Source organism: Sceloporus occidentalis, unplaced genomic scaffold (assembly GCF_023333645.1).
Source record: "Sceloporus occidentalis isolate IW3139 unplaced genomic scaffold, rSceOcc1.0.p SCAF_3, whole genome shotgun sequence".
In the NCBI taxonomy this organism is placed as follows: Eukaryota; Metazoa; Chordata; class Lepidosauria; order Squamata; family Phrynosomatidae; genus Sceloporus; species Sceloporus occidentalis.
Window position 1 is genome coordinate 183,753,594 of NW_028316983.1, and position 1,153,433 is coordinate 184,907,026.

A 1,153,433-nucleotide genomic window follows, 5' to 3' on the forward strand; every position below is an offset into this window, starting at 1 on the left:
TCATTTTAATTCCACGAGCCAGTGAATTTGGCTATCTTTACTGAAAGGAAAAAAAAAACCATCTAGATGACAACAGGATTATTTGATGGGTTTTTTTTAAAAAAGAAAAAACTTAATTGTTATTCTTGTATGGTTGTGGATGCTTCTAGATGGAGCAAATGTGTCAGGAGATTGCTGTAGTTGTTATTGTTGTGTGTGTGTTTATGTGTGTGTATACACACAGATACAAAGAGTTGTTGGCCTCATTTCCACTATCTTTTAAACTAGATTGTGAATCAATTTGAATTGGTTCAAACGGTCCTGGTTCCCTCTTAATCTGAATTGCTGAAGCAATTCTGAGAGTTGGGCCATGAACTAGACCCATTTAACCCGCATCTTTTTGATGCTGATTTTTTCTGCTGCTTTTTCGATAAATTGAATCTACACAAGTGTGAACCACATGCGGATCGAAATTGACACAGGACTTGTTGTCCTTCCATTGCATCCAGTATCTGCTTCCTAAGATGGCTTCCTCTTTGTCACTAATGGTATGGCTGGCCCTACCATTACAGCTGGCCCTACTAAAAGGCAAGCATCTTGTTTAACTTTTCCTTTGCCTACCCAACTTTATTACTATTTTCAGCAACATCAATCAGGTTCCAAAGGAATTGTTGGACAGGTGATTCTAGAACAATCCACTTGTTCCACCATTAACATGTTCCACCACTAACATGTCCTAAACTGTTCCACTATTAATATGCAAAAAAAGTTTAGTGTCACTTCTACTTGTAGAATTGAGGGTTGGCCTTTGCTAAGAAGAAAGGCTGGACAGAATTAAGTTGGACAGAACATCATTGTTTGATAATTTTATCCTCTATTCAGGTTGGGGCTTTGTGGAAAACTGAATTGTGTGAGAGCCAGAGACATCATTTGGAATCAAATACAATTGCATTGCACTTTTCCCCATTTTAGACTGGATTTCTTTTTCTGAATACATGCTTGACTGGTGTCAGAGCTTGCAGGTTTACTGCATTCATTAAATTCACCAAGATAAAAGTTAACATCCTGCAGTTGTAGAAAGGTGAAAAAGGTTATCTCATAGGCTTCATGGGACCTACTGTTTGCAGTCTGACATTTATCCAAACAGTTGGCCCTGATATGCAGCTAATCTCTTTCTTGGCAAAGGTGACATATTCCAATTGTTAACATTTCTGGCCAAAGATCAGGTGAGGTATTTCCCTTTTGCCTTGTATGAGCACTGGATGAGCATTTAGATGTCAACATTCTCTCTTCTTTCTATTAGGGTTAACAACCTTGACATGCTATTAGGGTCAACAACCACTTTGAGCAGCTAGAGTCACTAGTTTGCATTGATGGCTTCCTAGTTTGCATCAATGACTTCCTGTTTGCTTGTTTAACTACACCCATTCACTTGCTACGTTACTCTGACCTGCAGCTATTTTTTCTTCTTCTTTCTCTTGAATCCATTAGACTATGTGTTTGATTATGGACAAGTAGTTTGTGAGTAAAGCTAACTTATACAAATTTGTTTATTCCATGTTGTTCAGCTTCTCCTTTGCCAATCTGATTACTCTGCTTGTGTGATAAAGTATTATTTCTGACATTTCCCACCACCTTCTCACAGCCATCTTTAGAGAACATGTGTTTCAGCCACTAATTATTGCTTTTTGATCTATTCATGTCTGCTTTTTTCCCCCTTTCTCCTCTTCTACAGGAACAAATTCCATCATACACACTGTTCCTTGCTGACTATGGGGGAGGCCAATCCCAGGTATAGAAACACTGACTGGCAAATTGACTGTTCTTCAACGTGATTGTTAACCTGTTTGTTCAAGACAACCCAAGCTTGCAGGCTCAATGAGAATTAAGTGACAAGTGAAGGTGCTCCTACTGTAAATTGGAGTTATAATGGATCTTATACCTGTTTTCTTGCTGTCTTTTGAGGCAGACACAAGAACCCTCTTGGAGTGATTGCTTAGTAACACCACTCATGTGGAGTTTCAGGATCTGTTCTATCCCAGATGCTTTTAGTGAAGGCTTTGACATCACCACATATATTTCTTTACTGATATTCAGTGTTAAATGGGATCTGCTCTTCCACGCTAGTATGAATTGGCTGCTGTTGGCCTCTGAGGGTGGCTGGAAAGTCTCAGAAATAGGAGCCTGTACTCTTTCTAATCAGATTGTTGAATGATTATACTCTATAGGTCTTGGCCATGGAAAGAACATTGCTGGATAATACAATGCTATATTAGGTGTGTGTAGGGTTGCCATATCCTGCCTGTGGGCGGGACTTTCCCAGTTTTGGGCGGGTCCGCACAGTCCTGCCCTGGTTTGCCCCCGCCCCCGGGCTGAGGGGAGGATTCCCTCCCTGCTTGGGCTAAGCCGCCACCGCGGCGAGGCTGGGGCCCAGGCCACGAGGGAAAGCCTCCCCGAAGGGAGGATTCCCTCTCCACTTGGGCTCCGCTGCCGCTGCGGCGAGGCTGGGGCCCAGGCCGGGAGGGAAAGCCTCCTTGAAGGGAGGATTTCCTGCCCGCTTGGGTTGTGCCGCTGTTGCCGTGAGGCTGGAGCCCAGGCCGGGAGGGAAAGCCTCCTTGAAGGGAGGATTCCCTCCCCGCTTGGGCTCCACCGCCACCGCGGCGAGGCCAGAGCCCAGGCCAGGAGGGAAAGCCTCCTCTCAGTGAGGCTCCTATTCAAATGTAGGACACAAAAAATTTTGTCCTACATTTGTCCCGGTTTGGAGGTCCTGACGTATGGCAACCCTAGGTGTGTGGTATCGTGATTTGTTTTTTGTTTTTAATTCCACTTTGAGCAGCTAGTAGAATAATGATAGCAGCATGTCAATTCAGTATTACCAATCCTGCAGCATGTAACCTCACAGAGAACAAAGCCAGCCAGTATGGAGAACATACAGTTCCCTGTATGCTCCAGCAGCATGGAGAACAAACATTACCAATATGTTCTCATAAACTCAGCAGACTTGCAAAGCAGTTATAGTCTGCAGATTGGCTATGATAGCCACCTGGCCTAATTAGCCAATTGCTCTCTCATTTACTAATTGCAGGCTTACCTTATTCTGGTTACACCTGAAATTTGCTACACCTTCATCCAGTCACAATTTACTGTGCTGACTTGCACATCCAGACAAACTGTGGATTTGTCAACATCATACACATTGTCAATCACAAAGGTCACCCGAATAAGATGCAAAAAGAAAAAGAAATTAAGTGCAACCAAAGATATGAAAGGATTTACTGTTCTCATTGGAAATATCTGCCTACATAATTTGGTCTCCCAATAATCGAAACAAACTTGTGCTTTAACTTAAAAGGTGATTGTCCATAATCTGTGACTTCTCAGTTATTTAGCAGAGCACTGTTCAGTTGCAAATGTAACTTTCCCATGGTTTCCTGATGTCAGGAAACATCTTTCAACAACCTTTGAAACATCTTCTTTTAGATTTTGAATGGATTCACCTACACAATATACCAAGGAGAACTGTGATGGAAAGATATTGTTATAATCAAGTACTTATGATCTTCCCCTGCCTCACTAAAAGGTTATCCCCTTGACTGGGATAATTGCCAAACTGCTGGCATAGCAGTTCAAGTTTCTTCAAAGCCTTCCTTTATGGAAGGTAGCAAAATTTCCAATTCCACTGTCAGCACTTAGATCATTTCCTTTGGGTCATTAAACAGCAAGTCACTTAATGGCCAAGAACAGGCTGACTTGATGTGTTGTTAGTACTGATTTAGGAGATTATTGCACCCAGAAATCGCCCCAGGATAGATGCGGGATTGAAAAGCCAAAAACAGGTGTTATCACATGCAACTGCAGCTGGGTGAGTGCAACCCGTATGCAGTCTGGACCACAACTGCACTTAGCTGGCTGCTTTCAAAAATGAGAGCTTGCTGTTTTTGAAAAATAGCTGGATAAGTGCAGCTGGGGCCAGACTGTATTCAGGTTCCATTCCCTGGTCATGGCTGTGTGTGATAACACCTGGTTTTGGCTTTTCAATCCCGTGTCTATCCTAGCGGGATTTCTTGGTGTGATAATCTCCTTAGACAAGATGAAGAGCCCAAACATGAAATCTGGTGCATGGGAACAATACAGTTGGCCCTCTGCAGCCATGAATTCTACATCTACGGATTCAACTATCTGTAGCTTGAAAATAGTTTTAGAAAAATTCCAAAAAGTAAACCTTGATTTTGCCATTTTATGTAAGGGACACCATTTTATTATCCCATTGTATATACTGGGATTTGAGCATCCACACATTTTGGTATCCACAGGGGGTCCTGGAACCAAACCCCAGCAGATATCAAGGGCCCATTATAATTTAAGATCTACCTATCATAATAAGTGATTAAACATCAGTTTAAAAAAAAAAGAATAGTGGTCTTGCCATAGAGGGACTATTTGCACATGGAACTTATCTGTTTGGAGTAGTTTGCCAAGTGAATCTGGGAATTATTATCCTGCAGCTACAAATTGCCCCAGAGGATTTCTCCTGGAATAAGGGAAAAGTCACCAGACCCATTACAAACCACCGGGCTTGAACAATTTGGTACATACGACAATGCCTTTATATTCACATTTGATGGACTGAACATACCACATCTTGTTGCGTTTTTACCAATTTTTAGGATATATTTGAGGGCTGTTTATTTTGCGAAATGTGATAGTACTGAAGTGAGTCCCTGAAGCAGATGCTGAACTATCAGCAGTCCCACACCTGCTAATTTACACAGGAACTAGCAGAGAAAAGAAATAGGTTTGGTCTTTTCTTTAAAATCTAAAAATAGTTTTACTTAGCAATTCTTGTGCAAAATCAAATACATGGTCTAACAGAGGAAAGAGGAAAAGATGATGGAAGAAGAGAGGGAAAAACATAGCAAACAGGAAGTCACCATAAATCTATGCTGTGCCTAAATTCCTGTAGAGTGGTATGCTAACTAGCAGTTAGTGAGTTTAGGCATGGAAAGGTTGTTAACTCTATGCACTCTACTGTGAAAAAAACCTTTGTGTGTGGGGGGCTGTTATAGAGAAGTATCTCTTGCTGCAGTTACTTCCATCCTTTCTCTCTGTTAGGGTGTTTTGTTCTGTTTCTTCAGTGATGATCTCATCCAAGCCCCTCAGCGAAAGACAGCTGTACTCCAGCTATCCACACAGTCTGGCAGAACTCTAGTACCAAGAGTAGGCTAACCTTTTGAACAGCACACGAACAGCTCCGACTTTTGCACCATTACGTGTGATTCTCTTTGTGCAGACTTCTTTTTTTTACCCTGTGCACAATCAGTCCTTCTTATTGTCATCCACACTGCTGGAATCATATATGACCTGTAATGTTACATAACTTCTCATCTACTTAGCTGTATAGCAAAAGCACTAAGAAACCTCTTTACTGAATTGCGAAAGTGTGTAATATGCCACTGGCAAGGGCTCCCAATGTCCATTGGTGCATGATGCACACCAGAGTGTAATGTACAACAGAGTGTGATGCACACCAATGTGCATCACAAATTGATGGGAATTGCTCACTGATGCACATCAGGCAGTTTGCCAGTTCTGTTATGTAGTAATGTAATAGCAGGCCTCTACTGCATGTTACCCCACTGCACAACTCTAATCTCTGCAGATGTAAGTTTACTTACTAAGATGTAAGGCTCCAACATGATTTTGGCCAGTATTTATTGCTTACCTGCCTCTCCCTATGGATCGAGCCAGGGAGTAACAACGATTTATAACCTAGCTAAAAGAGGATATGAAACTGATACATATTAAAAACACTCAATACAAACTTTAAAATTCATAATTTAAACACCATTTGGATAAGTCTGCCAGAAGAGACTGGTTTTAAACTTAAACAGCAGCTCCCACAACGTATCAAGCTTTCAATTCTCTTTCAGCACATAACTGATAACATATAACTAAGCGACACAAGGACATCACGAAAGACAAAACATTGAAGAGTCTTGTGACTACTGCAAGATGATTCAATTGTATTTGCAGTAAGCTTTTGTGGACTGTAGACCACTTCATCAGATGCCTGGAGTGCTGTCTCTGTTACAAGATATTTACATGGGGGGAGGGCAATCCAGGGGAAGAAAAAGGTAAAAAGATCAATTACCCTACATCACCCCTCCCAACATGTGCATAATGTGTATACATTCATCTCAACTGCATCTAATATACAATGGTTTGCAGTCCACAAATCTTGTTGCCACAATCAATGTATGAAACTGTTAGTGGCAGAATACTATTTTTGCTGCAACAGATAAACACAGCTCCCCTCCCCTGATTTTTAAAAATAATACTACAGGCATGCACAGTTCTCAGATTTCCATAGCTTGTCAGAGCTGGCTCACTATTCTAAGTGTATTGCTTTTTAAATCATAACTACTACTAACATTGCTCCCCCATCAGTCCTAAGTGACAGTCTCAGTGGGGTGGGGGTGGGTATGTGTGCATGTAAATGTATCTTATTTCATGGCATCTGTTATGCCAAACAAATGTGCATTTTGCAGCTTTTGCTTTGCCAGCTTGGCATGATGAAATGCTTATCACTGACATTGTTGATGTGTCTAACAACACACACCACAGTGCAATATTCTCTTTAAGAATGTGCCAACTTGTTTCTGTGCCTGACTTGACTGCATGCCAAGGGAATGTGAATGCTCTTCTGATATGACATGCGTTTGGAAAACAGGGCATGGATATTATACCATAGAACAGGTGGAAATAATATGGCCTTCCAGATATTGTTGGATTCCGGGTCCCAACAGTCCTAGCCAATGGTGATGAATGCTAGGAGTTCCGCAAACATCTGGAGAGCTGCAATCCCACAGCTACAGGGAACTTTGGAAGGAAGGAAGGAAGGAAGGAAGGAAGGAAGGAAGGAAGGAAGGAAAAGAAGAAATTATAAAGAGAAAGATACTTCCAGAAAGTAGCACTGCAGGATTCCTGTTCAGTCCCATGGCCACTAAGCTGTGGGGTGTCACAGGGATCGATTTATAGGAAGTCACTGGGGGAGATTGTAAGGTGGTTTGGGGCAGGGTGCCATCAGTAAGCTCATTATATTCAGCTTTACTTCTCTTTGTTGCTGGAGTCAGCTGGAGTTGTATAGGTGCTTAATCAGTTCCTGGATCCTGTAAAGGGCTAGATGAGGGTCAATAAACTGAATCTGAATCCCAACAAGAAGGAGGCTATGTGAATTGGTCATTCTTGGGTCTGGAAAGTAAGTGACCAGCCCTGGATGAGGTTGCACTCCCCCTGAGGGAACGGGTGTGTAGCTTGGGAGTACTCTTAGATCCATCTTTGTCACTGGAGACCCAGGTGGACTCTGTGGCTTGGAGTGTTTGTGGCTAGCTTTGATCTGGCAGCTACAGCTTTCCTGGACAAGGATAACTTAGCCATGTAGTTCATAAACTGGCAACTTCCTGATTAGACTACTGTAATGTTCTCTACATGGGGCTGCGTGAGGGGCTAGTTGGGTTTTCCTCCCATTATGCCAGGGACTGACACCATAATTATGCTCATAATTGTTTCTTTCTTGGAAACTGTCTGCGGACAAGCAGCCAATACCTCCAACTGGCTTTAGTCCATAGGCTACCACTTGGAGAAGCACTGGTATAGACAGCACTACTTTAAAAGTGCTGTTGGCTTCTAGTCTAAATTCACGGTGCTTGTTTTGACATTCAAACCTCTAAACAGCTTAGAACTTTAATACTTGAAAGAGTCCCTATCCCTATATATGGCTGCTGAGGAATGAGATGTGATGGAGATGATGTGGGCACAGTGCACTGTGGGAGAACATGTGGGAGGATGTTCTCCACTGTGGCGCAGCATTTATGGAATGTCCACCACTTGGAGTTCTGATTGACTGTGATATGGACTCTAATTGATTGATCTGGACTCAGTTCAGTGACTCAACTTGGACTCAACTCCACAATAAATGCAATTGACTTGACTTGTATATTTTTAGCAACCAGCTTGCTAGCCTAAATTCTTCCAGAAATATTACTGAACTGGAAATGGTTTTCCTCCTTTGAACAATGCTTCTATTTCATTTCTTTTTACCTGTTGGTCACATGGCAGAAGCGGTACATTATCATTACCACATAGGAAGACCCTGCTTCTTGTAGACGTTCGCTTCAAGCCCATTTCTGAACATGTTTACTGTTCTCTGAGAAATGCCCCCTGTGGTATAAGAGTGCATCTTACCTGCTGTTGCTCCTAGGAGAGGCTTTAGAAGGCTTTTCTGATGTGCAGCAGAGAGAGGCTGCAGAGTAGACCTTAAGCTTGAACTCAAGCTGAGAATACGGGGCATGTGTCTTGGATGGGAACAACAAACATGTTAGGCAATGAGGTTGAGGTCTACTCAGTAATCTGTCCCTGCTGCACATAAGAGGAGCCTTCTAAAGTTTTTCCTGGACGCTGTAGACTTGAGACTCCACTTGAGACTTGACTTGAAAATATCCTGTAAGGACTTGAGATTTGACCCGAGACTTGAAGGTAGAAATGTGAGACTTGACTTGAAACTTAGAGTAAAAAACTTGAATAAATCACTCCTGATTGGTGCCAATGTTGTTTTTTTCTAGTGACAAGTCAAAGCGTGACTTTGTAATAAAGCCTCTGGGGCCTAATTTACTTTTAAAATGTGTGCATAAATGGTTTTAACTGTTTTAACTTTTTAAGCTATTTTAAGGTTAACTTGTTTAATACATTTTTGACCGGTTTAAATCATTTTCTTGTTTTATTGTATGGCATCCTGGGATCCCATGATAAAAGGCAGGACATAAATATTTTAAATATATATATATATATATATATATATATATATATGGGTTAATTTACATTTGGAAATAAGGAACAATAGAGCATAGTTACCTTTTTCAGAATCCAGCTTCCACAGTTCCAAGTAAACAATTAATAAGCCATCTTGGATGTAACTCGTTGCAAGTAACTATTGCTTGCAATTAATTCCTGTTTCCAATAATTATATTATTATATTATAGATTATATTATTATGGTAAATTAAGAAGAGGTAACATTACCCTTTTGCAAAGAAATGGTAAGTTAAGGGTGTGTGGCCTCTACAAGTGCTGGAGGAGAAATATCACATGGCTCAAGATCCAGCTACTGTTGTGCCTCACAGAGCTTCCTGATGTTCTGTTGTAGTTCAGGAGAGGAGAATGTGTTTTGCACCACAAACCAGCAGCCTACAGCATTGTATTGAGCTTCCAAGGAAGCATCTCACTACCGATTATTTTTAGACTTATTCTAACACTATTCTAATCCACCTCCAGTAGCACAGTATCTCCTTCCCATGCAACTGACAGCTAGCTATGCCGTGGGACCATATGTTATTTGGAGCAGGGATTTGCTGGTACTTTAAATCAAATGATCATAAAGCAAAAGGTGTGGGGAGGGGAGAGAGAGAGAGAGATTGCATTTGCATTGCCTAGGGGTACATATTAAAATGAAACAAAAATATTCACAAAAATGCCAGGGGAATTCTGCCAGGGAAGACATAGCCTTTTTTGTGTCAGCCACTGAACCCTTTCTTTTTCAGAAGGCACATGAGTGCTTCAGAAGATACCAAAATGGAAGAATGAAGACTTTACATTCTCAGAGGAAACTACCGTAATAAGGTGCATGAGAAGACCCACCAACCAATTTTTAAAATCTCACAAAATGGCTCAAAGACAGGATATGAAGAATAAGACATTCTTATTACTGATGATGTTACAAACACTAGCCTATAGCTCTCCATGACAATTAATTCAATTCCAGTTGCAGCTCATATATTAAAGGGGAGCTGGCAGTGGGATATTTGCTCCCCCTGACAAAATAGTGCAATTTGAGTGTTCAGTAAAAAACAATAAAACTATTTCCCCCACTTTGAACACCTGAAAAGATATATTAGAAAACATTATTCATTCTCTCTGATGTGTTAACGCATTCCTTCAAATGGAGTTTGTTGCACACTTCACATGTATATATGTTAGAACTCTAGGCAAACTTGCCACCGATTTAAAAAAACGAAAGAAAGTGTGAATCTCTCACCCTTGTACCAGCACTTCTCTCTAATCAGAGAGATCAAATGCTGATCTGTGGCTGCCAAGGAAGCAGCTATTAAAATTCTGTATTAATCCAGATGGATTAACTCCTACAAAAGAGATTTCTTGCCAGCTGGCAAAGAGCCATTTGAACTTGTTGGTCTAATGCGGTCCCCCCTCTCTTTAGTGAATGGCTTTCATCAAGGTCACAGTATCCTTGGATAATACCTATCGGTGCTTCTTTTGCTCATATGGACCAGTTAAGAGAGCTTTCAAAGCATCCTCGGGACAAGAATATAGTTCTGCCTACAAAATATTAAGGTAGAAGATGGGAAGCATTTATTATTTTAAACAAAAAAGTAGGCAGAAACAAGATAATACACTGCAAGTATATAATGCTCTGTATTTATAAGTAGAGGCAATTGCCCCATGTGAGTGAGGTAGTTAATCCATAGCAGGTTTTAAGCTAAACTTTAAAGGAACTATCTAAAGTGCTGGGCCTATTTTGGGGACAGGATGAGCACCTTGCATAGCTCCTTTAAGTTCAAACATGTGTGAATTCACTGCCTACTGACCTAGGCAAGATCCTGCATTGCTTCAGATTAGTGTAAATATCTGCTGGCAGTATTACATTACACAAGTCCTATACTGAACAGCACCATAATCAGTGTGTGTGGCTGACAACCCATCATATAATGGCAATGAAATAGAGGGAATGTGCATTCACACCCAACTCTGTCTGCTTTGGTGTGCTGCTGTAGGTTGAATGGTCCCTTATGCGCAACTCCACTTACGAAAACTTCAGCTAGATATACATGAGAAACATTGAAGGGCGTGAAAGCCAGTCACACCTCTGAGACGTCAGTGAAGCGTCCCCTTGCCTCTACTGTCCTTCAATCATTTGCGGAGCAGTCATTTCCTATTAACACAAAGTTCCTGTTAATAGGAACTGGCTGCTCCGCAAAAATTCAAAGATGGTAGAGGCGAGGGGATGCTTCACTGATGTTTCAGAAGCATGACTGGCTTTCACACCCTTGCACTTCAGGGACGTTTTACCGGCACTTAACCCACAGTAAGTGCCAGTGTGAAATTTTCATTGTTGGGGGATGGGTAGCACAAGTTACATTTTCATATGTCATGAGCAGGACCAGAGGTGTCCCTGCCCCTGGTGTCCCCTGGTGTGGGGAGCAGGGCTTCCTGGTGTGGAGGTTTCTGGGGTGAGGCTTCTAGTGTGTGGTAGGGCTTTCAAAGATGGAAGTGTGTGTGTGTGTGTGGGGGGGGGGGGGCGCTTGACAGGGCTGGACTGTAGCAAGGCGGTGTGGGGATGTGCTCAGCCTTCCTCTTTTCTGTGACCCCATTCTGCTCATGAGGAGAACAGTGCCACTCAAGGAGGTGGGGGCTGTTCAGCCTTCCTCATTGCCACGGTCGCATTCTCTTCATGAGGACAACAAGGTTGTGGCTACAAGATGTGCAAGTGTCACTCCTCTTTTGGATGTCACCCAGTGCAGGCTGCCCCCCTGTATCCCCCTAGTGATGCCATTGAACAGGATACGAATCCTGGAAATTATAAGCCACCACAGTTGATAAAATGATTAGGCACTATGTTCTTCGTAATTACATTTATTATGTAAAGTATCACTAATTTGGTTTTTGATTTACTCATATTTTTTACACATAAAGGCTGCAGTCTTATAGTATGTCCACATGCATAGCTGTATTAGGCTGGGCCATTGCCACCTCCACAGACTTGCTGCACAGCATCTGACGCCCACCCCCATCCACACCAGCTATTCCATTCTGGGGCCGAACTTTATGCCCCTTCTCCTGATGCTTTATCTCAGCCTATGTTCCTGGTTCATGCTGTATATATAGAGTTGGCTCAAGACATTATGTTGCCTGAGTAAATACCAGTAAATAGCATTCCCCACTCATTCATCAACATCCAGGTGCTTATTATTCAAGGGCATGCAGGGCATTTGGCTACATGAGACAGGGAGTTCCAGAATCCCCGTCCCGATCCCTGGTGATAAAATAACAGATTAGCACTCCACAAGTACAATGCCAAAACAATTGTACTAGAGGACATATTGTGAAGGGAGCCTTGTGCTGATTTTGTTTCCTTGCCTTATCATAGGCTCTGGGTTTCTGTTAGTACTGATTCATTATGTGTCCTAGCATTGTGTAGTGCTCTTTGGAAAGAGGCAGATGTCTAATTAGGACTGGTTGAAATTTAAAATTATTAGCAACATAACGTATAGTGCATTTCAAACTAGTTTTTTTTTTTTTTTTTTTTAAAAAGAGCCCTTATTTGTGAGTCTCTTCTGAATATATAGTAACCAGTATGTATTGCCTGAAAAATTTAGGGCATAATCCTGTCTGAAACCACTATAACTGCCATGCCTGAATGCTATGGAATCCTTGGAATTGTAGTTTTGTGAGACATTTAGCCTTCTCTGTCAGAGAGCTCTGGTGCTACAACAAACTACAATTCCCAGGATTCCATAACACTGAACCATGACAGTTAAAGTGGTGTCAAACTGGATTGTTTCTACAGTGTGGATGCAGCCAAAGATGTGTAAAATGTTCAGGTCTATAATGGTTCCTTGAAGCCATGATGTCTAGAACTGTGCTTCTCATGCAATTCCCACTCACTAATGTACCAGAGATCTACACCACTGTCCCTTTCATTTCTGGAAACTATTTTCATTATTCTTATAGCCAAAGGGCTTGAGTTAGGTTATCAATAGGTGATTAAATCAACATAGCCTGAGAAGAAAGGACACTAACTTGTGGGCTCAGGACCCTTGGATCCCCTGTTGGCATCATTAGGAAACAGAAACCTCTATGGGCAACAGAATTAAAGAAAAATCAAAGTCTATTTTGCCTGAAAAATAGATCTTACTCAGCTGAATTTTTTGAACCCATTCAGCATACATAGACATGTGCTCTCATTCCACTTTTCTCACTACATAGTATATCTTTTCCAGAATCCAGTAATCTCTGCCAACTCTTCAGTGCTCTAGACAAAGTTAACACATGATAATAATTTTTCCATGTAAAACTTGGATATATTCAAGTCAAGTAGGGCCTGCCAGTCACAGAAGCACTGTGGGGATCATGTTGATGTGTGCCTTCAAGTTGTTTCCAACTTATGGAAACCCTAAGACAAACTTATTATAGGATTTTCTTGGCAGAGGAGGTTTCCCATTGCCTTCAGAGGAGGCTGAGAGCATGTGACATGCCCAAGGTCACCCAGTGGGGTTCATGGCAGAGCGAGGAATCAAAGCTTGGTCTCCAGAATTGTGGTCCAACACTCAAACCACTTTGCCACACTGTGGGGATCATACCTTCTCCATTTTCAGCTGTCCCAGATGCCAGCACAGAAACATAGCTCTGAGTGTGTGTGTGAGATTTTTCTTCAGTCCCCAAATTTCCAGCATTGCTGTAATTTAAGATTTAAATTGAGGATTTAGAAATACAATTTAGGCATCCAAAGAAAAGAGGAAGGGAAAGTTACCAAGGGAATATAAATTTGGCAAACATAAGAGTTTTAGGTGTGAATGTTTTTCCCACTTTCTGCAATGTTAGAAATTTAGGAGACAGCATTTTTATGGAGGAATAATGCCTTCATTTCACTCTCTCTGTACCAATACCCCCACTCTTCCCCCCCCCCCCCCTAACACAGAAGTGATATTCTGGTCACTTCCATTTTTCTGAATGTTGCTGTTTTGGGCCAGTGGCATGCTGGAAATGCTTCACACCCAGTGAGGATCAATTTTTGACACCCCCAAACGATGAACGTGTTCCTGCTGCCACTGCTACTCATCTACTTGGGAGGTTGTGGCATCTCAAAGAGATGAGCAGTGGTGGAGGTGGGGTGATGGTGGAGGGCTGAGTCCTCCACATTCCTCCTGCTGCTGCTGCTCATTTCCTCAAGGACAACAGTGCCCCGAAGAGGCAAGCAGTGGCGGTGGTGGTGAGTGTGTGTAGGCCTCAGGAGGCTGCAGTGCTCCAAACACATGAATGGAGGGGGAACTGAAGGACTCAGGCCTCAGTAATCCTGCTGCCACCACCACTGCTCTTTTCCTCAGAGGACAGCACCAGGTGACACACCCCTCTGAGTGTTACCCAGTGCAGAAAGCACCCCTGCACCCCCTAGTGATGCCCCTATTCGGGGCCTTTTTTCAGGTGCACCCACCCAAACAGCAATTAAATAAAGAATCTATATCTCCTGGAGGCCCCTGCAGACATGGTTCCTTCCTTCCTTCCTTCCTTCCTTCCTTCCTTCCCTCCCTCCCTCCCTCCCTCCCTCCCTCCTTCCTCCTCCTCCTCCTTTTGCAATGAGGAGGTTTGGTGTTCAGGGGGTCCTCCCATGAGCCACACAATTCTCAACCCTGGTTTTTAAGTGAACCATGATTTAAAACTACACGTTCAATCATACGCAGATGATATTGTTGTAATAATTGAAGACCCGCTAGAAAACATTACGAAAATATTAGAAATAATTAAAAAATATTGAGACTTTGGAGGCTTTAAGATAAATAAAACCAAATCAGCAATGATAGCCTATTACATGTAAAAAAAATCATCAAGAACTGTTACAGAAAAAGACAGAAATCCAAATTCAAAAGAAAGTGAAATACTTGGGGGTATATATAACAAAGAAAAATGAGGACTTATTTGACAATAACTATAAAGGTATGTGGCAAGGAGTTAAGCAAAATTTAGGAAAATGGTCTAAATTATATCTGTCATTAATGGGCAGAATATCTGTAGTTAAAATGTGTGTTCTACCTAAAGTAATGTTTTTATTGCAGAATTTGCCAACAATTTTAAACAATACAGTATTTAATCAGTGGGAAAAAAGACAACGAAATTTATCTGGGCCGGGAGGAAAGCGAGAATGAAATGGAGTTTGTTAATCGATGTGAAAGAAAGAGGGGGATTGTCTATGCCAGATCTGAAATTATACTATCATGCTTGTTGTCTGGAAAATGCATTAGAATGGATATATCTGGAAAACGACAAACTCTTAAATTTGGAGGGGTATAATTTGAGGTATGGCTGGCATGCCTACCTCTGGTATCACAAATTGGAATTAAACAAAGATTTTAATGACCATATAATTAGGAGAGAAATATATAGAATTTGGAAAATATATAAAAACAAAGTTTATAGGGGAATCCCAAATTTGGCATCACCGCAAGAAGCTTTTTTGATTAGAAGAAATTTGAAAGGGACAAATTGGCTCCAATACAAATACATTTTGAAATGAGAAACTGGGAAATTTGATTTGAAAACTTGCGAAGAATTACTCAAAGATGGATATGATTTGTATTGGTTCCTGTATCGTCAAATAAAAGAGAGATTCAAAATGGACATAAAACAACCTGGTTTATTAAAGAAAGAAACAGAATTGGATGTGATTATAAGGAAAAGAAAAAAAGGAACAATCTCCAGTATTTATAAATTGTGTTTGAAGTTAGAATTAGAAAAGGAATTTGTTAAACCATGTATGATACAGTGGGCAAAGAACATAGGTCATAATTTATAATTGCAACAGTGGGAAAGGGAATGGGGAAAAGATCTGAAATTTACGCAGTGTATGGATATAAAACAAAACTTAATTAAAATGATACATAGGTGGTATTTAATGCCACACAGATTGTCTAAAATGTATGGAAACAAAAACGGGAAATGCTGGAAAAATATGGAATATACAGGAACATTTTATCATATGTGGTGGATGTGCGCAAAGGTTAAAAAATATTGGAAAGATGTACATAATATGATCCAAAAATATATATAAAGAAGAGTATCCCCTAGAACCGGAATTATATTTATTAAACATGGTTGTAAATGAAAATGCCAAGAAAGATCTTAAAACCATTATTGTATATGATAACAAATGCTAGAATAATGTTAGCAAAGTACTGGAGAAGAAATCATATGCCTGGTATTGATGAATGGTTGAAAAAGTCGCTAGTTATAATAGAAATGGACAAAATAACATTGTCTCTATCAGATGAAATGTCTGAGGAAGAATGTTTCTGGGAACCTTTGGTTGCTTTTTGTAAACAAAGATGGTCTAGATGAGAGTTAATACGAGAAGACTTTTAAGCACAAAGTATAATTTATGTAAGAAATATCATTGATAAATATAATGGAGAGAATAGTTACGATAGAGTTTTGTGATAAGGAAGCAGAAAAAGACTTAGGAATAGGCACAGTTTCTTGCACCAAACAAAACAGTATTACACATCCCAAGATTTCCTGGAATGGAGCCATAGCAGCTAAAGCAGTGTCAAATTGCATTATTTCTGCAGTGTAGATTAGACCTTGACTCGTAAAGGCACTAGATTGAGTAAAAAGACTCAGATTTTGTTCCTGTCCTTCCTGATTTTATTTTGAAGATCTATACACATTTTGTTTATCCCAGAATATTTTTGTCAGCACTTGGTACAGTTAGAGCTTTTTTATACCAGCTCACCTGGTCAGTTTAGGCCCCATTCATACTGGTCTAAAAGACCTGGAAGGAACTGGGCTGATCCGGATGCCCCTCCCCCGAATCGCTCCGTTAGCAAGTGCCCACTACAAATTTGAAATCGAATGCATTTTGACCTGCAAATTAGAAATCGAATGCATTCTGTGTCTGCTGGCGAGGTGGCTGCTGCCAATCAAGCTATCGTCATGGTGACGTTTGCAGGGCATCGGGGAAAGTGTCCTCCCTTTTTAAAGAGCCAGGCACAGGGGTTTCAGCGGCTGAAGCAGGGAGAGAGATGCCTCTCTCTCTCTCTCTTTTTTTATAAACCTGTGGGCTTTTGGGTCAGATCTGCCCCTGTCCCAGGCAAAGGATGGGATTGCCATGCATTTTTTTTATGCTTTTACAAGCAACCTTAGCTTTCCCTTTGCTTCCCTTGCTGTATCTGCTCAAGAAGACAAACCATGCGCATATTCGCTCCAAAAAAATTGTTTAAAATGTAACATTGATTGTTTGCAACATTTGTAGCTTCCCCCTCTGCAGAAGGCAAGGAGATCCAAGGATATAAAGTGCAAGCCCAGCTCCATCTGCCTCTGGAATACAAACATAATGTATTCAATGCGCATATTTGCTCAAAAAAAATTGTTTGAATTTGAAAAGGGGGGGGGGGTTTGCCTGACATGAGCTCCGTTCGTGACCTGAATTTTTTTCCTCCTGCAAGGGAAGGAATGCCCAGTGACGGAGGGCTTTGGGCAGGGGATGCAGGGAAAAGAGGCTCCCAAAGAATGCCTTCCCTTGCTCCCTTCTTCCCAGGGATCTTTCCTCCTCCCCCTCCCCTCCGATGAGGGGAGGAAATGCCTTGCCCTTTGCCCACCCTCTGACCTAAATCCCTCCCTCAATTTGCCTCGATCGTGATCGAGGCCAAGTTCTCATTCCCAGGACCCTGGGTTTTCCAAAAGAAACGGTATTTGCGCCAATTTCAAAAACACTGCGCTAGGGGCCCTTTAACACGGAACGGGTGTGCAAGCCCCGGATTCGCTTGTGTGAGATTCGGGGTGAGTAGGAACTTCACGTGATTGAATCGGTTTCAGAACCGATTTTTTTTGTAATGTGAATGGGCCCTTAGTTTAAACCATTATAAAATTGGAAAGATCAGGAAGAAAATCAGGGATTTTTCAATCAGTCTGGATGTTCTCTTATTCATTTTCATGTGTTATGTATTCCACTAGATGGCGATGTTTCTTCCATATGACAAACTACTGTACCATGTTTATTTGGTTTTCTAATCCCATTAAAAGGAGTCATGTAAATAGGTGGGAATAAGCTGATCCCTAAAGGTTTGACTTCCAAATGATTTCTGATATGCTCTGTATTAAAGATAGGGGATAGTTTTCCATTTGAACTTGTTTCTCTATGTCTGCTTGCCTGAAAAGTCATGCACAGCTTTTAAAAAATGCTTGCAGTTTCTTTGCATCCTCTCCATGGAGGCAATAATAACGGCAATCCACTGAATTCTAGATGAACAGAAGCAAACAGCTTGAACTGAATTTTATAGCTTTGAACTTACTGGAGATTTTATTTATGGTAATGTAATTTATGGCAATGGCCAGCCATGGCATAATGGTTTGCATGTTGGACTGTGTCTCTGGAGACCAGGATTTGAATCACCTCTCAGCCATAGAAGCCCACTGGGTCACCTTGGACAAGTCACACTCAGCCTCTGAGGAAAGCAGAGACAAATCCTCTCTGAACAAATTCTGCCAAGAAAACCCCATGATAGGTGACCTTTGGGTCACCATAAGTTAGAAATGACTTGAAGGCACAAGAGCGACAAGGTTTAAAGGTAGATAAAAACAGAAAATAAAGATCAGACTTTGGTGCATGCACAGGTTGATTATCTATGCATCCATCTGGGCAAGGGGGAACATGTAAATAAATGTATATTTATTTATTGTTTGCCCCAGTTTCTATGTCCATTCCTTTCCTAGATGGAAGAAATACAATGGAGGTTATCTTGGTCAACAGGAACAAAATAAAACCCACTGGACTGCAATAGCATTATTACGACTGACTATAATTCTGCAATAGTATTCAGCCTTCCAGGTTCTCCAGAATTCTTCCTTTGTCTAGGTAGAAATAAAAACTGTGGGCAAGGGAGAGGATAAGCATGGAAGATTTATTTTAAAAGCTAGATGTTGTAGCCTCAAGGTCCTCTGTTAAACTGAAGTACCTTTTCACTGATGGGCAAAACCCGTCAATAGTTCTAAATGGAGCTTTACAGACCGCCCAAAAGGGTGGTCTGCCACCACCCTTGTTTGCTGCACGAGGGAGCTGCAGCGGACAAATCGCGCAGCTCCCCCATGCAGCAAAAAGAAGCTGCAAAAAGCAGTTTCTTTTTCCGGCATGGTTGTGATGCCGCAAGGCGCCAATGGCGCCCTGCGGTGTCACAAGGGCGCCAAGACACACAGACGCTAGGCGTCCGTCACGTCAAAATGGTGGCACCCATCTGTATAGGGCACCGCCATTTTTACGCCCTCATTACGTGCAAGGGGCAAGGTGCGTCAGGAAGCACCGCCCCTCGCGCGTAATGATGGGGCCCAATAGGGCCCATCTGTAACGCGCCAATGTCACTATTAAAGTGCAAGTACAGTCGGCCCTCCTTATACACGGACTTTTTATATACGGATTTAAGCATACACGGTTGGAAAATGTTCCAAAAAAGTATAAATTTACCTTGATTTTCCATTTTTTATAAGGGACACCATTTTGCTATTTCATTATATGTAATGGGACTTGAGCATACACGGATTTTGTTATACACGGGAGATCTTGGAACCAAACCCCAGCGTATAACAAGGGTCCACTGTACACAGGTGTGAAAAGTCTCTTCACTTCAGCTCTGGCATTACAACAGTCATGTGGAAGGCTGGGACCTGACCTGATTCTCCTCCTCCCACTCTCTGTTTCTAAGCAGGCTAGCTCTATGCCTGTTGGATTTTTACATTTTTTATCTTTGCTGTATTTATGTAATTACAGCAAATAATAAAATAATAATAATAATTTTAATTGTTTTTATGGTAATTATGCAAACACAGCAAAATCAACAATAAATAAGCCAATAGCACTACTTTGTTAGGAGGAGAGGGGGGAGAGGAGGAGAATGAGCACCTCACGGCACTGACTGCTGTGATGCTGGAACTGCAGCGAAGAGTAGGTGGGTGGGTGCAAAGCAGTGCAATCACAAGAAAGAAGAGAAGTGTGATAAGAAACATTTTCAAAGTGGTATGCTCCTGTTTTGTCTCAGTTCACAAAGTTGGTGTGATAATGTCCAAGGCTGCTTGTGGTTGAGAGATCAGAGATTCATTTCCTCCATTCCTCACCTCTGCTAAGAGTACCGCTAGGGTAGTGGAGAAGGTGCAGGCCTCACCAGGTGACACCCTAAAGTTGGGGATGACACCACTGCTCCCCAAACATCTGCCTTTTGGCAGAAATGGGCTGTGGCATTCACCTGCGTCCCTTTAAAACGTTGAAAAAATGGTGTGAGTGGGGCGACATTCACCTTGCTCCAAAGGTCATGATGGGCCCAAGGGTAGAGATCCACCACTTCTCTCCACAGGTCTCTTACCTCACGTCCAACTTTTTGGCTCACTGACAGTGCATTAGTGCAACACACACATCTAACAAGTTGAGCGCTGGCACCAGCTGGGAATGAATGTGCAAGCCTTTTCAATATCACACTACACAGATATAGCACTATTATTCCACGTTAACTGGTATGGCTGCCTCCTGTGGAATTCCAGGGTTTTTAGTTTAGTGAGCCCTAAGAATTCTCTAGCTGAGAACTCTAAATGCCCCTCTGTAAACTGCAAATCCCAAGATTCCACAGGAGGCAGCCATGACCGTTAAAGAAGAATAATAGCACTGTAACAATATAGTTTTATATTGTTTAAAGTCATCTCCCATACAAAAATTAAAATTCCTCTCCTTTGAGTATTGCTCACCCTGAAGCTTTTTTGCCTCTGCCTGAGAAGCAATTTCAGCAGGGAGCTTTAGCACTGGCAGCCTTAGTAAAACCTATTAAATGTAGTGGGTGTTTTATTCTGAGTACAAGACTGTACATTTGGAAAGCCTGGCATGCTTACTTTGAAGCTGTAATCTAAGAAGTAATTTTTGCAAACTCAGGACTTGTGTATAGAATTTTGGATACATGCCTTGGCTGCAATCCTATACCTACTTCCCTGGTAGTAAATCCCATTGAACTCTATGGGATTACGCTTGAGGAGACATATATGGGATTGCACATTTGAGTCCCTGAAGACTCCAATTGGGATGGGGAAAAGTAGAAAGAGTAGTGGGATGGTCTTGTTCTAAATTAGATCCGATTCAATTATATCTGTTGAAAAACAGTGGGATGGCATCTCATCTCCTTTTGAACACTGGTATACACAGACACACCCAGAGTAACTCTGCTACTTGCACTTACTATTCTGCAGGAGTTAGCGACAGACAAACAGAAACAGATAGTGGTTTGTTTCTTAGAAAGAGCAGCAACTGATGTTGTTGTTAGAATATGAATTACTCAGTAGATGTTAGATAATTGCCATGCTTCAGTGCCGATCTGGGATGACAGCAACCACAACAGGTCTTTTCCATAAAAGCATGGATATTTTATGAAATGAGGGAGTAATGTGGGTGGGCTGGGGATGGGGAGGAGGTAGGTTTTTAAATCACTCAAGCACATCAAATTAAACAGTGCATCCAGGCTGAAAATATCACAGGCCCCAACCTCCCTCCCATCTCCAAGCAGAGCATTACAAAAGGGATCTGCAAAAACATATCAATGATGAATGAGGAAGGCAAGGGGAAGAAAGTTATAAGAGGATAGAATATGAATAAACAGAAGAGGTAACTTGCTAATACAAAGCCAATGACTCAGACAAGTGGATGTTTTCCTGGTATCCCCAGATTTGACTCACTGGGAGATGTACCAGAACTGCACTTAGCCAAATGTGCTTACGTGAATCCCAAGGCTGGTATTAAGAAAATGCTACAGGGAGTAAAGGAGAACCTCAGAGGATACTAGATTAATGATGCTGACTCAGGGCTCAAAATAAAGTGGAATTAAAGAGCAAGCAATGAAATATATTGGCTGAGAGTACTTTCCAGATGAATGCTGAGATGCCAAACACATCAAGCAATAAGCTACAGCTACCTCTGGCTTGTGAATTAACAGCCTGTACAGACCGATGATAAACGCTGACCTCAGGGCAGAGTGGGGGTATGGCATCCACATGACGCATGCCCTGACTCTGCCCTGATGCTGCCATCACGCCATGTGCCCAACCACACAACAAGTGGCATCACAACGCTCCTCTGGCGCTGCATCCAGATGACACAGTGCTGCTCTGCTGGCAGCTATGGCACCCTTTCCATGGAGCAAAAAGGACCTGCTTTTTGCTGCTCCTTTTTGTGCCCCAGAAAGGCCAGATCAGGGTCATGGCATGTAGTTGCCGTGGCTCTGATCCGGTGAAGAAATAAGTGGTTGCAGGCCACCCACTGGGGTGATCTGTTCAGCCCCAAAGTTCACAAGCCACAAGCCCCATCTTCCCCAGTTGTCTACTGGACTCCATAAGTATAGTTCTATTATTCTAGGTTAACTTTTTCCAGTGTGGTACTCTTCTGATGAGTTGGGCTGCAACCTTCATCATTACCAGCCAGTATGACTACCGGCTGGTTGAGAATTATAGGAGGTCTAGTGTAACACAACTGCCATAAAGGATGCCATAAAGTAAAGCTGCTATTGCTTCATAGGGACAATGTAACTTTCCAAACCCAAAGACTCAACCTTCCCTTTTAATAAGGATTTGTTCTTATGAAGTCTTAAGCATAGCTGAAGGTTGTGGCTGACTTATAGGCTGGAAATCTGTTTAACCAATAAGAGCTTTAACTGATTCCAATAATGCAGTCTAAGATATGCACTTTTACTTTTAGCTTCCTTGAGCATCACTAGATACTGATATCACTAGCTTTGCCAGGTATCTGGTAATCACTAGATATTCTGGATAAGCTATTGTAGTAATTTCTTCACTTTCTAAAAGGCTACAGAGATGAGATTAGTTTCCTTCTGAAGCACTGAACATTCATAACTTGTGGGAGAGCACAGTGAAAAAAACCCTAAAACATTATTTTTATATAGATCTGTAATGAGATTTTGGATATTGAAGGATGGTTAATATAATACAATATCTCTGGCAGGAAGTTTCCATATGAGATTTCTCCCTTCCAATTACATGGAAATGTCTGTATCAACAACAATGCAGATCTTTCATGGAACATCTGCTACTGGCCTGGAAAATCTCTTTGTGAACAGGAGGAGAAGGTGGCTAATAATGGATGTTGTTATTATTAATACTTCTGCAAGTTGTAGAACTACTACTATTGACTGTAATCTACTTGGACAGTTATGAATACTTGACCTAGAGCAGTGGCGTCACTGGGCTCGGCACCACTTGGTGCGGTAACTCATACTGTCTCTCCCCACATTGACCTTGTCCCATCCCACACCATACAGAATCTTTAGTCATATTTTTTGTACTAATGTTACTCAATAATCGTAATTCCTGCATATCATAGCAAAATAAAAATTATACCTTTAAATTACAATATCATATCCACAGCCTCACTGTGTTTACATATACATAGTTTCATGTGGCTGAAGTGAAAATTTGGTAAAATATGGTGTTTTTCAAGAAAAATTAAAAATAATTTAAAAATTACAATTAAAAAAGTATTTTTTAAATAAACAAACAAAAATGTATTTTAAAAAAGCTGGTTCCTCTCTTTTCTCCTACTGAGCCACACACCACTACACCATCTATTCAGCATTTTAATACAAGCATTTTAATAAGGGGGACAGGCAAATACAACAGCTCATTTCTCCCCAAAGGTAGATGTTTGAGGAGCAGTGGTGTCCACCCCCTTAAGGTGTCACCTGGTGTGGTCCGAACCCCCAACAACTCCTGGTGAAACATTTCTGAATGTTTCATATTCATGATCCCTACATATGCCCTAGTATAGAGGATATGTTAGGACCATGAAAGTCTCCCAATTCCTACTTGTGATCGATAAGGGCACCAGGTCTATCTGATGCAACAAAAATCACAAACAGGAGTGAGTGAGACCGTCAGTCTGCTGCTTCCTGAGCAACAGGGAAGAGCCCCCCCCCCCCCCATTGATCATAGTGGCAGCTGCCTGGTAAGTGGTGTTGCGGGGGAGAGTCAGGTGCAGACTCACTACATAGCTCCTTAATTACAGTGGTTACAAATTCATAAGTATTCAAATAGATTCTGGCCATTGAATTTCTCGTATTTCCCTTATATCCTATATTTCTCCCAGTGTAAGACTCAAGGCGGCTTACAAAATTTTAAACAAATACAAATTTACATCATACAAAAATTAAAAAAATATAATGAAACCATCAATAAAATTAATTGGTAGTTTAATTGCTGAGGCATCATGCAGACATTTATTTGCTAGTCTGGAAAAGTGACTTTTTAGATTGCAATTCACCCAAAACAGATTGGGTGTAAGAGGCAGTAGCATGGAAACACTGCACACTGCAACATTTTCTTACTGTCCATAGTATGCTGTGTTATCAATCATGAAGCTGTGCAATTATTTCACTTGTTTCTTTTTGGTTACCATGCTAATGCCACACAGTATAGACCTACAAGCATGCTGTTTAACTGCTAAATACAAATCCTCTCTTTCTTTCTCTCTCTCTCACACACACACATGTACACACAGTTGTACACACAAAACCCCCACAGATGTTTCACTTGTGTTATCATTGATGCTCAATGGCACAACATCGCATAATAGATCTGCATGTGGTACTACACTATAGTTGGCCATTCCAAACTTCCCAGAGTTACGGTTGAAACATTCTCCCTGCCGGCAACTTCATGGTGATGGAGAATGGGTAGCAAGCGTGGACAAGTGTCTGGCTATGTCCAAACAGCCAGGTGCAGAACATTAAATCATCCTCTGAGATCCACTGAGGCTTTGGAATGTATCAATAAATGAAGTAATTATTTCACTTCTGTCTACAGGGTCAGAGCCAGATGCTTCTCCAAGTTCTCCTGCTCCCCACCAGCCACGAAAAAGACAGGGCTTTTATTATTATGAATAGAGGAAGGGAATACTAACCCCTACAATAACAGGAAAGAAGGCACATACAGCAGTAAATTGGACTAACACCTGCATATTCTAATCACTTTCAGTAATTCAATATGGTATGTCACTGGTTAGTCTGGCAATGACTGTTTAATTTACAGAGGCCAGCAGGAGAAGAAAATATCATGCTTCCATTAAACAATGGGGAGACCAGAAAAAGTACTACCAGCGTTCAGGATGATTGTGTGTAATTTAGCAGAAGCACTTCATTTCAATGAAAACTAAATAAGCCTAAGCTGCAGGCTATATTTTAATAGCCTTCTATGATCTATGTAAAACTATACTGTAATCAAAATTTACTCTTCTCTAACAGAAGAGAGTGGACAGGCCTTTTGAAATGAGAACTTCAAAGTGGGAAATGTCATCAACTGTCAAAGAAAGAATGGTGTCTGTGAACCTCTCACAAACAAATGCTGGCTTTGCAACCACTTTTTATCCATCATCCTAGTTTAATTTCCACTCTGTCATAAACACCTTTTTCTCGGAAACAAGCCACATTATTTTCAAAACAACATAACTTTTTGCAATTTGTATTTAGGACTGAGATCTTTGATTGACAGTTTCCAAGCATGAGTCTTAAGAAAACTGAGGTTGATCAACATAAAATTGGGCTTTTGTATCTTTATATTGATGCATGAAGGAGAGAATTCAGCAAGTGTATTTTTCTGCCATCATGCCAATGCCAATGCCAATGGGAAACTCCAGCTTCACCTCCCTAAACAATCTCTTCAGTGCAATCACACAAGGCAAAGGAATCCTGTGTTGTGTTAACTTACAAAGGGATTGTCCTCTTTATCTGTTTTAGTGAAAACAGGAGTGGAGAGAGGGTGGAGTTTTGTGGTGACTTTAAGAATGAGTTATTTCAGCAAGACTTCTCATAGATTATAATCCACTTCTTTAGATATCCTGATAGAATACAATATTCAGGCCCATGCACAGTTGCATAGATGTAGCAGTTGGGTTAGAATGAAGTGGAATTATATTGATACATTTTAATCAATCGTACACCTGGTGGGTTAGTGACAGTCTGGAAAAGTTATTTTTGGAGGGTGACAAATGAGTCTTCAAACCAATATGGCTGCTGGCCATATTGGCTGGATTGGGAGAAGTATAATCCAAAAATAATCATTTGTTGTAATCAGGGATCTGACATAGGCTGAAACTAACATTGTTTTTTAAGAGAAACATCTTTGTGAAGAGGTCCTAAACAAGACAGAGTTGCAGTCCTTGTATGTTAAAAATCACCCCTCTGTTTCTTAAAACCAAACTTTTAACACCATTCTTGAGCATGATCTTAACAAAAGGTAGGCACAAGCACATAGAAAAGCTAACAAAATTAGCCCCTCCAATTTTTCTACTTCATCCCCCTCCTCTCACCCATAGATGTCCTAGCCAACATATTAATTCTGTCATCTTTCTACGGTCTTTCTGAGTGGAAACAATAAGATAGCATCTGCTGAGTGGACATAGACATATGCAAGGCAAAAAAGTATCACATTCATTTGTGCCACAATGAAACTAATTGGAATAGAACTTGCTGTTGTTATGGTGATTCTTCCTTCCAACAGTCCTTTCTGTACCAAAGACCCTGGTTCTTCCTGTGGACACCCATCTGTCTATTCTGCTCTTGCCTCTTGTCAGCGAAATTAGCTTGACTGTAGGCTATTCATTTGTCACTTTGAGGTACAGGAGCTCAGAAAACATGTGTGAGGTGGAAAAGCAGCACAAACAGATGGTACTTCAGAATAAACGTGGGACAGCTGCGTCAAATTGTCAAATAGGCATCAGATGGTTGGTAACAAAACAGTGTCTGGAAGATGATGGATTGGATTTGCCAACTAATTGTGCAAAACGTTCTGTGTCCCCAACACCCACACCACTTTTTACAACTCTCTGTTCAATGTTTTGTGAGCAACAAAAACATATGACAGAAAAAGACCAGTCAATAATCTAATGAAGAACTGTGCATATGCCTGAATATCTTATGTGCTTCCTTGAAGAACAAGAATGCTGTACAGAATATACTGCACATCTATTGCATGCGCTTTCTCACAATGGTGCCTAGTGGCTTCCATGTTAGCAGGGCACTCCATGTTCTAATCCAAACTTTAAAGGAGCTTTTCAAAACAGTGAATATTTTTTGTAAGGGAGGGAGGGAACAGCTCCTTTAAAGTTTGGCTCAGAACACTCAGCTGATTCACTACTCCACTGACATGGGGCCCATTCCCACTGGTGGCATCACGCGCATTGGGTCCCGGGTCTGCCATGGGGACAACTCCAATTCCAAAAGGCCCCCCATTCACACGATGAAAACGGGGCCTGTTTGGGGTTTTCTCTTGGCACACTTGTTGTTCCCATTGGGGAAGACAAGCAGCCATTCCTTTCCTTCTCCCTCTCCTCCTTCCAGCAATCCAGGGTGGCAGAGGCCCCAGAGGGACCCCATGGGTCCCTCTCCACTGCCACCCTTGGATCGCTGCCGCCTCCTCCTCTTCCTCCTCCTCCTCCTCCTTCCCTCCCTCCCTCCCCCCAGCCTCCCTGCCTACCTGGTTGCTTGTGTCTGGGATCCGGCAGTGGTGACGGTGGTAGCAGCAGCGGTGGCAGCCCTCTCCTCCAGTCCTCCTCCTCCTCTTCCTCTGCCTCTTCCTCCTCCTCCTCCTCCTCCATGCTGCTGCCTGGCCTGCTTCTCTTCCCTGTCAGGCCTACATTAGAAGGAGGCCGGGGCAGAAGGAGAGAGGCAGCAGACCTGGAGGACACAGGATGGAGGATGCGCGTGTCCATTTAAGGCTTGAATGAATATGAATGAATACACACACACACACACACACACACACACACACACACACACAGAGTATATATTCCAAAAAGCAAACATTGATTTTGCCATTTTATATAAAGGACACCATTTTACAAAATTGTATTTAATGGGACGTGCAGCCACAGATTTTGTTACCCATGGTGGCTCTGGAACCAAACCCCAGTGGATACCCAGGGCCCACTATACTAATTGCACAACACTGCCTTCAACCCGTCCGTTTTCATTGCCTGGTTTAAGTGAAATGGAAAGAGGTGGATTGGATTCATAACTTTCCCAGACTCTAGGCATATTCCCAACATGGAAAAATATTTAGATCAATGTTGGTACTGGTCTGTACTGGTCTAACGATTTCCCTTCCCTTGCTCACAATAAAGGAGGAAAGTTTAATCGGGGGGTGGGGGGGGGTCTAAACTTGGAAAAACAAGTGTTAGCACAATATGCTAATATTAAGTCACTAAAGAAAATTAATTTGTTCATGTTAAAACAATAGGAAAATTTTATGGAATGAATCATTAATTTGTTGAACATTTAACTCAAATAATTACAAAATTAAACAGTGATTAATTGCATTAATGAGAATCATTGCTCAAAAATGATGTGATGAGCATTAAACACAACAACAAATATAAAAACCATGGATGAAAACTTCTGGGTAAGAAATTCATTTTGAATTAATAATTTCCACACTCTGGGGCAAAGGGTTGGAGGAAGAATGGGAAATGCATTTCCTACTTTCTATCCTTTGGCAGGAGCTCAATAAGACTTCAGAAATGTTAGAGCACTCCAAGAGAACTATGTTATAGCCCTGCTCAAAAAATACATGATAACATAAGCACATAACTATAGATTTTCTAATTATCAGCACCAATAAAAACCAATTGACATTCTTGGAAGCACAGTCTTATTGAAACATGAATTTCATTTTCAGGAGCCTGCTAAAAAGTGGGGGGGGGGGGGGAGAGAAGAGGTGGCGAAAGACTCTTTAAAGAGAACCAAAACATGCCTCATTTTACAGGCTCAAGAAGACAAGATAAACAGAGAAGCAAATATAGAAGTTAAACATCAGTTTATGCTGAAAGAATAAACTCAGACAGAGGCTGCATGCTCAATAGTCCTTCTAGCAATTGGCCTAAACCAGAGACATTTTCCCCCTTCCCCCCTCCTTTCAGAAAAAGTGTTATAGAACAGATGTAGGATGGGTTTTATTTTCCATGTTTAGCAACTACATTATTTGCAATTACTTATGTAATGTCACATTATCCTGACTCTGATTAATGTTCAGTCGCATGCTAAGGCCACAGCTCATCCTAAAAAGAACATTTACTAGATGAAACACAAAGTTTTAAAAAGCTACAACTGAAAGCAAAGTAGATTTTCTAGGATTTCATTGGGGAGCACTAATGAGAAAGGACTGAAATATTAGGGACAAGTCACATAGATTAGAGGTATGTGTAAAACCACTTTAGTAAGCTGACGATGATCCATTGACATTAGGAAACGTCCTGAACTGTCAAAAATGTAACCTTAAAATTCAGCCAGCTGCACCAAGGAATGGAGTTCTTCTGTGACATTGGCAAATGAGGCACCGAAGGCACCATTTCCACCAATGAACCATAGTGCACCAAACAGAAGTAGGGATCCCTGTGGAGTTCAGTTGCAACTTCTTGGTACACCACTGAATGCTAGTGGGAGGGGGCTGGACAACATGTCATCCTTCAGTTCCCTGCTCACCAGTGCCACAGGACCCCATTCCTCAGTGCAATTGGCTAGAGTTTAAGGTGGATTTGGAGGCATCTACTTTTGTGACAATGGTACCACAATTGTAAATAAGAAACAGTTACAAGTGTAACTTGTGATATCGTGATTGATTAGCAAGATGTTAAGATTCTTTCCCCTTGCCTGCAAACTACATAAATGGGGTTAGGCACTGAAGGGCAAGCTACACATCTTTGCTTGCCTTTTCCTTGTTACCTAAGGACAGATAATATCTGATAGCTTTGACTCATCAAAGGAGTAGTAAATGAGCACCTCATATCAAAGGATCCGCAACAGGCAGTGCAAACACTATATACAGTACATTTAACAGCACATGGTGAGAGATTATGTAAATCCTTGACAAACAAATATAAAATTGAAGTACCCTATCCCAGCTCCCTCTAAGTAAGGTTACACAATGGCCCTCCACATTTACTGAGGCTAGGGATACAGAACCCTCATAAAAGTGGGAAAATAAAATTTAAAAACTACTACTATGCAACTCTGTGGTCATCATCTGCCAGAAAGTGACCAAAAAATTGTGCTGAAGGACCTACAAATGTCAAGAGAAAAGTTCTATCTAGGAATCTTCTGGTCCTCCAGTTGAATTGCTGGCAAATATTGGTCATAGAATAGTTCTGGAGGATCATCAGATTCTCAGAGAGAACAAATTAACCAAATCTGTGAATAATCTTATCTGCAAAAGTCAAATCTGCAGATGAAGGGCCAACTGTACTTCCCTTTCTTTGATATGGTGATAGGATATCAGTTGTATTCTGCAAAGGTGTAGTACATGACTAACCATGCAGAAAAGATCTAAAACAAAAAGTAACTTCAAAGCTTTTCAACACTATATAATCTATATATAAAAAACAGGGTGAACTCTCTGGCTGGAACTTAATTCTACTTCTTACTAGAAACATAGCCTAGTTCTGTGTGGCACATATGTTTCTGCCTATATATGGAAAGAACCTCAAACTATGTGTGTGTGTGTGTGTGGGGGGGGAGTTTCTTATGCAACGTATGCATTTTCATTTGCCAGTAGGGGACTTTGATAAAATGCTGCCTACCAGGGGGATTTGCATAAATCACAGTTTCTTAAGTAGGTTTAACTGGATAAGACATGGCAAATGAGATCTGGTAGCACTCAGACAATGAGAAGGAGTGTAATGAAACAGCAGTAATATAATTATGGTAAAGTACTTTTATCTTTACCAGGGAAAATGTGGCCTGGTGGATTGAGGGTCATTCTCCAGCAACTAAGGAGCTGGCATTGCCCTCCAGATTCTCCTACAGCCTTAATGAAAAATGCCACACTTTGGCACAACAGGGGAGTTCGATATGTCTGAGAGTACTTGATAGGAGAAATGCCTGGCATCTGTCACTAGATCTCTTTGCCAAATAATAATGTTTGTGCATTTCACCAAACACATAAAAACATATTTGTAGAGGTTAGTTGTTGGTGTGATGACCAAATGAAATTAATATACTGTATAATGCTTTGTACTGGGCAAATACTTTTCTGTTCAGATAATTATGGTACAATTTGCTGTCATGGATTTCAGTGCATCATCTTCTTGTTGTTAAAAAATTTATTGTGCAATTTTAAAAAATAAATCTAACAACCAACAATTATTTCCTTCACATCTATCACCAGTCATCGTTCACTAGTTCTTACTGTCTACAATGAGCAATTAACTTCCCTGTTTTATGATGGTTCACCCTGTCTAACTTTCTCTTTCTAACCCACTTCCTTCCCCTTCTCTAGTGCCCTAACACCCTTCCATACTTCTCATCTCACTCCTTCCTCTGTTACTCCCTGTTCTCCTCCCTCCATTCTCGATCTCATCTCCTTTCCTATCTCTACACTTACCTACATCACACCATTTACTCTGTCTTTCCATCTCTCCTCATCTCCATCACCTCTCATCACTCTTCCATCTCCCAACTTTCCTCTTCACATACACTCACTTTCTTCTACCTACCTATCCATCTTAAAACCTTCCATACCACATACTTTCCTCTTACTCTTCCTTATGAATACCATTCATACAATAACTTCCTTCCTCCCCTTTTGCTTGATAACTATTTATACTCCTTTCTTTAAAAAAAAGTCTATTCTCAACTTTGCTATCTTCCCCTATCATTTCTCCCTCTATCTTACTATTTACTTCTTATTATATCCTTATTAAAACCTTTTATCTTCTTCTCTATTATCTATTGTTCCACTATTTTACCATTATGTCTAAACTGACTTAATAACATCTATAGTTTTGTGTGGATTTTTCAGGCTATGTGACCATGTCCTAGAAGAGATTCGTCCTTAATAACATCCGCCAACCCTTATTTTTATACATTATTGTATCACCCCATTGCTCCTTCATATAAGCAACTACCAAAGCCCAATCTTTGTTAAATTTATGCAAAGAATCATTCTTTAGCAGTTGCGTCAACTTATCCATTTCTATTATATCTAATAGTTTTGTTGTCCATTCTTCCTTGTTCGGTATATTTTTGGTTTTCCACTTCTGTGCATAAACAATTCTTGCAATCGTTGTCATATACAGTGGACCCTTGTTATACACTGGTGTTTGGTTCCAAGATCCCCCGTGTATAACAAAATCCATGTATGCTCAAGTCCCATTAAATATAATGGCAGAGGAAAATGATGTCCCTTATAAAAAATGGAAAATCAAGGTTTGATAATTGAAATTTATACTTTTTTGGAACATTTTCAAACCGTGTATGCTTGAATCTGTGTATAACAAATCCGTGTATAAGAAGGGCTGACTGTAGAAAAAAATCTTTCCCATGTTTCTTTTCCATTTCATCATCAGACATTCCCAATAGAAAGAAATCTGGTTTCAATTCTAGTTTAATATGTATAATATCACAAATTAAAGTTTTTATATTCCTCCAATATTTTTTTGCATGTTTACAACTCCACCAACAGTGGAAGAACGTTCCTTCTTTCTCCCTACATTTCCAGCATTTATTAGTTGATTTTTAAAATTAATTTTAGCTATCTTATCTGGGGTAAGGTACCATCTATGAAACATTTTATACCAATTTTCTTTCAAATGTTGAGATGCTGTACAGTGGACCTTTGTTATCCACTGGGGTTTAGTTCCAGGAACCCCCGTGAATAACAAAATCCGTATATGCTCAGGTCCCATTAAATACAATGGCATAGAGAAATGGTGTCCCTTATATAAAATGGGAAAATCAAGGCTTGATACTTGAAATTTATACTTTTAAAAAAATATTTTCAAGCCGTGGATGCTTGAATCCATGTATAAAAAATCTGTAGATAAGGAGAGCCAACTGTATATCTAATATCTTTGTTCCCCAGATGTTCCCACTTATATAATTGGATAGGGTGGCTTACATAGTTTGCCCATTTATTCATTGTGTCTTTAATAATTTCCTCCTCCATCTCCATTTCTTTCTTTTTTTTGTGTAAATTTTACCTATCCATGCATCTTCTAATCACAGTTCCAACATGAGAAAAAAATTGGATGTGTGGGTTGGTGTGAACAATTTTTTTAAAAAATGGATTGTGTGAAACCATCATGGGATAAGTACAAGCATATTACATATATTAAAAGCAAGCAGAAGAAATATCTGAATATGATTTTGATTCTTCCAATTGTGGCATGAAGAGCAAAGTAGCATAAAGGGAGGGAAACTTGTTCAAAATCATAAGCCAGTGAGTGGAGCAGTCCATGCATTATTAATTTCAGTGGAGAAACAGCACAAAGAAATATCACTGCAAGATATACATTCTTTGTCTGTTTAAATAGGAATGCTAGTATTTAAGTATCTTAGGACCTCTGACTGTCTGGCTTTAGCTTTGTCAGAAGTAAATAAATATTAAAGGAATCAGATCATCTAGTAGTTTTAAAACAGAAGCAGTAGTAAATTTAGATTATATAGCCACTAAAGCCACAGTAACCACATAGTAACCACAGAATAAATGACCTTGCTGAAAGGGTAAATTGATGAATTTGATTAGAGAGATGTCTGTTCATAATTTTTTTTAAAAAATGTAGGAACTGCTAATTGATCTTATGAGAAAATATAGGATTTGAACAATGGTAGAAGGGAATAATATGTAGAAGTGTACATATATATTTAGAGGAAGTAGAATAATTTAATAACTACAGCCATCAGCTAAAAATTGGAAATCACATGTATTCCCTTTTTCTTTTGTAATATTTGTTACTTTGTGTAGTGTGTTAGTTCTGTAGTGTGTAGGTGTAGTTTTTGATATATGTTGTTTTATACCATTAAAAGATATGTATTGATATTTTTTTAAAGGAAGAAACCAGGTGAACTGAGATGGACAACTCTGAGAGATAAATGGTATATTATGGATTACTCTGGATGTTTTGCACAGTGGTCCTGCTCCTCAACTGGTAACAAAAAAGAAAAGAATGTACTTTAACTTCACTTGTTGAGACCACATGATTTATGGTTAATGCTTTCTGACTTCAAGTCATTTCAGACTTATGGTGATCCTCAGGTGAACCTGTTATGGGATTTTCTTTGCAGGATTTGTGCAGAGGGGATTTGCCACTCCTTTTCTCTGAGGCTGAGAGAGTGTCACCCAGTGGGTTTCCATGGGTGAACAGTCTCCCCAGTGGTGTCACTACGGGGGTTCAGGGAGTTCAGATCATTCCAGGTGACACTTTGGAGGAAGGATGAAACCCAGACCTTCCTCCCACTGCAGGTTTGTCTCTGTGTGGTGCTGCTGCTGGTGCCCACCTCTTCTTCTCTGCTGCCCTGACACTCTCTGCTGAGGAGGAAGCCAAGGCAATGGATGGGCAGCATGTTCCCCTTATGGCTTTTCCACTGTCCTGGCTTTGTATAAAAGAAAAAGCCAAGGCAACAGAGAATGAGGGCACTGCACACCCCTTCCAGCCTCTCCCTCTGCCTCACTTGCAAGCCATCTCCCGCACCCTATCAGCCCTGAGTGGAAGTCTGGGCAGGTTGTGGCCAGGCAGCCAGACAAATGAGTGAGGCAGCAGAAGGAGAGGAATGGGAGGGCATGGTAGGCCACTGCCCAGGGGACCGGGGCAGAGGAACAGACAAGTAAAGCCATGGGAGGGAGGATGGAGCAGCTCTTTCCAGGCACCCAACTTGGTGACACCAACCCAACTTACGCCACCGAGTCTCCCAGAACCCTCATCTAACACTCAAAGCACTACGCCATGCTGGCTCTCCACATGGCTTACCTTGTGATTTTCATTCTCATTACACTCCACAGAAAAGGATCATTGTATTGGGGTGTTCTCTTTTTCAATGTGTGACTCATAGTATCGATGTTACTATCTGAACAGGGGGAGGGGAAATCGATATAAGCTTTCCGCTGCAAGAGGAGTGTGCATATCAGAGCACAGACCTAATGGATGAGCTAACCTTGCCAGTGAAATACACTCTGCATTATTTATTACCAACGGATAATTTGTTGTAACATTTCCTGATATGCCATAGGGATGCATTTATAGCGATGCCATTGGAGTGCAGTTTGAAATGGCTTATTAATGCATTCATCATAGCCACCGGGTAAACTGCTTCTTGGAGGTTTGAGGAAGGAAAAAAGCAAAATCTTAATTCCATTATGTCAATATTTTGTTCCTGAGAACAACAGCACTTTTTAATGTGATGCTAGTAAATCTTCAACCTGGCTGGGGATGGGAGGGTATCAGGTTATCTCTTAAGTGAATTGTCTTATGCTAGTATTGGTGCTAGGCTTCTCAGAAGATGAGGCGGGGCTTCCTAGAGTATATATTTTGAGTACCAGCCACTACTGAAAATTTTCTATCTTGGCTGATTAAGAAAGAGAATGACACTTTCATCTCCCCGTCCATAATAGTATAAAGAGCTTGGGAGAGTTATTCTATTGGACTGGCTGATGGCCATTTTGGTACCAAGTTGCTTTGTGTTGTAGTCCAACAAAGTAACTTTTCTGACCTGTCATTGTATAATCCTTACTTTAATTGATTGGCAGATCTGGCCTGGGTGGCAGGAAAGGAATTCCTTACTTTTGAAGGGGTATTTGCTCCCCCTAAATTTTCATATCCATATTATTCTAGACAAAATCCATAGAGGTTGCATCTGGAAGGCTACAGTTCACCAGCTCCCTCCCTCAAAACATGTGAAGGTCATTGAATTGTTTCTACAGTATATTCCTTTTTTCACTGATAGTCATAATCATATGATCCTTGCATTCTGAGTTCCATGCATGGTGACTTGTGTATGCAAACACAGAAAAGTCTTCTGGCTCTTCTCTGACAATTTGGAATAGCTACTTTCTGTCTGCCACAGAGAATAAATGGAGAATGGACTATCTAAATGACCCCACATTGTTTCTTCTATAAGGTTATTTTTTCCCTACAACTAGATTCTGCTTATAATGTTTTTAGTATTGTAAACAATCCCAAAAATGGGGACATGAAACGTATTCCTTCCAAACGTTTTTGTCGGGGAAAAACATCAATTTATTGTGGACGTTGTTGGAAATCAAATATTGAAATCAAATATCTGCTGTCTCCAAATTAAAATACATTTTTACAAAGTAATCCTTAAAGAACAACTATGAATCATTATTTATACAGCAGTTTTTAAAGACTGTCTCTAAATAATTCATATATGCTTATCTCCCAGCTACCTCTGGTTTAATGTTGGGTTACCATACAACACTTTTAAAGCAAAAAGAATCACCACTCCACTTTCCTCTTACATATAGCCCGGTATCCCCTCCTATTTTTTGTAGGCTTGTGTTAGGACCCTATATATAAGGAGTTGTATATAGCCTTGGCAATGAATCAGTACGATGTATGAATCATATGAAGCTACCAAACTTCTACAGGCATTTAAGAAATAAGATTTCACACACATCATGCATCAAAAACTTGAAAAGGTAGCTAGTCTCACATAGAGAGGTAATATGTTTTAACCAATGTCTGCATCTTAACACAGAACCAGACAGAAGTTGCACTCATAAAAAACAACCAAAGTGTTATTATTCATGGCACAGATTTAGTCACATTAATTCTTACATGTTTCCTGCCATGCTGAGATCTCAAGGCAGAATTTCATTGACAGTCATAATCCCCTAAAGAGAAGTCAAAGGCTTTCATGGCCAGCATCCATAGTTTTTTGTGGTTTTTTCGGGCTATGTGGCCATGTTCTAGAAGAGTTTCTTCCTGACGTTTCACCAGCACCTGTGGCTGGCATCTTCAGAGAATGCTTGCCTGGAAAGGACTTGGGTATATATGTTGTGTGACCTGGAAATACCCAAGTCCTTTCCAGGCAAGCATTCTCTGAAGATGCCAGCCACAGGTGCTGGTGAAACGTCAGGAAGAAACTCTTCTAGAACATGGCCACATAGCCTGAAAAACCCACAAAAAACAAACAAACCCTAAAGAGAGTTTCCTAGTCCTACAGCTTTTTTTTTTTTTTTTTGAGGATCTCCAAGGGGTTGCAACAGAGAGAAGGAATCACCCCTCTTCTGGTTCTGGTGGAACCCTTTCATCTATTCTACCATCAAAAGTCTACAGTTGGACCCGATTGGACTGTGTACAGTGTTTATAAGACTGCCTTGGAAAGCAATTCCACTGTTCTTTTTTTCTCCTTCTCATACTTTTGGTAAAATCTAAAACATTTTAGCAATGTTACTGCCATCCACAGTATCTTTCTTATAGCAGTTTCCAAGAGCTTCTGTACTTTCTGCCTGCTTGGGGCATTTCTTTCTCTTACAAATCAATACGAGGAAGGGCTTCAACTCAATCAATTCCTACTTCATGAGAAAGACCATATCCTGAAACTATTGACTTTGCAACCATGAAATAATAACACCTCTCAAATGGTAAGAAATGGCGATACTATATACAGCTGCTACTTCAAAGTAATTGAAAAATAATCACTTTTTCTCTTGGCTATGCAGTCTTTAACCTTGACTATGATATGCTAGCAGGAAGAGGAGACTTTTTGGAGTCTGGCCAGTGCAACAGATGCACAATTCCATTAACTGACACCTTCCTCCACCAAACTCTGGACAGTCTGTCAATAGCAGATTGGCTTCATAAAAAAAGAAAATCTGGCCAGGAATTTCATTGTTGTTCATAAACACAGGACTCTTGTATATTGATAAAATTTCATTATTGTTTTCCTTTTCTTTTCTAGTTAAAGAAAAAAAAAACACTAAACACAATTGAACAATCCTACACATTTTACTCAGATGTATGTATTAAGTGGTGCTTATCCTTAAGTAGGTGCTCATGGGTTGCAGCCTAAATGTACAACACTGGCCAGCACAAAGGCACATATATTATGAGTATTAAAACGACAGAACAGTTAACTATAAACAATAAAACATAGAAATACTTTGTTTTTCATAGATGAAATATATGAAGGCCTTTTCTCATTGAGGCCAAAATGTGTTGGGCTTTTTTTAAAAAAAAACACTGAACAAACAATTGGCCATCCCAAAGCATGGAGCTTGTCACTTCACTGTTTTCTGTTTTTGGACATATAGTGAGCTTATATTCATATACAAGTCTAGGCAGTGTTCATATCCCATGTACTCCACTTGTTTTCTCTGTCTTTTTTTCTTTCTTCCCCTTCTCTCTATTATAGTTCAAAAATCCAATAAGTGTATATTTTTAAAGGTTTAAACCAAAATGCCTACTATGAAAATCTAAAACAATAAAATTAAAAAACCACAACACAAACCAATTTCCAATACAAGTAAGAAATCATAGGCTCATGGAATCATAGTAATGATAGATGAGCATTAAATATTAAAACCCAGACACCATTTATTTCTACAACACTCCTCAACCATCCACCGTTTTATCAATTTCCCCATAATTTTCTACCACTGTGGAGCAGCCTCCAGCTTACCTATCTATTCCAGGCCAGCTTGCCTGGGTCTGTAATTTTCCAAATGATATTGCTGCATTCTAAGATTAATTAAAAAAAACTTTATATGGAGAAAGGAATACTCCTTAAATAGTGATGGCTATCACAGCTTGTTAAAAGGCATCAAAGCCATCATTAAGTGAATTTCATGTACAGCTCTGTTGCTACATTAACATATTCTCCTAAGGCTTCTGATGTATTGGAGGAATCAATTTTGAGAAATTACTTTGAAGACCTCCTCGCTGTAGCACCAGACATGAAAAATGAATAGAAACTCCACCCCCCACTCCCATCCAGGCTTCCTTTCAAACTATGATCCCCAAATGCTAACAGAGGAAACAAGTGAGGACATTGAATACTGACAAAGAAGAAATCATGGCTGAATGATGACTGGAAATGAGCCAGGGTGGAAGAGTAAACTGACAGAAGCCAATCATGCTTGCACAGAGATGCAAATAAAGGGGTTCCAAACCATTCGTATATCAAAAAGAAGACAGGTTATTTGAAATAGTTGCCATTTTACCAAATGGGCTGTGTTTCTGAGTATAACATTTATACCACTTGATGGGTCTTGTGGTCTCTCAACCTCTATGATCCTATAATTCTCATTCTATTAGTTTATACTTCTCAATTTCACTTTTCTTGTTTAGACTTTTTTTTAGGTGCATCTGAGGAAGTAGACTGAAGTCTATGAAAGCTCATGCTAACTGCTTCTTTCTTTTAGAGCTAGTCTACACATGGGTGTACTTTGTGAATTGGTGAGCATTTTGCACATTCACCTTGATGGTTAATTGTCTTCACTTTCTTGTGCAAATTTGGATCTGCTAGCATCTATTCCCCCTCCCTCTGCCAAAAATGCAGAACCATCTGAATATCACATGTGTAATTATGAACATCTCTGAGGATTTCAGCGGACACTCTGGTAGAGACTGTGAAACTGTTTCCCACTGAATTCAGGGAGTTTTTCAGGAGGGGACCTAAAAAGCCTGAACTCCTGTGAATCGCATATGGCCAGATCACATTCAGCCAGGTGGCCCTCATTTTATATCTATGTATTTCATTTTTTTGCCTTAAGTGCAGTACTTTACATTTCTCTATGTTGAAATTCATTTTGTTATCTTTGGCCCAGCTTTCTAATCCATTAAGGTCATTGTGAATTTTGATCCTGTCCTCTGGGGTATTAGCTACTAATTTGGTATCATCTGCAAATTTGACAAGCATGCCCCTATTCTTTCATATAAGTCATTGATAAAGATGTTGAATAGCACTGGGCCCAGGACAGAGCCCTGTGCGACTCCACTGGTCACTTCCCTCCAGGATGACAAGGAGCCATTGTTGAGCACCCTTTGGGTTTGGTTGGTCAACCAATTACAAATCCATTTAACAGTTGCATTGTCTAATCCACATTTTGCAAGCTTGTTTGCAAGAATGTCATGGGAAACTTTGTCAAAGGCCTTACTGAAATAAAGATATGCAATATCCACAGCATTCCTTTCATCCACCAAGCTGGTAATTTTATCAAAAAAAGAGATCAGATTAGTCTGGCATTACTTGTTTTTCAGAAACCCATGTTGACTTTTTGTGATTATTGCACATTCTCCAGCTCTGATACCTTGGCCTTCTTCTGGCTCCAGCTTCTCCAGACTATCCTTCTGCACATCTCTCCATCTGGTTAATTTCTTATAGACTGACTTTATTAGCTTTTGACTTCTGGACTATTTCAACTCTTGCTAGCTGCATTTCCTGCTGAGTTATTTACAACACATATTACTGTCCTCATTGATCAGGTGTAAGCTGTTCTGGGAGCCTAGTTGGCTGAACAGCAGGATAAAAATGCTTTAAATAAATAAGAGCAATTTTGAAAGCCAGTGTTATGTAGAGGTTTGAGTGTTGGATTACAGCTCTGGAGACCAGGGTTCAAATCCTTGCTCAGCCATGGAAGCCCACTCAGTGACTTTGGGCAAATCACACTCTCTCAGCCTCAGAGGAAGGCAAAGGCAACTCCTCCCCCCAAACAAATCTTGCCAAGAAAACCCATGATAAATTTCCATTAGGGCAGCCATAAATCAGAAATTACTTGAAGGCACACACGTAAAACCAATTTTAGTCACAGCTAGAATAGATTCATTGAAATCAACTGGACTTTCTTAAGTGGTAACTAACAAGTTATATTTATTTCAATGGGTCTTCTCTTTATGGGAGTAAATTTGGATAGTCTTGAGCAAATTCAACAACAACAAAATCTATGTAACCATCCAGCTAGGGAAAGCCTTTGGATTTGATTGGCTTTGCTGGCTAGGGTTGTTAGGAGTTTTAGTTCAGCAACATCTGGAGTGCAACATGATTCCCACTGTACTCTAAATCCAGTAGTTTCAATTTGTAATACTGATGCCTTCGATTAAACTCATTGGCTATGATATTGCCACTGCCAAAATCCAATACGATACTGCCACTGTGCAGATCCAGTAGTGCCAAACATACTATATCCCATTGAATCAGTAGGAATTTAGAAAATCATCACTTGTGTAAATCCCATTGATTTAATGGTACTACTTTAGATGGCACTAGGAATTTAATTTAGGCTTTCAGTTACTGTTGCTTTGAATATATGCAATGAAAATACAAGTTTAAAAATTGAACTATAACATATACAACCTTTTAAAAACACTTTTAAAGATTTTTAAAGGTGCTTTGAGTTCCTATATTGGAAGAAAGGTGGGATATATAATAAATAATAAATACAAATAAATCTCTGAAGATGCCAGCCACAGATGCTGGCAAAATGTCAGGAATAAACTTTTCCAGAACAAGGCCACATAGCCCGAAAAATCCACAAAAAACTATAGATCTTAGTTTCACTTGCAAAACCAGTTCTCATTACAGATTGAGTATCCCAAAATGCTTGAGACCAAAATTATTTTAGATTTTGGATATTTTTATTATTTTGGAATATTTGCAGATACATAATGTGATCTCTTAGCCACACGTAAAAAAAGTTTTGGATTTTGGAGCATTTTAGATTTCATATTTTCAAATTAGGGACGCTCAACCCGTGGTAGTAACATATGCCCTTCCTTTCCCACTTGTATGCTCCATGCATTTTCTCTTCTGTCTTTTATGTTTTAGTGCTTCAGATTTGTACCATGATAGAAATTCTTCCTAACTATCCCTTGTAATCTTGGAATAGGAAAATATGTCACTAGATTTTCCTTCAGTGTAGTTGCCTAAAGGGTATTTCTCAACCAACAGCTGCCAAAGACATTTCTGTGCACAACATATTGCTTCCCATTTAAATACCTGTTTCTAAGTGGTAATTACACTGTCAGCATTTCCATATGCACCAAGGCTAATAAGCTTCTCTGTCAGCATTCTCAGTCTCCTCTATGGGAGAATAAACTCATGGGAGGTCGCACTGAATGGGTATCAAGGTTAAATAAAGTCACAGTACATTGTCAGATCAATCACTCTCTGCTTTGTGAGCTAGACAGGCATTTGTTATGCCTGGATTTATGTGTACAGTTGCATTTTTTAAGATTATATCACACAATCTCACTCTGACAATCACAGATGCTTACTGATCAGCACTGACCCGATTAGCCAAAGATAGGTGTCCATTTCAGGCAGCAGATTTTGAATGTCATGAAAAGATGGCAAGTGTTTCATTATTTCTTGTTGTATTTCTACTGCCAGAGACTTGTGGCATTTTCCATTTTATGTGCCAAAATAATTTGCCCAGCTACAGGTTTGTTGTTATGTGCCTTCACGTTCACTCCAATTAATAGTGACCCTATCCTAGGGTCTTCTTGGCAAAATACTCAGCGACTTCACTTGAGTGGCTAGAGCTGCATCTGCACTGCAGAAATAATCTAGTTTGACACTGCATTAACTGCCATGGCTCAATGTTATAGAATTCTGGGTATTGTAGTTTTATGAGACATTTAGCCTTCTTAGTCAGAGAACTATGATACCACAACAAACTACAAATCCCAGGATTCCAGAGTACTGAGCCATGGAAGTTAAAGTAGTATCAAACTGGATTAATCCTGCAGTGCAGATGTAATCTCAGGGGCACCAGCTGCTGCTCTGCCTCAAGCATGAAATACAGTGGGCCCTTGGTATCTGCTGGGGTTTGGTTTCAGGACTCCCCCATGGATACCAAAATCTGAAGATGCTCAAGTCCCATTAAATACAGTGGCATAGTAAAATGGTGTTCTTTATATAAAATGGCAAAATCAAGGTTTGCTTTTGGGAATTTATTTTTTTCTTTAATATTTTCAAACCATGTATGACTATCCATGGATAAAAAAAAATCAGTGGATATAGAGTGCCAGCTGTATTTTGGACAAGCTGTACTTATTGTTATGACTGGGAGATTAGTATTGTGTGTGGGTCTACTCACTGAATTATTGCCATTTACAGTATCATGGACCAGGTCAAGATGTTAAATTTAGGACTCTTCATAAAATGAAGGGTATCTGACAGCTTAACTTAGCAGAAAAGACACAATGTTGTGCAGATCTGGGTGATTCCAGAGGATTTTACGAAGCTCTTAAAGCAGTGTTTGGACCTACATATCAGACCCAAAGCTCCCTATACAGTTCAGATGGTCAAACACTAATCACAGATAAAGCTTCCATTCTGGACTGATGGGCTGAACACTTCCAAAGCCTCTTTAGTGCCATCCGAGTAGTCCAAGATTCAGCTATTCAACAGATGACACAACAACCGATGAAGAAAGAATTGGACATAGCTCCCACTTTAGAAGAAACCGTTAAGGCCATACAGCAGATGAAAAACAGCAAGGCTGCCGGGATTGATGGAATTCCACCTGAAGCCTGGAAACATGGAGGTCATGCACTCCGTGCTAAACTCCACGAACTCCTTGTGAGTTGCTGGGAAAAAGGCAAACTGCCATCAGATCTCCGAGACGCAGTCATCATCACCCTGTACAAGAAAAAAGGAGCAAAATCGGATTGCTCGAACTACCGAGGTATAACACTGCTCTCCATTGCTGGAAAAATCCTCACAAGGATACTGCTGAACAGATTAGTTCCTGCCATTGCAGAAGAACTTCTTCCCGAAAGCCAATGTGGCTTCAGAGCTAATAGGAGCACTACAGACATGGTATTTGCCCTCAGACAACTGCAAGAGAAACGTAGAGAGCAGAATAAAGGACTCTATGTAACATTTGTTGACCTCACCAAAGCCTTCGACACTGCGAGTAGAAAAGGTCTGTGGCAGATCCTGGAACGACTAGGATGCCCCCCCAAATTCCTTCAAATGATCATCCTGCTACATGAAGGCCAGCAAGGTCAAGTCAGATATGGCGATGCTCTCTCGGAGCCCTTTCTAATAACTAATGGTGTAAAACAAGGTTGTGTTCTTGCTCCGACTTTATTTACAGTCTTCTTCAGCATGATGCTCCAAAGGGCTACGGCAGATCTCAAAGAAGAAGACGGCATTTATATACGCTACCATACTGATGGTAGCCTGTTTAACTTAAGCCACCTGACGGCCCGCACTAAGACTCTAAACTATCTAGTCCATGAGCTGCTTTTTGCTGACGATGCTGCCCTCGTTGCCCATACGGAAGCAGCTCTGCAGCGCCTAACATCTTGTTTTGCAACAGCTGCAGAGCTCTTTGGGCTGGAAGTGAGTCTGAAGAAAACGGAAATTCTTTACCAGCCGGCACCACAGGAAGAACACTATCATCCCCACATCACCGTAGGCACATCTGTGCTTAAGTCCGTCCAGCAGTTCACCTACCTGGGAAGCATCATCTCCTCAGACGCCAAGATTGATAAAGAGATCGATCACAGACTGGCAAAGGCATATAGCGCATTCGGAAGGCTTCACAAAAGAGTCTGGAGTAACAAACACTTGAGGTGAAGCACAAAAATCAGTGTGTATAGAGCCATTGTACTGTCTATTCTCCTCTATGGGTCTGAAACATGGGTCACCTATCGCCAACACCTACAACTCCTTGAACACTTTCATCAGCGCTGTTTACGCACAATTCTAAATATACACTGGACTGACTATGTGACAAATGTTACTGTCCTCAAGCAAGCAGAGATCACCAGCATTGAGGCCATGCTACTGAGGACGCAGCTGCGCTGGGCAGGACATGTTTCTAGGATGAAGGACCATCGCCTCCCCAAAATAGTATTCTACGGTGAACTCGCCACGGGTCAGCGTAAGAGGGGCGCCCCAAAGAAGAGATACAAGGACTCCCTGAAACAACATCTCAGGCTTGGCCAGATAGATCACCAACAATGGTCCTCCCTGGCCTCGCATTGGGAGGCATGGAGACGCACTATCCATGACGCTGCAGCCATCTTTGAAAGCTCACGCCGAACGAGCCTCGAAGAGAAATGACAACGCAGAAAGAACCGCAACCTGGAAACATCACCCAAGGAGACTTTCTGCTGTGCTTTCTGCAACCGGACCTGTTTATCCCGAATTGGCCTTTTCAGTCACCAACGCGCTTGTACAAAGCACGGGATGAGTCCTTCCTGAATCTTCGTTCGCGAAGCAAAGCCAGAGAGAGAGATCTGACAGCTGTGCACAAATACCATGAAGGCACCAGATCCTTTTTGATTTTAGAAGGTTATCAAGATCAGGACTGATTAGTATTTGGAAGGGAGACTGAAGGATAGTGCTTCTTAAGCTCTGATATGTGGGAAGGGTAGGGATTTTGCCCCAATGTGCCAGAGACTGGCACCATATTTGAACCAATTAGATATAGCTGTTTCTTTCTTCCCTGGGAACTTGCTGTGGACTTGCAGCCCAAAACTCATAGACTGGAACTGCTCAGTGGACACTACCTGGAGTAGCAAAGCTTTATGCAATATTCAAAGGAAGACAATGACAAACTTCCTCTGACTAAATCTTGGGAGAAAAATCCCATGACAGGGTTATTGTTAGTTGGTGTCAATTTAAAACCACGTAACAGCTGCTATAGAGAGCCAGTGAGTTATAGTGGTTTAAATACTGGACTATGACACTGGAGACCAGGGTTCAAATCCCCGCTCGGCCAAGGAAACCCACTGGGCAAATCATATTCTCTCAGCCTCAGAGGAAACCAAAGCAAACCTCCTCTGAACAAATCTTGCCAAGAAAACCTTGTGATGGGTTTGCTTTAGGCTTGCCATAAGTCGGAATAACCTGACAACATATAGCAGCAGCAACAAAGTAATACCACACTAGTACTGTAGTCCAGATATCAGTTTTAGTATCAAATCGTCTTTCATTTTCTTTTAAAAAGTTTCTCAGTAGGCTCGCTAGGAAAAATGCTAACTACTGTAGCTGCTGCTGCCCTTTTCTCCAGACTCTTCTGATAAGAAGAAATTATTTGTTTAAATTATTTAGTTTGACTCACAAAAGTAGGTCTAACTATTTGCTACTTAAAAGGTAGGCTACAGAAGTGGCTATATGATTGATGCTGACACATCAGACTGGAAAGCTGCAGTGAACGTGAATACATTATATGTGTTTTAGCTTCCTTGCCCTCAAGCTGAATAATTCAAGAATAAGGCCACATAATTTTTCTATTACAAGCTAATAACTTTGACCTTTTTGATGGCAACAGCCGGTGGGACACCTCTTCATACCAATAATTTGAAAATTAAGGCTGTACATGTAGTGAGCTGGCAGGTATTTCTGTGGTCACAACTGTATCTTACTCAGCAGCTGGAATTAGAGAGCTCCCAGCTAACAGTAGTCCTTCTCAAACACATGCTCAGGTACCAATGAATGAAATGCTTCCTGCTGTTGTTGTTTTATTTGTATTCCACCTTTCTCCTGATAGTGGGACTCAAGGTGGCTAACATATTTAAAATAATACAGATTAAAAACATAACTATATACTTGCAATGCCTTTGTTTTAAAAAGCAATTGAACAATTCATGAGTTAAAACATTAAACATTAACAATATTAAAATACATTAAAAGACTGTATACCAACCTTAAAACAAAACAACGCAGCATTAAAATCCGAACCCTAGTTAGTTGGTAAAAGTCTGGTGGCACAGAAATGTTCTGACCTGCTGCTAGAAGAGGAGCAAGGATGAGGCCATCCTGGTCTATCTAGGGAGGGGTTTCGAAAGGCTGGGAGCAGCTACTAAGAAGGCCCTCTCCGTTGGGCCTGAGGAGGTGGTGAGATCTTATTGCTCTGATGGAAGATCTTCGAGTTCTAAGGAGCTCATAAAGGAAGATACAGCCCTTCTAGTATGCTCACACAGGGTCAGATAATCTGCACCCAAGCCGTATAGGGCTTTATGAGGCCTCATCAGTATTTTGAGTCTTACCCTCTTCTTTCACTGGAACCCAGCTCTGCCACACACACATTTCCAGTTTGTCACTGCACGCACCCATCCTTCCCTGTCATCTGGACAAGGTTTATGTTCTTTTAGCACTTGCCTGATTTTCAGCTATGGAGATGATCACATCAAGGCCAATAGCACAACAATTGCGCTATTTGAAGTTAACAGAAGCATAGTGCTATAGCGATCTATATTTTCACACAGTCATGCATAAAAATGATAAAGAAATGCAATTGTATTCTGCATACATCCATTCTTGTAGCGTTATTGTGGCATTATCAAATGTTTCACACATGCATTGTTTCGGCACAGCTGCGCATGTCTGAAAAGCATGGTTACATCCCTATCACAACAAGATATGTAAGACTGATATATTTCAGAACATTATTTTTATACAGCTCAAATAAAATCATGCCCTACACCTCGAAATAACATAGAAATCCACTCCAAAACTGATCCTAGCAATGAAAATGAATTGCATGTACCTAAATGCACTCTGGGAAAAGGACCCGGATTGCTCTGCAATATTGCAAACGAAGCATTATTGGCTTCCACATCTGTGTGATAGCACGAATGAAGTGCTATTGGCAAGCTATTCATGGGGATTCCCCATGAATAAGAAGTTGCAGGAGCATTCCAGGCTGTTAATGGGATAATACAGGATGGGTGTGATGTTGTGTAAAAACCATTCCATTTTCTTCCATTTCCTATCCCTGTGTGATTATCTCCTATGTCACTTGCAGACATACTGACAATTCTCAGCATTCCTTGCTAACTTTTTGAAGACATTAAAAATACATGGCTGGATCCTAAGCCTTGTCTTTAACAACTCACTCAGAACTAGCAAAAACTTATAGCAAATTTTCTTACACATCACGATTACTATTACTATAGCTAAGTGCTTCACAACCCTTAAGACATTCACCCTCATATCCCTCTGGGAAGGAAGTCAGGATTAGTTCCATTTTACAACTAATGAGCTTTTTAGTATTTAGTTAGCTTTAAAAGAAACAAATGTGGCACTTAAAAGCTATGCAGAATTTTGGTTAAATAAGCATCTTGGAGAATCTTTTAGAAAATTACACCAATTCTGTGGCTTTTCCTCTCTTGACTGTAATTTCCATTGCAAAGGTTATTATCTCACACATTGAAAACAATCATCAGAGGAATGCTTTGCTACAGAAGAAGCTCTAGACAAAATCCCAGTCCTCAGGTTCTTCGTTTATATTTTTGTGGATTTCTTTGATGACCGTGGTGGCCTGGGGCTCACCATTCTGGGCCCTCCATACTCTTATGCTTTGTCTTAGAAGAGGAGGGATGCCATTTCTGGCCTCAGGCAATAAAGGTCTTTGGGCTGTACCTGCACATCATCCAGAAGTGAGTTATAGAACACTGTTGTAAAAAAAAAAAAAAGGGGGGGGGGAAATAATTTGCCTTAAAAAAATGTTTTTACATTTCAATTTACAGTCTATTTTGGCTTTTTGAATGACGTGTCCATAAACACGACTTTTATATTCTGCAGTTACATGCCCAAATCAAAAACAGATGGAGAGACAACTTAGAATTGCTCTGGCTTCAGTACCTCTTTATTGAAAGAGCCAGATGAATATTGAATGGCCCTGAAAAAGTTTCTTCAAATAATTTACTACACTTTAATGAGAATCCCATTTGTTAACATTCAACATGCCATATGTTCATACAGGAATGTAGTGTCCTTTTCACACTTAATGACAATCAAAAGAGCAATTTCATATTTGGATGTATATTTTTTCTCCCATCTATTCATAATGACAACCTTTTAATTTATTCATAGCAGTAGACTCTTAACTACAGTTGTATGTACCCCAAGCGTAAAACAGCAAGACAACACTATTATACTTACTTCCCAGAAGTTTCCAAATCTTGGTTTGCAGCACAGCTGATAAAAGTCTGTTTTTGGATTACAACTCCCAAAATCTTACAGCTTGAAAATATCCCCCCGACAAACGAAATCCAAAAAGCAAAGCTTAATTTTGGCATTTTATATAAGGGACATCATTTTGCCATGGCACTGTCTATATGGGACTTCAGCATTCATGGATTTTGGTATCCACAGGTAGTCTAGGAATCAAACTCAGCTGATACCAAGGACCCACTATACAACAGCAAGTCTCCTGACTCACAGTAATGGTCCTCCACTCTTTTCTTTGCTCCAAATGGTAAAATGAGCCCAGTGTATGCATCTACAATCTTTCTTTTCAGTCTTCATGTCTCATTCTTAGCTTTTGGGTGAAAACAACATAAATACACTGTCAAAATGGTTCCAGTAGGCTGTGGCACCAACAGGACTTTAAATGTACAAAAATTCAATTTCTTCTTCCTCTAATGCTGTTTACCTTAAAATCTGTCTCCTACCTGGAAAAGTACAGCAATTCCCTTAGACTTTAGCCGATGCTTTGAGAACTGGCAACCCTAAGATTATAGAGTTGGGGTGATACATCTTTGTTAATTTCATTCTTACAGAAAAGGTCAATTAAAAAAAAATCTCCCTACTGCAGGAATATCTCAACAACTATGCAGTTCTTAAAGATGTTCCAGCCATTCAGAATTTATCTGCTGCTGCTCCCACTGCCTCTGTAGTTTCACTCTAAAAACCCCAAAGTCTCTTCTCCTCTCTTGACCATGCTTTCCTGTGCTGGACTCCAAATAACCTTTTCATTGCTTTGCTATCATGCTGTCTCCATGTCCCTCTCTTCCTTCATCTCTGCATCCTCCTCCTCCCCTATAACCCCTCTTCACTAAATTTCCTGCTTTTCCTCCACCTGAAAGGTCTTTTCTGTCTTTAAGGATAATAAAGTTATTTGCATTGCCTCATGAGTCTAGCCTCTCTCCTTTCATTGCATCATTTAGCATTTTGTGTACATGCAAAGGTTCATTTTGTAGTTTCATGTAATATAATGCCATCTGATCCTGAGACCTTCCCTGGTTTGCAATTCTGTTTGAACTCAATTATTGCTCTAGAATAATTAAAGAATTATGTTGTTGTTGTTATTTGTTCTACTGAGATTGCAGGTAGTTCTTGTTTATATATCTACTCATATTTTAAAAAACCCTTTATACTTAGTATAATGGCAGAAGAATGGAGCACTGGTTTCTTGTTGAGGTCAAGGTCCAGGTTCCTGTCACACTACACAATTATATTCCTACTATTCTACTTTAACTGCCATGATTCCATCCTATAGAATTGCGGGAGTTGCAGTTTACAAAGGGGAATTTAGAGTCCTTAGCCAGAGCATTCTAGTGCCTCATAGACTACAAACGTCAAGGTTGCATAGGATGGAACCACGGCAGTTAAAGTAGAATAATAGCACTATAACTGCATAGTGTGAATGGGCCCTAGGGCTTTAGGCAGGATTCTTCTTGCTGGAATTTCTCATAACTCAAGAAGTACCTTTAATATATATATCTTCAAATGTTCTTTCCTTCCTAGTTTAGGGTATGCTTGACCTTGTTTTCTGCTCCTCACTGTCTGCTGCCTAATCTTATAAAACAAGAACATGCAGTACTAAAGAAGACCACTCAAAGTTCATCCTAAAGTAGCAAAAATATGGAGGGAAATATTACACAAAAAAGATCTCAGCTGTAGCAGCATGTTTAAATGCTTCCAAGCCTTTGCTTAACCATTTAGGTCACCCAGTTTCATGGCTGACTGAAGATTGCAACATGGATTTCCCCACTCCTAGTCTGACTCTCAACACATGTACAGGATTGCACTGTAAATCTCTCAATGATATACACATCATAATCATATTACTTTAATATACAATCTTATAGCCACATACAAAAGTTATTGGACTTAATGGGCCTTATTTCTGAGTAGACATATATAGGAGTGTACTGTAAATCTCATACAGATGTCAATTATATTCAGATTCAGTTAACAAAAACATATATTTGTTTAAAAAAAACCCCAGAGTTGTAACAGTAGTTAAAACATGAAAGCATTCAATTTTAAAGATTCTGGGGGACACATTTGATGCTGTCATGCTTCTTAATTTGGCTACAGGGAATGGAACATTGAATTAATGTGGTTTTTAGATCTTTTGAAGAGTCTCCATACATCTTTGACCCTCTTCCTTTTCTCTTCTGGTTCCTTGTGTTCATTCTGCTGCTTGTTTTAGTAATTCTCACAGTTATGTAAGCAGTTCGCTCAACAAACCATGGCAAGCTGCTTAGCTTGACACACCTTACTATTTCAGGGTGGCTGAGGACTAATCCGAAGGCTTGGCGATGTTCACTGATTCCAGAGAGCAAACATCATTTCTAAGTCATTAACCCAGTTCTCTGCACCCGGAGTCTGTCTCTGTAGCTTTGGAGGGGGGAAGTGAGGGAGGGGAATCAAGCATGAATATTTAAATAGCCCTAGGCTGTATTCAGTATAATCTGTTTTCCCATTTGTACCTTTCTATATGAAAAAAAGAACCAGTATTCCAGTATTAGCATTTTTTTAACCCAAGGGAATGAAGAAACGACTTCTCCTGAACTATATTGGCACTGGACTTAATTTAAAACAGTCACACACACAATTGATCGATGCAATACATTGTACCTCTTCAAACACATGCATGTCGACTTCAGTTTGTAGCAGTACTATTTCACTGGTAACACAACTGTAGCTAGGTACTTGTTTTCTCATTCTCTCCTGACCAGCGATGAAAAGAATATTTGGAAATATTTGGGGAAAAAATAAGATTTTAATGTAGAAATTTTAATTATTGCACAGAAAATGTTGTTTTGTGTGAAGGAAACAAAGTTGTAATTGAGGATTTGTGCAATGTAAAATTCATATGTCTGATTTGCATAAAAATGGCATTTTCTGGGCAAGAATTAATATTTTAGCATTGAAACATTATTATCCACACAGAACATGCGGTTTCTGCACAAAACGACCTTGTGTGAATTTAGTGCAAAATAAATCTGTGCAGAAAACAAAGTTTTCTGTGCAAAAAAACAAGAGTTTCTGTGCTGAAATTAATAATTCTGCATTGAAATACTATTTTCTGCACAGAAAATGGTGTTTCCTACACACACAAAAATGTTGTTTTCTGTGTTGATAATGTAGCTGACCACTTGTGTGCATGTGTGCTCAATCCGCAGGCAGGCAACCTAAAACGTATGGGCAGCAATTTCCCCATCTGTACACTGGAGTGCAGTCCTATTGCCAGTACAATAGTTCACACTTTTTGGCTTGAACAATTTAGGAAGCCAGCAGTAGGTCTGAGTGTTGGACTGCAACTCTGGAGACAAGGGTTCAATTCCCAGCTCAGCCATAAAAGCCACTGGGTGTCCTTGGGTAAGTCACAGTCCTTCAGCCTTAGGGGAAGGCCATGGCTAACCTCCTCTGAACAAATCTTCCCCAAAAACCTCATGCTAGGATCACCTTAGGGTTACCATGAGTCAGAAATGACTTGAAGGTGCACAGTAACAACCACAAGAATGTCAACTTTATTAGCACCTTTGTCTTTAACGTGGAAGGCAGGAAGTCAAAATGTTAAATTTTTGTTTATAGAGTGAGGGTAAGAGGGCATAGTAGTCGTGAATAGTAAGGGGCTTTAATCCTTGTTTTTGTTCAAAATATATCACTATGTGTTTTTTGTGTTTATCCTAATTGTAAAAACTATCAAAATGACAAAAACAAATATAAATAAATAAATAAATAAATAAATAAATAAATAAATAAATAGCTAGCATACCTTTTTCACTTAGCTATATGTATGAAGAATTTCTGGTGAGACTCTACAATGTCTTACAATTGTTTGGCAGCCTAATGAGGAATACCTTCCAAAGATGGAGCTGCATCTCAGAAACAATTGTGACACAGCAGACATTTCCAACCTCCTCCCACCAGCAATCAGCGGTGCAACAAAGAGTTGTGAGAGAGATTCTCCTTCTGATTGTTGCACTGCAGATCCATGGTCGGAGAAGGTGGAAAATGTCATCTTTACTGTCTTGCTCGCCAGCAGAACAGACCTCCATCGCTTGATGCAGCTGCTGGTTGTTAAGATAGGTTTGGGAGGTTAATGGCAATAGTGGCAATAGTATCATATTCATGAATATGGAATATGGCTGCATATGGAGCTGTTATGGATCCACAATTTTAGATTATGAATCCATACCTGCTATGTAAATACCAGCCAATATCCCTAATATTTATAACACTGTACCTGATGAAAAGTTCTGTGAGAATCTGAAAGACCCCACCACTTTGCTGAAAAATTTGAGAACTCAAAAGTTTTTTCCCCCTTTTATAACATTCCAGTGGTCCTAATAAACTATATCAGCCTATGCTACATGATGTTTTGGCTTATCAATTACATAGCTATATGATTATTATTTTGCTTAGGAAAGCTCCTTGATACTGTAGAGGCTTCCAAGGAAAGAATAGAGGAAGGAAAGAAATTACTATTTTAAAAAAAAAACTATTTTCCTATTCAAGCTCCTTTGTCACCTCCCACACCTCTGGAAGGCTTCCCATCCTTTTGGAACAGCTTTTCCAGGGCTGTAGTAGAAAGCAGGGTGATGTAGCAGTAGTGAAAAACCCAATTTCCATTCATGCTGTATCATAGACCCTTCAATGAATGAAAGGACTCATTCTGTGGATGGAAGCGCAGAACAAGATACAACTCAATATACCTACCAAGTCACTACTACACCAAAAAGCATTAGGGATGAGGACGAGGTTAGGGCATCTCCCTTAACCTTTGCATCCTTTAAGCAGTGTTCTACAGCCTTGCATATTGGGCTCATTTCCATTTTAGCCTCCATGCACCCACACATTCCTTTGGTCTTATAGCCCCAATCATTCAACCGCATTGTCTCCAACAATAAGGAACTTGTCAGCTTATCTTTGGGTACCAAAAAACATGGAAGCAATATATGAGAGTGAGGGATGGGACACGGTCTCAGGTGGCAGATGTGAAAGGAAAGTATGACTGAAAGGTTTTCAAGTCATCCAGGATACCTTTGCAATCTCAACTGCCCAGAAAAGGTATCAGAGGAAAGATATTTCAATGAAAGGAAGGAGATGGTGTCTTTGATAATTCTTACCTTGTGTCTATTAATGCTATCAAAGTCTCCAGTGAAATTTACTTACTAACTTTTCTCTCCTCACTTTTATTTCTTAACAACACAGATGAAGTGTGGGTGGAAAGATATAAGGCTGCTTCATGTCTGGTTTTTATTTCATTGTGTTTTGATAGTTGGGATCAACATATGCCCATGATCAAACACAACTATACAGAGTAAGTATCAAAGGGAATATGCAAAATGAATCTGTCATCCTAGTGACCTAGATTTTTTTTTTTTGGTTGTTCTACAAAGAACATAACACATCCTGACACGGTTCTTTATATTTTATATATTTAGCTATTTTGGTATTTATCCATTTGCTCATCTTGATATGCTGCTCTTTTCTTAAGGAAACGTTAATTTTCTTGAACATAGAATGCAAGGGGGATGGGCTGGTTTGGTTTAAGAATAACAGGCTGCAAAGTGCTCCAGCAATTTGTAAATACTGAGAAGTTTATTTCCACGTCACATGGTCTCAAACAGACTCTTAAAACAAGACCAGTTACAGTTTATTAGTATGCCCAGAGTTCTCAGTGCTTTCCCCCAAACAAGGGAAGATTTCAATAAACACTGTACATAGTCAGTGGAACTGTTTGAACAATTATTTAAAAATCTTTTTTGTACAATCAATGCAAGAATACCAACATTAAAAGTACAGTACAGATAAATTCACAACAATATAACAGTGAAAGAGACTGAGACACACTGATGTGATGGTGAGAGTATAATAGCAGTATGTACATGCACTAAAGTGCTAGGAACCTAAAGACATGCAAATTTGTTATGTGTGTCTGTGAGAATGAGTGTATGTGTGTGAGTGAGTGCGAGAGAGAGAGAGAGAGAGAGAGAGAGAGAGAGAGAGAGAGAGAGAGAGAGTATATGTGTGTTTATGTATGTATTTATGGTAGAGCTCACTTCTTTAAGACTGGTTGAGTCTCCCCCCTCCTTTCTAAACAGTTCATATTCCCTGTATTCCCCTCTAATTTGTTTAAGACAACTCTAGTCAACTAGTTCAATGGCTTTCTTCACTACTTAAAATTTATCACTTCAGACATGCTAAAGCACCTTTATGAATTTTCCTTTTCAAAATAAGAAACAGTTGGATAAATTTAACTGACATTTCTAATTTTAAATCAGAGACAGCAAAATAGCCAACAAAACCCAAACCTTAACAGTGCAAATATAATAGAAGGCAATCAGTAGTCGGAGAGAAAGAGAGAACACATTCAATTTCTCTTGAAACACAATGTATGTTTCATTTAAAATCTTACTTTTATCTGTATACTTTTTAGACCTTTTTAATTAATATACTGTGTGTAGAAAAGATGGAGGCAAAAATAGTTTTCTGAGCTATGAAAAAAATAAGTTATTACAGGCACATTAACTGTTTTGTTCTAGAAACACCTCTGTTTCTTGGTTGTACACTAAGAAGCTGCATTCTAGAACATTCTTTGACCTCGGCAATTTGAGCTCTCCGTGCTGACAGAGACTGGCCATGGTAATGGTGCTACAATGCAAAAGACAGTGAATTATTCGGTGATAATTCATGCAGGCTTGCATCACTGGTTTGGATTCTCCAACGGCAGTTCCTTGCTTCCATATTCTTCCCCATTTAACTGAGATAGTGAGGCAGTAGGGGAATGTGAGGCCCAACGGGAAGGTGGGCGCCGATTCGCTGGTCTCTCTGGTCGGGAGAAGCAAGATTCTAGGGACGGAGCTAGTGCGGAACAAGGTAGTTCCTTTATTGAGGGAAAAAATGGAGAGGATGCAAATTACCAACACATGTACTGCACAATGAAAAGAAAAAAGATTGTGCCATAAAAGAAAACAAAAAATGTATCAACATCTACAATTATTTTAGGAATATATAAGGGGAAAGGAAACCAAAGGAGCAGCAAGTTTATTTTTGCAGATTGATTAATTTCTTGATTTATTTTGGTTTCAGCCAATAAAGAAAAACATGAGTGAATGAGGTGAAGAATTTAAATAAACTGGTACATCTGACAAACATTCACTTACTAGTATTCTTGAACCACAGGAAAGGACTGGTAAGATTCCATTAGACAAGACTGTGGCAAGATCCACACATGGATTGGACAGTGGGGATGACAATTTAATACGCACTAAATTCTGATCATTGTTATGAATACTGCTGCACAAACAGCTAAAATCCATGAGCAGAGGCAGATCCATAATATGAAATATCTGTGCCACATATTGCATTGCTAGTGAATTAGCAATTGCTCAAACTCAGAATATGAAGTCAAAGGCTTTCATGGTCGGCATCCATAGTTTTTTGTGGGTTTTTGGGGCTATGTGGCCATGTTCTAGAAGAGTCAGGCTTTCCTCATGCAATTGCCCACTGCAATGAACAAGGAAGATGCCAGCCACAGGTGCTGGCGAAACGTCAGGAATAAATTCTTCTAGAACATAGCCACATAGCCCTAAAAACCCACAAAAAAACTATCAATTAGAATACTTCCTGTTTAAAAATTATGATACAATCTTTAGCTGAAGAACACTGAAGGTAGAATTTTGGAGTTTATTAGAATTTAGAAGTAATCCAGACCAAGCAGGAGGTCCCTAGGTCACGCTAACCAATATTACCAATATAAAATATGGAAAGATAGCGATCATTGAACAGTCAGGAACAAAAGTGCTTCCAGATATGTGTCATCTAGCACTACCATTCAAAAGACATCTTCTTCTTAACAGACTTTTTTTTTTGCCCAAAAAGGCAGTAGAAACTACAGACACAGGCCAGCTAGACATGAAAGTTGTCTCTGATCCTTGTTCAATGCAGTGGGCAACTACTTGAGGAAAGCCTGACTTGGAAACACCTCAGTTTACTCTGTGAAAATAATTCACACACTAGTTAATGTTACTTATTTAATTTATTGGGGGGGGGGGGGATTTCACTCTCTCACCTCCAACTTCAAAATTCTTGAATAAAATTTATACTTGGAGGGACTGCGGACAGTTTGAAGTTACAGACAGAAAAGTGGTACCATTTTGGGAATCTGTTCCCTGAGCTGAACTGCTTCGCTTCACGGCCATGTCAGTCTGAGCCACATCACAAATCTAACTACAGTCCATACTTGCTCTCCAGTGAAGTAGAAGCAGCTTCTAACTGTGGTGTTTTCCCTCGCAATTTTTAAAAACATATTTTAGTAGAGATAATGACTGGTAACAACTGTATACTTTCCCACAAAGTGGCCAATGTTGCACACAAGTTTGTGTTGCAGTGACTAAGCAGAGAGGTGTAAAATTGCCAAAGCGTAACATGATAAACCTCTCAGCTTTTTCACTTAGTGCCTTTAGAAAACCTAAAAGCAAAAAGTGCTAAAGTTGTCAACACAGAGAAGTGAAAATGTAAATGCTAGGAAGATGAGAAAGTGATATGCAAACTATATTAAAATCAAAGTAAAACGAACAGTGACAGTGTACAAAGTCAGGAATTATAAATCTCACAGGCTAAATTATGGAACAACAGAAGCTAAAGATACAAACTAAGTGGTGTGATTAGTTTACTATTATATCACATTGTAAGTATGGAACAAAGAAAGCAACAGATGGCATAAGAGAAACCTAGCAACATGTCATGAAGCAGACAAAAATTCTGAACTGTAATCATAATTTTCTTGAAACTACAGTCCTAACTGGGATTACAGGCAATTACCTACCACTAAATTCAGATAACAGCATTTAGGATGACAACCTCAGACAACATGGAGGAGGGGGAGACGGAGGAGACAGACAGACATACAATGCATAAAAGATTAATATGGGACAAATAGAGACACTGCATTTGGGGGATTGTCTTCAACATACCCTGAACAGCAAGCCTCTTTCCTATAAAAAGGCAGGAGCCAGAACACTTGGGGGATAAATTTGTGTAAACATGCAGTAAAAACATCAAGTACCTAATCTACATTTCATAGATAGGAGCATATGTTGAAAACTCAGCCTTCTAACATGGCCTAGATTTCTTTAGTATTAAAGCAACTGAGATAGAGTGCTATCTTCCAAAATCATATTAAAGTGAGATTTTCCTAGCCAAAATTTTAAATTGAGAATGCTGCCAGTGAATGGCAATCATGTTTATAAGATTATTATACTACTCTTGCACTGGAAGTTGATCAAGAAACATCCATGCTCATAGGAAGATTGCAAGTTGACATAATGTTGGCATAACATGTGACAGCAAAAACTACCATTGCATGGAAACATGAGAGAAACTCCAGACAACTGAAAGATGGACTGATACAATGTCTTTTCCAGACTTCATTAAATATGCAGCCTGATTCACTCTCGGTTTCTCTGGTCAGGGACGTAGCCAAGGGGGGGGGGGGTTCTGGGGGTCCGGACCCCCCCTTCCATTAGAAAAATGAATGGTGTGTGCTGCTGCGCCGCCGCACTCAAGCCCCATTATAATGGTGGCACTTAGTCTGGACCCCCCCCTTCCTAAAATCCTAGCTATGTCCCTGCTCTGGGTTATTGTTGCCGAACAGAATGAAGGCAAGTCTTTAACAATATTTGTTTCAATGCCCTTCCTTTTTAGCATTAACAGAAAGGAAGAAGTTGACCCACATTTTTTCCTACTCTGTACTCCATCACCAAATAGGAATATATATACAGGATTCTATATAATCGTATCTTCCTTCTATGGATAAATATTGGTAAAATTCTACCATTCTTAAGTTATTTACATCTGCAGCTGAGTGCATCTCCTACAGGAGACAAAGAAACTGGATGCTTCAGTGTATCTGCTTGAACAGGAATACACAGCTTTTGCAAGATGCAGTGAGTGTGCCATTTTCTTTAGCCATTTAATGTAGAGAAGTACATATATCTTATAGATGAAAGATTCAAATTTTACACAACATCTAAATATGCTTCCATTTGCAACATGTAGGAAATGAAGAAAGGAATGGGGTGATGCACCAGGAAGACATGATTAGTGGTTGTTCACTGTGTTAGCACATTTAAGGACATACACCACACTTTTACAGTGTTTGCTGAGAACGACCCAGTGTGTGTATTCAGAAAAAATGTCTTCTGGGTAAAATATGAACTGCAGCTGGTTGTAGAATTACCTTTCTAATTTACATGTTTTCTTTTGCTTGTAGGAATAAAATAATAATGGTTGGAATTCAGCATGGGACTTACGAATTCGTATGTATGTGGGAAATAATATTGAGTAGTTTCGCAACACCATATTCACCTAGGAGCTGCCATGATGTTACAACATATGGGCACAATTGTACAACGGAAGCAAATGAAGTGACTGATGTGCCATGGCACTGCTGTGTAACAGACACAGAGGAACATTGGGGAACCATCTAGAAAGTGCCAAAGTGCAGCAGGAGTGCTCAATGTCTATAAGAAGTCCCCGATGCTCATCAAGAACTACTGATGTGTATCTGAAAGAGCCGCTGCACATTGGAACACTCTTGCCAGTATCCAGATGTGCATCTTAACAATTCACTAACAGGTTTTTGCTGCACTTCTGCGACATAACTACATACATTTAAAGTTATAAAATGGAAACCTCAGCCCATATTATCACTTCTGAGAAAAGGGTAGGGTGAAAATTAGTTAAAAAGAAAAGATGGAGGAACTCTCGAGGCGCCGGGGTGTGTGTGCGGCTTTCAATTTCAATTGCATGGAATCATCATAAGGGTAATATTAAACTTCAATTTCCTTTCTTTGTGCCTCGGTACAAATCATGTAAGCAAGTTATGCTTTTTCAACATTGACACCAGTTTCTTCTGCATCAATGGGCTTGCCTCTGTAAAGGTCTGTGTGGCTTATCTTCCCAAACCATTAAATGCTTCTTAGGGCATGTCTCATCCCAGCTTTCTGCCCATAGAGAGGATTCTTTCCACAGAGTGCACTTGACATAGCAATGCATTAGACAGACATGCTGGTCAATGATTTCAAGACTGATGGTGTCATCTCTCTTGCTTCATCCACATACTTTAGGGATGATGTATGCCTTTATTGCTTTAAAGTTCTGCACTTCCATTTTGGCTGCAATTCTTAACATCTTTACCAGGGTGCAACAATTCCCCTTGAACACAATGTGATCTTATTATGAGTAAATAATCTATGATCTGTTCATGTACACTTTTTTAAAAAACAACAACAACTGTATCATGATCCATTTTAAAATAATTAAAAAACTTCTAGAATGGGAAAACTCATGTTACCATCACTTGGAGCCAATCAATACTGTGCATAGCTAACTTTGCTGCAAAGTTGTTCTGTTGACTTTCCTCTACTTGAGCCCGTACAGACATTTGTATATTTGAACAGAATAAACATGCTACCCTGGGATCTCCACCTCCTAGATTATGCATATTTGAACATATCTGTAAAATGAATTCTGCCAGTGGAAGCAATTATCCCATTATGTGGAGCTTTTTTTCAACCTTGTTTCCTTTCCATCTGAGATTAAAAGGGTGAGTCACTATGCAATGAAAATCTTTGCAATGGCTAGGCTCGCATGCTGTTATGGCAACCACCCCATGAATAACATGAAAGTATGAGCGCACCCTTAGTCCTGTAAAAAGTAGGCAAGTAGAAATGCTGATTCCTGCCATTTTACTTTCAGCTCCTTGACTTCTGGGTCTTTTAATGATCTGTTCCTGTGGGAGCACAAACAGTGAAATGTCCTGCAGCACCTAAAGTATGGCCCTAATCCTATGGAGTTAACAAGGCAGCTGATTCTGTCTTGCTGAGCTGGAAATGGCAATGTAATAGTAGTGGGTGACACAGACATGGAGAATGACAAAAAAGATGTCGGGAAAGGAAAGATTTTTTTTTAAAAAAATAGAGGTAAAAAATAAAATAAAGAGTTCTCTTTAAAACGGTATTACAACCATTATGGGCAGAATGCCCTTGCATATTTGCATTTAAACCAGTTTGATCCAACTGAGTTGCATGGAATGAACCTGACTTAAAAGGAAACATTTTGGCTTAAATGATTTGAGAATGACTATATGATTTATGTTCAGAGGGAAATATTTTTAAGTCACAGTATAGCACTCAGGTGCTTCTATTTTAATCCTGTCAGATCATGACAATCCCAAGGAATGTTGTTGTTCCTCCAGTTCACACTTTCACATCAAGTTGACTTTTTTTTAAAAAGCAAAAAGTTTTGGAAACAAAGGTAGAAAGGACTTACAGCAGTGAGGCAGGCAGGGTTAGGGTCCCCAGGGGGCAGTTAGTAAGACAGTTTGGTTCTGGACACAGACAGACAGAGGAAAAAAAGAGAGGAAGTAGGTTGGAAAGAATATTTGAACCAGAGACTTGTACTCAGCATTGAAGAGTTCTCCAGATTGCATTACTAGTCTTTACTGTGCCTTAGCCATCACTGGAGCAGTTACATGAAAGAGGCAAATGTGTTATCATCATTCTGAGAAAACACACGGGGAGGGGAAAGGACAGTTTAGCAGTGAGAATGCTGCCTCAAAGAGTATATTTGATTGATAAGAATATATTCTGCCACTTCCAAATCTATAGCAAAGTCAAAATACATGATTCCAAAATGAGAAAGTTTGATTTTCTCTCTCTGTTTTTTTTTTTTTTTTTTTGAAACACCAGGAATGGTTCTTATTGACAGAATATGAAAGGCTAGCTTGCAAATTTTACCTAAAGTATTTGAATCTGCTATTTTGACTTTGCCTCTTAGGTTTAATTAGAAAGGACATAAAAGGGAAGATGAGGAAAAGAAAGCTTTCTAACGCCATCTGTTATTCCTGTGGAAATAGGTCTTGGCAGAGATTGCAGCATGTAGCAAATGAAATGTTATTAGGAATATAATATGATGGGGAAAGTCACACAGCAGCCAGGTTTCTTGGCAGAGAGTGTGGCTTGCTCATCTTCCTTCAGACACATCTCCTTCTTGGCCTCTAAGAAAATATTGCGATAGTTGATATAAGCAAAATCTTTTTCTGCCCCAGGTGGTGGGAGGGGGAGAGAGGCAGAATCATGTTGCCTTTGTCTGACCAAAGAGAAGGGATTTCAGGTTCCTACATATCATGATATACTACTCAAACAGAGGCTTAGTAAAATGACAGATCAGGCATTTTAAAAAATTGCATCCTATAGATATGCATTTAGCATATAGCAAATGAGACAGGTTAAACAAATTATGTAACCATCACTACTGTGTATGTAGTGTGTTTGTATATATAATACGCATATGCATACATAAACACACAAGTAGTCTAGATTTTAGCATCTCAAAAAATATTCTGTTAGAAAATTAGAAGAAAAGAATAGCAAGAAGCACAAATGAAATAGCAACAAGCTTTTAATTTTTTTTCCCATGCAGGTATTCAGAACCAGTAAGACATCATGTCAGAAGAACTGGATCAAGGGGAGGGAACTCCCTTCAATTACCAGATTGATTAAGGAAGGATAAGTGAGACATTCCCACTGATGGAATTTAATAAATAAAAAGAATTACTGATATGATGCTTTACTTTGCATGGTACACCATTTTAGGTAAGCTCAGCCATCAAACTTAAGCAAAAATGTGTTTGGGCAAGTTACTCTAAATGGAAGACATAGCAAAGTCACTTCTCCTAAGCTTATTTGATGCAAGTGATCATTCCAAAGACCCTCATCCTGTATCACGTTTTGAAAATCACCCTTCTGAATTCAAACTTTTTTCATGTTTTCTATACCTTCTGGCAATGCATTTGTGGAGAATTTTAGGATACTAGGAATGCGCTCCTAATTCAGAGTTGTGCTGGCTGTAGGTGGTTGGCATCAGACCTAAGCATCTTCAACTGGCTAAAATGGCTTTCTGCCAGTAGAGCCCTCCACTGCCAGCCCATATCAGAGACCTGTTGTCACAATGGCTCTTCTAACTCTGCTGGCAGAATAATAAAAAGAGCTAAGGGCCTGAACAGACAAGCCAAAATAAAGCTGCTTTGTGTCACTTTGGAGGTATGCTGTTTAAATGACACACACATCTTAAGAGGCCAAAAGCTGTGCCAAACAGTCCTTAGGACTGAAGCGTGGCTTTCATGTGGCTTCTGGCCTCTTAGGATGCATGCGTCATTTAAACAGCACACTTCCAAACTGACCTTAAGCAGCTTTATTTTGGCCTGTCTGTTCGGGTCCTCAGTTATACCAGATCCAAACCTCCCTCAGCCTAGGATCACAGCTACAATGTAAGCATAGAGGACTGGGTGAGCCAAGTAATTTCCAACCCAGCTAAATTGGGAGATGTTTTGACTCAGTACCCATGGGTCAGGATTCAGCACATATTGCTTTGGATCTCTAAGGCTGCATTCGCACTGCAGCAATAATCCAGTTTGACACCACTTTAGCTGCCATGGCTAAGTGTTATGGAATGATGGGATCTGTTGTTTTGTGAGACATTTAGCCTTTCCTGTCAGAGAGCTCTGGTGCCACATCAAACTACTATTCCAGAATCCCATAGCACTGAGCCATGGCAGTTAAAATGGTGTCAAGCTGGATTATTTCTGCAGGCGGATGCCGCTTAAGTTGGTCTTTTCAAGAAAAAAGTAACAAAAATCTTGTGGCACCTTCATTACTAACTAATTTTATACCCCTTCAGCTATTTGTCCATGGAAGCTTGTGTGAAATAAAATCACTTATCTGCTATACTGCTCAGCTTTCAAGAAGGCACAGTATTCACACATGGTGGTGCATATATATACTTTTCAGAAAAATATCACATGGGGAGCTGCTGAAAAACCAATGTATCCCTTTATGGAGTTCTTGAGTAGCTAAAAGGTTTCCGATATACTCTAGAGTGCTGAATAACTTGAAAGTTTCTAAGGTATGCTAGATGAGCACAAGTTGTAAACCACTTAGACACTGCTTGGGCAGTATGAAGCGGTATATAAATGATGCTTGTTTGTTTTTGGTTTTTGCTTTATGTTATGTTTATTCTCCCCTAACCTTCCCTGGTTCTAAGGCTGGACAGAGACCTTGCTGAAAGACCTTCTACTGACAAAGTGAATTTATGATCATAATTTGTAGCAAGAAACAATTGTGCAATCACATCAATATGTTTCTTACACTTACGACACTATGTTGTCTATGAAATTTAACTTGCCTATCAATTCAGCACAACATAATACTGTACAGCTTCTTCCTCTGTGTCCCGATATCATTCTAGATTCCAGAACAGGCTGTAACTATTCCTTAGGATATCACACTGAAGTGTCTCACTAACAGGCTACTTTTGCTTTCTTACTTTAAAAATCCATCAACTACTGAACAGAAAATACTATCTCATGTAACTCGGAGACGTACTTTCTATGTACAAAAAGTAGCAGCATGAAAGAATGGTACCTTTTCTCCTCCTCATGGGCCTAACTGTCATTTGAAATGTGATGTGTCTGTGAGTTGCATGTGTGAACTTACTCCTTGCAGAGAAATGAAAATAATTTCATCTTCTTTGTGATGAGATCCAGAAGTGTAGGGTTTGGGTAACTGCTTTAAGTGATCTCGAGAAGCCTTGAAAGAAGAAATTCAAGTGACATCTGCTTCAAGTCACTTGCATTTCCTCTTTCAATGTTCTTGAGAAATTATCTCTGTGGATTCAACACAGTACAAGTGTTATACAGTGCATTAAGACCTTTAACAAATACAAGTTATTCAAAGGATACAGATCTTCACTTAAAACAGCACAAAAAACAAAAGCGAGACTACATTCAGTTCTGTTTGACCTGCAGAATATCATCCTGCCACTTCTTGTAGGCATTCACTCAAGATTGTGGTGGAATAAGAGTCTTTGACTCCAAAAATGTCTGGTTACCAATAAGTCTTGCATGGATCCTATAATGCAGGGGAGGAAGAAATCATGCAGCCTTCCAGACTGCAAGTCCTAGCTGCCCTGTTATTGCCAGTGATGATGAATGCAGGGACTTAGTAGTTCAATGCCATCTGGAGGCTGCACAATTCCCAGCTTTACTATAGTGAAGTATCCATATTGTGTAGCAGCTAGTGTTACTTAAAAATATGGAACTATCATTCTGTACCGTTTCTCTTAGGTAATTCTGAAAACACAAACTAGAGATTAAGCCCCACTGAACTCAGCAGAGTACAGAGAGACATTAAAAATTATAATAACAGCTTTTCTGTTTAAATGATCCCATATATTTGTTATCTTTTAAATATAACACAATGAAACTTCATTGAATATGAACATCTGCATGTGTATGAAGTAGGAACCTTTAGTGTTAATTTCTTCCCAAAATGTAACAAATATATATATTATGAAATCCATTTCATTTTGAATCAAATGAATGTTGGTGTTTGTTTACCAGCATTCACAAATACGCTTATATCATTTGCAAATGTTTATTATGTAAGCATAAAATTTATTACCTCAATGGACCCTGGTTCAACTTTGACTATTTCTCCTGTGCTGTTTTCATTTGTAAGACTGGGAGGACTGTGTGAAGCTAGCCTTTTTTCCTCCTTTAAGGCATGCTCCATAAGTTTCTTGTTCAAGATTCTGGCAGCATTTTCTGTAAGAGTGTATCCTGGAGGAGCAGATAAGTCCTGCCTAATGCTTGATGTCTCAGTTCCTTCATCCTTTTGTAGCTCTGCACCAAAACGGAGGGGACTGGGTGACCTGCCACGGATACTCATGCACATGTCCTGCATAGGCCCCAGTTCTGACCTGGGTTCAGCCGACCTTGATCGGCTGCTAGACCTGGAACATTGGAGGATGTCATAAACCACAGGGGTATGGTCAATGATATTGAATAAACTGGAGAGGCCATCATTGATAGTGGTATGAACTGGACTCTCCCTTGTAGTGGTGGATCTGGCCCAAGCAGATTCACTAAAACCTTTCTGAGGTGTGCTTGGGGATGTTCGGATGATTGGTTGGTCTGTTTTGGAGAAAGTTTTCTTCTGTAATTTGGGGGAGCCGTATTTGGGAGAGCAACATGTGCGTTCAAATTTGGCCTGAACCTTTTCAATAGCAGGTGCCATCTGCCTATTTCTGAGGCTTCTTGATGGTGATGACACAGGTGTAGAGCCCCCCTTTGGTGTCAGACACTTGTGGGGACTGCTGGTGATATTGCGCAATGTTTCTGTCTGTAAGCCCACACTGATTGTTTGAGTAGTCTGTGTCCCCATAGTTCTGATTCCATTAGTCTGACAAGCTGTGTCTTTGAACTGAAGCTCTGCTGAGTTTGAACGTATTGCATTTCTGACAGAATAAGCTACTTCCTTCATGTCATCACTCATGTTTTTGGACATCTCCAAGCTGTGCAAAGATGAGGCAAAACTCACAGTAGTGCAAATAGGGCGCTCAATGGGATGAATACCAGTTTCCAGGAAATTGTTATGGTGTTTGGAGAGGTCACATGACCATCGCCCAAACACTTCTGAAGCAGCACCTTTTGCCTCACTCACATTACCTTTAGCTTTGGTCACAGGAAACAAAAAGTCTGACTCAGGCTGTTTTTTTCCTTCATTGCCAGCTGCTACTGGGTTATCAAATCTGCGGACAACTGGTGGGCTATGAAAGACTCTAACTCCCATTTTTTCCGTAACAACATGACTCCTCAGTGGCTGTTTTTGGCGGTGCTCAGGGCTGGTCACTGTGTTAGTTGTCAGAGTAACACTGGTGGTAAGATGCCATGAAGGTGGCTGGAATGGATCTGGAGCTGAATTATTCCCAGCCTTCCCAATCTCTGTCCTTTCTGCCCAGGCTTCAGCAGGCCTCTCCAGAGCTCCACCATGGTTTCTGGTAGTGCCATAATCCCAATTTTTATTGAATTCCTCAATGTATTTCAAATCATCTGGCGATAATGGAGGTGTTATCTCCTCCTTGGTGCTGGAGGAAGGAAGAGACTTTTCAGGAAGAAAAGGAGAAATATCCATCAGGCGCTTGAACTCTGACATAGAGGAAACCGACACTGCCCTGAAAAAGGAAGTGTGTAATGTTAAATAAATTGAAAGAAATGAATACAAGCATAATTTATACATTTGTGAATTCTGTCCAAGACACCACTGTTCAACATCTTAGAAATAGCTAATAACTCTCCTAGTTGCTAAGGCCAACATTTACAAAAGTAAAAGTCATTTTAAGAAAGCTTTCTAGTCTCCATTGATTTTCTGACTATATATATGACTAGGGTTGCCATAATTCTCTACTATAAACCAGGACAAAATGTAGGACAATTGTAGGATCAAATTTAGCCCAAACTGTAGGACATTTAAGAAAAATGGAGGACCTTAAATGTCCTACAGTTTGGGCTAATTTTCATCCTACAATTGTCCTACATTTTGGTCTAAATTTTGTCCTACATTTTGTCCCGGTTTATAGTAGAGACTTATGGCAACCCTAGATATGACCAAACTGGCTTATAAAGGCCAATTATTTACAATCAGTTCATGTTAACTACAAACTGTATGCAAAGGGATCTTGTAGAAGCTTTGAGACTAACTGAAAGATAGAAGTTGGTAGCATGAGGTTTTATAGACTTCAGTCTATTTCCTCAGATGCATGTATCAGCCAGGCATTTCTTATAGCCATCTGAGAAAATTACTAGTGCTACATTCATATTAAACTAAACCAGTAAGTGCTGGAATGCCATAGAAAACAGTGAACTCTGAAAACCAAGACAATTTGATACGTGACAACTTTGTTGAGGAGAGAATATACACATTTTACATTAGAACAAATTACTCCTGCTAAATGATGTTATCATATGGTATTATAACCAATAATTGGATGCATTTAGCATTTTACATGAAAATAATACACTACACAAAAATAAAAGTACATCAAAAGCAATTAAATTGTCATCTCTATAAAAGGGTGAAAAAGAAATATACAGTATTCACAAAGTACCTGCAGATTTTTTTTTAAAAAAAAAACTTCAGGTACTTTTAAAAGTGAAGCTGGATAGATAATATCAAGTATCTGAGACAAGTGAATTACACATTCAGGTGATTCATATGTCAATAGCCCAAATATTTATTGGCTCTTTGGATGGCTGATAATGCCATATTACAAGTATGATAAAAATGTTTAAACAGACAAACCAGCTATGATGGCAAAACTCTAAGTTCTCAAAACAACCCTGAGGCTTTAGCATGCTGATTCCAACATCTTAGAAATCAATTTAGGGTAAATGTGTTAATGCACTCTTCAAGTAATTCATTTTGTGCTTTGTTTCCTTTTCTGCCTCTCTTTGCTTACCTTTGAAGATTTCCCTTGTGCATTTCTTCTTCCTGAAAATAAAATTAACAGTTAATACTGAACTTGTATATATGTCTACATCCGTGCTGGTGAGCTGTATTTGCATTCTGTTTCTACGATTCCTCAAATTATTAGAAATCCTTTGAAGAACACATGTGGTTACCCCTTCCCCTATCCCACATATTGTTAGATAATTAAGAGGAATTTTCTCTTCATATATGCATGTGTAAAAATTGGTCCCCACACAATTAACTGATAGAAATAAGTCTCCCTTGCATTAGCAAGACCAGATACACAAATTAATTAAATGCTCTAAAACATTTAATTATGATATGATCAGAAAGATAAGCAATGCATATTGAAAATTGTATTTGCATGTCTGAAGTTGCTCTTTTAAAATATCCTCTTTGATATTAGACCTAGCAGTGCTTAGTTCAGCGATAACAACCTACCCTTTTCACATATTGTTTTCATTATAAATTCACTAGACAATTCAGAAGTGGTAACAGCTAAAACTCATTAAAGTATTGCTATTAAATGTGTGGGTAGACTTTCTTTACATGGGGAATACCATAAAGATTCGTCACAACATCCAGTGTTGTTGTGAAAAGATGTACTTTACATTTAAAAAGATAACTGTTTAAAGTTCTAGTAAGATAAACAATTTTATATACAATGACAAAATATAATTTTTCAAAATAAATGTCAATATTAAAGGCCCAAACCCAGGAGCACTCTCTCTTCAATCCTATGCATAGTGTGGAAATGAGACTGACATTTTGTTGCCATATAAGGAGCGCAAAATGCGTGAATAGCATTCAATCTGGGGCAAGATCTGGAGCTATAGCAGCCCTTATACTCTGATCCCAACACTGAAATCACTCACATTTATTTACTCATACCCATGCACTCATACAAACACAAACACAACAATATAGGTACACATGCACACACATGAATACACACAGTGTCAATGGAAATTATGTCCAGGAATTTCCCTTAAAAACACACACACACAAAAAATAAATCTACACAGTGAGATGTGACTTTCATTTGTGTTGCTACAACACTCTCATGCATTTTTCTAATATGTGTGCACGCTTCACTGCTGAGAGTCAAATTTCATGACATTTAGAAGCCTACACAGAGTGGGAGAAAATCTACAGGCCAGGAAAATTGACAGCATTATTGTAGAAGGGGGGGGGGGGGTAACAAATATTTGAAGCATGTGGGCAGTTTTGCTCATTACTGATCTAGCTTGTCCCCTTCCTACATCTGATAAGGTCAAGGATGACTTCATCAGAAACAACAAAGTAACTGGCACTTCCCAGCCACATGTTTTCTATTAACCAAGTTGCTTCTTAAGCTTTCACTCATAGTATATTAAGGTCCTCGACAGCATCAATTACATTTTTAGAAAGTCTATGGGTGCTTAAAGAACCTTCTTTCACTTGTTCCCAAAGTAAACAGAAACTCCCCGACAGGGCAGGTTAGACTAAACCTCTCTGCTCAGCTGCCCAGCCAGGAGCAAGGACTTGGTGAAATTCATTTATGTTATATTTCAGAACCTTATCTAACCACCTTGAGGCTTAATTACATAGCTTTGGCCCCATCCAGACAGGCCAAAATAAAGCTGCTTCGGGTTACTTTGGAGGTATGCTGTTTAAATGATGCATGCATAGTACGAGTCCGGAAGCCTCACTAAAGCCACAATCCAGTCCTAAGGACTTGAGTGTAGCTTTGGTGCAGCTTCCGGACTCTTACGACGTATGCATCATTTAATCCGCATACCTCCAAAGTGACCTGAAGAAGCTTTATTTTGGTCTGTCTGTATGGGGCCTTTGTTTCAGGGTCTTTTATGAGAGTCAGAGGACAGGCAGGTGGGATGCAGCATTGGTTGAAGAAGTAGCCCTGGGAAAAAAGGGTTGATTTAACATTTTCTCTTGAAGGTGTTTTTGCAATCAACCTCATTTCAGGGACCATTAGGGATCTGAAGGCTACCATCTACAAACAGGGCCCAGCATCCACATTGATGCCTCCATCAGAAGCTGCTTCTCCAGTGAAATCTGCTACAAACTAAAGTGAAGGAAACAGAGGGGTGGGTGAACTCGATTGGGCAATCCTGGTTATAAGCTGCAGTGTTCTGTAGGAAAAGATTTACTGACTAATCAAGAATTTCTTGTCCACAAACTTAAGTAAAGACTATTGCATGATTACCATATTTGAAAATATAAAAGGTAAGCGACACACCTCATTTTCACAAGTTAAAAACTTTTCTCGTTCCAATTTCTGAGGATGTGGTTCTTCAGAATCATCCGGGGAATCAAGGGACAATGTATCTAGAAAGAGGTTTTCTGTGGCAGTGCACCTGTCACTTTCTTTTAGCTTAGACAGTGTCCGATCTTCAAACCTCACAGTGTCCGAATCGGAGTAGGATCGTGACCCCATTGGACGAGGCACATGATGGCTCCCTTGACTTGAAAATAAAGGAAGGCCAGTTTCTCTTGAGTCACAAAGAATACTGTCTTCTCTTTGTGGATGTATTTTCTGAAGCTAAGGGGGGAAATCATAAATAAATTCAGCTGGCTATACAAATTCAAAGTATGTCAGGTTTCTATACCATTGATTTTATTCTGCATTATAGACTTCAGTTATTTCACCTTACAAATCTTGTTAGATTCGTATGACTTGCATGACACTAATAGCAACTGTACTGGAATCTCCAAGAAAGACAAAGAAAATGATTCTATCCATCAGAAATTAAAAACTTTCTCATCTAACAACTCTCATGCTTAAAAAGAATAGTTCTTGATTACCATGTCTGCTAGTAAGAGCATACCTACATGGTAACTTCACATTCCTAGTTCAGTGTTTTAGGCTGCATTGCTAAACATATTACCAGAAAGCAGATCACATTGGACCAATTGGTATCTCTGAATATGCAAAAGGTTTCATAGCTACTCCTAAGACCCAGCCATTGATTGCAGTGGAAGAGAACTGTTTCCTTCTGAAACAAAACAGAAATCTATGGATGAACTGATTCCTCCTTCAGTTCCGCCCTGATGGCAAGACTGAATGCTTCAGTATCAGAGCTCTCAATCAAAGAACATAAAAATGCTTTCTAGGTGGATTTGTGCATCTTTTCACTTAGTGAACTTTATATCAAGACACAGGACAGTGAACTTGCTCTCTCTTGTGTACATCAGAGTAGGGTCAATCTGTGGTCACCTTATGGGCGCTAGATAAGTTGCCAGAATTCAATGGCTGACTCATCTTTAAAACACAACATAGATCGTCACGAGAATCAGCAAGGTGTAGTGGTTGGAGTGCTGGACAAGGTATCTGGAAACCAGAGTTTGAATCAATGCTCAGCCATGGAAACCCATTACATAACCTTGGACAAGTCACAATCTCTCAGCTTTAGAAAAGGGCAAAGATAAACCTCCTCTGAACAAATTGTCAAGAAAAACCTGTGATTGGGTTGCCTTAGAGTTGCCATAAGTTGGAAACAACTAGAAGTAACAGAACAACACTGATACTGACTGCATGGCTGTTTTCAATATTTAGGTAATAAGATCTCTGTGTATATATGCAAATATAACAGAAAAGCAAAAGATTCCTCTTCTTAATTAAGTAGCAGCAACAAAAAAGCAAGTTGTGAAATAATTAGTCCAAAAACCTAAAGGCTTGCAGTCACAATCAGGACAAAATTAGATCTGATGTTGTGTCTCAAGAGATAACACTAACTGTGCACTTGAAAGAGAATATTTGGAAGCCTTGAAAATGTAGGTCAACATGCTTCTACGTATAAGCTGTATTTCCATAATTATCTAAAATGATCTATTTTATCCTCCATAACTTAGAGTAAGTTTCTATATATTATGATGAAAGTAGACAGAAAGGAAAATTGTTAAGGCTATCACAAATATATATCTCTTATACCAATATTTCAAATTATCTGTCTTTTTATTTTACTGATACATGCTGTTTTAATGCATAAAGATTCACAGAGATATGCTAATCACTTCTACAGAATGTATATTATGGGCAATATTTGCTAAGAAGTTGTTGAACTAGCAATATCCAAAACTCCAGAAAATTCCTGCTATACAAGGAATTGCTTGATTATAAGCACAGATGCTTTTGTGAATCTGCATGACGAAAAAGCCAGATCTGCAATTGCTTTTCTTGGCTGCTTAGTCCTTTGGAAATAGTAACACCCTTTTTTTAAGAATTCTCATACTTGTATGGTATAAATACATGCAAGTTTACAAGGAGATTTTGGTAATGAATGGACATGATCATTATTCTTAAGAAAGATGAGAAATCATGTATCTTGTTTTGAGTTTAAGAAAAGAATAGCCACATGTGTCCCAGTAGACAGGGAACTGAAATGAAATTTCAGAAGCAAACTATTACAATTAGATTCTTAAATCAGATGTATGCAAATCTAGGTGCCAATTTTACTCCTTATGGCAGTGACAATTATTTGGAAGGTCAACCCAGAAATGAACGGAAGTCACTTTCACTTTGTACTTCCATTATTTTGGCTAGGATAAGCCATTTTTTTTCATAGCAAGTTTTGGGCTCAAGAAAAGATTGGGAGAGTGCTATTGTGAACAATGATGACATTTAGAGCCATTTTAGAGTAGTATTTCATTTGTTTTTATTTTAAAAAGTGGGAAATCTGGGAGTTAGGGTGTGCTGAGGAGAGGGACTGGGATAATGTGCAGGCCATGGGCTGCACTTCATCCACCCTTTAGTTGTACACAAAGATTGTATGGGTTCTGCAATAATTTTACTAGACTGCAACAACCCAACACATTGTTTCCTGCTATTTTTAGGAGCATTACTGCAGGAGGACACAGCACAAACATCATTTTATGAAGAACAGAAATAGTGCACGGCTCATTTATAAATGAAAAGAGTAGCAATTATTCACACAAACCTTTGGAGATTGCACATTAGCCCTTTTAAGCACTCATTTATGAAAATCAGGAACACACTGGTCTAAGCACTAATAGTTTAAATAATGCAGGGCGAAAAAATCAGAATAGCTGTTGGAAATATACTCTTCTTGCTGTAATCACCAAGTTATAAAACCTGTAGATCACTCGCTCACACACACACACACACACATATATATCATGTATATCTTATTCCTCTAGTTTTTACTCTGACTTAACTGACAACTTCAAAAGTGGTTGAGCAAATTATTAAGTTTCGTCACTTATACTTGTAAGTATTGTTATATACCTTCAAGTTGTTTCTGGCTAAGGCCCCATACAGACAGGCCAAAATAAAGCTGCTTTGGGTCACTTTGGAAGTATGCTGTTTAAATGATGTATGCATCCTAGGAGTCTAGAAGCCAAGCCAAAGCCACGCTCCAGTCTTAAGGACTGAAGAGTGGCTTTGGCGTGGCTTCCGGACTCTTAGGACATATGCATCATTTAAACAGCATACCTCCAAAGTGACCCAAAGCAGCTTTATTTTGGCCTGTCTGTACAGGCCCTAAGACTATCTATTACAGGGATTGCTTGACATAATTTGTTCAGAAGTGGTTTGTCTTGCCTTCCTCTGAGGCTGAGACAGTGTGACATGCTGAGGGTCACCCAGTGGGTTTCCATGGCCAAATGGTGATTCATACCCTGGTCTCCAGAGTCATAAACCAACACTCAAACCACTACATTGTGCTGGCTCTCACTGAGACTACATGGACTCAGTAGTCTCAATGAAGCAATTACATTAGCAAATAATTAGGAACAATTAATTTACATTCTAATTATATTAGAAACAATTACTTTAGCACAAAAATATCCAATAAGGTATGGTGATGAGGAAATTTAAGGAAGGTTGTTTTTATTAATAATTGTCACATGTAAATATAATGTGAATATGAACTGCCCATTTTTGCTTTGAAACATCTGCTATAACTTCACCCATAATCACAAAATAGGGCTTCAAGGATTTAAGGGGGAAGTGAAGCTGCATTGTTGGCCTAGCTCTCAACATCATGTCATTTCCCCAGTTTTGTCACAAATGAGTGTTGAACTATGTGATAGGAAAGCCAACACATACAGATGACCTCTATGCATGGAGGATGTCCATATGAGCAGAATCCTGAATGGGAAAGATTCAACTCACAGGAAGTCTACATATGTAGGCTTCTTCACTGTTCATGAAGTGTCAGAGGCTGGGTTGAGGAATCTGTACAATGATGATAGTAGCAGCAGCATAATAACATGTGAAGATGGCTTGATACAATTATGTTGCCAGAGATATAATCCTCACATATATCAGTGATTGTACAACCAAATGGCACAGACAGTAATAACAACCATTCTGGCTGTTGTCATGTTTCTCAAAGCTATTGTAAAGACTCCCATACAATGTGTCAGAAACTTAATTGTTACCCTTTCTTTGTCTTTGGCCAGCTATTTTGACCAGAGCAACTTTGCCAATATGTCATTGGGACAATTAATGAAGCTGCTAAATGCCAGGTCAGCTTAGTTGAGCAAATCAACAACTACAACCATTATGCATCATTTAAATCTTGGCCTGCACTACTGAGAACTGGCTGGACAAGCTGAAGAGAATTGATCTCTCTCAGTTACATGCCCCTGGGTTCTTGTCAATGCATCAAACAAATTTTCAATCAAAAAAGTAAATAAATAAAACAATACAAGACGAAATACCACAATACAATAGACAAAAAGAGAACAATAAAAACAGTCAGAAATAAGAGAATGTCAAATGTTCAGTTCCCAGAGGAGTAGCCATGTTATTCCCTTGATTCTTTATTCCCTTGATTCTTGTGACACCATAAAGACTAATATGTCATCAGATAACTCAGCATTGGTAAATTAATTGATATATGGAATATGATAGGAAACCTGTGTCCCACTTCTATCACCTGTGGCTTTTTATCAGCAAAAAGGTTTCTTATCACACTCCATGTGCTAATTATTTTTTCCAAAGTTAAGATATCTGTGTTATCATTAACTCTTTTTGTGAAAGGCCAATATTAATAATTCAATTATCATTGTCTTTCTCTATTTCGTTGCCCTCATAATTTACAATCACTCCACGTTAATTATGCATGTGCACACACACACACAAATACACTGTAACTCAGGACAACATTTAACAAGCCAAGTGAAGTAAATTTCAAGTCCTGCTTATGCCATAATATAGTTGTTAGCCTTTCAAGATCTTTGCTGTTTTTAAAATATTCAAGATGTTTATATTTTAAAGTATTTTCAAAAGACTGTTTTGAACATCTGTACTTGAGAACTGGGAAATGGATGCATATTAGAAATTCTGTCAGCATGCTAACCAGCTTGCTGTCTAACATTTTTTCTACCTGAGGTGATGCAAGCCATTTCAAATTTAATGTAGAGCAGGGCTGGGCTGCCATGTGAGACCACACCACACATTTCTAGTCCATTTTTTTAAAGTCAGTTGGCAGAAAGATGTGCTGGCACAGCTGCTCTGCCGGCTGAAATCAGTCAGCAGCAGAGTCAAAAATGAATGGGATGGAGAAGATCAAAGTACAAATGGAACGTCTTGCAGCCAAAGAAAATAGCCAGCATGCAAGCACAAAGTCAGGCCAGGTTACTACGGTTGGTGCTACCTTCGTGTGGTAATTCATGCTGTCACTCCCCGGCAGTCTGGCACATACTGCAGCTGCCTTCCTCTGCCATGGTGGGGATGAGGAGATGCTGCTGCTGACAGCCCCTTCTGGGTCTGCAGGACAACCAGCCAAATGAGAAAGGGAGGTGACTCTCTTTTCCACCTGGCCAGAAGCTCCACCAGACCCTTAAGGCAGTCCTTTCCCACCAGTGACAGGGCTGCTGGCTGAATATGAAAGGGGGACAGTTCTTTTTCCCACTCAGTCAGTAGCCCCGCCAGCCTGGAAGTGGCTGCCAGGTGGCATCAGTACCCCATCACCACCAGTGTCCACAGCTGATGGATGGCAGAGGCAACCTTGCTGGTGGAAGTGGGCCACTGGGGGTTGCCTTGGGACAGATGGGAGCAACCACCTCACTGGGTGTTCACCCCCCTCTGAGGTGTCACTCCATGTGGGCTGCACCTCCCCCCCCTGCACTGCCCTAGTGATGCCCCTGTTCTAAATATTTTTCAGCATCTGGGAGGGGTTTGTATTCAACACAGCTTCAACTGGCCTAATGTCAGCTCAGTAGGCCTTCAGCCATCTTGATAAATTAGGATTCTTTAATTAAGGTTAACTCCCTAATTAGATATTAGCTTTGACTCTAATCTTCTACTCTAGTTAACTCCTGAAATTATGGAGTAATCAATAGCATACAGTGTAACAGAAAACCATACTAGACATTTTTACATGACAAATAAATACAGACCCTGCAGTCAGTAATATTGCCAAACTTAATTGCATTTGTGGATATTTGGGAAACCCTTGCCATTATATAATTATAACATTAGCACAAGTACTATAATTATTCACCTTTTGTTCTGGAAATTTGGAGTTATCATATGCAATATAGGTGTGTCAAGATAAATTCATGTCCTATTAAACCAGAGAGCACATGTAGCCTAGATGTTACATCTGCTGCAGGGATTAGACTTTCACTTATGTAAATTCCAGTCATGTAAACAGATGCAACATGGTAAACAGAAATGCATGATCATTCATTTGCCCCAACATCTAGAATCACGGGAGCTTCCAAGTTTCATAATTGTACTCACTAGTAGATCCAATTTGTTGAAGTCCCAAAACAAAACAAAAAAGCAACAGGATGCAACATATACACTTTTTAAAAAGAAGTAAACACAATTTTTACAGTCTAAGAGCAAAAAGGCTTTGCAACACTCAGAATCAAGACTGAGTGCATCTGCAAGATGAGTTAAATGATACAGGAAATGGCCTTTAATCTTTGACTGATTTCCCATAAACTAGCAGTGAAGCTAAAATTACCATACTTTTTATCTGTTGAATCCCTTGGGGTTGTATACTGATCTGTTAGGAGAAACAATGATGCAGAGAGGCCAAGTTCATCTGTACTTTGAAACCAGAAAGCAAAAGCTGCAAGTCCTTTTGTTGCAATGTGGTAACCAAGACATATCTTGTATAGATCAGCCACTGAACTCACCTGCTCTAGTCTCCTCAGCAGCTCCTTCTTTTGCCTTTCCCACTCTCGTCGGTCTTTGTCAAGCCGCTCTAAAAGCTCCACTTTTTCTCTGTTCCAGTTCTTTTCATTGTGCTGGATTTGCCATTGCAAGTCCATCACTAATTGGTGACGGTCAGCCAGAAGCTTCTTGTGTTCCTCTCTCTCTCTATTGAAAGTTGCCTTTGCATCAAGACCAGTCTCACTTTGTGCTTTTTCACCCTTCTCTTCTACCTATAAATGAAACAAAGGAGTCAATGAAAACAGTAGGCTTTGCTAACAGGATGCCTTAATGTTTTAAAGCAGGAGTGGGCAAGGATGTACCTCTGCCAGTTTTTGCATTCCCACTGCCAAATTGATACCATATCACCATATGATGATGAGGGCCACAGAAATTTGACACCACAGAGGCAAATTTGGTGGCATGGTGACAGAAACATGAGGCTTTTAATCAGCTGTGAAAGGATGTGTGTGGTCCAATACAGCACTTCCTTCTGCTGGTTTTTTAGTCCAAAGCGAATATTATAACAACAGTTTCTTGGTTGGCCTCAGATAATATTTGAGCTACAAAACAACACCAAACTTTTTTTCCCATGTTTGCCTGACAAAAAACCTACCTGTTGCAGCCATGGTGACCTAAGTGAAAGGAAAGGGGGAAATCTCCTGCTGCTGCAGTAGGTAAAACCAAAGCAGCAATATAAAGGGCTTTGTGGATTGCTAAGGAAGTATTTGGACTCTATCATTAGGAGGACAATGGAAATCTGTAATTAGGCTCAGAAAGGGTCTGAAGGACCTTATAAGAGTCTGAAGGGACTTGTAATTACACTCAGAAAGAGCAAAGCTATATTCCACAATGTTTCAGTGAGCTGAACTCAATTATGCATTAATCATGGGGGCGTCTGCCCATTTCTAAAATTAATGCAAGTATAGCTTATTGAAAGCATGGTCTGCATACACTGAGCTGCAGCCGTATAAATCTATTTCTGGGAGCTTTCTTGTCAGTTACCAATAATGACCGCATTCAGCCAAAATCCCTAGATGTTGGGACTAATATAATGATTCCATGACAGATTCAAAGTACTCTGGCTGTATCTATGCAAAGAAGCATAGTGTGACTCATACAGTTCTTGGTATCTGTAGTGAAGGACCTGTGTGAATGGATAATAATGGAGAATTCTTGTACCTTGACAATCACTGTAATTCTGAGATTTACATTCAGAAGAATTCTTGCTGAAGTCATCTAAAAAGGGCTTGGGGATAATTTATTTACTTAATTTATACCAAATCTTCCAAATAAAAAAAGCAGAGAGCATGCAATAAAATATAATTTTGCCATTTCTCTCTTTCTTGGAAATCAGTCTCCATGAACTATATCAACCAGTTAGTCTGAGAACCATGCCTCAGTCAAAACCCAGCTACCCTTGGAGACTCAGACTATGTGAAGAAACCATACCTGCTCCAACTGACACTTTAGCTTAGTCCATTCCACTTCCCAAGCAGCTTTATCAGTAGCATACTGCTGCTGGAGGCTGTGACGTTCTCGTTCATCATTCTGGAGCTCATTTCGGAATTCATCCAACAGCATTTTCAAAGCATGTAAGAGTCGGTGGTTTTCTCTAGCCTGCAGAAGCAAAACGCATTTGTAATTCTAAAATATTAACACACACTTGCCATTTCAAACACTGTGGGATGAAAAGGTGCTTTGTTTTTTATTTTGTTTTCTATATTTGCCAGCTGTAACACAGAGGATGATCTGATAAAGTACTACCAAATGCCTTACAAATAAACCCGTGAAGAAGTTTTCCTTGATTATTGACACAAATATAATTATTCAGTCTGCAATATTGAATTAAAATGACCAGAATATTGGAAATGACTGCTTCCAAGATGTATGGGCTCCTAGCTTACCCAAAATGGAACTTGTCATTGCTCCTTTTTAGAATATTCCACTACTAGCTTCTCTGCAAAACATGTAGCATATAAAATTTAACAAGCCAAATACAGAGTATGGTCTATTTATGAAATCCAAGGAGCAAGGTACTTCATACTTTGGGAGACTCTTGGTTCAATCAACTCAGTTCACCAGGAATTTGAAATTTGTAGTCCTCTATATCTTAGTTGAGTCCAGTACCATCAGCCCTAGCCAGCATGTTCACTTTTCAGGGACAGAGGTGTCCCTAGGGGTGGGGTAAAATGAAGGTGTTGATGCCCCATAAGAATTCTGCTCCCCAGTGAAATGTCCTTCATCCTCCCTAATTTCTAACATTTCAATAATTTAAAACTTCAACTGGGCACTGAGAAAGACCATTCAGGCATCCCATGAAAGGAGTCAGACAAAGTTACCAAAGGAATACGAACACAGTAAAAAAACAACAACGTAGGTGTGAATGAATTTCAATGTATCACTCTAGAATGCTAGAAATTTGGACAATTTCATTAGGGTGGCATTCTTATTGGGAGAAAATACCCTTGTTTGCTTTATCTCTCACTGCTCAGGCTCACTGCATCCTGTTCACATGATGTAGGGCCAAACCCCCAAATTGGCCACGGACTCTTTATGATGTCCATACCCAATTTGGTCTTTCCTCCTCTTAACCTATTTTTTTATTTAAATTTTAAAACTTTAGTTTTTGCTCTCTCTGCAATGATAATAGGCAGCTGCTTTCCCAAGTGGTCCCTGCAAGCTGCCTGGGGTTGGCACTGTGGACCCAGCATCAATGGAGCAATGGATGCAAGCTCCAGGAAAAGAGATTCCACCTCAACATTAGGAGGAACTTCCTGACAGTAAGGGCTGTTCGACAGTGGGACACACTCCCTCAGAGTGTAGTGGAGTCTTCTTCCTTGGAGGTCTTTAAGCAGAGGCTGGATGGCCATCTGTCGGGGATGCTTTGATTGAGATTTCCTGCATGGCAGGGGGTTGGACTGGATTACCCTTGTGGTCTCTTCCAACTCTATGATTCTATGCCTCACTGTGATCTCAGCAGTGGTGCCAGGTGGCAAAAGGGGATTGTGTAGGAAAGCAGTCACCCATCATCGCTGTGGAGACAGCACAGGTAAAGGGGAGAATTCAGGGCTAGAATACTCCAGGGCCATTCTGGCCAGTGAAAGCAAGTCCCCAAACAGTCCTATTCTGAACTATATATCTAGAGCAAAACATTTTGGCTTCCACCTTCATCAGTTATGTATTTATTTACACAAGATACTGTTTATATGTTATTATACGATATTATATGGTATTATCTTGCTGCATATAAAATAAAGCACTGTATTGCTTCTTGTCAGACATCAGTCTTGTCCAGACCTATTTCACCCACATATCCAATGTTCATTTTCATGCTGGAAACACAGCATGCAGCCAGCAATCTTCATGGGACAGATGTTTCTGAGCACCCCCCCCTTTTTTTTTTTAAATCTGTAAAAAGAAAGTGCTTATTCCAAATTGATAAGAAACATAACTCTTCTGTGCAACCCTCCTGTAAATCAAAATTTAATAACAATACATTACTGCTTTTGTAACATTAGTGATGATGGACAACAGGGGCTTTTCTGTCCCAGCCCCAAGTGTTTGGAGCTCTCTCTCACAGAAAATTAGCCACATCTGAGAGCCAAGTGACCCAGCTATAAAAAAATATTTTTTTGCTTGAATAGTTTTCAAGTACTGAAGTGAGTGCTGTAATTTCTGCTTAGCAGTACTGCCGGAAATCATTATATTATTTCCATTATTGTTTACTTTATTTTCTGACTTTTTACTTTATTTTTATTGATTACACAATTGTTCACTGTCTTAAATGTATTCTACTGACAAATGAGTTATTTCCTCTGCCTTTATAAACAGACACATTTATTTGACTAATGCAACAAAGTCTGCCTGTTAAATTGCTTTTGCTTTGTCTTGAATTCATATTTGTATTGTCCTAATTATTTTATTGTTTTAATTTTATTCGTATACTATCCAGGTTTCCACATGAATGAAGATCAGTTTTAAAATGTTACAATAAATAAAAATATATTAATCCTGAAAAACATCATTTACAGCATTTTGTTTACAGCATATTTACTAATTGTTAATTTCATAGACTTCAAAGTAATGGCTTTACTGGCTAAACTGCCAATGGCTTTAAAGAAAGCTGGGTTGCATCTCAAGTCACTGCTGTTATTTTGGAAAGCAGACTGCTGATTTCATGTATCTACTGGTATTTCCTGAGGCCTAAATACTGCATATTAATCTAGGTCAAACCCAAAATAGGCAAATCTCTCAATACATTGGGGTGGCGGTGGGGAGTAGAGATGATATCAACATTAGCTTTTTGGGAAAAATACTGTGGCACAGTTTTCTCATATTGTTTTTCTTCCTCTTTTAAGAAATAAATTATATATGCTTGGTTCATTAATTATTTAAATAAAATAAAAAGCTTTCCACAGTAATGGTTATAGTACACTGGTATGGAGGGATGAATCTGTAAATGAGGTCTGGGAAAATTCCAGCCTGCCGGCCTAATGTGGTCTACCAGGCACAACCAAACCTCCCTCTTCCTGACACACTGTCTTTCTGTACTCATGTTCACCTGCTGATAATTTACAAATTAAAAAAAAAAGGCTGTCAGGACATGATCTGTTCTTTGCCGCTTGCTGCCAGTATGAAGCCAAAAGCATGTGAACTTCTCCCAGTCTTCCAAGAAGTGTTTGTATTTTTGCCTGCCACCTCAAGATACCTAGACTGTATTGGGAAAAGCAAGGGAGAGCCATCTTTCACTTTGGGCACGAAAATAATCAATTTCTTCATGCACAAAGAGACAGTGCCACACCTGTTGATGACCTCTTTCTGGGTCACCCTCTAATTGCTGGTTGCTGAAAGATCATAGGCACAAGAGGTTTAAATCTTCCCTCCCAACAATCCTTTTCTTCCCCTCTTCCTCTATCATGCTTCCATTAGAAAATCTCATGAGATGGGGAACCGGAACCCTCAGAGAGCTAGCCCTCCTCAGCACCTACCAGAGACTCCAGGAGGAGCAAGGGTCTTCAGACAATGGCTGAGGATCCACTTTGTCTACAGGAGAAACTATCTGCAGAACAATAAGACTCTTTAGAGGCAGGTGGTAACATCCATTCAGGGATGTGGTAAATCCATGCTGGCTTATTCCAGACTTTTAAGGCGCAATCCAGGTTTCTGAATCTTATCCCCTAAATGAAGATAAATTAAGTAGTGGATTCAAGGAATTCTAGCCATGAAAACTACCATTTGCCTCTGCTGAGAGCGATGGTGTTTACAGAGGCAGGCAATGCTAATGTCAAGGAGAAATGCAAAACTCCAGCAGAGAACTCACAGAGAGAGAGAGGAATTTCATGCATGGATGCCTTCTGCTAGTAGAGTTTGATCTGCTACAGTTGTGTTGTGGGTGGGGAGTAAGCAACATTTGGATAACAAAGTGTTATCCAGAAAAAGCAGAAGATGTTGGAAACAACACATCCACCTCCTTGTATTCTTGTAATTCCTACTGGTAGTAGGGATTCCAACTGCTGGTCATTAGAACACAGGCCTTAGGTACATAATGGACCTCTGGCTTCTCTGCACTTGATGCAATGAAAAACATAGTGGGACTTGATTGGCTATGATCCTCAGTCTGTCTCTTGGACTCTGTTTCTGTATGCATCTTATCTTGTTCATTGATTCCATGCATGCTTTGACCTGGCTCTCTTTTCTGGAGGGTGAATTTATGCCCCAAAGTGGGGCTACGACAGGCATTTGCCATCTGGAATCTTTTTTGACATGACGAAAAAGCAAAGGATGGGAGAAAATATTGCCTTTCCTCACACATGGTAAAGGTGACAGAAGACGAAAGATGGCTTCCTTGGGAACTACTCCAGGGCATCTTGAAGCAGCACTTTGCTGTGGTTTCTTTTATTTGTTGACTCCTGACATACAGGAAAGACGATGGATGTTAGCTTTCACTCTGCAGAGAGAGTGTCCCTTTACCAGTGCACAGAGAAATTGTGAAGCAGCTGTTGTTTTAGGCAGAGACATCCTCTTCGTGGATCATTTATTTGGTGTCGGAGATTGTAGCAAGACCATGATCTCCCACCCTCTTCCATCTCTGCTCCCCTCTTCCATCTCTGATGTTGGCAATTAGGATCATGGCCTTGACAAAATATTCTGGACAACAGTAAAGCAAAAGAACACAAGGAGATTCATTACCAGGACAGAGTACGTATATTTGCCTTGGTACCTGCTTTTGATGCTGCAACAGTTCTGCAGTCTGTAGTGGTGGTCCACGGTCACGTATTTCTATGGTGGAATGTTGGGAATAATCTGTTATTGTGAACACTTCCTCCTCCTCCTCCTCTTCCTGTTCATCACCTTTTTGTTCAGACTGAAAGCTGAGTTCTGGTATGGGATCAAGATGCTCCAACTAAAATGGCAAGTGAGTAAAATGAAAGTTATAATTTGTATATAGATATTTTGATGCAGTATTTTTCTTATTCTGATCTAAGAAAATTTCTTTTAGCAAAATACTTCTTTCCTTATGAAAGAAAGAAGGAAATAACAAGTAAAGTTCCTGGACACACAGAGCTTTGGTCTGAATGCACAAATCTAGGGCCCATTACAGATGGGCCTGAAAAATACGGACTGGGTCCGTATTAGGGTTAGAAAGGGGCGTCACTTCCTGACGCCCCTTACCCTAATACGGACCAAGTCCGTACAGAATGGCGGTGGCCATTCCACACGGCCGCCGCCATCTTGACGTAGCGGACGCACTGCATCCACACATCGCACCCCAGAAATGATGCCGCGAGCACGCGCTTCGGCACTTGCAGCGTCTCTTCCAGGGTGCAAGAAGGAGCGTGATTTTCACGCTCCTTCTTTGCAGCATCCGGGAACCGTGCTGTTTGGCTGCTGTGGTTCCCGGACGTTGCAACCGGCGGCGGCGGCAGACCGCTGCTTTTCGGCGGTCTGTAACCCGCTTGAGTAAGAGTCAATACAATATAAAAGAGTCAGTCTTAATGCACAAATCTATGTAAGAGTCAATACAATACAAACATCTATGTAAGAGTCAAGAGCCTGTTTTTGACATAGAATTTGTTCATGAATTACAAAAAAGGGGAACCATTTTAATAAAGCTAAACAATCCAAAATTCTGAAACCATTATTCAGAGCTCATATCTAATTCCAGGACAGACAATAATTAAACAACAGACAATACAGTGAATTGTAGTGGGCCCTTGGTATCTGCAGGGGTTTGGTTCCAGGATCCCCTGTGGATACCAAAATGTGCGGAAGCTTAGGTCCCATTATATATAATGGCACAGTAAAATGGTGTCCCTTATATAAAATGGCAAAATCAAGGTTTGCTTTTTGGAATGTATATATTTTTAAAATATTTTTTAAGCCATGGATGATTGAGTATGTGGATAAAGAATACATAGGACTCACTGTATTATTCTTTGACATGACTACTGTACAACTGCAAACAACAGTGACTTAAACCCAACTATTAGTCCATAAAATCAATTGAATTTACCAAGTTCCTACTGTTTCAATGAGTCTACTCTAGTTGGGGATAACAAGTGGATTTTGGCCAGCATCTCTCTCTCTCCCTCTCTCTCTCTCTCACACACACACACACACCTCTCTCATTTTTACTGCTTTGGGTAGTATCAACTGCCAAGTTAACATAAATCCATCAGATGTTCAATGGGATTGCAGGTGGAATAAACAAAGCAGAAAAATTAGCTATCTTTGATTTGAATTCAATAACTAACTTATTCTGCTCTTCCTATCCATTTTTGTGAGGAACTATTTAGAACCTATATGATTTTACTCATGATAGGTCAGGCACTTTTGCGAGAAAAACAGAATAAATTATGATGCCTTTCATTTTTCTACAATGGAAAATACTGGGGCTAATATGCAAACAAAGCATCTTTTTTCTTTTTTAGAAAAAAGTAAAGATCACAAGAGATCTGAAACTAATAATAGCTCAGTGTATGCTCTAACAGCTTACTTTGTCTGCTTTGCAGTGCCTTGGATGCTAAGGATGGAAGGACAGTATTTGCAAAGCTATTGATTTGCTCCATAGATTTGTGGCAGACTAAGAAGCCATTTAGAGATGAGTAACAGGCGATTTAGAATTGCTGCATGGCTGAATCTTTACTGCAAATCTCTTTTAAAATGTCTATGACAAGCAGCTCTAAGTTCAACCTGTGCTTTTTTTCTGTTCTTCAGTCAATGCAACAATTAATCACAGTGCCCCAGTTAAGGGTATTCTGATATTTGAACTTGAATAAATGTTATGTTTTAAACTGCATTCTGTACATAACAGATCTGAGTCACTTTTCTTTGTAGTTTCACTCCATTAAATAACATGGGACAGTTACCTCAAGAATGTCCTCTCCTTGCTCCTCTATTAGCTTGCCTTGTCGCCAGTGTTTCAGCAACCATTTCAATTTGACATAGAGGAGAAACGTGTTCTGCTTGAAATGTCTGAGTTCTTGATACATCAAGTTTTTCTCTTGACTCGAGGTCTTCTCTTCCAATTTGTTCTGCAGAGTCAAGCTTTGTACCTCCAAGTCTTTTCTCTGTAGTGTCTGCAGATGCTCCTCTTCCAGCTTTGAACATAAAATGCACAACATCAATATGATATTGCCCTTGAGGGATTTATTTTTGTTTTCACCTTGATAATCTTGGGCAAGATTGCTAATTATAATTATAATCAGTCAATTGAGTTTGGCAAGGGAACTGATTTTCAAGAAACCCTAAGGCTACAGGTTATAGACACAATTTAATTAACCATATGTGAATAACCTGCTGAGGAAATACACAGCTCATTTAGTTTAACAAGTCGGATCAAACTTCTGCAGCATAAATGCTTTAATGCTCTGTGCATATACTTTGTTTTCTTCACTACCTTCTTTCCATATGTTCCCATATGACCCTGACTCAGTAATTACTGTATGTCAATTTCATTTAGTGACTTCATTTTTTTATTAGTCTTTACAAAAATTAGGTACAGTAATTCTACTTTACTTCTCTCCCTTTGGACATGGGTCTGTTTTCCTTCATTTAAATAATATTGCTTTCTCAGCCTTATGGAAAGAAAGCTACTTGCATTCCAAGTTTAGTATTGCTAAAACAACGAATCTTACTAAAGAACCACCCTTGGAAATCTCAAAAGAAGGCATCATGTGGATTATGCATATATATTTCGCCAGTATATATGCACTCAGTTTCTAGAGCCAAGTTACCTGCTCAAAAATGTTAAGATGAGACAGATCATAAATCAGTTAAAGAATGAAACTAACTTTAAGTGCATAGTCTAAACTGCAGTCTTTTGGTTTCAGAAACCTGTCATGGGGGCCAAATAAAAGAGTGGATCTCGACTGATACCGCACAATGCTGCTCCAACTTCAGAAGAGAAGACAACATTCAATGTCCCCTTTGGTGTCTTCCAGCTACCACAAAGGTTTCTGACCTAGCCCTTCATACTTAAGTCAGAACTCTTGACACTGGAGGGTGGCAACAAAAATATAAAGGGGCATAATAGTTGATGGGGAAGAACTTGGATCTGCTGGATCTCAGCCTCCATTAGGTGTGCCACTGAGCACATCTAATCTAATCTAATCTAAGCCCTACCATTACTTGTCACCAACATCTGATAAACACAGGAGAAACCTTACACAAGGGAAATGGTACCTAGCTCTTCCCGCACTTTGGTCCTGCTACAAGAGCTTTAGACATGGTTTTGGACATATCAAAGCTTCCAAGTTTGGAAGACTCCTTCTTCCACTCTTTTCCTTAGTTTCACAATAATGTAGACGATCTATGCCTCAGTAAAAAAGCACACCTGAAAACCAATACTACCATTTCTCATCTGCTTTATCTATAACATAACTAACCTATAAACGGTTAACAAGCAAGCAAGCTTCAATTTATGGTAAGCTTCCATTCAGAACATTTTATTTTACATATTTGGTCAAATAGGATTTGCTAATAAGTAAAGTTTATTTCTATCTATAGTCATATATATTAAAATATATATAAGCAAATGAGCAGAAATATAGCAACTAGTTTGTGTCCAGCAACAATATCTAAGGATATGGAATACTTTTTGATGCTCTGTAAATAGAGCCTTAATACAAGGTAATAGCAAAATAAATAAATAAATAGTGGCCCCTGGAGGCCATTTTTCCCCAATAGCTTCTTGTTTCATGGGTTTTACAATGCCAACTGTCAGGTAAAAATGAAGTATATAGAAAACCAAGAGTAAGAATCACTAAGCTTTACTTCAGAGAATCCATATATAGAATCATGGTTCCTGTTAACACTAAGAAAATGCCTTCCATTTTCTTCTAATTCAATAAATCTTAATGTAGCTTGCTATTCTCCATCAAAACCATCATGAAAGTTCCAAATTCTTAGTACAAATATTTAAGGCACCTTGGGTAGTCAGAAAAATAGACAAACTTCTCTCACAGTTATGTATTTACCTGCATGATCCTTTCTGTAAATGTTTCTTGCTCCTCTTGTCGAAGTTTCACCTCCTGCTCAAGTTTAGCCTGAAGCTCCTGTATCGATATATTCTGTACAGGTAAAACAGGGCAGTCCCTGAGCTGATCAGCAGGCCAAGGATTCTTACAGGTGACAGAACTACAGTACAGACATCACTGAGACTCACAACTACACAACTAAATACACTGATCAATATGTGTTGTTTCAAGTGAAATGAACTTTGTAATGAATGGAAAATCTGTGGACCCACTGATGGATCAGAATTGCACATGTAGGGAGGTATGTCCATATTTATGGCTGCCTGAATGCTTGGTGATTTGTGCTTTCCTTGTTTGCACTAAAAATGTATGAGTGTGCATACATCTTCATTCTAAATGTAGAGAACAGGACACAAATACTCAAAACATTCAAAGTGGTTTGTTAATTTGGAGATAATTTGACTTGGGTCAAAACTGCAGCCTATATCCCCTTGGGATGCAGTTACAACTGTACTGTTGGATCACAATGTCCGGAAGTCCTCACCTCTGTTTATGTTGGCTAGGACTGGTGTGAGTTGTAGTCCAGCAACATCCAGAGGGCTGCACTTTGCTGGAGAGCTGACACAGGTGGCAAATGCTATCAAGTCCTGATCAGTATGTTGTGCCCACCCATGCTGAAGAGTGAAGGCATCAACCACTATCCCTAGTTTAGGGGATCTATGGCATTGATGGTAAAACAAGAACATTCCTGTTTTCTGAATTTAGCTTACATACATTCCAACAGTTAAATCTCCATGTGTGTCAAGTTGCAGATATATTCAAATTTATGAGAATATATTAAGGATCAAAAGCTGTCAGCTTTGTGACAGTTCTGTTCTCAAAGCCAATAATCAGCAACTTCGGCTAAGCAGACAATGTGGGTGAAACACAAAGTGTGGGTGTTTTTCTTGTATCCTTTACACTTCTTGATTACAGAGTGGCTATAGTGGCCAGAGGATGCTGGAAATCCAAATTTTTCCAAGCTCTGATAATTTCATTAGGGCAATGATCAGATCATGGTCAAAACATGAACACCAGCTGTTCGACCCAAATAATTGGTAGTATACCTGCAGAAAACAAGGTTTCTATTGGCAAGTCTCTACATCAAATAATAGTAATATACTTGTGCAGTTGATCAAATGCAGATTATGAAATAATTGCTCTAAATTACTACAAAGGACTATGTTGGCAGAATTTGAGAGGCTGGAATATGAAGGAAGTATTATCAATGTGCTGCAGTGGTTTGCGTGCTGGACTAAGACATTGCAAGGCCAGGGTGTGAACCCCTGCTTGGCCATGGAAACCTACTGGGCAACTTTGGCCAAGTGATATTCTCTCAGCCTCAGAGGAAGGCAAGGGCACCCCTCATCTGAACAAATTCTGCTAAGAAAATCCCATGATAGGGTTGGCATAACTTAGAAATGACATGAAGCACATAATGACGATCAGTTTTCTCCAGTTGTTTCCCTTGTCTCATGAAAGGCAGTTTGATCTAGCAAAGACTTCTGCAAATGGAAAGTATGGGAAAGGTGCTATTCTCTGTTTCTTCTGCAGACTTCCTGCCCATCCATCTGTTCTAGTTTGGATACCCTTAAGAATAGTATGGGAAGCAGTGCTGGAGACTGCAGGAAAAAGAAGAAATATGCAAGATTTGCCTCCTTTCCCTTTCCAATTCACATAAGACTCCACTTCTGTGAGTAGAGGAACACAACTGGATAGTGTCTGTTAAAGTTATTTAAAGGGATAAAATGTCAGCATTTTTATAACTGTTTCATTTATTCTCTGTTTTGGTTTCCTGCCACTGCCTCTATTCTGTTTCTCTGTTTTAATTTGCCATATAAATTAAAAATAAAAAAGCATATAGTTAACTGTAAGACAATTTCTACAACACAGGTAGGCATTGTTTGTAATATACTGTATTATGTTGTCCTCAATGTATTGTAAGCTCATTAACAAATCTACAGCGAGATATATATATATATATATATATATATATCAACAGGCTTGGTCCAGAAGTCCAAACTTTCATTCATGGAAAAGGATACTTTTGGTCACCTTCTTTATTCACCTTGTATACTTTGCAAATCTGTTGTGGGGACCCCTTGTATCTGTATAACAGGTGGTATATGTGGTGGGCAGCAGGGGGAAAGGTAAATTAGTGAAAAGTTTAAACCTCTGCTTCCATTTGCAGAATAACTCTTTTTGTTTATAAGCAAATCCAATATACTACATATTTCCTGAGATGGTATGGAGATAAAGTCATTTCAGCCTCAAAGTACTCTGATAATTCTTTGTTACAATTTTATTTCTCTCCCCCCTATCTTTTATCTAATTATATATTTTATGTGAGTTATGTTTATGACTGTGCCCCAATTATATTATAGGGTGGAGTGGGCAACTGTGACAGGTCTGGGGCCTGATACCCTACAAGGGGGCAAACAGTCTATTGAAAAATAAAAGTTACCCCCCCCCCCAAAAAAAAAAAAAATCCCACTAGCCAGGCATCCACTTCTAGCTCTCAAAATTGGTATTTTATTTTTCATTTTTATTATATTTATTAAAATATTTAATTGACTTGGTGCTGAAGTGACACTGATGACACAGATCAGGCCTTCAAGGAGAGGGCATGCTACAACTGAGATGCCACTGCAGAGATCTCTTGATGATAAACAGTACAGAAAGCTTTGCAACCTATTTAAAAGGTACATTTCTGTATCTGGAGGCTTCGAGGAGTAACAATTCACCTTCTTTTCTGATCGGAAAAGAGTTGTCTGGGAATCTGAAGACTTTGAGGGTCACAAAAACATCCATGAGGGTACAAGTTGCCCCAGGGCTTCATTTTGCCCATCCCGAAAGAAATAACTTAAAACAATGGTGCAATTTCTGCGTATTTACAGTAAATATCTACTGAACTAAGTGGGGCTATTCTTAGGTAAAAGGGACAGGGGGTCAACCTAAGCCACAGCAATAAACACAAACAACATAAATAATAGACTACTGGAGACAACCACAGCACTATCAAATATAAACAGACATAGAACAGCACACCACAAAGACATTCCAATCCAGGAAAACTACTCTCAGTCTTCCTAGAAGTAATATAGATGCCTCCTTCTATCTTCCACCCCATTTAACAAATGAGTGCTTTTCATACCACAAATCCATTATTAGGGAAACAAGGTAAAGAGAAAGAAGTGGTAGCTATGTGTTAGGCTACATTCAATCTCTGTACCCACCCTACTCAGCATTTTGAAGGGCTTCTGTTTTCTAGCCTCAAACAGCCAGGGGAAAATCTCTGCTATATTTACAAGTCCTGGATTGGGTCCTTATACACTAACACTGACAAAACTGTTTCAACATACCCATTAACTGACAAATATTAATGATGATAATTTTACATTTATTTACTTTACGGATTTTTTTTCACCAGAAAGCCTTCCCCTCTCTTTTCCAATGCCATGACAAACATAAGACAGCCCTCAAATCAAAGGAATAGTTAAATGAAAGAGGATTTACTTGCCAAGTTCTCATTGACGAAACTTTTTTCTGACTGCAATTTTAACAGAATTACAAAAAACCCTCTGATCTGCATTTACTCTGAGGAGTTTCAGAATTCTATAACTCTGATATAGAATAAGAGTGGCATACAAAAATCAGAGGGAAAGAAACCCCACATTTGGCTTGCAAACTAATGTACACTCCACTGAGAAAGGATTCACTTTTTTTTTACCAGAGTATCTGTGAGTATCTACATTATCAAATGTGTGGCTATCCATCCATTTCACATGGTTGCGTATTTTCAACAGAGGGACAGGGACGTAGCCAAGGGGGGGCTTCTTGGGGTCCGGACCCCCCTTCCATTAGAAAAATGAATGGTGTGTGCTGCTGCGCCGCCACACCCAAGCCCCATTATAATGGTGGCATTTAGTCTGGATCCCCCCTTCCTAAAATCCTAGCTATGTCCCTGAGAGGGAGAGCAAATAAATGCAAATATGCACAGGAAAGTGAAGACAATTAAGTGTCAATGTGAATGTGTTAAAATCTGCAGCAATTCACATAATGCACTTGGCATGCAGACCAACTCATAGATTCTGTATTTGATTTGATTTTAAAAAACTAAATAATGGCCTGTTACAGACAGCCAAAATAAAGCTGCTTCGAGTCACTTTGGAGGTATGGTATTTCAATGATGCATGAGTCCTAAGAGTCTGGAAGCTTCACCAAAGCTGCACTCCAGTCCTTAGGACTGGAGCGTGGCTTTGGTGCGGCCTTTGGACTCTTAGGACGCATGTATCATTGAAATACCATGCCTCCAAAGTGACTCGAAGCAGCTTTATTTTGGCTGTCTGTAACAGGCCAATGATTGGAAAAGCAAAAGGATTCCAATGTGTTTCGCAGATATCGTAAAAATGTAAAATGTATCACATAGTCTCTGGCATCTATTCATTTAGTATTAATCTTTACCACTCACTACAGTATTATTCTATATCTGCACAAATACTCTGAACAAATTGTATTTCATTTTGTCACAAAGTCTTCCAAAGCTGTTGCCAATTTCTAACTAAAAGCTCTAACACTCCATATTCTTTTATAGGGAGAGGTGTAATTTTGTGTCAATCATGGTTATATCTGATACTTAAACAACTGACAATCAGGAGTATTATATAATTTTCTGCCCCATTTTTTGAATTCATTTAGCATTTGGGTGTCAAAAATAACTTCCAGAACTGTTAATTTCTCAACTTCAAGCAAAAGCTGGGACATAGGACATAAGAAACAAAAAGGAAAGATTATTTACCGTTGCTCTTACAGATATTACATGTAACTGCATAAATCTATCATCTTACCATCCTGAAACCATATTCATGAAATATTTTAAAAATAACAGCAGTAATCTAAAGGATAGCGATGCATACAACCAGTATAAGAATTCCCAACCATTCTAACATAGGAAGACATAGTTGCCCAGTGCATAAAACCTTGCACAGATTTTCTGATGGATGTGTAAATCATCCAAAGTGTTGAGGATGAATTAATGAAATATATCAATGGGGATAAAAATACATTCATATCATGTGTTCTATAAAAGGTGAAACAATAAAATGAAAGGAAATTCAAAAGTTTAGATTTCAGGTAATTTCAGTGACACATAAGACTCCCTGTAAATAAGTAAGAATTACCAAAATGACAAAACTAATTTTGTGTATTAAAATATAAAGTCATAACAAAACATTCATTGGTTATTAAACTTTCTAATTATTCAATTTCTCTTTTCTGCAACAGATACCAAATTACCCTTCCTAAATATCAGGCAGCTGCAACGACATTCCATTCAGTTCAGTTCTGTGGGTGTCACTGGTTAAGGGAATGGTGCCTCTGATTTCATTACACACTTCCCAGGCTGAGTCAGCAACACAGTACATGCTCTTACAAGGCTGAAGGATAGGCTTCAAGTTACCAAGTAGAATAGGAGAGCTACTACACATGTAATCCATAGCATCAAAAAAGATTCTAGTGGTTGCATTGTCAATTAGGTGATGGGAAGCATTTGTGGAGGAAATTTTGAACAGGTCTACTTGTATGTTATTTAGAATTAGTATTAGACTAGATGAACAGTACTGCTCTATTTAGCTTGACTTATAAACCTTATGGAAAATCTAAACATAATTTCTAGCAATTTGAATTTTTGTACCACGGCCTGGATCAGAAGGTGACCTTCAGCAGGTGAAAAGCTTCTGCTCACAAAAGGAGTGATTTACCCACAAAATTATAGCACTGTGTGAAAACAAACTAAATAGAATGATATTATGTGGTTCTTGTGCAAGGCAAAGCCTGAGAATGATGAGGAATCCACTTCATACAGTATAATACATGTATTCTAGCAATTGTACAAAAATTGGTAGAACTGCTGGCTATTTTCATTTCATTTCATATGGTTAAATCCAGCACTTTCTTTCTGTCACAGATATAGAAAAATAATTCTCTAATACACCATGGAAGAATTCTGTTCAGTCTGAGAGAAAATGCATCTCAGGGGCTATCTAATTCCTATATTATGCTAAAACTAAGTTGTTGTGTTTTTTTTTAAAAAGAACAAGTTTTCTTACAGTGTGTACTTAATAGGTTTATGGAATATATCCTATTAATACTTTACATTACTAACTGCTCATGGAGTTCCAAGAATGGTAGCAATCTAAATGAACTGAAGATTATTGGGTGGTTTCAAATGCAAGGCAGTAAACCTCTGTTGTCTGTAATTTAACAATCACTGTAGATGTTTTATCTTAAAATGCAGTGCAAAAATTGTGCTCTGTTAAACAGTTAAAACTTCACTTTTGGCTCCCCCCCCCCCCCCCAAGTTTATTCTTACTTAAAAACACTTTTGGCATTTTGATCTGGGAAACTTTTTAATGGCCCTTTGAGATCTTTGCAGGCATTGATACACTACAAATGCATAACTAGTATGATCCGAAAAAGTCTTTAGTGTGTGCCAAACTACATGCTACACTAATTACATAGCATGCAGCTGCCCTTTTCATTTTTCTTTGCACTATAGTAAGCATGACACAAACTGAGACCACTGCATGTAGAGAGGGATGATTTAATAGATTTTCTTGCATCTGTCTCCCTCTTTTATATTCTTCCCATTTTCCATTAATTTCTTCCAATGAAAAGCCCAACGTTCTAAAGTTTAAGGGGTCCTAGGATTACAGGACTTCTTTTTAGCTCCCTTTTTAATTACATTCTTACCTGGAAAGATTATAACGTTGTGTTATATTCAACATCATGCTTTAATAATTGGCTCCTACCAAAGTAGCATCTAATTTTGAACCTCTAATGTTTATTATTTTGCTAACATGAAATATTATTTGTACCAATTAAGTGGCACACCGGAAATGTATTGAAGTTATCCAGTGTTTGACATGAAGTTGCATGGAATTCCTGAAATGGATGTGCTTTTACACAGAAGAGGTGGAGGCATTTTTCATCCATTTCCCCTTCCCTCAGCAGCCCCCAATACTCCAGATATCTCCATTTCCACCAGAAGACATGGTAAGGGGCTTTAGAGAGAGAAAGGGAATCATCTGTAGAAATGTTAATGGATCAGGAGCTTCTACTGGATCAAACTCACTTTTCAAACTGTAAGGAGAATTTTTTATTTAAGAAAATGTGGCTGAATTTAGCTTGCAGTGAACAAGGATAACTTCAATACACCCCCAATTTAACTAAAGCAATGAAATAGGACTGATGAATCTAGAATAAATAAGGCCTACAGATCTTTTCTCACCATCACAAAAGTGGATTAAAATTACAGATCCATCATTCAGGGAACAGTCTGAAGGCTCACTTAATGCAGATTAGTTAAACTTTAACATCTCGTAGCCACTCTTTTGTTCACATAATCAGGGTGGTTTATGGGAACATTTTCACAGTTTTATGTTAATCCATGTCTTTTATACCAGACAAATGCATGTGAACTTTTTCTCACAGTCAGAGATAAGAATCACCATTCCATGCTTCAAACACACTTTAGAAGAGTTATAAAATTCCAGGCCTTTTGCCATTCTGGACACAAAAATAATGTTTCCTGACTATATCAACATATACATATTTTAGTGTTTATGTTCCCATTATCTGTAATATAAACCAACCTGTGTTTAAATCCTGTCTGACATCAATACTCAACAAAAAATTATTTCAAGATATATGGTATATAAATAAGGCATGTTTCCCTGATTTATAAAGGTTATAGGACTAATAAATATACCTCTCAGCTGGCCATCCTGTGTTCTAGAGAAATTACAGGAGCAGCTGTCTTTTGCGGAGTAGGTTTATTAGAAAAATGGGTTCCTATTTAGCATAGTATACATGTATCTCTGAACTCTTGTTTATGCTAGCATCAGGCTCTCTTTCTTCTCTTTTCAGTCTTGCTCACTGATTCTCTGCCCAACTGAACTACAACAAAGGTTAATCTATTGTGTATAGAAGCATATATGTAAATCAAGATACTGCATTTTTTCCCTGTGCAGCTCAAGCTGGCTTCTGGCCTCCATCTTTACAATACATTTGCCAATTTTAGTAACTAGCAAAACAAATGGTGAATCAACAGTCTGTCTTGCTCAATATCCTTTAGTGCCCTACTAACTTTTTATGTTTAAAAATATTGCTTTAAATTGTCTTTAAGACTTTACTTTAAATTGCCTTTAAGACTTGTCTTAAATACTGCTTTGAGAGGGAAGTGACATCATAGAATTGTGACATCAAGACTGAGCAAAATCAACATCTGATATAAACAACACTTTCTTCTAGTTCAGTACAAAGATACACACCAAAACAAATGCAAGGAGCACCATTCCACAGTGAGATCATCAGCTGAATTAGGCACTAACCACCAGATAAGCATTTAGATCTGACTAGTTCCAATCAGACACTCAAGGGTGAAAACTGATGATTCTTCCAACTATTAATTGTGGCAGTTCACAACATAAAACTGATGGAAGAAAGCTAAAACTTAGTGCCTTTACTGGACATGGAGCTCTGTTTATGCAAATTAGTTGGTGTTTTGTTATCGGAGAATGGAATGACATACACAATACGAAAAACCTTCATGTATTTAGATTCTGATCGCAGAAGAGAAAGGACTTAGGATCATGTCCACAAGGTGAAAATTATTTAGATGCACCAAGCTTGAAAAAGGTTTATATATGTTTATGGAAGCTATTTTCAAACTGTTGGAAATTACAAGGACCACAGCACACCACAACTTTGTAGACTATTGTCTAGCAGAAGGTAGAGCTATAACATTTCAAGACTTTCCAGTGTCATACATAAGGTGGTATAAGCACATGTATACCAGATACCTGCTTACTCTCTGATACCTAATTATTTCTTAGCTAATTATGTTCTCAAAGGAATCAAGGAGTAATATTAGCAATATTCTTCCTTCTGTAATAATGTATGTGAAAACTGTGATGTTTCCAGTTAAGAAAACTGAAGTTAAGAAAACTATTTGCAGAGGTAAGTACTTATTTCATGCAAAATTTGTATGTGAGGTTTGTTTTGCACAGAAAACAGCATTCCCTCCCCCCCATAAAAATAGCATTGTGTATGCAGAAACATTTTCTGTTCAGAAATGCTGTTTTCTCTGCATAAAATACTTCACCTGAAGACTTATTCTGGACAAAATGCACACATTTTGTGCAGAAAAGGCATTTTTTGTGTAGAAAATAATATTTTTGTGCAGAAGTATTTTCTGTGTAGGAAATTCTGTTCTCTGCACAAAAAAACTATGTGCAAATTTGGCATAGAATATGTCCCAAACGAGAAAGATTCTCATTAGTCTAGGATTCTCTTCATTCGAGTGTCCTGATCCCTGAATATGTTTTTCATTTTTGAATACTAGAATGCAATAATAGAACATTGTACATTTTCTATGTCTACTTCCTGATCAGTTAGCTATACCTGGGATGACTGCTGTGATCACAGTGATAAAGGCCTGTTACAGACTGCCAAAATAAAGCTGCTTCGGGTCTCTTTGGAGGTATGCTATTTAAATGATGCATGCATCCAAAGAATCCAAAAACTGCACCAAAGCTGTACTCCAGTGCTTAGGAATGGAGTGTGGCTTTGGCACGACCTCAGGACTCTTAGGACCCATGCATCATTTAAATAGCATGCCTCCAAAGAGACCAGAAGCAGCTTTATTTTGGCAGTCTGTAACAGGCCAAAGTAAAGCATGCTCATATTTTTAAGCAAACAATTGTGTGTGCAGGGTATGTTTTTTGTTCAGTTCAAATGCAAATGGTGGTGGTTCCAATTTGTCTTAACTTCTCTGATAAAGACTTAGGATTAATTTCCAAGGCAGTAGGATGTTTTTTATAGGCTGCGCTAACCTCTAGACTGAAACAACCCTTGTTTTCTGGCCTGTAGAGTTTAAAGTCTCCATCAGCTCTGCCGTTTGGTTCAGTAGTGCTTCGATGGGGATGACTCTCTTGCTCCTCTCCAAGGTCCTGCATGCGCTGCCATTCCATCTGATCTCTCAGTTTCGACTGTTAGGTGCATGGGTGGGGTTTATAACATAAAAAAGACAGGAGGGGGGAAAAGGAACAAAAATGGGTAAGGTAGACGATAGAAAAAACTACCAGACAAAGAAAAGTGTGAACAAAAAAATCAACTTAAATGCAGTGGCATAAGAAAGTGAAGAGAATAGAACTAAAATGAAAATGAGCAAAATAACGGGCTGAAACATCTGAAAAGCAAAAAAGAGAAAGAGAGGGAAAAGAATGCAAACACTGGTTATGAGGCGCATGCAATGAGGATGCATGAGTCAAACCAACAGCAAGCATACAAGTTATGGAGGATATGGGGATACAAGGCTCTTCCATCCTTACTTGTGCTGTGCAGAAAAGCCATATCCAGTGTGGCAGCTGTGGCAGTACAGACATGAGCCCAGGGGAAACGCATTACGAAAGGCGGTCCTCGCTGGCTAGAGAGCTTCTTTGCTCACCCCTCCGTTATGTGAGAGAGCTGTAAGCAGGCTTTTCAAGATTATAACTTATTTCATTTTGGATTTTTTAAATTGTTGGCAAGACCTTTTGAGAACACATGTCATATAGCAAGGAGTGTAAGAAGGGAAAAAAGGAATATTTATATAGCCATTAGCAGAATGGCTAATGGTTTATGGAAAGAAAAATGTTGTTGACATTACCTATGGGTAGTCATTGTATTTAAACTGAAGTAATAACAAAAGTGATATGCATAAAATATAGCATCTGCTCTAACAGACCAGGAAAAAAAACATTTTGATTCTATTAGCCTTTTTGCCACGAGGAACAGTCTCTATACCAAAGTAGAAGAGAGCTTAAAGAAACCCTACAAAATGTTTTATAATTTATACTTTGAAATAATAACAAAACAGCCATAAGTAAAATTAACATCAGTTCTTCAACGAAGAAGAAAGCAAAACATGAAGAGAAAGAAAAAGACCACCTACCTGGAAATCTGTGATTAGCTCTCTTCCCTGATTACCAATTGGTGAGTCTCGGGATATGGATGTCATCGTGGACAGAAAACTGGAAGACTCTGTAAGGTGAGGGAGTGGGGAAAGATCATCTATTTGGTCTTTCCCAACACTGTCAACCTTCTCCAAAAATGTTTGCAGTTCTTTCTGGAAATGTTTCATCCTTGAATTGATGGTGTCCAAAAATTCTGGCTCATTCTTACGGTCCTTTCTTTCCTCATCTTTTTCAAAACCATGCTCAGAGGAAATACTACTGGTTATGAGCACTTTTGCTTCATATATTAAACTGTCTGTATCAACAATGAGACGGTCCACAGCTCTTTCAAGCCTTTCAGCTTCACGTCTGATGTTGACCAGAGAGTCTGCATGCTCTTTGGCCTTTGTCAGTTCAGCAGAACAAAGATCACTCACTTCTGATGGCTTCCCACTCCCAAAACCTGATGTCTTTTCATATACTTCTTCAGAGTCACTCTCACCCCCAATGGGTCCTTCTCTCTTTGGTTGAGGTAGATGGCCTTCTTCATTGTCACATTCTTTCTTCCCTGTGTCACTCTCAGCATCACTCTCCCTGGGACTTGAGGTTCGCAACCCTAGGTGAGAAGCAAGATCATAACGCTGCACATTGGACATCAAGACTCGATTCTCATACTGAAGTTTCATCACCTTCCCACTAAGTTCATTGATTTGCATGCGGGCAGATTTCAATTCTTCTTGTAAAGACCCACTGGATTTGGATGCATTTTCATCAAGCCAGCCAGCCTCTTGCCCAGGCTCAAACTTGAATTTGTTTAATTCATTTGTTAACTGCTTGTTATGATCTTCTATCTCAGCGATTGATCTCCTCAGCAGTTCTGCTTCTTCTTCTACAAATTGCAAATGGCGGCGTAGCTCTGCAGCTGACTCCACAGAGTCACCATAAGGTGAGGTAGGAATACTCGAAACGTGGTCCTGGCTGAGACATACTCTCTCATACTGACACTTCATATCCTCCATCTCAGCCTTAATACCTCTATTTTCCACCTCCAACTCCACTAACTTTCTGCCCAGGATGTTGGCTTCCTCTTCTACCAGCTTCAAACGAAGCTTCAGTTCAGCTTCTCTTGTGCTGGGTGGTCCTCCAGCCTCCCCAATAGGGAGAGGGCTTTCCACATCTCCATAGATGGATTTGTATTTTTGGAGTTCTTGCTCCAGTTCATCTTTTTCCTTGCCTAGCTTGGCCATCTTCTTACGCATCAGTGCTGCTTCTTCTTTGGCAAATTGAAGCTGGCACTTTAAGTCAGCACTGTCTTCCTGCCAATAAAAACAGCCCAAAATTAAATTAAAAAGAGGAAACTGCATAGAAAATAAATACACTGTCTGCATCTGTAGTCCAGGGATATGATATAAATATGTAGCCAGGAAAAACATGGTTAATTTAGAAAGTAAATCCCCTCTTTTAAACATCCAGCTATTTCAGAATTTATCATTTTATAAGCCTTTCCACAAAAGGACTAGTTAAAACAAGGGACATTGTTGGTGAGCAAGAGTGTAATTCTGCACATTGTTCCCATAAATTGTAAAGCAGTCACTATGTGACACCCAATCTTTGATCATGCACACTTAAAAATGCAACCCTATGCATATTTACTCAAAAGTATACATCGGTGTATTCAATAAAATTTGTTCCCAGGTAAGTGTGCATAGGATTGTAGACTATTGTACATGGGTTAAAAAACATGTCCATTTCCAAACTAGTAAAATGCACAGCAAATCTGCATAACATTGTGTGATATTTTATTACTATAATGCAGTACTAACATGCAAGGCTTGCTTCATAGGGGACAGCATGAAATAATATTATCACTTCTACTTCAAGACATAAGTCTATATCCCGGGACCTTATATTAATATGAACAACTATTTACTACAAAATCAAATTTCATGTATCATATAGTAAGCCCTGCTGTGGTGAAAAAAAATAAAGTTTTTCATTCAAAAGACTTATGTCATTGGCATGAAAATTCTATTGGAGATTAACCAAAAATAAAAACCAAGGCTAGGTTTTAAACTTTTCCTGAATATTTACTTTCAGAAGCCATTCATTTCTATTATCTTTCACTGAATTTATTGAGATAACACCCCAGAAAGGCATATTTGTCAAGATAATAGTCTTGGAAAGATGAAAAAGCAAGCTTTTAAAATAGTTCAGATTCATTAGAAATTGCTAACAGCAGCTAAAAACGCTATCTTGTTTTTAACACTTACATAAATAGTTGTATTTCGTTTTTATTCAATTCATGTACAGTAGATTTGGTTGCATTAAAGATTGTTTTAAAAGGGAGAAAATGTATCCCCATAGAATCAAAGGGGAAAATGTGTGAATGGGTACAAATAAATGCACATAATACTAATAATACATCTTTAATATATGAGACCAAAATTTTACAGCCATATGTACCGCAAACAGAAATAATGTATAAATAACATTTTAAAAATGCTATACAAACAAGCTACATAGAAAGCAGAATGATGCCAAACAATTGCAAGGCAATCACAATAACATTGTAAAAAACAGTGCTATGCTCAAATAGGCTATACAGATAACACGATAATGTAAGTTTAATTAAATAAGAAAAGGCAATTCCAGGATGACAAATGACATCAAGAATTCTACTGTTTAATATATTAAGGGCTCTGAACTCTGTTCAAATTGGAATGGGGGAGCAGAGATTACTCCTATGGTTGGTCACCCATAAAACATTTCCTCCTTCTATAACTAGAATAACAGAACTGTATGGGTTAATGTAGCAGAATCCTTTTTGGAATCATTTATTGTTTTGGAATTATCTTTTCTATTCACCTTTACTTGCTTGACTATAGAACTTTTGTTTTCTTCCATTGTATACAAACTATTACACAGTGTTTTATTTTTAATGTATGTATAAATTACTTCTCTGTGAATTGTTCCTTTGTTTTTGTTGACTTTGTATTTTAATATATTTACCTGGTATGTTTTTATTTGTCTTTTGCTTTGCTTCCCCCCCCCCCCCTGTAATTTTATTGTCTCTTCATCAAGAGTGTAAAAGATCAGAAACGAAATATTATTTTTTGCATACTAACTAGAATACTCCAGTACAAAGATCTATATTGCATGTCTAACACTTAAAAGACAATTAAATAAAATATTCTCACTGTTCTGGAATTCCTTAATCAATTTTAGGTCAATCAGGAGTATAAACAACTCCAGTACTACTACTATGTTGTAGATTGGTAGGCTGAGTTCAATTTTTTTCGCTTTGCATAGACTAACGGAGGACAGGCAGGCAGTAAGGCTTATTGATAAAAGTCATTTTGGCTGCCTCTGCGCTGCAGAACTAATGCAGTTTCACTGCCATGGCTGAATGCTATGGAATTCTGCAATTTACAGTTTTCTGACATATTTAATCTTCTCTATCAGAGAGGTCTGGTGGCACAATAAACTACAAATCCCAGACTTCCACAGCATTGAACCATGGCAGTTAAAGTGGTATCGTGCTGCTTTATTTCTGCAGTGCAGATACAGCCTCTACAAACAAGGATTGTACTTTAACAGAACTATCACATAAAAGACTATTAATAAGAAAGCCTCTTTGAGAACAAGATTGAAGCCTAAAGATAATGTCTTGCATATACAAATGTTTTTGACAATGTAGCATCGTGAACTACTATAAAAATGAAACACAGCAATGTGTTTGTAAGACTGATGGGGAGGAGGAAGAGAATGAGAGAGAGAAAATCTAATGACACCTACTGAAACCGACTGCATTAGAAGATATTGCATTGTAGTTTAATTAGCAAGTATGGCAACCATATGATAGTCTAGGTTAAATCTGGGTAGGTTTGATTTACAGTTGGCCCTCCGTTTTTGCGGGGGGTCCGTTCACCCCCACGAAAACAGAGACTCGCCCCCATAGGCTTTAATGGGGCACGTGCCTGTGAAAACGTGCGGGTTGCACGCCATGAGGGTGTGCCCCATTGAAATTATCGGAGGCCATCCCACCATGAATATTCAAGACCGCGGATCTCAAGTCCACAAGAATGGAGGGGCAACCTGTGAATGTCTGGAACTCAGGGTAGTCAGGACTTTGTATGTGAAAGCTCTCTCTTTTTTTTGCACATTATATATATATATTTTCTAACTTCTTTTCTCTCTCTCCTGGAGTCTTCAGAGTAAGTAATCAAATATTAAATAAACATACATTCATTTCCAAGCCACATGCTAATTGAGCACAAAGAAACCAGTTTTGTTAGCAAAACAGATCTACTAAATATGAAGCTGCAGAAAAATAAAAGACGAATAATGCAAAGTGTGCAAATAAAAGTCTCATGCATTGGCTACATTATACTTTAAAAACAGCTTATTTCTTACCAGATAAATTCATAATAGGAAGCAGACCCTAAAGGGACAGATTAACTGCCCTGACCTTTTTATTGTCTGGTCAAGCACATCTGAAACACTCACTAGCTGTGAAATCCAGTTCCCCTTACAATTTCTTTGCAGATTTGTTTCTAGTTTGTGTTCTTCCTGTTTATAAGACTGTTCAAACAACATATTTGCATATGATCAACATATGAATCGGGAAGCAGCGCCCAATGGCTGCATGTTCAATGTGTCATTTGCACCTGCAATTTTTACACATAACTGCTTGGTTGACAATGTATCTATGCTTTATTTTGAAATCTTTTTCTTTAAAAAATGGATTGGATGCCAATGAGCCTACTTGATTTTTTTTTTAAAAAGCTTGATATAAATTAAACACATATTAGGCTTGGAGTGCAGAAGCTGTGATGAGGCTGAGAACTTAATCGAATTCCAAAAAGTATATCTATCTATTTATTTTGGCTAACAAGTCATCAGAAAGAGAAAGGGATAAGAGCCAAATCTTCTGTTATCACCTCATCAGTGGTCTCGGTCAGGCAGAATGTGGCTATGCCCTTATTGGGTTTTAACCAGATGAAATGGCAGCATAGCTCATGCCCAGGAAATTGGGCTGCCAACCTTCCTACCTTGCGCTGAAGAAAGAGTTTTCTTTGCGTCCTGACTGCTGCCTGGCATTTTCCAAGAAGCTCCATTCTGCAGCTCTGCTGAACAGAAACCTATTTTTTCAATACAACTAAATGCAGAAAAGGAACATCTAACAAGTTCTTTCTTTTCATCATATTGAAATCCACATTTTTTTAAAAAAAGAATGATGCTTCTAATATAAAGAAAACTATGAACATTCTAAGGAACCTAGACAATCTGAGATGCAACTTCGTCAAGTTATTTCTGTATATGTATATGTAACAGAAATATTCTGGGTTTTATCCAGATAGTGTTCCTCCTCAAGTGGATGAGAGTTCTCTGTCATAGAGGAAACTGAGTTTCATTGACGATTTCTGCTAGAAATGTGATTTGTTTCCCCCAAATTCTTTTCTCCCTACCCCTATGATTTCATTAGAAACACCAAATTACCAATTTTTAAAAACTTCTATTAGTCTTCACCAGTATAGACAACAATAAGAGGTGAAGACCAGAAACATCTAGAGAACCTCTGGTTACTGTAAATTCTGTTCAGCTGCAATTCAGTCTCCTGAAAATGGGATGAAGCGTCTCTTGAAAATGGTTGTGGGCCATCAGGAATGCATGTCTTCTAACTGCCTATACAAGCCCATTTACAATTAATGATGCTAGACTGGCTCCAGGTATAGAGTAGACACACTGAACTAAATGAGACTAAAATTAGTCATGACTGCTGTAAAATACTTTGTATATGAGCCTAGTCATGCAAAGTTGTCAAGTCATGTCCAATCGGCTGGTGTTCATCTCCATTAATAAGTAGAAGAGCCAGCCTTGTCAGACTACTCTGTGATCATGTGGGTGGAGGTATGGGAATTCAGAGCTCTGACAGAGGCACAGGAGTTTACCACACGGGAGGAATTTCTCTTAATTTTGAATGAAAAGAAAGTGGGGCCAGAACGCATTCACGTGAATTCGCTAGTTCAGCGAATTTACGTGCATTTGAATTGCATTCGAACTGACTTCCCATTGCCCGAAAATAGCTTGCCATTGCCCGAAATTGCGTGTGGTAGTCTATCACGCAATAACGTGAAACCCCATGATTGCGTTCAGATTGCCATTGGATTATACTTCCAATTTCCCTTGTCTGATAAACTCCTCTTCTAGCCTCAGTGATCCTAGGGAGGGGACTGCAATATGTTTCATGGCCACAGTTTGCTCACTCTAATTTAGGTTAGTTCACTAGTTTCAGTCTTTGTTGTGCTGCATCCCATAGACAGTAATATATGGCAGTTTCAGTGGAAAACAGCAGTGGAAAACCTTTGGCCTAACAGCTGTCTCTGGACTTTCACCATCACTCCCTACCACAAAATATCCAAAGAACCACAGCTTACCATCTGTGCTGCAGTGAAACGCATTTTGCCATTTCTTTCAAAAATGCTCTCTTCTATGTACACACTGTTGAAAATTTCAGAAGTTTCCGTTGTCATGTATCTCCAAGTTACTGTAAACCTATCATCACCTTTTCTAGACAAAACCTTCCAGACAAGGTCTACCATTGTCTTTCATTAAGGCTGTGATACTGTGACTTGACTGGTGTCATTCAGTGGGTTTCCATGGTTAAGCAGTGATTAAAACCATGCATTCATTCAGATACACTTTGAGTCTTTATCTTCTTTATTACTCATTTTGTTAATTTGGTGAATTTGTCACTTCACTTGAATTTCTCAGTCCACTTCATGGACCTGATGAAGTGGGTGGTTTTCCAAAGGCTTGATCAGACTTCATTTTTACTAACAGTTAACACAAGCCCATGTAAAATTAATGGTGCTAGCCTAACTCTAGACTTACGAAATATGTAGAAATTCGATGCATTCCTGCCCTCATTTCTATCAATTGCATAAAAAATGTAGAACACCTAATTATGTCCTTATGAAATCTTCAACCATAGTAATCCAGTGAAAATATTATACTTTGGTAATGATACTGTAATTGTTATGGTATATATATATATAAATGTACTAAATTGGTAGAATATGACTATGAGAACTAGGCATCATTTTAGTACTTTAGTACAAACCTCCCCACTGAATGGAAATCCAGTCCATATATCCAATCTATTCAGTAGTGAATGGTATAAAAGTGGAGGAGGGAGCAGTTCAATTAAACTGAGATGGGGGGGGGGGGGGGGAAGCAAAATCCAAACCATTTTTCTGGAGGAAATTAAACTTTTTAAAAAATAAAACCAAATAATATGCAATCACAATGGCTCTATAAAAGACAGACTAAAAAAGCACCCTCTAATATACTGTGATTACATGATGTTCACCTGGAAAAAAAATCCTCCAATTCTGAGAAAATAACACACTATGTGTTGTTTTAGCATGTGAACTGCATTTGGTGCCAAGATGCTCATTAACACAAAACCTTGGCACCAAGGATAAATTTAGTTAATGTCTCTGAGCCCTGTCTGTTCCAAATACTCCTAGAAAAGGTGCTTTTTATTTTTCAAAAGAAACAATTCTGCTTTTGCCTCAGACATGGTCGAGAAGATAAAAGCTATGAAACGTATGCATTTTATCAAATTTGAAATTTTGAATGACAACTAAACTATGAAGATATTTTATTAATTCTAGCATTTCAAATAACATCTGAACTATCCTATCAACTAATAACATTAATTTAACCTCTCATTGTCCGTGTGATATGGACTAAATGTCTATATGGTTGGAGACGGTACCTGAGCAAATGCCTTCTTTTCCTTGTGAATATCTCTGCTACCTCTTCTCTTCAGGGAGCTCTACAAAATACAGAATTGATAGCTCATTAATAATAACCTGCATATAAAAGAAGAAAGAGTTAGGAAGGAATCTTCAAAGTAATCCAGTGAATGGAATGAAAAGCATTAGGTTTTCTGACAATGTCACAATAGTTAATTTCAGTATTTGTTGTCTTGAACATAACCTATTATCCCTTTAATTCTGGTGGCATTATGAAGAAAGTTTATGTGCTGCATATTAGGGGTTCTGTTTGAAACAATATACTGTGCTGGTGCATTAACAAGGACCGTTAAGATCATTTCCCCAAACATAACCTAAACAAAACAGCTTAGAGGGGAGGTTCTAAGTTGAAATGTTACCATGGGCCTTCAGGGTGTCATCAGAACACAGTGTTTACACACTGCACACTCTGATAATGCCTTGAAGCCATCCATACACAGGCAGTTTCAAGACGCTCCAGCGATGCGGCGTTTAGACACCGCACACTGCAGGAGCATCTTGAAGCTGTCATAGAGCTGTGGCGAAGCTGCTAAAGTAGTGGATCAGTAGTGGATCTTTGTTGCACCTTTTTGGCCCAGATTCAAGGTGGATTGATGCTGCAGTGTGTGGCTGCTGTGGCCCCAATCCATCCTTGGAAGGAGCAGCTTCAAGCCACCCCTTCCTCCCTGTCTGTTTCCCCCCTTTGTTTATTAAAAATTTGTCTTTGTGTCTCGTGAAGGAGCCCTGGTGGCACAGTGGTTAAATGCCTGTACTGCAGCCACACACTCAAAACCATAAGGTTGTGTGTTCAATACCAGCAAAAGGGCTCAAGCTTGACTCAGGCTTGCATCCTTCTGAGGTCGCTAAAATGAGTACCCAGATTGTTGGGGGCAATTAGCTTACAGCTGTAAACCGCTTAGACACTGCTAGTTCAGTATGAAGTGGTATATAAATTAAGCTGTTTGTTTATTTCATTCTGCTCTGTAGATGACAAAAAAGGAAGATACATGCACTTACCATAGACACTTGGCTATAAGTCAAGAAATTTATGCCTAAAAATTGACCCTAAAATCTTGGGTCAACTTATATATGGGTTAATACAGTAATATAGCTCAAATGATCATAAAAGAAGCATCTCCCTGATGCCGCACTTTCCATGCCTCAGAGGTGATTTCTGAAAGCACTGCCGAGGCAGGAATGTGTATGTGTGAAAGAGGAGATTCCTTTCTTAAACTGATGTTAAAACCTTCTCTCCTTACCAAAACACCCCATTTCCCTCCAGTTCCTTCATTCTCAAACCGATGTTGAAGCCTTCTCTCTCCATCCTCCCCCTCCCCCTCTGGATCTCTCTGCCTACCAAACATCTCATTTCCCTCCACTTCCTTCCTTCTCAATCGGATGTGAAAACCCTCTCTCCTCCCCTAGGCTTTACCCTCAACTTATCCACAGGTCATATCAAAAGCCATGATTTTGGCCCTAAAACCTTCCTCAACTTATACATGAGTTCTACCTGTACATGAGTATATACGGTAAGTAGTGTAGGAGGTAGATGTTCCCAAGTTTCACTTTATATTCATAATCTTGTTTGTACAAATTTAAGACTTTATATTTTTAAATTTCACAAATTTATCAAATAGAACATTTTTATGTGCTGTTTTTTTTAAATGTACACACATACATTTCAATTTCTGATTCTGATTTTTTCAGGAAAAAATGGGGGAAACCCAAGTGTTTTTCTCCATGACTTCAAAAATTCAGGATCCCCCCCATCTCTAGTGTTGCAGTTACCCCTAATGGGAGGGGGCAACTAGAAAAGAAAGAGACAGGAGCATAATGCAGGTCATCTAAATGACTGAGGAGCTTGAACACTGTATTGAACATACTTGGTGCCATTCAGATGTTTTGGATGATATTTCATTAGCCCCAGCAAACAAGACCAATGGTCTAAGATGAAAGGTGCTCTGGTCCAAAACATCTCAAGGCACCAGAGTGAGTGAGGCTACTTTCCATGATTACCTTGGAGCAAGTCTCATTGAACCTTGTGGGACTCATGGCTGAGAAGACATGTTTAATTGTATAGTAAGCAGTCAATTTTTGTGTACATATTAGGCTTTTAGCTATGAGATTGAAAGATTCTAAAACTGATAAAACCTATAAACCGCTTAGTAAATCGGTAAGCAGTATAGAAATGTACTTGCTATTGCTATAAAAATGAATGAATAAATAAATAAAGTATTGAGACCTTTTTAAAAAAACAAAAAAGGAATTAGTATTAAACAATCAGCTGTTGTTTTATTCCACGCTATTGAACTGGGATTACATTAACTACACAAATGCAGAAGATTATAATTAATCCCATTTTACCTGTGTTCAGAACAACATAGCTATTTACAGTTCATTCACTCATATCCAGTAACATATGCTGAAGGTATGCTACAATTTATTTTGGGGTTTTGCATGTTCAAAATTTTAATCTGCTTGTAAGATTACTCTGATTTGTTATTGCTTCTATGTGCGAACCCTGATCAAATACAAGTTGTCTCTCAGCCATTCTGTGATATTTAGGCTCATAATATTGTATTACTGTAACATAAAATCCCAACTACAGCTGGGATTTATTCTAGAGTGACCATTCACATGTTTCTTAGTTGTCATAGATAAGACATTCACAGTAAATATTACGCTTTGTTTGATATGAAGCACAATCTATTATCACTTTTGAGGCCTCTGAGTCAAGATAGTCAAGCTAAAGGTTTTCTATACCTTGGCTCAGTCATTAATCAAAACAGATTAAAAAAAACCCAGAAGACAAGTAGGGCTGCATCTGCACTGCAGACATAATCCAGGTTTACACCACTTTAATTGCCAGGGCTCAATACTATGGGACCTTGGGAACTGTAGTTTTGTAAGACATTTAGCCTCCTCTGTCAGCCAGCTCTGATGCTACAACAAACTACAAATCCCAGGCATGGCAGTTAAAGCAGTGTCAAATTGCATTATTTCTCCAGTGTGGATGCAACCTTTGCAACAGTGGCTATGAAGGAACCAGATAAGATTCTCAAGTCTATGTTAAGGAAAATGCAACATGGGACATACAGTGAAAGAAATAAAACATGTATGTGAAAGTCACAGTGACTAAGCAAGAGCAATTAAGAAGCTACACAGGTGAAAAAGCTAATGTAATTTAGAAGTCTTGAATGTCAAGGACAGAATTGTAGAATGTACAATTGGAAACACCTGAGATTTATTAAGTGTACAAGGTGAAATGATGAAATTCTTAAGTATGGGTTGAACTATGTGAACCAATCAAAATGAATGTATACGCCCACTGGGTGGAAACTGACTAGTGGGTGGTGATTAACAATGGCTATAATAATTGCAATGTTTGCCAATGTATTTTGTGGGTAGTTGGAGTATTTTGGAGATTGTGATTTGTAGGGCATATAGTATTTGTATATAGTAGAATAAAGTAGATCTTTTATATAAGACTACCGAGTTGTCTGGTGTCTTGGGTGAAGATACAAGAGTCAGCAGAATCCTGGAAAAGTTTGGAGACATCTGAGGAAGAAGAGTGAGAAGGCTTGGAGAGTTTGTCAGGGTCTTCAGCCTATTCTCTGAAACTCTGCTGCTTGGAAGAAAAGCATTAGCCACTGACCAAAGCTGGGCAGCTCTGCTGCATAACAAGGTGGTGAGTTAGAGCCAGAGGTGAAGAGCAACAACTCCCATCATCCCTGACAGTCTAAAGATATATCTATCACTAAATATAAAAGCATGATCATCCATGCCAAAGTATTTTTATTTTTATGTATGGTTGTGAAACCTGGACAGTGAAGAAAACTGACAAGGGGGAAAAACTCATTTGGAATATAGTGATAGAGGAGAGTTTTATGGGTATATAGATTTCCAAAAAGACAAATAAATGGGTCTGAGAACAAATCAAGCCTCAGCACTCAATAACAATAACAATAATAGGATTTATTTATATGCCGCCCAATCACTGGGAATCCGGGCGGCTTACAACAGAGGGGATAATAGACGGTTCCCTGCCCACAATCTAAAAAGACACGACAAAAAAGGAGAAGGGAATGGTGAGGGGGGGGGGGAGGGGATGAGGTCCAGCATTCTTCTCTCCCTCTGAGGCCTGGACCAAGGCAGATGGACTGGAGGGAGGGCTCTTCTTCTTCAGGCTAGCCCTGGTGGAGCTGGGCCTGCCTGGACTGAAGAAAGAAAAGTCTAGAAGCCAAAATGACTATTGTACTTTGGACATGCCACGAGATGGCATGACTAATTGGAAGAGATATGAAACATTAAAGGGGAAGGCAGTAAGAAAAGAGGAAAGCTGCATCACAGATGGATTGATTTAACAAAGGAAGCCACAGCCCTGAGTCTGCAAGACTTGAGCAAGGCAGTTGATGACTGACGTTCTTGAAGGTCTCTCATCCATAGAGATTGGTTAAGGGCCTGTACACATGGGTCAAAAGTTTGTGCTTCCCTGGCCTAGCATAGTCCTGTACAGGTGACACAGGACATTAGCCCTGGGCCAGAATCAGCCTGCCCAGATGCAAATCCAGCAGTTCCAGACAGAACGCTTCCCCACATACGCTGTACCTGCCTCCACCATCACATCTGCTCAGAAGACCCTCATTGTGGCCTGTGACGTTCGATGGGGGCACCTCTCCACATGGGTGCATAAAGGTGCCCTGTTTCCGTTTTTACAGACCATGACAGAGGTCTTCTTTGAAGATGCAACAATAGAAACAGGTATGGGGCATGTGGTGGCAGTGGGTTCACAGTGCAGAGGTGTGCATGCATGTAAACACCTGCCTGGTACTGTGCCAGCCCAAGGACTGACGAACTCAGGACAGGCTTGGCCTGTGCTATCCTGCCCGTCTGCTTAGGCCCTAAGTCAAAGCTGACTTAATAGCAAATAGCAACAAATAAGAATAAAATGTCATTCAGGGATGCTGAATGAAAATGCAAGTCTGAACATTTCTCATAATAATTTAACAACTTTTAAAAAATAAAATAAAAATTGTTTAACCTTTAATATCCTGGGGTGAAGAGAAGCTTATGATTTTTGTTGGTTGATACAATTTCCAGTGCAGTCTCTTGCAGACGTTTGCCTTTGATTTCCTGGTCAAAGGTATAGAATAGAGATCTGCATGTTAAATTATTCATTCCTGCAAGGAAGAATGAATAATTTAATCATTTTTATGTCTGCTGCCAGACATCTTTGAAAACTATGCAGTTTTGGAAGATGTTTCATAGGGTAAGCTGTCTACAGTGGCAAGGCTGGGGGGGGGGCTCACCCTACCTGTCCCCATGCAACACTGGAAGGCTGGCAGAGAGTAAGACAAGCACCGGGGAGGCTATAGCCTTCCATAGACCTCTTTTCACTCTCCCACCCATTCCTCGTGTGACATTGGAATGGTGGGTGGGAAGCCAGGCAAGAACTGGGGAGGCTATAGTTTTATTACCTTCACTGTAATAGCGAGTCTACAATGATGCAGGCATCATCCTTAAGCATTGGAGGTACTGCCTGCAATTATTCTCCTGACTATTCGCCACCCAGCCTTTCAGCTTGTGGAAGACAGGAAAAAATGAATCACAGGTAAGACAGCTGGAGTATTCCTCAAATGTATTCGATGATCTCCGTCTGGGCATCGACAGGGGAAGCGTGTCCCTGTTGGTGCTCTTGGACATCTCAGCGGCTTTCAATACCATAGACCATGGTATCCTTCTGGAACGCCTGGTTGAGGTGGGAATCGGGGGCACTGCGCTCCAGTGGTTCCGGTCCTACCTCTCTGGGAGGTTCCAGATGGTGCAGCTGGGAGACGTGTGCTCCGATAAGAGGGCCCTCACAACTGGGGTCCCTCAAGGAGCCATTCTGTCTCCCATGCTATTCAACATTTACATGAAACCGCTGGGAGAGATCATCCGGAGACATGGGGCGCGGGGTTATCAGTACGCTGATGACACCCAGATAGTCTTCTCTATGTCTCCAACTGATGCAGTGACCGAGGATGGCGTCTCTCCTCTCGTGGCATGCCTGGAGTCAGTAATGGGCTGGATGAGGAAAAACCGACTCAGCCTGAATCCAGAGAAAACGGAGGTACTCGTGATAGGTTCTCCTGGTCCAGGAATGGCGGTGGTTCCACCTGTCCTGAACGGGATCACGCTTCCTGTGAAGGACTCCGTGCGCAGTCTGGGGGTGCTTCTTGACTCGTCGCTTCACCTTACATCTCAGGTGAATGCGACGGTCAGGAACACCTGTTATCAGCTTCGACTCATTCGCCAGCTGCGCCCATACCTGGCCCAGAGAGACCTTGAAACGGTGGTACATGCTCTGGTAACCTCTAGATTGGACTTCTGCAATGCGCTCTACATGGGGCAACCCTTGTATCATACTCGGAAGCTACAGCTGGTACAGAATATGGCGGCCAGGCTGGTCACTGGTACTTCCAGGACCAGCCATATTACACCGGTGCTTAAAGATCTGCACTGGCTGCCTATTCGCTTCCGGGCACAGTACAAGGTGTTGGTGATTACCTATAAAGCCCTACATGGCTTGGGCCCAGGATACCTGAAGGACCGCCTCTCCCCATACATTCCGCCCCGCACCCTCAGAACTTCTGGGCAGCAATTACTTAGGGTCCCCGGGGCCAAACTCTCCTCTACAATGAGGAGGACGTACTCCATCGTTGCCCCGACCCTTTGGAACACGCTGCCCACAGAGCTCCGCTCGGCCACCTCCCTGGCCCAGTTTAGAAGGGACTTAAAAACCCTTCTATTTCAAACTGCATTCCCCGAGTGAAGTCCTAGATGGCCTCCCTCTCCCTGCTGACGGCAAGATGGATGGCTGACCGGGGGTTTTTATATATTGTTTTTAACTTGATTAATGTTGTATTGTATTGACTATGTTGTTCACCGCCCTGATCGATGGAAGGGTGGTATATAAATAAAAGTTGTATTATTTATTATTTTATTATGAAAGGATGGTAATAGACGGAGAAAGGGCCTTGAGGAAGATTCCCTTTATCAGGGTTTCAGACACTCAAAAAGACTCTTTCTCCCCTCAAGTAACTGAATATTCTTTCCATCCCTGGCATAAAGATAACCAGTTTGAACACCACAGTCATTAACACTCTGTGCTTGTGCTGGTACAAATGTCATCATTAGTGCCTGAAGCATCATTGATCATGCCTGCTCAAGGTTAATATACAGTGTCTCAGCATCTGCTCAAGGGAAGCCAAGTGATTCCTTCTTCCCTGCTACACTGGGCACTGCTGCACAGGAAGATCAGCAGAGTAGTGTAGCATGCCACAGCTCATTACTGGCTGCAAATGTTTTAGTGTGCTGATAGCTCATTATATCCATTGGGGTCAGCCTACCTAAAATTACAAAATATTAAATGTTTATGCCCACAGTTTAATAAGTCTCCCACTGAAGAAAATTCCACCACTGTCTGTTTAATCTCTCCATCAGGCAAAATAAAATGAAGAGAAATTCAGAATAGGAAATGTCATGAGAGATTTTCCAAAACACCATGTTCAAGACAAAATAATGGCTTACAATACATGGTGATGGTTGTGACAGAAGTAAAGGAGAACATGAGATAAATGGATAAATCAAGATCTCAGCAAGGATGAATAAAACCTTGTAAACCATCCTGTTCTTTTAAGTTCAACCTTGAAAAGTATCATTATCTCCAAAAAAAACAACCAGCTTTAGGATTCGCACTTCAGGTGTTTTCTATTTACAATAAATGTATCAAAGACAAATTCTAAGTGGAAAAACATAAAACATAAACTCTGCATCACTCAAATCACTTACGCAGCCAGTTTCAATAAGACACAATTACAAACATTTTTAAGAATCATTATTCACTGTCTGTAAAATTTCATCTGTATAAAATTTCATTACAGATACAAAAGTCAAGACTCAGGGGATTCTTGACAATGTAAATTATCTCACTTGTAGTTCAATTCTTTTCAGCTAAAGACTTTAAAAATATACAAAAAGAGTGACACCTGATTTTTTCACTTTTTAGCCTTCTGTATTCCACAGTATAATTTCATACAGAATGTATTGGTGTGGCCATGGTGAGGAGAAAAACCTTCAGGTTGGCCCTTCTTCTCACAACCCTTTTCATAATCAAAACTCACTTTCTGCTTTCCACAGACTTTCAGCATGGCCATGACACACTGTCAGCCCTACAACTGCCCTGCTGTAAGAAGTTCTAGCCATTTGTTACATTCTTATCCTTTAAAAAAAAAGGATTAATTGGATTCGGCACTATCCATTTTTTTAAGCCTGTTTTAAGCTCTGGCTAGAATGCTGAATCTTTAGTTTCCTAGCTACCATTTAATAAGGATGGAAATAATATTCAAAAATATTTGGAAAAAAATAGAAAAACATGTTTGTTTTTAGTATCAAGAAACCCTGACAAGAAGAATCTTGGTCTTTGCAATTCAGGACTTATTCTGTGCAAAATTTGCACATGGTTGCTTTGCGCAGAAAATAGCATTTTTTTACACAGGAAACTGTTTTTTTCTGCATAAATACAATATTTTTACACAAACACTTCCTGACCTAGGGAGGCATTTTTCTAAAGGGATGTATCATTGTCTCCTTCAACACTAGTGATGCATAGCATACATATTGAGCACTTTCCACTCCCTGGGTGTGAGAGTAGAGTTCACCAGCAAAGAAGATCAGGATCAAGAAGGCACACTGAATACTTGTTATTCTGACTCCAGATCTCTCATTGTCAACTGCTAGCTTCATTAACAAAACATAGTCGCAAAAAAGATTGCTAGGCTACTATGTCTCAATTTACCCCATAATTTCTCCTAATCTTTACCCATATTGTGTCTGAAATTCTGATCAATTTGCCAAATTTTTGACAGTTGCAACTTTATCAGCCCTAAATACATGATAAGAAAGAGAATGGCCCATCTGACTAGTAGATCAATTTATGAACAATTATTCCAAGAAGGTTTGGCAGATATCCTATGATTCCTCCCATCATTCCCAAAGCAGGAATTCATTTTGAATAATGTAGCACCAATCTGAACCTCATAAATGTTGTTTAAGGGATTAATAGAAGACAGTTATCAATTCAGATACTGGTGGTTTGAATTGTGGCTCATAAGATTCTACTGCATTTGTAGCAAATTATCCATATTGGCCATCTGCAAATTTTGATTTAGGAGCTCACTGCTGCCTGCCTCCCTACATCTTGAAATGTGAAGGATAATATATTATGATGAAGTATCTATGCAGATCAGCAAAATAGTGATTTCATCATTTTCAACTTTTAGCTGGCCTGAAGGCAGGATATGTTTTTCTAGATTTCTGAGCCCTGATAAAGCTGAGCTTGAAATAAATGATCCATATCTACACTTATTCCCATCTAATCCCTGCATTACTAGTCTATAAATGTTATCCATTTAATAATCTGCATGAGCAGCCAAAGTGAAGCCACCTTTGAACATTTTATAAACATCACAGCCTAGCATCCAGAGTATAAAGTACATTAATTGTTGTTAAGTAAAACTCAGTGAAGCTTAATACATTCTCTTTCATGGATTTTCCTACAGCATAAACCTATCCATGTTTACTCTGGAGTAAGGTCAATGAGGCAACAATTGGTATTCCCATGCATACAGGACTGCAGTGCCAGTTATCCAAAATGGTTACATAACAATCAGTTCTTATTCACTCGTTTGTTCTTCAACAAACTTCTTATGATTGTTGATGTTTGCACTGTTCATCAGCTACTTACAAATAATTCTTTCTAGCAGATTACAGTACACACTGCAGGAAGGAAAACAGCAGTGGGCCCACGTATTTTTAAAAGGCCAACAGCAAAAAAATACAGCTCCAATATACAATAAAACACTGATGCCTCTCAGAATAGATAAAATTTAGCTTGATAATTAGATGATTACGGTGAAAGAAGGATGAAAGAAACATGATGATGATGGGATACAAGCATTAAAAAGAAAGTATAAGTCTTAGTTATTGCATGTTGTGAACTACCAAAAGCAGCTTTCTTTTGGTATAAAATGACTGTCTGATCTCTTGGAAGCTCAGACTATGAAAATATTAGGATGGATCCATAGGTGCTCATCCTCTGATTGAAGGACCTTCCTTCAAGCAAAAGATTTCTTACAATGGAGGGAAATATGCTCAGTTCCAGGCCACTGTGGTCCATTATGCTGGGGCCATTTATAAGGCCAATATTATTATTATTTATTATTAACCTTTATTTATAAAGCGCTGTAAATTTACACAGCGCTGTACATACAATCTTTTTAATTGGACGGTTCCCTGCCCTCAGGCTTACAATCTAAAAAGACACGACACAAAGGGAGTGGTGATGGGGAAGGGGCCTCTCTAGTAGGATAATACATATAAAATACATAGCAATACAGGAAATGATTCAATAAAACAGACAACAAAAGAACATCAAACAGCAAGTGACAATTATGCAATGCCTGGGAACGCTGCCCTGAACAGGATGGTCTTCAACTCCGTTTTGAAGCTCGTTAAAGAAGTGATGGCTCTTGCTCGCGGGGGAAGAAGGTTCCAGGAGTGAAGGGCAGCGAGTGAAAAGGGGCGAATCTGAGATGGGTCAGAGGAAATCCTGGGCTGGGACAGCAGACCTTGACTACCAGAATGGAGGGCCCGAGTGGGAAAGTGAGGAGAAATAAGGTCTGATAAGTAAGGAGGGGCCAGCCCATGGAGAGCTTTAAAAGCTGACAGCAGGAGCTTATACTGAATGCGGAAAGGGAGGGGGAGCCAGTGAAGGGATGCCAACACAGGAGAGATATGGTTACAGCAGTGGGCGGATGTGATAATGCGTGCAGCTGAATGCTGGACAGAAATTAAAGGACGGAGGTGAGAAAGAGGAAGCCCAGCCAGGAGGACATTACAGTAATCAAGTTGTGAGATCACTAGGGCATGGACCAGGATCTTGGCAGTAGAGGCGGAGAGATATGGTCGGATTTTGGCAATATTGTGTAAAAAGAATCTACAAGCCTTGGCTGTGGTCTGGATCTGAGGGATACACAACAGAGAAGAATCAAAGATAAAACCAAGACTGCAGGCTTGCTGGACTGGTTGAATAGAAATGTTATCCACAGAGACAGAAAAGGAATGTTGAAGGGTGGACTTAGGAGGAAAAACAAGAAGCTCCGTCTTGGACATGTTGAGCTTCAAACGCCGATGATACATCCACTGCGAGACAGCTGTGAGGCAAGACGAGACTTGCTGTTCAAGCCTTGAAGAAAGGTCAGGGGTGGAAAGATACAACTGGGTGTCATCGGCATACAGATGGTAGGAAAAACCAAAAGAGCTGATGAGTTTACCTAAGGACAGTGTGTAGAGAGAAAACAGAAGGGGACCCAGAACAGAGCCCTGGGGAACTCCAACAAATAAGGGAACAGAAGATGAAGTCTGACCGCCTGCAACCACTGCAAAAGATCTGCCAGACAAATAAGATCGAAACCAGTTGAGAACAGAGTCTGAGAACCCAAGATCAGAAAGTATATCCACTAGAAGACAGTGATCAGCGGTGTCAAAGGCTGCAGACAAATCAAGAAGGATGAGAACAGAGTAAAGACCATTAGCCTTAGCCTGTAAAAGGTTATTCGAGATCTTAGTGAGAGCTGTCTCTGTGGAATGCCTTGGGCGGAAACCAGACTGGAAGGGATCGAGGATGGAGTTGGCTTCAAGAAACTCAAGACAGCGAGAACAAACAACCCATTCCAAAACTTTAGAAAGAAAGGGAAGAAGAGAAATCACGCGATAGCTAGACAAAGAGGAGGGATCAAGAGAAGGTTTTTTCAGAATTGGGGAAATGAGAGCATGTTTGAAGTCCGACGGGAAGGAGCCTGTAGAGAGAGAGATTGAAGATATGGAGAAAAGGGGGAGCTATAGAGATTAGAAGACGAGTAGGAATTGGGTCAAGAGAACAAGGTGCAGGTTTGGAAGAGTTCAGAAGTGTAGAGAGTTCATCCAAGGAAGCAGGAGGAAACACAGAAACACAGAAAATTTGTTAGGCGGGGGCAATAGAAGATTATGAGCAGAAGAAGAATCAGGAGGGACTATCTCAGAGCGAATAGTGGTAATCTTTGAGATGAAATAATTAGCAAAGTCATTAGGAGAGAATGATGAAGAGACAGGAGGAGAGGGAGGTTTAAGCAAAGAGTTGAAGGTGGAGAACAAACGCTGCAGGCACCTCTCATTGGCAGAGATCAATGATTTGTAATAATTTTGTTTTGCCATAGACAGGGCGCGTGAGAAGGAAGAAAGAACAAATTTGTAATGAATAAAGTCAGCCCACTGTTTGGACTTTCTCCAAAGACGTTCGGCTGCTCTAGAGCAGGACCGGAGAAACTTAATGATGGGGGTAAGCCAGGGCTGAGGCCTAGTCATAGAGGAAGAAGTGCGTACAGAGACAGGGGCAAAATGGTCAAGAGTCGAGGAAAGAGTGGAGTTAAATAGAGTCAGCAGAGTCTCCAAGATTTAGGGAAGAGAGAAATGAATCCAGGGTCTGACCAAGATGGTTAGAGTCAACAGACTGAAGGTTACGAAAATGGTGTTGAACAGTATGACGAGGAGGAGGAGTATAAGTGAGAGCAAAGGAGATTAAATGATGGTCAGATAGTGGAAAGTCAAGTGCCAGGTAGTCAGAAATGGCGCAGTTTGCAGCAAGAACCAGGTCAAGACAGTGACTGAGAGAATGAGTTGAGGAGTTGGAATGTGGTTGGAGGCCAAAAGAAGCTAGGAGAGAGTCGAAGCGAGTCGTTGTAGGGTTATTGGAATCGTCAAGGTGGATATTAAAGTCACCTAGGATCAAAGTGGGGACTGAATCTGAAAGAAAGAATGTCAGCCATGATTCAACGTCTGAGAGGAACTGGGTGGCAGAACCAGGAGGGCGATAGATAACTGCAATCCAGAGCTGTAGAGGAAAAAAGAGTCTAATAGGATGAAAGTCAAAAGAAGAGAAATGATAGCTGGGGGGGAAAGGTTTGTCCAAAACACACTGAATCCCCCCACATCACACGGACTTTTCAGTCACAATTCCCGGAAAATTCCCATGATGTTAAAATGGTAGATGTTTTGCAAATAAACGTAAACATAATTGAATAAAAATAATTGTAACTTATTTCAACTCTCAAAATCACCATTGAACCAAACAAAGAATCTTTCAATCTTTTAAAGATATTTATTTTGACATGAAGGGGGTTCAGGAAGCTTTGTGCCAAATAGAAACGTGTTCGGTTGCAACCGCACTGCAGAAATAAATCCAGTTTGACACCCTTTTAATTGCCATGGCTCAGTGCTAGGGAATCCTGGGAATTCTAGTTTTCGGAGACATTTAACCTTCTCTCTCAGCAAACTCTGGTGTGACAACAAACTACAATTCCCAGGATTTCATAGCACTGGGTCATGGCAGTAAAAACGGTATGAAACTGGATTGTCTCTGGAGTCTGGAGTGAAGATGCAGCCTGAGTTAGGTCCAAGACACACTGCACAAATAATCCAGTTCAAGACCACTTTAGGTGCCCTGGCTCAGTGCTATAGAATCCTGGGAATTGTCTCTGGAGTCTGGAGTGAAGATGCAGCCTGAGTTGGGTCCAAGACACACTGCAGAAATAATCCAGTTTGAGACTGCTTTAACTGCCCTGGCTCAGTGCTAGGTAACCCTGGGAAGTGTAGTTTTGTGAGACATTGAGCCTTCTTTATCAAAAAGAGCTCTGGTGCCACAAACTGGATTATTTCTGCAGTGTTTTGGACCTTCGTTATTAAAAATGCTCAAGGTCCAATCCATACTGCAGAAATAATCCAGTTTGAGACCGCTTTAACTGCCCTGGCTCAGTGCTAGGGAACCCTGGGAATTGTAGTTTTGTGAGAAAGAGCTCTGGTGCCACAATGAACTACAGTTCCCATGCATCTGAGGAAATATGCTTAAGTCTAGGAAAGCTCATGCTGCCAACTTTTTTTTCAATGAGACTCAAAGGTGCTACAAGATCTCTCTATCATCATCATCATCACCATTATTATTATTATTATTATTATCATTATTAAATCCAAATGCAGCTGAAGAAGTGGACTTAAAGTGGCAACACTGATATCCTGTAGACTCATTCTCTGGGGCTGTGATCTGGAAGCGTGCAGGCAATTCCCTTGTTCAACCAGGGAATCCTGGGAATTGTAGTTTCTTGCGACATGTTGAGGCACTGCTTTTACCGGCAGCCAGGGCTCCATGCATGAAATTTTGGGCTTGGTGGTTTGTTGTGCCCAGAATCCCATCATCGCAGGGAGCCTTGCAGTTAGAAGCAGTGCCAAACTGGATTATTTCTGCAGTATGGATGGCAATGGAAAAGAGAACGAAAAGAGAGCCACAAAACAAAATTCTTGGAAGACAGGGCAGCAGGGGTGCCAACTGACCAGGTGCTCTGCCCATGCTCAGAGGCATATTTAATCACTAACACACACACACACTCTCAGGGACATCACATTCACATGATCACACAGCAGCCACTTTGCTTTCCCCTGGAGCCTGAGAATGCCTGGGGTGGGGGTGGGGGGCAATCACTGTCCTCTCTCTGATTGGCTGAAAACTGTTAGTGTGATTCCTCCAAACGGTTGGTTGGTTGGTTGGTTTGCTCTTGCTCTGTCCTGGCTCTCTCAGAGGGAGTCATTGAGAGAGAGAGAGAGAGAGAGAGAGAGAGAGAGAGAGAGAGAGAGAGTTTTTTTCTCCAGCCCTCTCTCTGATTGGCTGAAAACTGTTACACTCCAAAGGGTTGGTTGCTCTGCAGCAGGCTGGAGCTGAAAGGGCCAAAGTCACGGAAAATGCACTGAAATAGAGCCAGGCACGAAAAGCTCTGAAAAGTCCCCGTTTTCGCGTGAAAGTCGCGAAATTGGCAACACTGGATAGGATTCACTGCCTAGTGATCAACAGGGGAAGGTGTGACAATGGTAGAAACAGGAAAGAAAAAAGGGAGAGATGTATCTGGCTCTCTTTCTGAGGTGTTAAAGCAATAACTTTTCTTTAAATGATTAAGGGAGAAGGTTTTGTTATTAAGGCAAACAGTATAATCTGTGTTGCATTTTATACACAATCTCTAGCATTTAGAAAACCACTCTTTATAAATGAAGAAAGGGATGGAACACACCAGTTATTGACATAATATGCTTTTGCTTTTCCACCCAGTTCAATTAAAATCATGATCTCATACTGACATGCAACAGGAAATGTGTCATACTGAGTGTTGCTTGTCCCTCAGATGCAGCAGATGTTAAAATAGGAATTATTCACAAGAGTGTCTGTTCTTTCAGTTTTGACTTTACAAGCATACTTGCTACAGTTCTTCCTGCTCTATGGCAAATTTATACATCAAAGGAAAAAGCTAAAAACCGCAGGTCATTGTGGAACTTTAAGTTGCTTTCAAAGAACTGTGCGATTCCAAGACTGTGTGTAAGCTGCACTTTCAAAATGAATCAAATGCCAAAGCTGTTCCCAACTTCCTTACCTCCCCCTCATTTTTAATATATCCAACAGCTGAGCTACCATTACATAAAGGACAATCATTAGAACCTGTGATCTTCAACAGACCCTTTGCTGCAGTGATTCCCAAACTTTGTTCCTCCAGATGTTTTGGACTTTGACTCCCAAAAGCCTCAGACAGCTTGGCCAACAGTCAGGAATTCTGGGAGCTGAAGTCTAAAACATCTGGAGGGCCAAAGTGATGTAACCACTGCTTTACAGTCTGCCCATGGAGATCTTAACACTTGAAATCCAGATCTAGCAAACTGATGCTTACAGCAGACTCAGGCAAGTGCAGAGACTGGAAATAACTGCTAAAACTGCTTCTTCTGCTCTTTTATTACGGTTGCTGATAAAATTGTTACATAAGGTAAGGAATTGTTGTTGTGAGCCTGCAAGTTGTTTCCAGCTTATGGAAACCCCAAGGTGAACCTCTCACAGGGTTTTCTTAGCAGGATTTGTTCAGATAGGGCCTGACTTTGCATTCCTCTGATGATGAGAGAGGATGATTTGCTCAAAGTTACCCAAAGGGTTTCCATGGCTGATCAGTGATTTGAACACTGGTCTCCACAGTCATAATCCAATGCTCAAACCACACTGGCTCACAAGGAAAATAATAGTTCATAATAATCCATCTAACAGAAGCAATACTCATGTCATTTACACCACATGCCAATGCAAGTCTATCCAGAATTAAGTCCCACTGAATTCAGTGAAATTTATTTCCAAGCAATGTGGGATTACCATTTATTACAGCAAAGATGATGCAGCACTGTCATTTACATAGCCCTTGATCTATTTACTTTTTTTAAAAAATGCTGATTTTCATCCTTCCTTATAACAACGTAGCAAAGTAGGTCATGACTATTAGTATTCCCAATTGTTCTGAACTATTTACTTGTGTATATACGTTTGTACTACTTTGTTTTGCTTCTTCTGCAAGATGGGCTTCAATTGTTTACAGAAATCAGTCATAAAATTAAAATTCTATGTAAAAAAATAATCAAGCACTATTTTTTATTTATTGTCACTCCGTCAGGGACTTTTTAGTAACACTTTGATCATCAATCAGTCTTGTGAAATCAACTGGACTGGGACAGAGTAATTTGTTGAAGGATATTAAGGGCCAAAACAGACAGTCAAAAAGAGCCAGCATAATGGCTGACTGCACGTTTACACATAATGTGCTGAAAAAACATGGTGGCAAAGGTGCCCTTTCCCTGGTGCAAAAAGGAGCAGCTTTCTGCCGCTCCTTTTTGTGTCAGGAAAAGGCTGGGTTGGGGGCATGGCGTGCGGTTGCAATGGCCCCAACCCGTCAAGCAAAGGGGCAGTTGCAAATCACTCCTTACCCACAGTCTGTTTCACCTCCAAGTAAGCTTCAACAAGTAAAGGAAGGCAAATTTCTTGTTCAAGCACAATATCCCACTATTTTGGAACCTAATGAAATAGAGCACACTCCTTTGCCTGCTGTAGTCCTTTTATATCACTTTATGAACCAATTGGCAGCCTGATCCTCTGAATGTTCTCTTAGAAGTAATTCCCTTTGAAATCAATGGAGCTTATTCCAAAGGAGATGCACACAAAGATGCACACAGGTTTTCAGCTTTCATTTGCTAAGATGTTATGGAAGAATTAATTTACTTCTTAGTTTTTTACAAATGAGGAATAAATATTTTACAAATACTGACCCAATTTAAAAGTTAATATGAAATTCATATAAAGTTATATTACAGACCACAAACTCAACTTTTTTAAAGGAAAAAAAGACATCTGTCATGCTTGTACATACAGGTTCAAAATTCAGTGGGATACTAAAACCAATTTCAGATGCTATTTTAACGGTTATATCTTTTATTGTACCAAAGAAATCCCTTAATAATATAGGATGTGAAACATGAATTGTGCATTTCCACACATTTGGATTATAGATCTTTTCCTGAAACCAACAGTGAAAGTGATGCAAATATTTCTACTTGCTTTCTCAGAAAGCAAAGCATTTCTAAAGATCTATATTAGAGTGAGCCAAATCAAGTGCTAATTTTACCTAAAGCAAAAGCACTGGGACTAGCACCATGAAAACCTACTGGGTAAGCTTGGGCACTTGATTTTGCTTCAGAGGGAGGCAAGACAAACTCCCTCTGAACAAATCTTGCCAAGAAGACCCTGTGATAGGTGTGCCTTAGAGTTGTCAGAAGTTGGAAATTACTTGAATGCACACAACAACAAAATGTTACGCCTTATGCATTTCAATAGGTTTTACTTATGTCAATAGGTCTATTCTAGGTAAGACTACCATTGGATTTGCACACTAGAATTCAAGATTATTCGAGTGGAAATTGGAAATTGTGATTTCAGTGTGAAAACTGATTTTTTTAAAAATAATTTCCATTTTGCAAAAACCCCTCTGGACAGATGTTGTATTCATCTACAAATTTCCAGGAGAACAGAGTAAATTTTGCAATTAGAATTTTAAAAAAAATTATACTCTGTCATTTTCAGAATTTACATATTGTATTCAGTATAAGTTTAACAGTTTAAGCTTCATAATTATAAACAAAACAACAGATCAGCTTTTCAGGACCAAAATAGCCTCAACTTTCTATGAAGTATTAGATAAAATTCTAAGGAGCAGATAGATTAAATGACTGCCAACACAATCCTTTCTGCGCTGGACATGCCTCAGATAACCTCTATAATCTACTCTTGCACATCTATCCGCTTATAATTGTAAAGGTATTGTCCATTGCCACAGTGTTTGGGCACGTGCTGTTTTTGCCCCATCTCTCATTCTGCCTAAAGCTCATAATACAAGGGATCTAAGACAAATAGTCATAACCTTCTTAAAATGAAATTATGAAGAAAATTTAATGAGGGTGTTTTTTTTTAAAGTATACCACACTGGGTAGAAAATAAGAGGAGAATAACTGCACATTAAAATAAACCTAAAGAGCACATTATTGATGAACTTTAATATTATAATTAAATGAGATACTGTATATGAGGGTTCATCTGAGGAAGGTTAGGCAGGTTTGGAGGCCTCTTCCCAAACAGAGATACTGCATCAGAAAGGAGGTACATCTGTCTTAGGTGTCTTATTTACCTGCAGAACTTTCTGCAGGTATAAAGCAAACAGGTACCTGTAGGCCCTGAAATGGAGGCATTCTGAAGTTGGATTCAAAGCTTCTCTAATCTATGAATGAGCTCAACTATGGGCCTGAACTGACAGGCAAATAAAGCTGGCTTCTGTATGGCTCGGGGGTGTGGACACTAGATGATGTACACCCCAAACCATGCGGAAGCTGCACCGAAGCTGCTTCCAGGCCGCCCAAACCTGCCCGAAAAAGGAGCAGATTTTTTCTGCTCCTATTTGAGCCAGCAGTGGAGGGGCACCCTCAGGACCATAACATATGCTTGCTGCAGTTCCATCACATCTTGGGTGAGAGCAACTTCAAGCCACTCCTTCGTGGCCATCTGTTTCAACCCTATGACAGCGTGGAGAAGGCATATATAATTGAGTTCAGGCTATTTAAAGGACCACATCTTCCTTTATGGGGAATCAGCATTGGACTAGGACACTGGGAAGCCAGGGTTCAAATCCCCATCCAACCATGGAAACCCACTGAGTGACCCTGGGAAAGTCACTCTCTTAGTCTCAGAGGAAGGCAAATGCCCTATGAACCATCCCGCCAAGAAAACACAGTAATAGGTTCGCCTTAGGGTCTCCATAAGTCGATAACAATTTGAAGACACACACCACCACTATCAACAATAGGCCTATCAGAGATCTAATATCTTCTGGAGAGGCCCTTCCCTCTTTCATGGCACCTTGACTGGCACATTTGGAGACAACAAAGGAGATTACCTTCTCAGCTGCTGTTCCTAGACTTTGGTATGGGAACAGTATGGTATGATGGCTCTGTCCTTGCTCTCTTTCCACTAGCAAGTTAAAAGATTCTAGGAGACATTGGGAAACCAGGGTTCCAATCTCTGTTCAGTCATGGAAATATACTAGTTGACCTTTGGCAAGTCACACTCTCTTAGCTTCAGAGAAAGGCAAGAGCAAACTCCCTCTAAACAAATTCTGCCCAGAAAAGCCCATGATAGGTTTGTCTTAGGGTTGTCATAAGTCATTAATGACTTGAAGGTACACAACAACATCAAAGCTTGCACTCCCCTAGTAACAAATTTTAATACACATCAAATCTGGGCTATAGAGAAAAAGCAGGGCATAAACAAATGATACTTGTTTTTAGGACTACAGTCTAACCTATTTGTTTTAACAGCACAAATCTTTAAGCTTCAGGGACAAATATTAGTATCGGACACAGATTTATGTAAGCTTAGCTGGGCTGACAGAAGTAGAGTTCCCTGACTCTGTCTCCCATGGCATCCTCTGAAAATACTACATGGAGAATGAAGAGACCCTGCTGAATGGAATGAGCTGTGGGACAGATGATTCCACAAAAAAATCATACAGAATAAACTTTCCATAAATAAAGCCCTTTTTTGCTGGTAGAAATAAAAATTTTGATCCCACCAATATGCTGTAATTATTTCCTAAGAATGCATGGTCAGATCAAAGTCAAATACAGTGAGCACCTTAAGTAAACTCATGTATGAATTGGATTACAGATGGAAAAAACATGTCATCATAGCTTGGCACCAATATCTTTTATTATATCCTTGAGTGCTTTGTCAGTCCATCCAGCTTTCTCTACTCCTTCCAAACTTGCTTTTAAAAATGATGTCAGAGTTTTCGATGCATATAATAGGAAAGAAATCTAGGCAGTCTAATGATTCTGTTCATCTTTCTCTTCTCTCTCTTCCAGCATACTTCTACTTCAATACATTGCAGCCAAGATTAGGAATCCACATGTTTACATGATCATTGCTACTACTAAATCAAAGTTGATTGAGGGTCAGAGAGAGGACGGGGTGGCCAAAAGTCAGATACAAAAAAGGAGGAGGGGAGAATATTTTAAGAAACAATCAGAATAAATTAATACATTACAATGTGTGTGTGTGATTGAGTTTGTATATTTATGTGTGTGCATATGCATATTTCTATAAATGGATGTGTGTGTATCTGTGGAGTAATACTATGGATCGAGGCACATAAAGCATCAAGAGCAAGCAAGACAAACACCAAAACAAGGCCACAATTGTTTTTTTTTTTTAATTTTCTCCCTTTATTTCAAGGAACTCAATTTCATTAATCTAACTGGGAGGTAATCTGAATGGCGTAATACCATCAGCTTCTCTTGAGTAGAGTGGCAAAAGGCTTTTTTGGATGTTGGGGAAATGGCAGTGGTGACCATGGACTATTTATGGACTATTTATGTTCATCCTATACATACCTCTATTTTTACTCTCTTGTACAGTAGTAACTCCTTCTTGCTTCAGAATAAATTTGGCAATGTCTCCCACTTTCAGGAACATTAAATAGAGCACTAGCATCAGGTGAAATCAAAGGTACAAAAGGTACAAAGATACAAAATCTTCCTGTTACATTAATTTTTTAAAAAGTTGAGGACACCCTTACTGAGGTGTACCACCATGTAATTCAAAGACTAGAAGAAAAAAATAGTTTAATCCTACCCCTTTCAGACATTCCCTGGAGGAAAAGATGAGAGCTAGGTACCTGCTTTCCATGTTGTCTTATGAAGGCCTGAAGAAGACTCTGTGCATATATGTTGAGAGTTCTCACTGTACAATTAACAACCTTGCATTTACAGAATTTTCTTCTCCTTGGAGAAATTCTTCTGCAATACAGTTGTACATGAAAAAGAGTCTTTGCATAAATGCACATGGGTGGTGGTGGAGCCTCTCATTACAATCCCACTCCTTCCCCCGCCATGTGCTTTTGTGGTTTGTCAATTTGAAAACATGCCCTCACTTCAAGCAAACCATTAGCCAGAAGGAACACCAACAAAACTACTGCACTTTTCTTTTGTAAGCACTGGTGGGAGGGAGAGTTGATGCTGAGTATATAAATCAACATCCATGGCATGCTGCATGTCAGGAAACAATATGCTCACTAGCAAGGCAACAAATCACAGTGCAGCATTTTCTTCAAACTGTACTGAATCAATAAACTGGAAGCATTTGTCATTATATTTCTTTTGTGCTGTGCTAGTTAATTCTTTCTGTTGAAAGCCAATTGTTTTGTGAACTGTTGATTATTTTTACATAAAAAAAAGCAAAAAGGGAGCAGCCAACCTCTCTTCTGGAAACATATTTTGCCTGCACTTGTGCATTACTGTGAACTCAAATTTACTTCAATAATTTTATCTGCCCTAAGTCTAATATTTTTGCATTGTCACTTCATCTTGGTCAAAATGTCAAGAGCAATTTGGCATGCAGAAAAAATCTGAGCAGTTCCACAAACTGGGCCTTTGCTTATGGCGTAATGCTGACATGACTTTGCTCTGGCAGATTTTAAAGTTAAATCTTTGTTTCTTTATGATTCCTGATTCCTTCTGTCATGACACAAATTTTAAAAATTAAATACACTGACTCCTAGATAATTTGACTTGATGCAAGGAACTTATGCATCCCATGCCTCCCTATTAGGATGAACTTTGTGACAAAAATTTGCATGGTACCTAGAAAACTGCTACAAACTCAGTGTGCTAGTACACACTCACTACTCCCAATAAGTTACTAATGGATGAAAAAAAGAAATATACCATGCTGGGATTTTTCTTCTCTTCCTTACCCTTCTGTACTTCTGATGAAAATATTTCTAAAAATGTTGAGGAACACTGCATGTTCAGCAAAGTTACTGCAGCTTCAGATATCTTGCAGCAATATGATAAAGGAAAGGAAATGTAGAAGCTGAGGTGTTCATACATTAAGAGAACTACAAACACAGTATTTCACAATGGGCAATAGGGTTTTCTTCTTTTTGACACATAATATGATGTCTATCGTTTAGAATATATTGTCAGTTTTACAGACCCAAATATAAGCCATGAATCAGAACTGCTTCATTTGAAACTGTTTTATGCTTTTAGACACCAACATGTTTGACTAAGACTTATGGAAAGGTCAAGAGCAAGCAGGGAGTTTTAAAAATGTGTGCTAAAAGTATACCCTGGTTCTATGATCCAGTCTGTTCGCACCAGAACTGGAGTTTGGGCTGTGTGTCATCAGGATTCTCTACTGAGAGGAAGTTAGTTTATTTGGCCCATGCAGACAAAGCTGACAAAATCTATTAATGAGTAAAAACACACAAACTAGGAGAGGCTACAGTAGTTTGCCTTTAGAGCCTACTGGAAAGGATGAGAGTCTATCCCCTACCAGACACTCTTTTCCCTCCTGCTCTGTTAATTTAGTGCAAACTATGTTTGCACTTTGAACTCTGCAGCAATGGAAATAAGTTAGAGAACAAAATATATAAGGAAAGATTGAAGAAGCTGGGCACATTTAGCTCGGAAGAGCGAAGACTGCGGAGTGACATGACCACACTCTATATGCGGCAAGGGCTATCACAAAGAGAATAGTGCAGGCTTGTTATCTGCTGCATTCGAGGGTATAGAACTAGGCCTCCTACAGGAGGGTAGATTTCGATTGAACATTACAAGGAACTTCTTGACTGTGAAAGCAGATCGGAAACGGAACCAGTTGCCTAGAGAGGTGATGGATGTCTTCATGGCTGCATCTGCACTGCAGAAATAATCTAGGTTGACACAACTTTAACTGCCATGGCTCAATGCTATGGAATTCTGGTAACTGTAGTATGCTATGGCCCCAGAATACTCTGACAGAGAAGTATGTGTCTCACAAAACTACAAATCCCAGAAATCCATAGCATTGAGCCATGACAGTTAAAGTAGTAGCAACCTGAATTTATTTCTGCAGTGTGCAGTGCCGGGAGATCCTGCACTGAGCAGAGGGCTGGATCTGATGGCCCATAGGGCCCCTTCTATAATTATATAAAAGGGGAAAGTGGGAGATGGCGAGAGAAATTGACATTTTAAAAGCAGGTGAAACAGTGGAGTGGATTAATTGTGACTGTTCCTGCCAAACTGGGACAGTTGGAGGGCATACTAGTATATATAACCTCTTTTCCTCAGTCCATTTCACAAAATAATTCCACGTGGTATGAATGTGTGGGAGCTGGATGATACACACTGCTCCACTGCAAGGCAAATGCTAAATAAGCAAGATGATTCAATAGTTTATAGGCTCCAAATCACTTTCCTACCTCTCTGTCAAGGATTGGTACACCAATAAAATGAACATCAGCAGTGGCAATGGTAGTGCTGTCTCATCAGCAGTAACAGCCAAGGAGATTTTCAATAGGAGGAAGAAGTGATACTGGAAGCAGCAGGTAGTTTTGAGAACATACACTTAAACCTCAACTAGACCATCCAGACCACTGTACTTTTCACTTGCAAAGATCCATTACATCTCTTAGACCTTCCGGTATGACCAAGAGACAAGCACCTTTTAAAAACATGCAAATACAACCTACTTTAAGAACTGTTGTAGTCTTCTTTGCAAAAACATTTAGTAAGACTGTATGACAAAACAAAATTTAAACTTCCTTTCTGTTTGCAATGGGTATTTATAAATTATGGAATATCTCATTTGGGTATCCAATATTTATTTTAAAAATAAATATAACTAAAAAGGGGCTGGGCAGTTTTCTTCTGAAAAGCTAATGATCTTTCTAGTAAAAATGTCAAAACTGGAAGAGAGGAGACATTAATGTGACCTGAGGAAAAACAATTAGTGGCATTAATACTCTAGACCAGTGGTCCCCAACTTTTTCAGGCTGCTGCTCCCTTTCCTTTTGAGTGGCAACCCTAGAGCCCTCCCCCCAGCACATATTTTTGATATTAGGTCTAGTGTTCTCTATGAAGCTATGGAGTCGTCTTTGACAACGCTGGCTCCCTTGACTTAGTAACAAAGATAAGCACTACAAACGGACACAACTAGACTGCAAATTCAAAACAACCCATTTTGGTTGCTGCTCCATTTGCAGCCAGTCACCTTAGGAGCAGCAACCAAGCAGCTGGCTAAGCAGCAATAAAGAAGCTTCTTGCTTGTGCCAGCCTTGCAGCTAAGGCCAGTGCAGGCAAGAAGCTTCTTGGCTGCTGTTTTATTCGCTGCTCAGTTGCCACGCGCTTTGTGCCCCATCATCCTGAGAGCAGCAACTGAGAAGCCTCTTATCTATGCCAGCCTTGCAGTAAAGGACAGTGTGGACAAAAGGCCTCTTGGTTGCTGCTCAGTTGCTGCTCCCAGGGTGACCAGGTGTAAGGAAGAAGCTTCTCCCTAGAGAGGAGCGACTCTCAATCCTTCATCAGGGCAGAGAAAGGCACAGCCGGAGCATATGTAGGGGGGTTTACAGAAGTTACATGCTCTGGATTGGAGGCTGGTATGGACCAGGAAAGGGAGAGATTTTAACTATAAGAGCCACTTCAAGACAAAGGACTCTTTACAGTACTCCTTCTCCAGAGACATTGTCATCTTCATCATCATTATTGTATTTATACCCTGCTCTTTAGAAATGCTCTCAAAATGGAAGACATGTCTTCCCCACACAGCTTCAACTGTCTACTCTCCCACCCCAAAAAATTGTTTCTTCTGCTACCTCTTCTCTCAGTCTGTCTGTTGAAAGAAAGTAGGAGCAACAGTGCAACTCCGACCTGCAGGACAAGTCCCAGCAAAGCTCACAAAGCTTAAGCAGGGTCTCAAATTTGAAAGCTCCCTTTTGCCGCCACTTCTCCCACACCACCATGTACTCTAACTCTTTGCTCCAGTCTGTCTAAAAATGGTTCTGCTCTGAGCCACAGATGTTATGCCCTGTGCCCAAGCCTCACACCCATTTCCCAACTGCCACTACTAGCGAAAAATGGCGGTAAAGGAGTGAACTCACATGGCCAGGCAGAGAGTGAGAGACATCACCATACAAAATGAGCAGCGAAGTTTAATGCAACCCTCATCCCCACCATGGTCCTAAAGGCTGCTGGTTCCCACTGTCTTTCCTGAACACCAATACTTTGACGGAAGGTCCCCCTGCCGTCTCCTTTTCCCCTCACTGATCCCCTACTGCCCCCTTTCTACCTCACTGCCCCCCTGGATACTTCCATCGTCCCCAGGGGTGGCATACCACCCACTTGGGGAGTCACTCTTCTAGGCAATGCTGCTTTCTATTCAGTTCATACCAAATTCTGTCATATTGTGCTTCTAAAAAGTTTCCTGATAGGCTCATTTTCAGTGAATTGTGGTTATTTTTGTTTTTTCAATTATAGAACATAATTTTGTTCCATTTCAATCAGATGGAAGAACAATAGTTGTATAAGCTTAATACAATCACTATGACAAACATCTTTTTAACAATAACAACAACAGCACAATAACAAAAAGTGACACTATTTGGAAAATGCCACATTATTTGATGACACCTCACTGATTCCTACATCCTTGCAATCAGGCAATACCCATTGGTCTGTGAAACCAATAAGATTATGTTGTTGCTATAAAGAAATCTTTTGTTCTCCCTTTGTATATTAAGGTGGTTTGCACTGATTGACAATAGACTTGCATTAGATCAAAATAAAAGTGGTGGCAGTGGAGCTTAAAACTGTGCTAAACAGCACTGTCTGCAAATTGTTCCAGCTTTCCATTATCTAGCAAGGGAAGAATAAAACAAATTCAATAATGAAACCATTAGATTGTTGTAACCAGAGAACCATGCTGCTTTCAAGACTAAAAAAGACCCATGTTAGAGAGTTAGGATAGATAATATGCTGTCGAACTTGAGAATATTCTGCTTCTATAGCCAGTCTACTTAACATGTGCATTGTAATGTCAGAGTTATGAAATCATATGAGACTGTGGCTCCTGTATAACTGCCTGAATGGGCAGGTGCACAGTTGCAAGGTTTTGTATTTTAGCAACCTGGTAGTCAGAATATTGTAAAAATTAACTTTACCATTAAAAAGTGACATAAAAAGATTTCATTGTGTAATGCTGGTTTGCCAAGGTTCATGTTTTGAGCAAAGACATTTCAAAGCTTTGCAATGTGTCTAGAAAATAAATGAGCAACATTCCACAATTATTTTTACATGTTCAATGCATTGTTCAACATGATATGCTTAATATCTTCAGAAGAAGCTCTACAGAAATGAATGAAAGATAGTGAGATGGATTCACATTTATGGGCTTTCTATAGTTGATCCACTGAAATCAATAGCATTTTAAAGTATGGCAGAGTCTGTATTCAACCAATATTTGTATACAGTGGAATCACCATCCATGCTATATACAGTGTAACTGGGGGAAAAAAGGTCTACATTTCACACACAATGCCATATTGATAGACATAGGGCACATTCACACTATGGAAATAAACTGGTGTGGAACTGGTTTATTTCCATGAAGTTCTCACTCCAACCACAGTTGGTGCAGTTGGGGGAAGGTACTAAAAAGTCCACTTAGGCCAGTGCATTTAGCATCGGATCCCTTAGCGGTTCTTTTTAAAAGCTCCTCAATGATCCGAGTCTCCGATAGTGAGAATAAGCTATCAGATCAATTTGGATTATGTGGGACCCCCAGGTACAGTTCTCTCTTCTCCTCCTCCCTCCTCTCCCTGCCGCCACCTTCTTCCTTCCTCCTCCTCCTTTCCCAATGTGATTTCCGTGTCCACCCTCCCAGTCTCCCAATCCCTTCGGTCAAGTTGGCCTGGTCCAGCCTAGGAAGTATCCATGCTTTAACGTCTACTGAGTTTCAAATCATTTCTTTTAAAATGACAGTTTCAGTGTTACTTGCAAAGCAATTACTTATTTTTCATCTGGGAGTTTCAAAAACTAGTACAGTTGAGCATCGCCTTAAGCGGGGAATCCGTTCCAGAACCCCCCCCCCCCCGCGTAAGGTGAATTTCGCCTATGCGTGAGCCCCATTCAAATGAATGGGGCATGCGGCAGCACGGTGACGTAACAGTGTGTGCATGCCATGGGCGAGCACCCCATTCGTTCAATTGGGACGTGCCACCCCGCGCACTCCCCGCGGCTTGAGCGCATACACTCAAAGCTGCATATAGCGCGCCCGCGTATAACACAGGCACAATGGTACTTTTAGATTTAGAAAGATAAATAAAATATTAAAAATCCTGAAATCTTCCAAAAATAATTAGTGGCAGTAATAGGAACCATCACCTATTAAAATCATAACATTGTTGTTCTTTCACTACTGAAGATATGATGTTAATACTATGTTTAAAAAGTTAACATATAACACTGAATGTCATATGACTGAAGCAGAAAACATTGCATCCTGAGGATGTTCCAGGAAAATATTTCTTGTCACTTTCTATGTTAAAAGTAATTATTATAAATAAGTGTTTTGCCATAGAGTTTTATAGACTTTACTATCATATGTGGAAAATAGCGGTCAGCATTTATTTTGCATATTTACACTAACCACTGTATGAATCCCTTTGCTATTTTTTAAAAAGTCATGTTTGAAACTAGACTTCCTGTGTGACAGCAATAACAGAAATGGATCCCAGTCGTTAAAAATAAATAAATGATGACAGGAGGAAGCCACATCCCTCACATATACTGCTCCTTCCCACAGACACCACAGAATTACACCTCCCTGTGGGCTGACAACGAGCTTGCATCTGTTTAACGTAGGAGGGGCATTTCCCCTTCCCCTAGTCCTGGTAGCATCCATACAGTACCAGATAGGCAGCATCCAAACAACATCAGATAAAATTTCATGGTACAAAGAGTAAAGACATACCCTGAAATCATTACTTCCTTTAAAGAGAGAGACAAGTAATGCAGCCTCAAGTCAAGAAGCAAAAGAACTATCATCTTGTTCCTCAACATGGATAACCAGAAGCCTCCAGGAAGTCACCAGGTAGAATATGAAGCCTGTAGCTTCCCTCATGTTGTTTCTCCTCAATAAGTATGGCTCGGAGAGACATACTATCCTAGAATCCAGTGGTCATCCATAGTCATTATGATAAGTAGCCACCAATAGCCCAATTATCCACAAATCCATCCACCAGGAATCTAAATACCCACTTGAAGAATTATTTGGAAAAATGGAAAGTTCATTGCATGATTGTTGCAGTTGTAATCTGAGACAAAAGAAGTATTAGATAAAATAATTATAAATATTCAATATTTATTTATTTTACTGCCTGAAAATTCTAGAGAAGTAGACTTATGATACACATAATATTGAATCTTGCATATCTGGACACTTACACTGACAATCACACCTCCTATACTTCAGAATGCAAGTATTTTGACAAAGGCATTTTTATCTACAATTACTAATTGGAGTCAAGTCACTGATTGTAGATAAGACAAGTGAGCTCCTTGACACCATTATTCAATGGCAGCCATTAAAGGCCAGAAGCTTTCCCTTCTCCAAAGTCCACAGGTCTTTCCATCTGCTGTGCAGTGTCAGAGTAGTTCTTGACACATCAGTTCCTGATGAAAATGAAAAAGCATTATAAATGCTTTGAGGAGTTATTTGAAATGACAGTTTAGAAAAGTGATCAATACATACATATTGCAGAAGAACTTTTTCAAAACAGTAAATCCTATCGAAATGCATAGGCTTATGCAGCATGTGCTTCCTACAGTTTTATAAAGCACGGTATAAACCAGAAGGTCACTAACTTTATCAAGATCACAATTCTCATAATATACTGTATTTTCTGGCGTACAAGACTACTTTTTAACCCAGGAAAATCTCAAAAGTCGGGGGTCATCTTATATGCCGGGTGTTGTCTTATAGGGTAGGTGCTGAAACTTCTGAGCCGGAATGGAGAATCTGTGGTCGCCACATATGGTGGGGGGAGCTCAAAAATGGCCGCAGCCGCATCCCCACCATATGCGATGATCATATGAAAGCAGCTATCGCTTTGATAGTCTTGGAGACAGGGAGGGCTGGGCAGGCAGGGAGAGCTGACCAATCCAAGCAGCCTTTGTATACAACAAGGTTTCTGGAGAATCTGCGGTTGCCACATATGGTGGGGGGAGCTCAAAAACGGCCGCAGCCGCATCCCCACCATATGCGATGATCATATGAAAGCAGCTACCGCTTTGATAGTCTTGGAGACAGGGAGGGCTGGGCAGGCAGGGAGAGCTGACCAATCCAAGCAGCCTTTGCATATAACAAGGTCTCCTGTTAAGTACCTGCATGTCATAAGCATTTGAATTAAAATTACCATATTGAAATCAAATCTGATATGTGTTTTTTAATTTTTATTTGGTGTGCATTGGAAGAGGGGTAGTCTTATATGGCGAGTATATCCCAAGCTCTGTATTTTAACGGGAAAAGTTGGGGGTTGTCTTATACGCCCAGTCATCTTATACGCCGGAAAATACGGTAATTTTGGAGTGATATGGGAAGAGGTATTTCTCAATCACTTTTAAATTTTATGCATGTTGCATGTTGCATGATGCATGTTGAATAATGGATATTGTATTTAATTTGGGACTTGGATGTCAGGGGCCTGAACATGTGAAAATGCCAAGCAGTTCCTGAAATTTCTACAGTATGAACATGCTTTCCATCTGTTCTGCTAAGCTTCATCTGACCTTTTCCTATTAGACAATTCTTCCCTGCCTTCCTCAGCTCTATTACCTCTTTTCATCTTTGTCCTGCTTGTCTTTGACTACAAGTCAGTTTGACAGGCACCACTGTTCTTCTGAGATGTACAACTCAGTGCTATACACTGAGTAGCAGAAATCAGCAACTGTTGGGATCCAATAACCCCAATGATGTCTAGAATATAAAAAGTACTATAATGCACAACCAGTCCACACCTCATATTTTTCAGATGAGGATATCCGTATATTACACTATGTACAAGTGAGATAATGTTTGTTACTAGGCAATTCTCTCTCGGGCTTGAACACATAGTCTTTACAGCTTGAGTCATGATGACTTAAGATTCCTTCCAAATCATCTGCAATGTGAAAATTAAAGCCCAGTGGAAATAGAAAGGAAGGGAGGAGCTGTGATAATTTTCAGACATGACTTTACCCTTTCAATTCTGGGTTGGTTTTTTGGCATACTAGTGTAGTGGCAGCTTGTGCTTGTAAGAATGGTGGAACAGAGATTGGAGACAAGAAGTCATCAAAGTCAGAGACAAGAGATCATACCAATGAAACCAAATAAAACTAATTTTCTATTACTACCCATCCTCCAACCTTGCCTTGAAACTTCACCAAGTCTCTTCCTCTTCTAGAAAGTAAACAGTTACTATAAGAGTACAGTATTTTTTAATTTTCTGTTTAACCCTCCTCCCATTCTTCATATGGACAACCTCTGATCAAGAAGCAAAAATGTGCTTGTATTTGCAGTACCTTTTTTATGTCATATATTTTTGTTCACTCTACCACATCTGCAGTGAAAGCACAAAGGGAAAAATAAACCCTCTCTAGAAGTAGCCTATTGTTTGCCTGGTTCTTGAGTGAGAGTGTACTGGCACACTTGGGAAAACTGACAGGCTCTATTTAAACATATAGAGTACAAGCCAAAAAGAGGATGAAAATGAGTACTTGTAAATATAGCTTGGAAAGAGGCCATATGAAAATTAGTGTTATTATCTTGCATGGCAGTCTAGCACAAATTAACACAACCTCTCAGCTCATGCACAGATTCCTATTTCATAGGAAAGTTATTTACACAATTAGTTCAAAGGGTGTGTTTTTTTGATACTTGATTCAGTTTGAAGGAAGATAGTGAAGTCCTGATGTAATGCAATATTGAAAAATGTAGCCAATATGTCATATGGGGGGAAGCAAAACAAGTTCCTTGAGGGTGCAATCAAAAAATGAATGCAGGTCCTGTGCATGTGTACGCTTCAGTAAATAATAATCATAATAGAGCTATCAAGGTAAAAGTCTTCAGGAATGGTTTACCATTCCCACCTTCTGTGCAGTGCTAACAAGAATTAGCTGTGGTCCCACTGCTGTTGTCTCTGAGAAATCTTCTGCCAACATCAACCTCTATGGCTGCTGCTGCCAGTAACTGTTTGGCACATTTTGTTTGGCTCCTCAGAATAGAATACTAAAGTTAGGGTTGTCCCTGTTGTTGTATTTCCAATTTCTATGTATGGTAGTGAAAGCTGGATGGTGAAAAAAATAATAAGAGAATAATCTAATTTGAAATGTGGTGCTGGAAGAGAGTTCTATGGATATCCTGGACTGCCAAAGAGACAAATAAATGGGTCCTAAAGCAAAGCAAATCTGAACTCTCCCCTAGAAGCCAAAATGACTAAGCAGAGACTGTCATATTTTGACCATATCATAAGAAGACCTGACTAACTAGAAAAGACAATGATGCTTGGCAAGAAAGAAGGCAGGAGGAAAAGAAGACAACATTACAGATGAACAGACTCTAACAAGGTCTGCAAGAGGTAGCCATCATAGGGTAGCCATCAGTTGAAATCTATTTGATGGCAGTTAACAACAGCAACAAATCATGATCAACAGCACACGACAGTGTTATACTGCAACTGAAGGAGATTCAAAAGCATTTATTCAGCAAAACCTGTCCCTCACTTTGGCAGAGACATAACAGATCTACCCCTTACTGCAAAACCCAACACATCAGCCCTGGGAGTTGCCTTTTCTTTATTTTCCCCAGAGTTCTATTCAATTTATTTTAAAAGGCAAGCAACACATTAACAATCAACCAAAGCAAACAGCATCCTTCTTTATTTTCTATACACAGAGAAGAAAAAGCTATTACAGTGATTTCTAATATTGCTAGAAAACATATTATGGATCAGGAAAAGAAAAACAGACTGCTTGCCTGTCTTGCCAACTCGTCACATGTTCTGGACCTATGCTGTAGGCAGGAGATGAGGCGTAGGGGCAAACTACATCAAGAAGCATATGTATCACATTGCAAGGGATTTTTTAAGCTTGCTAAGTAGCCTCAAGGCTGTAAAGCAGTACACTTTGTGAAAATGGAGTCACTTAGCTCTAGAGCCGAATTAGGAAAATGTTTCCAAATGACCGCAAAAAAAGGGGGGAAAAAGGAAAAAAAGAACAGGCTGTGGTGTGTGGGTGTGCTGTTTTTCTTTCATTTTGCTTTAGGGCCAGCTCCCTGCACTGTTATTTCATTTTCAGAGATAGATATTTGCAAGTTCCTCTGTGCCTAACTGGCATTTATTAACATTCTTTGCTCTTCCTCTTAATCATGGCTATCATTTCCAAAATGAAACCATGCTTGCTTCTCCACTATTCTAAAATCTTCTGTAACAACTATCCCATCCCTGTTTTGTTCATTTCATGGTTCTCCTTCTGTCAAATTCTGCTGCTTAACATAAAACTCAGGTCAGTCTCTCAACACTATGCCCCTCTCCTTTGACTTGATGTGCTTCTGTTGTGCCTGCAGGTTTGTGGGGTGTGTGCGCGCGTTGTAATTTGTTTAAAATCTGGCTGTGTCCTATAAAACATGGCTACAAATCATGCTTGTGATTTTGCCATCTTTGAGAATCAAATGGACCTCCAGAAGTTGTTAACCTTAGATTCCCATCAGCCCTGGTTCATGGTGGGAAAAACTGGGAAATACAGTCCAACAACATCTGGAGAGCCACATAATATCAACCCTACTAAAATAATCTGGGCTATTTTATATTGTAAAAATTTGTCATGTCTGGCCTAAACCATTATTTCCCACGGAAGTAGACTCACAAAATACAGATAAATAAAATTTACATAAGCACTGATGTACCAAGTTCACATTAATGTAATGATTCTACACTACTTGTGACTAACAATTGGAATTAGGCCTCTATGCCCTTGGGAGGATGGAAGAAACCTGAACAGGATTTAAAACAATCTAGCCAAGAGATGAAAGTGGAAATTAAATGAGTGTTAACAAAAAGATAGAACAAAGATGATTCTAACAAATCAGCAATTTGAATCAGTTTGGCATTTTAGTAACACAAACAGAATGGTTTGTGTTTTTCTTGTACATGCTTGATAGAAAATAATTAATTTCACACTGTCCACTACCACAGACATTATATGTCTACAAAATCATAGAATTTCTAAGAAGCTATACAGTAGTAAAGTTCTTCAGAGCTGGAATGCATGTTCAACATATACAATATTAATTAAAATAGTAAGGAAATTAAATTGTAGGCAAGTGATGTGGATTTGTTATTGATATGAGTTTCACTGTGATCCTTAACTATGACAAGTCGCTCATCTCAGTTTTCAGTCAGATTTGTTATCCTCTGCAAAAATTCTAGTACTTTTACTATAAACCATTATGAAATCTTCAATATCTACCATTTTGATCTGCCTGGGAACTTTGCCAAACCCTTCAACCTCCATCAAACAAAGGGAATTCCTAAAGCAAATGCCATTTGTCTCATGTGTTCTATCATCACAGAGGTCCAACAGGCTATAGTCCTCATACTGAAAATTTATAACTATTTCCCCTCCAAAATCCATGCTTTTTATTTTGAGTGTCTAGCAGCTATTTATGTACTGTCTCCATGTGAGATGAATTAAAAATCTATCTACTCTGGAAAGTAATAATTTTTACAACAATTCTCTATGCGTAAATCATTCTTAGGTCATGCATTCACAACCAATTACATCTTTTAATCCTCTGTAGCTAAGATAAGAGGGCACAGTAAGGCACAAAAAAAAAAAAAGAAAAGAAAAGAAAAGAAAAAAAAGAATGACATCAAAATTATGCATGTTAACAGACACTTCAAGTTCAACCCTAGACTTTAAAAGCAAGCCTAGTACAGTATTTTAGTACCGCATTTGTAAAACAAAACAACAACACAAAAGCACAGACAGGCTTCAGGACACTTTGGAGGTATGCTGTTTAAATATGTGTGTGTACACATCTTAAGAGGCCTGAAGCTGCAACAAAGCTGCACTCCAGTCCTTAGAACTGGAGCGTGGCTTTGGTGTGGCTTCTGGCCTCTTAGGGCACATGCATCATTTAAACAGCATACCTCAGTCCAAAGTGACCCAAAGCAGCTTTCTTTTGGCTTGTCTGTACGGGCTCCTAATTTTAAAAAGTCAGCCATTATTTTTTTAGATGTCTAAAAGGCCCTAGATAAAATTCACTAACCAATTACTTTCATAGTACAGTGGTCCTTTCTTATCTGCAGAGTTCCATTTCACCTAGGGATGCCATATCCCGCCTGTAGGCGGGGCAATCCCACTTTTGGGGGTCCTGGCCCGGTCCCAGTCCGGTTTCCAGGCAAGAGGGGGGACTGCCCCGCCCGCAGCCACCCACCTCCTCCTCCTCCTCTGCCTCCTCTGCCCCCGCGCGCGCCCTGTATGGCCGCGGCTGCTCATGCAGCCGGCCGGCCATTTACTGTCTCCTCCTCCTCTGCCTTTCTAGTCCTGCGCGCAAGCAGGGGTGAGTGTGTGCTGCCGCCGGCCAGCCAGGGCCAAGACAAGCGCCCAGCGCGCGAGGCAGAGGCGGAAGAGGAGGTGGGTGGCTGCTGCCTGCCTGCTTCTGGTGCGCGGACGGGGAGCGCGCCAAGACAGGCGGAGGCAGAGGAGGAGGAGGGGCCTGCCTGCGCGCTCCCCGTCCGCGCACCAGAAGCAGGCAGGCAGCAGCCACCCACCTCCTCTTCCGCCTCTGTCTCGCGCGCTGGGCGCTTGTCTTGGCCCTGGCTGGCCGGCGGCAGCGCACACTCTCCCCTGCTTGTGCGCGGGGCTAGAAAGGCGGAGGAGGAGGCGGAGGTGGCTGCCTGCCTCTGCCACTGGAGTGCGCGGAGGGGGAGTGTGCCAAGGCGGCAGCGGCAGCGGAGGAGGAAGGATGAAGGAGGAGGAAGGAGAGGAGGAGGGAGGAAGGAGGGATGAAGGAGGAAGAAGAGGGGGAGGAGGAAGGATGAAGGAGGAGGAAGGAGAGGAGGAGGGATGAAGGAGGAAGAAGAGGAGGAGGAGGAGGAGGATTTCCATTCCATTTGTACAGGTTTGCTTTAACAATGATACTGGTGATGATGATGATGGTGGTGGTGGTATTGATATCAGCAAGCCTGTGAGGTGATTTTTACATACTCATGCGCAGTGAAGAAAAACCAAAGTCCCTTGACCAAGTACACACTTCTGAGAAGTATAGTTGGCGCGAGACACATGAAACTGAGGGCAAATCACTTCTTGTTAAACCACCTTGACATATTCAGTATGCATAGCTATGTGAACCCATGTTCAGTGTGAAACCCAAAGAGTTTGATTATGCAATAAGCCTCTGAAATATGCAAGAGATTACCATGTTAAGTAAAGCCATGTTCAATGCCCAAATGTGCTGTCCTGTGTTTTGGGATGGGGAGGGGGATGGTTTGGCCAGAAAGGGAAGTACATTTGTGCCATCTGTCTAGGAATAATGCTCAAATGTCCTCCATTTTGATCATGCCTAAGAAACATGCATTTATGTTAACATTTTTTTAAAAAGCAGCCATTTTTTTCGTGTGTCCTCCATTTTTTTAAAAAAAATTGTCCTACATTTGAAAATTTTGCCCTACACTTGTCCTACATTTGTCCCAGTTTGGAGGTCCTCACTTATGGCAACCCTAATTTCACCACCACCCTTGTGGATGGCAAAAACTGTGGGACCTTAAATCCCACAGTATTCAATGGCCATGAGGGCATGCACAGCTACTCTCCCAGAACTGTGTGCACATGTGGCCATTGAACTCAATGATGCTTACTGTCCACAGATGCACAAACCTGTGGATAGCAAACTTGTGGTTGGGGCGTGCGTGCTGTATTGGCTAATTTTGGGTTTCCTAAAATATTTTTGAAATTGATAAAAAATTTATATTCAGCACCAAGAGGAAGGGTTATGATCAATTGTATTTTCTCATCACTTTTCTACATTAAAACAGACTACAAGGCAGGGATGTCCATTGTGTCATTTAATGTTTAATTTGTGCTTAGAACCCTTAGCATGTGCTATTAGACAGAATTCCAGGATCAATGGATTTGTGCATGTTTGAATACAATTTTAAAACACTATTTTTGCAGATGAGCTTTTGCTCTTCATTTCAAAACCCCAGCAGTCAATTCCTGTTTGGACCAGTCAAAATTGTTAATTAACTGCATCTAATTCCTTTTTGGATGCAGTTAATTAACAATTTTAACTGGTCCAAGTCAGAAATACTGCCAATGGGAAGCAAGACAGGCTCTAGTGTATTTAAAGCATGGCACTTTTGCTAAAGCCCAAATTCTATTATTTATTTGGCTATGATTAACCCAAGGGACTTATCTCAGATTATTAATTTTAATAAAAGTAAGATGATATTGCACAAGATTTAGAGGTGGTCAGGCTTACAGATGAGTCTGTGGGGCAAGGTAAAAACAATTTAGTATGTTATTATTATCCAAAAGGCTAAATTTTCTGTTCCCCCTCAGCAACAGCAATAGAGTGATGGGTTGTGTCACCTGCCCTACTCCTCTCCTTTTCTTCCCTCTTTTTAAATCTGTGGTGAGAGACAAGTTTTGTATTAGGGGTGCAATGGTATTGGGAGAACCAGCATAGTGTATGAATTTGAGCACTGGACTACAACTCTGGAGACCAGGGCTTAAATCCTTGCTTGGCAATGGTACCCCACTGGATAACCTTGAACAAGTCACATGCCCTCAGCCTCAGAGGAAGGCAATGGAAAACCTCCTCTGAACAAATCTTGCCAAGAAAACTCCATGATAGGCTCACCTTAGGGTTATCATAAGTTGGAAATGACTTGAAGGCACACAACAACAAATGGTATGGAAGGGGTAGTATTCACTACTATTATTATGTTAATTGGGTTTTTAATTTGGCTAATCCAAAATGTTGGATCAGTCCAAATTTCACCTTAAGGGGGTGTGGGGGAATACCTTCTAAAGCATGATGCACTCCTGTTTGAAAACAAAATTGCAACTAGGCAGAAGATCTGGCAAGGCAGCCACTGGACACTACAGAAATGGGTTGTGAATATGGAACAGTGCCGATATCCTTAAAAACATCTCTGGACTATTTCATAATCCTAAAGCAGTGGTCCCCAAACTGTGCCGTTGAAGAGATTTTGGACTTCAGCTCCCAGAAACCTCACCCATGTTGACCAATAGTCTGGGATTCTGGGAGTTGAAGTCCAAAGAGGACCACTGTATTTACTATCAAAAATGCAACAGTTTTTATCCCCTCCTAAATGTTCCTAAATTCTCCCCATTTCAAAGGTAAGAAAATCCAATGAATTTCCTGGCCAGTGGTTTTGTCAGTTACTCCCTTTTCCAATCCACTCTGTTCTAAAAATTCCCCCATCTGCAATCCCCAAGCCTTTAATGGCAGCAAGGTAAAAAAACCCACCTGTTCCCTACCTATGGGTGGGAGACTCCAGTCATGGGACTTTCACATTCAAGCCACAGTAATGCACATACTCTACATAAAGTGTGCTACTACAACACAGTGGTAATATACACAAGTTGTGCATGGCACTACAATGTTCATTTTCCATGTGTATCTATATATGTGCCTGTTGCCTAGCGTCACATCCCATGACACTTAGATCCCTACAAAAATAGCACCAAATTGCTCCAGATGGGAATTTGACAGCACTAAAGCAAAAGAATGTTATATTCAAGCTTCACTCAAGAGGCATCATACACCCTAGGATTTCCGTATTTCAGTAAATGCAGACTGTGTAAAACAGTTCTCTACACATATCCTTTGCTTTGTCACATCTGAGCTCTGCTTCTGCTGTTCTTATAAACATGTCATTACAATGTGAGTTTGGAATGAGCAGTACATGGGAAATCTTTATGTAAAATATTTTTTTACAGTCATTTAGTTTTGAAATCTGACAGAGAAAGATGGTTTCCAGTGTTCAATCTTTGTATACATTCTCAAAAGATAACAGCAGAAAACCAATCCAACTAGGGGTTGCCTAGCTGGCCACTAACTACTATTAAAGCATCACTGTATTATCTCCTATTTGGTTTTTGAATAAGTAAAAAGATGGAGTTGTTCTATCTGCCTTCTGCCTTGGTCTACAGGAAAGTTTCAGAATATTTTTTCAAAGGACTTGAAAATACCATGCCTGCGATAGCCTTGAACTGTGCAGTGGCAGAGCACAAAGGATGAGAACCAAACTTTATTAGAAATCTGTCAATGACAGAACAATCCAAAGAGATGGATTTTACAACTTTAGTACTATGTTAAAAAATAAACTAACACCTAGAAGAGTACCTAAGAATTGTGTGACTATAATATATGCACAGGTAAAATAGCAGAGCTGAGCCATCACCCAAACATAACAGAAAATGGGGAAAAGAATTTTAAAAACAAAGAGTTTTGGCCCAGATTATCCAAAAGACCATTATCTACAATATGAGCCTGCATGAGTTTGAAAATCCTCAGGGACGAGTTCTTTTCTTGGTCCCACTATTGCTACAGCCATGTTTGGAGGGGACGTGAGGCAGAGCTTTTATGCTGGCTACTCCCAGGCTGTGAAACTCCCTCACACAAGAATTGAGGTTGGCTCGCTCTCTGCACTCGCTTTCTACTGGCAGGTGAAGTCCTTTCTGTTTATCCAGGCCTTTGGGTGGCTCTTTTAATTAGCTTGTGTTGGATTGTACTTTTATTATCATCATTATTTTAAATGTCTTTTAGCACCAATTACAATTAATGTTTTTAATACGATTGTTCAATTGTTTTTTTAATTTTTGCATTATCCGTTGTTTCAACTGTAGCTGTTTTATATACTTTTAAACTTTTAATTTGTTTTGACCCATGTTGCGATTCACCTTGTGTCCCAAGTTGGGAAAAGGGCAGGATACAAATCAGAGAATCCCCAAGTGAAAGAACTATTCAGCAACTCCAAGTAAACCAGCTTCTGTGCAGGGAGTGCATTGACTCAGAATTCTATGGAGATTATCAAACTAAATGTGTCTCCCAAAATGATACTATGCAGAACTATTCTCCATCACAATATTTCAAATGATCATTTTTCTTCACTGCTTAGCTTTCACACCCATACAGAGAGATGGCTTGTACCATTCAGTATATATATATATATATATAAAGATATATAACTGAATATATCTTATCTAGTTTCTTCATAGTTGTCCTTTCAAGTCCTAATCCTCTTCTGTTTTCATGACTATGTTCTTCACTCTGACTATTGCCATAGTATGAAAAATCTTGAACTATTTCGATGTCTTCATAATCTACTTTAAAGTTATCTAAATCGTCTGTGGTCGTTATTTTTGTTTTTAATGTTCAACTATAAACCTGCCTTTCCACTTTTCTCCTTGCTTTTCTTCAATAATTGTTCCAAGTCTTGTATTTTCTGCTAAAAGTGTCATCTAGGTATATTAGATTATTGATGTTCCCTCCTCCAATTTCCACATCTCCTTCTTCTGAATCTGATTCTGCTTTACGTATGATGTTTTCAGCATACAAGTTAAACAGAGTGATAAAATGCAATACTGCCTGAACCCTTTTCCAATTGGAAATCATTCCATTTGTCCTGAAAGTAGCTTCTTGTCCTGAGTACAGGTCACACATTAGGATAATCAAATGTTGTTGCATCTCCTTTATCTCAGAGTGACTCATAGGTTTTTTTATCTTCGCAATCAACGTTTTGCTATAGTCTATAAAGCACAGGTTAATTTTCTTTTTAAATTCTTTTGTACATTCAATTTAATAATAAATAAATAAATAATCTAACATATGTTTGCAATATGATCCCTAGTGCCTCACCCTTTCCTGAACCGAACTTGAACATCTGGCATTTCTCTTTCTGTATATAGTAAAAATCTCTGCTGTAGAATTTTGAGTATCATCTTACTTACAAGGGAAAATAGTTCTTTCTTTACCATTAGAATGTATATTGAATCTTTCCAGTCTGGGGGCCATTGTTTTGTTTTCTATATTTGTTGACATATTTGAGATTTGTTCCCTTCCTGTGTAAGGGAAGGGCCCATTGTATATCCTCCCCACTCTAGGTTTGAATTTCCCTTTGGTTTCTCAGACCTTGTTGAAGAGATCTCATCAGAAGGTAGGCTGCTCAAAAATGACTACCAGGTACTCCAAATTCAAAAAGTAATGCTACCCAAATACACTAGCCTCATCAGTTCTGTCTGACACAGAACTCTGGGTCTATAAAATGTGCACAAACATGACAGAGCAGAGCTAAAACATTATGTAATTTTAAAAATCCTGAATATATTATCCCAATGGTGAAAAGCTGCCTGTGCACAACAAGCAATTTGAAGGGAGAAGGGAAAGAGATATATATATTTTTTAACTAAGTTGTCGTCGTCGTCGTCATCATCATCATCTTCGCTGTTGTTGTTATTTTTTAGTTAAATAATCATTAAAGTCAAGTGACAATATACCAAGCAGAACTGACCTTCTCACTTCTTAAAAAAATTAAATTCTCAAGAGAAAATCCCTCTTTCCCCCCTTAGTTACTAAAATAAATTATGGTCATTCTTTTGCCATATTTACAAAGCAAAGCTGACCTATCTGAAGCATTCCTTTGCATGCCTACTGCAAACAGTGAACAATCTGGGACTCTTGGTAAGATTATACACATCTATTTAAACTGCCTTTTTTCACTTTGGAGACATGCTGGATTTCAAGGAAACGTCTTCTTTGAATTGCAAATGGACATTAAGAGCCCGTTCACACTAGGAAATAACCCAGTGTGGAAACTGGGTTATTTCCATTGATTTACCACGATCAAAATTCTCTCTGGCATTGATTTGTCATGATCGAATCTCTCCACGGCATTTTATCCCGATTCCCGTTCACACTCGGGAACATGGTAAAATGCCATGGAAAGATTCGATGCTGACAGTTGCGGCTGCGGGGGCAGATGAGGAGGGGAAAGAGGAGGAAGACAGCAAAGTGAGGAAGGCAAATCCTGGGCAGGTGTGGGGGGCAGATGAGGAGGAAGAGCTGGAAGAGGGCAGAAGGAGGAAGGCAGATCCAGGGCAGATGGGGGGCAGATGAGGAGGAGCAAGAGAAAGAAGAGGGCAAGAGGAGGCAGGCAGATCCAGGGCAGGTGGGGGGGGGGCAGATGAGGAGAAGAAAGAGGAGGAAGAGGGCAAGAGGAAGAAGGCAGATCTAGGGCTGTGTCCGGCGGGGGGGAGGAGGAGGAGGAAGAGCAGAGCTGACGGGATGCTTCGAATGGGATTGACTTGTAAGTTCTCATTGGTGACTCCTGCAAAAAAACAATTTCTTTTGAAGGGAATCTCTGAAATCCCCATCTCAAAAAACCCGGGTTAAGGAGGATTTACACTGCTCTGCCCCCGGAATTGGGGTTAGGAAAATCTGGTGCAGGTATGAATGACCCCCAATTTAAACCAGTTTGCTAACTGGTTTAAAATGTAATGTGAATGGGCCCTCAATTTTCTTGAATTTGAAAATCTACCACATGGCCAAAAGGGGGAGGTGCCAGCCTGCAGATAGCCCTCCCTACCATCTGAACTAAGACCAGAAATAGAAAATGCAGGCTTATGACTAATATCTTCACTTTCTTTCTCCTGTTTGCCTGATGAAGAAGGCAGTGTGACTTGGAAAGCTTGCAACATATAATTGTGCATTTTGGTTGGTCCAATAAAGGTATCATTGCTTGGATGTTATTGGATTTGCTTTTTATATTATTTGTCTCCTTTCATCTCACAGACAAGAAAGATTTCGATGTTTGGATGAAATTAGTATAAATGTTGTAAAACATTTATCGGTTTGTAAAGTTTGCTGCTCACAAGCCAGGGTAAAATATAAAAAGTCAAATGGTATAGAAAACAAGGCCCCTGTTTCTGTTAATAATGAAAGCTCACAAAAGCATCAAGTGGTGGTACCATGTGGCACACAGCTGGTATCCAGCTTCATTTAACGGACTGGTAAAGGGATTTGTTCCAGGGTACAGGCCTTCTTCTGTTTGCAGCATTGCTATGGCATCACACAGTGTTCTTAAAGAGAAATTTCACACAGGAAGAGTCATTGTGCCATGGTTGCACCCAGAAGCAGGAAAGGGTTTCACATGTACCCTCTGCTTCCTGAAACCTATTTGCACTGCCTTCTTCTGGATGGCATCATAAAGAGAGAAAAATGAAAAAAAAAAAACCTTTCACACAGGAGATAAAATACAATTTCTAATTATAGGAACAGTAGTAATTTTTATATTGTTCTCCCTGCTGGCCATTTGGATTTCATATGCCACCCTGCAAAAAATAAAAGGGGAGCCATCAGCTGCTAAATACAGCTGTTGCACAGAAAATAAATCCCTCTTTCTTTCAGGTTACACAATTTCATTCACTTGTTGCTAAACGGTTTTATAACATTCATGTCAAATCATTCTGCAGCTGCTCCCCCATTCCTAATCCTCCCTGCATTTTGTCTCTTTCAGCAGCGCTACCCTTTACAAAGCAGCTTGAACTCTGCCACTGCACTGTTTGCTTTTTTCCCCACTCTTCTTTAGCTCAAAGTTCCTAGACGAAACAAAGAATACACCAACACACACACTAGGCAGCTGCAAAGAAAATGTAGCTGCTTTACTGAAGAAACAGAAGAGGCTCCATACATTTTCAGTGCTTTTGTGGAATGTTGAGTAGGAGCAGCTCACTTCCACTTCGCATGGGCTAGCACAACTCAAAGGCTGGATCAACAATATCCTGCCTCCAGCACCTGCATATTTAGAGTGCAATCCTAACTGCCCATGACAGCTAAGGGCCAGCTGAGCCAACCTTGCTTTGGTGTAGTGATTTCAGTGTTAGACTATGAGACCAGGGTTCAAATCCCCGCTTGGCCATGAAAATCCACTGGGTGACCTTTGAGAAGTCACACTCTTTTATCCTCAGAGGAAGGCGAACTCCCACTGAAAAAATCTTGCCAAGAAACCCTGTGATAGGTTCACTTTAGGGTCGCCATAAGTCAGAAACATCTTGAAGGCATGCAACAACAACAACAACAACAACAACAACAACAAAGGACAAATAAGTGTGGGAAAGTCTGACAAGAGCATCTCTGTATACAGTATAAGGAACAAATGTTGAAGGAGTTCCTTTTTTTCTACCGAGGAACCTTTGAAAGGCATTTTCTTCTGATCCCTCTAAGGCTACAAAATATTAACTTTCATCCCTCCATGCCTAACATGATGATTTCACAGCTTTGCATTTCCAAAATAATCCTGAAGTGAAATAGCATCTTTCAATTACAGTGAGTTCCCTCCGGAAACAGTTTATCTGATTTTCAGATTATCTAGGCCCTAAGGTTCAAAACTGGCTGTAAAACAACACTGAGAAGCCCAGCTGTTTTAATGACTAAAAGAAATAGCTTGGCTAATGTTCAGAAATGGCTCAGGATGATCTCTACCTACTACCTACAATCATGGATGAAGTTGGTACTGGATCATCTTAGCTAGCCCTTTATCCAGTCACAGATAGACTAATTTTCTTTTCAAATGTTATATTAATGTCTCCATTGTACACAAGCTAAATTTATCATCCGGTCTGGGGATGATAAACTGTAATCTGGAAAAGGTAAATTTTCTATGTTCTTCAATGTAGAATATTCAAGAGTTCACAAACTCTGTCATATTAATTCCAACAACAACCTAAAGATGGGCAACCATGGTCATGTTACAGATGCAGAAATGAAGCTTATAACTTCCAACACAAGGAACACATTGCTACGGACATTTTTTCCTTCAGGATATAACTTTTGTGGAACCCAGTTATATAAACAGGTACAAATTCCTGAGTTTCTTTATATAAATATCCCCAACAAATCCTATACGTATAGCAGCTATGTGCTATATTTCAGAGGAAGAAACTGGCAAAACCATTTCTGAGCATCCCTTTCCTTAGAAAACCCTATGAAATTAATAGGGTAGTAGTCATGTGTTGACAGGTGACCTGAAAGTGTGTGTGTGTGTGTGCGCGCACACACACACACACAGAGTGGTTTTAAAATCCACTGCCTGTTACTCTGCACAGAAATTTCTTCATATCACATCATAGCATTACACTGCTGTAGGAAACATTATAAAGAACAGTCTCCAAGGGTTTTCTAAGTCCAGGTTCATAACTTTCATCTGGAAATTTCAGCTTTCAGAATACAGTATAGCCAGGCTATTGACACAGCCATGTCCGTATGACAATATTACATTTCACTGTCTCTCAATTAATTTCAAAACATAATTCCAATTGCAAAAACCAAAACAAATCAAATAAAAACTTTGAAGTCTTAAGCAGCCTGAGTCACTGTGCTCTAAAAACCATCCTTCTGCTCTAAAAGCTGATCAATCTTCACAAAAAAGCCCTTCTATACTTTAGAGTTTAGTTAGGTGGGATCAGGACTTTCTTAATGACTAAACTCAAGCTGTTTCACTCCCTTCTACAACAAATTTACCTCATACATATTTCAGAATTTTATAAGTATTAGGACACTTTTATGTTCATGTGAGCTTTTGCTTTATAATTGGATATTGCTGTAGGAATGATTGCTATAGTTTACTCTGGTAGTTGGGCTCTAGATCTGCCAGAACTGATATAAATTGCTTTTACTGTTTCTTTGATCCATACATAGGCGGGTTACACACCGCCATTAAAGTACGCACGGAGTGCATACTAGGGTTAGGGAAGTGCGGTGCTTCCGCACCTCCCTATCTCTAATATGCGCTCTGCGCATAAAAAATGACAGTGGCCGTTCCAGACAGCCGCCGCCATTTTTACGTAGCGGACGCTGTGCATCCGCACATGTCGCGGTGGCTATGACATCGCGAGTGCGCCAGCAGCGCTTCGTGGCGTCATAGCCGCGCCGCAAGAAGGAGCTCCATTTTGGAGCTCCTTTTTTGCTGCGCGAGGGAGTCATGCGGTTTGCATGCAGCGGCTCCCTCGTGCAGCAAAGAGCAGCGCCGGCAGACCGCCGTATTTCGGCGGTCTGTAAAGAGCCATTGTGTTTTTACCACCATTTCCACATCCTCTTTATGGTCATCTTAACCATTTTGCTTTTTGAGGGGACATTTTTACTTTTTTCCTGCCACTGCAGGTAGAAAGACGGCATAAAACTATTTAAATAACAAATATAAAACCCAAATAACACCGTCTTCCTATACTGTGCCCTCCACTTTCATGTTTTGGAAGTGAAAAAAAGGTGCAGCTACTTTTACACAAATGATTATGTGTCTGAAGGGTTTAACAGACTTAATGACAGGCGGCTCACAGTTTCCAGGAATAGGATTCTAGGAATCTTCTTTTTATTTTGTTGCTTTCTTTATTTGTAAACTGATATTTTTTCACAGGATGCTTTATTTGTGTCATGCAGACAGGGCTTTTGGCCTGAAAAAGATGGACCAAAAGAAGTGGTTTCCAGCCACTTCTTGGGAGTAGCGTTCAGATGACAAGACATTGAAGCAGATGGCATGGAAGAGTGGCAAAAGGCCGCTCCAGCCTCAATCGGGCTGGGACCACGGCCTCCACATGACCTGCTCCTGATGTAGGCTGCCAGCAGGAGCAGAGTGGCTTCCAGTCGCTTTGGGGACATGCATCATCTGAACGCCATGCCCCCGAAGCGGCTGGAAGCCACTTCTTTTGCCCAGTTTGTTTCAGGCCAGAGTTATGTAATAATAATAATAATATTTATTTGTATACCGCCCTATGGGAAACCAATCCGGGCGGTTGACAACAGTAAAATATAAAATGCAACAATTAAAAACACTTTATCCCTCCCCCCCCCCTTAAGACAGTATTAAACAGTATAACATATTAAAAACACAATATCAAAGCATAAAAACAACAATTAAAAACTAAAACCCCTGATATCCCTCTGTTGATCCTCAACCATCACTAAGATGGGGCCACGGGAGGAATGAGGGAATCAGGGAACCTGGGCCAGGATGGTTAATCTGGAAAGGCCTGCCGGAAGAGATCCGTCTTGACAGCTTTTTTAAAGCTGTCTAATGATGTCAACTGACGGATCTCATCTGGCAGGTCGTTCCAGAGTTTGGGGGCGACAGCAGAGAATGCCCTCTGGGAGGTCGCTGCAAGCCTAGATTTTAGAGGCTGCAGTAAGTTCTTCCCAGAGGACCGGAGAGCGCGGGGAGGATTGTACGGGAGGAGGCGGTCCCTGAGATAGCTAAAGGCAGCAGTCTCTCGCCTAAATCCAATTGTTAGTTCCAGCTAGAGTGGATGCAATGAAACAGTGGGATTTATATAAGTGTTGCCTTACTATCCAGTAATGGCTTCAAGGATCTATTTTATTCTTATTCATTTTAGACACATTTTAATGTTTATCAAATGTTATATATCATTACTCTCTGCTTTTATTTCTTTTTCTGAGTAAGATCTAGACCTGCTAAAATCAACTGGACAATCATATCTTATGGCCCCTTGATTTCAATGTCTTTATTGCAACTATGATTAAATCTGAATCCAACCCTTTGTTTCATTAGGCAAAGTTCTATTATTAGTCCCCAGTAGAATATATCTGTTGAATTAATGGGAACTTGGTAAATCAACACACATGTAAAGCCCTATTAATTCAACAGGTGTACTTTAGTTGGAACTAAGTTTAATTTATCCACTGACATTTATTTAGTTTTTATGGACCAACATTACTGTTTGTTTTGTTTTTATACTGCTTGTAATAATGGTGTGTGTGTATGTACATGCAAGCATGTCTATCTCCTATAAATTTAGCTACTGATTTACAGCAATCCCATCAATTTCAAAAGGTGTTCTTAATCTAGGAATACAGAGAGGTGGTTTGCCATTGCCTTCCTCTGAAATATAGTGCCTTGGAAATGAAGACAGAGGTTGGAAAATATTTCTGATAAACACAAACTAAAGTGAAATTTCAGGAATCCAAACTGTAAAATACTCCATAAACTTTTGGGAATGATAATTCCCTAATCCTCCCAAAAAGAGATGCTGCTACATGATACCCGCATGTAGAATGATGAGTGGTTATGATTGCTTTTTGATTTAGTTCAAGGCACACAACCATCTTCTTTCTTTACACTATTTTTAATTGACATATAAAAAAGTATTATAAGTACCAAATAAAAGTGTGCTTTTTACATGGCCAAATGTATAATGTAAACACTTTTATTCTCTACATACAAAATATTAGTTGTACATAAAGCCAGTGCTCCTTTTGCTTGGCAGCATCCCCACAGATTTCAGTGAGGAATTAAACAGAGGCTTAGCCCCATGTGGCTCAATTAACATCTCTATTTTAAGTCTTCCAGATTTATTCAGTTCCACTACAGCAGGGTGGACAAAGTGCAGCTTTCCAAATATTGTTGTACTGTAATTCCCAGCATCCTAGTGAGAATTGCTAATGGTGAGAAATTCTAGGAGCCCTAGTCCAACACACTTCTGCACTTAGCTCACCCCTGTGTATAGGAAAAGTATTTAATATGGGGAACATTCTATAAAATGAGGAAAATTATTTAATCTTACAAAAATATGGAAACATGCTGATCAATCAAGGACAACCCATGTCAATAATCACTAATAGCATTTTGCCTGCAATAAGAGGCAAGTACCTTGCTGCAGCACTTGATAATCTATGAATCAAAAACTGGGTTTCTAGATGGTGGATACCACAGGACAAATGAAAGAAAACTACAAAATTTCAGAGACAGTGGTGAAATTCAGAAAAATAATCCTTTCCTTCTCCCTCCTGCTCCAGTGCAGATGTGAAAGGAGGTTTGAAAGGATTTAAATTAACTTTACTTGGCAAGTCATTTATATTCTAAACTGGTTACTGTTAACTGTGGGTCCAAAACACACTGCAGAAATAATCCAGTTTGAGACTACTTTAACTGCTTGGCTCAGTGTTAGGGAATCCTGGCAAATGTAATTTATTGCAACACCAGAGCTCTCTGACAGAGAAGGCTAAATGTCTCACAAAACTACAGCTCCCAGAGTTCCCTATCATTGAGCCAGATTAGTTAAAGCGGTCTCAAACTGGATTATTTCTCCAGTGTGTTTTGGACCTATGTTAGGTTGCAACGTACCTCTTTCAACCTGTCCAGCTCATTCTGCAATGCCTGCTTGGATATTTCCACCTCAATTATTTGTTGGCGAAGGACTTCATTTTCATCCTCTGCTTTAACACGCTTCTCTTCCACATTCTCCAGTTCATGGTGCAGCCTGACAGATACATCTTTGGCTACCTATTTAAAAGAGTAAACAAAGTTACTTAAGCTACAATCAAAACATAAAATATAAATACACAGGCTTGGATGAGGAGTCCTCCTTCCATTGACAGTTGGAAGGCTTTTGCTCCAACAGAGCTTTTCTACTTATGATGTAGAAGAAGCCATGGTGTTGATTCCACCTCCCTCTACGATCCACTACATCCCAGGAAAGATCAGACAATGGTGGTTGGAAGAAGCTAGATCCAATGTGTAAAAACCTGAAGACATAACCATGTCTTAGTCTGGAAAACCAATATGCAAAGGGAGCTTGCAGTACCTTTGAGACTAACAGAAAGACAGAAGTTGGTAGAATGAGCTTTCGTAGACTTACACCTACTTCTCCACATGCATCTGTAAAATTAGGCTCAAGTCTACAAACGGTCATGCTACCAATTGCTATTTTTCAGTTACACTCAAAGGTGCTGCAAGATCCCTTTGCATAAAAACTGAAGGTACTTATATACATAACTGAAAACACTATGGTAAAGCGGGGGGAGACATATGCACAGTTAAGGCTTGTGTGCCAGCTTCACCCATTCCAAGAGACATCAGATCTAACCACGTTGACACACACCTTAGCTGCTGGTTTATTTCCAGGCACAATTCAAAATGACAGTTTTGACCTTTAAAGCCCTATATTGCTCAGGTCCAGATAATCGGAAGAACCATATTCTCCCATATGAACCTATCTGTGCCTTGAGATCTTCTGGGAAGGCCCTTTTCTCTGTCCCACCACCTTCACAAGTATATCTGGTGGGAACAAAAGAGACAACCTTCTCGGTGGCTGGTCCCAAACTTTTGAATTCCCTTCCAAGAGTTGCTAGACTGGTACCTTTCTTGCTATCTTTCCACAAGATGCTTTAACTTTTTTTTTCATTTTGACAGGCCTTTCAGTACTGACTGCTCAAGGGAAGCAGGCCTTGCAAAATTGTACTGAACTATTTGTGTTTTGTTTCTTTTTTTATTTTTAATGGTTACATTTTTAACTGATCTTGATAGATAGTTTCATGATTTTTTAATAACTTTTGTTTTTGGTATATTTTTAACTATGTTACTTTTAACTGTTGTAAACTGCCTTCAGTCCACACTGAAACGGGATATAAAGAAATATGATGATGGCACTACTACTACTAGTAGTAGTAAGACTAATTTTAATCTTTAATTTTTTTACTCCAGTACATGATAATTAAATTCTACTTTACAATTATTTTTTGTTTCCTATACAGAAGATATTCTTCTATAAGTCTGTTTTGATTTATAAAAATCCCCTTTGCTGTTCCAAATTTTGCCACACCATTTTGATCTGAAGAAACAGGAGTTTTATTCTTATTCTAGAATACACACTTGGCAGCCATTAACAAATTTGTGGTTCTTCCAAGATCAGTATCTGCGATAAATCCAAACATTCCTTCCTCCATCCCCCACTTTCTGGGAATACAGTATGATCCTCTTAGGGCTGGTACCCATGGTTTCACTTTCCCACATCCTCCCCCCCAAAAAAGTTCCCTCTAGTTATTTTCTAGGTTCTCCAGCACAATTCTGTGATATGCTTCCAGCAGAAGGTGACCATAGAGTCATGTTGAAGAATCTAGAAATGCCTAAAAAGGTGTTCCTCCAGCATGATTCTATGCCAACTTCCACTGGAAGGCATTCATTTCAACAGGGTTCACTATTATCCAGTTTTGGGATTCCAAAGTAAGGGGCTGTGCAGACTACCCCTAAGGGGCAGCCTGCAGACGCCTCCATTTTTGCTGGATCAGGGCCGTGGCAACTGCACACCGTGGCCCCAATCTGGCCTTTGCAGGGCACAAAAAAGAGCCACAAAAAGGTGTGATAGCCGTAATGCCGTGGCTTTACAGTACTCCTTCAGGGCTGTGTTGTTAACTCTTTTCTAGGAGCTACTCACTCAACACAGAATTTGATTTTTCATACCAAATTTTGTTGCCACTTGGATGGCAGGGGGCAAATCCATCTTAAGATATGCTATGACTCTCAGGGTTTTACTCTGTAAGCTAAATTGATGAGTTATTCTAGGATCTTTATGAGTCTAGTTAGCTAATTTTGTTGTTCATGTCATGTTCCAACATACTTTCTGCTTGATTCTTTAACAAATACTGGATTGGAAAATGGAGATGATTTACAGTAGTTCTTTGCCGCCTAGCTTGTATTATTATTACAGCGGGTCCTTCCTGAATGCATAAGCCCCCCCCCCTGCATAACGAAAATACAACTTATGGTGGAGTCCCATTAAAAACAATGGGGTTCATGCCTACAGCGTAGCGTGCGCACCACAGGTGTACATGCCATTACTTCTTTTGGCGTGGCTTTCAGTGTATGCTGAAAGTCGTGTATGACACAGGCGTATTATGTTTATTTCTATCCTGCCTTTTTCCCATTTCAGAACTCAGAGTGGATTACCACAAATTTAAAACATAATGTTAAAAATCAATCATCAAATGCTTGTCTAATCAGAAAAGTCTTTAGTTGTCTGCAAAAAGAAAGTAGGAAGGGTGCCAGTGAATTCCAGAGCCTGGGGGCAGTCACTGAGAAGGCTCTCTTTTGTGATTCCACCAGATGTACCCATGAGAGTAATGAAACAAAGAAGGGCCTCTCCAGCAGATCTCGAAGTATCACCTGGTTGGTAAGAAAAAATATGGTCCTTCAAATAACCTGAACCATCATTTTTATTCCAAATAGACTAGTAGCCAGTGAAGCTGTTGCAACAAAGGAGTTTTGTGTTCTCTGTAGCCAGCCCCAGACAGCATTCTTTGGACCAGCTGAAGTTTCTGAACATTCTTCAAGACAGTCCCATGTAGAGCACATTAAGTAATCCAACCAAGATGTAACCAAAGTATGTTTTACTATGGCTATATTTGATGTTTCAAGGAGTAGGTGCAATTGGCACACAAGCTTTAACTATGCAAAAACACTCCTAGCCACTGCTGAAACCTGAGCTTCCAGGCTCAGCACTGAATCCAGGAGCACACCCAAGCTGTTGGCCTGTGTCTTCTGGGGGAGTATAACCCTATCCAGCACAGTCTGAATCCCTATTCCCTGATCTGCCTTCACTGACCAGGAGCACTTCTGTCTTGTCTCGATAAAGTTTCAACCCCATCCAATCCATTACTGATGATAGGCACTGTTTGGGACCAAAATAGCTTCATTGGCTTGTGGTGTAATTGAGTTGTGTGTCATCAGCATACTAGTGGCACTGAACCCCAAAACTCTTGACAACCTCTCCCAGTGGTTTCATGTATGTCCAATAGCATGGGGGACAGAACCAAGCCCTGAGGGACCCCATAAGCTAACGATTGAGGGGTCGAGCAGGAGTCCCCCAGCACCATCTTCTGGCTTCACTTCTCGAGGAAGGAACAGAGCCACTGGAAAACAGTGCCCCCAAGTCCTATTTCAGCAGGGTTACCCATAAGGATACCATGGTAGATGGTACTGAAAGCTACCAACAGGTCTAGCAGAACTAAAGGGATACATTCTCCTTGTCTAGCGTCTAGTGTAGGTCATCCACCAAAGCAACCAAAACTGTCTGTCCCTTAACCAGGCCTGAAACCAGATTCAAATGCTTCTAGATAATCCATCTCATCCTGAAACCTCTGGACCTGGAAGGCAAGCACACACTCCAGAACCTTACCCAAAAATGGAATGTTCAACACTGACTGATAATTATCCAGATTGGTAGGATCTCAGGACACTGATGATCAATGAGAGGGCAGAGCCCTGATGGTGCAGTGTTTAAATGCTTGTATTGCAGACACTCACTCACAAACCACAAGGTTGTGAGTTCAATACCAGCCATGGGCTCATGGTCGACTCAGCCTGGCATCCTTCTGAGGTTGCTAAAATGAGTACCCAGCTTATTGGGGGCAATTAGCTTACACACTGTAAACCGCTTAGGGAGTGCTTAAGTGTACTGATAAGCGACATAGAAATGTACTTGCTATTGTTATAGAGCAACCCCATCCTTGTTGATTACATATCCAGGTACTTGTTTCTGTCATCAGCAGAAGCAGTAGCATGCCAGACAGGCTTTACACAGAGCTCCTGCCCAGAAGGAAGTGGTGGCAGAAGCTCTGAAAATAAGCCATCCACTTTTCCTGTGCTACTCAGCACAGGAAAGGGGGATATGACATGGCTCTTGGCATGTGCACAGTGGATTGGGCCGAACTGGACCCAAACCAGCTGTCCACATGTCCAAAGAATCCGTGGACAATGTTTCTGGGAAACACTGGGATTTCCCCTGACTTTGCTCAGTTCAGACCAAAATCAGGTTAAGGGGCCAGAATCTTCCCCAAAATAGCCAGATTTTATGAGGATTGCCAGCACCAGCTTTGGGGTGAGTTTGGTGTTTCCCCCAGGTGTAAACAAGCCCTTAGAAACTATTATGCATAAGTGCTCCTCTCACCTTTAGATCTTGTTCTAAGCTTCTAATAAGCTCCCCATCAACTTGACCCGTCTGTGCAACTTTCAAGCTTTTCTGTTCTGCTTTCCTGAGACGATACTGCAAAATACGGCAGTTCTTGTTTGCACGGTCAAGCTCTCGCCGAAGTTCCTGCAGTTGGTAAACATCTTCTTCAAGATAGCTGTCACGCATCTCTTCCATTTCAGCTCGGAGTTCATCAAGCTCATCCTATTATAATACAAAAACAAAGTCAGGTATCGAAAGGTTTATTCTATACCTTTTCCAAGACACAGAGAGAATTATCTATCTCCATTCACTGTGGAGTTCAATGAAATAGTTTCTCTGAAATAATGTTATAAGCAATGTCAGCATGTTGATATCAATTATAACTTACATCTTCAGAAATAATGGGCATGGCATTATTAATCAGTTCTGTACAATACACTGCTGTTGTATTCAGTTCAGGTTTCACAGTAATCATAAACTCACTAGGATGGGGAATACTAGCATTTACTAACATCACTGTTCTTCATTTTTAACATGGAACTCATGTTAGTTGTACACAATTGTTATCTTAGATTATTTTTGTGCCTGTTAATACAGTAGATTTATGGTAAGTGTCTGCCTCAGTCTTCAAACATTCATCTTCATACTGCAAGCCATGGAATTTCTGCAACATGAACCTTATGCCCTTTAAGGTAACATATAACTGCTTCTAACAAAAAAAGTTGTATATCAAACTGAGCAGTGAGTTCATACAGAGTTGAAATGCTCTCCTTTACTATACTGTTATATTTACTCTCTCTTATCCACACACATACTGTCTGCTGTGCCACTAGAAATACAAAGAGATTAAACCTTCCTTGATATGTTCAACCTTTCAGATTTAAAACTGTACTAAACATGTTTCCTGATAACTCAGGGGCTCAGGCTTACTGTAAATTATCTTCTCAGTAGAATAAGACTAACCATTCTAGTACAAACTCTGTCATTCCCATTAATATAATTGGTGCATGCCTGAAATCTCTCAAGCTAAAAGTTTTATATGTAGGTCTTCAGCTTCAATGTGTAGGCCATTAACTTGCTAGATGGTGACTCTGGGGAATCCAACTATTCTATTATTAACTTAGTTCTATGCTTCAAAAGAAAACTGAAGTTGAAAGCAACCATAAGAGCATGTCCCCCAATATGCATCTAACAAAGACAGTACATCTTCAATTCTGCAGTTTATTAGCAATTCAGTAAAAAGACTAACATCTGAAATCTTTGAACAGCATATTTAGCTACCAGACATTTTTTTTGAAAATAAAATAATAGAAAAACAGAAGTATATTTCAATGCAATGGGAGGAGAATCTATCTTCTGTTTGTATATAATATTATTTTTATATAGATCTCGGGTGGGTGACTACAGTAGGTCAAGGGGTTATTCTTCTGCCTCTGGAACATTTCAGGGGCAGCAAAGACTGCTCCTCCCCCCCACACACAAGAAAACCGCCAAAGTGGACGTGGTCAGCAGTTTGCAAAATGGGTTTTATTTTGTTTTAAGGATGTCAAACATTTCAGAAGTGGCTCCTTCATCCAGGGAAACTGAATATAGATTTGGGGAGCCTCAGGGGTTTATTTTATTTATTTAGGTATTTATACCCCGCCCTTTAGCCCTAATGGCCACCCCACTCCAGCATAGACATAAATACATAAATATAAAAACGTTTAGCACAAGTCTCACATAAGAGGCAGAATAATAAACAAAATATGTTCTGTATAGAAAATATAGTGACACCCACAAAATGAAGAATGATGACAGTTGAAATGTCAGAACTGGAATTTTAAAACTGTTTCCTACCAAACAGTTAAGATTTTTAAAATAGTTTTACATTTTAAATTTTAATCATGTAATGTTTTTAATCTTTTTAATTGTTTAATTGTTTTTTTTAAACTTTGTATTTTTAATGTTTCATACTGTCTTAACTTAGACTGTTTTAAAAATTTTTAGCCACCTTGAGTCCTTATACAGGGACGAAGGTGGGATATAAATAAATAGAATTAATAATAATAATAATAATAATAATAACAACAACAACCTCTCTCTCTGGCTTTGCTTCGTGAACGAAGATTCAGGAAGGACTCATCCCGCGCTTTGTACAAGCGCGTTGATGACTAAAAGGCCGATCCGAGATAAACAAGTCCAGTTGCAGAAAGCACAGCGGAAAGTCTCCTTGGGTGATGTTTCTGGGTTGCAGAATAGCCTTATTGCTACCAAGTTTATTTAGTAATTTTTAAAGAGAAAGATATATAGAGAAAGAGAATGAAAGAGAGAGGAAAATGTATATGGCGAGAAGACTGAAATTAGCTAGCACTAAAGTGATAGTGGCAGCAAAATACACTTCCAACTCCTGTCTGGAAAGCACAGGCCTAAATTCTGCTGTTAGTCCCAGCTACAGTAGTCCCAATTAATTAACTGGATTTGCCTACATGTTGGATCAGCATTAAGCAATCAATCCAGTAGGTTAACCCTAATTGTACTGTACAACAGGATTGTCCCCAAGAAAGGTGGAATTCATGTCTTCAAAACTCCACCAATAGCAGATTCAATCTAGACTGATAGTCTGGATGACTCCATGCTACTTTTATGTGGATGCAGCCTGCTACAGGGTTTTTCCATATTAATTACATAATGCAATAAATGAAAAAGAATGGCATATAGTGAGGGCTGTAAAAATAAACAATGTTTGTCAGAGGAAAAACTACTCAAAAAGGATCTTTTCAGAATTTTTTGTGGTTTTTTCAGGCTATGTGGCCATGTTCCAGAAAAGTTTCTTCCTGATGTTTCGCCAGCATCTGTGGCTGGCATCTTCAGAAGATGCCAACCACAGATGCTGGTGAAACATCAAGAAGAAACTTTTCTGGAACTTGGCCACATAGCCCAAAAAACCCACGAAAAACTATGGATGCCGGCCATGAAAGCCTTAGATCTTTTCAGACTTTTTAAATATCATGTCATGCTGAAAATGCAAAAAGAAACAAGCTCCAGAGTATCATGACACATGCATGCCACTCAACAGCTATGTTCAAACATAGGTTACAGATGGACATAAACAATAGTGTCACTTGACTCAACTGTCTCAGGACTGATGTACTGCTCCTGTATCCAGTGGGAACTAGCATGCACCAGTAGACTGCCTTGTTTCCAGTCCTGTCTCAACATTGTTCACACTCACTTGGCAGATGTTTTATTTTATTTATTGATCTGTTTGATATATATCTCAGCTTTTCCCCAAAATGGCCTGAAGTGGCCTACAAATAATATCTCTACCCTTGAAGACAGGACAGTTATCTGTTTTCGGAAAGAGCATCTTGAGACTGACTGGACATGTGAACTTAAAGAGAGACACACTCTTGGATATCTATGATACAGAACTCTCCGCATATAAATACAAATTGTTTAGAACTGTATCTTGACATAGTAAGCACACACTATAGAGTGTCACTACTCAGTAATTTTCTCTATTCCTAAATTCTTTTAGCACCCTCTAATAACCTTTACAATAAATGTGGACAGGTCATTTATGCTAGCAGGCTTCTTTCCTCTATGTCTGTGTGTCCATCTCCATATAGGTTGAATCTCATATAGTCTTGGGTAAAAAGTCCTTCCATCTAAGGAAATTAGCTTTTGTCCCTCCGTATGCTCTCTATATACAGTTGTGAAACCATCTTCCAGAGGTTTTGAGAAATGGTTCCTATGTGGCCACAGAGAAGAGAGATGAACTGTCTGCTCATTATCAGTTTTAGTCTTAATTTATTTTATAAAAACTGTGATAATGAGAGGACAGTTCATCCCTCTTAGTCCCAAATGTTCAGCAATGCTTGATGAATTCTGTTTCCCACAAGGAATGTTGCTAAACATTTATCCTCTGAGTGGCTAACAAATTTAGACTCCTATAGCACTTCAAATGAAAAGTGGGTTCCAACCTTTAAATACAGGAGGAATTATTAGCTTTGGCTGTATATGCATGTGGTTGCTCAGCATCACTGCAAATAAACAGAAAATGAAATTAGGTCACTTGTATTTCTGTTCTTACAGTAGGTGTCTAACTTTGGTGACCTATGTTTGGAAATGTCATTAACAGCCTTTCTCCAATCACAAGTACACTTCATAAAGTATGGTGTCTATGACACCAAGGCCATCAAAGGATCACACTGCAAGACAGTAAGTTAAATCTATATTATGACTGAAATCCTATATCTTCCTAGTACGCACAAGAACAGTTCAAGCTTATGTTCCCTTATACAGAAGTGAAGTGTCCTGGGCTTAATGGAGCTTACTTTCATGTAAGTCTGCTTGGAATGGCAACTGCAATCCTTTTGAAGCCTAAAGTGTGGACAGGATTGTTGCTTAAAAGTACAATACTTTGAGATAACCGACTTGCTATAATGCTACTGCTCTGCCAACTTTCTGTTTAATCCAGTCTGTGAAGGCCTGTTTACATTACACAAGTTGAGCAGTGGTCTTCAGCAGTTTCTTGGCTATGTGTCCCTGTTGCCTCAGACTGAATCAATTCAGAGGATCTGTGAGAACAGGAGGGACAGTGCTGTGTTGATTTCGTATTTAATAACTCTCAAACCAAGCAGAAGCTTAACTTTAAAAGAAGTGGAAGGTCTCAAAAGCCCCCAATACTAGATGCATGTTGAAGCTTTTCTTAATAAAACCCAAAAGGCTAATTTCAAATTTAAAAAATGAAAACTAACATGTAAACAATGGAGGAAACAAACACCAGGTGGAGAAATGTGTTAAAATTCACTTCTTTTACTTTTACTTGGGTGATTTCACTGGATTTGTACAAGATGTAGCATCACCTAAATATGGACTTTTTATTAAAAGTTGTACAGTCCAACCCCAGTATCAGAAAAATTGCTAATCTTGGTTTCACTTACCCTGCCCAGAAAAACAAAGTCTCTCTAGGCATCTAGGAATCTCCTGCATAACTCTATGGTCAACTTCCAGCAGAGACACAGTGTTTGCCATTATCTGTGGTTCTTGTTATCTGCAGTAAGACTGGGAATGTATCCATCTCAGATACTGGGGTCAGACTATATATTTATCATAGCAAATATGTAATGACTATTTTGGGGTCAAAAACGTATTCTAATGATTTTAATGATTTTAATCCATTTGAAAATGTTAGAAGTGCAAAAACCTTCAGCAGTGAAAAGCAGGCAGTTAGTAATAGGATTAGAATATAGTTTGAGTGACCTCAAGTGTTCTCTCTCTTTGTCTACCTGTGCTGACCCTTCTGTGATGCGATACTCAAGATCTCTAATTGCTGCATGCAATCTCTGTCAGAAAAATCTCAATATAAGGTACACATTCCAATATTTTGTTTAAATGTCATGATGAGTTAACAGTTACAATGTACAGGATTACAAATGTGTGTGTGTGTGTGTGTGTGTGTTGTGGATCTGCAATTTTTGTTGCAATGTTTATACACAATAAAAGCCTCTGTATGGTTATGCACTGAAAACCAATTAGGACTATTAGAGAATCAAACATGTTTTCAATTGCCTACAGTTTTAAACAGTTGGAGTAGTCATCTGGCCAGTGATACTTTAATATGATCTATTGAGAGCTACAGATGGTAATCACTGTCACATTATACAAATAATCCACTGTGCTTCCTCTGGACAATGCCATGTTTCAGCAAAGCCACAGCTGTGGCTAACAAGACACATGGATCCACCGCCATTGTTTACCAAGCTGATCTTTTATTCAAGCAGCTGACTGCACTACTTTTGAAATGGCCTATGCTAGTTTTATGCTTAAGGTCAGATTAAATTTATTTTTTCCTGTCACTAATACATTTTAACTGCAAGAGAATGGAACCTCCTTCCTCCCCAAAACTAATTTCTTACATTTTTAAAATAAAAATGCAACAGTCCTTATCAACTATAAGCTTTCTTGCCCTGTCAAGATCATTCAGTTATACACCATGCTATACAATGTACATGCAGTAGTTTTAGCCATGATATTTGATGATTTGATATAATACATAGAACAGGAGACACAGTTGCTCAGGACATGATGCAGTCCTGGACCTCCACTTCACTTCCCACTGCAGCCTCTGTGCGCCCCAAAAAAACTGTTCCAGGGAGTCAGGAACCCCTTAGAGCTGGATTTCAGGCAGCTCTGAGAGCTGTTTGAGGAAAAAGAAGAGAAGGGTGTTCTGTGGCTCTAGTGCTGCAGCATCAGAACTGTGTTGAAATTTTTGCATTTTTAAAATGCTTTAACACTATGTTAGCCTCAGGTTCACATGTTTTAACCAGTCGGGTGCCTTCAGGCGTAGGTAAGCTAATATCCTGACCAAAGAATCAAAATTTTTAATGTTCCAAAGACATTTCAATTGGTGTGTGTGTGTGTCACATCACAGAGAAAGGGGTATCTAAAAAACAAAGATGATGAGATCAATCAGTAATTTGATTTAAATATTTATTACAAATTTAAGAAATTAATTGGAAGGAAAAAGCTAAGGCTGTATCTGCACTGGAGAAATAGTGCAGTTCGACACCACTATGGCTCAATGCTATAGGATTCTGGAATTTGTGGTTCTGAGGTATTTAGCCTTCTCTGTCAGAGAGCTCTGGTGCCACAACCAACTACAAATCCCGTGATTCCATAGGATGGAGCCATGGCAGTTAAAGTGGTGTCAAACTGCATTATTTCTGCAGTGCAGATGCAGTGTTTGACACATACCAATTGTAATGACTGGGCCTCCAGTCACTGGAAGAATTCTGCCAGGTAATAAGAGTAAGCTGGGAGAAAGGCACATGCAAATAAGTAATGACATCACAGCTGACTGAAGGCTCACTTGACCAATCAGTGAGCAGGAGTGAGAGTTTCTTCCAGAAGCTTTCTGAGACCAGGTGACACCTGGAGAGTGGCAGTTGGAGAGAGAGGCAGAGAGAGAGAGTCTCGAACAGTTAGTGGTTTCTACAGTGAGAATTGGAGGTGGGAATGACTCCCTCGAGTTAGTCTTACAGGTTAGGAAAACTGTAGTGTTGTGCCTACAGCAAGAAGGCATAATTCAGGCAGATAGTCTATGCTAAACTAAGTCCTGTAACTATATTTCAAATCCATCAAGGCCAGCATATTACATCAATCTATCAGTTAGGTGAGAATATTTCAGATTAGAACAGTGGTTCCCAACCTGTGGGTCGGGACCCCTTTGAAGGTCGAATGACCCTTTCATGGGGGTCGCCTAAGGCCATTGGAAAACACCTATTTAATTACAGTTATGAAGTAGCAATGAAAATAATTTCATGGGTTTGGGTCACCACAACATGAGGAACTGTATTAAAGGGTCGCAGCATTAGGAAGGTTGGGAACCACTGGATTAGAACGTTTAGGCCTTATTTATTATTTTTCTGGTTATTTTTCTGGCTACTCGGAGCGAGACAAGAAAAAGACTGAGGGATGGTGGGGGTTGCTCCCTATGGTGGCGACTCCTTCGAGTCTGTTTTTCCTGCCTATTTCGGAGCAAGAGATGGAATCAACCACCCATGTTATAGGATGTTTCCACTTCCATCACTAGAAAAGAATACTTTTAGAATTACACATATTGTACCTGCAAGGCCCTTAGGATCTTGCGTGATTTATATCTTTTCGTTCTGTTTTGTTTAATTATAATAAATACTTCCTTAAAAGTATCTGCTACTTTGACACTCCTTTACACGTGTCCTAGCTCAGTTGATGCTTGAGAAGATTAGCAAGAAGGAGACCTAGAAGTCCCTAACAAGTCCCAGTGTATGTTAAGGGAAATCCAATACGAATTCACTGGGTGGTGGCAGCGTAATTTGAGGATCTTCAGGGGTCATCTTCAACTCCACAAGGAGTAGGAATATAGACCAGGAGACTCAGGGAGAAGTTAAGGATCTGCTGGTACTAAGAGCCAAAAGGAAAATGGAGGAATTCCTCAAGTTTATGACAGTCAAAGACTTACAATTAGAGTGAAAGAAATATTGTTGGGAACTCAAAAGTACCATAGTAAAGCCCTGTGTTGAAAGAGAGGACAATAACCTGCCTGATGACAATACATCACACCAAAGCTATATAAATGAGTAGCTACTCATGATGAAAAGAGCAGTGAGTCTAGTGACTGTAAGACCTAGTAAGAAAAAAATGTTTTGACTAGTTATAGCTCATATAGTTATTTCTGGGTATTCCATCATAGTGCCAACCGTGGTCATTATGTCAGGTATTATTTAAACAAACCTTAATCTTTTTAATTTTGCAGGATCTTTACATATCCTACAAAAAATGTTGTTAAAACCCAAATACCATTCCAATGGTATTAAGATATGCCTGAAGATCTGCTGTATGTATGATGGGTCATGTTGGGGCAGAGTGTCTTGGGCTCCAAGACAGGTTTAAAAATCATAGAGAAAAAGTTCACTTTGTTTTAAAGAGAACACAGCTATACTACTAGTTGTTGGGGCATAGAAAGACACGCTGTGTCCACCACAACCACCTGCAGAGTTGAACCACGTCGACAGGACACCAGGGAGAAGGAATCTGAAGAGATGTCTGCAAATGTATTCAGGCCAAGAAGGAAAATAATCCTTCACCACTGCAAACGGCCTTAAGCTCCCGGCTTGAGAAATAACGACAAGAGCACTTCAAGCCTTCACTCTACACCAGGGCTTTAAGAAATAAGTTACTTTGCCAACCAAACAACCATAACAACAAAAAACAGAGAAGCAGTTACTCTAATACCAACTGTCATAACTGACACACTCTCTCAGAAGGACAGTTGAGAAGGACAGTTGACAGTTGCATCAACGTTCCAACGATGCACTGTTTGAATGCTGACACATATAACTGCCACTAGAGCTGTAAATAACTTCCACAACAGCTCCCCGTAGTGGCCACATCATTGTCATTTTCTCAGACCTGTTTACCATGGTCCTGACACTAGTGATACTACCAGGCAAAGAAATGTTATTTTGCAAGATTGGTCACAAATCCCCAAATCCCTCAGACAGCATGGTCACCAGTAGTTTCATCCTCCCTCTCCCCAAAACAAACATGTAGTTGAAGCTCTGGGCCCACACTAACTATGTGAGGGGCAATCACATCTTCCTTATTCATATCTAAATAGTGGAGAGTTTCTGATTTTGATAACAAAAGGTGAATTCAAAATAAAGAGTACCTTATTTTGCTGTACACTGCCTGACATCCTTCCACTGAAATAGCTCAGGAAGGCAAAATGTATGATAGTTCATGTTCAAAGGGGAAAGTTCATTGTAAAAATTAGACCCCTCACTTTGGAGGCAAACCAGGGCAAATGAGGCTACTGTGTCACATCCAGATTTAGCCATAGCCATCCAGATTTGTAAAACATCCACAAGACAGGGCCACAGAACTATGGTACAGTGGTACTTCAATAAATAACCACCCCAATCCTTCTTGTTCTTATCAAGAGGACATTCTATTCAGGAGGGACGTAGCCAGGATTTTGGGAAGGAGGGGGTCCAGACTAAGTGCCACCATTATAATGGGGCTTGGGTGCGGCGGCACGGCAGCACACACCATTCATTTTATCTAACAGAAGGGGGGGTCCGGACCCCAAGAACCCTCCCCTTGGCTACGTACCTGTATTCAGTCTTTACCTCCATTTATTCTACCTCCCTGAAGGCAAAATTCTCATATATTTTGTGAATAAAAGGCTAGAAAATGAAGCTATTCTTAATCCAGACCAAAATACTGTACTGACAAGAAAAAATATCAAATGGTACAATATGTGGGTTTACCTAATCTCAGTAGCATTTTGAACGGTAACTTCATGAAAGAGAAATCCATTAAGCCATACCTCTAAGAATCTTTCCTGGCTTCTATGGGTTTGCTTAATACAGGGGTAGGCAACCCTTTTGAGCCGGGGGCCGGGTTGCTGTCCCTCAGACAACTGGGGGGCCGAAGCAAGATAAATAAATAAATAAATAAATAAATACATTTTAAAAATTAAATAAATAAATAAACCGGGACAAATGTAGGACAAAATTTTCAAATGGAGGGCACTTTTTAAATAAAAAATGGAGGACACGCGAAAACATTTGCTGATTTTTTAAAAAATGTTAAGATAAATGCATGTTTCTAAGGCTTCTATAGACAATTGCCCCACCGTGCCCCTCGCGCGAGACGCCAAAGGCCCCGGCGGCAATCGGCCGCAGGACCGGGCTGGGGCCGGTCCCAAGGCCTCGCCGGGCCGCATCCGGCCCACGGGCCGCAGGTTGCCTACCCCTGGCTTAATATGTTAACTTTGGGGCTGTGCAGACTGGCCATTAAGGCCGGACTGGGTGTGGAGTCAGGATGTGGTGTCCATACAATGCACACCTCGACTCTGTCTCCATGTCGGCGTGACGCCGTGCGTCGCTCCACACAGCATGCAGCATCACAGCGCTCCTCTAGCACTGCATTTACACAACACAGCACCAAAGGAAGGAGCTGCTGGAAAGGCAACTGCACACCACAGCCCCAATCTGCGGAAGATGGAGGCGGCTGCAGGCGGTCTGCATAGCCCCTTACTTACCCATTTTGTTATCAAACAAATATATGAAGGATATATCATTGACCTAACATAATTCCTTCTATGTAAAACTGGGAATGGCAAAACCTTATTTGAAATGCATAAAATAAGTGGGTACTTCTGTTGATTGATGATTCAGGAAAGGAAGGAAGCTTGCTGTCAACCAGTTTATTCTTCTATTTATCAAAATTAGATATTCCAGGAGCAGAATGCTAGCTCAAAATGGGATAGAGTCTCACTATGGGTTGGGATGCTCTTCTACTTCTCTTCAGTAGCCAAACACAGACGAATGGCATTTACCACCAAGTCTAACAAAGGTCTTGGCAGTTGATGCCATCAGCCTGTGTCTACCTATGTGGCATAGCCAGATATTTCTCTAGTCGTCTGTGCTCTCCACCAGCCACAGAATGACTAATCAGAATGCTTAAGTTATAATTTCCACTTCTATATACTTTCTGATCAAAAACAAAATTCTTTGGATGCTCTTCAGCAGTCCCAGTCTATTTACCTAGTACCTAGATTATTTTATTTTTAAAGTTGTTGTTTTACATTGCCAAACTGTAGCTGGCATACACATTCAGACAAACACACACACACACACACACACACACACACAAATCTTTTTGAGTATTTTAAAAATAATTCTTTGGAAGAGTCTTCTTTTCCTGCTCTAGAGCATACTTTTAGTCCCACTTCATATTCATCCATGAAGTGCTGCATTTTACTATGTCTTGGCAGGACAGCACACAACAAGAATGAAAAATGGACTTGCTGAACAATGGGTCAAATAGAGTTAAGGCATGCTAACATATTGTGAAGACAAGATTGCCAACCTCTTTCTGCTAGAACTGCTGTGGCTTTATCAGCTGCCTGGCAAGCAAAATTTTATCCAAGGAATATTCTGTGCCAGTTAATTCCATGGCAAGAAAAGCCTCTGATAAATTTTTGCCTGCCAAACAGCTGTTAAAATCCAACAAAATGTTGTCAATCCTAATATATTCTGAAAATGCACGATCTTTCCCCGGTCTTTTTCTAAATAGGGGGGGGGGGGGGGGCACCTTTGCAGATCTTCTGTCATTCTTTTCCTAATCATTTCAGGTTGTATTATGAAATGTCATTTTTAAAAGACAAGCAGAGAATATTAGCTCCATGACAGGAGGCATCTTATATCATTATAATCACAGAGATCACTGCAAGGTAGGCTGAAAGAAAGCTTTAAAGAACTGTAATATCACATCCAAACCAGTTTCTAACCAGCCTCTAGAACACTCGCATTGCAATCATCCAGTCTGCATAAGTCAAGCATTTATAAAGCAATAAGATTATACACATAGCACCTTTATCTGTCACTTTTATAGTTCTGCTCCCTTTGAGATCTTCAAACAGCCACAAATTTGGCATATTTCTTAAAGCAGGTTGCAAAAAAGTTTTAGAAGTCTCTTTTGAATGAAACAATGAACTTCAAAACCATGCATCCTTCATTTCAAATTGGAAAGAGGTTCTACCAAGAAGTCAGGACTTGGATGCAGGTTTAGTAAAACATGGTGTTTGCAATACACAGCTTTGAAATGACAAAACGATGTCCTAACTGTATTTTCTTAACTGATCTCATACAAAATCTCCTAAAGTAGTTTCCAGAAATTAGCCAGATTCCATCAACAAAACATCTATAACCCATTGCAGATTTCCTCTTTCTCTCTGTGTATGCAGATACAGGGTGATTAAAAAATATATGTATATCTGCATACTTATGAGGTAGACAAGCATATTGCTCTGCAGAGACAATCTAAGTGTATATAAAGACCATCTCTGGTAGCAATACTTCTGGTGTCACCAGGTCCAAGCTTCTTTCATCTAAAGGGAAGATGAGATAGAGGAAAGAGGAACACAGCACAAGGCTCTCTTTGAACCACCAACAAGTGCCAAACAATTTTCCAGCCTCATGCAGCTGCCATTCCCCACCATTTGCCTTAAAGGGAGCTTATGCCCAATTGGGTTGCATCCACGCTGCAGAAATAATCCAGTTTGACATCATTTTAAGTAACCTGGCTCCAGGCTATGGAATTCTGGGAATGGTAGTTTGTTGTGGCAAAGTTCATGGCCCAAGGGGTCGCCATAAATCCGGAATTATTTGAAGTCACACACTATGGAGATTACCGCACAAGGCTCTAGTGATGGAATTGAAGTGGAATTGCAGCCTATGATTCACACAATGTTGTCACTCATCTGTTGCTGATCCATTGTTGATCTGTTGTTATACCATTATTACCGTGCAATTTTACATTAACAAGAGATACTTGTCAATGAGAAATTGTTTTTTAACAACAGATCAGCGACAGATGAGTGACCATGTCGTGCAAAAAGGAGAGGAATCATAGGTTGTAATTCCACTTCAATTCCATCACTAGCACCTCGTGTGATAATCTCCCATAAAAGTGTAGTGAGTGTAGATAATAGTGTATATAGTGTAGATAATAGATAGATCTTATCGCACCACACTCTTCTAGTGCTGCTTTTCCACTTTTACTGCTCTGCCTGCCTCCTGTCTGAGCTATGTAGTTCAAGGCAAACTAAGAGCTATCTAGCTGAGAATCCTCAATATAATGAACTGTTTACAACAATGTCCCAAAGAAACAAGACCACAACTCTACCGTATATAAAATGACCATATATTTATATGTGACTACATTGCAGTACATATAAATATATGGTCATTGTATATATGGTAGCCTGGGGGCACAGTGGTTAAATGCCAATATTGCAGCCACAAGTCAATTCAATCCCAGGCAGGGCTCCAAGGTCCACTCAGCCTTGCATTCTTTCATGGGTTGGTAAAATAAGTATCCAGCTTGTTGGATTACAGATTGTAAACCACTTTCAGAGTGCTGAGTTCACTGATAAGTGGTATAGAAATGTACTTGGTATTGCTATAGTATAGTTCATTGTATTGTCAGTTTCTCCCTAGCTATTCTTTCTGTGTTTTCTGTGAGACCCTCCTGTTGTGTGTTTTCTGAGAATAACCCTCAGTGCCTTTCCCTAAACTGCAAACCCCAGCATGCCACACAGTGGCATTACTAGAGGAGTGTGGGTTGTGTAGACCACATTAGGAGACACCCTATTTTTTTTAAATTAAAACTTCCAATTTGAAAATTTGATTTTTTAAAAAAATGAATTTTTTTAAAAATTAGTCTTTTAAAATTTTCTTTAAAAAATCACATTTTTACCAAATCTTCACTATGTATATGTAAATACATTTAGGTTGTGTGTATGATATTGTAATTTGAAGGTGTAATTTAAATTTTGTTAGTTGTTTATGTCACGATTATTACCATTACATTCAGTGGTATATGAGAATTACGATTTATAAGTAATATTAAAGGAAAAAAGCATTACTAAGGATTCTGTACAATGTGAAATAGGAGGAGGTCAATGGGGGGTGAAGACTATGTGTTATCACACCACGTGATGCCACAGGTTGTGAGTTCAATCCCAGGCAGGGCTTCAAGGTCCGCTCAGCCTTCTATCCTTTCGTAGGTCGGTAAAATGAGTATCCAGCTTGTTGGGGGCAATTGGCTGACACACTGTAAATCGCTTACAGAGTGCTAAGTTCACTGATAAGCAGTACAGAAATGTACTTGCTATTGCTATAGAATAATTCATTATGGGCCCATTAACACTACAGAAATAACCTGGTGTGAAATTGGGTTATTTCTGCGATGTTCACACTGGCCCTGAATGCACCCAGCGTGGTTTGCGGGGGAGGAGGGATGGTGAAAAACCCACTTAACTCAGTGCATTTTGCACCAGGTACCTAACCATGTCTTTTTTTTTTAAGGGCCAGAGCAATCTAGATCTTCAGTAGTGCAAATGTGCTACCGAATCAATCCGGATCGCTGGGATCTTTCCCTACCATGAGGCACCACCATGCTGATGCGGAGCTGCACCAGTCTGAATGCTGGACCGGGTTAAAATGCCTTGGAGAGATTTGACCATGGTAAACATAGATGTTTATCACACTATACTCTTATAGTGCTACTATTCCACTTTGACTGCTCTAGCTGCCTCCTGTTGCATTCTGGGATTGGCAGTTTTAAGGAGGAGTATTCAGAATTCTCAGGCAGAGAAGTTCTCTATCTGAGAATTCTAAATACCCCTCCTTAAAACTGCAAATCCCAGAATGCAACAGGAGCAGCACTATCATAAGAGTGTGTAGTGAGGTAACATGGTAAAACTGCACACCCCCAGCAAGCCACAGAGGGAGGCAGAAAGCGGAATAGCAGCGCAGTGCGTAACAGGATAATCTCCACAACAACAACAACAACAATGTTACTCCACTCCCCGCCATTTCACTTCCTCAAAGTCCTTCTTCTTCAGACAGGCTTTAAAAACAGAAAGCTTTTAAAAGGATGGCCTGGGGTGCTATACTCTTTTATGAATGTATTTTAAGCATTTTAATCTTCTTTAACATATTTGACATTTTAGTATGTGATTTGTTTTAATTATTGTAGCAATTTAATTCTGTCTTACTGTACTGATTTTGTATGTGTACTGCATGGTGCTTATGTGTTTTTTTTAATGTTGTAGGCCGTCCTGAGTCCCAGCTTTGGGAGAAGGGCAGGATATAAATATAAATCTAAATATACAAATAATAATAATAATAATAATAATAATAATAATAATAATATACTTGTCCCTCCACATTCACTAGAATTAGGAGCACAAGACCCCCGTGAATACAGAAAAACCGCAAATAACGAAAACACCGTGTTTTTAGCTGAGAGGCCACCTCTCTAGGAATCTCTAGGTCCTCCAGGGCAACTCTATGGTCAAAGTCTGACAGGCCCTGGCCATAGAACTCAACTGCAGGCGCTACAAAGGCCTCCTAGAGTAGTGTTCTCTCTAGGAATCTCTGGATCTTTCAGTGCAACCTTTAGTTAAAGTTGACCATAGAGTTGTGCTGGAGGAGGACCTAGATTTTCCTAGAGAGAACGTATTAACCAAATCCGCGAACAATCAAATCTGCGACTATGGAGGGATAATAATAATAACAACAACAACAACAATAAATAACACTTTTATGTCTATCCCGCTTAACTTGTAAGAAAGAGTGAATGCGGATGAGCGCATCTGACATTTTAGGCTGTGACTTCTTTTCCTTATTGTAGCCATTCACTTCTCTTTGTGTACGTTTTTAGCTGTATGGCGCTGCTGTTGGTGTTGTTTTTGCTGTGGTAAGCCGCCCTGAGTCCCAGCCCAGGTAGGGAGAAAGGCGGAACATAATAAATAGCAGCAGTACCTTGAGGTAATCGTTTTCAGAGCGGAGCTCCTCGATCTCCCTCAGCAGCTCCTCCTCCTCCTGGTTCTCCTGGTTCTCCCCCCGAGGAGGCTCCTTGTCTCCCCGCGGAAGAGGCGCCTTGCCCCCCGGCCTCCACCCCGCCAGGAGCGCGGCTTTCTCGGGGCCCTTCCCCTCGGAGGGCTCCCTGCTCCTTGCGGAGGGGGCGGCGGAGGGCCCTGGCGCAGCGGCGGGGCCCGAGGAGGGCGGCGGGGCCGGAGGGTCCCTCTCCCTGTCGCTGCTGGACTCGCCATCGCTGCCGGCGGCCGGGGCCAGCCTCTGCTCGTCGGAGAGGGGCTCCGAGGGGCAGTCGGAGAGGTCGGAGCTGCTGTCGGTGTGAGGGAGGAGGAGGAGGCGGGAGATGGCGGAGGAGGAGGAGGAGGGAGAGGGGCCGCTGCTGCCCCGCTTCCCCTGCTGCCTGGCTCCCTCGGCGGCGCCGTTGGGGGGCCTCCCACCCGAAGGGGGCCCCTTCTTGCTCGGAGGCAGGGAGGGCTTGGTGGCCAGGCTTTTGCCCCTCCAGACAAGCGCCGCCGCCGTCGATGATGATGATGACGCCGTCCTTGCTGCTGCTGCCGCCGGCGCCGCTCCTGATGCTGCTGCCTTGGCGCAGCTGCGTCGCGAAAGGCGGCTGGCGGCCGGGGAGGCAGGGGCAGGAAGGGCAGGCTGCTGCTGGTGGTGGTGTTGGTGGTGGTGTTGGGGGGCTTTGGCGGAGAGGCTGGGGGACCTGGGAGGGCCTGCAGGGGGCTTGGAGGAGGAAGGAGAGGGAGCAGGCGATGCCCGGCCATGATGGTGGCAGAGGTCCTTCAGGAAAGGCCTGGCCGGGGAAGGGGCGCGGTGCAGGCGGTGATGCTTCTTCTGCTCCGGGAAAGAAGGAGGAGGAGGAGGAGGAGGGTGGGGGGGCTCCCCTCCGTTCAAAGCCTCCATGCTCCGGGATGATGGAGGAGGAGGAGGAGGAGGACCACCGCCACTGCCACACGGGACACTCCAGGCTCCCCAGCTACTGCCCCCTTCCCCTCTCTCATCCCTCCCCGAATAAGGGTCCACGATTTCTCTTCCTCCTCCTCCTCCTCGTTTTTCCCCTTCTCCTCAAGTTAAGCCTCTCCTGTTAAGCTGCTGCTGCTGCAACCAGGGCGACGACGCAGGCAAAGGCTCTCTCCCTCTGGATTGCACGAACCATCATCCACTCCTCGCCTTGCAGCAGGTCCTCTCCATCCTCGCTTCTCTCTCGCTCTTTCTCTCCCTTCCTGCAGCTTCTGACAGCAACCCCCAGGATCTTCCTTCCTTTTCGCCAGCCTCCTCTTCCTCCTCCTCCTCCTCCTCCTCCTCCTCTAATCTTCCTCCTCCTCCAGGCTCTTCTTCTTTTTCTTCCACCTCCCGGGCTATTCCTTCCTCCTCCAGGCTCTCCTCCTTCTCCTTCTTCCTCTCCTCCTTCCCTTTCTTGGGCTATTATTTCCTCTTCCTCCTCCAGGCTCTCCTTCTCCTTCCTCTTTTTAGGCTATTCCTTCCTCCTCCTCCTCCTCCTCCTCCTCTAGGCTCCTTCTCCTTCTTCCTCTTTTTAAGCTATTCCTTCTTTCTCAGGCTCTCCTTCTTCCTCTTCCTCTTCCCAGGCTATCCTTTCCTCCTCCAATCTCTCAGGCTCCCTCTTCTTCTTCTTCTTCCTCTGATCTCTCCTTCCTCTTCTCTTCTCAGGAGCTCCTGAAATAGAGAGAACTGCAAGCCCTGCTGCTTCTGCTGCTGGTGCTGCTGCTGCCTCCTGTACTGACGCTCCTGCTCCTTCTGTGCGCATGTTCCTCCTCCTCCTCCTCTGTCACCCAGCCAACCTGTTCTCCAGGCAAAACACTTTTATTTTCTCTCCCCCTCCCCTCCCTAGAGCCCTCCCTGAGCAATTTGGGGATTTGGGTTCTCCTCTGGACCCTGGTTGGGGGCGGAGTGGGTCTTTAATGCCGTGGCCGTGAGGGTGCATCGGTGCGGGAGAAATCGTGCAGCAACAACAACAACACGAGCCCTTTGCAGCAGCAGCAGCAGCAGGGATAATAAATCCGTTGATCTACCTTGCCTGGCGCTAAAGGGGACGAAACCTCCTCGTCCCAGGCTTTCCCCATTCTTATACAGTAGTACGATACAGAGAATGTTTTCATAAGACATCGTGCTTATCCGGACATTGTCCCGCCCAGAAGGCATGATTGACCGCAATCGATCACGCGGAAGACTTTCAAACGACGTCACGCAGATCCCGCCATTGAAGCGGCATTGCCCGGCATTTTGCATCGATGGGAGTTTGCGTCAATGCAGTGCCGCTTCAATGACGGGACAGTAGCACTGTGATCTGAAAGCCCTTCACAGGATCGGAGTCAAAGGTGAGATAAGGACAGGGCAGAGATCCCATTCTTATCCTATCCCCGTGTGAAGGAGGCCTGCATCTGCACTGCAGGAGTAATCCAGTTTGAGCCCATTGTAACTGCCCTGGCAAGCAACCCCCCTCTGAAGAAACTTGCCAAGAAAGCCCTACATTTGCCTTAGGGTTGCCACAGGCCAGAAACTACTTGAAGTCACACAGCAACAATAACAATCAGCCAGTTAAATGTCTTTTTTCCTGTTCCTCCATTTGGGGAATTTGAGCTAAGTCCAAAAGACAGCTTCTCTCCAAATTTCTGTAGGGTTCCCATGGACATATAAAGTTATTTTGTTCATACACAATTTCATGTGTGCTGTGGGATTCTGGGAGCTGTAGTTTGTCCTGGCAGCAGAGCTCTGCTAAGGCAAATCTATCATGGGGTTTTCTTGGCAAGTTTCTGCAGAGCTGGTTTGCACCCTTTCCATCCACTGAGGCTGAGAGAGTGTGCTAAAGGAATTAAAATCTTATGTAAAGGAACAGAATAGTTTCTAACTGACATCTTCCAGAAAATGTATCCAGGGGTAGCCATGTTGGCCATGTAAGAAAGTACTATAATATCCAAACTTCACAAAACAGTGATAACTTTGTCGGCCAGGCAAAATGCACAAAATACATGTTGCAAGCTTTTTGAAACTCCACTGGCTTCTGTGTGGTTTGCTATTGCCTGCCCCTGAGGCCGAGAGTGTGTGACTTGCCCAAGGTCACCCAGTGGGTTTCATGGCAGAACTGGGAATCAAACCCTGGTCTCCAGGGTCATGGTCCAACACTCAAACCACTACACTACACCACTTACAGTAATGCTTTGGAGAATCCCTCCACATACCTACATTCCCTGTTTCCTGTAGGGAGTGATGAAGCAGCCCTTCAGGCAGCAGTTCTTGAAAGGGCAACAAGCTGTTGGCTCTCATTTGCCTTTGTTGTCTTTTAAGTGCCTGGAGCAGGAGAAGGCACTTGTGTTTCCTCATGTGCTACTATTATTTGGCTGGGATACCATGCACTTCTGCTTGGATGGTTGAGTGATCTCATTTCCCACTTTACATCAGCCAGCATGATGTAGTGGTTTGAGCCCTGGACTACTACTCTGGAGGCCTGTGTTCAAATCCCTACTCAGCCACAGAAACCCATTGGGTGACCTTGGCCAAGTCACACTCTCTCAGCCTCAGAGAATGGCAATGGCAATTGAAGAAACTTGCCAAGAAATCCTCATGGTAGGGTCACCTTAGGGTCCCCATGAGTTGGAAATGACTTGAAGGCACACAACAACAATCAGCCAGTTACACCTTATGGTTCCTATTCATCCATGCTTGTATTGAATGTATACTGTATATTGAAACTATTTTGTTGCTTGAAGAAGGAAGAGTAATCTTCCAGAATTGTAATAAAATATTGCAGAATTGAATCATTTGTCATCATTTTATATTTTATATCTCTTCTTTGGTGAGATTTTAGAGGTGCGGAAGAAACTGTTCAGGCAAAGAGCTGCCAGTTTTTTAATTAGAACTAGGCCAGGCAAATAAAAAATTCAAGATGCATTGTGGATGAACTTTCATGTTTAATGTGTTTTGTTGCTTCTTATAGACCAAATTCTTCTTACAAGTAAACAAAAGGAGGGGAGATCTAAGTTACAGGAAATGAGGTAAAAGTTAGGGGCAGGGCATTTCTATTAACTTGTCAAAGTTCACTGAAGGACTCTGCCCAAGCACTTCTGTCTCATTTCTGTCCTTTGAAAATAAAACAGTTCTTACCATGCGGAAATGTTATGAAACTCAACAGTTCAATTATATTTCTATGTACTATTCTTTCAGTGCCACTTAGGCCCTGTCAATATGCTTAGAATTGAAAATATTAAGTATATATATTAAGAAAACAAAAAAAATGAAAGTCTCAATGGTACCTGATGGGATTTGGTAATAAAAACCCTCTGTTATTACAAATTAGAGGCATTATCAGATCAATCACCATTACTGAAAATTGGAAGAGTCCAATCTCTCCCAGCACAAAATGTTCTAATACATAGATAACGACTATAAAGAGCTCAATAGTTGAAATGCAGATATCACTCAAACTTAAGAAGATGGGATTGTAGTAGATTGTGCTCTTTGCGGTTATTGCAGGAGTGCTTGAGCCAGTCTTGTCCCTGCCTTGGAAGCTGCCTTGTGTTTTTTTTGCTTTGTGCATATGATATCTATGTTTGTTTGTTTTTAAAAATAGCAGAAATGAAAATTGTTAATCATTTTTAGAATAAGATTATATTCATGTCTGTACTTGACTTTGTAACATAGCTGGAAAGGGACAATGCAATTTCTCAGTGGTGGCACTGCCATAACGCAAGACAAGACAGCTTGCCTCCAGCCACAGATTTTTGGACCCATAACAGGGGTCATGTATTCATTATAGTATCCTATTATTTTGCCTTACTGTGGAATCACCAGGACAGATAACAAAAATAATAAACACATTAAAGATCATCTTGCCATAAACAGTACAAACAAAACAAACAAAAAGAAGGAAATAACAACCACAAAATCCATTTAACTACTGTGAAAGCTATATCTGAAGTAGCAACCTTTTGAAAAACTGTCTACATTCGAGGGAAGAACACTGGCAAGTGTTTAGATGTGTGAAAGACGGTCTACGCTCAAGGGAGGGACACAAAGAGAACCGGATTTTCAATGCTCATTGCTGTCCACCTAGCTCCACTCTGCTGGGAATGTTATAAAATCATAGAATCATAGAGTTGGAAGAGACCACAAAGGCCATCCAGTCCAACCCCATTCTGCCATGCAGGAACTCACAAAGCACCCCATGACAGATGGCCATCCAGCTTCTTTTTAAAACCTCCATAGAAGGAGACTCCACCACTCTCCAAGGGAGTGTTCTCCATTGTTGAACAGCTCTTACTGTCAGGAAGTTCTTCCCAATGTTTTGGTGGAATTTCTTTTCCTGTAGTTTGCATCCATTGCTCTATGTCCTAGTCTCTGGAGAAACAGAAAATAAGCTTACTACATCCTCAATATGGCATCTCTTCAAATAGTTAAACATGGCTATCATCCCTTAACCTTTTCCAGGCTAAACATACCCAGCTCCCTAAGCCATTCTTCATAGTGCATGGTTACCAGAACTTTGACCATTTTAGTTGCCTTGCTTTGGTTTAGAGCCTTTGTGGCTGAATAGCGGGGTATAAACACTATAAACAAATAAAATTTCTTATGCAAAGCAGGACTTTCTCCCAGAGCTACAGAGTGTGGGCGAATTCATATGGAACTAGACAGTCCTTCAAGGATCTGGTTACCAAACAATTTAGGGATTTATAAGAGCTTTCCAGCCCTTTGAATTTCACATGCAAACATGAGCCAGTGGAGATGGTAAAGTAACAGAGTAAGTTATGAACACAATTCCAGACTCATATGAGAAGCCCAGCTGTTGTATTTTCCGCCAACTCAAGTTCACAGATATCTTTTAAAGGCATTTCCCCTAAAACTGCATTTCAGGAATCCAGTCTGAATGTTGTTGAGACACATGGCAAGGTCTTCCTTCCCCATGGAAGGGTGTAGGTACTGCGTTAACCTAACATGGAGATAACTATTCCTGGGCACAACCAACACTTCTTTAAGAGCAATATGAGGTCTAAAACAAATACAGTACATCTGCTTTATAAGAGGCATGCACAGGAATCCAGAACAGGATGAACTCCTATTCCAGGGTTAGCAGTTCCACTCACTAGCATTTTGCCTGAATTAAGCCTGAATTGAAGGGGCCAAAGCTAGTCCATTTGATTCCAGATGGTATTCTAGACCTTAGTTGCATCTCCAGACTGAGATTGGGACAAAAACAGCTGGGCATCATCAGCATATCTATAAAGTACATCCAGAATATGTAGATGAACTCTCCTAAGGGTCTAATGCAGATATTACACAGCATGGGGCAAATGCTGCATGCTGGGAAACCTCCATGGAGCAATAGCAATACCTTCTTCTGAAAATGACTTTTCAGTAATGAATCTAAGTTGTCACATATATTCCATTACTATTAGCTGAAAACAGATCAAGAGGCCAAACACATGGGCAGAATATCACACGCCAACCTGTTCTGGCACACCAACTGGCAAGTGTTGAGATGTGTGCATGGCACTGCATTGTGGAGCTGCTGCTGCCATGGCCTCACCTGTTGCTACTGCTACTGCTCCTATTCTCCTTCCCCACCGCTGCCTGTAAGGGAAGAAATGTAGTGGCTTCATCCACGTGGCTAGACATCCCCTTCAGACATCACAGGCCATGGCTGGGTCTACAGAGAGAATGGCGGCAGTAGTGGCAAAGGGCACATAGCTGTCTGAACCTACCAGCTGTCATGGCAGGGTTTCTGGGAAACTGCCACTAGCAGCTGGTTATTTAAAAGTGGTCTACCCATTCCTAGCCTGGGGCTATTGGCTTGTGTTATCTGAACAGGACAATACCAGGCTGGGGTGAGGGAAGCAGGCCTTTTGGCCTATGCGTACAGTCCTTGAGATATATTAAGGGGAGAGCCATTAAATTAGTCATGACAAACTTGAATCTCATTAATTTCAACTGGTCTAATCTGAGTATGTAGAGAGATCTGGGAGCACCTTTGAGACTAACTGAAAGAAAGAAGTTGGCAGCATGAGCTTTTGTAGACTGAACTCTATTTCCCCAGATGCATATAATCTGAGTATGATTCTGTCTGTATCCTACTATTTATTTCATCTCCCATGTGGACATTATTTATATTTTCTGCTTCAGATACCAGAGCATCACTCATATTCTGGTGAATTTTACTACTTTTCTACATCTGTATTCAAAATGTTCAGGATGGCATAGTTTCTCCATTGCCTGCATTTTATTCTCCTAACAATCCTATGATATAATGTAGGCTGAGATATAGCAACTCCTCTTTCCTTTCCTCCCTCCTTGAGAATTAGTGAGTTGGGTTCCTTTTTCAGCAAGAACAGTACTTTTAAATGCACCAGGCTTAGCTAGTAGCTTTCCTCCTCTCCTGTGAGGGAGATTAGAAAAGGCTGAAGTATGTTTTACTTCATATTTCATTCTCACAACTACAAAGTAAAAGGGGTAAGCTGAGAAATAATGACATTCCCAAGGCCTTTCCTTTGGACTTCATGGCTGAGTAAGGATTTCATCTCGGGGGGAGGGAGGAGGGGGGCAAGCCTTGGGAAGGAGATGCTGATGAATACATTATGACTCCCATGCTTGGCAGCACCACCATTGTTCTGCTGATCTATGATCCAATGTGAATGTATTATTTTGTAAAGACTGTGAACACAAAACCAACCTCTTTCTTTTTTTAAAAAAACTTGTTATTATGCAATAAAATTTAATTTAATTTTAATCAAATTGCCAGAATATCATTTTCCATAGATCTTTGTGTGGAACTCTGGGAAGAAGAGGGAAGAGGTTGCTTAGTGACTGTTTCAGCTGTTATAATCCTATTCAGAAGTCCCCCCCCCTCCATTCAGTTCTGTTTTTGTTTTCTGCTCACCCCACTGGAGGGTGGAGTAGGGCTTTGTGAACCTGCTTTAAATGTCGAAAGGATACTTGTGGAAACTAGTGGTTCCTATATCAGTGGCATGTACAATTTGCTCCAATTTTTAGTCCAAACTGTTTAGACCCCACCAATCAGATGTACACTGGAGGCACATGAGTATTTCTCATCCACAGAAGACTATTCATATACTAATAGCCCAGATACATAGCCCTGAGATCTGTAGATGCAAGAGCTTTCCTCTTCACTTCTAATAAATAGGAAATGTGAGGTCAGGGTGGAAACTCCATGCTATAATACATCATTCTCCAACCTAGTTCCCTGAAGAAGTGCTGGACTGTAGCTGGCTGGTGGCCCCCTCACAGCTGCAGGGCACTAGTTTGGGGAAACTGCTGTAATGCTAAGTAGAGGTAGGAAACCTTTAACACTGCAGGCACTGTATTCAACCAACTCCACAATTATAATCAGTGACATAATTCCATCTTAATAAGTAACTTGCTAATGATTGGAGCCAAACCAAGAGGTCTCCAGACTTGCTCCCAAAGAGTCTAGGAAACAGGAGAAATGAAATGTTAGAACCAAAGGAATAGCAAGGAGGGAGCAGCTGGATGTCTTCATTTGTGTTATGCAAAAAAAGATGTTATTTCACAGGTAATTGTATAATCATGTTGATTATACATTGATTGGAAATGTAATGTCCAGTGACAACATAACAGGTGAAAAGGATTTAAGGGTCTTAGTAAAATACAAGCTAAACATGACAACAGTATGATGCAACAGCCAAAAAAGCCAATGCACTCCTAGGCAACATCTCCAGGAGTGTGTAGAGTCCAGATCAAGGGAAATAATGATACCACTCTATATGCTTTGTTCAAACCTACTATATCCAGCTTTTGGCGTTACAGTTTAAGAAGGATGGCAAGCAAGATGATCAAAGGACTGGAAAGCAAGGCCTATGAGGAATGGTTTGGGTATATTTAACTATTTGAAGGGATGTCATGTAGAGATGGAATTAGCCTGTTTACGGCTGCTCTGGAGACTAGGGCACAAGCCAATGGATTCAAATTACAAGAAAAGAGTTTCCATATAAATATAAGAGAGAACTTTTTTTAAACTAGGAGAGCTGTATAAGAGTAGAAGGGTTTTCTTTCTTGGGAGGTCTTTAAACAGAAGTTGGATGGACATCTTTCAGCAGTGGTTTAGTTGTGTATCCCTGCATGACAGTGTAGCAAACTGAGGGGTCGCCGAAACCCACAAGCCCTAAGGCTGGTGGCCCGCCGCTGGAAGAAGGAGTCAGGAAACCGAAAATCAAGAGAAACAAAACACCATTTATTACTGCAGGGCTGCAGCACACTCAGAGAGTGTTACCAAGACTGCAGCGCCCCCTATCGGGCTTATCTATCTTTTATACCTTCTCCCTACATCACCCCATGTAATGCAAGCCAATCGCAGAAGCCAAAGAACATTTTTACCTTATATGGTAACATCACCTCATGTAATGCAAGCCAATCACAGAAGCCAAAGAACCTTGTTACCTTATATGGTAACATCACCTCATGTAATGCAAGCCAATCGCAGAAGCCAAAGAACCTTATTACCTTATATGGTAACATCTTTCTAAATACCAACTCATCTGATTCTGCTAGCATCTTGACTGCCCCTAGTCACCCAAACTAAACCAGAGCCAGCGCCATTTTTAGGGTGTGGTCCTCTCATTTCCCCCCTTTTTCTTGTTACTGCAAATATCTATTTTGCAGTGACATCATCATACTTCTCACAATCCTATTATCACAATTAAAAATATTGTATAAACTATGCCTCTCATCCATCCTAAATTTGGTAGCCAAGATGTCAGCCACGACCACCAATCTCCAGTTGGTTGATATGTTTTTCTTACATTCTCAGCTATTTTATGCAATTTCTCCACATTTGTTTCAATTAATCCACTTTCGTTAATATAATGACAGCAGGTAGTATTCAGCCACATACACAATCCTCCCTCTCGGCTTAACAGATAGTCTAATGCGATTTTATGTTGTACTAAAACCTCTGCCAAAGAGTTTACCTCTCTTTGTAGGGTCTCTAACCCCTCTGCCGATTGATTGGCTAAACTTTCCATTTGATATGATAAGATCCTAATCTGTTTTACATTCCATGCCACTCCTGTTCTGGGGCTAAGGATGGTCCAGAATCTCTCTCCTTTTGTCAAATATGTGTTATCAGGGTCATATCCGTATTTTTCATCGTACACTCGTTTTTTTAATCTGTGCCTATGCCAGCCAAATTGCCGATCCCAGGCCGCTGGGGGTTGATCCTGTGGGTGAAATCTTAATTCACCTGCCATAAGAGTCCCAACTGTACAGGTACCATTCCATGCATGAGGTAATATCTTTCCTGCCCATTGTCCACAGATCCAATACATCCCCGGGGGTAACCCTCCTATCCAATTGCCTGGGCCAGCCAACGGTCTTGTCTGTCTATTTAAGGCCCCTAAAAGTGTACGACTTCCTATTTGTCCAAATAAAGTTGGTCTACTTTGGTTATCACAGCCTAAGGGATAGAATAATTCTGAACACTTTTTACTATCGTTCAAATGTACAGTGAAATTGCAATTATTATAATCCCCTACATTCATACACTTTACCATCTCACTGTGACCATATCCCTGGCTTGCATTTCCCTTCCATGCTGTTTTCTCTATCAATTCCAATCTCTGAAAGTAATGAACACATAATACTGCCAGGGGCCTTTTGCTTTGTTCTAATAAAAATTGGGCCTTATCGGGGGTTGCAGGGTCTCCCACCCCGAAATATACCCTGGTCATATTCCATCCTGTCAAGCTCAAAGTTGCGGAAACTGTAATTGGCCAACCCTGGCCATGGTGTGAAGGGCCATGGGAGCATATCCAGCAACTGCTTTGATTAAATTCCTTGGAAATATTATTTACCATTTGGTGAAACCTATTTTGTCCCCATTCTCCATCACACCCCATGGGAAATATAAACATCATCACTATACATCCTAACAATAACATGTATCCCATAAGGTTCAATGTAACACCTCGCAAATGCGAGCTAAGAGGGCAAATTGAAGGGTCTAAGGAAAAGGGGTTGTCAGGGATCTCTATTTCCAAACAATCCCTTTCAAATTGTTTTTATTAACCAAATGTCCCTTCTTTCTTTCAGAACTGCTCTCGGGTAGCAGTCCCTCCTGTTCTTCAGGGTGGAGCTTGGTCTCCTGACCCTGGAGAGGGGGCTCCTGTTGTGACACTGCCCTCTCCTCCATCTGGAACCCTTTTCCTGGTAAGTTTTACCTTAAGCGGATTATCCTTGTTTGGTTGTGCTATCCACTTGTCAGGGGAGCTGGTGTGGTCTTTCTTTATGCGTGTGTAGTGGATCCAGGACTTTACACCTGCCAATTTCACTGCAGTTGGCGTTGTCAACAATACAATGTACGGTCCTTTCCACTTTGGTCCCAATGGTGTTATTTTCCAATCTTTTAGCCACACCGAATCCCCTGGAGAGAAAGAATGTAGAGCAGTAAAGGGGAACGGATACCTCACAATGCTCACATATTTGTGCAGTTTGTCCAATACTGAGCCAAGAGCTATAACTTCTTTGGCCAATCCTTTTGTTCCCAAAGCTCCTGGATTTTGGGAATTGTAGGTAGTGATTGGACTGACCATAGGTGGTCGTCCAAACACCAACTCGTATGGAGACAATTTTAAATGTTTAATGGGTGTACATCTTATCTTTAACAAAGCCATAGGTAACAATTGGACCCAATTCATTTCCGTTTCTTGATGCAATTTTCCCAAAATGTCTTTCAGAGTTCTATTCATCCTTTCAGTAACTCCTGATGATTGGGGGCGGTATGCACAGTGCAATTTCCATTTTATTCCCAAAAGGTCAGCCAGTGTTTGAATCACTTTGTGTACAAAGGCCGGCCCATTATCACTTCCAATTGTAAAGGGTATCCCTCCTCTAGGGATAACATCCCTCATCAGAATTTTAGATACTTGTTCAGCTTTTTCATTTGCTGTGGGCCATGCATCGACCCAACCAGAATAAGTGCATACAGACACCAGCATGTATTTAAACTTTCCCACCCTTGGCATTTCAGTGAAATCCACCACAATGTTTTCCCAAGGGCTCCTTCCCACATATTGTACTCCTGGGGGTAAGAGGGGTCCAGTACGGGGGTTGTTCATGGCACATACCTGACACTTCATAGTTACTCTCCTAACTATAGCTGTAACCCCATTTATGTAAAACTGTCTATTTAATAATTCTAACATAGCTATGGCACCACTGTGTGTCTGTTCGTGTACCCTCTGTATGAAAGCCTCAGCTAGGAAACTAGGTATAAAAACTCTATTTCCTGGAAATATGAAAAGCCCATTTAATCTTTTTGCTCCCTCTATTCTAGCCCATTGTTTTTCTTCTGGGGTGTAAATAATTTCTTTCGGTAATTCAGTGACTGTATTCAAAGTAAGAATCTGTGTATTTCCATTCCTGGCTGCCTCCTTTGCTGTTTGATCAGCTAAGCGGTTTTCTTTTTCAATTAGTCCATCTCCTGTTTGATGACCTCTGCAATGCATCACAGATACCGTCTTAGGCTTCCACACTGCTTCCAATAGCCTTAAAATTTCTTCCCGATTTCTAATCATTTGTCCTGCGGAATTTAAAAGTCCTCTTTCCTTGTACAATGCTCCATGGGCTTGTAAAGTGAGGAAGGCATATTTTGAATCTGTGTAAATGTTCACCTTCTTTCCCTTTGACAGTTCTAGGGCTCGATATAACGCAATCAATTCTGCCTTCTGGGCTGAAGTCCCTGCTGGTAGAGGTTCAGCTTCCCAAACTTCTCCTTCTTCAGTGACCACAGCGTAGCCTGCATATCGGATCCCATTTTCTACAAAGCTGCTTCCATCTGTGAAGAGGGTTGCGTCTACTTTGGACCTCGGTGTATCACGTAAGTCTGGTCTACTTGAGTAAACTTCTTCCATCACCTGTAAGCAATCATGTTCCTGTTCTTCCTTTGTCTCTATAGGTAGCAAGGTAGCAGGATTTAAAGTGTTGCATGTAGCCAAACTGATACTTGGGTTGTCTACCAAAATGCTTTCGTACTTTAGTAATTTTGCATTTGTCATCCAATGGTGTCCTCTATGTTCCATCAGAGTCACAACAGCATGGGGTGTTTTCAAGGTTGTTGGTTGTCCCAATGTCAATTTATTAGCCTCTTCGGCCATAGTGGCTGCGGCCGCTACTGCTCGCAGGCACGGAGGCCATCCTTTTACTACTGGTCCCATTTGTTTTGAAAAGTATGCCACTGGTCTAGGCCAATTGCCAATGACTTGTGTAAGAACTCCAACTGCAATACCTTCCCTTTCTCCTACATATAGAGTAAAGGGCTTAGTCAGATCGGGTAGTCCCAAGGCAGGGGCTTCCATAAGGGCCCTTTTTAATTTCACAAAGGCCTGTTCTCTTTCTTCTGTCCATTCGAAGGGGTCTTCTTTACCTCCTCTGGTGGCTTCATGTAATGGCCTTGACATGACGGCAAAATTAGGAATCCAGAGCCGGCAGAATCCAGCTGCTCCCAGAAACTCTTGCACCTGTTTCCGCGTCCTTGGACTTGGAATAGAACACACAGCCTCCTTCCGCTCGACTCCCAGCCTTCTCATACCATCCTTGATAATGAAGCCCAAGTATCTGACGTCTTGTTGTATCAATTGTGCTTTCTTCTTAGAAACCTTATATCCTTTGTATTCTAGGTGTAACAAAACCTTTTCTGTGGCCTCTATACATGACTCTCGGGTTGTCGTTGCTATCAAGATGTCATCTACGTATTGGAGGATGCCATATGGGTTTCCTGCTTGGGTGAGTGGAACTAAATCCTGGGCGAGTGCCTGTCCAAAAATAGTCGGGGAATTGCAAAACCCTTGTGGCAAACGAGTCCAACTGACATGCAGTTTCTGGCCGGCTGTTCCCATTGAAATGCAAAAATGGGAATACTCTGGGGGTGTAATCGAATGCAGAAAAAGGCATCCTTTAAATCTAATACTGAAAACCACTTTGCCTCCGGAGATACCAAACTAAGTAGGGTGTAAGGGTTAGGTACCACAGGGTGCAGGGGTTCAACTCTTTTATTAACTGCTCTTAAGTCTTGCACAGGCCTGTAACTTCCATCCTCTTTTTCTACTGGCAATAAGGGGGTGTTCCAGGCCGACTGGCATGGCCTAATTATTCCATAATTTTCTAGTCTCTTAAGGTGAATGTGTATGCCGTTTACAGCCTGTCTAGACAAAGGGTACTGTGGTACTATAACAGGAGTTGTTGATGCCCGAAGTTGAATGATTACCGGTGGTACATCTTTGGCCATCCCCGGAGGATTGTCCTCTGCCCAAATACCAGGTATATTAAAGGACATCCAATCTACTCTCTCTGTCAAGGCAGCAAACAACCTCCACTCCTCTTCTTGGGGTAGAATCAACATCAATCTATTCTCAGATTTCTCCTTCGGGCCTCTAAAAGTTACTTCTAATTTTCCATCATCCTCAAACATTAATTGTGCTCTCATTTTGCAAAGTAGGTCTCTTCCCATCAAAGAAACTGGACATTCAGGGATATAAATGAATTTGTGTTTAACCTCATAGGTGGATAAATTACAACTTCTGTCGGTCAGAATAGGGCGTATTTGTCTTCTGCCCATGGCTCCTATTATGGCAGTTGATTCCTTACTAAGAGGGGCATATTGTTTATTTACTACAGATTTAGTTGCTCCCGAATTGATTAAAAATGTTGCTTCCTGGCCACCAATTTTCATCTTGACCAATGGCTCCTGGTGGCCATTTACAATCACCCTACATCCTTGTGGAGCCGGTCTGTCTCAGTCTTCATTTCCATCCATGGCAGCCATCCCATATAGGTCTTGTCCCAAGGCCTGTCCTACCGCCGCTCCCATCCATGGTTCTGCTCGCGGATTCAATCCTCCTTGTCCACGTCCTTGTCTTCTACTTCCTTCACCCTTCTGGTTGGTCCCTTTCTTAGGACACTCCCGCTTCCAATGACCTTCTTCTCTACAGATGGCGCACTGGTTACGTCCCAAGGAGGGACCTCCTCTACCTCGACCCCTTGATGCTCCGCGTCCTCGTCTGGCTGTGTTTCCCTGGAACACAGCTGCCACCAAATGGGTCCTCTTATTAAACTTTTCTTCCTCTTTCTTCTGTGCTTCACTTTCTCTTCCCACATATACTCGTGTCGCTATCTCCAAAATCCTTCCCATTGTCATTCCAGGTAACCCTGTATCCTTCTGTAGCCTTCGCCTAATGTCTGGAGCACATTGGGCAATGAAGTTATTTTTCAAAAGTGTTTGGCTCTGTCCGTCCTCTGCCTCATCGTCCATGTTATAAGGGGAATATTTCCTGTAACCTTCCCTCAGTCTTTCCAGAAACTTCGCCGGTGGCTCATCTCTTTCTTGAACAATATCTGCAATCTTCTTCAGGTTTATTGCCTTAGGGGGCCCTTTCTTCAATCCCTTGATTATGTACTGATGATACTGTTGTAACTGAGTTCTACCTTCTGATGTCGTATAGTCCCAGTTAGGGGTTTGTGTGGGCACTTTTAACTCTGTTTCTGCCAATCTCTGTGCCTCCTGTCCTCCTGTGTCCATATAGTCTCTCCCTGCCTCCTCTCGTGCCTGATTGAGAACCATGTTTTTTTCTTCGGGAGACAGGAGTGTGTCCATGAGTTGTTGTACATCTTGCCAGGTAGGCAGATGGGTTCCGAAAACTCCCTCTATCAATAAGGTCATAGACCTAGGGTCCTCCGACCAGGCGGACTTGCTAGCCTTCCAATTCAGCAAATCGCTACTGGTGAAGGGAACATGTTGATATGCTGTAACTGTTGCATAAGCGGGTCGTCCTGTAGCGGGGTCTTCTGTTGGCACAATTTGGGGAACTTGCCGTAAAGGCAATGTCTTTACTGGACTGGTCACTGGCAATCCTATTGGATTCATAACTCCAGTTGTTTCATTGGTCCTTTGTTCTAATGGCTGAGGCACCAATTGGGGTTTTGGAACTTCAGGATATAATGGCACATATGGAGGTGGTTGCACCAGGCCATCTTCCCCTGAGTCGGGTAGAACTTTGAGTTCCTGTATCTTCCCTTCCTCTTTGGGTGCCTCTAACTTTCCTGCATTTTCCCTTTCCTCTTTTGCCTTTAACGTATTTGATTTCATCATGCATAATTTGGAACACTCACATTTTTTGAGCCATTCTGGTTGATCCAAAACTATATCATACCATGCCGAACACATTCATTCGGTTTGTGTCTAGCCACAAATTCTCCTATTCCGGCAACCACATGTAGATCTAAAGACCCTATTGCTGGCCATGGGTTTGGTACTGGGTATGTAGGCCAAGCTGTTTGACACAAGGTCCTAAGGGTACTTGATTTCTTAGTCCCTCCTTTTATGTATTTTTTGAATTCCTTCCAGTTTCCTAACATGCAATCTAAGGGCATTGGCTGACTTGACTGGCCCTGTCCCATTGCGGATCTAGGTCTTGGGGCACCCTCACTAGTCCGACTTCCTGACAATTGTCTACCTCTTTTATATTCCCTTTAGGTACCTTCTATGTTTCTTATTCTTCATCTAGACTGTATTCCAACCCACACAACATCACAACATTCATTCAGGGATAACAGGGAAACAATCACTTGTAGAGGATGGGGGAAGTGATTGTTGGGTTTTGAGGCGGCAAAACCTCTGGAACCGATTCACACAATACACACAAAAGCCACCCACAGTTTTCTCCCAAGAATCCCAATCAATACTTGCCTCCTCCTCCTCCGGTGCACCGGTCCCCCCGAGGTGGTTGTTTCTCTCGTCCCCGTAGGGTTTCGGCACTTGCGTCGCAATGTCCTGTCCGAACGACAGAAGCCACGCCAACGGTCTTTAGTAGGGGCCCCTCTCGTCGCACGTCGGTTGCGCCGTCCGGCCAGGAAATGTCAACGAAGTGGGGACAATGGCCCTATCCCGATCCGTCCTCCAAAACGGCAGCGGCGATCCCGGACGAGCCCCCAGAAATATGTAGCAAACTGAGGGGTCGCCGAAACCCACAAGCCCTAAGGCTGGTGGCCCGCCGCTGGAAGAAGGAGTCAGGAAACCGAAAATCAAGAGAAACAAAACACCATTTATTACTGCAGGGCTGCAGCACACTCAGAGAGTGTTACCAAGACTGCAGCGCCCCCTATCGGGCTTATCTATCTTTTATACCTTCTCCCTACATCACCCCATGTAATGCAAGCCAATCGCAGAAGCCAAAGAACATTTTTACCTTATATGGTAACATCACCTCATGTAATGCAAGCCAATCACAGAAGCCAAAGAACCTTGTTACCTTATATGGTAACATCACCTCATGTAATGCAAGCCAATCGCAGAAGCCAAAGAACCTTATTACCTTATATGGTAACATCTTTCTAAATACCAACTCATCTGATTCTGCTAGCATCTTGACTGCCCCTAGTCACCCAAACTAAACCAGAGCCAGCGCCATTTTTAGGGTGTGGTCCTCTCAACAGGAGCTTGACAAGATGGTCCTTGTGGTACCTTCTACCACTATTCTTTTAGTGTGTTTGACAGTCATAGCTTCCAGACAACTTATCTTTTATTCCATGTTATTTATTCAGGCCCACTGCCTTGAGCCACATACACATGAAATAGCTATTGTTGTTACTGTGTGCCTTCAAGTCATATCTGACTTATAGGCAACCCTATTGGGTTTTGGGTTTTTTTTTTTTTAATATAAACCTCTTCAGAGGGGGTTTGTTCTTGCCATCCTCTGAGGCTGAGAGAGTGTGCTAAGAGAATTGAAATCTTATGTGAAGGAACAAAACGGTTTCTAACTGACATCTTCCAGAAAACATATCCAGGGAAAGCTGTGTTGGTCATGTAGCAAAGTACAATAACATCTAAAATCTACGAACAGTTATATCTTTATTGGCCATCCAAAAAGCACATAATACATGTTGCTAGCTTTTGAAGCTTCACTGGCTTCTTCATCAGGCAAATATGTTAAAAATCATACAGGAGAAAAGAAAAAAAATCATGACGATGTTAGTCACAAGCCTGCATTTTGTCAAGTTCCTACGCTTCTTAGCATGAATTTTAGCAAATTTGCCTGATGAAGAATCCAGTGGGGCTTCAAAAGCTTGTGCAATATGTATTTTGGTTGGCCAATAAATGTATCACTGTTTTGTGGATTTGGGACATCTTCCAGATTAATTGGGGACTTGTGTGTCACTTGGCTATATATGGAGTTTGCTATCATGGCTTGCAGAAACAAATCCTATTAGTGATCATGATGCTCAAAAGTGTTTCATCCTGCTCAAGATTTCAGTTTATCTATCAGACATGGTGCATACCTATCAGGACAGTGAAATTAAGAAATAACAAATGTAAAAGTATGATGTATCAGAAATAGATTTTAAATAATCTTGTATCAGCTCCCAAGCCCATTGTGTATATTTTAAAAGTCCATGCATCAGGTTGATTCAGTTACTCTTCCCCCCCAGTTAGAAGAATGGTCTGGGTATGCTCTCAGGGTCACAGGCAGTGTTATTGTGCATTCAGACAAGGTTTAATAGAATTGAGGTTTTATTCAATGATCCTTGACCAAGCCCCCTAGGCATGATTCAAATGTAAATAATCATAATAGTAATTTAATCAAAGGGTAGGAAAACCCACCTCATGACTTCTATGACCTACAGAACAATAGAGCTAATGCCTACTTTGTGCAGTTTCAAGAATACAAAACAGTGCTCATCACTTGTATTGATGTATATGTCTTTAACTCACTGACAATTAACTGAAGGTTTTATCCTTCCTGATTGCCCATCTCTAAATAAGCAAATGGTTTAATTAACTAATTAAAGCTGAATAGTTTGATATCAAAGGGGACATAATACTTTGTTTAAATAAAAGATACAGACAAATATTTGTTAGCCATAGTCTTAAATGCAATGCATAAATTGAGATCTAGACATGCATTAGAGAGGACAGTGCTGACAGCGCTAGAAAAAGTTTGCAGAAAGTTTAATTCCCAAATTGAATCAGTTACAATTAATGGGTTTCATCTCTTTTCAAAATGTGATGCCAGAAAATAAGTCCCAACGACTTAAACTGTATGCCTTTTCAAATCAAATAACTTTATTTCAGCAATAAATCTGTTATCACACCTTCAACCCCAATATTAAGCATACAATTCTTACTCTGTGTGTTTTGCCTGACAGCCATGACATCTTATATTTGCTTGTGAAGAAGAACACAATTGAAATAGAGCACTCCAACTTATAACAGATTGCACTTGACAAACCCTCTGAGACTTATTGCGATCAACTGATAGCTTTGAGAGCAATGGAGGGTGGGAGAGCATGTAAAGCAATTTAAAAGTGTTAAAAATATTTCCCCCTGTAGTGCTATATTCATGCTACCCCATATTGTAGTGTACTATGCCCATTTGTTATAAAGTGGTTCAAGAGGAGGGTCCCAACAAGTGCTCTCTTTACTAAGATAAAAACACTTGAGTTTTAATGAAAAATCCTTCAGTGCTATAAAGAACAAAGAATCTCCTTGTTTTTTAAAACAGAAACTTGCTACGTTGTCATTAACCCTGCATCTTCCGACACAGGGATTCCTATTAAGTGCTATATAGTCTATTAAACTTGAGTAATAGTTGTGAAGGTTTATTGGGTTGGATCCAGTCTTGGGGTATATCTACCGTGCAGTTTGACACCACTTTAACTGCCATCCTGGCATTTGTAGTTTTGTGAGGAACCAATACTCTTTGGCAATGAAAGCTAAAGACCTTGTAAAACTACAAATCTCAGGGTTTTGTAGGATGGAGCTACCACGTTTAAAGTGGTGTCAAACTGCATGCTATCTACTTTTGGTCATATTTTGAGTAGACCCACCAAAATCAAAGAGGCTTGTCTTAGTTGTGACTAGTTATCCTATTGATAACTAGAGTCCAATGTATAGAAGATTAAGCTGGCTTGTTTACTGCTACTCTGGAGGCTAGAACAGGAACCAATGAATTAAAATTACAAGAGAAGAAAAGAGATTGGACTGCCATGATTCAAGAGTGCTTTAGTTCTGTGTTTCAGCATGACAACTTCTTGGGCAGCTTCTTGCATACAGGCAGGTGATAGCTGAACAGCATTTTAAAAAGCCTTTTCTTTGATCCCAGACCATATCACAAATTATCTGGGACACTTTCCAAGTTCAAAAGCAGTTAGCAAAGCAATAAGTGGGCCTCTTGTGTCTAAGTAGCACTTCTCAGGTGGAATATTTCATACCATACAGTTACAGCACTTTGATACCACTCCATCCAATGGAATCCTGGGGTTTTTGCTTTCATGAGATATTTAATTCTCTGACAGAGAGCTCAGGCATCTCATCTGACATTTCCCACATGCTCCATTTGTGTCCATTCTCCCCACCTCAACCCCCTTTTCGGAGGATCTGCTTTCTCATGGGCTGCTGGCCACCTTTCCTTTGATTATTCCATACAGTGATGGCCACAAAGTGAAAATCATACATATATCGCAATAAAAATAGAGGAGGATTACTGGAAGAGTTCACATTCCATGTGCACCCCCACTATTAGATATAAAATAACTCTGCAAAATTATCCCACCAGCCATACTACAAAAGCAAGGGCTCCAGAATAAATAAGATGCTAGTGTGACCTATTGCGTCGATCCTGTTTGTTACGTTCACATGCCATTTACAACTCTCTTTTTGTAATGTGCTGCTCACCATGTGACCCAGCACCAGCTGCATACAACAGAGAAGCTGCCCTCATCAAGTAAACTAATTAAAGCTGGAATTCAGTATACATTTGGGGATAAGCCATATTGGACACAGTGGGACTTACCTCTGTGCAAACATTCAGAGGATTAATAGGATAAGACCAACTCTACTAAACAATTTTTAAATGGCAGGACAATGGCATTTCCAGTCACACCCGCCTTTAGCTTTTTTTTTTTAACAAAATGCTAGTGTTGTGTTATTGTAGTACTACTCATGGGGAAAGCACAACCAATAAACATATTAATTCATTAATGAATGCACTGTGTAGGTGCTTGGGGAAGTTGCATGTTGCCAAATGTTACAGTTATATCTACTTAGTAGTTTTTAGGCTAGGAAACCATCCAAACACGTTGTAATTAGATTTAAAACTATCTCAAGCATTTGAACTCAAATGTGCTAACATAATAAACTAAGGATGAGATTTGCACATACTTCTTATACATAGAATCATAGAGTTGGAAGAGACCACAAGGGCCATCCAGTCCAACCCCCTGCCATGCAGGAAATCTCAGTCAAAGCTTCCCGAACAGATGGCCATCCAGCTTCTGCTTAAAGACCTGCAAAGAAGGAGACTCCTTTGGAGGTCTTTAAGCAGAGGCTGGATGGCCATGTGGTAAGAGAAAGTGTATTAAGTGTGGTGCAGCCCTGCAGTTGTGAGTGTTACCATGCAACACTAATCATCAATGCAACATTGTCACAACTGTTTCCAAAGAGATGGCTGTACACCCACTGCACCAAAAACACAAATGGGTTAAATATAATTGTTAATGCCAACTAGAGTTGAACTACTGAATCAGTTAAATTTACATTGACTTTATGGGCCTGCTCTAGTTGGGGATCAAACACTGGATTTAAGCCAAAGGCTGGAATCCTGTTGCGTAGTCCCAGCTAGTGTTGACCCAGTGGCACATAGTGAATTGATTTGTTTCTAGTAGTTTTGCTAGATCCTGTGCTTTAACTTAGTATGCAAAGGGATCTTGTAGTACCTTTGAGACCAAGTGAAAGAAGAATGCAACATGAGCTTTCGTAGACTTGAGTCTACTTTCTCAGTTGAATGGGGGTGGATGGTCCAGGAAGAAACCTATACAGTGGGACCTTGTTATGTGTTGGGGTTTGTTTCCAGGATCCCCTTGTAGCAGAGCAGAGGTGCCTGAAGGGAGAGTTGGGGGAGGAGGGAGCGATCAGGTGGAGGAATTAAGGAGAAAGAGCCCAGGGGAGGGGCTAGAGGAGAGAGAGGAGGAGCCAGGGAGGAGCATAAAGAGAGAGGGAGAGGTGCGCCCGGGGAGAGGGACCAGACGCGGAAGAGGAGGACGGGGAGAGCCGGTCGAGTTAGGGCGAGGCAGGGTGACTCGAAGCCCTCTCAGGGCCGGACGGCCCGTGTCCTTGCAAACCAAGCTAAGCCCTAGGCCACCTGGGCCTCACGAGGCTCTGCATCTGCGGGACCCCCGAGAGGAAGGGGACTTCCCTTTTTCGGAGGAGGAGGATTGGAAGAAGCCGGAGACGGGAGGCTTAGCAAGTGAGTGGTGGGACCACAAAGGGGGCCGCTGGGAGCAGGGACCCGAACCGCAAGAGAGAGAAAAAGCGGAGAGAGAACCTCTGGAAAAACACGCAGGTGGTCGGTCAACCCGAGGGGAGAAGCACCTGGTGGCTGAGGTGGAGCCTAAACTAGAACAGTAAAGGAGTTGGAAGGACTGTTGCCTTGGGACTTGGGCTGGGGAAGTTTCATTAAGTTGTTGGTGTTTAGTTACAATTAAAGCTCACGGTTCTTACACAACTCGGCTTGGAAAGTTTGTTGCTCACGTGTTTCAAAAGTGAAAGGACTACATTACCCAGCATGCAGCCGGCCACGCCAGCCCCGCCCACTCCCCTGTAGATAACAAAATCTGTGGATCCTCAAGTCCCATTAAATATAATGGCAGAGCAAAATGGTGTCCCTTATATAAAATGGAAAATCAAGTTTTCTATTTGGAATGTATACTTCTTTGGAATGTTTTCAAGCCATGGATGCTTGAATCTGTGGATAAAAAATCCATGGATAAGGAGGGCTGACTGTATAAGCAGGCTGTATGTGAGAATAGAAACCTAAATGCACTACCTGTGGTTATGATGATGAGGTGGCAAGTTCAGTTTTAACACTGGGGTACAAAAACAGAATAAAGGACACTGTCTAAAGCCAAGGTGAGTAGATAACTATATCAATGGTGGTGGGAATTATTGGTATGTAGTGTGATGCTGGTTGGGAACCAGAAAATTGTAGTGAACTGGCAAGTGAGTCTTATGAGGCTGAGGTGTGTATAATGTGTGCTTTAACTTTGTAGTTCAAGGTTGGGAATAGAGTGGGGAGTGAACATTCTTCTTGGATAGTTATCATAATTTTGGGATGGGAGGTAGGACACATCTGCACACTATTCTTTGTTTGCTTCCTATATAGCCTTTGGGAATCCATCTTCCATTGTGCCCAATTAACCATCCATGAGGAATTAGATTGCCAGTCATGGGACAGTCTGGGTAGAAATAATTGTTTAGAGAACCAGTTCTACCGTTAGTTGAGAGGATATACTGAACCCCATCGGTAAAATGGCTGGAAAACTTCTCTGCTATATGCTATCTGCTGAATCGCCACCAATAAAACTTATAGCACCAAGAAAAAACATGATAGGGTTTCTTTCACCTTAGGATCACCATATGTTAGAAACAACTTTAAGGCACACAATACCAACAAATAGCAGTAATGTGTCTCAGTGTTCAGTACCAAGTGAAGTCTGTAGTTCAGAATTCCAGGCTGGAACAAAAGTAATTCAAATCAATTCAAAAGCTGCATTCTAGTCTGGCCCAAAATTTCCTGCAGCTTCTTAAAGAGAAATAAATTTATTATTATTTTGTCAACAGAAATAAAGTGTGCTATAGTCTTTAGCACTACATAATATTTTTTCATAATCTTCAAGGTGCTACAGGATTCTTTATCACAATTCGTGCTATTGTGTGAAGTGTTGATGAGTACTGCCACATGGGTAGCAGAATATTGCTATGTGACGTTGTTGTGAAACACAAAGGTGTAGAAGAAGTGGAGATTTTAATGTGATAGGGATGGGAACAGTTAAGTACAAACTTAAAAGTTCTTTATGAGTTTGGAAAGGGAGAACATTGGGCACATATCTAATATCTCTTGGCTAGCTTCTGTATTTTAAAAATTGCAACTGATAGGCAGCACAGAAGGATACACTGCAGCCACTTGCACAATGCTGAATTCACCTGTTGACTCATCAGCTATATTTACTTGGTGAGTCTACTTAATGTGTATCTATAGTATTGTAATAAGGTAATTACTGCTACATGGTGATACTTTAAAGAGATTGTGCATTTTCTATGTACTGTATGTTGATTTGTTCTAAGGAGGCATAGCCATGTATAAATCGACTCCAAGGCAGCAAACAAACCATATATATATATATATATATATATATGGTGATTGTTCACACTAAGTGGTGCTTTGACACATGACTTTTTGAAACTGAGACATCCGTATGCCTATTAATTAACAGAAGACGGAAGCTGTGAAGTTTCTGGCAGCTGAGTATTTACAAAAAGGTGTCAAGATATGCACAGCGAATATGCTATGTGAAGAACAACACATTACAGATTTATACAATTCCAGCACCTGAGAAGTCCTGCAAATTGTGTAGGATTTTTTAAAGCAGAGATTTTATGCTGTAATTGTCTTTGTTTTAGTTTTTGAAACAAAAAGCTCTGGCATAATATTTCCTCGTGTGCTAAATTCTTTGACATTTAATTATCTCTCTGACCACAATGCTATGAATGTGCTTTCTTCACCTGGCACTAAATTTTTAATTGAAATGCACATGCATACTTTTAAACCTCAGCTTGAGCTTGTTAAGAATAATCTTTCGCTTTTGGTGGCACCTTTTTTTTTTGCCAACTAACTATAGATCTTGTATTTCAAAATTTATGTAAAGGGGTAAAATTTAGCTGGTATCACTGCTCTCATTGCAAAATGACTGGGATGAGAAAAACAGCTCCTTGGGAACCTGTAGTTTGGAAGTCTTAATACTTCCTTTTAGCTTAGATCCAGATGCGTGGTTGTATTTTTTAAAAATTAAGTTGTTCCCCTCCCACAGTTCAAGTTCATTGTTTTGTTGCTCAGGTTCATTTGTCAAATAAATATGTACCTGAAATTCCTGACATCAATAGAAGCATTGGCTGAAGCAAAGCCAAGTAAGTGTCTCTTCCTTGCTCTATTGCTCATATGCTTAAAAATGGTTCTCTCTGAAACTGTTTGCCAAGAAGCTCCAAAGCATAGTTTTTCAGCTTTACCTTTATTTTTAATCTATTATTATAGGCATTCTTTTAAGTTTTACTCCACTTCTTCCTTAGCTGTCATAAATTTTCAGTGCCTGCTCCCCCATTATTTGGTGATGGTTAAGTTTTATATTGTTCTGTTTGTTCCCATAGTTTCTTCTTCTTCATTTTTGGCAGATGGGAAAGATTTCATCCTGTCCCTATAATATATGTGTGCATGTTTGTGTGAGCATGTGCGCCTCTAAGTCACCTGTTACAGTGACTTCATGATTTTCATAGGCAAGAAATACTCAGAGGTGTTTTTTGCTAGTTCCTCCTTGTGAAATACAGTCTCTACTACGTGGTATTCATTGGTGGTCTCCCATCCAAGCAATAACCAGAGCTGACCCTGCTTAGCTTTGAAGATCAGGCAGGGTCTGGTACCTTTAGGTATACCTATGCTCAATTTGAACATCTTCCTGTGACTGCTATTGTTGTTTTTAAATATGTCGGTGTTTAACTGCAATGACTGATTCAGCTGGAACAAGGGCTTGGATCACACAAAAGAATGAGTACTCTAAGATTACTTGGCATCATGCTCTCACTTTCATAGCCGTAATAATGCACAGTAAACAGTAAGGCCATATATCAATATCCTTCTGGCCAGTTCTATTTCTAGTTGCTATAGTGCTACAAGCACCTATGTCTGCAGCAATTGCTACTGCAGTATTTGATAGCTGGACACAACTGCCTAGTTCCACCTCACTTATGCCAATGTTTATACATGATCTTTCCTGTGGCAAGGACAAAGACAAGTCCCAACTTATCTGGAGCAATCCTTTGCCAGCAGTGCAAGGACATAGCTGAGGGGGACTTCCATTATCTTGTCCAGCAGGGCAGCTTCTTTTCAGGGAGCCCTGCAGCAAGCATAGGCTTCCTACAAATCATGGAAAAGAGCAGCCAACCTGGGGGCTGGTTGGTTGACTGGTAGTGGAGACGTTGGAAGAGGACGTCTTCACTCCAGTCCTCCTGGGGAATACAGAAGTGCCCCTTGGTTGTGTCTTCAGCCAGTCTTCCTTCAATGGGATCCCCTACCATTCCTTGAACCGTGCTATTATAACTGTGGATTCTAGTGAAATCACATCCTGTCCTGGGTTGTTGTTGTTTTCCCCATATAGTGGATGCTTTAGCACTATCACAACTTTTGGTCTGGTTGTTTGGGCACTGGGCTGGATCCATTTGGGAAGGAAATCGAGCCCTGTGTGTCCAATTGCCTGCTTTTGGAGGGTTTGAGGCATTTGGGGTAGGTGGATCTTCAGACCTTTCTTGGCAGAAGTAATCACAAGCTTTTACCCTTGTGTACCCCAGTTTCAAATAGTAAAGTCCCAGTCCATTGGCTCTTTCTTTTTTTATGGCTAAAATGCAGTATCTTCACATCCAGGAAAGATACCCAGAGGTAGCTGTGTTGGCCCTATAGCAAAGTACAACAACATTCAAAATCCAAAACAGTGATATTGTACATTTATTGGCCAACCCAAATACATAAAATACATGTCACAAGCTGTCAAAGCTGCACTGGCTCCTTCATCAAGCAAAGGTAGTCAAAATAATACAGGAGTGAAAAAAATGACAATCTTAGTGACAGGGCTGCATTTTGTCAAGATGTTGGTGGTGGTAAGCCTTGATGAAGTAAACCTGGGCCTCATTTGTTAGTGAAAAGACCTGATTACTTCAGTAAGTTGTGTATTGCATTGAATTTGCTTGTCAAATTTTGACATATTTAGCAGGAACATCCAACACTCCAAATTTTCACATTATTTAAACATAAAATTGACACGTACGTGCAGTTAAACACATCTATTGTGCAAGGATAATAGATAGATTATTATTTTTAAAAATTGGTCAGAAGAAAGACAAAGCTCCCAATAGTAAATCACAGTGTAGCAATAAAGCACTATAACATGTATTATATATTACAAGAACCTGTGCACATGATCGCACAAATACATACATAAAATAATGATATATAAGATGGTCTGGTGAAACCACTGAAATTCAGCAAGTTGAATTAGAAAAAAGCTTTACAAAGATGCTTCCCAGGCATTTTCGCCTCCTTATTTAATAACCTCATTGACTGTTCTCTAGATTTCTCAGTAGTAAATCTACTCTTACTAAGTGATTATATTATCTTTCAAATCTTTTCTACAGATTGCATTTTGCAAATCTACCCTTAAAATGGGCATGTAACTAGGGCAGAAGGAAGGCTGGGTTCAATGGGTACTTGCATATGTTTTCTGCAGTATGCTAGGCCCAGACAGTTGGTAATGTGGGTGCCAGGTCTCAAATCACTTACCACATTAGGACCCAGCTGTCAGGCCTCGGATACACATTTAAAAGCATAATAAGATTATGGTCAAGTTCTCAATCTATGGCTGCATGGTAACAAAAGGAAACCAGTGTTGAACGGATACCCTGCTATGCTTGCCTTGATTGACTGTTTAAATTTGGTAAGGGGGGTTGTAGAGTGGTGATGCAAATGCTCAGACCTTGTATACTCTTTATTTGTGAGGAGCAGGGCCAAATAATCTGTGAGGAACAATTTTTCTATTATAGCTAGAGCTTGCTGACTTATGGGCATGGTAGAAGGATCCATGTCTAAATTTGCCTCCACTTGCTGACATTTTTAGTGTTATTTTCCCCCTTATTTCAGCTTGTGATCAGTAATTTTGTAAGAGATCCCATTTCAAAACTGGACATTAAGCTTGAGTTTCTTCTTCTCACAAAGCCTCTTTCTTTTCTCCCTTAAAATCTCTAAACTGCTTTCTGTAATTTGGAGCTCTCTCTCCTTTCCTGCATAGCACATAATAGGTAAAATGTCCTATATAATCAGTTCCACCAGATAATCCCGTGCTCTGCCTTTGTGAGTCACACTGCATGAAGAAAGGAAAGCAGCTGGCTGGAATTTATGCCTTTCTATAACACAAGAGCTGAATGAGCCTCTTCTCACCCATAAGAGCTAAACCAGCCCAAACCACCATGGAAATTACACACACATACATGTAGGGCTACATTTGCAAGTATAGCCAGGATGTAAGATATCTAACCATAGCCCCCTGCCTCAACTGCTTGGTTATTTTGCGATTTTGTGAGTGTGTAATTGATTGTAAGAGAGCCAGTGTGATATAGTGGTTAGAGTGTTGGATTATGACTCTGGAGACCAGGGTTCAAATCCACACTCGGCCATGAAAACCCACTGGGTGACCTTGGGCAAGTCACACTCTCTCAGCCTCAGAGGATAGCCATGGCAAACCGCCTCTGAAGAAACTCACCAGGAAACACTGTGATTGATTCACCTTAGGGTCACCATAAATTGGAAGACTTGAAAGCCCACAACACACACAATTGATCTCATTATCAAGAATTTATTAACACACTTGTTGTTTGACAAAATGTGTAGTATAATAGAAGATGTGTAGGTTATTACTGTATTGAATTACAGTATCAGAACCCCAAAAGCTTTTTTTATCATAAGTATTCATTTCTAGAATATATGAGGCATTTAACGGGAGTATTCTTCTGACCTTGTGTGGAATGGCTTTCCCCATCTGTAAGCAATTACAACTTGCCATCGATGGATTAGATGGAAAGCATTCTAAACTGGGCAATGTACTTGGAAAAGATGTGAAACCCAACAACTCTCATTTAAAAAATAGTAGTACTGAATGTCATTGATGAGAGGGCAGGAAAAAAGATCAAGCCGCAACTATAAAGCAGAGAACACAGGAAAAGAAGAAAGGAGAAAGGAAGGAAAAGAAAGATTTTAGGAAGATCAGAGTGGTGACAAAAGGAAGGAAAAGAGGCAGCAAAAGGAGGAGGGTTTGCTTTGCTTTGCGATTGTTATATACCTTCAAGTCAAGTCCAGCTTGTCATGACCCCCCCTTTTCCTCCTTCTCCTTGGCAAGATTTATTCAGAGGAGATTTGCGATTGTCTTCCTCTTCGGCTTGTTCAGTATCACCTCGTGGATTTCCATGGCTGAATGGTGATTGAATACTTGTCTTCCAGAGTCTATGGGTCCACTCATACTGCACTGTGATTCCACTTTACTTGTCATGGTAATATTCTATGGAATGCTTGGAGTTGCAGTTTAAGAAAGAGTATTTAGAATTCTCTCTCAGAGAGCTCTAGTGCCTCACCAAAGTACAAACTTCAGGATTTTATAGGATGCTGCCGTGGCAGTTAAAGTGAAATATAGAATTGCAATTGTAAAGTGTGAAAGGGCTCCAATATTAAACATCACTGTCTTTCAGAATGTACTACCATTGCGAAGAAAAGCCAGAGAGACCATATATACTTGACTATAAGTCAACCTCATATGTAAGTCGAGGGCAAGTTTTGGGGCCAAAATTATGGATCCTGATATGACTTGTGGATAAGTTGAGGGCAAAACTTAGGAGCATGTAATGAAGGATGTAAAGGATGAAGTAAAGGAAAACAATTGCAAAGAACTTACAGGATTCCAGCAGGCATAACTATTTGTGCACATACTTAAGGCGGGCTGGATGAGAGAGTAGAAGGGGATCAGTGCTTCCAGGGCAGATTAAACTCTTGCCTTTCACCATATATATATGTATATATATATGCATTAAAATACAGTACTTACATTGACCCATGGATGAGTCAGCTCAGGTTTTGCGGGGTCAATTTTTTAATCTAAATTTCTAGACTTATACATGAGTATATACAGTATCTGTTATCAAAAACTGTTAGTGCTCATTTAGCCTTCACTCATAAGAAAACTAATCATGGAAGTAAACTTTGCAGAACTAAACAGGATCTGGTTCAAGGAAACATGCATGGATTGTGCTGAAAAATCATAGCTCCCATATAAGCCTATGCACATGTTAAGATCTGTGGGAGAAGGCTTTCTTTTGGTCCCACCACTATCACAAGCACACTTGATGAGGACACAGAAGAGAGCTTTCTCTGTAGCCACTGCCAGACTGTGGGATTCTCTCCCACTGGAAACTAGGCTGAACTTCTTCCATCAGTAGGTAAAGACATTTTTATCTGAACAGTGTATTTAGTGACTCAATTGGCTTTGCAGAAAGATTTTTTTTTTTTAAAAAAAGATTTATCCTGTTTTAATTCATACTGTTAAATTCCTTAGATCCCATGTTGGGAGAAAGACAGGAAATAAGTGAATTAAAAACAAAATTTTCCTTTTCCTTTTCTTTTTTCTTACCTATCAAAATGTGTTAAAGCAAATCTTGAGCTATACATACTATTGGGGGGGGGGGGGGGAGAGAACTTGCAGTCATATCCTGCCTTGAAGGTTACAACAATATATTTGTGTCCACTTAGCTGTACATACCTATGCACGGAGACATGCAGAGTGATGGGTATTTTTCTGCTCATGTGCTTGCCAAATTTGTAATAAATTATCTGCCCACCATTTATTTGACCTCTTCAGCCATAACTGGTTCAAGATGGCACTGAAGGAATCACTTTCATGCAATACAACCTGACAATTCCATTTGTATTTTGGCCTTAGTGGCATGAATTAAACCTTTATGTTCACATGTATTTTTCAATTTAGGGAAGAATTTGAGATGCCATACTAAACTGTGCTTATAGCCAAACCCACAGCATCCTTTTTTTATGATGACCATGAAGTTAAAGCAGAGGGCATGCTGCTCTTAGAGGGTTTTTTTGTAATCAAATACTCTTGAAATGTTATCTACTTTGCCTTCCAAAAATAGCAGTCCATTTCAGAGATGGTTGATCACGCCGAAATATATCAAAGCAGCTCAAATGGTGTGGGTTCATCATTAGGGAGCAAGTTCCAGTCTGAGCTATCGATCGTAATTGCTAAAGTGCCTCCTTCTGCGCTATTTAAGGATTCCTCCGAGAGTTTTTTCTTTCTTTTTCTCCAGGCTGGAGTTTTGCCAGTTCCTCTCTTTTGCTTGTATTAGCTGGATGTTGCCATTGTTAGTGTCAAATAGACAACTCTCACCTCCCCCTCCATCTTTCTTTTCAAAGGACCATCCTGGAATAGTGATGAAAATTATTTCCTTCTCCTAAGCACCTAAAGAAGAGGGAGCACAGGTGGCAATTGCCTTGGACTTCACATAGAGGGGGCTTCAGACATGGAGAGAATCGCATCAACAATGTCATTGCTGCCAGCTCCTTCCCACTCCCATTTGAGTACAAGCTCCTTTGTATTTTGAACTCACTTTGTAGGAATGTAAATAAGCTGAGGACAAAATGGAAGGATGAGAAAGAAACTGGGACATTTTAAAAGCAGATGAAAAAGTGGGACGGCAGAGGATTAATTGGAAGTATTCCTGGCAAATCAATCGTGCTAGAGGTTATGGTCACCTAGTTGCGTTGGTAGTTGATGTGGGGCAAGAACCTGGATTTCCCAAGTCATTGTCTAACACTCTAACCACTATGCCACACTGATGCCATTGGAGTGGCCTCCAACCAACATTCTGCCCTTGGCTTCTCAGTATCTTAAAAAGGCTCTGCCCAGATTTGTTCCAGGTGAATGCAGAAACATGGCCATTTCTCATTAAGCAAGTGTAATGACTGGGCCCTCCAGTCATTTGGGGACTTCTCCTGAACCACAAAGGGTTAATCTGGGGGGAGGTACATGCTAATGAGAGCTGACATCACATGCTAATGAGCTGTGACATGATAGCTGATGTAAGGTCTAACTGACCAATCAGAGAGTAGGACCGGGAGATTCAAGAACATTTCTTGAGTAACCTTTAAAAACCCTTTGCGACCATGTGGTCTTTTGTCGCTCCTTCCCTCCTCTTGGGGGAAACCAGATGTTTTCTTTGTTCTCTGGGCAGTTGGGGAACTGGCTGTGAGGAATGCAGGTGGAGTTGGCAAGAAGCCAGCTCCCTGCATCCAGAAACTCAACACGAACTGCAAATCCCATCACTGTGTGAGTAGCTAGGAACTGTGTTAGCTAGTGCATCTAGGTTTTGTTATGTTTATCTAATAGCTTGCCTGAAATGAATACTTTGTAACTATGCTCTCTGTACCTGCAAGGCAAGGAGGCTTTGCATGAATGATATTCTCCTATTCTATTCTATTTCTTTAAAATAAATATCTTTCTTTAAAAGTATCTGCTGTCTCTCTCTGCTCCTGTACACGCGTCTTAGCTCGGTTGTGGATGGCTTAAGTTAGCAAGGAAAGGAAACTAGAGAGATCCCTAGCAACTCCCAGTGTGTGCTTAGGGAAATGTAGTTCATTGAGATTCACTGGGTGGTGGCAGCGAAGAATACATGATCTCAAGGGGTCTCATTCTGCTCGGCAGGGAGTGGGAATGGAGACCTAGGAGATCCGAGAAGGGAAGTTAAGGGACTCCCTGGGAGTAATAGCCACGCACAGGGCTGATTGCCCCCAGGGATCATCACATGGTTGGCAGCGGTGGTTTTCGGACTTTTGGAAGCATTGCTTGCTAGGCAAGGGTATTTTCCGATTGGGAGCTATAGTTTCAGCTAGGTACTTTGAAGGAAGTGTTGGATTCTTGGATTTCTTCTCTTTCTATCTCTCTAACTCTCTCTTTTACCTGCCTGGGGGCGGGGAAGAAGAAACCGGTGCTGGATTTCTTCTCTCTCTCTGTTTCTCTCACTCTCTTTTCTTTATCTGCCTGGGGGTGGATTCTCTTCTTTTCACTGTGTGGGTCTGCTCTGGTGTGAGAAGGGGGGTAGCCTTCCTTTTCAAACAGAGAGTAGGCTTGAGTTTTTTTCTTTCCTTGTCTTCTTGGGAGGAGAAGAGAGGGAAAGGATCTGTGGACTTTTGGAGGCAAAAGGTTAGGGGAGCCTGTTGCCTGTGTGTGTGTTTGAGCTGTTTGCTGTTAATAGAGCAGTGTCTCCACTAATGTCTCTCCAGTGTCTCCACACTATGTTTTGGGCACAGTTAGTCATCATTTTCAAGCTATAGAGGCCTAAAAACCATGAATCCTATTCATCTTGAGAGTATAGCTCCTGGCCCCTTCCAAAGTCTCAGATCATTGAAGAACTATAAGGCATGCAGAGGATGAACAGCGGCCCTCCAAATATTCCTGCTACTTGTACAGTCTCAAAAATTGATAAATACATTAAAATTAAAGAGTTACCACAAACAATATTTTTGTTCACTATATACTCGTCCCTCCACATTCGCTGGGGTTAGGGGCACAGGACCCCCATGAATGTTGTAAAATTGCAAATAACAAAAACATTATGTGTTTTTTTATCTGAAAGAACACCTCTCTAGGAATCTCTGTGTTCTCCAGTGCAACTCTGTGGTCAACATCTACCAGGCATTGACCACAGAATTGCACGGGAGGAGCTACAAACGCCTAGTGGAGTGCTCTCTCTAGGAGTCTCTTGGCCCTCCAGTGCAACTTTTGGTTAAAGTTGACCATAGAGTTGCACTGGAGGACCTAGATATTCCTAGAGAGAACATATCGATAAGATCCATGAATAATCAAATCCACAAAAGTCAATGCTGGAAATGTGGAGGAATGAGTGTATGGCCACATGGGATGAATATATAAGTAAATATAGTGTGCCTGGCCCAATATAATAAAACTCAAAATACAGTATGTATGAAATCTGTGGCCAGTGTCAATGGCAAACCAATACAAAACACTTAAAAATCTCTTTCACGCTGCACTAATTAATTAATTAAATTTCTATACTGCAACTTCTGGAGTAGTTCACACATGAACACAAAAGAGGCCTTATTTTTGGAACTGTTCCAAGGTCTCAGCCACTTTAATGCAGCCTTGGAGCCATGGCAGTTAAAGTGGTGCTGAAATGTTATAACTGTATTATGACTACAACCTAACCTTTTATAGCAAGCAGAAATATGCAAACAAATGATAGATATCAAAATAATAGCCATTACCAGTATCTTATATATTTATTGATTTTATGTACAGTGCTGTGCAAATCTACAGCACTATATAAATAAAGAATAATAATAATAATCTTGATCAGATGCATGACTACTGAAACTGGATCATGTTTGCTCCGGACTGCAACCTTGCTGAATCTTATAGCCACTTATGTATATTATTTCTTTGCTCAAAAACACGCTTCATATGGCTATGTGTAGAGTTTTTTTTTTTAATTGCAGTGATTTTTTTATTCTGGGAAGTCATTAAAGGCTGAACCTGAGCATTTCTCCAAATAATGAAAAAAACTTTGTATGCCTAGGTCATTGCAAAATATGGCTGTGCTAATTTCCTTGGGTTTTGGTTTTTGAAACTGGTTCTTAGCTTTAAGCTCACATAGAGTTAGCTTATAAATATTACTTGGAAGTGATGTAGATCTTCTTTACACTCCTTTACATGACCATGGCAGACTCATTTAATTGAAAAAGAAGTAAGGGATTTTTTCCCCCTTGGAGCCCTTTCACACTATACAGTTACAGTATAGTGCTATAAATGATGTTTATAGTTCCATCCTTTGGAATCCTGGGATTTGAGGTTTATGGAGGGGCATTCAGAATTCTAGTGCCTGACCAAACTACAAACCACAGGATTCCATAGGAAGCAGGCATTGCTGTTAAAGTGGAATCACAGTGTTATTACTGTTAGAGTGGAGGGGTAGTGAGAGATTATTACTGGAATTAAAGACCTGTTAGAGCCTGTACTCCAGTCACAATGGAGATGCCTAACTTACAATGGTAAGTTTTAAAGAACCAAATTGAAAGTAGAAAGAGAAGTTTAGAATCCTCAACAGGAGGAATATTTATTAAGGAAATACATCCTTGGATAGAAATAGCTTGATCCTTTCTAAACAAATCTGAAAGAGAAAAGGATGAGAGAGTCATTATATTGCATGTCTTCAGTTAATCAAAATGCAGATGGGGAAGAAAGTGGAAAGGTTCACTATGGGCAAGCTCTTTTTCTTTTGCAACAGAGGGTAGTCACTTCATTAACCCTGAATGAGCCAGACAATGTTATCTGCTCCTAATGCTTTTGGGGTAGGTGGTGAAGGGAAGACAAAGGATCCTGAACCCACCCTTCATTATTCCTTTTCTGTTTCTGTTGACGACACTTTTATTCAACCGGTTCATCAAGCCCGCAGTCTTGGCTTCATTTTTGACTCTTCTCTGTCATTTATTCCCCAGATCCAGGCCACCGCCAAGACCTGTAGATTCTTTCTCCATAACATTGCCAAGATTCGTCCATTCCTCTCAATCTCTACTGCCAAGACTCTAGTCCATGCCCTAGTGGTTTCGCGACTAGATTATTGTAACCTCCTTCTGACAGGGCTTCCTCTTTCACACCTCCATCCTTTAATCTTTATAAATAAAGGTTAATAATAATAATAATATGCTATTGTTTGGCCTTGGGCTCTTGTGTATTTTACATTTTAATTAGCTTCAGGGCAGGAAACCTGTGACTCTCTCATTATTGTTAGGCCCATCAGCTCCAGCGGACATGGCCAATGGTCAGGGATAATGGAGAATGTACAGTGGGCCCTCAGTATTCACTAGTTTGGTTCCAAGACTCCCCATGGATACCAAAATCTGTGGATGCTTAAGTCCCATTCTGTACAGTGGTGTAGTAAAATGGCATCCCTTATATAAAACGGCAAAATTAAGGTTTGCTTTTTGAATTTCTTTTTTGAGGGGAGGTGAATATTTTTGAATACATGGATGCATAATACATGGATATGGAGGGCAGCAGGTTTATCATCCCTGAATTAGTTTATTATTACTGTTAATAGTATTAATTAATTAATATTAGTAGTGGTAGGGATATAGTGGCTTAGTGGGTAAGACGCCAATTCTGATTATTGGAAGATCGGAAGTTTGGCAGTTCGAGACCCGAGTGTTGCATCACTAGTCCCAACTTCTGCCAACCTAGCAGTTTGAAAGCATGGAAATGCAAGTAGATAAATAGGTATCACTCCTCAGTGGGAAGGTAATAGCATTCAGTGCAATCATGCTGGCTACATGACACCAGAGCAGTCCTCGGACAACGCTGGCTCTTTGGCTTAGAAATGGAGATGAACACCGCCCCCTACAGTTGGTTATGACTAGACATTCATGTTAAGGGATTACCTTTACAATTAATAGTTATACACATCCCACTAAACACACTTCTTGGTCTTCTGTCTAGTGACTGTTTTACAATCATTGGTTAACTGGTTAAGTAATACATTAACCTAGGATATATGACAATATATGGTAGCGTCCTCCTATAATATGGAAACCTATCTTTCAATTACAAATTGAGATTCCATACAGATAAGCCTTCATGGTGCTGTAGAACTGCTCTTCTTTTTTGTGGTTTAGGAACCTATCCTAATTTTTTCCATATTATTTCTATCTGTTACCAAATGTTATATTGAAGAAGTAATGCCCAGGAACATATCTGCATCATTCACTATAAAAGGTTCAACTACCAGTCCATTTGGGCTCCATAGGGGTGAGGTGGAAGTGTGTCATCTTGTCCTTCACCTGAGGCAGCAAACATTTTGGGCTGCCCCTGGCTTGAGAATGAAGGGCTAACCCAAAAACCTCACAAAAAAAGTGAGTTTGGAGATGTAAGAAAGAAGAAAGAGATGCAACATCACATACATCTATTTATTTATTTAAATTTCCTGAGAAAATCCTATGCATCTGATATGCAAATATTGCTCCTTCTGTTTAGATTTGAGAGAGTAGATTTTCTACATCAAAACTCCCAGAGGCACTAATGTAACAACAAGATCTCACTTAACAGCATGCCAGAAAATATGATAAAAATAGATATACTGTACATATCAATGAGAAATCGCTTAAAAAGATGCAATGCGGCACAAAGTCTGATAGATTTAAATGAACTACTAGTTATTTATCTTAAATCTGGCAGCCTGTCCTATGGGCTACAGAGTATGTGACCTTGTTAGGCTCTCCTGTAGTTACAGAACTTTTGCCTCCAGTGGCAAAAAAACACTCTGACCCAGTCCATCAGGATTTTCCAAGCAGCGGAGGCTAGTACACACATGCTGGTTATTGACCTGGATAAGTAAAGATGAAAAGCTTAGGAGATCCAGACTGGGAAGAAGCACACAATCTCCCGCAATGTTCCACCCTTCCAAGTCAAAACTAAGACCAGTCCTGCATTCATTGTATGTTGCTGCATTTGCCATGCATAGATGAGGGAAAAGAAATCCTGTTACCCTGGAAAGTTTACTGAATATACCAGTAAGGAAGTTAAACAAGAGACTTCTTCTCATCAGGAACAGTAAGATGCCAGAACCAGATGCCAATGAAACATCAGGAATAAACTCTTCTAGAACATGGCCACATAGCCCGAAAAGCCCACAAAAAATATGGATGCTGGCTGTGAAAGCCTTCGACTTCACAGCACAGCAGCTCCTCACTGCATGTCTGGAGTCCCCTAAATTTCTCTGCATTGCTCATTCTAATTAGCCTCACATGTTGGTCTAGATGGATGTCCCTTCCCCAATGTCTGAACATTTAGCTGGATTCTATATCTGGAATGGGCAGGAGTACCTTCTTGTTCTTTGTATGAGGGAGTGAAATATCTTGGACTGAGACAGAAGTATCTGCAACTACTGCAGGTCAAGTGAGCTCCAAGACGTTGCTGGCAGTGATTGGCTGACCTTGAGGTGTATGTCCCTAGAGTTCAAGGAGTAGCACTGGCAACAAAGAGAAGCTAATGAAAACAAGAGTTCTTAATAGTTAGGTTAGGAGAGATAACAGCTGGGCAGGAAGTAGTAGTCAAGGCTGCATCCAAAACCAGGTTGATACTACTTTAACTGCCATGGCTCAATGCTGGGAACTGTAGCTTGCTGTAGCACCAAAGCTCTCTGACAGAGAAGGCTAAATGCTTCACAAAACTACAATTTCCAGAATTCTATAGCATAACAAATGCTATAGTAAATGTACATTCAGGAGGAACCATATTGCTCTTTTGCATTAAGGGGAATACTTTTTTTCTGTTGTATGCTGTCATGTATTTCTTTATACAATACACTGCAATAAAATACTTTTATAAAGTATACCTAAATGTAGTGCGAACCTTTCTTGAGGAAGGAATCACACTGAGGTTCAAGAAATCACTATTTCAAGCTAAAGCCAATAGACCTATTTTATACAAAGTGCAACAGTGACGCCGAATGGACTTTATGTATTACTACAACTTATAACCTGTTTTTCCTCCCCTTAAGTGTTTTATCAGACTGTATCTTAAACAATTCACTTCATCCTAAGCAAAATCTAAGCATTTAATAATTATTTATCATGAGCAGGCTTCCAAATAACGATCAATCTGATCCTAGGCGAAAATGTTCAGTGTGTATGTCTGTGTTAAGACATTAATAGCAGGCAGTCCTGCAATACATACCAACCCTTGACACAGAATTTATCCCACCAGCTTCTTATTCTTATTGTATGTTTCAGAGAAGTGTAAAAACAGAAATGTTCCCCGATACATAGCTACAAAATTGCATTACTGTTATACTCTAAGGGTTGACCTCATGTAAGTAGAGGGAAGGTTATGAGGCCAAGATTATGAATTTTGATATGACCCATGGATAAGTCAAGAATAAAACTTAGGGGCATGTAACAAAGGATGCAGAGGAAAATGATGTCAATAAAATTCCACCAGGTATTAACTGTTTCTGCTCACTCTAAAGGCTGGATGGATGAGAAGGGAACTACAGTAAATGGTGGCTGTGAGATGTGTGAGGGAAGTGACTAGGCACAGGTAGGGCTAAGAAAACACACGTCAAAAAGGATGAAAAGGCAAAGCAAAAATTTGATGTGATCACTTTGTCCGATTTTAACCTAGAAAAGCTGACACGCACACACAAATGTCCTATTCTAATCCTTTAAAGCTCGATTCGCTTGGTGCTCCTTTGAGGGGAAGCACCAAAGAGCTGGCACCACTTCCATGTTCCCACCCAGGCATTTAAAAAGGTCAGAAGTGGTGTCATGCCGGAGAAAGTGGAGGGGTTCGGTGCTTCTTTTAGTTTCTCCCGGGACAACTAAGCTCTTGCCTTTCATCACTCAGAGAAAGAGGTGGTTCCTTTCTTGATAGGAGTTAAAGTACAGTACTTAGAACGACCTGTGGATAAGTAGACTCAGGTTTTAGGGGTCAATTTGTTTTACTAAAATGTCTAAACTTACACGAGTATATATAGTGATCTTGATAATTCATTAGAAATTCAAACTGAAAAGACAACCTTTATGTTAATGCACTTTAATGGGTGAGAACTAGAAGTAACCAAAACTGAGATCTTATAGTCTAAGCTGTTTCAAAGAAAACTGCCTTGGAAAATGAGGCACCCTAAAATCACTTGAATCTTCATGTAGAATTGCCAACAACATATAGTAATAATTAAATTATCCAGTACAGTGTCAATTTTTCTCCATTATTTCTACACTGAAGTGCTACCGCCATTTCATGATATAACCTTTTAAGGCAGGATATACTGGAATGTAACATTTAAAATTTCCCAATATTTATTACAAATTTAGCAAAAGTATTCTGCAGATTATGCAAAAACTTGCTACTAAGAGAATACAGCTCTTTCAGAGTTCTGTAGAATTGGTGTCTTCCTCCAACCAATATGGAGTATGTTTAGTGTATGTTCTAAAGAAAAGGTGGTCTTGTATTTGTACGAATTTAGTCTTAAGTAAAAATGCAGCTATGTCTAATTTCAGACCACACTAGTACCAAAGTACACTCTCTTCATATGGGAATCATGTTTGTTTCATATTTATCTTCATTTTGTTTTTTAGAATAAATTGGTTTCTCAAGGTTACAAACATTTATGCATTTACCTCAGAATAAGCCCCACTGAATTCAGTTGCTTATTCCTGGGCAGAATGCACAGAATTGCTCCGCCAGTCAGTAATGATTTACCCTCCCTTATTAGTACAGGAAAAATGGCATTAATATTTCAGTATTTTAAACTGATCATAGGGTGTGTGTTGTAATGGTGTGTTCAAGCTTACAAACCCAGTCCTTCTCTGATGACAAGATACAGAAGACCTAAAGTGACAAAGCTGAAATGCAAAACTCAATGCTCTCTTCCAACAAAGTATCCTGTAAGCTATGTACCATATTACTTTGAAGTTTCAAAGAGGTCTTCTGTATTCTCAGATGGAAAAATACATTTTATTACTGTTTTTATTGCTTTTCCCGTTCCCAGCAAGCACAGGGTCATTGGAGTGGTGTCTGGTAATAGTATGCATACCCTTCGTCACATACGATAGGAAGACAACATGTAGATCAAGAACTAACATCAGCATTTTCTTCTACCCTTGTATTAAAAAAATATTTGATTAAAAAATAACATGGTTTCAAAAGCTAGTACCATCACAGTGTTTTACAACAATACAGATTTTGGAAACAGCTGAGATATGCTCAATGCTTTAAGCCTTTTTTTGAATAACCTAAAATGTATGCAGGGAGAATAAACGCTTTCATTGGATGTACAAGATGATATAATTTTTGGTAAGATATAAACATTTATCTAGGAATTTTTTTCTTACATTTTTATTGAAGAACTAAAGCAAAAACAGATTTTTAAATACAAGAAAATCACCTAAATGTTTGTAAAGTTCAAGCGTACTGTTCATAAGTTGCTTTCACTGTTATTGCCACAGCATTATTACAAGTCCTACCGGTGCTACAAAAATGGCAAACTTCATCTAGTCAGTACTATAGAAAGTCACACGATAATCTGTGTGAAGATTGACACTTGTATAGGCACATTGTGGTAGCAGAAATACATTTGAATTGTGCATCTTTTATTAGTTGAAACTGTATGATCTAAAAGAGGTATACCAAGACCAATAGCAACTGTACACTTAAACTGCAACCAGTTATTTAACATTTTTAATTCCTCACAGAACCCTGAAGACAAAATGTCAGGAAAGTCAATGGAACACACTGATGGTTGGACTAATTGCTTAGTGCAAAAGACAAGACTTGAGCAGTGAAAAATAAAAGCAATTTGCTTACTGAAAGCCAATGGTTCTAGCTGATAATCCACGCATCATCAGTACTTCTGCTAAGACCACTTGGACACTGTAAAAAGCAAGTCTTAGACAAGTTTGACTTAGACAAGTTTGGCAGTCTTTCAATGTTTTGCCAGGAAGCAAATATCACTGAATTCAGTAGGACTCACAACTGAATAAACATGTTTAGGATCATGCTGCAAGTCAACAGACCCATTTACACTGCTTTTACTAATTAAAAAGTTAAATATTTTGAATTTTTTCCTCTTCCATATCTTTAATTTTTTGGCCAACATTTGATATTTGGAATTCTAATAAGAGATGCAGTTTCATTGTCATTCATAAATACAAAATTTTATTGGCACATCCTTAGTTGAAAACGACAATGCTTTTCATTACCACAACATTTAGGACACATTCAGTTATTCAAATACGTAGCTACCAGTTTACCACAGCTAAACTATACAGTGCAGTTTTAATAAAAGATATACCAAAAAGATATGATTCACAAATTCATTCAGACAAAAAAATAAAAATAAAAAATCTTTAGCACAGCATATTTGATGGGAATAAGTTTACCTATTAGAAAAGGTATATGTAACAAAAGTCATCTTCCCAATTTTTTCAGACAAATAAACATATATAGTCTTTACCACAGGAAATGTCTTGTCCTAAAAATGATTTTAAAAGAATTTGTCTAGGACAGCAGCAATGCTTTTCATATTATTTTTAAAAATAAGTTGCAAATATATCTCTGCTTTATACAGAATCTGATTGCTAGCTAATTTAACTTTGTGGAAAACGCCTGTGCATCTTGGCAATTTATCCTTTTAGAAACTGCACAGAACGTATCACCTCAGTACACACAAACAAGTGACCTATCATAAAATATAATAAATAATAAAGGAGTGTTGTAAATAACATTTGTTTGTGTGTTTAGGACTCAATTGACTGAACCCTGCCGCTACACTATTCCCATTCATTTCAGTAATGTTCGCATGGAGCCACACAAATAAATTCCATAAAACTGAATGGGTGGCATCAGCATTTAATCTGAACTCTCAGAATGCAATCTTATGCATACTTACATAGAAGGAAGTCCCCTAAATTTCAAAAACACAACAGGACTCAGTTTGAATAAATGTGCATGAGATTGTGCTGTCAATTAATTTAAGATGCTGTAGGAAACATGTTCATTTTTTGTGGGAAACAATGCTGCTTAAAAAAGCTTTATACATGTAAGTTTAAATTTTTAAAATTATCTTTAGAAAGCTAGCAAAGCACCATATACTAGAAGAGATCTGGTTTTATATCAAGGACTATTACAACATTTATGTTCAGAATAAGTATGGATTTAATTTCTTACATCCTAGGACTGGGAGTGCTGTATTTCCCAGCCAAATGTACAATATTTATAGTGCTGGGGAAGAGGAGTGAAAAAACACTTGTGGGAAGGCCAATGCTTAACCAGTTACAGCTGAATCCTACCCAGGTTTCCATATTTGCATATTTACAAAGTAGTGTGTAGCTCTGACTCTGAATCAAAGTGCAACAAGGAACTCCACATGATTGTAGTGCAGAGTAGTACAGCTGCTGTCTTCTTTCTTTCCTCCCACTCATAGCTTCTACTCTGGACAAAGCAGCAAGTCAGCAACAACGGACATGAGGTCTTGGAGGAGGCAGTTCTGGTGGAATTTCTGGTTCTGGTTGTAAGGACAGGATACTGTTGGACAATTCATTTCTTATTACATCCAAAGGCATCTTAAAATGAAAGAAAATCCAATGTAAGCCATCTATGCGGAATGCTATGAAATCTCATTCAGTTAAATCCACAGAAATATAAACAAACTGCCTTTATAACAGAATAAATTCAAATCTTTGATAGAAAGTCAATGTTAATTGTGAAGTTGAAGGCTTTCAAGGCCGGGATCCATAGTTTTTTGTGGGTCTTTCGGGCTATGTGGCCATGTTCTAGAAGAGTTTATTCCTGACGTTTCGCCAGCATCTGTGGCTGGCATCTTCAGTGAATGAAGATGCCAGTCACAGATGCTGGTGAAACGACAGGAATAAACTCTTCTAGAACACAGCAGCCACATAGCCCAAAAAGCCCACAAAAAGCTGCTTTGCTTTTTCTGCCAGTAAACGTTGCCTGAAGCAGCTACCTCCTGCCTAATAGAAGTGATTTTAATTCCTTTTAAACCACAAAGACATACATGCAAAGCTTCACTTTCACACATCACATAGTGAACTTTAAGAATCAGTTATGTTGCCTATCAAATTTTATGAAAATTAAACTTTTTCAGTATTGTAGCCACCATACAAGGTGTTGGTTATCACCTATAAAACCCTAAATGGCTTGGGCCCAGGGTACTTAGAGGACCGCCTCTCTCCATATAATCCGCCCCGCACTCTCAGATCGGGTGATAAACATCTCCTAAGAGTTCCAGATGCTAGACAAGCCATCACTACACAAAGGGCCTTTTCCACCTCGGCTCCTAAGCTCTGGAACTCGATCCCCAACGAGCTCCGCTCGACCCCCTCCCAGCCCAATTTAAAAAAGGGCTGAAAACGTATCTTTTCAAACAGGCATACCCCCAATAGCCCTGTTGTGATCCCTCTCCCCCTCACCGTTGTTACAATTGCTGCTAGCTTAGAATTGTTTTTGTTGTTGTTGTTTTATATAATGTTTTATATAATGTAATTGTAAATTTCTGACAATGTTTTTATTGTAAATTGTATTTTGTTGGACTGCAAAATCCACCATTGTAACCCGCCTTGACCTCTGGAAAGGCGGGCTAGAAATAAAGCTTTTATTATTATTATTATTATACTTTGATGAATTCATTATTGTAGATAATATAAAATTTTCATTTTTCATTTACACCTGAGATAAAAAATGCACTGATCAAATTAGAGTAAATATATACTATTACTCCCCCCACCGCACTGAAGCAAATAGAAATAATTTAGCAACTACACTGATGCAACATTAAGTAATGTAACTGAAACAAAAAGTGCAGAATGAATATAATCTGAGAAACTGGCTGCAGCAGATGGTCCACAAATTACAGTACAGTTGGCCCTCCATACCCATGGACTCTTTATCCATGGATTCAAGTTTTCATGGCTTGAAAATATTCAAAAAATATATGAATTCCAAAAAGCAAACCTTGATTTTGCCATCTGATACACAATTTTACAGTGTGTTTAATGGGGCTTGAGCATCCACAGATTTTGGTATCCATGGAGGGTCCTGTAACCCAACCTAGATGTCAAGGGCCCACTGTAACTGAAGAATGAATAAAGAAATTCTACTTGCAGCAGAACTCAGTGAACACCATACACAAGTATATGGGAGTAAGTTCCGCTGAACTCAATGGGCCTTCCTTCTGAGGAGACATGTATAGGATATTGTAAAATCTCATTAAACTGCAGAACTTACCTTTTTTAGAATGTCATCAACTAGTTTCAGAAATATTTCATCAACATTAAAATTATCCTTGGCACTAGCTTCACAAAACCGCATCCCAGTTATCTGCTGAGCAAACTGACAGGGAGAAAAAGAAATATCTTAAGAAGGTTCTGGCCTTGCTCAGTGTGATTGCATTTGGCAACATTATATTTCCATCCATAGCAATTTATATCATTTTGTTTATATACCTATTCATTAGGACAAAAGCAAACAGAAGTTGACACTAAACAGATAACCATAAATTCTGTAAATGTCATTTAGTAAATTACTGCCTCAATAACACTGTACTAATATCTCAGACAAGGTTGCCACTCCTGTGTCTTTTAAATGTTTTTGTTGTTTATTCTTCTAAGAATCAGTGATTGATGTTATGGAAGAGGTGTTTGGGTATCTATTTTAAGTTTTATCTTGACTGTCCTTACAAAGTAATATGGCTAAAATAGTGTTAAAGAGTTCCACTTCTGCAAATGTTTCCTTTTAGTATACTAAAGGTGGTTCTCATATACCCTTAACACAAGACATTATAATGTGTGAATCTGGATTAAATATGGATCTGGATTACAATATGGATTAAAAATGCCAGTCCATATGTGCAGGCAATACAGAAAATATTCTTCTTGTTTACTATTGTCTGACTATGCATGCTGAGTCTTCAGCTCTTTATTTGGAGGTTGAATTCCAAATCCTTTGGATAACAATAATAAATTTTTTATTTATATTTTCCCGCCTCTCCCTGGCAGATTTTCAATATAAAAATACAGACAGAAAAACCCAACAATAAAATACATAAATAGTTAACAATTAAAAACGAAGGATTAAAAGCGGCAACATGATGGAAAAACTCCAATCCTAGTCAAGAGATGAAACAGTGTTTCTTATACAAGGTTGGGTGGGTAGGCTTGCCGGAAGAGATCAGTCTTAACTGCCCTCTTGAAAGCCTCCAAGGAGGTAGTGTGACGGATCTCTTCCAAGAGATTTGTTCCACAATTTTGGAGCGACTGCGGTATACGCTCTTTCGGAAGTAGAAGTTAGTCTGGTCATTCGTTATCAGATTATTACCCTGCTCTGAAGCTGTTAAGGGTATGTGCATGTGCGCACGCGTTAGTATATGAACTACATCATAATAACTATATTTATGTGTACATGTATCTGGTTCTGTATACATGTATCTGCTTCGAAACAAGATATATGCAATGGGTTTTTTATCTAGAGGTTCCGATAAAGGCGAGGACTTCTCAGACTAACTCTTATATTTTACATCCAGTAGTCCTACATATTTCAATAAAGTCTGCATGGCCTAGGCGCTTGATTTAGGCAACTGCACCAGCCTATTTCAAACTATTTCTGATTAGCAATGGAAATATTCTCACGTATTGTATCATTTAAACTAAAATCCCAGTTGGATTTTATAGAAATCCAACTCTCAGAGCTTTGTCACAAGCTGAATGTCAGGGATTAAGAGCTAAAAAGGAGGAAACAATAGAGTTTATATGGAATTCCACACAAATGAGACTATTTTAAAGAAACTTGTCAAATAAATGATGTGTGAAAAGTAAGAAGAGGTAGCCCAACATTAACAATAAACAATCAAATGTTAAGCTTCTGTGATCTACCACAAAGATTACTTCTGCCTTTCATCAATGTCATAATTAATTTAACCTACTTTTTCTCCCTGTTGTCGGCTAATCTCTCTGTCCACTTCACAGTCTAATTTATTTCCAACCAGTAATAGCTCTGCATCTTCTGAGGCATACTGGGGGGGAAAAATAAACAAAAGTATAAAATGGCTTAGACTTAAAATTTTATATCAACTGAAATGAAATTATACAGCACCTGAATTATTTATAGCCTCGCTTGTTAAACCACATGTACAGGTTATCACAAATTATTATCGTGTTCTGTTCATTTTTTCATTGGTTTAACTTTCTCTCTACTATTACAGCTCTGTGCAACCACTATAACAGATATTGCAAATTAAAGGCAGGACAGAATCTATCCAGTTCAGCATCCATACTAGTCAAAATCTGTGGTAGAAAACATTATGCCCTCCAGATGTTTTAAACTATACTCCCATGTCATCTGGGACTTACAGGCTGTTTCAACTGAAAATATCTGAAGGACACCAGGTTGTCCATCTTCAGTCTTTGTTCCTTCTAAGTATAAAACTATTTAGAAATGTCAAATATTCAAGTCTAAAAAACGGGTGAAAATTCTTTCTAGATTTTACTTTCCAGAGTATGCTGCCACAATAAAGTCTGACATTATAGCTTATTTAAGTATAAAATCAATTTTGAGAAACTGAGGCTTACCTTATCAATCATTTTCATCCATTTAGGCAAATCGTCAAACGTCTCCTTCTTTGTAATATCATACACCAATATAATTCCCTTGGCACTTCTGTAGTAAGCTGAGGTAATGCTGTTGAATCTTTCCTGACCTGCTGTGTCCCTAAGAAGCAGCAGCAGCAAATATTTTTAGAGGCATTTTGTTACTTTCAGCAAAGCATCACAGATCTCTGTAGCAAAAAACACATTAAATCTGTACCTACTTCTACTTTGAAAACTACATCTGATGCAAAAGTAGATCCCATCATCTGTGTCAAGGACCGTCAGCAGGAGATTATGATGGCAGAACTATAGGCCATTTTTAAGGGTCCAAAACAAAATTCCAGGTTTTTAAGCCTACCAAACAAACCTCACATAATAGAACACTGTCACCAGTACAAAAGGCTGTAACCCAAGCCACCTTAGATCTTTTGGTAGGAAAAAGATTGGGTGAATGAATGAATAAAAATAATGCCATGACTGTGCTAACACACTAATAAATTTAAAAGATTAAGCACGAGGATATAACACATGAAAAATGCAGATGTTAAGTGAACTCAAAAGAGAAACAGAAGGAGTGATTTCAGTTGGCTATGGCAGCGAATGTAACATCCTTTCCGTCTGCCATATTGTATGATAATGCAAGATACTGAAGTGAAAAGAGCAGTTCCATTCACTCATAGCACCAACCCACACACCCCCATGTCATATTTATTTATAATTAATTTCCATCAATTAAAACAGGATATTTATATAATATATTTTATATAGTGAAGTTGGGATTTACACAATGCCTCACTGGGGGAAATACGCACATTTTCCAAGGCTTTAGAATAAAAACAACAAAAACAGAGAAATTCCAAATTCCTTTCATTATTTTTACTTTGAATTGATTAGTTATTAGGGATGGATGCCTAAAATTTCAGATTTATGTAAAAAGTACAGAATGGTTAGTGGTGGACTGAGAGTGGGTTTCCAAGTGTGACTCTGAGCCAGTGACCCTCTCTCAGCCTGATCAATAGGGCTGCTGAGAGAGATAATCAGTAACAGCCATGTACTCTGCCAGAAGTTCACTGGGAAAAAGAATAATAATGCAGCTAATAAATAAAAAAAAACTACTTGGGAAAGGATATTTTGCTTATCTACATTAGGAGGGGGAAAACACAAGGCTTTCAGGCTAATGTATGCTAAAGTGAACCAAAACAACTTTGCACTCCCTTCTGTCAGTAATTTTACCATAGACAATAATAACTGCTCTATAGTGACTCACTATATAACTCTGTACCGCATCTGGAGAAATGGGTTTACAGCCATGAAAGCTCATGCTAAGATAAAAACTGGTTGGTCTTACATTCCTTTCCCCCACTCCTTTTCCCTTCCTCCTTTCTATAGTGACATTGTCATTGTATGTGCTTCAGTAACATAATAATAATAACTTTATTACAGCCATTTGGCCAGCACAAATGCTTCAGTAACATCAAAGAATAGCTGTGGATATAATGAAAGCTCCCGCTTTGTACAAATTTTCTTTATAGTTAGCATACTTCAGGCTCTAAAAAGATGTATCTTTTCTCATTCTCTTCCTGAATGTCAGTATAAATGGAACAAAATACAGTCTCCCCTCCTAACTCATGGATCTGGGAGGGGAGATCTCTGCTATTTTCAATGGGGCATGCACCCTGAGTGCGGTATGGGCACACACACAGGCACACGCCCATTCAAGCCTATGGGGCTTGAATATGTGTGAGCCTCTGTTTTTGCGGAGGGGTCCGGAACAGATCCCCCACGAAAATAGAGGGCCAACTGTACTCTGTACATATTATTAATGGTTATAGATATTGCCCTTTATGTAGCAAATTGACAATACCAATATCAAGACACCATAACTTTGTATTTTCTCTTTCTAAGAATGGATGAAACTTCAGGACCAGTGCTTGCAAGGTTTAGTTACTGGTTCTTTTGTATGAGTAACCATTTTGCACATCAAAATCACAATCTAAAAAACCATGTTTGTATTCTTCACAAAAGAAAAGGAAAAAAGACAGTAATCCATACAGTGTATCACTTCAAAACAACAGCGGTAATCTGAAGTACACTTGTCCCTCCCTTTTCGTGGACTTGGGAGTCCGTGGTCTCACTCTTCACAGGAAGGGCAAGCAGGAAGGGATAAAATGGTGGTGTGTGCCTTGGGCACGTGCACCATTATTTTCAATGGGACTCAAATATTTGCAAGTTGCCATTTTTGTGGGAGGGACTCCAGAATGGATCCCCCACGAATTGGGAGGGGATACTGTAAGCTCCATTCCTTGCATGTAAACATTCAACATTTTTATGCTGCATATACTAGTCTTCTAGATGACGTTTTCCAACATGTCAGAGGAGTTTATTAGGGAGGCAATTATTAAACATGCAATTCCTATGTGCAGCCCTGGGGGGCAGGGGGTAATACTGTATATTTTTTGAATGTTTGAAGTTCTGTGAGTGAATGGCAAATGTACCAGTTAAAAGCAAACACTGTCCCTTCTTAGCAAAATAACGTATTTTACAGTGAGAACTTGATTCTTCACCATACACCAGTATTTCCTTTTCTGTCAAACTAGGAACCAGAGCATTACTCAGATGAACTAGCAGGGGAGAAGCATGGGTTTATGTGGGGAGGACAAATAGATAAAGCACCCTTAGATAAAGTTCCCTTTCCCAATAGTTCTTGCTCTCCAGAATGGCTGGGAAAAGCTTTCTGCAGCCTCAGGAAAATAATGAAAATGGATATGAATGCCTAGAACAAGAGATTTGGTTCCTTTAAGGATAGTCACCTCGACTGCTTTATCACACTAGGGGGCAAACAGGATTTAAACAAGAATTAAACAAGAGTTAAATCGGAAATGCCTGATGTTTATCACACATTTTCTTGTTTAACTCTCATTTAACTCTCGTTTAAATCCTGTTTGCCCCCTAGTGTGATAAAGCAGTAAGTTGGTACTATCCACCAAAAAAACCTGAACTAGATGGTTTTAGACACTTTTCCTTGCTCATGGATGAATGCAAATTACTGAGAGTTATAAAGACCTGGGCTTTCGTTTCCCCATCACTCCAAGTACACAGTTAAAAACAAACTGTACAACAATCTGTAACACACCCAGACTGGCAGAGGTTTAATGTAGTATTAACAATTAACAATTATGATCATAATATATATATGGGGAGGGGGTTCTGAAAAGTTCTTGTCTTGACCCACTTCCTAAAACCCGAGTGTAATTTTGTCTCCGTAGCTTGAAAGCGTGTTCTTTGCCTTGTAAATTGCCAATCTGCAGGATCATAGTTCTAATTTCTGATCCCCCCCCCAAGATAATTGCTAGAAACATATCAACAAAAAGTGTGGAATTTTCAAGTGCTGAATACCAGGCCATCATGAAGTTCCTGCAGAAGAAAACTCCAAAGGAAATCCATAAGTGTATGATGCAAACATTGAGTGACAAGTACCCATCTGTGGAGAAGTGGCATGCCAACTTTAAGCGTGGAGATTTTATGACTGAAGTTGCAGCAAGGTCTAGGAGGCCTTCAAGTGTCAACTCTTGAAATTGTTGAGCATGTTAATCACCTGATTTTGGCAGATCGCGGATCTTAGCCAAAACAACTGACGAGACACTAGAGATATCCCAAGCATTGGATTTATAACTCACGAGCAGCTGGCTATGCAGAAACTGTCAGCCAAGTGGATGCCAAAATGTTTGAATGCCGTTCAGAGATGAAATTGTGTGGCTACCTCCAAGTTAATTTTGCAATATTAGAGGAATCTAGTGATTTTTTTAAAATAACTACTTGTCACTGTTGATGAAACACAGCTACATCATTATCATCTGGAAATGAAACAACAGTCCTTGCAGCGGAAGCACTTGGGTTTCTCCATGGTTGAAGAAATTCAAGACTCAAAAGTCAGCAAGAAAGGTCATGGCCACAGTTTTTTTTTTTTTTGGGATAAGGTATTTTGACATCTGGCTACCTTCAGGAGGGCCAAACAGTTCATGTAGAATACTAATAACTTGCTGTGCTGATTAAAGGAGACAAGAAAGACAAAACAGTAAGGGAAACTGGGGAAAGGTGTTCTATTTTTGCAAGACAAAGCACCTGCTCACAGGGCTGGCAAGACTGGATGTTTCAAAGAATTTGGGATTTGGATGCACCCTGCTCACCAGATCATGTTCCATCTGGCTATTTCCTGTTTACAAGTCTAAAAAAAGGATTGAAAGGAAGGAAATTTTCAAATGATTCAGAAGTGATAGCAGCAACAGAGAAGTGTTTCAGTGACCAGACATCACAATTCTTTTTGGAAGGGTCAAACAAACTTGGGAAACAATGTGCCAAGAGTGTTGAATTTTGAGATGAATATGTGGAATAGCATATAGGTCATTCTCTTCTTGGTTGGGCCAAGAACTTTTCAGCACCCCATCATACAATTATTTCCTTTCAATCTATATATATACCACAGTTATGCTACACTGTTCCCTCTGTCCCTCCCTTCCACCCTCCCATCCCAAAATCTTAAATTAATAAACCTAATTCCTTCAAAATAGTCGATAGTCAACTAGTTATCTTGTAACTAATGACTATCTTCCAAATGGTTACATGTTGTCTGTATAGTAATCTCAATCTATAATAATTGTTCTTCCAAAAGAGCACTTGATCCAAAGGTTGTTTATGCCCAGAATTAACAAGTTGTTTGCACAATAAATGGCTTCCAAGTAATTTTGAAACCAATCTTCTTTTATTTCTCCTCTTCCTACTCCTTCTTTGCATTTTAATTTTTCTGAAAGTGCTATAGCACATAATCTGTTTAGCCACTTTTGTACTGAGAGGTTTCCTAATGTTTTCCCTGCTTACACAATTTCTAATCTTGCGGCACTTAACGTAAGTGCTACATGAACCTTATATGACAGATTTTCATTAAGACTTTCAAATATGGAAATGATTAATAATGTGCCTCTAAAATATTTTTTTGACCTAACATTTGGCTTATCCATTCTAATACATCATTTTGCTATGTATATAGCAAACAATGTGGGGAGGGGGGTTAGGGACTGTTGTATGTAGGAAGTAGGGTTTAAATCCTCTTTTCTAATTTCAAGGAATTACCACCATGAAGCTATTACAGTGGGCCCTTCCCTTATGCAGGGAATCCAATCCTGAACCTCCCCCATGTAAGGGAAATACTGCAAATGCTCGAGCCCCATTGAAAACTATGGGGCTCGTGCACGCAGTGCATGTGCCATTGCCACTACCATCATGCGGCTTTTTCAGCATAACTGAAAGCCGCATATGGCATGCCTACATATGATGCGGGCGCGCTGTACTCTGACAGAGGGAAGCTGCCACTGGTACCAAGATCAGCTTTCCTCCTGAAGAGAAGAGCAGTGTATGTGAACTGATTTTTGGCATGGGAGAAAAGGATTAACGCTGCCTTTCAATGACCATTTCAGTCTAGATTACCCTTCTCCAGCAACAGAAACTGTTTGAGAAACTGCAGTGGGAAATGTAGGGCATTAGTGCTTCACTGCACATGCAGTATTCTACATACATTGCTTTGAATGCTAATTCCTTCAAAAGAAGTCAGTGCCTAATAGTGCTGAAGAACAGCAGCATCTCTGATCAATCAGCTTCAGTTTAGGAGTCAGGAGTTAGGGAGAATTCTTAAGCAGAGGATACATTGTGTATGACAAATGGCCACAGAAAAAGATCAAGGCAATTTTGTAAATATGTTTCGGAAATATTTTGTTACATTATGCATATGATACGTCAGACATTATTTTCTACTCAGGGCACGGAGAAGCAACAGAGAACCACTTACTCTCTTCTCTTCAGAAATAAAAAAATTAGTCAGGGATTTAGAATTACAGTGTTTTAAAAAGAAATGTAGTTTCACTTATCATTTCCAACATTGCTGGTGATCATTTTATATTTAGCCATTGCACTGTCAAGCTCCTGAATACCGCAATGAAAACTAGGGCCCAAAAGCTGAATAAAAAGCCATATTATATAAAAGTTACTTCTGTACTCAACCTGTAATACCACAAACATTTCCATTACTGTACATAGAGTTAAACAGAATAGTCTACCAGCTTGCTTCAATACTGTTTTGGCTCTTATAGCATTCTGTTCTTACAGCTGTACCAATGACAAGTATTACTGTTCTATCAATATTATTGCTGAAGAGGAATCATGTACTTGTTCATATTAAAAAAACAAACAAACTGGCAACTACTTTTTTTTGGCCAGGATTCAACAGGTGACAATTCTTGATGAAAGTGTTTTTACGAGTATAACTAAGGGTGCAGGTGACCCCCCCTTCTTACTGCAACCCTCCATGCCCTCCCCCCCAAAACCATTATAAACAGCTGGGAAATGCTCTACTGCAGGATTTTAGGCAGTAATGAGTACTGCATGGGGAAGGGGCAGAAAACTCTACAGTATTAATGCAGCAGTGCCTGCATCACAATTGCTTTAGACCTTACTTGAAACTTTGTCTAGATTATAAAAATGTTTTTTGTTCTCCATTAAACACCGTTCACACCTGGGAGCGGGAAAAAGGTCATCACTGCATTCAGACTCTTCTAATGAAAATGAAAAACATGCATACAGGATACAAAAAAGGAAAATGTGAACAGAAATACTATCATTTCAAATGTAAACACCAGTTCTTCTTGAGACTCTCATTTCACACACACACAAAATTAACTCTGAAATAAGTCTGGAAAGATTAGATATGAAATGAATGTCTCACCAAGCACTTTTAATGAGGCTGAGCTATGTAGACATGCTTAACATGCAGACACTTAATCTCTAGGCATTGGTATTTTGCAAGACGCTCAGAACAACAAAAAAGGAAACACAAAGGAAAGTCAATGATTTAAAGCTCCTGTAAACTAGATGTAAGTCCACTTCCAACGTATTTCCCCCCCTACATGGATAGTACAGGCAGCAAAATATACCTGTATCTGTTTATTCATCTATGATATACCTGTACTTTTCACACAAATACCTAAACAAATCCTATCAGGTGGGAAAATACTGTTTAAAGTGGCAGCCATATTCAAAACTTGTGAGGGTTTCCCAAACACTATAGAGGAAAATACAACTGTTTTTCCTCTCAAACAATTCTTGCCTAGATATTGAAAAACTGAAACAACTTGGAAAGTGTTCAAGATGTAGAACTGCCAGGTTTGTTTTTATAGCAACTAAATGCTTTTGCCAAACTGGCAGCAGAGATTCCATTACAGTCACCGCATACTGTTGCCAGCTGAAGGCAATTCCTTAAAAAGCTAAGCAATGTTAATAGCTGATTTAAAGATTTCTATGTGGGCAAAGATGCATCTGTTTACAGTGCTGAGATTAAACAATAGCAAAATAAAATAAATATTAAGCGTAACATTTAGGGAAGTGATGTTTGCTACATGTGTGTCATGTGGAACCCTCTTGTCTACTAATTCTATAATACAGTAATAGCAGAAGATTCACGTGTGCATCTGCTGCATATGCCATTCTAATTCTTTCACTGAAATGATTAAAGCAACCTTTGCACAAAGAGCTGTGTGTGCACACAGCAGAGTATATGGGAAACTACTGACTGGGGATCGTACATTTAATAAATTTTTATACATATTTAAATTGTAGGAAACTTATTAACATTATTCTCATTGGAATCCTACTTTCTTTTCATAGAGTAACATTTTCACTGAAATTAGCTACAATATTCAGTGAGATGATAAAATGAAACTTAACCCCCCCCCCCCCCAAGATATACCAGTTATAGAGGACGAGCAAATTTAAGAGAGTCTTCCTATCAGGTACTCAGTTATGTATGCTGAGCACCTGCTGAAATCAGTCAAATGAACTGACTTACTGCAGTGCTGCACTTATTTAAAAATGTGAACAAGCAGTCTAGAAGAGTCAAAATAAAAGTTAATTTTATACTCATATATTGGCACATTGAAAATCTACATTACCTCATATCAGCTTCAGTAGGCCCTGGCTAACCATCATGATGGCTCAAATACCAACTCTGAGGCCATACGAATCCAGATGGGGACACAGATGAGGAATGAAGTCATGCCAGTAACTTTCAAGTATTAGGTAACGGATGATACGAAAGATGCAACAGCAATTAACTCAGATGGAAGGAAGCAAGACAAACACATGGTGCGACAAACAGAGTTGATGGTGACCTGCCAAGAGGAGTTAGTAAACTGAATTCACTACATCTATGCAAAAGTTAAACATTACCAGATTATGCCAGTGGCATGGTTCAAACAACCACTGAAGTTTCTTTTTTGTCACCTCTACTGGCTGTTAGCATATCTAGCAGTTATCCCTAATGCCAAGTAAACATGAAGTACTAGTAATGCACTAGGATAAAGCCACCAGCTAATTTACAGGATTAGGTTTCTGCAAGCATAGCTGGTTTATTCTCTCCCAACAGCAATTTGCACCACACTACCATGCCTGTTTTTATGACATAATAGAGGGATTCTTAACCAGGGGGGCTGTTGATAGGCTTTAAGGCATCCAGGAATCAGGCACAATATTTATGTTGTTCCTGGGTGGTTTGTTTGTTTTTTGAAACCGACTTTGTGAAAAAAAATCCTGATTTCAAATTATCTTACCAAGGCACTGCTTTACTCCTACCAATAGTAGGGCGGCATGGCATATTGTCGGGTATAAAACAACACATAGCCTTATTGATTTGATGATAAAGGAAATGATGCTATATGAATTTAGCTTGAAATCCTGCTCCCAAACTTGGCCACTTTGACAAGATACGATAGCGTCTTTCCCCATTGTCATTTTGAGAGTGACTGTAGACCTTCTCAAAATGGTGTCAGGAAGTGTAGGTGCATCTTTTCCTATCACCATTTTGAGACTGAATGCAGAAGAAAATGGAGATAGTTGGAGGAAGTATTGGGTTCTGGGATGCTTATGGGATGGGGCTAGTTGCATACTTTTCATGTGTGGGGGCTTTCTCAGCAATTTTTAGGCAAACGTTGCCTTAAAATTGCACATGTTTTTATCTGAAGAGCAAAGGTAAGGCCCTTTAAACAAAAGCCCAGGCTACCTAGTCCACCCTGTAACTGCTACATTACAATTTTGCTACCTATTCTTAAGGCTGTGTGAGGGAGAGGAAAAGCAGCAGCAGGTGGATTAAAAGTTAATCAGCTTACATCAGTTAATCATATTAGACAAGCATACTGAAACCATGCTAGAACAAAAAATGTATAACCAGCATTCTGCTAGTTGCATTTTTTTACTTACCAAATCTGTAATCTAATTTTCTTTCCTCTTAGCTCTACTGTTTTGATTTTAAAATCAACACCTATAAACAAAATACAGTAAACAAAAGAGGAAGAATAAGTGCCAAAATCAATACAGGTATGCTTTAATTTTGTACCTGTTCATGTATAAACAGCCTAAATAGGGGACTTGTATTTCGACAAGTGCAAAGGCTTGACATTTATGATTTAACTCAAACAAGTTGTCCCAAGTGCTTTTATTAGTACATATGAAAAACTATCATGTATCTTCCTTTTAGGCCCACATTAGTTCTAGCATCTTCTTGCTCCATCTGCCTCTGTTCTGCTATATTAGCTGGATGGAAAGCTCAATCTATAATAGTCAAGCTTGCCTAATTTTGATACATTTTAGTGTGCCCTCAAGTCGTGTTCATCCAAACACCTGACTTCCTCTTGTGATATATGGACTATGCTTGCTGTGCAGCTGTAAAAGTGATACACAGCAGAGACAGCTCTAACAAAGGTGTGGACAACTGCCAGGAATTGAAGCAATAAATTGGAGTTGGAGGACTCTGGAGGACTGCACCACTCCACAGTACCCCCATCCCTGCCATGGCACCTTCTTGTATGTCTTCAATTTTTTTCTGACTTATGGCAGCCCTATGGTGAACTTATCATGGGGGTTTCTGGTAAGATTTGTTCAGACGGGGTTCTGTGCCTTCCTCTGAGGCTGAGAGAATGTGACTTGCCCAAGGTCACCCAGTGGGTTTCTGTGATGCAGAGGGCAATTGAACCAGCGTCCTAGGTCCAAAACACACTGTAGAAATTATCCAGTTTGAGACTGCTTTAACTGCCCTAGCTCAATACTAGGGAATCCTGCGAACTATAGTGCTCTCTGACAGAAAAGGCTAAATATTGCACAAAACTACAGTTCCCAGAATTCCCAAGCATTGAGCCAGGGTAGGTAAAGTGGTCTCAAAAAATGGATGATTTCTGCAGTGTGTTTTGGACTCTAGTCCAACACTCAAACCACTGCATTGCTTTGTCTTCAGATTTAAAGGAGAATTTTAAAAATTAATTCAAAAATGTTCCAGACACACACAGATACGCAAACACACAGCTGTTTGAGGCTCACAAGAGGCTTATTTAACAAGGGAGTCATCTGGAAAATAACTTCTGGTTTACAAAATGATTCACAATATCTTTTATGTTCTAATCTGTGCAGGATGCTAATAGCACATGTTTCAATTTTTCTAAGTCTTTTTCTTATTTCTCATGGCTTCACAACTCCCATCAATTTTACATTTCTATTCCTCTACCGTAAGTAAAATACAAACCATATACATTAATCTTAAATCTTCTAATTATTCACTACATTTCTCAATCTAGTACAAAATGCAGATGGATATGCGAGTTAACCATCTTGGACAAGAAAAATCCTGCCTTTTAGTGTCCACAAGTGTCAACGATCTGTTTATGAAAAGCATTTTACATGTCTGGGAGCCATCTTTTGATTAGCCTGATTTAAACAGATCAGGGGAATTCACCCATAACTCCTTTATCATATATGTATGTATCACAAACTCAGATGCCTTTTCAGATTCTGAAGACAAGCAAGATAATTTTATTCTTTTTGTTAATAACCCCTCCTTGTAAAAGGTACTTTTAATTCTTTGCCTTTTTGTTGTCTAAAGTCATATGAATGTCAGAATAGTGTGTTGCTGACTCATAGCGCTATTAATTAAAGCTGACCTCATGATTAGTCAACTTAAGCAGTAGCTTGACCAATACAGTAAACTAACTATGCTTCCAGTTTAAGCATTCTGGTTATATGTTATGTGGGGATGTAATTTTTAAATTTTATTTAATGTAATTTTTTCAACTAGATACAATTTTCTTATTCAGTCATTGTCCTAACTTCCACAATATAGCACCCAAGTATAAAACTGCAACTATATTCTATCAGGGATACATATGGGTAAGTAAAGACTTCACCATTATAAGTTTCAAAGAAATAGTTTTTTCCAAACACATTGTTTGCAGATGGAAGCCCTCACAGTTGGCCCTTGATATCCATCGATTCAAATATCCATGGCTTGAAACTATTTTTCAAAATTCCAAAAAACAAACCTTGATTTTGCCATTTGATATAAGGGACACTATTTTACTATGCCACTGTATATAATAGGACTTGAGCATCTATGATTTTGGTATCCACAGGGATCCAAACCCCAGCAGTTACCAAGGGCCCACTATGTATAAATTTGACCTTAGTGTGATATGAAATTCTTAAAAAATCCTCAAAATCTTTGTAATTTCCTTTGTTTTCCACAACTGAAGCATACCTATAATAATTAAAGTAATAAAACAAAAGGTTATCTTCCATAGTCAAAAGTTTCATAATTAGAATTAAGTACTAAAGGCCAGTCCCCCCCCCCCCCCCGTTCTTTTTATTGTTTCTTCTGACACTATTTCAGTTGTTTACAGCTTGACAACTGATCTCCACCTTACTACCCAACAGCTTCACCCACTGGTTCATTTTTCATTTTATTCTCAGAGATGATTCAATTGAAAATAAATAGTTTATGCTTTCTTAGTGAGAGCAAGGTGCTTTAAAGCTCTCCATATCCACTGATTTGAGCATTCACTGCTTGAAAACATTCAACCCTTGGCATTCATGGGGGTTGGGGCACAAGACCCCCACGAAAGTCAAAATTCACTATTAAAGTGGTGTGTGTGTGAAAGCAGTGCATGCCTGCATGCCCCCATCTCCTTTCTGAAGGCTCAAACAGCTCCAGAAAGCTCTCTGAAGTACTAGAAGGGCAGGTGAGTGTGCATTCGCAGCTCCCTCCTTCCCTTCCAAGGCTTCAGAGAGCTTAAAGCCTTGGATCAGCAGGAAGGAGAGAACATTTGCTTTTCCCAAACCACTTCTCAAGGCACGAGTGCTGTCTTTACCCAGGCAGCTCCCTGTCCTGGAAAAGGGCGAGGGATAATTTCCCCCAACCCCTTCCCAAGGCAAGACAGCTGCTTGGGGAAAGAAGCAGCTCTCTGTCCTGGAAAGAGGTGGGATTGGTGCACACACCCTTCCCGGTTTCTCTCTCCTGAGCCTTTTCCCTCCCCAGGGGAAAAGCCCAGGAGGGATGAGGAGGAAGAGTGCACAGTGCATGCACAGTGGCCTTGCCATCACGAATAGTTGAAACTGCAAGTGTCAAAGCTGCAAATGTCGAGGGACAACTGTACTTGCCTGCTTATTCATGGACAATGGTTTGTCATCAGCAGCACCATTCATGAATTTAGATTTTGAACTTGGATTCTGAACAAAAATAATTCCAGAAAGTCAATTTGGTGTCCTATCCAAAATCTTGGGTTTTGCCATGGGAAAAAGGTTAAGATCCTGCTATGGAGGTCTTAGTCTTAGGAAAGACACTGCCCCACAGTGACAAAAATATACCAAGTGATATCACTGATTCTGCAATGGCTCATAGGAAGTAGAATGGTTTACATGCAGACTTTACAAGATGACTTTCTTTATCCAGTATTCATAAGTTGTAAGAACTTTTTATTTCAATTCCTGTTTGGCCTCCCTTCCCCTCATCATTTTTGTCAAATTGATTTTATTGTCATTTCACATTGTGCAATTGCAATTGTACATATGCAAACTGGCTTGCAACATAATAAAAACAACTTAACAGCTCCACAGTGTTACTGACACGAAGAACAACAGTGTTATACTAGTATTTCTGTAAACACAAAGTGCTTCCATATACAAAGAGTATGGACATCTTACATCTACATACATGTTTGTAAGAAGTGGTTCACAAAAATAGTTTGTCTCATATAGTTCAGTAGGAGGTGAGAAAGAAGGTAATGATTTTTGTTTCTTTATTTTAGCTTTTAGGAGACAGTTCCCATTTTTATGTTAGGATTTAGTAAACGATAAACTGAACAAATGCAAAATCCAAAACTAGAAGTCCAATACTCTTTTCTATGATGAAGAATCACTGTGCATTCACTTCTGCAATCCTTGCTTCCAGTTTCTAAAATTAGCTCACATATGATTACTAGTAAGTTACTATTATAAGAAACAAAACAGTGTAAGCCTGGACATGTTTACTTCTAAGTTCAACAGGACCTAAGCTCAAGAAGGTGAACACAGGACAGCAGAGAAAATAATCTGCAGATAGAATAAAAGGCCATGTTCGGATTTCAATCAAAAATTTAAGTTACCAACTAACTTCAAACTAAATAAAATATGGTATTTATATGAAAGTAGTTATTTTCAGAGCAAACCACTATGGGAGAAATCTTAAAACCAATAGGTCCAACATGTAAACTTTAAGGTCAAATTAATGAAATACATACATAACAGAATAATATAATTATAGCCTGTGAGTATTTTATATGCTGGCATGTGTAGTACTTTGCAGAACACAGAAGATATGCCTCAAGGTGCTCAATGATTAATCATTTATTGATATGAAGCCCAATACATTTTAGCCTGTATATACTCTCAAAGGCCTTCTTTAGTGACCGCTTTGAATTTAACTTCAGGAATTTCTGAAGCTGAAACGCTATACACTATTTACTGGGCAAAAGGTACTAGACCATTTTTGCTCAGTAAATGGTGTGTACAGTTTCAGCTCCAGAAATGTCTGAAGTAAATTTCAAGCCCCTAAAGAAGTCCTTTCAGAGTGTATACATGCTAAAACATGTTGGGCATCATCATCATTCATCACTGAGCATCCATGAGATGTCTCCTGTTTTCTATTGATTATATTTCCTCATTTTTGTTTCCTTAAATTGCTTAACTTGGCTATATGAGAGCTTGGAAATTAATTTAAAGTGCCATTTATAACTGTTAAGAGTTAAACTTTGACTACCAACTGTTTTCAATTTCTAATTTCAAGTTTCTTCACAACCACTTAATATTTCATGTTCCACAAACTACAGCTTTCTCAACAGCCAAGGAAATGCAAGGTACGTCTATTTCAACTACTTATATGAAAATAATTATCATTCAATTTAGTTGAAGTCTAAATCCAATTGTTAGTCCCAACCAGCATCTCTCACAATTTAGATCAGTCAAACGTCCTAGATTTATAGAGTCGCTGGGAAGATAAAATATTAGCAAAACTATTAAGATCAAATATGTTGACATAATATACAGCATAATTTTTTTAAAAAAAAAACAACAACAACAACTAAAAACATAGTATTAGATTTACTGTCAGAATCTTTCTTTAATCCATCACCTTCTTTTTGAAGGTCCTGTAAGTGCCATACACCAGAGATAGATTCTGTAATCTCATTTTCCTCAACAGATGCCCTGATAGGTGTGTCAGAGAGTGACGTTCTATTTGTTCAATGAAAAGATAAAATTGAACTTCAAAATTTAAAGTGCTGAGGAATATCTACTCAGGTGGTGGCAGTGAAAATATGAACGCTTGCGACTGCCACAGTGCAACTGGGTTCTCTCAGAAATAACTTCCACTGTGTTCAGTTATGCTTACTCCCAGAAGATGGTTTAAGATTGCAGTCTGAGTAATTTAATGGAATATCTTGTAGTCTTGCAGAGGGGGACACTGACAAGTTAAATGCCTAGCCAGAGATTTGCAGTTTTTCTACCTCCTAGGAATCCTTTCCACACCTACTTGTTTCAACTGGAACTCCTACATTTTGCATGTGGGTGAAGTGCAGGATTCTACACAAACAGGGCACAGACCAGGTCTGTTGGCCCTCAGAATCACCAATCTGTCAGCTGAGCATACTCCAAATGCACCCACTGCAAGTCTGCAAATTGTTAGTGACAGGAAAGCTATCTTTCCCAGTGGCTGGCCTGCTGTTATTGATTTTCCAAAGAAGACTGCAACACAGCTCACTGGAACATTTAAAAAATCATTATCCTTCAGCACCAACCACAAAACATTCTAGATCATTTTTGTAGATTATCTTGGTCTAAACCCCAACCAAAAGTAGACACATTCAGTCAATGAAAGAAGTTCTGCCTTATCAAGGTCTCATTGATTTAGTGGCTCTGCCCGGCTCCTGGCCGCTCCTTCCTGCCCTCTGCTTCACCTGATAGTCTTGCAAATTCACATTGCAAACTCACAGTGTGGGACAACCTATGAGATTTTATGTGGATGGCAAAACAGTAAGTCTATAAAATGTTCCTCAGGTATATGGCTGTCTGGTAAAGAATGAGTTATCGCTAAATTGTTATTTACATGTCATGGACACTACTACACAGATTAAGGGAATCCTTCCTTGGATTGTTACTCTAGTTGTACCTGTTGTAAAGTTGTACAGTACTTTTCCAATCACTGTGTGTCAAGATCAGATCCTGAGTATCCATATCCTGACGCCGGCTGCCAAACACTGCCACTAGAAGAAAACAGAGAAGAGTTCCCTGCCCATCCTCCTAGCTACTCTCCCCAAACCCAGAATAAACTATTCTTTACTGCCACTGGCAAAGATTGCTATCTAGTGATTTTATTATGGAAGAAGGCCATGTTTTATTCCTCTCTGGATGGCATATACTGGCTGTTGTTGTTGTTGTTGTTGCTGTGTGCTTCAAGTCATTTTTGATTTATGGTGATGCTAAGGTGAACCTATCAAAGGGCTTTCTTGGCAGGATCTGTTCCTTGGAGGCTGTGACTTGCCAAAGGCCACTCAGTGGGTTGTTATGGCCAAGTGCGGATTCAAACCCTGGCCTACAGAGTTGCTCAAACCACTATACCACAGTTTCACTCATATGTTAACGCAATCCTTTCATGCCACACTTTCTCTCATGCCGATATTATCATGTCACACTGTTAACACAGTGATTCCCAAACCTTGGTCCTCCAGGTATTTTGGGCTTCACCTGCCAGAAGCCCCAACCAGATTAGGCAGCAGCCAGGGATTCTGGGACCTGAAGTCCAAAACATCTGAAGAACATCTGAAGGATCAAGAAGCCATGGATTTATACTTCTATTGGTGTTTTTAGCCTTTGATTTGGTCATGTCCTCCATTTCCAGCAGGACTAAGCAGCCATGCTTTTATACTTCTGAGTGCTTTTAGCCTTTTGTTTGGCCATGTCCTACTTTTTAAGCAGGACTAAGAAGCCACGAGTGTCTCTTTCCACGAGTGTTTTTAGCCTTATCTTTGGCCATGTCCTAATGTCCTCCATTTGGAGCAGGACTAAGGAGCCATGGGCTTATACTTCTCGGCTTGCTTTGTTATCTGGTCATGTCTCCTGTATTCCGAGTAGAACTAAGGAGCCATGAGTGTCTTTTAGCTTTTATTTGGCCATGTCCTCCTTTTCCTTGAACGTCCTCCATCTGGAAGAGGACTAAGGAGCCATGGGCTTATACTTAGCCTTTGATTTGGTCCTCCATGTGGAGCGGACCTAAGGAGCCATGGGCCTGTCTAATGGCAATGCTTGTGTCTGTAGCCTTGTCTTTGGCCATGTCCTCCAGGGCTGAGGAGCCAGGGAGTGACCCTTCTATGGCCTCTATTCCCGCGGCGTTCCTAGCCGGCCTCCCTCCCTCCCTCTCCTCTCCCTTCCTCCCTCACCGACGGTGGACTTGCAGGCCTCGCAGAAGGTGTCGTCGGTGAAGCGCTCCATGAGGCTGGTCTTGCCGACGCCCCGGGAGCCGATGATGATCACCTGGAGCTTGAAGTCGGCCGGACGCGGGGGCTGCTTCCTCCGCTGCCGCGAGTGCGAAGGGGGCCCCGAGGAGGGAGAGGCCCCCGCCACCGAGGAGGGCAGCCCCGGGCCCCGACGCCCGGCCTCCATCCACCCCGACGGCCCAGGCCCAGGCCTTCCTCCTCCCACCTGGATTCGGCGCTAGGCCCGGCCTCGCCGCCACCAAGACGCCGCCGCCGCAGAGGAGGAACCGCCAGAGAGGCCCCAGTCAGGCCGAGAGACGGAGGAGGAGGAGGAAGGCAGGCAGGCAGGCAGGCAGCGCCCTCGGCTGGAAGGGAGGACTCCGCTCCGCCAGAGAGAGAGAGAGAGAGAGGAGGCCTTCCAGGGCCTTAGGCGCCTCCGCACTGCAGGGATAGCCCGGTTCCATAGCGCTTCAAGTGCCACGGCTCAGTGCTGCTGCCAGAGTCTGTCAGAACCGTAGTTATGTCAGACATTTCAGTGGCAACAACAATATAGTCATGCCAGGCCTATAATAATAATAATAATCGTGATCATAGTTTTGTCAGGCATTGAGTAATAATGATAATGATAATAATAATAATAATAATAATATAGGTGTAACACTGAGGCATTTAATAACAATGATAATAATAACATGTAACTTTGTGAGGCATTTAATAATGATAATAATAATAATAATTCATGGGCACTCAGCATCATGCTGGCATGCGGATGGAGTCGGGTCATGCGCCATGCAGACCCCATGCCCCACTCCACTGCCCCATGGAGGCCTTCATCGCTGGTCTGTACAGCCTTAAAGCCTCTGAAAGGGCAGAAGGGTCCTCGTCCTGCCTCCGATGTGGCCATTATGAATCTGAGGTTACTCAGTAACATATTGAGCAATCCAATCTTCAATCGTTTAACACAACTTTCCCCTCCGGCCAGCGTGGCACTGCGCACTGCTCCACATGGTGCACTGCAACATGGCACTCCTCTACATGACACAGCGTCAAAAGAGCACAGAAAAGCCACGCGCCGGTGGCTATGATTCCCTTTCCAGAGTGCAAAATGGAGCCACAGAAAGGAAAGAGCGGAGCCGAGGCATGTAGTTGCCACAGCCCCAATCCGATGCTAATAGGGGAGGCCTATAGAGCCCCAGTGTTTATCTGCTCACCATAAAGAGCTTAGCTTCAGACAACTTAAAAACTTGGAATAGGACCCAGAGCAATGGATGCAAGCTGCAGGAAAAGAGATTCCAGCTCAACATTAGGAGGGACTTCCTGACAGTAAGGGCTGTTCGACAGTGGAACACACTCCCTCGAAGTGTAGTGGAGTCTCCTTCTTTGGAGGTCTTTAAACAGGATGGATGGCCATCTGTCAGGGGATGCTTTGACTGTCGGGGGATGCGTGGCAGGGGGTCGGGCTAGATGTCCTTTGTGGTCTCTTCCAACTTTATGATTCTATGGAAAATTCAGTTACTATGAAATGTGGCTGCAGGTTGATCAGAGCACCTAACACCTACATTACACCAGAGGTAATGGTTACCAGCATGCTACTGAAACCTGTTCAAAGTGCTTACATTGACCATATAAATGGTTTCTGGCTAAGTAATTTGAAGTGCTGATTTCACCTGTATGAGTTTGCCTTTACTTTGAAACCTACCTTGGAGGTAAGCCATGCTGCTTTGCCAACCAGTGAGACAAGTGGGCATGAAGGACAGGGCCTTTTTGGCTTTAGCCCCACACCCTTAGAGATCCCTCCCAACTGAAATATGTATTTTCCCAGCAATCCAGGCCTAAAGGATATCTGTTTCAATTAACTTTGTCTTAAACATATTTTGGTGTTGGTTTTTGGAAGTCATTTTCCATTGGCTGGGAATAGCTTTAACTAGTTATATTTCAGTTATATTGAGATGAATTGTTATTGGAAATTTTATTCCTGCCAGACTAGTGTGGTTTTTCATCATTTTATAATATTTTGACAAACTTTGGCTTTAATAGTACAGTATTTTGTTTTGTATATGTTGGGAAGCTGCCTTGTGAGGGCATGAATCTCAGAAACAATTTAAAAATCAGTACATTTAATAGATTCAAAACCTGAAATGAAATAAAATAAATGCAATCTAGAGGTCTTTTGAAATTATTCAGTTAAAGTCACAAGGACTGTCCTGATCTATACACAACCTGCTCTTTTCGGGACCATTGACAAATCTATTATGGACAGATCAGTACATGCAAAAAATATTGCTCTGATTTATTGCAACTCATGTGATATGACAAGCATATTTATTGAGAAGCAGTTGCATAGGATTGCAGTAACTGAATTTTCTTTCTGAGCAGGTACATTACTTCTGCTTAAGGTAAACACAGTCCAAAATACTCAGGCTTCTATGGCTGCTGCAGCAGTAGATTTCATTATATCCAAAGTCCCACTTGCTGAGCTGGCATTAATTCTTATGGTAATGGTGGGGGCTGATGGGTATCAGGATAGGTAAGCATTTCATTTCAGTTTAATTGCATTTTAAGGAATTTAACAAAATTGCCTGTTTTTCTCATATTCAGGATGGAAAGAATTGGAGGTTTTAAAAAATTCGAACATGAACCAAACCCAGACTTGTCCATCCAGACCCTGGGCTTTGAATGCTTGAGTTTTGAAAGTCTGACTTTCCATCCATGTGATTTCAACCAGTCTATGCTAAATTAGGATGGCCACCTCTTCCACCACCCACAGATTTTTAACACCTGAATCGATGAAGGGTACAACATAGTTCTCTCTGTGGTGGGAATAGCTGTATCATTTGGCCAGTGCAAATAGGGTAAAATTTGTTTCAGTTTGTTTTTAATGGATTTAGCAACAGACTTCATGTTCAGGATGAACTTGTGGTTTTTTTTAAACTGTGTTTTTTTTTTTAAACTGAATGCAAGAGAAAGCAAAACTGATAGATTTCCCCATCCCTAAACGTGGAGGTTGATTATTACATAGGATTGCCAAGTGAAAAGAAGGACAGAACTTCTGCACCTTTAATAAAAACAACAGGAAGATTTTAGGGTACCTTAAAGACTAGCATATATTTGCAAAAATATACACTTAGGCCACTTTGTGTGTGTGTGTGTGTCTGTCTGTCTGTGTGTGTTATCAATTTGCCACAGGAACACTTGCTTTTTGCTACTCTATCTTTGGAGAATGTGTGTGTGTGTTTTAAAAATAAATCTGCAGAAAGTCTATTTTAGTTATTCTTACCCATTCGTGTTAAGCTACCCAATTTTTCTACTGTTAACGATATAGGACACCTCTGATCCTTGGCATCAAAGTATCGTAGGAGTTCAAAAGAGCTGCAGTTTTCAGTGTTGTTGTTTGTTTTTAAAACCACCCTCTGAAAAGATGTCATGAAGATATCATCTTTCAATATCTACCAATAGTCATAATATTAAAACATAGTAACAACAGAACATAACTCAGTCAGCCTGTTCTCTGCTGCTCCAGAGGGTTGGACCAGGTTTTAAGTTACAGGAGCATAGATTTCGATTGAACATTAGAAGCAACTTCTTGTCAGTAAGCAATTTAACCAATTGCCTAGAGAGGTGATGGATCTCTTCTCCTCTGGATGTCCTTAAAAAGAGGCTGTACAGCTGCTTGCTGGGAATACTTTAGCTGGAGATCCTGCACTGAGCAGGGAGTTGGACGCTATGGCCCATGAGTCCCCTTCCAACTCTATGATACTATAGAACAGCTTAAATGACAGTAACATATAAAAGGAGAATATAACTGGCTAAAATGCACAGGAAAAACCAACTAACCTTGCACTGAAAACACAGTAAAGTCAGCAAGATTAAAACTTCACCAGTAGATCTGAAAAAGTAGGCAGCCTGGTACATACCAGGGAAAGGTATTCTTTCAGACATTTGGGTCCTAACTGTCTACTTGAACTACATTTTGAATTTATCCTGGAAGCAAATGGAGAACGAGTTTTCTTTCAGACCAGTGTAATGTGATCCCTTTTGGAATTTCTGTTTACAATATACCAAACATATTTTGCATCAGTTAAAACCTCTGGGTTTCCTTCCAGAGCAGTCTCTTGTACAGTGCATTGTTGCAATAGACCCAAATAGGCTTGAGATAAAACTCTTCATGCCTTGAACGTGTTTCGAATCCATTCACATCGTCGACAGTTCTGCGTCCAAGAAAGGGCTGCTCCTTCTCTGGTGGAACAGCTGCCATAAGAGAGAAAAGAGAGAGGAAAAGGGGAGAGAGAAAAAGGGATGCTGACCCCTTCAAGTGGCCGGAGGAGGAGCCTCTGCCCAGCTGAGGGGTGCCGGTGGGTGCAGGAACAAGGGAAGGCTGCCCGCACGTGTGAGTAACCGAACCGGAGAAATACAGTTCCATAGTGTGAATGACAAACCTGGAATGCGTGAATGAGAGTATTTGCATCGTTCCAGTAAAACAAACAATGTCTAAATGATCCTTGAGATGCCCTCAGAGCCAGGGCTTGGGAGAACTTTGCTCTCCAGAACAGCAGCTGTCACAATGAAGACCCTCTGAGGATGAAGTGGGGAGAGATACCACAATACCACTTAATGGTCAGGACAGTGCTTTCTCCCCTTCCTCACAGAAAACTGTTAACTTCTCAACTGCACACTGGAAGTATGGCCCCATACAGACAGGCTAAAATAAAGCTGCTTTGGGTCACATTGGAGGTATGCTGTTTAAATTATGCATGTGTCCTAACAGACTGGAAGCCGCACCAAAGCCATGCTCCAGTCCTAAGGACTGAAACATGGCTTTGGGACTGGAGCATGGCTTTGGTGCGGCTTCCAGTCTCTTAGGACACATGCATCATTTAAACAGCATACCTCCAATGTGACCCAAAGCAGCTTTATTTTAGCCTGTCTGTATGGGGCCTATATCTTTAACTTCCCCCCAAGCTCCAAACCCTAAAAATGCTCTATAGAGAGCGCCAGAGGACCCTATTTGATAAGGTGACTGGTGTTGATGAGAGGATAGAGAAGATTTGCAAAAATCATGTTGTTGGGACAGTCTTTTTCAAACTCAGCCCTTATGTTACTGAAAGCCAAATTCTGGATCCAATTCTATTTTTGTAATTATTTTGTTGGAATAACAATCAATAAGTCAACAGGTCGTAAAATCTGAGTGCTGCTTTTTTCATGACAAATTAAGCCAGTATTTGACAGCAGTTAAAGACCTGGGGATAAAAGCTGACAGCATATCTGCAGCTATAAGAGAAAAGAACAAAAACATTTGAACTTTTAAAATGCCAACCCAATAAAGAGGATTCAGAAATGACAGCAGAGTAATACCCCTCTGTTTTTCTCCAGTGGAAGCCATCTCTGAGTTCTTGCAGGCAGCAATAAATCAAGCCTCTGAGGGAACAATACAAATACATCTTAGTGCAATAATATTAAGTATAGCTATCATAAATTTGAGTTTATATCCTTAAAAAAACCTATTATGTTTCATCAATGCAGTGTAGTCAAAGAGCATATGGGCTTTACTTTTCATTTACTTGCTTACAGACCATCTGTCTTTAGAAAATTACCTTCTTGTTGCTGAGTTAACACTACAATAATAAATTATTTCTGAGTTTATGTGAAGTTTTTATGGAACTGGTCTATGCATCAACAAAACTGCTTGTTGAAGCATTCCTAGCTTACATATTAGGTAACCCACATCTCATACATTGACAACAGGTGTGTGTATGGGAGAAGTAGTGTATTACAACAGTGGTGGAATAGCTCAACTTTCCACAATGATGGTGCCTTTTTGATAAAAGCCCTAGATTTCAATCATTCGTGGACTAATATGTAATGATCGTTTCCAGATAATGGAACCAGTAGTATACTGCATATGTGCCCATCAGTGGAACATGTCATAACACATGGTGAGCCACAACAATCGTACCTTATTTCATAAATAAATTTGTTTGCACAGATGTTGTGATACATGAGCTTATGAACAACAGTTTGATCATGACAGGACACAGTGATTCTTATAACACTTCTATAAAAGTTCCAGGTTTACAATATTTGTGAACTTTTTGACACTTCTTATGTTCTTAAGCAAGCATATATGCTCAGGAGCATATTTTAAAAAGCTAGTATTTTTAAATAAAGCACATGGGTGCACACAACGTATACAGGCCTTTCTAGTTCAAGAGAAAGTGCAATGTAGTCGTTAGACCGCCTGACTAGGGTTGGACAGAACTTGCAAGTTACTTTTTTATTGCAACTCCCACAAATCCCCCAGTCAGCATGGCCTTTAAGCCAGTCACCATCTCACAACCTAATCTAACCTCTTTGGAAAGTGTTGTTGTGAAGATAAAATGATTGGGTAGAGAATCATATATTCTTACCTGAGTTTTGTGTAGTACATCTGGGGCAGAGAATGCATCATTTAATTTATGGATTGCACTTCATACTACATTTATTAATTGTTTTGTTAATAGCAAAATGACTGCTTGAAAGTACATTATGGCTTCTGATCTTTCATGAGACACAAGCAGGCTTTTCATTAGAATGTACATAAAGTAAGTGTACATTTACTTTTGTATGTTTCCGCCTGTGATTGTGTGTATGTGTATGTAAATGTAAGTTTTCGGAAGAGCAAATCTATGTAATAGACTACCATGAGGTACCACTTCTATTTTTCTTATCCTGTGGGACATGCCAGAGAATAGCAATAATTGGCCACTAGAGGGTGTGTTGTTGTTGTGTGCCTTCATATATCCGACATATGATGACCTTATCACAGGGCTTTCTTGGCAAGAGTTGTTTAGAGGTAGTTGCTATTACATAGATGTAAAATCTTTTAAGTTGGAAGTTGTGGTAATGTAAGGATAATATTCAGCAGACTATTGATAAGTTGAAAAAGTTGGATTTAGATTAAACTATGTTGTGTTCAGCTGAAAGTATTTTAGAGCCCAGTTGTAGCAGCTTCAGTGCAAAGTACTTAGCAATCTGTGGTCTGATTACGCAATCGACACCACTCAAGTACTCGGAAAATACTGATTTTTTTTTAAAATTATAAAACAGAATATAAACAGACTTACAAAACACATGTTACATATAAACATTAACAACAAAACAATCACACCATATAAACATATTATCCGACATTCTATACAACAGTACAATCTCAACACTTCCAGGAGATCAAATGGTACCCTTCTTGTTTAGTTGAAAATAAAGTACTCCCACTAAGTTATGATTTGATATGTAGCCTCTGCAATATGTATTTAAAAGGAAAAAGAGAGAGAGAAAAAGAACACAAAACAAATATACATACTACTTTTCCTTTCACTTAAACACATTTTCCCCTCTTTTATATAAAAAGAGGAAAGGGAAAAAGAAAAAGTATATTTTTTAGTTTTTTGTGGGTTTTTCGGGCTATGTGGCCATGTTCCAGAAAAGTTTTTAATATTTTTTAATTTGTCTATTTTGATATATTATGTTACATATTACCTATAACATCCTAGTTCCTCATTAGAGTGCTTTTGTTCCATCATACATATTTAAACACTCCCATTCTGCTTTAACGAGTTTGACCTTATCATTTCTCAGGCTTGCGGTGAGTATATCTAAGCTTTTAGCCTCCCTAATTTTGACCAGCTATTCCTCTACTGCTGGTATCTGTGGGCTTTTCCAATGTTGGGCATAAAGAATTCTAGCCGTAGTAATCATATATAAAATATAAATTAAAATGCAGATCATATTTAATAGAAACAGACGGGGATCCAATGGGATATCTATCTGTAGGATATTCCTCATCATCTTTTGTATATTTCTCCAAAATTCTGTAGCTTTGGTACATTTCCACCATAGATGGAGATAATTACCCTCATGTTTATCACATTTCCAACATTTTTTGCTCACTGTTTTGTATATTTTATTCAGTTTAACAGGGGTCATATGCCATTGATAAATCGTTTTAGTATGATTCTCCCTGTAAAAATACTGATGTTTTAGAGATGCAGTATTACAATGGAACAGAGCATATCTACAGGAGCACATCTAGGATGGTATTTACTGTATATACTCATGTATAAGTCTAGAAATTTAGGTCAAAAAATTGACCCCAAAAAACTGACTCGATTTATCCATGGGTCAGTGTAAGTACTGTATCTTAACACTTATTTAAAAGAAGGAACCATATCCTGATGAAAAGCAAGAGTATAATATGTGAAGTACTGATCCCCTTCTACTCTCTCATCCATCCAACCTTAAGAGTAAGCACAAAGAGTTATGTCTGCTGGAATTTTATAAGTTCTTTGACATTGTTTTGCTTTGCTTCATCCTTTAGATGATTAGTTATATGCCCCTAAATTTTACCCTCAACTTATCCATGGGTCATAGCAAAATCCATAATTTTGGCCTCAAAACTTGCCCTCGACTTATACATGAGGTTGACTTATAGTTGAGCATATACGGTATGTGTTATTCCCCTGCTTCTAGTCAAATCACATGAGTCACAACTTCTTTCACAGTGCTTTAGCCACAGGCTTCAACCACAAAACAAAATGTCTTCAGATTTAAAACAAAGACTATATGAAATACTGATCATGATACCTGATAAATACTGGTATAGTGGTAAATTTTGAAGTAGAAGCCTGCATCATCATAATCTCTACAACGTCTTTGAGGGGAGTACAAAATACAGCTAGCTGCATTGGTTGATCTGTCCCTTTATCTATATGTCTGTTTAAAAACACCTTTTTAACAGTTGTCATCTTTGTCCACCAGTTGCCTTTTGCACATTCAGGACCAAGCCATCCTTTGTATACTAAATCAGAATAATACACTTGCTGTCAAAACTACTGTGGGACATGAAGCTGAACTCATCCAGGATTCCAAGGGGAGACATGGTAGCAGATGAAATTGCAGTCCCTGCTAATCAAAAAGTCCTGGGGTTTCAACTCGACAAGCCCTGGCTTCATAAATCTATACATTGAAAACTGGTCCAGAACTGATTAGTCTTTTCATCTAGCTTGACCATTCATCTGTATCATGCAGTGCAATCCTATGCATGTTTACTCTGAAGTAAATCTCACCAGATTGCTTCCAGGTAAGTATGCATGGAATTGTAGCCTTAAGGTAGGAATATCTGTCAGTTTTCAGCTCACAGAGCAGATATTTTTAAAATTTTATATGCACTGCTGAGACACATTTTCAGATTACATTGTGACCCCAAACCTTTCTCCTCGCTATAAAAATTCTGCCCAATACTAAAAATACCAGGAGACCATTTGATTGTATGGAACATTGAAGGAATATTTAATTTGCTTGCAAAATGACAGTAATACAGGAGGAGAGAATGACCTTTATCAAGAGTTATATTGTCAAATTCATTTTTGTAATGCAGAGTTCTCATCCTTGCTGGTATTTTTGTGCTTCAATTTGATTAGCAACCAGCAGCATCTCTTTCCTCCTTTTACATTTCCTGACATGAAAAATTGACTTCTTGTATCACTCCATATTCCCCAAATACAGTGGCCAAATTAAGTGTCAGTATTCCATCATGAGTGATAAATTGCTTCAAAGTGCTATGTGAGTGACTGCTACAAATATTTCCACTAAATTAATTGTTAACATACTATAAAACTAATTTTAAAAAAGGTAAAGGTAGTCCCTTGACATGATGGTATAGTCGTAACCACATTCCGTGTAAACTAATTTACATGCAAGTAAATTGTACTTTGCATACAAATAAGTTTGATTTGGTTCTCTTTCACACCACACAATTATGACACTTTGACCTTATTTGACTGCAGTGGGTCCAGCCTCTGGAAACTGGGAATTTGTAGTTTTGTGAAATATTTAGGATTCTGTGTCAGAAACTCTTTTGCCAAACTGCACATCCCAGAATGTCAATGAGTGCAGCCACGGTGTTATAATTCCATAGAGTGAAAGAGAGAGAAAATGAGAGTGGAGTTAGATTTTAGTCTCCCCAGTGGCTGTGCTGGCTGGGAAAGTGTGATCATTGTAGTTCAAAAAGTAGAGTTGGCCCTGTCTATCCATGAGCTTGCTATCCACAGATTGGAGCATCCATGGATGACCCCTCTCCATACTCCCTAATGGTGGCACATGCACACAGCCAATTTAATGTGGCTGTGCATGCAGCCCACTCCCATTAAGGAGTACTGGACTTAAATCCCTGTGGTTTTTGGTATCCACAGGGGTGTGTGTGTGTGTGTGTGTGTGTGTGTGTGTGTGTGTCAGGAATGGAACTGCCATGGCTATGAAGGGCCAACTGTAATTTTTTCAAGTTCTATTGGAATTAGTGTACTAGGGCCTGAGCCTAAATGGGTTGAATTGCAGAACTAAACGATGAGAACTCCTATTTTGCCGAATGAACTTCTTTGAAATTAAAAACATTGGATGGCTTGTTGACATCTTTTTGGTCAATATTCAGATACAATTGTGTTACTCTGTTTTAGCATAACAAGACACAGTCCAGAACGAAGCACATTTGAGTTGCTGTTGTCTTGTGCCTTCAAGTCAACTCTGAGTTGACTTTTCTTGGCAAGACTTATTCAGAGGAGATTTACCATTGTCTTCCTCTGAGGCTTGAGAGAATGTGACTTGCCAAGGGTCACCAAGTGACTTTCTCGGCTGAGCAGATATTTGAACTCTGACCTTAACATCCTAGCCCAAAACTAAAATCAGTTCACCATGCTGCCTGTATAATGCCAGCAGTAGGAGAGGTTTAAATGTTTCCTTATTCCTTCCTAGTGAATGCTGGCAATAAATAATGATGGGGACATCCATTTTGAATGGTGAATGCTGACTATTTCCAACACTCAAACTACTACACTACAATATTTCCTTTGAAACTAAGTTGGAAAAAGACATTTCTAGCATGAGCTCCAGTGGACTACAGTCTACTTCATCAGATGGTTCTGTGGACAGACATATATACAAATGGGAGTGGCCGTGTGTGAAATGTAATAGAAATGAAAAGATGTTGGTGTGATCATGATTATCACATTAACAGTGATCATAAAGAGTAAATGGGTTTATCACACGAAGGAGATTGGGAGTTTATATCCCGTGAATATCCCAGAAAAATTGCCTAATTATGCGAAACGATTTCATACAATGTCGCACAAAACCCACCATTAAAGTGGTCACAAAGAAGCATTAACACACATCTTTTTCTTTCGGGATTTTAGCGACAGTGCTTTTCCGATATCGCTTTATTTGTGCAATTGCGTGCGATAATCATTACTCACCATTTTTGCTTAATTTGCGGGATGCTTTAAATGCTCTTTAATATCTCTTTAATGCCAAAATTAGCCCCAATATGATAAATTCCATAGATAAGTAAACATATGCATAGTGTAGGGGAGTCTGTCTAGTATGGGAGCATGGCCATAAAATACACTGAGCCCTCCACATTTGCAGGGGTTAGGGGTGCCAAACCCCCACAAATGTGGAAAAATCGTGAATAACTCCCACCCACCCCCACGTGGAAGCCAGTTAAGAGGATGGATGGGTGGGGGAAGAGGAGCAGGTTTCCCTGCCCTCCAGCCTCTTTAACTGACTTTCCACCTGTTTCCTGGGCAGATGGGTGCCTGCCTTGCCCAGCACTCATTCATTCAGGAAAGGGGCTTGGAGGGATGGATCCATCACCTCCCCTTTTCCGGTGGATCGGTGCCTGGGAAAGGCAGCGATTCGATCAGGAAAAGGGAGGGGTTGGCATAAATACTATTATTATTATTATTATTATTATTATTATTATTATTATTCCCTTCCTGGCTTCTCCCTCCTGGGCTTTTTCTCCTCATGGACAAGCCCAGGAGGAAGGAGGAGGAGGAGTGCATGCGCATAGCAGCCTTGACTTTGTGAAAAATCAAAACCGTGAGTATCAAAGCTGTGAATGTGGAGGGCTGAGTGTAATTGTTTAGAGCAATGAGATTTTGTATAAATTGCAGAACATTTGTTGGGGAAAGAACTTCTTGCACTGGATCACAGCAATGTTGCAGGTGTTAACAAAATCTCAACAAGCTGTCCAAAGCTTTCAAAACATCTTGTTTCTGTGATGCCAAATAATCTGTGAGATTTATTCAAACGCTTAATGTCTATGCCATTTTAGGTATAGTAGATGTATTTTCTTGTAATGGGACAAGCAGATATAATGTTGCTTAGTCGAAATGAGAGTAGATCCATTCAGTCAGCTGCTGAATGGTGAGTCAACACATAGGTAAATCCAGCTGATTCAGTGAGTCTATTCTAGTTCAGACTAAGATCAGAATGTAGGTTATTGGCTTAAGACCCCAAGTTGCAAAGGAGGGAAAGTATTTTGGAAAATGATTAGTTCTGTGCCTAGCGGTCTTGTGGTGGACAATGAGTGGATCGTTGTATGAGTAAGTTCTTCTACAGAAGAATGTACCTTCCAGGGCTAGTCTTCAGCCACCCCTGCATATTAGGTATTGAATTGTTGGCATTCAGGGAAAGAGCCTTCTCTTTTGTGGCATGTTGTCTTTGGAGTGCTCTTCAAAGCTTTATGACTTTATGACTTCTCAGCAGCAGTAAGAGAACGCTTGTTTGCATAGGTCTTTTACTGGTTTGCTGCTTTAATGCTTACTATTTCTACTGCAACATTGCTGGGGTTGGTTTGTCCTTTGTACTGTATAATTTTACTGCTGTTTTGTATGTGTTCTAAATTATTTTAATTTGTTAGAAGTTGATCTTAAAGTTTTGAAACAGAAGTGTGAGTGTATGCTATTTTTTTAATGAATGTATACAGAAAAAGAAGAAATCCATTACCCTACATGGCTGTTTCTGAATAAGATTAGACAAAGGCCTCTTTGGTCCAAAACACACTGCAGAAATAATCCAGTCTGAGACCACTTTAACTGCCCTGGCTCAGTGCTAGCGAATTCTGGGGACTGTAGTTTATTGAGGCACCAGAGCTCTCCTACAGAGAAGTCTAAATGTCTCGCAAAACTACAGTTCCCAGAATTCCTTAGCATCGAGCCAGGGCAGTTAAAGCAGCCTCAGACTGGATTATTTCTGCAGCGTATTTTGGACCTTTGTTGTAGTTATTTAAGACGTTTGGTGCTTAAATTAATTTAAATGGCAGAACGATGGCAGAATGGCAGACAGTTTGGAATGAGCTGTGCTGTGCTTTTATCTGCTAATTGCATTTTAAATGTGTTTTAAATTGTTTCAACTATGTGCTTTTTAACAGAATTGCTTTTTAAACTTTTTAAACATAGGTTCTTAAGCTGGATTTCCTTTTAAATTTTTGTAAGCCACTTTGAGTCCTTTGTCAGGAGAAAGGTAGGATATAAATTAATTAAATAAAAATTTAAAAGATACGTACATGCACAGGCCATATACAAATATGCAAGATGGGATTCTTCAAATGTGGCTGAACATTGCCAAAAGTTATTTCATGACTACGATCCTTCACTAGCCAAGTGACTTTGTAAGTGCTCAGCAAAAGAAAGGAAGCTGAAGAATGGATCCATGTATGGTTCTGCACTGGATGGATTCTGTTGGTGGAAGCAAGGATGGATACTGTTCTTCTGTGTGCCACGAAATCTTAAACATTACAGATGGATTTTCAAAGATTTTTATGCATGTAAGACTTTCAGAAAATTTTATGGTCTTTGTACAAATAACATGCATTATCAGTTGTTGATGCTGGAGATGCTGCAATATGAGTGATAATGCTGCAGTGGTGTGCTTTACCAGCAGTTGCACACAGCTTGGCAAATTGTACCTCCCAGTATTCTGGCTACATCTGTCATTTCATCAATGCTTGGTAGGAGACCAGAATAAGGAAAACCGTAGTTGTTATTCTCCTCTTACATCCTCATCACTGAAAAATTCTCATTATGCATATTGTTCATGTTCAAGAAAACATGAAATCATGTTCTTATCTGTGCCTCAGTTTTACCTGTGGAGTGGAATTTCATCTGTTTTCGGCAGGTGGTTTAACAACAGAAGCAGGAGTCCAAGTAGTAGAGATTCACTATAGGAAATAGACAGAAGCAACCATTAATTTAAACATTTGAACTTGACTTTGTTCCCTGAATCCAGCTGGGCAAAACATGCCTTGAGTTGTATTCTGATGACCCTTAATAAATCCATGAAGCTTGTCATGAAATTACTAAATTGAGCTCAAGCTGGTTAAAATGATTGTTATCAGTGCTGTCTGTGCATATTGTCTGTCTGAGCATATTGACTATGCTTCACGTAACTTCTTACTAATTTTGTTAATTTCTTCTAAGCAAAAAGAAATCACATGGATGGCTAATGGTGCTTAAACCTAATTTTGATAAAACATAAAATGGCTATACATAAAGTAAGAAACTCCCACTGTAGTATGCTAAAGCACAAACAATCCTATTCAATACATTTAATTTTCCTATTGACTAGCTAATTGGCATTTGGTAAACATGTTTGGTTCTGTTTTTCTTCTATTCAAATTTCACTTTTCCACCAAACTGCACAAGCTTCATTGATTTATGTGTATTAGTCTTGTGTTATCTAACTGTATGCTTTTTATAGTAAAATCCACATTTTGTGCTGTAATCTTCAAGGATGCTTAACCCTTGTTCAACAGAATGGTGATCCCATGAATTTCATAGAGTTTTCTTGGGGAAGGAATACTCAGAGGTGGTTCTGCCTGTTCCTTCCTCTGAAATATAGCCTACAGTATCTGGTATTCATTAGCAGTCTCCCATCCAAGTACTAGCCAACGCTGATGGTGCTTAGCTTCTGAGATCAAACGAGATCTGGTGCCTTTAGGACAGTGATTCTCAAATGGTAGGACAGGACCTCGTGGGGACATGAAAATTGCTCAAGGGAGGCACAAGACTTGGAGGCCCTGATCCCTCTTCCACTTTCCAAATCTTTTCTGTCTTGGTGGGAAACAGAAAGGCAAGGAAGGGGCTTGAAGCCTCTGCCAGAGGGAGGAGGAAGAGGAGAGCTATTTCCTTATAAGATGTTAAAATATGAATATACATGAATGTGTGGATGAAAATACACACACTAAACAAATACATTTATTTTTATTCATATACTATATCAAGTGGCGGGGCATGACATCTGGATGAAAATATAAAGGGCATCACAAGGGTAAAAAGTTTATGAACCACTGCTTTAGGGTATTTAACCCCCCCCCCCCCCGCAAAACATGTTCCATGTTGTCTCCTTTTAGACAGAGCACAGAAAAATGTTATGCTTTTAGTGTGGATTCATTTGAAAACGTCCAATTTTTACCCAAATACTTGCTGGTATATCTGGTGCTGCATATGCATGTTACACACGTACTTACGTTTCTCCATGTTGGGACATATACATTTACTTTTCAGAATTCACACATATGACAGCACAAACAAACACACATGCAGGCACACTCCCCTCAAATAATATCTCAGCATGTAGGACCATTAGCAATGGAGGTAGAATGTAGCCAGTAGCTACCTAACTAGTTATTTCAAATAGTGTGCTTGGCTTGTTTAGTTGTTAGTGTGTTACAATATATGAAACAAACTAAAATTATATGAAGTGAAATGCCAGTTAATATTTTGTGTAATGGCTAGTATATAAACTTGCATATACACACAGCCATTAAACAGACTGCTGTAGGCTGTGTATTTTATGTTTGGCTTGCTTCATGGCCTAATTGCATCATGCTGAGCATTGGCTTCATATCATTGATGATGGGCCCTAGCTTCTTCTTGAATTAGGACATCACCTCTGTGTAGAAGAGTAGGGTAGAAAACCACAGTGGCATTCTACTGGCTGCAGAACCCGGACCTAGTTCCCTATCGGCAACTGATTACATATCTTCCAATTGTCATGGTTTGGCAAGGACTGCCACAGTTAATCCTCTGTTGTCCTACTTTCTTAGCTGTGATTAAAATATTCCTGTGTCTTTCACCTTGCCCAGTCTGTCTTCAGCCTGTCTTACTTCAGTTGCTACAAACTGAATTCAAAGTGCAAAAGTAGTTGGGACTCAACTCAGAAGGAGGGGACAGAGTCTTGATCTTTCCAGTTAATTCATTTTTACAGGCTTTCATAAATTCAGTACAGAATTTCCAGGGTTTCTCTGCTTCAAATAGTAGTTAATACAATTTGCCATCTTGTTGTCTGTTCCTGTTGACAACACACTGATATTATTAGGCCACACATGTCCTAACTTTTGCCTGTGAAATGTTGGGGAGTATGATCACTGTAGTTAAAAGCATCACTGTAGCATTAAATGTCCTGTTTCACTCTTTCTGCCTGAGTTTGAAGTCCAGAGGCTGTGTTTAATCAACACAGGTAGACTGAAAAGGTAGATTGGTTTGCAACTCAATCTCAGTTTAGGCAACAACAACACAAATTTTTATTTCTTCCCCACCTCTCAAGGCTCGGGGGCGGGGGGTTACAACATGTTAAAATACAAAACACAATTTAAAAACATAAAGCCAAAGGTTTAAAATACAATACTATAAAACCATTAAATTACACTCATATAATACATTCTGTGAGATATACCAATTAAAAGTCATAATTTAACATTGAATGGATAGGCCTGCCAGAAGAGATATGTATTTAATGCGGTTTTAAAAGCTGTCAGCATTTTCAGCTGACTGCAAACACATGCAGATCATTTTATGCTATATTAAATTCCTTATTCAGCTAGTAACCGAGATGAAGAAGCATGTCCTGATATACATATATGTGATGCAGAAGGATGACAATATTTTTTCCTTTTAAATATTTTGAGCAATTTTATATCTAAGATATTATTTTGGCTGCATTTTATTTAAAATAGTTTGGGCTGAACGGTAATTTGAGTGAAATATATCTCTAAAGTTTCGTGCGTATTATTGCTAAACTAAGAAAATATATGCTTCTGACTAATAAGTTTTTATATCAAACTGATACAAATATTTGTGTTTTGAGTACATAAATGATCAATGAAGTGTCATTTTCAAATCTGACACATTAAATGCCAGATTTTTTTTTGCAAGTGTACTTAGTATTCTGTCACTCTCCATCTCCTGGCAGTTTTATATGGTAGTGAGATGACCAGTTTTGTGGATCAGTATGATTGTGCCACAAGATGGCTCTCTAACCACAAACATACAACTAAACATGAGTTCTACAACTGTTTGTGAACAAGAATACAAAAGTTCAACCATTAATACAGTTTTTACCAATTGCAGCTTTAATCTTTCAAACACTGTAAATAAAAAGTGTAGTGTAAGATTGCAAAATGTGAATTTGCTCCATATTTTTGTTAGAAATGGCTGCTAGCTCTGATTTAGAATAATAGAATCAAAGAGTTGGAAGAGACCACAAGGGCCATCCAGTCCAACCCCCTGCCATGCAGGAAATCACAATCAAAGCATCCCCGACAGATGGCCATCCAGCCTCTGCTTGAAGACCTCCTAGGAAGGAGTCTCCACTACACTCCGAGGGAGTTTGTTCCACTGTCGAACAGCCCTTACTGTCAGGAAGTTCCTCCTAATGTTGAGGTGGAATCTCTTTTCCTGCAGTTTGCATCCATTGCTTCGGGTCCTAGTCTCTGGAGCAGCAGAAAACAAGCTTGCTCCCTCCTCATTATGACATCCCTTCAAGTATTTAACAGGGCTATCACATCACCTCTTAATCTTATCTTCTCCAGACTAAACATCTCCAGCACCCTAAGTCATTCCTCGTAGGGCATGGTTTCCAGACCTTTCACCATTTTAGTCGCCCTCCTTTGGACACGCTCCAGTTTCTCAATGTTCTTTTTGAATTGTGGTGCCCAGAACTGGACACAATATTCCAGGTGGGGCCTGACCAGAGCAGAATATAGTGGCACTATGACTTCCCTTCATCTAGACACTATAGTTCTATTGATGCAGCCTAAAATCGCATTGGCCTTGTTAGCTGCCGCATTGCACTGTTGACTCATGTTCAACTTGTGGTCTACTTGGACTCCTAGATCCCTTTCACACGTAGTTTCATTCATTTACTTCTACATATCACATTTTCTGGTATTAATTATTTTCTTGCTAAAGATATTCCAAGTCTGTGGTGCACACAAATTCATTGTGAGACTTTGCATCTCAGATTTCCATGCACAAGAATTTGTCTTCAGTGTACTGAATACTTCCATTCCAAGTATTAATGGTAGGAAGAGGGATCCTGTCTATCTCTGCTGAGAAGCAAGTCCTATTGTGACTAATGAGGCTTCAAGCAAGTGTATAGAGGTGCAGTCCGGTGCATGCTTCCCTTGAAGTAGGGGTCATTAAACAGTCTGAAACACATTTAATTCTGATGTAGGAGAAATATTTTGTATTAAGGGGGAAAACCCATTTATATTCAATTCTTTCCACCAAATAGAGATAAAGTACTTGTTTAAATCCCATTGCTAGGACATTAAATGTGTCAAAGATGACAGCTACCAGTGGGTTTCTATTCCACCCAGCTTTCCTATAGGATTTAGGAGCCAGTCCTTCTACATCCTGTGTTGTAAATTCATATTATCCCTTAAATTTCACAGCCACCATCAAGCTCTTATAAAACCCTTCCATTAATATACTGTCACTTTTACAATAGTAGTCTATTAGACCTCAAGCATGGCTCAGACCCGAACTGATTTTTTAAGTTAAAAAAAGAGTTATTAAAACATTATTTACAATGTACACCAATATTATGTAAGATTAAATTTTATCAATATGTTTATTTGTTATTGCTGCAGAGTGAGAGGGTGCATCCTTATAAATTAAAGTGGAAGTGTGGTGTTATAATGGTGTATGTGAAAGGACCTCAGGTATTGGTGTGCGGAGTGTATAATGAGGTTTAGGCTTCATCTGCACTGCAGAGATAATGTAGTTTGACAGCACTTTAACTGCTGTGGGTCCATCCTATGGAATTCTGGGATTTTTAGTTTGTTATGGCACCAGAGTTCTCTGACAGGGAAGGCTAAATATCTCACAAAATTAGAAATCCCAGAATTCCATAGCATTGAGCCATGGCTGTTAAAGTGGTGTCAAACAGCATTATTTCTGCAGTGCCGATGGAGCCAGATTCTGGGTGAGGGAATGTACAGGGGAAGGTGTTGGAATCCCCCAATTATGGTGGTAAAGGAGATAGGATAGGTTGACTGAAGGAAATGGAGATATTGATAGGGTTGGTCACTAAGGGGAAAAGTGATGCTGATGGTTGCAGAACATCCCTCTTTTGAAGCCCCCAACACCCAGTCTTGTGTCCATTAATCTGGTTGCTCACCTTCTATATCTTTTGATCTAGTGTCACTGTTATTTAATGCTAGATTGGTTCATAATAAAATCAACATAATCTGTATGTTTATCTGTCTAGGTCAGTATGAAGAAACTGACCTAGACAGATTAATAACACTTGGTTGGGTGATCTGGATAGGGCTGATCTGACACACCTGTAGCTACCTGGACAGCACCAACACAGTCCCAAAAACACTAATATATAAAGATTGATTGGAAACCTCCCTGTGGGAGGCTATAAGAGCCTGATATGTTTCACTGAGCCAAAGAGGCAGATTCAAGCTACTATTGGCATACAGTCTATTCTGCTGCTCCATAGAATAACTGAGCAAGCTGGATGAAGTGGTCTTAAGTGTGCTGTTGACATCAACAGTGAATACAGAATTAATGGACTACTTTGGTACTTCATGGCCACCATGACAACTACAGGATTATCAAATTAGGTCACTGGTAACTGATGAAATGAGACACAACCTCTCTTTGTCTTTACCTCAGCCAGTGTGGGAGGTAGTCTTAATATAGGAAATATTGTTACTCTATAGCAATGGTTCTCAGACTTTGGTCCTCCAGATGTTTTGGACTTCATCTCCCAAAATTCCTGAACATGGGCCAAGGTGGCTGGGACATCTGGGAAATGAAGTCCAAAACCCTTGGGAGAGCAAAGTTTGGGAACCACATAGCCCAGCATGTTATGGTAAAATTTGATTTTCTGGTATTTATCCTTTGCTGTGGGAAAGCGGGACCCTATAAAATGGTCTGTCCTCAGAGACTAATAAAATCTGGTCAATTCCCTAATGCTCTGAGGAACTGTCTAGTAACTAAAGCTGAGTACTAGTGTGGTGTAGTAGTTTGACTGTTGGATTATGACTCTGAAGATGACTTGGCTATGGAAACTTACTGGGTGACTCTCAGCCTTAGTAAACCCAATCATAGGTTCGCCTTAGAGTCACCATAATTCAGAAACAGCTTGAAGGCACACAAAAACAATAAAGTTGGTGATCCTGTAAGGTACTAGTCCTATATGGAATAGTGAGATATGATAAGCCATCACCATTATAGTTCATGAGTACCCTCTCTGGTGCTATGGAGTACAGGTTGCCTCATGGTTTTCTGGAGAGCGTTAAGATAGTGGTTCTTAATCCAGTTGATATGGCAGACCAGTAGAGGTTTTCCTCCAGTGTGCCAGGGATATTTTTGCCAATTCTATTGAGTATAGCTCTTCCGTCCTTTCTTTCCTAGAGATGTGCTGCTGACTGGTAGCCAATGGCTCATAAATTGGCACTTTTAAGTAGCAATTTTTTAAGCAGTGAAACAGGCCAGATAACATCTAAAGCACCAGTGACCTAATATTTAATGCTGATCAGGTATGTATTAGGGCAGATAATTACTCTGCATTATGATCCTGGTAGACAAGAATGCTGCCTCCTTCATGTCCTGTCCACAGGCTTTTCTGATGATACAGGAATTGTTAACATCTATCTACCTTAGTAATGTGATGCTGTAACACTTGGAGACCCGTGTGACTACTTTGTGACACATTTTGAGGACCATAATCACTTACTCTAACAATGATATTGATTTTACTATCGTACCAGACCTGAATGAGTTGTGCAAATCATTGTCTTACCCTGTTTTGTGGGCAAGATGTGTAGCTAAGTGGGCATAGGGAATGGTGAACACATCACTGCAGGAAGGAGTGGTCCCTTCAACAGTACAACAATTTCTGAAAAGATTTACTATAAATCAGAGGTGTACAATAATTACACCTCTACAGCAAATAGCTGTTTTTTCAGTTACAGGCATTTTTGGAAGATGCTAGCTATCTTGACTGCAGTGAGCAAAATGGAGCTTATGGTCTGCACTTGGGCCACTGGTGTTTCCCATACCAAATGCCACATTACACACAACCCAGAAGAATTTTTCATTTGTAGTCTTTTTCAAGGTGGCTAGATCTGTTTCAGGCCTGAAGTTGCCTTTTAAAGATAATGTTTATAGCCTAAAACAAATGACAAATCATGTATCTACAAAGTGTCTAGATATGCAATTTGCTGGGTTTTTTTTGACAAGAAAATTCTGGCTGCATCTGCACTGCAAAGATATAGTTTGACACTACTTTAACTGGCATGTCTCAATGCTATGGAATTCTGGGAATTGTAATGTTGTGAGGCACCAGAACTCTCCAGTAGAAAAGGCTAAATATCTCACAAAACTACAATTCCCAGAATTCCATAGCATTAAACTATGACAATTAAAGTGATGTCAAACTGAATTATTTCTGCAGTGTGAATGCAGCCTCTGCGCCCTTGAGGTTTAAGGATTGGCTGGAGGTCAGGGCTAGGATATGACCTATTTGGGTTAGAGGAGAATAAAAATGGCCCCTGGACCTTCAGAGATTGCTCACTCTGATCTAAGTGCATTTTAATCTATGTTCAGACCTAGATTTGAGGCTGAAGCCCTGCCCAGAGAGTTTATTGGGTCAATCTTTATTGGGACATGGACAGAGATAATTTCATTCTCACTCAATTTCTGAGTAATCTTAAACAATTTAGGGTCAGGTTACTTTTAAAAACTTCTGCTATACCAGCCTCCAAAGCCACCATGACCTATGGGATGCTCTACAATCTGTGTCACAGCCATTGGATTTCCATTTGGGAGCAACAAAGAGATATAATAACGGAGATAACTGTTATTATAAAACAATTACATTTTGAATAAGGAAATATAACAAACAAGAATGTTAACCACACTAAATTATGTTTACTATAGTATAACAGATTTCAAATGTTCTAGATGCTGACTGAAAACTCTTGCTTTTTTGTTTTCTTTGTTTTTTCTCCAAGCCATTTGCTGTTTGAACCTTCTCTAATAGAGTTGTTGTGATCTATTAGGCTGGGGTTTTTATACTGTTGTTTTAATTCACTTTGGAATTTGTCCATATGAGGAAGAATATACAAATGGATGTAATAAATAATAATAAATATATGCTGTTTACTGACCTTTTAAGGTTACAGTTACATCTGTAACTTGCATTGTCCTTGTAATTCATATGCCAATTAAATTTTGCTTATCTTCATCCCTGTTAATTCTAGGGTCATATAGAGGACAAGACCTCAACTTTCACTGCTTGTCCTAGACTCACTGAAAGTATATGTCCTCCAGCTGAACATAGTTCTCTATTGTCTTTAAAACCGCCTTATCTTACTGGGATTGACTTTTTTTTGGGAGGGGGGAGTGGCATGGTTATTTCAGCATCTCCTGAAGCCTTCCTTCTAATCAAATATATATGATCTTTAATATCTCCTTGTGATCAGTTGACCAAACCTGCTGTGGAGAACTTCCATCTAGAATCTCTTCTCCTAGCTATCTCTTACAGTTTCTTCCTTCAGTGATTTCAGCTAGTCTCCTGGCACTTTCTGTGCTCTTCCTTTTGAGCTACTGTCTCCATGGACCCCCAGATAGTTTGAAATGGCCTCTTTAAAACAGCTGCACTGAGGACCTTCTGTTCAGTGACCCACATTTCTTCATTATCTTCCAGCTCATTGTCCCATAATTGTAAGCCAAGAGAGTGACCTATCAAAACTTGATCTTTTTAATCTTCTTGCTTATTATGTAAGTTGTCAGGTCTAAGTGTGAACAACTAAAGTCATAACATCTTATTTCATAAGTAATAGTTTTACATAATTTGGCAGACTGATAATAGCAAGCCTCCGTTAGAATGTTTACACCTTTTCCAGATAACGTTTACAATCATAACTATACCACATTATCAAATACACCTGTTTATACAAGTTATGCAAGCAAATCATTTTTTTATATTTAGATTTCTCACATGTGTGGAGTAGTGTTCAGTCATTTTGGTTAGAAGTAGGCCAAAAATAAACTATTACAGCATGGGCATGTGACTTTGCATCAAACTACCTTACATATTGCTTGGCAAAAAGAAAGAATAACTTCCTCCACCATCATCATCACCACCTCCTCCTCCTCCTCATATATATATATATATAATAAAAGGCAGAGATATGCTCATATTTATGAGTATTTTTACATGGAAAACATTGCAAAAGCATTGAAAAATTCCATGACTACCCATTAAAACACACAATCATTTGTCAAAACCAAAGTACTCCAGCTATTAACAGTCTATTTCTGTACATGGAATCCCTGGTGATAAAACAGTTTTGTGGCATTATCAGAGAGAAGCATACTGGTAATCCGAGGAGAACCATCACATTTTTTCATTTTCCTGCATTTTAGGTTTCTCCCAGATACCTATGTCTTACTGAAAAAAGAGCCCATTATGCACAGTATGCTCATGATATTGTGGAGCCCTGGATGAGTAGCTTGGCCAACTGATTGTTTATCAGCTGTACTTTCAAGGGGCATACCTAGAATGTTTTTTTCTACATTGCAGGATATAAATTCTTGAAATAAACAAATAAATAAATTCTACATACCATAATCAGCTTTCTTATGGATGTTGCCACAGACTGGCTGGCATCTTGGTAGAGGCATATGCACACGTAAGTTTCCTTCACACTCGTATATATCTTTTTGGGGGGTGTAACAGAGGCGGGTTTCTAGTGCAGACACAGCCAGACACTTCTCCAATTCTGCCCACTCCCCACCAGGCACTGAATGGCTGTGTGCAAGGGTTTTGGAGACTTTGTCGCAAATCTGGAGAAAGGGGTAGGATATGGCTCAGCCTATGGGATGTGGTGGCTTAGTGGTTAAGACACCAGTCCTGATGATCAGAAGATCAGAAGGTTGGCGGTTCAAGGCCCAAGTGCTCTATGATGGGGTGAGCTCCTGTCGCTAGTCCCAGCTTCTGCCAACCTAGCAGTTTAAAAACATGCAAATGCAAGTAGATAGATAGGTACCACTTAAGTGAGAAGGTAACAGCATTCAGTGCAGTCATGCTAGCTACATGACCACTAGAGCAGTCCTCAGACAATGCTGGCTCTTCGGCTTAGAAACAGAGGTGAGCACCCCCTCCCCCTACAGTTGGTTACAATTAGGCAGTCATGTCAAGGGACTACCTTTAGCTTTACCTTTAGCATAGGTCTACATGTGCAACTGCTGTGATATGCTGAGCCATAAACTGTTGCAGCCATTGTCTGCATTCAATTAAAAGGTGTGTTCTACTAAAGACATCTGCATATCAACACCTTCTAAATATAAGTATCAGACACTGACAATGGACCATGCAGTAAGTTTTAGGAAAAGTAGTAATTAAAATATCCATACTACTGATTGGTCAGGTTTCCTATGTTACAGAAAAATATTGTTCAGCAAAAGGACATCCCACCCCAATTATATTGATGTATTTTGTGTTTTTAATATGAAACATGTCAAGACAATAACCCCGCACCATGGGTACTTCAATGTGATTATAGCCTTGAACAACAAAACTCAAAATTTAAAATATTTAGCTGGTTGATCTAGAAAGCTTTGACAGTTCAAGCATGAGGGCAGTAAAAGGGATTCTTTTTCACTGCAGCCTAAAGAAGCTGAGAAAAGAAAGTGAATTCATCTCAATGACAAGTGGATATATATTTGAACAGCTATGAATAAATGACATTCTTATTAATCATTCACCTACTCTCAAACATCAACAAACAACAATAAAATTTGTTTTATCAAAAAGAAACTGACACCTGCATAGTGGATAAAAGTGCAATTTATTATTACTAACTGCTATGTTTATGCATAGATATTTTTTAAAAAACAGTATTTTTTCTTCCATATTACTGACAGGACATACCAACTATTGCAGGAAGCGAAACTGTTTATCATTGTCAAATTTTAGAGTCATCATAAAAAATCCTGTAAATCTTCTTTCCTTTAAATGAAATCCAAGTTCAAGCTAGAATAGAGCAATTAAAATCAATGACACATAATTTTGTTATGTATAAAGAGGGAAATCATCATCATCATCATCAGTTATTTATACCACACTTCCCACCCAAAAACCAAGACTCAAGGCTGCAAATCATGCAGCCTTCCAAGTGTTGCTTGAAGTAAAGCTTCCATCACTGGCTACACTACTAGGGCTGCTCAGGTTGTAGTCCAACATCTGGAGAGTTGCATAAGTTGCACCCTAGTTGTGACTGACAAGTCCTACTCATTTTAGTATTTCGACTACTGAATTAGGACCAATGTTGTATTTAGCCCTCTGACTCAAGACTAAGGGAACAGAGGACAGACAATCCCAATCTTCTGTTTGTTTCAAATTTCAAGTTAGTCTGTCATTATGGTTAATGCAATATTCCTAAAACAAGGTGTGAAGATCTAGAAGCCCTTTCTATAATTCCAGATTAATGAGGTTGTAGTAGTGATGGGATTAGTTGGTGGGGAAGGGCAAAACATACATGGTACATGTTCAAATGTATCCTCGTCTTTACAACTATGTCATATTTCTGATACTAACAATAAACTCTATAGCTGAGCTCTGCTTCAAATGAAGTACCCCTTGATTACAATTGACATCTTTTAGCACTAGGCAGAAGGAGCACTTGCAGCTGGCAAAGAGTGTTAGGGGTGATTTAATGTGTAACCCCACCATAGACCTACACCAGGAGACCCCTGGCTGCTGACCCAGAGAACCGTCCCACATTGAGGATGCATCTGGCTCAGTTCTCCTGAATGTGGCATTGGCACATTCCATACCCTCCAACATTTCACAGATAGAAACTAGAACACATGCAGCCAAGCAATATTAGAATGTCATCAAGATGATGAAAGATATTATTGAGAAATAACACAAAAGCTACAAGAAGCTTTAGCAGTTTGCTTTTGCCTGAGCTTACTGGGAAGGGAAGGATTCCTTCCTTTTATTCCCTCTCCCCCGATAAGTAAATTGAGAGCAAACTACTTTTGCATTTTGAATTTAGTTTCCAGAAACTGAATTAAGGTGAGGACAAAGAAAGTGAAAGGAAGAGTGATCCTATCATGGGGTTCTCTTCACAAGATTGTTCAGAGGAGGTTTTCCATTGCTTTCCCCTGAGGCTGAGGAATGTGACTTGCCCAAGGTCACCCAGTGGGTTTCATGGCTGATCTGGGAATTGAATCCTGGTCTCCAGAGTCATAGTCCAACACTCAAATATCTACACCATGCTGGCTCTCCCAGGGGCTACATGGTTTTCGGGAGGGGGGGGGAATGGAAGTGTCCAGAAGTCTACCTATGGTTTTGAAAAACAGATTTTTTGAAAAGCTCAAAAGTGGGGGAGGATCTTTCAAGTGGTTTAAAAATGAATCATCACTCCTGGAGGCTTCTAGTGAATGTGGCAATTTACTTAGCCAGAAAAAAGGCAGTCCAAGGGAATCTGGAGTGGTCAAGGGTCACAAAACAGTTCTTGGGGAGTGCATGAGATCCCAGAGCCAATTTTTGTTCACTTCTGCTTTAAGAAGTCCTTAGAGCTATACTCTGTGGTCTGGGTGTGACTGATGTAGACAAACGATCTCTGAGATCATCCCCTGCCACACATAATACCTCATTCTAAGAAAAAACCAGGGATTTGGGCTTACCTGGCTCTGTGGACAACAGTACCAGTTACTCTATTTAGATAGTGCTGCTTTTTACGGATCCCAGTATCCTTTGCTTCACTCAGAGTATGAGACGGAAGGCAGATGGTGGTGATACAGAGGCAGTATTTTTTCTGCTTCTTTTTACAGTGGAAAATCTTGCATGGTGGATGACATTTAATTACAGAACTCAGGAAAGGACCACTTTCACTCTGAAATCCACTAAAGAGCATTTAACTGGTTCTGGTGTTGCATGCACAATACAAAACAATTTGGCTGAAGTCAGAAGAGCAACACCCACTCATTCTAGTCCTGTGCCTTTACCAACAAATCTTGTTAGCATAGTTTTTTTTTTGGTTTTTTTTTAATTTATTATTATCAGAGATTAATTGTAATTTGTAACATCTACAGGTATAGGATCAGCCACTGTTAAAAACATCTCTTTGAAAATGGCAGGTTAGACAATGACCCTGAAAGAAAGTTATTTGCACAGATAATATTTCACATTCTGTCAAGGCTTCTATTAACGTGTTCCTTCTGTTTCAATAAAAGCATATTTTAAGACACCACGGTTCTTTGGAATTGTTAAGCATTGCAGCAAGGACAAATACGTTCCTTGAGAATGAATAAAAGTGCTAAACCTCTTATGGCAGAATCTGTCACTCACCCACAATAGAATTTTATCCCCTTCTTAAAAAGGCTTCAGTTTTTGCTTTTCAAATAAATATAAATCAGCACCCTATTCTAACTCCTTTGAGAGATTCTTTGTTTTGTTTCTCTGAAATGAAACCACATGGCACCTAGCAGAAGAGCCTTACTAGTGGCAGATTAATAGTTACTGGATAATTTCCAGACCTTTCCAAGCTCAGAGATGAGGCAGTGCAGGAAATGCACAGTAATGTTTTTTCAATTTTTTCAGTAATATTTATCAAAATATTATGGGACCTGTAATCCAAAAATCTGGAGGGTCAAAGTTTCCCGATTCCTGTTCTAAAGTACTGGGGTTTTAACTATAGACCAGGGTTGAGAATTGCTATGGCCCTGGAGATGTTGGATTACAACTCCTACTGTTGTTCACCATTGGCTATTCTAATTAGAGATAATAGAAGTTACAATGTAAAAACAATTGGTGTTGGTGGGACCCACAATTTGCATCTCTATTATAGATTAATGTTCTGTAGACATCAGGAAATCACCTTCTCCATTGAACAGGGTCTCCATGACCTAGAACCATCATATTTTTATAGCAGCTAAGCAAAGTGGAGATCCAGCATGGTGTAGTGGTCTGAGTGTTGGTCTAGTATTCCAGGAGACCAAGGTTCAAATATGCACTCAGTCAGAGAAACTACAGTGGACCCTTGTTATACACTGGGGTTTGGTTCCAAGATCCCCTGTGGATAACAAAATCCATGGATGCTCAAGTCCCATTGAATATAATGACATAGCAAAATGGTGTCCCTTATAAAAAATGAAAAATCAGGGTTTGATATTTGAAATTTATACATTTTGAACATTTTCAAACTGTGGATGCTTGAATCAGTGTATAAAAAAATCAGTGTATAAGAAGGGCCAACTGTAATTGAATGCCTTGGACAAGTCCTACTTTCTTAGCCTAAGCGGAAGGTAGTGACAAACAAGACAATATCCTTTTGATCATTAACACTGGGAGTCCTGAAAATGTTTGTGACCTTCTGGTTGTTGTTGTTGTTGCTGTTGTTGTATGTCTTCCAGTCATTTCCAACTTATGGTGGACTATCATAGAGTTTTCTTGGTGAGATTTGTTCAGAGGAGGTTTGCCATTGTCTTCCCCTGAGGCTGAGAGCATGCAACTTGTCAAGATTATCCAGTGGGTTTTATGGCTGAACTGGGGATCTAACCCTGGTCTCCAGAGTTGTAGTCCAACACTTAAACTACTACACAATGCTAGGACCAAATACATCCATCCAATTCCAATTAGCCAGAAAATGACACTGATACTTTTGCTTCTCTGGAAAATGTCTTTCAACAGATTTTCAAGTTTTAACTGTTAAAGTAATTGATTCCATTTAGTATCACCTAATCCTACACCACTGTGTTTTGAAAGTTTCTTTGTGTGTGTGCTCAAAAGCTATTTTTGGCAGGGTGGAACTCTATATTTTCTATCCAGCTTATGAGGTAGGTAACAAATAACATCTTTTGCTATACTGTATTCCTGTCTGGTTGTAAAATAGGAAGGAAAATGAATTACTGTGGAGATAATGGGGGAAGCAGCACTTCTGAAATGTGTGTAATGATGTTAATTGAGATACACTGGCCAAATTCTAAATATAGTTTTATATATTTAGGAATTAAGAGGTGTTTTAAAATGGTTATGAACAAGGTTATCTTTTGAATACTGTGAGGAAATAGGAACCAAAGGGCACAATGTGGTTTCTTAGAGAGTAACTACTGTATATTCTCAACTATAAGTTGGCCTCATGTATAAATCAAGGGCAGGTTTTGGAGCCAAAATTATGGATTTTGATAGGATCCATGGATAAGTTGGGAGTAAAACTTAGGAGCATGTAACAAAGAATCTAAAGGATGAAGCAAAGGAAAACAGTGCCAAAGACCTTACAAAATTCCATCAGACATAACCGCTTGTGCTCACACTAAAGGATGGATGGATGAGAGAGAGTTGGGGGGGGGGGTTCATTGATTTCTGGAGAGATTACACTCTTGCCTTTCCTCAGGGAATGGTTCCTTTTTAAATAAGAGTTAAAGTACAGAACTTACATTGACCCGTGGATAAGTTGAGTCAGGTTTTTTGGGTCAATTTTTTGACTAATGTTTCTAGAGTTATACATGAGTATATACAGTATATTTAATCACAAAAATATGCATTTCATATGTCATCCTTCATGTTTAACTCATTTAAATCAATAGGATTTACTTCCAGATAAATGCATCTTAAGATTTCAGCCTTGAAAATATATTCATACACTAACTTACGCAGCAATCAAATAGTGGAGCTTGGAATGTGACTTTTTAAAAGAAACAAGTTAATTTGCTCATTCATCTAATTACACAATGGACCATTATTTTATTACTGTTATTGCAGTCCAGAAAGGTAACTCAGGGGGGAAACAGACTGGCAGGAAGCCACATTGAGGCTGCAGTGAACACACGCCACGGCCCCAATCTGCCTTGAAACTGGTTGAAAAAGGAGTGGCAATGAGCCGCTCCTTTTTAGGCCAGCAAAAAGCCAGCTTTGTTGCCAGAAGCTGGCTTCATGACGCCCCAGCCGCATGTGGCATGTAAATACTGTGTCCCGGGAGTGTCTGGAAGCTGGCTCACATCTGGGCATCCAGGCAGCTTGAAACTGGCTTCCAGGCAGCTTCAGAGCGTGTGTCATCAAAACGCCATGCTCTGAATCCACTCAGATACTAGTACAAAAAGGCCGTCTGTTTCGGCCTTCAGTGACGTACTCATTACTGACAAGTTATCATTACTACTACTACTAATAATAATAATAATTTAATTTATTTCTATACCGCTATTCCAGGGATCACAGCGGTTACTGTTCTTATTATTCCATTAGAAAATACAGGAAAATGCTCACCAATTTTCTCAAGTGGCCAGTTCAGATTTTACACCTTGGAGATTCTGAGAAAAATGGAAAAAACATAAAGCAATCCTTTCTGGCTACCTCAAAAAGTGATACCCATGTGACTTTTCCTCCTTCTTCTCCCATTGCTTAGACTGAATCAGCATGCACAAAAATATATGAATGAGTAATAGGAATATAAACCATTCCTGTTCCATTGAAAAGCAGTGAATTACAGCCAGGTTTGCTACAGAAAACAACAACAACTGCGTTCCTTTTTATAAAAAATGACTATAGTTGGCCCTCCACATTTTCGGCTTTGACTTTTGCAGATTTGGTTATTTGCAGTTTTGATTAATATCTAGGAATCTCTAGGTCCTCCAGTGCAACTCTTCCAGACAATGAACATAGAGCTGTACTGGAGAACCTAGAAGTTCCTAGAGAAAACACTTCTCTAGACATTTGTAGGTCCTCCACCATGATTCTATGATCAACATCTGGCAGATGTTTACCATAGAGTTGCACCTGGAGATTCCTAGAGAGGTGTTCTCTCAGGTAAAAAGAATAGGTTTTTAATTGTGGTTTTTCCACATTCATGGAGGTCCTTCACCCCTAACCCCAGAGAATGTATTGTAGAGGGGCCACTGTAATTCTCAATGTAACTAATTAGAACAATAAATTACTTCCTAGCTCTGTCCAATACTTGGGAAATGAATTGGTAGCAATTGATAACAAGGATAGGCCATCAGTACAGTGCTTCCTAACTGGTTTTTTGTTCCTAATTTTCAGAGATGGGAACAATACTATAGCAGTCCAATATAGGCATCTGTACCCAACAGGAGACACAATTATCATAGAAAGATTGTAACCACATGTGGGGATTTGTGCATATATTTGTGGACGTGCTTTCAAAGTGGGTGCATTTTTGTACATATTTGCTAAAATATGTATTTTTTATATTGACTAAAGTGTGATTGTGCACAAATTGTCCACATGATTCTGTGGACATTTCCCCCTCTTAAACATATCTGAAAGGTAAATTTATCAGATGCATGGATTTTCCAAGCAAGGTGCATCTATCAGAACTCTTGGGAGGTCCTTAAAGGATATTTTTGGATACAAACATGAATCAAATGAATTTCTTTCCCATCTCTAATATCGGCTAGACAAGTCATTCCATAAATAACTGCAGCACATAAAACTAGTTCATAGGTCTACTGAGCTTATCAGAAGCAGTGCTGGGTATGGGTTTTGGTAGGACATTACATAAGATGCCTTCTATGAGACTAGCAACTGACCAACGGAACTCACTTTTCTAGCTCCACATATTATCAGTTACATTAAAAAGTAGTTTTGTCTGCTGATGCTGTACTGCTATTGAAGAAGAGCTTCAGCTGTTAAGACCCCATTTTCCTTCTGGTCAACATATGGTGAGTTTGGAAAATGTTTAGAAGTGCAGTTTTCCAAATAATTCCGTAAACTAGCATAAATCTCCCTGCAAAAGTTTTAAGATTTCAGTTTAAAAATTCTGGTAGTTCTCATTTTAATTTCTGGTTAGCACTCAGAATAAATTTGAACCATAGAATTTCTGGGGTATTATAGCAGAATGGAGAATTTTCCTCTCTGGATGACAGAAAACAGATTGTTAAATTAGTAAATAAACAGAACATAACTGATACAACAGATAATTTATTTCCGTTCAGTAGTTCATATATCTAGTCAGAACAGTTAATCTATTTTTTAAAATGTTTTTAATGATGATCTTACCCAAACCTTGAAGTGTTTTTTTGTTTTTGTTTTTTTAACGCTGTCTTATTTAATTGACTGGAAGTATATTATGTATTAAATCTGGATGTTATCTGATGGAATATTTTATAATTCTGAATTGCTGTTATTGGTTTTATATTTTATCATGCGAATGGCCTTTGGCTTAAGCATTAATAAAGATTGATTGATAGTCAGAACAGTTAATCTAGAAAATTAATGTACTTTTGTTCCAGAGACAAAACCATTTTGAAGATGGAGAACACAAAAAGACTGATAATTAGAAGTATCTCTAGTTAAATGGACATTGTGTCAGAGATTCTGAGTGGGATATAACAAAAGGAGAAAGGAAAGGGAAAGCATTCATCTCCTGGTTCAGGATCTCAGCCAGGGTCTCAAGATGTAAAGAAGACAATCTGCTTCCAAGAAATGAGTTGTTGACTTCAAGATTGAGTAATACTCCCATTTGAAATACCTGAAGGTCCGTTTCTAAACACAAGTTGCATTTCCCTGATGACATATAAATATTTATTAGCCGAAAGTAATAGAACCATTTCTTGGAACAAACCTCCCTTTTTACATTAGGGAACCCCATTTTATTTAAATTTCCAGATAGTTTTGCTCCTACTTCCAGCTATTCTGATGCCTGATACAAATGACAAGATGCCCACCCCTCTGTTCCATGTAAAGTAGTTCACTAGACTGGCTGTTGAAGCTTACCTTCAACACTGAGAATGTGAATAATAGCCACCATACCACAGGCTAGAGAACTAGCTTAGGCATTCAGAAAATGCTATGTGTCACATTTCTCCAAGAGAGAAATGGCTGTGGAGACAGTAGCCCCTGATCCCAATTTCTGCTGCCTAAGGCAGTCACTTCACTCTACCTAATTGTAGGACCAGCCCTATTTCACTGGTCCATCTCTGGAGGCACCCTTAGTCTCAGTCAGACTGTAAGGAACAGATAGCACTGATCATCTGGGGAGCTGCATTCAGGGCACTGCTTTTGCACGAGGGTCTTCATACAGCTAGGCACAGTGGTACAGAAGCCTGTTTCTGCTTCTGTCTTAGCTAGCTAGCATGAAGTTGGAATATGGTTAGGTTGCTCATCTATTGAAAGAATTGGATTTGCAAATTTGAGGTTAGTTAATACAACAGTTTGAGTAATTGTCGGACAGTATTCCTCCCCTGATGTTAGACTTATTGTAACAGTTTGCCTAAAAACATGAGAGCCACTGTGGTGTAGTGTTTGAGCATTGGACTACAATTTTGGAGACTAGGGTTTGAATCCCAGCTTGGCCATGGAAACACACTGGGTCACACATTCTCAGTCTCAGAGGATTGCAATGACAAACCCTCTCTGCTCCTCACACCAAGAAAATGTGATATTTTTATTTATCTTCTGTTTAAATAAACTGTTTATTAATAACTAATTGCTTCTTGAATGGCTTCCAATATATTATGATTTAGACTTTGGAATGGTCTTTTTGATTCGGACATGACTGATTCTGTGATGGCAACAATATATTGAGAGTGAACATGACTTTCAAATTGTAGGAAAAGAAGATGTTACAGTGGTGTTGAAGTATTTTAATGTGTGTGCATGTGGCACACGTGCCATAGATTCATAGAGGTGTGGAGAAAAGGAGTCATAGGATAGTAGTGGAAAATTGGTTAAGTAAAGGAAATAAATAAAAGTTAAAGGAAAGGAAGTAAATAGAAGTGTCTGCCTGCCTTGTAGTGTGGAAGCAGTGTGAATGGACACAACAGTGGTGATCAGTAGTGGGCTTTCACAAGGATAGGTGCCTACAGGCCTGTGTGGTAACCACATATGGGGCAGAGTGGGTGGCCTCACACTTACTCCCAGGTAAGTGGACACGGGTAAGTGTTGCTGTTTATTGTTGCTGCTTTCAGATCTTGATATGCAAGCCCTTTATTAATACTTGTTTTAATAACCACAAATTATGCAGTCGAGTTTCCTGCATTTGGGGAAATCATAGGGGTCAGCACACCCAGAGTGCAACGGATGAGCTCACCCTTACCCATCTCCAGAGTTTTCTTCCAGCATTTTCTAAAGTTATTCAAACCATTCCTTGCCTAGTTATTTTCAGCTTTCTTTTTCATAAACAGACTGATTTTCTCTGTGTGTAACCTGCAATTCTGTGGGTTACAAACATTTGCAGATTTGGAAAGTGGCATTTATACTCTTATAGCTGCTGAAGCAATTTCATATTTGGTAAGCCTTGGACCCTTTGATACTCATTTCTGAAGTGTTTATAGATCATTGAGGAAGACGAAGCTGGATGCACGTGACAAGCAGAACCTTGGCACAGGATGGGACTAATTTCCTCCAAATGCAGAGATTAATGATACTCTTTTTTGGGGATACAAAGAAAATCTCTTTGGCAGACAAACTTTATTATGACACTGAGAGGGAGGGGAGCGCTCCAGTCCCATTCATTCTCTCTCTCTGGGTGTGCTTTTCCTCAGCAGCTATTTTTCAGATGACAGCATGAGCCAAAAGAACCCTGCCAGTTCCTGTTCGGTGGTTGTGTTGGAGGGAGAGAAATGAAGGTAGTCCAAGTCTATTGGAAGGAAAGTTTGTTCTACAGAAAGAAGAAAAATTGGCCATTCTTGCCAGAGCTAAAAGAGAATACCAATTTCATTTTAGCCTTCACTCAAGCAATTCAGTCTTATGAATGCTTGGCACTCTGGATAATAAAGTATGTTAAAGCATATACTATATTTTTATAGGTATAGGCTGTCCTTTGCTCTGAGGATTACCTCCATGCATTCTTGGCATGGCTTGCTGCTATTCCAAGGGTTGGGAACAAATAGCCCTCCAAATGTTGTGGGGCTGCAAGTTCCATCAGCCCTAGCATAACCAGTAGTGAGGGGTGATGAGAATTGCAGGCAACCAATGTTTTGAGAGTTCCACATTCCCTAGCCCTATAGTATTTCAATTATTGATATGTTAATGAGTCATCTGTTAACAAGTATTTTTAATCTATGTCATTACAGTGGAATTCTATGCCTGGTCTTTTGCAGAAGAAAGTGACATTGTGTTCAATAGGTACCTGCTCCCCAATTTGCATGTATAGGAAGCTCAATGTCATCTGGTTGATGACAGAAATCCCCCAAATACTATTCCTGCTTTCTTGCTCATTAACTGCTCTCTATAATGGTAGATTCATATAAAACATTTTCTGAGGAGAGTTTAATGGAGATCTATGGGTATGGATGTAGGCAATGAGGCTTCCCAGTTATTCCAGACTGTGCTCAGTATGCTTTTTTTTTGCTTGTGCCATTCTAGGTTGAATTTCAGCTCAGATATGGTGTTTTGCAAACCTTTCTTTAGATTGGATTTAGCTGGATCTAGTCAATGCACAGTTGGGATTCTCACAATACTCAGATGCCAGTACCAGTCACATAGCTAACTTTAATTACATACTCAATAGTTACAGCAGGGGTGGGCAGTGGGTCTGGGGCCAATTTTTCTGCATCCATGACTTTCCAGGAGCTGCAGGGACTGCCAAAAATACAAAAACAAAATAAACAAAACTTGGAAGTGGCTGGATGCACATTTCTAGTTTGAAAAGCAGTCATTTTTTATGTTGTAAGCTCCAGGGGACAGGACACAAACCTATTTAAAAGGTAAATTGCAGCTCCTGCATCTTTTCAAGAGAGATTATTGGGGTGGAGTTGGTTGAGGTGTGTGGGTATATTAAGGGAAGTCCAGGTCATTTGGAGGGGTCAAGTTGTACTAAAATAGTTTGGGGAAATATTGTATGCTATTACAGGGCTGCACCTTGCCCACTCCTTTGTAGAGGAAGAAGAATGGTTACTGTAAATAGTCATCACAGTTTTCAAGAAAAGGTTTCCTGGCAATTGTGAAAAATGCTCTCCAGTGGCTATCAGAACCAACTCTGTGGTTTCAGTGACTAAAGCACAGTGGGTTTCAGAGTACAGTAGGGATGGGGGAAAATAATCACAAATATTTGAAAAGTGGTTGAAGTGAAAGATGAAGAGAAAATATTGATGAGATGGATGAGATGGAAATGACATGGAGGATTTTTTTTTTTGCACGTAAAACATAATTTTCCGTGTAGAAAATAATGTTTTTGTTCAGAAAACAAGTTTCCTGTGCAGAAAATAGCATTTCTTCACCGGAAACCTCTTTTTTGTATTAAAATGCCATTTTGTGTGCTATATATTCTTCTGTTCTTTTTGGAGGGGGGGCCAGAATAAATCTCAAACTGTGAATAGTCTCTGGAAATTGCAAAGTTTTGATGACATTCTTGCAGCAAGGATAAATTAGTAAAAATATTTGGTCCTGCCTGTGAGAATGACATTTACATCCCTAGACTAGAGACTCTAGATGTAGTTAGACTACATCTACTAAAAACCCCAACATGCTGGCTAGTCGGCTAATGTTCAATATTTGGCCTCCCAAATATGAGAAACATTACTGCAGCACCTAGTGCCAATCAAGTCTAGAACTATTCAATTGTATTTTTATTTTTGCTTTGACCTTTCTTTTATAGGTCTTGTCATACGCCTGGTCTTTAAGGTGAGCTAAGTAAAGTCTTTTAGATGGGAGATTGTGGGTTGGAGGATTCTGTTCCTTTAGCTACTAGTTACAAAACTAGACTTTCACTGTGACTCTCCATTCTTTCTTTATCAGCCTGTTCCCTTTTGTAGGCCACCTTTTCAAAATCACAATTCTGTCCCACTTTTTGGGATGCCACCATCCAGTCAAATACCCCAACCAAGAAAAAAAAAATTATTTGTTGATAAAATGGCAAGATAGCTGGAGCCATTCTAGCTTCCATGGAGAGAGAGTTCCAGAGCTGGGAACAGCCACCAGGAAAGTCTTCCTCCACATTCCCATAAATGAATCTGAGAAAAGTGCTGAGATTGAGAGAAAGACCTCCTCTGAAGATCTTATCACTCAAGCAGACTTATATAGGGGGATACTGCCCTTCAGAGAGCCTGGACCCAAGCTATATAGGGCTTATAACCATCCTGATTAGTTACCCTCGATGGCCCCATTCTTCATGAATGTATCCAAACTCCTTTTATAACCATCCAAGTTGGCAGCACCATAACTTATGGCAGTGAGTTCTGCAACTGAACTATGCACTGTGTGAAGAGGTGCTTCCTTTTATTTGTCTGGAATCTTCCACTATCCAACTTCAGTAGATGACCCCATGTCCTGTTATTATGTGAGCAGGAGCAAAGCTTCCTTCTGTATACCTTGCAGGCCCCAAACACACTTGCTGCCCACACATAGTTCTCTCATTGCCAATGTGGAAATAAGATTTAATTGCCTGTCCAGTTGGCTTTTGTATGTGGAATCACGCTAATTCAATCTGTGAGGCTCTCATAATTGCATTTTAAGAAAGAAAGAAAACACTATAGGGATTTCCAACACCATATACTACTCCTAGATAATATGTGCACTGACCTCCATCAAGCCACAGTTATACTAAAGCATATGCAGCTTGTGAGTTCAGCCTTGGGGCATTTTGTTAAGTCTTAACAGAATATTTCTCCCCCCTCAAAGTTACCCACTGAGCAGTGTAAACAAATCTTCCCCGATGAACCAATTCCCAGATGTTTTCTATATATATATTGTAACACTCAGCTGCAGACTAAAGAAAATTTATTAACCTCACTGTCTGTGTAGGTCTAGATAATATCTTGGCAAATGGCTGCTACAAACTTGCATTAGCGAAAATAATGAGAAAGTCTGGGTGGGCACTTATGGGAAGGAGGGTCTGTGAGCAAGTGCCAGGGCACTTAATTGTGCCTGCACCCTTTGACACTGTCTTCCAAGTGCACTGAGAAGCCATTTCTTTTCCAGCCAGTTGCTCTTCCATTTTCAGAGATTTGCTGGGATGGGCAAGGCATTTTTTTGAGATAGTTTTATTTTATTTCTTATTTATTTAGAGTATTTATATCCTGCTCTTCAGAAACAAATACTCTCAGAGCAGCTTACACATTTTTAATTTGACAGATCTCTGCTCTAAGGTTTACAGTCCAAAAAGACATGACACAAAGAGGAAGGAAATTAAATTCTACAATATTTATATAGCACGAAACTTAAAAACAAACAAACCAGGAAGTAAATCAAGATGGAATTGCTTTTCCAGCTTTCCAAAGATTCCTAGACATTCCTTGGACCTGCTTCCCAAGGTATAATAGCGTGATTATCCATCTGTTGATTAAACCACCCTGACTGTGAACACTGGCTGCAAGCTGGGGAAGGGGATCAAGTCCAGCAGATGCTACTGGTACTTCTCATCCTCTGAGGCCAGAGCAATGGTAGTTGGAATGAAGGGAGGGCCTTCCATCTGCCTCTGGGGCTAGGCCTGGTGGAGATGTATCTGCCTCATCTTCTCTCCCTTCAAGACTGGTGGCAGTTAAGATGGAGGGAGGGCCTTCCATCTGCCTCTGTGGCTAGGCTTGGTAGAGCTGTGCCTGCCTCTTCTCTTCCTCTGTGGCCAGGATGGTGGCGGCAGTTAAGATGCACAATTCAAAGTGCTGATTATCACATATAAAGCCCTATATGGCTCAGGTCCACACTATTTGGCAGACTGTATCCCCCAATATGAACTGGCCCAGGCTCTGAGATCATCTGGAAAGACCCTTCTTCCCATCTAGGGTTGCCATATCCCGCCTGGGGGCGGGACTTTCCCGGTTTGGGGCATGGCCACACGGTCCCGCCCTGGTTTGGCCCCGCCCCCGGGATCCCCCCCCCCACCGACGCCAGTCAGGGAAAAGAGCCTCGCCTCAGCAAGGCTCGTTCCCTGCTTGGCCTCCTCCGCCGGCCAGGGAGGCGGCCTGGGAGGGCCAGGGGAAAGGGTCTCGCCTCAGCAAGGCCCTTTCCCCCTCCCTTGCCACTTTCCCCGCCGGCCACGGAGGCTTCAAGGCAGGGACGAAGGGTCTCGCCTCGGGGAGACCCTTTTCTCCCTCCCTTGCCGCTTTCCCCGCCGGCCACGGAGGCTTCAAGGCAGGGAGGAAGGATCTCTCCCCGAGGGGAGACCCTTTCCTCTCTGCCTTGAAGCTTCCTCCGCTGGCCAGGGAGGCTTCAAGGCAGGGGAAAGAGCCTTTCTTCTTCTTTCTCCTCCTCCTCTTCTTCTGTCTCCTCTCCTCCTCCTCTTCTTCCTCCTCCTCCTCTTCTTCTCCACCTCTTCTTCTCCACCTCATCCTTCCCCTCTTCCTCCCCTTTTTCTTCCTCTACTTCCTCTTCTTCCTCCTCCTCCTTTACCCCTCCTCCTCCTCCTCTTCTTCCTCCTTTTCTTCTTCTCTGCTTCCTCCTCCTCTGCTTCTTCCACTCTTCCTCCTCTTCTGGTTTTTGGCCAGAAAGGGAAGCACATTTCTGCCATCTGTCTAGGAATAATGCCAAATGTCCTCCATTTTTATCATGCCTAAGAAACATGCATTTATATGAAATTTTTTTAAAAAAACAATTTTTGCGTGTCCTCCATTTTAAAAAAAATGTGTCCTCCATTTGAATATTTTGTCCTACATTTGTCCCAGTTTGGAGGTCCTGACTTATGGCAACCCTATTCCCATCCCACCACCATTACAAGCATGGTTAGTGGGACACGAGAGACAGCCTTTTCAGTGGCTGCCCCTAGACTCTGGAACTCCCTTCCCAGGGAGACCAGAATGGCTCCCTCCTTGTTTGCCTTCCACCAGCAGGCTAAGACCTACCTGTTCAGATAGGCTTTTAAAATTGAGTGCTTGTAAAGGACTGGCTTGGGATGTTGTTTCATTTTAAAATGTTTTATACAGTTTTATCTTTTTAAAATATATTTTATTATTTTAATAGCTGTCTATTTTAACATTGTAATAATTTAATTCCTTTTTAATGCACCTCTTTTCTTGTATTGTTCTTTTAATATTGTGAAGCCCAGTTCTGGGAAAACAGTCGGATACAAATAATAATAATAACAACAGAGGGAATTTCTTCTGCCTCTGAGGCTAGGCATAGTGGAACTGAGCCTGCATCATTTTTTGTGGGTTTTTCAGGCTGTGTGGCCATAGGGTTGCCATCCCTGAGGACCTCCAAACCGGGAAAAATGTAGGACAAGGTTCTAAAATGTAGGACCTTTTTAAAAAAATTTCCTGGCCAGGAAATTAAAAAAAAAGGTCCTACATTTTAAAACCTTGTCCAAGGCCTCCCTGGGGCCTGGGAGACAGCGTCTCCCAAGCCCCAGCAAAGCCTTGGAGGACTCCACGATTGCGGAGCCGCCTCCAGGGCCTCGCTGAGGGGGGGGGGAATCCCGGGGGCAGGGCCAAAACGGGGCGGGACCATGCGGACCTGCCCCAAACCGGGAAAGTCCCGCCCCCAGGCGGGATATGGAAAGCCTATGTGGCCATGTTCTAGAAGAGTTTTTTCCTGGCGTTTCGCCAGCATCAGAGAATGCGATGCCATCCACAGATGCTGGCAAAATGTCAGGGAAAAACTCTTCTAGAACATAGCCACATAGCTCGAGAAACCCACAGGAAACTATGGATGCCGGCCATGAAAGCCTTCAAATTCAAATGAGCCTGCCCTGCATCTTCTCTCCTGAGGCCAGGATGATGGCAGCTGGAATGGTGGGAGGGCCTTTCATCTGCCTCTGGGGCTAGGCATGGTGGGGCTGTGCCTGTCTCTTTCCTACCTCCTTGGTGGTGATGGTTGTTAAGATAGAGGGAGGGCCTTTCATCTGCCTCTGGGGCTAGGCATAGAATTAGCAGGGAAGGAAAGGATATTCCTCATTACTTGTCCATTACACTACAAGTGCCCTCCCCAAACCCATGTTAACATTTAAAGATAAATATCAAGTTGGGGAACCTGTGTACCTTAATAATACCTGGTTCTACTCTAAGGCAGGAATATTGTTGCATTTTCTTCCTCCCTGACACTAGTGAAGGAAGGCAGACAAAATCTACTCATTCTGTTTCTCCAATGCCTTCCTTCCTTCATATCCCGAACACCTGCGGCCTTTTAACTCCCGCTGCTATTGCCTACGCCAGCACAGTTATGCCCGCATAGCACACCAGCAGGGTTCTGGCCTAATACGTTTAAGAAGATGTTTGGGAATGCTTTGAAGAAGCTTAGGAACAGGGCTAATCTCACACAGAAAAAAAAGAGAAGCTTATGCAGCTGCTGCTTCAAGATATTTAGTCTTTTATTTAGCTGATAAGGGAAGGCCTTATTCCGTTCAGAAATGCTTTGTAATAGGAATAAGCAATTCAGTGGAGAAATAAAGGAAAGTAAGCAACTTGGCAAAAGGATACAGATGTAGGTTTGGGCTACTGCCTCATCCCTGTGGCATCCACACATTGCCAAAATCGGTAGAGACAGGGAAGGATCAGATTAGAATATAGTCCTAACTACTTCTTAAATTATAAAACCTGAACTTTTAGCTTGACAGATCTCTTTAATGTAGTTTACATGTGTGGAACAGATGTTGCCAGCTCTGCACAATATACACAAATGTGAAGGACTCCTGAGATCCAGCAAGAGGTGGGGGTTGAAATTGCAGGAAACCATAATAAAAACCAATTCTTTTTCTCAAAGCTAAGTAGCAAGGCCAATAGCATAACAAGAAGCATGTGACAAGGTTTTTGGTACTTGCTAGTTTCTTCAGGCAACAGCACACAAGGTGACAATGGTAGCTGAATTTAAATGATAGCAGCTGTGTGATTTGATTCAGTTGGGGGAATACTTCCAAAAATAAAATGAAGCAGAGAGGAGTGAATGCACAAAGTGACTTGAGAGAGAGATATTTTTCTTATCCAAGTGTATGGAACTAAAAATAATACACAAGCTAGCTGGTTGTTATGAAACTTTAAGAGCTGGTGCCTGGGTCTGCTCATTTTTGTCTTCCTCCCTTTTTGCTTTTTTGTATCATATCTTTTAGACTACAAACTTATAGGCAAGGACTATAAGGATGTGGCCTCAGTGTGTGGTGGAGGAGGAATTTCACATGGTTTCAACATTGTACATCATGCTGCTGCCTTGTTTTCTGCTCTGGATGTTGAGCTAACCACTAGTGGACAGAAGGGCATTGAGCAGAGAACAAAGTGTACTTTGTAGCATTCAGATTAAAATAAACAAATAATTGAATGTACTTAATTTAGTTACTTTTGAGAAATGGGCAAATGATTACTTTTTAAAGAATTCAAGAGCAACTTAAGGAATAATGACTATATTCTTGTAAATGTTGAATAAAATCTTTTCCACTCAACAAAATCAGCAGGTTATACTTTAATCATATAGTGAGGCACACCTACTTTATGGCATGAGTTGAAATGTGAATGACCTTTTTGTCAATAAGTTTAGCACCATAGAATATTGCATGGTAATTCCGAAACTGTTAGCACAAGTTTACACAATGCTCCTCTAGTTGCTAAGTTTAGCCCTTTATGTGTCTTTTAATGTGTGTGTGTGTATGTGTATCTGTACCTGAGCCCTGAAAAGTAGATAATAAACATGCTTTCTGTTTGTTAGATTTTATAGTTGTAATTCTGCTTACAGTTTTGTTACACAGCAGTCTAACTTCTCTACTTATTTAGTTCCAGAACTGGTCTTTGTTATAGAACTACCACTGGAAATCGTATTTTTTAAATTTCCACTAGAAGACAACACAATAATAGAAAGTGATTTCAGGTTTTTTGTTTTTTTTTTGGAAGTTATGCTCCCCCGTTTTCTGCTGCCACCCCCCTCTGGTGAAACAAAAATGATAGGAGTCGCATTTGATAACACATAGGGCTGTCACACTCTCCAGCTGACCCAATTTGGCAGGGACATTTTTGATTAATCTTCTGAGCACTTTCTCAGCTGCTCTAAAAATGTCGCACTTTCTTGCTTGTCCTCCCAAGTGAGGACATGTTTTTGTCCATAGTTTACCTCAACTGTGGCAAACAGTTTAAAGTGCAATGGTAGATTGCACTCAAGTCAGAAGGAAAGAGGGGAGAGGAGGGGAAGAATCTTGCCCTTCCTAGTAGGCTCAGGCAAAACTAAGCTGTTGCAGCCACTCTTAGCTTGTGTGGTCTTCCTTATTAATACCTTTTACTATCTTGACCACACTCTGATGTTGCTTGACCCACATGTGTCCTGATTTATGAAATGTTGGAGGCTGTGGGATGCTGCAAAACCACCCCACAAATGGAAAACCATCAGAGGAGCCCTTCAGTTCCTGTATTAACCATCTAGGGTAGATTGCAGTTTTATGCAAAGTGTACTGCCATGTGCGAACTTTGGCAGCAACAACAACCTGCTTGGAATTACTGTCAGAACACTGGCATGCACACAAATTAAGCTTTGAGTGTCCTTGCTAAAGTAAAAGTTAGGCTAGTACAATTTTAGTTGGGAAAGTTCTTCAGCAATGTGACTGAAAGCAGGACCAAGAAAATTGCTTTTAAAAACCAGCAATTTGGAAGATTTTCTTTTAGACTTTCACAATCCCCCAACCTGCCAGCAGACTGTGGGAGCTGTAGGTAAAAGAAATGGCTTTTCCAAGCTCTGAATGGTGGGTACTCAAGTGTAGGTGATGGAGATTTTCCTTCCCACCCCTCAAAAAGCCCAAACCTTTGTGGGATTGAACTCCCAAGGAAATGTCCTTCTTTGGCATGGCTTGGGAGGAAGGCACAGAAAGGGATGTTAGGAAGAAAGGAAAGTTATCATTGGCTTCAGCTCTGTTCACCACCCGCATGCATCTTCCAATGGATTATTCTTAAGGGAATGTGGCTACTACTGACGGAGGATGAGGTCCATTGTCTGTATTCAAGCTCAAACAAAACAGAGTTTAAAACCCACTTAGTTCTAATTCAGCTATTTCATGCTGGGGCATTCCTATGAAATTCTCTGAATGAAAGCAGTTAACAAATGTGAGTTCCCCTTAAAACTCTTCTGTTGATCTGAATGAATTCCTTCCTGCCTTTTCAATGCATGTTTTATGGATGAAAATACAATTTTGAGCCTTACAAGTGAGTAAATTCTGAATAAAATTATCAAATGCATGGAATACAACAATGTGGTCTGGAATATGTGGGCACATTTTTTAAAAGGTAAATACTTAAAATATAATAATAATAATAATAATAATAATAATAATAATGAGATTGACCTGATTTTACCAGTAGGGAAACTATTTCACACATTTTATTTTAAAGAAATTATGAAGAACTTTTTAAAATAGTTCAGCCTTTCAAAGATTTTGACTGAACAAGCAAAAGTATATTTTCCTATGTTGATTCAGACTATCTTGAATGAGTGTGTCAGCTTACAGGGTCTGCAGCTGATATTAATTTGTCTTTTAAATAACTCTGCAGATGCTTTGAGCACTTGTAATTTACAATGGGATGATCCTGGTGGCTCCTCAAAGGTAACCATAGTCTAACTTTAATACATTTTGCAGCAATGACCATAAAAATTACACTGCAAAGTTGTTCTGGCTGGTTGGTTGTAAAGAGCACTTAATAGCATTATGTGAAAGGTTTGACCAAATTACAACATTGCACTCAGGATGAAGTATTAACAAATTAATTTGAAACTGGTATACTGCTGTAGCGGTTATACCAGCACTGAGAAAACTGCTCAGTTTCTGACAAAATGTTTTAAGTAGTCAAATTGATTGATCAGTTTGGATATTCAAAAAGAGCAGGTTTAACATGCAGTGTGGGACGGTGAAAATGTTATTTTAAAGCAGGAAGTAGGGAGTGTGTTTTCAAGTCAAACCACAGAAGTGATATCCACTCTGGAATGCGAAGTAAAAGCAAGAGTAGCTTATGAAGACAGGTAGAGAACCAAGCTAGTACAACTTCGTTTTATTTATCAGCACTTGCTTTCATTTTCTCATGGGGTTATAATTTTCCAAGCAGGAAAGTAGGTAGCTTCTGAGATGCAAAAAGGCAAATAAAGCATGTCTGAGTCCCCCCACCCCCATGCTTTATTGGATAATATAATGATTGGAGGGTCTTAATATAGTTTGAAAATCTCAGCAATATGATTTGTATGGGTGCTGTTATGCGAGAAGGTATATCAGGAGGTGAAGTGGATCTTTGCACCTCAGAAAGTTACTAACAGTTTTTCAGGATTTGAAGACCACAGTGGTTGCTATTGCCATGAGGAACCAAAGGTAAAATTCTGGAGATGGCCACAGAACAATCTCCTTAGCTATAGAAATGCTTTATGCCTCCATGACTTGAACTTGGTTTGCCCCTCTTTGTTTTGTTTTAACCTCTTCATTTGTGTTGGGAGCCCTGGCCTTATCTCCAACATTTTAGCTTTTATGCATGAGTTTACCAAGATGCCTACTCAAAAGTATCATGAAATGAAACAGCATCATTTTATGGATTTGGCACAGTCTCTGTTGTCTGTAATTACAAGGATGGTGGAGGCCATTCCTTTTTCTTTACCTCCCAACTACAGGAAGGACAATTTGGAGTACATTGACATTACGTGTGTGCTTTTGATACAAATTAAGTTGTGTTAGACTGCTTCACCAGCAAAGGTCAGTTCCTTTTAAGACTAACTTGGCAGGTACTTTGCAGGCATTTGGTGCAACACTTGCAAGGACTAAAGGACATCAAGTCAGAACTCAGATAATTAAGCCTTCAAGGACCTGTACAGATTTCCTTCCTTCTCTCAGGTGAGTAGGTTGTACCTGCCTTGCATCTTCAAGAATTTCAGCCACTAATAGGATCTATATTTTATATTGATTGCCTTACTTTTACAAATCAGGATTGCTAAGGGATGTAATAAAGAACCAATTTAATGTATATTGTACTTTGCTGAAAGTGTGAGCACAAGCCATGCAGATAATAAACAGTATATTCCAGCAACTGTTTCGGGTTTATTATAATTATATTAAGTAGAGAAGACCAGGCTGCTCTAAATGAATTCAAGTCTCCAGGGCCAAATGAATTACATCCAAGGATATTAAAAAAACTGGCAGAGGTAATCTCAGAACCACTGGCAATAATAATTGAAAATTCCTGGAGAACAGGAGAAGTCCCAGCAGGCTAGGAAAGAGCAAATGTCCCATCTTCAAAAAGTGGAAAAATGAGGATCCAAACAATTACTACCCTGTCAGCCTGACATCAATACAGTTGACTCTCCATGGATTGTTTTATTCACCAATTCAAGTATCCATAGCTTGAAAATATTATATATATGTAAATTCCAAAACAGAAACCTTCATTTAGTCATTTCTATATAAGGCACACCATCTTACTTTCCATTGTAGTTAATAGGACTAGAACATCCACAGATTTTGGTATCCATGGAGGGTCCTGGAACCAAACCTCAGCTGATAGAAAGGGCCCACTGTATGACAAAAGATTCTAGAGCAGATAATTAAACAGACAGTCTGTAAGCACTTAGAAAGCAATGCAGTGATCACTAAAAGTCAACATGGCTTTATAATAGCTTTATAAATGACTTGAATGATGGAATATAGGAAATGCTTACCAAATCTGAAGAAGACACCAAATTAGGAAGAGTAGCTAACACCCCAGAGGACAGGATCAGCATTCAAAATGATCTTAATAGACTAGAAATCTGGGCAAAAACTAACAGAATGAACTTCAACAAAGAGAAATGTAAGGTACTGGGGGGGGGGGGGGGGGAGAAATGCACAGATATAGGATGGGGCATCTTCTCCAAGCATGTTGTGAATTAGGCATCTGTGCACTCTTTAGGGAATTAAAAGGCATTCTTGCTGTAAAAAAACAACAACCCTGCACCTGGTACTTCACATCTCCCTATACATTTGATTTTTAATTGTGTTTTGAGCTTGCTTTCTAGGTCTTAAGTGTTGATGGCTGGCTTCAACACCCCAGATTTCCCTTCTTGTGATTTATATCTTTCAATAGGTTTTGGGCTGGAGACCCTATTGAAATGGAGTATTCCCCTGTGACAGCCCTGGAAACAGTGGATTAGTCTTTGTAAAATAAGATATGTGGTTACCTCAGTACTAGTGACATGGGTGAGCATGTCTTTAGACCCAGCGCTCAAGGGCTCTCTGCCAGTGGAGGCTGATAGCTATGATACAAGTGGGACAGTACATTTACTTTGTGTTTTAGTATTAACTTGAAAGGAATTTTCAAAACTATTGAACTCTGTCCCCTGCTGCCATCACTTTCTGCTTCTTATATATTACAAGGCCTGTATCAGACACAGCAGGTCCACGCTGGCAGGTAGCATTCTCAATTCTTTGTTGGGAGCCATAAGGGAGATCCACCATGGACTTTGGTATAATGCCACTTTGAGACACTGTAGTGATTGCTTGGCCACAGTGGTTCATATGCCAGTAATCTCACACCTTCATAGGGTTTCCTAAGGAGATTGGCCTGGAAGGGAGAGCTAGTGCAGGATACAGCAATCTGAATGCTCATCAGGCCACCTTGTCTGGAAGATGTTATACCACTGCTACATGAACTGCTGTTATTGCCTATTAGTTATTGAGCCATGTTTAGGGTATTGCTATTACCATATAAAGTCTTGAAGAGCTCTAAGACTAGGATGCCTGAAGACCACTTTCCCCTTTATGGACCCACAAGGGCCCCAAGGTCATCTGTGGAGATCTTTCTTGTGCTTTCATGGCTACTTCACTAATGACCCAAAAGTTAGCTTGTTCCATTATAATTTGTGGCCATTTCCTTAGTTTTTGTTTTGGGTTTCATACTGTATGCTCTTTTGTCATTGTACGCTTATTACCTCATGGTATGCTACATATAATATTTTGTGATAAGCAGCCTAGAAACTTGCTAATTAATGTTTTTCAAATAAGGCAAAGGTACTGTTGGTCAGTTGCCCCTTGTTTTGGAAGAGTGGGATTCAATCTGTTTCAATACAGCCTGTAGTCTCCCTAAAGTGTTGTAGCTTGGGTCAGTGATGGCTGGTGGTGTCCATGTCATTGTGGCAGGAAATCTGTTTTGGAAACTAACCTTTAAAAGTGCTGTTATTGTGGTTGCTGTTGTTGTTGATGATGTTAAATAAGTTATTTTATTTACAATCCACCTTTTCCCCAGTTCTGAAACTCAAGCTGATTGACAAAAGTTAAAACAGTTGCAAATAAAAGGTCACATAATTCAAAAGTTCAAATATGATTAAACTACCAAGGGGACTAAAAGCAAGTTAAAAGCATAACCATTAATAAGAAAAACAACAAATAGAGAGACGATAAGGCTCTTTCCCCTGAGCAACTAATTCTCAAATGCTGTTGAAACACACTTGCCTACAGAATTACACCAGTCTCATTTCAGTAAGAAGGGAATTCCAGAGCATGGGAACAGCCACTAAGAAGGTCCTTTCCCATGTTACCATCAGATGTACTTGTGGGGGATTTGAAAAAAGATAAGGGTCTCCTCTGAGGATCTCAAAACATGGCCAAGCTTAAACGGGAGGATACAGTCTTTCAAATAACATGAGTTGTACAGGGTCAAAAACTAGTACTTTGAATTGTGCCAAGAAACAGGTGGGCAACCAGTGGAGCTGTTGCAACTGTATGCTCCCTTTAGCCAGCTCCAGTTGACAATTTGGAAGTAGACATTTTATAGTAAAATGTATTCCTGGACACAGTACTAACACGAGAGCCCATACTGAGGACTGAATCCAAGAGCACACCCAAACTGCAGGCTTCAAGAGAAGTGTGACCTCATTCAGCACAGCTTGAAAATCTAGTCCCTAATTTTCCTTTCTCTCACCACCCCCTTTTTTTACCAGAAGCACATCTGTCTTGTCTATATTAACTTTCAATTTGTTTGCCCTCATCCAGACTATTGTTATGACAGACACCAGCTAAGGTCCAAAGCAGCTTCTTTGAACCGAGGTAGAAAGGAGTTGAGTATTAGCTGCATACTGATGGACCCAGCCCTCCAAACCTTGGGTGACCTTTTCCAACAGTCTTTTGTATATGTTAAATAGCATGGGGGAGGGCAGAACTGAATCCTGAGAGCCAAGATATCAAACAGGAGTTCTTCAACACCACCTCCTAGGTTCACATCTCGGAGAAGAAATGGACCCACTGTAAAACAGTACTTCCAAGTCCTGTCAGCGCAACTGCTGGGGTCCAACAACCCTTGTCAGCAACTCAAACGAGTCCTGGGGTTAAATCAGACCCTTGGAGCAGAGCTGGCAAATTTCCAGAAGCCGAAGCTTGGCTCCCAGAGTCCAATTGGGATGACAGCAACTGGATGTCTTCCAGGAACTGCAGCAATGCAGGAACCTCCAGGGACACACAGCAAACCGATGCTGTAGCTTCTTCTGATGAACCACCAGAGAAACAAAAGTCCCCAAAGTGCTCTTTATTAACAGTGCTATAATACAAAACTAGATCTCTCAAACTCCAAAACATACCAATCCAACTCCTACTTCAAACCCACACCACACTCTTGCAACCCCTGGGTTTATATAGACTCCAGACCATGTGGTCTCCCAAACCCAATGAGTTCATGTGTGTAACCATGTCATGTGTCTCCTCTGCAATCCAGACACGTTTCATCATCCATGGCTACGTGCTCTTGGACATTGAAGTGTCCTTGGCCCAATGAGCATCAGCTGTGGATGATCAACCTTGCCACTGTGCTGACTGCTCATGGCAAAACACACACACACACACATCAAGCATTTCCCTGTGTGCTGTGTTTTAACCCTTCAAATCCTGACAAGTCCCATTCCATCCCATGGCCAATTGCATCAAAAATATTGAGAAATTCAGCAGAGCCAATAAGGACATACTCCCTGTCCAGTTTCTGACATAGATCAAACACCAATATGACCAAAGATCTACCTGTCCCATACCTAGGCCTGAAACCAGACTGAAATGGATATAGATAATCTGTCTCACTTAGAAACCCCTGGAAAGCTACATTGAAGTGCTTTGTCCAGAAATGGAACATTTGGGAAACTGGTAGTTATCCAAAATGGTGGACTCCAGGGAGGACTTTTTTGTGGTCTTATAACTGGCTTCTTTAGCTGGAATGAAATTTTGCCTTCTTTTGGTGAGGTATTGACCACTCCCTCTACTCACTTAACTACTCCCCCTCTGGCTTTATTAATAAGCCAAGAAGAGCGGTTTTATTAATTAGCTTACTTGCTAATTAGCTTACTTGCTGTTCACCGCTATGATCTTTGGAATAGCGGTATATAAATAAAACAAATTATTAATTAAAAATTATCTGCCAATGGTGGGGCACATAGTTCATTGTGGGCTTTTGAGTGAACAAAGCGACAAACCCTATGCCCCAAGTAGGTTCGGCATCTTGGATAGCTGCTTTAAAATTTGGACTGAAACGCAGAGTTGATTACACAAAGAGCCAACTGTCCTTATGTAGCATTAGGTGGCGTGAGTGTATGGTGCCAGTCCTGTGTTGCTTGCATTGGCTCAGTCCATTTGCTAGCTCAGTTCAAAGAATTTTTGAACTATAAAACACTTCACAGAATGGGACCTGACTATTTTATGGAATACCTTCTCCAGTATGTACCTACCCACAGTCCAATGTGGGGACATTTCTGGGGAAGGGCCCTTTTCTTGGTGCCACTCCCCCATGATCATTCTCACCAGTGGCATATGCTTGGTGCCAACTTTGTTTTCATAATCAAGTTAAGACTTTTTTTTTGTTCTCCAAGTCTTTCCAAATTTTGATCCAAATCCCTGTTGCATGTTGATGGTTTTAACTCCCCACTTCTTAGTTCACTTCAGCTCCACATTTTTTTTACTCAATTGCAATCGTGTTGATTTTGTACTGCATTTTCATCAGGTTGGCTGGTGTTTTTTTAAGTTCATTTTATTTGTATTGTGTTTTAAGATCGTCATTATTATTGTTTTTCTGTTTGACAACTGTGTGACATGTCATTTATGCGTAACTTATAAATATTAAAAACAACAACTCTGTATCATGGTGCCTATTTCAGGTAATTTCTCTCTCTCCATTAACATTTTTTCCTATTACAAGAAGCACAAGAAGTGGTTTTAAAAACAATGCTGAAAAAGTGTCTAAATGCTTTTCCAAATGTTGAATCTGGGACATTGCCTTGTAAAACAGTCTTTAAAATGACCAAGGAAAAACATCATTAAAAGAAGTGTTACTTCACCATCAGAGCAATACGATTAGAAAATATTCTTTTTTTCTGCAGGAAGAAGGGTTGCCACCTGGAAAAGGTTATTCAAGAAAAGTAAAAGGCAGCCTCTGAACCACAGAAGGCACAAAGTTATACAGTTTTCAAACCATACTGTTGCCCCCCCCCCCCCCCCGCCATTACTGTAGTCCATCAAACTGTTTTTGAAAGCTGGGTCTTATTTTGGTGGAGGGTTTATCCTGTTCAGTAATTGCCTACAGCCGCACAGCAATTATGTTCCCAATTAGTCATGCTGGTGTGGAGTCTGAGTGACTCGAGGCTTTTTAGTGTGAAATGTAGTTTAATCTATTTGGAAAAGATTTTTGAGTTAATACTCAAATGAGATGGGCCAGAATAATAGATGTTAATACCAATGGTTACATGTTGAAAGCACAAACAAAAGACACTGGCCAGAGTCCTATTGGTGTCATACTCATGTATAAGTTTCTCTTACTTATGTAGTTGTATTTTTTTGCCCATTATGAAACAGTAATATGTAGTTAACGGATCCATAAACTGAGTTCTGCAGGTGTGACCATTTCACATGCACTTGCCAATTCGTGGGTTGTGCAGAATTATTAGGCAGTGCCCATCAATGTTCCACTTGATTTCCTAGGCTTGCGAAAATAGCCATTGTACATTCCCCATTGCACAATGAGATAATAAGCAAGCATGTTTGCACATGCACAATCAGTTGCTGGCATTCAGAAGATGGGTGATATAGCACCACCACTATGTAATAATGTGAGTGTAGATTTATACTATGCAAGCAAGAACTGTGTGGTTTTGGCAGTTTTCTCTTTGTTGTTATTGTGTGTGCCTTCAAGTAATTTCTGGCTTAAGGAGACCCAAAGGCAAACCTTTGTTCAGAGGTTTGCCACTGCCTTCCTTTGAGGCTGAGAGTTTGTGAGATGCACAAGGTCACCCAGTAGACTTCATGGCTGAGCAGGGAACCAAACCCTGGTCTCCAAAGTCGTAGTCAAACTATTTAGTGGCTTAGTCTGGTTAAATGGAAAAGAAAGAAAAGAGAAAGCACACATTTCTAAAATATTTAATTTCACGACGCTTGTAGGTATACAATATTTTTAGTTGTTCCATTGTCTTTGTAGATATGTATAGAGATTGTCTGGTTTGCCAGCTCTACAACACGCAACATATAATTGTCCATGTGAGAAGCAATCTGTGTCTAGATCTAAACCGCACAATTCTAAAGATTGGCCCTGAGCTTTGTTGATGGTGGTTGCAGACAGCAATTAAATTGGGAATTGCAATCTCTTAAATTGAAATGGCATATCTGTTGGGGTGTGCTGCTGTTATGTCCAGCAGATGGTACTGTTTTTCCAAAAAAAATTTTTTTTTACCTATCACAGGTGTGACATCTATATATAAAACATATTAGGGATATAAAAACATGTGCGTGTTCGAATTGAACATTGTGTCAAAATTTCAAAGGAATTGGTGAAGAACCTTTGGAGATTTAAGATTTTGAACAAATGAACATTTACATTTTTATTTATATGGATTATTAATTGCTGTCCTATGACTAGATCTGGCAGAACAGCATGCACATTGTGAGTGGGAAAAACCCCATACAGGGTCTGTGATCTTATAGTGGGACCTCGTTATCTGTTCAAACAGAAGAAACAAGCCAGGTGCCTGACAGACCTGTGTCATCTTACACAAGTCTTTGAAGCTATATAGTTAGTGTCACAATTTACATCTTTCTATGTTCTATTGTACTCTGTTCCCATCCCAATTAAGAAACTGTAAAATAGCCATGCCTTCAATATTGTACTCCGTCAGTACATCTGAGGAAGTGGATTGGAATGCATGGCAGTTCTTGATAAAATAGACTAGTCTTAAAGGTGCTGCTAGATTCTTCTCCCCTTTTCCTTTTTATGCTGACCAGAGTAACCCAATTATCACTTTGGGAGCTGCTGACTGTACTTGATATGCCTCATCACCTTTTCACTAGCAGAGGAAAAAGCAATGGGAAAATAATATAAAGGGTTACTGAGCCCCTGTCTACATGTATCAGATTTCTCTATCAAATCACAGCCCCAGTGCAGATGCGTAAGAATGAAAATATCTCCAAAAGACTAATGGAACGATGAAGAATGTGTAGTTTCATCATAAAAATCTAAATCGGTAGGGTAGTCCACTGTCCACTGCCCTAACGGTTTGTGTTTGTGCTACTGAGTTAGGTCCAAACTACACTGCAGAAATAATCCAATTTTGAGACTACTTTAACTGCCCTGCCTCAATGCTAGAAAATTCTGGGAAATGTAGTTCTGTGAGACATTTAGTCTTCTCTGCAAGGGAGCTGTGGTGCCAGAACAAACTATGGTTCCCAGGATTCCCAAGCACTGAGTCAGGACAGTTAAAGCAGGCTTATTTCTGAATTATTTCTGCAGTGTGTTTTGGACCTCAGGTACATAAATTGTACTCCCTTCTGAGCCATGTAAGAGATCCTGCATTTCAAAGCAAGTGAACAAAGGTAAATAACATAAGGTTGTGTTGTAATATTTCTTAAATTGTATTCCATCCTGAGTGTTGTGGGAGACAGGGCACTAATATAAATTTTGGTCAATACATGGAAGTTAAAATGTATTCAATTTTTTACTTTTTTACTTTCAAGATCTACTATGAAAACAATTTTTGTGTTCTATGTAACTAGTGTTAACGTTTATGTTCTACATTTCTTTGTTTTCTTTTAAAACCAATAAACATGGAAAAGAAGGGCCCTGCATTTCAAAGTAGATAGATAGAATGCAGTATCTTAACCATGCAGCATTCCAAAGCTTTATGTATGTAACTCGTCAAACCATTGGCGACTGCACTGGTCAAGCGTCTGATAGGAAGAGAAATAATGTTGTAGAGGGGGAAGCCTGGCACAACTGTCTCTTGCTCTCTGTCAAAGTGTTGTACATAAAGAAAGCTGGGCTGAGTGAACTACGTGTGTGGTACCCACCAGTCCTCAATCCAAACAGCACAGGGACAAAAAAGCCTAGGAGCTATTCCCTACAGCAGGTGTTCCGAAAACTGCATCGTCTATCTATGGCTACTTAAACATACAGGTTGTGTCTCCCTTATGCGAAATCCTTGGGAGCAGAAGTGTTTGGGATTTTGGGTTTTTTTTTGGATTTTGGAATATTTGCATATGCATGATGAGATATATTAGAGATGGGACCCAAGCCTAAACATGAAATCCATTTATGTTTCTTATATACTTTATATACATAACCTGTATTTTAAAGTAGCTATAGATATACGATGTAGTTTTCGGAACAAGATAATTTTATGCATAATTTAAAAAATAATTTTGTGCATAAACCATCAGAAAGCAAAGATGTCACTATCTCAGTCACCCATGTGGACAATTTTGGATTTTGGAGTAGTTCAGATTTCAGGATAAATGAGACTTAACCTGTACTTTTTTAATGCTCATGATCATGACTGTGTTGTTATGTTTGTCGTTGTAAATGATAACAGAAAGACCATGTTGACATTTCCAAATGAATTAGCTCTTTCTCTTATTTTTGATGTACTGCTTTCCCTTATAATCAACAGGCCATCTTCAGAATCTTTCTCCATGAAATACGTACAGGTAGGAAATAGTTGAAACAGGCTGCATCCACACTACAGAAACAATCCAGTTTGACACCAATTTAGCTGCCATGGCTCAGTGTTGTGGAATTCTGAAAAAGCAGTTTTTCAACACCAGACCTCTCTGACAGAGAAGGCTGTCTCACAAAACTACAAATCCCAGAATTCCACAGCATTGAGCCACAGCATTTAAAGTGGTGTCAAACTGGATTATTTCTGCCGTACAGATGAAGCCATACAAGACTATCTGCTGCCATTTACAGTGAATGACACACTGGTACCCCCTACTGATTTAACAAGTTGCATGACCATCACATATATACCGACGCACTGATTTGAATAAACTAGAACAAACTAGTGAAAGATGGATTATATTGACAAAAGTGGCCACACGTCTGGTATTTTTTGCATGATCATCTCTTGAGAATTAATCACCATTTAGTTTACTTCAACCTATATTAGGACATGTAATTAAATAACCCATCTGAAAACACTAGTCTTGCAGCAACTTAAAATACTAGCTAATTTCACTTGACATAAGGTTTTGTGGTCTGCATGTGTTGCTTTACTATGACAGGTGATAGTCCTCAAATGCCTAAGAAAATCTGTTAGCCTTTGAGATGCCATAAGATCTTATTGGCATGTGTTTTAGTCTATCATGGGAAAAACATCAACAACAGTTCAGTGACACCTTTCGCTTATTGGCATGGCTCTCTTTTTGTTTTAAAGAGTTTTAAATTTTCATAATGCAATGTTTTAATTGTTTAATTGTTTTTATAAACTTTGTATTTTAACTTAGACTGTTTTAAATTTTGTTAGACGCCTTGAGTCCCTGAACCGTGAGGAAGGTGGGATATAATAATAATAATAATAATAATAATAATAATAATAATAATATGCTGTATTTCCCATAACAAACTAATATGGCTAGCTCCTTTGACTCTGAAATGAAACAGTTTGCAATGTTGGGTGGGATGGCTATGGCCCCAGAGATTTGTTTAGGCTCTTGTGAGCAAGACCCATAGAGTAAAGAACTATGATTTACCGCAGCTGCCATTTGTCCATCCCAGTTCCATCAACCATTCCTCTGAAATCCAGGTTTTCACAATTTCATAGCTGCCTGCTGCAGATCCTTCAACCTGAGCTGACGTGGATTGATTTGGAGGATTCATATACACATACTCTGCGTTCTGATATTGAGCTATGGCCCTAGGAATAGAAACCATCCATTCAGCTGCACTAAAGCAATCATCTGAAAGCCTTTCACAAGGTTTAACCTTAGCCAGCGGCAATTCTATGCCATGAAATGCTATATATTAAATGAGATTTTATCATATATGTAATTATTTATTAAGTTGCGAATCCAGACAAAGTAAACAAATGTTTACAATATAATACAATAAGCATTTCCAGAGCTTAATAAAAATGATTGTCACTCACTGTGCTTCACAAAAGATTTCTTTTTAATGAATAAATAATTTGATGAAATCAAAAAATATTTACAATATAAACAAATGGGGAAAAAGCTTTGGATATATTAATCTGATCCTCCTGTCTTTATTTTTTCTCCATTTTCATAATGGACTTCTGTCAAGTCTCTCCTTTCTCAGACAATACAAGTTGGACAGAAAAATGCAGCTCTGCAAAGTTAATGTGGTCTGTTTGTGTAGCTATTAGTTTGGTTTAAGCTACAGTGGCATTGTTCTATTAGGAGCAAGTAAGATACAAATGTAACTAAAATACATTTATCAAAATGCTAGACGGCATTCTCCACAGAACAAAAATGTACACTAGGCCCTGACGACAACAACAAAGGATCACTGGCAAGAAAAAGTACAACAGAAACATAAAAATTTCTTCATTAGAGTAGAATTGTGCTCTTTAGTTTACCAGATGACTAGGCTGGTATATCAAGTTGATGGGTTTATATGATAGTGGTTTTCAGCCACTGAAGTGAGTTTGTGTCTTACTGTGGGATTGTAGGTGTCTCAAGCAGCAGCCATACTGTGGAAAATGGGCAGTGCAAGCATTTTTTTTGGAAAGACTCTCTTGGGCTCTTAAAAAGAGCCAATACAAAACAATAGAAGCGTAACACTGAGAAGTCCTTGTCTCTCTTACACACAGATATCATGAAGCAACTCGCTTTGATTGTGGCAGTGAAAGGTTTCGATCCCTCCACATTTTTGTGCCATCAGCCAGAATTCAAGTACTCCAAAGCCACTTCATAGCAGAATTTATATTGATCCTGGAGGAAAAAACAAAATATAATGTCAGTTGTAAAAGGGAGTACATCAAGGATACGTTCTATTAATTAAAATTACATAATGAAACCATTTTCTCTTCTGTGCACATTATTTATTTTGTTGGCTGTGGTCAGTGTGAATGAGTTTTCAAATCTTGTTTACAATGTTAGTGAGATTATTCACATGTAGAGAATTGGTAAACAGAACACCTTGTCATATAAGTTCCAGATTATTGGGGCCGGTACTAGCGTTAAACCCAGCTATCTAACCCAGTCAGCAGATTATCCAGCCACTCAAATGCCCCATCAGACAATAAATACTTAAAGAAAATAAAGGCAAACACAAGGCATGCTCTGGAATCACTTGTAGTTTGGCCAAAGAAGATGTTCACTCTTGTCTACCATAGAGAAACAGCATTTCTCTCGTTATCTTTTAATTATTTATCTTATTTATTTTATTTTAGTACCAAAGTCATCTAACATTGGGTCCCCCTACCGTACCTTCAGAATGGACCTTGAGTTTATTTCAGAGTTTCTGCAATGATTTCTGCACATACTCATACTTTTATTATTTTCTGTTCGAATTTCCTTTCTCCAATGCATCTAATGCCTCTAATTTCCCCCAACTACACATCTATTAGTTATCTACCTTTACAGGTTTTTCTAGCTACACATTTTGCGTTAGACAAACTGCACAGTGACAAAACTCCTGCCAGCGTGAACCTGTTGGAAGATAGATGAGATAAAGTGTAGCAAATGACCCATAAACCACACTGCCCAAATACTTAATTTAGCTATCCAAATGGAGCTTTAACAACATGCCAAACAATTTCTGACAGTGGATTTTCTCCTTGGCTACTTAAAAAGACAGGTCCACTGCTACTGTTTGTACAATAGTATTCAGCAAAGTAAATCATACTATAGGCTTTGAGTTTTCTTGTGTGTGTGTGTGTGTGTGAGAGAGAGAGAGAGAGAGAGAGAGACGCTGCAACGCATTTTAACAATTCTATATTTAAGAAGTTCCATAAAGCACTCTACAAGGAAATAATTGCTCTTGGCCCTTTGTTTCTGAACTCTTTTAATCTTTCTGCAAGATAGAAGAGCCATAATTAAATGCAATACTCTGAATGTCAAACTGAAATTCACAGTCTTGATAAATATTAGGAGATTAAGCTATTTATAAAATATATAATTTGAAAATCTGGCATTTCATTTTACATGACTATTATTTCTGCCATACAAAGGCTGCTCTACATGTGGATTGCCGCTGCCAGAAAGGGAAATTAATAAGGATGTTCTGTTGAAAGTTTTTAAGTTTTCATAAAAATTCTAGCATACACAGAACACGTCTCCTCGGGAAGAAAGCAGTGTAAAAATACTTTTACAAGTCAAGTGATTTCATTATCCTCTTTAGAAAACAACAGACATGCTTTTATGAACAGCTCTCAGTATAAATCTGGAAAATGTCACTGTGCTTTCTGATAATAGGAAAGAATTTTCTACTTAGCGGTGTAGTTTTAAAGAGCTCATACCAGAAGGTCCACCATATTAGGCTTATTATTTCTCAGGGTCTTCACAGCATGGAATACATCAACAGCTCTCTGGTGTCGCAGCATTTCACAAACAATACTGATTGCGCAAAATGTCCCACTGCGGCCTCCTCCATTCCTGTAAGAAAAGCAGCAAAATGACTTGATTATCTTTTAGCATGGTGTTCGTTCCTCTCAGTGTTGTTTCCCCTCAAAGTACCAAACTCTCAAAGCCTCCCACCCCCCCAAATAAGTTTATTCATATGTTGACAGAGCAATCGCCATTAATGATGTATCAGTCAACCCCACGTGGAAAGATAACACTGCAATGAAGCTGCAGCAAAAGCAGAAGCAGTATGTGTAGCAGGGGGTCTCAGACTTTGGCACCACAAGTGTTAAAGAACTACAGCTCCCAGTATACTTTACCACACTGGCAATCTTACGGTGGGGGTTGCTCTCTGGGAGTTGAAATCAAACATGAGGACTTGGATTTAGAAGTCACTTGAACTACAGGCCTGGTCCTGTTGTTCAAGTGACATACATTTAAAAAAAAAAAGCTTAAAATTATTTATTAAAATAAAATTCAGATATAATTTTTTAATTTTATCTAATTGTTTTAAGTACAAAAACAAGGGGAAATACTAATTATGGTCCAAATCCAAGTCTGCCTGTCATCCTAGGAACTAGAAATAGTGATGTTCCTTGCTGACCTTAAACTTTTTCTTTTCCTTTGTGAAATTCCTCAACTCTGTACCATTATTTGGGGAACTCAGTGAAATGATTATTCATTAATTGGCTAGGGTATCTGGTTAGGCAGTTATGACATCGTTAACTAAAGTAAGGACCTTGTAAATGTTTCGAATTCACATTTATGATTGTGGCACCATTGCCACCATTGAAAATGCTCCTAAGACCCAGCTTAAAAGCCAGACAGCCATTCAAGTGAAGGGGTTCTATGGTGCTGGCAAGTGAAATGACAGATGCTGAAGGAAGACATGTCCAGTTTCCCTTCTGCCAGTGAGTTGGGATGGGATAAGGACCCCGCAAGGTCCCTGCTTCTGCTTGTCATACTGTGGCTCACTTGTGAGGGAGGAATGGAAATGTCGTCCTTCAGCACCCTGCTCACCAGCACAGCAGAATTCCTCCCCTTAATATAACTGTCTGGCTTTTAAGATGGATTTTAGGGAGTTAGATCAGAGACAGAGAGCACCTACGTATCCTGTGCGGAATCTTGGGCAAAGATTTAGAGGCCAACTCTGATGAAATGTCTAAGGGTAAGAGATCCAAAAGAGACAGGATAGTGCTTCCATCTTATTTGTTGGAGGCAAATGTTTTCTTTGTTGTTCCAAACCACAATTATGGTACAGCTCTTAAAAACATTAATACTAATCAGGAATTTATATTAAGAGAAGGGGAGGGGTTGGACAAGCCTACATCCTGACCCTAATCCCTTAGCAATGTTTGAAGTGGAATATTGTGTTTGCCTTAAGAATATGACAGTGGCTTGCTGCAAAAATGTGAGACATAAATGTTAAGAAGCATGATTAAATATGGCATTTAATAATGCTTCATCTCTGGTTATTTTTAATCTTCAAGAGAATCTCTCTCCTTCTGGAAACTCTATTATTTCCACAGCTATTCTAATCAGCATCTTTAGGCTGCACTTCATTGAAAATAATAAACCTTAATAATTACCAGAGAGCAGACTAGTTAGCTTGCAGTTCTTTAAAGGCAGCAATGAACAAATGGTTGATTTTCAAAGCAAGCCACAATATGGCACATCTGTCACATCCAGGCAGCATGAAAAGAAAATGTTCCCTGCTGCCAAAATACTGGATGATAGTGTGCCATTCTTTGAGCATTTTAATTAAAATAAAGTCATTTAAAAGGATTATATTGGATGGTAGTTTTTTTTCTTTTTTCTGTGCCGCCTCGAAGTGATGTGCATGTGGGTACGCGCATGAGATGTGGTACAACCATTTAACAGCATGAATAATTGAAATAGATAAGATCAATTTGCATTAAAAAGGACCTCCCAGATGTGGATCTCAAAGCATTAATGAGCTAATCCTCACAAGATAAATAATTATAATTTTCATTCAACAGGTAGGAAAACTACAATACAATAAGATAAAACTATCTGCCATGATCAGCTGTGGTAATTTTTCAGAAACTTTTTAATGGAAACACTTGGAAGATATGTACATGCAAGGTGCTTCTTTAAAAAAAAAGTTGTAGTCTTCTGCCCAAAGCCCCAACATTTGGCTTGGCTCTAATTGAGATTTTGACTGAAGTCAAATAGGTGTTATCCAGGTAATTTGTCATGGTGTGTACATTTCTCCTTCTAAATTAGCAGCCACATAAAGGCCAAACCAAGACTGTGTAAGTATACTGTAATTCAAACAAAATCCTCTAAAGGCTGCTGTTCAGCAGAGGAGAGAAGCTGCTATTGACCTCAATGGCAGTTGGCCTGATAAAATCATTTCGGGTGGGAAGGATTTTATCTGGGACCTCCTCCCCTATGGCTGCTATTTTAAGAGGTGAAAACATTCCTATGGCCAGATACATCTTTCACTGGGATAGATGACTTTTCCTAAGTCACGGTGACACTTTTGCCTTAGGTGGCAGATTGGGGCCAGCTTGTTGGTGGACTATTCTGTGGAATGAGAAAGAAGGTCAAGGGTACAGAAGCCATGAAGGAAATGAGACTTTGGAGAAACAGATTGCTCAGGGCTGGTAGGTTTTCTACTGTGTCTGCTTTTCATTTTCCTTCCCCGCATGATGACAGAGTTACTCACTGCCACTGTGTTTCCTCAGCTGTCCATCATGGAGGGCTTAGCACTGGCTTTGGCAGGAAAGCAGATGGTAAAGTTTCAACAAGGCTCTCCAAAGTATCTGCTCACAGTCAGACACTGTGAGTAAAGTAGCCTTGCAGACTATGGCACCACTACACTGCAGTGATATTATTTGCTGTCAAAGTAGTAGCAGTGCAATTTGAATCTCACCTCTGTCACACGCTTACCAGTTTGCCTTAGGCAACCTAAACTGTCTCACCTTCAGTTCCCCCATCTTTAATAGGGACATAATAATACTGGCTTACCTGTTAAGCTTTATATGTGATTGTAAGAATTACAACTCAATAAGAGATGTGAGGTGCTCTCAACACTTGAAAACTCTGTGTTGGGATTATTATTTTAAAGACACATAAGCTGGTGATGATCATCGTAGAACAGCATCAACTTACAAGCAATGGACGACTGTACGACCTTCACCTCCATTGTATTCTTCTTGCCACTTGTCCACTTGACGTATGAGTTTCAGAAAAGAGCGCTTAGACACAGGAGTGTCTCTATACATGGGCCATCCCAGGAACTGAAATTGCTGCACCATTCGATAGCCATCCTGGGGCTGTGGGGATCCAACCAACAGGAGAATAAAAAGACAGCATTATTTATTCTACAACTATATAATATAAACATCACACACTCCAATCAACACTGAATGTTCTTGAAGTAGATTGCTACTACTAATAATTTAGTAAAACAAATACATTTGGGAGTTATGACTTGGTCTCTTAAGAATGATGCAGATGGTATTCTAAATAGCAGAAAATACAAATATGTTGGAATGCAACAATGGCACACTGCAAGAACCAACTATGCAATCATTATTATAGCAATCGCAGGCCAGCAAAATGAAATTTGCAATACTGTTCCAAGTATGGCTGCTGTCTTTTCTAAAATGTGCTTGTCAATTTAAAATTCTCAGAATGAACTTTCATTGTCTGATGACTGCTTGTCAAAAATGAAAAATCAAGCCTTGTGCATCCAGAACAAATCTCACTTCACTAGCATCTCTCTTCAAATATGCATTTTATTTTATATAATGTAATCTGAATAAAATCTTCCTAGTAATTTTTACAAAAGGAAGAAAAAAATCAGATGAACTAAACTATTGAATTAACTATTAACTATTAAAAGTGATAAACATTGTGAGGTTGATAAAGGATTCAAGTGGCACTTTGATTTAAAAAATAATAATCAGGAAGCTTTGCTTTTTATCTCTATCTTGCAGCCCTATGGCCTGGAAATGTTGCATGCTTAATTCCTTTAAAACTGTAATCCTCTAGTGCCAAAGATGCATCCCTAGAGCCATAGGAAGGAGCACATCTTCCCTCCAAATCCTATAGTGATGCTAGGAAGTGGCCCTATGTCTACTGCCTTAAATTATTATTTGATTTGTTATTAAATGATCATTTAATGTATGCTCTGTCTTTCTCCCGATCATTTTATAACAAACCAAATAATAATTTAAGGCAGGTGGACATAGGGCCACTTGACATTGGATCTCTTCCAAGCACCACCAAAGGCTTAATAGATAATAGATAATAAAAATGACACCTTGAAACAAACTAGTTATTACGTGTCCGTTAGGATAGAAATGTCTTTGCCAGAGGGCAAAAGGAGGTCTGATCTGATATCAGACAGGAAAAACATGCATGCATTTGGGGATCTGGCAAGGGATTTAAGGGAGGCCTCAGAGTCCTTTTTGTGGCCAACCGCACACAGAAAATTAGACGTGCCCTTGAGCACATCTAAAATAGATTTAAACAAAAAAATCCAGTGGAGGGTTGCAAATGTATTTTCATCACAGCTCTGATAGCAAAAGCCAAGGAGATTCCAAAGGTGGAACATTCCTATTTCCAGCCATGTTTCCTTTAGCAATGCAGAATCAATACAGTTCACCCTCAGCATATGCGCACTTGCTGTATGCAGATTCCAGCTTATGAGGACAGCGAGAGTGAGTGACAAAATTGCCGCACATGCCTCTGGCGCATGTGCGCCCTGGCACATGGAAGTGCACCACCATTCAATTAAATGGGACTCCAGCATACGTGAAATTTGTCTTATGCCGGGGTGGGGTGGGTCCAGAACGGATCCCCTGCGTATGGCAAGGGCGGACTGTAAATGACCAGATAAAAGGACTTGCAGTTTTGAGCTTGACTAAAATTCTTCTTCCATTGAGATGTCTTCAATAACTATGATATCCCTTAAATACTAGGAAACAATGGCAACAATGAAGAATAATCCTGAATATGAACTTTTCTTTAAAATCTTGGTAGATAGCAGAGAATGGCTGATAAAGTAGGGCTTTCCAAAGAATGCATCCTGAGCAAATATTTTGCTTCTTACAGATGGTATTGCTATTAAAGCATGATTTTATAAATATATTAAAAGGCTACACATTTCAGTAGCAGCAATACAAAGGAATACCACAAAGTCTCAGACCTTGAATTTATATTGGCTTCAAATCTTCACATGTGAGTTAAAAAAAATCGACCAGTTAGTTTTTGTGAGCTTTGGTATTTTCAAAGAAATAGAAATAATAAAGTTCATAGAGATATGCTATCAGTTTTTTAAAAACCATTCAAATTCTAAAACAGAAACAGTTAGGATTGAGAAAGGTACTAGACAAGGTTGTCCACTTTCCCCCTATTATTTAGCATGAGCATTGAGATATTATGTAATGAGATAAGAAATAATAAGGAAATTAGAGGAACCAGAATAAAAGGACAGGAATATAGAATAAAAGCATATGCAGACGATTTGGTTATAATAGTGGAAAACCCTTTGATAAATGTGGAAAAAGCCCTTCAGTTGGTTGAGGTTTTTGGGGAATGTGCAGGCTTCAAAATAAATAAGTCCAAATCTGCAATGGTGACATGTAATTTGGGAAAAAAGAAACAAGAAAATCTACAAACAAAAACAGAAATACAAATTCAGAAAAAAGTCAAATATTTAGGAATATACATAACAAATAAAAATAGTGATCTTTTTGATAACAATTATAGCAAAAATTGGCAAGAAATAAAGAAAAATTTGGAAACTTGGTCGAAACTACAAATATCTTGGATTGCATTGTTTAAAATGAGTGTACTTCCCAAAATAATTTTTCTATTTCAAAATTTACCAGTAATTAGAAACGACCTAATATTTGGATGATGGAAAAAAGATATACTGAAATTTATTTGGACAAATAAAAAAGCAAGAATAAAGTGGTCATCATTAACAGATAGTAAGGAGAGGGGAGGATTAGGTCTACCCGATCTTAAATTATACTACCACGCATGCTGCATAGATTGGATTTGGGAATGGATACACTTAGAAAATCAGAATCTACTAAATTTAGAAGGGTTTAACCTAATTTATGGCTGGCACGCATATCTATGGTATGGGAAGACATCTAAGAACAAAATCTTTAATGATCATATAATTAGGATTTCATTAATTAGGGTATGGAACAAATATAAGGAGAAAATATATAGGTCTATCCCAGATTGGGTGTCCGCACATGAAGCTTTATTAAAAAGAACAGGAATAGAGAGAAGAAACTGGTTAAGGTATAAAGAAATTTTAAAAACAAAGAAGGGAAAATTTTTAATGAAAACAAAGGAAGAATTAGAAGAAAATGGTATCAAACTACAATGGCTTTCATATTTACAACTGAGTGAACGATACAGGTTAGATAATAAACAACCAGGTGTGAGCAGGGAAGAAACTGAATTAGATGTGATTATTAGGGGCGGTAATAGGAAAGGGCTAATTTCAAAAATTTATAAATTATGCCTTAAATTGGAATTGGAAGAGGAAAAGATCAAATCGTGCATGATTAGTTGGGCAAAAAATATAGGACACCCAATAAATTTGGAAAGATGGGAAAAAGGCTGGGGAAAAGATCTAAAGTTCACACTATGCATGGATATAAAAGAAAATTTGATAAAAATGATCCATAGATGGTATTTGACCCAGATTAAGTAAAATATATAAAAACAATACAGGTATATGTTGGAGATGTAATGAGAAGGTTGGCTCTTTTTACCATATGTGGTGGACTTGCCCTAAGGTACAAACTTTCTGGTGTAGGATTAAGGAAACTATACAAAAGACATACCAAATTGAACTAAAGTTGGAACCTGAGCTGTTTGTATTGAATATGGTGGATAGTAAAGAAATTAGACAGTATCTAAAACCAATATTGTATTTGATAACTATTGCAAGAATGTCATTAGCTAAAGTCTGGAGAAACTCTGAAGTTCCCACAGTGGACACATGGCTTTGTAAATTATTGGAAATAGTAGAAATGGATAGGATAACTATGGCCTTAAAGGAAAAATATGAAGAGTCAAAAGAAATCTGGGACCCACTGTTAAAATATTGCAAAGACAGATGGAAGATATAATATAACACCTTAAGTAATCTCAACCTTTAGCATTTCTACTTTCTGAGTTTAAATAATAATATTGTAATATAGCAGTAAGGATATGAAATAACGAAGAAAGCCTAATGTTTGGATGCAGTCTTAGTAGATGATTAAGAGTTAAAAAAAGTATAAATGTTGAACGTAGTTACAGATACATTATGTTTTTAGAGAGAAATAATTTTGATTAGCCGTTAAGAAGATATTTACTGAAACTAATCGGGGGGGAGGGGGGTGATTCTAAAGAATGTATATAAAAGATTATGAAAAAGCAATAATCTGTGGGTGTAAATATTTTAAACTTTAATAAAGATTATTTCAAAACAACAACAACAACAACAACAACAACAACAACAACAACCCACTCAAATTCTTAGTTCATTTGCTCAGAAGTAATTTCTGTATTACAATTTATTTTGAGTAATGTTACCATCACAACTTTAGTAATTTTTTTCAGGTCCATAGCAAGGAGTACATATTTGTAAGCAGAATGAATCATAGGAAAAGATGGGAGTGTCTTAATAAAATCAACCCCAACTTCATTTCTCCCTATTTTTAAAATTTAACCGAACATCCCTGTCTTCTAAAACCAGTAAATGATGGGAAAGTACAAATGGTAAGGGCATTTGACTACTTCTGTTCCCCACCCCCTAGAATTCAAACACTGGGACCAACACTCAGGTAGCTAATGATGATGGTGTAAAGATATTGAATAAATCTAGTTAGTTTGGTTTTTGAGAGTTCAGTGATTAGACTTATCTGTAAAATGGGTCCTTATAAATCATCAGATACCTTATTTAAAATTATTCCCCTACTCTAAACATAATGAGTCTCTGGGATATAATGGCTACATTTAGGTATGATGCTAATCCACAATTTAACTTTTTTCCGGGCAAATTTCAAAGTGCTGGTGGTGACCTATTAAGCCCTATATGGCTCAGGTTCAGGCTGCTTGGCAGACTGTATCTCCCTCTATGACTCGGCCCAGGTCCTGAGATCCTCTGGAGAGGCCCTTCTCTCTGTCCCTCTTTATTGGCCTTCCACCGGCAGGTTAAAACCTTCTTATGCAGGCAGGCTTTTTAAAACAGAATGTTGTTAAAGGACCAGCTTAGGGAGTTGTATCATCTTAAGTATTTAAATTTTTTATCTTTTAAACTATATTTTCATTCTTTTAATAAATAATCTATTTAATTTTGTTTTAATGTATAACTTTTCTTTTTGTTCTTCATATTTTTCTTTAATGTTGTGAGCCGCTCGGGGTCCCAGTTCTAGGAAAAGAGAGGGAAATACATACATACATACATACATCTTTAAGAGGATGAACCCCAGCAAGGTTTGGGATCACTGAGATGACACACTGAGCTTAGAAGACATGCTTTTCCCAGTAAAGAAACAGTTTGTTGGTCGTATCATGTGGATTCTCCCCAACTGGTTATGTTGCATTCAGTTTGCTTTGTTTTGCAATGAAACATTGTTACATTATCATTGGAAGAAAACCATATACTTAATTTGCAAATCTAACATATTTAATATGTATTACTGAGGAAATTCTTTTGCAAAAGTAGAATATGCTTATTGCAATAAATATGTATTCTTGTTAATGTTTAAACCTCACTTCCTCCTTTGTCTCTTTTCCAGAGACTGGAAAATTCTGCTTCATTTTAAAATTAACTGCAGTTTATGTTTTATGATTGTATATAGTTCATGTTAACTGCATTGAGACCAAATTGCAAATTGTGGTTAATCTAAAACAAACGTGAAAGTTTCCACTTCTTGCAGCCATGCCAGAGGAAAAGAGGAAAAGGAAAGTGTACAAGTCCAAGGCTTGCTGTGGCTTGTTCCCATAATGATGGTTTAATGGTATGTTAGTTAATGGTGCTTCAACTCTTTAATATGTGAACCCATTTTCTTCTACTATCATAAGTAAAATAAATGACTGAGTAAGGTCCTTACTCTTGACGCATTATAAATCCGGAATATCCGGCTGATAATGTCTTCTTCTAAATCGGCAGAAACAAACTCCACCTGAATAGGACCATGTCGATGAACCCCATTCTCAGGCCAATATTGTGGACATAACTGTAAAACAAAGAGATCAGTCCATATTTAATAAATATTATCCAGAAAACATGTTCTAAGTATTATCTTAAAGCACAACACCATATACTTTAACCAACTAGTTATGATATACAGATAGGGAAGGCAAAATACCAGACCTGACTTGTAACCTGACTTCCAAATCCTCCATCATCATCATCACCATCATTATTTTATTTTTAAAAACCCAAACAATACAAGAACATTTTGAATGGGGAGGGGAAAAAGAATTCTTGTTCAAAGGTCAAGCAGGTGTATTGGTGCATTTTCATTTTAACAATTAATATTTTATTAGTTTTTCTTCATCATAGACAGACAAACATCCCTCCCCAAAAATAACAATGTAACAACCTATAACATTACCTTACTTCATACCCACTTCTCCTACTATCCATTTACCTTCTTTATTCTATCCCTTCTGCATCTACTGTATCTCTTCTACATGCTTTCTAATAATTCTTTGTCTCCTCTTATCCTCATTCTTAACTACTTTCTTTTTATCATTTCCTTGTTATAATCTCTCTTTCTTATTGTCTATTCCTAGCCTTTTCTACCTACTTATACCTTCTACCACTTACTTTACCTTTAAAACTCTAACATTTTCTGCTTATTATATCTACAATTTTCATTCTTTACCTATTTTACCTATTCTAAAACAAAAACAAAAAACCCAACACTACAAAATGTAAAAGTACTTTACCTCCCAACTGAGTGTACGTACACTCACATTTACAACTTCATTTAACTACCTTGTCATCAACTTGTCTATTTACATATTATGTTTTGAGCTTCCATAGTTCTTTGTCTTTGTGACTTTATTGCTACACTGTATTTGTCTTACTCTAACTCTCCTTTAGACTACTTTAATCCTTTGCATTTACTTTGTATAATATTTATTATTTTCTACTATTTTCTACATCCTTAATATTGTGTAACCTTACTAATTCCTTTATCCATCCATTTCCACTCCTACTTTGTTATTGTCACATCAAACCTATAACTGCTGTGTCTCCCCATTGCTCTTTCATAAATCTAATTACCAGTTCCCATTCCTTTTAAAATTTTTCTAATGTTTTGTCTCTTAGTAATTGTGTGAATTGTGAAGTTGAAGGCTTTCATGGCCGGCATCCATAGTTTTTTTGTAAGTTTTTTGGGTTTCTTCCTGACGTTTTTGCCAGCATCTGTGGCTGGCAAAAACATCAGGAACAAACTCTGCTAGAACATGGCCACATAACCTGAAAAACCCACAAAAAATTATAATTGTGTGAATTTATCTGATCCAATAATATTGGTGTATTTTCATGAGCAGTGAAAGCAGCCAGTTTTGTTGGGTGTTGCATTAGTGGTGGTTTGTCTGGTAGTTTCCCCATATGCCTAATCAGAGCATATTCTGGGTGTGAAGAGGGCAAAGCTATATTTGGACTATATTTTAACCATTAAATTCTTCTTTTTCATGACCCCACCTATAATTTCTGAAGAAGAAACAACACAGGTATAATTCTCAGCCTCTGAATAGCAATAGCATGTACATTTCTATATTGCTTATCACTGAGCTCAGTACTCTCTAAGTGGTTTACGATCTGTAAGTTCATTGCTCCCAACAAGCTGGGTACTCATTTTAAGGACCTAGGAAAGGATGAAAGGCTGAGCCAGTCTTGGAGCCCTCCAGGATCAAACTCACAACCTTGTGGCTGCAATACTGGTATAACCACTGCACTATCAGGTCTCCTTTAAGCTCTGAAGGTAAAATCCTGCTCATAACTCATATGTTTATATATTTTACTGCAATCAGTAGGATTTATTATTATAAATGTGGGTATATAGTTGTAGTATGAACATTTCACATATGACTGTAGACCACTCTGAACATAAACGTTTACCAAGTGATTTTTTTAAAAAAAATTAAAAACACATGCACACCTATTTAAAATATATTTATCAGTAATTTAATTTTAAACAAGAAACACACAAAAAAGGAGTAAAAAGCTCTACTGCCTGGGAGAAACAAAAAGTCTTCATCTACTTCCAGATAAAACTAGGTAGGACATGCATGGACTTCTCTGAGGAGTGTGTTCCACCACTCAAGCGATCTGCTTTCGGTAATTCAGTCAGTCTATTTATTACGGTCCATAGATCCAAATTTTAGGGATTCAGTCAAGATATACAAGTTCTCAGAATTCCCCACAATAAAATTCCCCACAGTAAAACAAGGGGAGAGGAAGTTGCTAAATATAACTCTTAACTAATGCTAACTCATACTCTAATTCTAACTCTAACTGTCCTTTCATACACAGTGGATTCTGAGTCTAGCTGCCTCAGAGAGAAATCTGACAATTCAGGCATTTATCTTCCAGCAAGAATTTTACATAAAAAAAGGTCTGATTTTCCATTCATCTTACAGTCCGTCCTCGCCTTACGCGGGGGATCTGTTCCGGATCCCTCCGCGTAAGGCGAATTCCGCCTATGCTCGAGCCCCATTGGAAACAATGGGGCTCGTGCGCGGCGGCGCGGGGCGCAACGGGCGCGTGCGCCCATTCAATTGAATGGGACGCGCTGCCCCTTCCGCCCTGCGGCTTGAGCGCGTATGCTCAAGGCTGCATATGGCGCGCCTGCGTATGGCGCGGGCGCACTGTACTTAATAATGGATACATTTTGGCTTCTCAGATTTGATTGTAAAGTCTACAATACATTAGAATATGTTACATAGACTCTACATCCAAGATATTAGATGGGCATCTTCTTTAGGAGTAAGGAACATCGGCAAATCTACCACAAAGTAGTTCTATGGAATATACATTGCACCTTGCCTTAGAGAAAAAACACTGATACTTGCCTAGAGACAGGGTCACCAAATAATTGGCAATATGGAAAAGGCCATTGTAATGTATGTGAATCATACTAGGGGAACAAGAGACATATGAAAACAAACGCAATTCACAGAAAGCTATCTCCAGTAGTGTTAATTTAAGATGTAGGAGCAATGTCCAAGCCAAGGTTAAAGAGAAGGGATGAGGAGAGGCCAATAGATGCAGCTTTCTTTGCTATGCATTTGGACCAGCAACTAACATAATTATTTTGTGCCACATGTTTAAGGAGACCCAAGCCCTCATCAAATATAGCGGGCCCTTCCCTTATGCAGGGGATCCATTCCAGATCCCCCTGTGTAAGGGGAAATCCACGTATGCTTGCTCCCCATTGCAAACAATGGGGTGTGTGCTTGCAGCATGGGTGTGTGCACCATTTCTTTAATTGTGGTGCAGGCGCACTGTACCATAACCTTCATCCATAAATTGACGGCAAGCTACGAAATTCTACTAGATAAGGGACTTTCCTCTGTTTTCAGCAATAACACACAATTAGGAATGCAATTGGGAAACTGCAACAATGACCTCAGGAACTTTTCCTGTTGTTTATCCAGCTCAGGAGATAAACCCCCCATCCACATACTGGAAGCATATAATAATTGTGCCACAGTTTTGGCATTAAACATTTCAATTGCTAATAGAATATAGAGGGCCCCCCTTTGAGAAAAAAATATTGAGTTATTGCGGATGAGCTTATTTGCGCTTTCTTAGAAATAGCCTCAAAATGAGGTTTCCATGTCAAGGAATGATGGAACATCAGCCTCAGGTACGTAATTTTTTTACCTTTTCTAGAGTATTTCCATCAATTGTCCACTGAAATTTAGAAAATCTGTTCTCGAAGACTATTATTTTGGATTTTCTGCTTTCAGTAATTAACATTTTGCCTCCTTAGAGCACCTAAAGCAGGGTGCTCAAAGGCTCATGAGCTCTTACACCCATGAGACCTTATCACTGGCTAACCTAGCTAGAATTGAATTGAGTTTGGTATCTGGAGGACCACAAGTTCTGTCATCTTAAAATATAGAAGAATCACATAGGAAGAGATGTTCCTTGACAGTTTTGGTGCCAAGCCTATGCAGACAACATCGACTGCTTAAATTGGATCAATGATTTGAGTTTGCCTTTCTCTAATTGTAGCCACCTTATTTCACATAATTTCACCCAACTATTGCTTGCTACTAAATTCTTAAATCCTTCTTGACATTTAGAGTGACAGTTTGAGATACTCAACACCAGTTAAGGAACAGACTGTGACAGCATGCAGGGGTGCTGTCAAACACTTCAACCTGTTGGGCATTATGTGAGGCAAAAACACTATCAAAGACCTTGTCATTTTCCTCAGGGTATAGTAAACATTTGGGATAGCTGGATAATAAACCTTAAATTCCCAGAGGCAAAATTTTGCTCTTTGTCCAGCGATACTGGATAATATCAGCATTGCCTTCTACTGATTTATATATCTGTGAATGTCTTTTTCCCTTTTAAAAACTTGCCCCAGAAAATTTAAGTTATGGGAAATAGTAGCCAGAGGGGATCACAGCCATTACAGTGCTGTATTCTGGACAATTTAATTGTCAGATAATATTGTGTAGGTTGAATAGCTTTACAGGGCTTTTTAATCCTTCACCTCCTACTATTCAAGACATCACTTTATAAGTGAGCCACAGATTCTTTAACAGGGCCAGACACATTGCAGAAAAAGAAGAAAAGGGAGGGGGACCCCAAATGACTACAAAGATATACATATGCAGGAATTATTCTGGCAGGATTTGCAAAGAATATATACTAAAAAGAAGCAGGTGCAAATGGCAACTCTTCCTGATACTATGAGAACTGAGTTCATAGTGAACATAATACTTTGAAAATAATACTAAAGTATGGTTCCTTTCAGGGAAGCAGAACATTTTTGCTGTTGATGATCACATAATGCTAGCTTGGGGGTGTCCATATATGTTTGCATGAAAGCACAAAAACACTTCCTAGTGAATCTCTTGTCACCCTAGGACTAGAAATCTTTCTCGCCACCCCTAACCTCTAAGAAATTGGTAAGACATCACTGGGAAGAAGAAATTAGGATATTCTTAGGGTGTTGCCCTGAAGGTCTTTGGGGAGTATCGTAGGGTTGCAGATTAGGCACTTCTTCTGTAGTGCCCAAGCTAGCACAAAAATGAAAAACAGGAAAGCACCAAATGGGCGGAAAGAAGTTAGGAGGTTGGCAAGTGCACAGAATTATTTTCAACCTAGAATTACAGATCCATAACTGTTCCATATTCAGTAAGACTACATAGGTTATTAAGGTATGAGGTGATCATTTACATAGTCTTACATAGTCATTTACATAGTCTTACTGTAAGACTATGTAAAACCTTGTAAATGGTCACCTCATACCTTAACAACCAGCAGTCAGGTTTGACAGACCGCCCTGAAAGGGTGGGCTGGAGCCACCCGTTTTTACTCCTGACAGAGGCTGCACCAACCAAACGTGGCCTGAAAGTGAATTCTTTTTAGTACGCACGGCGGGCACAATGAGTACGTCAATGGTGCACACTTGCACAGTGATGATGTACGTGCGGTACCATGATGTTTAGACACTGCACTGCGTTTGCATAATCATGGCAGCCCCAATGTGGACGGGGCCGTACCATGATGGTGCCACCACCGTGCGGTAGGGTTTGGGAGCATGAGATCGCTCCACAATTCCGAGTCCTAAAATCGGCCCCAGACTGCCGTTTTCCAGCAGTCTGTACCAGGCCTATGTTCCCAACTCCTCCTGTCAGCAAGTGAAGCTATGACAATCTGAAGCACACCCCTATTGCAATTCTTTGTCATACCCTGGCTTGCTGGCGGGTGGGGTAGGAAATGTCATCCTCCTTGTGGTCCAATCAGCAGCTGAACAAACCTCCTTTGTTCAATTCACCTGCAGGCTGTTAAGGTAGATTGATGGGATGGGCTACTGGGCTAAGAGGTATAAATACATAACTAAGTAGCCAATGTAGAATATTGGCAAACAATGCTACAATCATGTTTTCCAACCTTGGTTTTAATTCACACCACAAAAGTAATCCAATCACATTGCACAGGTCAGAATCACAGCAGAAAGTTTAGCCCTTCCCTCTGTAGCCACAATCCCAAAGACAATCACTCCCCCCTACTTCCCACCATCAAGCATTAATGTCACCAGAAAATGTCTCATTGGAAGTGTCATTGTGGATGTGTATGTATTGCAACAACCTGTTCTTTTATACTTTGGATTTAAGATATACAGTATATATTTTTAAAAAACAAGTATGTTGTTAAACAAATGGTTATTGGTATGTCTGATTTGTCATACATTCTTCTTCAGTAGAGACGCCTGAGAGTAATTTTGCAACAGACATGTTGGAGACATTCTGTTTGGCTGGCCTTAAAAGTGCCCCAGTGAAGATTTCAGATTCAAAAGAATTTGGCTTAATAAATGTATTTTTATGCATCCGGAGGGTTTCGCTCTCTTTGATTCCAATAAGCTAGAGTGGACATTATATTCAAACACTCCCTTTCTCTTTTTTGGCTAAAGTGGTTATCAAATTTCTTTACAGTGGTACCCCGGGATACGAATGCGCCGCCTTACGAAATTTCCGGGTTACGAAAAAAATCCATGTAATTAAATGTTTCCGGGTTACGAAGGTTATTCCGGGTTACGAAGAAAATTTTTGGTGCTTTTCGGCGCGATTTCACACGAAATCGCGGCTTTCGCTATTAGCGCCTATGGGCTTTTCGGCTAGCGAAAGTTTCCGGGTTACGAAAGCGGCGGCGGAACGAATTACTTTCGTAACCCGGGGTACCACTGTATTTTGGTTTATTTAAGACATTGATGAGGAATCTCTCTCAGTTCAAGGACACCAAGCCCTCACAGCAAACCTTCCCAGGGTCTCCATGAATGGGACTTGATAGTCATTAATTAAAGTTGCTTTGATTTCAGTGGATCTACTCTAAGGAGGATTAACACTGCATTTTGCCTATTGCCATTCTGCAGTATTAAACTACATGCTATACACGTGGCTCATGGTCTGAGCAGAAAGGTTTCTCCCGTCTCTCCATTTCACACTGAGGCATGCTATGTTTACTAACCTCATGAGTGTCTATTCATTCCTTAGACTCAATACAGAAATAATGAAATACGTGGACAAATGAAAAAAGATAATTAAAAATTAAAAATAAATTAAAGAATGAAAGTCATCACTTTAACTGAAATCTGTTCTCTCCCTTCTCATTTTACCCTTTGAATCCAGACATGTATCCCTAAATTACATGACAGCCAGCATGGTGTAACAGTTTCAGTGTCGGACTAGGACTCTGGCAGACCAGGGTCTGAATCCTCATTTAGCCATGGAAACCCACTGGATGGCCTTGGGCAAGTCACATTCACTCAGCAAACCACCGCTGAATAAATCTTGCTAAGAAAACCTTAAGATAGGATTGCTATAAATCAGAGTTGACTTGAAGGCATGTAACAACCTGTAAATTTACAACTTGTAATGCGCATTGGCAAAAGTATCAAAACAGATGTAATATGTTAGAGAGAGCATGGGCCAATTGTTTTAATATGTAGCTAGGACCACCAATGGAAGGCTATAACAGCTTGTATATTCAAACGTGGCTAAGAATGTGCTTTTTAGTGGCAGCTAAAAATCTTGCTTCCCTTGAGGCTTCCCTCTTTCACTCTGAAAATAACCCACCAACACACAAACAAGGATTATGCCTTTCATGCATTTCCCTGGGGACAGGTGAGTGTGACTGGGATTCAAAAAATACGCTAGAGCAGTTGCAGTTTGTACTTACTGACTTGCAGAAGGAATATTAGTTATGAATTTTAAAGCAAGAATATAGCAAAAGACTTCAACTGCTAATAAGAAAATTTTTTTTAGTTATTTTACAGTGTTAAAATTATTTATGAGGGAAAAAACCCACACAATATAACATAGACAGCATATTAAGCAGGCGATGTTCAATCACTTAGCAAAGGTATGTAAATAAAGAAGAACACATAAAGGGCTTGAAATTTAGAGGATGGGAGTCAATAAATGTGCCTTTCCAGTGGGAGCATTTATTTTAGTTCTTCATGTGTTGCTCTAGTTTTATGAGCACTGGTGCTATAGAGCCTCTATTCATGTGTGGGTTTTGGAAAAGGTAGGTTTTTTGGATTACAGCTCCCAGAATCCCACAGGCATTATAGCTATTGACCGTATTGGTTTAGGAATTTAATGATTTAAAAGTAACTTTCCCAAGCCCAATCCTTATGAAAGATGTTTTCATTTGGTCCTTTGGCTGCCTCATATAATTGTTTGTAGCCTAGGTCTCTGGGAGGAAGGGCAGGATATAAATCAAACAAATAGAATATGACTAAACAACTAGAAATCAGTCCTATAAAAATGATGTGTTTTTGTTTGACCTAAGAAATTAAATGTCTATTGACAAGTATTACACTGGGAAAAAAAGTTTGTTCCCAGATGGATAGCTTCTAGCATCACAGTTCAAAAGGCTATGACTCCACTCTTTCTTCCGTAATGGTTTTTTTTTTTAAAGAAAAAGGACAGAAGAAAGAGTGGGAAAACTCCCTAGAATTACAAACAGAACATCTAAAATCTCCTGTAAAATCCCATCGAAGAAGCAGGGTTTTTACATGATAAAAGACTCTTCTGAAAAGATTCCAAGATTTTTCAGGATTTCAGGATGGAACTGATTATTAGCAATTCTTTGAGCTATATATTCAACAATAATTTTCTATGGCATAACACAAGACGCATTCTTAGCTTTAAAAACTGGCAACATTTATTGAAATTATGAAGAAGTTTACTTGGGCTGGATTCAAACCAACTTTTTCACAGCAAGTTTTTTTTAATAGATTGTAGACTACAGTAAGAGGCCACTTATGATTTTTGCACAATAGCTGTAGCAACATTTGAATAAAAATGGAAATATTGGGTAAACTTGAATTCTCCATTTTCAAATCAGTTTCTTTCCATGTTTTTAGCAGCAATTATCTCTTTCTTTCAAACAGGGCAACTGCTATTGTATTGCCATGGTTTCTACTGGGATTAAATTTGAATTGTGGTTAAGAAGTTTGCACCTTTTTGCTTAGGTCACCCTTCCTTCCTCCCATTCCTAAACAATTTATCAGTCTCAGAATGATTAAATATAAATTGAACATTGTTTAATGAGAAATTAGAATTATGTCTGCCCATTACAGTACAATACTGTATTATATAAAGTACAGTTTCATACAATATATCTTACAAGTGTGACTTACTTGCGCTGGATCCACATCATTCAGCATAACTATTGATGTGCAGTGATAGTCTAGAACCAATCTCCAGAAATCTTTGACAGTATTTGGTAAGGGATGTTGCGTAACTATAAAAGCTGAAGGCTGTTTATAACTCTGTAAAACAAGGGGAAGAATAATTCAGTTATTCTGCAAACATAAATGTGCTCCTGCAACAGGGTGTTTATATGCACAATTAGGGTTAGGGTTTGGATAGAGCAGACCTTTAGAGTCGCTCTGGCATCATGACATTTAGACATAGGAGTGAAGGTGCACACTTTCTGGGAAGAAGCATAAAAATCCAGCTCCTTTTTAGTCTGGCTTTTCTCTCCGTAGCACAGCTTGGGAGCAATTTCCGGCTGGTTTTGTGGCATGCGTCATCTAAATGCCCTGCCTCGAAGCTGGCCGGAAACCTGCTTACTTTGACCATAGTAGGATTTTAGCCATCCTAACAAAATGTCTACTGCAATACCCAGACAGTATGGTATTCATAAATGATGGAGGTACTGAATGGCTTTAGAGCAGCATGGAAGGGAAACATTGTACATGGAACATGCTCAGGCATGCTTATGAGTAGAATTTACTAGGATATAACTGGAAACAATCTTATAAAGTGATTAATAAATCAAATAAAAATAAAAATCAAATAAATAAATAAATAAATAAATAAATAAATAAATGTTTTCAAGCAGGGTAATCCCCATCTTGTTGCTGTACAAGGAGGAGCACTTGAGCTTTCCCATATACTCACCCTCTAAGTAGTAAACATATAAGAATAATAGATTTAATAGATGTAATAACCATTTGCTACTTTTTTATGACATCCAAAATCTACTGCCCAAGGCAGTTAGCTTACTGAGCCTAATATAGTTATGCTTGTTAGCTGGCCATGCCTAGTGTTGTGCCCCTCCCCCCCCCCCATTTTTTAAAACCAAAGGCCCTAGGTTTCAATGGGAGCCATTTTCACTGTTTAGGAGACTCCCTGGGCTCTTTTTGGTTTATGAGAGGTCCTTTTTCAAGCAGGAACTAACCAAGAATGCAGATTCTGATTTTCTTCATGGTTGAAAAAGAGTATCTATTAGGATTAAATCAGTCCAGGAGAACTGTTGAAACCTTTCAAAATTGCCCCCTCATCCACTAGGATGCATGAAAGGAGCATTTTTAGTTAACCTTCCCCATTTAAAAACATTTTTGAGAAGTGTTCTGGGGTGCCCCAGGGCCTGGATGTATCCCCTAGAGTGAACTTTCCCCACTGCTATACACCGAAACCTATACACTGAAAGAGTGCGACTGATATGAGAGGCAGTAAGTGGATGGGACACAGGTGTGGTGAGGGAGGAATGAACCTCGTCAGAACTCTTTGATTGTATCATACAGATAAAATTTGAGAACACTGCAGTGCAAAGGCTAATGCCATCATGACATAGTTGCAAGAGTATGCACAGGCAGTTTCTAAATCAACTGTGGCTGCAAAACAAGTCCCAGTGCAGCAACACCAACAGCTATTCCCACAGTGTATCTGACAAATCTGATGCTACTACCCACTAATCATGAAGTTGCTCTCTGATAATGCCCCATGTCACCAATCAAAGAGTGGCACCCATCAATGGGCACCTACCACAATTAAACCACCCAGTCTGGAGATAAACTTTCCACAACCCTTTATTACTACCAGGATAATGCTTAGAAAAAAGGATTGCTTTTACAGAAGATTGTTTAAAATGTCTTCACTCTTTTTCCAAAGTCTGCTTTCTTGGCATATGTGTATGTATGTGTGACAGCCTTAATTACTATTGCTCTAAAATGTCAGAGATACTCTACAATCTCTAGAGAGTGTAAAACATGTTTAAGTATCCTAGTGAAACCCTATTAGTGCTATTAAAACTTCCATTGCTGCATTTAATGGGGGCAGGGGAGGAGAAGAATCCTTTAGGAAATGTTCATTCAGTCAGAAATAAAGAGAGTGACAGAGGTAATGGCTGCTGTACTATCTATGCCAACAGGCAACTGTTTTTCCCCTATTAATTGCTATGAAAATTAGAAGGAGAGAAAACTAAAATACTGCTGTAAAGCTTATTATGCTGATTAGCTGCCTTAGTGATGTAATGGGTAACTCTTGTTCTATTTAGGCATTAATACTCAAAGCTTTAGATAAGAGACATGCAAGCAGTTTTCATTTGTTATAATGCCTTTACCGTTGACTAGCCCTCTCAATGAAGCTTTTCGGCCTTAACAGTTATATAATACAAGTCAGATCTTAATGTGTTTTGAGAGTTTAAAGATTTGGGGCTAAATCCAATTGTTAGCCTGAACCAGAGGACTCATTAAATCAATGGGACTTATGTAAGTGTTGACTTCACAAGTCTTATTCTTTTGGTGGGTCAGTGGATAACAACTGGATGCTGCTCGCAGGGTTTTTGTTTTTGGCAGGGTAAGGGTGGGTTATTTTTCAGACTGTAATTTGAAAGATTTCAGCTTCCTTGTGTTGACTCTACAGCTTGATTAACAGTAACATTCCTCCCTAACTATTAATCTTAGGACAAGAGCTTACATCCATTAGTGCAGCATTGATATAATTACTGCTTTCTCCATCTATTGTGATGAGGAAAGGCAGGCATCTGTCTGGAGGAAGCACATCCATACACCGGTTCTTCTCATGGTTCCGTGGTAAAAGTGCTATGCTGCAATCCTCCACACGTAAAGTTGGAGTCACCATGTTAAGAGTCTACAAAATTAAAATAAAATCAAAGTTAAAATTGTATGAAAGAGAGACTTGCACAGGTAGCCGAGATCAATACGTTTCTGCTAGTGAACTTCAAAATCTGAAATTTTGCATAGCAGCATGGGCTCCCAGAGAGAGAGAGAGAGAGAAGGAAGGAAGGAAGGAAAGAAGGCGATAGTATAGTGAGGGCTGGCTCTGTGGTGTCTTGAGAGGGTTTCTGGTACACCATACAGACAATCAGTGAGTATTTGGATTGAATCACAGAGCTACGTCTAGGTGCTGGATGGAAGCCATTGTGCTACCAAATCAGCCACTTGCATAAAGAAATATATTCAGTGCTGGAAAAAGTGAAATGATCTCTAAAACTATTTTGGCCAGTATATTCCACACAGGAGTTCAGAGACTGGACAGTTCTTTTTGCAAAATGAATTCATTTGTTACCTTGTTACAAAAGAATCCAAAGGTTGCTACTGTTAACACACACACACACACAAACACACACACACACACAGAGAGAGAGAGAGAGAGAGAGGCGGGCAGGCGGGCGGGCGGGCGGGCGGATATTTTACTTTTTTTACTTATGCATTAAATTGCTCATTGTATTACTCATTCCTCCCCCCTTTTACAAAATTTCATCAATAAAGTAGGAAAATGACCTAAAACTAACAAAAAATCCTCTCAATATGCTGCACAGCATTTTACCTACCAATGGGCCCGAACAAACAGGCCAAAATAAAGCTGCTTCAGGTCACTTTGGAGGTATGCTGTTTATTTTTTTATTAATATTTTTGAAATTTTACAAAACAAATTTTAGTATTCTTTCCATACATACATGTCCTTTTGCATCTTATTCATGTTTTTTTTTTTTAAACTAAATATCCCCTCAGTGCACCCCTTCCCCCTGGAGCCATTCCCTTCTTTATACTCCATCCAAAATGTTAATTCCTCCTGTGGAGGCAATTTCCCATCTTCTTTTCTTAGTACATCTCCAATAATTTTTTTCCATATTTCATCAAAATCATTTCTTTTCCATAATCCTTTTTTTACTTTCAATTTGCATGTTAATTTGTCATTAATTGCTAACTTCCAAACTTCTTTATACCAATCCTCCAATTTCACATTTATTTTTGTTTTCCAATTTCTTGCTATGATTAATCTCGCAGCAGTAAACAAATTTGTTTCAAGGTTTTTTTCTTCTTTCCATTCTACTTCATTGTATATTGATAACAATACTATATTTGGTTTTCTATCTATCTTTACATTCATAATAATTTCTATCTCTAATATTACTATTTCCCAAAATTTTTGTACATATTCACATTGCCACCACATATGTATATATGATCCTACTTCCTGACAGCCTCTCCAACAATATTTTGAATTATCTTTGTTTATATTATGTAATCCCACTGGTGTCAAATACCATTTCCAAATCAATTTATAATAATTTTCCTTAATTCACACCAATAAATTTTTCAAATGTCTTTGTTCCCAAATTTTATTCCATTCATTATCACAAATTTTACATCCTAATTCATCTTCCCATATTTCTTTTAAAATAATTTGGTTTAATTTTTTCCTCTTATTTTCCATTAATATTTTATACATTTTACTAGTTGTACCTTTCATATTTTCATTTTCCTCCATTTCTTTTCCTTTCTGGATTATTTGTTGAAATTGTGTATATTTTTCCCTTTCTATATTTTTTTTCTTCCAATTTTTAAACCATTGTTCTATTAACATAAAATGTAACCAGGACATATTTTTCTTTTATATTTTCTATTTTTAACTCCATCCAATTTTCTATTTTATCTATTTTCCTTTCCTTTAATTCCTTATCTGATAAATCTCTTAGGTATGCTGTTTAAATGACACATGCATCTTAAGAGGCCAGAAGCTGTGCCAAAGCTGCGCTTCAGTCCTTAGAGTGTGACTTTGGTGCAGCCTGTCTGTTCAGGCCCTATAAATAACAATAATGAATAAACATTGTTATATTAAAGTAGCAGGGATGTTACTAGTCATCCTTTTTTGTGCAAAAGAAACATAATAAAAGAAAGATTCAGATTGCCTATTAAACACACACACGAGCGACATAAAGCTTCCTGAGGGCAAACAGACATTTTCCAATATTGATTGTTTATAAAGAACATGTCCCTTGTCCATCACTTACTCTAAACTCTTCTTTGATTTGGCTTGAATTGGTTTGAGGATCCAGTTTATTCATTTCATAATATACAGACCTAACTTGAGAAGCTGGAACAGAGGTATCTCCACATAGGCAGGCTTCCAATATTGCATCATGTATGAATACATACTGTTCCTGAAGAAGCAAAGAAATACAAGCTCAACAGGAGTATGTTAACAGCATTGGGGAAATGACAGCCTTTAAATGAAGTATCCTATGATTTTGTTTAAAAGAGTTCCAAATGTTACTTTCAGCATTGTGCATAGCTTTTGAAACCTATTCATTATCATGGCACTGTACTTTGGTATTGCACTACTATTGTAATCATGTATCAGGGTTGCTGTAACCTTACCATTTTCCCCTTGTCTTCTGGCATGCATTGTCATCAACACATAAATCATACCCAGCTCTATTTTACTTTTTACATCTCAATTACAGTCAATTTCTGGAGTTTGGGCTAAATCCCATATTAGTTCCAACTGGAGCAGCTGCACTGAAATGAAAAGGGTTGCTAATGTAAGTCCTATTGATTGCAATGGATCTCTGCTAGATGGGCTAATATTGGATTTCACCTTTAATTGCCTGGTTTTGTGCTTGAAAAGTTACAGAATGCCTTTTCCTACAAGAAGACATCTACATAAGAAATCTGGCATCTCAAGGAGAAGACTAGACCAGAATCCTCTCTAATAATGCCAATTTTTCTGTGTGAAGGAAAGTTTCTGTACTGAGCATTCAGTAATCTCAGCCTGCATTTGCAGTCAAAAGTAGTAGAGCTGAGACACAGGCTTACAACCACTGTCAGATCCAGGTTTATGCCTGCAAGACAAATAAACTAAAGCTAAACCCAGACCAGACAGGTGTCAATATGTAATATATAACATGCAATAGCCAAAGGTAGAGGGGCCATTTGCTCCAGAAGGAATCACATTCTCCTTGAAGGTCAGGTGTGCAGTCTGGGTTTTTCACCTTGCCAATCCAAATGACATTTTATTTCCCCTTAGCCCCTACTGTGTCTACTCCATGCGTTCTGTTGTGCCATGCCTACGTCTGAAACATTTGCCTTCTACTGAGAAACCTTTTTTCATCTCCTTGAAATTCCTACTTTCAAAAGTGCTGTGAAACTCTTCCTGAGCCAACTTCAGTTTACCTGCCACTCCTACCATCATCTCATAATCTCCTTGCTTGATGCTTCCTACCCATTTTTCATTCTTTCATCTCTCTCTTCTTCTTTCATAACAGTCTAATTAATTAATGAGATTTATGTCCTTTCTCTCTTTCAATGAACTTCAAGGTTCTGCTCTTCTCTATTTTATTCTGAAAACAACTGCATGATAGGTCAAGGATGAGAAAGAGAGACCAGCCCAAGGTCACCCACTGAGTTTCTTCAGAGCTCAGTGAGGGTTAGCTCTCTCAGGACCCAAAACACTAACTACCACATCACACTGGCTCTCTCCCTCTGAATGGAATAACCTCTATGTGATGCACACAGATGGTGCTGAGGATTATCATAAGGTAGGGGCAAAGCTTATAAAACATAAAATAATTTAAATTCCACCCTTTAATAGCATAAACGTGCATTTTTATTACAATTAATGTGAAAATTTGAACAGAAGACTAGAGTACCTCAGTTTGCACCATATTAACTCTTCGAGAACGAAGTTCTCTGACGCAGTTGTATATATCTACAACACCTTCTCTTTCTGCCATGTCTAGCATAATGTCTATGACAATGAAACATCCTGTTCGGCCAGCCCCAGCACTGTAAAGATAAAAACTCTGGTTAGATAATCAAAAAATGAGTAGTTGGATCAGAAAGCAGATCAGTGGATGAATCATAAAGCATATTAGGAAGCATGTACATTTTACAACATAGTTAACAAATGCTACATATGCCTGCACTAAACATCACTGTGTAGACTACCATTGTGCCTGATTTATGATGATCATGAAATGATCATGATAAAAAAAAAAAGAAAGAAAGAAAGAAAGAAAGAAAGAAAGAAAATGATCTGAGGAAGCAGACTTAAGTCTATGAAAGCTTATGCTACCAAGTTTGATCTTGTTCTCATTTAGTCCCAAAGGTACTACAAGATCCCTTTGTATACTGATTGAGACCAACACGGCTATGCCTTTGAAGAAAATGACAGACTGTGTAATGTTAACCACCTAGCCTGTTTAATTCAAGAGATAAAATCTAAGGAAGTCAGCAGACCTTTTTCATTACACTAACCTGCAGTGTACAACTAGTGGGCCAGCATTAGGTGGGCTTTTGGATTTGACTTGCCGAACAAATCCTAGAAGTCCTGTTGCATGGTAAGGCACGCCATGATCTGGCCAACCTGTGAAGTGGAACTGTCTGATTTCTCGTATTTCGTGGGCACCTCTCTGTATTGTACAAAAAGGCAAGAGAAAAGTAGCAGTAAGCATTTTAAAACAAGACTGAAGCAGACCTAAATCAACACAGTCCTCTTTAAAATATAATAACTATTTGAAGTTTCCCTTCTGTCTTCAATTTCTTTTGCCACAGAAAAGGAGGAAGGCAATATTTTAACTAGGAAAATGTGGCCTTACCATTAGGGGGCAGTGGAATACTACCCACAAAGATGTTTCAGAAATGGGTTAATTTAAAGATGTGGTAACTTTAAGAATGACATTAACTAGAACCATTCTGAGAAACTGCATCTTTAAACACTCACCTTTTCTACTGCAAATGTTCGAATCACATATTCTGCCAGGAGCTCCGTTTCTATTAGGGTAACTTTAATGTCTTTATATATCTCTGTGTCATCTGGCCAGTATTTACAGCACTTGACCTTTCAGAAATTAAAAAAAAAAAGGTACATATCTTTCAATTTGAAGCATTCCTGAAAACCTTTGCAGCAATATGTGATATACAGCCTAACTGCAGATGAAACAGTCGTGCTGCCTATACAAGGAAATGGGCCATTAGTTTTAAAGAACATGAACCATTTTCAGATAACGTTTCTGAGAGTTAGAGATGAGAATTTTTTTTTTGTTCAGTGCAAAATGAAAAAAGAAGAAGGATGAATCACATTAGGCCATTCATTGCTAAGTTAAAATAATCATTCATTTCCTGACTACTCCCTGCCCCAACTTCATGGAGTATCCAGAGGGAAAAAGGAAAAAAAGAAGAAAAAAAAAGAAAAGATCCTACAGCAGTGGATAATTTGTATTTCATACTTTCCAGCGCACAAACACAAGTTCTTTCTCATGGAAGGAAGAAAACAATGTTTCTATGGGGTGAAACAGACCGTTTTGAAGGAGGGCTTCTGGCCGCCCCTTTGAGCACCGGATCAGGACTGTGGCAACTGCACGGTATTTTCCTGGCTCAAAAAGAAGTGGCAGAAAGCCGCTCCTTTTTGCGTCGGGAAAAAGGCACCTTTGCTGCTGTGGTTTTTCCCGTTTTGGCAGTGCGTGGCGTCTAAATGCATGCTGCCTCAACAATGCCATTGCTTGGGGCAGCTTCATGGCATGTTCCTGGCATCTTGGGGCCATGCGTCATGTGTACACCATACTCCCAAGCTGCTGGGAAGCCGTCTCTTTTTGCCAGTCTGTACCATCAGTGAGATAAAATAAATATTCAGAAACCCTTGTTAAAAAAATTAAAATAAAGGGGGAATACTTATTTAGGTAAAACATTATACAGAATATGTGAAATTAAGCACAGGAGATCTGAATGGCAAGATTCTGTTTTTGAAGCTGAAACTAAAACCCAGAAAGAATGGATAGCCCATTAGTCCCTTACTTACATCCATACCAAGAAGAGCCAAAGAACACTTAGTCCTTTCCTTTAAACTTCAAAGAACTTTCCCTCCAACTCTTGCTTTTTTCCTCACCACTCGCCTTTTGAAAGCTTGATATCATGATTTCAATATGAGAACTCTTTACATATTTTTTAAAATTTACATTTGTATTAATAACCCAATAAAGCTATACATATCATACAAATCTCAAAAAGAAACCATATTTGCTGATCTTACATTAAATAAATCAGTATACTTCATACAGTCAGCTCGCCCTAACCATAGGCTTGCCTCCGTGGATTTGAGCATCCGTGGATGGCAAGCCCCACTGGCTGTAATGGTGCCGCAAATATGCAGCTGTGGCTCCACTATTAAAAACCATGGGACTTAAGGTCATGTGGCTTTTGGCATCCATGTGTGTGTGGAGGTCCAGAATGGAACCACTTTGCATACTAAGGTGTGTGCGTGCGTGCGCGCGAGACAGTTATTTTCCTAATTTATATGGAAATGACTAATAACCAATGACCTAAACAATATAATAATCTAGTTCCTAATCTATTCTAGATTGAGGTTTAAACATATCATAGTTAACCCCTTCATTACTTTACTGTATCTGCTACATCTACCTTATTACTACAAATACACACACATATACACACTCTGCTAATTTATTCTTTTTCTTCTAACAGCATACTGCAGTATTTAATAGTGAAAGATGACATAATTAATTTCCGCCATTTCTTCTCCCATAACAGTATTACATAGTTCCAATCTTCTTTGTATTTTTCCAACAATTTATTATCCAACATAATTGTTAATTTGTCCATTTCAGCCATCTCATACATTTTTAAAGGCTATTCTTCTTCCAATAACATTTTTGGATTTTTCCATTTCTTTCCAAACGCTATACAGATTTAAATTTAAATGTGTTTTATAAAAACTGTAGTGCTCCATCATGTAGAAGACCCACTGACTCAACAGGTGGCTCTCTAACTTGTCCCACTACCAATGGATGAGCAAAGGTGTTTGCAGCATGAAATCACCCTGCAAGAGACAGGGCTCTTTAGTACTGTATTCCAATTCAGTTTTCTCTTCGCATTCAATGCAAGTGTCTTATGTTCCAGAGATAAAATGAGGTATAGGGTACACAAGTTGTTCATATGTATACCCCAACCCCCTTGCAAATGATTTTTCACTATCTGAGTGCTGTCATATTAGTAGAGGTGAAGGAAAGGTGGATCTAATGAAATTCCATTCACAGGCACTCAGGCTGTATTTGTTATCACAGCATGGAAAAGTTACTTTTTTTGGATGACAGTTCCCAGAATGCCCGAGAATTAGGAATGGCTGAAAGTGCCCTGTATTTTGTAGGGGTGTGTGTGTGTAAAGCATACAATCACATCTCTGTTCAGAGGCACCTTGGGGGACCTGTAATTTTTTGTGTGTGCTTGCTGCATCATATTCAGTATTATCTTCAAATGGCCGGATGAATACATCTGAACACCAGATGCAAAATACTGAAAACATTAATATGCGCAATGAAGGCTTTGGGCTTTTTGGTGTTGTTTTTTTTGTCTCTGTCTGGCATTTCATTACCAGTTCTTTACCAGTTCCAGAAACTCCTTCTGGAAAATCTCAAAAAGCTCTACAGTCAGGGAAATAAAAACCATAAGAAACACATTTGGAAGCTCATTGTTTATCAGTCTGTCTGTTCTGCTTGATAATCCTGACCAACGGCATTGTTCAGATTTCCGACTTAAAGGTTCATAGAGCTTTGTCTCCACTGTCAAGTTGCTATTTGCAACAGCAATTTCTCCACAATGGAGAATATATATTTCCTGTGCATTGTTCAGGAGAAATAGAACTTCCCATTATCCCCCAATGGAGGCAAACCACCAAAGCTGGGTTTGTGACCACCCCCAACTTCCTTTTGCTTGTTGTTTCCTCTCTCCTGTAGGTAGAGTCTGATCCGCACCAGGTCCATACGAAAAAGGAAACAGCTGCAGCACAAGGCCTAAATCAAGTTTCTAACTTTAGCACAATTCCTTTTGAGATGGGCACTTGCCATGTTCCACTGTGCTCAGTTTAGCTGGCTAAACAATTTAATTCAATTGCTTGGCTCAAAAAAGAAACATACAACAGTGCAGTCTAGACACTCTGGCTTACTAATATGTTCCTTTTTAAAAAGCCATTTCTCTACCCTCTCTGCAGACTTCTGGTGTGCAAAGACATAATGTTTTTTTGGCTTCATACTGTGGGATTTGTCAGTATGTATTGCCAGGATATCCAGCGTCTGGCTTGCGGAAGATAAGTAAGAGAAAAGCTGGAGGTAACAATAACCCCTTCCTTCTACATGGGGATGTCAGCTTGTTTTCAGAAGAAACATCAGCTTGCTTGTAACTTATACACTACTCTCCTTACATCAGGTTAATTTATTTCTGAAAAACAAAACATGCAGGGTTTATTAACTAGAAAATAGCCATCATTGTGATGGGCAAGGCGTGTGTTCAGCAAGGGCTTGTATATTTCAAGGATCAAGTAATACTTCTTTGTGCTCTGCATGCAAAAACATGCCACAGCTCAACAGTGCTTGGAAAAATTACCTTTTTACATTATGAATCAGGCTGGACCTACACAAGGGGTGCACCCCATTTTCACTGTCTCGTATCCGTGCCTTGGTTTGACCCTTTTACTGCCACAACACCTGTTTTAATCCAAACTAAAACTAATTTGGAAAGCCACACAGAACCCCCATTACATAGCCACAGCAGTGCAAGAGGGTGTTTCTATGGTGTGCACATTGCTATATTGGCTTATGCCTGGTTACATGGACCCAGCAGCTGTGGCTTTTTCTAAAAATTCATGTAATACATGCACATATTTGCTTAAACAAATAAATTTTGTTTTCCCTTCATTCTGATTGCCCACTTGTACTTCTACAAGCTGAACCCTGTAGAGAAGAGGGATTGTGAAATGCCAACCTGTGAATGTGAGCATACAAACAACAGCAAAAAGAACAACAGAAAAGGCAACACTGCCTTTTCCAGATGCCTAATCAAACAAGGAAGCCATCCTTCTGCGGAGGGACCCAGGTGACCACCCATCAACCTGGCCCCACCTTCCCTTGATCCTGATCCCAATTCAGGGGTCAAATCACACATTTTAAAAACCTGGTTCTTCCCAGAAAGTGTGTCCAGAGGAGGGTGACCACAATGGTGAAGGGTTTGGAAACCATGCCTTATGAGGAGATACTTAGGGAGCTGGGTATGTTTAGCCTGGAGAAGATATGGCAGTCGTGTTGCCATTAGGGACAATGGGACTTCAGGTAAGCCTCTGTTGTCCCCAATGGTGGCGTGGTGACCTGCACGCACCACCACTGAGAACAATTGGGGCTTGCCATCTGCGGCTTCTTGAATTGGCAGAAGACAAGTCCATGGATACCAAGGTCTCACTGTACTTAATAGTAGGCATCCAGTTGTGGAACTCCATTAGAGAACTGTGAAAATCTGAGCCCCAAAACACCTTCTCACAGCTTTCTGGGGGAGCCAGAGATAATTACTTGTCAGTTTTTAAATGATTTGTAAAATATATGCATGTATATTATTATTATTATTATTATTAACCTTTATTTATGAAGCGCTGTAAATTTACACAGCGCTGTACATGCAATTTTTTTAGTTAGACGGTTCCCTGCCCTCAGGCTTACAATCTAAAAAGACATGACACAGAAGGAGAAGGGAGTGGTGACGGGAAAGGGTAAGAGGTCCAGCAGTTCCTCTCAACCTCCGAGGCCTGGACCAAGGCAGATGGACAGGAGGGAGGGCTTGGCTTCAAAATGGAAGGTTAATCATTATCCAGGGAAAATACATACTCACAAGTAGGATAATACATATACAGTACATAGCAATACAGGAAATGGATCAATAAACAGTCAACAACAGAACATCAGATAGTAAGCGACAATTATGCGATGTCTGGGAAGGCTTCTCTGAACAGGATGGTTTTCAACTCTGTTTTGAAGCTGGTTAAAGAAGTGATGACTCTTGCTTGTGGAGGAAGAAGGTTCCAGGAGTGAGGGGCAGCAAGTGAAAAGGGGCGAATCCGGGATGGGGCAGAGGAAATCCTGGGCTGAGACAGGAACCCTTGACTACCAGAACGGAGGGCCCGAGTGGGAAGGTGAGGAGAAAGAAGGTCTGATAAGTAAGGAGGGGCCAGTCCATGGAGGGCTTTGAATGTCGACAGCAGGAGCTTATACTGAATGCGGAAAGGGAGAGGGAGCCACTGAAGGGATGCCAACACAGGAGAGATGTGGTCAGAGCGGCGGGTATGAAGTTATTGGTAATTTCCCTGAGACAGAGCAGACTACAGTCTAAATAAATGAAGTGTACCAGATATGTAAGGTTAGCTTACAGGTGATGTGCAGTATGTGTATATAATAAATATTTTCAATTTCACACTTCTGGATTTTCGAGAGTTTTACAAAACGTTGCCAGATGAATTCATGTATCATCCACCTCCCATTTCAATTTTTGAGCCTACTGACTACACTGTTATCAGTAGAAAAGGTACTGTATAATGGGTGATTCCAGGAACCTTCTGAGAGAAGAATGGGGAAGTTTACACAGCAGTAATACAGATTGGAACTGAGGAACATTTGGGTGAAGGAGCTTGTTGCTGAGGATATCTGAATTCTGGGCTGTAATTCTTTGCATTGGACTGTAACTCTCATGATCCCCAGCTGCTGGGGATGGCTTCTGCAGATGGTTGTACTAAATGGTTTCAGGCAGGCCTTGAGGGGGAAAAGTGATGAGAAAGAAACTATTTAAATACAGAGGACATCCATTATTCCCTATACTTGTTCTGAGTGAAGGCAGACATCCTTAAAGCAACTGTGTTATACAATAGTAAAAGCAAATACATTGGTAGATTAGGACCCTAAGCCTGATTGTTCTGAAGCCATAAAGTTCACTTTGGAGGGTCTGTGCTGCTGCCCATACTACTCTTCAAGGTGTGGTTTCCTTGATACCCCCAAGCTGTATATTAAAATGCAAGAAAATATAATATGAGAAGACTGGGCTCATCCACTTTACAAATAAAATGGATTATTGTTAGTATCTCTTCTGAAAGGATGCCTTGCATATATCTATTCTCACTCTCTACATCATACATACAAACTACTTTTCCACTTGTAAAACACAATGATGATTCCCAAACACATACCCATATGCAATAAAAGTAAATTGAGAGGTGGCCATCATGTACCTTGCAGTAGTTAGCAATCAGGAGCAGTACAGTAATTCATGCTTCTTTATTGCTGAAAGTAATACTTATATATGAACTGGCAGCTATTTTAATCTTGTAGCTGCACCATGCATTTAAAATTGCATACAGGTTATCTATAGAAGACTTGATATTGATAGTGCATATGAGGTCACTGGCTGGGCAGTTTTACTCATGCTAATTTTAATGCTGAATTAAACTTGTACTGGGAATTATGGAACAGTCACACAGAACCCCATATAGCATTTCTTGGAAACGGGACTGAATATCCAACAGGCATCTCAGTCACACACAAAACTAGTGAGAAACCCAGACCAATTTATCTAATATGGCCATAACCACAGGTTGCACAAGGCAAGCAAGGCAAATTCATCTTGTTGTCATGCCTCTGAGCTATATTAACGGATTACTTGTGTATATCCAATTTCTAGAATGGCACTAATGAACCCTCTGGGCACTGGTGTATTGGAAGCAGACAAGATTGCAAACTGCAGAGGAGACAGGAGTAGAAAGCTGGTTCCATTCTTGGATTTGAACATATATTTCAGCCATCCTTCTATTATACATTTTATATTCCTAAAACCCACCACTGTTAAAAAACATACACTAGGGCTTCTTTTGCTGTCCCTCCCCTTGAGAGATACCTGTGCCATCTTCTGGAGATGACATATTGGTAAATAACTCAAATGTTTTAAGGGTGTCTAGCTTTGACACAATACAATTTTAGGGAATAATGAGTGTCCTCATTTTATATTTAAATAGTTAAACAACTTCTTAGGAAGAGATGGTAACAACATCATAGATTATTTATTTACAATTGGCACCTCACTTATCTTCCTAAAAGTATACTAGGACAAAGGCACAAACAAATTTTAATCAAATAACAGATGTCTGCACCAGCTTTATTAAATGGATATCCTGCATTTTTACCAAAAAGAGAAATCAAGGCATAACATAACCTTATAAAATACACATCAAAGAAAATTCTTGATTAAGTCAGCTGAAAACACAATTAAAAACAAAGCAATAAATAAACAGTTTCTGCCTAGTTAAGTGCATCTCCCCCTTTCAGCAACAAACCAGAACAAATGCCAAATGTCTTTCTCAGCAAAAACAAAACTTGGTTAACTGGGTCTACTCTATTCTACCATACTGTTGACTTCCAAGAAAAGTTTGTAGCTCTTTTGTGTTGGGCTAAAAGTTCCTCATGCTGAAGCCTTTTGTACAAGGAAAGAAAAAGAACACCACCCAGCAGAAGTCATTTGTGTAGTGTATAGTACTTTTTTAATTTCAGAATTATCTTCAATGGCTTGATGCTGATTCTAGATGTGGCTGAGTGGTACAAAAGAATGTATCACAAACAATGTACCTGGATATACAGAAACCATTGAGTTCTGTAGTAACTAAATATGTATGATTATATTTTCATACTGAGACAAGGTAATTGGACTGCGACATGTACAGATCAGGTCAAGGACAGATGCCCATTGCATTTAAGGGTGGGACACCCCATGTTATGAAAAAAAAATCCAAATGAAGTTGGGATTGACATAGGCACGGTATATACTGTCCAAAAAGGGCAGCCTGCTGGGCGCCTATTTTTCCACTGGAGGGAAGCCTCAGCCGCCAAATGGCGCGACTTCCCCCGGTGGAAAAAGAACCCACAAAAAGCACGTTTTTTCTGCAGCGGTGGTGGCGTAACAAGTGTGCCACTGGCGCACTTGTTCCGTAAGTGCTGCCCAGCGCCATGCAGATGCTGCGCTGCACTTATGTAACAATAGCGATGCCCATGTAAACAAGGCGCTGCCATCATTACACCCTAGTCATGTGCGAGGATTGCGGGGCATGTGGTCTCTCTGCATCCCCAGGCAACCCTCGCACATGACGAGGGCATCGCAAAGCCCGGTATGTACCGGGCCATAATTATGCTGCTAAAGCTCATGGACATGCACACTGGTTAACTGTCATTGTGTGTCCCACTGTCAGTACAGCTGATGGTTTCCTCTTTAGTTTTGTCATAAAGCTTACTGAGGCTGTATTTATAGGCCTCATTCCCACTACGATATAAATCACAGCAGGATTCGAGGTATATGACCCTAGTTTCCATTTGAAATCAATCCTGATCCTTATCAGATTGATTTCAAAGGGAAAAAAGCGGGCAAACCCAAAAACCCTGAGGTTTCCAGACACCACTTCCAAAGTGGTGTTTTTTGGGATGAATCGTTTTATTGTAAAATAAATCAATTCATCCCAGTGGAAACCACTGGCGGATTCACATCTGCTGCCGGTAACAGGGAAATGGCAGGGGAAGCTGCAATGGCCCCTGCCATCTCCCTGTCACCAGCCTTCCCTCCCTCCCTCCCCCTCCTCCTTCTCCTCTCCCTTCCTCCTCCGGCCTGCCTGCTTACCTGGGTGCTGGGGCCCGGCAGTGGCCCTCTTCTCCTCATCCATGCCGTTTTCCATTGCCCAGCCCCTTTCTCCTTCTTTGTCCCGGCAGGCCTACAGTAGGAGGAGGCCGTGGCGGAAGGAGAGAGGCAGCACGCCTCGAGGATGGGGTGCACGCACGCGTGTGTGCCTCTGTCCTCCCAGCCTGCCTCCAGACCCCCCAAAGGAGGGGGAGAGAGGCAGTCTGGGAGGACGGAGGCACACACATCCTCCATCTTCTGGGCCTGCTGCTTCTCTCCTTCTGCTCTGCCCTCCTTCTAAGTTAGGCCTGTGGGACAGAGGAGGAGGAGAGAGCCAGGCAGCGGGGAACAGTCTGGATGGAGGAGGAGAGGCCCGCCGCCACTGCCGAGCTCCGCACCAGCAACCAGGTAAGCAAGTAGGCTGGCTGGCGGAGGGAGGGAGGGAGGGAAGGAGGACAGGGCTGTTGCCGGGCCTCCGCTTCTTCCCCAAGGTAGGAAAGAATGGCTGCTTGTCTTCTCCAATGGAAATAATAAGCGTACCAAGGAAAAACCCCTATTCCAAACAGGCCCCTCTTTCATAGTGTGAATGGGGGGAGGGGCTTTTGGAATTGGGGTTTTCCCCATGGCAGACCCGGGATCGAATGCGGGTCATGCCACCAGTGGGAATGAGGCCATAACTATGATGGGATACTATGTTGGGTGCTCTTGAAATAAGTTCCAACAGCCAAAGATGGTTGTCATTAGTAAGTGTGCTATAAAGATCTGTTGGGATGCCTCTTCTCAAGAACACTGATATTTCCCTTGCAAACAAGAATCATGAATACAAAGATTGGTAGATCTTCTAATTGCCAGTTACAACCATTCTTGAAGTTCAGAATGAAGAAGTCCAGAATTATGCACTAAAGAAAAACCACTTGTGATGAATCCCATCATGTATACTGATAAAGTATGTAATACTGTACTTTAAATATAATATTTAAATGAAAAATGTTCCTTTTATTTTGCCAGAAAAAGGAAATAGTTTTTCAAAGCACTTTAGGTTTGATCCATCTTCCACTGAAACCTTCAGCAAAGCTTGCAACATGTATCAGAACAGCACCCTTTTGAAGAATACGGCAGCTAGCAAACTGCAGGCACTAAACAAAGAAAAAGTAGTGATGGTGATGCTGATAGTGTGGCCAAACAGTGTCAGTCTACAGTTTAAGGCTCCCCTCAACTATTCAGCCTGAAGCAACATATTGGGCTCTTCTAGTCTAGCAATTTGTTACAAATTGTGTTGCCCCATTTTGAATTGCTTCCCAGTACTTCTTGTCCCTTTTTGCCAACTCCTCATCCAAGTACATCCCGAGTCCCTTCACAGCTTTCTTTTCTTCCTTGAATGCAATCTATGATCATGCTGTCAGCAGGATGGGATTCTATTTCTGCAAAGTGCAAGGAAAATGTACAGATGGTAGGAGGGGAGAGAGAATGGGAGGTAGCCATTAGCTGGTCCTCATAGGGTAAGAACCTTGGAAAAGGAGGGAGCTTTATAGTATCTCAGATCATTGGTCAATCAAGCTCAGAGCTGTCTACACTGACTGTACCAGCTTCATAAAAAGGAATTTTCCTTAGGACACATATTCTCTTCATGCCTTTTCTAACCTCCTTTATTATCATTTGAGATGGGAAGATAGCTTTGGCACCACATGTAGTTTGGCTCTAATACTGGACCAATTTTATTTCCTCTCTATGTCAGCAATTCATGGAGATACATTAGAATATTCCCAAGTTTTAGTGTATGATCTACTCAAACGCTTCAAGCCAATTTGGCAGACACTAATTTCTTAACACTGTCAGTATTTAAGATCTAAGGAAAATGTTCACCTCTTTGTATATGTGGTAATTCCCAGATAAGTTATTTGGATACTTTTAATCAGTTTGGTAGGGCTTATGGAACTTTATGGATTTCAATATGCACAGCATCACTTACTTGTAGAAAAGAGCATGTTAAAAGAAGGGAAACCAGTCAGACTTCATGTGACAAAGGGTTCATGTGACAAAGGACCATGTTCTGCACCTGTTTTATGCTGCCTTGTTCTGTGAGGAAAGCACTGTAGATCTGGGGACATCTTTATTAAATGATTACAAAAGAGTCTGTCTAGCGTCCTGTGGAATAACAGCCAATTATTTTCCCCAAGGATGCCTTTCCTGCTATGCATGATGGAATAAAGCCAACTTGTTATTTCTTGTCATATGTTTGAAAATAAGAAATCTGATTTGACTGGTAAGACATATGATCCTATTTACTGATGTGCCAGATTAAAGATGATTTTAAACTGATGAATTTTATAAAGCTTCCTCTTTTTAGCAATCTATCACATCTGTCATCATTTCTACTGGGAAACTATGGTTGTTTACATTTAAAAAAGAGGTCAGCACTCAGATAAATGACTTTAAGAATACCATGGATTATACTTGTGGTTCTTTTCTTTTTCAGAATTAAATTTTTGTTTAAAAGTTTTATTGTTAAATTATTGTACTAGTCTCAGTTTTCATATAACAAAGTGATATGGCTGGGGCGGATGGGTGGAGAAGAGAGACTACACATATAGCCTGAGTTTTGTTTATTTTTCTTGCAGTCTCCAGTGCAAATTTTATTTTTAATACAGTAGTTTAGATTCACAGTGCAATCCTATACATATCTTTAAGAGGCTTCATTCTACACTCATCCCTCATTATGCACAGACTTGCCATTCGCGGTTTTGATCATTCGCAGATTGCAAATCCTCCCTCCCTCCCTCTTCCCCTCTGGTGCTGGGGTTGCCGGGGCCTGTAATCCATGCCGGCCATATGGGAACTCGCTTTCCCAAGAGCATTCCAGGCCTGGCATATGCATTCCCCATCCTGTCCCCCTCCGCTGCAGCCAATGGGCGCATGATACATCAATTGGCTGGGGCGGAGGGGGCAGGGCATGCGCACAATGAGCCCTGAGTTCTGCTGTGAAAGCAAGTCCCCATGCAGACGGTATGGATTACAGGCCACGGCGGCCCTGGCACTGGGGGGGTGGGGAAGTAAGAGGGAAGGAGAGAAAGGCAGGAATGGAAGGAAGGAGGGAGGGAGGGAAGGACGGACGCAAGGAAGGATAGGAGGAGTCTTATTGTCCCCAATGGCGGTCCACCATTGGGGACAATGGGACTTGAGTATTTGCGAAATTTCAGATTCGCGGGGGGAGGGAGCAAGAACGTATCACCCGCGAATCTGGAGGGAACACTGTATTTAATAGGCTTAATTTCAGGTAAATATCTAGGATTGCAGTCTTGCAGTGTAATCCTATGCAGGTCTACTCAGAAGTAAGACTAAATAAATCCAGTGAGACTTATTCACTGGCAAGTACACTTGATTGCAGTCTAAAAGCATTTTGCCTCTCTGGCAGTGAGATGGTTGCAAGAAAAATCTATAAGCTGCACACGTTTTAAGACAGGCATGCATTTCACCTCTTTGGTCTGTCTTTAAGAACTACAGTATATATGCCAGTGCAACCCAAGAGAGGGATAAAATTATTGGTTCTTCTGTTACTGAACATACTGGCCCTGAATCAGAAATAGTTACGTTTAATTGCTGCTTTCAACATGATAATGTGAAGTTAACAGTTGTGTACAAAGGGTGTAGATTTAATCAAGATATTCATTCCCATGATGCCGCCAGACAGAAAAATAGTATGTCTGGAGTAAAGCCTGTAAGAAAGACTGGGGTTGGTGAAAATTTCAAACACTGTAAAGTTTGGAATCACCAGTTTAAAGACAAATGCAGTAACGGTAGTTGTTAATTTTTATTACTTGTTAGTAACATACCGTGTTCTTAATACATTACTGTCAAAATTATTGTTTAAGTTTCATTTCCAAGGACAAAAATCTTATCCCATGTATTATTTCTGGAATAATGAGTAAATCTAAATGGCTTATCATGTTAAATAAAAGACAAAAAATGGCTTGCCTCTATTAAAAACTTTAAAGTGGGTCCTTCCCATCTATGGGAGTTTGGTTGTGACTTCTTGACAGATGAGAGCTCAAGCCCATATCAGTCTATGGATGGCAACGTGAACCTGCCTGCTTCAGCATGTTTATGGGGGCACCCTGCAACTGGCTAATATGGGGATGGGGAGATCCAATCTGTGGATGGCTAGCTCACAGATACAGTGGGCTAACTGTAATAAGTAACAAGGTTATGTTTAATGTGTTACTTCCAGGCTCTTTCAAACTTGTCCTCCTTTTTGAGTTTGGGATGAAATGAGGCAAAACAAAGATGGCATAGCAAGCACAGAGCAGGAAGATCAGAGTCTTGAATTTGCTCAAAGCCAGCCTAATTTCTGGTTTATTTCTGAATATGGTCGATAGGTGTCATGAGTTTCCTTGTATTTGGGTATAGTTAGGCAGTTGGTCTTCCCATAGTTTCCTCCTTTGGCTAGGCAGTGGCACACAGACCAGAACTCTGTCCCCATAATCTTCAAGATGCCAGCCTTCCTTATACCTAGCCATAGATATTCTATCAAAAATCCACATATGGTCGAGTAGTATGTGTGTGTGTCAAACAGAAAAAAAAAAGGAGTCTGTGAAAAGTTTTCCAAGAATTTGAAATCATACCACATCACATCATACTACTTTTCAAAGAATTTTTCATGGCAACTCAGTAATGGCTACTATAAATTACAAAACAATCACTGTTTGCATTTTTTTAATTTTAGAAACATTCTAATGAGGTCTTCACAATGCTGGCTAAATATGCTTAGAAATCATTAGTGTAAACTACTACAGCAAAACACCCCTGGGGGATTTCTGGCAATTTCTGTCACAGGACCTACGGCAGATGGATCAGTGTAACAGCAAAAGAATACGAGGAGTGAGGTGTGGGGGTTGTTTGTTTCTCCTTCTCCTTTTTTGTCTTTTCACATAAACAGCATAAATGCAAGCAACTCAGTAACGTGCGACTAGATAAAGAGCTAAATCTCCCTCAGGTAGGTTCATTAAAGCAGGAAAACAATCAAAACACATTTTGCTGCCATTTAAATACCAGGTGCACAGTGGCCTACAAGTGCCAGGAAAACTGACAAGGGTCCCTTGCTGGAACGCAAGAGAGCTTAAAGGATGCAGGGTTTTTGACAAGGCTGCCTCAGATAATGACAGGTACTGGCAGATGTATCCAGGCCCTGCTAGAGGCGAATGAAGGGACTGAATCATCTGTAGCAGGTGCCTGTGTGAGGGAAAGTCTCCTGGTGGCTCCTCTGCCTGCAATTAAAACCATCCTGATGTAGAGAGCTCCAGGGCAAAAGCTATATCCGAGCACAAATTTAATGACTATCCAGTCCGGGTAAACAAATACACATACGCCTACTCTATGATTAATTCATGAAGGACAAACACAAGATATGTGGCAAACATGTTAAAAGGTATTGTTCTCCTCTGGAAAAAAACAAAAACAAAAAACTCAATACCCCAAATAGGATTATTTCCTTCCCCCTCTCATTTTGGATTTCAAATGTGCAGGTGGTTGCCAAAGAAATCTTTAAGTCAACTAACAAAAGTGGCAGTAAATGGAACCAAGTGCAACCAAAATACTTGAAAAAAAAATCCACAGAGTCAGGGACAACGGGGGGCGGAGGGCGGGGGGACTGACCTATTGTCAAAACATGACACTAAAAATAAAATCCAAATGAAATTCGAAAGACTGAAAACCACTGAAAAATGTCCAACAGGCCTAAGCAGCAATAAGCAGTGAGCATAGCTTGTACATTAATTAACTTTCCAGTGTCAATTGCTTCACCAATAAGAATAGCAAACAGAATATGGAAAAATTACTTTTTTGGTAATTTTTTGGGACCACAACCTTGAGATTTTGACAGTCAGCCTAGCCAAGGACAGTAAACTTCACATTTACTTCTATTTCTTTTTCTTATGCAACTGTAAGCACATCATCTAACATGGAGACAGGTTAGGAAATGTGACCCTCTGATAGTTTATTGGTCCCAGTCCAGATTAGCCCATGTTCCCATGCTCTAAACTGCTATGAAAATCTTCAGCCCAGTACTATGGGAACAGAAGGTGTAGTAGAGCAGAATGGAAGGTCAAAGGATTCAGGTCCCCTTGCCTCCTCTAGGGTTCCAATTCAGACTGGGACTAATGTCCTTACATCTGAGTAAGGAAAGAAATCAGACATGGCCGCATTACATATACTACAGCTAACATTTTAATACATTACATTACAAAATTCTCCCGTGTTGTGGATTGTCTTGAAAAGCATGCACTACGGCACAGTTTTGAAACAATTCTGGAGATTACAGGAGTGCAAACAGATACCTCAAAGACATCAATATATTTTTAAAAACTAGAATCAAATTACCAGACTGAGATGACATAGTATGTATGAGAACAGTAAGTGCTCAAAGACTGTAATCATGTACAGGCCTATAATGAGAAAGTAAATGTAGAGCAGTCCTAAAATGTTTCAACTCATGAAATACAGGAAGGAAAGTGACTCTATATGTATGTGTTCCATATACTTCAAGTGTACAGTGTTGGACTGATCACTTTTGTTTTGGCAATATTGTTGAAAACAGAGAGGTCTCAATTTAAAGTTGAGGTGATGAATGTGTAGTCTTTCTTGTGTTGCGGGACTGAAGCTCCCACCAGCCCTATCTAGCATAGCCAATGGTGGGGATTATAGGAACACCAGTCCTACAACATCTGAAGGGTTACACATTCCCCATCCTAGATTTTAAGAAACGGACTTATGTAATAAAGGTGTGCTTGGCCATGAGAACTCACTGGGTGACTTTGGGCGAGTCAAATTCTCTCAGCCTCAGAGGAAGGCCATGGCAGCCTCTCTCTGAACAAATCTTGCCAAGAAAACCTTGTGATAGGATCACCATAGGTTGGACTGGAAAGAAACAACAACAAGAAAGTGACAAGTATTTTGGTGTATCCACTTTGACCAGTTCATTCCTGTAACGATTCCTAATTCCCCCTATCTGCTATATTTGGGACATCCAGAAGACAATTACTTATAAAGACATCAGAAACAAAGCATGAAAATCAAAGGTTACATCATAATTATACACTGTATCTATCTAATTCTTAATAGAATTTAGGGATATTTTCTGATACATTTTGAAATATGGTATTTCTAAGCAAAAGTTATATTCTCACAGTTGGTAAACACTTAGACTGTACCCAGTCTGCAGAAATAATCTAGGTTGACATCACTTTAAATGCCATGGTTCAATGCTATGGAATTCTGGGATTTGTATTTCTGTGAGACATTTAACCTTCTCTGTTAAAGAGCTCTGCTGACACAACAAACTATAATTTCAACAATTCCATAACATTGAGCTATGACAGTTACAGTGGTTTCAACCTTGATTATTTCTACAGTGTGGAATGCCATAATTAGTTCCTCAACTAATTACACCTCAAAACCAAGTCATGTCAGACTAATCTTATTTCTTTCTCTCTCTCAATAGAGTCACAAGCTTGGTTAGATGAAGGGAATGCTATGGATGTAGTGTATTTTTTCAGTAAGGCTTTTAACAATTTCCCCCATGCTATCCTTGCAAGAAAGCTAGGTAACATGATTGTTACTTGAAATTTGTTGACCAACCAAACTCAAAGGGTACTCAACAAGGGCTCCTCCTCATCTTGGGGCTCATTCCCACTGGAAGTTCTGCTCTAGCTCCGCTCCGCTAGGTCAAGTGATTCCAAAAGGTCCTTTGTTCTCACTCTGAAAAGGGATCCCTTGTGGAATCGCTTTTTTTGGTTGGCACGCTTGTTGTTTCCATTGGAGCAGGGGAAAGTAGATCAGCCCTTCAGCCGGTCCCCCCCTCCCCGCAGGAATCCCTTCAGAAGGCTGCCGCCCCAACCCTTTACCTTCTGTGCCCCAAGGTGCCTTGTGTCCTCCAAAGTCCCACTCCTTTGGCCTGCCTTTGGATGGAGGCAAAAAATACCACCACAAGCTTCCAATGCCTGGCTGGGGACTTTGGAGATGCTGATTTGAAGCGCCCGGTGTCTGCGACTGGGGACCGTGGCTGCTCCGAGATAGCCCCATGGGTATGGGAACTCCCTCCCTCCCCAATCCCTCCTCCCTCCCTTTCTGCCTCTCACTTGCAGGTGCCCCGGTCTACCTGGGGGCTTGCGGGATGCGGTGGTGGGATGTGTGAGTGCCTACCTGGGGCCTCGGGGGCAGTGGCGGGGCGGCCGAGGAGGAGGAGGGAGCACGGAGGCTGGGCAAGGGAGCAGAGGAAGAGGTTGAAGTGGAGGAGGAGCAGGGTGGACGAGAATGTGGAGGAGATGGACCTGGGAAGAGGAAGAGGTGGACGGAAACCCCTTTCTTTCTTTCTTTTAAAAATCCTATCGAAAAATCGTTAGATTGCTAAAGCAACCACTTGCCTTTGCAAGTGGCTGCTTCAGCAATATAGTGATTTTTCAATTAAGTTTATTTTTTAAACAAACAAGCCAACAAAAAACCCAGCACTGGGAGTGTCTCTGGGGAGGGATGGTGACAGCCCTCTGCTATTTGTCCCTCCCACAAAAAAAGAATCTATTCTGATCTGGTGTTTCCACCTGTTGGGAGTGCGTCAGAATCAATTCCTAGGACAAGAACCACCAAAAAACGATACCGCTGGGTTTTTTTTAACGTTTACTCCGCTTTTTCCCCACTGGAATCAAATCAAATGAGGATCAGAATTGATTTCCAGTGGGAACTAGGGACATATACCTTGAATCAAGATTTGGAATTTATTGTAGTGGGAAAGACCCCTTGGAGAGAAGTGACTATCAGGATGCCATAGATTCTGTCCTGGGCCCAGGGCTATTCTTTATAAATGACTTGGGTGATGAAATAGAGGGCATGCTTATCAAATTTGCAGGTGCCACCAAATTAGGAGGAGTAGCTAATACCCTAGATGAGAGGATCAATATTGAAAATGACCTTAATAGATTAGAAAGCTGGGCCAAAACTAACAAACTGAAGTTCAACAAGGAAAAATGTAGGATACTACGCTTAGGAAGTAAAAACGAAATGAACCGATATAGGATGTGTGGCAACTGGCTTAAAGACTGTATAGGTGAAAAGGATCTAGAAGTCAGCATCAATGTGATGTGGCAAACTAAGAAAGCGAATGCAAATCTAAGCTGTATCAATAGGAATAAAATGTCTAGGGTCCAAAACACACTGCAGAAATAATCCATCTTGGGACTGCTTTAAATGCCCTGGTTGAGTGCTAGGGAATTCTGGGAATTCTAGTTTATTGTGGCACCAGAGCTCTCTGACAGAGAAGGTAAATGTCTCACAACACTAGTTCCCAGAATTCCTTAGCATTGAGCCAGGGCAGTTAAAGTGGTCTCAAACTGGATTATTTCTGCAGTGTGTTTTGGACCTAGATGGAGGGAACTAATAGTACAACTTTGTTCTGCTTTGTTCAGATCACACTTGGAATGTTGTGTCCAATTCTGGTCACCATAATTCATGAAGGATGTGGACAAGCTGGAGCATATCCAGAGGAGGGAGGGTGACCAAAATGGTGAAAGGTCTGGAAGCTATTTCCTATGAGTGGTGGCTTAAGGAGCTGGCTATGTTCAGCCCAAAGAAGAGACATTTAAGGGGTGACATGATAGTCACATTTAAATATTTGAAGGGCGTAATATTGATGATGGAGAAAGTTTGTTTTCTGCTGCTCCAAAGACTAGGAAAAGAGATTCCACATAAACATTAGGAAGAACTTCCTGATGGTAAGAGCTGTTTGACAGTGGAACATATTCCCTTGGAGTGTGGCGAGTCTCCTTTTGGAGGTTTTTAAACAGATGTTGGATGGCTGTCTGCCGGGGGTGCTTTGATTGTGTATTCTTGAATGGCAGGGGGTTGGGCTGGATGGACCTTGTGGTCTCTTCCAACTCTATGATTCTAAATTCAGATGTTATGAGAAAATATCCTAGTTGTCTCATTCTCTGTATGGAACAGGTTCTTAGTATATCTGAAGATAGGCCTCTACCTCAGTGACAACAACAAAGAAGATGATTAGGGAGAAAGATGGTTATGTTATTAACAGTAGTTTTATTATTAATCCTTTAGCAAGGTGAATACTAAAGAAATGAGATAGCTGTTTTACTACTGATGCAAAGCCTTCAATGAGCTCAATATTCCATTATGTTAAAAAGGCTCTCAGAATCAGCTATCTCTCAGAATATATTCCATGTGGAATATGATTATCAAATAGATAAAATATGTGGGAAAACTTCATATCAATAAATTTGGTTTAACATTTTCTTTATAAATTTCTTTCTAAATGTGGTTTAACTTTTGAATCTAAGTGGGAAACTCAATTGGTCAATTCATTGGATCTCAAATGGTTTCAAACTGTCCATTTGAGCCATTCTAATTGCTTCACTCTTTGTGGTTTTGCAACAGCATTTGATTATACTCACAAATCATACCACTTTGTCATCCAAATGTGGCCCTGTTTGCTGATTTGTGAGCAGGCTTGGGCACTTAGATGTCTAAGCAGGAGGATTTAAACACACAATAAACCACGAGCAAAACCACTCTTTCTAAACACAGAATGAAAATTGAATTTACAATAAAAGAAACTGGAAATAACATGTTACGGAGAAAACATTCAACACCCTGTACGCTACACATTTTTCCCCCAGAGAAAATATAAACTACAGAATTGCCAAGAAATTAAAAACATGCATCACAATTATTTTACTACACCAAAATAGATATGTCCAATTTCCCTTTCTTTCAGCTGCTAATAAGTGCACTGTGACTGGAGGTGTTTGACAGTACAGCTGACAGAATCTTGGATTTTCATAGAGAAACGGAACACCTGCTTCTCTAGGTTATCTTATACTAAGGAAAGAGAGAGTCTCTATGGCTCTCAATCTCTACCATAATTCAAAGATCATGAAATGTAGACATCTGAAACCTGGCATTGGTAGGAAGGGAATCCAAAGGGCATGAACCTTAGGATAGGAGCTCTTAGTGACTTAGTGAAAAGGAGCCTCAGTGGCACAGTGGTTAAATGCTGGTACTGCAGCCATTCACAGCCACAAAATTGTGAGTTCAATCCCAGGCAGAGTTCCAGGGTCCACTCAGCCTTGCATCCTTCCACAGGTCGCTAAAATGAGTACCCAGCTTGTTGGGGGCAGTTAGCTTACACATTGTAAACCACTTAGGGAGTGCTTAAGTAGGCTGATAGGCAGTATAGAAATGAACTTGCTATTGCTAAGGGGCAATTTTTTATAAACAGCAAAAAAGAATATGAGTTTCTCCAAGCTTTCTCTACATTGCTTCCATTTGCAGGCTCCATGAACCCATCAAACAGCTGAGAGAAAAAAAGAGAGAGAGAGAAGGAAGGGAGGGAGGGAGGGACACGGAGAAAAGTGAGCAGAGAGAAAAGTTAAATAAGTACCAGGGTTGAGTGAGAGATAGATCGTGTGTGTGTGTGTGTAGTGGGGAAGCAGGATAAGGGAGAAAATAGTATGTGCATCAGTACAGACAGAGGAACTGCTGAAAACTGAAATTGCACCAAAAAAATATCTAGCTGTGTGGGACAGAAAGACCACCAGTGTACCTATTTGGGTTAGGGAGAGGAAGGCCACTTGATGTGTGGGACAGAAAGAGCATGGGGTAAAAGGTGAGCAGGGAGATTCCAGCCTGTAAGAATCTGTGTACTTTTTCTAGTTTTACATATTCTAAATCATATGCTTCACTGCTGCTGAAACAGTAACATGCCTTTCTGTTCATTGTGATTTCCCCGTGCAAGCTGCTTCCTCAAAATTACTATTAGGGTAAAACATAGTTGCTGTTGTCTTCAAATTGTTTCTGACTTATGGCGCTCCTAAAGTGACCCTATTGCTGACTTTTCTTGGTTAGATTTATTCAGAAGTGGTCTGCCATTTCCTTCCTATGAGGCTGAGAGAATATGACTTGCCCAAGATTACCCAGTGGGGTTCCATGGCTGAGCAGGAATTTGTACACTGGTCTCCATAGTCATAGTTCAACACTCAAACTAAAACACCATGCTTACAAGCACATATTTGGTCTGTACTCCTCCTCTGTGGTTAATAGCAGTTTTAGAGGGGTGGCTTTCACTAGAAATAAGAAGGGGGCATGATCCCTCCTTTCCAGATCCAAATCTCATCTTGCTGTCCTTACTAAAAGATAAAAACCCCAGGAGATCCAGTCCAGTCACATATCTTCCATGTCTCATGTCATTTGTTTCTGGGTAGGGATCTGAATTTAATGTTTCACAATCCAATAATAACACTCTAACCACCATAACCACACTGACTCTTTTCAGCCTACTCAAAGTATTCATGGTGTGAATTACTCAAAACTAAACTGCTAAATTAGCAATAAAGTTGTTGCTTTTTAAGTGCAGAAGAAACCATTATGGAAATCACCTCAAAGAAAACATCACCCTATTTACGGGTCTACTGTATTCTTGTGATTTCAAATAAGGGGGGGGGGAGTCCCCCACACCTTGAAACATTCTGTACATCTATATCTTCATACCATTGATTACTATGGAATATATATGAAAAACAACCATTCAGATACTCTTACCCTTCCCACTTCCACAAGATTTGTCACCATGACTATGCTTGCTGTATTTTCATGCCAGACCATTCTCCAGAAGTCATATATCGTCTCTTGCATTGGCCCTGAAACAAGAAATCAATCCAAAGATTATTTTCTCATGCTTCAGTATTGGAATATTATACTTTGATAAAATGTAGCCTTCAAAATTTGACACTCTTGGAGTGTGCTTAAAAGACCGGTTGTGTATCTGTAGGCTCATCAGTGTTACTAAAACACTGATGTATTAATATATTGTTTGCTAGCTTATTTGACTATAAGTATTTTTATCCTGAAAATGAAGGTGAGTTGGCTGTTGAAAACTGACATTGCATTCTTATATACACTTACCTGACATGAATCCAAGTCACAAGAATTTACATCTGAGAAGGATCACACAATAACAGGGTATTTAAATTAAACACTACAGCTGAGTGGGGAAATGGTATTATTTACTGTATATACTCATGCATAAGTCTAGAAAAACCTGGGTTGACTTATTCATGGGTCAATGTAAGTACTGTACTTTAACTCTTATAGGAGTCATCCTCTTTCTCTGAACAGAGTGGTAAAAGGTCAGAGCTTAGTCCATCCTGGAAGCACCAAAAAAGAAAAAAAGAAAAAGAAAAAGAAAAAAAGGATGGATCCCCTCTATTCTCTCATCTATCCAGCCTTTAGGATGAGCCCAAACAGTTATGCCTGCCATAATTTTATAAGTTCTTTGGCACCATTTTCCCTTGCATCATCCTTTACATCCTTTGTTACATGCCCCTGAGTTTTACCCTTGATTTATCCATGGGTCATATCAAAATCCATAATTTTGGCTCCAAATCCTGCCCTCGACTTAAACATGAGGTTGACTTATAGTCGAGCATATACAGTATTTGAATTTAAAAATCATGTTTAGGTGAAAAGACTCATCTTAAGATAAAATAGTAGCATATATATATATATATATATATATATATATAGAGAGAGAGAGAGAGAGAGAGAGAGAGAGAGAGAGAGTACAATTAACTCAACAAAAGCACACAACATTAACATTTTTGAAATTAGTTTCAGAAAACCAAGACTGGCAACCATGTACTCTTAGAAAATCAGACCAGAAAAGGCAGAAGTACAAGTACAACTCACAGATGGAGCCAATAAAGAAAATGAACCATCAGTGTGCTCACTGTAACATGAGGCTAGATGACGCATTAAAAAAGATGATAATGTTTGGAAAAGGTGAAAGTGGTAAGAAAAAAGAAGATTGTGTTATAGGTGGATAGACTCAATCAAGGAAGCCATTGCCCTGAGATTGCAAGACTTAAGCAGGGCTGCTGCTGATAGGATGACCTGGAGATCTCTCACTGATAGGGTTGCTATGGGCCCATTCACACTACAAAAATAGATTATTGTATTCCACTTCAATTCCACAACAATATCCTAGGGAATTTTGGGGTGTGTAGCTTGGTGAGGCATGGGACACTCTGACTGCGAAGTCTAAATGCCCCTTCCTAACCTGTCAATCTCAGGATATCATGGGATACTGCTATGGTAGTTAAAGTAGAAGATAGCACTATAATTATATAGTCTGAATGAGCCCCATAAATCAAAGCTGACTTGATGGCAATTAACATTAGGTTCTCACCAACTTGAACCAGGCATGTGTGCAGGAAGACTGAATTCTGGACTCAGGGAGGTACATACAAGTTATGAAATCTTTCAGATAACCTGATGCCAAGTCATTTACGGCTTTAAAGATCACTGCTAGCAACTATAAATTCTGACTGCCAATGTATGCACACTGGTACAGAAATCAGTGCTATAGGCTCTGACTGCCTTTAACTCCTGCAAGAAACTAGTGGCTACATTTACACCAGCTGAAGCTTTCAAATGGGTTTATAAGCAGCCCCACATGGAATGTGCTGCCAGGAACTGAATCCCTGTAGCAAGGCCTACTTTCTCCTAACACGTTTCCAGCTGATGAATTATCATCACCATCTGCAGTTCCACAGACAACAACTCCAGGAGAGCTCCTAAACCGAACATCTGGTGCTTCAGGGAGACTGCAACCCCATCCAGTGCTGGTCTCACACTAAGAGTCTCACTCCAAATGCCCCTGACTTATACAGGTTAAGCCTCAGCTTATTCCCGCCCCCCCTTCATCCCCAAAAGTGCATCAGACATTTGCTCAGGATCTCCCTAGCTTCCATGCAATGAGTTGGGAGAAAAGAGGAGATCTGAATGTCAGTTGCAAAGTGGCAACATCCAAACAAGAGTTCCATGTTGCCATCCACTGAGTTATTTCCTTCAGAAAGGGACGGACCACTGTTACATCATGACCCCTAGTCCAGAACCAGCTAAACAATAATTTTTTTTACAACAGTAGCCATAAGGTCCAGGTGAATTAACAGACTGCATTCCCACCATGAAAACTGTGCCTGTCCCAAAACCAGTTTGGAAACCAAACTGGAATGGATCCAAATAATCAGTATTAGCAAATATCACCAGAAAATGAGAAGCCTTAACAATTTCTCCATAATACATCTACACAGCAGAAATAATGCAGTTTAACACCACTTTAACTGCTGCAGCTCCATTCTTTGGAATTTTGGGATGTGTAATTTTACAAGGTTTTGGGCTTTCTCTGCCAATGCATGTCAGTGCCACACAAAACTACAAATTCCAGGATTCTCTAGGATGGAGTCACAGCAGTTAAAGTGGTGCCAAAGTGCATTATGTCTACAATGTAGATACACCCTTATTTAAGAATGGTGTCTACCATTCTTCATACTGGTGACATAATGGTGTCTTCATACTGAGAAATAATTATCCAGAATTGATTATCCAGTATTTATCCACTGCCTTCCTAAGTGTTGTAGGAACTGGGCTCTTAGAGAAAGATTAACCACTAGTGAAGTCCAGATGGTAAGAATTGCCTTAGATGTTTTTAATACCTAGGAAGGGCATGAGTCCAAACAGCAGGTGGTTGGTCTCAAACCTTCAGGTAACTTAACAATATTATCTGGCTACACATAGCTGTGGCTGTTTTTTTTCTGGGGGGGGGGGGGAGGATGTAACATGAAAATGCAGTTTTGACATATGAACTGTTTCAGTGTACTATTGATCTAATTAGGCCAATACCCAAATTGCTCTTTTCGCAAAGAGACAGTATTTTTTTTTTAAAAAGAATTTATTATTTTGACAGCAGTAGAGAAAACAGTTTAAATGCCAGGCTTGCCAATTATCCTTGATGTAGATCTTAATGAGAGAAAGACATTTGGGGAAATTAATTAAATAAATAATCATTCAATCTGTTAGTTTTTATGGATTCAGTTTACACAGGCTATATAGTTAATTCCTTACACACACACACACACACACACACACAAGATACATAGAAATAACATGTATACTGTTAAATAAATGTGTCTGTCTCCGTGTTGTATCACATAAATGTTTTGGAGATGTTCTGCCAGTATCACCTTCTCTCACCATGTATTATGAGCTAAAACAGATATATGTAAAATAAGTAACATTTTATACTATCGTCCAAAGTCCTTTTATTGTGTTTAGGTCATGCTGTGTTGAAAACTAGTCTTTCTCCATTCTAATGCACTTCATACTGAAAATCCAGGTGAAGAGTATAGACTAGTCCAAGTGTGTACGATAGGAGTGGTTACTGCTTTTCATTTATGTAACAGGAAATCCTGGCTTCTTTTTGGCATCTGAACCAGATCACAGAGAGATTTCTTAGGAAAAAGAAGACATTGACATCCTAGAAATATAGAAAATCCAATGTTTGATTTGGGGACTGCATGATTACAACCTGTGTCCAAAAGTTTAATCCTTCCTGTTTCTAGTTCCACCCTCTAATTTTTGTACCGCCTAGTAGACTGATGAAGTTCTGGAGAAACTGAAAGCTTGTACACTTTTGTAGCAATTCAGTTTAATTTACTGTCAAACCATGGATTTTGTTTTTTCTCATGTACAGGTAGCTTTGTAACTGATTGATTTTTCTGAAGCATGCATTTCATGTACATGGAAATAAACCATGGCAATATTACAAATCTAATTAGAAGAACTGGTAAATGTTAAAAAGAAATGACAACTCCCAGTTATTTAGGAAATGTCTGTAACACTTTTCAAACAAAGTTCTTAAAGTGATATTAAAAAAAAAAGCCTAAGTAAAGCAAATAAAACTAACTCTTCCTACTTTGGGGGGAGCCTCATGAGACATCAGGACCTTGCTGAACATATTCAGAACCTAGACCATTTAGGAGTTGAAAGGCAAAACTGGGGACTTTTAATTGAACTTGGAAACAGATTGGTAATCAACGTACAAGTTTAAATACAAATGCAGTGCAAGGCCAAGTAGTGACCATTCTTCTCTACAGAATATTGGTATTCTGTACGAATTAAAACATTCAAACTATCTTCATTGAGAATGCCATGTAGAGTTTAGTACAGTCATCTAATATGGAGATCAAAACTGAAATCACAATCAGTGTTGCTATTTGGGATCCACACTTCTAGGAAACATTGCTATTTGGGAATCCATAAGCAAAAATAAGTGTAGAATTTTGTTGTTAGCTCCCCTTGAGTTCAGTTTGACTCATGACGACCCTGTGGAGGAGACATCTTTAAAATTTCTGTCCTTGACTGCTCTGCTCAGGTCTTGTAGGCTCAGGCCCATGGTCTCTCTAATCGAGTCAAACCAACTGGCAGTGTGGTCTTCTTCTCTTTCTACGGCGCTCTACTTTCCCCAGAAACATTGTCTTTTCCAATGATTCATGCCTTCTAATGATATGGTCAAAGTACAACCGTTTGAATTTAGTCAGCCTGTCTTCCAGGGAAAATTCCGAATTGATCTTTTCGAGGATCCATTTGTTGGTTTTCTTCGCTGTCCACATTATCTTCAGCACTCTCCTCCATCACCATATCTCAAATGAGTTGATTTTTCTTTTATCACCTTTCTTCACAGTCCAACTCATGCATTTGTACACTGTGACAAGGAATACAATGCCTTGGACTATCCTCACTTTAGTGTTCAGAGTGTTCTTTGCACTTTAGGATCTTGTTTAGTTCCTTCATAGCTGCCCTTCTCATTCCTAGTCTCCTCTGATTTCTTGACTGCTCTCTCCATTCTGGCCTAAATTTGATCCAAGGTGTATGGGAATTCTTTTCTATTTCTTGTTGTCTAGGATGAATTCTTTTAGTTCTTCCATGGTCATTATTTTTGTTTTCTTAATGTTCAGCATTAAGCCTACCTTGGAGCTTTCCTCCTTGACCATCTTCAGTAATTATTCCAGGTCCTTGTTGGTTTCTGTTAGTAGTATTGTGTCATCTGTGTACTTTAGGTTGTTAATGTTCCTTCCTCCAACCTTCACTCCTCCTGCCTCTGACTCTAAGCCTGTTGTGTGAACAATATTTTCTACATACAGGCTTAATATATAGGGTGATAGTATGCAACCCTGTCTCACCCCTTTGCTAACTGGGAACCATTCTGCTTCTCTGCATTCTGTTCTAATGGAGCCTCTTGAATGAACTCCAAGCTATGAACTCAAACTTTTACAGAGAGCATAATCCTGTTCATATATTATTTTTCTGATGCCTTTGCTGATATCCCTGCCATGTTACTTTGTCAGACAATTTTTACATTTACATTTATTTATTTCATTTGTATGCAGCCTTTCTCCCAGAGTGGGACTCAAGATAGCTGGTGAGAACAGAGCATGGAAGGGGCCAGGCTAGCCTTCTATGGAAGAGAGTTCAGGCGGGTGGGAACAGCCACTTAAAAGGCTCTCTCTCCCCACCAAGCAAGACTGTGATGATGGTGTGACCAAGAGAAAGCCTTCTGTTGTAGCTCTGGTAGGTTCATATGAGGGAGATGGTCTTTCAGATAATCTAGGCCATATAGGGCTTTATAGGTCATGATCACCACTTTGAATTGTTCCCCAAAAAAACCTGGTAGCTAGTGAAGCTGTTTCAACAAGGAAGTTATAATAACCAGATACAAAACATTATCAATTACAGTACTAGAAACATGCACACCTGCACAAAGTCATTTACTCAACATCTTTACAACACTGTGCAATTAGTCACTTATTTATGAGAATGCTACCACTTTATCCATTTGGGGACAAATGGATAAAATTATTAAGCCTGCTCTCACTAATAAATGAATGCTTTACTTGAAACATTACAATACTTTTTAAATGTTAAAGTTAGGATTGCCTGCAGCTGATAAGATGCCACAACTGTAATTACTGTTGAAATATGAATATTCCTGTAAAATAATGGATGCAAACGACATACTGCATCATTAACTGCACCGTAAAGTTGACATACCCACTTATCTTAATTCCTATACATTAAAGAATAATAAAACCCAGCTTCCTACATGTCTAATGGTGAATTGTTGTAATTGATTTTACTGGCATTTGAAAACACATAGCTTGAGACCTTTCCTTGCATCTTCTGGGCTGTTTTGTCTCAGTGTTCTATGCTGGTCAAGAGGAAGAAGCTTTGGGCTTTGCAGAAATAATCCAGGTTGACACCACTTTAACTGCAATGGCTCAATAGTATGGAATTCTGGGAACTGTAGTTTTGGGAAACATTGCATAGTATTCCCTGTCAGAGCTCTGGGGCCACAACCAACTACAAATCCCAGCATTCCATAGCATTGAGCCCCAGCAATTAAAGTGGTGTCAACCTGGATTATCTCAGGATACTGCCAGAGAACGCAGAACTATGAGGTGTGTGGGATGGGCAAAGGGTTTTGGAGGTCCATTGTCAGTTGGGAAAGGGGTCAAAATTGACCAGAGTAAGCTAAACTACTTCAGTTTTTTTTTAAATGGAATGGGGGAAAACCTCTTAACTGTAAGAGGATAAAATTATCCCTCACAAGTTTGTTTATTAGGATAGAGACAAATATATTCACCCTTCACAAACTAAGTGTGTGATCCTGGAATTTAATTATCCCTTGATTTTTGGTGTTCCAGAAATTAAGTGATACAGTTCTCTGATCAAAAAATGCATAAAATGCTTTTAAGGAAATTGTATTAAAAGGAATCTAGGGAGGTAAATGTTGGCAAAAAATCATTAGAGAAATTTTAATGTGCAAAAAACACATACATAATTGTGTTTGGACAAGTGTCATAAAGTAATGGCAGGTATAGGTGGTGAATCCAGTACTGTAAAGCAGCAACTTCACCTTTGGTTTTAAGAGCAAATTGTTCCCCAGTTCTTTCAGGCAAGTGCTACAGGAGCTGTCCAGGTGCAAAGTCTGTTCCCAATACAAAGTTCATCTTCCATATCACCTGCATAATCTGTTTACACCTGGCGTAATTTCAGACTAGGCTGTCATCAAAACTGAGAGCAGACCTTGCCAATGGAAGGTATGCATGAATCTCTAATTCCATGAAAGCCCATTCAAGGAAAGAAGATGGTTCCATGTTTCATTTTCCTTATACATACATTTGTGGCTGAAATCTTATTACCACATTATAACAAGCAGGATAATAAGCACCACAGAGACACAAAAGGGCCAAAATGCTACCGTAGGAATGTCTGTGGAATTGTGACTTTGTGATCTGTGGTACTGCAGCTGGGATGCTTTACTTAAAGAATTTATTTCTTAATATTCTGTATTTTTGTAGTAATTATGGGCCATTATGCTCAAAGTTATGCGAAGTCCTACTTATATTAGTGGAAATTAAGTCTGCATGACTGCATGTAGGATTGTGCCATTAATCTTTAGAGAATACTATCTTCAGTGTAGATTTATGTGCCTTGGGAATGTATGTTATATATCATGCCAGAAAATAGATCCTACTTATTAACAGGCAGAGGTGGGGAGGGGGGTATATGAAGATGAAAAGTAATTTTGTAAGATGAGAAATCCCAGAAGGAGCTGGATCAAACTTTTCCTTCAAGATAATTCATCAGCAGCACCCCTACCTGACTTTCTTCATCCATGCTGACATTAGGTTTATATCACAATCATTTAGGAATGAGTGAGGAAAATAATGTTTTTGGAATGTCATTCTGTGTTCTCCTTTCATTTGTACTCTTATTGCAAGACAGGGGTAATTAAAATAACCCAGGGGAACTGAAATGTAATGGAGACTTTGCTATCTATTCATTCTGAATGTTTTCTTGTACTTCAGAGAGCTACCAAAATTATTTTGGACTCAGGACATTCATGGGAGGGGGGAACTAACTGTCTGTCTTTGAAAGTAATTCTCTTCTATCCTATTTTTCTTTCCCACTTGACATTTTTCAAATTATTTTCTGACATCTGAATAAATTATAGCTCTGTCACTTGTCTCTAACAAAACTGAAAAGCATTAAAGGGCAGAGAGGGGTACAGGATTTATTGTCATCAAGAGTGGAACAAACCGATTCCAAAGATGCTGGGTAGGAAGAAAGAGACAGTATAATCACTATAGGAACCGTGTTTATAGATGTATACACAGAGTACAGTCCACCAAGCCCCACTGCTATGCAGCCTTGATTAATTTCAAGGGGCAAAGTGTCAGTAAGTGAATCCTGCAAAAATAAACAGAATCTGCTTTGTAACATGGCTTGGTATATTGCTCATTCACGAATGAGAAACTCACTCTCGGCCATATTATTGAAGGAGGTGGGGGGAGGGAATACAGTGTTTTTGTGTATTAATCCAATGGCACAATCTACTAGGAATATAATATACAGTAATAGCTAGCATAAATATTCTCTACCATGGGAAAATTACAGTTTTTGCTAGCATAAGACTACTAAAAATAGGAGAAAAGGCAAAAGTAGATGTATATATTCAATCTGCACAACTCTCTGTAATTATTAAATGAATTTAATGCCTCTTGTGTGCTATGCTTTGTAATAATTAGGGTTGCCAGCTTACTACATTTTCAGTCAATTTACTGTGTTACTTTTAATTGCTCTGGTAACTGGTTACAACAAATATTACAATATCTCAATAGCAGTTAAATTTTTAATATTTACAGAGGTAATAATTTCTCTGCAGTAATTAAGACTGCCGTAATTAATGCTGCGCTCGTTTTGATTATGCCAACAAATAGTGTTCTTTCCCTACTAATTTCTTGCTTGTAGAATTTTTAAGAGTACATGATGAAAATATGAGGTCAGGCTTTCACCCTAAACACCTGACATAATGATTATACTGCAGTTCTTATTATGTTATAATCCTCAGTAATCCCAACTCAACAGTCCACTCTTTTGGAGTGTGTGTTGCTGGGAATATTTCTCCTCTAATCTCTCATCCAGCTAAGAATCTATTGGTATTTCCACTTGGGCAAGGGTAGTATGGACACTAATCCAGGGAAAGGCACTTTCTCTCTCTTATGTCTGTTCTGTGTCTAGCCTTCATTTTTAAAAATCTTTTTGCTATGGAGAAGAGAGGAAGGACATGTATTTTATGTCCTTGGAGTGAAATTGTTGACTACATGCAAACCTGCCCATTTTATAATGTAAAGTCATTTAACAAGATGCAACCTGTTGTTCAGTAATAAATTCCAATCCATTTCATGAAAAAGAGATCACGAGTGCATCTACACTGTAGAAATAATGCACTTTGACACCACTTTAACTACCATGGCTCCATCCTACAGAGTCCTGGAATTTGTAGTTTTGTGAAGACCCAGCACGCTTTGTCAGAGAAGGCTAAAGACTTCAAATCCCAAGATTCTATAGGATGGAGCTACAACATGTAAAGTGGTGTCAAATCACACTATTTCTACTGTGTAGATGCATCTCATATTTATACACCTAATATATCTATCAGAAGCTGCAGTTAAATGGACAGAAATTATTCTGCAACCAAAAAAGGGATTATGCAGTTAGAGGAGACATATTTTGATCATTTGGAGGAGTGGGATATAAATAATAATAATAATAATAATAATAATTATGCCCATTTCCTGAAAAGTTTTTTTAATGTTTTTTTTTTCTATTTTGTGAAATGCATTTCTTAATACCTCCCAGAACTGGACTCAAAGAACCGAAAGTAATAACTGACTTTTTAAAAAAAATCAGTTAAAACATTTTTAAAGTCATTAGCATAAATATTTTCTTATATACTTGTGCAATAAATGGAAATCTTGGGCAGGGTCTAGAATGGTACTTCTACTGACAAATACAGTGGAACCAGGATGGGCAACTCCTCTCTCATGAACTTTCAAGATCTGCTTCAGATATCTGAGAAACCCTTTGGAGCAGATTTTCAAGTAGGATGGAGGGTTGACAGGGATGAGAAAGTTCACTAGGGCATGTTCCCAGTGCCTTAGCCATCAGGTATGAACAAACATCAAGTCTACAGGCATGTGAAGTTGCAGGCTTTCACAGCAGGCATCCATAGTTTTTTGTGGGTTTTTCGGGCTATGAGGCTGTGTTCTAGAAGAGTTTATTCCTGACGTATTGCCAGCAGCTGTGGCTGGAATCTTCAGAGAATGCTGGCACGGAAGAGTGGGGGTATATATACTGTTGGTTGAAACAGCAGTATATATACCCCATTCTCTTCCATGCCAGCATTCTCTGAAGATTCCAGCCACAGCTGCTGGTGAAAAATCAGGAATAAACTCTTCTAGAACACGGCCTCATAACCTGAAAACCCCACAAAAAACTCTCTCCAGGTATGCCTTGTATCCTTTCCACAGCCTCAGCTAAGGACAGTGTGTCTCCTCTGAATGAATGCCTGGAGGAAGTAATGGGTTGGATGAAGAAAAACAAATTTATGCTGAATCCAGACAAGACAGAGGGGCTTACTGTTGAAGGTCCTAACCTGGGTTTGGAAGTGTCCCAACCAATTCTGGATGTGGTTAACCCCCCCTCCCCTGAAAGACTATGTTGACAGCTTAGGGGTGCTTCTGGATCCGTTGCTCCAAATGACAGCTCAGATAGATGCAATGGCCAGGAGTACCTATTATCAGCTTTGGCTGGCTGTTATGCCAGCTGTGCCTCTACCTAGATCTGGAGAACCAAAAGATGGTAGTGCACATGCCAGTAACATCAAGGCTAGATTTCTGCAATATCTTGTACATTGGGCTACCTCTGAATTAACTTAATTAGTTCAGAACATGGCAGCCAGATTGGTTACTCGGACATCCAGCCGTGATCATATCACACCAATATTAAAATCACTCCACTGGCTGCCAATTAGTTTCTGGACAAGATACAAAGTGTTGTTTATTATCTTTAAAGCCCTACATGGTTTGAATCCAGTTTACCTACAGGATCGTCTTCTCTCATATAATCCACCCTGTACACTCAGGTCCTCTGTTGGACATTTACTCCAGTCAGCCTCAACTAGGTTGGCAAATGTCAACCAGAGGACAGTATTTTCTATAGTATCTTCCCATTTCTCTCACCATTCATTCTGATGAAAGAAGTGAAACACATGTTTATGTCACAGATGGGTGATATCTAATATGACTCACATTGTCCAGTTCAGCATGAATACTTGCCTTTTTCAGAACAACAGATTATTGTTTAAAAGCTGTCAGTTCTGGGGAAAAAGCAGGATATAAAATAAAGTGGCAAGTCCCACTTTCCCATCCAAAACACTGTTTTTAAGTAACCAACAAATATGCACATACTTCCAGTTGCTTTGTAGGTATATAAAACTATGAACACCTACAGCAGTAAAAATAACTTACATACATAAGAAATATGGTGGTTTCAGTTGTAATTACTTCTTGCTAAATCTGGAGCAGAAAGGATCCATTTCACAAAATGGAAGAATGAAATTACCTACATAGAAAAGCATCCCTTCTAGTTAGTGCTATTCCTAAGTGAAACAATGCACTGGTGAGGAAACATGGTCTCTTTTTCATAAAAATTTGACCAGTTACTGAACAACAAATATTACTATGCTAAGTGGCTTCATGTCATACAAAGGAAAGATGGAGAAAAGAATAGAGGCATGCAGAGAGAAAAGGACTTAAGAAAACAGGGAGAAGGGGAGGGAGGAAGAAAGAGGGAAAGAATGAGGAGAGGAAAGCAGAGAGTTTCAAATATGGAAGGAACAGTTTTGAGACAAGACAGGAGAAAGATCTTGAGATGAGATGTAAAACTGGAAATCTGAACCCAGAGTCTTCCAGGTTATGGCAGTCAGTATTCTGAGGGTGTGATCATGTTCTGTGAGAAATAAAGAAGGTTCCTGATGTCAAGGGATAAACTTTATCAGAGTGCCAAATGCAGCTTTGAGTTCTGACTGCAGAGAAAATATATTAGCAGCTGAAGTCAAAATGTCATTTGAGTTTTTGAGAGCACAAAAATAATTGGCACAGTAATCAAAATAACAGAATGTGGGTAATTTAATTAAAAGTCCAGGAATGCTGTTTTCCATAATGTAACCTTATGGAACAGCAGAACTGTTAATGGACTAATCTCTATGGAGAATTTCCACTGCATGTGGCCCAATTTATATGCAAAATTACAGGTTTACTAATTCTCTGCCAGCCCCGTGATCTGATTGGCTAATTACCCGTAAGTACTGTGTACACGTTTATTTTAGCCAGGCGGGATTTCTACAGAACATTTGGGATTTTAAAGTACTTTTCCTAGTAACTGTTTGAGATGTTTAAATAAATAACTATTATGTAAAATAAAGTTTAAATGTGATGTCCTGAAGGAGCTGAATTTATACCCAGAGAACCAACCCCCCAAACACATTTCTTGAAAAAAGCTGTTTTTTTAAAAAGAAATCTGGTCCCTTTCCAATACCATGCGTTATATTCTGGTTTTATAGATTTTCACAATATTTTCTGCCAGAAATGCTCAAAGAACTTCTGGAAAGGCTTGTACAGGGAACTATCTGAATGGTCCTGTGTCCTATCATGTTGACTTTTTTTGCAGCTTAATTTGATCCTCATCTTGAATTAGTTCTAACTGCCAAATAAAGCAAGCAGTGAGGATCATGACAGCAAGAAGAAAAAATGTACTTGATAATGCAAATTAACTCAACATAGTCTTCAGGTATAAGATATACCACATACACTGAAGGCACTAGATCTCATCTGATCGTGGAAACAGTAGCATTCCTGCACCAGGTGTCACCTGGTGTGTGTGGAGGGTGGGCTTTTGGGGTGGGGCTTCCAGCTGGGTCTTGGGGGCTGGGCTTCTAGGGACAGCAGCGTGCTCCCTCTCCCCAAGTTGGATGCTTGGGGGACAGAGCACCCAGGGGAGGAGCAGCGCATGCAGGGGTGGTGGTGGAGCGGCATGCATATGAAGACAGAGAGGCCCTCATGCGTGTAGAAACAGGCACAGGCAAAGAGAGGTGCTTGTGTGTGAGGGGGAAATGATGCTCATGCGTGGGGCAGAGGCGCACATGCACGAGGGGGAAGAGGCACATGCACCCTGGAGACTGGGCAGCATTCGTATTACACAGAGTGGGGGATGGTGTGGGACTGGGTGTCACCCCCCTTCTGGGGTGTCACCCGGTGCAACCGGCACCTTCACCACACACACCACCAGTGACGCTACTGCTTGGAAGCTAAGCAAAGTCAGATCTACTTAGTGCTTGGGAAGGAGACTGCCAGGGTATACCAGGTTACATTCAAAGGAAGGAAATGGCAAACCACCTCTGAGTATGCTTTGCCCAGAACCCTATGAAATTCATGAGACTGCTGTAAATCAACAGGTAACTTGAAGGCACGTGCCTTTACTTTTTATAAAAGTATGAATAACATTATATAGGAACAACAACATTTCATTTAAACCTTATAATGGGTTGATCCATTAAATATTTTATATCAGTTTGCTTGATTATCTGTCTGTCTGTCTATCTATCTAATTTATCTATCTTCTATTTTATATGTTGCCTTTCTTCTGGAAAGAGACTCAAGGCAGCACACAGATAATATTTATCTAATATGTACACATCTCTTCCCAAAGTCATGGAACAGAAAAATTTTAGTCATATTTTAGTGGATAAAAAGATAGTGCCCAGTAAAATCATGTAAGATGGGGTTCCTATCAATTTCAAGAATTTTGCAACCAAGTGATATTTAAAGAATATGGCATTGTCTTTTTATTGTAGTACAATTGTACAAGGTACTTTATGGAGTCTCTGATTCATCTGAGAGGAATCAAATCACAAAATGAACAGCGTGTTTTTCTAGTTTTTAAAATTCAATTTTGCTTTATAGCTTGGCTGCATTGCCAAAATAAATGAAGTGAACCATTTTAATTGTGTTGGTTAGATAAGTGTATCTGTACCAAGAGCACTAAATGAGAATACTTGTGCTGGGATGAGATTTAAGAGCTGGGAAGGTAATCTCCACAAAGCTGCAATCTCAATAGTGATTCTATATAGGAGGGAATGCAGGTATATTCTTCTTTAAAAATAACAATGAACATATAAGCTTCAGCCAGAGTTACAAAGGAAAGATTTCGGTATCACCTACAATGCCAGCTATAGCAGCACTCTTCTTAGCATAGGTAGAATTTAATTAATAAGGAAGAAGCAATGATAAAGAAAAGTTATTAAAAAATGTCGATCCTTCAGAGCAATTCCTTACTCATATTAGATTGGCTATGTAGTAGAACATGGAAAGGAATTTTTATACTGTAACTGTGAGAATCCCCTGGCTTGTATGGTAACTAAATTGGCTGGGAGATTCTAGGAATTATAGTCTAAAAAGTTACTTTTCTAAGGTCTGGATTAGGGATGTGCTGTTGCTCCTGGAAAAAACATTGGACTCATTTCCTTGTTAATAGACACTGAGGAAGAATTATTCAGTTTAGATGTCAGTAATACCCCTATGAAATTCATAAGACTGCCTTAAATCGACAGATGTCTTGAAGGCACTCACATACACACATGCAAGAAGGTTTGGATGCTAGTATAAGCCTGCATACAATGTGGAAGAGGAAGAAGAAGGGCAAGGGGGAAAGTAATCAGGCTTGACTTTCATCCATGACTTTATAAGTCATCATTTAAGAAACACCAAATAGTCTTTCTATCAGGGCCATTCTTTTACTATTTAATTAGTTCTCAAAGTATTTTCTCCATGTACATGGTTTAGAAATACAGTGGACAGATACATCAGAGGAGCAAAAGATTTAAACCAGGAATAATCTGAATGCCGATTCTGAACCCCTTCCCAGGATCTGTCCTGAGCTGCACTGTCACTCAAAATGTAACTTTCGTGATTTTTTTAAAAAAACAACAACAACCTGGAAGTACAGTCCCCATTTTGGTGGAAACTCCTAACTCGCAAAAAAGCAAGATTCCACTCAAGCAAGATTCTGTCCCTTGTTTTAGATTTGAGGAGAAACACTGTCCTTGAAGGTTTCCAGAAACACCACTGCTCTTGTTTTGAATAACCACTTATCTGAGATGTTTAGGCTGGCGCCTGAAAAAAGCAGGAGTGGACACCAGAAATGGCCCATATGTTGCCCATCCTGATTTAGACTATGCTTGGCAGACAGGTCTAAATTTTTATGCCTAAAAATTTCTGGATATTTCATAGTCCATAGCAATCACATTATGATAATAGCTTAATGCAAGCCCAGACTCAACCCTAGAACATCTTTTTAATGCTCCCAATCATACTGAAAAAGAAGAGAATTTTGGCATGAACTATCCAGAGAAAAATCAAGCATAAACGCAGACTTGAGCTGTGCAAATGAGGAAATGCAGTGATTGACTCAATCTTCTAGACTGGTGTGTGTTTACGTATGTGTGTGTCTATGTGCATACAATTATGGTCATCTAGATGATGGATTGCAGCTCCAAGAAACCCTCTCTGTTGGCTCAACAGCTGAACGATCATAGTTGTTCAACAACGACCTCAATCAACCTTCCCCATTCTTGAATCCCTAGATGTATTTGACTATAACTGCTACCAACCTGCCAGCAGGGCTATTGTTTGTGTGAATGGGGAAGATGGAAGTTAAAGTCTGACACATCTGCAGGACATCAGGTTGAGGAACACTGACCTAGATAATGAAGACACTTCATGACGAGTACGACGATGATGATCCTCATCATCATCATCACTGACCATCATAATCAGAGACCAGAATCAGCACAACAAATGGTTCTTTAAATGCATCATGTGTATCTTCTCCTTCAGTTCTGAGAGCACACTATATTAACCAGTTGAACTATTAAAGGAAACTTTTAGTTGGAAATCTCTATTTGTGTTTTGGAAGTTCTTACCAAAAAAAAAAAAAAAAAAAAAAAAAAAAAAAAAAAAGAAGAGAAAGGAATAGAAAGCTCTTGCAACATCTGTGGTAATAGATGGGGGAAAGTGGAAGGATACAAAAAAGGTTATTATACTGGCATATTTGTGCAACCACTGTTAAACCTACACAAATACTGTCATTATAATATATCTTCAGGGGCTTGTAACTGACATGAAATGATTTCCCCATGATTGAGACATGATAAATTTCTTGTGCTGAGAAAGAAAATTATATTCACACTATTAGTGAGAAAAGTAAATGGTTTTGTTGTTTTAAAGCTGAAGGCAACCTGAAGGAGCGAAAATGCCTTGTTTCAGATGCTGATTTAGAATAATTAGAATATTTTATTAGCCCTTATGCATCTTAATAACCTGTGCCTAAAGCATATCAAATATAATTACTGCTCCTACACATAACTCTGTATTATTTTATGTTTAACTCTGTGGTTCCACTGTTTAGCACAGAAAAATAAATAGGGTCTGCAGGTAAATAGTTGATGTGATTAGTGCTTCAAGACATCAAATTAGGAGTGTTTACATTGTACATACAAAATTCTTTTTTCTGTGTTGTGTACAAAGCACACACACAGGGGAGATTTAAAATGGAGCTCTGAAACTGTATACAATCACCAAGGATACTTCTATGGGCTTTTTCACGCATGTGTGCACACATGCACACACACACACACGCTTCCAAACTGTCTCATTTCTTGCAAAATAAAGGTGAACTGCCTCCCCCCCCCCGACTAACATTAATACCCATTTTTCAAGTTCAGAAGTAGATTTTCAGCCAGTTCCAGTCTGAGATTCTTTCTTTCTCTGTCTCTGTATTTTTGGCGATTTATGTCCCCTCCACATAGTGTAAAAACAATGGCTTCCTTAGTATATCTGATCAGTATCTAGCCATATACTGGGGCAGAAAATTGTGGCATATCTATGGGCCACTTTCCTGACCTGGGACACTTTGGAGAGGGTAGAGAAAACAAAACTGAAAAGCACATAGAAAAGCAGAAAACAACAAGGAGAGAAGCTTCACATGCTGTAAGATGGTCAACTGGGTATTCAGTGTTTAAAAAAGTGTCCCTTTAATCTCTATTGTCTGTATTTTGGAGAGTGTTTACAACTTCATTGATCTCTATTGAAGGCCCCTGAAGAAGGCCTTTCTGAATGTGGCTGAAACAGGTTGGGTTTTTTAAACACTGAATGAACAGTTGACCATCCTAAAGCATGTGTAGCTTGTCTCCTCGTTGTTTTCTGCTTTTCTACGTGCTTTTCAGTTTTCTTTTCACTACCTCCCCAAAGTGTCTCAGCTGGAGGGCTCAGGAGTGCTCTTGGCCAGACTCCCCGCCGGCAGAGCGGGGCAGGGAAGGGGAAAGGGAGACAGACCGCCACCGTCACGGACGTTGGGTTTTCGGCAAGGTTTGTTCAGGAGCCCCAAGACAGTCACCCTTCCTTCCTTGGAGTATGTGGGGGGGGGGGAGGGCGCTTGTGAAATGAGTTTGGAGCATGTGTCCAACAGGTCTTTCACAAGCTGGCAATGGGTATTTGTCCTCCTCCCTTTGATAGCCAAATTCGCATTAGACCCTAAGTAATGTGCCTTTAACCCTTTGTTGTGCTCTGTCTGTGATAAGCATTAGCAAATGGGCTTGCTTTTCCAGGATGCCAGCACTTTAACCATTTTTGGGATGGAAGCACATAGGTCTCCATGTGAAAAAGTCCTAAAACACTAATTGTCTAAGGTGCGATAGGGAAAGAACAGTTCTGCTTGCATAGCGCTTTTGAAAACAACACTATTTTAATGCTATTTTAATAGGAGAAAGGACCTGTGCAATAAGACTCTTAAGTTATCATTGTCTAGGAAATGCCATAACTGGTGGACCAGTTGAAGCTGACCCCAAGCACTCCATGCTACTGAGTGTATTTGGGCTTCCGGTGACAATGATGGATCAAGGAGTACTCCCAGACCTGCTCCTTCAGGGGGAGTAAAATGCCATCCAGGGCAGGCAATCCACCCAGTTCCCAGACTCGAGAACTACCAGTCTAGAGAGCCTCCATCTTACTGGGATTCAGCTTCAGTTTATTCACTATCATCCAGGCTATTACAGGATCCATTCACTCCTCCAGAAGCTCCACAGTACCAGTTGACTCTGATGACCAGCTGACTCTGATGACAAGTAGAGCTGACTGATGGCTCCCAACAGGGACGTAGCCAGGATTTTGGGAAGGGGGGGTCATGACTAAGTGCCACCATTTTGAGAGGCTAAGAGCCCCCCCAAGACACAAAAAGAGGGTCGAGCATTTACCCTCGACACCTCGATGGCACCACTTTAACTTCCGTTATGGCTTCGTGCTATGGAATCTTGGGATCTGTAGTTTTGAGGACCTGTTGAGTCATCTGTCAGGTGCCACAACAAACTACAAATCCCAGCATTTCTCAACATGGAGCCAAGGGCAGTTAAAGTGGCATCAAACTGGATTATTTTTTCAGTGCAGATGCAAACTGAGCCCTTCCTCTGAAGGTGTTTACATCAGATAAATTCAGCTCAATAAAGCAAAGTGCAGCTTCTCAAGCAATGAGCGGTAGCCACTCTGTTCATGCTCAGAGACACTCTGCTCATGCTTTGAGACACTGTATTCCAACTTCTGAGCTGAGCTAAGAACCCAGGCTGCATCCACACAACATTTCATTCCCACTTCCAAGAGGGATTTTTAATTTTAACACACACACACACACACTTTTTAATTCCAAGACTTACCTATCTATCTATCTATCTATCTATCTATCTATCTATCATAATTTTTAATTCCAAGCCATTATACGTTCCTTTCTTTTTATAATAAACAAACCCCTTTAAGAGAATCCTATTTTGGGAGAAAGGCAGGGTATAAAATCAATCAATAAAAAATTATAGTGCAATAGTCCATCAGTGCATGGCTTGCATTATAAGACTTTATACCTTTATACATTTAAAAACAATTAAAATCACAGTAGGCTCAGAGTGCTATAGAATCATGGAATCATAGAGTTGGAAGAGACCCCAAGGGCCATCCAGTCCAACCCCATTCTGCCATGCAGGAACTCCCAGTCAAAGCATCCTCAACAAATTATGTAATGGAGGTGTCCATCTACATTGTAGAAAGATATACTAAAGATTAATGCTATGGAAAATCACCACCTTGAGTTCGTATATTGGGAGAAAGGCGGGATATAAGAAAACAACAACAACAACAACAACAACATCTGGGTATTGTAGTTTTGTGAGACATTTAGCATTCTTTGTCAGAGAGCTCTGTTGGCACAACATACTACAAATCCCAGGATTTTCCATAGCATTAAAGTAGCGTCGAACTGCATTATTTCTGCAGTGTGCAGTTCCCAGCAGTCTGTGGTGCTGCTGGATGATGAGGCCTGCAGTCTAGCATTGCCTGGAGCAGGGCCATAGGACTCCACAGCCCCAATTCATCGTCTTAGATTGATTCCATATATTAATTAATAAATCATAAAATCATAGAGTCGGAAGAGACCCCAAGAAGGGCCATCCAGTCCAACCCCATTCTGCCATGTAGGAACTCTCCATCAAAGCATCCCCATTGACATGCTAAAAAGGGGCCAGCTAACTGTATTTTATTCTATTTGTCTTTTAAGAAAGAGAAAAAACAAGGCTGGAAGAAAGCCTCTTGCCTTTTTGCATCACAGACCCTCCTCTTTTTTGTTGTTGCAAAAATCCAGAAATGACTGTTTTTGAAAACATGAGTCCATTCTCAGGAGAAATGTACAGAGTAGAGTCCGAGTCTCCTTTCTCTGGACTTCTGAAACCTAAATTATTCCAAAACCCAAAACTGACCCTGAGAGCATCTGGTCTGACCCCAACTCAAAGACACCTGGGAATCCTGAAGGTTTAGATCAATTACTGAATTATTGAATTATACAAGGAATAGTGGTCTCAGGGTTTTGCTGAAGCTCAGTGTACAGAAGCACAACATTATTTTGAAAATACTGTGTATTAAATTACCTTCAGCCTATGTCTATGAGATGCATATGAGACATACATGGATCCCATCTCCCATTATATCCCATTACACATATATAAATATACCAGACTCTGAAAAACTCCAAAATCCAAAATACATCTAGTCCTCAGCATTTTGGGTAAGGGATATTATTATTATTATTTTACTATATTGTATATGGATATAACTGCTGAAAGTAAAGTTAGAAGTCACCTTTTCTTTCTTTTATATTTCCTTTTAGAAGCTTCCTTCCTTCCTTCCTTCCTTCCTTCCTTCCTTCCTTCCTTCCTTCCTTTTTCTTTCTTCCTTTCTCCTCTTCCTCTTCCTCCCTTTCTTTTCCTTCTTTTCTTCAGTTCTCCCTCCCTCCCTCGCTATCATTCTTCCTTCCTTTCCCCCCTTCCTTCCCTTCTTCTGAAGAGACTTTTATTCTGGCAAAAGCACAAGGGAGGAGGGGGGAGGAGAAGGAGGAGTGGAAGCTGCACTCCGATAGAAACAAAAGGGAAAGAAATCACAGGGACCCCCTCCCTCCCCCTCCTCTCTCTCTCTCTGAGCCTGCAACTTTTGTTTTGTCTTTCCCCTTTTCCCTCTCCCAGTTCTCCGTGGTTTTGATGGAGGGGAGGAGGGGGGAGGAAGGAGCTTGAACGCCCCCAGGGCCTGAAGGGGGGGGGTCCGGACCTCCAACCCCCCCCCTCTGGCTACGTCCCTGCTCCCAAGCCCCAAATCCTTCCCAGCAGCCTCTTATAGATGTTAAACAGCAAGGGAGGCAAGAGTGAACTCTGTGGCACCCCAGAGAACAATGGCTGTGGGATTGAGCAGGAGTTCCCCCCAATGCCATTCTCTGGAACTGATCCAGTAGATAGGAGAGAACCACTGTAAACAGGTGCCTCCTATTACTCTCCATCAGAGCCAGTCCAGTCAGATACCATAATCAATGGACTCAAATGATGCTGAGACATCCAAGAAGATTAACAGGGTAGCACTCTCTCTGTCTTTCCCTCAGAATAGGTCATCAGTTATAGCAACCAGGCCTGTCTCGATACCATACCCTGGCCTGAAACCAGACTGAAATGGGTCTAGATAATTCCTTTCCTCAGAGAACAACTGAAACTACCCAGCTACTATACGTTCAGGTATGTTGCCCAGCTACAGGATATTGGTGATATGGTGGTAGGAATGTAGGAAAGGGGCCAACCTAGTTTTCTATGGAAGAGAGTTCCAGTGGGTGAGAACAGTGGGTGAGAAGGCTCTCTTTTGTGTCCTCCCAAGCAAGCCTGTAATGGTGGTGGGACTCAGAGAAATCCTTTCCCCATAGATCTTAGGACCCTTGCAAGTTCGTATGGGGAGATATAGTCTTTCAGATAGTCTGGATAGGTCATGACCAGCACTTTGAATTGTACTTTGATCTTCTGTAAACCAAGATGAATTATGTCTACAGGACTGGGCCATACCTCATCTTTGGCCAGGCTGGCCAAAGGACTGATAGGAAATGGAGTTCAACAACTGGAAGGCTACAGGTTCCCTTGATCTATATAGCATGGAATCAAACACAACAATCAGCAAATCATATGATCATAAAGTGTGTAGCAAATGGGCTTCTAATAATTATTTCTATTTATAAGATATCAAATACTCATTTTTAAATTGTGCTTGCTTGTTCTTTGTACATGATCCATTTTACTGAGTCAACAGCAAATGGTTTGAAGTGAGATGATCCAGGTGCTTACCGTGTCTGTATCAATTACTGCCGATCACCTAAAGTCTTCATCAGTAGCAATTTCAGCCTATTATAGCTACTGTACAGAGGAAAAGTAGATGGTAATTTTCCAACCCAAATTGCAGGTTTTGAATTTATTGCACTTAAAATGTAATTAGATGGTCTCCTGATACACGATTAAGTAAAACACGTTTTACTCTTCATATATCAGCGCCCTAATCAACCAAAATTGGAAGGGGACAGAAAGCAGGCTTATTGCCAAGCAGAATCCTGCAAAACCAACTCTTGGAAGATACTAAAACAGTGAGAAACAAGTGATTATATTCCTCTCTAGCTTTGTTAATGTCAGATTGGTAGCCTATTGCAAACCGATTATGTTTTGCCACTGTTTAGTGGCATCCAATTATATTTCCTCATTAACACTTGATATGTTGAATGGAGCTGAAGAAGAACACTAGGACAATTAAATACCAATCTCAACCAAATCTATGGGGATTTAAACTGATTTCTCAATTGATTTCCTTTCCCCTGTAGAGCATAGTGTGAACACTACCATGCATGCACAAAGATGGTAACCTGGATTTAAAAGGCTGCAGAAGGAATATTTTACAGGAAATATCCCAAACATTCAGCTCAGAAGTCAGGGTGACATGGTCACATTTTCAAAGCAGACTGTTTTCTAAAATAGTGGGAATACATATCCCAGGATCTTCCAGTGAATTGTCTGTTTCTATCAAAAACATATGAAAGAATGCAAGGGAGGAGAATAGTAGTAATTTTCTTTTCCTCTCCCCATCCCAGGGGAGGGATCTTCAGTTTAGCAGTATAATCTGTCATCTGCAGGTCCCTCATGTTTTAAACCAAGCCCTCCACAAACCCTGTACCCCAGGTTCCTCTTCCGCCCCAAACCCAGGCACTGACTGGAAGTATCAGGGATCCCTTCATGGCTTTGCTGCAGACAGAGTTACTACAACTTCCCTATGTGGGTGGGAGGATTGAGGAGGGTAACCTGGTCCCCTGGCAAAGCACTGAGGAAAGGACTACACCTAACACTATAACTGGAAACAAAGTTATGCCCATGAGATCATCTGCCATGGAGGCCCAGGGGAAGGAGAGTATCTGGCCTCTGACCTGATGCCAGTTTCCCAATCCTGCAGTTTATCACAGTTCATTTCCCATATGATTTCTGCTTTTCCTTTTTTGCCCCAAGTTGTCTGCCATATGATGGTAAAATATAGAAGTTATGAAGAAACAGATGTTAGCCACAGCAGCTTCCACAATTATTAGTGATGTGACAGGATTTGAAAAATCAGGGAGGTATGGTAGATTCTAAAAATAGATTTTTCAAATTCTCTCAAATTATTCCAAGTCTAGGGTGATCTAAAAGGGGTCTGCTTACCTTTCACCAGGGGATGGTTCCTTCTTTTAAATAAGAGTTAAAGTGCAGTATTTACATTGACCCATGGATAGGTCGACTCAGGTTTTTTGGGTCAATTTTTTGACCTACATTTCTAGAATTAAACATGAGTATATATGGTATTCATGGACTTTATTAATATGTTATCTCTAGGAATATCTAGGTCTTCCAGCGCACCTCTATGGTCAACTTTAACCAAAAGTTGCATTGAATGACCTAGAGATTCCTAGAGAGAACACTCCACTAGGCATTTGTAGTTCCTCAAGAGTAATTCTATGGTCACAAAAAACCACAATCTGTGGTCAGTGTCTGGCAGATGTTAACCAGAGTTGCACTGGAGGACCTAGAAATTCCTAAAGAGGTGTTCTCTCAGGTGAAAACAGTGCTTTTGTTATTTGCATTTTTTCCACATTCACGGGGTCCTGTGCCCCTAACCCCAGTGAATGTGGAGGGATGAGTGCATAGCTACATTTAACTAAAAAAAAAACATACTCTATGTCAGTGCTACATGAAGTAGTGGTCTCTGGACTGGTGCTGGTCCATGAGTGGCTGGCATGCTGGCTAACAAAGAGTTTCCAAGAAAGAGGGAAACAATTGTAGCCAGTGGACACAAATAGAGTACTGGTCCCTGGCACACTGGACCAAAAATAATTGCCAGTCACCCACATCAATAAAGCACTGATCTATGTTAAAACAGTTGCAATGGAAATAAAAGGTTGCTAGTTGGAACTATAAAGACATAAGGTTGCTAGTTGGAACTATTTTTACTAGAATCATAATCCTCTATTGGAAACCAGCCCATCAGTCATCATTCTATGGAAGTAGGATATTCCCCCCCCCCCCCCCCAGTTCCATAGAACTAGGTTATGTTCATTTTCGTACTCTCAGCAAAGGATGAGGAAGAACTAAAACAGCGACCATATATATATTCTTTCAGGTAATAAAGTGCTTTCAGATATGAATACAAACCCCTAGAGATGTTAGGAGTTACCGTACTTTCAACTACATAGGTTTGAATTTAGATGATCAAAGAACCATGGGTAAAAGAAACTGTTCTTTCACTGTGTAAGCTAATCCTGAAATAATTCTTTTGCTTACATTATTTTGGACATTCTGCTCGGTCAAACTGAAGATCTAGCTAAAAGCAGATTGCTAAAAAACTTATAAAAGTTTCAATGCTGAACACTTTTCATCCGGGGGGGGGGGGGGGAGGGGGGCTCTTCACTACAGATAGAGATGAATTCTTGAGAGGAATAAAATATAGCACGTTATGGAGTCTCTTAGGCTATTTTGATCCATTTTAGTTTCCACATTGCTCAAAGCTTGATCAGTTTAAATTCTTCAAATATAAAATGCTTACAGGACTGCAGTACTCCCATTTCATTTCAGAGCAGGACAAACATTTTGCTATGTATGGCATAACACCAGGAGGTGTAAAAATGAATGCTGCATGTTCAATCTCAAAAGATGATATCTATTTCATCAATACAGGAACAGAGATTTTGTTACATTATGTTGTGAAAAAAATGCAGGCAATCTACTTAATAAAGTAATGATCAGACAATGCTTTATGAGCTATGTTTAGAGTTAGAAAGAATAGAAAGGATGCCAGGAATAGAAAGGATGTCTAAATGGTTCCCTCTAAATAAAACACTGTTTATTAGGCCCCTTCCAAAAAGAGCAACAAATAATATTCCCTCCCACTAAATCAAGGTGCACAGTACGGATGCCCCAAAACACGTTTTCAAGTGCTGGAGAATCCAACACAGGCAAGAATCTTTGCAGTTCTGAGACTTCTTCTGTGAGATAAATGCATTTGGGTCTTTTTGTTTGTGTGTGTGTGTGTAGGGGGAAGGTGCAGAGGAAATGGCATTTTCTAAATAGAAAACAAGTTTCCTGCACAGAAAGCATCAGTTTCTGCACATAAAAACCAAGCTTCCTATAAAGAAAGCAAAGTTTTTTGAACAGAAAACAATGTGCTGAAAGTGATGTCTCCAGGATAGAAAACCTTTTTCATTGCAGAACACTTGCTTTCTTTGGAAAAAAAAATGCAATTTTCTGCTCTAACGCATGCCTTTTTTTAGTACAAAGTACCAAACTGTACATATTCTTTGAAAACTGTCCAGTTTTTGATAACTTTCTCCCAGCAAAGAGAAAAATGGTAAAAAGCTTATGAGAGAATTTTTTTTAAAAAAATAACCAAATCCAAGAAGATCTAACATGCACTCCTTTGAAATAGCAGCAGCAACAACAAAAATAAACAACTTCTTCTCCTGTTATGACACACTAAATCTGCCACCTGAGGCATCTATCTAAATCTGAAAATATCAGGGCTGACCAGACTGTTTACCATGGGTGCTCTCAAGACTCTTGACTTGTGACAAGTTGGGTGATATTGTGTGTCTAGAGAACTATTCTGAAGAAATCAAGTCTTTGGGCATCAGTTGTTATGGATGGCCAAAACAAAAGCAGTAATGTCCACCAGAACACTTGCCCCTTAAGAGAGTAATGCACTTAAACATGAGGAAAATATGTGGCATTAACGTACCTTGTGTTGCAATGTAGTGGTTTGGTCTGTGATAACCCTGAAATAAAAATTTAAGAAGCATTTTCAGTTGGTCTTGAACATATTTTGTCATAGGTATGAGGTGAAAATAATAAAGATGAATTATTGAATCTGACATTGATTAAAAAACACACTTGTTGCAAAGGTTTGGCTTTATGAAAAAAACTGGCAAAGGAATAGCAGCTAATGCTACTAGGGCAGCTCCTAAACTATATAGGATTAAGGACCCTTACACAATATCCAGTCATAGCACCGTGATTCCACTTCAACTGCCATGGCTGCCTCCTATGGAATCCTGGGGCATGTGGCTTGAGGAGGCACTAGAGCTCTCTGACTAAGGATGCCAAATAACTGTCCCTAAACTGCAAATCCCAAGATCCCACAGGATGGAACCATGACAGTTACTAGAATCTTAGGGCTATAATTTTGTAGTGTGAAATGGCTCTAAGGTATTAATACAGCTGCTGCAATTAACAGGATTCTGTTGTTTCTTTTTCAACCCTCAGATATTTGTGATAAAATGTGTTTGATTGAGATCATCCCAACATATCCAAATAGCTTCAGCATAGTAATATAAGTCTGAGTCACTTGTTTCTCTGTAAAATGTACAATGCAATAGCAGGATAACTTAAGGCTGCATCACTGCATATAGTTTAATTAGCAAATAAACTTGCTTATAAAAGATTATTTTGTTTATGACTCTTTTCCATTCTCTTAAAAATGAGTATGCCACTAGTGCTACTAGTATCTCTGAATCAGGAATTGTTAGTAAAATTGCTCCTGAAACTGATAAGGCCTCCAGTAGTGATCTACTTAAACATGATTACAGCTAGTGCACACAATGAAAAATGAATCTAAAATGTACAAATTATAATCTGAAATGTAAGCCGAAATGCAGTTGTTTACAACAGAAATGTATCATTGACCTTAGTTAATATTAGATCTTTACCATCTTTATTGATCTTTTGCAATCATGGTTTGATTATGAATGGGGAAACTGCCATTTTTATTGAACAACTATATTGTAGGTTGTTTGATTAGTTCTAACTAGAAAATACAGTGAAAAGTGACCCTGCCCTTTTCTTGGTTGATAAGACAATTTAATCAAATACCAGATGAGCAATAAAGACTAATAACATACAGGGCTTTTTTTTGGGCTACAGAGAATAATATTATTTGTATAAATGTTATTAGGGGTTTTGCCAAGGTGCTAACACACAAATTATATATACAATTTTATAATTATATTATCTATATTAAATTCAAATGTGTTTTTCATAAATCTATACCAGTAAACAAATCAAAACATGAACCTGTAATCATTATAAGGGAGCGACAAGAGGTCATGGAAACAAGAGTTTGTGCCAGGACATAACACATCTCCACCTTTTGAGAATATCTTTAATTGTCCCATTTGTGGTGGGTGATTCCTCAAACAGACTAAGGAATATTTTCCACACCACCACAAAATACCAAACAAAGAATGTGTTGACATGAAAACACTTGCTCAAACACAAGTAAACCAAGGTAACAAATGGTTTGGCACGTGGTGAACGCTGCCGCATGGAACAGCATATAAGTGGCTTCAGCGTGGCCACTTGGCATTAGGAACATACACTTGTAGGCCAGAAATACACCAAATTGTAATACTTAGGAGTGATACAGCATGAAGACTTGGAATATAAAAGAATTATTATTTATCTGCAGTGTTGCATTCTAAGTACTGATGTCCTAGCTAAGCAAGTATCAGCTTAGGTTTATATCTAAATTAGCAACCATTTAATGTATCCAGTTTATGACAAGCCAAAATATGTAGTCCTCTATAGTGAGACTATTAAGTAAAAGAGAAAAATGGCTTGTTGAAACTCTTGTGGGTTTTTTTAAAAAAAGAATTGCTTTAATTAACTAACCAACCAATCTATCTTTTCAATTCATCAAAAAAGGACTCTAAATTCACTTTTTGACATAATCAGTGATATATATACAAGAAACTGATTGCAAGATGTAACTAAACAAGGCAAAAACAATATTGATAAGTTTAGTTAAGATGACTTGGTAATTATCAGTTATTAGACTTTAGGGTTTGTGCGAACATGGCAATTTTCTAAATTTTTCTGCAGAATTCTGGTTTAAAATGGTATTGATTCTTCTTTGATTTTGATTTCATTCTTTCAATGTCCCCAAAATGTTGTCTCTTAAAGAATTTATTCTAATGTAAAACATTAAGTTAACATGATGCAGAATGAACAAAGAAGCAGTCTTCAATAATTAAACAGTGTACATATTTAATGAAATGTCTTGCTTGCATTAGAAGTCCTGCTTAACAGATGCAGACTGTACTTTGAAGGCTGCTTAAAAGCGCAGATATGACAAGAGATTGCAAGTCACTGCATTAGGAATTACAGAGTTTTGTCACATTAATATGCAAATAGCTCCCTTTTAAAAAGAATTACGCCACATTGTTGACAGAAAGTGCAAATAACATTTTTTTTTAGTCCTCAATAGCTTCAGGACAAAAAGTAGCCAGATAAAATTATTGGCAAGCTTCCACTTCAACACGAAGAAGCTTTAGGAAATGACTGGTTTAATTTTTTTATTAGCAAATCTTTGGTTGCTTTAATGTCAATGTAAATAGGCTTGTGGGTTCTCCTAACTATGCTTTTGTTGTTGTTGCAGTGTTTTGCACCTGGCAGATCATGTACTTGAAATAATTTTAAACAATCAAGAAGTGAATTCTCTTTCTTTTAATAATAATATTTATTGTTATAAAATACTCCTTTAGTGTGGGATCTGAGGATGAACCTGGTTGGATCTTAAGTTCTTTGACTTTTGAATGATTGAAAAATAAACACACACCACCTATCATTCAATGATGAGAAGATCATTCTGCTTTAGCTATTTGTGAATGTATATTATATAGAGGCCCGCCTCCCCCTAAAAATGTATTTTTGGAAATATGGACAACTTATAAGAGTATATGCTTAGCTCTTGTTCCTATCCTATGTGTTAGCTCTTTCTTTTTCTTCTTTCTCTTTCTTCTTTTGCTTCTTTTCTTTGCAATCATACTCTAAAAAGTCCTACATACTGTATCTTGCCTTGATAAGTGTATACTTACATCAATATAATTTCCATTGATGTAGTCTGAGTTTAAATCCCCTTCAATGAGCTGCAGTCTCACTCGAGAATGATCATCTGAAACAGAATATATATAGTCCTTTAAATAATTACATTACTCAGAGAAGAATTGATTTGAACATAGGAAACCTGTATAGCCAGAAAATTGTTTTAATCCTGGGGGGTAAAACCAGTTAACATTTGTGCTACATTTTAGTTTTCAATATATGAACTCAGTTATTTGGTATGCAAGTTAATATTTAGTTATTAAGTATGCAGTCCTCCAGGAACACTACCTGTGCAGGAGAAGCAGAAATAAATTAAGATATATAGCATGCATTTTTGCTAAATATATATAACTGCAACTGTATTATGGTAGTAGCTTTATCCTCTTTATAAGCCCTATGTTTACACAGCTGTTGAAAACATATTTTAACAAACGTTTTCCTTTTTCAAATAAATCATTTCTGATATGAAACTCTGGAAATTTGGTAACTGCTAGGGAAGACCGAAATATGTTCATACTCAAAGTTATCACGTTAGAAGCCTTTAAGAAGGTACTTAAGACGGATCTCTTCCAATAGGCATACCCATCTAATCTTCTATAGTTGATTCCAAAGAACACTCCCACTTCTCATTTGATAGCATGTAAAACAGATGATGATTTGGCCATTTTAATGATTGGTAGCAGTACTGCTGTCTGTTTTATTGCTTGTATTTTTAGATAATATTGTATCTTGTATTTTGTTTTGTTGATTGTTTGTTCTAATCCCGCCTCGGTCCGCAGGGAGAGGTGGGAACTATAAATAAAATGTATTATTTTATTATTATTATTACCAAAGTTTCCTATCTGTCAATGTCTATGGGAAAATGGAATGTGTACTGAACGCACATCACAACCACAACAAATGGATTTAATGGAGAGCCAGCATGATGTAGTGCACTGGTTTGAATGTTGAACTAGGACTTTGTAGAACATGGTTTGAATCCCTGCTCAGCCAATGGAAACCACTGACATGAGACACTCTCTTGGCTGTAAAAACAAAGTCCCCTCAAACAGATTTTGCAAAGACAGGTTCCCCTTAGGGTGGCCATAAATTGGAAACAACTTGAAGGCACACATCAGTGACAGTGTATTGGGCTGTCCTGGAGGGCACAAAGTGAAGACTTTATATTGCTTTATGCTAAGCTAATAATCTATTACTGTACTAGTTAAATGCTGAAAGAAAAAAGGACTTGCTGCTCCTGCTTTTTACCTTTATTTCATTGTGTATGTGTGTTGCGTGCCTTCAATTTGTTTCTGACTTACGGTGACAGGGTTTTCTTGGCAAGTTTCTTCAGAGGGCGTTTGCTGTTGTCATCTTCTGAGGCTGAGAGAGTGTGACTTGCCCAAGGTCATCCAGTGGGTTTACATGGATGAACTGGGATTCTGAGCCTGGTCTCTAGTGTCACAGTCCAATGCTCTTTCTGACCACTACATCACACTGACTCCTATTTCATTATACAAAAGCCAATTTGATAGTAGCAGTTTGTGGTACATAGACCTAAATCCTAGTGTTAATCTCAACTAGACTAGTCCTATTAAATCAATGGGAAACTGGAAAACCTACACTTAAGTAAGGTTCATTGATTCAGTGGCTTTATCTTAGTTGGGAACTAACAACTGATTTAGGACACAGTTATTAAAATGCATTACTGATAGATATTATGGCAAATTTGCAGAAGGGGATGGAGCTTTGGTTTCATGTAATGTGAAACATAAAGAGAAACAAAAAAGGTTCACAGTCTTTTAAGAGTTTATCGCATGGGGGTTAAACTGCTCCCCAGCGCATTCTAACGGGGGTGAGTGGGGGCGCGCACGGAACGCGATGGGCACCGGATGGGGCCCAAAACGCGACTTTATCGCACGGGGGGACGCCGCCGCCGCCGCGCGTTCCCATCGTGTCCCAATTCAGTTCCAGAGGGCGCCATTTCTGGGAACTGTTTCAAAGCGTCTCCAGAAATGGCGCCCTCTGGAACCGAATTGGGACGCGATGGGAATGCGCAGCGGCGGTGGCGGTGTCCCCCCGTGCGATAAAGTCGCGTTTTGGGCCCCATCTGGTGCCCATCGTGTTCCGTGCACGCCCCCGCTCGCCCCCGTTAGAACGCGCTAGGGAGCGGTTTAACCCCCATGCGATAAACTTATTAGTGTCATAACCTTTCTTTCCAGCCTTTAAAATGCTGCATGCTTCAAAAAAGGAAAAAGTTAAGAAGCAGTTTGTTGTACTTTATAAAGATGAACACACACAGAGGGAAACACCTGTGCATTTAGGAAACAAGAGTTAAAACTGGAAGAACAGTGTAGGAAATTGAAGTTGCTATTCTTTGGGGATCTGATGCATAATAAATCATCATACTGCCTACTTTAGGAATTTGATCATCTCCAATATATTCTGTTTTATTTCTATATCTGTAAATAAAAACTGGTTGTATCCAATATGCTGGAAGGGGTGAAGTGTTGTTTCTATCCTGCAGTACTTGTACAATTGCTAGAAGAATAACTGGCCCAAGAAGGACGTATCCCAGGAAGTCACAATGTGCCTGTGAAACAGACTGTAGAATAACTAGTACAGCAGTTAATCCAATGGCAAATGGAATAATTTACACAATAAATTATAAATTACATAAGAAATTATGGATTTGCGAAAGGATGAAAATGGGCTTTATCGAATGACAGTATTGGATACTCCAGTGACACTGCTAATCTCTAATGCTCACTCTCATTACAAGGAAACAGATCGTACTGCTTGGGGATGTGAGATGTTTCTATAAGTTAAACTTTTCAGCTACTGAGCTATATATTTTTTTAAAATAAAGCACAGCCACATGTAGAAAGGAAGATATCATACCCATACTTCCTGCATTAACTGTACAGAGGTAGCTTTAAAAAATTCCATGATAAAAACTCTGACCTATCTTCTCTGATGTGTTTCTTTATTGTAAGCACAAAGTCAATTCACCCTGATTTTTTTATTCTTTATCATACATCATCTATTCTCCTACCTCAGATTAAATAAATAAAGTTCAAAATTCATGACTTCGTGTCTGCAAAATTTCCACCCTCGTGTAAGTTCTGCTTCTCTAAGAGCTCCATCTTGTCAGCAAGAGTCCTCTAGCTAACAGGCTGGAAAAACCTTTAAGCGGGTTCTTGAAAAATAGTCTTAAATTGGGGAGGGCAATGGTCAGGGGTGAGAGGCCACATTGGTCCTTTATGTATGTTGATCTGTTCTTTGCTGTAAGATATATTTGGTGTAATATATATTCACGTCTGGGGTTCTTAACACATTACCTAAGTATTAGATTGCAATATTTGAATGATTTTTTCCCCATTAAATCACCCCTTTGCCAGTTTTGGTAACTGCTGCTTAGTTAATTAGAATCCTATTATCCTATTCCTATTCTCTGGAGCAGCAGAAAACAAGCTTGCTGCATCCTCAATACGACATCCCTTCAAATACTTAAAAAGGGCTATCATATCACCTCTTAACCTTCTCTTCTCCAAGCTAAACATCCACAGCTCCCTAAGTCTCTCCTCATAAGGGCATGGTTTCAAGACCTTTCGCCATTTTAGTCGCCCTCCTTTTGACACACTCCAGTTTCTCCACATCCTTTTTGAATTGTGGTGCCCAGAACTGGACACAGTATTCCAGGTGAGGCCTGACCAAAGCGGAGTAGAGTGACACTATTACTTCCCTTGATCTAGACACTATACTTCTATTGATGCAGCCTAAAATCACACTGGCCTTGTTAGCTGCCAGATCACACTGTTGACTCATGTTCAACTTGTGGTCTACTAGGACTCCTAAATCCCTTTCATATGTAGTCTCATTAAGCCAGGTGTCTTCCATCCTATATCTATGCATTTCATTTTTCTGCCCTAACTGCAGTACCTTACATTTCTCTGTGTTGAAATTCATTTTGTTAGCTTTGGTGCAGCTTTCTAATCTATTCAGGTCATTTTGAATGTTGATTCTCTCCTTTGGGGTATTAGCTATTCCTCCTAATTTGGTGTCATCTGCAAATTGGTCAGCATGCCCCTATTCTTTCATCCAAGTAATTGATAAAGATGTTGAATAGCACTGGGCCCAGGACAGAACCCTGTGGCACCCCACTGGTCAATTCTCTCTAGGATGGAGAGGAGCCATTGCTGAGCACTCTTTGGGTTCAGCCAGTCAACCAATTACAAAACCATTCCCTGGTTTCATTTATTTTTTAATTTCAGACTTTCCCTAAATTTTTACAAATTCTTTTAAGTTCCCTGTCATCCAGATATATTGTAAACAGTTACGGTGTTTTTTTTAATTAAAAAAACATTTTCAGGCAGATGAAAAGACAAAAGCTATTCTCACCCTGCATGCATGGATTCAAATTTCAACCTGGCTATGTACTGAGTTTTCACATGTCTTCTTTTCATGCATCTTGCATGTCTCCCAGTCAGACAAAGCAATGAGTGACCTGCTCTGTACTTAGGTATGCATGACATCTCTCTGACCTGAAGATCTGCCCTCCAATTAAATCAAATCAACATGCTACAACACAATTTACTTGTTATTCTTTTTGTGAAGCAAAGGATTGAGGTGGTGAAAAAGTGTGCAGATATCTAGCATTTAGTGTTAATATTAATATTATTCTGAATTAGAATTTAATGATTTTTATAGCTATTTTTAAAGGTAGGCTTAAAATATATTGATCTGAAATTGTGTTTTGTTCCTTTGGACTATAAAGAATAACTGTGTGCAGGTGCACAGAATTAAAAAATAATAATAAAAGAACAGCTAAATTCTCACTAATTTTCTTTTTGATGGGGACTGAATCCAATTCTTCATTCTGAGACCCTAACAGCCAATTTCCACTTTCCAATCCAAACAGCAATACTGTATGACAACAGTTACACCAGCTATATCTAGCTATTACAGAATAAATCCAGGTTGCCACTTTGCAAGATTGAAAACACAGATAAACTCTATTTTGCTTTTGTGAAGTGACCATTTTTACATCAGGTAAAGTCCCTTACTATCACTTTGGGCAAACTGGAGGTTCGGATCCAGGAGTGCTTTAGATTTCTAACTCCTCTGTCCTATGCATACTCTGTAAGTTAGCGATCACCATAATATCCAGTGGGTCCCACAGGTTAATTACGAGTTGAACAATGATGTGTTTGTTGCCTTTTCTGCCCTATCAATCCATGTCACTGGTTCTATCATTAAGGGTCAAATTTTCTGTCTTTCTTTTGTGTATATCATTTCATAACTTTGTCAACTTCCATCAAGTCCTCTCTAAATAATTTTTTTGAACTAAAAAGTCCCAAGTGTTTAAATCTTCACTAATTTGTATTATTTTAAGTTTATGCTGACAACCTGAACACAGTTTCTCAGCTGCTCAAAACTGATGACATCAAAATAAAACTGAGATCCCAGTGATCAAAGTAACATTTGTCACACTGAAATTCTTGAGTATAGTCTGTAAATTACAAGTGATCAGTGCATCTAATATTTTTATCTTGTTTTCCTTTTTCCTACTCATCATTAATCTGTAGCGAGATGAATCTCATTCTTATCTTAAAGTAGGGAGCCTGAAGTGATTGGATACACAGAGGTAGCTGACACAGTGATGATTTAACTTGACTTGAATAATCCAAGGTCCCTAATGAGCAAATAAAAGTTAATAAAGGAAGAGAAAATAAATATGTTTCTGTATTTTTTTAAAAAATCCAATTTTGGTTAGTGGTATCATTTTATTCAAGCAATACATATGATAATCTCCTTTAAAAAAAAAAAAAGCACTTTGCCCCTCCAAACAATCAATTTTAAAAATGCAAGTCTTATGGGGAATATCTATCTACAGAAGCTCTTTTAAATAAGGAAGTGTGAGTTAAAATGTTCTGCTACAGCATGCACCTTTTCTCTGACATACCATAGGTTTGCATGATGTATATAGAAAGCTCTAATTCCAGTGAGCATGATCTAACAGAAGATAGGCAATTCTGATCCAAACTATGGGTCAAGCTGCATGCTGAGGTGAACATGTACCATGCAGCTAGGAAATCTTTTATATGTAGCCTGAATATGGATCACAGCCAGTGTGTGTATATGTGTATTTCAGGGGGAGGAATGCTATTTGGAAACTTCAGTGGATCTAAAATTCTGCAGTCAGACTACTGACTGTGGCTGGTTATAAGGAACAAATAATTCCCTTGTTCAAACAACCTGACTAGCTACTGATCCATTTCTGGGCACAATTCAAAGTGCTGGTTATGACCTTTACAACCCTACATGGCTTGGGTCCAGGCTATATGAAAGACGATAAGGAGCCCTGGTGGCGCAGTGGTTAAATGCCTGTACTGCAGCCATTCACTCAAAACCACAAGGTTGCGAGTTCAAGACCAGCAAAAAGGGCCCAAGCTCGACTCCTTCCGAGGTCGCTAAAATGAGTACCCAGACTGTTGGGGGCAAATTAGCTTACTTGCTAATTAGCTTACTTGCTGTTCACCACTATGATCTTTGGAATAGCGGTATATAAATAAAACAAATTATTATTATTAATTATAACTTCCTATGGCTGTGTGTGCAACTGCAGAAATAATCTAGTTTGACACCACTTCAACTGCCATGGCTCACTGATATGGAATTCTGAGATTTGTAGTTTTGTGAGATATTTAGCCTTCACTGTCAGAGAGCCCTTGTGTCAAAACAAATGACAAAGCCTAAAACTCCAAAGCATTGAACCATGGAAGTTAAAGTGGTGTCAAACTGGATTATTTCTGCAGTGTGGATGCAGCCCACACTTTAAGCTCTACATGGGGCAATGCTCATGCCTCATTCGGAAGCTGCAACTGGTTCAAAATATGGCAGCCAGATTGGTTACAGGGAGTTCTAAATTTGATCCTATTACACCTATCTTAAAATCCCTACACTGGCTGCCTATTAGCTTCTGGGCACAGTATAAGGTGTTGGTCATTACCTATAAAGCCCTACATGGCTTGGGTCCAGCTCACCTGAGGGAATGCCTCCTCCCATACAATCCTTCCCGTACTCTCAGATTCTGTGGGAAGAATCTCTTGCGGTTTAAGAAAACCAGACTGGTAATGACTTCCCAGAGGACGCTTTCTGTTGCCGCTCCAAAAATCTGGAATGACCTGCTGGAGGAGATCCGCCACATAACATCTTTAGAGGCCTTTAAGAAGGCAATAAAAATGGATCTCTTCCGGCAGGCCTTCCCTAACTGACCTCCTTGGAATGTTGTACTCTGCATTTGCATAGCCGTTCCCACCGGACTGTGATCATGATTGATTTTATTGGGAGCATTTTATTGGGAATTGTTGTTTTAACATTATTTTAGGGTGGGAGGGAGTTTTAGGGTGTTTTTGCTATGTTTATTACGTGTGACTTGCTGTGTAGCATTTTTATTGTTCTTTTGTTTGTTGTTACCGCCTTGATCCAATACAAGGAGAGGCAGGATACAAATTATTATTATTATTATTATTATTATTATTATTATTATTAGGGAAAAGGTTTTCTTTCAGTGCCACCATCCTTGCTGCCTCATGTGGAGAGGACATGACAGAAAGCCTACTCAGTGGCTGCTCCCAGCTGTGGAAATCCCATTCATGGGAGCCTAGACTGGCCCCCTCTCATCTCCAGGCAAAAGCTTTTCTATTTCATCAGGTCTTCTGAAAGGATCTTTTGATGGGGCCAGTGTGGTATAGTGGTCTGAACATTAGACCCTGGAGACTGGGGCTTGAACCCTGCTCAGAAATGGAAACCTCCTGAGCGACCTTAGGTGGGGTTACATTCTTCCTGCCTCAGAGGAAGGCAAAGGCAAATCTCCTCTGAACAAATCTTGCCAAGAAAACAATGGGACAGGTTCACCTTAGTAATTGGAAATGACTTGAAGGCACAGAACAAGAACAATGACCAACAACATTTTATCTATTTTTTAAGAAAAAGTTTTTATCTTTTATCTTCACAACAACCCTGTCAGGTAACATATCCTGAGAGACAATGACAGATCCAAGGTAAGCCAATGAAGTGACACTGAAAGTACCTCTCTGCATTAGCTCTCTAATAATACATCTACTGCTTTCCAGTCTTTCAAGTACTGAAGTATTTATTTATCCCTTTCTTTTTCATTATGGTGGTTACTCCAGACACAAAGAGCTGTATATCAGTGGGCAGTGTTGTCAGTTACTAAAAGGAATTTACACAGTAGTACAATTATGCTGTCAACACTTACATGCAATGATATTCCCATATCTATTCTTCATTCGGTTCTCATCTTTCTTAGCTGAGTCCCATGGTGCAGACTGTCCTTCAAAAAAGCTCTGTTAGAAAAAGAAGAACAGGGGAAGCAAAATCACTCTGAGGAACAGAATATGTACCAACAGAAGCATTAAAGATAACAGAAGGACATGGGAAGAAACCCTCCCACAGCAGCTATGAAAAAAAGGAGGCAAACACTGACTGTTTTTACTTATTACAAGATGATTATATTTCAATAACCATTACTTAATAATGAATAACAGCATCATTTTTATATAAACAACGTCTCCATACTAAGAAAAGGTACACACTACTCTAAGATCAAGGATTACATGGATAGTATGAACAGGATACATGGGGTAACGACAACATAGAGGTATGAAAAGTATTTTTAAAATCATGCTGAAACTTTTTCTGGTCATTTCTATTAAATCTAAAGTTCAGGTCACCCTGATTGTCATGGATCAAGGAGGTTTAATATGGTGTAAATTTTCATATTAAGCAAAAAATACCACCATCACCCTGAGCGCAACAGTCTTATCTGACCTTGGAAACTAAGCAGAATTGGGTCTAAATAGTACATAAGTGGAAGATCACCAGAAACTTTCAGGCAGGGGCTAGGAAAGAATCTTTCCAGAAGGAGAGCCACTGAGTTAAATATACTGGGCCATGCTGAATCAGTATAAGTCAGTTTCTTTGTTCCTTGTGTTCACAGTACATCAGGTATAATTAACATGTAGACTTCCAGGTGTTGGGACTGGAGGTATAGTCCAACAGTATATTTGGGGAACAACACACACCCCTGCCTTGTACTACATTCTCAGGTGAAGTTATAAAATGCCTTGGGCACATACATGTCTTTCAGATATTTCAAGATTGTCCAGTGAACCAGATGAACTATTACCTTACACAGAATATGAGATATGGTGTTGTTGTTTTAAACTGATTTAAAAATGTAAATATAATTAATTGTAAATGTAATTAATGACCAAAAACCCTTCCTAATCCTAACAAATGATAAAGTATGACTCAGAGCAACGTAGGAAGTTGTGTCATATCAGTTATTTTCAGAATTCTGATTTGTTGTTATACATGTTCAAGTAGTTTCTGACTTATGGCAATCCTAAGGTGATGCTATCATTGGCAAAATTTGTTCAGGAGGCAAAATCTCTTTGCCTTCCTAAAGCTGAGATAGTGTGACTTGCCCAATGCCACCCAGTGGATTTCCATGGCCAAGTACGGATCTGAACTCTGGTCTCCAGAGTTGTAGTCCAACACAAACCACCACACCGTGCTGGCTCTCTCAAAAAATCTCACACCATATGAATAATTGATATTAGCACTTCCCATCTTCTGCGGTATCTGACTGTAGCTTGCTACCTATCATCCTGAATATTCCATAAACAGACAGAGAAAAGATACAGCTGTGTATCTCCACAAAACATAGACGAGCTAATTCACATATGCATTACTAACATGGTACAGTCCTCAAAAGCATGCATCATTCGTTTGAAAGGACATAGACAGAAAAAATTGTTCCCTATATGAAAAGCCTGAACATCAATGAATCTTCTATGTGACATGCCAGTTTTCAATTGGATCACAAATTTAGCTTGGGGAAGATCTCAAATATGTAACAACTCCCTCCCTTCTACGACTACAGGAAGGTTAAACAACAGTTGTTTCTAGAGCAACCTAAAATATAGAATAAAATTGGGTACCACGTTGGAAATAGGTGTAAACCTTAGGACTTGTTACTTTGTCACCCAAAATGGAATTCTGCCCATTCAAAAAGAGGAGAGTAAATTCAGGCTGGCCTAACTTGAACCATCATAGTCAATATAGGTAGGGCTCATTATGCCATAATTGGAACAAATGGAAGCAGACATCTGGTTCTTTTCCTGAGGCAAATGCACAGACTGCAGGAAGGAGATTATGCTCCTTTCCTTAGGCAAGAGAGCCCAATAAGACATAATCCAAGCAGTGAAGCCTGTCCACAGAAGATGAAGAATAATACACATTTTATACAACTTGGCTAACCAGCCTTTCTACAGGTAATACTATTTTTCATCATTTTGTCTGCAACTGATGTGCACATATGTTTTATTAAAAACATGATTTGCAATACCTCATAAAATTTCAGGCAAGAAAAAATGTTTTCATTATGCACATAAGCTGATTTAATATTTACTTGACCGCAGCACTATATGATTTAATTGAGGTTATTTTAGAATTAATTAATTTTGGTACGGAATACACATTTGTCAGCCACAGCTTGATTGCTGGAGGGATTGCATTCAATGAGCCAGTGGTGGAAAGGATGTATGCCTGAATTCAACTGCCCAGAAAATAAAATAAAAAGAAATGAAACAAAACAAAACAAAACAAAACATAGGTTTATACAGCATAGAAAATCATGCCAAAAGGAAGGTGAAGAAACAAGGACTAAAATCTATTGGATATGAGCTTACAGGGTAAAAGCAACTGGAATCCCATTAGAAAGATGGTAGTTAGAAATACCTATGAGTAAGAAAGCAAGGATGGTGTAGTGGTTTGAGAATTGGACCGGGACTGAGACTAGTGCTTGAATCTGCATTTAGCCATGGAACATTCCCTTAGCGTTAGACAGCAAACTTCCTCTGAATAAACTTTGCCAAAACAAAAACAAAAAACCCTGGGATAGGCTTGCTGCAAGTCAGCGTCAATGTCAACGCACCCAACAACAAGAAGAACCTAAGACAGTTGACATGTTTCATTTCTCTAGATCGTTAAGGCCATACAAAATGGATACCTTAAATGCAATTCTCATGTTATTATTTGTATGCGGGAGCAGGCACTAAGTGTTTAATTGAACCAAGGGTTATGGGTGCATTTCTATATTATAATGCCCTGTGATACACATAAGCAAACAGCTGGATGAAGCCAGAAACATTAGAGTAAATGAATGCTTCTCTACTGCAAATAAGACATTACGGCTTACAGCTAGTAAATGCATAACAACATTGGCACCAAAAGTGGTTGCCATCTACAAAGCACTTAAACATTAAAGCAACACTAAATCTAGTGTTATCAAACACCAAATTATACCTTCATGTCAAGAAAAAAAAAGCACAGCTTGTACTAACAGCATAAGAAATGGGCAGTGCTGACAGTATGTATTCCAGTTTAATAAGAGGGCTTTTCTCCTGTCTGCCTTCCATAAGCCGGCATAACTCAGGAGCAGATCTTGGAAAAGTTACTCTGTTGGGCACCAACATCCAGAAGATCCCAACCAGCATGGCCAGTACTGCCTAAGTTTTTCTTACTGCAATGCCTTCTTCTCTTAGATTGGGCCTCTTCCTTGTAAACATGTAAATACTTTGAATCTCTTCCTTGTAAACATGAAGGATTTTGTTGTTGTTAAAAAAAGCCATTTTTAAAATGCCAGATCCCATGAGATTTGTATAATCGCTTTCCCCTACATCTGTTTTTCATACAGCTTATAGCCAACTAGTTCTATTCAATCCTTCTTCACTCCAGGCATTTCAGTTACTTTTTTATAGCCTAAAGTGCTACCCTTCGATTGCCTTTCTTTCCATTTGCATACCCTCCAACATTTCAGATGAAAACTGAGCCACATGTAGCTGAGCCACACCAGAGGCGGGATACATACCGCCATTTAGTACGTCTTCTATACGTACTAGGGTTAGGAAGGGGCGGTGCTTCCGCACCCCCCTAACCCTAGTACGTATTCTATACGTACAAGATGGCGGCGCCCCTTCCATATGGGTGCCGCCATCTTTGCGTATCGGACGCTGAGCGTCCGTACGCGTCGCGCCGCTTGTGACGTAGCGAGCGCGCCCCTGGCGCCTCGCTACGTCGCAAACGCGACGGTAAAAGAAGCTCCATTTTGGAGCTTCTTTTTCAGTCCGCGCGGGAGTCGGGCCGTCTGAAGGCTCCGGCTCCCCCGCGGACCTACTGGCGGCGGCGGCAGACCGCCGCAAAGCGGTGGTATGTACCCCGCCAGAGTGTAGTCAAAAAGATGGGGCCAGGCAGGAAGGCAAAAGTCATTAATGAGAAAGGATGACCAGGAAAGATTCTAGAGCAGATCATTAACAGAGAGTGTGTGAACATTTAGAAGGCAATTCCATAATCACAAAAAGTCAACATGGGTTTCAGAGAAACAAGTCATGCCAGACAAATCTAATCTCTCTTTTTTGATAAAATTACCAGCTAACAAAATGAAATTCAGCATGGAGAAATGTAAGGTACTGCACTTAGGACAGAAAAATGAAATGAACACATATAGGATGGGGGGATACCTGGCTGAATGAAACTACATGGGAAAGGGATCTGGGAGTCCAAGTAGACCACAAGTTGAACATGAATCAACAGTGCGATGCGGCAGCTAACAAGGCCAATGCGATTTTAGGCTGTATCAATAGAAGTAGTGTCTAGATCAAGGAAAGTAATAGTGCCACTCTACTCTGCTTTGGTCAGGCCCCACCTGGAAGATTGTGTCTAGTTCTGGGCACCACAATTTAAAAAGGATGTTGAGAAACTGGAGCGTGTCCAAAGGAGGGCGACTAAAATGGTGAAGGGTCTGAAAACCATGTCCTATGAGGAAAGACTTAGGGAGCTGGGGATGTTTAGCCTGGAGAAAAGAAGGTTAAGAGGTGATATGATAGCCCTGTTTAAATACTTGAAGGGATGTCACATTGAGGAGGGAGCTAGCTTGTTTTCTGCTGCTCCAGAGACTAGGACCTGGAGCAATGGATGCAAACTCCAGAAAAAGAGATTCTACCTCAACATTAGGAGGAATTTCCTGATAGTAAGAGCTGTTCGACAGTGGAACTCACTCCCTCAGAATATAGTGCAATCAACCTTGTTGGAAGTCTTTAAACAGAGGTTGGATGGCCATCTATCAGGGATGCTTTGATTTGGATTTCCTGCGTAGCAGGGTTTGGACTGGATGGCCCTTGTGGTCTCTTCCAACTCTATGATTCTATGAGTCCCAAAACTACAATGCTGAGCCAGAGAGACCCTGGAATTTATGTACTGTGCTTAGGAAGGGAAAGACAACACCCCTCTTCTCCTTTCCTTCCTGCCAAGTTGAGTGCAAATTATTTTGGCACTTTAAACTCAGTTTGCAGCAACTGAAGTAAGTTGAGGACAAAAGAGGAAACTGGAACGAGCAGGAAGAAACTGGGACATTTTAAAAGCAGTAGAAAATGTTGGACAGCAGAGGATTCACTGGGCCTGTCTTGCCAGACCAGGGCAGTTGGGGGGTATGCACTTGACTGAGGATCAGTACAATTCATACAATCTTTTAAAACAGTAGTAGGCAAAATATGGCCTTGAGTAATGAAAAAAGTTGTTGTGTGTGTTATGTGGTTACAATGATTCCCCCATATCCTTGAGATTTCAACATGTTTTTGCTCCCATGGCTGTTTTAGGCCCTGAAGAAGCCATCTGCAGACTGGAAGGAAGTAAATACGAGAACTACTGTACATCCCTGGAAGGCATGGGGGATCATGCTGAGTTTCCATGTGGGAGTGAAGCAATCCTCCAAGGACCTGTGGCAAGGGGCAATGCAACCCCTAATGCTTGCAGTGTCCAATCCTTGCTCTAAATCTACAGATGGTGTGGCTCAGCATGTGGCTTACAATTTCTAGTCAGTCCAATTGTGTTTTTTGCTATCTACATCCATGACAGAACATGCATATGATGCTACCAGCAGAAATAATGTTATGCCATATTAGAAGATTCCTCTTAATGAGGAAATACAGAGGAACCAGCTACTCATGTAAACCCAGAATCTCAGGACTGAGGATAGAGGATGCCACGTCCTAAGAAGGGATAAGAATACGGGGGAGCTCTGATCCAGAGTCAGCGGGCAAGGCAAAGTTTCCTCCCAGTTTGAGGGAAAGTCAATTGAGAAAAGCCTGGGTGAGGATTGTGGCTGCCTAAAAGAGTAGCTGTTGCAGCGGCTACTTTCCGTATTTAGCTGTGACTTCTGAGAGTCTGCATGCACATGCACAAACTCTGTAATCATACACATATCATGACCATAAGTATACAGTTTGTAGGCATAATGTGCCTTTCAGAAGTGAAGTTGAACATGCATAGGATAGTCATGGAGCCAAAAGACATGATCCTGGTCCTCTTTATGAACCTTTAATTGACTGAGAAATAAGGGCCTTTTATTAACAATGGTATCACTGAAGGTAAGAATGACTGTTTGTTCTTGTATGCCTTCAAATAGTTTCCAACTTATGGCCACCCTAAGGTGGGGCTTTCTTGGCAAAATTTTGTTCAGAGGGCATTTGTCATTGCCTTCATCTGTGGCTGAGAGGGTATGACTTGCCCACTGCGTTTTCATGACCAAGTGGGGATTTGAATCCTGGTCTCTATGCTGGCTCTCCCATAACAATGACTGTAGGTGCCAATTTATGCATACAAAGACAGCAGTGTTGTTGCTGTTAACTGCCATTGAGTCGATCCTGACTCATAGCAAACCTATGGAAGAGGCATTTCCAAGATCCCCTATCCTCCACTGCTCTCCCTAGGCCCTGCACATTAATTTCCCCCTGTGGCTCCGTTTTAGCTTTGTGTTTGTGTTCTAATCCTACCTTTTGTTTCATTTTGGGTTGTTTTATCATAGTGTTTTCTAGGTGAGAGGCTCCTGCAAGAGGTTTCACCACTGCCTCCCTCTGTGCAGTGCTAACATGTATTAGGTATGGTGTCACTGTCGTTCTCTCTGTGAGATCCTACATCAGTGTCACTCCCCACTGCTGCTCATGTCCAGTAGTTGTTTATCACTCTATTCCATGCATCCCATTATTCTAGACTAAATTATTCCCCTCTCCAACCACTCAAATCCCTCTTGCCTTCTTTCCTCTCCAATTCTTCTCCTTCAGATGCTCCCTGCTTCTAGTCTTGTCAAGTTCCCATCAGTCTGCTTCTCCATATTCTTTCCCTCTTGTTTCTTCCTCCTCTTTAGTTTCTGTCTTGCAATTTCTCTAAGATATAGCCACGATGTACACAGTATTATCCCCAGACTCTGAGTACTACACCCAGTCCCACTAATCTCATACATGTTTTCCATTCCATCTCTTGCAATTTTTGTATAGTTTTACAAGATAGAGTCTGAAATCTAAATAGCAATAACATTTTCCCCTTTAACTGTAACTACTTTAAGAATAATTTCTACAGAAACCAAATTTATTTTTACAGACTCCCAGCTGCTTCTTGCTCTTTTAAATTCTAATACAAGTTTCTCTAAAAGGGAAGATTTTCTACATGGGTCTTAGTCTGCATTAAGCTGAAGAATGTACTAGGAGGAACAATTAAAATTCAAGTTTAGCAACATACTCCCTGGAACAGTAGTTAACTGTTAACTTAAAGTAATCTGTCATCTAGATTTATCTCTAAAACAATGAACAGAGTGAGCTAATAGGGTTTTACAACTCTTTCCTTACAGAAAGAACTCCCTAGGTAAAATATACACATTTATGCTGTAATTAATGTACAGGGTATATTATTCCAATTTGTGTACCTAAAGTTTAGACTTTTTTTCCTTCCGCAGAAATAAAAAGTGCTATCGGGAGGGTGGATGGATGGTTTATCTACAGTTTATGTAGCATTTTCATAAATAAATCTCACTTTTTATTCTTTATAGCACGTAATTAAAGTGTTGTTTCTGACGGTATCTCATATATTCTGTACTAAGTCAGTGAACCTTGGAAGCACCCATAATAGCAGAAAGTCTATAATACAATAAAATGAAACCACTCCATGAATATCAACTGCCATACATTTTCAGCACTGTCCCTGAGTGCTATGCATTAGAAAATTGAACATCCCACATAGACAAGCATGCATTTTTCTTGAACAAGATACCTTGTGATTCAGTAGCCTTCTCCACATCACCTTCCCTCCCTTCATCAGGTTCCAAAGGATGTAATTACACACCTCAACTGCACAACCCAAGACATTGCAAGTACAAAATGGTACCATGGTTTTTAAAATGAGTGCTTCCAGTATCTGCAAATGGGATATATTATTACCCAGAAGGGTGCAGATGTCAGGATTATATATCATGTACTTTAGGTTTCTCATGCAGTATGGATACAATTTTCAGAGGTTTACTACCTTATACAATTCAGCTCCAGGAAACACAACTAGAATGAGTACTATGGAATAAAAAGGAAAATCAAAATGTGTTGCATCATTTTTAGTGTGAATTTATACATTGGCAAACCATAAAGGTTTTCCTGGATGGTTCTATTTAAGGCTTCTGGTTGGAAATGGCAGCTTGAATGGTAGCCCACAAAAATACTCCCTGCACATATAAATATACCATGTCAGGATGAAGGACTAAGGTTCAATCTGACAAACAATGTGGTGCTCTAGCTTTAAATGTTATAATACAGGAATTTGTTTTTCCTGAATGTCGAGATATCTATACTACTTCTGACTGTGCTTTTTTTTGTTTTTCAGAGGTTTCACTAATCCATCCTAATACCTTACATGATCAAAGTACAGATATAACCTTACAGTGCTAAGAGCATTTAAAAAAAAAAAAAAACTCACACAACTTCTAAGTGTGCTGTCTCATAATGATTATCCTCTCTCTCCATGATTTCCCACAAAATTTACCCTTGTTAGCAGCCATGGCTGATGGATTTTTTTTTGGTCTGCGAGTGTTCATCTGCTCTGAGGATTAGCCCATACTTGAAAAGGGATATCTAAGGTGCTGAAACCTATTCCTACAACAGGTTCAACAGGCTGGAAAACTCATTTAAAATCCAGACTAAAATCTACAGTAGACTCCCTGGGCCAGTGACATGGAAGTCTCTACCTGCCACTGACTTTCAGTGATGCAAACTCAAGTTGATTGACTTGGATTCAAATCACTTCAATGAGTCAACACTTGACTCGGCAATAAATGAAACACTGGTTCAACTTGACACATGACTTGTATATTTTTAGCGACTGAGTTGTTGGTGTCATTCACTTTGAGCAGCAGGCAAGACCCACTCCCACAGCACAACTCTCAGAGAGGGACAGCAAATGTGTCCTTCTAGGTTTTGAAAAGATTTAGAAGATCCTCTGTTGTGCAGTGGGGACAGAGTGCCAAGCACATCTCAACACCTGCATGAAGCCCATTGTCCGTCTGCTGTTTCTCTCCAAGAAACACACACTGCCTCCTTTTCTTCTGTTAAAAGTTGGCTTCCAGACTTGGAACTTGATTTGAAAGTATGGTGCAAGGATCTGAAACTGGACTTGAGACTTGAAGTATGAAACTTGGAATACATCACTGCTCATTTTAAGGATGTTCCAGAAGAAAGATCTTACACATCAGGATTGTGTAATGTAAATCACAATGCTGAAAGGGATCTAAAGGGTCATCTGGTCCAATTCACTCCCCTTGCAGGAATTCACTGATAAAGCAATACTAACAGCAATCCATCAAACACTTGCTTAAAACCTCAATAAAGGATAATTTCAGAGGTGGTATATAAATAAAGGGATGGATAGAAGGATAGATGGATGGAGAATCCATTACTTTCTGAAGTAGTCCTTTCCACTATAAAAAGAGCTCAATAGAACCTCTTCTCTTGTCTTTTTGACAAGACCCAACAACCATCTAAAAAGCTGGGGCCAAAATATGTGAGACCATTTGTTATGAAAAGAATGGTCAACGAAGTCACCGCGGAGTTGGACTTGCCTAAGTACCATAAACACCTGCATCTGGTGTTCCATTTTAGCCTGCTGAAGCCAGTTTGGACTCAGACGTGTGGCAGGTGGATTCAGCACTGCCCCCACTGCTGGTGATGGAGGGGGGAAATACTTTGAGGTATCTTGGATTTTGGACTCGAGCTTGCACAGGGTCAGGTTACATTATTTGGTTCATTGGAAATATGTCCTGGAGTCTGAGAATGAGGGGATGTATGCTCACCATATGGATACCCCAGAAGTGATTCAGAGGCTTCACGAAATATATCCTGACAAGCCGGGGGGGGGGGGACTTGAATTAATGTGTTATGATCATTCCACGGGGGGTGGGGGGGTGGGATGTCAGAATTCAAATGCATGGTACTGTCATGCTGGCATGATAAAATAATAAATACAAAACTTTTATTTATATCCCGCTCTTCTACCATAAAGGAATCAAAGCAGCTTATAGTATAAAAACATCAGATACATAACACAAGAATTAAACATATTACTATTAAAATTACTCTATTACATAAACTATTAAAACCAACAAGAACAGGCGAGTAGTGGCATAATATAAAATATGTAGCATATTATTGGTTATTGGCAAGGTCAATGGTGAGGAATGCTGAGAGTTGTAGTGCAACAATGTCTGAAGGGCCACACTTTTCTCTTCCTTGTTCTACATGTATTTTTTAAATTCAAAGGGCATTCATACCTATTTTAACTACAATAACCTGTGAAATATTCCTACAAGTCCCAGTGCTTGCTCACACAGTTATGAAAATGGTGGCTGTCACAGCGTTGCTGTAAGGGGGCAGTTTGCCTCTTTTAAAAACTAAATAAAACTAATGGGAGACATGGTCTTTGGCAGAGTGAGGGAACAGTACTAAGGGGAAATGAAGTAGGACAGTAAAAAAAAAAGACAAACAATTTAAGTAGCCCTTAGCATGGCTCACAAAAGGGGAGGACAGGCAATTTGAAAAAAAAAGGTGGGTGAGCAATCCTTCATGACTTGTAAACTGCAGGATGGAGGACAGACACTAAGGAAATAAAATGAAAAATAACATGTAAACACGTAACTAGCAGTATTGGACAGCAACAACAAAAGCAATACTACAGAAATAAAACTTAATTTATTGACTCAAGCAACAGTGGGATGCGGTGTCATGACATGTCACCAGTAATTCCAGAGGGAAAATATTTAATAAGTATGAATAATGTTTACACAGCCATATAAATGAAGAATACAAAATTTTGTCATGAGCAGACTTATGCTTCTGGAGCCCAGAAATGTGTAGACTAGCAGATCTTAAGCTTTCTTATGTGAGAGGCCAACAATTCCAACCCTGTCTCTGTGGGCTACAATTGGTTTTTTTTTCCTTTCCTGGAAACTTGTCAGAGACGCAGCCAATGGCTCAGGGCCTGATAATGATCCATGGGCCACCACTTTAAGTCGCAGGGATGTAGGCTGTGTACAAGAAATACATACTTGAACGAAAAGCTGTTCATACAGAAATACAACTTTTGTACAATAATGATTTTCATAAGAAAGTGAAGTAGACATATGTAACTCAGCACATCACAGTAAAGCAATGATTCACATGAGAGGGAGAAATGGTAGCTGACTAATGTCTAAAACCACTGACTTGGGCTATGTACTCCTCCACAAAGAAGTAAGTTGGAAAGAATATTATGTTCCACCCAATTCCCCTCTCCTCCCCAAGTGCCAAAGCAGATGTCATTTTTCATGAAAACAGCAATTAAACAAAATACACAGAAGCTAGTTCCTTTCACAATCAAATTAACTATATGTTTGAGTATCTCACTACAAGCATTAAATTATGCTCATTTCACATCCTAGCAATGATAGTTAATGGAATTTATCTATATAACAGCAGTAACAGAGAAAACTGTTATTGGGGCTGAGCCAAAAGTGTTTATTGCTTCTGGTGAGTGTGTCTAGCAGATGACAAGGCTCTTCTCTTCTTTTGGAGAATGCTTTTTAAGTTTGTGCCTATTCAAAATACATTACCCTCCAAAAAAACCCACTTTTGATCTGCAAATCAAAACAGATATGTGTTTAGAGAAATCTCAGAAAACTTCTTATTTGAACCTCAACTCTCACCATCTCCTAGGCAGCACGGCCAAGACCCAACTGCCATGCTGTCTGAATGGATGATTCTAACTGTAATCCAAAGAATAATGTTTCCAAGTTCTGTATATTATACAGCCCTAAGTATTATATAGGAGGCACACATTCTTGAACATTAAAACAGCTTATTCTTCTTTTAAAATGTATTTTTCTGAAACTCTGTCACATCAAGGAAAATGTTGCTCCAAGTACTCTGTAACACATTTTAGGAGCCCAAATCTTTTCTATTTCTATTACTCAGATGCTTTTGCTTATATAACAAAAATTGCACCATTCACATACAAGAGAGATGTTTTGGCAAAATTGTGGGATGCCATAGTTTATAGAAGTATTTTAAAAACCCACCCTAAGGGCATTCCCCCTCTATGTTAATGAGGACTGAATACGTTCAGTGGCTACAGAATAATACTTTCCCATTTGGCAACAGCGAGTAAAGCCAGGCTATCATCAAGCAAGGTATGGTGGACTGCCTGAACAAGGCACTCTAAAACAAACATTTAGTCATCAGGTCATTTCCAACTTATGGCGAATCTAAGGTGAACTTACCATGGAGTTTCCTTGGCAAGATTTGTTCAGAGGGTTTTTTCCCTTTATTTCCCCCTGAGACTGAGAGAGTGTGAGTTGCCCAAGGGGTTTCTCTGGTGAGTAGGGATTTGAACATTGGTTTCCAGGGTCAAAATTCAATGCTTAAACTACTAAACCACACTGCCTCTTGCAAAATATATATCATAAATAAAAAACACAATTGTATTAATACAACAACACATCAGTGAATTGAATGCCTTGGCCACTGGGAATCTAAATTTTACAAAGTATATGCAAACACTGTAAGCAGTAATTAATGTATTACAGAAAAATAACGTGGAATGTTGAAGCAAACATTGAAAACGAACACAGTGAAACAATGAAAGTGAACAACAAAATAACACATCTTCTACATTGTATCCTGTTTTGATGTATCTTCCTCAGTAAACTTCCTAGCGCATTTCTAATTGTGAAGAAAACTTGCCAGCTGTCTTGAAACATTAAACACTACAGTCAGGAATGAACAGTTCTGAAGCTCTAGAAAACATGAATCCAATGAAACACCAAAACACTAAACAACTACATATTCCAAACTGACTGGCTGGCGCATTTTAAGCATTTGCTTTGGTTTGCACCTGACTGCGACCTGTAAAATGATGATGATGATGATTGATATCCTGCCTTTCTCCCGATATAGGGACCCTTTGTGTTATTTAAACAGAGCCCTCTGTGGTGCAAGGTTTTGTTGCAGGTTATAGTTACAACAAATTAACCTATGACTCTCAGATACAGTAACAATCTAGCCCAATGTTACTATATATTTAATCCTTTACAACATATTTGGCTGAAGCACTCCATCTGCATTCATGTTTCATCGTGGCATTTCCACTGGAAGACTGCAGATGATGAAGTGTCCAATGCCAGCTCCCTTGATAGCATGTGGTAATGGCAAATCACCACTACCAGTGCTATATGTTTTAGTTTTAATTTTAGTTTTTCAAGGTTTAGCAGTTTGTTCTCCTTATGTCTTCCTTTCTTAGATTAAGGCACTCTCTAATATACTTGATCTCTCTGCAACAAGTTACTTATACTTCCTATGTTATCGCTATACATCCAATTTGATCTACAAATCCCTTTTGCAAGCCTGTCCCCACTTTCTCAAACACCTGCAGCTTTCCAAAATCCCTTTTCATGGCTGGAGAGTAAGAATGGATACATGAAACAGCGTCCCTGAGTAAGTCATAAGAAACTTCCTGTACCCTGCAAGGAGCCTATAAGGTAATTGAATTCACACTCAGCAGCCTACTAAGCAAGCGTGTCCCTCTGCACTGTGTTGATGAAATTTTCCCACAGGTGGCCAAAGGTGCTACAAACAACCGCAAAAAACAATGTCCCACAATGCCAAACAATTTAGTCCTACAGATGTCAGCAAGGACTGTGTTGTCCAGACACCTCAATGCTGTACAGGGTGGCTTTAGTAAATGCCATGAAGAGACTACACCACTAAGCCAGAAATTATCAAGTCACTATGGTAGTTAAAATATATCTCAATTCTTAGTAATATTTAGCTCAATCTTCAGGACTTCGTAGGTAGTATACACTACTATATATGCATAAGTAAGTCCCACAAACCTATTAAGAAGTTTACTTTCAAGCAAACCTTCACTAAAGGTGTGTGTGTGTGAATGTATGACCACCTATGCAGACACCTACTGTATGTTACACTGTGATACAATATGATTGAAATCTGTGATTCAGAGAGAACCTGTCCCAGAAGTATCCTACCAACTGATCTTTAAAATATGTCCAGGAAAAAAAAGTAAAAAGTATTTATTTCTTCACACACTTTTAACAGTGGAAAAAGAAAGCAGAACTAACCAGGTCACAAGTAGCTCTAATGGGTGAAACTCATTGTTTGTCAGCCAATCTCAATGTGGTACTGTACTGAGAAAGTGAGAGAACCATTTTAGAAAACACAACAGAAGGTTTCTTGGAGATGGAGCAGGTCATATTTTCTACTCCCACCATGCATTTGAGGATCATATAATTTCCTTTGCCGCAAATTAAATAAAACGGACGTTATCTTCTATCGTTTTGCTGTTACCACTCAACATGTACTGTAATCTTAGGGATAATGACTTGGAGGTTAAGCCCAATGGTTCAGTGGAGTTGACCCTTCAATAAAAGGATAATCTCAGTGTTTTATAGAATACAGATGCAGTCTTTTGCAAGATTAACACAGAATATTAGTCAACAAGAACAAAAACAACATAAACAGGTTAGGCTGCCTACAATTGTGCAGTACCTTTCATGGATATATATATATAGAAGCTATAAAGTATCTGGCCACATCACTCTTTGAAAAGCAGTAGAATCTTCCTGTTCAACCAATATCTTCTGCAAACCTTTCTTGGGCTACCTTCCCTTTGCCTTTCTTGCACAATATCTGCTAACTGGCTTTGCCTTATGCCCTCTTCTCTGGCCTCAACCTCTGCCTCTGTCTTCTTCACTGAACAGAGAATGTAAGTCTCCTGAGCAGGAATCATTGTTCTGTATATTGCCAAGAATGTGGCTTGTACTCAGTAGAGTTAAGTAGGCAGAGGTGTCAGGAAGCTCTTCTTAATGTATATTTTCATTTTCAAGATGAAAAAAAGACACACAAGTGCTTTCATGTATTCAGAAAATATATAAATTGTACCTAGCACATTAGGCACAGTTTTTAAAAAATTACTTTTATGCTGCAGATAATCATGTATGTCCCCCTTCTCTTTCTTCCCCTCCCTTGCTCCTACCAAAAATCTTTTAAAAAATACATCAAAAATGGAAAATTCAGTTGTTCTTTCAGAGAGATCTAGGGGCCCACAGCATTTCTTGGGTCCAGAGTAACTAAGAGATATAAGGATACCCAAGCAGGAGGGACTGATGAAGCAAAGGAGGGTGCCTCCTTCTCTGCTCAGCATTCCTTAATACCTCCTCAAAGGCCAAATTATATGCAACTTCCCTCCTATCAGAGCTCGGGCCTATTTTATTTTATTTAATTACTGGAGATCTGTAAATGTCTCTACAGTTAAGGTTTTTCCTAGGTTATGTTTCCAACATTTACCAAACTGCAAAGTCTGGAGATTAAGATATCAGAGGTTACTGGAATCATACCCTGCTCTAATTGAAAATCCCTCTATCTGGAACTCAAGAGAGAAGCTTCGTGAATACATTTTTAACCATGGTGTGTATCTGGATAGACAGGCTATCAATAATTCAAAATTCTCTAAATGGTTTAGATTATATAAACTGGACCATCAGATGGCCATCTATCTAGGAAAGCTTACATTTCCAAAGCTTAGGCAGGCTTTTACAGCTCTCTGTTTTCAAACAATGCAATCAGCCATGATTGATGGCAGATATTCACACACACCTAAGGCCTCCCGCTTATGTATCTGCGGGGCACCAGAAACCGAGGACTTGCCCCATTATCTGCTTTTCTGCTCTCTTTATATTGACCCAAGGACTAAATTTTTGGGATCTATCTTGTCCAATTTACAGTCTAATACTATTACTGAAAAGATTTTTTATTTTCTGTCGGATATTGATACCAAGGTAACCTATAAGGTGTTATTGTTTACCTCAGCAGCAATCAAAATTCGGGCTAGAGTCATAGCAGACATTGCAGTTGACTGCCATGGGGACGATCTTATCTAATCCATCAAGTTGTTTTTAATGATGTTTTAGTTAATCGTTTGGAATTGCTTTTTTAAATTTAAAGTATAAGATTCGGATGTTAATTATTTAATTAACTGATGTAGTATTTTGCAATACTGAAATTTTGTGATTGGTTTTAAATATATATTATGCGAATGGCCTTTGGCTTAAGCATTAATAAACTTATATATATGCAACTTTAGTCATATTGCTTTTCTCTTGAAGGCAAGGTTGTGTTTCAGAAATTACCCATTTGTAAGGTTCAAGCCCAAACAAGAACTAAGCATGGGTTCCCATCATTTTCTACACTGATAACCTGTATTATAATTAAATTCCCTTTGAAAATTTTCTTCCCCATAGCCCTCTATCAACATCAGCAGCAGAGAGATCATAACCTCAAGGTAGGTAGCATGATTCTCAAGCTAGACTGATCCTTTCTAGCCTTATTTGGCTTCATCTTGGGCATGGCAAAAGAATTCTTTGTCCCTTCTCAAGGCAGCTCAAGTTACACTTCCCAGGGCTGCTGATGGTATGAATTGGGGAGTGATCTGCCCAAGAGGAGGAGGAAGAGGCCATGTTACCCTCCCTCCCCCCCCAGGTTGACCATGGACTGCTGGTAAAGTTGACTCTGCTACAGTCTGTAAAGACCAGCAGAGTACATGACAATCTGCAGTGAGCAGCATACAGCATGTGCCTTGTGAGGGAGAAGAGCCTTCTCACAGCTGTCAGGATCCTTGACAAGAAAATAATAAATAAATAAATAAAAGTTTTATTTTTATACCGCCCTTCTTCAAATCAGGGCGGTGTACAACAGAGTCATATAAAACAGTAAACACTAAGCCAATACAAAATACAAAGTCCATATACAAAAAGCTAAACATTTTAAAAACATTGCAACCTCATGCCAGTCTACAGTGCTGGCAGAGGGGGGGGGGGGAGGATAATAGTCTAGGGGGAAATATTCAGGGATAAGCCTGACCGAATAGATAGGTTTTTAAACCCTTCTTAAATTGGGGTAGGGAGGTGGCTGCACGAAGCTCTGTGGGCAGCGAGTTCCAGAGGCTGGGGGCCGAGATCGTAAAGGCCCTCTTGGAGGTAGAGACTAATCTAGCCTCCGGAACTCTTAGAAGTTGCTGCCCAGATGATCTGAGGGTGCGGGACGGATTATATGGGGAGAGGCGGTCCATCAGGTACCCTGGGCCCAAGCCATTTAGGGCTTTATAGGTAACGACCAACACCTTGTATTGCGCCCAGAAACGAATAGGCAGCCAGTGCAGTTCTTTGAGCACTGGTGTTATGTGACTGGCCCTGGATGTATTAGTGACCAGTCGGGCTGCCATATTCTGCACTAATTGCAGTTTCCGGGTATGGTACAAGGGTTGCCCCATGTAGAGCGCATTACAGAAGTCCAGGTGAGAGGTTACCAGAGCATGTACAACAGTTTCAAGGTCCCTCTGGCCCAGGTAGGGACACAGCTGGAGTATCCGCCGAAGCTGATAACAGGTGCTCCTGACTGTCGCATCCACTTGAGATGTAAGGTGGAGCGACGAGTCAAGGAGCACCCCCAGACTGCGTACAGAGTCCTTCACAGTGAGCGTGACCCCGTTCAGGACAGGTGGAATTACCGCCAACCCTGGACCAGGGGAACCTATCACAAGTACTTCCGTTTTCTCTGGATTCAGGCTGAGTCTGTTTTCCCTCATCCAGCCCATTACCGACTCCAAACAGGCCACGAGAGGAGAGATGCCCCGGTCACTGCATCAGCCGGAGACATAGAGAAGACTATTTGGGTGTCATCAGCGTACTGATAACCCCGCGCCCCATGTCTCCGGATGATCTCTCCCAGCGGTTTCATGTAAATGTTGAAAAGCATGGGAGACAGAATGGCTCCTTGAGGGACCCCAGATGTTAGGGGTCTCCTGTCGGAACACACGTCTCCCAGCTGCACCATCTGGAACCTCCCGGAGAGGTAGGACCGGAGCCACTGGAGCGCAGTGCCCCCGATTCCCACCTTTGCCAGGCGCTCCAGAAGGATACCATGGTCTATGGTATCGAAAGCCGCTGAGATGTCCAAGAGCACCAACTTTCGATGCCCAGACGGAGATCATCGACCAAGGCGACCATAGCAGTCTCAACCCCGTAGCCCGCCCGAAAGCCAGTTTGAAATGGGTCTAGATAATCCGTTTCATCCAGGATCGATTGGAGCTGGAGAGCGACCGCCCTCTCGATCACCTTTCCCAAAAATGGCAATAGCGAAACTGGCCGATAATTATTATGCAACAGGGGGTCAAGGGAGGGCTTTTTAAATAAGGGTTTTACTATGGCCAATTTCAAATTAGATGGAAATTGCCCATCCCTCAAAGATGTATTAATAATCCGGTGTAACAATGAAGTCACAACCGCCCCCCCCCCCCTGTGCCGCTAGCCATGAGGGACAGGGATCGAGAGAACAGGTCGTCTTCCTAACACTCCGAAGGATCCTGTCCACATCCTCGGTACTGACAGACTCAAACTGATCCAGTATAACTGAGTCCACGGAAGCTCTGGATACCTCTGCTCTAGGTTCTGCTCTAATGCTGGCTTCTAGACTTTTGCTTATCCGAGAGGTTTTATCCGCGAAGAAGTTGTTAAATTGGTCGCAGCAGGCCTTAGAAGGTTCAAGGATCTGGTTCGGGGCAGGAGGGAGAAAACACTGTCTTCTCCTAATGTGTCCCGATGAAGCACCTGAAGTGACAGATCTTTCACTGGCCCAGTTATAACTTCAACTTGAGAATTAAAAAAAAAAACCTTTTAATCCTTGACACCAGCTTTTTCTGCACATATATTTGGGCACTGTGAGGGTCACAAACTGAATCATATTCAGCTGACACTCAGTAAAATGCGGAAGCTGCCTCTACAGAGTCACAGTGCTGTTTTCACCATTTTAAGCATAAAAAAATGAAATATGTTGGCATAATCTAACATTCTACCCATCCAAGTGTCACTTCAGTAATATTTTTAAGTTACTGATTTGGCATTAGATTGTTGGCATCATTACTCCATGATCAGAACAACAACAGAATAGAGTGCCGGAATGACAGCTTTGCAAACACAAATACAAAAACCTGATACTCATATTAACAGACGGACATATTTCTTGGACAGCAGAACAGTTTTACTGAAAGGGACTTTAGAGGTTTTATGGACATTTATGCATCTTCAATTAATAAAATCTTTCTCTTTCAGACCATATGTTCTATTCTCTCTCCCTGTGGTTTTCCACCAACAGAATCAATCCAAAATTCACCACATGGTTTTGCACCTTTATATATGCATCTGCTCTGAAATCTCTTCCTCCTCCAGATCTACACATGGTGAGATTAGGGGAACCACATAGGTCCACACTCTTCCCTCATGCCCCTTCCTCAGCTCACCCCCCCCCCCACACAAAGTTAATACACACTGAAACGGGGGAGAGGGTCTATCAAATTAAATAAACAAGGCATATCGCCTCGTTTTGGAACTGAACGTACAAAGCTGTTTTACTTTCAAGGATTACCAGACACAAGATCGGGCATAAAGAGCCATTCTTAACTAACACAGATAACTAACACTGATAAATTCTCTTTTAAAATACCTAGCTAACAGCTAGCTAACAATAAAAATTACACAAATTCCTAACTCAGAAGTAAGAGTTGGAAGATGATCTTCTCACCCAGTCCTATGCTTAATGCAGAATGTACCTTTAATATTCTATACAGCTTGTGGCACTCCAGATGTTGCACTGCAACTCCCATCATCTCATGCTAGCACAGCCAATGGTGAGCAAGGTTACATTTTCTAATTTATCTCATCATAGCCTGACAGATGCTCAACCTTTGCTTAAATATCCTCAGACAAAGGAGGTCCCATCACCTCCTTCCACTATTAAACAGTTGTTGCCATTATGATGTTTCTGTTGAAATCTAGACAAAATTTGCTTCCACAGAGTAATGAAATTAGAAGGGGCCTTGTGGGCTTTGAGTCCAACCGTTGCTCAATGCAGGATCTCCACCCAAAGTATTTCCAGCAGGTAGCCATACAGCTTATTTTTGAAGATGTCCAGAGGAGATCCCACTACCTCTCTAGAGAATTGATTCTATTGCTAAACCATTCTTACTTCTAATGTTTAATCAAAATCTGCTCTCCTGTAGATCAAACCATTAGACCAGGTCCTACTCTCTGAGGCAGATTAGCCCCTTTTCTCTGTGATAGCACTTGAGGTATTTAAAGAGTGTAATTACGCCACCCTTGTCTTCACGTCACCAAGCTGAACATGCCCAACCTCTTCAACCTTTCCTTTTTTTAAAAAAATATTTAAAGTTTTCATATATAAAGAACCAACACTATACAGTCGGCCCTTCTTATACACGGATTTTTTTATACACGGATTCAAGCATCTACGGTTTGAAAATATTAAAAAAAAGTATAAATTTCAAATATCAAACTTTGATTTTCCATTTTTTTAAATAAGGAACACTATTTTGCTATTTCATTATATTTAATGAGCATCCATGGATTTTGTTATCCACGAGGGATCTTGGAACTAAACCCCAGCGTATAACAGGGATCCACTGTACAATATAAAGCAAAAAGAAAGAGAAAGCAGACAAGAAAGACGAAATAACTAAAGCAAAAATATAAAGATTCGTATAAAATTATAAAAAGAAAAAAGAAAAGCAAAGAAGAAAGATAAAAGTGAACAAATCTGAATAAAGCTTGCAAAGAAAATTCTGTAATAGGTTAGCTGTAAGGTTGCCATGTATCGGAAATGACTTGAAGGCACACAACAACAATCTATCTTTCCCCCCCTAGCTAAGTATACTTAGATGTTCCCACCATTCCTCAAAGCACTTGGGTTCCAGATTCCTCAACAGTATGAGATTGACTTGGGAGAAGCTCATTTATCGGTACTTTTCTAAAAATATGGTTCTCCTGGCATGAAGAAAGTCCTGTGATATTTTTTGTCCTCCATCTGGTATCAGCTTAGTTGCAGTCTTTGGGAAGCTACTCAAGGATAGGATAATGTTCAAAGAACCTGGATATCTTATTTCTGAATGGTTCAGAGATGTTCAGAGGTTAAATACTTTAGCAAGGAAGCAATGGCATCTGTATTTGCAAAGAATATGCTTGATGCCAAGATGCTACAAGGCTTACCTCTGTATGGCTCTTGATTATTTAACAGAACTGATCTGAGATATGTCCAGCTTTAATAATAATAATAATAATAATAATAATAATAATAATAATAAAGATAATAATAATAATTCTGAATGGTTCAAGGATTCTGAATGGATTAACACGACCAACAACAACACTTATTTCTTATTCACTTCTCCCTGTGGATTGAGGGGAAGAACAACAACAAATAAAACAACACATAACATATAAAACCAATACATATTAAAATCATATCCATGACACCAAGTAGTGAGTCTCAGGAGACACATAGGAGTCCTCCAAAAGTGTGTGTTGCCCTTATTCATACTTAATGAATAACAGATTTGTCAGGAATGGAGAACTTGGTGAAAAACAAAGCCATAAGCTAAAAAGATCACTGATCTTCTACATTGTGTATACTTTAAAACACAGAAATGTATTGGTACTCTGGAATTTATCAAAACTACCACATACTTCCTCTTCATGTTACTTGGGGTGAAACAGATGGCCTCAATGGGCAGTTTGGAGCCACCCCATTTAGGCTGGATTGGGGCCACGGCAAATAGATGCGTAGCCCCAATCCAGCCAGCTTCCACCCCAAATAGGAGCAGAAAAAAATCCACTCCTATTTGGGGCGGAAAAAAGCCTCTCCTTTGCTTCTGGAGCCAGCTTTTCGCCGGCTCTGGGGCATGTGGCATCTAAACGCCACACCTAAAATTCCAGAATCATAGAGTTGTAAGAGACCACAGGGGCCATCCAGTCCAACCCCCTGCCATGCAGGAAATCACAATCAAAGCATCCCCGACAGATGGCCATCCAGCCTCTGCTTGAAGACCTCCAAGGAAGGAGACTCCACTACACTCCGAGGGAGTTTGTTCCACTGTCGAACAGCCCTTACTGTCAGGAAGTTCCTCCTAATGTTGAGGTGGAATCTCTTTTCCTGCAGTTTGCATCCATTGCTTCGGGTCCTAGTCTCTGGAGCAGCAGAAAACAAGCTTGCTCCCTCCTCAATATGACATCCCTTCAAATATTTGAACAGGGCTATCATATCACCTCTTAATCTTCTCTTCTCCAGGCTAAACATCCCCAGCTCCCTAAGTCGTTCCTCGTAGGGCATGGTTTCCAGACCTTTCACCATTTTAGCTGCCCTCCTCTTGGACACACTCCAGTTTCTCAATGTCCTTTTTGAATTGTAGTGCCCAGAACTGGACACAATATTCCAGGTGGGGCCTGACCAGAGCAGAATATAGTGGCACTATGACTTCCCTTGATCTAGACACTATACTTCTATTGATGCAGCCTAAAATCGCATTGGTATTGTTAGTGCCACATTGCACTGTTGACTCATGTTCAACTTGTGGTCTACTTGGACTCCTAGATCCCTTTCACACGTAGTTTCATTCAGCCAGGTGTCCTCCATCCTATATCTGTGCTTTTCGTTTTTCCGCCCTAAGTGCAGTACCTTACATTTCTCTGTGTTGAATTTCATTTTGTTAGCTATGGCCCAGTTTTCTAGTCTGTTCAGGTCATTTTGAATCTTGATCCTGTCCTCTGGGGTATTAGCTATTCCCCCTAATTTGGTGTCATCTGCAAATTTGATAAGTATGCCCCCAATTTTGTCCTTCACGTCATTAATAAAGATGTTGAATAGCACTGGGCCCAGGACAGAGCCCTGTGGGACCCCACTGGTCACTTCTTTCCAGGATGAAAAGGAGCCATTGTTGAGCACTCTTTGGCTTCGGCCAGTCAACCAATTACAAATCCATGTAACAGTTACTTTGTCTAGCCCACATTTTACAAGCTTGTTTGCAATAATATCATGGGGAACTTTGTCAAAGGCCTTACTGAAGTCAAGATATACTACATCCACAGCATTCCCTTCATCTAACAAGTTGGTAATTTTATCAAAAAAAGAGACATCAACTCTGGGAGTTGATGTCTCAAAAATCTAGAGGATCAATGGTTGAGAACTACTGTACTACATGGTCTTGTGCATCTGATTCAACATTTGCTAGTGCAAACCTCATTTTTGCGGCAATGTACCAAAATGTTGACTCTTAAATTAAATGGCTGATTGGTTGCTCTAGGGTCTATAAGAGTGGAATTATCCTTATGCTGAACATAAACACAGAGAATTGCTGATTTTTGCCAAAGAGATCCTATCATGTAATTTCTAGTGGCTAAGATCACAAGGATGCAATCATCCTATTTGGACACAGCGTCTAACATGATGGGAGGTTTTGAGCTATGTTAGCATATACAGTCTGACTTTACAAATTCTGTTGGCTTGGAGCTTCAAAAGGAACTACAGGGCCTTGGTACTGAAGTCAACATTGTCCAATTTGTATATGCTGCTTACCAGAATAGGTTATTAGCAGTGCTCTCAAATGTTAGCATTGTCATGGAACATATAAAAAACAAATCAAAACAAAAACAACATCAAACCCCTCTTAAAGACAGAAAAAAATCAACTCGATACAGTAATGCTAGGAAAGGTGGAAGGAAAAAAAGGGAGAGAAAGATCACACACCAGATGGACAGACTCAGCTAAGGAGTCACGGCCATGAGCCTACAGGACCTGAGTAGGGCAGCAGAGGACAGTGGGGCTTAGAGGAGTCTTATTCACAGAGTTACTATGAATCGAGGTCGATTGCAGGACACTTAACAACGACAACAAGGGTACATCTACACTATAGAAATAATGCAGTTTGACACCATTAAATGTCATGGCTCCATCCTACAGAGTCCTGGAATTTGTAGTTTTGTGAGGTACTAGCACTCTTTGGCAGAGAAGGCTTGTAAAACTACAAATCCCAGGATCCCATACAGTGGAGCTACAGCACTTAAAGTGGTGTCTAACTGCTTTATTACTAGGTATACCCTTTCTCTGACAGTTACTTATGAGGGCATAGCCTATCTTTGAGAAAAGATTGGAAGACAACTCTAATTTTGTGGTTTTATCTTTTTTGTTAACATGCTATTAAGACATACAAGCAGAGATTTTCATGGGTTGGGGGCTTGTGCTAGATGCTAATACAGAAGAATGAAAGCAATTCCTAGGAAGTGAACGTGGTTCTGGGTGCTGACATATGAGTTACACATGAATGTATTTGCAGATAGATAAGTGATAGATACCTGATACACCTCTTTAGTGGCATTTCAAGAAGCTAAGCAAAGAGACAAATGGGGAGGATAGAGAACCCTTACCTTTTTAGAACCGTGTGTGTGTATGTTTGTGTGTGCCTTCAAACTGCCTGTCAACTTATGGCGACTCCAAAAATTTCATACGTTTTTCTCAGGTAAAATATATTCAAGAGGTGGTTTTGTCAGTTCCTTCCTCCAAATATAGCCTACAGCTAAACCACTCTACACAAGGAGAATGCAAACACTTCTCACTTCATTACCAAAAGTCAGAAAAGTACTGAGGCCTGACAACATACCACTCAGGATCAAAATTCCCTTCCAAAGGATTGTGTTTGGCAATTAATAGAATTAACCCTACATTACACTACACTGTGCTACACTACAAAAAGGAAAGGAACATGCAAAGGAATTCCAGGGGAGGGGGGGGGGGAATCACCATGTGCTTCATAGACTATAGCAAAGCATTTGATTGCATAGATCACGAAAAGCTATGGATGACTTTTAAGTTCATGGAAGTTCCACAATATCTGATAGTTCTGATGAGAAATCTGTACACAGGACAACAGGCTACTTTTAGAACAGAATTCAGAGAAATAGAATGGTTCCCAATTGGAAAGTGGGTAAGGCAAGGCTTCATTCTATCACCCTATTTGTTCAACATGTATGCAAAAAAAATCTTAAGAAGAGCTAGACTCAGAAGGAAGAGGAGTGAAGATAGGAAGAAGGAACACCAACTATCTAAGATATGCTGATGACACCAAACTACTGGTGGAAAACATCACAGAATTACTAATCCAGAAGGTCAAAGATAAATATGCAAAGGCAAGCTTAATGCTGGACATAAAGGAAACAAAAATAATGGCCATGAAAGAAATACAAAAATTCTAACTAGATAATGAAGAAATCTAGTTAGAATGAGCATATTTCCCCCGTTTCCTCATTAATTTTCACTAGTACCCCATGCACTAACAGATTTGTGAAACAAAGTGTCTCATGACTCTCTAAACTTCAACAGTTGTATAATGTTTATCTACTGAAACTTTTTTTTGCATGAATATGTGGGGGATGGGTGGGGTTGAAATAAGTCCATATTACTTTTAAAAATACCTATTTTCTCAAGAAGACAAACGTCCAAACCAACCACTTCAGAAGAGGTGAATGTATCATTAAAACTTCAAATCTTCAAAGACAAATGAATCATAAAGAAATAATGGCATGATTTTAAAATACAGTCAATCAGCTCTAGTTAAATTAAGCTTACTTTGCTGTTAAGCCTTTTTAATATGATTTAAAATGTATTAACTATTATTGCAATAAAACATGGAGAGAATAAATGTGTTATTATTTGCACACACAATCCATAGAAAATGTAAGTGTACATTTATGATTAATGAACACTGTAATTGAAAGTAAAAGATCATTTGCATAATTTAGAAGTAAATAAACTGTTTTTAAGAGAAATAATAAAATATAAAAGAAGCTGTATTGCTTTTGCATCTAATAAAATTAATGCATACTATCCAATACTATTTCCCTGTTTGTTCAATGTATATGCTGAAAACATGATAAGAACAGCAGAGTTAGATTCAGAAGAAGAAGTGAAGATAGGAGGAAGGAACACCAGCAACCTAAGGTATGCGATGACACAATAATACTGGCAAAAGACATAAAAGAATTGGAACGGTTACTGAGGAAGGTCAAAGATGAAGGTGCAAATGCAGGGTTATTGCTGAACATAAAAAAAACAAAACAAAATAAAAAAATAAAATAATGACCACAGAAGAAATACAGTTCATAAATTCAACCTGGACTATGAGGAAACTGAAATAGTCAAAGAATTCCAGTACCTAGGATCAAACATTGACCAGAGTGGAGATTCCAAGTCAAGAAATAAGAAGACTAGAAATGATTAGGGCAGCTATGAAAGGATTAGAAAAAGTTTAGAATCCTGCAGGCAATCCCATCACCATGTATGGATGCTGAACAATGAAGGAAGCAGGCAGATAGAAAATCAACATATTGGTGTTGGAGAAAAAGTGCTTAAGTTACCATGGACAGCCAAAAAGTCAACAAATGGGTCCTTGAACAGATTAAGCTATGTCCTTGGAAGCCAATATGATCAAATTGAGTCTGTCGTACTTTGGTCACATAATGAAAAGACATGGATTATTGGGGGGGGGGGGGGAGGGATACTAGAAATGGTAGTATGGTTTCACAATAAAAGTTCCCAGAATTCCATAGCCAGGGCAAGTAAAGTTCTCTCAAACTGGAATTATTTCTGCAGTGTGTTATGGACTACTGAACAGAGTACAACATTTGAAGAAAAGATGATTAAGTGTGATCAAAAATTTAGTGCCATGTTTCAGTAGCACGTATATCAGGCCAGGAGGAAATAGCATATATTGATTTCACTAAGGCCTTTGACAAGGTTCCCCATGATATTCTTGCAAACAAGCTTGTGAAATGTGCAGGAGACAAGGCAATTGTTACATGGATTTGTAAAGGGTGCTCAACAGTGGCTTCTTTTCATCCTGGGGAGAAGTGACCAGTGGGGTCCCACAGGGCTCTGTCTTGGGCCCAGTGCTATTCAACATCTTTATCAATGACTTGGATGACAGAATTAGAGGCATACTTATCAAATTTGCAGATGACACCAAATTAGGAGGAGTAGCTAACACCCCAAAGGGCAGGATCAAAATTCAAAATGACCTGAAAAACTGGAAAGCTGGGCCAAAGATAACAAAATGATATTTAACACAGAAAAATGTAAGGTGCTGTACTTAGGGCAGAAAAATGAAATGCATAGATATAGGATAGAGAACACCTGGCCCATGTAGATTACATGTGAAAGGGATCTAGGAGTCCAAGTAGACCACAAGTTGAATATGAGTCAACAGTGTGATGTGGCAGCTAAAAAGGACAATGTGATTTTAGGCTGCATCAATAAAAGTATAGTGTCTAGATCAAGGAAAGTAATAGTGCCACTACTCTGCTTTGGTCAGGCCCCACCTGGAATACTGTGTCCAGTTCTGGGCACCACAATTCAAAAAGGATGTGGAGAAACTGGAGTGTGTCCAAAGGAGGATGGCAAAGAGTCTTGAAACCATGCCTTATGAGGAGAGACTTAGGGAGCTGTGAATGTTTAGCCTGGAGAAGAGAAGGTTAAGAGGTGATATGATAGCTCTGTTTAAGTATATGAAGGGATGTTATATTGAGAAGGGAGCAAGCTTGTTTTCAGCTGCTCCAGAGACTAGGACCCGGAACAATGGATGCAAGCTACAGGAAAAGAGATTCCACCTCAACATTGGGAGGAACTTCCTGACAGTAAGATTGCTGATAAATTTTCATCCTAATAACATGGTTTAAGGATGGAAGACTAATGAAGACCAAATTTTAAAAATGCCTTTGGTCTGAAGCCAACAAAATCTACTCAAATTTCAATCACAGAGTTACACCAATATATTACTTTTTTTCCACAAGAAAAGAACGGTATTTTCTGATGCCTTGAAATCATACTTTTATAGCTGTTAACATTCTCTTTTCATAGCAGTATGAATGGAAATAGTAATTAAGAATCTGAAAGTAAAATCAATGGAAGAGAATGAGAGATTTGGGAATACTGTTTAGGAAGAATCCTCTTGTTCACTGTAGACAAAAATGAGTGAACAGATGGTGCTAGACCTGAGTGCTCTCAATAATCTCAGTGATAGTGAACTAAGTTTGTTATAGAATTCTATAATGTGCATACTTGCACAAACATTATTAAAAGAGGATGCAAATGTTTAGGAAGGACCAAACTGCAACCTACAGATAATTTGGCGTAAAGGATTGTCCCCCTGCCTTGAAAGAACAAAGCCCAAGCTATGTCAGATAATTAGCTGACCCTTGAAAACCAAATCCTTATTATATTTTTGTTTCAAATTTGGATTTTATTAAACTTTTTGTGTTTGTTATTTTTTGTGCTAGGCAACAGCCTTTGCTTTGCCATTCTAATGAATTACTTGGCTCAGTGCTTATTTTTTTAGTTGGACTCACCCACAAGTACCTGTGTGCACACATGCAATATTACAGATGTAATACTCCAGAGTCATATAAAACCTTTAATAAAACTAATTAGGAAACTAGCAAGCCTAAATGCGCTTTATTATATTTCATTATCATCTTGTAAGTTGCATAGATTATTCTTTTATCTAAAATTAGTCAAAAACAAACAAACATACAAAAACAAAATGAAATTTCTTTATTTTTCACAGCAGTCTCCTATGTGGATTCTCTTTATACTTACAGCCAAACTGTAATATGTCTGCCTTCTTTCTAATGTACTTTTAAAATAAAGAAACAAGACAATGAACAGTACATGCATTTCCTGACACTGAAAACACTGTTTTTGTCTTGGTATTGTTTGTCACTCTCCCCTGCTTCCGTCTTGTATTTCATACTGCTCTTTGTTTGGGTCATTATTTGTAGTCTATACAATAGGAAACAACCTGTAGCCATTGCTGACATTGATTGACTCAGCTGGTGTTGCAGAATATGAAATAAGAACATTTCAAGAGTGTTCAGGTTGGAGGTGTGATTTGGCTATGCTTTGACACAGCTAATGCCTGTGAAACAACAATGCCCGCTAGGCTCTGTAAATGGCTCTATCAACAACTACTACAAAACTAGTTTTCTGAATGTGTTGAACTATTTTCAGAAAAGATTGCTGCCTTCCTGCAGAACAAAATTACGTGCTGTACAAATGAAGAAAACTGGGAGAAAAGATTTGGAAGGCATAAGAATCATGATGTTTTATCTGGAAATCCACTGGTCTACATGCCTTACCTCCTTCCTAGGCAGTGGTGTAGGAAATGATGCCGATAAAGGAAACCAGTTACCACACTAACATTTTCCTCTTAATCTGAGGAAAGGCTTGTAACTAGCAGCTGGGTTTAGAACCAGGAATGTTACAACCATTAAGGGAATCATGCTCACACAAGGAATCCCCTTCTACAATTACTGCTAGCACAAGAGCTATCCCTTTTCTGTCCCTTGTAGGACAGAAGAAGACAGTGGATGTACCTGTGGCTCAGAGGAGTGTTTTTTCTCTACCTGGGCCTTACCCGGGTAGAAATGGATGCTCTATATGTCTGGGCTACCCTATCATTAGGGAACATGAGGTGGTCACTTCAGATACCAGTTACTGGGGTTTGTGTATGAGACAGTAATAAGTTGTTTGCCACTGCCTTCCCCTGAGGCTGAGAGCATGTGACTTGCCCAAGGTCACCCTGTAGGTTTCATGGCCGACCTGGGAATTGAACTCTGGTCTCCAAAGTTGTAGTCAACACTGAAATCACTACGCCATCTGTATTTAATGGGACTTGAGTACCCACAGATTTTGTTATCCGTGGGGGTGGGGTGGGGTGTCCTGGAACCAAATCCTAGCGGATATCAAGGGCACACTGTACTTCTTCATACTATGCAAGAGTTAAATTATTGAAATCACTACTATAAAATGTGATAGCCTGCAAATCATATGGCTTTAAAAGGAGATTAGACAAATTTGTGGAGGGCAAGGTCATCCATGGCTACTACTTATGCTATTTACTACCTCCAAGATAAGAATCAGCATGTCTGTGAATAGCAGTTGCTGGGAAACATAAGTGGGAGAGAGATACTGTGCTCATTTGCTGCTTTGGAATTTCCCATGGGTTGGGATTAGATGGGCTTCTGATCCAGAAAAGCTGCTCTTGTGTTCTTAAGCATCCCAGCTACTTAACTGTATTCTTCAATCTTGATGTATATTTTGGAAATGCTTTCCACTTTTTAAGAACAAAAAAAACCAGGAGAAGGAGAAACACAACTGACTATCATCTGTAGCTTGAAGCCTAGTGTATATACTCAACTCTAAGTTGGCCTCATGTGTAAATCGAGGACAGGTTTGGAGGAAAATTTTTGATATGACCTATGGATAAATTGAGGGTAAAACTTAAAAGCATGTAACAAAGGACAGAAAGGATGATGGAAAAGAAAATGATGTCAAAGAACCTACAAAATTCTGGCAGGCAAAACTGTGCTCACCCTTAAGGCCGGATGAACTATGGTAAATGGTGGCTGTGTGGGAGAGGTGACCAGGCACAGGAAAGGCTAAGAATATGCACACATGTCATAAAGAACAAAAAAGCAAAGCTAAGAAAATGGTGATTGTGTTAGCAGTGCTTAAAGACTTTAACTTTAACGTGGTAACTTTGCCTAATTTTAACCCATAAAAGCTGACAAATATACACAAATGTTTTATTCAAATCCTTTAAAGCTTGATTCCTCTTGGTGTGCCTTTGAAAGAGCACTGCCACCATTTTTCACCCAAGCATTCAAAAAGTCAGAAACAGGGCAGCAACAAGGAGAGTAGAGGTGATCTGTGTTTCTTTTAGGTGCTCCTGGGACAGACTAATCTCTCACCTTTTGCCATTCTACTTAGAGAAGGGGATGGTTCCTTTTTTGATAAGAATTAAAGTATAGTACTTACACTGATCCATGGACTAGCTGACCTAGGTTTTCTGGGTCAATTGTCTGACTAAAATTTCTAGACTTATACATGGGTATAAGTATATATACAGTACCTCATATTCTTCCTTGAATCCATAGCCTTCTGCACATTTCATCTGTGTAATATGCTGCAGCAAATCAGCAACACGGATGGCTGGATGAAGCTGGCCAGTTTGGTATGGCACATCCACAGGGTCTCGCTTCTTGTAGGTGTGTGACTGGACCAGGCTGCTTGTATCACTGCCCATTGTGTGAGTTTCGTCTAGGAAGAGAACACTGAATAATATATCATGCTATTTCCAATGTAGTACAAATTTATCATATATACTTTGTAAGGATAGCTTTTGATATCAGCACCATCCTTTATAATCTCTAGCTTGGCAAGCTAAACCATAATGAAAATCAACTCCACTGAGTATTATATTCAGGGGGATAGCAAGATGTATTGAAAAGAGTAAAATTCTCTCAGTTTATAATTAAAACTGTGTAGTTCATACTATAAAGTTTGTTTAAATTGAGTAATAATTCAGGCAATTTGAATTCATTAGGTATTTAATTCTAAATCATACAGAAGTTTCAAGATGAAACTTTATCAAGTCCCATTTTTTTAGATGGGTCTTGAGTATTTCCTGGATTAGTAAATTGTTTATTATCTCTTTCACAGTGATTAAGAACACATGTCAGTGAAATTATTTTTTTTAAATAAGGCAAAAAGTGGTATGATTATTAAGCAAAGAGAAAAAAAATGGAAAAGTAGACTGGATACAACACTATGAAAGAAGATACATGAGGATAAATGTAAGGAAAAATTGACTGGGGTTAATGTTCTGACTGAATTTAGCATGCTGCAGTATTAAATAATCACTGTAACAAGGGCCATCACATAAGGCATGAAATGTTATATGTCAACTGACATGCAAGCCAACACACAACATAACCCCACTGGGTTGGTCAAAACTGGTATGAAGCCAACAATTTCCCACCCCTCCATACCTCTTCAATGGGGCAAATGGGCAACTTACCATTTATTGGCACTTTTAAGAAGATACATATCAGGAGAAAAAGAGGAGGAGGAGAAGAAAAAGGAAACAGGCCATAAGCAACAGCACTACAGTAATAATTACAGGTACTTTTATGTTTGCAATTTTAGTGTCTTCAGTTAAGTTTCCTAACAGAACAGCCTAATATAAAGGGCAGGGCCAAAGAGCCAAAAGAATATTCCTTTTTTTATCAAATTAAAATGTTACTTTTAATATGTGGCAAGAAAAAAAGGAGAGAGGATGGGCCCAAACAGACAGGCCAAAATAATGCTGCTTCAGGTCATTTTGGAAGTATGCTGTTTAAATGATGCATGCATCTTAAGAGGCTGGAAGCCATGCCAAAGCCATGCTTTAGTCCTAAGGACTGGAGCGCAGCTTTGGCACAGCTACTGGCTTCTTGAAATGGGTGTGTCATTTAAACAGCATACTTCCAAAATGACCTGCAGCAACTTTATTTTGGCTTGTCTGTTCAGACCCAATGAAACCTAAAATTATCAACTATCTGTATTTTTTCTCCTGCTGCTATGAAAACTAATCCTCAGTATTTGTTACTACCTGAAATGAAACATTACGTTAGGAGCTGTAATGGGATTTTCTTTCCCTCCACCCCTGCAGCCTTCCATGGTGCCTAAAAATCTGATTTGAAGGCAATTCTTGGTCTTTCAGAGCAGGAATTGAAAGCACATAGGGTGAGGTAGAGGCTGCACTGAGATCATTCCTCCCAGTTCCTTTTGAGACTAGCCATATTTATCGCAAAGCTATTTTTCTGGGAAAAGAAACCTATCAGATTACTCCCAAATTTGTAAGTGGGTATTTTTCCTCTAACATAAAACAGAATAACTAGAAATGCCAGCAGCACCTTGTCCTTTCTGTGAAAAATGTCAAGGCAGATATGCCCAGCTTTTCCTTCTGTTTCAAAATTTGTGACTCTTTGTCATGCTGTGAATTTAATGTGTACTGTCTCAGCATTTAACACCTTGCAATGATGTATTGTTAAACTAATAAATTGATCAAACCTTTGTGGGAGATCTGAGCTAATTATTTTATAATCCATCCTAACATGTGAGTCAGGCCCCAAGGCTTTGTAGATGGTGGAGATATGCATCCCACACCCAAGCTGGAGCTCCAAGTTATATGTTTCCTGAATCATGTTAAGAAAGGGAGTCTTGCAAGGAGAAAGCAGTGGGCAAATGAGGTACTGACTTCCTTTCTACTCCATTGCTTCTCAGCTAAAAATCAGCCTCCTCTTCCACTATTTAGAAGTGAAGAAATGACAACTAGTTTTTATATGACTTTGTTTGCCACTGGCCATGTAGTTCCACTTTAGGATCTAAATATGTTGACTTGCATTCACTAAATGTATTCACAGAGGAATGAATAGAGTATGAGCCTAAATACAATTACTATCTTAGAGGGACACCCATTAAATCAGTGGGCACTTGGCTAAGTCAACACTTATGCAGATTCCAATAATTCAATGGATCTACGTGGGACTAGCAAATGGATTTTATGCATAGGACTTTACCTATGACAGGTAGTGCTCTACACAGATGTGTCTGTGCCACATTCCTGTCCCTGAGAAAATAATATTTTGGCTCACAGAAGAGAACCAGGTAAATTAGGAGTGTGCAGACCCAAGTTTACCACACTGAAAATATTAATAAATTAAAATATTATTGGGCAAAACAGTATAAGAAAAGGATACCTGGATGACCATGATTATCATGTTTCTGTTTAATTAGTGTTACTGGCTTCACTAAATATATTTCACTGATTCTTTCTGGGGTCTAAATTTTCCTTCTTTGAATAGAACAGAGCTCATATTCACGTGATGAAGCTTCCTTACCTTCCCATTCCCTCTGCAGCCCCCAGCAATCTCCAAAATTATGTTTCTGAGCCTCTGGAAATTTAGTTGGACAGGGTGCACCAGGCTGCATAGAGAGAGGAATGGCAGTGGCACTCTCTCCCCCCTGCATGCAAACTGAAAGGCAATGTAGGATCCACACCATTGTCATTAACAATATGCTCCCAGGGTTTTCCCTCTCACATTATTAGAAATCCTACAGCCCCTCATAAAAGCTATAAATTTTTAAAAACTTCTGTGCCAGCTCCAGCCTCTCATAAGAGAATAGGGTTCTGCTAATACAAAGAAACAGAACACCTAGATTATATTGCAAAAACTGATTAATGATATGAGGAAACACTACCAAGTTCAGGAATTGAAATTATTTTGACCCAATGGAGTTACTCGTGTGTTATACAGATGCACATTAAGTTGATGTAACCTTATCTTGAACAGCTAGTGAACACCGTATTCCTAACTTACAGTAATCAATGTAATTTATGTATATGAATGTAATGATTCTTCTATAGCTCTGGCCAGGACAACATCCCTATTCTGTTAAATACACAGATGGAAGTAATTCCTGTTAGCCACTCTTCAGCAAAATTGTAATGCAAAGCACCTTGGGATGCATGGCATGAAGGCGATATTGGTACAGTATGTTGTTGTTGAAATGGTACCTGAATACTACAAGGTGACTAAGACACAAAAAGACAAAATAAATAAGTAAATGAAAGAAAGAGTTGGAAGTTGATTTATGATATTTTAAAATAAATTTATGCAAAGAAGTCATGGATTTTACTTTAAGTTATAGTATAATGAGATAAAGGTAAGGATTTAGCACACTAAAACCTGATCAGTGCAACTTTAATTATGTTGCATATTCACATATTTTCACATCAAAACATGGCCGAAATTTATTTCAGCTGGATGTAATCATGCTTGTTTTTCTAGAACTATGATTATTATTTTTCATAAAGAAATAATTTTAAAAGGCCTTTGAAATGAAGAGTTTATTATTCTATCATCAGACATTAGCTGTACTAAATTTTGAAGCTACTGTTTTTCATCAGCTCAGCATTTGCTTAGATGTAATCCAGTTGCCAAAAGGTGGAGGTCTTCTGGCGTACAACTGTTTAAAAAGATTTCAGTGACATCAGGATGTATATATACTCCTTGAGACCATAAATATTGAAAGCTACAGAATCTCATAGTCCCGTTCTTTTTGCAATATAAGTTTTAGAGTCACATATGATAAGAAATTGACACAAGTATCAGCAGCTCTAGCAATTGCTCCCAGTACCATTATACAGCATGTGGACTTAATCGTTATTTTACAGTTATCTCAATTTGAGATTCCAAGTCAACTTGTATGTCCACAATTTAAAAGATCATGAAAAATCCAGCTTCCTGGTGAATCATTTATAAGCACTTTGACTATTGACATGACACTTACAGGCCAAAATCCAATTGTAACTCCCAACTAAAAGTTTTGGCTGTGCTCTCTGACCAAAAGTACATTATATGCAAAAATGGTACTACAGTTGGGGGGAATCTCCAAAGAATCTGAATTAACTTCAATGTTTGGCAGGATTTTCTTGTTTTGCACTTTCTAGAATATACAGTATGTGTGCTTCATGCATTTCACACTGCAGAATCCTCACACTGACAGATATTTACAGATATGTATAAATATGTGCTCTATTGAAAGTGCACACAGACAAATGTTCCCAAAATGTAGTTTGCATGGAATTTAATCAATGGGTAAATGCATTGAAATAATACATTACAACTGCAAACATTTATAAACGTTTGCTTATTTAAAGCAAAGAAGCAAAGAAAGGGACAGATCTCAACCCATGATTCCAATCTGACAGAACTGGGCACAGTGCAGAGCTTGAGGTGTGAAAGAGCTGTCTACAGATATGGAATTTATAAATCACCAAGTGCTTCTAATATGATGAAGGTATGGATCAGTGTAGAGCACCATAGCAGTACTTACTAAGCTATCTACTGTGGGCACAAGTATTTTTTCCTCAATGTTCCAAGGAGCAGCACCATATCTGTGCCCATTTTGTACAGCTATTTCTAGAAACTTGATGCAGACTGGCAACCAACAGCTTGTGGACTGGCCTTTGAGCAGCACTGCTCTATAGTTGCTATAATGAAACAAGTTTTTTTCTTGAATATATTTCTTGTATTTAGGGTTTCTATATTACCTATTAATGTCAATACACAGAAGTGCCAAAGATATGCCTGTGACTTGACTAATTCAAATACTTCAGTAAATGACAACTGTGGGACAAGTCTAGTCTGTGCCGATGTCCAACTGCTTCAGCCTGTTGCAGTGTGTGGCTGTATACAGCATGACAGTTGTCAGGGATCAAATCAATATGTGATGGAATGCATTCATACAACACCACCACTCCCTTCTCCTTTTGTGTCATGTCTTCTTAGATTGTAAGCCTGAGGGCAGGGAACCGTCTAACTAAAAGATTGTATATACAGCGTTGTGTAAATTTACAGCGCTTTATAAATAAAGGTTATTATTATTATTATTATTAATAATAATAATAATAATAATAATAACTTTAATTTAATTATCCAAGGTCCGACTGCAGTGGCAGTCTAAAGACAGCTGAGTGGGAGGCTCTGTGCTTGTCTCATCTCCCATATGTTTTAGTTGGCTAAAGAGTTTAAAAAGGTTATGACAAGGTTGCACAGGCATCCAACTGTGTGACAACAGAGGACACAAAGAGGAACCAAAATTGATCCTAGTCTGTGATCATTGTTATTGTCATCGTCATCATCATCATCCTTATTTTACTATTACTATCACTATCTATTTATACCGCATTATTCTTCCAGATTAGGATTCAAGGTTAAGAACAAAAATAAATACAATAATCCTAAACAGGTGCAAACTGTTATTTTGCCTATCTGGACAAACAGTAACTCATAGAAACATAACTGTAAGGTTCTAATAGCTACACGTGACTAGAGAAGAGTCTATGGCTCTCACCTGTTTGTTCTTATAACACTAAACTATATTCTGTGCCTCAAAAAATATGAAGTAAGCCTCATAAGCATGGAGAGGTACAGATTACATCAATGTCCATAGCTACTACAGTGCTGCTTCTGATGTTTATTCCTATTAATCATTCTTACAATTTCAAGGCATTCAAATGTGCTTCAGGTGGAAAAGTGACATCAACTTTCTAATATGATGAGGGCATGGATCAGTGGCAATATATATGTGTGAAAAGTCTGAAGAAAGTCAAGAATACTTTTTTTTGTAAACAGAGTACTAATTTAAAATGAAACTATTTTCTACAATTAGAAGGATAAAATACATAAATCGTTTAAAAATTGGAAAGGAATTTCAGTCTTCTTGACTCAAAGGGGGGGAAAATCAACAAATAAAGGCATAAATAAATATTCACCCAGTCTTAATATATATCTTTGTTCTGTTTATGTACCTTTGTTCTGTTTATGTACCTTTCTCCCTGGATACAAACAGTTTTAACAACTTTATTGTACAGCAAATTATTGAAATGTATCTAGCAACAGACGATAGTGAAATCAAGCTACAAAAGCTTACAGTGTAATATTTGTCTGTTGAAAACGTCATGTCATCTAACACTGCTAGAGAAAAGATGTGCAATAATCTCAGGCAGTTAAAAAAAATCAACACAAATGTCATTTAGATACATTTTATTGCATTATTATGGTGATTGCATTGTAATTTTCACCGATTTACAAGAAATTATTGTCTTTGCATGTCACGTAGAAATGAACTTTGCCTATTATTATTACAATATAATGATTTTCCTGTACTTTGAGAGGGATGGGGCATAGGTTGCCTCTTGAAAATGTAACCTGGCCATAAACTGGAGAAATCAATCACTAGTTGGATAGCCCCAAGGGACTTTTTGACCCACCTTTTTTTAAACTGACAATAACTCCCTCTGCTCAATACAACAAATCACTTTGGGTCTTAGCAGATTTTAAAAAACAGTTTATGATACAATGAGGCAGGTTCCCTCGGTGGGAACCTGACTGGAATCTAAAATCCTAAAGTCCTGATGAGAATGTAATGTTCCTTTTTGTACTGCAGCCCATGTTAGTTAGAAATATTTGATTTAACAAACATAGCTACTTCAGAATTCACATGGCAATATCATGCACTAGTAAGGGCAGAGAAAAAGAACAAGGAAAGATTAAAAACCATTCAAGAGACAGTGTGAAAGCAGCAACTTAAATATTCAAACTGAATTCTTGGTATATTTTCATCTTTCTTGTTTGTTTTTTAAAAGGTTGTGTTTAAGTGTGTATTGGGTTAAGGTTAGTACTGTGAAGTCATAAGCATAGGCCAGCTTCATTGTTATGTGTTACAAATGCAATAATATCTCATGCTATTTTTGTTATCAGAACGGTAAATCCATTTCCCTTCATTCTTTTTATACTGGATAAATAAAGTTATTTGTAGTTTCCTAATGGAAAGATATGAATGCTTCTCCTTCTGTGGCACTAATTCTTTATTTTGAACTAGGTGGCATATGGTACAAAATAAAACATTGTTTTAATATGCTGTGCTTTTGAGGGTCACAATTTCATTGCAAGTCTCTCTGTGATACAACAATACCTTCCACTAAAACTGAAACACTTACTAAACAAAGAGATGGCCAAATATTAAATTAATTATTTACTAAATAATATGTAACAGTAATTTATTTTACAGATAACTTTATAATAATGGTGCATCTTTGTCATGATGTTTACACCTTTGGGTAATTTGCTAATCCTTTAAAGGAAAAAATCTTACTAATAACAGAAACCTTTGGCTCCCCTCCCCTTTACTGCATTTTCTAATGACAGTAAGAATTCAGTATGCTCACTGTCACCTGAATTAATAATGCAAAAATCTTTGCACGTTCCCTTGTAGCATATGACACTTGTTTTTGCTTTTTTAAACAAACCTATTTTTTGTAGCTTAGGTTTGAACTTTTAAAAATTGTTTCTGTAACAGATGTTGATAAAGGGAAATGTTCTCACCTAAAATGGCAGTTGGCACAAACGGATCTGTCATACATCATAAGCAGGTCAATGCAGAAGAGGTAAAAAGAGAAAGAAATGTAAATGTCTGAGAAATGTCCCCAAGTTTTCTGCCAGAAAGCCACAAATAAGCAAGTAGTTAACATGCAGATAGTACTTAGCTCTCTCCTTCCTGCCCTCCCCACAGTACAGCAACTACAAGAATATTATTAATAGTATGTAGAAACTTTTTTGGCCATGATCCATTCTTGATCAGATCTTTAAGTAATCTACAGACTAACGCTTTAAAGGAGACTGATGCCTGGATTAATAAAGGTATGTGCAAAGCTCTTATTTGGGTCTTACAGGAAAGCAAAAAAGATCCCAACCAACCCTATTATGAGCACTGTTTATGGTGCATCCACACTGCAGAAATATTCTGGTTTGACACCATTTTGACTGCTATGGCTCAGTGCTATGGAATTCTAGGAATTGTAGTCTGCTTTGGCCCTCTGTCAGATAGCTCTCATGCCAAAGCAAACTACAAATGTCAGAATTCCACAGCATTGAGTCATGGCAGTTAAAGTGGTGTCAAACTGGATTATTTCTGCAGCATGAATGCAGCCTATGTGTGTGAAAATGCCTCCATGGTGAAAGATCACAGAGTTCCTAGGGGTTGACTATGAAAATACAAGGAAAAAATTGGTTACCTGGATAGTAAGAATTAGGTACAGTTGTACTCAGTGTGTTTGTTTTCATTGTGAATGAAGAGGGTGATGATACAGCTGGAAAAAGAATACAAGTATTCAGTAAGACACAACATCTCTATAATTGTCCTCATGAGTACTGCAATAACTGATCAGACAATTAAAATCCAGATGAATGCATTTTATGGAGAAAGATATCCCTGCCAATAAGGACAACAGAGTTTAGAGGCTAGCCCTTAAATGTGAGGTGTTTATTTTAACTTATCTCAATAACTCTAGAAATCATTGTAGGACAAGTTCACTCTACACATCTGTCCACACCAGAATTGCATCAATCTGCCGATGTATAAAACCTAAATCTGCAACAGAGATTCTTCCCTAGCAGGTGTTACTAAGCACATAGTGTGGGAAGGAGCCACTCTGCAGTTCATCACTGAGAACTCCACAAGACGTTACAGAGCAGGAAGGAGACAGTCTGCAGTGGCTTCCAAGCTGTTAAAGGCAATGCTAGAAACAAACTTAGTCTAAAAGTATTAGTCTTATACCTACTTGCCTAATGGTAAGCCCACAGACGTTGGTGAGTGTTACCCCTGAGTAAACATGTACAGCATTGTGCTATCAGATTAGCAGCTTTATCAAGCTGTAATGACCTGAGCATCTGCCACTAGGCAGATGGGTTTTAGAGTCCTTGTAACTATCATGGCGAAATAATGATAGTTAATAGTTAATAACTATCTGATGGTGTAAAAGAGAAAAGTGACCTTGGTGGATACTTTTCAAATTGGCTATACAGCTTGAATCTGGGAAAAGATATGAAGGCTAAGAATCAACTGGGGAAGTAAGTTTTTCTTTGTTGCCAATCTGCTTATACCTATTTTGGGGTAGATGGATCACACTTGCACACTTTGATTTTCTTTGTGTGCTTCTGCAATATACAAACCCTGGAAATTCAACTTCCATGGGTCTCACCTTGGAGGGTATGTGCACCTCAAGCTCATGGGTTCTTCACATATCCAGTAATGGAAAATTTTATTCCAGGCAAGCGACAGTCTAGGTAGAATTTGTTTGAGGACCCAATTCCATCATTGGATGTGAAGGGATATTGGACCCTCTCAGCAGATTGGCTGAAATGCTTTTCTGCTGTATACCATCCATTGCAATATTTACCAGCAAAAAAAGCTTATGCTATACAGTATTGTGTCAGTGTTCAGCCTTAAAAGAACCCTTGGAAAGGCCTGGCATTTCACTCAGTTCTGGCACTAACCAAGTAAAGATAACTGGTCATGCTATTTCAGTAATGGAAATATTACAAAGGCATCTAGAACAGACTAACAGCATTTTAAAGCAAGGCAGTTACTTCCAATGTGAAGTCAAAGGCTTTCATAACCGACATCCATAGTTTTTTGTGGGTTTTTCGAGCTATGGGGCCAAGGAATAAACTCTTCTAGAACATGGCCACATAGCCCAAACAACCCACAAAAAACTATGCAGTTACTTCCCTTTGAAGCGCCACATAATTTTGAGGCTAGACTCCAACAATGCATTCTATATGAGTACTAAATGATAATTCAAGGTCCCCTTCCTTTTCTGTATTTTTAATACTTGTAAAAAGTTCTATCGTGCTTTTAGCCTGTCCACTATTCTAATAATGGTAGAGCATACACATTGTCATTCAGAGTTTGAAAAGTTTACTTTTTTGGACTGCAGCTCCAAGAATCTTGTTCCCATCCTAACTTGTTTCTCAGCTCTATGTCTTTGGGCAGCGCTGCACAGGTGCAGAACTTAAAGAAGTATCTTTTCAAACTTCTGCTTTGTATGCAATCTCTGGTGTCTCCATTTCAAAGACTCTGAAATCACAGGATGACCTCTGCTTGAGATCGTGGAAGGTTACTTTCAGTCAGAGTAGACAATGACAAGCTAGATGGGCTCACCTGGGATAAGACAGCTGTTTGGTTTCACTATTCTAACCATTTTGAGAAGAAAGCTAACACCATTCTATTGGATAATAATAGCAGGCTATGAAATGTTAGCCTGTATAATTTTTTATGCTTTTGTCATAAAGAAATCAGTCTGGGTACGAGTCCAAAACAATTATTAATTTCATGAATCCTCTTACAATAGGAGCTCTGAAATATGCCACTTGTAACATTAATTGATGCTTATGACTGACTAAATGGCTGCCATCCAAACAAATTATGATTTTTCTTTAAAAAATGGACCAAATGACTATGGAGGCAGACAGGCAGAAAGCAATAAAGCTTTCAGGATTGTAAAAATAAATGAGGAGCTGCAACTCAACACCTGCCTGACTGATGGCTGTGGTTTTCACATGAATGTGAGACAGAAATGCAAAATTATCTTTATTAAAACATCCTGTACTTTTTCATGCTGTGAAATATTGCACAGTGTGAGATTTTCTGGAGGTCATAGATGAGTCAACAACCTGCTTATGGAATTGACTGAGCAGGAAGCAGTATTTTAAGAACCATTTACACTTCTCCTCCCTTTCTGCCCCACAGAAATAAAAAGTGGTGGCTGCATCTCCATGCATTTTAAAACTTACATCTCCCATTTAGATTGTGTGTGTCCATGAAAGAGAAAGCCTCGTCACAGTTAGTGCCTTGTTCAGTGTAGCTTTTATCCATTGAGTTCACCATCACTGTCATTTCCTGCCGTGTGCTGCTCAATGTCTCTTTCCGCTTTTTAGCCAATTTCCTTGAGGGATGAACATTAAGAAAAGAGAGATGATACCACAGTCAGCAAGTACAGAATTTGTCTTTTTATATCAGATGTATCTACATTACCAGTGACAAGAAAAAGTCATATTAAACCAATGCTGAAAATGTGAAAATACTTAAATTCTGTTTCATTAAAAACTCATTAAAGAGAAAAACAGGACCACGAAAACAGTTTTAAAGAATGACACTTATTGTTCAGAAGCAGAAAAAAAAAAAGCTTTTGGGCACAGCTTCTTGGACTGAGAATTCCTTTAGGTCAGTAGTGCACACCTTTTGGCAGAGTATCCCACAAAGCTTTAAGCATGGCCCCCAATGGGTACCCTGTTTCCCCAATGATTTTAAATTCCTAGTGAGTTTCTAGTGATTTCCCTTTTTACTCCCCCTGAGGTCCTAATGTACTGAAAAAAGACTAGTGTGCACGAGGACATTTGGAAGAAGGGACTGTCACTCTAGAGGAGGAGAAAAGCTTCTCCATTTACTCTTAGTGAGAAAAGAGAATCACTGCAAAGTGTGAGTGTGTCCATATTCATCCACAAATATGTGAAAAGCCTCTGAGGAAGTATCACATGTGGCCCTTGGGCCAAAAAGCTGTGTGCCCTCTCATATACTCCTATATCTGTTCCTTCCACTTTTGCATTGGCATGGATACATATGGTGGGCCATGAGATTCCTTCTAGGAAAAGAGAGGGATGTGTGGATTTCTGTACCTAAACAGAACAGTAAAAATGAATATAGACTATAAAAATGTAACAAACTATATGAAATAATTGGCATCTAATGGTGCAACAAGAAAAACATGTGAAACAATATTAAGGGAAGTTCTGGGGCAGTCAGTAAAATGAACACATCATCTCAGTATGGGACTAGACAAAGACTTAATTGCAGTTTGAAAACCATTTGAAAACAGGAGTAAACTCTGATTTTCCATCATCCCGCCTCACATGGAGAATCTTCCCTCTTCTACCATATTACTTTCCTTGTCAGAAAAGGAACAATTGAGTGGAATAGGACTAGGCACCCTGCTTGCTCCTCTGTTGAAAAATATGGTAATGCTTAAACAGGCCTAGAGAGAGAGAGTGACCACAGATGTGCAATGGTACAATGTATGTTTATATTTAGGTCCTCTCCAGAACTTCAGATTAACAACTGGAACTCAAAATGGAGGTAGCAAGTTACAATCTAGTTCCACCCCTACCCACATTCACTGAATTGTTAAAAAGTACTGACAAAATTGAAGAATAATGCTGTTCCCCTAAAACTAACTCCATTCCCGTGCATATTGGATTTTGACCTCCCCACTGTTTTCAAAAGGTGGTAATCCCTAATTTGATGCTTGATATAGCTGAAAATATCACTGTCATATTGTTCATACACTACAATCAGTATTTCAAAAATGACAGAAAAGAGCAGAGAAATATGTTAGGGTCACTATGTGATTGGCAAGCAAGCAATGTGGTATCCAATTATTGTATGCTTAAAAGCAAACACTTTAAAATTTTGGCACTGAAATTTGCCACTATTATTTTAAAAACAAACCAAGGCAATGTGTACTTGTTTGTCTCTGTTCATTTAGGTAATTTTCATTTGAACTTTTAAAATGTATCCACTTTTTCTTCAATTATTTCATACATTCACTTTTTCTTCAACTATGAAAAGTTTAGAATGGCTCACTTGAAGCCACCTAAAAGCTATTGTAGCCTTTCTAGAAAATACTGAAACATTAAAAAAAAAAGATTAGAAAACTGTATATAACAGGCCTGTGAATTTTACATTACTTCTTATCTGAACTCTGTTCAACTCTTGACTCAGGTCACAAGTAAAAATGAATCTAACAGCTACAGTCTAGTCGAAGTTGTCCATTTAAAAAGACCACCCCTGAAGTTACAATGATTGACAGTCTGTCTAAGAAAAAGCCTGGGCTGGAAACTAGTTGTAAGGGGAAAGCTGTGAAAAACCTGGCAGTGTAACACAAAATTATGAATAACTCCCATCTTTCCTTATTTCAGATTCTCTTCTAATCTTCATTTTACTCATAAACTTAGAATTATGAGCAGGACAGATAGTACATAATGTCGATCAAGGAAAAATATTAATTATGTATAATCATTTTTGAACTGTGGCCAAAATTCATTCCAAAATTCATTTCACTCTTTGGGACAATTCAAGATTAGGATATTTGCTCTTGAATTTGCAGGGAAAGTATCAGAAATGAAAATGTTTGTATGCACATCCATATACATTTGTCCGTCTATAGCTCAAAATTCAACTGACAGAAGATTTAGGGCTATGAAGTATATACCTTTATTAGCGTCATCTGCTAATTAATTAATCTATATAACAAAGTCAAAGCATGATATACAACCTGTAATACTTTAATGAGAATGTTGAATTTAGTATGATCAAATAGGCATAGAGGCCGGTTACAGACCGGCACTTTAGTGTGTGACGAGCATGCACTAGGGTTACAAAAGGGCGGTGCTTCTAGACGGGGCGGCGCGGACGTGACGTCCTTGCTCCGCGCCAGGGCGCTTAGTGCGTCCTGAACACAGAGCAGGAAGGAGCTCCGTTTCGGAGCTCCTTCCTGGTTTAGTCCGTGTTCAGACGGCTGCGCCCAGCGGACTAAAAGAGAAAGGAGCCAAGTGGCCCCTTTCTCCTTCTCCCCGCCGCCGTGAGGTGTCCTTGGGGCTTGAAGCCCCAGGGACACCCCTTTTCAGGCTGCAGGGAAGCGGTGTTTTGCTGCTTCCCCACAGCCTGAAAAGCGGCGGATTGGGGCCTCAGCGGCTGCCGCTCTGCACGCTGAGGCCCCGATACACCGGGGAAAGGGGCGGGTGCAGACCGCCCCAAATGGGTGGTCTATAACCCGCCAGAAAGAGGTATTTCAATCTTTTCATATTGCAACAAGTAATAAAGCACAGAAAATGCAAACAGACCTCATACAGACTTATATTCTACAAAGACATTAAATGTTTTTCTTTCTTTCATTTTGTACTGAGTTGTCTTGATTCACACTTTGGGCTTTCAATTTAACAATTTTGTTGTGAATATTAATGGATTCAAGTAAGAGTTGAATCCAGACTAAGGCCTGAAACAGATGGGCCAACGTGGCTGACTTGCAGCTGCTCCAGAGGCATGGCTTTTACATGACGCACAGCCCCAGAGTGCCCTGAAGCTACCCCGGGACAATGCTAAGGCCACTTAAGGCCCCAAAACTGGCCCCAGAAGGAGTGGATCTTTTCCGCTCCTACTTGGGGTTGAGAGAAGAGCTGCCCTTGGGGCTGCAGTGTGTATTTGCCACAGCCCTGGGGTAACCAGGCTCTGAGCCTGTCTCCTTCGCCCCTAAGGCCCAAAACACACTACAGAAATAATCCAGTTTGAGACGGTTTAAAATGCCCTGTCAGAGAGCTCTGGTGGCACAATAAACTACAGTTCCCAGAATTCCCTAGCACTGAGCTAGGACAGTTAAAGTGGTCTCAAACTGGATTATTTCTGCAATGTCTTTTGGACCTAAATGAAGCTAATCATTACATAAGCCCAAGTTACTTCAGTGGGAACTAAATGAAACTCATTTAGTCTCAGTTCAATCAGTAAGCCTGGCAGAGCACATCTGTCTGATTCTAGAAGTTGTGGGCCATGATCTGCTGCTATACCAGTGCTGCTGCTATACCAGTGCTTGGTTTCTGTTCAAAGACTCTGGCATATGGAATCAGAACTGCAGACACAGGGAAAAAATTGGTGATGGCTTTGCCTGTGCAATCCCTGATCCAATTCCTGATCCATTAAATACTTTTTAACATTCATATTTGAAACATATTATCCAATTTTTCGTTGCTCAAACCCACCAGGCATGGTTTAATTTCTCAAACACCACCTATGCATTTTGAAGGAATGCTTCCATCCCTCCTCTATCTCCTGACTTGCCTTCTCACACTGAGTAACAGGCCTATAGCACCCAGTCTCCCCCTCCACATCAGAAATCATGTGAAAGGATATGGTGTCTACTCCTTATATAATCAGCTCTCTCTTCTGTACTATCCAGAGACCAGGGGCAAGAGCATGAGGCTAAGATGGTTCCTCATCATCTTAAGACCCCAAAACTGGCCCCATAAGGAGTGGATCTTTTCCACTCCTACTTGGGGCTGAGAGAAGAGCTGCCCTTGGGGCTGCAGTGTGTATTCGCCACACTGTTGATCCAATCTTCCCTGCCACATTGCCCAGAGAGCCTGAGTGAAATAGGAGAGGCAAGAGCACTGGCCAGTGTATTTCAGAGGAGGAGGTACTACCTGTGGTCGTCTAGAATTCTTGACTGGAGGTTATACCTTGGTCTCTCTCTTCTAGTATATGAAGTAGGGCAAGGGAAAGAAGGAGATTGCTATTTACTGTTTACAGTTTGATTATTTCTTCTTCATAGTAGTTCTTGGTTCTGCAATTTCGTTTGATACAAAAATGGCTGTTTTGTTACTGCCTATTTTATCTTCTAGTTCTATTTGAATGAAGCATATATTTTACAAAAGTCCCTTTGTAGTCTTGGTATTCATTACAAAATGTCTAGACAAATTAGACAATGAAATCTTCAGCCTGAAAGCACAGTTATGTCTGTGTTATGTATTATTTCATGGAGCCTTATACTTTTTTCCTCCAACCTTACACCATCTCAAGGATTCTTGTCAAACTACACTCAAAAGCAATTAAGACTTTTCCTAGATAAAAAAAGATTTCAGTGCCAACAGGGGAGGTTAGAAATGAAATGTTAGGACCCAAGGATTTTTTAAAAAATAAACCCCAATGTATTTAGTATTGATAATGTAAAAGTTACTTCATTGGAAAATTGTCAAGGCTAAAAAGAAGATACTTGATATGACATTTGAAGCACTATATGCACAATATTTATACCTAGATTTTATAATCAAGAATCACCTACAGTCTGCCCTTCCTTTATACAGGGGATCTATTCCGGACTCCCCGTGTGAAGGGAATTCCACCTATGCTCAAGCCCCATTTAAATGAATGGGGCTCGTGCATGCCATTACTCCTTATGGGGTGTGCTGCCCCCTTTCCTAGCGCAGTGTTCAGTATATGCTGAAAGCCGTGTAAGGCACGCCCACATATGACGTGGGCACACTGTATAATGACATGAAGGTGCAAACATTCACTTATAAATCAAGCATTCAAATTGGCATATATAATGTTGACAGAATGGCAACAAAGAGGAATGTACACAGACTAAGGGGCTAAACAGACCGGTGTTTAACGCCAGCCTCAGGGCAGAGTGGGAGAATGGCACCTGCACGCTGCATGCCCTGATGCCGGTGTCATGGTGCTCCTTTAGTGTAGCGTTTAGACATGCCAAAAGAGTGCCGAAAAGCCGCCGCTGCCGCAGTGAGGAGCATGTTCTTTTTAGTGCCAGAAAACCACCAGATTGGGGCTGTGGTGTGCAGTTACTGCAACCCCGATCTGGCATTGAAAGGGGCAGTGGGAAGCCCCTCCTTTGGGGTCATCTGTTGCACTCCTAAGACAAATAATGAATATAATAGGCTTCTTTTTACTTATCAGGGTGATAGATTATTTGTCACCCAAAACCAGAATCCTATGATCTTCTCAACTGGTTTTGCATGACACAAGAGATTTTAGATGAATGTTAGCTTAATACAGCACATCATCACTTCTTAATGCTACATGGCAAAGGGATTAATAAGGTTCGCATCCAGATGTAATAGAGTCAACTGAAATCAATAGTCATGACTATCAACTGGTCATGACTACAGATGTAAAAAGTATTTGGTAACGTTCTCATCCTTGGTGAGAAAGGGTATCTCAACACAATTGATCCCACTGAAAAGATTGTCAACTGTCATAAGATTTTTCATTCCCGTGGAAGAACAAAAAGACCAGTACTGTTTTTCACCATCAGCAATATTTTAAAAAAAGTCATCTGCACAAAACCCATGTACCTCTGCACATGATAGAAAACTGTTAAGGCTCAAACAATTGGCAGATCACATGTACTGCTTAAATGACCTAGTCAATTCTAATGTTTTTCTATAAAAATGGAACGAGGAACCTTTTTCAGGCCAGAAGCTGACTTCAGATTTGGATAGGGGTTCAGAGGCTGCATTCCATAGGAGGGCAAACCAAGGTGAATATAAGCACATGTAATTCTTATCTATTTGGGTACTTCCTTACAAAAAACAACAACAACAAAGCACAGCTCAACTGTGTGTATGGCTTGGTCACCTTCCAAGCCTTCAAAGCAGACCCCAGTTTAATACAACACCCTTTCGGGCCTCAAAGCACAGCCTAGCTCCAAACAGCAGCTTTCCAGCCTTTGACTAGCCATTAATAATAATAATAACAACAATAATAATAATAATAATAATAATAATAAACTTTTATTTATATACCGCCCTGTGGCGAACCAATCCGGGCGGTTTACAGCATTAAAATAACATACAGCATAAAAACAATTTATTTCCCTCCCCCCTTAAAAAGTTATTAAACAACATATCTAATTTAAAACCACAATAACTAGTTAAAGTAACAATAAATTAAACAAAATAATACCAACCAATAAACCACTGCAACTTCAGTTCTAAAGAAAAGGGGGCTTTGGAGACATTACTGAGGAGGGGGAAATCCTAAGATCCTGAGGCCGGGATATTTCAGTCTGGGAAGGCCTGCCTGAAGAGATCCGTCTTGACAGCCTTTTTGAAGCTGTCCAAAGATGTTAATTGATGGATCTCATCCGGCAGGCCGTTCCAGAGCCTAGGGGCGACAACAGAGAAAGCCCTCCGGGAGGTCGCCGCAAGCCTCGATTTTTGAGGCTGCAACAAGTTCCTCCCAGAGGACCGGAGAGCGCGGGGAGGATTGTATGGGAAGAGGCGGTCTCTGAGATAGCTTGGACCCAAGCCATTTAGGGCTTTAAACAACATTTATCTCCAGAAACAACAACCAAGACACATGTGAGCTAGATGGAAAATACCCAGGAGGCACATTTGGTCTGTGGGTTGGATGGTTCCCCATCCCTCCTATAAAAGTTATAGTGAGAAAGATATGTGTGTGACATGATAGCTGAGCCATCATTCTCTTATAACAGGAAACTAGAAAACTATATTATTCCATCTATATTGTTGTTGTGTGCTTTTTAAGTCATTTCCGACTTATGGTGACCCTATCATGGGTTGGCTGAGGGTGTATGATTTGTCCAAGATTACCCAGTGGGTTTCTAAGACTAAGCAAAGATTGGAAACCTGGTCATCACGAGCGTAAACTACTGTTCAAACCATTACGCCACACTGATTCCATTCCATCTATATCTGAAGTGGCATTTTCCTATTAGCAGAGAAACTGAAGATTGTCCTATTGCTTTAAAAATTATTCTGATGTTTGGAGAGTTTTTCTTTCTCCACATCCTTTTCTCTTCTCATAATATCAAAGAAGCATAGTAAAGAGTGAATAAACAGGCAACAGTGAGGGGCCTACTCAGGGGGTAGTTTTGTGATATATGGCAACAGACAACATAGACATGAAAGGTTTTTTTAAAAAACTGGATCTCCTTTCTGACACATTCTGAAATTCTCATCTTGAGACTAATTACCATTTTAGAAGAAAAAAAGAATCATGATTAAAGAGTCCACCTCCTTATTCAGTCAAGCTGTCAATTGTGTTCAGAGGCTGAAACATGTAAGGGAGGTATGCGCTGTAGGCATCCATCTTTCTTTTGCTTTTATGAAGCTAAGTAGGAGGCCTTTTAAAATTAATGCAAATATTTTTGAGATGTCCTCCTGTAATATATGAAAGCCATCTCTGTGAAACAGCCACCTTTGATCCATGCAATAACTCAAGGAGTCATTTGATTCTATGCTGTGATAACATTTCAAGGCTAGAGGTTATATCCATATCTCTAGCTGGCCCCATGTGTTGTAGCCAATGCTTTCAATTTATGTTAATATATAAACCTTGAGCAGTTACAAATAGGCATTTTTCTTTTATATCCAGAAAATAGTTTTTTCTTCTTTTCTATAAAGACTTTTAAACAAATGTATATCATTTGACTTGAGACAATGAACTAGCAACACAGTGTTCTTTGACTCCGAAGTAGATATGTTTGGGGTCTGAGTTATACAGTTGCTCCTCTGTTCTTGTGGACTTGAGATCCGAGGTCTTGAATATTCACGGAGTGGTGACCTCCATTAATTTCAATGGAGTGTACCCCTGCAGGGCACGCACTTGTGGGCACACGCCCCATTGAAACCTATGAGGTTTGAATATCAGCAAGTCTCTGTTTTTGCGGGAGCGGGGTCCGGAACAGATCCCCTGCAAAACGGAGGGCCGACTGTAATTTGTATCAAAATTTACTTTCATCAGAGGGAAAATAATCACTACTGGAGAAGCAGTAATTACATCGTCTTGTAACTATAAAAATAAAGTCCCCAGATTTCTGTTCCTGAAAGGCCAAAGCCTTCATGCTTCCAGCTGCCATGTTGCATTCATATGCTTCTCTCAGTTTCTGATTCCCATTTATGAAGATAGTGATAATTTCATCTGATTTTCTCTTTCAAGGGATACATAGAGACAAGAAAATACAGAAGGCAATAAATATTGAACCAGCCAGCAAGCCAAAGTAATGCACTTATTCCATGATGGATTAATTCTGAAATAATGTATCAAAATTCACAGGGAAGTCTTGAGACATATGGGTTTGAGTTGTTACATAAATTATTTAGGTCTCTACCAAGTCAAACTGCTTTACAAGTTTACATATTAGTTAAAAGAGTACAGTGTCCTTCTCTAAGTGGCTGCACGTTAATATTCTGTTATATGTATGTACAATAAAATATGTGCATGGTTGATTTGACAGTGATGTTGACAGATATGCTAGGGAAACCTTTAAAGCCTGCAGGAATAGACATATAGTTTTGTTCAAAAAGGAGAACACTATTTTGCTAGACCAATGGCATTATTTCACTCTTATGCTCTACTCAGCTTTCCCTGTTACAAGAAACAAAGAATTACTTTGCTTCTATTTTAGTTTTTCAAATAAAAAACATACAATTTAGTCCAATTTTGAATATCAGTGTTTGTATCTTCTTGGAAAAAGCACTGACACTTATGAATTGGAGTCTGACTTGTCAGATAACACATGGGGAACCAATAAACATAGAACTATGTATCACACTTGTTGATTCAGCTAAATTAAATATTTCTAATCATATTCTCTGTATTACTCATTGGCTGCTATGCAATATTACATTTTACAGAGGGTGATAAATATGGCATTGAATAATAGTGTTTCTGAACTGCATCATTCAAAACTATTAGTATATAGTTTGGCAGGTTTTTCACTATTTATTGTTAGTAAAATGGCCAGAATATGACTGTTTAGAATTCCAACATGCATATCTAAGATAGCAAATGGGCAAACCATATAATGCAAAAGGTCTGTGCACCACTGCACCACTGCAGTCCATCACAGGACAACAAAAGCTACACATGCCCGGCCTTAATCTGGGCTGCCACTGCAGTCCTGAACCAGACTCAACTCCTTTTTGAGACGTTTCTTTGAGAAAGAGCTGTGCTCAGGGTGGCTTCCAGCTGCATTTGGCGCGTGTGTCATCTGAGTGCCACGCCCCCAACAGGACCTAATTGTGGCCCTTTTGGGCCAACTGTTTGAGGCCATAGAGAAACAAATGAGCAGCTTGCTAACAATTACATTAAAAGAGAAACAGCAGCGTGACTGGACTCATTCAAGCAGATCTGAGGAAACACAGGCTCTGATTGTTCACATCTAGCATATGCATCCATTGCTCACAAAGAGGGATAGAACGTAGAATCACCAAACAGTAGTCTTAGAAAGTACTCCAAGGATCTACTAGTGCAACTTCCCATCAGTGCAGAAAATCTACAGCTAAATCATGCCTCACAGATGTTTCATTTTATGTACCAAATTTGATTTTTAAAAACTTCTTCCTTTTTTATTAATTTTAGGAAATTCTTATAAAAAGCAAGTCAAATGAAATTCTTAAATTTTTTCAGTTGGTCACATTCAGTAGATAGCCCTATATCCAGTAATGAAGAGGATCAGGTTGTAGCAGGCTATTATGTAGGTGTCAAAGATGAAGATCCTGTCTGAAAAGAAGAGAAGCAACAACCCTAACTCAGCACCACAAACATGGCTAAGGCGGGTTACAGACCGCCCGTTTGGGGCGGCCTGCACCTGCCCCTTTCCCCACTGTATCGGGGCCTCAGCTGCCAGACCGGCAGCCTCCGAGGCCCCGATCTGCCACTTTCCAAGCCGCGGGGAAGCGGCAAAAGGCCGCTTCCCTGCGGCCTGGAAAGGGGTGTCCTTGGGGCTTCAAGCTACTGAAGGCTACGCCAGCGATGCAAACTCCAGAAGGAGTGCCCTCTAAGTGCCCTCGCGCGGTGCAAGGACGTCATGTCCGCGCCGCTTCGTTTGGAGATGGCGCGGTCGTGACGTTGTAATGGCAGCGGCCGTGTGGAATGGCCACCGCTATTTTGTGCGTGCTCTGCGCGTGCTAGGGTTAGGAGCGTCTGGAAAGGATGCTCCTTTCTAACCCTAGCACACGTGGAGCGCGCACTTTTAGGCTCGTCTATAACGGGCCTATATATACTTTATCTGCAACTCTTGATAGTTTTGCCCCTTGATCGACATGCACAAATTCTTCCAATAAGGCACAGCCCTGGCTCACTCCCATCATTCAGTTTCTTCGTTCTTGCTCTTGAGCTGCTGAACATTTGTGGGCAAAGACCAGGGAATGGGATAACTTTATTCATTATAAATTTGCTCTTTTCTCTTTCTCATGCACTATCTCTCTGGCAAAACAGAATTATTACAACTCCGTGATTGAGGCTAGTGAGTGATGGCCCCGGTGAGTTTTCTCCACTTTTAACTCTTTATTAAAACCTTCTCTTCCACTGGCTCCTCATCCATTCTTGCCCAACGATTTCGCTTATTATTTTACTAAGATTGATACAATCCATCTTAACCTTGATTCTCTTCATTCTTCTTTTACAGCAGTAACCCAACCACCCATAACTGGAACTTTTTCTGCTTTCTCTCCTGTTTCTTTGAGTGAATGATCAAAGCTTGTGAACAGTTCTAAACTGACAACTTGTCCTCTTAACCTGCTTCCTTCTCATTTTTTGATCTCTGTTGCCCCCTCTATCTTACATTCTGTCCTTTACACTATCAACCTCTGTCTCTCTACTGGCTTCTTTCCTTCTGCCTTTAAGCACACTTAAGTCTCCCGATCTTAAAAAAAAAAGCCTTTTCTTGATCCATCTTCTCTCTCGAGCTATTGTCCCATATCACTTCTTCCTTTTCTATCTAAGGTTGAGTTTCTTGAGCTTCTTACTGCTAATTTTCTTCTGGATCCCTTCCAGTCCGGCTTCTACCCACTGCATTTGACTGCGAATGCTCTTATTAAGATCACTGATCATCTTCTAATGGCTAAGTCTAAAGGTCTTTATTCCGTTCTAATTCTTCTGGCTCTCTCTGTCACGTTTGACACTGTCGATCATGGGCTCTTGGTTTATTTACTCCAAGACCTGGTTTCTGAGGACTCAGTTTTAAACTGGTTTAAATCGTACCTTTCAGACAGATCTTTTGTGGTGGTCTGACCCTCTCTTGTTACCTGTTGGAGTCCCTCAGGGTTCTGTCTTGGGTCCTCTATTGCTTTCCCTCTTACAGCTTTCAATATCACCTTTATGCCAATGACACCCAGCTGTACTTCTCAACTCCAGAGCTGTCCCTGGATGCTGAGATGCAATTGTCATCATGCTTTGCTGCGGTCTCTGCATGGATGATTCTTCGGTGTCTGAAACTTAACATGGACAAAATCTAAGCTATTTTTTCCCCACCTAAGCCATCTCTGCAATATTATTTTTCAAATACTGTGGACAATATTTCTATTCAATCTGTCAACGAGGCCCATAGTCTGGGCTTTTTGTTTGATTCTTCTCTATTGTTTCTTCGGCAGATTCAGTCCACTGTCAAGTCATGTAGATTTTTTCTCTATAATCTTGCCAGAATTAGACCTTTTCTGTCTCAATAGCCAAGACATTAGTGCATACACTGATGGTGTGTCACTTGGACTATTGTAACTCACTCCTAGTGGGTCTTCCTCTTTCCCACCTTGATCTCTTAACTTCTGTACAACGCTTGGCAGCTAGGCTCATTTTCTCTGCCCGTCGTTTCGATCATATCACTTCTTTGTTCCTGTCCATCCACTGGCTCCCCATTGAGAATCTGCTGCAAACTTCTTTTGTTGACTTTAAAAGCTCTTCATGGACTAATTCCCTATTATTTGTCACACCTCATCTCTCCTATCACCCTCCTCGTGCTTTAAAATCTCCCCAATTGTTCTAAGAGGGGTGGGATACAAATAAATTTTATTTTTATTATTATTTATTATGATACCAGTCTCCTGAATCATTCGAGGTTCTCCTCCACCCCAGCTCATATTTGTCCCTTCTCTCATGCTGCTCCCCCTGCCTGGAATCTCCTCCCCACTCAATTAAGAACTATCACTTCCTCGGCAAATTTTAAGGCTGAGTTGAAGACAACTTTGTTTAGGGACGCATTCCATAGCACTGGTTGCTAATCTGTCGCAATGCTTATGTGTTCATTGTATACCTGTTGTACTATTTTAGATATGTTTTAATTTTGTACATTGATGTTTGAGATTGTACTCTGTGTGGCAGGTTTTTCACTATTTATTGTTATTTTGTTGTATTTTTATTCCTACTATGTAAAGCACTTTGTAAATTTTACAGCACTCTATAAATAAAGGTTAATAATAATAACAATAATAATACAAACACTAGATATTTAAGAACACTTTGTTGGGATGGGCAAATCTATCAAGTTTCTTTGCTTCATATTTTTTTTTAAAAAATTAAAGTTCTGTTCACTGAATTTGTGAATAGAACATCTGCCAATTCATCCTAACAAAATTCTTAGTCAGCATTCCTACTTTCCATTGTGTGTAACTGTTTGTTGTCTTGTAACTATGGCTGGCACTGTTCACTTTAAGACTCTAAATTCCCATTCACTCAAAGATTCTTTGGGCCAAATCAGAAAGGCAGTAAGTGCTGGCTTGAGGGTGGCGTGGGGGCGTGGTGTTTAAATGATGCATGCTCTGACGCTGCCCCCAAGCCAGTGTCATGCCACCCACCCGACCAGATGGTGGGCAGCATTGCAGCACTCCAGCAGTGGGGTGTTCAGACGCTGTACACTGCAGGCATGCAGAAGAGTCGGTGTGGCGGTGGAAAGGGCAGCTTTTTTCCACTCCAACAAGGAGTGGCCTTTTGCCTCTTCTTTTTGGGCCAAAAAAAATGCCGGATCGGGTCTGTGCCATGTGATTGCCATGGCCCCCATCCAGAGGTCAAAGGTACCAGTCCTTTGTGTAAAGATCACAGTACATATGGCACATAAAACACAGCATAAAATGGGACATGGACAGAGACACTGAATCTATAGGTATCATCAACATTTACTCTCTAGGCGCTGTGTTTATATTGGTACTATGCCAAGAAGCCAGGTGACCCACTAGAGGATAAAGTGGTTAGAGGTGGATAATGTGTCAAGCTGTAAGAAAGGAAAGTAAGGGTTGTAATATTCTTCCTCAGAACTTGGCATATTTATAACACAGTTGTATATGGAAAAGCAGTATGACAATCAAGACCTAAGTCCATTTTCCAGTCCAAGCAAGAGTAGGCCCACTGAAAGGATAAACACAAGTATTGACTTACTGTTCAGCATCTGATTCAATAGTCTACTCTAGCTGGTGCCAGGAAATGGATTAGGCTGTAGAAATTATCTGACTGATTGGCAAACTGGGCAGTCACTGTCTTGCCAACGGTGGTAAAATGTATTGGATTCCTATAGTGTTCATCTCTAAATAAAATGGGCATATGTTCATTTATTTAAAGTTGGTTTCTTGTTTGCTTTTTTGACATTGTGAATGCGACCATTCTAGGCAGGGATAAGCGAACACCACTTACCTCATTCACTCATATTTTAAAGATTAATGTCAAATTGTTATCTCATCTAGACTCATGTCCTGGATTATTGGTATTTTATTAGATATCAACCAAGCATTGAGCAGCGATATAAGACTTGTGGTAAAATGGAAGAGGGATCAAGGACACTTTGGCATGCAAAGGACCAGAAGGTAGCATACCTATTTGATTGCCCCTTCCCTTCTGGTGCTAATCCATCTCCCACTGCCACTCCTCTTCTCCCCTGGTACTGATTTAGTCAGGTGCCCCTCCCTGCAGATTAACAGACTCACAAAGCCCAAAGCACACGATATCAACAATAAAACAGCAATAGAGGAAAAAAAAGGAACCAGTGGCCAATATATCACCCTGTGTGAAGAAGCTGACACAGAGAGTTAGTATTTATGTGGCAGCCATATTGTGAGAAACAGCCCTTGGAGAAATCTCTCATGAACTCATAGTTTCCTCCATACCTTCGTTGCCTTCCAATGGTTACACACACACAAATGTATAACTATTAATCTATTGTTTATTCAAAGCCACCAATAGAAGTTAATAGACAGTTATAAACTAATTGACTGCATCTGTACTGGTATCTCCTCATTCATCTCACTTTTTCAATTTAGCTTTGTTAGTGTTCCATATGGTACAGTGCCCCTGTTGCTTGGAACAACCATTCTCCACAAAAAACCTTGTAACAATGGGAGGCTAATAGTTTAACTGTTCCTCTAAATTTGTTTGACAAAACTGACATTTAACGCACCATGTCACGTTGTCAGTAATCTACAATTTACCCCTAGGCAGTCAGTGGATGCTCATTTTATTTACCTCTCATAGTTAAGAGCGTAATTAATATTCCACTCCGAAACAAAGATTAGAGATTTGACAAACATTGCAATTTAAATTCTCCATTATTGCAAACATTAAAATCAAACATCTTCTACATGCGCCACTGAGTAAATGACACATGTAGCTGTAATTTAACTTTTTAGATTTTAATACTGCAAACTAATTTCTGCTGTCAGTTTAATGAGACGGAAAACACAAATCTTACAAGTCTCTGAATGCAGAGCATAATGGCTACACTATAGGGGGACAGCATGGTTTTGTTCTTTTAACTCTTTAAATATTACACTCAAGACTAGAAATTACCGAGTGCTATTACATCAAAATGTTATAGTTTGTAAATGAGTGTGGTATGTAAATAAGACAGGAACAACAATTAAAGCAATATTACAGTGATTAACAAATATTACTGTGACTTTGATCAGAAAAATATTGATTCACATAGTAGGTTGATGGTCTTTTGTAATATGGTAAGATGGTAGTAAGTCATACAAAATTCCAACAAACACAGAAATTCACCATAACCACAGTCATCTTAGTTCATATTTCTGTATTTACTTCAGTCACTCCACTCATATTTTAGCTATTTCTATATTTACAGCATTAGGCAGTACTTACACACGAATGACCTGTGGCTTTGACATTATGCAATTGAAACCAAGAGGAAATGCATTATCACAAGTCCTTGGTAAATAAGTAATGCCTACTGCTTTAAATATAGAAATTACCAATAAAGTAATTTACCTCCAGCATTTATTTGATTTATATTCTGATTTCTCAAAAAAGTGAGTCTCAAGGTGGCTCACAAAATTATTAAGATACAGATGTCATATAAGACTACTTATAAAATGTAATCCCATATAAGTTACAATTCAGATCAATTATATGATTAAAACACAACTTAATAATCTAAATAACAAATAAATAATATAATAAATAAAACTAAAATTTTAACAAATTTTAAATAGCAAATAAAAAAATTAAAATGCATCAATACTACTAGAAAAAAAACAACAACCTTCAGCACCTACACTTTCAACAACAGGGAGTCAATTGTCAAAAACAATTAGCTATTTTGTTTTCATCATGTAGCATTCCCTAAGTGTGGGTCCAGAAATTAAATGTGACCCACAAGACTGTGACTCAAGGGCCTGTTAGAGAAAGTATAATTATTGTGCGCTTAAGGGTCATCTGGATTCATTTTGAGGTAGTCAATGACAAAGAGGCCACTACAAGGCATCTTTGGCACAGGAGTAACAAATAGCTGTATTTCTGTTTACAGTTATTATTATTATTATTATTGTTATTATTATTATTATTAACCTTTATTTATAAAGTGCTGTAAATTTACACAGCGCTGTACATACAATCTTTTTAATTGGACGGTTCCGAGATGGGGCAAAGGAAATCCTGGGCTGGGATAGCAGACCTTGACTACCAGAACGGAGAGCCCAAGTGGGAAGGTGAGGAGAAATAAGGTCTGATAAGTAAGGATCCTGACAGATACAAAGGCTGGAAAACACTGATTTACTATTGACCTATGCCACAATCATTTCTGTTTCTTTGATCCTTAATGATATTTGTGCTGGTTTGGGTAGATACAGCAAAAGGGCGGCTATGTTGTTTTTGTTTTTAAACTGAGCAGTTCTCAATCCAAACACTAGGCACTCAGCAAATAATATGGTATATCCCAATACAAATCTCTCTCCCTCTCTCTCTCTGTATGTATGTATGGAAAATGATATATAGAATGATATTTTTTAGCTTCTTGGTCCATCAATATTATTATGTATTTCCCAAGCAAGGACAAGTGCCAATGGGGCCAAATAGTGAAACTGCTGATGCTTAGGCACTCCTTGGGAAAACAAATGACTACAGCTCTAATTTATGCTAATTTGGGCTGGAATTCTGGCTTCATAAATTTTGTGTGACTGATTAAAATTATTATTATGTAGAACACCTCTAGGCAACTACACTGGCTCATTAAACACGGAAGGCTAAAATTATCTGCTCCGTAACAACCATCAGTATGTGTGTATGTGTGTGTGTGTGTGTGTGTGTGTGTGTGTGTGTGTGTGTACATACATGTGTGTGTGTTTGTGTGGATATAAGTATGGGAGATGGAACATACTAGACAGTGAGAGTGTGTTAAGCAGTAGAGATAGAGCTGAAAATATTTTCTAACACACTGTGCATAAGTCATGTCCTCCCAGAACAGAGACTTCACAAACACTCTGCTGCTTCTTCTCAATCCAAGCTATGCAATGGAGCTACTGCCTTGCCTGACTCTTTCCCAAGACTTCATTAGTCACTGCCAGGTTCAATCTGCTTTAGTTTTGTTTGTTTTTTACATTTGGTGCCCAAAGGAATAATATTCTTTCCCTAGTGGTTGCAGAAGGCTAAACATCTGAAAAATAAGCCAGTATTGAGCCAGTACATCTCATGACTCATTCTACCGGTTCCAAATAGACTCCTTCCCCCATAACCTTGCTTTGGTATTAAACACCAGAGATAGGTGTCTCTATGCATGGCACTGTGCTCCAAGACAAGCTGGGGTCCATTCCTATCTGCATAACAAACACTATTTTAAAAAAAGAATTCTGCTACTCAAGGAATTTCTACTACAGGACGGGAGAAGGACTGTAGTCCAAAGATTGTTGATTTTGATTTTTGTGATACTGGGTTGCTGTTTTTTTAAATTGCTAGCTGGAAAGCTGTGCACTCTATGACTACTTATATCTCATAATGTGTATAAGGTATTCTAAGTGAAAGTAGCTGTTTAGTTCTGCTTTACCAATTTTTATATAAGCATTAGTCACAACCCAGGCACACAGTAAGCACAGCCATAATATCCAGCTGGAAGGAAACTTGGAACTGGCAGCCAAGTTTCTGGATAAATGAGAACAAAAAACATACCAGCTTGGGATTTTTCCCCTCAATATCCTTATCAAAACATTTTGTAAATGTTCACCCCTCCCCTTGTCAGGCTGAGTAAGAAAGGTGAGCTGCCTGAAGAATCTGCTCATTCATTATCTGAGTTGTCTCCGCTCCAGGGGAAAGCTTTCTAAGAAAAAAACACTCAAGTCTGGAAGCATATAAAGGAAAATGCTTGAGAAAAATCTAAGCCTTTGGCCCATAAGCCAACCTCTGTTTTTATTCCTTCTGCAAACCCTCCTGTGCATCATCATGAGGCCACTGGCAGAACATTTACAAGAGGAATATAAAAGGCATGTTTTTCTGCTAAGGAGGCTTTCTGGGACACAACCTTTTTATGCATGTGTCACATTTTTCAGTCTAGTATTTAATATATCTAGTCTAATGTCTACTATTTATAAATCAGCAATATCTTTTGCAAAGACATCTAGTTTGATCCTAAACCAAAATTTACAGATGGATTGCTTTTATCTATCAGAAAATATCAGAAAAGTTAGCTCTCCTAGAATCCAAACCCACAAAGTCAAAATACTTCTCCTATCGTAGAGACAGCTGCTCATCTGAAGAAAGACCTCATCGGAATAAACCTCAGAATTTCTTTTCTAGAAGAAAACGTAGACCTTGTACTGAAAATATGTATTGTACTCTGTATATTCTCAAACTGTTACTGAAAGTGTGGGTAACTTATTTTTGAGATTAAAAGTCCCAGAGTTCCCTTGCCAGCATGATTAGTGACTAGTGACCCTGATAGCAAAGGATTCTAGGAGCGGTAGTCCAAAATGTAAATTTCTCAAGCTCTGCTGTCACCTTATGATAGAAGTTTTCAGCTTCTGTCCCTTCAGATGTTTCAGCTAGCATGACCAAATAATATTTCTCTTCCAAACTAAACCTGGGTCCTAACTGCCCCACTTCTCTTTGCATACTTAGAACATAATTAGTTAACTAATGATAGATTTAAGCAAAAGATCTGTAAGTCATGAGTAATTTTCAGTGCAGTGAATATTACATGACATGCATTATTCAATTTGATTATTTCCTGGATAATTAAAATAGGCAGAGAAATATGATTCTTTCTTTAAAAAAAGAGGAAAAGCAATAATAAAAGAAAAACTTTTAATGAAACTTTTACCTCAACAAAGCCTAGACAGGGCATCGATTTTCCAGCTTTGTAAACTTTAGTCCAATCTACATTGCAGAGACAATCCAGTTTGATAAAACTTTAACTGCCTTGACTCAATGCGAGGGAATTCTGGGAACTGTAGTTTGTTGTGGCACCAGAGTCCTCTGACAGAGAAGGCTCAATGACTCACAAAACTACAGTTCCCAAAATTCCCTAGCACTGAGCCATGGCAGTGTCAAACTGGATTCTTTCTGCAGTGTGGACTGGACCTTTGAAATGCAAAGCAAAAAGGTTACCAGCCTGGTGTTTTAAATGTCATTAGATCATAGCTGCTTCCTTAATGGGATACATTGCAATTACTTTCTTAAAACTTTCAAAAGTTATTGTGAGCTCTAAGCAACAAGTTATGGCAACTATGAAAGAACTGGACAAGATCCTAAGAATAAAGCCATACAACTGAGCACTAAAGTTAGAATCACCCAAGCCACTGTAATCCCCATTACCATGTATGAATGTCAGAGCTGGAAAATAAAGAAAAAAAAAAACCGGACAAGAAGGAAATCAACTCATTTGAGATGTGGTGCTGGAGAAGAGTGCTAAGGATACTGTGAAAAGCCAAAAAGACAAACAAATGGGTCTTTGAACAGATCAGGCCAGATGTATCCCTGGAAGCTGTTGTACTTTAGCCAAAGGCATAGCTCATTGGAAAAAAACAACAATATTGCTAGGAAATGAAGAGGATAGAATAAAGAGAGGAAGGTCACATAGCAGATGGATGGACTCAATTGGGGAGCCCAAAAGCCTGAGTCTGCAGAGCCTAAGCAGAGCAATGGAGGATAGGACGTCTTGGAGATGTCTCATCCACAGGGTCGCTATGAATTGGGGTCGACTCGAGGGCAGTTAACAACAACAACAAATAACTCTTTTAAAGCTCCTTTTCTAGCTAAAATAGCCTCAACATAGAAACAGTGTCAAAAAATATAAGCCATGCTATAGAATCAGAAAACCATTATGCACCCAAAATGAGATTCGTTTATACATACAGATACATATGAGAAGAGATAAAAAGACAAGCAATTATGGATGAACGTTAACAATGGGTAAACATTTCAGCAGACTAGTTCAGAACTGAAAGCGGCAACACTCATTTTGGATACGTCAATTTGTTCTGAAATTCCTGTACAGTAAAGGGATGTTGTATGAGACATTTTGTATCCTAAGCCTAATGGAGAGTGTAATGGAAAGATGATATGCTGGAATGTGACAGTCTTATATATCTAGCATTTGACTTTTAACTAAACCTCTCTTAGTAAAAACTTCTGAAATGCTTTTTTTTTTTTAAATGGAACTAGAAAAACTGAAACATTTGTGCCGAGACTGAGACACCCTCTGCATTCCCAGTCATTAAAATGGAGTTTGCAGAGGGCTTCTACAGAAGCTTATTAATCCCCATGGAGGTTTCATGTAAATGCAAACTGTTCTCACCGTTCTGACTACTAAAATGTAAATAGGGGACCTTTTCCAAACTTTGCTTTTTTGGTGTTTTATTTTCTCCTGATGTGATTTTAACCTGGAATGGGAAGCACAGCCCTCTTTGCTGCTATTTAACATTATTGCAGATGAGGTGGAAGTACAAAATAGAAACCATTAATGGTTACCACAGTAAGAGGAACTTAAAAAAGAGTAACTGTAAATAGATGCTTGGGGTCAGCTCACAAATAAAACAGTATTCTTGGGATTGGAGAATATAACTTAAAGCATCTTAAGAAACTATTTTGCCAGTCTGCATTATTTGTTCTCAGTTAGTTACCAATGTATTTGGGCCTGTCAAAAATGAAGAAAAGTGATATTCTGTTACCAGCATTTTCAAACTGCACTGCACACAGTATAGTTCAATACACTACTGTGAATTTGCTAGATCAGCATTTACACATACTTATAACATAGACTGAGACTTTTCTGACCAATGAAGTAATTAAATGATGCATTTTTCGATGTTTGAAAAGAAGAACTGACACATTGTCACTTGTGAACTTTCTGTATGAATATGGGGCCTTTGAAGTCCTCAGCTACAATTCCATATTTTCCCCTACCTATTGTTCCTCAGCTAAGAATTAGCTGTATATCTCCTCTGCATTTTGTTTACTTTTCTGTAATGCAAATATGTACTGTGTAGTAGATGGTTCCACAAGATAGTGGTGGTGGACAATCTGGCATTTCTTAAGCCATCATGTCAATGTCAATCTTTGTCATCAAAATAAAATACCTACAGGGTATTTGTTGCTGTATCCCTACCAAACACGAAGAATACAAAGATCCATGCTGGATCAGGCTGAAAGCTTATAACTGCAACAGAAACATCTCATTCATATTCCAAAGCAATTAGAATGCAGTGACATACTGCTTCTGATACCAGAGATCACATTAGTGCCCTTATTACTAGTAACTAGTAACCTTATCCATCATGAATCTGTCTAATTCACAGCTGTCCAAGTCTGTCAATAACACCACTAGATCATGTTGTTGGGAATATCATATGGAGATATGCATCCCATTGAACCACAGAAGCAGAATTGGAAGCCCTGAGGGAGCCCACAGGCCAATGGCCAAGGAGTCAAACAGGAATTCCCCAGCACCACCTTCTGAGAACACCCATCCAAGAAAGAATGGAGCCACTGTAGAACAGTGCTTCCAAGTTCCATCCCAGAGAGGTGACTCAGGTTAAACACCTGGGGTAAAATAACCTTGGTTTTGTACAGAGTTTCCAAAACCTGGTTGTTTACACTGCTGCAACATGCTCCTTACCTTGTGTCCATCACTTTCACTCAGAAACCACTCTGTTGCTTCGTGTGACATGGAAACATGGCACTTGACTGCACCCACAGGTCCAGGCACCCCTTGTTCAAGTGAGACGTAGTAATGGGGGGAGGGGGGGAGAACTTCTGAACGATGGGACAGCAAGGTAAGGGTCAGCATGATGACAGAAGTGTGAACACCTGCCCACCCCTGTGCTGGCCCAAGGACCGACCTGGGTAAGCACCAGGACCAGGATAGCATGGGCTCAGCCCCTAGGAGTGCACAGATATTTATTTATCTGCCCTATAACCTATCCTGGTTATCAGCATGAAGCTGGCTGGTCATTAGTTGCTCAGGTCCTTTATTTATTTATTTATTTATTTATTTATTTATTTTTGCTGTTTTTGAAGATGGAGACAACTGCCTTTGTCTTTCTCCAACCTATTGGCAACTCTTCTGCCTCCAAGAATTCTCAGAGAATACTGACAGTGGCTTTGGGATTACATCCGCAAATTCTTTTAGTACTCATGGATGCAGGTCATCCAACCCTGAACAGATTAGAGGTGAGGGTTTTTCTGAAGTAGAAAGAAAACCAGCCACTTTTATACATGTTTAGCTTGTTCTAAAAATATTCCAGTGACTAACAAACCTAAATTTCTTATATTTTATCTCCCCAAGACCTCTAAGATTTGCTTTTCTAGTCTGTTCAATATGTATCATAGGGATATAATTCCTTGCTATTTTCTTCTTGAAGGAAGAAATGAGTAATTTTAACCATTTTCTTCCTGTTCTGCAGTTTTAAAAGACTATTCATAGATCTGGAATTAATCTGTACAAAATTCACATGCGGTAATTTTGTTAAGAAAATTGTACTTTCTGCAAAGGAATCAGCATTTTCTGTACAGAAAATATTGTTTTCTGCACAGAAAATGCTGGGTTTTTTTTGTGAACCACATGTAAAGTTTGTGTATAATGAGCCCCAAATTATGAAGATTTTTTGTCAGTCCAGGATTGTTCTCATCAGGATTTCTTCACATTCAAGAAACACATTTTCTGACATTTTTTTTTAAATAATTCTGAATAGTTTTTCTTAGTATTTCATGATTAGTATTTCCCATAATTTTGGATGTTCTCTCTATCTCCTCTGGGAATCTTAATTTGTTTTCTATTTTCTTTATTGGCTTTGTTTACCTGGAGGCAAGCTATCTACTGATGGTGGTGATTGGGTTGACCATCCTGGGCTCCTGACCATGTTGCTAAATCCCTCATTTCTTATTACTTTCACACTTGTCACTGGGATTCCCACACTTCACTGAGAGGAAACTTTGGTTAGTTTAGGATCCTGGCAATGTGGATATAATTATAACAGGATTGGAGGATAAGTTCTGGAGAGAATGCAAAGTCTTTGGCTTCTTTTGCTGCAATTGTTGAGCTGTTAAGTACTGTATATACTCAACTATAAATTTAAGCTCCCAAATTTATCCTAAAATTTTGGGTAGACTTATATAAGGATCAATACATCAGTAGTGCTTAGAAGGGTCCTAAAGCAAGCAAGCCTGATCCCCCAATCTCTATTGAACACCAATTCCTTCCCTCTCCAGTCCATTTTGCAAGCCTTTGCTTCCTATCGGAAAAGCTCCCCATTTAAACCCACTTGCTTCTCTCTCTGCTCCGTTTTGCAAGTTCTGTCATCCTGTGGAAAAACCTCTCCATTTAAATCCACTTACTTCTCTCTCTGCTCCAATTTTCAAGCCCTGGCTTCCTATGGAAAAAACTCTCAAATCCACTTGCTTCTCTCTCTTGTCCCTTTTACAAGTCCTGGCTTCTTATAGGAAAAAACTCCCCATTTAAATCCACTTGCTTCTCTCTCTGGTCAGTTTTGCAAATGCTGGCTTCCTATGGGGGAAAGAATTCCTCATTTTAAAACCATCTCTCCAGTCCTTTTTACAAGACTTTGCTACCTATGGGAAAAGCTCCCTGTTTAAAACCATCTCTCTAGTCCATTTTGCAAGACCTAAATTTTCCCTTTAAATCCACTTGCATCCTTTCTCAATCCAATGTTAATACCTCTCCTCCAGCACCTGGGAATCAGTTGGGAGAGGTCCAGAGAAGGAGAAACTGAAGTGGTATTTCCCCTTTTGTATCCTTCTTTAGAGTCCCCTCAGCTTTACTCTCAACTTATCCACGGGCCATATCAAAATCCAGGATTTTGACCCTGAAACCTTCCCTCGACTTGTACATGAGGTCGACTTGTACATGAGTATATATGGTAAACACAAGGCTGTGGCAGCCTCATACAATGTGCAATGGAATCCTATGCGTATATAGAAGTGAGTTACACTAAATTCAGTGATTTTATTCCCTTAGGTTCTAATCCTACGCATACTTACCGACATATACAACTTAGTCATGGGGTTTACCTCTGCAGAGACATGCATAAGACTGCACTGTTAAATTACTGACTGCATATGGAAAAGAAATATCACAAGTATAACTCCATTAAGTAAAATGTCAAATGTCTTCTGGATATAAACATCCCAGGCTCACCAGCAGCATCAGCAGTACCACCATCACTCCAATCAAACTCAAAACAGAGTTTGAGGCAAGTTTTAAGTGAAGCATATTACAGAAAAATGACCTTCCTCATCACAATACTTTTCATTTCTGTCTCATTATGATACCCTTCACTGATAGAGCTATTAGGCTGCAGGCCATTTGCTTTCATTTGTGAAGTTTTCGATCCTTCAAAGCTGTTACTGACATCAAGGTATAGTGTCCCCCCTTTAAAAAAACACTAAGAAGCCATTGTGCTTTCAAAACTAATCTTCTTTCTATTTATATATCAATAGGGAGGGGAAAAACCTCTTTACTGCAGTATTCCACTAAATAACTACAGGGATTTCAAAAAAGAAAACAAGACTATTTTACTCCAAAATGTCAAGATTCGGCTCTCCCCACTATGCTTTTCACTGTGCACAAAGAAGAGGATAAAATACATTCCAAAGTGTCATGAATGACTACCAATCAAAAATGTCATATTTAGGTAGATGGCTATTGATGGATCTCTGAGAAGAACAGTAAGAGGTGCCTACTGATGATAGTAATTTCTCTGTGATACGCACACATAGGCACGCGCTGAGTGGAGAAAAAAGATATGACAATAAAAGAGGTAAGTAACAAAACAGTCTACAATAAATAATAGCCAGCAATGACATAGAATATAAGCTCACTATCTTCAGACACCCACCACAGATTGATTGGATTTGTGTAGTGTTTTGGTCCTTCAAGGCAACTAGCAGTGGCAGCTTAAATGATCAGCCTGTTTGAAGCCTTAAAAGATTCCCCATCTCCCTTTGCTTAGAATAAATGCCTGTGTCCCAGAGAGCAGGATTATAAAGGAACTGAAGGCACTTTCAACTTCAGCATCAGTCAGTAAAAATTCTCTTGCTACTTATTTTCATGATAGGCTGTTTATTGTGAGGAATAAAATAGCTAAAGTAAAAAAGAAGAAGAGTGCACCATCCCAAATGTAAAGAGCATTAATTCTAATGCATGGTGTTTACAAATACTGAAAGGAAAGGTGTTGAAATAGCCATGAGCCTACTCCAGTCCAAGGCACTATCTCGTGCTTTATTACAGTATTTTGGACCTCATCTATTTAGAAACCAGTGAAGAAGAAAACGACACATAAAATCATAGACATCATATTAGAACTGGTTAGAAATAGCTGGAATTTCTGGGTGAAAAAGGAGAGATAAGGCAAAACACAACAGACAAAGCTTTGTAATTGCTTCAAGGAGCATGAATATGTAAAGTTATTTGTAGTGTCTCAAATTCAAGAATACAGGATCATCCAGTAAAGTGATAAGTAGCAATTAAAGATAAACAAATGGATAAAATGCATTCACAGCATATTACACATCATACAGATGAGTTATGAAATTTATTGCTATAATACTGTGTAACGGTCATTTTATACAGAAGTGTTTAAACCTCCCCCCCCCCCACTGACTTTTCCACCTTCGCTGACTTCTGATGTATTATAAACCTGGAACTGAAATAGATTTAATTGGAAACATTTTGACATGAGGTACACAAGTCACTCAACACTGTGAAGCTAAGTAAACAAACATGAACTGGCACATGCGTATTGCTTGAGTATTCACTTGCCGTGACTTGCCTAAATAAGTTCTGGTATAACCCACTGCCTCCATTGGCAGCTGAATGAAATCCACCTGTGTGTAATTCCAATGACACATGACGCAGATTAAATTCATGAGTTTCTCAAAGGCCTCAGAGTTTGTAGGAATGAATATCTGAATAACCAAGGAGCTACCCAAACAAGTCCTGGATAAAGTTATGCAGATGCACCAATCAAGGCTGGGTTATTTTTAACCCCCCCCCCCCCAAAAAAAAACACGAACATTCCTTGAAGCATCATTAGATCCATAATTACCAAATGAAAGAATCTGATTCAGTTGTAACTCTGCCTAAAGAAGGCTGTCCATGAAAACCCAAGTGGCTAGTAAGGAGGGAACAAGTCACAGGAGATAGCAAGAGAGCAAAGCTTACTGCAAGAGCTACAGAGATCCACAGATGACATGGGAAAAACTATCCATGGAAAAACTATTATCTGGAAGCTCCACAAGGCTGGGCTATATGGAAAAGTGATGAGACCAAAGACCAAAACAAACCCAGATCAAAGCCTATTTAGAGTATGCAAAAAGACATGTTGGAGGCACAGCAAACATGTGGAATAGGATCTCTGGTCATGTAAGACTCAAATTGAGCTTCTTGGTCTTGCTGCAAAACAATATGTGTGAAGCAAAGCCAACAGTGGTCCTTGCCCTGAGCACACCATTCCCACAGTTAAGTATGGTGGTGGGAGCATCATATTGTGGGGATTGTTTTCCTAAGTAGGGATTGGGAAACTGATCAGTACTTAGGACAAGATGAATGGAACAAAACACATGGCAATTCAGGAGGAAAGTATGTTCCAGACTGCAAGGGATCTAGGACTGGGCTAGTAGCTTACCTTCTAGCAAGAAAGCACACAAACAAAATAACACAGGAGTGATTAAAAAAAAAGAACATGAAAATCTTTGACCTCCATACTTCACTCCTGCTGCAAGACTTGAAAGTGGCTCTTAACCAATAGCCTCCATCGAACTTGAGAGAGCATGAGCATGTTTCCCATGAAAAATGGGCACAATTTCACTATGCAACAGTGCAAAGCTGATAGGGACTTAACCAAGAAGGTTGACAACTATAATGTTTGCCAAATGTGTTTCTATTATTATTATTATCGCACTTTATTTATATAGTGCTGTAGATTTACATATTGCTGTACATACAATAAAAATTGATAAAAATGAAACCTACCAATGGCATACATTCTACAGGATAATAACAAAATACATATAAAACATATAAAACAATACAAGATAGCATTAGATTAAAATAAGCAAGCAACACATAGAGTAATGAGTATGCATGTAGCAAACAAAAGCCAATTTCTTTTTGTTTACTTAATGTTTCTGCTGCAATATCTTACACGTTTGCAATATTGAGTATCTTGGGTACATCAAACAGTAAAAAATGTCAATTAAATCCATTTGATGTCCAGGTTCTATCACTACAATGTGCAGAAATTCTAAGGTGGAGAAAACTTTTGCAAGGAATTGTACATGGCTTTTAAAGAAGACAAATAAATTCATGAAGATTAGTTTGCTTGTATCGATGAGCTCTGATAACAAATTGGATGAGTTCTTTATGAATGTCCCCATGACATCTTCTTTATCAATGAGAGAGAATGCTGATTTAAGATGAAAGTACAAGTGACATTAAGTCACATCCTCTACTCAACAGTATTTATGTTTTTCCTTGTCGTCCTCCTTCCCTACTCCTCTTCTGTACATTTAGAGGTTTAGTCTACACACAAAAATTCCCATGAAGTTTCTCATCCTCCTTTCTTTCTACTGCCACCTAGGAGCTACTTATGCTATCACTCCACTTGGTAAAGCCAATAAAATACAATTCTAGGTGAGTCCATAATGAAATAGAGGAGACACATTGACTTTGCACACAGTCTACCTTAGGTAGCACACTAACTCCCTACCCCCAAAGTGTGGTATGCTTCCCCTCCGCCAGGGGAAAAACAGGTGGTAAAGAAGCTTTTTTCAACAATGGGTCTTACATTTTGGACTACAACATCTGAGCTAGATTTTGTGAAATGGAACAAAAAGATAAAATTCTGGCCTTCATCAAAAATGATGCATGGCAAAGCTTAAGCTGGACTATATGAAATGTTAATGTGTCAACTCTGCTTCACTATGGCCTCAACTACAATTGTATTTTATTGGCATTATCAAGTTGACTGACAGTGGAAGAAGCTTCTTCCAATCTAGGTAGCCAGGGAATACTGCTGTTTCCTGAATGCAACTCTTAAGTTTGATCCCCTCCACTAATGCAAAACCTGGTGTGACCATTTCAACTTTATGCAGATTGTTTTTTTGCCAGAACGGAAAAACTGTGGCATATTTATTATGAATTACTTTAGTTTATTTCTTTTACCTACAAAATCCAACCAAGCAAAATGCTATATACTTGCTATTCTAAGTCATTTTATGTGCCCAGTCTGGACCAGAAGGGAATTCAAGGTGCTTTTAATTCTAAGTGATCCTGTATAAGCATCCAAATGTTACATATTTCTCATTGGAAAAAAAAAAATTTGGTATAAAGAACGCCAAGATTACATGAGGTCTGTAGGTAGAACAGGCTGGTACAGAGAACACGTGTGACAGATTAAAACAACAGTAACAGTGTTCTGGGTATTTTTCAGAAAATTTAAATCTGAGGCTTAGCAGATCCAATAAAAATTGGTGTTCATGGTCTCTTGGATGACGTCCTGGTACATAGGGTTTGTGGGTTCTCTTATACTGCATCAGTTAAGCTTGTTTTAGAAATAATTGTTTGGTTTAAATGATTTCTCCACAAATCACCCCTTCACAGTGATTCCTACACTGTGGACTTGATCACAAGTTGATTCTTTAGAATCTCTTAATGGCTAGAAGGCAGTCAGAACAGCACTGGAGGACATGTATTAAGTCTGTGTATCGGAATGGAAGATTTGACTGTAATTTTGATGCTCGAGTGTGTACCTCTTACTAACAGCATCAACATATGGACACATTTCCGAAGATTTGGTCAGAACATATAGCACTTTTCCCCGATACGGTACCTACCAGCTGTGCTGCACTTCAGTTCACACCATCCCTAGGTGAATGGGAAATGTACTCTAATACAGCTGGAGGATACCAAGTTGGAGAAGCCTAATATTTATAGACATTTTTCCTTTTGCTAAGGAACACAAATTGGGATAATTGTACATTCAGACTTCCCTCTAAAAGGGTTTCTCCCGATAGTATGATGATCTATATATATGCTTGTTTATATTGGCGGGTTAAAGATCGCCATATAGGTACGCGACGAGCGCGTACTAGGGTTAGGAAGGGGCGGTGCTTCCGCACCCCCAACCCTAGTACGCGCTCCATGCGCAGAAAATGGCGGCGGCCGTTCCACACGGTCGCCGCCATCAATACATCACAACTGCGCCACCTCCAAACGAGGTGGCGCGGTTGTGATGTATTGAGGCCGCGGCGCATAGTGCACCCTTTGCGCGACCCCAGAAGGAGCTTCGTTTCGGAGCTCCTTCCTGCTTTGCGTCGCTGGGCGCAGCCTTCAGACGGCTGCGCCCAGCAACACAAGGGAGAAAGGGGCCAAGCGGCCCCTTTCTCCTCCTCCCCACCGCCGCAGGGTGTCCTTGGGGCTTGAAGCCCCAAGGACACCCCTTTCCAGGCTGCGGGGAAGCGGCCTTTTGCCGCTTCCCCGCAGCCTGCAAAGCAGCGGATCGGGGCTTCGGAGGCTGCCAGTCTGGCAGCTGAGGCCCCGATACACCGGGGTAAGGGGCGGGTGCAGGCCGCCCCAAACGGGCGGTCTGTAACCCACCTTTATTTCCTTTAACTGGACCTCGGCTCAGAACCCTTTCCTTTCTTTCCTGTCCTGACCATCACCTTTTCTTTGTTTTTGGTGTATCTATATTAGCATGTTTTGTGAAACTTATTTTAAAAATCTTAAACACTAGTTTGATAAAAGTATTTTAGAAGTATGGATATGTGTCTAAGTTGAGCATATACTCAGTAAGTTGCTGCTTGACCTTCAAATGTGACTTTGATGTAGCCATATGCTGTACTTTATACTATATATTTGTGCAGCAAATTTCTTTTGTTCTTACAAGGACCAGAGGGAGCCTTCTGCTGCAGCTTCTAAGAGCAAAATAGGGTTGTTTATGGAATCCTTAACCCTGAATTATCCTCTATTATATTCTTAGGACCTGATTCACCAGTCTGTTCCAGCTGCTTTGTGCAACTATGGCAAAACAAAGCTATCATAAACCAGATTAAGTGGCCAGTAAAGTCTGGTTAATGGCTTATTTGTATCTTCAGAATATCCCCAAACAGTTGGTACATATTGGCAAATTTTTCTCTTAGGATTTCAGCTTGTATTGACTTATCCATAACCTTTTAAATTAGGCTCTTTTTTTCTTTTCTTTTTTTTCTTTTTTACTACATATACATTTCCAAATGTACTGGTACATGAATATTTATTTGGCTTTGAATGTCTCCTGGTAAATAACAAAATTAGTACTGAATCTCTTCCCAGAAATGTGATTTTGTTAATATTAAATTGTATTATTTTTTTAAGACTTAGGAATACAGTTACACCTTTTAACTTAGCATCTTTCTTTGGTGGAAAAACAAATGTTGATGTTCACTTTATAACTTTTCTTGAGAGAATACAGAGGTATGCAATTCTTAATAGATTACTACTACTGCAATATTTATGTACTGAAAATACACTACAAAACTCTGTTATAGGGATTCTATTTTGCTGGTTAAAGGAATCCCATATCTACCATTCATCAATGTATATGCTAGCAAGGATGCAATTACACCATCACACGTTTATGACACTTTCCTACAGAAGAATATAGCTTGCAAAGTTACTTTTTAAAAAGTGATTGTCATTATTACTGTTAATAATTTTGAAAAAGTAATTTATTACCATAACTAATTGCATTTTTAAAAAGTCACTGAATTGTGCTACTTAATATTTTCCATAACCCTTTTGGGCTTTTTAAAAGTAAAAGTCTGCCTGAAACAGTTAAGAAAATGGCTGAATTAAAAAAAATCTCCTCAGAAAGGTTTTTGGGTTTGGCCCGCATCATCTAGACGACGGGAGACTGACGGAAGCCAGACCTTTTGGGCCATGTTGACAGCCCCTAACTGGTTTTTATTTGAGTATGAGCTTTCATGGGCATAAACCCACTTTTTCAGATGCAGGACAGAGTGATATTAATACCTCAGATTATGAAGCCTATTTATACAATTATAGGAGTGGGATATTCTATATACAATCTATCTATATTCTGTCCCACTCCCCAACAGCATAAATATATACGAAGCTTTAATATCACTCTGTACTGCATCTGACAAAGTTGGGTTATACCCATGAAAGCTCATGCTTAAATAAAAACTAGATAATCTAGATAATCATGAAAGATACTTTGTAAATAACGTTTCTTCTGTTGTTCCAATAAATCTGATTCTGTTACTGTGGACCATGCTGAAAATCACTATCGATGGAAAGTGATATTCAAATATTATGAAACACTCAAAGAATTCTGTAGATATTAATTACTTTTCTTAGAAATTAATATTGGATGGAAACCATTTCCAGCATTTACCACAATAACAGGAAACAGAAACAAGCAAAGAAGCAATGTATCTCCCCCCAATGACACAGCATACTGTATATAATATATAAGTAGACCTCATGTATAAGTTGAGGGCAGTTTTTGGATCTAAAATCATAGATTTTGATATGACCTGTGGATAAGTTGAGGGGCAAACACTGGAGGATACTACAAAAGATCTAAAGCGGGGGGGGGGGGGGAACAAAGCACCACTTCCCTCCCTATAATCTCCCTCTCTGGACCTCTCCCAAGCATAAGTCTCGGCATGGAAAAGGGGAAACAAACCTTGGCGCGCGCACACACACACACACACACACACACACACACACACACTCTTCCCCTTACCAGAAACATCTCCAAGGCTCATGGCTTGCGAAAAGGAGGACAAACCCCACTGTCTCTCTGCTTGTCACCCCCAGGACTCCCAAGGCTCATCGCTTGCAAAAAAAGGAGGACAGACCTTTCTCTCTCTCTGCCTTTCACCCCCAGGACTCCCAAGGTCCAGGGCTTGCAAAAATAGAGGACAGACCTTTCTCTCTCTCTGCTTTTCACCCCCAGGACTTCCAGGCAAAACGGGGTACAAGCCAGGGCATACTTTCTGTGTGTTCCTTTCCTCAGCAGCAGCTTGTTAGCTCTGGCTGCATGGGAAGGTTGAGAGGGAAACAGATAGAAAGACAGACACACACACACAGAGGGAGAGAGGAGGAGAGCGTGTGCCGGGGCTTCAAACAGGGAGCCGTTACAAGGCTACAGAGAAAGGTGGGCACTTTTTCTTTCAAGAAATTTATTAGCATTAACTCATTGCCCCATACATAAGTCTACCCATGATTTTGGAATTCATTTTGGGGCATAAATTTTTTGACTTATAGTTGAGTATATACGGTAATCATAATTTTTTAATTATGATGATATATTTCTGGACGGATATCTTTATGCCTAAAGATAATAACATATGTATCTCCTTCAGAAATTAAAAATTAAATACATTGGGCTCACTTCATTGGCTGGATAGCAATGCATGGATTGGAGCATCCATGGCTCACTATGGCCCATATTCAATGGCGGCACTTGCACAGAATGTGCAGGTGCAGATGTGCATGTGTTGCCATCTCCTGAATAATATGGGGAACAACCATTTGTGTTTGTTCCCAACCATGGGGGGGGGGGCAAAACTGAACCCCCACAGATGGGAAGGGTCCATTGTATTAAAAACTAGTTATCACACAAACTAACTATGCAGATGGTGACAGAGAAAGAAAACTAAACTTTTCTTTTTGACATACTTGGGTGAGGTAGAAGAGCCTAATGGATAGTCTGGAAGCATAATTTCCCACTTCACCTAACTATCATGGATATGTTTTAAAAGCCATAGAGTTGATCTCAGGGGTTCTAAACTCAAGGTAAATACTATATATACTGTGTGTGTGTGTGTCAGACTTCATAGGATGCTAGATTTGTCCAAGGTGAAGAAGTGATTGACTGCTCAAATGCTGTTTGTTTGTTGTGTGCCGTTAAGTCATTTCTGATTTATGGTGACCCTAAGGCAAACCTATCATGGAGTCTTCTTGTCAAGATTTGTTCAGAGGAGGCTTGCTATTCCCTGAGGCTGAGAGAGTGTGATTTGCCCAAGGTCACCACGTGGGTTTATTTGGCCAAGCTAGGAATTGAAGCCTAGTCTCCGGAGTCACAGTCCAACACTCAAACCACCATGCCACGCTGTCTCAAATGTTACTACTCAATAAAACAAACAAACCATTTCAAAGCCCCTGATATTACTTTAAGGAAAGACCAATGAAACATAGTAGATATCATTAATTGAACATATTTTCTTGTTTTTCTTCACAGTATTGTTAACATATCATCCCTGGTGTGCTACATTTTCTCTAAACAGATAGTATGAGTTGGACTTGCTTGCTGGTGGGCATGTTACTTCTAGTGTGATATTTACTGCCTAATTGGGCTACAACCACAACAAATAATTGGTACTACAGATGAGCCAAGAATTTCCTATCCATAGAGTAGTTAGTTTATTTCTAGGCTTTTGTCCAGCAGTTTCTACTATGGTAGATTATTATACAACAGATTGAAAGCATCCTAATCCATGCTGTGTGTCTTATTTAATAGAAAAAGGGCTAACTGAGGCATTACACTGGCATGTGAAAATAGCATCTAATTTATTTCCTTCTGTTTGTTTTTCTTCCCTGCTGACAATTACTTCCACGGTGCAACAGGAGATTTTAAAAAATGCAGGTTCTTCTTAATAAGCATTTGGGTGAACAGATCTTGTGATTACTTCTATGGTAGACACCTAAGAACTTCCATTCTAACTAATGGGCTCTTTGGAAGTGTAAAGAAAGGATTTTCTGATACATTTGCCCAGATGTTATGATCTTCCTTGGAAGCTCTGCTCCAAATTTTTCAGCTTCAAATGGTAATTTCATCACAGCCTATCTCAGCTTGCATGCAACCCAGATAAAGACCATGGCAATCTTATTCCCTGAACCGGCCCACAGCCAAGCTACCTTTGGTAATGTTATTTGTATAAACAAGGGACGGCAAAGCATTTATCACATTTAAACATATTATACTATTAAGGCTATGATCCTATATAGAATAAAGAAATGTCAGGAAAATAATTATTTTTGCCACTGCGTTTTTTTATGTTCTACTTGTAGTTACAGTTCATATATTATATTTTTCAATGTATTGCACACCTCCTTGGTAACTTTTGTTAGAAGACTAATACTATAATGAGTAAATAAATAAAACATTCTATCAACAGTTTTCAAGTAAACTTTTCAAGTAAGTTTCTTTTTTTTTGAAGGGGAGAACCAACTACTAAAAGGGAACTTCTTGAGTGAAATGACTGCACTAATAGCATATTTAAATGTTAGATTAAGCTAATATCATTCAACTTTACTGTCTTATTCAAGTTCACAGAAAATGATCAGTTTAGCTTGGTATATCTTAACTGTCAAAACACGAATGCTACATTCTTTGAAATAGACAATGTATAGCAAAACTAAAATCAATACTATGGTGCGTTACAGACTGCCGCTTTGCGGCGGTCTGCTGGCGCTGCTGTTTGCTCTGCGAGGGAGCCGCAGCAGCCAAACCGTGCGACTCCCGTGTGGAGCAAAAAAGAAGCTCCAAAATGGAGCTTCTTCCTGCGGTGCAGTTATGATGCCGCGAGGCGCCAATGGCGCACTCGCGATGTCATAAATGCCGCACGACATGCGGACGCACAGCGTACACTACATCAATATGGTGGCGGCCATGTGGAACGGCCACCACCATATTGTACATATTCACTACGTACTAGGGTTGGGGGGTGCGGAAGCACTGCCCCTTCCTAACCTTAATATGTAGTGAATACGTACTTTATGGCGGTTTGTAACCCACCTATGTGTGATAAATTGATGCTAAAGTGCTGGGATCTCTGGTTCTGAAACCTGGAGGAGCTGTGCCAGTTAGGGAAGACAACAGTAAGATAAAGCAGCTTTCTATGACATGATAGACCTTTTTCAGCCACTGAGGGTTATATTCTATACAAAACCTGGGGGGAAATACTTTTTTATGCTCAAACTGTGGTGAAGGGTGGTCCTAGCTATATGGACATGTCAGCTGAATGGTTCCACATTGCTCAGGTGGGCATAGGACAGCACCCAACAACGATGAGATCCAGAAGCCTCCCTCATTATAGTTTGTCATTCCAACAAACTGTACGGTATTCTGAGGACTATTGCTAAACCCATTATCATCTTCTGCATTAATTTTGTTTTACAAATAAGCACAATATGTTGCACAAGAAGAGATAGGGTTTCCCCCTCCCATTGTGTACACTGTTTAGTACCTTCTAGAAGAATACGCACAGATATATGAGCCTGGGACAAAGGCTGATTTTGAAGCCTCCATTCTAGCAAGAGAGTATAGTGCACACCAACCTAGGCAAACTGTACAATAGGGCATGTGTAGGTTCTTCTTGCAATGGGGCTATGTTTGTCCATCAGCTGAGGTTATCTTTCTCTGCTGTAAACACCTGCTGCTATTAATTATTTCTGATATATTCTTTTGCACTAATAGCCTGTGACAGACTTGATATTAAGTCTGGGAAAGGCCTGAAATGATTTTAATACCAGTTCAAAAAACCCTCTAATCAATTCTGACAATATGACCAGTAGGCAATTTTGAGAATTGTAGTCCAAAAAAGTAATTTTTCGAAGGTATGATGCCATGTGAAACATTAAAGAAAAGAGAAGTCTGGTCACTATTCTCCACTCCCTGGTATCATCCCAATTAACCAACTGCAGTGTCCTCTGTACATGACTACTTTAGAAGATCACTCAATAATGTGATAGCTATGGAAACATTACATCAACTTCACTTGTACATTTCTAAACCAAATGCATTCACACAAAGCATTGGCACCGAAATATTAAATATGGACAACAAGGTATCTCAAAGACTTTCATTAGCCTGCCCAGTCATCTGCTCAAGGCCCTTTTTCCATGTGATCCACGCACTGAGGCTAGGCAGCTGGTAACTGCGACTAAGCAGTGACACCATAACACCTAGTATGTTCCAGGCCTGTAAGCTCTGTCTTAAATACTTTTAGGAAACATTATGTACTCACATTGCTATGTTGTTTTAATACATTTGACTACTTTTAATGTTTCATTGGATTATTTCTATTTCTTATGATTTTAATAAACGGCATAGTTTTATGATGATTTGTATAGCCGTCACTCTGAAATTTGATAGACACTAGTTCACTAGTATGACGTGGGCGCATTGTATATTACAGGACTGGTTGGATCTAGCATTTCTGTGAGAGAACTCAGCTCATGAGACATTCCCACTAGAAGATGAAAATTTCTCTCCTGTCAGGGTTTGTTTGTTTTTTGGTGCCAAAGTTACCTGAGACAGGTAAGGTTGGGGAGAGCAGTGTTTGAGGTGGCTCTGGAGGCTGAAAAGAAAATAAGAGCTTAATCTAATCTGCTTTTATTGGGAATCATCTCTCAGCTCCTTTTGCTAATGGAAGAAGCCTTTCTGTTCATAGAAAGGAAACTCTGATAGCCTTTAGGGCTGATGGGTGGGATATAAATACCATAAAAAAATTAAACTCTGTACAACAATTTCACTATGTATAACAATCAATACTTGGACATATGAACTGACTCCCATTTAAAGTGTGGCATTTGGTGATGTGAGGTCATATGGAAATATGAGGAAGTCTTCTATATTTATTCATTTAATTTAATTTATATCCTGCCTTTCTCCCCGAAGGCACCCGAGGCGGCTCACAGATAAAACCTTTAAAATTATAAAAGTCAAACAATTAAAATGTCTCTATATAAAATCACATAAAATATACACAATATAAAATATAATATAAAATCACATAAAATATTTCATGTTAAAAAACAAACTGCTCCATAAAACCACCCTGCTGCAGGCATAAAAATGTTTTTACTTGGCAGCGAAAGGCCAGCAGGGAGGGGGCCAGCCTAGCCTCCCAAGGAAGGGCATTCCAGAAGATGGGAGCAGCCCCTCTCTCATGTCCTAACCAGATTAGCCTGTGGTCTTGATGGGACTGAGATAAAGCCTTCTCCTGTAGATCTTAGGTCTCTTGCAGGTTCATATGGGGATATATGGTCTGGACCCAAGTTCCCTGCGTAGGTCATTCACCAAGATGACCAAAGCTGTCTCTGTCCCATAGCGAGGTCTGAAGCGAGATTGAAATGGATATAGATAATCCGTTTCGTCCAGAAACTCCTGAAGCTGGGAGGCCACTACTCACTCCAAAGCCCTGGCCAAGAAAGAAACTGGTCTATAGTTATCTAAAATAGTGGAATCCAGGGTGGACTTTTTGATTAACGACCTCACCACAGCCTCTAGACAAGATGGAAATCTGCCTTGTTGCAGTGAGGCATTTGTCATCCCGCTTAACCACTCAGCCAGTTCCTCTCTGGCTGCTTTCAGAAGCAAGGAAGGGCAAGGATCTAGTATGCATTGGGTGGCCCTCACTTCTCCAAGGATTCTGTCCACATCCTCAGGCTGCACAAATTGAAACTTATCCAACAATGCAGAACAAGCAAGTGCCGAGATTACATCCACTGGACCTGAGTCAACTACAGCATCCAAGTCAGAGTAAATTCGAGCGATTTTGTCTGCAAAGTGTCTTGCAAATTCGTCACAGCGAGCTGTTGAATGGTCTTTCTTTTGTTCTTGGGGGCCAAAATTACAAGGCCCCTGACCACTCGGAAGAGCTCTGCTGGACAACACTGTGCAGGTGCAATGGTGGCAGAGAAGTAAAATTTCTTTGCTGCTTCAATTGCCTTGGCATAGGCCTAATGGGACGTAGCATATTTTCAGTCAGATTCACTCTGAGTCTTCGCCCATCGTCGCTCTAGTCTCTTCCCCACTCATTTCGTCACCACCAGTTCCCCAGTGAACCAGGGGGCATGTTTGGCTCCTCTTCATGGGAGGGGATGCTTAGGAGCAATCGTGTCCACTATCCTGTCCATTTCCTTATTCCAGAGATCTGCTAGGGCTTCGACAGGATCACCTGCCAAGGCAACAGGAAACTCCCCAAGAGTTACACATGGAGGGTCTCCATGGTTGCATCTGCACTGCAGAAACAATTCGGTTTGACACCAATTTAACTTCCATGGCTGAATGCTTTCGAATTCTGGGAACTGTTGTTTGTTGCAGCACCAGAGTGGAGCCATGGCAGTTAAAGTGATGTCAAATCAGATTATTTCTGCAGTGCGAATGCAGCCCATGTGGTTCTGAACCCTCATTATCCAGGTTTCTGGCTTGTAAGAAAAGGGTCCAAAGATTTTAAAAAGTCTCTACACTTTAGAACTGTCTCTTTTTGACAGAGGAGGTAGCAAGGATAACATACAGTCGGCCCTTCTTATACACGGATTTTTTATACACGGATTTAAGCATACACGGTTTGAAAATGTTCCAGAAAAGTATAAATTTACCTTGATGTTCCATTTTTTATTAGGGACACCATTTTGCTATGTCATTATACTTAATGGGACTTGAGCATACACGGATTTTGTTATACACGGGGGATCTTGGAACCAAACCCCAGCGTATAACAAGGATCCACTGTAATCTCTTTCTTGCCTGTTTACTTAATCCTAAAGGGAATACCAGAATGGGCCTATCTAGATACTTGAGTGATACATGGAAATATTCACTTGATATTGATGAGCGCTATGTAAAACGGGATATAGAGCTTTGTTTTAACTAAACACACAGAGATGCTGTAACAGGTACAATTAAGTTCAACAAACATTTTAACTGGAACTGTGAACTTTCCCCCCAGTGAATCATAAATTTAGATATCCTGTGCCTGTCATCTAGTTGGTATCTCAGTGTTTTAATCAAATGCCTTAAGATATGCACAAAAAGTGATTTAGTCAGCAGATTGCTTTCAGAAGCAGAAGTATCCAGGCAATGATTACAAAACGGTACATGATTACTTTTTTAAATTTATGAATCAACTCTTAATTTCAATTTGATTCTGGGGAAAAAACATTTATTTTTAGTTTCCAAAATGAAAAGCTGGGATGCTTTTAAAAATGCATCAATGACAAGAAATGAAGCTTTGAAAGTCCTTGTAGATGCCACCTGTACACTGGTCCCAGAAACTGGATTGCAGCGTAGGGATAAAGCAGAAATACCATACTGCTAAAATTGGGCAGGCATTTCAAGTGAATTGGATTGTGCAAGAAATTCTTAGATGCTCATGCTGTAAAAATATTATTTCCATCATCGTGTCACATGATGTACTTTGCTTTTAAAGCTAAACAACATAAGCTAGATCCTGAGCTTTGAAAAATTATTGTTTGATCCTCAACTCCCATAATCTAAGAAGCATAGTTTTTAAAAAAGTAATGTTTTGAATCTCTGGCCAGATCATACCATACCTAGAAAAGGGCAAGGACAACACTGAGTCTTTATGGACACTGGCTTTAGAGTGCACTTTAACTGTAGTCTTCAAATGGAAAAGCAGCTATGTGCTTTGCACTGAAAGGTTTAAATGCATTTCTTATATTCAGGTTTCGACCTTCACAAACATTCTGACCGTTAGACCATCCAGATCCTCATCTTCAAGCATCCTAAAAATGGGTTAGCTCACAGAAAGTATGAACTAACCTGGAAAATGTTATCAATTTTAAACTTATTTAAATTGCTTGTATATATACATAACAGTTTCAAATCAAACCAAGAACAAATATCTGCATAAATAACTATTCTTCCTAGCTGGTTATCAACAGATTTGAACATTCTTTTCCAGCAAAGTAAGGGTACAGTCCTGTGGCAAGGGACACATCCCTAGGACGAACTAGAAATCCACCTGTGACATACCAACATCAGATTCCACCCTTCTGGTGGTTTTCATTATGGTTTGTACAGTGGCTTCCTTCCAAGCTGAACAAACAGATGTGCTGGAGACATGTCAGTGGGCAAAGCAGGTGATGACAAGAATCTGTTGGATTAAAAATCCTCTCAGCTTCTGATCACAGCTGCAATACTACACCATTACAGCACTGCAGTACCACTTTAACAGCTATGTTTACATCCCATGGAATCTGGGATTCATAGTCTGGTAAGGCTCTAGAGCTCTCTGACAGAGAATTCTAAATACAACACTACAAATCCGAGAATTCTTTCAGAATTAGAGTGGTATTTAAGTGTTAAAATGGTGATCCATGGCAATTAGTATCAAAGTGTTATATAAGTGAAATAGACCACAGATGTAGATGCACAGAGCATATCTATTGTCTTTCCTTCACACAGCTTATGACAGAGGTGAGCCCTAATAATGGAAAAGCAGCTGAAAACCAATTTCCACATTGTCACAAATATCCTGCATCCCACAATACTCCATCTCCCAAAAAACACGCACAAAACTGTTTTGTTGAACTATGCTATGAAGGCTGTTAGTTTTGTGGACTTTATTTTACCGGATTATTAGTTTTAAGATATTTGTTACTGTGATTTATGCAGTGCCACTGGTTTAGGTGATGTCCTGATGGAAGAAAACTCACTACAGAAATAATAAATAAATAAATAAATAAATAAATAAATAAATAAATAATAGAAAGCTCCCTTATGACAGAATTGGGAAAGTTTTCTTGGATGAGGGAGACTTGTGAGATGCTCACTCCACCATACAGTTCTTTGGGTGGCTTTAATTAAAATGCCCCGTCTCTGGAAGGCTGGCATGAAGACAAAATGGGCTAACTGCATAAAAACTCTTGAAATCTTTAAAGAAAGGATGGGGTAACAAATAAAGGCATACAGAAAACTAATTTGATGCTACTAAAAATGTGGGTTTTTTTAATAATGGGAAAAAAGCTGCATTCTTTTTAGTCTACATTAATATGTCATCATGCATTAATAATCTGAGTAGCATTTTACAAAGGATCTATAGCCCCAAGAAAAGTATACAATTAATCAAGATTAGCTAGTTTGGGAGTGCTTGAAGTGGATACTAACCTTTTATTTATTTGCTAAGGTTAATTTATTTTCCTGAGGGTCACTAGCTTGATCTCATTTGCTTGATTGCTTGATGGCATGACCCTAACGATAACAAAATCTTCTGTAAGTAATGCTTCTACTAATGTAACCAATTACATAAAATGACCTTTCCTATCTTATATTAACCCCCTCTCCCAGTTATATGAATATTCAGTTACATTGGCTAGACAAATACTGGTGTGTGAACATACCAAATATTCCCATTACTGGAACACTAAAAGCACAATACTGTGCATTTTGACTATCTGCAGCAGGATTTACTCTTAAAGCAGGCATGTTTGGGATTGTAGCCTCTGTTTTCAACTGCAATAAATTGGCATATTGTAGTATCTAAGATGAACACAAATTAGAATTTATTTTTCCCTTTCAGCAGGCTTTTTGCTATCGTGTCTTTGAAATATGTCCACTTTTGATGTACAGATATACAGGGTGATTAAAAAGAATGGTGCAAAACTGAATAAGAATATCATTGCTTGTACGTTACAATTTTACATCTTCCCCACAATGTTGGCCTGCTATCATATTAGTTGGACAAATCCAACATATTTTAAAGGGCCACTAGTTTACCTTTATTATGTACTCTTTCCCCTTTCTGTCACCTCATTTATGATGTTGTCCTGGATACACTGCTATCAAATGCTTAAAACACTATAGTGGCTATAATTGATCATATGAAGGGTTTTTGTGGAAAAGTCTGTGAACCCTGTGGAAACTCACAGATTTAGCATGAAATCTATAGACTTACTTAGTCAAAAATGGGAAACCTGCACTTGTGTTGTTATTTTTGTTCTTGCGTGCCTTCGTTTCCAACTTATGCATATTTCTATTAATTGACTATTGCTGCTTTTAGGGGAATTTATGACTCTCAAGACGTTAACTGCAACTACCATCATTCTTGATTATTGACTATGCCAGCTAAGGCTGATGGGATCTGCAGTCCTACCATGTATTCCCCATATGGCTTTAGAGCAGGGTTTCTTAACTAAGGTTCCTTGGAACCCTAGTATTCTACGGGAAATTGACAGGAGTTCGAGGAAAAATCATAAGATGGCAGTGGCGGAATTTTAGCTATAGATATAATGTAATAACTTATATGCAGGAGTTCTCTGAGCTCTGAACATTAATTCAAAGTTTCTTCCAGGATATGAAAGTTGAGAAAAACTGCTATTGAGAGTCACTATGCAAAGTTAGCCATTAAGAAGAAATCTACTGCACTCAAAGATAGTTGAGATAGAGGCGAAACAGACAAGCAGGAAAGAGTGACCAGAAGTTCTTCTCAGCCTAATCTCCCCAGGACCACGGTGAACACATGCCATGGCCCTGAGGGTGCCTCCTGCCATGGTTCAAAATGGACTGCGGAAAGGAGTGGGAAAGAGCCATTCCTTTTGAGCTGCTTTTGGGCCGCCTTAGGCGGTGTTGGCATAGCTTCTAAGTGCTCTGGGGGCATGCATTGTCTATCCATCTGTCCATCTGTTTCAGGTCATAGAAGGCCTTTTGCAGTGCCTTAAAACAGTAAGAATGGTGGGATAAGCATGAATGTCTATACAGTTCACAGTAGAATGAAAAAAAGCAGACCAATGGAACAGGTATCATTTAAATACAGTTGGACCTTGTTATCCACGGGGGATCCATTCTGGACTCCCCCTCCCCGTGCTGATACCAAAATCCATGGATGCTCAAGACCCATCTTCCCCAATGGCAGCATATGCATATGGCCGTCCCGCCATTAGGGACAGCAGGACCCAGCCAGCACCAGCTTCCCAGGCAGAGGTACTGGAGGAGAAGCCCCTTGAAGAGCAGGAGCACTGCCACTGCCAGACCCAGGGCCAATGCTGCTCCTGCATAGTGGATGATGCATCGCTCCCTGGAGCCAGAGTGCCCTCCCCCAGCCTCAACACCCGGAATGGATCCTACAGGCCCTGAGACCCAAGCCTTGGCTCCCTCCGGCTGATGGGGCTCCAGCCTCCACCCCCGATGCCAAGCCCAGCCCAGCCCAGCCCAGCCCAGATCAACCCATAAGCTTAGAGGGGAGAGAGGAAGGAAGAAAAAGAAATGAGGATTGACTTCAGCCCCATTTTCTGCAATGTCCCATTGGGGACAAAGCAGGCTTGCTGTCTGCAGATGCACAAATCTGCAGATGCCAAGTCCATGGATACCGAGGTCTCACCGTAATTTTTTTAGCAATCAGTATTAGAACCGATATGTATGTCCACAGATATACAGTGCAATATGAAATATACTGAAATCTACAGTATTTCATATTGGTGATTTAATGAAGTTTTTAAGACTGTGGAACCCTAAAAACCTGATACGTCAACTAGATATTGTTGGAATTACAGTACATTCAGGAATGGGCTCATTTTTTCAGCTTTTTGAACCATGGAAAATAAACTGAAAATGGTAGGAAATTAAAGGTATGGTTCAATGTACAGTAATTGAATTTGTTTAATATTTCAGATGACTAAAAAGTATATCATTACCTTGTATGAAGCCAACTCAAAAAGATAAGGGTCTGTTATAACAAATTGTATGCAATTTAGAGCCAGTGAAAAAAGCTCCTAAGTATTTATACCTAAGTAATAACAAACTAGGTCTCATTCCTGAATAGTTTGAAGCAGTTTTAACCTTGATTATTGAAGCTGGTAGGAATTGAATTTAGCCAATTCTGTGCAAGGGAAGAGCTGTAATTTTAGATCATTCAGTCTAAGCTTTCACATCCTCTTTCTTTTGGAACAGGATTTGATATGCACCATTTTTAAAAAGTAAATTACTTCCCCTGCTGCCCAATCACATTGCTAGATCTCAAATTACCTTTTTTTTGAAAATGTGATTTTAACATGTATCCTGTTTCATGATGTATAGATAGATAGTAAAGCAGCAGTTAGATCTGAAAATGATTAAATAGTTGCTGAATATCTGGATCTTTTTAATAGACCTGTGGAATCAGATATTATTTGGTAGTTCCTTTGCTTGGTCATATTTTTAAATCCATGACATATTACTTCATATCCATTTCTGCCTGTAGGTCATTGGAAAAGTCAGTAATAATGATGCTTATAAAATATTTTATCTTTAACATGGCATAATAACCCTAATTTGTTAGAAATCTTGACGCCGTATTTGCATTTGTTGAATTTGCCTTAATTACATTGTTACCTAATTAGTATGCTCAGTCTGGAGAAGGACTCACAAAAACCAACAGTGCAGAAAACAGAAAAGAAATTTCTTCCACTTTATGGTTTTAGAGTTTTGGCATCATATGGCAAAGTGGTCAGAACAGACCCTATTTGCGAGCCTCAGACATAAGATACACGGTGATGACCTACCATGGAAATGAAAAGTGATACTGAGTTTACTAATTCAGATAAGGGTACACAGATTACACTTTCTCCAAAGCGCAAAGGCCTGTCAGTAAAACAAATGCAGAGCCCTGGTTGCAATTAATTTGATTCTTGTTCTTTTAAGGCTCAGCTTGTAGATTTAATTAAAGCTTTCATGCAGCAGGCACATTCAGCAACTATCTGTGCTTAATGGCATCTTGTGAATGAGAGCAATAGTGAAGACAAAGCTTCAAATACTAGGTAATAATGCCAAAATAGAAAGTATAGCCATAAGCAGGATACTGATATTATACTTGCAATCATATTCAAACCCTTTGAACATCTGACTTAAATAGGCAGTCAACATTAATTGCACAAACTGCACAATGTCTAAGAAAAACAAAGCTGAAGAAAAATAGGTGAGTGGATGGGGACAGGAGGAACAAAGTTTATCCTTGAAATTCTAGCAAAAGAGGCTTGCATTTAGGCAATTTCAGAATAGTAGGTGAGCAGGGGCAAAAGTACCCATGAATATACTGTGGCAGGGAGAGGAAATATCCCTCTGCTTTGTAAAGCAGGTTAGGGTACTGGACCATATCAGCATTTTGCAACCCATTTTAAGTTGATTAAATTGTTTTCCTCAAGCAACATGGACCAGGCAAATGGGGCATCTCCTCCTACCATTTCAGGGCTGGACACTCAGTAGGAACCTCTGATATCTATCCAGTGAGATTTATGTGGGGAATGGCAAGAAGGGAGGGGGCTAGAACTGAAGTGACTGCAACTTCGTACTTAAAAGTGAACAAGAGAACCAGAGTAAGAAAACACGGTAAGGAAAAAATCAACATGGCAGCATTACTTCTGCTTATTTATTCATGTAGCCCTTTGTACCCCCACTCCACCATGCACTTACAGGAACACATCCATACATACAGACAAAGAAACAGACTCAACACACAAACAGCCATACATATATGCAAACACAATGAATTATCTGGTCTGTGTGATTTCCCACCACCACCACAACTTTATGACTTGCAAAACACAAGAAGATGTTTGAATTTTGTCATGCACCAGTTTGGACAGTTACAAGCCTTTTGCCAACCAATTTTCCTTGTACACCTTCTCCTTTAAACTAGGAAGAGTACTTGTGCCATCAGAGTTACTTTAAGTTGGGAATTTGCTTACACACTTTCTGTTCCTAGGGACCTCTTTGAGAGAGCTGAGTATGACTGAAGGCTACCAGTCAAAAAAATGATAGTGAAACAGCTGAACTGAAGTTTGTCTCAATCAGCTGTAATGGCAATTACATTTTGTACTGATATTTAATGCTTTTTTGTAAATTAATTATTTGCCAGAGAAATTTACTTACAATTTGTTATTTCTCAGTTCATCTTTCTTCAAGCTGTACACAAACTCTTACTCTTCTAAACAGAAAGTTTCATTGAAAAAGGGGAGATGATACTTCTACTTCAATGACTCTCAAATATGTACACAGCAAAATTATCTGATAAATGTTGATCTATTTACTCAGAATATACAAACATTTAGCACAATAAGGCAATTGATACTGTATTATTCTCTGTGATCTTTTAAACTAATAGGAACTGTTATTCCCCTGCCCTTCTTATTGGGTGATTTCAACATCTTTCATTGAAACCAACAAACATCCCTGTATAGACCTTATGCGGTCTATATAGAAATGTGGTGGCTTAGTGGTTAAGAAACCAATTCTGATGATCAGAAGATTGGCAATTTGAGGCCTGTGTGCTGCATGATGGAGTGAGCTCCCATCACTAGTCACAGCTTCTGCCAACCTAGCAGTTTGAAAGCATGCAAATGCAAGTAGATAGATAAGTACCACTTTGGTGGAAAGGTAACAGTGTTAGGTGCAGTCATACTGGCCACATGACCACCAGATTTGTCTTTAGACAACGTTGGCTCTTCATCTTAATAACGGAGATGAGCACTGCCCCCTACAGTCAGCTATTAGACATTCATGTCAAGAGACTACTTTTACCTTTATAGATCTTATGCTACATTACCGAACCCCATCCTTTGGCAATTAGCCAAAAAAAGTTTGATACTATTGCACACAAATGATCCAAACCAGATGGCTGCTTAATCTTGAGATACAACTATATTCTCTCCCATGACATTAGGGCAGGGAAGAAATCCTTTGAAGAGCAGGTAAGGAAGTAGTCACAGGCAAAAGCTTCAAGCAGGAACGAATTACCTCTCGGAAATACAAAAGAATACTGACAGATGGTCTCTTCGGGCAGATTATCATTAATCTAGTCATAACACCCATCAATAGGGTCAATAAAGGTATTTCACTCAAAGCATCTTCTGCAGGATTAAAAGGGAATTCAAAGGATAGCTATTTCAAATTTCAAATAAAAATATAATTATATACGAATGCTAATAGTAGCAGGCTAAATGAACACATTTCACTCCAGAGACTTGAGCATTTTGTTTCAACATTTCTGAGGGAAAGAGTACTAAAACATATGAATAACAAGGCATTTGAGTTAATTTTCTCTACCTATTGCCTTTTCTTTTTCTTTTAACTGCACACTGATTTATGTACTTTCACCTCAATCCTCATGGTTCTGCCCTTGGCACTTGGTTCAATATTTCATTAAATCACCCTGAAAACTAACAGCTCAATTTGTTATGAAACTACAGTCTCTAAGCAACATAAATTACCTACCAAGTTGTGGTTTCACCATGCAGAATAATATGGCCTTAAGAAGCATTTCTAAAATGCAGTGATCAAAACCCTGCCAGCTAAGGACCAGAGTTAAGGTTACCTCCTCCTGGCTCAAGCTGAAAAAAAACAGCTTAGGCTGATGTTTCAATGGATGTGGTCTATGATCTGAAACTCTGCATTGCAATACAGTCATCCTTCTATATCCATCTATGGCATGAATATATATATTCCAAAAAGCAAACCTTGATTTTGCCATTTTATATATAAGAAACATCATTTTACTATGCCACTGTATATAATGAGACAAGCATACACAGATTTTGTAATCCACAGGGGATCCTGGAGCCAAATCCCATTGGGCACCAAGGGGCCACTGTACAGTGCTTGCTTACAACATACCCTCTAGACACCCATGTTTCCACTGGGCTTTATGAAGCATCTGAGCCCTACTCTTTTGCTAGAGGAATGCTCTGATCAGTTGAACCATGACTGTTTCCCCTTTACATGTGCAGCTGGCAGGATGGGTTAAATAGTAGGAGATGTGTGTCTCCTTTGATACAATAGAGGTGAGAGTGATATTATGGCTAATACTTGACTGTGGTATTTGTAGCTGTGTTTTCACAGAGGGTGCTCAAGTACCATGAATGGAGCAAGTTCTGACTAAAGATAGAGCTCTCTAGCCCAAACCGGAGCTGAGATGGAGTTGATAGCAGAGGCAGGAGTGGACCTGTTCTTTTTTTAAAGCAGATCTATAGATAAAGCCCAATGCATAATCTGCCTATTCACTTACAGTGTCTGGGCTTTAAAAAAAAAGAAGGTTAAAATACCAACAATAGTCCCTTGGGTTTTGAAGGAATAGTTTGGGGGGGGGGGGGGGGAGAGAAATCAGGCTAGCCTATTTGATGTTGTTTCATTGACAATCTTATGCACACAGAATTTCAGGTGAAAGGTAATGTACACATGCCATTAAGTACTTGCTCTAATGCTGACCTGATTTTATAGAACCCAAGGACCATCTTGAACTCTGATGGATCTGGAATACTTTAGATCCAGGTATTTCCAACTTTTTCTCCACAGACATAAAAAATATGTGGCACACACTCACAGAAAACGAAACTCAGGAGATCACTGAAACTCAGAAGATAACTGAATTCTTTATGTGATGGTACAATCCAATACCTCAATTTATTTATTTATCTAATACCCACACCTCAGTAAAATATTCTTTGATCCAAAACACACTGCAGAAATAATCCAGTTTGAGACCACTTTAACTGCCCTGGCTAGTTCCCATAATTCCCAATGCTAGGGAATTATGGGAACTGTAGTTTTGTGAGACATTTAGCCTTCTCTGTTTGTCCGGGAAAGATGCCAGCATCCAATAGCAACAGAGCAAAAGAGTATTGGATGGAAGATAACAACAAGTAAACAGTGTCTGAGGCAGTCCAGAGTCCAGAGTTTTAGGTGTTAAAAGAGAAATCAGAGCATACCAAGAGTTCAGGGTTCCAGAAGGCAAAATAGTCAGGCAAGGGTCCAAAGGTCCAGTCCAGAGATTCAGGCAAGACAAGAGGCCAAGGCAAGCGTGCTTTTGTCAGAGACGACAGTTAACCTCTGACAATTCCTTGGCATTCTTTCCAGGCTTTTATCTCCAGCTCTCACTTGTGCAGCTCTTTCTTGATTGCTTGGCGTTTTGAATAAATTCTTTGGGAGCAGCACATGCCCTCCCTTTCTGACCTTCGCTGGTTGAAAGAAGGCATGAGTAAGTCTGCCTCTTGTTCTCCTCGGTGTTCAAGCTGGCAGGACCCTCTGGTGCACTGGTGCCAGGTAACTGACTGTCCTTCTTGGCAGCATTCCCTGCTGGCACAGGCACTGAGGAACTGAGGTCAGGTTGAGGGCTGGGTTTCTCTGTCTCCTCCTCCGAATCCTCAGCCTCCACTCAGGGCATGACACTGTCAGAGAACTCTGCTGCCACAATAAACTACAATTCCTAGGATTCCCTAGCACTGAGCCCAGACAGTTAAAGCTGTCTCAAACTGGATTATTTCTGCAGTATGTTTTGGACCATTATCTCATTCTCTATTGTTCTTTTGGTTCATAGATAACATTGCCTAGGAGGCTGCTGCAAGTAAATACATGAGCCAAAGCTGGAGGAAAGGCCACAGCTTTATTCAGCAAGCAAATAAAATTGGTAGGGTTGGCCCAAAGCATGAGGTCAGGATCTGTAGTATCGAACAACCCCCTGGTTGTTCGATAAGCCGCATGCCTGGTGACTGCCAGGCAATGGGATGACCTAGGGGCTAAGGAACACCATCTCGCAGCCATGCCACCAGCCGCTCACATGTTCTCTAAGCCCCTAGTCACCGGGAGGTGCTACCCACGTTGTGGCCCCAGCAATGGCCACAACGTAGGCCCTCATCACCCCCGGGTACCTAATGACTCCCATACCAGTGCTCTGTAGCCCTGGTAACCACACCAACCAGATCCATGACCTATGCTGCCGCCCCTGAAGTTGTGACTCAAACCACCAACCCGAGGGAGGGTGGGAGAGCTGAGCAGCAAATGGCACTGGGGCCAGACCACATGGCCCTTATACAGGCCAGGCCCCAGCATGCATAGCAGGCATGGTGGCCCCTTCCCCAAGGCAACCCAGCCAATGGGCTGTCCTGGAGGACCGGGGCACACCATAGAGAGATCCTCATGCCTCCCAGAGCAGTCCACTAAGGTGGAAGGACCTCTCCTCCTCACACCAGCCCAATAGCAGCACAGCCTAATCCAGCAAGGCATGCTGGGGCAAGCCTGGGAGCCTTGCAGCATGGCTCCCGGCAGCAAAGCGACCTGCCCGGTGAGGCGGGCGGCCGCTTTTTATATCAATGCAAGAAGGGCTGTGCTAAAACAGACCAAATGTCTATTTGGATCAGTATTCTGTTCACACTAGTAATGAGTGAGTTACTTGTGTGTATGGTATAAATCAAGAGTGGGCAAACCACAGCCCATGAGCCACAGCTTCTCACCACCCCAATTTTTATTTTTATTTAACTGAAAAAGTCCCCTTTGAAACTTTGAGAGGCAAAGAAAAGCAATTTGCAAGCTTTTGGATATCCTGCCCACTTTCAGGCAGAGTGGGAGGCTTTTTTCCAAAACCAGAAGTAATTGTCCCTCTAGATACCTTTACAACATATAGGGGCTTCTTCAATAAAGTTTCAAATATGCTTTTTTTAAAAACCTAATGTTTTGAGTGTGGGGAGCAATGCACTTTCCAGGTTGGTATGTGTGCCAGGGCCTGGTAAGGTTCTTTACCTGCTGGCATAAAGGCAAAATGTATTCTCTGTCAACCAAGATTCTCTACCAATTATCTATATGGATAAGGTACAACTATGACTCCTTTGCTGGACATTCTCCAGCAGGATTGTTTTGGAGAAAAGGTAGTAAATAGATTATGACAGAATATGCCATTAACAAGGACATCTTGGTTTAAAAACGACTTCTTTAAATAAATAAATAATAAATAAATAAACACAAACAAAGAAATCCTCTGAATTTGCACCCTTGAGTCCAAATATCAAAAATAAGATGTTTCTTAATTTACACATCTCATTTTCTGGGATCAACATGGCAACAACTCTCCATTCCATAATCCAAGGACACTGAAGCAATATGTTTGTTTATGAATGGTATTAAAATGTATACAGCAATGGATATATGGTAAATGGCTGCACATGTACAAACATCACCAGATTTTCAACATGGACAAAAAAAAAAGTAGAAAAATCTAATGGTACAATTTAATATCCTCTTACTTGAGAACAGGCCATTTTGATCTTGGTAGGAATTACTTCTAAGGTAACATGCAGAGGATCTGGGCACATGTCTTTTAGCTAAAGTACCTGGACCTATTTTATAAAGCACTTTTTTGTAACAGTGCTTTCTACCACTGACTATTTTCAATGGGGGGGGGGAAGGGAATACAACATTCTAGCACACAGTACGTGGCAAAGGAAGCTTAAAGGGAAAGTGGATTTGAACACAATGATATGAAGATGCTTTTGTTTCAAGCAGAGCTGAAAAGTGTTTTGAGTTTCACAAGGAAAGTTGAATCATTAGTATTCACTATTCATGCACAGAACAACATGGCAGAAAGCATGTCTCTGATGATGCACAAATAAGTTACTTACAGGTAATAAGTGTAGGAGTGATAGCTTCTTCTGCCATGATGGTGGAAGGATTTAGGCAGTGGAGGAAAAGATGAAATGGAAGGAAAGAAAAGCCAAATATTAATGTATGAAAAAATCAAGATGAGACTAGAACTGGAGAAACAAATGAAAAGGTAGCAAGAATGCATCTCAGAAATATCATGCACCACATCTGGAACAGACAGATGATATATCCACTCTTCACAACAGTTTAAGCAATAGCTAAGAAATTCATCACTGAGATTTTTAAACACAGATTATCACATATCTAACAGCCATGACTAACAAAGAAATACGTCCTACACATATATAAAACATAACACAGAGACATCTATGTTAATTCATTAGCCATGCTTTGTTTTTGTGTTATAATTATTTTCAGTAAAAAGGACAGCATGCCATCTCTAAAACATAAGACATTTGAAACAGTAAAACTTGACAGTGCTTTTGTTTTGCCAGCGTACTGTGGGCTATTTGATACTGGAGAACCTCTCTAGATCTTCATCTTATGAAGGAGAAATATGCTGCAACACAATGGACAGTTCCATTTCATCAAATATCAAAGAAAACAAACATGAATCATGGGCTGGCCTTTTATCCACAGTGACTAGGGAAAGAAGGATCACACCAATTAAAATTTAAAAGAAAATGTGGTGTTTTTTTAAACATATTTTTTTTAAAGCAAAAATAACCAACATTTTTAATCTCAAATTTTGAACATGATTTGCTAGTAAATTCAAATTGTTTCCATTGACTGACTTAGCATTTTGGCTCTTTGGCTACCTGCCCACCTGGTGTGTCCCTTTGTCATTTCATAAGTGGTAACAATTGCTGGCTACAAAACATCCACCATTTTAATTACCCACAATACCTTATCTCCCACAGCTAAATCTAAGTAATACTGAGGCAGTGAATGGACAAACTAAGCAGATGGACAAACTAAAAAGCAGGAGTCAGTGCTGGTGGACTCAATTGGGGCTCTAGCAATTGACTGAGGAAGCTAGGGATGGGCTGAAAGGTGAGTGAAGAGGATATACAAGGATCTTTCCCATTCATAAATATATATCCTCAGCCAATAAAGGGCACACACACACACTGCTTATAGCACATGGCATCTATGCTTTTGCTTTTCTTTTTTCTCATAGGAAAATTCTATTTCATAAAAAAATCAAAATTATTTTAAAAAACTGAATAAGTGGAATTTATTTTTTAAAATTTATCCTAAGAATGAACAAAATAACATTCAGTGAGCAGCAGGTTGATATATAGAAAAATACACTATAAGTACAGGTAATGTTTATTTTTCAACTACTGCAAAAAACCAAAACAAAATAAAACAGAAAACCTACATCCCCATATAAATAGGCTTTACAGAGGACTACAGCTAATGTTAACTTGCCTCCAGCAACATGCTGCAGGCAGCTCTTTGAAAATAAGGCTTTCATCAATTTTTCTCTCTCATCTTCTTTGCCTGTAGAAATGTTTGCCAGTTTTATATTCTTATTCTTATATAGCTAAATGTTTAATATTTAATCACATGGGGCAGAAGTGCTAAATGCACACCTGTTCAGACTGTATTTAAAAGGAGAATGTAGCATGTTTCGGCTGTGATAATATATGTCCTTGCATTTCTGAATCATACAAAAATATTTTTAAAAACTCAAAATAACAAAGCAGACCCTGAATAAGAAATATATTGTGGAAATACTTCTAGCTACCTACAACAGAAAGACAGAAAATAGTGTTGTGATAGAGTACATGTATGTAAGTAATAATATTTTCCCCACATTTCAGAATTACTCATTCCTACTTTCCCATTTATTTTCTTGTGATACAGTACACTTCACATTTTGACATGTGATGTGATGACAGGAATATAGTGTAATTGGTATAAATGCTACCATTACTTCCCAACTTATATAGCAATTTCAGAAACAACAATAAGTATAATTAATCAGTGTAAAATTGCCAAGGACTTGGATGCAAAATGCTGCCAAAAGTGTATTGAGATGAATTATTCCACTTTTTAAAAATGGTTGAAGAGTCAGTTAATTTCAATTCATGCCTCATATTACAATATGACATGATGAAAGAAAAATAAAGAGGAAGCTGCTCCAGATATTTTTATACTGAGTTTCTATAATAAGATCATGAAATTTTATGTATGAAAATCTGTCTTAATTAGATAGTGGAGTTCTTAATGGGAAATAATAAAGAAATAGAGGAGTTAGGTGAAAATATTATTTTACTTACTATTTATTTAATAATTATTTTTAAAATTACATAAAAGATTACATCACATAGGCTGCATCTACACCGTAGAAGCAATCCAGTCTGCCACCACTTTAACTGCTATGGCTCAGTGCTATGCAATTCCAGGAACTGTAGTTTTGTGAGACATTTTGCCTTCTCTGTCAGAGTGCTCTGGTGGCACAACAAACTGCAAATCCCAGGATTCCATAGCAATGAGCCATGGCAGTTAAAGTGGTGTCACACTGGATTATTTCTGCAGTGTGGATGCAGCCTACAAAAGCAAGAGGTGGGATATTCACAGTAGAGGAAATGCCATGGTTGGCTGACTTTCTGTGGTTAGAAGTCAGTGCCCTAGAATTCTGTGTTGGAGCTCTGTGTCCTAGCAGAAAAATGGCACCTCTGACGTATACAACTACACTTCACACAAACTTTTGTGGGAGTGGGGCTGCCCTGCCCACAAAGATGCTGGGAAAATTGAAGTACATTTTTAAATTGCATTTAACCTGGGTATATATTAACATAAATGTCTAAGGAGGTCTTCTAAGGACCCAGGGGTTTTTGTATGTAAACCATACACCACATGACTTATGAGCAAATACATTCTTGTTTCAAATTTTAAAATGGCTTGCTAGCTAACAGGGAACAATGAAGCATGTTGTTGCTGTTGTTGTGTGCCTTCAAGTCGTTTCTGATAGTGACCCTAAGGCAATCCTATCATGGGATTTTCTTAGCAGGATTTGTTCAAAGGGGGGTTGTCTCATAGAATGACAGAGTTGGAAGAGACTTCAAGGGCCATCCACTCCAACCCCCTGCCATACAAAAATACACAATCAAAACACCCTTGGCAGATGGTCATCCAACCTCTGTTTTAAAAAACCTTCAAAGAAGCCTGTGCTTTCCTCTGAGACTGAAAAAGTATAACTTGCCCAAGGTCATGCAGTGAGTTTTAATGGCTGAGCAGGGATTTGAACCCTGGTGCCCCGAGTTGTAGTCCAATGCTCAAGCCACTGCATCAAGCTCACTCTCATGAAATACCATATATACTCAACTATAAGTTGACCTCATGTATAAGTTGAGGGCAAGTTTTGGGGGCCAAAATTATGGATTTTGATATGACCCGTGGATAAGTCGAGGGTAAAATTTAGTGGCATGTAACAAAGGATCTAAAGGATGAAACAAAGGAAAACAATGCCAAAGAACTTACAAAATTCCAGCAGATATAACTGTTTGTGCTCACACTAAAGGATGGATGAATAAGAGAACAGAGAGATGTCAGTGGCTCCAGGACAGATAACACTCTTGCCTTTCACCAGGGGATAGTTTCTGTTTTTTAATAAGAGTTAAAGTACAATACTTACATTGACCTGTGGATAAGTCAACTAAGGTTTTTAGGGTCAATTTTTTGACTTAAATTTCTAGACTTATACATGAGTATATACAGTAAGTCAATGTCCCCACACATTACTTTGGTTGTTTATGTTATGACTGTTGTATAGTACCTACCAGACCATAATTTCTTTCTGGAGATTTCAGAGACGCCATGGTCTGATTATATAAATGAATGTAAGTAGAGTCTACCCTCCAGAGAGCAAAGTGGTGAGACCTATTCTATGATCTGCTGTGTCTCAATTGTAAAACCAAACCAAAACAAAAAAAAAGCCAATTATAAATACCTATTTAGAGATTATTGAGATCAATGAATTGGTGATTTCCCCCCCAAAATATTTGTCTCTTCTATCCTAGACTATTAATGCTTTGGCCTGGCCAGATATAATACTAAACCATGGAAACTAGTCTGTAAGACTTAGAAATCTCACTCACCATGTTTCAATTATATAAGAAAGAGACCAGGCTCTTTAGATCGTACCACATTTAGTTAGAACTTGAACCTAGTTAATGAATTGGAATCCCAAACAACAGTTTGGTACTGATTCATCTAAACTGTCCATATTTTTTAAAAATGCCATTTCCCACAATTTGGTTGACACAGAGAGCTGTGGCTAGTTACCAAATGAAAGCAGAAAGTTTTCCTCTCCTCCTGGTATATGGTAAGGAGGGCTGCAGGGTAGAGAACTAGTTGGTTTTTATTGGGTCATGAATAAATTTGTATTAATGGAATCTTAGCAGAATGACTTTCAGGCTCATATACAGTGGATTCTTCCCATATATGGGGGATCTGTTGCGGATCCCACTGCATAAAGGGGAAAACACGTATGTTCAATCCCTATTTAAAACAATGGTTCCACACACCTGTGTGTGGCAGAGTGAGTGTACAGCGGGCACGGGTGCCACTGTTTTAAACAGGGCCTCTTTGTTTAATGCTGCGGATGATGCACCCATGCATGGTGCAGGTACACTGTAATCATATTGTGGCACCTCTGTTTAAACCAATATCCCTTCAATAGTCAGTGGCATGAGAATAGTGCATGTCTGCCCCTTACATTGCTTAAGTAAGTGATATCATGTGGGAGGGATGCACAAACCAGCTCTTTTTTACACCCAGCTCCTAAACAGAAACAAATTTATTGTGGGGTCCTTTTGTGTGATCTAGAGTTTGTGTTATTACTGGAATTGCAAAGGAGAGCAAATACTTTGTTGGCTTTAAAGTTACTGAGCTAATGCCACAGAAAGTAATTATTTTTAATTTCTTTATTTTCATTTAAAAGCAATATTTTTTTACTAAAGCTCCATCAATTATTCTAATAAATTCAAGACAAGAAATAAAAACTGGCTAATTCTCTCTTAAATAATGTTTCTACCCACAAGTCCCAGCTCCCATCAAGAGTTGTCCATCAAGTCTCAACTAGGAGCTATGAAGGACACTTGAAAATGTAGGATTCTAAATCTACCTCCATGTATTTGGAGCACTGAGTCATATTGCAGGAAAAAATGGTAGAGCTTTTGGGTTCATTTAGATTCCCTAAAGCAGCTGCTGGACTGTTATGTCCAACAGAGAGGAAATGTGGCAAGAATTTCTTGCAATATGCTGTATGAACCCAAGAGTTATCAGATCCAACAGATTTTCAACAGAATAATATGTGCCTCAGAAAGTGATGTTCCTTGGCTCTGTCTTTCTGCAAATTATGAATTATAGAAGAGTGTATCAAGATCACTCTAACAAAGCACCAGCAAGGACTGAAGTGAAACAAGACATAATACCATTTCTTGCCATCAACACTTACTATGCATATGCAATCCATTGAGAGCTACTCAAACAATGACTTGGTTCCTACTCTCTGCAATATCCTGTCTTGCCTATAACACATTATTGTGTTTAGTGTATGCTACTCTACCATTTCTCTGAGCTGAAAGGATTTCAATGTAACGTTGCACTCTGAACTTCTGCTTTCTTGTTTTGCTGACTGCGCATCAAGTATTGAAGTTCTCTGCATACATAGGTAGAGCAGATTAGTGAAAATTGCATGACTGGTGGAGGGCAAATGTTGTCATCTTCAAAAAAGGGAAAAAACAGGATCCCAACAATTATCCTCCAGTTAGTCTGACATCAATACCAGGAAAGATTCTAGAGGATATCATTAAACAGAGAGTCTGTAAACATTTAGAAAGCAATGCCATTATCACAAAAAGTCAACATGGATTTCTGAGAAACAAGTCATGCCAGACTAATCTGATTTCCTTTTTTGATTAAAAAATTACCTGCTTGGTAGACAAAGGGAATGCTGTATATATAGCATATCTTGATTTCAGTAAGGCCTTTGACAAGGTTCCCCTCAACATTCTTGCAAACAAGCTTGTAAAATGTGGGCTAGACAAGACAACTGTTACATGGATTTGTAATTGGTTGACTGGCTGAACCCAAAAGGTGCTCAGCCATGGGTCCCCTTCATCCTGGAAAGAAGTGGCCAGCAGAATGCCACAGGGTTCTTTCCTGGGCCTAGTGCTATTCAACATCTTTATCAATGACTTGGATGAAGGAATAGAAGGCACAGTTATCAAATAAGCAGATTACACCAAATTAGGAGGATTACACCAAATAAGGACAGGATCAAAATTCAAAATGACCTGAATAGATTAGAAAGCTAGGCCAAAGCTAACAAAATGAATTTCAACACAGAGAAATGTAAGGTACTGCACTTAGGGTGGAAAAATGAAATGCATAAATATAGGATGGGGAACACCTGGCTTAACGAGACTATGTGTCAAGGTGATCTGGGAGTCCAAGTAGACCACAAGTTGAATATGAGTCAACAGCAGGGGTAGGCAACCTGCGGCCCGCGGGCCGGATGCGGCCCGGCAAGGCCTTGGGACCGGCCCCAGCCCGGTCCTGCCACCGATTGCCGCCGGGGCCTTTGGCCTCTCGCGCGCAGGGGCAAGGGGGGCAATTGTCTATAGACGCTTCAGAAACATGCATTTATATTAACATTTTTTAAAAAATCAGCAAATTTTTTTGCATGTCCTCCACTTTTTTAAAAAAAGTGTCCACCATTTGAAAATGTTGTCCTACATTTGTCCCGGTTTATTTATTTAATTAATTTTTAAAAAAAATCATTTAATTATTTATTTTTTGGCTTCGGCCCCCCAGTTGTCTGAGGGACAGCAAACCGGCCCCCGGCTCAAAACGGTTGCCTACCCCTGGTCAACAGTGTGATGTGGCAGCTAAAGAGGACAATGTGATTTTAGGCTGCATCAATAGAAATACAGTTTCTAGGTCAAGGGAAGTAATAGTTCCACTGTATTCTGCTTTGGTCAGGCCTCACCTGGAATACTGTGTCCAGTTCTGGGTACCACAATTCAAAAAGGATGTTAAGAAACTGGAGTGTGTCCAAAGAAGGGCAACTGAAATGGTGAAGGGTCTGGAAATCATGCCTTATGAGGAACAACATAGGGAGCTGGGTATCTTTAGTCTGGAGAAAAGACATTTCAGGAGTGATATGATAGCCCTGTTTAAGTATTTGAAGTGGTGTCACACTGAGGATGGAACAAGCCTGTTTTCTGCTACTCCAGAGACTAGAACACAGAACAATGGATGCAAACTACAGGGAAAGAGATTCTCTCTCAATATTAGGAGGAACATCTTGACAGTAAGAGCTGTTTGACAGTGGAACACACTCCCTTAGAGTGTGGTGGATTCTCCTTCCTTGGAGGTCTTTAAACAGAGGCTGGATGGCCATCTGTTGGGAATGCTTTGATTGTGATTTCCTGCATGGCAGAATGGGGTTGGACGGGATGGCCCTTGTAGTCTCTTCCAACTCTATGATTCTATGAGCTAAAAGCTCATTCACTAACTAGATTGATGTTGAGTATGAAAACAAATGTACACCTCCCTTTCACTTGATCCTCACTCAAGGGATGCATGCACCAAGTTGAAACTGGGCGACATTGTTGGCTTATCCTCTACACCTTGAGATTCCCTGTCAAGGTTTATAAGTTGCACACTTAGGCTTTTATAGAGTCGGAAAGGCCCTGTGCAGAGCAGTACTTTGGGCAGGCCTGGAGGCAGAGTCAGGGACTAGAGTCTACATGATGCCCGCCTCTGCCTCCTGGGTGCTATGACCACACAGGGTGTGGTGTCATGGTGCTCTTTCGGCACTGCATCCACACGATGCAGCACCAAAGGAGCGCCATACAGCTGTGGGCCCATGGGTATCATGCCCTTTCCAGGGTGCAAAAAGGAGCCGCTTTTCGCACCCTGGAAAGCCCATATTGGGGACACGGCGTGTGGTTGTCGCAGCCCCAATATGGCTGAAGAAGGGGTAGCTGGAGGCCGCCCCTTTGTGGCTGTTTGCACAGCCCCAAAGTCTCTTAAAACTTGAGTTCCCTGGTATGTAAAAGCCTATGTGCATAGTGCTCTACAGATGGCCATAGTCAATACATGGACACCCCATCTTCCAACATCTATGCCTCATGCAGGGAAATGTGTAGCAAAGAAGCCTATCCATACAGAATACAGAGAATTCAACACAACTTGGAACTCCCATTATATATGTTGATCTAAGTATGTGGGCTTTCCTGTTGCAGCCATTCATGCTCCATAAGCAGACATCAGCCACAGAACTACCTGGTGTGCACATGATCATGAGTAATGTATGAAGGTGGCTTGTGTATTTTTCATAGGAAATTAGAAACCTTGAGCAATTACTATAAATAATGATGAAGCTTTCAGGATGTTTTTAAAAGGTATGAAATGCTATCACAGAATAATTCATCTAGAAACAATTGAAGCATTTTTTGTTTTAAAAGATTAAGTGTCTGATGCTGTTATCTGTTAACACAATTAGTGATCCAGTAAGCACAGCTCTATGTCTGCTCAATTCTTGAGGAAACAACTGGGAAAAATGCAGAACAACTCCTAGTAGACGGCTTCTTTTATGTTTATCAGACATGTATAGGATTAATACAGCAGAAATAACTGCAACAGATGTCATACTCAGTTCTTCAGAGTGTGAAGGGAAACCATACATTGTTTTTAAATGCAAATAATTTATGGAAGAAATAGATATTTTAAACTCATTCTGTTCTTAAAAACATATGAAATTATTTTTATATATGTTTTGGACATGTGCTATGCCTAGAGTTCTTGTTTGTATGGCAAATTAATGCAGCATTTTCTTTTCAATGTGCTCTACATGGGGTTACCCTTGTGCCTAATCCGGAAACTTCAACTGATACAGAATATGGCAGCCAGACTGATTACAGGAACAACTAGGAGTGACCATATTACACCAATATTGAAAACACTTCACTTGCTGCCTATTAGTTTCCGGGCAAAGTACAAGGTGTTGGTTATTACCTTTAAAGCCCTTCATGGCCTGGGCCCAACGTATTTATGGAATCGCCTTCATCTGTATAATCCGCCCGGTGCACTCAGATCCTCTGAGAGGAATTTGTTGCCCTCTGTAAAGACCAGATTGACTGCGACCTCCCAGAGGACATTTTCCGTGATTGCTCCCACTTTATGGAACAGCCTGCCGGACGAGATCCGTCAAATTACCAACATAGATAGCTTTAAGAAAGCTGTCAAGATGGACCTCTTCCGGCAGGCCTTCCCAGAATAGCACCCGGCCACATAAAGATCCCCCCACAGACTATATATATATATATATATATATATATATATATATATGATGACTCTGCCCACTATTGTTCTATTGTTTTTAATCGCAAGAACTGTTTACTCCTTTTTTAAGGGGGAGGAATTGTATATATTATTATTCCTTTTTAATGTTGTACGCCGCTTAGATTGTCAAAACAAAAAACGAGATATAAATAAAAATTTTATTTTATTATTTTACGAATAACTAATTCATGCTGGTGTAGCTCCTAAGTCAATTATTTCACAATTTATCTGAATTATGAAGACATAAACACAATAAAACATGATGATCTGAGATACCATATATACTTGTGTATAAAGTCGACCTCCTATTTGTCTTATACCATATATACTCATGTATGTATGGTAAATACTGTATATACTCGTGTATAAATTGACCTCTCAACTTATACATGTTGACAGCAGGAATTGGTGCCCAAACTATGGATTTTACTATAACCCATGGATAAATTGGGTGAAAAATTGAGAGGCATATAGCAAACAAATCTCTTCCTCTTCTTTTAAAAACACATAAAGGGAATATACTTAGGAAGAGTTAAAGAGAAGGAGTGGATCTGTTTATTTTAGGGATTACAATCAGGAGTTGTAATGTCCATTGCTGATCTTAAAATGTGTAAACACAAATCCAGATAAGAAAAGGAATATAAATGAGGGAAAAGAATGAGAATGTATCATAAAAAAAAGTGGGGGAGAAGGGCAAGGGAAGCAACCTGCCTCTCTTAGGGACCCAGTGTGAAGGTAGTGAGAAGAGGCAGATGTCAGAAGCCCCTCTTCGCATGGAAACATGCTCTTAGCCCATCACCCTATCCTTTGCTCAAACTGGAGACAGAAAGGCAGCTCTCCCTCCTTTCTCACCTTCTTTTTGGCCTGAATGGCACTAATCAGTGTGGGAAAGCCCATAGAATGTAGCGCGCCTGCCATTATGGCAGTGGAGCGGAGTGGCAGTGCCATTTTAAATAAGGGTTTACTGCACAAGCCTCGCATTTCCAGTGGCCAATTTTAGTAAGTGCTTACTGTATAAGCCTCACCTTGGAAGGCTTGCAGTGATACTGCAATTCTTGCATGGCTTGTAAAGAGACTGTTATGTCCTGTGAGGCTTACACAATAAATCCATAATAATAATAATAATAATAATAATTATTATTATTATTATTTATCTACTCTCCCCAAGGCTCGAGGCAGGATACACTATATATTAAAACACACAAAATCATTTGAACACTTTTAAGTTTAAACACATAAACAGGGCACATTGAAATCATCCAACATAAAATTAAAAATTGCAATTTTAAAATTCATAGTTTAAAATTGACTGAGTAGACTTGCCAGAAGACATAGGTCTTTAATGCTGTTTTAAAATCAGACAGAATGTTTAGCTGTCAGATCTCTCCTGGCAGATTATTCCACAGTCTAAGGGCAGTTGAGGATAATATCCTCTGGGTTGCCATTCTAGTTCTGGCTGGTTGAAGTAAATGTCCCCGAGAGGACTTGAGTGCATGGGGTAGGTTATATTGGATTATACTGCATTAGAAATGGTCTCCACCACTCCACTCTACCTAAAGCACCCAAAATAGCAGGGAGCAAAGAGTTCATCCAGCCAGCATCATTGGCATTTGTCTCCAGCACTGGCACATGTATAAGTTGACCCAGGGTGGGGTTGATTTTTTGTCTTTTTAAAAAAAGACTTATACGCAAGTACATATAGTAATGTAAGCATACATACATTTGGGGAGTAGATATTATGCAAGTTTGTTTACTGTGGTTGAAGATGTATTACTTTCCAGTCTGAAAAAGCTGTAGATAGCAGACGAAAGGTGGACTAATTTTAAAGCATCCAAAAAAAGTATATTTTGTTTGATATCTTAGTTGCTTCCTTCAATTTAGATATTGATTTTAAAAAACTTCCATATATTCATTGGGGGAGGGGGGGATTAAGCTGATACATTGCTACCCTGTGAGATATTACAACCCCTCACTGAAGACCCAATTAGAATTCTGTTACAGTAATAAAATAAGCATTACGCAGCCAAATCTTATGCTGATACTTTTGTCTTACTGTAAAAAAAAATATGCTGATGAAATTTGGCCTGTTGTTTCACAAAATATTTAGGATTGAATTGTCATGAGTATACTAATTACAATTACTATCAGTATGAAACAATAACATTCATCTCTTTTTACTCACGCATGGGATCGAAGTGACCTATAGAAGAGCTAATGTTTGCTAAGAAAAAAAATCCAGAATGGGAGCAAAATGTTTACCTAACAGATTTTTTTTAGCAGCTTCACCCTTGGGATAGATTATATGAATTTGGGTGGATCAGAGAACCCAAATAAACCCTACCCCTTTCAGTCCTAGGTTATAATTTTAGGAACACCTACTATCTATGGGACAGGAAGAACCTTTCGCTATATTACATCTTTAGCTTGAATGCCTTGTACTGTGACACAATTTATTGAGAAAAATATTGGTCTGGAGAAGTTCTAGAATAGTGATTCCCAAACTTTGGTCCTTCAGGTGTTTTGGTCTTTAACTCTCAGAACCCCCAGCTAGCTTGGCCAACAGTTCAGGAATTCTGGAAGTCCAAACACCTGGAGGAGCAAAGTTTGGGAATCACTGTACTAGAATATAAAGTAAATATAAAATCTAATATATACACTCATCTGTCCACATTTGCGGCTTTTACTTTTGTGGATTTGATTATTCATGGATTTTATTAATATGTTCTCTCTAGGAATATTTAGGTCCTCCAGCACAACTATATGGTCAACTTTAACCAAAAATTGCACTGAAGGACCTAGAGATTCCTAGAGAGGTGTTCTCTCAGTTAAAAACATAGTGATTTTGTTATTTGCGGTTTTTCCACATTCATGGGGGTCCTGTGCCCCTAATCCCAGTGAATGTGGAGGGATGAGTGTAATTCCTTATTCTATGCATGCCTTATACCCCTTTCCACTTCAGATTGCTTTTGTTTAAGTATCTATTTATTAAGTATATTTCAATCTCTGACATGTCATAATTTCTATGTATTTTTATGAATGCAATGCTGTAGGTTCCTTTCTTACACTTAGGAATCTGACTGTAATTGAATATCATTCTTTCTTTTTTATTTACTTTTGTCATGAATTTCTTTCTGCTTCCTTTATAAGTTCCTTCCAGTACCTTAAGAAAGTAAATTTCATCTGGTTCTCCATCATGTCCTGGAGGAAGATATTAATATTACTAATGACTTAAATATCCAACTCCCTTCTCTCAGATTAGCTCACTTTATAGATCAGTTCTGATTTGAGACTCTCCAAATCTAAAACAAATAGGCCTGATGCCATTAAAGGACACAAGGCCAGCAGAAACTGCAGTGATGTGTATTTCATTTAGGGAGGCAGGAACTGCAAAGAGAGAAGCACTTGAAAACATAGTGAGATATCTTTTTTTCCAGAGCTAACATACCCAATCAATCCAGGGCTCCACCAACAAATTAGCTTAAACACAGCAGTAAAGTTACTGATGTCAAAGTTCTTTTACTGTAGTATGCAATACTCTTAATACGCTAATTGCCAAAAATGTTTGTGTTGCTTTACGTGCTAAAACATCTTGCCTTGACATCAGATATTTCACAGTAGGACAGTATTCTTTAAACTAGTAATTTATCAGGGTTCTAATAATGTTCAGATAACCCATTCCTTCTATTCTTTTGCAAACAGTGTTCTAAAAGTTACCTTCAGCACCAATGCATTATGGTCATTTCACATGTTCAAGGGAGGAAATATAAATAAAAATATGTGAACAAAAACAAGCCCACTCTCATGTATCTGTCATGACTGGGTTGGGTCTATAGCTTTTCTTTGCTCATAGGAGGAGCTATTCATCACAGAAGAACTATGTCAGTTCTTCTGTTTAAAGCATTCTTTAAGAGAAATGAAACCAGATCCAAAGATGCTACTATGGCTGCATAAAAGCTTGTGGGACATTTCCTACAAGCGGAAATATGAGAAAGGCTGTGTAACCCACCCTGTCATAGCATGGCATGACATTTTTAGTGCACATGGACACTTTCCCTCAATTTTTTGGATCTAGTGGTATGGTTCAGATCTGAAATAGAGTGTTAAATTGAGATTTCTTTTTAATTCTAATTGGGAAACAAGTCTATGTTGTATAAAGGATCAAACATCTCTAACATTCACCTTGGCTCTGGACAAAGAAGAGTATAGATAGATAATATTCATATGTCATTTGGGCTGATACTGCAGTGCAGAGTGTTAAACTTATCACTCTCAGGGCATTTTAACACAAGGGCACTAACATTAATTCACTATGAACACTGCAGGACAGAAGAATCAGATAATGTAATTTCATCTAACACTAACAAAGCTTTAGGGAGAATAAGCAGCATTTCGTTTTCAAATTGTTCTTCAATGTGGTTGGAAAGATTGCAAGTATTGTATTGGAAACTGCTGCAGGAGATACTTCAACACATATATGCATAGACCAAACTTCTATTAACTACTCACCTTTTCTTCATAACCAACACAACCCCAAGAAATATAATAACGAACAGCAAGATCCCTGCAATGACTCCAGCTATTTTAACAGTGTGGTCTGTTTGCTTCTCTGGTTCAGGGTCTGGTTTTCGAGTAGCAGCACCTACAGAAGCATATTTTAAAAGAAGAGGGGGAAGAATTGAGACATTATACCTATTATTTATTATATTCCAAACAGCTGTAGTTAATAGTTAACAATAACTGTAAGAGGTGACATGCACCAATATTTTGATTTCTTAGGATTTATTGTTGATAACAGCAGTCAATACACCCTGTGAGAAATCTAGTGCTGAATTTCATAACACTAAATTACATTTCAAAGCAACACCTACATCTAATCTTGTTCACATATAGCTATTTTCTATGGCGGGTTACAGATGGGCAAAAAGGGGTGTGTTCATGACATCATGAAGGTATAGCCTTCAGACGGCCCTTACCTGAATGCCGCCATGAACACGCCGCCCGCACACCCCAAGCGGGAAGAAGCGGCATTAAAAAGGTGCTGCTTTTCCCCGCTTCTTTTCTATATACTGCGCAACTGCGCAGCTCCATCTATAAGCTGCTGCACCGGTACGCCAGAATTGTTATGCCGCTAATTTAAGTTGCCCATTTAAAAGCTCCGTGTCTGCTGCATCGCATAATGAGTCGGGGTCCTGGAACATGCGCAGTTTGCACCGAGGCTCTAATTAGAGCGTCAGATGCCATGCAGATGTGGAAGCTGCAGTACAGCTGCACTCTATTTTAATGCTCGTAACCCTAACCCTAACCCTAACCCTAACCCTAACCCTAGAGCAACATGTACGCATGCGCTGCTAGAATTGGGGAAAGTTTGGAATTTAAAGTGAACCCCTACACACATTCCTGTGCCATTTTCACCTAACAATAAAAAACCCCTAAAACTTTAAATATTTACATATGTACAAGGGGGGTGATGGGGGATGGCAGGGGGACAGCGGTGGCAGCGGCGACAGTTGTGGCTATGCATTGCAGATTCAGCAAGAGCACGGGGACCAAAGGAGAGGAGGCATCCATGATGCTGGTGACATTGGCAACGTGCAAGCGGACAAGGATGCCAACACCAGCTGATCACCAGCTGGCAGGAGACCACCATTGTTCTTGGGCAGGGCGAGGGAAAAACTTTAAAGGGGCCTGGGCGCTTAAATGTGCACATAGGCTTTCTGCCGCCGGTGCTGAGCGCCGCAGCTGTGCAGCTGCGCATCCGCCAGCTGGCAAAAGAAAAAAAAAAGCCCCGTTTTTGGCCGCTCGTGCAGAAGCTGCCTCTCTCTTTGCAGCGTCCTCCGAGGCGGCAGTATGGAAACTGCGGGTCAGAAACGGCCCCAGGTGAGGCGTCTTCACTGCCCCCCATGTGGAAGCCCCATACACCTGAGCCACACCCCCGGGGCGGGCGGTCTGGAGGCTCCATATTCAGCAGAATACACCTCCAAGACGTCTTCTCCTGCCCGTCTGTAACCTGCCTATATGTTTTATTATTCCTACTTCTCACCCTTTTGTTCCTTCTATTTTTTTTAAAAATGCCAACACAATAACACTTGTAAACCTTTATCCAAATTTGATTTGCTGAAACATTTTCTGCAATTATTTTTCATAAATGAAGCAGTAATTCCTTAACATATTAGCTAAAACACCTGGAAATGTGAGATAAGCTCATTTACCATGCATTTTACCAGCAATTGTTTTGTTTTTAAACAATAGAGTGTTTTTGCCTTTGGAAATCTAAATCTAGGTCACATCTGGTAGGCAAAAGACTCTTTCTAAGCAATTTATTCACAAAATGGGAAGCAGCTGATGATCATACTACTGGCACCCACGTTTAATATCTGTTTAAATGAGATAACCAGTGCCTTACAGCAGCTACTGTCTTAAGCTTTTATAGCCTTCTCGTTCCAAAAAAAGAGCACTGTTTGTTCTGTTTACTGTATAATGTGATAGAACATCAGAATCCATGTGTATGAAACATCAGTTTTCTCTGCTAAATATTTTTAGCATGTTAAGGATGCATTATGCAATTCAGTTTGTTGACCCCCTTAAAGAACTTCTGACTTTTTAATCCAGATATAACAGTATTCATCATTTGTAGCACCATGTCACCTTCACAAGGTAGACAGACAATCTGGGAAACAAGTCTGATTTATAAGCTTCTTCATTACAGTGCCTTTTGAGTGACATGGTTGTGGGCGGGGAAAGAGTAAAATATAATTAAACTTTAACGTTTGGGGACCAGCACACTCTTGTTTTCATCAAGGTCTTTGAAAGCCCTGATTAAGTTCTACCTTCTTCTTTTTTTAATTTGCCTAGAAACCAAGGTAATGAATAATCATTCCGGGACAGATTTTTTATTGCTCAGCATCAAATGATGTCAAATGTTCAAGGATACTGAATTCTCACAGAGTCAAACTGGGGTCAGATTTACAAAACTCTTCTTGTCAAAGTTTGCCATAGCTATTTTCAAAAACTGACTACTGTAGGTCTAGAGGCCAATTTTGATCTGGCAGACCCCCAAGGGTGTGCCTTACATCAAAATCCAGTGGCAAACTGACCTATTCAGTTTCAGCTGCAGACTGGAAAAAGCCATTTGCACAAGCAAAAAATCTTTGTTTCAAGGGGGTTTACACTTTGTTTCAAGGGGGTTTACACAGCTGTAAAAATGCCTTTAAAATATGCAGGAAATGTTCCTTCCAATGATCTCTAAGTGATCTACTGTGGAGTTTCAGTAGTGTGTATTTTGCATGGGAGGCCAGAGGCCACAAAATAGTCTGAGATCACTTGAGACACACGGAACATATATTACCTGCCTTGTGAATGTGATATGGTACCTCAAATGATGGATATTGTCATGTTTTGATCATTAGGTGACTGACTGCTATTTGTTTGAGTTTTCGATGAAGGGCTAAGCCACTAGGCTCTTTTCACACTGGTAGAAGTCCTTGGTATCATCACAGAGCAGTTTGCCATCTGATCCACAATATACCAGTGGCAAATTGGGCCAAACCCTGCCATGGTTATACTACTACTACTACTACTACTACTACTACTACTACTAAAATTTATTTCTACCCCATCTCTCCAACAACATCAAGGCGGCATACATCAATAAAACCCATACAATACAATAAATCCCACTACCCCCTCCCTCCTTAAACTAATCCCTTTCTGTAAGTGCCATTACATTTATGCCACAAAAAGTGTAGGTGGGAAAGACTCTACAATGTGTAGGGAACATGTGTTGCTCCAGGTATTGTTGAACTGTAACTCCCTAGCCAGCTCAGAAACTCCTTAACCAACAGGCCAAGTAAAACCTGAGGAACACCTATTCCCTGGTTTAAACTATCAATGAACTGACTGTGGCCTCACACCTGCTGAGTCTTATGAGTTGCTATAATCATCTGCACCTGAACAGCTACTCATTGGAACAGGAATTGTTTTACAAATTAGCCACTCATTAGAATTTCAGAGCATATAATGATAAAGTAGAATGAAGCAAAAAAGCTAACAGAGGCCTGTTACAAACGGGCGTAAAGTATGTCCTCAGGACGTATGGGCGCCGTCATTTTGACGTCGTGGGCGTGTAGCATCTGCACGTTGCGCGGTGGAAGTGATGCAGCGAGTGCGTGACTAGCGACTTGCAGTGCCACTTTCGGGGCGCAAAAAGAAGTGCCATTTTGGGGCTTCTTTTTGTTGCGTCCGGGAACCGTGCGGTTTGACCACTGCAGTTCTGGGATGCAGCAACCGGCGGCGCAGGCAGAGCGCCCTTTTTGGGTGCTCTGTAACGCGCCAGATATAAGGTTGCAAAAATACTTTTCAAAGTTAATACCTTGATCATTACAGTTAAACTCATTGTTGCCCTTTTCTTTCCAATCTAGCCCAAGATACAAGTATGGGGCAGGGGAAACCTTTAAAATTAAAACCTGACTGGTTTTGGCATTATGTGCTCACATTCACAAAAAAGCCCATATTTTATTCTTAAAGTACCACTTTGTTCAAGAATCCTCTGCTTTATTACAACACATTTGTTTTATTCTAATGTCCAGTTAAAGATGAACAGAAGATGTAGCATTTTTGTACTACTGGTAATGTTATGCTTAAATTTAAATCCTAAAATCCTGCCCACAAACTTAAATCCCTTGTACAGATGCTCAGACCAAGAAATGCAACAGCAAAGACATAAAACATTCAAGAAAATAGGCACAGCAAACCTCAGCTTATAACAAAACGTGCCCCCCTTTTAAAAAAGTGCCCCCCATTTCACTCTAACTTTTGAACTGTGTAATACAAAAGCTGTTAGATATCTATCGATTCCTCCTGAGTACAAGGGAAATTATGACTCTTTTTTTAAAAAAGTGATACCCTCATGTCCTTAAGAGGCATGCAATCAAATTATTATGCAGGTAGTAGGATCCAAGTAATATTACTTTTCAGCACCTACCCTTAACTCATATTGCAGATAAGGTCAGGGAAATGAAATGTTATGCCCCTGTATGGCAGTTGCATTGTGATTAGGAACATGGAATCATGCAAAATAGGACAAGACTAAATTGCTGAAGAGTGGTGTGTGTGTCTGCTTTTGATTATCTAATTCGAGAAGTCTGCCACAAATGTAAGAGGATGGAGAAGAGACCAAGATATTCTGTCTTAAAAGATTCAAAATTGTTCCATTTCTCAGCTGAAAGTGATCCTGTGCATTTAGAACCAAACTGGATGTGGTTGAAGCAGAAACTGGGTTGAATGCTAAAGAGTTTCAAGCATGGCATCAGTTCAAGGGCCTAATCCATATTCTGAGTCAGTGGATACACAAGACTTTTAAATGGGCTATATTTAAGAATGGCAAACAGACAATGTGTAGTTGGAATACAAAAGAGGAGGAAGAAGACAATAGCAAAACTGGACCCTTCAGAGAAAGGGATCATTCTAAAAAATGAGCTCAGTTTATCTGAATCTCCATCAGATCTTCTCAGCATGCATTTCAAGAGCCAGTTTGATAGTGGTAATCAGAATGGGTCCTATGCTAGCAGCATCTAAAAAAATTGCCATATATTATTCCCAAAGAGAAACAATACAGTATTATGGTTGTTCTCAAAAGCTGTAAATCAGATTAAGGATGCTGGCACACCTGAATGCTTAGTTTGGTTGGTCCAGGGGCCACAATGCCAAAAGCCAAAAACTAATATATATATTTTCCTTGCTTTAAACATTAGGTTTATGCTTTGTATTCTGTCTTATGTTTACTGTATGATTATTTTTTGTATCTAATGTTCTTGTTGTAATCTGCTTTGATTCCGTGGGGAAAAGGCGGAATAGAAATAAATAATCATTATTATTATTACTGACAGAAGCAGGTAGAATCTCCACTGTAAATCATGGAATAGTAGTGCAAAAATCTTGATCTCCATTGTGTCCATTCTATTATTCCTTATCTGAATCACTCGTATGGCTTCCATTAAAAGAGTATTGGTTTTCCATGAATTCAGTAAGTGATGATGTCAGATAGTCATGCAAAAACTGTTTCCCTCAGATATTATTCTCTTGCTCAGATTATAATCTGAGTCACGAGAGCTTCCTCCTAGCACTAAGTACCACCATTCTTTCACAGATTTCAAAGTGGCATACATTCCCATGTTTAATTCTGACAACAAGCTGTGCAATAGGTTAGGCTGAGAGGAAACTATTGGGCTAGATGTGAACCACAGACTCTTGGCACTAATCTGATACTCAGACCATTACAACACCATACCGGTTTTCAATGTGAAACCTGTAAAATTCTAGACAAGGGACTCTAGGAATTTTTCCCCCACAGGTCCTGGTAGTCATGCTTTGGTGAAAAAAATTCCCCAAGTTCCTTTATGCCTGTTCAAGACGTGAAGGAAGAAGGAACTCAGAAATCTCGATTAAGACTTCACCACAACTTTCCTGTCATTGCTATCAATTTTATTCAAAGGCATGCATATGATGGGGGGGGGGGGAAGCAAAGTACAGTAGTAGGAGGGAAGATAACAGACACAATTTGAGGGAAGGGACTGAGATTGTACTGAACTCCCAGTTATGTCATCAGGAACATGAGCACATTGTTTCAGATAGCTGCCAGCTTCTTTATTTCAGTTAATAATAATAATAAAAATAAGTTTATTTGTATTTTCCTGCTTCTCCCAACGGATCGAAGCGGGATTACAACTAGACAAAGGCCAAGCCATCAGGGGGTCTTTACACTTGTGTTTAGCAGGGGAAACCCACAGTTTTGTTCAGAGTCTCCTTAAGACTTCTCAATATGGACACTGAAGGTCCTGCTGCAGTCACTTGCAACACCTATGGGATGTTTGTCTTCTTGCCTAGGGATATGGGGAACTTTACCTTCCCCAAGTGCAAGTTGGTAGCCCTCTTAGAAGAGAAAGTACAGCAGCTGGAGGCCCAGGTAGCTACACTTCAGCATCATAGGGAGGAAGAGGTTGTCCTGACCAGAACGGACCAGATGGTCCTGGACAGGAAACACACAAAGGAAGTTGCTGGGGAAGAGGAGGTCACTTCACACACAACAGAAGTAGATAGTTGGAAGAAGGTCACACACAGAAGTAGGGAAACCAGGGAACATTCTGTAAGCTTACAGCTACAGAATCGATTTCAATCTCTCTCTACTATCAAGGATGATGAGGAACAACAGCAGGGACAGACCTCAGGGACAGAGCAGGGGACCCAGAGAGCTCCACCAAAGGGAACGGCTGCTGCTAAGCCTCGGAGGAGGCATGTGGTGGTCATCGGGGACTCTTTGCTGAGAGGCACTGAACCAGTGGTTTGTGGGCCTGACAAGATGTCTCGGGAGGTGTGCTGTCTCCCTGGGGCAAAGATCCGTGATGTGACAGAGAGGCTGACAAGACTGGTCAAGCCTACTGACCATTACCCCTTTTTTTTGGTTCATGTGGGAACCAATGATACTGCAAGGCATAGCCTTCAGAATATCATAAGGGATTATGAGGCTTTGGGTAGGAAGTTGAAAGAGGTGGATGCACAGGTTGTCATCTCCTCTCTTCTCCCAGTCGAAGGGCATGGTCCAGGAAGGGAGAAGAAAATAGCGGATGTAAATAACTGGCTCCGTAGATGGTGCCGCCAAGAACGATTTGGATTCTTGGACCATGGGCTGCGGTTCCACGAGGAGGGACTTCTGGCAAGGGATGGGTTGCATCTCACACCAGTTGGCAAAAACATTTTTGCCAATAGCCTCAAGAATTTGATCAGGAGGGCTTTAAACTGAGTTATGTGGGGGAGGGAGACAATATTCTGGAAGGCAAAAAGGCTGGAGAAGATAGTCAAATTGACAGAGAGGGAACAAGACAAACAGTGCAAGGACCCAACAGTGGGAGGCAAAAGAACTTGCACAGGCAGCAAGTAAAGGGAACACATGGTCTTAGATGCCTCTACACTAATGCACAGAGCATGGGAAATAAGCACGATGAACTTCAACTCCTAGTACAACAAAGCAAATATGATATAATAGGCATCACTGAAACCTGGTGGGATGAGTCTCATGATTGGAATGTGGAAATAGAGGGGTATAACCTTTTCAAGAGAAACAGGCCAAACAGGAAAGGAGGAGGAATAGCCCTATATGTCAGAGATATTTACACCAGTGAAGAGATCCAGGACATCAATCCTGGAAGCCAGGTGGAGAGCATCTGGATAAAAATTAAAGGGCAGGGAAACAACAAGGATGTTATGGTGGGAGTCTACTACAGACCCCCAAGTCAGACAGAGGAATTGGATGATGCCTTTCTAGAACAGATGACCACACACTCAGAAAGGAGAGATGTAGTAGTGATGGGTGACTTCAACTACCCTGATATTTGTTGGAAGTCAAACTCAGCCAGATCCTCAAGGTCTAGTAAATTCCTCACTTGCCTTGGAGACAATTTCATGGTCCAAAAGGTGGAAGAGGCAACAAGGGGATCAGCTATTTTAGATCTGATCCTAACCAACAAGGATGACTTGGTTAAGGAAGTGCAAGTGGTGGGATCCTTAGGTGGAAGTGACCATGTTCTCCTGGAGTTTGTTATACAATGGAAAGGAGAAGTCAGGCATAGTCAGACACGCATTCTAGACTTCAGGAGAGCGGATTTCAGTAAACTTAGAGAAATATTGGGGGCGATCCCATGGTCAGGAATACTAAAAGAGAAGGGAGTTCAAGATGGACGGGAGTTTCTCAAAAGGGAGATACTGAAGGCACAAATTAAAACAGTTCCAGTGAGAAAGAAAAATGGGAGGTGTCGCAAGAACCCAGGATGGATGACAAAGGAACTTTCAGCTCAGCTAAATTTTAAACGGAACATGTATAAGAAATGGAAAAATGGGGAAATCACCAAAGAGGAATTCAAACAAATAGCTAGCAAGTGTAGAGATAAGGTCAGAAAAGCCAAAGCACAGAATGAATTCAGGCTTGCTATAAAGGTTAAGAACAACAAAAAGGGCTTTTTTGGATATGTCCGCAGCAAAAGGAAGAAGAAGGAAACGGTAGGGCCACTGCGTGGAGAAGATGGCAAAATGCAAAAAGACAGAGAAAAGGCAGAATTACTCAACACTTTCTTTGCCTCAGTCTTCTCAGAAAAGGCAAAGGGTGCTCAACCTGAGGATAATGGAGCAGAGGACAGAATAGGGGAAATTCAGCACAAAATAAGTAAAGAGATGGTACAGGAATACCTGTTTAACCTAAATGAATTTAAGTCTCCAGGACCAGATGAGCTACATCCAAGGGTATTAAAAGAACTGGCAAATGTAATATCGGAGCCATTGGCAATAATCTTTGAAAACTCCTGGAGAACAGGAGAAGTCCCAGCAGACTGGAGGAAGGCAAACGTTGTCCCCATCTTCAAAAAGGGGAAAAAAGAGGATCCCAACAATTATCGTCCAGTTAGTCTGACATCAATCCCAGGAAAGATTCTGGAGCAGATCATTAAACAGAGAATCTGTGAACATCTAGATGGCAATGCCATAATCACGAAAAGTCAACATGGGTTTCAGAGAAACAAGTCATGCCAGACAAATCTAATCTCTTTCTTTGATAAAATTACCAGCTTGGTAGATGAAGGGAATGCTGTGGATATAGTATATCTTGATTTCAGTAAGGCCTTTGACAAGGTTCCCCATGACATTCTCGCAAACAAGCTTGTAAAATGTGGGCTAAACAAGGCAACTGTTAAGTGGATTTGTAATTGGTTGACCGGCCGAACCCAAAGGGTGCTCAACAATGGCACCTTTGCATCCTGGAGAGAAGTAACCAGTGGTGTTCCACAGGGCTCTGTCCTGGGCCCAGTACTGTTCAACATCTTTATCACTGACTTGGAGGAAAAAATTGGGGGAATACTTATCAAATTTGCAGATGACACCAAATTAGGAGGAATAGCTAATACTCCAGAGGACAGGATCAAAATTCAAAATGACCTGAATAGACTAGAAAGCTGGGCCACAGCTAACAGAATGAACTTCAACAGGGAGAAATGTAAGGTACTGCACTTAGGGCAAAAAAATGAAATGCACAGATATAGGATGGGGGACACCTGGCTTAAGGAGACAACATGTGAAAGGGATCTAGGAGTCCAAGTAGACCACAAGTTGAACACGAGTCAACAATGCGATGCGGCAGCTAACAAGACCAATGCGATTTTAGGCTGCATCAATAGAAGTATTGTATCTAGATCCAGGGAAGTAATAGTGCCACTATATTCTTCTCTGGTCAGGCCCCACCTGGAATATTGTGTCCAGTTCTGGGCGCCACAATTCAAAAAGGACATTGAGAAACTGGAGCGTGTCCAAAGGAGGGTGACTAAAATGGTGAAAGGTCTGGAAACCTTGCCCTATGAGGAACGACTCAGGGAGCTGGGGATGTTTAGCCTGGAGAAGAGAAGGTTAAGAGGTGATATGATAGCCCTATTTAAATACTTGAAGGGATGTCATATTGAGGAGGGAGCAAGCTTGTTTTCTGCTGCTCTAGAGACTAGGACCCGGAGCAATGGATGCAAGCTGCAGGAAAAGAGATTCCACCTCAACATTAGGAGGAATTTCCTGACAGTAAGGGCTGTTCGACAGTGGAACACACTTCCTCGGAGTGTAGTGGAGTCTCCCTCCTTGGAGGTCTTCAAACGGAGGCTGGATGGCCATCTGTCGGCGATGCTTTGATCTGGATTTCCTGCATGTTAGGGGGTTGGACTGGATGGCCCTTGCTGTCTCTTCCAACTCTATGATTCTATGATTCTAAAAATCTCCATACAGGCAGTCATGTCTAAAAAAAATATCATAAAAACATCACAAAGTATAAAAATTTCAATTACAGTAATCGCAGGGCAGCGTGCAGTTATGCTTTTATGACTGGAAGTGGGGTTTCCTAAAGTTCTTTATAGAAGGTCAGGTGGGTATGCCCGCCGGAAGTGATCCGTCTTAATGCCTTCTTAAAGGCATCTAATAATAATAATAATAATAATAATAATAATAATAATAGGATTTATTTATATGCCACCCAATCACTGGGAATCTGGGCGGCTTACAACAGAGGGGATAACAGACGGTTCCCTGCCCTCAGGTTTACAATCTAAAAAGACACGACACAAAAGGAGAAGGGAATGGTGATGGGAAAGGGGTTGAGGTCCAGTGGTTATTCTCTCCCTCTGAGGCCTGGACCAAGGCAGATGGACTGGAGGGAGGGCTCTTCTTCTTCAGGCTAGCCCTGATGGAGCTGGGCCTGCCTGGTCAAGGGTCGTGATGAGACTGATCTCTTCCGGCAGATTGTTCCATAACCTGGGAGCCATAGTTGTATATGCTCTTTTGGAAGTCACTGTTAGTCCAGAAGCTAATTGGCAGCCAGTGTAAGGATTTTAGGACTGGTGTTATATATTAGTTAGTTTCAAAGGTGCTACTAGATCTGTTTGTATCCATAATTTCAGTGATAGAGAAATCTTGACATGGAATAAGCAAAGGTTTTTTTCATTTTTTATAAAAAAAATTGGTGTGGCCAACAGTTAACAAAATTTCATCCAAGTCATTCACTACTGATGAAACACAGAAAGGATGTTTCTGATCAATGCCCTGAATCTCTCTTCTCAGGTAAACTGTAAGTAAATTAGCATCCTAAACTATATGGATCACAGTGTGCTTGGTGACAGTCTACTTCCATTCCTTCCAAATATTAGCAGCTACTGTTCAAATTCCAAAGACAGACATCATCAAACTAGTTGAGTAATATACTCTCAGTAATTGGAAGGCAAACCACACCATGCTTCCTCTACTTTCCAAACCAACATGCAATTTAGGATTTATTCTGTGGATGTCCAATTCATTCAAATGGATCAGAATTAACTACTGGCTGTCCGTCAGTAATATAAAATAATTTCAGCACAGATGTAAAATGGAACACTCTGAATCACATAATGACTCTAGCAGTTTTTGTTTGAGATTAATTGTTATATCCTGAAATAAAACAAAAACTAGAACTATGACATAATAGTTTGCCAACAGGAGCACAGCTAGATAATTTCCTCTGCTAAAGTAAAACAGAAACTATCAGATGCTGACAATATTCCTTGGTGGGACAGATTAGTTTTTGAAACCCTTTCAGAAGCTGACTAATTAGGATATTGGGGAAGTAAACAGTTATTACAGCATGGAATTATCCCCTACAGACTTGTTTTCTGAAGTATCTGATGACTGCCAATTGGGAATTAATTTGATAAACATAAAATCTAGATGTGTGCCCATGAGTAAGTGGGAAGAAAATAAACACATCATGTTTTAGCACCAATACAGTTCATAAGCACTTAGATATCAAATGTAACAGTCAAATATACGTCTATGTGCATATATGTACATCTATGTGCATTTCTATATCTGTATCTTAAATCTACATTTATGTATATACCTGTATGTTGTGACAATTACAATCACAAGTGGGAGCTGTACCAAAATGTTGCAACACATAGTTCCTTTGTTCTAGATTCCTGATAGCTAACCATGTTCCTCTCGAAGATCCTCATCCATTCCTTCATTTCCATCTTTCCATGAGCTCCCTATTTCAACAATAATTCAGCATTCTGTGGCCAGAAACTCTGGGCTGTTGGAATGTAGCTTACACTCCTAGTCAGTCACCATTTCTCCACCTGATTGTTTCAAAAGTTGTTATGAGCATAAAGTGGGGCAGAGGAGAATTATGCACACCACCTGAGCACAACAAAGGAAACGTGGGATTAAAATGAAACTAAATTATAGGATGAAATAATTATTCTATAGGATGAAATGCTATTCTATTATAAAACTATTTTTTTGAGGGGGAGGGGAAAAATAAAGATGACAAGTACAACTAGTGATATTACATTCAAGCACTATATACATATAGACACTAATATATCACAATCAATTTTTTGTTTTCCCTTTATAATGATCCTTTTTATTAATGACTATATGATTAACATACAGGGAAGAAAGAGTACACAGTAAACACTCTATATCCATGGGCTTGCCACCTGCAGATTTAAGCATCCGTGGAAAGGAAACCCTGTTGCTTTCAATGGGGGCATGTGCACACAGCCATGTTAGCAGCCATGTACATGTGGCGCCCACCATTGAGGACAATGGGACTCAAGGTCCTGCGTTTTTCCTTATTCACAGGGGAGGGGTCCAGAATGGATCCCCTGTGCATACAAAGGATGTATTTTAATGGAAATTATTTTGTCTGTCTTTCACAGCGCTTTATAAATAAAGGTTAATAATAATAATAATAATAATAATAATAATAATAATAGCAGCAATCCACTGCATGGTTTCCAAGAATGATACTCCCCTCAGTTTTAGCAGTCTGTGGCCAGAGATCAGAATGTTGGACTAGGATCTCCCAGGTCCTACTCCAGCATTCTGATCACACCACACTGGTACCAAAATGCCATAAGGGTGGTAGCATCCCACATCGATATACTAACAGAGATTTCAGTTCTCCATGTAAAAGGTATTCAAGACCTATTGTAATACAGACCTAGTGTAGTCATAGTTATTCCTAGTTAAGTGTGTATAGAACTCCAGATTAAAACATACATCCATTCTGCTTTTAAACAACAATTCAGGCCTCACTGAAAAGACATCAAGGACAAGCATTTACGCAGTAACATTTTTTTATCTCATTTATTGCTGTAATGTTAGAGCATCATGATATAAAATTGAGAGTCTTACAGGGCCATTTTATTTTGTAGATTTTTTTAAAAAATTTTTTGTCTGATATATAAAAAGCAAATTTAAGGATGTTAGGGTGATCTTTGGCCAGTAATGATCTCCTAGTCGAAATACCTTGCAGGATTACTGTGAAGACTGAAATGATGAGCATCATATATGCCACTTGAATTTCTTAGAGAAAGGCAAGACATAAATTTAAATAACATGACATCTACCAGAGCTTTCAGTTCTACAAACAGCATTTTAAAAATCAAAGCAACTAAAAAAAAGGGAAAAAAATTAAAAATTGGCATTTCGATTTTGAAGGTTTGTTCTTCCCTGAGATCAGAGTCCATGTACATATATCTGCACCAACACTGTGGTTCTACATCAGGATTGACTTTAGAAATAAGTAATGAAATAAATCGGCACATGTATTAGCATGCATAGCAGTGATACTCAACTACTTTTTCTTAGATGAAAGTGACTAGCTTGTGTTGACAATATTGTTATAGTTATTATGGGTTATAAAAGAGTAATCACAACAGACGGTCTTAGAAAGCACTGTTTTGCAATTTAATATTGACTATATACAACAGCAGGCCTTTAAATCTTGGTGACATTCTCCTGCCTCTCCCCCCCCCCCCCTTTTCCTCACAAATGAAATCTGAAATAAAGCCTCTGGATTCAGATAGTTTAGATAGTTAATTTTCAAGGGAGAGAGAAGTGCAACGTGCAATATACTGTATGTTGCAAACTAACCAATTTATCTACCAGTCATTCCAATGATGTTGCAAAAGGATTAACTACTGACTATGATTTAACCAGGCACCACAGATTAAACACCATCTTCAACCTGGAGCTCTCCTTTACTATGTGCTAGATGACAACACCTATTACGTGGCTGGGGATAAAGTGGTAGTCTGACACATCTAGAGGAGGCTATATTGAAAGATTTTCACACAAAAGAAGAACAGAAACTATTGTGAAAAAGGAATTTACTTACTATATTTTAACCACACTATAAAGTTTTGCATTGTGTCAGTAGACAGTCAACTGTCTATGTCAAAGTCATATTTTTAGTATAAGGCTAAATCTCCCTGCCAATAGATGTGTGATATTGGGTTTTCATTTTCATTTTAGATAGTTATAGATGTTTGTATTTCTATGCTATGCTAGGATCCTCAGTGGTGGCGTCGGCGGCACCGAAGAGTAAGGGGCCGGCTCTTTTCCTCGGCCCCGCCGGCTCTGGAGCCGCTTCCCCACTGCCGCCTTTTGGGAAAAAAAGGGCGGCAAGAGCCCAGCCGCCGCGGATCCTCTCTCAGGCCTCCAGAGAGGCCCCCTCCAGCCGGCGTGAGACCCCCTCAGGGTAGGCCAGAGATGCTGCCGGCGGGTGACTTGGGGGGTTATCTTATACCCCCCGTCACCTTATACACCGGAAAATATGGTACTTAAATTGTGTTCAGGTAATACAACAAGGCCATTTCCCAACTCTTTCTCCCTATCCATGGAGGTATTCCATTATAGAACACGATAACATCAGGAGCTCATTTATATATTCATCCTCCAACATTCTTCAGGAAAAGAACTTCAAAATGAGAGACTTCAGCATTAAAATGCTGAATGATAACAAGTCATCCTACTTGCTAATTAGCTTACTTGCTGTTCACCGCTATGATCTCTGGAATAGCGGTATATAAATAAAACAAAAAAAAATTATGATTGTAATAAGGATTGAATTTTTAAAAATATAAATACAGTTAAAATTGCTTGATTTTAAAAGTTAAAAATGATGGTAGTTATGAACTTTTGCTGTTCAGAATTTCCATGTTTTAGCAGTCCTGGAAGATAACCCACAGTCAGTCTTCCATATCCATGGGGTTTTCTATTCTAGACCCCTCCCATGGATGGCAAGTTCCACAGGACCTTAAGTCCCATTCTCCCCAATGGTGGCATGATGTGACCGCAATTATGTTGGCATGGCATGGCATGGCCACGTGCACACGCTGCCACTGAGGAGAACAGGTTGGGGCCATCCATAGATGCTCCAATCTGATGACAAGCTCACAGATAGGAAGAGATAGCTGCAGTTTGTTGCTTCGCAGTTTAAAGTCAGGATGATGATGTGTTGTTTTTATTATGTTGTACTTTCATTATTCGATACTGCCCTGTTGGGATGAAGGGTACTCTAGAAGAACTCATCTATTCCACAAATAGATGAGTAAACGTTGCATAGAATTGCCATAGAGTTTTGGTCCCTCTGTTTACCATTCTCTCCCACCTTAATACTCGTATGCCAGCCTCCCCCCAAACTATATTATTACATGCACTGACTGAGGATAACACTTCACCCATCTGATGAAGTAGGCTATAGTCAATGAAAGCTTATGCTACAATAAATATACCACAAACAATATAATAGTCTTTAAGGAGCCACACCTCTTTGCTATATTTGCTGCAACAGACTGGAAGTGGCTGAAGTGATTACTGGAAACAAGCTATGTTTGTCAGCTTCAGCTATCTTTGTTTAAAATGCTCCTGTACTAAAATAGTTCAATTTTCTAAACACAGACTTTTCATGGGCAATTACACTGAAATGCTTCTATCAGATGTTCATATATAATTTGAAAGCAGTTCTGAGCTTGAAAGCCCTGAATAAGAAATCACAAAAATGCATCTCCTGTGTCTGAAGTGAAGGCACATGGCCAGTTTCTATAAGCCTACAGCTAGTACACTGGCTGTTTACCAGGACTCTTTGTGGAACTAGAGGTACAGATTACAATGTCTGCATAACCTCTCCTCATCATTAGGTATGATGGAAAACAGAGAAGGTGAACAAACATACACTAGACTGCTTTTGAATACCACAGACATGATAAACAACATGAAATTAGTTCCTAGACAAATTAGGGACTTAGGCCCGTTACACACGGGCTAAAAAGTACACGCGGAGCGCGTACTAGGGTTAAGGTGGGCCCTAAACCTAGTGTGCGCTGTGCGCGCACAAAATGGCAGCAGCCGTTCCGCACGGCCGCCATCATCGATACGTCACGGCCATGACGCCTCCAAACGAGGCGACGTGGTTGTGACGTATTGGGGTCGCGGCAGGGCGCCTAGGGCGCCCTTTCTGCGACCCTGGAAGGAGCTCCGTTTCGGAGCTCCTTCCTGGTTTGGTCCGCTGGGCGCAGTCTTCAGACGGCTGCGCCCAGCGGACCAAAGGAGAAAGGGGCCAAACGGCCCCTTTCTCCTTCTCCCCGCCGCCGCGGGGTGTCCTTGGGGCTTGAAGCCCCAAGGACACCCCTTTCCAGGCTGCGGGGAAGGGGCCTTTTGCCGCTTCCCTGCAGCCCGGAAAGCGGCAGATCGGGGCCTCAGCGGCTGCTGCTCTAGCCACTGAGGCCCTGATCCAGTGGGGAAAGGTGTGCCTACAGGCCGCCCCAAAGGGACGGTCTGTAATGCGCCATAGATTCAGATAGATCAGATTTTTTGCAGCAAAGGTTGGCTTTCAAAGCATAGAAGGTCTGAGAATTAAGTGCAGTAAAACTTTCTGAACAAGTTTAAAAAGTGAGGGATGAGCTACCAACAGCAATGACAAGAAAGAAAGAAAGAAAGAAAGAAAGAAAGAAAGAAAGAAAGGCTGAAAAGTTGATTCTAAAAGAATCTGCTAGTGGCCACAATGTAAAGAGGAGGCTGCTTCAAGAGAACTTTCCTTATTTTGAGAACTATGACATAACACATCTTTTCTGTACAATGAAGTTTTATGCTATAAATAGTCATCTTGCCTAAGATTTCTGGAAGAGAACTGGGGTGTATAAACAGACAACTGATGGAGAGATGTAATGCTCTCCTAGGCAATAAAGGAGGAACGAGTGTTTTTCTTGAAACCAATTATCTTTTAACAGCAGAATGAATCTTACTACTTCCATGTCTTCATCATCTTTGTATATGGATACAGATCAAATTACCCTATAATATTTCTTTATTTATAAATTCTAATTCAATAAACATTCGAGAGGCAGCCTTCAGTGGTAGTCTGTTTTTAGAAGAAGGGTAACATCAAAATAACAAATACAAACTATTAACAGTCAATAGAAACAAAGCAGCAGCCAATCTTCACATCAGTCCTGCTATCAGAATAACAACTGAAGGAAACCATTTCCCACAATGTACAGCTATACCTTATTTTAAGGCACTTCTCTTTAAAGCACTTCCCTATGGCATTTTTCAGTTATATAATACAGCACCATTTTGTTGCCTGCATCCAGGTCTGTTTACAGCACGTGTGTACTCCGTGTCTCAATGTTGTATGCTGGCAAATTTTTATTTTTACTTTTGTATCTTTTTCTTAGGCCTAGTCCCATTACATACTTAATAAATTATTGTGTAAATATGGTTTGTTTGTTTGGGTTTTTTTTTTGGTATTTATATGGCCTGGCAAAGGGGGTGGGAGGAGGCTGTGATTCACTTCAAGGTGATATTCTCTTACCGTGATGTTTTGGAACCTAACTCATCATATTAGCAGGGTATGCTTGTACTTTTGGAATTCCTGACTTTACAACTGGATACCGTAATTGTGATCAGGCACCGAAATAAAACCCTTCTTAGGTTTTTCATAATAATATAATGTTAAAGCAGACTTAAGATGCTGCTGACAATTTTTTCTTATTCACATGAAAGTGAAACAGGTTTGTTTACTTGCTGTCTTTGAGGGGTTGTGCAGATTGCCCCTAAGGGATGACCTGCAGCAACCAGATGCTATGGTCCCAATCTGGCCTTTCCAGAGTGTGATAGCTACGGCTTTAAGGCATTCCTTTGGCACTGTGTCATGTAGACACAGCCCCAGAGGAGTGCCGTAACGCTGTGCGCTGAATGGAGCGGCGTCCTGGGGGCAGAGTTGGGGCGTGTTTCATGTGGACATCATGCCCAGACTCCACTCCCAGGCCAGCCTTAATGGCCGGTCTGCACACGGTCTTGCTATTTATGGGGACTGTCACCATCAGGAGAAGAAATTCTGTTTCTATTATCCTCCTACTTTAAGCACTAACTACAGTTATTTAGTTGTGCTGCACATGGATAAACATACTGGAAGTGCATTTCCTCCTATTAGGAAGAGTGATCTCTGAAAGAAACTAAGTACTATTTGAACCAATTGTGTTTTTTTTTTTTTTGCAAAAGAAAGGCAGAGGGAGGAAAGAGCAGCAGCTGGGGTAGGGGGAGGAAAGAGCAATTCCTGTAGTAATTCTCTATCCTCTTAGCATTTTCTTGTAACTATACTGTTTTACAGATAAAACTGCCACAGCAAAAAATGACAAATACAACGCATAAAAGAACAAAAAGGGGCAATAAATCACAAGTGACACTGCAGCCTATTAAAATGCATTCAGCTGTTGTTGCAAAAAGCAGAGCACTCCCCATTCACTTTATATTCAGCTCTGCAGAAGTGAAAGATAGATAATCTTTGAACTATCAATATAACAAATACTGGAGTTCTAATCAGAACAGATATACAGACTATAAGGCTGATGACAAAGGGAGGCTTGGCAACTGATGGGGGCTGTTAGTCACAATATTTTATGTAACCTGAGAGTGTAGCACTGGGGCTAGCAGTGCTACGCTTTGCAGTGCAGTGTAATTTCAGTTGCTGCAGGCATCTGCAGAAAATATGTAAGTGTGGACAAGCAGATGCACATCACCAAAACCAGTATACAGTACTTTCTCCTGAGAACCTTTATTTAGTTGGCAGTTTCTGAACTAAGACCTGGAAGGGTAGCTATGAAGAAACTAGACAAGATCTATCACTGAACTCCAATGTCAGGACTGTCCATGCCATTGTATTTCCAATTTCTATGTATGGTTGTGAAAGATGAACAGTGAGGAAAGTTGAAGGGAAGAAAATCAACTCATTTGAAATGTGCTGCTGGAAGAAAGCTCCGTGAATACTTTGGAGTGCTAAAAAACAAATAAATGTGTCCTAGAGCAAATTAGACTTGAACTCTCCATGTAAGACAAGATGACTAAATGTAAACTGTCATACTTTGGACATACCATGAGAAGACATGACTCACTAGAAAAGACAATAATGCTCGGCAAGATGGAAGGCAACAGGAAAAGAGGAAAATTGTATTGAAGATTGAGGGACTCAAGTCCAAAACGCACTGCAGAAATAATCCAGTTTGAGACCGCTTAAACTGCCCTGGCCCAATGCTAGAGAATTCTGGGAACTGTAGTTTTGTGGGACACTTAGCCTTCTCTATCAGAGAGCTCTGGGGCCACAGTAAAGGTACAATTCCCAGAATTCTCTAATATTCAGGCAGGCCAGTTAAAGCGGTCTCAAACTGGATTATTTCTGCAGTGTATTTTGGACCTTTAACAAGAAAGCCACAGCCCTGAGCTGCCAGGACCTGATCAGTGATGTGGGAGCCTTGCATCTGTAGGTCACCATAAGTTGAAGTCAATTCGAGCACAAGTAACAACAACAACAAAGTATGTATAAAGAGAGAAGGAGAGAAAAATGTGTTTGTATGCATTTTCAATTTATTTTCCAAGGTATTATATATCCATCTGTTAATCAATTCTGCTAGTTTCAGCTAACCCTTCTGTTGTTTAGCTGACAAAGCTGAGAGCTGCCCCAGCAACAAACCATGTGGTACTAATTTAGATCATGTTTCACTAAAGGTGCTTAGCAGCTACTGTCTGCTACCCCTTCAAGCAGAAAATTCACTTTAATATACAAGAGGGAAAGAATTGAAGTCATCCTGAATGCTATTTGCAGATAGGGAATGCAGATCACGTGTGCTCAAGAGAAGCATAGTAATGGAGCAAATGAGACTTACTATATCTGGTACTGAAACCTCTCCTCACCAATAAATATTCCACTCTACACATCACAGATGGTATTTTGCTCTAAGTCAGTCAAAGTACCTGCAGAATACTGTACTGCAGTATTATTCCAAGCATACTCTGTTTATGTTTCATTTGAAACAAGAGTCCAGTATTAGAAAAACATCTGATTCCCTAAACAATGACATTCTTTGAGCGGATGTGTCTTTAAATGATTTTCAACACATCACCATTGGTTAAAATATCTTGGAAATGTAGATCCCTAGTGCCAGGGCAACTTCTATGCTCCAGCTTTCTTCCATGTTCTGGTGTGACAAATGTGATGAGGCATTTTCAAACAGCTCAATTAGGAACCTAAAGAAAATTCATGTTCAACTATCCCCCAAAGGTACCATAACAACTTCCCCATCCATAATAACTTTTTCTTTCAACAGAATAAACTGTTCCCTTCTCTACATATTTCCCTTCCTCTAAACGTTTCCCTTATGCCCTCAAATGACATTCATTCTTGGCAATTTGTTTATTTTCTCTCATCCATTTTCTACCTTCTGTAACACTTCACATCCAGATATTTTAGAATATTTGTTGGTTGCTGAGACAACAACAACTCATTATTGTTGTAACTCATTTAGAGTTTTATGGGTTTTACAGACACTTTGCAAATACATAAATGCAATGCAATCCTGAAAATACACATTTTTGGACCGAACTATACACTCATGTGGATAAATTTTTGCTGGCCTCATTAGTGTAAGACCACCACAAAAATATTACAATTTCCATATTTAATAAAAAATGTCTCAAAATAAAATATTTGAATATAAAATCTCTTCAACAGTTTCCACATAAACATTTTGATTCACATGAGGTAGCTATGCCAGATTTGAGCATGAGTATAGCAAATGAATATTTCTGATTCTAACTGTGATGAGAGACTTTTTCCATTTCTTAGAGCTGGAACTATGCTAATCTATGAGGTTCAGTTTCTAAGCTAGATGCTACAGTTCTGCCGGTCTCTCTCTCTCTCTCTCTCTCTCTCTCTCTCTCTCTCTCTCTCTCTCCATCCTAAACCCTCCTTGTCTTTAATTATTACAAATCTTCAATTATTTACAATTTCATTTCATGAGGAAACATATAAATAACTGGATGTAAAAACTTTTGAACATGCTGCTTTAAACCAAAAATGTGATTGAATGTGCAACAGTTTCCAAAGACCTCTGTACAATGGCCACAAAAAGCAAAGTGAAACCCAAAGCCATGCTCTAATGCTTCTTGCCCAAACAGCCTGTCTGAAGATCACTTTACCTAAAGATGTGACATTACTTCAGGGGTTTAAATATGCTTTGCATTTCACATCACAACTACTAGTTTAAGCAAGTCTAGTCCATAATGTAAATGGATTGGTCAAGCCGGAAACAGCTCTTCATTGGAAATATATAAGCAACACAGATATTCATATCAACTTCACTTCCACTTTGTATCAATTTGACAACTTCACTACAATGAGGTGACTTTTTGGGTCTCATTTATCAGCCGCTCTTTGCAGTCTTTGTGAAAAAGCATAGATAATGATTGCATCTGCATATCACACATTCTATGGATCAGTATGTAACTATCATTCCACTACTCAAAAATGTTGTGCCTATGGACATCTAGTTCTCAACTCTGTTCAAAGAGGGAATAAAACCCAGTTTCTCCTTCCATAACCAGTTGTGCGGGTAGTGTAATCAGCAGTGTGTTTAAGGACCACAAAAACAAGTATATGTCTACTATGTTTGGATGGAAATCTTCAATCCCTTCGTTTTCTGAGAATGAAAAATTTCACAATTTTTCTCCTTGCTTACAGATGGGCAGATATTTTCTGTTATTTTCTTGCATCTGCAAGATTTTTTTTACACAAGTTGTGCAATTCCACAATAATGTGAAATTATAATAGCTGCAGTAGCTAAATACACAAAACTAATTTTTCATCAGTTTTTTACAATAAATATATCGGCCTACTTCTTCCATCACTCAGTACTTCTGTACTTGCTTTGTGTCCTTTTCTCAACCTGGAGACAAGAGTTTTAGGAGCAGGCAGCAATTTCTTTACAGTCTGTTTTGATGGCAACTACTTCTCTTGTCAAGAACCTTTGCTATTATTTTTCAAATTGCTTAAATAATACAACTGAAAAACCCACTGGAATTCTAGTACAGGATGACTCTCACTTATCTGGATTTCCAGAATCCAAAATTATCCATGTGGCTGAGATGTTTCAATGCACATAAATTTTGTTTAATGCACAAAATTATGAAAAATATTATGTATAAAATTACATTCAGGGTCTTTATTAAATGTGTTTACCAAATATAAATGAATTTCATGGGTCCCACCTCCAAGATATCTCTCTCTCTCTCTCTCTCTCTCTCTCTCTCTCTCTCTATATATATATATATATATATATATGCATATATTCCAAAATACAAATAAATAAATAAATAAATAAATAAATAAATAAATAAATTTGAAATTCAAAACACTTCTGATTCTAAGCATTTTGGATAAGGGAGACTTAAAGGTAATACATTGCTTTTGTCCGTTAAAGTTTATCCTGGATTTTGGCATGCAGTGGTTTGTTGAAATCTAGTTTGGTTCATATATGCACATGTCTCTGAACACATGTTTGGTCATGGGCTGTTAAAGAGACACAGACCACCATCTTAACCCACGGTTTCTGTTTCCTTGCTAAGTCTTGGTTATTTAAAAATTGCTTGTTATGACATCTGAATCTATAGATATTGACTGTCTCTCACTTGTTTTCTCAGATGTCCACCTGAAAGCTGACAATAGCACAAGAGAAATCAGCCAGAAACTAACCAGGAATGGGAAGCACACACCTCTGTTTGTTCAATCTCTTAGCTTAAAGAACAAACAAATGTGTCCAATGCATAATTAGTACTACATTTTCCAGGACTGGCACCTGATTTTGAAAATCACTGCACAATAAAGCACATGGAGTAGGGAAAGCTTTTTGAAGATTTTTTTTTTAAAGGGACATGCATGAATATGCAGCAGACATTTGGACACTGCGATTATCCGAAGTATTTTGACGAGCTTCCAGGGATGTTTGAAATCATGGGTTGAAAAGCTTGTTAGAATATGGGAATAAGCTTCTAACATCCTTATGATCACATTTTTCTGTCTATGGCCTGGTCCAGACGGGCCTACAGGGCACCCTCGTCACGTGCTAGGGGTTGGCCGAGGGTGCTGCGCCCACATGTGCCTCAACCCTAGCACGTGACGAGGGTGTCAAAATGGCAGTGCCCTGTACAGATGGGCGCCGCCATTTTGATGCAACGGACACCTAGTATCCGCACGTCGCGGTGCCATAATGATGTCATAAGTATGCTTTAAGGAGAGGCAATTCACATCCTCCCTTTCCCCCCAAAGTTTGTAGGGCTCAAAGGCTATAAAACATGTTCCCCCCATACCAGACTTTGCCCTCTCCTGTACTATGAGCTCTATATCTAATGGTGCAATTATTTAATTATATATTTACTAAGGGGTTGCATTAACTACATTCAGGCTGTTGGAGTTTTTAGCTTTTTATATGAAAAAAATCTTGCCTGATTCTGTTGTCGTGAGTTAAAGGTCTGTATACTAGGGACACATGTTGTTTTAAAAATTCAGCAAATCAGATATGTATTTAAATGTTATCAGCTGGATTTAGAGATCTGCACACATAATAAAGTGTTTGGAAGCTGACTTTCTCACCCTGCCTCTTTTCTTCCTGTAAATTCCCTGAGATTTATGAAAATGCTATCCCATTGGAAGGGGTTACTGAGTGGTTTGGTTACAATTTTGAGGGGAGGGCAGCTAGCTGGAGCATTAACTCCTCCCAGTTTTTCTTAATTTCCCCCTTTTTGCTCAGCACTACAGACCAACTCACTAAGCAAGATTTCCTGACTCTTAGAGTGGTGTTTTCAGGAAGATCTTGAGGCTTAAAAAAGATAGTTCCCAATAGATGTGGGCAGATTTTTCATGCAGCTTTAAGTGTATTAAACTGCTGAAGAATATGTTAACTGTAGAAAAGTTAGGACAAACTCAATTATCTTTGATAGAGAGGTGGGATATAAATAAATAAATAAATAAATAAATAAATATTATTAACTACTTTTAAAAATGATATTAGGCTTAAAGAGGATCAACCCAGTGTTCAAATACACAATGAAACATGCAGTGGAATAGTTTTGTGCTTATGAATATAAGTCTTCTAACTCTTTACTATCCACCAAATTTCTCAAGGGCAAATTCCACAACATGGTAAAACAACTATACGCAAAGAATGATGAGGATGCATAGGAAAACAAACCCCCAAAGCCAGATGGAAACAAGCCCCAAAAGTGAGATGGAAATGAGTAAGATGACTTGTCTATACTTGAGTGTCTGACCTGTTAGTTGGTCGTCGCCTGCAGCAGGGGCGATGCGAATGTATGGTGTTGTAAGCTGAGTCACGATTATCGCAGCTAAGGCAAAGGAAGATTTCCAGGTCAGCATGCATGAGGGAAAAAAAAGCCAGACTGAAGCTAAGCTAGCAAGAAACAATTTCTTCAGTTTTTATTGTTTCAATTCCTTACAAACTGGAAGGAAGGAAGGAAGGAAGGAAGGAAGGAAGGAAGGAAGGAAGGTAGGTAGGTTAGGCGTGATTTGCACTAATAAATTCCTCATGTAATTATATACATGCCTGGATGCATAACCCTTTGTGTAAGGATTACTGTGAACTGGATTGTACACAAGAAAGATGGCAACCATTTTTATTATCTTAGGGAGGAGGGAAAGCAAAACTGGCTGCTGACTAACTCATGTGTACAGCTCAGTTCTCATTAACTTTTCTCCACTCAGTTAAGTACTCATATAACTTAACTGCATGGGGAAATTTAGTAATGTGACCAGCCCTTATATTCTGTGGCATTTACCAATGAGTTTTGAATGACACTTTCTTTCTGTAAAGAAATGAATAACAAATAAACAAACAGAACAATCCCAAACACATTATGCAAAATAACAAATTAACTATATGGGGGTCTGATGAGATGAATCACATAAATTCAGATTTTTAAAGTAATCAACCTAAAACATTAGTGAAACACTAGTTAAACAGCACTACTATGTACTTTTGTAGTTTGCTGCAAAACTTTCATACTCCCAAGTCATATGTATTCAATAAATGTGTTTTTGAAAAATTCCTCAATATTGTTTTTATGTCATGAATGATCTCATTTTCATTCTTGAATTATTTTTTGTTAAATCTTACAAATTGTTACTTTGATCCCAAACTACTTAGTCTTTTCCTATGGACGTGCCTTACTTTTTGGGCTGTCAAAGTGCCAAGCTAGCGGTGATGACAGAGATGTAAGAATATGTCTCTATTCTCTTTGAAAACTTTTGGAAACAGCACTTCAGGATGGGGTGGGCATGTTTGAGGGATCCAATGGTTACACAAACATTCATAATAAAATTAGAAGTGTTTTTGTTTTTTAAAGTTCCTTTTTAAATTGGAAAAAACCAACAACAACCACACTGGGTTTTGCTAAAACCTTTTTTTAGGATAAAAAAAAAACAAATTTGAGAGGGAAAAAACATTTGAGAGGAGCACACATGGCTCATGGGCCACCAAGTCATCTCTAAATATAGATGGAGATCCATTGCAGGTTGGGAGAGCAGCACCAAGGGGAAGCTAATGGGACACACAGCAGCTTTGGGGGAGGAGTACTTTAATCAGAGAAACAAGATACAAACAGTGACTGAATATCACCATTCCACACACTGTTGTTCTAATTTTTATTACACTCCTCATACAATTTTTTTTAATTTCGGAGATGCAGAACATCACATTCAATTTGGCCCTAATGAGTGACAGTTTAAAGATGCAGCATGACAAAGGCCCATCAGTCCATATCAGAAAAGACATGACAGCTATCTTATGGAAGACATGACAACTATCTTATGGAACTATTTACATATTGATCTGTCCGTAAATTTAGAACTATTAAGATCACAAACCAGAGGAATAGCATAGATTTTTTTTTTTTTAAATTAGGTATTTAGAAATGAGCTAGCTAATTCAATTCAGAAAGATGATATCACATCTAAATGTTGTTTGGAGGGAGCAAGGTAAACAATGGAACTCAAAAGTTTCATGTTGGCACCAGAGCATGGAATTAAATAACCATGTAGAAGTTAACCCTCCAATTTGTTTACCTAAAGAATCCACAAAACCTGGTAGATGCTCTTTGAATTAAGCCCACTTATACAGTGTACTGAAAAACACATCGTACAACCTTACATTCTTAAAAGATATATATTACACAGCACTTGCCTTTCATATATGAATACATATTGTGTTTTGGCTTTTCTACTGTCTATTCTTACCTACATTTGTTTCTTTATGGATGAGATTTGCTATGCATTTTTTCATCATTTATCATGTATGATGGTTCTTAACTTTTAAACATGGAATAAAACCTCAATAAAAATTGTTTTAAAAGTTTGTGGCCTGCTACAGACTGCCAAAATAAAGCTGCTTCGGGTCTCTTTGGAGGTATGCTGTTTAAATGATGCATGCATCCTAAGAATCCAGAAGCTGCACCAAAGCTGCCCTCCAGTGCTTAGGAATGGAGTGTGGCTTTGGCGCAACCTCCAGACTCTTAGGACCCATGCATCATTTAAATAGCATACCTCCAAAGAGACCCGAAGCAGCTTCATTTTTGCAGTCTGTAACAGGCCTGTGTTTTAGTTTAAAAACCACATGTGAGCAATAATCATTCTAAATGCTGTTTGCAATTGCAGAATAACTCATAGGATTCACTGTGGGAAGCATCCCCAAATTTGAAACTTGAACAGAACCAACTCACAAGCACTCCTATAGAAAACAGTTGCATATAACCCCCTTAAATTTCAGTTGTAGAATGATTCACGGCTCCTTTCATGATGAAAAAAGGAATGGATCATGCCTTGAATGATTAAAAGCTCAGTGGCACTGGTGTTCACTGTTTACATTTTCATATATTTCTTTTCATTTCTTGAAATCCTATATATAAATATTGTTAAACTATTAGACATGGCATACATGGGGTGGGGGTGGGGGGAAGAAAAGCAACTTTTAATAGTTCAGATCTAGCTTCCCACATCTGGGAAACTGAATAAAGAAAAAAAAAGGCCCAACAATCCAATGGAAATTAAGGAAAAATATAATTTGAAAGCTTGTAAATTTAGACAGAACAGCCTGGGTGCAGTTAGATATGTGGCACTGAGTGAGGAAAGGAGATTATCTACCATCTGCAGACAATTAAGCTAAAAACCGCTGCTGCATAATATTTAGAAATATGTCTATGCAACTCTGAAACTCTCTGTTGTTAGCAACTGTTACTGCACTGGCGGTACAAAACTTAAAACGGGGTAATAAAAAGCCTTCTCTCTTACAACTGATAAAAAATTCCCAATTCACCTGGCACGATTAGAACAATACACACAGACACCTGCAGTCTGACACATGGAAAATGGGATAGAAAATTTTTACATAGACAGCTACGAGAAAGATATAAGAAAGATAAACTAGAAAAAGGGATTAAGGAAAAAAAAAGGAATAGATCAGATCTTTTTTGATAAGAAAAAAGGACATATTGCCCGATACTATAAGTTGCTGAAAGATCAAGAAATGGAACAAGAGACAGTGAAAAATACTATGATTAAATGGGTGCAAAATATAGGAAAAGAGATCAGCTTGGAGAAATGGGAGAAAGCCCTGAAAGATTCAAATAAGTTTACATTATGTCAAGATTACAAAGACAATTTCATCAAAATGTTCCATAGATGGCATCTATCCCCAGAAAAACTTAAGAGAATATATAAAACATGCAACTCTGAATGCTGGAAGTGTAAAAAACCAGGAGCAGATTTCTACCACATGTGGTGGAAATGTGAGAGTGTGAAAAAATACTGGAGATCGATTCATGAATCAATGGAAAAGATGGTTCGAGAACCATTACCTTTTGATCCACTTTTTTTTCTATTAAACATGATTCCAGATCGTAACCCAAGTAAAGAAAAAAATTAAGAAACACATTTTGTTGTACATGCTTACCACAGCTAGGATGACATATGCAAAGCAACTGAAAAAGGATGCAATCCCTTCAAAAGAGGACTGGATATATAAACTTAATGAGGCAATGGAGATGGACACGCTTACAATGTTGATGAGAGAAGAAGATAAAAATGAGGTAGAGATAGATTGGATGTGTGTGAGGAAATTTAAAAAGAGTTTAACCAATTAGAAGAACATCCCTGGAAAGAACAGTATTAGTTGACAAACTTGTGATTATATAGAAAGAAGAACAATATGACAAGTATGTTCATATTGGATATGGTAATATAGTGGATTCTATACATTAATAGAAATAGATAATAGTACTTACATAGCTAGACATGAATAAATACAAACTGAAGTGCAAGATTTAAGAATAATATGATGGGGGGAGGGGGAATGCCGAGGGTAACGAAAGAAAAAGTCTCACTTTGTGTTGGTATTTTTATCTTTTCTGAGTTAATTGAGTGTAAATAAGGAATGTAATAATGTACTAAAACTGTAACTGTAATGTATTAATGTACGATAAGTGTAACCGCACCAGAGTGCAGAATATAATGGAAGATAGTTAAAATAGAAGAAGTAACTATAAAATAACAGAGCATGACTGGAAAATTATCAAGAAGAATATGGAGTGGAATAAGATTATGGGAAACGTAGGCAGACAATTATTCGGGAAGTGGTTAATATATCAGGGGGAAAAAACTACACAGAAGAACTTGTGAGTGTATGTGTGTAATTGTTTAAATGTAAAGGGTGGTGGTTGTTGTTATTTGTTTGTTTGTTTGTTTGTTATAAATGTGTAGGTAGTCTATGTTATGTTGTAGGATGATGTGAGGATTTTATGTATGGTTTGTAAAAAAATTAAAAAAAATTAAAAAAAGGAAAATAGGATAGAAAAATTTTCTCTGACTTTTGAATTAGAGAATACGTACCTTGCAGACATGAAATGTATTCACAGGTTTTTTTTTTTGGGGGGGGGGAGTTGTTGCTGCTATTGTATTTTAATATTGCAGCTTGAGTTCTCCCTTATCTGAATTGCTCGGGACAGAAGTATTTTGCATTTTAGAATGCTTTTATTTGCATACGTAATAAGATATTTTGGAGATAGGACCCCAAGTCTAAACACAAAATTCATTGATGTTTCATATACATTTTATACATATAACCTGAAAATAATTTCATACAATATATTTAATAATTCTGTGCATGAGAAAAGTTTGTGTATACTAAACCATCAGAAAGCAAGTGTCAGCTACCCATGAAATAAGTTTTTGTTTTTGGAATATTTCAGATTTTGCAATTCCAGATAAGGGAGACTCAGCCTCTATAGTATTTATTAAAATCACATTATAGTGATTACAAATGTCATTATAATAACAGTACAATAATAATTATAATCACCATCTAAAGACTCCACTGTTGTTTATGTCAAGTTTGGCTAAACATTTCTTTGCAACTGTCTATTTTCTAAATTACATAATTAAATTGTTAAGAATTATATTGTCTATCACAAAAGCCCAGAGTGACCTAAACTCACACTTTATTTTCAGCTTTCTTCACTGTCCAGCTTTCACAACCATACACAGAAATGGAAAATACAATGACATGGGCCATCCTAACTTTAGTATTCAATGATAAATCTTTACACTTGAGAATCTTGTCTAATCAGTTTCCGGGTTTAGTACAAGGTGTTGGTTATAACCTTTAAAGCCCTTTGGGTCCAACCTATCTAAGAGATCGCCTCCTTCCGTATAATCCACCCCGGGGCACCTAGGTCCTCTGGGATGAATTTATTGCAACCTATAAAGACCAGGTTAACTGCAACTTCCCAGAGGACTGCTCCCAGATTATGGAACAGCCTGCTGGAGGAGATCCATCATGTTACCAGGTCGGACAACTTTAAAAAGGCTGTCAAGACATATCTCTTCCGGCAGGCCTTCCCTGAATAGCAAACCCGGCCATCAACCGAATCCAAATTTACCATCCCACTGAGCACTTGTGCCCTACCTGCCTGTCCCTGATTATTTTAACTATATTGCTTTTAATGGTTAATCTGTGTAATTGTTGTTTTAGGGGAGGGAAGGATTGATTGGGATAAGTGGTATGTATGTTCTTGTTTTAATTGTAAGCCACCTCGATTGTCTCCGACAGAGAGGCGGGGTAAAAATAAAGCTATTATTATTATTATTATTAATGCCCACATAACTGTACTTCCAGGTCCTAATTTCCCCCCCTCATTTTTCAAGTACAATATCCATTCTAATTGAAGACTGAGTCAAGGTATGGAAAATTAGTTTAAATGTTTGCATGTACAAGTCTAGAAATTTTAGTCAAAAAACCTGTCCCCCCCAAAAAACGCTGAGTTGACTTATCCATGGGTCAATGTAAGTACTGTTCTTTAACTCTTCTTAAAAAAACAAAACAATAAAAAAACCCAAACCATCCCCTGGGAAAAGGCAAAAGTGTAATCTGTTCAAGAATCAATGACCTTCCCTGCCCCGCTCTACTCTCTCATCCACCCAGCCTTTATTGTGAGCTCAAATAGTTATGCCTGCTGGAATTTTATAACTTCTTCGGCATTATTTCCATTACTCCATCCTTTAGATCCTTTTTTATATGCCCCTAAGTTTTACTCTTTTGACCTATCCAAAGGTTACAACAAAATCCATAATTTGGACTTGAAAACCTGCTCTCAAATTATAGATGAGATTGACTTACAGTTGAGTATCTATGGTAAATCACCTGTGATAATTACGTTTGTTTTCTTGATATTCAAGTATAATCCTGCCTTTGCACTTCTTCCTTGACTTTCTTCAGTAATCATTCCAAGGCTTTGTTATTTTCTGCTAGTAGTATTGTGTCATCTGCATATTTTAAATTGTTAATAGAATCACAGAACTGGAAGAGACCACAGGGGCCATCTATCAAACCACAATCAAAGCACCCTTGACAGATGGCCATCCAGCTATCCTCCAATTTTCACACCTTCTTCCTTAGAGCCCAAATCTTGCTTTACATATGTTATGTTCACCATACAAGTTAAACAACACAGTGGTAAAATGCAGCCTTGCTTGATCCTCTTGCTGACTAAAGAGCATTTAATTTCTCTGTAATCTTGTTCTAACAAAGCCTCTTGTCCTGAGTACAGGTTATCCATCGGTAAAAATCACATGTTGTGGCACACCCATTTCTTTAAGAGTGATCCATATTTTTCATGATCTATGCAATCAAAGGATTTGCTATATTCAATAAGGCTGATTTTCTTTTGAAATTCTTTGATGACCTCTATTATGATCCCTAGTGCATCTTCCTTTCCTGAACCCAGATTGGGCATTTTGTATTTCTCACTCCATATATAGTAAAAGTCTTTGTTGTAGAATTTTGAGCATCATGTTGCTTGTATGGGAAGGTAATGCAATTTTCCAGTGGCTACTGCAATCTCTGATGTCCCCTTTCGTGGGGATTGGAATATATATTGAATGCTTCCAACCTGTGGGCCAGTATTTCATTTTTCATTATTTGTGGACAGATTTTAGTTAGAGCTAGAGTAAATTTTTTCCCTGTAGCTTAAAGCAGCTCTACTGGTATGTCATCTGTTTCTGGTGGTTTATTTCTCACAAGCACTCTGAGAGCAACTTCCACTTCACTTTCTAAAACTGGAGGTTCATCTTCATATGTTTCTTCCTCAAATGACCACATTTTAAATACTGCAATTTAATATAACTTATAAAATTTATAATTTATATTATAGGAGCCCTGGTGGTGCAGTGGTTAAATGCTGGTACTGCAGCCACTCATAGCCACAAAGTTGTGAGTTTGATTCCAGGGGCTCCAAGGTTAACTCAGCCTTCCATCCTTTCATAGGTCAGTACAATGAGTATCCTGCTTGTTGGAGGGAATTAGCTTATACGTTGTAAAACGCTTAGAGACTGCTAGTTCACTGATAAGCAGTATAGAAATATACTTGCTATTGCTATGAAATATCATATTGTAATAATACTTTATCTATTATTAAGGAGCCCTGGTGGCGCAGTGGTTAAATGCCTGTACTGCAGCCACTCACTCACAAACCATAAGGTTGCGAGTTCAATACCAGCAAAAGGGCTCAAGTTCGACTCAGGCTTGCATCCTTCCAGGGAGATCGCTAAAATGAGTACCCAGATTGTTGGGGGCAATTAGCTTACACTTTGTAAACCGCTTAGGGAGTACTTAAGTGCACGGATAAGTGGTATAGAAATGTACTTGCTATTGCTTGTTATTGCTATTATGTACAACTCCTTCCTTTTTTCACAGGAGTAGAGAATCAAATCAATGCTGTTGAATGGGAATATGACCATTAAATCACATTACATGTTCAAGGGGAAAGAGAGTGTGTCCAGACATAAGATGCAACTTTTAACATAAGTAGTTTTTCATGAACTCCTAAAAGATTTTGCCATATCCTAATTATGTTATGTTTTGAAATTAGGTATCATATATTGGCAATGATACAAACTTGGCCTTGAATTCCTCTGTCCACTTATCTAGAAATCCTCCCTTGATTCTTTGAATTCATATGAGGGCTACTGATTTATATTTTCTTAATTAGCTGTCCTTGCTACAACCAGGATCCCAGCGCTTCTGTTCACTAGCATAGCAAGAATAAGATCCTGCCACAGTTTTTAGATAAAACATTTCTCTGTCCCCTTGTTTTCATAGAAGGAATAAACAACAGAATTCTGCTCTAAGAATATAAACTTGAACTAGCATCCATCCCGAACTCTCCTTTTAGTGGACAGAAAAATAACTGCAGTGATTTCAAATGGTATGGAAAACATATAAACTATATTTATCATGTAGATTTTCAGCACTTGGAGAAATCAGTATATCCCATGAACAATTTAATAAAAGTAGTATTTTTTTAAAAAAAAACCACAATTATTTGCAGAAAATTCTTTTTTCTGTCCTACACTGTAGCTTGGAGCACTCTTGCATCCAGTTCCTCATAGAGTAACACTGAAATCCTTTTCGGAGATTCTATTAAGTTCTCAGAAACATGCTTTCACAACATAAAATGAAATGGCATGTGCTTAAATAAAAGTTGAATCTCTTTCTTTTCTTTCTCCTAAGAAGAAACTTTGATGTCATCTGTTGCTATGGTAGCTATTTTATTGAAGAAATTTCTCTTTTTTTTTTCCTAAGCAAAAGGAATAAAACAGTTCATCTAATCAAACAGTGAAACAAATGGCAGAATAACTTTAAAAGATTTAGAACACAGATTGCCAAGTGACGTTAATGAGTATACCAATTTATAATAAACTGGCACCAAATTTTTTCCCTTTTACTAAATTCTTCCTTTTTAAAAATGCCAACACAAAAAATGAACAAAATTCTATAAGATCAGGAATAATATGCAGTTAGTAAAATGCCAGAAGCATCCGCTAAGTAAAACTGGGAGGTGAATGCAGCTCTTTAAATAACTGCCAAAATACTGGCCACACAGCGTTTATTACATCATCTTGTAGAATGACCCACATTAAATATTCTTATTCTTTAGAAAATGAGGGGGATATCAACAACAATGCCAGAAGGCCTATTATATAACATGACACAGAATTAGTAGTGGTTGTGGCAGCAAAGCAGAGATTCTGAAAAACTACTCTGGCTGACAACAAGATCATAGGGTGGATTGCTCTGACAGCTAAGCAGAGTTTTCTCAACTTTCCTTTTCCAAAGAACAGTTCTTTGACAATGCTCAACAAGCCAGTTTTGAAAGGTATGGAATTACAAAACTGTTTTGTAATGCACACAAAAAATTCTGTCTAAAATGTATTTATAACTGCACAAATCCCATATTTCCTGTGTTTGTTAACTTATTCTGAGGAAAAACTAAATAAGAAAAGCATGCCCAAATGGAGAGACAAGGAGTACAAATCATAACCACTGCTTGCAGAAATCATTATATCCAGGAGTCCTATTAGTCATGGTTGATCTGGATCACTAACATAAATGTTTCCTGTTTTTTTTTTAATAGTTTTATAAAATAATTAAAGTATGACTAGGAAATGGCCCAATGGATTGTACATGAAGACCTCCTGAAAACAGAAGAAGATCAATATAAAATGAAAATGTTTGAAAAACAGATGGATTTGAAGTTAAAATGTTTTTTACTGACACCTATTGGAACTATTAGAAAGATTTAGAATGGATTTAAATTTACTTGATTTTGAGGTAACTAAGGCCCCATACAGACAGGCCAAAATAAAGCTGCTTCGGGTCACTTTGGAGGTATGCTGTTTAAATGATCCATACATCCTAAGAGTCCGGAAGCCGTGCCAAAGCCACAATCCAGTCCTAAGGACCGGAGCGCAACTTTGGCACATCTTCCGGACTCTTGGGACACATGTATCATTTAAACAGCACACCTCCAAAGTGACCCGAAGCAGCTTTATTTTGGCCTGTCTGTATGGGGCCATAATCAGATTTTGAATTACAACTGTGTGTAAATGATGATAATTTAATAACTAAAACGTTTACATTATTGTTGAGGATAGAAAAGGAAGATGAATTGGTTAACAACCGTATGGTGAAATGGAAACAGAATATAGGCCAGAATATACAACTGGAGAGTTGAAAGAAACATGGAAAAAGGTTATAATTTTAAAGAAATTTTATAATATGTAAAAATGGTACTTAAACCCAGATAGGATCTCTAAAATGTGTAAAGGACAAATTTAGGTTGGAAATGCAACGTGAATGGTGGGAATTTTTACCATATGTGGTGGACATGTGAAAAAGCAAGAAAATTGGTTCATGCCAAGATGGAAGTGATACTGAAAAACAAATTGCAATTAAAACCAGAGATATTTTTGTTGGGATTGTTGGATGACAAGCTGGGTAAGAAGTATGGAAGGATCCTACAATATATTATAACAGCAGCAAGAGTAATTTATGTGTAGAGGTGCTCAGAAAAATACTCTCTGTTGAAGACTGTATGTTATAATTGTAGGATTTAGCAGAGATGGACAAACTGACCAACTTTTAAAGAGATAATATAGTGGATACCTTTAAAGAAGAATGGTAATTATTTATGGAATACATGCCCAACAATTGGGGAAGACTGGTGGAATTATGTTGTGAAGCTTAAAAGGAAGCATTAATATAAAAGTCAAATGATAATTGCTTATTTAATAGTTAAATTATGTGATTACTTTTGGTTGATTTAGATGATGATGATTTGGCCTTTTTAGTGATTGGTAGAAATATTGCTATTGTTTTACTGACTGTATTTTTTAGATAATATTGTATTTTGTATTGTATTGTGGTTTTTATTCTTTGCTGTAATCCCGCCTTGATCTACAGGAAGAGGTGGGAAATACAAATAAAATTTATTATTATTATTAACTATAACCCTCTACTAGAGAGTTGTAAGTCAAATACAACTCTATTGTTTTAGTATACTTGTCTTGAATTTTGTTAAGTACTGTATATACTAAACTATAAGTCGACCTTATGTATAAATCAAGGTCAGGTTTTGGGGCCATATTTTTGGATTTTGCCATGACCTGTGGATAGGTCAAGGGTTAAATCTGGAGGCTCCTTCAGTGTGTATGTGTGCATATGATAAGAGAGACTCTCATAAAGGCTTTTTGCTTCATCATTTCAGCTTTCGTTTCAGCCTGATGCACAGGCGGGATTCTTAAACAAACAGCGATATCAAACAATCACCCAGGACTCTTTCTGCTTGGCTCTAGAGAGAAATAAACATCTCTTTGCACCACATGGGGAAATCTGAAAGAGCTACAACCATAACCATAGTGACCCATAAATAAGTCGACCTGGGATTTTGGGATCAATTTTCGGGCATAAATGTTTAGATTTATAGACCAGTTTATACAATGTATAGTTATATCAGAATAACATTAGTTTTGATTAGATTGTGATGTGTTGTTTTTTTTTTTAGTATATGTACTATTTTCTCCTTGTACAGATTGAGTCTCTCTTATCTGAAATGCTTGGAACTGGAAGTGTTTCAGATTTTGGATTTTTTTTTTTTTAATATTTGTCAGCCTCCCCTGTCTGTTTTGTGAACAGACAGAGCACTGCCTCCACCACTTCAAAGGCATAAGTGGGTGGCTGGAGGGCTCCCAGAGATCTCCTGTACACTAATCAGGTCTCTTATAGAAAATAAAATGGTTCAATATTTGCGAGCTGGAAAGAGAGATTCATGAGATTTCAAAAACCTGGTCAGGAAAAAAATGCATGGAGTATATTTTCAAATGACTGGGGCAGCAGTTGGAGAAGGCAAGCAGCAAGAGAAGCAGGCAGGTGATAGGAGCTAGGAAGAATGGACTTTGAAGAAGTAGCAGTACTGATGGGCAGCCTGAAATCCAAGTTGTTGTCTCCAACCGTTTCTCTTTGCAGCTTGCAAAAATCACACCATTTTATGGAATCTGATTAGTGTGCTGGAGATCTCCAGGTAGCCTTCCAGCCACCTGCATCCACCTGCTGGTTGTTCAGTCACACCTCTCTCTCCAATCTTGCAAATGTACATACTACGTTACTAGTGTTTTGGCTCCAAAAGTTTTGGATTTTGGAGTATTCTTGATTTCAGAATTTTAGATAAGAGAGACTCAACCTGTATGTAGTTTTACATTTTTAAAATTAGTGTGCTGATCAAAATATTTTTATAAAGAAAATATACAACCCAACAATTTGACACCTTGCTTCTATATTTAAATAAATGGGTCTTACAGCAAATCAAATTTGAACTCTTCCTGGAAGCAAAGAGGACTAAACTGAGACTGTCGTACTTTGGCTATATCATGGGAAGACATGACTCACTAGAAAAGACAATAATACTAGGTAAGGGGGAAGGCAGCAGGAAAAGAGGAATATCATACTCCAGATGGATAGACTCAATCAAGGAAGCCATGACTCTGAGTCTGAAAGACCTAAGGAGGGCTGATATTGATAGGGTAAAATGGAGCTATTTCATTTATCAGGTTGCCATAAGTCGAAGCTGACTTGATGACAGTTAACAACAAAAGTTAAAGTTTAAAGTATTGTGACAGAATTACACATATCTAGGAAACAATGTAAATGTTCTACCATAAAGGTCAGCAGATTTCAGGTTAGAAGAAAGACACAACTGAAGCATACCTTTTGTGGCCACTCTGACACAGTCAATTTTCGTTTCCTATGCCAGACAAAGAAAGAAAAGGTCATTTGTTGATTTGCATCCACAGTAAAAGAAGAAAATAAAAGATGTACTGCTTCTGCTGAAGCAGCTTCTAAGATCTAAGGAAAGCATAAACTTTCCATGTTTGTTCTCAAGCTTAATGGGATTTTGCAGTAGTTCATCTCATTTCCTTGCTATAGACAACAGAAGGAAAATGCACATGGACATGTAACATCAATACTTCACTTAACATTAACCTAGAAGATGAATGAGATGTTACTAGGCATGATACCTGCACTTTCCCCCCTCCCCCTGACAACACCCTGACCTTGGAATATTTTCTTTTCTTTACTGTCAGCTACATAGTTCTAAGCAACATGCAAGACAATGTAACAAAGCAAACAAAAATCAATGGTGTTTCACATTTCTGCACTGTCAGTGCACTGTAAAAGAGGGGCTATTATGGTATTTGGCAGAAAACATTTCCTTGCTGTCAAGAGAGACAGCCAAAGCTTATCAGGAGTTGAAGGGCTTTGGGTAGGTCTGCCCAGAAAATGGAAAACAATGGTAGAATCAGCTGGATAAAATGTGATCTGTAAAGGAAGAACATTTTATATATTTTTCACTTTGACTCTGTCAACTTATTTCTCTTACACTGCTTGAAAGAGAGAAAACGAAAGATATATGTCTAACTCAGGGCAAGCAAGAGGGAATATGAACATTCAGCCTGATGTAAACTAATGTAATTCAACTGAGTAAGCAAAGAGGACAGATAATGGAAAGGGAAAAATCGTTTAACAGCAGTAGTAAGACAGAGTGCCAGTATTTTTGTAAGGAATGTGTGCTTAGGCTTGTCTTCATTGACATGAATATGAAATTAATGCCTCTTTTCTTCACTTCTTGCCCACCCCAATAAGAAGAGGCCACTGTGAATATTCAAAGGGAAAAAAGTGTAATCTCTTTTTCCAATGTATTTTTGGCATTGTATTGCCAGCACACCTGGATACCGGTCTGAAGACTTACCCCATTGGCTCTGCTGACAGCTTGAAAATAAATGCTATAGCTTTTATGAGGGAGAAGAGGAGTGTTCCAGAAGCCGCTGTAGGTTTTGTTGTCACCAATAGTAAAGGGCAGAGCAGCTTGAATACTGTTGGCTGGAAACTCTGCTGCAAAATAATACTGAGAGTTCAAAAGGGAAGCGTTCTGGAAGTGAATCGGCACTGGATAGCATTTCAAGATTTCGGTTGTTTTCTTGGTTCTGCGGGGACGTTCCTCCTCAACAACTATTTGGTAGACACTAAGAAATGGGACAGGGTGGTGGAAGAATAAGGAATGAGAAAAAAAGGGATGGGTTAATTTAAAGCATGTGAAACATATCCATTCAGAAACCCCATTAGCTAGTTTTTATGTTAAAGTACATCATGCTTAAAAGCAAGGAGATGAATGAAATATTTAATATTCAAGACTTAAGGGTTAAAATACATATTCTTACTTTCTTTTAAATATACATAAGGAAAATAATATTCACCATAAAGTTTTAAGAACATTACATAGTCTTTGGATACACTCAAGTACAATGTGCATATTTCATTAATGATAAATACTTTTAAACATGAAAAGTAGGTACAAGATACTCACTTTATGGGATTTGCTCTGTTTGAATAAAGCAGTATGATATCTGACTGAATGGGAAAACAATAAATGAGCAGCAGAAGAACACTGACTGCAGTACTTGTGAGGATAATCCTAATGGTCAAATTTTCTGACCAGGTTAGGACAGAATAGATGATCCTATCTAAGGAAGAAGATGGGCTCTGCCAGGGAAGGGGCCTTCTTCCTGGTGACTCCCAGAATGTTTCAGAAATTCTCATGGTCAAATATGCTGGCTATGTTATCATAGGGCACATGATCTTCTCTACTAATGAAAATGAGGTCCATTAGGGAAGGTGAAGTCTCCTTAGTCTCTCTCACCCTGTTTCCAAAATCTAAATAGGCATAAATCTACCAGGTTGCAGTTTTTCTATGAGCGATAGGCCCCAAAAAGGATCATTCTGGAGACAAGGGAGGAGGAAACATGGCCCATGGGATTTAAGCTCCCTCATTCTCTATGAGAACCAGTTTGGTCTCATGTTGAACAAGAACCCGGGAATTCAAATCCTCATGACCATGGAAACCCATTGGGTGGCCTTTGGCAAGTCCCACTCTCTCAGCCCCAGAAGATGGCAGAAGGAATATGCAGAAACCATCTTTAGGGAACCCTAGTGAGGCAGCCTACTAATTTCCTTGGAGATGGTCAGATTGATCAGTACCAAATATGGAATATATGTTTGAATGGACTGAGTTAAAATACAGCCTAGATTGTGAATGTGAAATACACATAGGGGATGAATAGCAGGGTACCCTATAAATAAGCTCAAGTGAAGCTGAGAAATTCTGCCAGTTAAATTTGGTTCCAGGTTTTAGTTCCCCCATGGACACAAAAATCCACAGACACACAAGTCCTATTAAATACAATGGCATAGTAAAATGGTGCCCCTTATATAAAATGAGAAAATCAAGGTTTGCTTTTTGGAATTTACTGGTACAATTGCTCCTCCTAACTCGTGGATCTGGGATTCACGCCCTCAAATATCCATGGAGGGGCGACCTCTGCTATTTCCAATGGTGTGTGCAGGGGTGCACCCCATTCAAGCCTATGAGGCTTGAATATGCGTGAGCCTCCATTTTTGCGCACCGGGGGAGGGGGTCTTGAACGGATCCCCCGTGAAAATGGAGGGCCAACTGTATATACTTTTAAAAAATATTTTCAAGTTGCGGATGGCTGAATCCCTAAATAAAGAATCCGTGTATACAGAGGGCCAATTGTAAAATCCCCTATTATAATCAGGTAATTATTATCAAATCTATGAACCTGAAGTTGATTTTTATGAGTATGATGTTGACTATCCCACTAAGTAAACTGCATGTAGTTCCTTTTTCCAGTGACTACATCTAGCTTCTCCTGATTCATGCTTCTCACGTTCCTAAGTGTCGTGCTGCTTTGAATTTTTCTTTCACAAGGGTGTCAACAGCTGAATGTCCTTTTGGCTTGATTCCACTTGTATCATTAATAATAATAATAATAATAACAACAACAACAACATTTTATTTATATACCGCCTTTCCAGAGATCAAGGCGGTTTCACAACACAACACATATAACAATAAAAACCATTAAAAACATCATAAAAGCAAATCATACAGTAAACAGTCTCACGCTAGCTCAACAATGCTGCTGAGAGGAGAGAGGAAGGGAGTATATCAGGGGTCATCAGGGGTCAGGGTATGCCTGCTGGAATAGGTGTGTTTTTAACCCCTTTTTAAACTGTTCCAGCGAGGCGGCCGAGCGGAGCTCGCCGGGAAGCGAGTTCCAGAGCTTGGGGCCGAGGTAGAAAAGGCCCTCTGCGTGGTGGTGACATATCTAGCATCTGGAACCCTTAACAATTGCTTCCCGGCAGACCTGAGTGTGCGGGGCGGATTGTATGGAGAGAGGCGGTCCTCCAAGTACCCTGGGCCCAAGCTATTTAGGGCTTTATAGGTAATAACCAACACCTTGTATTGCGCCCGGAAGCGAATAGGCAACCAATGAAGGTCTTTAAGGACTGGTGTTATATGACTGGTCCTGGAAGTACCAGTGACCAGTCTTGCCGCCATATTCTGCACCAATTGCAGCTTCCGGGTATGGTACAAGGGTTCCCCCATGTAGAGCGCATTACAGAAATCCAATCGAGAGATTACCAGAGCATGTACTACCGTTTCAAGGTCCCTCTGGCCCAGGTAGGGGCGCAGCTGGCGGATCAACCGAAGCTGATAACAGGTACTCCTGACTGTCGCATCCACCTGAGATGTAAGGTGGAGCGACGAGTCAAGGAGCACCCCCAGATTGCTCACTGAGTCCTTCACGGGAAGCGTGACCCCGTTCAGGACAGGTGGAGACACAACCATTCCTAGGCCCGAGAACCTATCACGAGCACTTCCGTTTTCTCTAGATTCAGGCTGAGTCTATTTTCCCTCATCCAGCCCATTACCGACTCCAGACAGGCGACGAGAGGAGAGATGCCATCCTTGGTCACTGAATCAGTCGGACACATAGAGAAGACTATCTGGGTGTCATCAGCATACTGATAACCCCGCGCCCCGTGCCTCCGGATGATCTCTCCCAGCGGTTTCATGTAAATGTTGAAAAGCATGGGGGACAGAATGGCTCCTTGAGGGACACCAGATGTAAGGGCCCTCTTATCGGAGTGCATGTCCCCCAGCTGCACCATCTGGAACCTACCCGAGAGGTAGGATCGAAACCACTGGAGCGCAGTGCCCCCGATTCCCAACTCCCCCAGGCGCTCCAGAAGGATACCATGGTCAATGGTATCGAAAGCCGCTGAGATGTCCAAGAGCACTAACAGGGACACACTACCCCTGTCCATGCCCAGGCACAGTGTTATTCGTAATTGTCCTTTACTGTACCCCAGTAGCTCACTGAGCGTCTTCTGACTTGGGAGTCTCATCTTCTGGAAATATCTCCTGTTTCATCTCTTTGTCTCATCATAGGGTTTTCACAGTGAAAGACATTTAAAGGGGGTTTACCATGCCTTGCTATGTGTAGTACTAAAAAAATGTTAGCTAAGTTGCTATAGCTATTATCTCTAAGAGATCCTCCACCAGTGTTATCCACTCTATTCCTATTGCTCAGTAGCTGTTTGACACATTTAGTCTGGCCCCTTAACAAAAACCTGTCTGACATGGGAGATCCTACTAGCAGTACTGCTACCATCAACATAACCTATTGCCTCACAGGTGCAAGCAATCCCACCACCGCAGAAAGGTACTGTCATGGTGCTTATCCATAGTTCGGTGGGCCCTCCTTATCCATGGACTTGCCATCTGTGGATTTGAGCATCCGCGGATGGCAAGCCCATTGTCCTCAATGGCAGCCTGCATGCAGCTGTGCCACCTTCCTTCCTTCCTTCCTTCCTTCCTTCCTTCCTTCCTTCCTTCCTCTCTGCCCTGGATTGACTTTGGGGGTGGAGTCTGCCATCCAGTCTGCCAGCGTCGGGGCTGGAGCCAGGGCTTGAGTCTTGCAACCCCTATTCCCAGGATGAAGCCTCTGGGCTTCAAGACTCAAGCCCCAGCCCTGGAGCTTCCTCTGGCCAACAGGGCTCTGAATCAAGTCCCAGAGTTCTGTTGGCAGGAGGGAGCAAGGGCCAGGACTTGAGTCTCAGAGCCCAGAGGCTCCGTCCTGGATACTAGGCCTGGGCTCTGAGACTCAAGCCCTGGCCCTGGCTCCAGCTGACTGGATGGTAGACTTCGCCCCCAAAGCGAAGCTGGGGCAGACAGGAAGGAAGGAAGCAAGGAAGGAAGGAGGGAGGGGAGCAGGGTGAGGGACTTTTGTCTCATTCTCCCTAATGGTGATGTGGCCACATGGCTGTGCTGTCATTAAGGACAATGGGACTTGAACATACATTAATTTTGTTTTCCACCAGAAGCGGGGGGGGGGGGGGTCCGGAACGGATCCCCCAAGGATACCAAGGGCCCACTATACCAATTCAAAACTGCACATTGCAGATTGAGAGAACTGTGAGCATCAAAGAACAATCACATTTGGGTTTGCAACTGACTCTTGCCTATGAGCAGTGTGGTTGATATAAGGGGAATCAAATCATTCTGTACCCTATGTACTCTTTTAGGGACAGTCTTGACTGATTACTGTCCTACAGTTAATGGATCCTGTGGAATTGTCATATTGTTTGGGTGAGAAGACACATCTTACAGTCATTGTCAGTGGACTATCCTCTTCCCTGGCTAAAAGAGATAGACATCACTCTTGCTACAGGCTGCTGTCCATGAATGCTAACAACAAATTGGTGTGTGTGTGTGTGTGTGTAAGCAAGCAGGTACAGCCCTCCAAAGTCTTCTGGATGGCTAATGCAGCCATCCAGTTGCCCATCCCTGCTATGGATTCTCATATAGAAAGTTTGCATCTCTAACCTGAATGAAGCCTTGTTTACATCCATTTATAAAGGTTGTCTGAAATGTTACAGTAGAATTGGCATTCAAGTCTAGTTATATCCTGATCAGTCTGGTTAACCTGCATGCAGCACTCCTTGTACAGTGCAGTCTAAACACCTGGATTCATCCTCTGACTCATTAAAGGAAGAACCAAGTTGACTAGAGCTATTTCAAACCCCAAATATCTTTTCATCTTTACTCTGAAAGACAAATTAGATTTGTGAGCAACCAGACCTCAAATCTATTTGCTCTTAAATAATTTAAGCACTGAAAGGTCACAAAGCTCTTTTCTGTTCCCCTTTATCAAAGTCCAAGTGGTAATGAAAAATGGCTAAATCCTGTCTGCTGCCCCATTTCCACACAGGACTGTCTCCCTGATGTAAATTAATACACTATAAGCACCTGGGTCAACAGTAACCTGACAGCATTTTATGAGTTATGTGTTTTAAATTTGTATAAATGAGATCATCTTGCTAATGAATTTTATAAGATCATTTGAATTACAGCCATAATATAAAAAAACCCCTTAAATCTTACTATTGGAAATGCTTCTTGGTAATATATAATGCAACACCACAGCCAGAAAAAAAATCTTTAGGCTCAAATTTGATAAAACCAGCAATCACTGAACTAGATCTTATATCCCTCCAGTGTGTTGATCATATTTTCCAATTGTCTTAAGAAGCACTATGCCTTTAAAAAAAAATCCATATATTTGCATTTAAACAAAAATATGAAATAAAATCCAGGCTCAACCAGAATGTGTCAAAATTTTTATTACATACTATAATCTGAACAAAATTATTTATTCTCCATTTTTTTTTTACTATTACCACATGCAGTTCATGCATACAGAAATACTTCATGAATAAGGAAATGTTCTTTGAACATCTGGTATCATTATATCTAATTTTGTTTGTTTTCTTCATCAACCATACAAATGGCCAAGAGAAACAGCATGGTGTAGTGGTTTGAGTGTTGGACTAGGATTAAGAAGAAGAACCTTGGTGGCTCCCTAACTCCATCTGCCTTGGCCCAAGCCTCAGAGGGAGAGAAAAACTGCTGGACATGATCCCCTTCCCCACCACCATTCCCTTTTCCTTTTGTGTCGTGTCTTTTTAGATTGTAAGCCCGAGGGCAGGAAATTGTCTAATTAAAAATAATAATAATTGTAAGCCTCTCTGAGAATCTTTAGGGCTGAAGGGCGGGGTATAAATACCAAAAATAGTAAATAAATAAATAAGACACTGAGAGATCAGGGTTTGAATCCTCACTGAGTCACAGAAACCCACTAAAGCCTCAAACAGATGGCCCAAAAGGACTGTCATTGGGTTGCATTGGGGGCATGATGTTCAGATGACGCACTTCCTAAACACAACCAGAAGCCCCCTCTCCCTGGGCATGGCTCTTAGCCAAAGAACCAGCCCAAAAAAGAGTAGTAAAATAGAGTGCGCCTGCGTCATATGCAGGCACGACTTATGCAGCTTTCAGCATACGCTGAAAGCCGTGCTAGAAGAAGGTTTGGTGTACCTCGGAAGGGGTAATAACGTGCGGGCCTATGGCCCACACGCCGCACCACACCGCAGGCATAAGCCCCATTATCTTTAAGTGGGCTTAAGCATACGTGGAATTCCCCTTACGCAGGGAGTCCAGAACAGACCCCCCGCGCAAGGGAAGGGCCCACTGTATAGCTCCTTTTTGGTGCCTGGTTCAGGACTGTAGTGGCAGCCCAGATCAAGGCTGGCATGTGCGAGTGCCACAGTCGTGGGCCAAATGACAGTGGTGCAGTTCTGACACAGACCTTTTGTGCCATCTGCTTTGCCCCTAGGTGGGCCTGGGCAAGTTACACTCTCTCAGCCTCAGTGGAAGGCAATGGTAAATTACCTCTGAACAAATCTTGCCAAGAAACACCCATGACAAAAACAGCTTGAAGGCATGCAACAAACAAATGGCCACACCAATTCCTTCTATTTAATGAATCTAATGAAGGAGGAACTTATTTACAAAACCTCCTGCCACAACAGACTAGTTAATTTTTAAAGTGCTATAGGATATTTAGGTACAATCTAGTGGTGTCTTGTTCTGCCTAAATCCCACCCAAATTAATAGGAGCACTGTAATCTCACATAGCAATCTCACATTGCTAGCATTAAGTTCAGGGAGGCATGAAAAATACCATTTAATGGGTTTCCAAAATATATTCCAAGGTAAAGATTCTTTATGCTTTTAGCACAGTATAAATATAAACCAACGCTGGATCCCAGAGTCACACAATTTATTGTGTAACAGGAGCCTTGGTCTTGAGCTGAAGTATTGATTAGTTTCCTATCCACCATGTCAAAACTGAGAAGGAACTCTGTGTGCATACGCTTGTAAAATAAGTGAATACCGTAGGGACTACTAACATATATCCTGAACAGGCATGGCTTTTACACCAATGTAGTAATCCATGTGCTACTGCTATTGAACTTCATTGTTTTCATTCTCTCCTCCCACTCTTTCTCCTAGCATTTAGATTTAAACCAGATGGCAGGAACTGTCAAATTAACTATCTGCAAGCCATTCTAGCAGCCATCTGTAAGGCATTCTGGTTAAAGTATGATATATAAATGCATAAACAAATAAAGAAATGGTATATCTTTAATTATGGATTCCTTTGGTCACCATTTGTTCCAGTATGGTAAATACATAATCCAGGTCTTTTTAAAAATCTCAAATTGATTGAATTTTTAATTCTTAAGCATATCTGTGAAAGGTAAGTTTCTCCATTATTTTGCACTACCAGATCTTAGAAAGTGATTATGTTGTTCTCCAAGCTTTAACTAGCCAAACTCTTGCTCCTCTTACTTTATAGTTATTCCTCACTTTCCCCTTAAAAATGTTAAGAATTGGTTGTTTACGGAAGCAGGCTTAGTTGCAGGTACAAAGATATACAACTGATCACTAAATTTAGAATTGTACAAGCCATTATATTCCCCATCACCATGTACAGATGTGAGAGCTAGACAGTGAAAAAAGCCAACAGAAAGACATAAACTCATTTGAGATGTGGTGCTGGAGAAGAGGGCTAAGGATAGCATGGAGGGCCAAATAAACAAATGGTTCCTAAAACAGATCAAGCCTGAATTGTCCCTAGTAGCCAAGATGACAAAACTGAGGCTATTGTACTGTGGCCACAGTAAGGACAATAATGCTAAGAAAGGTAGAAGACAGCAGAAAAAGAGGAAGACTGCATGGCCAGGTGGTTTGACTCAATCAGGGAGATCTTCAGGGCCTAAGCAGAGCAGTGGAGGGTAGGGTCTTGGAGATGTCTCATCCACATGGCTGCTATGAGTAGGCACCGACTTGAAGGCAGTTGACAACAACAACAAGCAGGGGGGTTACTATCAGATGTAGGCAGAAACCTGAAGCATTTTGTATCCCAAAAGCCTCTGCTGCAGAACATTCATTCCAAACCTTACATTCTAGTTGACATAAACTGGGAAGACACTACGGTTGCTAGTAGCTGAGACCTCAGTATGCTCAATGTCTTATTATTGTATGTAGGCTGCTGTTGTAAAATATATTTTGCAGAGTGGGGTCTGAATTCTTCAAAAACATCCCTGCTCAAACATCACTTAAACATGTTATCTTTCTGTAACATATTTACTAGCATCTAGAAGCTGATGCTCTTCATTCAAACTCAGGGGACTATAAATCTCTGAAGTGGGCCAAGCATAGGTGAGCAGGCCAAAATATTATTTTCCCTTTAGTCTACTACAGATAGACTCCACAAATAAACCTACTAAGGCCCAAGTAGCCTTCTGAAGGAAGTAATAAAAGATGGCTTAATTTCCGCTTCTAGAGATAAATGCCCAATACAAACTCTCAAGTAAGCTTGGATAAAATTTACTTTTACATTCCCAATCTAGAGGGAGGGGGAGTGGAGGGATGGCATCTCATTCCCCCATTTAAAAAAATGAAATCTTTAAGCTTCTTTGTGGCTGCCCAACCATTTCACATGAATATTTTCAAAGATTTAAAAAGTCACTATTTACAAAGGGGATTTTCTTCCAAAAAGACATCCAAGCAAAGCCTTTTCTTAGCATTCCTATACACACAGACAGGAAATCTCTATGGTTCTGCTGTAAAGAGAGTGTATCATCAGTAGAAGGTGAAGGCATTTCCCCCCTGCACATTACTACAAGGGCATTTGCAATGAGAGTGAGACCAATTATTCACCTCCTCGGGGAGGGAAAATGTTTGTTTATTTATATGATATCTTGATTGCAGCAGAGCTCTGGGAGCTTCAAAGGCTGCACATTTTTGCCATTGCAACTCTCTCCTGAATGGTAGGTTTTAGTTAAATACAAGGAAAAGATATTCCTTGTGCTCACTCCAATGCATATATTATAATGTTATGTAAAATGGCATGAATTTTCCTGCACCCTGCAAAAGATCACAGTATTACGGTTAAAAGAAAAGAAGGCTATACCATCCTTCTGACTATGCAATGGAAGCTATATTAGAGCAGATGATGACTAGATACAACCACAGAAATACACAGCTTTTCTGCGCATGCCAAAATCTGGTGCAAAAGACTTAACAACTGAATTTGTGCAATGTCACTCCTCCATTAGCGATATTACTATAATTTTACAGGATTGTGGAATGCGGCCTATGGGACACATACATGGTAAACCTGTATGAATCCCATTTCGGCAGGTAATAGGTGGGAAGTCACATGGCTGATTGTTTCTTGATAACCTCCCCTCCTACACAACTTCAACTGCAAACACAATATCAGATATCAGGGGAACATTCTATATTTCTGCCTGATATGCATGGTTGTAGTTGCTTTCTGTGTGGATTATTAAAAGAAATAAGGACATCATATCATGGGAGTCCCATCACCAATATGAAGTTATACAGTCCAAACACAGGCTTACTATTTCAGTGAGAACTAGTTTAAGGTAATCAAGTGTTCAGTCATATACATCAACTATGCAAAGGGATCTTGTAGCACCTTTGAGACTAAGTTAAAATATAAATACCATAAATAATAATAATAATAATAAGTGAGAAGAAGTTGTAGCATAAGCTTTAGTAGACTTTATCTACTTCCTCAGATGCATGGAGTGAAGTGCTGCCCAGGAAGGACCTTTATAATCAGCCTATAGGACTAGCCATAGAAATGAAAAACTTGTAGGTATGGTGAAGAGGTGAAAATTTCAGTGTCACCTATGGTTGATGAGGGACAATAGCAGGTGGAAAGATACTGCCTATGGCCAGGGTGGGTGGATGACCACATGAATGGTGGAGGAAGTTTAGGAATGTGGTGTATATTGGCTGGGAACCAGAAAGGAGATGTGATAAAGGAGAGAGTATCAAGGAGATGTGCCAAGTGTGTTCTCATGAGGCTAGGGTGTTATAAGATATGAAGTGCCCTCTCAGCCAGTTAATCACATCTTCTTTCTGGTTCTCAGCTTGTACACACCACATTCCTAAGTTTCCTCCACCATTCATATGGACATCCACCCACCCTGGCCTTAGTCAACATCTTTCCACCTGCCTTTGTCCCTCAATGATGATAGTTAAAACTGAACTTGTCACCTCATCACCATAGCCGTATGTTTTGCATTTCTATGGTTATTCGTACAGACCCTCCCTGCACAGCAGTTCACTCCATGCATCTGAGGAAGTAGTCTAGAAGCCATGCCCTATAAGAAACGACTTAGATCGCTGGCTATGTTTAGCGTGGGGAAGAGAAGGTTAAGAGGTGACATGATAGCCCTGTTGAAATGGACAGGTTGCTCACCTGTGACTGTGTTTCTTCGAGTGGTCATCTGCGAATTCACACAAATGGGTTATTTCTGCGCATGCGCAGCAAACTCGGAAACTTCTAGAATCTCCAGGCAGAAAGTCATGTAACTTTCTGCAGCCTCTTGCAACTTTTTGGCGGTAGCCCCGCCCACCCATATATAAGACCCCTACCGGTCCGCTCTGCTTCAGTTCCGAATGAGCCGCAGACAGCGCGGCAGCAAGCGTTATCAAATGAGCAGACACTGAGGGGACGGATGGGTGGGTTTGTGTGAATTCGCAGATGACCACTCGAAGAAACACAGTCACAGGTGAGCAACCTGTCCTTCTTCTTCGTGGTCTCTGCGAATCACACAAATGGGTTAGACTAGCGAGCTATAGTCAGAGGAGGAGGGAGTGTCAACCATGAAAAATCAAACAGAGAATAAAGTATGTGAACCAAACAACTGTGTTATTTATTTACAGTGTAAATATTCAATGTATGGCAGAAAGTAACACTGCCCTCCCAAAGGCTGCATCTTGCCTGGCCCTGGCGTCCAGCCTATAGTGCTTAATGAATGTCATTGGTTGTGACCAAACAGCAGCCTTACACACATCCTCGAGCGGGATCCCAGCTAAAAAGGCCGAGGATGCTGCTACCGCCCTAGTTACATGGGCTCTAACCCGTCCTGGTAGGGGCTTCTTTGCCAGTTCATAGCAGAGGTGAATGGTACTGGCAACCCACTTGGAAAACCTCTGCGGTGAAACCGGCAGTCCCCTCCTGGCCTCGGAGTAGCATACAAAAAGTCTCTCCGACCGTCTGGTGGCAGCAGTTCTGTCTAGATAGAACGCCAGTGCCCTGCGAACATCCAGGGAGTGAAGCTGGCGCTCTGAGTCCGTGGTCGGGCTAGGGGCTAAGGTTGGCAAAACAATGTCCTGGTTAACATGGAAAGCAGACACCACCTTTGGTAAGAATGAAATGTCCGTCCGGAGAACGACCTTGTCTTTGTGAAAACGTAGGAAGGGCTGGTCCATTCTGAGTGCACACAGTTCACCGGCCCGACGGGCTGACGTGATCGCTACCAGGAAGGCCGTCTTCCATGTCAGGAGTCTCAGATCTGTGGTAGTTAAAGGTTCAAATGGTCTGGACATCAGAATTGCCAAAACTGTATCCAGGCTCCATTGTGGAGAAGGATCTGCAACTGGTGGATGTAAGTTGTTGAGTCCTCTGAGGAACCTTTTTATGAGAGGGTCCCTAAACAAGGATGGTCTGTCTTGCAATAAGTAATGTGATGAAATAGCAGACAAATAAGACTTTATGGAACTCAACGAGAGGCCTGCAGTATTCAATGTCATAAGAAAGTCCAGGACTACCGGGATGGAGACGTTAGACGGTGACACATCACTGGTCCATAGGAAGGTAAAGAATCTGCTCCATTTATAGGCATAAGACCTCTGAGTAGACGGTCTTTGTGCTGCTTTGATAATGTCTCGCACTCCGGATGGTAGTGATCTCAGGATCGAATCTTCCATGCCACCATCTCGGGGTGGTGAACTTGTCCGCCGTGAAGCGAGAGCAAGTCTGGTCTGTAGTCCAGTCGGAGATGTTCTTGGGCTCGTTGCAACAGGGGGGCGAACCAAGGTTGTCTGGGCCACCATGGAGTGATCAGAATGGCATTCGTGGAATCCGCCCACATCTTTGCTAATACCCTGGTGATTAACGGGAAGGGGGGAAACAGGTACAGGAGACCGTTTGTCCATTGAAATTGGAAGGCATTTCCCAGGGAACCGGCTGCACGAATCTGTGAGCAATAGGTTTTCAGTTGAGCATTGTTGGGTGAGGCGAACAGATCCACTATCGGGGTGCCCCACCGTTGAAAGAGAGCGGCAGTTACATCTGGGTGCAACATCCACTCGTGGCATGTTGACCGGGATCTGCTTAGCTGGTCTGCCAGCTCGTTTTCGTCTCCTGGGAGGTGGACACACTGAAGCAGTATCTTGTGTTGTATGCACCAGTCCCATATTCTGAGTGTGATGTCTAAAAGAGTCTTCAACCTCGTACCCCCCTGCTTGTTGAGGTAGTACATGGTCGTGGTGTTGTCTGTCAGGAGGAGGACCACTTTGTTGGAGAGCAGGTTCTGGAATGCTCTGAGAGCTTTTTCCACTGCTAACATTTCCAACGCATTGATGTGGAGGTTTGAGTCTTCGTGGGACCATTTGTCTTTGACTGTGAGTCCCAATGCATGGGCTCCCCAACCTTGAAGAGACGCATCTGTTGTCAGAGTTATGTCTGGTTGAGGTGGGGCAAAGGGCATGCCTGAGCAGACGTTGTCTGGCTGGAGCCACCAACGTAACGAGGCTTGGACTTTCCTTGGAATGGTGAGCATCTTGTCGGGTCGGTCCTCCACGGGATCGAAGACGGAAAGGAACCAAGATTGTACTGGTCTCAGACGTAGTCTTGCCCATGGCGTTACAAAAGTTGTTGAAGCCAAATGTCCCATCGCGACCTGTACCACACGGGCTGGTAGATGTCTGGAATGGAGGCAGGCTCGTATTGCCCGAGATAGAGTCAGGAATCTGGACGGTGGGAGGTAAGCCTTGGCAGCTTGTGAGTCCAGTAGCGTGCCTATGAAATCGATCCGCCTGGATGGAGTTAGATGTGACTTTTCCAGGTTGATACAAATTCCCAATGACTGTAACAGGCTTTGTGCAAAGTCCATCTGGTGTTGCAGGGATTGCCTTGACGGTGCAGTGAACAGCCAGTCGTCCAGATATGGGAAGACTGTAATTCCCCTCTGACGGAGGTATGCGACTACAGGGGCCATACACTTCGTGAAGACTCTTGGAGCTGACAAGAGACCGAACGGAAGGACTTTGTACTGAAAGAAGTCCTGGCCTACAGTGAAGGCGAGGAATCTGCGGTGATGTTCTCGAATGCCAATGTGGAAGTAGGCGTCTTTCAGGTCCAAGGTGGCGAACCAGGCGTCTTTCTGCAAGAGTGGCAGAATAGAAGCGAGAGTTATCATCCTGAAACGTTTGTATACTATGAAGGAGTTTAAAGCACGCAAGTCCAAGATGGGTCTAAGGCCTTCAGGCTTTTTAGGGACTATAAAGTACTTAGAGAAAAAGCATGATCGAGCCCGTGATGGGTGTACAGGCTCGATAGCTCCTTTATCTAACAGGGAGCGCACTTCGTCGAGAAGGGTGTCCGAGGGGGTAGTAGAAATGACAGCTCCGGTGGTAGGGAGCTCAGAGAACTCAAGGGCATAACTCCATCGAACGATGTTAAGGGCCCAAGAGTCTGAAGTAATAGAGGCCCAGGTGTTAAAGAAAGGCCATAGGCTGTTTACAGTGGTGACGAAGTGCGCTGGGAAACTTCAAAAGCGTTTCTTGCCTCTGGTATCCTTCTTTTTATAGCCCTGTTGGTAGCGGCCCTGAGATGGCTGACGTCGATCCTGATGAGAAGAAGGGGATCTCGATGGTCTGCCCTGTTGAGGGGTGTCCTGGGACTGAAACTGACGGTCCGGCTGATTGTAACGCTGTTGACCATGATGGAACCACGAGCGTTGACCAGTGTATCTCTGTCGAGGTGGTCTAGATGGAGGAGCTGACATGCCATGCTTTTTGGCGGCGGTTTTCATTATGTATTTGAAGCTTAACTTCTCATCAGTTTCTTTGTTAAATAAGCCGGAGTTGTCAAACGGCATATCTTCAATGGTGGATTTTGCCTGGGGGTTGAGATCCGAAGAACGTAGCCAGGCATACCTGCGGAGGGCCACCGATCCGGAAAGGATCTTTGAAGCGCAGTCTGTGGAATGGCGCGCTGAAATGATTTGTTGTCCTCCTACCTGGTGGACTTCGTTTCTGATGGCAGCCATAAGCCTCTTCTTGTCATCAGGGAGCTTGGCAATGACTGGGTCCATTTTTTCCATTAAGAGCTGGACATATGCTCCCATACATGCTGCGTAGTTAGCTATTTTAATGTCCAACGCAGCAGAAGCATAAAATTTTTTAGCCAAACCATCTATCTTCCTGCTTTCTTTATCTATAGGGGAAGATGAGGGCCGAGCAGAGAAGGAGGTTTGAGAACCCTCTACGATAGCTGAATTCGGCTTCGGATGGTTAAATAGCCAAGTGGGTCCAGATGGTGTAACTCTATATAAATTCTCGATCTTCCTAGATGTGGAGGCAATAGTCGCGGGAGTGTCCCAAGACCTTCTAGCGATCTTCTCCAACGAAGGTAAAAATGCCAGGGAGGGAGGTGCTGGGGCACAGCCATGGATTCTGCGCTCCACTGGATCGAGTGCCACGTCTTCAGAGTGGGCAACCTCTAATTTAAGAGCATCAGCCATCCTAATTATTCTATCCGAAAAGGAACGGACGTCATCCGTCGGGGAAGGTGCGTCCGGTTCGCCAAAGGAGAGAGGCTGATCGGCGTCCAACTGATGGTAAGGGGACGCAGAGCGGGAACATGATCCTGAAGGTGATCTACTGTCCCTGCGGTTGGCAGGACTGCCTCTGCGGCGGGCAGGAGAAGGGTCCCTGCTACGGGAGCGGCGTCTGGATGGATCTTCGGTATCCAACTCAATGGGTCGGTGCTGTGGTGAGCGAAGCCTCGCTCTGGAAGGGTCCGAAACAGTACGGCGAAGATATTCGACATCAACTGGAAGGAGATATTGACCAGAATGATGGTTGTAAACTAAGTCCGGGTATGTATTGAAGAGGTCACGTTCCGAATGGTCTCTATCCAGAGGAGAACGATTTGGACGGCCACTATCTAGGGCTTCGTCCGCTTCTGTCCCCAAAGCTGCTCTATCCCTCCTCTGCGGAGAAGTACCAACCCGTCTGGGTCGGGACGGTGATCTGGATGGGCGTCTCTGCCTCAATGGACGGGACGGTGATCTAGATGGACGTCTCTGCCTCTGTGGCGAGAGGGGAGCGTCCGAATCAGGGATTTCTCCTTCAGATTCTGAGGAGTCTCCCAAGTTAACAATCTCCAGTTCCTTGTCATGTACTGACAGATGCGAGGAGATGAGGACCCGTGGTTCCAGAGGTGGCGGGGCCGATGCTACAGTAATCTCCGGAATGGGAGTAGCCGCGGTATGAGACTCAGGCGGGGGAACCGATATGGTACTTGGGGGCCCCTTGCGCCTGGACTTGGACGGAGGAGAAGCTGATTTGGCCCTTCTGGCCTCACGGTGGTCCTTAGAGGACTTGGAGGTTTTCTGTTTGTCTCCATGAGCCCTCTTTGAAGCCTTTTCCGGCTTAGCCTTTGGGTCAGCGGCTGTAGATTGGGCAGCCGACTCTTGGACCGTCGTGCTGGGGCGAAACGCTTTTTCATAAAGGGACGCCTTAAGTTTTTGGTCCCTATTTTTTAGTGCCTGGGCAGTCATGGCCTTACAGTGCCTGCAGGCCCCAGGGATGTGCTCCTCTCCAAGGCAGAGGACACATCTATCGTGTCCATCAGACATGGGGATTTTGACCCCGCACCTGGTGCATTGCTTAAACGAAGCCATTAGTCGTTACCGGTCTGACAAGTCCGAGAGAGTTGAGACAATGTCCAAATCGTGATCGAAGAGAGTGGTCAAAGGTCCAGTCCTGTTTCAATAGCCAGTTAGAGATTCAGTAAAATCAAGCGAAGTTCCTCGAGCTGCAAACGCGGCGGAATGAAGGAACTGAAGCAGAGCGGACCGGTAGGGGTCTTATATACGGATGGGCGGGGCTACCGCCAAAAAGTTGCAAGAGGCTGCAGAAAGTTACATGACTTTCTGCCTGGAGATTCTAGAAGTTTCCGAGTTTGCTGCGCATGCGCAGAAATAACCCATTTGTGTGATTCGCAGAGACCACGAAGAAGAAATTTAATTTCAAGGGATGCCATACTGAAGATGGAGCAAATACTTTCTGTAGCTCCAGAGAACATGACCTGGACCAGTGGATTCATACAGTATGCCCGTGTCATATGCGGGTGCATATTATGCGGCTTTCAGCTTACACTGAAAGCCGCTTGCCATAAAAGGCAATGGTAAGCACGCCCATGGCACACACCATGCCACTGCATGCACAAGCCCCATTGTTTTAAATGGGGCTCAAGCATTCACTGAACTTCCCTTACACAGGGGAGTGCGGAACAGATCCCCACGTAAGGCAAGGGCACCCTGTACTGGAAGAAAAAAATTCCACTTCAACATTAGGAAGAGCTTCCTGACAGTAAGAGCTGTTTCACTCCCTTGTGTGTGGTGGAGACTCTTTCTTTAGAGGTTTTTAAACAAGGTTGGATGAACATCTGTCGGGGGTGGTTTGACTGTGCATTACTGCATGGCAGGGAACTGGAGTTGATGGTTCTTGAGGTCTCTTCCAATGCTATGATTCTATGAAAGCTTATGCTACAATTTCTTCTGCACAGTTATTCTCAAAGGTGCTACAAGATTCTTTACATACTGATATTCCAGACTAACATGGCTATGTCTAAATTCTATACACAACAACTAATAAACAAACATAGGTAAAAGGATTTGTCAAGATTTCCCTCTTCTGTGTCATGGTTCTTTAGTATCAATTACCCTACTGGAACATTTCCACATTGTTTTTTGATTCACCTCACTAAAATCTTAGTCATATTTACTCAGAAGTAAGTCCTACTGTTGAGAATTACTTGTACGTAATTGTACACAGAACTGTAGTCTTAAAAACAGCTGTATTGTCAAAGAACACATATGTGGCAGTTGTTAGGTGCTGTTCAAAAGCTTGTCAGTACTGGAACAATCAGATCAATAAAGAGTCATGTTCCTGGTTGTTAGCAACTGCTCAGGTGTCTTCCACTGGGTTTTAGAACTGTAACACAAATATTTTTGAGAGAACACTCTGCAAAAATGAAATCTCCTTTTGAAGAGACCACGTTATACCACATTTTAATATTATTAGTACTGGAAAACTTCTATCATCATCATCATCATCATCATCATCATCATCACCATCACCATCATCATCTATCCTACCTTTCTCCCAAACTCAATGCAGTGAACAGCAAATTTAAAACAGTACAAGTAAAAACAATACAAAAGTATTTAAATGTATAAATATAAATTTTTAAAAAAACAAACAATTTTAAAAGATTTAAAAAGCTATGCATTAAAACAGCTATGCATTAAAATGTGTTTAAAATGCTATACAGACTTTAAAAGCTGAATTACACAGCATTTAAATACCAGCCCATGTCAGATTGAAAAAGCCTGATGGCACAATAATGTTTTTATCTGCCTCCAAAAGGAAAGGAGGGATGGGGCCATCCTGGCCTCTCTAGGGAGGGAATTCCAGAGTCTGGGACCAGCTGCTGAAAATGTCCTCTCCCTTGTTACCACAAAGGAGCCAGAGAGGGTTGTGGGACAAAGAGAAGGGCTTCTCCAGATGATCTCAACACTATAGTGGGCTCATAAAGGGAGATATGTGTGAAGGCCTGGTCCAGTTAACTTTCACCTGAAGACTGACTTTGGATGATGGCATTCCTGAGGGATTATCTTTACCCCATGGCTACCACCATTTAATATGTAAGTGGAGTTTATATCTTGTCAGCCTCCACCTTGAACACCAAAAGATTTTAAAATGCAGGTAGCGTTGATGTCTCTAAAGCCAACATAAGCCAAGTGATGTTTGAAACAAAGAATAAAAGTTTATTAAATAACAGAATAGAATAAATAAACTTGTTTCCAAAACTGGTTATTGTTGTCTTCCTTAGTTACAAGCAACGGTCGCCCGCCTTGCCGGGCAGACCGTTTTGCTGCTAGACGCGGCTGGACTACAAGCCCCAGAGTGCTCTGGGGCTTGCCCGGCTCCCTATTGGTGCGCGGGGGCGGAAGGGGCGGCCCTTCCGCTCCACGACGCTCTGGGAGACGGTTTCGTTGGTGCGGGGCTTCCGGTCCTCCAAGGCTGCCCATTGGTGGGCTGGGTCTTGGAGGTGGGGCCCCGCACAGCACGCAGGGAGGGAGGGGCCTAGGCCTATATAAGGCCATGTTGCTGGCCCCTTCCCTCAGTCGGTTGCTTGGCTTCGAGCAGAGCAGAGCCAAGCTGTGGAAGGGAGCAAGTCTTGGTGCTTCTCCTGCCCGCCCACCGCTGTTTTTGGGTGGTTTTTAGTCACAACTTGGTGGCAGCATAGGCCAGGATCTGCACGTTGTGGTACTAGGGCTATGGAGCTCCGGTTTGGGAGTCAATAGGTACCCGGGGGCAAATATGGCAGGCGTTTGGCCATTGCGGGGGCCAGAACGTGGGAGCGCCTCCCAGTGACTAGGGGCTTTGTGAATTGGTGAACGCAAGACAAGGTTTGCGGTCAAGTTGTGTTCCTTAGCCCCTAGGTCATCCCAAGCACCTGGTGGGTGCCAGGTTTGGATAATCAGACTACATCGGGTGGTTTGATTGCACAGATCCTGACCTTATGCTTTGTGCCAACCCTACCAATTGTTTGCAAATAAAGTTGTGGCCTTACTTCCAACATGTTGTACTGTGGTTATTTGACAGCAACATCTGAGGCAATGTATATATTTAAATGGCGTTGTCAATTTCCCCTTTCAGTGCTTAAGCCCCACAGGCTATCAACCACAATCAAGGTACACAACACAGTACTCTCTACCCTAGAGTATATTTGTGACCCAAGTCTTTTCCTTTGGACCCCAAAATCCCAATTCTCAGTCCTCTCAGGAACTCTATTAACCCAAAGCCCTCACACTGGCTTGGATAGAACCTTCCCTCAACTGACAACCAACTGTCCAATGACTCTCAGTTCAGAATCTTTTAAAGTCCCCGGCCCACACGCTATTGGCTGAGCTCCAGCTGCCTTCTCATTGGTCAGCTCAATATTCTATTCACCACAATATGGTCCTTCAGATAGCCTGGACTCAAGCCGTATAGGGTTTTATAGGTGAAAACCAACACTTTGAATTGTGCCTGGAAACATACTGCAGGCAATGATGCTGTTGAACAATGGAATTGTGTGCTCCCTGTAGCCAGCTCCAATTAATAAAGATCTCGCTGGAGTTCTCTGGGCGCACTGAAGTTTCTGAATATTTTCCAAAGGCAGCCCAAAATAGAGCACATTACAGTAATCCAGGTGGGATGTAACCAAGGCACGTACCACCATGGCCAGATCTGACTTCTCAGGAACAGGTGTAGTTGGTGCACTAGCTTTAACTGTGCAAACATACTCTTGCTTATTGCTGAAACCTGGATTCAGCTCAGCGCTGAATCCAGAAGTACCCCCAAATTATGAACCTGAGAATAGGGGACAAGACAGAATCATGAAAGACCCCATAGGCCAATGGCCAAGGAGTTTAACAAGAATTCCCCACCACCACCCTCTGAGAGCACTCATCCAAGAAAGAAAAGAACTACTTGGAGGTAAAATAGTACCTCCAAGCCGCATCCCAGAGAGGCAATGCAGAAGAATACCATGGTCAATAGTATCAAAAGCCACTGAATGATCCAGTAGGACCAACAGGGACATACTCTCCCTATCCATTTTCCTTCGTAGGTCATCCACCAATAACCAGACTGTCCCATAATCAGGTCTGAAACCAGACTGACATGGATCTAGATAATTCATACTTCCAGGAACAGCTTTATATTCTAATAACAACATATACAATAAAGCTCATTATGAGAGAAGAGAGGAAAATGTGAGGCCATTTTTAGATGTCATGCTATAATTGGATTTTGGTCTAACTACAGCAGATGTCAACTTGGGTGAAAGGACTCACTGGACCTTCAATACAATTTGGAAATAAGCCTGATGGAGCATATTGGGGCTTACATCCACATATACACATGTTTACTCAGAAGTAACCCCCAGTATGTTCAATATGGATATTTTATCCACACATTCAACCATCCATGGGCTGAACACCCCACCACCACACACTGGGGTTTACTTCTAAGTAAACATGTATAGGATTATGTGGTCATTCATGATTTAACTGCCTGAGATTTCTCTTGTAACTATTAATGAAATACTTCTTGAGATTGCTTTGAGGATTATAAAGGTTATTACTATAAAATGCTTTTTATGTTTAAAGCAAAAGAGAAACGATAAACAACATTAATTTTCCTTAATTTGTATTTATGCAGCAATCATCTATTCAAAGTAGGGAGAAGAGATTAGCTGCTCTTGCTTTCTGTGGCTAAACACAATGGTTTTGCCTGTACCAGGTTATGACAGATGAATTCATAAGAAAAAATTGTTTAAAAAAAAAGGATGGTGTTCATGCCAACAACATCACTGTTTTTCTAATTTGTGTGTATGTACCAATAGCCTAGTTTCCTTCATGATTAGTCTAATTTAATTTTAAAAAGCCCCAAGCAACATTTTAGTGAAACAAATACATTTTGATTTATACAAGCTTACAGCTGAAATCAGCAAAGCATGTATTATTTGTATTAACATTTCATATACTTTAGAGGAATTCATAGTTCACATTATTTCATAAAGTCTGAGTAGTCCATAACACAAAAGGCATGTAGCTTAACCAGACTCCTTCAAAAAATGAAATAACCAAAGTCAGATAGAGACTTTTTAAATGTTGGCTGTGTACCACATATGCTGGATATCATAAATAGATCTCCAGTGATAAATATTCCATTTTTGCAACTTTAATTTCTCCTGGTTTGGCTGTGATCTAGATAAGATCAGTCATAAATTGCTTTGGAATATTAGCTGGGTTACCCTAAATGCATTTTGTGTTCTCTCAGCCATAACTCATTACAAGAAAGAGGCTTGGCATCAGTAAGTCACTAGTACTTTTTAAAAAAGCCTATATGTGGCTCAATACCCTGCTGCTAGGCTATTTAGTGATAAAATCTGATATAATAAAATATTAATTACAGCTGAAAGGTTGGGTGAAAAATATGAACTCAATTACAGCCCCATATTGAGAACAAAGGGCAGGATGGAAAAAAACCTGTTAGTTATGGACGTTCGGGATAATAAAGTAACAACTAGAATGTTAGAATGAATCTGAAAGTTCCCTGAAAGGCCACCTATTATTAATCTTTACATCAGGCACGGAATTCCAAGTGAGAAAGCTCTGTGTGCAAGCTCTTTTCCTTCACCTCACCAAATCCATGGCAAGTAAATTTCATTATCTTCCCCTTTCACCACCATGCAACAAGTATTTTTAAGGTAAGGTTTTTATTATAGAAGCTATATTGTAGGTGCTATATTTTGCATATTATGTAGGTAAGGTAAAGGTATTCCCTGTTGACAAGGTTGTCAAGTTGTGTCTGACCATACGGGGCAGTGCTCATCTCCATTACTAAGCCAAAGAGTCAGCATTGTCAGAGACTGGTCTGTGATAATGTGGCCACCATGACTGCACAGAACACTGTTTACCTTCCCACCAGAATGGTACCTATTTATCTACTTGCATTTGCATACTTTTGAACTGCTAGGTTGACAGAAGCTGGGACTAGTGATGGGAGCTCACCCCATCATGCGGCACCCACGCCTCGAACTGCCAACCTGCCAATCTTACAATCAACAGAGTCAGTGTCTTAACCATTTGATCCACTGCACCCCATATTATGTACACAACTTATTAATCATAGTTATGTCCCTATATCTTTCTCTCTGTTGCCTGTGTCAGACAGAAGCATTTAAGGGCCTACTGTATTTATATGCTGTATTCAAGAGATAGCAAAGAAGAAAGGCTTGTTTTTCTGACATTGCTGAACAACGATAGCTATACCTCACCCTCCATTTATTTATATGTAATAAAGCTAATTATTCCTCAAAAAAAAAAAAAGAACAGGGCATATGGCATATGCTTACCTTTTGTAAGTGATATTGTCAAAACAGGGGGACAGGTGCCATGAGAAAATCTATGCAAAGGGATCTTGCAGCACCTTTGATACCAGCCTCTAAAGGTGCTGCAAGATCCCTATGCATACTGATATTCCAGACTAACATGGCGAGGGCCTGAAGAAGATGGCAAGGAGTGGCCTCTGGTTGCTCCAGCCGTGATTGGTCTGGGACCATAGAGATTGCACACGCTCTCTAAAAGTGGACCACTTCTGTGGTCCCGAACAGAATTAAATCTGTTCTTTTTTATAGCAGCTTCAGGGCATTTTTGGCAGCCTCGGCGCAGCTTCTGTCTGCTCTGGGGGTGTGCATCATCTTAATGCCATGCCCCTGAAGCCGTCAGAAGCTGCTTCTTTGGCCTGTCTGTTTCAGGCCTCAGTCTCTGAATTTTATGAGCAAATGTAGTGGTCACTTATTACTTTCTCTATCTCTGACCAGCAACTTTAATGGCTGGGGTCTGGAGGTATTTGGAAATCAATAACCTCTGAAGAACTACAAATCCTTCTTCCTGATTGAAATTTTTGAAGTTTTTGTAAGACTATCTGGTCACTCATTTCACTGATTCTCTACAGGAAAGCTACAGTTCTATAGCATTTAAGGTTTACAGCTACACTGTCCTGCCTTCATCCCACAGGCAGCTACCCTAGCTCAGAATGAGTTGATTTTGGTGCCATAGCTAATGTTCTAAAATTTAGTGAAAAGCTGCTTCTACCTTTTATCACTAGGGATGTAAAAATATTAATCAATTTTTTCATCACTGAAAATAAAAACAACAACCAGATTGACTCATCATATTCTGGAGGCACTGATCTATTAATACGTTAGGCCTGGTACAAACCGCCGCTTTGCGGCGGCCTGGGGCCATAATTAGGGCTCGGGAGAGTGGAGTGACTGCACACTCAAAAGCCCTATCACGCCATGATGGCGCACCCCCATCTACATGAGGGCTGCCACGATGGCGTACACACGTTGCAGTGTCCTAATGCCACCGCGCCACATGGATGTCATCAGCGTGCAAGAGAGGGGGTTCTTTTTAGGGCTCGTGGAGGCCTCAGAGTTTGATTGCCTCCGTTGGGGGCAGAAAGGGGCAGCGTCTTGGCGCTTCTTTTTGCCCATCTGTATCGGGACTAAGTTAAATTGGGTTCAAGGATATGTGTATGTAAAACAAGGCGACAAACACAGTTTTGTTGAATGTGTGCGGTAGCATAAATAAAAACAAAGACAATTTTCTTACATTCCTACACCTGTTAGGTGGATCTGTAGTTGGTTGACTGGCCAAATCCAAAGGGTGTTCACCAATGGCTTCTCTTCAGACTGGAGAGAAATGACCAGTGGGGTGCTTCAGGGTTCTGTCCTGGACCCAGTACTGTTCAGTATCTTTATCAATGTCTTGGCTAATGGAATAGTGGTATGCTTATCAAATCTGCAGATGACACCAAATTAGGAAGGGTAGCTAATACCCCAGAGGATAGGATCAAAATTCAAAATGACCATAACAAATTAGAAAGTAGGACCAAAACTAAAAAGAAAAAGAAAAAGATTTTCAACAGGGAGAAATGTAAGATACTAAACTTAGGAAGGAGAAATGAAAGGCTGATACAGGATGACTGGTTTGACAACAGTAGATGCTAACAGGAGTCTCAGTAGACCACAAGTTGAACATGAGTCTACAGTGTGATACAGCAGCTAAAAAAAGCCATTATGATTCTAGCTGTATCAATAGGAGTGAAGTGGCTAGATCAAGGGAATAATACCATTCTATTCTGCTTTGGTCAGACTTCACCTGGAATGCTGTGTCCAATTCTGGGCAATATAATTCAAGAGGGATATTGACAAGCAGTTTCTAGAGGAGGGCAACCAAAATGATGAAAGGTCTGGAAACATGCCCTATGAAGAGCAGCTGGGTATGTTTAGCCTGGGGAAGAAAAGGTTAAGAGGCAACACGATAGCCATGTTCAAATATTTGAAAGGGAGGGGCACGCTTATTTTCTGCTGCTCCAGATACTAGGACACTGAGCAATGGATTCAAATTACAGGAAAAGAGATTTCACCTAAATATCAGGAAGAACTTCCTGACAGTAATTGCTATTTGACAGTGGAATAGGCTGCCTTGGAGTGTAGTGAAGTCTCCTTTGCTGGAGGTTTTTAAACAGAGGCTGGATGGCCCTCTGGCAGGAATTATTTGATAGTGTCTTCCTGCATGACAGAAAGTTGGACTGGATGGCCCTTGTAGTCTCTTCCAACTCTATGATTCTAAAACTCTATGAAAGTAGACGTAGCTGACACACAACTGTGCTCCATAGATATACAGCTGCCCTCTGCTTTAGGGCTCTAGATCTCCCTCTTCCCCTCCTTCTAGGACTGAGACAAAGAAATACCAGAAATATCACCAAAGCTTGCTCTCTAAAATCTATGGTAAAATATGCAGGTTGGGAGAGGAGACTTGAGCTTCACTGTGATCACTGGACCGGTGAACATTTTGATCAGTATAGAGGCTGACACAGCTATACACCAGCTGTAAAGTTTAGGATATGCTATCTCTAATTTACACATCCTATCTCAAGGGTTTATAAGGGATTACTGGAAATCCCAGAAAGCAGAAAGTGCCCTACTACACTAATTTATATAGGCCTCTAAGCAGCTCAGAATGCATACATGTATCATAACAATGAGAGATAATGAATTAGCAACTGCTCTCCTCACCAAATTTCCAAATCACAATTTACTACATAGGTCTCAAAGCACAACCCACTATTCCATTTTGCCCTCAGATGCTAGTAGGGCTTTGACTCTATCTGAACCAGAGGGAAAAAGACAACGGTCCCTTTATTACTCTCCTCCACCACTTCAAAGTGCTTCTTTCCATTACTTTTCGCCCCCTTCTCCTTGCATCTTCGGTGGCTCTTGGTACTCATGAGATGAGGAAGAAGAAAAATACTAAGACTGGAAATCTGACCAGACTATCTGGATTAGTGCTCTCTCTTATGTCTATACCTGAATCCTCTCGAAACTAAATCTGCTCCTCTTTTTCTTTCACTTCAGCCTTAAAACAAACTAATAATAAGTGAAGCCCTTGTGGGACAGATATGATTCCATAAGTAAGTTCCCACCAAAGCAGTTACTGCCACATTCTGTTGACAAAGATTCTAGTCCCTAGTAGACTGAATTACAATGATCCAATCGAGTTCTAACAAAGGCATATAATTCAGCAGTTAAATCTTCCTGTTCCTCTTCAAAAAGAAGACAAAATTTCATGTATGTAAGGGCTCTACGTTAAACAGTGGCAATCTTCATTTAGACTTAATAGGGTAAATCCTACCTTACCTCTATACACATAACAGAGATTCTTCAGTCTCTATAAGGACATCATAATTGCAGACAAGGAAGCAGGGAAGTAATTCTTTATTCATATAATGACCAGATAATAGAACAATTCTCATACAATAAAGGCTTTACTGAAATTATAAAAAGCTACTTTTCTAAGGCAAATAAGGATAGAGTAGGGTTTGGCTTTGAGGTAAAGGAATATGGTTCTTTCAGTTTTATGTGTCTGTGAGCTTCATCTAGAAGCCCAAATCTCAGTTACCACATGGAAAAAGTTTTCCAATAGCATCTTTCATATCCCTAAGCTGGCTGGGCAAGGTCCATTCAGTATAACACTTCTTAACTGGCTGCCAGTATCATCTCAGAAGATTAATTATGTACTCAGAAATTTGGCAATAGTCAACAGGAAAGATGCAACTCCCTTGTTATGACAGCTCCACTCACTGGCAGTCTGTTTCCAGGCACTTCAAAGCACTGGTCGTCATCTATAAAGCCAGGTCCAGATTACTTGAAGGACCATATTACCCAACATTAGCCTGCTTGTGTGTTGAGGTCTTCTGAGAAGGACCTTGTCCCACCACTATTCACAGGTACAGGTGGACAAGGCCTTTTCAGTGGCTGCTCCTAGGCCCCCAGATTTATTTCCAGAGAGGTTAGACTAGTACCTTCCTCGCTATACTTCTGTAGGTAGGTGGAGACTTTTTTTTAATTTCAGTAAGCCTTTGAAGACTGATTGGAAAGGACTTTGTAAAATGTTCTATATTGCCTATGTACTTTTAAAATGGAAATGTTTTAAGATGGTTTTGATATTACTGATTATTTAATTACACTTTTAATTTTTGTGTGATGTGAATTTTTTGTATGGCATGAATTATTTAAGCTTTGCTAACCATGGCCCGAAATATATGAGCCAAAGGAGCAGCTTCCTGATGCTTTGAGGGTGTGGTGTGCAGATGACACACACCCCCACAATGGCCAGAAGCCACTCTGAGGCCGCCAAAGGAGGCTTGAAGCCACCAGAAAAAGGAATGGTAAAAATCTGTTCCTGCTGGCAGCTTGTTCAGGACCATCATGACAGCTCACTTCAGGAGTGGGCCATCCAGTCACTGCAATTCTGGGCCAATCGTGGCTGGAGTGGCTAGAGGCTGCTCCTAGCCGCCTGTCTGCTTCATCCCTATCTTCAGTTCCAAAATGAGAAACTGTTGGATACAAATAAATATTGTAAGAAGAACAACAACCATATAATCTTCCCAAGCCCATACCCTTGATGCCATGAGAGATCCAGCAGAATCAAGCGGTACATATATCTCCTATCTAACTATAGCTACCAGAGTGAACAAAGTTGAATCACAAAATCAAGGGAGCATTGCTTCTTGCTTCATACCAAATGTCCTTAGCAAAATATTAAGCTATATACTGTTTATTATTTCCAGAAGAATAGATATTTAAAGTGTGAGTGAAACACAGTCAAGCAATCAGAACTGAAAAACTAATCGTAACTAATTATGACCAAGAGGTATTAATTTTTGCCCTTTAGGAAGAAAGGTTGGATTTTGGTTGAACCAAAGGTCAGATGCAAGCTTACAAATTACACAGAAATTCTATAATTTAACCATGGCACTTGTGCATTTCACTATACCAAAGAAATGTGAGTTTCTGGTTTGAATTTTATGCAGCAAAGGTAGGAAACCTTTAGCCTCCCAGATGTTTTGAACTACAACTCCTAAAATACTTTAATTATTGTGGAGAAGCTCTTTGGATATATATGCAAAACATTTGGAAAGCCAGTAATTCCTTACCCCTGTAATAAGGGAAGTGTACAGAAATGATACTCAGGATCTGAGAAGATATGCAACTCATAGACGGTCTTTGTTAATATATACATTTTGGGACATCACATATCACAGAAGTTACTAAAGGTGTGGTTTGCAAGTTATCTACTCACATATTCAAAGCCACACTAGTGTGTGGCTGACTCAGAATATTTGTTAAGTATCATTCAATATAATATTCAAGCCTTTGCTTACTAATCTTTAATGAATTTACTGTGACTAAGAGGTATACAGAATGAGCACTGAATTGTTTTTTAAATGGTGGCTTCCACTGTCTTTCCATTGTCAAAGTTAGAAAGCTATTGTCATGTCCATAGTTGTTATCTATAATCTGCAACTGTGTAAAAATAATTGTTTACTTCCACAAAATCTGAATTTTCAAAGCTTATGCATTCTTTCAAATAATGTTTTATGTTTCAATGAAAAGTTATAAAATAGTAGCAATTTAGTTGAGGCATAGCTATAAAATACATTCTCCATGCATTTACTTTTGTGATGCATATAACAATGCAGAGATAATTTCAATGATTTTTTAATCTATTTCATGTATTGGGTTAATTTTCCTTTTAAAAGAACACTGGTAATTGCTGACGGTCTAAACAGAAGGAGAACAAAGTGGAAATCTCAAGTGTTCTGGTTGTCAAGACCATTCATTTAAAGGGCCACTCTGAACTCTGGAGAAAGAGCACACATATCTTGAAAAAGCAAAGAAAAAATAATCAAGCAATACAACAAAGAAATTACTGAAAATGGTGATATTAAAAACAGTTGTTGCATTTTTATGTTCTCCTCAGGAAGAATTCAATCAATAGAAGAGGAGGGATTGCAGTTGTGAAACAGTAGGCCAGAATGCTAAATATCAGTTGGATCCCATGGCAGGAAGATCTCTAGCTAATTGGAATGCAAGATGGAATTCAAATAGTAAGGCCACCACCACCACCTTCCTTTTTTCTGCACTGGAACTCGGCGTGCCATACAAAAAGTAAAACAGATATAGGAATAAAGTTAAATTGATAAATACAATTTAGTGTTTAATTTACTGGTTAATTGATGTGAAAGATTTCTTTTCAGGTGAAATGTAAGAACATGATTTCAAAAACTAATGAGAGCAAGAACAAGAAAAGACAACTGAGGATGGATGCTATTGCAGTTTATGTTGAATAGAAACTGAACTCTAATGCTCATCTCCTGGGTCTTTGTTCTCTCTTTATAACTAGAGTCTACTGTGTTGTTTGTTTTCATGCTTCAACCTCTGCAGAATGGAGCCATGCATGCCTCCTCCCTCAGAGGTACAGATTCTGCCATCACTTTGGATGCACAATTTCCTGCATGAGGTTTCATTTTGCTGGAGGCTTTAACAATAATGGGGTTGGGGGGGTAGATGTGGGGAGAAGGTAGCACGCTCTTCTTGAATCCTATATCCTAGAGTTTTGATTGAGAGATTGGTGGCATTGATGATGACATGTATGACAGTACGGCTTCTGTATCATAGAATCATAGAGTTGGAAGAGACCACAAGGGCCATCCAGTCCAACCCCCTGCCATGCAGGAAATCCAAATCAAAGCATCCCCAACAGATGGCCATCTAGCCTCTGCTTAAAGACCTCCAAGGAAGGAGACTCCACTACACTCCTGGGGAGTTTGTTCCACTGTCGAACAGATCAGGTGAGTATGAGCTGGAAAGATCTGAACTGAGTACACAATATTAAAATTGACCCTTGGAAAACCAGATCCAGTATGGGGGAAGATTGGACCTTCATCTCTACACCATGTTATGTTACCATTCTCAGTACTTGTCAGCACAGGGGTGAAGATATTATAAGATTGACAGTGAGGTTGTGTCATCAACATCTGGACTGGACAATGATAGATATACAGAACAAGATGTAGGAGATGATGAACCAGATTCACAGCCATTTCCTACATCTCTTTCTCTATTTCCTTCCTTAGATCATTATGGCCCAAGACTGCATGACAGCAACTGATGTAGCTGGGAAATGCTGATAGGAAATCCGTGATATAGTCTGTGTATGTGAAGTATCTTATTGTAGAGACCTTGAGATACTAATGGTCACATGAGCTCTTGGTTTCTCATACAGATAAGATGATAGAGATCAGCAACAACAGCAATAACTACAGTTCCCATGAAGAGAACAGCCATACTGATTATGCACACTAGAGAGGTAGGGTCAAGGTTCCTGCTGAATGTTCTAACCATGGGTCTATCCAGGTGCCAGACCTATTTGTGTAGGTCAAACATCACAAACAAGAATGCTGAGGTTTAGGTATTATTTTAGTGTATTTAGTGTATTATATCAACTTTACAGGTAACACTATGGATATGCATCATCTGGAATATACCACGGACTACACCAACCAAAATATAGTACAGCAAAAAGAACTAATGCTTCATGAGCCGAACAAGAGGAAAAACTGAGAGTGGAATGTGATGTTTGGTTCCAGCCATGAGGGCTTAATATTCCTTGAATGCAATACACATTTATCCTTTTGCTGCTCTTAATGTCTTTGCTCCATAGAATTGTTTGCATGGTTTCTCTGTTACAGATACAGCATCTACTAAAGGGACATGATTACAGTGTTTCTTTAGTCAAAGCCCTAAATGCAATGTGATGCTAGCAGAACAAAAAACCCATTAATGTAACTGTGTTGGATTTAACTATTGCCAAACCGTATTTCCAAAAATGAGTGAAAATTGTCACATTGTATCTTTCATTTTAAATTTATTTAAATTTACTTAAAATGAAATTTTTTTGGTGTTTCATATAGGAAAACATTATATTCTACTCCCACTCTTAATTCTATATTTTTGTTTGATTGTTCAGATATCATTTTATGGATATTGAACTGACCGGTTAAACTGCTGCTTCAATACAGTGAACCTCAGAAAATCTAACTGAAGGCTTAAGAAACTGCAGAGATTATCACATGAGGCTAAAAAGTAGAAGAAAAGTGGAATCGAGGGATGTATGGCCAGACCTTATCACATGATTATGTGGCTGAACTGCAGCTGGTCTGTAACTATGGCTCAATTTTTTAATTCACAGCTCTCCTTGTCAATTGCTGCTAATATTGCTGCTATCACATTAGACTTGTGTGATTACGTCTAGGTTTCAATCCCAGGACTGGGCTGTCACATGATCTTAGTTTCCTCCCCCCCCCCCCCCCATACATACCTAATCTGAAGCAGCCTGCTCTCTTTTAAAAAACTTTATTTTAATCACATTGCCTAAATAGTTTTTAAAATAGAGAGAAAAATAAAAAAGTGCAGGGCATGCTGGTAAAGCAACAGGGGAGGGAGTAGGCGTTAAGGAGCATGCTGGAAAACAGAGTCCAGACCAGGAATGGTTCCTGCACTGTGTGATAGGAACTGCTCCAAGCTGGTATGTATGCATTTCTTTTCCTTAACACAATTATGGCGATAACGGGGAGGGGGTTCATGTGATAATCTCCTTTATTATAATATGTGGTATCACAGGTTTATCTACTTAGTCCAGTACTGCACATACTGAGTGGCAGCAGTTCTCTCAGCCTTAGACAGGAATCTGTTTCATTCATACCTGGAGATTCAAGAACCAGTGCTACTACACAACAAAAATGAATTCCAAGACTTTTGCAATATAAATTATAACAGAATCGTTCCTTCCATGTAACTGAAATTGACCATTTGGCCATAAATACAAATTCTTGTTTGCCACAAATGAGTGACCATTATGAGCATCAATAAGCTCCATCATGTCTGTATCACAGGCTTGCTCAACCACGTTTTGGGTTATTATATGGGCAGTAGTACTATAATTCAGAAACAGTTTTGAAGTAATGATAACAGGAGATGACCCTATAGTTTCACTTGCGAGTCTACAACTTTAGAGAAACCTAAATAATGTTAAAGAGAGAAAGAGAGAAGGAAGGAAGGAAGGAAGGAAGGAAGGAAGGCAGGAAGGAAGGAAGGAAGGAAGGAAGGAAGGAAGGAAGGAAGGAAAGACGGAACAGTTGTAAACATGTATGACAAACTTGTAAAAAAGGAACAAATTTTTAAACAAGTTTGCAATAACTTCACCATCCTGTTATTTTTAAAAACGTAACATCATTTCAAAATACAGAGACCCTTTGTTGACGTGGGGGATCCGTCTTGTACTCCCTGTGTAAAACAAATAACGCATATGCTCGAGCCCCATTTAAATGAATGGGGCTCGTGCATGTGGTGGTGCGGTGGCACATGCGCACCATGGGTGCGCACCCCATTCTTCCCTATGGGATGCGCCGCCCCTTCCTCCCCGCACTGTAAGATCATTACTATTATTATATGCAAAGAAAATCAAATCATATGTCTAATTCAACTGTATTTGCTGTGAAATGGAATCCAAATTTTGATTTTTGCTGCTTGGTGTTTATGCACCCTTCTGTGAACACAAACACAAAAGTACTAGAATAAATCAAAGCATATTTTGGGTGGATTTTTTGGGCTATGAGGCCATGTTCTAGAAGAGTTTATTCCTGGTGTTTCACCAGCAGCTGCGGCTCGCATCTTCAGAGAATGCTGCATGGAAGGGAGTGCGGTATATACTGTATAGTGTTCATTGAGAGGGAGTGATTTACATTTTAATCGTTAACCGTTTAACCGTTCAATTAAAAAGATTGTATGTACAGCGCTGTGTAAATTTACAGCGCTTTATAAATAAAGGTTAATAATAATAATAATAATAATAATCTGTGTATTGTTCTGCTGTTGAACAGCAAGGCCTCAGGGTGTCTATTTAATTAATGATCCATTGTCTGCTAGAAAATCCCCCTGACCTTGGGTGGTTTTCATTTGCAGTTGCTGGGTCTTGGTTTTGGTGTTTTTCAGGACTAGTAGCCAAACTGTTTATTTTAAGGGTTTTTTCTTTCCTATTGAAGTTGTCCAGGTATATATGGATTTCAATGGCTTCCTTGTGCATTCTGACTGGATAATTGTTGGCACAGTCCAGAATTTCAGTATTTTCAAACAGAATTTTATGCACAGTGAAATTCTGGCCCATACCAACAACTATCAGGTAAGAATGTACAGGGAAGCCTTTGAAATCCATAAACACCTGGACACATGGATTGTTGAATCCATGGATAAAGAATCTGTGGATATATAGGTCTGACTGTAATAAGGACACTTGGCAACCCTAGATAGTAACTACCAGCCTTTCAAATTAGCCTTGGAAAATGACTGGGAATCAATCACGTTAATAAACACCTAAAGTCACATGAGAGGTTTGTGCCTCTGAGTGATGAATCATCTATCATCATTAATTTTTTTCCTGAATAAATTAGAACCTAATTGCTCAATTTAGATTTGCATTTTATACACTGATTTAAAAGCCTATTTTTTAAAGTTCAATTTGTTCACCTGGAGTATTGTATGTGGTTCAAAAATCAGAAACTGGACTTCTTCATCTTCCAATATGATTTAACTTTTGTAGGGGGTGCAAACAATCAAACATTTCCAAGGGGTATGGGGCATAGAAAAGGTTGGGAACCACTGCCCTAAAGCTCTTTCTGCCATCTTAGGTTCCAGAGGATTAATTTGTAGCTATGCTGAACTTTTCTAATTGATTAGACTGTATAGTCGGATTTATAATTTGGTGTTCTTATGTTATTTACTTCTTGAAAGATAGCTTTCTGTCCTAGCAATACACAGGTTAAAACCCTATGGTGCAATTGCATCAATAAGAAAAAAATGCACCATGCAGAAAAAGAGTGAAAAAACCTGGGGCCTTGACTTGAAGCAAACAAGCAATCAATGGCGGGTTACAGACTGCCCTCAAGTGGCCGTTTTCCCACCGCTGCCATTTGCTGTGGAGGGAAGCCCCAGCGGCCAGACTGCGAGGCTTCCCAGCGCAGCGAAAAAGGAGTGCTGAAATGGCGCTCCTTTTCAAAACGCGGAAGTGGCGCCGCGAGGGGCGAAGCGCGCCCTTGCGGTGTCACTTCCGCCGTGACATGTCTGGACTCTATGCGTCCAAGACGTCAAAATGGCGGCGCCCATGTGGATGGGCGCTGCCATTAAGGACGCGCTCCGCGCGTACTAGGAAGAAGGGCCGTGAGGAAGGTAAGACCCTTCCTAACCCTAATACGGCCCTTCCTAACCCTAGTAAGCGTGGAGCGCTTACTTTATGGCGGTCTGTAACCCGCCAATAAATTACAGAAAGAATAGAAGTGTATCTGGAACTGGCTGAAATTCAAATGATCTGACTCTTTCATGAAAATCTGCTGCTTATATCTGTGAAAAAGGAAATGGAATTCTTTCTTCAGATTTCACATATGATTAACATGGCTGATGTGAAACCCTCTCAGTTGCAATGGTCCATAAATGGAAAATAAGAGCGATTAACTATCAACAAAAAGTATTTTGAACCACCCACCAATGGCTGCATTTTATGTTGAAATAAAATTGAGCAGGCAGTATTCAATCATTTGAATCTGATATGCTCTAAATATTTACAGAGCTTAGACATAGTTATTAATAGCAAAACTGACTTGCCAATATTAATTTCCAATAAAGTAGATGCATCAGAAATAATGACAAATTGGCAGATAGACTTGCACAGGTGCCTTGAAGTAGGGACAAAGCATTTATACAAACATTCTAGAAACAAATACTTAATTAGCAAATTGTTAAGCATTCTGTTTGAATGCATTACTAACTTTAAAAGGTGCAAGTTCAAATTAATTTTCTATCACTGATTACCCAAACATAAACTGGACAGTCTCCATACTTCTATGCAATATAATGCACAAAGCATATCAGTTCTACATGTTAGGAGTAAACATAAGCATGATAGCTTTGATACCCAGCCATTTCTGTTTTCATTGCCTTCCACATACAGAGGATGATTGTCTGCAGGGTAAAGCCTTAACTCTGTTTTCTAGGGTTATAAACTGAGTGAAGATTCTTCATGAAAAGAGGAGGCTCTGCGCTACATGAGTCACCCTCTACACAGATGGAGGAAGATGAGAGATGGCTTGTGCAAGCACATTTTTGTCTGTTTCTCTTCTGGCTAGTTAGATCTCGTATGCCTTGTAAACATCTGTGTGAGGTTGATGTCTCCATCCTATTTAGCTATATAAACACTGCAATACTCATTGAAGCCATGCCTCCAAAACCTGACAATTTGTTTTTTTTAAGACTTATGTTCACTAACTTGTAGCAGTTGGATCCAGAGGATTTCTATAAATTTATCTGCATTTAAACAACTTGTACTGCTAAATAATTTCTTGAATATGTTGCAAGTGTAATAGTAATGGATAGCATCCAAATGAAGTTAAAATAGAGAGCAACATTCCTATTTTAAATTTCCCCAGGTGTAAAGAGAAAAGTTAGTAAAGCTGTAAACAAGTAAACCTAGACACTAATGTGCTAGAATTTGTGCTTACTTTCTTCTCTCTTTCTCCCTCTATCCATCAGAGGAATTAAAGATTTTTATGTGACAGAGCTGATGTGTTGATCAATAAAATGACAACAATCATTTACACTGAAAAGTTTAGCACAGTTCCAAGAATCTGCATTAACCATGCTGGGTGGTTACAGCAGAATCAATAGACAGCCATTACACTTAGTGAAGTGCATAAATAAAGTACAGCTACCCTTTTCTACTCAACAAGGAATACAGATTAAGGAAATCATATACTGGGAACTTCTCACACAGAAAGTCCCTTGGAATGAGTACAGGAAGGTTAGTCTTATCCTCTTCCTGTTCATTTACATGAAGCCTGAGTAAACTGAGTTTCCAGCATGCAATATCACTCATGCTCAATATGTGACATGGTAATACAGAATATGTCAAGAGACTGTAAGGGATGTGTTTGCATTTATCCTTATAACCGCTCTGTAAGCCAATCAGTATTATTGCTGAAGATAATATGCTACCGGATCTCATCTTGCTTGACTGTAGCAAACAACAACCACAAAACCATCATTTCAGAGTAGGAACTACCTGAGAATACTATGCTCTGCTCTAGTGCCATTCTTCTGCTTTATTATGCAGCATCTGATGTTCAGTTCTTTCAAGCATAAAAAGTATAGGATAAACTAATATATATTTGGGTGTCATATTTTCTATTTTGCAAAGGACAACATTTTTGAAGAGTCTGTACTCTGGGAACCCTCCATAGGCGGCAGTAAGGCTTGAAAATAAGCCCCCCGTAATTTAAACACCTACTCCAAAAGAGGCCAGAAACCCAACCGGGGGAAAAAAAGTTTTGGCTGTGTGGGTGGGTGGGGGTCTTGGAAACTCCTTGCAACCCAGTCCTAAGCAAAACTGCTTTTTTCCCATACTGAAAGAAAATCAGGATTTTTAAATAAATAAGTAGGTAAGTACTGGTAAGTAAATTCTTAACATGAGATCCTAATCAGGAATAGAACAGTTCCAATGAACTATGGTTTTTTTTTTTTAATCTAACCAAGAGTTAGCCTCACACAGTCGGGTGAATCCAACCTACCCAAAGGTTTATCACCTTGCTATTGATACCTTTATGACAGATAAATGGGCAGTTGGAGCAAATAAGTTTGCCTGCAGTGCTATGTAATGACTGTTAATTAGTACACAAGGTATACTGTGAAGATAAGTCATGTATCTGTACTAATATTTCCTTCTTACTGCTAACATTATCTGTTTGACATCTATAACAGCATAGGATAATTTCCTCTGGATTTTAAAACCAGCTGAACTTACATCCAGTGTTTTAGCTCAGAGAGCTCAAATACAAGAGCACATCTTGTTCCAAAAAATGTCAGCTATGTATTCTATTTCTTTTTTCATAAAGATTTACATTTGTTGTTATTGTTGTTAACTGTCTTCACATCCATCTCAACCCATGGTGACCCTATGGATGAGGCATCTCCAGGCCTCTGTGCTCTACTACTCTCTCCAGCTCCTGCAAACCCATATTCGTGATCTCTTTAATAAAGTCCATCCATCTAACATGTGACCTTTCTCTTTTTCTGCTTGCCTCCACCTTCCCTAACATTATAGTCTTTTCCAGTGATTCATGCCTTCTCATGATGTGTCTGAAGTATGACAGTCTAAGTCTTGTCATCTTGGCCCCTAGAGATATTACTGGCTTGATCAACATTTGTTTGTCCTTTTGACTGTCCATGGAAACCTGAGCACTCTTCTCCAGCACCACATCTCAAATGAGTTGATTTTCTTCCTATCTTCTTTCTTTACTGTCCAGCTCTCACATCCATACATGGTAATAGAGAATACAATGGCTTGTATGATTCTGACTTTTGTGCTGAGTTGTATGTCTTTGCATTTTAGGATCTTTTCTAGTTCTTTTGTAGCAGCCCTCCTCATTCTTAATCTTCTGATTTCTTGGATGCAGTCCCCATTCCAATCAATGTTTGATCCCAGATATCAAAACTCTTTTACTATTTCTATTTTCTCATTGTCTACTTTGAATGTATGTAGGTTCTTTGTGGTCATTATTTTTGTTTTCTTTATGTTCAACAGTAAGCTTTCTTTTGCTCTTTCTTCTTTGATCTTCCTTAGTAGCTGTTCCAGGTCTGTGAGGTTCTCTGCTAGTATTATGGCGTTGTCAACATACCTCTGATTGTTGGTATTTCTTCCTCCTATTTTCACGCCTCTCTCTTCCATGTCCAAGCCTGCTTTCATTACAATATGTTCTGCATATAAGTTGAATAGATAGGGTGATAGGATGCAGCCTTGTCTGACTCCTTTGCTAATTGGGAACCATTCTGTTTCTCCATGTTCTGTCCTGACAGTAGCCTTTTATCCTGAGTACAGATTACTCATCAGGACTATCAGATGTTTTGGCATTCCATAGCCTTTCATGATCTATACAGTCAAAGGCTTTGCTATAGTCTATAAAGTACATGCTGATTTTGTTTTGAAATTTCTTGGTCCCTAGTGCCTCTTCATTTCCTGAACTCAGCTTGGACCTCTGGGATTTCGGTCTCCATGTATGTTTGGAGCCCATGGTGCAGAATTTTTAGCATGATTTTGTTTGCATAGGAGATTAGTGTTATAGAATCATAGAATCATAGAGTTGGAAGAGACCGCACGGGCCATCCAGTCCAACCCCCTCCCATGCAGGAAATCCAAATCAAAGCATCCCCAGCAGATGGCCATCTGGCCTCTGCTTAAAGATCTCCAAGGAAGGAGACTCCACTACACTCCGAGGGAGTGTGTTCCACTGTCGAACAGCCCTTACTGTCAGGAAGTTCTTACTAATGTTGAGGTGGAATCTCTTTTCCTGTAGCTTGCATCCATTGTTCTGGGTCCTGTTCTCTGGAGCAGCAGAAAACAAGCTTGCTCCCTCCTCAATATGACATCCTTTCAATATTTAAACAGGGCTATCATATCACCTCTTAACCTTCTCTTCTCCAGGCTAAACATCCCCAGCTCCCTGAGTCGTTCCTCATAGGGCAAGGTTTCCAGGCCTTTCACCATTTTAGTCGCCCTCCTCTGGACACGCTCCAGTTTCTCAATGTCCTTTTTGAATTGGGGTGCCCAGAACTGGACACAGTATTCCAGGTGGGGCCTGACCAGAGCAGAATAAAGTGGCACTATTACTTCTCTTGATCTAGACACTATGCTTTTATTGATGCAGCCTAAAATTGCATTGGCCTTTGGTTCTATAGTTGCTGCAGTCACTCTCTAGCCACTGTGAGAACTTTTGTGGCCAAAGAGCGGGGTATGTATGTATGTATGTATGTATGTATAAATAAATAAATAAATAAATAAATAGTCTCTCCTTTTTTGTGGCTGGGTATATATATTGATTGCTTCCAATCTGTAGGCCATCGTTTTGTTTTCCATATCTGTTGACATATGTTGGTTGACTCTGTCTGGACTGCAACAGTTTTATTGGAATATCATCTGTTTCTGGAGTTTTGTTTTGGCCCTTTCCTTTACTGCAGCTTCCACTTCAGTTTTCAAAATTTGGGGTTCATCTTCATATGACTCTTTGTTCCATGCGTCCTTCATGTTGTCATCTCTTTTATATAACTCTTCTGTATATTGCACCCATTGTCTTTTTATTTCTTCCTGGTCTTGAATTATGTTATTTTTATTGTCGTAGAATGCCCAGGACCTTGCTTTGAATTTTCACTTGATTTCTCGAATCTTGTGGAATAGGTCTCTCGTTCTTCCATTTTTGTTGTTGTCTTCTATTTCTCTGCATAGATTCTCTACAAACATTTAAACTTGTTTGGTTGTAAAAAAAAAAGATGGAACATACTGTAGTTATCTCTAAATAAAAATAAAAAGGAGGACAGGGGCACTAAATAACTTTTTAGAATTTGCAAGTAGTAGATATTTTGTCTTATTTCCAATAAGAATACTTTAAAACAAGTCAGTTTTATCCCTCAATTGCAGATAACCAACCAAGTTAGAAAGGCTTGATATGTTTACTAAGAGCTACTAGTAAATGAATTAAGAGTGGGATCTTCTCAATTTGTAGCTTAGAGCCCTCCCTCCAATCCATCTGCCTTGTTCCAGGCCTTAGAGGGAGAGAAGAACCACTGGACCTCATCCCCTTTCCCTCCATCATTCCCTTTTCCTTTTGTTTCATGTCTTTTAGATTGTAAGCCTGAGGGCAGGGAACTGTCTGATTAAAAATAATATTGTAAGCCGCCCTGAGAGCCATTAGGGCTGAAGGACGGGATATAAATACCTAAATAAAAAAAATAGCTTGGCCTCTTAGCTACAATACTCCATCACTTCCAAAAACAAGATCCTAAAAATTCTCAGCCAGGAAACTTTTCTTATTCTCTGATCACCATACATTCCTTTTCCCATTCTATTTTGATCTTGATATATTTTAGATTTTGAACATCCTAATTTCAATAGATTACCTGAAATAATGGTGATTAAATTCACAGGTGGAAAAAGAGGGAGAGTGGTTACTGAAAACATAGTAGTAGAGGATAAAAATAATGATGCGCCCTTGAACTCATACACTGCAGTAAGCAATTACCTTATAGAAGTAAAGAAGCCACCCACATAACAGAACAGCAGCTTTGTTCTTTATTTTCAAAGACTAAGCTTTGAAATCCTCTACACAATACCTGAACACTCCACATCAAAGGACTTTCTTTCTTGTTTGTTATTTAATTTAATTAGAGATAATGCAAACATGGATTTAAACACTGATTGTTGAGTTAGAAAAGAATCCCAAGAAAACACTGGCAAGAAATTAATCAATTTTGTTTTAATCTTGTAAAGCTTCCCGAACACCACCATACCTGACTGGAGCTCCTCTGCTCTGTGCAGGTTTCAACATAACTGTCACAGTACTGTCAGTTTGATTTAAAGGTGTTTCCAGTTCATAGGGTGGCATGGAAGGTGCTAGAAAAACAACAACAGAAGAAGCAGGCTCATTTAATTTGTAGCTTTCATACAATTTTTACAATCTTGTATTTAAAATGTCCTTCTAAAAGGACAGAAAGGCTATTTTAAAAAAGAGTCTTGTGCACACAAAAACAACAGTTAAATCTTTAGATAATAAAGAATCCAGTGAATAATGAGGTAAACTAGAGTACCCACACACACATTGTACCTGCATTAGGACTCCATTCTGCCAATTAAACACTCAGAATGAGTTCATGCATAACTCCACATCATGGTTCCATATGAACTAAAGTTATCACTTCACTGTACATCATTCATAATCAGTTATCACATGGATTATTGTTTTCTGTTGACACCAAGGTCAGATATACCTAACAGAATGGCAACTTTCTCCTCTGGGTAATTAAGCACCATCCAGAGGAGGGACTTTTACTCAGACTGAGATCTTAAATTTCTCCCAATCCTGATCAGGGATTCTTTGTTTCTTTAAAAATATGTATAATGCATTCAATATGTGATCACATGAACCAGGGTTGTCCATTCATAGGCACTGTCTTCACATTAAAACAGGTGAGGTAAGAAAGAATCTTGCCCACTGTTTTCTCCTCATCTGTTATACATACTCAGCATATGTCCAAAACAGCCTAGGTAAATGAACCTGTGTAAATTCTCTGTGGCTACATATATTTGGCATAATTTCTGTTTAAGATATTGCATGGTTACAAACAGTATGCAAATAAACATAGCACAGGTCACTGGGGTCAATTCCAAGGACTCAGTCATGAAAAGAGAGAAAGGGAGTATATATGTACAGCCTGTGCGCAGGTGTTTCTAAGAAAGGAAGACAAATATGCATAAAGGTAAAAGCAAGAACATCCAACATAATTCTACTTTCCATAATTCTATATTCCATGGGATGCTATACATTTTGTTTCTCCTACCAATCGTACCTACTCCTACCAACAATAAAGAGAGGGGGAATTCCTTTCCTAAAAACCTTCAAAATCTGCTCTGGATTGATGGGAGGCCACTTAGAGCAAGAAGGTGATAATGGGTGGGCCATCAAATCCACCCACCTAACACTGGTTTTTGCTCTTTTATAGAAAGGTGTGAAAAAGACTGCTATTTAAGGCATGCATGTGAGATTAGATAAACTCAGGTAGGCAAAGCACAGCCCCCACCCCCAGGTCATTTTTGTGACCTCCGGAGCTTTAGAACAACTTGTTTTGCTCAAAAATGCCCCCAAATGACCTCAAGGGTGTATGAAGGGCATTTCCATCATGGCTGGAAGCCACATGAATGCACTTCCCAGGTTTAAAAAAAAATAGCGTAAAGGACACTTGGGAGGCATTTTGGGGTTCTCAGTCTATCTCTCTATATATTATAGGAACAGGTATGCTGGCCTTCCAAGATCTTGGGGGAGGCATGTAGCCCTCTAGCCTTCCATTGTTGCCCACTCCTGAGATAAGTGGACAAACATTACTCCATAAATCGCTGCATTATTACCTCAACTGACAGGAAAGGGTGCCTTCCATTGTTGCCCACTCCTGAGATAAGTGGACAAACATTACTCCATAAATCACTGCATTATTACCTCAACTGACAGGAAAGGGTGCAAGGGTAATGACCCTGAATGCATTGCTCTTGCACCAGAAGTATTCTTCCCTTTAATATTCAAGTAGAGAGAGGAAGAGAGGACTTATTTCTCAGTCCAGTAAACTAATTTATTACACTTTATTGGCAATACATTCAACTTGGCATTTTTCACATTATTCCCCATCTCCATTCACCTAAAATACTTTTTCATCTGAAACAGGTCCATTAACAAATACATTTCCCAACTTCTTTTACATTAAAAGAGAGAAGGGGGAAAGTTGTATTCTACTTTCCAGGAATCAAATGCTAATGCAACTTGCAGCAGAAACAACTAATTGTACTGCTGAAGATTCCAAACGTCTGTTCTATAGAACTACACTTGTCCCTCCACATTTGCTGGAGTTATGGGCACAGGACCCCTGTGAATGTGGAAAAACTGCAAATAACAAAAACACTGTGTTTTTACCCAAGAGAACACCTCTCTAGGAATCTCTAGGTCCTCCAGTGCAACTCTGTGGTCAACTTCTGCCAGACACTGACCACAGAATTGTACCTGGAGAAGCTACAAATGCCTAGTGGAGTGTTCTCTCTAGGAATCTCTAGGTCCTTCAGTGCGACTTTTGATTAAAGTTGACCATAGGTTTGCACTCGAGGATCTAGATATTCCTAGAGACAACATACAGTATTAATAAAATATCTGAGTAATCAAAACTGCAAAAGTCAAAGCCTCAAATGGGAAGGGGTGAGTGTATATAATTGACTCCAGATAGAATATACATCTTAGTAAGTACATGCCATATATGCACATTTATTTCCACATACACATACATGTACAGATCAGCAAACTGAATTCCAATTCACCAACAGAAACTTTTTCTTATCATGGTTATCCAGATTAGACAGTTGCAAAGCTTTGTAAATGTAGGTGCATTTGAAGACTTGAAGAATTTAAGTCACTTTCAGTCCACTTTTGGGAGAAAAGCGGTGTAGAAATCAAATAAATAAATAAGATTTTCCAACAACTTTATTTAGTTCAGAATAAAGCTATTAAATGAAAACCATCAGGACCATATTGCACCAGTTCTTAAGAAATTTCACTGACTGTAAGCTTATTTCTGAGAATTGATAGAACTGAAACTAAACTCTAAAAGGCTTTATGCCCAGTCCCCCTTCTCAATATGGGCCTTCCTCCATTCTGCCAATGTCAGGAGGTCATTCTCCAACTCTCTCACCATGCCTCTACCATCCCAAACTAGGTAGGTGGCAAAAGAAGGAAGCACATCTGTACATAATGCTTGAGAAGAGCCCAACATTTTTCTGCTTCCAGGCAAAGACCTTTTGTTGATTTTATCGATTTCATGCTCTTCTGTGGCTTTTATATTGTTATCACTGGATTTCTTTTTATTGTACATTGTTTTATGATTACATGAGGTGCCCAGAGAACATGTTAAACTGAGGGATGGTATACAAATGTTTCTTGTAAATACTAATGTTAAATAATAGTTTATACTAAAATCTATTGGTTCCATAAATTTGAATCAAACATGGCCCTTTTAATCATCTAAAAACTGATCCCTTAAACAAGACTAATTAAAAAGACCATGAAATCTCAGATTTTGTTCTGGCTCTTTCAAATTTTATTTTGGAGAGCCATATATATTTTGTTTATTCCAGAATATTTTCTGTCAATTCCCAGTGGAATCAAAGAGTTTCCCAGATTGGTTGACTTTAATCCAGCATAAAATCAGAAAGAACAGAAAGAAGATCTGGGAATTTTCAATCAGTTTAGATGCACACTAATGTTGTCTAAAAATGACTAAAATTCAAACCTGAAGGTTAGACAGTGAAGAATATGTACTAAAGTGCAGATTTATATGGCAGAAAATGATTAGAATGTTCAGAAAGGAAATACGCCTTAAGTTTCTGATATGTTAAATAAAAGCTAAATCATAGATACTAGATAAAATACAAGTAAAGTAGAGTTGACAGAATCAAACCGTTTTGTCTGATTTCAAATAATACCTGATATCTTTGTGGTGAATTGACTTGTAACAGGAGGTCCAAACCCCTTGGCTGTACTGGCTCTTATAGTGAAGGAGTAAGTAGTCCCAGGATAAAGTCCAAAAAATAAATTATGTGTTTCATTCCCATGCTTTGGAACACGCCCACTTTGGTTGGATAAATCTACTTCTGGGTCAAAGGAGCTGACAGCTTTGTAGGTGATCTATAAAAGAATAACAAAGTTATAAAATATCTTCAGCAGTTGGACAAAGATTGCATTTTTATCCAGTAAACCCTTTTGATGTGGGCACTGTCAGACATTTTATGATAAGTTATCTTACTCCCTTACATGCTTGAATTCCAGAATCCAATGAAAGGACACAAAACTGTTATATAAGTTATTACTTTTATAGATATAGGGGCTTAGAGGTACCTAGATTATGAGTATAAAGGCTAGAGTTCAGACTTAAGCTAATACCTTTACATTGCTGGGTTTTTATCTTGTGTTTTTTTTAGAGGGAGGCTGCATTACTATTGCTTTTGCACCAAAAATGCAAACAATAAAGAAGACAGATGTAAGGATGACAAGGGCATAGATATATTTTAGAGTGCTCTGTCTATAACTGGATTTTGTACTAAAAGGATTACATATCTTGATTACAAAGATAAATTTATATTAATTCCTCTAAAGGATATAAAGACATATGCTACAGGGAAAATGTGGTATAACACTGTTTTTTTGTAAATAACAACAATATCAGAGGAATTCTGTCCAGAACGCTGGAGAAATGGGCAATTCTGGAATGTTTCTCCAATACTGAAACAGTTAGCTATAGGATAAAATGGCTACACTGTGTATTTGAAAACCCATGTCTTACTGAACAATTTTATTTTTGAAAGAAGAGTTACAATCCTCCTACATTGATGTTGTTCCTTCATCATATGTGCCATGCTCTCTTCTATAACTTAACTATCCAAAATGCTTTGCTTTTAAAATCCTTATAACTCTGTGGGGTAGGTTTTGAATATTTCATTTTTTTACAAATAAGAACACACAGTAACACAGGGACGTTGCTAGGATTTTAGGAAGGGGGGGTCCAGACTAAGTGCCACCATTATAATGGGACTTGGGTGCGGCGGTGCAGCAGCACACACCATTCATTTTTCTAATGGAAGGGGGGGGTCTGGACCCCAAGAACCCCCCCTTGGCTACGTCCCTGAGTAACACCAAAACCAGATCGAGTTAAATGAGATCAAAACCCTATGTTTCAACAGGCTGCAAATTTTGTATGTCTTGATGTCTCTTTGTCTGCAGACAATGGCTTTCTACCCAAAGATCCTAGTTTTGCTTGTTTATTTTCTCACAAAATCATGTAACCTTAAAGCTACAACATACTGGAAATCTAAGTGCACTTTACCTCAAAACTGCTCTATTCTATTCTGCGTTTCTGTGGCATCATGGCTGTTTAGCCAATAGAAAATAAGAGTTATGATATTTCTGCCAAACAATCAGTTATGTAAGTTGTTGTTACAATTCATATTCAAAAACAGAACTGATAAATCATGGCTTAGCAAACAGCTCTATGCTTTCACTAGATCCCGTTGCTCCTCCTTCCCATCTTGGCAAGCTTTCCTAGCAGGTGTGGCTCCCATGTCAGTGGGGTGTTGAATCTGCTTCAAAGTTCAATTTGAACTCTAAAGGAGCTATCCAAGGTGCTGAATCTTATTTAGCTGTCTTAAAAACTTGTATTAGAAAGGAGAATTCATTTTACCTAATGAAATAAATCTAAGACCAGATCATCTTTTAATAATCTGCCTTAAAGGAGACGCCGTAAGGCCCTAATGCCACATGCCCCCAAAGTGGTGGAAAGCTGCCCTGGGACTGGCTAACACAGCCCGAAAAGGAGTGGCAAAAAGCTGCTCCTGCTGGTGGCCCAAATTCAGGACCGTGGCAGCAGCCAGCTTTGGGACTTTAGCATCCAGTCACTGTGGTCCTGGAGTGAGCACAGCCGGAGCAGCCAAAGACTGCTCCATTTGGCCAGTCTGCTTCCCCCTAAAGTTCTTCCTATAGTTGGAAATACACTTAGAAGGGGTCCATAAAATCAAGTTATTAAAATGAATCTTATTCTAAATTGGATGACTGGTTTATTTGGAGAAACATTTACATAAACACATATATTAATTTTCCAATACATAATAGTTTTTAATATGGCTAACAGTATTTGAAAAACAAAAAACAAAATCATAAACAATTCAAACAACCTAACAGTTTCATATCCTGGTTTGGAAAGAACTCAAATCTGTTTCCCAGTTCTGGATGGGAAAAGGTAATTTAACCAACAAGGTCATTTTCTCTGAAGATGGATGAACCAACGTAAAAGGAAACATAAGAAGTGAAGAAGGTATATGCAGGCAAATGACTCAGTTCCAATCTGATCAACTATGGAATCATGCAGATAGTGCAAGAGGCCACTCCCACCTCAATCAGCAGAAGCGACTGCACAGGTCTGGTCCTGATCCGGACTACTGCTGTGGTCCCAAATGGAACAACGGCAAAGAGCAGACTTTCCCCGTTCCTTTTCTGGCCAGATTTTCTTGGCTGGCCATGCTCTCCGCATCTAAACACCACATTTCCATAGAAGCCAGAAGCCACTCTTTTCTGCCTCTCTGTTTTGGGCCTAGGTTTGCTTGGTCAAAGATCTTAAGTTGAGCCACTAATGAACAGTACAAAGCACATGGTCTGTGAATACTGTATTATTAATGGAGTTTGAACCATTTCATGGGTCAGAAATTGTTTCCTGCAGTGATGTATCTTCATGTTTGGATTCCAGATTGTATAGTCCCTTAATTTTTGAATCCAAACATCAAATTATGAGTGTTACTCAACGTAATATGCAAAACTAGGTACCTATCCTGTTCCTGAATGTTAAAGAGTGCCATTTATTAGAAGTGCTTTACAAATCAGCAGCACAAATAAACAACCTAATTGAAATGATATTCAAAATAATAAATATTGAACAAAAAATGCACAACCTCTATGAAACCAAGTGAGAAATGTTTTTAAGGCAAAAGAAGGCACTATTGAGCTAACATATGCTCATATAGGGTGCAAGTATGGAATAAATTTGAGTATCTATGTCCAGAGTTTTGTAATATACTATGGTGCAGTGAGAACATTAGCTTCTCTCCAAAACACTGCAGAGTGAATCACACAAATGGAACTTCCAGTAGAGCCACAACTAATTCTGCACAGGTCAACTGCAGATTAAATTAACTTCAAATTTGCTGTGACCCATGGTAAGCTCACAATTTACAGAAAAACTTAGTTTTGACCTAAGGAATTATAAAAGGCTAACTGTAAGTTGAAAATTTAATTCAGAACAGATTGTAAGTTTTATAAGACAATGCACAATATTTCACATCAATGTAGTAAGGGTGTCACAAAAATTACTTTGATACTTGAAGCACTGTGTGCTCTAATAGTTCAAGGGGATGTGGCATGACTCTACAAAATGTTTCTGAACGATAGTGAATTAAGTTATGGCATATAGTTTAATTGGCAGGCACAATATATTTATTCTGATATTGCTTTAGCATTCCTTTTATCTCATAGGCTTTAATTAGGTCCTGTCTACTCTAGCATCTCATTGTTAGTACTTAACTTCTATGACCTGCCACACTGTCTTAGAAACTACATGGGTAATGTGCAAACTGTTGTTGCAATGCAACACCATGAGCACACACATGGGGTTAATACAGCAGTCCATTTCAGAATACCATCCCAGTGCTGTATGGTAGGTTAACTCCATTACTGCAGAAACTGGAACCATCAGGAGATAACCCCCTGCCCCCACAAAGCTACTGTTTTGGAAAACACAGAAAATGTCATCAGAAAACTATTTTTATCACAGTGAAGTATTTTACATCAGAACACACCTAAATAACTGGAGTGTTGTCATGGACAGTGAACATACTGTGGGGATGGATATTCCTTATCTGTCTCATGCAGGATGCCATGTTTCTTTTTGCAACAAATTAAAAGTCAGATTTTCATAAGGCTCTTTCACAATTTGGAGATGGGGATCATAGGTTTATAAACAGTAAATTGGTGCCTATGGTAGTGATAATGAAGGGTTTGGTTTTGATTGACAGGACAATAATTTAAGTGAAGGAAACAAATAGAAACAAGATCTGACTGCCATATGCTTCTGCTTCCTATGACTGAATCTTTCCAGCCTGGCTAGTGAAAACAGGGCAGTCAGAATTTCACACCGGAACTAGCAATAGTTCTCTTAGGTATATAACTACATCATTGACTGATCAAGTTCTATGGCCTCTGTCAAAATAGCAACAACATCTGGACTCCTCTGATTTTAACAACTAAGGATTACACTGTCCAATGTCATTGACCTAAACAGATACTGAACTGTCAATATGCTGACAATATCCAACTCTAACTCACATTTTGATCTTATTTTTAGGGTTCTAATAGAAACTCTGAACTGCTGTTTCCCAACTTTGAGAGTCTGGATGGGACAAAAATGAGTTTAAGATTAATCCAAACAACACTTAAATACTGTTCAATGAAAATTATTTGATGTGGAATTGGATATACAGTCTGTCTTCAATGGAAATAACCAATGTGTAGCTTGGGATAGGTACTCCTTAACTGCTACAATATTGTAAGATTCACAAGCACTGTCCATGTCAAGTGGAAAATTCTGCTAGGTCAGGTTGATTCTCCATATAAAACTTGTCAGGCAATGCCTTGGTTGTCCATGCCTTAGTTGAGACTCCTGTAATATGGTATGGACTGACCTACAAAATATTGCAGATAAAGTGCTGTCTGTAACTAAGAATTCAGAGTATACTATTTCCCTTCTGTTTGACTTGTACTAGTGTCCAGTTTCTAGGCTCAGTGCTATATGTTCACTTTCACACTGAAAACTGTAACTGTCTTGGGACTTTAAGGACTACCTTCTTTGAGGTACTCCTGCTCAAGATACTTCGTTCAAAATTATAAATTACTCCAGATCAACATTAAGACCAGGCAGGAAGTTACACAGAACAGGGCCTTTTCTCTAATGGCGCCTCCCTTATGGAACCCCTTACAAAATGAGATCTGTCAAATTCACGTTATGTTTCCATGCTGTTTGTAAAAAATATGACTGTTTAAAAATACTTTTGGCCAGGTTTCTCAAGGCCAATCAAGTTCAATGTGATGTGTCTACAACTGATGCTCTCCAGAACTGACTTTTTTGGTATTTTTCAGTACAGTAAGTTAATACTTATTTCTCATGACTGCTGCTTTTCTTAATACTCGTTATTATTGTTAAGTGTTTTAAAAAACTGTATGTGTTGCTCTATAAGCTTTTGTGATTTATAATTATTTTTTGGGGAAAAGGTATCATATAAACTTTTATAAAAATAGTAAACATAAATAAATTCTGCATGAATAGAGTCTAAGTATTCAGAATAGTAAACAACAAGAAGCAGAAGCCATGATGAAAAGTGGAGAAAATGATTATTCACGCATAATGTAGCCCTTGGATCAAAATAAGAAACTGCACACAAATATGGACTGCTTTGGAGACTGCAGCACTGATCCAACAGATTCTAGCTACACAGCAGGAAGCACATAAAGATTTTTAAAACTGGAAACTGGAACCAAAAGGATAGGAGGAAGCACATAGAGAAGGGTGGTAGGAAACAATTTACTGAAATTTGCCCAACATGTTTAAAGTACAAAAGCCTTCTTCAAAAGCAATTCTTCTTTTACAATACTTTCACAATTATAGTTCTTGTGCTACTTCCCACTCATTTTTGAAAGATTGTGGACTTAGATGGTTTGAATGTAAAAACATATCATAAGAACAATTCACTTTTTGATTACTAAGGAGACTGTAATTAGTTAAACAAACTTCCAGAACACATACCTTTTCATAATATATTATCTTTTCACAATAAGCTAGTCTGCTAAACAGCACTTGGAGATTAGTAATACAAAATTAGATATTTTCTTTTTTTCACATTTTTGGGCATATGTTTTTTTCATAGCATTTCAACTACACTTTGCACGAATGAAATAAAAACACAAGGGCAATTGGGTCAAGCAAGCAAGAAGTTTGGTAACGATTATGGGCTGCCAGTGTAATAGACACAGTCCTTTGTCAGTATTTTTGAAACACATGAAGCACAGAGGCCACTTGAAACTGCTTTAACAGCCTGGCTCAGTGTTTGGGAATCTTGGGAATTGTAGTTTATTGTGGCACTAGAGCTCTCTGACAGAAAAGACTCCATGTCTCAGAATTCCCTAGCATCGAGGCAGGGCAGCTAAAGCAGCCTCATGCTGGATGATTTCTGTCTGTTTCGGCCCTAAGAGGAAGAAGGAGGAGGCGGGAAAGAGAAGGAGGAGGTGGAGTAGGAAGAGCACCGGCAGTGGTGACAGGGAGGAAGAGGAGGAGGAGAAAAGAAGAGGTAACAGAAGAGAACGGCGAGGCCAGCATTGGGGAGGGCGAGGGGACAAAGTGCCATTGTCTTCAATGGTGGTGCAGCCACATGGCTACGTCACAAATAATAATAATAATAATAATAATAATAATAATAATAATAATTTATACCCCACTCTTCAGCCAAGGCTATCAGAGCGGCTTAGAATTTGTTAGTTAGACATATCCCTGCCCTCAGGCTTACAATCTAAAAAAGACAAGACACAAAAGGAGAAGGGAATGACAGTAGGGAAGGGGGAAAGTCCAGCACATCTGCTCTCTCTCGGAGGCTTCTCTGCCTCTCATGATGGTGGTCGGAAGGAGGGCTCTTCATCTTTCCAGGCAAGGCCTGTTGTTGTTGGCCTGCCTCTCTCCCCCTCAAGATGGTGGTCTACAGGACTTGAGCATACACTGATTTTGCTATCCATGGGGGGGGAATGGGTCTGGAATGGATCCTCCGTGTATAAAGAGGGCCCACTGTATTTCCTATATTTCCTGGAGATTTCCTTCCTAGACTTTTCTAACATGCCTCAAAGAATGAAGATCAACTTATGACTGAGAAACAAATTTCATTTGTCACAGAATAGTGACTTGTGAAGAGTCCTCTCACTTCCTGTGCAGATCTCAAACACTGGAGAACAAGCCCTTCCTGGTTACATAAATTTGGACAGAATCATCTGCCTACTAAGTCAACTATACTGACAGAGCTGCCTGGGACGTTAAGGTGAGGCATATGACAGAGTCCCACTTTTCAAACAGAAGATTCTACAGTAGCTGCTGAGCAGGAATGTAAAGTATACTTTCAAATCTCCTTGTCCTTTATTAAAAAGGGTATCCTGAAGCACTGAGATACCCTACTGAGAAAATGGACAGCCACCATAAGATTTTTTGTAATTCAGGACTTTTTTGGGGGGTGGGGGATTTCCAAAATAAATGCCTTGCGGTGACCACCCAAAACACACACACACACACACACACACACACACAGGAAACAGTGCACTTCGTGGAAAAATTCATTGATTTTTGTGCATTTTTGTTGAAAAATCCAGTGTTTTGAAATTATTTTCACATGCAAGAATGAAAAAAGTGAAGATTTACAACCCTATTGGTGGGTTACGAGCAAGAAAGCCAAAGTTCAACAAACAATACTTGTAAACGAAGACATCTTTATATGAGACCCAACAAATCTAACAGAATGTTCATACAGCAAGGATGTATTTTAATGTTGCACTACGCAACAATGGATCACATAAGTGTCATAAGATATACAGTAAGAATGCTTAATACAATCTTAATGATCTTATGATTTTTCACCAAGATTGCACATAAACAACATGGTGTTTTATACCTCATATAGTGTGATCACACCATACGTCTGTACTGGCTCCTTCCACTGAAGGAAAATCTTCTCTTCAAAAGTACTTCCTTGGATAGACTCCAGTGGGACAGCACCTGGAACTAATGAATAAAAACACAAATTTTTATGGAACTGTTATGTAAATCAAAAATGCTGAATTCAGATTCTATTGCAAATGATAATAAGATATGACATTGTGAAATCCAATTGCCTTCCAATTTGGCTAGGGCTTATTTAGGAGATTTTAAAATAGTAATGAGCTACAAATTTTAAAAAAATCTACAAATTTATAGTTACTTGTTTAACAATATAGGTAAAGTCCATGTGAATGACACATTACCAGTCAGCCTGAAATCACCTCTCTGGTTGCTAATCAAGCTATTAAATTAGCATATGAAGCAGACATTTTAACTACTGCTGTGCCAAATCAGGAGCACTATGTGTTTGGTAAGGGAACATCTCCATGAGATATATAATTGAATACTTCTTTCATTATTTAAAGCTATATGCCATAATTTATTTTAGAAGTTCTGATATTTTCTTATGTTATTATTGGTAAAAAGAGAAGTAAAAAGGTTAACACTGCCTGTTATTTCAAACCCATTTTCATAATTTCCTACCATACTGAATGTATGAAAAGGATGGTACCTGTCCAGGTTTTTTGGAGTAATAACTGAGCCCTTCAGTTCTATGCAAAACATCAGACTGTTCATTGATATTGCTGTAGACCAATGTTTGTTTCAGTAGAAATTTGGATATTGCCTTTAGAGGGGCAACTCCTGTTTAGTACATTGCTGATTTAAGCCTGTAGTATCTGTCTGTATACACACTACTAACTGAAATCATAGACACAGACAGAAAGAGAGAGGTAGAAAGGGGGAGGACACAGCTAAACCATATTGTAAAAGGGATTCTATTTCAGAAAAAAATTGATTAGGAGCAAAGAAACTCTCCCTTCTAATGATTTTTTAGAGTGATTCAAAATGAAAGAGGAGAACAGTTTTTGCCTAGTCAGAACTGTACATGAAGCAATGTGGGGGAACCATAGGGGTATTCTGCAAATATCTCCTCCTGCTTTTCCCCATGGACACTTCCAGCAGATTTCAGGAATGTGACAAACTGTCAGTTTTATTTTTGCTGAGCTTCGCAGACTGGCAAGCATTCTCATGCCATCCCAGTTCCATATTCCTCCACCTTTCAACATGGAAAATCAAGTCTATTTGTATGGATTTTCCCCTCTAATGTATGCATTTCTTTATGCAATTTTCTTAGCAACAAAATCTTGTGTGTGTTTCAACTGTACACATTTTAGCTAGTCACATTTTAAAAAAATACAGTACATGCATACTTTTGTGAAAAAACATATTTCTCTTAAATGTACTATAAGACTTGTTACTGTGTGTATTTTCACAGGAAAGTGCGTTTTGTGTCACAGTGTGACTTAAGATGTAAGAAATGCATAATTTTGGCCTGAATTCTGAAAAATAAAATACAGTAAATTACTTCCCCAAACCACCTTAAATGCCTTCCATGGGGGGAAAAACCCCTTCTGGATCAAACCTGTAATGTAAGTCTGTGTATTACTGCAGATTAAACCAAGTTCAATTACATACATCAGTTACCAGTATACATCTGCCCTTAGATATTGTTCCTCCAGAACATACCTATATAAAGCTTCATTTATTTCAAAAGAACTATTGAAACATAAGCACATCTAAAGATGTGTCTGCTCATATCATTAAATTACTAAAAGCATTCAGGAAAAAAATCAATTTTAAAACTCACCATCTTCATCTGTCTGAACAACAATTTCTTGGCTTTCTTTCCTTCCTTCGGGATTCATTAGAACGAGTTTGATACTGACATTAGTATAGGGTGATAGGTTAGTAATGGTGTGCTGAGGGTGTGAGTTGTCCGTATCCCAGCTCACTTCTTCCCTGACTTGTTCTTGTCCACCAGCTTGGTATCGATAATGGACCGTGAGGTTGTACCTATGGCAACGAGTTACATTGTAGCCAAATGGTTCCCAAGTGATGGTAATTTGCCAGGATTTGATATCTACAACTTCCAATTTTCTTGGACCACGCACAGGATCTGTAAAAATGAAAGAAGATAACATGCACTGTAGTGTAAATGCTTGTAGTGCAAAATCTACTGTCTGCTATCAGTGTCAGCAGTAAGTGCCCAGATTTAGGTAACCATTGCAATGAGTGTGTGTGTGGGGGGGGGGGGGGCACTTGTCAATTATGGTAGAAGAGGCTCTGAAGGCACATACACATTTCATGCTCTACCAGTTTTACAGACAATCAAAGAGTGTTGGACTAGCCATGCACATTGGACTGCATTGTCTTCAGCCCACTGTGTGTGTTCAGCTACATTCAGTCACCTCTAACTTCCCCAGTCCTCATTTCTAGGGACTCATTTGTGATGAGATATTTCTGTAATGGCAATATATGCTGTTGCATATTATTCTTTCTCATCACTATTTTGGGGAGTGGTTTTGGCACTGAGCCACATCTTTCTGAGAAGTGGCAAAGAGGTTTTTCCTGATTGTTATCACACTTTTGAGCATCCTCTTAAGAGATATTTTGCGGTGAAATTGAAAAAGTGCAAGCCCAGCTCAGGGTCTGTTGAGCCTGCTTCAGAAACCACGCAGTGAGTGATGCTTATGTGAGCCTGCATTCAATACTTCCCACCACCATCTAGGGGTATGTGATGTTTCATCAAACAGCAAGTGGATCATCCGGTGCCCAGACACCATCATATACTGCACCAAGGTAAATGCTTTTGTCATGTGTTCTTCCACTAATATGTGTATATGAGAGTTTCTTTGGTTTCTACTCCTTCTCAATCTAGTTCCCCCTTTAACTATTGGGTTTGCAAATACTTTTCATACTAATAAAAACAAACATCATCCAGCTTGGGTTCCAACCTTAGGAGAAATTACATAACCACATAAAGACTATAGACCAGACTTTCACAACTTGGCAGAAGGCAGGGGTCAAAATTAAAATAGGCTAAAATTCTTTGGGCCATAGATATCAATATTAATTCTGTATTTCATGTCCTCCACCTAGCCCTCTCCTTGGAAGGCTGAGCAGCAGAGGAGCTTTGGGGTGTGTGTGAATGTTCACCCCCTCCTCCTCTGCCTGTCTTATTCATAGGACTGAAATCCTTTGGCTGGCCACAAGTAGCCCACAGGCTGTATGTTATGCAGACCTGCCATAGATTCTGATGCACAGATCCCATTCATGATGATCTGTGTGTACTAGATGGACAGTTAACTGGCATTTTCAGCTGTACTTGTATTGACTGTTTCTTGGAAGAATCCTCTATAGATTAAGATCACTTACATTTCCTAGAGAATGCATTAACATACTTGCCACTAGATACTGCTGATAGCACAGAGTGCTGGATGTGTGGATTTTTACAAGGTATTGAAAGAGTGCCCCACTTCTGCAGGCAAATCATATCGTGATGAAACATTCTGATATTTTTCAGAGGGCTCCAAACCAACAAGCATACCAGAACAGCAAGTCTTTGGTGATACAGTTATAGACAATAAAAACTATGACTTTATTACTACTACTGAAGTGACCACAAACTGGTGCCATGAACCCAAAATCGTTCTGCTTATGCTGTCCAAAGATAGGAGTTCTTAATGAAAAACTTTTGTAAAAAGATGAAAAAGAAGAAGCTTCCATCATATTATAGTATGGCTGGCACTTGCCTTACGTGTTTAGTAAAATACTCAGAAGACTGTCATCAGTGGAGTTATTATACAAATTTAGCAGTAATCTGATTTTTATTTCATATGAGAGTCCTCAACAAGATAAAAGACAATGACTAGTTTTATCTACTGCTTTGCTAGTTGAAATGCCAAGAAGAGTTTTAATGAGCTAGAAAACTCTTATACATAAACAGATTAATATGCATCTTCCAGCTCATGTTTATTAATAAACACACATTTACCAAGAATGTTCTAAACATTGCCACAAGATTCCATCACTTCTGGCTTCTAATAATTATATGCAAGCTTGCAATACTGTTTAAATACATTGTTCATTTTACCTCAAGTTTGCAAGAAAATGTTTCCAACTTATAAACTATATGCCTTCAAATCCATGGCTAATATTTGCATTAAAAATTGTTCTATATACATTGACATTTAAGCATATAAATTGTTTCTTTTTATCATTCTACTCTTTACCCTCACCCCACTTCTCTCTGGTGACATCCATATCTTGACAAATATTTGCAGAAATCCTCACACTCAAGCTGCCAGGAAATCCACAGAGGTCTGGACTTGTAGACTTCACAATTGCTCTCATCTTCATTATCCTCTTACTTGCTTCTCATTGCTTTTAACCCCTGAGCTAACAACTGGATTTCTTGAAAACAACCACTGTCATGCTTGTTTTGAATTAGATCTGACCTAGCTTAAGTAAAAAAGTTGGTTCTGGAGACTATGGCTGTATCTACACTATAGAAACAATTATAACACTGCAGTTGGCTATGACACAACTGCTATGGCTCCATCCTAGAGAATACTGGGATGTAATTTTGTGAGGTACCAGCACTCTGGTAGAAAAAGCAAAAGAACTACAAATCTTAGCATTCCATAGGATGGAGCTACAGCACTTAAAGTGGTTTCAAACTACATTATTTCTAGTGTAGATGCACTCTCTGAAACAATGATAGTGTTATATATTTTTATTCCACCTGATGAATGATTACTTTTATGTAGACCACAGAGAAAGAGACTGGCAAGCGAATACAAATCAGACTATCAGTAAATACAGGGAGCAAAGCATCCTAGCTAATTTCAACTTTTTTGGTTACTTAGCTGGCTAGGTTACTACTAGCTGCTAGAAATTAGAAAGAGGCATTGCCCAATTGTTTGTGATACCTCATGTTGTTTGCATGTCGCTCTGTATGTAAGAGACTGAAAGAGAGGCAAACAATCACATCACCCATTTAAGCAGATATGGGGGAAAGGGAAAGGACGGGGGAAACACAGGCATGGTACAAACTGTCAACAAGCGGCGTACTGGTGCCAACATTAGGGTTAGGAAGCGAGCACCATGTACATGCTCCCTAACCCTAATACGTCATGGTAACATAACAATGGTGGCACTCTGTATACATGGACGCTGCCATTGTTACGTAAGCACCATGCAGCACTTACGTAACCAGTGCACCAGTGGCGCACTTGTTATGCCACCACCGCAGCGTAAAAATAGCCCACTGGCGGATTTTTTCCACCGGCGGGAAGCTGTGCGGATTGGCGGCTGCAGCTTTCCTCTGTTGGAAAAACTGCCACCTCCAGCCTGGACCTTCAAGAATGTATGTACCGGGCCATAATGTCATCTGTGTCCCTGCATTGACCCAAAGACATTGGGTGCTTTTCTTCTTATTGTTCCTTAGAACACTGATATCCAAAATTCCAAGTTGGAAAAAAGGTGTGATAATTTGATCATAATTAGCACATGAAGAGCATCTGGCTGGAATAATCCCAATACTCCCAGACAACAGTGAGTACTAATGTTCATGGTTGGTGCTTTCAATGACTGGAAAATGTTCCAGACAACATCCAGACAAAAGGATTTCCAGACAACATGCAATGAGAGGAATATGGCACTCTGATTGCATGCTAGTTTAGCTTACATTAACTGGGGGGGGGGGGGGACTTTTTCAGGCACTGCGAAATATTATACAAATTACAATTATTAAGTCTTACCCAGGAACAAGGAATAAAGGGACTATGGACCTTATAATACTAGATTAAATGGGATTTAAAAGTAGGAAAAAAACCGTAAATGTGGGATGTTTTTCAGACAATGTTTCTTCCCAAAAGCAATAATGTGAAAATAAAACAAACAGAAAGTTGACAAAAAAAGACACCTTATTATTTTTTAGGAACTTCCCGAAGTAAAAAGGTGTTATTTTTGTTGACTTTCTGTTCCCTTTATTTTTGAGTTATTGCTGTTTGGTGCAAACACGTCCGAAAAACACCCCACATTTGCGTTTTTCCCCTACTTTAAAATCCTGTTTCTGAGCAGGATTTGTCTAGTGTGATAAGGGTCAATGTTGAACTCTATATGTTCACTGTAAAAATATCAGGATGGCAGCATATAGGGAAAATATCTCAGATGTAACAATATGCGACACAGGTGGGAGGTTGCTCTGGTTCAAGCAGAAGCCATAATGAGTCAGCATTTGGAGACTGCTGTGTCATAGGGAGCTGGTGACATAAAAGCAGGACATGAAGTCACCAGGTGGTAAAGTTGCAAAGTCATGCCACATGAGGGACAGGAAATAAGTGTTACACACCAGTAAAGGGTTAAGCTAGAAGCTCCAGCACTGGACATGTATATAAGGGAGGAGTTTCAATACCCAGTATTGGTGGTGTGGTGTATAGTATTGTAGTACTGGCGAAGCATTTCATTGGTGAGAGTAAGATTTAGTAAACAGTGGAACTACAATTAAGTCTCCTTGAGAGAACTCAGAGTGCTGTCGTGTTTGCAGCTTGTGTGAGTGGGAGAAGGAGTTCTCCAGCCTGCACTGAACTTCAGTGACTTCTGTGGCGTGTCTTCCAGGCACAAAGCTTCAGTGGTGTGCACTTTGGGTTGCACAAGCACGCCAACAGAAAAGTCTGGGTAGGGAGGCAACCAAAAATTCCGCACATGTCGCTTAGACTCTGCCCAAACCGGGTGTTAATTTCCAAACATTTTGGTGAAAAAGAGCCGTACCCAGCAGAATTTCTTGGTTCATACCAAGACAAATTTCTAGATTGATTACTGAAGATACTGCTTGTTCTCTGCACAGGATGGGCTGCCTTAAAGAAAAGGCTTAGTGGGAGGGGGGGGGGAGGGGAGGGGAGAAACCAACCCTTACTGAATCAGCTTAGTAACAAGAAAAGTGTAATTGAGCAGTACTAATCACAATGCAAACCACATTCATTAGAGTTGAAGAAGAAGTCCAGCCAAAAACAGTTTACATGTCACAACTTTTTTGTATGCTAAATATAAATCTCATAGACTTTGGTAATAGGGTAATTAATTACATTTTCAGAAGCAGTACTTTTGTTATCTCCTCACTTGGTGCAATACTGTTGGAAGAGAGGGAGATCATATAGCTAGAATAGACCCTTCCCACTTTACAACTGCTTAAGTAAAATATTCACTAATCTGCAGCATACTAGGTCCACTTTCTTATGCTAAAAGGCAGGATTACTTTCCAAACAGGAACAAAGTCTGTCATGTTTGAAGCTTAGTATCATAGTTCTTTGTAATTCCCCTGATGGTACCTGTAATATTTTTCATACTGCCCTCTTTATGCCAGTTCCATCTAGGTATCAAGCAGTAAAATCTGACAGCTACAGCTCACAACCTTAGGGACCAGTAAGTCCAGTTGTAGCTCCTGGCACTTTAGCATCCTATTTAATCAGTGGACCCAGTTTTTTCGACATTCAGCAATGTTTTTTAGAGAACAGAGAAAAAGAACCTGACTGATAGGATCAATTTCCATTGCAGGTTCAATTCACAGCTCATTTCTCTGGAACTTCATACTTTACCTCCTATTACAACTACTTTGTTTTTTTTTTTTCAAAAACCCAATTTCAAAATCTGTGAGAGACATTTAGGTGTAATTTTAGAATTCTGTCATTGATAATCAAAAACCTGGAGGCAAAGATCATGCTGCAAGGGATTTCAACCCCCTCCTCCCTGCTTGCCCTTCTTCATCATTCACTACAGCTGCTTACTGAAACAGAAGAATAAAAAAGAAAATGATGGGTATGTGCGTGTGTGGGCAGGTTAAAAAAATCATATGCATAACTGGCTGAAGATTTTGGTTGGGCTTCAGCAAAATATTCTCCAGGGCCTTTTTTGATTTGTACCAACTCTTCCATGGTGCTGCTCCTGCTACATATTCCTTTTACTGCCTGTCCTGTAGTGCTGTACCCAATCCTCAACTGAGACAGAGGGCAAGGCAAACAGGATATCCCATCACTGCTTCTCGTTTTGGAGAGGACAAGAGGACACACAACAGCAGCAACAGGAGGAACATTGTGGTTCTTGTGGCTAGCAGGTGATCTTCTGCTTGACTGTGGGCTTTAAGAAACACCCTGAGCCATACTTCTATATTGTATCATATGCCCACTTATATCATGAAATAGAACCTAAGATACACATAAGTGTGACTGAAAACATTTGGTCAGTGTAATTACTGAAAGTATGATTATGATGTATTATTTCATACACAGTTGTGCTCAGCAATCTCTTGTTTTTGCTATTATAGTCGGGCTTCCATATTTATGTATTTGACTTTTGTGGATCTGATTATTTGTGGATTTGATTAATATGTTTTCTCTAGTAATCGCTAGGACCTCCTGAGTGATTCTATGGCCAGCTTTCACCAGAAGGATGTTGGATGTACAGATTCCTTGAGAGAACATTTCTCTAGGCATTTGTAGGTCCTGCAGCACAACGTCCAAAAGATGTGGACCACAGAGTTGCACTAGAGGACCTAGAGAGGTGTTCTTTAAAAAATAGTGTGTGTGTGTGTGTGTGGGGGGGGGTAATTTGCGGTTTTTCCACTTTCACAAGGGTCCTGTGTCCCTAACCCCATTGAATGTGGAGGGCCCAATGTATTTTAAAAACGCTAAACACTTATAAAGTTAATAAATTCACACACACACACACACACACACACACACACGCATATATAAAATAAAAACAGGATGTTCCCCTAATTCAATAACGAAATAGATTAGGAAAAGCATGATAATGGCAGTAAGGATATTGCACTTAAACAATGAAATCTTTAAAGAGATAATAATAACAATGACAGATGAGGAGTCCCTCCTTCTCCTCCTCCTTCCTGACCTAATCCTCATAGGGCAATTGGTTTTACTAATTTCTATGTAGGGAGGAGGGGTCCTTAGCTATACAAAGCAATCTCTTTTGAAGCAACTAGTACAAATGTAATAATAATAATAATAATAATAATAATAAATTTTATTAAGTTATTATTATTGTTATTACATTTGTACTAGTTGCTTCAGAAGAGATTGCTTTTGAAGATATAAATGCTAAGTGAACCAAAATAAAAGCAAAGAAATAGAGTGGGTGAAAGTAATTGTTATAGTCCTTTTGCAACTGACCTCTCTTGCTTTGAAAGGGGTATTTGACTGGATGGGTGCTGTATTTTTCTTTTACTGCTATTTTTAATACTGCATTTTTGCTTTTAATGCTTTCATTCATTTTATGTAGTGGACTTCTTAAAAACCACACTGAGCAACAACTAGCAAATATACAACAAAAAGACTAAGTATATTAAAATCAACAAACCAAACATAGGACTTTTGGGTAATTATATGCTAGCTTTCCTCACAAGAATGGCATGAACCTCCAGGTTTACCAGTCAAGACAGAGGATGGTGAATATATCATGGTAATCAAAGCAGTCACCTCCATGGAGAGGACATCATAAATCCTGCCCCACAGTTATAAGCCATGGACACTCTTTTGCTACACATGTGTCATTTACTGTTGTGGTTTGGAATAATAACTCACTCCTCTAGGGGAAGGCAAGAAGTTCCTGAAGCAGGCTCAGGCTAAAGTAGGAGGCAGGGAAATTTAGGACCAGGTGCCTGAAGATGGTAAATGCACTCCAGATCAATGTGTTAAGAGCATACAGTATGGCAAATATGTTCACAATGGCGGGATACAAACCGCCGCCGGTTAGTCCGCGGGGGAGCCGGAGCCTCCACACGGCGCGGCTCCCGTGCAGACTGAAAAAGAAGCTCCAAAATGGAGCTTCTTTTAGAGTCGCGTTTGTGACGTAGCGAGGCGCCAGGGGCGCACTCGCTACGTCACAAAGGACGCGACACGTCTGGACGCTATGCGTCCAGTACGTAAAGATGGCAGCGCCCATGTGGAAGGGGCGCCGCCATCTTGTACGTATAGGATACGTACTAGGGTTAGGGGGGTGCGGAAGCACCGCCCCTTCCTAACCCTAGTACGTATCCTATACGTACTATATGGCGGTTTGTATCCTGCCCATCTGTCTCAGTGAGGTGGTAAATAGGCATGGGATCAGTCCTGTGAAGGTAGTAATAAGTGTGTGCAGGATCTAGCTGAGGAATTGTAAGTTGGCACAGGGTCAGTCTGAAGATGTTGAGAGGACAGCCAGTGTGACAGGCTCTGACTCAGTCTCAAGGTGCTGAGAAAAGTCATAACTCAGCTTAGATACATTCGAGAGAAGAGGCATCCTGTTTCTCTTCTAATGCTGAAAAACAGTGTCCACATTCTGTCTTCATTCCCCTGTTGCCCAGATTGCTACCTCTACCTACCAACAAACACACACTCTCTCTTCTCTGATTTTCTGGCATTCTCTTTCTGCCTGGCTTTGGTGTAGCAACTAGTTTCTGAACATCTTCTCTCTTTACAGAATGTCCTATTTGTAATGCAAAGAAAGATTCAACGGGAGCTCACTGTTCTACCATTCAGCCAATCTTAACTCCTTGGTGTGGACTGGCCCACTGCGCTCCTCCTCACCCTGGGTCTTGCCATCGTTCCCCCTCTTTCTTGCAATCTCACTCTTTCTTGCTTTGGCTCTTCCACCACCATCTTGCTCTCACCCTTCCCACTTGCTGCCATATCCACCCAACTTTACTGTCTATGCTGGGCCAGAAATTACCACAGGCTCCAAGGTGCAGGACAATGTCCAGATAGGATAAAATGCTTGGTAAGTGTCTACCTTCCTCTATCACATAAACAACTCATGTTTGGGTTTATTTTAGATCCTGTTGCATAATTGTTCAGTTGTGGGATAAAGGAAGAATATAAATTGAACACACAATAAGTAAACAAATAAAATTCTATGGCGGGATACAAACCGCCATATAGTACGTATAGGATACGTACTAGGGTTAGGAAGGGGCGGTGCTTCCGCACCCCCCTAACCCTAGTACGTATCCTATACGTACAAGATGGCGGCGCCCCTTCCACATGGGCGCCGCCATCTTTACGTACTGGACGCATAGCGTCCAGACGTGTCGTGGCGCCTATGACGTTGCGAATGCGCCAGCGGCGCTTCGCGACGTCATCAGTGCGCCGCAAGAAGAAGCTCCGAAATGGAGCTTTTTTTGTTCCGCGCGGGAGCCACGCGGTTTGGCTGCTGCAGCTCCCGCACGGAGCAAACGGTGGCGGCGGGGAAGCGCCGCAAAGCGGCGGTTTGTATCCCGCCTATGTCTTTTAGAAAGCTTCTAAAGCGTTTACATCTTGTAGAAAGTCCATTTTCATCCTTGTGATTGAGAAATTAATACACTGGTGCCTCAGGTTACGAAATTAATTCGTTCCGCCATTCCTTTCGTAACCCGAAAATTTCGTAACCCGAAAAATAATCCGTTAGCACTGGAAAGCCTATAGCTGCACTTTGCAGCATTTGAATTTCGCGCCGAAATGAATTTCGTAACCCGAAAAATATTTCGTAACCCGAAACAGTTTTTGCCAATCCAACTTTTTCGTATCCCGGAAATTTCGTAACCCGATCATTTCGTATCCCGAGGCACCAGTGTAAATGTGAGTTCACAAATCTTTTGAGAACAACTCCTCAAAACTGTTTCACAAGGCATTTGGTAACAACTCATTCTGACTTCATTATGTGAGTCACTGCTTGCTGTAACTGAGCAATTTTTATTAGCAGTTATAGAAATGCTAGTTTAACACTGCACACACACTGTTATTTTGTTTTCTGTTATTTAAAATCCACTAAAATGTGTTAGTTGTCAAAATGTTTACTGGATGGTTTCATTATTATCTTTAATTTTTTTCTAATTTCTGCAGTAGATTGCTGTGTGGTAACTATTTTTGTTTATATTCAGTGACAAAACATTTGAAAACATTTCCATGCTTCCTTTCAGGTGTATTGTTACCAGTTATGCCCAATAAATATGAATATTTGATGCATAAGACTTTGATGCCTAAGACAGAAAAGCTGTGTGCTGCCAGAGTCTGCACAAATTGTTAAGAAAGCATATTGGACAGGTAGGACTGATGGAGGCCTGGACCCTTTTTGTCCATCTTGGTTTTAAAAGCCAAGCCTTATTCTATATTGCAAAGTGAACATTCCCTTATTCTCCAACCCCCACATCTGTGGACATGGAAATGATTTCTTGATTAAAGCGGACAGGGCTTAACTGTCTTGTTTACTTACAGGGAATAGAGACCCTGCCAAAGTAGCTCAAGGTGATTCACACCATTGTAAGGTATCCGGCAGTCTTCAGAAAGGCTGGAAAACCTATCTGGATTTGAAAGAGGGTAAATATCTATAATGATTGGCTTTGTCTTATGTACGCAACCCCATTGTTCAATCTTGGCTGGACCACTTAAGAGTCATTATCAGGACCAGAAGGGCATATTTACTTCTGTCCTTTTGCAAGCACATGACTTGGGGGTCTTTTAAAGACAACTTTGAGGTCATGTTTTGCCTCACTCACTTTGTTCCCTTCACTTTTAGGAGACCAGTCCACAAGTTAGGAAGACTTTTAAATACAGAGACAGAGAGGCGGAATTACTCTGTTAGACCTGCTTCCCTCTCTTTCTCAGACCTGTTTCTCTGCTCCACTTTCCAGTTCTTTACATTGGAAGGTGAGAAAATCTCTCTGTGTGTTTTAGCCTGCTGTCCCTTAAGCTTTACTCTACCCTCCCCCCGCCCTTTGATTGGATAGAACAGTTTTTAGCTTCCATGAGAAACAGCTTGCACAGAATATAGACAGTTCCGCTGGTTTCTACTGCTATCTTTTCTGTCTTTTTATTAAAAATAATAATTGATTTTTTGCTGAAAAATCAACTTGTCCTTCCACCTCACTTTTACTTGGAGTTACTGTGGTTAACAGTCCATTTAAAAAAAAATAGCCTGCAACATCCTGAAGAAAGTTAGTGCCTAGAAGACCTTCTTTCCCATCAAGCCAGTAAAACCAGGGCATTGCTTTTAACACTATAAATATTTGCACACAATTCTAAACTTATTCCATCATTTAAAGTAAGAAGACCTAAACTGATAGTTTATCAGAAAAAAAGGTTTTTGTTCCTCAGCTGTCTACTCATACAGTTACCTAATAATATTCAAAATCTGTGATACAGGGAACTATCCAATGGATAATCTATACAAGCCATGTTAATGTATAGAGCGCATGAAAATGTTCAGATGTAACACTTTGGTTATTCACTTTGCAGAAGCCTGGAATTGGCTGCAGCTGGGACTCAAACCAGCAGGTGATGTCCAAGGTCACAGTGTGTGCCAGAAGCATGTAGCAAGATGTAAATATACTGTGTCATCTTTGCAAGGGGGAAAGTATTCCAAGATGCACAGGAAATTGTACAGGAAGGGGTTGAGCTAGATTGCCACATGGCAAATGTGTATATAAATTCAGATGTCCGTTTGTATATTTTGTGGGTTTATAGTTGGTGGATAGTGTTGGTGATTGTTCTCGCGTGCGTCTTTGGCAACAAATAAAGTGCCTCTAAGGACATAAGCCAGGCGTCGGTGTGCCTTTCTTCTAGCAGTTGTTTTCCTGGCATGCTCCGGCAGCTAACAGTTGTTTTGGCCAGTCATTCCATGGCTGAGCCTCATGCCATCCTCATCATATTCCATTTGGATTCCTGGAGGGAGTCTACATTCTGGTACGTATCACCCCAGTGATGCCTAAAATCCTATTCCATGCTAACCTATGCTTTTCCTGAGCCTTGTATGTGTGTGTGTATGCTAGTGAACTATATGTGTTTTTCCCCTTATAAATAAAATGGTTATTAATTCTAGAAGTCTGTCTCAGCTCCATTTTTCTGCTCTTAATCTTCTATCGCCTTCGCCTAACAAATTTTCTGTGTTTCCTCCTGCTTCTTTGGATGAACTCTCTACACTTCTGAACTCTGCCAAACCTGCAACTTGCTCTCTTGATCCAATTCCTACTCGTCTTCTAATCTCTATAGCTCCCTCCTTTCTGCCCTCGCTTCTCCATATCTTCAGTCTCTCTCTCTCTACAGGCTCCTTCCCGTCGGACTTCAAACATGCTCTCATTTCCCCAATTCTGAAAAAACCTTCTCTTGACCCCTCCTCCTTGTCTAGCTATCGTCCGATTTCTCTTCTTCCCTTTCTTTCTAAAGTTTTGGAACAGGTTGTTTATTCTCGCTGTCTTGAGTTTCTTGAAGCCAACTCCATCCTCGATCCCTTTCAGTCTGGCTTCCGCCCAAGGCATTCTACAGAGACAGCTCTCACCAAGATCTCGAATGACCTTTTACAGGCCAAGGCTAATGGCCTTTACTCTGTTCTCATCCTTCTTGATCTGTCTGCAGCCTTTGACACCGTTGATCACTGTCTTCTAGTTGATATCCTCTCTGATCTTGGGTTCTCAGACTCTGTTCTCGACTGGTTTAGCTCTTACTTGTCTGGCAGATCTTTTGCAGTAGTTGCAGGTGGTCAGACTTCATCTCCTGTTCCCTTATCTGTAGGAGTTCCCCAGGGCTCTGTTCTGGGTCCCCTTCTGTTTTCTCTCTACACACTGTCCTTAGGAAAACTCATCAGCTCTTTTGGCTTTTCCTACCATCTGTATGCCGATGACACCCAGCTGTATCTTTCCGCCCCTGACCTTTCTCCAAGGCTTGAACAGCAAGTTTCGTCTTGCCTCACAGCTGTCTCGCAGTGGATGTGCCATCGGCGTTTGAAGCTCAACATGTCCAAGACGGACCTTCTTGTCTTTCCTCCTAAGCCCATCCTTCAACACTCCTTTTCTGTCTCTGTGGACAACATTTATCTTCAACCAGTCCAGCAAGCCCGCAGTCTTGGTTTTATCTTTGACTCTTCTCTATCATGTATCCCTCAGATCCAGACCACAGCCAAGGCTTGTAGATTCTTTTTGTACAATATTGCCAAAATCCGACCTTATCTCTCCGCCTCTACTGCCAAGATCCTGGTCCATGCCCTAGTGATCTCACGACTTGATTACTGTAATGTCCTCCTGGCTGGGCTTCCTCTTTCTCACCTCCGTCCTTTAATCTCTGTTCAGCATTCAGCCGCACGCATTATCACTTCCACCCACCGCTCTGACCACATCTCTCCTGTGTTGGCATCCCTTCACTGGCTCCCCCTCCCTTTCCGCATTCAGTATAAGCTCCTGCTGTCCACGTTTAAAGCCCTCCATGGACTGGCCCCTCCCTACTTATCAGACCTTCTTTCTCCTCACCTTCCCACCAGGGCCCTCCGTTCTGGTAGTCAAGGGTTCCTGTCTCAGCCCAGGATTTCCTCTGCCCCATCCCGGATTCGCCCCTTTTCACTCGCTGCTCCTCACTCCTGGAACCTTCTTCCCCCACAAGCAAGGGCCATCACTTCTTTTACCAGCTTCAAAACGGAGTTGAAAACCATCCTGTTCAGAGAAGCGTTCCCAGGCATTGCATAATTGTCACTTACTATTTGATGTTCTTGTGGTGCCTGTTTATTGAACCATTTCCTGTATTGCTATGTACTGTATATGTTTTATCCTACTTGAGAGTATGTATTTTCCCTGGAAAATGATTAACCATCCATTATGAAGCCTCGCCCTCCCTCCAGTCCATCTGCCTTGGTCCAGGCCTTGGAGGTAGAGAGGAACTGCTGGACCTCTTACCCTTTCCCTCCACCACTCCCTTCTCCTTCTGTGTCATGTCTTTTTAGATTGTAAGCCCGAGGGCAGGGAATCGTCTAACTAAAAGATTGTATGTACAACGCTGTGTAAATTTACAGCGCTTCATAAATAAAGGTTAATAATAATAATAATAATAATAATAACATTTAGTGGGATCCCCTGGTCTACTCCGTATACATATCGGGAGACGATTCTGCAAGGGCCGTCGTAGCAGGCCCTCCTCTTGCAATATTTGAGCTAATAACAATAATAATAAAATTCCCCTAAACGGACCCTTGGCTACAAAAGGTCATGCAAATTATATTTTCCAGATAAAGATGAAGTAACTGTATTTTTAAAAAACTGCTACTTGATTGAAATTTGTATTAAACTGCTCTCCCCCTCTCTTTTTCTCTTTCTTGCACACTAATACTTAAGCTGCATTCCTATATCCACTCTTCTGCCAGTAAACACCAACGAATTTGACAGAACCTATTTCTGATCTCCAATTGTCTCCAATTGTACTGTGTGGTTTTTTTTTATTTTGAAAACTTTAAACTTTTCTTTACCAGTGAAATGTTCATTAGTGTTTGTTGTTTTTAAGAGGCATTATGTAAACACTGAACATAAATAAGAGATGGTCAGTCACTTGGATCAGACAACTTGTCATGCTGAAGCTATTTTTCCAGCTGCAAAATTTGTATGTGCATATTTATCTGTTTTTTGCTACTCACTGGTAAATTGGAAACTCCTTTAGACTGCTTTATATATTGGAAACCCTTATCAGATACTAATCTAAGATATGGAATGCAAGACTGAAGCTCTATGGTGCACTGAACAAAAAATATTTTTGTAGTAAAAGTAAGAATTGATATTTGTGTTCTTCCACTTCACGTTATAAAACAACCCCTAGTTTAACAGTTCCAGTAAAAATCAGATGTCAGCAGGATGCATCTCCCTGACGTAACAGATCACTGTGCTTTACTAAACAGATTCTTGGGGGGCTGTTGCATATTCTTGGCATGTCAGCATCCTTTTACAACAGCAGAAACTTAAGTAGAACTTATTCTAAAGAGACAAGATTTCCATTTTATGTTTTTACATTCTTGCTGCACCAGGATTGTTTATCACACTATCTTTGTCCTTCCTTGCAGCCCCTTCCCAAGGATCTCAGGGATAGTTTAGTTGTCTGGCTTTTGAAAAATGTTAGGTGTCAACTTTCTGATGGAAATGTTGACATGCAAGAAATATCAAACAGCAAAACTGGAGAGATTTCTTGTGAGGACGTGCACACAAATTGCAGTGACTGTGGAGCATTATTCAGATAGAGAACCTGTATACTGACATTATAAAAGTGAGTGGTTTAAATCTTAGAATGCATTCAAGCAGGTGCAACAATCACACAATACCATATCCATGTATAAGATTTTTGAGACACTGAAGCTCTTTGTGTTGGACTGCAGCTTAGCAGTTTTTTAGACCTCAGGACAATTCATTCACACACTTCAGATAGTAAAGGATTGATATTTGTGAAGAAATATAATAAAAATATTAAAATGTAGTGAGGGTTATTCTTTCAATACTCTGAACTCAACCAGCAATAAATGGAAAGAATAAGAGTATTTCCAACAATCATGAACTGTCTTTAAAATAAAGTGGCCCAGAACTGCACCCGCATTGAAATAAAGCACTTTGATACCTCTTTAATGGCAATAGTTCAATGCTTTGAGGTTTGGGCATTTGCAGTTTGTTGTGGCACTAGAGCTCTCTGATAGGGAAGGCTCAATGTCTCAGAAAACTATGAATCCTAGAACTCCATAGCACTGAGCCACAGCAGTTAAAGCAGTGTCAAACTGCATTATTTCTGCAGTGTGGGTGCAGCCTAGGTTCAGTTCTTAGCCACAGAGTTAGAGACATTTGTTTAATACTCACTTTTTTACTAAAATGATGTTGTTGAGTATGGAATAATCTTGCTACTTCCAATATTATAGTTGGCCCTTCCTTTATGTGTTGGATCCGTTCCAGACCCACCCACCCCCCCCTGCGTAAGGGGAATTCCACGTATGCTCAAGCACCATTTAAATGAATGGGGCTCATGCACAATAAGCAATACATACCAAGTCCAAAAAATGCAACCGCAAATAAAAGTAAATAATAATAATAATAATAATAATAATAGGATTTATTTATATGCCGCCCAATCACTGGGAATCCGGGCGGCTTACAACAGAGGGGATAATAGACGGTTCCCTGCCCACAGGCTTACAATCTAAAAGACATGACACAAAAGGAGAAGGGAATGGTGAGGGGGGGAGGGGATCAGGTCCAGCATTCGTCTCTCCCTCTGAGGCCTGGACCAAGGCAGATGGACCGGAGGGAGGGCTCTCCTTCTTCAGACTAGCCCTGGTGGAGCTAGCCTGCCCATCTCTCTCCCTCAAGATGGTGGCTGAAGGGAGGGCTTGTCTTCTTCCAGGCAGGCCTGGTGGAACTAGCCTGCCCCTCTCTCTCCCTCAAGATGGTGGTTGAAGGGAGGGTTTGTCTTCTTCCAGGCAAGCCTGTTGGAGCTAGTCTGCCTCTCTCTCTCCCTCAAGATGGTGGCTAAAGGGAGGGCTTGTGGTAATATATATGGTAATATATAAAGAGATTAGATACAAAGCAAATTTCATTCCTAGGATGTGTTAAATTATTAAAACATATTTTAAATAAAATAGAACATACTAAGGAGACCAAAATATATATCCTTTACTTTTAAATCACCGATGGCAATCACTAATATATCCGAACAGTTGCATACCATAAAAGGAAAGAAAAAGAAAAAAAGAAGGGGAAAAGGGGGGGGGGGAGAAAAGAAGACTGAAACTTCACTGTTCCTTTTCTTCCAAAACATCAGCTGGTTCCTCATACTGACGATGGCCTGAAATGTGCTCAATGTAAATGTCTCTTGTCCAGCTAATGGTATCTGACACCATTAGCTTGCGCATGAATTTTGCATAGTGCTTTCCCACTCCGCAAACTCTCAACACAGGTTCATTTGCTGGATCCCAGGCACCCAGGGCTCCAACAAGCAATGTATGGACAGAGACCTCATACCCCTTTTGTCTCAGGACATCAGCCAGAGGGGTATACTTTTGATGTTTCCATCCTCTGGCCTCCTTCATGGCTTGCTTCCTGTTTTCAAAGCGGATGGTGATGCCCACAATAGTAATCTTCTTGTGATCTTCATCTGTGATTACTATCTGTGATTACTGTCCCAGGCACAGTTCGGTTTAGAGAGATAGTGCCCATTGAAGCTGGGATAGCTTTGGCCTGTCGATTCATCATAGCATTGTGCCGATGTTTCCAGGCTGTTGAGTGTGGAGGACAGTTGCAGAGTACATGTGGGAGTGTCTTGTTTGGATGGCCACAATGGTGGCAACGTTTATCATGGTTGCCAGTTTTAATGGCGCCATTAAGAGGCACAACATTCAGGCGGGCTCGGTAAACAAAATGCCAGTCAGCAAAACAGGTGAAATCTCTGTGTGGTATAAAGTGATTGCCTGAGTCCCATTGTGATGTCACCTCGAAGACCTTGCCCTGGTCAGGCTTGCCTAGAAGCGCGATGGTATATTTCTCCCTTAGAAGTTCTTTCAATGAACTTTCTAACAGATGTCTTGTTTTATGGGAGAAGCTTTGGACCTCTGGGGTTTCCCTTTGGTGACGGTGAGCTGAGGACCCTCTTCAGCAGCCCACTCCCATTGGCAGCCAATAAGTTTGTTTAAGAGATGAGTTGCATTCCGGGTGCGGGTGAAGAGGGAAGAGAAGTCATAACCATCGTGTCCAAATTCATTTTCCAGCGAACCGGAAAGATAGGTTGTCAGGTCACTCTCAGATGGAATTCTAGCAATGCGTTTTTGGACTTCTTTTAGGGAGCCTAGAGCAATAGATTGTACAGTCTTGTCAGGGCAAGTGAGAAGACGATATGCATGGATGATGGTTGCAGCATCCCCTGAATCTCCCAGGTTAGGAATTCCTATTCCTCCATGTCGCTGAGCAATGTGCAGAATGTAGCACATTTAGGGAGGCTAAGCCACTTCTTCAAGAAAGCCATAATTGCTCGCTTCACTCTATTAAGTGCTGTTTTCTGGACTGAGCACCCTTGAAAAGCAAAGTCAATCCTTGGGAGGAGGAAAACCCTAAGTGCATCGATCTTTTGCCATGGAGCTAAGAGAGATCCATCGATCTTCATGGCATCCATCACAATGGCATACAGCGTAGCCTCAGGGGTCTGGCAGCTTCAGAAGCCCTTTGGAGTCCCTAGGTGTTGGGGTAGGTATCTCCTTCTTTAAGATGGATCATGGGTTTCCCTTGGATGGTAAAATCAGCTGGCAGAACTCGATCCTTCAGGCTCCTATTAATGTGGAGCGTTGCACATTTTTTAGCATTAAACTGCAGACCCATCCAATCTGCAGCATGTGCAGTCGCATTTATCATTTGCTGGAGTTCATCAGCTTTTTCAGCTATCAGAATTAGGTTGTCAGCATAGGCCAAGATGCTAACTTTATTGCCATATAGCTTGAAGCCACCGGGACCATTGATAATATAGCGGACGAGAGGCTCCATAGCCAGGTTGAAGATGATTGGGCTAAGTGGACAGCCTTGTTTCACCCCGCGACGAACTCGGATTTCCGCCTTCCGCAGTCCGCACTGTGGTGGTACAGTTGTTGTAAAGTCCACAGAGCAAGTCAAGAAATGTCGAAGGCATGCCCAATTCAGCCAGTGTTTCCAAGATGAGGGAATGTGGCACAGAGCCAAAGGCGCTGCTGATGTCAAGCCAGGCCACAGCACACTCTCTTCTGGTGCAACAAACAGTGTCAATAATTGTTTGTATTACAAAGTTGTGTAACAGCCCTCACAGGACATAAAGCCCTTTTGTTGAGAGCTGACGATGTGACCAGTGATGACCCAGCCTATGACCCTGGCAGCAATGCAGCTTGTATACACCTTGTATTTGGTGCTGAAGAGGGAAATTGGGCACCAGTTGTTAGGGTCCGTAGGATCATTCTTCTTGTGGATGAGGACAATCATAGTTTTTTTCCAGCTGGTTGGCATATGACAGAATTGTTTACTGAAATTAAAAATGGTTGCTAAAACTAAGCAGCTGTCCTGGACTACAGCCAGCACAAGTCCAAACAAACACTGATAAGGACTGTTTAACAAAAAAGGAGCTAAAAGGCAGGCTACAGACCTTTTGGTTAGTCCACAAGAAGCACACCAGTAACAAAACCAAGGTCAGGATTCCAGAGTCCACAGAAGTCAGTTCAGTCCAAGGTCAGGCCAGCCAGAAGGTAACAAGAGTCCAGTCCATTTCAAGGTCAAGGGTTCAAGACAAACAAGGATTCCAGGGAGCAAGGAGCCAGTGCTGACAGTAATTGCACAGAAGGATACTGCAATAAACTCTGGCACTGAGTAGGCCTCTCCCAGGTGGTTAAGTATGAAACTCTCTTCTCAGTGCCAGCTGAGGCTTGTTTGCCAATTGTCTCTTAGCAATTCTCCTGGACTGACGCACGCAAGCACTCTCAGCCCTGTGTTGCTTAAAGGAAGGCACCAGGCTTGGCTCTTCCCCAGAGTCACCACTAGGCTGCTGAGCCTCAGGAGGAATCCCTCCAGCACTAGGACCTGGCTGAGCCTGCTCCTCTGGGGCTGAGAGGTCGCAGCTGGGATCTGGCAGAGCAGGATTAGCACCTGGTGTAGCCTCAGTTTCCCCTTGCACTAGAGGAGCTACATCCTCCTCTTCATCCTCTGAGTCTGGCTCTTGGCTGGCCATGACAGCAGCCAGGATCGTACTTCTTCAGTAAACTATATCGAATGCCATCCTTGCTTGGAGCTGTATTTTTAGCCCTCATCAGTCTTGCCTCAACTTCTTGAGGGGTAAAGTCTCTTAAAGGGATGTTGTTTAGTTCATCCACTCTTGGCAGTCCATGAAGGTCAGCTGGGCAGGATGCTCGCCTTCCCTATCAAAAACAGATGTGAAGTGTTCATGCAGTTGGCCACTGGGGATGGTACAAAATGGAGATAGGCCATCTAGAACTTCCCTGACAGCTCTTGCTCTGTTTGCACGATACAGTTTTTGGATGTGTGATGCTGCCCGAGGGTTATTTGAAGCTGCTTTATTTCTTCTCCTGTCCTTTGGATGGCAGGAGGGAGGTTATCTTGGTGTCCAGAGGTTGGTTGCCTAGGGTAGGCAGCTGTTCTTCCAACAGGTCTGGCTACTTTGGAAAGTTCATTAATCAAGGAGGCAACTGTCACTTCCAGGTCCCCGAAGGTCCTCACCTCCCGCAGCTTAGCCAGCCAGTAGGCTTTTGAATGTCTTGCTGCAAGGAAGCTGCAGTGTCGGTATCAGCAAGAGTTGTCTGGGCACCTTGCACAGCATTTTTATTTCTCATGAGAACAGTGCTAGCAGGTGGTACAGATGGTTTCTTAGCAGGGTCAGCAGGCTTTTGATGGCTATTTGCCTGTCAGATGGATGATTTTCTACTTGTTTATTGGTTGAAATATTGGCCCAAGAGCTCTGGTGGGTACTGTGTTTATTAATGAGTTCTTGTTGGACCATAGGTGTGGCTTGAGGTAGAGATGAACCACTGGGGAGACTAGCCATGCAACCTGATGTCTGGCCGCGCGTGCCATTACCCCCTCTGAGGCACGCTGTCCCTTTTCCTAGCGTGGCTTTGGGCATATGCTGAAAGCTGTATAAGGCACGCCTGCATATGACGCAGGTGCACCGTATTAATAAAACATGCCATGGGATAGGACACGAATTTTTACAGTACCAAACTTTCATGGCACTTCATTATTTGCAGTTCAAGGAAGAGGGAGGTGGTTTCAATATATTTGTTGGTCTCCAACTAGAACAGACTTAATGAATCCATAAAATCACATCAGTTAACTGGTCTTGACAGAAGCATGGACTTGACTTACCAGAACTAACCAACCATATTTAGGCCTAGTATGGTGTATTCATTATTTCCCCGTTGCTAAGTGAAGGCTCTTTGATTCTTTGCAGTCTTTCTTCAGCGGAGTATGAAAAGGGAGAACTTTCAGAGATTTTTCTTTCTTTCTGGTACAGTCCCCTGAACCCTTTGGAACAAACCTATAGGGCGTGAGAGATTGTTTCTACTGACAGGTGCTTCCACAGAATCACAGAACCTTTGACAGTGCAAAGGTACTTTTGTATACAGCTCAATCATATAAATTCTTTAAGCATTTCCACTTCAACAAATATCAGGAAACATCAGGTGAAAAAAGTGTCTTTCAAACTTAAGAACTATCATGAACTTCAACTGTCTGACAGAAGGTTACTTCTAGGATTTTTAAGCAAATCCTCAAAGCCTCCCAGTTCATATTCAAAACTGAAATACATTTTTAAAAAAACACACAGCTTCATACACTGCATACCCTCTTAACCCTTGAACATAAAACATGTTCTTATATTTTCTTCTCCCACACTTGTTACATTTATAAAATAGCCCTTTCTCCAATGATACTGATATAACCATCAATAATTTCCTTCATAAATCTAAGACGTTTCTTTCTTGTATATTCTACCAGAAAATGATTTTGATTGAAATTGTCCAGACAGGAGTACAACTTAAATCTAAGCCCTATACTTACCCCACAGTTTGTTACTGACATTTTATACTAACAGTTTAGAAAGTGGCTTATTTAAATTCTATTATGTTTCTGACAGGAAAAAAATTATTGTTCAGCCTTGCTTTCAAACTACTTAGAGTGCTTACTTATTCCTCTACAGTGGAAAGAAGATTTTTTAAAAATAAAAATATGACAATAAACAAAATTATATTACAATTCTTTGAGACATTTTAGTTACTTGGTTAAAATGACATACCTAGCTATTCAGCATTCACTTTATAATAATCCCTTTCTTTTCCAAATCAACTTAGCCATCAGGCAGTAGCAACGAAAATGCTGGTGATCGGTTTTACAACTACACATTAGTTTTACATTTCATGACAGCCTAATTCTAGAGAGTTCCAAAGACAGACAAGAATGTGTTCTTAGAGTTTTTTCCCCTTGGACTTGAAAGAAGCATGAATTTAACTGATAAATGGGGGGAAATGGGAGTGCAGACATATATTTTTCATTTCACACTTATGTCAGTATAAATTCAACCCATGTATGTGTATTCCAAGTACTGTGATGAACATGCAAATCTGTAAGAAATCTGAGGACGTTTCCAGTAATTATCCATGAACACAGATTAGGAATGGCATAATTAAAGTTTATTGAACTAGACAGTAAAACATTTCTGGATACTGGTGTGGATTACACTCCAGAGTGGCCATTAGGTCTCCACACTAGGAAAGGACCACAGACATTTCCTGTTCAGTCTTGTCCTCCTTGCTTATTAAACAGGCCAGAGGAGGACTGGCTGAGTTGGTAAAGGAGGTAGTCAGTGCCTCTCAACAACAAGGCAAAGTTCCATCCTGCTTAAAGGTCTTGATGGCCTTCCACCGACAGGTGAAGACATTCCTCTTCAGACAGGCTTTCAAAACACAAAAGCTTTTAAAGAATGGCCTGGAGTGCTATATTGTTTTAATGTATTTTAAAAATTTTTATCTTTTCAAGTATTGGATATTTTAATATGTAATTTGTTTTAAAAGTTGTAGTAATTTAATTTAATTTTAATGTATTATTTTTGTATGTTTTTAATTGTATTATTTTTTTTTAATGTTGTAAGTTGCCCTGAGTCCTGGTCTTGGGAGAAGGGTGGGATATAATAATAATAATAATAATAATAATAATAATAATAATAATTGTTGTCCGGGCAATTATAGACCTTAATATACTTTCTAATTTGTCCTTCACTTCTGACTCCTAGCCTTCTACCATGAGGCTTGACCTCCTAGCTCTGACACCTACCTGGATACATTGTTCCAGGTTTCTCAGCTCCTGCCCCACACCCTGACTACACTGCTGTTTAATTTACTGTTGTTTGAAACTGACTGATTTTTAATAGCCTTAAAAAGCCCTACTGAGCCCTTCAAACAGGGCATAAGGCTCTCAAGAGAACCTGCAGCTCAGAAGTGTTGAGATGAATTTAGGAATGCGTAATTCTGAGATGAATCAATACCTGCTTAAGCTTTGTGGGGGAGAGCAACGGTCTTTTTAAAAAACACAGTGCACCCACACCATATGCGGGTGCGCCATACACAGCTTTCAACTTGCACTGAAAGTTGTGCTCCGTGCCGTGGCCATGAGCCCCATTGTTTTCAATGGGGCTCCAGCATATGTGGTATTTCCTTTATGCGTGGGGGTGGGGGTGGAATGGATCCCCCATGAGGGAAGGGTGCACTGTAAAATAAAACAAATGTTTTGAATTTTTGACCACTTGTCCCAAAATCCCTCACCCAGGACCTGATTTTAACATTTCTCCATCCAAAAGCAACAGGAGAACAGTTAGCAAGTGCTAACTGATAGCTACCATTTTTTTTCATCATAAGTGAACTTGAGGTAGTGTGGCCATTATTTTCCCCAGAATGTTTCAACGTTTTATCAGAGTTACCGTGACATCCCCACCACCACTTATAGTACTGGAGCTTTTGAAAAAGTATGTTCATAAAGAGTAAGTTCAAAAGCACAAGAACCATCACTAATGGTAAGCTTATCATCACAGACGTGTTTCAAAACCACAGCTTGGAAAGTTACTTTTTGAGTTACAACTCTCAGAACCCCTAATTGGCATTATCTGGGAACTGAAGTCCAGAAAGTAACTTTTCCAGGTTCTATTCAGAATGACAATGCTGCTGACCCTTTGGCTAAAGCTTTTATTTCTTGAAAAAAAAATATTGTAAGCTTTTACAGCAGGGTTGAAAAACTGTAGCTACAGAATATATGCAGCCTTCATTAGCTTTGATGATCCCTCCTGTTCACTATTGCCACTGTTGTCATATTATTGCTACTGTTCCTATTGCTATTGGGACCATATGGTTACTGATGACTTTCAACTGAACCACAATAAATTATTCCCACATGTGGGATTTTATGAGTCCTATCACTATATTATTTCATAAAATACTTTTTCTGATAAGTATGAAAGAATAGTAACTTTCCATATTGAATTATGTTGCATATTAAAGATATCATGATAGCCCAAAAGGTCTGCTTGGTAACATTGGCCCGTTCCGCACGGGCATAAAGTACGTCCCCAGGACGTACTAGGGTTAGGAAAGGGCGTCATTTACGGACGCCCCTAACCCTAGTACATCCTGGGGACGTACAAAATGGCGGCGCCCATTCTACATGGGTGCTGCCATCTTGACGTCATGGACGCATAGCGTCCGCACATCCCGCAACGGAAGTGACGTTGTGAGTGCACCATTGCCCACTTGCGGTGCCACTTCCGGTTTTTGCGGCTTCTTTTTGTTACATCCGGGAACCGCGCGGTTTGACTGCTGTGGTTCCCGGACGCAGCAACCCGCGGTGCCGGCAGAGCACCCATTTTGGGCGCTCTGTAATGCGCCAATGACAGCTAAAATATTTTTCCTGTTCAAGACATGGCAGAAGGACTGTGGCAGGGATGCTATGTACAATTTTGTTCAAAAATAAATGGGAGAAATCACTGCATTACTATACTAAGATGCTGAGGCTTTCACTGTAGTTCTTTGCTACAGACAAAGTATATTAATTCAGAACAGTTATTGACAGCAATGTTCATTAGGTTGCAGATTTAATACATCACTGTGCTGGTTACAAGGGAAAAGGCAGTATGTAAAATCAATGTAAAGTAAGAAATGCCACCAATTAATGGCACTCAACTGCACAGTGAGCATAATATTTAAAATTCATCTTTATCTAATATGTGCAATCAGCCTTAAAGTTCTGTAGAGTGGAATACATTTAGACAAAACAGCATTCAAATACCAAAGATTGATTTAACCATAATAAATGGATAGGACAAAATAAAGTATTAACATTAAAATACATATGGGATATGCTGTTTTCCCTTCACAGAAGTTGTATTTTATCCTTTTTGGCATAAAACAAAACAACAAAAGAATAAATGTTTCCAAATCTCTGGCAGGAATTTCCATTTGCACATTGGTACTTACCGTGAAGGTTTGTTTTCTACAGTAGTGGGGAGGGAAACCTCACATAGGGTCTTGCTCCTCCCATGTGTTTCCAAGGAAGGGCTTCCTCAAACTGTTGATCATCTTATCTACCCTAAGTGGGGGAGGTACCACCTCCACCCAGTAACAAGCTCCAACCCCCCCCACCCCACACACACACACAAAAATACCACCAAAGGCTCCAAAAGAGAGAAAAAAAATCACCAACCAGAATACTGCAGGAAAGTAACCTTCACAGCAAGTACAAATGTTCCATTTTCCTACAGTGTGGAGGGTAACTCTTACATTGAGAATCACACTAGCAGTTACCATACCTATTATGTGGTCAATAACTGAAAACTACAGACAAACAATGTGCTGCAAAACATGTCTGCAAAAGGACCTGTCTGGAGAAGTGAATTTGTCAGTGTTATAATGTCTGATTAAGGACGACACAGAAGGCCAAGTGGCTAACCTGAAAATCTTCATCTTTCCTAAAGCCTCAGAGGTAGCGGCACTGTGAGTGGAATGTATCCGAATTCCCCTCAAGAACCACTATGGAACTGTGGACATAAACCAATTCAATGAAAAGTCCCAACCATTGAGACAAAGTGGCAGTCAACACCCTCTTCCCTTTAGTAGCCTCATGAAAGGAAACAAAAAGGTAATCTGATTTACAAAAATTTCTAGTTCTTTCTAAATAAAACTTAAGAACCCTATGCACATCCAATCTGAGCTACTCTTTCTCTTGCACTGCTTTAGGATATAGGCAAAAGGAAGGAAGAACTATCTCCTGAGATCAATGAAAAGCTGAATTCACCTTAGAAAGAAAGAAAGGATCTAAACAATGAACTACTGAATCCTTACTCTTTACCCAGTGATGGGGACCTCAAGACAGAGACCCTGTGAGCAACATTAAGGTAATAAACCTCAGATCCACCAATGTTGAAGGCTCAAAAGCAACCTTCAACAAAGCCTATAAAACAACATTCCAGATTCCAAGAAGTAACGGGATGCAAGCACCTTGCCCCATTTCCCTTTCAAGATAGGCCCAAAAGTTGGCATGTGTCTCTGGAGGATGCTAGTACTAAGTAATAGTACTTATCTACAATAAGGCGAAGATAGAATCCATTGAGGCTGATTGGAAAAGAAAAATGTAACTTTTTTTAACCTGCGGTAGCCAGGCTAAGAAACGGTTCCAGGGCAATAGCAAAGTCTGCTGTTCCAAGACCTGGGTAAGCCATGTCTCCCTCCCTCGTGGAAATCAATCCCACCACAAAGCCACAGTCAGACCTTAAACCTCTTCCTCACTCTCTTTCCCACTTTCCCATCGCAAAGATGCCACCAAAATTTAAACCCCGCCTCACTGTTTCCCACCGTCACACAAGGAAACCTCTTCCAGAATCTAAATCCCTTTCCTTGCTCCACTTCTTCTGCTGCCCCTCCCTGAGATGGATCGGTGGCAAAGGGGTTTAAAATCCAGCAGAGGCTTTCTGATGGGAAGGCTGAGAAGGTGTGAAACAAGAATCAAGAAAGGGTTTAAATTCCGGCAGAGACTCTGTGATGGAAAGATGGCAAACACTGCAGGAAGAATGACTTTCTGGTGTCCAGACCTTGTTGCCCAGGCAAATGCTAAATGCTGACTTGAGCATCTATGGTTTTTGGTATCTGCAGGGGTTTCTGGAACAGCACCCCCCCCCCCCCCAATACCATGAGTGCACTGTATCTTCTTTGTATAGAAAACAGTTCTGATTTGCAGAGTTCAGAGACTTCACTTATTCAATCTATTAAACAAACCCCCTATAATTTAGAATAAAATGTATTCCCATCTGGGATTATGTGTTTTACATTTGTAAGCATAAAAAGAAAGCTGAAATCTTTACTCATGTAACATATATATAATTTAATTGTGATATAAATGTTATTTACCACTTCATTGACAGAACTGGGGTAGGAAAACCAGAAAAGTTATTTCGTTTTGCATTTATAATATTGTTTTATAGTAAGCTTTATGGTCTTGCATTGGGGGTGATGCTTGTTCTTCTCCCAGGCAATTAAGATGTACAAAGTTAAAATGCACTGATTTAGACATTCATGTGTTTTAAAAGCAATGCACTTTTATTATTTGCATCTTAGTTATTAGTATAATATTTATACAACTACTACTTAATGTTTATGGATAACTAAATCCTGCTTTATGATAATATAAGTTTTAAAACTCTGCTGCTAGTGGTACATAATTTTTAAACAAATTATGCATACCAGGAGCAAAACCAAATTAATTCAGTTGCATTTAATAGGAAATATATTTATGATATTCATAATCATGTTTCATTAATAGCAGGTTATGAAAATCTTAACAAACTTATTTATAGGATATTTTATAAATTGCTCTCGTCATACAAAAGATTTTGGGCATCACCAGTGAAATATGATACATTTTAATGAATTCTCAATTTGGTATATGACAAGGGCTGCATCCGCACTGCATAAATAATCCAGTTTGACACCACTTTAACTGCTATGGCTCAATACTATGGAATTCTGGGGTTTGTAGCTTTGTGAGATAGTTTGCCTTCTCTCTCAGAGCTTCAGTGCCACAAAAAAGCCCTACAAATCCCAGGATTCTATAGCATGGAGCCATGGCAGTTAAAGTGGCATCAAACTATATTATTTCTGCAGTGCAGATGCAGCCAAGCACACCTTTAAAAAAAACCCACACCTGTTGATATATGTATGTTTGGAACTTCAGGACCTGGTAAGACCCAGGAAAGACTCTGGTAGAAACCCTTGGAGAGCTGTTGCTAGTTGGTGTGGACTACATTGAGCTCTTCCTAAACAGACCACCAATATGCTGATTTGGTTACAGGCAGCCTTCCATTTTCCTAAACAAAGCATCCTTGATATGTCCTTCGAAAGATGTCATTCAATCTGTACCACTTGTTCAACATACTACATACACTTGTGTGTGTGTGTGTGTCAAGGGCAGGTTTGGGGGCCAAAATTATTGGTTTTGAAATGACCCATTGATATGTTAACAGGAAAAAAATGTGGGGCTCAGGATGGGTCTTTTCATATTCATAGGGGCTCTTGGGTGTTTGCCCTCTGCAGCAGACAGAGGTTGCTTATCTGCTGCAGCAGGGATATGCCAGAGAGCTGCCATTGTTAGGATTTGAAGGGTTAAAACACAGCACACAGGGAAATGCTTGATGTGTGTGTGTGTGTTTGGCCATGAGCATTCAGCAGAGTGGCAAGGCTGAACAGCACAGCTGAAGCTCATTGGGTCAAGGACTCTTCAGTGTCCAAGTGCACGTAGCCATGGATGATGAAACATGTGTCTGGATTGCACAGGAGACACATGACATGGCTACACACCTGAACTCACTGGGTTTGGGAGACCACATGGTCTGGAGTCTATATAAACCCAGGGGTTGCAAGGGTGTGCTGTGGGTTTCAAGTAGGATTTGGATTGATATGTTTTGGAGTTTGAGAGATCTAGTTTTGTATAATAGCACTGTGAATAAAGAGCACTTTGGGGACTTTTGTTTCTCTGGTGGTTTATCAGAAGAAGCTACAGCATCGGTTTGCTGTGTGTCCCTGGAGGTTCCTGCATTGCTGCAGTTCCTGGAAGACATCCAGTTGCTGTCATCCCAATTGGACTCTGGGAGCCACGCTTCGGCTTCTGGAAATTTGCCAGCTCTGCTCCAAGGGTCTGATTTAACCCCAGGACTCGTTTGAGTTGCTGACAAGGGTTGTTGGACCCCAGCAGTTGCGCTGACAGCCATCACAGGCATTTTTCCTCCCGGGCATTGCAAAAGGCTAGTGGAGACAGTAGAGGGGATTGATGGTTTTTTTAAGGTTCTCCTGGAATGGATCCAATGAAATAAAGAGCTTTTGACAAGTCACCAAGAAGGCTTCTTGTCTTTGGGATTTCCCTAAGATGACAGGGAAAGTGGGGGCTGGGATTATGACAATAGCTTAGTACTGTAAAGAAGCACAGAACTCACCACCTGCTCTCCCTGATGCAGCAGGGAAATCTTAAAGAACCCCCTTTTCCCATTTTTTCTAGTAGCATTATCATACTGATCCATGTGTAAATGGGCTCGGTTTTTTGGTGTCAAATTTTGGCACTTTTTTTTTACTTATGCATGAGTATATACAGTAATCAAACACTATTGTAAACAGTTGGAGACACAGCAATAGAGGTCTGTCAACTTGAAAGTGTCCGTTGTACCTACCACAGTCTTGTTTAGAGCTAGCTACCTATGTGCGGTACTCCTGGGGAGCAAAGGATATGCTCTATATTATTAAGTCTACTGATTGTTGTTGAGAATTACACATGTCTTAGATTGGATGGCTGCCGAATCAAATCACCAATGCCACACCCTGAACTATGATCCAGTTTTTAAACTTGTTCTTACTACTAGTTAGAAAAAAGCTGTGGGTGAATCAGTTGTTTTTAGAATCACTTGAAAAATTATGGATGTATATGAGGAACATTTGCATGGAAGTAAAACATTTTCAGATAGCATTCTACTAGACATAATTCTGTAAAAGTCAATTTCTTCTTCCAAAAATATCTGTGTAGTTGTACACATGATAGAAATGATAGAAAGTTGTGTATATATATATATATATATATATATATATATATATATATATTGTACTAGGAAATTACCCTGTGTTGTCTAGGTTATTGATGAAGATTTCATTTAAGATTTGAATGAAACAACAATTTGAGTGGCAGCAGCTAAAAGCCTTCAAATTGATCTCACACCAAGTTCCTTGCAAACTTGCCATATATACATAATGGGAAATGTGCATACAAAATGCATATAATATTTAAGCTCATCCTGAACATTCACAAACCAACAGAAACTGAACACTTGTAGAAACCAAAACAGGTCAATTTGCCCATCACTGCAGAAGGTGCACTACAGCTCTATTTAAACTACACTAAATACTTCAAATATGTGTATGTATATTTCTATATATCAAAGCATAGAAAAATATCCACATCTGTATATTCTTTGATGCATTTCCACTTTTTCCAGTGATACGTCAATGTCCTAGTTAGTACGCATTCATATTTTGTACTCAATGATTAGAAGAAACAATTCCTTCCAAGATACTAGCTGAAATATTGAATTGCACTGAGAGATTTCCAATGTAAAGTCGAAGGATTTCATGGCCGGCATCCATAGTTTTTTGTGGGTTTTTCGGGCTATGTGGCCATGTTCTAGCAGTGTTTCTTTCTGACGTTTTGCCAGCATCTGTGGCTGGTATCTTCAGAGAAAGATGAAGATGCCAGCCACAGATGCTGGCGAAACGTCAGAAAGAAATTCTGCTAGAACATGGCCACATAGCCCGAAAAACCCACAAAAAACTAGAGCACAGAGAGCGTTTATATTTGATATACAATGTAAAAGTGGTAAGTGGTTAATCCACTCTGTAAATGTACTTGGGAGGTACGGAAAAAAGAAAGTGTTAAAATTTCACAGACATCAGTTCAGTTGCATGAAGAGTATACTAACTATATATAAAACATTTTATTCTAGCCTAAGGCATTTTTTCAAATATTCTGGAAAAAATATTCCTTACATCTAATTTGAATTTTATTTCTATCCACCCAGTTAATGAAGAATCAAGAAAGAACATCTGAAATATTCTCAAGGCACCCTATCAACACAAGCAGAATGTAGATGGAATATATTCTCTCTCTTGTTTTGTCTCTTGCACCAATGCATGCAGGAATGGGGAAAAACCCTAATATATTACACAACTACAGCAATGGTTAAAATATCTCTGCATGTAGTATTAAATCATTCATGGATGTGCATGTTGTTTCCTTCTAGTTATAAATCTGTAATTTTCATATCCTGATGTTCCCTTTTTCCAAAAGCACCTAAATACCACACACTTCCCACTCACATGTTCAAAAATATTCTTCGCTATACTCTCATGTCTCAACCACTTTTGCAGAGGCAGAAGGTTTTATTATTATTATATGTGATGACTCTGCCCACTGTTATTGTCTTAATTGTCTTTATGTAATATGCAATTTTAATCTTAAATTGTTTACTTCTTTTATAAGGGGGGATAGTTTGTATATATTGTTGTATTCTTTTAACATTGTAAGCCGCTTTGATTGCTTTAACAAAAAGTAGGGTAGAAATAAAAGTTTTATTATTATTATTTAGAAGGGATTTTTTAAATTAAGTTTAGACATAATTGGAAAAATTTAAGAGACTATCACTTTAATTAGAACTTAGGCCAAAAACAAACGGCCCTAAAAGCGCTGTGTCATGCTGACCTTTTCTGTGCCGGATTGGGGCCACGGCAACCGCACGCCATGGCCCTAATCTGGTCTTTTCCTGGCACAAAATGGAGTGGCAGAAAGCTTCAGAATTCCTTTTTGCATCAGGGAAAGTGTGCCCCTTTTGCCTCCGCCATTGCTCTTCTCTGATCCTGCGGTTTGCAGTGTCTAATCGCTGCACTTCAGGAGCGTTCCCATGCTGCCCACTGTCTAGTCAGGCAGGCGGTGTAACTCTGGCTTAGGGGCAGAGTTGGGGTGAGCGCTGTGCAGTCACCATGCCTCCATGCCACCCCATTATTGCCAGTCTGTTTTGCTCCTTAACTAGACATTTACTAACAGGGCTGAATTATATTTTGTTTTGACTCCTAGCTTCTTTCAGCTTGGTTTCAGTTTTAAAGTCATTGGCCAAAAGAACCTGTTTCTGGCTGCTTTGGAAGTATGGCATTTACATGACACACGCCCCCAAAGCAGCCTGAAGGTGCTATAAAACTGTGCTCCAGTCCTTTGGACTGGAGCAAAAAAAACAAACAAGATAATCTGGTTTGTGGTGGTGCAGTTTAGGTCCTGTGGAGGTGGCCCACTTTGGGAGCAGATCATGAGGTCAGAGTAGTCCTGGCCTCAGGTTGCTCCTTCCCACCTGTCTCCTTCCCAGGCCTTTGACTTTTGGAGTATGTAGTTGTTTTGTACAAACGTAACAGGATAATTTTTTGAAAATAATGAAACTGTTGTAGAGATTGTCACCATGACCGGATACTTTTTAACATCTTTTATTTTAACCAAGAGCATAGTTTCAGTTCCTGAGTTCCTGTTCAGATTTCAGAGATGCTTTACATAATGCTGGGACATAATGGGCAAGGTGAAAGGAAACATGTCTCTATTCCACCAAGTTCTCTCACACCTCCCTGTGAAGATACACTTGTCCTTCCCTGTTTGCAGACTTGGGATCTGTGGTTTTGGTCCTTCGCGGACAGCAAGTGGGGAGGGACAAAATGGTGAGCGCAACCAGGGGGTGGCCCCATTATAACCAATGGGGCTTGAATATCTGCAATATTTCCGATTCACAGGGGAAGGGATCTGGAACAAATGCCTTGCGAATAGAGAGAAACAAGTGTAATCTGAATAATGTAGCTGTCTTGGGCATGGACCAGATGTATAGCCTGCTACAAAGTATGTAGCATAACAGCTATGAATGCTGCTTTTAGATTTTTGTCTCTCCAGATTTCTCAGCTACAGTCTCTCACTGGTCTCCCTGCATCCTAGTCCAACACTCAAAGCACTACACCACGTTGGCTCCTTTCAGAATGATATTATCTTCCTTATTCAAAGCAGGACATTTCATTAAGTGTTAACATTATTTTGTGACCAAGATTGCATCATCATGCAAAACAGAAGAGGAATTTTATGAATAAATAACCCCAGAGCACAGAGTAGATGTTAAAAGATGCAATAATAATTCAATAATAGATATGGTTATTGTTTTGTGTCTTAAATTGTCAGTTAGTAAGTGAATTAAGGTGTCCCTCTTGAAGGCACAAAAGAAAATGAGATATACACATTAGAAAGTTGACTAACCAAAGAGTTAACCTTATTGCATCCAACATTATAATTTTAAAAAGTTGTAACTGGAGTCATTCATGACACAGCGGCCTTATTGGTACCTGACCTCAAGGCATCTACAGATAAAAATGAAAGCTATTTTGTGAGTTGACACCAACACTTCAAGCTAGCTGTTACGACTGGAAGTGTTCTTCCTACTCCCTAGAGTAAGACTGTTAGTGCATGCCACAGCGAGTGTTAAGAATGGTTTGCCTTTAGTTGAAATTGTGCAACTCAAACAGATTTGATGAGCAAAAATACAAACCACAGTTTTGAGAATAACAATATTCAAGGGCCAGATGTATCAGTGTTAGCTTCCATAGTACTGCAAAGATTTCAAAAGCCAAAATCAAATATTTGACCCCATACTACAAGAAAGGACATTAAGACAAAAGTTTTAATTATTACAAATGTAACCTAAATGAAGACAAAATTAAAACTATCAATATCTCTTCATAATTCTGCAGACATTATAGCTTGGAATAAAAACCTAGTGAATGATATAATCATGAATATATACAAGACCAAGAAAGCTAGGCAGACATTCCAGGAAGGGGGTAATCAAAGGAATAAGGAGATATGTTTCTTCCATCTCTACAAAAATTATACAGGTGTATATGGAAGGCAAACCTCCTTGAACAAATCTTGTCAAGAAAACCCCATGACAGTGTCACCTTAGGGTCTACACAAGTCAGAAACAACTTGAGAAAGTAAGTGGGAAAACTGAACCCTGGTCAGCCATCCAATGCTCAAACTACACCACAATGGCTACATATACAATTACATATAGGACTTCATTTCCTTTAAAACCAGCTAAATGGAGAATATTAGGGTGAATTCGTTAACAATAGTAAATATTAAAGTGAACTAGTACAATTTTCCCTAAAAAATTTGGAGGTTGGGGCTTAAGTAGTTAGTAGAATCTCTCTGTGCAGTCCTTAAACATAAAGGAGAATAAATCTTCATAACAGAGGTTATGGCGTTCTGACAATCAGTCCCTTTAACCCACTAGGATAAAAGCAACATTTTCTTTTTCTAACCTTGCAATGCAATGTATTTTCGTAAAGAAAGTGATGGCACTGCCTTAAGTTGAGAATTGTTTATAAAGTTTTATAGCTTTATATAAATTTATATGAAGTCTTGTTTATAAGGAAGATGAGTTATCTCTTATTAGCTCAGCATCTACCTGTGAGAAAGTTGCTTGTTGTTATTTTAAAGTTTTACCCCACTTTATTTAAAAATTAACTCAAGACAGCTAACAATAATAAACCATCACAAGAATGTAAAAGCATCTACCTCAACCCACACAAAAACAATCATTGTAGAACAGCATTAACATAGCTAGCGAAGAACTCACATAAATGACAAATACAGCAATTTAGAACAGCAAAGTATTCCTGACATCGACACACACACACACACACTGAGCTAAAAGCCTCTTGAATAAGTTTGCCTTAACCGACTACCTAAAACAGGGGTAGGCAACCTTTTTGAGCCGGGAGCCGGGTTGCTGCCCCTCAGACAACTGGGGGGCCAAAGCCAAAAAATAAATAATTAAATAATTTTAAAAAAATAAATAAATAAATCCTACATACACAGCACACATCATATTTTGAAGTAAAAAACCAAACCAGTCGTTATGCAACTTTTCTTTTTTTTCCCCCTCTTTTCTGCAGCCTTGCAGTTCTGCAAAAGCAAATCCCCTCCCGCCTCTTCTGCACACAAGACTTTATTAGGAAGGAAAGGGTTTGAAAAATTAACTACTACTTCTTTCCTTTTTTTTTTTTTTTGCCTTGGGCATGTCACACTCTCTCAGCCTCAGAGGATGGCAATGGCATCCCCACCCCCTCTGAAGAAAACTGCCCAGAAAAACCCCACAGAAACCATAACAACTTGGAAGGCACACACAGCAACAAACCCAAACTTTGCCCGGGGGGGGGGGGGGCAAGTCACACTCTCTCAGCTTCAAGGGAAGGCAATGGCAAACCACCACCACCTCTGAAAAAACTTTGCAAAGGATCGTTTCATAATAAGTCAGGAAAACGACTTGAAGGCACACAACAACAACCACACCTCCCAGCCCTTATATCTTGAAGGCATGAGGGCACAGATGGCAGAAATGGACTTCCTTTTCTGGCCAAACAACCCCCCCCCCCCCATACACACACACACAATTCCAAAACACACACTAAGCACATTTGGGCATTTCAAATGGCTTTACTTAACATGGCAATCTCTTGCATATTTAATCAGAGGCTTATTGCAGAAGCAAATTCTTTGAGTTTCACATTGAACCTGGTTTAACATGGCTATGCATATATTGCACATGTCCAGGTGGTTTCACAAGAAGTAGATTTGCTGTTTCAGGTTTCTTGCACCAACTAAACTTCTCAGAAGTGTGTACTTGGTCAAGGGACTTTGGTTTTTCTTCACTGCGCATGATTTTGTAAAAATCACAGCAATTTACACTGGCCATGCCTCAGAGGCTTGCTGATATCAATATCACCATTAAAGAACCAAAAACACACAGAAAAGGCACTTCGGAAAGTCACACTCTCTTGGCTTCTGAAACAGTGCCTGCATGCCTCTGAAGCTGACTCATATCATCATCATCACCATCATCACCACACTATCATTGTCAAAACAAGGGAGACTTGCTAGCATTAAAAGCACCAAAAATAAAAATTTAAAAAAACCTTGTAGCCAGAGGCCTCTGGCCACTCACCACCTCCTCCTCCTTCTGTTCTCCCTCCTCCTCCTCCATGCCCTGCGTCGGCCTGGGGGCAGGGCGGAGGAGGCCGCCGGCGATCGTGCTGATTGGCGCGTTCACCGGAGGCCCCAGAGCCTCTCCCCACCCTGTGGGAAGGCCGAGGCCTCCCCACAAGGCGGGGAGGAGGAGGAGGCCACTGGCGATCGCGCCAAATGGCGCGATCGCCGGTGGCCCCTGGGGGGCGGCAATCGACGGCAGGGCCGGGCCGGGGCCTGTCCCACGGTCTCTGCAGGCCGGATACGGCCCACTGGCCATAAGTTGCTGACCCCTGGCCTAAAAACAACAGTGTCATAGTTTGAACTTGGAGGTCACCACTGAGATGGTCCTGATTGTCATAAATACTTCTCATACCTTAGACAGCCACAGAGCCTGAGATATTGAATGGAGAGTGCAAGAATATATGAAGCAAAGCATCAGCTAACTCCAAAGTAAAGAGAAACAGAAAGATACAAAATCCACCATTAAACAAGATTGGGAAACTCCTTAATATAGAATACTAGCCTTTTATTGCTAGTTCTGAGCTTTTCCTTTGACTTATAAAGTTAGATGTACTGTATGCTGCCTTTAATTTTGATCTCTTTGTCCATAACTGTGCATACATGGACATTTATATCTAAGCTCCAATGATTATCTGGGATTCTGATAAAATAAAAATAATTATTGTACTTTCTGGGAATGTGTAGAGCTTTGTTTGACAGTTATAGAATGCCTAATAAGGAAAATGAAGTTTTACCCATGAGTAGCATAAGCTTTCATGTCTTTTGTCTCCGAACTGTCAATATTTCGTATGGGAGGAGAACCAAATTCAATCATGCAATGGTCCACTTCCTTTGAAGTGTTATAGCATTGGCAGATTGAGCATTTTTGCCCTTTTTTTAAAAAAAAAAGAAATAAAATAAAATATATTTAATGAACAATTGTGTACCAAATAATTTACAAACAACACATTATACATTACATATTTCACACTTAACTAAACCTTTAACAATCACGTGAAGTCGAAGGCTTTCATGGCCAGCATCCATAGTTTTTTGTGGGTTTTTCGGACTGTGTGGCCATGCTCTAGAAGAGTTTATTCCTGATGTTTCGCCAGCATCTGTGGCTGACATCTTCTCTTATTTCCTATTTTCATCCAATCTTTTAACCATAAAAATACAGATGCTTCAATATAGAGTTTTAGGTAAGGGTCTGAGAAATCTCCTCTTATAACAGCATCTTGCATATACTTCTGCTTAATTTGGGGGGGGGTGGGGGTCGGCCCAAATAAAGTCCGGAAACTGTTTTTGCCAATTTTAAAGTAATTTTTCATTTCGAAGTATAAAAAGTATAATAAAAGAATGAGAAATCTAGGCAATATGTTAATTTTCACCAACGAGATTCTACCAAGAAGGGATAAATTTAAATCTTTCCAGTTATCTAGATCTTTTAAAATTTCATTTCCTAATTTCTTGTAGTTTAATTTTATTAATTCTGAGTTTTTACTTGTAAGTGTGACTCCTAGATATTTTGCTTTTTTACTTATATTAAATCCAGATAATTCTTTAAGTTTTGATTTTTTGGTTTCTGAGTTTTAAGTTTTGATTTTTCTGTTTTCTAGAGGAACTCCTAAGTAATATAAAACCATTACTGAAACAATTGGAAATTTTTGGTCAAATATCAGGATTAAAAATGAGTAAAGAAAAAACCAATTGCTTTGAAATTTTGACACAATGTTCCATTCGAATACAGTACACCTGAATTATACGCGGGCACACTATACACGGTCTTGAGCTTACGTGGTCAAGCAGCGCAGGAGCACGCAGGGCGCCACTGCACACACGAGCCACATTCACTTGAATGGGGCTCCAGCATAGGTGGAATTCGCCTTACGTGGGGGGGGGGGGGCTGAACGGATCCCCTACGTAAGGCAAGGTTCAACTGTAGATATACCTACTGTTATATAGATGTCACATCTGTGACAGATAAAAATACGTTTTTTTAAAAAAAACAGTGCTATCTGTTGGACGTAACAGCAACACACACTATACTAAATATTTGATTGGCGTTTGCAATCACCATCAACAAAGCTCAGGGCCAATCTTTAGAATTGTGCAGTTTAGATCTAGACACGGATTGTTTCTCACATGGACAATTATATGTTGCGTGTTCTAGAGTTGGCAAACCAGACAATCTCTATATCTACACAGACAATGAAACCACAAAAATATTGTATATCCACAAGCATTGTAAAATTAAATATTTCAGAAACGTGCACTTTCTCTTCTCTTTCTTTTCCATTTAACCAGACTGAGCCACAGCAACGCTAGTTTAACATATAGCATTTACCATTTAAAATTTATCACATACAAATTAACCTTTCTCATCCAGCTGCATTACTTTCATTAGCACTACTGGAAAAAATAGTAAGAAATAATAAGTAAAAAGGTAGCAAAAATAGACAGACGATAGGAAGTATGTAGGTAGATAAGAGAATATTAGTAAGTTAAGGAGACTAAATAATTAAAGGAAGAATAGAACAGAAAGAAGGGTATGCAGAAGGAAGTGGAAAAAGAAAGTATAAGGGTTAGAGAGAAGATGGGAAGAGAGATACTGTATGGTAGGGATGGAGAGAGGAAACTAAATGGGATAAGGATAGAAGGAGAGGAAAAGAGACCAATATATGGTTAGAAATAAATAGATCATTTTTCTACTTTTAATGGAGAAGACACAATTTTAGCAGGTGTTGCTCAAATTGAGCATCATTTGCTGAAATTCCCTCTTCTATACAATGATTAAAGGTACAGGAGTTTTTTTCTAGTTTTCATTCTGGCAAACCCAAAGTTATATATTTTTGACTCATACATTTCCCACACTTCTCTTCCTCTTGCACAGTTGAGAAGATATGGAACATTTGTTACTTTCATACCTGGAGCAATTAAAGATATTAAATATGGCCACTTTAACACAAATCCATTTTGGAAGCAAGGTTTCTGAAACTGGCTCATTTAAAGTAATCATAACTAGCTGAACTTCAAATTGGGTTAATGAGAAAGATGTGGCTAAGTAAAAGTGGAAGTGAAAGCTCCAAACTCCAGGAAAAGTAAGTATATAAGCCTGAATATATCTGCTGTTGTTTCCTACTTTGGATGTCATGATAATCATCCAGCATTATGGTCACATGTGGTGGCGTTAAGGTTTATCACCACTGCATGCAATATTTTATTTCAAGCCTCAAACAAAATAAGAAGCTGCCTAATATGAAGTTACAACTCAAGTCCATCTGTCTCAGCGATGTTGCTGCTCACTGGCAATGATTCTCCAGTATTTTTGACAGGAGTTTTCCCCACCTCTATCTGAGGCTAGAGATGGAAATCTGAACATTGCATTTATTCTGTCAATGTTTCCCAGATTACACATTGCCTTATTTTGACTAGGGCTAAGACGTATTCAAAATGAACAAGATCATTTATACTGTATGTCCCAAGGTTATTTCTGCAGCCCTTCCACCTCTCCAGATGTACCCCCCCCCCTTTTTTTTTTCTTTTGTCCTGGCCTGGCCAATTGTGCCACCAGGTTTCTACAGGGTGCTTGATATCACTGCCTATTCAGGCATTTTGTGTCACTTCACCTATTTTAGGCTGCACTAGTCGTCGTCCCCCAGCAGGAAATGACCAGACAATCATTTCCCATATGAGAACAAAGGCCCATATGGGCTTGAAACGGGTAAGGAAATGTCCAGATACAGCAAATTGGTTTTAGGGGGGGTTATTTTATGTTGTTGTTGTTGTTGTTGTTGTGTGCCTTCAAGTCATTTCAGATTTTTACACTGACCCTAAGGTGAGCTATCATTGGGTTTTCTTGGCAAGATTTTTTTCCAAAGATTTGCCTTTGCCTTCACCTGAAGCTGAGAGTTTGTGAACTGCCCAAACAACTGTCCAATTAATGGCAATGAAATGGGAACCAAAATGGGGGTCACATATTGGTAAAAATGGGAGTGGTGCCTAGAGATCCCCCCAAAATAAAGAAAATCTTGGGTTAAAAACCAAGTCTTTTCTTCTCCCCCCCCCCCCCCCCTAAACATTTTCCCCATTCCCAACACACTGTAAAATGCTTAGGGAGCAGTATAGAAATACACTTGCTATTGCTATTCCGAGAAAAAACGGGGGAAATTGGTGTTTTGTTTTGTTTTTTGCAGATTGAGGAATAAAATAGTTAATATAAAGTTTTTGTATGTTTAATACAGCCACATTATTTCCAAAAACAATCCCTCTATTTCTATGAAAGACTATGTATGGTATTTCATGTCATCACAATTCCTAGCCTCGCTTTCTTTTTCTCATTTCTTTTAATGAAAATGAACGCTCTTTGTCTGCTTTGCTCATTGGTTGACCACAGGAGACAAAATAAGCTTTTGTTCTGTTTTGCCTGCTCTTCACAATCTTCCAAAATCAAAGGGGTTCCTCTTAGTTCAGATGTTCCTTTCAATTCAAGACACTGCAGCTCTACTTTAAACAAAAAATAAAATGTAAAGAAGTAAACTGAACTTGTAATTTTGTGTCACTTTAATATGTTTCATGTGGGAATCCTATTTCAAACCAAGTTTTGTTATTGCTGTTAATTACCATCAAATTTGCAGTCCTATGAATGAGAGATCTCAAAGACACCTTGTTATTAAAAGCCCTGGTAAGGTCTTGTCCATTCAGGACTGTAGATTCCTTGCTTGAGATTATCCACCTGTAATGCAGGCTTTTTTTCCTACTTTCCACTTTACCAAGCATTACTGTATTTTCCAAAGAGTCATGTGGCTTCATTATATGTCAAAAATACAATAGTCTCCGTTTGGTTTATGGATTCTAGGGAGAGTTCAGGCTTGATTTGTCATGGACTAATTCACTGGTCTTTTTGTTAGAACTCTTCTCCAGCACCACATTTCAATTTCAAATGACTTGATTATCCTTTTATTAGTTTTTTTCTGTCAGTTTTTACAATCCTACACGAGACCAGAAATACTATGGCAAAATTAAGTTATACATAATGTATTTTATGTTACTAAAGTAACAGAAGTGCCTTTCAATGTGCAAAAGGTGCTAATATTGTTGAGGGGGGGGTGTTCTGGAGATAGGGGGGGAAAACCCTTTTCCCCACAGGTTCTTCTTCATCTTTCTCTATCCATTAACAGGATTTTAATTATAAAATAGTTTTTACTGTTACACAACAGTCACTGTCAAGTCATTATGGGAAAACCTAGTAAAAAATCAACTTATAATAAAATAATTCACTTGAAGTAAACATATTTTTAAAAATCAGTTAAATTAAAAGTGATTTTATTGTGGAGCAAACCATTGCCATTTTATAATATAGAGCTACTGCCACATCCACACATCTATAACCAGAATGTAGATATCTAAGGGCAAAAATGAAGACATTACTTAAATGAAAGAAGTAATAAAATTCCAAATCTATAGCAATCTAGTCCAACTCTTTGCACATTGTCCATCTTGTAGCATTAAGAAGAAAAAGCCCCAGAAGCTTTAAAAATTCAGGTATACTAATGTTTCACAATATTTTTTACATTAATTTTACATTTTACATGCATTTTCACTTGATGGCTTGTACTTAATGTACATTAAGCTTACTTAATTTTTCATACTGGTGATTTCTACAGTGATAAAATATTATCAGCCTCCAATCTCTTTTAAACATTCTATTACTTAGCTCTCAAAGTTTCCGAAAAATTGCCCTGAAGGATCCAGATAGTCTATAAAATGTGCATTAGCAAAGCTCCATGTCTTCAAAACTAGCCTTAAGCTAACAGAAGTTCAGTGGAACATGTTAGATTAACATTATTTTAATTTTTTTAGCACAATTTCATCTAATGTATATTTGAACATAAATCATCGCTTGTTCCTCCGAATCATAACTATCAATAGTTCGATATTATGCAGGTCAACTCTGAATAAAGTTTTGTTTAACCGGGCTTACCCCCAGATATATTTGTACAGGGCTGCAGACCAAATATGCTGAAATCACTTTAATAAAAACATTTTAATTCTGCTGTTTGCTGAATGTACTTTACTTTAGCTGTGATATAGGAATATTTAAAATAAATGTCAGATTTAGTTATGCTTAGATTAACATTAATCAATGGGACTTTAGTAAAGACTATCTCATCCTATTGATTTCAATGTGTGAAACATGAAGTAACAGTTGGCTAATGGTTCTTGCCAAACCTTTCCTTGAGCCAAGAGTCTGGGAAGGCATTTCTAGAAGTCAGGTTAAGGTTTCCTAAAAAATATGTTGTATAATAGGCACAGTCCTACCATTCAGGAAGGGTAAGCGAGTTAGCTCTGTTTGAAGATCTGGGGTGTTATGGAAGGAAAAGAGACTGTTACTTAATTGGTGGTCATTATATTTTTCCTTTCATAAAAGGGAAGGGGTACGTAGGCTATTTTCTACTTCAGGTGCCAAAATGACATGACTGTCCTAGTCTCTGTGTCATCTCTTTGTCAGACATCAAAATATCTTGGGCCACCTAAGCTGTGCAAGATTCCTTTTTTTAACTTTTATTTCCTTTTTGGAGTTAACTTATAAGGTCTAATGCTTGTTGAAAGTACATGGTGTCAAACAATGTCACAGCTTTGCAGTTGTATTTTACAGCAAACTCTTTCAATAATGCAGGTGATGACACTTGTGTTCTGGTGGAATGTGCACGAACCTGGAAATGTCTGAACCCCAGGTAACTCTGAACAAGTTTTGATGAGATGAACAATCCATCTTGAAATAGGTTGGGAAGATGTATTTTTGCCCTTCTGCTTTTACGTATAAGAAATAAAAAGCTGAGGAACAGCTCAGAATGCCTTAGGTCTTTGAAGAGTGAACAACAGAAATCATCAAATGCTTAAAGAATGGATAGCTTTATTGTCTTGGGGAGGGGAGAGACTCAATATATATTAGTTTCTGGAAATATAAAAAAATTTTGACTAAAAAGAGGAAAGGGAATACTAAAAAGATGCAAAACTGCCTCTCTATGAAACATTCTTAAGAAAATTAAAGAAAGGAGAATTTTGCTACAGAAGGTTAATCTTACTTAAACTGATATTAAGATAAAGATTTTCCCATGACATGAACATCTAATCATAACCGACTGGACGGGTGGTGCTCATCTTCGTTACTAAGTAGATGAGCCAGCGTTATCCAAAGACAACTCCAGTGGTCATATGGCCAGCATGACTGCACCTAACGCTGTTACGTTTCCACTGAAGTGGTATCTATTTATCTACTTGCATTTGAATGCTTTCAAACTGCTAGGTTGGGAGAAGCTGGGACTAGTTATGGGAGCTCACCCCATCATGTGGTACTTGGGCCTCAAACTGCTAACCTGATATTACTGCGATTAAAATAACAGTTAATTTAGTAAGATATTTAAAAGACACATTCAAAATGGCTTTTGTGTTATCCTGAGAGAATTCAACAAAGTACTGGTTCTCTGGTAGGGAGATATATTCATTAAGCCCCATGCTAATGCCCCTTTGGGCCTGGATCAGTCTGGAACTGCTGTATCAGCATCTGGGCTAATGGCATGAATCTTCCAGACAGGATGACAAGAGGATGGGATGAGCATGGGCATTTTGACCTGTGTGTACAGATCCTATATGTTTTTGTTATTGTGTGCCTTCAAGTAATTTCCAACTCATAGAACGTATCACAGGGTTTTCTTGGCAGGATTTGTTCAGAGCGGCTTTGCCTTTGCTGATCATTGAGGCCTGAGGTCACACAGTGTGTTTCCATGACCAAGCAGGGATTCAAACCCTGATCTTCAGAGTCAGTGTCCAACACTCAAGCACTACACCATGTGGCAGACTGTATTGTACCAGGTTTTAAATGGTTTATTTTCTGCACTGGCATAACAATAGCTTGGAATCTGACTTGGTGAAAGGAAGTACAGAAATATTTAAAATAAAATGATCTGAAATGGCCCTTTCTCCTTCCTCTCAGTTAAAGGAAAGGTGTGACTGCACACTATATAATGATTTTCATAATTTAATTATTGATATGGGACTATGTGACTACAAAAATGTCTTGTCTTGAAGCAGGTTTAAAAAAAAGAAAGAAAAAGATTGTGCTTATTCCAATTCCTGTTTGTTTCTTGTGTGGCCAGAATGAAAAAAGGGATACTGTGTATACTCTGTGTGGATAAGTCGAGGGTAAAGCTTTGAGGCTCCTCAGGTCCATGGTAGCCCTTCAGCATATTCCCAGCAATGGACAGAGGCTGTTTTTCTGCCGCTGCGAGGAAGTACCAAAGATCCCCATTTGTAGCCATTTTTCCTTGGAGGGGTTAAACAGTCACAGGTGCCCTGTGCCTCCTCAATCTCACTAAGAAACCTACTTGTACAGTAGTCTCCCTGGAATGGAAGCTCTTTACTGCTGGCCCATCCATGGTTGTCATCAGTGGCCGGCTTGTCTTCTCACAGAGGGTGAGGTGGAGACAGGGGGTGAAGAGTCAGTTGGGAGAGAGCCAAACATAAAAGCAGCTAAGGCAGGGAGGGAGAGAAAGTGTCTCTGTGTCTGAGTGTATGCATGCATGCTCAACTAGGGAAAGTGGTGAAGAAGGTGTGTGTGTGTATGTGTTTGTGACTGCATCGGCAGCTGCTCCCTGCACTCTCTTTGCTTCCAGAAGCCCATTCCCAGGCACAGAGGGAAAGTGGGGAGGAAGGTGTATCTGTGTGCGTTTATCATTGAATAAACTGCCCTCATCAGCATTACCATACTGACCCATATATAAGTCAACCCAGGATTTTGAGGTCAATTTTTGGGCATAAATTTCTTGACTTATAAACAAGTAGTATATGCAGTAAGCATGCAGAACAATTAATTGGCCAGGAGATGCACTTGTCTTTCTAATATTGCTTGAGGGATTTTCTTATCAGGACAGTCCAGAGGGAATTTGCCTTTGCTTTCCTCTGAGTCTGAGAGTATGACTTGTCCAGGATTAGCCAGGGGGTTTCCATTGCTGAGTGGGGACTTGAACCCCAGTCTCCAGAGTTGTAGTCCAACACTTAAATCACTACACCGGGCTCTCACCTGAGATTATTCATGATTTATTTACTATTGCTTGAAATCTTTGTACTAAAATTGATACTACTCAATGATATGGGCTAAGAATTAAAATTCATGAATTTTAGTGTTTGAAAACATTATTCTGCCCTGAATCCTATTAGAAGTTCCAACTAGTATGGAACAGATTAATTCGTTTGGTAAATGGCAATGTAAATACTTATGTAAATACTGCTGATTCAAGTGGCTTTCTCTAGGGACTACCAATAAATTTTAAGCCTTTCTTTGCATTTGCAAATTAAGAATGATTGGAGAAGAATTCATGAACCCAGCAAACAGTCTAAGAAAACATAATGATGTTTTATTGGTGAAGAATAATAGTATACAGCATGGGTAGTAGGCCATATAAATATTATAGATGTTAAACAGTTTTTGAGAGAAAACTCTAATACTGGAGGTGGGGTTTCTTTTAAAAAATCCAAATGCTATTGTAGGAGTATTTCTTGAACCAGATTTAAATGTAAGAATGTGACATCAATAAAAATTTCATTTTTTTTCCATAAGTAGGCTGAAAGAACAGATGCTGCTTTTGCCTGAAGGGAAAAGAGGCTTAGTGCTCTGTGACAAACCAGAGAGAACAACATAACATTGCCTGTTACCTGTTAAAACATTACTGATGCTTCCCTCTTAGTGCTGAAATTCTGGACTTCAAGTTGTATCATACAGAAAGGGCAGCTGTAATTTCACATGAAGGAAGGAAAACACATAAACAGAAACTGCAATATTCCTAACAATTAGCATCTTTTCACAACTGAGTTTTGACTTATTCATTATCCTCTGAATGGTAATCTATAGATTTATCACAGGTGAAGAAGGCACAATAAAAATCAATGCAAGGAATTGATTGCATAACGTCTTCAAGCCTTTTTGCACACATACCATATGCTGGCAAATTGAGTCGACTCACTTGACTAGTTCAAAAGCAACATTGGCTCCTCAGAGAAGCTAACTAACTCATGGACAGAAACTGAAACAACAAGGATATATAAACAACATATTTCAGAGAAACTATCTCTGACAAGTGGTTTTACAAGGAAAAAAGACATACCTGCTGCTCCATCCCCATGGTAGCAGAGTACATTAACCTACACCAGGTGTCAGGCTTTAGAATGCAAGAAACTGAGAATGAAATCATGAAGCAAAGTTTACTGAAAACATAGCTTTCACTTCTAGCTCACTATTCAGCTATAAACACACTGCATATAACTGTAGTATTTGAACAGCACATGAACACATTAAGGCTGCCCTTAATAAAAGACAAAAATTATGAACAGAACTTCCCTACCTTAGTAAACATCATGCTTAAAACAGCTTTGGGGGCTTGACTGATGACCTGGAAAAGTTGGCTTCTGGGCGGCTTGGGAGTGTAGTAGTTTGACGCCGCATGCCTGAAGCTGCCTGGAAGTCACTTAGCCAGGGGTCGGCAACCTCCGGCCCGCGGGCCGGATGCGGCCCGCGGAGGCCTTTGAGCCAGCCCCTGGCTCCTCCTGCTGCCACCGCCGCCGGTTGCGGGTTTTCCCCGCTCTGGGCGCCGCCATTTTGGGCAAAAAATGGCGGCGAAATCTCTTGCGACCTCAGAGGCCCAGAGGCCCGTTGCCTTCTCTGGGGCCCTCCAAGGGGGTTCCGACGGTGGCAGCGGGCCCCTGGGAGGCCAGTTGCCGTCGCATGGGCCCTTCAGGAGGGTTCCGACGGCGGCAGCAGGCCACTGGGAGGCCAGTTGCCGTCGCAGGGGCCCTCCAGGAGGGCTCCGACGGCGGCAGCGGGCCTCTGGCGTCAGGGGCCGGCAAAGATGGGTTGGCCTCCAGCGCTGGCGGTCCCCGCCGGCTCTTTCCCGGCCTCTGACAGGGCCTGGGGCCCCGTCAGGGGCCAGCAAAAAGGAGGTGGCCTGGCCCCTGGGGGTGGAAGCTCTGCCCCCGGGGTGGAAGCTCCACCCCCGGATGGTGGAAGCTCCGCCCCCGGCATGTGGCCCCGTTCCCAGGGGTGGAAGATCCACCCCCCCCCAGCTTCGGTCCCCCAGTTGTCTGAGGGACAGCAACCCGGCCCCCGGCTCAAAAAGGTTGGCTAGCCATTCAGACAGGGGCAGCTTCAAGCGTGGCGTTCTGACATGCAAGCCCCTGGAGTGGCTAGAAGCCGCCCTGGGCTTTACTGGTCCAAATTGGGCCAGCATCGGGGTAGACTGGGGCTGCAGCGTGTGGTTGCCACGGCACCGGCCTGGTCCCAATCCTCCCTTTTGGGTCAGTCTATTTTACCCCTTAGTTTGACAGGAATAAAAATAAGAGTGGCACATACAAGTATACCAAATAAGACATTATAAAATGTTGGGATTTTCTTTTCGTTTGAAATAACAGAATTCTGTTTTAATTGTGGGGAAAAAAGATGCAGTAATCTAGAAAAGCGGTTTTCTATTTTTGGTACTATTTTTGATTTGTTATCACTGAGCTTATGTTAGATGAAGTTCAAATTACTGGAGGACCGTATCTTGAGAACCAACCACTAATCTAGAACCTCTCTTCCTTCAACTTGATTATAAGGGCAAAGGGATCTTTAAACAGTATCATAACTAACTAAGGGCCAAAGCACATGACCTGGAAAGAGCAGGCAGAGGCTGTTCCATCTGTGATTGGGCCAGAACTGCAGGGACTGCACAGCCTGTTCCTAAAGCAGGCTGCGCTGCAGTCCCAAACCAAGCTGGCCAGGAATCCATCTAAATTGACTCCTTTTTGGGCCAAGTTTTATTCCCTTGGCACAGGTTCCGGTTGCTTTGGGGGTGTGCATCATCTAAATGCCACATCTCCATAGTGTTCAGAAGCTGCTTTATTTGGCCTGTGCGTTTCGGGCCTGTCTGTTGCCACTATAATTTGCACTGGTCAGCTGACAGGATATGTCAACATGTAAAAAAGATGACAAGAAGACTTTGATGGGTGGAGTGGGCCATTGAAATGAAAATATTCTTACTATACATTACAGTTGGCCCTCCTTATCCACAGATTTTTTATCCACAGATTCATGCATCCACGACTTTAAAATTTTTGAAAAAGTGTAAATTCCAAATAGCAAACCTTGATTTTGCCATTTTTATATAAGACATACCATTTTCTTTGCCAGTGTATTTAATGAGACTTGAGCATCCTCACATTTGTTATCCACGGGGGGGTCTTGGAACCAAACTCCAGTGGATAACAAGGGCCCACTGTATATAAATTGTTTGGTTAATCAAATTCCTACATGCTGACAGCCTGGTTCACATTCTCTCCCATGCAGAATGAAACTAGAAAAATGCTTTAAGCTAGGGGTGGGCAACTGTGGCCCTCTAGATGATTTTTGACCTGTAACATCTGGCAACACAGTCAATGATGAAGGACTACTGGAACCATCTTAGCCAATACAGCTAGTGGTAAGGGATTGTCGGACTTGCAGTTGAAAATCATCTGAAATGCCACAGTTGCCCGACTATGCTCTAAGCCATCTCCCTCTCATCATAAAGTTTTCCACAATATCAACAAAAATCTTGAATGTCTCCTTTAGGAGGGCAGAATCAGAAAACATCTTTTAAGCTCTAATTTGTGGAAGAGAATTATGTACAACCAAAAATGGTTTGTTGTAAAGAAAACATGGTTATGGAAGCAACTGATCAAATTTCAGGTCCATTTCCCTGAATGCAGCATCTTATCATCATATCAGAATTGTGTCATGTGGCAAATGGCTTTGATCTTAACCAGTTCACATTCTCAGAATCAAGAAAGCACCTATTCTGGTATGCTTGCCCTAATTAACAACTTCTAATGGGTGTTCAAAGATGGAATAGAAGCAGCACAATCCAGAGATGGGAAAATCTTTTAAGTTAACCTCCCCCCCCCCAAAAAAAAAAAATCCTGTCTTTTTAGTGTTAAATTTATTGTTTTCTGTCAGTTTGTGGCTTTTCCTTTCAATAACTCTATATGAGAATGTGTACAAAGGGATCATGTACCATCTGGGAGACTAATGAGAGAAAGAAAGAAGTTAGTAGCATAAGTAGAATTAAATCTACTTCTTCAGATACCTAAGTCTATGTCCATACAAATATATATATGCTTAAGTGCACTTTCCTTATTAAATGTATACATTTGTACATAATTTTGTCAAACACATGCATTTTTTAAAAGTATTCTTGAAATTTTGCATGTTTTTAACCTCAAAAAATCCCACATTTTTGTTTGGAGAGCTACATCACAACATTCTAAGAAGTTCAAATATGTGCCTTCCAGTTTGCATATTATAGTACAAATTTGGTTCAGTTCTTAATGCAAATTTAGTTCTTATCACTGTTGCTCCAGAGACTAGAACACAAACCAATGGACTCAAATTAAAAGAAAAGACATTCTACTTGAACAATAAGAAGAACTTCTTTACTGTAAGGACTGTTTGACACTGGAATGGGCTGCCTTGAAGGAATGTGGACTCTCCTTTGGTGGTCTTTAAACAGTGTTTTGATGAACATCTTTTAGGAATATTGTACTAATATATTCCTGTATAGCACGGGGTACCACTAGATGTTTTTTGTGTCTGCTTCCAACTCTAGTATTGTATGATTTTAAACCAAACGATTCTTTCCTGCATTCCTATCGAGTCATACATGCCCAGAATTTTACCAGCACAAACCATTTTGCTCCAATCCCACCTAGAAGTAGCAATCCAGATGTGTGTCAAATAAACCAGCCCAGTGTGTAAGAACTGGCAAAAACATTATGCATTATGCAGTCCATGTGATAACTGGAAAGCAAAACTGTGCTAGGCTCACCTGTACATTGTGGAGTTCAACAAGCACACTAACTATCCAGGCGAGGGTTGAATGCAGGACCAGCAGTGCAATTGTCTTCCCTAGTCATAATATGCACCCCCTTCATATGTGAAGAGTGCTACAGAAAAGGAGGAGATTTTCTTTCAGCCAAGGACTGCACTCAAGTTTATTGTCAGAGAAGTACTTGAGCGCCACAATCCAATGGTGGCCCAGACCAAAGACAACAGTCAGGGAGTTACTAACTGCTACTAAAAATTTTGGAGAGGCATTTCACCCTCTCAGTGTGGGAAATGTTGGGTACTGATGTTGGTGTTATATGGAAGTGGCCATCAGGAGAACACCAAATTGTATGATTTAGACTGTGGGAGGATCAGATTCAGCCCCATGGGTGGAATTTTCACATGCTTAGTTTACAGACTCCATAATGAATGATTTTGAGTCCATCTCAAGAACTGTCTGTGCCAGGTTAAAACTGGAAATGCAGGTTTCTCAAAGAAGTGAAGGAATTAGATGTTAGAGTTATAAAACACTGCATTAAGCCAACAAAACAGAGGTCAAATTCTGTATCATCCACTCAAGTATAAAATGTAGATTCTGATTATCTCCATAAGCTAAGCAAGTTAAATTGGCATTGAGTGTGCTTCAAACTGTAAACCTATACAATTCTGCATTGTTTCAAATTGTGAACCTATACCACTCCACATTCATGCATAGGAGGCCTTTGTCTTTTATTACACTGCCATGTTTACAGCATCATCTGACTCATACCCTGAGAGTAGTTTGAGCAACAAGAAAACTTCATTTAACACACATACATTCACAATCCAATGATTCAAGAGATGTATTTAATCTCCTTCCCGCAAGGCATACAATGAAATGGAGGGAAAATAACCAGAGAGCCTCTGAGCAACCATTTTTCATTATGACTACAACATCCCTATCTATCTAAGGTAGGGTGCTTTGTTCAGACAGTGATTGGGGTCAGGAACTATACACACTTCGTAGGCTGTCATGTACAAATTTTATGCCCTTTTCATACTATGATTTAGTTGGTGGTGGGTGCACTAAACAACATGTGTAAATGCGGATTTATTGAGAGGAGACAATTTCTGCAGTTCAGTGAGCTTATCAGAATGAGTTCTGCAGATGAAACTCCACTCTTGGAAATGAAATGTGAAGGACACAGATGAGCAAAATGCTTTTCTTCAAAGCATTAGTTGGCTACCAGAGCATAGGAGTGAATGTCTGTAATTGACATTTTTTCCCTCTGACTTTCTGGAACCTGTATTATATTACTGCAATGCCACATAAAGGATGAATAATCTCAGAAAATATTTATGTTTGCCCACAGAAAAAAGATACTTGAATAGTACACACAGGTCTTGCTATATCAGTACAAGGAGAAATTCAATTAAACCTAGCTGTACATTCAAAGATATACAGTGGGGCCTCCGCATACGTGGACGTTTTATAAGCGGCTTTGAGCGTATGCGCTCAAGCCGCTGGGCGCGCGCGGGGCATAAGAAGCAGCGCGTCCCATTCAGTTGAATGGGCGCGTGCGCCAGTTGCGCCCCACGCACCTCTGCGCCGCCGTGCACGAGCCCCATTGTTTACAATGGGGCTCGAGCATAGGCGGAAATCGCCATACGCGGCGGGATCCGGAACGGATCCCCCGCGTATGGCGAGGTTCCACTGTAGTCGTGTTAGTCTGCAGAATCAGTATGTAGAGAGATCTTGTAGCAGTTTACTTTCTCAGATGCATCTAGTCACTATGCATTTAGTCACAGATGCACTAAATGCATCTGAGGAAGTAGACCAAAGTTTATGAAAGCTCATGCTGCCAACTTCTTTCTTTCAATTAGTTTCAAAGGTACTACAAGACCACTTGTGTTATTTGCTTATATTATGTAGTTTGTATTATTTGCTACTTATTATTATTATGTTTGCCATTACTATTACCGTATTTTCCGGCATACAAGACAACTTTTTGACCCTCTAAAATTGGCTCAAAAGTCGGGGGCCATCTTGTACGCCGGGTGCGCGTGCTTGACCGCCGGCTTCTCAGGCCTCCGGAGGCCTGGGAAGCCGGCAGCTCAAGCGCCAGCTTCTAAGGGGCCCTCAGAGGCCCCTTAGAAGCTGGTGTGTGTGCTCTGGGGCCGCCGGGCTCTCAGGCCTCCGGAGGCCTGTGGAGCCGGCAGCCTCACGCCAGCTTCTAAGGGGCCTTCGGAGGCCCCTCAGAAGCCGGTGTGCGCGTTCTAGGGCCGCAGGCTTCTAAGGGGCCTCCAAAGTCCTGGGAAGCTGGCAGCCTCGCGCCGGTTTCTAAGGGGCCTTTGGAGGCCCCTTAGAAGCTGGTGCGCGCGCTCTGGGGCTGCCGGCCTCTCAGGCCTCCGGAGGCCTCTGGAGCCGGCGCACGCGTGCACAGTTGGCTTCCAAGGAATAGGAGTAGCCTTATATGGTGAGTATATCCTAAACTATTTTTTTATCTTAAAAGTTGGGGGTCATCTTATACGCCCAGTTGTCTAATACGCCGGAAAATACGGTATGCTTTATTTTGTATCTTTTGTATATATGGGTTTTTTATGATTCTGTTGCATATATTGCTTGTTACCCTTTTTAAGCATATATATATAAAGCCTTTTATAGTACCTTGTCTCATTTAGTCTCTTTTCAAATCTATTGTTTCAACTTCTTTCTTTCAATTAGTTTCAAAGGTGCTACAAGGCCCCTCTAAATACCAGTTGTACATGTTATATAAAATACACACATACATACATACATATATAACATAACATTTTTCACAAATAACATTTTATGTTTTAAACTATGTTTAGCAGTAACAAACTGTGACAAACACACTCACAAAAACATTTATTTTTTTAAAAAGTTCATTATTTTGTAATCCATGTAAGGTTCTTTGGGAGGAGAGAAAAATGAAGATGTTCTTATAATCACTGAAACAAAAAGCAAACTTTGGTTTCATAACAGAACCTGTACTTTTTTGGTGGGGAAATCTGTAATAATTTGTGATAAAACACGGCAGCCAGGTTGGTGTCACAACTACTGCCTGATAATAGTGTATATATTACATAAATCCAAACCACTGAAAAACAGCTGTCTGCAACAACTGAAGCCAAAAAATATTAATTCACCAAATTCCTTTGGAAACTAACACATAGCGTATATGGAATGAAACTAAAACTTTTTGAAAAATTGTTCTATCCCTTAAAAGCCAGAGGAGTTTTCAACAAGTCAGATAAAATACTTAAACGATCTACATTACATTCCCCTAGCTAGTAATTACACCATCAAGACAGTTCCAGTTCCATGTTTTTCCTTAGCAGCACCCCTGTTCATTCTTTTTTTATCCTTACATTAGCACCTGAGAAGAAAATGGGAACTTTGGGAGCAATGGTGCTCATGTTATCTCTCACTCTACAAACTACTGAAACTATTCAGAGCATCTCCAGCTACCAAGGAAAGCATAAATGACAGTATCAAACCCTAATAAACTACTGAAATCAACACTGTGCGACTAATGTTCTAAACTGTCCTATTTTTACATTTGATTGAAATCTATCATTTCAAATTTGTGGTAGGGAGATTGGATAGAGTGGATGGACTTCTGTTGCCAGACTTTATTTAGTTCTACAGTCAAAAGACTTAGAGATTTCAGCAAGAAATGAAATCTTTAAAAAGTTCGAAGAAAATATATTGGATGACATGTACAGAAAAAGAGAGAGAGAGAAGTATCCTTCCCCCTTCGCTTCTCTCTTCCACAAATAGCACATGCAAACAAAAGTGCATTATTTTCAGGCACTTAAACTTAACAATCTGACATTTCCTCACCATACTTTGTCAGGCCTTAATTTTCCTACAGTGTGTCAGCAGATGTTTATTGATTTCCTACACATCTATTTTACTTTGAAGAGGACTGAACTACAGACCTCCCACTGTAAACATCAAATGCTTAGCAATTTCCATTGAAAGTAGGAGATCTTATATGGGCCATTAAGGGGAGCATCAAAATTAGGGTCTTATTATGAAAATACGTTTTACACCTTGTCTGCCTTGCCAATCATCCAAATTAGAGGTGATCAGAGGTATTTATATATATTTCATGATCTCTGTGTGTATATGTGTGTGTGTGTGCACGTGTGTGCATGTGTTGTTTGCCTTCAAGTCTTTTCTTATTTATGGTGACCCTAAGGCACCCTATCATAGGCTTTTCTTGGCAAGTTTCTTCAGAGGAGGTTTGACACTGCCATCCTCTGAGAGACAATAACTTGCCCATGGCCAAGGAGGCAATCTATGCCACCACAAAAGCTTGGTTATTCCTTAGTACATGTGGAAGAAGTCAAAGACATATTAGTCTGAAAAACAGTATGCAAAGGCATCTTGTAGCACCTTTGAGACAAACTCATAGATGTAAGTTGGTAGCCTGAGCTTTAGTTGACTTAAGCCTACGTCCTCTGATTCTTGTTTGGAGTGGTGAATCCAGAGACAGACCTGTATAAGCTGGTTGTGTGAGAATGTCAACTAAAATTCAAAACCCTGTGGGTATGGAGATAAGGTAACAGGTTCAGTATTAACAATGGTCACTGGATGACAAAGGCAGGAGGAAGGCTGTTGCATAAAGCCAAGGGGAGTAAATAACTATATAAATGAATATTTGAATGTAGTTTGGGAAACAGAGAGGGATGTGATGAACTGGTCAATGGCATCCTCATGAGCATTGGACTTAGATAGTGTTAAAATGTGTATAGTGTACCAAAAAACATTATCTCTGTTGAAACCACTGCTGATGGACTGTAGTCTGTGGATACATTCCAATTCTGCTATTTCTCTTTCCAAACTTCCTTTGTAGTTTTTTATTCAAGGATCACTGTTCTGAGGTCTGAGATGGACTGTCCAGGGAAACTGAAGTGTTCTCCAATCAGTTTGGGATTACACTTTAAGTCAGTTCTTCTCAGGCTATCTGATGTGAGGGACTGGCAGTTATTTTTTTCCCCCAGTGTGCCAAGGACCAGTGCACCCTCTCACTACTTTGGCTACAAGTGTTTTTTCTCTCTTGGAAACTTTCCATGGACTGACAGCTGATGGCTTGTGGATTGGCACCGTTCCAGGAACCATAGAATCACAGAGTTGGAAGAGACCGCAAGGGCCATCCAGTCCAACCCCCTGCCATGCAGGAAATCACAATCAAAGCATCCGTGACAGATGGCCATCCAGCTTCTGTTTAGAGACCTCCAAGGAAGGAGACTCCACCACTCTCTGAGGGAGTGTGTTCCACTGTTGAACAGTTCTTACTATCAAGAGGTCCCTCCTAATGTTGAGGTGGAGTCTCTTTTTCTGTAGCTTCCATCCATTCTGTGTTCTGGTCTCTGGAGCAGGAGAAAACAAGCTTACTCCATCCTCAATGTGACACCTCTTCAAATACTTAAAGAGGAATTAGGAACTACCATTTTGAGCAGCACTAGTCTAAGCCACTCTTTAGACTTAACAGACAGGAATAGCCATGAGAAAACTCTGGAGACTGAAGAATATTCTTATTTTTTTGTGGGTTTTTCGGGCTATGTGGCCACGTTCTAGCCCCCAAAAACCCACAAAAAACTATGGATGCTGGCCATGAAAGCCTTCGACTTCATGCAAAATATTCTGCTATTAATATTATAATATATTATAATTATAATATAAGATTAGCAAAATATGCCTCTTTGTAGAAGGATACTTTTGGTATCATTAGAATTTAGGATGTTTTATTGTCTCACTGAATTTGAATTATACCTACACTGAACTATGAGAGCTCCTTAAAACTTGTGTTTTTTCTTTACTAGTTTGTATGACTTTTTGGTTATAGTGCAGCATTTGCTGTTAAGAGGCTCTAAAACCAATGAGACTCCCGAGGCCCATACAATTGTGCCCTTCATGTTAGTTGCAGTAGCTGGTTTTAAAAGCTCTGTAAGTGCTTAGAAAATACAGGTTCAGTTTGATGCTGGAATATTCTGCATTCCCTTATTTAAAAATAAAATGAAAACAACACATGCACAAATGTGCATGTCATACAGAATGAGATGATGGCCAATATCCAATACCTCTGTGTATATCTGTGTGAGTGCACACACCTTCCTTCAAGTTGCCTGTTGAATTATGGCAACCCCATGAATTCCATAAAGTTTTCTTAGGAAGGAATACTCAGAGGTGGTTCAGACAGTTCCTTCCATTGAGATATAACTTACAGTACCTGGTATTAATTGCTGGTCTCCCATCCAAGTACTAACCAGTGCTGACCCTGCTTAGTTTCCAAGATCAGATGGAATCTTTAGGGTATTTAATATTTATGCTATGTTTTATTGTTGTGTGCCTTCAAGTCATTTCCAATTTATGGCAACCCTTTGACAAACCTATTGCAGGGTTTCTAGGGCTGTGTAACTTGTCTAAGGTCATCCAGTCAGTCTCCAGGGCAGAGCAAGGAATCAAATTATGGTCTCCAGAGTCTCCGTCCAATGCTCAAACCACATCATGCTGGCTCTCATGTCATATTTAGAATGGCATACATATACTCAATGTAGCTACCGTGGTTCACACCAGCTGAACAACAGGCACCGCCACCTTGCACTTAGGCACTGAGTTTGCTCAACTATTTTTACCCCAGCACAGTTGCCCTACAAGATGGGATATCATTCAAAAAGTACTACTGGTAGTCATTTTTACTATACTGGATGTTCCATTAGCAGCACTCTTGTTAGTATAGAACTCTTCTTTAAAATCCTGTGCCACAAGGGCTATGAAATCCTACATTGCCTTCAAGCAAACATTTGTGTTTATTGCTGAAAAGGGAGACAATCCCTTGGGCTATTTTTAAAGCCTCATTTTCAACCGAAAAGCAAGCACACAGAGGTAGAGCCCCTATGTGCTTCCATCAAAGAAAAGCAAAATTTTAAAGCTTCACAAACTATCGCATGGGCTTCACAGCACCTGAGGGAGAAATACAATGTCCTGCATTTTTTTCTGATGGGTTTGCGACAAGTATTATTCAAGTTCCACAGCAGATTGGTTTCTATCATGTCATCTCAAACCAAGGCTGTGATGCCTTTTTTATTCTGCTTGAGAACCTCTTTAAGCTGTGGACTGTCAGTTCTATTATGATATATTTTATACTTAGGAGGTACATCAATATGTTCTGATGCCAGAATAACACCAATGAAATTTGATTTGGGCATGTAAGGAGCGGGGGGGGGGGGGAGTAAGCTATATGGCATTTTTCAATCAGAAAATGTTCAAGTTTCCATCTTGCACATGACTTTTATCAAAACAGACACTTCAGCAAATTGTTGCCATTACTCGTCTTCAATAAAGCCAACCATAGAATGCTGTATTTTTATATGTAAACACACACACACAGACACACACACACAGAAACGAGAAATTGACACGAGATCTGAATTGCTAAACAAGGATGATTATGGGCTAAAGCTGTAGTATCACTTTTCAAACTTCGGAGACCACATGGTTCAAGTTTGTTCTGGAAAAAATATATATTCCAAAGTAATAACATAGAAGGTATTACATCTTTCATAGAGCCTGGTTATTTAATCTGGCCAATAATCTCATACTTCTAAAATCCTGTTACCAGCAAAACAGGTTGTGTAGATGTCTGTCAGAGTCTGGATCAACAAAAGTATTTCAGAATGGGACATATATACTGTATATGTTTTACTAGATTAATTGACATTATCAATTAAAATATTTCCCAAGCTGCTAACTAGGTGTGTATACAGCACTAGTAAAAGTGAGATTGTAAGTGAGGATCTGCACAGGATTTATCATTAAACAATAATACCCTTTCCCCATGACCAAGGCCTTTTTTGCAACATCTCTCTGTGTATCTTTAACTCACCTGCAGACTTCAAGTCACCTGTGGGGTTTCTTAGGCAAGGACTACTCATAGTTTTCCTCTGAAATATAGCCAACAGCACTTGGTATTCCATGGCAATCCCATGTTGTTTTATACATAAACCATTTATGACAGTGACAAAATGGCCAGAGTTGAGTACAACAAAAACCTACTAGCCTACAGGAGCAGAGCACATTGTTCCAGGTCTGTTCTCCAACAGCCACAACTTTCCAAGCAAATCAGAATGGTCTTCCTAAACTAAAGGAGGCAGGCACCTTCTCACCTTCCGTCAATGTGATCAAGAAAGCCACACCAATCAGCAGATGTTATTTTGTAATGCTTCTACTACACTTAATTCTGTTTCCATTCCTGGCATTCTCCTTAAATCTTTTAACCTCTGCCTAAGTTTATTGCCCTTAGGGAGCAGAAACAATGGAGGTTATGGCTTCCATGTTAGTGGGGAGGTGAATCCACTCTCGGTTTTAGTCTAAACTTTAAAGAAGATATCCCAAGAGCTCTCAAAATAGGTTCAGCACCATGGGTAGATCATTTACAGTTCAGACCAAGGCTCGAAGCAGGTTCACTTCCCTACTAATACCAGAACCACTAGTTGCCACTGTGGATGGTGGGCACCTTTTAATTGTTGATTTCCTCTGTCTTTTCTTCTTCTTTCTAAATGGTAAAACAGCAGCCATTGAAGAGAAGAAATAAATAATTAAAGCTTCCCCAATTTTAAAGCATCATGCTGGAATAACACAACAAAGTATTTTTACTTTGGTAACAATAAGGCAACTTCTTATTTGAAAGAGTTTATATTTCATGTCACTTTAAATACATTTGTTAATTAAATAGATAAAACTGTCCAATATGACCTATGCTTTTTGATAAAATACAATCACTGGAAGCTAGGCCAGGAAACCTCACAAGATAATTTATAAATTCTTCCTGGAAAACAGCCTATAAAATATTGTGTCTTTGTTTCAAACAATGAAGATACTCGAATTATCCTTTCATAATCTGAACTTGCTTTACCCCCTCAAGGGAGTGGGAAGGGTGTGCATCTCCATGTCTACTTTACTGGTATTCTTTATACATTAATCAAAAGTTATTTGCTCATTTAGTGTACATATCAGGATAGCTGCAGGATTACCAAGGAGCAGTTTCATGAGTTCAGCAAGGTTCAAAAATCACAATGTTAAAACAAACATAGTTCTATCCTATGGAATCCTGGAATTTGAAGTTTAGTGAGGGATATGTAGAATTCTGTGCCAGAGGGCTCTAGCACCTCACCAAACTGCAAATCCTAGAATTCCACAGGATGTTGACACAGCGGTTTTAAAGTGCTATAAAAGTGTAGTTTGAAAGAGCCCCAGATCTGATCATTTATAACTCCAAGCTTGGAAGTAAGGACTTACGAGTAAGATAACTTCCTGTAATGCGTTACTTCTCTGGCTAAAACAAAGATGCAGTCATGTCACACTACAACAGAAATATTATGACTGTGCATGAATGTATTTTATTGGTATAAAAACTAAGGCTTTCTAAAGTGACTTTCAAAGACCATTTTAAAAACATTCTCAGAGATTTTTTTTCAAGTTTTATGCCAAGGTGGGCAGCAGTGACAGGAAGCCAGTTTCCACCCGTACACCTGTCACCTTGTGGCAATTTAGAGCAGCCAAAACTCACTTCTAGTTGTGACTCTTAGATGTTTATCACACAAACCCTATTTTCGCCTCAACTACATATGTGAAAGAAACCAGATATGTACTGGATTGGGAGCTTTTCGTATCACGTAATGCTACCAAGATGATCAGTGCCATGGACACTCTGTCCTAGATTATTTAACCTCATTTTCCTTCCCAGAAGCCTTACCAAACATTCCTTTTGTGTGTCGCCCCCCCCCCCCCCGCTTTGTCATTTATTTGTCTTTTAATCTGATTTTAGCCATTGTGGCACTGCAATTGGGGTGGGGTGGGGTGGTGAAAGTGAATAAATAAATAAATAAAATAGAAAACCAGTCTGTTTGGGGCTAGTGGAAGAGGGGTAGAAGAGAAGACACTGAGATCATGTGGTCACCCAATGCCTGGTCTGCAACTGGACACATTAGCGCACAGCAGGACTAATAGAATGCACATGCAATTGAGAGTTTATTCATGGGACTTCCACGTGAATGAAGAAGGATATCCTAACTACACTTCAGAAACACAGTAGCCACATTTTGTAGGCAACTTCATGTGATGAATATCAGCACAGGCAGTTTTTCCCCCCTGCTGTAACGACTTTACAAGCCATTTTAAAAAAAATTGGGAGAAGGAAGGGTTAGGGTTCTGAACTGATGGAGGTATAAATGAGGATAAAGTTCCACTCCAGGAGTAGCAGTTTCAGCCATTTTTGGGCTGTTTTTCAGCCATTTTGGCTATTTAAGGAATATAAAATCACTCAGTAATTTTCACCTAGTGATGTCACTAGGGGAGTGCAATGTCACCCAGTTAGTGGTACACGATGGGGGGGCTGCTGCCTTCCAAGTTTGGGGGCCTTGGAAGGCTTTTGGGAAGGGGCACTGCCTTCTAAGACTAGGTGGGTAGGGGGGGAAGGCAAGGTAGTCCCGCCCACTGAGTGAAACCAACCCTAGTGATGCCAGTGTTTTCATATTTAAAGTTAGACAGCTTAAAAATAAAATGTCTTTTTCTCCTGCTACAAATATTTATTCATCTGAATTTTACCAAACATTTTGAAATTATGAATCACCTTTGTTTCAGGAAAGGCACCAATGAATTAGTGATGGTTGTATGCTTTATTTGAAAAGCTACACATGCACACTTTGCCACAATGTTCAATTTGTGCCACTTTTCCGGAAGACTTACAGATGTGCCAAAATATGGGGTTTCAACCATTTCTCTTCACATTAAATTAGAAGGAAAAGGAAGGGCAACAAGTGGCAGATCTAACTTACAGAACAACAGAACAAAATTGTGGGGATCTACTTATTGTTGTTTTTGTGGAAAGCTGCCTCCTTCCCTAAAAAACAAAAAACTTTTCAATACCCATTCCTATCCAATAAAAATAGCCCAGCACCAGATATATTTCCAAAATATAACACTGTTATACAACTGTATATAAAATCTTCAATATCTTACGAACTATTTTCGCAGAAAAGTGTGACAATTGTCTGGGGGGGGGGGCTTGAATGTCATGAACACATTTTTGTCTGTTTTGGTATTCCCATAAATGAATGCCCATTTTAAATTGAAACCATCTTTACCTAGATTTATGGCAATTCAATATAGGATGAGGCAATATATCATATAAACTGTGATGATTTCTCCCCTGGATATTTAGTTTGCAGTCTAAATAAGATACAACACAGAAGGATAAGGGGATGGCAGTTTGGGAAGTTATTATGTCCAGACGGTGATGGCTGCTCTTCTCTCCCTCAGAAGGCAGAGCAATGGTAGTTAGAACACAGAAGGTGATAAGAACATTACTAAAATGAATCACCTGTTTTCTCAAGACAGCCAAGATTATCCATTCACGTGGATCTTGTCTCAAATAAAAGAGGTTACTTGATTAGGTGGAGTAGACTGACCACATGGTCTAGGGTATCCAATGTATTTCATCAAGATGTTAATTTCATCCAGGAGTTAATTTCTTTTTAAAAGAAAAACTTCTGCATATGCTCTTAAACTTGATCACAGATGTGCAGAATTTAAATTCCAAGCTGATGGACATTTGGAGGAAGGGAACACACGATGCTCAAATGAACAATGTAAGCTCAACAGATCTGTATCCCAAAGCAAATAATGAACTTTCATGTTATTCCTAAATACACATGCTTTCTTAGATAATGTGAATGAGAGCTAAAAGAGTACATGTAGGGGAGAATCTGCAAGAATGAAAGAAAGGGACTTAACCCTTCTCAGATCTACTAATTCTTCCATGAAAATGTTATTCACTGTCTGGACACTTCTCTCAGTCAGGCTTGGAAGACCTGTAGTTTCATAAAATCTAAATGGTGAATGGTTTATGGATGATTTGTCTCCATTATATCCTCAAACAGCCATCTAGCAAAGGGCTATATGAGGATTGTTACAATAGCTTTATCAAATGTAGTGCTGCCGCCCACAGAGGCCTTTTGGGCATTGTTTCAAGGATTTTGTGAAATTGCATAGTATATTTGCAACATATACACCTAAGATTTTACCATGTTTTCACAAAAATGTAGGACATTTTTCTTTTAAAAATGAGGTTTACACTCAAAATGCTTCATAAAACCTTTAAAAAGTCCCAAAATGCTAATCAATAAAAACAATAAATAAATAAATACAGAAATTATCATAATTTGCTTGGTGTGGAGAAAAAAATGCTGTATGTTTATGTTGGTGTTAAAAATTTTTTACATCTTGCTTTAAGTAATTATATCACTGTTATATTCTTTGAACATACCTACCCATTCAGTTATTTGTTACTATAGTACTTACATAAGGTACACATTGATTACACAAGAAGGTACAGAGGGTTGGTGAATGGACTGGTGCCATTCTGTCAGCCACTGCCTCCCAACCAGTTCCATGAAAGATAAAAATAGTTGTAGCCAATGTGGAAAAATACATTACTGGTCCATGGCACTTTAGAAAAAACAAACTATCTATCCAATTAGGTAGCCTTAGGAGCATGTATTTCTAAACTACAAATATATAATAACTGCTACCCAAAGAAAAAATTAAAAAGGATGAATGTTAATTGGCTGAAATTATTTTCAAAGTTGAATTTGAAACTGTAGTGGTGGAATTTTCCTGCTATAATAGAAAGCTATAGAAAGATGGAGTCGCCTTTGTCATCCAGACAGATAGTTTTTAAAATGAGGCCTGAAAATTAGAGGAAAGGAGTAAAAAGAGCATCATGACCCGTAAGAAGTTGGCACCAACAAAATTAGACATAATATACACAATTTAAGATAAGGATACATTGTTGATGTTCAAAAGCAAGGTTACTGAGAGCTACTGAATGCCTGAAGGAGGGGGAGAGGAGTGATGATGCAGTTTTAATATATGCATGTATTTCTGTTCTGATTGTAAGAATTCTGTATGTTTAAATTGTAATTAGCCAATCAGGTGTATTGAAGAAGCTTCCTTGTCTACAATAATATAAAAAGAGCCATTTTGTTTGTTCGGGGCCTCAGATTTTTGGAACTTTGAATTCCACCGAGTTCAATGTTTTCCTTTGTTGACAATTGGAAATAAATTTATGGATTTTCAAATTACTAGGTCCTCTTGTCAATTCTTTGCTATGCCAGGCCTAGAACTTTAAGTTTACTGAAATTTCTGTTACAAAATCACCCCTGAATTAACACCCTTTCTATCTGAGAGACATTTTCCTACAAATTAAACAGCTATGGGATAACATTTCACAAAATTACATTTAATTATTCTAGGTCAGTGAGCTTCAGGGAAGCTAGCTTATTGTATGTAGAATTTTCTCAGCGTCAACATTATTGTTAAAAGTGGTCAGGTTTTACTAGAAATCCAGTTAACTATCTCCTCCATTTTTTACTTGCTGACTTTCCATTCTGTAATTATTCTTCTTGATAAGCCTTTCACACACACACACACACCCAAATGAAGTCTTTATTAAACATCTGCTATGACTTTGAAAAACAGCTGTCAGCTAGGTCTAATTTTGAATCTAGTAACTCTCAGAAATAAATCATTCTTGCTGATCTATTAACCTGTTGCGTTGGAGGAAGACATAAATCTAAATTTAACCAGTCATTGATATGCCCTCAACAAAAGAGTAAGAATATAGTGGACGCCTTTTCATAGGCATTAAGCCTACCATGTACTTACAAAGATTATCATGGTAGCAAAACTATCCCAAGATATAACTGGGGCCTAGTCTTGCTTGTTAACATCAAGCAACAGAATCCATTTGGAATGCACCACCATCATATCTGAAGCCACTTCTTTTTAAAGGAAGAGAAAATTACTTGAACAAGCAAGTTGTTAGTAGTTGCCTTAATCAAGTTAATATGGCACTGTATTTATTAAAAGGTCTAATCAGGCTACTTTAAACACATCTACAGAGATTACAATGATAAACTAACCAGTTTTGAAAATGTACAATATTTATTACTTTTAATATCCGACATATCATCAATTTCTATGAAAAGCTTTCCAAACCACGGCGAGTTACAGACTGCCATTTAGGACGCGCTCTGCGCGTCCTAGGGTTAGGAAGGGGCGTCCTAAGGTTAGGAAGGGTTGCCCCTTCCTAACCGGCCCCATTCCCAACATGCGCAGAGCGCATCCTAAATGGCAGCGCCCATCCACATGGGCGCTGTCATTTTTACGTCTTGGACGCACAGCGTCCAGACGTGGTGCACTGGAAGTGACGCCGTGAGTGCACGCTTCATGGCGCCACTTCCGGGGGCCAAAAAGGAGCGCCATTTCCGTGCTCCTTTTTCATTGTGGCCGTAAGCCTCGCGGTCTGGCTGCAGCTAATGGCGGCGGTGGCAGACCGCCCGCTTTAGGGCGGTCTGTAATGCACCACAAATTGCTTTTTTTCATTCTAAACTGAAGAAAAGGAATCCAGTATGCTAATTTAAAAAAGTGTGTAACATAATGTATAATTTCCAGTATATGTATAATGGACAAATGAGCTATATTCATTTAATAATAATGAAGGTTTTTAAGGGAGGAAATAAATCAAACAAGGGCATATAGCACTGAGAAGTTCTTGTGTACAAGGCTCCTTGGACAGAAGCAATGCAAGAGCATGGCTTTTCCAGACATAATTATTCTCAGAGGTGATCACATTCTGATTTTTATGCTGGAAGAGATGAGATTTCATGTCAATAAAACACAGTTGGAAATGGATTGCCTAAAGCTCCTACAGTAATTTTCAGTGTCAAAAATGCAGAAGTTAAATTGCTATCTTGATTCATTTAAGCTACAACAATTATAAACTACTGGGCTATCATGGGGATTGTATTATTTCTAGATATAGGCTACTCATGTTGGATTAATTTATAAACTAAGTCATTTCCCCTACAGAGTGAAAAATATCAACTCTTTTTCAAGCCAATTTGATTTAGTCAGGATCCTATTGGGGTGCTACACTGTATTTTTTGTCAGCTTATGTAAAGAAATGTCCAGTATTTCTGTATGCAAACAGTTCCCAGTGATGGTACATGACTGCGGTGTCCAGTTATTGGCCCATACGGTGCAGTAAAAAAAATACCAACTCAACGCTGGAAATACCTGCCTTTCCACCTCTGGCCTGGCCATTTCTGTCCTCTCAATACTCCTGAATAACTAGGCATGTGGAACATTCTGCTTTGGCTGCTCATAATAGGATCTAGGACTTTGAACCCACACCTATGAAAAATCCGTTGCAGCCAGGAATGGGACTGAAATGAAAGGTGAACACTTTTGGGCTGTCAAAAGCTATCTTTCCACAGCCAAGAAAGACAACTTGGTACATGCAGTTGCTACAACAATAATGCTTATGTTCTGTTGACAGATCAGTTGATCACACGTCAGAATCAAAGGCTGAAAATTTAGGCACATGTTCATGGCAGTACACCCCATTAAATATAGTAAGACATTTTTTATGAAATATGCACAGGATAATGCAGAACAAGTATATGTTTGAATAAGAAAGAATTATAAATAAGTCTTATAAATAAAATTTGTGAGAGCTAGGCAAGCATTTTTATATACAAATCAGATTTCAACTTTATTCACTTAGCCCATGGTCCTGACTCTATCCACAGATACATGCCTCTAGTATACATTATTTCATAACAGTAAAGAATATAAAGCACTTTCATAAAAGTGTTCCCCGCCTCCACACACATACATTGTAATGCATTTCTTATTTATCAGTACTAGTCTATTCTAAATGAATGGAATCTCACTGTGTCATTTGAAAACATATTCCCAGCACTTTGAAAAACTCTTAATATTATTTTTTTTAAAAGACGCCTACTGCAAAGCTTAAAATTTTACAATGGTATACTCTTCTCCAAGAGAACAAATTTGTTGCACACAATTATCATCACAATTTAAAAAGGAGAGGAGCCCCCAGTCTATTAATCTTATGCTGTACACTTGAGAACAGCAAAACCTGGCTGCTAAGCAGCTTTACTGGTTCATGATGGTTCACTGGTTCATGATGGTTAAGTTTTAAACCATTTAAGACACCTATCAGCATAGTTGGAACTATTTAACTTCTTTATCTATGATGTGGGGAGCAACCACTTTTTAGTCCAATGGGCCAGGAACTGGTACCATATTTATGCCCATTGACTACAACTGCCTTCTCTCTTGGAAACTCTCTAGGTACTGATGATTCAAGGCCTTGCACAAGTCGAGGGACTACCACTTTGAACAGAACTGAACTAATGCCCGATTTGGAAGACAATTCCATTTCCTGACCAATTAACTGTTCTGAATGCTTATCTCCTTTTGCATTCTGACTGCACAGGAAACAAACTGAAATTGGAACAAACCAGATTTTTTTTTAAAAAAATCTACTTCAAGATGACATTTTTGTAGTCACATAGATCCATGTGACATCAACAAGTAAATATCGTAAAGCATTATATAGTCTGTAATTACATCTTTCCTCCAACTAAAAGTAAGGGTCATTTCACCTAACTTTATTTTTTAAAAAATACAGGGTGCCCGCATCATATGTGGGCATGTTATACACAGCTTTCAGCATAGGCTGAAAGCCGCACGGGATGGTGCATCCCATTTGGATGAATGGGGCGTGCACCCATGGCGAGAGCGTGCCGCTGCACCACCATGCCACCACATGCACGAGCCCCATTCACTTGAATGGGGCTTGTGCATGTGCGGTATTTGGCTTACACGGGCGGTCTGGAAAAGATCCCTGCGTAAGCCAAGGGCGAACTGTATCTCTGTACTTCTTTTCTCCAACTCATATTCCAAGCTAGTGTATGGCAATGAAGATAATAAACTCTAAAATCCAGTACAATACACCTTGAGACAGCATGGTATAGTGGTTTGATTGTTAAGACAATAACCCTAGAAGATGAGGGTTTGAAACTCCACTCGGCCATGGATACCCACTGTGACCTCAGGCAAGTCACACTCTCTTATCCTCTGAGGAAAGCAAAGGAACACATTTTGCCAAGAAAACTCCATGGGGTCATCACTCAACAACAAACCCGCCTCCAAAAAGTTAACTTTTAACAATCATTGTAAGAGAGAGAACAAATCAAATTCAGAAGGCAAGCTAAAGAAAAATACAAATGAATAGGCTTGAGTAGAACTGTTTTAACCTGACACTAAAAGTACAGTCAGCCCTCCCCATAGGCGGGCTTGCCCTCTGCCACTTTGAGCTTACGTGGAAGGCAAGCCTTAGCAGAAGTAATGGGGCGCGTACCCACGCCACACACCGCACGCCCCATGCGCTGCCATGAGAGTGTGCCCCATTATTTTTTATGGGGCTTGATCAAACGCTCTTTTCACTATACACTGGGGTGGTGGTGGTCCAGAACGGATCTCCGCGTATGGGGAAGGCGGAATGTACTATAAAATAGGTGTCAGATGTAACTCTTAAGGAAGGGCATACTAAACTCAGGGCATTGCCACTGAGAAAGTCTTCTGCCATGTAATATATGTGAGAATAGCACATTTGCAACCAACACAATGTTATGAGAACTGAACATCTTCCAGAATTTGGGGTGTGCAGGCATTGTGCTATGGCCCAAACGGAACTGCAGAATCTGCCACTAGCCCCATAGCAGGGATACCATGTTTGCCAGGCACTGATTTACAGATCAAGCAGCTAGTTTGAGGAACTGCAGTCAGGAAGATTCACACTTTCAAAACAGGAAGATTAGGTGATTTATGGCTGGCAGGGCTAGGAAAGAGTCATTCTCACCTCTAAATCTAGCTATATCAAGGCAATCTTTGCTATGTACATTAGGCATCTCTGAAGTATAGTAAACAACCTGTGTCTTGGAGCTAGTTCTGGTCTATTTAAGGACCTCCAAATCCTTTGTTCAGTGTGCCAGTTGAAATTCCTGTTGAATCCACATCACTTTGAATTTTGACTCAGCATCGACCCATTGTAGGTTCCCCCGTTCTAATCACCATTAGAATGCCTTTTGTTATTTCCAATGCTAACTACTTTATTCCTAAATTCTTGTGTGTGAGAGTGAGTTGAAAGGCTGTCTTAGAGTGTGTGTTTTTCCAATAAATTTGCAAACATTTGAAATACTTTGTCTCTGACAATCTATTTATTTCTAGCCACCTTCGTATAAATAGGGATTTATCATTGCTAGTAATTGAGCTAATTAATATTCTCCAAGTCCAAGGTCCCTCATAATAATAGTACAATGGGCCTTGCTGCCTAGTATCTTTGACTTGGATAGCACCAAAGATCAGAAATTGGAAAAGTTACTTCTTGGAATCCAACTCAAGAATGTCTCCTGCCCAGCTAGGGGAATTTAGTAGTTGTAGCCCAAATAACTTTTCCATACTCTGCTATGGATGCAGTCCATTGAATATGAAGGGATTTGCCATTTGAGGGCAACAAATGGAAATTTGAAAATTTCAGTGAAAGTTTACATCCTTGAAAGGAATGTGAGCTACTAAACTAAATCCTGGCACCTACTGTGGGCCTGTTAAAAGAAAACAAACATTGGAAGTTATCATAAATTTTAAAAAAGTAATCAAACAAAGCCTTCTTAACGGTTGCATCCTATCTCTGGAATGTCCTAGTGCTTTGTCATCTTCTTAGCTACCCCAGCTTTTAGAATATAAAATTAAGATGTTATTTTAATGGGTGTTTTTATCATGCTGGCTCTGATTATATACAGCTTTTATTACTCACAGTTGTTGTTTTACTACTTCTTTGTCTGTTTGTCATAGTTGTGAAACATCCTGGATAAGTTCCAGATTAAAGAGCTTTATATAAATTCTTGTAAAATAAAATGTGAAGACTGAGAAAATGTTAATCATTTACGTCCATATCTATATGACTATGCCATCTCTAATCCAGATCACAAATGTGGCACTAAGATTCACATACACAAATGTACCTGTGAACCCTAACAACTATAAATGGAAAATGAACATCCACCTCTAAAAAGTTCAGCTATGGTACTAGGTGGGACAAGTAATGACAGTATACTACTTTCAAAGAAAAATCTGGGAAATGTCCACCTCATCATAGCTTTTTCACAGCTGTTCTTTGACAGAATAATTGGCTGATGGCTCTGATGGGATTCCAGTATTCTCTAAAGATGCCACCACAAATGTTGGTGAAACGTCAGAAAGAAACTCTTCTAGAACATGGCCACACAGCCCAAAAAAACCACAAAAAATATGAATGCCAGCCATGAAAGCCTTCGACTCATCCAGCTAGTTTCAAAGAATATGGCTGCACACTAATTTTTATCATAACTAATATCTTTTTTTTCCATACAGAATCCCTAAATTTCTTACAGTATGTCTTTTGCATATAATGATACAAAACTATTCCAATCACTATTTATTGTGGAAAAATGTCTGCCTGACAGTTCTCAGATCTAACTGATATAAAAATGGTGTAGAGGGCAGTGAATACCCATAAGTGAGCCATTAACGCCCATCATTATTCACACAAAGGTATCAAGACCGATTTGCCTTGAAAAATTATTCTCCTATTTATCTGTAGATTAAAAAAATTATCCCAGAAGCACTGTCTATCGGTATCATATCTTCTTACCACACCAACCATGAGATTGGCTTTTGAGGCCCTGCTCTCTTGTCCTTCCATAAGAGTTAACAGGCACTGTGGAATGCCCCAGGCTGCCAGCTGGTGCCAATTTGTCCCAAACTGTTATATGTCACTTTTTGCTGTTTCTTGCCTCTTTCTGATGCATCTGTGAATGACAGCTCTTTTTTTCTTTGCAAACAATTTAAGAGGAGGTGGGGTGGTTGAATGGGAGAGAAACAAACTGATAACTTTTTGTTATCCCTCTTTCAACTTGTCATCCTTCCTTCCTTCCTTCCTTCCTTCCTTCTTTCCTTCCTCATTTCCCTCCTAAAATATTTCTTTTTAATCTTTTTTCCTGTCATTTTTTAAATTACCTGTACAGCCACTGTATTAAGGCAGTAGAACCCTATATTTGGAGGGATCACTCCCTACACTCACACACTAGTTGATCTGAAAATTTAAGTAGAGGAAGGTTTCCAATAATGTTCCCTTAACATCTTTCCCAATAGCCAAATAATACATTTAAAAGGGGAGATACATGGAAGGGGAGAGAAGAAGGAAAATAGCGGGGAAAGTGGCAATGTAGAGAAGAAATTAGAACTACTTCAACCATCACAATCCACATGATGGTCAAATGTATTTTTAAAAAACTTCTCTCTAGAGTAAGTATAAAGTCATTTGGAATACTACAGCAAGAAAAACGGAAATACTATGCGACTGGTGAACACTGTTTGAGTATAGTAATAATGTGGTCCTGGATCTGTGCTGGGAGGGAAACAGGGAAAAAGAATATGACTGCACACTAATTTCATATTTCATAAGCTTAGCTAACACAAGCATCCACTATTGAATATTTTGTTTAAACAACTTCAATATGGGCCAGATCTGCTTCCAGAATGGTGCCTCTTGATAACCTGAAGTTATTTCTTTCTCTGCATAAACTAGAAGACAAAACTCTAAGAGACTGAATGAAGCAATACTATATTCCCTATGCAGGTATCAAACCTTCAAGCAAAGTTAAGTCATAATAATGATTTCAGTGTTCAATATATCTTAAAACTGCTTGATCATGCTAAGCACAGAAAACAAGATTTCTTACTATCAGTAAAAGTATTTTAAATAGTATTTTAAACCAGGAATGGGAATTCTATGACCCATGGGGGCCTTTCGTCAACTCCCAGATGGTTCAATTGAGCCTCACATCACAAAAGAAGAACAATGCAAACTTATACCTCAGAAAGCCTCCAAGGGATGCGATTCACAGGTAAAATGAAGTACAGAGTGTCCTCATATCTTATTTTATGCCTCAGCCACAAAAATAAAGTTGGTCCTACAGGTTGAGTCTCCTTATCTGAAATGCTTGGGACTAGAAATGTTTTGGATTTATTTATTTTTAATATTGCCTATACATAATGTGTTATCTTGGAAATGAGACCAAAGTCTAAACATGAAATTCATTTATATTTCATATACATCTGATGCACATAGTCTCAAGGTAATTTTATACATAATATTGTTAATTGATGCATGAAAAAATTGTATACACTGAACCATCATAAAGCAAAAGTTTTGCTACCCCAGACTGCATCCACACTACAAGAATAATTCACTTTGATCCCACTTTAACTACCATAGTTCAATGTTAGGGAATTCTGGGAATTGTAGTTTGTTGTGGCTCTCACAGAGAAGGTGAAATGCCTCACAAAACCCACAATTCCCAGAATTCCATAGCACTGAGCCATGGCAGTTAAAGCAGTGTCAAACTGGATTATTTAGGCAATGCAGATGCACCCTTAGTCACCCATGTGAATAATTTTGGATTTCATAATTCCAGATATTCAACCTGTTACTTCCAGTTCTGTTGGAAACTAGAAATGTGACGAACAGGACTCTGGGGAAAAGGGTGTCTGTGGAAGCTACACTTTCTGGAGCTGCGTAACAGTTTTAACCCAAAATGTCAAAAAATACTGCATTTTAAAGACAGAATACATCATTTAAAATATAACTACCTCAGTGTACTCACCAGCACATTTTGTTCTTGTTTTAAGAGCTGGTCCAGGGGATCCAGTACCTCCTTCACCTGGTCTGGTAAGCAACACACTAATTTCATATTCTGTATCAGGGTCAAGATGTCCAATTTTATAGCTTGTGGAGTCTACTGGTTGTTTATCATACCAATTTCCACTGGAGGTGCGATATTCTACTTCTCTCACAATGATGGGCCCATCTCCATTGATGGAATTAGCATTCAATTGTATCCATAAATAGGTTGCACCAACTGATGATAGCTGAGGTGGTGCAATGGGAACAGGTGGCTCTGAAATGAAAATGATAGTTTTAAAATAAAGAAGGAAACACACATCCAATAAATAAAGGTAATAAAACATTTATAATTTTACCTCTCACACAAAAGATACATATTCACACTGTGTCTATTTCCTTTTATATAGTGTGCTCTAGCTGCCACTTGCAGGGACAGCAGATTCCATACTAGATTCATAAATATGTTTATTTTGAATTTTGAAGCTGATACAGGTTTTCCTTCAGATTAATTTGGCTCTCCTATTTGCTTTGCCAAACCATTCATTTATCTTTTATTGGGACTGTAATAATACAAGGAAACAACTCTCATCTCTCAGGGTCTTTAAATACTGTTCTCTACCCCCGTAGTCTATGACTTGTCTGTTTAAACCGACTGTGGGTTACTTACTCTAATTTGTTCTCAGAAAAATCCACCAGCATCCTAATACCATTCCTTTTTCCTTCCCACTTTTTTCTTTCCATTTTATATTCAGATCATAAACATGGTTTCCCTGCCTCCTGTTTTGTTTCCCCTGACCCATGGGCTTCTGGAAACTCATGTTCAAGAAAGCAACTTTTGCAGCCTCTCTTAGTGAGACCATTTCTCCATTATTTCCCTCATTCCTCTTGCAGCACCATTAGGGTACCAGATATACCTTAATTGAGGGTCAGAAAGCTTGTCCCTTATGGAGGTGACAATTATCATCTCTTGTAAGGGAAATCCACTATTTGAGGACTGGAATGTTTTTCTTTTTATACAGACTGAACAATGCGTCAAAAGATCTTGTATCTTGGGCCATAGGCCCTTAATAGAAACAGAAATGTATGCATCATATAATTTATGAATGTGGACAATAGATACTTTTTCAATATCAACCTTGAATGACATGAATACCGACAGTTCTTTGTTGCTATTTTGAAAACCTGGGAACACTAAGATCCACAGAATACATTACCACATAAAGTAGCAATACAACAGCTTGTATAAGAAAAAATATGCTTGGCTTGCAAACCTATAGTGGAAAAGAGGGGAAAATGAAGTGACAGTTAGCTGGGCTTAAAATCACTGACTTCTACCTAACTCAACAATCCTTTGGTTTTTGGCTTCCACCTTATGAAATAAAACTTACTCTTCATCTCTAATCTTCCAAAAGAATTATTTCCAATATAACTACTCTTAAAATAAATTTAAAAGACTATCTTGCCTTGCCTAAAAGGAAGACCAGGTAAAAACTCTGTCTCCGCTATTAACAAGTGTATGGAATTGTACATAATAAAAAACTTGGAATCTCTTTTCTTATAATAGATATATAATTAATTGTATACATACATGCATACTTTCTTTGAATGTTTAGCTCATAATTATGTAATGACTTTAGTGCAGATATTTTTAACAAGCAAAGAGATATTGATACAGTGCACCCGCGTTATACGTGAGGGAATGCGTGGGGCGCAAAGGGTGGTGTGTCCCATTTGGATGAATGGGGTGTGCGCCCTTGGTGCGCACGCACTGCCACATGCACAATCCCCATTCACTTGAATGGGACTTGAGCATGTGTGGAATTTGGCTTACACGGGGGTGGGGGCAGAACAGATCTCCCACATAAGCCAAGGGCGGACTGTACAAATAATCCTTTGTACATGCTTTGGTAACCTCTTGATTAGACTTCTGCAATGCGCTCTACATGGGGCAACCCTTGTACCAAACCCGGAAGCTGCAATTGGTGCAGAACATGGCAGCCAGATTGGTCGCTGGTAGTTCCAGGTCGGACCATATAACACCTATTTTAAAAGACCTTCATTGGCTGCCTATTTGCTTCCGAGCTCAATACAAGGTGTTGGTTTTGACCTATAAAGCCCTAAATGGCTTGGGCCCAGGGTACTTGGAGGACCGCCTCTCCCCATATAATCCGCCTCGCACGCTCAGAACTTCCGGGACCAAATTGTTGGAGGTCCCTAGGTCCAACTTGATACGGACCTCACAGAGGGCTTTTACTACTGCTGCCCCTTCTCTCTGGAATAAGCTCCCTGCAGAGCTTCGCTCCGCCGCCTCACTAGCTGTCTTTAAGACACAGGTGAAAACATATCTATTCCGGCTGGCCTTCCCACCTTAGATTGTCTGTTTATTTTCCTGCTCTCCTTTTCCCTTTCGACCCCGGACCGTTGTAAACTCCTTTTCTCTTCTCCTTGCCCCTGACATGTATATTTTATTGTCTTCCTGTTCCCGTTTTTGTAGTAATGTTTTCAACTGTTATATTGTATTTTTATCTTGTATTGGAATGTTTTAATAATTTTGTAAGCCGCCCTGATCATATCTATGAAAGGGCGGGGTAGAAATAAAATTTATTATTATTATTATTATTTCAGCCATCACTTTGTAATATTAGCCTAGCCAAAAGTAATTACATTATGCATTAAATTATATACCGTATATACTCGACTTGTAATATTTGAAAACTGAGAAGGCTGGATCCTTACATGTCTTTCTAGTGTTTCTCACACCTGCTTAAGCTTAGAATTATTCTTAAATTATGGCACTCAGACAGTAAACATCACAGATCAAATGATACAGAAAATGTTCTGTCACTAAAGGAAGAGAATTACATATCTCTACATTAATGAGCTATTGTCACTGACTCCCACATGATAAAAATGACAAATCGGGAAGCAACTCCTATAAAGTTCTTATTATTGTTGCTCAATACAGACTGCTACATTGAGCACAGCATATAGCCATTTTTAAATATTGTGCGTGTATAATATCTCCATCAACATGTGCCACTAGAATAGCTTAACCGTTTCACCATTTACCATATATACTCATCTATAAGTTTAAAAATTTATGCCCAAAAATTGACCCCCAAATCCCAGGTCGACTTATTTATGGGTCACTATGGAAATATGGTAGCAGTTCTTTCAGATTTTCATATGAGGTGTGGAGAGGAGTTTAGCAAGAGCCAAACAGAAAGAGTCCTGGGTGATTGGTTGATTGATATTGCTGCTGGTTTAGGAGTCCCCCTCCCATCCGTGTGTCTGGCTGAAATAAAAGCTGAAACAATGAAGAAAAGCCTCAATGAGTGTCCGTCCCTCTTGCCATACATGCACACACACAAACACACACATTGAAGGAGCCTCCAAGTTTTACCCTCGACCTATCCACGGGTCATTGCAAAATCCATAATTTTGGCCCCAAAACCTGACCTGAACTTATACATGAGGTTGACTTATAGTTGAGTACATACGGTAACAACTCACTTAACTACAAAGGCTCTATTACATATAAGCAAGTACTTTACGTACAATTTAAAAAACCGTGACTTGACTCAGACTGACTTAGCTTTACTTTAAATCATTAGTATGTTTTTTCAACAAAAACATAAAATAGAACTTAAATAGAACATCCTGAGGCATTTATGTAGCCATGCCGAAATAACAGTTAATTGCATTCAGATTTCAAGTGCTGGTGAGGACTGTTGAGTTACTATTCAAAATTCAAGCTCAGGATTGAGGTGACAAAGGTTAGTGGTTACAGTAATTCATTTCAGGCCATTCAGGTATTTTAAATAGGCCTTATTTTAATAGTATTTCTTCCCTAAAGGTATTTTCTGTTCCTACATATTTTGAGTAACCTTAAAAACCTGTATTTAATTGCTAGTTTTGTCAAATAATTAATACATTTTAGGGTTCAAACCAGAATAATATGAAATTTGGCTTAAATAAATCCAGTGTAACTCAAATCAGACAAGAAAACATGGAAATGCTATCACTTAAACTCAATTCAGAATAGGTCTAGGCAAGGCGGATTAAGAAAATAAGGTCAGCCAACTGCTTTGTAAGTAACCATTAAGGAGCACAAACTATCAAGAGTTTTAGGGATAATGATACAATACTAATCTAGCTAGCTGAATATTTAAATGAGTGAGTGAACAAATATGATACAAGAGACGAAGTGGTTTTCTTGGAACAGAGAGATCTCAGTTCAAATTCCTGCTAATAAAGCTAACTGCACTATAGTCACAGATCACTGTTATCTAATCCAGTATTATCTGGGAATTTATGAGATAATCCTCCATGCATAATAGAGTGCTAGGAAAATAGATGTTACTAAAGCAAGTAACTTCAGGGGTCAAACAGATGGAGCAAAAGGAGTGGCCAAAGGCCATTCCCGCCCCAATCGCTGCATCAACCAGACACCGCAATTCCAAGGCTGGCCACTGCAGTGGTCCCAAGCAGCTTTTTGCGGTTCCTTTTGCAGCTGGGTTTGGGCCGCCATAAGCAGCCTCAGAGCAACTTCTGGGCAGTTTGGGGACATGCACTGTTTAGACGCCATGCCCTTAAAGTTCCTGGAAGGTGCTTTACTTGGTCCATCTGTTTCGGGCCATAATCATTGAGAATGAGAAAAAGAGAGACTCTCTCAAACACAGAAAGATAAATAAGTTTATTATTTTAAATATTCATTCTTAAAATTGTTCATAGTCAAACTGTATGACTTTAATATTTTCTTGACCTTTGCCACAGTTTTCAAAACACTTTTTGCCCTCATATTTGTACATCATTCTCTGTTATATAGGTCCTTGGCATAAGGAGTGCTATTTGAAGTGATGAATCTTCCATTTGACAACATGAAGAAAAATAAGCCACGGTACAGATGGTTGCCCTCCCATGCCCTTACTTAAAAACCTAACAAAACTCCTTCTAGCCAGTCTGACACCTCGCTTTACCTGGTATGAACTCAGTAAGTACTTTGAACTCTGTAATAATCTGATATCTTCTCAGACAGGCTCATTCCATTCCTTTAAATCTAATCTATGTAGCAGCTTACCACCATTAGGAATGTTCATTAAATGGAGTGTATATACAGTACTAATTTACTTCTCCTAGTATATTTAATTGTTGCTGTTTTAATTGTTGCTGTTTTCCTATTCTGGGGTGAGGTTTGGAGGCAATGCACAACCATATTCTGGCACCTAATAGAAGAGAGGTGTTGGATTTTTTTTGTTTGCTTGTTTTTTCTTGTGGAGTAAGGTTGTTTGTTTATTTTTACAATAAATAGGTGATCTGACAAATTCAGTTCCAGGGCTTGGATTAGATGAAGTGACATTTTAAACCAGTTCCCTGACAAAAAAATAGCTGAAGATATTGTGTGGGTGGAACATTCAGAATGACAACCAACCAACTCTACTCACGCTCCCCTGTCAGAATCAATATTTGGGTTAAATTGAAAACATTTCTTTTTAGGATTCATTTAAATTGTCTGGTCAACATTTTGATTAGCTGTTATATAAAAAGAAATGCCTATAAAATGCCATTTGACATACAGTTGTGTTGGCCCTTCACAGATCATTTAAGGACATGTTTTTCAAAGCCTAGCAGTATTGATATGTACATCAGTTTACACTTAATTCAAGATGGTGCCATTCTTAAAAAAAAAAAAAAAAAAGCCAACGTTGCACTTATTTACAGCATTCCAAGTATAAAGATGGGGATGAATACATTTGTAAGTATATAGCCAGGTTTTGCTTAAAAGCATGTGTAGATGGAGAGGAAGGGAATAGGAAATGTGCTGAAGAGAAGCAAATATCTCAGCATAAGTGACAGAACAGGTAAAATCTGTGCTACATCTGCATCTTTGTAAAGGGATGGTTCATGGCCTTGAAGCTGGGATTCTCTGAAAAATCCACTCTTCCACTGGCTTAAGAGTATATGCCTCCTGATGTTACAAATATTTTTAAAAACCAAAGATAGAGGCATTTAATATAAGAATGATAAAAAATATCGCTTCGGCAGAATGAAAACATGTTTCTGCTTCCTTCAAACAATTTTCTGTATGTGAAAGGAAAATGTGTCTTTTAAACTATAAGGAGATAATATACATTAAGTAGGGGCTTAGTAATTAAAGAGATACAAAAAGGGGAAAGAAATTTTTTCCACTTCCAGTTTTCATCTGCTATTTGACTTGAATTGATTTGTACTCCTGAAAGCATACCTCAAGTATTTTAAAATATAAACAACTTAGAGCCATTTTACATCTATACATGATCCAGCTAGATGGGTGTATAGCAAGGCTCTGGTTAGATAAGCATATAGCCCAAAACCAACTGTTAGCCCCATTAGGACAGACCCACTGAATCAATGGGATTTTTGTATCAACACCTATGCAAATCCATTTGAATACATGTGTCTACTCTGATTTAGAATAAGCTTATATTGGACACAAAATACTGCGTGCACTGACCTCCTAAAGAACTATTGTAAATTTGCTCAGAAAACACTTCTGCCACATTCATTCGTGGCTCAGTTTGTAACTAATAGCATACACCTTGCATGTTTTCCTTTCCCTTTTAATCTTTGCTGGAGTCAAAAAGAGAGAAACTAAAGTTTTAAACGGAACGTGTATAATAAATGGAAAAATGGGGAAATCGCCTAAGAGGAATTCAAGCAAATAGCGAACACGTGTAGTGGTAAAGTCAGAAAAGCTAAAGCACAGAATGAACTCAGGCTTGCTAGAGAGGTTAAGAACAATAAAAAGGGCTTTTTTGATATGTCTGCAGCAAAAAGAAGAAGAAGGAAACGGTAGGGCCACTGCATGGAGAAGATGGCAAAATGCTAACAGTAAAAGGCAGAATTACACAACACCTTCTATGCCTCAGTCTTCTCAGAAAAGGAAAAGGGTGCTCAACCTGAGGATAATAGAGCAGAGTACAGAATAGGGGAATTTCAGCACTGAATAAGTAAAGAGATAGTACAGGAATATCTGGTTAATCTAAACCAGTGGTTCTCAGCCTTCCTAATGCTGCGACCCTTTAATATGTCGTGGTGACCCCAGCGCCCTTTTCTGGAAGTAAGGGATCTTGAGACGGTTGTGCACGCGCTGGTAACCTCACGCCTTGACTTCTGTAATGCACTCTACATGGGGCTACCCCTGTGCTTGACTCGGAAATTACAGCTGGTTCAAAATATGGCAGCCAGGCTTGTCTCAGGAACATATAGGAGGGACCACATTACTCTGGTTTTGAGGTCCCTCCACTGGCTGCCTATCAGCTTCCGGGCCCAGTACAAGGTGTTGGTTATCACCTTTAAAGCCCTAAATGGCTTGGGTCCAAGCTATCTTAGGGACCGCCTCCTCCCGTACAATCCTCCCCACGCTCTCCGGTCCTCTGTGAGGAACTTACTACAGCCTCTAAAATCTAGGCTTGCGGCGACCTCCCAGAGGGTGTTCTCTGCTGTCGCCCCCAAACTCTGGAACGACCTGCCAGATGAGATCCGTCAGATAACATCATTAGACAGCTTTAAAAAAGCGGCCAAGACAGATCTCTTCCGGCAGGCCTTTCCAGATTAACCATCCCGGCCCAGGTTCCCTGATTCCCTCATTCCTCCCATGGCCCCATCTTAGTGATGGTTGAGGATCAACAGAGGGATATCAGGGTTTTTAGTTTAGTTTTTAATTGTTGTTTTTATGCATTGATATTGTGTTTTAATATGTTATACTGTTTAATACTGTCTTAAGGGGGGAGGGATAAAGTGTTTTTAATTGTCATATTTTATATTTTACTGTTGTTAACCGCCTGGATTGGTTTGCCAGAGGGCAGTATACAAATAATAATAATAATAATTATTATTATTATTATTTTCATTACTATATGCAAATATGTGTTTTCCAATGGTCTTAAGTGACCCCTGTAAAAGGGTAATTCGGCCCCCAAAGGGTTCCGACCCACAGGTTGGGAACCACTGATCTAAACAAATATAAATCTCCAGAACCAGATGAACTACATCCAAGGGCATTAAAAGAGCTGGCAAATGTAATATCGGAGCCATTGGCAATAATCTTTGAGAACTCCTGGAGAACAGGAGAAATCCCAGCAGACTGGAGGAGGGCAAATGTTGTCCCCTTCTTCAAAAAAGGAATAAAGAGGATCCAAACAATTATTGTGAAGTTAGTCTGACATCAATCCCAAGAAAGATTCTGGAGCAGATCATTAAACAGAGAGCCTGTGAACATCTAGATGACAAAAAGTCAACACGGGTTTCAGAGAAACAAGTCATGCCAGACAAATTTAATCTCTCTTTTTTTATATATAAAATTACCAGCTTGTTAGATGAAGGGAATGTTGTGGATATAGTATATCTTGATTTCAGTAAGGCTTTTGACAGGGGTCCCCATGACATTCTTGCAAACAAGCTTGTAAAATGTGGGCTAGACAAGGAAATTGTTACATGGATTTGTAATTGGTTGACCGGCCGAACAATGGCTCCTTTTCATCCTGGACAGAAGTGACCAGTGGGGTCCCACAGAGTTCTGTCCTGGGCCCAGTGCTGTTCAACATCTTTATCAATGACTTGGATGACAGAATTGGGGGCATACTTATCAAAGCATGCAGATGACACCAAATTAGGAGTAGCAGCTAATACCCCTGAGGACAGGATCAAATTTCAGAATGACCTTAATAGATTAGAAAGTTGGGCCAAAGCTAATAAAATGAATTGCAACACAGAGAAATGTAAGGCACTGCACTTAGGGTGGAAAAATGAAATGCATATATATAGGATGGGGGACACCTGGCTGAACGAGACTACACGTGAAAGGGATCTAGGAGTCCAACTAGACCACAAATTTAACATGAGTCAACAGTGCGATGTGGCAGCTAACAAGGCCAATGCGATTTTAGGCTGCATCAAAGTATAGTGTCTAGATCAAGGGAAGTAATAGTGCCACTGTATTCTGCTCTGGTCAGGCCCCACCTGGATTATTGTGTCCAGTTCTGGGCACCACAATTTAAAAAGGATGTTGAGAAACTGGAATGTGTCAAAAAGAGGGCGACCAAAATGGTGAAGGGTCTGGAAACCATGTCCTATGAGGAATGACTTAGGGAGCCTGGAGAAGACAAGGTTAAGGGGTGATATGATAGCCCTGTTTAAATACTTGAAGGGATGTCATATTGAAGAGGGAGCTAGATTGTTTTCTGCTGCTCCAGAGACTAGGACCTGGAGCAATGGATGCAAGCTACAGCAAAAGAGATTTCACCTCAACATAAGGAGGAACTTCCTGACAGTAAGGGCTGTTCGACAGTGGAACAGACTGCCTCAGAGTGTAGTAGAGTCTTCTTCCTTAGAGGTCTTTAAACAGAGGCTAGATGGCCATCTGTCAGGAATGCTTTGATTTAGATTTCCTGCATGGCAGGGGCTTAGACTGGATGGCCCTTGCAGTCTCTTCCAACTCTGATTCTATCTGTCCAAATTTCTTTTAAACTAAGCAGAGCTTTTGATTTCACACAAACTCTGGTTAGTTGGGTTGGCAACTTGCAGCCTTCCGAATGTTGTTAGACTTTAACCCTGGTCAGCCCTACCCCTTGTAGCCAAGGTTGAGAAATTATGGGAATTGCAGTCCGATAACATCTGGAGGGCCACATGGTAAACATCTTCGTTAGACTATGGTTAGATAAAAAGCCATGTTTGATCCCAGTTTGGGATCCTGGGTTGTCCGTGTCAATCCTGGGTTGTCCAGGTCAATCAGTACCCTGAATTCTGACAGGATGAGGAACCATGGTTATCTTAAGAACAGAGATGAAAGCATCAAAATTTTTTGTGGCTCTGGCACTGAGGGGAAAGGGAGTATGTGAACCTAAGCTCCTGAGTGCAATGTAAATTAAAGTGCAATGTCTGAAAAGTCCTATCATATACTTACTTATCTTTATGTAATAATAATTATTTCTATCTAAGAAATACATTATATGTCAAGAGGTCCCAAATCACAACAAAATACATTAAACAATATTTCTATATGAGACACCAAAATTATTTTAACAAATAAAATAATTTAGCTATTAGTAATAATTAAGCTGAAATGAGAGGGGGAAACCCTCTATAAATCTCTAATTTCAACTCACTGGTAACGTGACAAATTAAAAACATACGCTTTACTGAAAATATGCAGTTTTCTGGGAAACATAATTAAACAAATGTAATTCCTGTGTAACTGCCTATCATTAACAATGTAAATGAGTTTAAAGAATCTATTATGTTGTTATTTAAATATAATGTGTTTCAAGGTCACTACACTGTTTAAAATGGGCTTTTCAGGTTACAAGGAATGACCTGCATGAGGTCTCATAAAAGCTATGGCACAATCAACAGGGATTACCATAATTACTTCATCACACTACAAGTAGCTAATGGGATTACACCCTAAGGGTAAGCAATTATTCGCTGTACACAGTGTAAATGTGCTGAGAAAGGTGGATAAGAGCAAATATTACAATGCCTTGATAAATAACTTCATACATGGTAGGATCAAGGTCAACAGCAGTATGTTGCTACAACTTTTTTTAAAGACTGCAGACATTTTCTTTCAATCTCTCTATAATAGGCCTATAATTCTGTTCTTGCTTTCTTATCTTCCTCCTTTTATAAGAGGTGTGATTTTATATATATATATATATATATAGAGAGAGAGAGAGAGAGAGAGAGAGAGAGAGAGAGAGAGGGAGGGAGGGGGGGGCAGGGAAATGTCTAATTTAAAACAATGTAAGCCACACTGATAGCCTTTTGGCTGAAGAGCAGTGTATAAATACTAATACTGTACTAATACTACTACTACTACTAATAATAATGTGTCTTGTACAGAAATCTCCTCCAGAATTTTTATTTCTGTTTTGTCTTCTATATATGCAAGTTTTAGTCATTTGCAGCAGTCATTGAAAGTACCATCAAAGAATATATATATATATATATATATATATATATATATATAAATATAAAAATCAATTGGGATTAGCAGGATAAACTTTCAATATTGTTTACTCTTACTGTACCATTACATCATAGGTCAAGAGTTACATCAGTTTTGTCCCTTGTTCTTCTACCAGCATAGACATTTCATGGACAAAATAGACCAAATGCTTCCCCTTTGACAGTTCAACTGTTTTCCACTTTCCACAACTCCCTTTTCTGTTTGAAATATCACACCAGGGAAAGATGTTCAGTTTTCATTTCATCCTAAAATCTGAAGGTGTCTCTTTGCCTCATCAGAATGTACTGTTGCAGCTTTTGGCAGCTGAGCATATGTTAACTGAACACACTGCTGGCCAACAGTTTAGGGCTGTGGCTTCTATTTTATAAATGGCAGCTCTGATAGTTTAAGAATCTGAAGAGATATCCATTGGAAGTTCAAAGAAGGTAACAGTCATCAGGGGAGGAGAGGGCGGGGGGAAAACAGCAAAAATAAACTCCCAAAGGTTTGGACTTCTGAAAGAAAAACTTCTGAGATTTCCTATCCAGAGTTAGCTGGGGAGGGCTTTGTGCTATACAAGCTGTTCTCTAGAGATCTACTGCCCGCTCAAAGTATGTTTACTAGCTTCCAATATGCTCAGCTTGTGTATTTGTAAATAAAATAACTACTAAAAGGACACCATATGTCTCCAGTGCTGTCAAGCAAAGGATACTAATCCCTGTAGTACATCTAGAATTTTTCACTCTTTGGAAGTGGGAGAACATCACAGTATGATTTCACCAGGGATAACGAGATGCAAATGTGTCCCATACTGCAATAACTTTATTTGATAAGCTTCAGAAGAAGATTTATATTGATCCTGAATGTGCACTACATTCACAATACAGATTAAGAAGACATCAACATTCATTTCTTTTAACAACTACATATCAACACTGTCTTCCAGACTGCATCTTACAAACAAATTCAAAGTTATAAATAATTCTTTCTGTATACAGTACTTCAAAATGGCTTTAAATTGCATTTCCTTTATAACTTATTAATATACACATGGGCCGCATCCGTACTGCAGAAATAATCCAGTTTGACACCACTTTAAGTAGCCTGGGTCACTGCTATGGAATTCTGGTAACTATAGTTTTGTGAAATCTTTAGCTTTCTCTGTCAATGAGCTCCAGTAACACAACAAACGGCGGTTCCCAGAATCCTATAGCACTGAGCCATGGTAGTTAAAATGGTGTCAAACTGAATTATTTCTGCAGTGCAGATGCAGCCATAAAGATTCACTTCCCCAAGTCCATCATATTCTTCATGTATCATGTATGCAATAAGCAGTTGTCAATTCACAGAAACAAAAATGACAACTTCTGCATGTACAATATTCTATGTCTGTTTCAAAGCTCCAAGGGTTTTGAATCGTGTTCAGAGTTAATGAATTTGCAGTATCGACCCTTGCCATTCATGGTTGACCGTTCAAGGAGGTGATGCAATAAAAATATTATTACAACATATAATTAATGCATCCTTCAGGGAGGGTAAATTTCCGGAAAAACTCAAACAAGCAGTGGTTAAACCACTTCTGAAAAAACCCTCCCTTGATCCCTTAATTCAAAATAACTACAGACCGGTCTCCCTTTTACCATTCTTGGGCAAGGTGATCGAGAGGGCAGTTGCATTGCAACTCCAAGCTGTCTTGGATGAAGCCGATTATCTAGAGCCATTTCAAACTGGCTTTAGGGTGGGATACGGAGTTGAGACAGCCATGGTCGCCTTGGTTGATGATCTCCGTCTGAGCACTGACAGGGGTAGTGTGGCCCTGCTGGTGCTTTTGGACATCTCAGCGGCTTTCGATACCATCGACCATGGTATCCTTTTGGATCGCCTGAGGGAGTTAGGTATCGGGGGCACTGCACTCCAGTGGCTCCGTTCCTACCTCTTGGGCAGGTCCCAGATGGTGGTGCTGGGGGACAGTAGCTCTTCAATAAGAGAGCTGACATCTGGCGTTCCTCAAGGCGCCATCCTGTCCCCCATGCTGTTTAATATCTACATGAAGCCGCTGGGAGAGATCATCCGGAGACATGGGGAGCGGTGTTATCAATATGCAGATGACACTCAAATCCATTTCTCTATGTCTCCGACTGTTGCAGTAACGGAGGATGGTATCTCCCCTCTGAATGCCTGCCTTAAGTCAGTAATGGGCTGGATGAGGGAAAACAAACTCAAGCTGAATCCAGAGAAAACGGAGGTGCTGGCGATAGGTTCCTCTGGACCGGGAAGGGAAATTTGTTCACCTGTCCTGGATGGGGTCACACTCCCCCTAAAGGACAAAGTCTGCAGCTTGAGGGTACTCCTGGATTCGTCATTACAGCTGTCATCGCATATTGATGCGACAGCCAGGAGTGCCTGTTATCAACTTTGGTTGATACGCAAGCTGCGTCCCTGTCTGGAACAGAGGGACCTTGAAGCAGTGGTACACGCACTGCTAACCTCTCGTCTTGATTTCTGCAATGCGCTCTACATGGGGCTACCCTTGTACCAAGTTTGGAAGCTTCAATTAGTTCAAAATATGGCAGCCAGACTGGTCACTAATATATCTAGTTTTGACCACATTACACCGGTACTAAAATCACTTCACTGGCTGCCAATTAGCTTCCGGGCACAGTACAAGGTGTTGGTTATTACCTTTAAAGCCCTACATGGCTTGGGCCCGAGTTACTTGCGGGAACACCTCTTCCTACACAATCTGCCCCGCACTTTGAGAGTTTCAGGAAAAAACTTTCTGGAAATACAAGCCACCAGATTGTGTATAACCTCTCAAAGAACTTTCACTGCTGTTGCCCCTAAATTGTGGAATAGCCTGCCGGAAGAGATCTGTCTAACTACCGTCTTGGACACTTTCAGGAGGGCTGTCAAGACAGAGCTCTTCCGGCGGGCATACCCTCCTGATCTTAATTAAGACACCATGTTATCTGTCAGATTGATTCCCTGTAATTGACTACTGTAGCATGTTTTCAATTTTTACTGTTCCTGGATTGTGATTGTACTTTAAGTATTGTATTTTATGGTATTGCATTTTATGATTGTATTTATGGTTTTATCAGGTTGTAAACCTGCCTCGATCTGAAGGGAGAGGCGGGGCAATATAAACAAAACTATTATTATTATTATTATTATTATTATTATTAGATTTGCAGTCTTGATAGTGGACCAACAAGGGAAAACTGGAGTTTGGATGAACTCTGGATTACATATGACAAGCACTATGCTGGCATATGCTGGTCAACTGCTCCTACTTGCAATGGGAATGGCTCATCACACCAAAGGATTTCTATCTGTAGTTTATAATTCCTGTGGTTGATCACAGCTCCTGCTCTGGTCTGTATCCCTATCAATAAACCAAGAAAACTACCCTCACCCCGACCTGCCCCACATCCTCAGACAAACCCTGGACTGTTTTTCTGCTTTGCTGGAAGAGGAACAAACCAGGGGAGCAGCTGTTTATTCCCAGTTCAGGATAAACAAGCAAAATCCTGAAGATTGTTTAGCCACTCCCACTGAAAGCAGGAATGCCGGAGTCATATACACCACTGTTTACTCACTTTACCTGTCCACAGCAATTTTGGGGTTTTGTGTTTCCTTGACTTATTGTGCTGTGAAAATTGGACCACTTTGCCCTATATGAACATATTCAAGAGTTGGTGAAATACCTTTCACAATCAATTCCGCATAATTTGACACTCCTACTCCTCCTTCTGTGCGAATCATACACCGGTAATTGCCTGCATCCCGTTTGGTAGCATTCACCACACTGAAGGAAGCTACAAATCGTTGATCATTGGAAATTTTCATGTCCTTCAGAGGTGCATCTCGTACAAGCAGACCCTGATGAAAAACAAATGCAAAACTCAGTATTAAATTTTAAAATAAATTATTGCTGGAAAGACGTTGCATTTGTCAAACACTGTTAAATAAGAATTAAATTAAAGCTGACATCGAAATTAGCACATATAATACTTATTTTCAGTTTGGATGAAACAATTAATTAACACACATCTAAAATATCTAGCACCTCTTTTAAGTCACTGCAGATCTTGTATTAAACAAAGAAATGATGGAAGTGTGCTTTTATAATTTGTTCTTGCAGTACAGAACAAATTAGCCGTATTCAAACAAAGATGCTGAACAGTTCTAAAACTTGTGCCACCACTTTCCTTTGGCTTGTTAAACTGTTTTGTCCCAGTTTTCACTGTTGCATAAAAATTTTGTAGATCTCTGTCTTAGAGGATGAAAAATGTGGCAATTACCAGGCTGGCTTTGAACAGACTAGATTAATACATATGATTATCTACAGGTATTACAGAAAAGAAAAGGAAGAGAAAGCACCCATACTGAGGTGCTGGGGGCAGGGAGCTCTCTCAGGTTTACATAAATGTGATTTATTAGACCCAATGCATTTCAGGAAAGGTCTTCTTCAGAGGTAATCTGTGCTGGGTCTAGATAATAAATCTATGTGAACCTACAAACTCCCTCATTTTATTCATATATGTGCATTTTAGCCTATATTTCTGCAAATGCACTCAGAATTGTTTCCAATGAAATAGCAAATGACAATTAAAACAATTAAACAAACAATCACAACAAAACAGGGGTCAGTAAAGCAACAAAATAAAATGCCACAATAAAACTAATACACTGTAACACATTAAAAGTCTTGAACAAATCAATAGATTTCTACCTTGCATCAGAAGGAAAAGAAAGACAGGAAAAATGTATCTCAAAAGGAAGAGTCTTGCACAGATGTCATGCCACAACATAAAAGGATTTTTTCCATTATGACCTGCCTTATTTCTAAAGGTTGAAGGACTCAGACTAGCCTGAGATGTCGATCTTAACAGCTTGGCACATCCATATGGAAGAAATGGCCTTCTCAGTAGCCAAGTCCCATGCCACTTAGAGCTTTGTCAATTAAACCAGCATTCTACTCAGAAATGGGCAGGAAGCCAATTAAACACTTCAAAACCTGCAAGATGCATTTCATATATTCAGAAGCAATTAATAATTATTCTACCATATTTTGCACCAGCTGTCATCTTTGAAGAAGTCTTCAGACCTAGTCCCACATGCAGTGCACTGCAGTATCTAGAGAAGATGCACTACAGCTACATCCAACATCCTATCTTCATGTTGTCACAGTTTTGCAAACAGTGTGCTAAAAAGATCTGAAGCTAATGAATTAGTTTTGAGTGGGACAGTCCTTCTATATCTATTTTTTTTTAAAAATAACAATTAATAGTTATAATTTCCATCTTCACAAAAAAGGTAATTAGTTGTTGATACAATAACATTTTTAGAAATAATCCTTTACTTCCCTACTTCTCGAAAGTAGTTAGAATGTTTACTTTAAGTTGATCTGCTGATTTCATGCAAAAAAACATATTCTTGCTCACCTTCTTTTTGACTAAACACCTACCACAATCAGCATGAGGCACAGCACAATCCAGTATGTGAAACAATGCTATCTTTCTTCCACCATTTAGTGAAGTCATAAGTAGAAAACTAAGTAAACGTTACAGTTATTGTGCAAAAACAACAATGTTGTCCTGTGTTAAAACTTAATCATTATGTAACGTACCATTTTACTATACTACCCTCTTATAGCACTGCTATTCCACTTTGACTGCTCTGGCTGCCTCCTGTTACATTCTGAGGCTTGTAGTTCACTGAGGCCTAAGAGCTCACTGGCCGAGAATTCTAAATGCCCCTCCATAAACTGCAAATCCCAGAATGAATCAGGTGGCAGTCAGTGCAGTTGAAGTAGAATAGCAGTTTTGGGTGGGTTTTTCGGGCGATGTTATAGAAAAATGTATTCCTGATGTTTCACCAGCATCTGAAGATGCCAGCCACAGATGCTGACGAAACATCAGGAATAAACTCTTCTACAACATGGCCACATAGCCTGAAAAACCCACAAAAAACTATGGATGCCAGCCATGAAAGCCTTTGACTTCACATTGGAATAGCAGTGCTATAAGAGTATGGTGCAGTAATCTAGTTAGTTATATCTCCATATATAACTTTACTTCCAAGCTCTTCTTCTTTCTACTATCACATGTTATCTAAGAGAAGACCTGGAAACAAGAGAAGGATGGAGATGATGCAGAATACATCAATATATCCTTAAAACTGGTATGTTTACTGTGGAAACTGCATAAGCAGGGGAAAAATCTCTTTTGAGAATTAGGGACTGTACGATTAAGAGCACATCTGAGCATACCCATTTTTCCCCCTACTTATCACAATGGTGATATGCTTTCAGAATTTCCTCTTCATCTTTAGACAGAAATTAAGTTTTAAAAGTATGTATAAAATCTGAGAACCTCAGTTTGTGAATTGGAAAGAGCAAGCCCTGCCTTTTGTTCCACAAAACAAAACAGAGAACCTATTAAGGAATTGCTGAACTCAGTCCATTAATGATGGTATTCAGACAGCAACATGTTGAAAGTAAACTTAACGTGCTATTTATAGCTTTTGGAAAGCTTCAAATAATGCCAACATTAAACGGACTCTTGTACATAATTCATGAGGAAAAAGTCAAGGTTGAACAGGGCATTACACCAAAGTAGTTCCATATTAAGCAATAAATAAGAAATTTTAATTTCTTTAATAAGTACAGCATTAATGAAAACATTCAACTTTTACAAGTGATTTTATGGCATAACCTATTTAGAACAGTGTTGAAATAAACCACTATGGAACACAAGGTGCTGGGCATTGTCCCCTGCTGCTAATAAACCTCAAGGACACACTGTAAAGCCTGGGTTTCCCCTAGCAAAAGGAATGGCGGTCAGCTCTGTCTTACAGGGTTGTTGTTAATCATAGTCATTTTATACAAGGCTTGACTGGTAAATGACATGCAATCTTCACACAGAAACAGATATATGTACACCTTCCCGTGGCTAACATAACATAAATAATTTATTACAGGAGGATGGATTTAGCTTACACTTTCTTCTTCTTGCAAGAATAAACTGCAGTTTCCAGAATATGTTTAAGTATTCTGTTTTGTTAGTCATTCTAATAAGTATATACTCTTAAAGAACTAACTGCATCCTTCTGAAATGCAACACCCACAGCCTTTACCTCAATATGCTTTAATGCTTTAAAAGCAATGCCTGCCTGCATCCATCCATCCATCCATCCATCCATCCATCCATCCATCCATCCATCCATCACTGCTGTTAACTGCTCTCGAGTTGACTTCGACTCATGGTGACCTTGTCAATGAGACATCTCCAACATGCCCTGTCCCCCACTGCTCTACTCAGGTCCTGCAGGCTCAGGCCCATGATTTCCCTGGTCTAATCTACCCATCTGGCATGTGGTCTTCTTCTCTTTCTACTGCCCTCTACCTTTCCCAGCATCATTGTGTTTTCCAACGAATCATGCCTTCTCATGATGTGATTAAAGTATGACAATCTCAATTTAATTATCCTGGTTTCCAGAGGGAGCTCAGGCTTGATTTGTTCTAGAGCCCATCTGTTTGTCTTCTTAACCATCCATGGTATCCTCACGACTCTTCTCCAGCACCACATCTCAAATGAGTTGATTTTCTTTCTATTAGCTTTTTTCACTGTCCAACTTTCATACCTATCCATCGTGATGGGGAATACAATGGCTTGGATTAGCCTCAATTTAGTGTTCAGAGTTATATCTTTGCACTTTAGGATCTTGCCTAGTTCTCTCAGAGCTGCCCTTCCCAGTCCTAGTGTTCTTCTGTTGATTTGAATGTTTGATTTAAAGTATGGATAATCTGTTGCACTATTTCAATCTTCCCATTATCTAGGATGAATTCTTGTAGATCTTGCATGGTCTTTTTTTTTTTTTAAATTATTTTTTATTTTTGGTTAATGTTCAGCATTAAACCTACCTTGGTGCTTTCCTCCTTAACATTGTTCAGTAACTGCTGCAGGTCCTTGTTGGTTTCTGCTAGTAGCATTGTTTTGCCTGCATATCTTAGGTTGTTAATGTTCCTTCCCCTGATCTTCACTCCTCCTTCTTCTGACTCAAAGCCTGCTGTGCATACAACATTTTCTGCATACAAGTTGAATAGATAGGGTGAGAGTATGCAGCCTTACTCGACTCCTTTGCCAACTGGGAATCATTCTGTTTCTCCATATTCTGTTCTAAAAGCAAGTTCTTTTCCTGAGTACAAGTTACGCATCAGGATGATCCAATGTTGTGGCACTCTGATTCCTCTAAGAGGAATCCATAGCTTTTAAAGATCTATGCAGGTAGAGGCTTTATTGTAGTCAATAAAGCACATGCAGATTTTCTTCTGGAATTCCCTGGTGCGATCCATTATCCATTGTATGTTTGCAATGTGGTTCTTAGAGCCTCTTCCTTCCTGAATCCAGCTTGCACCTCTGGGATTTCTCACTCCATACATGGTGGGAGTCTTTGCTGCAGAATTCTGAGCATAACTTTGCCTACATGGGAAATTAGTGCAATGGTTATGTAGTGAGTGTCTCCTTTTTTGTGAATGGGATTGTATCATATACCTCTCTCTGGCATTTCTTCGCGAACAAAGATTCGGGAAGGACTCATCCCATGCTTTCTACAAGTGCGTTGATGACTAAAAGGCCGATCCGAGATAAACAAGTGCATTTGCAGAAAGCACAGCAGAATGTCTCCTTGGGTGATGTTTCCAAGTTGTGGTTCTTTCTGCATTGTCGTTTCTCTTTGAGACTTGTTCGGCGTGAGTTTTCGAAAAAGGCTGCAGCATCGCAGATAGTGCGTCTCCATGCCTCCTGATGCGAGGCCAGGGCAGACCATTGTTGGTGATCCATTTGGCCAAGCCTGAGGTGTTGTTTCAAGGAGTCCTTGTATCTCTTCTTTGGGGTGCCCCTCTTACGCTGACCTGTGGCGAGTTCACTGCAGAGTATTATTTTTGGGGGGTGATGGTCCTCCATCCTAGAAATGTGTCCTGCCCAAGGCAGCTGCGTTCTCAATAGAATAGTCTCAATGCTGGTGATCCCTGCTTGCTCAAGGACAGCAACATTCATCACATAGACGGTCCAGTGTATATTTAGAATTGTGTGTAAACAGCGCTGATGAAAGCGTTCAAGAAGTCGTAGGTGTTGGTGATAGGTGACCCATGTTTCAGACCCATAAAGAAGAATAGACAGTACAATTGCTCTATACACACTGATTTTTGTGCTTCGCCTCAAGTGTTTGTTACTCCAGACTCTTTTGTGAAGCCTTCCGAATGCACTATATGCCTTTGCTAGTCTGTGATCGATCTCTTTATCAATCTTGGCGTCTGAGGAGATTATGCTTCCCAGGTAGGTGAACTGCTGAACGGACTTAAGCAAAGATTTGCCTACAGTGCTGTGGGGATGATAGTGTTCTTCCTGTGGTGCAGGCTGTTAGAGAACTTCCATTTTCTTCAGACTGACTTCCAGCCCAAAGAGCTCTGCAGCTGTAGCAAAACAAGATGTTAGGCGCTGCAGAGCTGCTTCTGTATGGGCAACAAGGGCAGTATCGTCAGCAAAAAGCAGCTCACGGACTAGAGAGTTTAGAGTCTTGGTGCAAGCCCTCAGACAGCTTAAGTTAAACAAGCTACCATCAGTACGGTAGCGTATATAAATGCTGTCTTTTTTTTTGAGATCTGCCGTAGCCCTTTGGAGCATCATGCTGAAGAAGACTGTAAATAGAGTTGGAGTGAGAACACAACCTTGTTCCACTCCGTTAATTATTAGAAAGGGCTCTGAAAGAGCATCACTATATCTGACTTGACTGTGCTGGCCTTCGTGTAGCAAGATAATCATTTTAAGGAATTTAGGGGGTCATCCTAGTCGTTCCAGGATCTGCTACAGACCTTTTCTACTCACAGTGTCGAAGGCTTTGGTGAGGTTGACAAATGTTACATAGAGTCCTTTATTCTGCTCTCTACATTTCTCTTGCAGTTGTCTAAGGGCAAAAAACATATCTGTAGTACTTCTATTAGCACTAAAGCTGCATTGGCTTTCAGGTAGAAGTTCTTCTGCAATGGCAGGAACTAATCTGTTCAGGAGTATCCTTGCAAGGATTTTTCCAGCAATGGAAAGCAGTGTTATACCTCGATAATTTGAGCAATTGGATTTTGCTCCTTTTTTGGGTGATGATGACTGCATCTCAGAGATTTGATGGCAGTTCGCCTTTTCCCCAGCAACTAACAAGGAGCTCATGGAGTTTAGCATGGAGTATATGACCTCTGTATTTCCAAGATTCAGGTGGAATTCCATCAATCCCAGCAGCCTTGCCGTTTTTCATCTGCTGTATGGCCTTAAGGGTCTCTTCCAAAGTGGGAGCTATGTCCAATTCCTTTTTCATCAGTTGTTGTGTCATATGTTGAATAGCTGAACCTTGGACTACTCGGTTGGCACTGAAGAGACTTTGAAAGTGTTCAGCCCATCGGTTCAAAATGGAAGCTTTATCTGTAATTAGTATTTGACCATCTGAACTGTATAAGGAGCTTTGGACCTGGTAAGCAGGTCCAAACACTGCTTTAAGAGCTTCGTAAAATCCTCTGGGATCACCCAAATCTGCACAACGTTGTGTCTTTTCTGCTAAATTGGTCCACCACTTGTTCTGAATGTCTTGGACTTTTTCTTGAAGTTTACTACATGCGAGGCGAAATTCTGCTTTATACATGGCAAGATGGCTGGGCGAGGTGTGCCTGGTGAGCAGTTCTCTTCTTTGCCAACAGCTCATGGATCTCTTGACTGTTTTCATCAAACCAGTCTTGGTTTTTCTTGAGGGAGAATCCTAAAGATTCTTCCGCAGACTGCAGGATGCCGTTTTTGATATGTTGCCAAAGCACTGTAGAGGAAGAAACTGTAGGAGGGTCTTCAAGTTTTGTTCGCAAATTTGCCTGGAAGGTGTCTCTCATGGCAGCTTGTTGAAGATTGTTGACTTGGAGTCTCCTCTTTAAGATGCCACCCCTCTTAGGTTTGAGCTTAAGATGAAGGTTTAGTTTACATCTTACAAGGCGATGATCTGTTTGACATTCTGCACTGGGCATCACTCGAGTATGATGGACATCGCAAATATTTCTCTGGTGCACTAGAACGTAGTCAGTGAGGTGCCAGTGTTTGGATCAGGGATGTATTCAAGTTGTCTTCAAGCTATCTTTCTGCTGAAAGATGGTGTTTGTAATAGTCAGCTGCTGTTCTGCACGGAACTCTAGCAGAAGGTGATTGTTATCATTACAGCTTCCAACACCATGTTTGCCTAAAACACCTTTCCAGGCTTTGAAGTTCTTTCCTACTCTGGCATTGAAGTCACCACGGATGATGATTTTATCTTCTGCAGGGACATTTTGTATGAGGTGGCGTAGGTCTGAGTAGAATTTGTCTTTCTCTACAGTGTTGGCTTACATAGTTGGGGCATATATACTGAAGAGAACAACATGTGGGAGGCATAAGGAGATAATGTGATCAGAATGTCCTGATGGCAAGGTTTTGAGTTTGGAGGCAATGGAGTTTTTGATCATAAAGCCTACACCTGAAAGATGTTTTTCAGTTTTGGGTTCGCCAGACTAGTAGTGTGTGTAGCTGGCACCGTGTTTTTTTAAGGCTGCCTTCCTCGTGGAGACAAACTTCACTAAGAGCAGTGATGTCAATGTTAAGTCGTGACAGTTCATGGGCTATTAGAGCAGAATTACGCTCAGGACGTCCACTATCTGCAGAATCTTGCATGGTTCTGATGTTCCAGCATGCAAATGTCAGTCTATTTGCACCTTTGGAGGCCGGTGTATGCCTTTGTTTCTTTGTCTTTGTTCGACCAAAGTCTTGAACCGCCTGCATGCAGGGTTGGGTCTGCGGATTCTAGTGCATCTTTACACCTGCCGTTTCGTCCCTCACCTGTCACTACAGGGCTTTTTCAGTGATTGGATGTATCCTTCGAGCCTGTGCAATGGATTTTTCTGGGGGAGCGCAGAGTGCACAGAACTGGCCTCACCCTTTAAACCAGAGGTTCATCTGCTGAGGCCTTGACAAGCATGGATGGTGGCAGCGAGGTCGTAGATTTGCTTAGAGTTTCCTTCTCTTAGATGGTTGACCTTACAGAGTTAGACAAGCACCATCTGCCTGGGTTTGGGATTAGAGTTTTCCATCTCCTAGGATGGTTGCCATAAGGCTAGATAGCCCATCCTGCCCTTTGATGCTCTTAGTCAGACCCTTCAGTTGTGACCTGTCTGGCATGGGAGGCCCTGCCAGTGGCTATTATACTACCGCCAGCATAGCTCACAACTTCACTGGGGTGTTTTATGCTCTTCTCTTCCTCAGGGTCCACAGCAGTGGCAGTTGGAATGGAGGGCGGGCACTTCACCATACACATACACACACACACACACACATAGGGAGCCCTGGTGGTGTAGTGGTTAAATGCCAGTACTATAGCCACAATGTTATGAGTTCAATCCTAAGGGGCTCCAAGGTCAACTTAAGCCTTCCATCCTTTCAGAGAGTGGTAAAATGAGTACCCAGCTTGTTGGGGGCAATTCACTTACATGCTGTAAACTGATTAGACTGCTTAGTTCAGTAGGAAAATGTACAGTTTGATACACTTAGAAGAACTCCTTACCAACTCTATCTGTCCCTTGGACAAATATAGGTAAAGGCAGTAGCTGGGAGAACTGAGGTACCTCCACAACGACTAGACGTTACGAGTATATTCAAGAATGTCTACTCCCACTGGGTGGGTGGGAATTGTTGTTTTAAAGCTTCTTTCTTCAATTAATTGAGCTTTCAAAAATCCGAAAACAAAGTTAGCAAATGTGGGTTACAGGCATTCTAAAACCCATTTTTGGCAGTTCCCCAACACTCCAAAGACACTCCCAATGCACCAACCCAAACATTTTTTTAAATAAAATGTAGGCAAAAAATTACTTCAAGGTTTGCCAAACCACTGCAAAGACAAACCAAAATGTGGGCTTGAGATTTATTCCCCTCATTAAACCGCTACCTTCCTCCCCTCCTGGGGGGGGGGGGGGGGACAACCAAAAATAAAAGTAAAACAAAACCAGAAGTTTGTTTTAACCTTATTTTCATATTGGGCAATGTGTTATAATTTTCAAGCTTCCAAACAGCTATGGATGTTCCAGATCTTATTCAAAAGTATCAAAGCCTTAATTATGAAATGGGCACTGATTCTTCCATGCATACCTTTTACAAAACTAAGGGTGAAAACAAACAGCCCTAAAGGTATAGCGTGATGCCGTCCCTTTGAGTGCTGAATTGGGGTACAGCAACCACATGCCATGGCCCCAGTCTGGCATTTTTATGGCCCAAAAAGGAGAGGCAAAATGCTGCTCCTTTTGGAGGCAGAAAAAAGCTGTCCTTTCCACCATGGTGGTGGCTTTTTGGCACTTGGGTGGCGTGCAGCATCTAAACGCTGTGCCACTGGAGCACCACAAAGCCAGCCCACATGTTGGCAGGAGGGTGGTTTCTGTGCGGTGTCAGTGTGTGCATCATGCGTATGTCATGCCACCACACTACCCACAAGGTGGTTTTTAGTGCCGGTCTGTACCGGCTCTATGTTTGTTTTAAAAAAGAGGAAACAGCTGAAATGACTGGCTAATAAAGAGCTCACTACAAGCTGCACCCAGATTGCAGTGGTATTGTTTGCTTGCCTTATAAAGAGCTTGGAGAATGGTGGACATTTGAGTTTATAATTCAAAGCTGTATTTTCAAACTTTAGATGTCCCATTAATTTTAAATATATTGTTTGTTTGTTTTTCAAAAGGAAATGCTCTGCTCTTGCAAGAATAAAAAGAAAGTTAGGTCAGTCATCCATACTAGTGGATCTTTAAGGAAACCATAAATTTAATAGAAAACGCTCTGTCTTGCTTTCAAATGTATGCATGTCAAGAGGAGTATTACTTCCATATCACAGAGGCAGGTAGTTATCTGAGGACTACAAGAAGTAATTTTGTTTGAAACAGGCACACAATCTAAATTTTTAAAAACTGAGAATACAATGCCATGATCAAATTGCACCATAATTTCATTTTTATAATGTCTTCACACAACTGTTTTCATAACAAAAACAATTACTTTTCTTAGAGATGATAAAAATATACTGTGATTACGTTCTGCTTATTATATGTGCATATATTAGCACTTCTACTAACCAATGAGGCCACCTTTGTACAATGTTATTTCTAAACCATATTACTGTCCCAACTGGAATAATTATATTCTAATGTGCAATATCAACGCTATATTGCTTGGGTCTGCTCCGAAGCATGCAACAAAAGTGTTTCTACTGGGCAGTCAGGAAATTTAAGGGCTACGTGTCCCCAAAAATAGGCACATTTCCCCCCAAATTATTCACATAAGGAAATAACAAATGGGTAAAGATAATGGGTGGAATATAATTTTGTGACTGACAGCCAGTCTAGAAGTGGCATTTCTGTCTCATTTTGCATGCCTAGGAACCACATCCATATGGAAATATCAACATAACTCTACCAGTGGCACTGGTAGGCTAGGCTTAGGCCTATCTGAATTTCTCTCGCCTTACATTCTTACTTGTTCCCTCCGTTCTGGTAGTCAAGGTCTCCTCCTGTCCCAGCCTAGGATTTCCACTGCCCCGTCCCAGATTCGTCCTTTCTCACTTGCTGCCCCTTACTCCTGGAACCTTCTTCCCTCACAAGCGCGGCTCATCACTTCTCTAACCAGTTTTAAAACTGAGTTAAAGACTATATTGTTCAGGAAAGCATTTCTAGGTAGCGTGTGACTGTTTTTTGTTTGACATCTGATGGTTGATCTGATACCTGTTATTTGATGTTTTTAACCTGCTTATTTTATTAGTTTATTACTGTCTACTGTTATATGCATTTGTTATTTTTAGATTGTACGCCACTGGCAGGTTTTATTATTCTTATCAATTTTATCCATTCTATGTACAGCGCTGTGCAAATTTACAGCGCTTTTTAAATAAAATGTAATAATAATAATAATAATAATAATAATAATAATATGTCTTAATATATGGATGACAATGACTCCACGGAAGTATTTTCACTATCTTTTCAGTCAGGGTCTCTTGCCACAAAAGAGAATGTTATCTCCTGAACTCAAACCATAACAGTAGATCAATGCCTGGCTATTTGCAGGTAGCTAAAAATTTTAAAAGGTGTGTTTTCACAATTTTAATCTCAGTAAGTAGGGATCAGTGAAGTTATTTCAGAGAAATGTTTTAGTCAGTCTGTGGCCAAAATCCTCTGTGCCTTATTGGTTAGGAACAATAACAAGACACACACAAAAAAATCTTAGGTCACCTAAAGCAGTCTTTGCTACCACTAAATTATTCCAAATGCATTTTTCCAATTTCCCCATAGTACACTTGCATAGTATACTTAGACTAGCCTTTGGACACTGTATTTCACTCTTAAATTCTTTAGCATTTGTCTTTCTTTCCATTCCCTGTGTTTGGTAATAGGAAGGGTGCTTGTGTTAAACCTATTTTGCATTCCTGCTGTTAATCTGCATAACTATAGCTTGCAGCTGTCCTCATTGTGGATTATTAGATCATAAATTACACCAAATTAAGTACCTTTGGAAATATTCCTATTGTAGTGGATCCCAGTAACTGATTTATCACATTTTCCCCCTCTACAACTTATCCAATTAGTATAAGAGTGCAATTCAAAACTATTAAACCCAATGGGAGCTTTTCCGCTGACTAAATGGGATGTTGATTGCACCCTGCATTAGCAGCAATTTTGGAGCTTTGCATTTAGGCCTAATTTGTGACAAAGCATTCTCCTGTAGATGTTAGTAAGTTGAGACTGAAGCATTTTTATTTCTTTGATTGCCTTTGAAGATAATAACCTAAACCAAGTATTGTGCTACGTTTTAAAAACAACTTTCTATATTCTTAATTTAAATAGACTATAATCTGCTTCATGGAATTTCTAAAACCATTTACATGTGTAAACAACTGATGGTTCTATCCTGCCCACAAAGGACTATTGCACCACAGGAATGACTGAGAAGCCAAGCCATGAAGTGCAGGGTCAGCTTTGTGCGTTTCTTGATACAGGTTGAGTATCCTGCTCAAAATTATTATGGAACATTGGCGGGTTACAGACGGGCAGGGGAAGACGCCTTGAAGGTGTCTTCCCCTGAATACGGAGCCTCCAGACCGCCCGCCCCGGGGGCGTGGCTCAGGTGTATGGGGCTTCCACACTGGGGGTAGTGAAGACGCCTCACCTGGGGCCATTTCTTACCCGCAGCTTCCATACCACTGCCTCGCAGGACGCTGCAAAGAGAGAGGCAGCTTCCGCACGGGTGGCCAAAAACACAGCTTTTTTTTCCTTTTGCCAGCTGGCGGATGCGCAGCTGCGCAGCTGCGGCGGTCAGCACCGGCGGCAGAAAGTGTATGTGCACATTTAAAGCGCCCAGACCCCTTTAAACTTTTTCCCCCGCCCTACCCAAGAACAAAGGTGGCCTCCTGCCAGCTGGTGATCAGCTGGTGTTGGCATCCTTGTCCGCTTGCACGTTGCCAGTGTCACCAGCATCATGGATGCCTCCTCTCCTTTGGTCCCCGCGCTCTTGCTGAATCTGCAATGCACAGCCACAGCTGTCGCTGCTGCCACCGCTGTCCCCCTGCCATCCCCCATCACCTCCCTTGTACATATGTAAATATTTAAAGTTTTAGTGTTTTTTTATTGTTAGGTGAAAATGGTGCAGGAATGTGTGTAGAGGTTCACTTTAAATTCCAAACTTTCCACAATTCTAGCAGTGCATGCGTACATGTTGCTCTAAGGTTAGGGTTAGAGTGCAGCTGTGCTGCAGCTTCCACATCTGCATGGCATCTGACGCTCTAATTAGAGCCTCGGTGCAAACTGCGCATGTTCCAGGACCCCGACTCATTATGCGACGCAGCTGACCCGGAGCCTTTAAATGGGCAACTTAAATTAGCGGCGTAACAATTCTGGCGTACCAGTGCAGCAGCTTACAGACGGAGATGCGCAGCTGTGCAGTATATAGAAAAGAAGCAGAAAAAAACGGCACCTTTTTAATGCCGCTTCTTCCCGCTTGGGGCGTGCAGGCGGCGTGTTCATGGCGGCATTCAGGTAAGGGGCGTCTAAAGGCTATACCTTCATGACATCATGAGCACACCCCTTTTTGCCCGTCTGTAACCTGCCATTGTTTTATAAACTAAGATGTGGCTTTTGATTTCATGAAGGATTATGTCAGCCAGTTATCACTTTCATCATAAAACACAGTATATTTTGTTAACTACGTTGATGCTAATAAGTATATTGATGATTAAAAAAATGCTTTTATGTCTCCTTCATAAAATTTGCTTTAAACAAATCTGTTTAACCACCTCAACCACAAATGAGCAGAAATGTTGGATAACTTTCTGAGTTTTTTTCTTACAGCCATTTATTTTGTTTCCATTAAAAGGGTAAGAACAGGATTTTCACATTTTCAGAAAATGATGTGAAAAGGAAACTTTAAAGTTCTGAAGAGAAAAAAATCATGGGGAAAGGTGAGAGTGGAAGGTCTTTTCTATGAAAGACTTTGTTCATTAGGATACTGATGTGAAAAATCTGAAATATACAACAGCAAAGTTGAAACACAATCTCCCTTGAGTCTCCAACAACCCTGTGCTGACAAAAAAGAAAACTTCCTGGCATAAGAAGATAAAAGGAATGGAAGGCAATTGCAAGCTTTCACCATTTCTGTGGTTCTTGACATGGTAGCTTTGCTCTGGCAAAGTCTTATAAAAACATTTCATACCCACAGTTTAACAGAAAGCAGATCACTGCATTTCTACCAAAACAAAGAAGGTAGAAATACACACACACACATATAAGACCTGTAATGAAAACTAGCAGAGAACAAGGTAAACTCCTGATAAGGTGTTCCTCATTAGTGAGATTAATAAATGTCCAGTGATTATATTCTTAAGGATAATAAAGAGATAGTTAAGCAACCCTTATCCATGACTGTTGCTACTCCAACAGTTTTCTCAAAAGTCACTACATGAAACACCTTGTTCTGGAACCAAATGACAGCCTCCACTGTTCTGTACTTACATATATTTACTTGAGAAATTCATTACAATCAAGACTACACAATTGCATCTTTAGGGTGAAATTCTCTGAAAATAACTTGTTTGACTCTCAGATCAAGCATAAAACACTGAAAACAGCTATAAATGATCACATCTCAAGCAAGCACAGTCTGGTTCACAAATCAGTTAAGCCAGAAAACTGGCTGTAGTTAAACATACCTGATTCAGAGTATGTACAGTGGGCCCTTAGTATCCACTGGGGATTAGTTCCAGGACCCACTGTGGATACCAAAACCTGTGGATGCTCAAGTCCCATTAAATACATTGGCCTGTTACAGACAGGCCAAAATAAAGCTGCTTCGAGTCACTTTGGAGGTAAGGTATTTCAATGATGCATGCGTCCTAAGATTCCAAAAGCCGCACCAAAGGCACACTCCAGTCCTAAGGACTGCAGTGCAGCTTTGGTGCGGTTTTTGGACTCTTAGGACGCATGCATCATTGAAATACCATACCTCCAAAGTGACTCGAAGCAGCTTTTTTATGGCCTGTCTGTAACAGGCCTAAGGCATAGTGAAATGGTTTCCCTTATATAAAACAGCAAAATCAAGGTTTACTTTTTAGAATTAATATATATATATTTGAATCTTTTCAAGTCACGGATGGTTGAATCTGTAGATAAAAAATCCGTGGATATGGACAGCTGACTGCATGTACATACATTGGACTTATTTTCATACAGTCAGCCGCAGGATATGGAAGCTTTAATTTAATCAGAATTTCCCTGAAAATAATTTGAATACACTGTCTTAGATAATTATTGCAGCATAACTTATCTTGAGAAGGCTTTTAACTAAAACCAGTTGCTCTTGCATACTTAGTGCCCTTGCATAGGTGTCTCTTATAGGATACCATCAGTTTCTGCTCTCTCATGGGAGAGATCTAATTACTGATTTCATGTAGTGATTACTTTGACTGGGATAGCTGAGTCCACTGTAATGTGGCATATTTTCTCTAATACATTTCTTTTCAGTATGTATTAGTCAACAGTAAAGGCAGCCAGCTTGTGACAAGTGTATTATGTTTTGGTTAGCATCTTTAAAGATCATAATATTGCAATATTTAATCCTGGAGATGGTTCTTGTACCTGTAACAGTTGCGGAGAAAATGAAATCTCAGGAAAGTGTTGTTTTTCATGCAATCAGGAAACTAGTAACACCTGCTGAAATTCCCTCCTCTTCCACAACCATTAAAGGTGCCATATTTAGCTAACCAAGATTTGAAGAGCCAAGAAAACATTGCAGTGAGATTGACTGACAATTTATTTTGGATTCAAAACACAGGTCTGACACAAACCAGATAATGTCCAAACTGAGTTTCCCCTTTTCCTTTCTGCCCCCCCTTTCCCCACTCACAATGCCAGTGCTTTGAAAGATATTAAAGGATTCTTTAAACTCTATGTTTTTCTCCAACATCCATATCAATCTATCTAACCCAGGAAAGAAGGTGTCGCCTCATTGGTAATCAAGGTATTGTCTTAGGAAGTAAACAAAGTCATAAAACAGCAAACCTCCCCAGCTATTGCCCATCTGTCCCCGTTTTGCCTTCCACTCAGATTATACCCCCTCCTTTCCAATTTGTCTCAAACCTATTCCTCCTCCAAAATCCCTTCCAACCATGTTTATTTCAACAACAGTATCAGTATGACATTTTATCACCTGTCTTGAACTAATTCCATTTCTAAAGTCCAGCTCAACAAGAAAATTTGATACAGCCTTCATACTGAATATCACACCCTCTTTCTTTTAACAGCATCCATATATTCAAAAGTAAAAAAAAAATTAAGGTTTTTAATAAGGATAACTGAAATTGCTAAAATAGTGCAAACCACTGGGAATTAAATTTTGAAAAGGAAATTAAAAGAATGATAGCAGGATATGGGGAAGTGATGCCTTACAGGCTGAGTGGCTGGGTTTAAAAGACTAAATTAGAGAGCTAGAAATGCAACAGTCATCAGATTAATAGTATAATCCTGACTTCAAGAGAGAGCTCAGGCTTGATCTGTTCTAGAACCCGTTTGTTTGTCTTTTTAGCCATCCATGGCATCCTCAGCACTCTTCTCTAGCACACATCTCAGCTGAAATGATTTTCTTTTTATTCTCTTTTTTCACTGTCCAGATCTCACATCCATACACAGTGCTGGGGAATACCATGGTTTGGATGATTCTAACTTTAGTGCTCAGTTGTACAGTGAGACTTTGGTATCTATGGACTTGCCATCCGTGGATTTGAGTATCCACAGATGGCAATCCCATGTTGTCCTCAATGGTGATGCATGCAAGTAGCCACGCCACCATGAGGGACAGCCCCATTGTCCCCATTGTTGGTGCATGCACAGAGCTGTGCCGCCATTAGGGACAACGGGACTTCACCTGAAGTTCTGTTGTCAATAATGTTGGTACAGCTAAATGCACGCACTGCCATTGGGAACAAAGGAACTTGAACGTTTGCCAGATTTTGATATCCATGGGGGGGAGGGACTGTCCAGAACAGATCCCCCTGAAGATACTGAGGGTCCACTGTGTATCTTTGCTCTTTAATATCCTGTCTAGTTCTTTCATCACTGCATATCTCATTCCTAGTCTTCTCTTTCTCAAAAGAGGATGACTAACAACTTAAATAAAAACCAATGTAACACACAACTGATTTATAATTTAAAATCATAGTTACACAATTAAACATTCAGCAAGGATAAGCTGCTAAACATGACAATTAGTTGATTCTTTCATGAAAGTATCCAGAAATAAATGCATTTCAGACTGGTTCCTAAACTGTAAGAGTGAAAGATATACCCATATCTCCAGCAGAAGGGAGTTCAAAAACAAGAATGCCATCACAGAGAAAGCCTTGGCACCAATGGTTGCTCTGTGGGCAATCCTCATCGATAGCATCACAAGCACAGCCCCCCCCCCCCCGATGGTTTTAAATTCTGGGTTGTTGGTACATGGAAAGGCAATATTTCAAATACCTGAAGAAGGGTTAAACCTATAGGTGTAAGATATCAATCCCAAATAGCTGCAGTTTCTTTACTGAAGAAATGAAAATGGAAATATTGCTTACATTTTCTTCTGTTTTCCTCAGAGATACCTACTCTCTTTCTGAATGAATCCTTTTCATTATGTAAAGATCAAGAGGCATACATTTCATTGTTTGCTGTTGTCTTGTGCCTTCAAGTCTTTTCTCACTTATGGTGACCCTAAGGCCATGGGGTTTTCTTTGCAGAATTTGTTCAGAGGGAGTTTGCCTTTGCCTTCCTTTGAGGCTATAAGACTATGACTTGCTCAAGGTCACTCAGCAGGTTTCACTGCTCTTACTGTCACTGATTTGTACTGACCTTAAAGGACAGTTTTCTAGAATTAATGCTCTCATCTAATATTGTATGAACAAAGTACAGTTGGAAAAATAGGTTTTTTCCTTGTGGTTCTATAAAAGTGCATGAAGTTGTTCAACTTTAATTTATAACCATATCTATAAACCACTTAAGGACTGTTGATAGCAGGCCTTTACTTCCCTATAGACATCCTCCAAACCTCAAACAATTACCTACGGGAGATTGAAGTGTTCTGCAATTGGTTGTTTGTTTTTTTAATATTCCCATCCTTAATGTCTAATTTATGTCCACTGATCCTCTGGCACAGAGACTGACCTGTTTGCCCCATGTAGAGTGCTGAAAGGCATTGCTGATATAGGGCCCGAACAGACAGGCCAAAAGGACTAGAGTGCAGCTTTGGCGCAACTTCTGCCCTCTTAGGACACATGTATCATTTAAAGAGCATACCTCCAAAGAGACCTGAAGCAGCTTTATTTTGGCCTGTCTGTATGGGCCCATAGTATGGAATAAATCACATTGGAGAATGACCAAGTGAAAGTTTCTTTAATATTGTGGGTGATGTTGTTAGGTCTTTGAAATGTCATTCATCTGTGCTCCAACAACTGGTAGAATAGACCTTCTTCCCATGCAGTTGCCTAATAAAGTAAGGGGAAAGTTATGATTGTGCCAATACTGTCGCAATCATGACTAAATAGCAATAATTAATGCAGAACAGTAACCTAGATTTACTAACTCACAACTTTCCATATTCATGATCACTACCTAGTCATGACTGTGATACTATTGCCAAGATCGTAACTCCCTCCACAGTTAAGAAAAATGTAGGACCTTAAATGTCCTACATTTTGGGCTGAGTTTTGTCCTGCAGTTGTCTTACAGTTTGGTATCGAATTTGTCCTACATTTTGTCCCTGGTAATAGTGGACAATTATGGCAACCCTATGACCACCTCCCAAATTACCAGGCGTCAGTTGCATGGGGAGAAGGAGGTTCATTCTGCTGGCAGTCGGAGCACAGGTGGAAGATGTTTCTATCAGGCTGCCAGGGGAGGGGGGGGGGGTCGTCAGACAAAGAGATATTACTTAGTTAAGCATATTTGACCAAGTGGCTGATGCAGAATACTGGCCACAAAGTACTGTTATGAATTTAAAATGCTCAGAAGTACAAAACCACTTATTTTTTATTCATTTTTTGACAGCTATGGAGAACAAGAATTTCTTTTAATATTAATCTTACTTTTTGCTACACAGCTTCTAAGTAACAAAAGCTTTTGTATTTCTGACAATCTTGTATCTTTCATATATCTCAGTGAATTTCTGAATATGAATATGACTGGCAGTTTAATGGTCTTCACTGGTAGCCATATACTATTCTAATTAATTTTGCTCTTTCTCCCTTTACTAAGTTGGGACTCTTAACCTGTCACAGCCACATATGCCAAATTAAAGAAGCATGGTAGCATGTCTTTAGTTAAGATGAGTTGTAGGAGTGAAAAGGGTTCTATCACCATTAGCCTCAGAAATCTATCACATGTAAAAATGGACACTTGTTGAGATAACAATCTAAAACCTGGCATCTATTATCTATATAGTGATTCTACAAGTGTGCCAAGTTTCAAACCAATCTAATAAAAATTGCCACAAGTACAGGTGGCTGAAAACTGACATTTACCCATTTTACTTTAATTATTGTTCCAGCATAATTGTTAGTCTCAACTAAAATATGTAATAAAAGCCAGTTTACTCAGAGTTTCTGGTAGTTTCTAATTCGCTCACAAGCCTGTAGATGCAGGGTTAATGCTTTCACCTGCAGTGCTACAGTTTAGCTTGGTGTAGGCACAGCCAGGTGTTGCAGCTGGGGCCATAAATGATGGTCATGAGGGGAAATGCTCATAGACAAAGTACTGGAAAGTTGTGAAATTAAGGTCCTGTCATTCATCAACTGGAAGATATGGAACATATAAGCATTGCAATACTTGGTGTGAGTGAACTAAAGTGAACAAAAGTGTGTCAAAGAGCTAAAGTGGACAAGAAAGAGATAAAAGAATCAAAGGCGTGGTACAGAGCGCCAGGAAGCGGCGGCTGGGAGCTGCCTCTCTTTGCTGCATAGCCATACCGCAGCAAACAAATTGTGGGGCACAGCTATGCAAAAAAAGGACCGCTAAATTTTGCGCTGCCACAGATGGCAGTGGTGTGTGCGGCTCCATCTGGAGGCCGCACAGCAGTGACGGCATCACTACGCACGCCGTCTATTCAGCGCCGTGCAGTGAGGACGCCCTCGTCACGTGCGAGGGGTGAGGTGAATGTGGGCGGGGTGCCCCTCGCACATGACGAAGGCGTCCTTCAGGGCCTATTTGTACCGGGCCAAAGATTCGTTTGAAGAAGAACAATTTGAATATGAATCCACAATTTTAGAAAGTGAAGTTGAAGCTGCACTTAGAGCACTTGGGAGAAATAAATCACCAGAAACAGATGGCATACCGATAGAGTTGTTTCATGTTTCGAGAGACAGAATTCACTCAGGTTCTAAATAAAATTTGCTAAAAAGTAGGAAAAATAAAACAATGGCCCACAGACTGGGAACACTAAAAATACAATACAATCCACAAGAAAGGGGATATTCATGCTTGCAGTAACCACTGGAGCACTGCATTAATCTCTCATGCAAGCAAAGTGATGCTCAAACCTTTATAACATATTTTTTTTATCATATATGGAGCAAGAAATTCCAGGTGCCCAAGCTGGTTTTAGAAAATCAAGAGGCACTAGGGATCATACTGCAAACATACATTGTATAAGGGTGCACCAAAGAATTTCAGAAGAAAAATAGCTTGTTCTTTATAGATTATAGCAAAGACTTTGATTATGTAGATCATGAAAAACTATGAATCACTCTTAAAGAAATGAATGTGCAGCAACATTTGACTGTCCTTATACGTAACCTGTACTCAGGACAGGAAGCTTCCATTAGGACAGAATATTGACAAACAGAATGGTCTCCAGTTGGCAGGGAGGTCAGGCAGGGCTACATTTTATCACTTTATCTGTTTATCACCCTATCTATGGTTGTGCCATAACATTTGAGTGTTCTGATACATAGCTTGTACACTGTTGTACGCCGCTTTGATTGCCTGGCAAAAAGCGGGATAGAAATAAAAAAATTATTTATTTATTTATTTATTTATTTACATGAAATTGGATTATATTTGGTGGAAGGAGGTGTGAAAATTGGAGGAAGTATCATCAACAATTTAAGATATGCATATGATAGGATACTATTAGCAGAAAATAGCAAAATCTTGGAACGATTATTGAAATAAATCAAGAGAGAAAGTGCAAAGGCAGGTTTATGAAAACAAAAGTTATTAATAAAATAATGACCACAGATGATTTGCATAAAAGTAGATGATGAAGACACTGAGATAATGAAAGATTTCCCATACTTTGGCTAAGTCATTAATCAGAATGGAGACTTCAGTCAAGAAATCAGAAGAAGATTAGGATTTGGAAAAGTAATTATGACAGAACGAGACAAGATCCTCATATGTAAAGATATATCATTAAATAGTAAGATTGTCCATGCCATTATATTTCCAATTTCTATGTATTACTGTGACAGCTGGACAGAGAGGAGAGCTGTTAAGAAGAAAATTAACTCATTGGAAATGTGATGCTGGAGAAGAGTTCTGTGGATACTGTGGATTAGTGAAACAACAAATAAATGGGCCCTAGAGCAAACTAAAAGATGAACTCTACCTTAAATTGAGACTATCGTACTTTGGACACATAATTAAAAGAAATGAATAATTAGAAATGACAATAATGCTTGGTAAGGTAGAAGGCAGTAGGAAAAGAGAAAGACTGCATTCCAGATAGACTCAATCAAGGAAATCATGGACCTCAGTTTGCAAGATCTGAGCAAGGCTGCTGATAATAGGGTGACCTAGAGGTATCTCATTCTTCAGGTTGCCATAAGTGAAAGTTGCTTTGATAGCAATTAACAACAAACACTTTTCATGTAGTAAAATACTATTTGTTCAGTTTCTTAATACAAACTTACTCCTAAAATAGTGTTGTTCACCAATATAAGGAAGAAAATTTAACTCAGTGGCATGGCTATTAATAGTCCTCCTTCTGTATCATTGAATTGATTGTGTTCTGTGCTGTCACTGAAGCTGCAGCTAGTGAGAACATTAAATTCACAGTGCAACAACTTAATCCACCAGCTCTCTTATGACATAATGGTGACTGTAAGAGGGGGAAAATATCTTGCTGTAGGCTGTATTACAGCCATGGTTTCCTTCATTTGACTTTAACCTAAGGTGGAATTGGTTTAGTTAGTGTCAATTTATCTTTATATTGCCTGATGTGCTATAATCAAATCTAATGTTTCAGTGTTCATCTGAAAAGGGGCAAGCAGATTAAAGTCATTACCTAGTATGACTTACCATAGAGAGATGATTTCTTTCCTTCTTTTTCTTTTTTTCTTTCTAAGCAGTGACTAAATGATGTAAGTGCTATGATTGCCTACAATGCAATAAGAAATCACCTGGTCCAGAAATTCCATTTATCATTTAAGTTAATATTATTATTCTGGATGGATTCCAACCTAATTTCTGTGATGGTAGAGCAGCACCATGGTAGTTTCTCTGGGTGGATGACTTTTCCATTACAAAACAAAACAAACAAACAAAAACACTACCCTTTAAAGCGGGTTGGATACGTTTAAATCAAAGCAATTTAATTCAGTGATTAAATGTGTTTTGAATCACCAGATTTAAATTAAATAAAGTTTTCCCACATCATACTTCACATCTTTCCTTAATATGCTTCAAATCTGATCACTAACATACATCAGTTTGCAACTGAATGGAGCAGTTTATAACAGCCTCAGTTCTGTAACACTTTAGATACTGCTTAGATATTTCTTCAAAATATTCCCTAATAGGGTTTCTCTCTTACACCTAAGTGAAGCCACTACAGTATCTCCCTTGAAGCAAAATATGAGGGAACCTTACATCTGCCTCTCCTATAGTGTTCATCTGCCGTAACTAACTCCTTTGCCTTACCTAGCCCAGCTCCACTCCATATAAGCACAGTATCAGTCAGCTTATAGCTTTGGCTAGCATGTACTTTTAGGCTGCTGAAACAGAAAGTCCAGAATTTAAGCAAGAACTGGTAAATATTCCACAGTGCTTCATAAGATTAGAGTTAAATGGACTGTGTTATTTGGTTGTAGGTAATTCAAGGTGTGCATGATGAAACCATTAATTTAATTTTATGAGACTTTAATTTTATTTTAAAATTTATAGTATATATGTATCCTCATTCAATCTGCTACATGGTTGAAGTACAATGAATAAAAGCACTTAACGCTTTCAATGAATAAAAATAACCTTTTTCCCACAGACAACTAAAACAACCAGAGCAGCTATGCCTAATTTTAAAAACTGATGACGAAGCAAAATAATACAACCTTAGCTGCCCATCAGAAATTCGGGAGCCAGCCTGGCTTCAATTAGCAAGAACATCCACAACCAGGGAGCTGCTGCAGAGAAAGACCAGCCAACCAATCTAGCCTTGAAGGAGCCTGAGACATCCACAAGACAAACTGAAGATCTCACATTTGGGGCAAGTTCACATAAACGGAGACAGACTTTCTGGTATCCTGGCTCTGATTTGTTTAGAATTTTGCATGTTAAAACCAGTACTGCCAAAAATAACTGTTGGTTAATACAGCTGGACACATTTTTAGAAGAGAGTGAATATGGTGTAGTGGTTTGAGTGTTGGACTATGATTCTGGAAACCAGGGTTCAAATCTCTATTCATTCATGGAATCCTATACTGGGTAACTTTAGACAAGTCACACTCTCTAAACCTCAGAAAGAGACAAAGGCAACCCCCTCCCCCCCCAAAAAAACCCCAAATCTAGCCAAGAAAACCCCAAGGCAGGTTCACCTTAGGGGCACCATAATTCGGAAACATCTTGAAGGCACACGACAACAACACCAACAACAATTTGTGGAATTTGACCACTCTTCATTTTAGGAATCCTGCACACTAGTCTTAAGCAAAATATGAATTTATCTCAATGCCAGAAAAATAATTACTCCACACTGGGGGACAAAAAACTAAGAGTTGTACAGCAATGATAAGAAATGCAAATTTGCTGTAAGGTGAACTTACCTTTGCTAAGGACAAATTCCCACACACATTTAAAAATGTTTTCACTGCTGATGTACATATTACTCAGTTCTAATAGTCTCTACTCTCTACCCATAGAAATCAGGAAGCAATGTGGACATATGTTGTTAAAAGTAATATTATCTTTAATTTAGCACACATCTGTGCTGAAGAAGATTGTTTCAGAGTACTAAGCAATTAAACCTTAATTACAGAAGCAATGAAGCATTCTCCTTTGCAAGTACACACAGCAATGAAAGAAAGGTAGCCTTTGTGAAATTTCAGTGATCCTGACATTCTTTCATACAACTACAAGAGATATTAATAATTTCATGCACTGTGGTTATATCATCTAGATTAGACTGATATATCTGAGTAGATTACCGCACTACACTACACTGCTATTCCACTTTTACTGTTCTGGCTGCCTCCTGTTGCATTCTGAGGCTTGTAGTTCAGTGAGGCCTAAGAGCCCTCTGGCTGAGAATTCTAAATGCTCCTCCATAAACTGCAAAACCCAGAATACAACAGAGGCAGCCAAAGCAGTTAAAGTGGAATAGTAGCACTATAAGAATGTAGTACAGTAATCTCTTACATCATGGCAAATATACCATATTCAATTGATTACCACATCCACATATGTGAGCTATACTACATACTTCCATATCTGAAAATGATCACTATGTATTCATCTAAAAGTGGTGTATATGTAGTGCATTTATGGGAAAAACCCCACTGTTCTTTATACTTTTTCCACTTGTTTTATATCATGTGTAATAATAAGTTGTGAATGAGCATATATGTGCAATTACGATACATAATCATCTATCAGTCTGCCATGCCAACAGTGAAAAACGTGGTGATTTCCGAAAAGGTGTATGGCTGTTGTGAAAATCCTTTCAAACTTCATACATAAATATTCAAGGAAACATTTAACTAAGGTTTTTAATTTTAAATAGTGCTTTTTAAAAAAATTAAGAGAAATTTGAGAGCAATTTGAGTATTGCTGGTGTTCCCTGCAGAATTGCCCACTCCCCATGTATTCTCTTCTACATGCAAACAGTTCTTCTTTAGATCTTGAATCAGGGTATCTATGGGCTCATACAGACAGGCCAAAATAAAGCTGCTACAGGTCACTTTGGAAGTATGCTGTTTAAATGATGCATGCGTCCTAAGAGGCCAGAAGCTGTGCCAAGCTGTCATCCAGCCCTTGGGACTGGAGTGTACCTCCAAGTGACCCAAAGCAACTTTATTTTGGCCTGTCTCTATGGGCCCTATATGTCACATACATTTCCCAATGTGTGAAAGTGCTGCTGGAAAGAAAAGGAGACAGACATTACCTGTAGCCAAAGCCTATTGCCTTGAACCGTTCTGCCATTGGCAGTGCACTGGAAGGTAGCAAACTGGCCAGCATTGACTTCTACACTCTGGACACGCCGAAAATGGGGTGTGCTGGCTGTTGAAATAAAAAACAGGGAAGGGAGAGACAAGTATGTTATTAGCACAATGACACTTTGTATCTCATATTTTTAAACAACTGCTGTTTTAAATATACAAACTGTTAACTTAATTTTAACAGAAGCAAGAATATATTGTTGAAAGCCAAGCAAAACAAATATATGTGAAATTTATTTTAAAATATGTGATTCCAATTGTGCTGAATATCATAAGGATGTTTAGCACTATTGTTTGCCTTTAAATCATACTGGATATATGGCAACCCTAAAGAGAACATATCACAAGGTTTTCTTGGAAGAATTTGTTCATAGGGGATTTGCCTTTAACTTCTTCTGAGATTGAGTCTCCCAGTAGACTTTCATAGTCAAGTGTGGATCCAAACCTTTGTCTCCCAGTGTCCTAGTCCAACACTTAAACCACCATACCATGCTGGCTCTGTTTGACATTACTACTGTATTTTTAAAATACAAATACAGGACATAACATGAGAGAATGTTAGCTTATTTTCCTATTAAGGAAATAATCTTGGTTTACTAACGTTTTTGTAAAACGCTTTGATATTTATAAAATTTAAACTAAAATCTACGTGATATTTTCAACAAAACCACAGCAGGTATTTGTATTAGTTACTAGATAAGATGTGTAGAAACTTATCAAGATATTTTTAAACCAGACAGTTTATGTGTTATAAATGTGATCTAAAAAAACAAAAGAACTGATGGTAAACTACAGTTGTAACATAATACAGTCACCCCTCCGTTTTTGTAGACTTGGGATCCGTGTCCCTTGTTTATGCATGAATGGAAAATGGAGGGGGACAAAATGGGGTGTGCGCTGCCATTCAAGCCAATGGGGCTTGAATATTGATGGGTTTTTGTTTTTGCAGGGCAGTCCAGAATGGATCCTCCACGAAAACAGAGGGGTGACTGTATTTTAAACAGTAAAAGATGTGACACTGCTGAACAGATTAAGAGACTCTCTGAAGATCCTCTACTGTAAGATCATTTAGAGGATCAACAGAAATTGAGAGACCAATACTCTCAGTTTAATGCAAATTTATTTAACAGCCTTGGTCAGTGTAATATCATTGACACTGTTTTTCTTTCCAAAATATTACAGTAGTTAAAACTGAATTTAAACCTTGTGCTAATGGGGAAAAACCCCAACAACAGATACTAGAGAAGGAGATTGCTACACAAACAGAACTCCCTTTCCCCTCAGTATCTACTCTAATTGTTCTTAACTAAAACAGACTTTTGAGGGGTACCTGCATGCAGTCTGTTGTGTGTGTGGGTATGACATTTGTCAACTTATGGAGAACCCATGAATTTCATAGCTTTTCCTTAGAAGCAATATTCAAGATAGTTTTAGCCATTCCTTCCTCTGAAATATAGCCTACAGCACCTGTTATTCATTAGTGGTCTCCCAAGTACTAACTCGGATTGACCCTGTTCAGCTTCCAATATCAAATGGGATTTGGTGCCTTTAGGGTGGGGGTACTGTGTACTAATGTAGGCTGTGCTGGTAAAATGCTTCCTCTGAGATCTATTTATCTGTACAAGTGCAGGGACCACTTCAATTCTGGCCATTAGATAATTTGCATAGCATCTTAGCCTCAAGAGTGCTATACTTCTGAGAGCTGGACAAGCCTTTTGGGGAGCTGGGTATGAATGTTTTGGGAGATCAGAAAGATATCAGTGATTAATTTATTTCCTCAATCTCACAAAATAATTTCAAAGTGTAATGTTCAATCACTTACTGCATGGATGTCCTAAAACTTTCACATCATCAATAGCCAGGTATCCTTGGTGACCAGATGTGATTACTTCAAAAACTACCTGAAACACAAAAAGGGCAATATATCGATCAGTGCAATCAATGGTATGGTTGGTAGGATTGTACAGTATTCTTCAAATTCCTTAGCTGTTTTCCCAAGCAAAACGACCAACCAGAATAATCAACATTAAGCACTCATTCTTTTGCAAGCCAAACAGTAAAGCGAAGAAGCCTTTCCCAGGATATCCTTAGTCCAAAACACACAATCCAGTTTGAGACTACTTTCACTGCCCTGGCTCAGTGCTAGGGAATCCTGGGAATTGTAGTTTATTGTGGAACCAGAGCTCTCTGACAGAGAAGGGTAAATGTCTTACAAAGCTACCATTCCCAGACTTCCCTAGCATTGAACTGGGGCAGTCAAACTGGATTATTTCTGCAGTGTGTTTTGGACCCCTATCTCTCCTGAAAGAACTCATCAGAGCCAGTTCTGTCAGCTTTCACAGCAAAACAGGCAATACTTCCCTGTAGTGATTTTGTGACAGGAGAAACCCTTTTATAGGATCTATACATATTAGGAAGTTACACAAAAATGTTTTTAATAGAAATATACACCTAATGGTGACAGAAAGAATAAAACGTATTGTTATAAGTATACTGATGTTTTCGTTTCCTGATATGGTAACAATGGCAAGATGACGAATTACGGTGACACCTTTTGAATGGACTGCATCTTCTCTCTCTCTCTCTCTCCCCTCCCCTCTATAGAAGTGATTGTGTAATAATTATTCAAGTACTAAAAAGTAGGTGAATTCTTTATTTTTGTAGGATCTATTTCAAATCATTGTAACTGTGATTAACCTCTTAAATACATATGTAAGGTTCAAGTTCAGAGGTTTTGTTGTATGTCTAACTGTATAAACAGAGGCACTGACAATGCAAGGAGGGAGTGAAATTCAGTAGAGAAAATTAGAAGTGATGGACATTACCATTCCACTGTTTTGTTTTACAGGAGATGATAAGCATACGGATTTTGAAACAGCAGCTCCCCTCCCCCATACATTCTAAGTCCCTAGCATGTTTCAGAGATATTGTCTAGGAATAAAAGGAAAATCCATAAGTACTGTAGTGTGGAACTGCACATTTCCATCCAGCTTCCAGTAATAGCTGAGAAATGATCTGAGATTACTGGCATAAATGCATAAACAGCAGTCTGTGCAGAATAACTAGAATGTAATGATGTCAAATGGCTAAGCTGCTGGTAGCCTTAACACAAAAACAGAAGGTATTTTATAGCTCGTTAAGTTATGGTGGTGGGGGGATCAGTAAGTTAAGTTTAATACCACAACCTGATGGGGTTTTAGCACGAAAGGATTCAGATGTCTTCCAGCTACTCAGTCTTTCTGTTCACACATTCAGTGCTACTACCAAGGCTGGTCCTTAAGGCACAGGTTGGATCCCAAGGAAAAATGTCCCATTTGCAGTTGAGTAGATCTTGTAGTGTAGCTACAGAAGTTACCCTTACACCCTTATCATTTTCATGTGATCCAGATGCATTCTGTGAAATGAAGATGGTGGGTGTGATGTGGAACAGGACCTTTGCTCCAAATCCAGCTAATTCTCCAACCTTCAAAGCTGTTTTTTAAAAAGGAGGAAGAGGAGGAAAAGAAAGCATCTGGTATCTGCTGCCATCACTGCTCCCATTACTGGTGGCTTAGCAAGGGGAGATGGAAGGGAAGAACCAGGTGGCATCTGTATAAAATGTATTGAAAAGAACAGGAAGCCTCTTGCTAGACCCCAACTTGATGCCTGCCTGGGAGGTTCCTTTTTGTTTCTTTTGAAAGAAAGAAAACCCCCACTTATTTCCCTCTCTCTCCCTTTTACTTACCGACATATTAAATACATATGTAAGGTTCAGGTTCAGAACTGCCAACTCCCTTCCATGGACAAAACAGGATATAAGTCTAATAAAGAAATTAGGAAATAAATCTGTCCTTTTTTTACCCACTTTAAAAAAGAGATAGACCGCACATGTGGGTCAACCGCAGCATCTTGCCTGGACATCTTGTGCTAATACTGGATCAAATGTTCTCTGCAGTGCATTAAAAGGAGCAGATCTAAAACTGGGGTTTTCCCCCTTGCTAGTTTAATAGTTTGTTGATTTTCTTTTTTATTTTATTGTAGTACTTTAATATTATTTTAGTGTATTATTTTTTATCTTTTTAATTATACTGTTTTTAATGTTGTAAGCTGCCCTGAGTCCCTATCTTGGAAGAAAATATACTATATACAGTTGGACTACTCCATGGCCAAGAGGGTAAAAACAAATGACTGAACTGATCAACAACAAAATCTGGAACTATTAAGTGTATCATCATGTCCCCCCCCCCCAAAAAAAAGGAGAACAGATGATGTGAAACAAGACAAGATTGCTTTTCACACATCTGAATTGCATTTTTCACTATTCATCATTTGCGTCTCCATTTGACAGGACTCAAGTCAGCTTACAGTAAAACTGAATTAAAATAAACACAATTAAAACATAAAGCATAAAAAATTAACACAACCACTAAAACTGTTTCTGTAAAATAAAACACAACACACGTACAGATAAAAAAAAATCACCCTTACTGAGGCCAGTTGCAAAAGTTCTGCCCAAACAGAAAAGCAATTGCTGCCTGATGGAAAGATAACGGGGAGGGAGAGAGCCCCTTGTCTCCCCAAAAATATACCTCTAAGAGGAACAGAAGGGTTTCCCCTGAAGATCCTGATGTCTGGGCATATTTATGCCAGAGAATATGGTCTTTCATATTGTTTGGGCCCTTGGTTTAATTACTGCAAAAATTACACATGAACCTGCCTTTGTAAACAATCCATATAGGGCAGAAAAATTGTCAAATGATACGGGTGAATACAATAACATTACAACAGTGCTTTGCCATCTGCGTTGGCTCTCAGTTCATTTCCAGCTCAAGTACTGGTGTCAGTCTTTAAATCCCTACTTGACCTGGGACTAAGTTATTCATATACTACCAAGACCTAAAAATGCATTCAGAAACCCACCTCAATATGCACCATCACATGGGCTGTCATGTTTTCAGTACAGAGTCTCATGTTTGGATTGATCTTCCCAGTGATAAGTCTGGCACCTACATTGTCCCATTCTCACAGGTTTGTAATGCTTTTTTAAAGTACAGATTTTGGAATTCCAGATAAGGGAGACTCAACCTACTCTCAGTGAAGAATTGTCCATCTAGCTAACTAGCCTAATATTTTCCACCTCTCTTTCTAATAGTAAAGACTAGTTCACTCAGGCAAAATATAGACTACATGTGGGGTCAGCAGTCTGGTTTTAATGACCACATTCTGAAACCTCCACAGAAACATATCCATGCTACAGCAGTATTTCCAGTACAAACTGTTGTCAAAGGTGAATCACACATAACAGAATTTATGAGGAACTGTTGATGAAATGCTCTATTATATCAGGTTAGTAATTAACGTATTATGTAAAGGCCACAGTTTGTAGTGCTTCAAAATCCTATGAAATTTATTTGACTAGGGGTGTTAGTAGACCAAAAGAAATAAGTATGTACACTGGAGGACACAATATTTTTCAGCTCTGAAAAATAACAACTGGCCTTCAGTCTCTGTGACCTGGGATATCAATCAGCCAAGCTAGTTCAAGATGTTATGCTCCACCTTCCACAGGCTGTGATATAGATGTATAGGCTGACTGGCTGAGTTTAAAACTTTTTTTAAAGCAGCAATACAAAACCAGTGCTCTGTGTGCTATGTTAACTAGAGAGTACGTATCTTGTGAGTGAGTATCAGTCTTAAGTAAGATAATAAAAAGGTGGGAGGAAATCGTATAATGTTATGTAGCTTGTGTAAAAACAATGTCCACCTTTTCTTTCATTTTCCACATGATTAGTTGCCAGCTTTGAAAAATGTTAAAATGTTCACTCTAAGCTGTCAACTTCGCATTTCATCACAGCTGGCACAACATCTTGAATGCAACACATGAAGCACATTAGTCAAAATAACATTCTTACACTGCAAGCTGTACCAAAGATGATAGTCTTTTGATTCCTTAGAAATTATTTTGCTGCCTTATCAGTCTGGAAACAACTGGTTAAAAACACAGATTTCATTTGTTCATGAAAAGCCGTGCTGGATGTCTGCCTGAGAGATGTTTTACATCAGACTATCCCTCAGATGTCTGCCAAACAGGAAATAGGGAAGTGGTTTAACATTGCACTGTCCCTGATCCTCCCTGCTTCAGTGAAGAGCAAAATTAGCTTTTCATTCTTGCCACTTCCCCCTTCTCTATGAGAACAAAGGCTGAGGGGGTTGCTTGCCACCCTAAATGCTTACTGCTGAAAATGTGCTGGGAGAGATAACTTGTCAGCTCTGTGGAACAAAGGGAATAAATAGATTTGCTTTCAATACATGACCTCACTTAGTAAACTCCTGCCTTTGTTTTTACGAAGCAATTACAATTCCTGTTGTCCAAAGGTGAATTGTACCTAATCACACACTTTAATTCATAAAATATAGTTGAAACATAGAAAGTATTCACCAATATCGATACGGTTAGTTAATGCAATTATGTGAATCAAGTAGGAAAATAATCCCATTTAAAAAAAAACCAAACCCAAACAAACGATAATTCTCTGCCATCCTATGTACATCTTCTTGTCTCTCTCCTCTGCCCAGCAGTTCTGCATGACTAGATTTCTGCATATATCCCACTTTCAGATTTGCACTTATGCTCATAAAGAAGAATTTATGAGGTTAATATGTCAACTTAAGCACCTACATGAAAATGATTTACGGTCAACAAGATTGAAAATTGGGATCACATAATAATGAAGTTGTTTGTTGTGGGTTATAACTGGGTTATTTTTCAAGGCCCAGGATCTTGAAACTATTTATTCCACAAGGGCTTTTGCTGCTCCACAGTAAATCTCTCACCAGTTGGAGTCAATATTCTGCTCTATTTTTATTCACAGAATCTATGTCAGTATTTTTGTACTGGTGACTAAATCTCATTGATATGGCTTGACTCAAGTTTCTGTTTATGTCTGTTGGCTATATACCTATACCTAATTCACTATTTTAGAACATGAGCGCGTTATAAATGCCTCTTTTCTGACTTCATTATAGTGTATAGTATATGTTCAGGGAATATACTGTATAAGAGTTGCAGGGGGGCAATGGGGATGTACTTATGGGCTGCAACCCCATGTGAGAGTGCCAAAATACCTTGCTTTCCCCTTCAAAATGGGTGAGATTTCTGGTTGATTTTAGTTTTAAAAACTGCCATTTTTTAAAAAAAGGCCGGAGGGAATCAGCGGGCTTTCCTTGAACTGGTGGGAAGCTTCAGAGGCCAGAAAAGTTACATTCAGGCCCACAGATACCTTCCCCACCACTGTTCAAATGGAGACATTAAAAGTATCCAACTTTAATCATGAGCCTGAACAGACAGGCCAAAATAAAACTGCTTTGGGTCACTATGGAGGTATGCTGTTTAAATGACTTGCACATCTTAAGAGGCCAGAGGTTGCACCAGAGCTGGGCTCCAGTTCTTAGGACTGGAGCATGGCTTTGGTGTGGCTTCTGGCCTCTTAGGATGCATGCATAATTTAAACAGCATACCTCCAAAGTGACCCGAAGCAGCTTTATTTTGGCCTGTCTGTTTGGGCTCTATATTGTAATCATTTCAATTTATAATTGAAATATGGGGTGCCCCTAGGGGCCTCAGAACTAACTGGGAGGGGGTGCTCTTGAATCCCTATTTTGAAAAGTACAAAGTACAAATCCTAGTATTTCATAGGATGGAGTCATGACAGGTTTCCTGTTTTATGAATTTGTAATAAAATGTTGTGAATCCCTATTTTGGAAAGGTATGGTGGGGGTGGTGAAGATGATGATGATTTTCGATAGTAAATGGCTGCTGCATTCACTGATTTTTGGCCTGAAACAGACAGGCAGATGGAGGGTGGCTTCTGGATGCCGCGGAGGCATGGTGTTTAGATGACACACACCCCTGGAGCACCCGGAAGCCTCCCCAGGCCACATACGTTGGCCCAAAACTGGCTCCCAAAGAAGTGGATCTTTCTGCTCCTTGATGCCCTCCATTTGGGCCCATAGCAGGAGACGCCCTCAGGTCCACGGTGTCTGTTCGCTGCAGCCCTGGGGCGATCAGGCCAGGAGTGCCTTCTGGCTGCTCATGGATGCCCGTCTGCTTCACTCCTTTATTTGCATTTCAGGTTTATATACTTGTAAGAGATGTTAGTGGAACATAGTGTGTATTTCATTGTACATGGAAATGTACAGTCTCAGTACAAGGGTTTTGAACCAAAATGCTAATGTATATCCAAGTGGAGTTGAACTATTGAACGAAGGGATTTATGTAAAAGTTAGTTTATCATTCAGCATCTGATGAGGGGATCCACTCTAGCTTTGGGACCGACAAATAGCTTTAGGTCAAGGAATATATCCAGTAACCTGACAGACTGAATGAAGGTGATAAGAATAAACGTGAAAAATCTGGAGCTCCTGAAGTATCTCATTTATAGAAAAACCCACTAGTCTTAAGGATTAAAGTTGATTAGTTCTAAAAAGTTGATTAGTGTGAAAAAGAAACATACAGGGGCCAACATCCTAAGCATATTTGCTAGGCAGTATATCTCACTTTGGCTGCTGCCATATTGCACAATTAATGAAGTTTGACACCACTTTAACTGTCACAGCTCCATCCTATGGAATCCTGGAATTTGTGCTTTGTTGTGACACCAGAGCTCTCTGACAGAGAAGGCTAAATATTTCACAAAACTACAAACTCCAAAATTCCATAGCATTGAGCCATAGAGTTAATGCTGTGTCAAACTGGATTAGTTCTGCAGTATAGATGCAACCTAAACTCAGGAGGATTTATTTGCAACTAAATATGCTGAAGACTGTATTATACAAAACTTAACCAAATAAAATGAATCTGGAATTACATGTTATCCTATCCTTGGCACTCAGCTGGACCAAATTACGAAATTGTTACAGATCCTTCCCACTGAAAAACTTATGAAATGTCAGTCTAAAACAGGGCCAGTGAAAGTGTGACCTACAGGGCCAGTGAGCCCCCCCACCCCGCCCAAGTTAGTTCTGACACCCCACTTTTTTGTGAAAATATTCTTTTAGTTTGTTGTCTTAAAATGCTCTGCTCAACACCTACTGAACTTTCAGTTTACTTCTAGATTTCTCCTGGGCCTAAAACAGCCCTAGGAAGCCAAGAAAAGGCATTTTTCGTTATTGAAAATCAGGAGAAACTTATTGGGTTTTTTTTAAAAAAAATAAAATGTTAGGGTTAGATACATGGGAGATGGGAATATGACAGGTGAGCACAGTTCTCCAAGGTTTTGCAGGGCCCCAATTGGTCCTGCAATCCTGGTAGCTACCAATCCCAATTTAAAAGAAAAAGCCAAACAGCATGTGATATCTTTTAATATGGTTTCTGGCTTAGCTTTTCAGATTATAAAGCCACTAAATAAGAATTTAGTTACGCATAAGTAACTTTGTAGCAGGGAAACCATGCATTGTTCCCTCACTAGAAGGGGAAGCGTTTATTTATTTCTCTGTTCTTTGCTTTCTCTCCACCTAAGCTAAAAAATAATGGTTTTCGAAGACAGAGCACATGCATTATTTCAAAGCAATGTAGGTTTGTTTGTGTGGGGGTATAGAATGCAAGACGTCAAGCAGAAATAACTCAGTGGGGTACTAAGCAACCTGTGGAGCTGTGCAACTGATTCTGTTGCAGGAACAGAAATTTATTTTTTTAGACTTTTTAAAGACTGGTTTCACACCATAAAATAATCTTTTGCAACCAAAACAGTAACAGTAAGGGACAGACAGCTATTCTAAAGAAACAGGTAGAGTAGCCGATGTCCTATTTTCTGAAGGACAATAATCTATTTCCAAGTATCCACTATTTGAAGGCCTATCCAGTTCAAGCCTGGTTTAAAGATAAACAGTCATGAAAATGGAAAACAGAGTAGCCTACAGACCAACCATCAACACTATGAAACTTACAAATAAACTGAGCAGCACACTGGTTGATCTTCTCTATTATATTAAGATTTATAGAATTTCTATTTAAATTAAATTAAATATGTTATTTGAGCATGTGAATATATATATGCCAATGTTATGCAAATCTTCACCCTCTTTCATGATAATACATGGCAGTTGGACACTATAAAAACATGGTTCCCCTGCTAGAGGCATGAAGTTACTTATGCAGAACATAACTCGAAAAACCCACAAAAAACTATGGATGCTGGGCATTAAAGCCTTCCTGATGGTAGGTTTTGCATATAAAATAGTAACTGTAAGACCCACAAAGCAACTGTACAAGAGTGCCCAGCACAGATGTGAGATGCTGGTGTTAGCAGTCACACTGAGCACTCCTGTTTTGCTAGGCCTGTTACAGACAGCCAAAATAAAGCTGCTTCGAGTCACAGTGGAGGTATGGTGTTTCAATGATGCATGCGTCCTAAGAGTCCAGAGGTCGCACCAAAGCCACGCTCCAGCCCTAAGGACTGGAGCATGGCTTTGGTGTGGCTTCTGGACTCTTAGGACGCATGCATCATTGAAACACCATATCTCCACTGTGATTCAAAGCAGCTTTATTTTGGCTGTCTGTAACAGGTCTATGTCTCTATATCAGACATATCAGACAACTGGGGGCAAGGAAGGGGGCCACACAGGGCTCCAAGGGTACTTTGCTCCCTGGTGAAACAACCCCTTGAATGCAATTTTTTCCAAGCATTTTCTCCATGTTTTTGGCCTTCTCTAGTTATGAGAGGCCTTTTTACTAACAGTATGAGACCTAGAAACTGTCTTCCAGGTCACCGGTTAGGAAAAAGGCCGTTCCCGAATTTAAAGGAGAACCCCCCCCCCCCCCGAGGACTAAAACTTGGGGAAGCTGTCACCATACCATGTAGGGCATATTTGGAAACACTGGGGTAAAATTAATCCTCCCCCCCCCCCAGTTTGCTCCCTGGAGTGTCAGAAAACTGCTCTGGGGTGCACTCTGCATTTTCACCACTCATGCTACACATTAGGATGCTGAGTTGTCTGCTGCCACTGTACAGTCTCATCTAGATGGATGTGCAGTGGTGTCTATCTACAAACTATGGCTTCTTGCAGTCTGCTACTAATGCCAATAGAGATGCTACTATTTCTTTCTATCAATAGGGCCAGAATTTGTCAATATTCTGATCACCTAGGATAAGGAGCAGATCTTCCTTTTCACACATGGCTGATTTGTAGCAACATTTTCTAGCTTTTATAAATTTATATACTCTTTTAATCTATATCTAGATAGGGTCCTTATCAAACATATCTGACAAGACTAATTGGCTACATTGGTCTTGGAACATCCACTTTAATACAGTGCGCCTGGCCATACGCAGGCGCCTTTTATGCGGCTTTCAGCTGATGTTGAAAGCCGTGCGACGGAATAGCATGGCATGTGTGCCTGTGGCATGTGCACCACGCCGTGCCACATGCACAAGCCCCATTATTTTTAATGGGGCTCAAACATAAGCGCAGAACTGAATGCAGCACTCCATATGGGTCCTGTCCAGCACAGAATATAGTGGGACTATTACTTCCCTTTACTGGGAAACTATTTTTCTATTAATGCAGAGTCAAACAGTATTCACTTTCTTTGCTGCAGCATCATATTGTTGAGTCATGTTCGATTTATGATAAAAAATAATTCCAAGGTCCTTTTTGCATGTAGTATTCTTGAACGATGCATCCCCCATCCTATACCTGTATGTTTGGTTTTTGTGACTTGAATGTAGAATTATACCTAATTATATAGTGTTGCCCTTGTCCTTTCTTCTACACCTTCATCAGCTTTACCTTTATCTTGGCCAGAATTTCCAGACACTTATGTTCAAGAAGATCTTAAAAGGATGCCAAACTTAAGCTGTTTTTTTAAATTTGTTATGCTTTTATTCTTCTCCTGCAAATTGAGCCATAGGACAATACATTAACATCAATATAATAAACTAATGCAAAAAAGCAAATGAACCAAGTAGATAATTGTTATAAATAGAGAGAGCTAAAAAAAATTACTTCATTCAGTGAAGGCAACGATAAATACAAAATGTTTGTTTAGCATGCTCCATACAAGTAAACAAAGAAGAGAACAAAACAAAAATACCTGATAGAAATTTGGCCAAAAGGTGCTGATTGCCAATTCTACCCTGTTCCAGGTTCCTATTGGAGCCCCAGACATATTCCATACTGGGCTACCAAGTGGACCATTGTTGACTTTCACATAAACGTTTAGTACACCAGGACTGGACCCACTCTTGCTGGAAACATAAAAGTTAAAATCGATGCAGTGAGTATCGTTTTCTTTAAGGTGCGGTAGCAAAAGATGAGCTCTTTGTCCAATCCTTCCAGAGGTGTTCACAAGCATGAAAGATCCTGCAGGGAAAAAAAGAAAGTATAGGAGAAAAAGTTCAGCCAGTGGGCTTCAAACACATACAGGACTACAACTCCTACAATCATTCACTGCTGGCTAGAGGCAATGAAGGTTGCAAATCAACAGTAAATGGAAGTACACAGTTGCCCATCCACGAAGCTTCTTTGTTGCTATCTACCAAGTTATTGTAATGCTGTCTAAAGTTTTACAAATTACTGTTCTACAACTGTAGAAACAATATCATACTGTGTTGTATAATATGCATTGGTCTGAAAATCTAGATAGGCTCACCCTGGATTAACATGGCAATAGGCAAAAACATTCTTCCTAGCCCATCCCTATCCAGCTTTCCACAAAAAAGAAAACACCAAACACATCTTCCCATGTCATTATGTGGCAGGATTAGCCATGGAACACCATTGACAGATGTGAAATGTGAAAAGTGGAGGTATGAAAGTCCCCATACTCTCTGGCTAGCAACAACTAGACAGACCAGCCTAAAGGGACAGTATGACGACACCCCTGAAAGAGCCCAATGGGTGCCGCAGCAACCACATGCCACAACCCCATTCTGGCTTTTTTCCAGCATAAAAGGAGACAGCAAAATGCCGCTCCTTTTTGCACAGGAAAAAGGATGGCTTTTCTGTCATGGGGGCACTTTTCAGTTCTTCTGAGGTGTGAGACGTATGAATGCCATGCTGCCAGAGTGCTGCAGCACTGCCTGCCATCTGGACGGGTGGGATGATGCTGGCTTTGGGGCAGTGTCAAGGCATGCAGCGTCCGTACACCACGCCGCCATGCCATCTGGAAGCCAGCATATTGTGCTGGTTTGTACCAGCCATTAGTGTGACTGTCAAAAGACAAAGGTTAGTGGCTGCTTTTTGCAACCTGTTTTGCCATGTTCAGATGTAAGGACAAAAATAAATACGAATCCATCAATCACAGAGCACTCTCAGGACCAGAAATTCTCTGCAGTGTATAAATTGTTTTCCTCTTCACAGTTTTTCCTTGCATCTACTTTGCAGTTGCACCTACTTTGAATCTCCTGCTACAGTATCTAATGGAATGATTCTGCTTCATTAGATTTTAATGGGAACATTGCACAAACCTTTTGCCTTTAAAAGGCCTATTACATTTTAATATGGCTCCATCAAATTTATCACAAACTACAGGGATGATAATCAGGTCAGAAGCCTATCCATCATAGAGGATCCATGGAACCACAGAATCTTCTGTAGAAGGTGGGATTCCCCCTGCTTCACCTTGGGTTTTAGAGGAATACAGGTAAAAGAAATCATAGTATGATAGGCTGCATTTGCACTGCAGAAATAATTGAGTTTGACACTACTTTAACTGCTACAGCTCAATTCTACAGAAATCTGCGATTTGTGTTACCAGAGCTCTCTGACAAAGAAGGCTAAATATCTCACAAAACCACAAACCACAGTATTTCACAGCAGTGAGCCATTGCAGTTAAAGTGGTGTCAAACTTGATTATTTTTGAAGTTCGGACAGCCCCATAGAAGGCTTGCAAGCTTTCCGAAATGGTTTTATACCATGACTCATATTTTAATCTGAACCAGAAAAGCATTTGCACCAACAAGATTCTAATCTACACCCATGCTTAGATAACCTGTCCATCAAAATACCTTTCAAAACAAGAGAATATAATGATTCTACACAATGGGAAACTTCAGGCTTTAATCTTAGGAATACTTATGTAGGAGTCAGTCATGCTGAACTGAATGGGATTTATATCTGAGGAAGCCACAGGGCATATAGATCTAATAATTTGTCCAAAACCACACTCCAAGGCGACATGGATGAAATTGTTTTTCACTTCTCATTTCTCAAGAAGAAGAGATTGAGCATTCTACTTTATACAACACAAGAACATCTTTCAAATTTTCTACTGAATTTTGCTCCAATGGCTTGTACTGATCAAACAGTGAAAATGAGAACTATGCTGAGGAATTTACCAGTTGTTTGAAAGTGAAAATAGAAGGATTTTGATATTAATCTGCTTTTTAAGAAATGAAGAGATCACTTAATAGCGAGAGTTATATTTCTAAAGCAGGAGAAAGTACTTTTCACAGAAAATAGAATAATGGATTAAATATATGAATAGGGTATTCAGTATCTGAGGTGCTATTTGATTAAAAGGATATAAATGGTTTTCAAAAGATGCACGTCCTCCTACAACCATAACTTGAAGAAAAAAGTAGAAATTTTCTTAGAGATGCTTGCATTATGGCTGTGAGAAAACTCTCCAAAAAGAATTGCATGATTCAATGAGATTGAAAGAAAGAAAGAAAGAAAGAAAGAAAGAAAGAAAACACTTATGGGGGACCCCGCCTACTAACTCATCATTGTTCACAAATACCAGAAAACAATCCATTTGAGAGAATATTATATATAAGATGATATTAAAATAATCACCCAAATAGGGAAGTAGACATTTCACAATGATGACACATCTCACTTTTCAGAGGGAAAAGAAAGAGCTGTTTTTATCTGATTTATAGCTAGATAATTTCATAGATATTTAACAACTTATAATGAAATATATGCTTCTTACATCAATTCCATCTTGACATTTTGTGTTTCACCAAACCTTGTGATTGTGTGTATTTCTTCTACATCACAGACCCAAAGCACTAAGTCCGACAAGAAAGTTCCTCAATATCCAGGTCAGTGGCATCACTGGATGGCACTGATCTGATTTGGATATTGAGGAACTCTATTGTCAGACTTGATGCTTTGGGAGAGTGCGGACCGCACTGGGTGACTCCCCAGAAGAGGGTTGACACCTAGCTGAATGTGCCTCCTCCTCCATCCAGCATGCCAGTTTACTCCCATGTAAATCAGCACGTGGGAGAGAGGGAGAGTGCTCTGGGCACCTTCCCTCCCCCCATGGCATTTTACACTCAAGCAAACTGGCATGTGGGAAGGAGTTCTAGGCACCTTCCCTCCTCTCGTGCCATTTCACACCTATGTAAACTGATGCGAGGGAGGGAAGGAAGCATGCCCTTTTGGCTCTGCATCTGCAAGCCCTACCTCCCAACACTGGGTGACATCCAGAACAGGAACACCACAGAGTCAGGTAAATGGTATCCAGAATCAACAAACACAGTCCAGGACAAACAGAGTTCAAGAAAATACAAATCCCAGGATTTCACAGGATGTAGCCATGTAGTTCACAGGATTTAGCAGTTAGTCACAGTGCTATAACAGTGCAGTATGAAAGGGTCTTGGGATTTTTCTCACTATTCCAATCAGACTATCTATTAACTGCATATAATTTTTGAGAAATAAAACTTTTATCACATTCAGCAATGCATATTCTGTATCTATAGCAATTTTCAGCTTATATGCCACATTCATGTTTATTTTAAAGTTTTTCTATACTTTGCTGAATATACAGTGCGCCCTTACTTTATGCGGGGGATCCGTTCCGGACTCCTCCCACGTAAAGCAAATACCGCCTATGCTCGAGCCCCACTTAAATGAATGGGGCTCATGCACGTGGCGGCGCAATGGTGCGCGCAAGCCACAGGCGCACACCCCATTCATCCGCCACTTCTCCCCGCAAGGCTTTCAGCATATGCTGAAAGCTGCGTATGACACAAGCACACTGTACATCTTAATTAGTAGAGATATTGAGAACAGACAGCTGAGTAACCCTAAACTAATAATATAGCTTTCTAGGAATCCCTGAAATAAGAAAATTCTGGATGAGGGAATCAAGAATTGCCGCTGCTTGTCATCACTTGATCAAATATTTAGATAACTGAAATGTGTGCTCCATAACTTGTGCTATAGCATAAACTGAATGCAGGATGTTGTTTGTTCTTTAAATTGTGATACAATTCCTTCCTGTCATCCAAGTGCAATTACATAAAAAATTACTGGTAGTAAAATAAACCGAGTATTTAGTCAGTGAAACTGAAGATTTAAATAGAGAAAGCAAATCAAACAGCACAGCAAAACAGAGGATTCCGATCTTATGCTTATTTCTTTGGAACCAAATCCTACTGAAATTAGTGAAATATATGGTCATGATTGTTGGTAGGTTGGTATCCAGTATTAGCCCAGCTGGGACTTTCTCCCTCATCTTCCTGTCACATATCCTCCAAGTGTCCTCATCTGGTAATGAGTAAAAGGAGTTTCCATTCCATTAATTCAGTGGAAAGGGAGAAAGAGGAAAGAATGAGCAGAGTCTTTCCCTTTCCAACAGGTTTAGGCAAAAGCAAACTGCTGCAGTCTCTCCTAGCTTGTATGTGTTTTTGATTAATAGCTTTTGACATCTTGGTCACACTCCGATGTTGCTTGGAGACATGTTGGGCAATTTTCAGCTGTAATATGATGGAGGATTTGCTGACACAGCCCTCTGTGCCATCTAAAACTGCCAAGGAGTTTTCCAAACACCCAGAGCAGATTTTTTTGGACACAGGAAGGAAGGAAGGAAGGAAGGAAGGAAGGAAGGAAGGAAGGAAGGAGTTCACACTTATTTAGCATCATAGTGCCAGGGATTAAATAGTGGCCTGTTACAGACTGCCAAAATAAAGCTGCTTCGGGTCTCCTTGGAGGTATGCTCTTTAAATGATGCATGGGTCCTAAGAGTCCGGAGGTCGCACCAAAGCCACACTCCATTCCTAAGCACTGGAGTGCAGCTTTGGTGCAGCTTCCGGATTCTTAGGATGCATGCATCATTTAAACAGCATACCTCCAAAGAGACCCGAAGCAGCTTTATTTTGGCAGTCTGTAACAGTTATCATTACAGCTTTTTCAAAGGTACTCTTCAAAAGGTACCATTTGACAAAAGTGACAACAACAATAATAATAATAGTTTTTATTTTTACCCCGCCTTTCCAATTGCATGATCAAGGCGGCTTACAAGACAAAGAATAATAAAATACACTTAAAAGCATCACAATATAAAAGTCTAAAAACATCATTACAAGGGGTATGAACGGGAATCTATACAAATCGCAATTCACTAGGAGCAAGAAAAGGACAATAGTGGTGGTGCAGTGGTTAAATGTCAATACTGCAGCCACAAGGTTGTGAACTGATCCCAGGAGGGGCTCCAAGGCCCACACATCGTTTTGTAGGTTACTAAAATGGGTACCCAGCTTGTTGGGGGCAATTGGTCTACACACTGCAAACCCTTAGGGAGTGTTAGTTCACTGATAAGAGGTATAGAAATGTACTTGCTAATGCTATTGCTATCTGGATGCTAAATGCTGCTGGCGGCCTGTAGTCCAAAACACACTCACCTCCTACCTACAGTGTCAGTTTCCTTTCATAAAGCAACTGAACCATGAGATGTATTCCCACTGCCCTCTAGTGAAGCCATATACTGTAAGTATAAAATCAATGTTAATAGTTATAGTTATGTCATAAAATGAATCAAGTTATGCCTTGCTATAATTATAATCTAATTCCAGCATACCTTCATTGTAGGATGAAGGAATTTGTGAGAACCAGCATGTGGTAGTGGTTTCAGTGCTGGACTAGAATTTTAGAAGAGCAGTCCATTCACACTACACAAATATAATGTTCTACTGTAACGGCCATGATAAAGTCCTATGTAGTCTTGGGGCTTGTAGTTTGTTGAGGTAGAGGATCCCTCTGTCTGAGAATTCAAAAGTAACCCTCCCTAAAAACCCTAATCCCAGGATTCCATGATATTGCCATAACGGTTAAAGTGGAATACAGTACTATAATTGTGTGAGCCCAGGGTTCAAATTACTCCTTAGTCATGGAAACCCACTGGATGATTTTGAGCACATTACACTCTCTCAGCCTCAGAGGAAGGCAATGGCAATCTCTTTCTGAACAAATCTTTCCAAGAAAACCTTGGGACAAGATTACTGTAAATCAGAGTCAGCTTGAAGGTACTTAACAACAAAACTGGTTATCTCCAAGTTCTACTACATACGTATCATACTGCAAAAACAAAATAAAACATGTAGTATATATGTATCTTATATACTGTATACATCTCATAATGTATGTTAATATAAAGTAAAAGTAAACACTGAAGAAAATAAAGCACCTATTAGCTTTATTGTCATCAGCCATGATTTCCTCATGGTTCACCTGACAGCAACAAACGAATTTGTTGTTGTTGTTTGTCTTCAAGCTGTTTTTGGTTTATGGGGACTCTAAGGTGACCCTATCATGGGGTTTTCTTTCCAAGATTTGTTCAGAAGACGTTTTGCCATTGTCTTCCCTTGAGGCTGAGAGAGGTGACCTGCCCTAGGTCACCCAGTGGGTTTCATGGCCGAACCCTAGACTCCAGAGTTATAGTCCAATGCTCAAACCACTACACCACACTGGCTCACTAACAAACAAATGGAGATAGTTTAATAGTGGCTAAATTTATTTTTAATTTCACATTTTCCCCAAAACTGGGACTCGAGGCATTTTAGAAGCATTAAAACTGTCAGCAACTCATCTGAGCCATATAGCCAGTGCTGGCATATAGCAGAGTATAACTGGCAAATTCAGAAACGTGGTTCACATCCCTCAGTAGAGATAACAGCAACTGGATGTCTTCCAGGAAATGAAGAAATGCAGGAATCTCCGGGGACTCTCAGCAACCAATGCCAGGCTTCAGCTGATTAACGACCAGACAAGCCAAGTCTCCCAAAGTGCTATCTTTATTTACAGAGTGCTATCCAAATCACCAACACTATAATACAGATCACACAAATACCAACTCCTACTACAACCCACAAGCAATTATTGGAAGCCCTTGAGTTCATATATCCTTCAGACCATGTGGTCTCCCAAACTCAGCCACTTCCTGTACCACTCTTTAAAGTGTCCTCCTATCCATGCAGACACATGTTTCATCATCCAGGCTTTGCTGCACGTAGGCAAGCAGAGTGACCTTGTGCCTATGAGATTCAGCTGCGGCTAATTAGCCTTGTTCTTCTGGTGCTGGATGCTCATGGTCACACACACATCTAAGCATTTCTCAGTGTGCTGGATTTAACCCTTAACAAAAACAAATGCTGATTAAAATATTTACAGGTAAAGAACATATAAAGTTATTATTAAAATGTAGTTAAATGATCTATAGAATTAAAATTATTTAAAAAGGAATTATTATTCTAAACTATATTTTAAACTTATTACTAATATCCATTAGGAAGAGTACTAATATCCATTAGAAAAACAAAAACAAAGATTGTACAGCTCCTTGTAAAAAGAACTTTTCTTTAAACAATTAGTTCATCAAAAACCTATCTGAACAGAAAATTCTCCACTTGTGATAGAAGAACAAGGAGAGACATGCAGGGGTAGCTGTGCTGCCCATTTAAAAGATACAAACAAAAATCCATCAGTGATACCTTTATTGGCCAACCGAAATGCACAATATACTTGTTGCAAGCTTTCGAAGCTCTGTGGGCTTCATCAGGCAAGATGTTACAAACCAAACAGGAGAAGAAGAAAAAAATCTCACCAGAAGGAGAGGCAGCCTGCCTGCAAAAGATATCCTCTCCAGCATTCCATCTTTACTAAGGACTGAAACAACATGCAGGCATCTGACTAACATCTCCAATTGTTTTTTTCTCCTGTTTGGTCTGTAACATCTTGCCTGATAAAGAAGCCCATGGAGCTTCAAACGCTTGCAACAAGTATATTGTACATTTTGATTGGTCAGTAAAGGTATCACTGATGGATTTTTGTTTGAAGAAGGGAAACAATGTAACCTCCTTGCAAAAGAGTTCTAGAGCCTTGGAACAGTCATCAGGTGATAGTTTCCTATGTTGCCACGAGATACATGTGTGAAAGCAATGGAACCAAGAGATGACAAAGCTCAGGTTAGCTCAAGAGCATGGAGCTAATGCATATAGGACTTGATGACCATATTGGAAGTTCCATCCCCTTGAAGCATGGTTGTAGAAGGTGTTTCCAGAATATTATTGGGAAACTGCTGTTCTACTCTATGGTGCTGGGTGATACATACTGATTCTACGGACTAACACTGCTATATCCCATCCCAAGTGGGAATGAAAGCAAAACAGGCCAGAAATTCACTTCTGGTGGGTTATTTGGGCAGAGGATGAAGCTTTTTTAATTTTTTTTTAAATTAAGAAATAGGGCACCATGCTCAAAAAGACAACCAACACTCCTGGAGGCTTCTAACTGCAGTACAGTTGGCCTTCTGTATCCCCACAGATTCAAGAATCCATGGCTTGAAAATACTCAAAAAATTATGAAGAAACCTTGATTCTGTCATATTATATAAGGGACATCATTTTACTGTAAATTGTATTTAATGGGCTTGAGCATCCATGGATTTTGGTATCCATGGAGGTCCCAGAATCAAACCCCAGTGGATACCAAGAGCCCACTATATTATATTTTTACCATATTTTTATTTTCCAGTTGAAGAGGTCCAGGGCCTACATACAGATCATAGGCCATTTGACTCCATTTACATGTAACCACTGGGTGAGGTCATCTGGAGATGATGGGACAGGTCTTGTACTTCTCCTAATGGAGTTCATCTGCAGGTTGGGGGTGCTCAGAGGTCATGTATCCAAAATGTCTCTTACTAATTTTCACCAGATAGATGAACTGAAGCCTCTTCTAGGGATAACAACTTTGTCTTCAATTATCCATGATTCAGCTACCTTCTGAATAAACTATGACATTGCTCTTTCTGGCATTTCCAGCCATCTTCAAAGAGAAAAGGAGCACATAAACTTTGACTGGCTCCAAATACAGCAGCTAAATGTTTGCTCAGGCCTGCTACAGACTGCCAAAATAAAGCTGCTTCAGGACTCTTTGGAGGTATGCTATTTAAATGATGCATGGGTCCTAAGAGTCCGGAGGTCGCGCCAAAGCCACACTCCATTCCTAAGCATTGGAGTGCAGCTTTGGTGCAGCTTCCGGATTCTTAGGGTGCATGCACTGTTTAAACAGCATACCTCCAAAGTGACCCGAAGCAGCTTTATTTTGGCAGTCTGTAACAGGCCTCAGAATCCAATGAGTGGAGCATTAAACTCTCTCTCTCTCTCTCTCTCTCTCTCTCTCTCTCTGTGTGTGTGTGTGTGTGTGTGGGGTGGGGGGTGGTGGTTTGCATTTGTTTCCAGACTCAAAATATAATGCAGAATCTGCACCAATCTGAAATGGTGTAGGACAAGGGTGGGAATCATCTTGTTTCCAGAAATTGGACTGCAAATCCCAGCAGCACTATACAGTATAAACAATGATGAGGAATACTGACAATTGTAGTCCTACAACATCTAGAGAACCATATGATTTCCATCCGTAGTGCACCATCTCCTGCCATACAGACCTCCAAAGGCTTTAAGAACAATTTTGGAAGCCTTGTTCTTGAAGCGATCATTTTGAACCATTAGGAGAATGTGAGGGTGCCTGAGATCCAGAAAGCTTTAACTGCGACTTCTACTCTATGTTATTTTTTTATTTTAAGTCAGGATTTATTTATTATAAGTTAGGATTTATATATAGAGGTATTCTTTCCACCACCATCCCCTGTGGATATGAAATAATGTAGACAGTACTTCAAGTCCCATTGTCCCTAATGGTGACACAACGAGTGTTTGGCTGCTAATGCGCTGCATGTACGCACACCACTGAGTACAACAAGGCATGCCTTCTGCAGATACTCAAATCTGCAGATGGCAAGCCTGCAGATGGTGAAGTCCCACTGTATTTCATTTATAGTAAGAGTTTTTAACATGTTTTGCTTTCTAAAATTAATTTTGCTTTATGTATTTGCCATGCTGAGAAACTGGTATGAATGTCTGATGTGTGGAAAGTTAGGGAAAACATCTAGTCCATTATTTAGAACCCCAATTAAGCCAAGTACGCTGATTGTTATGGTCTTTTACCATTGCATTTTTATCTGAGTTTAAAAGTGTACTATATCAATTTAATTGTCTTCTTTTTTAAAATCTTGCCTTAATTGTCAGTTTTGGCTAACTGTTGTTCTGTCTCTTTTCTTTGCTGCTAAACTTCTTCAAGATATACTTTTATCTCATTTTGTAGATTACAGATCATCTTTTTCCCAGTTCAACATAATTTATGCAGTTAAGTAGTTTTCTGTTAAAACTGCAGCACTAGAACTAAGCTGTTTTTCATTCATCATCAGCTTCTGATACTTGTGTGCTAATTATTCTCTTTTTAGGTACCTTTTTATTATGTTGATTTCGTTATACTCTTATCATTCTTGATGTGATTACATTATTTATGCTTTTATTTTTGTGCTTTTTATTTTCCTCAACATAGTACAGGTCTTCAGGTTTACTTGTTAGTACTCAGGTTGTATATCCTTGCTATTTCTTCATGGTTGTCTGCTCACAGCCTTAATTCTTTCCAGGACAGAATGTCTTGTATTTCGTCTGAGTTATACTGCTCAGATCCATTACTGTGGATATTATTATTATCCCCTCATCCATTTTCATGACAGAATTCTTGGCCTTTCTGTTATCTTCCTTTACAAGTTGTCAATAGTTAAGACCTGTTATTTTTAATTATTGAAAATGTCAAAGATACATTTGCTTTCTGTTATACCTACCCACACTCTGCTTGGTTTTCTTATTTTATTTCACTAAAATCACTACTGCCCTTCTAGTCCTTCTTCCTTACTTTGATTTTTAAGTCTCTTGCTTTCTGCCTTGCATTCTATCATTTGTCTTGGATTCCCGCTCTCACTACATAAAATGGTGTGTACAGCACTATGAGAACTAAGGGACCACCTTTCAACAGCTCGCATCAGAAGGAGATTAGGAGCAGGGGGGTGCTATATAAGATCTGCTCACCCCTACGTGTTCCTCCTTTTGGTCATTCCTTCACGGCGCACCCTCCCACCCTCAGTGTAGTGAGTGTTGCTGGTTGCTTTGGGGCAAGGTAGGAATTTTCTTCCTTTTACCAAGGTTTTTTGATTTTGTTTTGCCTACACCACAATGTATCGGGGGGACTTGGACAATTGGTTATGAGTGGTGTTGATAAATAAGCTTCTACTTAGCAGGTAGCGGGGGGAATTATAAGAGTTCAGTTTATACCATGGCACCCTTTTGGTGTAGGGCAAGTCTCTATGCAACTGCCTCTCTAGGACCTGGGATGGGAAAGAATTCTGCCCTTTAAGACAATTGTGGGGGGGAAGGGTGGTCTTAATTGTAAAGTCCTGGGGCTTGGGTGGGAACCCCCTGGGCTTGCCTTCCAGAAGATGACCAGCTAGGGAGCAACCCAGATATTGGAGCTCCCCTGGGGGCAGGTGTTTCACCCAAAGGAAGGCTGAGGAGGTAGTCTCAAGGTGACACCTGGCCTCTGCTGAACCCATATCAGGTTGCTCTCCCCTCTTGCTTCTTCCAGAATCAGTATAATATAAATAGATAGATTCAAGGTCAATAAAGTGGCCCTTATTTAACCCAACTTTCTGTATCTGGTCTCATCATTCCATGGTTGATCTTCAAATATATTTTTCTGCCTTTGGTTTCATTGCAGTGATTATCATTTATGTTTTACATTCAATTTACTTTTAAACATGTCAATTGTCTAGTTCTAGATTATATTATTATCTCTCATTTCTGTTTATTCTCAGACTTGCCTTCTGGACGTTTTATATTCCTTGTTAAGTCTTCTCTTTTTTTATTCTGTTTTATATCTGTGATTTTCTCTTTTTATTTATTTAATTAATTAATTTTTATCTTGCCTTTCTCCCAAAGCGGGACCCAAGGCAGCTAACAACACATATAAAACACATTAAAACAACAATTAAAATTGAAAAAATATAAAAATTATAAATATAAAATTTGAAACATACAAAGTTAAAAATAATAATCTAAAACAAACCTCCTCATCCTTCAATAAAACCAAGCCTGTAAGATCTTAAAAAGCCTGTTTAATTAAAAATGTCTTCACCTGCCAGCAAAAGACCAGCAGTCGGGGGGCCAACCTAGTCTCCCGTGGAAGGGAGTTCCACAGGGTGGGAGCAGCCACTGAGAAGGCTCTCTCTCGTGTCCTCACCAGGTGAGCCTGGGATGGTGCTGGGACCTAGAGAAAGCCTTATCCTGAGGATCTTAGGGCTCTAGGTGGTTCGTATGGGGAGATATGGTCTCTCAAATAGTCAAGACCTAAGCCTTCAGTATCATGATTATCTCCTCGTGTTCAAAAAAACATCCTCAGTTTAAAGGTAAATGTAAAGGTAGTTCCTTAATGTGAATGTCTAGTCTGACTGTAGGGGACGGTGCTTATCTCCATTTTTAAGCTGAAGAGCCAGTGTTGTCCGAGGACTGCTCTGGTGGTCATGTGGCCTGTATGACTCCACCGAATGCTGTTACCTTCCCAATGAGAAGTAGTATCTATTTATCTACTTGCATTTGCATGCTTTCAAACTGCTAGGTTGGCAGAAGCTGGGACTAGTGACAGGAGTTCATCCCCTTATGCAGCACTCGGGCCTCAAACTGCCAACCTGATAATCTTGCAATCAACAAAGTCAGCATCTTAACCCCTTGAGCCATTGCATCAGTTTAAATTAGCCTAAAATTAAATGGCTATGATTATAACAGTGATGTCCTCTGTTTTTAATTAATTTTTTGTTATTCCTCTTGTTTTCTTATTGTAAATGCTGTGATTCTGTGTTCTAACAACTCAACAGATATTTTATGTATTGTAAAAGTATTACGGGCAGCTGTCTTGCTAACTGTCATAAATGATACACATTCCATATCAGCCATGCAACAGTTCTATTACATGGAAACAGGATGTATTACTAAATAAGCCTGCATACCACCATAGCCTAAATTGTATTTCTGAGAAGATTAAATATTGGCATTCAACTTTCATACAAACAAAACTTTCATGCAGATTAAAATGATATGGCTTAAAGAGGAGTTCAGATATTTTATACCAACCATTTAACTATGGAATGGTTCCAGAGAGTATTAGTAAAGCTTTAGTGCCATTGAAGTCAATGGGAGTTCATTACATTGTTTCACATTGGTCATAACTAAAGCTAAATTTTTACAGTCATTCATTTTCTCAAACCTCTGTATATGATTATCTCCCATTTGCTTTGATGAAACTAAAGCAAGACTATCTTCTTCTAGCTTGAGCTCCATTTCTCTGAGCATGCTTGTTTAGGATGAACCACTACTAAGAACTCACGGAGGAATGCATGATAGCACAAATGTTTACACAAGAGTCTCTGTGATGATTTCTTGAGATTTACATTAGCTAGAATTTACATACTCTGAAGCCACTACCATTATATGACATTCAATTCACATCAGCTCACATCCTTGAAGTAGGAAAAAGAGATCACTGACTTGCCTGTAGATATTTGCATTTGACCACAAAACCGATTTGAAGAGAACAATACAATTTACTAGGAACAAGAGGTGATTTAAAAGTGATGAAGAGGACAAAAAGTAATATATCTAAAAAAATACTCTTGGTGGCTTAGCAAAGAAATTTATGAATTGCTCCTGAATTCAATAAACAGTTTGTCTATTCAAACAACTGAATTTCTGCCATAAGTCAGAAATGGCTTGAACAATTAACATAACAATTAAAGATGCTTTCCATCATTTATTTATTTAAATTATACCCCACCTGTCAATCAAAATGGGCTTCAGTTCAATGAAGAAATTAGTCATCTTTGGGCAGGCATTGCTTTTATGTTATGTAAACACACTGTCAGGAAGAACCACATATTTTGCATATATTAAAATAAACATATGTGAAAATTGCACTGCTAAGTATATGACGGCATACATATGAAGGCAAATCTCAGAATGGCATCGAACAACAACCTACTTAAACATGGGATGCCAAACATTTAGTATTTAGATAATATATAAAATTTATTTTAAAGTGAGCCTGAGGAGTTTCATAGAAAACATATAGCCTATGTTTAAAAATGAAGAAGCAATGCCACATATATTTTAACAAAGGAAATCAATGATACATTATTTCACTTAATTTCTTTATTAAAATATATATGTGGCATTGCTTCTTCATTTTAAATTTTTAATAGAAATTATTGATTGAGTTGATGTTAAAAATATACAATTAAAAAGTAATAAATAATTATTTTGTTTATTTAAATATTTATGTCCTATCTTTTATCATAAGATCTCTGACCAGCTTAAAATCAATGATCCCATCAGCCATCTAGCTACTTTATTTTGTAAACACTGAAGAAATAATCCAGGTTGACACCCCTTTAACTGCTATGGCTCAATGCTACAGAATTCTGGGGTTTGCATTTTTGTGAGACATTTAGCCTTCTCTGTCAGAGTGCTCCAGTGCTACAACTAACCACAAATTCCAGGATTCCATAACACTGAGTCCTTGGCAGTTAAAGTGGTGTCTGAATTATTCTTCCAGTGTATATTCAGCCTACATTATCCTCAAGAACTGCCCAACACAGAATGCACTGTAATTTAACTGGCAGTTAACAGTTACCAATCCATGAATGACTGTGTCACAGTCATACCTGTTCAGGAAAAGCTTTAGCAGGTAGACCACTCAGAGTTGGTCCCAAAAACATTATATCAGACAGTCCAGTTAAGATTCAGTGACAATGTACAGTGTGCCCGTGTCATATACAGGCGCGCTTTACGCGGACTTGAGCTTACGCGCTCAAGCTGTGGGACGCACGCGGGGTGGAAGGGGCGGCGCGTCCCATTAAATTGAATGGGCGCGTGCACCCATTGCGCCCCAAACGCTGCCACGCCGCCATGCATGAGCCCCATTGTTTCCAAAGGGGCTTGAACATAGACGGAATTTGCCTTACGCGGAGGGGTCCGGAACAGATCCCCCACATAAGGAGAGGGCGGACTGTACTGTCATTAGGAGTACTATGAAGGTGTGCACTAGTTCCTTCCAGGGGAATGCAACCTCATCCAGGGCACACTGCTTAGCCGGGAATGTACCAGTCCATAGAATTTCTATTTTATTGGGATTCAGCTTCAGTTTATTATTCTTCATTCAGTCTACTACAGCATGTAGACATTGGTCTAGCATTTGCACAGCCACAGCTGTCTCTGGCAATAAGGATAAGTAGAGCTGAGTGTCATTAGCATACCAATGGCAACTAACCCCAGCACTCCTACTGACCTTACTGAGCAGCCCATAGTCTGGAAGTGCACTTAGACACATCACCTAAAGGCATCAGATGCTGTCTGACCTAGGAAGCTAAGCTGGTTAGTACTTGGATAAGAGACTGCTAATGAATACCAGGTGCTGTAAGTTGCATTTCATAGGAATGAAAGGGCAAAATAGCCTCTGATTATTCCTTGCCTGAAAAAAAACCCTATGAAATTCATGAAGTTGCTGTAAGTCGATAGACAGCTAACTTGAAGGCATACACACACACACAGATGCACAGAGACAGATAGGCAATAGATATTTTTAAAAGTTTAAATAAGTTTAGATACACTGATGATAATTAATTTTAAAAAATTATGTTTAGTACCTTCATTAAACCCCCTTTTCCCTATCAGGTAGAAAGTTTTGTACCTGAATAGACAGGAAAAGGTTCTTCTCTTCAGAAGTCTGGGAGCTGATACCAAGAAGGCCCTCTATTGTGTTCTTACATGGGAAAATAGGGTCTTTTGAGGTATTTTTTGTAAAGAGGTTCTACATGACAGAGTTAAGTACTATTGATATTTTTATCTTTTGTAAGGACAGTCTGAAAGGTTTGTTAAACATAGACATTAACAGAGAGTATTCCTGCAGGCACAAAGAAAATGAGCTATTCTATTTTATAGAAATTCAATTTTGCTACAGCTTTGAGCTACTGGGTTAATGTTTGACTAATGATTCTATCTATGTACATATTCAAATTGTCCAACCAGCCTTGCAATAAGTTTCTGGTAATTTAGGAGCAGACTGTCATTACATCTTCTACTGATGGTATCTGTTGAAGGATTACTGTCAACCAACTAATTATCTATGTACTGTCTACTGATAATGGCAGATTGCCTTCATAATACTGTCAGGTGTGCAAACTACTAGTATAATGTGTTAGAGATTAGCATTTACAGCAACAAAGAATCTTAAATCCCTCTGCAAACAATCTGAAACTGGCAATTTATCACAGGATTTTAAGAGAGAAAATACTATTGACTATGGCATTATATTCTACCTTTCTACAATGTTTTGTAGGAAAGGATTACAAGTAATATGATGCTAGACATAGATCAGTGCAAGATATTATTTTCCTGGAAACACAAACTAAGGTTTTTGAAATGTTCACAATATGTAAGAAAGATTTTTTTTATTTGTGTGTGTGTGTGTTTGTGTGTCACTTCCAATTGCTATTTTTTGAGACCTGTCCTTTTCAACAAGTTCTAGAATAGGAAGGAGAGTCTACTACCTATGGACCTCCTATACGCAGATAGCTAAGAATCGTCTTAATGGTTATCCAGTTCCCGCCTTCTCAAACTTCTGACAAGCATTAAAAGCTCAAGCCAAAGAAGCTCCAACCACCACTGCTAATGTGACCAATGAGTGAATTAAATGCTGCATGAGTCCTAAGAGGCTTGAAGCTGTGCCAAAGCCACGCTCTAGTCCTAAGGACTAGAGCGTGGCTTTGACGGAGTTTCAGGCCTCTTAAGATGTGTGTGTCATTTAAACAGCATACCTCTAAAGTGACCCAAAGCAGCTTTATTTTGACCCATCTGTTTGGGGCCTAAGTCGCACTCCAGGGCTAAAAACCAGAGCAAAAAGTTGTGATACTCTAACTCAAGACAGAAAATGTCCATCATCATACCAGCATATAACAGCCTGGCACTAGTACAAGACTGCAGCAAAGCAAAAATGTGATCGCCAATAATGCAATTAATGTAATTACAGTATACACAAACCAGACAGTCCAACGGGGGGGGGGGGGGGGCATGAGGTGAAGGTTGGCATGTATGGGGGGCTTCTATGATTGTGCTTTGCCACTGTATCACTGGGCACACCGATGCACCAATCCACTGTGTAGGTGGTGTATTGCACATGTGATGGTATGGCCAGTCATACGGGTGGACATCCAATGGAATGGCATCTGGGCAGGATGAGGGAGGTAACTGGAAGTTGCAGGCAGTACATTTGTGCGATGGTGCACATGCATGGTGGGGAGGCGACAAAAAGAATAACCACACAGCGCTGCATGACACCGCATAGTGCAGACAGCCTGTAGGTAATTGGCCCACCTTGGAAGTGGCTGTGTGGACAGCAGGGTTTCGACCTGCTTTCAGAAAACCTAGGATTGAGCCATTTTTTTCTTGCCCATCTGCTCTGGTCCATTGTCTAATATTCAAATGAGCAAAGCCTATCACTGCCACACAACCAATACGAAGATTCGTTTTCTCCCTTTCTGGTTCCCAGATGCCAATTTCCTTTGTTTATCAATTTTCTGTGATGGTAGAATGACAAAGAATGAGAACCCAAGAAATGTGTGGGCATCTCATTTTCCTGTTAGCCCTTCTTATATCTTTTTTATACCTATGCAGAAATTTCACACAGAGATATGAATTATCAAATCACAGTACAGAAAGTACACAAAAATTGTGATTCTGAAAGAAAAATTGATTCCACAGGAAATCAAAATAGGACAAAACTGAGGAATCAGGTTGGCTGTCACACGTAAGAAAGTACTGTATGCACTCAACTATAAGCCAACCTCACATATAAGTCGAGGGCAGGTTTTGATATGATCCATGAATAAGTCTAGGGTAAAACTTAGGAGTATGTAATAAAGAATTTAAAGGATGAACCAAAGGAAAACAATACCAAGGAACCTACAAAATTCCAGCGGGCAAAACTTTGTTCCACGAACAAAATTCCAACAGGCATAATTAAAGGCTGGATGGATGGAGACCAGAGTAGAGGGGCAGTATTTCCAGGATAGATTACACCAGGGGATGGTTCCTTTTTTTAAAGCACAGTACTTAAATTGTCCTGCAGATAAGCTGACTCAGGTTTTTGGGGTCAATTTTTAAACAAATTTTCTAGACTTTTATGTGAGTATATATAGTAATTATAAGATGAGTATATGGACACATACTGTTATCTGTTCTGTTTTATGTGCAGTTCAAAATCAAAGAATGTTAATGTACTTATATGTTCTAATTTGTAAATTGTGGTCAAGATCTTGCATCAGAAGAAAAACACATAGCTTTACAATGATGAAGCTAAGTCCCTGATATTCACAACACTTCTTGTAAATTGCAATGATGTATACTGAGGCATCTCACATGGTGTTCCATTGTGCAATGAGAGCCATAATGCTACGATGTTCACTGAACACTGAACACACTTCTGGCTCCACTTGCACATTGGTCCCAAAGATGTAGGTACATTGCAGCTCCTCTCCAGAGAAAGCAGATGTTACACATTGCCATAATCCACTTTTACATGCTCATACATTGATTTTTAACAATGGCGTTGCTCCTTTGGTTTTTAATTTTTTAACAATGACATTGTTTTTATTTATCATTGCTTTCTACAAGAATGAAATGTGTTTGTTCAATTTTAGTTCACTAATAATTTAATTTATTTTAGTAAATAGTTTAGTTAAATATTTTAGTTAACCCCCTCTCCTGAAATCCTGTATAAAAATACAGTAGTTTAAACATACATAAGGAGCAAGGATTCACAGAATATAATCCTAAAATTTATTGTAATAATTTCAAAAGTGTGCTGTTGAGTTTTAGGTATATACCAGTGCCAAAATAGCATTTTCCCTGGAAAAGGCATTAGTCTATGGGAAAGTAAAACAGAAAACAAAATTCAAAGAAAAGACACAATCAGCAAATTTTTAAAAAGCTCTTAATGTTTTCTTCTTATTCAGCAGCTTCTTTTGTTCCTGAAAAGGGAAACTGAAATCCAGAGATGATATTTATATCTGACAGCAGACAGTCCAATATTTCATTAAATACATACCGCAGCTTGACTTTGAATATTAAATTGTAGTTTAGACTGTCATTTTCTCTAAATAATGGCTGTTAAAAAGATGATGAACAGTATCAAACCCCCCTAGTGGCTAACTGTCAAAGTAATCTGTTCCCAGATTGAGGAGTTTCACAAGGGAGTTCAAGGTTGCCTGTGAGAAAAGTAGTGTAGGAAAAGATTTCATTATAGTAAAGATGAAAACTCTTTGGCTCTCCATCTGTTCTGGCCTGCATCTTCCAACAATCCCGCCAGCCTGAAAAATGGTAAGGGACTGTGGGAGTTCTATTCCAAAACAATTAGAGGGACAAAGATTTCCCATTTCTACTCTACAGACTTTATGTGCTTACTCTGGCATTGAAAACAAAGGCAGGCTACCACTGGCCAACACCATGTTATCCTGCCTGCAGATCTGACCCATTCATGCTCCCAGCACTCACCTGGGCCAGTGTGACTACGGGCGGGTTTTCAGACACTTCCTGACAACCTACCAAGCAGGGGCCATCACTGCTGCTATATCGCCCATCCCTATTGCCATTCTCTGATTAGGCCCCTGCTGCAGCCCACATGGGTGGAAACGGAGTGCCTGATTTCATGCACGTAATCAGAAGCCCCCTTCCAACTTAGCAGGACATGGTAGGGGCATTTACAGAGAATGGCAGCAGCAAGTAGGGAGCAGCTGACATTTTCTGGGAAACTCCGATACAAACAACCAGTCTTTTTAGACCAGGGATAAGGGCCTGATTCACTGGATCAGTGTCCAGTCTGCCTGATCCCAGCCCAGGGCTATTAGTCTGCATCATATAAATGACACCAAGCTGTGGGAAACTTGGGCCTTTTGGGCCATGCATACAGCCTCTAGGTGCTCATTATTAAAACCTGCTTCACTTCAGGAACATTGGGCTTTTCACATTCATAACAAGGCTGACCCATTCTCAAGTTCAATATTCTTGGTTCTTGTTGTGTGCCATATATCATTTCTTGTTTATAAACACCCCGTGGGCAAAATTATCACAGAGATTCTTAGCAAGATTTGTTCAGACATGGTTTGCCATTACCATCCTCTGAAGCTAAGAGTGTATGACTTGCCCAAGGTAACCTAGCAGGTTTTCACAATGGACGGAGGATTTAAACCCTGGTCTCCTGAAGAACTAGTCCAATATTCAAAACACCACACCATACTGGCTTAAATTATGTTGGTAGATAATATTAAAATCCAAGCATTTAGTGACGTGTTTTGTAACTGAAGCATTACTGTTAAGATTCATTAATAAATCCTGGGACAAGGAAGACACATTACAAAGTGTACTTTGTAACTAATTCACATTAACTAACGGACTCTAGAAGGCCTAAATAAAATATGGCCTCCGTTGCTTGGAGTTTTTCCCTTCATGTTCTCTAAATGTATAACTAGTACAATTTGTGAACAGCATTTTATATTAAGCAGGGGTTTTCATCTTGTTTTTCCTGACCAATGTAAAATTAAATGCATACACATGTTGATGAATGATTTTTAATAAAGAATATTATGCTAATGCTACTGGAGAATAAATAGATTGTATTGATATAATAAACAAAAATCAACAAGTAAACGAAAAGCCTGAATGAATAATGGTGAAGCCCAATTCTTTCACATTATGATGCATGTCTATTTAGTTTCATTTAATTGTTCTGCTTTAATTTGAATGTCACCCAGTCATGCAAAAACTTCTGCAATATTACAAATGTTACTGAATTTGCACTGAAGGAACTGTTGTAATAGAGAGGCTGATTGTTTTGAAAGCGAAACCTGGAACTGCATAATGCTATCTATAAAGACTATTAAACATTAATATAATATAGAATGATTCACTGTCCCTTGTGCTTTCCCTGCATTTAGTATACAGTACCACAGTATTTTACTCTAGACCATCCTTTCTCAACTTTTTCACCTTGGAAGAACCATTGAAATAATTTTCTGGTCTCAGGGAACACCTACAAAAAATTATAAGGAAACCCTGCAACAACAACAAAGAGACTGTTATCTCCAAAAATGTTTATTTAAAAAAAAAAGATCTCTAGAGGAACCCTTAGTGACCTCTCAAGAAACCACAGGATTCCAGGAACCCTGGCTGAGAACTTCTGGGTTAGATCAACAAATCATAGGCATATATATACATTGTACAGTGTAGGATAGATTAACCTGGGCCCAATTAACAAACTGTTTACCTCAAAGCTTACTCCTCAGGAGTTAGGCTTGGTGCCTTAAAGTTTACAAGCATCTTTAGGGTCTAACCAGGATCAGTCCTGCTATTAAAGTAAGTGAATAATTCACTTTAGCCAGCAGCTTTGGGAGGCAAAAAAGTATTCAAAATCTGAGCCGGTTGTATCTTGTGCCTGCCCTATACTCCTTAAGTATCTGTAGCTTTCATATGTAATGAATGACGTTATCACATCATAAGTGCTTCAGAAACAATTATTCCAGTAAGTGTCAGTCTGTGGAATGAGGTTCAGTCACCATTCTCCAAGATAGTGGATGTCATCCTCACCTAAGGCAGAAAAGTATCTTGCAACAGCCTGGAGTATTACCTTATTCAGTGCAGGTGATGGGAGGTTGGTTTTATTTAATGTTGGTTTATACAAAGACAGACTCCACAAAAGTCTATGTGGAGAAAGATGCAGAACTGGTTTCCAGGAACATGTGGTACTATCATGCCAGGATTGGTGGTCAAGAGTAGTTGTACATGTTCTTTATTAAGTTCTGTGGCACTACCGTGTACAATACAATCTTCCTAGCTTGCCATGTTTTACAGAAGCCTTCCCATCCCTGCCTCCAAAGACTCAAATCATGATATTCTACCTTGGGAATTGAATTAAATAAGTACATTATTGTCGCTGGAAAAACTAGGAGTAACCGAATAACACCCGTCCTAAAATCTCTTCACTGGCTGCCTATTAGTTTCCGGGCACAGTACAAGGTGTTGGTTATAATCTTTAAAGCCCGACATGGCTTGGGCCCAACCTATTTGAAGGATCGCCTGTTTCCATATAATCCGCCCTGCACCTTCAGGTCCTCTGGGAGGAATCCATTGCAGCCTTTAAAAACCAAACTAACTGCTACCTCCCAGAGGGCCTTCTCTGCAATTGCTCCCAAACTATGGAACGGCCTGCTGGACGAGATCTGTCAAACTGCCAGCTTAGACAGCTTTAAAAAAGCTGTCAAGACTCTTCCGGCAGGCCTTTTGTTTAATCCTGTTTTAAGGGGGAGAATTTGGGACATAATTTTGTAAGTGTGGATATTTGAATATGTTGTGAGCCATTTTGATTGTCTCGTCACAGAAAAGCAGGGTAAAAATAAAAGTTTTATTTTATTTTATTTATTCATTTATTTGTCTAAGAGTTGCTGGAACCTGAAGAAAGTGCAGTGATCCAAAAGATACTCTTGCCAGCGACAAAAGGCAAATGGAGACCTAGTGGCCTGATTGTCGTCGTCAAGCATTTGAACAAAACATCTTTATACAAATGCTCAGAATATTATCAAATGCTACTGAACAGTTCCCACATAGAAGCCTGTCAAGACATCTCATTGGCTTCTTTCCACTATCTGCTGGAAATGTTTCTTTTTAATAGGCATTTAAGAAATATTTAACTGGCAATGGTTTTCTTCACTCTCATCTTTGCTAGCACTTGTTTTATAATGGTTTTCATGAAATGTGGATTTTAAAAATATTCTCTTTGCCAGCTGGAGCAGGGTTTTGTTTTGTTTTTACACGAAGAGACTAGTGTATAAATATGGTAACAAATAAATAACAAGTAATATGTGATTTGTTGTCATTACAACTAAAATTTAAATTACTTAAATGTTAACAGTCCACTATCATTGTGTGTCATCTCATAATAGTACTCTTATTTAAATTTGTATTTTTCTTATCTTAAATATATTTGAAATAGTCCAGAAAATATAATTATGGTCTAGAATATAATTCTGAATCAGGAAATTCACATTTTAATCAAGAGTTAAAGTATTCTGTATGACCAAACTACCTCATTCTTGGCGCAACTTTTGACTTGCACTGTGGGATTATTTCTGTAACAGATGCTGAAATTCACACAGTTAAACCGCTCATAGGAGTTCACTCCCAGTGAAATATTTGCCAAAGTTTATCTCATTTTGAGTGGAGAGGTCACCTCTTTTCCCACTTGTATTTGTAAAGAAAATTTTGAATGTACACACTCCCAACAAAGAGCTTCAGACTTAAAACTGAGTCACTGTAGGTTAAGTCTGGGTGCTGGGTACGAGAACAGATCAAATCTGAGCTTTCCTTAGAAGCCAGGATGACAAAACTGAAGCTGTTGTACTACTGACACATATGAGAAGGTATGAATCACTAGAAAAGAGAATAATGCTTGGAAAGACAGAGAGTAGGAGAAAAAGAGATAGACTACATGCCAGATGGATAGACTCAGTCAGGGAAGCCTAAGGGAACAGAGCAAAGTAGCTCAGAACAGAGGGTCTTAGAAGTGTCTCATCCATGGGGTCGCCATGAGTCATTAGGGGCATTCACCCTCATTATCCTGCAGAGATAATGATCACCATGCTGATGCATATTGGGATCATTGATCCCATTACATTTTGGGTTCATATTCACATATACCATTTTTTGGGGATAAAATGGAGCTACCCCCATTCCCTTGACTGATACAGAGTGATCCAAATCAATTTAGAAGAGTATTCAAAATGCCAAAGATGTGGATCAATGCAGATCTTTCAGAAAAACTCAGGGGGGGGGGAGGTATCTAATTTCGTGGGTTAAGTGGTGTTTTTGGTGGCTCCCCCCCCCCCTCAAAGTGCACTGACTGCATTTGGGGTGGGTGTCAACACAAAGGACATAACCCAGATTGATTCCAGATTATTTTTGTAGTGTGAATGGGACCAAAGTTGACTCAAAGGCAGTTAACAACAAGGTTAAGCCTGAAGTCTAGAGAAGTCTGCCTCTAATCCAAAATTAATCAGGGGAAAAGAAGCTAAATCCAAACATCTGTAGTACAGTGACCACCTATAAACCTTCTCAATTGACACCTATGTATATATGATGCAACAGCTTCATCTAGTTCAGTCCCCTTGCTCTGGAGGAAGATTCCCAGCTTCCCAGTCTAATTTATAGAAAGTGAATGTAAGTTACAATAACAGTAGTAAGGATGCAACTGTTCTGCACATGGATTTTAAAATCTGTCATCTATTGATATATTCAACATTACAGTATATAGCAATAAATCAAGGGGGAATTAATTTGTTTTAATTACGTTTTATGTAATCACTAGAGTTTAGGCCCTTCCAACCACATGGCACAGCCCTGCTACCATTTATTGAATCAGGTAGAGATGTCCATTTCCCCTGCCTTAGAAAAGTCTAAGTTTGCAAAACCAGGAAAAGGCCTCTCTACAGTCCAATTAAGGGATCTTGTAAGGTCTTAGCCTACATAAATCTTCAGTTAGAGCTCATCTGGCACTAGAAGAGTTTCTCCCTTTAATTTTGTTTGACGTGGCTTAGCTTTACCTCACTTAATCTGACTCCATTTGATGCTGTGAATTTACACTACACAGCTGAAGTACCCACACAGTGAGATTTTTGGATAATAAAATGAAGCTAGTGAAGTAAGCAAGGGCCTTGAAGAAGTCCCTCGAGTCTGAACTGAATGTGAACAAACAATGCTCACACCAAAAGTGAAAAACAACAATGGTAGCGTAGGCCTCTGAAAGATTTTAAAGATGCCCAGATCAGCCCTGCTCAATGTATATTATTATTTAATATTGAAAGAAAACATGCTATTGGGTTTTGTAAAGTCTTTATTACTTTTATTTCATTATCTGTTCTACTGGTGAAAGCCACAGGCAATAAATACTGGGTGAAGAATACAGTACAGAGTATCCCCTCATCTTGTGCTAATGTTGTGTCCCTTTGCAATATATTTTAGTAATAAAATTCCCAGAGGTCACATCGAGAAACAGAAAAAGCGGTGATGAGAAAATGTCAATAATAGCAGGCTTACATTAATATTGTTTAACACGTCTAGTGGATTTCTCATACACAGTAATTAACTTTCAGATGAGAAAGGACCAATTACAATTTTTTTAACCTTCTATTAGCAAAATAAGTTACTACTACAGAGTAATTGTAAGGCATTGTATTCTTTTCCATCATACAGCTATTCATTGTTCCTTTTATGCATTAGCAACAAGCCAACATAGAAATTATTTTCTTATGTGCCTAAATAATAATTCCATCTGCCAAAAAAGCAGGCAACAGTAGGAAGGTTTCTCAGAGGAGGGGCAAAGAGTTGAAAGATGAAGTGTGCAGTCCTACTCTTGATAGCTACAATGGCATTAAGTCCCAGGTGTGGTGGGTTGCTCTTCCTGAATCTTCAACTCAAACCTTATTAGGGAGATCATGATGTGTCTTTTCCAAAGGAATCAGCAACAGATATACACAATGTAAGCACAGTTAAAATTATGAGAGTTGTGTCAGAAACTTCAGAGGGGTGTTTTGTTTAAATTGCTTTTATAGATCTACCTGAACCCACTCAAACACCTTGAATAACTCATTTAAAATCTAGATTAAGACCTGGAATGAATTCATTGCCCTTTTTAAGTCCTTCTCTTTCTGTCCAAGGAGGGACCAGGCTGAAGTTGTTTAATGAGAAAAATCACCCTGCCTACAATCAGAGAAACCTTTAGCTTATCCCAACAGTCTAGTAAAAATGTAACAATGGATAACAAGCCCACCAACAGATGTGCCTGTACCTGTAATCATTATGTACCTCAACCAACAACTACATACAACTACATACCTGACAGCATGTTGTGAGTAAGGACCTGGTTGCACACCACTACATTAAAAAAGAAATGGGGATTATCAAGTTCAGACAAACTGTTGGGTAAAATGAATATTTATTCAATGGATAATGGTGCAATGGGAGGGGGGAGACCCTTCAGCTGATGGACTAGTTCTTGTTGCAGCCAGGCTCTTCTACTGCCAGATACTGGCAAACTAAAGGCCCGAACAGACAGGCCAAAATAAAGCTGCTTTGGGTCACTTTGGAGGTATGCTATTTAAATGATGCATGCATCCTAAGAGGCTGGAAGCCGCGCTAAAACCATGCTCCAGTCCTAAGGACTGGAGCATAGCTTTGGCACAGCTTCTGGCCTCTTAAGATGCGTGTTTCACTTAAACAGCATACCTCCAAAGTGACCTGAAGCAGCTTTATTTTGGTCTGTCTGTTCAGGCCCTTACATTATGAACTCTGAGTATGCTCCAATTATGTCTAAAGATATGTAACTGGATGCAAGTTGGTGCTCCTAAAGATCCAGTGGGTAGGATTGTTGAGCATGAGATAGCAAATGAGGAAATTATTCAAACATTTCCATGAGTTTTGTGTTTGTTTTTAAGTACTGTGAGCATATAGCTATTTTGACAATTGTATTTTATGGCCCTTGACTAGGGGCCTGAACTTAGAAACATAGAGTTCGAAGAGGCCACAAGGGCCATCCAGTCCAACCCCTGCCATGCAGGAACTCTCAATCAAAGCATATCTGACAGATGGCCATCCAGCCTTTGTTTAAAGACTTCCAAGGAGAGAGACTCCACCACTTGCCGAGGAAGTGTGTTCCACTGTAGAACAGCCCTTACTGTCAGGAAGTTTCTCAAAATGTAGAGGTGGGCGCGTTACAGACCGCCGGATTGTGGCGGTCTGCTGCCGCCGCCAGTTGCTGCATCCGGGAACCGCAGCAGCCAAACAGCACGGTTCCCGGATGCAGCAAAGAAGGAGCGCGAAAATCACGCTCCTTCCTGGGTCCTGGATGTGACGCCGCGAGGCACTAGTCGCACACTCGCGGCGTCATATCCGGGGCGCGACGTGCGGACGCAGAGTGTCCGCTACTTAAAGATGGCGGCCCCCATGTGGATGGCGCGGTACCATCTCTTACGTGGTCCGTGCGTACTAGGGTTGGAGGCCGTGAGGAAGAGTCTGCTCTTCCTAACCCTAGTACGCGCAGAGCGCATACTATGTGTGCGTTTGTAACGCACCATGGAATCTCTTTTCTTGCAGTTTGCATCCATTGTTCCGGGTCCTGTTCTCTGGAGCAACAGAAAAAAAGCTTGCTCCCTCCTCAATATGACATCCCTTCAAATATTTAAACTTGTCTTCAGTGGTGTCTCAAATTAGAGAGAATGTGCCAAATATTTCATTTATTTTTTCCTGATTAAACAGTTGTTAATACAATCCACTCTCGCTTTACATGGGGGATCCGTTCCAGACCACCACCACCACCACCACCACCACCACCACCACCCCCAATGTGTGTGTCATTGTTTTCATTGCCGGGCAGCTTCAGCTTAAGCTGAAAGTCACCTATGAGCCCGCATATGGTGCGGCTCACTGTATCTGGGAACATTAGGTGATAGGGCTGCCACAAACAATTCTACTCCACAAAAACTGTATCAATCCTATTTAAAAGGCCTTTAATCAGTGACAATTTAGGGGACAGGACTGAATATTTTTTTACTATCATGGCATACATTCTAGTATAGCCTCCTTTTTGTAAAATCACCCAAAATTTTTGGTTTCTAAACTTAGGGGTGAAGCAGACCGGCACAATATGCCAGCTTGGGGGCGTAGCATTTAGACACCGCACACCCCAATGCTGCCCCCAAGCTGGAGTCACGATGTCTGCTTGACCACATGATGGGCAGCACTGCAGCACTCCAGCAGCACGCATTTATACATTTATACACCACATGCTGCAGGAGCACAGAAAAGCTGCTGCCATAGTGGAAAATCTGTCCTTTTTCGGTGCAAAAAGGACTGGCACTTTGCCACTTCTTTTTGTACCGGAAAAGAGCTGGATTGGGGCTGTGATGTGTGGTTGCCGTGGCCTCAATCTGGTGCTCAAAGGGGCGGTGTCAAGCTGCCCCTATACAGCCATCTGTTTCAGCCCTAAGTCCTTGAGTTAGTCTTTATTCAAAAGAAATAAGCTTGCTTAAGTCTCAATGTTCTGCCTTAATTGATTTGTGGATAGGGTGAGTTGTGGATTGGGTGGTCAATCTCTAAAATGAGGAATGCTTGGGTGGGGGAGGTATGGAGGGAAGAAAGAAAATTAAAGGATTAATCTTTTCACTACTCATTATCATTGTTTACTGCTTTCCGTTTATCTCTGTTTAAGGTGATAAATAGACTGATCTGCTGCAGTTCTGTTATACTCCATTTCTCTAGATAAATATGCCTTATTACTCTTCTTTCTGATTGTTTCTTTGAGCCATAAGCTTGACCAACCTTGCTTGGAATAATTTAAAAGCCTATTATATCTAGACAGTGTGGCATAATAGTTTGAGTGTTGGATTACGACTCTGGAGACCAGGATTTGAATCTCACTTAGCCATGGAAACCCACTGAGTGATCTTGGCCAAGTTACATGCTCTCCACCACAGGGGTTCGCAATGACAAACCTCCTCTGAACAAATCTTGCCAACAAAATCCTATGACAGGTTTGCCTTAGGGTTGCCATAAGTCAGAAAAACATTGAAGCCACACAACAACAATTATATTTATGATATCTCTTGTATGTTGCAAGTTGCCTTTATACAGCGGGCCCTCCTCTTACACGGGGTATCCGTTCCAGATCCCCTCATGTAAGGGGAAATCCGCGGATGCTCATGCCCCATTAAAAACAATGGGACATGTGCTCGCAGCTTGGAGGCCACGTATAGTGCGCCCGCGTATGGCATGGGCACACTGTACTAATGCAGAATGGAAAGGGCCAACAGCTGAAAGTTAACTGAGTATGATGCGACCATATCTGGTGTCACCTTTAACAGTTTCCACTTTTCATGCTAGCTCAGTTTCAAGGCTGTATTTATTTTTACATGTGAGCTCATTTTGCATAAATCTATACAGTCATAAGATATCTGGCTTCCTTCTTTTGAGAAGGTGCTTGTTTCTGATGCAGCATAATCCATAATGTTTTACATTCTTCTAGTATCTTCTCTTGGATCTGCACATTTTGGATGCTTTGAAAAAATACTGCCTTAAAGTTATTGTGCTTTAAGTTCCAGCACACAACCTCACAATTCTGAGCAGAAGAATTAATATTTTTAAAAGCATAAAGTTGAACAATGTAACAAATGGGAATGAAGTAAACACTCCATGAAACACGCCTGGAAAATCTTTAGTCCTCCAGATGCTATTGGACTATGAGCCCCAGCCTACCCAGTAACAAGGATGATAGTAGTAGTTCATCTATACTACTATTAAAGAATAGTATAGTGGGCCCTCCCCTTATGTGGGGATCTGTTCTGGATCCCTCCACGTAAGGGGAAATCAGCGTATGCTGGAGCCCCATTCGAAGTAATGGGGCTTGGGCCTGCGGCACACGGCCCATTAGTTCTTCTGGGGTGCGCGAGGGGCACTTCCGGCACGGCTTTCAGCATATGCTGAAAGCTGCGTATGGCGCACCCGCATAAAACACGGGTGCACTGTAGTTCATCTACAGTACTACTACAGAAAAGCAGTAGTTTATCTACAGCTAGAGGCCAGTGGTTTTATGGCCCAAGCTTTTGTTGAGAAACAACAGAAAGTATATCCCCTCGGTTCATATGATATTGGAATAACATTAGTAAAAGATATGAACATAACTGTAAAAGAAACAGAGGGCTTCAAAAGTCTACCTTTGTTTTCCAAATAAGATTTTATTTTTATTCCTTTCTAGAAAATTCATCCTCATGTATCCCCATGCTCTCAATTTGTCCCTTAACATATGATTTTTCTTATTTCTGCAAATTTCATTTCTGACTACAGATTACAAAGATGTTCTGCCAACATTAAAAGTGCTTAAGGCCATTTAAATTATGGTTGCATCTCTCTCTCTCTCTTTCTCTCTCTCTCCATCTCCCCCCTCTCTCTCTCTCTCTCACACACACACACGTACCATTAATGCAGATGATCCAAGCACACTAATATCTAATTCAACTACATAATTCACTAATTCACTAATTCAACTCCAAACATTCTTGGAGGAAACGGATTATTTAGATCCATTTCAAACCAGGTTTATGATAGGATACGGAGTTCAGACTGCCATGGTCGCCTTAGTTGATGATCTCTGTCTAAGCATCGACAGGGGAAATGTGACCCTGTTGGTGCTTTTGGACCTCTTAGCAGCCTTTGATACCATCGACCATGGTATCCTTCAGGATCGCTTGGAAGAATTGGGAATTGGAGGCACTGCATTGCAGTGGTTCCAATCCTATCCCTCAGGCAGATTCCAGATGATGAGGCTGGGAGACAGTTGCTCTTCTAAAAGAGAACTAAAATCTGGTGTCCCCCAGGGTGCCATTCTGTCTCCTATGCTATTTAACATTTACATGAAACCGCTGGGTGAGATCATAGGGAGACATGGGGCGGGATATTATCAGTATGCTGATGACACCCAAATATGTTTCTCCATGTCTCAGACTGCTGCAGTGACTAAGGACAGCATCTCTCCTCTGAATGTATGTCTTAAGGCAGTCATGGACTGGATGAGGAAAAATAGACTCAAGCTGAATCCAGATAAGATGGAGGTGCTCGCTATAGGAACTCCGAATCCAGGGATGGAGATATGTCAACTAGTTCTGGATGGGGTCACACTTCCCCTGAAAGACTGTGTTTGCAGCTTGGGTGTGCTCCTGGACTCGTCACTCCAGCTGTCAGCATAGATAGATAACAAGAGCACTTGTTATCAGCTTCAGCTGATACGCCAGCTGTGACCTTTCCTGGAGCCAGAGGACCTAGAAACAATGGTACATGTGCTGGTAACCTCTCCACTCGACTTTTGCAAAGCACTCTACATAGGCTACCCTTGTGTCAAGTTCAGAAACTTCAATTGGTACAAAATATGGCTGCCAGACTGGTCGCCGGTACATCCAGAGCCGAGCATATAACACCAGTCTTAAAATCCCTCCATTGGCTGCCAGTTAGTTTCTGGGCACGGTACAAGGGGTTAGTTATAACCTTTAAAGCCCTACATGGTTTGGGTCCAGATTACTTATGGGAGTGCATTCTTGCATACAATCCAACCCGCACACTCAGGTCCTCTGGGAAGAATCTAGGCTGGCTGCGGTGTCCCAGAGGGCCTTCTCATCCTGGGCTATGGAATGAGCTTCCCAGTGTTGCACAAGCCACAGTTTAAGAACTGCTGGTTTATACTGATTCCTGATTCACATACTGACACCAAAAAGCATCTTAATATGCCTGTTCACACCACCAGAACCAAAAATATTTTTCTCTGTTTCTTTGAAGGAATAAATATGCATTATTGGAATAATTTTGAATTTTAGAAAGAGGTTTACAGTCTCTCTCTTTTTATTAATATTCATCTGGGTTCACTTTGATGTGCAAACACCACAGTTCAAACACTTAAATTAATACTGGAAAGAGTAAAGAAATCAGCTGGTAACAATTCTCATTGGCATTTCATATAATGGTGACTCTGACTAGCCAATGTTTGGTTGTATTTCTGCAGCTTCACAAACTTTTAACTGTCTACTGCATTCTCCTTGGTGTTTGCTTTGCCCTTAATTCATTTGTTCATCATTCCAGTTTATTCCAATCTTATTCTAGCATCACACTGAACCATCTGTTTCTTACTTTCTGCTCCTTACATTTTGCTTTTTACTTCCTCTCTTATTTGCAAGATAGGTCACACAGAAATCAGAAGTTATGAGTCCAAGAGTGCAATCTTCATTGGCCAAGATGGAAAACTACCAACTGTGTCAACAATAGGTCAGCTGTAACAGACCTCACCCCACTCCAGTTTGGGGATGGTTTAATGATGGTGGGAATTACTTTGAGCTATATAAATAGCCTGGCCAGCCTAAAGATATGGTCATTGCTGGAGGAGGTCTGGATTTAGTATAATTCAGTTTTTGCCTTGCCCTGTCATATCTCTGTACCATTTTTTGGCATTTATGGCAGCAGATCTCAGACAGTAGAGCAATTCTGATGCCAAAGTCCTCTGTTGGCAGATTTCAGAGATCAGACTGTTCATGTCTAATCAGCCAGTACATTTCAACTGGCCAAAATAGCCAAGACCAACTGGATGGGCACTAGGCCAGTTGAGGCTGAGTTCCATCAAAACATCTCCCAGTCTACCATTTGTACTGACAGAATAAATTAATGCATAAATATACCATCCTACCAGTTCATCTTTGAGATAGGATCCCACTGTTACTTTTAGATGCAGGTAATGATGATCATAACCATAACCTTACCTAATTAACAAAAAAATGTATGTTTGTAATAGTATTGCTACCTATGTATTAGTGTTATCTAATTAAATAAAAGGAGCAAAGAGCAACTATGAAAATACTTGTTTTAAAATTCAATTTAAATTCAAAACTGTAACTTTCACATTCTGTACATTAGTTCTCTTGAAGGAAGATGGATTAAATAATTGACACTGAATATGTGTCACAAAAAATTGACCATACGCACCCATACATGGAGATATGTCAGAGGGAAATATGTTGGGTTTTTAGGAATGTAATTAATATTGAACATATGCAGTATTTAGTTCTAATCATATTGAGAATAACACTTAACCTCTCCCAAATGTATTTTTCAATACATGCTAAAAATTTAGGTTTTACTTTTTATGTTTTTTTTTCTTTTCAAGAATTCTCCATAATTTAACAGAAGCATTCTTACACTGAAGTGTAAATAAGTGTAAATATGTTCTGCATTAATTGAAATAAAACAAACCCCTTGGAACAACAGTTTGTCCCATTCTTCTGAATTCGGATTTTAAAAATTCCCTAGCTTCTGACAAAGAACAACAATAAATCAAGCAACTGAATGAATTTACATTACTTTGTATTTATTCAGCAGCTGCAAAACTGCAATGTGCTGAAGCCAAAAGAACATCCCTATGGCAAGCTCTTCTACTTTCCAGCCTGCCTGTTTAAAACATTTTGATACTTGAGGGTCTGCTATCACTTGCTACACAATCCAGCCCATGCTCCTATAAGATAAGACATAAAATATGGATTTAGACAGGGTAAAAGATTTATTCAGTTCACATTTCAACCCAAATTTTCACTTTCTAAATATGTACACAAACTGGAACACAAGAGCAGTGAATTCCAAACCCAAAGATATGCCATCTGTAGGGACAAATTATCTGCCAGAGGAATTTGACTTTTGCCAGCAGATCTTATCTTCTGTCACCTAATCTTAGAGCTTTGCTGATGCCGCAATCTGCTGGCAAAACTGTTCTGCCAGCTAATATCTGCCAGCAGAAAAGCCCAAAATGTAAAGAAATGTGACAAAACAATGGACGAGCCAAGTTATTCTAGATTTAAACCCCCTCCAGTCAGGGATGCAGCTATAATGCCAGCACAAAATTAGGCCAGGTTGTTTATGCAAGGCTAAGTCATTTCCCACAGTTTTACACAGGGAGAGATTTTGATTCAGTACTACTACAGCTTCCTAGTTTCAATTCATTTGTCCCTTTACCATTCTGGTCAGGACTGCATGCCTAGATGTCAAAATCCCAAATGGTATGATGTTGTTGACCAAGAAAGTGTACAAAAGAAGTACATATTTGAAAAGGTGTGTGAAAAAAACTGTATATTTTAAGTAAAGTAGATATTTGAAAACACAAACATAACAGACTTACTGAACAGCAAAATAACGTTATAAAATTAGACTGAGATTTTAGCATTGGGGCTGCCTGTGAAAGATGGCGGCATATATCATGCTAGAGGATGAGTGAATGAACCCCTGGAGTTGTGAGTGACACTGTGAGGAGTTGGAATGGTGTTGCAAGACTAGATGTAGGGACAGAGATGTCATTCAAATTTGCAGTAGGGTACAACTGTATATCCATGTTGTTTCCGGATGTATGTGGGTAATTGTTTAGGATTGATGAACCCGATCTGTAAGCAAGTTAAATATCAGCCACCTTAACCTATGAGAGGTAAGTATTATTGAGAGGGAGCGATCAGGCAGACCCAGCAACATCAGGGATTGCCTGAAGGAAGAGGCTCCTCCCTCTTTAAACTGTCATCTTGGCCTCAGAGGGAGCGATCAGGCAGACCCAGCAACATCAGGGATTGCCTGAAGGAAGAGGCTCCTCCCTCTTTAAACTGTCATCTTGGCCTCAGAGGGAGCGATCAGGCAGACCCAGCAACATCAGGGACAGCCTGAAGGACGAGACTTCTCCCTCTGTCACCTTGTATTTTGTATTGTATTGTATTGTATTGCAATTTTTACTGTACACCGCTATGATCATTGCGGAATAGCGGTCTATAAATAAAACATATTATTATTGTTGTTGTTGTTGTTGTTGTTGTTGTTGTCCAGAATAGAGTGAAGCTTGTTAATGGTACATTTGAGTAGTCTCTGCTAACACTAGAGATGCAATTGTAGGTGACAATAAAAGGGTCTGTCATTTTCTCCTTTGAGATCTGTTTCATAGCATGGGCCGGTTACAGACCAGCACTTTAGTGCATGACGAGCATGCACTAGGGTTACAAAAGGGCGGTGCTTCCGCACCACCCTAACCCTAGTGCGTGCTCGTCACGCACTAAACAGCGGCGGCCCTTCCATACGGTCGCCGCCGTGAGGACGTCATGGCCGCGCCGCCTCTAGACAGGGAGGCGCGGACGTGACATCCTTGCTCCGCGCTAGGGCACTTAGTGCGCCCTGAACACGGGGCAGGAAGGAGCTCCGTTTCGGAGCTCCTTCCTGGTTTAGTCCGCTGGGCGCAGCCTTCAGACGGCTGTGCCCAGCGGACTAAAAGAGAAAGGGGCCAAGCGGCCCCTTTCTCTTCTCCCCGCCACCGCGGGGTGTCCTTGGGGCTTGAAGCCCCAGGGACACCCCTTTTCAGGCTGCGGGGAAGCGGCATTTTGCGGCTTCCCCGCAGCCTGAAAAGCGGTGGATCGGGGCCTCAGCAGCTGCCGTTCTAACCGCTGAGGCCCCAATACTCTGGGGAAAGGGGCGGGTCCAGACCACCCCAAATGGGCGGTCTATAACCCGTCATGGTTTCCGGGTACAAATCTTGCCCTGTCAAATTTATTGGGTTTTTTTTTTTTTTTTAACTTCACTGGGGAATATTGTAGTTTGAGAAATGTCTACTGTCATGGATTGTGAGTCTCTCTCTCTTGAATCTGAGTAAACTGAAGTATCATAAGACTTGCCTTTGAATAACAGATTATGTTATTCATTCTAAATTGAACCTGGAAGCTTGTACATACTGTTTATTGCTGTTATTGATGATATAACATGGTGATTGTATGTCCATTATATAGTTGCATAGTGATAGTGGGGAAAGTAACCCATTGTGTGGATTATTCCAAGATGAGGTTGATGATAAGGTAAATATTATTGAAATCTGCTACAGATAAAGATGTGATTCTCAGGCAGAGGATAGGATTTGATTACAGGAGCTGTAGAACTCTGTTTCAGATAAACCACTCTGATTCAGCCCTCACAATTGTTTAAGTGTGCTGATATACCCGAGGTTCAACTATTATATGCCATGCATCTCAGAAAATGCATAATAATACGTCAAAGCTCGTAATATACTAGTATAGTGTCAAGTGTAGCATGAGACACTCTGACCTACATTCAACTGCTACTCCCAACTGGAGAAGACTGACTGAATCAATGGGATGAACAGAAGGTCTAATTACCATTTAACAGTTGATAAATTAGGTCTGCCCCAACTGGGACTAGCAAATGGATTTGGGCCTCTTTCTTCCTTTTCATAGGGTACAATGCCTTACGGCAACTCTGATGTTTTAAACCCATCTATTTTAGTTTCAGCCCACAGAGATGCTCCATACTTTTTACCTCACTCTGTAGAAACTCTTCATGTCAACACCACAATGATAACAGCCTCAAAAGGGCAACCTGGATGTATTCCGTGACTACAGTTTCTCCAGCATCTACCTGTGTCCCAGAAATAAACACCATCATTACAGTTTATATAATGACCAAGAAATTATTAAAATAAAATTGCAATAAATTTCCAATATGCTGCCTCCAATTATTACAGCCACTGTGCAGCATTCAAAGGCTATCAAACAGAGTGGTTTTTCAAAGTATAATACTTCATACTAAACAGCGTGTTTTATAGCTTTCCAAAATGAGATTATTTTAGGCCATTTTCATTTAGAAACATCACATGTAACAATGAGATTTTGGGACTTTTTTCATCAGCATCTTTGATAGCATCCAAGTGTTAGAATAGGTTTTCAAGACTACACAAAAGAATGCACTGAACAAAGGAAAAACAGTATTTATTCTTTAAAGTATTATGTTACAATTAAAATGCCTCTGATAGCAGCCATTAGTGTTTAACAACAAGTATCAAAAAGAACAATGTGTCACAGTACTCTTTACAGTTAGTTAAGGTACACACTGCCAAAAAGATTAGGCACTGTCGTATTCTTCCCTTATACCCATGGGGCCAGGGTGGGGGAACGCTAAAAACGTACACAAAATAGAAAATATGGGGGGGGGGGGGGAACCACTAGTATAGTGTATTTATGCTGGTACATCTATGCCATAACACCATTTTATACTATGCTGGTGCAAGTATTAAAAATAGTCAAACTCTTGTGGACAGAGGGAGAAGATCAAGCTTTACTCAGACTCCTATGCTCAATCAGAGTTGATACTGCCAACGTTCTAGTGTAATTTTCCACACTGAAAATAAGGTATTCCCCCAATTTAGTACACATTTTTGTAATAGGTTTTTGACTAGAGAACTTTATCACAAAAGTGGAAGAAGAGTATATTGATAAAAGAAGTACAAATGAGATAACATCATACTCAATTGAAATGGAATTAATTTCTTCTATGTCCTTATTAGCTATTCTTGCAAATGGGGATTCGGGCAACTTTAACACCACTGAAATTTGACTAATCTCTTCTGACTCATCACTACCTTTGAACTGGCTCTTTAATTTGACTTTTTACCTTAGCCATGCTATACAAAGGGTTTTTTCAATTGTCCACCAGTTTAAACCCAATCATGGTGCCAGAAAATAATCTATCTTTAGCAATCTAATCCTGTTTTATATTTTACAGAAATCCCAATAATCAAGTCTTTTCACACATACATACATCTCTGACGGTCTATAAACTAAATCACTATAGCAAAATGGAAGCCTTATGCAAATCCCCCAACACCTGCCACTTGGCCAAGCAAAGCAGAGACACTAAATAATGATATGTTTCTACATAGGCATCCCATCCTTTGGAGCATACTGACATGATGGAGATGAGAAGTAAAACTGGGCTCTGTTATACCCTATGGGATCATTCTATGCACAAGAATTAGTCCTTTTCACGAAAGAACTGGGCCCTTTATGTTTGATATGCAACTTATGTAGATTGGACAGTTGGGCAGTACTAATGGTTGTTGGTTGCCTGACCATCCAATTTATACTTCCTTGAAAAATCAAAGAAGCTGAAGTTATTAAAACAATCATCTTTATCCAGAAACCAGCTGAAAGAGTATTACAGTGGGCCCATGGTATCTGCTGGGGTTTTGTTCCAAAACTCACTGTGAATACCACAATCCATGGATCTTCAAGTCCCATTAAATACAATGGATAGTAAAATGCTGTCGCTTACCATCAAATGGCAAAATCAAAGTTTGCTTTTTAGAATTTATATATATTCATTGAATATTTTCAAGCCATGGGTGCCTAAATCCATGGATAAAAAAATCTGTGAATACAGAGAGACAAGTGCATTTTTATTTCTACCATCAACCACTCACAATCCCCAAATACAGCAAACTAGATCATACAATAGCCATCTATTGGTTAGTGGTCTGTTTCTGAGTTCCATTCAAAGTGCCACTTATAATCTATAAAGCCCTATACAGCTCAGTTCCTCGCTATCACAAAAACTGTTCATCTGAATATGAGCTTCCCTGAATCTTTAGATCTTCAGAGGGTGGGCACAGACATGTTTCACAAGGCCATGGAAGAGGGTCTCTTGCTGACTGCTCACAGACTATGAAATTCCCTCTTAAAGGAAACAAGGTTGGCCTCACCTCTGCACCCCTTGTACTGGCAAGCAAAGATCTTTTATTTCTGAAGCCTTCAGCTGTTAACTGATTGTTGCGGAAGAATCTTTTAAGAGGGTGCAGCAATTTTATTATTATTATTATTATTATTATGGGCTCATGCAGACAGGGCAAAAGGAGTGGCTAGAGACCAACTGCACCAGGACTTCAGTGACTGCACAGGCCTACTTCTGAAATGGGCCACCACTGCAGTCCTGAACCTGGCTGCCAGCAGGAGCAGCTTTTTGCCGCTCCTTTTTGTGTTGGCTCTTTTGGGTTGGCGCACTCTCTGTGTAGCTTCTGGCCAAGTTTGAGGTGTGTGTCATATAAACATCACACCCCCAACACAACCCAAAGCTGGTGTTTATGGTCCATCTGTTTCAGGCCTATGTTTTAAATGCTTTGAGACTGTTTTATGTTACTGCTTTCAAACTGGATTGCTTATTCAATTGTTATTTTAACTTTCGCTCCACAGCTGTAGCTGTATTTTGGTTTAACCTATGCTTGGGTTCCATACTCCCCAAAAGATAAAATATTAAATAAACAAATATTAATATATTGAAACCCTCTGATTTTTTAGAATTCACATGGAGCCCTGGTGGTGATGTAGTTAAATGTCTGTACTGCAGCCACTCATTCAAAAACCATAAAGTTGCGAGTTCAGTACTAGCCAAGGCTCAATCTTGACTCAGGCTTGTGTCCTTCCGAGGTCGCTAAAATGAGTACCCAACTTGTTGGGGACAATTAGCTTATAGTTGTAAACCGCTTAGAGACTGCTTAGTTCAGTATGAAGTGATATATAAATGAAGCTTATATTGCTATTGTTAATGTGTGCATTCAAGTTAGAGACAGGTTTAGGAAAATACTTTTAAAATGTTTTGGCACCTGGAGCTTCTTTGTAGAATGCTATTTAATTTTCATTTAGAGACAGGTTTAGGAAAATACTTTTAAAAGTATCTGAGACTATTCATTTCCACAACTTGCAAATGTTTTGGCACCTGGAGCTTCTTTGTAGGATGCTATTTAATTTTCATCTGTAAGATTTATTACCTTACAATTTTCATCTTCATACAAAATTATGAAATTACATGTAGATTTGTTTCCAGTCAGGGGTGGTGCATGCATTATTTTCAGATTTATTTGTTTATTCTGCTGTCAGACAAAAAGAAGTTCCCTATCAATTCCAAACTCCTAGGATACTTTGTTGATTTCTGGCTTGCTATACCTATACAACATCTTGCCTTCTTATCTTTCAGTCAGGCTGCTGTGGGGAAACAAATCCTTGAGGGCTAGTATGGAAAGTTATTATTCTCACAAGGCCATGACCTTTCTCAGCAGATTGGAACATTATCTACCTTCTCTGACATTTATGTGATGTTTGGCACAGGGGAAAAATTAAATTCTATCTGTCCCTTCAGTGACAGCAATTTCTAATTTATTCTATCTTCACAAGAGAGACAGCATATATAGAATTAGAATCAACCTTTTTAAAAAGTAAAACCACATTCTGATTTTTAAAGGGAAGCACTTTTGCATCTGACTATGAATTTAGCTGCATACTGAATTCAAGGAAACTAGAATTAAGAAGTCCAACAAGACATCAAGACCTAAAAACAAGAAAGACCTCTTTTAGTTCTCCACTACAGTTCAGTACTCTGTCACTTTCCTTTTAATGACAGCTGAGTAATTCGGAGTAGCTTGCCCATCTTTCCTGATCATTAATAACTCTGACCAAATCATATTCACAGCTGAAATGTTCTCCATCCTGTATGTAGAATAAGTTATTGGTCCTATTATGTTTACATCCTCATTATTTTTACAAAAGAATGTTTTCCCATAACTCATGCCTTGTACTCTAGAAAAGGGAAATATGGTTACAACTCTGCTTTAGAAAGGTCACAGCTGATAACAGCATTATGAGAACTGTGAATAAATAATGATGACTGAAAATAGAGAAGCTGTTAAAGGCACTGAGAAGGAACAATGTGCAGAGATGGTCATGACCCACAAGGGAATAAACTGATAACCAGCGCTGCAAGAGTTCAACATGTATCACTACAACCTCACTCAGAGGGAAAGTACTCTCCAAATGAGAGATGAACTACCAAGACATACTAAACAAACAAACAAACCAACAAACCGTGGAACATGAAAACAGATATACTAATAAATAAATCTACATCTGATTGGTTTCACTTTTGTTTTTATCCATAATTCCATTTTATACATTTTCTGGTTTAACTGGGTTTCTAAAGTTGAAAAGATAGTATTTAAACCCATGCCTTTTCATAAAATATGCCTCTCAATGTCAATTCTAAAATATTTAAATGGAAGATAATTGCACTGCTGAATTCAGCGTGGTATGAAACAACTTGGATGGCTACATTCCAGTCCACACATTAGACCAAGTAATACATCTCAGAACATTTCACATAAGGGCTCACAAAGACTGAATACATCAAGGAACTTGCCAAGTGGTTTGTCAGAAGTACTGATCCTCAGAGCATAGCTCAAGAAAATCCCCAAATCTGGGAAAGCAAGTGACCCTTGCAGTATTTGAGTTTATTTGATCACGTTCAGGGGAGCACTGTGATCCAACTGAGATGGGATTTTCTGTATTCTCTGTATGCTCTCCCCTTCCTTTAATTTATAATATGTCTACAATCATTTTAACAAGGATAGGACGTTTAGAATAAAATATGCAAAAATAAGCCTAACTTGAACTCAATTTGAATAAACACTTGACCAGTTTCAGCAACACTATTCATGTGGATATCATTTTACCATGGTTGTTGTTGACTGCTTTCAAGTCAGTCTCAACACATCTTTCTGGTTCCTACACTACATTCCAAGACTCATTCACATATAGTTATGTACTCCCCTTGGCCTTCAGCAACATCCTTCCTCCTGATTTTGTTCTCCAATTACCATCGTTTGTCTCTGGAGATGCCCCCTCATCCTCCATAACCACAAAGTTTTGAATTTCAATTGGCATTCTCACACACAATTGGCTTATAAAGCCCGGTCTCTGGAGTTTCCATGCCACAAAAACCCATGTTACCAGCTTCTTTCTCTCAGTTTGCATACTGATTTTCCAGACTAACACGGCTATGCTTTTGAATTGTACTAACATCAATTTATTCATCTTGGCTTCTAGGCAGAGATTAGGCTTGATCTGATTTGTCTTTTTAGCTGTCCATGATATCTGCAGAACTCTTCTCCAGTACCACATCTCAAATGAGTTGATTTTCTTTCTATCAGCTTTCTTGATAATCCATTTCTCACAACTGAGAGGGACATAAATATGGCTGAACTTATGCTTTCTTGCTTTCTGCCTCTGTACATGGCTTTGCAAAAGAATCAGTGGTTACAGTAGACTCATAGAATGAGCTAGAGTAAAAGTGCATGGGCTATGATGGCCCCACTCTTTTTTACTGTGTGTGACCATAGTACACACTCACCCCCTCGCCCCTCCTTTCTCTAGAGAGATACAATGGCCTGTGTCTCAGCAGCAACCTTGAAAGAGAACAGGATCATCCTAGCTAGTATCTCTTTGCATTCCAGACTCCTAGCAAATGTAATAGCAAATGTAGAGCCAATAAGAAAATGCGTGACCATTGCGTGGACAGTGAATGCAACCAATCACTTGATGTTTAGACAATAGCCAATTAACTGCCTGTTGTATAATCATGTGTGTACTAAATAACCAATTAAGCTAATGCTATGTAAACAATGAACTGTGTTTTGCTATAAAAACTTTTGGAAATGGCTATTGGGGGCGGCAGCAATTTTATCACCATCTGCTGGTGTGCTGTTGTCTTGGCCAATCAATGAAGTGCGTATTGCCTATGGACATTTCGGGTTCTCGTGTTGTCACTTAAGGACACTCCTTTCAAATGAACATGTTGGGAATGTTTCCCTAACACAACCATACATAGTGATGAGAAATACAATGACTTAGACAATCCTAATTTTAGTCTTCAGTTGTATATCTTTGCATTTTAGGATGCTGTATTATTCTTTCATAGCTGCCTTTCTTAGTCCTTTCTCAATCCTAGTTCCTTGACTTTAATTTCCATTTCAATTAATGATTGATCCAAGGTATGGGGAATCTTTAACTATTTCAGTTTCCTCATTGTCCACACTGAATTTATGTAAATCCTCTGAAGTCATAAGTTTTGTTTTCTTAATGTTCAACTTTCCTTAGTAATTGACTTTACCGAGTAATTGTTCCTATTTTTTTTTATTTTTTGCTAGTAGTGTGGTGTCACCTGCATATCTTAGATTGTTGATATTTCTTCCTCTAATCACACCTCCTTCAACTGAGTCTAAGATTACTCTGAGTATGATATTTTCTGTGTACAAGTTAAACAAATAGGGTGAAAGAATCCAGATCTTTCTAATTCCCTTTCGTACTGGGAACCACTTTGGCCTGTTACAGACTGCCAAAATAAAGCTGCTTCGGGTCTCTTTGGAGGTATGCTATTTACATGATACATCGGTCCTAAGAGTCCGGAGGTCGCGCCAAAGCCACACTCCATTCCTAAGCACTGGAATGCAGCTTTGGTGCAGCTTCCGGATTCTTAGGATGCATGCATCATTTAAACAGCATACCTCCAAAGAGACCCGAAGCAGCTTTATTTTGGCAGTCTGTAACAGGCCTTTGTTTCTCCATATTCTGTTCTAATGGCAGCTTCTTGTCCTGAGTGCAGGTTACACACAAGGACAATGAAATGTAGTAGCACACCCAGTTCTTTAAGAGCAATCTAGCTTTTAATGATCTATGCAGTCAAAGGCTTTGCTCTTCAAAAGACATGCTGATTTTCTTCTGGAATTCTCTGGTGCATTCCATTATACAACATATGTTTTCAGGTGGTTCCCAGTATCTCTTTCTTGCCTGAACCCAGCTTGCACCACTGATAAGTCTTTGCTGTAGAATTTTGAGCATGACTTTGCTTGCATAGGAAATTAATCCAATGGTCTTACAGTTACTTCAGCCTTTTGTTTCTCCTTTTTTCATCCCATGGTACTGGTAGAAAACAGCAATGGTTATTTTTATGCAATGCTATGTGCTTCTCAGAAGTATCTGCCTAGCTACTATTAGAAGCATAGACTAGAAAAACACTTAAGTTTACTTCAACAGAATCCAAACTTGGTGAGGCAAGCTCGGGTAGCACAAAGCTTCGCTCATGCCAGGGCTCAGGAGCCTCCCTGTACTCTCTTTCACTCTCTCTTTCAGGGAGAGCATAACTCCCTTCAGCCATGTAAACAGCCCTTATGTAATCTTGCAGGAGGGGGCATATACTTATCTATTGACTGGGGGGGGGGGAATTGTTTCTCAATTTTTCAGAAACTGAGAACTCCATCACAAAAATGTTCAAGTCACTGAAACACTGCAGCAGCAGTGCTGGCATTATACTTTCCAGAGCACATTCTTCCCTGGCAGCTAAAGGATCAGAAAATTATCAACCTCAACCAGTCATATTATCTGGCTTGACAGATAATATCATGCCATAAATGGAAGACCCAGTTTCCCCCATGTGTACAAGGATGATGCTCTTGTTGGGATGGATGTCTTCAGTTATGAGTTATGTTGAAGATTCTATGACTGAATGTTCCCATCTAGCAAGGGGGCTGATAAAATAACTGGACAAGTACACACACACACGCACACACAGAGTGTTCTTAGAACAAAAGTGAGTGTGAGAATATGAAGCGGGTGATGTCTGCTGAAGACACCACCACCCTACACAATGCATCTCACGACAGAAAGTCTCTCTCACTGCAATAGATAAGTAAATATTTCAAATATTTCCAGTCCATCAATGGGATGGTGGTATTTTGGCCAATTCCTTATTACATGAGAGACTTTTTGGGTCACAGGCGAACAGTTAACACACTTTTCATATCCATGATTCACTCAGACTTTCTGAAAGAGAAAGGGCCTTGAATTTCAGTTGGCAATATTTGCTTGAATTATTTTTCAACATCTCTGCTTTCAAGACAGTAACTCCATTTGCTACTTTCCCCATGGAACTTTGTGACTGTCCAATCTTCTTGGTCAGATTAAGCAAGACTTGTCATAAACGCTGCACTGATTTATTTTATATTATATTCCATTTGGTATCCATGCCTGATTCCAAACAAATTCAGATTGCTAGACAGATTATACAAAGGCCTCTGACTGAATGCACACAAGCAATAAAAGATGGAATACTACCTGCGTGTGAGGCATAATAAAGAGGCACTGCCCATGCTGTAAAGAATGGAAGGGGAATAACAGCTGGCTCTCAATGTGATGGCACATTATCAGGATAAATGAGCGGAACTATGAAGTACTTTGTACAGTAAACCATTCAACAAAAATGAAATAAAGTAAAATATTCAAAAAGATAGATAGATCTACTTCAACCATAAAATATGTCTCTTGATTAAAATAAACAAAACAGAAATAAAGAACTGTGTTTTATACTTTCCTTAATATTGCCTAATTGATCGTGAAACATTACATACTGTCATTAATTCACTCACTGAAGCACAGTGTCTGAAATTAGGAATGTCACTATGATTTCCTTTTGTTTTTGACAAGGAATTATTGAATTAATTCACTGAATGTTTTATCTAGTTTAATAATATTTTTGCAGTAAATGGTTCAGTCAGGAAGGCAGAATTATCCACAAATCATACATTTAAAATCCACTGCTTATTACCATAGAATTTAGAAAACAGAGACAAGATTTTGCTATATCTCTCCCAATGTCAGACTAATTAAAACTTTACTGCATGGCTACACATCCAACCATGACCACTCAAAAGTTATTCCTGGAATAACAGATTACTATTAGTATTAATAATCCATTCTACTAATGGAATAATAAAGCAACAAAAGCACCAATCCATTCCAATAAATAATATATCCTTCTAATTTATATCAGTCTTTGTATCAAGCAAATTGTGAGGAGTGCACTGTCATATTTTTGCCTCAAAATTGGTTAACCCAGAAATTATCTTTTTAGTGGGAAGTAGAGGGAGTTTAAAGAGTGAATCATAATTCCTAGAGTCCTAATTCATCAATGGGGAGGTGTTTTTCCCCAGCACTCTTTCTTTTCTAAAAATCTTAGCATCTAAAGATTTCACAACGTTGTGGGGGGACCAGGACGTCTGAAACCAGCATTGGAATCTACATGATGCACATGAGAAATACTTTCCCCTCCCCTGCTTTATACAAACTGAATCTTTTCCTAATTTGTCGGGCTAGAAATGATCTTTTCAGTGTGTTGTAGATGGAGTAGTCACAATGAATTCCTGTTCTTCAAAGTTCGAAAGCCATGAGAATGCTTTTTCTCTCCACCAAGATTGTGTGTGTGTGTGTGTGTGTGTGATATCACTGTTTTTTTCAGAAGTGAGTGTTACTGATTCAAAATCAGTAAGCTTCTTCCACATAAATAAGCAGGAAGAAAATCAGCACTAAAAAGTCCTCCAAATATATATACATAAATGTTCTTCTAAAACAAAGCATTGTTGTTTCTTAATGTTTCTTACTATATACGATTGTTGATTCTTTTACATTGAGTTACATTATACTGTTTTACACTGAGCCAGTGTGGCATAGTGTTTTGAGCACTGGACTATGACTCTGGAAACCAGGGTTTGATTGCCATCTCAGTCATGAAATCCACTGCGTGGTCTTGGGCAAGCCACATGCTCTCAGCCTCAGAGAAAGGTGATGGCAAACCTCCACTAAGCAAATCTTGCCAAGAAAACCCCATGATAGTGTTTCCTTAGGATCGCCATAAGTGAAGGCACACAACAACAAACATTTTATTTTGCCAATCCCAATTTGAAATCGTGTTTCCCACTGAATAGGAACTATGAAACTTTAGATGATGACATCTGTTTATATTCATTGATTCAATTAAATTTTAACACCAAAGAATTAATCTTAAGACTCAACATAGAATTACTTAATAAGCAATACCATATGTGTTCATCACTGATTTAAATCACATGTTGATAAACATGAATGTAATCAGAATATAATTGAAAGGACAGACTACTATTTAATAAAGTAGTTTTGCGAGGAAAGAGGTAGTACAGGAGTACCTGGTTAATCTAAAATAATTTAATTCTCCGGAACCGGATGGACTAGATCCAAAGGTATTAAAAGAATTGGAAAATGTAATCTCAGAGACATTGGCAATAATCTTTGAGCACTCCTGGAGCACAGAAGAAGTCACAGCAGATTAGAGGAGGGCAAATGTTGTCCTCATCTTCAAAAAATGAAAAAAGAGGATCCCAATATTTATTGCCTAGTTAGTCTGACATCAATACCAGGAAAGATTCTACAGCAGATCATTAAACAGATAGTCTGTGGACATTTATAAGGAAATGCCATAATCACAGAAAGTCAACATGGGTTTCACGCCAGACTAATCTGATCACTTTTTAATATAAAATTGCCAGTTTGGTAGATGAAGGGAATGCTGTAAATATAGCATATCTTGATTTCAGTAAGACCTTTGACAATGTCTCTGAAGTCTGCCATCACTGCAAAGTTTCAGTAGAGAGAGTGATGACAGCTTGGATTGGCTTAATGAAGCTTGGGGATGGTTTATATACAAAACCCAATTATGTGGCATTGCAACTGGAACCACAGCAGACAAGCAGAAACAGCAGGCTCTTGCAACAAAAGATTACATGTTTCAATTTAGGCACAGCTGCAAGGTATCTAATCCATGATGCTGTCTGTCAGAGATGAACAGGAGGGGCACTGGCCAGTTTTCTGCATTCCACCAATGCCTGAAAATCCGTGTGTCTCTTTATTTAATTTTTATTTATTTGACTGATATCCACCTTTCTCCAAAAAAAATGGTACTAAAAGCAACTTACAATACAAATTAATCCAAGTGTTCTCCCATACACACAACAGGCACCCTGTTTGTTCAAGGTTCAGTTAAGTAGTAATCAGGGAGAGAGTGAATGCAGGTTTCAGCAGCACTTGCAAACCACGGGACTCCAAATACTGTGAGAAGTTCATCCTATCTAATAAAAATTAGTTTACATCCACAGTTATTCTCAAGGTTTATTGTGAATAGTCTCAAAATGAGAAAAATCTTCTAAAAGTAGATTTGTAGATGTTCTTACTAGTATAATAAAGACAAAAGAATATATCCTTTATACCTGAGAGGTTGGGTTTTTTAAAATATATTTTCATGTATGGATTCTTACATGCAAGCAGTTCATTTCTAAATAAAATCACTGCAGATTAACTGTTCAAGCCTGCTTTATTTTTGGACATCTGTATTTATACTTCAGTTATTTTTAGTTATTTGTACAGAGCACGAAACTCTTCAAAGCTATATTCTTCAAAAATATATTTCCAAAGGGTTGAGTGTGTCTGTCTGTGTGTGTTTAAGAAGTTACTTCACAGAATAGTTCACCTTAGTAAGATCATAACCATGAACTTTAAAAATGACTAAATAATGCCACATTTCTCGTTCTCTTACAGACCAGGCCTAGGCATATTTCAGAGTAAAGTATGAACTTCCCACTGAACTTCCTTCAAGAAAACATGCATGTGGTTGCACTGCAGTTGACTTCAAAGGTACTGTGTTGAGTCTTGCACAAGATTATGATCTACATTCTTCTAAGGACTGTGAACTGTCATCTAACAGAATGGATTCAGAACATTCTATTAATCTTTTACAGGAGTCCAAAATATTTGAGGAGGGCACAATAAGCTCTAGGTGACCTGTCAGAGTCTGCATGTCGAAAGAAAGGTGAGTTGCACACTGTCAATTGGGGAACCAGAAGTAAACATGCAATTCTCACTTCGTGTTCTCTTTTTCTTTTTGGCAGCACATCATGTGACAGAGTTCTATCAATGGATATAAATTGCTTTTCCATTATTCTCTTATTTTCCATTTCTCCTCTCTTTTCCATAACTACCATAACTCAAATTATTATTAACATCTCTCTCCAAAACTGCTTCGTGTTTATTTGTGTCACATAATTTTGTAAAAAGACAAAATACAAAAGAAAACAACCTGTGGGCATCCAAGGATCTGATGAAGGCATTAGTAGTGTGTTGACTTGATCCCAATTAAGATCATCATCATCAGACTGACTATATCCACATGAGGTAAATGGTTCATCAAAAGAACAGCCACCTGTTTAAAGAAAATGAAAGAAAAAGGAGGTTAAAATATAGTAATTTATGAAAAATGGTAGATCAGTCTTTGACTTTTGCCTTTTCTTTCAAACACCACTAAAGTCCTACTTACAAATCTGTCCTACTTGGTACGCTCACCTAGCCTAAGAACCCGGCACTTCCACATACCTCAAGAACAGAATTACTGTACATTATTGTTCAACTACATTACAAATAAACTACAGCTTGGTGAAGTCAGATATAAATATATTCAGCAATGTAATTATATTACTTCCATCAGAAATGGTAAGGTTTATAGTTCAAACATGCCAAGACTCAATTCTTCCATGTGGGTGCAGGTGGACATTGGTTAAATATGAGGCATGCTGTGTGTAGGTTAGGTGGGCTTTCAGTATAATACAATGGGATAGATTAAAAAAAAAGCAAATGAAATTTAATTCACCAACCTATTTGCCAAATTACAATTTCATTTCCCAAATGCCTTTTTTTATCCACCATATTGCATTACACTTTCCAATTGAAAACATGCAGGCACTCTGGGTCTGCAGCCAAGAGATTTCCAGTATAAACACCAAAAAAAATAACCTTCTGCTAGGATGGAAAACTGATCATATGCTATGAAAATGTAATCAGCTGGTAATGTGTAGCATTTGTAAGGAAAAGGTACTGGTAATGAAGAATCCCCCCAGAAGATTGCCAGTCATTTTTAATCATAAACTAGTCCATGTACCATAGTTTTGGGAATAAGGACATGGGCACTGGAATTTGGTAGAGGAAGATCTTCTTGGCATGACAATGTGCCTGCCATACAAGTGGCACTACATACCAGGACATTGATTCTAGGACCTGGAGGCCATGAGCTAATCTAGCTATCTAGCTTCTAAAAAGCTTTTGATGTTTACATGTCCCAAACCCATGTTCCTGATTTCTATATGCCAGGATAGTATATGTTTCTTACATCTATACTTATATTTTTGGTCACGTATCTTCCAAGCAGTACAAAAGTTTAGAAACAAGAGCTTACACTAGTTAGCAGGCACTGTTAAACTTTGAAAATAAAGCAGCACCTTCATGAATCTTTTATCTTAAAAACAGGGTGAAAAGCACAATAAACTACCAATGGCATATATTCCAGTTGCAGCCATAGTCAACAGAAACTAAATTTACATTCTGCATTAAGGTTATTTGCAGTTTCCTTATATTACCAACATATGTATTCAGAACTAGTACTGCTCAGTTCAATGGGACTCAGACCAGATAAGTGTGCCTATGATTGCATCCAAGACATATTGGGCAGGATCCAATGGTAAAAATCCACAGAACCAAGCTTTTTCCCCTTTTTAATGCACCCCACCCCTCTGCCCACCATGTGCATCCAAACCTGCTCTCCAGAGGTGTGAGGCAGTCCTCGGATGCTAATACTTTAGCAGCTCTCAGCAGTGAAGGGAAAGCAGAGGGGGAAAAAAGCAGAGACTGTCGTGCTGGAATCCCAGTGCCCTGACCACACTGGATTTAGATGCTGTATTTTACTTAAACTCTCCAACCTGCAAGTTCCTTACATTAAATTGCTCCTAGAATTTGAGACTGAATTTGACTGTTTTATGCTATAAGCTATTTTGGGAAGGACTTTGGTTTTAAACGGAAGCTATCCAAAAATTTTACAAATGGCAATAAAATACATTAATTATTTTTGTCCAAATACTCAACTCAGGGGCTGAGCAGATGGGCCAGAAAGCGCAGGCTAAGGTCATGGTATTCTGATTTCTGACTCTGGTGTCCACCTGTGTCAATCCTCAGCCAACATAAGGATCCCCAGCGTGCACTCCTTACCTTGCTGCACCGTCACTCATACTCAGAAGCCACCCATTGCTGTGTCTGATGCAAAAGCAGGGTGCCTAGCTGCACCCTAGTGGTCAGGTGCCTTGTTTCTGCATGCAGCAATGGGGGGGGGGGGACCTCTGAGCATGAGAAATGGTGCAACAAGGTAACTAAAGAAGTGCAGGCCATCAAAAGAGCTGGGATTTGCCACAGAGTTTCCAAGAAACTCCATGGCAAACCAGGGTCAAATTGCCTGGGGTAAAGGCTATTTACCCCAGGATCGGGCCTGATCAGATCTGTCTGAACACTGGCCCCCAGGGTTTTACCTTGTGTCATCTGAACTGGACAACATAAGGCTGGGGGAAGGGGGGAAGAGCTTTTTGGCCCATATGGGCAAACCCCTAAATTCAAAAATTAGTCTGTCTAATCCTGGTGCAAAATCCATTTCCGATGTCATTCAGGTCTCTCGCTCCTCAATCACACTCCCACATATCCACAATGAATTCTAGTTTCTCCTTCTGCTTAAAGGGAGATGGAACTGTGTCACTTTTCAAGATTTTCTGGCCATATTGGATGCCTGTCTGCTCCTGCCTAGAGAAAGGACGAATCTATGCTTCTGCCTGAACCTGCCAAACAACAGGAAAATCACAGGAAACAAACTCTAAAATGGCCTATATGGGAAATTACTATTTTGTGTTTAACCATTCCTGATGTTAGGCCTAGAGGTCCACTGGTTGGTTGCAGTCCTGGGAAAGGACCATCATTATATTACACACAGAGAGAAAAAGACACAAATACCACCCAGCATGTTGTTTTTAAATGTTTGAAAGTAAATGATACTAAAATAAATATTTCAAAAAATATCCTATGATTGGTGTCTACTAGGAGCCATAGCTAAAAGGGATACAGAAATGACCACATGGACCGTAGTTGCAAATTAATATTCCTAATGTGGGGAAGACATGAAGAATAATGTCATCTGGAAATAGCCATTAATCATTTAATTTTTTAAAAAAAATTCACTTCTTCACAGTCTTCTTCTCTTAAATACCACCATCTGTTCTCCTTTATTATGAACTGCAAAAACATATTGTGTATGCCCTAGTGGCACACAGATAGATCATCTTCACGCAATTCTAAATTGTGCTCTTTGGAAGAGTCTTATTCATTATCTCTACACATTTCAGATAAATTATCAGCCCTAGACATTTCACACTATCTCTACTGTATTAACTTCCATTAAAAAGCCTAGCAATTCATGGTACTTGCTAAATATTTCACCTTGGCAATTACATATATTTTGGCTCACATGTGGAGAGAAATCAAATGTGGTACATCTTTTCAATAACAGATCCTTGATTATCAAAAGGTTTGGAATATGCAGAAAAATTAAAGATATTTACATAAAACAATTTTTGAAAACTGACAGATATTATTCTTTTGCTTTACTATTGAAAAGGTGGCAAAATCCAGTTCTGGAAAATCCTAATGTTGCCATATTTAAGCACAGGAAACTATTAACAATTCATAATGAACAGTTTTAATTTGCTTATCAAGTACCTGTAACAGCTTGGACCTAAATTCTATTATTAGTTCACAACTATCCTACTGAACCTATGATAATTTGAGAAATTAACACTTATGTAAATTCCGTAATTAAACAGGTCTACTCCTTTGGGAGTAAGAATAATATTCTACAATAGAAATACCTAGTTCTTCCTTCTGTTTATTCCTGGAAAATCTGAGCATGTCCCTGACATCAAGATATTATAAGATTATTTTACGAAGGGTGATTTTACAGTTTATATTTGAACAATAAAGAAAAGAACAAAATTTGTAAAATTCTGCTTAATGACATCATTGTCTGATAAACGGAGAGGTCAGAATCTTAAACTTACAAATTTATATCCATAAGGTAATTCCAGGTAAGTGCAATTGATGTAAAGGAAAGAGGTGGACCTGTACGTACCGTGGACTCACTGATTCCACGGATATTTTATCCACGGATTCAAGCATCCAAGGCTTGAAAATATATATATATATATATATATACACAAACTCCAAAAAGCAAACCTTGATTTTGCCATTTTATATAAGGGACACCATTTTACTATCCCTTGTATTTAATGGGACTTGAGCATCCACAGATTTTGGTATCCATGTGGAACCAAAGCCCAACGAATACCAAGGGTCAAATGTATATATGATTGCTCTGTTCCCACTGCTCCAGTTCTGGTGCAAGGAATTCACTGAAATAGGGGTAAGCACCAACTACAGCACAGAATTATCATCTGCTTTAAACCTGTTGGCTCTATTTATAAATGTCAAAGGTGGGTTACAGACCGCCCGTTTGGGGAGGTCTGCACCCGCCCCTTTCCCCGGTGTATCGGGGCCTCAGTGGCCAGAACGGCAGCCGCTGAGGCCCCGATCCACCGCTTTCCGGGCTGCGGGGAAGCGGCTAAAGGCCGCTTCCCCGCAGCCTGGAAAGGAGTGTCCTTGGGGCTTCAAGCCCCAAGGACACCCCGCGGCGGCGGGGAGGAGAAAGGGTCCACTTGGCCCCTTTCTCCTTTGCGCCACTGGACGCAGCCGTGTGAAGGCTGCACCCAGCGGCGCAAACCAGGAAGGAGCTCCAAAACGGAGCTCCTTCCTGCTCCGCGCTAAGGACGCACTAAGCGCCCTGGCGCGGAGCGACGACATCACGTCCGCGCCACCCCGTATAGAGGCGGCGCGGTCATGACGTTGTCATGGCGGTGGCCATGTGGAACGGCCGCTGCCATTTTGTGTGCACAGAGCGCGCACTAGGGTTAGGGGGTGTGGAAGCACCGCCCCTTCCTAACCTTAGTACGCGCTCCGCGCATACTATATGGCCCGTCTGTAACGGGCCGAAGAGTCTATATTGAATAAAGATCTATCTGGTCTTGGTTGCCTAGTGGCAAGACTGAACATTGCATAAAACTGGAAAAGTCAAAATGTCTTGCTGATTTCAATGGAAAAGCAAAGTGCAGTCTACAGTTATGGAAAAGCTGACTTCAAATGTATGGTCTTTACCCAAAAAAAAAAAGTATTATGTATTTGTTTACTTCATTTATTGTATATGCCACCTTTCTCCCATGATATGTTTAGGCAACATAATTTTATGCAGATATAATGATAATTTTATGGAACACAGTACTCATTTATTTTGTGTGCAAGCCGAGAATCAAAGGGATATCCCAACTCAGTTTGCCATATTAATCTTTGGAAAAATATGATACAAAAATTAAAGAGTGCTACCTATAATATATCCCTATTTGAGAGAACTAGAAAATGTTGTATTACATCTCATCTGATGCTTATGTTGTGCTTATAATAAGCTTATGGCATATTATAATAAATTTATTTTAGAGGCCTTATGCACCTATAACACATGTGCAAACTATAACCTACAGACAGGGTAAGAGTTCTGTTATTATTAAAAAAACTCACATAAAGGGCCCACGCCTATAAGAGGAAATACAATGACCAAAGAACAACACGAGCATCTACTCCAGCTTACAGATCAAGCAAAAGATACTGCACTGTGGAACAACAATAACCAATCTCCTTCTTTCCTTTTGTTCTCCATACTTCTTATTTCATTTTCCTACATAATATTTAATTGAAGCTTATGACATGAATGAACAATGATAAAAAACAAGTAGACCACTTGAAACCAGATGGAAAACTGTTTAGGGAAGAACAGGACTGATGGAACATGCCATTTTTGATGATATTAAAAGATGTGAAAGGCTTCTATATAATAGATATCTGTAGGCAAGTGGCAAACAGTATTCTAGTATAAGCATTCATTTATATTACAATATTAATGTTGTAGTTCAGTAAATATACCTTGCAAACTAGCACCATTCTTAGAAACTCTAGGCCAGTGATGGCGAACCTATGGCACGCGTGCCAGAGGTGGCACTTAGAGCCCTCTCTATGGGCACACATGCTGTCTCCCTAGCAGAGAGTTTGCCAGATTTTCTTACTAGAAAGCCAGAAGGACATGGCACTTTGCATTAAATAACTGGGGTCTGGATTGCAGTTTGGGCACTCGGTCTGTAAAAGGTTCACCATCACTGCTCTAGGCAGCTGCATAGCATACCAAGCCTAACTAAAGGTTTTTTGCTGCCCTATCCAGAGAGCAATGGCTGAATCCATTGGGTGCTTTCACAGCATTTTGGCAAGGCTTGCTCACCATGCAACTTATAATAAATGAGCCCTCAACCCCCTACAATGTCTCAGAGGATTATGAGGCAGACTCTCCAATCATACAGGGGCTCATATTTTGAGAAGCCATATGCCAGCCCACAATTGCTAACTGCTTTACACCTGGCAGATACTTTGCAATGTATAGTTGAGCCAATTTATTAATAGATCTCTCACTGAAATGCATAACTGACTGACCTACTTGGAAAACTCCTTTGTGTGTAGATTTTTGACAAACCAATCTATAACTGTTGCCTTGTTTCTATTACAGTCGATTACATCAAAGATGTTTTCGAGATATCTTTAGCTCAGGGATAACCCGTCTGGCACAGTGTTGTAACAGCTTCAGTTGGTGGTGCAGCTGCTACAGAACTTCAATGAAATCTTTTAAAAAAGATTTTGCAACAAGGATCCTTAGCTACCGTTAATTTAATGTACTAATGCAAAGGATTCTAGCTTAGGCTCCCATATTATCTTTCAGTAATACTTGTTTTGTTTTCCCTCTGTAGTACATTTCAGTACATAATATTATTAGAATACAGTATAGGCATTGGTTTCATTGCAAAAAGGAACTAGAATAGCAATAGCAATAGCAATATCATTTATGTTTCTATACCACTTATCAGTTAACTCAGCACTCTCTAAGCAGTTTACAATCTGTAAGCCAACTGCCCCCAACAAGATGAGTACTCATTTTATTGACCTACGAAAAGATGGAAGGCTGAGTCAATCTTGAAGCTCTTGGACTGAACTAACAACCTTGTGGCTGAAGGACCAGCATTCAACCACTGAGCCACCAGGGCTCCTTAGAACATATGTTCTGGAAAGGTGGTTCACAGTGTCGAAATTATTGGATAAAAATATGTCCTAACTAATTTATAGCTTTCACGATGAATGAGAAATGTATGAGTTTTTAAAACTGCTTGAATCTGTATTAATTAAACTGGATTTTAAACTGGCTTATGAAGACCCTAAGGCAAACCTATTACAGGGTTTCTTGGCACTATTTGTTCAGAGAGGTGTTGCCATTGCCTTCCTTTGAAGCCAAGAGAGTGTGACTTGCCCAAAGTCATCAATGAGTTTTCATGACTGAGAGGTGATTTGAACCCTGGTCCAAATTGCTAATCCAATTCAAACCATTACACCATGCTAGCTCTTGTGTCTACATACAGTGCGCCCGCGTTATATGCAGGCGCACTATACGCAGCTTTGAACTTATGTGCAAAGCTGCGCAGAGCGGCATGTCCCATTCGGATAAATGGGGTGTGCGCCCATGGTGCGCACGTGCCACCGCACCACTGCATGCACAGGCCCCATTCATTTGAATGGGACTTGAGCATGCGCAGTATTTGGCTTACGCGTGGGGGGGGGGGGTCCGGAACAGATCCCCTGCGTAAGCCAAGGGCATACTGTATCAGGCCTCCCTTAAAGGAACTGCGCCCTCCCCGAAGGCATCCAACTCCATCCTGGCCTCTGAGGGGGAGAGAAAGGTAGGCCAATCCCATCAGGCCTCCCTTAAAGGAACTGCGCCCTCCCCGAAGGCATCCAACTCCATCCTGGCCTCTGAGGGGTAGACAAAGGTAGGCCAATCCCATCAGGCCTCCCTTAAAGGAACTGCGCCCTCCCAGAAGGCATCCAACTCCACCCTGGCCTCTGAGGGGGAGAGAAGGGTGGGCCACTGCCATCAGGCCTGCCTTAAAGGAACTGCGCCCTCCCAGAAGGCATCCAACTCCATCCTGGCCTCAGAGGGGGAGAGAGGGTAGGCCAATGCCATCAGGCCTATCCTTAAGATACAGATCCCTCCATCTGTCCATCTGCCATGGTCCAGGACTCAGAGGGAGAGATGAATACTGGACCTGATCCCCTTCCCCTCAACCATTTTCTTCTCCTTCTGTGTCGTGTCTTCTTAGATTGCAAGCATGAAGGCAGGGAACCGTCTAATTAAATGATTTTATTACAGTGCTGTGTAAATTTACAGCGCTATATAAATAAAGCTTAATAATAATAATAATAATAATAATAATAATACCTAGAGTTACTTCCCCCTATTCCTTCCGCCCAAATACAGTCAGCCCTCCTTATCCATGGATTTTTTTTATCTACAATTCAAGCATCAGTGCCTTGAAAATACTTTAAAAACATACAAATTTCCATAGGCAAACATTGATTTTGCCTTTTTATAAGGGACACCATTTTATTGTGTCATTATATTTAATGGGACTTAAGCATTCACGGATTTTGGTATCCACGGGGGATCCTGGAACCAAACCCCAGCAGATACCAAGGGCCCACTGTATTTGGTGGTTCACCACAGATGTTACACAGTAGTATTAAAACCACTTTCCCATTGCTCTTTATTCTACCATATTGCTCTTTATTCTACCATATTAGCAATGATCTTCCTTACTCATGTGAATCATTATCCCATTGTCATTCCTGATCCTGGCCAAATATTGACTGCGTTAGAAGTCATATATTGTCTAAAATATATACTTGTTGTAGCATCACAATAAAAACCATATATCCTATGTATACCCTTGCTGCCACATCCAAGATATATTTTTGACACAATGAATGTTATTCTTCTGGTTCACTAATGTTCTGTATTTTACATTCTCTCATGTTAGACTTTCTCAAACTCATTTTTGTGTCTGCAACACCCAAGCGAGGCAGTTGATGACCAGGGCCCTTGGTGGTTCCTGATTCATAGGGTCATCACAAGCTGAAGATGATAAATAGCAACTAACAATGTATAACATGACAAATTTAGGCCTTCATGCTTAAATTAATAAGCATGCAATTATGTTTAAGTGGATAAGCATAAGGGAGTCTATTTCGCCCTAAACTTAATAAAGTCAGAGAGAAACAGGGCACATGAAGAATATATGCAGACAAAGAACATACAAACTGAAACAGTTCCAAATGTGTAATAAAGAACAGGAATAAATGATCAAAGCATAACCCTTCTGCCGAATTTGACAGCAAAAGTAAAAATAAAATGGAAAGTGTATTGCTATGAAAGCAATGAATATCAAAGCAGCATTTTTTTTCTGGCCAAAAGAATGAAAGCTGTGTAAAATATTAATAGATTCAGGTACATGCTGCAATTAAGAAGTAGCATTACACCATCTAGATTAAGCATTGTATTGATGATGATGATGATGGAAATCTTTTTTTAAAGAAATATCCACACATCGCAAAGACTGAGAAAAACATCTATGCACACCATATTTCACCTTATTCTAAAGCTACCACTACAGATAATTCATAGCTTTTAGAATGTAGCAGAGACGTCTCCATAGTTGAATAAGCGATCCCAGCCTATGGACATATGGTTGAAGGGGCTTATAACAAGAATTTTATTATAGATAACAGACACACCCCTATCTATAAAGGGCTTTCCACCATCTTGGCAAAAAGAAAAGACTTTCACTTGAGGATGAAAGAAGCCCAGTTCAGCCTCCAGTAACTGATATTTTTAAACTGTTAAGGAAACCAGCAGCAGCAGCTGTGTCCTATGTCTCTCAATCACTTATTTATTAAATACTCCTATCCTATATTTTGATCTAGTACATGCTTCCCCTCGAAGGGCACTTAATAATATAAGAGATCATATCCATTAGTAAAACAGCTTAAAACCTCAGAACAAAACCCAGCTTAATTTAACATTAGTGGCAACCCAACATTCAGAAAATCTCAATCATACAGAATTTAAGCTTAAACATGTGCTTAAAGAACATGATCTTTACCACTGAATGAGGTAAGGGCAGTGCATCTCCTCAGGGTGTCACTGATGGAAATACATGCCTACCTGCCACACTATTTGTGTGGCTACTACACTAAGGGTGTAAATCCTCAACTATTTCATTTTTGCCTGTGAGGATGAATGGTAGGTTTCTCCCCACTGTAGGAGAAAACCAATATTTCTTCACTGTATTCTCCCCATATCTGAACATTCCAAAGGTGTTGTGGGGGAATAATTCTGCAGAGAAAAACTTTTTTTCCCGCTCAGCAATTGTACAAAGTTCTTGTTGATTGTTTCTTCTTTCTGATTGTTATTCTTTCTGATTGTTAGGAAGCCTTGACTTTTGACCTGGGAGCAAATAATTATAAATATCATTTCCACACCTATGCTACATTTCTGGAATAAGGAAGTTCTTATGACATCCTGATGCCGCCCAGGGTTGTTTTTTTTAGATTCAGAGGCGGGTTACAGACGGGCAAAAAGGGGTGTGTTCATGACGTCATGAAGGTATAGCCTTCAGACGGCCCTTACCTGAATGCCGCCATGAACACGCCACCCGCACGCCCCAAGCGGGAAGAAGCGGCATTAAAAAGGTGCTGCTTTTCCCCGCTTCTTTTCTATATACTGCACAACTGCGCAGCTCCGTCTATAAGCTGCTGCACCGGTACGCCAGAATTGTTACGCCGCTAATTTAAGTTGCCCATTTAAAAGCTCCGTGTCTGCTGTGTCGCATAATAAGTCGGGGTCCTGGAACATGCGCAGTTTGCACTGAGGCTCTAATTAGAGCGTCAGATGCCATGCAGATGTGGAAGCTGCAGTACAGCTGCACTCTATTTTAATGCTCGTAACCCTAACCCTAACCCTAACCCTAGAGCAACATGTACGCACGCGCTGCTAGAATTGGGGAAAGTTTGGAATTTAAAGTGAACCCCTACACACATTCCTGTGCCATTTTCACCCAACAATAAAAAAACCCTAAAACTTTAAATATTTACATATGTACAAGGGAGGTGATGGGGGATGGCAGGGGGACAGCGGTGGCAGCGGCGACAGCTGTGGCTGTGCATTGCAGATTCAGCAAGAGCGTGGGGACCAAAGGAGAGGAGGCATCCATGATGCTGGTGACATTGGCAACGTGCAAGCGGACAAGGATGCCAACACCAGCTGATCACCAGCTGGCAGGAGACCACCATTGTTCATGGGCAGGGTGAGGGAAAAAGTTTAAAGGGGCCTGGGCGCTTTAAATGTGCACATAGGCTTTCTGCCGCCAGTGCTGAGCGCCGCAGCTGCGCAGCTGTGCATCCGCCAGCCGGCAAAAGAAAAAAAAAGCCCCGTTTTTGGCCGCCCGTGCAGAAGCTGCCTCTCTCTTTGCAGCGTCCTCCGAGGCGGCGGTATGGAAACTGCGGGTCAGAAACAGCCCCAGGTGAGGCGTCTTCACTGCCCCCCATGTGGAAGCCCCATACACCTGAGCCACGCCCCCGGGGCGGGCGGTCTGGAGGCTCCGTATTCAGCAGAATACACCTCCAAGACGTCTTCCCCTGCCCGTCTGTAACCCACCAGAGGTTCTATTGACAGCTCCAATTATCCCTTTTATTATACAGATTAGGTTTTACTGCTATAATACTGGAATTCCTAACTCTAAATACCTTACCCCTAAATGGGAGATTACCCAGACTTTTAGATTAGCTTCTCCAAGATAGTTGAAGAAATTGCAAATTCTGAGCAGTATGCAGATTTGATGAGGAGGCTTAAATAGGTCCATGTTCTAGATTGCCCATAATATTTGTTAGTAAAATGGAGAACACTTTTGCTCATTTACAAGAAATATGTGAAATATATAGAGTACATAGAGATAATAATCTCACTTGTAAGGGCAAGTGGGAGAAAGCACTCCTAGACCCAACTGCCAAGCACAATCTACAAGCACAAAGTCAAGCTCAAAAATGACATCAGAAGAATCACAAGCCAGGCGTATGTGACCCTGTACAAGACCCACCACTACACATGCAACATATTTTGTCTGCACTGTGTACATGCATGTACATACATATAAACTGTCTGGTTTCAATATTTGTCCATCATTTTTCCAACTATGATATTTTTCAGAGACTTGAACATGACTCTTCAAAACAAGGAGGCTGAGATTTATAAATCTGGAATAAGAAACATGTCTTTTTCTGCATTTGCTAGGGTATATAATAAAAATATTAAGAGAGAAGTTTCCATATGGGCATTGTAGGTTAAAATAACCATGTTTATCCATTCATTACAATATCAGGTAAAATTACCTGATAATGATAAGTAGTTCCCAGATGATTATAAAAACGATTACAAGAGTGTCATCTATTAACAGAGTTCATTAACTTATGTTCCCTCGCTATTCAACAAATTAGAATATGCTACTATTAGCCATTTCAGATCTTTTATGCAATTTGTTTCAAAAAATATTGATCTATGCATCCCAAAAGCTAAGTATGCAGAATTTGATTTGAACCACATTTTTTGATATTTTTTCTCTCTCTGCATGCAAATAGTACAAAGAAGCAACATTCAAGTCTTTTTCATACTGAATTCCTGAAAAATCTTTCAGGGATATACAGGTATAAAATCCACAGAGAAGACTGTAGGAATCAAGTAATCCCTCCCCCTCATATTAGAAACAAGGACATTTAAACAAGATATTATATTGTATATATCTAGGAAACATTTCAGTGAGAATTGTGGCAACACTTCTCTTCAATTGTCATTTCTGTTTTAAAACAGGTATCATCCACATTTATACTCCTCAAGCTAAAAACTACAAGTATACTTGAAGCTCTGTCATTCTCCCCAGTGCAGCTCATATTTAATGAACATCTTATCTTTATGTCCCCCCAGAAAACAAAATCCACAATGCAATCTCAGACAATGTGAAACCAAGGCCTGATGCTTTGCCAAACCACCGTCTTTTAAAGCACGATAACTTCTGGGTTATACTCATATGGGAATGATGGACTATTTCAGTCAAACCTGGTTTCATTATTTTTTTAATAACCACAAGCTCATTCTTAGAAACAACCCACTGTAAATTCCTAGTCCATACATTCTGTTGCAGGCTTCGAACTTTAGAAAAGATTTAAAAAGTCAATCCCAATATCATTATAAACCCAAGTGCATTATCTTCCCATTGATTCTGAGAACAAAAAAAAAAAAAAAAAAAATTAGAAGTTTGAGGCTTGACTCCATGGATAATCTTTTCCATTTCCTTGATGAGTTTTGCAGTTGCAATTCACTTACATAACAGCATATTAAGCAAAGAATGGGAAATCTGGTTTGTTTAAAACACTTTCCTAGTACTTAACAGAAAAATAAAACCAGCAGTATTAGTTTTGCTGACCTGAACACTGTTTAATTCTTTAAGGTAAAGACAAACATTTCTCCAATGATTACAAGAGGCTTCTAAAAAATACATAACAATACCAATATATTTAGTAATGTACTATTAATTAGCAGATAGCGTTTTCACTGAACTGACATCTGTATTTCACTATCATCAATACCCTGCTTGTCAAAAGTCCTTGTGATAGGTTCAGCATAAGCTTAAACATGGACTTGTCTACAAAATACTGGAGCTATCAGCACAAAAGCTCAGTGCAATTAATAAGGGTGCTGCTTCCATATTTACACAATTCCAATCTGAATTATGTACAAGTATCTCTTATTTCAGGTATATTATTTTGCTACTTTCATTTTTACTGATGGCTGTTAAGTCTGTTTTGTAAAATGATGTAAACATCCCAGTGCCTTAGGTGACAAGATATGTTGTGCATATCTTTTGTGTAACAACTCTCCTTGGAGCAGAAATTGATATGTAGAAGAACATAAAATCAACAGTGTGTTGATTATATATATTTACAGCTACATTTTCTTTACACATATACTTACAGCGATACTTTCTTTACATTCCTTGCCTAAAGCAGCTCTTAGGATTTTGGTTTTTTTGATAGTTTTGTTTTGCTTGAAAAATTATTTCTAAGCTGAAAAGTTGGCATCTTTGCACTGCCATACCCATAGTTTCATCTGAATTTCCTCATGTATGACCCAAGATTAATTTGTAACAACCCAATTTGTTGTTCAGCTCATCATCTCCTCTTAGTAACTACCACCATCAGAGTACAATTGAAAAAAATGATAAAGAGTTATCTCCATAAATGTTTGCTTCTACTACCCAGGCACACTAACCTACATGCAAATTGACTACTGGAACTGCCACAAACTTGGAAGCACCCCAAACTTTCAGTATCACTCCATCAACATCTTGATTATATTCGCCAAATTCTCTTTTAGTCTTGACCAAAGCAGACCCATTAAATCCATTAGATATGTTGACCCATTAAATCCATTATCTAAATGTTGACTCAGAACTGAAGACTGAATGGATCTACTCCAACCGGATGCCAGCCATTGACGTTCTTCCTTTTGTTATATTGATTATAGATTGATGTGTCTTTTCTTTTCCTGGTCAAGTTTGGACTTAAGGCCACTATCCACCCCATCGGGGGTGGAGGACCTATTAAAATGGTCCTCCTTGAAGGCTAATGGAACCTGATGGGATTCTAGAAAGCTCTAGAGGGTTTGATGGTTGGTATTGCCAGTGATTCTGTTGATGCCTTGTTTAACACCTGGAATTGTAATCTTACCAGGGCTATTGACACAGTTGCTCCTAAGCGTTCTTTCAAACCTGCTTCGGATCGTATTATTTAGGAATATAAAACAAGTGGGACAACAACTAGAGTGCCACTGGCAAAAAACTCGACTCTTGTTGACACGCCAGAGAATTCCTTTATTCCTACAGTGTGACAATACGTACAGCAAAGACCTTCTTATCTGCATGTACTGTATCTGCGAATTCTCATCCAGCAGAGCTTTTCAGGGTGGAAAGGGACTCAATTCAAACATTCACACCCAGAACCTTCTAGATCCTTCTATAGCTCACTGTGATGCATTAACAGACCCCCAAGTCAGATGGAAGAATTGGATGATGCCTTTCTAGAACAGATGATCACACACTCAGAAAGTGATGGGTGACTTCAACTATCCTGATATTTGCTGGAATTCAAACTCAGCAAAATCCTCAAGGTCTAGCAAATTCCTCACTTGCCTCCAAGACAATTTCATTGTACAAAAGGTGGAAGAGGCAACAAGGGGATCAGCTATTTTAGATGTGATCCTAAGCAAAAGGGATGACGTGGTTAATGGGGTGCAAGTGGTGGGATCCTTAAGTGGGAATGACCATGTTCTCCTGGAGTTTGTTATACAATGGAAAGGAGAAGCCAGGCATAGTCAGACACGCATTCTAGACTTTAGGAAAGCCGGTTTTAGTAAACTTAAATACTGGGTGTGATCCCATGGTCAGCAATATTAAAAGAGAAGGGAGTTCAAGATGGATGGGAGATTCTTAAAAAGGAGATACTGAAGGCACAATTTCAAACAATTCCAATGAGGAAGAAAAATGAGAGGTGTCTCAAGAATCCAGGATGGATGACTAAGGAACTTTCAACTGAGCTAAGTTTTAAACGGAACATGTATAAGAAATGGAAAAATGGGGAAATCACCAAAGAGGAATTCAAACAAATCGCGAGCACATGTAGGAGTAAAGTCAGAACAGCTAAAGCGCAGAATGAACTCAGACTTGCTAGAGAGGTTAAGAACAAAAAAGGGCTTTTTTGGATATGTCCGCAGCAAAAGGAAGAAGAAGGAAATGGTAGGGCCACTGTGTGGAGAAGATGGCAAAATGCTAACAGAAGACAGAGAAAAGGCAGAATTACTCAGCACCTTCTTTGCTTCAGTCTTCTCAGAAAAGACAAAGGGTACTCAACCTGAGGATAACAGAGCAGAGGACAGAACAGGGGGAATCCAGCACAGAATAAGTAAAGAGATAGTTCAGGAATACCTGGTTAATCTAAATGAATATAAATCTCCAGGAACTGATGAGCTACATCCAAGAGTATTAAAAGAACTGGCAAATGTAATATCGGAGCCATTGGTAATAATCTTTTGAGTACTCCTGGAGAACGGGAGAAGTCCCAGCAGACTGGAGGAGGGCAAATGTTGTCCCCATCTTCAAAAAGGGGAAAAAAGAAGATCCCAACAATTATCGTCCAGTTAATCTGACATCTATACCAGGAAATATTCTAGAGCAGATCATTAAACAGAGTCTGTGAACATCTAGAAGGCAATTCCATAATCACAAAAAGTCAACATGGGTTTCAGAGAAACAAGTCTTGCCAGACAAATCTAATCTCCTTTTTTTGATAAAATTACCAGCTTGGTAGATAAAAGGAATGCTGTGGATATAGTTTATCTTGATTTCAGTAAGGCCTTTGACAAGGTTCCCCATGACATTCTTGCAAACAAGCCTGTAAAATGTGGGCTGGACAAAGTAACTGTTATATAGATTTGCAATTCGTTGACCGGCTGAACCCAAAGGGTGCTCAACAATGGCTCCCTTTCATCCTGGAGAGAAATGACCAGTGGGGTCGCACAGGGCTCTGTCCTGGGGCCAGTGCTATTCAACATCTTTATAATGATCTGGATGACAGAATGGGGGCATACTTATCAAATTTGCAGATGACACCAAATTAGGAGGAACAGCTAATATCCCAGAGGGCAGGATCAAAATTCAAAATGACCTGAATAGACTAGAAAGCTGGGCCAAAGCTAACAAAATGAATTTCAACACGGAGATATGTAAGGTACTGCACTTAGGGCAGAAAAATGAAATACACAGATATAGGATGGGGGACACCTGGCTGAATGAAACTACATGTGAAAGGGATCTGGGAGTCCAAGTAGACCACAAGTTGAACATGAGCCAACAGTATGATGCGGCAGTTAAAAAGGCCAATGCAATTTTAGACTGCATCAATAGAAGTATAGTGTCTAGATTTAGGGAAGTAATAGTGCCACTGTACGCTGCTTTGGTCAGGCGCCACCTTGAAAACTGTGTCCAGTTCTGGGCACCACAATTCAAAAAGGATGTTGAGAAACTGGAGCATGTTCAAAGGAGGACAACTAAAATGGTGAAGGGTCTGGAAACCATGCCCTATGAGGAATGACTTAGGGAGCTGGGGATGTTTAGCTTGGAGAAGAGAAGGTTAAGAGGTGATATGATAGCCCTAGCACTTAAAGGGATGCCATATTGAGGAGGGACCATGCTTGTTTTCTGCAGCTTCAGAGACCAGGACCTAGAACAATGGATACAAGCTACAGGAAAAGAGATTCCAGGTCAACATTAGGAGGAATGTCCTGACAGTAAGGGCTGTTCGACAGTAGAACTCACTCCCTCGAAGTGTGGTGGAGTCTCCCTCCTTGGAGGTCTTCAAACAGAGGCTGGATGGCCATCTGTCAGGGATGCTTTGATTGAGATTTCCTGCATGGCAGGGAGTTGGGCTGGATGAAATCATTTCTATGAAATGATCCTTTCGCAGATAAAATCTCTCAAATAAGAGCCAATTTGGACACTGGTATTATTGCAGAGGCGATGGGTGAGGTATCCAACAAATCTGTGAATAAGATTATACTGGATCAGTTTGAGTGTGTGAGTACAGAGGATGTGGACAAGCTTCGTGGAAGTGTGAAGAAGACAACTTGCCCTCTCGACCCCTGCCACTCATGGCTGGTCGTCTAAGGAGGAGACGCATTTAGGATTCATCTAAGGTATATACTATTAATGCATCTCTCAGGGAGAGCCAATTCCATCCTATTTAATGGAAGTGGTGGTACGGCCACTCTTGAGAAAGCCTTTCCTAGATCCCTTGGGCATGAACAACTATAGACCAGTCTCTCATCTTCCATTCTTAAGCATGGTGATTGAGAGGGCTGTTGCTCTTCAACTCCAAGCAGTCTTGGATGAAACAGATTATCTAGATCAGGGGTAGGCAACCTGCGGCCCGTGGGCCAGATGTGGCCCGGCAAGGCCTTGGGACCGGCCCCAGCCCGGTTCTGCCTCCAATTGCCGCTGGAGCCTTTGGCCTCTCGCGTGAGGGTGTGGGGCCTTTGGCCTATCAGGAGGAGGCGGGCAAGGGGGGGGCAAGCGGCAGGCAAGGGGGGCAAGCGGCAGGCGGGGGGGGCAATTGTCTATAGAAGCCTCCGAAACATGCATTTATATTAACATTTTTTTAAAAATCAGCAAATTTTTTTGCGTCTCCTCCATTTTTTTAAAAAAGTGTCCTCCATTTGAAAATTTTGTCCCACATTTGTCCTTGTTTATTTATTTATGTATTTTTTAAAAAAATTATTTACTTATTTATTTTTTGGCTTCAGCCCCCCAGTTGTCTGAGGGACAGCAACCCGGCCCCCTGCTCAAAAAGGTTGCCTACCCCTGATCTAGATCCATTTCAAACTGGCTTTAGGGCAGAATATGGAGTCGAGACTGCTGTGGTCAGTGGATGATCTCCACCTAAGTATCGACAGAGGAAATGTGATCCTGTTGGTACATTTGGACCTCTCAGCAGCCTTCGATACCATCGACCATAGTATCCTTCTGGAACGTCTGGAAGAGTTGGGGATCGGAGGCACTGCATTGGCAGATTCTAGATGGTGATGCTTAGGGATAGTTGCTCCTCTAAAAGGGAGCTTAAATATGGCATCCTCAAGGCACCATACTATCCCTAATGCTATTTAACATCTACATGAAATTGCTGGGAGAGATCAACTGGAGGCACGGAGCGGGGTGTTATCAGTACACTGATGACACCCAGATATATCTCTCCATGCCTCAAACTACAGCATTAACTAAGGATGACATCTCCTCTCTGAATGGATGTCCTAAGGCGGTAATGGACTGGATGAGGAAAAACAGACTGAAACTAAGGAGCCCTGGTGGTGCAGTGGCTAAATGGGTGTACTGCAGCCACTCACTCACAAACCATAAGTTTGCAAGTTCAATACCAGTGAAAGGGCTCGAGCTCGACTCAGGCTTGCATCCTTCCGAGGTCGCTAAAACCAGTACCCAGATTGTTGGGGGCAATTACCTTACACTTTATAAACCATTTAGGAACTGCTTAAGTCAGTGATGTCGAACCTATGGCACGTGTGCCAGAGGTGGCACTCAGAGCCCTCTCTGTGGGCACATGTGCCATCATCCCAGCACAGAGGTTGCCAGAGTTTGTTACTAGAAAGCCAGAGGGACATGGCACTTTGCAATAAATAAGTGGGTTCTGGGTTGCAGTTTGGGCACTCGGCCTTGAAAAGGTTCACCATCACTGGCTTAAGTGCACTGATAAGTGGTATAGAAATGTACTTGCTATTGCTATTGCTAACTGAATCCAGATAAGACAGAGGTAGTTGTTGTTGGAGCCCCTAACCCACCTATGGAAGGTTGTCAACTAGTCCTGGACGGGATCACACTTCCCCTAAAGGACTGTGTTCGTAGCTTGGGGGTGATCTAGGATTTGTCACGTCAGATGTCAGGTCAAACAGATGCAGGGGAATGCACTGTGCCAAAATGCATAAAAGACAAGTAGTATATAAACTTCCAGAAAGCATTAAAAGTAAAACGTATCACAGCATCCAAATGTGTTTCGACAAGAGTCTTCATCAGTGGTAAGCAAAACAATTACCCTATTGCTGGAGAGTCATCCAGTGTAAGTAAATAGGATAAATCAGGCTTATAATAATTCTGTATCCTGGATGCTCAAACAAATTGCAAGGGACCTAAAAACTGTGATACACGTGCTGGTAACGTCACGACTTGACTTCTGCAATGCGTTCTACATAGGGATATCCTTATCCCTAGTCAGGAAACTTCAATTAGTTCAAAACATGGCAGCCAGATTGGTCACCAGGAGCTCCAAGTGTGACCATATAACACTGATTTTAAAGTCCCTTCATTCGCTGCCCATTAGTTTCCGAGGACAGTACAAGGTGTTGGTTATGACCTTTAAAGCCCTTCATGTCTTGGGCCCAGCTTATCTATGGGATTGCCTTCTGCCATACAATTCGCCCCACACACTTAGGTCCTCTGGCAAAAATTTACTGCAGCCAGCAAAAACTAAGCTGGCTGTCGTTACCCAGAGGACCTTCTCTTCTGCCGATCCCAAGTTATGGAATGGCCTGTTGGAGGAGACCCAGCATATCACCAATCTTGACTGCTTTAAAAGGCAGTCAAGACGGATCTCTTCCAACAAGGTTTCCCAGCTTAGCAGTGGTCCCCAAATGACTACCCTGTCTTGTCCATTTTAATAATCATAATGGTATTGTTCTGTTATTGTTTACTGTTATAATTTATTAGTTATGGTGGGTGGGTGGGGTTCTGGGACATTGTATTTTATTGTATTTTAATGTTTTTACTGTTGTTAGCTGCCTCGATCTCACTGGAGAGGTGGGGTATAAATAAATTTTATTATTTATTATTCTTATTCTTAGGTTTCTTGTAAGACTACTTGTTTGGTGGGGAGTGGTGCACAAATTTAAGAAATTAAATTCAATGAATGAAATAATTCCATTGAGTCAATAGCTATTCCAAAGACAAATAAATTCCCGTATTTCTATACTGGTAAAGTATCCCTTATCCAGAATTTTTGAAATCCAAAATATTCCAAAATCCAAAACTGGCCACATGGGTGACAGAGATAGTAACACTTTTGTTTTCTGATTAAACTTTGTTTCATGCAGAAAATTATTAAATATATTGTGTATAAATTTACCTTACGGCTATATGTATGAGGTGTATATGAAACATAAATGAATTTCATGTGTAGACTTGGGTCTCATCTACAAAATATCTCATTATGCATATGAAAATATTATAAAATTTGAAAAACCTCAAAAACTCCCCCACCCCCAAAATTAACCCCTTCAAAATTCAATCTCCAAAACAGGGACTTATTGTTCCAAACATTTTGGATAAGGGAGAATTAACCTGTATTAATATTTTATCATTATTCCCAACCATTGTCTCAACCTAATCTCTCTTCACAAAGTCTGATCAGCAATGGATGCACGACTGTACCACTTCTGATACACCAATCCCTAAGAAATGAAATGCTGTAGATCAAATGATATGTAATGATAATCCACTAAGACACTTAATATGCAAGTTTTTATTAATTTAAAGATCAGACATGGGTGCACCAAGCAGTATCAAAAGGAAAAATGTGTAACACTATAAAACAAACAGGGTGTCACCTGTTCATAGATTTTTTTTAACAGAAAAAATGGAATAATCCATGATTTTTTCATAGGATTTACTTTGGCAAGGAATACTCAGAGGTGGTTTTTCCAGTAAGCAGTTGTTTAAATAGAATTTGATTACTATGCAAAAAATTAAGAAACAAATTAACAAATGTTGTGTACCTGATATTATGCTTTATTGCTAGTTTGATAAACCTTGCTGCATACAATTTAATTCACTCTAGAGTGTAGTTAAATAAGCAAGATTGATGGTACTGTGTCTTATTCATTTTCATTTTTTAAAATTATGACAGATGACTTATGTACATTACAGAATTTACACATACTGTAGGTTCTGTTCATTTTTTCTCATTTTAATTAATATATATTTCACTAACAGTTTTTTTTAATCTGCCTCTTCCACAACAATATGACAGTCAGCAATAATGAGTAATAAGAGAAAGGGCAAAATGTTATTGAGTCCTCTGAGGATGTGAAAAGAAACTGGCATTTGTAAGTATATCAACTATTTTAACGAATTTGAACTCTACATTATGTACTGTAACATGTGGTTGGTAATACTGATTTTATTGCTTGAGTAAGAAGTCCATCTAAACGGAGGCTTTCTTACAACAACAACAGCATGGTCAGTTGCTTACCAACCTGGAAGCGAAATGGAACTAAAATGGTTTAGTAGTTCCTACATATCTAGGAGATCTCCTAGGTGTACAGAGGTAAAGATCTTGTGAGCTTCAAGAATGTTGATGCAACTGAGGCACAGAAATAAGAACCAATGCCTGGAATAGTAAGTGAATTTAGGAAATCTAGGTTTTTAAAAAAGGGCACAGGTTTGTAAAATAAGGGGAAATACAGTGTTTAAAACCTGGAAATAGTTAATAAAGGTATTGTGGACATCAAGAGCATTGGTGGCAGCTCTGGAACAGAAATAAGAAATACTGCCTTGACTATAAAGTGATACTCGATAACATTTCACTGAAGAGTGCACTTTCCATTCAAATAAGCACAACCATTTTTCAAATTCAATCATGTGTATTATAATTACATAAAACACTTTCTTTGGATGTAAAGAACTGTACAAAATTATTCATCCCCCATGTAAAATGAAGACATTCTTGTTCTCTGCTTTTTATAACCTTCAAGGCAAGGTGATATGAGATGGAACACTCCTCTGGAATTCAGACTATTCATCAGTTCTCACCAGTACTAAAAAAGTATTCTGCATCATAGGATTAGTAACTCTGCAGGCCGATAAGTACAATTGCAGAAACTGAGACTTCCCACAAATGAAGGCTTCCAAAGAAAATAGAACATAAAGAAAGTAGAAACAAGGCTAAACCCTGTAAAATACGTATGGCAAGCAGAAAGATATGTGCAGTACTGCATGCTGTCATCTCTCACAAATCACTTACAATTAAGGAATTGGACAGGGAGAGTGTGTCCCTGCTAGTCCTGCTGGACCTCCCAGTGGCTTTCTATACCACTGACCATGATATCCCTCTGACCTTCCTCTCTGGGATGGGACCTGGGGGAAATGTTATGCAGTGGTTCCAGTCCTTCCTAGAGAGGCGAACGAACTCAGATGGTGGAGTTGGAGGAGTCTGTTCAACTCCTTGGACACTGGTCTGTGGCGTTTCATTGTCCCCCATGTTATTTACCATCTACATGAAACCACTTGGAGGTCATCGAGAACTTTGGGGAGCAGTGTCACTAGTATGCAGATGATACCCAACTCTATATCCATCTGATTACAAAGAAGTGTCTTTGTAATGAAACAATACCTGCTGTCAGTAATGGACTAGATCAGGGGTAGGCAACCTACGGCCCGCGGGCTGAATCCGGCACGGCGAGGCCTTGGGACCGGCCCCAGCCCGGTCCTGCCGCCGATTGCCGCCGGGGCCTTTGGCCTCTTGCGCATTGGGGGGGGGGGCAATTGTCTATAGAAGCCTCAGAAACATGCATTTATATTAACATTTTTTAAAAAATCAACCAATTTTTTTGTATGTCCTCCATTTTTTAAAAAAGGTGTCCCCCATTTGATAATTTTGTCCTACATTTGTCCAGGTTTATTTATTTATTTACTTAAATTATTTAAATTATTTAATTATTTATTTTTTGCCTCCGGCCCCCCAGTTGTCTAAGGGACAGCAACCCGGGCCCCGGCTCAAAAAGGTTGCCTACCCCTGGACTAGATGATGGCAAACGAACCGAAGCTTAATCCAGACAATTCTTAATCCAGGTGTTCTTGGTCAGTTGTAATGTAGAAAAGGGAACAGGGACTTTGTCTGTTCTGGATGGGATTAAACTCCCCCTGTAATCTCAGGCTCCCAACTTGGGTGTGCTCCTGGACTCAAATTTGAGCCTGGATGCCCAGGTTCCAGTAGTGACTATGAGTGCATTTGCACAACTAAAACTAGTGTGCCGGCTGTGCCCGTTCCATGAGATGTCAGATTTGGCTATGGTGACATATGACATATGACTTGATTACATCCCGTTTGGACTACTGTAATGCACTCTACGCCTTTGGAAACTGTTCAGAAATTTCAGCAGGTGCAAAACACTGCAACTAGAAAGCTGACTGGGGCCGTTTATAGGGCATATAACTCCTTTCTCAGTGCCTTTTCCCATCCTTTGGAACTCCCTTCCGCTGGAAGCTAGGTTGGCCCCCTTCCTGCTTTCCTTTTGCTGGTAAGCAAAACCATCTTTTAGGCAGGCTTTAATCATGACAGGATGGTTTTTATATGTCGTGTGTGTTTCAGCCTGCATCCACACTACAGAAATAATCCACTTTGACACTACTTTAACTGCTATGGTTCAATGCTATGGAATTCTGGGAAGTGTAGTTTTCTGAAACATTTAACCTTCTCTGTCTTCTCTGCTACCACAACAAACTACAGTTGCCAGAATTCCACTGCATTGTGCCATTGCAGTTAAAGTGGTGTCAAACTAGATTACTTTTGCAGTGTGGATGAAGCTTCAGTTATATTTTTAACTTTTGTATGTTTTTCTGTTAATTTTATACTGTTTTATCTTGTGAGCTGCCTTGGACCCATTCCTGGGAGAAAGGCGGTATAAAAATGAAAAGTGAAATAAATAAATAACAATGTCATGTATACATGATACTTCTATAATTAGGCAGTTTTCTATAATTAGGCATATTGTAAAAACAGCAATGGCGTGTTGCAGAATTCATTACATTCTACAGCATTAGATTATGCTTTTTATGAAACTAATAGCATACTGGTAATCATTGTTTGTTTTGTGTGTTAGAATTAAGTATGGAGAAGAAGTCCCAATTTTTAGACAAACGTTCATAAAGAGCACATTCAGAATGTATATGCAAACCGGAACGCACTTGTGTGCCAAATTCATTCTTTTCAGAATTTGTGAAGCAATTCATAGCTTTAAAAATCTGCATGTAAAGAGAAATGCTCACAGTAGGTGAAATTGCACAATCCCCCTCATACACACCCCAGTTTAGGGTAAATTGCTTTAAAAGTGTGCAGAGTAGGCAAATTGTGTACAGAAATGCAGGAGTGACACTAAAGAGGTGTGAATGGCTTACACACCACACCAGGTGACACTCTCGGGGGGTGTCACCAATGCTCCCAAACATCTGTCTTTTTGGAGAAATAGGCTGTGGTGTTCACAGAGGATGGATGTGAGTGGGGCAAGGCTCAGTGGGAAGAGAGAGGCCCCAGGTGTTGTTTTTTAAATTTTAATTTTGTTAAAGTGTATTTTTAAAACAGTTCTTTCTAAATTTAGTTTAAAAATATTACATCTTACCAAATTTTCATTTTAACCATGTGAAACAATGTTCACATTTAGGCTGTGCATACACTATTGTAATTTAAAGGTATAATTGTTATTTTGCTAGTTGTTTCTGACACAGTTATTTCCACCACATTCAGTGATATATGGAAATTATGATCTATGAGTAACACCAGTACAAAAAACATTACTAAGAATTCTGTATAGTGTGATATTGGAGGAGGTCAATGGGGGAGGGTTGACACCATGAGTTACAGCACCGGGTGACACCAATCTTACTGATGCCACTACAGAAATGCATCTATTAGAATAAATCCCTGTGGAAATGCATATGACTTTTCCCCCAAATTCATGAGCTACTAGAAATGGGCTCAAAAGATATTACAGTCAGAAAAACAAGAACCTGGATGAAACCAGAATTTACGAATTTACACATCTATGGTTGGTTTCAAGTAGGAAACGAAGCCTGAACAGCAGGTGTCACATCTCTTCATGTTCTAAGGGCCAATTGTTTACCCTAGGATCACCTAGGAGTTACAAGGACTGACAAAACTGAGAATAAAGTAAAATAAAATAAAAGAGAGCAAGAAGTAGCAAGAAGTCTATTTCTGATTCTGGCCCAGAACAAACAGGCCTAAATAAACAGATTCCAGCTGCTTCGGGGGCATGGTATTTACATGACTGGAGCAAAAAGGAGCCAGGATAATCTAGCTCGTGGTGGCTTGAGTTGGGACTGGTGGCGGTGGCTCCTTAGGGAGCAAGCCATGTGGTTGCTGCAGTCCTGGCCTGCTTGCAGCCAGAGAGGCCTCAAGTTGCTCCTTCCCGTCTATCTGCTCCAGGCCTCAGGGAAACAAATACATAACAATAGTACAGAGACCCTGTGCCTATTTAAAAGGTGAATCACTACACCTGGAAGCTTCAGAGAGATGCATTCATTACTACAGTTTTTTATTTTATTTTTTTGCTGGGGGATGAGGGTGGGAGCTGAAGTAACACCCTTGGGGAACCACATAGAACCCCAGGAGCTGCATTTTGCCCAACCTTATTTTAGAGAGATAGATTGTGAAGAATTATAGAATTATAGAATCCTAGAAGCACAGGTTTTATCAGACCTTACCATTCAAAACATTTTTTTTTATTTTGATTCATTTCTTTTTACTTATATTAAAGGTTTAAAATTAGTTCTTTCAAACAGTGGCGGGTTTTGCTGGTTTGCACCAGCCTGGATACCTGCTAAGGTTGACTCGGGGCATCCTTTACAGACACCCCGCAACCCTAGCACGTAACCACAGCGTTAATATGGCAGCACCCTGTCTACATGGGTGCTGCTATTATGACATCACAGCCACGCCACAGCCAATCAGTGCAGCACCGGCGTGATGTGCACACGCTGCTGCAGGGCGCTTGTAGCACCCTTTCAGCAGCGCCAAAAGGAGCTCTAAAACGGGACTCCTTTCGCCACATGTATCACTGGTGCGGCCTTTAAACAGCCGCGTCAGCAATACAGAAGAGAAAGTGGCCAAGCAGCCCCTTTCTCTCTCTCCCCACCGCTGTTGGGGTGTCTTTGGGGCATGAAGCCTCAAGGACACCCTTTTCCAGGCCGCAGGGAGGTGGCATTTAAACGGCCGCGCCAGCGATACGGAAGAGAAAGGGGCCAAGCAGCCCCTTTCTCTCTCTCCCCACCGCTGTTGAAGTGTCCTTGGGGCATGAAGCCCCAAGGACACCCCTTTCCAGGCTGCGGGGAAGCGGCGGATCGGGGCCTCCAGGGCTGCTGCTGTGGCCACTGAGGCCCCGATCTGTCGGGGAAAGGGGCGGGTGCAGGCCGCCCCAAAGGGGTGGTCTGTATCCCGCCAGTAACAGGAGCATCAGCAGCAACAACATCACTATTTGTATTTGGGAATGGAATCCCTCCATCTTACAGGTAACCAGCAAAAACCCAAATGGGGCGGGGGAACACCCGTATGACTGGAATGTACATAAAGTTCATCTCGCTCAAATTTGTCCCCTTGGGTTACCATTCTTTGCATACTAAAATGGGAGCAAGCCCCACTGGGATTTAAGAGGGTTAGTTTATACAAGCAGGGGGACTTTTAAAACTTCATGCAATGGTTTCCAGACTGAATGATCTACCCTGCACATTGCAGACATCCTTTAGACACATTGTTGGATTTTATCAGCAGTTCAGTGAGAAGCCTCTGCCATGCTTACTACAGCTTCTTAACAAATTAATTAATAATATAAATAAATCTTAGTAAGCAGGGATTTTTTCCCACTGGCAAGATGAACTGGTCTGAGGCTAGTAGTAGTACAGAATAGAAAATGTTAGCTTCCCTAACTATCTCAGAAAATCAGTCCAAAGCCACTCTGTCTGTCAAATATCTTCACAGATTTCACTGCCACACTGCCCAAGATTTGAGAATTTTGTTTCAGTTCTTTATTTAATAAGAAGTTGCCAAATTTGCAAAATTCTATGCAGAACAATCAAAACTAATTTGCTCATCTCCACTGTCCAACACAAACATTATCAGCAACTCTTCCAGGGGAAAATAGTTCTTACAGGTCCTGCAGACAAGTACATCCAAGAATATGCAGCTATTCAATTCTGGGATAAGGTCAAGAAGCCCTCCTTTTAGAACAGTAAGGAGACTAGTGTGCTCTAGGCTACCTGCCAAAGAAGAAAATATTCACTAATGGCAAAGTGTGATGTTTCAAATCACTGCTACCTCCACTCTCTTACTATTCATTCTTGCTTCATATTAAATTGAGCCTTTAAAGGTCATTCTTAATTGCACTTCTAAAATGAATCTTAGAAGTAGTTGCTGGTATTAAATATGTAATATGACCTATTAACTTTCTTCTCTTAAATGGAGAATAGAGAGTTATCCACTGCACTTCCATTTTTTGAAGTTCTTAGAGCACTAATTCTGCAAGATGCCCTTCTTAAAGGAATATCATAAATTGCTGAGATCTGTCCTTCCTACCTGCCCAAAACATGTAACCCATTTCAAAAAACAAATGCCTCACATTGAAATTCTCAGAATAGCAAACATAATTCCAAGGCCCACATTTTATTTTTTTATCGATAGGGCAGTATTAACAAGGATAATAAGAAATTAAAAGACTGGGCAAGTTTTAAGAAAAGGGTCTACATTATTTGAAAGTTTTCAAGACGAAACTTCATTATTTTAAAGGCAATATTTGATACATTGCATACATTTTTTTAAAAAAAATAAAACATCTGCAAGGTATCTTGGGGTTGACGCTTCCCAGTGCATGGAGAGAAACAAATGAAATCCAGTCTTCCTGCTGTTTATCTGTTTTCTTTCAAATGCATTAACCCTATTTTTGCTCTTGTGTTTAACATGCTGGAATGTATCCAGTGGTGTTCTCCAAACATCTATCCTACCAGAAATCTTTCAAATGAATTTGATCTGAAATTTTCTTTTGTTGCTTCCAAAACAGACATTACTTGTTCATAATTTTAATCTAAATGAACATCTGATACACACTCAGTTCTAAATCTCCTTCTCTTTAACAGTACCACTCAAATCCAAGTTCCATTTTCTTACAGATTTCTCCTCCAAAAGAATTAAGTACCTTCAGAAGTTGTGATCACTGTGCATACCATTATTATAAATACCTATGAAATAAAATAATGTGCCTTTAAATTATGACTGTCTAAGTATAAAGCATCAAAATGGGTAAGTGATTCTAAGATGACACAGTAATTATAGAGTGTGGCACTAGCATTAGTATAGCTAAAGCTGAAAAATGCTATTCCAGTCTAAACCTGTATTTTCAAGCTGTTTATGGCTCTCTCAAATATATTATTCCATGGACATAACAAGGCATATAGCTGTGATATACTTGGACTGAATTAGCTTGCTTGTTCTTGCCCAGCATCCCACTGATACAACAGATAAACTCTGGAAGGTACAACACAAAATACAGCAAAGTAGGATAAGCTAAAGATCTCTATGCTGCTGAAGTTCTCATAACAAGATCTTAGTTGTTGCACAGTTGGTTGTCTGTGTCTCCCAGTAACAGGCATCAAAATGCTCACTGCCTGCCTTTTCATAGCATCCATCTCCCTTAAAATTATTGCTATTAATTTTAGCAATAAAGCCTGTAGATCACTTAAAAGCATTAGCTTTTTTATTAAAAAGGAGAAAAGAACTACAGGAAAAAAAAGCAACTGTTCTCTTTTACTGAATTGTGTTTCTAGAATCATAAATGCTTCCATTCAATGATTACATTTCATTTATTCACTACTGCAAGGCTTGCTCAGAACCGCTGGTTGCTAAAATGTGAAAGAGTATACCAGAACAGTGTAACTCTACATAACTATTAATATTTGAGATCCCTTCATTAATGAGATCTCATTAGACATGTGTTTGTCATTTGATTACAGAAAACAGTGAGGAGACAAGCTACATGTGCTCTAGGATGGTCAACTGTTTATTTGGTATTAAAAAGGTCCAGCTTTCAGCCACAATGAGAAAAGGCCTTCTTGAGGGGCCTTCCAAAGAATTCAGTGGAGTTGTAAATGCTCTCCAAAATACTGGACCATAGAGATTAAAGACCTCTTTAATCTCTATGGTCCTATATTTTGGAGAGTGTTTACACCTCCACTGAATTCTTTGGAAGGCCCCTCAAGAAGGCTTTTTCTCATTGTGGCCAAAACATGTAGGACTTTTTAAAAACAAAACAAAACAATGAATTGATTTACAACTGATTTACCATCAGTTTCTGATGGCCAGAAGTCACTTCATTTTGACCATCTGTTTCACCCCTATGACATTTAAATAGCATCATATTCTATGTTTAATTCTGCTATAACATATGGTTGGAACAAATATGAACAAATCATTTTTTCAAGTCAAAAGCCATGAATATTTAGAGAAAATTGTCTTGTATGTGTACAAGACATTGAAAGACCCATTTCCAAAGGCTGCAGTTCTTTACCCACTTAATCCATTGAAGTTCTGTACCCACTTAATAAGTCATTGAATTCAGTGGGACTTTCTTACAGTGTAGAAAAGAAGACCACTGTTTTCTATGACTTGTAATCACCTTCCTAATAAAAAACAAATATTTTGATATGTTAGTTAATCCTTGCAATCTCGTTCTCTCTCTCCTTCCTCCTCACTTCAATCCTTGACCACGTATCTGTGTGAACTACAGTCCAGTTCTTGGTTGTAGTTTCAAGATTGCAGTGCTAAGTGTAACATTCTGTTTACTCAGCATTCCACTAAGCAAGAAAATTGCATTACAGTATTATCTACACAAGTCAGGCTGAATGAAATGGAATAGATATATATTTTTGTAAAAGAGTAACTTTCTTGGTAATCATTTTCTGGACTCCAAAGTCTGACACTCATCTCAATAGTCTGAATTTGAGCAACAGCAAGCACAAATTCCTATTTGTACAGCAATAGTTGCAAAAGCAAGTACTCAGACTGGCTATAAAAATTATCCTACACTTTCAACTGTGGAAACCCTTATGTAGTATTTGTTTACAAAATCATTTGTTTGGCATCAGCTCTTTCCATGTTACACACCATTTCTCATTTTTAGACCACTTTTGGAGTGACTCTCAGCATCAGAAGCATGATACAACATAATATGTAAAGTAATACCTACCAAACCACCAATCTGACTAGAGTAAAGTCCTTTGGAGATGGAGGGAGTACCACACGTAGAATTACAAAAGAATATTCAAGAATGTGGAGGGGGAGTTCTCCCTAGAGCACATTAGAAAAAACTCTCAGTAGTGACTTTATTGTGCTTGTCCAAAAGGCACCAAAATTCCCATCTTGTGTGTTGGTCATACCAATTTATTACTTCTTCCTACATGGAAATTTGTGTGCATTTTCCATACATATTTCATATAATGTATGCATTTCTTCTCACACTTTTCCTAATGAAAATTTTATGTTTGTACATTTCTTCCAAATGCTGTCTGCATTTTAAAAATATACCCATGATTTGTGCACAGGAAATATATTGCAAGCCGCACAAATGGGCATTTTCTGAAGCAAGATGTTCATTGCCTTGCAGTAAGCTTTGGGAGGTGGGTGATGGGTGGTTTTGGAGAGAATCCTGAAACCATTGGAATCTTTTCCCATCATTACTAACAATACATGAAATACTCATTAGCGGGGAATGATGATGACACTGCCAGTCAAATAAACCCCCTTTTACTTTTAATGTTTGAAGAATTTACTCTGTCTTCCACTGAGGTTTCTTTTTGCTACAGAGAGTGTCTTTTTGCATTCCTCCAGGCTTCATTCCAGAGTTTTTCTGGATCCCAGTCAATCAGCCTTAATAGTGTAAATCTACTTTTCACATTATCTTTAAATTCGACAGGGATGTTCTCCAAGTTGTATTTCTGCCTGATGGTTGGCTTAGTGCTCTTTTTTAGATTTATTTCAATTGTTGATATTACTAGTCCCACAATCTGCTCCTGGTCTCATTTTTTTCAAAGAGCATGGAGCCTCCCTCTCTTCTTCTTCCAATTATGTAGTCTATTTGATTACTATACTGGCCATCAGGTGATGTCCATCTACAGTCATTTCTTCTGTTATTTAAGAATGTGTTTTCAATGAACCAATAATTGGCCTTGCAAAATTCATCTAGTAGTTCTCCTACTTTATTTCTTGATCCAAATTTCCCTATAACTTTGATTCTGCTCTGTTTCTTATTTCTGCATTTCAATCACCTATGATTAACAAAAGCTCCTGACTGTGTAGCCCTCCAAACCATGTTGGCCTGCAATTCCTAACCACTAGCCAACAAAGCCAGTGATGTGGGATGCTTGCAGTCCAGAAAGGTTTGGTGGCTGCATGATTCCCATCCCTGCCCTAATAACTAAAATCTGCAAGGGGTTAAATGTTCTCTAGGACTTGAAATATTGAACAAGAACTTTGAGAAAAGAGGAAACTCTATGAGCAGTTGCAGTATAAGAGGGAAAGAAGAGACTAAAACTCAGTTGAGCAGCACATGAAGTGAACTGGCAGTTGTGCTTTTTCTGTGGGTGCATGAAACATTCTGTACTCCAAACTGGGCCATATTGCTGATTAAATAAAAAAAAAAGCTGTGAGGGGGGAGAGGACCTGTATCACAGTTAAAGGAAGTTGGTCAAGAATCTACAAGACAACACTTCAGGTTCTAGCATCTGATTTGTTTGTATATTTAGAAATGCTCACTTTGAAAAGGGGACAGATAATGTCACAAATGGACAGACACAGGACTACTGTGTCAAAGCACACTCTCTGATTGTATCTAACATCAATTTGTTAATGATGCAAAAGGTAGATGATTTAAACCACACACCCACCTTGCACTGATCAATAATAGTCACCCATTGTAGTAATACCATGGACAGGGTTGTGGCTTTTATTGGGCACCCTTTCTTTCAGCTTGGAAAATACAGCATGGCAAGATAGTAACAAGGGTCTACTGCTGTGACTATTCACTAGAATAAGAATAAGCTTATTCTTATGGTGGGACTGGTGAAAGGTGTAAGCAATACAATAAACAAATGCTCTAAATCAGGGGTGTGTGAGAAGTGACCTCCAGTCCACACTTTTGCATCGCCTTAACTTTTGGGACCACTACCACCCCCATTAAATAGTATGTAATTTCCATGCAAAAATTATATGAAAATCACCCCAAAGCCCTCCTAAATATGAAACTGAAATCCCTTCCCAAACAAAGGTGCGTTACAGACCGCCCTAAAGCAGACGGTCTGCCGCCGCCGCCATTAGCTGCAGTGGCAAGCCGCAGCGGCCAGACCATGAGGCTTCTGGCCGCAGCGAAAAAGGAGCGCCGAAACGGCGCTCCTTTTTGGCCCCCGGAAGTGGCGCCGCAAAGCGTGAGGCGCACACTCGCGGCATCACTTCCGGTGCGCCATGTCTGGACGCTGTGCGTCCAAGACGTAAAAATGGCAGCACCCATGTGGGTGGGCACTGCCATTTAGGAAGCGTTCTGCGCGTGTTGGGAACAGAGCCAGTTAGGAAGGGGCAACCCTTCCTAACCCTAGGACGCCCCTTCCTAACCCTAGGACGCGCGAAGTGCGTCCTAAATGGCGGTCTGTAACCCGCCAAACTCTCCTAACATTTCACTTCCTCTCAAGTACCTCTTTCCCCCCAAAATATTTCTTCTTCAAAATGGGAGAGTAAGCGACATGTGGATTTAATCCATGTCAACTGGCAATAACAACGCTCAGGCAAGGCAAACATGAATGATAATGATGATGGTGATCGTGATGATGGTGGCAATGACAATGATGATGTCAGAATTCTCATTCATGTCTCAACCAAATTTGATAACAAGATCCATCTTTCTCAAAACATTCATAGTAAAACCAATAACAGAAGTCTAGGAAGCACCTATCTCAAGCCTGAGATGGTCATCTGACATGTTATCTTTGTGCAGCTGTCTACATTCCCATATCTACACAGAATATTTAGAAGGGAAGAAATGGCAGTAATAATATACTGATAAATGTTAACTGGCCTTAGGAAATGATGGGCATACTTTACAGAATATTCTTCCTCCCAGGTCAGATGACACACAAAAACAATATGGTCTAGAACAGGCCTACAAACAGATGGACATTTGAATACTGTTTTTAGGGGCTGGGGGCCAATGTACACATGACATGCACATGACTTGCTTTAACAAGAGGAAAAAACAATAATCACCATCCCTAAAATTGGTATGTTTTCACACCTAAGGATGATCAGGTTAATTTAATCCCATTTTGGATAATATTCACCTGTTTCAACACTTATTATACTTGCCATGATTTAATTTACAGGTTAAAAGCTTGTAATCTCAAAAACAGGGCAAAAGCTTCAATTCAAATTATGGATAGCAAACCTTAAGACATAAAAATAAAAGCCATTTAACAAAACACACACTTCCCTTAGATCAGTAAGCACCAGTAAATTACACAAAGGGAACCTGATTATAGTTTTCAGGCTTTTAGAACAGGGTAATTTAATATCAAGAATTGCAACATTGCAGCAGTTTTGCAAAGGTTTTACATCCTGTCAGTCATGCTAAATATGTTCAGTAAGATACACTGAAACCTTAGGAAGCCATACATTGTTTTGGGTTATGTAAAGGACCCCAGTTTTAAAAACCAAGATGTTTTACAAATACTAATAATAAAATCCAGAAAAGAAGGGCTGTTTCAAAGATGTGTGAAATATAATGTTAACATGTTTATGCAAACCTGTGAAGCAGGAGCAATGCAAGGTCTTATAAACAACAAGAGGGGGATAAAAAACACAAGGGACAGCATGCTGTAAATAAGGATATTTTCCATCCAATCGTAGCATGCTGTGGGAGAAAATAAGCTATTTCTTTCTTAGCTACTTTCATTATACAAGAAATTTAAGCATCTAACAGGCTACTTCAGGATAGGGCCTGAATCCTATTCTTAATCACAGCTTGAGCAGATCCACTGAACAAATGAGATTTATATAAATGTTGACTCACCATTACAAATGATTCAATATATTTTAGGTCCTGCATGCACTGGTGTGGGGCATCCTGGAGCATCCTGGCTCCAGAGCTGCACCAAGCCTTTCCTGTTGCAAAGGTCTTCCATTTCAACACTGGGCAGCTGATTGCCCATGCGTCCCACTCAGCTACTCAACATAGTCACTGCTGCTGCAGGTCATAGAATCATAGAATAATAGAGTTGGAAGAGACCACAAGGGCCATCCAGTCCAACCCCTGGCATGCAGGAAATCTCAATCAAAGCATCCCCAACAGATGGCCATCCAGCCTCTGTTTGAAGACCTCTAAGGAAGGAGACTCCACTACACTCCGAGGGAGTGTGTTCCACTGTCGAACATCCCTTACTGTCAGGATGTTGAGGTGGAATCTCTTTTCCCATAGCTTGTATCCATTGTTCCTGGTCCTGTTCTCAGGATCAGCAGAAAACAAGCTTGCTCTCTCCTCAATATGACATTCCTTCAAATATTTAAACAGGGCTATTATATCACCTCTTAACCTTCTCTTCTCCAGGCTAAACATTCCTCATAGGGCATGGTTTCCAGACCCGTCACCATTTTAGTTGCCCTCCTTTCTCAACATCCTTTTAGAATTGTGGTGCCCAGAAACGGACACAGTATTCCAGCTGGGGTCTGACCAAAGCAGAATACAGTGGCACTATTATTTCCCTTCATCTAGATACTATACTTCTATTGATGCAGCCGAAAATTGCATTGGCCTTTTTAGCTGCCACATCACACTGTTGGCTCATGTTCAACTTCTGGTCTACTTGGACTCCTAGATCCCTTTCACATGTAGTCTCGTTCAGCCATGTGTCGCCCATCCTGTATCGCTGCATTTCATTTTCCAGCCCTATGTGCAGTACCTTACATTTCTCCATGAGCTTTGGCCCAGCTTTCTAGTTTATTCAGGTCATTTTGAATTCTGATCCTGTCCTCTGGGGTATTAGCTGTTCCTCCTAATTTGGTGTCATCTGCAAATTTGATAAGTATGCCCCCCATTTTGTCATCCAGATCATTGATAAAGATGTTGAATAGCACTGGGCCCAGGACAGAGCCCTGTGGGACCCCACTGGTTTCTCCAGGATGAAAAGAAGCCATTGTTGAGCACCCTTTGGGTTTGGCCACTCAACCAATTACAAATCCATGTAACAGTTACTTTGTCTAGCCCACATTTTACCAGCTTGTTTGCAAAAATGTCATGGGGAATCTTGGGCCAAAGCTAACAAAATGAAATTCAACACAGAGAAATGCAAGGTATTGCACTTAGGGCAGAAAAATAAAATGCACAAATATAGGATTGGGGACACCTGGCTGAATGAAACTATGTGTGAAAGGGATCTAGGAGTCCAAGTAGACCACAAGTTGAACATGAGTGAACAGTGTGATGCGGCAGCTTAAAAGGCCAATGCAATTTTAGGCTGCATCAATAAAAGTATAGTGTCTAGATCAAGAAAAGTAATAGTATCACTCTACTCTGCTTTGGTCAGGCCCCACCTAGAATATTGTGTCCAGTTCTGGGCGCCGCATCTAAAAGGACATTGAGAAACTGGAGTGTGTCCAAAGGAGGGCGACTAAAATGGTGAAGGGTCTGGAAACCATGTCCTATGAGGAACGACTTAGGGAGCTGGGGATGTTTAGCCTGGCGAAAAGAAGGTTAAGAGGTGATATGATAGCCCTGTTTAAATATTTGAAGGGATGTCATGTTGAGGAGGGAGCAAGCTTATTTTCTGCTGCTCCAGAGAACAGAACCTGGAACAATGGATGCAAGCTACAGGAAAGGGCTGTTCGACAGTGGAACGCACTCCCTCGGAGGGTGATAGAGTCTCCTTCCTTGGAGGTCTTTAAACAGAGGCTGGATGGCCATCTGTCGGGGATGCTTTGATTTGGATTTCCTGCATGGCAGGGGGTTGGACTGGATGGCTCTATTGGTCTCTTCCAACTCTACGATTCTATGATTCTTCCTCACTGGAACTGTTTCAAACTGTGCCTTCGATATCTCCCTTTAAGAAGCTCCCATCCGTCTTGAACTTCCTTCCCTTTTAGTATACCTGACCATGGGATCACCTTCAGTATTTCTCTAATTTTACTGATGTCAGAATGTTGCACCTAGCTTTGATCATATGTCTGGTGTCTCTTTCTGATCTCAGAGAGGGCAACTGGTGGCAGTGCCAGATGTATCATGCAGCTGAGTGGTAAGCATTTCAAACAGCCACCAGGCATTGGAATGGAGTGCTCCCATCTTCCCAGAAGATCCAGAACAAATATTAATTTATTTAATGTGTTATACCCCAGTTCTGGTGCTGAATGGACTGGACGTCCTCTGGTCTGTTAGCGCAGAAGTGAGTTTTGGACTGTGTGTTGTTTGGTCCCCCATCCGAGAGGATAGAGAAAGGCTGTTTTATTTGGTCCACACAGACAGGGGCCACGTAGGACTACCAAGGAGATTTACATCACAAGCATGTGTATATTGTGGCACCAAAATTGAGTAAAGATTTTAAAACTGTCTTTTAAGCATTATTCATCTGCCTATGTGGGGGGAAAAGCAGTCTCCAATGGAATAAAATAACTTTATTCAAAACTGTTATTTGTTGAAGTGCATTTTTTTGAAGAAGTGGCCTATAATTTTTATCAGATTCTCAAAGGAGTCCATGGTCCAAAAAAAAAAAAAAAAAAGTTAAGAGCCACTGCACTGGACAATACAGGACCCCACAAAAGGCAAAGTCCTATTAGTGAAACATGTAAATCAGAAATGGGCAACTGTGGTCTTCCACAGGTTATTGATACCTCATCATTGGCTTTGCTGGCTAAATCTGATGGGTAATTGTAGTCCAACAGTATCTGGAGAATCACAGTACTTGCCCTTGACCTAGGCACACTATGGGCAGATTTTCATGAGATGCATCAGTGGGCTCATAGCAGATTTCAGTTATTTAACTTAACTTTGGCTCTCTATCAGTTCTTTTTCAACAAATGTGTCTTGATAATATGATTACGCCTTCTAATGAGGATGTAAATAACAGAAATACTTGTCAGGACAATCAAATATACAATTACTTCTGGGGTCTCCTGAACATGCATGAGTAAAACAGGGAATCGGGGGGGGGGGTGTTTGCTCTGTTTTTAACTTTGTTATGGTTCTGACTGTTTTTATATATTTTCTTAATATGATTCTTTTAAATTGTGCTTTAATTATTATTTGTTTTTTTACTCATCTTGTTTTAGCTATCTGAGCTGCCTTGGATCCCACCCTGTGAAAAAGGAAGAATATACATTGAATGAATAAACAAACAAACTTTACTAATGAACAATGAATATATTCCAACAAGGATGGATGTCCATGTTTCATGAAATCTTCACTGCTTCAGGATTTCCATGTCCAGGAATACTTAAAGAAAGTGCTAATTCAGCTTTTAAAATCATAAATGAATTACTTTAATCAATTAATCCATTTACATGTTTAATCCCCATTTAAAGACAAACCATTTTATCCTTCTCCCAGTCACACATTCACTCATTGCCAAGATCAAGTAATTAACACACATAAAGCTGCCAACAGGTCACAACAAACCCAAAATCCTTCAAACACATCTCTATAAATGATAGGAAGAACTCACAAGAGAAGGAAAATGCAAGAGGCAAAGCTGGCAAAAAGTAAATAGGCCATAAGAAGCAGGTCTAATTTTACTGAGATAAACAAATGGCTATCACATGGCTTCAAACCTTCCCAATTTCTCTCTCTTTTCATGTGATGGTCTTTCATTTACTGCCACAGCATGCTGCTCTAACATCCAGATTTCATGGGCAAGGAAATATTTTTGTTTTCTACCCTCCAAAAATAAAAATAGATGTTTGACAAAGAAACTAGTTCTTTGTTATCAGCTTCTAAAGCCTTGGTGAAAACCTAAAATGCTGGGAAGCCACCCAAAAACCACATCCATTTTTGAAGTGCAAGTCCTGAAAACTCAGTTTAATTTGCATGGTTACTTGCACCCAAAGGGAAACAAGGAGTCATCCATTCCAAAGGCCACATGGTTATTTGTCCCTGAAGGCTTACAACGGCAACATAATCTGAGGAGCATAGGCCAGTGTTTTAGAAGCCAAATATGTATCATCAAAAAGAGGAAATAGTATACTAAGAGAGGAAACAAAAGAAGACAGAGATTCGATGTATGTATAAAGGTAAAGGTAGTCCCTTGACATAAATGTCTAATCATAACTGACTGTAGGGGGTGGTTTCTCATCTTCATTACTAAGTCGATGAGTCAGTGTTATCCTAAGTCTACTCCGGTGGTCATATGGCCAGCATGACTGCACCTAACCCTGTTACATTCCCACTGAAGTGGTACCTATTTATCTACTTGCATTTGCATGCTTTCGATCTGCTGGGGTGGCAGAAGCTGGGGCTAGTGACAGGAGTTCACTATCATCGATTGATCGATCGATAGACAGACAGACAGACAGACAGAAATATATGTTGAGTCTCTCTTATCCGAAATACTTGGGACCAGAAGTGTTTTGGATTTCAGAATACCTGTACATACATAAAGAAATATCTAAACACTACATTAATGTGTTTCATACATACCTTATACACATCTCAGCCACCTAAGAAAAAAGTTTTGGTTTTTGGAATATTTTGGCTGTTTGAATTCCAGATAAGAGACACTCAACCTATAATTGTATAGTTCATTATCTTTAAACTGCACAGCTCTTCAACCAGATGTGACTTTTAAATAAAGAAGGGCACATGGCTGCCATGCCCTGCTTGGGCAGTAATATCAAACAAGCCTAAGAACACAAACAACAACATTGTAGGAAGTCTTAAATCCTGAGTGGAGGAGATAAAGGTCTGCAAAACAGCTCTCTGGTTCAAATAGCCAAACTCCTTTGTATATTATTACAGTGAGATCCTGGAACCATGCGGATGGATCCAAGAGTATAGGGAGGGTGATAATTAGGTGGAAGGGTCAAGAACAACTTCAAGGTAAGCTTTCAAGCTTTTATATATTACTATGGCAGCACAGAGAAAAGCTATGGATAAGTGTCCCCCGCACAACTGTGGCAGCACATGAAATAATAGATAGCCCACATTCCAATCTCAGTAAATATAATATGACCCACCAGACTAAAGCACAGAAATCAATGATGGGAATCTCTCATAGAATCAAAATACTCTAAGGCTGAATCTGCATTGCAGAAATGATGCAATTTGACAACACTAACCGCCATGGCTCAAGGCTATGGAATCCTGGGATTTGTAGTCTGTTGTGGCACCAGAGCTCTCTGACAGAGAAGGCTAAATATCTCACAAAACTACAAATCCCTGAATTCCAACAACAGAGCCTTGGCAGTTAAAGTGGTGTCCAACTGCATTATTTCTGCAGTGCAGATGCAGCCTAAAAGAAGAGGAGAACATAAAACTGTAAAATGATTAGGCATGACCTTGGTATCCTTGGTGTACAAAATTACAATTATTTGGTAGTGCATATTCTCCCTATGCTGTGCACCATGTCCAGATATTATCCAACCTTACCAAACACTGAGTTTTAATAAAGTAGTGGGCCTAAACTTTAGCTATCTAGTTATATCCTTCCACACATTTAGAAGTATCCTACAGTACTTTCACAAATATATTTACTTCTGAAGATCTGAAGGCCAGATAAATTCAACATCCTTAAAGCCCTATGTGTACGCTTAGACATCAAAATCCCATTCTTTGATGACTCTGTAATCAAAGCAAGTCACTCTAGTAATATACACAAACCCCAGATAAAGGCTTACAAGATTAAAGGATTACAAGAGGGTTATTAAAGGGTTTGGGCTTTTGTTTTAATTCTGTTTGAAACTTTAAGAAATAAGGAGGACCCTTTCAAATCTACAGCAAGTTATGCTGCTTTTGTTATTCTCTCCTTTCAAAATAGTCGGGGAGGGGGTAGATGCTGTACAAGTAGTGTACATTTCTTGTTCATGTAGCAGCTGGGAAGCATCAGGCTGCTAACATAAACATACAACTGAAATGTCTATAACTTGAACTACTGAATAGTTTTCCTAAGAAAAATGTATTAAATTAAATGGCACCATGAAGACCAATTAATTGTGTCACTAGAGTTATGCAGAAGTCTCACATGCATACTCGGGCTTCAAAAATGTCAGTATAAATTTGGTGTAGGACAAATTGTTATCCTCCCACTCACCAGCTATTTCCTACAATTTTTGATGTATTCTTATTTTCCTCATTTTGTCATTTTTTTTAGCTTTTAAAACAACAGGAGCCTTGATTGATAGGCAATTTTGAATGTTTCTATCTTGCCTGAGAGTTCCACTGTTGATTTCTTTTTTAAGAAAACAGAACTATTAGAAGAAGCATTTTTATACAATTTTAAGGACAAAGTCTAAGTTTGATTTTAAAAAGTACTTTTTTTAAAAAAAATCGAGAATTGCCCTGTCCTTTAAAAATTCAGATGACTGGTTAAATGATCACACATCTTAATAAAACATCTGAAATATCGATGTCAGAGTCAGGATAATACTGGTAGTTATGATTTTCTAGGCTTCAAACGTTGATTTCATTGAGTTTAATTTTAACTTAAAACAAGTACACTTCTAATTTTAATTTATCCTGCAAGAATCAGTAGTTAAGCTAAAAGTCAATTCCCAATTTTTTGTTCAGCTTGTTATAAACTTCACATGTTAAACCATGTGAAGATTAACTGAAAAAGGGAGTGCGAACTTGACCCAGTTATGCCTACCAGGTTTTTGGATGCAGAAAACAAAATGTTATGAGCAAGGTAGGATACCTCCCCTATTGAGGTATCCTACCAGTTTCCAAGGTCTCAGCAACTGCCCAACTGTCTCCCTGCCTGAACTCATGGAGATGATCTCAGAAGTGGTGTTAATCTTCCCCAAATTTGGGGGAATTTAACATCCATGCTGAGGCACTCTTATTGGGGACAACTCAGAATGTCATGGGGACTGAGAGGTAGGGAGATTTGCAAGAACCTCATTGTCGTGCAAGAACCCCATTGTCACTACCTGATAGGGTTCAGATTTGCTGGGACTCCTAATCTCTTCTGGAGGGCGGGCTATTAAAATATGCAACCACCCCATAGAGACTAATGGATCCAAAAGGAGCTCAGAGCCATGAAACACTTAGGTAGAAAACTAGAGTAGTAGAGAAAAATGGATTAAGGCACATTAAAGAAGTATCTGTAAGACCTTTGTTGAAAAAAAAAACTTAATTGGACCCCACTTCTCTTGGTAACTGTCAGTCAGCCTCCACTCTCCCCTTTCCAGTAAGGTCCTAGAGCAAGTGGTACCAACACAATTCCAGGCTTTCTTGGATGGAATGATTGCATGCACATTCATGGGTCCAGCTTTGGTTATGGGACAGAAACAGCCTTGGTTGCCTTGATGGGTAACCTACACCAGGAGTTGGACAGGGGGAGTGCATCACTGTTGGTACTTCTGGATCTTTCAGCAGCATTTGATACTATCAACCATGGTATCCTTCCAGATAATTTTCTGATATGGGATTTGTGGGGCATTGCCTTGTGGTGGTTCTAGTCATTCTTGGCTGAACATTCTCAGAAGGTAGAGCTGGGGGATTGTTGTTCAGTCGCTTTGACATTAGTCTGTGGGGTTCCAAAGCAGTCAATACTTTCCTTATGCTTTTTAACATCTACAGTACTTGAAGCCACTGGGAGAGATCATCCAAAACATTGGGGTTAGATGTCAACAGTAATACCCAATTTTATCTTTCCTTTATAACTAATGCGGGTGAACAGATTGAAACGTAATATAGATAAGATGGAAGTACTGCTGGTCAGTAGAAAAACAAACCTGGAGTTGGGATCATCAGCCTGCTCTAGATGGAGTTGAACTCTCTCTGGAAGATCAGATTTATAGTTTGGGGTGCTCTTGGATCCAATGCTGCTCCTGGAAAGTCAGGTTGCTGAAGTAGCCAGAAGTGCCCTTGCCAGCTTTGGCTAGTACTCCACTGTGCTCTTCTTGAGAAAAGCAGATCTGGCACAGTAGTTCATAGTGGAGATATGTAACAGAGCAGCACCTCAACTGTTGAACTCCCATCCCAAGGAAGTTAGGTTTGTCTCATGTCTTTTAAGCTTGCAGCAGGCATCCCAAACAGTGCTGCTCTGTATGGCTTTCAGTATTTTAAATTGCTGCTTTAATTGTTTTACAACTGGACTCTAGGACTGTTTTTAGATTTCTTTTAGGAGTTTTTAAACAGCATTGTAATGTGTATTAAAATGTTTTTATACCTGTATTGTTTTAATTGGTTTTTATTTGTTGATTACCTGAGGAGCCCTTGCAGACTGTGGTGACCCATCAGATTCTGAGTGTTTACATTTCGAAGAATGTTTTCCTTTTTCCACATGGGCCCGATCAGGCTTACACACCACACCCTATTTGTGATGGTGGAGACCTCAACATAGCCAGCTCCCGACAAAGAGGTTTTCTTCCATGAGGAAGGCTTGGAAGGCTCTGAAATGGTAGCCGTGGGTTGGAGCACTTGATGATAGAGAGCTGCCTGGAGGTGAATCTCTTGATTCTTGCAAGCCTGGGAAGTAAATGCTCTACAATAGGAGCAAGTGGACACACTATGGCCCTCTCCCAAGCATAGGAGGCACCTTGAATGTGTGTCCTGGCAAGGGATTTTCCCACCAAACTGCACACATTTTTTCAAAGAAACAGAGCATGCAGCCATGCTGGTACGAATCCAGTCGGTTAAGAGTAAGAGAATCTGTGAGGCAGTCAGAGTGAAAACCAAAATGTCCAGTAAAAATAGGAATGTGATTCCAAGAGCAAAATTCCTTCCCACTGCTAGCATGGCAGATGAAAGGAACTGAGAAAACGCTAGGGGTATATATACGGATAGGTGGATCTATGACCAAAAAGTTTTCCCTAGTGATTCCAGAAAACTCCAAAGCTTTCTGCACAGGCGCAGATTAACCCATTTGTGTGCATTCACAGAGACCATGAAGAAGAAGCCCTTTTACATTGCACAGCTATTGCACTATGATTCCACTTTAAAAGCCACAGCCACACCATATGGAATCCTGGGGATCATTGTTTGGTGCATTCTAGCTGAGAATTCTAAACATCGCTCCTTAAATTGTAAATCTTGGGATTCCAAAGGATGGAATATGGCAGATAATGTGGAATCACAGTCCTCTAACTGTGTGGGCTGAAGGCCCCTGGTTCAAAGTTCTGCTTTAAACCCAGTTTTCTGTTCATAATGAAGAGACTGAAACATCATCTGACCCTTTGAAGGGTTACTTAGGTTCACAATGGACTCCAAAATATTGCTGGAGCATAATTCAAAGCACTCTGTTGTCTCAGTCAACTTTGTAAACAGGATCCACAGTAAGAAATCTCTGATCCTGACCACATATTCTGGCCACTAAACTCTTGTGTCCAGTCTGGAACAGCACACTGACCATACTTCTATGGCTATGTCTCTTAGGTCTGCTCAATACAAACTTTAAAAAAATTCTGCCTTGCTAAATTCATTTTTCTATTGCCCAACAGGATCACCAACCAGCTGGAAAACAGCCAATTTGGGCAGAAGTTCCCCAAATTCGGAAAAGTCATAAAAACCCAGTTCTCTTGCTCTGACATATGTTCCTGTGACCCTTTATTAACTTGTCAACATATTCTGTGAATTTAGACATTGCGCATGCAAGAACATTGGTGATCAAGACCAAGCAGAAACCCTACCTCAGTACAGGGGCCTTGATGGAAAGGCTCTTACAAGGTTCTTGCTCTCACTATATCTATCTGCCTGTCCGTCTTTCTGTCTTTCTGTCTGTCTATCTCTTGGAAGTTGCTGAATTGGAGGATACATCTTTCCTCTTTCTGTTCCTGGTGATCTTACTCTCTGGAGCAAGAATAACCTTTTCCTCCCTCTCAATTGTTGCAGCAACCCTGACCACTGAAATGCATCAGAACTGAGTCAGCTGTTACAATCTCACCTGAGCTTCATTCGGTTTCTTAGTTGAATCAGAATATGATATATGTAGGAAACAGACAGTGAGGGAGAAGCAGAATCCTATTATCCCACACATTCATATACACTGATTCTTCCTCTGTCCTTTCAACAAGAAAATGAAAATGTTTATTGGAGCTGTGAAGGCTATTTGTACTCTCTTAATAGCATGAAGTTCACAGTGGAAATGCATATTAACACACTCATGTGATTAAGGGTGTAATTCTCCCTATGTGTGTTCAAGCAGATGGATTAAGATAATGGGTTTCAAGGAAAGGCTTTGGAAGGATAAATAGGATGTTTTAAATTATGTTGCTTTTAAAAAAAAACTTTAGTCGTAAGGTGCTTTTTTTCCTATGCTTGCTATATGCACCAACATTCTGAGCAACCTGGCATTTTAATCTGTATCCTTAAGATGCAGAATGACTCAGTGATTGACAAACATGTAACAAACACTTGCTGAAGTCAAGGTCTGCTTATGGGAAAGAGCACAGGGAATTCTCCTCTCAAGTGTGCCACTTCATTTGCTTAATGAAGTTTGTAGAGCAATCAATTCTATATGTATTTTGATCTTCACTTGAAACTGTTCAAATCACTTTTGTAACTATTCCAGCATATCAGAAAGACAATGACAGTATTTAGTTGAAAAAACCTACATCTTGAATTTATTTCAGCAAAAATAAAGGATCCGCTCCAGACCCCCCCCCCCCGCCAGCAGATAGAAAAATCAGTGTCTGCTCAAGTCCTATAGACCTCAATGGCCACCATTGAGGACAATGGCACTTTGCCCCTCCCCCTCTCCGGATGCCAGCCTCGCCTTTCTCTTCTGTTACTTCTTCTCCTCCCCCTCTTCTTCCTTGTCACTGCTGCCTCTGCTCTTTCTCCTCCTTCTCTTCCCATCTCCTCCTCCCTCTCAGGGCCAAAACAGAATGAAGAAATCATGCAGCATGAGAGAGCTTTAACTGCCCTGGCTCAATGCTAGGGAATTCTGGGAACTGTAGTTTTGTGAGACATAGTCTTCTCCTCCACTTCTTCCCTGTCGCTGCTGCTGTGGCTCTTCTTCCTCCTCTTCCCTTGCCCCTCCCCTCTCCATCATGCTGCTGCTGCTTGTCCTACTTTTCTTCCTCCTGCTCTTCCTCTTCCCTGTTCTCCTTCTCCTCTTCCTCCTCTGCCAACACCCCCCAGGCTCATTCTCCTCCTCCTCCTTCTCTTTCCCACCTCCTCCTCCTTCCTCTTCTTCGCTCTTCTCTTCTTCCTCTTCTCCTCCACTTCTTCCCCTGTCATCGCTGCAGCGGCTCTTCCTCCTTCTCCTCCTCCTCTTCCCCATATCCTCCACTTTCTCCTCCTCCTCTTACCCCCCTCTGTTGTCCTGCAGCTGTTTGTCCTCCTTTTCTTTCCTCCTCCTCCTCTTCTCTGCTCTTCCTCCTTTTCCTCATTCTCCTTCCTCCTTTTCCTGCCAATGCCCCCCTTGTGGGCTTGCCATCCATGTAAGCTTAAATCCGCGGATGGCAAGTCCGCCTATACGAAGGGCGGACTGTAATTTCAGATTTTAAAATTGAGATGTGGGGCTGGAACAGATTGGCATAAAAAGGCAGCTTCAAGCCACCTTGGGGGCATGCGGCATGCAGACGACGCATGCTCCCAAAGCACCCTGAAGCCAGCCTCAAGCTGCCCAGCAGTTTACACGGGGACCAGCTTCTGGGCACTCCGGCATAGCAGTGTTTATATGCCGCACACTGCTGGAGCACCTTAAAGTCGGCTTCCCGCTATATTGGGGCAGAAAAGTTGGCTTTTTGTTGGTGCAAAAAGGAGTGGCTGTTTGCTGCTCTTTTTTCGGGTCGGCTTCCCGCTATAGTGGGGCAGAAAAGTTGGCTTTTTGTTGGTGCAAAAAGGAGTGGCTGTTTGCTGCTCTTTTTTCGGCCAGGAAAAAGGCAGATTGGGGCCGCTGCATGCGCTTGCTGCAGCACCAATCTGGCTTTTTAAGGGTTGGCTTGAAACCACACCTTTGGGGCAATCTGTTTTGCCCCATTTAACATGTAGAAAATTAAGTGGACTCTCTTAGATATAAACAGTACTTGGACATATTCCCATTCTCTTTTGAAAGTGTGATACTGGTTTATTGTCGTATAAATAGTACCCAAATTATATGGATTTGAATATATAATTCCCAGACTTTTTCAATGTGAAGTATGTTACCATACAACTGCCAGAAAACAAATATATCTGTTCCAAGCTGTCTGCTAGGGAGAGAAATAAATCAAGTATTACTTTCCTTCCTAGTGAAGATAAGGAAACTGAATCCTGGGTCTTAAAACAAGTATCTTGGTCAACATAACACATTGTTATCAGAAATACAGAACCTCAAAATAATAATTGCTTATTTCATTTATTTCTAATGATTAAAAAACAATCCGTAAAAAAGACCTTGAATGTAAAAGAGGAATTTGAATGTCAATAGGTATTAAGTGGTGTGAATGAACAAAAAAAGAAAATAGGGTGATAAAGAGAAGGTACTTAGAATTATGAGTCTGCCATCTCATTCTTTAATTTTATCCATTTACTGTTTCAGGATCTGTAATTTAGGCTGCCAGTTTATTTCTGCTGGGGGGGGTGTGTTTCTGCAACCTAGTCTACATCTACACTGCAGAATTAATGCACTTTGACACCACTTCAACTGCCATGGCTCAATGGTATGGAATCCTGGGATTTGTACTTTTGCGAAACACCAGCACTCTTGCAGAGATGGTTTAAGGCCTTACATCCCAGGATTCCATAGAATGGAGTTAAAGCACTTAACGTGCTGTCAAACTGCATGATTTCTACAATGTATATGCACTCTTAGATAAAGCTCAGATGGAGACCAGACTTCTCAAGCATAACCAGCTCGAACCTTCCTAGATCAAATGCCCGTTAAGTGTTCTCTTTTTAAAATCATGGAACAATAAGGTTTATACTCCTTCCACTAAAACAGTGCTTCTCAATTATTTTCTGTCATGCCCCCCCTAGGAAGAAGAAAACATTTTGCGCCCCCAGCGCGACTGTAAATAGTATCATTTATATATATGACAGTATTTGTCGAGGTCAAACGAGCTCCCCTTTACAGAGCCTCGCGCCCCCCCCGGGGGGCGCGCCCCACTATTTGAGAAGTATTGCACTAAAATAAGGCTCTTTGGTGAACAGTGATTTATTCTATCCCAGAAATCCCATCCCTGAATCTGTTCCACTTAGTTGGAGGACTTTTGGAGCATTGTGCAAGGTGATGTGGGAAAGGGCTCTGAGAAAAATTAATCTCTGTCCCATCTACTGATTAAAGCCTCACCTGGATCAAACAGCTTTTGGTCAGTTGAGGATTACAGACCACTGAATACAATCCTTGGATCATTGTTATAATAATGCATTGCTTGTTCATTTAAACTGAGTAACTGTCAATAGTTAACCCCAACTAGAGTAGAACCATTGGATGAATGGGAATTATTAAGTCAACACAAATGTAAGTCCCACTCATTCTACTCTATCATTAAGCTTGAACTGTAAGCTACATGGCCGTGTGATATGTTGTGGGGATTTTATCAATAATGTTGGCATGTTGAGAACACTAGCAAGATTCATCCTTACTCAAGGATATCAGCTTAAGGCTGTGGAATTGGACAGATGTAGTACACAAAGAATTTTCAGTTTCATTTGATTTCGGCTGCATATGCACTACAGAAATAATCCAGATTGACACAACTTTAACCACCATGGCTCAATGCTATGGAATTCTGGAAATTGTAGTTTGCTGTAGCATCAACTCTACAGTGCAGATGCAGCCTTGATGACCCATTCCAGATCTTTACCTGTTGAACACAAGATACTAATCTAGGAAGAGGAACTACAAAACAAAACCTGTTTTTAGTTATATTAAGGGAGACCAAGGAGGAAATCAAACCATTCTTTGGAGAGCTTGTGATAATGGATCTCATTTGCAAACTCAAATGCACCTTTATCATTTTCCACCATACATTTCTGCAGATGGATGACACTCGTTGCTCCTGAATTCTCTGATAAACTACTCTATGGAGCTCTACTATAAAAAAAAAGACCATTGCAGGAGGTATATTCATAAAGTGCCTCTGTTGGATTTTATGCTTTCTGCTTATACTACTCACCTAACTTGGCAGCAGTTATAAAGTCTCACTCATATGAATAATGCCGCTTTGTGTATGCTAACAATCCTGGCAGTTTTCCCTTCAATAAAGCGCTCCAGATGTTAGTCCCAGTAATTACGCCTGACATCTCTCAGCTTTAGCAATGAAATACTGCTGCTACAAATGTCTTGTTTATATTTCTATGGATCATCTGCAAACATGAGGACTGCAGCACTGAGACAAACATGTGGATGGGCACTGAATAGAAATATGCTAAAACGCAAATATGGCAATAACATGATTTGCATAAATAGGATATATATGGAAATGAAATATTCTGGGAGGAAAAAATAGCACAGTAACATTGTGCACTTGTTCCTCAGCATTTGATGATGAGCACACATACTACTGCATATTGATTCCTGAAATGGGAAATAAAGATTTAAATGTGTCTAGGCTTCTATATATATTTATAATCCTATCCATAAACAATAATTATGTAAAAGTACATGAACACGAAACAAACATTTGTTTTAAATAAATAAATGCTAAATCAGCTTTGCTCAATTTTGACACCTTCAGGGGTAAAATAGCAAGAAGCTGCATTTTGAGGGGTGATGCTGTTATGGAAAAACCTGCTACATTTCTGATAAATTCATAACCTAAGAGATTAGTTCATCAGTAGTTCATAACATTTTAGAAGGCTAGCAATGAATATCATAAATCTTGCCATGTGCCAGTAAATGTCAGTAGTCCAAGCCCTTTTGGCTAATAATCACATTTTATCTTAATTTCCATCATCTACTAGCAAAAGACATTTACCACTGTAAGGTGATAAATATCCAGGCCCAGCAAACTTTGCAATGATTCAATTATGCATTTCTAGTAGAAGTAAAGACCCATTTTTTGTTATTCAAGAAAAGACCATTATTATTATTATTATTATGTTATTATATATATGTGTGTGTGTGTGTGTGTGTGTGTGTGTGTGTGTGTGTGTGTGTGTATGGTAAGTCCTAGCACCCGAGAAATATTCGTACTTGTTATATGTAAGGATTTTCACATTTTATTTTTGATTTTTTTATCTTGAAAGTTTTTTTAAATTTTAGACAGCATACAATAAAATAAAGAATTAAAAAAACATGTTTTTTTTAAAAAATCTATTAAATAATAATTAGGTTCCTGAGCCTTTAAACAATGTCACATCTCAGCATTTGTCATCCAAGTGCCTGTCTATGGAAAAAGGTCTTAAATGTTTGTGGAATGCCTAGAGGTTCGTATGTGAAAGTTTCAGCTGGCCATCAGTACTGTAGATTACAGAACACCAATGGAAAGGCTGCGAGTCTTAAATATGGACTGAATCATGAACAAGACTATTCCTCCAAATGTTAAAGGCTAGGCAGACTTGTTTATAGAGAAACATAGAAGCCACAGACCTTTGTGTGAGGCAGAAATACATGGTCAATGAAAGCTCTTGCTGCCAATGTCTTATCTTTCAGTCAGTCTCAAAAGTGCTGCAAGATTCCTCTGTATACATCACAATCTAAGGAAAGGAAGAAATACCTATATTGTCCTCCTGGATCTTTACATAGCTCTTCCTGGTAGTTGCATCCTTATTGCTCTTGACCTGGACTGGATGCCTTTACACATAGTCTTGTGCTAAACCCTAAGGCCTAGGCAATAGCCAAAGACTCTTGTCTTTCTTGTATGGCTCTCTGAACATATTCAAGTTATGCCTCTCAACATGCTTGTTCTCTGCCTGCCTCTCTCCCCCTATGGTGACAGCTTAACTATCTGCTAACCTGCCCATCTTCCTGGTTGCTCTTTGCATCATTTGGGGCAGATTTCTCAGCTCAACCCCAAGTTTTACTTCACTTCTGGATTAACATTTATATAACTCTGCTCCCAGAGTTCCATGTAATTCCTGTACCAATACTGCATCAATTCATACTTTATTGTACTCTGTGAGCCTATCCTAAGTACATCCCTCAGTTGAGTCATTTAAGACAAGACAAGATCAGAATATTGTGGAAAGAGTTTCTTATGCTTTAGAGTATTTACACAGTTGTTGAATTTTCTTTACAGAGGAGCGTAAGTATTCTATATGATCACTCAGTTAAATATTCAACTGCTTGTGATAAGAACATGAGATTGTTTCTCTTCATTTATAAGATATAACTATTGATTTTGTTATGGAAAATACTCATAAAATAATATCACTACAATGTAATAAAACAAAAGTGAAGTAGAGAATATAATGCTTTGGAGAAGTCATTTGGAGATCCATCCCCTAGTTGATTCTATCTGGGCAGAAAAGAGGAAATAGCCACTGGCACAATCTAAATCAGTCCAAGAGTCTGCATCAAAATTATGTCAGCTGCATTAGTCTCAAAGGGACTTTTGTGCTTGACTTAGGATAAAGCACATCATTGTGCTTTTCCAACTGAAATGCTCTACTCTTAATGTGACATCTCATGTATAAGTCTCAAGTCAGAAGGGAAAAAGTCAACTAGCTTGTGCATAAGAGAATCATTCTTGAAACGGCTTTTTGTGCTCCCTTACAGGCATTTCTCTTTTTCCCCCTTGATATGCTGTATCTCACAGCAGGTAATAAGATATCAACAGCTTATTTCCCAAAAGAAACTAGGAGAACTAAAAGGTATTTCCACTTGTAAACAGAGAGGGATTGCTAATTTTACCAGTCCATCCCTAGCTGTAGACTTTTGCATCATATCACATGTCACACAAAAAATCCCTGAACTTTCAGAGAGGACTTATCAACCAGTGCAGGGAAAGATGGAAAGTACCATTTTACATTTCAAAGTCAGCTCACTGAGAGCCATATACTATATTTGCCTCATGTTAGTAATGTCCATGCAAAGTTCATACACAATTCTCTTCAGACTAAGTTACAAGTATTTTTCACCTGTATTATTTTCACATTTGCAGAAAAACAACAGGTGAGTCAAAAACTGAAAATATGACAGATTATTCCTATCAACAACTTTTATTAGTTTATTTCTTGCTCACTCATTCTGTGCCATTCTGCTATGTTCCCACCCCACGCAGCATTGTTAATGATGCCTAGTAACAGTCATGCTTCTATGTGGAGGCTGAGGTAGGCCGTGGCAGTATCTAAAATCTTCTAAATTATTACTAAGCAAGGCATGTGAGTCTTGAAATAAGAATGTTTTATTTAACCTGTATCACTGCATTTATCTCAACTATTTTGGGGGGAAGAGGGAGAAAATGGAGTTAACATTTTGCTCAGTTATGGTAAAATTCTGAATCTCTCTGCTCATAGTAGCACCCACTAAAAACACATTCATTGTGAATGGAAGTTCTCTGTCCAGACCATGATAGTGGTTGTTTTAGCATTTCCTTATGTCTTTGCCTTCCATTAGGTCATGTAGGATACAAGATCCAATTTCAGCTTGCGTGTTAAATACACTTTTCTTTCACTTTACTAAGGCACAGTACACACCACCAATAAGCAGCGTACCAGCGCTGATATAGTGGACCCTTGTTATATGCTGGGGTTTGGTTCCAAGATCCCCCGTGGATAACAAAATCCATGGATGCTCGGGTCCCATTAAATATAATGACATAGCAAAATGGTGTCCCTTATAAAAATTGGAAAATCAAGGTTTGATATTTGAAATTTATACTGTTTTTGAACATTTTCCAACTGTGGATGCTTGAATCCATGTATAAAAAAATCAGTGTATAAGAAGGGCCGACTGTACTAGGGTTAGGGACCCTGTGGCAACTGCACGTCCCTAACCCTAGTACATAATGGCAGTGTTAGAATGGAAGTACCAGGTTCTTTTTGCTCCGCAGTGATGGTGTGCCATTTGGGGGCTGTTCCATCCCTGCGGAGAAAAAACAGGCGCCAACAGGCCGCTGTTTCTTGGAAGTCTGTCCCGGCCTAAGATACCTATTTTATTTTACTAGGAGGCCCACAGGGTTTGTTAAACAAACAAACAAACCTGATTTTTGGATAGCCCAATTTCACTTTCAAACTGACAGGCACCTCACCATCCAAACACACCATTAGAGGAAATGACAATAGCAAATGAGTGAGAACTTGATTAACTGTTCTGGCAGAGACAAATGATCAGGTGCAGTTAGCTGCCAAAAATCAAAAGATAGTCCAAGGGCCTATGAAGCCTAGATTCATGTAGCCATGCTGAAGAGATTTAACAGATTCTAAAACTGGGTTCCTGTATTTTTATACAGTATTTCATATCATATCCTCATAAAAGTTCAAAGGGATTTAATATGAATATGCTCCTTTTTGTCAGGGGTTCTGTCACACAAATATTTTGTTATGCTTGACAGTAAATTAATTATTTTTTTAAAATTAACATTTTTGAGTTAAACATTACATCACAACCTCACCACAAAACAACATTATATCCTAAAACACAAAAAACAAACTAAACATACATCAACAAACAAAAACAGAAAACACATATAAACCTCATTCTAACTTAACAGATACATAGAGTCCCTGAATTCCAACCAAGTCATGTAAGACACACACACACACACACACACACACACATATATATCACCATTTCTATTATTATAGGCTAGGTTCAGTTCTTCAAAGTTTGTAAATATTCCCATGTACATTTCACCAACTATCATCCGTTATATACTTTCCAAGTCTCCTCCACCTCTTAAAATTAAATTAAATATTTTCTCTATCATCCTTAACTTTATATTCACTGAGAAAATTATAGAGTGGTTCCCATATCTTCTTGCCTTTTTCCCAGTCTTGTCTTCTTAAATTTTTGGTGAGTTTATCCATCTGCACCAATTCCAACAGTTTAGCCAACCATACCTCTACTGAGGGACAGTCTGCACCCTTCCATTTACTCACGAAGACAATTGTAGCACTCGTGGTTGCGTAAAATAAAAATTCCCATACTTCTTTTCTAACTCTTCATTTTCACATATACTTAATAAATAAAATTTGGGATCCATCTGTATTTTAGCTTGGGTTATTCTCTTTATAACACGATGTATAGCTCTTCAGAATTTCTTGGCCCATTTACAATTCCACCAAATATAATACGTCCCCTATATCCACATGACAGGTATATGTAATTTCACTTACCCATGTTTGGGGGAAAAAATTTCTCTCTAGGCATTTCTATGCCTTCCAGCATAATTCTATAGCCAATGTCCACTCAAGCATACCACAGAATCATGCTGAAGGACCTAGAAATGGCTAGAGAAGTATTGTCTCTAAAAATGTCTAGGTACTCCAGTGTGATTCTATGGTTTGCTTCAGCCAGGAGTCCAAGACGTCATTAATAAGTTTAAAAAATAATGTTCACTATTATTTATGTTTTTACTATCCACAGTAAGTCTGGGAACATATCTCTCATGCATACAAGGGGCCTACTGTAATATATACATGATAAAAAGATGTTAAATGTTTAAAGTATATATTGTATACTCTAGCATCATCTACATTTAATACCAAAGTACACATAAATGGGGAAAACAGATTCTATTTGGGCTGCTTAATTACAAGGCTAAGCTAGATGCACCCAGACAATAACTATTTTTATTGCTTAGTTCCTCAGATAAGAGGATTTTGTCATTAAACTGTTCCCCTGTGTAATGCTTATTCCAGCTCCCGTATACTGACCAAGATTGAAAATGCATAGTATAAATCATTTATCCTGTGGTTATAGTAAACTGCTGTACTTAGCCACCGCCATTATAATGGATCAGTCATCAAAAGAGATTATAATGGTGTTGATTAAAGTAAGAAATGTTTCTCTAGCTTTTAAAATAAATTCCTAATAAGGCCATTTTAAGTGTGTACTGATATGAATTGCAATTTTTTTTGCCAAGTGAACTGAGAACATTTTACATCACTAGAGACTGCAATACTATTAATTTTATTAATTTCCCTGAAAAGGCAGGAAAGAGCTATTATATAGACATTTTTAGTAGGTTAAACATGGCATTTACATAAGGGTCAAATTCTTCTACTACAATTGAATATACTTACAAATTACTACTGTTGTGTCATTATAAGGAGATAAAAATGGATGATCCAAGTACCGTTTCTTGCTTTGTGTCTAGGATGTTATCTTCACAACGGTATTAGTTTAATATTTTAGAGTATTTACATAAGCGTTTTATTGTACTTCAGCATTTCATGCACATTTTCAGAATTAAAATTTGATTTTCCAGAGTGCTTTTAAAAATCATTGCATTCTCAAGTGCTTTGCTAGCCCAAAACTGATCACAAGAATGCCAGTATACAACCAGGCAACATGAACAAACATCTATAGCAGAGTATAGTCCATATGCTGCCTGGATAATAATACCAAGAGACAACAAGCACATGTTTCTAGAAATAATGGTAACCTCAAATTATTTCCAAAAGTAACTTGATACATTTTTTAATGTTGTTGTTTTTTGCACCAGATAATATTGATGTCTATTTACATAAAATAACTGAAATGGAGAAGCAATCACATGGTCTGAAATGTATTGTTGCTAATCATTATTTTTCGCCATCTGTAGAAGCACTATGAAAATAATCCAAGCTACAGTACATGATCACCTCACATCAACATGTCATGCTGTTGCAGTAGCTTTTTTAACTACCATGTCAATAAAAGATTAAAACTTGGAGAAATCAAGGACAAGAAAGAGGAGATTTCTCTAACAGGGCAGACATCTCAATAATTATTTAGAACACTAAAACTGATGACTTGAGCCAGACTTCAGATTTGTTTAAGCATCCTTCAAATGTCAGAGAAGGTGGTTACCCAATACAGCATATTCTCCACACCATTAGTGATGCTCACTCTAATTCTCAAAGTACGGCCAGTGGTGTCACTAAGGGGGTGCGGGGGGTGCAGACTGTACCTGGTGATGGGAGGGTGACATCACTGCTCCTCAAATACCTATCCTTTGGCAGAAAGAGGCTGTGGCATTCATCTGCTTCCCATTAAATGCTTTAAGAGATGGCAGGAGTGGGGTGACACTCAGTGGGAGGAGAAAGGAAAGGCCCCAGAATTTTTAAAAATTGAAATTTCAAAATTTTAAATTATTTTTTAAAAATGAAAATTTCTAAAATCCTTTTTAAATTTTCTTTAAAAGCCACATTTTAATCATATCTTCACTATGTATATGTAAATACATTTAGGTTGTGCATATGATATTGTAATTTGAAGGTATAATTTTAATTTTGCTAATTGTTTACATCACAAATATTAGCATTACATTCAGTGGTATATAACCTGTGGGCTCCCTGTCCCAGTAAGCGACAAAGTTTATAAATTTTGCAAATAACAATTCATCTTAAAATGCTACTTTTTGGGTAAATGGGGGTATCACGACAGTTCTTTTACAAAACAATGATTTTGTATTAGTTTCATGGGAGAAGCAGCAATTACTCACTACTCTTTTCTCATTGCTTTGAGGTTCATTTTGAGGATCCCCCTTCCAAAAAAATTCTTATTTTTCCAAAGCGTTTCTCCCTTAATGGGATGTTTTAAAGAAAAGTCATGACTAGTGCGACTAGTTGATTTTTAAAAAACTGTTGATAATTTAATCCCCTCCAACCTTTGAAATGAATTCTGTAATGAATTTCTTTAAACTAGTTACTTTCCAAGCCCTGATACATAGCACATGAGACTAATTAGGCAGTTTTTCCCCAGACAGCTCCTACAGGCAGCGTGTTAGTGACTATTTAAAACGCCTTCAACTATAGTGCAACCATTACTCTAGATAAGATCATTGCTTCTGGATTGGCTTGTGCCTCAGCACCTCATTATCCAGCGTAGGGAATGCACCTTAGGATGTAGCCACACTGAAGAATTAAAGCAGTTTGACACCACTTTCACTGTCATGACTCTATCCAACAGAATACTGGGATCTGTAGTTTGTTCTGTCTGGCCTGTCACAAAAGTTCTGGTGCCTCATCAAACTACAAATCCTAGAATTCTGTAGGATAACATCATGGGAGTTAAATGTGATGTCAAACTGTATTAATTCTGCAGTGTGGATAGTGTACCCAAGTCCTAAACTCAATTTCACCCATCTCTAGTAGATGGGAAAGACCTTCCTTGAGATGCTGCCCACCAGCCAGTAGTCTGAGATGGTGTACAGCAGCTTCATAAGTCTATATGTACATAAATGAAATACTATGTAAGGATTCTGTTATTCAGTACCCAGCTAAAAATAAGAAAATTCAGTCAGAAGCAGCAAACAAACAATTGTGTTGGTTTTTTTGAAAATGTTATTCCAGGCAGCTCATGAACATTTTTATTGCTAACACATGCAAATGCAATTCTACATTAGCACTTCAATCAAGCTGAAATAAAATTATGCTAGGCAAAAGCTTGTCATTGCTTTTAAAAGCAATTAGGATAGAATCAAATTTTTCCATGATTTATATTTTCTATTTTCTGGCACATTTTTAAGCACCAAATCCATCATTAGAAGCCAATTCAAGTTTAGCAGTAAAGTACATAAGGAAACATTGGCCCTTGTTATCCACTAGGATGTGGTTCCAGAACCTCCTATGGATATTAAAATCCACTGATGCGCAAATCCCATTAAATACAATGGTGTAGTAAAATGGTGCCTCTTATATAAAATGGCAAAATCAAGGTTTGAATTTTGGAATTTACATATTATTTTCAATATTTTCAAGCCATAGATGTGTGAATCCGTGGATAAAGAATCCATGGATACAGAGGGGCTACTGTAGTCCCTGGAAGGTCCTGGGGCAGCGAAATGGCCCATGAACCAGCCATGTGTGCTCACATACTGGGATTTATCTTCCTCTCCTTATCTCTCAAGTCTGCTCTAGAGAAGACCTACCTCAAAACTACCTGCAGAAGCACCTTTGCACCAGGCATCCCTGGGCTGGCACCAGGATTCGTTGGGAACTCAGAGAGACCGCTCAGAGACCTATAATTGTAGTCTTGCAGTTGCAAGACTTGAGATGCAAATCTCACACCAGATCTTAGCCAAAATCTCATGGGACCGGAAATCCCATGAGATTTCAGACACAGGCTATATAGGCCTATACAATTGGCCCTTCTTATACACAGATTTTTTATACACGGATTCAAGCATTCACGGTTTGAAAATGTTCAAAAAAAGTATAAATTTTAAATATCAAACCTTGATTTTCCATTTTTTATAAGGAACACCATTTTTCTACGTATGTCATAATATTTAATGGGACGAGCATCCATGGATTTTGTTATCCACGGGGGATCTTGGAACCAAACCCCAGCATATAACAAGGGCCCACTGTATATAGTCCATCTGCAATGGAACAGCTCGACTTTCTGTAGCAGAGAAGGGACTATATTCCATCAATTGTTTCAGTCTCACTGGCAGAAACAATGGAATCTCATTGGCAGAAATTTTGGACAGGACTTCACAGGCCCACTGAGGCCTACACATGTTTCATTTTCAGTGGAACAGCTCAACTTTCTGTAGTAAAGAAGGGACTCTATTCCATCAGTTGTATCAGTCTTATTGGCAGAGATACATAACTCAAACCTACTAGAATTTTCCTATGTTTGTGTAAACAATACAAAGGACCTGCTCTGTTTTTGAGAATACCATTTTTCCTCAACTGCAGGATCTTACTGTAATTGTATTGAATCTTCCAGTTGCTTTTCAAGATGTCATTAACTTTAGACCTTTCTTTATCTTCAATCTGAAGTTAATTCCCTGGGCAGCATGCAGCTTGCAGGGTCGAAGGATTAAATATAAGGGTTTATGAAGAAAAGCAGCTTTGGATACAATGCTATTACCCCATGATAACTTACACATACATTGGCTGTTCTAAAAATGTATGTTGCACACATGCTGTTAATTTAAAAAGAAACATTATCATGTTTCAAAATAGAAGAATGCTTCTTTTAGAAATACTGAGAAAATTTTCCGCTTTTCAGGACACTCACAATAGGACTCCAAATGCCCAGGCATCAAGATCTGATAATTAACTGTAAAATTTATGTGTGTGTGTGTGTGTGTGTGTGTGTGTGTTTAAAAATACTTAAATGCATACATTTCAAGACATTTTTATTTCTGTATGCAAAGGGATATTGCAGCATCCTTGACAATAACTGTGCAAAAGGAAAAATGCTATCTTTCAGTACCTGAGCAAGTGTCTTGAAGAGACTGATGGATTTCCACCCCATCCGGATAAATTTGTGGTGTTCCCCCCCCTCCATGGGGATAGAATTCAGGGATATAACCATGTTAGTCTGGAATATCAGAACACAAAGGAATTTTGCAGCACCTTTGAGACTAACTTTAATCTCAAAGGTGCTACAAGATCCCTTTGCATACTGATATTGCGGACTGACACAGTTCTGTCTCTCAATTGTTTATTTCTGGTATGGGTTCAAAAACCTGTAACAGATACTGGCAATAAAGTCAAGAGGCAGAAAAGGTAAATACTATACTAATACTGCATACATGGCACATGGAAATACTGTTTTATTATTTCCATGTTTGTTATTGTTGTTGGTGTGTGCCTCCAAATCATTTTTAACTAATGGCTAAAGCATAAGTTGATCCTAAGGCAAATCTATCATAGGGATCTTTAGCACGTTTCTTCAGAGTTGGTTTGCTATTACCATCCTCTGCGGCTGAGAGTGTGTGAATTGCTCAAGGTCACCCAGTGAATTGTTATTCTCAAGTAAGGAATCCAATCCTGATCTCCAGAGTCATAGTCCAATGCTCAAACCACTATACCACACCGGTTCTATTATTTCCACTACCCTCTCACATGCTCAGGTATCTGAAGATATTCAAATATCTGAACACTAAAGATATGTTTGCTTCACCATAGAACTGAATCAAGGAAGGCACATTATACAGGGTCAGGCCACTTATCACAATTTCCACCTGGAACCAAGTAGCAGTATAAATAATAGCCCCCTATCCACCACACAGGAGTTTCCAATTTAGAAATATTGTAAGTTTTTTATTTGTTGTTGTTAACTGCCCTTGGGCCGACCTCGAGTCATGGAGACCTTTTGGATGAGACATCTCCAAGACCCCCTGTCCTCCACTGCGCTTCTCAGGTTCTGCAGGCTCCGCCATGTCCTCTCTGATTGAGTCTAACCATATGGCTTGTGGTCTTCCTCTCTTCCTACTGACTTCAACCTTTCCTAGCATAATTGTCTTTTCTAATTATTCCTTTTTCCTCATGATATGGTCAAAGTATGACAGCCTCAGTTTAGTCATCCTGTCTTCCAGGGACATTTCAGGCTTGATCTGTTAAAGGACCCATATGTTTGTCTTCTTGGCCATTTACAGTAACCTCAGCACTTTTCTCCTGCACCACATCTCAAATGAGTTGATTTTCTTTCTATCAGCTTTCTTCACTGTCCAGCTCACATCCAAACATGGTGATGGGGAATACAATGGCTTGGGTGATCCTCACTTTAGTGTTCAGAGTTACATCTTTACACTTTATGATCTTGCCTACTTCTTTCATAGCTACCCTTCCCAGTCCAAGTCTTCTAATTTCTTATTGCAGTTACCATTTTGATCAATATTTAATCCAAGATACAGAAACTCTTTGACTATTTCTCACTATCTAGAATAAATTCTTGTAGCTCTTCCATGGTCATTATTTTTGTTTTCTTAATGTTCAGCAATAAGCCTACCTTGGTACTTTATCTTAGGTTGTTAACCTCCAATCCTTATTCCTCCTGTCTCTGAGTCTAAGACTGCTCTGTATACAATAGCATGCAAAACACACATACACCACACTACATGCTACACCATAATTCCTTTGCCATTTTACTGTTTATCCTCTGATGCACAAGCAACGGTGTAATTAGAGAACAAGAAAGGACCTAATCACATGTGCATAGATAAACACACGTGCATGGATAATTCAGAATTGCATGTGTGTAGATAACACAACATTATCTATGTTGAATTTGAATATTTGAGCCTGATACAGGTTCAAAAATATTTTGCTTCTTCGTATATTTGACTTTACCAATATGTTTGCTTGTTTGTGTTGTATACTGTATTAGGCTTTATCAATATATGTCCAAATTCAGCATTAGTTGCACTTTAGTAATTATAGATAGAAATCCAAAACTAAGGGCCAAAACAGATGTCCCCTGAGAGAGCCAGATCAGGGTCACAGCAACTGCATGCCACAGCCCCGATGCAACTAACTGCTGGCTCAAAAAAAGGCGGCAAAATGCTGCTGCTTTTTTGGGCCAGCAAAAGTGTGCCCTTTCCACCACTGCAGCAGCTTTGCAGTGCTTGGATAGCGGGGGGCATCTAAACACCATACCACCCAAGCACCATGATGTCAGCCAATGTGTGGGCAGACGGGTAGCTTCTGGGAGGTGTCAGGGCATGCTTCATGCATATGCCACCATCCCCACGCCACCAGCAAGGCAGCTTTTAGTGCCGGTATTTACCGGCCCAAAGATGTACATCAATTCCCTCTTTCTTCACCAAGCTTACAACGTGCTTAAGCAGCTATTATCTGATTTTGTTTCGTAAATAGAAAAAAATAGATATATGTAGGCGTTTCAAAGAATGGGATAATATTATAAAAACAAGAGAACAGCTTCACAGGGATTAAAATCTGGTAGATTACTATAACATCCCAAACCAAACACACTTTGTTTCAGTGACAAACTCACAAATTTCTTGCACAAAAAGGCATTGACTAGACATGTGCAGGCTAATATGCAATTATCAACATAAGCATTACACAGAAAAGTGCTTAAACTATACAAAAGAACAAGAAGAACAAAAGATATGGGAGCTGGATGGGGGGTGGGGAGGAATCCTGCAACTATGTATCAGTCAAGGTGCATGGATCTTGGTGTGTGTTTTTAAATAATTGTTTGGTACCCATATATCTGTTTCCTTTATGGATAAGCATTCCTCTCTATCCAGTTATACAGCATCATCACACCTGCAGGTATTTTGGGCAGGACTGTGGACATGGGTAATTTAAATGCTGCCTCCACACCACCTGAATCATCCCCCTGCCCATGCAGAGAACAATTCTGGAATCCCCCAAATCATTATGCGTCAGGACACAAAGCAAAACAAAAGTGATGCCATCAATTAGATTCTAATTTTTGGAACTGAATTCTACTTCTGCATATTGCTTCCTAGATGTAAAAACAAACCCTTTCAGAATCCTAATTCTTCAGTAATTGTTACTGGATTATATTTACGTGGCTTAATAAAAACATCAGTATCACATCTGTCAAAGACAGAATAACCACAGAAATAAGCAATAATCCTTTCATTGTTTCATGGGAGCACAATCCTTTAGGAAGCACAAATCCACACATATCCCTGAGTGCTGTGTTTAGAAGCAAATCTCACATTTGAAAAGGAGGTATGTTAAATTCACAAATAAGTACAATAAAATATTGTGAGCTTGTTATATGATGTGTTTCTACTTTTATAACCAAATTCCTTACAGATATCAATAATTTCCCAAGTGAATGTTTCTGCTACTGATCATGGTTTAAAATACATGATTTAAGTATCCTACAAAGCAAAGAAAAAGTTACACTTTCTATAAAACCACACACAGACCAACCACAGTTAATTTTCTCCAACAGGCCTATTAGATGATTACTACTTGCCTTCCACCACCACTGCTCCCAAACTTGTTCAACAACACTGTCCTATAGTCAGGACAAACCAACTATTTATATTGTAAAGTCTTTAAAAAGATGTGTTTAAGGCATCTTGGACTGCTGATTAGTTAAGAAATGCTATTCATCAATCAAACTGGTGTATGCACAGTTTCTCTGACAATTCCTCTTGAATTATCACTATCTTCTGCAAAGCCAGTATCAACAGGGACAGCTAATTGTACATCTGGGACTTATAAATGTCCTTCAGTAATCTGAAATAGTAATTCACAGTATAATTGAATAGCCCCGAGAGTCCAGAAAAAGTATACAAATGCATCTTTTCAGCTTTTCTAATTTGAAGTTTCCAAGCCATTGGGTAGTTTTATTTTAGTTTAAGTTGATAAGACACCAATGCAACCCCCCTTACAATTTCATGGATGAATCGTTGAATCGGTTAAAGTTTAAATGCCACTCTCCTACTGAACTTTTGGATGAATAAATTTGCTGTTATATGCAAGTCTGAGTAACAACTTCACTATAACAATCAATTAAGCTACACAGTTTAATTAGGGAAAGGATATAATTACATTCTTCTTTCAGGGTATTCCAACCTGCTTGGCTCTACAAGATCCACGCACTGTGCCTATTCTTCGCCACATGCAATTAACATGTGTCTATCTGCCTGTTTAGCAATGAAGTTAGTCTGAGGTCACTCAGTAAAAAATAAAAATAACCTTACACATGCATATTTTTCCCTTGGCAACAAGGACAGCTAAATGATACTCCAGGAAGCGTGGAGATGTAACCACAAGTTTGCAAGGGAGGGGGTATAACTGAGTAAAAACAACTAGAATTCAGTGTTTTTCCAGTCTGGGATCCTCATTATAGCAACTGTACATCTATACTGTTGCTTCTTTCCCACTTGTCATTAACAGGATGATAGCATTATAAAAGCCTTGTCTGAAACTGCTCATTATTATATTTTACCATGTAAGAAACAAAGCAAAATAGTTAAAACTAGATTCCAACCTAACTCAAATTTAGCTGAAAGTGTAAAGAGTCTAGAATCAGTACAAGACTACATATTGTGCCCATACCTAACAGGTGTTCACCCCACCTCACATTTTCTCCTCAGTGGGCAAATGAACCAGATCCAGAGGGCAATTTTCTGCCCCAAGACCTCCAGCGATTGTACAGACTGCCAAAAAGTCCCAGAAGTGAAACAAAAAGGTAGAGCATGATGACGAAGGTTGTGAGTGGATGTAAAAAGGAACTTTGCTGTCAGACGTTTAACTGCGGTATGCCTGTGTATTTATTCCATTGTTCCCTAAATTAATTGGAGGGGAATTATTGCACAGATTAAACCAATGTACATTGATGTCCACTGGGAAGCAAGGTCAGGGGAAGAAGAATGTGATCTCATTTCCTACAATCAAAATAAGATTGAAGGAATACATTCTGTACTGTGCAGCATCTATTTTATTATGCATAGTTCCATGATCCAAGGCTGTGGCATATTTAATAGTTCACATTGTGGTAATATTGTTATCTGGACAACCAAAAAGGCAAAGAATTCTCTGTGCAAAGTCCAATAAATAGTTTGTGTTGTGGTCGTAATGTCTGCATTTGTATTTCAATAGGCATTCAACGGGATCATTACTGCACATATGATTCAAGACAAAATTCATATTCCAGCTGTCCAGGTCAAAAAGTTTGAGACTTTTTATAAAATGAATTTTATAAAATGACAAAAACTGTCTCTCTTTCATCAACAAAGATGCTGTTTGGAACTGAAACCATTATCTGCCCTCCTCTCTCCTGTGTAAACTCCAAGAGTATGTGAGAACTAAAGGGGAATGTTACCATATACATACTTACTTTTGTCTATTTTTTTCCTTTCTACGCTTGATGATGGTCTTCCTATTTAAATAGAAATGTTTGTCCTATAAAGTACATCACTATTTCTGCTTGGCTATTACTGTAATTAGTAATTTATGAAGAATGCTTCTAAAAGGCTGGCTTTCAAAAAGTGGAAAGCGTAATCCACAAAACCACTTTGGATCAAATGCTAATTCTTCACAACTATTTCTAGGCACACAGATAATATTCTTTTTTCTTGCAAGTACATTTACAATTGTTTAGTTGAGAAAGAAAATTGAGAATTTTCCTTTGAGAGATGAAAAAAAGTGGGTCAATATACATTTCAGTTGTTCACAAAGCACAGAAGTAGTAAAGGGTGGCACCTCTCGTCAAACTCATAAGCCCCGCCCACTGACAGGTGCCCCGCCCCGGAAGTCCCGCCTTAACAGGAAGTCCCGCCTTAACCGGATATCCGGCCTCCTGCCGGAAGTCCCGCCCTCCCCGGATATCCGGCCTTCTGCCGGAAGTCCTGCCCTCCCCGGATATCCGGCCACGCCCCCCGCTTGTGGCCCCACCCCAGCATGAAACCCCGCCTGTAGGTGGAGCGTCTGAAGGGACTCATGTGACCATGATGATTCAAAAGGGCCAATCAGAAGACTGTTTTAGCAACGCTACAGGAAGCCTTTGGGCAAGCCCAGACATGTTCAGGGAAGACAGCATGGAGTCAACCACCGCTATTCCAAGCTCTGGCGGTTTTTCCAGGCCATCTGCAGCAAGAAAAAAGCAACCTGCAAGGAAGGCCGCCCCTAGATTCACCTCTTTCCCCCCGCTACTGCCAGGACCTATGGGTTTTTCCAAACCCCCGGTACCCTTGCTTAAGGAAGGCTGGGCAGAATTTACGAAGCCTCTCTCGCTAACTCCTGCAGACCTGAAAACCCGTGCTGGTAAGAAAAAGACCACCGTGAAGGATTCCCCCGTGTTTGTTTTTTCAGCAGGCCAAGAGGCTGGGGCTAAAACCATGAGCTCGCCGGACGGGGGTATAGATGGCCTTGATAATGGATCTGACCTAGAGTGTGATTGCGGTTGTGATCTGAAAGCACTTTTCCCGAAGAGGGAAAGACCTCTGATTTCTGATCCAGAAGAGCTAGATGGCAGTGTGTTTAGTAAAGCAGCCCCACAGAAGATTGAGAGCTCTGTGGGAGAGCCTGACACAGCTGGATCGGCTAACCAATCACTCCTTGATGACCTGATGGAGGCTGCCTTGGGGGACAACTCTGAAAAGACAGATGCAGTTTATGACAGCTTACCGGTAAGAGTTTTTTGTATTGAGTGGCTGTTTTTTTTTAAAGAAAGAGAGAGGTGGGGGGGTGCATTGCATGCAGAGGTTTTTTACTAAAAGATGTTTTAAATGTTTTTGCCAACAGGAGGCTGGTGTGCATGAAAGTGACGTGAAGAATCTTCAGTTCGGAAACTCTCAGAATGTAAACATATCCTGTGTTTCATGTGTTTCCTTCAAGCCTGAAGATTAGATATGCTCTGTGTAATTTGCAATAAAAATGGTTTGATCTATACCTGCGTGTTCATATTTACAGCAGCTGACAAAATGTCAGAACATGAAAAAATCCTAAAGAAAATATACTACGACCCTGAAGAAGTTGGAAGCTTTGGCGGTGTTCATCCCCTCTTTCTAGAGGCCAAAAAGCAGAACAAAACCATCCGGAAGGGGGAGGTTGTTGGATGGCTTTCCAAACAGGACAGTTATACACTACATAGGCCAGCCAGGGTCCGTTTTAAAAGAAACAAGACTGTTGTATCTAAAGTGGATTCTCAATGGCAGGCTGATTTAGTTGACATGCAACAATTTTCTAAGTATAATCGGGGTTACAAGTACATTTTAACCGTGATAGATATCCTTTCAAAATATGCCTGGGCTGTGGCTCTGAAGGATAAGTCAGGTAGAGAAGTGTCAGGAGCCTTTAATACTATTTTCTCAGAAAATAACAGAAAACCTGTTAAGTTACAGACAGATCGTGGCTCCGAGTTCTTAAACAAGCCTGTAAGTAGCCTTTTAAAACAACATGGGGTATATCACTTTGTCACCAATAATGAAGTTAAAGCTGCAGTTGTGGAGCGGTTTAACAGAACTTTAAAAACAAAAATGTGGAGGTACTTCACAGCCAATAACACCTTCACCTATATTGATGCCCTCCCATTGTTTATAAAAAGTTATAATCATAGTTTTCACCGTACTATCAAAGCAAGGCCTGTTGATGTCAATGATTCCAATGACCTAGCAGTGTGGAAAACAGTTTATGGGACCCCTGTCAAAAGAAAACAGGAAGTGCCAGTGCTCAGAAAAGGAGACCACGTTAGGATTTCTAAAAGCAAGGGAATATTTGCTAAGGGCTATGAACAGAATTTTACTACAGAGGTATTCATTGTGGACCATGTCATCAGAAAAGCAGAAAGGCCTGTGTTTCTTCTGAAAGATTATGATGGTGAAACTGTGGTTGGCAGCTTTTATCCTGAAGAATTACAAAAGATTAACACTGCAGAGGACCAGGTATACAGGATTGAGAAAATTCTAGCTACAAAAGGGAAGGGTAGAAAGAAGCATTACCTAGTGAAATGGCTAGGATGGCCAAGCAAATTCAACAGTTGGGTTCTTGCTTCTGAAGTTGGCAAACCTGTGTAATAGCTGCTGGTGAAGAGGTGGAACAATGGGGGATGGTAGCTTTTATGTTGTACTTCCAAGTAATGCCTGTGCAGATGTTTTTCCAGAGAACACGATCTCAAGTTTTACTATCTCTGTCGCAAGACCTCTGGAGCTTCCTGGGGAGTGGGAGGTAGGCCTGGCCGAGATACAGTACCCTCATAGTTGGAACACTGTAACTTCTGATGTGTGGTTTGAAATTGCAAACGGGAAAAGGCGGTGGCGTTACCTTCTACAACGGGGCTATTATTCAAGTATCCCTGAACTACTTGCACACATGAACAGCCTTATAAAAACACACAATGATCCCCCAGAAGTGGTTCTGCGGTATGACCAAGTGTCCAGAAAGGTTTGGCTTGAAACAGATGGCACATACACACTGATGGTTGGTGCAGAATTATCCTACATATTAGGGCTGTTTCCCAACCATCATGTCAAAATCCTGCCTTTCGCAGCAGACATCACTGGGGGTTTCACCAGTTTATATGTTTACACAGATATTGTGGAGCACCAGATAGTTGGGGACGTCTATGTGCCTTTGCTACGCTGCGTACCTGTGCAAGGACAGAATAATGAGCGTGTCAATATTTGTTATGACAAGCCTCACTACATTCCTGTAAGCAAGCACCATGTTGACACCATCACTGTTGAGATAAAGACAGATCAGAACAAAAAAGTCCCATTTCGCTTTGGAAAGGTGATTGTGAAGCTTCACTTCCGGCCCAGGAGAACTCTGCATCTTTAAAAAAAAAAAAATGGTGATCGTAAAATCATATGGGGACCCAGCCCTTTACAGAAATTATTACAGAGCCCAGGCTGGAAATGGCCTTCCTGGATATCAGGGTGTCCCCCAAATGTATGGGGCAGGGCTTGGTGGGATTTTCAGAGGCCTTTTTCGAAAAGCTGTACCGCTTTTAAGAAGAGGCCTGGACATTATTAAACCTCACGCAAAAACAGCTTTTCGTAATATTGCCAAAGATGTTGCTGGCAAGGTGACTGAGGCAGTTCTAAATAGAGTGACACCTCCAAATCTGCAAGAAGGATCGGGCCTGATGTACATTAAAAGAAGGAAGGGGTTAAAAAGAAAAGCATCACAGGCGAGGCTGACAGGCCCTCCCCACCCCCTTAAAAGAAAAGTCCCACAAGAAAAGAAAACTCAGAAGCGGAGAGCTGTGCGAAAGCGACAGAGGGCTCTGGCTAAGAGGGACATCTTTTAAACCAGCATCATGGCCTTTATCCATTGTGGCTCTGAAGAGTGCACTAAATCTGAATTAGATTTATTCCACATTGGGCCTACTCAGACCAGTATTGAGAGAAGTGTGTTTATTGAGGTTCCCCCACTGACTGCTCTTACAGAATCTGCCCCACTTGACTTTTTCATTGCCGGGAATGGTGAGGACTATATGGATCTGAACAACACGCTCCTCTATTTGACCTGTAAAATAGTGAATGAAGATGGGTCAAACCTTGCAGAAGATGCCAAGGTAGGGCTGGTGAATTATCCAATAGCCTCCATTTTCAGTCAGGTTGATATTACTATAGCAGATCGTCTCGTCAGCCAGAGTAATAACTGTTATCCTTACCGATCATTCATTGAATCTGTGTTAAACTACAGCGATGACACTCTAGCAACTCAATTTTCTGCAGGCCTGTTTTATAAAGATACAGCTGGAGAGCATGAATCAGCTGAGCTGGATGGGGATAATGAAGGTTTTGTTAAAAGAGCAGCCCTGACGGCTGCAAGTAGAAAGATAGACTTGCTGGGCCATCTCCATGCTGACCTGTTTTTTCAAGAAAAGCTTTTGCTAAATGGCGTTGATGTGAAAATTAAACTCACCCGCAACAAAGATGCTTTCTGCTTAATGAGCGATGCTGCAGACAGGCAGTACAAACTGCAAATTCTATCAGCCTCCCTTTTTGTCAAAAAGGTGAGGGTGTCCCCTGGTGTCCGCCTGGGACACGCCGAAGGACTGTTGACTTCCAATGCCAAATATCCTGTGGATCGTGTGAGTATGAAAGTGTTCAGCATCCCGAGAGGCAGCCGCGTCTCTAATCAGGAGAACCTGTTTCTGGGACAATTACCTAAACAGGTGGTTATAGGCCTGGTGGACAATGATGCCTTTAGCGGTATTTACAACAAAAATCCGTTTAACTTTAAACATTATGATATTAATTTTGCGGCCCTTTACCTGGATGGAGAACAGAATCCAATGAAACCGTTTCAGCCCGATTTTCAAGAGGGAAACTGTGTGCGAGAGTATATGAGTTTGGTACAAACGGCGGGCAAGCATATGAAAGACAGGTCTCTTTTAATTAACCGTGAAGAATATGCAAGAGGTTACACACTTTTTGCATTTGACCTGACTCCAGATCAAGAAGGAGGTGACCACTACTCTTTGATTAAAACTGGAAACCTGAGGGCAGAGCTGCGTTTTGCCAGGCCCCTGCCAACCACTGTCAATATGGTTGTTTATGGAGTTTTTGACAATGTGATAGAAATAAATCAACGAAGAAATGTCTTGTTTGATTATATGTAACATGGATAGCCTGCAGTTAACCCGCATACTGACTTCTGACCCCTATACTCGGAAGAGCTTCTATGGAGTCTTCCCCTGTGACATGCTCCCCAGAAAGAAGCTGCTGCAAAGGCCCCTGAGCTTGGTCATAAACACCCATCCTCACAACCTTCCAGGAGAACATTGGCTTGCTATATACTTGACAGAAGAAAAAAATGGCGAATTTTTTGACTCCTACGGACACCCTCCAGACCACCCTCTGTTTCCTAAAACAATCATGAATTTTTTAAGAAAAAATGGCTACAAAACTGTGTTTCAGGGTCATCCAGTACAAGCCCCAGACTCTGTGGTTTGTGGATATCATTGTGTGTTTTTTCTGCAACAGCGCGGCAAGGGCCTGACATTTAAAAATATTCAAGACCTATATTCTCACAATTTGGAAAAAAACGATGAGATGGTTGTACAGTTTGTGAAAAAGAAGAAGAACTTGCCCGGGCTTGTCTCAGACATGTTCCAGACTACTCAGGGATGTGTATCCTGTAATGAATTTCACCACCGCATTTCCTAATAAACACACCCCCTCAGAGGGTTTTATTAAAACATAATCTGTGTCCTGGCTTTTATTTTCATTTTAAAAAAACACTCACAGACTATCAAATAGTTTAAAAAGAAGACTTTTATTTCTATTTCTTTTTCTAAAAAATAGCGGCGTTATAAAGTGAGCCAGGTACAAGCAGCATGCCGTTGTTTTTTAAAAGATCTGTGTGACAGTACAGGTGTAAGTGACAAAGAATCTTCAGGGTTCTTTAAACGGTTCAAAAGTTCTCTATTGGCAGTGTTACCCACCACAGAAGTTGGAGCGTTTATTTCAGCCATGGCCCTCAAAAAAACATCCCAGCCTTTGGGGAGGCGTTTGGTTGGTAAAGCATGAGGCTGTATTATACTTTTGACTAAGTCCAATATATTAGATCCAGTTACAGATTCTCCTTTATACACAAAGACGCCCTTGTCATCCCACGAAGAAACATTTTTGTTTTGACTCATTTTGTTTAGTAACAATCTTGCATTATTTTTGTACCTGACAGGCAGATTGTCCAACACTTCTTGAATCATGCCATCAGGGGAGTTCATCACAACTTCTTCAGAAGGGGATTCGGGTAGAAACAGATTTAAACTTTGTTTCTCTGCCTCCTTCTGTTTTACATGAGTTAGATATTTTTGGAGTAAAGCATCATAACGTCTGGCTTTCTCATATTCAGTTAAGTCGGTCCTACGTAGAATTGCCTGCATTTCAGTATCTAAGGAAGAGATTGCTGTAGTTCTGATGTTTTCATCTTTAGAAGCTGGGCCCTTTAATTGTTCTAGCTGATGGCTGGGGACCAAATACATTTTTTCAGCATATTCCATCACTGTTTAGTTAAAAGGCCTGTTATTAGAGGAACTGCGAAACTTAGCAGTGGCCCCAAAAAACCCCCAGACTGCTTCACAAGGTACTTCTTTTTTCTCAGGGACAATTTACTGTTACCCAGAGTTTTAATAAGGGTGCGTCTTTTTTTTAATACACGCACCTGCTGTGGGGATAAAGGAATGTTGCCTTTTAAAGTATTGAGGGCTATTTCTGAAATGGCTGCAACAAGGTCATCCGAAGCTGAACACAAAATGGCCTTTCTTTGACGAGGAGGCACTGTAATAAGCAGTTTTAAAAGTGCCAAGTTTCTCTTTACGCGACTGGACATGTTTCCCCATGGAGGAGCAGACAACAACAGAGCCCTGGATTGTTAAAACCGGGCCCTTTTGTGTTCAGCTTCGGATGACCTTGTTGCAGCCATTTCAGAAATAGCCCTCAATACTTTAAAAGGCAACATTCCTTTATCCCCACAGCAGGTGCGTGTATTAAAAAAAAGACGCACCCTTATTAAAACTCTGGGTAACAGTAAATTGTCCCTGAGAAAAAAGAAGTACCTTGTGAAGCAGTCTGGGGGTTTTTTGGGGCCACTGCTAAGTTTCGCAGTTCCTCTAATAACAGGCCTTTTAACTAAACAGTGATGGAATATGCTGAAAAAATGTATTTGGTCCCCAGCCATCAGCTAGAACAATTAAAGGGCCCAGCTTCTAAAGATGAAAACATCAGAACTACAGCAATCTCTTCCTTAGATACTGAAATGCAGGCAATTCTACGTAGGACCGACTTAACTGAATATGAGAAAGCCAGACGTTATGATGCTTTACTCCAAAAATATCTAACTCATGTAAAACAGAAGGAGGCAGAGAAACAAAGTTTAAATCTGTTTCTACCCGAATCCCCTTCTGAAGAAGTTGTGATGAACTCCCCTGATGGCATGATTCAAGAAGTGTTGGACAATCTGCCTGTCAGGTACAAAAATAATGCAAGATTGTTACTAAACAAAATGAGTCAAAACAAAAATGTTTCTTCGTGGGATGACAAGGGCGTCTTTGTGTATAAAGGAGAATCTGTAACTGGATCTAATATATTGGACTTAGTCAAAAGTATAATACAGCCTCATGCTTTACCAACCAAACGCCTCCCCAAAGGCTGGGATGTTTTTTTGAGGGCCATGGCTGAAATAAACGCTCCAACTTCTGTGGTGGGTAACACTGCCAATAGAGAACTTTTGAACCGTTTAAAGAACCCTGAAGATTCTTTGTCACTTACACCTGTACTGTCACACAGATCTTTTAAAAAACAACGGCATGCTGCTTGTACCTGGCTCACTTTATAACGCCGCTATTTTTTAGAAAAAGAAATAGAAATAAAAGTCTTCTTTTTAAACTATTTGATAGTCTGTGAGTGTTTTTTTAAAATGAAAATAAAAGCCAGGACACAGATTATGTTTTAATAAAACCCTCTGAGGGGGTGTGTTTATTAGGAAATGCGGTGGTGAAATTCATTACAGGATACACATCCCTGAGTAGTCTGGAACATGTCTGAGACAAGCCCGGGCAAGTTCTTCTTCTTTTTCACAAACTGTACAACCATCTCATCGTTTTTTTCCAAATTGTGAGAATATAGGTCTTGAATATTTTTAAATGTCAGGCCCTTGCGGCGCTGTTGCAGAAAAAACACACAATGATATCCACAAACCACAGAGTCTGGGGCTTGTACTGGATGACCCTGAAACACAGTTTTGTAGCCATTTTTTCTTAAAAAATTCATGATTGTTTTAGGAAACAGAGGGTGGTCTGGAGGGTGTCCGTAGGAGTCAAAAAATTCGCCATTTTTTTCTTCTGTCAAGTATATAGCAAGCCAATGTTCTCCTGGAAGGTTGTGAGGATGGGTGTTTATGACCAAGCTCAGGGGCCTTTGCAGCAGCTTCTTTCTGGGGAGCATGTCACAGGGGAAGACTCCATAGAAGCTCTTCCGAGTATAGGGGTCAGAAGTCAGTATGCGGGTTAACTGCAGGCTATCCATGTTACATATAATCAAACAAGACATTTCTTCGTTGATTTATTTCTATCACATTGTCAAAAACTCCATAAACAACCATATTGACAGTGGTTGGCAGGGGCCTGGCAAAACGCAGCTCTGCCCTCAGGTTTCCAGTTTTAATCAAAGAGTAGTGGTCACCTCCTTCTTGATCTGGAGTCAGGTCAAATGCAAAAAGTGTGTAACCTCTTGCATATTCTTCACGGTTAATTAAAAGAGACCTGTCTTTCATATGCTTGCCCGCCGTTTGTACCAAACTCATATACTCTCGCACACAGTTTCCCTCTTGAAAATCGGGCTGAAACGGTTTCATTGGATTCTGTTCTCCATCCAGGTAAAGGGCCGCAAAATTAATATCATAATGTTTAAAGTTAAACGGATTTTTGTTGTAAATACCGCTAAAGGCATCATTGTCCACCAGGCCTATAACCACCTGTTTAGGTAATTGTCCCAGAAACAGGTTCTCCTGATTAGAGACGCGGCTGCCTCTCGGGATGCTGAACACTTTCATACTCACACGATCCACAGGATATTTGGCATTGGAAGTCAACAGTCCTTCGGCGTGTCCCAGGCGGACACCAGGGGACACCCTCACCTTTTTGACAAAAAGGGAGGCTGATAGAATTTGCAGTTTGTACTGCCTGTCTGCAGCATCGCTCATTAAGCAGAAAGCATCTTTGTTGCGGGTGAGTTTAATTTTCACATCAACGCCATTTAGCAAAAGCTTTTCTTGAAAAAACAGGTCAGCATGGAGATGGCCCAGCAAGTCTATCTTTCTACTTGCAGCCGTCAGGGCTGCTCTTTTAACAAAACCTTCATTATCCCCATCCAGCTCAGCTGATTCATGCTCTCCAGCTGTATCTTTATAAAACAGGCCTGCAGAAAATTGAGTTGCTAGAGTGTCATCGCTGTAGTTTAACACAGATTCAATGAATGATCGGTAAGGATAACAGTTATTACTCTGGCTGACGAGACGATCTGCTATAGTAATATCAACCTGACTGAAAATGGAGGCTATTGGATAATTCACCAGCCCTACCTTGGCATCTTCTGCAAGGTTTGACCCATCTTCATTCACTATTTTACAGGTCAAATAGAGGAGCGTGTTGTTCAGATCCATATAGTCCTCACCATTCCCGGCAATGAAAAAGTCAAGTGGGGCAGATTCTGTAAGAGCAGTCAGTGGGGGAACCTCAATAAACACACTTCTCTCAATACTGGTCTGAGTAGGCCCAATGTGGAATAAATCTAATTCAGATTTAGTGCACTCTTCAGAGCCACAATGGATAAAGGCCATGATGCTGGTTTAAAAGATGTCCCTCTTAGCCAGAGCCCTCTGTCGCTTTCGCACAGCTCTCCGCTTCTGAGTTTTCTTTTCTTGTGGGACTTTTCTTTTAAGGGGGTGGGGAGGGCCTGTCAGCCTCGCCTGTGATGCTTTTCTTTTTAACCCCTTCCTTCTTTTAATGTACATCAGGCCCGATCCTTCTTGCAGATTTGGAGGTGTCACTCTATTTAGAACTGCCTCAGTCACCTTGCCAGCAACATCTTTGGCAATATTACGAAAAGCTGTTTTTGCGTGAGGTTTAATAATGTCCAGGCCTCTTCTTAAAAGCGGTACAGCTTTTCGAAAAAGGCCTCTGAAAATCCCACCAAGCCCTGCCCCATACATTTGGGGGACACCCTGATATCCAGGAAGGCCATTTCCAGCCTGGGCTCTGTAATAATTTCTGTAAAGGGCTGGGTCCCCATATGATTTTACGATCACCATTTTTTTTTTTTTAAAGATGCAGAGTTCTCCTGGGCCGGAAGTGAAGCTTCACAATCACCTTTCCAAAGCGAAATGGGACTTTTTTGTTCTGATCTGTCTTTATCTCAACAGTGATGGTGTCAACATGGTGCTTGCTTACAGGAATGTAGTGAGGCTTGTCATAACAAATATTGACACGCTCATTATTCTGTCCTTGCACAGGTACGCAGCGTAGCAAAGGCACATAGACGTCCCCAACTATCTGGTGCTCCACAATATCTGTGTAAACATATAAACTGGTGAAACCCCCAGTGATGTCTGCTGCGAAAGGCAGGATTTTGACATGATGGTTGGGAAACAGCCCTAATATGTAGGATAATTCTGCACCAACCATCAGTGTGTATGTGCCATCTGTTTCAAGCCAAACCTTTCTGGACACTTGGTCATACCGCAGAACCACTTCTGGGGGATCATTGTGTGTTTTTATAAGGCTGTTCATGTGTGCAAGTAGTTCAGGGATACTTGAATAATAGCCCCGTTGTAGAAGGTAACGCCACCGCCTTTTCCCGTTTGCAATTTCAAACCACACATCAGAAGTTACAGTGTTCCAACTATGAGGGTACTGTATCTCGGCCAGGCCTACCTCCCACTCCCCAGGAAGCTCCAGAGGTCTTGCGACAGAGATAGTAAAACTTGAGATCGTGTTCTCTGGAAAAACATCTGCACAGGCATTACTTGGAAGTACAACATAAAAGCTACCATCCCCCATTGTTCCACCTCTTCACCAGCAGCTATTACACAGGTTTGCCAACTTCAGAAGCAAGAACCCAACTGTTGAATTTGCTTGGCCATCCTAGCCATTTCACTAGGTAATGCTTCTTTCTACCCTTCCCTTTTGTAGCTAGAATTTTCTCAATCCTGTATACCTGGTCCTCTGCAGTGTTAATCTTTTGTAATTCTTCAGGATAAAAGCTGCCAACCACAGTTTCACCATCATAATCTTTCAGAAGAAACACAGGCCTTTCTGCTTTTCTGATGACATGGTCCACAATGAATACCTCTGTAGTAAAATTCTGTTCATAGCCCTTAGCAAATATTCCCTTGCTTTTAGAAATCCTAACGTGGTCTCCTTTTCTGAGCACTGGCACTTCCTGTTTTCTTTTGACAGGGGTCCCATAAACTGTTTTCCACACTGCTAGGTCATTGGAATCATTGACATCAACAGGCCTTGCTTTGATAGTACGGTGAAAACTATGATTATAACTTTTTATAAACAATGGGAGGGCATCAATATAGGTGAAGGTGTTATTGGCTGTGAAGTACCTCCACATTTTTGTTTTTAAAGTTCTGTTAAACCGCTCCACAACTGCAGCTTTAACTTCATTATTGGTGACAAAGTGATATACCCCATGTTGTTTTAAAAGGCTACTTACAGGCTTGTTTAAGAACTCGGAGCCACGATCTGTCTGTAACTTAACAGGTTTTCTGTTATTTTCTGAGAAAATAGTATTAAAGGCTCCTGACACTTCTCTACCTGACTTATCCTTCAGAGCCACAGCCCAGGCATATTTTGAAAGGATATCTATCACGGTTAAAATGTACTTGTAACCCCGATTATACTTAGAAAATTGTTGCATGTCAACTAAATCAGCCTGCCATTGAGAATCCACTTTAGATACAACAGTCTTGTTTCTTTTAAAACGGACCCTGGCTGGCCTATGTAGTGTATAACTGTCCTGTTTGGAAAGCCATCCAACAACCTCCCCCTTCCGGATGGTTTTGTTCTGCTTTTTGGCCTCTAGAAAGAGGGGATGAACACCGCCAAAGCTTCCAACTTCTTCAGGGTCGTAGTATATTTTCTTTAGGATTTTTTCATGTTCTGACATTTTGTCAGCTGCTGTAAATATGAACACGCAGGTATAGATCAAACCATTTTTATTGCAAATTACACAGAGCATATCTAATCTTCAGGCTTGAAGGAAACACATGAAACACAGGATATGTTTACATTCTGAGAGTTTCCGAACTGAAGATTCTTCACGTCACTTTCATGCACACCAGCCTCCTGTTGGCAAAAACATTTAAAACATCTTTTAGTAAAAAACCTCTGCATGCAATGCACCCCCCACCTCTCTCTTTCTTTAAAAAAAAACAGCCACTCAATACAAAAAACTCTTACCGGTAAGCTGTCATAACCTGCATCTGTCTTTTCAGAGTTGTCCCCCAAGGCAGCCTCCATCAGGTCATCAAGGAGTGATTGGTTAGCCGATCCAGCTGTGTCAGGCTCTCCCACCGAGCTCTCAATCTTCTGTGGGGCTGCTTTACTAAACACACTGCCATCTAGCTCTTCTGGATCAGAAATCAGAGGTCTTTCCCTCTTCGGGAAAAGTGCTTTCAGATCACAACCGCAATCACACTCTAGGTCAGATCCATTATCAAGGCCATCTATACTCCCGTCCGGCGAGCTCATGGTTTTAGCCCCAGCCTCTTGGCCTGCTGAAAAAACAAACACGGGGGAATCCTTCACGGTGGTCTTTTTCTTACCAGCACGGGTTTTCAGGTCTGCAGGAGTTAGCGAGAGAGGCTTCGTAAATTCTGCCCAGCCTTCCTTAAGCAAGGGTACCGGGGGTTTGGAAAAACCCATAGGTCCTGGCAGTAGCGGGGGGAAAGAGGTGAATCTAGGGGCGGCCTTCCTTGCAGGTTGCTTTTTTTCTTGCTGCAGATGGCCTGGAAAAACCGCCAGAGCTTGGAATAGCGGTGGTTGACTCCACGCTGTCTTCCCTGAACATGTCTGGGCTTGCCCAAAGGCTTCCTGTAGCGTTGCTAAAACCGCCTTCTGATTGGCCCTTTTGAATCATCATGGTCACATGAGTCCCTTCAGACGCTCCACCTACAGGCGGGGTTTCATGCTGGGGTGGGGCCACAAGCGGGGGGCGTGGCCGGATATCCGGGGAGGGCAGGACTTCCGGCAGAAGGCCGGATATCCGGGGAGGGCGGGACTTCCGGCAGGAGGCCGGATATCCGGTTAAGGCGGGACTTCCTGTTAAGGCGGGACTTCCGGGGCGGGGCACCTGTCAGTGGGCGGGGCTTATGAGTTTGACGAGAGGTGCCACCCTTTACTACTCACAGAAGGTACAGAACTATATGCGTGTGCCACAACTAGAACTGGTTTTAAGCTTAACAACTAAGATCAGACTTTGGAGGAATATAAGGTTTGAGGTAAAAGTGAGCCACAGTACTTTACTGCCTTGGTTTCCTCTAAGGCAAAGACCAAAAGAAAATTAACAGCAGAAACATGCAACTGATCTCTAGGTACTGAAAGCAATCTGTTTTGGAACAGAAAAATGACCAGCCATGCATGGATATGATGGGGACAATGAAAGTGCAATGGTGCATTTAAAATAGTTTAAAACTGTGGTGCAGTTGTGTCCTAAATATGAGTCAAGCTGTTTCTTAGAGCCTTTGGCTGCTACTAAACCCAGAAGCCCATTTTAGCAGAATTCTGTTTCACTCCTGAATGAAACAGTACCTCTGCTTTATAGCTGAAAGAACAAAACAAAACACAGGTATATGATTAGTCTTCTTACAGTACATCTGTGTGCCAGTTCAGACACGTAAGGTCCATTCACAAAGGCTTGCTCCTGTGGCCAAGAACTCCAACTACTGTATGTTCTTGTACAGCAGAATTACTTGCTTGCTCAGTATAAAATTAAGCAAAACAAACAAACAAACAAGCAAACAAATTTGTCAGGCTGTGTGGAGAAAGGATCTGCCAAGAATGTGTGTAGAACCTTTGGTTTTCTAGAGCAAAAGCTCTATCCAATATGGCCAGTGATCTAAAGGGCTGTGGAATCTGTAGACCAAAATATTTGATGAGATAATAGTTCACTATCCTAAGGAGTGGAGACTTTGTTAGACATCTAACAGCCATGTGCACACTGCACCTAGATGCGTAGGCACACACTCCATTTGTGTTGTTCTTGATCCAACAAGCCAAAGTTCATAATGGAAGCTGTTTTCATTTCTCTCTTTACTGAACTAGGACACCTGCCTTTATCTGTAGCACTATAGAAAACAATGTATTTCATCAGAATTGGTATTTATTTATTTATTTATTTACTTACTTACTTACTTACGTATTTTGGAACTCTGAATGCTTTCCCAGCACAAGCTAATCACCAGAAGTAGCATGACATAGCAAAACAGACATCCCTAGGCATAAGAAAACATAGCTTCTCATGATGACATTGCTTTGCGTTGGTGCTCTGTACAATGAGAAATAGCATACAATGACCCCATGAACTTGATTTAACATCACACTGACATATATTTCTGGTAGTGGTTTGCTGGAGCACAGTGAGCCCATGCCAGGAAACAAAAAAAAATCTCAGTGTGGAACAATATGTACGAGAAAGCAGTTGCAAGTCATCTCTATGTGCTGAACATAGATCCTGGGGAAATTATTTTTGACTACAACCCCTAGAATCTCCCAGCCAGCATAAGACACAAAATTTTATAGGCAGATTCAGTGAAATACAGTTTAAGACAGTAACTCTGCCATGTATGAGATGCAGATAGTGCAAAAAAAAAAAAAAACCCAAAACCACACAAAAAACCACCCTAATCTCACAAAAATCCTATTGGAAACATTATACAGCCATCCCTCCTTTCTTGCAGACTTAAGGTCCACAGTCTTTAATATTCATGGAGGGGGCAACTTCCGTAATTTTTAATGGGGCACGTCCCTGTGGTGTGCACCTTGTGAGTGCTTACGGGCACGTGCCCCATTCAAGCCTATGGGGCTTGAATACTGGCGAGTCTCCGTTTTTGCAGGGGGGTCCAGAACGGTTCCCCTGCGTAAACCGAGGGCCAACTGCACACTGCATTCTCCTTTCCCTCCTTAGTTAGGCAGGGACTTCCTCTCTCTCTCCTTTCTCATTCTATCTGGCAGTTTAACTGACTCTCTGAATTGTCACCTGAACTGTCACCTCCAGTCAGTAACAATCCTCCTCTTAATGAGGTTAACAGCTTTCTTCCTGCTATATTAACCCCAGTTAGATTAGGTTTTAGTTTTGTTATGTATATCTTTTATTAAAGCCATTATTGTTTGTTTTTTAAACAACAAAGTACATGTTTGTCAATTTTTTACTTTGTCTTTATTTTTTAGGAAAGCATATTAAAATATAGTCTGACCCATGTTTTTGCTGCTCTTCTGACGAAAGCTGAACTCTAACCAGTTTAACTTTCATACCTGCATATTTTAGTTTAACTTTAAAGGGGTTAACACCCTGGGAAACTAAAGTTTTGTATATTAGTCCACTTCTCCTAAATACACTACTCCCACCTCTCAATTTATTTCTTACCACTGGCGAGGAATTATTTCACTTTACATCACACCACAGTCAGTTCAGATATGGCATCAAGTTCAAAAGAAGCATATGGCACCTAAATGAATATCCTCTTCGTTCCTAGTGTATTTCATTTTTATAGGAAAGTTCATGAAAGAAGAAACACTCAAAGGCAAAAAACTAATATCTCCTCAAGAAAAAAAAAGTTATGAGCTAAAATGCACTTTATTTCAGATAATATTCCCACCTCTCCCCCTGTGCCAATACTGAACAAAGCGTTTTATATTCTTAGCCATCTGTGTGTACAGGCAATCAACGTTTCATGCCAAGGGAGGAATGGTTTAGCACATTTTGCCTCTACTTTAATATAATGATGCATACCAAACATTTACTTTTCAAGAATACATCGGGATGTGTGACCATATTCTAAGGAACACAGTTTCCAATATCCTTGCTAAAAGAAGTGTTGACACATCCACCAAAACAAATCCTTGATTCTGTAAAATGTTTTTTTTTCACACCAATATTTGAGAAAGAGAAACTCATAGCAGCTGCTAAAACATTTCATAAAGTGAAAAGATTCTGAACAATTTACCCATTTCATTATGCAGTTTGTCCATTTCAAGAAAGTTAAGATGATCTCCAGTTATTACACACTAGTCCATGCACATTTAATTTGAAATATAAACATATATTTTAATATTCTCCTTACTAAATTTTACTAAGCAGACTCTGCACAAGTCATCCCTGCCTATCCAGACAATCTTTCCCTCTCTCTATCCACTCAATATCCTTTTTCTTTCCCTCTGCTCCTTCACTGCTCTGTCATAGACGGACCATTTCTTGGTCAAAATGGGACTGAAGGCTACCACCCACATCCCCCTTAGGGGTGGAGGACCTATTAGAATGGTCCGCCCTCGAAGGCTGATGGAACCAGTTAAGTTCCAGGAAGCCCTAGAGAGTTTTATGGTTGGAAACAATGACGATTCTGTCGAAGCCTTGGTTGATACCTGGAATGACGACCTTATCAAAGCCATAGACACTATTGTTCCCAAGTGTCCTTTCCAGCCCGCTTCAAACAAGAAACCATGGTCCACTCAAGATCTTCGTAAAATGAAGCAGACTGCACAATGACTAGAGCGCCACTGGCGGAAACATCAACTTTTATCTGATAAGACACGCCATAGAGACTTCTTGAAGTCCTATGGAGTGGCAATTGATACAGCAAAGAACTCTTTCTATGCTGTACACACTGCATCTGCAAGGTCTCATCCAGCAGAACTGTTCAGGGTGGTTAAAAAGTTAACTACACTGCCTCCTACCCTGAACCCACATTTTGGAACCAACTAAAGCCTGTTGTGATGCATTTAATGACTTTTTCGCAAATAAAATCTCTCATATAAGAGCTGATCTGGACACGGGCATTAGAAGAGAGAGAGTAAGAGAGGTGTCCAGTGACTCCATGGACTATGTTAAACTGGATCACTTTGAGTTTGTAAATACTGATGAAGCAGACAAGCTTCTTGGAAGTGTAAGGAGGGCAATATGCCCCCTCGATCCCTGCCCATCATGGTTGACCGCCAAGGGAGGTAATACAGTGAAGGCACTACTACGATCTATAATTAATGCATCATTTAGGGAGGGTAAATTTCCAGATAAACTAAAAAGCGGTGGTCAAACCGCTTTTGAAAAAACCCTCCCTAGATCCCCTGGTAAGAAATAATTACAGACCGGTCTCACTTTTACCATTCTTGGCAAGGTGATTGAGAGGGAAGTTGCTTTCCAACTCCAAGTTGTCTTGGAGGAAGCCGATTATCTGGACCCATTTCAAACTGGCTTCAGGGCGGGATACGAAGTTGAGACTGCCTTGGTTGCCTTAGTCAGTGATCTCTGTCTGGGCATCGACAGGGGAAGTGTGACCCTGTTGGTGCTCTTAGACATCTTCGATACCATAGACCATGGTATCCTTCTGGAACGCCTGAGGGAGTTAGGTACTGGGGGCACTGCACTCCAGTGGCTCCATTCCTATCGCTCAAGTAGATTCCAGATAGTGGTGCTGGGGGACAGCTGCTCTTCTAAAAGAGAGCTGACATCTGGAGTCCCTCAGGGCGCCATCCTCTCCCCCATGCTGTTTAACATTTACATGAAGCCATTGGGAGAGATCATCCGGAGACATGGGGCGTGGTGTTAGTACGCTGATGACACCCAAATTTATTTCTCTATGTCTTTGACTGCTGCAGTGACTAAGGATGGCATCTCTCCTCTGGATGCATGCCTTGAATCAGTAATGGGCTGGATGAGGGAAAACAAACTCAAGCTGAATCCAGAGAAAATGGAAGTACTTGCGATAGGTTCCTCAAGTCCAGGGATGGAGATTTGTCAACCAGTCCTGGAGGGGTCACACTTCCCCTAAAGGACGAAGTACTGCTGGACTCATCGCTACAGTTGTCCTCTCAAGTGGATGCAACGGCCAGGAGTGTTTGATACCAACTTCGGTTGATACGCCAACTGTGCCCCTACCTGGACCAAAATGACCTGGAAGCAGTGGTACACGCAGTAGTAATCTCTCGCCTTGATTTCTGTAATGCGCTCTACATGGGGCTATCCTTGCACCAAATTTGGAAGCTACAACTGGTTCAAAATGTGGCAGCCAGATTGGTCATCGGTTTGTCCAGGTTTGACCATATAACACCTGTCCTAAAATCTGTTCACTGGCTGCCGATTAGCTTCCGGGCACAATACAAGGTGTTGGTTATTACCTTTAAAGCCCTACATGGCTTGGGCCTGAGTTACTTGTGGGAACACCTCTCCCTGCACAATCCACCCCACACTCTCAGAATAACTGGGAAGAATGTGTTAGAACATCAATCAACTAGGCTTATATCGACTTCCCAGAGAGCCTTCACAGCAGCTGCTCTGAAATTGTGGAACGGTCCTCTGGAAGAGATTCGTTCTTATTACCTCCTTGGAGGCATTTAAGAGGGCACTTAAGACAGATCTCTTCCGGCAAGCTTACCCACATGACCTTATGTAAGCAACACCTTCAGACCATTCTATGAATCTACTGCATTACTACTTGACAATGAGTTAGCTTTTAAGATTAATTGTATTTTTATTGATGTATTATTATATGTATTTTATTACTGATGTATGTGTTTTAGCGGACTATAATCCGAGTCTTCAGTAGGAATTCTCCAAGTATTCCACCCTTGAAATGAAATTTATGGTATATGATCTGCTCGTGTAGGACTAAGGAAGCAAGATAATCTGATATTGCACATTTCCAGATGTTGTGAAACAGTTTACATATCAAAAAGTACATTAGTATTTGTCTTATGTGAAACATGTTTTGAGAGAATATGTATATTTAAATGTTTTTGTTTTTTAAAAACTGTAATCAAATGCAAACAGATTATGCATAACAAAAGGGGCAGGGAATAGAAATAGAAAGATTTGCATATACCTTGTCTTTAGCAATTTGTGATAATTTTAACAGATTAAATTATTTTATTCTCTCATGTCTTTTGTTTGTTTGTTTCCATAACATTTAGTGAATATGTAAATATATTCAATGAAGAAACATCCCTACAGACAGGTGGGATGACAAGATTCTGCTGGACTAGGAGTGTCAATGTGAATAATTGATCAACAGTGACACAACAATAGCAAGGACTCTATAGCCAAAGAGAGAGACTGATCCCTATGGATCAAAGTGCACATCTTTGTAATCGGCACAGCTGTAATAAATCTAATCTGACAAGTACTCAGAGACTGAAGCAATGTTCCATCAAATATTTTTAAAATCTGTTCCACATAAGTCAACCCAGATTTGCCTGGAGATTTATTAGACATTTAGCTGGTGCTCATGTGATCACTAGTTATCTGAAGAGAAAAGGAAAAGAAGTTGACAAACGAAAAACACCCAGGACAGTATGAATTACGATTTAATACAAAATTAAACTTCAGAAATATTTTGGTGTTGCACTGTTTACTTTTTATACTTCCTCTGTTTCATCTTTCAAACAACCCTCTTTATGTCAAAATGGGCTCTGTTTTCTTTTTAAAGCACTTTTCTCTTATTAGGAAGGGCGGTGAATGATGCTTACACAGCTCAGTTTCCTTCAAAAGTTTCTGCCATATATAATCCCAGAAATTGATCTTCCATTCACCTCAGCCTGCAGGAGGTGTTCCACATTATGTACCGATGGGGATTGTCACTGTTGGTCTGGTATAGTTGAGCAAAACTAGTTGTTTCAAGGTCTGATTCTAGCATTTTCTATGAGGGGACACTGGAATGCACCAATGTTGTGATAATTTCCTCTGTTATGTTACACTTCCTGCATCAATGTACCACCAATAAAACCTTTTCTATAGCAGAAACACCTGTCAGGTTTTACACAAATTCTTGCGAAAGCCTAGAAGTGCAACCAATCCCCAGCTTGGAACATTTCTCAATGCAGGCAATTAGTTACCTAATTTAAAGTCCTGTTATCTAGCAGAAGAGGGCCATGCTCCAGATAGAGAAGGTACATCTAGCACTATAATAATTGCCATGAATCACTCATGTTTCTAAAAGGTATCTTTCCTGAATAAGGAAAGGTGAGTTTCAAAAATGTACGGAGCAACGTTCCCAATAAGCATGTCAACAACTTATTTTAACATATAAGTACTATCACCAATTGCAACTTAGCAACAGATCCCCAAATTGCCCTGTTGTGTATTGCTACAGAGTCCAAGACAGATGTTGTACATAAAGAATTAATTCTTCATATGTTTTCTACCACCACACGGAAATGGCTTCATGCTAGAGGGGACAAACTCTGCCCTTAATACTGATGTGTCCTTAATAATGCATTTAAAAAACAGGACTGTATAATGATGAAAAACTGAGTCAACTTCACAGAGTGAAATAAAAAGAATCCATACATGATGAATTTTAAGCACTTTGTACCCATTCCTGTCTTACACAGAAAAGTTTCCATGACATTCTGTCCCCCTAAGAATTAAGATAATAATTATTTATTTAGTGTACATAATAATAATTTGTACTCTCTTCTCATTTCCAATTCATTTTCTGCAAGTCTTTCCTGGTATATACGTTCTCAAAACATTTTCTGACTAATTCATGGTAGGCACTTTCCACTGTATCTTCAATAATATACAGTTTCGTATGGTCAGAATATTTATACAGTTTTATTTTTAAAAAAACATCAGTGTAAATGAATAGTATTAAAATTTATATATGGGAGTTTTAAAATATCTACCAATTTTAAACACAAAGATTTAATTTTAATAATAGAGCAGGGGAGAAACACATGTAAATTATAAATGTATTGTGTGTGAACTGGCCCTAGAGATTAGAAAATAAAAAAGTACTAAAATAAATAAAATGAACTATCCATACAGACATTAATATGGAACTAATTTCTTAGGTTTTCACTTCACTGAATAATTATACCTTTGGGCTAAGATGAATAATTTATTAAGTGGCATGCAGTTTATATAACCCTGAAAAATCTATGCATTTTTACCTCTTACTGCAAACCATTTTGGGGCATATTACAGTTGATTAGTCACTTTTGCATAAAAACGTCTTTTTCCTTCTGGCCTAAAGGAGCTTTACCAAGATTCAAGAGGCCATGTTCACAAATGTAGAGGCATTGGCTTTAACTAAAGAACACCCATTCTAAGTGGTTCCCAAATTTTCTCCCAAGTGTCTCATCCCATTAATGGAAACTCAAAAATAAAGGCCAAATATTTTTAGTATATTTTAAGTGCCTTCTCTTTCCCAAGCAGTACTCAATAATTCATTAATGTACTATAGCTCAGAACTACCCTTAAGCTCTGGGAGTTATTGGCTAACTACTGTCTGTATTGATCTTTTCAGTGATTAAATTTTTAAAGCAGTTAAAGTTGAATTCTGGTAAATGCAATATACCGTTTTTTTCAGCTAAACAGGCTAAAACATAATGTATGGCAAGATTCTGGAGAAGCTTTGAGAATGCTTATAAAAATGTATTTTGGAAAGGATTTTCTCTTAGTTCACATAGATAACAGAAAGAATCAGTTCAAGTAAAAAACCTGACAATTTCAATTTTCTGCCACTTGAAACCATATACAAAGAAAAACCCATGTGTAAAGAAAGTGTTAATTTTACTCTCTTACTAAAGAGCCAGTCTTTAGTTTTCTTGAAAAAGGAAAATGTTACAAGTAATGTAATTTTGTTTATACCAGGGGTAGGCAATCTTTTTGAGCCGGGGGCCGGGTTGCTGTCCCTCAGACAACTGGGGGGCCGAAGCCAAAAAATAAATAATTAAATATTTTTTTAAAAAATTAAATATATAAATAAACCAGGACAAATGTAGGACAAAATTTTCAAATGGATGACACTTTTTTAAAAAAAAATGGAGGACATGTGAAAAAATTTGCTGATTTTTTAAAAAATGTTAATATAAATGCATGTTTCTGAGGCTTCTATAGACAATTGCCCCCCAAAGGCCCTGGCGGCAATCGGCGGCAGGACCGGGCTGGGGCCGGTCCCAAGGCCTTGCCGGGCCGCATCCGGCCCACGGGCCGCAGGTTGCCTACCCCTGGTTTATACAATACAACACTGCAGCTGAGGCAAATCAGATGGCTTGTCCTGGAAACAAAATGGAAGATTCTTCCTTCAGTGAAAAGCTGTATGCCACATCTCATCTAGAAACTTGTGTGAATGCAAGGCACATCTCAACTCCAAATAAGCAATGTCATTATAAAAGTGGCTCACACAGGGCCAGTTGTATGGGGCTCAAACGGGATGACTTTTCTTCAAGGCTTCTGTGTTTCACGCAAACTGCAGCTATATAAATTTCTGTTTCTTGGACTGCCTGAGATCCAAAAAGTGCATGGATGAGAGCTGAAGAAAAAGTACAGTGGAACTGGGCTGGACCTTCTTTGTTATCGCTCTTCTGGAAACACTCCTTAAAAGTGAGAGATTAATAAAACTCTGAATAATGGATCTGAAGTCTCAAGCTACAAATAACTAATACTTATAATTAATTCTGGCATCCAATAACTAAGGTGTGACTACATTACATTATGATTTTAATTTAAGGAAAGATAGAGCCAGTGTGATGTAGTTGTTTAAGTGTTAGACTATGACTCTGGAGACAGAAGTTCGATTCCCTGCTTGGCTATGAAACCCACTGCTCAGGGAAGGCAATGACAAACCTTTTGTGAACAAATCTTGCCAAGAAAACCCCATGACAGGTTTGTCTTATGGTTGCCGTAAGTCAGAAACAACTTGAAGGCACACAGCAACAACAACAACATGAAGATAGGTTTAACTCTAATTGTGGGACAACTAAAGCCCAAAGCAGACTGACCAAAAGTGCCAACTTCATGCCGCCTTAGGGGTGTAGTGTTTAGATGACATACACCCTAAACATGACCAGAAGCCATGTGGAGAGTGTACCCAGCTGGGAAAAACTGGCTGCAAGAGGAAAGTCTGCTCTTTGCCAGCATCCCTCTTGGGACCATGGTGGCAGCTGGGATTGGGACTGTATGGTCACGGTGGCCCCATACCAACTGGATCAGGAGCGGCCTCTGGCCGCTCCTTTTGCTCCATCTCCTTGACCCCTAACCCTGACACCTAGCTTTTTGTGGTGTATCTACCTACATATATGTATGAACTCACTAAAGGGTGGAGGAAAAACATTGAAAGATGCAAATAGTGGCTCATATGTTTCTCAATAAAAATGTTCACTTAAAGAAAGGTAAGAGTAGCATTGCTTTTAAGAACTGAGAGAGTCAAACCAGGAGAGTAACCAACTCACAACACTACCATTACAATGACAATTGTAAGTAATTACTTTTTTGAAGTAATTAAGATGTGCTAATCTTCAGAAATCTAACTTTGCTAAAGGATGAAGTATGAAGCTATGAAGGAAAAAAAAAACTTCTCTAGGCATCTGTGTGTCCTCCAGCATGATTCTATGATCACCTTCTGGTAGATATTGACCATAGAGTTGCACTGGATGACCTGGAGATTCCCAGAGAGGTGTTCTCTTAGGTAAAAATAATAGAGTTTTTTTAATTGTGGTTTTTCCACATCCTTCACCCCCAACCCCAGCAAATGTGGAGGGACCACTGTAATTAAAACCATAGGTTGGGTCAAAATATTGTCTGCCTTATGCTGCAGTTTTCTATCTAGCCATTAAAGCACACATAAAAGTTCAGCTGGCTAAAAATCCAGTAATAATTAAGCTGGCAAATGAGAGAATGAGATATTATGCTGTGAGCAGATAAAGCAAATTATCCAAGAGGCTTTAAGACTATAAAAATCCTAGCTAGGTTTAAAATGGAATGCCTGTATGTGTGCATATGTATTTGTGTCTATTTCAGAAAAAAACTGATTATTCTGATAGATGACTGCTACAGCCTGATAATTAACTGCAAATGGCTTTTTCACAGACACAGTGTAATTTAGCTAGTCCACACAAGATCTCAAAAGAGAAATGGAGCTCATATATGTATTCTGTCATTTTATATTAGTTCTATGTAGTGAACATTACATAGAAATGGATAGCGATGAGCGAGGTGAAAAATAAAACAGGAAATGTCAAAAAGAAGAAGAAACTGTTAAATGGCACCAAGCGCCGGGGTGAGGTGTTTGTCTATCCATGTGCTGCCTGTCTTTCTCAATCTATCATCAGAAAGGACAAGAGACCTCGAGAGGGGCAAATGTCCTAAGTCAGAAGGATGGAGTGGGCTAAATCCTCCACTGCCTGAGGCCAATAGCATGCTTGCCCTAAACTGTCAGTTTATGGTCTTCACTGCAATCTGCCTCCTGTCAATGCAAGCTTCAAAAAGTGAAATCTGATTCAACTTGTACCCCTCAAAACACAGCCTATACACATTTATAAATAATTCAGGAAGAAGCAGGACAATGGATAAGAGAGAAATCAAATGAAAGAGTATGAGAAAGATAGCTGTGAAGGTTTACCCTCTTGTTTTTTTGGTCTCAAAATTAATGGTGAAAAGTGAAAGTCTGTATGGCTGTAGCTCACCCAAACAACTCACAAACCATGGGCTATGAAGAAGGTAAAGATTAGTACAGCAGAAAACCTAAAGAGATGGGCACTAACAATGCCTCTGGCATTTTGAAGTCCTGCTGGGAGATGACAGAAACTTTCAGATATGATAAAAATCTGGCTGACATAATTACAGGAATAAAGAAGAGATGAACAAAAAAAGGGCTGTGTTTTATCTTCTCCATTCTCTTCAGCAAAGTTTATAACAAGGAGAATGCTCACCAGCAGCATATTTAATATAGCCCAAAGAACTGATATTATACACACACACCCACAGAGAGAGAGAGAGAGAGAGAGAGAGAGAGAGAATGTGCTGGTGAAAAGCACAGCTAGCCTAAGTATCCCATAAATGATGCATATACAAAAACAGAGCGCCAGGAGGGATGGAATTATTCACTAAGGAGTTTATCACACTAGCGAGATCCCGTGGGCAAATGGGATTTAAATGCGATTTAATGGAAAGAAAACCCAGAAATGCCCAAAGTTTATCACACAACGTCGCAGTTAACATGAAATAACACAAAGTTAAATCGCAATTAAAGTGGAGAAAACCAGCAGCTTTTTTACTTTTGGAACATTCCGAAAGTAAAAAGCTGTCGGTTTTCTCTGCTTTAACTGCAGTTTAACTTCACGTTATTGCACAATTTGGTGTGATAAACTCTGAATTTACAAGTTTTGTTTAAATTCAAATGTACTTTAAATCATGTTTAAATCCCATTTACCCACAGGATCTCACTAGTGTGATAAAGCCCTAAGTTTCTTCTCAAAAATAGCAACAAGTAATTTCAACAATTTTCTTCCCACTGCAAGGAAGTCTTCATAACACACACAGTTTGTTATTTAGAGCGTGCCCGCATGATACGCGAGCGTGCTATACTCAGCTTTCAGCATATGCAAAAGCCGCATGGGAGCACGCGGGGTATAATGGGCAGCGTGTCCCATTTGGATGAATGGGGCGTGCACCTGTGGTGCGTGTGTGCCACCGCACTGCTGCGCCGCCAGATGCACGAACCCCATTCACTTGAATGGGGCTTGAGCATGCGTGGTATTTGGCTTACGCAGGGGGGGGAGTCCGGAATGGATCCCCTGTGTAAGCCAAGGGCGGACTGTACAACTTTTCTTCGGCACAAAATTCACACACAAAATTGTTTTGAGCTAAAAACAGCATTTTACAGGAAGGGATTAATATTTTTGAATTGAAATATTGCTTTCCATAAAGAAATTCTTCTACCGTGCAAAAATCATGTGTGAATTTTGTGTAGAAAAAACTATGAAAATTCTCATCAGTCCAGGATTCTTCTCATCAAGGTTTCTCAACACTCGAAATACATGTTTTCCAAACATTTTCAAACTATTTTTTCATATTCTTTCCATCCCTATCTAAGTGTTATACTCATCACATCTTGCTAAAGGGTAGGTACATAGATAAGGATTTCTATATATTTCAGAGGAGGAATTCAGGGGAAGATCAACTAAAGAAGAACAAATTCTTGAAACTACAATCTTATAAACAGGTTCCTATAAAGAAGTCCGACAGAACTCATTCTCACTAGATGTGCACTGGATTATAGTGTAAGATATTAATTATTTTAATTTCCATGAGTGAGTATTATCACAAGCGCTAAGATTTTGGCTGGTTTCATTTTTTAGATTTGCAAGCTGTTCTGGGCTGAGCCCTGCTTGTATAATTTTTCCTCAAAGTATATTATTTCTCTCTTTGAGAATTTTTTTCAAATTGAAAAAGAAAATACAAATCTGTTATAACAATAAAACATACAATTCTTCTTGTTCCATGTAGAACTGGGTTGATTTGCATAGTCAGTGACAAAAGGTGCTATACAAAGGAAAATAAAAAGAATGCTCTGAATAATTTGAATACTCTGCCTTCAAACTTAAAGAGTCTGTAGTGATATAAAATATGAAGCTCTTATCTGTCAAAGAAGAATTAATTTGATATCATAAGCTTTCCAGAAATGTTTATGGGCAGGGGGAAAGTCAACTGCTTGTTGTGTCTCCACATGCTATTCAATCTACATGAATAAAAGTACTCGGATTTTTGTAGAACCTTTATTATGATGCTCTACACACTTTGTTGGGTCCAAAAACCATTGGTGGGCTTCCCATATTGCATTAAGATGCTGACACCTGAGAAACACGTTGTGACAGATTAACTTGATTTGAAAGAGGTTAAACAAATCCTGGAAAATGCAAGCCTGAATACTCTGGATACAGGAATTCATGTCTAATTACCAGATGCTTTGAAGAGGCAGCTTTGAAAAAGCAGGTTCCAATTTGTTGTTATGGCTGATGAATTTGATTTTTTTTTAAGTATTGGATTGGGTCCAGAAACCTGGACATTTTGTTGGCACAGAGTCTTGGCATGGTCTGACCTATAAAATATATAATAGAGTCACCAACTGACTTTCTTCTATAAGGTCCCCCACATGACACAAACTATATTTTTACACACTGCCCAGGAGAACAAACCATTGGATTATGTGGAAAATAAAATAGTGGTTGGGAAGGACAGCAAAGGTGTTTATTTTTGAGGGACAATCTAGAGTCAATCTAGTGCACAGTAAGGCAAAATGGGCTTGTATGAAGACAAAGAAATGTCTTTTCTTGCTTATTTTTACAATGTTAACACAATCACTTAATTCTATCAGTCTCTATTATAATGTCAAGCTAATTTACATCCCAGAACATAAAGAACTGCTTTTAGCAATCTCATTATCACTTTCCTTTCAGGCACTCTGCAGGTGAAAATGACATTTTTATTATGTCACTAAATGAAAGATGGGTGTAGGTGGGAAACGGAAATGAAAATTCTCCCGTACCTCACTCTGTAGTTATGTTTGGCATGGCTACACAAACAATCAATTCTGCTTTCAAGGACCTGTGGGATTAGATAAAGTGAGTATGTTGCTAAGAGGAAAACATGATACTATTTAGGAGAACTATAAAATTTATCAGAAGAAAGTGATATGCAATACTTCTCTAGTGGTATACATACCAAAGGAAAGCACTATGTCCCATTAAAGCAAAGATTAATGGACATAGCAAAGTCTCCTCCATTTAAAAATAAGTTTACCAAGCAACCTGATTTGTTTTCATACGTACATAAAATTGCCCAGATTCCCAAAGGAATCCTAGCTGCTCATCCAGTCAAAGAGGGGAACTGTCTGCTTTCAAACTATTATTTCCATATTTCTGCTGGGTTAATAATATATTTTAAATGGGATTCAAACTCATAGGTAAACATAGATAATGTAAATTTGCCTAAGGAGATTTTCCTAATTTCTTTACCATCATTGCATTGGGAGCAGCCCTATGAGGAGATAATCAAGATTTGTACATCCACATGTGCAATTTATGAATCAATATTTTGAATTCCTTGAACATTTCAGTAATCATTGACAATAAGAAAATGATGTAAAAGACAAAATAACAAAAGGATTGTTTCATTAAGTACAGCTCATCCCATTACTGTTAGTACTCTGATTCAATTGCTCCATAACAGTAATGTATTTCTCGTTAAAGCAGATTTTTCATAATTTTAGACATGATTCATCCAATGCTGGATTCTATTGGTATCAATTCATTCTGTACTTACACAGACTGGAACATTCCTCTCATCATCATTTTTCTTAAGGTCTTTTTTCCCTTGTAAAGTATCACATGATTTCTTTTTAAAAAAAACTCAAAAAGGTAGCCTTAAAAAATTATTCCTATTAAAATATGTGTATACCATAACCCACACCATACCATAAACCTGTCACATATTTATACTCCTAAACTATTCCACAAGTCAGTTTATAATCTGGACCCAGTTAAATGCAGCATTTGTTTTAAAAAGAACAACAAAATCAACAAAATCAGCAGTATGAATTGTTCCTAACAAAAGCAGGGGATGGATTCTTATGAAAAAGCAAATTAACATATAATGTACATATAACATACTTAGTGACCATTTTGTTATCATATCATAAAAACTTGAAAGTGGAATTTATTACTGGCTCTTAGTTTTCCTCTGCTGACTCCAGTTACTAGCATCTGAAACAAAAAGCATGTTGGGGAGGGGGGTGCTGCTGTTGAGCCCAGTAGACACATCACAATATTTCTATCATAGGGAGGATAATCACAATTTATTCTTCTGAGATGGAACTCCTTTATGGACCACTTTGTATACGGCAGGAGATTATTGATTCACCATCCATCAGAGATACAAAGATTTTTTTAGCCTGATAGTTTTATGGATAAAGCTTTTCTCCTGGTGCACATCATAAAATTGGTAGTCATATAATGGGTTATTACTGCATACAGAAATGGCATCCCAAATGTAAAAGTTATTCTGAATTATCATCACTCCTGCATAGCAGTATATCTCCTGTAATGCTATGAGTATGATTTATCATATCCAGCCTGCTTATGATAACATGGAGTCAGAGATCTCACAAGACTGCAATGATTTCATCTGCAAATGGTTGAAGAAAAAGATGGCAATTTTTTCTGTAGTACTGCCTAAATGGAATATTTTTAAGATGTTCACTTTATGTTTATATTTCAGAAATCATTTAATTTTTTAAAAAAAAATCCATATTGAATATAAAGGTATATGATCATTAAATGAAAAATTACACTACAATTCAAAAGCAGTATCTTTGAAATGAAATATGTTATTTTCATTAGTTTGTCCAAAGAAGCACTTCACACCAAAAATATAATGCTATTCGAAACCACTTATTTTCAAATTAAATTGTCAGCTAAAAGAAATCTATGAACTCTCTTGAAGAAGGCATCTTATAAGAACTGATCAACAATTCTGCTTTCTCACAGACATACTGTACCAAAGGGAAACAAGATATAGGATCAGAACAGAATAAGCCCACTTCAAATGCTGAGCCTTTTTACACCTAAAGACAAATTTAGGAATTCTGGTGAGTTCTTGAACAGATCGGGTCTCTCTTTTTACTTCATCTCCTGTACAGAATTACTGCACTCATGCAAATGTGTTGTCATACAAGGTTTGTCCTGACAAGTTTATCATGTCAGTATTTACATTATTTTCTTCACATGGGGGGGGGGGGGGGGAGATACCAGAACACAGAAGGAGAAACAGTGGATAGTTAAAAAACAACAACCCTAAAAAACAACTTTTAAATGGGTGGAAAAGGCTAGGAATTGTTTTTTATGGAAAATAGATTACCTCCTGGGTCCTCAATCTAAAATTTCACTCCTTTCTGAGAAAGGAACAAACTGCATTGATAAAGATACAATTCTGCACTTCCATTCTGAAGGGATGAATGTTATAAAAGTTCAGTTGCCACTATTCCACTGTAACTGGTATGACTCTAATGCAGTTGGAAGAAATACAGCCAACCTCTTCCCATTCTACCTGTGACCATGTCACAACAGCCGAAGGAACAGTTCTCAACTGATAGTTTTTTGTGGATTTTTCAGGCTAGAAGAGTTTATTCCTGATGTTTCACCAGCATCTGTGGCTGGCACCTTAACTGAAAGTTCTTAACTGATTTTAACTCTGCAACTCAACAGTCTCTCCAGCACCTGGGAAAAAAGCTTCACCAATTTATTCAGGCCGAGTTTCTTGGACCTTGCTTCCTGACCGTGTCCTTCTGAGTAAAAAAACTTCATGACAGCAGATATCTTACATATACAAAGGAAAATTGCAGTATCTGTTATTCTCAGTCTGATTAATAAAGAGTGCTACAGGCAAAAGTAAACTGTTGATAGAAATGGCAAAGGGGATCCTCACTGTTATAGTGAAACAAGATATGGATCTTTGGCATTTGGTAGAAGCCATAATCGCTTGAATAACATACGGAGAAATACCTGGATTTCAGAGTTTCCTAGCATGTTGGCATGTTTCATTATCACTCTGAAAGATGAACAGAAGTTATCCAAACAGACAGGAAGTACAGTCACCCCTCCATTGTTGTAAACTTTGAATCCGGGTCCCTCACCCATCTGCGGACGGCAAACAGAGGGGGACAAAATAGGGTGTGCGCCGCCATTCAAGCCAATGGGCGACGATTTTCCATTTTTACACGGGGGGTTCAGAATGGATCCCCCACAAAAACGGAGGGGCAACTGTATATCTATACTACAGCCATTCACAAATGGCATTTCAATATCCTCCACACTATTTGTGAACAGAAAAGTTAGGAATAACATTTCGCTCCATTTACATTACTTTCCCCAAATGGAAATTACCTCTGAAATATACCTTTCTGAAAGAGAAAAAAGTTTTTCTCTTCATAAACTCAGGGGTTGTGCAGAAGGAGGCACCGACAGTCACACATCGCAGCCTCCAGAGGGACCGAAAAGAAACTGCGTCATGATGACACCTCTTGAACACAGCATCGCTTGGTCACTGCGCCCGAGGGATATCATCATGGCACGCACCATGTATATGGTGCCTACCAAGATGGCGCCTGAGCAGCACAGTGAGGGCTCCTCACGTGCAGACGCTCCACCCTCACCACGCCTACAGGCTGGCACAAATGGACTGTACAGCCTAAAGGTACTTAGGTGTCCACCTCCTTAGCCTTCATGTTTAAGCATTTGGATCCCCAAACTATGGAAATTATCAGACAGACATTGCCCGGCATTTTGCATTAACGGGAGTTTGCTGCTTCAATGCTGCTTCAATGATGGACAATAGCACTGCAATCCGAAAGACTTTTTACAGGATCACAGTCAAAGATGGGATAAGGATAGGAAAGCGATCCCATCCTTTTGTGATTTTATTAAGAAAAATAACGAACACACACACAACACACACTCACACAAACACACACTCATGTACACACACAAGAACTAATGAAGCAAAGGTGGGAGAAGGTGAATAGGTGAGAGAAGGTGAATAGTAGAGGCCTTGCTAATAGTGATACATTACCAATCTTAAATCAATGGGCAAATCAATCTGGCTAATAGAAGAAGGAGGTCTTCAACCATTTACAAAAGTAGGTAAAATCCTCATCTACAGGAAAAGAGCCTCCTCCTAAACATTTGGAAGAACTTCCTGAAAGTAAGAGCTGTTCAACAGGGGAACACACTGCCTCAGAGAGTGGTGGAGTGTCTTTCTTTGGAGGACTTTAAAAAGAGTCTGGATGGCCATCTGTCGGGGGTACCTTGATTGTGAGTTCCTGCATGGCAGGGGTTGGACTGGATGACTCTTGTGGTCTCTTCCAACTCTGTGATTCAATATGCAAATTTGTACAGAAAAGTTTGTTGGTATTACAGGAACAAAAATTAGGAAGTTTTTTCCGGCTAAAGGCAGGAAATTTTAGAGCATATCCTGAAAGAAAGGCACTTTAATAAACTGTTGTTTGAATATATTTTAAGTCCCGAGTTGGCACATTCTATGTCCTCCAACCTTCAACAGAACAAACGTATGCATAATGTGTATGACAGGAAACAGTAGCCCCATTATTCTTAATAACTAAAACTTCATAATTACCTTTTTATCTACAGATAATATCATCTAATCTTGTAATCACCATGTTTTAAAATTAAAGCTGAGTGAGACTTCTGATAAAAGCAGATGGGGACTGCAGAACAAAGACAGGGCAGAATATTGTGGGGGAGGGGGATAGACATCTAAACAGATGCATCTTTAGGATAGGTGCTCCTGATAAGAGAATGACAACAAAGACTTCAGCCTATCAGAAAAACAACATATGGAGCTCTGTTTCTGCATTTATTTCCACACTTTTTAAAATCTAGGGACTAGTTGAATTGGCAGATTTCTGTTTAGTTGTTTTGCTGCATCTGTTTCACTTTGAAGAGCTTCTGAATTACAAAAAAAATTTAATGAAGTGCTGGCTCATTATTATTACTTTCAGAGCATGCAAAAAAGCCTTGTAATATTCATTTCATTAGAATTTGCGTATGTCTGGTAATAAATAGGGTGCTTATGCACACCACAAATTCCATATGCAGTGGGGTGCTGTAATTCCAAGGAAGAGTACTTAAAGAAAAAAAGTCCTTATAAGAAAAGTACTAGTGATTATGGTTGCACTATATACAAGTGTCTATCAAGCCCCACACATGGGTCACAGGCAAGGTCAGGAAATTCAAGCTGGGCAAGCTATGTCCTCCTTAATCCCCCCCCCCCCAACACAACCTTTAATTGGACGTGTGTTGGAGTCTCTTTCCTTAGAGGTCTTGAAACAGAGGCTGGATGGACATCTGTCGGGGATGCTTTGATTTAGATTTCTTGCATGGCAGGGGGTTGGACTGGATGGCCCATGCGGTCTCTCCCAAATCTATGATTCTATGATTCTAAGTAGCAGGAGGGAAAGGTGAAGCCCCCAAAATTTTAAAACTCCTCCTCCCCTTCCTCCTACAACATCCAAATTGGCATGTTTGTTTGCTTAGGCTTTGCAGAGATCAGAGACAGAACAATTGTTCTTGTTGATGTGTGCATTCAAATACTTTTCGACTTACAGCAACCCTAAAGCGAACCTATCTGGGGCTGAGAGTGTGTGACTTGCCCAAGGTCACCCAAAGGGTTTCCATGACCAAGGGGAGAACTGAACCCTGATCTGCAGAATTATAAGCAAATGCTCAAATCACTACACTCTGCAATAGAGATGTTTAAAAAATGAGAGAAGTGGAATTGTGTGTATGTGTCCGTGTGCACATTCAATGAAACAAGAATCTTAGGGCTCTTTTACAGTATGCATTTATAGCACAATGATTCCACTTAAACTGCCATGATAACATCCTATGGAATCTTAGGGATTGCAGTTTAGTGAGACATGAGAGCTCTCTGGCTGAGAATACTAAATGCCCCTAAACTGCAAATCCCAGGATTCCATGGGATGGAACCATGACAGATAACTTGTAATCACAGTACTATACTTATGAAAGAGTCCCCAGTTTCTGATCATCCAGATAATCCTTTCCTTCCTTTGCTTTTTTGTTGCTTACTCCAAAAGTTATGTCTTTGTTTGGGGGCGGGGGGAGGTTGTTTCCTTCTTCCCTAGTCTTGAGTCTCTTTTAGCAAATGAATTTAACACATAGAAAGTTTCAATACAGCAGATTTTTATGGTGAAAGTATTGTATTGGGACTTGGGAGAAGCAGGTTCAAATCCTCACTGAGGTATAAAAGTCACAGGGTAATTTAAGGCAGTTTTCTCTCTCTCAGTCTGATGTGCCTCGCAGGGTTGTTGTAAAGATAAAGTAAAACAAAGCTATGTGAACAGATTCAACTCAATGCAGAAAAGGGTAGGACATAAACATAAATTATTTTTAAATGACTAATCAGCTATGATTTCTGCAATTGAATTACTACAACCATTATCCAATGCTGCCTATTTTTATAGCCCTTTTATAGTGAACTTAACACCACACCTACAACAAAGTAATTCTCTTATGGTGCATTTGTCATGAAGCACATGTATTTCTCACAAACATACATATATTCTGAATCAGTCCTTAACCAACAGAATGCAAATAGTACAAGATGGATCAGCAAACTGTACTTACACAAATCACAGTGCTCCATGATTAAAAGACAGTTGGATTTATTCTACAGAAGGTCGTTTCCAATGTACAGGACAATTATGCAAATTTTAAAACTATAAGCTTTTAAAAATCATATACTGTAACTATAATATGTAATTGGCATACTTTACTCAAAAAACAAAAAGCTCAAAAACTGTATTGCCTTTTATGAACAAGTGGCATGATCACCACTTAGGTACTTCAAGCCCATCATCCCAGCCTATGTGCTAAACCATAGCTAGGGACATTTTTGGTGTGTTTAAGGTCGAGGTTGGGAAAGGTTTAATGACACCACTGGTGGCCACCCCATGACATTATTGTTGTTGTTGTTGTTGTTGTTGTTGTGTGCCTTCAAGTCATTTCTGACTTATGGCGAACCTAAGGCTAACCTATTACAGGGTTTTCTTGGCAGGTTTCTCCAGAAGAAGGTTGCCATTGCCATCCTCTGAGGCTGAGAGAGTGTGATTTGCCCAAGATCACTCAGTGGGTTTTCGTGGTCAGGTGGAGATTGGCTGGAAACCAATTCCCAAATCTCAAAACCTAGGATGCTCCTGACTAGGCAACTCTAGCAGAGTAGGCCAGCTGAAACAAGGGCCCAGTAGAGTCCCAAAATAGTAACTATGGCGCGTTACACACCGCCATAAGGATTTTGAAAAAGGGGCCTCTTCCAGACAAATGGCGGCGGCCATTCCACACAGCCACCGCCATACTGACGTAGCGGACACTGTGCGTCTGCACGTCGCGCCCCGGAAGTGACGCCGCGAATGCGTGACTAGCGCCTCGCGACATCTTTTCCAGGGCCCGGGAAGGAGCGCAATTTCCGCGCTCCTTCCTTGGAGCGTCCGGGACCCACGCAGTTTGGCCGCTGTGGCTCCCGGATGCTGCAAGCGGCGGCGGAGGGAGACCGCCACAATCCAGCAGTATGTAACCCGCCTATGGTCCAAAACACAATGCAGAAACAATCCAGTCTGAGACTGCTTTAACTGCCCTGGTTCAGTGCTAGGGAATCCTGAGAATTGTAGTGTCACTAGCGCTTTCTGACAAAGAAGGCTAAATGACTCACAAACTACAGTTCCCAGAATTCCCTTCACTGAACCAGGGCAGTTAAAGAGGTCTCAAATGGGATTATTTCTGCAGTGTGTTGTGGACCTATGTTTTGACTGGCAATTGTTATGCTATGAAATCAAAATACATATAAAGGTACCAGCACTTGGGTAACATCCAAAGCTGAAGGGGGTGTGGGGGTAAAACATATCAGTAACATTAGGTAACAGAGACTAAGATGTTATTTGCAGCAGAAATAAAATACACCTTGAATCCTTCTAGAACCTTGGGGCCCCATTCTCACTAGCCCATTTGTTCTGGATAGAACTGGGTAGATCCGAAAGCTCCCATACCGAATCAGCCCAGTTACAAGTGCCCACTACCCTTTGCCTCGATCGGGGCAATTTGCCCCTTTGAAGTTCACATTTGCAGTACTGCTATAAAATTAACCTTCTTTGTTGTCAATCAAATTCACTTCCGCTTTCGTCAAAAGTGACATATCCTACAGCCATTGGCCAACCAAATGGGTGCTTTCCCCCCTCTTTTTTTAAAAAAAAAAAACTGGTGGCAGTGTGCGCGTATTCTGTCAACTTGTTAAATTTAAAAACCTCCAGGTGTGTGTGTGTGTGTTGTGTGTATTTGGGTCATTACAGATTATGGCAAGCCTAAAAGGACCCCATCCTGAGATTTTCTTGGCAAGATTGGTTCCAAGGAGATTTGCCATTGCCTTTCCCCTGAGGCTGATAGAGTGTGAATCCCCCAAAGTCATGAGTTTCCACAGCCTTCCCTCTGAATGCCAGTCTCTAGCTTCCCCTTCGCTTCCAGCCCAGCATTTCCTCCTCTTTGGAACCTCTTCCCTTCCCTTCCCTTCCCTTCCAGCCTAAAGCATTCACATAATCTGTCACAATAACAACAACAACAACAACAAATGTCACTTGCAGGGGAGGCCACCTGAATGCCATCTCTGCCACCCCAGAATGCCACCTCTCCTTACATAGACACATGTAGCACAAGCATTCACACATTGTATCAGTCTGCCAAGTTGAAAGGGAAACATTTGTAGCATTCGCATTGTAGCATTTGCATATTACACACAAAAAAATAATTTACAAAATTGCCACTTGCAAAGTGACCTGCCGTGCCGGCAGCAAGCAAACAAAAGGGAAATGTAGCACAAGCAGACACATTCTATCAATATGTATCAACCTGTAGAACAAGCATTCGCATAATCTGTCAAAAAAATACCAAAAAAGAGAGAGAGAGAGAAAAAAAGCTGCCTGCGAGAGAGGAAGCATGTTCCTCCCTCTGACCTCCCTCTGACCTAAACCCCTCCCCTGAACTTGACCCAATCATGACCGCGGCCAAGTTCACATTTGCAGGCAGCAGGGAAGAAACGGGTTTTCCTAAAAGACACGGAAAATAACCCACTTTTGGAAAAAACGCTCTAAGGGGGATTTGCCCTCATTCGGGTGTGTAAAACCCTAATTCTGATGTGTTTAAACAGGTGCCAATGGGAACTTCCAACTTTTAATCTGGGTTACAAATCGGTACAAAAGGTAGTCTGAATGCCCTTGTTTACACCACAAGTAGGCCAGGAAGTTACTGCTTCTAGCCTCAGATCAATTGCGTCATAAAATAAAGGCAAACTATTTCTATTAGACAAAGGATGCTGGGCCAAGTTTAAGATTCTAGCTACCTTTCTCTCTGAGCAATATTTGGGGTGCCATAAATCCCTTTTCTTAAGAAAGCTGTATGACAGAGAATAAAACTACTTATGAGATATATCAAGTTTAATTCCTGGCAGACTGATTTAATACTCCTCTTCCAAATACATCCCATGGTGCAGACTTCAAAAGGTTTGTCAAATATAAGCAGCTTCACCTAGAAAAAGATGAAGAAAATAACAAAGGAAGAAGTCTAGCTGCAAATCTTCTAGAAATACGCTCACTGTCCTTTCCCCCCTCCCCAATTTTATTCCCTATTCTTACTCATTAAAAAGCCATTGTGATTAAATGTTAAAGGATTAACTGGCTGAATGGGTTTTGGACACTAAGAAGTTTACTAAACTCTGAAAGATTATTATTCTTAACCAGATCTTGGAAATGTCCGTCCCCACCCCCAGACTACAAAAAGTAAGTTTTCAACAGTAGGCTCTTTACCCATTTTTGTTCTGATGACCATGACTGATTAAATAAGGAGGTAAAGCAAGACTATATCATGCATGATAGGGAGCAAGAAGGACACAACAGATCAGGCAAGGTCAGTCCCATTTTCTCCGCCTCACCTCGAGACAACAGCTTAAAGCAGAACATCAAAGACAGCCTTTCCACTGCCTGGTGTCTTAGTCTGACACTCAAAGAACTATATCATATTGGCTCTTAAACTATACAATAATGGACAAAATAAGTCTTGTAAACCCAGTTGTGTGCCAGTTCACTTGCAAGGCTCCAGAAGTTATTTACGAAATCTGTTCACAGACTGCTGGGTATCAGAATTTTTTAAAAAACAGAAGAAAAAAGAAAAAGTTGTTACACAATGGTGAAGAATTGCCCAGTTTGTTCACTTTCTCAGTTTATGAGCCAACTTCTGACTGTCGATAATTTTATGAAAGAATTTAAATAAAATCTCCTTAACTTTTTAGAACTGAGCTTTTCTTTATTTACACAAACTGTTCCCATCTGCTATTTTTTGTTTTGCATAATGGGATAACAACTAGTTTTCATGACTATATTTCCTATCCTCTACTTGAAGAAGAAATTGGAGTACATGAACATTCTCTCATTAGCAATTAGTTTGTTGGCTTTCTCTAATTCAGCAGAACAACAGCAAAGACAAAATTGAGCTACTGTCAACAGGATTGGTAAGATGGTTCCTTTCTTTGACATTATCACACAAGGAAAATTGGAGGTTTAAACAGTGATTTTCCCAGGAAAGTCACACGATCACAGTGAAGATTTTCACAGGAATAACCAGAGAATAACCAGAAATCCCATGAATGATTTGTTGCTGGTTATTCCTGGGATAAGTCCTCTTTAATCGCAATGTGTGTGAAAATCTTCACCATGATCACATAACTTTCCTGGGGAAATGACTGTTTAAACTTCCTATTTTCCCCATGTGTGATGCACTCTATAGTCTAAAAGAATAGAAAGGAGAGCTTACTGGCAGCAAAGGAAAAGAAGACAAAGCCCTCACCTCCACTCCAAATGACACAACTCAGGATATAGATTGCCAAGTAATTTCTCATGCAGTACAGACTTAGAAAGTCTAATCTTCACTTTCCCCATCTAGTAAAACTAACTAGTGCTAGCAAGCTTGCTCCCATGATCACAACTGTCCAGGTGTTTCTCACTTACTACCTCTATCCGTCTAAACAATGTGCCACTTCCCAGGACTTTCGCCTACTTCTTTTTTCTTCTTCTCTGTCCAAATGGATGCATTTTTCCTTCATTTGGCTACATCAAGATTCTTTGCTGCCTTCATCTGCAAAAAGCATAGCTTGTTTTCCACGTTATAAACACAACGGAGTAAGTGGCAACCCTATCCAAGTTTCTCGTCCATCACTTTTTTGCCTATTTCTCCACAAACCAGCAACATATAGCACACATACATGTAACAACAGAATATGGTACTACCTTTTGAAAAAAACAGAAAGCCCTGTATTCTCCCAAAATTCAGCCTTGGATTGTTGATCTGAGCCATTAATTACAGCTATCTCAATATCAGTTTCTTGCATCCATTGCCAAACTGCTAGGCTCACATTGCACCAGTGCTTCCATATAGCTACACCTCTCAAGAAAAACACAGTTTATGGTGTCACCTGCACCAGAGAAGATGTGACCAATTCTGAATGCTCCATAATATTCTTCAAAATCTTTAGTATATCACATTATATAATATTCTATATGCTATCTGCCATTCTAATGTATGTGAAGCTGGGTGTTTTTCCTTGATCCTAGATATGGAGGACAGTAAATTCCATCTGTCAGTCCTTCATGTGCCAACCTGTACAATTCAGACCATCTTTAGGATTTATCCACTACGTATATCATTATATTTATATTATATATGTGGGTGTGGATGTGTGTAAGCTTTTATACCATTTTATATATCAGTGGCTATGTTCGTTTATGCAAATATTAACATGAAAATAAACTGAAGACTATATTGAACTGCATTCAGCATAGTCCAAAAGGTTTGAAAATTGTTTTTCATTTGGCAGCAAGCAATTAAAAATAGTTTAAAAGATTCTTCACAGCAGATAGGCACTGTTTACTCTCGGAATTACCATGGCTGATTAACACACGGTATGAAAAGCTATGAAAACATCTCCTTTTTTGCATTCCTGTGATTGCTTCACTGGCCTAAATACTCCTGTATCAGCAATTAGCAGCAGCTATGTTACATTAATCCATCAGATTTCTGATGTGGCACATTCAAAAGGCAGAGATAATGGACAATCGTTTATTTAAACCTCAGGATTAGCTCAAGCTCCATCACACCACTGTATGTCATTAATAGCAATGGTGTTAGGAAAGCAGAAAAAGGCAGTCTCAGGATAAACTGCCAAAATAAAACAGATAAGAATCTAAGAGCCTTCCTAATTTCAATCTGTCAGCCAATAGTTCAGAGTTAGTATTAAATTTAATACAAGAATTTATAAAAGCAAACAACAGCCACAATCCAAACCTAGCTATATGTATTATCATGAACATTCACAAGTAGCCAATATGCATTCAGATCTTCAACTAATCCACAAAACATATCTAGCTAATTCAGTGATGCAAGAATTACCACTGGTATAAATTGCACTGCCACTGGTATGAAATGTATGAGTGAGAATCTTACTCTGCATCATGCAAATCCCTTACTAGATTAAAGCATGGATATATCTAAGAAATGTAAGACAGCTTGTGTTGCATAATATTGACAAATGTTGCTGCTATTATTATTATTATTATTATTATTATTATTATTATTATTATTATCTTATATCCCACCTTTCTCCCAATGTAGAGACTCAAGGTGGCATCTAATCCCATCTGAAAACATTATTGAACCACTGCATGCATGTCAAGATATAGCTCAGAGCTTGGAAAAACAGTCCCCAAAATAACATTTCTAAGCTATGACCTGGCTCAGTTGTATGTCTGTTTCATACGTTCAATATGCAAAGGCTGCAATATCTTCTTAGAACTCCTTAAAGATTCTGCCCAATTCAGTATTGGGGAAAAAAACATCCATAGATGTTTTCTAGTTTGACATATACTGGTCTCCTACCAGCATTGAAGTTATTTTATTGTTCATTCTTTCCAACAATTCCAAACATAACCAAACTCTAACTTAAGCTCCTAAATACATTGCTCCAGATATAAGGAAAGGATATACCTTTGACTTTCATTATCATATTATGGGGGAGTGGGCTGTCTTGAAGTGCCATTCCGTAAATCTGGTACCTTCATGAACATCACATGCAATTACACTAAGTATATGGTTAGCTGATTTTACATCAACTGCATTTCTGTCAGAAAAAAATGTTTTACATACTTGATTACAGCTAATTTCTTATCAACTATGTATGCAAGCTTCATTTCCATAAAAAAACAACCAAATTACTGACAGATAAGTGGATTTATAAAGCTTTATATAAGTTGTTCTAAAATTCTGAATTTAAAATTACTATCAATAGAACATCTAATTCCATCTGAAAATGTATGATATTAACAATAGTTGCATCTTTGTTTTCTGAAGGCATAAATACTTCTTTAATACTATGTTCCCCTGATGAAGAAAAGAAGTAAAAGCCTGATAACAGCTCATCCACAACAAACAGACCCAGCTTTCCTGTCCAGCTGTTTGAACCACTCAGGTCCACAAAGAGGTTATTTATTTTGTTTAAGAAACCAAGCAAACTAAATACTACAATAAGCAGGCCTGTTTGTTCCCTTGCTAGACAAAACTTCTTCTCTGATTCTGAACCTGACTAGCCATTTTAGTTACAAGGGAGTAATGTCTTTTACTAGAATATTATGGGCTGTGCCTGAAAAGAGTCTTGACAACCCAGAATTACTTCAACTCAAACAAAAAGAAATTTGCAATTTGCAGTAACTCCCCCTCTATGCACAGCTCCATACTCTATTTCTTTGCTTTTGAAATAGATGCCCAGCCTAAATACTGATTCTGGGAGAAGCACTAAGGCCGAGTAGAAAGAGGTTCAGTCTTAGAATCCCATGTCCCTAGCCCAGTTTTCTCAGAAGAGTGCAAAATACAAGTCATTGTTTACTTGTTTTAAAATACTGTATGTATCCATGTCCTATTAAAACCATATGCATTTTTAAACATAATTATCTCTGTCACCACCACACATTTAAATAATTTTAAAACACTCTTTCCTCCAGAACTCTTTCTTCAAAACCCAAAAATAATTTCTGTCTTTGCTAACTAAATCCTGGCTTGTGTTTCTTTACTTCTACTCTGTGCCTATCCTGGAATCAGCGTGTTTCACCAGGGCAAGAGACAGTTTAGGATTTTCCAATCACTGGCGCGTTACAGACCGCCGAAAAGTGGCGGCCTGCACCCGCCCCTTTCCCCACCGGGTCGGGGCCTCAGCAGCCAGAGTGGCAGCCACTGAGGCCCCTATCCGCCACTTTCCAGGCCACGGGGAAGTGGCAAAAGGCCCCTTCCCCGAGGCCTGGAAAGGGGTGTCCCTGGGGCTTCAAGCCCCAAGGACACCCCGCAGCGGCGGGGAGGAGGAGAAAGGGGCCGCTTGGCCCCTTTCTCCCTTGTGTCGCTAGGTGCAGCCATCTAAAGGCTGCGCCAGCGACGCAAGACCAGGAAGGAGCTCCGTTTCGGAGCTCCTTCCTGCTCTGACGAAAGGGCGCAGTAAGCGCCCTTGCACGGCGCGACGGCGTCATGTCCGCACCACCTCGTTTGGAAGCGGCACGTTCGTGACGCCATCATGGCGGCCCCCATGTAGATGGGGTGCCGCCATCTTGTACGTCCTCAGGACGTATTAGGCTTGGGGGCGTCAAGAAGTGACACCCCTTTTTGAACCTAGGACTCCTGAGGACGTCCCTATATGGCGGTTTGTAACGCGCTACTGTTTCCAAAAATGGGGATCGATCATTGTCTCTTCTCCTAATGAATCTCGTTAATGGGGAAATCATGTTACCTGTGCTGATATTTAAGCTAATAGTACTACAGTAGTGCATACTTAAACTTCATGAAATCATGCCCCTCCATTTCCACATGTTCACATTTGGCTGCTACCTACTCTACTTCCTTCTGTTAGGCTCTAGGCCTCTTGGCTCCCTATTCCTTGGCTTGCTCATTTAATATTGTTGGTGTTCAGCTTTATTTAACACAGCACTTTTTATCCACTTCAACCACCTTTCCTGTCACCATAGCTTATCCAATCTTCAGATGTATCTGAGGATCTCTGACAAAGCAACTAGAGGTGTGTGTTTGTTTGTTTTACCAATTTCTATAACAATTGATTGTGAACTAACATTCCATGGCAGAAGAGCCATGTATTACCAAAAGTATATGTCAACAAAAATCTATAGTGCATTGTAAAGAATTATGCTGATTTAAACAAATATGAAAACTTTTGTAATAAAAAGTCTATAAATTATTGTGTGAGATTACTAAAGAATATTATAATTTACTATTTTACAAAAACAGTATGCAGAGGAGGCCATTCAAGAAACATAGAACTAAAGATTATATTACTGCAGAGCAAGCCTCATATATAATAACAGGCTAGAATTAAAATCTTACCTGCAAAAAAAAGCACCCAATTGGGAATCTATTTTATCTTCAAGGTTATAACAAAAATTATATCCAAGATAATCCAACCTTAATTATGTGTGATATTTGCTGACCTTTAAAATTCAATTAAGGGGGAGAAATGGGCTCCAACTTACCTGTTATCCCTCACATTTTACTCTCATTCTAGCTCCTTAGTCTGACTGCATCCATGCAAATTTGGAACAACATCATTAATTTCACATTAGCAAAGACAGAATTTGATCCACTTTAAAACAATACATGCTCTATAATTTCATTATCTTCAAGCACAGTTTTTCAGCTGTCTATAGTCACTTCATTATTCATTACTTCTAACAGCTTGTGTAACACAAAATTTTATAAAACACTGGAGAGATACAAAGGAGTAACAAACAAATATATTACCATCTCCATAAGTATTCAGATGAAGCAATTATAGAGATCTACAACTTTCAGAAAGTCTGAAACCACACAAATATTAAATTTATTATTTCTATATTTTTCCAGAAAAACAATGGAAGTTTGAGGTAAGAGGGAGAATTGCCTCCAAAATTTATGCTACTTTGAAAATGGGAAATATATTATTTAAAATTTACTTACTCCACTGAATTATCCTGCTTGTTTTATCTTTAACAGTGTGCTATTTACAAACTGAAATACATTTAGGAGCTTATTGCTTGCCTTATTTATTCAGCTTACCTTTCCTAGTTAAAATTTCAATTCGGGCTGCATTCTAATCTTATAAGAAGGTTTTTGCTGCCGAATCTGCCACCTGAATACAGCCCGGGTACATCCCCACTTCCAGCGGCTATTTTCTTAAGCCGGAAAAGTCCTGGATTCGAAAAGTGCTGCACGCAGTTCTCCTCAAAGTGGGAACGCAGCCCGAATTTAAATTTAAACTGAGAGAGGTAAGACAAATTAATAAGCCAAGCGATAAGCTCCTTACTGTGTTAAAACAGTAATTAGAAATCGACTTGGTGTTAGAAACAGAACCTAAAGCTACTGAACTTTCCATGAGCTTAGAAAAAGTAAAAAAAAAAAGGTTGAAAATAGAACCATGAAATCTGTAAGTAAACAGTAAGTAGCTCTCAGTAATATAATGTGAAAGAACAAAAACCTAATTTTGCAGAAAAGTCTCAGAAAATACATAACCATTAAAGAATGGCAAAATGCAGCTACTCAGTTAACTTTAAACAGTTGACCCTCCTTATCCACGGATTTTTTATCCATGGATTCAAGCATCCACGGCTTGAAAATATTCCAAAAAAGTATAAATTCCAAATAGCAAGCCTTGATTTTCCATTTTACATAAGGGACACCATTTTGCTCTGCCATTATATTTAATGGGACTTGAACATCCACAGATTTTGTTATCCACGGGGGTTCCTGGAACCAAATCCCAGCAGATAACAAAGTCCCACTGTAATATTACTAAAAAAATCCACTGCACCATTACTTAATACAAGGTTGCAATCCCACATATGCCTTCTGAAACTAACCCCCACAGAACTTGGTTAGATCCCAAGTCTCAATAGTACACAGACCAAATTAACTTATACTCACTTTCATCTGAGCAACTAACCTATCCTTCAAAAACAGCATGGTTCTTATTTCTTTCTTTAATAAGTAACAATGTCTGAATAATCTATTGCTATTTATTTTGAAAATCCACCTGTGAACACCAAGTATACCACAGCCAGTTGGCTATAAAGCCTGAAGATCTCTCAAACTGAGAATGTAGGAAAGAGGAGTGAAACACAACCTTCTCTACCACTTAGCCTGAGCATCATGCATTTTTCAGCCCACCTGTTACCAGAAGTCAGCTTCTGAGAAAAATAAAATACCAGAACACAGTAAAGTAGCCAAAGCAGGTGGTACAGTTTCATACCTAATGCAATGCTCAAATGGACATTAAAAATGAAACACCATTCACTTTGAAATAAAACTTAAAGTCAGATTAATTGATGTATGTTTATTAAAAATAAACATGCCTTGTTTGGCCCTAAACTTCATGGTCTTCAAAAATTGTTTTTGCTGTAATTTGCCTTCAAGTTGACTTATGATAACCCTATCATAGGGTTTTCTTGGCATGATTTTTTTGGTGAAGAGCGTGTGACTACTTGTCCAAGGTCATATAGTGGGGCTGGGGTTTCCTCAAGCCTAGTCTAGTCCTCAAACCACCACATCATGGTTACTCTCTCAGAAAGTGTATGCTTTCAAAACGTGAAACAAATCTACTCTGTACACATTGTGCTTTATTTTCTGGCTCTGTACAAGTATTCAACAGTTAAAGAAATCTGAAACAAATCAACTAGCTGGGAAAATTAACACAAAGGTCCCAGAGCTTCCCACACTGTCATGTGGACATGACTATTAGATGTGAGTGGCTGAAGCCAGCATTTTGAGACAGTAGTAGACTCTCTTGAGAACACTGCCCATCAAGTACCTGGAGACCTAAGCATAACAGGGAAACACTGAATTTTAAAGTTACAAGTTGGACATGTAAGGGAAGAACAAGTGTATTTTCAATACTGTCAGAAGAAAGAAAGAGAAAAACTTAAAGCAGTGAAAGGGGAAAACAGAGGGCTTCACTCTTGGCTATTCACAAAAGGTGATAATGTTTTCCCCTTTTTGAATAGCACTTATATACCATATATACTCAACCATAAGGTGACCTCATTAACATGCCAAGAAAAAGTTTTGGGGCCAAAATTATGGATTTTGATATGACCTATGGATAATGTAACAAAGGATGTGAAGGATAAAGCAAAACAATGCCAAAGAACTTACAAAATTCCGGCACACATAACAGTTTGTGCTCACTCTAAAGGCTGGATGAATGAGGAGGAAACAGTGGTAAATGGTGGCTGTGCGATGTGTGAGGTATGTTATCAGGCACATGTGGGGATAAGAAAATGCACACATGTCAAAAAGGATGAAAACGCAAAGCAAAGAAATTGCCGATCACATTAGCACTGATTATAGCCTTTAACATTCATGTGATAACTCTGCCTGATTTTGCCCTGGGAGAGACTTATGTCCCGAATAGACAGACCAAACAAAGTGGCTTCTGGTCACTATACAGGTGTGCTGATTAGATGACGCACCTCCGAAGTAGCTGGAAGTCACACAAAAGCCACACTCCAGTCCTTAGGACCAGAGCAAAATAGAGCCAGGATAGTCTAACTCCAAGTCAGTGCCGGTCAGCCCCTGCATCCATGGCCAACTCTGGGAAAGGGCCATGTGGACAATAAGGTTCTAACCTACTTCCAGCTGGAGTAGACATGAGACTTATCTTTTGTGCCTGTTTGTTCCACCCCTCAGAGCAGGGGATGGTTCCTTTTTCAACAAGAGTTAAAGTACAGTACAGTGGACCCTTGTTATTCACTGGGGTTTGGTTACAGGATCCCTGTGGACAGCAAAATCCATGGATGCTCTAGTTCCATTAAATACAATGGCATAGTATGATGTCCCTTATATAAAATGGAAAAATCAAAGTTTTTTTTGAATTTACACTTTTTTGGAGTATTCTGAAGCCACTTGAATCTGTGGATAAAAAATCCGTGGATAAGGAGGGCCAACTGTAGTTACACTGACCTGTGGGTAAGTTGACTCTGTCTTTTGGGGGTCAATTTTTTACTAGAATTTCTAGACTTATATATGAGTCTAGAACACACACACATATTAGAGCAGAGGTTTCCAAACCTTTTGGGGCTACTTTCCCCTTTCCACTTGGGCAACAACCCTAGTACACCTGCCCCACTGTATTTCTTGATATTAGGTCTGTTGTTCTACCACAAATTCAAAACAACCAATCTCGGTTGCTGCTCCTTTTACACCCAGTCATCCTGGGAGCAGTAACTGAGAAGCCACTAACCTGTACTGGCCTTGTGGCAAAGGCTGGCATGGGCAAGAGGCCTCTTGGTCACAGCTCAACTGTGGTGACCAGGTGCAAAGGCAGAAGCTTCTCCCCGGTAAGGAAGGTCATTCAAATCTTCTTTGGATTAGAGAGGGGTGTAACTGGTGTGTGTATAGGGCACATGCTCTGGACTGGAGAATGGCATGGATGGGGAAAGGGAGAGGTTTTAACTACAGGTTAAAAGATGAAGGACTCATTCCAAGATCAATCTCAGATACTCCTCCTGCTCCTTCTCAAGAGACATCTCTTCCCCACAGAGCTTTGAGTATTCCCACACATAGACACAAACATTATTTTTTCTGTTACCTCTTCTCTCATCCTGTCTGATGAAAAAAAGCAGAAGCCACAGTACAGCTCCAATATGCCAGCAGAGTCCTGGCCAACCTCACAAAGTTTAAGCAGGGTCCCAAATCTGAAAATTCCTTTTTGCCACCACTTCTCACTCACCGCCACGTACTCTCCTTGCTCCACTCACAGTCAGTTTATCCCTAAATTAGCTACCAATTAGTTACAGGCAAAGTACAAAGTGTTGATTACCTACAGGATCACCTTCTCCTGTATTATCTGACCCATACACTCAGGTCTTGTGGGAGAAATCTACTTCAGTCATCCAAAACTAAGCTGATTGTGACCAAGAGGAAATTTTCTGCAGCTTCCCCCAGACTTTGAAATGGTCTGCTGGAAGAGATCCATGAGCTTAACATGCTGTCTGAGTTTATTTACATCAGCAGTAAAGACTACTTTCTTATGGAAGGAATATCCAGATTATTTTTAAATTATGGTTTTAAAGCATTTATTGATAGCTTTTAATATGTACTGGTTTTATAGGCTTTCCAATATGTTTTATATTTATAAAACCATGTATGTGTGTAATGTTATTGGTTGTTATTCCCCCACCTCAATCCACCAGGAAAGGCAAGTAAGAAATTGTTGTTATTCCTGCAAAACAGTTTGCAAATTGTTCACAGTGTTAGGCAGCCAACTTCCCACTGTGTTTGGGCAATACTAATGGAAATGAAGTTGACTACAAGTAGTAAGGGGAAGTTCTATCTGGGTATGAAAGAGAGCAAGCCCCAGAAGAAGAAGAAGAAGAAGAAGAAGAAGAAGAAGAAGAAGAAGAAGAAGAAGAAGAAATTATAGGAGCAAACCACAAGGAATGGTCGCTATGCTAGATGAGCCCCACAAGATCCCCAGTCAAAATAACAGAGCATCTCTCTTGCACTTGATCCAGCAATCAACTTTTCAGTGACAGCTTAGACTCAAGCACATTTATAGAGTTCATCCATGAATACCAAAATACAGTAACTCTGAGAATACTCGGGATAACATTAAACATGATTTTCAACAGCTTGGCTCCTAGAAAGAACATAAGGCTTCCAGAGGCTCCTAGCCACATGACTGAATTTGAGCTGCCTAGGCCAGCATTACAAAGCCCTGATTTTGTGGAACCGTTTAATTTCTACCACCAAACACAGCATGAGGGATAACCTAGTATGTAATACTCACACTTTTAGTTTATCTAGATGTAGGAAAACTCAGGATTGGCGAGTGTTTCTGGGCAGTTATTTAGATTGGCCAGTTTTAGGCTACTGGCCTTAACACAGGATCGTACTACCAGAACACTTGCATAAATGTCATCATGGCTTATCAATAACAATATCCACTATCAGCCAGGCTGCAATCTGCCAAAACAAAAATGGATGGCCAAATCCTCCCCCCGCCCCTTTCAGGTTAGTTTACTACAGACATCAGAAGAAAGTTCTAAATGTCTGTGGAACTTTCATAATCTGTCCAATTCATTATTTGAGTCCAAGATATGCCAAATGTAAACAACCTAAGAAGCTAAATTGTCAAAGAAAACCTGACATGTAGCTATGAGTACATTAGATTTCCATCATCTTAATCACCTATAAAACTATGGAAGTCAGCCACATTTACACATCCAAAAAAGTAAAAAATAAAAGGGATGTTTCACAAAATATGGCGACACAGATGTGCATGATCCCCAGAATAACTATGATTATCATGTTCTGTAGACAAGAAAAGTGCTAAATCTTTATATTCTGTACTATGTCACGAAGTTTGGCCAGAGAAATCCCTAAGGAGAAATTATAGTTGCTTGCCCTTTAAAATCCTGAAACTGGGTGTACTGACCTAAATAAAAGTGCTTATCTTACCATAGTGAGATGCCACTAAAAGGGTCACTAACGAGGAAGTCAAACATAAGAATCAAACTAAAAGCTAATAAAAGGGTCAGAACTTTATAGAGACTTTAAAAGGTGAGCTATATTTTTCCCATTCTACGTTTTCAAAAATTGATACCAGCTCACAGGATCTGCATGGCTCTTACCATTTTAGATTTTTGTTTGTCCATGCATGCAGACCAAGTGTAGAAATATCACCTAAGATACAAAAAAATGCTTTTCTTTAATCACCATCAATGTCAATTCCTTTGATCAGATGGCTTTTAGAGCAAAGGGTCTAAGTGTTCTCAAGCAGACCTTATCCACATCTTTTCATCAGTATGTTAACTTTTAAAACAGAAAAGCTACCACATCTCTGAACACTGGACAAAAATGTTACAGAAAATGCCATGTTCTAAAACTGCAACCACTATAGCATTTCAAAAGCCAAACCATATAATCCTGGTTCTATGTATTCTGCCCTATTTGCATACATACATGTTTGTATGTATGGACATACCATAAGCTACAGACCACAGTTTTAAGAATTATTACAGCATAACACTTAGAAGAGAGAACAATCTTAGCCTAAGGAATATAGTATGGTGCACCCGCGTCATACACGGGCGCATCATACGCAGCTTCCGGCATATACTGGAAGTCGCGCTGGAAAAAAGCCTTGTGTGCCCTGGAAGAAGTAATAGGGCATGTGCCAATGGCGCGCGCACTGCACTGCACAGCGGACATAAGCCACATTACTTCCAATTGGGCTCGAGCTTACGTGTTTTTTCTTTTACATGGTGGTGTCTAGAATGGATCCCCACGTAAGAGAAGGGCCCACTGTATGCCAAATGTGATCATTTTATTTTATTTTATTGGTCTCATGAGGCCTGGGCCACTGGTTGCTACAGCAAAGGCTTCTTCCCTTTGAAACACAAGGCTGGTTTCTTGGCAAACACTGTCACTTGGGAATTCCACATAACAGAATCAACACAAAGCTTTTTTTAGAGCTCAGACTGCAATAAGATTTCAATTTAACTATAGCTCTTCACAGCTAAGGTAGAATAGAGCAAACAGGATTTATTTTTTAGATCCAGATGCTGTAGCCAAGGATGTCTCAAATTCATAGCATGGCCAATTTAATTTGAAAGCAATGCACCAATCTTTTTATTTTTACCAACCATGATGCATCTAACTCAGCAATGTCACTATGATTTGTGACTTCAGAAGATAAGTCACAATGGTAAAAAGTAAGAAATTCTTCAGCTATGATAACCACTTTTGCCATCTTCTCCACTGACTTTATTAACAGAAGCTGATGACAGATGTTTGTATGTTACTTTTTGCCATAATTGTTATTTTATTCTGTGACAAAAGGTTTTGCAAGCCAGACTTTGTGTTCAGCTGAGTAGGAGGGTGGCAAAATATATTTAATTTATTACAGAGATTTCCAATCTGTCATTCAAACCCATTTTCACTGCATAATATGTGAGCTTTCCACAGAATTTTGCAATGCCCATTTAGCAGTATATTGCCATGTTAGTTGAGTTCCTTGCATCTAGCATGTACATCTCACAATGCTTCTCAAGCCCTGTCCTGTGCATGCAACTGTGTAATTACCAGGTACTTTGCTCCAGCCATTGCTAACTACTGGCCTTGCAGGATGGAGCGGAACATAAAGTCATCACTGCCATAGATTTTTCCTGCAGCTCCACTCATCCCCAGGAAGGAAGAGATACATCTGCTCACAATCACTGCAGTTTTCTCCCTCTGTGGTTGACAGTAATGGACTCCAGAATCCACTGGGAGCAATACCTATCCCTGACGTCACTGAATTTGTTGTTGTAGTGCTAGCAATAAAAAGGACCTTTAAAACAAGGAGTATGAGGATCATACACCTTTTAAATAAAAAACCAAAAAACACAGCCAGATCATATTTCTTGAATGAGCATGTGTTCATACAACACTCCATCTGATGGGCTGGAGTGTGCCTAGTGCCGGGCTATACTATATTCCTACATACATATCAAACATGAGCTGTTTAAGCTAGCACACCTTCTGTAGCTTCTGTCTAAAGCTTCTATGACCAGATACTGAAGATGAGAGTCAAAAAGGAAACATGCTCCATTATATATCACAGTCTTCATTTTTGTTGTCACTGACTAGTTAGGCAACTGCTCTGTGGTGCCTGTATTGTGGATTCCCATATTTTTGAAAAAAATGACTGTCTTTTGAACCTTTTTCTCTTTTGTTGCCAAGCAAGCAAAACGTGAGGAGACCACATTTGTCTTTTCCTCCTTGTTCTTGTTGTTATTATCTGCCCCCAAGTCGACTCATGGTGACTCTGTGGATGAGGCATCTCCAAGATCCCCTGTCCTCAACTACTCTGCTCAGATCCTGATGGCCCAGGCCTGTGTCCTTCCTGACCTAATCATCCGGTATCATCTTTCCTCTCTTTCTACTGCCTTCCAACTTTCCTAGCATCATTGTATTTTCTAATGATTCATGTTTCCTCATGATGTAGGTAAAGTTAATACATGTGCTATACATTTACTATTTTCCACAGCTATAGTAATAAACTGAACAACAGCAAGTGATCTGTGCAAATGAAGCATGTTCTTTTGTAGCCTTTCTTGCAATAGAAAGTGGCATCCCTTTCAATGTTGAAATTATCAATTATATATTCTTATTTTTTTTAACAACAGTCCATCATTATATGGACTAATTTGTAGGTTAGGCCATCTCTCCCCCACAACAAGTCACTAGTAAATGTTCCCTGAGGGATAACTCCATCAAAAGCTGCAAAATGTCTCCTGATATTAAATCTTCTGTGAAATCAAGCTTTTAGATACATGCAACACTCTGGCATGCAGACATTCTTACAACTCTAAATTATTTATTCACCAATCTCTGTGCAACTTCCTGCACACCATTGGAGACTGGGACAATTTCAGCTATTTGATGTAACATCTTCTCAAGTGGCTAAAGAGGCTATAAAGCACCCCATTGCTTAAGCCTGCCATCTCAGTTCCATTAGCAGTAAAGACCTCTCCATTCAAACTGCTAAGTAAATCCTCCGAGAGCAGAGGGACTGTTTCATGCTTGAAAGCAACTGTTAAGAATGTGACAACGACCAAACTGTTCCTATTTAATTCTTCTCCCAAGGTAAAAAGAATTATAGGTAAACATATGCCTTCATTATTTGCTTTGCTGCATTGCAATGCTCAATCCCACAGTAAATTTCCAACAAAGGATTTAATGCAGCCACCTCTATATTTCAAAGTGATTGCCACTGCAGATACAACAAGCTTAACAAAGGCCACAAAGCTGAATGGGAAACCTACTACATTTCATATCAACATATTAGAAATTTTACAAGGAAAAGCTAACTGTTCTACTTGAAATGTTTATATCCAGCATTAATTACTGTTACAGAAGAAACTAAATGAATCAAGATTTTCCCCATTCTGGCAGTCATAAATTACACCATAAATTTATACATCTCTACTCAGAAGCAAGTCCCAGTCAGTGCAGTGGCACTTATTCCCAGATAAGTGTGTTCAGCACTGCATTCTAAACAACAACCACATAAGCACTCAAGAATATTAATGTAGTGTCACTGCAAAGATAACTTTTCAAACACAGACACAAACACAACACTTTGATAGCTTAAATATTCAAATAAAATGTCAGTAAAACCTCTTTTTAAATTATTCAGATTATGCCATTCCTAATTCTTGGATATACCAATTTACAAAGAGTAAGAGGGGGATAATAAAGGCCACAGCCTTGGTGGTATTCTCTAGCCTGTCTCTATTGAAGCAAGTCACATTATCAACTAGTATCATGCTTTTACCCATGGGAAAAGCAGTAAAGATTCATCCTGGTCCAATAAACAAAGCCAGAGTTCATATAGTTACCATTCAGAGTATTATACATCTAACCCTGTGTGCCCGAGAAGCAGATTTAGACTTTAATTTCATGCAACTCTCATGCCTGGCAAGCTACTTTGGTTGTTGTTCAAATAAAATATAACCAGAGGTGCTGTTATGCATATGGAAACAGAACTTCAAGTGAGCTTTTTGGGACATCAACTACTTGAATCTGATTGAAGGATTCTAGGAAATGTAGTACAAAGTAAGTAACTTTTCCAAGCTCAGCACGGAAGCCCCCTGCAACTTCTATAGTTCTAATGTGAGGGCAGATCCTCCTGTTCAAATCCATCTCTGTTAGGTATTGCTTGGGCCAAGCATTTCTTCATTGTTTTTTTTAAAAATGATTCAAGCTGACTTACAACAAAAGGAGTAGAATTCATAACCGTGTTAGTCTGGAATATAAAGGGATCTTGTAACATCTTTGAGGAAGTAGCCCAAGTATACAAAAGCTTATGGTACAACTTCTTTCACACTGTTAGTCTCAAAGGTGCTTGCTACAAGATCCCATGGCATTTGTATGTCCTAGCATTCATGCTTTTTTACTTGTTTCTAATGAAGCTCCTGGAAGATGACACTTCTTTGATGCTAATTGGCACTGTTCCCTTCTCCCAGGATGTAGAACAACAGGGAAAGGGAATTGGGAACAATTAGGAAGGACAGCAGTATGTTGCAAGGAAAAGATTTCCCTTAATCAAAAGATCTCTTAATTCAGTGAAATTTATTCCCAAAGGTGTACAGCACTGAAATGTTAACAAAAAGCCTTAGGTACATCTAAACATTCCTTCAAATCTTCAAGGGTCAAAAGGAGAAGACTCTAAATCCTCTTCTAATAGCTGCAAGCTCTCCTATCTGTTTTATTGCTAGTTTTAAAATCCTGTGTAAAAATAGGAGTTGTTTTAAAGCTTGTTCAGATCATTAATAATAAACTTACTATCATAAATGCCTATAAATCTAGAAACTGAGCCCTTACTGGATGAACTCTACATATCCCTTCCTGTGTTCAAAAAGCTTTGAATCCATTAAGTCATGTCACTGCAATTGGCTCTAAGAATGGCTTTTCAAGAGTTGAATCAGAAACAACCCAAAAGTAAATAGGGTTTGTAGTTCAACTGTTCTCATGAAAGAAAGACACAAGCTAAGTGATGTGAAGGTAAACAACAAATGCGCAAAAGCATGAAACAGCACACTCAAATGATCTCACAGGTCTTTCATTTTCTGAAGAATGTCTTAGCATCTACAAGGTATGGGATGATTCAAATATGATGTATAGCACCAAATACCCTATTATCCTCCTTAAGTATGTGTGCATGCACATGCACACATGCATCTTCAAGCCACCTGTTGACAAATGGTAACCTCATGCATTTCATCGGGTTTTCTTAGGCAAGGAATACTCAGAGGCTGTTTTGCTTATTCCTCTAAAATATAGTCCACGCTTGGCATACACGCCTTTGCCATATGCGGCTTTAAGCTTACACAGATGGCGAACGACAAAATGGTGGGAGCGCACTGCTATTCAAATCAATGGGACTCCAGCATAGGCAAAATTTGCCTTATGTTGGGGTGGGGGGTCCAGAACAGATCCCCCTATGTATGGCAAGGACAAACTGTATACTCTACAGCACCTAGTATTCGTTGGTGGTCTCCCATCCAAGTACAAGCCAGGGTTGGCCATGCTTAGCTTCCAGGATCACAAGGGATTTGGTGCCTTTAGGGCATTTAGGCACACTTTCCTCTTTCAGTAGTTATAATAAATTCTAGTCACTTCCTATTTACACAACCTTTACATCACAGTGACAAAGAAGTTGGTATATGTGCTGAATATAAAATTCATAACTGAAAGTATGTGTTCATCTTGATAGTCAGTGCCCATTAATAGTCAATAGAAAATTCTCTCATTTCCTCTACTTTTACTTTTTGAAGATTCACTCTTCTGTAGATTTTAAACGTTGCAGTGTGTTACATGAACCCATCTCTTTCTCATCCTGTGAGTTTCATTCCTCAAGAACACACATACAAGGAAGAAACATGAACCATGTAATTTCATTTCTTCACATTTTGGTCAATCCCAAATTGTCTATTTTCATCTCCCACAACCCATATGTGTTACAACTACTGCAAACCTCTACTGTATGACTAGTTGCCCACAGATATCCAAGATTGCTTTATACAAGCACTGCTCTCTCCCTCCCCACATTCCATGAGTAATGTTAAAAAAAAATGGATTAATTATTCACTTTGTTTCAATGGCAAGAGGCATATAAGGCATCCACTTATTCCCTACAGCTTGAATTTTGAACTAGCACACTGAATTTCTACCAAGCATGGTTCGCTTTCACTCCATATTTGTCAACCACAAATTTGTTTCTTTTTTTAAAAAAACTAAAAAATTACGCAATACACATTTGCTAAATCATCATGCAACAGCATAGTTCAAATACTGTTTTAATGCTTGCTTAGGTATATGCATAATACAAATTAGCACATAATACATAATTTTATGGGACTACTTATGGGAATGACATTGGTAAGAATAAAAGACTATAAACAGGACCACACAGTTCTATATGGGGAAGGGCTAAGGAAAGCCACAGTAATAAAAGGCACCTTCTGGAATTTTTCTTGGCATGTGCCAGCAACATGTTGAGACACTGGGTAAAAAAATGTCATCTGCAAAAATGAAAACACTTTTTTCTTGTTTCAGTGTGTTTTGCATAAACAAATTGTGCAGAAGAATATTTTGCCCAAAGACTGGATTTTGTGAAAAGGACAAGGGTTTCTTGCATAAATGATATTGTCACCAAAACATGCAATTAATTGGAAAATGTACCAAAACTCATGTAATATTGCCCTATGGAGAGAAAACATTTGAAATAGTATGGATTTACACTCACACCATCATAATGAGCACTATGGAAATATTTTTCTTTCAATGATATGCTATACCGTTGAGAGTGTCTGGAAAACTGAATATACTTGTCATTTGTTAGATTCAAACAGTCAATGGTGAAGGGGCCAAAAAAACTAATAGCTGATTTTCAGCAGAAATGGAATCAGAAGATATTGATATTTTACAGTGAGCCAAATCTAGTCTTGAAGTGTAAATCTAGATTAATATCCCCTTTGCCATTTATTCATATGGTATGTCACACCTGTGACCTCCTAATGTCTGTCTGACCCAAAGAAAAGCTTCTAATCTTACTTGCTGAAAACATTACGGGCTCCTGGACATTTCTGCTATTCAAAGAAAAAAAGAAAGTATGTTTCTGCTAACAACAGCATTTCTGTCAGCAAAACTGAGAGGGAATGATTCCCTACTTTGTCACATTGCTGAGGGCACAGAAACCCTCCAGAAGCAGATTTCCATATACCACAAAGGCCTGTGGGGGATAGGGGAGAGGGAGAATGTCCTTCTGAGGAAGTACAAATACCACCCTCCTCCCACTTCTATTAACAAAACTGCTTTCGTCAAAGGAAAAACAATCTGGTCCCTGTCCCTTAAAATCAAAGCTCCTTTTAAAGAAAATGTATGGGGGAAGGGAGTTTGCTTTAAAAAAGTAAGGTTAAAAGGTGTGTGCTATTCACTGTGGTTCAAGTTTGCTTTTTGGATTTTTAAAAAATATTTTCAAACCATGGATGGTTGAATCCACGGATAAAGAATTCAAGGATGTTGGGGACAAACTGTAATTTTACAGTGTGATCTTCTGTTTCTGTAGAATGGACCTAAAAGAACAAAAGCCTCAGAAAATAGGTACCCACAGTCAAGGTAAATACTTTGTCACTTAAACAAGTATTGTTTTGCATAATTACAATGTTTATAAGTACCATAATGAAGTCCATAATATGCTATGACACACTCCTATCAACTACTTGTAAGAAAAAATTGAGAGAGCCATTTGTTAACACTTAGGACATGATTCCACCATATCCCATATAGGGGGGTGTTTTAAAAACTGATAATTGAGACTTAGACCCACAAAGGACTTCCTGTCAGAACATATCTATCTACTTTTGCCATTCCTGTTTTTGTAGCAGAATACTGTTATAATTTAATAGAGCTGAAAAAGAAAAGTTATCCATAATTAAAAAGAATACCTGAACAACCAACGAGTCACAAATACTGCAGGAAACAAAGCACAGCATGCTTTAATTGAGCTGAATGCTGTTTAGCTTCATTTATATTAATCCAATGATGCATGAGAGTATAACTATAAACATGGAACCCTTACCATCAGCAATGCTTTTCAACATATATATGACTGCTTCCCCATACTATTCTGCACATGTGCTTCCTGGACCTCCTACAGAACTTTGGACTCTAGTTTGAACACCTGTGTAGTGGGGGGCGATGGCGTCCATGGCAGTGAAGTGGTATATCTACTCTGGGAATTCATCTACTGTTTACAGGAGATACCCAAGGTGCTGACTCTTATCCCCAAAACAGATTTAGCACCTTGAATATCTCCTTTATAGTTTAGAATAAAACCCAGAGTGGATTCATTGCCCATAGCTGTCACAGCACCTGTGTACAAAAACATCTGACTCCTGATTGAATTAAGGTTCTGAGAAAAGCTGAGTGGTTGCTTAAAATGAATGTACTTCATCTTTTCAATAGGAAATAACTATCACATCAGAGCATCTTGTAGCAATCCCAAACTTCACAGTTATGACAAGGGCATATCAAGATAATACAGGGAGTATGCATTTGATGTTCAAATTTTAAATGCACATAGACATCTCTAACATACATAGTAAAATGTATAGCATCACAATAAGATGGAACAGAAACAGCTTAGTGGTCTGAAACTCAGTCTCATGATAGATTGTTGGCACCAAGTAATGATCCAACTCTGTAATAAACAGACTCTCAGCGCTTTAAATAGATGCAGTCTGAAATGAACAAAGGTTCCATTCAAAAATTCTAGCACATAGTTATACTGTATGTGTTTCAAAATTGTCCCTGAAACCCTCAGAGAAAGGGTGTGGAGTGAGGGGGAAGACATCAGTGGGCATTTTTAAAAATCTAGGAAATACCAAAACAAAAACAAAAAATCTCAAAACAGATGTTATATGTACTGTGCAATTTAACCTAAAGTTCTTTTATTCTGGTCAAATATTTTAAAAAGAAAATATCCATCTGTTTGAATTGCATATACAGCTAAATATACCAACATAAAGGAACACCAGACCACTCTTTTCTCCTGAAACGAAGCCCGAAATCACTCTTGCCACAAAGTCCTTAAAAAATAATTGTTTACAGACGACCTAGAAAAACAAAACCAATTCAGATCAGAGTAACAAACAGCATCCCCAGAGCCATGCTGTCTTCATTGATAACGTGAAAAAAACATTCTAGGCTAATAAACAAATCCATGTTAATTTCATGCTCAATTAGAACCCTAGCAGTCATGTTGAAAAAGAGAGAGAAAATATTTGCTAAATTTAGAAGGATTCCTAAATTATAACACAAAGGTTATAATATCCATATGCTACAGCACAACACTAAATCCAAAAAGAAATGAGCACAAAATATCTCAAGTGATATACTCTGATCCCATAAAAGTACACTGTCATAAAAAACATTTGAGTAGTATGCACTAATATAACTACACTGGCAGCTTATGTGAAAGACATGGAGCTGGTCTCCCCTGCTATGTAGTACTTCAACTACAAGTGTACAAAAACATGTCAGTGCCATTTGCCACTGCCAGGACCTTCCTCATAATCCCACTAAAGACACAACATAAACAGGGTTGCTAACTGTTCTAAACTGGTGAAATGAGGAAAGGGAAGCATGTGTGCTCCCTAGCCTATACAATTAATGGCTGTGATAAAATGATCCAAAGCAGAACCACCTTCCATATCCATCACAATATAAGCCAAAAAGAAAACAATTATAGGATAATTGGAAAGCAAGCTGAAGAACTACAGTAAGCCATTTCAGTATAGTAGCCATTATTAATGGTTGGCAGCAAAACTAAGCCCAAAAGTGTTATGGAGAACAAGGCAAAAGCCCAACAGGTGATGGGAAAGTTCTGCAAATCCTGTCAAGAAGAAAACTCTCAGTATAAGAGCAACAGTGCACTATAATTATCAGAAGATGCCAACAATATTACTATTAACCCCTTTACAGTGGGCCCTTGGTATCCACTGGAGTTTGGTTCCAAGATCCCCTGTGAATACCAAAATTCATGGATGTGAAAGTCCCATTAAATATGGTGGCAAAGTAAAATGATATCCCTTATATAAAATGGCAAAATCAAAGTTTGCTCTTAGGAATCTATATATTTTTTGCAATATTTTTAAATTGTGGATGCTTGAATCTATGGATAAAAAAACATGGATACAGAGGGATGACTGTATTTTATACACACGCCCAGTCCATGAAGCATATAATTTTTGTTGGGTTAATCTGATTTTTGCAAGATGACTTTCCTATACAGAACAAACTTTCAGGTTAATGTGGACAGAACTTCAGTTTTTGGACTGCAATTCTGACTATGTTAGCTATGGCTGATCAGAGTTGTAGGTAAAATACATCAGGAGAGCTGCAGTTGCCCACTCGTACTTTATTTATATGAATCTGCCATGACCAGTGGTAGATGGGATTTTCCCCCACAGGGACTATTTTATTGACTGATTGATTGATTGACTGAATAGATTTATACCATGCCTTTCCATCAATATGATGCAGGGAGGTGGACTGAAATGAGAAAATCTATACTACCAAAATAAAATCTTGAAATAAAGATTGCTAGTCTCTTGCCAATTAAATTGTCTGATATTATCTAGTACACAGTTAAAAGTTGGAAGGACAGGGTCAGAAGAAGTCAGTTACAATTATCCTCTACTTAATTGGATTCTCTGTTCTTTAGAAGGTTATAGAACTTTCTGCTGCAAAGTAACTATGGCTGAGTTTGCATATACTTCTTCACTACAAGTCGGACGAATACTATTCACTCACTATAGTTCAGATAGCAATCTTCTCACAGACAATGTGCTAGCTGTACCTCACAGACTGGCCTGCGATATACAAGATGATCCATCAACTGCAACATGAAAAAAAAAAAAAAAAAAGATGCATACATATGTGCAATACCCAGTCCATGTTCCTAACATTGGAATGTATCATGTTCTTGACTCAATCCGTCAGCAAAAGTTGCACTATTCTTTTCGTTGTAACTACCAGAGCAATTGTTGTTGTCAGTGTTGCTGATTTGTCAACTTGACTTCAACTTATCAGGACCCCATGGATGAGAAATCTTGAGGTTACCCTTTCATCAACAGCCCTGCTCAGGCCTTGCAGACTCAGGGCCATGGCTTCTTTGATTGAGTCCATCCATCTGGAATGCAGTCTATGTTCACATTTTAAAATAAGGGTAATTTTAATTTATTGGTTGTTGTTCAAAGCTTTTTTAGTCCAACAGCTTTGTTGTAGTGGTTATTACTATTGTTACTGTTGTTTTATAGAGATTAAATTCCTAAATAACTGAGTTGTTAACAGTTGTTAAATGTGATTTTGTAACCCACAATTTCATTTCAAGCACTTTTGCAGGTATGGTGGTGAGATTTAATGAATCACTGTAACTGTGGAAAACTCAAAGAGGAAATTATGGAGAAATAAATATTCACAAAGAAGAGGTCGTCGTCCCTCTATCTCAGTAGGCTGTTTGCAACAGTACGGGTCTGGAGTGAGACAGGCAGGTACAGACTTATGTAGTGATCCAAGTGAGAAAAATCCAACTGTGTTAAAAAGTAAATAGTTAATGAAAATGTGACAAGAAGTCTGAGAATGGTGTGATCAAATGGCTTCCAATACCTTGCAAGAACCTTGAAAGGAAAAGGAAACATTTGTTTTTCTTGAACAAATCTTTTTAGGCCTACATGTTCTTTTATTATCTCCCCTACAGAGAAAAACCCTTGAAACAATGAATAACTATACTTTGCCTTCTGTTGCAATACAATGAAAAATAAATCAGAATGAGTGCATTGCCTTTCTGCCCTAGCCACTAGTTGCCTCCAGCAACGCAGTTTTTCTTTCTATGCTTGCTTTTTATTGTGCACGTCTGTTCTTCAATAAAGATACAGATACCATATTAAAAGTGGGAGAATCTCCCAATTTGATTTTATCGTGACTACTTCATGCAGCTAAAATTAGGATTAGGTATAATCCAAAACATTTATACTGAAGTGTCTGCCTACTATCTCTAGTGTACCATTATTAAACCATATTTAAAGGGTACTGAGGCCTGATATTTACAATGTCAGAGCAGTGTAAAGAAGCAGCCATGAAGGCAGCAAAAATGTGGCACTGAATAAATTAGAATACCTTTTGACCAGCAGTCCATCAATGATTTACCATCATCATCAGTAGCTGGCAGCCCAAACTCCACTGCCAGTCCAAGAACAAGGGATATGGTGTTTAAAAAATAATGGGATCTGCCAGGAATCTGATTTGGATTACCAGCAAATCTACTGGCACCCTAACTATCCTTTGCTCTTTTTATTGACCAAAGCTTTAATAACTCATGGAACTAAGATAAGATTCTTAACAGAATTAAAAACACAGGATAGCTACTTTATTTTGTTGTTAACAATGTATTATCATAATGAACCATTAAGGTGAAGTAAAAGTTGACTCAGATAAATTATACATGACCCATTTTCAAATACATAATATTTATCATTTACTCAGAAGAGACCTAATGGTAAGCTAATAAAATCACCCATATTGAAATATATGGTCTCAGTCAAATGTGAACAGACTGACACCCAAACACTTGAAGAGAAGGTGGCATATGGTCCTATTTATTGATTTAATTCATATCACACCTTTTCCCTAATATGGGACCCAAGGCAGCTTGCAATGTAGAATAAAATGTAGTTAAAACTGAATATAATACTGAAGTTTTAAAAGTTAAACAGACAATCCTGTTACAACATTTATAACACTTAAAGCAAAGCATAGTAAAGATAAAAATATAGCACATCCGAATAGAGGCTTCTTCTGCCATTGCCAATGATAAATGGAAGGGTATTTTTAAAATAAACTCTCCTTGTCTGCTGGCTAAAGAACAGAATGTGAGCAGCCTAGCCTCATAGCTGAACTGTGCCCAGATATGGACCGAACACCAATCAAGCTATTGCACGGCATTCTGGATCCATTAAAGTTTCCCAAGTTTTCAAATGCAGCCCACATAAAGTATGTTAAAGTAATCCAAATGGGATTCCATTAAGACATATGTTAACATGGTCAGATCAGACATTTCTAGCAATGGGCATAGCTGGAGTGTTAGTTCAAATGCATTCCTAACCACTACTGAAATCTGGCATGCAAGATTCAGGGTTGAGGCCAAGGGGATACCCAAGCTACAAACCTCATCTGTAGTGAATCTAATATGGTGAGATTCTGGGATGGTGTTATTTTTTTATCCAGTTAAGACAGTACAGCCTCTTTTAGACTAGATGAAAACCTGACTTGCTACTTCTGTTATCCACTTGATTAGTCCCTCTCTGCCTGCCTTCATGAGTCAGAAGGCCATGGGTCCATTGCTGGACCCAATAAAACCACATCTGTTTATAAGAGCAAGGAAGGAAAGAAGGAAGGAAGGAAGGAAACAAGCCACTTTTGGCCATTTAGCACAACCCTATTCCATTCAATAAGCCAATTCCAGTTTGCATTACAGTAAATGAAAATACATGGTCAAAGCCAGATTCTCAGTACCTTTACTGAGTAAAATGACCCAGGTGCTTATTACAGGAAATCGACAAGGACATTAGCCTTGCATGTCTTGTTCAATTGTAACTAGGCAGCTGTCTAAAGGAAAACCATGTCCATAATTCTTTTATTTATTTATTTCATGTAAATTTACATACATAATAAAAAGTACTTTTTATTCAATTTGATTACAATAAATGCTATCAGAAATAAAATGAACTCTGGTGATCTCTAACATGTTTAAAACGATTTAGTGTGCAAATTTCAAGAAAGAAGAAATAATTTCCTGATCCATATCAGGAGAACGTCACCCATGTACCACTCCTCTTGCCTTAAAATACTCTCAACCTGTCATTGTGTCATTCATAATGAGAAATAAAGAGAAAGAGGTAGCTATGATACTCATTAGAAAAATGCCAAATTCCATCTAAGGATAATACATTTATCCACATCTCATATACATTTTTGTACTCTTTTGACTGACCTAATAAACGTATTTCCCTAATATAGATGAAGACAATGAGACCACATCATGAAAACCTTGTGGGTCATAGGAATGGCCAAATACCATACTATTCTTCTCACAAAACAAATATGCTTGTATGATTACATTCTTTGAGTGCTCAAAAGGCCTCAAATTGAGTTGTAAAGATGTTTGATTTGCATGCTCACAAAACCTCAATAGGTATGATCTGAAAACCTTGTTACTAAAGGCAGGGGAAAGCAGCACACGTTCTTCCAGGAACTCTCTCCTCTAAAGGCAGGAGAAAGCAGCACACATTCTTTCAGAAACACTACCCCTCTTAGAAATATAAGACTAAAAGTTTAGCACAGAGAACAATTTAGAAAGGTTTGGGCTGGTTCTTTAAAATATGGACAGAGTTCATAATACAGTGGAGCACTCCAAATGAATACTCACCACATGATTATAACTGCAAGGCAAATGACATCTCCATAAGAGTAGATTTAATTGGAAATGATGAAGGACATTAGCCTTGAGTCTCAGACTCATCTATTACTTGTTCATCTATTAGCAAGATGTTAGTACTGATCTTTGAATGAAATTTCATTTCTAAAAACCAGAAAAATAATTATCTGTTCAAGTATTCACTAAAATAGCAGAAATGTACATGAAGAAAAGTTTCCTGCCAGTCAGCAAAACTTTAATAAACACTGAAGGCAAAATAAATACATATTAACATTACCAGTACTCACCTTGCCTTTGTCATATGTATCAGAAATAATATAAATATAAAATCTGATATTTTGATGCTCTGACATCTCAGTTATGCTCATAACAATAATTAGAACCCCCTCCAGGTCTATGAGAGAAATGTTTGAAGTGGAAATGCCATCAATAAAACTCTGCACTATAGAAGCCAAAGATGCTGATATGTTCTTGAATAAAGATGATGAATCCTTGACACCTAAGCACATATTATCTCAATCAGGAGGTGGAGCTTTCCACCCCAATGCCTCCAACTTTAGTATCAGAAACCAATTTTTCATGCAAACTAGATACACAGTCTTGATATCAATACTAACATCTAGACACCCAGAAGAACAAATTAAGGCTTTGACTTGAGCTTTACCCCAGACACTGGAGTTCAAACTTGTTGCTATGCAAAACAGTAGCAGATACAAGATGGATCACAGAGTGCTTCGAGAACAGATGCGGTCAAACAGGTTTTGCTGCCAGTTATTTTAAATACAAAACCAAAAGAAATAGAGTTGCTTCTTGCTGATGAAACATCTATTCCAGAACGATGCAAACCATAACTTTTGAAAATTCCAAGTTCACTGGAATAGATGGCTTTTCTACTATAAATGATCACTTCTAATCCCCCCTTTATTCAGGACAAAATACTTCTCCTTTAACAGGAAGGGTCAAGGTGAAACGTTTGTTATGTATAACTGCAACTTGCATTTCTCTCTCTACCAAGCCCTCTGGACAGAAAAACTGATGCATATGAATTGAATACAAGTAACACTAATGCATTAATGACTGACATGTGGCAACTACGCAGAGACACACAGATGCAGTTTGACATTAATGGAGAGATTTGCCTGTGGTCATACACACGGAGGGAAAAAAATAGACCCACCTGCCTCTTGCCTTTAACCTGGGTATGAAATCAAATGTCAGACAAGATTAATTAGATGCCTGGAGTTTTATTCTTTTCTGTTTATAGAAAAGGCACATTTCCATAATGTGAGGAAGCATTTATGTGCGTAGCAAATCAGGTTGACATTGAAGGAAGGTTTACTTTATTGTGAATGCTAGCTGTGTGGTGCTTGTCAGTGCAATTACTTTCTACTCAAGTGGCTTGCTTTTTAACATTTTATTATCTTAAGAACAAAACCCCTGGAAGCAATAATTGTTTATTATGTTAATTCTTTAGATATTTTTATTATGCATGTCTATAAAATGATTAAACTCTGTGGTGCCCCAGAAATGAATAGAATTTATTAATATGCAGCCAATTAAGGGTAAAAAAAAGAGCAACAAAATCACTGTACTGGTAATTAGTCACTAAGTAGTCAATTTTGTACACTTATCAGCTGCACCACAAGTTTTCCTTTGACTTACTCAATAGCCAACAGCTCTAGAATCATTCCAATTCAATTGTTCTTTTTTTTACACACACACACACACACACACACACACACACACACACACACACATCATGCCTGCTTTGGAAAAAATACAGAAAATCAGCAAGGATAACAGATTTTAAGAAAAATGAGTAGTATGGATAACAACAGAGCTTTTTTAAAGCACCCATGTTTTATTAACTGCAAGTAAAAGCTATAAACAGAATTTTTGGCTTTGCACTGCTTTTCCTTCAACTTAGTGAAACCAGGCTCACAGAGCTTTTATAGCTAAGCAAAAGTTATCTGTCATACTAAGTGCCTTCTCTTAGCAACTGAGTTAAAAGTGATAACTATGCACTGATATAAGGTTTAACTCTGACAGATGCTCCTGCTTCTTGGAATAAATTGCAGAGCCATGCTTCCCACATTATAATAAAGTTTAAATGTACAGCCATGAAAGTTGACCAAACTGCAGCTAGTTTACAATGTCTCTCATTTTACAGTGCTTCCAGCTACAAGGAAAAGGTTCTTACATCCATTTTCTGAAACCTTATCTTCAGTTCCACTGAACTTCCAGCACAGATGGGAAGTGCAAATACTTTTACAGGACTAGTTCAGATAGAAGTCACAAAAACATCTAGAAATGTATCATTCTGCCCTTGTAGATTTTTCTACAATTCCACTACTGTCATCTTAGTTATCTTGCTTCAGGAAAACCATAAATTAAATCTGATGTAAGGCAAGGACCTGATGTAAAAGAGTGATGTAACACAATTAACATTTTGCGGAGAAGCTTTGTAGAGCTTATGGAGAACTTATTTTTCCTCTGTAGGACACACGAATCTAACATGTGAAACTATTTTTAATATGCAATACTTTAATATTGATGTCCTGTGTTCCAGTAGTTATAAAACAATTTCTGCATGTAAGTGACGCATTATGTTGGGAAATGGAGGAAAGAATCAATGCAATTCAATACACTGTCTCTGAGCCCCTTTACTTGCTCCAAGTGCAAACCAAACAGATATGATGACCTAATTCTATAGGTCCACTGTGCTGTAAATATTAGGAAGATAAACTATCTGGTTGGATTTCATATGTGCATTGCACCAATAACATCTGCACAGCTTCGGTTTTGGTAAGTAGACATAATCTCTTTTAACTTTTGTCAGCTACAGTGGTGACAAAAAAATTGTTATGTATTCCCAACCTAAATATTATTAAATTGTAATCTAACACTGTAATCCTAGATAAAGAGCAGTGGGTAACCTGTTTTTAAAATACACACGAACAGATGCATTTTCAAGATTTACTTATCCACAAGTGATTTAACAACCATATCCATATGTCAGAAAACAGGTGAACCTTTAAATTCAGTGTCTGATGTCACCCTCGTGAGTAGCAATGGTTTCAAGCAAGTATCTTCTATAATTCTTCTCTGGGTTTTGAGGAATTTGGGTCATTCCTCGTACAGAATTTCTTCAACTCAGTGACATTTGAAAGATTATTTTTATGAACAGATCACTTAAAGTCCTGCCACAACATTTCAATGAGGTTTGGATCTGGACATTTGGCTAGGACATTTTAAAAATATGAACTTCTTCTTTGATGGTCATTCTTTGGTAGATCTATCTGATTGTATGTTTACGATCATTGCAATGTTGCATGATCCACTTTTGGATAGTCTGACATTCTCCTCCAAAATGTTCTGATGCAATGCAAAATTTATTATGGTCCTGAGATGGAAAAGAAGGCCTAACCTGCATTTCCAACATCAAGTTTGGTGGATGCAATTATATTGTTCAGTTCCAAATCACTTTTTTTTCACCAAACACAGCATTTCTCACTGAGACCAGAAAGGTCTATATTTGATTCATCCCCCCAGAGAACAATCTTCCAGAAGTCTTGAATCATCTCTATGATATTTCCAAACTCAACACAGGCAGCAATATTCTTTATCGGTGGCTTCTTCCTGGTCATCTTCCCTTGAAAATCATTCTTGTTCAGTCTTTTCCTGATCAGTAAGTCATGTTCACTGATATGAGGCAAGCTTAGAATGGGCTGCAAAACCTAGGATGTTATTCTGGGGTTCTTTGTAAATTTCTAGATAATGTGCCAGTATGTTCTTTCAGCAGTGGTTTGTTCTTTGTGGAGTGAGTGACTGTGGATCTGACCCCTCCCAACATGTAGACTACTTGTCTGACAGTGGTCTAATGAAGTCCCAAATCCTCAGAAATTGTCTTGGAACCCTTCCTATATCGATGAGCAGCAGTAACTTTTATTTTGAGGTCCTCACACATATCTTTCTGATTGTGCCATGACACGTTTCTAAACAGCTATAAGAAAAAGACCAAACTCACAAAGTCTCTGATAATTTTTTTAGATTGCGGCCTCCCAAACTCATCCCTATGGATCCACCCAATTATTTAAGTACCTGATTCTAGTTACTTTCATCCAGTTTCCAACATAATTAAGAAGGTTCCAATAAAAACATAGTAAATTATATGTATGAATACCAATAATTCTAGTATTAAAACACTAAACAAAATAATTTTTAAAATACCACAGTAAAATAAACAAGTAGTGAAATATTAAAAAGGCAAGCAGATCCATTTTAAAACTTCTTGACAATTGCTGATGGCCTAAAATAAAGAGGTATTTGTTTGCCAGCAGTAGAACAAGAAGACTGCTAGCCTATCCTTCCCTGGAAAAGCACCATTACCCTGAATGTCTACAAAAGTCCCTCTCCCATGTCTGTGCAAGGTAGTAGATCTGAGAAAAGGGCCCTCCTGCAGATCTTAAAAGCCTGGGAAGGCTTCTATTGGATAATATGGTTTTTCAGACAGCAGGGATTCAGGCTGCATAGGGCTTCAACCATAAACATCACTTGGTGGTGTGCCTAGAAATGGACCAGTAGTCAGCGGGGCTATTTTAACAGGGGAGTTATATGTTACCTGTAATCTGATCTGTAGTATTTTAGCTACAGCATTTTACACCAGCTGTAGTTTTCCAAAAGTATTCAAAGGCAACACTACTTACATTATAGTAACCCAAAGAGGATTCAGTTAAGGCACTTGTCACAGGAGCTAGATCAGACATCTCCAAGATCAGGATTATCTGGATATTAACTTTAAATATATAAAATGACATTCCTTGTCATTACTGAAAGCTATAAATCCAGGTTCAGGGCTGAATCTAGGAGTACACCCAAACTGTGAACCTTTCTCTTCAGGGGGGCAGTGTAATCCTACCACCATTGGTTGAATCCCTATTCCTTGATTTGACTTTTGGCTAGTAAAGAGCACCTCTATTTTGTCTCTTAAGCTTCTATCTGTCCATCCAGGCCATTTTTATACCAGACACTGATTTAGAACTAAAACAGTTTTTTTTTTTCAGATTTAGATGGAAAGGAGAAATAGGGTGATGTGCCACCACTATTTAGTGGTACCAAACTCCAAATCTCTGGCCAACATATCCTAGTGGTTTTATCTAAATATTAACACAGGAATCCCCAACAACATCTTCTGAACCTGTCCCAATGCCACTGCAATACAGTGTCAAGGAGACCCATCCAAGACATGTGATCCAGAAGAATACCATGTCAATGGTATCAAAATTCACTACACAGTCCAGCAAAGCCAGCAGTGACTCATTACCATATTCCCCTCCCAGCATATGTCATCCATTAAGGTGTCTAAAGCCATCTCCATCACATAATCTAACCTGAAGCCAAATTTAAATGATTACAAGCCTGTACAGACCAGCACTTTGCACCGGCCTGCAGGTGAACTAGGACTGAGCATTCATACGCTCCAGGCCCTAGCTCCGCCACCTCGGCGCCATCTTGGCGTGCACCCGTGCACACAAGGCACACCATGATGATGTCCCTCAGACGCAGTGCCCAAACAGCACTACACACAATCATGGCACACAAGCACACCAATGGCGCCCCTTCGAGGACGCAAAAAGAACCCACCAGGAAGCGGGTTCTTTTTGGTCCCTCCGGAGGCTGCTCAAAGGGGGCGCCGTTGAGCCACCCGTCTGTCAAGCCTATACATCGTCCATCTTTTCCAGGAATCCCTCTAGGGCTGCATCTACATTGCAGAATTAATGCACTTTGAGATCTCATTAACTGCTATGACTTTATGCTATGGAATCCTGGGATTTGCAGTTTGTTGTGTTACCAGAGCTCTCTGAATCCTCTCAACTTGTAGAAGAGAAGGCTAAGTATCTACAAAACTAGAAATACCAGAATTCTGTGGCAGTTAAAATGATGTCAAACTGTATTAATTCTGCAGTGTAGATGCAGCCTGAGTGACAGGCCACCACACAATCCAGGACCTAACATGGAATTTTAAAGACTAGTTAGTAATTCTTCAATACTTTTATAATTTTAGCATTCTTGTGACCCCTTTTATTAATATTGCAATGGTCTGATATAGTTCAAGCTCGTTTGTTTTTGTTGTTAGATTGTTTTCTTCTTAGTTTGCGAGTAAAATAAAAATATAAAAACATCTTAAATAAACAAACCAATACCAACATGAATTAGGACATCACCATATATTCTGGAAATATTTCAAGAAAACCTGCATCGCTATATATTTCTAATAAAAAATTAAGAAAATCATTACAGTTCGTCCTCGCCTTACGCGGGGGATCCGTTCTGGATCCCTCCACGTAAGGCGAATTCTGCCTATGCTCGAGCCCCATTGGAAACAATGGGGCTCATGCACGGCGGCGCAAGTGCGCGCAGGGCGCAACGGGCGCACGCGCCCATTCAATTGAATGGGACGTGCCGCCCCTTTCCCCCGTGCGCGCGCCGCGGCTTAAGCGCGTATGCTCAAGGCCGTGTATGGCACGGGCGCACTGTACCTTACTAGAGCACAATCATTGCTACCGTGTCAGAAACAATTAAAACATGATAGATACCAAAGTTCAGCAGGTAGATTGTAATACCAGCATGCTGTTTTAGCTCCTGTTAATGTTAAAGTTTTAGGACAAACTATCTCCTTTGCCACTTTTTGATGAACATGATACAGCATATAAGGGACCCTGACTGGTGGTCTCTAGGCTGGCTGTGTTCAGAAGAAACAGAAATTTCTTCTACCAGAATTCATTGGGGCAGGAAATATTCCACAGTGCAGCGCAATATTGCACTGCACTGTGGAATATTTCCTGCCCCAATGAATTCTGGTAGAAGAAATTTCTGTTTCTTCTGAACACAGCCAGCCTAGAGACCACCAGTCATATATATAATTATTTTATCAGATGTTATTTTAGCTTTATTCCACCTTGTGTCTTCTTGACTTGAGGTGTTCAGCTGGAATACATTTCATTCTGCAAAAACAATTCCTTGGACGTGAATTGGAATCCTCAGTGGGGTCAGGGAATACCCACAATTAAATAATGCAAGTGTTTTTATCATAGTATAACAGGGTTAGTTGACTGCAGGCAGTTCTTCTAAGTAACTGAAGCATGTATACTTGAATTAGTTCTTGGCTACAAATTTTTATAATCCAACATGTATCAGAGCTAGCATGGGCCCAGAAAAATACAGTACGCAAAACGCAAAAGATATTGAATCCTAGGGAAAATCCATTTAAACTAGATCCATTAAATCAATGAGCTTTATGTTAAACATTAGCTCCCCATTCAACAGGTGGACTTTAGTTGGGACTACTAAAAGGATTCAAGCCAACCCTTGCACACAGAAAACTAGTATTTTACAAATAAAGTATTGAACCAAACTCCTCCTTTACATACTGGCTTGTACAACTTTGTATTCACTAGAATACTGGCATTCTGAGGGAGGGCAATTGCTCCATCACATATTACTGAGTCCCTTTTAGCAACCTCAAGGGCGGGTTACAGACCGCCATAAGGGACGTCCTCAGGACATCCTAGGTTTAAAAAGGGGCGTCACTTCTTGACGCCCCCAAGCCTAATATGTCCTGAGGACGTACAAGATGGTGGCGCCCCATCTACATGGGGGCCGCTATGTTGGCGTCACAAACGCGCCGCCTCCAAACGAGGCCGTGCGGATGTGACGCCGTCATGCTACGCGAGGGCGCTTAGTGCACTCTTTCGTCAGCGCAGGAAGGAGCTCCGAAACGGTCTTGCGTCGCTGGCGCAGCCTTTAGATGGCTGTGCCCAGCAATGCAGAGGAGAAAGGGGCCAAGTGGCCCCTTTCTCCTCCTCCCCGCCGCCGCGGGGTGTCCTTGGGGCTTGAAGCCCCATGGACACCCCTTTCCAAGCCTCGGGGAAGTGGCCTTTTGCCGCTTCCCCGCGGCCTGGAAAGCGGCAGATCGGGGCCTCAGTGGCTGCCGCTCTGGCCACTGAGGCCCCGATCCGGCGGGGAAAGGGGCGGGTGCAGGTCTGTAACGCGCCAAGGTCTGACAACCAGAACATCCTACTATTAGGGAAACAAATCTGTCACTACAAAACACAGGGCTGGGGAGCAGGAGTAAGGAGTAAATGAGTAAGAGGTTTTTACAGGAGTAGGAGTAGGAATAAGGAGTAACTAAATATATTTGTTACTCCTTATTCCTGTTATTATATTGTACATGCAAACACCAAAAAACAATTTTATTATATTGCACTGGGGAAGGGACTGGAAGGCAAAGAGCGACACTTACACACAAATGCCAGCCTTGCAAAGCAACCAGGGCTTTCCCCCAGGGCTGGGGAGTAGGAGTAAGGAGTAAAGGAGTAAGAGGTTTTTACAGGAGTAGGGGTAACATTAAGAAAAAAATACCTTACTCCAGAGTAGGACAAGACGTAGCCCCAAAATCACCACCACCACCCAGCCCTGACAAAACAAATTAACATATAATATTAAAATGCACTTAAGTGGAAAGAAATTCTTAGAAATGTAATTTCATCTGTAGAATTTGATAAAAGGATTCACAGAATTAGTCCTCTTCCCTGCTATAATTTCATGAATGTTATTTTCTCTTCAAGTAAAGCAGCCATGTCCATTTTTCTGTGTGAAAATATAGTGCCAAAGATATTGATAAACCTGTCTCGTTACTAAGAAATGTTAGCTGAAAAGGACACACAAGGTTAGTCAACACAACTAAATTATGTCCTTACCACAACCCTGTCAATAAATTATGTGGCAAATTATCATGATTTGAAACCTTACCACTAGGACCAGTTACAGACCAGACATCCTGACTGTGCATATCCACAATTATTAAAAGGTTCTCTCTCTACAAGAATACATTAGTGTGTGCCCTTAAATCAATTGCCAGTTCCAACTAGAACAACCCACTATATCTACTGTTGACTGGAAGCCAATAATGGATCTTGTCTAGTTAGGACTAGCAACTGGATTTAGATTCATAGCTCATATTTTTTGTCTTAAAACTTCCAATGAATTTGACACTCACAGTTGTTTATTTTACATACATATACAAACTATGTTTTTAAAAAGTGTATCTGCCCCACCATGGCATAACATGAGATAGAAAACAAGGGCTGCATCCACACTACAGAAATAATCCAGTTTGACACCACTTTAACTGCCAATGGTATGGAATTCTGGATTTGTAGTTTTGTGAGATACTGTATTTAGCCTTCTTGTCAGGTGCCACAACAAACTAAAAATCACAGGATTCCATAGAATGAAGCCATGACAGTTAAAGCGGTGTCAAATTGCATTATTTCTGCAGTGTGGATATAGCCTACAGGTATACCTCAGTTAATGAAATAGATGCGTCCCCAGGCTTTGCTTTTTTAACAGAAACATTGGTACCAGAGGTAGAAAGAACAGAAAGAACCAAAAAAGAAGAGCAGTTCAACATGTTTCAGCAAACTTTCTGTTCAAAACTAACATTATGCACATGTGAAATGAAATAATCAGGTCAACTGAGAATTGGCTAAATGAACAAAAACATTTCTAATCTTCTAAAGGCTACCTGAAAGCTTCTTCCAAAATGCATCCATATTTCTTAGGACCTACAGGTTCTCCAAGAGAATCTGTTATTTTATGCAGCCCATTAGAATTGCCAGAATTCCCCAAAGGCATTTTACTACCTGCTACAGAACACCAAATTTCCCCCCGCCTTTTAGCCAAGGTGCATAATACACCAAGCTGAAGTATGACATATGAGACAGAAAACCCCTCAAGAACCTCCCTACCTTCTCATAATTAAAAATACAAAAAGTAAATAATTTAAACCTTTTCACAATGCCCCAAAATTGTAGTATGAGGCATCCACCTCATTCTAATAATGATAGGGACCACTATACAAGTTTTGTCCATAATCTTACAGAAGTCTGTGACATGGTTTCACTGAAGGTCATGTGCATGAGAGAGCATTCTACCCATGTTGTTTGTTTGTTTGTTTGTGGGGATTTTAAAGAAAACCTAGGTCACTGCACAGGACATCCAGAGCATATATTATTGTGAATTGTGTATTAGATATAAATGATTCTGCATTTATGAAGTCACAGTATGAGGACTGGCATGAAATATAACTACAATCTAGACTTGAACAGAATTAGCCAATAGTTTGTTTAGTAGTCTCGGGCCTTCCTCAGTTCCTACAGCTCCACCATACTAGTTTGAAAATTGGCCTGGGAAGTATCTAAACCAGTCTTAGTCCTAAATATAAAATGAAATGAAACCACACATTCAATATCTGGTCACCAATACTCAGAACAAAGTGAATTTTAGAGTCATTATCAGGGCAGTGTTGACTGAGCAGGCTTCCTATAAAAATGGTATTCCAAAGTTAGGTTCAAATACAGTGTGGATTTTTCCAGGCCGGTCTAAGGGAGCATGGGCTCCTGGTGAATAGTTACTTCATTGTTTACCAGGTATTTCTGGTTGTTATTATCATTGTGTCCACTTCTTTATGGTCAATGGGCTGTTTTCTGTTTTTTTCATAAACTGTATTGCTGGACATAGCAATTTGCTGGAACCTTACTAGAAAGTCTTTTGAACTGGGGGCATAGTTTGCTGAGGCTGAAGAGAGTGTGTGTGTGTGTAGGGTTACTTTTCTTAGATCCATAGTGCATCAGTAAAATAGTGAAACAGCATTTCAGATGCTATTTCACTATTTTCATTGATGCACTAACGCATATAACTCTGTAAGAATTAAGACGAAAAGGATGAAAGAACTATTTTTTCCTTCCCTATCATCCTAATGCACCCATGTCTCTTGTTCGGATGTATTAGGTTTTGTTTTTTGTTTTTTTAAATGGAGGGTGGGGACACCAGATGTTGCCAGAAATAGTCCAAGATAACAAAAACACAATCTGGATATTTTTTTTAAAGAACACACAAGAACTACAGCTATAAATACTGGAACCTCTAGCAACATCTGCCCCACCTGTCCCTCTGATTGCAAAGCAAAGAGTCACTCTGTGCCTTTTAAAAAAATGATGAAGTGAATAGTTCTATGAATAGTGTTCTTGTAAAGGAAAGGATTCAGCTTGCTATCTCAGGGTATGGCAGCTCTGCAGGAAAGAAAACAGTTAAAACTTCATTTCTGCTTTGAAGGCAGAAGCCTCAATTTACTCCAAATACACACAAACAGCACAGCTGCTGAGTAAAAATGTACTGTACCACCATAACTCTTCATTATATAGCAGTTCTTTTAAGACAAAGATTTTCAGGGATATACTTTGTTTCTACTTTCCTCCCCTATTCCATGTAGTTCTCATCACTAAAGGTCTACAGCAAGTTCATATGATGTACAAAAAGCACTCACTTTATAAAGAAAAGAACACTGTGCTTCTAATATTAAAAACCAGAACTTTCCTGGCACATTCTTCCCTTTATATCTTCCTTTGATTGTTACATTACACCACAAACCCACTTATTTCTCTATCATCATTTGTCCAGTCGCCAAATAGTTTGCCAAAGCTCTACGATCTAATTCTCCACAAAGACTTAATAAGTTTTACAGTCTTAATACAATTAGCAATGTAGCTCACAAATTAACCAAACCATTAGTACTCCAAAGAAACAATTCCAGGGAAACTTTAGCCAACATGTGGATTAAGAAGGAATATTCTGCTCTCCTTTATGGAAGATTGGAAGTTATGATATACTGCAGCTAGGGTTGCCATTCATCAGGACCTCCTAACCGGGACAAATGTAGGACAAAATGTTCAAATGTAGGACACATTTTTTTTGTGTCCTACATTTGAATAGGAGCCTCCGAGGCTTTCCCTCTGGGCCTGGGCCCCGCCCTCGGTGGGGGCGGAGCCCAGGCGGGGAGGGACTCATCCCCTTCAGGGAGGCTTTCCCTCTGGGCCTGGGCCCCGCCCTTGGCGGGGGCGGAGCCCAGGCGGAGAGGGACTCATCCCCTTCAGGGAGGCTTTCCCTCTGGGCCTGGGCCCCGCCCTCGGCGGGGGCGGAGCCCAAGCGGAGAGGGACTCCTCCCCTTCAGGGAGGCTTTCCCTTTGGGCCTGGGCCCCGCCCTCGGCGGGGGCGGAACTCAGGCAGAGAGGGACTCCTCCCCTTCAGGGAGGCTTTCCCTGCAGGCCTGGGCCCCGCCCTCGGCGGGGGCGGAGCCCAAGCGGAGAGGGCCTCCTCCCTTTCAGGGAGGTTTTCCCTCTGGGCCTGGGCCCCGCCCTTGGCGGGGGCGGAGCCCAGGCGGAGAGGGACTCCTCCCCTTCAGGGAGGCTTTCCCTGCAAGCCTGGGCCCAAGCGGCAAGGGAAAGCCTCCCTCAGCTTGCTATATCTGGCCCGGGAGCAGGGGCAATCCCGGCGGCGGGGCCAAACCGGGCCGTGACCGTGCGGACCCGCCCCAAACCGGGAAAGTCCCGCCCCCAGGCGGGATATGGCAAGCCTAACTGCAGCATATAAGAATACTGTTTGCTAAAAAGAGCGACTCACAGAATTGTTATTTGTGTGCTATCTGACTTTCCATCTAGTAGTAGAAAACATAGTGCTGTGAATTTTACAGCCTGGAAACTCCCATAGCCAACAAGTATTAACCAATGGCCAACATGCATATTCTACAAGCAGTTTTCAAATGGAATGGTAATAATGTATGTATTGTTTTTAAAAGATGGATGGATTGACTGATAGAACAAGCTATATCTTAGCCTTCTAGTCATTACATACTCTCATGACACCAAATAGAAATGGTGCTATTAAATAAAACAGTTTAATATGTACACAAAAGCACAACCTTTGGACAGAAATTCAGTTTCCAACAAAGCCTCAAATTTTGACCTGATGCATTGTGAAAATGTTAATGAACTGTTATTTTTTTTTATTTTTTTATTTTTATTTATTAAAAGACATACAAAATATACAATAACATACAATAATATATAAACAACAAATCATACATACTTCATACTTTTCATACTTTGCCTCTCTCCTATTACAAAACTTCTTATCTTCCTATTTCTTTCTATTTTTATATTCCTTTCTTTTACCTTCCTTACCTTCTAACTTCCAAACACCATCTCTCCTTACTTCTTCTATATACTTACCCTAACCTTCTACACTTACTTAACCCTCTCAAAGACTTAGTCTTTACTTATTTCACTAGCTCTTCTTATCTTCCTTCCTATGACATATATTCACTTTACCATTCACACCTGACTTCCTCCACTCATCTTAGAATCTTAATATTCATATTTGACTTTCTAATAGTGTTACTCCTTCTTTTATGGATCTAGCATCCCTTCTCTAGTAAATTCACCAAATATTTGTGTTAGATATCTACAGTTAGTATACAAAACTACAACCATGTAATGTTACCCCATTTCTGTTTCATAAATTCAATGACATCCAACCATTCTTCTTTTGTTTGTTGTTTAGAATTCCCTCTCAGCGCTTGTGTTAGTAAGTCCATTTCCATACCTTCATATAGTTTCATCATCCATTCTTCAACTGTAGGACATAATACACTTTTCCACATTTGTGCAGAGCACATTCTCGCTAATGTTACCATATAAAACATTATCTTCTCCTCTTTAGCCTTAAATTTACCTTCCAGAATCCCTAATAACATTCGGGTTTCTGTTCTATTTTCCTCTTCATAATTATATTAATTTGGTCGTTTATTTCTCTCCAATACTTTTTCGCAAATTTACAAGACCACCAGCAGTGGTAGAAAGTCCCTATTTCTTTCTTGCACTTCCAACAAAGATAGTTGTTATTTTTAAACATTTTTGCCAATTTAACAGTGGTATGATACCATAAAAAGAACATCTTATAGAAATTTTCCCTTAAGCTTTGGGAGACTGTAAATTTGTATATGTTATTCCATAATTTTTCCCACTGTTCCATCTGTATATTATGACCAAAGAGTTTTGCCCATTTTATCATTTGTTCCTTCACCACCTCATCTTCCATTTCATATTTCAACAATATTCCGTAGATTTTTCCAATTTGTTTGTTTTTAACTTCCAATAAAGTTTTCTCTAATTCTGATTTCTCCTGCTTCAGATCAAATTCAAAATTTCTGCAATCCTCTCTATATCTTTCTACTAATTGTCTATAAGTAAACCAGTTTATAATACCTTGTTTACCTATAAGCTTTTCCCTTTCTACTACGGTTATTTTTCCCTTTTGCATTTCCAGTATATTGTTATATTTATACCAATTATCATCTTTCCCTATTTCTTTTCTGTGAAAAGCTTCTTGTGGTGATACCCATCCTCCCATCTTAGGCATTATTCTTTTTCTATACCTATTCCAGACCTCCATCAATGGTTTCCTTATACAGTGATTTCTAAAAATTTTACTATGTTTATCCTTTCCATAAACCAAATACGCATGCCAGCCAAAAGGCAGTCCATCTCCCTCCAGATCCAAAAGCCTATCATCTTTCAATTCCATCCAATTTTGGGTCCATAATAAACAGCAAGCTTCATAATAAATTTTCAAATTTGGCAAGCTTAGTCCACCTCTTTCTTTTGCATCTTGCATAATTTTATATTTGATTCTTGGTTTCTTTCCTCTCCAGATGAATTGGGAGAGATCTTTACTCCATTCTTTAAATATTTTATCTGTTATTTTTATTGGTAAAGTCTGGAATAGATATAACATTTTTGGCAGTACCATCATCTTGATTGTGGAGATTCTACCCAGTAAGGAGATTTGTAATTTATTCCATTTAATTAGGTCACTCTTAATTTTAGACCATTTTTTTTTTATAATTATGTTCAAATAGGTCAATAGTTTTTTTCGTAATTTGTAAACCCAAATAATTCACTTTTTTCTCAATTTTAATTCCTGACATCACTTCCAACTGTTTTTCTTCTATTGTGTTCAGATTTTTAGTCAAAATAGCCGATTTCCCTTTATTTATATTACACCCCGAGATAATACCAAATGTTCCCAATATTCCCATTATTTCTTCAACATTTTGGATTGGATCCTCCACAAACAAAACGATGTCATCTGCAAATGCTCTAATTTTTAGGGCTTGTCTTTTCAGTTTAATCCCTTTGATTTGGTCATTCCTCTTAATTTCTTTAATTAGAATTTCTATCACTAACAAAAATAATAGTGGAGACAATGGACACCCCTGTCTAGTGCCTCTTTGAATTTTAATAAATTTGGTTTTTTCTCCGTTTATCCTAATTTGTGCTTTCTGATCATTATATAATTTTTTTATCCAATTCAAATAATTTTCACCTACTTGAATTTTCTCTAACAATTTAATCAATAGGGACCAATTAACCGAATCAAAAGCCTTTTCTAGATCTAGGAAAAACATTCCCATCTTTTTGTCATTGTGACCTTCGTAGTACTCTATAGCATCTAGGACTAATCTTGTGTTATCTCTTATATACCTATTGGGAAGAAACCCTCTTTGATCTTCATCAATCATATCCTTTAAACAATTTTTAAGACGGTTTGCCAAAATATTTGTAAAGATTTTGTAGTCGTTATTAAGTAAGGAGATAGGCCTGTAATTTTTTGGATCATTTAAATCTTTTCCTTCTTTTGGGATCAAAATGATTTCTGCCTCCTTCCAAGATTCAGGGATATTACCCGATAGTGCTTCATTCATCAGTAATTGAAGTTGTCCTCCTATTTCTTCTTGGAAGGTTTTATAGAACAGATTTGTTAGGCCATCATTGCCCGGGGATTTGCCCAATTTACTATGCTTAATTGCTTCTTCAATTTCTAATCTCGATATTGATTGATTTAAGGATTGTTGTTGGCTTTCTGATAAAGTATTTACTTTACATGATTTAACATAGTTTATCATTTCCTCTGCCCTTATTGGTTTTTCCTCATACAGGGTCTGGTAGTAGTCCATAAAAACCTTTTTAATGTCTTCTTGGTCGGTAAAAGTTATTCCGTCTTTTGCTATTTTGTTTATGAACTGTTATAATTCACACAAAGACCATGGAGACAAGCCCAGAATGCACACCAGCAATTGTATTGGTATCACAAAGGTTATCAAAGCATCCCTAACCAAACTGTAGAACACATCTCAAAGGATTTTCATCAGTGCTGTAGCCAGCTTTTAGAGAGACTTTTAGGCAAGTTGACCTTTGTTGGTCTCCTCCTTAAGTATGCCTAACTTCTTCTCCATAAGTATGCCAATCTCTTTCTCACTAATTCTCTCGCCTTCAGGTTTTGTAACCATGACTACACAGCCAGCCAGAAGAAAAACAGCCTGAGGCGAAGTTGCAGTTCCTTCTAGACAGTTCTGTCACCACATACTTTCTTAGAAAAGCCAGAGAAACAACATGCAATGACAGCAAGGGAACACATCAGAGACTCCAGACATTGGCATTGCACCCTACAGTCTGGTAAAGTTAACTTCTGGACTATGATTCTCAGAATCCCCAGCCAGCCATCTCAAAGCTGTGGAAGTTGCAGTCCCAAAACATATTGTATGTTTTACAAGCTCTCATGGTCCATGTGCTGCAAGAGGAGCTTTGGAAGATGTTTAACAACACTGTGCCCTGAAGCTGGCCTAAATGTGCACCATTCTTTTTTTAACTTCCTAACTGTGTATTACAATCATTTTATTCTTTAAAGTAACGTGCATCTATTTAAAAAAAAAGAAGAAAAGAAAAATGTTAAAGACATTCATACTAGCAACAGTAGCATATCTTTATGAGGACCACTAGTAAAGTAAGCAAGTTCTCAGGTTAATCAAAACTCTTAATCAGTCTGGATAGTAAGCAAAAGTGGGATAAAGAACAGGAGGCAGAAGTGGGATATAGAACAGGAGGCAGAGAAACAGATGTTCCTGAACATCCTGGAAAGCCCACACTTAGTAACAGTTTAAGATGGAATGGAGGAACTGTTATTCAGACTTAAGTTAGGCTATAGAGACAGCAGCACATCTGCTCTCCCTTTGAAAGTGTAAAAGCCAGCAGTTATTTGCATCTGCCTCTAGCACAAACATATGCATCCCTTATAAAGCAGAAAAGTGAAGTGGGGAAAACATGAATTATTCTTATGTTACCAAAACGAGACATCAATATTAGGCAGGATGCTATAGATAAATACAAACCCAGTTGGACACTGCTGCCTAGTGATATCTATTTAACAAAATCCCAGTTAAAAGCTGATTTTGAGTTTCTCTGTTTTTACAGAATTCAGTACAAATTAAGTTTGAACAAGTCCTTTTTAACCTAATCACATCTATGTAACCTCCTTTATTTCATCTTACATCATCCCACACAGAAAAATCTGCTTGCTTCTATTCACCAGAGTTTTTGTTGTGTTTTGGCACTTCAACATTTCAACCTGATTAAGAGTGTCTCTGCAACTTTTTAGCTGATCCAATAAAGGTATTCCATTACTGTCCTTTTAAGCAGAGGAACTCCAATGTAATATCTAATTTGGCACATGGGCAAATCTTCCTTCCATATAAATCTGTATTTAAGCAATTTTATGCTGTTGTGATTTCCCACATGATCCATTTCCCTCCTGCTTCTTTTCTCTACTAACTTATAGACTAATAATGGAACCATAAGAAAGGCAGGATCGTAAAAATAAAGTACGTAATGGGTGAATCAGGGTTAAAAATTAATATACAGTGATCCCTCCTTATCTACAGACTTGGCATTTGGGGATTTGAGCATCTGTGGATGGCAAGACTTCATTGTCCCCAGTGGCGGCACACATGCAGCTGTGCTGCCATTGAGGACAAAAATTCCCTCGCCCACCACCTCCTTCCCTCCCTTCTTCATTCCTCCTCCCTCCATCCGTCCCTTTTTCTCCCTCCCTCCCTTCTTCCTTCTTCCAAATCTTCTACGCTGGCTTGGCTTTGGGGGCGGAGTCAGGGTCAGAGCCAAGGCTTGAGTCTCAGAGCACTGGCCCAACACCCGGGACAGAGCCTCTGGGCTCCAAGACCAAGGTCTTGGCCCCAATTCCTTCCAGCCAACAGGTTCCAAGGGAGCTACGGCCAGGGCCAGTATTTGGTCTCGGAGGCTCTGTGAGGGACTTTTGTTTCATTCCCTTTAATTCATTCCCAAGTGGCCGCACTGCCAATAGGACTTGAGCATCCGCACATTTTGGTATCCACGGGGGGGGGAGGGGTGTGTGTGTCTAGAATGGATCCTCCACGGATACCAAGGGCCCACTGTATATCTGATATGTATCTAAATAACCATTATATATACAGTGAGCCTGCGCCATACGTAGGCTCGTTATAGCCGGCTTTCAGCTTACGATGAAGCTGCCCAGGAAATGGGAGAATGGTGCGTGCCTGCGGCACACACACACATTCACACTGCGAGCACAAGCCCCAATAAGGCTCGAGCATGCACACTTTTTGTTTTACGCAGAAGGGATCCAGAATGGATCCTCCGTTTAAAGCAAGGGCCTATTGTATATATAATACAGTAGAAACCCAGTGTGGTGTAGTGATTTGAGCACTGGGCTAGGACTCTGGATACAAGGGTTTGAATTCCTCCTCAGCCATGAAAATGCACTGGGTGACATTGGGCAAGTCACATTCTCGCAGCCTCAGAAGGCAATGGCAATCCCATCAAGATCAAAAAGCCTTACTGAATTCAAGCTGTCCAACTGCATACTGTTTTATAACTAATAAGTTTCATTCATATCTGCCGGGCTTTGGTTCCAGGACCCCTGTGGATACTCAAATCCGATTAAATACAATGGCACAGTAAAATGGTGTTCCTTACATAAAATGGAAAAATCAAGGCTTGCTCTCTGGATTTTTTTTTTTTTTTAAAGATAGTTTCATCCATGCATGCAGGATCTGCACAGGACCAAATGTATAGAAATTCTGTTATTCTATCACAGTAGTTACAAGAATGACACCCCATATTCCTTACATGCCTAGATACTGCTTTGGCCCTTGTTTTGTTCTTACTTCTATGTACAGAAGGTAAGCCCAACTCATCCGTTAAAAAGACAGAAGTTCATATTTGCTATTTCATAGCCTTTCTCAGAAGCAAACAAATATAACTGATACATATACAGCCATTGGCAATAATTTTTGAGAACTCCTGGAGAACAAGAATAGTCCCAGCAGACTGGAGGAGGGCAAACATTGCCCTCATCTTCAAAAATGGGGAAAAAGAGGACCCCAACAATTATCATCCAACTACCAGCTTGGCAGAAAAAGGGAATGCTGTAGATACAGCATATCTCGATTTTAGTAAGGCCTTTACCAAGGTTTTGCAAAGAAGCTTTGAAATTTTTGCAAACAAGTTTGTAAAATGTGGGCTAGACAAGGCAACTGTTACATGGATTTGTAATTGGTTGACCAGCCGAACCCAAAGGCTGAATGGGTCCTCTTCATCCTGGAAAGAAGCAACCAGCGGAGGAGTGCCACAGTGTTCTGTCCTGAGACCAGTGCTATTCAACATCTTTATCAATGACTTGGATGAAAGAATAGAAGGCTTGATTATCAAATTTGCACACTCCCTCAGAGTGTAGTGGAGTCTCCTTCCTTGGAAGTCTTTAAACAGAGGCTGGATGGCCATGTCGGGGATGCTTAGATTGTAATTTCCTGCATGGCAAGGGGGTTGGACTGGATGGCCCTTTTCGTCTTCAACTCTAATGATTCTACGATTCTATGAACATAAACTCGGAGGGTACTATTCACCAAACTTTCTATGTTTATATCTGTAGTATTTATGCAGATCTGAATGTTCTACACAGCTGATATAAAAGCCAAAATGTAAATATTACCAAAATGTAAATATTACCATGACAACTAAAAAGAGCCTTTTGCAGATTTACCCTTGTTCCATTTGAGATTGTAAAAAAGTGTCTTAATATATTATTCTGTAACCTACAATTGGTTTCATGCGAATCTCTGGCTCATTTTAATACAAATGTACCATTGCCACCATGAATCTTGAACAGTAGAGCAAAATGTAATACAGTGTAGGTAATTTTATTTCAAATATAGGAAAAATATCCTGACAATATAACGGGTAACAGCCTTGTACTTGAAAAATAAGTGAACTTGCATAGCAGCAGCGATTCTTATCTATCCATGATGGCTGCCTGCTGTTGCTGTCAAATTCATACTGTGAGCATATTCATTTCAGGCCAATCAAAATATCTGATCTGGAAAATACCTGACCATATTTACAGAGGTACAGCCAGAATGGGAACAGAGTGGATGCAACGACCAATATGGAAAACTGGTCCACCCCACCTAAGGTTTTCCTACTCAAAAAAACAAAAGTGTAAATTTGTGACAGTTTTCCATTTACAAGTATACTGTTTGGGTTTAAAAAAAAAAGAAAAGAAACTTTACAGACTGGGAAGATTAGTGCTTCAAACTCTATCCATCTGATCAATTTAGCTCTGCACATCTAGGATCTCCTTAGAAGTTTCAATAAAGTACCCTTATTTGTTTAAGCTTTGTTATGCTTAAGTGATCCCAAAGAATAGGATGCTGCTTAGTTTTCTTTTTCCACAAGATTACTTAACTCTAAATTTCATCTAACTTTGAAAGCATCCAGCCTTATTCACTGCCACAATGAGTAAAGGTTTCAAGGGAGATTAATCTCTCAACCTTCTTCACTTTTGTGATCGGTCTGAAATAGTTCTACCACTATAATCATAATTATGCCAGAAATGAGTTTACTTCTTTAAAATAAATACTTCCCTTCATTCTGTTCAGAATTTCAGGCCAGTGTCCAATTATGGACTTCAACATAGTACAATAAAAGACAATTGATAAAATCTTTATTAATTAAAACATACACAATTTGAAATGTCTTGGTGTGGAAAGGTTAGTGCAAACTCCATTCATCTATTTAAGTAAATCAAGTCCCAAAGTGTGAAGAATCTCATGACTGTCCTTCTTTATGTTTAACTTTCAAATACCCTTTTTCCCTCAAGGAGGCAAATATAAACAGGTATGCTTCACATTTCTAATAACCCCTATGTTACATGTATCAGCAAGGCACCACTGCAGTAACTTATGGAGTTAGGATCCTGCAAAGTCTCTTTACTAAAAAAGTCCACAAATCAGAAAATTATTGCCTTCCAGAATACTGTCCTGTAAAGTCCAACACACAAACAGCCTAGTGGTTACAACTGGTAAAACATTTAAACTCCAAAATGAAATACAAATATAGCCCATTACAAAAAGTTGTCCTTCCATACCTCCTGCACACCTAATTTTAAACACCACTATCTAAATCAAAATTTTTGGCTCAATCCCTGTTCCCTGGAGAATAGCAACTTCATTAATTTCCATTCCTTTCTCTTATTCTAAGTCAAAACTTTAAGGGTGTAGCACCAACCTCTGGGATTCTACAACCAATGGGGTAAATCAGTTAGTTCAAAATGATTATTCTAGTGTCTTCAAATGGTTCTAGAATAGGATAAGGGGCCAGTGAAATAATAAATGTAACTATACTGATAAAAATTCTCGTGACCCATTCTTCACTAGTCATAAACCTTCAAGGAGTATTGCATAACACACTGCAATAATCAAACCAGGTGCTTACCAGAGTATTGAAGACCCTTCTCAGATTGTATCTATCTAGAAACATCCACAGCAGGCAAATCAGCCAAAATTTAGAGCAGATGCTCAGAGCCGCAAAGGGCTCCAGCACTAAAACTGGATCTCCTAGTAGGCCCTCCACATTCACTGGGATTAGGGACAAAGGACCCCCATGAAAATAGAAAAACCATACACAAAAAAACCTCACTGTATTTTTACCTGAATCTTAGGACCAACAATGTAATGTGGTTGGCCACTAGCCAGGGCTACAGCCCCTACCTTTGTCGGAAGGACAGATGTTTTTTTCCATCCACCACCCCACCCATCCCACCTTTTTCATTCATCATTCATTCTTCTTCATTTATTCTCACCACTAGAATATCTAAGGACCATTAAGAATTCTTTAGGAATTTTTAGGTCCTCCAGCACAACTCTGTGGGCAACATCTGCCAGAAGTTGACTACAAAATGATGCTGGGAGATCTATAAATGCCTAGAGAAGTATTTTCTCTAGGAATCTCTAGGTCCTCCAAGGCAACTCTATGGTTAACTTCTGGCAGAGTCATGCTGGAAGACTTAGAAATTCCTAGAGAGAACATATTAATCAAATTTGCAAATAATCAAAGCCCCAGATGTGGAAATCTGTTGTAGTCTGCACATCTTGTTTCCTGGGGAAAGGAACCCCAATCAACCTACAATAACTTTATCTTGTCAAAATCCAACTTCAGTGTATTAGCCTTTATTCAACCCATGGCTGCATTGATAGTATTTGTAGCCTGTCAGATGTTGTCAGAATGCAACACTCAGCTTTCTATCAAATGTCTGTGCTAGCTAGGGCTGATGGGAGCTGCAATCCAGCATCACCAAGAGAACCAAACTTTGTGCACCACTGTTTCAAGATCATTTTAATTAATGAAAAAGATTCTGCACTTAAAAATAATTGTTCTTCTTCAACATACACATTTTGATACAAGCAACAAGGATGCAGTACACATTCATCCAGGAGTAAGAACTATTTAAGACCTGAGAGAGCCTGATATGCACCTGCAATTTTCACTAATAACAAAGTTTCCATTAACTTCAATCAACAAATGTTTAAACCCATCTGTTTCCAGAAAAGAGTCTTAAGTTGATAAGAGGGGGCATGCCTCAAAATTCCCTTTTTAACAAATAACCAATTAATTGTAGTTGCATGATATTTCTATCTCACTAAGGCCCTAAGCAGATAAGCCCGGATAGCACAGGATGAGTTCACCTGGGTTGGTCCCCAGGGTGGGTACATCCCTGTGTCGGCCTGGCAACCCACTACTGGTAGGCACTCCTTAACTTTCTGCCCTATCACTCCAACCAGCAAGTCCCCTGTTACATGTTCCATGCAGAAACTGGGTGCTTGCCTGCACCCATGTGGCCAGATGCCCCATTTCCGTGTCAATAGGGAGTGACAGCACTGAAAGGTAAGGAGCACACAAAGGCCATTTAAACAGCCAGGGTTTGCAACTGAGTTTCCAGGAAACTCCACAGTAAATTGTGGGGGACCAATTGACTGTAAACCAGGTCAAAACATTGTTTACCTTGAGATCAGGCTGGAAACACCAGATCAGTGTCCAGTCTGCCAGGATCTGACCCAATCCTGGCCCCGCAGTTTTGGCTTACATTGTGCAAACAGGGGAACACAGGCTTCTGGGCCCATGCAGACATACCCCTAGTTTGGCCCTATGTTTTGTATCTCTGCTCAGATATGAAAGTGCATAAGGCTGAACCAGAGTAAGCAGGTGGCAGAAATTCTGAAAAAAGAAAAAGAGTTTGCGTTTGGGGTTTAAATTTTACCTAAGCTTTGCAGCTGTATTCTACCTATCAGGGACGTAGCCAGGATTTTAGGAAGGGGGGGGGTCCAGACTAAGTGCCACCATTATAATGGGGCTTGGGTGCGGTGGCGCAGCAGCACACACCATTCATTTTTTTAATGGAAGGGGGGGGGGGTCCGGACCCCAAGATCCCCCACCCTTGGCTACATCCCTGTACCTATCTGTACTCTGGGATTCTTAGAAAGAGTTCAAATTATCTTTTACTCAAGAACTTCAGATTCAGATTCTAGAATTCAATTAGGTTTCTAAATAGAAAGTTTATTTATTTATTTATTTAGGTATTTATACCCCGCCCTTCAGCCCTAATGGCTCTCAGAGCGGCTTACAATTATTATTTTTAATAAGACAGTTCCCTGCCCTCAGGCTTACAATCTAAAAGACACGAAACAAAAGGAGAAGGGAATGGTGGAGGGAAAGGGGATGAGGTCCAGTGGTTCTTCTCTCCCTCTGAGGCGTGGACCAAGGCAGATGGATTGGAGGGAGGGCTCTTCCTTCTAAAAAAGTTAGCTCTGATTGATATTTATTCTTTCCCACTATACAGACATACACTCATGTACATACGATCTTGACTAAAAACAGCTCAACCAATTAAATCCATTCCAGCACTGTTTTTGCATGTATTGTCAGTGTTCTGAAAACAAAGTTAGAGGTAGGGGTAAGGATACAAGAACCTCTCAAAAAGCTCATCGGAGTTGTTGGTAAATATTACAATTTAATTGCATCCATTTTTTTCTTTTCTCAACAATATCTTCTAAAATTACATGTGCCATCAAATACAAAGCAAGTTCTCTTGTCCTCCATCTGTTTCCTCCAAACAAAGCAACCCAACTGGAGGAAATATAAGCCTTGACCACATAATAACTCACTGACAAGGCAGTGAATGGGAAAATTTTGCAAAATTTGACAATACAGACAGCCAGGAGATACACTAGAGCAGCACTCATAATATAAACAATTAAGGAAATAACAGTCTCCCATAGAGCCAAACAGAGCCTGACAACAAGAAGGAAAGGAGTATTTAACAGCTTTATTAGACGTGCACATGCACTGCCATAGCAAATTACTTTTAATCCCAATCATATTACAGCTGCACAGTACACTTCAAGATGATCATTTTGAATGTCATTCAATATGTGTACAGGATTCTACAATGAGTTATAGATTTCTATCAAGCCACAATAATAAACTAAATCACATTTTACTGATAGACTATAACAATGAGTTCAATAATTTAGTTAAACCATAGCTTGTAGTAGTTGCAAGTGAACCCGTTGCCTATATCAGGCTGACTTCACCAAGTCAGTATGCTAGTCTAGGTAATTAGTGTTGTGGGGTGTATCTGCACAAGTTACACTGACTTCATACAACTTTTAACTGTCACACCTCTATCCTAAGGAATCCTGGGATTTATAGTACAGTGAAGGTACCGAGGTATCCTGAGAACAGACAAACTGAGAATTAAAACAGTTTCATTCTGTAGTGAAGAAAGTGCTCGCACTACCCTTCCCCTATCAGGAAAGTGGACAAATGCTTTCCAGCAGAGAATTCTAAGTACTTGCAAGTACAAACTACAAACCTTACGTGTGGCTGTGACAATTAAAGTGATATGAAACAGACAGAGCTATCTAGTGCAGATACATTAATGGAAGCTAAGAAAAGGCCTCCCACCATAGGCACCCAGCTGTGGGGCACTTAGTTTCCTAGCTGGAAACAGAGGAAAGAGCAGTAACTAAGCAGGTGAGCAAACAGGGAAGGCCAGTTATGTTATATCAAGTTTCTGACTCACTGGTATGCTAAACATAGACATTAAGGTAAAAATAGAAGCAATGGAGAATTCTCAGTCTTATCTTATTCATCCTTCTTATTTATCAATCTTCTTACAGTCAATCAGTTACCAAAATTAATGAAACTATTGACTCCAAGCCATGAAAAAGTAATACTACTGCTGTCCTCAGCAGTGTTAAGACCTCATTTGAAGAACTATGTTTAATTGTGAGCTCATTTTAAGATGTTCAGAAACAGACTAAAATGCTTTATATGAGCTAATGATGATCCACATAAGCACTCTATACAACAGTTAACTGAATAGACAGTCATATACTTGGATGGCAAACTTCCATCCCATTTGTCTATGGATTCTAGTAGAGAGATGCATTCCTACAGGACAATGGATTTCCAGCTGTACTGTCAAGCCATCTTAAACAGCCTTGCCATCATTCGTGTAGTATTATTTTTCTAATTAAATTTTTATTGAGTTTTTACAATGAAACACATATAGTCTGTTTAACAATAACTAAAACAACAACAATTAACTCCAAGGGCCAAGGGCATGTATCCAATGAGTAATTATTCTGCAGCAGAATCACAAAATTAGTTCTCAGTAAGAGCCAGAGAATCCAACTTGTCAAGTTGGAAAGTGTCCAGATATCTATCTGTGAAATGGGAGGTTGGATTCAGAGTGAGTGTTGATTTAACATAGATTATCATCACACGGAGGCTTATCACCCTTAAAACATGGCTAGATCATCCCTTAAGCGCAAGGGTGTGATTGCCAGTTGCGCTTGTCTCCCGTTATGAAATATCGTCATGGAAGACTCCCGTTTGTGGAGCCGCCATTTGTCTGCATAACGATTCCATTATACATAGAAATGGCGGCTCCGCGAACACTTTAATGATGGGGCTCCTCCATGATGATTTTATCACGGGAGACAAGAATGTCTGACAATCACACCCACATGCTTTAGGGAAGATCTAGTCATGTTTTGAGGATGGTAAGCCTCCGTGCGATGATCTCCATAGTTAATGAAGTTCATCCAGTTTTCTTGAAATGTGTCAGACCTATTCATGTATTATTTTAAATCCTTAAGGTAGTGAGGTTAATGGCTATCACAAAACTATGACTGTGTTCTTGTTCTGTAAAGACTATGCATCTACTCTGAGAAGAAGGCCTGCATAGCCTTCTTTTAAAAAATGATTGGTGTAACTATTTATCAAAAAAGAAAATTAGACCTGTAGAGAATATTCTATTTTACTTCTCCCAGCAGCATACTAACTGCTAAAGTCATCTCGTTTCCACCCCTCACAGATGACAATTACTTGTTTCTGTATGCCAGAGGTCGGCAACCTCCGGCCCGTGGGCCGGATGCGCCCCGCGGGAGCCTTTCCGCCGGCCCCCGGTCCCTCCTGCTGCCGAAATCGCCGCCGATTTCGGCCGCTCTGGCCGCAATTTTGCCCTTCAAAGGGCATTTTACCCTTGAAGGGCAAAATGGCGGCGCACATTAGGAGGCCCGATGTGGCCTCCGGAGCCCTGAATCGGGGCTCCAGCAGCCGCACCGGGCCTTCCAATGGGCACCGCCCACCTCCCTCCTGGCGCCGCCCTCCCTCCTCCCTCCTATAAATGGAGGGGCGGGGGGGAGGGAGGGAGGAAGGGAGGGAGGGGAGGAGGGGAGGGAGAGAAGAGAGAGGGAGGGAGGGGAGGAGAGAGAGAAAGGGTGGGAGGTGGGAGGGAGAGGAGAGAGAGGGAGGGAGGGAGGGAAGGAGAGAGAGAGAGAGAGAGAAAGGGTGGGAGGGAAAGAGGGAGGTAGGGGAGGAGAGAGAGATAGAGAGAAAAAGGGTGAGAGGGTGGGAGGGAGAGGAAAGAGAGGGAGGGAGGGGAGGAGAGAGAGAGAGAAAAAGGGTGGGAGGGTGGGAGGGAGAGGGGAGAGAGAGAGAGAAAGGGAGGGAGGGAGGGAGGGAGGGAGAGGAGAGAGAGAGAGAGAGAAAGGGTGGGAGGGAGAGGAGAGAGAGGGAGGAAGGGGAGAAGAGAGAGAGAGAGAGAGGGAGGGTGGGAGGGTGAAGTGAGAAGGAGGGAGGAAGGGAGGGAAAGAAAGTGGTTTGAGACAGTGGCATGCGTTTTTTGCTGTTTTGTGGCCTTGCCTAGTCGCTTCCATTCTTGCAAATATTGCTATTATTATTGTTGTTGTTATCCTTTGGTATTCTCTTTGCAAAATCCCCCCACATGGACTTGCTTGCTCTTTTCTGGGTTGAGACAGTGGCATGTGTTTTTTGCTGTTTTGTGGCCTTGCCTAGTCGCTTCCATTCTTGCAGATATTGCTATTATTATTGTTGTTGTTATCCTTTGGTATTCTCTTTGCAAAATCCCTCCACATAGACTTGCTTGCTCTTTTCTGGGTTGAGACAGTGTGCATGCATTTTTCCTGTGTTATGGCATTGCCTAGTAGCTTCTTGCAAATATTATTATTATTATTATTATTATGCAGCTCCGCCCCCGGAGGGTGGAAACTCCACCCCTGACATGTGGCTCCGCCCCTGGATAGTGGAAGCTCCGCCCTGGCATGCGGCTCCACCCCAGAGGGTGGAAGCTCCACCCCCGTGCGCGGCTCCGCCCCCGGAGGGTGGAAGCTCCACCCCCCCAGCTTCGGCCCCACACTTGTCTGAGGGACAGCAACCCGGCCCCCGGCTCAAAAAGGTTGCCTACCCCTGCTGTATGCCTTCAAATCATTTCCAATTTATGGTGAGCCTAAGATGACCCACCAAAGGGTTTTCTTAGCATGGTTTATTCAGAATGGGGTTGTCATAGGCCCGATACAGACAGGCCAAAATAAAGCTGCTTCCGGTCACTATGGAGGTATGCTGTTTAAATGATGGATGCCTCCTAAGAGTCCAGAAGCTGTGCCAAAGCCATGATCCAGTCCTAAGGACTAGAGTGCAGCTTTGGCGCAGCTTCTGGACTCTTAATACACATGCATCATTTAAACAGCATACCTCCAAAGTGACCCAAAGCAGCTTTATTTTGGCCTGTCTGTATGGGGCCTTGGGCGGTTTACAGACCGCCCATTTGGGGTGGGCTGTACCCGCCCCTTTTCCCAGTGTATCGGGGCCTCAGTGGCCAGAACGGCAGCCACTGAGGCCCCGATCTGCCGCTTCAAGCCCCAAGGACACCCCGCGGCGGCAGGGAGGAGGAGAAAGGGGCTGCTTGGCCCCTTTCTCCTTTGGTCCGGTGGGCGCAGCCGTCTGAAGGCTGTGCCCAGCGGACCAAACCAGGAAGGAGCTCCGAAACGGAGCTCCTTCCTGCTCCGCGCTAAGGCCGCACTAGGCGCCCTGGCGTGGAGCGAGGACGTCACTTCCGTGCTGCCCCGTATAGAGGCGGCGCGGTCGTGACGTCCTCATGGCGGCGGCCGTGTGGAACGGCCACGGCTATTTTGTGCATGCGGAGCGCGCACTAGGGTTAGGGGGGTGCGGAAGCACTGCCCCTTTCTAACCCTAGTGCGCGCTCCACACGCACAAAACAGCCCGTTTGTAACGGGCCCTGGTCTTTTTCTGAGGGCCAATTGGTTTCCATGGCTGAGCGAGCATTCAAATCCTGGTCTCCTACAGTCCCAGTCCAGCACTCAAACCACTTATACTATGGTCACTCTCACGGACATTTAAAATAATAGCATAAATCTACTAGTAAAGAAAGTTTTTAAATAGCTAGCTTAGGCCCAAAACACACTATAGAAATAATCCAGTTTGAGACCTCTTTCACTGCCCTGGCTCAAGTGCCAGGGAATTCTGGGAACTGTAGTTTTGTGAGACACTTCTCTGCCAGAGAGCTCTATTGCCACAACAAACTACACTTCCCAGGATTCACCGACACTGAGCCAGAGCAGTTAAAGTGGTCTAAAACTGGATTGTTTCTGCAGTGTGTTTTGGATCTTAGTTAGCTTCATTTGATTATTCTAAACATTTTCTTCCAAAGCCCTTAATTTCCACTAATTCAGTCTTTGCAATTCATTGTTAATGCCACAGGATAGGACCCAGTCCAACACATCGCTGCAAAGTGTTAAGTCTGGGTGTGATGACACCGGATACCTTTTTATATTGCTATACTTTAGCTAACTGCCCTTCGCTTTCAAAACATTCCAAATATTCTTTTCTTTCTACATTCCTTCAACATTCTATGATATAAATAAAATACATGCCTATTTCATCACGTTTTAAAGCACAGTTCCAAGGCTGAACAATGTGATTACTAGCATATTTAAAGGCAACCACATGGAGGGAAATCAACAACACTCCCACTGAACATTACATCTAAGTTCCAGAAACATATTTGGGGTGTACCCAGAGGAATTCTCGTACCCAGTGGAATTCTTGACTTTTTCTTGCAGTACAAAACATCTCCTACTGTATCAGAAACTGATTTTTCCCTCAGTTCCAAGAGGAGATTTTTATTCAGCATTGTTACCACAAAAATACAGGTCCAAAGTCTTTCTTTAAAAAACAGAACTAGGTCGTAAGGTCCTAGCTGTAATATTTCAGACCAAAGGTGATTTCAATCCAATTTCAAATCCACTTTTTAGTAGCTCTGCTTCCATAATGCATAGCTCTCAATGCAGCTGTTTCCCAGAATTATAGACAAAATTATTTTCTTAGCAGATTGCTGTTGACTTATTCAAGGAACACTCTAAGAAAAACAGATTATCAGTTACTGTTACAGTACCACTGCAGCAAACATGTGCAATTATCTTTTCCTATATCTATCTCTCTATTATTAAACCACCAGCAAAGTGTGTGTGTGTTTGTGTCAAGTTGACAATCAACTTTATGGCTACGCAATGAATTTCATAGGATTTTCCTAAGCAAGGAATACTCAGAGATAATTTTGCCAGTTCCATCCTCTGAAATATAGGAGATAAATAGCAAGGAAATAAATTATTACATATTACTGCAAGGTTTGCATGGCCCCTACTCTTTGTGGTTTATTTTTCTTCAGATAAAAAGGTACACAACTTGCATACCATCAAGTTTTCAAATCATTCCAAATGCCTTAAATACTTTTTTTCATGTCTCAAGCTCAAAAATGTACCAAGTTCAGTAAACTCACATTACAATCCTGGCTTAGGAATGTGGATTTAGAGATGCAGCTACACCTAGTGATCAGCAGTAGATCACAGCAAACAAAATTCTATAAACTGAAATCCTCCATACACTGACGCAAGCATTCAAACAAAAATGCAATGATGAGAGAAACAAAGAATATCAGGGAGGAAAAGACTGTTGTTATTGTTCAGTAAAACAGATACCTATATCAAGAAACTACTAATGAATCAAAGAGGGTACAGTGAAAATTTATATAACACAATGCCTATCAGAAACAGTTTATTTTTACATCCATCTGTTCACACAAAACAAATAATTAAAAGTCATTTATTTTGCATCATATGGTGCTTGTGTATGCTTACTGTTTTAAACAACATGATTAGCTGGAACAATACAATTCTTAGCAACATTAAATCAAAACAAATAAGAAGTCAAAGATTCAGAGAGCCAATTCAGGGCCAAAATACACTGTAGAAATAATCCAATTTGAGAGCGCTTTAACTGCCCTGGTTCAATGTTAGCAAATTCTAGGAACTGTAATTTTGTGAGACATTTAGCTTTCTCTGTCAGAGAGCTCTGGTGTTGTAAGAAACTCCACTTCCCAGAATTCCCTAGCACTCAGACAGGGCAATTAAAGCTGTCTCAAACTGGATTATTTCTGCAGTGTGTTTAGGCTCTCAGGTATGCATTAAACCCCTTACCATGATCAGCCCTGCTGGTGTACTGAATAGCAAATCTTCAAAACTGCTTTTGAATACTCTCTTCGGTATTCAAAGATACCGTTATAGGGCATTGAGGCTGTTCTTGAAGAAACGTAAGTCCCAAATAGCTGAAAGTGTGGCAGAATTAGCCATACCTTTGGATTCTGGGCCCTCACATTTTTCGTTTTATTTCAAAGGTACTTTTTTCACAAACTGTAAGAATTATAAAACAGACTACAGAAATAAATGTTTAATATGAAATGGGTCATTCTAAAAAACACTTAACGTATGGCACGGCCACCACTAAAAGCAATGGCTTTTAAAAGGAACTGCAAGAACGTTTGGGTCAACCCAGTTAGTTTATTATATCTTAGTTTAATTCCCAAAAGGGAAGTCAGCTGCTACTCACACATCATAACTGACTGGAATATTTTCTCGGCTGAACAATAAAGGAAAATGCAGTATTTGTTGTTCCACTGTTGTTCTATAGTCACCACAGTTACATAATTCAAATACGTGCTCCGTGTTCTGTAGCTATACTACAAATTCAGCCACTGCATTTGTCAATCCGTTAGATTATGTCAGCATGAAACACTATATTTAAAAATGTACATAGATATATTGTTTGGTTATTTCAAGGCACTGTAATTTTTCTTCCAGAGTTTGATAACTAAACCGTGAGACCAAAGATATATTATAGGAGTTCTTCAGTATAATTACATGCGTGTAATATACTGTAGGGTATACTTTTCTCTTCTATATTATCATAATAACAGTGCCATTTTAATCAGTGACTGAAGATAAAACTTTAATTTTTTAATAAGTAACACAAGACAAATCTGATATGGTTTCACCATTAAAATCATCATATAAGAATAGAGACAGATAAAATATAGATGAAGTATTAGGAAAGGGGAAGAGAGCTGTGCATGAAATTGCCATCAGTAGAACACCAGTTGAAATAAAACTAGGATCCAATGGTTAGTTTTAGCAACTTCGACAGCCTTCATCACTTATTTGGAATGGAAGTGACTGGAATCTAACTTCAACCTTCTCTATCCTGACCAATATATGGCTGGCTCTGACAAATCTTAGGTATTCAAGCAAAAATTTTATATGTAGCAGTACAGACCACCCAGGGATCACTGTCCCTCTCAACAAACAGCCCGCTTCATCAGATGCACAAAACAAGCTGAGGGGAGGTGCGCAAAGACTTGTCCACCCCTACAACAATAACTTACAATTTGCATATGTGAACAGCTCGTGAAGTATCATATCAGTGTTTTTTACTGAGGTCAGGTATAAGGTCTTCATCCAGCAATTGTGCATCAAATGTATATTATTAGCCAGGTATTGAGAACGAAAGTGGCGTATGAATGCAAAGGCAATACAAGCAGTAATTTTCTACATAGCAAACATTTCCACCTACACTGCATCCCACCATCTCCTACAGTGCTCCTGTTCAGCGGATAAACATTACATCTGCTCATGAGCATAAACTGTACAAGCCGCATGCTCCAAGCTTGTGGTATACAAAGTATGCTGCTTGTGCCTACATGTACTGTTGTTCTTATAGAGCTTCAATTCAATTCTGAATTATGGCAATTCTTTCATAGGGTCTACTTGGCAAGATGCATGCCACTGCTTTCCTCTAAAGCTGAGAGAATATGACATGCCTGAGATTAAGCAAGGGGTTTCCACAGTTTAGTGGGGATCTGAACCTGGTCTCCTAGACTCCTAGCCCAGCACTCAAACTACTACACCATAGCCCTAACCTATGTGTACTGGGTCCTATCAAAACACCCAACATATGTGGTTCACCAGGAGCAATAGTAACATATTGAAGAATTGTCCAGATGGCATAGTTCCAATTACTTCTCATGTCAGGAACTTCTCATGTTACTTCTCACACAGGGGTTGTGAGTCAGCCTTTAGGTATGTTCTTCTCTCACCTACAGTTCATATGCCCTATAGTAAGCACATAAAGGTAATGGTAGTCCCTTTGACATGAATGCCTAGTTGTTACTGACTGTAGGGGACAGTGCTCATCTCTGTTACTAAGCCAACGAGACAGCGTTATCTGAGGACTGCTCTGGTGGTCATGTGGCCAGCATGACTGCACCGAATGCTGTTACCTTCCCACCAAAGTGATACCTATTTATCTACTTGCATTTACATGCTTTCTAACTGCTAGGTTGTCAAAAGCTGGGACTAATGATGGGAGCTCACCCCATCATGTGGCACTTGGGCCTCGAACTGCAACCTTCCAATCTTCCAATTGTCAGAATTGGCATCTTAACCACTAAGCCACCGCATGGGTTTAAATGCATGTAAACTTGTTTACAGAACTGAAGCTTAACCTTTAGAATTTTTTTATCCATAGCACTATATCAATTCCCCAATTAATGGTATGCCTACTTGTATTTAACATATACCTTTTTATTGGAAATCATTTTGCCTCAATACCACATCTTTACTCCAGTATCTTTTCCAACAAACTGCCATACTGCATACTCCTCATATTAGCACTACCCACTTCAGATTACTCCTCATATTTGCACTACCCACTATCACAATATCCTCACACATAGCACTATCTGCTAATACTACAAATTTAAGCGAGAGATAGGCAAAGTGTGGCCTTGCGGCCACATGCATTACCCCACAAGGCTCTTTTAGTGTTCCACCCCTTCTACTCCCTACCCTACTACTGGCAATAAAGAGCCACCTGCCTGTCCTAAAAATCCCCAGGAACTTAGGTCCACCTTTTAAATAGGTTTCAAAACTCTCTCTGATATTTAACACCCCAAAATATGATTATTTTTTCCCCCAGAGACCTGGATTTCCATCCCCTCTGAGGGATTTTTTGGAATTTCTGGCAGTGTCTACAGATCCTCAGAGAGGGTACTAGGAACAGAAAGATGGGCCCTAAACAGGTCACATATGCCCACCCTTGTTTTAAATACTGGCTTGATGTTAAAAAAAATAATTGTTATTGCTTTTGCAGATGATACGCTAAAGAGTAGATCAGAGAAAGCAAATGATGAAACATCAAACTAAATTAAAGGTATTACAGTTGATCCCACCAGCCTGTCAAACATAAAGGGATCCATCTCTTTTCTTTTATACTCTTGCACATAATGCTAGACCTAGTTAGAAGAAGCCCATAAATCTACCTTTGACAGCAGATATAAAAATCCAAACCTCAGGTGCTCTGCCAGAAAACACAGTAAAGATTTGTGAGGATTCCAGCCACACTGTTGAAATAGGCAGTAATCCTAACTGGTGTGAATAGGTGTTTTCAGGATTGCAGCATCAGTTGGCATACAACATGCCTGCCAACTGTATGACACAAAATAACTGTGCAGCCTAATAACAGGTCTCTGCAGCTCCAGGACAGTTTGTGTTATAACAAAATGCACCACTTTTCTGAAGAGTGTTTGATATGTAACACTATAAAAAAAACAAGGCTTTTACAGAAATGCAGTGCTTTCAATTCCATTACCATTCTCTCGGTCTTCTGTTGCCACTGATGTCTGACAGAAAACACATGTCTAAACCGTTCACTTTATACAAAACCCAACATTTATGATTACATATTTGCTGGTATTTCTTCAGTTGTGAAGCCTATTTTTATCTGAATAAAATTGTTTTGAAAAGTTTGTTTTGTCTGGCCTGGACAATTTGCCAAAGAAATTAACCATCGTAACTTTCAACGTATGTTAACTTTTATTTATTATCATACTCACTATAATCATAAAGATGTCAATATTAAATGCAAAGACAAGGCATACTAACTATGTTAAAATTCCAGATATACTTGTCTGGAAGTAATATATGTTTAGAATAAAGATGTGGCAGGGGGTCGGATTAGGCGACCCTTATGGCCCCTTCCAATTCTAAGATTGTACAATACTAATTTTTGGCATATTTTTATTTCAAGGATTTATATCCCCCCTTTTCTCCCACAATGGGATTCAATAATAGAATCTTGAATACTAGAATCTCAAAGCTATCTCTAACCATCGGCTTTTACAAAATGACGTGAACTTGGACAACAATCACAACTATTTTTTAGGCAATCCACTGAACTGTGATTAACTACAACTTGTTGTTGTTTGTCTTTAAGTCATTTCTGATTTATGGCAACCCTAAGAAGAACCCTATCATGGGATTTTCTTGGCAAGATTTGTCTTCTTCTGAGTCTGGGAGAGGGAGACTTGCACAAGGTCGCTCAGTGGGTTTCCATGGCAAAGTGGGGCTTCAAACCCTGGTCTCCAGCATTGTGATCCAACACTACAAGTCACTACACTACACAGCCTTTGAAGATGATGATTATTTTCATTATTATATTTAGCCGTTCTTCATTGTATAACCTTTTTGGGACATAATCGTTGGTGGGGGTGGGCATGAGCAGAAAATAACATTTAAAGACTGATTAAAAGTTTTCTTTTCTGTTGTTAAGCTTTCATAAAAACTCTGAAAAAGAGCTGAACAATTAATGAAATAATTGACTTTTTAAACTTGTACCTGTAGGATTTTTTTGTGTGCAAGTACAAGAACTGTACTGTAAAAAAAGTCAATAATTTTATTAATTGTTCAGCTCACACAATGAAAAAGGGCTGAATATAAAAATGAACATAATCCTTATCTTGTAATGAGCCAGTGTTTCTTTGAGTCTACTGAAAGTTGTGGACACCCTCCTCACCCCCCGAAAAATGCACATAAACACAAGTTTCAAATTGGATCACAGGTTAAGAACCACATAATAAAATTCAATCTACATTGTTAAATATATAAAGCTACAAACATGCAATAGTATTTTTTCCAATCTGTGGTCTACGGACTGTTTAGTTTTATTGTGATACTAAACATTTTCTTTGTCCAACAGGACATGGTCACCCACACAACTGAAATTATACACTGAATGAAACTCTTGTGTGCATTAACACAGTAGGTTTTGTCAACAGTTAGTTTCCCCTGAAGTGTGACAACTACCTCTGGGCATTTTAATGGTGAAGCATAACCCCAGAAAGCACAATTTCACTGTATGTCAGAAGACAATAAAAACCGTACAATGGTTATATTTCCATAGTCTGCACTTGCCCACAGCCTGCACTTGAATTAGTAGTGCTTACTTGAAAGCTTGCCATTTTGCCCAGATATTGGCTCACACAGCAGCCAAAACAAATCTTGTTTAGTATAGGACAAGGCACCCCTTGACTAGAATAGCCAATACAAAGAGTACATGTGGATGAGTAGAAACAATTTTCATTTCTGTCAGGAGCAAAGGATACTAACAACACAGTCAAGAAGTACAGAAGTGACACTGTGAAAGTATTAAGAAGGGTGGGCAATAAATTTTAATGGCTGGCTTTCTCACCCACTTGTGTACATGAAAACTACTATTCCCCTCAATGGCTGAGGGGTCTTGTATGATGGCAATGAAATATACACAATCTAAGTAAGAACCAAATGAAGTATGGACTCAAGAGTCTTCCAATAACAGGAACGCTGTGAGTAAAGTTTCCTAATTCACAGCTACATATAGGCTCACTTGAAACCGGAGAAGGGAGCAAGGGAGAGCATTTCCCTCAGTGCTATATTTCATAATAAAGCAAACCTCTGAAACATTGCTTTCCTAATGAACCTCCTGACTTATCTGCAAATGTATGAGAGAAGTTTGAGAGAACACAGGCAGCTTTTATACACAGAGCGTTCCTGGAACATTCCATTAAACCAATATGTGTTTATAGAGGAAAATCCATGAGTGTGGATTTCTGCAAGCCAAAATTTGGCTACACAAGGGTGTTGCTTCTGCTGTACACAAGCACTACTTAATGCAACAAAACACCAAGTTCCCTGCAGCTGAGGCAGCCAGGGAGTCCTACTTCCTCTCCTGATCAAAGCACGTAGAACATGGAGCCCAGATGTCTTCAATTTCTGTCATTGGCTTTTATAGTTCAAACTTCATGCAGGGAAGGAAGAAAAAAAAAGCTCTAAATGAACTGAAGTTACTCATTCCTTCCAACTATGTCAACGCACTGTTTCGCAAGCCAGTTTACAAATCAAAATAAGGAGGTTTTGGGTCACCATCCCTCACTATTCTCTCTCATACACCCACTGGGACTGCATCCACACTGCAGAAATAATCTAGTTTGAGACCGCTTTAACTCTCATGGTTCAATGCTATGGAAGTCTGGGAATTGTAGCTTTGTGAGACACAGCCTTCTCTGTCAGACAGCTCTGGCACCACAACAAACTACAGATCCCAGGATTCCTTAGAAGGGAACTGTGGCAGTTAAAATGGTGTCAAACAGGATTATTTCTGCATATGTCTTAACAAAATTATAGATACCAGTGCGGATGCAGCCTAGGTGTGTGGTTTTGTTATGAAAGGCAATCCTCTGAAGGAGAGTAACAGCAGGATGCCTGAAGGCAGCGGACCCACCAGGTAGATCTTTATTTATTTATTTATTTATTTTTATGCCTCAATGATCAACTGCTGTCACTATTTGGCAGATGTTAAAGCCTGGCAAGAAAAAAGTGAAGGAAACTGGAGAACCCACCCTGCTTCCCTGCTGTTGTCCTCAAGCTGTCCTGGCCCTCTCTTCTTTCAGGCTTATCAACCATTTGGGATGCCAAATATCACATCACACACACACACAAAGATATTATGAAAGACACCATTTCCTATGCCATAGTTTTGCCAAGTTCTACTAAGGGCTGGTCCACAACTCAAGTTTCAGAGAGAAGACTTCACCTCCATATCTTAGGGTGCCTCCACCAACAGGGCTGCATCCTCATTGCAGAAATAATCCAGTTTGACACCACTTTAACAGCCACAGCTCCATCATATGGAATCCTAAAATGTGTAGGTTTTTTTACAGTCCTGGCTCTCTTTCTTTCGCTTTTCTTCCCCCAGCCAAGGACTGGCTCTCTCTACATACATCCTCACTGTAGAAATAACCTGGTTTGACAACACTTTCAACTGCCACAGCGTGCTGCTATAGTTGTGGCACCAGAGGTTTCAGGCAGTGAAGGCTAAATGCCTCACAAAACTACAAATCCCAGAATTCCTCAGCATTGAGCCAGGGCAGTTAAAACTGTGTCAAACTGGATTATTTCTGCAGTGCAGATGCAGCCAAAGTCTACCTGGTGGGGAAGAGAAAAAGTTTTCTTGGCAAGATGGGTTCAGAGAAGGTTTGCCAATGCCATTTCCTGAGGCTGAGGGACTGTGGCTGCATCCACGCTGCAGAAATAATCCATTTCGATACTGCTTTAACTGCCGTGGCTCAATGCTATGGAATACACATTTAAGTCCCCCCCCCCCAAAAAAAAAATACTGCAGAAATAATCCAGTTTGAGAGCGCTTTAACCGGCCTGGCTCAGTGCTAGGGAATCCTGGGAATTGTAGTTCATTGTGGCACCAGAGCTCTCTGACAGTGAAGGCTAAACGGCTCACAAAACTACAGTTCCCAGAATCCCCTAGCATTGAGCCAGGGCAGGTGAAGAAGCAGTCTCAGACCAGATTGTTTCTGCAGTGTGTTTTGGACCTTATTCCGTCAGACAGCCCTGCTGCCACAACAGGCTACAGATCCCAGGGTCCCAGAGTGGCAGTTAAAAGTGGTGTCAAACCGGATTATTCCTACCGTGAGGAAGCAGAGAGAGTCAATGCTTAGCTGGGGGAAGAAAAGAGAAAGAAGAAAGAGAGTCAGGGTTGTGAAAAAGAAAACCCTCCCTGCTGGACAGCTGTCAAAACTTGAAGAAAGTTTTTTTAGGGAGGTTCCGATTTAAGCACAAAGCTCTGCATTTAGACACAAAAACGAACTGCCCCAGGCTTCTTCTGCCAAGTCCCTTCTGGACTGATTCCGCACCAGAGACACTAACGGGACCCCTCCAACTTCTTCTTCCTTTTCCAAGTCCCAGGCGTCGGGGCTCCTTCCTTTCCGCTTTGTTTCCTCTACTCAGCAAAAAGGTCAAAAGGAGAAAGGAAAGGGGAGGGGGGAATAAAAAATCACCAACACCCCCCCCCAAAAAAAAAACCCCACAACAGAGTCTCTCCAGATTAACCTCTCCTGGGTCTTTTTGTGTGTATGGAAGACACTTCAAACCCATTCTTACCTGTGAAGTGGGGGAAGCCCACTAAAACCCCCCCAAAGCAACTTTTCTCTGGATCCCCCCGCCCTCCCCCCAAAAAGCAGCATTAGCATTTCTTGGGTCTTACAAAGACGTGCAAGCCCTGGGTGACTGGGTTGTGTCCACACTGGGGGAATAACCCGGTTTGGCACCGCTTTAACCCACTGGGCCCCACAACAAACTCTCAACTCCCAGAATTCCATAGCAAAGAGTTAAAGCGGTGCCAAAACGGGTTATTCCCCCAGTGTGGACCCATCCTAAGTTTGGTGCTGTCAGCCCCTTCCTTCTTCCTTACCTGCGAAGGTCTCGGCGGAGGCTGCCTGCAAAAGTCCAGCCAAAGTCAGGAGCCAAGTTCCAACTCTGCCCATATTCCCTCCAAAGGGGCTGGAGAGGGCGAGCCAAGAGGGGCTCCTTTCTGGCCCCAGAAGCGGCGCCAGGGAGCCTGCCTCCTCTTCCCCTGTTGCGCTCCGTCTCCACAGTCTTCTTCTCCTCTCCCTTCCCCAGCCGCCTCCTCCTCCTCCTCCTCCAGCCGCTCTCTCCCTCTCCTTCGTCCCGGCCGCGACTGACTCGCGTTCCCCCTCCGCCTCCTCCTCCGCCGCCGCCGCCAGGGAAGCAGCAGCGAGCGCAATCGGCCGCCAAGTCACGCCCAGCAGAGACACCGCCGCCATTCCGCCGCTAGAGGGCCCTCTCCGCTCCTCCTCCCGCTCCCCAGAAAGTGGAAACGGCCCCCCCCTTGCCCGCCTCTGAGGGGACTCTAATAATAAGAGGCTGAGGGGACTCTTTCTGGGGGAGGGAATGAAGGAGACAAACAGGGGTTCCCCTCGTGAGGGAGGCCAACATGGGGAAGGAGAAGCCTGGGTATGATAGCCCTGTATTAACTGAATGGGTGTCATGTTGTTGTGCAGGGAGCAAGCTTGTTTTCTGCTGCTCCAGGGAATCTGAAAGGCTGAGGGGACTCTGAGGGAGGGAATAAAGAAGATAAACAACCGACATTCCCCTCATACAGGAGAACAAAATGGTGAAGGCTCTGGAAACCATGAAGTCCTGTGAGGAAAGACTTGAGGACCTGAGGGTGTTCAGCCTGGAGAAGAGACTGTTAAGAGGGGATAGGATAGCCCTGTGTTAACTATGTGAAGGGGTGTCATACTGAGGATGGAGCAAGCTTCTTTTCAGCTGCTCCAGAGACAATAGGCCATGAAGCAATGGATTCAAGGTACAGGAAAAAGGGAAACCAAAATGGTGAAGGGTCTGGAAACCATAAAGCCCTAAAAGGAGAGACTTAGGGAGGTGGGGGTATTCATTCTGGAGGAAAGACAGTTAAGAGGTGATAGGACAACCCTGTATTAACTATTTGAAGAGGTGTCATGTTGAGGATGGAGCAAGCTTGTTTTCTGCTGCGCCAGAAAATAGGAGCAATGGATGCAAGCTAAAGGGAAAGATATTCCACCTAAACATTAGGAGGAACTTCCTGGCAGTAAGAGCTGTCCGACAGTGGAAGAAATATGGCAGAGTCTCATTCCTTGTAGGTCTTTAAATGGAGGCTAGATAACCATCTGTCAGGAATACTTTGATTGAGAGTTCCTGCATGGCAGGGGGTTGGACTGGATGGCCCTTGAGGTCTCTTCCAACTCTATGATTCTCTGCTTCCTCCACCTCTTCCTCCTGGTCACAGTGACCAGATGTCCTGGCTGCAAAGAGGACAAGGCACCATCAAAGGGAGGACATAAAAGTGCACTCTATTCTGCTTTGGCCAGGCCTCACCTAGAATACTGTTTCCAGTTCTGGGCACCATAGTTCAAAAAGGATGTTGGCAAACTGGGGCGTGTCCAAAGGAGGTGAATCAAAATAGTGAAGGGTCCAGAAACTATAAAGGCCTATGACGAGAGACTTAGGGAGCTGGGGATGTTTAGCCTGGAGAAGAGATGGTTAAGAGGTGATATGATAGCCCTGTTTAAATATTTAAAGGGATGGCATATTGAAGAGGGAGCAAGCTTGTTTTCTGCTGCTCCAGAGAACAGAACCCGGAACAATAGATGCAAGCTGGAGGAAAAGAGATTCCACCTCAACATTAGAAGGAACTTCCTGGCAGTAAGATCTTTTCAAAAGTGGAAAACACTCCTTTGGAGTGTGGCAGAGTCTCCTTTGGAGCTTTTTAAACAGAGGCTGGATGGCCATTTATCAGGGTTGAGTTTCATGGTGAGTTCCTGCATGGCAGACGGTTGGACTCGATGGCTCTTGGGGTTTCTTCCAGCTCTATGAGTCTATGGAGTTTATCACACGGGGCACTTACTGCTGCCCAAACGTTGCTGAAGTGTTACCCAAATGTTTCAGAAGCGCTGGAGGTGGGATCATCCATCGGGCTTCTGAAACGTCATAGAGGCTTCCTGCTTTCCTTCCGCCACAGAAGCATTCGCGGGGACAAGGTTTTCCCTTGACAAGGGAAAGGTTTTTCCTTGACAAGATTGTCTAGATGTGTCTGACTGTAGAGGTCGGTACTCATCTCCATTATTAAGCCCTGGTGACGCAGTGGTTAAATGCCTGTACTGCAGCCACAAGGCTATAAATTCAATCCTGGGCAGGGCTCCAAGGTCCACTCAGCCTTCTTCCATCCTTTCATAGGTTAGTAAAATGAGTACCCAGCTTGTTAGGGACAATTGGCTTACACATTGTAAACTGCTTAAAGAGTGCTAGTTCACTGATTAGCAGTATAGAAATGTACTTGCTATTGCTATTGCTAAGCCAAGGAAGCCAGCATTGCCAAAGACAATCCCATGATCATGTGGCCAGCATGGCTGCACGGAACGCTGTTACCTTCCCACCGAAGTGGTACCTATTTATCTACTTGCACTTTTACATGCTTTTGAACCTATCATGGGGTAGGTTGGAAGAAGCTAGGACTAGTGATGGAAGCTAGCCCTGTTTAAATATTTGAAAGGATGCCTTATTGAGAGAGGAGCAATCTTGTTTTCTGCTGCTCCAGAGACTAGGACATGGAGCAGAGGATGCAAACTACAGGAAAAGAGATTCCACCTTAACATTAAGAAGAACTTCCTGACAGTAAGAGCTGTTAGACAGTACTGTAGAACAAGTTTACCCAGAGAGTGGGGGAGTCTCCTTTGGAGGTCTTGAAACAGAAGCTGGATAGCCATCTCTGAGCTGTTTTGATTTTGTATTTCTGCATGGCAGGCAGTTGGATTAGGTGGCCCTTGTTGTTGTTTTTGTTGTGTTTTTTCTTATATTCCACTTTTCCCCCAAATTCAGAAATCAAAGCAACCTACAATTTAAAAACAAATTATTTCTTAATACTCAATTGAGGAGGAAGAGGAAAATACAAAAATTCATAATTCGTGATTCTTCGTCATGCTCAAAATGGAGGACATTTTGTAAATCCTCCTGGACAGAAAATAATTTTATGCACAATAGTTTTAATAAATTTGTGTGTGAGGCAAAGTGTGTGTGTATACACTGAACTATCAAAAAGCAAAAGGTGTCATTGTCTCAGCCACACATAGAGATAATTTTGGATTTTGGAATTCTGGATAACGGAGATTCAACCTGTACTAGATATGGTTACTCTGCATTATTCGAAGTTTGTGGTATTGCAAGGAATTCCCCCACAGTGGAATCTTATAGTTGTCTTAAAAGATATTGTTCAAGTCGTTTCTGACTTAAGCAACCCTAAAGTGACCTATCATGGGGTATTTTTGGCAAGATTTGTTCAGAAGAGGTTTGGCCTTGCCTTCCCCCAAGGCTGAGAGCATGTGACTTGCCCTACTCAGAAGTAAAAACATAGAAAGATCAACAGGGTATAAGTAAGGCTAGGATTGAAGCTTGAAAATTATCTGGGCTAGATTCAGAATTATAACTGTTTCAGTGCTGTATTCCAGCACTAGAATAGGGTAGCATGCACGGAGAGAGCAGGGCTGTGAGTGGGTGTGGAGGGCCTGACCCTTATTTCGCTTGAATGACCACAATAGATGCCTCCACAGGCATCTGGAACTGTCAAAAAAATATCCCTTATATCACGGACACTTTTAAATTCCTTGTCAGCCGACATGTTGACTCAACACAAACAATTGCATCTCTTTGAAGCAGAGGCTGCATGAAATACAAGAAAGTGTGGTGATAAGATGCTGCATGCATGCATTGTGAATGTAGAATACACACACACAGTCCTGCCAGAGTGAAAACTAGAGAGGGCCCCTGAACCTTTAATGGTTATTTAGAAGAGAGAATTCCAGCAAGTGTTACTTATTCACTGGTTTCATGACAAGCAGGACTTGTTGAAATTCCTTCCCCCGCACAGTTATTAATGGTACAGTTTTCACTAGGCCACCCTGAGTTGGAAGTTTACATGGCCAAAGAAACTATGGAAAAGTATCAAAATGATAGGGGAAAGTAGAGAAACGCCAGGTAGAAGGGCATTTGTAGATCACTACTTTGTCTCATTAAAGAGATTAGCACACGTGGCTTTAAACCACAATTAAAGTATGAAAATAGCACCTTTGGTGATACTTACTGCACAGTGTCACCTCCAACCCATAATTGCTGTGTCACTGAAAAGGGCGTCCTTTTTCATTGATGGGAGAAACATGTCAATAAGCTCCCAATCATGTTCCAGCCCCATTAGTCCTCAGGCGTGAAACATTGATGTGGCAGATCCTATATTGGCAGTCATGTGGTGTCATTGTTTCTTCCTCTCCCCCCTACTCCTTGCTATTCCCAAGCATCCTGATTCCCTTTTTTCTATTTCTTTTCTCTTTAAAAAAAATTAAATTACTTTAGCATAACTCCAGAATTTCATTAAACTTTAAAATTTAAAAACACCCAGTAGTGAAACAGCCCCAGTCATGCAATTGTGAAGACTGTGATAGTTTGGCTGCTCTCAAACTGCTATGTTTCCATTTTCATTAATTAATGTGCTTGTAACAAGAACAGGGCTTATGTGGTAATGTCCCAAATCTAGAACAGAGCTTGTGTGATATTACTTTCTAGAAATAGTGAAATGTCCCTGTATTGTATTATTTAGATGTAATGGTGTTTTGCTCATATCCTCATGGATATTCTTCACTCTTTCATGTTTTATTGGGACTTTATCACATGAGGCTCTTCCACTACTACAATAGTGTTGCCTGTAAAAATGCTATTCAATCAAGATTGCTTTCTTTCCTTGCACACCTTTAGAACCATTCCAGGATTACAGCATCTGCTTGGACCAAAAACCTTATCACACACAACAGCATTTGGGACTGCCCGCCCACTCCTCCTTGAAGACATTATCTCCACCTCTTTTCATTCTTTGGTTCACACACAGAGGTCCCCCCACTGAAATATACATGGAAATAGTCTTATCTTTTCCTTGTTGTGGGTGCTTCTTGATTAGGATAGCTCAGACGTTCCAGATTTAACTAATTGCTTGCAGAGAAAAGTTACTGATAGTTGCAGATTTTTCTGTCTGATCTCTCTCTGATTTTCATGTGGCAGTGATTACTACGTCTCAAGTAAATGGCAGACAGTTAACTAAATAAATGGCTTTTTATACTGTAAGATTATTTTGCCCTTTTCTCTTACATTTCCAGTTGTGTGTGTGTGAGGGAGAGAGAGAGAGAGAGAATGAGTGAATGAAGGTGCTAGCACACCATGGCATCATAGCATTGTAGTGATAGAGAGACTCTAGAACGGGGATAGAAAAGGAGGCGGAGTAGTAAGATAGTAGTCAGTTTTGGCTTCTCAGATAAGCCCTGAGATGACTTGGCAATGAAATTTTTTTTCTGTACTGAAAAAAAGTTTTAAAATTTCTCATCATTTTGCCAGTTGAAAGGAAATCAAATTGAAATGTCCACCCCTTCTCCCATGATCACTATGTTTTCCCATCCAAGCACAATCACTGACCATCCCAAATTGACATTAAAGCACAGTTGAATTTCATACAGGAAAGCATAGCACAACAGAAGCAGGAAAAAAGCTATTAACAGATATGTTGTGTTAATAAAAAGAAACACTTTCAAAACGGTTTCTCACAGGAGAACATCAGACCCAAACTGAAGGCACTCTTATCTTGATGCAATTGCAATTTATCTGCATCGCGGAATAAGGCTGTGGGCCAAGGAAGTTCTACCTATTCTTATCCCACCATAGTTCTTTTGTCTTTATATGTTGTTGTTTTGAGGGCAGTATTACCCCACCACCACCACTTGTTGAGACTTTCAGCCAATATGTTGGCTAAACAAGTCCCCTCCCTTCTTCAGAATTCATGAGGAGCATTGAAAATGGGATTATAGGAGTGGCCTTTCATTGCACAATGCCAGTGACAAAAAACACCCTTATAATCCTTGAACTAGCCTTGTCCTCTGGACAAGACCAAATAAATTTAAACTGAACCAACACCAGTCTCAGCCATTTTAACATCCTTGTATGCAAGAACCTAGCCAATTATTTATCTTTTGGGGTCAAAATACAAGGTACATTAAGTATAAAAGAAGCCCTTATTGCCACCGATTTTATTCAGAAGAGGAAACAGATAATAAGCAGCTCTTACTGCTGAGGAAGGCAACTAAACAGTGAATAATAAATAGCAATCCCTCATCCCTTCCCCTGCCTTGCAGCACTGGTTAGAAAAAAATCAATTGGAAAAAGGAATTCCTAGCTAACTAGCCCCCTGGAGCACCACCATCCAAATTTCTGCTATGTGGGTAGAAGAAAGCATGTGCTCCTATCCCATTCTTGCTCACTCCTCCTACACACTGTGGCAAGGGTCCAAAGGATTTCCTTTTGAGAAATCCAGAGTACCCATCCCTCCCTATTAGTGGTGCACCTTAGAGGTTTTGGCCTGGAAAGAACAGCCACTTCATCCTCTCAATCACCTGTATTCTCCCAGAGAGGGTCACAGCAATTGGGCTTAAGAAGCCCATCTGTAGTGAGCTGGGCCTCTGCCACTAGGCAGATGGGTTTTGGAGTCTTTGTTAGCATGATGGCAAAATGTTATCAGCTGTCCTGTGGCATGAAAGGGTTAGTGTCCTTGTAGAATACTTTTTGCATTTGTTTTCCATTTTGAAACTAAGAGTAGGTCACACTTGCATACTTTGGTTTTCTTTGTTTGCTTCTGCCTGATATAACCCTCATGAGACCATCCTCCATAGGCCTCAACTGCAGTCCAGGCCAAGTGCCACATATGCCCAGCAATGGGGTCGGAATTTGATTACCAGCCAAGGGATAGTCTGAGTATAATTTGTTTGGCTGTGGCAAGATACTGGTTTCCATCAGCAAAAAGGCTGGAATGCTTCTCTGTTGTGTATCATCTGCGGCATTATTTACCAGCAATAAAGCTTATGCTATAGCAATAATGTGTATCAGTGTTCAGCACCAAAAGAACTGGAACTACATCCATATCTGACAAAAGAAACTATGGCCCGTTACAGACCGCCCAAAAGGGGTGGTCTCGGGCCGCTGCCGGTTGCAGCGCGGAGGAGTTGCAGCAGCCAAACCGCGCGACTCCTCCGCGCTGCAAAGAAGGAGCGTGAAAATCGCGCTCCTTCTGGCAACCTGGAAGAGACGCCGCAAGTGCCAAAGCATGCACTCGCAGCATCATTTCTGGGCCGCGGCGTGCGGACGCAGAGCGTCTGTTATGTCAAAATGGCAGCGGCCGTGTGGAATGGCCGCCGCCATTTGTTACAGACTTTGTCCGTAACAGGGTAAGGGGCGTCTGGAAGAGATGCCCCTTTTTCAAAATGGGACGTCCTAAGGACATCCCTTATGGCAGTCTGTAACCCGCCTAAATCTCTCCATTACACTGTCCAGTGAACAGAGAGAATGAGGAGGCCGAAATGGGAAGGCCTCTTGCTCCTCTTGCTTCACAGGTGGAACCATGCAGTGGGAGAGGGAGAGGGTAGGTGAGCAGCCAAGAGTAACACAAACATCACTTGTCAGTGAAAAAGAAGGGTTGAATGAGTGTGTGGAGGTTGTGGCCGCTGCATCTTGCTGGCCCCTTCTCTATTTGGCAAAATCTATGTCAGCCAGAAGGAGAAGTCACTTGGGAAAGCAATTGAAAGGATGAAGTGCTGTTTGTTTTGTTTCCACTTCTTTTTTGCACCATCCAGACAGCAGAAATTTATTTCTGATCAAAATATCAGTGCGAAAGCTGAATAAAGTTGGCTAGCTTGAATAAGGTTGAAATGGTGGAGTTATTTTTGAAGGGGAATCAATTTTGACTTTTTGGTTTGATGGCAACAAGTGCTGGAGACCGTGGTTGAAAACACACTGCAGAAATAATCCAGTTTGAGAACATTTTAACTGCCCTGGCTCAGTGCTAGAGAATCCTGGGAATTGTAGTTTATTATGGCACCTGAGCTCTCTGACAGAGACAGCTACATGTCTCACAAAACTACAGTTCCCAGAATTCCCTAGCACTGAACTGGGCAGTTAAAGTGGCCTCAAACTGGATTATTTCTGCAGTGTATTTTGGACCCATGACTCACAAAGTAAGTACAAAAGGGAAAGAGAGCTCACGCAGACTCTGTGAAGGCCATCCATGACCCTACCAGGGACTCATGGACCACATTTTAAGAGTCTGAATAAAAGTTATGAACTTGCGGAAAAAAGAGTTTCGTTTAGATTTTGTCTGTCCTCATAAGCAATAGCTGTTGACTACCTGCTTTTTCTTCAGAACAAAAGTGCCTGTGTCAAGCACAGCTTTTTTTATATAAGTGTTCTTAACATAGTGACCTTTGTGTCAAGGAGAAGGAGGAGCTATTTTCCCTCATCTTTTCTCTTTTGGACAATTCAAAAACAGTTTAATTTGCAATGAGTTCAAGAGACACCAGATGAGAGAGATTTGGTGGTTTCTCCTGTCCATTTCCCTTTGCTAATTTTAGACTACCCCCTCCCCATTTTGGGGGGTAATTCTTGTTAGTAGCCCCCTCCCTGCCCCAGGAATGTATTAATGCTTTTCCTCTTCCCTACAGCTGCTTTGTTTGCAGAGAAGTCTGCTCAGGATTCGTGTTCCTGGCAGGAAACTGTTTCAGCTAAAGGAGAAAGGGTGTGTTTGTCAAACTCAAATCTCACACGGGATACAAAAGAGTCTCATTAACTTTCTCATTTAGTGCACCATGCCAGAGCCTCAGCTGCGCCATCCACAAGAGAAGCTGGAGAACTTTTTCTCTTGGCTAAATCCTCTACCAGGAAAAAAAAATAATGCACTTATACATTGAACATAAATAAAATTGAACAAGCTTAAAAGCAGTGCACATACCCCATGTGTGGTCCACCAACAGTTCTTGTGCAGTTCACTTGCACAAGAAAATAAATCCCTCCCTTCTTCTTTGACAACTATGTGGCTAAACAGACCAGCCAAAAGGGCCGGCATCAGGGCGGAGTGAGGGCATGGCGGATGAACGACGCACATCCCAACTCCACTTCCAAGCCACTGTCATCCCAACCGCCCTACTGCACAGCAAGTGGCATTACGGTGCTCCTTTGGCACAGAATTCTGATGACACATGCCAAAAGGAGCACTGGAAAATGGGGCCGCCTGCCTCGGCGGGACGGCCCGGTTGCCGCTGGGGGGAAGCCCCGCAGACGGCTGGAGGCCTCTTCCGGCTCGAGAAGCCCTCCAGACCCCGGTGCGGGGGCTGCTCGAGCCGTGATTGGCTCAGCCAGGGGGGGAGAAGGCGGTATTTCCTCCCGCACTGCTGGAACTACAGGTCCCAGTGGCCTTTGCGGGAGGAAGTGCTCGCCGATTGGGTGGCGTCATTCTCGGGCACCGCCCGGGATTGGAGGGAGGCCAGGAGGCAGGCCTTGCTGCCCCTTGCCGGCCTCCCATTGGTCCACAGGCCTACAAAAAGTCACGAGGCGTCCGAGAACGGCGCCATTGTTGCTTGGCTCACCCACCCACCCTCCCTCTGTGGGATTGGGTTGTTGTCACAACTTTGCATGGCGGTTGCATAGGTCTAGGATCTGGTGGGCGTGGTTTCCAGGGCTGCGTAGCGCTGGATCGGGAGTCCCTCTGGACACGGGGGCGCTGCGAGCGATGCAGTATTGCCATTGCGGGGGCATCACCAGCACAGCGTCCTCCGTTGGCAAGAGATAGGGCAGCGGTGGATATGCAGTTGATGGAGCGTGAGCAACAACCCATAATCTCTTGCCATCCCGAAGCTTGGCCGTGACCAAGCACTTGGTTCATCCAATCAGTACTGGGCTGATGGATGACAGATCCAGACCTCATGCATTGGAGCCAACCCTACATTTGCATTGCTTGATCCTTGGTTATGTTAATAAAGTTGTGGCCTTTACCTCCAACATGCTGTGGTTTATTGTGTCCGGGGAGGGGTCCCTAAGAGGCAAGTACCACCACGGCAACAAAGGAGATCTTTTGCCCCAGAGTCAACTTATATCTCCACATTGTGTTTTGACCCTTGTGCAATTCTATGGGGCAGGGGAGGGGGTCCAAAGGAAAGAAAGAAAGAAAAATGTAAAATATCTACAGTTAGAAACATAGGGATACGATTACAATCTGGCTTCTGGCAACACGAGGACTTGTCCCTAGGCCACCAATTGTCTTTATGTTACCTTATATGTATTCACAAATAATCAAACCAACTAACTGCAAACAGATGTAAACCATTTTAAAGGTTGTTTTCATGCACTAACCACTGAAATGCTGTTGGATCAGCAAACATTTCTCTCGCACAGTCACACCTTAATATACTGAAAAGACAGCAAGGTTAACATTTTTGCAGAAATGAATTGCTTGATGCCGAAGGGAAAACAGTGATTACTACAGGGCCATGGAGACTTACTTTGGGGATAGAATTGAGATGTTTTGCATCTGGTGAATCAATGACACCAACACTTCTACCATAGCTTTAGCTTGTATCTGATTGTGCTTTTACAACCGTAAAGACTATAATACTGTTCCTGGGAGTATATGACTCTGAATTCAGTGAGGAGATATGCATAGGATTACAGCATTGCTTTCTAAGACTGGGTTGAGTGGTAGCATCCTGAACTGTTTGAAAACCTTCCATGATGGCTTCACAGGCACAGGAATAATGGACATAATACTCTGATGTCATAGGCAACCTGAGGCAAAGAGAGCAATTATGAATCTCTGATGTAGTGGCAAGACAGTGGTGAATCATAGAATCAAAGAACTGGAAGAGACCACAAGGGCCATCCAGTCCAACCCCCCTGCCAAAATCACAATCAAAGCATCCCCGACAGATGGCCATCCAGCCTCTGTTTAAAGACCTCCAAAGAAGGGGACTCCACCACTCTCCAAGGAAGTGTGTTCCACTGTCAAACAGCTCTTACTGTCAGGAAGTTCCTTCTAATGTTGAGATGGAATCTCTTTTCCTGTAGCTTGCATCCATTGCTCTGGCTCCTATTCTCTGGAGCATCAGAAAACAAGCTTGCTCCATCCTCAATATTACACCCCTTCAAATACTTAAAGGGGCTATCATATCACCTCTTAATCATCTCTTTCCCAGGCTAAACATACTCAGCTCCCTCTTTCCTCATAAGGCAAGGTGTAGTAGTTTGGATGTTGGACTACGACTCTGGAAGACCAGGGTTCAAATCCCTCCTCAGCCATGGAAACCCACTGGGAAGGCAATGGCAAATCACCTTTGAATATATCTTCCCAAGAAAATGCTGTGATAGGTTTATCTTAAAGGTAAGGTAAAGGGATGCGGTGGCTCAAGTGGTTAAGACACTGACTGTTGATTGCAAGATCAGCAGGTTGGCAGTTCGAAGCCTGGATGCTGCATGATGGGGTAAGCTCTCATGACTAGTCCCAGCTTCTGCCAACCTAGCAGTTTGAAAGCATGCAAATGCAAGTAGATAAATAGGTACCACTTTGATGGGAAGGTAAACAGCTTTCTGTGCAATCATGCTGGCCACATAATCACAGAGTAGTCTCTGACAATGCTGGCTCTTCAGCTTAGTAACACAGATAAACTCTTGCTTTCACAGCTACCTTTACAGGGGCTGTAGTCCCCCCCCCCATGACTCCTTTATTTTCTCTTATGACATCCTATATTTCCTGGTGCAAAACTGACACAATGAGAGTTATTGGCGGGGTATAAACTGCCAGAAAGAGGCGTGTCCCCGTGCAACCAAATTGCACGGCACTCCTGAGGAGCAAAAAAGGAGCACCAGGAAGCAGCTCCTTTTTTGCAGCGCACTTCCGCTCCCTAAAGCACCAGTGATGCCGTGGTGATGTTGCAACTGCGCCGCCCCGTTTGGAGGCGGCGCAGCTGTGACGTCACCAGTACGTGCCTCGTCTGGTGGGCGGGCTGCAGCTGCGGCGCCCTCGTCACGTGTGAGGGCTGCCAGGCATGTGGGCGCTCCACCCACCAGGCAGCCCTCACACTTGACAAGGGCGCCTCAAAGGCCCGTCTGTTCTGGGCCATTGAAACAGCCACCAAATGGCTACTGATCCAGGTTTCAATGTTCTGCCATAGCCTGTTTTTTTTCCCCAAATACAAACAATACACTTTGGTTCTTCTTATCATTACAGATAGGGACTTCAATGTTTTTCACATTGAAAGGGATCACAAAAAGAAGCATGAACATATGAAAATAAATAGTTTTGTGGCAACATACACACTGAGATACATGTATTGTGGCATAAGCTTTCATATGGGAGAGTAGAGCCAGTGACGATGCTGGCTGCTGAATTATAACCAAAAATTTAGCTTTTTCTATCCCAAACAAGAGCATACTTCATTGACTAGTGAAGCAGATATAGCTCCTGGGTAAAGAGAACAGAGATGGAACTTTTAAAAGTGGCATTATGTGGTAAGCAATGCAAGAGATTTCTCAACCAGACTCAAATAATAACCAAAAAAAAAAAAAAAATCAAAAGGGTATAAACTGGTAGTATTGCTATAAAAACTAGGAAAAGCAATGATAGTGTACAAAGAATACTTTGAGGTGGGGGTCTTTAACTAGCATTTCTCTCCCAAGTCAACTTATACCAAGAAGACTCTGTACTTGGAAAGATCTTTACACGATCTTTGCTGCATTAGAAATATCAAAGAGAGGATTGCCTTCAGGCTTCCCCATTGGTATTCTGGTATACTTTTGTAATGTCTCTGCTTCACTGCAGGGAGACAGGCTTTAGCAATAGAGAGGCAGTTTCTCACCTTTCCTTGCACTGTATATACAGCTTAGATGAAACCTTCTGCCTTGGTCAAAACCTCACTTGTTTAAGGTAATGGAATTTCTAGTATATTGCTGCACTGCCTTCTGGGAATATTTGGAGGACTTGGCTTTCTTTGTGAGTAAATACTCTTTTAAAAGCAGGCATTCTGTACATTCTTTCTATACCACACTACTTTGTTTCTATCTATAGAAGTCTCCAATAATTATTGTTTAGGAGCAAATAAAAAGAGGGGAATGAGATCATGTATACCAGAAGGCTGGATATTGTACTCCTAGCATCTTGGGGTTTGCATTGTAATCCATGAAACCTCATGCTAAAACCAATCTATCAGTCTTAAAGTTTCTACAAGCCTCCTTTTCCCCTTCTTCTTTTTATGCATTAACATACTAATAGGGCTACTTCTTTGAAAACTGCTAGTAAGGAAATAAAGTTTCTCTTTGACACAACTTTAGCTTTATATTTCTTGTACAAGAACAAAACATATTTCCCACCCAATACAAACAGTGTTTATTCCACAATGCCAATATTATGATTTCATTCCTCCTATAAAATATAGATCTAGTTTGGCAGGGGACATGGAACTTACTTTAGGTTACAAATAAAAATAATAATAGGCTCAAGCAGATATTGGAAGAACAGCTAGCATGCTGGATTGTTTCCTAGCTTTTCATTGATCTGCAGCTCTAGATTCAGTTTCATTGGAAGTGGTAGAAAGGGGAAGCTCACTTTCATAAGACACTCTGGATTGTTTTATGACTTTTTACAGAAATAGTAATACAACTAGCATCACCCTATCTGTATTGCAGAATTAAGACTGTTTGACACCACTTTAAATGCCATAGCTCCATCTTATGGAATCTTGAGATCTGTAGTTTTGTGATCTCTGATACCACAACAAACTACAGATCCTAGGGTTCCATAAGATGGAGCCATGGCAGGTAAAGCGGTGCCAGACTGTCATTTCTGCAGTGCAGATGCAGCCTATGATCACAATTGGAGACTGAGGAACATTACCAGACTGGGGGAAGGCTCAGTGACAGTGAAAAAAATATTTTACATGTAGATTATATCTCCAGAGATGGAACAGCCACGACTCAGAAAGCTACTACCAATTGGCAAGCAGAAAGTACATAGAAATGTTAGACCACCAGATAATTTTCACTAGATCAGCAAGGGTTTCTAATTGATGACCAATCATGAAATAATGAGACCAGACATAGTATTTGGCATTAAACAAAGGGCAATTTTATTGACCTAAAGCCTAGTTAAATGTTTGAGGCCTGAAGTTGAGCAAATGAAATAGAGAGGAACTTGGTGCAGGTTTAGCTGAGGCACATCTGCCAACCTGTAACACCTCCCCAGACACCCTTGGATGAAATGCCAGACCTCAAGGGCAATCAAAAGAGATTGGTTGCCATCTCAGATGGTCATTTTTGGAAGGGCTAGACTGCATGGAACTCTGTTACCTTCCCACTGAAGTGGTAACTATGTATCTACTTGCATTTTTACATGCTTTCAAACTGCTAGATTGGCAGAAGCTGGCCTGGGACTAGTGATGGGAGCTCACTCTGTCATGTGGTGCTTGGGTCTCAAACTGCAGATCTGCCAACCTTGCAATCATCAGAGTCAGCGTCTTAACCACAAGGTCACCACATCCCTACTGCTAAATAGGCCCCTGCATCTCACAGCCACTATATGTTATACCTTTTATCTGATGAACCTTGGAGTTTTAGTGGGAGCCAGGGTTTTTGATAAACCTTAAGGCAACAGTGGATGTTGCTGAGTTGCAATTCTCTCTGCTTAGCCAGCATAACTAATGGTAAGGCATGCTAGGATTTGCAGTTCAGAAATTTGAAGGGCTACTCCTGACTCAATGCAAACGACAGGAGACCCACTGAATCTGTAAGATTTGCATAGGTATTACCTTGCTATGCAACTATGGATTCAATGGGCTACTGTAGAATTTAGGCCCAAGTCTGTCCATTGCAGTTTAAACAATATTGATCAGGATCCTATTGCAGCACCATTCTGTTGAATGAACAATGGTAGCAGGAGGAACAGTCTGCCAGTACTGTGCCACTTGTTTCCTGAATGCCTGGTTTCCAGGGGTCAGTTCAGAGAGCCAAGACAGTATGGATGTACCTGGTTTAGAGAATTGTGTGGCACAGGTACATTGTCGAATCCAGCCTTCCCATTCTGCCTGGATCCATGGATTCTCCCCTGTAAATCAAACATTCAGGAAACAGATGACATGATGCTGGCAGCCTTTCCTGACATCCCAATCACTGCTACTGTTTTCTTCTTTTCGCAGCTGCTGTCACCTCCACCTGTGTAGTTACACTGCTGGTAGAGTGTATAGTTTCTTGGCCAGTGAGGTACATGGCTCAGTGGTCTGCTTGGTATAATGCAGCATCCATTGTTTCTTTATTAACTAACAATATTAGCTGGGCCTTCTAAGCCTCACCTTATTTAATGGACAAGCAAGATCCTGAGTGGTTGTGTAAATGTTTGAACTTAATCTGCTACAATTCCATTCTCTAGCCAGCAGTTTCAGTGGGGCAAGAGTTAGTGCTTAATCTATAGGGCTCTCTGCTCAGGACCCATGGAGCTGACAGAATATCACTAACAAATATCAGGGGATAGGTGGTAATTTCCCTTCTACTTTTTGTCAATTGAAGCTTGGGGGAAATTGCTTTTTTCATCCACAATTTCCAGAATCCAGAAGACCTCTTCCTTCTGTGAGCTAGTCCAAACAAGTAATTTTTCAAAACTCTGGTCTGAATGTGTATATTACTAATGATAAAATATAATAACCCCATTCAATGTTCACATGTTGCTAAGGAGCAGGATAATTCTTAATGAACTATGAACTATGATCAGTTAAATGTCTTGATTCTGCCTCTCTTTGGGTTCTTGTGAACTTAACATAGCCTTTGACTTAATAAATAGAGAAAAACTTTTGCAGATCAACATAAACAGGATGTATTTGATCTTGATTAAGACTCTGTGTTGTGGAACCATAAGTCGGGACAGTCTGGATGGTAAGGTAACCAAAATAAAAAACTAGTAACTGATTGAAAGATGGGGACTAGTGGCTATTCCCCACCCCCCATGTGAATTACATATTGGAAAACTTTTTAAAATATATATATATTTATCTATTTATAATTTCTAAATTATGTTATATAGGCAGAAGACATCACCTAATTCTCTTTTACTTCAATAATAAAGTTTAGACACTTTAAAAAAGATTTTGGGAATATTGCCAGCATTAATAGCTCAACCTACATTATAATAACTATAGTTATGGCTTGTGGCAGGAGGCCAATCTGAGCCTTAGATGATTTTCAAACAGAAGACAATTTCAAATATTTTGGGATCTAATTAGATAAATGCCTGCCCTGAAAAGGGTACAAATTATCAATAAAATATATTATTTCCCTGTCAGTACATGCTGTTCTGAACTTTTCTAGGGCAAGGTTATTTCTCAGATACTTTATAGCAGGGGTAGGCAACCTGCGGTCCGCGGGCCGAATGAGGCCCGGCAAGGCCTTGGGACCGGCCCCAGCCCGGTCCTGCCGCCGATTGCCACCGGGGCCTTTGGCGTCTCACACGAGGGGCATGGTGGGGCAATTGTCTATAGAAGCCTCAGAAACATGCATTTATCTTAACATTTTTAAAAAAATCAGCAAATTTTTTCGCATGTCCTCCATTTTTTATTTAAAAAGTGCCCTCCATTTGAAAATTTTGTCCTGGTTTATTTATTTATTTAATTTTTAAAAAATTGTTTAATTATTTATTTTTTGGCTTCGGCCCCCCAGTTGTCTGAGGGACAGCAACCCGGCCCCCGGCTCAAAAGGGTTGCCTACCCCTGCTTTATAGTGTAATATTGTGAAGTTGTTATCATATTAACATTATTAACCTTTTTATATAATATACATTAAAATAAGGGCTCTCCTTTTTACTTTCTCCTACTCCAGCCAAAGTAAGGTTAGGCTTTCTTCCAGTTCTCCTTTCTCTCATCACAGCTTCCTCTGGGTTTCTTGGGTTTCCTACAGACCCATTCCTTCTGTTTTTTCCCTGGTAACTGTTTCTTTCTCCGTTACCCTTCCTTTTTTCCATGCACATTTTTCTGTTTGCTTCTGATTTGGGGTTGAGATAAGATGGGAAGGACTTATACAAGCTCTGAAGCAGAAAACAAACCAGTTTTTTAAGGGAATCAACATGATAATCATGTATTCAATGCTGTTCGTATGAACAACATTCCAGATGAGTCAGAAAAAGTCAAAGGCAGAACCAAAGGATGGCTAATCCACCATACTGATCCCATCGGATTATGTGTGCATACCTTTCAACATTTTACAGATGAATACTGGAACTCACATGGACAAGCAACATCAGAGAGTGGTCAAGATGTCAAAAGTTATTAAAGAGGATGAACATAAAAGCTTGGAGAGGCTGCAGCAATTTGATTTTGCCTGGATCTACAGGAATGGGCAAGATTCTGCCTCCCTTTCTCCCCTGCCAAATTAGTTGAGTGTAGTTTGAATTCAGTTTGCAACAATTAAAATATGCTGGTGACAAAGTCAGCACATAGAAGGAGGAGGAGGAGAGAGGATTAATCAGAAATGTCCCTGACAAACTGGGACAGCTGGATAGTATGTGCATATTATAATTATATGAGATGTGGACCTTGAACTCCACCCGGGTCTGGAAAGCAAAGTAAAATACATGTTCTGTAAATTGCATAATATTAATAATATAGTAAAACATCCAAGTGCATGTAAGAGAGACAATGTGGGGCAGTGATTTGACTATTTGACAAGGGTCCAGGTTTCAAATCTCCACTCAGCCATGGAACCCCACCTTGGGCAAGTCACATGTTCTCTGTCTAACAGGAAAGTAGTGGCAAATTTCCACTGAATAAATCTTGTAAAGAAAACTCTATGGTAGAGTCATCATAAGTCAGGGACAACGTGAAGGCACATAACAATGACAATAACAAAATGCATGCCATCCTTCTTTTATTCTCTTTAGGATTTGTATACAGTTGCTGCAAAATAATCTAGTTGAATGCAACAAGACTTTCCTATTTTATTCTACCTTTCCCAAAACACACATTTGCTTCCTACTTCATTTTCCCACTTAGCTCAAATCTGTTGAAAATAGAATGCATGTTTATTTTATCTTTCAGAACTGACTATCTCCCTGAGATGTTGCATTCATATTGTCAGCAATCCATTTCGAACCAGCTCAACAGTTGGCATGCCACACATACGATGACACCAGGCCCTTGAGGAATTTGAAGTTATTCTTTGTCTTTTTAGCTGTTGTATTTGAACAGCCAAGGAAAGGAACGTTTTGTGTCTGCTTCTACACTTCAGTACCATCCAGTCAATGGGAAAAGCAAATATTGTAATCACTATTCAGAAGCTTCCCGGAATGTTAACAATGGGTTTGCTGTAGTCTCTGACCCTTGCTCCCCATCATGATTACCTATTTAATGTTCACTATTCATAACATTCAAAGTGGGGCAACTGATTGCAATGTATATGAATCTTCTACTTTTGTTAAGTTTTCAATTTCTGATATTGTTTTGCACAGCAATTCATTATATCATACCTCTTTTATGGTAAGTAAAATGGTCATAGTGAGTGGGTGTTTTCTGGAATGGAATGAGCCATCAACTCATATTTGTCAGTCTGCTTGTCTTATGGGTGTACTGCTTTTTATAGCTAGGAGGTGGAGGTGGCATGGATTCATCCAGCAGTACTCTTGATTGAATGTCTGCCTGGTCTTTACTTTAGGAGGAGAAGAGGGAGGTATGAAAGTTAAATGTGCTTCATGCAGTCATTTTCTCCACGATTGCTTTTCGTACCAACAACAGATGCCTGCTGAAAGGACACAAGTATTTCCCTACAGCAAGTCACTCCACTGAAAATAATGGGAGCTTATTTAAACGGTACGTGTAGCCCTGATCAGGCAAAAAGCATATTTACACATGAGCGGATAAGAAATGAAATGTGTGCTCAATTGAAAATGACTGTATTTGCATGTGGCAAAGTATTTTGCAAGATGTAGATAAAGACCCATATGAGCTGACAATGATTTGTCAAAGCCATTTAGATCATATGAGAGATGATTTATCACTAGCAGCCATAACAAATAGCACATTTTTGCTACTTTAACTGGAAATTAAAAGATTAATTTAAAATTGACCACCTACCAAAAGGGGGCTGAAGGAATTTGGTGGAACAGATTTCTCAGGTCCAAAGTACAGGCAAGGGCCTGAAGTAGGGTCAGCCTAAGACATTTTGCCAGCTGAAGCAATAGACAAGATGGTACCTATTCCTCATTTCATGTACATAATTTGAAATGGACTTGAAGTTTTCTTTAGTACTGATGATGCAACAGTCCTCTAACTGCATATTCTTTTTTGAAAAATCAAGTTCTTCCCCAAATCATAGAAATTTGTGAAGAGCACTAACCAAAATGAAAGAATTTAAGTTTCAAATTTTATTTATTTATTTATTTATTTATTTCTCCCAGAATGAGATTCAAGAGGGCTTACAATAATTTTAAAAGGATAGAACTAAAATATTAATTAAACATTTTAAAAATAATTAAATAATATTAATATTAAAATATAGTTAAAAACACAGCAAAGTTAAAACCATTTTTTACATATGAGTGACTAATTAGCATATCACGTTGGATGAAAGCTTAATCATATTTTAGGTACACCTACGGAAATCAATGAGACTTAAGTTTGTCATCATGACTAACTTGTCTTGTTGATTTCAATTACCAGTTAGTTATTTTTGATCCAGTTCTATGGCCATAAACAGTATAACCCCTTCATAACATCTGTTAGGTTCTGTATTTTCTGTATTTAATTTTATGGTATTGCATTAGCCTAGTATTTTTAAGGATACTCCATAGTACAAACTTATTTTCATATATAATGCTAAGAATTCTTTCTCTGTTCCCATGCCCCTATGGTTAAATACCAGTGATGTCACTAATAAGACATGCAATATGGAAGATAGCCACTTTTAATTTGTCTGACAGTCCCTAGAAAGGTAGTATTCAGACTAAATCTTATAATGGATATAGGCTTTCATTTCCAATTATTAGATGCAATCTGTTCTTATTTGTTTTTTTAATTGCCACCAAAAAGTACAGTAGCCAGACTCAGCTCGAAAAGGGCAAGTATGATGTCATAGTGGAGATGTTGAAATCCAGGTCCATATTGTTGGGAGTCTATTCTGCATATAAATGTAAATCATACACAAACATCAACAGCAATATACATACCAGGAAAGCAGACTGAGCCTTTGGAGATAACATTAAAATTCTTCCCCTGGTTTATTCCCGTATGACTCTCAGTGGTAACAATAGAAAATCTTTTTTCTCTCTTATATTGTATATTGAGTGGAATTGAGTATTATTGTGTAAAATTATTGCACTGTGTATTGAAAGAATATCCAGCTATTGTCTGAGACCACGAACTGGGAGTGTAATTTCCAGAAAAATGATACAAGCTAAATGAAATCCAAGAGTCAAGAAATTCTTATAATAGATTCATTCTGCTAAAGAGATATTTTTTTTAACAATAACACCCCAAAAATGTGAATAAAATTTAAAAAGACACTCATTGTAGGACAAAAAGAAGTATGCATAGTGCAGGAAAAAATATGACAGCTCAAATATGTGATTCACCCATCTTTGGAACATTTTTTAGCAATGTCCGGTTGCATTTGCTGCAGAAATGGATCTGCAGGGGTTTTCCATCAGTAGTAGCCAAGCAAAGCCTAATGCTCCCTCTTAAAAATTCTCTCCTGAGCAGGTTGTTAACAAATCCACATGCCCTCAGCAACTTAACTATTTATTTATTATTTATTAAAATATTAACAATTTGTTTTAGACTAACAATAAAAATCTCTGCAGTTCAGACAACAAGGGAAGTTAAAACACTTTTTTTTTTTTTAAAAAAAAGAGGTTTACATTATTTAAAACAACAACATACATGCCTACTTTCCCTCCTTCACCTCATGCCTCCCATGCCTCTCTGTTGGACTGCATGGCTTATGTATGTATGTTTTAATTACAGTCCTCCCTCCATTCTTGCGGTCTTGAGACTTGCATCCCTCGCCTATGTGCGAGGGACGAACAGAGGGGGGAAACAATGGGGTGCATGTCTGAGGAGTGCACATGCACGTGACTCCAGCCACATGCTTATATTCAAGCCAATGGGGCTTGAATATAAGTGAAACTCTGTTTTCGTGGAGGGGTCCGGAATGGATTCCCTGCAAAAAAGGGGCAACTGTACATCCATTGCCATTATTAGCAACCTGTCACGTTTTTCGCCTTTTGCAACAGTGTATGTAACAGTTTGATGATGCAATGGGTCAGTGGTGCAGTTAGCCACTCATGTGCCTGTATGCTCAAATGAAAAAATGGTATGGCAAGAAATGGCACCAGTGGATACAACTCACCACTCCAGGGCACATGGTCCAGAATGCTTTTATACACTGCCTGGGCATTCCTGCATTGTCGCATTTGTGGTATGGTGTTTATATGACTATGTGATGATGCATACTTTCCATATTAAAGCGAAGTATATGGGCTTCTTTTTGCTCCAGTTTTTAGCCCCAGAGTATGATTTGGTCCCACTTTGACCCCATTATGGCCTCAGGCGTCATCTAAACACAATAGAGTGAAAATGTTTTATTTTGCCAGTGTGGACAACCCCTTAGTATGAACCTCTCCTCAGTGCTGACTCTTTCTGGTTAGCTAGGGAAATCCAGAAAAAATGGAAGCATTTGTCTGGTTGCTGTTTTTGGGGGTAGGGGGAATACTATAATTATGTAGTGTGAAATTTTGCATGAGTTTTTGTGGTCATTTTTATTTTTTTGAAAGTCACATTTTTGCCAAAAATCAATGCTTTAGGTTGAACAGAAACCATAATAGATAATGAATAATAATAATCCAAGGTGGTTGTGTAGTGGTTGTGTAGTGAGTTAACAATCTGTCATGTTTTTCGCCTTTTGCAACAGGGTGTATGTGACAGTTTAATGATGCAGTGGGTTAGTGTAGACACCAATTTACTGAAGAGGCCTAATCCCCATGAATCGTCCAACTATTCAGTAGTCAGAGTGGTCAGAAAGCATTCTGTCTGTCTGCTGTGACAAAACATAATGTTATCAGGGTGGGTAGGATTAAAACAAAGGATTAGATCATTTGGGCACCAGCACTAAAAATTACTCTACAATTTACTTTTCCTGCACTGTTTTTGTATTCCCGCTGCCTGCATTGGTTTCATTATTGGTGTGATAATGCATTGGTTGTTGATATAAATTTTTATTAATTTTAACATGAACAATCTAATTTGCAATCAAAGTAATACAGATTCAGAAAATAAAAAAGCAGAAAGAGAAGAGAAAAAGAGGAAAGACAAATAAATAATTCATAGTAGGGCTCTGATGCCTCACTCCCATCCTGACTGTAATGAGAAAAAAAGGAAACAAAAACATTATTCTGCCATTACAGAGCCAACTATATAATCCTATTAAAATCACTAAAAACCAAAGCCACATATTATTACAACATTAGATTTTTTATTGCTAAAAATCTATAAATGGTTTCCAACCTTTCAGAAAGTATTCAATAGGCTTGTTCTTTAGAATTCACATTAATCTGGCCATTTGAGCTAACTCAGCAATTTTAACAATCCATTGTTCCATCATCAGTGGTTCAGTCTGCTTCGATGTTTGAGGAAACAGTATCCTTGCTGCTGTTGTTATACATCAAAGAAGTAATCCATATTTATTCTCCAGTTCTTTATCTAAAATACCCAACAAAAATATTTCTGATAAGATTACAAAATCTACTTTTAATTTAATTTTATTTTTATTTTTATTTTTGGTTTAAGAGCATTATTGCACAAGAAAACAAAGCAGAAACAGAGGTGAAGAGTAGTAGGTTTCCCCATGCCTTACCACATGATATCATAGTGCTTCAGTTCTCTTCCCATGGGAGATGGCTGTAAAAGCATGTCTTTTGCCAAATGGATTTTTCCAGCTACAAAAAATATGCACTTTTACAACTGTCTCCCAATGGGAAGAGAAGTGAAACGCTATGACACCATGCCCCAGCTCCATTTCTACTTTGTTTTCTCATGTGATAAGACTCTACCATATAAATCTTAAACTACTATCTTTTTGCCTTTTTACAAGCCCACCATATATGAAAAAGGTGTCCTCCTTATTTGACATCCCCAACATTGCTTTGAAACATTCTGGGAGATTTTCAACAACTTGTTTGCAGTTAGATATCATCTATGCATCATATTAAATCACTTTGCAAAGTACATTTTATATCTTTGGACCACATTTTTCCCATGCTATCTTTTCATTTTTCATTTTTTAAAATAAAAATGTTGTAAACTTTTGGCTGAACAGTGAAGAAAAAATTAAATAAATGAGGGTTATAAAGCAGAAATGCTGCTAATTAGTGTGTTGATGGCCTTGGGGGGTGACATTCTAAGTGCAGTCCCCCTTTAAAGCAAATTCACAGCTTGGAGAAGTGGCTGACAAGCACTGGGCGTTGACGTAACATCTGTGGTATGAAGTGATTTCTGCTAGGTGAATTTGATAGAAAAAGAAATCCTGGCCAAGCTGAGTTTCTAAAATTTTGACATAAATAAATACTCCTTTTATGTTCTTTGTTAAAGTATGTATTTTCTATACTGGACTATAAAAATTCACCTTGCATTTGAACATTAAAAATCTCAGAAAAAGAAGTAACTGAGAAATGTCACTCAGTTCTATGTCCTTTGGGCACATTGAGCAATGTAGATTCTTGGGAATGCTCAACTTCCTTACTTGTTTACAGAGAGAGAGAGAGAGAGAGAGAGAGATTATTTTGGGAAGACTCAGATAAAGGGATCCAATAGACAGAAGACAAATGAGCAGGTGAAAGATAAAAGAAAAACCACTTCTATTTTCAAACTGAAGCCAAAACAAAGGAGGGAGAGGATAGCAAGTGATAGGAACAGTATTGGACAGAAAGAGTTTTGAATGGATGGATGAGCAGAGGATAGAAATGCAGAATAAACATGAAAGGGGAAAGGAGCAACAGATGTGGCAACAGGGAGAAGTATAATTTAGCAGCTAGTGTGGTTGAGAGTATCTTCCAAATATTCCCTTCCAGCATTGCATACACTTTTGTCCCATCCAATTTTAAGATTAATACTCGAAAAGCTCTTGCTGGAGACAACAGAGCAGTGGGCTCAGAGTGTGATTTATTGTTTTTGAGCTTTGCAGGTGACATTTGTTTCTATGAATTCTTTATGCTTCTTGGGCAAGAAAACAATCACCATATCACTATCAGGAATGTGTGTGAGTTTGTGTGTGTGCAAAAGAGACAATAGAGAGAGAGAGACAGATATAAAGGCCAGATGCCCTGTAAGATATATGCATATTAAAACATTTCTTTTTTGTAGGTCTCTCTCTGTAGGTATGTTTTCCTGAAAATTATTAAAGCTGCTGAAACAAAAGCATTGATTTAAAATATAGATATTTTATTGTAAGTAGGGGAAGGATGTACTAGCTGACATGACTTACATTTGCTTTATTTATTTAAATGTTTCTCTCCACCCCCACCCCCCATTGTGGCAACTCAGGATGGTATACAGTAAAAACAATTTGAAATACTTTAGTCAAATTAAACTAAAATCATATTAAACAAGACACACAATATTAAAAGCTACAACAATTTGAAACCACGTACATGTACACTTCTAAGTAAATTAATTCCCAAAGGCTTTAAATAAAAGCCATGTTTTGGCTTGGCACCAGAAAGAAATGAATCTTGGTGCCAGTCAGCTAGTCAGATCTCCAAGGGAAGGTAATTTCACAACTGGGATGACACAACTGCAAAGGTCCTCCCACGTCATATTGTGTCCTCCGTGGGCCACAGAGGAGAATTTTCTTGCAGACTTCACTTCCCTGGCAGGTAGATATAGGGAAAGGCATCAAGATCACAGACTATTTAGGGGGAGTTTTAGTATGCTCAACAACATCGTGAATTCATACCAGAAGCAAACTGGCAGCCAGTACCTTTAAGACTGAGGTTAGGTTGTCTGAATGGTATATGCCTGTTGGCAATTCTGCTGCTGCATTTTGCCCTGGATTCTGATTCATCTTCAAGGGCAGTCCCACATGGAGCACATTACAGTAATCTAACACTGTCTGGCACGCTGTGGTTTTGTGTTCCTGTTCAGGAAAATCTGTAGCTTGTATATCAATTGGAGCTGGCAGTCAGCATTCCAAGCTACAGGGTCCACATGGGCCTCCAGTGACAAAGAGGGGTGCTCCCAAGTTATACATCAGCTCCTTCAGAGGGAGTGCAACCCCACACAAGGCAGGTTGCTTACTCATTTCCCTGATCTGAGAACCACCAATCCACAGACATTCAGTTGCCCTCTCACACAAATTCAATTCTAGTTTATTGGCATTTATTTCGCACATTACATCATATAAGCATTGATTCAGCACCTGTACAACCTCAGTCAGCTCTGGTGACAAAAGGAAGAGCTGGTTGTCATCAGCATACTGATGGCCTGTTGCTGGTGTTATTGTGTGCCTTCAAGTCATTTCCGACACACCACCTTAAAACCCTTTATGACCTCACCCATTGCTTCAAAAAGATGTTGACAATTCATCCTTAAATTATTATCATTTATTTATTTTAAAAACCGTGGCATCTTTGGTCTTTTTTCAACTATTAAAATTTCAACTATTAAAACAGATGCTCAAGAAAAGCAAATATTGAGGATTACTGAGAGAAATCTACATCCGTCTCACTGGCTTTTTCCAAAGAATCAGGCATTGCTATTGGTATATTTATTTATTTTTCTATTTATTTATTTAAGATCCTGCCTTTCTCCCAGCATGGCCTCCAAGGTAGTGTATACTATTTCACAAGCACAATACAGTATAGTACTTGTTCTGAAGTCTGCTACCTTATATTTTCTTTTAACAGGAGCATTACTTCTATTATTATAACCTTTTCAACCTGGATTTAACAAGGTGCATGTGAAAAAACTAGGCAGTTCATGTTCAGGGTCACTTGAAGGAGATAAATTGTGTAGCCTGGGTGCACAGCTCTGTAGGTCCAGGGTGCAATAAAGGCCCCAAGGGGCTGCATACAGTTTGCAAGTTACATGTTCGTCATCTCTGGTCTAGACTCTTTTCAGTCTAACATTCAATTGCACCCCTTCAATGGCTGGTGACTTCCATGTCAGTAAGGTGAGCAGTGAATCCATTCCTGTTAAGTCTGAACTTTGAAAGAGCTAATTAAGACACTGAACACAATTTGGAGATAAGGTTCAACACCTTGGATAGTTCTTTTGAAGTTTGAACTAAAACCCAGAATGGAACACCACAGATTGTTGGAAGCCACCATCCACCATGGCCAGTATCAGGTGCCCCTTCACAGCACAGAAATATATCATTATTATTCCCCTTTAATTGCCATGGTTCCTTGCCATGGAATCCTAGGATTTGTAGTTTAGGAAGGAGCCTTTAGAATGCTCAGCCAGAAAGCTGTAGTGCCTCACCAGACTATCAGTCCCTGGATTCCATAGGATAGCACCATGGCAATTAAAGTGGAATAATAGTGCTATAATTCTGTAGTGTAAATGTGCTGCAGGTCTAGTTTTAGCAGAGAAACAGCCTCATTCATTCTGATAAATGGCCTCTTTCAAGAGAGAAGCAGGAATATTATAACTCCATTGATTCTCTACAATTATTGGTAATACAGTCCATTGTATCTTGTTAGACAGATAGGAGGCCATTTAGGAGGCCACAGTGAAACTGGTCCACATGGCAGGATCAGTTTCAGAAATCAAAACTTCCTCTCTATAGCATTTAAATTGTGGATTCCCATAAGATTCCATATTTATCTACATTGTTGTTTAACATCAGTTTGAAACAGGTGGGTGAGCTCATCCTAGGATTTGGAGTGAGGTATCATTAGTATAGTGATGATGCCCACCTCTGTTTCTCTTCATCATCTGAATCAGATGAGCCAGATATTAAAACACAGCTTTAAAAATGTTGGTTGTTTAAAAATCAACCCAACAGAAAGTCTTTATCCAAATTCTAAAAGATACTATCTGTGGAGGAAGCAATTCTGTCTTAAAATTCCTGCATATGTTCCCCAAATGATGCTAAGAATTAAAAATCTTGATGAAATAATATTGTTCATATTCATATTGCTAATTATTTCACATTTTCTAGGGTTCATTTAATCCTATGCTTGCTTTCTCTGTGATTTGATCCTACTAAGAGACTATGCTCAACAATTGTGTTCCATGTTGGAAATAATCAAAGTATGATTTGGCTTTAAGCCTTGAAGTAAATGCCTGCACTTTATACTTGAAGTTCTGAAATGGAGAAAGCTACGAATAGATGATACATGAAGATCAATGGTTGGAAAGTAGCAGCATCAAAGGTAATACAGGGTGGGAGGATGTAAAATGCTACAGAAACAAACAAGGATGAAAGAGAAAGAAAGTAAAGGGATCAAGAAAAGGGGATGAAAACGAGCTTGGCAGCAGAAACACATGATGAAAGCAGGTAAAAAGCCTCAGGTGAGATGGAACTTAGTTATGCATATTTTTTCACTAAACGGTCAACAAGTATGAAGCCATGTAGACTTCATTGCACACTGCAGTTTTAGAATAGAGAATATATCTTATCTCATTATTAAGCAACCATAGTACATTAAAGCTCATATAAGAATCAAAGAACATCACTCAGAAGATGCTAGGAGACCCGAGAAAAGGAAGCTTTAATAGAGTGATAAGAAAGCTCTGCATTTCATTCGAATTAGAGTTGTTAAGATCTTTATTGGATATCCTTTGTGAATGATGTGCCCAAAAATAGCTATTTCTTGGCTTCTTTCTCCTTGGGCAGAATCACATGGGTCTCCTTGGCTTACAGAGATTCTTTGTGGTTTGTGAGGAATGGTCTCTTTTAATCCCTATAGGTTTACTCTGGTTTTACAACCCTTATCTTCTTCAGCATATGGATGTGCTCCATTAGTATCCACTTGTTTGTGAACGTGTTATTCTATCTATTATAGCAACCTCAGTTCTCTATATTACAATTCTTTTGTAGCCAAAATAATACCATTCATGCGTAAGAAGGCAGTAACAGCAGATTTAGGACAGTCCAGTAAAAAACTCAGTGTGTTCAGTAGAAGCAGAATGCTATCAGAATTTTGGAGTGGCAAAAGAGGCAGAATTCTTTTAAGGGGACAGCCATTTTGAATTTCCCAACAGTAATAGCACACTTCAAAACAAGGTTTATGGAGAAAACAAAAAGATGGTAATTACAATTCCTTATAAGAATTACACCTCATTTTTTTTTTTAAAAAGCCAACTAAACAAGCCAATTTTGAGGTAGATGAAACAGCTGAGAAATTATTCTTTGTTTTGAACATGGTCAGAAGACTAGATCACCTGATGTATGCTGAACCAATTATAATCTCCAAATAAAATCCTCTGTGCAAAGAGCACTGCAGTAGACTGTCTTGGGTGATTATCAGTGCATGATTAACTGTGGCCAGGGTTTCTTTGACCTGGAAGAGTTGCAGCTGGTGAGACACCTTAAGCTTGAAGTTAATTCTGGTTCCTATATGGGCATCACATCTAATGATGTACCATCCAACTCTAAATCTATCCTAGGTGGAACTAAATCTCGTTGAAAAAACTCGTATATACTGTCCCTCATGTCAGAAAATCACAACGCCACTTTAGGTCCCAATTTTGGGAGAAAAGTAGGATACACATTAAATAAATTAATATAATAATAAAATCACCTACAAACAATGGGCACTTGGTATCCGCTCGGGTTTGGTTCCAGGACCCCTTTGAATACCAAAATCCATGGATGCTCAAGTCCCATTAAATACAATGGCATAGTAAAATGATGTCCCTTATATAACATGGCAAAATCAAGGTTTGCATATTAGAATTTGTGTATTTTAAAAATATTTTCAAACCATGGATGCTTGAATCTGTGGATTAAAATTCTGTGGATATGGAAGGCTCACTGCATCTGTTTTTCTCTAGCTTGAATTTTGTTAGCCCTTCTCTTGGCCTGATCTAGATTTAGCACTGGCTTGATTCAAAATTACTTAATAACTCCAAGTTAAATGCTGATGTGTGGAACTGAGCTTCAACTTCCCCTGTTTAAAATATAAAGCTGTTTCAGGAATGAGAAATTTCAGTGCGGTAGGAACTTTATTCCTTGCTTTTTATTTTTCCATGCCAAAATGCGCTTTTAGCATTCCCCCTCCCCCTCTCCTGTGATATGGAGCTGCAAAACCCTATCTGAAGGTTCATATGCTATTGCAGAGATACCCTAAGTTATACAGAAGAGTAATATATAATTTTATATAATTATTATAAACATTACCTGTTTCAAGGGCTGTCCAACCATGCCATTACTTAACAGGAAATATATTTTATAACGCCTGTGTCACCTGATTATTAAATCAATTGTCTTCAAAGAAAAGCAACATAAACTCATTTGCAAGCGATTAAGATTAATTTTCTCTGTATATGTTCTGTTACCAAATATTGCAGGGGACTGATCTAAACACACTTCTTTCTGGCTGCCTGGCCCCGATAAAATAATGGCTTGAGCAGCAATAGTGGTATTTGGCTCTGACTTAGGAGCCATTTGTATTTAGGTGCATCTGCTCTGTGACATCATGAAGGTTTGTCTGTCTCATTTAAAGTCTGCATTTTAGCAGACAAATCTATAATGAGCTATGTGCCCAGGGCTTCCCAATTTATTTCAATGGAGTTTTGCCAGTGTAAAATAAGAAGAACTTGTCTAGGATTTGTTAAGTATGAAATGAACACACTATCAATGCACTCAAGGATGTTCTTTCTCTGCTTTCATAAGGATCTAAGGATCTGAATAGATAACAAGGGGGCAGTGTGGTGTAGTAGTTTGAGCATTGGACTAGGACACTGGGAGTCTAGGGTTTGAATTCTGGCTAGGCCGTGGAAATCCACAAGGTGACATTGGGCAAGTTACACTCCCTCAGCCTCAGAGGATGGCAATAGCACTCCTCCCCCCAAGAAACCTGCCAAGAAAATATTATGATTGGGTCGCCATAAGTTGGAAACAACTTGAAGGCACACAACAGCAAAGCAAATACGCTTAGCATATGTTTAGAAGTGGTTCTCCCTTAGCTTGTGAAAGAGTCTGGTCTTGTAGTGCTTCTTCTCACCTCCATATCTTGCATTCCAGCAGGCTTTGCTTTGTACTTGTCACTGAAAGCTAAACTCCCATTGCCAGAGGGACAATATATGTTAATCACTGGTAATATACAATCTTCTTAATGTCTAACATTGTGTATGCAGATCAAGCATAGACTATATCTTCAGGGAATCTGCACCTGGCATTCCTGCCCTGTGCACTGCTCTGAACAAGGAGAGCAGAACCACAGAGTACTGTCACACTTCCTTCTAGAAAACTCTTGCCACATTGATTTGACTCCAGGATAGGAGCAGCATTGTGGTTTGAGTACTGGGCGATGACTCTGTAGACCAGGATTCGATTCCCTGCTCAGCTATGAAACCCACTGGGTGACTTTGGGCAAGTCACATGCTCTCAGCCACAGGGGAAGCAATGTGAAAACTCCTCTGAACAAATCTTGCCAAGAAACCTCATAATAGGTTCACCTTAGGGTCATCATAAGTCAGAAATGAGTTGAAGGCACACAACAACAACAACACCATTAAAGGAAGGTACCACTCCAATTGCCCTCAGCATAAGGGACTAACATGAGCTTTACCTACCTGTCTAGCCCTTAACCAGCTAACTTTCCTGGACCTATGTATAGCAGTGATGTATACCCAAGAGCCTTTATGGAACACTGTATTGCCGATGTCGAGAGGTATGGTTCAGTGTTGGCTTATCCTTCCCCCCCAAAAAAGATAAAGTGTTTGATTCCACTGGCATTAGACATTTAGCCCTAAGTGGTATGTTGTATACCAGAACATTTGGTCAAGGTGTGAGTAGCATAGAGAAAAGTATAGACAGATAAGTAGAACAAAATTTGAAAATATGATGCCAGCAGTGAGCAAGAGCAGCCACCATACATAGAGAGAACAGGTGTATATACTGCTGTCCAAGAAAGGTTTTATGGAAGCAATGGATTTTGGGAGTGTTTCAGAGGACAAATAGCTTGATTGGCCAGATAGGTGGGAAAGGAGACGGGCCAATAACTGACAAAAAGAAGACAACTGCAGAGGGAGCGTTTAAAAATCAAATGTGATTATATATGGAATGGAACAAGATCTTCCCATCCAAATTGGTAGCAACTATTGTTTACTGATTCTAAATTGAGCAAAATGGTTCAGCCTTTGTGCCAAGAATTAGATAGAGGTTTCTCTGCCAAAAGGTCCTAAAGTAAAAAGCATTTGTATTTTTATGAAGAAAGAACAAAACCTGATTACTGCTTGAAAAGAGTCTAATGAAAAGGAATATATTGAGGGGAAGGCATTAAACCCAATTTCTGATATGCAAGCAACAAAGAGAATCAAAAGTAATTAACCACTGAGTTTTCTAGTTACATATGATGAATTATATAGCAATGGCGGTTTTCTTTAAACAGATCTCATAAGGAGTGTGTGAATCTATTAATCAAGAAAGCTCATTTAAATTGAGGTGAAATTCACCAAGAATGTGAGACACAGAGATTGGAATGGTTACTGAGATGCTTATTTGAGTTTTTCAATTGCTTTGCTATTTTTAGATAAATTTTTCAGAGTAATTGCTTCATCTATTTACTTTGTTTATTCTAGTTATCTGGTGATAATTTAACCTTTACTCCACTAGCATTTGGGCTTCGGAAATAGATTGTTGCCATCTAAGCATAGTTGTTTCGTGTCCTTTCCACCTCAACTTTGCTGGCATAGTATGTAATGAGATAGAAAATCAGATTGACTGACTGATGGTTCCTTCCACCTGTAATTGAAACCTGACATCCTCTGAAACTGAGTCAGCAATGATGTACAATTAAAGTCACATTCAGTTGCCAGAATTGTCTGTTTATTGAGCAGTTAGAAAGCACTCATAACTCACTAGGCTCATCTCTCTGTCTTTTGTCTTTGAATGATAACTTGCTAAATAGGGGACTACTTTTATCATTTGCCCTGCAAATGAAGTTTTCAGCCCTGCAGCATCTTTTCATGGCTATATGCTTTGAACTCACTACCATTATGACATTCCAGCTTGAATTAAGACATTTCCTCTTAAGTTCATGTGATAAGTTCCTCAGTTTGCAGCAATTGAAGTAAGCAGAGGACAAAGTGGAGAAGTGAGAGGAGGAGAGAGACTGGGACATTTAAAAGCATCTGAAAGGGGGGGGGGGGGATGACAAAGAATTATTGAGCCTATACCCACCAACTCAGGACTGTTGGAGAGTATACAAAAGCAGCCTTTGGTAAGTTTTTTTCTACATTCTTTTCCAAACAGAGTGCCAGGTTTTCCTGAATAAGGTTCTAACTAAGGCCTAAGTTGTGGTTGGTGGCCTTGAAATTGGTTGAAAGACAACTAGGTTCCCTTTTGAAGTACTAAAACAGTGTTTGAATCAAATTTTTGATGCACATAGTTGATACAAAATAACAATAATAAAAGTTATTCAACCTTGCTGGATTACACCTTTGTTGGATCCACAATAGTTCCCTATGGGAATCCCATAAACCAGTTCCCTATGGGAATCCCATAAACAAGACAGCAGTGCAACAGAATTCTCTTATCTGTATACTGCCCAGCCACTAGTATACTGGGCAGTACTGATTCTGATAGAGAAGCAGAATCTCCATCATGACTAATAGTCCTCCGCATGAAAAATATATTAAAATGCATTGGTTTGTGGGTGTTTTTTTTCTCTCTCCTCCACTTTTTCTCTCTCCTCCACTTAGCATATAAGACTGAGCCTCTGAACACTGCTTTGAATTATCCACCTACATGCCGAAATTAATTTCTCTCCCTTGCCAACACACAGAACAACAACCTTGTCCACCTTACTCATGAGCAGCCATGGTTTTACTTGAGGACATAAATAAGCAGGGCATTTCCAGAGCTTGAATTTAACCATTTATTAAGTCCAATTATGCTTGTGAAGTTTGGACTACATGGCTAACTGGACTGGAAACAGTCTTTGGATACATTTGATGTCGACCTGCTTCTTGCAGCAAGACCAGGCAAGATTAGTGGGTCATGCTAGTGAATCAAGGTTCCAACTTTATTGAATGAATGAATGAATGAATGAAATGCATTTCTTTCTTCCACACTGATAGATCAGAATCTGAACAAAATGTGAACCTTGAGCTTGTACATCAGTCTGGAGGCATCCTGTACCTGATCCGTACTTCTCTGGCACTTTTTGAAAGAATGGGAATTTCTCTTCCCTTCAAAAAGTGCAAGAGAAGTACGGATCGGGTATGGAATGCCAAGATCGGGTACACAATGCCTCTGGACTGGGCATGGAGCTGTGCGATAACACCAGTTTTCCAAAGTTTCAGCCTGAGGCTGGGAGGAAAGGCTGTGTGATAATCTCTCTAATTTGCCAAGGTTGCCAAATCACTACTGCAAAGCACATGTGCTGGGAAAATTCCAACAAACTAACAAATTCAGTAAAAGTTTTGACTATAGGCTAGATGTCAGTTGGTTATGTACAGCCTCCTTCTACGTAAACAACCATGCCCCAGTCGTAGCTCAGTAACCTATTCTCGAGTTCCTTGGCATTATATAGAATGAGATACCCCATGTAACCATCCTTCACAGTATCAGCTTGTTCTTCTGAAGGAAATTTCCTAGGACCAAGACACACAATTTTAAAAGAATGCAAGTATTTTTCTGGACAGCCCATGTGAAGCCATGTTAGTTTCCCTTTCACATGAGTCTTAAAGTCTTAAATGTATGAGGTGCTAATTGCACCAACTTCCTTTACATCAAAGCAGTGCAAATATATGCATATATAATCCTTGCTTCCCCTGTGGATGAAAGATCTCTAAAATCCTGCAAACCCTTGCCCATGACCCCCCTGATTGAGTCTATCCATAATCCATCTGGTTTGTGGTCTTCCTCTCTTTCTTCTACTCTCTACTTTTCCTAGCATTATTGTTTTTTCTAGTGATTTGTGCCTTCTCATTATGTGGCAAAAGTACGATAGTCTCAGCTCGATCATCTTTACTTCCAAAGAGAGCCCTGGTCTCATCTGTTCAAGAACCCATTTGTTTGTCTTCTTGGTTGTCCATGGTTTCCTAAGTACTCTTCTCCAGCACCACATTTCAAATGAGTTTATTTTCTTTCTGTCTGCTTTCTTAATAATAATAATAATAATAATAATATATTTATATTCCCCTTTTTCACAGGGAATCAAAGCAGATCACAACAGTAAAATGACACAGCATACAATTAAAATTACAATTAAAAAAGACAGATCCCAAAAACTCAGCCCTCCCCCGAGTTGTAAAAGCATATGTCCAAGCCATAAAATAGGATTAAACAGCAGATAGTATAAAACATGTCAATACAAGCATAATAAAAAAGAAAAGAAAAAAACTTGTGGGTGAATTGTGTAGGAGAGGTTATCATATAGGAGAAAGGGGGCAGGTATGGTGATATCGGTACCAAAGTCAATATCAATGTTAGGAGCAGTAGAAATAACAGCAACAGTAATAGTAGTAGCAGGGGGAGGCAGGTCAAGGAGGCTGATCTGGGAAGGCCTGCTGGAAGAGATCCATCTTGATTGCCTTTTTAAAGGCTTCCAAGGTGGTAAGATGACGGATCTCATCCAGAAGTTCATTCCAGAGCCTGGGAGCGGCAGATGAAAAGGTCCTCTGGGTCACCGCAGACAGCGCTCGCATCCATACATTGTAATTAGGAATTCAGTGGCCTGAACAATTCTGACTTTAGTGCTCAGTTGTACAGTGGTCCCTTGGCTTACGTGGGGGATCCATTTGGGACCCCCCCCACATAAGCCGAATAGCGCGTAAGCTCAAGTCCCATTCGATTGACTGGGGCTCATGCTCGGGGCATTGAAGAGTGAGTGTACCACATGCACGTTCACCATTCATTCTGCTGTCACATGGCTTCCGCATAAGCTGGAAGCCACGTATGGGGTGCCTGTCTATAGCGCAGGCGCACCATATGTCTTTGCTCTTCAGTATCTTTTCCAGTACTTTCATACAATACCAGAATTCATGCTCTGATATAGTCCTACTGAGAAGTTTTAGGGTAGCATCCAGCTGCAATAGCATTGCAACAAGCCTTACTGCGATGGATGGAAGTGATCAAATGAATCAATTCTACAAATTTGAGGCAGGAAAAGTATGCTTCGACTTCCAGTCGGTAAGGAACAGGAGCAGGAGGGTGCTTGTGGGCTTCCCTCAGGCATCTTCTTAGCTGGTATGGATACAGAATGCTAGACTGGACAGGTCTTTGGTCTGATCCAGCAGGATTCTTTTTACATTCTTGTGTATTCATAGTGTAGTGTGCTATCATCAGTGTAGGAATTATTTAGCTATGAAAGGTTACAATGTGGTCAGAGTTTTAAACTATGCTAGCAATTTTTCTGCAATGCTGCTATTTCAGCCAATTTTAAAGTGGCATTTTGTTATGCATAAAATATAATTACATAAAACATAAAAATAATTTTTAGCCTGTTCATTTAAAACTTTGGTTTATTTTTATCCAGCTACAAGGAGTTTTTAAAAAATTAAACAGGAACATTAAATAAGCGTAGGCATTTATTTTTAACCTTCACGATTTCTTGTTGTAATGTAATGAAGTGCTTATAAGGTTGCTACGGCTGCTAACCTCTGAATAGATGTTTGCTAGGATCAGTAGTTTACTATGGTGATTATATTTCCAAGTGACTGCTTTGGAGCTTTGGCTACTTGATTTCTCTCTGTGGAAGCAAGAGTTACTTTGCTGTTAGAAGTGGTACTTTGACAGCTGAAGAACTAAGAGCCCAGCCACTTACAAGATGCCTTTTGTAATTGTGCAGGGCAAGTTTAACTGAATTGTGTGCTTTTGGTTGCATCCGCACTGCAGAAATAATCCAGGTTGACACAGCTTTAACTGTCATGGCTCAATGCTGTGGGATTATGGGAACTGTAGTTTGTTGTGGTACCAGAGCTCTCTGACAGACAAAACTAGAATTCCCAGAATTCCATAGCATTGGACCATGGCAGTCAAAGTGGTGTTAACCTGGATTATTTCTGCAGTGCAGTTGCAACCTTAGGACTCAAGTAAATGTGTGTCTAGAACTCTAGCCTTAAGGTACAGCTTGATATGCAGAGACAGACCAGTGGGTTAGAATATGGGTAAGAACACATAGGAATATGACTGAGCAAGTATGGTTTGAAGCTTCAGAAGGTAGTTTCAGAAATTGTCTGGATTTATCCCAGGAAACTCTGCCTAAACCTGTATAAAGGATTCTGTAATTGGTGGTAAATCATAGAATAAAAGAAAAAGTAATAGGGTAAGACAGTTTGAGGGGGTAAAGATTCAGCCAGAAAAGTCAAGACAGCCTCTTTCTGAGCCCCATTCTCACTTACATTTAAACCAGTTTGCGATCCATCTTCGCTCCATGTTGGTGAACCGATTCCAAAAGGTTCATCATTCCCACAATGAAAGCAGATCTTTTCATTATCCCCTTGTAATTGCTTCTTTTTTAGCATTATTGTCTTCCCCATTAATTTGCGCCACTTCAAAATGCATGTCAATTATGTGCGCATCATCAGTGATGTAAGCGGCAGCCTGACTTGGGAACTATATATTTTTTAAAAAAGATAGAAGATTCGATTCGTTGGTTTTGCAACTACTTGCCTCACTGAGCTACTGTCAACCCAATCCCCCGGCTTGCTGCCTGAGTAATTGCATGTAGTTGAAAAATCAATGAATCGAATCTTCTATCAATTAAGAAAAAAAATCATGTGCCCATAGGTCACACCAGAAGCAGAAAGGCAGTGCTGAGAGGAGGAGAAATGGTTGATTTACCAAAAATTGAGGAGGGATGGTAAGCAACGCTCTGCCATTAGTCCCTCCTCTCCAGAATGATGAGATTTAGATCCGCTGTTCCACTTGTTGAATCTATTTTTTTCAAAAGAACTGCCAAAGAACTAGTGTCACGAAAGAGCTTCATCATGATTGGAACCAATCACAGTAGGATTGCAACCAATTTCAAATGGGAACAACAGTCACATAACCCGATCAGCAATTCGCTTTAAATCATAATGGGAACGCAGCCTCTCACTGCTTTAATAAATTTCAGCCTTGTACCTAGAGAGTGGACACTGACTCTGATACCATCATAGCTAATTAGACTCTATTGAACTAGATAGTAATTGCTTTCAGTTGCTTCCAGTGGCCAAGATCCAATAGAACTGTTGGCAGAGTGCAGATCTCTGCCAACATACTTACACTTGTAGCAAAGAAGCAGATATTGCTTTCCTCCCCCCTCATATGTACAAGGGGAGCCAATCAGTGGCTGGGAAGGGGAACAGCACTGCATCAACAACCATTGCACAAGGAGGTACAGAATATGTCTTTGTGTGACATCTTTTAAAGTACTTACATTGTGATAACCTGGAGAGGTTCATAGCACTATAAAACTCCAATAGAATTTTTGGGTGTGTCTATCTACGCATCCATCTCTTTATTTATAGCCTGCCTTTTCCCCAGACTGGAGTTTAGGACAGTTTACAAAAGAATTCAAGTCTTTCCAGAGTTCCCAGCAGACTGCACTTGTAAATGGGAGGCCTAAGCCCATTTATTAGTCAGTAAATTTAACTGATGTTTAAAAGGAGAGCCAACTTTTCCATAAGAGGAAAGCAAGCAAATGCGGTAATCTAACTTTTCCTGAGTTCTTCACCTCTACAACCAAGTGGCTTGCAATAAATTTTTTAAAAAACCATACCGTTAAAAATCAACAAGATACAAAAGTTAAAACCAGATTAAACAATGAAAAAAAACCAACAGGTTAAAACATAACATTAACCATGGGCATAGCTCACACGTAGAAAGAGGACATAGAAGAAATGGGAGGACATGGGAGAAACGCACATCTGTCTAAAACCAATCAAAGATAATTTTTATATTTTAGTCAGCCACACCAATAATAAGGCGATTGTGACCCATCCTAGTCCACCAGCTGTCCAGCTCCCAGCATTCTGGATGTCAGGTCTGCTTCTTCAGTCTGGGTGCTCTGCAGCACTCTGTCATGACTTCCTACAGTTTCTAGTTATTTTCTCTTCTGAGCTGTTGAACAACACTCAACTTGCTTGTTTGTCTGCTCTGTTATATACATGATTTTAACCCTAGCCTTGGCCATTAAGGACAATAGAAGTCCTAGACTTGGCCATTAAGAAGGACAATAGAGTTTTCCTGTGTTTCTATTTCTCATTATAATGAGGTTTCTTTCCGCCTCTTGCATTTAATTTTCCTGGAACATTCATTGACCCTTCTGACTAGAATAACCTTCATACAAAATGCAAACATTTTACAACCATGAACAAAACACAAAATGGCTGAACGGTTCCATTCTATCACAACTAATAATCACATTTACATTCTTGTCACTGAAGATAAAATGCTGAACTGCCTTCCAGGATCACTTTGCATCATCATCACCATCATCATCATCAAAAATAAATAAGAACAACCAAAACCAATACTACCAACACCACAACAGCCACTCCCCCAGAACTGGGACTCAAGACTACTAATCCAAACAGGCATAATGATTTGTTGTTATTTGCCATTAATTTGATTTCAGCTTCTGGCAGCCCTAGGAATGAGAGACTTCCAAGGGCCCTGACACTTTTAGTAAAGAAAGATAATAGTCTGGGGGAATTAATGCATCCTCTCCTGCACATGAAATCCCAATATATGTGGTGCTTATATATCAATTATCCATAATGGATGGATAAAACCAGGTTGTCATTGCAAAGTGAGTTTTGGAAGAAGATGCACATAAAGCTAAGGTACAGAGCAGGATGGAGATTGTGCAGCCCAACAGATACTCTGTAACTACAACTCCTGGCAGTCCAATGGTGAGGAATTCTGGAAGCTGAAGTTTCACAACATCTGGAGAGCCAAACATTTCCAATATCTGGCATAGAACAGCTGTAAACATTCATAGTATGATTAGCAATAGTCTGTGTGAACTACACTATGGAGCTTGAAGTCTGCCAGCCATAGCCACAGCTTTTTAATTCTGACAGTTATGTATTTGCTTTTCGTTTTGAATTTGGAGCAGTGTTCTATGTTAATAGTTCATACTAAATAAGAATAGAGTACGAAACAGCAGGGGCTGCTCTTTTTTTGCTCTCACTAATATGAGGTATAGTTGGCAGATTGGCATCCAATCTCAGCTACATTGGATTTTTCCACTTATTTTTATTCTCAGTTCTTATTTTTATCCCTGCCAGAATTTTAAAATAGCATGTTCACAAATGATGAAATGACCTATCTAGATAATTAGATGGTTCATTCTACTCTTTTAAATACGCAGTTGGCCCTCTGTATCCACGGATTCAACAACCATCCATAGTTTGAAAATATTCAAAACAATATATAAATTCCAAAAAGAAAACCTTGATTTTGCCATTTTATATAAGACACACCATTTTACTAAGCCACTGTATTTAATGGGACTTGAGCATCCATGGATTTTGGTATCCACAGGGGATCTTGGAACCAAACCTCAGCAGATATCAAGGGCCCACTGTACCTATGTGTGTGCCTTCTTTCTTTTCAGCAATTTGATTTCATTCCACCTAACTATCATGTCCTCTTCTAACTCAGGCAACATTCCATTCCACCTGATTCCTTCTGAAGTTGTTTTAGGTTCCTTTGAATGGGAATCTATAATTTGTGATCAACCAGGAATTGTTAGCTTCCCCTGGCTACATGTTGAGGCAGACAAGAGTTGCTGTTGTTGCTATTGTTGTTATTTTATTTATTTATATCCTGCCTTTCTCCCAATATAGGGAGGTGGTTAACAATGGAAGTTACTGCACACAATTTCTCTGCCAGGAGGGATATGGGATCTAAAACCCCAAAACTGATCCTATCACTGGGCAGTAGGCAACCTATATGCAGTCTGGGCTTCTTTATGGTTCTTGTGCAGGTTTTCATAAGTGGGATTTTCCATGTATGAAAAGCTGCATAAGAAGCCCAGAGAAGTCTGGGTTGCATACGGGCTGCCTACTGCCTGGCGACGGAGCAGTGCGATAGGATCCGTTTTTGAGTTTTAGAAATGGTATGTGGTAATCTCCAACAAATTTGAAACATTACATGTTAAAAACAATACAAAAACATTAAATATATACAGTATACTGTGGATACAAAGTTTAAAAAACAATTGAACAATTTCAAAAGTTAAAAACACTACAAATTAAAAATTATTTAAAATGCATTAAAAAACTTACACAAATCTTGACAGCACAGCATTTAAAAGCCTGACTCTCATCAGTTTAAAAAGCCTGACGGCACAGAAATGTTTTTACCTGCTTTTGAAAGAACAAGCATGTGGCCATCTTGGCCTCTCCAGTGAGGGAGTTCCCGAGCCTGGGATCAGCCACCAAAAAGGCCCTCTCCCTTATTCCCAACGAAGAAGCCTGAGAGGGTAGTAGGACAGAGAGAAAGGGCTCACTGGATGATCTTAAGTACTCATAAAGGGAAATATGATCCTTGAAATAACCTGGACCCAAGCTGCATAGGGCTTTACAGAGGGCCCTTGGTATCTGCTGGAGTTTGGTCTCAGGACACCCCCCCCCCCCCCCCGTGGATACCAAAATCCATGGATGTCCTATTAAATACAGTGGAGTAGAGAAGTTTTGTCCCTTATATAAAACAGCAAAATCTAGGTTTGTTTATATATATATATATATATATATATATATATATATATTTAAAATCTTTTCAAGCCATGGATGCTTGAATCCGTGGATAAAAAAATCTGTGGATACAGAGGACCAACTGTATAAGTCAAAACCAGTAGTTTGAGTTTTGCCCAGAAATGGACCATCTGTCAGTGGCGCTGTTGCAACAAGGGAGTTGTGTGCTCTCTGTAGCCAGCTGTTGGAGTTGGAGTCTGCAATATATGGAAGGCCAGGGATTGCCCACTCTGCCTTAAGGTTTGTTTTATAGTGCTGCAAATGTTACAGTTGCCCCCCCCCCCCCCCCCCGCATGATCCCACATGATCTGTCAATAACTTTCTCTTGTACTGTTCTTGTTACATAATGGCAGCCACTCTAGCCTAAATTTCAGAATTGCATTTCTATTGTTGAAGTCATGAACCATTTATAATCCCACCACTACCTGCTTTAAAAATAAAAATAAATAAATGCGCCATCTATCTATTTTTAAATATTTATGTATTTTCAGGTGTTTGTTAAAATTAATATTATATTATTACAATGAAGCAAAACATAACAGGTGCTTTTGGACCAATCACGTGTAATATAATGAGATAAAAAAGTACAGAATACATTGTTCAAATGTAGTAACCTTTAAACAGATTTCTCTAGACATTTCTTTCTTTGCAAATCTGCTGACCAAATTTAACTCCCAGCAATATCACATCACCTAAGCAGTATAAATCCATTTTGTTTTATTCCTTGATCCAAATTTTGACAGGTGATTACATAGTAATCCATTTATGTGCTAATTTGCTTAAAACTTTCTGCAAATCTAGAAAAGCTAACTCTATTGGCTCCTATCTGCTTAGAGCAGGTATTAAATAACTTATGGTGAATAAACTTTGTTTGCGATTGCTAAATCCTGCATAATTCCCTCATTATTCTTACTAGCCCATATTTCAAATATTGCTACTCAAACACTTTTTTATGTAGAATATTTTTGTGTGTCTATATAATAACGGAACTAGACACTATTCTAGTTACATCCTTATTGAATAAAGAATAATATATATTGTACATAACATTTAATATGCATATTAAATAATAGTTTCCTTATCCAAGATCCCTGGTTTAGTGTAGGGATGATTGAGAATTTAGGTATACCTCAGTAAACAAAGTAGATCTGTTTATGAGTTTTACTTCTTTAACAAAAACATTGACACTAGGGGCTGAAATAACATGGAAAAAGTAGAGGTAGAAATAGGAAAAGAGCAATTCAACATGTTTCAGCAAACTTTTTATTCAAAATTAGCAATCTGCACATGTGAAGTGAAACAATCAGATCATACAGATCAGATGTATGGTTTTAATCTGTATTCTGAAATGTTTTTATTGAAGTTTTATTTATGTATTGTAATTTTTATCCTGTATTTTGTATTTGATATTGCAATTTTTACCTGTATACCGCTATGATCAACACGGAATAGCTGTTTATAAATAAAACTTATTATTATTATTATTATTATTATTGTTATTATTATTATATAAGTGTTGCAGAAGCACACAAAATCACTCTGAATTTTCTAGAGACTATTTAAACGCTTCTTCATTGAGTAATGTTTTGTTTCACCACTTTTCTTATGATTTCTATTTTGGTAGCAAAATCTATAGATCTATGGAGATTATCGCACTGCGTTCTGAGAACGTTCCTATCATCACGTGATGACAACGTTCCTGGAACAGATATTACTGCATTAGTAAACTAGAACGTGATCAGAACGTGATCAGAACTGCATTTTACCGCACAGCGATTCCTGAAACCGTTCCGAGAACATATTCCACCAAGGCCGCCTCCGTCTCCTGATTGGCTGAAAGAATGACAGGCAGGGAGGCAGTGAAGCAGGCAGGCGAGCGACTGCAGTGAGGGAAGGGGTGTGTGTGAGAGAGAGAGGGGGGAAAGGAGGAGGGAGGGAAGGGAGGGAAGAAGGAGGGATCGGGAGGAAGGCAGGGAGAAAGAGAAATGGGGAGAGATGAGCCTTGCAAGTTACATCCCAAACCTCCTTTGCAAGGCTGGGAAGAAGGAGGAGCTCCATGCAGGTCTCTTCAAGCCGAAGAAAAGCAAGTTGCCAGGGAGGGGACTGGGCCAAGGGCAGAGCCCCGGCAGCCATAGCAGCTCTTTAAACCGGTTAGAAAAGAAGAGTCCTCTGCTGTCATCCCAATTCCCCATTTTGGCTGCTTGTCAACATTTGCCTCCTGTGTGTGTGCGCATGTAATGTGTGCCTTCATAGAATCATAGAATCATAGAGTTGGAAGAGACCACAAGGGCCATCCAGTCCAACCCCATTCTGCCATGCAGGAAATCACAATCAAAGCATCCCCAACAGATGGCCATCCAGCCTCTGCTTAAAGACCTCCAAGGAAGGAGACTCCACTACACTCTGAGGAAAGAATGTGTTCCACTGTCGAACAGCCCTTACTCTCAGGAAGTTCCTCCTAATATTGAAGTGGGATCTCTTTTCCTGGAGCTTGCATCCATTGCTCCGGGTCCTAGTCTCTGGAGCAGCAGAAAACAAGCTTGCTCCCTCATCAATGTGACATCCCTTCAAATATTTAAACAGGGCTATCATATCACCTCTTAATCTTCTCTTCTCCAGGCTAAACATCCCCAGCTCCTTAAGTCGTTCCTTGTAGGGCATGGTTTCCAGACCTTTCACCATTTTAGTCGCCCTCCTTTGGACATGCTCCTTTTTGAATTGTGGTGCCCAGAACTGGACACAATATTCCAGGTGGGGCCTGTGAGCTTCCCTCCCCGCTTTAATTCTTGTCTGGCTCTTTGCTATGGAATTCTGGGAGTTGTTTGCTTGCTTTTGTGTGTTGCTCCAAACAGAGGAGCTTTTGTGGGTTCCTTCCTGGAGGGAAGGAGGAGAAGGTCCTGGGCATCCCTGCCATCCTTGCCTCCTGCAGGCTGCCAGCACAGGAGCCCCGCTGGACATGACACTAGAGGCCCCCGCAGAAGCAGCCAGACCCTCTCCCTCTTGCTCTCTGCTCTGGCCCCCCTGTTTCCCTCTCTCTTTCTCTCTCTTTCCCTTCTTTCCTCTTCTCTCACTTGTCCCAACTTTCCTCCCTTCCCTCCCTCCTTCTTTCCCCCCTCACACACACACACCTTCCCTCACTGCAGTCGCTCGCCTGCCTGCCTCCCTCCCTGCCTGTCATTCTTTCAGCCAATCAGGAGACAGAGGAATGAGAGAACGGATTTGAGAACAGATAAGAATATCGCACACACCTCTGTTGGAACGTTCTCATCATGTTTCAGCTCTCTGGGAACACATTCATATCTGTACCCTCCTGGAACACATTTGGAACACATTTAAACGTTCTGAGAACCCGATTGGAACACATACGTGCGGTATACTCAAATGCGTTCCGTTCTCATCACGTGATGAGAACGGTCTCAGAACGCAGTGCAATAATCTCCTATGTTTAGATCTATTAGAATGCTGAACATAGCTGGGGAAGCAGCTTATCTGCTGCTTCCTTTGTTTTCTGTTTTGCTCTGCATACATTAAGGATTCTGGAGGCACCTGCTATTTATTTTGTCTGTTGTGTGTGGGCACACACTGCTACAGTGGGATTGGCTAGAGCAGAGACCCATTCGTTCCCAGTTCAAGCTTTGTTTATTGCTCTGTTAAAAATCAACACTGAAAGTGTTTATTTCTCCAGTCCCTCTTCACCAACTTCTCAGTGCTAATGGTGATAAAAAAGTCCTTGCAAAAGAAAGGATAAGGAAGTAAAGGGGGTCTGGGCAGGCATAAACTGACTTTGTAAAATAGAGCTACTTTGTCAGAGGCTTCATTAACTGAGGTATGCTGGACTCAGTTGAAGGAATAATTGTTTTACTTCATTGAACTGGCCTTGAGATTAGCTTCTGAGGCCTGCTCAGTTTGCAGGTCTCCAATCAAGATCTATCAGACTGGCAAATACTAGACACGGGACATTTTATTAGTGGCCATATACCTTGATAATGTTGTCCTCAAAGAAATCTGTGGGCTCACTGTTTATTAATTTTTAAATAGACCTCAAAAGTGATTTATTTCACACCTGGTATGTGTTTTCAGTACTTTAAATCGCTGTTTTTCTTTGGTAATAATATTGTTTTATTTATATATATTTAAAATTAACCTTTGCAAGCTGGTGGGATGCATATTATAGAAACAAAAAAACCCAAATACTGTACACGATTTATAGACAGACAGACAGACAGACAGACACTATGATGTTCATGGTCTGTGGAATAAATTCAGCTTGCATAATTGGTGTTTGTATCCTAATGCTAGGAGACAGTGTTGTGTAGCAGTTGAGTGCTGAAATAGGAATCTGGGAAACCAGGATTGAAATCCCACTTAGCTATGGAAACCCTCTAAATGAGCCTGGGCAAGTTGCATGCTCTCAGCCTTGGAGGAAAGCAATGGCAAATTCCCTCTTGTCACACAAAAACCCTCAGTCGCCATCACTTGGGGTTCAATTGAACACACATAACATATCCTAACACTAGATATGCTGAAGTCTTGTTATTTCAGGGCTTTGCTCCCCTCCCAGTTGCACTGACTTTAATGATAATGATAATGATAATAAATAAATATCACCACCACTACAGTGACAGGGGTATGTGTGACTTCTATCAGCCTGTGACATTAATGGCACTACAAGCTTGGCCTGGCCAATAGTTTTGCAGCTCTAACACATGTGGCTGAGGCTATGTTTAGGATCTGTGCAGCATTATAGGAATACAAGTTTGTGTATGTAGCTTTGTATGTTCTATAAAGGGGATAAACAAATTGTATCTCAGGATCATTGTTCCTCCCATGCCTGCTAGCCATATATTTGTATATGCTTCATAATACTGGATGATGGGATGTGTTATACCATTGGTGATGCTTGTTGGAAAAAATGTTTCTTTTTCTTGGAGTTGGGTAATGAGCAGATGATGGGGGAGGAAATAGGAGCAATGAACTATCAAGATCAGTTCTGTGGGAACCCTTGGTACCAAGAAAAAGGAGGGGCAGTCCTGGGAAAAGGAATGTTTGGGTTTGAAGAAGAATGGGATGTAAGCACAAAAATTTTTTGAAATTCTATGTGCTCTTAATATACTGTGTAACCTGACCACATCCTTATGTTGTGATCAACTTAGTTTCTGAATAAAATCATTCTGACTTTGCTGACAGTTGTGTTTCTGGAGTGAGCCAGTACATGACAGTGTGGTTCTTCAGATGGTTTTAAACTGCAGTCCCACCATTCCTCACCATTGGCTATGCTATCTAAAGGTAATGGAAATTGCACTTCAGCAACATTTGGAGGGTTGCCTTTCATCCACTCCATTGATTACCAGAAGCTTCCAGAAGAGTTTCATATGTTTTTCCTAGTCCTTTCTGGAGATGCCAGAGAGTAAATACCACACTTCAGTGTGCTCTGTGACTGAGCTGTAGGCCTTCTCTCTACAGCCCATCACTCTCATGTCAGCTGCAGCCCCTGGTCTTAGTTTTGTAAATAGGTTCTTTATTATTTTTTCATTGCCCAAATACAACAAAACTTTTGTTCTTATTGACAAACAACTTTGTTGATCTCTCCTATGTGTGTTTTGTTTGTCTGAGGCAGCAAGCATTTCTACATCAATGAATAGCAAACGTCAAGACTCAGCCCCCGGCCTTCTGTAACTAGCTATATATTGTATATCCTATCCTTGACTCCTCACTTATAGTACTTGCAGTCCTTTAGTGCTTTAAAGTGCTGCACCAGTGCAAACTCTTCTCATGTGGATGGTACTCATGCTAGCACAAGTGTTTGATGATCAAACAGCAATTTATCTCCCTAAGGAGACCTGTAATTACATCTAGGTCATTGGAAGGCCATACACAATGCTGCGGAAACATGCTATTGCCTGAGAAATATGTCTCTCTGCTTTTTGCTACTATATAATTGGATTTCTAGTTGCCTTAAGGATTTTTGCTTTCCTTTTACCCCCTCTTTTTCATCCACTTATTTTTCACATTCCTCTCCTCCCCTATTCTTGTATTCCCACTATATCCTCCCCTCATCAATACTTTTATTTTTCAGCCTTTCGTGCTTTCTATGGTTTAGTGTTTTATCGAGCTCACAATTTAAAGAGACTCATCAATTTGTGGATAAAATCACTTGTATATTTGCTGACTTGGACTTCACATTTCTGTGAAGTTGTATATAGGTGTAGTTAGGCACTGGCTTTGTTACTGTGGGTATTTTTCAGCTTTTACAACTGAGAATGTGGATATGGTACTTGAGGAATTGAAACTTACCCTCTGTGTTCCCAGTCTTTCTTCATCTTGGCTTTTGAAGCATACCAGATCAGGAGCGGAAGTCTGAGGTGCAGGAAAAAATTAGCTTCTCCAAGGGAGGGAAAGGTGCTTTGTTCCCTGGTAGATAGAGATAAGATGTAGATATGGGCATCACTCAGTTCCCACTGTAGATGTGTCCTGAGTATTACCTCTTTATCTGAAAATTTGGTACCAAAGGTAGAAGAAACATACAGGTCAACATATTTTAGCAAAGCTTTTATTCAAAACTAACAATATTCACATGTGAAATGAAACAATCAGGTAAAATACGGTTCACAAAACAAAACAAAAACATTGTGAACCTTCTAGAGACCATTTGAAAACTTCTTCCAAATGTATCCAGGGACAACTTTTTCTTCATCTAGCCTCCATCTTTCTTATGATTTCCATTTTGGTGGCCAAACCTACAGATCAATGATTTTTTCAAATATATTGGGAGTAGTTGGTTAGGTAAGATTATTTGCTTATCTCCCCACCCCACCCGACCCCACCCTTGTTTTGCTGTTCATACATGTTTCATAGGTGATTCTGGAAGCATCTGATGTTTACCTTGCCTATTGTAGGCAAACAGATATGGTTACAACTGGTTTGGCTAGAAAAGAATCCCATTCATTTCCTAGCTCAAGCATTATTATCAATCTGGAAGGCACTAATGCCCTGTATGGACCGGGCTGAAAGGCTGGCATGGGGGCAGAGTCAGGGTGTAGCATCTTCACAATGCATGCCTGACTCTGCCCCCAGGGTGCTCTGATGCCTTGTGCCACTCCACACGGCATGCAGTGTCATGGCATACCTCTGGCGCTGTGTCCATATGATGCAGTGCTGAGGAAGTGCCATATAGGCATGTTGCCACAGTTATGTCATCCTCGAAAGGCCAGATTGGGGCCATGGCATGAGGCTGCCACAGCCCTGATCTGGCTCGGAAAGGAGTGACATGTCGAACCCCTAAGATGCCCAGGTTCAGTAAATCCCAGTCTGTTTCTTTGCTTGGAGAAAAGGTATATGACTACACTGAAGCCTCACTCTACCAAATAGAATGTTGGGAAGGCAATAAAGTACATCTTGACTTTGTTCCACAATTCAAGGTAGTGAACACATCTTGATACGATTTTTTTCCTTCAAATTTGGTCTCAGCTCAATGTCATTTTTGGAGTGAAATCAGTTCTTTCTCCATGATTCACCCAGTCTGGTACTTTAAGAAAAAAAACTCATGAAATCTTTGTGCAGCTCATCCAGGTGATCACAATAAACTAAAAGGTCATTGCTTCAGATACATTTAGAATAATAGTTGGGCCAACCAGTCCAACCCCCTGCCATGGACAAATTCACAATCATTCCTGACAGATGACCATCCAGCCTCTGTATAAAAACCTCCAAAGAAGGAGACTTCCTCACTCTCCAAGGCAGTGCATTCCACTGTCAAACACCTCTTATCATCAGGACATTCTTCCTAATATTTAGGAAGAATCTTTTTTCTTGTAATTTGAATCCATTGCTGTGTATCTTTGTTTCTGGAGCAGCAGAAAACAAACTCGCTCCATCCACAATATGACTTCTTTTCAAATATTTAAACATGGTGATCATGTCATCTCTTAACCTTCTCTTCCGTGGGCTAAACATACTCAGTTTCCTAAGCTGCCCCTCACAGGGCATGGTTTCCAGACCTTTTACCATTTTGTTCACCCTGCTTTGGACACCTTCCAGCTTGTCAATATCCTTCTTGAATTGTGGTGCCCAGAACTTTTCTTTCTCTAGTTTAGAGAAGCTTGGAAATTGGAAGAATTCCAGTTCATTTCTGCAGCCTTTTCTGCAGGATTTAAAGACAACAGCTTGTGTGTGCCACCAAGTAGCCTGTTAACTTATGATGACCCTATGAATTTCATAGGGTTTTCTTAGGCAAGGACTACTTAGAGATGTTTTTGCCAGTTCCTTCTTCTGAAATATAGCCTACAGTGCATAGATGTTTAGCCTGGAAAAAAGAAGGTTAAGAGATGATATGATAGCCCTGTTTAAATATTTGAAGGGATGTCATATTGAGGAGGGAGCAAGCTTGTTTTCTGCTGCTCCAGAGAACAGGACCCGGAGCAAAGGATGCAAGCTGCAGGAAAAGAGATTCCACCTCAACATTAGGAGGAACTTTCTGACAGTAAGGGCTGTTCAACAGTGGAACACACTCCCTTGGAGTGTGGTGGAGTCTCCTTCTTTGGGGGTCTTTAAGCAGAGGCTGGATGGCCATCTGTCAGGGATGCTTTGACTGAGAGTTCCTGCATTGCAGGGGGTTGGACTGGATAGTCCTTGTGGTCTCTTCCAACTCTATGATTCTACGATGCTATGATTCTATGATTCTAACCAGGCTGATCCTGATTAGCTTCCAAGATAAGACAGGATCTGGTGCCTTTTAGGATATTTATGTATTACTGATATAGTACAGTATTAGTGATGTTGGTACAGAGAAAGTGGAGAAACAGAAGGTGATGAAAATACATTATTTTTAAGCACCTATGGCCTTTCAGACAAGTGTGTTCTTGATCCTGGAAGGCTGCAAATAATCACAAAGAATTTCCTGCTGTGACTTACTTAACTGGAATATTAGAGCCAAAAGTTTCCACTTCTTTGGAAGCAGTTCAGGTTAGAAGCCAAAATGAGTGCCCCGAAGACTTTATAACATTTCTGATATTAGTCAACCTGGCAAATAAGAAAACAGTATATCTGTTTCCTTTCATATCTCCCCCCACCCCACCCCGAGGTTTACCAGCAAGGTGAGCAACCACTACCATTAACTACCAAAAGCAGTAGCTAAATTATCAGTTCCTGACCTTCTGAGGGACAGCCAACCCACAGAGATTTCTGTGGAAGATGGTGCTGCCACTTGTCACATGGCAGAAAGCTACCATGAGATGTCATAATTAGCAAGACAAGCACAGGCACAGATGACTTGGCACCATGTGCCACGAAGAACTGCCCTCCCACACTCTCCTCTTCTTTCCCACCAGCAACCAGAGTCATCGTCCCCAGTCCAGTTAGGTATCTTTCCCAACACCGAGAGAGAAAGAAGTGGTGATAGTCTGGAAGAGGGAGTGGGAAGGTAGCCTTGGAGGAGTCCATTGCCCAATTGATAGCACCACATTGAGACAGTGTTCACCATTGCTTCCTCATATTTTTCTGTAATAATCTTAGAACTGCCTCCTTTAGACACAATGAGACTCTATTTTGTTTTAGCAAGACATTGATCACTGCCACTACCCACCTGGCTTGTCCCACTCTGGCTTTTAAAAAAATAAAAATGGACAAGACAAGAGTCTAAAACACATTTGGTGGCCAGAACCTCTAAGAGGGAGTTTCAACTGGTACATTGGTTTTACCTAACAGAAAAGCATCTGGGTGAATTAGAAGGCAGTCCTTCATAAAGAATCACCAATGTAATAGCCAGATCAGATGATCAGCCACCCAAATGGAAACTGATTGCAAATCGCTGACAGTGTAATTGACAGTGCTACTCCTGTGGCTGTTCTTAACATCAATAAGGTTGGCAGGCACTGGGGGACTTTTGACTAGCTCTATATTTTAAAAAGAGTCTAAAATTTACTTTTGTCTACAGGTTTTAATGAAACTTGGTTGCTCTTTAAAATCAGATTTTGGGTAGCTTTTATTTTAAAATTACCTTATTTTAACTCATTACTTTTTGAATGAATTGATATTTTAGCTCATGAATAGTTTTATTAGAAGCTGTTGTGACCTTTCAGTTGGTCTAATAAAGATATTGTGCTAATATCGATTTTAGCATTTACTTTTGGAATTTAGCACCCTTGGGAAGCCTTAAGAGTGACTAACAGATGCAGTAAATAAAATAATGAAGAAATATCTGCTGCTATTGGCATAACCAATTGAGAAAAATAGTATTTCATACAGATATTCCTCATTAAATTTTATTTTACCAAATATTACAAAATGGGTAATATTAAAATGCATATAGATCATCTTGATCTTTAAGAATAATTGAATCTAACAAATGAATCCAATTTTTGTCCTTCTGACCATGGAAAAGCTTTTGACTCAACAGCTTTGAGTTTAATCTCAATAAAACTCTACAGGACTGTGTTTTTCTCTCCAAAATGGTCTCCCGGCACCTAGCTTTGGTCTGCAGGGAAGCTGCAGACTCCAGATCGCAGGACTTCCCTGCGGACCAAAAAGAACCCAGAAAAAGCAGGTTCTTCTTGTGGCGCCATTATGACACCACAGTGCGCCAATGGCACACTCATGACATCATAATGGCACTGAGACGTGCAGACACTAGGCATCTGTCATGTGATGATGGTGATGCCCATCTGTACAGGGCACCACCATTTTGATGCCCTTGTCACGTGTGAGGGGCGAGGGGTGTCTAGAAGCGCCACCCCTCAAACGTGATGAGGGCGTCCTATTGTGCCCATCTGGACCAGGCCGTTGTCTCTTAAACTAAATTGCCTCCTGCTAGTCACACATTTCTTAAGCATTCTTTGGGGCTGCCAGGCAAAATATTTCACAAAACTACAAACCCCAGAATTCCATAGCATTGAGCCATGGCAGTTAAAGTGGTGTCAAACTGCTTTATTTCTGCAGTGTGGATGTCATTATTTCTGTTAAAAATTCCAAAATCAATGTACTAAGTACAGTCACAAGAAGCAGAAATCTTGCCATCAAATTCAGAAAAAGTCTTTATGCTCCATACAATAATTTCCTTCACTTGGTTAAGAAAGCTGGTTTTGCAGGGCTTGTTCCCACCCCTTGGAAGTCTTTAAACCTAGTGGGGTGAGTTGTAACTGCCTTGGTCTTCTGCATCCCACCCACGATTGCTCATGACTGGTGTACTGAAGTGATCAACAGAAAAAGCGCATTATAGACACCTTTGGGTTATCCCCTAGGTGCCTTTTTATCCAGGCAGCATTAAGCATCTTCTCATGCTATGAGGTGTTATGGGGTAATTGTTTTCCACCACTACCATCCTGGAAGCCAGGATCCTGTCCTATGTTTTACCACACTACTAAGAGCAGTAACCAATAATGTTGTCACCATTTAACACAAACATTGTCTGCTTTGTGTTAATGGGAGTTCTGGCACCTAAGTCCTCCTGTTTATCACTAGCACAGCAAGTAGAAGGCTAAACAATTCCATTACCTTACATTCTGTAGATCTCAGTTATTTCCCATCTCAATTTCTGATACACTTTTATTTTTTATTTTTTTTAAAAAAATCTTCCTAAAAAGAAGATTAATTACTTTTATAGGCAAAGACCATTCTCCAACTCTTCTTAAAGGTACTTTAAACAATAAGTTCCTAATTCCGTTTAGGCTCCAATTTAATCACAGTACTTCTTTATGTTCCTTCTGGGATGTTCCCTAAAATATATTTTAATGATCACAAAGCACTCCAGCAAACCAGACTAGTGGGATCAAGCCAGATTTACCCAAACTTAGAGAACACCCATTCAAATCCACTGGAGTAAATTTGCCTACTTTAAATATGGTTAAATCTGGTTCCAAGCAAGGGTCTTGAAAAGTGAAAAGAGATAAGTAATTTAGGATTAACCTTCCTTTCCCTGTTATTGGTAGTAATGTTAATCCGGTATTCCCAAAGGACAATTTTAAACTCAGAAATAATTTATGAAAGTATTACCCTTGAAAGATTATACACAAAGAAACTCTCAGCAATTCTGATGCAACATCCTCCTTTTCAGCTTCTAGATATGTGAATGCTGCTATTATTTGCCCTATCTGCTATAATGTCAAGCATGCCTAGTTCCTCCAGGCTATCCTTTGATGTAACAAATTCCAAACACATTATCATCTTCGTTGTTTTCTTCTCATTGCAACTAAAATAAATCATACAAGCTCAATGAGAAGACAAATATAATTCCACAATACAGTTTAGCTGAACACTGGGAAGGATTTTCACACTTCACATACCAAATATGTTTTCAGTACTGATACCTTGGAAATATGTTTGCATAGCAATTTAGAGGGTGAAATTGTTCTAAAGTTTTATTCCCCTCTCCCTTGGAATATTAAAATGAGGGCCTAGTAAGCTGAACAGAGAAGACAAGAACTAAACCACACGTGCATCAAGAAGATATTACAAAGCCCTTCTTGACTGTTCAAATCTCAGTTGGAGAGTCTGCAAAGTTTTTTTTTTTTTTTTTTGTAAAAGGATGGCAGTGATCACAATTGAATATTTATTACTAAGCACAGAAAGAACTTTAAAAGAATATTAACTTTTCAATTATCCTGTGACAATTCACTGGCTCTGAAAACCACAGCCAAAGAGATCTGATCCTAAATGGAATGTTTGCTTCTCTCAGTAAGATATCTGCATATAGTCTAATGTCTGGTCAAGGACCTTCCAAGATCCTTTCAAGAACCAGTAGTTCTAGCTTCTTTTTCACAATCCCCATCTTTTTAGCCCCTTTGATCTTCTATATGTTTATAGGACAAGTGATTTCCCAGTTCAGTTCCTCTTCCTTGTCCCTTTCCTCTCAGTGTCGTGTCATAAAACTGTTTGCTTATTCTGTGGCATTCTAGGGCAGGGGTGATCTAAATCCTTCTCTTCACCTTTTCATTATAAAGAAATTTCTGGAAAAAATCCAGAACTTTCTTTCTTAGCTATTCTCTCACTTCTTCTCATTTTATTAAAGGCATGGTAAGGCTAACATTCTTTCTGCTAAAAGTTTGGGAAGACTTTGTTGAACATCATGGAAATTTACTGACAAGTGATATATCCTTTTATGCTTTAATGCAATAAACCTCTTTGATCGTCTCTGGGATGAGGTCTCAGTTTTTGGACAGTGCTTGCAACTTGCTATGAATAAATTGAACATCAAATAAAATCCTTTCACCTGTATGCAGAAAACTCACTGGCACATCAGGAAGAAAAGTTCATGTGCTAATTTTCTATGTGCCAAGACTTTTTATGAAGGCCACCCAAAAGGAAGAGCAGTCTCCTTCTTGTTTGTAGGACCAGTGAGCCTGGGATGAAAGAGATATGACTGAAGGCCTGTGATATTCTTTCAACTCATCTCCATCTCTGAATGACCATTTCAAAATGCATAGAAAATCATAAGCTTAGCTGAGATTGTTGCTCAGGAAACTTGATCTATACATAAAACAGACCTATGGGCACAGTGAAGAAACTTCACTGGCCTGGAATTTCAAGGAAAAGCAGACAAAATTTTATGGTTAAAATCCAATTGTTAATCCCAACCACTGAATCAGATGCCCTCTGACATATCACATTGCTATTGTATTCAATGATATTTGGGAATTACAATTTATGAGTTACATTGGTACAAAAAGCATTACTAAGGATTCTGTATGGTGTGGTATGAGAGGAGGTCATGAGGCAGTGACATCATGTGCTACTACACCAGGTGACGCCAATCCTAGTGATGACACTGCTGGTTGTATAGCATCCCCAATTTTGTTTAAATTTCCCTTGATGTCTTGGATATTGTGGAAGAGGTTTTGTATGCTTCATTTTTGTTTTCATCTTGTTTCTCTCCAATGATTACTGTAAATCAGAAGATCTGGCCTAACTGTTCAGACTGGCCTGAAAGGCCACCCTAGGGTGCAGAGTCAGAGTGTCTCATTCAGATGACGCATGCCCTGACTCTGCTCTCAGGGTGCCATGATGCTACGCACCGCTCCACATAGTGCATGACACTCCTCCTGTGCTGCATCCATATGACAACTCAGCTATGATGCCCTTTCGAGAATGCAAAAAGGAGCAGCTTTTTGTGGCTCTTTTTTACACCCTCAAAAGGCCAGCTTGGGGCCACGATGTGAGGTTGCCATGGCCCTGATCCAGCTAGGAAAGGAGCAGCATGTCAAGCCTCATAGTGTACATTCTACAATATGTCAGGATGAGTTTGGCTCCTTTGTTGCTGCCACTTTAATAATTGATGTTTCTTACCCCACATAGACAGTGAAGCAAAATATCTAGTAAATCAATACACTGGCAATACAATGTCTAAATCTCCATTTTCCAACCAGCCACAAAGTACAACAACCAGCAAATATCCAACAATGGCTGAAGATGTCCTATAATGCTGAAACATCCCATGCTGGGGTCTGTTTGCTTTAATATACCCTTTAAAAATCTGCTCATTACATATTTGCTGGTTGTTAAAAGGTAAAATAGATGTGTCTTACTTTCATTTTTACAAAATCCCTTTAATTCTGTTGTATTATTATTGAAAGGTTGGTTGCATCATTTTAATGTTGTTACTGGGCAGAAATAAATGTAATATATAAAATAAAAATGTATCAAATCAAATTAAACATAGAGATAATAGTTTTCCAGTCCCTTTCGTCACCAGTTTTCATGGGATTTTATGATTTTAGATGCTCTTCTGTGGGTGTCATGTTACTTTTCAAAGCATAGTGTTTCATTAGAATTGGGCTTTTCTTTGTGTTTGATGTTCAGAAGCAAATATGGTAACAGTGCCATTTGTAAGAGGCAGTAATTCCACTGGGCTTGCAGATCTTTGTAGTCAGATGCAACAGCCTTCCACAGGTGTGTGAGAACTCTGAACAACCTCTTATGTCCATGTAGGGAGCGATTACATGTTTACAAGTGAATGCCTCATGGAGTGTCTTTCATTGAAGTATGAGCAGCTGCCATTATGCTCTGTTCCCAGAACAAAACCGAAAACATGAGAGGGTTGGAAGAGATGCAAAATAAAATAAGATGCAAAATAAAGCTGCTTTTTATCTTTCAGCAGATTATATGTAAATTAATGATAGGAAATCATGCAGGGAAAAGCAAATGGAAAATTCAAAAATTGTTATCTTACACCAAACAAAACAGGATCCTCTTACACTTTACCCCTTCTGTGTCCAGGTTTTGGCTTAAGTTCATAACTGAACAGGTAGCCTTGGAAGAAAATATTCACTTTCTCCCAATTTATTTTTTAAAAACAACCATGAACAGCAGATGTTGTTCTGTTGACTTGTTTGCGGAACAGCTTTTTTTCCGATTGTTAAGATTTCCATAGCTGTGGTTGACAGTGGTAAATGGTATCATGTTGGCCAAAGATCAGACTGATATATACTGACAAAAAAAGCATTGGAAGCCAGAAGGAGCCATTTTTAGGTGGTAGCCAAAAGACCGTCTGAAGTCAAAATATGGAAGAACAGTTCAAGAAATATAGCTGGCTAAAGCTGGAAAAGAGAAATCTCCTTTTGAGTTATAATTTTATTCTTAGGGTTGGAGTTTTGTTTTGGTTGCAGATAAATGTTTTCTGGGTGGGTCGTGGGATTTCTAGCATGGATTTCCATAATTTTGCCATGATCAATTTATATCTATAGCCTTGGCAACCAAGACTACAATTTGTAAATTAGAAAAATCTTGTGACCCAGGATATTTCTCTATTAAAAGGGAGTGGCATCTCTCCAGCAGATGGATATTTTGCACTCAGAACTGTGGAAATTTTCAGAAGGGATCATAAGTTTTCCATAAAGAGGAGGTTTAAGTCTTAAATTTGTCTGAGCGATTGCCAATAATCAGCCATGGAGCTTATTTTCATTGGCACAATTCAACATGTGACAATGTCCGGTGGAACACTGAGAGCCCAATGCTGCATTTATGGAAGATTATATTAATGTAGGCATGGTCAACATGCTTAGAGATCCAGTGTGGTATAGTGGTTTGAGCTTTGGACTTTGACTCTATAGATCAGAGTTCAAATCCCTATGGAAACACACTGGGTGACCTTGGGAAAGTCACACTCAAGTCACAGATCATGCTATTGGCCTATTTAGCCATATGTACAGATGGGCAACATCCTAGGGCAAGCTGACCATGTTGACCCTTGGGGTTGCATTGACACTGCTGTCTATAATTGATGGTGAAGGACAGAGGAGTTCCCTGGTTCTACCACAGTTAATGACAGCAACTATAGCAGCTTGTCAGAGTAATCTAACACACCATAGAGTGGCTTCTCCAACACTCTAAGAGTTTCCTTCTATGAAAGTATACATTATTTTTTGTGGTGGCACTGAAAGTCAGTAGTGCTTTTATTTTGGTGGCAGCAACAAAGAGGGATAACAGGGGCCAACAAAATGGTGGGGAAAGACATGTAGCTTTGTGGGCCTTATGTTGTCTCCCTCCACTCTTGAACTACAGCAGTGATTCCCAAACTTTGGTCTTCCAGATCTTTTGGACATAATTTCTCAGAATTCCTAACTTTTGGCCAAGCTGGCTGGGACTTCTAGAAGATGAAGTCCAAAACACTTAGAGGATCAAAATTTGTGAACCACTGATCTACAGTGTTTGGTAGCAGTCTGCCAGGGTTTCAGACAGAAGCCCTTTCCTGCCCTTCTTGGAGATGCCTGTGATTGATCTAGGAACTTCCACACATAAGAGGCTGCACATGTGCTCTGCTGCTGAGCAATGCATCTTTCCTAATGACCTTTTTTTTTTGAAGCAAAGAAATCACAGTGGTTGCACTTTTCCTACTGAAGATACAGAAAAAGATATGTATGAAATGCTTTTTTCAGAAGTATCAGTACTGAATTTGCTGCTCACAGCAGTTGAAGACAAATCACCTTCAGAAAATATATGAAACCCTTTTTTTTAAGTTGTAAAGAAAATTTCATCTCCTACTTAAACATTGCCTGATTTTACTTAAATATCTCCCTAAGCAATGATTAACAGGATCTGTTTTTCCACAGCTACCCTTTTCCATCTTTCTTTCCCTTTATTACAGTGAAAGTGCAAGACTGAGACCATATAGAAAGAGTTCTAAAGTGACACCAAGTCATCTATAGTCTCATGCCATAAAATGAGAAATCCTATGAAGTAATAAAAGGCAGTATATTTAAATAGGTTCTAATGTCTCCGGTGAAATTTCATTTTTTTAATATGTATGTTTTGTTACATACATAATCCATCTTTCATGTTATCAACCTCAGCACCCCGTGAAATTCATAGGCTGCCATAAGGCAACCGGTAACTTGAAGCCACATATACACACACATCATTTCCCTGGACTTTATAAAAATAAAAGTCTTACCAAAGGTGCTCAAGTCATCACCAGTGGTGGTGGTTGTTGCTGTTATTAACTGTCCTTGAGCCAAACTTGAGTCATAGTGACCGTGTGGATGAGACATCTCTAAGATCCCCCGTCCTCCACTGCTCTACTCAGGTCTTGCAGGCTCAGGCATGTGGCCTCCTTGATTGAATCTAACCATCTGGTATGTGGTCTTCCTCTCTCTCCCAAATGATGAAAACTGTTTCCCAAACAGTATGCAAAGGGATCTGATTGCACCTTTGAGACTAACCGAAAGAAAGAAGGTGGTAGCATCAGAATTAATAAATTTGAGTTTACTTCCTCAGATGTATTCAAATTTCTTCAAATGCATACTAATTTTCCAGACTAACACAGCTATGTCTTTCAATTCCCCAACTAGGTTCAGCACCTTAGATAACTCCTTTAAAATTCCAATTAAAATCCAGAGTGGATACTTTGCTGGCATGCGACCCACCAAATTCCACTGGGCATCACCACAGGTTTTAACACTGTTCTTTTCATACTCGGTGGACTGAAGCTTCTTAACTCATTAACAAACACAGAGCAGGCTCCAAAAGTTCTCTCACACTGCTATTGTTCAATTCAGAGGGGTCTAAGTAAGAGAACATCCCGGTGGATTGTATTTTCACAGATGTTATTGTGGCTTCTTGTAACAAGTGCCTGTCGAAAGACACCTTTGTGGTTAGATAATAAGAAGAAACGTTTGAGTGAACAATAAAGCCCATAGCAGCCAACAAATCTATCCCCTATTCAGACACTGCCATCATTTTCATCCTCTTCTTCATTTAAATGTATCCAAAATGTTCCTTATTCAATAGCACTGGGAAATGTTGCAGTTTATTATATTATGAAAAGTACTTCTCCCCTTTTTTCATTGAGTGACAATATCAGAATTGTTATAATTGTGTGATTCACTTGCAAAGCCAAAAAGCTACTGTGTGGGCTCCAAAGATCCTAAAATAGTCAGATTTTTTTTTGTGCATTGTGTAGACTTTTCATTGTTGTTATAGCACAATACATCTGTGTTTTTTTAAATGGCTCTCTAATAACGTCAGCTTCCTTCCAACTTGTAGGACTATTCATCTGCTTTCCATGATCTCGTTACTGAACAATGTTACACTTCTTTTCTGGAGCTGCATCCCCACTGCAGAATTAATCCAGCATGACACTGTTTAACTGCCATGGCTCAAAGCTATGGAGTTCTAAGAATTGTAGTTTTGTGAAAAATGTAGCCTTCTCTATCAGAGAGCTCTGGTGCCCCAACAAACTGCAGTTCTCAGAATTCCATAGCATTGAGCCATGGCTGTTAAAGTCGTGTCATCCTGGATTAATTCTGCTTTGCGGATGCAGACTCAGTGAGGGGCTACCATGCCGATGTCGTAATCAGCTGAGTATAATGGAGCTGATACCCGAACTCCAGAAGGTCTTGCCTTCCTGGCCCATATCCATAACTGGTCTGTCCATTTATTCATGCAAATATTATCCCACTCATAGAAAGGCAGTTCACACAAGGTTAGTTTAATCTTTTAAGGCTCTTGGGGTGGGTACTGAAAATGGACTGTTTACCTATGTATTTTGCTTTTTGAGAAAGCTTTATTTCTACTTTTTGCCTTTGGTAATAACATGATTTTTTTCCTGTGTCCAAAGAAGGAAACTCTCAGACTTTTGTGCGGCTCTGCTATGGCCATTATGCCAAGCACATCTAGCAATAAACTGAACAGTTGTTTATGGCCGAATATATATTGTAACCTTTCACAGAATGCCATAACATTTCCCCCCATATCTGCCATTGTTAGATTAGCACATCACCCACAGGAAGTCTTTTTGTATAGCTGTGTTCACTGGGCATCTGGAAAGGAAATGAAGTCAGCCAGCTCCTGTTGCTTTGTTTCTTTTTTCATTTCCACCACTATGTGATTGTTACGTTTTTGTTATTTTTAAGGATATCAGATACAGGCAAGTGCTTATCATTCTGGCATCTATGGTAGTAATGCTGTTCTCTCCCACCCACCTCTCTGCTTTTTTATTTATTTAGAATAAACAGATGTTTTCAATTGAAATGAGCATATTATTGATGCACCATGCAGCCTGCTAGCAGCCTGTATTATGTTTTAGAGGACATCTAGTTAATTAGATGGTTACCTTTACAAGGAGAAAATATAATTGAGTCCTCTCCAGAGGCGTTTTATCGTTAAGTGGTAGTTATACCAAGAAAATAACAGGTGTTTCTTTGGCTCTTTAGATTTGGGGTGTCTGCATAAAGTTCCCAAGCTAAACAAATACTTATCTATAGAAACATTCCCCTGTGAACAAAATCACTAGACACTTATGTAGAATACCCTGACTGCTTCTTCATGCTTCTAGAAGAACAGTATTTTAGGAAAACAGTAATGAGTAAATATTGACAAATGTGCTTGGCAATATTGATGCATGATAATCCAGGATGCTAGGGGATCTCTGGAGATGGGCCAAAGTCACATTTTTTGTTGTTGCATGCCTTCAAGTTGTTTCTGACTTATGGCAACCCTATAAAGAGAAACTATCATGCTGCTTTCTTGGCATGAATTTTTCAGTGGGGTTTTTGCCATTGCCTTCCTCTTAGGCTGAGAGAGTGGGATTTGCCTGAGGTCACCCAGTGAGTTTCCATGGCTGAATAGGGATTTGAACCCTGATCTCCTAGAGTCTTAGTCTACCACTCTAACCACTACACCATGCTGATTCAGAGTCTGTCTTTCATCTATCTGTTGTCTCTCTGTCTATCTAAAATGTTATTATGTACTATTTATATATCACATACTCTTTATTTATGATTTATTTTTCAGATGGTCACATCTTTTTACATGACATCTCTTAGAGCTCCAAGTGGTCCAAAATATGGCAGCCAGACTGGTCACTGGTACTTCCAGGTCTGGCCACATAACACCTGTGTTAAAACCACTTCATTGGCTGCCAATCAGCCTCTGGGCACAGTACAAGGTGTTGGTTATTACCTTTAAAGCCCTACATGGCTTGGGCCCGAGTTACTTGCGGGAACACCTCTCCCTACATAATCCGCTCCTCACTCTCAGAACATCTGGGAAGAAATACAAATGACTAGATTGGCTATGACTTCCCAAAGAACCTTCACTGCCACTGCCCCTAAACTGTGGAATGGCCTGCTGGAAGAGATCCATCTTATTACCACCTTGGATGCTTTTTAAGAAGGCAGTCAAGATGGAGCTCTTCTGGTGGGCCTATCCATTCAACCCTGTTTAGGATATCCATCCATTAATCCTTGACGATGATTCTGTGCAACTCTACTGTTATAAAACTGTCGCACTATGATAAATTAGCTTTTGTCTGATATTATTGTTGTTGATATGAAGTACTGTATTGGATTTATTGCATTTTATTGATTGTAACTGTATGTTTTTATTGGGTTGTAGCAGGGAGAGGCAGAGAAATATAAATAAAATTATTATTACTATTATTATTATTGATACTTTTGTTTAGTCTTTCTGACACTCTCAATCTTCTTAAAAGGAAAAAAAAATATTGGCTTGGTTACTACCCACCAAATCGCTACTGAATATACATTTGAATGAGCTGTGTCATCCTCCTAGAGAAGATGAAGGAAATGGTACCATATTTATAGAAAATACTTTGGACTTTTCATTACTAAACAATTTCAAAGCAGAGTACAATATCCAGAAGAAGGGAAGGAAATGAGGAGAAATAAAAGAAACACAAATAAATAAATAAAATAATAGAAATAGCAAAAGAATAAAACAGGAAAAACAGGTGAGATGCACAGTTAAAACCAATTTTAAAAATGCAGCAACACATATTCAATAAAGGTTTTGTGAATACATGAACTGGCACTGAAAATTTATATGACTTAGTGCCTAACATATCTTAAGTGTATGTGTTGGCGGGGGGAGGGGGAATACTGCTGCTGTAATCTTGGGTTACTGCAAATGTGGGATCATTGTGTGGGCTATCTTAATATTTGGCCTGGCACAGAGGAATAGTGCTCCATCATACATCCAGCTATTAAGCTCTGTAAAATGTTAAAGGCCCAGCAACAAACTGACAGCAAATGGAACTCCTTTAGAAGTGGTGTTTGCAGTAGAGTGTTCCACTTAGCAGCCATAACAGTATTTTGAATTAGCTGCAGCTTCTGGGCCATCTTCAACACCAGCTCCATGTATAGCACATTAAAACAATCCAGCTTGTTTATCAGCATCCTACACCCAATAGTAAAACCTATTATTATTATTATTAGTAGTAGTAGTAAGAGAAAATAGGATACCTGACTCAGATAGACCATGAATGAAATTTAATGTCAGCCCCTTATCTGCTTACTTCTGACTGCTTCAGAGAGATTCAGGGAACTACCAACTTCTGGTTTTTGGAGAAACCCAAGCTTGGTACATGCTTCCATCAGAAACCTTTTGACAAATTATACCAGTTTACATCAGGTTCTTATAGCAGGTGCATAAAAGAAAAGGAAATTTGTACTGGCTTTGGGCCAACTCCACTGCCAGCCATGCCATCTCCAATGGGGGAACAACAAATGAATGCCCCTTTCCTCTTTGAGAAGGGGATGAGGGGAGGGGAGGGATGAAGGGGAATAAGTGAGGATAAGTGATGATCACCCTACATTTTAGAAAGGGAGGTTGCGGGGAATGATGCTCTCAGAATATCTAGTTTTTAAAACTTCCTGTCTTTATTTTACATATTTATCAGTCAACAATATTATGTAGATATTGCCTACTGGTGGGACAGATATGTTCTTAAAATGGAGAGACAGATGAGGACAGTAGGGGGAGCCATTGCAATAATGGAGAACAGAGAGAAATGGGGTTCAGAAACCAGTTTATTTTCGGGGAAGGTGGCTTTCACAGGATGTAGATTAGTCACAGAGTTTGCTTGTGGATGCTCAACAAGCATATGACAGTCCACTTTACAAATGGGATGCTATGTGATTTGTTCTTATGTTCTCTTCTTATGTTCTTATACCTTCTGTTGAAGGACAAAATACATTAGAACAGAATACAAAGTGGAAATTTGAAATAGCCTTGATTTGTGCACCTTTAGAAATCAATGCATTACTTGGAAAGGCAAGTTTCAAAGAAATTATATATTTGGATGGCCAAAAATCTGCAAGTAATGTAGATTCACACATTTGTCCCAGAGTAACAAGGACAAGAAAGGAGGATTTTTGCCCCACTTTTGAAAAAAGATGCCCACTTCAAATTATTTATAAAATCCTATATGGCTCAAGCCAGGATTATTTCAAGAACCACATTCTCCCATTGCTCAGATTTTGAGATCTTCTGAGATGACCCTTTTCTCTGTCCTATAGCCATCTCAGTTACATCTAGTGAGTCATGGAAGAGGGCCTTTTCTGTGGCTGCTCCCAGGCTCTGAAACTGTCTTCCTAGAGACTCCATTCTTCTTGATATCCTTTTTAACAGGTGATGACTTTTATGCCCCCACAAGGCTTTGGGAATGGGTTATGAGGTCTTCTAATACTGTATGATAGTGTTACTTTTTAATATGTATGTTTAAAAATGCATTTAATTCTACATCTGTGCTTTTTGTGATGTAAGAATTTTTAAGGTGTCTGTTTAATTTTTATAACACCCCCCCCCCCCAAGTTCCATGGTTGGTGGAAAGGCAGAATATAAATAAATGAAGAGGAGGTGGGAGGGGAGGGGAGGGCGCAGAGGAAAGTCAAGGTACATTGCTCAACAATAGAATTGACATATTCCATCTAATTTGCATATTATTAAAATATTATAATTATGCAAACCACTCCAATTTACATTCTAATTATGCAAATTCAGCACATTAATGGTTGCATTTTTTTCTTCCACTATATTTAACTTTTGTACCATTTTAAAAGTTAGAACTGATCTGACAGAAACAGTACAGACCAGTGTTTAAAATACTGGACTTGGAACAGAGAGATCCAAACCTTGAAGGCAAACCTATCATAGGGTTTTCTTGACAATGAGGGACAATCAGAGAGGGGTTGACATTATCATCCCCCAAGGCTAACCCTAGCAAACCCAATGGCAAAATGTCAGAATGAAACTCTGCTAGAATATGGCCACATAGCCCGAAAAACCCACAGAAAAACCCAATGAATTTTGCTTCTAAGTAGATGTATTAAGGATTGTGGTGTCATTTGCTCATTCTGGAGGGAGGGAGGAAGGGAAGCAGTTTGGAAAGCCAGGTGACAGATCAGATTCTGAAGTATATGTTCCCGTTCTTGTCTCTATCTCCCTCTCCTTAAGGCTTAGTGTTTTCAGGATTGTCTCCCCACCCATCTTCAGTCTCCATGTGCCTCCCACCAACCCTACTCCCCATTGTTGGCTGTTTATTCCTCCTCCAAAATCCAAACCATCATCCCATAAATTAAGCCATCTGAATTGGAGACAACACAATATATTTGTTTATATTGTGCAGAGAGCTGGATATTTTATACTTACACTTCTTTTTTCCTTCAAAGATATTGCCATGTTAGTTGGTAGTATCAGTATGTAGAGAGATCTTATAGCACCTTTGAGACTAACTAAAGAAAGAAGTTTGCATCATGAACTTTCATAGGCTTAAGTCTGCTTCCTCAGATGCTTCCTCAGATGAGGAAATAGACTTAAGTCTACAAAAGCTCATACTGCTAACTTCTTTCTTTAATTAGTCTCAAAGATGCTGCAAGATCTCTCTACATACTTTTTTCTTTTCTCTTTTTTCCTTCTTCCCTGTCCTCCCCTCCTATCTCACCTGCTTTTATTTCTTTCTCTCTCTGAGTCAGAAAGAACCTCACTGCCCACAAAGCCATGACTGCTGGAGGCTACCCCCATCTCCTCCCTGGCTCCTTTTTCCTCTCCTGGTGTTAATGGGGTGATTATCACCTGTCTTTGGTTTTCATTGTATTGCTCTTTTCAGAGAAGAGTAAGAGAAGAGGGGAATCTCTGACAAAATGCAGCCTGGAACAAAGCAGAAATCCAGGATTTGTGGCTTCAAACATGTCCAGAAGGCCGCGACATTTTTTTAGACCCTCCAATCCATGATTGTCCCGATTTTCCAGCACATATGGCAAGCCTACTCAACAATAAACTCTAGTTGAAATTTAGGATTACAGTTATGAATGCATAAAACTAGAGTTATACATTTGTGAATGGTTCATATTCACAATCCCTACCTATTCAATAGTTAGGGAATTGATAGCAGTAGCGTAGCATCATTATTGTGGGGTGTATGGACTGCACTGGGTGACACCACAGAAGAGGGGGTGACACCAGAGAAAGGGGATGACACCCAATGAGTGTCTCACCTCCCCACATGCCACGATCCCTCCCAGTCCCTGCCACTTGAGGCTTTACTTTCTTTCTTTTTTTTAATTTTATTTTTAAAGTATATAACCACTTTTACATACATGTTTACAATATGCACTTTCTAAAACAAATGTTACAATGTTCGCATTAATATACTTTCAAGTAGAGCCTCACACTGCAGGGAGGGAAAAGACCTGGTGCCTCCCCAGACTGTGCCACCCAAGGCTTTACTTCCAAGTAGAGCCTCATCTGGCAGGAAGGGGAAAGGCCTGCCCCCCCATCCCTGCTAAAGTGCCACCCCCAACACTGGGTGACATCCTGGAGTGGGACATTGCTGTGCATAGGGACTGAAAAAGCCCCCCAAACCTGCAGCAGACTGACATTTCCATTCTCCCTCCCATGAACAATATCTCGAAAGTGGAGAAATTGTGACAGAAATCTTGCTTCTAACTGTTGCACTGGAGATCGCTAGTGGAAAGAGTGTGGAAGCTTCAATGTGCTGTATTCTGATCGACAGGAGAAAAGACCCCATCACTCACTGTGGCTGATGCCCAGTAAGTCAGGATTCAGGGGCTGGGACAGGAGACACTACTTAGCTACATAACTAAGGTTATGTAGTTATCTTGGCTTTACTATTTATGCATAGAGAGGTCTGATTTTTTTGTTGTGACTGTGGATGTTCCTTATCAGGATGAGCATTACCATTAGGAAGAGTGAGGTGACTAGATTTTAGATCTCATGAAAGTACAGAAAATAATGTTATTTAATTTGTTATGATTGTATTTTAATCCTGGGAAGAGGAATAGGTACTACCTAGGAATAGGTAATAGGTAACATTATCAACCTAGGGTTCTGTGCATCTTGTTTGGTAATATTTGCTGTTCTTCTTCTTAGATTTCACTCAGTACGTAAACAGTTAAAGGTTCATCTGTTGATCTATATGAGAGGGCAGACAAATAGGTTAGAACAAAACTGTACTGAAGCCTCACTGCTTTGTACCAAACCCTACCATTATCTTTGATTAGCTCATGCATGGCTTCTCTTTGCAGCTGTGTGAGTGGAGCTCTGGTTCTTTCAAGTTGCACCACACCTAATCTGATTTGCTTTTCCATTTTCCTAATAGATAGTTTCAAAGAGAAGAAATAGCATGCACAGCACCCATGGCACCACAACTGGATTAAATATGAGGAAGATACATCTCTGCTTTGTATCTTGGAGCAAGTTGTGCTCAAGAAAGGTTCCTGTTGGTGTTCTGTTGAAAATACTGCAGAGCAGATAAATTCATCTTGCGACAGAAGAGATATGACTTCACATTCTTCAAAGGCCCCACGTGGCTATTTGAAAGAAGGAACATGCACATGCATTCATGCAACTGAATTTAATTTAAAAATGACAGTGGGCCCCATTCTATAAAAAGGCAATTCAGTGGCTTCATTTTTTCATAGTGGAGTAAGACATTGCCAATATTGTCTGGTTCTTGGATGACGAAAGTACAAGGACAATAATCTACAATCTAGTATTTTCTGGGAAAGTAGCACTACTTCTGTTTCCTCTTGAGACTTTGGCCTCCCTGTATATTACAACAAGAATGAACATGGTTCATTCCTCATGCCTGGCAAAGTCTGTTCCCAAGACTCCAGAAGATGTCCCTAGAAATGCATTATAACATACTAGAAGCAAATCATTCTTCCTGCCTTGATTGTTACATCCTCAATTTTGCCTGATTTCAGGAGAAGTAAGCGTTATTTCAGCACCTGAAAATCATGGTTTAAATTCAGTGCTCCTCTCCTATACAGCATCTCACTTGGAATTATGGCAGCTCAGGCCTTTGCAGTTACTTTAGTTCTCTCCAATGATTAACCACAATTTTCAGCAATTTCAAAATGCCTTCCCTACAATTGATTGATGCTTGCAGGTGTGATATTTCCAGTTGAAATATTATATGGTAGGTGGTTATTTGGCAAGCAGAAAATGACTGAAATCAAGAATCATGCACACCAATCCTACTGGGAGGAAACTTAAAACTTCCCACATATTTCCCTGCATATAGGATCACCTCGAAATGTCAGCCCATTGTCTTAAAATAGTCAGATTTAGTGTTTAATTACTCTGGGACTAAGATGCACATTTGGCCAAAGCTTGAAAAGTTACTTTTAAAAATAAACTTATTACTATAATGATATAACAATATAAGCATGATTAATCCATTGACTGGGAAGAACAGCTGCATGTAAAATGTCAATTTTGCCTAAATTTTGCTTTTTCTCCCCTATCCTAACAATCAACATTTCCACAGAAAGATAATTGCTTCAAATGACAAATAGTCTTACAACAATGACATATTGTTTACATTAAGAAAAAATGATTATACATTAATGATGTCCCTAACTGAGCAGTGGAAGGAAGATGGTTTTGGTCCCAGAGTATCACCCTACCACTGCTGAATCATGGATGGCTTCAGCATGTCATGATAGTATATCTTCTGAAAAGCGGCTTTCCATGTTTTGCTTTTGGGTAGAATAGTGTCTTAGGTACACCAGTTCTTTCAAGTGTGGTATACCGTTGAAGAACTGTGGACAGAAGTCAAAGACATAATTAAGGATGAATGCAAGAAAACATTAACAGTGGCCAAAAAGAAAGATAAGAAACAGTGGATGACAGATGAAACACTTCATGCAATAAAAGAAAGAAGAAATGCAAAAGCAAAGGGAGATAGGAACAAAACCAGAAGTATGAACACAACTTTGCAACGTCTGACATGCAGGGATAAGGAGAAATACCACAATGCAGAGAAATAGAAGACAACAATAAAAAGGGAAGAACAACAGACCTCTATCAAAAATTGGAGAAATTAAAGCCAAGTTCAAACCAAGGGCAGGGATGCTCTATGGAGAAAAAAAGAACATGTTACAGGAACAAGAAGAAACAAAGTTATGCAAAAGAGATGAGGGAATGAATGACATTTGCAATGAGGAGCCATACGAAGATGAACCCTAAATTCTAAGAAGTGAAGTGGAATCTGCAATAAAGGAAATGGGAACAAATAAATCACTGGGAACAGATGATATCCCAATTGAACTGTTACAATGCCCACTGTCAGATGCAACTTTAGTGCTAACTGAAATATGCCAACAGATATGGAAAACAAAGCAGTGGCCTACAGACTGAAAATTATATATATATATATATATATATATATATATATATATATACACCAGTCCACAAGAAAGGAGATACAAAAGATTGCAGCAACTATAGGACAATAGCATTAATTTCACATACAAGCAAAATAATGCTCAAAATTCTGCAGCATAAACTCCAGCGATACATGGAGAGGGAAAGTCCAGAGGTGTAAGCAGAAAAGGAAGGGGCACTAGGGACCACATTACAAACTTACGATGGCTAATGGAGCACACCAAAGAATTCCAAAAAAGAATCAGCATGTGTTTCATAGACTACAGTAAAGCATTTGAATGTACAGATCACAAAAAGCTGTGGAGTGCACTCAAAGACATGGGGATGCCACTACATCTGATAGTTCTGATGAGGAATCTATATCAAGGACAAGAGAACAGAATTTGGACAGATTGCTTCCAAATAGGCAAAAGGGTCAGGCAAGGCTGCATTCTATCACCCTACTTGTTTCACTTATATGCTGAAAACATCATAAGAAACGCAGAACCTGAAAAAGGAGGAATTAAGTTAGGAAGAAGCAACATTAACAACCTAAAATATGTGGATGACACCATAATATTGGCAGAAGAGATTCAGCAATTGGAACAGTTAATAAGGAAGGTCAGAGATGAAAATACAAAGGCAGGTCTGGTACTGAATATAAAGAAAACAAAACTAATGACCACAGAAGAAATACAGAAATTCAATCTAGACAACAATTGAAACAGTTAAAGAATTCTTATATATAGGATCAAATATTGACCAGAATGGAGATGGCAGTCAAGAAATAACAAGACTAGGAATGGAAAGGGCAGCTATGAAAGAACTGGAAAAGATACTGAAGAGCAAAGACTTACAAGTGAGCACTAAAGTCAGAATCGTTCAGGCCACTGTATTCTCAATTACCATATACGGATGTGAGAGCTGGACAGTGAAGGAAGTAGACAGAAAGAAAATCAATTCATTCAAAATGTGGTGCTGGAGAAGAGTACTGAGGATACCATGGACAGCCAAGAAGACAAATAAGTGTGTCCTTGAACAGGTCAGACCAGAGCTCTCCTTGAAAACTAAGATGATCAAATTGAAACTATCCTACTTTGGCCACAAAAGGAGAAGGCACAGACCACTAGAAAAAAAACAATAATGCTTGGAAAGATATAGCGTAGAAGAAAGAGATGAAGACCACAGACCAGATGGATAGACATGATAAGGGGGTTTGTGCACAAAGGCTTGCAGGATCTGGGCAGGTCAGTGGAGGATAGGGATTCTTGGAGATATCTCATCCACAGGGTCGCCATGAGTTGGAACCGTTTTGAGGGCAGCTAACAACAATACTGAACGGGATTTAAGTCTAGATCAGCATTACCAAATATTCTCAGAAATATTAATTTCTATCTCAGTTAGTGAAGGAATGGGCAAAAAAGAACAGAATACTGAATCTGAAAAATAAAGGGGAAAAGTGACAGTATTAATGGAAAATGAAGTCAGTTTTCAAATGCATGAAGAGGACTGCAGATAACGTTCCAAGAGAAATAGCAACAACAATTGCAGAGGTTTTGAAAGGCAAACAGAATGGCCCTATCTTGAAATGGAGTCATAAATCAATTTGTTTCAAAGGATGCAAAGAACATGATCACAACAGGTGTAATAAATAATGTGGGTGTAAGTTGTCAAGCAATTCCACTCTCTTGACATCAGTGGAATCCACAGGGCAAATCCAAATGTTATTCTTACATAGAAGGTGTTTTACAGTCCAATGAAGATAGTGAAAAATACATAGAAGCCGAAAAATGATTGCAGCATTATTTTTTGGGGGGAATAAGCAGACTGATATAAAAGCAGCACACTGAAAAGTTGCGCAAGCCATCTCAATGTGATCCTTCCCCATTTTGTTCCTAGCCTCCCTGGTGGCCTCCCAGCTCCAGGGGTTCTTGAATTGAGTGGCTTATTTAAATTCATTTCAATCTGGCTTCAGGCCTGGCTTTGGGACAGAGACTACTTTCACTGCCTTGGTATATGACCTACACAAGGAACAGGTGGAGAAGTGTGTCCCTGTTGGTTCTGCTGGACCTTTCAACAGCTTTCAGTATCATTGACCATTATATCCTTCTGGGCACCTTTCTTGAATGGAACTTTGGGGCACTGATTTAAAGTGTGCCTGGTCCTTCTTGGAGGGCTGAACTCAGAAGGTTGAGCTGGGGGATGCCTGTTTGACACCCTGGCTACTATCCTGTGGTGTGCCTCAGGGCCTGGCTCTAAAAGAAAGAAAGAAAAGAAAAGAAAAGAAAAGAAAGAGAGCATAAAGCAAACCCTGGATATGTTGATGTGTTGGAAGTGCTACTAGAATCATAGAATCATAGAGTTGGAAGAGACCACAAGGGCCATCCAGTCCAACCCCCTGCCATGCAGGAAATCCAAATCAAAGCATCCCCAACAGATGGCCATCTAGCCTCTGCTTAAAGACCTCCAAGGAAGGAGACTCCACTACACTCCGGGGGAGTTTGTTCCACTGTTGAACAGCCCTTACTGTCAGGAAGTTCTTCCTAATGTTGAGGTGGAATCTCTTTTCCTGTAGCTTGCATCCATTGTTCCGGGTCCTGTTCTCTGGAGCAGCAGAAAACAAGCTTGCTCCCTCCTCAATGTGACATCCTTTCAAATATTTAAACAGGGCTATCATATCATCTCTTAACCTTCTCTTCTCCAGGCTAAGCATCCCCAGCTCCTTGAGTCGTTCCTCATAGGGCAAGGTTTCCAGACCTTTCACCATTTTAGTCACCCTCCTCTGGACACGCTCCAGTTTCTCAATGTCCTTTTTGAATTGTGGTGCCCAGAAATGGACACAGTATTCCAGGTGGGGCCTGACCAGAGCAGAATACAGTGGCACTATTACTTCTCTTGATCTAGACACTATACTTTTATTGATGCAGCCTAGAATTGCATTGGCCTTTTTAGCTGCCGCATCACACTGTTGACTCATGTTCAACTTATGGTCTACTTGGACTCCTAGATCTCTTTCACATGTACTTTCATTCAGCAATGTGTCTCCCATCCTATATCTATGCATTTCATTTTTCTGCCCTAAGTGCAGTACCTTACATTTCTCTGTGTTGAATTTCATTTTGTTAGCTTTGGCCCAGCTTTCTAGTCTATTCAGATCATTTTGAATGTTGGTCCTATCCTCTGGAGTATTAACTATTCCTCCTAATTTGGTGTCATCTGCAAATTTGATAAGTGTGCTCCCAATTCTGTCATCCAGGTCACTGATAACTAGCTTTAGCTGTCACCTTAAATGGGTTCAAGAATCACAACACATACATGAGCAGGTCTTTCTCCACAAGCTAGGGTTCCCAGGTGCCCTGGCTTATTGTGCTGTTGAAACAACAGGTAGCATGAGATACATCAGCAGCAGCAGTTGTTTTTCCTCCTCCTCCTCCATTGCAGCTGGACATGACATCAATAAAAAAAGAAAAAGAAAGAAACCTGAAATCCACCAGTTTTCTCAAAACTTGACAATTGAATGCATGTTATTAGAAATACTGACAGATTTCAGGCAGAACTGATCACTGAGCAGGAAATTTTACAAAGACTGAAGACTGCTGGTGGATGGACAAAAGGCAGAGGTATGTTTGAAGTCCAGTGCCCTGTTTGAATATTATCTTGTCCAGCTTATCTGGAAGTCAATTTACCAATGGAAAGGTTGATAAAAGTATCTGATGCTTCAAGTGTCGCAAATAGAGAAAGCACCTGCTCAAGGAAAAAATGGGGTTCATGCCCATGGCAGTACACGGTGTGTGCACCATGGGTCCGTGCACCATTACTTTTGCCGGTGCACAGTGCTGCTTCTTCCAGCATGGCTTTTAGAGTATGCTGGAAGCTGCATGAGGCGCGACCACGTATGATGTGGGCACACTGTATTTTAAATATTTTAAGCATTATAATTATATAATGTTTTAAATTTATTTTATTGTAAGCCACTCTGAGATCTTTGAAAAAATAAATATTTAAATAATTACACAAATAAATGTTGTTGAAACCATGTGTAGAATAATAGTGTAGCATAATGGTTTGAGAGTTGGACTACAACTCTGGATGACCAGGGTTCGATTCCTGTCTCAGCCACAGAAACCCACTGGATGACCTTGGGTGAGTTACACACTCTCAGCCCCAGAAAACCCCATGATAGTTTCTCTTAGGGTCATCATAAGTCAGAAATAATTAACTATATATATTAGCAGGTATTATTAATAAAGATTGATAAATATGCAAATGGAGTCTCAATAAAGTGGGACATCTCAATGACATTTTAGAAGTGCAACAGACGATCACACCTTCGCACTTCAGAAACACTTCAAGATAGTTTTGACCACAGTAAGGGCTCCATGTGATAATCCCCTAAGGTCCTATAGAGTCTCAGCATGCAATAGTTGCTATACCCAGTGGAAGAGATAAATGAAACTAAGTCTCACATGCTGTTGACTATTTATTACATGGCTAAATGTCAACGCACAATATATGTGATTACTGTGGGATTGATCATGTAACAAATAGTCTATACCAAACTATAAAGAAAAATTGGTATTTGGTTGAAAAAAATTCAGGATGAAAACTAAAACCAATGATTTCATATAAAAGATAAGAAATATTAAAGACGTGGTAAGAAGGGCATACTTTAGGATCCCCAATAGAAAATCCAGTAGCACTGTGTTTGGGGCAAATATGTCCACAGAACATTACCCATGTGGCCACTGTGTATACTATAAATACACAAATAAAATGAAAGGATTTAACCATTTTGTAGACCAAAGATGGTATAGGTTGTCCCATTTCAGTACTTGTAAAAGCATTTTTGTGATCTATGCAATCCAATGTAAATGCAAGAAAATATATGTGGGAAGAATATCAGGATCTATCAAACAAAGAATAGCAGAACATCTTTCCTATTTGAGAAATAAAAGAAGAGGGGCACCTTTGATTAATCACTTTGAACAAATGAAACATGCAGCAACTGACATAAGCTTTTGGGTACTGGAGAGGATAAATAATAAAAATGAGAATTGTTTAAAGAAGTAAGAGGTAGAATGGATTTTGAAACTTAAAACTTTAGTATCAGGGGTTTGAATGAAGATTTGGAAATAAAATGTCATACCTAAAAATTTGGAATAAATGGTTAAAAAGAATTTCAGTACTGCATCTACTATACAGAACAGAGCTGAGTAACTTTATGGACAGATTGCATATATCTTCTCACTGGTTTTCTTTGATGATGTTACTTCAAAAATCCATAAATATGAACTCATTGGTAGTCATAGTCACTTCCTTCTAATACTCAGAGTGTCTACTTTGTTGAGAGTGCAGACTGCAACTCTGAAATCTCTGGTAATAGGTATGTATATAATAATGTGGATAATAGACAATATTTGATTTTTAAGAAATTATGTTTTAGAGATTATTTATGTGTTGTCCCAATACCACAACTATAATAAATGTATTTTTATTCATTTTACAATAGCCGTTGAAGAAGGCCAGTTTGTGACAAGGCCGAAACGTGTTGGTCTTTTTAAGATAATAAAGTTTGTGGACCATCAACAGCATGTTTCATCAATTTTGTTTCCTTTATTTCTTCCACTGTGAGTATGTGCTTTCCAGTTTTTTGTTCAGTTGCTATGCCCAACATGAACAAATTATATTCAGTGACTGTGGAACAGAATCCTAACTATATACTATATATTAGCAGGGGTTATTAATAAAGATTGATAAATATGCAAATGGAGTCTCCATCAAGGAAATAGCACATACCAACAAATTTGGAATAGTTGGTATTTTCACTAGTGGAATGAAGTGAAAAAGAAGAGCTACAATGAGAATTCTCTTCGTGCAACTTAATATGAACCATGATGAGGATGCTTACAAAACACATGAAGAGAGAAAGATTTTCCTTTACTTTCATCTAGTGAAGATCGGGGCTGTAGTCATCCAAACTCAAGTACAGTTGTGACAACATGAAATGCAGCTGCAGAAAAAAAATGTTTTGAATTCACAATTGTATCCAAACTGTAAATCCAGAAACTATGTATATACTAAAAATAGAACTTTAATGGTGCTAAAGGATTTTCATAGTGAATGATGCCACTAACAGCTGTTAACGTTGATAGGGCAATGGAAGTACATAAGATTAACTTTTTCACATCAAAGCTGGACAGCGCAACTTTTAGTATTTTTTTTCAAAAGCCTTGGTTGTTCTCTAAAACATCTATTCCATTTATTTTTAAATTTAATACTCTTTTTTACTGGATGTCTCTTTGTCTGTTCATAGATTAGGTTTGGGGATTGGGTTCGGTGTTTAGTATGCTGTTTCTGATTGTTCTCTAAAAAAATTATTTATGCTGCCTTTTTCATTTTCTTAAACTGGTCATTTTTCTATCTGTTTATGAATGGTTTAGGTTTGGGGACTGGATTCAGATTAGACTCACTGCCTGTTTTCTGTGGAGGCTGGTCTTGAGAGCCACAACATATACAGTGCTACCTCGGGTTACGAAATTAATTCGTTCCGCGGCGCCGTTCGTAACCTGATACATTTCGCAACCCGAAAAGCCGCTGGAAAGCCGCTAGCCGCGCTTCCGATTTGAATTTCGCGCCGAAATTAATTTCGTAACCCGAAAAATCTTTCGTTACCCGGAACAGTTTTTTTAAATCTAACTTTTTCGTACCCCGGAAATTTCGTAACGCGGTCAATTCGTATCCCGGGGTACCACTGTATTAGGTTTTCTGGTGTTCAATTACTTGTTATTCCCCCTACTTTACACCAGAATTTGGAAAATTATTTTTTTGGTGGGGTGTGTGTGTGTGTGTGTGTGTGTGTGCTTCCGTCCTTCCTTCCTTCCTTCCTTCCCATTGTAGTAGGCATTTTGAAACACAGTCCTTTGGGTAAACTGTGTTTTTATTTTTGTCAGTTTAAGACATATAAAGACTCTTGCAAACTGTTTGGATCTTTATTCTAATCTCAGCTTGTGGTGCTTTCACTTCATTTTTATTTTTCATATTTGCTTTTCCTAATTCAATATGTAGTAAGTCTATGGGGCTGATCTGCTATTTTATTATATTACTTTCCAGTTTTTGTTTTTAGTTGGGATGTTCCTTTGTGTATTTTGTTTCATATTCTCTAAAACTGTGTTTATAGAATGAGTTTCACTTATAAGGTTTATGCGCTGCACATAAATGTATGGCAGGCTATACATTTTCCTGTTGCCTGGGGATCAGCTTTCTATTTTTTGTTCAGGCATTTTCCAGTTACAATCATTATAATGTACAAACAGGGGAACCACTTTACATTTTCATTTGTGACTCTGTGATGTTATTGGGGACTTTGTGTCTTTTTCACATTTAAAGGTGACTCTAAAATCTGATCCCTAAATATTTCATTCTAGTTAGTTTGTTGGGGTTTTAAAACTTTAATACCTTTCCCATATATCTTGTTAAAATTACCTGCTGCTCTTTTTTCTTTATGTGTCTAAAATTATGCCAAATATTCTACTGCCACTACCTTCATGGTCCCATTTATCCACCAAAAAAGTAGTGCAAAATATCTCTTAAATACAAAGTATGCAAAGGTTTTTCATCTCCATTTCTCAATTTTTACTTTTTTAAAAAATTCCTTGACAATGCTTCGGATAGTCACAGAAATCTGGGTTCTTATCTCCAGAGGCATATGGCTACCCAGGAATTTGGCTGACTTGTCACAAGCAGCCACCTTACAACTTGAAGTGATGAAAAAGCTTTAAGGTTCTCTATCCTCAGTCTGTAGAAAGTATCTCCTCCACCTCAGCAATTTGCTAGATTTGTTGTGGCCAAACACTTTAACATGACAATATGGAACAGTGGTGGGCTGCCTAAGACTCAGCTCATTTCTCTGTATGCTCTATGCCAGCTTGTTTACAATGAATGGAAGCAGCTTGACTGGAAGCAGCTCACCAGACACCCACTACTGAACCAGGAGCACCTGTCTGTGTACCATACACTTGCCAATGCCCCCACAGTATATCATCTTAACATTATTTCCACAGTTTTATACAATATAATATAAATGTAATACTGGTGTAGTATTACATAGGTTTACCCAAGATTACACCATATATCTCCCTTACCAGAAACCAGCCTTTTACCAGAAGGTAGTCCTTTATGAGTTATTTAAGAACTTAAATATTATAATGCTCCCTAGGAGGACCATTACAAGGTAATATTCACATTGTTGCACACAGCCCAATTTCTAGCAATATATTTGTTTATTGCCCTATTTTAGGGATTTCTTTGCTGAATTTCAGAACTGAAGTTCCCCCTAAAAGGATCTAAAAAACCAGAAAATACCACAGCTGACATCTTGCATCATGGAGTCATAGCATTAAAAAACTGAAGGTGGAAATACACCACAACTCCTGTGCTCCCCTCCTGTAAGCACACCTTTTGCATGTTTCCTCCTGAGATAGTCACAAAGTGGTCAGCGGAGAGTGGCAACATCTGAGAAGCATTTGCCTGTGTCTTATGTCATAACGGTGAAGACATCTCCTACTTTTTTACTTGCTGGTGTGTGTGTGTCTTAGGGGTGGGCAGCATGCGGAAAGTGGGTTTAGGGGGAGGGGGTTGGTCACCACATGAGGAAGGCTGTACTCAGTGATTAAAAAGTGAATTACATGAAAATAAGTTGGACTTAATGTCTGTGCAACCCACTGACAAGATGCCAGCCATTTAGTAAATAACCATGAAGCACACATTAAAACCACATTAAAATTGCATAAAATCAAAAAAGTGAAAAACTGTATCATAAACAAAAGAACAAAACATCAGCCTAAACCAACCCACAGATTACTTCAGAATGTAACCAAAAATAATGATTCAACTCTGCTCAAATCAAAGACAGACTGGAGCAAGCTCTGACACCAGTCATTGAGTTCTGGGAGGGTTCTGGGGGGAGAGAAAATGCTGGGGAATCATTGCCATACAGAAAAATTTACAGGTAAAGCATCAGCAGAATCAAATAACTTTCAGACTACCAGGAAGAAAAATATATTTGAACATGCCAGATCCCCAGATGGGATATTTCATGGCATGAGAAGGAAGAAGGCATGCCTCCCACAGGTCATATAAGTCCTTCATCCTTCATCTGGGGAATTAGGGGTAGACAGACAGCCAAGCTGCCCTATACTAACAGAGTCTAGAAAAAAAATATTTTTTAGATTGCAGCTTCCAAAATCCCCCAGCCAATATACCCATTGGCTTGCATTCTGGGAAATATAGTTCAAAAAAGCTCTGGTGTTTTTCAGGTACTAGCCATTGATTCCCCTTCCTGTTCTCAAAGTCCCTACCTGAACATTTCAACTGGCCTGTATATCTGTTTTAGAAGAGCAGGGCTGCTTCACTGAGTCCTAATGGTTTGTTTGTAGGTTCAGTTTTATTTGTTGATAGATGTAGTTTATAAATGGGAGCACAATCATAGTTCTTCTGTGGGAACAATAAACTTGCTGCTTCTAAGTTTTGGATGTATTTCAAGGGCATTTCAGTGAATGGGTACTGTGTAATGCAGGAATGATAGTTCCTTTCTAAATTTGCATGTTGTTTTAAAAATCAGCACTATAACATAACCCAACCATCTTAGTTTAAATTAAGCATCAGAACTTTCATAGAAAGTATTGAAATTAACTGGATTATCACTGATGAAATATGTTCTCATCGGAACTGAAGCATTACTCAAATGGCTGTATTGTGCACTAACTGAAGTTGTGGGATCATCTTCAACAGCAGCCTACACATACATGTCACTGTAGAGTAAACCAGAGGGATGACTGATCCATAGTCAGCTGTCTTTTAGATTATTCACTCCACAATAGCCCTGTTTATGTGTTACCACACCTTATTGAATGTAGGAACAGGCAAGAACCTAGACATGTCCTCCTCCTGTCTTTTTCACATGGACAGTGAAATGTCTGAAGTTCCTGTTCACACAGAGGCTTTCCACATAATCAAGGTACATGATTTTCCATGATTCTTCCATGGAGAGCTTCCCTATAAACAGGGAGTTCTCCTCTTCAAACATGCCACTTCCTGTGAAGAAAACAACAGTGAAGGTGGCAGGTCTAGATGCTCTCCTGTTAGTGTGTTGAAGAACATGTAAGCATTGGCACAGGGACATGGTTTCTGTCCATGAAATATGGTCCAGTTTCATGAGTTAAAAGAGAAATCTTGGCAGGGATAGGAACTATCGCCATGGTTTCTCACCTGTAATATGAAGGTAATGACAGCTTGCTGCTTCCTGTAATCTTCTTTTTTGGATAGAGCTTATCTTAATATCCTTGATATAGCTGGTAATTCTGTTCCTGAGGCAGAATAGGTACATTTGCGATTTAAACTATTATTGGCTTTAAATGATCATGCATGGTGAGAAGGGAAAATGTAATGAGCTCATTACATTTTATATCATTTTTTCTGAAAGTAGATTGCACTTCTTTTACCTGTTTCACCAATATCATGTTTTTGTGAACATGTACTGTATTTGAGTGCCAGCATCTCAGATTATAAACCTCTCTGAAAAACTTTGGTTTGCCTCCCAGAAAAGCCGCACATATTCAGAGACTTCTTGTGCTTTAGTAAGTAGAAATTTGGATCTTAACAACAATGACACCTTAATAACATTAACTCAGAAAGAGGAGAATGGATGGACAGATGCATCAATCTTCTGTTGACAGAAGGCACCTGCAGATGGAATGCAAGGTGCCAAGCAGTTTAATTCAAATGCAGTATTCACCAGATAACTTTGAACCTCAAGTTATGATATATCTCTGCTAATAATTTTCTCTTCACTGCTACTTCAGGGGAGCATAAAAAGAGGGAACTATCAGACTTCTGTTGAAGAACATACACAACTATTTTGAACTCAGATCCTAAATTAGACGAGATCAATAAGCTTGTCAGACATAATTTCCAGCCCAATCTGGGGAACAGGCTAGGATCGCAATAGGTTGAGATGGAATGAGGGAAAATGGGTGTTATCACATGTATTTTGTCACCGATGCCACCAGGAGTCCCCAAGCCGTTCCCAAGCTATTCCCCAGCCATGCCATGGCTGCCGATTTTAAAGAATTGAAGCGTTCAATTCTTCAAAACTGACAGCCAAAGCATGGCTGGGGAACAGCTTGGGGACTCCCGGTGGCATTGGTAGCAAAATCCATGTGATAACACCCGTTTCATCCCATCCCATTCTGATCCCAGCCCATGCCTGGAACGGGCTGGAATTGATATCTGATAAGCATACAAAATACTTTAAGGACCAAATTCTTTCTAAATGAAACTGCTTGGGTCCTTATTTAAATAGCTGAAGCCTTGCTGATTGTTCCCATGCTGTCTGAAGTACCTGTGACAGAGCTTTTTCAACTGAGTTTTGGAAGCCTCCAGCCTCCCTCCTGCCCCCAAAGAGGTAAGCACAGTTTTTTATGTTTCTTTTTTGCCACTCAGACATTGCTTTTAAAGCAAGTTTTCAGGATAAATCATCTATGCTGGCATAAACTTTTGGCTGTTGTAAACTGTACTTGCTCACACTGAATTTGCTTTTTCCTGTTAGACCACAGGGAAAAGACAGCATTTTCAGGCTGTGGTTCCCACATGGTGTCAACCCCTGAGTACTGGGGGCTGACGTTCCTATCAGCACCAGTTATGACTGTTTAATTTTCCCACAGTTAATTTCCCACAGGGGGAAATTAACATGGTGGTGCCTGGTGGTGATAGAGTGCTGGTCACTGCAGAAATTGGTCCACACTACTGGATCTTCTGGATTGCTACAACTGTTGTCAATTTGGCCACACTGATCCAGAAGACAGCCACTAGGGTTCATTTTGCTGAGGTTCCTCTTCAATTTGAAGTTCCCCGATTGGGATCTACCTTAAATTATGTTATTGTAATCATCTTTAGGCAGTAAGAATAGAAATAACGTCTATATTAAGTAAGTAAAAGATTGGCCCTGAGGCAGAGTTGTATGATGATATGTACCCATGAAAATCCTGTATTTCAGTCAGTGGTGGGGATTGTACGGTCCTCTAGATGTCATTGGACTGCAGCTCTCATCATTCTGCACTGTTGGCTATGCTGGCTAGAACTGATGGGATCTGCAACCCAACAACATCTAAGGAACTGCACTTTGCCCATCCTGATATTAATAAGTTCCCCAGTCACTTCTCTTGTCCCCATTCCATTGATATAAATGAGGAACCTTGAAAATCATGTGGATTCCTAAGTCTGACTGATGGCTCAAAGTAATTATACAGAAGCTGTAGTCAAGTTTAATTTCAGGGAAAAAATAGGTTCAGAGTGTAAGAGCATTCTGCCAATTAATAGTTTTCTTATTGTGCAAGTCAAACACAATATTATATCTGGATGATGGAAGGGATTTGCTGCCAGGTACACAGGTGGGTAAGTGGTTTGCTTTCTTCCAAGGAGCTCTTCGATTGTGTGAACCATCTGGTTTGTTTTAATCCTTGTCCTGGAGACATCCCTGCTGTTCTTTATTTCTACCATGGCCAATTTGTTGTGGTGGCACATTAAAATACATACAAAAAAGGATTGAATGTATATTACTCATCCTGGAGAGATGATCTATAGTGTTATGCCTCCCACAGCAATATAGTTGTGGCTTCAACATACAGGCAGTTATCATGTTAACTGTGACTTTCTGCACAGAGTCATTGCAAATAGCATCTGGTGTTAGTCTCTGCAAGGATGTGGAAGAGAAGGAGGTAAGCAGTGCATGCAGAAGACATCATGTGGACACTAGTTTTCAGCACTCTCCATGAGATAATGATGGCTGTTCCTTATTCACATACAAGGTGTTGCTTATTCGCCTTTCCTAAGTGTAACTTGGGAGCTTTCAGTGGCACTTGAGGGGCATCTCATGATGGTTTCAAGGATGAAAAATGTGTCTGCTCTTGAAACCAGTGTCTCCATGCTGCACTGGCCCAAAACATCCCTGTCCATACTACCAGCCATAGTATATGTAGGACCCACATAGAGCTGGCAGTCAGTGTTGGTAAACTAATACAATAAAGATGGAAACATCACTGTGTTTTTCGGGTGCTTGTTTCAGCACTTTGCTGAATGTCTGGTTTCAGTTCACGAACTGAAACAGGAGTACAAGCATCTGCACTCTGGATGCACCTTTCATAACTACAGAGGATTACACTTTATTATTCCCAGTACTACTTATGTAGAGCTTACCCAATGCAAATAAGGACAATAAAAATCAGTATGTGGTATGGAGACACCAGCAAGTACGGACTATAGGAAACAGATGTACTGTGAAAGCATATGTTTCACCCTTCAGATCCATCCTCTGATGTTCCATCAGGTGCCATTACAAACTTAAAAACTGCATTTGGAAAAGATGAATAAAGGACAATCTACAACTTATCATGCTGTCGCAGAGAGTGCTGCAAGCAGCATCTGTTTGAAACTCATGTAGACCCTTTAATGAGCTAACACAGCATTCAGAAACTGTAAACCTAAATTACAGGTTGGCCAGTAAAAAGAAAATATTATTTCCCTGGTCTGTAAAGATGTGTTTAATTTTGGGACTAAGAATGAAATAAATGTTAACTGTTTTGATAATGTGATGAAGTCTACAATTGTAAACACATACTACTGGCAATGCCTGATGATTTAAATACGAGTTAACACTAAGCTGTAATCCTCTTAGGCTAAGTTTTCAAAGGGAGCTTTAAAAGTTAAAATTGGCTTCATTTTGTACACTGGAAAACTGGAGACATTATGGCTGCACTCCTGTGCATAGCTAACTGGACTAAGCTACATATAAATAGATGATACAAGGTGTTGGTTTTGACATGTGCATTATAATTAATTTTAGGTTAAGCATAACAGCAAAGTTTACTCTTCCCCTGAGTGAACTTGCACACTCAGATGTGCTGGCATACAATTCCCATCATCCACAGCCAACTGATGGGCATAGATTGCCTATATTACCTACATGTATGTATACTGACTACATAATATTAAATATATCATGGTAACAGAATAGATCTAACATGCAGGGATCTAGGGATCTGCTGAGATCCATCCCTTTCCCCTGGTTGGAACTAAGAGCTATTTTCTTTTTCCTCTCCTTGAAATTGTTGGTACCTCAGCAATTGTTCCAGCCAGTTACTAGAAAAACAATGAAATAAATAAGAATTGGTGTCTATTTTTTCCCCCTTCAACAAACTTTTTCATCCTTTCTATCACGTCTGTTAAATTGTTAGCAGGCAAGAGGGACTGGTTTGTATGGCTCTTTCAAACTCTATATAAGTATGTGTAGAAAGTTGTAACTGCTCTGTAAAAAAAACCCTATTGTAATACTATTAGTAACAACAGAAGCCGGCAGTAGTCTGGATATAGTGTCTTTGTCTAAAATTCCTATTGCTTTTAGTTCTTATTAAATGGTTATTGAACCACATTTTCTAACTTTAAATTCTTCTCAGTTTTCTTCCATGAATCAGAAGAGTTTTACCTTTTGAAAATTAAGATGTTATTTAAATAGTGGGATGATTCTAATATTCATAGAATCATATACAGTAGTCCCTCCCAATTCACAGGGGATCCATTCCAGACTTTCCCCCACCCACGAAAATGGTGTCTTGCAAATATTCGAGTCCAATTGAAAATAATGGTGTGTGTGCCCAAGGCATGCACTGTCACTTTATCCCTCCCCACTTGTCCCTCTCACAAAGAGTGAGACCACAGACTCCAAGTCCACGAAAAGGGAGAAACGACTATATTTTCATCTTACTCTCTGTATTATTGCCAATTATCCCACAACATTTAAGCTGACCGGGGGGGGGGGGGGGGGAGCTTCTAGACTATTGTCAAACTGTGTTACTGTGTAAATAAACCAATTAGTCTTTAAGATGTTGCCATTTCCTTACCCCACCCCTCCACATTCAGATATACAGTATACTTCTCAGAGTGAGTTGGATTAGAGGATCCATTGGGTGCTATCCAACTATATGATTCTATGGTAAATGTTTTTGTTAAAACTTTGTATGAATTTTCATTTTAACTGAAGATCATCTGTATCCAGAAGCTACACTGGAGTGTGCATCTGTACTGTGCTACAGTTTGAGCTTTTCTTTCTTTTAGCCAAGTTTTGACACTTGTCACCTGGGTAATAGATAGGAAGTCCAATTTAAATGTGCGTTGACTTTGCAAATTGAGAATGACAGAGACTTGTATCTTAGAGGATAAGTTACAAACCATCTCACTTGAAGTCTCCATTCTATTGTCTCAACTCTGATCACTCCATCAGCCATCTGTTATGGCTGCCTCCTGCCTTCCGCCTTTTCTTTAATACTAAGACGTGTCTTACAAGTTAATATCCACCTGATATGGCCAGACAGGGCAGATGCAGTCACAGGTGCAAACACGGCCAAGCATGAGTCCAGATGGCTCTTGTTCATTAAGTCAAGCAAAGTAATAGGAACACAGATGAAGGTCTCCAAGAAACTAAAAAGCTGCCTTCAAAGCTGACGCTTCTGATGATTCTAAAGAGGTAATCAGCTTTGAATGGAGGATGAAAGCTGAGCTGATCAAGATTGCTTGATATTTGGGCAAAGTGACAAACTGGTAATGGAAGCAGTCAAGAAAATCAAATAATCTGTCCTAAAGGCTGATTACAACAAGTGCCAGGGACTGGGCACAGAGGCAAAAAGTTAGAGCTTCCTTTTCTTGTGCTGGGGTGAAATGATGAAGATAAATAAACAGTAATCTCCTCTAAACCAGCAATTCCTCCAAAACAGCTACAAATTGAGGTTGTTGATTTCTCCTAAACATATCAGAAATCAAGATAGCAAATAACCAAGTAGACTGAACAAAATATCCCTGTCTTTAATGAATAATCTAGAAATAAATGATGGTAAACAAAGTTTTGAGGATACAGATGAATATTTGAGGCATTTTCATTTCATCAAAATGGAGCAAAGGGTAGCCTGAGGTGAAACTCCATTAGTCAAACATGTACTTTTTTATGATTATTATCAGTGCAAAACCATAACCCACAAAAAGGTTGTAGCGAGAAGTCCACTTCTAGTATTGAAAAGTGAATTTTAAAAACATTAAACAGCACAGAAGCCCCCTGCAACATATTAAAAAGCCAATATCTGTTTCTTGAAACTTCTAAAAGATGCAAATGACCCCCCCTCTTTTTCTTTGCATGCTCTAGAGACACTTTACCCACACTTAGGCTAGGTATGCAAAAACATTTGTTAAAGGGAGTGAGGATGCTTGGAAATACATACGTTTGACTAGATATTGTTCTAGACATGAAGTCTGCTGGAATGAATAACATAGCATGAATATAATTACATTGGTATTTCAAAAATTAACCTCTTTAGTAAATGGACTTACTATATTTTGGAACCATAGGATTAGTACAGATGTGTAAATCTTTGCCTATGTCATTCTTACATGGAAGAGTGGACAATTACCAGTGGACATATTTCACCTCACAGAAGTCACAACAGTTGGAAAAGGTCCTCATCTGAAGATCTTAATGCATATACAGGAAGACATGTAAAGAGGCACCCCATAAGGTATTTGGGTCCCAAATGTATTTAGGCCTTAAAAGATAAAACACTAACATAGAATAGCTTCAGAAATGAATAGGCAGCTAATATAATTAAGAATCTGTATAATAATAGCTAGCTAGTCTAAATCTCGCTAAGCCAAACAGAACCATAGTTGTCAAATCTGGAACTAACTAAAAATTCCAAGTGGCATTCAAGAGTAGCCCAATATAGAGTAACAAGATGTAAAGTAGAAGGGAAGGATGATGAGTGAGGAGAAGAGGTGATGTGAGGAAGGAATGAGAAAGTATGTGGTATGGCTTTTCTATGTGTTTGGAGGGAATGTATAAATGTATAAAGTGATGAATGAAGATGGCTAAATAATGCTGGAGGAGACAAACTATTACTTATGAATGTGAACTAGAATGTACTTGATGTTGGAAGTGATAGGATGAAAGGATGTTTGAAGTTACAGTGACTGTTATAATGATTGATATTTTATGTATGTTAATGTGTTGTTTTTAAAGTTAGGTATATTTCATATATTTGTTGAAAATATATATATATATATATATACAAAAACCCAGTAGCCCAATATATAATGCACCTGCAGTAATCTAACTGACAAGCTACCAGTGTATGGATCAATCCTGGTCCAGAAACCACTCTTGGTGAACCAGCTGAAGCTGGTAAAATCTGTCCGTGCCACTGGTCTCCTTGGACAATGGTGGATCTAGGACCAAGCTCAAAGTGCATATTTGGTTTTTCAGGGAAAGTGTCCCCCACTCAGGACTGGTTGGACACCTGAGAAAAAAACATCCTACCTTGCCTCCATCTTGTCAGAGTTGAAACCCAGTTCCCCAACCAGCCTATTACTTCATCCACACAATGGTTCAGCACCGGCACAGTTACAGATGACAAAGAAATAGAACTGTGTATTTTCAACAAACAGATTATACTGCACTCTGTTCAGTTGACTACATTCTGAAGCTTCATTTCACTTTTAAAGAAGATGGGGAATAAGACTTAATGCCATGAAATTGAGCAGGAATCCTCCCAGACTGCTTTCTCAAATCTTTCTTGGCATCTGCATCCCGAGCAGTTGCTTACAAATGCCACATTACTGTGGCTTGGCACATGCCACATATTTAGCCAATTATAGTATCATGTTCTTCTTGGGTTTATTTCTTTTAAACTTTGTATGCGTGTGTGTGGCAGGGTCAAGCTGCCAACTGGCTTTCAATGTTAGTGTGGAAACTAAAGTTGTCAGGTGGCAATGCAGTAAGGTGCATCCAAGTGTCTTTGCTAGTCTGCAAATACCAGCATTATAAAATGAAAACAAACTCTTGAATGCTTACTGACAAAGCTTGTAAGTACCAATCTGATTCCAAATGAAATAGATAAGAGTGCAACCATCACTAATTATTAACTCTTTTTCTAAAGTTTTAGTTAACTAAGGAACAGTGCTGCACTACCCATTGATAGAATGAAATACACTCAGTTAATTAAAATATTTCTGCCCCAGACTTACTGTCTTTTCTAGTGAGTCATGCTTTCTCATGATGTGACCAATGTACAACAGCCTCAGTGTCATCATCTTTGTTTCTAGGGAGAGTTCAGGCTTGATCTGGTCAAGGACCCATTTGTTTGTCTTTTTGGCTGTCCATGGTACCCTCAACACTCTTCTCTAGCACCACACCTCAAATGGGTTTATTTTCTTTCTGTCATCTTTCTTCACTGTCCAGCTCTCACATCCATACACGGTAATGGGGAATGTGATGGTTTAGACAATTCTGACTTTAGTGCTCTGGTGCATATCTTTACATTTTGGGATCTTGTCTAGTTTTTTCATGGCTGCCCTTCCATTCTTAGTCTTCTTATTTCTTGACTGCAATTTCTGTTCTTATTAATGTTTGATCCAATGTATTGGAACTCTTTAAATATTTTCATTTTCTCATTATCTAGGTTGAACTTATGCAAGTCCACAGTGGGCATTATCATTGTCATCATCGTCATCGTCGTCATCATCATCATTTGTTTTTATTTATTTATTTATTTATATACTGCTATTCCAAAGATCATAGCGGTGAACAGCAAGTAAGCTAATTAGCAAGTAAGCTAATTTGCCCCCAACAGTCTGGGTACTCATTTTAGCGACCTCAGAAGGATGCAAGCCTGAGTCGAGCTTGGGCCCTTTTGCTGGTCTTGAACTAGCAACCTTGTGGTTTTGAGTGAATGGCTGCAGTACAGGCATTTAACCACTGCGCCACTTGGCACAAGAATGAAACCAGTGTTGGTGCTAGTTGAGCCTGCAACACATTTTATAGTTGGGGTGCCATGGCTGTGAAGTCCCTCTTTCACATCTTCACACAATATATTGATCTCACTGGTGGGTCACAGAGGAGACACAGCAGACCTCAGGCAGGCCCTTATAGGGAGGAGTGCTTTCTGTGTCACGTCAATCCATATAGCGCTTTAAATATCACCACAAGCACCTTGAATTCAGACTGGAAGCATATTGGCAGCTGGTATATACTGGCAATTATGTAAATATCTTTTATGAAAACTGAAGTATACAAAATCACTTCAGTGGAAAAACTGCATTAAGCAAAATATAGCATGTCTTATTAGAGCCTGAATCTTGTTCTAAAGAAAGGACACAGAAGCCAGCATCTGAGGTTTTGCCCACTCTGCTTTTTGAGAAAAACACACTTTTTTCAAGGACAGGAATCTTCTTTCATTCTCAATTTGTCTCACTAACCAAGTGGAGTAGGCAGGAGGGTGGGAGAAAGACTGTTCATCTACTGCCCCCCCCCATTCCAGCATATTTTGCTTAACAGTCCCTCTGAGTTTACAGCTTGCCTCTTTGAACAAATGCTAGTGCTGACGTTTTGATTGTACATTCCTTTAGAGGATAGTATTTGCTTGGATCTCTGTTGAAATTTGGTTTCCAAACATCATGCCACTTTAGTGAGCTCACCCAACTGCAGCGATGTCAAAGAAGCAATTTTGATTCTCTGAAACAGAGTCTTTTCATGAGTATATTAATTGGTATGCAGGAGTCATAGCAAAATGCCCATGTTTTCCAAAGATGCGAGAGCTTTGAATGAGGCAGGTGTCGAATGGGAGGCACAAACTGACCAAATTCTAACTGTGTCATGTGGCAAGTGTTGACGGGTGGATCCATGATATATGACATGTTTTTATTTTTACAGCATTGTCTCCCTCTGGAGCTTAGGAAGATCTGTGGTATGTGTATATATCAATTCACATAGTTCCTATCCTGCATTCCAGCAGCTTGCATTGGCAGTAACACAAAGTACATACTTATTAGTGATATAAATCAAGAATTCCAGCTTCTGAATAATAATTAATCTGAGATCTATCACCAGGAAGAAACAGAATAGGATCCCACTTCAAGAACGGTGGCAACAGTCCCCTAGCAACTGCTTTTTTCTCCCAGATCTTCTCTTTAAAAGATAGTTCAGGGAAGAGAGGAGGGTGTTTGGAAGAACAGAAGTAAACTCATTGTAAACCAGGAAAAATATTATTTCTGGTGCAAGTAGATATTAGAACATTTTCAAGGCCATTTTTGCAGCACAGGCTAACACATTCATCATGAAGTCCCCAGGGTGTGTAGCACATTTCCATCACTCTCACAAGATGATGATGGAATGAATAGTGCAGGTGAAGAACATGAATACTCCGATTACGATGCCATTGACTTTAGACATTTGGGATCTGAAGTGTCTCTTTGCTGGACGAACTAAGATTAATGGAGTTATGCAGGTCCAAATGCATCCCTTATTATTACACTCCCACCCCCACCCCCTTTCTTTATGCAACCTCAGTTTCCATGCCAAGTGAGAAAGTCTTCATTTGCTGTAGTGGAGTCTCTGCAGTGAGTGGTAGGTTTCAATGATGAGAACTGAGTCTATAGGTCCTACGATGACTTTGGTGGTGTGAGACAGAGAAATGGTGCTGTCAGTTTGTTGACAGGTGATGAGCAAGTTACCTTTATTTATAACATGATACAGCACAGTAGGAGGTGACACTGTGATTGACTTAAAGCAACTGCAAGGTCAGAAGTCTGATATGCTCAGGAAATAGCAGCCCTCCAACATATTTCCTTACATTGTGATGAATCAGGAATACATGAAAGGTTAAGCAGGGCAAAGACAGTAGCTTGGCTTATCTGAAGTAGGCACAAAACTACAAACAGTTGTTTTGCAATTCCCAAGGGACTGGCTGAGGTGATAGGAACAAGAATGTACTCTAAAACTAGTTATCTTTTTTTTTTTTTTTAAATCCCTTAACTCTTCAACAAGCATAAAAATCAATCGACACTACTGAGCTCTGTAAGATGAGAAGAATGAAAGGAACTAAATGAAATATATTTCTAAATCGAGGTATGAAGTTGGGCTGTGCCTTGGATTTCTTGGGACTGATTTTGAGAGGCGTGGGGGGTGGGAGTTTACTTGCCTGTGGCCTGCCTTGGATGGGGGGTGGACAATACTGCTTTGAAGTGCAAATATGGCTCCACATAATAAGCTTGACAACTACAGCTCCACTGACAATATCCTGTCAATGGAACACTGGTGTGGGAGTGATAATGTATCCAACCTTGTATTCTATAACTGACATGATATTTTACTAGCATATGATCTCCATCCTGCATACTGAGTTTCTCCAACTATGCCCAATGGGAATTCCCTATAGGAATTCTCCAAGTAAATTCCCTATGGAAACCATAGGGGATTAAATACAAAACTTAGGCGCTTTACAGACCGCCCAAAAGGGCGGTCTGCCAGCACCGGTGTTTGCTGTGCCAGGGAATCGCAGCAGACAACTGCGTGATTCCTTGGCGCAGCAAAAAGAACCTCCAAAAAGTGGGTTCTTTTTGCAGCGCGGTAATGATGCAGCAAGGCACCAATGGCACTTGCGGCATCAGAAAGGATGCCCTTTCGTAACCCTAGTACGTGCCAAGCACGTACTTTTGGCACATGCAGAACGCGCCATAGTTTAACATCTTGTTTAGTTTGGCCTTTGAAGAGCTGGCAAAACCCTGGTGGACTAGAGTTCCAGCCAGGGCTTTGGAAATTGTACTTGCCTGACTACAGTGCCTAGAATCCTCTAGCAAACATGGAATTCTGGCATTTGTAAACCAAAAAGTAAAATTTCCAAACTCACAATTCCACACCAAAATCATATATAATCCATATAATCCGCCCCGCATTCTCAGAACAACCGGGAAGAACTTGCTCGAAGTCCCTACTTCGAGATATGTTACTACTACTACTTCTCAGAGGGCCTTTTCAGTAACGGCCCCCAAGCATTGGAATAGTCTTCCCAAGGAGCTCTGTCTCATTACCTCCTTTGAACTGTTTAAAAAGAGACTTAAAACCTTTCTCTTTAACCAAGCATTCCCCCATGTACACTGAAGTTATGTTCAACCCCCTTTTCTCCCTCTCACTTACATACACATATGAATTGGATTTTAATTAATGTAATATGGTTTTAATTTTATGTGTTTTTAATAATTTTACTATGTACACCACTTTGATCACTGTGGAAAAGCGGTATAGAAATAAATTTTATTATTTATTATTATTATTATATTGAAAGCAACAATAATATAATGGCATCACTAGGGTTGGCATCACCCAGTGTGGTATCTCATGATGTCACTCCCCCTTGACCTCCTCCCACACCATACAGAATCCTTAATAATGCTTTTTGTACTAATGTTACTCATAAATAATAATTCTCAAGTATCACTGACTGTAATGGTGGTAGTTGTGACAAAAAACAACTAGAAAAATTAAAATTATAGTTTTAAATTACAATATCATACACATTCTAAATGTATTTATACGTACATCTACATGTGGTTATAATGCAAATTTAGTACAATCTGATGTTTTTAAAGAAAATTAAAGAATGAAAAATAAATTAATTTTTTAATTTTTATAAAATCTTAAAATTTAATTTTTCTAACCCCCCCCCCCAAAAAAAACCCCCAACTCTGTGGCATTTCCTTTCTCCTCCTACTGAGCCTTGTCCCTTTCACACCATCTCTTCAGCATTTTAAAGGGGCATAGGTGAACACCACAGCTGTTTCAGTCAAAAGGCTGTGGTGTCACCCTCTGTTAGGGTGTCACCTGGAGCACCCTGCATTCTCTGCACCTAATAATCATCCTGCCTAGATAGATTCTTGTACAGCCTTTCTTTGAAATCTTGAGGAAAGGAGGCTGTATGGCCATCCTGGGCATATTACTGTATTAATAAACCTCAGCCAGTACTGGGAACCCTTTCTGGTTTTGCAAAGTTTAAAATAAAGCAAATTTTTGCTTTTCTCAAAGAAGCCAAAAATCAATTGTAATTCTTTTTCATGCACTTCTTTCTAAAATGCTTTGACGAGTATTTATGTATTTATTTTCAGCATTCTCCTCCTACTTTTCTGGGACTATTCATGGCAACAAAATACAATATTTGAAACAAGAAGCAAATCACCAGAACAAAAATCAATCCCCAACTATGCCACATGAAGAATTTTCGGCATTATTTGTTGTCTTTTTTAAAGGCTTTCCACTTTGCTTCTGAATAAGAGATAGCAAAAATTCTGAGACCTGACACATTCTGCGAGTGATTATAGCTCATTCTGAAGATGGAACAAGTTTGTTTTCTGCTTCTCCAGAAAGTAGGACCCAGAACAATGGATGCAACTTACAGGAAAAGAGAGTCCACCTCAACCTTAGGAGGAACTTTTTGACAGTAGAGGACATCCATGTGGTGGAGTCTCCTTCTTTGGAGGTTTTTAAACAAAGGCTGGATGGTTGGCCATCTATTGCGGGAGTTTTGATTGTGTCTTTATTGATTTATTGTGATGTTTGTTGGTTGATTGATGTTTGTTGATTGATGTTTGTGATGTTTGATCAGTTGACTGTAATAAATCTATGTATATCATTGTGTCTTGCTGCATGGCAGGGGGTTGGACTGGATGGCCCTTAAGGTCTCTTCCAACTCTATGATTCTATGATTACAAGTTTTTCGGGCATTCTTGTGCATTCCCATCCCACAGCCCCATGCGATTTAATCCTAATCTTTGCAAATTGACCAGTCGTGTGTTTCCCTTAATAAATCTAGGAGTAGTTTTTCTCAAAATGACAATCAGATAACACAATAGAACTTCGAATTAAGCAATGAAACAAAGCCAAGATGTATCTGACCTGTCAATGGAGACCAGGTATGAAATTGTACTCCAAACCATGTTTAACAGCAACTTTCCCAAACTGCATTTGCAAAACCACCTGTTATATTTTTTAAAGCACTCTCCTGCAAATAGAAGTAAAACAACAGCAACACCCACCAAGCATGTGTATTTCAAAAGAGGTGCTTATTTTACACAGCTGGTTTGTTGCGTGCAATGTATCAGCTCATTTACAAAATTGGATTCCATCAGCAGAAACAAATTGGGGTTGGGAGTTGGGATAATAGCGGGAGATGATGCAAAATGGTGCCAGAGCAAGGATCTGGGCAGAATGTAGTGCCATTGAGAGGACTTGTGGGGGTCTCGGGAACTGTTACTAAGCAACAAGAATATTGTTAAGGGGGACAATAAAGCCCAGTTAAATACGTGTTTTTCTCCAGTGCTATAAAGGACATGCAAGTAACATTTGAGGTTCATAAGACAGATTTGCAAGAAGAGAAATAAGATGATACCTAAACATTTAAACACATGCTATCAATACTGAAAATATTATTTTGTTAACAGGGTGGTTTTCCAGAGTATTTTTTATGCAAAATAAATCTGAAACAAGGCAATCAATGCTGCCTCAGAGTGTGATAGAGCCTTCTTCTTTGGAGGTTTTTAAACAGAGGCTGGCCATCTGTCAGGATTGCTTTGATTGTGTCACTTAATGGTCCTTGTAGTCTCTTCCGACTCTATGATTCTATGGGGGGGGGAGAGGTTCTTCCTCAAGGCACACACAGTCTAAATATCAATTCTAGAGAAGACTATAGAAGGAGGAAAAATCATTTGGGTGCTTTGGCAGAAAAACAAAATAGCAACCAGAGGCGGGTTACACACCACCATTTAGTACGTATTCTATACGTACTAGGGTTAGGAAGGCGCGGCGTCTATGATGTCGCGAGTCTGCCCCAGGCGCCTTGCGACGTCATAGAGGCGCCGCAAAAAGAAGCTCCAAAATGGAGCTTCTCTTTTGCTCCGTGCGGGAGCCGCGTGGTGTGGCTGCTGCGGCTCCCTCACGGAGCAAATGGCACCAGCGGGAGACTGCCGCAAAGCAGCGGTCTGTAACCCGCCTTAGGAAGGTACAATGTAATTAGGGGTGGCAGAAGAAACAGAATTGTGGCAGTCACATGGGGAAATATGCATTCCTGGCTTCTGTGAAAAAGGTTTCCTTCCCACATTAATTCTGTGGGTATGTTTCAAGGGGGACTAGAGCTTCGACAGAAGATCCTTCTTTCCTTCATCAGCTGTGGAAGTCTAATACAGGGCTGGCAGGATCTTTTGAGTGGTTTCATGAAGTGCCTGTGTATTGAATGGCAACTCCCAACATCCTGGAAAGATAACACATAAACACTTAGGGCCTATCATGATTTGACAGATTACAGGCAGAACCAGGTCCTTCTGAACCTTCTTTTGTACATGTGATCCTATTTCCCAAGCAGTGTCAGAATGCAATCATGCTGCCCAGAACTTGGACTTATGAAAGGAAATTGCCTGTATTTAGTCATCCTTGTTTTCTTTGTTTTTCTCAGAATTTACAGTGTTAATCCAACATATTTTTTGTTTATATAACTAAATATAAATTGATTACCATCAACTATTTGGAAATTTCTAACTCCTTCCCCCACATCATCACCTAAACTTAATTTTGCTTCAGTGCTGCGAGTTTAAAAACAACAGCTAATGATAGTTAATCTTCTAACCTTACCAAAATCTATTAGTATCTTTGTGACTGAATATAAACAAAGCCTGCTTCTGGCACAACTTTAATGTGGTTGAATGTAATTATTTTTCACTTAGCTATGAAATTGTTTTAATTGCTTTAAAGTAAACAACTATGTAGCTCTCTCTTTTTGGGCAATATTTTTTCTTGTAGTGTTAAATTTAGACAAATACACTGCTTTTTCTATTTGACATTTTATTAAAGAGATGTCAGCACACATCTATAAAATGCAGGGTGTGTAACCATGGAAGTAATAAAGAGTAATTTGCAAGCAGTGTGTGTGTGTGTGAATAGTGTGCATGACAAAGGCATTAAATGATAAACAAGCAACAGGTTTACTTGGAGAAGTGGAACAGCTTAATACATTGTTATACCATACCATAATTTATATTTAGGCTATTGTAGAATATTAAGTTAATGTTGGGTGCATCTACACTGTGGAAATACTGCAGTTTGACAGCATTTTAAGTGCTGTAGCTCCATCCCAAGGAATTCTGGGATTTGTAGTTTTACAAGGTCTTTAGCCTTCTTTGCCAAAGAGTGCTGGTGCCTCATCAAAAATCCCAGGATTTTCTTTTGTAAAAATTTAGATGTTGCATCATGAATTCACATAATAAAAATAAATAAAACTTTTATTTATGTCCCGCTTTGTGTTTTGACAATCTAAGTGGCATACAACATTAAAATGTCTTCAAGCCATGAAGACAAACCTCTGTTGTAGCTACATCTCCCCCCCAACCCCATCCTAGAACCTGGGTAAGTCTCCCAATGTGACCCCCCCCCAACAATCCACACTGTCAAAACCCAGCATAGATGGGACCACTCCTCAAAATCTGAGAGTGCCACCCAAACCCTCATTGGAAGTCAGGTAGTGCCACTAACTTAGGGATTTCTGAGGTGCTGGGAAATGGGGCAGTGAAAGAAGAAGCAACCACTTTACTCATGGAAGTGAGGTGCTTTCTGCTAAGCAGCTGCAGGGACCTCTATGGGGTCCTGTTGCAATTTGTAAACACAAATTTAAATGTTTATGATGTTGCAAGTCTAGCCTATGACATCATAAATACTGAACAGGATGTTAGCTCCTGTCTCAGTTGAAATCGTGGTCCCTTTCAAACTACACAGTTCTAGTAATCTGATTTCACTTTAAAGGTCGTGGCTCCATCCTCTGGAATCCTGGTATTTTGAATTTTGGGGAGGATTATTTAAAATTATCCACCAGAGAGCTCCTCTGGTGCCACACAAAACTACAAATTCCATAGGACTTTGCCACTGCAATTAAATAGAATCAAAGTGCTAGAACTGTGTAGTGTGAACAGGCATCAGGAGGAATTCTCACCCTTTCTTAAAGTTTTTGAACAGAACCACAGAGAAGTGGCTACTTTGTGGCAAGGTGAGAGTGAGAATGGGGCCTGATAAGCAATGGAAACAGAAACTCAGTTTAATTTTACCCCAGGAAAAAATGGTAGGTGCAAACAAATTACAGATGGTATTTTGCAGTCAGAACCAGTATGAATTTTCAACATGGAATAAAATGACCTTGTTCTGTATAACACTTGGGGATGCTGAAATCTGCTTATCTGATTGATCTCAGGATTTCCATAATGTGGAGAATTTCAGCCACTTGCAGAATTTAACTTATCAAATAAAACCTTATACCATCCATCTTAATTATAGGAGAAGTGTCTGTAGTACTATAAAGCTAAGAAACTATTAAATAAGCTTCTGTTTAATTTCTTTATGTATCTGAAACTTGTATTTAAAGTGAGAATTTGAAGATCTCTGCCATACCAGATGAAATATGGTAGAAAAAACCCATATCCCCTGATTGTCTGATTTTCTTCCTTTGGTACCTGTTTCTTTCCTTTACAGTCTTAAGATTTGTCAGAAAGGTTGGTAAAGTAGCCACCAACCAGGCCTGCTTTTGTTGTTGTTTTAGTTTGGTATGGAGAGAATGTAGTTTGTGCTTGATAGCTGTCTTGTGCTCTCACAGCTAGAAAAAATTAAGCTTTTGGACAATAGTTCCCAAAATCACCATCAAGCATGCCCAGTGACTATGCTTGCTCAGAGGTCCTGGGCATTATAAACCAAAAAAGTAATACTGCCAATTTCTTTCTGGAACCTTAGGAGTACTTCTCAAAATGTGTGCAGGGCTAGACAACATATGGTTCATGGGTTTCCTGAATGCCCCAGAGACACCAATGGGTCTCATTACCATCTTCACAGCCTCACCCCATCCAATTCTACATGCTAAATAAATTATTTTCACTGAAAAAAAGTTCCTTGTTATTGCTCGGAGCTGCAGCAAGTTTGGGCCCCCCACTTGGAAAGCCATTTGGAGCGAGGCCCTCTTCAGACTAGCCATTAAGGCCAGCCTGGGGACGGAGTTGGGGCATCATGTCCAGATGACGCACACCCTGACTCTGCCCCCAGGGTGTCATGACAATGCGCGCCACTCCACATGGCATGTGGTGTCATGGTGCTCCTCTGGTGCTCTGTCCATATGATGCAGCACTGAAAGAGTGCCACGTCAATGTAGCTATGGCACCCTTTTGAGGGCACAAAAAGGAACCACTTTTTGCAGTCCATTTTCATGCCCTTGAAAGGCTGGATCAGGGCTGCAGCATGAGGGTGCTGCAGTTCTGATCCAGCGCAAAAAGGATGGTCTGTAGAGCCCCTGAATTCTGATTTTGAACCTGGGAAAAATCTCCTCCTACAGCATATAGAGGACACAAGGGGGGAGTAATGAAAACTTGTATGGGTGGGACAAGGTGAGATGATCCAGTGGGAACATGTGTGGGCTTTGGATTTTGGACAAATCGGGCCTTTTCCAGCAGTGAATCTGTGTGATGAACAGGAAGATGGTAGGCAACCAGAGGCCAGCCAGATGGATACCTCTGGGCAGTGGCAGTAGCTTGAAGACAGAGCAGGGAAGGGGTTGATAGCTATGCATGAGTGGGAAGAAAGGTCTCTTCACCTCTCCCTTTTGGCTGGCTAGAAAAAGACTCCAGAGATCTACTGTCTAGGGCTGGGGCTTCTACTGGGCATGCCCACAGCATTCCTGGTGGCAAGAGAGGAACACGGGGTGGTGGATGGGGTAGGAAAAGAGCAAGGTGACTGTATGGTGTGGCAGGTGGGGGTGGGTGGGAAAGGATCTTCTTGAGTACCTGGAGGAGCCTGGAGCTTAATTTGACTGGAGCTGGAAGGACCTTCCTCCTTCGTTCCCATGGACAGTCACTTGGGTTGCAACATTGTCAGGTCCTAGGCCTTCCTCTGGACCACTAGCTCTGGTAATTTGTACTGCCCCCACTGGTGACCCTGTCTTAGAGAAAGGTGTCATCCTTTCTCACCACATGAACCATAAAAAGCAGAGGAGTTTTAAAACAGTACAGCATAATAATTGTTGTTTTTGAATACAAGGGTCATCTGGAGGGAAAACAGGAACTGTTTCTACAATTAATGACGCAATTCTATTTTTAGACAGAAGAAGTAATGTTGCCAAGCTCAGGTTGTTAACATCCCATATGACCCAGGATGGGAAATGCTTCTTGAGTCAAATATATATTTCTTAGAAAGCTCTGCTGACATTGCCAAACGCTTTGGAACAGAATCATATGAACTGGCTACTGGTGGTTAAATGGAGTCCACCAAGTTAAACTGTGCAGCCTTCCTACCTAACACTGCCCCAAAGAAAGTGATAAATGATCAGCTAGCAAATCTCGGCATCCTCAGTTGTAGAACAGAAAAAGTGTCCTGTTTTCCTGCTCTAAAGTGGATGTTAGAAGGTCATTGGGAATTTTTCTTTTGTGTAGGTTGAGAATTTATGGGGGCGTTGTATAATTGCATTATATGCCATATGCCACCGGCTTTTTCAAAAGTTCATGTCGGTTGAAAGAAGAGGTCTTTTGGGGGCCTATTCCTAAGTCTTATTGACTGATAGGCTTAGCATTCAAGTTCTCAGCAAAGATAATTCAAGGAGTCCTCATTTTCAGATCAAATCTGTTTCTAGGTAAGAGATGAGCTATAGATTGTCCTAGAGAGCCAGTCTTCATTTTCAGAGTTCAAATCCTTAGAGACTAGGGTTTGAATATCCATTTAGCTATGGAAAAGCACTGGGTGACCATAGACAAGTCACTCTCTGGTAACCTCAGAGGGAGATAAAGGCAAACCCGACGCTGAACAAACCTTGCCAAGAAAACCCCATGATAGGTTTGTTTTAGGATTGTTGAAAATGTCTTGAAGGCACACAACAACAACCAATATCTGATACACACAGACATAGGGCTGAAACAGATGGCCTGGCATCTTCTAGCCGGTTTGGGGCAAGGCGTTCAGACACCACTCACCTCAAAGCTGGTGAAAAGCAGGTTCTACAGGTGAAGGGACAGCTTTTTTCCACCCCAAATTGGAGCGGACTTTTCCCACTCCTATTTGGGGCAGAAGCTGGCTGGACTGGGGCTGCAGCATATGGTTGCTGCGGTCCCAATCCGTCTCTCTCAGGGGTGGCATTATGCCGCCCCTTTGGGGCCATCTTTTTCACCCCATACATGAGATGAATTTCTGGATAATATCCCTTTTGACCATTCTTCTCCAAAGTATGGAAAATATTTAGAACAACCAGTTCTGAGAGTAAACATTTATTTCAGTAATGCATAAACCTCCCCTAACCATTCATCTACTTGCCAATGGGCTACAGCTCCTGATAGATAGCCTGCAAGAACATACTCAGCCCTGGATCAGGGCAGCAGAAAAGAGGGAACATTTAGCATCATGTCCCTCTGTGTCCTGTTTCACAATAGTGCCACTGGGGGTAAACCGAACAAGCAAGCAAGCAAGCTCTGCTCAAAAGAATAATGAAAACTATTCTGACATTGGAAATAGCAATACTAAAAACACAATAGGACAACACTTCAGTCCCTGATCCTTTTGTCACTGATATTAATATGACTGCTGTGCAGCAAAAAAACATCAGAGGGAAATTAGAGTGATAGAATGCTGAGTTACAATTCATCGAGAGGTTACAATCTGTCTCCAGAGGCTTGAATTGGGATAAAGGTTTCTTATCACAAGGCATGTGTTAATTGGCTCACCTAGTGCTGGGTTGTTTGTGTTATCAGCAATACAAACGCTTTGGGAATGGTCACTGTTCCTAATGTAATTGTCAGTGTCAGTACTGTCTGCATTCAATTTCCTCTTGACTTTAGTGCCTACAATTACAGCCCTGCAGCCATGGGAACTGGATATATACCTGGAATTGTGGACAACACTTCAGGCATCCTATGAAGTTGGCAGTCATCTATGAACGCTTGTACTATAATACATTTGTTAATTTTTCAGATTGTTTTAGCAGCAATTGCCTTTTCAGTTTGCATTGGAGGGAATGAATGGAGGAAAAGAATTAACTAGCCAGTCCTACCTCACCTTACACACTGATATTCTAATCCAGATGTGGAGAACAAGGAACAGATTGCTTTGTTCCCATAACACCTGGGGTCAGATGACACCAAACAGCAATCTTTCTTCAAGCCATCTTTCTTCATGAACAGGGTGACTGTTCTACGCTTCTGAAGGAAAGATAAATCTGACTTGTCAGACACCTGGGGCCCTTTTCACACTGCACAATTCAAGGGCTATGGTTCCACTTTAACTGCCATGACAACATCTTATGGAATCCTGGGGCTTGTAGTATGGTGAGGCACTGGAGCAGAGGTTCCCAAACATTGGTCTTGCAGAGGTTTGGGACTTCAACTTCCAGAAGCCCCAGCCAGCTTGGTCAACACTTGGGAATTTGGGGAACTGAATTCCAAAACATCTGGCAGATCAAAGCTTGGGAACCAGTGCACTAGAGCTATCTGAGGATTTTAATACCGTTTCCTAATGCAGTTACAAATTCCAGGATTCCATAGGATGTTGCTGTAGTTAAAATGGTATCATAGGGCTATAACTATGCCATTCTGGCCATCGGCTGAGTGGATTGCTATCTTTGCTTGTCTGTCTCTGTCCTGGGAATGGTGAAAAGGCAAAGAAGAGTCAGCAGATGCCAGGAGCAGCCACTCCTACAGTTTCCATCCTGCTTCAATGTATCAAGACAAGAGAGAAGTAAAGCGGAAGGATGAAAAGAATGATGAAGATGACTGAGTTTTGGCTTCAAGGAACATTTCACCTTTTAGAAGGAATAGCACTTCAGAGGGGCAGGGATTCATTTAGGCCCTCTCTAGATAGGCCTTTTAGCACGTACCCAGTACGTGCTAGGGTTGCCTCGGAGCATCCTTTACAGATACTCCGTAACCCTAGTACATACTCCATACATAAAAATGGTGGCGCCCTTTTGATGTGACGTACACATGGGCGCCGCCATTTTGATGTGATGGCTGCGCTGCATCCAAACGGTGTGACATGGGCATCACATCTTCGCACATGAAGCCCCAAGGACATCCCTTTTCAGGACAAGGGAGAAGCGACATTTTGCTGCTTCTCCCTGGTCCCGAAAAGCACCGTATTGGGGGCTTTGGGCTGCCGCTGTGGCTGCCCTGTGGCTGCCCTGCCCAGAGGGATATCAGGGTTTTTAGTTTTTAATTCTTGTTTTTATGCTTTGATATTGTGTTTTTAATATGTTATACTGTTTAATACTGTCTTAAGGGGGGAGAGGGATAAAGTGTTTTTAATTGTTATATTTTATATTTTACTGTTGTCAACCGCCCGGATTGGTTTGCCATAGGGTGGTATACAAATAAATATTATTATTATATTATTATTATAATATGTGGCATCCAAACGGGATACAGACTGTGGCTCCTGGGGTGTCCTGGGGCATGAAGCCCCAAGGATGTCCCTTTTCAGGACAAGGGAGAAGCGGCATTTTGCTGCTTCTCCCTGGTCCTGAAAAGCACCGTATTGGGGGCTTTGGGCTGCCGCTGTGGCTGCCCTGGCCCCAATATGTGGCATCCAAATGGGATACAGACCGCTGGTTTGGGACTTCAACTTCCAGAAGCCCCAGCCAGCTTGGCCAACACTTGGGAATTTGGGGAACTGAACTCCAAAACATCTGGCAGATTAAAGCTTCTGGGGCTTCTGGAAGTTGAAGTCCCAAATCGGCAGTCTGTATCCCACCTTAATGTCTCTTTTCCTGGAATGGGCAAGTTTGATAGGCCAAATCTGATCTCCTGGATGGAGGTTCTCTACCCCTGTTCTACTTTGATTTTCCTTCCCTATCTTGGACTGCCATAAAAGATTTAAAAATTACTGAGTTTTTTTCTTCTATGTTTATTTCTAAGATTGCAATCAAATATTACCTGGGAGTAAGCCCCACTGAATATAATGGATTTGGTGCTGAGATTTATGGTGCTATGTAACTCAGTATGCGTTATATGTAACTATGCATAGCAACTAAAAGCAGAGCAAGGTTGTTGGTTATCAGTGTTTGTTTTTGTTCATTTTGGATATATTCCTACATCATGAAACACTGTGAGCTGGCTGTCAGAAGCAAGGCCCTTTTACAAAGGCATCTCATTTATTCTCTCCATAAATACCAGCCGGGTTTTTTCACCCGTTCTTAAATTTGGTTTATGGGAGCTGTTACTGTTGCTATGTCTCTGATTTAACTGTATGCATATTCTGAAGTTGCCAAACGCTGGGCTTAAAACCTATGCTGAATCTATAACACTGAAAACAAATAAATATGTGAAGAGAAGACTTTTAAAATCGCAGAGCGATCAGCTAGCAATTCTAAGTTAAAGCCACTGTGGGGAAAATTTCAGCTAATGTTATAGTATAGTTATCTCTGATGAATTTAGGATGATGGATGGACAAGCATAAGTAGGGAGTGAGCACAGCAAAATAAATAAAAACATGAACACAAAAATGTTTGTCCTACATCTTATTTATTATTATTTTTAGACTGTTTTAGATGATGTCTGGCTTGTCATAGATTTGCAGTAGTGGTGCATTATATCAAAAGACTGGAGAACACATGTGGCCCTCCAGTTCACTAGTTCTCAAACTTTGGTACCCTCGGTGTTTTGGACTTTGGCTTCCCAAAGCTCCAGCCACTATTAACAATGCTCAGGGACTATGGGGCTGTGCCGACCAGCATGTTTGGGCTCGGGGTGGAGTTGGGCCGTCGCATCTACAAAATGCATGTGCCGACAGAAACCCCAGGCCGGCGTGACACCATGTACCACACCACACATTTAAATGACGCAGTGCCAAAGGAGCACTGTAAAGCCGCAGTGCTGGTGGCTACAGCACCCTTTCCAGGCTGCAAAAAGAAGCCGCTTTTTGCGGCTCCTTTTTGCTCTGCAGAAAGGCCAGATTGGGGCCATGGCATGCCGTTGCTGCAGCCTCGATCTGGCAAAAACAGAGATGCGTGCAGGCCACCTCTTCAGGAGCGGTCTGCACAGTCCTTTTATGAGTTGAAATCCCAAATATCTGGAGGACAAAAACCTGAGACCCACTGCTCTAGATATCATTGGACTGGAACTCCAATCATACCTCATCATATGCTGGCAGTAGGGAAAGAGAGTTCCAGTTCAACAACATCTGGGGAGTTACATGTTTCCCATCCACTGTTACATTGCTCTTGGATGCAGATTATCCAAGATCTGTGCAGACAGCACCATCCCTGCTTGGATGCTTCCCATCAAAATTCTTCTTGATTCGCTAGTTTCTTGCTAAATCATTTCTTTATATTTCAAGGCATGGCTATATACAGACAGGATTTATAAGACCTTAGCAATCAGATTTCAGGCTAGGCTTCAGAAGGGAAATTGCTGTCATGGCTGTTATGAACAATATGTATCTGGACGTTGACAGGAGGAACATGACCCTATTGGACCTCTCTGACCTCCTGGAATCTTTGATACTCTTTGGGTGGAGGGAAATGATTGGGAGAAAGGATAGGAGACTATGGGGAAACATTCCTGTCATTCTACTTTTCAATTTTTCTCCTGTCTTCATTTTTGTATTCCAAGACAAAAGCTGAGGATAGCAGTTTCTTTCCTAGCCATATCTTATGAATTTAATTCTCCAGTGTAGGTAGAGTTTCTCTTACACTGATAAGTAAATGTTCTTTGGAGTAGTTCTCCTTGACAACATGCCTCTGCATATGTGTTGCCCATCTGTTACCCTTGTTTCTTCAAACAGACTCAATAGGTCAGCAGGTATCTGCTCCACATAAGTGTATGCTCCTGATAAGCCTGTCCTCTGTTCACACCATCCTAGTGGAAGGATTGTAAAGCCATGATTGTCCTTTGAAAACAAAAGGACAATGCCTCTGAAAAGAATGGTAGATTTCTTTACTGAAATTTGAAAGTAAAACCCTGCATAGGCTGAACAGTGTGTGTACCTATGGGTGAAATAAGATGTGCCATTATTTGTTTCCTGACCAAAAAATGGCCAGGAAGAATAACATAGAGGAGATAATTCTGTGCAATTTTGGGCAAGGAATCACTCATCCTAAAGTTTTTAGGGAAATTATTCGGAACAACGACACAATTTTAACACACAAAGGTTGTCCTCCTATTGCTTGGTTACTCCCACTAGATTAGACCCATTCAATCAATTGCTGAATGGTGAATCAACACCAAAATTAATCCAACTAACTTGTGAGTCTACTCTAGTCATCACTAACAACATGATTTAGTACGAAATGTATACTTTTTTTTTGGGGGGGGGGAGTTAGGGATCCTGCATACATATGACACATAGCTATGTCTCCTTAACAATGTCTCCTGGTGCTACTCCTCGCATAGAGGTAAAGGTAAAGGTATTTCCTTGACAAGATTGTCTAGTCATGTCTGACTGTAGGGGGTGGTGGTCAGCTCTGTTACTAAACTGAAGAACCAGCATTGTCAAAGACAACTCTGTGGTCATGTGGCCAGCATGACTGCACAGAATGCTGTTACCTTCCCACTAAAGTTGTACCTATTTATCTACTTACACTTTTACCTGCTTTCAAACTGCTAGGTTGGCAGAAGCTAGGACTAGTGAAGGCAGTTCACCCCATCACGTGGCACTTGGGTCTCAAATTGCTGACCTTCTGATCTTGCAATCATTAGAGTCAGTGTCTTAATTGCTGAGCCACCACATCCCACTCCTCACATATCCACCTTTAAAATACTGCAAGCCTCCCGACATGAAAAATGCATAGAATTGGCCTGTTAGATATATGGGTTTTGCACAAAAAAAGTGTTATTGTGGAGCAGATTTTTTTTTTTTTGCATCAAAAATTGGGGTTCCAAAACCCCACCAATTTTGGTACAGATGATGGCTGAAATCTTGCATCAGAAGCTACAATTGGCAGTTTTGTAATGTTGTAGCTATGTCCCTGACACCACACTTCTAGTAAATTCCTGTGATGCATATCTGAAACTCCTGTGTCCCCATCACAGAATGAGTCCCGTAGCATTCTGGTGTCCAATTATGCAAAGGGCCCCATGACACAACAACCATGCTGTTTTCTCCATCTGCAATAGTCTTGAAGATGTAGCTATGTCTCTGTTGCACTCTGAGAATACAAGTGCTGTTTACCATTGTAATTCACATTTAAGTGATCGTCCGTCAGTTTAACAATGTCATAAATACCTAAAGGATGCCAGGCAATGTATATATCTGTGCTGAATAATTTTCACAAACACTTTGGAACGTGTGAATACCAGACAAAAAATACAGAGCAATAGAGAAATTATTTATTCTCACATATGAGGATGAAATAGTGAAATATTTACATCCCTAGTAGTTACCTGAGTCTTGCTAAGCATGCATAGAATTGGCCTGTTAGATATATGAGAGTGCTTAAAGAAAAAATAGCATGTCTCATAATAACAGAATGCTTCTTCTAAAATCTAAGGGCTGTCAATCATAAAGGTGCTGGTAGAGAAGAGAAAGTGGAGATTAGATGTCCGTGAAAGTTAATTATGGACAAGCAGGCTCTGAGAATAAATTTATCTGGATGAACTGCTCTGAATACACAAAAACAAATGTTCTCAATCCTTTCCCTTATTATCAGAAAAATTCATTTTATCATAACATAGATCATGCATAGTTCTCGGACAGTGATTTCTTTCACCACAGCTTTGATGGCAATATAGTGCAGGGATGGCAAACATCAATCTTGGTGTGAAGGACAGCCTTTAGACATGATATACATCAAACTAATTTAAAACCTTTTTAAAAAATAGTGTGTGGCCACCTGCTGATCATTTAATAGCTGGTATCTGTATTTTTAGACTTTTGGAGATTCATTATATGTCCACCGCTTACATCTTCTTCTGTTTCAAACGCCAGTCTATAGCAGTCTATGGTCCAAACTACACTGCAGAAATAGTCTAGTCTGAGGCCACTTTAACTGCCCAGGCTCAATATTAGGGAATTCTGAGAACTGTAATTTTGTGAGATATTTAGCCTTCTCTGCCAGACAGCTCTGGTGCCACAATAAACTACAATTCCCAGGATTCCCTAGCACCGAGCCAAGGCAGTTAAAGTGGTCTCATACTGGATTATTTCTGCAGTGTGTTTTGGACCTATATTACTTTACCCTCAACATCCTGTTTTGGTGCATTTTGGAGTTTCTGCATTAGAGATCATTGAGTAATTGAAAGTGATATAGAGATTTTTCATTAGGAACATGAACTATGTAATCCTATAGGGGTCTCCTTAGAATAAAGCCTTTGTTTTCTAGATTGATAAGTGATGAGGTATCTTTAAAAGTAAAATATTATGGGTGGGGGCAGCCCTATGTCTCTAGGAAGAGCTTAGAAGATTTACCTTTTCTGACTGCATCTCTCAGAGGCTACTGGTTCCCACAACCTGAGGCGGGAAGTGAAGCACTGTGTTGTTAATAATAATAATAATAATAATAATAATAGCAATATTTATTTATATCCCACTTCTCTCTACAGATCTAGGCAGGTTACAGTGAAAATAAAAATACATACTATCATCAATATAATACAACCATCCCCCTGCCCTCCACCTCCCCACCCTCAACATAACCATTAAAACAAGTTAAATAGTTAAATAATTAAAAACAAGTTAAAACCAGCAGATAGGAGTGAGATAACTTGGGGCAGGTGGGGTAGTCCTTTTAATGGGAGGTCAGTCTGGGTAGGCCCACTGGAAGAGATCCGTTTTGACCGCCTTTTTAAAGGTGTCAGGAGAGATGATATGATGGATCTCCTCTGGCAGGTCATTCCAAAATTTTGGAGTGGTGGCTGAAAAGGTCTTCTGCATGTAAAACTGGCCGTGGTGGTGGCATGTATCTGTGTACACACATAGGCATACACACAGACTGGAGGTGGGAAGCAGGAGATGTGGTAGTAGTGCCAAGTTGCTGGAGAAAGAAAAAGTGGCCACAGCTGGCTACTCAATAAAAAAATTAAAAGGAAATTCAAGTTATTTGATACCTGTTGCAGGCAAAAAACACAAGTTCTTCTCCCTGTCCCTGACAATAAAAATACAATAACAATAAATTAAATAATAAACCATTTGCTGTCTTTAGTTGCTTTAGTCTACCAGGTTAAAAACCCATTTGATCTACTGGGTAAAAAATCCATTTGATCTTCCTGAATCCATTTCCCTAGTATTTTCTTTAGTCTTTCAGATAGTACTGTCATACATAACTTATAAATAATATTTAACAGAAAAATTGGTCTGTAGTTTGTGGGAATTGTTAGGTCTTGACCTTTTTTTTAAAAGTAAACTTTGCATTTTATTTAATATATACAATGATTCTCAAATAGAAACATATAAATTGAATTGGTTATGTCAGATTCCACATTACTGTAAAAAGTCTAAGAATGCAATTGTGTAAGTAAATAATTTTCAGGTGCAAATAATTTATTATTTAGGACAATAGGCACAAGGTGCCATAAGATTCTTCTGTGCTAGTTGTAACCTCAATAGTTTATATGGAACTGAAAGGAGGAACTCTCCCAAGCTGATTAGTATTTTGCAATTATTTTACCTGCTTTTTAAAGTTGATCAAGTAGTCTAATGTAAAGGCATTTTAAATTGATTTGTATTAATCAATTATTACACTATCCAGCAAATATAAACATTATTAGTAAATCAGAAATACTGTAAGACCACTGTAAAATTCAAACAGGTAAAGAGACTGAAAAAAAAAATCCACACATTGTTATCCTCATTTAGAATTTTTTTAAAAAAATAGCCAGGTTTAGGAGTACGTATTAAAATTTGGTGAAAACTGCCTGAATAAACAGTTTGTTTAGTCAAAAATAGATTTATCCTTTAATACTCACAAGTATGAATATGTGTCTAATTTATACATACATATGTATAAGTGAAGAGATGTTAAAATGCAAAAGTATACAGTTCAACCACTCCTGGATTATGCAAAATTCAGGATCAGGGAACTGCACAAGCAAAAATCCTCACTATAAATCTACATTCAAGCACAATACTTGGAAAGTGTTTTTGTAAACATTTCAGAAAGAACACATGCCTTTGATTTACAAAGCATCTTAGCATCTTTTCAATAAGGAAGCAGTAGAGAAGAGGTTCTTCTACTCTTATGATATCCAAGAACCATCAGTGCTCAATACTTTTCACAGTAAAAGCAATACAGAAACATTTATTTCCAAGACATTCACTTCACCTGATTCCCATTTCCATGAAGAGAAGACAAAAAATGCAGTTGGCTACAGATGTATTAAGGAATGTTACTGAAACACAAAGGCTATTTTGGTAGAAGAAACTACAAAAATAATTAGCTCATGTTGTAAAGCTTTCATTCAAGAGTATTACAGTACACTATCTCCTTTCCAAATCTTTAAAGCTTAAATCAACACAATATTTGTTTTGACCTTCTTTTGGCATTAAGATTAGTGAACTTTTTCAAAATTCTGGAATTTTGCCCTTGGAGATTTTCTGTATTGTTTTGTGAAGCAGGATTAGTAGTTGTTCTGCAAAAGTTTTGTAGTACTGAGCTGTTAAACCATCTGGACCTGGGGCTTTTCCCATTTTCATTTTTGCAACTGCCTCTCTTACTTCTTCCAGCCTTACTGGTTTATCTATTTCTTTCCGTTGCTCTTCAGGTATTTTCAGTATGTTCTCTTCTCGTAAGTGTTTCTTAATTAATATCTTCCTTTCGTCCAATCCTCCATGCTCTTTAAACAAGTTTGAATAGTAATTGTGGAAGATTTTTTTGATTTTGTTCTGATTTGCATATAAGATTCCTTTCTCCTGAATTTTGAGAATTACCTTTTTCTCTTTCTCCTTCCTGAGTTTATATGATAACCATTTCCGCGGTCTATTTCCGTATTCAAATTTAATTTCTTTGTGCTGTTAATTTTGCCACAATTTCTTGTGTTGTTACCTGATGATACTGTTTTTTTTAATTATTATTTGCAGTTCATCTTTTTATTTTTTATTGTGGGGATGTTTATTTAGTTCTGTTCTTTCCTCCCATGACCTTTTGCATTTTTTTCTATTTCTTCCCCTTCTTTCCTCTTTTCCAGTAATTCTTGTTATAAAAGTAATCCTCTGCCTACTGCTTTCCCTGAATCCCATATTAACTTGAATTTCTTTTGGATTACATTGTGACTATTCAACATGGCTGGATTTGCCATTTACTGCCTCAGAGAACAAAATATCTTAGGCAAAGAAACAAAATACATCTGCATGTAAAATACCAATACTGCTTCATGGACTTTAGAAACATGTGCAATACTTATACAAAAATGAAATGTAAAAAATAAATCTAGATCTTGTTTAGTGTTTAAGTATCTCTAAACCAATTTGTGATACTGCAGAGTTTTAGAAAGAGCAGAGGGTTTTGAAAACTTAATTATGGAAACTTTCTTTTGAACCTGAGTAAGGAGAAGAAACATTACTAAGGGAGGAATGTGACAGTGGCTTTTAGCCTGTGAAGGAGTTGCAAGGATACACTAACCTTTCTCTGCAAATCCAACCCCCCCCCCCCCCCCCCAATCACTCACTTAAAATTCTCGTCATGACAAACATCCTGTCTGTCATGGCCAGCCAAGAGCCGGACTCAGAGGAGGAGGATGTAGCTCCTCTAGTGCAAGGGGAAACTGAGGCTACACCAGGTGCTAATCCTGCTCTGCCAGATCCCAGCTGCGACCTCTCAGCCCCAGAGGAGGAGGCTCAGCCAGGTCCTAGTGCTGGAGGGATTCCTCCTGAGGCTCAGCAGCCTAGTGGTGACTGGGGAAGAGCCAAGCCTGGTGCCTTCCTTTAAGCAATGCAGGGCTGAGAGTGCTTGTGTGCGTCGGTCCAGGAGAATTGCTGAGAGACAATAGGCAAACAAGCCTCAGCTGGCACCAAGAAGAAAGTCTCCTACTTAACCACCTGGGAGAGGCCTACTCAGTGTCAGAGTTTATTGCAGTATCCTTCTGTGTGATTACTGTCAGCACTGGCTCCTTGCTCCCTGGAATCCTTGTTTATCTTGAACCCTTGACTTTGGAACGGACTGGACTCGTTACCTTCTGGCTGCCCTGACCTTGGACTGAACTGACTTCTGTGGACTCTGGAATCCTGACCTTGGCTTTGTTACTGGTGTGCTTCTTGTGGACTAACCAAAAGTTCTGTTGCCTGCCTTTTAGTTCCTTTTTTGTTAAACAATCCTTATCAGTGTTTGTTTGGACTTGTGCTGGCTGTAGTCCAGGCCACTGTCAAGATAAAAGAACAGGACTGGATGCCATCAAGCAAACACTGGAGAGTATTTTTGCTTTGAGTATTCATTTGAATTGGATCTTAATTTGCCTTTTTTCATTTTTCCATCCAGGAATATTTTAACCTACAGTTTCTGGGCAGAAGTGCTAGCCAAAATCTTTATTTTTTAAAAAAATATAATTTCAATGTCAAATTTCAAACTCATAACCAAGAAAACTCTTCTATACAGAAGAAAAGGTTGTTGTTGCTGTTGTTTGCCTTCAAGCTGTTTCCAGCTTATGTGACCCCAAAGTGAATGTATCACAGGGTTTTCTGAGGCTGAGAGTGTGTGACTCACCCAAGGTCATAGTACATACATACAAGAAAAGCTAGTATATATAAAGTTGGGATTGTCCATAACATAGTATTTCCCATTTCTATGTATGGTTGTGAAAAATGGACAGTGAAGAAAGCTGATAGGAAGAAAATCAGCTCATTAGAAATGTGGTTTTGGGGAGAGTTCTACTGATACCATGGACTGCTAAAAAGACAAATAAATGGGTCCTAGAGCTAATTAAGCTGGGATGCTCCCTACAAGCCAATAGGATTCAACAGACTATCATACTTTGGCCATATCACGAGAAGATAGGACTCACCAGAAAAGGCAATGATGCTTAACAAAGTAAAAGGCAGTAGGAAAAGAGAATCACATTCCAGAAGGATAGACTCAATCCAAGAACCCATGGCCCTGAATCGGCAAGACCTGAGCAGGGTGATGACAGGGTGGTTTGGAGGTTGCTCACTCATGGGGTCACCATAAGTTGAAGTCAACCTGATAACAACAACAACAACAACAAAGTATATATAATTTGTAAAATTAAAAGTGCATTGCCTTGCATGTTAATGTGGTAAATAAAGATCAGATAATACCTCAAGATATGCATATATTTAGAAATTGGTATGCATGCTGGAGGGACAGAAGCAGGGGTGTAGCTACGGGAAAGAAAGGACAAAAATTAGGGTATTGTCCCTCCATATTGTAATGTTGCCTCTCAAATGAAACCATTCCCACCTTGTTGTTCTTAACTGTTTTTGCGCCAACCCCGACTCATAGCAACCCTATGGATGATTTATCTCCAAGACCCCTATCCTCCACTTCTGTTTTGTTACTGTAGACTCAGGCCCATTATCTCCTTGATTGTATCCATCCAACTGGCATGTGGACTGCATCTCTTTTTACTACCTTCCCTAGCATTAATGTATTTTCTAATGAGTCATACCTTGTCATGACATGGCCAAACTACGACAGCCCCAGTTTTGTCATCTTGGCTTCCAGGGAGAGTTCAGGCTTCATCTGTTTTAGGACCTATTTGTTTGTCTTTTGGGTCATCCATGATATACTCAGCACTCTTCTCCAACATCACATCTCAAATTAGTTGATTCTCTTCCCATCCACTTTCTTTACTGTGCAGCTCTCATATCCATACATGATGATGGTGATTACAATGGCTTGGACAATTCTAACTTTAGTACTCAGTTGTATAGCTTTACACTTTAGGATCTTGTCTAGTTTTTTTGTGGTTGCTCTTCCTTTTTTAGTCTTTTTCTGATTCCTTGACTGCAGTCTCTGTTCTAGTCAATATTTGATCCAAGAAACAGGAAATCTTTGGCAGGTTACACACCGCCATTAAAGTACGTGTGGAGCGCGTACTAGGGTTAGGGAGGTGCGGTGCTTCCGTACCTCCCTAACCCTAATACGTGCTCTGCGCGTAAAAAATGACGGCGGCCGTTCCAGATGGTCGCCGCCATGAGGATGTCAAGGCCGCGCCGCCTCTATACAGGGCGGCGCGTACGTGACGTCCTCGCTCCGCGCCAGGGCGCCTAGTGCACCTTTAGCACGGACTAGGAAGGAGCCCCATTTCGGAGCTCCTTCCTGGTTTGCGGCGCCGCTTTGCGTTGCTGGGCGCAGCCTTCAGATGGCTGCGCCTAGTGAAGCAAGGGAGAAAGGGGCCAAGTGGCCCCTTTCTCCTCCTCCCTGCCGCCGTGGGGTGTCCTTGGGGCTTGAAGCCCCAAGGACACCCCTTTTCAGGCTGCGGGGAAGCGGCGTTTTGCCGCTTCCCCGCAGCCTGAAAAGTGGCGGATCGGGGCCGCAGCGGCTGCCGTTCTGACAGCTGAGGCCCCGATACACCAGGGAAAGGGGCGGGTACAGCCCGCCTTTGACTATTTCAATTTCCTCCTTATTTAATTTGAATGTATATAGATCCTACTTGGTCATTATTTTTGTTTTTGTTCAGGAGTAATCTTGCCTTTGCACTTTCCTCTGTAATTTTCCTTAGTAATTGTCCCCAATTTCTGACAGTTTCCACTAGGAGTATGGTGTCATCCACATATTTTAGATTTTTGATGTTCCTTTCTCCTATCTTCACTCATTCTTCTTCTAAGTGTAAACATGCTCTTCTTTATGATATTTTCTGCATACAGGTTGAACAAATAGGGTGATAGAATGCCGCCTTATCTTACTCCTTTGCCAATTGAGAACTATTCTGTTTCTCCATATTCTGTTCTAACATTCTCACCTATATGTGCTGTGTTAGCATTCCCTTGTTCATTTTGCCTTCCCTTTTGGCCTGAACTGTATTTCTAAATGCTCAACTGAAGTTTTAAGTTACTGAAATACTAGAAATTTAGAAGGTAGAGGAAAATTTCATGTGGGGGAAGAATTCTTATGTGGGGGAGCAATGCCCTTATTTTGCTGCCCACTCAAAGCTGGACAAAAGTGCTTTACTTGTGATCTCTCATACCATTACAACTTTGGAAAGAGACAGTGGAAGTGATTCAGAAGACATGAGTTTAGAAATGTAAAACACTCAAACTCTCTTGTGTGTTTCTTAAACCTGGAGGCCTAGAAAGGGACACTGACTTTGCGTCACCTTGGAACCATAGCATTTCCATAAGTTGCAATGCTTGAGTTGCAGAGGTGGTTAGGAAACACAACTGGCATTTCCCTAAAGGCCAAAATGGCTCTATCAGTGAGCAAAAATGACAGGCATTTCTTTCCATTGATGAACTAGTGTTGCTTCATCTACTACTTTATAGCACACCCTGAACACAACTACAGTGTGCCTACATCATACGTGGGTGCACATTACGCGGCTTTCAGCGTATGCTGAAAGCCACGCTGGGAAAAGGGATGGTGCACCGCATAAGGATTAATGGTGCACTGCCACGTGCACGATCCTCATTCATTTAAATGGTGCTCGAGCATAGGTGAAATTCCCTTTATGTGGGGGGGGAGGTCCGGAACAGATCCCCCACATAAAGGAAGGGCAGACTGTATAAGGATCCATTGGCTTGAATCTTATTGATTAGTCCAGTAGCACCACTAGGGTTGGTGTCACCCCCCCCCATTGACCTCCTCCCATTTGACAGAATCCTACAGAATCCTTAGTAATGCTTTTCTGCACTAGTTACTCATAATTCTCATGTACCACTGAATGTAATGCTAACAGTTGTGACATAAACAACTAGCAAAATTAAAGTTATACTTTCAAATTACAATATCATATGCACAACCTAAATGTGTGTGTGTGGCGGGGGGAGAAAGAGAGAGATGGTGAAGATTTGGTTAACATTTGATGTTTTTAAAGAAAATTTTAAAAAGAATAAGACTTTTAAAAAATCATTTTTTAAAAATTTAAAAATTTGGACATTTTAATTTTAATTTTTTAGGGGGGCATCTCCTTTCTGGGGCTTCTCCAGAGCCCATTTCTGCCAAAAAGAGGGCATTTGAGGAGCAGTGGTGTCACTTTCCCCCTTTAGAGTGTGACCTGGAATGAAATCCAGGAAGTTGAATTCGTGTTAAGTACTATGGCGGGATACAAACTGCCGCTTTGAGGCGTTCCCCCGCCGGCGCCATTTGCTCCGCGAGGGAGCCGTAGCAGCCAAACTGCGCGGCTCCCGCGCGGAGCAAAAAAGAAGCTCCATTTCGGAGCTTCTTTTTGCGGCGCCTCTATGACGTCGCGAGGTGCCGCTGGCACATTCACGACGTCATAGGCGCCGCGACACGTCTGGACGCTATGCGTCCAGTATGTAAAGATGGCGGCACCCATGTGGAAGGGGCGCCGCCATCTTGTACGTATTGTATATGTACTAGGGTTAGGGGGGTGCGGAAGCACCGCCCCTTCCTAACCCTAGTACGTATACAATACGTACTATATGGCGGTTTGTATCCCGCCTATGTTTGTATGTCATGTATTTATTTGTTTGTTTTCAATGTTTGTATTATTGAGGTTAATATGTGTTTAATAAAAGTATTAAATAAAAAATAGAGTATTGCCTGGTGCGATCCGCACCCCTCCACCCCTAGTGACGTCACTGGGTTAGTCCAGCCAGGATAAACGCTTTGAATCAATTAATGAATTGTGAGACAATATATAGCTAAGTCCCACTGATTCAATCTATCTACTTTAAATGAGACTAATAAGAGGTTCCAGGCCATTGACTTCAGTGGGGCATTCAAATAATGGTGCTTGAATAAAGTATTACCTGCAGAATTTTATAATGAAGAACTGAAGTTGCTTTATTCCTCTTACCTTCCATTCCCTTTTTGAGGTAATATGTTTCAGATTGTATGCTTGAAGGCAAGAATTTCTGATAACTCTGGATGAAGAGCAAAATAAAATAAATGTACATATAGATAAATAAAAGTTGATAGTTTTGAGGACATGATTTGCAAAAGTTCTATGGTGGAAAGTCCAGATAAATGTTGCTTCTTCCCACTGCATCAATATTAGTCTAGTATGTGAAAATCAAGACAGAGTCCATAATATCTTATTCCCAACTTCCATTTACCACTTAAGGTAAGAGGCAATGGCCTAAAATCTGTTGATTAGGCCCAACTAGAATGAGGCCTTTGGATCAATTGATGACTTGGATCAACATTTTTGTGTGCCTTCAGGTTGTTTCCAACTTATGGTGACCCTAACACAGGATATTCTGGAGCTGAGAGTGTGTGATTTATCTAAGGTCACCCAGTCGGTTTCTGTGGCCAAGTGGTGAACGGAATCCTGGTCTCCAGAGTAGTAGTCCAATGCTCAAACTCCTACTCCACTACCTTTCCAGTCAACATTAACCTAAATCCAACTAATTCAGTGTCTCCTCTCTTGTCAAGAATAATTATATAAGAATTCAGACTAAGTCCAAAGCTTGAAAAGTTGCTTTTTGGACTATAATTCCCAGAATCACTTGTGAGTTGGGCATGCTCCCTGAGGGTTCTGGGAACTGTAATCCAAAAAAATATAAATTTTCTCAGGTTCTGTATACAACTCTAGTTAGTGAAGGACTTTTGCAGACTTTTTACATGTTGCAGGCTGCTAGCTTCCTCTTTGCCCTTTCGATATTCACTGATTCCATATGCCAGCACTTTGCCCTAGGTATACACTAAAAACAAAACTGAAGCTTTGTAAAATACAAAGCCTATAGCAATTGATACTAACTCAGGTGCGTTACAGACTGCCTCTTTGGGGCGGCCTGTGGGCACTCCTTTCCCTGCCGGATCGGGGCCTCAGCTGCCAGAGCAGCAGCCTCCGAGGCCCCGATTCGCCGCTTTCCAGGCCATGGGGAAGCTGCAAAAGGCTGCTTCCCTGCAGCCTGGAAAGGGGTGTCCTTGGGGCTTCATGCCCCAAGGACACGTGACGGCGGCGGGGAGGAGGAGAAAGGGGCCGCTCGGCCCCTTTCCCCCTTGTGTCGCTGGCACAGCCGTCTAAAGGCTGCACCAGTGACACAAATCGCGGAAGGAGCTCCGTTTTGGAGCTCCTTCTAGCGCCGCAGAAAGGGCGCTCTATGCGCCCTTGCGCGGCGCAAAGACGTCACGTCTGCACTGCCATGTTTGGAGGCGGCATGTTCATGACGTTGTAATGGCAACCCCTATGTGTATAGGGCGCCGCCATTTTGTACGTCCTGGGGACGTACTAGGGTTAGGTGCGTGCGTAAGGCACGCGCTTTCCCTAACACTAGTACGTCCCCAGGACGTATTTTACTCCCGTCTGTATTGGGCCTCAGTGAAGTGTTGGGAACAGGTTATGGTAACAAGGCTTTTTTCTTTTGCATACAACCGCTTGAAATTGTGTCAGTTCGGGGGAAAAAACAACAGCAAACAGCATGTCAGAGATCAAAGTCATTCACAGTTTCTTGCTTATTCTCACAAGCACTGTGATAAAGTTCTGACAGGCCACTGGTCAAAGAGGCACAATATAGGAAATAATTTTCCTGAGGGCATGACGATTCTTATTTTGCTCATCTGCTTAAATCAAGTTCATTTCTCAGGGCAATGCTTTTTGATGATATTTCTACTCCACTATTCCCCACATTTCTGTACAGGGTCCCTATGAAAGTGTGATGTGCAAACACACATTACATCTTACCCTGAATGGAAAATGCAGCTATCTCCCAACATTGGTCAGAGTGTTTTTTTTCAACATTATTATATCCTGCTGAACTACATGGCAGCAACTAAAGCAACCTAATTGAGATGTCACTTTAAACTTCATCCTCTTTCCGACTTGGGATAAAAAGAATTCGACAAACACCTCATAGGGATTGATTTTACTGAGGCTGTGTTTGCACAGGGCAAAATACTTTGGGAAAGGCCTGAAGTATTTTGCCCTTTGTGATGCTGGGTGGCTGCTCACATGCATGTCCTACTGTGCTGCCTGCTGCTACTCCATGTCATTCCTTCTAAGGATGAAAACAAGGCTCCTACCCTCGATCAGATAGCTGAGCACTTTACTCTGACCTCAGAGATAGCAACATGTGGCAGCATGATGCACAGTGGGATACATTGCAAACAGCCCTCTGGCATCTCAAACTGTGATTCCCCAGGTGTTTTGGACTTCAACTCTCAGAAGCCCCAGCCAGCTTAATCAACAGGCAGGAATTCTGGAAGCAGAAATTCAAAACATCTGGTGGACCAGAGTTTGGGAATTACTGTATAGCAGATGGATACCATTGGATTCAGCCCTGTCTTGTATCACGATATAGCTCAAGTAATATTTTTTTGAAAAGAGAAAGATAACTATTTTTACATAGTGATGACTGGTTGCTTCCATATCAGTGAGGGAGTGAACACATTCTAAATTTGGGCCTGAACTTTTAGTGCCCCCCGATAGGTTCATTGCCTTTGATAGCTCTTTTAACATTTGGACTAAGACAGAGTAGAAACCACACCATTGTCCAGGGAGCTGCCAGCCACCACTGTTTTTATGTGTATATTAAAACAAACATGATATCGCTAAGAACTACACTGCTAAATATTGAACAGCTTGTTAGAAAGAGCAATGCAAAATGCAAATATACGTCAAACATGCAAAAATTACGCATGTTTGACGTACCCTGCAGCCGTAAATGCATTGTATAAAAACAATCAACCCTAAAGCTATCTTAGAAAAGTATCTTTCCTGCCTTTGCCATTTCTTTCTTGGGGAAAGTCTGCAGACAGGATGCCTTTCCTTTTCCTCTTCCTTTCCCCCAGTTTCCATCTCAGCTCTTGTCTGAAGAAGAATTTCCTGTGTAACAGTTTTTAAACTATTGCACCTGGTGAGCTGTTCAGCAAATCCTCCTGTGACTGTGTTTGGAGTGTGATGGAGATGCTGCAAGGTCATTACATGTCTGTTATTCATGTGTCTCAAAACGTCTGGAGGGAGAACTAAAGTAAAATTCTGTTGGGCTCTGTGGGAATGATGTTTTAAATGAACACTGGAAACACAGTTAAGAACTTTACAGCAATCTGAGTTCTAAAATGGGTAACAACAACAACATAAACATATCCAAAGGAAGACTAGAAAGAGAAACAGCTGAATTGAACTGTATTCACAAATTCCAGTCTGTTGGAGGAGGCATGAACAAAGACAATGGCTTTATGGCTCACTACATGCATTACTAATACAAGAGTCCTTGCTACTGCATATGTAATGAAAGAAATCTTCTTAGAAAAGGTTTTGAACCCAAGAAAATTAGACTTTTGGTAAGTAGATTTATTGCTTGCTCACATCAACCTAACCACTGTAAAGATCTGAAAGACTTGTATCACCTCACCCAGCTCTTTCAAATTTAGAGCAAGAAACATGATTTGCATCTTTTTGGCTCCTATTCCATCCCACTCCCACAACTGTGTAAATGTGCTTTATATTCTGGGGCCTGGAGATCACTCTGTACTGAATCTGAAGAAGTGGGCTTGCATCCATGAACACTTATGCACTAAGGCTGTATCTGCACTGCAGAAATAATGCAGTTTAACTACCATGGCAGAATGCTATGGAATTTGGGGATTTGTAGTTTGTTGTGGTACCAGAGCACTCTGACACAAAAGGTTAAAAATCCAGCAAAACCACAAAAGTCAGAAGATTCCTGTCTTCTAGAGCCTACACAGGGCCTAGTAGTTCCCACAGGGCAAAGCTTAAAACACTGGGGGGGGGGGGGGGAGGAGTACATAATTCCACTACCAAGAATTTGACCTTCTACCCCCCCCCCCCCCTTGAAACATTATCTAACTCAAGGTGATAATGGACAAAATTCTTCCTTTCTGGAAAACAGCATCTCAGCTCAGTTACTCTCCTCTCCAGCTGTCCTCATCTCTCTCTCTCTCTCTCAAAAAATAAGAGCACACAAATCCTTTCTTTAGGATTCTTTATCCATTGCATTAAAGCAATTAATCCATAGAGATTATGCCAACATCTTTCTCATAGTGAAATGCTTGAATGATATCTGTATCTGATGCCCAGGCATTTTACAGTGAGAAATGTGCCAAATTCTTGCTTCTATAATACTGGAAATGTACAAATTAAAATCACGTACAGTATGCACACCTGCATTTACTACTTCCTAGAACACTTACAGAACAGCAGGAGGCTTCTGTGCTCAGGCTTATCAGTTATTATGTGTGAATTTGGCAGAGCCAGTGCACAACATTTTGAGGCATAAGACAAAGAACAAAAATGGTGCATCCTCCCATTCCATGCATGAAAACCAAGTAAACTGGTGGGTAAAGGTTTCTTTAGTGCTGGAAGTGGGGCAGCATTTTCTTCTACATTTGAACTAGCCATAGCCTAGTTTAGAACATGCAGGGCTGACCACATGGCACACAGGGACGTAGCCAGGGGGGGGGTTTCTTGGGGTCCAGACCCCCCCCCTTCCATTAGAAAAATGAATGGTGTGTGCTGTTGCGCCGCTGCACCCAAGCCCCATTATAATGGTGGCACTTAGTCTGGACCCCCCTTCCTAAAATCCTACCTACGTCCCTGTGGCACACAGCTCGTCTCACCTCTAATACTTGTCCTAGAGCTTTTTCCTTTGCCTCCCTGCATCTGGCAGCAGAGCTGCCTATAGACAGAGACAGCTCTAGAATATGGGACTAGCAAACCTATTGGTGGCAATGGCTAAAATAAGCAGTAGACTATGAACTTTATTGCATGGGGCTCCAGCATGGATGGAAAACGGTCCAAAAGGAGCCTGGCAGGGAACAGAATGAGTGTGGGACGCATTATACCGCACACACAAGTCTCTCACTCATTCCGTTCCCCTCTCTTCCGCTCCCAATCCATCTGCAGAGGAGGTGATTTTTGAGAACTGTTTCAAACAGTTCTTAAAAATTGCCCCCTCTGGAACATATGGGGAATGGAACGGAAGGAGTGAAGGACTTGTGTGTGCAGTAAAATGCGTCTCCCACTCGTCCCTCACTCGTTCCGTTCTGTTCTGAGAGCAGTCTTGTGCGATAAAGTTCTATGTTAGAGATGTCAGTTGTTGCCAGTTTCATTCTTGCAGGCAAGGACAAATAATTTCTATAGTTTTCTTGAAACAAAAACTTTTTTTCTCCTGTGGCGTTCTTTCTTTTTTTGTATGCTATTGAGTGTTCTAGGGGAATGTTCTGTGCTGAGATGTACTAGGTTTTTATCCACAAACAAAAAGCAAATGAACAAAACAAAACAAAACCAAAAAACCCAACCTAACTCTACCCAAAAACTCAGATTTAGTAGGGCAGAAAACATCTTTCACCCAGAAAAAAACTATATATATTTATTACCAGAATAATTATCTGCAGTATTTCAGAATGTGAGAACATCAGAAAATTGCACAAAAATCTCACTGCTGTATTATTGTTTCCAGTAGTATTTCTGAACCATTTAGAAACCTTTTTTCTTGGGTGGGAAATGAATAACAACAAATATTCATTCTTTTCTTAGGTGATGCACAGAAATGCAAATCTAGCTTCCAGTTCTGTAACAATCTAAACAGCTAATTGTTCTTATAGAAATTTTAAGAAATGTAGGGCCTATACAGACTAGCTGTTTGTGCCAGCCTGGGGGTGGAGTTAGGACGCAGTGTCCACATGCTAGATGCACTAACTCCACCCCAGGGCACCATTTTGGCATGCGCCAGCCTATACTGCATGCGCTATCATGATGCAGCACCGAAGTGGTGTCATAAAGCTGTGCCACTGCAGCTATGGTGCCCCTTGGAGGATGCAAAAAGGACTCACTTTTTGCAGCTCCGTTTTGTGCTCTCTGAAGGCTGGATCAGAGCCACAGCATGAGGTTGCTGTGGCTCCAATCTGGCCAGTAAGGGAGAAGCTGCATTCCACCCATCTGTACGGCCCCATACTTCTGAGTGAACATACGTAGGACTTTACAGCAAGTTGTTTTCTACATAGGGCCTATCAAGAATGTTTTAAGCATTTAACATTCACTAGATGAGGCTGTTACTATTCACTATAAAATGAATGAAGCTTTTGAAAATATCCTTTACTTTATTGTCCCAGATTATCTTATTGCCCCAGATAACTTTAGGAGAAACTATAGCAGCGGCAGTAACAGCACTAACAGTTTATGTTGTTATTTACTACTTATTTTAATTTAGTTTCAAGTCAAGCTGGATTTTCCTTGTACAAGTGACTGGGGAAATCCATCACTCTAGTATTGTTTGGGATAATGAAGCATTCACTGAGCCAAATAGAGTGGCTTAGTAAGGGAAAAATTGCATTCTAATGGAAGCAGGAGCCCTAGGCTTAAGTCATACCTGTTGTTTTTCACAATGAGTTTATAGGATGCAATAAATAAATAAATATTAAAAAATCCCACAGCAGTAGGGCAGAGAAAGAGACAAGATACACAACTTACAAGTGGAAAGCAGAGATATAGAATTAGAATATGCATATAAATGGATGAAAGAGCAGTCCAATTAAAAAGATGCAATCTGAAAAGCCAGGTTGAATATGGGAGGACATAATATTTATTATCACTGTAAATTCAGATATCTTGGATGCTATCCACGTTCTTGTTTATATGTATATATTGAACTCCATGGATGTGTGTATATGTGCCTTGTGACTTATGGTGACCTCATGAATTTCATAGGGGTTTCTTAGGCGAGGAATACTCAGACGTGGTTCGGCCAGATCCTTCCTCTGAACTATAGCCTACAGCATTTGGTATTCGTTGGTCTCTTGTCCAAATGTTTGTGCGATCAGAGCATTATACAAAGAAAATAACAACATCTACTTATCAAACGCTAAGCTTTATCATGTAAGGATACAGTCCTTTATGTATTCCAAAAGAAAAAAAAGAAAATAAATTCTCCCTGTGCCCTTTCACACTACAGTTATAACAAAGTTCAAAAATCTTTATTACAGTCATAGACCTGCATGAGAAGAACAGAATACAACCACCAATGAAAAACTCTTATAAACATAGAAAAGGGGGACATTAAATAAATATAAATAAACATTAGTTTGCAATTATAATTCATTGCTTCACTTTAACTGACTTTGCTGTCTCCTGTAGAATCCTGGGGTTTGGTGAGACACTAGTGCCCAACAAACCCTAAATACAGCACTCCTCCCTAAACTACAAATGCAAGGATTCCATGGGGTGGAGACACGGCAGTTAACATGGAATCATAGCAATATAATTGCAGTGTGAAAAGACCCTGGGCATCTTGGAAACCCTCGGAGGTTATTTTCAGGCAATTTATTTTCAGGGAGGAATTTTAGAGAATAAAGGCTAGCATGCTGCAGTGCAAGTGCCATGCTGCACGTAGGCCAAGCTCTCCTTTTGTCCTTTTTGCCCAGTATTTGCTTACATTAGTTTGAAGAGCACACTGACAGTTTGAGTCAAGGTGAGAACCTACAGGAAGAAAAGTCCTATCAGCACTCTTGTTGACTCTTGCTGAATGCTATCAATGATAGCTCTTTGCTGCACTGCCTCTTCTTATACACTTTTCTGCTCTCCCCAGGAAAGTTCTCTGGTGTCACTGGTGCTTGCCAGAAGTATATGGAGTATTTCTTCCACCACATGTCTTTCAGAGGTGATAAAGGAAGATGAGCAATAAAACTTGGCTGTGGTTGCCACCAACTGCTTATGCAGATGGAATTGTTATGAGTCAGTATTAGTCACTCTACATTCCTGCATCTGGCATTTATAGAAAGCATGCATATAGAAAGTACAGTATTTTCTACCAAACTGGCATAAGATGTATACTTGCAGGCACATTGTTGCTTGGTAAACATGGATGGGCAAAAAAACAAACTAAACACCAAAAAACCCTACCAGAATAACTGCCCTGTCTCAATTGTTTCATTTTTGTCAAACATGAAGCATTCCAGATGTCATGAAATCTTCTCTGAGCGACTCACTGTTTGAGGAGGGTGGTAAAAAGGGCCATTTTGTGACATGTCGAAGTGCCTCATATTGCCAGCAACAATCCTTTCATAGATTTCATAGCAAGCTTTAAGCATGCTCCACTATGAAGGGGGTGGGTGAGTTATGAACAGGAGGGAGCTGTTGTTGCCTGTGCAAAAACTATTTTGGATGGATACACAGCTTTCATTTTATTGCAGAGAACAGCTTCCCCCACGATAATCACCAAGAATCACTTGGAGCAGTATTCAGACTTCCTGATAAGTGTGTGTTTGACTCCTGTACAAGCAGCTATGGTTACAGAAGCCAACAAAACATAATGGCCTGCCTCAGTGTGAATATTCATGTTCTTTTAGGAGGACACAGCTAAGAGTATTACAATTGCTAATTATAAACAGGCTAGCCAACCCCACCCCCATTTCCTTCTATTGTTCTTGCCTATTGCAGATGCCCTAACATGGCCATTCAACAGATTCGCATCTGAATTATCTGGTTTGCTTGGATTTTTAAAATTTTTTTTAAAGGAGACAATGGGAGTGTTTCTTGTGACTTTTCCAGTTTCTTATATATGTATGTAAAAAGGCTGGAGAGATCCCACACATCTATTGTATATTTTCACTTCTCTGAATAAAACTGCTTCATAATCCCATTATATAACCTATGAAAAAGGCATAACATTGCTCTTTTTTTCCTACAAGGAAAGCCAGACCTGAATATTTTGTTGAGATGGAGCAGCAAATGGCACTGCCACCCGCCTACTAAGATACATTGAACCAAAAGCCAGATGAATAATTTTGGGCATATCGCTATCCCCTCCCTGGAAATAAGTGCACAATAATAACAATTTAAATAACTAACAATTTGTTGCTCTGTCATGGCACCAAACATCTTTTATTTCAGGTGGCCACCTCACGTAGCCAATTGGTAGGGCTGGCCCCGGATGAAAACAGGAATCCGTCAGTTGGCTCATATATTAGTAACTGGAATGGTATCATTGCCTTTTATAGATACAGGTTTGATTCCAGTTTTAGTGATACTAAGAGCAGACCCAACAAAACTCATAAGTCTTAATTTAGTCATAAACAAGACCCATTGATTTCAATGAGCAGGCTCTAAGAAGAACTAAATCTGGATCTGGCACACTGTAGTTTACATGCATATGTGGCATCGCCTCTACTATGTATATTGGATAGTTGCAAATTCAGAACAGTTGCTGCTTTAATCTTCTTTAAATTACATTTTTTGGAAGGAGGCCCACTCCCATGGAAAATAGTGGGATAAGTCCATTTCTTTTTGGGTGTAACTTGTCTGATCCTATGCATACAAATGAGTTCAGTGAGACCACAGTAAGTAATGTTACACTTTTGCAGCTATAGCCACTTCTAGCTAGACTGTACTAATGAGGATGGGAAGATATTAGAAAGCTGCCCTAGCCAAACTCCTGCCACTAAGAATAGGTTCCAATATGTATCAGCATGTTGTTCAGGTATATTGGACACTTGCAATTGTAGGACAGTTAGTGCTTTAACATCATTTAAATTGTGCTTTTTGAAAGGAGGCATGGTAGGAAACAACAGTTTGATCTATCTTAAAGCTAGCGGAAGAGCCTATTACTATCTGACTGAATACAGTATATAATTGAAGAGAGTAGTCGACCCATATAATTCTAATGGCAGTGTGCCAGACACAAAAGAGACAAAATCCAGATGACAGGAGTGAAAAAAATTGTCTGCGCTGGAGTTGTCTTCAACTCCAGGTGTGTAATCTTTTCTCTAACACCAGAGAAAACCTAGATTTACATCTTGCATTTATTGCAGGTTAATCTTTGATTAACAGGTATGTGTTTTCTGAATGAAGGACAAATTTGTTTTCATATGGTTTTCAGAACTCAATTGGATTAAATCTTGCAGTTCCTGTAAGTCTTTTGGACAGTACCTTAGATGTCTCCATGCTGAATTTTAAGACCAAAGGAAAGTTGGCTGTGAGATTTTTGGTAGACAGGTTCCTGTTTGGCAATAGTTGAATGCATGTTTTTTGTTGTCATATGCCTTTGGGTCATTTCTGAAGTATAGTGACTTAAGACAACACTACCTTGGTGTTTTCTTGGAAAAATTTGTCCAGAGGGTGCCATTGCTTTCTTTGAGACTGAAAGAGTGTGACATGCCCAAGGTCATCCAATGGGTTTTCATGGGTAAGTAGGGATTCAAACCCTGGTCTCCCAGAGTCCTAGTCCAACACTCAATCCATTATACCATCTGGCTCTCTGCACATTTATATCTTCTTTTTTTTGTACTGTAGTCACTAGTTAAAGTTTGGTGTCCAGCAGGATGGTGGAAAGAATTGGGATGTTGCTATATAAACGGTGAATATGTATGCTCACCAGTGAAGTGATGGGCAAGGTGGGTAAGGGCTTATAACCTTAGCTCACCTAGTCATAACCAGACATCACCTCTCTTTGGATCTCAAGTTAACTGTCCATCTTCTCTTTGTTCAGTATAGGGTCTGCTGATTGCTTGCAGCAGTAAGGGATTTTTTTTTTTACTTTTGGGTGGAAGCGTTTTTGCCTATTCTGTACTGAATGTAATTGGAAGTGGTGCTTTATTGTGTGAACATTTATTCTTTTTATTAGGATGATTTGGTCTTATTTTATTTGATCTATAGCTCATTGCTATTGGGTTGGTTAATCAGATCCTACTGAACTTGTTGCATGCCTCCAAGTCTTTTTTACTTATGGTGACCTATGGCAAAACTATCATAGAGTTTTCTTAGCAAGCTCCTTCAGAGGGGGGTTGCCATTGCCACCTTCCGCGACGTGCCAAGGTCATCCAGTAAGTTTTTATGCTCAAACAGGGATTTGAACCCTGGTCTCTAGAGCTGTAGTTAAATGCTCAAACCACTACATCATGTTGGCCTTACTTACTGATCTATGTTCTGCTTAATATTAATATTAATTCTGGTTAAGCTGATTTGATCACATCTGGCAGAGGTGTGAGGGAATTTTACAGGGTTTAACATTGGTTAGCATTCATGGTACCTTTTATGGTGATTGGTGGTTCTTGATTCCTTGGGCAGGCTTTGCCCCCTGGGTTCCAGTGCTTAAGGAAAATGACTCAACTTTGTAGGAACAGGGAATTACTGTTTGGACCAGCATTCCCCATCCATTTTTGGAGTTTTTGGAGCACCCAGTATAATGGGAGTCGTCATCATCATCATCATCATCATCATCATCATCATCATCATCTAAATCTACCAGTTACTGTGTTGTTGTTCTCATCAATTTCATGATCTCTTTGTTTCAGTCTAGCAGATGTTACTGACGGGAGATTCGGACCATTAGGAATTCACAGTCTAAGAATCTAGGACTCAGGGAACTATTGATAGATAATGTGACAAGTTCCAAGTAGTGTCATTTTCATGGTGATCCTACTCATGATGTTTTGTCAGTTTGTTTGGAATTGTTCCCACAAGAATCACAGTTGTTTCCCCAGAGGCTCTGAATCTTAGTATTTCATAATCTTTACCCTCTCTTTGCCTTCATTTCTGCTCTCTCTTGGGATGGTGATGTGTGTTATTCATAACCTACCTTTATCTCAAAACTGGGACTCAAGTTGACTTATCAGTTAATATACAATATAGTGAAAACACAAAACGTTCCTTTATCTCAGCAACAATGTAGGTGACTAAGGTATGTGCCTCCAATCCTCTTCCTTTGGTTGTGGGTATAGTGGTCTAGTTTTATTTTTCTAGTTACTTATTTATTAATTGCCTGCCTATAGTAGAACACAGGTTTCCCACATTTCACAGATTATAAATAATTATCATCTGTTAATAAAATGTGGCCCTCATTAAATCCATTTTTTCCTGTCACAGTTCTTATTTTTTCCTTTTGGGTGCAAAGCATTGTAAATAACCCAGCATTTTCATAACAGTTTACATTAGCTGGAAATAGCATAGCATTGCATAAGAGGAGGAGCTTTGTTACACTCTTATTATTTTTTTGTTCCACTATAAAGATAGACAAAGGCAGAAGTGAGACTTTTTTTTATCAAAACAAGAACCTTCTTGAATATGGAGTTCAGGGGTTCAGAGGTACACACAGCAGAGACAGCTCCAAACCTATTAAGGTAGATTGTTTGTCAGCAAGAGCTACATAGGCCAAAGCCAGGGGAAAAAACAACTTTTCTAGCTTCGGTACACATAATGCAGCTTGGGTAGGCTGCAAAATATTTGCTGAGTCCAGTGCTTCTAAGACAGTACAAAATTGTGCAAAACAAACAAGAACTGGGTGGGCCTCCTGTGACAACTTCCTTGTGTACAAAAGCAGACAATAGCTTTTTTACTGCTTAGTCAAAGAATGGAGTTTGTATTTCAGTTTCAAGTTCTTCTTGTAAAGGAAATGTGAATTCTGGGGTCTCCCCACCACATCTTAATAATTAATACCATGTTTCTTCAATTAGTTTAAGAACAGAGGATACTGACGATTAACTATTTTAGTGTTCATGGAAAACAGGGATAGAGACTTTCCAATGGATTTAGTTTGCTAGTTCATTGGTAGTTTAATTTTCCAGAGAAAATGGATTCAACACATTGTAGGTGTTTGTGAAAGGATGTGTGAAATAATGGCAGCAGGCATTCTTTAGCAACAAGCAACCAACCAATGCCAGTTTGTTTTGTTTTGTCCCACAATAAAAAATATTTTGCACCACCACAGTGTTGAGTATCTTCTCGAATATAATTCTAAAAAGAAGCTGGCAGATGTGGGGATGGAGTTCAGTCTAGTAACTGGAAATGCAACTAAGGAATGCAGATCAGTGGGAAAAATCTGTGGCAAAAGCCATGCCAGTTTGAAATGTTTCAGTGGGAAAGCCCCAGAATATAGTGGGAGGAATTGAAATAACAAAAACAGAAGTGTGACATTTACCCTATCTTTTCTTTTTTAGGAACTCCTAGTACAAAACACCCTGCAACCCAGTGAGGATAAAAGCTTGTTGCTAGTGCTGGAATTTCAGGAGAGAAACAAAACAAAACAGGAAGAATGTCATATGGATATTTAAAAAAAACAGAACACCTTGAAAGATACAATTACAAATACTGGCAAATCTAAGGCTTTTTGGACAGTTTGGAGGAATCCTGTAGGAAGATTTCAGTGCAATAATAATTGTAAATATAACCCTGTCTAAATGGGGATTAAAATACTGTAGACCTGTTTAAGAAAACATACATACATATGTACCTAATTACTAATTTCACTAACAGGTGGCTTAATAAAACACACATGGATATTGGATTTTTTGGCCTTTTTTTATTATGACTGGTATATGACACTTTAATGAATTCCAAGATTCAAATATTTTAAACTAACAAGGGTAGCTTGGAAGGGGTAGTTATCTTTGCATCCATGTGATGCTCCTGTGTTACACTGAAGGACTCAATAGAAAGACTCTTTTTGTGTTCTGAGAAATTAATAAAACTGTTCTTCAATCCTAGGACAGTGGTTGGGATCCATGTGAGAAGTAGTAGACTGCAGAAAGGAGGAAGGTTAGGAGCTGGAATTATAAAGGAAGGTCAAAGGGAAAGGAAGTGAAGGATTTTGGTAGGGTAGGTTTTAATGCATCCTAGTCAGTTCCCTTCTCTCCCAAAGTCAAAAGAGAAACAAGGGGGTAGGGAGTAAAATCATGAATGTTATTTTTTCTTTTTCCTTTTCATATTGTATTATTTCATCATCAATAAAAATTTTTGACAGATATTTACAATATTGCAATGATATAAATATAATCTCAAAAAGAAAAGAAAAAGAACGTTATTTTTCATCTTCATTCCGGTAAGGCTTTTAGTGCCAACTTTTAACTTACACTTAAATGGCCATTTAATATAAACTTAATAATGAATTTTCCCTCTTCCATTATAAATCAAACTGAGTTGTAGCTTATTAACGCATTGACCACTGTGTACTAATGTCCCTATCTGTGACCTACATGAGTTGCCAACTTTTTTCTGAGCCTAGTTCAAGACGTTGGTTTATAATAATAATAAAAAAATAATTTTTTTATTTCTATCCCACTTTTTGCCAGGCAATCAAAGCGGCGTACAACAGGTTAAAATGCATCCATATATACACAATGCCCCCCTTAAAACAATATTAAACAATGTAAGATTAAAAACTACATATTAAAACTAACTAAGCTAAATAAAAATCATCATGGGCAGAGTTCACTGGATGGGAAGTCTTATTTGTGGCCGAGCATTTTATTCCGGGAAGGCTTGCCGGAAGAGATCCGTCTTAATGGCCTTTTTAAAGCTCTCTAGATTGGTAATTTGACAGATCTCGTCCAGCAGGCCATTCCATAAGTTGGGAGCGGCTGCAGAGAATGTCCTCTGGGAGGTCGCCATCAACCTGGTCTTTAAGGGCTGTAATAAATTCCTCCCAGAGGACCTGAGTGTACTGGGCGGATTATATGGAAGCAGGCAATCCCTTAGATAGGTTGGGCCCAAGCCATGTAGGGCTTTAAAGGTGATAACCAACACCTTGCCCGGAAACTGATAGGCAGCCAGTGGAGTGACTTCAATATTGGTGTTATATGGTCACTCCTTGCTGTTCCTGTGACCAACCTGGCTGCCATATTCTGTACCAGCTGGAGTTTCCGGACTAGGCACAAGGGTAGCCCCATGTAGAGCGCATTGCAAAAATCAAGTCTTGAGGTTACCAGTGCATGTACTACAGTCTGTTTATAGTCTAAACAGACCAGGGCCTTGGGGGAATGCCTACCTTATCATGAACCTGTCCAGATATTAAGATCTTCAGAATCAGCCCTCTTTAAAGTACCATTGAGGCCACCTTGATAGGCATGGCTGAAAGAGCATTTTCTTGTGTTGCCCTCTATTTGTTGAATGTGTTCTACTCAGAGATGGGATCAGTTCCCACTCCTGTTCTTTTTAGAAAGTAAGTAAAGGTCTTTAAATCAGCATTTAAAATGTTGATGTGATCACTAACTATTGTGATATTGGTAATGAATTTGATGATGATGATGATGATGATGATGATGATGATGATGATGATGATGATTTTGTGGCTTTGCTGTCTGATTTGTTTTAACCTTTTGTAATTGTGTTTTAGCTGTATTGAACACTTAGTGGAATGTTAGGACAAACATGCAAAATAATTGTTTTTAAACTTCATGCATCAGATTCTCTTATCTGAGTTCAGAAGACAGGAGTTGCCACTACCCTTGTTATTTCCACCTTTTCTTCCCACCACTGTCCTGCTGCTCTCTCACACCTTGGTCTGACTCCCAATACTTCTGTGTGCCTCCTGATGCTGCCACTACCCACTGCCTGTGCACCTACTTTTTGCTCACCTGCCCCAAAAGCACTTAGCACGTGAAGTAACCAGCATTGCTTTACAGAGGAGGTCATCAGGCAATGGTATGAGGTCAGACAAGCAAGGAGGGATGAGAGAGAAGAGATGGGACTAGGAAAGGCAATGACAGCATGAAGTGGGAAAAGAAAGAGAAGAAAATCAGGCAGTTGAGGCAGAGGGGAGTTCCCATCACTATTGTTCTGTATTCAGAAGGCCTTGCCCAAGCTACTAATCTTGTATTGCATTACTTTCTAACAGTGAAAGTCACAGAGAGATAGGTAAGACAGGTCTCGAAGTGATTCTTGTATAAATGACTGAACCAAATGTGTGTGTCCTATGGGTGATGCTTGCTGTCCTTTAGAACTGCATTTATTTCTGGGGTGATTCAAATAGGCTCAGTTAACTGCTCACCAAGGATTAACAAAAAACAGAAAACAAATTTTGAGAGGAACCTTGAACAAAGACATCATTTCCCACAATTCAGACCCATGATGGGGTAGAAGGGAGAGTGAGAGCTTTTCACAGAGATAGCTGTGGCCCAATTGAGAGAACATTAAAATAGAGCATGTATTTAATGCAGCAATCCTGAGGAGACCTTCTTTAAAAACCTATTTTGTATATACTGTGTATTCTGACATGTTATCTTATCATGAGTGGATAAGGACATTCTGTAACTTAAACCTTTTGTCCATCACTGAATGAAACTGCCTTTTGTGTGTGATTCATTTATACCGCATGACATTTGTGCAGCTGTTATGGCACAGTGTTTATTGAGTTAGATACGTTGTCAATGCAAAGCCTTGGATTCTAGCCCCTGGTAGTAGCCAGAAAAGGACTAGAAGAGAAATAATTGCAAGAGCTGGTACAGATAAAGCACCAGATCATAATGGGATATCTGGATACAGAACTGATTTGTTGCCTTATGTGACCGAAGCTTCAATCATGTACTCAGTTACCTGCGAATAACCCTCACTGAAATGAGAATGCTTGCGTAGGTTTTCTGGGGGTGAGGCAGGCTAGCTTATTCCAGCAAACAACATCAGAAAGTCTTGTGGCAGTTCAAGATTGACAGGGTTTTTTTTTTTTTACATAAACTTTCATGGACTCCAGCCCACTTCACTAGATGCAAATGATGAAGTAGGCTGCAGTCCCCTCAAACATGTAGGAGAGTGTGCTATAAATCCATTTTTTCTGTTATTCTTTATTCTTTTTTACAAGTAGAGGGTGTCTGTGAACTGAATGTAACAGTCCATAATTCTGTTTGCTATTTTCTATTAGTCCTGAACTCTCATTAAAAGCCAAGATCACTACGGGATTCTGGGAAATGTATTTTGTTGTGGCACCAGAGCTCTCTGACAGAGAAAACTACAATTCCCAGAATTCCATAGCATCAAGCCATGGCAAAGTGGTATCAACCTGGATTATTTCTGCAGTGCAGACTCTCCTCAGTGGAGAGTCCAGAGACAAACCTATATAAGCCAGTTGAAAGCTCATGCTACCAGGTGCCAACTTCTTTCTTTCACTTAGTCTCAAAGGTGCTACAAAATCCCTTTGTAAGCTGAGACTGCTGTGCGTTGAACATATTATGAGAAGACAGGACTCATTAAAAAAAGACAGTTGTGCTCAGTAAGGTAGAAAGGAATAGGAAAAGAAGAAGACTGCATTCCAGGTAGATAGATTTAAGGAAGCCAGGATTCTTGAGTCTGCAAGACCTGACCAAGGCTGTTGATAACAGGGTGACTTGAAGACCTCTCAATCATAGGGTCATCACAAGTCAAAGTTGACTTGATTTAACAGTAGTTAACAAAAACAACAACAACACCCCTTTGTAAATCAGAGCTTTCAAATATTTATTTACAGACTAGATTCCAAATAGCTTTGGACTAAAGAAGCGAGAGTTCTCACAATATAGCTTCTTGGATTTTGCCAGTTGTTGCATCTACATTCACTTGCACCATTCTTTTTTTTTTTTTGGGGGGGGGGGTAGTTGTTTGTAGTGATTTCTCACAACTGCATTAGGGGGGCTTTCAAAGATTTTTTTTTCCAAGGCTTGCTGAGGTGGTTCTGTTTTTTAGGGAAAACTTTCTTTCTCAGATTTTTTAAAAATATTTTTCTTAGAGTTCTACTGCTATAGTGTAAAAGTTCTATTTCACTTATTCCCTGATGCAGAAAAGCACTTTGTTGTTAACTGCCTTCACATTGAACCCAACTCATGGCAACCCTATCCACTGCTCTACCTAGGCCCTGCAGTTTCAGGCCTGTGACCTCCCTGTTTGAGTCCATCCATCTGGCATGTGGTCTTCCTCTCTTTCTATTACCATCTACCTTTCCTAGCATTCTTTTCTTTTTGGGTGAGTAATTCCTTCTGATGATGTGGCTAAAGCACAACAGCCTCACTTTTGTTTTCTTGGCATACAGGGAGAGTTCAGGCTTGATCTGTTAAAGGACCCCACTGGTTTTTCTTTTTCACCATCACTGCCATTCTCGGCACCCTACTCCAATGCCACATCTCAAATGTCTATTTTCTTTACTGTCCAGTACAAGGTGATGGGTAAATACAATGGCTTGGTCAATTCTAACTTTAGTGCTCAGTTTTATATCTTTACACTTTAGGATCTTATCTAGTTCTTTCATACCCACCCTTCCTATTCTTAGACTTCTTCTGATTTCTGGATTGCAGTCTCCATTCTGGTCAATATTTGATCCAAGATACAGGAAAGCTTTGACTATTTTAATTTCCTCATTACATAGGTTGAATTTTTGTAGATATTCCATGGTCATTATTTTTGTTTTCTTTATGTTCAGAAGTAAGCCTGCCTACACACTTTCTTCTTTAAGGTTCCTTAGTAATTGTTCCAAGTTTCTGATGTTTTCCACTGATAGTATGGTGTCCTAGATTGTTGATGTTCCTTCTTCCTATATTTTAAAAAAAGAGCTAGTGATAAAGAGAGAAGGAACATTACATAGTGGGCCCTTGGAATCTGTGGGGGATTCATTCTGGACCCCACCGTGGATACCAAAATCTGTGGATGCTCGTCCCATTTTTCTTAATGGCTCAAAAGTCCCTTGCTGCACCTCTATCCTCCTCCGCCTCCTTCCTTCCCTCCCTTCTTCCCTCTTTCCTTCCCCTCTCCCCCCCTCCTTCCTTACCTGCTTCCTTCCTTCCTCTTCGCCCCAGCTTGGCTTGGGGGAACGGAGTCTGGCTTCCAGTCAGCTGAGGCAAGGCCCAGGGCCGAGGAGAGGGATTGAGTCCTGGAGCCCTGTCCCCAGGCCCAGCACCTGCGATGGAGCCACTGGACCTCAAGTTCTGGCTCCCTCCAGCCAATGGGGCGCCGAGGGAACAGGGACCAGGGTCGGGGCTTGGATCTCGGGGCCCAGAGGCTCTGTTGCAGGTGCCTTCTCTGCAATTGCTCCCAAACTATGGAATGGCCTGCCGTACGAGATCTGTCAAATTGCCAGCTTAGACAGCTTTAAGCACATCATTTTGAACTCAGAGGTGAGTGACTCATGGTGGTGGCAGATACTCTGGGTGATGCAGTGGGCAGATACTCTGAGTGTCCCAGCCATTGCAGCATGGGGATGGAAGGCCAAGTAATGGAGGGGAGTTGGGGCAATTCCATAGCCAGGATACTTGTGTTCTCTGAGTATCCTGGCCCATGCAGACAGGCCCAAAGCTGACACCACAAATTCAACTTCTCATTCAAGCCAGAAAACAGCAACTCTTTGTGTTTATTATATGCAGCCTAATCTAACACTACCTCATTTGTAATTTAGTAATTAACAGTAATTAAAGCATATTGTTTTACATGCATTTTATGGTTAAATTTCCTTAGCTACAATCTTGTTGGTTAGTCCCAGCTGGAGTAGACCCATTAAATCCCTTGTTGAATAGTGAGTCAACACATAGATTAATCCAACTTCTTCAATGGCTCTGTTCTAGTTGGGACTAACAATAGAATTTAGCCTTACAGTTCTTCTCCATACATGCACATTGTTACTGCGAAGTACTTGATTTCAGAACATGAGCACAATGTGGACTGTGGTGTGGGGTTTCTCTTCTTTTTTGAAGTTTCCAAGTAATTCCCTACAACTAAGGTGGGGTCACTTTCCTTAAACACTGGAACCCAGGGGGCAAAGCCTGCCCAAGAGACATGAAACCAGCTTTTTCAAGTGACAAGATGAACAATGTCTGTGTATTGGGGGGGGGGGGGGGGAATGAGAGCATTTACCTCCAAAATGAATTATTTAAAAACCTTTTTAATTAATACAAATTAAATTTTCATTCAGTTCCCAATTTTTTTAGCACTGTAATAAAATCAGTTGAACATTGAGAAATACAGTCTGGGCATCCAAAGAAAAGGGGGTGGACAAAGATACCAAAGGAAGGAGAACATAGCAAATATAAGAGTTCTGGATGTGAATGATTTTTTAGTGTTTCATACTCTTCAATGCTAGATATGGAGGGGGGGGGGTTTGAAGGAAAATTTCAGGGGGAGAGAATTCTTATTGGAAGAGCAATGCCTTCATTTTACTCCCCTCCCCATAGGCACACCTCTGGTGACAACTATCATGACAAAAGGAAAATTATGAAAATGGAACACCATTGAATTCTCCTGAGTGGTGGCAGGGCCAATGGGTTCAGAACTTCAGTAGTGAAAGGCATGGAAGGAAGATAATTGTAAGATGATAGGACACGGAGGAACCAGCAGAGGAGAAAATGCAGGGACAACAGTTCTACTCAGCCTTGAAAGAAGTGCATGCAAGGAAGGTAGTGAAATGTGTGCGGATATAAAGACAACAATTAGCTCTGAGGTTTTCATGTGGCACTGAAGTGCTTGTTGGCTTATAGGATTTTCTGTGGCATTCACTGCTGTGTTGCTGAAATAATTCAGAAATATTGATGTCTCTCTATCTCCAATAAGTAGAAAAATAAGGTTCAGTCTGGCAAATGTTCCTCCTGTTGTACAGCTGGGAAATGTGTGGGAGCAATGCAGAGCATTCTGTCTCTTTTCCTTTATCTGCAAGGAGCTGAAGCAGAGAAAACTCAAGCAACCCATCCTCTACATGCAAGATCCTCTTGCACATTTGTAGGAGAACAGTGGCAAAGAGTTGCCTTTCTTAAATTTTCCTCATTTTATGGCTCCTTACTGTGTGTTACCCCTGAAGAGCAATCAGAAGTTGGATTATTACGTTTGCACAGATTCCATGGTGGACATAATAAAGAAAGAATTGAAAATAAAACTGCCAATAATATTATGTTCTTCTGCAAAACTATGGTGCAATGAAAATCAAACTACAGGTATACCTCAGTTAATGAAGGAGATGTGTTCCTGAGCATGACTTCATTAACATAAAATTTGGTACCAGCAGCAGAAATAACATGGAAAGATAGGGATAGCTTCCTACACCACAAAAAGGAAGAGCAGTTCAATCATTTTTGCATTTATGCTGGTTGAAAAGTTTATTTTAAAATAGTTTAATTTTTTTGTTCATTTATTTGAAAAGAATAGAAAGAAAAAAAAATCTGGAGACGGTGTGGACTATAGGGGCAAGACCCAGAGAACAGTGGTCAGAGACCACTTGAAGGCTTCTTCTATAATGCATCTAGGGATGGTTTTCTCTTTCTTTCACTAACCTCTATTTTTCTTATGATTTCGATTTTGGTGGAACTTATATGCTTTGGGGGGGGGGGGGAGCATGCTAGGACAGCCAGGTAGGTGAGCATATCTGCTTTCTGCTTTCCTCTGTTCTGCTGTTCAGGCATACTTAAGGTAGCTGCTGGCCTGATTCCTATCACCTTTTAAACCAGATCACAAATGAGTTTGAACCGGTTCAAATGACCCTGGTTCCCACTTGAATCAATTCGCTGAAGTGATTTGGAGAGGAGGGCCACACACTACACCCATTTAACCCGCATCTTTTTGACGCTGATGTTTTGTGTGTCTTTTTGGATAAATCAATTCTGCGCAAGTGTGACCCAGATGCAGATCAGAATTGATTTAAATTTGCCCTTCGACCGGCTGGAACGGGTCCATTTGAACCGATTCATTCATGAATGTGAACCACAAGTGGGTTATTTTACAGGGAAAAAATGTGATTGGGGAAAATGTAGTGGGAACTATGCTCCGCTGTCGAACTGATCCATCAATTTGGATTGCAAACCACTTTTTTTGTAAGTGGGAATGAGGCTGCTGTTTACCTTTCCTTTTGCAGGGAGGCACATACAGCTACACTAGGGTCACCTAGAGTAGGATCCCATTCTTTGCCAGCTCAAGCTTTGTTGCACTATTTATTGCAGATTTGCTGCAGCAACCTGATTCCAATTAGCCTATGTTTCTCCAGCTCTCCTATACCATCCTTTCAATGCTGATTCTCCTAAAATCCTTCCATCTAGGAGGAAAAGTGGTGACTGGGTGGGCATAAAAGATGGTTGGAAAGAGCTTCTTTGTTAACAGAGTTATGCTTGTACTGTGTCCAATTTTGGTCACTTTATATTATTAGATATTATATCTTGTATAAAAGAGAGCGAGAGAGCCAGAGAAAGCCAACTTGGCGAAGTGGTCTGAGCATGGACTTGGACTATGACTCTGGAGACCAGGGTTTGAATCCTAGCTTACCCATGGAAACCCACTGCAGAAACTTCCCAAGAAAAAACCATAATGGGTTCACCTTAGGGTTGTCAGAAGTCAGAAATGACTTGAAGGCATACAACAGCATATTATAAATCTGGAGAAGGCACAAACAAAGATAAAACAAAAGATCAAGCATGGAAGAACTCTCCTAGGAGTTTATTGTGTTTAGAGCTTTTCATTGCTATTGCTGTTGCCATGTGCCTTCAAGTTGACTCCAGTTGATAGCCACCCAATCCTAGGGTTTTCATGGCAAGATTTATTTAAAGGAGGTTTGTCATTGCTTCCCTCTAAGGCTGAGGGGGTGTGACATATCCAGGGTCATCCAGGAGGTTTCCATGCTTTGAGCAGGGATTCAAACCTTGGAGTCAAACCACAACGTCATGTTATCTCTCTTAGAGCTGTTTATTTTTCTAAAGCTGAGTAAAAAAGCAACTGGGGCCTCAATTCAACATCTCATTGGTGTGGTATATCTGCATCAAGACCTATGGAGACCTATGCTACACTGAACCATATACACTCCCCCTGAGTTACTGATGTCCCTGCCCTACCTGGCCAGAGTTGGAGAAGAATCTGGCAACATCCCCCATAGCTAGACGTGTCATGATTTATAGCAGTGCTGAGATCCCTGGAGAACCCAGGCAAAGCTCAGTGCTGATGTCATTGTGCATCTGGCTGTTGGGACTGTAGCTGCATGGTTCTGCAACCCTGAGTGTTTGCCAAGAAACATGGCATAGCCATTTGAGGCAGCGTCAGGAGCTTATCAGTATGTGTGAACAGTAGCGTGATTAGGGTTGGTGTCATCCAGTGCGGTAACTCATGGTGTCACCCCCTCCCCATTGACCTCCTCCCATCCCACACTATACAGAATTCTTAGTATGTTTTTGTACTAATGTTACTCATAAATTGTAATTCCTATATATCACTGAATGTAATGGCAATTGTTGCGACAGTAACAGCTAGAAAACTTAAATCATACCCTTAAATTACTATATCATATACAAAGCCTAAATGTACTTACATGTACATTGTTTCATGTGGTTAAAGTGAAAATTGGGTAAGACGTGATGTCATTTAAAAAATTAAAAGAATTTCCTTTAAAAAAATAAAAATTGAATTAATTTTTTTTGTAGAAAAATTAGGGCTTCTCCTTTCTCTTCCCACTGAGCCTCACCCCACTCACACAATTTCTTTAGTGCTTTAAAGGGTCGCTGGTGAATGCCACAGCCTGTTTCCGCCCAAAGCAGATATTTGGGGAGTAGTGGTGTCACCCCCCCCCCCCCACTTGGGGTGTCACCTGGTGTGGTCTGCACCCTCTGCAACCCAATGATGCCCCTGGGTGGGAAAAAGTTTGGAGTGTTGTACAGGGAGGAAGGGAATACTTACCCCCACAGCACCGGAAAAATGATATCTGCAGTCATAAGGAAACTACTAGAATTCTGACTATACTATATGTTCTTGAGAAGGTAAATAGAGAGAGGCTTTCTCCATACCTCATAATACTACCTCTGCTGAAGCAGAATGATAAAAGATTCAGGACAGATAAAAGGAAGCATTTCTTCAAACAGCACAAACTTAAACTGTGGTACTCACCTAACATGGATAGAAGGGGACTGAACAAATTTATGGAGGATGATGCTACCAGTGGCTACCAGTCATGATAATTTTATGTCATTCTTAGACACACTTCAGCTCTGTGCATGTGTGTCTGTGAGAGAGACACAGAAAGAACATGCCTGTGCATATGTGTGCATGTGCAATCCTAATTCAAAACTGCTTTAGTTGCAGAGGTTTCAGAATAGGCACAAGCCTCTTCTGCCAGCAGAAATGCTTTCTGTTGGAAGAACTCTCTTCACCTCAGAGATCTGCAGAAAGAACAATTACCAGACCTGGCCTGGGGAGCAGAGCTTCTGGAAGAAGAGACGGAAAAAAGTAGGTGAGTGGGTAGAAACAGGATGGGATGAATGAAGAGTTGTATTATGCAAGAGTCAGCACTTCCAACCAAGAGAAACTGCAACAAGGTTAGCATATATTTATGTCCAGGTAACTGTACTACAGGTGGGTTGACTCATTCAAGGAAGCCATAGCTTCCTTGAATTCAATAATAAATCATTATTAAATCATTATTATAGCCTTGAGTTTGCAACATTTGAGCAGGGCAGCGGATGACCTGGGCTCTTGAAGGTCTCTCATTCATAGGGCTACCACAAGTCAAAGTTGACTTGATAGCAAATAAAAACAAAAAGATAGTTCTAAATTGTTTCCAATACCCATAGACTGGGAGGGGTTTGGATTCACATACCCTCCAACTTCCCTGATTTGGCAAGAACAGTCCTGTTTAATTCTCTGTTGTGCTACCTTTTAACCAGCTTTTAAAATGTCCTCTTTCCTCTTTTTTCCTCATTTCACTTCAGTTGCTGAAAACAGAGTTCAAAGCACAAACATTGTTTGTACTCAGTTAGCTCAGTGGAAGAGGGAGGGGAAGAGTCTTGCCCTTCCTAGTAGGCTCAGGCAAAAGCAAAATGCTGCAGCCTCTCCTAGCATGTGTGTTTCCTCATTAATAACTTTGGCCATCTTGACCACATTCTGATGTTGCTTGGCTACACACCCTGGTTTTCAACTATAAAATGTGGGATTGTAGAGAGTGTACACTTAGCCCAGTGTCAGTTTGTCTGGCCTTTGGTCATCCTCACCAGTGAACACTCTCCTCTCTAATTCTTCTGCACTTAAGTTTCCATTTTATAGCCAAAGGTTTTCCAGTGTATGCATTTTTAGGCCCTGCTGATTTTATTGGGAGACAATTAAACACATACTTAACTTGCAGTATTAGAAAAAGCATATTTTGATTTAGTGGATGATGCTATAATATTGGAGAAGGGTATCCTTCTGGGATGAACACAAGGCAAAAAAAAAAGCACAGCATAACTGATATTCTCTATGAATGTGATCATATGGGGAAGGGAAGCAGGAATTAATTGTGCAAAATAATAATATTGCACATCAAACTGCCATATCTAAATGTTATAGTACATTACGATATACTGCAGCAAATTAATAGCCCTAAAAAGAGTGATAACAAGCACGGTTGGAAGAAGAAAAGATTTACTCCAGCTGCCGGGAGTCAAATCTAAATGGTAAAAGAGAAACAAATCTATGATGACTTTTGATCAGACTTAATGAAACATGAGCTAGTAATTTAGAGTGACTGCAGCTGCATGAAAGCAGCTTCCAAGATTTATGCATCAGGAAAATGTCACTATGAAATTTCATTTGGTCTGTTTCAGCCAATAGCCCCATATAACACTATGATAGTTGAAGACAACCAGTGTCAAGCACAGCAATTTGGCATGATCCATTGTCTAAGGCATCTCTGGGTTCAGAGGAAACACACTCCTGAATACCAGTTGTTGTAGAGCAGGGGTGGGTAACACCAGGATCTATAGCCAAATCCAGACCTCCTGAAGTCCTACTGTGGTCTCATAAGTGTCCCCAGATAGCCACAATCCGTTTCCTATGACATCATTATTTGGTGGGTTTGTTGTTTGCACTAATCAAGCAGACACTAATCCTCTTTTGCAGACCCTCCCACCCTAAGGCTTGCCATTAGCAACAAAACAATACACATGAAAATCACTCCTGCCTTTCCAGGTCACACAATACATAAACCCAAGTCCTTTCCAGGCAAGCATTCTCTGAAGATGCCAGCCACAGATGCTTGAGAAACGTCAGGAAGAAACTCTTCTAGAACATGGCCACATAGCCCTAAAAACCCACAAAAAAACTATGGATGCCAGCCATGAAAGCCTTTGACTTCACATTGGAAATGTCTGCTGTTGTGTATGTGGATCAGCATTCTTGGTCAATACATATCCACTTGCCCTTATTGAAATTGTCTGTAGTACTCCTTTAGTTGTGTATTTGTGTGTGCTTTTGATGATGCATTCAGTTGGGTGTTGAGGAGCACAATCACTAAAGGGTTGAGGAGCACAATCACTACAGAACTTCATGTGCAGATTTATGCTACACAAGCCCAATGTAGCATCCTGGCCCATGTATGCCCATCCCACCCACTGGGGATGTGAACTGGAAAGTTAGTCCATGCACTACTCCTTCATGAGTATTCCTGAAGCAAAAAATTACATTTATACTCCCACTCAGATTATGAAGAAAACATCCCCCCTCACATCTAGAGATTACCAGTAGTCTGTTTTAACCTGAAAGTTCAGTGATGTTAAATATCTGCATTGCCCATGCCTGTGTGTTATCAAGAGTTGAATCCCACCAGCTCCAGTGGATCTTGCTGCCAAGTCAGTGTATCCTGGGATTGAAGTCTGAGTGTCTTTTTCTTTGGCCGCGAGAGACTAACTTTGCCAAATTCAGGAGTGTCACCTGAGTGTGTCTATAGTTCAGCCATTTGAAAAATAACGAGGTGTTACAATCTAGCTGCATCTTGCTTACAGGTACCTGAAATACTGTTGCAGTAATGAAAGGGCACATGACAGAGTAAACAACAGCATTATGATGCAATGCACATCCTGGGAAACTGTAAGGGTGGATGTAATTGTAAAAGTGGATTCATGTTGTCCAGCTAAATGGAAAATGTGTAATTCGGGCTGTGAAGCTAGCAAAATAGGTTGCTTTGCACCTCTTCCATGTCATAAATCTAAGGTCAATTTCTTACCATGAATGTATTACATTGCAAGTTCAACCTTTTATGCAGCTTCAAAGTTGACAGTAAAGATAAGTTTATATGCCAGGTTGCTGCTGATAGGATTCATGGGCTAACATCATCTGAGTGGTGCAAATCAATTAAAGTTTTTAACTTCAGCCTCTCCAGCATAAACACTATTTAATGCCAATTAATAGTGGCTGTTCATCATTATGATGCTGTTGTTGTAACTGTAGGTTTTGCTTTTCTTACAGTTACGTACAGCACTAGAAACTGTAGTCAAAATGAAACTTTTACTGCATCTTGATATTTTTACAAGCATTATGATATCCTGTGGATGTAATAATGTTTCTGGACAGATCTTAAATTAAGCTCTTGTTTCCAATTACAGGGGTTAAAAAAAACACACCGCAAATTAAAATTGTTTATGTACACTCTATATCAGGGCACATTATGAGTTCTGAGGAAAGAATCCAATCCCTGTTAAAAATGACATGAAGTTTTCCTGACCTCTTCTGTGAATTAGTTGTCCCCCCCCCCCCCCCCAAAGAAAAGACTATCAACCAACAGGATGAAACACATTTTCAATTTGACAATAATGGAGTCAATAATCCTGACAGGTGAGACAAAATAGCTCAGTTAAAAGCAGTTATGATTTGTCTTTGTTACAGTCTCGTCATCCCGCACCCATCCATTTTAGCTTTGGGAAAACACAAACTGCTGGAGCTATTCCCTCCGTGGGTCTCCAGTCTCATCTTTCACTTACATTTCAGTAGTCTCCACTTACAGTGTACTTTCATCCTCTTCTAACTGCTGTCTACAATGAAGCCTAGGCTGCAGTAACAAAATATCAATTCATTTTAATTGATTCTTCTGACTTTAAAAAGAATGTTTATTTTTCATCCATGAGTGATTTTTTGTTTTGATTCCCGTAAAGCCTGAAAGCTGTTAAGTACTTGTAATAAAGTTTTCTTTTTCTTCCCAGAAGAGCAGTGTGGCCTAATAAACAAGATACTGTACTACAGGGCACATTGTTCCTGGGGACTGTCACTAGGTGACTTACTTTGTGAGACCTTGGTCAAATCAATCCACAGCTACATGTCACTGTTGAACTTGATAGGACTTATCTCTGAGAGGTCCCATATTTTCTGTGATTCTTAGACTAGTCACCTTCAATTTGTTATTGTTGTGTGCCTTCAAGTCATTAAAGGGGACCAACAGCATTGGTAGTGGCTGATAAGAATTGCTAGTCTCAGAAGGCATTATGTGGGGAAAAGCTGGAAAGCTAAAACATTTATGCTAAGACTGTCAAGGCTGATTGTAATTCATAAAAGCAATGCAGTCAGGTTTTCTTGGGACTGTATGACTTTGAAAGCAGGTAAAAATTTACCTATTCATCCCCCCAAGTACCTTCCTGTATAAACCAGGATGTCAGCATGACAAATTATGCTTTTAATGTGGAAGGATATTCCAACATGTCTTCTACCCAGCTGTATTCTGAGGTAGCATAGTCCTACTAGAACCACATCAGTTGCTTTCTTGGAATATGTACTTAGAATCATAGAGCTGGAAGAGACTGAAAGCACCATCTACTCCAGTCCCTCACAATGCAGCAGTCAGTCATTAAAGCACCCCATAGAGGCAGCCATCCAACCATTGTTTAAAGACCTCTGAAGGAAGGAGAGTCCTCCAACTTCAACAGCTGAAAAGCTCTTATTGTCAGGAAATTCTCCCTAATGCTTATTTGGAATGTCCTTTTTTGTAATCTGAATCCATTCCTTCTGGAGCAGCTGAAAGCAAAGTTACTCCATCTCCTACATAACAGTTCTCCAGATATTTTAAGATGGCTATCATATCATCTCTCACTCTTTTCTTCTCCAGGTTAAGCATATCTAGCTCCCTCAAACATTTTCCATAGAGATTGCATTCCAGACTTTTTATTAGTGATTGCTCTTAAGATCAACGTTTAGAAAAGGGGAGGTATGGGCCTCATTCCCACTTACAAAAAAAGCAGTTTGCAATCCAGATCGATGAATTGATTCGACAGCGGAGCATAGTTCCCACTACATTTGCTCCAATCACATTTTTCCCTGTAAAATAACCCACTTGTGGTTTACATTCACAAATGAATCGGTTGAAAATGGACCCGTTCCAGCCGGCCAAAGGGCAAATTTAAATTGATTCCGATCCGCATCTTGTTCACACTTGCGCAGAATTGATTTATCCAAAAAGACACAGAAAACATGAGCATCAAAAAGACACGGGTTAAATGGGTCTAGTGCATGCCCCCCCCCCTTTGAATCACTTCAGCAAATCAGTTTAAGTGGGAACCAATGTCATTTGAACTGGTTCAAACCGATTTGTGATCCAGTTTAAAAGCTAGTGGGAAACAGGCCATGTTTAACTATTAATTTTAGGAACTGAACTCAAATTCCATGAATACCCATCATATGGTCCCCTTAATTGTATCTGTTATTAACTATCTACCTGTACTTCATCTCCTCTTTATACCATCTTCACCTTCCCTCTGGAGATTGGTCTTCCAACTGAAAGTGATCAAGACACCATTCCCAAATTCATTTAATGGAGATGAATTATTTCTTCAGAGTATGCATTCAACATGCCCTTCTTTGGTATATGGTGCAAGAAGGGACCACTATTGTCTGTCAAACAGGTGGTCAACATAGCCCTCTAGTGGTTATGATGAATAAGTTCAACCACTTTCAGTAAATCATGGACATCTTTGGAGAGCTGGTGTGGTGTAGTGGTTGAAGTGTTGGATTAGGATTCTGAAAAACCAGGCTTCAAAACCCAACTCTTCCATGGAAACCCCTGGGTGGTCATGGGTAAATCACACTCTTTCAGTCTTGGAGGAAAGCAGTGACAAACTTCTTCTGAAAAAATCTTGTCAAGAAAAACACTATAACAGGATTGCCCTTAGTCAAAGGCACATAACAATGTCTGCCCAAAAGTCTGAGTGATTCTGTTTAGTACAGGGTTAGGTGTAGTTCCTCAGCCTGGATATATCCTAGCTATTAAAAATATCCAGGATAGTGCCACTAATTTGATTTAAATTGCTTATTTGATTTAAATCCCCCTTTTGTCCCACATAGACTCAAGGTGGTTTACAATAAAAACATAAAAAGAATGTAAGTATAGAAATTGAAGAACACAACTGAAAACACAACATTAAAAGAAAAACATCAAATTACCAGTTCCTTCTACAACAAATAAGGCCAATTACCAAAGGGCTACCTGAATAAAAGGATAATTGCTTGCTGGTGGAAAAGCAACATGAGGACTTTCTCTCATGCTGCTTTAAATTGTCATTAAAGTTGGATAATAGCACCCTATCTTATCACACAGCACTGTCTCCCTCTCATCACTGCCTTGTCTTCCAAGTGTGGTTAGCCCGCACCTTGCCACTGACGGGGAAGTCCCATCAATGAGCTCCCGATTGCACTGGTAGAGTGCTAGTCCCCTGGTGCAGTAAATTACTCCTGTGGTAGTTCCAGGATTGGGAAGTCATCTCACTCTCCCCCTCGCCGTCACTATTCCAGAACAGCCTGCTTAGGGTTTGTTTTTTCACTTTCTATTGTTGTTGTATTAGTTAAACCACATTAGCACTCGCATCCCAAAAGGCATGTTGGATAGGGCATAGGGCAGGGAGACAGAGTTAAGGATGAGGGCAGAAGAGAGCATCGATGACCATCAGCAATCCAATGACACTATTGAAGGGGCATATGATAGGGAGTGCTCCCAAATTGGTATGTATGCACTTCCTTTCATTAAGGCAATTGCAGTGAGAACAGGGATTGTGTGATAATATCCTAAATCTATTGAATACAGTATATGAATTATGAAATGCTTAAAGCTGCAGAATGGCACTCCAATGTTTTCAAGTCTTTCTGGAAAAAAATGGAAATAAGCATTTTTCTGTTTTCTGTTTGAAAACCTAACAAATCAGACTGTGGATTTCAAATGGATTAAGTGGTTTAGTTTCAGTTTGTGGGTCTACTAAATTATCTTGCTTTGTGTATTAATGTATTGCTTATGAATTCAATGTCTTAGAACTTTTAAACTGTATCAGTTTCAATTATTCATTGCTATTATTATTCCTAGCATTATTGCTAGTATTACCATTTTGGCAAGGGAGCTAATAGGTTACTTTCATTCTGCATGGTTTTGAAAAGTGCTAACAGTGCACAAGAAAGCTTGGTTTGTCTTACAAGATGGAGGAATGAACTTCCTGGCATCTGCAAAAATTGAAGGGAGGCTTTCCTATGCTGAATCACACTGGTTACATCTAATCTAAAGCTTATAAAATTAATTTGTAGAAAATAAATCCTTACAGTTCTAGTTTTATATCTCCCAGAGAACTATGGGGCTGTGAAGACTGCCCCTAAGGAATGCCCTGCAGCCGCCCCTTTTACAGCTAGATTGAGGCCGTGGCAACTGCACAGATAGCTGCAAGACCACAGCTTTACTGCACTCCTTCGGGGCTGCATTATGCAGATGCAGTGCCAAAGGAGCACCGTGATGCCATGCACCGTGTGGGGTGGCGTGGCATCATGCCACCCTCGCGTCCATATGAAGACCTGACTCTGCTCCCAACCTGGCCTTTCTGCTGGTGTGCACAGCTTCTAAGTTACCATTCTAGTGACATTTCACAAATAATTCTTTGTTTTCTTGTTTTTCAAAGATAACTAAAGTATTGACTGGAATCCTGTTGTTGTTTTGTCCCAATGTAACTTCCAATGGCCATTTTTGGCCAATGTGGAACATCCTTATTCAGTTCAGTTCAAGTTTGCAGAAAGTAGTGTTGCAAGGGGCATCACAAGAGGGTTGCAGATTGCAGTGGGTGACACCTTGGGTCACTTGGTGCGCTGGTGGAAGGGGTGTCTTCCGCATCTGGTGGCTTTGTTGGCCATGCAGGTAAGTGAATTTCCTCCCCTTGCAGCTCTGCCAGATTCAGAAAAGGCTGTTGAAAGTGTGTAGGGGTGTGTTTTATTAAAATATGATCTGCACAGGGTGTTAAATATACCAAGCATGCTACTAGTTGTTGCATATATGGTACCAGTGTGCATGGGTGTGCATACCCTCTGGGTTGTAGATTCAGTTGTCCACTCTGATGTCTTGGTTCTGTTTCACACCACTGCCATTCAGTAGAAGAGACCAATTAAAACATGAGTTGGCATGCAGAGATCTATGCTATGCAATCCCAATGTATGCTTTCACCAATATTTTTTAATTATTTTGAAAAAAATTGACTATCACAAGTTGCAGGCCTTCACTACCAAATCCATTCTTCAGTTATCCATTTGATCATCACCTCAGTGTTTGCAACAAAACAAGAGGCACAGCGTAAGCTACCACTTGAACTATGTAGTATTCCTCATTCACCATCTAGTAAGGCCACACTTCAAATAATAAAAGAACTTAAAATTTTGAATTACACCTCAAAGGAGTGAAGTGATCTCTTGTTAAGTTTCAGTTTAATGTGATGTAATGCAGCTTTGTTATTAGGGGGGAACTGTTAATGTATAGAGTGTATGAAAATGTTCAGATGTAACATTTTGGTTATTCACTTTGCAGAAGCCTGGAACTGGCTGCAGCTGGGACTCAAACCAGCAGGTGATGTCCAAGGTCACAATGTGTGCCAGAAGCATGTAGCAAGATGTAAATATACTGTGTCATCTTTGCAAGGGGGAAGATGTTCCTAGATGCACAGGAAATTGTACAGGAAGGGGTTGAGCTAGATTGCCACATGGCAAATGTGTATATAAGCTCAGATGTCCGTTTGTACAGTGTTGGGTTTTGTAGTTGGTGGATGGTGTTGATTTTTCTCGCGTGTGTCTTTGCCAACAAGAATAAACAAAGTGCCTCTACGGAGATAAGCCAGGAGTCAGTGTGCCTTTCTTCTAGCAGCTGTTTTCCTGGCATGCTCCAGCAGCTAACAGTTGTTTATCTTCAACACAAGGCTTCCATGTTTACTCTGCGCGCTCACGATTGCATCAACAGGAACTTATTACAGGTGACTCATTATTTCCAATCTCTGATGCTGCTTCTGAAAACCAAGAAAAAGCCACCAGCTATAAGTTGCAGATAAGTCTTTTGTGAGAAAGTTACTCATGAGATTACAGAACACCCTGAGGGCCAGACCACAAGTGAACTAAGGGGGGGGGGGGTATCATAGGAACAGAAATGATAAATCGTTTCATCCAAATGGAACTGTGTGCAGAAACGGAAAATAGATGAGAGCAACAAATGGAATCACAAATACATATAAGCAAGTCAAAGAAACGGCTTTCTGTGCAAGTCAAGGTCCAGAGCTCCACTCCTATAATCCTGGCAGAGCCCCATCAGTCAGAAACACTTTTCTAGCCATCTTGACATCTGGTCACTGGAAGCTGTTGGCAAAAAAGAAACCATGGAAGAGGGTAGAGAGAGGCAGACAGAGGGATGCCTGGGTGGTTAAGATCAGAGTATAATGCAGTTGCTGAATGAGAAAAGAGAGGGCAAAGGGGTGAAAAGAAAGAAAGGCCTGTTACAGACTGCCAAAATAAAGCTGCTTCGTGTCTCTTTGGAGGTATGCTATTTAAATGATGCATGGGTTCTAAGAGTCTGGAGGTCGCGCCAAAGCCACACTCCATTCCTAAGCACCGGAGTGCAGCTTTGGTGCAGCTTCCGGATTCTTAGGATGCATGCATCATTTAAATAGCATACCTCCAAAGAGACACGAAGCAGCTTTATTTTGGCAGTCTGTAACAGGCCAAAGAATGCTATAAATAGACTTCTTTTCTGAGGATGTCTGCTCATAAAGAAGGTGCCAGGGAAGCAATACTCCTGTAGAAGGAAAAGGTGAACAAGCATAAGGGAAACCTAAGTAGGTGGTTAGCGTGGTATCAGAACACTAAACAGCCAGGAAGAGGGCAGAATGGACACGGAGACACATTTTAAAAATAAAGTGTGGGTAGTGGGTAAAATAAATTTGTCATTACCGTACATTCAGTGCAAATTAATCCAGGTTAATGTGGAGACAGGCAAGGGATCAAGCTATAGAAGTCTGTTTATTCAACTCTTGTATCCTTCCTTCAAGAACCTGTGGTTGCTACCTTGTCCCTAGCCCTCTCCATGACCATGTGGAAAGTGGGGAGGGGCCGCCTGTTCTACATATAGTTTATCCTTAAATAGCTGAGCAACTGAGACAGGGGCCGAGATCCAAGCAATCTCCTTCTGGAGCTGAAGCTTCTTTATCCCTAAAATAGCTATCCAGATGCTTAACAAATAAGTTCAGATGAAGTTCTTAGGTGAAGGTCAAGTCCTTACCCACTCTTGGCTGACTAGTGGGGGCTCAAATATACTCAAAAGCTTGAACATGCTGGGAACAGTAAAACTTTGTAGGGATCCTACATCAGCATTGCATAATCTCTACATATGGACTTTATGTGTCGAATGTGACTTTATACCAAATGTAAAACTGAAGGAGTAGTACTGCTAATTTCAGCAGGGAAACACTGGTCAACACTGGCAGAGAATTGCACCCAAATGTGCAGTACCACTGCACATGAAACTCTGTTTCTACAACTCTGAACTGAATATGGATATTCTGCATCAGATAAAAATGCCCAATGGCTACTATCGACAAATGTATCCATGCCTCAAACACCAAGAGGATTCTGGTCTTTGAGTAGTAACATTCACACTACCTGGGTTGGTATTCTATGTAGGCCTTGTAATGGGACAAATGTCCTGTTTGTTCAACTGACAGACCTGTCCTACTGATGAACTACATTCATGTTTGGAGAGAAATAATAGACTCTTGTGTGATAAACCTTTCTGTTAAATATTCTTAAATATTAAAGAAATGTGGTGAGTATTTTGACAACATGGTGTTTGCAGGCATTCCAACATGTGAAAATGTCATTATGAGACATTAATTGGGTATAAATAATTATCAGCCAAAGGGTTTTCTCTTGCAAAGATGAGTTACCGGTTGACTCTTTTTACTGCAAAATGGCTAGCTAATGCAGATGTTCAGTGTGAGAAGCAAATCACATCCGTATGTCTTTAGTGAATATGTGGTATTTCTGCCCTTTATGACTATGGAAAATCTACCGTGCAGCTTCAGTTCCTCCGCGGAACATTCTCAGACCAAAGGTGTTTTGACTCCAGACCTAGTTCATCATTCAAGCTTCAGTGCCACTCTGTGGGTTTGGTCCTCTGTGTTCGACCTGTTTCAGGGTTACTTATAATTCCCACCATAAATCAATATTTCTCTCCCTTCCCTAGTTCTTCTACTGGCAGTAGAGGTTTGAGAAAAATTAAGACTGTAGCTGGAATCCTGTATCACATTTACCTGGAGTTACACACTTGTGTGTAATAGTCATAGTCTCCACATAGCCTCCAGTTTAGGGGTTTCATGGGAATATCCCCCAATCTCTACTTACTGGACAATAACTACCGTGATCAACAGGGGTCCCCTGTCAGTTGAGAAACAGCTGTGTGCCATTCCCACACCTCTGAGCAATCTTTGGTAAGAGGGGAAATTGTCACAGGAACCCCTCTGAGCTTAGGACAGTTTCTTTTTGGACTACTATTCCCAGAATTGCTCCAGCCAGCATGGCCAAATTCTGAATCTGCACAAAATAAATATGCAGGCATAGCTGTTTTTGCTGCAAACAACCTTGGCAAATGATCATCCAGCATCAGAAAATGGGATATGAAGTTCCCTCACAATGGAACTATATTGTGTCTTCTCTCTCATCCTCCCAAAAATCTAACTTGTAGCTGCTGCAGTCCCGAACACAGCCATTTACTGACTAGGGAAGAATAGTGGCAGATCAATAGAGATGGGCCCAGTTATGTGCATGCAGCTGGGTGCAGACTGACCTCATTATTCTCCTGGACCCCTCACTTTCCACTAGCCAGTAAATGGCTGTGTTGGGAGAGGGTGTGCAGGAACTAAAATGTATTTTTTTTAATGGGATGTTGGACATTGCAGAAGGGATGAAGAGGATTTCAGTCTCAGCAATGACTGAAAAAATGAATTACAATGCCATGCATTGGACATATACCATGGTAAGTCACTAACAGGATGCCAGCCCATGTCTTTGGCTGATCTGCCACAGTGGTGGCTGGTGACTTCAGTGGCAGTAGAGCAGTTAATCCGGTATTGGTTTCAGTCTCAGCTTTAATTGAGCTGTCCAAAATGCAGGCTTGTGTCTAACATCATCATATTTTCCCCCCTGCATAATTTTTTACATTTTTGCCTGATGAAGAAGCCAGGGGAGCTTCGAAAGCTGGCAATATGTATTTTGTGCATTTTGTTTGGCCAATAAGGATATCAGTGTTTTGTGAATTTTGGAGGTTGTACTTTGCAACATGGCCAACACAGCTACCCCTGGATATATGAGCTGGAATCAGACACATTTCCTCTCCCTGAGGAAGGACTCTGGAGGAAACATTTGGTATTCTTCTTTCCAAGCTGAACCAATCTGTTTCCTCACAATTTAAAGGTAGCATATGCTCTATCTATCCACCATTGTGCTCTCACCGTCATTTTCAGGAAGATGTGTCAGTTCAATGGAGACAGGATAAAAAAAAATCCCAGTGTGAAGTGTTAATAGTATTTTTTTTTTAAATCCACTGCTCTATTTGCATATCATTAATCTTTTAGCATCGTTTTCAGGAACACTCCAATGGAAACACAATGTAGGTGGGATGAACAAGGCCAATGGTAAATGATTATTGCTTTTTTGTTGTGTTTTGAGAGTTCAGCTTGATTTGGCACTGCTGGATCAAAATCTTTAAAAATAGACACTTCTGGAGCTGCAGTATGGAGCTAGTTGCAGCTCTGTGCATCAGCCTTGTAGCAAACAAAGAAGCCTCAATTATGTTCCATGAAGCTGGAATGAGGGACAGTAATAAGGTGCACCCCTCAGTATGAGTGGCAAGCCATTGTGCTAATAGATATAGGTACGGATGTGCACAGATTATGTCTTTTGAAAAAGTATTCCTCCCAATTTATATTGTAAGGAGCTGGCAAACCTAATTCTCCAAGGGCTTCATCTACACTACAGACACTGTATTCATGCACTCCAGTGGGCTCAAAGGGGACAGGGCAGTACATAGTGCTCCTCTCCTCAGATGTCACTGTCTGCACCGATCTCTCAAAAAAGCTTAGAAAAGATACTTATTTTCTGATCATATTGGCTGGGTATGAGTGGTGTCTGGGAGTTGTAGTGCAAAAAAACTAAGCTCTGGCACTGTCTCTTCATGCCTAACTTCATCATGTGGTAAAAGGAGGTGTGAGGCAATGTATATTCATGTTAAACTGAATACAAGTGGTATGGTCTATGAGACTGGCCTCTACATAGGTCATATCTCTAAAAGAATACTTAGCAAAGTTTCCCCAAAATATTTGTGGGAACCATGACTTGATTGCAGAGCTAGGAAAAGTTACCTTCTCTAAAAGAATTCTTGGTACCTCAGCACACTCCAGTTCCCCTAAAAAGTTTGAGGGGTCTGTAACTTGATTGCAGAGTTTGGAAAAGATACTGTGGTGTTTATCACACTATACTCTTATAGTGCTACTATTCCACTTTAACTGCTCTAGCTGCCTCCTGTTACATTCTGGGATTTGCAGTTTTAAGGAGGGGTATTTAGAATTCTCAGGCAGATTTCTCTGCCTGAGAATTCTAAATACCCCTCCTTAAAACTGCAAATCCCAGAATGTAACAGGAGGCAGCTAGAGCAGTTAAAGTGGAATAGTAGCACTATAAGAGTATAGTGTGAACAGCTCCCAGAAGCACCTTGCCAATGCAGTCCCTGATGCTGTGGAAGATTCTGTTTACAGTTACTTGAATGCAAGTAGTAGAAGCACTGTGGCAAAGCCAAAACATGAGAAGACAGAACCCAGCATGCACCCAATAGTTCTACTGGCCCATTTCCATGGAAAATTCAAAATGCTGGTATGATGTATAATGTCTCTGCAGCTACGGTTCAGGTTATCTGAAGGACAGTATTCTCCATATAAGCTTACTTAAATCTGAGATCTTCAGGGGAGGCGCTTCTCTCTGTCCCATTACTTTCAGAGGTGCACAATGGGAATGCAGGAGAGAGCTTTCTTGGTGGCTGCTCCCAGGCGCTAGAGTTCCCTTCTTTGAGAGGTGAAGCCTTTTTGGTTTTGACAGGCCTTTTGTGCACTCTCTGTGGGGAAAAGGATTTAACAGTTGTGCCCTACTGCTCTTGTTTGTTTTGTTTTTTTACTTTTTAAAGGATATGTTATTAACTTGTTTTAACTAGAGTGATAGTTTAATTATATTTTAACTTCTTGTATGTTTCAATTAGTCACAATTTTTAATTGTAGCTGAGTCCCAAGGCTGAGGGAAGAGGAAAAAGAAAAAAAGATGATTGATAGATAGATACACAGATACATAGGCAGACAGTCAAGCAAACAAGCAACCATGGAGACAGGGCATGACCAAGGTTTCTAACTCCATCCTCGCTTCCAAGTTTTATACATCATTTGGAACATGTCAATAGGAACATGTCAATAGGGCTAAATATTTAATCATTACATTTAACCCAATAATAATAATAATTAATAATTTGTTTTATTTATATACCGCTATTCCAAAGATCATAGCGGTGAACAGCAAGTAAGCTAATTAGCAAGTAAGCTAAGAAGAGTTTGGGCTTCCTTACACTGACATTTTCAGCTGGTGTGGATCAAGTCCTTTATAGGCATAGCTGTAGATTTGGTGTGCATCACTTTAATTGTCATGTTTCCATCCTACACGATCCTGGGATTTGTAGTTTGCTGTGGCACCAGAGTTGACAGAAAAGACTAAATATGTCACAAAATCACATTGAATGTTGAGTGATGGCAGTTAAAGCAGTGTTAAACTGCATTAATTCTGCAGTGCAGATGCAGCCAAAGATGACCATCCCATATGGTTACCTACTTTATGTTATTGTTTTGGAGAATATACAAGTGTGATAAACATTTTAACATTAAAAAAATCAAAAGATTTACAATATATTGTGAAATAATTTGTTTTGCTCACAAGCTGTGACTGTGTCCATCATGTAGACCAGTATTTATGTCTGTGTGTGTGTGTGTGTGTGTGTGTGTGTGTGAGAGAGAGAGAGAGAGAGAGAGAGAGAGAGAGAGAGAGAGAGAGAGCTTCATGCTTCCATAAAATGCAGCTCTGAATGTTAGAGACTATACAAGTAGAAGTAAAGGACAGACATTTTCATGTATTTTTTTTGCCTCTGCTAAACGAGTTTTGGGTGGATTGCATTGTGTGGAAAGTTTGTTTTATTTTATTGCCACCTTTCTCTGGGTAGGGAGGAAGGAGTGGAAAATGGAGAACCCAAGTCAAATACAGTGGACCCTTGTTATACGCTGGGGTTTGGTTCCAAGATCTCCTGTGTATAACAAAATCCGTGGTTTACTTTTCAGTGCTATGAATCTAACACTTAAGGGAGAGTGGCTTGAAGACTGAACATGCTCAGTAGGCACAAACATGATGGCTTACCTTAAGCAGGAAGATAACCTCAAAACTGAAGTTAGGGTATAAAGGAGGGGATGAAATGGAGTGGACCAAGTGGAAACCTGAATGGGTCTACTCCACACTACAATATTTTGTTGCAGCTCCTACTTGGGCCCCTGTAGTCCACACAGTCTCCAGATTTTTCTTTCTTCCTGTTCTTTGCAAATAAATGAAAAGACAAAAATTAAACTATTTTAAAATGAACTTTTCAAGCAGCATAAATTATGCAAGGTATTTTGCATAATTTCCATTTTGCATAATTTATTGTGATTGTAGAATACAGGCTCCCTTTGAATTTTTTTTAAAAAATAGGTGTGTGCCCTAGTACAGCTAATGTGCTTTCATTGCTTGTTGCTTGCTGAATAAATAATGTTTTCAGACAAGTAAAATACTTTTCTAGCAAAGGCTTTCTAATTTGTCTGTCACTGTAGTGCATAGACACCAGTGGAACTATCAACAGTGCAGGCATTACAGCCGCAGCTGTCATTTTGTTCTATCATCTCACCTTTTAATAGTCTGCCTGAAAGGAAGGGATGGTGCCACAGTTTGACTTCCAGGCGAGCAAGCTATTGTGTGCAGCTACATATGATTTCTCTTGGTCTCCCCCCCCCCCCCACATCTAAAATCATCAGCATTAATGATAAACGTTACTTTGTTTCTAAAATAATCATTGCTGCACTTGTGTTCACAGGCAACCAGTGATGTTGTTATTTGAATCAGAGGCTAACAGTGCAACATTATGCATGAGTAATGATGAGCAAACACTACTAACTTCAGTGGGACTTACTCCCACACCAATATGTTGAAGAATCAGCAGAAGGAATTGGCAAAAGAAAGATGGGAAGGGGAGCCATTTCACAAAACCCATTCTCCACAAATTATGTACTCAATGCCCCACCTTTTTTTTTAATCAAATCATTTTTGCTTGCTAGTTTTTGGGGTCTAGTAATGGGAGATCAAGGTACTAGCTGGAAGTCAGTTTAGAAACTGTATTAACGTACACATATTCTTTCTGGCCTGACAACATACACCAAACTGTCCCCAGTATTTCTTTCTTGTTGCTCTTGTTTGTGATACCAATGCCGAACAGCTTTCAAATACCTTTCAGGGCATATTAAACAGAAAAACAAAAGTAGTCCCCAAGAACTGCTGTTACAGCAGGATTTCCTGCTTGGCGCAATGTGGTTCCTGAGAGACCCGATTGCCCTCTGCATTCGTAAAGAGAAAACATTGGAACTGAGGAACGGGTGTTTGTGTGTGTGTATAAAGAATGCTTCTGTGTGCCATTCTCCAGCACAGGTTGCCAGCTTCACAACCCAGAAGAATGATTCTCTTCATAATTTTTTCCAAGGACTATTCATACTTGGGGGACCAAGCAGTCTAAAAAATAGTATTTCTGGAAAAGGGATTAGCACAATCAGTGGGACATCTTGAAATGCACAGGGAGTGGGGATTGAAACTGCAAGCATTTTGAAACAGACGGTTCTTCTTCCTTCTGAGCTGAAATTGTATTGAGCATCACAACACTGTTTTTTCCCCTCCCAGAGAACCAGGCTCCATCTGTTTCTGGAAATGCTTAATGTTCATAAAGTAACAAATTATGTTTCACAGTGTAGCTCTTTCACAAGTTAATGGGGCTAAGGAAAGATTTTATAAGATTCTCATGACTACAGCGCAGGCCCAGAGGACACAAAGGAAGCAGGCTGGAGATGCTATAAAGGCATAATTGTTTGGTTACAGGCTAACCTCTCTAACCAGAAACCCAGAAAAATACACAATGAAAGATGCTCTGCTCACTGCATAGACAGAGGCCTGAAATCCTGGCCAGTGAAACATCAGTAGAGCTTCCAAATCCCTCTTTGTGACTGGACCATTTGGATTTTGCAAATGTTCAAGGGAGGTCCAGGATGATGAACTCATCCCCCCCCCCCCCAGGGCTGTCTACTCCCTTCATTAAGGTATTTGCTCCTCACTCTCACCTCCTTCCCCACAAGTAGTGGCTTCAAGTGCTTGCTACAGCAGATGGGAGAAACAAGGTGGTCTAAGGGACCAGAGAGAATGGAACAAAGAGATGCTGCAAGGCTGTGTCCTTGTCTCCTGTCTGTAATGTTTGTGGAAGCAGATAGATTCCCTAAGGCCCTTTCACATTGCACAATTATAGCACTATGATTTTTCTTTAACTGCCATGGCTGTAGCCTCTAGAATCCTGGGATCTGTAGTTTAGTGAGACACTAGAGCTCTCTGGCTGAGAATTCTAAATGTCCCTCCCCAAAGTGCAAATCCCAGGATTCCACAGGATGTTGTCATGGCTGCTAAGGTACAATTGTAATGTTATAATTATATAGTGTGAAAAGACCTGAGGGTGTCATCTAGTAACCCTTTCCTGCATATCTCCTTAATGGTGGCGATGAGGAGTAAATTTTTTATGCAATCCAGATACTATAGCCAGACTCTTCCTAGAAAAAAAAAGCACCCAATAATACAAGCAGCTCTGTTCATCCATATCAGCAAACCATTTCTAGCCATTTGCAGCCACAACTCCACAATATACTTCCAGCCTGTAACACTGCAAGGAGCTCTTCTTTTTCTGCCCCTCTCCATGGAAGATGGCTTTTTGTTGCTAATATGCTTCCCCATGACCATTTAGCAGCCAGGGGTGAGGCATCTGGACAGCATCTAGCAGCAGATGCTACCCTTCTGGATCTCCAGTGGATCTTTGACATCCAAGAAAGTGGCATCTGCTCTTTTTTCCTGGCTACACAACAGCAAGCGGATGATACCTGGCACTTTCCATCCAGAGCCACTAAATGGCTACGTGGATGCACACTGGAAAGAAGCTGCTGCCTTGAAAGGAGAGAGGGGAAGTGTCTGCAATATTTCCACAGTTACATATGCTGGTGTAACCTCTAGTTCTGCTCACACTTGTCAACAACAAGAATACAGCCTTTACCTTCAAAGGACTGGGCTGTTAAAGGGTCTTGGTAATGCCCATTACAGACATGGTAATCAGAAAATACTTTGCATTTACAATATAATGTTGCTGGAAAAAGCAGTTCTTTTATTTTAGGATTACTGCTGAATTCAGAGGGAATGGGGAAACCTAAAGGGGATGGCAAATGAAGTCACTCATCATCCCTTATAATCAAACGTCTCAGTATTCTCACCTGGAAAACCCTACAGCATTCTGAGATATGGTTCATTAATGTAAGCTACAAGCAGGAAATTTGTCATACAAAATTGAAAGGAATTCAGTGCATGCTCATGAGCTCTAATGGGAATATATTCGTCATTCAACTTTCCATGGAGGGAAGTCTTTGGACTGCTCTGCTGTGTTTTGCATCATATCCCTTTCTGGTCCTGTTTTAGCCAGGGATGCAGAACTTCTGGCCCAATGACTAGATTATGCCCACCTATCCACTTGCCAAGGCCCCAGCAAAATTCCTTCTCTTCCTGAAGCTCCTCTTCAGAGGTTCCTCTCTCGATCACTTCCTTTCTTTAATGAAAAGTGATCCAACCTAATGATCAGACCTAGTAATCAGCTCTCTATCCTTATGGTCAGATGACTAGCACATTCCCCCTGTTCAGGGAGAAGCAGGCTACTCTCACAACAGGTGTATAGATGGAATGACTGACAATGGAGGACATGAGTGGATCTCTTGCTCCATGGCCAGAGAATTTGCATGCCTGTCTATATATGGGGAAAGGGCTCCTTTCTCTGAGCACAAAGATGCATATTTATGAATGGGTGTGTTTGTGGAGTTATATAAATTTTGTGTGTGTGTGTGAATGCGCATGCATGGTACATGTCATCAGAAAAAGTGGAGCCACCCCTGTACACTCTGGGTTGGGACATCACACACTGCTGGCAAATAATAATAATAATAATAATAATAATAATAAATTTTATTTATACCGCTTTTCCAAAAGATAAAAGCAGTTTACATAGAATTAAAACCAAATTACAAACATATCATAAAATAGATAAAAACCAATAAAACAATGTACAATATACAGATATAAAAACAATCATTGAATAGGGTGAGGCAGAGAGTCGATGGGATCAAGTACATATGGTTTCCATCATGCCTCCATGATGCCAGTGTGGCCCTTAAGAAAAAAAATGTTCCCTGGCCTTAAAACCCCTCTGCTCCTTGTCTCCTTGATGAGATTTACATAGAATCATAGAATAATAGAGTTGGAAGAGACTGCAAGGGCCATCCAGTCCAACCCCCTGCAATGCAGAAAATCCAAATCAAAGCATCCCCAACAGATGGCCATCCAGCCTCTGCTTAAAGACCTCTAAGGAAGGAGACTCCACTACACTCCGAGGGAATGTGTTCCTTACTGTAAGGAAGTTCTTCCTTATGTTGAGGTGGAATCTCTTTTCCTGTAGCTTGCATCCATTGCTCCGGGTCCTGTTCTCTGGAGCAGCAGAAAACAAGCTTCTTCCCTCCTCAATATGACACCCCTTCAAATATTTAAACAGGGTGATCATATCACCTCTTAACCTTCTCTTCTCCAGGCTGAACATCCCCAGCTCCATAAGGCGTTCCTCATAGGTCATGGTTTCCAGACCCTTCACCATTATAGTCGCCCTCCTTTGGACATACTCCAGTTTTTCCACATCCTTTTTAAATTGTGGTGCCCAGAACTGGACACAATATTCCAGGTGAGGCCTGACCAGAGCAGAATATAGTGACACTATTACTTCCCTTGTTCTAGACACTATACTTTTATTGATGCAGCCTAAAATTGCATTGGTCTTTTTAGCTGCTGCGCTGCATTGTTGACTCATGTTCAACTTGTGGTCTCCTTGACTCCCAGATCCCTTTCACATGGAGTTTCATTCAGCCAGGTGTCCCCCATCCTATAACTGTTTATAGGATTTAATTTAATTTTATTTAATTTTTCCACCCTAAGTGCAGTATCTTACATTTCTCCACATTGAGATTCATTTTGTTAGCTTTGGCCCACCTTTCTAATCTGTTAACGTCATTTTGAATTTTGATCCTGTCCTCTGGGGTATTAGCTAGTTTAGTGTCATCTGCAAATTTTATGAGCATGTCCCCAATTCTGTCATCCAAGTCATTGTTAAAGATGTTGAATAGCACTGGGTCCAGGACAGAACCCTGTGGGACCCCACTGGTCACTTCTCTCCAGGATGAAAAGGAGCCATTGTTGAGCACACTTTATGTTCGGCCAGTCAACCAATTACAAATCCATGTAACAGTTACTTTGTCTAGCCCACGTTTTACTAGCCTGTTTGCAAGAATGTCATGGGGAACCCTGTCAAAGGCCTTACTGAAATCAAGATATACTATATCCACAGCATTCCTTTCATCTAACAAGCTGGTAATTTTATCAAAGAAAGAGATCAGATTTGTCTGGCATGACTTGTTTCTCTGAAACCCGTGTTGACTTTTTGTGATTATGACATTGCTTTCTAGATGGTCACAGACTCTCTGTTTAATGATATGCTCTAGAATCTTTCCTGGTATAGATGTCAGACTAACTGGACGATAATTGTTGGGATCCTCTTTTTTCCCCCTCCTCCAGTCTGCTGGGACTTCTCCTGTTTTCCAGGAGTTCTTAAAGATTATTGCCAATGGCTCCGATATTACATTTCCCAGCTCTTTTAATACCCTTGGATGTAGTTCATCTGGTCCTGGAGACTTAAATTCATTTAGATTAACAAGGTATTCCTCTACTATCTCTTTACTTATTCTGTGCTGAAATCCCCCTATTCTGTCTTCTGCTCCATTATCCTCAGGTTGAGCACCCTTTTCCTTTTCTGAGAAGAATGAGGGAAAGAAGGTGTTGAGTAATTCTGCCTTTTCTCTATCTCCTGTTAGCATTTTGCCATCTTCTCCACACAGTGGCCCTACCATTTCCTTCTTCTTCCTTTTGCTGCAGACATATTCAAAAATGCCCTTTTTATTCTTTTTAACCTCTCTAGCAAGCCTAAGTTCATTCTGCGCTTGAGCTTTTCAGACTTTATCCCTACATGTGTTTGCTATTTGTTTGAATTCCTCTTTGATGATTTCCCCATTTTTCCATTTTTTATACATGTTCCGTTTAAAACTTAGCTCAGTTGAAAGTTCCTTAGTCATCCATCCTGGTTTCTTGAGACATCACATCTCCCATTTTTCTTCTTCATTGGAACTGTTTGAAATTGTGCCTTCAGTATCTCCCTTTTGAGAAAGTCCCATCTGTCTTCAACTCCCTTATCTTTTAGTATTCTTGACCATGGGATCACTCCCAATATTTCTTTAAGTTTACTAAAATCCGCTCTCCTAAAATCTAGAATGCATGTCTGAGTATGCCTGGCTTCTCCTTTCCATTGTATAACAAACTCCAGGAGTACATGATCGCTTCCATCTAAGGATCCTACCCCTTGCTCTCCATTAACTAATAATAATAATAATAATAATAATAATAATAATAATACTGTTTATTTATAGCCCGCTTTTCCAAAGAGATCAAGATCAAAGTGGGTTACAACAAAGGTACTACACAATGTACAAATTTACAAACAGCATCCACATAAAAAATCCATGACAATACATGAGAGTATTAAAAACAAGATAAAAATTACAAGGTTAAAAACCACAACAATAACTAGCTTAAAATGCTAGTGTAATGGGGAGAGAGCAGAAATCACAGCGTCTGGGGGAAAGCCTGTTGGAAGAGGAAGGTCTTCAGCTTCTTCCTGAACAGGTCAAGGGAGGTAACCGAGCGGAGTTCGCCGGGAAGAGAGTTCCAAAGCTGCAGGGCCGAGTTGGAAAACGCCCTCTGTGCAGTCACGGTGTACTTCGTATCAGGAACCCTCAACAATTGCTTCCCGGCCGATCGGAGGGTGCGGGGCGGATTATATGGGGAGAGGCGGTCCTCCAAGTACCCTGGGCCCAAGCCATTTAGGGCTTTATAGGTAATAACCAACACCTTATATTGGGCTCGGAAGCGAATGGGCAGCCAATGAAGATCTTTCAAAATAGGTGTTATGTGGCTAGTCCTGGAGCATCCAGTGACTAACCTAGCTGCCATATTCTGCACTAATTGAAGCTTCCGAGTTTGTACAAGGGTTGCCCCATGTAGAGCGCATTACAGAAATCCAACCGAGAGGTTACCAGAGCATGTACCACCATTTCAAGGTCCCCCTGGCCTAGGTAGGGTCGCAGCTGGCGTATCAGCCGAAGCTGATAACAAGTGCTCCTGACTGTCGCATCCACCTGAGATGTAAGGTGGAGCGACGAGTCCAGACGCACCCCCAGACTGCGAACTGAGTCCTTCAGGGGAAGCGTGACCCCATTCAGGACAGGTGGACAAATCTCCATCCCCGGGCCAGGGGAACCTATCACGAGTACTTCCGTTTTCTCTGGATTCAAGCTGAGTCTGTTTTCCCTCATCCAGCCCATTATTGACTCCAGACAGGCGTCTAGAGGAGAGATGCCATCCCTGGTCACTGCATCAGTCGGAGACACAGAGAAACATATTTGGGTGTCATCAACGTACTGATAACACCGTGCCCCGTGTCTCTGGATAATCTCACCCAGCGGTTTCATGTAAATGTTAAATAGGTCATCCTTGTTGGTTAGGATCAGATCCAAAATAGCTGATCCCCTTGTTGCCTCTTCCACCTTTTGGAAAATGAAATTGTCTCCAAGGCAAGTGAGGAATTTGCTAGATCTTGAGGATTTGGCTGAGTTTGACTTCCAGCAAATACCAGGATAGTTGAAGTCACCCATCATTACTACATCTCTCCTTCCTGAGTGTGTAGTCATCTGTTCTAGAAAGGCATCATCCAATTCCTCCATCTGACTTGGGGGTCAGTAGTAGAGTCCCACAATAATATCCCTGTTGTTTCCCTCCCCTTTAATTTTTATCCAGATACACTCCACCTGGCTTCCAGAATCGATGTCCTGGATCTCTTCACTGGTGTAAATGTCCCTGACATATAAGGCTATTCCTCCTCCTTTCCTGTTTGGCCTGTTTCTCTTGAAAAGGTTATACCCCTCTATTCCTACATTCCAATCATGAGACTCATCCCACCTGGTTTCAGTGATGCCTATTATATCATATTTGCTTTGTTGTACTAGGAGTTCGAGTTCAGCTTGCTTATTTCCCATATTCTGTGCATTAGTGTACAGACATTTAAGACCATGTGTTCCCTTTACTTGCTGCCGGTGCAAACATTTTTTTTTCTCCCACTTTTTTCTCCTTGCACTGTTTGTCTTGTTCCCTCTATGACAGTTTGGCTATTTTCTCCATCCCTGCTGTCTCCCTCCCCCACATAACTCAGTTTAAATCCTTCCTGATCAAATTTTTGAAACTATTAGCAAAAACGTTTTTGCCAACTGGTGTGAGATGCAACCCATCCCTTGCCAGAAGTCCCTCCTCATGGAACCTCAGACCATGATCCAAAAATCCAAATTGTTCTTGGTGGTAACATCTGCAGAGCCAGTTATTCACATCTGCTATTTTCCTCTTCCTTCCTGGACCATGCCCTTCGACTGGGAGAAGAGATGAGATGACAACTTGTGCATCCATCTCTTTCAACTTCCTACTCAAAGCCTCATAATTCCTTATGATATTCTGAAGGCTGTGCCTTGCAGTATCATTGGTTCCCACATGAACCAAAAGAAAGGGATAATCCTCAGTAGGCTTGATCAGTTTTGTCAGGCTCTCTGTCACATCATGGATCTTTGCCCCAGGGAGATAGCACACCTCCCGAGACATCTTGTCAGGCCCACAAACCACTGGTTCAGTACTTCTCAGCAAGGAGTCCCCCACCATGACCGCACACCTCCTCTGAGGCTTAGTAGCAGCTGTTCCTTTTGGTGGTACTCCCAGATCACCTGCTCTGTCCCTGAAGTCTGTCCCTGCTGCTTTTCCTCATCATCTCTGATAACAGAGAGAGATTCAAATTGATTCTGTAGCTTCAAACTCCCAGAACATTCCCTGGTTTCCCTACTTCTGTGTGTGACTTTCCTCCAGCCATCTACTTCTGTTGTATGTGAAGTGACCTCATCCTCCCCAGCAACGTTCTCTGTGTGTTTCCCATCCAGGACCATCTGGTCCGTTCTGGACGGGAAAACCTCTTGCTCCCTATGATGCTGAAGTGTATCTACCTGGTTCTCCAGCTGCTGTACTTTCTCTTCTAAGAGGGCCACCAACTTGCACTTAGTGCAGGTAAAGTTCCCCACATCTCTAGGCAAGAATACAAGCATCCCACAAGTGTTGCAGATGACTGCAGCAGGTTCTTCAGTGTCCATACTGAGAAGTCTTAAGGAGGCACTGAACAAGTCTGTGGGCTTCCCCTGCTAAACACTGCTGGCCTGGCCTTTGTCCCCAAGCTCTGTTAAAGAGCTCAAACAACTGGGACTATAGTTATGTAGAGAGCTCCTGGCTACTAGCTCTTTCCAGAGGCAAGTCTCTGACTCACTTACTCTGAGCAAAAGTTCCCACAAGCCCCTTAAGGAAAAAAGAGAAAAGAAAATGTGCAAAATTAAAGGAGAACCCCTCCAACAATGTTCCCAGGTCAGCTTCTCTTCACTTCTCCAAAATCTTCTCCAAAACCTCCTTGACAATATTAGAAAAATTAAAAATCTGCGTGCCACAGAATATACAGAATAATCCAACAGAATTACACAGAATAATCCAACTATTTGTGGATGGTTTTTGATGCAAGATCATCCTTTTCTTATGATTTAGTTAAACAGTCTCCAAATGGTATAGTTGATGATGATGATAATAATAATAATAAATATTTATTTATATCCCACATCTTCCGCTTTGAGGATCGAGGCGGGTAACAGCAAAGTGAATACAATATACAACAATAAAAACAACAAGCCCCACAAGACCCCGACCCAACCCTCCCTCCCAACTATAAAATTAAACAGTAAAAGATGGTTAAAAAGTGCATAACAATACATCAAAATTAGAAAAACAAGCCACAAATAAGAAAAATAAGAAAAGGAGGGGGATTCAATTGATTCTGGACATTATCAATCAGGGAAGGCCTGCCGGAAGAGAAAGGTTTTTGTCGCCTTTTTAAAAGCCTTGAGTGAGGATAATTGCAGAATCTCTTCTGGCAGGTCATTCCATGTTTTTGGAGTGGTTACAGAGAAAGACCTCTGGGAGGTCACCACCAGTCTGGTCTTTCTGGATTGTAAGAGGTTTTTCCTGGAGGATTGGAGTGTATGGGAAGAATTGTATGGGAGGAGGCGTTCCTTCAAGTAGTCTGATTTGCCTGCTGTTAACACAAAGGTTATGTGTCCTACTTCTCACTTTGTGTCAGAAGTGAACAATTCAGACCCACCAGTTGTTACTAGTTCACCCTTCCCAAAGAGTTAAGTGTGGTTCCCATGGGTGCTCTGATCACCCAACTGATGAATCTCCCCAGAAACTTCTTTCCAATTGACTTTCTTAGTATCCACTGCTGTTGCCTTTTCTACTACCTCACCATTCATCACTCCATCCAACCATTTCTCACTACAGCCACTGCAAAATGCTCCCCTCTGAATGGGGACACTGGAGAGTCTTTCAGTAGATGCTTTGCTGATGGGTGTGAGAATGGTGAGGTTGGAGCATAGTTGTGAAAAGTAAGTCTGAAACATCAGCTTTTGTTGGAGGACAAAGTAGAGACAGGGTGTGAAGAAAACATGAAATTTATTTATTTATTTATAAATAGATACCTGAACCCTGTTGATTAGAGCAGACCTTTTGAATAGGTCTACTAAAGTATGGTACACCTAGTGAATCAATTGTTAACTGGTGAGTAAAAACCTATGTAATATCTATTGACTTAATGGCTCTAATTAGGAGTACCAAAAGGATTCAGGCCACAACTGACATTATGGGGGCGTTCCCACTTGCGATTTAAAATGAATTTAAATACAGCGGTTCGTTTTAAAGCGATTCAAAATAAAGCGAGTGTTATCCCGCTTTTCAAATCACTTTATTTGTATCGTTCCCATTTAGGTAATGTTTTATTTTAATTCACTGTAATTGACCCTGTTTCGTTCCCATTCAAGGATGAATCGGTGTATATTTAAACTGGTTTGGTTACTTTTTCGTTCACATTCACTTGTTTCGGCTGTCAATCAAAGCGACATCATGACGTCACATTAATTCGGAGTAACATACACCGATGTAGCCTGTACCTGCGTTCCCACTACCTGGCCGTTTTTAATTTCGCGGGTTTTTTAAAAAAGAGCCAATCAGGAGGCGCTTATTCGTCCTAACTGCCATAACTCAGTGCTAGGGAATCCTGGGAATGGTAGTTTATTATGGCACCAGCACTCTCTGGCAGAGGAGGATAAATGTCTCACAAACACAACAAACACAACCATCCCATAGTTCCTCTGGAAAGAGCCTTGGTTCCCCAAATTCGCTTTGGCCGCCCCATGGGGAGAGAATCTTTGGGGAAGATTGCTCCCTGGGCTGTCTTGGGAGCCATGAAGTGGGGATGTCCTGCAAAACCCATCCCATAGTTCCTCTGGAAAGAGCCTCGGTTCCCAAATTCGCTTTGGCCGCCCCATGGGGAGAGAATCTTTGGGGAAGATTGCTCCCTGGGCTGTCTTGGGAGCCATGAAGCGGGGATGTCCTGCAAAACCCATCCCATAGTTCCTCTGGAAAGAGCCTTGGTTCCCCAAATTCGCTTTCTGGCCTCGCTCCCCACGGACCTCGCCAACCGAGGGCCAACGAAGGCGAGCCCTCCAAGGCCCGTTTGCCAAAGGAGCCTGGCTTGAGTCCCGAGTCCAGGCGCCCGTGGGAAGGCAGGGCAAGTGGCAGAGAGAGCCAGGCAGACAGAGCCCGGCCCCGTTGGGGTTCAGTCTGGAAAAGGCAGGCAGAGGAGAGACGGAGGAGCTGGGGGCAAAGAGTTTAGGGCCCTTTTGGAATTAAAAGGGGGAAGAAAACAGGGTCCACACGGGAGAGATAATCCGGTTTGGCACTGCTTGAAGTGCCAGGGCTCCATGCGATGGGATGCTGGGCATTGTAGTTGGTTGTGGCACTTCAAGCGCTGTCAGACCGGATGGTTTCTGCAGTGCGGAGGCAGCCCCGGTTAAAGAAGGAGAGTGAAGCCAGAAAAGAGGCGCATGCCAAAGTTGGAAAAGTCTCCCGCCTTTCTTTTAATCTCATTTCATTTTGGACTCGGCGCTCCCGGGGGAAGGTCTAGGAAAGCTGTCCTCCAAAATAAAAGGGCTCTTTTGCCATCTCGAGGCAGAAGAAGAAGGCGGCAAGGAGGGATCTTCGGGGAAATGGAGGGCGCCCCTTCCTCGCCACCCAGGAGGACAAGGCCCCTCAAATGGAGGGGAATGGAGGACAGATAGGAGCCAAGGAAAGCTCAAAACGGAAATACCAGCCCATGCTTCTAAGCCCTGCTCAAACTGCAGGAGGTTTTAGAAAGTCCTGAAAAGGCTGGCATGGAGGACAGTGAGTTGAAGTGGCTAGAGATTCTGCATCCCCCAAGGAGGAGAAGGCAGTGGGTTGAAGTGGAATACACACACACACACACACACACACACACACACATCCAGGGTTTCCTATGTCTCCCCAGATTCCGTTTGGGAAAGAGAGAAGGAAAGGCTCTATTTCCCCCCAGATCGCTGTGCATCCAGCCTCTCTCCGTTACAAATGGTGTTCAATGGCTCTCCTCATACAGAGGGAAGGTTGCAATCCACCGGGGGAAAGTCTATGCGAATGGAAGAAAATGGCGCTGGCGATGCAGAAAGAGACCAAAGAGGGTGACACCCCCAGGCCATCCCATCGCGCTCCGCTCCTCCCATCCAGTTGACCCGATTCAAAGGCCGAAACGTTCCTATTTAAATACTCCTAATCCTATCCCGAAACAAGGAAAAATACTAGGGTCAACCCTTCTATTTTTTTACACCGGTGTATAAGCCTCTACCATGGATTAAAACAAATACACTGAATCAGATTCGAATCTAAGTGGAAACGATATAGGGTTAATCTAGAACTGTTCTAGAGTTAATTCGGGTTCAAGTAGGAATGCTATACCTTGGATTCGATTTGTAACCCGGCGTATAAGCCAGTGAGAACAACCCCTTTATCAATGTTATTTATAAATAAATGTTATTAATCTATTTATTTTTTACATAGGGAAGGGAAATAGTAAAATGGGGAAATACAAATAAAGTAGAAAAAAATTAAAAAGGGAATGGGAAATAATAAGGTCAAACTAAATCAGTGTTGATTCATTGTCTGATTTTTCTGATTTTCTGGAATAGTTTTGATGAACTATACTGATAAATCAGTGCCATCTGCAGAGGGTAAATGATAAATTAAATTACACCTATTCTTGCATGGTTTTTGATGTAAGCTCATCCTTTCAAAATATTACAGCCAAGATTTTATTGTGATTGTTCTGAAAAAAAATAATCAGTAAGTACAAGACTTTTGTTCTTCTTAAGTGGAAACCAAACAGCAAAAGGAGACTGTGCATTTAAGAAGACATAATACATTTGCCTGCTTGACTTGGCAAAGCCTGATCGTATTTTCCTTTCAATTTACCACAGCTCCCCAAGTAAGCTAAAGAGAGCTGTGGCACCTATACTCTTAGCAGCTGCTGCAACAACAAATCTTCCATTGAACATTTTCTTTTACTATTTCACATTTCATTTTGCTAGGTATTTAAGAACGTTACACCTTTTCTCTTACTCATTAATTACAAAAGGATCTTTATACTTATATAAAAATGATGCATCCTTTTAGGATTGTTTTAGTCCTAAATCCAATTGTTAGTTTCAACTAGAGTTGACTCACTAAATCCATTCATTGTGGTTATTTACTTTCAAGTTAGCTTTAGCTTATGGTGACCCTAGGAATGAGAGATCTCCATGAGCCCAGTCATTGATAGATCTACTCAGGTCTTGCAAGCTCAGGGCCATAATCTGGTGGCAGCCATGGTAGGCCTACACTGAGGGTAGGCCTACACTGGCCAGAATATCCCAGGCTTCTCCTGGAGTATTTTGGCCTTGAAGTCCCCCCCCCCCCTGCACATTCCCTGCACACTTTGGTGAGTGGCCCCCCAGTGGTAGTTGGCAGCATAGTGGGACATGAGACACTCTTCTAACGCCAGAAACAAAGAGCCCAGTATCGATCACATGGCTGGATGCCTTGATATAACCTCAGCTGAAGCAACTTGTGCTAGTGGAGATGGCAGCAGGTGGTACAGTGAGGGGTTTTAAACAGTTGCCTGGCATTACTCTAGAGTGCTCTAGATTTTCTTGGAAGGTCCAGAGCTAATGGTGAATTTGTAAAATTGATTTAACATGGGGATGGCCTAGAATTACTGTGGAACTGCCCTTCCCACATGAAGTGAGTCCACACTTGAATCGGAAATTTGGTGAATAATATTCAATTGGTGATAATAATAATGATAATAGATGGGTGTGAGGAAGCAGGTTCATTTGGCTCATGTATACATGCCTTGAATCAATCCATCTCTAATATGGTATTTCCCTTTTTGTTCTGCCTTCTGCCTTACTGAGAAATATTATCTTTTCCAATGAGTCATTTTGCCTCATGATGTATGGCAGCTTCAGTTTAATCATATTATTAAATCAATTGGTGAATAATGAATTAACACTTGTGAAAACCCATTTCATTTAATGAATCTACTCTAGCTGGGATTAGCAGTTGTGTTTAGCCTTTACCATTAATTATTTCCTATTTTCACTTGTTTGATTACATAATCACCCATGAAGAGAAGCTCTTATGTAGGTTAAGGAGGAAAAAATGAAAAATACACTGAAAAAATCCCACCAGTTGACTACATAGTTACATAAATAGCATGAACTATGTAAGTAAAGTCTCCTAGCACAGCCTCCCCAGCCCACCTTAAGAGTCAGCAGTCAGAGCTGGTAAAGAAGGATGTTTCTACTGCTTTCTGCAAGTGAGGCTACTTGCATTCCTGATCCAGCTGCTGGCTGTTAAGGTAGATGGGAAGCAGTTACATAGTTATACATAGTCTTAGTGGATACAGAGTAGTTACAGATCTGTAAGTCTAAATTATGAATCTGTAACTGCAATACTCAATGCCAGTCAATATTTTCTTTTTAAAAAAAATGTGATCCAGTTTTGGGGGAAATTGGAGGAACTGTGCTATTAACCAGAAAGCATATCCAGGGTAGCTGCATTGGTTATATACCAAAGTACAGTATCATCCAAAATCCACAAAACTGTGATACCTTTATCGGGCCAACCAAAATGCATGTTATACTTTTTTCCTTTTTTGAAGTTCCATTGACTTCTACATCAGGCAAAGGTGTTGAAATTGATACAGGAGATAGAAAAAAAATGACTATGGCCCGTTCCGCATGGGCAAAAAGTACATGCTCGGCATGTACTAGGGTTACGAAAGGGCATCCCTGATGGACGCCCTAACCCTAGTATGTGCTGAGCATGTACAAAATGGCGACGCCCTTTCTACATGGGTGCCACCATTTTGACGTAGCAGACGCTTAGTGTCTGCACGTCGCGGCACGGAAATGATGCCACAAGTGTGCCATTGGCGCCTTGCGGCGTCATTACTGCACCGCAAAAAGAAGCCGCTTTTTGTGACTTCTTTTTCTGCCGCCGGGAACCCTCCCCATTTGGAGGCTGAGGCTTCCTGGTGGCAGAAACGGAGGTGCCGGCAGACTGCCCTTTTTGGGCAGTCTGTAAAATGCCAACGTTAGGTATAGCTTTGCATTTGTTCAATATGTTGAACAATCTCCTCAGTTCAGATGGTATATGAAAGGTATTCATGCAGGTGGGGCCCTCCTCCTTCTGGCCATGTGGTCCAGGAAATAAACTTTAAATTATGTTAGCAAGACAAAAAGCTACTGCCTTTGAGGTCCAGTTTGTCTTGAATCCTTTGTGAGGCTACAGGCCTCTTTGTTAGGAAGAAAACACTGACTTTCTCATGAAGCCTCCCATGTTTTTGCAACAGGAAAACTTGGTGTTGTTAAGGTAAAACATGCCAATACAGCCTCAATTTTTTAAAAAAGTTTCACCTTTGTTCGAGTTAGAAACCTCTAATAGTAAAGTCCCAGTCCATTGGCTCTCTCTTTATGATTCCCCTGTGGTGGTTAAAATGTGGTATCTGTACATCCAGAAAACATATCCAGTGCTATCCATGTTGGCCTTATAGCAATAGTATGGAATACCCTTCCTAACCATCTGAACTGAGAACAACCACAACATCTTGACCAAATGCACAACTATTACTAACATTTGTCAGTCAGGAGTTGTTCTCACTCCTGTATCCAACTGTGGCTCAAACATACTGGGATTTGTTGTTTTGGAGACCTGTATATTTTGAGTGGGATTTCCTCCCCTCCCCAGATGCATACCGAGATTAGGCAGGAAAGGGCACAGCAGCATCTGTTTTGTCATCAGGAATTGTCCATAAGTGCCAGTGGAACCTAGTTAAGGAAGACAGACCATTTACCCCAGCTGTCTCTGAAATTCCTAGGGATGTAAAAAGAACCTTGTCCTTTCCTGGGTGCATAAAGGCATGGTTGGACTTGCAAAAGCACTATCAAATGACTGGGAGTAATGTCACTGGAACCTGAAAAAAAGTGGTCAGTACAGTGATGAGTAAAGCCAAATCCTAGCACCTTTGCCCACTTTGGATGAGTCCTGATCTGAATGTGCCTACAAAATCTTACAAAGTAATCTACAGAGCTCAGGCCCAGGGATATTGGAGGCGGTGATTTTCATGCACACTCCTGTCCCCACCGAACTGTGATGCAAGAGTGGTGAACTGCTTGTAGCATGAGGGCCAAATTCAATGTGAGAGAATTTCTTGGTAGCTGCATTCCATTAGTCAGTAGAGCTAAAGAGTATTACTGCGTGTAGCCTAAAATACCAGCATATTTTTACTTTAAAGCTATTACTATGAAAAACTAAGGATTTTTAGAATGGGGAGGTAGACCTGTATAAAAACTGAGAAACTATTAAGTCTTTGGGAAAGGAATGAGGCCATCTAAGGGAGCTCAAACAGCTAGATTCAGCCCCAGGGCCTGTGGCAGTGTACCCACACTTAAATGTTGTGCATTTACACTGAATGTCTGCATAAGGCTTGTGTTACAAAGAAAAAAACTGTATTCATTTTGATGATATTTTGCCCCCTTGAAGGGGACTACTTCACAATGACCCCCCCCTTCCCCATCTTCCTATTAATCCTAGAATATTCTTCTCTAGCAATGCACTTTTTCATTCATGCTAGGAAAGTACATTCTAAGACGTAATGCAAACATGAAAAACTGAAAGTTAAGCTTTAACGTTCATGCCATGTATGAGGTGTATGCCCACATAACACGCCCTTAGGTACATGAATAATTAAAATGGGTACTTTAGGAATATATAACAGGGTTTGAAAGGGTGAGACAGCTGTAATATCCTTGATATTTTTTTTACAGAATTTTAACTGGCAAGGGACATTCATAAAAGCATTTCTTCTCCATCCATGAATTTTGTTTGGGGGTGAAGTGGTCTAAGGGGCTATCAGGTTGCTGAATGCAGTACTGCTCTTGAAAAGGAATAAACCATTTCTGCTTTGCCAGTTGCATTTTTTTTTTTTTTAAAAAGCAATCTTAGGTGTTCTTTCCCAATATAGCGTATACTGAATAGTCTTCTAGTTGTCTAGTGGGATATCAAAAGTCTGGCTCTGACTAGCAAGCCCTTTAGAACCAGCCTAGATTTTCCACTGAGTCTTCAGCAAAGAAATGTGAATAGTGTTTTTAATGATAGACCCTTCAATTCTTCCCCTGAAAAACTGTGCAAAACCCTCCTGAGATATCATGAAGAGCCTCTGTGAAGAGCGAGGGATGGAGATGCTGCAAGCGGTGAATGCAAAATGTTGGGAAGAAAGAAAGCTGTTCAAAACAAAACGCCGACTAAAAGGCATCTGCGAAGGATACTGTCTCCTTTTCAAATCCTCATCCTTTGTGAGGGAAGAGACAAAAGTTAAAGGCAGTGGTGGGAAATTATGCAAAAATCACAAAGCTTTTTTCCCTCTTTTAATAAAAAGGCAAGCCCATTTCTGGGTATGATTATACATATAAATGCTAGAAACAATAATGTGCAAGCATATAACAATTAAAGAGGATATGGAATCCACCCCAAATCAGAAATGTCAAAAGCTTGAGGTTTAATAGGAAAGTAAATGGAGTTGTAAGTGCAACATTTGAGAACAGTCAACTTACAGTATATAACGCAGAGTGGGATAGCGACAGGTGAATAAAAAGGAAAAACAAAATTTGGGGAAATATGTATACAAAAACCTTAGTTTATTATTGATCTTGAAGGCTTTACAAGTCAGGTAGGTGGTGTTATGAGTAGCAGATGGTTCTTAAGGCAAAAGGAATGAATAAAGAAGAATGAAAAAAATTATTGTACTGTCTGTGGTTTAAAAGCATAATAATAATAAAACTCTGCCCTCACTATGGATAATGGAAAATGATCATGCCAAATTACTCTTCAAATTCAGATTTTATTATAAATTAAGTACTGAAGATTTGAAGATCAATAATACTTTTAAAAATTATTTCATTTTTACAACTAGCTCATCAGTTTTCTTTATAAGGAGGAAAGGAGTGGGAGAGGGGGGAAAGGTGGCAGCACCTTTAAGGGTAATTGGTTTTTATTTTAACATGACCTTAAATGTGGCAGCAGCTTTAAGATTTATTGGTTTTTATTTTAGCACAACATTTTGTGGATATAAACCCACCTCTTCAGATGCAGGAAAGACTGATATCCAGGACTCAGGATATATAGCATATTTACACAGTTGTGAACATGGGATAGAATGTAATAGACCCATTACAAATGGGCCTATAGTACGTACTGCGTCCGTGTTAGGGTTAGAAAGGGGCGTCCCTTCCGGACGCCCCTAACCCTAATACGGACCGAGTCTGTACAAAATGGTGGCGCCCATTCCACATGAGGGCTGCCATCTTTACGTAGCAGATGCACTGCGTCTGCACGTTGCGCAGCGCATATGACACTGTGAGTGCGCCATTGGCGCCTTGCGGCGTCATATCTGCACCGCAGAAAGAAGCTCCATTTGGGGGCTTCTTTTTGCTCTGTGAGGGAGCCACATGGTTTGGCTCCTGCGCCTCCCTCGCGGAGCAACCAGCAGCGGCGCGAGACTGCCCCTTCTGGGTGGTCTGTAATGCACCATAGAGTCTGCAAAGATGCCAATGACAACCCTTGCCCCAACTTTTTAAAAAGATTTGTAAGGTAATAAAGGTACTGTATATATTCATGTATGTCTAGAAATTTTAGTCAAAAATTGACCCAAAAAACCTGACTCGACTTATCCATTGGTCAATGTAAGTATTGTACTTGAACTCTTATTAAAAACAGGAACTATCACCTGGTGAAAGGCAAGAGTGTTTTCTGTCCTGGAAGCACTGATCTCCCTCTGTTCTCTTATCCATCCAGCCTTCAGTCTGAGCACAAATAGTTATGTCTGCTGGAATTTTGTAAGTTCTTTAGCATAGTTTTCCTTTGCTTCCTCCTTTAGATTCTTTGTTACATGCCCCTAAGTTTTACCCTTGACTTATCCATGAGTCACATAAAAACCCCTAATTTGAGCCCCAAAACCCACCCTCAGCACATGAGGGTCAACTTATAGTTGGGTATATACGGTATTCCAGATCTTTACAGTAGTTTGTTAGTGCTGATGTGTGAAAGCAATAAATCTGTTTACTAAATGTCAGTTTCCCTGGGTTCAAAACTCTGAGAAGATTTCTTCTCGGTACTGCACATATAACAAAAGGAATCTTCTCAGGAGTTATTCACATGATGAACATAATCCTGGTAAAATCTGGCTTGAATCTTTGTTGTTCTGATGCATTTTGCCAAAAAACCTACTTAACCCAGAATAATTGATCCCAAGTTTTTTCCAAGTTTTCCTGAAACATTTGTCTTGTTGGCTATGTCAGTAATCAATAATTTGGATAAATTGGGATAAAACTCTGCATGCCTTGAAAGTGTTTTGAATACATCAGCACTATTGCATCCATCTTTATTTGCAGTGCTGACATGTGTGAGCAACAGAACTCGCAGAGATATGCATAGTTGTGGGTCCAATAAAAAAAAAAGTGAGAACAACAAACCCGGAAGGCTTGAGAAATTATTCACATAATTGAGTTTAAAACAATAACATCTGTATGACCCCTCAGATAGAGTTTTGAATTCAGGGAAACATACTTTAGGTAAGTAGATATATTGCTTTCACACATCGACACATGACCACTGTAAAGATCTGAAAGACTTGTATCACCTCACCCAGGCCTTTCAAGGAAAGTTGCCTAAACCAGGGATCAATATGATAGATGATCTAAACCTGATAGATGTTTGGGGATTACAACATACAGGAGTAAAAGAATTCACCTTTTTTTCAGGGAAACACAAGTCTTGGTCACGAATAGAGCATTTACATCTCAACTCTTATGTAAAGAAATTATAAAAACTGAAATATTACCTAGGGTTCTATCTGACCATAGCCCTACTATGTTGCAAATTAATCAAGACAAAAGAGAATACTCTTGGAGACTACAAGAATATATATTATCTGATGAAAATGTAGTAAAAAAGATAAAACAAGAAATTAGAGCATACTTTGAACAAAATGTAAATAAAGAAACCCCTATAAACGTGACCTGGGATGCCGGAAAAGTAGTAATTAGGGGCCATCTAAGCCAACAAGAAGTCATCACCAGGAGGAAAAAAAGAGAGAGAAAAAGAGCTTATGAATAAACTTAAATTTAAGGAACAGGAATACATACCGTAACTAATCCAGCAGACCAAAATATACCTTATGAAATTCAAATAATTAAAAATCAATTCAGGAACAAAATTACGTTAGAGGTAGCAAATAAAATTAAAAATGTCAAACATTATCACTTTGAAAATGCTAACAGAGTAGGGAAATGATCTTTGGAATAGTGGTATATAAATAAAACAAATTATTATTATTATTATTATTATTATTATTATTAAATGGGTTGTTGTCAGATTAAACAAAGAAAAAGGAGAAAAGACCATAATGAAACTTAAACACAATGGCGAAGGCTATACAATGGAAATGGATCTAAAGAACATTGTTGAAGAATGTGGCCAAGTTCTAGCAGATTTTCTTTCTGACGTTTCGCCAGCATCTGTGGCCGGCATCTTCAGAGAATGCTTTGCCTGGAAAAATTGGGTGTATATATACTGTGTGAGCCTGGGAATGCAGGAGTGATTTGCATGTGTATTGTTCTGTGTTGATGGCTGGCCTCAGCCTGGGAGGCTAATGCAAAAGAGGATTAATGTCTGCTAACTGGTGATCATTATCTGCTGGGAAAGCCCTTGACTCTGAATGGTTTGCCATTTGCATTTGCTGAGTCCTTATTTTGCTATTCCTCAGGACTGGTAGCCGAATTTTGCTCACTTTAAGGGTTTCTTCTTTCCAGTTGAAATTGTCCAGGTGTTTGTGGATTTCGATGGCTTCCCTGTGCATCCTGACATGGTAGTGGTTGGCATGGTCCAGAACTTCGGTGTTTTCAAAGAGTATTTTATGCCCAGGATGGTTTAAGGCATGTTCTGCTCCTGCTGATTTTTCTGGCTGGCCCAGTCTGCAGTGCCTCTCGTGTTCCTTGATTCTTGTTTGCACACTGCGTTTGGTGTCCGCAGCTGCATGGTATGCGGTAAACTCCTGTGACTGTGAGAGGGTCTCTCTGGTCCTTGGCTGAGTGAAGCATTTGCTGGATTTTCTTCAGCGGTTTGTAAACCATTTGAATGTTGTGCTTCCTCACCACTTTGCCTATTCTGTCTATGACTCCTTTGATGTATGGTAAAAATACCTTTTTTAAAAATTTTATTTATATACCACTATTCTAAAGATCATAGCGTTGAACAGCAAGTAAGCTAATTTGCCCCCAACAGTCTAGGTACTCATTTTAGCGACCTCAGAAGGATGCAAGCCTGAGTCGAGCTTGAGCCCTTTTGCTGGTCTTGAACTAGCAACCTTGTGGTTTCGAGTGAATGGCTGCAGTACAGGCATTTAACCACTGCGCCACCAGGGCTCCTTCCCTTTGGGTAGCTGCTTGTCTTCACTTCTCTGGGTTTTCCTGGGCCTGGCAGCCCTTCTGATGTCTGAGCTGGAATAAACCATTAGCCTGTAAAGCCCGGTCCAAGTGCTTCAGTTCATCTTCCAAGAAATGGGTTTCGCAGATGCGTTTTGCTCGGTCTACTAGTGTTTTGATTGTGTTTCTTTTTTGTCCTGGGTGATGGTTGGAGTTCTTGTGAAGGTATTGGTCTGTATGTGTGGGTTTTCGGTATACTGTGTGACCCAAATGTAGGTTCGGTTTGCGGCTGACAAGGACATCCAAAAATGGCAGTGTTCCTTCCTTTTCTTTTTCCATAGTGAATTGGATGTTGGGGTGGATGTTGTTCAGATGGTTCAGGAATACAGCCAGGTCTTCTTCTCCATGGCTCCAGATGGTGAAAGTGTCATCCACATATCGGAACCAAGTTGTGGGCTTTTTCGGTGCCGTTTCCAGGGCTTGCTTTTCAAAGTGCTCTATGTAAAAGTTTGCTATGACAGGGCTTAGAGGGCTTCCCATTGCTACTCCATCTCTCTGTTTGTAGAATCCATTGTCCCACTGGAAATAGCTTGTGATGAGGCAATGTTTGAACATGGCTGTGATGTCTTCTGGAAAAATCTGTTGGATGAATGTCAGATGGTGTCCATTATGGGGACTTGGTGAACAGGGAGACCACATCAAAGCTGATTAAAATGTCTCCCAGTTTTAGTTCCAGGTTCTTGATTTTTCCCATGAAGTGGGCTGGGTCCTTGATGTAGTGGGGTGTGTGCCCTATATGGGTTTGTAATTGTGTGGCCAGAAACTTGGCCAAGTCATATGTGGGGGATCCAATGGCACTCACTATGGGTCGGAGTGGAATGGAATCCTTGTGGATCTTGGGAAGTCCATAGAGTCTTGGTGGGTGAGCCTCAGATTTGCACAAACTTTGTCTTGTGGTTGGCTGAATTGAGGAGTTTTTGATAAGGGAAGCCCATTGTTAAAATTGGACCTGCAACTTCATTTCCATACACAAAGGATTTATAATTTGTATTGGCATCCTTGCATACCAGTGGCATACTGTATATATGTCTGTATCTGGCTTCCACTCCACATCTGACATCTGAGGAAACCTACGAAAGCTCATGCTGACAATTTCTTTCAGTTAGTCTCAAAGATGTTACAAGATTTCTGTATGTACTGATTCGACAAACTAACACAGCTATATCTTTGAACAGCTGCAGGTCATATTCATTTGAACAGAAAACCAAGGGTTACCTACATCCCATAGCAACCCACCCCCCTTCCTGGGCTCAGTGGCATCATTTTGTTAGAAGGCACACTTTAAGTCATCATGTATCCTCCCAGGGATGCAGCTGTTGGGGCATGGAGAGGAAAATGAGGAAATTGCTCCCTATAAGAATTTTGCCTCCCCCATGAAATTTCTTTGAAACTCATTGCTATAACATAAAACTTCAATCAAGCATTTAAAAATACAGTTAAGACATCCAAAGAAAAGGCACAGACAAAGATACCAAGGGAATGTGAACACAGCAAATTAAGAGTTCTGCGTCTAACTTGTGTCTCAGTCTCTGTGTTGCTATACATTTGGGGAGTGGAGTAATCCTTACTGAGAAGGAGTTCCTATACAATCAGCCCTCCCTATTTGTGGCTTTGAATTTTGCAAATTTGATTATTCACGCATTTGTTTAATATGCTCTCTTCAGAAATCCCTAGATCCTCCAACGGGACTCTCTGGTCAACCTTCACCAAAAGTCACACTGGAGGACCTAAAGATTGCTAGAGATTCTCTAGGTATTTGTAGTTCCTCTAGCACAATTCTATGGTCAACCTCTGGCAGATGTTGACCATAGAGTTGTTTGGGAGGACCTAGTGATTATTGCATTTTTTCCACTTTCACAGGGATCCTGTGCCCATAATCCCAGTGAATGTGGAGGTTCCACTGTATCCCCCCCCCCCCCCCACATAACTACCTGGATGTTCCCATTCACCTCTGCTCTTCAGAGCCCAGTTCTCCCATTTGGGCAGATCCACCAACTCTCTGTGTAGCATTTTCAGGGGATTGTGTGGACTGTTTGGGAAAGGAGTGAGGAAATAAATTTCCATGCATTTCATTCTGCCAGTATGGCATTGGACATAGCCCTTTATTTTTATTCTATGCTCTTGTAATTGTAACTTTCAAAGTTTAGAATAGTTTTTTTAACCACAACTTTTAGAATTCCCAAACCAGCTGGAGGATTCGGGGAGCTCTGGTTGAAGAATACATTTTCTAAGTTCTGGATAGTATTCACTGTTAGTTTTAATTTGCAGTTTCATCACCTCAGTAGCTCTTCAGAGCAACAGTAAATATAGTTAAGGTTCTGGCTCTTCTTTTCTCATCAGCCTGGCCTGCTCCACAGAGAGAGCATCACACAGGCACAAAATCTAATAATCTGATATTCCTCACAAAAGCTTGAAACAGAATGTGACAGACATGGCTAAACCAAATCTGCGGGAAGTAACACTTAGAAGCAAAACAATGCTTTCATAAACCTGCAGCTCACAGGTACCCACAGATGTCACGTAACAGACACAGAAATCATCCCCTCTCCCCCCCCCCCCCCAAAGTGAACACATCACAATTTACAGGAACATCCAGATCCATAAAGCACTACAATATAATCCCCCCTATTTTTCTGCACAAATCCTTGTATTGCAATTAGATATTGATGATGGATCTTTAGTTGTGTCTGAATAGCTCCTATATTGATAGACATTTTACACTGAAATGCAAGACAATGTGGAATAAAATATGCATTTTTACTCTTTTTTTGAGCCATAAAATATATTCAATGCATGTGTGAGGAACCAAATTTAGCAATCTTTTGAATACCGAATTTAAAAGAAAGGCATAATTACAGTAATCACAATTAACATAGCTTGTATAGGTTAAGCCATATGCATTGAATTGTTGAAGATGTGTTTCCAGATTCTAATTAGAGCTATAAAAAATAGGACTGCGATTTCACTGTAACTCAGATAGATTATCTGATATTTTATAATGTTAATGCAGCTGTTCCTTTATAAATAAGAAGCATCTGGAAAGGTTGCTATTTTGGTTAGGGAAAACATTAGTATAAGAGAGAAGAAACATTTATTGCTGTCTCTTGATTGGGTTAGTTTTAAAAATAGGTATGTGTCCTTGTTCACAACAATGAGAACCCAGCCTCTTTAAAGATGATCAGCCCTTCACCTGCAAGGAGTGATGTACCTGTCAGATTGCCTATTGAAGTATGTAAGTGGTGCTTTCAGCATTCAAGAGGCAAGGCCATACTTTGATAAATATGAACATTTCATGCTTTGTTGAATGCATCTGCCCTCATTACGAGGTCAGCTGGAGCAAGGAAGAGATCATTTCCTTACAGATTAACTCTTTCAAACAATAGTTGAATCACTATTACTATCTGGCTTAGTCAGTATTTTCTTTTAATGGATTGTAATGATCCAGTTGAAAATGCTCTAACTATGCCCTTTGAAAGAAATGAACATTTGTCCATGCACAGACTAATCTCATTTGCCACAGGAAACCTCCATTCAAACTGTGGCCAACTCTTTGAAAAACTCTGAAACATTAATAGAAAAGTTAGTGGCAAGGCACCAATCTTGATGCTTATTTGTTTTGTATAAGATACAAGAAAGACAGAATATAGAAGCCTAAATCCAATAGTTAATCCCAGCTACAGTAGACTCACTAAATCGATGGGAAGTTGGTTGATACATATGTAAGCTCCATTGATTCACTGATTCTACTCTAGTAATAAGTCTCCAAATAACTGGATTTCAGTTACATGTATGTGTTGTCCCAACAAATAAACAAACAAATATTAGCAATCCGGTGTAGGTGCTTTCACTACTCTATTTTAGGCCATAATCTATACTGAGTTTAGCATATTCACATACCTTAGGAGCAAGTCTAAGGCTGCACCTACACTGCAGAATTAAAGCAGTTTGACACCACTTCAACTGCCATGGCTCAATGTTATGGAATTTTGTAGCTTTGTGAGATATATAGGGGCTGTGCAGAGTGGCAGGAAAAGCCGGGTTGGGAGCGAAGTGGGGGCATGGTGTGTGGCATCACAGCACTCCTCTGGCACTGCGATGGCACAATGCATCACCGAAGGAACACTGTAAAGCCACAGTGCCATGGTTATTGTGCCCTTTGCAGGGCTCACCAAGAAGCCACTTTTTGTGGCTCCTTTTTGTGATGTGCAAAGGCCAGATTGGGGCTGTGGCGTGCAGTTGCCGTGGCCCCGATCTGGCTGTAAAAGGGGAAGCCATTAGGCTTCTATATCAGAGAGCGCTGTTGCCACAACAATTCTTTGTCCGGTAGATATATAAAGAGAGAGGGCCTCCCTCAAACATCAATATACCAAGCTATTCAGAGTATAAAATGTTATCTCCCTGCAGAACTCAAACCAGAAAATGTATTGGCAACCCAGTGCATTTCCACTAAAACCTGTATAATGTAGTTTCTAGGCAGCAAACTAGCTACTGCATTCTGCATCCTCCATGTTGTTCTAAAGAGCAGTACCTGTACAAAGCTAAGTGAGAGTATATTACAGTGATCTCGGTCAGAAGCAACTAGTACAGTTGCGGACATGTTATCCATATCCAGAAATGGCCATAGCTAGTGGGACAAATGAAGCACAATGAAAACACTCTGGTCTTGATGCGGATGGGACAAAGATGAATCCAAAAATGCTTCCAACCATACCTCTTCCCTCATGGGGAACAAAACTGCATCCAGAGTAGGCTTACCAAATCCTCTGACCTAGGAACTGCCAGTGCACACAGCCTTTCTATTGTTGGTTTTAAGTTTCATTTCATTGCTTTTTATCTAGCCCATGATACCATATAAACATAATTCCAGGATTTTCACAGCTTCAGCTGGTTCTGATATTAAGAAGAAATAAATCCTACATGAAAACTGGATAGTGTATATCTCCATGTGTGAAGTTTCACATTGATTGTGCTGCACAGCCCTTGTGCGGAATGGTAAATCTACACAACTGTAGGTACACGTGATCAAGCCAAATTGATGCATTCCATTTATGCAACCTTAAACTAAATACAGATATTATGCTTTGGACATAAATGTCCAACTGCTTCCATAGGGGAACTTGCACATGAGTAGGACACTAACAGGATTATGGCCATAAGAATGCCTATAAAGACTTGCTGGAACTTGGAACCTCTGCAGGCATGGGGAGGCTGATCAAGATGGTCCACCCTAGGAGGCTTATGGATCCAGATGGATTCCTGAAGGCTCTTGGGGAATTTCCTGTTGCCTCAACAGATGATCCTGTCAAAGCCTTGGATGATTGCTAGAATAGGGAAATAGCTAAGGCAAGTACACAATTGCTCCTAAACATCTCTTGTGGAATGGAGCCAAACAAACACTCTGTTTCATCAGGGAGCTGGTGGTGATGAAATAAGTGGGACAGAGACTAAAGTGATGAGGGCATAAGACTTGAAGTGAGTCCAAATGAACACGGACTTGAGCTCATTGGAAAGCCTATGTCATTCCAGTGGTGACAGCGGAACCATTGAATTCACACAGTGCTGTCCAGCAGATCTGTCTCAAGTGATCAAGGAACTTTTATACTCTTCCCTCAAGAGCAATATGTCAATCACTTGGCAGCTTGCTATGAAGAATTTGCACAGTACTTTGTGGATAAAATAGCTCAGATCTACTCTGACTTGGATGTTGTAATTAATACCATTCTAGTGAATATAATCTTGCTCCCTGCTTGTCCTGTGTTATTGGATATATTCCAATTTGTGCCACCTGAGAATGTGGACAGGATCCTTGGAGAGATGAGAGTCACCACCTGTGTACTGGGCCCATGCCCTTCTTGGCTCCTAAAAGAAGCCTGAGGGGCCACTGGCTGAGTGGGTTACAGGAGTAGTGAATGCCCCACTACAGCAAGACCACTTTCCATCTTTCCTGGACTACACCAAAGTGGAGAATTATAAGCCAATCTCTAACATCCCCTTTTTGGGAGCAAAGTTCTAAAGTATTTGGTAGTCTACTTTTTTAGATGAAACAGATTATCTAGATCCATTTCAAGGCTTCGGTCCTAGCTATGGGACAGAGTGAGAAAGCTTTGGTTGCCTTGATGGATGACCTATGTAGGGAACTAGAAGGGGGGAGTGTGCCCTGCTGGATTCTGCTAAACATGTTAATGGCTTTAAATATAATCGACTATGATTTTCTTCTGGATTGGCTGTCTAGAATAGAAATTGAGGGAGCTGTTCTGCAGTGGGTCTGATCCTTCTTGGAGGGGCAGATTCAGAGAATGGTGCTGGAAGATGCTCATTCCACACCCTGTTCACTCTGCTGTGGTGTACCTCAAGACTTATCTCTGTCCTCCATGCTGTTTAATATTTACATGAAACGGCTGGAAGAGATCGTCTGTAGTCTTGGGGCTCAATGTCACCAGTACACTGATGACACCCAACTCTATCTCTTCTTTAAATCTGATTCCAAAGAATCTGTCTTTGTATTAAACCAGTGTCTGCTGTCAGTAATGGTCTTGAGGACAGAGAGAACAAATTGAAACTCAATTCAGACAGAACAGAGGTGATCCTGGTGAGTTATAAGGCAGAGTAGGGATTCAGCTTGTGCTTGGTTACACTATCCTTGAAATCTCAGATTCACAGTTTGGGTGTATTCCTGAACTTGAAACTGAGCCTGGATGTCCAGGTTTCATCCATGGCCTAGAGTGTGTTTGCACAGTTAAAATTAATGCACCAACTGTGCCTATTTTGGGGGATGTCAGCTTTAGCTACGGTGACACATGCTTTGATTATATCCCATTTGGATTACTGAAATGTGCTCTATGTGGGGCTGCTTTTGGAAACTGGAAACTTCAGCAGGTTCAAAATGATGCAGCAAGACTGTTGCCTGGGGCTGGTTACAAGGATCACATGTTTTCCCTGTTCAAACAACTTCACTAGCTGCCAGTTCATTTATGGACACAATTCAAAGTTCTGGTTTTGACATTTAAAGCTCTATATGTCTTGGATTCAGATATATGGAAGACTGTATCTCCTGATATAAGACAGCATGAGCTTTTAATATTTGCAGGGGAGGACTTTCTCTCAGTCCCATCACCTTCACAGGCACCTTCAGAGAGGACACAGAAGAGAGCCTTCTCTGTGGCCACTACTGGGCTGTGGAATACATTTCCACTGGAAGTCCAGTTGGCCCCTCTTTGCTCTCTTTCCATTGGCAAGTAAAGACCTTTCTATTTGGGTAGGCCTTTGAGTTGAAAACTATACAACAATAGTATGTGTAAAGTGGTGTGCTGTATTTGTTTTGTGTTTTAATCATAGTTTTTAATATATTGTTATTTAATTCTTTTTTTAACTTTTGGAGAATTATCTTACAATTTAACCTTGTTTTAAACCTCTTGAAATTTCCTTTGATCCCATCCCAAGAGGAAGACAGGGTATAAATCCAATAAATAAAGAAAGAAATATGTGTATCAGCAGCATTTGATGACCTCAAAATTCCCATTCTTGTTAACCTCAACCAGAAGCTTTATATTGATGTTAAAGAGCATGGCTGACAAAATAAGGCTCTGATGTACTACACTCTTTAATAGTTAATGGGACTAAACAAAACAAACCAGTTCTAATCTCCATGAAATAAAATTAACTAAACCACAAGTTTTTATTAAAAAATTACCGCAACTCCCATTTTCTTTACTTGTGTCCTATATTTCCAGTAAAAGCAGTGGCACTAGGAGGATGTTGAAAAAGGGCTGGAGAAACCCCAAGTTTGTGTGTTGAGCTGCAGCAACTATGTCTGCAGTAAACCATTCAATAAAGTTTGAGCTGGGAAAGAACAGGATTCTACTCTAGCTAATGCTATTTGCAGCTGTGTGTCTTTGTCTACAACAGGCAAGATAAATAGCAGATGCCTACAGTATCTTTTACTGAGCATGCATGAGCAAAACAGAGAGAAAAGGGCAAAGCAAGTAAGCCTGCTTCGCCAACTACCCACAGCATTTTTTAAAAAATGATCTAGAAGTTTACCCACTAAAACAGAAATCATGAGAAAGGTGTAGGCAGGATAAAGAAAAGAACATTCCTGGATAAATTTTGGAAAAAATCTTTAAGGATCTAGAAGATTCAGACTATTTTTAAATACTTATGCAAGGCTTACCTAACCTGGCTGTTTCCTTTCACATGTGCATATTGTTAATTTTGAATAAATTATTTGCTGAAAAAATGTGAACCCCACTTCTTGAACATATCCCCATCCTTTCTGTGTTATTTCTACCTCTGATACCAAATTTTCTGCTAACAAAATCAAGCCCAGGAACACATCTCCTTTGTTAGCTAGGTATACCTGCAGTGCATATTTTCCCAGTACGTGAATAAGATAAGCGGGACTTCTCATTCAATTTTTTTAAAAGTGTATTTTTGATTGCAAACAACCCTTCTATTGCCCCCTTTTATGGGTTGTCAGCAATATTTGAATCCTAACCATTCAGGATCCCAAAATATAAATCCATATATGCATCTATAAATATACAGAACAATAAACAAAGGCACCAGAGATCAAAGGAAACATAACAGGCTGCTGAGTTGGCTAACACTGAGTTATCATATGAATGTTGGAGACTTAGGCTTCCTTCACACTTGACCCAGCATGTTTATTTAGTATGCATATCACATGTTTATGTAGTGAACATTGAACATCTGAAGGAGAGATCTGCACTTGTAAATACATAGTGGAAATATATGACTTTTTGCCTCTTTTACTAGAACTGAAGATTACCGCACAGGGGCTCCACATAACAGGATAAGAACGGAACGGAAGGGACCAGGAATGAGTGGGGGATGCATTTTACTGCACACAGAAGTCCCTCACTTGTTCAGTTCCCTTCCCTTCTGTTCCCAGTTCAGAACAGTGCTCAAAAATCACCTCCTCTGGGATGGATTGGGAATGGAAAGGAAGGGAACTGAATGAGTGAGAGATTTCCCGTTTGCAGTAAAATGTGTCCCCCACTCATTGCATTCCCTTCCCGGCTCCTTTTGGACCATTCTCATCCCGTGCCAGGAGCCCTGTGTGGTAAGGTCCGCTGTCTGGGTTCAGACTGTCAACCAATTATAAATACACCTAACAGCAGCACTGTCTAGCTAGCACATAGTCCACCAGCTTGCCTCAAGAATATCATGGAAGACTTTTTCAAAATCCTTAATAAAATCAACATATACTACATCCACAACACTCCTGTGATCTACCAAGCTTATTAGTCTATCAAAAGAGAGAGAGAAGAAATGAGATTATCTTGGCTTTATTTGTTTTTGTGAAACCCATACTGGATCTTAGTAATCACAGCATTGCTTTCTAAGCATGTTGTTGTTGCTGCTGCTGTTTTGTTCCTTCAAGTAATTTAAGATGTATGGCAACCTTAAGATAAACCTATCATGGGTTTTCTTGGCAAGGTTTGTTCAGAGGAGGTTTGACACTGCCTTCCCCTGGGGCTGAGAGAATGGGATGCACACAAGGTCACCCAATGGGTTTCATGGCCAAGCAGAGGAACTGAAACTTGGTCTCCTTAGTTATAGGAAATTATCACACAGAGCAGGCAAGCATCTTTCTCCCATCATTAAACCGTGTTTATTGTGCAATCGGGGGGAAGATTATCACACCCCGTGCATTTATTAACTCCTGTTAATACCAAATGATGGGTCCATTACTGTTTGTGGATGGGAGAAGAATGGGATAAGCACACAGAGGTGTGATAATCCCCTCCCCGATTGTGCGATTAACACGGTTTAATGAAGGGAGAAGGATGCTTGCCTCTTGTGTGATAATCTCCATAGTCCCAACACTCAAACCGCTATGTCACACTGGCTCTCTGATGCACAGACTATTTAATGATCTTTTCTTGAATCTTTCCTCATATTGAAATCAAGCTGACTGGTCCATAGTTGCTTGTGTCCTCTTCTTTCTCTTTTTTGAAGATGTGGATTACATTCACCTTCCTCCAGTCTGCTGTTCTCCAAGAATAATGAAAAGATTGCTAGTGGCTCTGAGTTTACATCTGCAAGTTCCTGTATTACTCCTGGTTGCAGTTCATTTGCCCTGTAGATTTGAATTCATTTACAATAGCTAGGTATTCATTCACTACTTCCTTACCTCTTCTGGGCTGTAGTCTGCTTACTGTATCATTTGTTTTATTTTCACCAATTAGAGCACTGTTTTCTGTTTGGGAGAAGATTATGGCAAAAAAGAGAGAAAAGAAAGTGTTGAACAGTTCTACCATCTGTGTGCCATATCTGTTCACCATCTTTTCTATGCAGTGACCCTACTGTTTCCTTATTCCTCCTGTTGATACCACTTTTTATTATTTTAACCACCCTAGTAAGCTGAACTCATTCTGAGCTTTAGCTTTTCTGACTTTCTCCCTACAATTACTGGCTATTTGTTCATATTACTCTTTGGTGATTTTTTTTTTTTTGCTTCTGCCATTTCTTATACATGTCTCTTTGAAGTGTCAGTTCATCTGATAGTTCTTTGTATATCCACCCTGGTTTCTTCAGATGCCTCCCACTTATCTTCTTCACTGGAATTGTTTGCAACTGTGCCTTCAATATCTCATCTTTAAATTGTTCTGAGGCATCATGAACTCTCTTCCTTTTGATCATTTCTGACAATAGTATTTCTCCAAGCTTACTGAATCAGCTTCCTTTAGGTCCAGAGTGCATGTCTGACTATTTTCACCATTACTTTTCCTCTGTATAATGAATCCCAAGAATATGTGGTCATTCCCACCCAAGGATTGCACTGCTTTTATCTCACTGACTAGTTCATCTCTGTTTGTCTGAATCAGATCTAGAATAGTTGCTACATCCTCTATCTTGTTTGCAATACAAGTGAGGAATTGGTTGGAACTTACATTTTTGGTAGAGTTTGACTCAGTATTAATGAGGTTGAAATCTCCCATTAGTAATACATCTCTCACTATTTGGTGACTTGATCTAGGAAGGCATCACCTAAATCTTCAGTTTGGCTTTGCGGAGGAACCCTCACAATTATATCTCTGTCATTTTCCTCTCCTTTGTTTGTTATCAAATGCTCTCGACCTGATTTGCATGTTCTAAGTCATGGGTCTCATTATGGATACACACATTCTTGAGATATAATGCTTCCCCTCTGCCTTTCCTGTTTGGTCTAATTCTTTGGAATAGTTTATACCTCTCCATTACTAAATTCCAATAATGAGGCTCATCCCACCAGGTTTCAGTGCTGCCTATTAAATACTGTAATATTTGTTTTCCTATATTAAGAGTTCGTCTTGTTTATTTCTCATGCTCTGTGCATTAACATAGAGACATTGGGGGAAGCAGGGAAAATAATTTAGTTTTTACTACTCCTAATGATTGGGAATATGAAATCTTTGCTGATCCATGCATAGATCTACCAGTAGGCACTCATCTTTCTGCCTACCTCTCACATTGAGGATAGGAAGGAAATAGATCTGCTGGATAAAGTGTGGCACACACCTGAGGACATATTTTCAAATAAACATTCACTGCCCACTAGATCCATTATAAAGCACCATCTTTCTCAAGAGAACCCTCCAAAACTCATTAAGTACACCAATTCCCTTCTTAGTTATGGGAACTATTGCTTGTACAGCATTTGACTTTTCACTTTCCATGCTTTTTGAATTGAAACATACACTATAACCAATACATGAGATTATATGTCCAATTAATTATATTACATTAAAGTTGTAGAATATAGCAGTTTCTTTCAGACTCAACTCAGAGTAAGGACAATTGCATATAGCACTGATTACCTCTGATAGATGGGACTGGGCAGTGAGATGGAGTGTGTACTGCTTGGGGACACTGAATATAAATCATATTGACCAACTCATTGCTCAGCTTACTGCAAATACTCTGAAACTAAGCATGGCATAGTGATTTGAGCAGTGACCTACAGCTCTGGAGACCAGGGTTTGATTCCCTGCTTGTCCATGAAACACACTGAGTGACCTTGGGTAAACCATGCCTTCCTTAGGGAAGGCAATGACAAACCTTTGAACAAATTTTGCCAAGAAAACCCCATGATAGTCACCTTAGGGTTACCATAAACTGGAAGTGACTTGAAGACACACAACAACAACAACCTTTGTGAAGTTGAAGGCTTTCACAGCATGCATCCATAGGTTTTTTGTGGGTTTTTTTGGCCTTTGGGGCCGTGTTCTAGAATAATTTTTTCCTGACGTTTTGCCAGCAGCTGTGGCTGGCATCTTCAGAGAATGCTGGCAAGGAAGAGGATGGGCTATATATAGTGATGTTTGAGAGGAAGCGATTTGTATGTTAATCTGTGTATTAGTCTGTGGTTGAATGACAAGGCCTCAGGAGGTCTATTTAATTAATGATCCATTGCCTGCTGGGAAAACCCCCTCACCCTGGGTGATTTTCATTTTCATTTACTGGATCTTGATTTTGGTGTTTTTCAGGACTGGTAGCCAAATTTTGTTTACTTAAGGGTTTCTTCTTTCCTGTTGAAGTTGTCCAGGTGTTTATGGATTTCAATGGCTTCCCTGTGCATTCTGACCTGATAGTTGTTGGCATGATCCAGAATTTCAGTGTTTTCAAACAGCATTTTATTCCCAGGATGGTTTATAATGTGTTCTGTTACTGCTGATTTTTCTGGCTGACCCAATCTGGAGTGTTTGTCGTGTTCCTTGATTCATGTTTGTACACTGTGTTTGGTGGTCCCTATGTAGACTTGTCCGCAGCTACATGGTATGTGGTAAAGTCCTGCGGCTGTGAGAGGGTCTCTCCTGTTCTTTGCTGAGCACAATATTTGTTGGATTTTCTTGGTGGGTTTGTAGACCATTTGGAGGTTGTGTTTCCTCACCACTTCTCTATACTGCCTGTGATTCCTTTGATGTATGGTAAATATACCTTCCCTTTGGGTGGTTGTTTGTTGATCCAAATAAGTTGGATGTTTCTTTTATACACTGGAGAGTGGGTGGGTGGGTAGGAAATAGAGAATTAGAATTTGGTAAAGTTTTGGACAACAGCTCCTATAATCCCCAACCCATCTATGGCATCTGCAATTCAAAAAAGGCAATTTTTCAAAGCTCTTACAGGTAAGGAACAATGCAACTGAATATTTGTAGTTTCTTCAGGGAGCTGCCTCTGAGGTTTACAATGTGTGTGTGTTTCCAGAGCTACACAGGGTACTTATTCAACAGATTGTTTTGGTTGGAATGCAACACATAAAGAGAAAAAATGGAAAACTGTTCTCAGCTTGTCTTTTCTATATTCTTAGGAACTGTACCTTCCCTTCCTCCTCCTTTGTTTAGGGTTGACAAATCTGAATCCAGTCATTTGCAAAAACAACAACACAGAATTTCAGCATCTCATTGCCAATATGCATGTATTAGTTTGCCTTTATTTATTATGATCTAAGATGGCCCCAAAAAGCACAGGAACCCACTGGAAAACCTTGGGCAAGTCATGCTCTCTCAGCCTCAGAGGAAGGCAATGGCAAAACCCTTCTGAACAAATCCTGCTAAGAAAACCCTGTAATAGGTATGGATTAGGATCATCAAAAGTCAAAAAGACTTGAAGGCATGCAACAACAAAAGTCAGTTGCATCTGTCGGGGATGCTTTGATTGTGATTTCCTGCATGGCAGGGGGTTGGACCAGATGGCCCTTGTGGTCTCTTCCAACTCTATGGCCTGTTACAGACTGCCAAAATAAAGCTGCTTCGGGTCTCTTTGGAGGCATGCTGTTTAAATGATGCATGCACCCTAAGAGTCCGGAAGCTGCACCAAAGCTGCACTCCAGTGCTTAGGACTGGAGTGTGGCTTTGGCGCGACCTCCGGACTCTTAGGACCCATGCATCAGTTAAATAGCATACCTCCAAAGAGACCCGAAGCAGCTTTATTTTGGCAGTCTGTAACAGGCCCATGATTCTATGATTCTCTGCTGTTTTATTGCTCATCTTAGTACTGAGGCAATAAAACCACACAGAACATCAAATTTCAAACAGAAATCCCCCTCCCATGTGAGAGACAAAAACATTTTAATTTTCTCATACTTCACTTGTAGGGAGAACAGTAAATATATTTCCCATCCTTCTCCAGGGATGAAAAGAATTTTGACAGCTATTCCCATTCCTAGCCATCATGCACATCTTCTCAATCATGAAACTGGGGCTGCTGCCCCTATCACACTCTTTTCCTGACTCTCCCTTAACCCCACCTCTCTGCTTTATGCCCTGCCTAGCAGACCTTTCTGATATTTTCTTATTTTTATTTCTCCCTCCTTTTTCATGCAGTTTCAAAGCTCTGCTATTGAGAATTACTGCAAGTTTAAGTTTTTTAAAAATAGAGGATAAAAAATTCAGAGAATCTGGCTGTTTGGGAATAGCGGAGGAGGAAGATGCGGGGAAGTGGGGACATGACACCTCGTGACCACCAATCCTGCAACTGCCCTGGCAGAGAAGTTTTGCATGTGATTGTGAGATCATTAATAGGTTTCTCCTGTGAATGAAAAGTGATGGGTTGGGGACAGAGCAGCTACAAGTTGGAGGTGGCAGCATGTGATGAGTATCACCAAAGCCGCTTTTTTCTGGTGTAATTGCAGTTTAAAAGATGCATGTAGTAATCTCCTAGGCGAACAGGCATCCTAATTCAGGCAAATGTCCAGGGTTTATCAAAATGACAACTTCAGAGTTGTGGAATTTGCCACTTTTCCTGCCAAAAAGGATATTCAGGCTGCCTTTGAAAATAATCTGGAATACGTCCTTATACTCAAAAATTGCCAATCTCTATTTCAGAGGTTGGCAGCAAGTCAGCTGCTGGCATTCATCCAATGGTCATTTTCAGAAAAATACGAGGGATAGAGTGAGCTGGTCATATCATGTTACGTCATATCTAATTGCTTATGATAAGCTGATAGCCATTTTATTAATGAGTATTAACGGTGTCACTTTAAAAAAAATCTATTTTTATTCCCACTGATCTTTTATTGGCTTAGAAAAAAGCTTTTCCCCTGAAGCTAATCAAAATCCAGTGCTTCCAAAAAAAAAAAAAAAAATGCAATGAACAAATTGTCATTCAGTTGCCCTAAGTATCCATCAATCATACACTTTAATAGAAATAGTGTCATTGTAATGAAATGTTGTCAACGAATATATGTCTGTTGCTTTGAAAAAACATGCCTCTGACTTGATAGTTTTTGATAAATGCCTATGATTTGTCATTTTTTTAATCTTGCAAATGGAGCTCATTGTCTTATGGTGAAGCTTTATCCAAATGACATTATCTCTTAATTATTTTTGCAATATATTTTTGCAGGATTTTTTGTGAGCAAGACTTTATTGTCTAATTTTCATGATTGATGTGCTAATTTTGCAAGTATTAGATTAGCAGACAGTATATATTTTTCATTAGCATATGTTTTACTGCTGCATTGATGCAAGGAATATGGTAAAAGAATGCTTGATTTTAATGTTCAAATTTATTGTTTCCTCTGACAGTTGCACCACGCTTCTAGAACTTGGCATTCTCCTGATGTGAAATCTATAGCAGCTCTGTCTTCTGGTGAGGAAAGGCCAAACAAGAGAGGATGATCAAATGTCCATTGTTTCCTACTATTAAGCTGTGGGGAAGCTCTGTGGAGCAGCATAAATATTGTCAGGCAGAGTAAACGATATAAGTAGACAAGAATTGCTGGGAAGGGGAGAAAGAGATTGGAAAGCAGGTGAGTGAGTGGGATGTTATTGACAGGGATCCCCTGTCATTTCTTTTACACACAGAGGAAAATCCAGACCACTTCACAGCCCACTGCAAACAACTTTCCCAGTACTTTGCAGATAAAATTGTTTGGATCCGCTTTGACTTGGGACATTACTAATACAGTGCTACCTCGGGTTACGAAATTAATTCGTTCCGCGGCGCCGTTCGTAACCCGATACATTTCGCAACCCGAAAAGGCGCTGGAAAGCCGCTGGAAAGCCGCTAGCCGCGCTTCCGATTTGAATTTCGCGCCGAAACGCGCCGAAATTAATTTCGTAACCCGAAAAATCTTTCGTTACCAGGAACAGTTTTTAAAAATCTAACTTTTTCGTACCCCGGAAATTTCGTAACGCGGTCAATTCGTATCCCGGGGTACCACTGTATACCCGATTTACCTTTTCCGAGTTACATTCAAATGTGGGATGCAGCCGAGTATTATTGCATGGATTTTGCCAACATTGCCGCCTCTTGACAGCATCCAGACAAAAATCTGGTTAAAATCCACCACTTTTCACTTTTGGGAGCTTCCTAGCTTTTCAAATTGCCCAGCTGAGGATGGATTTTAGCCAAATTTTAGCCTGGATACAGTCAGGAGGCAGCAACGGTGGCAAAATCCATGCGATAATACTGGCTGCATCCTGAATTTGAATATAACTCGGAAGATATAAATTGACTTTATTAGTAATGTGATAAGCTCCTTGGGTGCTACAATTGATACAGATCCAGTGAATGCAACTCTGTCCCTTGCTTTTCAAGTGACAATGACTACAATTGGTCCTCTGTATCTACAGTTTCCTTATTCACAGCTTAAAAATATTCAAAAAATATATAAATTCCAAAAAAAAACCCAAACAAACCTTGTTTTTGCCATTTTCTATAATAAGGGATGGTATTTTACTGTTACTGCTCTTGTTATTGTGTGCCTTCAAATTGTTTCAAATCATTTAGTGGTGATCCTAAGGAAAACCTGTCATGTGGTTTTCTTAGCGAGATTTGTTCAGAAGAGGTTCACCATTGCCATCTTCTGAGGCTGAGAGACTGTGACTTGCCCAAGGTCACACCGCAGGTTTCATGGTTGAGCAGGGAAATGAACCCTGCAGAGTCATAATCCAACACTCAAACCATTCACACTGGCTCTCTACACCTTTATACTGAATGGATCTTGAGCTTTAAAAGCGTGAATGGCTTGGCAAATAAGATTTGTTTGTGCATTTGCAGAATGTCTGAAAAGCAAGTACGATTCCATGAGGATATAAAGATATTTCAACACTCCATTCGGATATTCCCCCACAGTGCAGTTCGACTGAAATGTTTCTTGTGTCACACGGGAGGGTTATGTAAGCGGCGAGAGATTAACTGGTTTTTAACCCCCTCTCAATTACAACAAAAATGTATTTAAAGGCCATGAATTCCAGAAAAAAAATGTAGGTAAACATTTTGTTTTTTCAGAATATAGGCCATTATTATTATTACTTATTTAAGTAATTTTTTAAATGACAAACCTGTTGTTTAGCAAACGCTAAAGGCTGTCAACGTATGGAAAGCAAATGAGCTAGTTTCCATTCTTGAACAGTTAATGAGGTGTTAATGCGTTCTGTGTCTGAAAAGTAAGTTTTTGAAATCGCTTTTATATTGTTCTTGCCAATTCCAATATACTAATGCTATAATAAGATTTACAATCCCCATGTGAAAATCTTCATGGACAGAATTCTTGGAGAGATGAGAGCTACCAAATGTGTTCTAGATCTTCGCCCTTCCTGTCTTATTTTTAAAAAAGTGGAAGTGGTTGAATGAGTACAGGGAGTACTTAATGCCTTGCTAAAACAAGGTAGAGCTCCAGCTTTCCTGAAGGAGACTGCTATAAAGCCATTACTAAAAACAAACAAACAACCATCCTGAATAATTATCACCCAGTCTCTAACATTCCATTTTAGACAAGGGTTTGGAGTGTTTGGTGGCCTCCTAGTTCCAGGTCTTTCTGGATGAGATGGATTATCTAGATCCATTTCATTCTGATTTCAGGCCTGGTTGTGGGACAGAGACACATTTAATCACCTGGGTGGATTACCTGCACCAGGAGCTAGACAAGGGGAGTGTGTCCTTGTTGGTTCTACTAGGCCTCTCAGAGGCTTTTGATACCATCAACCATAATATCCTTTTGGGTCAACCTTGCTGGGATGGGACTTGGGGCCACTATCCCACCTTCCTCCAGTACAGGTACTCAAATCAGAATTCTTTTGTTCTTTTCACATTGTGAGCTGCTCTGGTTCCCAGTTCTGGGGAAAGAGTGGAATAATAATAATAATAATAATAATAATAATAGGTGGTGCTGGGGGATTCCTGTTTGACCACTTGGTCATTGGCCTGTGGGGTCCCTCGAGGTTTGGTTCTGTTTCCCATTTTATTTAACATATACATGAAACCAGTGGGAAAAGTTGTCCATAGTTTTGGGGTTTGGTCCCATCAGTATGCAGATGACACCCAACTCTAGTTCTCTGTCCCACCACCCTCACATCTGTGGGAAAGGGCCTTCTCAGTGGCTGCCCCCAAGTTCCCAGAAAAGTTAGACTAGAACCCTCCCTACTTTCTTTTTACAGACAAAGCAAAGACTTTTTTTTCTGACAGGCATTATGAGGCCCATCTTACACAACACATTGGAGATTATCACACAGAGTAAAGAGGAATCATTCCCGTCCTTACCCTCTCCTTTTCATGCCCGCACTTATTCTGTCCATCTTCTGCTAGTGGCCCTGTCATTGTATTAACAGGAGTTTCCATTAATACACAGTGACAGGGCCATGCCACTTCAGTGATGGGAGAAGGACGGGATATGCGCAATGTCGTCGGATAATCTTATTGCACTCATGCGATAAAGACGACTGAAGGACAGGATAAGTACAGGAGTCATCTGATAATCTTCGCGTGATCACACTATAAGGACGGATGGAGTAATTACAGGAACAATCCGTCTTTTACTCCATGTGATAACCTCCATTGGCTATTGCTAATTGTTGTGCTGGTCTGTGTGTGTTTTAGTGATATATGTTTTAATTTGGTTTTAATTTTGTTATTGTTTAATTATGTTTTAACTTTTGTATCTTGTGGATTTTTTCACAATTTTAAAAATCATTATAAGCTTATTTGAGTCCCAATCTGGGAAACAGGTGGTAGATGACGATGACGATGATGATGATGGCAATGCAGCATTGCCATTTTGGCCCACAGATGCACAAAACAAGAAAGAAATCTTAACAGATAATTTTACCTAGAGATGGGTGAGAATTACATTTAATTTTTTTAAAAGTAAGGATTTACTACTATCCACTAACATATTTAAAGTGGAATGAAACTGTGAATATTATACATTTCAGGAGAAACTAAAACTTACAGATTTGTGAGTTTGTGAAACGCATCCAAGTCCTGGATTTTGAGGATCTAGCTCTTGCAAGTATACATTTGAATCCCTGCTGAACACACTGCTATCTGTATTTTGTTTTAATATGTATTGTGAGCTGCTTTTGGCCCCCTATTTAGAGAAAGGTGAAATAGAATGAATGGATGAATGAATGAATACATAAATAAATGCAATTGCAGTTGTGAGAGTTGTTATGCAGTTGAAGTTAATGTGATTAAGGCCAGCAAGTATAACTGTGGTCCACGTCATGTTGGGAAGAATTGGATCTGTGAAATTTGGCCCATACAAATGGAGAAGAATTTTATTTCAGTTGATTTTGAATATTTTAGCTAAATTTACAAAAGTCTTCATATTTGAGACAGTAAGAATGTGACTTTTAAAACACATATTATGAGGAAAACATATACATTTCCCCATTTTTACAGTATTCCTCCCCTACAACATTGTTCTGAGTGTAAAGAAATGTTACTATAATATCAAAGGCAGGTGCTGTACCCAGAGTAAACACACACGAAAAGATTTTTACTGGCATTAGCTCTTAGACCCTTAAATCCTGGTTCTTGTGAATGTGGGAGTCTATTTCCTTGCTCACAGAAGTAAATTTCCAAATTGTGCATGGATACAATACACATTTCTTTACCCCATTCATTTTGCATTCCCCTATTGTAACTTCTTCAAGGACAGCCATCAAGGCTAGACCTTGCTATTTGTTAGATTTTTATTCAAATAAATCACCTCACTGGAAGTGGACTGAGGTGGTTCATTTGAATAAAAATCTAACAAACAGAGACTAATTGGAATCGTAACAGTGGAATTGTATCTAATTTATGCTCATCTTGAATCAAATCAGTTTAATTTAAATGACAACATCTCAGCATTATGCTTCCTGTACTTGTATTATTTTGAATACTATCTTCGCTCATCTGAATCTACTGATCCTTTTAAATCAGCTGTTGTGTGTCTTTTGTGTTGGCTGTTGCTTCCACAGGCATGGCTGGAGGCAACATATGAAATGCATTTTTCAGTAATGGCACCATGTTTGTAAGAGACTCTCTGCTTCAATATTTTGTTCACACATTGGGGTGAGTCACCTGTGGGGAGCCTGCTAGCAGGACAAGATGCAACTACACTCTCCAGTTTGCATTTCCCAGCAACTGATCTATACATAGGGTCTCAATACTGGAGGTGACATACAGCCATCCAGACTGGAAAACATTGATGACTTTAACCTTCATTAATGTATCACATTGACTTTGGGAGCCATTATTACATCTCGTGGCAATGAATTCAACAGTTTAACTGTCATTTGTATGAAAAAGAACTTTTTATCTTCCTTGAGTCTCCCACCATCCAACTTCAAACCCTGAGCCTTATGAGAAAGGCACACATTTTATTTACTTACTATACTATCTTTTCCCCAATATGGATCCCAAGGTAGTACATAACTTACATTTAAACAAAATACAGCTAAGGCTGCTGCCACAATGCAGAATTAATGCAGTTCGATACTGCTTTAACTGTCATGGCTCCATACTTTGGAATCTTGGGTTTTGTGGTTTGTTGGAGCACCAGAGATCTCTGACAGAGAACACTAAATGTCGCACATAACTGCAAATCCCAGAATCCCATAATTTTGAGTTATGGCAGTTAAAGTGGTGTCAAACTGCATTAATTCTGTAGTGTAGATGCAGCCCAACATACAATCACAACAATAAAAAGTCAATTTTTTAAAGTCGGAAGCGTCCCAACTTTGAAAAAGTGCTGACTGAGTGAGGCTTCAACCTGGGATGCATCAGGGCAGTGGCATCCTGTCTAGATCGGTGGCAATTTAGGTATGATAACATCCAGAAACATCCCGGATCCAGAATTGAATTTGGAAGATGGCTTACTTGCCCAAGCAATATACTCCTACATCCGCATTGTAGAAATAATCTAGATTGATATCTTTTTAATCAGGGCTATGGAATTCTGGGAATTGTAGTTAGTTAACTATGGTGGCACAACTAGGGATGCCATATCCTGCCTGTAGGTGGGGCAATCCCGCTTTGGGCGGTGCCGTCCCGGTCCCGGTCCGGTTTGGCGCCAAGACCGGGATGGCACCACCCGCGGCCACCTCTGCCCCCACGTGCGCTGCAGGGTCCTCCAAGGCCTCGCTGAGGCCTGGGAGCGCTCTCCACGGTCGGAGCTCCGGCTGCAGAGACGCTCCCTCCCAGGCCCCAGCGAGGCCTTGGAGGCGGCTCTGCGATCACGGGGTCTTCCAAGGCCTCACTGAGGCCTGGGAGCGCTCTCCGCGGTCGGAGCTCCGGCTGCAGAGACGCTCCCTCCCAGGCCACAGCGAGGCCTTGGAGGCGGCTCCGTGATCGCAGGTCCTCCAAGGCCTCTGCGAGGCCGGGGAAGAGGAGGCCGCTTGGCACCGCGGTGATCGCCGCGATGCCAAACAGCCCCCGCGCCCCTTCCCGGCCTGGGAGCAGGCCTAGGCTTCCTCCCAAGCCGGGAGGAAGAGGAGGCTGCTTAGCACCGCGGCAATCGCCGCGATGCCAAGCGGCCACCGTGTCCCTTCCCGGCCTGAGAGTAGGCCTAGGCTTCCTCCCAAGCCGGGAGGAGGAGGAGGCCGCTTGGCACCGCGGTGATTGCCGCGATGCCAAGCGGCCCCCGCGCCCCTTCCCGGCCTGAGAGGAGGCTGAAGCTTCCTCCCAAGCCGAGGAGGAGGAGGAGGACAAGGTTTAAAAATGTAGGACCTTTTTTTTTTTAATTTCCTACATTTTCAAACCTTGTCCTACATTTGTCCCGGTTTGGAGGTCCTCAGGTATGGCAACCCTAGGCACAACCAATCACATTTCCCAGAATTCCACAGCATTGAACCATGACAATTAAAGTGGTATCAACCCAGATTATTTCTGCAGAGCAGATGTAGCCCGAGAAGGTTTCCTCTACACAATTGTGAACAAACATTCAAATTGTTAACTGACTCATTTTATTTACTGACTGATAATTTTGACTGTGTTTTGTCTATGCTGCTGTTCTTAGTCTGTGAACTTTTTTTTAATGTGTTCTTTATATTTCCCCCTTTTATATTTCTTTATATTTGATTTGGCTTATTCTTCTTTTGCAGGTGAACATTGAAGTAAATTCTTGGGGTGTATATGGACATTTCATTTATTTAGGTCAGGAAAGTGCAGCCTATGGGCCACATAGAGTCCCCAAGGCTGTTTTTAGGTCACAACACCTCCCCAAAAGTTTTTAAAAATGGAAGAATTGCTTCCAAATGCCCCTCACATATTGCCATGTTTTGAACACCCTGGACTATTTTAGGCCAAGGAGAGAGTACCTTTTGAGAACAAAAAGTGGCCCAGAAATTGACCTAGCACTCTTTCAGCTAAAAAAAATTTTTTTTTGGAGAAATGTTAGTTTTTGGAGTGGGGGAGGGTAGAAGATATTTAGCTATTAATATTTTGTTGTGAGAATTATCACATAGGAGGGGAAGTTTGAATAAGCGGGTGTGCTTTCAGCAACATATAAAGATGAACACTATAACTTCTCAGAGAATAAAGTTCCAAAGAGGGGGTGTAACCACTGAGAAGGTTATCATGCTATTTTCAGATGGCATTCGATGGCACAAGAGGCCACGCTTTAGGTTTAATGTTTGTTGTCTTGCCCTGGCCTGCCCAATTCACAGAATTTTAGGGGGATTCCATTTGTAAATATCTGAAGGCCATTTTCCCTTCTTTTTCTGTAGTGTAAAGAAAGATAGAAGAGGTGCACAATCAGGGTGACCAGATGTTCTGCTTTTCCAGGATATGTCCTATGTTTCAACCTTCTGTCCAGGAGGCATTTTGAGCATGTGTATGAAGCATGTGTATGATTTCGCAGAATGTTACTAAAATCTGAAGAAATATTTCCCAAATATTACAAACCCATTTAAATTGGACATAAATAGGAACCAATGGAAATACATTAATATGCAAATGTAGTGTTCCTTATATAAATAAAGGACGAGCTTTGAGTGAACACTTTGGAGCAACATTCCATCCACCAATTCTTCGGTATTTCTTATGCAGATGCACAAATACATAAACAACACACAATCCCTGATTATGATAGAATAGCAAAAAGCAAATATAATTGGTGGATAAAAATTATTAATAAATTCTGCCATGGGAAAAAATGATAAGAATTACAGAGCAGCTTTCTCAGAAGATGTAGGGGGGAATAGTGTCGCTTGTCTCCTAAACAATAGCACCATCTGCTGCCCATTCTAATGGAATAGGATTTGAAACATCCTTGCAGAATTTTCAAATGGAATTGGAGGATGTGGAAAATCACAATCTTGAAGGCATATGAGAGAACTGACCTTATTTTTAAAAAGTTTTTATCAGTTTATCCATGCTGCCAGCTCAATGACACTGAAATACCTTTTTTGCTGTGCTTGTTGTAGGATAAAGACAAACCCAGAATTCCAAAACACCTTTTTGTGGTTTGAGATGATTTAAAGCTGATGTAACATTTTACATATTATGATTTTTTATTATTATTCTGAGCAATTTTAGTGATCCACTTAAGCGTTCTTAATACATTAAAAGAGGAATACTGATGTTTTATTTCACTTGTACCAGATTTGGAACTCTTTCCCCACTGTATCTTTTCATGTAACAATTGGATCCAGGGGTAATATGAAAATATTTATAATACCTATGTATATAGTAGCTTTATTCAGGAATTCATATTAGGATTAATCTGAGTTGACGAGAGGAGGTAGGCTGTCCCTTTCCCTTCTTCCTCATCACTTGCCATGTATATAGGGCTGCCATAAGTAAGGACCTCCAAACCGGGACAAATGTAGGACAAAATTTTCAAATGTAGGGCACATTTTTAAAATGGAGGACACGCAAAAAAATTGATGCTTTTTTTTTTAAAAAAAAATTCGTATAAATGCATGTTTCTTAGGCATGATCAAAATGGAGGACATTTGGCATTATTCCTAGACAGATGGCAGAAATGTGCTTCCCTTTCTGGCCAAAAACCAGAAGAGGAGGAAGAGTGGAAGAAGCAGAGGAGGAGGAAGAGGAGAAGAAGAAAAGGAGGAAGAAGAGGAGGAGGAAGAGGGGAAAAGGAGGAGGAGGAGGAGGAGGAGGAAGTAGAGAGGAAGAAAAGGGGAGGAAGAGGGGAAGGATGAGGTGGAGAAGAAGAGGTGGAGAAGAAGAGGAGGAGGAAGAAGATGAAGAAGAAGGGGAAGAAGAGGAGGAGGAGACTAAGAAGAAGAGGAGGAGGAAGAAGATGAAGAAGAAGAGGAAGAAGAGGAGGAGGAGAGGAGGCAGAAGAAGAAGAGGAGGAGAAAGAAGAGCAAAGGCTCTTTCCCCTCTCAGGCTGCCTCCCTGGCCGGCGGAGGACTCGACCAGGCGGGGGGAAAGGGCTTCGCTGAGGCGAAGCCCTTTCCCCCCCTCAGGCCGCCTCCCTGGCCGGTGGAGGATGCGGCAAGGCGGGGGAAAAGGGCTTCGCTGAGGCGAAGCCCTTTTCCCCTGTCAGGCTGCCTCCATTGCCAGTGGAGGAGGCCAAGCAGGGAACGGGCCTCGCTGAGGCGAGGCTCCTTTCCCTGCCTGGCATCCGTCGCAGGGGGGGAATCCCGGGGGCGGGGCCAAACTGGGGCGGGACCATGCAGACCCGCCCCAAACCAGGAAAGTCCCACCCCCCAGTGGGATATGGATCCCTACATGTATAGCAAGCAACAGTTTGAAGAGCAGAATCTCTACTAAGTATGGAGGCTGTCTGCACAATGCTGAAAAGTCAGGTTTCTGACATATGGAGAGGCTGACCACACAGAGGATGCTGCATTCTTCAGGCTGTCACTCTCCATACATAAAGAGTGATGAGCGAGGAAACTGATCTAGCTTGTTCTTCCACATTCAGGCTATTAACCCTGCTGTGAATGCCTGAAAAGGGCTTGTGAGTACAGATTTGAACTCAGTTTTTCCTGCACCTAATGTAACACTTCACTGGCGCTCTTGGAAAAATAAATGATGTGGTTTTTGGTGTGCCAACTGAATCCTGAGAGAGTGAGCTTTGGGGCTCCTTGGAATGATTGGAGATGTGTGCCTAAGCTTTAAAGCTCCCAAACATATAAAAACAAAACAAAAAAACAGGGTGCTGGTCACCCTGAGGTATGTCACCTCACCTGGAGACACACAGAAATTCCATGAGACTTCAGTGGGCACCCTGAAGCCTGGCAATAGATGAGCCTACTACCCTGAGGTGTAGTTGTGGATGCTGTGCCATCCTCTGTGCTGAGATATGGTCCAAGTGCATGTCTCTTCATGTACAAGCAAGTTATTTATTTATTTAATTCATTTATATCCCATCTTTCAGTAATAAGGCACAAAGTGGCTAACAACATATTTAAAAACAATCCTGATGAAAACAATGCAACTTCAATAAGAGCATAATTATAGAAGTTAATAAAAGCAATTAAATAATATATGAAGTTAAAAAACAATAAAACATTTTAAAAACGGATATACTGTACCAACCATAAAAACAGCACCACATAGCATTAAAGGTAATGGGAAGAGGAACCATTTTGTGATTTGGCAAGCCCTGTCTGGAGAGCCAGCCCCATATAGAGAGTTTGAACCCCTTTTCTGTGCTTCAAGGAGCCTTTGGTGAATTTGATATAGAATGAAGATTAGTTACCCCAGTATTATAGCTATTATTAGATTTTCATAAAAGTACTGTGTCTGCTATCGATCTACTTTGGTTGCCTCAAAAGAAAAGGATTCTAGGCTAGCTATCAGCTTCCCGACTTTGCAAACTGGCTGCCTGAGCTTGGATTCTAGCTGGATGTTACCCAGGATGCTCAGTGGCATTGGCAGCAAAAATCCATGCGATAAAATCTGGATGTATCCCGAATTCAAATTGAATTTGGCAGTGGTAAATCACTTTTTTAAGTTGTGCTTTAATCTCCTTAGAGGTCTGTGCCTAGATTATTAAATTATTAATGCCATCTTTCCAGTTACTAATTTTTCAATATCAACTGGTTTTCCAAATGGTTATATTATGCTTATTGTGTATCTTCAAGAGGTTTCTGACTTATGGTGACCCTAAGGCAAACCCATTATGGGGTTTTCTTGGCAAGATTTGTTCAGAGGAGGGTTGCCATCACCAACTCCATCCTCAGAGGCTGAGAGAGTGTGACTTGACCAAGGTCAGTTTCATGGCCAAACTGAATTGAGTCCTGGTCTCCAGAGTCACAGTACTCTGCCTAGTATGGAGACATGAATATAGTGTAAGTTAAACCTATCAAGAGCTCTCTAAATTAGAACACAAAAGCTGCTAGCCAAGGCAGCAGGTTTATTGATTTATATCCAAATGAAAACATTTGTATATATAAACAGAAATGCTTTTTATAATTTTATCCCTAGATGGCACTAAAAAGAAGAATGCATACCTTTCATGTTTGTAGAATCCTTTTGGCCATTTCTGTAGGTTTGGTCATATGCAAAATAAGGAGGCACTATTTTGTTTGCTTGTTTATACAGTGATTGTATACATAGTTTTTCATTAATTATTACAGTTATTAATTATTTACGTACTCATTAAAACATTTTAAAATCACCCATTTCCCTTATAGAATGTGTCCTAAGTGTCCAGAAGTCGCACCAAATCCATGCTCCAGTCCTGTCTCAGAGAGAGGAACTGGAAAAAAACACATCTAAGTATTCCTTACCTAAGAAAATCCCATGATATTCATGGGTCGCCATAAGCCAACAGGCAACTTCAAGAGACAAAGAGCTTTATCGCATTGGCTCCTTCCATTCCATTCTGAGCATGGAACGGAAGGAGCAGGGACGAGTACGGAATGAGTGGGGGACGGATTTTACTGCATGCACCCGTCCCTCATTCGTTTCGTTCCCCCTCTCCGTTCTTAATCTGTTCCAGAGGGGGAAATTTTTGAGAACTGTTCTGAACAGTTCTCAAAAAGCGTTCCCTCTAGAACGGAATGGGCAGGGAAGAGGGGGGAATGGAACGAGTGAGGGATGGGTGTGTGAGGTAAAATCCGTCCCCCACTCGTTTCCGTTTCCTGCCTGGCTGGGCCGAGAACCCGGTGCGATAAAGTTCATATTCACAGACAAAAGACATCTACACACCACTGCAAAGCATTTTTGTAGTCCTCTTCAGTGGCTCAAAACACACTGCAGAAATCATCCAGTTTGAGACCACTTTAACTGCCCTTGCTTAGTGCTAGGGCACTAGGAATTCTGGGAACTGTTGTTTTGTGAGACATTTAGCCAGAGAGCTCTGGTGCCAAACTAAACTATAACTCTCAGGATTTTCTAGCACTGAGCCAAGGCAGTAAAAGCAGTCTCAAAGTGGATTATGCCTGCAGTGTGTTTGGGACCTAACTGTCCAGACTGACTTCTGTTGTAACAGACTTTGGCGGGATACAAAAGGGGGTGTATTCATGACGTCATGAAGGTAGAGCCTTCAGACGGCCCTTACCTGAATGCCGTCATGAACGCGCCGCCCGCACGCCCCAAGCGGGAAGAAGCGGCATTAAAAAGGTGCTGCTTTTTTCCGCTTCTTTTTGATATGCGGCATACGTGCGCATCTCCGTCTGTAAGCTGCTGCACCGGTACGCCAGAATTGCCACGCCGCAAATATAAGTTGCCCATTTAAAAGCTCCGTGTCAGCTGCGTCGCATAACGGGTCGGGGTCCGGGACATGTGTGGTTTGCAGTCGGGCTTTAATTGCAGCGTCTGCTGCCATGCAGCTGTGGAAGCTGCGGCACAGCAGCGGCGCATTTTAAGTCTTGTAACCCTAACCCTAGAGCTCCATGTGCGCATGCGTTGCTGGAATCGCGGGAAGTTGTAAGTTTTGCCGGCGGATGTTTTGGTTGTAGAAAGTGATAAGGGAAAGTTTGGAATTTAAAGTGACCCCCTACACACATTCCTGCGCCATTTTCACCTGGGAACGGGCACAGTTCGGCTGCTCCTGGCACAGCTGTGCGGCGGCTCCCCTTTGGCACCAGGCAGGATGGCACAGCCATCCACCAGCACCCCAAAAAAAGGCAGGGGGACGTCTTGGTCTCATGCGGAGACGGCTGACCTCATAGCTATATGGTCACAGCCAAACATTCTGCAAAAATTGGAGCAGTCCTACCTGAATGCTGACACATATCGAGAAGTGGAAGAAGCCATGAGAGCCAAGGGCCACAACAGAACTTTGGAGGAGTGTCGCCGAAAATGCAAGTTGCTAAAATCTCAATACAAACAATACAGAGATGCCCAGGGCAGAGGTACTAAGAAGGGCACCCCCCTGCCCTTTTACAAGGAGCTGCATGCTTTCATTAAAAGTGATGGAAGCATCAGACCCAACAGACTAGCCACCAGTGGGGAGCGTGTGCGGGTCCCGGCAGGCCAGCCAGCCAGAGCCAAGACTGTGGCGGTGGAGGACGAGGACGAGGATGAGACCCCGGACCTTGAATGTGCCCAAGACCTTTTGATGCCCCCTCAGGGTAAGATGCGCCAGGGCCCCTGGGGGAAGGGAGGGGGAAATGGGGGAAGGGGAAGATGTGGCCCCGGGGTGGGCACAGGGCAGAGATGACCCTTGTCCCTTGTCATACAGATGAGGAGCAGGAGAAGGAGGAACACCCCGACTCGGGTGATTCCTCCAGCAGCCAGAGACATCTGGACCCCCGCGCCCTGCTCAGACGAATGTCTGCTGGGGCCGGGAGCTCCAGAAGGAGACCACCATCTCGTGCTGGATCCTCTTCCACGACCAGCAGCTACCGTGACCGCTCACCTGTCTCCCGGGCCAGTGCACCCGCCAGCGATGGCAGTGAAGCCGAAGAGAATATGCAATGTAAACCCTATATTTATGTGTATATCTGCATGGCTCAACTGCGCAATTGTGGCATGTTTCTTTCACTGCTTACTGTGCTGGAATGTTTGCAAGGTTGCTGTGGAATTAGGATTGTGAGTGTCCTTGGCATGGTCATGTGCTGCATGTGTCCCACATTCCTAAGGCACCCCTCCGTTGCATGTAAATCTCTCCTTTCCCCATGCCCTTAGTTTGAAGCTCTACCCTTTGCCACAGCTTTGACTGAGAGTTGGACTAGATGGCCCTCAGGGTCTCTGCTAACTGTAGGCTTCTGTGACTCTCTGCTTGTATGTCCCATAGTAGGAGGACGAACTGAAGCAGAAGAAGAAGAAGAAGGAGAAGGAGAACCACCTCCAGCTAATCCCATAGCTGCCATGTCAGCAGAGGAGAGACTTGCCACCAAGAAGAAAAGGGTGCGTCCGTCAGCAGCTACTAAAACTGTGGCGGCTGTGGATCAGCTCAAGGCTTGCTCAGAAGAGCACATGGCAGCACTGTTGCAGCAGGGGCAGTGAGCCTTTGAGGACAGGGAGAGGGGCAGACAGTCCCGCAGGGAGATCATGGAAAGGGCACTGGGATTTCAAGAGACGGCACTAGGATTTCAAGAGAGGACACTGGGAGTTCATGAGAGGAACCTAGAAGTTCAAGTGAGGGCACTGGGATTTCAAGTGAGGAACCTAGAAGTTCAAGAGAGGGCTGTTCAGAACCAGGAGAGATCAATAGACAGGTCAGACCAGGAGCAGAGGCGACTCAACACCACCTTGGAAGCCCAGACTGTTCTGATGGGGCAAATGCTGGAGATCATGAGGGGAGGGCAGGGTGGCCTGAGACGCAGAAGGGTACGTAGGGAGCAGGGTGGAAGAGGCAGGGCTGTCCCCAGGGTCGTGGACGAAGGGGTTGAGCAGCAGGAGCCCCCAGCAAGAGCTGGAAGAGCCAGGGCTGTCCCCAGGGTCATGGAGGAAGGAGTAGGGCAGCAGCTGGAAGGATTGCCCCCAGCAAGAGCAATCCTTCCAGCTAAGGAGCACGGAGTTGCTATGGAGGTGGAACTGTCTCAGCAGCCTCTTGCTGGGCCATCCTCCAGCCTCTTCAGTGACTCAGTGGCAGTCCCACCGCCCACAACTCGCCCCCAAAGGCAAAGGGCAACTAGAGGGGGCCTGGGATCAAGGGGCAGGGAGCACTGACAAGGCACTAGGTCCCATGATGTCCCATAAAGACATCATTTCGCCTCCCAGGGCATGTGTTCCCTCCCAGCCCTATCTAATCTATTCTACCCTTCCTGTTCTCTCCTCCCACCATGCCTGGCTCACTGGTCCCCAAACCAGCAATGTCCAAACTCTGTCCTTCCAGGTGTTTGGACTTCATCTCCCAGAATCCCCAGCCACCTTGCCCTGTGGTCTGGGATTCTGGGAGATGAAGTCCAAACGCCTGGAAGGACAGAGTTTGGACATTGCTACCTCCCAGCACTCCTGCCTAGCTTTAGACTGCACAGTTGCGCCTAAACTGTCACATTCACACTCACAGCCACACTGCCGCAGTTGCGCATAATGAACCACACAATTTTTTTTTAAAAATAAACTTTTTTATTAACAATAATTAAAAACTTTTGTATTTACATATGTACAAAGGGAAGGGGGAGGGTGAAGGGGGGTGGTGAAGGGGGGATGGCAGAGGGGGCAGGGGAGGGAAGCTGCTTCAGGGAGGGGGAGGAGGCGGTGGGGCGGGCAGTCGGTGGAGGAGTTCCCGGAGGGTCTCTTCCATGGAGGAGACTCTCTCCGCCAGCTTGTCCACCTTCTCCTCCAGGGCAGCGAACCTCCTCTCCGTCCAGTTCTCTGTGGGGGGAAAAGAAAGAGGATGGTTAGGATCAGCCTGTGGAGCCCATCACCCACTCCCACAGGCAGGGTTTCTGGGTGCCCCCGCTCCCTTCCCTGGGTTCACCTCCGCATTTACCTTGCTGCCGGGCTTGGAGGACTCGATCCAGGGCCTTGGCATCGAGGGCCAAGTTCCCTGGCTCCCCTGGCAGGCGGCGGCTCGGCCCAGGCTCCTCTTCCTGCGTGGCGGCGGCAGCAGCAAGGACATGAAGCCCTGCCAAAGGGGAAGGAAAGGCCCAAGTTACCATGCTGGCATGGCAGACGAGGGCACAAGTGTCGTGGGGGCTGCAGTCAGGCAACCCCCACCCTTCACCCTGGGGACCTACCTTCCGCCAGAGGAGCCTGCTCTGGCTGCGGAGGGGCCACAGCAGCTGGTCCTGGCTGTGGCCCACCCTCGGGGACATCCTCGTCCCCCGAGGATGGTGGAGAGGGCGACCTGGAACGGTGCCCTCCCTCCCTCCGCCTCCGCCTCGGCCGCACGCCTGCAGAAGGGAAGAGGAGGGATGGCATGGGCACCATGCAGGAAGGAGAGGAGGGCAAGGGAAGGGTCAAGGAGGGGAGGACAGGGCATGGCTAGAGCTCTGACTTACCTGGAGGACAGCGATCTTCTGGTCTGGGCCGATCTCCCCTGATCCACAGGTCCTTCAGCCGCTCAAAGAATGATGGCCGCCTGTCAACCGGGGGGTGCTCCCCGAAGTCTTCGAGGGTTTCAAAGAAAGATGCCTTCAGAGTTTTAAACTTCACTCTGCACTGATGCATCTTTCTTCGAAACCCTCGCTCTTCGAGGGCACGGGATGCCTGGAGAAAATGCCCCCGGTTGGGCTTGTTCGTGCTGGCCATCACCCTTCGAGCAGCTGTCTGCGGCATCAGGGAGTCCAGGAGGATCCCGACCTCCTCATCGGACCAGTAAGCGATTTGGACCGGGACCCTCCTGCGTGGCGCTGCCATGTTGATCACCGTCCTGGGGTCTTGCACAGTTGCGCACGGATATATATGGGCACCTGCGGCTCAGGGCCGTTAGGCCAAGGTGGTCCTAGGCCAATGATAGCTTTCAGAGGAGCAGTTTGAATCTCTCCCCCAATAGATGCTCTCTGGGTGCCCTATTGATACATTCAAATGGGCCATTAGGAAAGCTTGAATTTGAGGGGGATTGATACATTGTCAAAGGGGCAATTGGCAGTTGGATGTATCTTTTTCACCCAGGAAAACAGGCGCCAGGAGACCTTGTGTGTGTGTGTGTTTGTGTGTGTCCCCCTCAGGCACGTGGCAAAACATGCCCAGAGCACAGATCAGGAATGATAGGCAGACTCAAACTGTGGATAATGGGATACATTTATTCATGTGCTTATGCTATTACAGAACATTGCACTCTGACATCACAGATGATGGCACAGGAGCCATCCTTCAGATTCTCCTTGTCAGAAAAAAATCTGCCAGGGCATTCCTCACAGTCTCCCCTGCTTTCTTCTTCTCTTTCTCTTGAGTCTCTGTGATTGGTGCCAGGGTGGGCAGCACAAAACGGCGCCTATATCGCATGCCCTCATCCAGGACCCTGCCCTTGGTCTCACAGATGTTGTGCAGAATGACGCATGATACCAGGATGGGCACCACGTTCTCCTCTGCCACCAGGAGTGGGGCAGTGAGACAGCGCCATCTCGCCTTCAATCTGCCAAACGATCTCTCCACGGCCCCCCTCACGCAATTCAACTTCTTGTTGAAGAGCTTCTGTTTGGCAATGCGGGGGGTCTTAAACGGTGTCATGAGCCACTTCCGAATGGGGTAGGCACAGTCAGGCAGTATCAGGGGCCCGATCTGCTGGCCTCTGATGTTGATGCTGGGGTTCCCTTGCACATAGATGCCAGCCTCCATGGCCTCATAGATGAGAGAATTCCGTGCCACCCTGGCATCGTGGGCTGACCCATGCCATCCGAGCTCCACGTCCACGAACCTTCCTGTGTGGTCACATGTCCCTTGCAGGATGACAGAATAGGAGCCCCTTCTGTTGACATAGGCATTCCTCAGCCCCAAGGGTGGTATGATCAGGCAGTGGCACCCGTCCATGAGGCCAACCACTTGTGGGAAGCCGCGGCGACCAAAGGCATCCATAATCTATGGGGGAAAGTAAGGGAGAGAAACAGAGGAATTGAGATGACAACTCTTTTACACGTGCGCAACTGCACCATAGCAAGAACAGCAAATGTACAGTGAGGGGGTGACACTTGACACAGAATATCACAGAGCTGCCAAAGATTAAAGGGAAGGTGGTCTGGCTGTCCCTACCTCACGTGCGTTCCCCAGGTACACGGTCCGTGACAGCAGCAGCTTCTCCATGGCCAGGGCAAACTCCACCACAATCTCCCCCACGGTGGCAACGCCAGTCCCAAACAGCGCCCCCGTCACAATGTAGGTGGACTTGTGTGCCAGTGAAAAGACACCAATGGCCACTCTTTTCTCCACCGGGATGGCTTTCCTCATCACTGTGTCTGACTTCTCCAGTTCTGGGCGCAGGATGCCCACTAGCCTGTGGAAGAGGGCACGGGGCATTTGGAAGAAATGCCTCCATTGCTCATCAGACCATATGGTTGACACAAAGTTGTCCCACAAGTCTTGTGATGCAGGGACCTTCCAGCATCGGCGGAGGCGTGCCACTCTGGCCAGGGCCATGGCACCGCCAACAGTAGCCTGATGAAGTGCTATGGCAGCCACTGCCGTGCGCTGTTCTGTGTCATCATCATCATCACTACTGCTGTCATCCAAGCCTACAGCTGTTATGGTGGTGGATGATGGGACCTCCATTGCAGCAGCAATGGAGGTGGAGGGGCCGGAGGGGCTGGAGGGGGCGGAGGGGGCAGAGGAGGTGGAGGAGGCGGAGAAGACGGCGGTGGCACCGGCGACTGCTGTGGCTGTGGATTGCAGCTTCAGGAAGACCACAGGGAACAAAGGAGAGGAGGCATCCATGATGCCAGTGGTGGCACTCGCAATGCGCAAGCGGGCAAGGATGCCAATATCAGCTGATCACCAGCTGGCAGGAGGCCACCTTTGTTCTTGGGCAGGGCGGGGAAAAAAGTTTAAAGGGGCCTGGCGCTTTAAATGTGCACATGCGCATTCCACAGCCGGCAAAAGGGAAATTGCCGGCTGGTGCTGGAGTGCCGCAGCTGCGCACTTCTCATGCGGCAAAAGAAAAAAAAAAAGCCGAGGTTTGGGCCGCCCGTGCGGAAGCTGCCGCTTTCTTTGCGGCGTCCTCCGAGGCGGCGGTATAGAAGCTACGGGTCTGAAACGGACCCAGGTGAGGCGTCTTCACTGCCCCCCGTGTGGAAGCCCCGACACCTGAAGCACGTCCCCGGGGCGGGCGGTCTGGAGGCTCCGTATTCAGCAGAATACACCTCCAAGACGTCTTCCCCTGCCCGTCTGTATCCCACCTTAATTTGGGTTGGCTAACAATAATCTAACAGAGTCTGGAGTGAAGCTTACTGGGATTCTATTTTACATGCTGGTATCAAGTAATGCCTGGTCTCTTAATGAAACTGGGGGAGGGGAGTCAAACACAAGCTATTTTCATGACCTTCTTAATCTGAATGTACAACTTTATTTTACTTTCCCAGTATTGTTACTATATAATGTATTATGACAACCAAATTCACTTTTAGCCTGTCAAGTTTAGGCTACTATGGCTTTGCCCCTGGGCCTGGGGAGGCCAGGACTGCTCCTTCCTCTGGTTTCCATGGCAAAAACATACCAACTGCGACTTGGTTGCCAACAAAAGTAACTTTTATTAGGTATGAAGTTTTGCAGGAGCCTCCCTGATGGTAGTTCTGTACAGTACTAACAATAACTAAACCATATCCCATCTTGGGATCAACACAAACAATCAGACACCCCATCCTCTCAAATGCTGCCTTCAGATACTCCAACCTCTGACTTTCCCCACCAAGTCCTAAAGCTTCCAACTCAGCCTTCTCCTTTCCCCTAATCTCAGGCCTCCGCAGACCCCTGGGTGAAGCTCTCCCAGGAGATTCCCCTACATTTGGTGTCCACTGCCCCTGTACTCCTCAGTTCCCTCCTACCTGTCAGTTCAGGGGAGTAGCTGAACTTTGGCAGTGTTGAGATGCTGATACCACTCTCTACCGTCTCTGGCTTTTGCTTCTTCCCACAGATCCTCTGTTGGACTAAATTCTAGCTCCCAAGCCATTTCACAGGCTCCTTTGGATGTTCTGCCATCTATCCTGCCCCTTTCTGCCAGGTCCTCACAACTCCTTGCCTTCCGCCTCTCCACAGTTGCCTTTTCTCCTGTCCCTCAATGTCCTTCCCTGCTACCTGGACTAACTATGGCTGCCTCATGCCAACAAGGACTGGCAGAGATATATGTATCAAATGACCAAGGCCATTTCCATCCCAAAACTAGGACTGAAGGTAGGTTGAAAAGGGGCCAGATTAATGATAGATCCAGATCTTATAGCTACTTCATCCAGATATACTAGGAGTTCCATTGATTGATAATTATTTAAGACAGTGCAATAAAAAAAATCCCAAAGATACCTTCAATAGAGGAGAGGCTCTTGCATTTTTTTAGGCAAATTGAAAGAGAACCATCATGTAAAACTCCTAATTTCCTCCAGTCAATCAGTCTCCATCCTCAGGTGCCACATGTTAAAAAGAATCCTTATTCATCTGATTTGAATACAGACAGTAATTCCGCAGACTCTGCTGAAATGGAGTCCAAGTCAGAGTGGATGCAAGCAATTTTATCTGCAAGTTGTCTTGCAAATTGGTTGCATTGGGCTACAGAAGTATCTTCCAACTCCTGATATAAAGGGTCACGAACCACCTGAAAATATTCTGTTGGCAAATTGTGTGCAGATGCAATGGTGAAGGAAAAGTCAGCTTTCTTCACTGCCATGCCATCATCACCACAGCATAGGCCCCAAAATGGTCTCTATGCCATTTTTGATTGAATTCACTGTGTGCTTCCTTCCAGTGCTGTTCAAGTTATTTTAAAGGCCTTTAAAAAAAAACCACATTACCCATTCCCTGTGCAATGAACATGCAGTGCCTTTGAAACTCAAATGTTTATCTAATAGACCATGAGGATAAATATGGAATTCCTATGGCTTCTGTTGTCTTGTTCAGGTTGCAATTCCCTGACTCTTTTTGTGGGCTCATTGGTACTTTGCAACATTACTTTAGACTGAAGTAGCTGTAAGATCTGGATGCATCATTAATTATTTAACATGCTTGGGAGATTATTATGTTTCAAGACTCCCAAATCAGAAACAGAAAGCTTTGTTCATATAAAGTATCTTTGGACCTTTGAGATTTTTGTCAGGGGGAAAGAAATCAAACACACCTTTGCTGGCTTTTTAGAAGACAGTATACCAGCACTATGTAAGCTTTCTTCTGAACAAGTATTGTTAAGTCTGTTGGTTAAAAGGCAGAGAGAATGAGAGAGAGAAGCAATAATACAAAGAAAATCTTTTTTAACTTACTCCCCTTTGTCTTGTAATAAGTAAATTAGATGGACCCATCTCATCATATATTCCACCACTCTTCAAGATAATTGTAGGAGAATTCAAAAGGCAGAAACAGTGTCTTGGTACACCTGAGAGTAAACATTCCTCATAAAAATGGCAGGAGGGGGAGGAACCACAACCATATGGCTAATTGCCGATGTATGAAATAATGTGTCAAGTTGTTTGCCCTGTAGAGACAGATGTATTTCAGCCCTCAGATTCACAGATGGTTTTGACAGTGAATAAAATATCAGTGCTGAGTATTCAAGCAAGTAAAATAAGGGTCACAGTTTTTGTTCTGTGCCTTAAAGTCACTCCTGACTTACAGTGACTCTAAGGCTATCATGGGACTTTCTGGTGCTCAGCGTGTATGACGTGCCCAAGGTCATCCACTGGGTCTCCATGGCCAAGTGGTGAATCGAATACTGATCTCCAGAGTCATAGTCCAGTGCTCAGACCACAACCCAACATTGTCACACTGGATCATTAGAAGTGATTAATATGGTTACCATGGATGGATGATTAGACAAAATGTATGTGGGGCTCTTTTGCAATACACAACTATCATGCTATTTTATTCCACTTTAACTGTCATAGCTTCATGCAGAGGAATCCTGACGTTTGTAGTTTGATGAGGCACTACAGCTCTCTGGGTGAGAATTCTAAATACACCTCCCTAAACTGCAAGTTCCAGGATTCCAAATGGTGTTGCCAAGGCCATTAAAGTGGAATCATGGCACTATAATTGCATAGTATGAAAGAGTCTCTAGTGGAGTGAGGCCTTGTAAGGGAAGTCTCCTTGCAGGGCATCCATTTTACTTGTGAAGTTTAATTTCACATGGCTCTTTATACCTGGAACCTTGTTATGAGTGTATATAGCTGAGATCCCACCACAAGATGCCTAGGAAAATGTAGTTCCCATAGATATTTATGTCCATTGTAGGAAATGGAACCTTAGTAACTATATTTCAAAATTATATTTGTTCTTGTCGCTACTATCACAGAACAAATATGCTTTCGTTTTAGACATAATGCATGCAATGGGATTCAGATGTATCAGTTTATCCTGGTTTCCTGGCATCACATGCTAACTTTTTCTATTAAGTTTGAATGTGTAAGAAAAAGTTCTCAAGACATCAATTTGTATCCATTACTGTGCCTATTCTTAACACACTTATCTTAACAACATTAGAGAAGAAACATTCCAGACAACAAATCTGTGAGGCCATTTAGGGGAAGAGACAACCTTGACCCCAAGTCACCACAAATAAGGTCCTTGGCTCAAATGAGATAAGAACCTAAGCTGTCCCATTCTAAGTGCAATACCCTGTCCAATACACAACACACACACACTGTGTTTTTGAAAGCTAAGAAAAAGTGAACTGTCACCAAGGCTAAAAGCAAGAGAAATATAAAACTAAAGAGTGATACTAGATGAAAGCTGGTTCAGATGTACCAGCTGTTTATATCTGTCATCAACAATGTCTTAACATCTCCAATTGTAGGCAAGATTCATCTGAAATTTTGGCTAGCATCCTGTTTGTGCTGCAACTGTGAAAGAGGTAAGGCACTGGAAAAATAGGCTGCTCTGTGCTGGCTGTTTTGTTTTAGTTTTTAACTGTTTCCCCTCACCGTTGCTGCCATCCCAGGAAAAAGTCCATCCACTAGCATAGTGCACTGGCAAGATTTCAGGCTAAGTTGGTTTTCACCACTTGGAACATTTTTGACCAGCCAAAGTATGGCAACATAAATCTGTACTGATGGGCAACTACATCTCAAAAGGAAACTCCTTTGTATTTGGCTCCTGTCGCTATACTGATCTGACACCTGATATGGCTTTGTGTGGAATATGGAGATGGAATTGATGAAATTCTGTTTTAAAAAAAGCCAGACATGCTCCAGATATTGAATTGTGTGTTTAAAGCTAAGATTTTACACTTTGGTTACAAGTTAGAAATGTGATCCTGCCATCAGCCCTGATCTGTCACATAGAAATGATGACAAAGTGGCCTACTGTGTTCCTGCCAATATGAAAGCCCATATAAACCGCAGGAGCTATGGAATAGTTTCACTGCATGCAGCTTTTGTTCCTGTGAAGGTATGAAATCATGCTGTGGAAATACGAAATGGACATCCAAGATGTACTGTATTTTTTCAGTGAGAGACTTCATCAAAACCACTGTGTGCAGATAATGCTAGGAGTTATATGCTGAGTTAATGAGATATGAGATAAGAAATTATAGGTTTACCAGGAATCCCTAAATATTATTTGTTAAATTGGGGATGGAAAAGACAACAGCAGTGAAGTCGCATAGAGACAGATATTACTGGAGAAATAAAGAGTAAGGCAGGAACAACAAAGGGACCAGGTTCTATATACACCTTGATGGATAGATATGATATTTCTCCCCAGGCAAGAACTATGGAGTAATACCTGTGAAAATCAATAATATCAGCAGCATCCACGTGTGTTAATTTTGCCAGAAACATTCACAGACAGGACACTGATTCTTCTTTGCCCATTGTTGGATTATTGTTCCATTATGGAATTGCCCACATGCACAGTTTTATAGGAAATGTATTGAGCTGTATCTCCCATTTAGTGGGATTTAGGAGCAAAAAAATCCCATGTTTGGCTGCTGCTGCTGTTGTTGATCCCCACAGGTATCACTCCAAAGTTCTTGCCCTTTTGTTGTTCCTTATAAAGAACTGGCAGCTGAGACTCTTTGGAAGGGAGGCCTTTGTGTTCTTTATAAATGATTGACAGCTGAAACCTAAATACCCAAAGGCAACAGATTTCATCTCATCTTCGATGCTAAGCATGGTCAGGCCTGTTTGCTACTTAGATGTAGTCCATCAAGGAATACCTGGTTCTGCAGCCTATATTTCAGGAACTGGAAAATCCACCTCTGTCTATTTCTTGCCTAAGAAAGCCTATGAAAGCTGTGGCATCACCATAAGTCAAAAGGCGAGTTGAAGATACAGACACAAATGAGGGAGGGAGGCCTAACTGTTCTCCCATATCTTTATACCAGGAGTGGGCAACTGTAGAGAGGATAAGTCCCCCTTTTCACCGCCACATTTCTTCTGGGGACTACACCAATGCACCCAACACCATTGGAAGTAATATCACTTCCATTTTAATTTTCAGTATGCATGGATTGTCATATGTGTACAATCTACATGGTTCAGTTGATTCCCTACACAGTGGTACTTACTGTTTTGGATTTTTGCAACATATGAAATGGTCTGTGCTGGATTAGGACTCTGGAGACCAGAGTTCGAATGTGAAACCTTTGGAAAGGTAACATACTCTCAGCCCCAGAGGAATGCAATAACAAATCTCCTCTGAACAAATCGTGCCAAGAAACCCCCGTGATATGATAGGGTCACTTTAGGGTAACCATAAATCAAAACAACACTTTAGGGTAACGATAAGTCAAAAACAATAGAACAATGCTATAACATATCAGAAGAGCAAAAGAAGTAAGAGGACTGGGCAACATCTTCCTTCAGAGAGGCAATTAGAATAATAATTTCTGTAAACAGAAAAGGAAAAAGAAGTAATCTGTCACCTCTATTCTGTCACATTTTTGCCTCCTCTTTAAATAGTTTATTATTTCGGTGAGATAAGGCTATATCCATTCTTAGTCATACCTATGGTAGTCTCACTGAAACTAGGGTTACTTATGTCACTCAAGTTCAGTTGATTTTAGTGGGTCTAACTATGGTTAGATCTGGATCCAACTCATATTTTAATTCTTCTTGCTCTTATGTAAGTGCTTAAAGAGCCTTTGTCAGCTGAAGAGTGGGATAAAATGCTTAAAATAAACAAATTTGTCATGTGCTGAGCCAATTTGCTGCCTCACTGAGATATTTTAACATGAACAGGTGGGAATGTTTTTCACATTAAAATACTGTAGGGACTTTTGCACGTCTTTTAATGTTTCATTTATTCAACAGCACATTATCAGATTTCTGCTGTAATGTATTTCAGAGTTCCAGCACTTTTTAAAGCCAAGGTTTGCCTAGGATTGTTTCCTTCTAACTTGAACTGTAATTGGCATCATTTTTTCCTTCTTTACTTTGGGGCTATGAAACTATCAGTCTCAGAAAAATGTAAATGATTATACTGCACATTTTATCCATCGTCTTGCAGAGAGAAATAATATATACTGTTGTATTCTACAAATCCACCTGACATGATAGTACAGTAGTATTTATTATGTCTATTTATACACTGTCCTAAGGTGTATGTGTGTGGGGGGGAGATTAGTAGTCGCAGTTTTGCATAATTATTTGCATATGGTAATCGATATGGAAAGACGCAAATCTAGAAATAATTGCTGTTATTCAAAAAGAAGAAAAATAACTCTCATGAGTCATGACAACTGGACAAAACTGAGAGCCAGTGAGTATTTGTGCTGCTCAGAGTGCAGAGTGGATGGGTTTTAAGGCTCTTGCTTTGTATGGTTGCTTATCTTTAAAACAAACTTATCTTAAGAACAGCCTTTCCAATAAAGCCTGTCTGCTGTAACATAGGTCACATAACTGCCTTGTGATATTATTTAAATATCCCAGGTTCTGAGCTTTCAGACCCAAAACCTATCACAAAGGGGACTTGTGATGTAATGCTGGGAGAAGAGGTTGGTGTTGTTACGAGGCTGTTGTCACAAGATGTGGACCTTGCTGATGTCATTAACCATGAAGCTGAAGTCACCAGAAGTGAGCCCTGATGATGTCATTGACCATTATACACTGAGCATCAACCATAGTGGCTCAGAATATGCCATCCATATTTTAAAAAACACTGTGTATAACAACTGAGAAAAATACACACTTTTCAAAGGCAGCTTTTTCACCTTGAGATTTTGTTCCCTGACGTGCAGACTGGACACACAGGACCAGGACCCATGATCTGGCAACCCTATTTGGGTTACTGTAACAACATTATTATTATTATTATTATTATTATTATTATTATTATTTGAATTTTAGATTTTCAATGATTTGGATTCTATCTAAGAATCTATAATCAGTGAGGTATTGAATAATGTGGCACATTCCATTGCTGCTGCTGCTGCTAATACTACTACAGTCATTTAGATTATTTTACTATATCAGTCCTTTGAAAGGGCACTTTTCATGTGGAAAGAGCAAAGGGTACAAAAAGTGGTGAGAGCATCGAATAAAATCCACCAGAAAAAAGGTAGACACCTCTTTAGATGCTACAATATGGTTTTATTCGCTAAATATCCCAGCCTGTTTCAGTTGATAGATACTCTGAGGTCTTCCTCAGGAGCTTTAGGAAAGGCACAAAGAATAAACCATTTCATACATAGGCAGGGCTGGCTCTAGATATTTGGCTACCCTAGGCGAGAAATATTTTGCCCCCCCCCCCCCCCGGCCACCTACAATCCCCATCGGGCTTTGTGGCCGGAAGTCCCACACCTTCCCAGCCTCCCAACCAATTAGGGAGGCCGCTGAGGGAAAAGGGGCGGGACTTCTGGCCGCAAAGCCCGCTGGGGCTTGTAGTCCCGTCCCCTTCTCCCCGTGGTTACCTGGCAGCCCTGGGGAGAAGAGGAGGAGGCGCCCCCCTGTCCCTTCCTCCCCGCAGGTGGCTGGAGAGGGCGCTTGAGAGCGTGCACAAGTGCAGCTCCGGCCCCCAGGGTGCCAAAGTTGCGCCTCCTGCTGCTCTGCTTGGGGTGGGGCTAGAGCTGCACTCCAGCCAAGCACCAGCCCCTGCTTCCCCTGAGTCAGGCCCAGGGCAGCAGGAGAAGAGCGGGCGCCCTGGTCTGGGACGGGGCTGTGTGTGTGTGCGCGCGCATGCACGCAAAGGAGCGCAAATTGCGCCCCTGGTCTTTTTGTGCCTCAGGCGACCGCCTAGGTTGCCTGTATGGTAGGGCCGGCCCTGTACCTAGGATCATAAATAGTTCAGCATCATTATACTTGTATGTTGTCTGTAGCTTCTACTGCAGAAAGTCTAGACTTCAGTTATGATGCTAAGTATTTAATCATGTGTTGTTCTCTCTCTTGCTCTTTTTTTAAAACAGCCCCCTGAAGAGCCTGCCTTCCTGCTTTCCCACTCCTCATGACCCTCTTTGTGGATGTGCGATTGACAGATCTGAATACAAAAACTGCTTAATTGGCCGACTATACTAAGAGACATTTTGGAATAAGGCAGAAAACAAGGAACAAAACAAAACAAAACACCATCCTGGAGATGTCTGCAGATGTCTGTTGTTTCATGAGATGTTTGAAATCATTTGCCTCCATTCTGTCAGTTCAAATAAGACAAGCATCTAGAAGCTTCTGGTTTGAACTCTGTCATCTGTCTGGCCATACTTAAGCAAGGCAGCTTTCTTTATGGTTGACCTCATAACCCTTTGCTGTTACCATTCATGAATGTGGAATCAGGGATCTGGAAGATCTGAAATAATACATGTCAAAAATCTCCATAATCAATTCAGTACTGTATTTATAGATTTTGCCCTTTTCAATCTTCTGAAAATGTGTGTTTCCTGAAAATATATACAAGACACTGGCTAGGGGGAAAATCCACTAGCTGAAACCCGAAAATCCCTGCTAATTTGATATGCAGATATGGTCTTTCAGAACCTGCCCCCCCCCCCCCAAAATGTGTATTTTGTTGTGTTGTCAGCTGGAGGACAATTCATTAGATCCAACTGTGTGTTTCAGGGAAAGTCAAGAAAGAAATCAATCCAGAAAAATTATTAAGATATGCAAGACAATCACTTGTGATGTAATTGAGCACTGTGAGGAGTTGAGGTTTAGCCTGAAAATAGATTTACCGAGACTTTTAATAGCAGAAAAAGATTATATTAGTTTATTCAGTTACTTTCCTGAGATAAAGCATTACAAACAGCATTCCTGTCCTTACAATAGTCTCCAAGATTAACATAAATACAGAGAGAGACGGAGAGGGGGAGAGAGAGAGAGAGAGAGAGAGAGAGAGTTTCCTTAATGAACTTACACAGATTTTTCAAAATATTTTGTAGCTTTGTTTGTTTTTGGATGGAACGTATTTCGAAACACTTCTGATTTCGAAAGCAGGGAAAACAGATAAAGATTTGATCATTTGAGTGATTGGTAGTAGCATTGTTGTTAGTTTTATTGATAGTATTTTTAGATAACATTGTATCTTGTGTTTTGTATTGTTGATTTTATTCTCTGCTGTAATCCCGCCTCTCCCTGCGGATCGAGGCGGGAAATACAGATAAAATAAAATTTTATCATTATTATTTTAATGGTACATTTAATTGACTCCTTGATATTTAAAAGTTTCACAGCTAGGAAAAGATTAAGTGTACTTTGCAAGATGAACAGGGATGGTATGCACTGGAAAGTGGGCATAAGAGGAAGCATACTTTAATCAAAGCTGAATTAATTTGCAATTGTGGGGACATTGTTTTTCTTGCATCACTTTCAGCTTGATCAGGGATAGTCTAGCACTATTTATAGGGCTTGATATCAGCCAACTTTCAGAAGAGGAGTTTGTTTACTTGCAAACAATTTAAGTACCTCCTAAAACAGTATGGGTAACCGCTAGGGAATGTTTAAGTACACACAAAATATACAGTTGAAAAAAACTAAAATAATCATGAGTGCTTTCTTCATGCATCCTGCTCAGCAAGCGATCATATCATAAAAGCATACCCAAAATGGACTGTTGAGGGGATCGCCCTGGTGATCCCATGAACACCAAGGTAGGTTGACCTTGATGTGCCAGGCTTTTGGTAGTATTTCGGCTTCATGGTGAACATGATGACATTATGCCAGAGTTGGAAACTTCAAGGACAGGGTTGTTGTTGCTTTTTTGTACCCAGAACCTACTGTGTGCTTTATAGGGACCATAAATGTTAACTAACCACCAACAACAAAAACTTTGGAAAATATTCAGTCTAGTTTAACTGGGGTTTTCTTTGCTGGAGGAGGTACTGTAGGTCTTGCATTCTATTCTAAGTGAAAAGTGGCATGTGTCTAAGGCGGGATACAGACCGCCGCTTTGCGGCGGTCTCCCGCCGGCGCCATTTGCTCCGCGCGGGAGCTGCACCAGTCAAACTGCGCGGCTACCGCGCGGAGCAAAAAAGAAGCTCCATTTCGGAGCTTCTTTTTGTGGCGCCTTTATGATGTCGCGAGGCGCCGCTGGCGCATTCGCGACATCATAGGCGCCGCGACACGTCTGGACGCTATGTGTCCAGTACGTAAACATGGCGGCCCCCATGTGGAAGGGGCGCCGCCATGTTGTACGTATTCTATACGTACTATATGGCGGTTTGTATCCCGCCTAAGAGTAGAAAAATACATGCTGTGGTTTAAAAATGGACATTTAGTGGCATTGGGAGGTTCACCAGTGAAGCCTGCAAGCCACACTGTTTCCAACCTTGCATTAGGCAACAGAGCTGGGAAATGGACAACAGATCTTTATTAGTCTTCTTAGGCAGTTCAGCCCACTAAGTATCAATCACACCTCAGTGAAATGAGTGAAAAGCCCGCATAGACAAGTTCATGGGGTCTAGGGATGACCCCTTGTAATGTCACAGAGAGCAGGCCCTGAGGACTTCATTAAGTATGATATTTTGATCACCAGCCACAGCTGTATTCTCTGTGTGTGTGCACTTGGAGTTTGCCTTCAAGTCATTTCCAACTTATTGTGACCCTAAGGCAAAGCTATTCCAGGGTTTTATTGGCAGGTTTCTTCAGAGGCAGGTTGACATTGCCATACTCTGAGGCTGAGAGAGTGTGACTTGCCAAAGGTCACTCAGTGTGTTTTCATGCCATTCTGTTACTAATAATAATTTTAAAAATCTAAGATATAAAGCAACACACGCACGCACACACACACGCACACACACTTTTTAAAGCAATGTTCTTTTTTTTTTTTTGGAGATATTTTCCCTCTTGTCATGAGGACTGAAGACTCAGGACAGGAACCCTAATGCACATCCTATATGAAACTGAGGCCATAATTCTACATGTTCTTTCCTGAGTTTGAGGAGGGAAGAAAACAGCAACAGTGTCAAAGCAGGTAAATTATTTAGCTGAAATCCAATTCTGGTTGTTTTTTAATTTGAGATTCCCGAGCTGTAGATTTCTATTGGGACGCTGTTTTATACGTGCGTCTTGTGTATTCCACCCATGAGCTGAATTTTAAAACACTTTTCTACTTAGTCTTTTCTTGCTAATCCATCTGCCCTGAGGATTTGCAGGACTATTTTAGCTGCTTCTGGTATTTAGATCCCTTCCTTACAACCGACTAATAAATATGCATTCACATCCATAAAAGAGCTTTCAGGTAAATGTATCTCACTTCCCTGCATTTTATTCCAACCAGCACTGAGAACATTTAATCTTGTGCCTGTGATAGGCTTAACATCTCATACCCTATCACAGCTATAAATTCATGCTATTAGAAAGAGGAGACTCTTAGACTTCCACTGTGACACTGAGGTTCATTCTATTATTGGAGACACTTCAGAAAGAGAAAAAAACATTCAGCTCCTTTTTCTTTATTATTACTGAAGGTCTATATATGTCTCAACACTCAACTTCTATTAATGCGCCAATCTGCATTAATAGAGTTTGAGCTTATATTTTTAATGATACCAAATATAACTTTCACAAGTATATGGGCAGAGTGATTTTTTTTTAATTTCTGAGATTACAAAATAACAAAAGTATGATTATGATAATGAAATGTAAAGAGTTACTTTATGCTTTTATGCAATGTGGCTACCTGAATGATATTCAGCTCTAAATGTTCATCTTTTTTTTTAATCCCTTTTAATCTAATGGGATCTTATTTAAATAATAAATACTGCTATAAAATATATAAAACATTATTTTCCTTTGACATAAAAGAATTAATAAAGAAATAACCTCTGGACAAAACCTCCTGGACATTAGAAAAAGTTTTGAAATTCGATGTCTTTAATGTACATAAATTGTATTATTTGGACAGGGAACATAACTGTTATTATTCAGCACCATCATCACTTTCAAAATGCGTGTGTTTCACTTTACACTCTGCTCCCTTTTGCATACACCCATCTCCCTGTTTTGATTTTTCTTAATGTTCATCTTCTGTCTGGAATTTTTTACTTATACCATCTACTGTTTTTCACCTCATCAAACAGCAACCTAAATATGCCTACAGTGCCAATTTCTCTCAGAACTGCCCCACAAAAGTAGAGCTATCACACAGCAAAACACACAGAAATGGCCTTGTCTAACTCTTATTTACTGATAAACACATTCTTTTCTAGGTGATTAATACCACAGGCATTTAATATACTAAAACCAACAAAGCTTCAACCCCTGGAATTTGGATAATTACCTACAGATATTCAGGAAACGTGTTTCAAGAACCATCTCCATCCTTGAAATTAGAAGTTGTACATGATGTATGGATGGGGTACTGAATGTGTGTAAAATGTATTTGTCGCCTCACTCTTCAAGCTTGTAAATATTTAAGGAATCAGAAATTCTTAATTTAAATAATAACAATAAGAACTGGGCATAATTAACAGGTTTCTGTATACACATTAAATTAATAGATTTAAAAGGCATGGACTCAGTTAAAATTTCATTATTATGTGTTAAAAAGAAAACATACTTAGTGCAAAGCTTAGCTCCTATGGAAAAGGGGTTACAAAGTCCACATATCACATTTGAAATGCCCTATCACTGACTACTGCCTGAGAGGAGAAATCAAAGAAGTAAATGTCAGAGTGATCTTAATGTTTGGGCAGTCCAGCTGAGCAGTAGTTGTAGGTGCCTTCAAGTCACCTCTTGATTTATGGCAGTCCCACAAATTTTATAGGATTTTCCTAGGCAATGAATATTCAGAGTTGAGTTGCCATTGCATTATTTCAGTATAGCCTACAACTCCTGGTATTCCTTGATGTTCTCCCTTCCAAGTACTAATCAGGCCTGACATCGTTCAAATTCCAAAATTAATCAAATCCTGCTGCTTTCAGGGTGTTTATCCAGGTCTTAATGGTACTTGGGTTTGATGAAAGGTTTGATGCTATGTACATAGTATGTACTGAAAAATGGTCTGGAAACAATTGCTGCTTTAAAAAAACACACAGGGAATTGTGGTGCTTTTATCTCACCAACTTGTTATGTGCCTTCAAGTCATTCCATGAATTTCATAGGTTTTTCTTGGCAAGATTTATTGAGAAGAGGCTTGATACTACCTTCCTTTAAGGCTGAGAGAGTGTGATTTGCCCAAAGTCACTAATGGGTTTTCATGACTGAGCAGAGATTTCTTACAGTACTAGTCCAAGTCAGTGGTGTCATTAGGGTTGGTGTCACATGGTGCGGTAACTTATGGTGTCACTCCCCCCACTGACATCCTTCTATAACACGCCATACAGAATCATCAGTAATGTTTTTGTAATAATATAACTCATAAATTGTAGTTCACATATATCACTGAATGTAATGGTAACAGTTTTCACATAAACAACAAGCACAATTAAAATTACATTTTTAAATTACAATATAATACACGCAGCCTAAATGTACTTTTTTAATTGAAATTTTAATTTGAATAACACCTGGGGGCCCTTCTCTTTCCCCCCATTGAACCTCACCCCATTCATACCATCTCTTCAGCATTTTAATGGGACACAGATGAATGCCGCAGCCTCTTTCTTCTCAAAGGCTGGTGTTTGAGGAGGAGTAGAGTCCCCCTCCCTTAAGGTGTCACGTGGAGCAATCTGCACCCACTGCACCCTCTTAGTGATACCACTGGTCCAACTCTCAGACTACTACACCACACTGGCTCAATATGCCATCAGCTAGGTAAAGTATTTTGAAGCAATTGTATGGCCTGAATAGTTAAGAAAGGCATACCCACATGGATATTTGAATTAGTCCAGATGAGATTTCATCAAGAAATTGAATGCCTCACCACAATCATATCTGTTATAAATGGCATACCATACTTAGTTGCCAGAAAATGATTCTTGTCACAAAGTCCACCTAGCTAGACTCTGCTTCTTCAAAAACAAAACTTGCTTCTTCAAAAGGAGTACAGTCTGCTCGCTCCTCAAAGAAGTCAGATGAACCCAGTACTAACTGTACCATATTCTGTCTTCTGTTGATTAAAGGCAGTGATTCATGTTTTCTACAACTGTAAACCTTTCTGCCAGCAAGGATGAGGGTCTTGAACTTAATGAAATACCACTGCAAGGATGTGATTGTGGTGTAAAATTAATGGTCTCCCCTCCTCTACCATTATCCAAGAGCAAGTTCTAAAATGAACTCTAATGTGTGTTCTGTCATATTTGTTCTGAGCTTTTGTCAGTGTAATATAGCTATGTTCCCTCTGCCTCATTGCCCTCACCTTGTCTGTATGTCTAAGAGTTGAATGAGCTTCTCCTAGGTGCCTAGGAGCAATGGTGGTATCAACAACCAGGTCATTTTTGCATTCCATGGAATGACTGTGTCATCTACACAATTACCAGTCATACTAACAGGAATTTCCTCCATAGCTGTCAGCAATCCCATCTCAATCCATCACTCTCGAACAAAGAGCCATCCCAGTTTATATTCACATCTCTATATTACTTCCCTTAATTGGAGAATGAATGAATGAATTTAAGTGTTAATAGACCCACTTTGGATCATATGTTGGGACAAAGAGGGGATATAAATCAAATAAATAAATAAATAAATAAAAATAACTGTTACATTAACTTCACAGTGATAATTAATTATTTCAGTATAGGGATGGACCAAAACTTGAAAGCTTGATTTGTTTTTTTAAAAGGAGATATACAGGGGAAGCAAAGGTCATGATCCAACCAGAGTTAATCATTTTACAGTCCAAAATGACTTCTGTCAATCAATTAAGCATGTGACTGAACACTGGTTTTTTTTTAAAAAAAGAGGGGGTTTAAATGTGCTTAACCTATCTGAATTGTGCACTAAATGTACAGCAAAATACATTGTGCAGGTTTTGATTTTACATTAACTAGGTATTAGCAATGTAACCCAATGTATGATGTAAGTCCTGAACAGCCTCACTTAATTAATTATGTGGCAGTTTTTATTATTATTATTATTATTATTATTATTATTATTTGTAGATACTGTTCCTTGATTCACTTGCCTCTTCCTTTTTCTTAATTGCGTGCATGGAACTTGGAACTGCTGAACAAGTGTATTTAAGACTCCTGAATTTCCTTTCACAAATTGCTCCAAGTGAGATACAAATCAAGTTTATGTTCTCTCCAATCTAGGTAGCCTGCTCACTTTTGAGGTATCCCATTAGCACAAAATTTTCAGGCAGTATTCCCTGTTCTGCATCATTACATCTTGCATAGGCAAACTGCTGAAGCTGCTGACTGCACCATTTTAAAAGTGCATTTTACAGTTACAAATTCCTGTTTCTGAAGTGAAGTTTTTATTTTATTTTATTTAAAAGCTGTCAGGATTTTTAACATTCATTTCAGTGCTCGTAGGTCTCTGTACAATGGCTACAAGTTAAATGTGAAAAGTGAAAATGTTTTCCCCCTCCAGAATTACCATAAAAATGAAAACTTTCCAATGCATGTGTCGTTCATCCTTCCTTATATTATAATGTGTATGCAGCCTAGGATTTCTTTCATGTTACTTTTTGTGCACTCCATCGGTTGTATGTCCCTTTCATTTTACCCATTATTCACACTCCTACCTTCCGCAGATCGATCAATTTTGGTGCAATGAAGTCAAACCCCCCTTTTTCCTTCTTTTTTGCTTCAACAGTCTTCCTATCTCATCCAAATAGTTGCAGAGATATTTTAGGTTCATTAAAGAAAGTAAATTAGGTAAGAATTTTACAGCATCTTCCACCAGCAGCTATTTATATTACAAGAGAAAACCTCCCAGCGAACATGACAGAGTTCTCATATAATGCATGCCTGTGCCTACAGGTCTGGAAAGGAGACATTTGGTTTTGAAGTAAGCATATCAAGCTTTAAATTGATATGTCTTCTCCACGCAGAAAGAGGCCCTGGCATTTGTTTTATGAAAAAACTGGGAAACTAGAAAGCTCTAAGCTACAAATCCTGATGGAATTAATGGGAATGAGCAAAAATACAGGGTCTAGGGGAAGTGAGGGAGAGAGGTTCATGCCCTGATCTCCAGTGTCAAACAACTTGTTCAGATTACGGGGAAAGGTGGAAACATTATGTAAAATTAGTACAGTTGTCTTTGATTATACTTAGCTGCTTCTTAATCATGCAATTGTTATTTGGAAGCATGACATCACCTCTCATATCTCAAGTTAACTAACTGTGAACTCTGTCTAGTATTTGCTACAGGGCATTTTCTTATCATATACCTTACCACCACAAAATTTTGAGAGACTCATGGGGTGCATTTTTTTTAATGTGATATTTGGTAGTTTCCATTCTAGACACTTACTCCCAGTGGTCAATGCACTATGTTTAGTTATTTTTCTTATGATCATTTTGGTAGCTAGTTTGTTTTTCTTTGATCGCACACATTAGCGACTTAGTTGCACAGAGAAACAACATGTAGTTGTTGCATAGGTTCTTGCACAGCAGCAAATCACTTTCCTGATCTGATGCTAAAGAACATGTCTTCTTAAAGTACATGTTCATTTTCATGCTGTAAGCATTTTAGCATCATCCCCACCTAACCCATGTACCACATCCTGAACAGAAATTAAAAGTGTCTCTGAATTTTACAAGACCACTACATCATAAAAACTCTACCTTCTTTAAATTAACATTATTATAGTCTGATATATGGAAACAGATACTCCTAAAATACAATCGTCCTTCTATTAAATTAACCTGCTTACAAGTCACTGCCATCATCATGACTCAATTGCATTCCCCCTCCTGCAAAAGATATGTCAGTATTGCTAGGATACATATTTATTTGGAAAATACATTCATTGCACAGTCAGTATAAAGTCAATGTACTTGCTGTCAGGTAAACTTTATTGCAACTGTATTCCAGCTCCTGATTTGTGCAGTGAAGTTCACTGGCCAGAAAAATTGAAAGCCACAACCGAGGAAACATGACCGCTGCCACTATCCCAAACGAAGCCCATGTTTATGGGAGCTGATTTTTATCTTTGAGATAGCTGTAGAGTGCATCCAGTCCACCTTCTATAATCTGTGGCAGTGGTTTGGACAAAGGGTTGTGTGAAATATGGAACCCCTTATCTATTGGATTCCAAGCAATTTTGGTCAGTCTATGCAGCAAATAGAGTTCATCTGGGAGAGTCTGGATACAATTGTAATCAACATTTAGGAGTTCAAGAGCAGTGACTAAGCAGATAGATTTTGGCAAGGCACGGATATTGTTATAGTCAGCAATGAATATCTGTAGGTGGACTAGAAATTGGATACTGTCTCCAATGTTCTCAAGTTTATTGCAGCCTACGTGTAAAAAATCTAAGTTCCTCAATGCAAAAACACTTAGAGGAATGTAAATGAACCGATTGTTGCTAAGATTCAGCTTTCTCAGGTTTGTCAGTTCTGTGATGCTTGAAGGGAGATGGGAGATACGGTTGTGAGAAAGGCTCAAAACCTCCAGCTTCTTGCAGTGTCCAATTTCTGCAGGTATTTCAGTCAGGCAGTTCATATTGACAAATAAAATCTTCAGGTTTCTAAGCAGCCCAATCTCTTTTGGTAGAGATTTCATACGATTCCCACACAGGTTAAGCACTGCCAGTCTGTCAAGTGTGCCCAGAGCAGGAGGAAGGATCACCAGTTGATTGTGTGAGAGATTCAGTTTCTGGACCTGTGGCAATCCCCATAAAAAGTCAGGAACCCTTGTCATCCCCTTCATTATGAGGCTCAAACTGACATACTGTAGTCCACACTTCAACAGTGTTCTTGGGTCTTTTCCAGAAAGAAGAGTTTCTTCCCACAGAGGTAGCTTCTGGCTTCTCTTCAGCAGCATCATGCTTTTCTTCCCTTGGCCCTTGGAGTTCTTTCCACCCATAAAACCTCCAGCTTTGCTGCTTCTGCTTACTGAAGCTGTGTTTTTGTTGCCTCCAATAATTAACACCTGCCAAAAGGTTTCAGTTTTCAAAAGAGTCGTAAAACAAGATCATCTCAGGAAGATGTGCAAAGACTTTGAAGGCCACCTTTCCTCTCAAAGAGCCTCAGCAGCTGCTAAAATAAGTTTCATTTCTCCAGGATGGGACTTGAAGATGTTTTCTTTGGTGCTATATGCTGTAATGACACACTAGCTACTGACACTTCTGAGCAAACCACTTCCATTCAAACTGAATGCCACAAGGCAGCTGTTACTGTCATTTTGTCTGTGGCTTTATTGGATAGATACGCATCCTCATTGCAAAGAGGTCACTGCAAAGCCATATATAACTTCACCATGTCAGCTTTCTTGGATTTCTGGTGCATGAGGTAGCAACAGGACAATTAGGAAGAGCAACTATAAAAAACATAGTGAGATCCCCCCCCCCCCCCAGTAATGTTTATTCAGCTGAGGAACAACCTTCATGTTAATGTTAATGTTTACAGCAGCACCCGCTTCAACAGAGCTTGTGTTCTTCAGATAAATTTTGTTTTGTGGTCAGAGAAAAACAAGACTTTATGGCACTTTTTTTGAGATTTTATGAATCCTGAGATAGCTTTTCTTTATGTCCTGCATTCTTACATGTGAATGGATCTGATTTAATGCTTTTTGTCTTCTTAACACATACTTGTAGCTGAGATTTAGGAAGGGGTATGTACATTTCAATTTACCTTAGTCTGATCTGTAAATTATCCAGAGTCTTAATATGTACTTTCTGAAGTGACTTTAAGGCTCAGAAAATGATCTACACCCAAACAATATCAAAATATCCTGTCCACCCACCACCACCCAAACTCACTTTTATGTACATGTCTGCAGTCATAGTTGGTGGCGTCCACATCAGCAAGATAGCTATTCAATGTACTGTGCTAAATTCAATCCCTAAATTAGTTCAGCACCTTGGATATGTCCTTTAAGGTCCACATTGAAATTTGGAGTAGATTCATCTCCTCACTGACATGGAAGTCGTCAGCCAACCCTGTTGAGTCAACTGTAGTCATAGTGATAGTGGTCTGCAGGATCTGGACATAGGAAGTCTATTGTTACTTCCTTCTGCTCCACTACCTCATTGGAGTTCACTCTGCTTTTGTTATGGTATGGGGAGTGCAAACACAAAGACTTAGAATCATTCTGGCAGGCCATCGTTTCTCCAACCTAGAAGCCAAGGGAAAGGTAAGTTTTGGACAGCTGAAGATTGGTGAGAAGTGTGTTTGGAAGGGATGATAGAGAAGGGAGGTCTGGTAATTCTTCTCTAGCTTCTGTTTTGGGAAAAAAATGTGTGTGCCATTTGAGGTGCATTTTCACAAATACCTGCAGTTTTCTTTTGAGTCTGAGTTTGGGGAATTTTGTTACATCTCTTCAGAAATTGAAAACAAACTGTAGTGTCTAAGTTGAGATGCTGGACGATGTCCTGTAAAATATAGTTATTTCAGCTATTGATACCACCCAACCTTGACAAAATACTTTAGAATGTTTCCACCATGCTTTATTTGTTTTCTTGATTCAGAAAAGGAAAGATAACAGAGATGTAAATGCAATGTTGAATATTAGTGACCAGCTAGTTCCCCTGGGGCTCCGACTGACACATACAAAGTCTACAGTTTCCCCTGCTGAATTCCAGCTGTCCGAAAGAGATGAGGAAGAAGGTTAGGAGGTCACTCAAAATACTGACTTTGCCCACTGAATAGACACACAGTGTATGCATAAATGCTCCTATAGAATATCTTCTGACCCAGTGCTTGGAAAAGGTACTTTAAAAAAATTACAACTTCTAGGATCTTTCAACCTTTATGGTCACAAGTTTGGGAAATGCAGGAAAAAACTTTTCCAAACTCTGTTCTGGTTCAGCAAGAACTTTGTTTATCTTCTATACTGAATCTTTTTCCTTGCAGTTGCAGAAAAAAGGTATGTCCAGTTTGGTTTCCTGTTTGCCAAACTGGGCGGACAGGAAATGCACAGTCTGCATGGTATTGTCGCGATGATGATACTGTTGATATTATCACAACAGCCCTGTGGGATGCATTAAACTACACTGAGATATGATGACAAGTTCAAGGTCACCCAGTGAGTTACATGGCTAAGTAGGGAAATGTACCTCTCTCCTAATCCAACATTAACAATATTGAGTGTTAAACCAGATTCTGACCCTGAACTCTTCCAGGCAAAATAAGTGCTAATTTCAAAATGAGAGTGGGATTCACCAAATCAGAATCTGCTCTTATCACAGGACATTTGCAAGAAAAGGAAATACAAGTTGGGCAGGAAATGAGGAAAAGCATGGAGATACTGGTGTGTGTGTGTGTGTTGGACTGGAATTGTAGTCTGAAAAGTAATTTTTTCAAGTGCTCGTTTAGTCACAACATTTGGTTTCCAGTTTAGTTTCTGTTTTATTAATTTGGGCTGCAATGTCTTGAGGGTGGAAAGAGTGGAAGAAAAGCTGAAAATTAATTGAGCAAATAAAATCTTGTTCTAGCTGTTATTAAATTTAGAAGCATGGCATACTCCTTAAATTGAAAGCATTGGGGCCTGATGCTCATTCTCCATCAAAATCTGAAAAGTAATGCTACAAATCAATTTGATCTAAAGGAAGTGGGCTAAAAAAAGTTGCACTCACAATAATGAACACAAAAGCTTTCAAGGCTTTACCCCTAAATTGTGAATATTTTACTGATTTTCCATTTAGGAAAAACAAATAAGACAAAAATATTCCAAACTATTGATAATAAAAGAGAATTTCTAAAACAACATTTCTAAAACAACATACTTAGGTTAGATTAGAGCAAATGGCAGCAAAGACAAGTTGTTCTTGTCTTGAAAGTACTGGCAATTCATAATTTATTATTTAAAGATGAAAAGATTTACGTCTTTGCAAAACATAAACAAAACAAAGACATTGTGAAGGTGCTGCTCTAAATGAGGATAGAACGTGCAATGTCAGACCATGTAACTCCATTTTACTCCATAAATGCCTGCATATGGCTAAAATCTAGAGCCCTGTCCAAGTGTCACAAATGTACTTGAAAGTACAGTGTTCCCACACCATACATGGGCTCACCATATGCAGACACAAGGACACATGGACGGTGCGCCCCAGCACTTTTAATGGCGTGTGCACCCGCAGCACACAAGAGGCCACCACCTTAGAAAACAACAAGACTTGAGTCCCTTCCTCAGCCTCTTCATTGGACTCTTCCTCCAGGTCCCAGTCCTGCAGCTCTTGGCCCATGACAGTCCCATGTTTTTTCCCTTACATGTGGGGGTGTGGGGCAGAACGGATCCCCTGTGTATCTGAAGAGTGCACTGTAACTATGGCTTTGTCTCCATGGGCTGAAAGGTTTGTTCCCCCACCTGTGTTCTGATGTTGTCCTGTTTGGTTGATGCAGGGCCCAAGCCCTGGTTCTGGTGTAGACAGCCCAGTTGATGTCTGGCATGTCCCACATCAGAACGAGGGCATAGCAAGGTTACAACAGATAAAAAAACTTACCTATTGCTCTGGCTCTTCTGGAAAGATCCAGAGCCTTTCATTACTGTGCCACAGTTGCTGTCTGCATGGGCATCCTGCTGGATTGCCTGGCACCACTGTCATGGGTCACCTGTTCTGAGGTCAGAATGAGAGGCTGAGTGCCTTGTTCTGACCTCAGAAATAAATGACATACAGCACTGGCAGATGTGCTAGGTGGCCCAGGGGGATGCCTGTGCAGGCAGCCTTGGCAGTGTAGGGACAGAGGGCCAGGTAGCAGGGGAGAAACAGGCAGTTGTGTGGCCTATGTGGTAAAGGTATGAGGAGATCCTCTGATATACATGAAGGCATTCCATATGATTGGAAATCCAGATGTTTCAGTTGCCTGTAAATCTCCATGTATACTAGAGTCTCTCATCTTCAGTCACAATGATGGGGCTTGCTTGCTTTCCCCCAGTCACATTTATTTTCAAGCAGATTACTAATGCATGAACAGGGGTTAGTTCATGAGCAAGATGTAAAGGAGTCTGCCAAGTAACTAAAGAACAAAATTCTGAGAGGAAGAGAATGTCCCACTGCCCTTTCTGTTCAGCTTTTCAGTTAAATTGGTCTCATTTGTAGACTGAAATAAACAAGAGACTTGAATAAAATGTAACTCAGCAAGTGGGAAGAACTTGGA

At 40.0% G+C, this 1,153,433-nt stretch overlaps 4 protein-coding genes across 20 annotated transcripts; all 4 read right to left on the reverse strand.

Moving 5' to 3' along the window:
* Positions 1-54,141: 54,141 nt before the first annotated feature.
* Positions 54,142-175,973, reverse strand: MTCL1 (microtubule crosslinking factor 1). 6 transcript variants are annotated; one of them, XM_089517052.1, is made up of 17 exons: positions 175,396-175,973; positions 159,527-159,751; positions 154,927-155,085; positions 106,363-106,422; positions 103,631-103,720; positions 98,579-99,895; positions 97,479-97,634; positions 87,547-87,639; positions 85,438-85,668; positions 83,289-83,471; positions 78,518-78,685; positions 77,050-77,298; positions 70,172-70,474; positions 67,922-67,953; positions 65,086-66,637; positions 60,896-60,953; positions 55,356-55,445 (listed from the first exon to the last, which is right to left on the reverse strand). In XM_089517052.1, the coding sequence occupies exons 2-16, from the start codon at positions 159,722-159,724 to the stop codon at positions 60,915-60,917; spliced, it is 4,830 nt and encodes a 1,609-aa protein (XP_089373178.1). In that variant the 5' UTR covers positions 159,725-159,751; positions 175,396-175,973; the 3' UTR covers positions 55,356-55,445; positions 60,896-60,914. The 6 variants fall into 6 exon arrangements, with proteins under 6 accessions (XP_089373176.1, XP_089373180.1, XP_089373179.1 ...); XM_089517050.1 differs by lacking the exon at positions 60,896-60,953 and having other exon boundaries at positions 54,142-55,445; XM_089517055.1 differs by lacking the exon at positions 103,631-103,720.
* A 38,791-nt stretch (positions 175,974-214,764) lies between these two features.
* RAB12 (RAB12, member RAS oncogene family) lies at positions 214,765-239,474 on the reverse strand. The gene is made up of 6 exons (XM_089517057.1): positions 239,132-239,474; positions 231,600-231,660; positions 222,285-222,423; positions 221,639-221,728; positions 219,946-220,050; positions 214,765-218,264 (listed from the first exon to the last, which is right to left on the reverse strand). The coding sequence occupies exons 1-6, from the start codon at positions 239,352-239,354 to the stop codon at positions 218,151-218,153; spliced, it is 732 nt and encodes a 243-aa protein (XP_089373183.1). The 5' UTR covers positions 239,355-239,474; the 3' UTR covers positions 214,765-218,150.
* A 56,002-nt stretch (positions 239,475-295,476) lies between these two features.
* Positions 295,477-920,976, reverse strand: PTPRM (protein tyrosine phosphatase receptor type M). Of its 12 annotated transcripts, XM_089517058.1 has the most exons (35): positions 920,759-920,976; positions 753,424-753,546; positions 705,080-705,348; positions 694,832-694,910; positions 692,955-693,070; positions 667,677-667,851; positions 652,963-653,256; positions 581,781-582,089; positions 579,987-580,096; positions 572,172-572,373; positions 568,448-568,550; positions 528,397-528,670; positions 527,355-527,391; positions 514,519-514,593; positions 490,036-490,168; positions 476,181-476,210; positions 424,711-424,862; positions 422,151-422,225; positions 421,462-421,488; positions 416,410-416,544; positions 413,598-413,785; positions 382,573-382,660; positions 374,303-374,379; positions 371,170-371,206; positions 345,272-345,369; positions 323,925-324,041; positions 323,459-323,613; positions 322,852-322,987; positions 321,214-321,363; positions 318,873-319,046; positions 316,307-316,438; positions 307,013-307,138; positions 301,047-301,210; positions 297,806-297,941; positions 295,477-296,276 (listed from the first exon to the last, which is right to left on the reverse strand). In XM_089517058.1, exons 1-35 carry the CDS (start codon positions 920,829-920,831, stop codon positions 296,223-296,225), a joined length of 4,623 nt encoding a protein of 1,540 aa, XP_089373184.1. In that variant the 5' UTR covers positions 920,832-920,976; the 3' UTR covers positions 295,477-296,222. The 12 variants fall into 12 exon arrangements, with proteins under 12 accessions (XP_089373184.1, XP_089373186.1, XP_089373189.1 ...); XM_089517060.1 differs by lacking the exon at positions 514,519-514,593; XM_089517063.1 differs by lacking the exons at positions 416,410-416,544; positions 476,181-476,210 and adding an exon at positions 414,546-414,557.
* A 226,128-nt stretch (positions 920,977-1,147,104) lies between these two features.
* LRRC30 (leucine rich repeat containing 30) lies at positions 1,147,105-1,149,449 on the reverse strand. Its single transcript, XM_089518841.1, has one exon. It carries the CDS (start codon positions 1,149,196-1,149,198, stop codon positions 1,148,302-1,148,304), a length of 897 nt encoding a protein of 298 aa, XP_089374967.1. The 5' UTR covers positions 1,149,199-1,149,449; the 3' UTR covers positions 1,147,105-1,148,301.
* Between the last annotated feature and the right edge of the window lie 3,984 nt (positions 1,149,450-1,153,433).

Bases quoted from the DNA above. Each gene is read 5' to 3' on its own strand.
- MTCL1 (XM_089517050.1), bottom strand. From the start codon at position 159,724: ATGGAAGAGATGCGTGACAGCTATCTTGAAGAAGATGTTTACCAACTG. The intron at 155,086-159,526 runs GTGAGAGGAGCA...TCTTTTAAATAG, and splicing joins GCTTAGAACAAGATCTAAAG to GTAGCCAAAGATGTATCTGT. The intron at 55,446-65,085 runs GTAATAAATTTT...CCCTCAATAAAG, and splicing joins TTGAACCAGGGTCCATTGAG to GAACTACCTTGTTCCGCACT.
- RAB12 (XM_089517057.1), bottom strand. From the start codon at position 239,354: ATGGAGGCCGGGCGTCGGGGCCCGGGGCTGCCCTCCTCGGTGGCGGGG. The intron at 222,424-231,599 runs GTAAGTAAAAAA...GCTGCTTCTTAG, and splicing joins AAAATTAGATTACAGATTTG to GGACACAGCAGGTCAGGAAA. The intron at 220,051-221,638 runs GTAGGTTAAATT...TCTCCCTGTCAG, and splicing joins GCCGACAACAGGGAGAAAAA to TTTGCTCAGCAGATAACTGG.
- PTPRM (XM_089517058.1), bottom strand. From the start codon at position 920,831: ATGGGCAGAGTTGGAACTTGGCTCCTGACTTTGGCTGGACTTTTGCAG. The intron at 667,852-692,954 runs GTAATGTCTGTC...GTTTTTCATCAG, and splicing joins GCAATAGGCTTTGGCTACAG to GGTCTGCTTGTACGAGATGC. The intron at 382,661-413,597 runs GTACTGTATATA...TTTTTCTAACAG, and splicing joins GATTCAAGGAAGAATATGAG to AGCTTTTTTGAAGGACAGTC.
- LRRC30 (XM_089518841.1), bottom strand. From the start codon at position 1,149,198: ATGGGTGGAAAGAACTCCAAGGGCCAAGGGAAGAAAAGCATGATGCTG.